At 40.2% G+C, this 1153433-nt stretch overlaps 4 protein-coding genes, 6 long non-coding RNA genes, 2 other non-coding genes and 4 pseudogenes across 25 annotated transcripts; 11 read left to right on the top strand and 5 right to left on the bottom strand.

The window, feature by feature from the left end:
* Positions 1–50, top strand: part of LOC114220926 (microtubule-associated protein RP/EB family member 1 pseudogene) — a 996-nt pseudogene extending 946 nt beyond the window's left edge.
* A 35401-nt stretch (positions 51–35451) lies between these two features.
* Positions 35452–54031, bottom strand: MCM4 (minichromosome maintenance complex component 4). Of its 4 annotated transcripts, none has more exons than XM_028119006.2 (17): positions 53969–54031; positions 53728–53811; positions 53186–53350; positions 52676–52839; positions 52480–52581; positions 52130–52225; positions 51954–52049; positions 50575–50713; positions 47741–47961; positions 44049–44169; positions 41694–41953; positions 40872–41237; positions 40294–40421; positions 38998–39205; positions 37739–37967; positions 37051–37184; positions 35452–36207 (listed from the first exon to the last, which is right to left on the bottom strand). In XM_028119006.2, exons 2-17 carry the CDS (start codon positions 53795–53797, stop codon positions 36115–36117), a joined length of 2592 nt encoding a protein of 863 aa, XP_027974807.1. In that variant the 5' UTR covers positions 53798–53811; positions 53969–54031; the 3' UTR covers positions 35452–36114. The 4 variants fall into 4 exon arrangements, with proteins under 4 accessions (XP_027974807.1, XP_027974806.1, XP_027974808.1 ...); XM_028119005.2 differs by having other exon boundaries at positions 53926–54003; XM_028119007.2 differs by having other exon boundaries at positions 52676–52836; positions 53906–53990.
* A 727-nt stretch (positions 54032–54758) lies between these two features.
* On the top strand, positions 54759–296170 carry PRKDC (protein kinase, DNA-activated, catalytic subunit). Of its 5 annotated transcripts, none has more exons than XM_028118983.2 (86): positions 54759–54912; positions 56607–56683; positions 56785–56877; positions 58414–58488; positions 59282–59390; positions 60137–60249; positions 60361–60460; positions 66774–66829; positions 66911–66941; positions 67436–67593; positions 70626–70772; positions 72502–72666; positions 73123–73291; positions 73623–73672; positions 74301–74426; positions 75725–75877; positions 77792–77907; positions 78241–78400; positions 79123–79209; positions 79653–79772; positions 80175–80334; positions 88226–88332; positions 90374–90464; positions 91554–91717; positions 92301–92453; positions 97588–97695; positions 107749–107975; positions 115558–115652; positions 117093–117192; positions 118324–118457; positions 123110–123364; positions 127507–127730; positions 128416–128627; positions 129015–129147; positions 129586–129744; positions 130585–130788; positions 152411–152596; positions 152984–153088; positions 154149–154316; positions 155989–156116; positions 167411–167618; positions 170431–170609; positions 172289–172457; positions 172720–172785; positions 173882–173954; positions 175010–175158; positions 177275–177412; positions 177610–177729; positions 197134–197277; positions 200847–200998; positions 201611–201742; positions 202933–203044; positions 205515–205639; positions 205724–205873; positions 207181–207354; positions 208117–208215; positions 210012–210219; positions 211901–212090; positions 213253–213468; positions 218152–218264; positions 220294–220425; positions 223336–223515; positions 233149–233354; positions 236200–236338; positions 237422–237610; positions 238500–238724; positions 240499–240607; positions 242196–242307; positions 264160–264349; positions 269491–269665; positions 271044–271234; positions 272038–272218; positions 273246–273406; positions 277013–277224; positions 278838–278925; positions 279017–279160; positions 283136–283340; positions 284695–284762; positions 285498–285718; positions 286036–286128; positions 288280–288369; positions 288788–288859; positions 288933–289134; positions 289947–290135; positions 290719–290858; positions 293195–296170. In XM_028118983.2, exons 1-86 carry the CDS (start codon positions 54759–54761, stop codon positions 293397–293399), a joined length of 12408 nt encoding a protein of 4135 aa, XP_027974784.1. In that variant the 3' UTR covers positions 293400–296170. The 5 variants fall into 5 exon arrangements, with proteins under 5 accessions (XP_027974784.1, XP_027974785.1, XP_087878957.1 ...); XM_028118984.2 differs by having other exon boundaries at positions 288933–289068; XM_088022831.1 differs by lacking the exons at positions 285498–285718; positions 286036–286128; positions 288280–288369; ... (3 more) ...; positions 290719–290858; positions 293195–296170 and having other exon boundaries at positions 283249–283340.
* On the bottom strand, positions 130818–130969 carry LOC114220949 (small nucleolar RNA SNORA62/SNORA6 family). Its single transcript, XR_003611659.1, has one exon. It is a non-coding gene; the product is annotated as a small nucleolar RNA SNORA62/SNORA6 family (small nucleolar RNA).
* A 48786-nt stretch (positions 296171–344956) lies between the features above and the next one.
* CEBPD (CCAAT enhancer binding protein delta) lies at positions 344957–345937 on the top strand. Its single transcript, XM_028119028.2, has one exon. The coding sequence runs from the start codon at positions 345020–345022 to the stop codon at positions 345839–345841; it is 822 nt and encodes a 273-aa protein (XP_027974829.1). The 5' UTR covers positions 344957–345019; the 3' UTR covers positions 345842–345937.
* SPIDR (scaffold protein involved in DNA repair) lies at positions 345282–908223 on the bottom strand. 7 transcript variants are annotated; one of them, XM_028119020.2, is made up of 19 exons: positions 908087–908223; positions 865230–865385; positions 864314–864380; positions 850730–850893; positions 697487–697728; positions 674591–674691; positions 645595–645808; positions 507120–507312; positions 505120–505367; positions 419310–419450; positions 387797–387884; positions 386476–386619; positions 386324–386383; positions 372519–372705; positions 371670–371822; positions 354474–354567; positions 353301–353415; positions 352949–353002; positions 345282–347843 (listed from the first exon to the last, which is right to left on the bottom strand). In XM_028119020.2, the coding sequence occupies exons 1-19, from the start codon at positions 908117–908119 to the stop codon at positions 347688–347690; spliced, it is 2610 nt and encodes an 869-aa protein (XP_027974821.1). In that variant the 5' UTR covers positions 908120–908223; the 3' UTR covers positions 345282–347687. The 7 variants fall into 7 exon arrangements, with proteins under 7 accessions (XP_027974821.1, XP_027974820.1, XP_027974825.1 ...); XM_028119019.2 differs by having other exon boundaries at positions 372519–372729; XM_028119023.2 differs by having other exon boundaries at positions 347753–348522; positions 372519–372729.
* LOC114220946 (U6 spliceosomal RNA) lies at positions 431665–431768 on the bottom strand. Its single transcript, XR_003611658.1, has one exon. It is a non-coding gene; the product is annotated as a U6 spliceosomal RNA (small nuclear RNA).
* Positions 501926–502824, bottom strand: LOC114220934 (SKA complex subunit 1 pseudogene; annotated as a pseudogene).
* Positions 684767–711723, top strand: LOC114220936 (uncharacterized). The gene is made up of 3 exons (XR_003611653.2): positions 684767–684878; positions 701505–701605; positions 711423–711723. It is a non-coding gene; the product is annotated as an uncharacterized LOC114220936 (long non-coding RNA).
* Positions 814351–815082, top strand: LOC114220899 (E3 ubiquitin ligase RNF121 pseudogene; annotated as a pseudogene).
* On the top strand, positions 815656–816686 carry LOC114220935 (small ribosomal subunit protein uS5 pseudogene; annotated as a pseudogene).
* Positions 908224–962444: 54221 nt separating the features above from the next.
* Positions 962445–975161, top strand: LOC148164640 (uncharacterized). The gene is made up of 5 exons (XR_015768128.1): positions 962445–962508; positions 963496–963633; positions 965559–965648; positions 965822–965983; positions 974857–975161. It is a non-coding gene; the product is annotated as an uncharacterized LOC148164640 (long non-coding RNA).
* Positions 975162–1000147: 24986 nt separating this feature from the next.
* On the top strand, positions 1000148–1012862 carry LOC148164641 (uncharacterized). The gene is made up of 5 exons (XR_015768129.1): positions 1000148–1000211; positions 1001199–1001336; positions 1003261–1003350; positions 1003524–1003685; positions 1012558–1012862. It is a non-coding gene; the product is annotated as an uncharacterized LOC148164641 (long non-coding RNA).
* Positions 1012863–1049426: 36564 nt separating this feature from the next.
* Positions 1049427–1062143, top strand: LOC148164642 (uncharacterized). The gene is made up of 5 exons (XR_015768130.1): positions 1049427–1049490; positions 1050477–1050614; positions 1052541–1052630; positions 1052804–1052965; positions 1061839–1062143. It is a non-coding gene; the product is annotated as an uncharacterized LOC148164642 (long non-coding RNA).
* A 40933-nt stretch (positions 1062144–1103076) lies between these two features.
* On the top strand, positions 1103077–1115794 carry LOC148164643 (uncharacterized). The gene is made up of 5 exons (XR_015768131.1): positions 1103077–1103140; positions 1104128–1104265; positions 1106192–1106281; positions 1106455–1106616; positions 1115490–1115794. It is a non-coding gene; the product is annotated as an uncharacterized LOC148164643 (long non-coding RNA).
* A 33484-nt stretch (positions 1115795–1149278) lies between these two features.
* LOC148164644 (uncharacterized) lies at positions 1149279–1151590 on the top strand. The gene is made up of 3 exons (XR_015768132.1): positions 1149279–1149295; positions 1151222–1151311; positions 1151485–1151590. It is a non-coding gene; the product is annotated as an uncharacterized LOC148164644 (long non-coding RNA).
* The last annotated feature ends 1843 nt before the right edge of the window (positions 1151591–1153433 follow it).

Genomic DNA, 1153433 nt, shown 5'->3' on the forward strand with positions numbered 1-1153433 from the left:
TGCAGAAGTTTCACCCCTTTTCCAATGAGTTTGAGTTAGGAGCTTTTACCCTGTAGCGGAGCAGTATTAACCTCTAGTTGGGTCACCTAGGGAACAAAGAGACTGACCATGGGGCTCACCGTGTGGACGCTGGTAACACTGATTGCTGGAGAAGGTGTTTTCATGTGATACACTGAGGCAGAAACCTCAGTAGAGAAATGTAAAGACTGATTTGAATTTTAAGCTAATGTGAAATCTTGGCAGAGAACGTTTTAATAAATAAATGCCTTAAGAGTAAAAAAAAAAATGTGCCATTGCTCTTGTTTATCTGTCTTTTATTAGTTGAATTCATAGTACCTTGCTCACAAACTTAAGAGGTAGAGGAAAAGTTTTTCATCCCTTACAGGGGTTTGTTTAGAGGATCTTTTCTGATCCTGTTCACACTGGGAGAGTTCTTTGCTGTTGTTGGTTACTAGGTGCTGGAGGTGGGGGAATAGAATGGGGCCTCTTAATGGGCATGAGATTTCCTTTTGAAGTGATGAAAATGGTTTGAATATGGGCAGAGGTGGTGATTGCACAACATTGTGAATGTACCAAATGCTACTAAATTGTTCCCTTTAAAATAGTTAAGTTTATGTTATGTGAATTTCACCTTAATGAATTAAAAAAAAAAAGGAGGGGCAGTGGTTGAAACTATCTAACCATCATTCACTGGTCCCCTCCAAGAACAGCTCTTTCTGACATTCTTTCTGCTTCTCTTTTCACAAACCCTTGCCCTTCCCATTGCTCTGAAAACTGCATCTCTTCCTCAGAGGCTCCAGTACTTGAGCCCTTGGTTAGTCCTGCGACTTAGGCTTCTGTCAGGTGCCAGTGGAGCCACTCTGAACTAGTCTACCCAGGAATGAGGGGGAACAGGGGTGCTTGATTCCAGCTCTGTCTTTCCTTTGGAGAAAGCTGCGTTTGAAATCCCTGACTTGGGCACCCAGGAAGAAAACACCCTTTGTCAAGCAAACTATGGGTTTTTCTGGCACAATATAATATAATCTCTTACTAGAAAAGGACATTCATTCTGCTGACATGTCATTGACGAGCCAATTTTCCAAACAGAAACTCTCAAGGCACTTTGTGAAAGAGCATTTACTTCTTTTCCTGGGTCTGGTTTAAATCACAAAAGCTACCCTAGCTATAAATGTTTCACTATAACAACGAAGTCGATTCTGTTCATGACAAATGTCTGCTAATTGGGGGTGGGAAGAGTGAAAGAATAGGACTTTTTCTTCCATTTCATTCTACCATACCTGTAATACACTACTTTACAAAATCCTTTAAATGTATATGTGCACCTTCTAACCACCTTGTAACATGGTTGAAATGAGTATCCTTATTCCAGTTTGACAAATGAGGAGGCCACTGAAGCTTGGAGAGATTAAGTGGTCCAGCTGGAACGTGAATCCAGGCCCTCTGACCTCTAATCCATTGCTTTTATGAAGCTTAAAGGCTGAGAAGGAAATAGTATACATTTTTACATGTAAATGATAATTGCTACCCCTAAATCAAGCACTTCCTCTGTGTCAGGCACTCTTACTTAGTTATGTACATGTGTTTTTTCATTTAATCTTTACAACAGCTATTTACATTGACATAATTATTATCACTTTTCTAAATAAAAAACTTAGAGAAGTTAGGTAATTTGCCCAAGATCACGTAGTAGTGGCAAACCAGAGAATAAACATAGGTTGCCTGACTCCAAGGCTTAAGTTTTAAACCTCTACATATGATGTCTATAAACAGTGGTTTGGTTTAGGTGGAGGAAGAATTTAAAAATGACATATAACCATTTTTTCCTTTACTTTCTTTACATATAATTTGTAAGAAGGCTAGAGAGATTGTAACCAACTGCTTCTTTAACTTCTGTTTTTTGGTTGACTGAAGAAATAATTAAGTCTTAACTGCCATTTTTCTGTTTTAATTTTTCTAGTTAAAATTGCCTCATTAAAGGGCACCTGGGTGGCTTAGGTGGTTAGGTGTCTGACTCTTGGTTTTGGCTCAGGTTATGATCTCATGTGCAGAGCCCATGCCAGGTTCTGCACTCAGCAGAGTCTGCTTGAAGATTCTCTCCCCTCTGCCCCTCTCCCCATACATGCACATAATGCTGTGTCTCTCTCTCAAATAAATAAATAAATCTTTAAAAAAAGATTGTCTCTTTAAAAGGAAAGAATGAATGGAAGAGGAACAGCTAGAATAAATCTGTGGTGTTATTTTGGAATTGCTTGTATCAGTATGAAATTGCAGGGAAGTAAAAACGATCCCCTCTCCTCTCAGGTTAATTTCTGGTCTTGCAATTAATTAAATGGACAAAAGACGGATTAACAAGAGAAAAAAACAGACTTAATTAAATAAGTCAATGACCAATGACTTAATCATGACTGTGCAATGAAACTGCCATAAAAATTCAAACCTCCATAAAAATTTACAACAATGTGAATGTGTGCATGTGGAGATTGGGAAGAGCGGTACCTGGGGAAGGCATGAAAGCTTGGTGCCCTCACCTTATGTATCTTTTCATCTGATTGTTGATTTATATCCTTTATCATATACTTTAATAAACTGATAAGCATAATTACTTCCCTAAATTCTGTGAGTTATTCTAGCAAATTAAAAAAACTAAGGAGGAGGTCATTAGAACCTTTGATCTGTAGCCATTGGTGAAAAGCACAGGTAACATCCTGGGGTTTCCAACTGGCATCTGAAGTTGGGGATGGGAGCAGTCTTTAGGACTGAACCATTAACCTGTGGAATCTGACACTATCTCTATGTCAATAGTGTCAGAATTGAGTTGAGTTCTTGGACATCCTACTGGTGTCTAAGAATTGCTTCATGTTGTACATGTGGGGAAACCATCATCTATATGTCGGAATTGGGTCTGGGAACCCTAAAAGAAGGGCATTATTTTAAATGAAATAAGCCCATCTCAAATGGACAAATACTTTATAACTCCACTTATATGAGGTACCTAGAGTATCAAATTCATAGACAGAAAGTAGAATGGTGATTACTAGGGGCTGACAGGCAAGGAAAGGGGGGTTATTGATTAAGGGCACAGAGTTTCAGTTACATAAGATGAAATGACTTTCAGAGATGAATAGTGGTGATGGATGCACAAAAATGTGAATGTACTAAATGCCACCAAAATGCACACTTAAAAATGGCTAATATGGTACATCCTATGTTATGTGTATTTTACCCCAACTTTTTAAAAGCAATGCCCAGAAGTGTATATAGTATGCTATTGTGACAGTTAATTTTATATGCCAGCTTGGAAGGTATTTTTGCAAGAGATTAATATTCAAATCAGTGAACTCTGGATAAAGAAAATTGTCCCTTTAATGTGGGTGGGCCTCATCTGGTCAGTTGAAGGCCCAAATAAAAAAATAACTGGCCTCACTAAGCAAAAGGAAATTCTCCAGCAGGTAGGCTTTATACTTCATCTACAGCATAGGCTTTCCTGGGTTTCCAGGCTGTCAGGCCACACAGAAGATTTTGAATTTCCCAACCTCCATCATCATATGGCAAATTCTTTATTATATATATTATATATATTCCTTATATATAATATATTATACAGTAATATATGTTAATAATATATTAGGAATATATTATATATATTCCTTATATATATATAGAGAGAGAGAAAGATGATTAACACAGCTACTCTTTATGTATTAAGAAAAGAAAAATTCAATTGCACCAAAAATAATAAAATATCTAGGAATAAACTTAACCAAGGAGGTGAATGATGTGTACTCTGAAAACTGTAGAAAACTTATGAAAGAAATTGAGGAAGACACAAAGAAATGCAAAAATGTTCCATGCCAATAGATTGGAAGAACAAATATTATCAAAATATTTATACTACCCAGAGCAATCTACACATTCAATACCATCAACATTTTTCACAGAACTAGAACAAATAATCCTAAGATTTGTATGGAACCAGAAAAGACCCCAAATAGAAGAATGTTGAAAAAGAAAACCAAACTGGGTGGCATTAGAATGCTGGACTTCAAGCTATATTACAAAGCTGTAATCATCCAGACAGTATGGTACTGGCATAAAAACAGACACATAGATCAATGGAACAGGTTAGAGAACCCAGAAATGGGCCCTTAACTCTGGGTCAACTAATCTTCAACAAAGCAAGAAAGAATATCCAATGGAAAAAAGACAATGTCTTCAACAAATTGTGTTGGGAAAATTGGATAGCCACATGCAGAAGAATGAAACTCGGCCACTTTCTTGCACCATACCACAAAAGTAGACTCAAAATGGATGAAAGACCTAAATGTGAGACAGGAGTCCATTAAAATCCTAGAGGAGAACACAGGCAGCAACCTCTGTGACGTCAGCTGCAGCAAATTCTTCCTAGACACATCTCCAAAAGCAAGGGAAACAAAGGCAAAAATGAACTCTTGGGACTTCATCAAGACAAAAACTTTTTGCACAGCAAAGGAAATAGTCGACAAAACCAAAGACACCCTATGGAATGGGAGAAGATATTTGCAAATGTCTTATCAGATAAACAGCTAGCATCCAAAATCTATAAAGAACTTACCAAACTCAACACCCAAAAACAAAAAATCCAGTGAAGAAATGGGCAGAGGACATGAACAGACATTTCTCCAAAGAAGACATAAAAATGGCCAAAAACACATGAAAAAATGCTCCACATCACTCAGCATCAGGGAAATACAAATCAAAACCACAATGAGATACCACCTCACACAGTTAGAATGGCTAAAATTAACAAGTTAGCAAACAACAAATGTTGGTGAGGATGTAGAGAAAGGGGAACCCTCTTACACTGTGGGTGGGAATGCGAGCTGGTGCAGCCACTCTGGAAAACAGTATGGAAATTCCTGAAAAAGTTGAAAATAGAGCTACCCTACAACATAGCAATTGCACCACTAGGTATTTACCCAAAGGACACTAACATAGTGATTTGAAGGAGCACTTGCACCCCAATGTTTATAGCAGCAATGTCCACAATAGCCAAACTATGGAAAGAGCTCAGATGTCCATTGACAGGTGAATGGATAAAGAAGATGTGGTATATATATATATGTATATGTGTATATATATATATATATGTATATGTGTGTATATATATATATATATATGTATATATATATATATATATATATATATATGATGGAATATTACTCAGCCATCAAAAAGGATGAAATCTTACCATTTGCAATGATGTGGATGGACCTGGAGGGTATTATGCTAAGCAAAATAAGTCAATCAGAGAAAAACAATTATATGATCTCACTCATATGTGGAATTTAGGAAACAAAATAGGGTCATGGGGTAGGGAGGGAAAATAAAATAAGATGAAATCAGAGAGGGAGACAAACCATAGGAGATTCTTACCTATAGGAAATAAACTGAGGGTTGCTGGAGGGGAGGAGGTTGGGCATGGTGTAACTGGGTGATGGGCATTAAGGAAAGCATGTGATGTAATGAGCACTGGGTGTTATATGCGATTGATGAATAACTGAACTCTACATTTGAAAGTAATGATACACTGTATGTTAATTAATTGAATTTAAATAAAATAAAATAAATTCAAAATGGATTAAAGGCCTACATGTGACACCTGAAACCACCAAAATCCTAGAAAAGAGCACAGGCAGTCACTTCTTTGACATCAACAATAGCAACATTTTTCTAGATATATCTCCTAAGAACAGAGAAACAAAAGCAAAAATAAACTATTGGGACTATATCAAGATAAAAAGCTCTGCACAGCAAAGGAAACAATCAATAAAACAAAACAACAACCTAAGAATGGAAGAAGATATTTGCAAATAATATATCCAATAAGATGTTAATATCCAGAATATATAAAGAACAGACACAACTCAACACCCAAAAACAAATAATCCAATTAATAAATGCACAGAAGACATGAACAGACATTTCTCCAAAGAAGACAAATGGATGACCAACAGTCACATGTAAAGATGTCCAACATCACTAATTATCAAGGAAAAACAAATTAAAACCACAATGAGATATCATCTTACACCTGTCAGAATGGCTATAATAAAAAACAATAAACAAGTGTTAACAAGGATGTGGAGAAAAAGGAATCTTCATGCACTGTTGGTGGGAATGCCAACTGGTGCAGTCATTATAGAAAACAGTATGGAGGTTCCTCAAAAAATTAAAAATAGAATTACCATGTGAACCAATAATTTCATTACTGGGTGTTTACCCAAAATATGCACCCCTGTGTTTATTGTAGCATTATTTACAATAGCCAAATTATGGAAGCAGTCTGTGTCATTGATAGATGAATGGGTAAAGGTGTGTGTGTGTGTGTGTGTGTGTGTGTGTGTGTGTGTGTGTGTGTGTGTGAATACACATTATATGAATATAGATGAATATTACTCAACCATAAAAAAGAACAAAATCTTGCCATTTCCAACAACATGGATGGATTTAGACAGTATAATGTTAAGTGAAATAATTCAGAGAAAGACAAATACCATATGATTTCACTCGTTGTGGAATTTAAGACACAAAATAAACGAAGGATAACTTTACAGGATATAGAATTCTTGACTGACAGGGGCTTTTTTTTCTTTCAGCCCTTCAAATATATCATCTCATATCCTCTGATCTCCAAGGTTTCTGATGAGAAATTAACCGATATTCTAATTGAGCATCCTTTTATGTGATAGGTTGCTTTCAAGATTCTTTCTCTATGGTTTTGACAGTTTGACTGTATTGTGTGTTGGTGTTGTTCTCCTTAGGTTCATCCTATTTGGAGTTCATTAACCTTTTTGGATTTGTAGATTCAAGTTTTTCATCAAATTTGGAATGTTTTTTTGCCCATAATTTTTTTCAAATTTTCTTTGTGCCCCTTTCTCACTCCCTTCTCTTTCTAGGAGTCCATAAGCTATATGTCCATTTGATGGTGTCTGTATTAGTCAACTTTGGCTGTTATAGCAAAATACCATAGACTGGATAGCTTAAACAACAGAACTGTATCTTCTTAAAGTTCTGGAGGCTAGAAGTCCAGATCAAGGTCCAGCAGAGTCAGTTTCTGGTGATCACTCTCCTTCTGGCTTGTAGAATGGCACCTTCTTTCTAAGCCCTTACACTGCCTTTCCTTGGTGCATGAGATGGACAGAGAAACAGAGCAAGCTCACTGTTGTGTCTCCTCATAAGGACACTAATCCTATCAGATCATCACCCCACCTTTATGATTTCATTTAACCTTACTTATTTCCAACACCAAATACAGCCACCCTCTGGGTTAGGACTTCAACATATGAATGGTGGTGTGCGTGTGTGTTGGGGGAACTATCCTTGAAAAATGAGGGAGAAATCGAAACATTTTCAAATACACAAGAGCTGAGAGACTTTGTTACCACTAGACCAGCCACATAAGAATTGCTAAAGGCAGAGGGTGCCTGGGTGGTACAGTCAGTTAAGCATCTGACTTTGGATTTCAGTTCAGGTCATGATCTCAGGGTCATGAGATCAAGTCCAGCATCAAGTTCCATGCTGGTGTGGAGCCTGCTTAAGATTATCTATCTTCCTCTCCCTCTGCCCCTCCCCCCACCCACATGCTCTCTCTCTCTCTCTTTCTATCTCTATCTCTCTCTCAAAAAAAAATAAAGAAATGCTAAAGGGAGTCACTTAGGTTGAAATAAACAGCTGCTAGATAGAAATTAGAAGTTGTATGAAGACACTCAGCACAGTCTGCTTGAGATTCTCTCTCTGCCACCCCTTTCCCTCTGCCCCTTCTGCTTGTGCTTTCTCTTTCAAATAAATAAGTTACCTTAAAAAAAAAAAAAGGAACTGAAGGGAGAAAAAAATTGTCAAAATAGACAAAGAAAAGAGAGAATCTTGAAAGCAGAAATACAGGCATACCTCAGAGGTATTGCAGGTTTGGTTCCAGATCACCACAATAAAGCAAGTCAAATAGTTTTTGGTTGTTTCCTGGTGCATATAAAAGTTATGTTTACATTATACTAAAGTCTATGTAGTGTGCAATACCATTGTCTAAGAAAAATTTCTCTGTAGCATGTGATGCTGTTTGATACCATTTTACCCACAGCAGAACTTCTTTCAAAATTGGAGTCAGTCCTCTCAAAACCTGCTGCTGCTTTATCAGCTAAGTTTATATAATATTCTAAATCCTTTGTTGTCATTTCAACAATCTTCACAGAATCTTCACCACAAGTAGATTCCATCTCATGAAACCACTTTCTTTGCTCATCCATAAGAAGTAACTCCTCATCTGTCAAGTTTTATCATGAGATTACACCTTCAGGCTTCACTTCTGATTCTAGTTCTCTTGCTCTTTCCACCACATCTGCAGTTACTTTCACCACTGAAGAAGTGAACCCCTCAAAGTCATCCTTAAGGTTGGAATTAACTTCTTCCAAACTCCTGTTCATGTTGATATTTTGACCTCTTCCCATGAATCATGAATGTTCTTAATGGCATTTAGAATGGTGAATCCTTTCCAGGTTTTCAATTTACTTTGCTCAGATTCATCAGAGGAATAACTCTCTATGGCATCTATACCTTTATGAAATGTATGTCTTAAATAATAAAACTTGAAAGTCACCTGGTTCGCTCAGTCAGTGATTCCTGATCTTGGGGTCATGAGTTCAAGTCCCACATTGGGTGTAAATCTTATTTTTTTTAAAAAGACTTAAGGGGCGCCTGTGTGGCTCAGTTGTTAAGTGTCGGTTCAGGTCATGATCCCAGGGTCCTGGGATCGAGCCCCACATTGGGCTCCCTGATCAGCGGGAAGCCTGCCTCTCCCTCTCCCACCCCCGCTAATTGTGTTCCCTCTCTCGCTGTGTCTCTCTCTGTCAAATAAATAAATAAAATCTTAAAAAATAATAAAAAATAAAAACAAATTTAAAAAAGACTTAAAAGTCAAAATTACTCTTTGATCTATTAGATGCAGAATGCATATTGTGTTAGCTGGCATGAAAACAAAAAATCTCATGGTTACCTCTCCATCAGAGCTCCTGGATGACCAGGTACATTGTCACTGAGCAGTAGTATTTTGAGAGGAATCTTTGTTTCTGAGCAGTGGTTCTCAACAGTGGGCTTAAAATACTCAGTAAACCAGGTTGTAAACAGATGTGCTGTTACCCAGGCTTTGTTATTCCATTTAGAGAGCACAGGTAGAGTAGATCTAGCATAATTCTGAAAATCCTAGCATTTTTTGAATGGTAAATGAGTTGACTTCAACTTAAAGTCACCAGCAGCATTATCCCCTAACAAGAGAATTAGCCTGTCCTTCGAAGCTTTGAAGCCAGGCATTGGCTTCTTCTCTCTAACTAAGAAAGTCCTAGATGGCATTTTCTTCCAATAGAAGGCTGTTTAACCTGCATTGGAAATCTGTTGTTTAGTGTAGGCACCCTCATTAATTACCTTAGCTAAGTCTTCTGGATAACTTGCTGCAGCTTCTACATCAGTACTTGCTGATCCACCTTGCACTTTAATGTTACGGAGAGAGTTTCTTTCTTAAACCTCAAGAACCCAACAAGATAAGGATGCCCATTTTGCCATTTTTATTCAATACAGTATTGGACATTTTAGACAGAACAATTAGGCAAGAAAAAGGAATAAAAGTCATCCAAAATGGAAAGGAGGAAGTAAAATTATCTATGTTCACAGATTGACATGATCTTATATGTAGAAAACCCTAAAGATTCCAAAAAATAAACTTTTGGAACTAAAAAACTAATTCAGCAAGGTAGCAGGATACAAAATCAATACAAAAAAGTCAGTTGCATTTCTATACACTAACAGTGAATAATCTGTAAAGGGAATTAAGAAAATCATTTTATTTGCCATACCATATAAAAATACTTAGGAATAAATTTAATCAAGGAGGAAAAAGTCTTGTATACTGAAAAGTGTAAAACATTGCTGAAAGAAATTAAAGAAGACGTAAATAAATGGAAAGACATCTCATGTTCTTGGATTGAAAGACTTCACATTGTTAAGATGAAAATACGACCGAAATTGCTTCAGTTCACCAGGCAGGAGAGCTCCATGTGATGTCAGCGAAAGTCAGAACAGACAGGGGTCTGTGTTGTCTTCCTAATGCTGAGGACTAAAGTGAGGTTGACACTCTTTATCATAGGGCTATGCTCACACCTGCTCCTGAAGGAGGGGTAACCTGGGAGGGAGCACAAAATGCAGACAGAATGGCTGTTTTTTGTTTTGGTTTGGCTTTTTTTTTTTTTTTTTTTTTGCACATTCCTTATCTCTTGCAAATCTCTCCTGTGGCCATCCCAACCAAGACCATGTAGGGAAAGGAATTCCACAAAACATAGTTCCAGCTTAACCAAGTTGACATAGAACAAAACCACCACAGTTATAAAATATTTATAACTTGAGAACTAAATAAAGAATCTATTTGGTTGACAAGCCAGGAGGTTGTGAATGCTTCAAGTAAGATTATGTTCTAACTTTTATCATAAATTTCATATCCTACCTGTTGTGTATTTAAGAAATTCAATGTACAGATATATGGAAACTCATTAAAATGATTTACACAGAACCTCTTTGTTCCCATCCAAACAATTTTATGCTTGAAGAGATGTCATCAGGATTTATGAAGTATATTTTAAATTATTTCCAAACTCATAAGTGATTTTGATAGTGCCAATTTATATGTATAGCAACCTAATTATTTTAGATATGTTTGTACATGCAGTGAATTCAGTTTCTGTTTTGTTTTTCACCTTGATCTAAAGCAGAATATTTGTTTATTTTTACATATTTATTTATTTGAGAGAAAGAGAGAGTGAGCACGGGGTGGGGTAGAGGGAGAGGGAGAGAATCTCAAGCAGACTTCCCACTGAGTCTGGAGCCCGGCATAGGGTTCCTTTTCACAAGCCTGAGATCATGACCTGAGCCTAAATCAAGAGTCAGATGTTTAACCAACTGAGTCGCCCAGGTGCCCCAGAATATTTGTTTTACACACTATTTATAGAACTAAATGTGTCATCTGATGGTTGAAATATATGTTTCAATTGCATCTCCCTGCTGTTACCATTTATAATAAACTTAAAAGTTTTTAATTCTTGTGGTTTCAAGCTTAAAACAGTATAGGAAAAAAATGTAAAGGACTTTGAAATGGACTAAGAATCACACTGGGCGTGTATAATGGAAAATTAGGGTGCTGTCTGGGTTACCTGATCCTGTAGGTTCTCTGCTTCTTTTGCTGTCTTTGAGCTACTTTACAACTCTGTAAGTTATAGAAAGCTGATAACAGTAGCAATGATTCTTGTCCATAGAAATATAAATTGTGTCCTGTGGATTGCAATTGATTATTCCCTGTGTGTAGTCTCATTTAACTTCAGTTTGTAAATTAATGCCAGCACTTTTCATATGAACCAGTTCTAATTTCTTACTGATTCCCTGATTATTACTTAAAATCTTTAACATATGTTCATTTTATATCTTTCTCAGTTTCTTGATTATATTCTTTTTTTATTGCTACAAGTATTTTTTTTAATTTTTATACTATTTTTTAATTAACATATAATGTATTATTTGTTTCAGGGGTACAGGTCTGTGATTCATCAGTCTCACACAATTCACAGCGCTCACCATAGCAAATACCCTCCCCAATGTCCATCACCCAGCCACCCCAACCCTCCCACCCCACCCCCCACTCCAGCAACCCTCAGTTTGTTTCCTGAGATTAAGAGTCTCTTATGGTTTGTCTCCCTCTCTGGTTTCATCTTGTTTCATTTTTCCCTCCCTTCCCCTATATTCTTTTTTTTAATCACCTTTTAACAACAGCTTTATTTATATTTCTTATGCTGAATTTCAGTAAGAGCTCATGGAAGCCACATGTGACTTCTGGTTGTATTTATATATTTATTCTAATTTTATTGAGGACTCATGCCCTGCCTTAGGCCCTGGGAAGGAAATATGAAAACCACAGCAGCAGGTAAGCACAGCATTGCAATGTAAAGCAAAGGTCATGGGCACCTGGGTGATGTAGTCAGTTAAGCATCTGCCTTCAGCTCAGGTCATGATCCCAGGGTCCTGGGATCAAGTCCCGCATCAGGCTCCCTGCTCAGCCAGGAGTCTGCTTCTCTCTCTCCTTCTACCTCTGCCTCTCCCCTCCCGCGCGTGCTCTCTCTCAAAAATAAGTTAAATCTTTTTTAAAAAATAATAAAGCAAAGGTCATGGTAGAGGGAGGTGCAAGGAGAGTGAGCTCCTAGAGAGGATCCCAAGGGCATCTTGGCTTGGATCTTATAGAAGGGCAGGAGTTGGATAGAGAAGGAGAGGCATTTTGTGCAGAAGCACAGAGTAATGGGAAGCATGGCATGTGTAGAGAACTGCCACACATCCAGAGGTGAGCACGGGGCACTGCAGGAAAGTGTGTTAGTTCATCTGGTGGCTATAAGGAAATAAAACACCAGAAATTGCGTGGCTTACACACAACAGAAATTTATTTGCCACAGTTCTGAAGGCTGAGAAGTTCAGAATATGCCTCTGACAGATTTGGTGTCTGGTGAAGTCCCTCCTCTGAGTTGCAGAGGGCCAACTGTGTCCTCACGTGGTAGAAAGAGGCAAGAAATATCTCTGAGCTCTCTTTTATATGGGCACTAATCCCATTTGTGAGGGCTCCACTATCAACTCCCAATGCCCCACCTACCTTGGGCATTACATTTTCAACATAGGAACTTGAGGAGGATATAAACATTCCAACCACAGCAGCTGAAGAGTTGGATAAGGACCTCAGCTATCCCAGGGAATTCAGATTTTCTTAACAAGGTTCTGGGAATTGTAGAAGGACTGTAAGTGAGCAAGTCACATAAACAGAAAGGTATTTCTGCAGGCCAGGGATGATGCCCTTTCCTCAGAGGTGGGGGAAAGAGTGTGCAGCTGACCAGGAAGCCCTCTAAATGCTGCCTGGATGCCTCGCCTTTCTCAGACTGCTCAAGCTGCTCTTTCTGCCTTCCAGAGCAGTCTGGCAATTCAGAGGCACATGGCTCTGCTTCTAAGTGGCACTAGAGTTGGACAAAGTGGAAAAAAAATTCTATTTTGCTCCTTCTTGACATATATTTCAAGTTTATCTGAGTTATCTAGTTATAACATTATTATGCAGAGGATACAAGATGTAAAAATGAAATATTATTATTTTATTTATGTATTTTTTTGAAGTAGGCTCCACACCTGAAGTAGGGCTTGAACTCACAACCCTGAGATCAAGAGTTGCACCCTCTAGCAACTGAGCCAGCCAGGAACGCCTGAAATATCATTTTAATCAAACATGCTTATCAACACTATGGATTAATCTTTCCTTAGTGAATAAAGTTCTATTTTTTTAATAACAGCTACTAATTAAGCAACAGAATAGTTTAACTTGACATTAACTTTTTCCTAAAAGAATCATTAATATGTAGAATCAGTTTGAAAAGTACCTGGAACTCCACATTCATATTCTATTTCATGAAACTGTCTGTTTTTTGTCCATGTAAACTACAGTATACACAAGATTATCTACAATCTTTAAATCAGATATTGAGAATAAGTAAGCAAATTGTTGAACGTACTTGAAAATTTTCTCCCCTGGCATTTTTTCTTCTGAAGCCTCACTAACTTATAAACTCATTCAAAGTAAAATTTCACATTTGTTAGTGGTTTGATGTGTAACCCTTTAGAAATATTTTGCATTTTACAGTATCCCAACTAAGAAAAGATTGTTTTCATTTTTTAAGATTGTGCATTCAACTGCCCTTAAGATGGTTTCCTAGGTTCTAAGATTTGCGAGTTTTACTATTACATGCCAGGGTGTTGGCCTGTTTTCCTTGACCTTGGGAGGGGTCCTCTCGGCCTCTAGGACACGAATGTTTGTTTCATTCCCCAGATTAGGGAAGTTCTCAGCTACGATTTGCTCAAATATACCTTCTAGTCCTCTCTCTCTCTCCACTCCCTCCGGCTTTCCAATAATTCTGACATTGGAACGCTTCATGGTGTCACTTATTTCTCTGATTCTATTTTCATGGATTCTGAGCTGTTTTTCCCTGGCCTCCTCTTTTCCTTTTTTTATCTATTAAATTATCTTCCAGGTCGCTTATTCGTTCTTCTGCCTCACTTACCCTAGCTGTTAGATTATCTAGATTGGATTGGATCTCACTGATAGCATTTTTAAGTTCTGCCAATTCAGCTTTCATTTCTGCCCTTAGAGACTCTATGTTGCCATTAATTGATTTCTCCATTCTAGCTATTGTCTTCACAATTGCTAGCCAGAATTCCATCTCCGCCATCTTGGTTTTATCTGCATCCATTTCTAAATCTGCGGCATAAGTCATAATCTCTGAGTCTTTTCTATTTTGGGGGTTCCTCCTCCTAGTCATTCTGTTGATGGGTGGTTGAGGAAATGTATAGAGTCCAAATTATTGACCAAAACCCAAGCAAGATGCACCTGTTTTCTAGGGACATTAGGGTTGCTGGCCTCTTGTTTTCCCAGCCTGTCTTCTGGGGAAGGGGCCTATCCTGCTGATACTCAGGCAATTCTGTTTGGGTGGAGTTGCCCTGCCCCCATGTGGTGGGGGATGGACTCAGTGGAAACCGGTTTTGGGGGCTTTTGTTCTCTGGCAGCTTTCCCTGGCGGCTTTCCGCATCTCTTTTGAGAGTTAGAGCTGAAGAGACCATTTCCAACCCTCTGTGTCAGAGCAGAGAGATCGCAGTCTGTTCTTCATTGAGCTCTCCAGGCCACACTACCTCCATTTCTGTCTGTGCTGCTATAAACTGCAGCGTCCTGGATTGTGCACCCCTCCACAGTGCTCCCAGTCGTGCCTCCAGGCAAGCTGGTACAGCCACTTTGGAAAACAGTGTGGAGGTTCCTCAAAAAATTAAAAATAGAGCTACCCTATGACCCAGCAATTGCACTCCTGGGTATTTACCCCAAAGACACAAATGTAGTGAAAAGAAGGGCCATATGCACTCCAATATTCACAGCAGCAATGTCCGCAATAGCCAAACTGTGGAAAGACCCGAGATGCCCTTCAACAGATGAATGGATAAAGAAGATGTGGTCCATATATACAATGGAATATTACTCAGCCATCAAAAAGGATGAATACCCAACTTTTACATCAACATGGAGGGGATTGGAGGAGATCATACTAAGTGAAATAAGTCAAGCAGAGAAAGACAATTATCATATGGTTTCACTTATTTGTGGAACATAAGGAATAGCATGGAGGACATTAGGAGAAGGAAGGGAAAAATGAAGTGGGGGGAAATCAGAGGGGGAGATGAACCATGAGAGACAATGGACTCCGAGAAACAAACTGAGGGTTTTAGAGGGGAGGGGGTAGGGGGGATGGGTGAGCCTGGTGGAAAGTACTAAGAAGGGCATGTACTGCATGGAGCACTGGGTGTTATACGAAAACAACAGATCGTGGAGCACTACATCAAAAACTAATGATGTATTGTATGGTGACTAACATAACATAATAAAATAAAATTAAAAAAAAGATTGTGCATTCAAGGTTCACAGTGCTTAAAGACATCAGATGGCACGCTTTCCTTTTGAAATCCTGTTAAAAGAGCAGGGAGGTCAGTGCTAGGAGAAGTAATAGGGCATCTGAGTAGGGAAGATGAAACTGAGATTTGAATTTTATAAGCAGCAAATTTCTTCTAATTAGAAATTTCAATCTAAAGACTGATGCTATTTTATTGGGGCAAAGCAGGGGGCCCATATAGTTTAACTGCTTTCAGGTGGTAATATAGGAAGTACTACTTAAGTCTGAGGCCTTCCTTACAAACAACCTCTTAGCCCTTTTTAGAAATCAGCTCACTTTTGTAATCATTGTGAGGAGATGGCAAAGAAGAAAAGATGGGGCGCAATCAACCATTCCACTGAAGTGAGAGGGGAGACAGCACTCAAGGCTTACAGAGATGGGAGGGAAACTGAGGAGGGCAGAAAGCAGGAAGGGACTGGGGAGGAAGGGCTCCGGGGAGCCAGAGGAAGGCCATGGGGTAGGCAGCACTGATCTGTACCCAGGGGCTTGCTGAGAATGACCTGCCACTGTGTGCACGCTCACACTTCAAGATCATGCAGAGGAAAGGCCCGGGACTTTTCCTGAGCTACAAATAGTTCTGTTTTATAAAATATCTTTGAATTACACATTATTACTGCAAAATAATTGTATCCATGTAAATGAAGGTGTATACTGATTAAATGTATGTACATGGAGTGTAAATATATGCATGTTTTTAAATTATAATCCAAATACACAATATTTTCACGTAACTGTCAGACCCCAGAATATGTGTAAGACTCCCTTTTACTTCTGTAGTTTTTGGTTTTGGGGGTTTTTTATTTTCATTTTTTTGCCCTTGTATTTTTATAATTAAGTTTTGTAAAAATAAAAATGAATCTGTTAAAGTAAAGCAGGTAGTAAGAGACAAATACCATAGTTTAACTTTTCTTCAAAGGGCAAATTTTGTGAGCCTTTAATTGATATGTGGAAATAAATGAAGGCCACACAAATGAGAAAAGCAAGGGCTATTTATTCAGAGGTTGATAGATAGCAAGAGAGTCAGCAAGTCACTTTCAAAACTTTCTTTTTTCAGAGACTTAAAGGCAGGCAAAGGAGTGGGCAAAATTTTTTTAATTTTTTATTGTTCTGTTAATTACCATACATTACATCATTAGTTTTGGATGTAGTGTTCCATGATTCATTGTTTGTGCATAACACCCAGTGCTCCATGCAGAACGTGCCCTCTTTAATACCCATCACCAGGCTAACCCATCCCCACACCACCCTCCCCTCTAGAACCCTCAGTTTGTTTTCAGAGTCCATCGTCTCTCATGGTTCGTCTCCCCCTCCGATTTTCCCCCCAGCATTCTACCCCTCCTGCTATCTTCTTCTTCTTTTTTTTTTCTTAACATATATTTCATTATTTGTTTCAGAGGTACAGATCTGTGATTCAACAGTCTTGCACAATTCACAGCGCTCACCATAGCACATACCCTCCCCAATGTCTATCACCAAGCCACCCCATCCCTCCCACACCCCCACCACTCCAGCAACCCTCACTTTGTTTCCTGAGATTAAGAATTCCTCATATCAGTGAGGTCATATGATACATGTCTTTCTCTGATTGACTTATTTCACTCAGCATAACACCCTCCAGTTCCATCCACGTCCTTGCAAATGGCAAGATCTCATTCCTTTTGATGGCTGCATAATAGTCCATTATGTATATATACCACCTCTTCCTTATCCATTCATCTGTCAATGGACATCTTGGCTCTTTCCACAGTTTGGCTATTGTGGACATTGCTGCTAAAAACATTGGGGTGCACGTACCCCTTCGGATCCCTACATTTGTATCTTTGTGGTAACTACCCAGTAGTGCAATGGCTGGATCGTATGGTAGCTCTATTTTCAACTGTTTGAGGAACCTCCATACTGTTTTCCAGAGTGGTTGCACCAGCTTGCATTCCCACCAACAGTGTACGAGGGTTCCCCTTTCCCCACATCCCCGCCAACATCGGTCGTTTCCTGACTTGTTCATTTTAGCCATTCTGACGGGTGTGAGGTGGTATCTCATTGAGGTTTTGATTTGGACTTCCCTGATGCTGAGCGATGTTGAGCACTTTTTCATGTGTCTGTTGGCCATTTGGATGTCTTCTTTGGAAAAATGTCTGTTCATGTCTTCTGCCCATTTCTTGATTGGATTATTTGTTCTTTGGGTGTTGAGTTTGATAAGTTCTTTATAGATTTTGGATACTAGCCCTGTATCTGATATGTCATTTGCAAATATTTTCTCCCATTCTGTCGGTTGTCTTTTGGTTTAGTGGACTGTTTCTTTTGCTGTGCAAAAGCTTTCATCTTGATGAAATCCCAATAGTTCGATTTTGCCCTTGCTTCCCTTGCCTTTGGCGGTGTTTCTAGGAAGAAGTTGCTGCAGCTGAGGTCGAAGAGGTTGCTGCCTGTGTTCTCCTTTAGGATTTTGATGGACTCCTGTCTCACATTTAGGTCTTTCAACCATTTGGAGTCTATTTTTGTGTGTGGTGTAAGGAAATGGTCCAGTTTCATTCTTCTGCATGTGGCTGTCCAATTTTCCCAACACCATTTGTTGAAGAGACTGTCTTTTTTCCATTGGACATTCTTTCCTGCTTTGTCAAAGACGAGTTGACCATAGAGTTGAGGGTCCATTTCTGGGCTCTCTATTCTGTTCCATTGATCTATGTGTCTGTTTTTGTGCCAGTACCATACTGTCTTGATGATGACAGCTTTGTAATAGAGCTGGAAGTCCGGAATTGTGATGCCACCAGGTTTACTTGTCTTTTTCAACATTCCTCTGGCTATTCGGGGTCTCTTCTGGTTCCATACAAATTTTAGGATTATTTGTTCCATTTCTTTGAAAACAGTGGATGGTATTTTGATGGGGATTGTGTTGAATGTGTAGATTGCTCTAGGTAGCATTGACATCTTCACAATGTTTGTTCTTCCAATCCATGAGCATGGAACGTTTTTCCATTTCTTTGTGTCTTCCTCAATTTCTTTCACGAGTATTTTGTAGTTTTCTGAGTACAGATCCTTTGCCTTTTTGGTTAGATTTATTCCTAGGTATCTTATGGTTTTGGGTGCAGTTGTAAATGGGAGCGACTCCTTAATTTCTCTTTCTTCTGTCTTGTTGGTGTATAGGAATGCCACTGATTTCTGTGCATTGATTTTATGTCGTGCCACTTTACTGAATTCCTGTATGAGTTCTAGCAGTTTTGGGGTGGAGTCTTTTGGGTTTTCCACATACAGTGTCCTATCATCTGCAAATAGTGAGAGTTTGACTTCTTCTTTGCTGATTTGGATGCCTTTGATTTCTTTTTGTTGTCTGCTTGCTGTGGCTAGGACTTCTAATACTATGTTGAATAGCAGTGCTGATAGTGGACATCCCTGTCGCATTCCTGACCTTAGGGGGGAAGCTCTCAGCTTTTCCCCGTTGAGAATGATATTCGCTGTAGGTTTTTCATAGATGGCTTTTATGATATTGAGGTGTGTACCCTCTGTCCCTATATTCTGAAGAGTTTTGATCAAGAAAGCATGCTGTACTTTGTCAAATGCTTTTTCTGCATCTATTGAGAGGATCATATGATTCTTGTTCTTTCTTTTGTTAATGTATTGTATCACGTTGATTGATTTGCCGATGTTGAACCAGCCTTGCAGCCCAGGGATAAATCCCACTTGGTCGTGGTGAATAATCCTTTTAATGTACTGTTGGATCCTATTGGCTAGTATTTTGGTGAGAATTTTTGCATCCATGTTCATCAAGGATATTGGTGTGTAATTCTCCTTTTTGACAGGGTCTTTGTCTGGTTTTGGGATCAAGGTAATGCTGGCCTCATAAAATGAGTTTGGAAGTTTTCCTTCCATTTCTATTTTTTGGAACAGTTTCAGGAGAATAAGTATTAATTCTTCTTGAAATGTCTGGTAGAATTCCCCTGGGAGGCCATCTGGCCCTGGGCTTTTGTTTGTTGGGAGATTTTTGATGACTGCTTCAATTTCCTTAGTGGTTATAGGTCTGTTCGGGTTTTCTATTTCTTCCTCGTTCAATTTTGGTAGTTGATACATCTCTAGGAATGCATCCATTTCTTCCAGGTTCTCTAATTTGCTGGCATAGAGTTGCTCAGAATATGTTCTTATAATTGTTTGTATGTCTTTGGTGTTGGTTGTGATCCCTCCTCTTTCATTCATGATTTTGTTGATTTGGGTCATTTGTCTTTTCTTTTTGATAAGTCTGGCCAGGGGTTTATCAATCTTGTTAATTCTTTCAAAGAACCAGCTCCTAGTTTCGTTGATCTGTTCTACTGTTCTTTTGGTTTCTATTTCATTGATTTCTGCTCTGCTCTTTATTATTTCTCTTGTCCTGCTGGGTTTAGGCTTTATTTGCTGTTTTTTCTCTAGCTCCTTTAGGTGTAGGGCTAGGTTGTGTATTTGAGACCTTTCTTGTTTCTTGAGAAAGGCTTGTATTGCTATATACTTTCCTCTCAGGACTGCCTTTGCTGTGTCCCAAAGATTTTGAACAGTTGTGTTTTCATTTTCACTGGTTTCCATGATTTTTTTTAATTCTTCTTTAATTTCCTGGTTGACCCATTCATTCTTTAGTAGGATGCTCTTTAGCCTCCATGTATTTGAGTTCTCTCCGACTTTCCTCTTGTGATTGAGGTCTAGTTTCAAAGCACTATGGTCTGAAAATATGCAGGGAATAATCCCAATCTTTTGGTACCGGTTGAGACCTGATTTGTGACCTAGGATGTGACCTATTCTGGAGAATGTTCCATGGGCACTAGAGAAGAATGTATATTCCGTTGCTTTGGGATGGAATGTTCTGAATATGTCTGTGAAGTCCATTTGGTCCAGTGTGTCATTTAAAGTCCTTTATTTCCTTGTTGATCTTTTGCTTAGATGATCCGTCCTTTTCAGTCAGGGGTGTGTTAAAAGTTCCCCACTATTATTGTATTGTTGTCAATGTGGTTTTTTGCTTTTGTTATTAATTGGCTTATATAATTGGCTGCTCCCATGTTAGGGGCATAGATATTTACAATTGTTAGATCTTCTTGTTGGATAGACCCTTTAAGTAGAATATAGTGTCCTTCCTCATCTCTTATTACAGTCTTTTGTCTAAAATCTAATTTGTCTGATAGAAGGATTGCCACCCCAGCTCTCTTTGGTGTCCATTAGCATGGTAAATGGTTTTCCACCCCCTCACTTTCAATCCTGAGTGTCTTTGGGTCTAAAATGAGTCTCTTGCAGACAGCATATCGATGGGTCTTGTTTTTTAATCCAGTCTGATAGCCTGTGTCTTTTGATTGGGGCATTTAGCCCATTTACATTCAGGGTAACTATTGAAAGATATGAATTTAGTGCCATTGTGTTGCCTGTAAGGTGACTGTTACTGTATATTGTCTGTGTTCCTTTCTGGTCTATGCTGCTTTTAGGCTCTCTCTTTGCTTAGAGGACCCCTTTCAATATTTCTTGGAGGGCTGGTTTTGTGTTTGTAAATTCCTTTAGTTTTTGTTTGTCCTGGGAGATTTTTATCTCTCCTTCGATTTTCAATGAAAGCCTAGCTGAATATAATATTCTTGTCTGCATATTTTTCTCGTTTAGTGCTCTGAAGATATCATGTCAGTCCTTTCTGGCCTGCCAGGTCTCTGTGGATAGGTCTGTTGCCAATCTAATGTTTCTACCTTTATAGGTTACATATGTCTTCTCCCGAGCTGCTTTCAGGATTTTCTCTTTGTCTGTGAGACTCGTAAGTTTTACTATTAGATGTCGGGTGTTGACCTATTTTTATTGATTTTGAGAGGGGTTCTCTGTGCCTCCTGGATTTTGATGCCTGTTTCCTTCCCCACGTTAGGGAAGTTCTCTGCTATAATTTGCTCCAGTATACTTTCTACCCCTCTCTCTCTTTCTTCTTCTTCTGGGATCCCAATTATTGTAATGTTGTTTCATCTTATCGTATCGCTTATCTCTCAAATTCTGCCCTCGTGATCCAGTAGTTGTTTATCTCTCTTTTTCTTAGCTTCCTTATTTTCCATCATTTGGTCTTCTATATCGCTGATTCTCTCTTCTGCCTCATGTATCCTAGCAGTTAGTGCCCCCATTTTTGATTGCACCTCATTAATAGCCTTTTTGATTTCGATTTGGTTAGATTTTAGTTCTTTTATTTCTCCAGGAAGGCTGTCTCTAATAACTTCCATGCTTTTTTCAAGCCCAGCTAGTATTTTTAAAATCATGATTCTGAACTCTAGGTCCGAAATAGTACTAATGTCCATATTGAGTAGGTCCCTGACAGACAGTACTACTTCTTGTTCTTTTTGCTGAGGTGGTTTTTTTCGTCTTGTCATTTTGTCAGAGGAGACTAGATGAATGTGAGAACAAAATGCTAACAGGTTATCAATGTCCCCAGCAAATATATTCTAAACAAATCAGAAAAGACCTGAAACCAGGGGAAAAGAAAGGGAAAGAAAAAAAAAGAGAGAGAAAAGAAAAAGATAAAGATAAAAACAAACAAAAAACAGAACAAAACAAAAAAAAAAACAGAATATAATCAAATATGATCAGGCTAGTGCATAGATCAGTGCCACACACTAGATTTTGGGTGTATTTTGGTCTGTTAGAAGAACATGCTTCCTAAAATTTTAAAGAAAGAAAGACTTATATATGTACAAAATAACGGTTAATACAATGAAGGGATGGCAGATGACTGTAAAGATGAAAAGTATAAAAGATTTTATAAAAGGTATTGATAAGAAGTTGTTTGAAAAAATAAAGAAGATTTAAAAAAAAAGAAAAAAAAGGGAGAGAATATGATCAGGCAGGAGACAAGAAGAAAGCCATACACTAGTGATTTAGGGTATATTTTGATCTGTTAGAAGAAACTGTATCTCAAAATTTTAAAGAGAGAACAACTTATATATATATGCCAAAAATAAGGGTATCTACTATGAAGGGATAGAATATGACTCTAAAAATGAAAAATAAAAATTTTTTTTCAAAAAGGATTGATAAGATGGTGGTTGAAAAAGGGAAAAAGAAAAATTAAAAAAAACAGTTAAAAAAATTAACTTTGAAAAAGTAATGAATCTTGGTAAAAAAGCCATGAATTCTATGTGCAGTATTCCCCTAGCGCTGGAGTTCTCCTGTTCTCCTTGATCGGTAAACTTTGTCTTGGCTGGCTGTTCGTGCTGATCTTCTGGGGGAGGGGCCTGTTGCCATGGTTCCCAAATGTCTTTGCCAGAGGAGGAATTGCCCCGCCCTTGTCAGTCCGGGCTAAGCAATCTGCTCGGGTTTGCTCTCAGGAGCTTTTGTTCCCTGCAATCTTTCCGTACAGCTTTGGAGGATGAGAGTAAAAATGGTGGCCTCCCAATTTCCACCCGGAGGAGCCAAGAACTCGGGGCCCCGCTCCTCAGTGCACCCCCAGAGAAAAGCAGTCAGTCACTACTGTGTCCCCGGTCTCTGGCCACACTCCATGCTCACCCGGCCTGTGACCGAGCGTTTCTATCTCTGGCACCCGACTAGGTGTGGAGTCTCCAAACCTAGGAGATCCCTGCGGTGCTCTCCCGTGCCGCTCCTCCTGGGAGAGGAAGGGGAGCCTCCCCGGATCTGCCACTTGTTGGGTTCCTGCTGGAGGAGCAGTGGCCCAACTGGGCCACGGATCAGGGTTTATGGCAACCCCAAGCTGAGAGCCCGCACCTCGGCTTTGTCTCTGCAGCCAGCTTCCCCACTCCGATAACTGGGAACTCTGCTGCACTCAGGCACCCCCCGGTCTTTCTGTGACCCCGAGGGTCCTGAGACCACACTGTCCCACGAGGGTTCCACCCCCACTTAGCCACTGGAGCGATGTCCCTCAGTGGAGCCAACTTCTAAAAGTTCCGATTTTGTGCTCTGCTGCTCTATCACTTGCCAGAAGCGGCCGACGGAGGCCGCCTCCCCCGCCGTCTATCCTCCTGAATATCACCTCAGATTCACTTCTCCACACGTCCTACCTTCCAGTAAGTGGTCGCTTTTCTGTTCAGAGAGTTGTTGCTATTCTTCTCTTCAATCTCCTGTTGAGTTCGTAGGTGTTCAGAATGGTTTGATCCCCATTCAGCTGAATTCCTGAGACCAGACGAAATCCAGGTCTCCTATTCCTCCACCATCTTGCTCCGCAGGCAGGAGTGGGCAAATTTTATAGTGGCAAAAAGAGAAGGTCCACCTGTGCCCTGATTGTTGGTGAGGGGAAAATGTAGTGGGGTTGTTATTGGTTAGGGGAGCATATTTGACTTTCTCTTGTTGATCCTCAGTTGGAATTAGGTCAAATATTAGGGAAGCTGGCAGTTCTTAAGTCCTGGCCATTTTAGTTTGTTTGTTTTTTTTTTTTAATTTTATTTATTCGTTTGAGACACATAGACAGAGAGCATGAGAAGGGGGAGAGGCAGAGGGAGAGGGAGAGCCACCCAGGCACCCCAAGTCCTGGCCATAACAGGAGTTATTGTTTAGCTGCCTGAATTGTCACTAGACAATCTGACATTCTGCATGTCTTAGAGCACTCTGGCTTCCTGAGCTGTTTATTATAGATGAAGCGTCACTTTCCAGCACAGGTTGTGGCAGGTTGTGGGTCAAAGTTCTATTTTTATATAAAGTCTTGCTGTTGCCCCTTTGTATATTCAGTATCTCAAATAATATTAAAATAATGGCATATACTGTTGCATAAAAGTACATATTAAAAAACATTTATTCTGGGGGAGGCTGGGTGGCTCAGTCTGTTAAGTGTCTGCCTTCTGCTCAGGTCATGATCCCAGGGCCCTGGGATTGAGTCCCACATCAGGCTCCTTGCTCAGTGGGGAGCCTGCTTCTCCCTCTGCCTGCCACTGGCCCTGCTTGTGCTCTCTCTCTCTCTCACTCTCTGACAAATAAATAAATAAAATCTTAAAAAACAAAACCAAAAAAAGGACCTTGGCGAGACCCCCCCCTTACTCCCCAGGGAGGAGCGGCATGGGTGTGTGCCCCAGGAATCTGCAGGGTTTGGAGACTCGAATTGGGGTTGTGTGCCTGAGATAGAAACACTCAGTCACAGGCTGGGTGAGCACGGAGTGTGGACAGAGACCAGGGAGACAGGAGTGATTGTCTGCTTTTCCCTGAGGGCACACTGAGGAGTGAGGCCCCAGGCTCTTGGCTCTGGGGCTAGAGATTGTGAAGCTGCCATTTTCATTCTCATCCTCTAAAGAAGTGCGGAAAGGCTTCAGGGAACAGAAGCCAAAGACAGCAATCCAGAGCAGATTATTTAGGCAGGCTCCCTAGCAAGGGTGGTGCTGTTCCTCCTGGGGCAAAGACACCTGATAATCAGCACAACAGACCCCTCCTCCAGAAGATCAGCAAGAACTTCTTGCTAAGACCAAGTTTACCATCAGTGAGAACTGCAAAACTCCAGAGCTAGGGGAAAATACTATATAGAATTCATGGGTTTCCCACCCCCCCATGATCCTTTAGTCTTTCAATTTTAATTATTTTCTCTTTCCTTTTTTCACCAATTTTTATTTTATCAACTCTTTTTTAAAAATCTTTTTTAATTTTCATTTTTACAGTTACATTCTATCCTTTCATTGTATTTAATTTTATTTTTGTATATATGTAAGTTTTTCTTTCCTTCCGATTTTGGGATGCAGTTTCTTCTGATAAAGAGACAAAAATGTACCCAGAATCTAGTGTATTGCTCTCTTCTCTTCACCTGTCTGATCATATTCTCTCTTTTTTTTTTCCTCTTTTTCTTGTTAAAGTCTTTTTAAATTTCCATCTTTATGGTTACATTCTATCCTTTCAATGTATTTAATTTTATTTTTGTATATATATAAGTTTCTCTTTCTTACAATTTTGGGATGTAGTTTCTTCTAAAAAACAGACCAATATACACCCAGGATATAGGGTATTGCTCTGTTCTGTTCATCTGTCCAATTATATTCGCTTTTTTTTTTAATTTTTAAATTTAATTTAATTAATTTATTTTTTGTGGTTTTGGGTCTCTTCTGATTTTGTTTAGTGTATCTTTCTCTGGGGATGTTATTGCCATTTAGTATTTTGTTCTCATGTTCATCTATTCTTCGGACAGAATGACAAGATGGAAAAAAATCTCAAAAAAGAGAACAAGAGGCAGTACTGCCTGCCAGGGACCTAATCAGTATGGATAAAAGTAAGATGTTGGAACCAGAGTTCAGAATAATGATTATAAAGATACTAGCTGGGCTTGAAAAAAGCATAGAACAATAGCATCCCTTTCTGGAGCAATAAAAGAACTAAAATCTACTCAAGTTGAAATTAAAAAGGCTATTAATGAGATGCAATAAAAAAAATGGAGGCTCTAAATGCTAAGATAAATGAGACAGAAGAGAGAATTAGTGACATAGAAGACAAAATAATAGAGAGTAAAGAAACAGAAAAAGATAAACAACTACTGACTGAATCAGGGGAGATTTTGAGAGATGAATGATACCATAAAGCAAAACAATATTAGAATAATTGGGATCCCAGAAGAAGAGGAAAGAGAGAGAGGGGAGTAGAATGTATATAGGAACAAATTATAGTGGAGAACTTCTGTAATCTGAGGAATGAAACAGGCATTCAAGTCCAGGGGACACAGAGAACCCCCCTCAAAATCAATAAAAATAGGTCAATACCTTGATGTATAATAATGAAACTTGTGAATCTCAGAGACAAAGAGAAAATCCTGAAACAGCTCGGGACAAGAGGTCCCTAACCTACAAAGGCAGAAACATTAGACTGGCAGCAGACCTAACACAGAGACCTGGCAAGCCAGAAAGGACTGGCATGATATATTCAGGGTGCTAAATGAGAAAAATATGTAGCCAAGAGTATTTTATCCAGCTAGGACGTCATTCAAAATAGGAGAGATAAAATTTTCCAGGACAAACAGAAACTAAAAGAATTTGTGATCACTAAACGAGCCCTGCAAGAAATATTAAAGGGGATCCTTTAAGCAAAGAGACAGTTCAAAAGTAAAATAGACCAGAAAGGAACAGAGACAATATACAGAAACAGGGACTTTACAGGTAATACAATGGCACTAAATTCATGTCTTTCAATAGTTACCTTGAATGTAAATGGGCTAAATGCCCCAATCAAAAGACACAGGGTATCAGATTGGATAAAAAAGCAAGACCCATTGATATGCTGTCTGCAAGAGATTCATTTTAGGCCCAGAGACACCTCCAGATTGATAGTGAGGGGGTGGAAAACCATGTATCATGCCAATGGACAGCAAAGAAAGCTGGGGTGGCAATCTTTATATCAGACAAATTAGATTTTAAACCAAAGACTATAATAAGAGATGAGGAAGGACACTATATAATTAAAGGATCTCTCCAACAAGAAGTTCTAACAACTGTAAAAATTTATGCCCCAACATGGGAGCAGCCAATTATATAAGACAATTAATAATAAAATCAAACAAACACATTGATAATAATACAATAATAGTAGGACTTTAACATGCCCCTCACTGCAATAGACAGATTGTCTAAGCAGAAGATCAACAAGGAAACAAAAGCTTTGAATGACACACTGGACCAGATGGACTTCACAGATATATACAGAACATTCTATCCCAAAGCAATAGAATACACATTCTTTAGTACACATGGAACATTCTCTAGGATAGATCACATCCTGGGCCGCAAATCAGGTCTCAACCAGTACAAAAAGATTGGAATCATTCCCTGCATATTTTCAGAACACAATGCTTTGAAACTAGAACTCAGTCACAACAGGAAATATGGGAAGAACTCAAATCCATGGAGGCTAAAGAGCATCCTAATAAAAATGAATGGGTCAACTAGAAAATTAAAGAAGAATTTTTTAAAAATCATGGAAACAAATGAAAACAAAAATACAACTGTACAAAACCTTTGCGATGCAGAAAAGGCAGTCCTAAGAGGGAAGTATATAGCAATACAAGCCTTTCTCAAGAAACAAGAAAGTCTCAAATACACAACCTAATCCTACACCTAAAGGAGCTGGAGAAAGAACAGCAAATAATGCCTAAACCCAGGAGGAGAAGAGAAATTATAAAGATTAGGGCAGAAATCAATGAAATACAAACCAAAAGAACAATAGAACAGATCAACAAAACTAGGAGCTGATTCTTTGAAAGAATTAATAAGATTGATAATCCTCTGGCCAGACTTATCAAAGAGAAAAGAGAAAGAACCCAAATGAATAAAATCATGAAAGAGAAGAGTACACAACCAACACCAAAGAACTACAAACAATTATAAGAACATATTATGAGCAACTATATGCCAAAAAATTAGGCAATCTGGAAGAAATGGATGCATCCTAGAGATGTATAAACTACCAAAACTGAACCAGGAAGAAATAAAAAACCTGAACAGACCCATGACCAGCAAGGAAATTGAAACAGTAATCAAAAATCTCCCAACAAACATGAGTCCAGGGCCAGATGGCTTCCCAGGGGAATTCTACCAAGCATTTAAAGAAGACCTAATACCTATTCTTCTGAAGCTGTTTCAAAAAATAGAAATGGAAGGGAAACTTCCAAACTCGTTCTATGAGGCCAGCATTACCTTGATCCCAAAACCAGACAAAGATCCTACTAAAAAGGAGAATTACAGACTAATATCCCTGATGAACATAGACGCCAAAATTCTCACCAAGATACTAGCCAATAGGATCCAACAGTACATTAAAAGGATTATTCACCATGACCAGGTGGGATTATTCCTGGGAAGCAAGGTTGGTTCAACATTCGCAAGTCAATCAACATGACAGAGCACATTAATAAAAGAAAAGACAAGGACCATATGATCCTCTCAATTGATGCAGAAAAAGCATTTGAGAAAGTATACCATTCTTCCTTGATTAAAACTCTCCACTCTATAGGGATAGAGGGAATATACCTCAGTATAATAAGAGCCATATATAAAAAGCCCACAGCAATTATCATTCTCAACAGGGAAAACTGAGAGCTTTTCCCATAAGGTCAGGAACACGACAGGGATGTCCACTCTCACCACTGTTGTTCAACATAGTACTAAGAGTACTAGCCTCAGCAATCAGACAACAAAAAGAAATAAAAGGCATCCAAATTGGCAAAGAAGAAGTCAAGCTCTGACTCTTTGCAGATGATATGATACTCTATGTGAGAAACCCAAAGACTCCACCCCAAAATTGCTAGAACTCATACAGGAATTCAGCAAAGTCCCAGGATATTAAATCAATGCACAAATATCAGTTGCATTTCTATACACTAACAGACAGAAGAAAGAGAAATTAAGGAATCAATCCCATTTAAAATTGCATAAAAACCATAAAATATCCAGGAATAAACCTAACCAAAGAGGAATAGGATCTGTACTCCGAAAACTATAGAACACTCATGAAAGAAACTGAGGAAGACACAAAGAAATGCAAAAATGTTCCATGCTCATGGATTGGAAGAACAAATATTGTTAAAATGCCTATGCTACCTGGAGCAATCTATACATTCAATGCAATCCCTATCAAAATAACATCAACTTTTTTCACAGAGCTGGAACATATAATCATAGAATTTATATGGAACCAGAAAAGACCCTGAATAGCCAAAGGAATTGTTGAAAAAGAAAACCAAAGCTCTTGGCATGACAGTTCCATACTTCAAGCTCTATTACAAAGCTGTAATCATCAAGACAGTATGCTACTGGCAGAAAAACAGACACACAGATCAATGGAACAGATTAGAGAACCCAGAAATGGACCCTCAACTCTATGCTCAACTAATCTTTGACAAAGCAGGAAAGAACATCCAATGGAAAAAAAGACAGTCTCTTCAACAAATGGTGTTGGGAAATTTGGACAGCCACATACAAAAGAAACTGGACCATTTACTTACACCATACACAAAAAAGACTCACAATGGATGAAAGTCCTAAATGTGAGATAGGAATCCATCAAAATCCTAGAGGAGAACACAGGCAGCACCCTTGTGACCACAGGCAAAGCAACTTCTTGCTAGACACATCTCCAAAGGCAAGAGAAACAAAAGCAAAAATGAACTATTGGGACTTCATCAAGATAAAAAGTTTTTGCACAGCAAAGGAAACAGTCAACAATACTAAAAGGCAACCTACAGAATGGGAGAAGATATTTGTAAATGTCTTATCAGATAAAGGGCTAGTATCCAAAAATCTATAAAGAACTTATCAAACTCAACACCCAAAGAACAAATAATCCAATCAAGAAATGGGCAGAAGACATGAACAGACATTTTTCCAAAGAAGACATCCAAATGGCCAACAGACACATGAAAAAGTGCTCAACATCGCTCAGCATCAGGGAAGTCCAAATCAAAACCTCAATGAGATACCACCTCACACCCGTCAGAATGGCTAAAATGAACAAGTCAGGAAACGACCGATGTTGGCGGGGATGTGGGGAAAGGGGAACCCTCGTACACTGTTGGTGGGAATGCAAGCTGGTGCAACCACTCTGGAAAACAGTATGGAGGTTCCTCAAACAGTTGAAAATAGAGCTACCATACGATCCAGCCATTGCACTACTGGGTAGTTACCACAAAGATACAAATGTAGGGATCCGAAGGGGTACGTGCACCCCAATGTTTTTAGCAGCAATGTCCACAATAGCCAAACTGTGGAAAGAGCCAAGATGTCCATTGACAGATGAATGGATAAGGAAGAGGTGGTATATATACATAATGGACTATTATGCAGCCATCAAAAGGAATGAGATCTTGCCATTTGCAAGGACGTGGATGGAACTGGAGGGTGTTATGCTGAGTGAAATAAGTCAATCAGAGAAAGACATGTATCATATGACCTCACTGATATGAGGAATTCTTAATCTCAGGAAACAAAGTGAGGGTTGCTGGAGTGGTGGGGGTGTGGGAGGGATGGGGTGGCTTGGTGATAGACATTGGGGAGGGTATGTGCTATGGTGAGCGCTGTGAATTGTGCAAGACTGTTGAATCACAGATCTGTACCTCTGAAACAAATAATGAAATATATGTTAAGGAAAAAAAAAAGAAGATAGCAAGAGGGGAAGAATGAAGGGGAATAAATCAGAGGGGGAGACGAACCATGAGAGATGATGGACTCTGAAAAACAAACTGAGGGTTCTAGAGGGGAGGGGGGGTGTGGGGATGGGTTAGCCTGGTGATGGGTATTAAAGAGGGCACGTTCTGCTTGGAGCACTGGGTGTTATGCACAAACAATGAATCATGGAACACTACATCAAAAACTAATGATGTAATGTATGGTGATTAACATAACAATAAAAATTAAAAAAATAGATGTATATGTATACACAATAGAATACTACTCAGTCATCAAAAAAAAAATCTTTCCATTTGCAATGATGCGGATGGAACTAGAGGGTATTATGCTAAGTGAAGTAATTAGGGAAAGATAATTACCATGTAATCTCACTCATATGTGGAACTTAAACAAAACAGAGGATCATAGGGGGAAGGAGGGAAAAATAAGACAAAATCAGAGAGGGAGACAAACCATAAGAGACTATCAATTATAGGAAACAAACCAAGGGTTGCTGGAGGGGGGATGGGGTAACTGGGTGATGGACATCAAATTGGGCACATGATGTAATCAGTACTGTGTATTATATAAGACTGATGATGAATCACTGAACTCTATCTCTGAAACTAATAATACATTATGTTAATTAATTTAAATTAAAAAATAAATGAATTTTAAATATTGTGAGTGATCAGGAGTTTCTATTTTATTTTAATTAGAATAGGTAATCTTCAAAAGGTTTTAGGAAATGAGATAATGCAATTTGTATGGCACTGCCAAATCACGGTAATGTGATTTGTTTTAAAAAAGATCAATTCCAGGGGCACCTCGGAGCTCAGTTAGTTAAGTGTCTGCTCTAGGCTCATTCATGATCGTAGGGTGCTGGGATCAAGTCTTGCTTTGGGCTCTCTGCTCAGCACAGTCTACTTCTCCCTCTGTGCCCTCTGAAATCTCTAAAAAATATATAAACAAAAATAAAAAGATCAATTCCAGTATTAAAGGGTAAAAGGTAAATGGGATCATGTGTGCAGCTTACTTACAAAATCTGATGAGAAACAGTATTTACATAGCCCAGATTATCTCCCCACAAGATACTTAGAATTAGTAGGGGGAAAAAAAATAGTAAATTACAATGAAGAAACCTGGCAGACACCACCTTACTCAAGTGATTGAGGTTAACCTATCAGTAAAGCGTCAGGCTTATTGACTCTCTTGATATGATGCACTGGTCACAGTGTCACTTCATTGGTTCCTGCTGAAATGGATACCCAGAATCTAATCATAAAGACATCAGAGAAACCCAAATTGAGGGATATTTTAACAAGAACTGGCCTGTACTCTTTCAAAATGTCAAAGTCATGAAGAGAAATAACCTAGGAAAATTCCAGATTGAAGGAGACTAGATATGAAAATGAAATGCAACTTGTGATGCTGTCACAGAAATGGGAGATTTTTTTTGTTTACTAAGAAAAACATGATTGAGACAATTGATGAAATTTGAACATTTGTACAAATGTAACAGCATTCATTTTAAAAATGTTATGAAATTGTTCTGTCGTTATAGAAGGCAATGTCATTGTCTTAGGATATACATGGTTTTTAGCAAGTTTTTAGAAGTAAAGGGGCATCCTGTTTCTCTCAAATGATTAAAAAAATTTAGAGAATGATAAAAGCAGATTTGAGAAAACGTTAACACTAAAGTAATTTCAGTAAATGATATATGGGAATTATTTTCACTATTCTTACAACTTTTGTGTAAGTCTGAAATTTATTTCAATAAGTTTTAAAAACTGAGGCACTTGGGGGCTTAGTCAGTTAATTGTCCAACTTTTGATTTCAGGTTGTGGGATTGAGCCCCACATTGGGCTCCCTGCTCAGTGTGGAGTCTGCTTGGGATGTCCTCTCTCCCTTTCCCTCTGGCCCCCCCCAACCCCGCTTGCACTCTCTCTCTCTAATATAAAAAAAAAAAATCTTAAAGTTTTAAAAATTGAATTGCAAATGTATTTTAAGAAATTGCCTTAGATTTAATAAGTAACAGCACTCTCTTAAATATGTCCCGACCTGTTTGCTAAGTCATTAAATTCTGGTTTCTTTATTCTTGCTAAATTTTGACTCCTTTGGATGGAATTGATTATATTTATGATGGATACTGGAAGAACAGCATGTGTATATTTGTGTAAATCAAATAAAGCCATTCTAACTAGCAAGTTTATCTCTCAGGGTCAAAATCAGAGAAAAAAATTCAAGTGGAATATATTATACCGTAGTGTTTTTGAAGAAACATATTCATAGGAAATTAAACTGAAACTGTATTGTCCTAGTAAGAAAAACCCATATTCTCCTTATTCTGTTCACACTAACAGTACCGAGCACTTACTATACCAGTGTCCTAAGCACTGTAGGTTGGCAGTAAGCCACAAGCCAGGATGTAAGCCTGGCAGCCTGTACCTGTGCCTCTTAAACCACCTGATACAAATAGGGGGATGCTCTTCAGACCAAGGTAGTGGCTCTCGACCTTTCCTACCTCATACTCTTGAGGGGTATGAGATGCTGCAGCTGAGTCATGAGGCACACCTCTCAGGAAGCATTTATCAGAATTCAGGGGGCAGAGCTCTAATTTAACACATCCTCTCACTCTTCCATTCCACATCCTGAGATTTCACTGATTTCAAGAATGTTCTCTGATAATTTTCTCTTTACAAATATGTTAACACACATCTATTGCCAGGCACTGCACTGAGGTGATCACCATCCCTGCTTTCAGAGACCTACAGACCACTGGGCAAGTCATAGATGTGAACAAGAAATTCACCAAAATAAAGTTAAATTCACTATGATGGAACCACTCAGCAACCGGATAGCCACATTATTTTCGTTCAACTAAAATTCCCTTAAAACCAAACCACATATACATTTCATTTGCATTGTATAGTATTTCCATCTTGGCATTGAATTAAAAGGTTTAGAAAAAAAATTACTAATGTATAAACTTCAGGGAGAAAAATCTTAAGTCAACAACTATTTGAGTATACATTATTTCCCAAGCAATTTCAGGTACTATCAGGACATATTCAATTGCAAATATGGCTTCCAATTTCCTAGCCATTACTGCAGGATAAGAATTTGGAGAAAGAATCTGTCTTTATTTCTTATATCAATTTTAACTCCGCAGAAGTGTATAATCAGCTCTGGAACTTCATGACACCTTGATTTCTAGCTACCTAGTACCTAGTACCTAGTGGCAGCGATGGAGTGTTTTTTAATTAGTTTATATTTGTACAAGGGACTCATCTTTTTGTGACCTTATTCAGTATGTGATTGGGGGAAAAGTCAAGAGAGCTCATTCTCAGTGGCCATAGGATGGTTTCCAATTACTTTCAGGTAACGTTGCCTCATAAAACCCTACACGTGTAGTTTTTATAATGATAACGTATGCTATTTACAGCTTATCAGTGGCAAGCTCAAGTACAGCCTAAGAACCAGTTATCTCTGAGTAACTCAAGAGATGTGAGTAAAACTTATTTCTAGTCTGAATAACATGTGGTCACAAGAACACAGTTCAACAGATTCAAACTTCTCTCCTCAGTAGAACATTTATGAAGAATGTGTCACGTGACAGGCACCAAGGAAACTTCTCCACGTCATTTGGAAATGTAAGCAATGAGTCCAAAAGCACTGAACAGTTAAAAACCTGAGTTATAGCCAGAGCACGGCATAGTTAAAGTTAAATTTTTAATCAGAAGACTTGACTTTTAATTCCAGCTTCATCTCTTGCTTTGGGTCTTCAGGCAAGAGATGAGACTTCTTGCTTCCTTCATCTATAAAAAGGAAAGACTGAACTTACAGAGTGGCTGACAATTACATATAAAAGGGTGTCCTACACAGTGAGTTCACTGAGAAAACTTCACTAGTAAAGTCACTTGCTGGGTAGTGGGCCTGGATCCTTTGGTGAAGCCCCAACCTAACTACTGCCCCCTTCAAAATATAAGGCATTTTGCAAACCTGTCAAGAACAGCACAGGTAAGAATGATGACTGACAAAAACAAAGAGTCTGATGAAAATTTGACTCTAAGGGCACCTGGGTGGTTCAGTCAGTTAAGCATCCAACTCTTGGTTTCAGCTCAGGTCATGATCTTGGGGTCATGGGATTGAGCCCTGCAATGGGCTCTGCACTTAGCACAGAGTCAGCTTGAGATTCTCTGCCTCTCCCTCTACCCCTCCCCCTTGTTCACATATGCTCTCTCTAAAATAAAGAAATAAATAAAATCTAAAAAAAAAGCCTCTAAATATCATTCCAATATTAACATTTTAATGCTATTTAACCATTCAGTTAGTCCTATCATTTCCTATGGATACTGGATTAATGAATGTTGATCCTAAATTATAAAAAAAAAGGCTAACTCATATAATAACTTCAGTGTTTTAGAGATTATTTATTATAGTCCTATTTCCATATAAAATTCCAGCCTACGGTGGTTTTATAAGAATAATGCCTGCTACGAGATGCCTCGGTGGCTCAGTTGCTTAAGCATCTGCCTTAGGCTCAGGTCACGATCCCAGGGTCCTGGGATTCAGTCAGTCCCGCGTCAGGCTTCTTGCTCAGCAGGAAGCCTGCTTCTCCCTCTGCCTGCCACTCCCCCTGCTTATGCTCTCTCTCTGATAAATAAATAACATCTTAAAAAAAAAAAGGATAATGCCTGCTAGGATTGAAATAAATTGGAATTTATAGTGAATTTTTTTTGTGCGTTCTAAAGTACTCACTACTATCATGAATTTCCATGAATAGTATTTATTCAAGGTTTTTCTCTTAATGAAAAATAATACCAGATAACCAAATATTACTTATTCAATCATTTATTTAGGAAAAAGTTTACATATTAGGACAAAGTAGAAGTTAACCTAGAATCTAATCATTTCCAACCACCTATTTTTTTTTTAAATCTTATGGAAGCCATGAGAACAAGCCTCTAGAAGGAATTACACTTGAGAGCTGTTAAGAGGGAGAAAGGCTCTGGTCCTTCATTACCTCACACTGAATGATATGCACTGGCTAAGTTTTATCTCATATTACAAAAACTTCAAGCATATGGATGATTGCCTTTAGAAAGTCCAGCACAAAAAACATGACCCATGACCCAGACTATCATCTCCAAAAAAGACTTGACATCCTCACATATACATACATACATATATATATGGCAATACAGATTAAAAGCCCTGGTGCTAAAATAATGGCACTTAAAAAAAAAAAAAAGCCTCTACTGTAAATTGTAAATTGGCACAGCATTTTCACTTAAAATGTTAAACAAGTGAAAACATACACTTCATTATGAAAACTCAACCCAGGTTAGAAAGTTTTTATGGAGCCTAATAATGACTTTAAGAATCTATTTCCACTGACAGCAACAGTGGCAGCTGATTGGCCCCTATGCAGCACACATATGTACACAAGTACAACACCCAAGTGCAGACACACACAGACAGCACTGCTCACAAGAGCTTCAGAGCAAGCGGACAGTTTTGCCAGTTACTGTTAAGAAGTCATCATCAGCCAAGGCACGCAGGGCTTCTTCAAACATATCTTTGGTAATAGCCTTGGGGGAAGAGATGAAAACAATTATTTTACACATCAAGTACTCCCTTAACTGTTAGATATACATTGATTTCAATGTAAAGAATCACCAGTCTCTTTTCTTTTTGGTGACTATATACATTCCTTAGATTCTAACTCAGGAGGGGCAACCATTTCCTGTAGAGGGCCTGATGGTAAACAGACAGGCTGGACGTCTACCCATATGGCCTGTAGAAATATAGAAATATTCAACTCTGCCCCTGTAGTGCTAATGCAGCTGCAGAAAATATGCAAGTGAAGAGGCGTTATGAAAGCGGGCAAATGGCTGGACTTGGACCCTCAAGTTCTTTTCACTGGGCAATCCAACTTTATTTACAAAAGGGAACCTGATCATATCATCATTAAGATAAGATGCATGGTTAACACTATGTATAATAGGAAGAAGCTGCAAACACCCTAAATGTCCAACAATTGGTTAGGAAATGATGGAATAGGCATGCAAAGGGATCTTACCCAATCATTATAAATAATGTTATTAAGTCTATTTACCATCACAGATGATGTTAATAACATTTTTAATTAAAAACCAAAGAAAAAGCAAGTTATATAACAGTGTTACTCTAATTGACTATGTTCATTTTTCAAAGAAAAGACCACATGTGTACATATACACATGCAAAAACTGTTAAAGGAATACAACAAAATTTTGTTATTATTTCTTGGGTTTATGGGTGATTTTACTTTTTTTAAAAATCCAGATCTACATTTAATACTGAAAGAAAAACACTTAAAAAAAACCTTAAAAGAAGTACTAAGTTAAAAAAGAAAAACTCCATTATGCAAAAACTACTTATAAAACACTTACTATGTCAGATTGTCCCCTGATGTCTTCAAAAAGTTGCTGGTATTTTAGAGCTGGTGTTTTGCCCTTAGATAAAATAAGTTTTTTCAATGCTTCAGCTAACTCTTCTTTCCGTTTACGAGAGGTGGCACTCATTCCTGATTTAAAAGAAATGAAAAAAAAAATTAATGGAAATATTTCTGCTACAAGGAATTTGAAATATTTCAAATTTCCATAAGTATTTCTTTAGCAGTGTTGCTACAAAAAAGGTTAGGGGACAGTGGCTGAATGCGAAAATATATTCAAAATTGTGAGTTCTGAACTCTCTGCTGTTTCCAATTCTCTGTAAGCCAGTAACTGCTTGTTTCCACTGAAACACAGTCCACATAATCTGTATAGCAAGTAGTCAGTGCTCATTAAGAAATGAATTACTTCTTTAAAGTGGACTAACACAGGTGCCTAGATAGCAGAAGAGCACTGTGAAATTAGATACAACACTGTGTGTGTGCATGCTGTATGCTAGGCGTTATTTTTCTCAACTTTTAACAGATTCTCAAAGAGGCCTTAATCTGAAAAAGGTTAAGAACCTCTGCCACTTCAAATGATTTAACTGTTAGCTCAAATATGAAATATAAATTACTTGTATGTTAAGTGTATATATATATGTATATATGTATTAAAAAATTCTCATGTGCTCTTATGTTCAATGCACCTGTAGTTAAAATAGATATGTCCACAATGCCAGTCCGGGGGTCAGTGGCAGACTGCTTTAGAGCTTCCCGATGGAGACGTTTTGCTTCTTCAACATCAACTGCTTCAACTTTGCTTGAGAATCGTACTTTAGCATGGGCTTCTGCTAGTCGAATTAATGACTCCAGCTGTCGAGGGTATGCAGAAACCATTCCTCGGCTGCTACCAATCTTCCTCATGTCTACATAAGCCTAGTGTAGACAGGAGAAAAAAAAAAAAACACCCAAAACTCCTTGTAACAATACTTCAATTTTGTGGCTAAACTGAACAGTTAGGATTCTATTAAATAAACTACCAGCTGCCAGGTGCAGTACTAAGGGGAATTAGAAGTCAGATCTAGCCTCAGGCCTTATAGCTCATCAAGAAGGTGGTATCTGATGTGGCTATGAAGAACGAAGAATGGGAGTGGGCAGGGAGGTGTGTGAGGCTGGCACTCAGGGGACATGGTGTGTTGGGGTAAAGGGCAGGTCACAATTACAGCAGAGGACTATCAGAGCGCCTGTCTGAAAAAGGTGTTCAGGCACCAACTCTGGTTTATGCCCCTGCTGAGGGTTCATTTGATGAGTGAGGCATGCAAAGATTACTGGAATAATGAATAATGAATAAATAATGAATAAAGCTGAGTTGTATTAAACTCACATATATATAACATAACTATTTTTTTTTTGAGCAACTCTTACGTCTTTGATACAAATGGAAAATTACGAATCATGTATAACTTTGAGTATTTTCAGGGGCTTAGTTAGGATGTAAAGCCATCAAACACCAGGAACCTTCTTAGTATCATAACGTATGAGTAACTGAAGGTGTCATTTTGCACTGCTGTCCATGTGAAAGGATACTGAAAAGTGAACACAAGTACTCACAAGTCATTTTACTTTTTAGAAACAAGCAAATGGAAGCTCAGAAAAATTAGATGACTTTTCCAGAGTTACAAAGTTACTAACTAGCATAACCTCTGTTTCAACTCATGTATTCTGATCTTAAATTCACTGTGCTTACAAATATTTAATTATAAAAAGTTCCTACGACATATATAAAAAAAATCTTTTCCCCTTTTTTATCTTTGGAAAAGTCAATTTTGCAATGCAGGAGGAAAAAGTAGTTATAGGAAATAGGTTATTAATCAAATTACTTTTTTAAGGGAGATAGTCAGCTAGTTACATTAATGCTACTGGCTATAGGCTCAACAAAAACATTTTTCAGGGTTTAAACACAGACCTCAATGAGAGCCTGGCTGGCTTCCTGGCTCAGACGAGGCATGACCATGCTATGGGCGTAAGCAATGTAGTCCTTCAGCACTGCCATGTCCATGAACTCCTCCTCCACTTGCTCCTCGCTCTGGTAGTACAAAGCGACGAGGTGGTGGGCCAGACGCCTATCATAGGCTTCATCCTGAGGGTCCAGCATGAGGAATATCAAATCAAACCTGAGAAAATATTGTAAAAACACTGTTTTCCTGCTTGGGACACCAACACAGCCACATATGTAACTTAAAAAATTGCTCCTGGGGATCCTGGATGGCCCAGTCGGTTAAGCCTCTGACTCTTGGTTTGGGTCATGATCTCATGGGTTGAGATTGAGCACTGCATCGAGGTCCAGGGTCCATGCTCAGTGGCAAGTCAGCTGGAGATTCTCTCTCCCCCTCTCTCTCTGCTATCCCCCCTCCCCTAAGTGCTCTCTAATTAAATAAATCTTAAAAAAAAAATTGCTCCTGAGCCACCTAGGCACGTACAGTGAACATGTGTGTAGTCAGGGCTGCTGAGGGAGAATTAAGAGTCTGCTGTCCAGTTGTCTGGTGAGCCTTCAGATCAAATCCCTTTCTCCCTAACCTGGCCCCAGCAGGCACCCACTCTTCTGGCCATTAGGTCTGCCCAGGAAATGGCTGGTCACCAAATAGCTCAGTCAAAGAAGTAAGAGTCTTCCAAGGGAACTGTTATTGTAATTTTGAAGATTGGAAGATTTAAAGGAAAAAGCATTTAACTGTTGTGGAAAAAAAACAAAAAACAAAAAACAAAACATAACTTTGGGAAAAAGTTGAATAATTAAAATCTAAAATCCATTTATGAATACTGTAAATACTATTATAATCTAAAATACTATTTATGAAATACAATCTATTAATGAAATATTCGTAGCAGTATGGTTGAGAAAAACTGTGGACTACACAACTCTAACAAATTTAATTTTTTAGAACCTTATCTGTCATGTGAAGCTTTTCTCTGTAATTTGATGATATTCTTTAGCGACTTTAAGACTGAGATGAGCAGTAAGTGATGGGCTTCTGAAAAAGATGTCAAGGTGAAATGTGTCCTAAAAGCTTCAAAGAATGAATAAATGTTAAGATGCTACCCACGGCTGAGTAGAGAAACACGGTCCTTGCCATGAAAACCTGACTACCCATATTAGAAAACTTTGCATTAGAGGGAAGAGCTTATTGAATTTTATTATTTCCTTTTATCTCAACCTGAAAATTCTACAAATGAGCAAAGTAAGAGCATCTTTATGTTCTCATACCTTGATAATAATGTGTGAGGTAGCTGGATATTTTCAATGGTAGTTTTTTTAGGATTCCATTGAGACTCAATAGGATTTGCTGCTGCCAGGATAGAGGTACGGGCATTGAGCTGGCAAATAATCCCAGCCTGTCAGAGAAAACAGCGCAGTTAGAAGCTTCACCCTGGTCCTAGCAGGAACAGTGTGAGCTATCTTCACCTGGTGTGGCCTTTGCCATATATTCACTGTCACCAAGAGCCACACACATCACCTTGGAAGGATGCTATCAACAGATTTATCTGGGACAAGGCCATCCTCAGATTCACGCCAACTGTATTTTAGACAAATGTATGCTGGAACCACATTCTTCTCAGAAACTAAACCCCCTGCATGACCTTTAGGACAAACTCAAGTTCTGTGAATACCACATATTAGTGGGTTAGTATAGCAAAAAAAGATCAAAGAGGAAATACTCAAAGACATTTAGCTGAAACCTAATAGGAAAAGTATTCATGAGTTTCCCAAAGTTAGAACCAAAGTGAGTACAGATGCTACATTTCTAAGTGTGCCCACGTTTACACATGGAGAATGGGCCTCACCTTCGCAATGGAAAGAGTCTGCTGTTCCATGACTTCATGTAGTACTGATCTTGTACTTTCATTCATCTTGTCAAACTCATCAATACAGCAGATACCATTGTCACTCAGGACAAGGGCACCAGTCTGCAAGACAAGCTGCCTTGTCTCAGGATCTTTCATCACATACGCGGTGAGGCCGACTGCACTGGAGCCTTTCCCGGACGTATACTGGCCCCTGGGGACCAGATTGTACACATACTGCAGCAGCTGGGACTTGCTGGTCCCAGGGTCACCACACAACAGGATGTTGATCTCGGCACGAAATTTGCCTCTTCCTGTGTGACTAAAATCCTTTCTTGTTCCACCAAAGAGCTGAAGCAAGATTCCCTAAACAAACATGTTTAAACATTCACTTACTACAGAGTAACTGAGATCTAGTTTAAATGTTAGAGGTATTTTCTTATCCTGTGAATAAAAAAATCGTAATTAAATTAAGGGAAGGTAAAAACACAACAGTGCTTTAAGTTATCACTAACCAATTTATATAGAAGCACATACAACTGTGCCAGAATGGTGGCCATGTAAATCCTTATTCTGACCCCATCTGGCTTTTGTTATGTTTAGAAACATGTAAGTTCAATGTAGATATGAGGAAATGAACAAGGATGCTGGGATTCTTGTCAACCAATAACCAAGTTAGATGGTGAGCACCTTGCTCTGTGGACCAGGCCACAGTTCTTATCCTTTGGGGGAGGGGAGAGTGATGGCAGTAGGGAGGGATGTTCATGCCTTTTGATCTCAAAGAACTATAAATCCTGATCAAAGTTAAAAGTCCACTGTTACCTTCTTTATATCTTCATGTTCATAAATGCTTGGAGCCAAGGCTGACGCAAGTCTCTCATAAATGTCTGGCTTTTTAGAAAGTTCCTTGAGCAATTCCACACGCTTCTCTGAAAAAAGTTTCTGCTCTGCTTCTTCATCAAGGCCATGCAGACGTTTTGCATCAGTTTTCCGATAGTGAATGACATCAATGTGGGTTTTGTAGACAGACTTCACGTTACTCACTCTTGAGTTGACTCGAATAGGAACAGCTCGATAGATGCCTGAGGGCACAACCAAGAGAGATGCTTTTACCTTCCCTAAATGGCTCATAAACTAGCAGGCAGCACTTAAAAGATCTGAGGGCTGGCAGTGGAAGTGAGTTTTGAGCACACTGCCTTCATGGCTCTCCTAGAGTCAAGGACTCAGGCCTATACTGCAAAGCTCCCTGCTGAAGGGGGCAAGGCAAGTTGGGAAGAACACAGGTTTTTGAAAAAAGCAGACCTAAAAACATGTTCATCTGTGACCATCCGTTAGCTCTTGGATACCTATCTGAGTATAACCACACTGCACATAATCATTCTGAGATTTAAATGAAATTACTCTGGCTTTAGCACAGTGCTGGCCTACAGCTGTGTTCAATAAATAGTATTTTTAAATGGTATTTTCATTTCTCTTAAGTTGAATGTACAGAATCTGCTAAGTAATTATTTGGCTAGAACAAAGTACTAAAATCCTGTACCAAAAATTTGGAAAGGAAATCCTAAAAGCTCTTTTAAAAATGCCTTGAATAAATAAAATCTTTAAAAAAATTACTCAAAAATTATTTCACAGACAGTCTACTGAGTCAAAGGTAAAAATATGGTAAAGAAAAAATTACATGTTAATAGTAAGAAGTTTTCTAGGTGAATGGCCATAACCTCACACGCTTCCTAAAGAATGTAATTTAAGAACATTAGAAGAAATAAATGATCAACCCTTCAACCATACCAACTCATTTGTTCTCCAAGAAGAAGTTTCCCAAACTGATATTTGTGATGTTTATCTTTTTTGACTTTCAATCTAGAAGCCTTGGACTCTGGGACAATCCAATTTCTTGTTTTCTGAGGAGCAAGCATCTGCTCTATCACAGGCTTCTTAGCAACTTACCATAGATCACCAATCCTTTTGTTTATTTAACAGGTCAATGTAATTCTTTTTCAAAACATAAAAACCAGTTTATATGTATCATTCTGGGAGTACACAACCTTCTTCATAGCAAGCTGAATTAGGGATGGATGACTAAAGTGGCCTAGTTATCTTTACTGGTGCTTGCAATGATTAATCATCACAGAGCAACATCAATACTTATTTTACATCTATATGGTGCTTTCCACAGCCCCCATCCCCAAATACGTTCACCTGTATCATCACATTAATTCCACTTGGCAGTTGAGGATATTAAAATAGCAGATTAAACACTTCATCAAAGGATTCAGACAAATAGGATGGCAGAACGAGGACTGCACATCTTTCACTAATGACACATTCTTTCACGTTGTTAGTGGACTACAAGTGCTTTTATAACTTAAGATTGCTATGGGCAGCTGTTGGGCTTCATACTGGGGAGACACATGATGAGAAGTCCTAACTCACTGAATACAACCAACGGGCTACACCAAGAGCCACAGCCACTCCTTGGACTCAGTCCCCACCTTGACCTCAATGAACTGTGCCTACTGTCCACACAAACACAGCCCCTTTGAGAAACCAGTGCTCATGCTGCTCTGAAGCATCGAGAGAAAGACTGGCGTATTCACATGGTACAGTGGAACGAGCACTTTCTTGGCCAGAAGAGAGGAGGAACCTTGTGTCACAGATTACCGTAGAACCTCAGCTACCGTGAGCTCCAAGTCTCTGAATCTCTGCTTCCTCTAAAAATACCATAATGTAACTCCTGTACAGAAGCAACGTGCTCTGACCCATTTCCTCTCTATAATAAGTAAATGTTAACCCTTGGCTGTACATTTGGGAAATAAGTAGCAAATTACTTAAAATTCCAAAATTGGTGAGTGCTGCTTCCTGGAGCTGCTGGTATAACTCGAATCTTACCAATACTAGTCTTGTCTGAGTTGTTTTTTCAAGATACCAATGCTATCAGGTCAAAATACACTCATAGCTCTGGAACGCTGAGATAGCAAAGAGCAAGCAACTGCAAGGACAATGCACTGAAAGGTTCCATACTGCTAGGTAAAAAAGTGATTGAAGCATTACAGGCAGGACCAAGCCTCCTGCCAATGAATTCATGACCAAGCCAAAGGACTGACTAAAAAGTATCAAAAAAAAAAAAAATAAAAAAGCAAGACATACTTATCTCATTAATACAGCCTTCATTCTTACCTGTAATGTTCACTCTGTCTCCAGGCTGAACCTTGTCAACAAGATCATTGTGAGCAAAAAGGATGACAGTATGAGGTGTCTGCCCTGCAGGCATATCTTCAGGAGACTCTTGAAGTTTGATCTGAAAGAGCAGTGGAAACAGAAAACTCAGGAAATGACAAGCATAATTTAGACAAAACTGCCAGTCTTTGTTCCACTCTATTTTTTATGTTTACCACATTTTTATTTTATTAAAAAGATTTCATTTATTTATTTTAGAGAGAAAGCATGCATGCATGTGTGTACACCTGAGTGGGGGAGGGATTGAGGGAGAGGGAGGGAAGCAGACTCCCAGCTGAGCACGGAGGCAGCTGCAGGGCTCGATCTCACAACCTGAGCCAAAAGCAAGAGTTCCACACTCAACTGACTGAGCCACCGAGGCACCCCTACCACATTTATTTTTAAAACACCATTCTTGGGGCGCCTGGGTGGCTCAGTTGGTTAAGCGACTGCCTTCAGCTCAGGTCATGATCCTGGAGTCCCGGGATCAAGTCCCACATCGGGCTCCCTGCTCAGCAGGAAGTCTGCTTCTCCCTCTAACCCTCTTCCCTCTTGTGCTCTCTGTCTCTCATTCTCTCTCTCACAAATAAATAGAAAAAATATTAAAAAAAAAAAAAAACACCATTCTTGGGGCACCTGGGTGGCTCAGTCAGTACAATATCTGCCTTTGCTCAGGTTATGATCCCAGAGTTCTGGAATCGAGTCCCGCATTGGGCTCCCTGCTCAGTGGGGAGCCTGCTTCTCCCTCTGCCTCCCCCAGCTTGTATTTGTGTTCTCTCTCTCTCAAATTGTATTTGTGTTCTCTCTCTCTCAAATAAATAGATCTTAAAAAAAAACACCACCACCATTCTTTGTTTTTATCTCCAGATATCTAACATTTCTTTTAAAAAAAAAACCTTTAATGTGATATGAACATACATTTTGTAAAGATATTGTGTATTTACAAATTCTATCTGGGGGGGAGTGGTCAGTGATTTACGTGACTGTTTTTTGCCATTTCAAGGTTGTAGTGGATATTGCTTTGTATAAATGTTTGTCTAAATTTCTAATTATGTTTTTAGCAGTTACTTCTAGAGATTTCCTGGGTGGAGAAGTACATACTTTTCAGGTTCATGGTTAAGCACTTTTGTGCATCTCTCCTAGTCACTGCGTGCACCTCATAAACACTTAGCCTGGTTACTCATCTAACAGGTATTTGCTGAGCACCTGGCATGTGCTGGACCCTGGTTCTAGGTGTTGGGGACTCCACAGTGAATGAAGTCTTCCCTCAGAGTGGAGTGAGGACAGACAATACACATTTGACAATGACAAATGTAATGGGCAGAAGAAAAAAAGAGCAAGGAACATGGGCAGTGGGGGTGGAGGGGACGCTTTTCATAAAGCAAGGTTAGGGAAGGCCTTTCTCAGATCAAAGAACCTCTAAAAAGAGGTCTAGGGGACGTTAGGGAGGAAGCCATGTGTTCTGAATGCTAAGAACAGCAAGTGCAAAGTCCTGAGGCAAACCTGTGCTTGGCTGAGAAGCCCTGTATAAGGAAGTGGTTGAGACACCATCAGTGAGGTCTGTGGGTACAAAGGTGTGTTGTGGTGATGATGTTGGGCCACATAGTTTGGAGACTACTCTAGGATACTAAGTTTTATTTCAAGTCAGTTTGGGAGTCTTTGAAGCATTCTAAGAAAGAATATTACACTATAAGCTCCTTGGGAGCATGGTTCCACATTTGTATCTCTAGCTCTCAGCACCATGCTGGCATGAGTTGAGGCACATTTGCTCCAATAACTGATAGCAATATTAGATGAAAATTTATATCTATAATTTTCAATTCTTTGGTTAGTAAAAACATTGAACACTTTTTCACATTTGCTAGTATTTTTCTTATTGAGTCCCCATATGGAAATTAACTTTGTAGTATTTTTTTTTTAAAGATTTTATTTATTTATTTGACAGAGAGATAGAGAGAGCACAAGTAGGCGGAGAGGGAGAAGCAGGCTCTCTGCTGAGCAGGGAGCCTGACATGAGACTTGATCCCAGGACCCTGGGATCATGACCTAAGCCGAAGGCAGCTACTTAACCGACTGAGCCACCCAGGTGCCCCCAACTCTGTAGTATTCTGAACATATTTTATTTTAATTTTAAAAAGTTGGGGCGCCTGGGTGGCTCAGTTGGTTAAGCGACTGCCTTCGGCTCAGGTCATGATCCTGGAGTCCCGGGATCGAGTCCCACATCAGGCTCCCTGCGCAGCAGGGAGTCTGCTTCTCCCTCTGACCTTTCCGCCTCTCATGTGTTCTCTCTCTCATTCTCGTTCTCGTTCTCTCAAATAATAAATAAAATCTTTTAAAAAAATAAATAAATAAATAAATTTTAAAAAGTTGTTTAAACATTGTAACAAAATTAAAAAAACTTAATAGTCCTTGTCCCTGTGCCTACTTTAACACCACCATAATCATAGCAAATAAATGATTTTGACTTTTCCCACTTATTTCTATGTTGTTTTAATAACTTCATCTTAACATTTTCATTATTAAAGGCATGCCTGGGTGGCTTAGTCAGTCAAGCATCCGACTCGTAGTTTTGGCTTAGGTCATGATCTCGCAGTTGTGAGACTGAGCCCTGTGTGGGGCTCTGCACTCAGTGTGGAGTCTGCGTCATTCTCTCTTCCTCTCCCTCCCCCTCTGCCCCTCCCTGTGCACACGCTCTCTAAAATAAATAAAATCTTTAAAAAAAATTTCATTAAAGACACAAAAGCCAAACTTCCTTTAAAATGTATGAGAAAAACTTCAGAAAAATTGTCAACTCATTCTGTACTAGTGGAACAGCTGCAAAATGACAAAATTTAACCAAGTAATTTTTACCAATATATTTTTCAAAATATTTTAAAGTAATCTCTACACCCAATGTGGGGCTCAAACTTCTAACTCAGAGATCAAGAGTCACATGCTCTACCAACTGAGCCAGCCAGGCACCCCAATTTTTACTGATCGTATGTTTTACATGCTTTTGTCTGATAGACTAAATTTTTTTTACAAGCTTAAGTATTTCCTATAGAAACATCTCATGTTAAAATTTTTTTGAAAGATTTATTTTAGGGCACCCGGGTGGCTCAGTCAGTTAAGCAATCGCCTTCAGCTCAGGTCATAAGCCCAGGGTCCTGGGATCGAGCCCCGCATCGGGCTCCCTGCTCAGCGGGGGAGCCTGCTTCTCCCTCTCCCTCTTCCCCTCCCCTATGCTCGTGCATACTCTCTCTCTCAAATTAATAAATAAAACCTTAAAATAAGATTTGAGAGAGAGAGGGGAAGGGGGACGGGAGGGGGAAGGCTAGAGGTAGAGGGAGAAAAAGTCTAAAGCAGACTCTGCACTAAGCACAGAGCTGGATGCGGGGCTTGATCTCTCAAGCTGAACAGAAACGAGACATTTAACCAACTGTGCCACCCAGGCACCGCTCACATTAAATTTAATAAGTCAAAAAGTGGAGATAATAGTGAAAGAATGCATTTTTCTTATTATAAAGTATCTTAGACCATGAGAACATGGCATATATAATAACGACCTGGTGCTCACTGGCAATAAAAAAGGAACATTCCCATCCCAAAGCTGACGCCTTAAGCACTAATATGCCAAAGGGGAGGCCTTCCAGGACACCCAAGAAGGCACATACCATCTGCTTGTCAGAGAACACAGAGCGGTTGTGGATCAGCGCCATGCTGTGGGTGGTGTGGCAGCGCTCACAAACAGAGGGCTCGGCAATGCGGCCACGGTCAATCTCCACCCGAGCTGTGTGGGCACATACTTGGCACTGGAAGAAGGCCTCTTGCATCTCTGGAATCAGCTGGGATGTCCTGATTACCATGCCACTGATGGCAATAAGCTGGTCGATGTCTACAAGGAGTTGGGGAGAGAGGTCAGTTTATCCACCAGCCACTGCCCACAGCCCAGCCAGAGGTGGTCTCTTCCCTGAGCTATATTCCTGCCGGGGCAGGTCTGGGTCTGCCATCAAGCCCAGGAGAATCTTACTGGGAGATGCAGAGGTACCTGGGGATGGCTGGGGTCACAGGTAGGTGCTGTGGCCAGGGCATGAATGTTTCATTGGGTATCCTCAGGTCTGGCCTGGGATGCCCTTCCTGTGCTGTCTTCCTTCTCAACTCCGATGGGACCTCTGGCCTTCTGCCGCATGGCCCTCTGTCCAACAGGCATCCACCACCTTCCTGCTCATCTAGCCCCTGCTCCCTTCCACCTTCTGGGTTTGCATTAGAATCTTTACACTTCTGCCTTCTTTGCCCCCATGGACTTCTGCCTCATGCACTGTATCATGTGGAAGTCCTGCTGTCTCAGTGTATGTGAAATGCATTGGCTCCAGAGCCAGATGGTCTGGGCTGAATACCTGTGTGACCCTGGGGACACTGTTAGCCTCTCTGTGCCCATCTACACATGGCAGTAATGGCACCTACCTTACACTTGTTGAAGATTAAAAGCCTGCATACATCAAGCCTAATAAGAACAGTACTTGGAAAAAAGAAAAGGGGCGCCTGGGTGGCTCAGTCATTAAGCGTCTGCCTTCGGCCCAGGTCATGGTCGCAGCGTCCTGGGATCAAGTCCCCCATCAGGCTCCCTGCTCAGCAGGAAGTCTGCTTCTCCCTCTCCCACTCCCCCTGCTTGTGTTCCCTCTCTCGCTGTGTCTCTGTCAAATAAATAAAATGTTTAAAAAAAAAACCAAAAAACAGTACTTAGCAGAAATAAGCACTGTATAACTTAGCCAATCATTACCATCTATATAAGAAAGCCCTTGTATAGAATATTTTTTACTCTTGATCCTGGTTTGGAATTTTCCTGATAAGAAAACTTTAACATAGCTAATTCCCACTGCTGGTTCCAAAGGAGTTATACTATTATTCATAATCAACAAAACGTGGCCTGTAGTTAGCCACAGCGGGCCTTGTAGTTTGTCTCAGCCTTCCAGTACTTACTGCTACTTCACAAGGTCTTTCCCACTTGGTCTTGTTCTCCCTTCTACCTACTTACAAATCTTCCTTTCTTCTTTCCCTAGCAATCCTTATTTTACTTTAAAAAGTAAACTCTGTAGTATGTTACACAAATCAACATAAAAGTTAAAAACTTTTAAAATCAGTTGAGCATCTGGCAATTCCTCTTCCTCTGAAATTATGATAATCTCCAGTCTTAACCTGAAATTCATGTACCAATGCTCTGCCTCTGAAAAATGAACTATAGCACTCTCAGTCTCCTACTTCCTCCAATGTCTCCACTGAATACCCTATCACAGAAGCGAGGTCGGGAACGAATTTCATAAGAAAATATGTATTCCTTTATTCAACAGTGAACTCCAACACTTGCTCCGTTGTTAGCTGTTTTATTTTCTTATAGTGACATTTGTGTCTTTTGTGCATTCATCTATAGGGCTGTTTATAAATTCTCAATAGTTTTTATATCTTAATCTTCACATACAGCAAATACCATGTTTGTCCTGAATTTCACTCTTATGGCTGCTGTCCAGCTTAGGACCCTGCTGCTCCATACTGGAGCTACTATTTAAAGTCCCTTAACTGAACTTCAAAACACTAGACCCACCATGAACTTCTCAAGAGTAGCAAAAGCTTTCTCATTTCCTTCTGAAAAAGTATCAATGGCTCCCTACTGACTCTGGAATAAAAATCTGAATTCAAAGCTCTTCAGGATCCACGCCTTCCAACCCTCACACAAACATTTCGTCCCTTACTTTCTGCATCAGCCAGCACTTATAACCTGCATATAGCTCTGCTTTGCTTCTGCCTACATCCCCTTTGTGCTGTCCAGTGTGAATTCATTCATGTCTGCTTTCCAAATCCTTATTATAATTCAAATTCCTCTTTTACCATGAACTCGTCCTACCTGGGTCTAGCATTCTCCTTCCCTCCCTGGGCTGAGACATTTCCTGCACTGCTCTCTTGTTCTACATTTTCTTTTATTTACTTTCCAAACTAGATTTTTTTTTTTAAAGATTTATTTAATCATCTGAGAGAGGGAGAGAATCCTCAAGCAGACTCCCTACTGATTATGGACCTGAGATCATGACCTGAGCCACAATCAAGAGTCGGATGCTCAACCCACTGAGCCACCCAGGTGCCCCCAAACTAGATTCCTTTTTTAAGTTCCAAAGAAGGGATTATATTTTGTATTTGTTTTCTGCAGTGATTTGCAAAACGTGCCTACTTAGTAACTGTAAAATTACTACATTTGGGTAAAATTACTACATTAAGATAGAGAACTGTCAAGAGTTACAACCTCTTTTATGTCATTTCAGTTAAGTTAAAAGAAGGTAGGGTGGGTTCAAAGGCATATAGGGTAAATGAATCTCACATATATTTAGTCAATTTATAATCTATTACCACTATTACCACTATTACTATTACCATTGGTAAAAAAATACCAATTCTTTTAAAATTCCTTGATGAAATAAATTTTATTTTTACATATTTTCCTGCTATTAAAAAACATTACCTTCTGGATTCAGGTTTCTCATATTCTTCGTCTTTAATGCATTGAATGGTCTTACTTGAATCTGATGTTCTAAGATTGAGTCAGGGTAACGGTCAAAGAAGATCTCATTGACAGCCATGTCAAAGGTTGGGATAACTTCCTATAAAAATAAGTGTAAAGAAGCCAAGCTGTGTTTATATTCCCATCATAGAATTAAATACAAGAAATAAGGCATTTCATATTAGCAAAGTATAAAAACAAATACATCTGGCATAATCCTTAAGTATCATCTCTATGTAATCACAAACATGCTGTTTAAAAACCTTAGGTACATTGAGACTGAGCTCTCTCACCTCTACATATTCTCATTTGGGTTAAAGGTGGTCATATATATGAAACCTTCACAATGTACTGATATATCTTAGGCTTTTAATTAGTAATGAAAAGTTTCTGAACTCAGAACTCATAACTTCTATGTTAGGGAACTTGACCAAGGTCACACAGCTATTAAACAGCAAGATCAAAATATAAAACAAATATAGCTGATACTTGAATAATAAAATCTGACATAAAGCTTAAAATAAAAAGGTTATAAGGGCGCCTGAGTGGCTCAGTTGGTTAAGCGCCAGACTCCTGATTTTGGCTCAGGGCATAATCTCAGGGTTGTGAGATCGAGCCCCGTGTCAGTCTCTGCGCTGGGTCTGGAGCCTGCTTAAGATTCTCTTTCTCCCTCTGTCCCTCCCACCCCAAATTAAAAAACAAAAAAAGAAAAAGATTACAACACAGTTAACATAATCTTATGTTATGCACACATAATAGCACGGATAGCACACAGTGTAATGCGTTTATTGATAAAATATTTTTGCTTAAGGGATGCCTGGGTGGCACAGTTAGTTGAGTGTCTGACTCTTCATTTCAGCTCAGGTCATGATCTCAGGATCATGAGATCCAGCCCCAACTGGGGCTCTGCAATGAGCCTGGAGTCTGCTTAAGACTATCCATCCCTCTCCCTCTGCCCCCCAGCCCCCGCCACCTCCTGCGTGTGCGCACTCTCTGAAATAAATAAATCTTAAAAAAAGTTTTTTTTTCCCTTAGGATAATTTACTTCATCCAACCCAAGCAGCTATGAATTTTAAGATTCACCATTATTTTAAATACTATTAAGAAACAACCTGCCAATTAGACTATGACCTGCCACTGACAATAACACACATCCCAATTTTGGAAACGTGAAAGTGTGAGGAAATGTTCATCTTAAAGGAGAAGAAATATGATTTTCTTAAGTTGTGGTGCTCTGGAGGCACATTCTTTCTGCTATCCAGGAAATTCTGCTATTCAAAAACCCTCTAGGTGTTCTGGATGTTTACTATAATTCATCAAGGTCAAAATCAAAATCTTACCTGTGGGTAGCAGATGAGCTGTCTGTATAGATTTTTGTCAAATGATTTTATGTGTTCACAGTTTACATTTAAAAATGGCTCCCCGATGACATTTATCTAGAAGAGAAAACAAAGAGGTTTTGTTCTGCTGATTGTTTTAAATGCATTAATTTGATTTTATAAGACTATTTGATTACCTCCCCAAGTCGTTGCATGTACAAAGGTTCAGTAATATCTATGCCAATATTTTCCTCTTCTTTAGCCAGAGGGTCAATAAAACGCTGAAGGAATCTCTTGATGTGGAAACAAAAAGAGTAAGTTTGATGCATTAGGAATAACAACTACTCAAAATGCAAAATATTATGAGTATGTCTCAGGAGTATGTCTCCACTATTTGGAGACAGACGTAAATAGTATTTTTTCTTTTTAAAAACATCAACAATTCTAAGCCACCTAAAACTCTAGCCCAGTGTTACAGCTGAGATACTGTTTATAAACCTTTTCTCCCAGCATTTTCAGAACCCTAAAGTACTAAGGTACAGCTCACCTGAAAATTTTCTTTGCATGTCGCCACATTTACATCTGTTCCCCAAATCACAAGTTTTTGGCCTAGAGACTGCTCACTCGCCACTATATCTTCTGTTGCTGGCTATACAGAAAAATATGATAGAACCAGTTAATAGGGAATTACCCATTTTATGTTTCCCAAATGCCCCTATCAGAAGATTGTACTGTGTACTCACCACATCAGACTGCAAATCCACCTGCAGGCCCTTCCGTGCAGACCCCAGGTCAGGCCTCTGCCTCACAGGTGTGCCTCTAACACCACTCCTTGGAGTTCCCTCTACCCGAGAGCTGGGAGTGCCATATGTCAGCGGTGAACTAACGTCAAAGTCAAGAGGAACTGCTATAAAAACAAAATTTGAAAGTCTACAATAAAATTCTGGTAGCCTATCAAATCCTAAACTACAGCATGTTGATTTAAGTCATCTAAGCACAAGAGCAAATAATATTCCTTGTAACCTGTGGTGGTTAAGATTCTGAGGACTATTAAACCTTCTAGTATAAAAAAGCACCAGAACTTTTTTTCTCTGTTCACTAAGCCCTAACGTGTACCTATCTTTGTACTCTTTGTGAACATACTAGCTCATGTCCGGTTACATAAACTACCCGTTAACAAAACAGCAAACCTGACCAGCTAAAGCATTATCCATATATTAACCACAGTAGAACTTAGATCGCCAAAAATATACTTGAGGAATGTATTTGAGCAGGGCTGGAAAATAACATATCCTGCGCGGCAGGGCTCTGCAGGTCAGCTCCAGGTGAGGTCGGCATAGGCTGTAACTCTCCTGTAGAGGTAGAATCTTCGCCTCTACGTCTCTGATATGGTGACGACCTGGCATCTTCACTTCGAGCTTGTGACATAGAACACAGAAAAGATGGCCATCAATTCTCACGTTTGGTCTTCCGGGAGTTCCATCAAGTCTCTTGGGAACAAATACAAACCAAACAGAACAAAGACAAATGGGCACAGACGTGCCTAACAATTAGAAATGGTGGAAACGAGGGCCCAGCACTGCCTGCCTCACAAAAAAAGTATCTGCACACTAGAATTGACAAAGCATGAGCAAATGCTCGCCGTCCTCACATCTTACTCCCCCTGGGACTTAAAGACTGCGCTCAGAGCCAGAAATCAGGCGCACAGACCAGGCCTCTCTGTGGTGGCGGGAAAAAGCCCGAAGAGGGGAAGGGAGGGTAACGTGGCGGGCTCGACTCAAGGGAAGGGACTTACGCGTCTGCGCAGAGGTGGCCCGCCCGCGCCGGCCGCCGCGGCGGCTCGGGGTGGACGCCGGGGATGACATGATGCTCGTGGAATCTGCGCGAGAAAAGGGCAGGTTCCACCCGCATCCGCCCCGGCTTTCTCCCTCCCCACCGCACAGATACCCTCTCCAGGCTCCGCATCGCGCCACCTCAGCCCACACGCTGCTACCGGGAAAGCTCGCCTCTGACGCCCGCAGGGCACCCGAACGCACCGGGTGGGTCGCTCTCCTACACAGCACGAGCGGAACAAGGTTTCGCGCCGGCAGCACCATCGTCAACGCCCTGGGCGGTGCCCCACCAATCACAGCAGCGCTCTCGCATGGCTCCGCCTCCGGGAGGTGCCACTGTGCACCAACAGGGGGGACTGAACGGCCTCCTTCGGCGCCCCACGGAAGGCAGACGCAAGCCTCGCTCGGTTCCCCCCTCCGTTTAGATGGTCTGGTCCCTTGCTAGACTGCGTTTTCGCGGGAAACCTGGGGAGTCCCGCCAGACTGTTCACCGAGGGGTTGATCTACGCTGTATTGTCGGCTAAGGAGAATATCCTTTATCCCTTAAGCATCTTCATTTCTAAAGACATTACACATGCATTTTTCACTCTTTATCAAGGGACTACTTCGTAGATCTTGACCCAAGCCTCTAGTTTGTCTTTTTTTTCTGCCTGCGGTGTTTAGTCAACTCTAATTCACCAACCATCCCCCTCTATTTCCGGAGGTCAAATCTCTAGATTCCTGTTTCTCTCTAAGCTCCGATGTATGCATTCTAAGTGTATTGTATGCAACACATTCATTGACCTGCCAATATCTTAATTGACATCTAACGGGCTTTTCCTATGGAGAAGACCCCTCCTTTCAGGGTCCCCCAAAGGTTTCCCACCACCGCGAGCCCCATCCCTGCCCTGGGAACTCCGCCCCCGTACCCGTGAGCCCCACCCCCGTGCCCGTGAGCCCCGCCCCCAGCCCCAAGGCATTTTGGGGCGCAAGCGCAGTGCCGGGTCTGAGCGTGATGGCTGACTCCGCGTCTGGCATGCGGGGTTCTCTACTGCAGCTGCAGGAGTCCTTGTCTCACGGCGACCGCTGCAGCGCCGCGATGGCCAGTTATCAGCTGATCCGGGGCCTGGGACAGGAGTGCGTGCTGAGCACCGGCCCCGCGGTGCTGGGTGGGTACTGTCTCGGCCGCGCCAAGGAGGGTCCCAACGCGCGTGCGCGTTTGGGGTTTTCGCGTTTTCGGGTTGTGCCGGGGCGTCGGGGCCTGATAGTCTAGTTTCTGTCCTGGTGGGTTTATCTGACAGTGTTTTGAAAAAGTCCAGTCGTTTGATTCTGGATTGTCGAAATTTCTGTGGTTGTCATGCTGCTTTTTTTTCTTAGCAGGGTAAAGATGTTTTAAAAGTAAAGTTGGTGAAAATACCCTAAATTTGGCAATCATTGCTATGCAAAGGTGGCAGAGGGAACCAAAGTAATGTTTCTTTCACCTTTTTTAAAAGCGCCTAAATCCACCAGTACATTTTTGCACCTCTTAGTTTGCTGTTCCTATTTCTGAGAAGCATTGCAGAAATGTAACTGTACAGTTCTGCAGTTCTTTTAACTTTTTTAGCAGTCCCTGAATGAGAACCTTTTGCTCCTTTGTAGTAAAAGTGCCTCTTTTCAGCACTTTTAAAATACATCATTACAAGAAAACTTTTGATGCTATCTAGTACCTATATATTGTCAAAGATATGTTATTAATGGGGAAGTAAATTTAAAAAACTAACATGTAAATGCTTTCTAGTCTCAAAGCTTTTTTTTTTTTAATTTTAGAACGGGGGTAGGGGCAGAGAGAGAGAGAGAATATCTCAAGTAGATTCCCCACTGAGCATGGAGCCCCATGCAGGATTCCATCTCAGTACCATAAGATCATGACCTAAGATGAAATCAAGAGTCCCATGCTTAACCGATTGAGCCACCCAGGCACCTCTAGTCTCAGAGTTTCTAAGTTAGAATTCCTTTTTTGTTCCTTTAGTTAACTTGTTTATAAAGCAGTTCCAAGTTTACTCTGAATGTTTAGTATGTTTTTTCAGGTGGAAGGTTATAGAGGAATGTATTAGTTTTCTGTTGCTGCAGTAACAAATACCACAAGCTTAATGGTTTAAAACAACATAAATTTAACAATCTTACAATTTGGTAGTTAGAAGCCCAACAGGGGTCTCAACCAAACTAAAACCAAGGCATCAGGCAGGTCACTTCACTTTCTAAAGGCTCTCCTGTAGAATCCATTTCCTTTTTCATTCAGTTTGGCAGAATTCTTTGCAATTATAGGACTAAAGTTCCTTTTTCCTTCCTGATGTTCCCTGCTTGTAGAAGCCACCCACATTTCTTGATTCATGGCCTCCATCTTCAAAGCCAGCATGGGTCTAGTAACTCCTGTGCTTGAAATCTCTCTTCTCTCCTGTTCTCTTTCCATTTTTCTTCCTCTCTTCTCCACTAGTAAGGGCTCATGTGATTGAGGGGCCCATGGACAATTTAAGGGCCCATGGATAATCCAGGATAATTCTCCCCCCCTTTTTTAAGTCAACTGATTAATAACCTTAATTCCATTTGCAGCCTTAATTTCCTTTTTCCATGTGAAGTTAGTGTATTCACACGTGTGATATTGGGATTAGGGCTCAGGTATCTTAGGGTCCGTTATTCTGCCTGTGTCATCCCAGTGGAAAATCACCTAGAGTCTCCTGTTTTCCTTGTTTAAATACAGCAGCCTTAAGTTAGTGTTTACTTGCTTATAAGGCTGAATTGAGAAACATGCAGCCCATTTAGGGTGGGTTTATGGAGTGCTTCTTGGCAGCTCTCTTACCTTTTTTTTTTTTTTTTTTTAATCCAGCGTTACAGACTTCTTTAGTTTTTTCCAAAGATTTTGGTTTGCTTGTATTTGTTCGGAAGTCACTTAGCATTGATGAAGTAAGTTGAAGATTTCATTTTCCTTTTCTTGTACATTCCTTTATGTTGGAGTGACTCTTTCTTGCCCGTGTTTACTACAATGTTTATTTCTTTCATTATAGTTTCGTGATTGTAGAGAAGAAGTCTTAAAATTTTTATGTATTTTCTTAGAAAAAATTGGCCAGAAGATCACACCTTATTCTCTTGAAATTAAGGTAAGGAGAAAAAACATATCTCATTATATACCAACATCTATTTTAACTTATGCTGTGAGTTAAATTTGGGTTTATATTTTATTCCTGCCTTTCTCATCAAGGAGTTTACTTATTTGTGCCTGATTGTGGGCTAGAAATGAAGTGGGCTGTTCTTTTTATAGATTTAGTAAGGTAAGGCCCTTGTCAGAAACTACTTTGATAACTTTTTGCACATAGGATAAATAATGTATTTTATAAAAAGTCATAATAAATTTGGTTTTTTGAATTGTGAGGAGATTTCAAAACTCTAAAAATTTTAAAGAATTCTTCTGCTGGGTAAGATTCTTATTTCATGTCCTTCATGTGTGCCTTTGGCAGCAGTTTGAAGTTTGCCTTTCTTGTACCTCCTGTTCTCTTTCCACCTGCCCTCCCCAGGTGTCCTCATAATTTACTGTGGAACTAGTAATCATAAAGTTGTTCTTTTTCAGGCTTGTTTATACTTTGAACAAGTGCCAAAAGTTAAGTTGTTTTTATTGGTCCCGAATTGTTTCTAGTTCTTGGATGCTAAGATTTGATGAAGAAGTATATATTCAATCTGGGGTAATTTATAAGAAGTTATTTTATTAATTATAATTAACCCTAATATATGACATAATAATCATCAATCTTTTTTTTAATAGGTTTTTTATTTTCTTTTGATTTCTAGCCTTTTGGGTTTGGAATCCTAACACAGTTGACCCTTGAACAACAGGGGATTAGAGACATTGACCCCCTGCATGCAGTTGAAAATCCATGTATTTGACTTTTGACTCCCCAAAAAGTTAACTACCAGTAGCCTACTGTTGACTGGAAGCTTTACTGATAAGCATAAATAGTTGATTAGCACATATTTTGTATGTTATGTGTATTACAGATTGTATTTTTATAGTTGAGTAAGTTAGAGAAAAAATATTCAGGAAATCATAGGAGAAAATACATTTACAGTACTGTACTGTATTTATCAAAAAAAATCTGGGTATCCAAGTGGACCTGCACAGTTCAAGCCTGTGCTGTTCAAGAGTCAACTGTATTTTAAAAAAATTGCTTCAACAGTAGGAGTAACTAACATCTGTAGAGTGCTCCATAGTTTACAAAGTTCTTTCATGGTACAGTTTGTCTTACTTATTTTTACCAAAACTCTTTGAGGTAGGTATTTTTAATCTCCTTAGCTTACAAATGAAACTTAGAAGTTAAGAAACTTCACCCAAAACATGGAGCCAAGTGACCTCCTTCCAGAGTGCCTGTTTTTTTAGACTGAGCTGTTCTGTTCCCAACCATTCTTCTCTGAATTACTTTAGTTACTTTTTTAAAATTTTTGATGCTTGTTTTCTTGATATATGGCAGCAAGTGCTATGGGAGGTATGCATGGAAGCATAGCTTTTTTTTTTTTAATCCTGCTCACGTGTCCATTTAGTTTGTGTTTTTGTGACTATTGCTCCCCTCAGAGATGTACTTTTAGCTGTTGTGAAGAACTGAGATCTTATTGATGATTTTGGTATGTCTCCTTTTAAAACCTAGAATACTTGTACCAGTGTTTACACAAAGGATAAAGCTGCTAAATGTAAAATCCCAGCCCTAGATCTTCTTATTAAGGTAATTTTATTATTCTAAGTACATGTATTTCATATTAAACATACAACTTAAAAAGCAGAAAATTAGAATTTTAAGTTATGTTTTGAGTGAGAGATGTTGGAGGCTAGGCTTTGGTCACGTTGATGTATGGACAAGATTTTCTGACCATCACCTGTTAATACTGTGACCTTTTGGTCTCAGTCCCTTCAGAGTAGCAGAGGAAGGATTTTGGGTTGTGAGGGGAATTAAGAGGAAAAATAAGTAAGGAATGTACTGCTCCTGTTTACTCTCAACACCCTGACTCTTAAAACCTAAGGCTACTAAGAGTTGCCAGAGTTCGCATCATTGTAGCTTTGAGTTCTTTCCTAAATGATACCATGAAAATGGGTCTCTATATTGTATTTAAGTGCTTCTTGGGGACTCACTGTCACCTGTTTCTCTCTCAGATGCATCTCTTTTATTGCATCTCTATTTTAGAATTCCTTTGGGTCTTGTTAGCCCTCAAGTGCCTCCGAGAGAATGGCTCTAGTCATATTATTGGTTTCTTGGGAAGGTAAACTTAAGTTTATACCCTCTTCCCCTTTGTAACCCCTGTGTTCTACCACCCACCTCAGCCTCTGCCTCCCAAATAATCAGGCTAGAGTGCTCGCTTCGGCAGCACATATACCAAATAATCAGGCTAGATAGGAGTGCCGAGAGGCCAGGGAAATCCCTTAGAGACACGTGATTCTGGAGCTTTGTGTAGAAACAGTGCAGAAGAGGAAGGCTTGTCATTATTTTCCTGTTTAGATAATGCTAGTTTGTATTATTTTAGTTACTTCGGACTTTAAGAAGTTCTAGACTCATGGATGAATTTAGAATTGGAGAGTTATTTAGCAAATTCTATGGAGAACTTGCATCGAAAACAAAAATACAGGATACAGGTGAGATGCATTCAAATGTTCTTTTTATTTTTATTATTTTATTTTATTTTAATATTTTATTTATTTGACAGAGACACACAGCAGGAGAGGGAACACAAGCAGGGGGAGTGGGAGGAGAAGCAGGCTTCCTGCTGAGTAGAGAGCCCGATGCAGGGCTCGATCCCAGTACCCTGGGACTGTGACCTGAGCCGAAGGCAGACGCTTAATGACTGAGCCACCCAGGCACCCCCAAACGTTATTTTTAAATATTTTAACAAACTGATGTTAAAAAATTAGTGTAAAACTTGGGTTTTTCTCTATTAAAGCATTTATATGTTTTATAGATGAATCCTTTTTGCTGAAAACAAACCCAAATAGAAATAAACAAAAACATGTGAAGACTTCTTCTGAAAGTTTAATCTTTATGAAATGATTTATTTTAAGTAGGCTCCACACCCAATGTGAACCCACAACCCTGAGATTAAGAGTTGCGTGCTCTACTGACTGAGCCAGCCAGGTGCCCCATGAAATGATTTCTTTAAATAGAAAGCTCACACACACACAAAAAAAACTCACAAAACATGTCAAATGTTACTTAGTTTATAATAGTAGATTGGCATAAAATTTATCAGGAAAGATTCTGGTACATAAAACTAGATATTTTCTGTGTCTTATTATGAAATTACTTTGGACTAAACATTTTGTTATTGATACATTTTTGTTTATTTAAATTTTTGGCCTTCACTTATCTTAAATTTATTTTTCAGTTTTAGAAAAAATATATGAGCTTCTAGGAGTATTAGGTGAAGTTCATCCTAGTGAGATGATAAATAATTCAGAAAAACTCTTCCGGGCTTTTCTGGGTGAACTTAAGATCCAGGTATGGCAAACTTTATGCTATTCTGCTTCCAAAGATTTGATTGTGTTTTTCTCTTTTAACGATACCTTCTTTAAAACTCTTTTTTTTTTTTTTTTTTTTTTTTTTTTTAAGATGACATCAGCTGTAAGAGAGCCCAAACTGCCTGTTCTGGCAGGGTGTCTGAAGGGATTGTCTTCACTCATGTGTAACTTCACCAAATCCATGGAAGAAGGTATTGTTTGACTTCATTTGATTTTCTTCTTGGTTCAAAAACTATAATTCTAAAATGAATTGCCTGTTTATTTTTTTGAACTTTTAAACCAATTGTGGATTCACACACAGTTGTGAGAAATAATACAGAGAGGTTTCATTTACTCACTTTCTACTACTAGTGATGACCTCTTTTATAACTAGTACAGTAGCATAACCAGGATATTGACATTGATAAATCTGCCAACCTTATCCACATTTCACTAGTTTAATGTGCATACCTTTGCATATGTGTATTTCATTCTCTGCAGTTTTATCATGTACAAATTTGTGTATGCATCACTATAGTCAAGGTACTAAACAGACCGTCACCATAAGCACTCCTGCTATCCTGTAATAGCCACAGCCACCTTTCTTCCACACCACCGGCCTCCCTCCACCCCAAACCACTACTTTTTGACTTGTGAATATGCTGCTAGAAAGTGCAAATATCTGTTGGAGTCCCTGCTTTCATTTTTTGAGGGATATACCCAGAAGTGAAATTGCTGTTTATATGGTAATTCTGTGTTTAATTTCTTGCCATATTGTTTTCCAAAGCAGCTACAACTATTTTATATTCCCACCAGCAATGCATGAGGATTTCAGTTACTTCATATCCTTGCCAATACTTGATATTTTCTGGGTTTTGATAATAACCATTATAATGTGTGTGAAGTGGCATATCATTGTGGTTTTCATTTGCATTTCCTTTATGACTAGTGATGTTGAGTGACTTTTCATGTGCTTATTGGCTATTTACATATTTTCTTTGGAGAAATGTAATTTAAGTTCTCTGCCCAACTTTTTTATGGGATCATTTGACTTTTTATTGTTGAATTGTAGGAGTTCTTTAGGTATTCAGATATCAATTCCTTACCCAATACATGATTTGCAAGTGTTTTCTCCCATTTTATGGGTTGCCTTTTTGTTCTCTGATGTGTAACAATTTTTTATTTTGATGAAGTCTAGTTATCTTTTTTCTTTTGTGGCCTGTGCTTTTGTCATGTCCATGAAATCATTGCCAAATCACTGTTGAATTGTTTATGTGCCTTTGTAAAAAGTTACTTGGGTGCATATGTGTGTGCAGTTCTAAGTTCTCTATTCTGTTCCATTGGTCTACGTATTTATCTCTCTGCCAACACCACACCGTCTTTTTGACTATAACTATACAGTAAACCTTAATGTCGAGTAAAGTCCTCCCATTTTATTTTTCTTTTTCAAAAGAACTGCTTTTTTTTTTTTTTTAAGGTTTTATTATATGTTTGGCAGAGAGAGAGAGTGCACAAGCAGGGGGAGCGGCAAGAGAGGGAGAAACAGGCTCCTTGCTGAGCAAGGAGCCCAATGTGGGACTCTGTCCCAGGACCCTGGGATCATGACCTGAGCCGAAGGCAGACACTTAACTGACTGAACCACTCAGGTGTCCCCAAAAGAACTGCTTTTGAAATCATTTATTTATTTTTTTATTTTTTTAGTAAACTTTTTTTTTAAAGATTTTATTTATTTGAGAGACAGAGAATGAGCAGTGGGGAGGGGCAGAGGGAGAGAGAGAGGGAGAAGCAGACTTCCCACTGAGCAGGAAGCCTGATGCAGGGCTCAATCCCAGGACCCTGGAATCATGACCTGAGCTGAAGGCTTGACCTGAGCAGACACTTAACCAACTGAGCCACCCAGGTGCCCCTATTTACTTATTTTTAAAAAAGATTTTATTTATTTGAGAGAGAGAGCAAGAGAAAGGGAGCACAACCGGGGGGGGGTGCGGGGGAGGAGCAGAGGGAGAAGCAGACTCCCTGCTGAGTAGGGAACCTGATGGGGGCTCGATCCCAGGACCCTGGGATCATGACCTGAGCCAAAGGGAGAGACTTTACTGACTGAGCCACCCAGGTGTCCCTGAAATCATTTAAGTGCTGTGCTTTTCTATGTATATTCTAGAATAAGTTTGTGTCTACAAAACACCTTGCTTGGATTTTGATAGTCATTGCATTAAACCTGTGTATTAATCTGGTGAGAACTGACATCTTTGCTATGCTGAATTTTCCAATCCATGAACACAATTTATCTCTCCATTTATTTAGGTCTTCTTTGATTTCTTCCATCAGTATTTTGTAATTTTTAGGATATAGATTCTTGCCTATGAATTTTAAAGTTTGCTTAATATGCTTTTATTTGTAGTTCTAATGTTTCCTTGTAATATCTCAAAATTAAAGTTTTAGAGGATAATGTAGCTAGGATGGCATTATATGCATTATGAAATTCATTTCTTTTTAAAAAGCAATGAAAACTTTTAACCCTAAAAGATTCTTTAAATGACAAAAAAATTCTCTATTTACTCTTCCTTACCATTTCTGTTCATGTAATTGCCAAATTTTTCTACCTGCTGTGTGTTTGCTTTTATTAGGTTGAAACCCAACATCCAATGATTTTTGACCTACAAAAACAGCAATTTCATGTTTCAACCTAATATTTTTACCCACTCCTCTGTTGCTTACCAAGGATGTTGTAGTAGCTCTATGTGATTTCTCTTCCTTTATTTTCTCTCTCATCTGTCACATATTCTGTTGCCAGCTTCCCATTTCATCAGGTTCTGGCTCACAGATCACCCATTTGAAACCTTTATGATTCCCCTGAGATGAGTCACTTCCTCTGACTTCTGTATTCTCCTGTTACAGCACTTCCTACGATATATTTTTAATTTATCAGGTTATGTGTTTATTTCTGTCACTTGTGCCTGCTGGTAGGTAATGTTGCTGATTTGTCTTTGTATTTCCTTGGCGTATTAATTGATATTCAGTGAACACATACAGTTTAAGAAGAATAACAGCACTTATTGCTCATTTACCGTGTGCTAAAGACTATTCTAGAATAGTTGCAGGGAAAATTCCAGTAATAACTCTGGAATTTTCTAAATTAGGAAACTAGAACTAAGACAAGTTGCTTGCCCAAAGTCACACAACTGATGTGGTAGTAGAGTTATAATGGCTCCCAATGATGTCCTCATTCTAATACCCTGAAGCCTCTAGAAAGAAATACAGCCCTTCTGACACCCTGATTTTACCTCAGTGAGACCCATTTCAGATTTCTCATCTCCAGAACTGTGTAGTAACAAATTTCTATCTTTTAAGCCACTCACTTTGTGATAGTTTGTTATAGCAGCAGTAGTAAATTACATAACCAATAAGACTAGGATTTAAACCTTGGTCTGAGGCTATAATTTATAGTTTTTCTGTCATGCCACGATCATGTGACATCAAGCACTAAATACTAATACTAGTATTTTCATTCATACAGTACGTGTTCCTTGGGTGCCTTCTATCTAAAGAATGATGAGTTAGGTGTTGGATTCAGTGATCAGAATCACCAGGTTCCTACCATCATGAACTCAGTTTAGTAGAGGAAACAGACACTAAATAGATGAACAAGCTATTACAGATTTCAGGGTTCAATTGTGCGAAGAGTTTGGGTACAGTGAATAGGAATATCAGAGCATGGAGAGGGTAGAGGATGTATATGGCCTGCTGGTTCTTTGTGAGGAGGCAACAAGAAGCTAAGGCCTGCAGGATGGCAAAGAGACAGCTGGGAAAGAGCTCAGAAGAGCATGCCAGGCAAAGGGACCAGCAAGTACCAGGCCTCAAGCCTGGCCAGTGCACAGTGGTCAGAAGGGTTCAAGAAAACTGGCATGTCTGGAGTAGAGTGGCACACTGAGAGTTGGGGAGGGAGTGCACAGGATGTGGGGTCAGTATGTGAGGGGATTTTGAGTTGGAATTTTATTCCAAATGGATTGAGAAACCATGTTTTTTTTCTGATGAATAGGTATAGGGTAGTTGATGTTTTACAGGGGTCTACTTGACTGCTATTGGATGTGAGATTTGTTTTGGTGTAGGATTGAGAGACTTTGCTCTTGAGTGTGGCCGTGAGCAGCTGAAGTAGGTGCAGTGGTGTTTAACCTGGGTGGGGCAGGTTTCAGGCAAAACCTGGCTTTTTGTTTTGGACATGTTTAACCATTGAGGCTATGGAGTGTCTCAGCTTAGATGTTAAGAGTAGGGTTGTATATGTAAGACTGGATCTTGCAGGAGAAATTAGACTTTAAGATACAAATTTGGAAGTTTTCAGCAAACAGGTAATATGTGAAACTGTGAGTGTAAGATTAGCTGGGGAGCGGGTGCAGAGAGACTGGGGCAAGGATGTAAGATGCTTTCTCTGGATGGAGTCTGAATGCAAAGCCACCAGAGCTGCAGAGTGGGTCCAGGCAGGTTCAGCTGAATGTTAGAGGACAAGCTGGACAGATCAGGTTAAGGGTTAATAGGGTAAAGACAAGGTGGAATGGAAGGGAGGAAGTGGAGGCTATCTGCAGAAAGCCTTTTAGAGAAATCTTAACAGAGGAGACCAAAGAAATGTATGGCTGAAGGGAGACAAGGTGGTAAGAGAGGGTTTTTAGAAATAGATACCGGTGGGGCGCCTGGGTGGCTCAGTTGGTTAAGCGACTGCCTTCAGCTCAGGTCATGATCCTGGAGTCCCGGGATCGAGTCCCGCATCGGGCTCCCTGCTCTGCAGGGAGTCTGCTTCTCCCTCTGACCCTCTTCCCTCTCATGCTCTCTATCTCTCATTCTCTCTCTCTCAAATAAATAAATAAAATCTTTAAAAAAAAAAAAAAAGAAATAGATACCGGGATTTGTACATTTATGTTCCTAGCAACACTATCCATAATAGCTAAAAAGGAGAAGTAACCCAAGTGTCCATCAACAGATGAGTGGATGAACAAATGTAGTGTAAACGCAACAGAATATTATTCAGTCTTAAAAAAAGGAGGGAAATACTGTCCATGCTACAAGTGTGGACTAGAGGACATTATGCTAAGTGAGGTAAGCCAGTCACAAAGGTATAAATACTGTATGAAGTAGCAGGAACAGGGAAATTTATAGGTTCAGAAAGTAGAATCAAGGGTACCAGGGGCTGGGGGGCAGGGGAGTTAGTGTTTAATGGGTACAGCCTTTCTGTAGGGGATGATGAAAATGTTTTGGGTATAGATAATGGTGGTGAGTACACAACAATGTAAATATTTAATGCCACTGAATTTTACACTTACACAGGGTTAACACTGTAAATACTCTGTTATATATATTTTACCACAACAGAAAAGTAAATACAAGAGCATGCTTGAGGGAGTGGTCCACTAGAAAGCAGAGGTGGACATAGGAGAGCGGACAGTGGAAGGCAGAGCCTGGGAAAGGTCATGGAGGTGATGACCATTCCCACTACTGAGAGCTCAGGCCCTTGCATTCCTGCACCTCCCTGTGTTCACCTGAGTCCCCCCATTCTAGACCAACTGTGTGCCTACAAGTACCTCATGTCCTTGAGTCTGTACACCTCTGTCTACATGGTCACTTTTTATTAGTATTAGAATGACCTTTTTTTGAATTAGTTCCCATTCTTTTAGGCCCAGCTCAAGTGCTGCCATATCTGTAAAGCCTGTCTTGAATACTCAATAGCCAGAAGAAATCTCTCCTTATATTAGATATGAGGAGCTTTTTAAATATTTCTTTTATGGAATTATCCTACAGACATGCTGATGTTTCTCTCCTCTTAAACCCTCTCTGACCCCTTTTCCCTCTATCTTCTTTGACAGTTGGGCTCTGTTTTTAAATGTATCAGTCCTTTCGATCAAAGCAAACAGTTTTGGAGCCTCTGCTGTTGCAAGTCACTGTTACAAGAGCAGAGGACTTAGCGATGAGTAAAGCTTGATTTCTGGACAGCTGCAGTGAATACTGGTAGGAGACAGTTAAACAATTGTGGTGTCAGGTCAGGATAAGAGTTTTGGGTTATACTTGTATAGCCATTTTATCTTTAGGTGATAAGTTTACTGAGGTCAAAGATCATATTTTTTTCATATTTGTAATTCCCATAGCAATTTGGTGTACTGTGTGCTTTAGCATAAAAGCCTGGCAGTACAAGGATGATGATCACATGCTTGGTCTTATATAATCCTCCATACAACTCTCAAAAAAGCTATATAGTGTCCCTTTTTATAGATAAGAAAACTGAGGCCCTGAGAGATTACCTAACAAAGCTTGTAAGTGATGAGGTGGAATTGAAACCCATGTCCTTTTTACACATTTTTTTCTTACTTTACTGTAGTAATAACTGCAGCAGTCATAATTTGCAGCTCTTCAGCTGAAATGAATGATAGAAGCCGTGATTCCTCAATTTGAGCTGTATGAAATAAAGCTGTTGGTTGTGAACAGTTTCTGAGGTTAGATGATACTGTTGGGATTTGTAATGGAGGCTTCTTTTTGTTTTCTCAGATCCCCAGACTTCAAGGGAGATTTTTGATTTTGCGTTAAAGGCAATTCGTCCTCAGGTAGGATTAATATTACTCTAATTCTTTTATAGCTGAGACTTGCAATTGTCAAACATTGATGGTAATTTTTTTTTTAAATAGATTGATCTGAAGAGATATGCGGTACCCTTAGGTAAGATTGTATATTTAACAAGATGGAATATTTCATATTTTTAAATTAATGTCTTGAGTAAACTTTTGCTTAAACTGTGAATGAGAGTCTGTATGATAATGTCTCTGATGTTCCACATACAGTTACTGGAGGCTCTTGGAGACTTTGTTTTTAGCACGCAAACTCTGGTTAAATGGTCACGCTTAGATTACATGATTTTAAAAACATTACTTTAGAACATCTTTTAGGGGATCCAGATTGTTTGATACTGATTTTATCTAAATAAACCCTGATCCTACTTCTGAAATTTGTTCTGGGGGTCACTGGCCCATTGATTCAAATGAAGGTTGGCAGTGTTAGAACTCTGATCAGAATCCCTAAGTTATTACAGTATAGTGATAGTGGATCTTCATGAACAGTTTTAGTTTTGACATAGACATATACTTAAAGCTTTCTTAGTTTTTTATTCTGCTTTTTGTTATTCTATTTTAAATATATGGTTTTTGCAATTGCAGCTGGCTTATGCTTATTTACCCTACATGCATCTCAGTTTAGCACCTGCCTTCTGGACAACTACATTTCTTTATTCGAAGTACTGTCAAAATGGTGTAGCCATACAAATGTAGAATTGAAAAAAGCGGCACATTCAGCTCTGGAATCTTTTCTGAAACAGGTATTCAACTTTTATTTAAAAATATTTTTTCCATGCAAAAAATTAAATTTCAGTTTTGTGCATGCACATTTGAAAAATGAATACAGGTTGATCTATTAGCTTCTGTAGTATCTAAAAAAGCTTGGTTATTGATCAGCTGCATGGGTGGCAGCAGGACTGAAAGAAGGGTGGGAAGATACCAGATCTGATCACAGCCTCAGAGGCAAGACCAGGGGAGTCTAATGGACATGAGAAATGGCAATGAGGAGGTAGAAGGAAGAAAGGCTGGGGGGTCGGGGATCCTCTGAGCCAGGGGCTCTGATGGAAAACTCTTTTAAGAGTCACCAAAAGTTTTGTTTGGAGCAATGTTATAAATGGTAGTTAAATTTACAAGCTCTTCCATGAAGACCTGTCTGAACTGTGGCACAGACAGTATCCCATTGTGAGGATATACACAGTCTGTTTATAGGCACTTGGGTTGTTTCCAGCTTGGGGCTATTTTAAATAAAACAGTTAAGAACATTGTGATGAAGTGTTTTTGTGGACATATGCTTTCACTTCTCTTGAGTAAAAACCTAGAAGTGGAATTGCTGGGTCATATGGTAGGTATATATTAAACTATAAAAAAAACTGAACTCTTTTCAAGCTGCTTCCACTAGTTTAATTCCCACCAGCAAAGCATGGGAGTTTCTGTCAGCTCACATTGTGATCAACACAGGGTATTGTTGGTCTTTTCGATTTTTCTCTTCTCATGGATGTATGATGTTACCTTACTGTGGTTATAATTTGAATTTCCATGGTGACTATTGATAATGATCTTTTCCTATAGTTACTAGCCTTCTTATATATTGTGAGGTATTCATTCAGATATTTGGCTTATTTTAAAATTAGGTTGTATGTCTTTTTATAAATGAGTTGTGACAGTTCTCTACATCATTTGGATATAAGTCCTTTTCTAAAAATATTACAAATAATTTCTGTGGCATCTTTGAAAAAGCAGATGTTTTCTTAGCAGCATCTTTGAAAGAGCAGATGTTTTAAAGTTTAAGTCCAGTTTACTAGTTTTCCAACTTGTTCTTCCTTTCTGTGTCCTAAGAAATTTTTGCCTATCTCATGGTCGTATAGATTTTCTCCTGGTTTTCTTCAAAAAGTTTTTATAGTTCATAGCTTTAACATTTACATTTAGGTCTATAGTCCATTTTGAATTAGTTTTTGTGTATGGTACAAAGTAAGGATTGAAAGTTGATCCCCCATTTTTAACTGTGAGCATCATTTGTTGAAGACTCTTCTTTCCCTAGTGACTTACCTTGGTACCTTTGTCAAAAATCAGTTGATAGGGTTTATTGGTGGACTCTCTATTTTGTTCCATTCATCTGTCTGTCCTTACATCAGTACCTCACTGTCTTAGTTATTCTAGCTTTATGTCAAGTGTTGAAATTAAGTGGTGGATGTCCTCTAGCTTCTTTCTTTTCTATTATTATTTTGACTATTGTATGTAAATTTAAACATTGCTCCTGAGGGAAAGAAATTTTTCAATAGATCTATGTAAATTTCTTATAAACATTGTAGGATAGCAGCATAGAATTCAAAAAGATATAGAAGGGTACAAAGAAAACTTAAGATCTTCTGAAATCCTACCATTAAGGAAAAAAAAAATCACCATTTTAGTGGCATTACTTCTAGAACTCCTCCTTCATTTCTCTGTCCCTTACTCTCTCCTCCTTTCTCTCTCCCTTTACCTCCTTTCATTTCCTGTTCTTCCCAAGGGAAAGGAATGGGGATGGAAGAAGAGCAGTGTCTTGACATAAAGGAATATTCATAATTTCTGTGACTTTATGATTTTCCATTGTGTTGGGTGTTTTCCTGATAGTGCATTGAGAGCTACATGATTAATTGGATAATAATGTATAAAAAGGATGTTTGCTGAAAGCACAATAAATTAGAAACAGTTTATAAATGTGTAAGCATTATAGTATATTCTATAAAGTGAAAAACTATTCTGTGATTAAGTTGATGGTGTTTCCTAACATCTTAAGGAACATATTCCTGATATGTTTGTGAAGAAGGAAATTTTGGGGCAGTATGTATGATACCCCATTCTTCTAAAATAAATGGGGTTTCATTCAGGATTAGGGTATGTGTTGGTAGGTTGACAATGAAAGGTGGATACCTTTTTTCTGCCTTTAATAATTATCTAGATTCTTTCCATACTTACCGTCTTTATGCTGAAATTAGGAATGATTTTTTGAACATTTGTATAAGTTCTTGCATTTAGGTTACTGTTGCAGTATGGTAGATGGAGATCTACTTGCTTCTCAAAGTACTTTTTTCACTTGCCTCACCTAATGCAAGCTTTACAGTTTGTAGCTTATTTTTTTTGAAAGATGAGATGCTTTGTCTTTCTTATGATTGTGAGTCCTGAGCTCTGTTTTGTGTTGCCCTAATGAGACACTGAGTCTGTTAATTCTGAACTTGCTGGCCGCTGGGCCTGCACAACTCTACACCACGCTTTGAGTTACAGACGAGCTCTAACTACGCTTTCTGCTTCATCAGGGAGCTTAAATTCAAAACCTGGTTTTTGTGCATGTCTTCCTACATTGGCCTTGTCTCTTTCAGTGCCTTTCTCTGGGAAAAAGGCATCACATGTAATAAAGAGAGTGTCTTTTCTAAACTTGATGCAGCCTAAGCAAATTGAAGCGGTAGTTCTTTATCAGTAAAAGCGATTGTGGGGGCGCCTGGGTTGCTCAGATGGTTAAGCGTCTGCCTTCGGCTCAGGTCATGATCTCGGGGTGCTGGGATTGAGCCCCGCATCAGGCTCCCTGCTTGGAGCGGAGTCTGCTTCTCCCTCTCCTTCTTCTGCTCTTCCTGCTTGTGCTCTCTTGCTCTGTCTGTCAAATAAATAAATAAAATCTTTAAGAAAAAAATAAAAGCGATTGTGTGGAATTATAACAACACATTGATAATATCTAATTAAACAATGCTAGCCTTTTTACATTATAATAGATTGTTTTGCTATTAAATATTTCTAAAAAGTAAATATTATGCAATTGCAGATTTCTTTTATGGTGGCGAAAGATGCAGAAATGCATAAGAGTAAGCTACAGTACTTTATGGAGGAATTCTATGGAATCATCAGGAACATGGATTCAAACAGCAAAGATTTATCCATTGCGATTCGTGGATACGGACTTTTTGCAGGAGTATGGCTCATTAATTTATTCTTTTTATTTCCTTTTGAGCATTTAAAGGAATATAATTTATTGCATTTTTGAATAGCATCTCACACTTGTGACAGTATTGTTACTTGCTTTGTTGTTAACTTGGTTTTTTCAATGCCAAATATGTACTAGGATTCTGAATACGTATTATCTCAAGTTTTCATAACTCTCCTGCAGGCTGTTAGGAGTATTATTCCACTTTTCAAATGAGGAAACTGAGACCTAGAGAAATTAAGTAACTTGTCAAAGGACACACAGTTAATAATTTATAGAGCCAAGACATAAAATTCAAGTCTGAAGACTTGAAACACCATGTTTTTTCTACTGTGCTATGCTGCCCATTATTTATGAAGTAAAATTATAGTTGATGTCACTCAGTGTTTTAGAAAGAGCAGTTCTTGGGGCGCCTGGGTGGCTCAGTCGTTAAGCATCTCCCTTTGGCTCAGGTCAGGATCCCAGGGTCCTGGGATTGAGCCCTGCATCGGGCTCCCTGCTCCGCGGGAAGCCTTCTCCTCCCTCTCCCACTCCCCCTGCTTGTGTTCCCTCTCTCATTGTGTATCTTTCTGTCAAATAAATAGATAAAATCTTAAAGAGAGGTTCTTACGACAGAAGTATATTTAAGAATATTGATGGGGTGCCTGGGTGGCTCAGTCAGTTGAGCATCCGACTCGATTTCTGCTTAGGTCATGATCTCAGGGTTGTGAGATGGAGCCCCATGTCAAGCTCTGTGCTGGGTGTGGAACCTGCCTAAGATTCTCTCTCTTCCTCTCCCCCACCTTCTCTTAAAAAAAAAAAAAAATTAAAAAAAAAGACTATTGATAATAACTATAGTTGTTTCCCTCTTACTGGATCTCTGTGACTTCTACTTTACAGAGAAAATCACTTCCTACCTCTCTTTCTACAGATCTCCCCATCAGTGTCTACTCCCTTTTTCAGGGAAGGAGAGCCCCTTTTCCCAGCTTTCTACTCTCACTACTCATTCCATTTCTGGTCATTTCCTCCTTTGCTTCCAAATGATCCTCCCTTCTCTTGCTCTTTTTAATCTTCATCTGTCTCTGTTGGCTCCTTTGAATATATATAGGGCAGAAGAACCAGTATGTGAGAAGACTTAGAGGTAAATGAGAACATGGAATTTTCAACTTCATACATTATGGTCTAACCAACTTAAACTTGTTCACTGTAGATAGAATATATTCACAGTGTAGCTGGAGCCAGACAGACAAAAAGGGAGAGGACTCGAAAAAAAGATTAGTCAGATCCTCAGGGAAGCTAGATTAGATCTGAGGTCCAAAGAAGCCTTTGAAAAATCTGAAGCTGAGTCGTAGCATTATCAGATTTGTGAGTTACAAAGATGGCTCTGGGTGTAGTGTGCAGAATGGTATCGTAGCTATTCCAGCTCTGAGTTTACGTCTCAGTTCCCCCTTTAGGTGACTACCTCACGGGGCACAAACTGCATCTCATTTGTCTTTGATAGCTACCATCTAAGCAATATCTAGAATAGTGTGACCATCAGTAGATGTGTAAATACATATTTAGAATATAATTACAGATTATTTTTAAAAGCATCTTTATGAGATGTATTTTATAATTTTCATCTCCATTAAAAAGCTTGCTAATATTCACCTTATCACATGGCTTAACATGACACCTTAAATAACATTATTTTGACATTGATAAGATTGATAAAGACTTTTGTTTACCTTTCCGAAAGCCTTGCAAGGTTATAAATGCAAAGGATGTTGACTTCATGTACGTAGAGCTCATTCAGCGCTGCAAGCAGCTTTTCCTCACCCAGATAGACACTGTTGATGACCACATTTACCACATGCCAAGTTTCCTCCAGTCTATTGCAAGTGTCTTGCTTTACCTTGATACAGTAAGTGAAATTAATTAAACTGAGCACGATTTTAACTATTTAATCTCAGTTCGTCAGATAACTTCATGGAGTCATATGAATTGTATGCATTTAGTACAGGCACCATTGTGAACAAGGTGACATTTTTAGTACTTTGTGTTAATAGAATTATTGTCATGAAAGTTGACTTTTTGTTATCCAAAGCAGGAAAAATTATTTACTTGTTTTATCTTTCTAAAAGATTAAGATTGCTTCTTGGGATAGAATTGCACCTTAATTATCATTCAGACAGCTTTACTCTGATTTTTTTAGGCAGTCACAATAAGTGTTCAGCTTATTAGTAGATTAGCTATAAGCCAGGTTTTTCATTTATCTAATATGTGTCCACTTGAGTTGTAATTACTTTGGATATTTGTATTATTCCTATATATATTTATTCCCTCCTCTAACTTTTAGTTTGCTCTCCATTTCTGATAGGTTCCTGAAGTGTATACTCCAGTTCTGGAACATCTCATGGTGGTACAGATAGACAGTTTCCCACAGTATAGTCCAAAAATGCAGTCAGTGTGTTGTAAAGCCATAGTGAAAGTTTTCCTAGCCTTAGGGGGGAAAGGACCAGTTCTCTGGAATTGCATCAGTACCGTGGGTAAGTTTGGAACTCACCCTTGTTTTTATGATGATGAATGACGAATACTTAACATGTTGTTTGATATAGATACCTTTCATATCTTTTGATGTCTCTTGGAAAACTCATGTTTTGGTGGATCAAAACCTCCTTTTCCATCCTTTTTTTGAATGTTTTTTTTATTTCTTTTGCTTCTGAATCTTATTTTAAATAAGAATAATAATTGAATCTGAATTTTAAACTGAAGAAATTAAACTTAAAGGAAAAAATTGAGAGGTATAGTTACATTCAGTGAAATAATGGTTTGCTTTTTGTTGTTTGCTTTATTTTTGTTTTCATTTTATTTTTTCAGTGCATCAGGCTTTAATCAGAATATGTTCTAAGCCAGTGATCATTCAAAAGGTAAATTCCAAATCTAAAGTTCTGGTATTTAGTCTTTTGTCACTGAAAGTTAGAAGTGATACTGGGGTTTTTAGTCTGTAAATATACACAAATGGCCTTTTAGTTATTAGTCATACCTCACATTTTGGAAAAGTGTAGGACATAATGCCTCTCTATTTTTTCAGGTGAATAGACTTCTCCTAAGTTATGGAATATCCTTAAATGTAACTTTACTATTATTTGCACATTTTTATAAGAAGGGAATGTTTTCTCTCTTGAAACTCTGAGACAAAATGCTTAGGTGTGTCATGGAAGGCGTATCTTAGTTACTCGAAGTTACAGGAAATAGGATGAGGTGGAAGATTGATCTGAGTGGGAAAGTGAGATAAATGACTCATAACACATTCCTTAGGTATTGTTTTGAAATATTTGTTCTTGCATCACTATTTTAGTCCCTGTTAGAAAAATCATGATTTCTTTTTCAGCTTGCTTATTATCCTTTCATGCTATACTGTCTTCCTCAATCAAATTACAGTCTCCTACTAGTGGGTATTTTAGCTTAGAAGACTCTGAAAATCAGAACGTTCTGGCAGCCTTGCTTATTTTGTGAATCCACCAGTAAATATTGTCATGTTGTCTTCCTGCCCAGGATGTTGAGTCTGAATCTGAAGATTATCGTGCATCAGGGGAAGTTAGAACTGGCAGATGGAAAGTGCCCACATATAAAGACTATTTGGATCTTTTTAGAAGTCTCCTGAGTTGTGACCAGATGATGGTAAAAATGACTATTTTAAAGTCATGAAAGTACCCTTGTTCCTCTAATTAGTCTCCATAGTTTTACCCTTAGGACTTTCAGAGTTAAATTTTACTAAGTTTTCTGTTGTTGTTTTTTTTTTTTTAAGTACTTTGATAATAAAAAATTAAGATGGTATAAGTTAAGAACAAAATCATACAACTCATGTAAACTTAATAATTGCCATAACTCAGTCCTCATTTCATCCATGAGTAGCCAGTGTAGTATTTTTGATGCTAAGTTATTCTTCCTAACAGATCCAGCCTCTTAGGTAACAAAAGTATAACAGTACTGTCACTATGGGAGAGCTATTCTCTTTTTATTTGTTAAAGATGAAGATTAAAAAGAGATAAATCTCACTGATTCACTTGGTGTGAAGAAGATTGGTACACAGTTATTTATGTTATTTATGATTAGAATAATGCCTCCTGCTTAATGTTTCTGGTAGATCTTTCTCTGATGTCAGCTTTAAGCCTGGTTCTCGCCACCATTTTATCATACTTTGACAAAGCATTATAGCCTAGGAAAAACAATTTTTGTCCATAGATGATTTCTATCCTGTGAAAAATCTGAAGAGTTTTTAGTTGTTTTCATATTGAGATAAAATAGTATAGCAGTGTTAGTAATTTACTTAATATTTCTTTCTTATATGTGACATTAGATATTCCTGTAGTTTGAGGTCAAGTTCCATAGAATATTTGAGTAAAGGCAGAGTAATTGGCCTGTTTTTGGAATAGTAGAATATTTTCACTTTTACAGAAATGACAAATTATACTTTTAAGTCCATTTTAAGGATAGGTATACATTTTTTCACATGGATGTATGCTTACATGTGTATATGTATGTGCATGCATGCATATTTAAGTGTATATGCATAAACGTATAAGCATGTGTATTTCCACAAACATAAGTATATAATGTATGTGTGTGTATAGTGTACATATGTGTTTTTGCACACATGCACGCACACACACATACACACTCTAAGTGAGATAAATGCTTTGACAAGGATTGGCCTAAATCTTCTCCTTTGCCACTGTGTACTTAATAAGTATCTGTTACATGCCTGGGTAGGTCATATCTGACTGAAATGATATTGTCCTAGTAATTTAGGAAAGTGTCTACATTTTTCAGCTTGAAAACTTCTAGGTAAATCTGCTATAGTTTACACAGAAGTTTCTATAATACCTAATTATGCATATACATATATGCATTGTAATGCTTATACTGATACTTGTTTGCATAAAATTTTGAAGTTTATTATTTTTCTTTATTTAAAGGAGTCTCTCTTAGCAGATGAAGCATTTCTCTTTATGAATTCCTCCTTTCAAAATCTGAATCGTTTGCTATATGATGAATTTGTCAAATCAGTTTTGAAGATTATTGAGAAATTGGATCTTACTCTAGAGAAACAGAATGTTGGGGGACACGAGGTTAGAGGTTTTTGTCAATAATAATTTTCCATCATTTTTATACCAGCTCTCTTTGTATGTAAGCATCCAGGGAATAGCACATTTGTAGAGTGTTGCAGGAAATTGATTTCTGCGGCATTCATGTGTGTCATTAATACTTTGCTATTTGAATAGCCCAGTGTGTAGAAAATGTTATTCCTATATTTGTTCAAAAAGTAATTTATATGTTTAATATTTTGAAACTACTTATTTTAAAAAAGTTGTTTACTGGGGCACCTGGGTGGCTCAGTTGGTTAGGCGATTGCCTTTGGCTCAGGTCATGATCCTGCAGTCCCAGGATCGAGTCCCACATCAGGCTCCCTGCTCAGCGAGGAGCCTGCTTCTCCCTCTAACCCTCCCCCCTCTCATGTACTCTCTCTCTCTCCTTCTCGCTCTCTCAAATAAATAAATCTTTAAAAAAAAAAGTTGTTTACTATGCTTTTTACTCATTTCTTAGCAATAGTAAAGAGTGAAATCTTACTTTGTGTAGAGGTGACTTTTTGTAGTAGGGTAGGGAAACCTGGGATTCCTATTGTTTATAGCTAAGGAAACTCCAAAGTCTGGGTGCAAAGTATTAAATGTATTCTTGAGATAGTAGAATATAGGGAATAGGCAGAAAATGAAGAATACACCTTCCCTTTTTTCTGTATCCAGATTTCCTGGCCTGGATAGAAGGTAAGTCATGGTTTAAGGCTGCCAGCTAGAAGCTGCTCTGCTCTTAGGACAAGTTTTAGTAAATCACTATGGTAATGACACTAGTGTTGAAGGGCTTGAGTTCCAGTAGAAAACATCTAATTTGCTTTTTGGCCCAGTGATTTTTTTTCCCCTTAGATTAGATGATGCATGTTAGTACATGTGTACTTCCACTGCAGTACCGTGAAGTTAGACAAGAGATAATGGGGTGGATATGCAGAGGATAAATAAAGGAAGCAGTAAAAGGCCATTTATCACATTGACTGTATTGCATTTGTATTCTATTTTTTATGATAGTTGGTGGGAACACCAGGGTGTGTTCTATTACTTTTTATGCTTTGTTTATGTCTAAAATAACTTGCTGAAGGGGCTTCCTGGAACTGTGTCAGCCAACAAATGTGCTTTTTAGGATACATGTCTTTGTCACTTTCGTTGTCTTCAGTGGCTTCCCTTGCACTTTCTTTCTCTTCTTGTTTTCTGCTCTCTTCTGTTTCCTGACCTTTTTACTTCACCTTCAGGAGGTCAGTGGTCACCTCTGTGAGCATTTCCCAAGTAAGCCTATACTCTGCTTTACCCTCCTTTTTGACAGCTTCCAGTCTGCATTTCTTTTCTTTTTTTTAAGATTTATTTATTTATTTGAGAGAGTGTGCTTGTGCACGCAAATTGGGGGAGGGGCAGAGGGAGAGAATCTCCAAGCAGACTTCCCTGCTGAGCACAGAGCCCAACACAGGGCTTTGTCCCAGGACCTTTAGATCATGACCTGAGCCGAAATCAAGAGTCGGCCGCTTAACCAACTGAGCCACCCAGGCGATCCCCGGTCTGTATTTCTAACTGCTTGTCTAACATTTCCACCTGAGTTTCGTAACACAAGCACAGTATATTCATAGTAAGTTACTGTTACTTAACACGGTCAATTATTCCTCTGGTTCTCAGCTTGAAACCTGCAAGTCATTACTGACACTTTTTGTGTTCTGAAATTCTACCTCTGTGAAGAGGTTTTTTGCTTCAAAAAGTTAGAGTCCCCCCTTTATATTTTGTGTTTGCACCAATCACTTCACTTTGTAACTTCCTCTGTGTCCTTTTCTTTAATGTTTTCTGCAAGCTCTGTCAGTTTTATTAAATTGTATTAGTTGTAATTTTGAGGACCCATCTGTACCTTTCTCACTTTGATACAGTGTTTGTTTGGGTACATCTACTTTTAAGGATGAAAAGGAAGTTACTGGTGTTTGGGTGATCCCGACCTCAGATCCAGCTGCTAGCTTGCATCCTGCTAAACCCAAAGATTTTTCAGCTTTCTTTAACCTGGTGGAATTTTGCAGGTATTTTTAAAAATTCTAATTATTTAAGGGTGGAAATCACCAGTTATTAGCTATAATATAGGAAAACCACTTACACAGATGTATGAAATGAAGTAGAGTTTTAAACTCTAAAATTGCTTATATGAACCATTAAAATATATCTATAAACATACCAGCTTAGAATTACCATTGTTTTTCTCTTTAAAAGATGCTCAGGTAGGGAAAAAAGGGAATATGAAAATGTTCATATAATGGAATCGTATACCTTTTTGATTATGTCCCTTATAATTTTGAAGCTGAATAAAAACATATGGTAAGAAATTCTACATTAAGCTTTTTAATTTGTTTTTACAGAGAGATTCTTCCTGAGAAACATGTAGAATTTTTTGAGCGATGGGTACATTCATTTGCATATGAATTAATTTTGCAGTCTACACGGTTGCCTCTCATCAGTGGTTTCTACAAATTGCTTTCTGTTGCTGTGAGAAATGCCAAGAAAATAAAATATTTTGAGGTAAGCTTTTTTTTTGTGGGGACATTGAATATTCTTGTGTTTTTTAGGTTGTATGAGTGTGTATAAAGGCATTATAAAAGATTATAGTATATTGCAGTTTTAAAATCTCATTTTATTTTCCATACTTTTAAAAACTGATAGTGTGGCAATTGAATGACACTGTTAAAAAATTAATAGCATTTCCTGTTCTGATTTACAAGCACTGGCTAATAAGGTTAGATTAACAGAGGTTCTCAAAGTGTGGTCCTAGGACCAGTATCAGCATTACTTGGGAAATCTATGCCCTTTCCAGACTTACCTAATCAGAAACTCTGGGGACAAGGCTGAGCAGTCCGTGCTAACAAACCACCCAGATCATCTGGTGGCTAGCGACATTTGAGAATAACTGAATTAGTATACCTAACACTCTATAGTCAATCAAGAGTGGTCCAACTGGTTAATTACAGGGTGAGCAGTTCTCTTGGTTCATAGATGTATGTGTTGGAAGACAGGGAAGGGGGGAATGGATCTAGCTAGGCCTCTGGCTTTTGACCAGCCATTCACTTTCCATCTTAGGCTTTCTCACTGTCCTCTGCCTGAAGTGTTATCAGAGCCAATTTTTTTTCCTCTCTGCACAAGACCTTGGCAAAGTGAAAATGGAGTCACCCCTTAGAAGTGCTAGATTAGGATACACAAATCCATGATTATTGTTCACTTTACTAATTTACTGCTTTATTCGACAGGGAGTTGGTCTGAAGGGTCAGACACAGTCTCCTGAGGATCCAGAAAAGTATTCTTGCTTTGCTTTGCTTGCAAAATTTGGTAAAGAGGTAACTTTTAAATGATTTTTGCAGTATTACCATGGGCTATTTAAAAAGGAAAGTATGTTGATAAAAAATCTTAGTGATCATAAATTATCTAATTACTTAAAAATTGGTTTGCTTAATCCAGATTGGGATTAAGGGATTAGGAAACACTAATAGAGGAAAATCATTGTGTTTCAAAAGTCCCTTGAGTTTTCATGATACACCTTGAATGATGTCAACTTGAAACTAATGGATTCTTTAGCTCTATTATAATGAGAATTAGGTACTTCAACAAGTGAACTTTTCCTCGAGATTCGTGCTTAATTTGTAATTAAGCCATGTCATATAAAAGCTGCATGATCACTTTTTGTATTTGAGAATAAGGTAAATATTTTTTAGTTGATTTTCAAATTATAGGCTCTAGTCAGGTGCATAGCACTGTGTTTCTCTTCTTCTTTCTTGTTAAGGTTTCAGTTAAAATGAAGCAATACAAAGATGAACTTTTGGCCTCCTCTTTGACCTTTATTCTGTCCCTGCCACATGACATCATTGAACTTGATATTAGAGCCTACGTTCCTGCATTGCAGGTAGATGCATTATTTTAAATCCATTTTCTTCACGTAATGTTATGTTTTCTAGAAAACATGGAAATATCAAGGTCTTGCCACTGCAGTCACAGTAGGTGCTTACCCATCAGACACCCCTGGTTCTGCCACTTAGCTTTGGGACTTGGGATACTTGGCTTGGCCTCTCAGAGCTTCCCTTGCAGGTGGACGTGAGGATTAAACCTATGTGTTGAAAGTCTGCAGTATAACACCAACTATATAGACTGGTGGTGTTTGTTTTCCCAATAACAACATGGGATGCACCTACTTACCTTCAGAAATATCTGTCAATAGAAGGGTTTATTCATTAGAAACCAAAACCAATTGGTGTTTTTTCTTTAAATTTCCTACATTCCAGTTTACCTTGTTTGTATTAATATATAGATGGCTTTTAAACTGGGCCTGAGCTATACCCCACTGGCGGAAGTAGGCCTGAATGCCCTAGAAGAATGGTCTGTTTACATCAGCAAACATGTAATTCAGCCCCATTATAAAGACATTTTACCCAGCCTTGATGGATATCTGAAAACTTCAGCCTTATCAGGTAAGGTTTAGAAGAATTGTGGTGTGTATCTTAAATAAAATAGCAATGTAATAACTTTAATAGGACTGTTTGTATTTTTATAATTTCTGAAATTTGAACATATTCAAAATATGTTTGATATTTTTATCTCCCCAATTTAGTCAGTATAGTTGGGACATAAGAAATAACATTGGGACACATAATTGAGGTATTAAACCTGTTTTTCATTTTACTCACTTATATCCTACCAAGATTTATAAAATCTTCAAGGGCAAGAGCTCTATCTTTAATATCTTGAACTCTTTATAAATCCTAATACACTGCCTTGAAATAAATAAATTGTTAAATTGGAATTAAAACTATAAAATTCAATAATTTTACATTTTGATTTTTATTGGTTTTCCAAATATAATTGATGAAGTACTAATATTAGCCAGTTATGAAGAATTATCATAGTAGATATAGGTTTAGGAAAAGATTCAAATGGAAAAAATCATTGGCCAGGCAAAAGTATACTAGTCAAGAAAAGTAGTAGAGTTCAGAAGACAGATTTATTTGAACCAGAATGAAGATGAACATTGTTATTAGATGGAGCAAAAAGAAAGATTCAGATTGGAGAAAGACACTGAAATATTGCCAAGAATTTAAACATTACTGTCATGAAAAATTAAGTGAATTAAGTGGAAAATTAAGTGTTAATTTGTACAACTGTATCTATGTAAATCATTTTTTTTGTTCAACTTAAGTTTTGTTGGTTTGGAAACATTTAAGTGGAAGTTGTGTGACACATTTTATTCACTGAGTCTGGTTTTTATGACACCCTTGATGCATATTCAGAGTTTAAGTAGAGTCACAATTTTGAGAGATTTTTCTGTAAATGCTAACAATAACAAGCATTATTTAGAGAAAAAAAATGTAAGCTAGTTAATGTTTATAGCTTACTTAGGCTTTTGAAATTCACATTATATAAGGATTGCTGCTATTTGAGTAAATCACTAAAATACATGGACTTAGTTTAAAAAATGAATATATCTAGTAGCAAATGGTACTTTTTGTTTTCTGGAATTTAGTTCTGTCAGTTAGCTCATTGAAAAGATTTATGTTTCTTTTGGGGTGCCTGGGTGACTCCGTCAAGTGTCTGACTTTGGCTCAGGTCATGATCTCAGGGTCCTGAAATCAAGCTCTGTATCAGGCTTCCCACTCAGCAGGGAGTCTCCTCCCTCTTCCTTTCACTCTGCCTCTCCCCGCACTCATGCTCTGTCTCTCTCTCAAATAAATAAATAAAATCTTTAAGAAAAAAAAGGAAAAGATGTGTTTCTTTTATTTTTTTTAAAGATTTTATTTTTATTAATTTGTCAGAGGGAGAGGGAACACAAGCAGGGGGAGCAGCAGGCAGAAGGAGAAGCAGGGAGCCCGATGTGGGACTCGATCACAGGACACTGGGATCATAACCTGAGCTCAAGGCAGACGCTTAACCAACTGAGCCACCCAGGCATCCCGTGTTTCTTTTAAATTAATAACAGAAGATTCTGTGATTCTTTTAAGCAAAGGATTTATCTACTCATAAATATGTGTACTGTAGATAATTAGAAGATAGGGAAAAACAGTGAGTATAATTAAGTAACAAGAAAATCCATAATCTTAAAAACAACTACTATTTTTAGTAATGTTTTATTTGAAATGATCAAACTTTCAGGATAGTTGCATTAATAGTGAAAGGAACTCCTGTATACTCTACACAGATTCCACAGGTAAGGTTTTGTTCCCTTTGCTTTCATTACATGTACTCTCCTTGTATTTCAAGATAATATGTGTGTGTATCTATACCTGACATTTTTTTCTGAACCCTTTGTGAGTAAGTTGCAGGCATCATGGATATTTATGCCTAAATGTTGCAATGTGTATTTCTTTCCTTTTTTTTTTTTTTAAGATTTTATTTATTTATTTTAGAGAGAGCTTGAGCGGGGTGGGGAGCAGAAAGAGAGGGATAGGCAGACTCCGCACTGAGCACGGAGCCTGATGTGGGGCCCAGCCCCATGACCCTGAGATCACGACCTGAGTCAAAAACCAAGAGTCAGTTGCTTAACCAACTGAGCCACCCAGGTGCCCCACAATGTGTATTTCTTAAGAGTGAAGACATTATTTTATATAACCATGGTATCATTATCAAAATCAGGAAAAATAACATGGATACATTATTCTTTTCTAATCTACAATCCATATGTAGATTTCTTAGTTGTCCATTTAAGTTCTTTTATAGCTTTATTTTTCCTGGCCCAGAATTCAACCTAGGATCATGTGTTGCACTTAATCATAATGCCTTAGCTTCCTTGAATGCGGGTAGCTCTTCAGCCTTTCTTAGTTCTTATGATGTTGACATTGTTAGATTATAGGCCATTTATTTTCGATGTGGGCTTGTCTGATGTTTTCTTATAATAGGATTCAGTTGTACTATTTTGGCAGAAATACCCAGAACTGATACTGTGGTTTCCTCACAGCATCATGATGGTAATTGGTGCCATTACCAATCACATTCATTTTGACCATTCGGTTAGTGAGTTTCTGCTCCATCTTTTTCTAACTGTAAAGTGACTGTTTTCCCTTTGTGGGAGTTAGTCATTTGAAGTTCTCTTCCTCTCCTAACGGAAGAGGTATGTCCATGGCAGGAAGTGCACTCAGGATTCTCCTACTCCAGAGTAGGAGTATTCAGTAGGAGTATTCAGTCCTAAGGCCTTTAGGTGGTACAGAGGAAGTTAGGTGTTAGGGTGGCAGTGGTGCTCCCCAGGAATATGAGGAGGACAGCCCTGAGGGGCAGCCTGGCATGGGTGTCAGCTGGAGCAGGGTGGGGGAGCACCTACATGTTGGGGCAGCCTTATTGGGCATGGGGGTCAAAGCAGGATGGGGAAGGTTAAGCAGATTAAGGTTAATGGAAACTAGGTTTCTCTTTGTTAGAGAAGGAAGTTACAAATAGAGAAAGAAAACTAAAGTGAACCCTATGGTATTGGATAGGAAGTGGATGTATCAGTGTGAAATCATGGTCCTCCCACCTTCCCTCCCCCATCTCTTTTTTTTTAAGATTTATTTATTTGAGAGAGAGAGCACATGAGAGGGGGTAGGGTCAGAGGGAGAAGCAGACTCCCCGCTGAGCAGGGAGCTGGATGTGGGACTCGATCCTGGGACTCCAGGATCATGACCTGAGCCAAAGGCAGTCGCTTAACCAACTGAGCCACCCAGGCACCCCATCCCCCTCTCTCTTTTTCTCTTCCTTTCTGTCTCTTTCTCTCACATGCACACACTTATATACATACATATATGGATAAGTAAATGTAGAAATAGAAATGAAAGTGTGTGTGTACATGTATGTATATATAATACATGCATATATTTCCGATCAGTCCACTGAAAGGACCTGCCTTGGAGTAGTGATACCTTAATAGTAATGAGCAAACCTATTGCTTAGATTATAGCTTCTAAATATCATTTTACTCTAAAAGAAACCAGTACTCCTTGAAGAGATAACTGGCTCCAGCTTGCAACAGGGAAAATACAAGATAAACCTAGAATATTATGTTTTCTGAGACATCAGGAAATTAAGGAAATGTTCAAAGAATGATGGAGAAATGTCACAGGCCAAATTGGGGATAATTAGGATCAGCAAAAGAAGATAATCACAGGGGAGGATCAAGATGGTGGAGTAGGAAAATCCTGAGTGCACTTTCTCCCATGGACACACTGAAGCAACAATCACATATAGAGCACCTCTCTCTGAGAATGACCTGAGACTAACAAAACAGCTCTTTTATAGCTAAAGATAAAGTCACATTGAGACAGGAAGGGCAGAGATGAAGACTGGCCAAGACCCTTACTCCCAGTGCAGTGACCCACAAGCAGGAGGAATATCATAGGTGTGGAGGTCCTCCCTGAGGAGCAAAGGGTTCAAGCCCTATATTGGGCACCCTCACCTGGGAACCTGTACCAGGAAGATGGGCCCCATGACATATGACTTTCAAAACCACTGAGACTTAATCCTGGAAGAGTTGGAAGGCTATGAGAAACCAAGACTGCACTCTTAAAGGGCCCGTACACACGCTCACTCACTCTGAGACCGAGCACAGAGGCAGCAGTTTGAAAAGCACCTGGGCGATATGTGAAGGAGATTTATTGACTGATTTTAGAATGTGTGCTGGAGGGGTAGGGCTATGTAGGAACTTTCTCTGGGAATGGAAGTGTTGATGGATGCCAGGTCTGACACACTGTCTTGCTGGCACCGGTTACCCTGCCCTGGTTTTCCTCTGTGAACCAGCCCTGTGCAACCTGCCCACCTTGGCAGGCACCCCTCCAAAATGGCTCCCACCCCACTGTACTGGCAGGTGACTTTGGCTTGGACCAGTGCTCCCCAACCCCAGTGGCTCCAACCCCACCACACCCTGTAGGCAACCTCAGCCAAGACTGCCTCCCCACCATCAGCTCCTGCCTTGCAGGGGCAGCCCCACCACCAGTATACCCAGAACAGTCATAGCCGGCCCTCATAGCCAGCAGATTAGATGATATAGAAGAATGGATCAGTGATCTAGAAGACCGGGTGGTGGAAATTACTCAAATGAAACAGGAAAATGATAGGAAAAGAAAAATGAATTTTTAAAAATAAGGGCTCTTTGGGACAACATCAGGCATACTAACACAGGCACTGTGGGAGTCTAGAAGAAGTAGACAAAGGGGCAGAAATTTTACTTGAATAAATAATGGCTGAAAACTTCCCTAACCTTGGGAAGGAAACAGACATCCAGGTCCAGGAAGCACAGAGAGTTCTAAACAAGATGAACCCAGAGAGGTCCATAGCAAGCCATATAATTAAAATGGCAAAAAAATAACAATAAAATCTTAAAAGCAGCAAGAGAAAAGCAACTAATTATATAGAAGGAGAACCCCATAAGTCTATGAGCTGATTTTTCAGCTGAAACTTTGCAGGCCAAAAGAGAGTGGCATGATATATTTAAAGTGATGAAAAAAAAAAAACCCTACAATCAAGAATACTCTTCCCAGGGGCACCTGGGTGGCTCAGTCAGTTAAGTGGCTGCCTTCAGCTCGGGTCATGATCCCAGGGTCCTGGGATTGAGCCCCGGATCAGGCTCCCTGCTCATCGAAGAACCTGCTTCTCCCACTCCCTCTGCCTGCCACTCTGCCTACTTGTGCTCTCTCTCTATCTGTCTGTCAAATAAATAAGTAAAATCTTTAAAAGAAAAAAAGAATACTCTTCCCAGTGAGGTTATCATTCAGAATTAAAGGAGAGAGAGGTTTCCCAGACAAAAACTAAAGGAGTTTATCACCATAAACCAGGCCTTACAAGAAATGTAAAAGGGACTTCTTTAAGTTGAAAAGCAAGGGCATTAATTAGTAACAAGAAATATATAAAAATACGTATCTCACTAGTAAAAGAAAATACATAGTGAAGATAGTGGATTAATCACTTGTAAAGCTAATATGAAGGTTAGAAAACAAAAGTAGTAAAATCAGTTATACCTATGATAATTAGTTGAGGTATGCAAAATAAAGAGATGTAAAATATTGAGTAAAAAACAACATTGGGGGAGTAAAAATGTGCTACTTTTAGAATATGTTCAATCATAAATGACCATCAATTTTTTTTTTAAAGATTTTATTTGAGAGAGCGAGACAGAGCATTGTGGAGGGGGGCGGAGGGAGGCAGAGGGAGAGGTAGAAGCAGACTGCCCACTGAGCTGGGAGCCTGACGTGGGGCTCAATCCCAGGACCCTGAGATCATGGCCTGAGCTGAAGACAGACACTTAACCAACTGAGCCTCCTAGGTACCCCTAGTGACCATCAGTTTAAAATAGACTGCTATATACATGGGGTGTTATAAACCTCATGGTAACCACAACTCAAAAACCTGTAGTAGATACACAAATAATAAAGAGAAAGAAACCCAAATACAGCAGTGAAAGTCACCATATCACAAGGGAAGAGAACAAGAGGAAAGGAATGAGAACTATAACACAATCAGAGAACAGTGAACAAAATGTTCACAGATAAGTACATACCTATCAATAATTACTTTAAATGTAATGGACTAATGCTTCAATCAAAAGACAGACGGTAAATGGATTAAAAAACTAAAACTAAACAAGACACATCAATATGCTGCCTATAATGACTCATGTCAGACCAAAAGACAAAAAGACACATACAGACTGAAAGTGAAGGGATGGAAAGATCTATGCAACTGGAAATGAAAAAAAAAGCCAGGGTAGTAGTACTTCTATCGGACAAAATAGACCTTTTTTTAATTTGAAATTTTATTTTTTTTTTAATTTGTATTTTTTGAGAGAGGCTTGGATTGCTGTGTACTGCTGTCTTAGGACTGCCTTTGTGGTATCCCATAGGTTTTTGAACCAATGTATTTTCATTCTCATTAGTTCACATGAATTGTTTAAGTTCCTCTTTAATTTCCTGGTTGACCCATTCATTCTTTAGCAGAATGCTCTTTAGCCTTCAAGTGTTTGAGTTCCTTCTAAATTTCTTCTTGTGATTAAATTGAGTTCAAGTTTGAAAGCATTGTGGTCTGAAAATTGCAGGGAATAATCTCAGTCTTGGTATCGGTCTAGACCTGATTTGTGATCCAGTATGTGATCTATTCTGGAGAAAGTTCCATGTGCACTGAGAAGAATGAGTATTTTGTTGATTTAAGATGGAATGTTATATATATATATATATATACACACACACATCTCCAGAACTAGTGAAAAATAATTTTATAGCTTTTAAAATTTTAACTCTACATTGGTATAAAGTGTACTGTCAAAGATTTTATTTAACTCAGTAATAAAGGAACTAGTAAAATGTTAAACTGGCTTCTATAACCTGAATCTAATCATGAGAAAACATTAGACAAATCAAATAGAGGGACAGTATACAAAATTCCTGGCATATAATTTTTTAAGTGTTCAAATCATGAAATTCAAAGGAAGACAGAAGAACTATTTCAGTTTAAAGGATACTAAAAAGACAGGACAACTAAATATGACATGGTTCTGAACTAAAGACGTTATTAGGATCGATGCTGGAACATGAATGGAGCTGAGGATTAATTGTGGGTCATGTCTCAAGACAAGTATCCAGATTTGGATAGTTGATGTGGCTGTCACAAAGGAGAATGTCCTTGCAGGACTGAAGTATTCAGGGGTGGTGGGGCATCAGGTTGGTAATTTACTCTTAAGTGGTTCAGGAAAGAAGTTTTGTACCATACTTTAAAATTTTCTCTAAATTTATGATCATTTCAAAAAAAATGTGTAAGGAGATATTTTACAGCTCATTACTTCTCATTGAGTTTTCACCATAATAGTTTTAGTATCCCTTGATGATTATTCCTAATATTCATTAATGCTGTGACGGTTGCAAAATAGTAATTTTCCAACTCTATCATTCCTGTATACTAGTTGGCATTTTACTATAAGCAGTAACTTTCTTTTCTCACCCATTTTTTAGTAGGGACTTGTGGATTCTTACTTTTCCAATGACTCTAATCTTTTATGATTATTAATTTTGAAGCTCAGATTGGTCCAGATTTGGCGTTCATATAAAGAATGGGGGCTGGCTGCATTTCTTCAAGCAGTTCCTTACTTCTGGAACCACAAAGTGATTCAGGCTCCTCTTACAAATACAGGTCTGCCCAGTCTCTGGAGTTAGCCACTTGTCCAAGGAACCATGTTCCTTTTAGTAGACAATGGTATTTAAACCAGGACAACCACTATAATTTCTTTTTGTTGTAGAAACAATAACCATAATTAAAAGTAGAATTTTAATGCTTCTATTTGGCAATATTGTGTGTTCCCTAGTATTCATCAAAAAACTGAGTGAATGCTATTTAAAATTGATTTTTGTTTACTATTGATAGATGAGACCAAGAACAATGGGGAAGTATCAGCACTTTCTCGAGCTGCCCAGAAAGGATTTAATAAAGTTTTATTAAAGCATCTGAAAAAGACAAAGAGCATTTCATCAGTAAGAAATACCTTATATTTTCTTTATGTTAAACAATGCAGAGATTAGATTCTAATGCTTATGAAAAGTAAAAATCTTCATTTAAAATATTAATTCTTATATATAAATTGCAGTATAGAAATAATTTCAATATGTTTTTAGCCATAAGAATGTAAGAAATATTAACTCTTTGGTTTATTGTCTTGATCTTGTTTTCCTGTTTTCTTCACCTTCAGATGTATTTAGTGGATAATAAAAAGTAATGTTTCATATTCAATAAGCAATCAATATTGATATTATGGGTATGGAAGAGTGAATCATTTACATACTATATCTTAAAATATATCATTTTATCAAATTTAATTCATGGCAGTTTTTATGTTTTTTGGTGCTGATTTCTTAAGATCAGGTTTTTGAGATGTGGCATATAATGTAATAGGAAAAAAAATAAAGAGAGAAAACAGTATAGAGAAAATATGTATTTTAGGTATGAAGTGAAAATTAAAATTTGAAAAACTTTTAATGTTTAGAACTGATAATGCAAGCTCTAAGATAAATTCTTTCTACCTCCTTATCTTTGACAGCTTTTGATTGAGAGACTGCATACAACTGGAAATGGCTGTCTAAAATATTTAAATTATTTTATCACATATAAATAAGGCAAGATAAAATTACTTGAGAATATCTCAAGTTTTGCACATAAAATTTCTTTACAGATACATAATCCCTTATTTTCTAGGAGAGTGGTTCTTGAAGTGAGGACCCTCTTGTGGGTTCCAGGTACAAGGCCAAAACTATTTTTACTCAGTGACATTTGTACTGTGGTGTAATGATGGGTAACACTGTTGGTTCCTTAGCACTTTATTAAATCTTGACCCTTGAACACATGTCTTTTTAATGTTCTGTGTGATGAAACAGGAAGTATGCATAAAACAGTCTGCCGCATAGTGCAGTGTGACAGTTGTCTTCAGGAAAAGCACTTTTGTGATGCTTTGAGCTGTGAGCTCAAGTAGCGACTTATTTCATGAACACCACTTTTACTTGAAAGAAAACTGACAAGACAAACTAGCTATTCAGTATTTGGCAGAGATTTTATCTAAAATAAATAGAGTGAGCCTGTCACTTCAAAGAAAACATTTGAGATTATTTGTTGCCAATGATAAAATTCAAGCTTTTTAAACAAAAATTAAATTTTGGAAAACTTGAAACCACCACCATGAGCTTGACAGCTTCTCAGTACTTAAAGATTTTTCTGAAGACATTGGTGATATTAACAAATGTGATTTTTTTTTGCATATGTAATGAAATGTGTCAACATTTGGAAGATCTGCATAACCGAGTAAACCAATATTTTGCGATGACCAGTACATTATGCTACCAAATCATGCATGGGTAAAAAAAATCCACTCAAAGTGCAAGATAGACCAATGGATTTTAATGTAACAGATCTTACCACTTGTTCAGTTTTAGAGTAGTATCAAAGAATAACCACAGTTATCTAAAAAGACTATTAAAATACTATCCCCTCTTCCAAGTGTGGCCCAAACAACGTATCACCATAGTTGTTTTCTAGTGAGCCAGACAAAGAGATGCACAAATGTGAAACAGTGTCACTTTCCTGAGGTTTTTAAATTTTATTTGGAAAATAGTTACTTTTCCTAAAAATATGTCATTTGTTAACATGTAACGGGTTTAATATTTTTAAATAAAATAATAATGTCAAGGTTTTAACCTCTAGTATGATAAATATTAATAAATATGACCCACTTTAAACAAAAGTTCTTTGGGGATCCTCAGTATTTTTTAAGGGTATAAAGGGTCCTGCCAAAACTTTGGAACTGCTGGCCTTGGAAATGGATATCTGACTGCAAAACTGGAAAACATGTGAATTCTTTCCATGAATTTGCAATAATATTAACAGCAGTACTATGTAGCTATAATGAGCCGTTGAGAGACATTAATAACAGAGAGGGTCGTAAAATAGTTTGCTTTTTTCCTCTCATAATTCTCTTAATTTTTAACTCTGTTATCATCACATGTATATCGTTGTTCACATTTGCAGAATGAAGCACTGTCCTTAGAAGAAATAAGGATTAGAGTAGTACAAATGCTTGGCTTTCTAGGAGGACAAATAAACAAAAATCTCCTAACAGGTAAACTTTGCTTTAAAATAAATTTACCTCTGTAGATGTATTTGTACTTTAATTTGGATGTGTAAAGATCATGGTATATTCTGGTATTTGCTCCTATATGTGATTTATATATTTTCAAATAAGATTACAAAGAACAGTATTTTGTCTAGTGAAATGCTTTGACTATACCCATGCAATCTGGATAATTCACTACTAGTTGGGAAAATGTTCTAGCCTGATTTGTTAAGTACGTTTTCCATTTTGAAACAGAATCTAGTTTGACATTTTTTTAAAAATATTAAACATTGTGTCAGGAATTCAAAGTTAATCTTTTTTAAATCCGATATTCTTACACTACATCAAAAACTAATGATGTAATGGATGGTGATTAACATTACATAGAAAAAAATCCGATATTCTTAGTATTTGGATATTTTTAGAGTGTTTTTGATTGGAATCAACATTTTAGATTAGTAAAAATTCATCTGTATTTTTAGTTTTGAAATTTCATATTAAGTATACTAGTGACTTTTGGTTATTTAGGAAGTTAGAACCTATACTGAGAAAATAAGTTTTACAAAGGGGAGATTTTTAATAAAAATATTGTTCATTTATCATTTTTCCATATAACACCTGAAATAATTCTTACTGAAAATGGAAATTAAACATTCTAGACTGTTAAATTTGTTTAAAAATAATTTTACTTTTTTTTTTTAAAGATTTTATTTATTTATTTGACAGAGAGAGAGACAGTGAGAGAGGGAACACAAGCAGGGGGAGTGGGAGAGGGAGAAGCAGGCTTCCCGCTGAGCAGGGAGCCTGATGCGGGCCTTGATCCCAGGACCCTGGGACCATGACCCAAGCCAAAGGCAGACACTTAATGACTGAGCCACCCAAGCACCCCAAAAAATAATTTTACCTTAAATCGAAGTTAGAAATAGTTTGTCAGTGATTTCTAATGTTGTAATTACATGTCTGAAGTAAAACAAAATAGAAAAGGAAAGATGAATAACATACTTAACACACTCTGCTTTCACTAATGAATTGTAGAGCAATTGCTATTGGAAAGATTTTGAATGAAAACATGCTCTTCCTGATTTTTTTTAACAGTTGCATCCTCAGATGAAATGATGAAGAAATGTGTGACATGGGACAGAGAAAAAAGACTCAGTTTTGCAGTACCATTTATAGAAATGAAACCTGTCATTTATCTGGATGTGTTCTTACCTCGGGTCACAGAATTAGCTCTTTCAGCTAGTGACAGACAAACTAAAGTACTTTTATTTTTCATTACACATGATTTAGAATCTCTGCTTTTTAAGACCTGAATTTGTTAGAAAATAGATAATATATTTCAGCAATTCCAATATCGTTAATTTTGTATTTTCCATAATGTGGTAATTAGAAAATGATTCAGTTATCAGAAGTAGTTGTCACTGATAAAAAGGAAATACCTAATAGATAATAACCTGGCAAAACGTTAATATACCAAAAGACTTCATAATAGAAAATACAGTACAAAGGGCATTTAAAAGTGATTTCCAATCTGTGCACTGTTATCTCCTTAACCTGGGAGATTAAAACAGATAATCTCAAGTTTTTATGAAATTCATGTGTATATTTCCAAAGTACTTTAAAAGTATATTTACTAAAAGTGATGGTGAAGTAATGTGCCCAGAGCGTTAATTTTACACAAGAAGTGCTACTTCCAGTTAAGTATATTTGTGTAAATTTATATATTTTATATCTGCTGTAAAAGTTTTCTTTTTAAAGGGCTAAACAGAGTTAACATTTCAAAATACTCTTCCCTTGTAAACCTGGAAACTTAAACTCTCTTGAACTCCTGGCTTATTTTAGGTTGCGGCTTGTGAGCTTTTACACAGCATGATTATGTTTATGTTGGGAAAAGCCACTCAAATGCCTGAAGGTGATCAAGGTTTCCCACCCATGTACCAGCTCTACAAGCGAACTTTTCCTGTGCTACTTCAACTTGCATGTGATGTAGATCAGGTAAGTGAATGATTTTGAATCTGACACAGTTGCAAAGTTGGGTCTAGTTCAGTGATCCTTGCAGGTTGGAGTACCCTGGGATCTTAAAATAGATGCTGCTTGGCTGCTGCCCCTTCTGACTGATGTAATTCCTCAGGGATTTGACTTTAGGGATTGGGACTTTTAAAAGCTCTCCTGGTGATTTTTAATGTGCCACAATTTGCGAATGAATCACTGAACAGTTACTGATAGGATAGGCATCTAAAGCTGAGTTGGCAGTCTCCCCTCATATAGGGACTTACAGTCTCAAGGAGTGAAGGAGAGATAAGTAACCATGTACAAGATTGCAAATGTTGACAAATGGCCTCTTCCTGATGAATTTGTTGTAAATTCTCCATTGCTGCAATGAAGCAGAAGAAACTAGAATTCTCAGTTCAGTTGATGAAGCTAGTATATTTCTGATACTAGGGTGCACACATAAAAAAGGAAAGTAAATGAAAAACTCACTTGAGGGGCGCCTGGGTGGCTCAGTTGATTAAGCATCTGCCTTCAGCTCAGGTCATGATCCCAGGGTCCTGGGATGGAGCCCCACATTGGGCTTCTTGCTCCACAGGGAGGCTGCTTCTCCCTCTGCCTGCCGCCCCTGCTTGTGCGTGCTCTCTCTTTCTTAAAAAAAAAAAAAAAAAAGAAAAACTCATTTGAAAATATAGATGGAACATTCTTCACCATATATAAATGAATACAATCCAGCAAAGTATTAAGATGTGCTGTGAATAAATAGGATTTTTGTTTAAAACTGGAAATTTACCACAGAATCAGATTTCAGAAGCAGTGATTGTCACCATAGAAGCCTAAAAGGTATTTGTCCTGCTAAACTAGGATAGTTTAATGTTATCTTTAATACGATAAAGAATGTCTTCCTGAATGCTAGAGCCAAATCATCCCCAGGCATGAAGCACTAATGCTGCCTTGTGCTTGGGCCAGGACAGAAGCCCAAGGTGAGAAGTGAGTTGGCCTGTTGAGGGGCACCTCCAGCACCTAACCAGAGCGGTTCCTGTAGTATGGAGTGGTAGTTTAGTATTACTTCACGTGCATTTAATTATTTATTTGAAGTGTTAGTATTTGCGCCTCTCACCAGGATGAGTTCCCTGAGGACAAGGACAGTAGAAAGAAAGGAGAAGAGATTATTATTTTGAATATAGTTTTTTTTATTAAACCTGGAAAGCCCAAAAATACCAACTGCTAAACTCGAGGAGTTAGTAAAGGAAGAAGCTGATGAATTACAAAACAAAATTCTCATATATGAGTATTCTCATAAATATATATATATATATTTTTTCTTTTAGAGAGAGAATTGGGGGGAGGGGCAGAGAGAGAGAGAGAATCTTAAGCAGGCTCCACCCTCAGCATGGAGCCTGACACTGGGCTTGATGTCATAACACTGAGATCAAGACCTGCGCCTGCATCAAAAGTCAGACACTCAACCGACTGAGCCACCCAGGCATCCCAGCATTCTTATATATCTTTAATATTAGTATTGACCACTTGGAAAATATGTAAATATGTCTACAGCATCTCATTCATAGCAGCATCAAATATATATATATATATATAAAATGTCTATAAATAAATTTCAATATGCCAGGCGATGTATATTTTATGAATATAAAATGAGCATGCTCTGTACTTGAGATAGAAGAATCAATATTGTGGGGCACCTGGGTGGCTGTTAGTCGAGCATCTGCCTTCGGCTCAGGTCATGATCTCAGGGTCCTGGGATCGAGCCCTGCATCCTGAGCAGGGAGCCTGCTTCTCCCTCTCCCTCTGCCCCTCCCCTTGCTTGTGCTCCCTCTCTCTCTCTCTCAAATAAATGAATGGAATCTTTTTTTAAAAAAAAAGAAGAATTAATATTGAAAAAATGCCAGCTCTTCCGTAATCAGTAAGTTTGGTATCATTCCAGCAGAAAGCCCAGAATTAATTTCATTTTAACCCAAAAAGTAATCTGAAAGAATAATTGCTTGAGCTTAACCAAGAAAAATTTTGAACAGGTAGAGTACTAAAGGAAGTCTTGCCTTAGCAGATGTTAAAATGAAGCCATGTTAATTATAATAGCATTGAACTAGGCACAGATAGATTGGTGGGAGGATCTTATAGCTGTCAAGTGGACCCATGTGTATACATAAAAATTGTATATATGGTAGAAGAGGCTTTCTAAGTTAGAAATGGATCATTTAGTAAGTCATATTAGGCCCCGTTGACATGAAAAATTAATTTCAAATTAAGAGAAGGAAAACAAACTATATTACAGAAAAATGTAATGAGTTATAACATGTCGGTATGTATCTTTGGATCAGAATGGTCTTTTTCATTGATAAAATACGTTAATATAGAAACACATGAAGCTAAAAGTGAATCTCCATCTCATCACCCCCTTCCCACTCTTATTCCCCTGGAAAAGCCACTTTCTCCTCTGCTGAAAGGTTGGTGAATATATGCCCAGATCTTTGTAAAAACGTGTTTTTACAAACGTGCATATTCAGAAACTTTTATGTATAAGATGTGATTTCTGCTACTTGGATGGACTTTGTTATCATTACATTATAGGCATCCTTCCATGTCTTTCCCTAAAGTCTGCATAGAAAGGGAGATTTTCCTACAAAATACAGAAGCAGATATATGGAAGAAAAATGTTAACATCTTGACAGTTTTGACTTTATAAATACTTAAAAATACTGAATGGCACAAAAATCACAATTTTTATACGTACATAATGTAGGGAAACTTTTTTGCAATACTCCACTGAGGATAAAAGAGCCTTAAATGGGCAAGTGGATAAAGAACACAAATAGTTTATAAATGAAGAGATATATGGCCAATGAAAGATACTTTGAAATATTTCATCTTTTTAGTAAACAAGGAAATTCAAATTAAAATGATATTGTTTACATCTATTGTCAAATATTTTATTTTATTATTTTTTTAAAGAATTTATTCATTTGACAGAGAGAGCGAGGGCAAAGGCACGGGGAGCAGCAGAGGGAGAGGGAGAAGCAGCCCCCCCCACCCCGGCCCTGAACACAGAGCCCAGGGTGGAGCTTGATCCTAAGACCGTAGGATCATGACCTGAGCCGAAGGCAGATGCTTAACCGGCTGAGACACAGGCACCCCTATTATCAAATATTTTAAAAATTGACAGTGTTTAGTGTTGCCAAGCATGTAGGGAAAGGACCTTGAGAGTTGTGGCTGGTGGGATTGTGAATAGACACAGGCTATAGGTGGGCAGAGCAAAAGGCTGGGTGACCTGCAGCCCTGGTCCAATACTTTGATTACTAGAGATGTGCTCAGAACAGTGTATGTGACTTTTCCGTGATTTCTTCCTAATAGTTAAAAATATCTGCATTTCTAATAATAGGATTTGGGCAACTGGATCATGGTATATCTATATATGAGATACGAGGCAGCTAATAAAATATTGATACAGCTTATGTATTTATATGAAACTACTCAAAATTAAGAGGAAAAGTGGTTACAAAAATGTATATTTTTACATGTGCATATATGTATATTTAAATGTGTGTAAATAAAATATTGAAAATTACAGTGATTTTGAATGTTCACAGTCATTATCTTTGGGATATAGGATTGTAGAGGATAGTTTTCTACATTTTCTGTAATTTCTATAAGGTGTGTATATGTATATATATACGTTTGTGTGTATGCATGTGTATTATATGTATATAATTTACTTACTATGGATGAGAGAGTGTAGTTCTTTTGGGAAAAAAAAAAAGTGATGCTTTAAGACCAAGTTAAACTTCCACACTGAAAGGTAAGAACTTTTACTTTGATTAATCCTAAGGTTAGAAAGATACTCTTTTGGGGAAAAATATCCAAGGGCAAGAGGACTGTGTTGTTTAGTCTGAGTCCCAAGACATTTTATATGGTTTTGACATGATATACATACCAAAGTGCTTCATTCTTGAGTTCAGTGTCAGTGGGGAGATAAAACTCCCCTGGATTTCTTGGTATTTCTATAGGAACCTTAGCCTTCTGAGACACAGAAGTGTTTAAGATACAAAGTTTGCCTTCATTTCTGCCATAAACATTTTACTTTTCATATATAATGAGGATTAGATGTGTAATCATTTGTGTAGGTAATTGCTATGATCCAAAAGGATAATAAGACCTCTTTTAACTACCCAAGAGATCACATGGTCACACCAGACTAGGTCACTTGGTTAAGCTCCCAAGGTTCCAGAAGATGAGTACTGTCTCCCTGGGTATTATCTTTCACAGGGGAGGAGTCCAGGCCTGGCAGACATCTGGGATTGTAAAAGCCAGAGACCCACAAGGCTCTCTGCTCCTGGAGAAGCTTTATTTACATTCTAGAAGGTTGGAGTGAGAACCCAAGATCTTTTCCATCCCAAGCTCCAAGTAGTAAAGATTTTACTTCTTTTTGGCAGGATGAGAGAGTTGATTCTTCGTCCTCTATCTCTTTTTCTGTGATACGGGCTTTAAAGTTTGTATACATAGGGTGTTGATCTGACTTTTATTTTGTCACCACAAGGGTGTGAATCACGCTGTAGGGAACCACATGATCATTATTTGCCTTTTTTTTTTTTTTTTTGAGAGACAGGGAGAGGGAGAACAGGGTGGGGGGGGATGGGGCCGAAGGAGAGGGAGAGAGAGAATCTTAAGCAGGCTCCATGCTAGGCATTGGGGCTCAGTCTCATGACCCTGAGATCATGACCTGAGCTGATATCAAGGGTCAGATGCTTAACTGACTGAGCCACCCAGGCACCCTGGTCACCATTTGCTTTTTAGTTGAATAATGATAATGTCTCTGATCCAGAATACCTTATATGCATGTTTAGGATCAAATTAATGAAGATAAATATTTTTAAGAAACCAACAATATCTGCCTCCATATTAGAAGAACAATAAGTTTTAGTATGCATATTTTTCTCTCCTGGACTCAGGAAATAGCAAAGAAGAGCTAGAAAGAACATGTTCATCATTGAATTTTAACTAGAAAAGGAAACTGATAAAACCATTGTATTATTACTTAATTTTTCCTGTCATTTAGATAGAACTCTTTCCAATATTAAATTACGTTACCATAAAGAAAACAAACTCTAATGGTATTGTTCTTCAGGTGACAAGGCAACTATATGAGCCCCTAGTTATGCAACTGATTCACTGGTTCACAAACAATAAGAAATTTGAAAGTCAGGATACTGTCGCCTTACTAGAAACGATATTGGTAAGTAATAGTTGATTCTTTTCCTGTTATTTGCATTGACTAGTTATATTTGATCTATGTTTAGAACTTTAAGAAAAATTACCTGTAAAGATATCAAAATGTAGCACGTAGCCAGGTCCTACTGTCTTTTTTATTTTAGAGAATTTGTGAAATGACATTTTAACCGACAGGATACCATAGTTATTTACTGAAGTGTTACTTTTAAATATCTCTGCAAGCAGTGTGCACATTTTTTTAAGATTTACTTATTTGAGAGAGAGAGAGCACACCCAAGTGGGGAAAGGGACAAAGGGAGAGAATCCTCAAGCAGACTCCGTGCCGAGTGCAGAGCCTGACATGATGTGCGATCCCACGACCCACGAGATCATGACCTGAGCCAAAACTAAGAGTTAGATGCTCAACCGACTGAGCCACCCAGGTGCCCCTGCACATTTTGTTGTTGTTATTTTGTCCTCTTTTGGGAGAGTGGTTATAAATTGACAAACTTCATTATATTAAGGCTCTGTGTCTGTGTGTGTAGAGTAGAAGGAATGAATGAGAATGTGCTGAGACTTTTCATCAGTTGCAGTACCCTCTTTAAAAAAAAAAAATCTATAGTACAATAATTAAGAGTAAAAGGAATTTTTTGAGCTTACCCAGTTTTCTCCTGCATTCAGATTCGACAACTAAAGAGCCCTAGAAAGAGTATCCATTTCTGTAGAACTATCCTGAGACTATAGAGGTAGAATCATTAAGATTTGATCACTAGTTCATTGAAGGCAGAAACAGGGAGGTCAGCTAAAGCCTTAGTGTCTTTTGACACTGATTTTATTATAATTTTCTGAGTTTTTGCAAATGAGTTTACATTGGATTCCTTTAAATGTCATCATATTTGATTTTCCCTGTTTTTTCATCCTATGATTTGGTTTTGTCATATATTGACTTTGGAATCAGAAGCTCCAGTTAAGTGGATAGCAAGTTTGTCCAAACAGACGTCTTTTAATTCCATGTTTTTGTAAACTGATTCCAATTTGAATGTGTGTGTCACTTTCTGTTAACTTTGAGAGGAGCCAGAGGAAATAGGGGATTTGACATTGGGCATCTGGACAGAGGCAACAAAGGCAGTAAGTGCTTGGTGTGTTTGTGAGGATTTCGGCTGTTTTGTTTTGCTTGCATGGGAGCATATTGCGAGGCAGGCTGGGAAGACATGCCAGGCAGAGCAGCATGTAGGGCAACCACATGCTCCAGTTTGCCCAAGACAGTTCTGATTATACTGGCTGTGTATGTGTCTCTTTTCATTCTCAGAGTTACCCTAGTTGGATGCCATGTTGTGGACAGTGGGAGTTACTGAACATTTTAAATTAGGATGGTGACATGGTATCTGTGGTTTAATTCCCTGCAGTGTCTATCAGTGAGTCTGGCCTATAATAAATATATTTAATTAAATTTAACTTATGGCATATTTGCATTCAGATGAATTTATTCTAATGTTTCTATTCTGAAGTTTCTGTCTAAGCTGTTTCTCTTGCCCTCTTGATCCTTGAAGGGGCTTAAGTAAGGGTTTCACAAAGAAATCAGATAAGATCATGATAATGTAAAGTGAGATAGCTGAGGAAAGGAAAGGTAAAGGAGGAAATGTGAAGTTGGGATAGCGCTTGAGTGAAAGCATGTCTATAGGTTTCCCAGGAAGAATTGGTAATTCCCTAATGTCAGCACATGCTTTATTTAACACTGCTCTGAGAAGCAGTAAGTATCACCTCTTCACATTTCCACAGTTAATTGCTTCTTGAATTCTAATTAGCACTGTAATCAAAGATTTTATATGTAGCAAATAACTGGGATGTTAGGTACAAGAACTCCCTTATTTCAGTGTTCAGTATAGTTTTTCAAGTTAAACCTTTCCTACACAGATCTAAGAGGGAATTAGGTCTAGCAGGAAACAAAAACATTCAAATTTCCTTATTTGCTTTTCTTTTCAGGTATTTAAAGATGGCGCCTCTAGGAGACTGCTTTTATGGAAAATTATATTTTCAGAACCACATTTCCATATGATTTTTCTTTTTTTTTGTTTCTGTATTTCTTTTTTTTTATTAACATATAATATTTGTTTCGGGGTACCGGTCTGTGATTCATGGGTCTTACACAATTCACAGCGCTCACCATAGCACATACCCTCCCCAGTGTCCATCACCCAGCCACCCCATAACTCCCACCGCCCTCCACTCCAGCAACCCTCAGTTTGTTTCCTGAGATTAAGAGTCTCTTATGGTTTGTCTCACTCTCTGGTTTCGTCTTGTTTCATTTTTCCCTCCCTTCCCCTGTGGTCCTCTATCTTGTTTCTCAAATTCCTCATATCAGTGAGATCATATGATACTTGTCTTTCTCTGATTGACTTATTTCACTTAGCATAATACCCTCTAGTTCCATCCACATTGTTGCAAATGGCAAGATTTCATTTTTTTGGATGGCTGCATAATATTCCATTGTGTGTGTGTGTGACACCACATCATCTTTATCCATTCATCTGTTGATGGACATCTTGGCTCTTTCCATACTTTGGCTATCATGGACATTACTGCTACAAACATTGGGGTACAAGTGCCCTTCAGATCACTACATTTGTATCTTTGGGAAATACCCAGTCATGCAGTTGCTGGGTCGTAGGGTAGTTCTATTTTCAACATCTGGAGGAACGTCCATACTGTTTTCAAGAGTGGCTGTACCAGCTTGCATTCCTACCAACAGTGTAGGAGGGTTCACCTTTCTCTGCATCCTCGCCAACATCTGTCGTTTCCTGACTTGTTAATTTTAGCCATTCTGACTGGTGTGAGATGGTATCTCATTGAGGTTTTCTGATTTGTATTTACCCAATGCTGAGTGATGTTGAACACTTTTTCATGTGTCTATGGCCATTTGGATATCTTCTTTGGAAAAATGTTCATGTCTTCTGCCCATTTCTTGATTGGATTATTTGTTCTCTGAGTGTTGAGTTTGGTAAGTTCTTTATAGATTTTTGGATACTAGCCCTTTATCTGATATGTCATTTAAAAATACCTTCTCCCAAGATAGCAGGAGGGGAAGAATGAAGGGGAGTAAGTTGGAGGGGGAGACAAACCATGAGAGACGATGGACTCTGAAAAACAAACCGAGGGTTCTAGAGGGGAGGAGGGTGGGGGGATGGGTTAGCCTGGTGATGGGTATTAAAGAGGGCACTTTCTGCGTGGAGCACTGGATGTTATGCACAAACAATGAATCATGGAACACTACATCAAAAACTAATGATGTAATGTATGGTGATTAACATAACAAAAAAATTAAAAAAAAAAAAAATCTTCTCCCATTCCGTAGGTTGTCTTTTGGTTTTGTTGATTGTTTCCTTTGCTGTGCAAAAGCTTTTTATCTTGATGAAGTCCCAATAGTTCCTTGCTTCCCTTGCCTTTGGTGATGTTTCTAGGAAGAAGTTGCTGCCGCTGAGGTCGAAGAGGTTGCTGCCTGTGTTCTCCTTTAGGATTTTGATGGACTCCTGTCTCACATTTAGGTCTTTCAACCATTTTGAGTCTATTTTTGTGTGTGGTGTAAGGAAGTGGTCCAGTTTCATTCTTCTGAACATGGCTGTCCAATTTTCCCAACAGCATGTGTTGAAGAGACTGTCTTTTTTTCATTGGACATTCTTTCCTACTTTGTTGAAAATTAGTTGACCATTCAGTTGAGGGTCCATTTCTGGGCTCTCTATTCTGTTCCATTGATCTATGTGTCTGTTTTTGTGCCAGTACCATACTGTCTTGATGATGACAGCTTTGTAATAGAGCTGGAAGTCCGGAATTGTGATGCCGCCAGCTTTGCTTTTCTTTTTCAACATTCCTCTGGCTACTCGGGGTCTTTTCTGGTTCCATACAAATTTTAGGATTATTTGTTCCAGCTCTGTGAAAAATATCTATGATATTTTGATAGGGATTGCATTGAATGTGTAGATTGTTCTAGGTAGCATAGACATTTTCACAATATTTGTTCTTCCAATCCATGAGCATGGAACGTTTGTCCATTAATCTTCCTCAATTTCTTTCATGAGTATTCTATAGTTTTCTGAGTACAGATTTTTGCCTCTTTGGTTAGATTTATTCCTAGGTATCTTAGGGTTTTGGGTGCAATTGTAAATGGGATCGACTCCTTAATTTCTCTTTCTTCTGTCTAGTTCTTGGTGTATACAAATGCAACTGATTTCTGTGCATTGATTTTATATCCTGCCACTTTACTGAATTCCTGTATGAGTTCTAGCAATTTTGGGTTGGAGCCTTTGGGTTTTCCACATAAAGTATCATATCATATGCAAAGAGTGAGAGTTTCACTTCTTCTTTGCCAATTCGGATGCCTTTTATTTCTTTTTGTTGTCTGATTCCTGAGGCTAGGACTTCTAATACTATGTTGAATAGCAGTGATGAGAGTGGACATCCCTGCTGTGTTCCTGACCTTAGGGGAAAAGCTCTCAGTTTTCCCCATTGAGAATGACATTTGCTGTGGGTTTTTCATAGCTGGCTTTTATGATATTGAGGTATGTACCCTCTATCTATCAAAACCCTCTGAAGAATTTTAATCAAGAAAGGATGCTATACTTTGTCAAATGCTTTTTCTGCATCTATTGAGAGGATCATATGGTTCTTGTTCTTTCTTTTATTAATGTATTGTATTGATTTGCGGATGTTGAACCAACCTTGCAGCCCAGGGATAAATCCCACTTGGACATGGTGAATAATCCTTTTAATGTACTGTTGGATTCTGTTGGCTAGTATTTTGGTGAGAATTTTTGCATCCATGTTCATCAAGGATATTGGTCTGTAATTCTCCTTTTTGATGGGGTCTTTGGTTTGGGGATCAAGGTAATACTGGTGTCATAAAATGAATTTAGAAGTTTTCCTTCTATTTCTATTTTTTGGAACAGTTTCAGGAGAATAGGTATTAATTCTTCTTTAAATGTTTGGTAGAATTCTCCTGGGAAACCATCTGGCCCTGGGCTCTTGATTGTTGGGAGAGTTTTTTTTTTTTTTTTAAGATTTTTATTTATTCATTTGAGACACAGAGATAGAGAGAGAGAGCATGAGCAGGGGGAGAGGCAGAGAGAGAGGGAGAAGCAGGCTCCCCGCTGAACCAGGAGCCAGATGCAGGGCTCAGTCCTAGGACCCTGGGATCACGACCTGAGCCGAAGGTAGATGCTTTACCATCTGAGCCATGCAGGTGCTCCATGTTGGGAGATTTTTGATTACTGCTTCAATTTCCTTACTGGTTATGGGTCTGTTCAGGTTTTCTATATCTTCCTGGTTCAGTTTTGGTAGTTGATACATCTCTAGGAATGCATCGAGTTCTTCCAGATTATCTAATTTGCTGGCATATAGTTGCTCATAATATGTTTTTATAATTATTTGCATTTCTTTGATGTTGGTTGTGATCTCTCCTCTTTCATTCATGATTTTATTTGTTTGGGTCCTTTCTCTTTTCTTTTTGATAAGCCTGGCCAGGGGTTTATCAGTCTTATTAATTCTTTCCAAGAACCAGCTCCTAGTTTTGTAGATCTGTTCTACTGTTCCTGTGGTTTCTATTTCATTGATATCTGCTCTGAAATTTATTATTTCTTGGACTCTGCTTGGTTTAGGCTTTATTTGCTGTTTTTTCTCCAGCTCCTTTAGATGTAGGATTAGGTTGTGTATTTGAGACCTTTCTTGTTTCTTGAGAAAGGCTGGTATTGCTATATATTTTCCTCTTAGAACTGCCTTTGATGCATCCCAAAGATTTGAAAGTCGTGTTTTCATTTTCATTTGTTTCCATGAATTTTTAAATTCTTCTTTAATTTCCTGGTTGACCCATTCATTCTTTAGTAGGATGCTCTTTAGCCTCCATGTATTTGAGTTCTTTCCAACTTTCCTCTTGTGATCGAGCTCTAGTTTCAAACCACTGTGGTCTGAAAATATGCAGGGAATGATCCCAGTCTTTTGGTACCGGTTGAGACCTGATTTGTGACCTAGGATGTGATCTATTCTGGAGAATGTTCCATTGGCACTAGAGAAGAATGTGTATTATGTTGCTTTGGGATGAGATGTTTTGAATATATCTGTGAAGTCCATTGGTCCATTGTGTCATTTAAAGCCTTTATTTCCTTGTTGATCTTTTGCTTAGATCTGTTCATTTCAGTGAGGGGGGGGTGTTAAAGTCCCCTACTATTATTGTATTATTGTTGATGTGTTTCTTTGATTTTGTTATTAATTGGCTCCTCCCATGTTAAGGGCATAGATATTTAAAACTGTTAGATCTTCTTGTTGGATAGACCCTTTAAGTAGGATATAGTGTTCTTTCTCATCTCTTATTATAGTCTTTGGTTAAAAATTTAATTTGTCTGATAGAAGAATTGCTACCCCAGCTTTCTTTTGGTGTCCGTTAGCATGGTAAATGGTTTTCCACCCCCTGACTTTAAATCTTGAGGTGTCTTTGAGTCTAAATTGAGTCTCTTGCAGACAGCATATCGATGGGTCTTGCTTTTTTATCCAATCTGATACCCAGTGTCTTTTGATTGGGATATTTAGTCCATTTACATTCAGGGTAACTATTGAAAGATATGAATTTAGTGCCATTGTATTGCCTATAAGATAAGTATTACTGTATATTGTCTCTGTTCCTTTCTGGTCTGTGTTATTTTTAGGCTTTCTCTTTGCTTAGAGGACCCCTTTCAGTATTTCTTGTAGGGCTGGTTTCATGTTTGCAAATTCCTTTACTCTTTGTTTGTCCTGGAACCGTTTTATATCTCCTTCATTTTCCAATGACAGCCTAGCTGGATATAGTATTCTTGGCTGCATATTTTTCTCGTTTAGTGCTCTGAATATATCATGCCAGTCCTTTCTGGCCTGCCAGGTCTCTTTGGATAGGTCTGCTGCCAATCTAATGTTTCTGCCATTGTGGGTTATAGAGCTTTTGTCCCAAGCTGCTTTTGGGATTTTCTCTTTGTCTCTGAGACTTTCAAGTTTTACTCTTAAATGTCGGGGTGTTGACCTATTTTTATTGATTTTGAGGGGGGTTCTCTATGCCTCCTAGATTTTGATGGCCCCTTTCCTTCCCCACGTTAGGGAACATTTGCTAACATTTGCTCCAGTATACCTTTTGCCCCCCTCTCTCTTTCTTCTTCTTCTGGAATCCCACTTATTCTAATACTGTTTCATATCTGGTATCACTTATTTCTCAAATTCTGCCCTCGTGATCCAGTATTTGTTTATCTCTCTTTTTCTCACCTTCTTTATTCTCCATCATTTGGTCTTCTCTATTACTAATTCTCTCTTCTTCCTCATTTATCCTAGCAGTTAGAGCCTCTATTTTTGATTGCACCTCATTAATAGCCTTTTTGATTTCGACTTGGTTAGATTTTAGTTCTTTTATTTCTCCAGAAAGGGATTCTCTAGTATCTTCTGTGCCCTTTTTCAATCCCAGCTAGTATCTTTATAATTGTCATTCTGAACTCTAGTTCCAACATCTTACTAATGTCCGTATTGATTAGGTCCCTAGTGGTCAGTACTGCCTCTTGTTCTTTTTTTTTGAGGTGAGTTTTTCCATTTTGTCATTTTATCCAGAGAAGAACAGAGAATGAGAGAACAAAATACTAAAAGGAGTAACAATGACCCCAGAAAAATATGCACTAAACAAATCAGAAGAGACCCGAAACTGAGGTTAAAGAAAGGAAAAAAAGGAAAAAAAAAAAAAAAGAATATGATCAGGCTGGTGAATAGAACAGAGCCACACACTAGATTTTGGGTGTATTTTGGTCTATTAGAATAAACTGCCTCCCCCCCCAAAAAAGAAGTAAGAAAGAATAAACTTTCCTCCCCAAACTTTAAAGAATAGAACACTTATGTATATACAAAAATAAGGGTAAATACGATGAAGTGATGGAATATGACTGTAAAGATGAAAATTAAAAAAGATTTTAAAAAAGGAATTGATAAGAAGTTGGTTGAAAAAAGAAAGAAGAAAAATTAAAAAAAAAAAAGAATGTGATCAGGTGGGAGACTAAAACAAAGCCATACACTAGAGATTTAGGGTATATTTTGGTCTGTGAGAGGAAACTGTAGCCCAAAATTTTAAAGAAAGAGAAACGTATGTGTGTGTGTGTGTGTGTGTGTGTGTGTGTGTGTGTGTGTGTGTGTGTGTGTGTGTGTGTGTGTATATACACACACACAAAAGATAAGGTTAAATACAATGAAGGGATAGAATATGGTTGTAAAAAGGAAAATTAAAAAAGATTTTTAAGAAGGAATTGATAAGTTGTTGAATGAAAATGAAAGAAGAAAAATTTTTAAAAATAGAAAATAAATAAAATTAAAAAATTAATTTGGAAGACTAAAGAATCATGGGAAAAACGCCATGAATTCTATGTGCTATATTCCCCTAGCTCTGGAGTTTTGCAGTTCTCATTGATTGGTAAACTTGGTTTTGGCTGGATGTTCTTGCTGATCTGCTGCAGGAGGGTCCTGTTGCAGTGATTCTCAAATGTCTTTGCCCGAGGCTGAATTGCCCAGCCCTTCCCGGGGTGGACTAAATAATCTGCTCGGGTTTGCTCTCGGGAGCTTTTGTTCCCTGAAAGCTTTCTGTACAGCTTTGGACGACAAGAGTGAAAATGGCAGCCTCCCAATCTCTGGTGCTAGAGGAGCCGAGAACTTGGGGCCCCACTCTTCAGTGAGCCCCCAGAGAAAAGCATCAATCACTTCTGTCTCCCTGGTCTCCGGCTGCACTCCGTGCTCACCCGGCCTGTGACCGAGCTTTTCTATCTCTGGCACAGGACCCCGTTTGGAGTCTCCAAACCCAGCAGATTCCTGCGGTGTGCTCCTGCACCACTCCTCCCCAGGGAGGAAGGGCATTCTCCCCGGATCTGCCGCTTGTTGGGTCCCTGCTGGAAGAGTAGTGGCTGGACTGTGCCGCAGATCATGGTTTATGGCAACCGTGAGCTGAGAGCCCACTCCTTGGCTCCGTCTTTGCAGCCGGCTTCCCTGCTCCGATACCTGGGAGCTCTGCCACACTCAGGCACCCCCGGTCTTCCTGTGACCCTGAGGGTCCTGAGACCACACTGTCCCAGCAAAAGTTCCACCCCCTGCTTAGCCACTGGAGTCATGTCCCTCAGCAGAGCTGACTTCTTTAAGTTCCGATTTTGTACTCTGCTGCTCTGTCACTTGTTGGTATTGGCTGACGGAGGCTCCCTCCCCCTGCTATCTGTCTTCCCGAATAACGCCTCAGATTCACTTCTCTGCACGTCCTACCTTCTAGAAAGTGGTCATTTTTCTGTTCAGAGTTGCTGCTATTCTCTTCTTCAATCTCCTGGTGAATTTGTAGGTGTTCAGAATGCTTTGATACCTATCTAGCTGAATTCCTGGGTCCAGACGAAATTTAGGTCTCCTCCTCCTCTGCCATCTTGCTTCTCCCCCCTGATTTTTCTTTATATAGCATTACAGTTCTCTTGGTACCCAGAACGATCTTGTTTTCTTTAAGTTCAATAAAGCAATTTCAAATACTGTTATGAGGTAAAATCACCACAGAAACTTTTAGGATATAGCCATTGGGTTTCTTCAGGGAAAGGAAGAAATTTTGTTACTACATAATTAAAGTAGTCTCTTTTTTTCATGGATTTTTCAGTTTCTTAGTTTTTTGTTTTTTGTTTTGTTTTTTAAAGATTTTATTTATTTGGCAGAGAGAGGGAGAGAGCAAGCACAAGCAGGGGGAGCAGCAGACAGGGGAGAAGCAGGCTCCTTGCTGAGCAGGGAGCCCGATGTGGGGCTTGATCCCAGGACCCTGGGATCATAACCCGAGCTGAAGGCAGCCGCTCAACTGACCGAGCCACCTAGGTGTCCCGTTTCTTAGTTTTTTTGAAAGAAAATGCTTTCATTATGTCAAAAGGACATTGTTATTAGAGTTTAGTTTCTAAACAATCTGATTGGTTTTACTTGTGCTTATTTTTTCTTGAATAGTGCCGTAAATTAATTTTCACAACATGCTATAGTTATACTCAGAAAAGACCAGGGTATTCAGTTGACATCTTATGTTTTGTTTTAGGATGGAGTTGTAGACCCTGTTGACAGTACTTTAAGAGATTTTTGTGGTCGGTGTATTCGCGAATTCCTCAAATGGTCCGTTAAGCAGACAACACCGCAGCAGCAGGAAAAAAGTCCAGTAAACACCAAATCGCTTTTCAAGCGACTGTACAGCTTTGCCCTTCACCCTAATGCTTTCAAGAGGCTAGGAGCATCACTTGCCTTTAATAATATCTATAGGGAATTCAGGTAAGTAAGCCATATGACAGGGAAGAATATAAAATAAGTTCTTGAAATTTTTAATAGTGATTGTGAAAAGTGCTGTTTATGTATCCATGTATTCATATATCAGGCATTTAGTTAACTATTATGTGTCAGATGCTGTGCTATTTTCTGGGGATTAAAAAATTAATTAAAATACAGTTCACATTCAGGAAGCTCAGAAACTACTGAGAGATACATACAAACATAATACCATAGCAATCTTTTAAATGCAACAGAAGACATAATCTTTGGAGCACAGAAGAGGAGTATCTAAGCCAGCTTGAGTAGGTTAAAGAAGTCTTCCTGTAGTGTTTATACTTAGATGAATCTTAAAGGATAAATAAATCAGCCAAAGCATTTCAGATCAAAGAAATGGATTAGAGAAGAAAAATAGGATGTTATATAAGGAGATGAAGACATTTTATTTTCCTTGACTGTGGAGTTGGAAGTTTGGAAGGGAGCATAGTGAGACTGGCCTGGAGCCTTTGTCTGTAGAGTTAAAAAACATAGGTTACTTCTAGTGACAACAAGTTCCTGGAGTTTTGGGAGAAGAGAGCTGCATGTTTAAATTTCCTCCTAAAATCCACCTGCCATAGCTATATGGAGAGTAGATCTGAATGATATAAGACAATAAGACAGGGCCAGGACACCAGTGAAGGGGCTGTTTCAGAAAGCCAAAAGAAAAAAAAAAATCATTAGTCCCTGACCTAAGGTTGTAGTAGTAGTGTTTGTTCATTCATTTATTGTTACTTATTAAGAATATTATGTGCCAGGCACTGTGCCAAATGCTGATGATAAACAGATACAGCCATTCATGAGGATTGCATTTAAAAAAAGAGATAGATAATAATTAATCACATAGATAATTGTAAAACTTGTTGCTGAAATCAGTTCTTTTAAGTAGTAGTAGATGATTACAAGTAATCTTATAATGAGGAACCTGACTTTGTTTGGTCCAGATGGTTCTCTCATGAAATGACAGTTATGATAAAGATGAGGCAACAGCTATAAAAGTAAGATAGATGATAGAGAAGGATGGATGGATGGATGGATAGGAAACTGTGTGTGTGTATCTGTGTACGTGTGCACATTTATATGAAAATTGACTAGAGTTTGAAGCCACTATTTTTTTTTTAGCTTTTTAAATTGTTAAACTTATATGTACAAAAGAGTGTTTAAAACGTATGTATGAATCTGTCACTATTTTCAGATGACACAGTATTATATATAGAAAACCCTAAAGACTTCACCAAAAAACTATTAGAACTAATAAATGAATTCAGTAAAGTTGTAGGACACAAAATCTATATATACAAATCTATTGCGTTTCTATACTTTAATAACCAATTATCAGGACATGAAATTAAGAAAACAATCCCATTTATAATCACATCAAAAAGAATAAAATACCTAGGAATGAATTTAACCAAGGAGGTGAAAGACCTATACATTAAAAACCATAAGACATTGGTGAAAGCAACTGAAGAAGACACAAATCAGTGGAAAGATATACCATGTTCATGGATTGGAAGGATTTATATTGTTAAAATGTCCATACTCCTCAAAGCAATCAACATAGTGCAATCCATATCAAAATTCTAATGGCATTTTTCATAGAAACCAAACAATCCTAAAATTTGTGTGGAACAACAAAATACATTGAAGAGCCAAAGCAATCTTGAGAACGAAGAACAACATTGGAGGCATCATGCTCCCCAATTTCAAACTATACTACAAAAGCTGTAGTAATCAAAACAGTGTGGTATTGGCATAAAACAGGTTAATGGAACAAAATAGCTTAGAAATAAACCCATGCAAACATGGTCAATTAATCTTCGACCCAGGAGCGAAGAATAAACAGTGGGAAAAGGACAGTCTCTTTACTACATGCTGGTGTTGGGAGAACTGGACAGCCACATGCAAAAGAATGAAACTAAACTAGTATCTTACACCATACACAAAAATTAACTCAAAATGGATTAAGGACTTGAATGTAAGACCTGAGAAGCCATAAAATTCCTGGAAGAAAACCTAGGTGGTATGCTGTTTGATATCAGTTTTGGCAATGATGTTTTGGTTCTAACTCCAAAAGCAAAGGCAACAAAAGCAAAAATAAATATGTGGGACTGTATCAACTAAAAGCTCCTGCATGGCACAGGAAACCATCAATAAAATGAGAAGGTGACAAAAGATGATCAGTATCATTAGTCATCAGGGAAATGCAAATCAAAACCACAATGAGTTATCACCTCATGCCTGTTAGAATGGCTACTATGAAAAAGACAAGAAATAACGAATGTTGGCAAGGATGTAGAAAAAGAGGAACCCTTGTGCACTGCTGATAGGAATGTAAATTGACAGAGCCACTATGGAAAATAGTATGGAGGTTCCTCAATAATTAAAAATAGAAGTACCATATGATCCAACAATTCCACTTTTGGGTATTTACCTAAAGGAAATGAAACATTAAAAAAGATATATGCACCCCCACAATTATTGCAGCATTATTTAAAATAGCCAAGATATGGAAAGTGTCCACCAGTGGATAGATGGATAAAGAAAATGTGGTATATGTATACAATGGAGTATTACGTGGATGGACCTTGAGAGCATTATGTTAAGTAAAATAAGTCAGAAAGACAAATACCTGTGGTCTTACTTATTTGTGAAATCTTAAAAAAAAAAAAAAAACAAAATTCAAAGATACAGAGAATAGATCGGTGGTTGCCACAGGCTGGGAAGAGAGGTAGGCAAAATGGGTGACCAGTCAAAAGGTACAAACTTCCAGTTATGAAATAAATAAGTCATAGGGATGTACAGACATGCCTCATTTTATTGCGCTTCATTTTTTTAAAAAAGATTTTATTTATTTATTTGAGAGAGGGTGAGCGAGAGAAGGTGGGGGGCAGAGGGAGAAGCAGACTCCCTGCTGAGAAAGGAGCCCGATGCGGGACTCGATCCCAGAACTTTGGGATCATGACCTGAGCTGAAGGCAGATGCTTAACCGTCTGAGCCACCAAGCATCCCTTATTGTGCTTCATTTTATTGCTCTTCACAGATACTGCATTTTTTACAAATTGACTTTGAGCAGGTGTATTGGCACTACTTTTCCAACATTTACTCACTTTGTATCTCTAAGTCATGTTTTGGTAATTCTTACATTATTTCAAACTTTTTCATTATTCCTGTATTTGGCGTGGTGATCTCTGATGGTGATCTTTGATATAACTATTGTGATTGTTTTGGGGTGCCATGAACTGCTCCCATATAAAACAATGACCTTAATTGATAAATGTGTGTGTTTTGACTGCTCCACCAACTGGCTGTTCCCCTATCTCTTTCCCTCTCCTCGGGCCCCCCATTCCCTGAGACACAACAATGTTGAAATTAGACCAATTAATAACCCTACAATGGCCTCTAAGTGTTAAAGTGAAAGGAAGAGTTGCACATCTCTCAATTTAAATCAGAAACTAGAAATGATTAAGCTTAGGGCAGAAGGCATATCAAAAGCCGAGATAGGCCAAAAGCTAGGCCTCTTACACTAGTTAGACAAGTAGTGAATGCCAAGGAGAAGTTCTTGAAGGAAATAAAGCTGACACTACAGTGAACACATGGATGAAAAGGACGAGAAACAGACTTATTGCTGATATGAAGAAAGTTGTAGTGGTCTGGAATGAAGATCAGACCAGCCATAAAACTCCCTTAAGCCAAAGCCTCATCCAGAGCAAGGCCCTAACTCTTTAGTTCTATGCAGTGAGAAGGTAAGGGAGCTGCAGAAGAAAAGTCTGAAGCTAGCAGAGGATCCATGAGGTTTAAGGAAAGAAGCTGTCTTCATAACATTAAAGTGCAGGATGAAGCAGCAGGTGCTGATGTAGAAGCTACAACAAGTTATCCAGAAGATCTAGCTAAGATAATTAATGAAGGTGCCTACGGTAAGCAACAGATTTTCGGTGTAGGTGAAACAGCCTTCTACTGGAAGAATAATCCATCTAGTACTTCCATAGCTAGAGAGAAGTCAGTGCCTTGCTTCAGAGCTTCAAAGGACAGGCTGACTCTCCTGATGGAGGCTAATGTAGCTGGTGACTAAGTTAGAGCCAGTGCTGATTTACCATTCTGAAAATCCTAGGCCCTTCAGAATTATGCTAAATTTACTCTGCCTGTGCTCTCTAAGTGGAACAACAAAGCCTGGATGATAGCCGTCTGTTTATAGCCTGATTTACTGAATATTTGAAGCCCACGGTTGTGAACTGCTCAGAAACAAAGATTCCTTTCAAAATATTACTGCTCAGTGACAATGTACCTGGTCACCCAAAAGCTCTTGATGGAGAGATATCATGAGATTATTTGTTTTCATGCCTGCTAACACAATATCCATTCTGCAGTTAATGGATCAAAGTTACTTTGACTTTCAAGTCTTATTATTTAAGACATACATTTCATAACGCTGTAGATGCCATAGAGAGTAATTCCTTTGATGAATCTGGCAAAGTAAATTGAAAACCTGGAAAGGATTAACCATTCTAAATGCCATTAATTACATTCATGATTCATGGGAAGAGGTCAAAACATCAACATTCACAGCGGTTTGGAAGAAGTTGATTCTAACCTCATGGATGACTTAGAGGGGTTTAAGACTTCGATGGAGGGAGTAACTGCAGATGTGATGAAAAGAGCAAGAGAGCCAGAATCAGAAGTGAAGCCTGAAGGTGTGACTGAATTGCTGCAATCTCATGACAAAACTTTAATGGACGAGGAGTTGCTTCTTATGGATGAGCAAAGAAAGTGGTTTCTTGAAATGGAATCTACTAGAGTTGAAGATTGTTGAAATGACGATAAAGGATTTAGAATACTGTATAAACTTAGTAGATAAAGCAGTGGCAGGGTTTGAGAGGATTGATTTCATTTTGAAAGAGACTCTGCTGTGGGTGAAATGCTACCAAATAGCATCAAATGCTTTAGAGAAATTGGGTCTGGAAGGAAGAGTTGATCTATGCAGCAAACTTCTCTGTTGTCTTATTTGAAGAAATTGTCACAGCCACCCAACCTTGAGCAGCCACGAACCTGATTAGTCAACACCAGCCATCAACATCGAGGCAAGACCCTCCACCAGCAAAATGATTATGACTTGTTGAAAGTTCAGAATATGGTTAGCATTTTTTAGCAATAAAATATTTTTAATAAAAGTATGTACATTTTTTAGACATAATACTTTTGTGCACCTAATATACAGTACAGTATAAACATAACTTTTATATGCCCTGGGACACCAAAAAATTCACTTCACTCACTCCCTGTTTTGAGATAATTGCTTTATTTTGGTCACCTGGAACCGAACTCGTAAGATCTCTGAGGTGTGCCTATAGAGTATGGTGACCGTAGTTAATAATACTGTATTGCATATTTAAAAGTTGCTAGGACAGTTGATTTTAAATGTTCACATCACAAGGAAAAAAATTTGTAACTGTATGGTGATCCATGTTAACTAGACTTACTGTGGTGATCATATTGTAATGTATACAAGTGCAGAGTTGTTGTACTCCTGGAATTAATATAATGTTATATGTCGGGTATGCCTCAGGTTAAAAAAGAACTGTGTAAAGTTTCTTGAATGATAATAAAACAAGTTTTTGTATACTCACCACCTAGGTTAAGAAATGGAGTATTTTCAATATTTCAGACCTTCCTCTGCTCTGAACTAATCATTCTTTCTTTATGTTACTTATTCCCTTGTTTGTCTTTTTTGTTTCATTTTGTATGTATATACCCTAAATGATATACTTTTGGATTTTGGAAAGCAGTAAGGTCAGTGTTTTCACTGTTAGGTGAAGTATCCTGGGATATTCTTTTCAGTGGAGACTGGTTTCAGCTTCCATGAAAGATTACAGAAGCGCATTCCAAGGAATTAGAGTGACAAGGTTCTTGTTAGTTTTGGGAAGCAGAATGGTGTGAAGTAGGCTACAACTGACGTCTGAGAGTGTGGACTGCCCTTTAAATTCTGCATCTCAGTTCCCATTGGTCCACCCCCATGTGTCAGGAGCATGTCAAAGCAAAATTCTCTTGTGGGATAAATGAGCACTGTCAGCTGATCCAGATTGAACATGGACAGGAGAAGAACTTTAAGTACCTGATCATGGTAGGCCAGATTAAGAGGAATTTGGGCTTTCTTCTTTATAGGTTGAAAAATCCATACTGTGGTGTTTTGGTGGAGACAGCTTTAACAAGTCTCTTTTTTGGATCCTTGCTCACCTGTCAAGTCTGGGTCTTCTTGCCTCTCCTCTTGGATGTCCTCTGTACTTCTTCCCTGTGTTTGATCTTTTGTTTCCTTTTCCTCTCTTGTCTTCCATTTTGGATACTATTGATTTGTTGGATCACATTCGAAGTGGCTTTTTGAGAAAAGGTGCATGAGTGATAATTTTTTTGAAATTTGGAAGTTGAATACTATAGATACGAGTTCTGTTGCTTCCTTTCTGCATGCTAATGAACTTATTGTACACCTTTCTTTGGAAGCACAGTTCTAGGGCATCATTTTGTCATGTCATTTCTCTAATTACCTATTTTAGTTGGTGTTGATACATAAGCTGTTATACTCAGCCTGGCCTTTCAAGGCCCCCCCACCCCAACTTTTGCAATCTCATCACAAACTGCTCTTCCAAGTGAACCTTTTCTTCTAGCTTTGTGGGTTTGCTTGCTGTCTCCTGTGTTTTTCATCTTGCCTCCATGTCTTTGCCCATACCACATATTTATGGGGAATGTCCTTTATTTTCAGTGTCAGATCGGGATGTGTGACACTAGGGGAGATGTGGAGCTTGTGGAACTCTTGACAGGCCCTGTCCATCCTAGGATTCAAACTTAAAAAAAAGAAAAAAAAAAAAGAAACTGGGACAGTATTCCTGCCAAACCAAACACCAGTTTGTAATTCTTGTTCTAAGTGCTCTCCGTCCTCCGGCACCTCACTCCAGTTCTGTTTGTTCCAGGAAATGCGCTCCTTCCCAGTGGGCCGTGCAGTGACCCAGCACTTCATCACACAAGTAGAACTTCCAACTCGTACTATTCTCTGAACTCCTCTGAGACTTAGTACCTAGCCCTGTCATTTTATGCTTAATGTATAAAGTCCTGTGTTATTTTTACTGTCCTGTGTTATTAAGGAGCAGATTTTCGTTTACTGTTGGTGTTGACTTACTTTTGGATAGGGTGAGAGCTCTTGAAATTCTTTTATTCTGAAAGAATGTGGATGTGGTATGAGACCTTCTTTTCTATTAATCTTAATGAGGTGTGTGGAAGTGTGGTCAGAAAAGTGGTTCAGACCTTATGTGCTATGAGCAGTTTTACAGATGGAAGGGTACTTGTGTGCACAGAAAAAGCCAGTGTTGCCTCTTTTGGTTTATGTACTTTTTGAGGAAGTTTTCTTTGACAAGTGTTTTAGGTTGCTTTATGTTTCAAAACATTTGAGCCATTTTTTTTTTTAAACAAGTTTAATTTATGTGTTCTTTGATAACATTACTTTTTGCCCTTGTCACTCCTGCTTTATTGTTTTCCTAGGTGAGGTTCAATATTCTTTATTTTACAGGGAAGAAGAGTCTTTGGTGGAACAGTTTGTGTTTGAAGCGTTGGTTACATATCTGGAAAGTCTGGCCTTAGCACACACAGATGAGAAATCCTTAGGTAGGTCTTATCTGAGCTTTTTGTTTGCACACCAGTTCTGTTTGCCTGACAAATCTATAAGAGCTTTTCCACTCAGGGGTTAAGCCTCAAGTAGTTCTCTCATAAGGTGGTGGTTTCTTTTCTCTCATCTCCCATGTAGGATGGTAAGTGTGAAGGGGAGATATGAGATATGCCCCTCTGGTGCCTCTTCAATGCCCGCCTCCTTTAAGGCCCACAGATTTTCCAGGGAGAGACAAGGGCAGGTGGGATAGTTTTATTGTGCAGCTCCAGTGAAGCCAGCCAGCCACTGTGATGACACGAAATGTGAGAATGTACGATTACACCATGTAAAGAAAGCTGAGTATGATAACCACTGAGATGTGGCCAGTGTCTCACTGATGACAATTTGAAACATGGAAAATAGATTGTGATTACAAGATTGTGATAAAGATGTTTTGACCATAATTAAGAAATAATACAAAATAATAAGTCAGAAATAGACTTAAATTAGCTAAGAGAGTAATAAATGGTAGTCTTACAATTAAATTCTATCTAGCAGGTATTATGAACATCCTGGAATTTCTGGGCTGGAAGTCTTCTTAGACATCTTACCCAGAGAACACAAGTGACTGATCTAGGTCGCATAGCTGTGTGTGGCAGAATGCTCTTTCACTTATCCAGATTTTATTTTGTTTTTTCAAAAGACAGGTTGAGCTCTATTACTCTTCATGTTGATAGCCTGCTATGGGTAAAAATGCTTAAAATTTAGCTCTTGTCATCAAAGAGCTTAAAATTGTTTATCTTAACAGCTCATATAGGTGAATTTTCTCAACAAGTGAAACTTAACTTTTAAAAATCACTGCCATATCTTCAAAGCATAAAAAGAAAACTTTTTCTTGGTTACAGAACTCAAGTTCTGTAAGGCTCTTTCCTAAATAACCCGAGATGTCTGTGGATGGTTTTACTAAATTACTCTGGTTCTCCTACAGTGGCTATATTATTAAGCTATTGAATGGCTTAACCTACATAAGAACAAGGGGAGGTCAAGGAATTTATACCCCTTAAATAATAGGCTTAAATTGAGGTAAATAGGATCTGGCCTGGTATGTGAGTTTTGTAATACCCGTAGAGTCTCTTTGACCTCAAATCCATTATGTGAGGCTGTGCTTTGGCTGGCTGGGGACTGGTGGAGCAGTTTCTCATTAGGTGTAGTATTGCTGTGAGTGTGTTTGTGCATGTGCACTATACTATCCTGCAATTAAATGTGGGTTTTGTTTTTGTTTTGGGACAATATAAATCATTTATTTAAAATTTGCATTCTGAGGGATGAAACAATATTAACTCTATTGTAAAATTACCTTTTTAGTTAAAAAACTAGGTCAATAAACTTATAATGCTATTTTATTAATAATAATTAGCTGTTTATCTCCTTTGGAAATATATTTTTATACTTGGGAACAGGTACAATTCAACAATGTTGTGATGCCATTGATCACCTAAGGCGTATCATTGAAAAGAAGCACGTATCTTTAAACAAAGTAAAAAAGCGACGTAGGCCACGGTAGGTGCTAATTGCTTCCCTTTTTTATTTTTTTTTTCCAACATAAAACTAATTCTCAGTAAAAGAAAATTTGAAAGGAATGTGTGGAAGCATAAAGAATCAATTTTCTAAACAAGGAATGCGTGGAAATAGGAGTCAATTTCTAGGACGCTAAAAAGCTTTGTGTTTGAAAATGCTTGGCCTAAGGTATAAATTTGTAACACATTTTATCTGCACTAATTTTGAATACAAATTTGGTGTGGAATTATTTGACTAGGAAATGCATGAGCTATTATGGAGTAAATTTGAAATATAAAAACTGAAATATTGAAATAGTAGCATTTTGACAGCCATGGAATTACAGAATTATGAAATGAAGCTACCCAAAGCCAAGGCAGGCTTATTAACCAGTGGTATCCAGTCTTCACTGTTAATTCCATCCTAGCAAGGTCTTATTCTCCAGAAGGATGGGGTGTGCCATGCATCAGCCCCTCCAGATCTGTGCAGGGTGTCTGGGGAGTCTGCTGGCTGCTACCACTCTGCAGAAGCATTGGCACATGTAAATTAGATATTAATATTTTCTCTGTTGTTTTTAAAATTGATCCCTTCAGATCCTATTGTTAACTTTTGACCTCTTTAGATCGTTGGTTCTCAAACTGAAACATGCATCAGAATTACCTGGAGGTATTGTTAAAACATAGGTTGCTGGGTCCTGCCCCCAGAATCTTTCAGTAGGTCTGGAGTGGGGCCAAGAATTTGCATTTTCTGCCAAGTTTTACAGATAATATTGATGCAGCTGGCTCAGGGACCACAATTTGAGAGAGACTGCTTTAGATTTCAAATCCCCCTTTGTTTTAAGGTACATTGAAAAGGAAACATGAAAATATTGGTACTGTTGTTTTAAGAAATACTTTTTAACTTTTCCCTCAAGTTAAAAAAAAAAATGAAGGTAAGCAGCATTTAGGACCAATATATTTAACCTGTGACATTTTATGGTATACTATTGATAATACATTAAAAATAAATTGAATGCCTTTTGATGAAGTTTCTACATGTGTGGCAAAATTGAGTTTATGGTTTCTAGACTAACATTTAGCTAAATGCTAAATGTTGGGGCATGTGTATTAAATATAGTATGTTATCTCCATTTAGAGGATTTCCACCTGCGGCATCATTGTGTTTACTGGATGTGGTCCAGTGGCTGTTAGCCCACTGTGGGAGGCCCCAAACAGAATGTCGACACAAATCCATAGAACTCTTTTATAAATTTGTTCCTTTATTGCCAGGTATTGTGACCTTTATGTCCTATAAATTACGGGTTTTTCTGTTACCAGTAGTAAGAGAGATGTATACTTATTTAAAATGTAACCTTTCGGGCACCTGGGTGACTCGGTTGGTTAAGCGACTGCCTTCAGCTCAGGTCATGATCCTGGAGTCCCAGGATCGAGTCCTGCGTCGGGCTCCCTGCTCAGCAGGGAGTCTGCTTCTCCCTCTGACCCTCCCCCCTCTCATGTGCTCTCTATCACTCTGTCTCTCAAATAAATAAATAAAAAAATGGGTCACCTGGGTGGCTCAGTCGTTAAGCGTCTGCCTTCGGCTCAGGTCATGATCCCAGGGTCCTGGGATCGAGCCCCGCATCGGGCTCCCTGCTCGGCGGGAAGCCTGCTTCTCCCTCTCCCACTCCCCTTGCTTGTGTTCCCTCTCTCACTGTCTCTCTCTCTGCCAAATAAATAAATAAAATCTTAAAAAAAAAAATCTTTAAAAAAAAATAAAAATGTAACCTTTCTGTTATACAGATGAGTATAACAAATAATACATTCCTAATAAAAAGATAAGTATATTCAATAATCATTACAGATCATTTGTATGATAAAGGATAAACTATGGGGTGTACATTTCTCAAAGATTTATAGAAGGAAAGAAAAAAATCCTATTTTGATGTCAAACGATATAGAGGAAGTAAATTTAGAATTTCCCAGTATCTTTTTTATCCTACTACATTTTTGCTTTTTTTATCTCATTTAAAGGAAATGAAGTAAGGGTTGGATGACCAGTGCAGTTAACATGATATTCAGTTAATAGTTAGCGAAATAATGCAGTTATTTTATTTCACCATGTGATTAATAAGAAATTGTTAAAACTGCTAAATCTGAATGATCTCAGATTATTGTGATATTAAAGGAAAGCAATGAACCCATGCTTTTTAATAATTATTGCATTAAGCCATTAAACAATACTTACATACTTGAAATAATTACTAAAGTTTTTAGTACAGGAATAAATGTATTCTCTTTTCTCCAGTTAAGTCCAGACTGAGGTTTGGGAGTGTAGGTATGGGGAAACTGTGCCTCAGGATGGACCGAGGCCCTGGCTTCCCCCTATGGAATGCACTGTGCAAGAGTCCAGAACCAAGAGGTGCTATGGTGTCTGGATAAGAAAGGTCATGGTACACTACAGAACATGAGGAAGACCCAGTTCTTTTTAGAAAATAGGGTGGAGTACTACTTTGGGGCTTTTTCCTCATGGAAGAAGAAGTGACAGTTACTTGATATAGTTCTAAAACTTAGAAGATTCTATTCTGTTTTGTTATACTATGGAATGTATTATGATGATATGTGCCATAGATTTATATAGCATATATTGCAGTTGTATTAGTACTACGTATACTCTCTGGTATATATATATATTTGTCTATATTTATTTGTCTACTATAATTATATATATAAAGTGGTAATGTGTATTTGGATTTTTAATGTAGAGAATTGTTTAAAAAACACTAATATTTTATATTTGCTTATTGCTTTTAGTTAACAAAATTAGTCTTATATGTTGTCATTCTTAAAATACACCTATAGTCCATGAAGATTGGATGGGTGGAAGGGTGGGGCATGTTTTCCTTATTTTTATTTTTATTTTTTTAAGATTTTATTTATTTATTTGACAGGGAACACAAACAGAGGGAGTGGGAGAGGGAGAAGCAGGCTTCCCACAGAGCAGGGAGCCTGATGCGGGGCTTGATCCCAGGACACTGGGATCATGACCTGAGCCGAAGGCACACACTTAACAACTGAGCCACCCAGGCGCCCCAATATTTTCCTTATTTTTAAATGAAACTTTGGCCCAGATATTATAAGGGTGCAACTGCTAGTTGGCAGACCTTACCTCCCTCCAGGGTGGATCTTTGACTCTCCCTCAGCCCACACAATTTCTAGTGTTGTCAGCTTGACTGATCCTAGGCATTTCTATTGTTCTTCTCAGTTGCCTACAATAGAGACCTTACGTATTTTCAGTGAAATAAGTAGAACTCTGCTTCTCAGAATTGTTTCTGTTACACAAAGGATGCCAAGTAGTAGGTGAACCTTGCCCCGCTGCCAATATATAACACTCCTCTGTGCCCTCCAGTGTTGCATCCATTGTTCTCTCTGCTGTGTTTTCCCCCCAGTAGTTTTTTTTTCTTAAGTTTTTAATTCCAGTTAGTTAACATACAGTGTCATACTAGTTTCAGGTATACAATATAGTAATTCAATGATTCTATATATTACCTGGTGCTCATCATGTCAAGTACACTCTTAATCCACACCACCAGTTAAATGATCCTTTAACCATCAGTTTGTTCTTTATAGTTAAGAGTTTGTTCCTTGGTTTGCCTCTTTTTGCCCCCATATGTTCATTTGGTTTTTTTTGTTTGTTTGTTTGTTTTCTAAGATTTTATTTATTTGAGAGGGCCCAGGGAAGGGCAGAGGGAGAAGCAGACCCTGCTGAGCAGGGAGCCCAACATGGGGCTCGATCCCAGGACCCCAGGATCATGATCTGAGCTGAAGGCAGATGTTTAACTGACTGAGCCACCCAGGTGCCCCTGTTTTGTTTTGTTTCTTAAATTCCACCTATGAGTGAAATCACACGCTGTTTGTCTTTTTCTGACTGACTTGCCTAGCATAATGTTCTCAAGCTCCATCCATGTCCTTGTAAGTGGCAAGATTTCATTCTTTTTTATGGCTGAATAATATTTATACTACATCTTCCTTATCCACTCATCCATCAGTCGATGGACAGTTGGGCTGATTATATATTTGGTTGTAAACAATGCTGCCCTCAGTGGTGTGTGTGTGTGTGTGTGTGTGTGTGTGTGTGTGTGTGTGTGTGTTTTAAGAGGGTGGGGAGTGGAGGAGGGAGAGAGAATTTCAAGCAGGCTCTACACCCACCGTGGAGCCCAACACGGGGCTCAGTTGATCCTACAACCCTGAGATCATGACCTGTGCTAAAATCAAGAGTCGGACGCTTAACCAGCTGAGCCAGCCAGGTGCCCAACCCCCAGTGGTTTTTAAGGGACAATGTTAGGTGTCTTTTTAGATCAGAAGTCCTGTGTCCTAAAAGAGTATGCTGTTGTCAGGGCTGCTGGGCAACACCTAGATCAGTGGGCCGTATGACAAGTATACAGACATGTCCCTACGACATGTGTCGGGCTTCTGACTGCTGAGACTCATGTTGGACAGAAAGCCAGGGTGACAGCAACCATAGTTCAGAGGAGGAGAGTGAGAAAGAGGCAGGGATTTGGGAAGGTTCCCGGCAATCCAGATGTGCTTTCCCAGGCCTGTCTCTTGGTCCGCATATTCCCTTCTCCTCTTCCTCTACACCTGTCTCTCTCTGTCCTTTCTCTTCTATGACTCTTAGCTAGTATTCAGTATAGAACTTAAATATTATTTTTACTCATTTTATTTTATTTTTTGATATTTAGTGAAAATAATGGAATGTTTAATAGTTCTCCCTAAAACAAACCTGAAAACATGATATTAAATCTTTTACTTATATAGCGGTGACAGGTATATTTTAACACAATAGGAAAACTATTTCTTCTTTTTACTACATCAGAAATACATTAGTGTTTTGAATTCTTCTCTAACTTCATTAGAATCAGGATGATTTGACCTTTTGAGCGTCACTGATTTCAGAGCATACAAAATACAATTTAATGTTTTTTCTTTAGTTTAGAAAATGATTAATACCTAAAGGAAAAAATGCTTTTTAAAAAGCAGTTAATTCAGGGCACCTGGTGTCTCAGTCAGTCGAGTGTCTGCCTTTGGCTCAGGTCATTGATCCCAGGGTCCTGGGATTAAGCCTCGTATTGGGATCCCTGCTCAGTGGGGAATCTGCTTCTCCCTCTCCCTCTGCTGCTCCCCCTGCTTGTGTGTGCACCCTCCCTCCCTCCCTCCCTCTCTCTCTCTGTCAAATAAATAAAATCTTTAAAAAATAAATAAAAGATAATTCAACTCTTTTATTTAATAAAAACTGCATTTAACTGAATGATGGATGCTACTCTAAGCACTATTTCAAATATTAACTACTTCAATTCATTTACTCTTTGTAGGAACCTCAGAGGTAGATACTGTTAGGATTCTCATTTAGAGATGAGGAAACCGGGACACGAGAGAGGCCAGATCCACATACCCAGAAGTAGGATAGGAACTTGAGAGTCACAGTGCTCTTTTTGTGTTCAGCCTTTAAATTAGTCCTGAAAAAAAGGGATAACAATTTTCAAGAAAAAAGGCAAGGGAAAGGATATGATGTTTATAAGTGTTCAAATGATATCCAACCATTTTTATAATGTTTAAAGCAACTGAAGAGGATGGCTTTGGTGGAAATACCTTCTTGGCAGTAATTACAGTGAAACAAGTTGTGATTGCTATAGGTAAAAAAAAAAAAAAGATTATCCCTTATCATTCTGAAATTGTATTGCTCTGGTAGGTACTTTATATGGGACTTTTATGGAAACTATATTTGAAATACTGTGATCTGGTCTGAATATGTTTGTTAACATATCAGACTTTTAATTCTTGTTTTTTATTATTGGGGGATGCTACTTTTAATTAGGCACCATGATTAGATTAATTTTAATTATGTGAAAGTTATATGTGTGTTTTAATCTTGTTTCTTTTTTAAGGCAGTACATCCCCTTCTTCATGGCTGAAGGATATTCTTAAGAACAAAGATACTTCCTTTCTCATAAACATATTTGAGGGGGGAGGAGGAGATTGTGATCGGCTGTCAGGCATCCTTGCTCAGCCCACCCTCTTCCATCTGCAAGGGCCGTTCAGCCTGAGAGCTGTCCTGCAGTGGATGGACATGCTTCTGGCGGCTTTGGAGTGCTACAACACATTCATTGAAGAGAAAACCCTTGAAGCATCTGAGATCCTGGGTAGGTAAAACCTACACCCCAAGTTACTGTGGTCCAGTTCTACCTGGAGTCATTCTGCGCAAAAGAGCAGTGGGGTGTTTGACTAGACAGGCACCACTGTCTCAGAATCCCAGAAACAAAGGCGATAGCAGGGAGCATTAATTTAGTACTTTCATTCTTGACGCTCACAGTGAGGGCAGGGTTCTGGTGTATATGACAGCAATGAGGCTACAGAAACCTGCCCAGTCTGTACTTTGTGCCCTGTTTACAGGTTCTTGATGATCCTTTTATCAAATAACCTTTTGAGGTTTTCATTTGCATATAACACATTAAAAGAGTTCTTCCTGGGTGCGTGGCTGGCCCAGTTGATAGAGCATGCAATTCTTTTTTTTTCTTTTTTTTAGAGAGAGCATTCAAGCAGGGTGGAGTGGGGTAGAGAAGCAGAGGAAGGGGGCAGAGAGGGAGGGAGAGAAAGAATCTTAAGTAGGCTCCATGTTCCGTGTGGAGCTGGATGCAGGGCTCCATCTCATGACCCTGAGAATGAAATCAAGAGTTGGAAGCTTAACCAACTGAGTCACCCGAGCACCTGGAGCATGCAACTCTTGATCTCGGGGTTGTAAGTTCCAGCCCCACGTTGGGTGTAGAGATTACTTAAAACAATAAAATCTTTAAAAAAAAATGTTTATGGGGGCACTTGGGTGGTGTGGTCGGTTAAGCGGCTGACTCTTGGTTTTGGCTCCTGATCTCAGGGTCCTGAGATCGAGCCCTGCATTGGGCTCCATGCTCAGCACTGAATCTGCTTCACATTCTCTGCCCCTCCTGCTAATATTCTCTATCTCTCTCTCCCTCTCTCATAAATAAATCCTTAAATGTTTATGAAATAAATGAATTCTTTGTGACATGAGGCTCTGTGATCTTATTCCATGGTTTTTTGAGTAGCATGTCTTTATTTTTCTTATATTTTCCTATTCCTTAGTGTTTTTATTGTAGCATGATGATGATGGTGTTGTTTACAGAGGATAGAATGCAGGGTGGAGTGTTTTGTGTGCTCCTTAGCCCATGCTGGGAAGGAGGAGATGGCAGGCTCCATCGTTCTAGTGACCTAAATGGGACCTCAGAAGGCGGGAGATGGCTCCTGGGAGGTGGGTGTCTCCCAGAGTAGAGTACCCAGGAGTGGACCATAGCTGAGAGGTAAGTTGCTCTGGGCTTCGAGGTTCTCTGAGCAGGCTATTTTAGTCTTCAGGGGTTTCACCTAAATCCTCTCTCATGGGCTGAACATCCATCCAACTTACCACTCAGACATGTTCTGTTGTTTAAATGATTTTCAGTGTAGACAGAGCATCCATTCTGGTGGTGGCTGACTAAAGGAACTACCAGTCTCTAATTCTGTCAGAGCTGAAGTCTGTATTTCAGGAATTTGGGAGAAAGAACCAGGCTGTCTTGTCTTCCTTCTAGCTTGAGGAAGTTGGAGCCAGACATGGTGGGGAGTGTGTAATGTGTGTGTGTACACACATGCTAGGGTTCAGGAAAACAGATTTTATGCTTCTGAGATCTGACTCTCCAGCGTGGGATTCTGCATGATTCTAGTGTGGGATTTTAGAAAGATAGGTAAGATAAGTTCTGAAACTTTAAAAACAACAATAGTATAGCTGTTAACTTGCAAATAGTACCTTAGATTTGTTGTTTTAAGAGATCTATATCATTTTGAAAATTTCTTTTTTTTTTAAAAGATTTTATTTATTTGACAGAGAGAGACAGTGAGAGAGGGAACACAAGCAGGGGGAGTGGGAGAGGGAGAAGCAGGCTTCCCGCTGAACAGGGAGCCCGATGCGGGGCTCGATCCCAGGACCCCAGGGTCATGACCTGAGCCTAAGGCAGACGCTTAATGACTGAGCCACCCAGGCGCCCCTCATTTTGAAAATTTCAACAAGGAAAAAAGCATAGGAAACCCTGTCCCCTAATTGCATTACCTAGTGACAACACTAAGACAGTATAGTCTTTACTCTTCTAAACTTTTTCTATACATATAATATATATTTTAATTTTTATTTTATAACTTAATGCGACTATTGCATGCTTTACTGTACTTTGCTTTTTAAAAAGAAACTTTTAAACAGAAACTTAATATATTGGATGTCTTTTTATGTCAGTAAATATACCTTGAGCTAATTTAAATGACCACATATTACTAAATTAAGTGAATGTGTCACAATTAAGCAGTCTTCAAACTGCTTTATTCATTTACCTTGTGAGGAGTGGGGAACATTAAAAACAATGTACCTTCTTTCAAACTTGACAAAAAATTCCCCGTTGCTTTCAGTTGTAATTTCTGGTGTATCAAAATGTGGGTATTTTAACATAAAATGTTAGCATTACTTAAAAAATGTATTCAGTGGAGCCTAAATACTGTAGAGGTTTTTTTATTTAACATCATCAGCCTTAACAGTTCCTTTACTGGAAATTTTGCAAAGTTCCTGAATTATTCTCACCATTCCATACTCTTCACATTTTTTTTTAACCTAAGTCTTCTGTGTTTTTATGCTTATGTTTTTACTCATAACTCTTTGTCTTTGCAACAAAATGGTCTACATGTTACAGGTTTCTTCTGTAGGTCTGAGGGTTTCTAATTCTTATTAGACTTATCTTACCTATCTTTCTAAAATCCCACACTAGAATCATGCAGAAATCCCACAGGTTTCTTCTGTGTTGCATTATCATTGCATTTGTTATTAGGGCACTTTATGTTTATTACCACTATAATGATAGAAACATAATAAGATTTTGTTGAATAATTATTACATATAAAAGGTAAAATTATATGGTTAGAATTCTATTTTTGTTTTGTATATGATTTTACTAAAAAATAACTTGGTCACATAAACAAGTGCCATATTTGAATGGTGCTAAATGAACTTGCTAAAATGCTCATTTTTTTCCACATTTAGCGTATCTGTAATTGGAATGTGTCATACAGCCCCTGCTCTGTTGGATTTAAGGATATTTGGTGTTTGAAAATGAAATTCTTAATATATTTTCTCTCATTTCTTTGAATACATGATGATCTGTCATCAAAATTATTTTTAATGTTCTGTCAGGTTTGCAATTTGATGAACTTAAATTTTATGAAAACAGAATTAGAAACCCTCAGACTTATAAAAGCGTTTTTTTTATTTTTTTATTTTTATTTTTTTAGATTTTTACTTATTTGAGAGAGGGAGCATGAGCAGGGGGAGGAGCAGAGGGAGAGGAAGGAGCAGACTGCTTGCTGAGCAGGCAGCCTGATATGGGGCTCCATCCCAGGACTCTGGGATCATGACCTGAGCTGAAGGCAGACGCTTAACTGACTGAGCCACCCAGGCACCTCTATAAAAGCATTTCTTACTCAGTCATTACCTTTACTCTTTCAACATGTACACCGCTTTTTAAGACTGTCCCTTTGTTTGGGAGGTCTTTACTCTCTGGTACAAAACTACAGTAAGACTGAGGAGAGGAGAAAGTTGTTTTGTCTTTCTTCCATAAGCAAGACTGGGGTAATCATGAAAGAAGTAGGGTTGGGGGGGGCGCCTGGGTGGCTCAGTTGGTTAAGCGACTGCCTTTGGTTCAGGTCATGATCCTGGAGTCCCAGGATCGAGTCCCTGCTTGGCGGGGAGTCTGCTTCTCCCTCTGACCCTCCCCCCCTCCTCTCTCTATCTCATTCTCTCTCTCAAATAAATAAATAAAATCTTTAAAAAAAAAAGAAAACAAGTAGGGATGGGGGGACAGAGAACCAGTACCTTTGTGTTTTTAGACATGTGAGTTTTATGAAAAAGTCTCTTTGGGAGTTGATGCAATTGTTTCCATAAAAAGACCACTGCCAGAATTTGTTTCTCTGTTGCCTCTTTGAAGGACATTTCAGTTGTTTTTGTTTCTTCATTATTAAAAACAAAGCTAAAATGAACATCCATATAAACACTTTATAATGCTGTCATTATTTCATTAGGATAAAATTTCAATGCTGGATCAAAGCATATGAGCTTTTTTAACATTTGATAGAAATTGGTGTGCGTATTTTTTAAAGCTTTTTCTGTTTGAATTTTGGCTAAAAGTATATCATGCCTATTTACATTAATCATAGTGGAGTTAGAAGGAAGCATATGTTAATAATTGAGTATAATTTTTTTTAGGTACTGAAACACAGTCTTCACTTTGGAAAGCGGTGGCTTTCTTTTTAGAAAACATTGCTATGCATGGTATTACGGCAGCAGAAAAGTGCTTTGGCGCTGGGGCAACAGGTCACAGACCCAGTCCACAAGAGGGAGAAAGATATAATTACAGCAAATGCACGATTGTGGTCCGGATTATGGAATTTACCACAACGCTGCTCAGCACCTCCCCAGAAGGCTGGAAGGTGGGTCACTCCTGGTGCTCTCTTAGTTTGAGGTCAGTACTTGGCCCTGGAAAAATATTTTCTAGTACCTATTAAAAGTGGTTTTAGTTTCCTTAGAACTTTCCATTGCTGTAGGAGTTATGTGTTCTAGAAAGTAATAAAATTTTGCATGTACATCAGATTCTTATGTGAATAAAATACAAAATAGTTTTCCTAAATGTTTTATTGGATATTGCATTTTATGCTATGATCAAACGTTTGCTTTAGGAAACATGCATTAACAAATATTTGTAAATGTCTGTGAGGCTTATTATATAAACAAAGTCCAAGTTGGTGTATCCATTTAATACATACTAAGTGTCTACTCTAAACCGGGGGCCATAAAACTATGGTCCACAGGCCAAATCCCACCTGCTGCCTGCTATTGTAAAGAAGGTTTCATTGGAACTTGTCTAAGCCCATTTGTCTATGTATTGTCTGTGGCTGCTTTCATGTTATAATGGCAATTAGTTCAGCAGCTGCAACAGAGACCATAGGGCCCACAAAGCCTAAAATATTTATTTTCTAACCCTTTACAGAGAAAGTTTGCCAACCCCTGCCCTAGCCAGGCAAAAATTCCCCGCTTCATGGACCTTACACTAGTGAAAATCTAAGTGCTGACTAATGGATGTGTTTTTTTTTTCCCCACCCAAATCATCTTTTACAGCTCCTTGAAACGGATTTATATAATAACAAAAACCTTATGAAACTCTTGGTGAAAACCCTATGTGAGCCCTCGAGCATAGGTTTCAATATTGGTGATGTCCTAGTTATGAATCATCTTCCTGATGTTTGTGTAAACCTGATGAAAGCACTAAAGAAGTCCCCATACAAAGACACCCTTGAGATGTACCTCAAGGAAAAAATAACAGCACAGAGGTGGGCATTCAGATTATGCTTGGGATCAGTGTTGTGTTGAAATTTAAGGTTGTATCATACTCTGGCAGCTGTGTGTGTTTCTGCTATAGCCCCATTTCCTAAAGTAAAGGATCTCATCAGTTGTTTGATTTAACACATGCTTTACCTGTACCTTATGGTAATCAAGCCTCTGATGTGGCTTAGCCCCATGTTGATTTCCACGGCTGGATTAGCTCATGGGCCCCGTGTTCATTGTTAACCCATGTTTGCTTTCCAGGGTCATATAATGAATTTGAGTGTCAAGTAATCAGTAAACACATTTATAACAGAACACATAGTTTTTCAGTGTATCCTGCTAGTTTAGTGAGATTAATACTCTCATTTCTTTTTGTTTTTCTTACATGGCAGCATTGAGGAGCTCTGTGCTGTTGACCTGTATGGCCCTGATGCTTATGTGGATAGGGCCAAGCTGGCGTCTGTCGTGTCAGCTTGTAGACAACTTCACAGAGCTGGTTTTTTGCATGTTGTATTACCATCTCAGGTAACCACAGCCAGTCTGTTTTTACATTTCTCTTAGCTTTATTAAGCTAATTAGTCCATTTATTTATATATATGTTTTAAACATCCTATATGTATGGAATGTGCTGAAATGGGTATTATAGAATTACTTGTGCCAGACATGTGTTAACTGAAAATATAAATATAAAAATTTATAAATATAAAATAAAATGAAGGACATTTATATTTCCAACAGCCTTTTGAAGAATTTTAGGGACGAATTGCTATCGTGCCTTTGTGGGTAGGCAATATAAATGAAAAAATATAGCGTAGAAAGCAAAGTTGAGTGAAGATTTTCCTGACGATTAGAATGCAGTCAGTGTTAAAGAACACGGATTTTTTTTTAATTCATGAAAGGTGTGAAATTGTGTCTCTATAAAATATATTATTGCTGGATGTTTCAGTGTTGACTTTATTTTAGTCTGCAGATCAGCATCATTCTGTTGGCACAAAACTTCTTTCCCTGGTTTATAAAAGCATTGCACCTGGAGATGAACGAGAGTATTTTCCTTCACTAGACCCCAGTTGTAAGCGATTAGCCAGTGGACTTCTGGAGTTGGCCTTTGCTTTTGGAGGACTGGTAGGAACAGCAGCTACATGCTCTTCTATCCTAATGATGTAAATATATAGCTCACTTGCAGTGTGTTTCTAAAAACAAGAATTTAGCTTGAATTTAGTAAGTTCTTAGCTAAGCAAGTACTTTAATAGGTTTACATGATCTGACTTCCTTTCTAAAAGGTTTTTTTTTAATAAAAGAAATAGGACAATATTCTTCTTAAACTGGGGTTTTGTCTATTGCACTTTGTTTCCAAAAGGACTTTATAAGGCAGAGAACATTTTGTGAATATAAACCTGAACTGTGTTGACACAGTGGCTTCCTCTTCCCCTGTCCTTTGTGACTTTCAGATGGTTGATTTGGGAGCACCCCTGGAGGATAATTCCAGAGGCACCACAGAAAGATATCTTCATGGATTTTCAAACCGTTCAGGGCTGGCCTCACACAGTCTCTGCTGTAGCTGAGATCTGCTAGCCAGTCCTTTGTGTTCATTCCTTCCACCTGTCTTCCCTTTCCTATGCAGAAAGCTCTTCTTTGCCCATTTGTTCACTTAATATAAACAAATCACGTGTTTAAATGGTCTAAAAATGCCCTTACTAGCCTCTCCCCTCAGAGCAACAAGATTTTCTGGAAATTTGGGAGAAACATGAGTCAGGGAAGATTTCTTTCCCACAATGAAACCTAGAAAATGCAAGCTTGTTGAAATGTATGCAATTCAAACTTGAACCCAGGCCTTCAAATACCAGGTTCTCTTTAGACCTTACTGTGTGATTTTCCACTTCCAACGGTAGCAGCTTCCCAGGAGTCTTTCTATAATGGGTAAAATACGTACTCCTGTCATTGTACCTTTCCTTGCTTTTTCAGTGTGAGCACCTTCTGAATCTTCTCCTCGACACCACAGTGTTGTCTAAGTCAGCCCCAGGAGTGTCCCAGAGAAACATGGTCAGCTTCTCTCACGGAGAGTATTTTTATAGCTTGTTCGCAGAGACAGTCAACACCGAATTATTGAAAAATCTAGATCTTGCTGTATTGGAGCTCATGAAATCATCTGTGGATAATCCCAAAATGGTAATGAAATTTTTATTTTTACTTTTTTTACTTGTAGCTAGAATTACCATCAGATTCCACTCATTGGGCCAGAGACCCTTGTGGTGTTAGCCAAAGATTTGCCCCCCATGTCGTACACTACCTACACTTGTGAGTTCATTGTGAAATTTTTACTTAAGTATATTTTCTTACATAATGCCTATAAAAAGATTGCCATATTCTTGAAAACAAAACAAAACAGTTTCTCTTTCCAGAAGGTTTAAAGCTCTTGCCAATGTTTGAAAATAAAATCAAAGGAAAGAAAACCCATCTTTAATGAACATTTAATAATGTTAAATGGACATTGAAACAGTGATTATTTTTTTTAATCTCTCACTCCCCCAGAATCTCTAGGCCGAATATTACAAGGCACAGCTATGTAGTATAAACTTTTGTGAAGAAGTGGTGTTGGAGCTCATAAGCCTGGAGCCTGCCTTTGTTTTTGCACCAGCTGCCAGCTGGTTTTGTGCACTCCGGGTGCTTTCTGTAGTCATGGTCATTTCACAGGTTGGTACACAGAGTCATTATTTCCTGTGTGCTCCTGCTCTAGCCCACTTTGCCCCCTCACATTGAACCTTGGATCTCAGTATTTAATATATAGTTGACTTTGGTTTGCTAAACTTGTAAAATTTTGAAATTTAACCCAGTCTGTAGATGGTCAGGAGCTAGGAACTATTGGGAATGACCATTTTAAGGGAGAATGCATAATTTCGTACTGAGTTAAGCTTTTATTCCAAACAGTGCTTGTTGTCTGTCGTAGGAGTATTTTGTGGCAGGTTGTACTAGGTATTTGTATTTAAAGTTAGAAATGAACTTTTAGTAGACCCGTGACACACAGGAAATAGAACATTATGATCTCTGAAGCTGTTCAGACTTCTGGTGAAGGTAATGGATAAACACCATACATATTTACCTCTACTTCCTCTTTGGTTCCCTCTAAAGTGACAGAAATGGGTCTTTTTTGTTTTGTTTTTGTTTTTAAAGCACAATGTTAAAAGACGCATTAAAGGAGGAAAGACAAGAGTGACAGCATTTTGGAAGCTAGAAAGCAAAAAGATAAGTTATAACAGACTTTAGAGCCCAAGAAAACTGCAGTGTAACATAGTGGTGGGGGATGGGCAGCTGATTTGTGCTGCAGAACCCAGACTTTCTGGGGTCTGGTGATGGAGTCCCAGGCCTCCAGAGTACCAGAAGCAGGATGTGAAGGAGAGGCTGAAAAGAGGAGGACTGTGTGAATGTTAGCTGTCCCTTGCCAGGTCACCTGGCCTTGCCATGTCCTCAAGGAACTGATCCTTCTGCACTTGAAGACACTGGGGGCAGCCAGATCTCTGGAAGGGATAAGTATCTGCACTGCGGCACTCTAGGCAGAGTTGACTGTAGGATACCTTTTTTTAAAATTTTTTTGTTTTTAATTGAAAGACCTATAGTCAAGATTAGCGTCATGTTCTGTATATAAACACCAGTATTTCTTTGAGCAAAGATGTAAAGTTTGAAATACGTCACACTGTATAAAAACATTTTATTATTCCATAAGTGAGAACTCTTGTTTTCTACTTTGATCTCTCAAGTTTAATGTCACTTCTCCCACTCTTCTGACCTTAGTCTCCCACTAGTATTTTTGAACAACCAAAATGTTTCTGGTGTGTGCTGTATTTTTGTATTTTGCCCATTTTTCTATTGGGGTGAAACTTCTTATTAATTTTTAAGAGATTTTTGTATATTAAGGATAGTAGACCTCCGTCATGTGTGCAGAAAGTACTTTTTCCTATTGGTCATTTGTCTTTCAATCTCACTTGGAGTGTTTATACAGAAGTATTTATTATAGTTAAATTTATTAATTTTCTTTTCTATCATTCCTGTCTCCCGTGTCATGCTTAGAAAGGCCTTCTCCACCCCAGTATTATCTATCTAAAATCAGCCCATCTTTTCTTGTTATTTTCATAGGTTCTTTTTTTAACAAATATAAATAATGCAAAGAGCACACCTGAATATTCTTGAAAGTGAAATTTAGAATCATTTTGTTGGGTTACCACCCTTTCCACAACATGCTAGGGATTTTAAGTGATAATACGCTGAATATTGAGTAAATTTAAACCAAACTGACCTTTTTAAAACATAAGCCTACTTTTTCTAAGGTACATCTTTCCATTTATTCAAACCTTTACTCATATTCTCAAATTTTTTTGTCCTACTATTATGTAGAAAGCTATCATTTTATTCATCTAGTTACTGCACATTTTTTTCTTTAAATTTTTTATTGTTTATTGTGTGTGTATATATATATGGTATAAAATACCATATTATTAATATGGTATTAATGTAATACCATATATTACATCATTAGTTTTTGATGCAGTGTTCCATGAGTCATTGTTGGTACATAACACCCAGTGCTCCACGCAGAATGTGCCCTCTTTAATACCCATCACCAGGCTAACCCATCCCCCCGGCCGCCTACCTTCTAGAACCCTCAGTTGTTTTTCAGAGTCCATCGTCTCTCATGGTTCGTCTCTCCCTCCGATTTACTCCCCTTCATTCTTCCGGCTCCTGCTATTTTCTTTTTTTTTTTTCCTTTACATATATTTCATTATTTGTTTCAGAGATACAGATCTGTGATTCAATAGTCTTGTACAATTCATAGTGCTCACCATAGCACATATGCTCCCCAAGGTCTATCACCCAGCCACCCCATCACTCCCACCCCCCCACCACTCTAGCAACACTCTGTTTGTTTCCTGAGATTAAGAATTCCTCATATCAGTGAGGTCATATGATATATGTCTTTCTCTGATTGACTTATTTCACTCAGCATAACATCCTCCAGTTCTATCCACGTCGTTGCAAATGGCAAGATTTTTTTGATGGCTGCATAATATTCCATTGTGTATATAGACCACCTTTTCTTTACCCATTCATCTGTCGATGGACATCTTGGCTCTTTCCACAGTTTGGCTATTGTGGACATTGCTGCTATAAACATTGGGGTGCACGTACCCCTTCGGATCCCTACATTTGTATCTTTGTGGTAAATACCCAGTAGTGCAATGGCTGGATCGTATGGTAGCTCTATTTTCAACTTTTTGAGGAACCTCCATACTGTTTTCCAGAGTGGTTGCACCAGCTTGCATCCCCACCAAGAGTGTAGGAGGGTTCCCCTTTCTCCGCCAACATCTTTCATTTTCTGACTTGTTAATTTTAGCCATTCTGACTGGTGTGAGGTGGTATCTCATTGAGGTTTTGATTTGGATTTTCCTGATGCTGAGCGATGTTAAGCACTTTTTCATGTGTCTTTTGGCCATTTGGATGTCTTCTTTGGAAAAATGTCTGTTCATGTCTTCTGCCCATTTCTTGATTGGATTATTTGTTCTTTGGGTGTTGAGTTTGATAAGTTCTTTATAGATTTTGGATACTAGCCCTTTATCTGATATGTCATTTGCAAGTATTTTCTCCCATTCTGTTGGTTGTCTTTTGGTTTTGTTGACTGTTTCTTTTGTTGCCCATAGAGTTGAGGGTCCATTTCTGGGCTCTCTGTTCTGTTCCATTGATCTATGTGTCTGTTTTTATGCCAGTACCATACTGTCTTGATGATGACAGCTTTGTAATAGAGTTGGAAGTCCGGAATTGTGATGCTGCCAGCTTTGCTTTTCTTTTTCAACATTCCTCTGGCTATTTGGGGTCTCTTCTGGTTCCATACAAATTTTAGCATTATTTGTTCCATTTATTTGAAAAAAGATGGTATTTTGAAGGGGATTGCATTGAATGTGGAATAGAATTTCTCTACGTAGCATTGACATCTCCACAATGTTTGTTCTTCTAAACAACTTCTAATCCATGAGTATGGAACATTTTTCCATTTCTTTGTGTCTCCTTCAGTTTCCTTCATGAGTATTTTATAGTTTTCGGAGTACAGATGCTTTGCCTTTTTAGTTAGATTTATTCCTAGGTATCTTATGGTTTTGTGTGCAGTTGTAAATGGGATTGACTCCTTCATTTGTCTCTCTTCTGTCTTGGTGGTTGTGTATAGAAATGCCACTGATTTCTGTGCATTGATTTTATATCCTGCCACTTTACTGAATTCCTGTATGAGTTCTAGCAGTTTTGGGGTGGAGTCTTTTGGGTTTTCCACATAAAGTATCCTGTCATCTGCAAAGAATGAGAGTTTAACTTCCTCTTTGCCGATTTGGATGCCTTTGATATCTTTTTGTTGTCTGCTTGCTGTGGCTAGGACTTCTAATACTATGTTGAATAGCAGTGGTGATAGTGGACATCCCTGCCGCGTTTCTGACCTTAGGGGGAAGCTCTCAGTTTTTCCCCATTGAGAATGATATTCACTCTAGGTTTTTCTTTTCTTTTTTTTTTTTTTAAAGATTTTATTTATTGGACAGAGAGAGACAGCAAGAGCAGGAACACAAGCAGGGGGAGTGGGAGAGGGAGAGGCAGGCTTCCTGCTGAGCAGGGAGCCTGATGTGGGACTCGATCCCAGGACCCTGGGATCATGACCTGAGCCGAAGGCAGACGCTTAACGACTGAGCCACCCAGGCGCCCCACTCTAGGTTTTTCATAGATGGCTTTTATATTGACGTATGTATCCTTTATCCCTATACTCTGAAGAGTTTTGATCAAGAGAGAATGCTGTACTTTGTCATATGCTTTTTCTGCATCTATTGAGAGGATCATATGATTCTTGTTCTTTCTTTTGTTAATATATTGTATCACATTGATTGATTTGCGGATGTTGAACCAACCTTGCAGCCCAGGGATAAATCCCACTTGGTCATGGTGAATAATCCTTTTAATGTACTGTTGGATACTGTATTGGCTAGTATTTTGGTGAGAATTTTTGCATCCATGTTCATCAAGGATATTGGTCTGTAATTCTCCTTTTGATGGGGTCTTTGGTTTTGGGATTAAGGTAATGGTGGCCTTATAAAATGAGTTTGGAAGTTTTCCTTCCATTTCTATTTTTTGGAACAGTTTCAGGACAATAGGTATTAATTCTTCTTTAAATGTTTGGTAGAATTCCCCTGGGAAGCCATCTGGCCCTGGGCTTTTGTTTGTTGGGAGATTTTTGATGACTGCTTCAATTTCCTTAGTGGTTATAGATCTGTTCAGGTTTTCTATTTCTTCCTCGTTCAATTTTGGTAGTTGATACATCTCTACGAATGCATCCATTTCTTCCAGGTTCTCTAATTTGCTGGCATAGAGTTGCTCATAATATGTTCTTATAATTGTTTGTATTTCTTTGGTGTTGGTTGTGATCTCTCCTCTTTCATTCATGATTTTATTCATTTGGGTCATTTCTCTTTTCTTTTTGATACGTCTGGCCAGGGGTTTATCAATCTTGTTAATTCTTTCAAAGAACCAGCTCCTAGTTTCATTGATCTATTCTACTGTTCTCTCGGTTTCTATTTCATTGATTTCTGCTCTCATCTTTATTATTTCTCTTCTGCTGGGTTTAGGCTTTATTTGCTGTTTTTTTCTCTAGCTCCTTTAAGTGTGGGGTTAGGTTGTGTATTTGAGACCTTTCTTGTTTCTTGAGAAAGGCTTGTATTGCTATATACGTTCCTCTTAGGACTGCCTTTGCTGCATCCCAAAGATTTTGAACAGTTGTGTTTTCCATTTTCATTGGTTTCCATGAATTTTTTAAATTCTTCTTTAATTTCCTGGTTGACCCATTCATTCTTTGGTAGGATGCTCTTTAGCCTCCATGTATTTCAGTTCTTTCCGACTTTCCTCTTGTGATTGAGTTCTAGTTTCAAAACATTGTGGTCTGAAAATATGCAGGGAATAATCCCAATCTTTTGGTACCGGTTGAGACCTGATTTGTGACCTAGGATGTGATCAATTCTGGAGAATGTTCCATGGGCACTAGAGAAGAATGTGTATTCAGTTGCTTTGGGATGGAATGTTCTGAATATGTCTGTGAAGTCCATTTGGTCCAGTATGTCATTTAAAGTCTTTATTTCCTTGTTGATCTTTTGCTTAGATGATCTGTCCATTTTAGTTGGGGGTGTCAAACTCCCCCACTATTATTGTATTGTTGTCAATGTGTTTCTTTGCTTTTGTTATTAATTGGCTTATATAATTGGCTGCTCCCATGTTCGGGGCATAGATATTTACAATTGTTAGATCTTCGTGTTGGATAGACCCTTTAAGTAGGATATAGTGTCCTTCCTCATCTCTTAATACAGTCTTTGTTTTAAAATCTAACTTGTCTGATATAAGGATTGCCACCGCAACTTTCTTTTGGTGTCCATTAGCATGGTAAATGGTTTTCCACCCCCTCACTTTCAATGTGGGTGTGTCTTTGGTCTAAAATGAGTCTCTTGCAGACAGCATATCGATGGGTCTTGTTTTTTAATCCAGTGTGATAGCTTTTGTCTTTTGATTGGGGCATTTATCCCATTTACATTCAGGGTAACTATTGAAAGATATGGATTTAGTGCCATTGTGTTGCCTGTAAGGGGACTGTTACTGTATATTGTCTGTGTTCCTTTCTGGTCTGTGCTGCTTCTAGGCTCTCTCTTTGCTTAGAGGACCCCTTTCAATATTTCTTGGAGGGCTAGTTTCATGTTTGCAAATTCCTTTAGTTTTTGTTTGTCCTGGAAGCTTTTATCTCTCCTTCTATTTTCAATGACAGCCTAACTGGATATAGTATTCTTGGCTGCATATTTTTCTCATTTAGTGCTCTGAATATATCATGCCAGTCCTTTCTGGCCTGCCACGTCTCTGTGGATAGGTCTGTTGCCAATCTAATGTTTCTACCATTATAGTTTACATATCTCTTCTCCCGAGCTGCTTTCAAGATTTTCTCTTTGTCTCTGAGACTCGTAAGTTTTACTATTAGATGTCGGAATGTTGACCTATTTTTATTGATTTTGAGGGGGGTTCTCTGTGCCTCCTGGATTTTGATGCCTGTCTCCTTCCCCACGTTAGGGAAGTTCTCTGCTATAATTTTCTCCAGTATACCTTTCGCCCCTCTCTCTCTTTCTTCTTCTTCTGGGATCCCAATTATTCTAATGTTGTTTCGTCTTATCGTATCACTTATCTCTCGAATTCTGCCCTCATGATCCAGTAGTGTTTTTCTCTCTTTTTCTCACCTTCTTTATTTTCCATCATTTGGTCTTCTATATTTCTAATTCTCTCTTCTGCCTCATGTATCCTAGCAGTTAATGCCCCCATTTTTTATTGCACCTCATTAATAGCCTTTTTGATTTTGACTTGGTTAGATTTTAGTTCTTTTATTTCTCCAGAAAGCGTTTCTCTAATAACTTCCATGCTTTATTCAATCCCAGCTAGTATCTTTAAAATGATGATTCTGAACTCTAGGTCCGACATCGTACTAATGTCCGTATTGAGTAGGTCCCTGGCAGATGGTACTACCTCTTGTTCTTTTTGTTGAGGTGATTTTTTTCATCTTGTCATTTTGTCCAGAGGAGAATAGATGAATGAGAGAACAAAATGCTAATAGGTTAACAACGTCCCCAGAAAATATACTCTAAACAAATCACAGAAGACCTGAAACCAGGGGAAAAGAAAGGGAAAGAAAGAGAAAAAAAAAAGAAAAAGATAAAAACAAACAAAAACAGAACAAAACAAAAAAAGCCAGAATATGATCAAATATAATCAGGCTGGTGCATAGATCAGTGCCACACACTAGATTTTGGGTGTATTTTGGTCTGTTAGAAGAAAGTGCCTCCTAAAATTGTAAATAAAGACTTTTATATAGGTACAAAATAAGGGTTGATACAATGAAAGGATGGAATATGACTTAAAGATAAAAAGTATAAAAAATTTTAAAAAAGGAATTGATAAGCTGTTTGAAAAAAGAAAGAAGAGGATTAAAAAAAAGGGGGAGAGAATGTGATCAGGCAGGAGACTAGAACAAAGCCATACACTAGAGATTTAGGGTATATTTTGATATGTTAGAAGAAACTGTATATCAAAATTTCAAAGAGAGAACAACTTATATATATATATGCCAAAAATAAGGGTAACTACTATGAAAGGATAGAATATGACTCTAAAAATGAAAAATAAAAAATTTTTTTTAAAAAAGCGTTTGATAAGATGTTGGTTGAAAAAGGGAAAAAGAAAAATTCAAAAAAAAAAAAAAACCAGTTAAAATTAACTTTGAAAGACTAATGAATCATGGTAAAAAAGCCATGAATTCTATGTGCAGTATTCCCCTAGCGCTGGAGTTCTGCCGTTCTCATTGATTGGTAAACTTGGTCTTGGCTGGCTGTTCGTGCTGATTTTCCGGGGGAGGGGCCTGTTGCTGTGGTTTCCAAATGTCTTTGCCCGAGGCAGTATTGTCCCGCCCCTGCTGGGCCAGGCTAAGCAATCTGCTCAGGTTTGCTCTCGGGAGCTTTTGTTCCCTGCACAGCTTTGGAGGACGAGAGTGAAAATTGCGGCCTCCCAAACTCTGCCCTGGAGGAGACGAGCACTTGGGGCCCCGCTTCTCAGTGCGCCCCCAGAGAAAAGCAGTCAGTCACTTCCGTCTCCCCGGTCTCCAGCTGAAATCCGTGCTCACCCAGCCTGTGATCGAGCGTTTCTATCTCTGGTACCCGACCCCCTGTGGAGTCTCCAAACCCAGCAGATCCCTGAGGTGTGCTCCCGCACCGCTCCTCCCATGGGATGAAAGAGAGTCTCCCCGGATCTGCCGTTTGTTGGGTCCCTGCTGGAGGAGCAGTGACCCAACTGTCACCCATCACAGTTTATGGCAACCCCGAGCTGAGAGCCCGCGCCTCGGCTCCGTCTCTGCAGCCGGCTTCCCTGCTCTGATACCTGGGAGCTTTGCCACACTCAGGCACCCCCGGTCTTTCTGTGACCCCGAGGGTCCAGAGACCACACTGTCCTGTGAGGGTTCCACCCCCTGCTCAGCCATTGGAGTGACGTCCCTCAGCGGAACCGACTTTTAAAAGTTCCGATTTTGTGCTCCGCAGCTCTATCACTTGCCAGAAGCGGCCAACGGAGGCCCCCTCCTCTGCCCTCTATCCTCCCAAATATCGCCTCGGATTCACTTCTCCGCACCTCCTGCCTTCCAGAAAGTGGTCATGTTTCTGTTCAGAGAGTTGTTGCTATTCTTTTCTTCGATCTGTTGAGTTCGTAGGTGTTCAAAATGGTTTGATCCCTATTCAGCTGAATTCCTGAGACCAGAAGAAATCCAGGTCTCCTACTCCTCCACCATCTTGCCCAGTATCCATTACTGCACATTTCTTAAGAACATTTCTAGATATTGGATGCTATTCAGTTGTAAATGTAAATGGAACATTTTCCCTTTATATTTTTTTTTGAAAGATTTATTTATTTGAAAGAGAGAGAAAATGAGTGGGTAAGGGCCAAAGGGGGTGGGAGAGAGAGAGAGAGAGAGAGATAGAAGTAAACTCCCCAGGGGTGCCTGGGTGGCTCAGTTGTTAAGCGTCTGCTTTCCTCTCAGATCATGATCCCAGGGTCCTGGGATCGAGCCCCACATCGGGCTCCCTGCTCCGCAGGAAACCTGCTTCTCCCTCTCCCACTCCCCCTGCTTATGTTCCCTCTCTCGCTGTGTCTGTCACTGTTGGATAAATAACATCTTTAAAAATAAATAAAAAGTAAAAAAGAAGTGAACTCCCCAGCTGAGCATGGAGGCTGACACAGGACTCAGTCTCATGAACCTGAGATTATGACCTGAGATGAAATCAAGAATCACTCTTGGGGGCGGAGCAAGATGGCGGAGGAGTAGGAGACCTAGGTTTCGTCTGGTCTCAGGAATTCAGCTGAATAGGGATGAAACCATTCTGAACACCTACGAACTCAACAGGAGATCGAACAGGAGAGTAGCAACAACTCTCTGAACAGAGAAGCGACCACTTACTGGAAGGTAGGGCGTGCGGAGAAGTGAATCCGAGGCGATATTCGGGAGGATAGACGGCAGGGGAGGGGCCTCCGACGGCCGCTTCTGGCAAGTGATAGAGCCGCGGAGCACAAAATCGGACCTTTTAGAAGTTGGCTCGGCGGAGGGACGTCGCTGCAGTGGCTAAGCGGGGGGTGGAATCCTCCCGGGACAGTGTGGTCTCAGGACCCTTGGGGTCACAGCGAGACCGGGGGTGCCTGAGTGCGCCAGAGCTCCCAGGTATCGGAGCGGGGAAGCCGGCTGCAGAGACGGAGCAGAGTCGCGGGCTCTCAGCTCGGGGTTTCCATAAACTGTGATGCGCGGCCCAGTCGGGCCACTGCTCCTGCAGCAGGGACCCAACAAGCAGCAGATCCGGGGAGACTCCCCTTCCTTCCCGGGGAGGAGCGGTGCGGGAACGCACTGCAAGGATCAGCTGGGTTTGGAGACTCCGTGTGGGTTCGGGTGCCAGAGATAGCAACGCTGGATCACAGGCCGGGTGAGCACGGAGTGTGGCCGGAGACCGGGGACACGGAAGTGACTGCTTTTCTCTGGGGGCGCACTGAGGAGCAGGGCCCCGAGTTCTCAGCTCCTCCGGGTGGAGATTGGGAGGCCACCATTTCTGCCCTGGTCCTCCAAAGCTGTACCGAGAGCTTACAGGGAACAAAAGCTCCTGAGAGCAAACCGGAGCAGCTTCCTTAGCCCGGACCGACAAGGGCGGGGCAATTCCGCCTCCGGCAAAGACATTTGGAAACCACAGCAACAGGCCCCTCCCCCAGAATATCAGCACAAACAGCCAGCAAGCCAAGACCAGGTTGTTCGATCAAGGAGAATGGGAGAACTCCAGCGCTAGGGGAATACTGCACATAGATTCATGGCTTTTTTTTTTTTTTCTACCATGATCCATTATTTCATCAAAGTTAATTTTTGTTGACTGTTTTTTTTTTATTTTTCTTTTTCCCTTTTTCAACCAAGATCTTATCAATCCCTTTTTAAAAAAAAAAAAAAACATTTTTTATTTTTCATTTTTAGAGTCATATTTTATCCCTTCATAGTAGTTACCCTTATTTTTGGCATATATATATAAGTTCTCTCTTTAAAATTTTGAGGTACAGTTTCTTCTAACAGATCAAAATATACCCTAAATCACTAGTGTATGGCTTTGTTCTAGTCTCCTGCCTGATCACATTCTCTCCCTTTTTCCTTTTTTTTTTTTTCTTAAATCTTCTTTCTTTTTTCAAACAACTTATCTTACCAAGTCCTTTTATAAAATCATTTATAATTTTCATCTTTACAGTCATCTTCCCTCCCTTCATTGTATCAACCCTTATTTTGTACATATATGTCTTTCTTCCTTTAAAATTTTAGGAGGCACTTTTTTCTAACAGACCAAAATACGCCCAAAATCTAGTGTGTGGCACTGATCTATGCACTAGCCTGATGATATTTGATCATATTCTGCTTTTTTTGTATTGTTTTGTTTTTGTTTTTATCTTTTTTTTTCTTTTTTTTTTTCTTTTTCTCTTTCTTTTTTCTTTCTTTCCCTTTCTTTTCCCCTGGTTTCAGGTCTTTTCTGATTTGTATACAGTATATTTTCTGGGGACGTTGTAAACCTGTTAGCATTTTGTTCTCTCATTCATCTATTCTCCTCTGGACAAAATGACAAGACGAAAGAAATCACCTCAGCAAAAAGAACAAGAGGTAGTACCGTCAGCCAGGGACCTACTCAATACGGACATTAGTACGATGTCGGACCTAGAGTTCAGAATCATGACTTTAAAGATACTAGCTGGGCTTGAAAAAAGCGTGGAAGTTATTAGAGAAACCCTTTCTGGAGAAATAAAAGAACTAAAATCTAACCAAATCGAAATCAAAAAGGCTATTGATGAGGTGCAATCAAAAATGGGGGCACTAACTGCTAGGATAAATGAGGCAGAAGAGAGAATCAGCGATATAGAAGACCAAATGATGGAAAATAAAGAGGCTGAGAAAAAGAGGGAGAAACAACTACAGGATCACGAGGGCAGAATTCGAGAGATAAGTGATATGATAAGACGAAACAACATTAGAATAATTGGGATCCCAGAAGAAGAAGAGAGAGAGAGGGGGGCAGAAGGTATATTGGAGCAAATTATAGCAGGGAACTTCCCTAATGTGAGGAAGGAAACAGGCATTAAAATCCAGGAGGCACAGAGAACCCCTCTCAAAATCAATAATAATAGGTCAACACCCCAACATCTAATAGTAAAACTTACGAGTCTCAGAGACAAAGAGAAAATCTTGAAAGCAGCTCGGGAGAAGAGATATGTAACCTACAATGGTAGAAACATTAGATTGGCAACAGACCTATCCACAGAGACCTGGCAGGCCAGAAAGGACTGGCAAGATATCTTCAGAGCACTAAACGAGAAAAATATGCAGCCAAGAATACTATATCCAGCTAGGCTGTCATTGAAAATAGGAGGAGAGATAAAAATCTTCCAGAACAAACAAAAACTAAAGGAATTTGCAAACACGAAACCAGCCCTCCAAGAAATATTGAGAGGGGTCCTCTAAGCAAAGAGAGAACCTAAAAGCAGCAAAGAGCAGAAACGAACACAGACAACAGACAGTTAACAGTCACCTTACAGGCAATACAATGGCACTAAATCCATATCTTTCAATAGTTACCCTGAATGTAAATGGGCTAAATGCCCCAATCAAAAGACACAGGCTATCCGATTGGATTAAAAAACAAGACCCATCAATATGCTGTCTGCAAGAGACTCATTTTAGACCCAAAGACACCCCCAGATTGAAAGTGAGGGGGTGGAAAACCATTTACCATGCTAATGGACACCAAAGGAAAGCTGGGGTGGCAATCCTTATATCAGACAAACTAGATTTTAAAACAAAGACTGTAATAAGAGATGAGGAAGGACACTATATCCTACTTAAAGGGTCTATCCAACACGAAGATCTAACAATTGTAAATATCTATGCCCCGAACATGGGAGCAGCCAATTATATAAGCCAATTAATAACAAAAGCAAAGAAACACATTGACAACAATACAATAACAGTGGGGGACTTTAACACCTCCCCCCTCACTGAAATGGACAGATCATCTAAGCAAAAGATCAACAAGGAAATAAAGACTTTAAATGACACACTGGACCAAATGGACTTCACAGACATATTCAGAACATTCCATCCCAAAGCAACGGAATACACATTCTTCTCTAGTGCCCATGGAACATTCTCCAGAATTGATCACATCCTAGGTCACAAATCAGGTCTCAATCGGTACCAAAAGATTGGGATCATTCCCTGTATATTTTCAGACCACAATGGTTTGAAACTAGAACTCAACCACAAGAGGAAAGTCGGAAAGAACTCAAATACATGGAGGCTAAAGAGCATCCCACTAAAGAATGAATGGGTCAACCAGGAAATTAAAGAAGAATTAAAAAAATTCATGGAAACCAATGAAAATGAAAACACAACTGTTCAAAATCTTTGGGATACAGCAAAGGCAGTCCTGAGAGGAAAGTATATAGCAATACAAGCCTTTCTCAAGAAACAAGAAAGGTCTCAAATACACAACCTAACCCTACACCTAAAGGAGCTGGAGAAAGAACAGCCAATAAAGCCTAAACCCAGCAGGAGAAGAGAAATCATAAAGATGAGAGCAGATATCAATGAACTAGAAACCAAAAGAACAGTAGAACAGATCAACGAAACTAGGAGCTGGTTCTTTGAAAGAATTAACAAGATTGATAAACCCCTGGCCAGACTGATCCAAAAGAAAAGAGAAATGACCCAAATCAACAAAATCATGAATGAAAGAGGAGAGATCACAACCAACACCAAAGAAATACAAACAATTATAAGAACATATTATGAGCAACTCTATGCCAGCAAATTAGATAACCTGGAAGAAATGGATGCATTCCTAGAGATGTATCAACCACCAAAATTGAACCAGGAAGAAATAGAAAACCTGAACAGACCTATAACCACTAAGGAAATTGAAACAGTCATCAAAAATCTCCCAAGAAACAAAAGCCCAGGGCCAGATGGCTTCCCAGGGGAATTCTATCAGACATTTCAAGAAGAATTAATACCTATTCTCCTGAAACTGTTCCAAAAAATAGAAATGGAAGGGAAACTTCCAAACTCATTTTATGAGGCCACCATTACCTTGATCCCAAAACCAGACAAAGACCCCATCAAAAAAGAGAATTACAGACCAATATCTTTGATGAACATGGACGCAAAAATTCTCACCAAAATACTAGCCAATAGGATCGAACAGTACATTAAAAGGATTATTCACCATGACCAAATGGGATTTATTCCTGGGCTGCAAGGCTGGTTCACCGTCCGCAAATCAATCAACGTGATACAATACATTAACAAAAGAAAGAACAAGAATCATATGATCCTCTCAATAGATGCAGAAAAAGCATTTGACAAAGTACAACATCCTTTCTTGATCAAAACTCTTCAGAGTATAGGGATAGAGGGTACATACCTCAATATCATAAAAGCCATCTATGAAAAACCTACAGCGAATATCATTCTCAATGGGGAAAGTCTGAGAGCTTTTCCCCTAACGTCAGGAACGTGGCAGGGATGTCCACTCTCACCACTGCTATTCAACATAGTATTAGAAGTCCTAGCCACAGCAATCAGACAACAAAAAGAAATCAAAGGCATCCAAATCGGCAAAGAGGAAGTCAAACTCTCACTCTTTGCAGATGATATGATACTCTATGTGGAAAACCCAAAAGACTCCACCCCAAAACTCCTAGAACTCATACAGGAATTCAGTAAAGTAGCAGGATATAAAATCAATGCACAGAAATCAGTGGCATTCCTATACACCAACAACAAGACAGAAGAGAGACAAATCAAGGAGTCTATCCCATTTACAATTGCACCCAAAACCATTAGATACCTAGGAATAAATCTAACCAAAGAGGCAAAGGATCTATACTCAGAAAACTATAAAATACTCATGAAAGAAATTGAAGAAGACACAAAGAAATGGAAAAACGTTCCATGCTCATGGATTGGGAGAATCAACATTGTGAAGATGTCAATGCTACCTAGAGCAATCTACACATTCAGTGCAATCCCCATCAAAATACCATCCACTTTTTTCAAAGAAATGGAACAAATAATCCTGAAATTTGTATGGAACCAGAAGAGACCCCGAATAGCCAGAGGAATACTGAAAAAGAAAAGCAAAGCTGGCGGCATCACAATTCCAGACTTCCAGCTCTATTACAAAGCTGTCATCATCAAGACAGTATGGTACTGGCACAAAAACAGACATATAGATCAATGGAACAGAATCGAGAGCCCAGAAATGGACCCTCAACTCTATGGTTAACTTATTTTTGACAAAGCAGGAAAGAATGTCCAATGGCAAAAAGACAGTCTCTTCAACAAATGGTGTTGGGAAAATTGGACAGCCACATGCAGAAGAATGAAACTGGACCATTTCCTTACACCACACACAAAAATAGACTCCAAATGGTTGAAAGACCTAAACGTGAGACAGGAGTCCATCCAAATCCTAAAGGAGAACACAGGTAGCAACCTTTTCGACCTTAGCCGCAGCAACTTCTTCCTAGAAACATCGCCAAAGGCACGGGAAGCCAGGGCAAAAATGAACTGTTGGGATTTCATCAAGATAAAAAGCTTTTGCACAGCAAAAGAAACAGTCCACAAAACCAAAAGACAATCGACAGAATGGGAGAAAATATTTGCAAATGACATATCAGATAAAGGGCTAGTATCCAAAATCTATAAAGAACTTATCAAACTCAACATCCAAAGAACAAATAATCCAATCAAGAAATGGGCAGAAGACATGAACAGACATTTCTCCAAAGAAGACATCCAAATGGCCAACAGGCACATGAAAAAGTGCTCAACATCGCTCGGCATCAGGGAAATCCAAATCAAAACCTCAATGAGATACCACCTCACACCCGTCAGAATGGCTAAAATTAACAAGTCAGGGAACAACAGATGTTGGCGGGGATGTGGAGAAAGGGGAACCCTCCTACACTGTTGGTGGGAATGCAAGCTGGTGCAACCCCTCTGGAAAACAGTATGGAGGTTCCTCAAACAGTTGAAAATAGAGCTACCATACGATCCAGCCATTGCACTACTGGGTATTTACCACAAAGATACAAATGTAGGGACCCGAAGGGGTACGTGTACCCCAATGTTTATAGCAGCAATGTCCACAATAGCCAAACTGTGGAAAGAGCCAAGATGTCCATCGACATGAATGGCTAAAGAAGAAATGGTATATATACACAATGGAATATTATGCAGCCATCAAAAGGAATGAGATCTTGCCATTTGCAATGACGTGGATGGAACTGGAGGGTGTTATGCTGAGTGAAATAAGTCAATCAGAGAAAGACATGTATCACATGACCTCACTGATATGAGGAATTCTTAATCCTAGGAAACAAACTGAGTGTTACTGGAGTGTTTGGGGGTGGGAGGGATGGGGTGGCTGGGTGATAGACATTGGGGAGGGTATGTGCTATGGTGAGCGCTGTGAATTGTGCAAGACTGTTGAATCACAGATCTGTACTTCTGAAACAAATAACGCAACATATTTTAAGAAAAAAGAAAAAGAAGAAGATAACAGGAGAGGAAGTAAAGGGGAGTATGTCAGAGGGGGAGACGAACCATGAGAGATGATGGACTCTGAAAAACAAACTGAGGTTTCTAGAGGGGAGGGGGGTAGGGGGATGGGTTAGCCTGGTGATGGGTATTGAGGAGGGCACGTTCTGCATGGAGCACTGGGTGTTATGAACAAACAATGAATCATGGAACACTGCACCAAAAACTAATGATGTAATATATGGTGATTAACATAACAATAAAAAATTAAAAAAAAAAAAGAATCACTCTTAACTGACCAAGCCACCCAGGCTCCCCACCTTTTTATTTTCTTTTCAAGGATGTGGTATATCAGAAAACTACTGATTTTCTTTATTTTATAACCATTCACATGAATGAATATTCTTTTTCTTTTTTCCAAATTTATGGACATATAATTGATATATAACATTTTGTAAGTTTTAGGTGTACAACATGCTGATTTGATTTAATCAAATTTGGTAATCATACAGAATGATTACTGTGATAAGTTTAGTTAATGTTCATCACCTTATATTGATAAAATTTTTTCCATGCAATGAGAACTTTCAAGCACATCAGCACTTTTCAAATATGTGATACAAATTGTTAACTTTAGTCACCATGCTGTAATTTACATCTCCAGAACTTAATTATCTTATAACTGGAAGTTGTACCTTTGACCACTTTCATTCATTTTGCCCAACTTGGCATCCCCTGCCTCTAGCAAGCATCAGTCTGTTCCCTATGAGTTTGATTTTTTAGATTCCATGTATAAATGATATACAGTATTTAACTTTCTCTGTAGGATCCATTTCACTTAGCATAATGTTGTCAGGATCAAATCTATGTTGTGACAATTGGCAGAATTTTCTTCTTTATAATGGCTGAAAAAATTTCATTGTATATGTATGTACCACATCCTTATTCATCTGTTGATGGACACTTTGTTTCCATGTCTTTGGCTATTGTACATAATGTTGCAATGAACAGAGGGTTGCAAATATATTTTTTAGATAGTGATCTCCTATTCTTCAGATAAATACCCAGAAGTGGAATTGCCAGACCATGTGGTACTTCTGTTTTTAATTTTTGGAAGGACTGCCACACTGTATTCCATAGTGGCTGCACCAGTTTGCACTCCCAGTAACAGTGCACAAGAGTTCCCTTTTCTTCACTTCCTTACCAACACTTTTGTCTTTTTGATGCTAGTTGTTCTTACAGGTATGAGATGATGTCTCACTATGGTTTCGATTTGCATATTCCTGATGATTAGTGATGTTGAGCACCTTTTCATGTACCTTTTGACTACCTGTCTTCTTTGGGAAAATGTCTATTCAGTTCCTCTGCCCATTTTTAAATTAGATTGTTTGATTTTTTTTGCTGTTGAGTTGTATGAGTCCTTCATATATTTTGGATATTAACCCCTTATCAGATACAAGATTTACAGATATTTTCTGCCATTTTCTAGCTTGCCTTTTCATTTTGTTGGTGATTTCTTTTGCTGTGCAGAAGCTTTTTAGTTTGATGTCGTTCCACTTGTTTATTTTTACTATTGTAGCCTTTGCTTTTGGTGTGAAATCCAAAAAACAATCATTGTAAGACCAATGTCAAGGAGCTTATCCCTCAAGGAATTTTATGGCTTCAGGTCTTAAGTTCAAGTCTTTAATACATTTTGAGTTGATTTTTGTGTATGGTGTAAAATAGATTTCAAGTTTCATTCTTTTGCATGTTGCTGTCCAGTTTTCCCACTACCATTTATTGAAGAGGCTATCCTTTCTCCATTGTATATTCTTGGCTTCTTTGTCCTTCATCATTGTATATTCTTGGCTCCTTGCATGTGTTCATTTCTGGGCTCTCCATTCTGTTCCATTGATCTATGTTTCTATTTTTATGCCAATACTCTATTGTTTTGATTACTTTGACATAATATAGCATGAAATCAGGAAGCATAATCCCTCCAGCTTTGTTGTTCTTTCTCAGGATTGCTTTGATTATTCAGGGTCTTTTGTGGTTCCATACAAATTTTAGGATTGCTTGTTCTATTTCTATGAAAAATTCCATTGGAATTTTGATAGGGATTGTATTGAATCTGTAGATTGCTTTGGATAATACCAACATTTTGGCAATATTAATTACTCTATTCCATGATTACAGGATATCCTTCCAGTTATTTGCATCTTCAGTTTTTTTCATCAGTGTCTTCTAGTTTTCATCACACAGGTTTTTAATCTCCTTGGTTTAATTTATTCCTAGCTATTTTATTCTATTTGATGCAATTGTAAATGGGATTGTTTTCTTAATTTCACTTTCTGATAGTTGGTTATTAGTGTATAGAAATGCAACAGATTTTTGTATATGGATTTTGTGTCCTGCAACTTTACTGAATTTATTGATTAGTTTTAATAGTTTTTTGGTGGAGTCTTCAGGGTTTCCTATGTATAATATCATGCCATCTGCAAACAGACAGTGTTACTTCTTCCCTTCTGTTTTTGATGCTTTTTTTTCTTTTTCTTGTCTGATTGCTATGGCTAGGACTTCCAATACTATGGTGAATAAAAGTGGTAAGAGTGGACATCCTTTTCTTGTTCCTGATATAGGGAAAAAGCTCTCAGTTTTTCAGTATCAAGTGTGATGTCAGCTGTGCATTTATCATATATGGCTTTTATTATGTTGAAGTATGTTCCGTCTGTACCCGATGTGTTGAGTTTTTATCATGAATGGTTGTTGAATTTTATCAAATGTTTTTTCTGTATCTATTAAGATGTTCCTATGATTTTTATCCTTTATTTTGTTAATGTGGTGTATCATGGTAATTGATTTGCAGATGTTGAACCATCCTGGCATCCCTGAAATAAACCCCACTTGATCATGGTATATGATCCTTTTAATGTATTGTTGAATTTGATATGCTGATGTTTTGTTGAGGAGTTTTGCATCTTTGTTCATCAGAGATATTTCCCTGTAATTTTCTTGTAGTTTCCTTGTCTGGTTTTGGTATCAGGGTAATGCTGGCCTCATGGAATGAGTGTGGAAGTGTTGACTTGTCTTCTAGTTTTTTTAGAAGAATTTGAGGATTGGTCTTAGTTCTTCCTTAAATGTTTGGTAGGATTCACAGTGAAGCCATCTGGTCCTGAACTCTTGTTTGTTGAGGTTTTTGATTACTGATTCAACCTCCTTACTATTAATTGGTCTGTTCAAATTATCTCCTCAAGATTCAAGCCTGGTATGTTGTATATTTCTAGGAACTTATCAATTTTTTTCTAGGCTGTCCAATTTGTTGGTGAATAATTGTTCATAATGGTCTTTTATGATCCTTTGTATATCTTTGGTGTAGAAATACTTTTTTGAAACAAGGAAGTTAAGTGAAAGCCTCCCTGAATTCTGAACTTTAAGGCTTTTAGCTCTCTTCCCCAAGTTTGGCTCCCAGAATATGGTTGGTTAGGTATAATACCTTCAGGCAGGATATCAGAATATTTTGACAAGCCTAAGAGAAAATGAAGATTAAGTGTCATCATTGCCCAGCCAACCTTCAGTGATCCTTATTGCCAGTGACCTCGCCACTGCACAGTACTTTTAGTCAGTTCCTCAATATGTGCCAACAGCCAGGGAGCACCAGGCACCGAGGAAATGGATTCTAAAAGGGATAAGCAGGTAAAAAGCTATTTGACACAGAGACTATTCAGTGAGATGGAAGTGTAAAGAGAAAACCACAGAAATGAGAGAAGACAGCTTATTGACGAAATAAGAATTGCTACTGAAAAGAACACTGAACAAAAAAGAACATTTGAGAATTAAGCATAGGCATCAGAAATTAAAAATGAAATGGGTTTGGAGATAAAATTTAGGTACTCTCCCAGAGAATAAAGTAAAAAGACAAAACAGAAAGTAATAGAGAAAACATGATGAAACTTGGGATCCACTGATAAGGTCCAGCACCAGGACCTCCTCCTCAGGGGGAAGACAGGCCCTCAAGAGAATGTCCCAGAAATGAAGGCCTTGCGCTTCCAGATGGGAAAGGGCCATTGAGTATCCAGCACAGTGTATGAAAGCAGCCTTACATGGAGCAAATTTCTTGACAGTTCAGAACCCCAGGGGCTTCACCATGAGAAAAGATTCTAAAAAGTTTCTGCAAGAGACAACCTGATAACATTTTAAAGAATCAAGAAAGCAGATGCCGTTTGTCTTTGCAACTGCAGAGTGGACACTAGAAGACTAAGCCTAATTCCTTTCACAGTTCAGCAAAGAAGTTTCCAACCTAGAGTTCTGAATCTGGCCAGACTGTCAGTCATGTGTGAGAGTTGAATGCAGATGTTTCAGATGTGCCAGATTTCAAAGGAATCTTATCTCCTATGCACTCTCATCAGTCAGCCAAGAAAGAGGAAAATGTTGGATCTGGGAATCAAACACAGAGAAGGGGACTATTCTCCTGGAGGGTGCTGAAGTGACACCCAGAGGGCAGTGATCACAGACATTCCAGCATGGGAACTATGTTGCCACTGAGATGGAGCTGATAAACTTCCTGATGTGTTTAGATGTCTTGAGGTGATTTCATTAATTGGGGAGAGTTTGATGGCAAATAATGATAGGCACATTGAAAACAGCAAAGAAAGCAGATAAGTTAATACTTCAGGGAGATCAGAATGTTGTGTAAAAATGATTGCATTGTCATAATGATAAGAATATTGAATATAAATCTAACAAAATTAGGATGTCAGCTACTGGAAAGGTGTTGGGACAGGAAATGTGTGTGTGTGTGCAAGCATGTGTATATGCTTCTGTGCATGTGCCTGTATAACAGAGGAGAGTTAATACTTCCTCTCATCGAGAATGCTCCCAACTAAGAAAATAAGCAATAGGATGAACATGATTTCATAAAGGAGACCACCTTATGCTTTTGTGGGAAAATTTACTTGTTAAGTTTTTCTTCTCAAATTTGAGGAGTTATGAAATAAATAGCTCTTAAGAAATAGCATCTTTATTTTCCAAGAATAGCTTTGAACTGAAAGTAGATTTTGTTATATATCCATCAGTCTTGATATTGAGGATTTTTCTTCAAGTACCATACACTTATTTCAGGTAAGCACCGTTCTGAATGGTATGTTAGATCAGAGCTTCAGGGATCGAGCCAGCCAGAAACACCAAGGACTGAAACTTGCGAGTAAAATTCTGCACAACTGGAAGAAGTGGGACTCCTGGTGGGCCAAAGATTCTACTCCTGAAAGTAAAACAGCAGTGCTGACCTTACTGGCCAAAATTTTGCAGGTACCTTGAGAAACCTTAAAAAAGAAGTTTTTTTGGACACTGTAAGTTTTATCTTTAAAAATGTGTTGGAGATTTCTTAAGCTCATTGGTTTGATAAGAAAAAATATTTTCACTGGACATTTGCTGATTACCTTACATTTTATACTTTTTCCATTATTATCATTTATACTCATTATCCTTTCCTGTACTTTACCTTTTTAGTGTCTTTACATGCATTGTCTTAGCAGATAGATTTAAAATATTTCAGAACAAGAATTGTTAAAATGTTGTTGAAGCCGAAGAACAAATTTCTAGATTATTTCTGAAATTAAAAAACTTAGAAAATGTGTTAAAGGAAATTAGAGGCATAATATAGAAATATATCATGTTTTATTTCCTCTCCTTTAGATTGATTCATCTGTATCTTTTAATACAAATCACAGTGCGTTCCCTGAAGTCTTTACAACATATGCTAGTCTACTTGCTGATTCAAAGTTGGGTTTACATTTAAAGGTAAGTGATGAAAAAGATTTTTCTTTCAGATTACATTCTCCATTATTTTCCCATTTTATAATTTTACATATTTGTGATGTGTTCTGTTTTTTATTATGGAAAATTTCACACATATTCAAAAGCAGAGATTACATGATCCTTGTGTACCTGTCACTCAGCCTCAATAGCCATCTGTCTATGGGCATGTCTGTTTCAACTATGCAGCCACCCCTACCCTTGAAAGATACCCCTGGCATCATATTATTTGATCTGCGCATACTTTTTTATGTCTCTCCAAAAGATAAATATAATCACGATGATTTTCCCATACTTAGAAGAATTAATATTTGTCTTTTCATATGTGTGGTTCAAATTGGCTTTTTTGAGAATTGCTGTCTTAGTGAATGACAGAATTTAAACTATTACTCAGTCATCTATTAATAAATGTATTGGTAATTTTTAGAGTCAAGAACTTAATATTATAATTTTAAAGTCCTATAATAATTAGATTTTATGTTCTAATAAAATATGGCCTTAATGAAAAATGTCTTTTTAGTAGACCATAAGGATATTTCTTTGGAATTTTCTGTTCTGTGGTTAATCAAATTTCTCATTCCTCAGTATGAGGGAGCCTGGGAACTTTCTTGCCATGCAAGGGAGATAAGAAATATCATCTAGTTTTACTCTCGTTATAAAGTTCTGAATTAGCTCTGTGAGAAATATTTATAAATTTTCCCATAGGTTGTTCAGTATGCTCTTTCCATACCATACACTTATCCAGTGTATCTGTATTAGAGTCTGTATTTGTAGAAGGAGAAATCACACAGCATCATCATACAGTGTCCTATTTAATTACACGTATAGCCCTGAGTTGGCCCGCTGGCCTCTAGAGTAGAAGCCGAGATACAGTATTGTGTTCAGGTTGGCTTTCAGTGTAATCTAGAAGGTATTCTGAAGTCATTCATTGAATCCACACAATGCTTTATTTGCAAAGCCTTAAGAAAGCAGTAATTTTATTTATTCTATAGGATTCATAAGACCTGACTGGTGCAATTTCATTATGTCTGCATTGCTCCCACAGGGTCAGGCTGTAATTCTTCTTCCATTCTTCACCAGTCTTACTGGAGGCAGTCTTGAGGACCTTAAGCATGTCCTTGAAAAGCTTATCGTTTCTAATTTCCCCATGAAGTCTGAAGAATTTCCCCCAGGAACTCTGCGGTACAATAATTATGTAGACTGCATGAAGAAGGTTAGTTTTTAGTAGTACCAAGTGAAGTTAAAACATTGTTTTTCTGTTACATATCTTGATGAAAAGAAGTAAGTGAAATATTCAGAGTCAGAGATGTATTGTAACTTTAAGAATTCAGTTCAATTCATTTTGAAAGCTGGGTAGCTGTGGAAGCAGATGCATATCTAAATCCTTTGGAATTCATTCCCTCCCATTTTAAATTGAAATCTTTTATGCAGAAAAACATTGTGAAATATTCTATGCATAATGTATAAATTTTGAAAATTAATGCCAAAAAGAGCTAAGAAATAGAATAAAGTAGTGGTTATTTGAGAAACATCTAGTGATTATCACCTATATTATTTAATATATAGATGAAGATCTCTAAAATACCAGTGGCTTAAACAAGGTGGTAGATTATTTGTTTTTCCATACAATACTAGATTATTGTTATTTATAGCAACTATATACAGGTTTCCCCTGCTATCTAGAAGTGGAACATTTCTGTGAAAACTTTTGTAAGCCAAAATGGCATAAAGCAAAGAAGCAATTACCATTAATTTGTATGGAAATTTTTTGAGCATTCCCAGACCCAAAAAATATCCTCTCTTAGGCCCATTTGATACCAAAGGATACATCTTGCTAACAGGTACACAGAATAAATTGAGATATAGCACAGATGCTCAAAGACAACAGTTCAAAGCTATGGTGGCTTGATGCTGAGATGCTGAGTGTAGTTTCTGGGGAAAGAGCTTGGTGGTGCCACTCTCAGTGCTCAGGGTACATGCTGCCTCTAGCTTGCCAGTCACCTTTTGTGAATGGTGCATTCCTGTAATCAGCAGGTCATTGATGGGGTGACACCATTATGTAGGTGCCATCTAAGCATCCTCTTTCCCAGGCAGTCTGTTACCTAATGGTTATAGCATCCACAAAGATTCTACATAGATCTTCGGTACTTTCTCTTAATGTAATTGTGCTAATGTAAATATAAGTACAGTCACTGAACATTTGAAGGAAGCTTCCAACCTTAAAAGATGTAAACCAATAGGAAAAAGGAACTCAGAGGGAACTGAGTCAACAAAGGGAGATAGGAGGTGAGAACATCAAAGAAACTGTAAGAGTAGTTTCAGAGATGAGAGAAGGTATTGTGTCCATGAAGTAGAACAAATAAGTGCTCTTGGAAATTAAATATATAAAAGCAAAATTTCAAAAAAATACACAAAACAGAAGATAAAATTGAGGCTATTTCCTAGAAAGTAGAACAAACAGACATCAAGGTAGAAAATGGGGGAGTAGAGGACATTATATGAACAGCCTAGAACAGCTGCTGTGCAGTGAAGATGGTGTGGAAAAGACATGTCTCCAAAATAAAAAAAAAACCCAGAGTACCTGGAATGGTGAAGACAAAGACCTCAGTAAAGTCACATCATCGTGGAATTTCAGAACCTGGAATCATATCTTTCAGAAGATCCTGACCGCTGTAAGAGAAAAAACATCTGCAAAACCTTAAGAGAATCAAAACTCAAATATTTAGCAAATGTCATTATATGCCAGGCATCCACTGTAGCTGCAGAAATGGCAAGTGTTAGCATTTGTTACTTCTCTGTGAAACCTGGTTTTAATTTTCCATTTTGTTATTACTGGTAAGAACAAAACAAAAATAAAGACCCAAGAAAATTATTTTTTTTTCTAGTTTCTAGATGCATTGGAATTATCTCAAAGTCCTGTATTGTTGCAGTTGATGACGGAAATTCTTTGTCGGGAACAGCAACATGTTATGGAAGAATTATTTCAATCTACTTTCAAAAAGATTGCCAGAAAGTAAGTCATTCTATTCTCGTCTGGGACCGGAGACACCATATACTTTTTATTTCTGTGGGGAATTATCTTCTCTGTTCCAAAAAAAGTTGAGGGCAATTGCAGTCAACTCTTACAACTCAATTTTATTTTGTTTTTCTTGATGGAGAAAAAAAGACTTATTGTGAAAGTTTCAAACTTTTTTTTATTATGAAAGTTTCAAACATATGCAAAGCTAAAAGGTAAGACTGTAACTGAACATCTAGATCAAACACACATTAAGCATTTTCCAGCCTAATCAACCCTATTTTAGCCTCTTTTCTTTTGTGCTGTAGTTACTGAAATAAAGAACCCTGATGACATGTCATTTCACCTCTAATTCTTTTTTTGTTTTTTTTTTTAATTTTAGTTAACATACAGTGCATTATTGGTTTCTGGAGTAGAATTCAGTGATTTATGACTTCCAACACCCAGTGCTCATCACAAGTGCCCTTTTTGATAAATATTACCCATCTAGCCCATCCCCCACATTCCTTCATCAACCCTCAGTTTGCTCTCTATTGTTAAGAGTCTCTTATGGTGTGTTTCTCTCTCTCCTTTTTTTCTTTTCTCTCTTCCCATATGTTCATCCGTTTTCTTGGGGTGGGGGCACAGGCAGACAGAGAGAGAATCTTAAGCAGGCTCCATGCCCAGTACAGAGCCCCATGTGGGCTTGATCTCACGACCCTGAGATCATGACCAAAACTGACTCAAGAAGAAATAGAAAATCTGAGTATACCTTTAATAAATAAATAAATAGAATTACTCATTTAAAATCTTACAAAGGAAAGCCCAGATCCAGATAGCTTCCCTGGTGAATTTTCATCAGATATTTAAAGAAGAAATAAGACCAACCTTTCATAAACTTTTCAGAAAATAGAGGAGAAAGGAATACTTCCCAGCTTATCCTGTGGAGTTACAGGATAACAAAGCAAGACAGAATCATTGCAAGAAACTTGTAGACCAATATCCTTCATGAATATAGACACAAAATTTTTCCAAAAATATATTAAAAAATCAAATCCAACAACATATATATATTCTACAATGTCAATTGGGGGATTTGTCCTAGGAATGCAAAACTACTTTAGCATCTGAGAATCAATTAATAGTATATACTATATTAAAAGACTAAAGGACAAAACCACATTATCATTTCAGTAGATATAGATAAATTTGCGACAAGATCCAACATCCATTCATGATAAAAAGGACAAAAGGTTATCTATGGAAAACCAACAGCCAACAAAATATTTAATAGTAAAAGACTGAATGTTTTCCTCCTAAGTCTGTGAACAAGGCAAGGGCATCTGCCCTTTTCAATTCAACATGCAGTTTTGGGGCACCTGGGTGGCTCAGTCAGTTGAACTTCCTGGAGTTCAGAACTGGAGGTTCTAGCCAGTGCAGTCAGGCAAAAGAAAGAAATAAAAGGCAACCAAATTGGAAAAAAAGGAGCAAATTCAATTTTTTTTTTTTTTTTTGAGAGAGGGAGAGAGAGCATGTATGCAATATGTGGGGGAGTGGGGTGGGATTGAGTGGGGCGGGTGGAATGGGGCAGGGTAGAGAGAGGGAGAGAAGCCCAAGCAGACTCCTAGCTGAGTGCAGAGCCTGACGTGGGGCTCAATCCCATGATCCTGAGACCATCACCTAGCCGAGATCAAGAATCAGAAGTTCAACTGACACTCAGATGCCCCAAAACTCTCTATTCACAGATGGCATGAGGTAGAAAATCCTAAAGATCTACAGAAAGCTATTAGAACTAATAAATAATTATAGAAAATTTGTAGGATACAGTATCAATGTTAAAAAATCAGTTCTTTTTCTATATATGAGCAGAAAACATGTAAAACTATAATTAAAAATATAATGCATTCATAATATCACCAAAAAGAACAAAGTACTTAAGAATAAATTTAATGAAAGAATGGCAAGACTTGTACACTAAAACTTATAGCCCATTGCTGAGGAAATCAAAAATTAAAGATTTAAATAAATGGAGAGACACGCCATGTTCATGAATTTGAAGATTCAGTATTGTTAACATGGCAGTTAAGTTGTGTAAATTTAACGCAGTCCCTATAACAATTCCAGCAATACTTTTTTGTGTGTGTGCAGTTTAAAATTTTCATTTTAATTATAACTTACTTAGAATATACTCTGATACACAGTGAAAGTTTATGTTCTAAAATCCCTTGGTAAATTATTTTTCAATATGTGGTTATTAAACCAATTAGGTTTATTTTAGTTAATTTTCAGAAATAGAAATTGTTTATCTTTTGCCTTTTGATCTAATTTTGTTTTTGAAAATGTAAAATATTTACAGGATTTGGAAGTCATAACTATATAATGAACTATATTTAAGAGTCTTGCTTCTGTCCATGTTCCTAACCTTAGGGGAAAAGCTCTCAGTTTTTCCCCGTTGAGAATGATATTCACTGTGGGTTTTTCATAGATGGCTTTTATGATATTGAGGTATGTACCCTCTATCCCTATACTCTGAAGAGTTTTAATCAAGAAAGGATGCAGTACTTTGTCAAATGCTTTTTCTGCATCTATTGAGGGGATCATATGGTTCTTGTTCTTTTTTTTATTAATATATCGTATCACATTGATTTGCCAATGTTGAACCAACCTTGCAGCCCAGGAATAAATCCCATTTGGTCGTAGTAAATAATCCTTTTAATGTACTGTTGGATCCTATTGGCTAGTATTTTGGTGAGCATTTTTGCATCCACGTTCATCAGGGATATTTGTCTGTAATTCTCCTTTTTGATAGGGTCTTTGGTTTTGCAATCAAGGTGTAATGCTGGTGTCATAAAATGAGTATGGAAGTTTTCCTTCCATTTCTATTTCTTGGAACAGTTTCAGAAGAATAGGTATTAATTCTTCTTTAAATGTTTGCTAGAATTCGCTTGGGAAGCCATCTGGTCCTGGACTCTTTGTTTGTTGGGAGATTTTTGATAACTGCTTCAATTTCCTTAGTGGTGATAGGTCTGTTCAGGTTTTCTGTTTATTTCTGGTTCAGTTTTGGTAGTTTATATATCTCTAAGAATGTATCCATTTCTTCCAGATTATCTAATTTGCTGGCATAGAGTTGCTCATAATATGTTCTTATAATTGTTTGTATTTCTTTGGTGTTGGTTGTGATCTCTCCTCTTTCATTCATGATTTTATTCATTTGGGTCATTTCTGTTTTCTTTTTGATAAGTCTGGCCAGGGGTTTATCAATCTTGTTAATTCTTTCAAAGAACCAGCTCCTAGTTTCCTTGATCTGTTCTACTGTTCTTTTGGTTTCTATTTCATTGATTTCTGCTCTCATCTTTATTATTTCTCTTCTCCTGCTGGGTTTAGGCTTTATTTGCTGTTTTTTCTCCAGCTCCTTTAGATGTAGGGTTAGGTTGTGTATTTGTGTATTTGAGACCTTTCTTCTTTCTTGAGAAAGGCTTGTATTGCTATATACGTTCCTCTTAGGACTGCCTTTGCTGCATCCCAAGATTTTGAGCAGTTCTGTTTTCATTTTCATTGGTTTCCATGAATTTTTTTAATCCTTCTTTAATTTCCTGGTTGACCCATTCATTTTTTAGTAGGATGCTCTTTAGCCTCCATGTATTTTGAGTTCTTGCAACTTTCCTCTTGTGATTGAGTTCCAGTTTCAAAGCATTGTGGTCTGAAAATATGCAGGGAATGATCCCAATCTTTTGGTACCGGTTGAGACCTGATTTGTGACCTAGGATGTGATCTATTCTGGAGAATGTTCCATGGGCCCTAGAGAAGAATGTGTATTCTGTTGCTTTGGAATGACATGTTCTGAATGTATCTGTGAAGTCCATTTGGTCGAGTGTGTCATTTAAAGTCTTTATTTCCTTGTTGATCTTTTGCTTAGATGATCTGTCCATTTCAGTCATGGAGGGGTGTTAAAGTCCCCTACTATTATTGTATTATTGTCGATGTGTTTCTTTGATTTTGTTATTAATTGGCTTATATAATTGGCTGCTCCCATGTTAGGGACATAGATATTTACAATTGTTAGATCTTCTTGTTGGATAGACCCTTTAAGTAGAATATAGTGTCCTTCCTCATCTCTTATTATAGTCTTTTGTTTAAAATCTAATTTCTCTGATACAAGGATTGCCACCCTAGCTTTCTTTTGGTGTCCGTTAGCATGGTAAATGGTTTTCCACCCCCTCACTTTCAATGTGGGGGTGTCTTTGGGTCTAAAATGAGTCTCTTGCAGACAGCATATCAGTGGGGCTTGTTTTTTTATCCAGTCTGATAGCCTGTGTCTTTTGATTGGGGCATTTAACCCTTTTACATTCAGGGTAAGTATTGAAAGATATGAATTTAGTGCCGTTGTATTGCCTGTAAGGTGACTGTTACTGTATATTGTCCATGTTCCTTTCTGGTCTATGTTACTTTTAGGCTCTCTCTTTGCCTAGAGGACCCATTTCAGTATTTCTTGTAGAGCTGGTTTGGTGTTTCCAAATTCTTTTAGTTATTGTTTGTCCTGGAAGCTTTTTAACTCTCCCTCTATTTTCAGTGACAGCCTGACTGGATATAGTATTCTTGGCCACATATTTTTCTCATTTACTGCTCTGAATATATCATGCCAGTCCTTTCTGGCCTGCTGGGTCTCTTTGGATATGTCTGCTGCCAATCTAATGTTTCTACCATTGTAGGTTATAGAGCTCTTGTCCCGAGCTGCTTTCAGGATTTTCTCTTTGTCTCTGAGACTTGTAAGTTTTACTATTAGTTGTTGGGGTGTTGACCTATTTTTATTGATTTTGAGGGGGGTTCTCTGTGCCTCCTGGATTTTGGTGCCTGTTTCCTTCCCCAAATTAGGGAAGTTCTCTGCTATAATTTGCTCCAATATACTGTCTGCCCCTCTCTTTCTTCTTCTTCTGGGATCCCATTATTCTAATATTGTTTCATCTTATGGTATCACTTATTTCTTGAATTCTGCCCTCGTGATCCAGTAGTTGTTTATCTCTTTTTCTCAGCTTCTTTATTCTCCATTATTTGGTCTTCTATATCACTAATTCTCTCTTCTGCCTCATTTATCCTAGCATTTAGAGCTTACATTTTTTATTGCACCTTATTAGTAGCCTTTTTGATTTTGACTGATTTCGGTTATGTTTTAGTTTTTTATTTCTCCAGGAAGTGTGTCTCTAGTAACTTCCATGCTTTTTTCAAGCCCAGCTAGTAATCTTTATAATCGTCATTCTGAACTCTAGTACCACCATCTTACTAATGTCGTATTGATTAGATCCCTAGCAGTCAGTACTGCCTCTTGTTCTTTTTTTTTGAGGTGAGTTTTTCTATCTTGTCATTTTGTCTAGAGGAGAATAGATGAATGAGTGAACAAAATGCTAACAGGGTAACAGAGACCCCAGAAAAATATGCACTAAACAAATCAGAAGAGCCCCGAAACCAGGGGGAAAGAAAGGAAAAGAAAGAAAAAAAACAGAATATGAATAAATATGATCAGGCTGGTGCATAGATCAGTATGATCTGATCACACACTAGATTTGGGGCATATTTTGGTCTGTTAGAAGAAAGTGCCTCCCAAAATTTTAAATAAAGAAAAAACTTATATATGTACAAAAATAATGGTTAGTATGATGAAGGGGTGGAATATGACTGTAAAGATGAAAATTATAAAAGATTTTATAAAAGGAATTGATAAGATAGGAAGTTGGTTGAAAAAAGAAAGGAAAGAAATTTAAAAAAAAAGAGAAAATGTGATCAGGCAGGAGACCAGAACAAAGCCCATACACTAGAGATTTAGGGTATATTTTGGTCTGTTAGAAGAAACTGTATCCCAGAATTTTAAAAAGAAAACAATTTATATATACACAAAAAATAAGGTTAACTATAATGAAGGGATAGAATATGACTAAAAATGAAAAAGATTTTTAAAAAAGGGATTGATAAGATGGTTGAAAAAGGGAAAAAGAAAAATTCAAAAAAAAATAGAAAAAAAAATTCTGAATGTTAACTTTGAAGACTAAAGAATCATCAGGAAAAAAGCCATGAATTCTATGTGCTGTATTCCCCTAGTGCTGGATTCTACTGTTCTCGTTGATTGGTAAACCTGGTCTTGGCTGGCTGTTCTTGCTGATCTGCGGGAGGGGCCTGTTGCAGTGATTCTCAAATGTCTTTGCCCGAGGCAGAATTGACCAGCCCTTGCCAGGGACCAGGCTAAGTAATCTGCTTGGGTTTGCTCTCGGTAGCTTTTATACAACTTTCTGTACAGCTTTGGAGGACGAGAATTCAGGGCCCCGCTCCTCAGTGAGTCCCCAGAGAAAAGCAGTCAATCACTCCTGTCTCTCCGGTCTCCAGCCACACACTGTGCTCACCCGGCCTGTGACCGAGCATTTCTGTCTCAGGCACAGGTCCCCGTTTGGAGTCTCCAAACCCAGCAGATTCCTGTGGTGCACTCCCACGCCACTCCTCCCCGAGGAGGAAGGGCAGTCTCCCCAACTCTGCCGCTTGTTGGGTCCCTGCTGGAAGAGTAGTGGCCCGACTGTGCCGCAGATCACAGTTTATGGAAGTACTGAGCTGAGAGCCTACTTCTTGGCTCCGTCTTTGCAGTCACCTTCCCCACTCTGCTACCTGGGAGCTCTGCCACACTCAGGCACCCCCGGTCTTTCTGTGACCCTGAGGATCCTGAGACCACACTGTCCCAGCAAGGGTTCCACCCCCGCTTAGCCACTGGAGTGACATCCCTCAGTGGAGCAGACTTCTAAAAGTTCCAATTTTGTGCTCTTCTGCTTTATCACTTGCCGGTAGCCAGCTTCCTGCCTCCGGGGTCTGTCTTCCGAAATATTGCCTCGGATTCACTTCTCCACACGTCCTACCTTCCAAAAAGTGGTTGCTCTTCTGTTCGTAGAACTGCTGCTATTCTTTTCTTCGATCTCCTGTTGAATTTGTAGATGTTCAGAATGGTTTGATCCCTATCCAGCTGAATTCCTTGGACCAGATGAAATTTTGGTCTGCTACTCCTCCGCCATCTTGCTCTCATTCAAAGGCATCCATTTCTTCCCGGTTCCTCAATATTAGCATATAGTTGTTGGTAATAATTTCTAATAATTTTTTTCTGTTTCATTGTTGTTAGTCGTGATCTCTCCCCTTTCATTCATAATTTTATTAATTTGGGTCCTTTCTCTTTTCTTCTGGATAAGTCTGTCCAGTGGTTTATTGATCTTATGGGAGATCTTCTTTCAAAGAACCAGCTTCTGGTTTCGTTGATCTGATCTACTGTGTTTCTGCTTTCTAATTCATTGATCTCTGCTCTAATCTGAATTATTTCTCTTCTCATGTGTGGCTTAGGCATCATTTGTTGCTTTTTCTCTAGTTCTTTAAGGTGTAAAGTTAGTTGGTGAATTCGGGATTTTTCTATTTTTTTTAGTGAGGCTTGGATGGCTATGTATTTCCCCTTTAAGACCGCCTTTGCACTATCCCATAGGTTTTGGACTGATGTGTTTTCTTTCTCTTTGGTTTCCATGAATTGTTTAAGTTCTTCTTTGATTTCCTGGTTGACCCAAACATTCTTTAGCAGAGTGGTCTTTGGCTTCCAAGTGTTTGAATTTCTTCCAAAGTTTTTCTTGTGATTGAGTTCCATTTTCAAAGCATTATGGTCTGGAATATGCATGAATAATCTCAATCTTTTGGTATCTGTTGAGACCTGATTTGTGGCCCAGTATGTGGTCTATTCTGCAGAAAGTTCCATGTGTGGTCGAGAAGAATGAGTACTCTGTTGTTTTAGGGTGGAATGTTCTGTATATATCTATGAGGTCCATCTGGTCCAGCGTGTCATTCAAAGTTCTTGTTTCTTTGTTGATTTTCTGCTTAGATGATTTGTCTATTGCTGAGAGTGGAGTATTGAGGTCTACAATTAACGTATTGTTATCAATATGATTCTTTATTTTGGTTAAGTTGGCTTATGTAGATGGCTGCTCCCATGTTGGGGGCATAGATATTTACAATTGTTAGATCTTCTCATTGGATAGACCCTTTAAGAATGATGTAGTGTCCTTCTGTGTCTCTAACTACAGTCTTTAGCTTAAAATCTAATTTGTCTGATACGAGAATTGCTACCCCAGCTTTCTTTTGAGGTCCATTGGCATGGAAGATGGATCTCCATCCCTTCACTTTCAGTGTGGATGTATCTTTAGGTTCAAAATGAGTCTCTTGTAGACAGCATATGGATGGGTCCTGTCTTTTTATCCAGTCTGCAACCCTGTGCCTTTTTATGGGTACATTTATGCCATTCATGTTTGGAGTGATTATTGAAAGATACGAATTTATTGTCATCATGTTGCCTGTGAAGTCCTTGTTTCTATAGATTGTCTCTGTAAATTTCTATTCTATATCACTCTTGGGGTCTCTCTCCTTTTGTAGAACCCCCCTTAATATTTCTTGCGGGGCCATCTTAATGGTCACATATTCTTTCAGTTTCTGCCAGTGTTGGAATCTCTGCATCTCTCCATCCATTCTAAATGACAGCCTTGCCGGATAAAGTATTCTTGGCTGCATGTTCTTCTCATTTAATACCCTGAATATGTCTTGCCAGCCCTTTCTGGCTTGCCAGGTGTCTGTGGATAGGTATGATGTTGCTCTGATGTTCCTCCCCATGTACATAAGGAATCTCTTCCCCCTAACTGACCTTAAGATGGTTTCCTTGGTTCTAAATTGCAAGTTTTACTATTACATGCCGGGGGGCGTTGGTCTATTTTCCTTGATATTGGGAGGGGTCCTCTCTGCCTCTAGGATGCGAATGTTTGTTTCATTCCCCAGATTAGGGAAGTTCTCAGGTACGATTTGCTCAAATATATCTTGTCCTCTCTCTCTCTCCGCCCCCTCAGGGATCCCAATAATTCTGACATTGGAATGTTTCATGGCATCACTTATTTCTCTAATTCTGTTTTCATGGATTTTAAGCTGTTTCTCCCAGGTCTCCTCTTTTTCCTTCTTTTCTATCAATTTGTCTTCCAGATCACTAATTCTTTCTTCTGCCTTATTTACTCTCGCTGTTAGAGTTTCTAGATTAGATTGGATCTCATTGATAGTATTTTTTAAGTTCTACCAGTTCAGCTCTCATTTCTGCCCTTAGGGACTCTATGTTGCCATTAATCGATTTCTCCATTCTAGCTATCATCTTTATAACTGAAGTCCATTTCCGACATCTTGCTTATATCTCTATTCATTTGTAAATCTGTGGCAGAAGTCACATTCTCTGAGTCATTCCTATTTTGGGGCATCCTCCTAGTCATTCTATTGAGGGGTGGTTGAGGGAATATAGAGAGTCCAAATTATTCACCACAACCCAAGTGAGATGCACCTGTTTTATAGGGGCCTTAGGATTGTTACCCTTTGTTCTCCCAGCCTGTCTTCCAGGGGAGGGACCTGTCGTGCAGTTACTCAGGCAACCCTGTTTAGGCACAGTTGCCCTGCCCCCTGTGGCAGGGGGGGAATGGGCTCAGTGAAAACCGTTTTTTGGGGGCTTTTGTTCTCTGGTGGCTTTCCCTGGCGGCTTTCCACGTCTCTTCCGAGAGTCAGAGCAGAAGAGACCATTTCCAACACTCTGCCTTAGAACAGAGAGATCGCAGTCTGTTCTTCAGTGAGCTCTCCAGGCCACGCTATTTCCATTTCTGTCTGTGCTGCTAAAAACTGCAGTGTCGTGAGTTGTGCGCCCCTCAGCAGTGCTCCCAGCTCTCCTTTCCAAGTCGAGGCACGTCTCTGCCCTTTGTGCTTCTAAAACCACCAGCCACCCCCAGTTCTCACATGTGGCCCCACCAGTCCAGGTTTCAGTCCAGAGGGCTGCCCTAAAGTCCTTTCCCCACCTCTACCAGTCTGTGAGTCTGTGCCCCGTTCCCAGCACCAGAGGCCTACATGCATGGATGGTGCAGGATCTGGAAGGCTCCCTCCCCCTTCCATTTATCTCCCGATATCTGCCCGCAGAATCACAGCTCCCCAGATCATACCTCGAAACCAACTGCCTGCAATATTCTGTTTGTAGAGATTCAGATATATCTTCTTACATCTCATGCTGATTTTGTGGGTGATCAGAGTGGTCTGGTAGATATCCAGCTCAATTTAGGGGATCAGTTTGAATAAGTTCCCCTACTCCTCTGCCATCTTTTCCTCTCCTTCCTTGCCAATATCTTTAGCATGGATTCCAAAACATAATTCAAAAGGTAAATGCATTTGTAATTTTGCCAGCTTTCACCGCATCCCTTATTTGGAGGCTATAATTTTTTGCATTCCCTTGACCCTGTACAAGAGTGTCTATTTCATCATAGTCTTGCCAGTAGAGTATATTGTGATTTTTTCCAATTTGATAGGTGAGAAAGAATTTCTCAGTGTTACTTTCATTTATATTTCTCGTTACGAATGAAATAGAGCATATATTCATATATTTAAAGCTCATTTGCATTTATTTTTAGTAAACTATCTTCTGGCCCGTTTTTATAATCAGATTTTGCTCTTTTTCTTTTCCTCCTCCTCCTCTTAGCTTTCTCTGTAAGAGTTTTAGGGCTGTGCATCTCTGCTGTGCTCACTATCAGGAAGCTCCTCAAAAGAATTTAAATCTAAGATAGTGCCCAAATAAATATTACAGAAGCCCATGTAGCATCTGGTAGTGATCTGAGCCTTAAAATTTTATGACTGAATTACCTTCTAAATTGAACATTTTTGCCCTGGTTAATATTTAACTACTGAGTATCAGGATTTTAGAACTAGAAAAGGATTTTAATGATCATTGAGTCTTAACCTCATATTTTTGTAGGTGAGGAAACTAACTGTATTCTTGGTTTATACACAAAATCTTATAGATGATCATTCAACTATCTTATATTCCAGATGAGAGTATAAAGGGCCAGATGAATATTTCTCTGTATAGGAGATAGGAATGTCAGTTTGTTACTAGGAAGAGACTAGAATTTTTAAATTATAACTCCTGAGTTTCAGATTCTGGTACTGTGATCATCTTCAGGCCTGAGACTATCCCAAAGCCTTCCAGATGTTTTCTAAAGAAACCAGATTTAAAAGTAAATGAAAACAGTTCTTCTTAATGCCTAAATTTGGCATGAAGATTTCTGGGGATGAGTACAATAATATGGTTCATGTACAAATGCTTCTTGTATTTCATGGTTTTTATATATAATAATCTTTAAAGTTATTTATAATCATTGGTGTTTATTTTGCTTGTTATGTGGGTAGGCACTCGTAAAATATTTGTTCAAAGCAGGGATGTTCATATAATTTTCTTTTTTTCTTAGGAGTTCATGTGTCACACAATTAGCCCTTTTGGAAAGGGTGTACAGAATGTTCAAGAGGGACGACCTACTCTCAAATGTTACTCGCCAAGCTTTTGTAGATCGCTCCCTTCTCACCCTTTTGTGGCATTGTAGCCTGAGTGCTTTGAGAGAATTCTTCAGCAAAATTGTAGTGGATGCCGTTGATGTGTTGAAGTCTAGATTTACGAAGGTATTGTACATCTATTATTAAATTTAATATTACTAAGAATTGACAAATCTCCTTGATTGGTGTCCTTAAAAATTTCAGTGTGTTCACTCAGAGGATCTTTAGTGCTCAAGGAGTGTTACCTCAACAGTTTGATAACAATCTGTATTTACATGGGTTCTGCATTAGGTTCCTGAGGGTGCTGTAACAAATTACCACCAATGTGGCTTAGAACATCAGAAATTTATTCTCTTATAGTTCTGTAGGCCAGAAATCAGCATCCTTGGGCTTCAGTCAGGGTGTTGCAAGGCTCCAGAGGCCCGAGGGGCAAATACGTTCTTTGCCTCTTCCCGCTTTTGGTGGCTGCCAGCATTCCTTGGCTTGTGGCCGGATCACTCCTCTCTTTGCTTCTATGGTCACATTGCCTCCTCCTCTTCTGTCTAATTGCTCTCTGCCTCCCTCTTATAAACATATGATTGCATTTAGGACCCATGTGAATAATCTCCCCATCTCTTTACTTGATTTTGTCTGTATAATCCTTTTTTATCATATAAGGTAACATTCATGGTTCCAGTGATTAAAACATGGGTATTTGTAAGGGGATATTATTCAGCTGAATACAGGCCGCCTGCACCAAATATTCCCATTTGCAAAATACATTTATCCCATCCCATATCCCCCAAAGTCTAAATGCATTACCTCATCAACTTTTAAGTCCAAAATTGTGTCTGAATGTCATCAGTTCAGAGTCCTAACTTTCATCATTTAAATCATAATGAATCAGATATGGGTGTGATCTGTTATGGGGCAAAGTTCTTTCCATTTGTGGACCTGTGAAACTAGAAGACAAATAATTTGTTTCCAGAAGACAGTGGTTCAACAGTTGGGATGACTATTATATTCATTCCTGTTCCAAAAAGGAGAAAATGAAGTAAGAAAGAAGTTAGTGTTCCATAGCACTTTCAAGGTCCAGGCAGGCAAATTCTGTTAGGTTTCGAGACCCGGGAATAATGCTTTGTGGCTTAATGTTCTGCCCTCTGGACCAAAGGCTCCGTTTTTGGAGTCATTCTTTTTTCTTGAAGGGTAGCATATATTTGCAGCTGAGTAGTTTTATCAATCTGTTTCTTGCCTGTAGAATTCAGGGAGTACAAGAGCCTTTTCTTTTCCCCCATTTCATTTTGTCTCTGTCCCTTTCAGTCCAAGCTGGTGGTGTTCCTTCTGGTATGACGTTCTCGAAAACTATAAAGCTCTCCTATTTGTGTCTTGGAGGTTTACTCCATTAGATAAGAGAGTCCTCCACAGATCTTTGATGGATAATGGCATCTCTGTTCCTGATTCTGCTGAAATGGTTGAGGGCATCCATGAGTACCATGCTTAATTTCTTCAGCACTAGCTCAAGTCCTTGTTCTTCTCTCCAGAGCCACTTTTCTAACAGTGAATGTTAGAGCATCTTTTACCTAATGTTAGCATCTTTTACCATCTGGGTAAGCTGAGAATTTCTCAAGTCATCACATTTTGGTTCTTTTTGCTCAGTAGTTCTTAACTCAATTTATTTCTTGCACCTCACATTGTATTATAAGCAGCAACGAAGAAAGCAGGCAGCACCTTCAACAAATTTGCTTGGAAATTTTCTCAGCTAAATATTCAAGTACATGGCTTACAAATTCTGTTTTGTGTGTAACTATAGAACACTTACTCAGCTAAGTTTTCTGCCACTGTAAAACAAGGATCCTCTTTCCTCCAGTTTCCAAAAATACATTACGTATTTCCTTTTGAGACCTCACTGGCAACTACTTTAACATCCAATTTCTACCAAAAATGTGTTTATGATGATTGAGATGTTCTGTAAGAGTTTTAGCTTTTTCTGCCATGCTTTTCATTTCCTTCTGAGTCCTCACCAGCAATGCGTTCAGTGTTGGTATTTCTACTAGCAGTCACTATAGGCAGTTGACTTTTTCTGTCTTGCATGGCAAATTTATTTTAGGCTCTACTTATCATCTATTTGTTAGAGCAGATCCAACTCTTGATACCAGAATGTGTTATTAGTTTCCTGCATCTTCAGTAACAAATTACCATAAGCTTGGTGGCTTAGAACACCAGAAATTTATTCTTTCCCAGTTTTGGAGGCCAGAAGTCCAAAATTATTTTCACTGAGCTGAATTTATGGTTTTGTCATGGCTACGCTTGCCCCAGTGGCCCTGAATATCCACTCCTTGCCTCCTCCAGCTTCTGGTGGCTACTGGCATTCCTCAGTATGTGGCTACATCATTCTGGCCTCTAATTCTGTCATCAGATTGCCTTTTCCTGTATGTCTCATCCCTCTCTCTGTCTTCTTACAAGATTACATGTGGTTTCATTTATGGCCCACAGGAACAACCCAGAATTGTCTCCTTATCTCAAGATCCTTAATCACATTCGAAAAGTCCTTTCCTGCCTTATGAGATTGCATTCACAGGTTCTAGGGATTAAGATGTGGTATCTTTAGAAACTACTGTAAATAGTTGAAAATTTTGTTTTTTAATACATTGAAGTTTCACCTGCTATTGTCATGCCTTCGATAAGATTTTGTGCAAAAGCCCTATACTCATGTCCTAAGTTTACTATTTGGACATTCTGCATTACTTCCTGCCACACTCAGTATAACACATAAATATTTATACCTGTGTTCCTGATCTTGGGTGGTCTCCTATTGAAGTGATTCAGTATCTATGTTAAAATTACTTTTATGTAAAGAGCATTGAGTGTTAAATATATTTATTTAATTGAATAATATATTCAATAAACTATTTTTCATGTTTGGTAAGACCAAAGATAATCATCTGTTACCTTTTCTTAGCTAAATGAATCTATCTTTGATACTCAAATCACCAAGAAGATGGGCTATTATAAAATGCTACATGTGATGTATTCTCGTCTTTCAAAAGAGGATGTTCACTCGAAAGAATCTAAAATTAATCAAGTTTTCAACGGCTCATGTGTTACAGAAGGAAATGAACTTACAAAGACACTTATCAAGTAAGGTTTTAGTTAACTTTGTTACTTGATTGTATATGATTTGTTGTATTTGATTCATTAATATTTTTGATGCATATATTTTTATGCTTGCATATAATGTGAATAAATGGTTAAGTTTTAAATACCAGTTTTTATAGTTTTCTTGGTTTTTTTTCTTATGTACAAACTACTTAGACTTTAATGTAGCAGGTTATTGGGTGGCATGTTTTATCCTATACTCATCTTTTACAAGGAGTAAAACTTTTTTCTGTTATTATTGTTTTTTTCCTACCATTTTCCCTCCCTTAATAGCTTGATATATTTTTAATGGTGTGATTTACAATATGAAAGTATTTTTTTTCCCGACTGCAATTTGAAATGAAAGGAATGGCAGGTATGTTCAAGCAGGTATTCTATAAAATACAAAGTAATCGAATACATTTTCTCTAAAACTGACCTTCTAATGAAGTTCCCTCTTAGTGAATATTGAATGCAGACATTGCTATATCTCATTTTGCATATCCCAAAGAAGCTTATCCTTACTTTCATCTTACCCTATTCTTATTTTATATCCTCTGGGAATGACATCACCATCCATTCATTTGCACCAGTGAGAGCCCTGTTTTATTTTTCCTTCTTCATCTCTCCAGTCTCCATGCACACCCTGTCAGTCACCAGATCTGGTGGATTTTATCTCCTCAGCCTTCCCAAGACTGGGGCACTTCTTTCATCTTCCTTCCTTCATATAGTGTTGTAACGCCTGGTGTTCTTTGGTGAACCAGTGCAATGCAATCTCCTTCGTAGTTATTCTCCCCACTCCTGGGCTTGTCTCTCTCAGTTTTTCCATACTACTGCCAGTATGATAATACCTCTACAGTATGAACCTGATTGTTTCATTCTCCTACCTAAAAGATTTCAGACCTAAGACACTTCAAAAGAACTTCATCTTCAGTATCAGGGAGCAGCAAAATTTTTCTGTAAAGGGCTTGCCTGATAGTAACTGTTTTCAGCTTTTCAGGCTGTCTGGTCTCTTGCAACTACTACACTGTACTGGAAAAGCAGCCATAAATAATATGTAAATGAATGGGCATGGCTATGTTCTGACAGAACTCTTCAAAAGTAGTTGGTCACCTGGGCACTGTTTGGAGACCCCATCCTGCAGAATGAAGTCTGAGCTCCTTAGCATGGCAGGCAAGCTCTTGTAGGAACACACCCCTCTCCACCTTGTGCTCACTGCCAGCCACTGCTGCACCCACCTCATCTTCTGAACACACTGTGTGGCTTAGCTCTTACTGTAAGTGACACTCTTCTCTCTGTTCGTAATCCTCACATACATTTTCCCTTTGACTGACTTAGAATTCAAAACACAGTTCTTATACTTTCTCTTAAAACCTTTTGTTGATTCCTTCACCTGGGTTACTATCCATCCTCCTTGCTTCCATCTCTTAACTTGTGCTGGTTGCTGTTGCTGTGCTTACCACAGTGTGCTGAAATCCCTGGATGCTGCCTTTGCCTTGAGATGGGCATGGGTTCAGTGACTTGCTTGTCTTTTATTTCTAGTACCTGGTACTATGCCAGACACAAACTTGACACTCAGAAAAGGCTGAACTGAATTGAGATCCTGTTGTCTGGCATTGCTGGGCTTGAGCAACAATTTCCCTGTTATATGAATTAATTTTTAACCTGGATCTACTCTGCAGATTGTGCTATGATGCATTTACAGAGAACATGATGGGTGAGAATCAGTTGCTGGAGAGGAGAAGACTTTACCATTGTGCTGCATACAACTGTGCCATTTCTGTTATCTGCTGTGTCTTCACCGAATTAAAATTTTACCAAGGTTTTCTCTTCACTGAAAAACCTGAAAAGGTAGACTTCTGAAATTTTCACAGTTGCTGTCACTGTAGGATTTCAAGTTAGACTATATAAATTAAAATTATATCATAATTTGCACATTCTTATAATATTAAAGATGTAGCTCTTATAGATCTGCATACACACACACACACACACACACATTAAAGCTGAAGTGCTTTCCCATGAGTTATTAAATAGCATTAATTCTATAGTAGCATCAGCAATAAGGATTTCCACTATTCAGATATTTTTATATGATTCTTTGAATTTACAGAACTTGCTTATTTTGGAAAATCTGATTGACCTGAAGCACTGCTATACATTTCCTGTAGAAGTTGAGGTGAGTGAAATTTTTCAGTGGTGTTACCGAGTTTAAAAAATTTACCAAGTACTTATAGAAAAAAAAAATGTTAAGTTGAACATGTTAAATTCTCAATATTCAAGTCTGCTTTGAACTATAAAATCTGGTAGTTTAATGTAGTTCAGCCCGAGGTACAATCTCAGGCAATTATAAAAAAAATTATCATAACTTGATTTTTCCCTTTCTTAACTAGTAAAAGATAGAAAATGGCGATAAAAAGAGCTGTTAGGACATATCCCAGAAGTTGCTTGCTGAGTAAATTCCTCTAGTTAGTGAAATTGAGATCCATCCAGATACAGAATTATAATGCTATGGCCTGCTTGGGTGATTTGGCAGGATAATGGAAGTGCTGTGAGTAGAAGTCATGGGGATAATTGGAAAACTTGCTGTGGCAAATGTGACAAGCTTGATTTTAGTCAAGCTAAGTTTGACATGCCAGCCTCAGCAATTGGTGGGAGGTTGTAGGTGCAGCCTGTCACAGCCCACTGGAAATGGGAATTGGGCAGAGTGCCAGAGCTTGTGCACCATGGTCTAGGTCAGGAGCTGTCACTCATGTTAGTGTGCATGGCTGCTGACTTCACCATGTCTGAGTGGTACATGAGTTCATGTAAATGGTTGCTTCCTGCATTGTGCCCTTTTGGAACAAGACTGGGAACATTTTTCAAGGTGTATTTTCAAGGAACAAACAAACAAAAATAGCACTCAGACACTCGCTATATGTTACTTCTGAACTTTACAATAGCGCTGTAAAGTGCCATAGCATAACTGTATAGTTAAGGAAACTGAGGCTCATAGGTCAAGTACAGACTATTGGTAATCTGAGCATGTAGCTACCAGAACTTAGTCTGCACTTGGTCCCAGAGCCAAGTGGGGAGGCAAATGCCTCAGTGGGGTTCTGTGGGAAATGCATTTCTTAAGGGTACTCACCTATCTTCGTGGATACTTTTTGGTGATTTTAAATTTGATAAAAGTCTTGTTTAAAAATTAATTTTTTTTGCCAAATTGCTACTAAAATTGAAAATGTATGATCATGATTCTAAAAAGTTTTAAATTGTGTATTTGTTTTGCCTAATAGGTTCCTATGGAAAGAAAGAAAAAGTACATTGAAATTAGGAAAGAAGCCAGGGAAGCCACAAATGGGGATTCAGGTAGGATGTTTTCAAAATGATGAGAATGATTCCAATTTGTTATGTAACAAATGGTATTTGCTATGTAAATAAAAAATATTTTACATATCCCAAAACATTGAAATTGAGTTTGAAAAGGTTTTAAGTGGCAAATAGAATTATATTTTGAAAGAAATGCAATTAGCTAAACCTCAGTATGGCCAAAGAGGGCTGAGAAATGGTATGCTTTTCTTAATAGTGCAAGATAGGTTGCTAGTTATTTGTTTGCATATGGATTATGTTTGTTTTTTGTTTAAATACATTCAGAAATGTGTTAAAATATAAGTCCCATCCTGCTATTCCTCCTGTCATCTCCCACTTCCCTGAGGACAGAGCTGCCTAAGGTCCCTGACCTGCCTGCTGCCTCCCTGCCACTCTCCTTCCTGCTTACTCTGCTCTAGCAGCACTGTTCCCCTGCCTATGCTTGTAGGCACCAGGCTCACTTTGGCCCCAGGGCATTTGCACGTGATGTTTCCTAAACCTAGAGTAATCTTAGTCCCAGATATCAGCGTTTTGTTTAATACTAACCTTTGAAGGAAGTTCTCCCTGGCTTCCCTATTTAAAATTAACTGTCTTTTGCTCCACATGCTCCTTGTTTTAGTTTTTTGCTTTATTTTTCTTCATAGCTTTTTTCTTGACTTGGGGATAAAATTTGGACCAATGTTGTAAATTCCTTACATATATGGATTAGTTGTTTTTCAGTAGTATCTTTTCCCACATCTGTGTTAGACTATGTGCAAAATGTACCCCATCAAAATTTTAAATGCAAGGAAATTATGTTACTATCATATCCAGAAATTGTATACAGTTTAACTTCTCTGTCCATGACAGTAGAGAATAATTGCTCAATAATAACAAAACCAAAGGAGGTCTTTCCCCTTTTCCTTTTGCTTTGTTTAATCTGAATAATCTGTTGAGAATCACAGAATAGAAAAAAGCCTTAGTTAACACAGTCTTTTAATTTTAATATCATTTGAGCTTAGAGAAATACATTTTTTACCAATCTGAATCCATGTATTTTCTTCTTTATATTTCAGGTGGCCCTCATTATCTATCTTCCTTGTCATATTTGGCAGACAGCAGCCTGAGTGAGGAAATGAGTCAATTTGATTTCTCAACTGGAGTTCAGAGCTATTCATACTGTTCCCAAGAACCAAAATCTACCCCTGGTCATTTTAGGAGACAGGTGATCACATTTTGTATATTAAAAAATATTGTTGGCATTTGTAAAGGAAGGGGATCTTCATTGTTAGGAGAAGCCACTTCTCTATGGGTAGTCCTCAGATAATAGTGTTTGGAGAATTTACCCGGATCTAAGTCCCAGCCTTCCATCCTATAGGCAATTGGATTTCATCAGTAGGATGAAAGGAGGAAAGACACTAATGAAATTAGTGTCTGAGGGGCGCCTGGGTGGCTCAGTCGTTAAGCGTCTGCCTTCGGCTCAGGTCATGATCTCAGGGTCCTGGGATCAAGCCCCACATCAGGCTTTCTGCTGGGCAGGAAGCCTGCTTCTCCCTCTCCCACTCCCCCTGCTTGTGTTCCCTTTCTCACTGTTTCTCTCTCTGTCAAATAAATAAATAAAATCTTGGGAAAAAAAATTAGTGTTTGAAATCAGAACTGCATTTAAGGGTCTCCAGTGAGAAAGATAACTACCATAGAGACTCAGATGCCATGCTGATGTGACTGTTGTATTATCCTCTGCAGAAAATGAAGAAGCTGCTCAAGTATTTGATGTTATCAAACAGATAACTAAATGCATCTGTGTTCACAAATGATAGCTTAACCTCATGAACAGAGCTAGGAAACGTGTAGGTAGATACACATCTGTGCACTTACAGAGGCACACCCATGTGTACAAATGTGTAAAAACCATGAGCTCCACAGAACCCATCCAGGGTTCATTCAAGTTTTTCCCTTTCTGGTTTCTTTGACATGCACTGACTCACCTCTTCCTTCCCTCAACCCCTCTGCTGTCCTCTGAACACTGATGCCTTCCTGGAGTGGGTCCTGAACCACAGGCAGGCACCCCACTCTCTCCTCCCCACTCCCAGACACTGCCAGGCAGCTCTTGTCCCACTCTGGTCTGCCAAAGTGGTTTTGTGCCTGAGGAGGACAGGAGCAGTACAGTGTTTTTGAAGTTGAGTTTGACTGTACTTTATGTTGCCTGTATGGTTGGCTTCTTCCTTTGTAATGAATGCTTCAAGGAGGAGCCCATTCATTAATTCTTTCACCCAGATTATGTCGTACGTCTGTGCTGGGCAATAAAAAAGTACAACTTTGTTCTATTATGGCTACATTGTCTGGTGAGACTCATCCTTCATGAATAGGCCATTTACATTGAGTCATCTTGGGTTCAGTCCTCATGCCTTCAATTTGATTGCATGACTTGAGTCTCCAGTTTCAGATCTATCCAGTCCTTGTGAGAAGCATCCTGACAAATAATTTTGGCTGAAAAACGTGTCAAGTAGATCTGAATGCAGTCAGATACTGTGATTAATTCCTTTGACACCTTACCAGGTATATGGAAAAAAGGGACATTAAGATTACTCTGATTGATTTTTATGGCTCATTATTTTTTTCATGTTTCTTATAACCCTGACTGTATAAAAATTACTGTTTATTATTTACAATTTATTGTTCCACTCTGTGTGTGTGTAAAATTTACTATATGTGTATGTAAAACTTCAGTTCATCATTACACTTATAAAATGATTACCTCTGCTATAATTTCTAAGAATTTTAGGATCAGCAATGGTTTAAAAGTTTTGTTCTTTTATTGATTAAAATTTTATTGATTAAAAAGGCAAATTAAGGATTTTACATTTTTTAGTTTACTGAGAAAAAAATATAGGTGAAAATTTATCTGATAGTTGTGTTTCAGTAGTTCGCTTTCTCCATAATGTGGCAACTAAGAATCATGGAGACTGTTGCTCTCAAGGTGTTGAGAGTTCTGGGGCCTCCCAGGACACAAACATTTGGAAAAAGATCTTAGTGTTTGTACAAAGCAGCATGTGTCCGCATGGATGGTGTGAACTAAGTATGACCCCGGAGGGAGTGACCATGCATATAGAGGTCAGAGGGAAAATATGTATCTAGAATGTAAGGAAGACATGAGGTCCTGGGTTGTTTTTTTTTTTTTTAAGTTGTTTAATAAGAAAACCCAACAAATGTGTTTAATATTATTACCAATTTATCAGTTACCTTAGTGTGTGTTTTATGACATTGCCCCAAAAGTCAGAATATTATATACACTAAAATTTTAACAGTGTACTCTGCATCATCGGATTCTTCCCTTTTCCTAGGAGCATAAAGACCCCATGGTCCAAGATGCTGTCCTAGAGTTAGAGATGGATGAGCTCAATCAACACGAATGTATGGCGACCATGACAGCCCTGATTAAGCACATGCACAGAAATCAGATACTACCTAAAGGAGAAGAGGTTTGTTTCTGCTAATCTTGTCTCATTTAATACTGTTTATGGTATCATAGTAAGAATGAACACTTAATATTGAATACCAAATTCTATATCTACTAAACATTTTTTGTTGCTCATGTCTTACTTTGTCAGCTCATAATATCAAAATGTGAAGTTATTTTCTTCCACTTTTTAAGGTAATCTTGAATGTATCATTTCAGGGTTCAGTGCCAAAAAATCTTCCTCCGTGGATGAAATTTCTTCATGACAAACTAGGAAATCCATCGGTATCATTAAATATCCGTCTCTTCTTAGCCAAGCTTGTTATTAATACAGAAGAAGTAAGTAATTATTTGCTTAAAAATTCTTTGCAATTAGTAAGATGGTGGAGGAATAGGAGGATGCTAAGTTTGTCTCATACCTCGAATGCAACTAGATAGTTATCAAATCATTCTGAACACCTGAGAAATCAGTAGGAGATCTGAGAAAACAAATGCTGCAAGTTTACCAGTAGAAAAATATGACCACAGGGGTGCCTGGGTGGCTCAGTCAGTGAAGTGTCTGCCTTCAGCTCAGCTCATGATCCTGGGATCCTGGGATCAAGCCCTGAATCGGGCTCCTTGCTCAGTGGGGAGCCTGCTTCTCCCTCTTCCTCTGCCCCTCCCCCCATTCCTGTTCTCTCTCTGTCTCTCTGAAATAAATAAGATCTTTAAAAACAGAATGACCACATTTTGGAAGGTAGGAGGTGTGGAGACTTGAATCCAGTGTGATAGAGCTGAGGATATGGCTGAGGGGTGGGAGCCTGCTTAAAGAGGATACCACAAAATACTAATAAGCAATGGAATGCAAAATTGGAACTTTTAGAAGTCTGCTACAGTGGGGCATGCTCCTGGCTTAAAGGTGCTCAAATGGTGAAGCAGGGCAGAATTCCATGTGTGATAGCATGCTCTCAGGATCCCCGGGGTCTCAAGAAGAACAGGTGGTGCCTGAGTGTGGCAGAGTTCCTAGGCATAAGAGCAGGGAAGCCGGCTTAGAACAGTGAGTTTAGGTGCCAGCTTTCTGCTCTGTGTTGCCATAACGTGTGTAGTAGTCATGCGACCACTTTCCTGGGAGGGGTCCAGCAAAAAGCAGAAATGTGGTGAGGACCCCCTCTCCAGGAAGATCAACATGGGTCTGCCCCACAGGAGTCCCTAAAATTTGGAGTTTTGAAACTCAGTTTTGTGCCTGAGATAAAAATGCCTGGTCACAGGCCAGGTGAACACAGAGTTCTCATGGAAACTGGGGCGACAAGACTGATTGATTGCTTTTCTGTGAGGGCTCACTGAAGAGTGGGGGGCGTCTCCATATTCATCCTGCCCATCAGTGCTGAAAGCCTTCAGGGAGCAAAACAGTGCCACCTAGTGGAGTCCGGAGCTGGTTACACCAAGCCCTACCTCTGCTCATTGGAGGTGTTTTTCCACCAAGGCAAGTCCACCTGAGAATCAGTGCAACAGCGCCCCCTCCCCCCTCCCCCTCTCCCCCCCACCCCAGCCCAGAAGACCAGCACAAACAACTCACTCTCACCAAGTTTATTAATCATAAGGGGCTACAAAGCTTCAGCTTGGGGAAAACACTATATAGCATTCTTCACATTTTTGTTCATTAGTCTTTTAGTATTCCTTTTTGTTATTTTCTTACTTTTCCAAATCTTTTCTTATTCTTTTAAATTTTTATCTACATATATGCTTTATATATTATTTTTTGCTTTCTTTCATTGTATTTTATTTAATAATTATATATGCATATATATATAGATATATATATTTCTCTTTCTTCCTTTCATTCATTCATTCAGCATTTTGGGATCTAGTTTCTTTTAACCAGACCAAACACAACCAGGATCTACTTTTATGTTTTGTTTAGTTTGTTTGTTGTTTTGTTTTCTTTTTTCTGTTGTCATTGTTGTTATTGTTTTTTCTCCTTTTTTTTTCTGGACAAAATAACAAGACAGAGAAATTCACCACAAAAGAAAGAACAGAAGGTAGTACTCACTGCCAGGGATTTAATCAATATGGATATAACTAAGATGTCTGAACTAGAATTTAAAACAATGATTATAAAGATACTAGCTGGGCTTGAAGAAAGCATTGAAGATACTATAGAATCTCTTACTGTAGAGGTAAAAGAACTAAAATCTAGTCAGGCCAAAATTAAAAATGCTATAACCAAGATGCAGTCCTGCATGGAGACCAAAAAAAGAGGATGAATGAATCAGAAGAGTGAATCAGTAATATAGAAGATAAAATGGATGGAAAATAAGGAAACTGAAAAGAAGAGGGAAAGAAACCTATTAGATCAAGAAGGTAGACTGAGGAAACAGCGATTCCATAAAGCAAAATAATATCCATATTACAGGAATCCCAGAAGATGAGTGGGAGAAAGGGGCAGAAAGTTTATTTGAATGACTTACAGCTGAGAACTTCCCTAAACTGGGGAAGGAAATAAGTCTTCAAGTCCAGGAGGCACAGAGCACCCCCCTCAAAATTAAAAATAGATCAACATCTTAACATATTATAGTGAAGCTTCATATTACAAAGATAAAATCAGGGTGTCTGGGTGGCTCAGTCAGTTAAGCATCTGCTTTCGGCTCAGGTCACGATCCCAGGGTCCTGGGATTGAGTCAGTCCCACGTCAGGCTCCTTGCTCAGCAGGAAGCCTGCTTCTCCCTCTCCCTCCAATGCTGCTCTCTAGTGCTCCTTCACTTGCTCTCCCTCTCTCAAATAAAGAAATAAAACCTTAACAAAAAAAAGATAAAGAGAAAATCCTGAAAGCAGCTTGGGACAAGAGGTTCTTAACCTACAAGGATAGAGCTATAAGGCTGGTAGCAGACCTGTCCACAGAGACCTGGCAGGCCAGAAAGGACTGACATGATATATTCAACGTGCTAAATGGGAAAAATAGGCAGCCAAGAATACTTTATCCAGCAAGGCTGTCATTCAGAATAGAAGGAGAGAGAAAGACTTTCCATGACAAACAAAAACTAAAGGAATTTGTGAAACTAAACAAGCCCTGAAAGAAATATTAAAGGGGATCCTTTGAGCGAAGAGAGAGCCCAAAAATAACAAAGATCAGAAAGGAACAGAGACAATCTACAGGAACAGCGACTTTATAGGTAGGAAATACAATGGCACTGAATTCATATATTTCAAGAATTATTCTGAATGTAAATGAACTAAATGCTCCAATCAAAAGATATAGGGTATCAGAATGGATAAAAAAAACAAGACCCATCAATATGCTTTCTACGGGAGACTCATTTTTAGACCCAAAGACCCCCAGATTGAAAGAGGGGTTGGGGTGCCTGAGTGGCTCAGTTGGTTAAGCAGCTGCCTTTGGCTCAGGTCATGATCCTGGGGTCCTGGGATTGAGCCCCATGTCAGGCTCCCTGCTTGGCAGAGAGCCTGCTTCTCCCTCTCCCTCTGCCTGCCTCTCTGCCTACTGTGCGCTCTCTCTCTCTCTCTCTCTGTCAAATAAATAAAATCTTTAAAAAAAAGAACCTGAGGGGATGGAGCACCATTTATCATGCCAATGGACATCAAAAAAAAGCTGAAGTATCAGGCAAACTAGATTTTAAACCAAAGATTAATAAGAGATGAAGAACACTATCTCATAATAAAAGGGTCTATCCAATAAGATCTAAGGATTATAAATATTTATGCCCCTAACATGGGAGCAGCCAATATATAAACCAATTAATAACAAAATTAAAGAAACTCTTTGATAATAGTACAATAATAGTAGGAGATGTTAACACCCCATTTATAGCAATGGACAAATTATCTAAGCAGAAGATCAACAAGGCAACAAAGGCTTTGAATGACACACTGGACCAGATGGATGTAACATATACTCAAAGCATTTCATTCTAAAGAAACAGAATACACATTCTTCTTGAGTGTATGTGGAACATTCTCCGGAATGTTCCCACATACTGGGTCACAAATCGGTCTCAACCACTACAAAAAGATTTGAGATAATATCATGCATATTTTCAGGACACAATGCCATAAAACTTGCAGTGAACCACAAGAAAAACACAAATACATAGAGGTTACAGAACAGCCTACTAAAGAATGAATGGGTCAACCAGGAAATCAAAGAAGAATGTAAAAAATACATGGAAGCAAATGAAAATGAAAACATTACAGTTCAGAACCTTTGGGATGCTGCAAAGGTGGTCCTAAGAGGGAAATATATAGCAACACAAGCATTGCTCAAGAAACAAGAAAAGATCTCAAATACACAACCTAACCTTACACCTAAAGAAGCTGGGAAAATTACAGCAAATAAAGTCTATATCCAGCAGGAGAAGAGAAATAATAGAGATTAGAGTAGAAATCCATGATAAAAAAAACAAAAAGTAGAACAGATCAACAAAAGTAGGAGCTGGTTCTTTGAAAGAATTAATATGATTGATAAACCCCTAGCCACACTTACCAAAAAGAAAAGAGAAAGGACCCAAATCAATAAAATCATGAATGAAAGGGGAGAGATCACGACCAACACCAATGATATGCAAACAATTATAAGAGAATATTATGAGCAGTTGTATGCCAACAAATTAGGCACCCTGGAAGAAATGGATACTTGCCTACAAACTACCGCAACTGAAACAGAAAGAAATAGAAAACCTGAACAGACCATAATCATCAAAGAAATTGAATCAGTAATCCAAAATCTCCCAAACAAGAGTCCAGGGTCAGATGGTCCCCCAGGGGAATTCTGTCAAACATTTAAAGAATTAATACCTAGTCGTCTGAAACTGTTCCAAAAAAAACAGAAATGGAAGGAAAACTTCCAAACTCATTTTATACAGCCAGCATTACCTTGATCCCCAAAAAGGCAAAGACCCCACTAAAAAGGAGAATTACAGACGAATATCCCTGATGTACATGGATGCAAAAATTCTCACCAAAATACTAGCTAATAGGATCCTACAGTACATCAAAAGGATTATTCACCACGACTTAGTGGGATTTATTCCTGGGCTACAGGGGTGGTTGAGCATCTGCAAATCAATCAAGGTCATACACCACATTAATAAAAGAAAGAACAAGAGCCACATGACATCCTCAATATATCTCTCTGACATGAATGGATAGAGGGAACGCTCCTCAATACCCTAAAAATCATATAGGAAAGACCATACCTATAAAAAGTCATATAGGAAAGACCCACATGAATATCATCGTCAGTGGGGAGAAACTAAGAGCATTTCCTCTAACGTCAGGAGCACAACAGGGATGTCGTCTCTCACACTGTTATTTAACACCATATTGGAAGTCCCAGCCTCAGCAGTCAGACAACAAAAAGAAATGAAGGGCATCAAATCGGCAAAAAAGAAGTCAAACCTTCACTCTTTGCAGACGACATGATACTCTATATAGAAAACCCGAAGGACTCCACCCAAAAATTGCTAGAACTGATACAGGAATTCAGGAAAGTCGCAGGATATAAAATCAATGCCCAGAAGTCAGTTGCATTTCTATTCACTAACAGAAGAAGAATGAGAAATCAGGGAATCGATCCCACTTACAAATGCAGCAAAAGCTGTAAGATATCTAGGAATAAGCCTAAGTAAAGAGGTAAAGAATCTATACTCCGAAAACTATAGAACACTCATCAAAGAAATTGAGGCAGACACAAAGAAATGGAACAACATTCCATGTTCATGGATAGGAAGAACAACTATTTTAAAAATGTCTATGCTACCCAAAGCAATCTACACATTCAATACAGTCTCTATCAAAATACCATCAGCATTTATCACAGAGCTGGAACAAACAATCCTAAATTTTGTATGGAACCACAGAACATCCGAAATAGCCAAAGGAATGTTGAAAAAGGAAAGCAAAGCTGGAGGCATCACAATTCCAGACTTCAAGCTGTATTACAAAGCTATAATCATCAAGACAGTATGGTACTGGCACAAAAAACAAGACACATAGATCAGTGGAACAGAACAGAGAACCCAAAATTGGACCCTCAACTCTATGGTCAACTACTCTTTGACAAAGCAGGAAAGAATATCCAAGCAAAAAAGGATAGTCTCCTTAACAGACGGTGTTGGGAAAATTGGACCGCCACATGCAGAAGAATGAAACTGGACCATTTTCTTATACCATACACAAAAATAAAGTCAAAATGGATGAAAGACTTAACTGTGAGTCAGTTATCCATCAAAATGCTGGAAGAGAACACAGGCAGCAACCTCTTCAGCCTTGGCCACAGCACCTTTTTGCTAGACATGCCTCCAAAGGCAAGGGAAACAGAAGCAAAAATGAACTATTGGGACTTCAAGATAAAAAGCTTTTGCACAGCAAAGGAAACAGTCAGCAATGAAAGGCAAGCTACCGAATGGGAGAAGATATTCGCAAACGACATATCAGATAAAGGGCTAGTATCCAAAATCTATAAAGAACTTATCAATCTCAACACCCCCCAAAAAAAATCCAGTCAAGAAATGGCAGAAGACATGAACAAACATTTCTCCAAAGAACACATACAGATGGCCAACAGATACATGAAAAAAATGCAACAACAGATGTTGGTGAGGATGCAGAGGAAGTAGAACCCTCTTACATTGTCAGTGGGAATGCAAACTGGTGCAGACGGTTTCCTCAAAAAGTTAAAAATAGAACTACCCTACGACTGAGCAATTGCACTAGTAAGTATTTATCTAAAGGATACAAACAGTGATTTGAAGGGGCACATGCAACCCAACATTTATAGCAGCAATGTCCAGAATATGCAAAATATGGAGAGTGCCCACATATCAATGGACAGATGAATGGATAAAGAAGATGTATATATATATATATATATATATATATATATATATATATATATATATATGCAACAGAGTACTACTTAGCCATCAAAGAAAACTAAATCTTGCTATTTGCAACAACATGGATGGAACTACAGGGTATTAAACTAAATGAAATAAGAGAAAGACATACCATATGATTTCACTCATATGTGGAATTTAAGAAACAAAACTGATGAACATAGGTCAAGGGCAAGAAAAATAAAATGAAAACAGAGAGGGAGGCAAACCATGGGAGACTTTTAATTGTAGGAAACAAGCAGAGGGTTGCTGGAGGGGAGGAGAGTGGGGGTATAGGGTAATTGGGTGATGGGCATTAAGGAGGGCACTTGATGTGATGAGCATTGGGTGTTATATGCCACTGATGTATCACTAAATTCTACCCCTGAAACTAATAATATAGTATATGTTACCTAAATTGAGTTTTATATAAGAAATTTAAAAACAAGTCTTTGCAGTTATATATCTACTGACAAGAAAACCCATAATAAAGAAACAAAGCATGACATTTTTGTTCTCTGAATAAGTTAGCCAACCATATTTATTTGTTCAACATCATTCTTCTGTCATTTTTTTAAACCTGAAAATTAAAATTAATTGTTAGAAATATCTCTATGAATTACATGTGTTAGCAAGTTTCTTTTTTTAATCTTTTTTTAATTTAAATTCAATTAGCCAAGGTATCATTAGTTTCTGATACAATGTTCAATGATTCATTAGTTGAATATAACACCCAATGCTCATCATATCACATGCCCTCTTTAATTCCCATCACCCAGTTACCACATCCCCCCACATAACTCCCTTTCACAACCATCAGTTTGTTTCCCAGAGTCAAGAGTCTTTCATGGTTTGTCTCCCTCTCGGATTTCTTCCCATTCAGTTTTCCCTCTCTTCCCCTATTGTCCTCTGCACTATTTCTTCTGTTCCATATGAGTGAAACCATATGATAATTGTCTTTCTCTGATTGACTTATTTCACTTAGCATAATACCCTCCAGTTCCATCCATGTTGATATAAATGGTAGATAGTCCTCCTTTCTGATGGCTGAGTAATAATCCATTGTATATGTGAATCACATCCATTCATCTGTTGAAGGACATCTTGGTTCCTTCCACGGTTTGGCAATTGTGGACATTGCTGCTATGAACACTGGGGTGCAGGTGCCCCTTTCTTTTCGCTACATCTGTATCTTTGGGGTAAATACCCAGTAGTGCAATTGCTGGGGCATAAGGTAGCTCTATTTTTAACGTCCTGAGGAACCTCCATACTGTTTTCCAGAGTGGCTGTACCAGCTTGCATTCCCAAGAACAATTTAAGAGGGCTCCCCTTTCTCCACATCCTCACCAACATTTGTTGCTCCCTGTCTTGTTAATCTTAGCTATTCTGACTGGTATAATGTGGTATCTCATTGTGGTTTTGATTTGTATTTCCCTGATGCTGAGTGATGTGGAGCATTTTTTTTCATGTGTCTGTTGGCTGTTTTTATGTCTTTGGAGAAGTGTTCATGTCTTCTGCCCATTTCTTGACTGGATTTTTTGTTCTTTGGGTGCTGAATTTGATAACTTCTTTGTAGATCTTGGATGCCAGCCCTTTAACTGTATTGTCATTTGCAAATATTTTCTCCCATTCTGTAAGTTGCCTTTTAGTTTTGTTGGTTATTTCCTTTCCTATGCAAAATTTTTTATCATGAAGTCCGAATCGTTCATTTTTGCCTTTGTTTTCCTTGCCTTTAGAGATGTTTCTTGCAAAAAGTTGCTTTGTTCAAGGTCGAAGACGTTGCTGCCTGTGTTCTCCTCTAGGATTTTGATGGATTCCTGCCTACACATTTAGATCTTTCATCCATTTTGAGTTTATCTTTGTGTATGGCATAAGAAAATGGTCCAGTTTCATTCTTCTGCATGTGGCTGTCCAGTTTTCCCAGCACCATTTATTGAAGAGACGGTCCTTTTTCCATTGGATATTCTTTTCTGCTTTGTTGAAGAATAGTTGAGGGTCCATTTCTGGGCTCTCTGTTCTGTTTCATTGAAATATGTGTCTGTTTTTATGCCAGTACCATGCCGTCTTGATGATCACAGCTTTGTAATATAGCTCAAAGTCGAGAATTTTGATGCCTCTAGCTTTGGTATTCTTTTTCAACATTCCCCTGGCAATTTGGGGTCTTTCTGGTTCCATACAAATTTTATGATTTTTTTCTTCCAGCTCTGTGAAAAATGCCAGTCGTATTTTGATAGGCATTCTATTGAATATGTAGATTGCTTTGGGCAGCATGCATTTTCACAATGTTTATTCTTCTAATCCATGAACATGGAATGTTTTTCCATCTCTTTGTGTCTTCTGCTATTTCTTTCATAAGCGTTCTGTACTTTCTAGAGTATAGATCTTTTACCTCATTAGTTAGGTTTATTCCTAGGAGTATCTAATGGTTTTTGGTGCAGTTGTGATTGGGATTGATTCCTTAATTTTTCTTTCTTTAGTCACATTGTTAGTGTATAGAAATGCAACTGATTTCTGTGCATTGATTTTGTATCCTGCCACATTGCTGAATTGCTGTATGAGTTCTAGCAATTTGGGGGTAGAGTCTTTTGGATTTTCCATAATGTATTATGTCATCTGCAAAGAGAGAGAGTTTGTCTTCTTTGCCAATTTGAATGCCTTTTATTTCTTTTTGTTGTCTGATTGTTGAGGCTAGGACTTCTAGTACTATGTTGAACAACAGTAGTGAGAGTGGGCATCCCTGTCGTGTTCCTGACCTTAAGGGAAAAGCTCTGAGTTTTTCCCTGTTCAGAATGATATTCGCTGTGGGCTTTTCATAGATGACTTTTATGATATTGAGGTATGTTCCCTCTATCCCTCTACTTTGAAGAGTTTTAATCAGGAAAGAATGCTCTATTTTGTCAAATGCTTTCTTTGTATCAATTGAGAGGATCATATGATCCTTGTCTTTTCTTTTATTAATGTGCTCTATCATGTTGATTGATTTGCAAATGTTGAACCACCCTTGCATCCCAGGAATAAATCCCACCTGGTCCTGGTGAATGATCCTTTTAATGTACTGTTGGATCCTATTGGCTAGGATCTTGGTGAGTATTTTGACATTCATGTTCATCAGGGATATTGGTCTGTAATTCTCCTTTTTGATGGGGTCTTTGTCTGGTTTTGGGATCAGGGTAATGCTGGCCTCATAGAATGAGTTTGGAAGTTTTCCTTCCATTTCTATTTTTTGAAATAGCTTCAGAAGAATAGTAGTCGATCTTCTTTAAATGTTTGGTAGAATTCCCCTGGGAAGCCATGTGGCCCTGGACTCTTGTTTTTTGGGAGGTTTTTTGATTACTACTTCAATTTCCTTAGTAGTTATTGGTCTGTTCAGATTGTCTATTTCTTCCTGTGTCAGTCTTGGTAGTTTATAAGTTTCCAGGAATGCATTCATTTCTTCCAGATTGCTTAATTTGTTTCCATGTAGTTGCTGGTAATAATTTCTAACAATTGTCTATTTCCTTGGTATTAGTCGATCTCTCCCCTTTCATTCATGATTTTACTAATTTGGGCCCTTTCTCTTTTGGGTAAGTCTGGCCAGAGGTTTATCGATCTTATTAATTCATCCAGAGAACCAGCTTCTGGTTTTGTTGATCTGTCCTACTGTTTTTTCTGGCTTCTGTTTCACTGATTTCTGCTCTGATATTTATTATTTCTCTTCCCCTGCTTGGTTTAGGCTTTATTTGCTGTTCTTTCTCCAGGACTTTTAGGTAGAGGGTTAGCTTGTGTATTTGGGATTTTTATGATTTTTTGAGAGAGGCTTGGATGGCTATGTACTTCCATCTTAGGACCATTGCTGTATCCTACAGGTTTTAAACTGATGTGTTTTCATTCTCATTAGTTTCAATGAATTGTTTACATTCTTTTTTAATTTCCTGGTTGACCCATTCATTCTTTTAGCAGATGTTCTTTAATCTCCAAGTGTTTGAGTTCCTTCTAATTTTCTTCTTGTGATTGAGTTCCAATTTCACAGCATTGTGGTCTGAAAATATGCAGGGAGTAATCTCAATATTTTGGTATTGGTTGAGACTTGATTTGTGACCCAGTATGTGGTCTATTCCGGAGAAAGTTCCATGTGCATTCGAGAAGAATGAGTAATCTGTTGTTTTAGGATATGGAATGTTCTGTATCTGTCTGTGAAGTCCATCTGGTCTAATGCCTCATTCAGAGCTCTTGTTTCTTTGTTGATCGTCTGCTTAGATGATCTGTCCATTGCTCTGAGTGGAGTATTGAAGTCCCCTACTATTAATGTATTATTAGCATTGTGTTTCTTTACTTTGGTTATTAATTGTTTTATATAATTGGCTGCTCCTATGTTGGGGACAATAGATATTTACAATTGTTAGATCTTCTTGTTGGATAGACCTTTTAAGTATGATATAGTGTCCCTCCAAATCTCATACTGCAGTCTTTGGTTTAAAATCTAATTTTTTAATATGAGGATTGCTACCCCAGCTTTCTTTTGAGGTCCATTAGTATGGTTCTCTATCCCTTCACTTTTAATCAGAGGTGTCTTTAGGTTCAAAATGAGTCTCTCCTAGACAGCATATGGATGGGTCCTGCTTTTTAATCCAGTCTGATACTCTGTGTCTTTTCATTGGAGAATTCAGCCCATGTACATTTAGAGTAACTATTGAAAGATACGAATTTGGTGCCATTGTATTGCCTGTAAAGCTCCTGTTTCTGTAGATTGTCTCTGTTACTTTCTGGTCTGTGTTACTCTTCGGGTCTCTCTTTGCATACAGAATCCCCCTTAATATTTCTTGCAGGGCTGGCTTGGTGGTCACATATTCTTTCAGTTTCTCTCTGTCCTGGATACTCTCTATCCCTCTTTCAGTTCTAAATGACAGCCTTGCTGGATAAAGTATTCTTGGCTGCATGTTCTTCTCATTGAGTACCCTGAATATATCTTGTCAGCCCTTTGTGGCTGTCCGGGTTTCTGTGGATAGGTTATTCTAATGTTCCTCCCTCCGTATGTAAGAAATCTCTTCCCCCTGCTGCTTTCAGGATAGCTTCTTTTTCTCTATGATTTGCAAGCTTCACTACTATATTTCAGGGTGTTGATCTATTTTTATTGATTTTGGGAGGGATCCTCTCTGCCTCTTGGACATGAATGCTTGTTCCTTCCCTAGTTTAGGGAAGTTCTCAGGCTTGATTTGCTCAAATACACCTTCAAGCCCCCTCTGTCTCTCCACCCACTCTTGGATCCCGATGATCTGATATTGGTTCTTTTCAATGTATCATTAAACTCTCTAAGTCTTTCTTCATGTGCTGTGAGTTGTTTTTCCCTCTTTTCTTTAATTTCCTTTAATTCCATCGCCTGTCCTCTAGATCACTTATTCTCTCTTCCACCTCATTGACCCTGACTGTAGAGTATCCAGTTTAGACTGCATCTCATTCATAGCATTTTTAAGTTCAGCCTGATTCGATCTTGTTTCCACTCTTACAGATTCTGTATTGTCACTTTATGCTTTTTTCAAGCCTAGCTATTAACTTTATGATTGCTTTCCTGAATTCTGTCTCTGACATCTTACTTAAATCCATATTGATTAGCTCTGTGGCAGAGAATACTGCTTCTTGTTCTTTTTTTGATGAGTTCTTCCTTCTAGTCATTCTGCCCAGAGAACGATGAGTGGGCAAATGAACAGAGTCCAAAATATCAACCATGACCCAAGCAAAATGCACCCTGGAGCTCAATATACAATTTTCCCCTGGTGTTGGAATTTTACAGTTTTATGGGATCTATAGGCTTGTCATCCACCTGTTCTTCCAGTCTGTCTTCTGGGGTAGGGGCCTGCCACACTGTTTCTCAGTTATTCCTTCCTGGGTGGAATTGTCCCACTCCCTGTCAAGGGGGATGGACTCATAGCAAACTAGTCCTCTGTGTGGCTTTTTTTCCCTGGGGGCCTGGATCCCTTAGAGGATCAGAACAAAAATGGGCTGTGCCCATTCCTCTCTGGCTCAGAGCAGAAAGATTGCAGTCTGCCTTCTTTAACAAACCCTCTGGGACAAAGTCTCCACTTCTGTATGCACCCCAAACTGCAGCTTCCCATGGTGCACGCCCTCTGGAACTCTCTCAGAGGTAGTCCCAGGGGCCCTGGAGCGCCATGCCCTTTGTGACTTAAAACCACAAGCATCCGGGGGCTCACGCTCACACTCAAAGCTCCTGGATCATGTCTGGGTGCTGCCCTAATATCCTTTCTGGGCTGCTACCGCCCTCTGAGCTTTTGTCCAGTCACAGGCACAGGTTCCATTCCTTTTCAGGCTGCTCAGGAAAAGAGTGATTATTGACTTGCTGGGCTCACGGTTTACAGCAACCTGAGCTGAGAGTCCCCTCCTGGGCTTGCTGACCATAACCTGCTTCCTGGCTCCATTGCTTAGGCACTATACTGGTTCAGACACCCCCTTTTGCTTTGTGACTCCTCAGATCCCAAGACCACAATGCCGCACCTAGAATTCTGCCTTTTCATTTCCAGAGCCCCTTTCAGAGAGGATGTCATTCATTCCTTAGAATGAATTCCATAGGTTCCGATTTTGTGGTCTGGTGTTATATCACTTTCCAGGAGCCAGCTTATGGAGGCTCCCTCCCCCTTCTTGTTTATCTTCCAATATCTCCCTGTAGATTCACGACTCCGCATGTCCTACCTTGCAAAAAGCAGTCACTTTTCTGCTTGTAGAGATCCAGATATATATTCTTACATCTCAGGCAGATTTCGTGGGTATTCGAAATGGTTTGATAATCTAGCTAATTTCAGGGGACCAGTTGAAACGGGGTCCCCTACTCTGCCATCTTGCCTCTGTAATATGTTTGCAAGTTTCTTATGGCTTCCATCGTAATTGGTTTTAGTAGCAAAAAAAAAATGTTGAAAATATTCCTGATAATGTTATATGAAAAATAGGTAACTCTTTTAGGTAGGTGCTAAGTTTATCAGTTGGTTTATGTGTAGCACCACATTAGGGGAGAGCCTCTTCCACCAGTGGGCTTAGGGTAGATTTTTCAGAGAGCCCTTGAATGATGTGTAATGTGCAGTGGGAATTTATATTCTGTGTAGAAGGAGCACTGTGAGCAGAGACGGCCTCCGAGAGAGCCAGTCATGTCTGTACTGAATGCACAGACCATGGTACATGGTCTAGAGAAGAGTCAGTGGCATGGCCACATATCCTCAGGCAGGTGAGCTAGGCCAGGTTATCAGGATCCATACAGAGGGTGCGGCTCATTTGTTGAGCAGTAGGGAGCCACTGATGGGTGCTAGGTGGAATGACGTGATCCAGTTTGCTCTATAGAAAGACCTTCTAGGAAGCACTGCAAATGTGGAACTGCAACAGAGCCTGTGTTCCTCAGGGTCACATTTGATTTCTACCTCCTGGGGCTGCTGTAACAAGGGTACCACAAACTGGGCAGCTTAAACAACAGAAACTTACTGTCTCATGGTTCTGCAAGCCAGAAGTTTGATATCAGGATATTGGTAAGGATGGTTCCTTTTGAGAGCTCTGAGGGAGAATATGTTCCAGGCCTCTCTCCCAGGTTATGGTGGCCACAAGCATTTTTTGGCAAATGGATGGTATTTTTCAAGTCTTCACACTGGCTTTCCTCTCAGCATCTGTTTCAGTATGTACAAATTTTCTCTTTTAATAAGGACATTGTCATTAGATTAGAGCCCACTGTAATGACCTCTCTTAACTTGATAATCTTCAAAGACCCTATTTCTAAATCAGGTCATGTTTATAGATGCTCGGAGTTAGTACTTGAGCATCCTTTTGGAGGACACAGTTCAACCCATAATGCTTGGGGTCACACGTGATTTCTGGCTCCTGAGTGCTGACTTGATGGCTACCAAAAAGGGAACTGTTGTCTTTATTTTGGGATGATTTCTTTGTAGGCTGGGAGTGGGTAAGCAGGTTGACAAGGAAGCATACTGAACTTGTTGACAAATGTGGATGTGAGGTGCCTCTGAGATGTCACTGGGAGATTCCCTGGGGCTTGTGCATTTCCAGAGCTCAGGAATGACCAGGGGAATGGGTTCCAAAAGGAAATGTTCCGGATGGCCATTGTCTTTTTTTTTTTTTAATTTTTAAATTCAATTTAGCTAACATATACTGTATTATAAGTTTCAGGGCTAGAATTTAGCGATACATCAGTTGGATGTAACACCCAGTGCTCATTACATCACGTGCCCTCCTTAATGCCTGTCACCCAATTACCCCATCCCTCCAACCACCTCCCCTCCAGCAGCCCTGTTTGTTTCCTACAGTTAAGAGGCTCTTATGGTTTGCCTCCCTCTCTGTTTCCATCTTATTTTATTTTCCTTTCCCTTACTCTATATTCATCAGTTTTGTTTCTTAAATAACACATTTAAGTGAGATCATATGGTATTTGTCTTTCTGAATGACATCTTTGCTTAGCATAATATCCTCTAGTTCCATCCTTGTCATTGCAAATGGCAAGATTTCATTCTTTTTTTTTTTTTTTAAGATTTTATTTATCTGACACAGAGAGAGAGAGAGAGAGAGAGCACAAGCAGGGGGAGTGGCAGGCAGAGGCAGAGGGAGAAGCAGGCTCCCCACAGAGCAGGGGGAGCCTGCTGTGGGACTTGATCCCAGGACGCTGGGATCATGACCTGAGCCGAAGGCAGTTGCCTAAACAACTGAGCCACCCAGGCACCCTGCAAGATTTCATTCTTTTGGATGGCTGAGTAATATTCCATTGTATGTATATATACACCACATTTTCTTTATCCATTCATCTAGAGAGTCCTTTGTCTTACGGAAAGAAAGATTAGAACTTGTGTTTACATTTATTATTAAAATTTCAACTTTATTTTCCTTATTATTTTTTTTAAGTTTTTATTTAAATTCCAGTTAGTTAAAATAAAGTGTATTATTAGTTTTAGGTGTACAATTTATTGATTCAGCACTATATACAACACCCAGTGCTAATCACAAGCACACTCCTTAATCCCCATCATCTGTTTAACCCATCCCTCTGCCCACTACCCCTCTGGTAGCCATCAGTTTATTCTCCATAGTTAAGAGTGTGTTTCTTGGTTTTCTTCCCTTTTTTTCCCTACTATGTTCATTTGTTTTGTTTCTTAAATCCACATATGAGTGAAATCATATGGTGTTTGTCTTTCCCTGACTCATTTCCCTTAGCATAATACTCTCAAGCTCTATCCACACTGTTGCAAATGGCAAGTTTTCATTCTTTTTTATGTCTAAGTAATACTGCCATATATATATATACACACACATATACATATATGTATGTGTATACACACACACCCCCCCCCACAACTTCTTTATCCATTCATCAGTCAATGGACACGTGGGATGTTTCCATAATTTGGCTGTTGTTGATCATGCTGCTATAAACATCGGGGTGCATGTATCCCTTCAAATCTGTACTTTTGTATTCTTTGAGTAAATACCTAGTAGTGTAGTTGCTGGATTGTAGGGTCGTTCTATTTTCAACTCTTTGAGGGACCTCCATACTATTCTCCAGAGTGGCCGCACCAGTTTGATTCCCACCAACACATCTTTCTTTGCATCCTCGCCAACATCTGTTGTTTCCTGAATTAATTTTATCCATTCTGACAGGTGTGAGGTGGTATGTTGTCATGGTTTTGATTTGTATTTCCCTGATGATGAGTGTTGTTAAGCATCTTTTCGTGTGTCTGTTAGCCATCTATTCATGTTTTCTGCACATTTTTTAACTGGATTATTTTTGGGGTGTTTTTATAAGTTATTTTTATATTTTGGATACTAGCCCCTTATTAGATGTGCCATTTGCAAATATATTCTCCCATTCCATAGGTTACCTTTTAGTTTGTTGATTGTTTACTGCTGTGTGGAAGCTTCTTATCTTGACAAAGTCCCAGTAGTTCATTTTTGCTTTTACTTCCCTGCCTTAGGAGACATATCTAGTAAGAAGTTGCTATGGCCAATGTCATGGATGTTACTGCCTCTGTTTTTCTGTAGGAATTTGATGGTTTCCTGTCTCACATTTAGGTCTTTCATGCATTTCAAATTTATTTTTGTGTATGATATAAGAAAGTGGCCCAGTTTCATTCTTCTGCATGTTGCTCATTTTCCCAACATCATCTGTTGAACAGACATTCTTTTTCCAAATGAATATTCTTCCCTGCTTTGTCGAAGATTAGTTGATTATAGGGTTGAGGGTCCATTTCTGGGTTCTGTGTTCTGTTCCACTGATCTACATGTCTGTTTTTATGCCAGTACCATACTGTCTTGATGACTGCAGCTTTGTCGTATAGATTGAACTCTGGACTTATGATGCCTCCAGCTTTGCTTTTATTTTTCAACATTCCTTTGGCTATTCGGGGTCTTTTCTGGTTCCATACAAATTTTAGGATTGTTTGTTGTAGTTCTGTGAAAAATGCTGGTGGTGTTTTGATAGGAATTGCGTTGAATGTATAGATTGCTTTGGTTTAAATTGACACTTTAACATATGTGTTCTTCCTATCCGTGAGCATGGAATCTTTTTCCAATTCTTTGTGTCATCTTCAATTTCTTTCATAAGTGTTTTATAGTTTTCAGAATACAGATCCATTACCTCTTTCGTTAGGTTTATTTCTAGTTATGTGGTTTTTGGTACAATTATAAATGGATCAATTCCTTGATTTCTTCCTCTGCTGCTTCATTTATTGGTGTATAGAAATGCAACAGATTTCTGTATGTTGATTTTGTATTCTGTAACTTTGCTGAATTTGTCTATCAGTTTTAGCAATTTTTTGGTAGAGTCTTTTGGGTTTTCTATATACAGTATCATGTCATCTGCAGATAATGAAAGTTTGACTCCTTCCTTGCCAGTGTGGATGCCTTTTATTTCTTTTTGTTGTCTGATTGCTGTGGCTAGGACTTCCAGTATGGTGTTAAATAACAGTGGTGAGAGTGGACACCCCTGTCTTGTTACTACCATAGATGAAAAGGTCTCAGTTTTTCCCCACTGAGGATATTAGCTGTGGGTTTTTTGTAGATGTCCTTTATGATGTTGAGGTATGTTTCTTCTAATCCTACTTTGTTAAGGGTTTTTATCATGAAGAGATGTTGTACTTTGTCAAATGCTTTTTCTGCATCTATTGAAAGGATTTTCTTTTATTATTGTGTATCGCATTGATTGACTTGCAAATATTGAACCACCTTGTGGCCCAGAAATAAATCCCACTTGATCGTGGTGAATGATTCTTTTAATGTGCTGTTGAATTCATTTTTCTCGTATTTTACTGAGAATTTTTACATCCATGTTCATCAGGTATTTGGCCTCTAGTGCTCTTTTTTAATGGAGTCTTTGGTTTTGGTTAAAATTTCAACTTTAATTTATTGGTTATACAGATCTTCCTTGACTTAGGATGAAGTTACATCCCAGTAAACCCATCATAAGTTGAAACTATCATAAGCTGAAAACGCATGTAGTACACTTAATTTGCCAAACATCATAGTTTAACTTCACCTACCTTAAACGTGCTTAGAGCCCTTATGTCAGCCTCTAGTTGGGCAAAATCATACACAAAGCCTATTTTATAATAAAGTGCTGAATATGTCATGTAATTTAATGAATGCTGTACTGAAAGTGAAAACCAGAACAGATATATGAGTGCAGTATGGTTTTAAGTGTATCATTTGTTCACCCTTGTGATTGCGTAGCTGACTGGGAGCTGCGGGTGCTGCTTGCCCCTGTGCAGCATTTCGGGAGTATCATCCCGCCCATCGCAAGCTCAGGAAAAGATACAAATTCAAAATACAGTTTCTACTGAAAGCATACTGCTTTTACAGCATCATAAAAGTCCAAAAATCTTAAGGTGAACCATTGTAAGTCAGGGACTGTCTGTAATTTAATAATAAAGTTTGTATTTGTAAATTATAAATCAACCAGTAGACATATATGGAGAGTGTTCAGACTTTTTTTTTACTTATGGGGTGCATAAACAAAAAAGATTTGAGAGCACACAGATTTAAGCTGTAAGAGAATCCCTGAGGAAGCATATTTAATAAAAAACGAAGCAGCAAAGGTTAAGAAGATAGGTAGCTTGAATTATACTTTAGTCTGTTCTTTTACATCAAAATAGCTTTTTCATGAAATTTCTAAAATAAAATAAATGGAATTTAGTGTATGGATGCATTTTATTTAGATTTCATAGATCTTGGGCAAATGAAGTCTATAACATAGTGACTTCTATAAGAATAAATGAAAAAAAATTAGCCACATGCACCTGCCTAATTTTTGTGTTCTCATTTTTCATATACCCTATGCATTTGCATAAAATAACAGAATTCTCTAGAGCCACATATTATTCATATGGGACAAGATTGATATAGAATACTTTCATTTTGATTTTTAAGAGCATAGTTATATCACATTATCAATGAAGAAAAGACCAGTAATCCATTTCCTTTGAATTGGGGTTTCAGGGACCCATGAGGAGAGAATTCAACAGAGAATCTGATCTGATTAAGCAGAGTAATTGCAGGAATTTACATCTGTTTCAGATTTAGGTCAAGTCATAATATTAAATTTAGCTGATGAAAGACTTTTTTTTTTAAGATTTTTATTTATTTTAGAGAGAGATACAGAGACGGAGAGCATAAGCGGGGGGGCAGGCAGAGGGAGAGGCGGAGAGAGAATACCAAGCAGACTCCATTGTGAGCATAGAGCCCAACATGGGGCTCGATCCCAGGACCCCGAGATCATGACCTGAGCTGAAACCAAGAGTGGGACGCTTAACTGACTGAGCCACCCAGGTGCCCCTGGAGGACAGATTCTTGAAATAATATTTTGGTTATTCAAAACAATTTTTTGATATTTGACTTTTAAATTCTCTTGTAGGTCTTTCGCCCTTATGCGAAGTACTGGCTAAGTCCCTTGCTGCAGCTGGTAGTTTCTGAAAATAATGGAGGAGAAGGAATTCACTATATGGTGGTTGAGATAGTGGTTACTGTTCTTTCATGGACAGGATTAGCTACTCCTGTGGTAAGAATGGATACATCTTTTATGCAGTACTATATATCAGTCTCTTGCTGATATAAACGGAATTTATGACAAACTTCTCTTAATGACAAGAGTCATCATTTTTAGCATTAATTGTCATATTGCTGTGGTGCTGCTATACTAAATGGCCTCATATTGCTTTAGTTCTCTTTTCTTTTGTGTCTGCTTTTGATAATTCCTCTGACTTTGTTTTTATGTTTAAGCTATCAGGTGTTTTTTGTTTGTTGCTTTTCTCAGAGCTTGGAAACTAGATAACTGATTTATTAAAATAAGTGTGAAATAAATGTCAGTAGGCCCTGAATATGAGGTCCTGAAAAATTCTGCTAAAACTAATGTCCGTAGATTTTTTGGCATTTGTTTTGCCAGCTTACCTACTTCCCTAATGTCTCTAGCCCATTAATGGTTGAGATTGCCAAAGAAAAGTGAGTACCAGGTGAATGATACTGTGTCATACGGAGGCAGTCTTGTGGCTTCCCCCAGTACAGATTCGTGTGTGCTGGAGCTTTGCCCATCACTTAAAAACTGTAGCACAAAAGGTTTCATATAATAGTATCCTAGAAACATTCCTTAATAAACATAATATAGAGTCATAGAGTTTTTACATGTGTCTATATCTGGATGTGTCTGTCTTATTTCACAGTAAACCGAATTTAGATTTCTTAGCTTTAATGTGATATAATAATTTGTATTCTGCTAATAACATGAAAAAATTGTGAGTGTGTAGTTTAACTTAGGAACCATTGGGAAAGATTGAGTTCAATGTCAGGTGCTTGGCTGAGCTTGAGAGACTGAACTGCTAGGTGTCAGAATAGCTGCATAAAGCAACAGTGAGTCAAAGTGAGAATCAAGTGAAGCCTTTAATCATTTATTGTGGGTAGTACAAGCAAGAGGCTAAAGCCAGAGGAAGCGTTGACTCCCCTTGTCTGTTTCCCCCATGGAACATTACAACATGGTCTGGTCTGATCGAGGTTCAGGTGGATTAGCACAGATCTGGGTGTCATCTTAATGTTGAGGGAGCCCTGAATTAAAGGCTCAGCAGTTTTATGGGACCCTGGAGTTGAGAGGAGGGTGAGGGGGAAGGGACGGGAATGGAAAAGCCCTGGGGACTGAATCAGCAAAGGGAAAAGTGTTTTCAGAGTTGCCCTTCCTCCCTGTAAGGAGGTCTCAGCAGAGACCCCTAAAGAAGATAAAGAGACCAAGGAATGAAGGTGCCTGGGCTAGGAATGCAAACATGTGACACAGCATGACCATTCTGGGGGGTACAGGTCATGGATGTCTAGGGGTCTAACTGCAGCTACCCTTGGAGACTGCAGAGCACTGGCTGTGTTCCAGCCTGGTGCATGAGGGCATCTTGCCCATGAGGCCTGCCAAGTAAAGCCTTTTTCACTGCCTGTGGTTGGAACTGAAAAATCACTCATAGGCTTTTCATCAGAATCCGGAAGCCTCAGTAGACTGGCGGATTTCTTTTATAAATGGACTTTTGGATTAAAAAAATGCTTTTCTAAGCATTCCATGCTCATGGATTGGAAGAACAAATAATGTTAGAATGTCTATACTACCCAAAGCAGTCTCCACATTTAATGCAATCGCTACTGCATTAAACAATGCCAACAATCCTAAAATTCGTATGGAACCACAAAAGACCCCAAATAGCCAAAGCACTTCTGAAAAAGAAAAACAAAACTGGAGGCATCACAATCCTGGACTTTAAGCTCTTTTACAAAGCTGTAATCATCAAGACAGTATGGTATTAGCACAAAAACAGACACATAGATCAATGGAATAGAATAAAGAACCCAAAAATGGACCTTCAAATCTATGGTCAACCAATCTTCGACAAGGCAGGAAAGAATATCCATGGAGAAAAGTCTCTTCAGCAAATGGTTTTGGGAAAATTGGACAGCCACATGCAGAAGAATGAAACTGGACCACTTTCTTACACTATACACAGAAATAAATACACTTCCATCAAAATGGATGGAAGACCTTAATGTGAGACCAGAAACCATCAAAATCCTAGAGGAGAACACAGGCAGGAACCTCTTTGACCTCCGCTGTAGCAGCCTCTTACTAGATACATCACCACAGGCAAGGGTGGGACCTCATCAAGATAAAAAGCTCTGCACAGTGAAGGAAACAATCAACAAAACTAAAAGACAGCCTGTGGAATGGGAGAAGATATTTGCAAACAACGTATCTGATAAAGGACTAATATCCAAAATCTACAAAGAACTTATAAAACTCAACACCCAAAAAACAAATAATCCAGTCAAGAAATGGGCAGAAGACATGAGTAGACACTTTTCCAAAGAAGACATGCAGATGGCCAACAGACACATGAAAAGATGCTCAACATCACTCATCATTAGGGATATACAAATCAAAACCACAACGAGATAGCACCTCACACCAGTCAGAAGGGCTAAAATTAACAACTCAGGAAACAGATGTTGGCAAGGATGCAGAGAAAGAAGAACTTCTTAGTGTTGGTGGGAATGCAAACTAGTGCAGCCACTCTGGAGAACAATATGAAGGTTCCTCAAAGAGCTGAAAATAGAACTACCCTACAATCCAGCAGTTGCACTACTAGGTATTTACCCAAAGGATATAAAAATACAGATTTGAAGGGATACGTGCACTCCAGTGTTTATAGCAGCATTATCAATAGTAGCCAAACTATGGAGAGAGCCCAAATGTCCATCGGCTGATGAATGGAGATACATATATACAATGGAATATTACTCAGCCATCAAAAAGAATGAAAACTTGCCATTTGCAACAGCATGGATGGAGCTAGAGTGTATTATGCTAAATGAAATAAGTCAGTCAGAGATAGACAAATACCATGTAACTCATATGTGAAGTTTAAGAAACCAAAAACAGATAAACATATGCAAAGGGGGGAAAGAAAAAAGGAGAGAGAGAAACAAGCCATAAGAGACTTTAACTATAGAGAAGAAACTGAAGGTTGATGGAGAGAGGTGGGTGGGGGATGGGCTACATGGGTGATGAGTATTAAGGAGGGCACTTTTATGATGTTATTTGTAAGTGATTGATTAATCACTGAATTCTACTCCAGAAACCAATATTGCACTGTATGTTCACTACCTAAAATTTAAATTTAAAAAAATGCTTTTGCTAAGTGAAATAAGTCAATCAAAGAAAGTCAGTTATCATATGGTTTCACTTATATGTGGAACATAAGGTATAGTGCGGAGGACCACAGGGGAAGGGAGGGAAAACTGAATGGGAAGAAATCAGAGAGGGAGACAAACCATGAAGGACTCTGGGAAACAAACGGAAGGTTACAGAAGGTAGGGGGCTGGAGGGATGGGTAACAGTGACGGGTATTAAGGAGGGTATGTGTGGTGATGAGCACTGGGTGTTATAAGCAACTAACGAATCGTTGAACACTACATCAAAAACCAATGATGTATTATATGTTGGCTAATTTGAACATAATACAAAAATATAACAAAAAATATTTTTTAAAAAGTGCTTTTCCAGAATGGAATACTGCATATTAATATAGAGTTTCTGTACCTTTTTAGGGTGTCCCTAAAGACGAAGTATTGGCAAACCGATTGCTTCATTTCCTAATGGAACATGTTTTTCATCAAAAAAGAGCTGTGTTTAGACATAACCTTGAAATTATAAAAACCCTTGTTGAATGCTGGAAGGATTGTTTATCTATCCCTTACAGGTATAAATTTACTAGATTTTGCAGTATCCTTTATACATTTTTAAAATGTAGCATGTTTAAATGGTGATTACAGTGAAATTTAATTACTTGATAGAAAAAGGAAGATAATTTGAAATCAAATCATTTGTAAGGGTATAATACTGCTACTAGTAAAATTATAACCCACAAAGTTTGATACTAGAAGCAACGGTGGACACGTTACTGCCTCCAGGTGGCCCCTGCTCCATCTCCCAGCTCACCTCTGGCTTTGCTCACACAATGGGGATGTGGGGTGCCCTCTGCCTTTCACTGTCCCAGCCCAAGGGTAGACTATAAGACTTCTCTTTGATTCCTTTTAGCACAGCCTGAGGCAAGCTAAAACTTGCCTAAGATTTCAGTATCACCTAAGGGGGACTTGGGGCAAAATTAGATCGTAAGAAATATAGACCTGTCTGTGTTGCACAGCTAGAATAACTTGAATGCGTAAAGGAGGGTATTAGCAAGAAGGGCGTTAGACGTAGGGAAAGACAAAGGATTTCTTACCCTGAAAATTAGCCATAGAAAATTTTATATCTTCTTGCTGCTTATTTTACTATATGATAACCTATATTGTTCTTTATGCTTATGTTTCAGGTTAATATTTGAGAAGTTTTCCAGTCAGGATCCTAATTCTAAAGACAATTCAGTAGGAATTCAATTATTAGGCATTATAATGGCCAATAATTTGCCTCCCTATGACCCAGAATGTGGCATAGAGAGCATAAAGTGAGTATTGAGGAGTTTTGGCTTTGCTTCTTTTTTAGGTTAAAGTATAGATGAATTGGATTGATGGACTGGAGTGTGGTCTAATTTTGATAAATGTAAGGACCTAGACCCATGTTAAAAATATTTCTACCAAAATTAAGTGGTTGGGCTTAGAGGTCATTTGGGAGAAGAAATATGTTAATGGAGTGAATGAGGAAAGTTCAGTTTTTCAAAATTAGTGTAATTTTTTTCTAGTGTGATTTAGCAAATAGGAAGTGTTAGGTATTTCCTAAAGTCATATTTTCAGCATTTGCTCTGAAAGCGACATGAACTCTGTGGACCATTCATGACCGGATCATGACCTGAAATGGATGCCTGGACATTGTGCTGCCTTGTCGCTGTACTTCTACTGTAGCTGCAGCCTCTGCTCCGTCTATCAGGACCCTTTGTGGGTGGGGGTGGATGCCGCCCAATGTCGGGGGCAGGGGGTTGCTAGTAAGATAATCCTGTACCATCATGGAATGGAACTTCATTGCCCTACTATTTCAGGATTTTTGAAAAGTCAGCATTCACGTCATGGTTACTGGAGATTTCAGCATGTCCCTTCTGAGCTTTTCCCGTTACTTTGGAAGTGTCCCACTCTGGTTGGTCCTCCTGTGTTAGCCTCCCGGCACCAGTTGCACCAATCACCTGGTATCATAGACAGACATGTGGCTCCACACAGAGTTAGTGGGAAATAGTTTACTTTTAGACAAATTACCGTTTTTGAGCTTTGATTCCCCCAATGACAGCCAAACTGGAGGCTAACGTGATGTGGCCTCGAGTCTGGGGGCACTGCACTGGTGCTCACTCTCCTCATTTTATTGTCCTCCTCTTGTCATAGCAGATGGCTTTCAAGGGTTGTCAGTAAATCATGATATTGGATAGTAGCTTTCTTTTTACTACAGTTTTTATAGCATCCAGCATTGTGTTTTGCTTTGACTACAGCAGGTCCTCTGTGATTGAACTGTGGACTTTAATGTGCCTTCCAGGTCATGATGTCAGAGCCTTAAGTACATCTTCATATATGTTTTCACACAAATAATTTCAATCATGTTTTATGTTTCATATTTTCTCAATTTGTGCTATTTATGTACGAGGAGCAAAGTTGTTATATTTTTATGTCAACAGAATGTAGTATTGTGCATGTTTATTTTCTGTATTTGTTACAGATACTTTCAAGCTTTGGTCAGTAATATGTCCTTTGTAAAATATAAAGAGGTATATGCAGCAGCAGCAGAAGTTCTAGGACTTACTCTTCGATATATTACCAAGAAAGAAAATGTGAGTGTATTATACAATTTTAAATAAATACTTCTTTTTCAGTTTTGATTTATCATAACCCTTGTTATTTATATCCTCAATAAGATAATAAACGAAAGTGGGCATTCTGCATTTATTAATACTCCACTCTTCCCTACTGTATACAGTGCTCAGGGGTTTTTTTAGATTTTATTATTTGTCAGAGATCGAGAGAGCACACACAATCAAGGGGAACGGCAGGCAGAGGGAGAAGCAGGCTCCCCACTGAGCAAGGAGCCTGATGTGTGGGACTCGATCCCAGGACCCTGGAATCATGATGTGGGTCAAAGGCAGACACTTAACCGACTGAGCCAGCCAGGCATCCTCAGTGCTCAGTATTTTTTAAAGAGGACATAGGATTTTTTTAAACACTTGGAAACTTGGTAAACATTTAAAGATTGGTAACTTTTTATTGTGAAAGTCAGGATATGAGTACTTAACCAGCTTTCATTCCTCTGAAGGTAGTGTCAGTATTTCCTTTTGGAGAAAATTATTCTGTTAGATAATTGCTGTGGTTAGTTAGGGCTAAGTTAACTAGTAAAATCCCCCACTTCCATTTTGGGATATAATATAGCTGTCAGACAGGACAGGGCACCTCAGGGAGCTTTCTCAGTGTGTGTGCCCTGCCCACTTTACAAGATTGTGAGAATAACCTAATTGAATCTTTTAGTGCAATATACATTCAGAGTACTGCAGTTCTCAATAGAATGTAATTATTACAAATGTATGTAAATTTCATGGGCCATTGTATGGTAATTACATGTTCTAACTTACTTGAGAAAAGCATAATGGAATGATGCTTACTGCTACATCCCATGATGCTTACTGTCCTCCCCTGGTTAGTAAGTGAGGTGCTGCATGTTTTGGAGCCTCCAAAACTACTGTCACTCATTGTGATAAGCCACTCTTGCCAGGTCTCACTGCAGTCTGTCCAGGATGACACAGTTGATCATTCCTCCTGATTACCTTTGTCACTGCTTCTAGGACACTCTCTCGGCTCCCTTTCTACTTCCCTGGCAGTTTCCTCTCCCTTCCTTAGCGCCGTGTTTCCTGGCCACCTCCCTAGCTCTGATTTTGGTCCTCTTCTCCTTCCCTGCTCCCCTGTCAACCATCCAGCCTGTGTTTTTGAAAACTGCCTATATGTTCATGATTCTCAACTTCATACCTCCAGTCCCCATCCTCTCCTGAAGGAAAAGATGGAGAGTGGAGAGTGAGCTACTTTCACTCTCTGCCTGGATGAGGAGAGGTTTAGGGAAGTCGGGAGGTCCTGAGGGCAACCAGAGTATCCCAACACAGTGAATTGGACCCCTGCCCATTTTGCTAGTCAGGCATTTATTTGTGCTTAAAAGAAAATTAAGGGAAATAGACCCATGTAGGGAGATCAGTCTTCACTTATAATTTATTTTAGGGATTACCAGCTATTTCTGTAAAATAAAATTTATAAATTCAGAATAACCTTGTTATTATTACATGATTCTAATGCCCCTAGATGTTGGGTTTCAGTTTATATAATACGCTAAGTTTTCAGTACAGATGGAGCAAATTATAGCAGATCCCAGGTTTAATCTCTCTTCACTTAAATTTCAAGTAGGTAAGAATGATAAACACTTTTGTTTTACATAGTTCTTTTCTGAATATAAAATGGTATTGATTTAGTATAGAAATTAGAAAAACAGAGTGAAATATAATGAAGTCAGTGAGAGTCACTCATATTCTAACCACTGAATTGCTTTTGGCCCCTGAGATGTAGTCTTCAGTCATCAGTACGTATGTGCATGCTCTTGTCTTCTGTTGTTCACCCATATTGTATTCTTTTATAATTTCGGTTATGTATGTTGGGTACTTACTGGCTGGCTCTGGGGGTGCAGCCAGGAACAGGGCAGGCCAAGCCCCTCCCTGCCTCAGGAAGCTAGCATTTGGTGAGGGGAGATAGACAATACACAAACGAATCTATCATGGTAGATAGTAGTATGTGATGAAGAAAAAACAGGATATAGGGAGATAGACAGTGAGGGGTTGGTTTTTTAGATAAAGTTGCATGAACATTCTGGTTTATGTGAATATTTGACCAGAGATGTGAACACTGGTGTCATAAAATGTGTTTACACAGCATCTAGTCGCTGATTTTAGTTCAGCTTCTCAAATACTCGTTAGCAGTAATCTTTATCAACCTGCCATCTGACAGGCGCTAGACGCCACCAGTGGTAGAAGCACAAAGCAGTCATGGCCGTGGCCTGGCTCACCCAAACGCACAGCCCCAGGGCCTCTTGTGCCCAGTGTTTATGCCAACCTGTGCATGCTCCTGGCACTATACCCTGTGAACACCTTTACCTTGTAGGTGATAGTATTCAACACCTTCCTTGGGTTCACTTAACTATTCAAGACAAACCTATTTTCAGTAACCAACATAAGTTTCCACCTTTGTGAATTTGAAAAAAACTTAATTTTTCAGGTATTGGAGGAGTTGGTGTATGAACTGATCATAAAGCAGTTGAAGCAACATCAGAATACGAGGGAGGACAAATTTATTGTGTGCTTGAACAAAGCCGTGAAGAACTTTCCTCCTCTTGCTGATAGGTAAGATGTCAGTTGTGGCGGATGTCCTGTTGCGGGAGAGGGTCTGAGCTGCCCTCTCACTCATTGGCCGTGTCCACTGTTTAGGTTTATGAACACCGTGTTCTTCCTGCTGCCAAAATTTCATGGCGTGATGAAGACCCTCTGTCTGGAGGTGGTGCTGTGTCGTGCAGAGGAAATAACAGATCTCTACTTACAGTTAAAGAGCAAGGATTTCATTCAAGTCATGAGACACAGGTAAGTGTGAAGCTAGCCCCATATTCTCAGAGGCAGCTGGCTCATAAAATTTTGATTTGTTCAGCGGTCTCCTTCAACTCAGAAAGAACTCGTAGGTTTTCATAAAATATGTATTTGTTAAATTTTAATCAGAATTAAAGGTGGTGGGGCCTGACCCTCCTGCCTCTGCTAACCTGGCACTTTGGGGAAGCCATATCTCAAGCATTGTCTAAGGCTCTTCTCAGATTTAAAATACATGGTTTTGAGTTCTGTACCCATTTTGCCAATTAGGAGGCTTCCATTATTAAAATTGTTCATTAATTTTCACATTATACTATCAAAAGAAATATTAAAAGATGCTTTGATCACTTACAGTATTTTTATTTCTCTGTATTTATTTATTTCTCTGTTCTTTTCCAGTCTTGTCTGTACACATATATTTTTTTAAAGATTTTATTTATTTATTTGACAGAGACACCGCGAGAGAAGGAACACAAGCAGGGGGAGTGAGAGAGGGAGGAGCAGGCTTCCCACTGAGCAGGGAGGGTCATGACCCGAGCCAAAGGCAGATGCTTAACAACTGAGCCACCCAGGCGCCCCAGTGTATACGTGTTTTTTACATAGGGACAAATTATTGATAAATGCCAATAACAAAGAATCTATGTTGTTATGTTGTAATATCCTTCATTAGAAATTTACTCAGTATCTACTGTGTGTAAAGCATTAAGTTGGGTGCTTCAAGGAAAAAAAGATAACATAAAACAGATGTACACCTTATTTGGGGCCCAGACTACCCTAACTTTCTTCTGACCTGCCAGGTGGCCTGACTAGCACTTGAAATCGTTTTTTCAAAATGTGAAATCCTTTATATTTAGTTTATTTTGTTTGACATTTCAGGTTTTTTAAAATATGAACTTTTATTTTAGAATAACTATATTTATAGAAAATTTGAAAGATAATACACAAAGTTCCCACATACCCTTCATCCAGTTTTTCCATGTCACATAATCGTGGTACATTTGTCAAAACTAAGAAATTAACATCAGTAAATTAATGTTAACTAAACTAGATTTTATTTGGCTTTTACCAGTTTTCCCACTAATGTTCCTTTTTCTATTCCAGGATCCAATCCAGGATATCACAATGAATTAATTTAGTCATTTTTAATATTCTAGCTCATGATAATTTTTTAAGATGTAAGTTTTATGTTTCTGTTGTAACAAATTTTGAAATACAGAACAGCACAAAGAAGAAAATGTTACCTGTCATATCTGAAAGTATAATAAAAGTTGTTAAATTTGTGTGTTTTAAAAAATCTCTCGTTACAGAGATGATGAAAGACAGAAAGTGTGTTTGGACATAATTTATATGATGATGGCAAAATTGAAACCAACAGAACTCCGAGAACTTCTGAATCCTGTTGTAGAATTCATTTCTCATCCTTCTCCAGTGTGTAGGGAACAAATGTATAATATTCTAATGTGGGTTCATGACAATTACCGGTAAGGTCTACATTAACTTTTTTTTTAAGGTGGGGGAGGTGGTAGAGGGGCAGAGGGAGAGGGAGAGTGAGAATCTTGAGCAGACGCCACACCCAGCACAGAGCCCAACATGGGGCTCAGTCTCACGATCCTGAGATCATGACCTGAGCCAAAATCAAGAGTTGGACACTTTACCGACTGAGCTACTCAGGCACCCCACTACATTAACATTTTACATTACTATTTTTAAACATATGATTAATAATTAAACAAGTTTATTTTAGTATATTGACATGTATCATTATTTTAACTCCTTTTATGTACCTGTGGGAATTCAGAATGTGCAGTTACTGGTTGAGTTAGTTAATAGTGTAATTTGTTTTTATAGTTATCCCTTTAAAATTTACAAAATTAAGGAAATGAACTCTGTGGGATGTCTTCATCCCAGGACTTCCATCACACCACCTCCCATAGGGTGTGAGCCTGTCCTAGGACCTCTTAGCATTCCCAGGGAGCCGTCTGCGGCCCTCTCCCCATTACCACTGCCCCACGCACCTGAGCCCTATCACATGGCAGGTGGAGCTGTGACAGCACTTGGATAGGCTTGCAGGGGCACCAAAGAAGGATGTCAGGGTACATACTCATGAGGGTGGGTTCTGCTGTGGTTTGGGAAGTTAAAGTACCACGGGAAAAGATTATTTTTTAATTCTGGATGGTGTTGTTCGGATTGCACAAAAGCGATAAACAATATTAATGTTTTGTCATTTTGTTATTTTTTCTCAGAGATCCAGAAAGTCAAGCAGATGATGAGTCTCGGGAAATATTTAAGTTGGCAAAAGATGTGTTGATTCAAGGGTTGATCGATGAGAACACTGGGCTTCAGTATGTGCTTCTCCTGGAACAATTGGGCCAGGACAAATAAAATTAGGGATATTTCTTCCTAGATTTGCACTGGGTATTTTTCAGCAGTTTTAGAATTATATTTATAGTATTAGCATTTTCTTTGCTTTCTGTATTCATAGTGTTTAATAAAAAGGTATTTTAAACCACATTAAGACTTAAAAATCCTGACAAGTTATTTTAATATAAAAGTCTTACAAAAGTGGTATGAATAAAGCTTTCTCTGCTCATGCAGTGAATCAGTGTCTCAAAATGAAAAAATCTGTAATGACGATTATTGTTTCTCATTTAACTCAAATAGTTGAGATCACACTATACATATTAATATTGAGTGAAATGTTTGGAACTTTAGAAATAAGAGAAAACTATAATATTGATTATATGGGGAAGTATAAATGATGATTATTTTCTTTAGGGTTTGGCCAGCAAACCTTGAGATGGTGAATGAAAGGATTTCTCCCAACACCTTAGTAGGAGAAAGGGGAGGCCTGGGGGCCAGACACTCTAGTGGCAAAAGGCCTTGAGCCAAGTTCAGTCTCCGCTTTTATTGTGAGTTTAACTAATACACCATGTGCAAGGCAAGGAGTTCGTGAAGTATGTGACCACTACAGGTGCCTGTATTTTAAACCCATTCCCTGGATGAGACCCTTGAGCTCAGTAAGAATCCGGCTACGTTCAGCCAAGAAACTTCAGAGGAGGCCCAGCGTCCGGGCACTCCTCCTTTGATTTTCAATTAGTCTCATCCAGGGAGGCATATACAAGTCAGGTTTTATCTATCCAGGCACTGTGAATCCTCAGTTTTCCTCTAAAATGCCTACCCTGTTAGTTTTAGGAGTGTTTTATCAAGTACTAATTATATAAGAAGGGGCAAAAACTTTTTGTATGGTTCTATATTTCAATTTTCCATTCTGCCACAATTTTAAACTCATTTTGCTTTTCAGAATTGCATTTGCATTTCATAAACATTCATAAACTGTAAAACCTAACCTGTATTTTTTTAGCAGGGGGAAGGACAGAGGGGGAGAGAGAGAATCACACTGTGTGGAGCCCAATGGGGGCTTTGATCTCACAAGCCTGAGATCATGACCTGAAATCAAGAGTCAGACTCTTCATCACCTGAGCCACCCAGGCGCCCCGAGCCTAGCCTGGTTTTTTTGTTTTTTTGTTTTTTAAGATTTTATTTATTTATTTGACAGAGAGAGACACAGCGAGAGAGGGAACACAAGCAGGGGGAGTTGGGGAGGGAGAAGCAGGCTTTCCGCTGAGCAGAGAGCCCGATGCAGGGCTCAATCCCAGGACCCTGGGGATCATGACCTGAGCCGAAGGCAGACACTTAACGACTGAGCCACCCAGGTGCCCCCTAACCTGGTTTTTAACTAGTTCAAGTTTTGAATATTTTATGGCACTAATTTTTGGAGTGTATTGTTTTAGCAAGGCAGTGAAGGAATACATGTAATTTCTTAAGGTGTTTTCTCGGTTTCCAAATAGTTAATATATACTCCTCATTGAAAACTTCCCAGACAGTAGAGATGAGAATAAAATCATCCAGTTTTTCACCTCTTGTTAAATATGGTAATGTTTTAGAATATTCCCCTCCTTCAGTGCATATTATTGTTCATAACTCAGATTAAACTCTTTATACAATTTTGGGTGTGGTTTTCCTCTGTGTTAAGCTTTATAGAGATGACAAACTGCCTTCTCCACATGTCCGTGTGTAGGACATTCTTTCTTATTTGCCAGTATCTGAGAAATATGCTTCTTTCCTCTCTGCTTTTCAGATTAATTATTCGAAATTTCTGGAGCCATGAGACTAGATTACCTTCCAATATCTTGGACCGATTGTTGGCACTAAATTCCTTATATTCTCCCAAGATAGAAATGCACTTTTTAAGTTTAGCAACAGATTTTCTGCTTGAAATGACCAGCATGAGCCCAGATTATCCAAACCCTGTGTTTGAGCATCCTCTGTCAGAATGTGAATTTCAGGTAAAGTACTTATCTCTGTAATAATAAATTTTACAAGCTTTTCCTGTCTTTTAGTCAATAAACATTTTCTAATAGAGTTAAACTAGCTGTCTTTTACTGAAATATAAATGACGAATGATATACTAGTTTCAGGTGCACAACATGATTTGATATTTGTTTGTATTGTGAGATGATCACCACAGTAATCCTAGTTAACATCCATCACCACATAGTTAAAAATATTTTATCCTTGTGATGAGAACTTTTAACATCCTCTTAGCAACTTTCAAATATATAATACAGTATTATTAACTATAGTCACCGTGCTACACATTCTATCTCCATGACTTACTTATTTTTTAACTGGAAGTTTGTACCTTTTGACCCCCTTCACCCATGTTCCCTTCCCCCATCCCCTGCCTCTGGCAATCACCAGTCTGTTCTCTATATCTATCAGTTCACTTTTTTTTTGTTTTGATGTTGTGTTTAGATTCCACATGTAAGTGAGAGCATGTGGTATTCGCCTTTCTCTGTTTGAAATATTTCACTTAGCATAGTGCCCTCAAGGTCCATCCATGTTGTCACAGATGGCAAATTTCCTTCTTTTTTATGATTCAGTAATAGTTCATTGTATATGTGTGTATATGTGTACACACAGACATACACATCACATCATTTTTATCCATTCATCCATCGATGGACACTAAGGATGCTTCAGTGTCTTGGTTATTATGAATAATGCTGCAGTGAACATGGAGGTACTTATATCTTTTTGAGTTAGTGTTTTGTTTTCTTTGGATAAATACCCAGAAGTAGAATAGCTGGATCATTTCTATTTTTAATTTTTTGAGGACCTCTATACTGTTTTCCTTAGTGTTTGCACCAATTTATATTCCCACCAACAGTGCATAAGGGCTTCTTTCCTCTTCTCCGCATCCTCACCAACACTTGTCATTTCTTGTCTTTTTGATCATAGCCACCTGACAGATGTGAGGTGATGTCCCATTGTGATTTTGTTTTGTGTTTCCCTGATGATTCATGATACTGGGCTTCTTATTTTACTTGGAATACTCAACACATTCCTTTCTGAAACACATTTGCTTCAGCCTCATCTGCTCACACTCTCTTCATATGCTCACACTTGTCCCCCTTTCAGCCTCCACTTAGATTTTCCTTTCTCCATAATGCCATTCTCCTTCCTCATCAGTCCCCCCCATCAATTTGGTAGATACCGAGTTTGCATTTTCTCCTGGCAGCCTTAACAACCTGTGATGATTTACATATACGGACATGCTCACTTCATCTCTGCCAACCTGGGCAGCAGAGCCTGATTGTTTTGCTTGCACTTGTCCTAGTGACTTTCCTAGTGTCGAGCACATGGTAGGACTTTGGAAGGAGTTGAGCCCTTTAGCTTGTTACTATTGTGGTGCCATTATTGAGTGTGGCATTAAGCCATTTAATGCAAAATGTGAAGGAAGAGAAATACGGTTTTTCTCCCCCAGTACTAATCACTATTTCTAGTTGGCAAATAATTATTTAGTTAAAATTTTTAAATTCAGAAAGGTGGTTCTTCAGCTGCTTCCCACAGAGATACATGAAATTATAGTACATATTTGCTGATAGTAGCAATGGATTTTAATAAAAATATTTCAGTGTTGCTAAAGAAGGACCATTATTTCATTTGGAGCTCTCTTACGTGCAGGAATATACCATTGATTCTGACTGGCGTTTCCGAAGTACTGTTCTCACTCCGATGTTTATTGAGACTCAAACCTCCCAAAGTGCTCTCCAGGCCCGGACCCAGGAGGGATCCCTCCCAGCTCAAGGGGTGATGGCTAAGCAGATACGGGCCACCCAACAGCAGTATGACTTCACACCTACACAGACTGCAGGTAACTGTCCACCTCAACACCTGCCTGCTCTGCACCAGGCAATATGATCTGTGGAAGTGGCCTCTACTGCAAGAACACTGTAAGAGAAGTGAAACAATAATAGAAAAAAGTGGTAAGAACCACAGAAAAGATACATCAGTCAAAGGAGAAAAGCACTGGGGTTCCAAGAGTCATCAAATTCTTAAGAGTTGGAAGGGGGAGGACTGAGGAGGGGTGATAGGAGCTGGTGTTTAAAGGATATGGAGTTTCTGTTTAAGAAGATGGGAGGTGCTCTGGAGATGAATTGTGGCGATGATTGCCCAACTGTGTGACACCATAGTACTGTACACTATAAATGGTTAAAATAGTTAATTTGGTGTTCTCTAAATTTTACCACAGTAAAAAAAAAAAAAAAAAAATAGGGATTATTTTTGACTAGGAAAAACAAAAGTTACAGTACATGTATGTTTTATTTTGGTTTTGTCCAGAAAAATCCATTTAGTGCATCAGATTTAAAATCCCTTATCTCAAAAGCAAAGTACTGAAGAGCTAAACCAAAATCATTTACTGTGTTTATAGTTTATTAAACTTTTCTTTTTTAAATCATTCACCTATTTCCTTTGATCAGAGAAGTACAAGTTGTAGAGTAAAATACCTAAATCATTTCATATAAGCATTTCAAATGTTTTTCCTTTATATGAATTTTTTCATGTTCCATTGGTTCTAGAAGTACGAATGATTTGAATAATTACCATGGATATTTTATGACATTATATTAGAAGTCATGAATCTTTAGTACCTTATAGTAGATACAAAGTATCATTCCTATAAGGATCACTGTGGCTTGAAGGAGCAGGTGGGGTGTTTCCTGCTTCACAAATGAGGACGATGAGGCTCAGACACCTAAGCTGCCTCGGGTCACTCACTAGTAACCTGATAGAACTTCTGCCTAGTGTCTTTCTGCCTAGTGACGTGGCTGTTTCCCTGGAGGAGCTGTCCCCAGTGACTATGGCAGGTGAGCCTGTGGAGGCACCAGGTGCCACCAGAATGATACATCCCTTGTCGCTCACAGTGTGTCTGGCGGTTGGTGCTGCTCCAGATGCAGTGCTGGGGTGGTGTGGGCTTGGCAGGGTTGTGCAGTGCTGAGCATGCTGTGACATGCTCTGGTTATGCCTGTTTGTAGATGGCAGAAGCTCCTTTAATTGGCTCACTGGGAGCAGTATTGACCCACTAGTGGATTATACAGTCTCCTCATCATCGGATTCCTCATCTTCCTCCTTGCTGTTTGTCCACAAGAGGAGTGAAAAGTTACAGAGAGCACCCTTGAAGTCAGTGGGACCTGATTTTGGGAAAAAAAGGCTGGGTCTTCCAGGAGATGAGGTGGATAACAAAGCAAAAGGTAAAGTAAGGTTGCTGAAATATACTTAAAATAAGTTAATGCAGAAGCTTAGATAAAGAAAGTACATTTCTTGGGGCGCCTGGGTGGCTCAGTTGGTTGGGCGACTGCCTTTGGCTCAGGTCATGATCCTGGAGTCCCGGGATCGAGTCCCACATCGGGCTCCCTGCTCAGCGGGGAGTCTGTTTCTCCCTCTGACTCTCTCTCATTCTCTCTCTCAAATAAATAAATAAAATCTTTAAAAAAAAAAAAAAAGTACATTTCTGACTGCATTCACATTTCCTTATAACCTGTGAATAAGCCAATTAAAATTTAATTCGGGGGCTCTGGGATGGCTCGGTCAGTAGAGCATGCAACTCTTAATCTTGGGGTCATGAGTTTGAGCCCCATGTTGGGGGTAGAGTTTACTTAAAAAAATAATAAAATTTAATTCAGTAAATGTTGTTGGGTACTTACCACATTGAAAGCCTAGTTTTAGGTGCTCCAGAAAAGCTATTGAGTAAATTGGACTCAATCCATTCATTTAGTGACTTTCTGAACATCAGGGCTTGGTAAGTCAACAGGTAGGTGAAGTGAGAATTAGTAAGTCTCAGAGAGAATGAGAGAGTGCCAGGAAGACCTGGTGAAGAGGCCGCCTTTGGGACTAGCCTTGGGAGCTAGGGGTGTGGGAAGGGGGAGGGGACCCAGATCAGCTTAAGATTGTTTAAGGACTGGCAGGCGTTGTAGAAGTCTACCCTGTGGGACACGCCCACTGGGAGCATAGAGCAGACAGCTGGGAATGTTGGCCTGCAGCTTTAGGAGGCAACCAAGGCTTTCTCTAGTGAACCAAGCAGACAAGCAGGGTTCTTTGGATGACCTCTTGGGCGGGTCTGCATGGAGCAGCATGTGGGGTGCCTGAGGAGGCCCTGGAGGCCAAGGCCACAGGCATGCCCACCCCCACCACACACCCAGGGTCCTGGTGGGGAAGACGAGGGGAGATGTGTCACAGGGGCTGCAGGGAAGTGCCAGCAGAGCTCGAAGACCCAGTACTGGCTGAAAAGCAACTCAGCTTTTTATGAGAATGGCAGCTCTGGGAGCAAGTCAAAGCCCAGAGGAAGAAAACGGAGAGAGAGAAAAGGTCCCAACACAGAGCCTTGGGGAAATGCCAACCATATGAATTTGGATATGAAGAAGTAAAATTAGGAGCAAGGATAAATTCCTTTTACTTTTATTTATTTTTTCTTTTTTATTAAGTTTTTTATTTTAATCGCAGTATAGTTAACATACAGTGTTATATTAGTTTCAGATGTACAATAACATAGTGATTCAACAATTCTGTACATTACTCAGTGCTCATCATGATAAGTGTACCCTTAATCCACTTAACCTACTTCACTCATCCCCCCACCACCCTCCCCTAGGATATGCTTTATTTTATTTTATTTATTTTTTAAGACTTTATTTTTAAGTAATCTCTATACCCAACATGGGGCTCAAACTCACAGCCCCGAGATCAAGAGTTGCACACTCTACTGACTGAGCCAGCCAGGTGCCCCTGATACACTTTATTTTAAATGAGTAAGGGTAAATTCCTTTAGGAACTAAACACATACATGAAATGCTTTCCTCATTTCCAACCACTCTTTTTCACATTTATGTCGCAGATGTGTGGCCATACATAATTCTGTGAATTTAATGTAGGTGAGGTAAATCTAGCTTTCTCCCACCACTCTGGGTTTGAAGGGGGCTAATGAGCCCCCTCCTGCTCTGTCTGTTCTGCTCCCTGCTTTGGCCTCCCGCTGGTCTTCTTTCTTTTATATCCTCTTCCTCTGCTGTTTCTCTGCCAGATTGTCATCCAGCCAGAGTGCATAGTTCTCTGTCCTTCTGACGATGAAAGCCCTGAAGTTAAAATGCAGTCCCAGAATGACTGTTACTTCCCCATGGCTCATGAAGTGTCTTGCTCACCTCAAACCCATGGCACATATATCCTCACACAGAATTGTTGAGGTGTGCATTTGGGGCAGCCTGCAGTCCAGTTAATGCATGGTGATTGCCCATGACCCACTCTTCTGAATGGGGAAGAGGCTCAGGAAACAGAGGGAAGTGGCTTAGGCTGGCAGCATCGTCCACAACTCAAACTGTTGAGCAGTTTTTCCCTGTCTTTATTGAACTTATATAGAAATTAAGGAGGATAAAAGGTAAAACCTAATTTTTAAACTATTTTCCGTAAAAGTTTTATATGTGAATTTGAAAAAACTCGTCGAACTGAGTAAGCAAAATGAATACTGTTAGCTATCCATTTTAATTGGATTAATATATTTGAATCTCCCCTTGTACCTTTGTAGATATAAAATATTTCCCATACTGTCTTCTTTGGGGTTTATGTATTTTCTTGCCTAAAGAGGAATATTTGGAAGTTCATGAAATATGGTGAATTAATCTTTACTATGATACTATTTATTATTGACATTTAAAAATGAAATTGTAACCTAATTAAGATATCACTTTTCAACCATTATATTCTTATTACAGTTTCCTTTAGTTATTTGTATCATAGTAACACATGCCTGTAGTTTAAAGAGTCATATACTTTGCCAAAGCTTTCTAGAAGAAACAGCAACCCTCCCTACCCATTTCCCAAATTCCAGATACAGCCACTTCCATATCTCCAGTACTGCTACCCTACCTTTTTTTTCTTTCAGTATTGGTCATTCTCTTTTAGCTTGCATTATGAACATTGAGGTTCTGCTCCTTCTGGTCCCTCACCCTCACTTACCACACACAAACAATGAATTCTTCTTGTGCCCTCATCCTCTGATATAATTATGTCTTAATCTTAGTTTCATCAGTAATTTCCTCTTATTTTGACTACATAAATACTACGTGTGTTCAAGGCATAGTACTATTATGATTATTTTTCCTTTCTTGTACAGTAATTTTTCCTGGGCATTAATAATTATTTTGGTTTAGATTTCTGCATATTATTACTTGATTTCCTCTGAGTTGTACCATTGTCTTTTACTGTGTCCCAACACATAAATGTTTCATCTCAAAAGAAATCTCTCCTGGAGCTTCTGAGCCACCCTGTTCCAGGCTACCTGTTCTTGGGGTGTCTGCTCAGCTATGGTCTAGAGACCACCCATCCTGAGGGTCTTTTCACCTCTCTTGGATCTGATTCTTCCTGGGCTTGTTCCTTCTTTCTGGTGAAGCACTTCCTCAAGTATTCCTGAGAAATGAGGTCAGAAACAGCTGTTTTTGATGGCACTCATACCTGCTGGGTAATTTAGCTATAGAATTTTGAGTGTGAATTCATCAGGGTTCCCTAGTCCCCAAGATTGGGTTGGGAAACCTGGTGGCATTCATTTTGTTGATTCTTTGTAAGAATTGGACTTCTTTCTCTGCAGAAGATCTTAGGATCCTTTCTTTTAAATCAATTAGGAAATTTCACGAAAGGGTCCTTTGGAGCCTGCAGGTCTGTTTTAGTCCATTTTTCTGGGTACTAGGAGGGTCCTTTCAGACTGCTAACACATTTTCCAGTTCTGGAATATTTTTTCTTGGATGATTTTGTTGATGATTTCCTCATATCAGTTTTCTTTTTGGAATCCTGTTGCTTGGATATCAGACCTTATCAGATCTTGTAATTTTCTTGGTTTTTTTTTTTTCTTTTTGCTTTGTATTCTGGGAAATCACTTTAACCTATCTTCTAATCCTTGCTTTTAAGTTATGATATCATATTTTTAGTTTCCATGAGCTTTTTATGTTCTCTGAATGCCTTTCCAGTCCTTGATCCACTGTTGCAATTTCTACTTTTGTCTTTTTGATAAATGATAATATTTTGAAAGTTTTTTCCCCTGGATGGACTGCTTTCAACAGTTGCTCTTTCCCTATTGTTTTTTTGTTTTGTTTTGTTTTGTTTTGTTTTTTTCATTTCTGTCTTCCATGTTTGAAGCTTTCCTCAAAATGTCTGGTGACTTGTCTTTTTGCTTATACTCCCAGATGGGGCACTAAAAAGGCATTTGGAATAGGTACACTTCGGGAATGTGGAGGTCAGACTAGACCAGGACACTGAAACTCCTGACGTGTTGATATCTTTGCCTGTGTTTTTGTGCTGGTGGATTACCCAGGGCAAAATCTCCAGTCTCTTGCCTGCAGGCTAGCAGGCCAGGGTGCCAGCACTCTAGAGGCCAAGCAGAAGCAGGCAGCTGCAGGTTCCAGAAGCCCTTGTGGTCGCTCGTGGTGTAGTTGCTGTGCCTGCAGCTCTGCCGTCCCTGTGCACCCATGGGCCATGTGTCCTCTCCCAGGGTCCACACCTGCAGCACGAGGGGCAGTGCTTTCTGACCACACCTCCTGCTGCAGCCTCACTTTCCTCCCCTCCCATAGACATGCCTGCTGCTGCCAGGTCCTGAGCCTTCCAGGTCTTTCCACTGTCCTTGCTTTGTCCCTGTTCTCTGCATGGTGGCACTGGGGCTGGGCTGAGTTAGTTACAACTTTCTACTCTCTAGCTTCCAAAACTGGTTAGTGGTCTCCTCTGCTATTCTCTGTTCTTCATAGACTTATGCCATTAAAACAAAACAGAACAGCTAGATGAAAGTAAAAAATGGAAGTAAGCAAATAATTCTACTTTTATTTTAGGGGATTTTAGAAAGGAGGTAAAGTAAACTACAAACGTCAAATTGGCCATCTGTAACAAACCTTTGTGTTCTTCAGGTATAGACAATCGGGCAGAAATATTAAGATTACGCAGACGATTTATAAAGGACAAAGAAAAGCTCAGTTTGATTTATACCAGAAAAAATATTGCTGAACAAAAACGAGAGAAGGTTTGTATCTGTTTCGAGAATTTGAGTGGTCAGAGATATTTATTTTATATCAAAGGATATATACTAAGGAAATAAGTTTCTTGTCAGATATTTCTTCCATAACAAAATTACAGAAGCAGCACTATATGAGTTAAAGTTAATTATGAACCAAAGATTATTCCTCTGACTAATGGAGATGTAAAGGACAGTTGTGACTCACTAATGAGGTCATGGGAATCTTGGAATGGGGCCTATGTGGGTAGTTGTGTGGGGTATGTTGTGGCTCACAGGCACTGCCAGGACCTCATCCTTGCCCCTTATCTCAGACTCTCACTGGAGCTTGGTTTTGTTCTTCTCTGTGTACAGCCTGGCTTTCTCCATGTGATAGAGACACAGCCTCCAATCATTCCTGAATGATCTTACAACTTTAGCTGCTGGGAAGGATTAGCCAGAGCCTTGACCCACCTTGGGTCTGGAGCCACTGTGGGACCACATTACAACCAGCCACTCTCCTAGGGGTACCTGGATAAAGAGGGAATGGTGAGCCCAGAGAAAGCCGTGAGCAGGCAAGGCGGATGGTCCAGGGTTATCTGCTGAAAGCAGTTGACCTAGCGTGGCATAAATTAAACATTTCTCAAAATGTGGAAATAATGAAAGAGTTTGTTTAGCCATAGCTTCAGTATTACTTACAAATCAGTAATTATGACAAAATTTTCAAGAAAGACAAGATTGTGAATTAAAAAAAAAACCTGAGTTCTAATTCAGTTTAAATCCTCAGTCACTTAATTAACTTGCAAATCTGAGTATGAAGTAGTTGAATGGTTCCACTATATCTTCTGTGGAAAGAAAATGTACATTTCATCTTTCTCTTGTCTCTGTAAGTACAGCTATTCTCTTGAAGATGAGGGTCCAAAATCAGTGCTCCACAGTCATCCCACTCTCCTTCTCACTGGCCCCACCACACGTGGAGAGTGTTCTGCTTTTCCCACTCGGAGAAGTAACCACAAGCTACTAATTAAGCCTGAAACCTAAGTAGGTGTGCCTGAAGGAAATAACAAGCAGAATATAAACAGAGGGAAAAGATAAAACCAGGATTGTTGGGTAGAAATCACAGGGAGATATTTTGGTCGGATACAAAGAAAGTCCTTTAAATAATTAATAAATGTGGAATGGCCTGCTGTGTGAGGCCATGCATGCCCTCTGACCCAGGTGTTTTTATCTGAAGTGGCTGACCTCTCAGTAAGAATGGCATGGAGGTAATCAGGCATCAAAAGTCCATGCGCTTTATTTGTTGGGAGCATTGTGCTCATTGTCAGGTACTACTCTCAATGGTAGTGGTATAGAGGCGAATATAATACAAGCATTCATGGAGCTACAACCCAGGGTGTACAACAGAACAAAAAAAAAAAAAAAGAATGAGTTAAGATTACAACGTGCAGTGTTGGAAATTAGGTGATGACTATGTGTGGGGAAGACTGTTAAAGAGGAGGTGAGAAAGCAAGCCTCTTTGAAGATGATATCTGAGATGGGAACCAAATGATGAGAGAAAAACTGTGAAAAGACATTCTAGGCAGAGATGAACAGGTCCCACAGTCTTGTGTGGTGGGGAGTCGGGGGTGACTCAAGAGCAGGTTCAAGGCTAGTCTGGCCTGAGCAAGTGAGCAGGGTAAGGAGGAGCTGGGATTTGGGGGCTGTGGTGATATCACTGGGCCTGATAGCCAAGGTTTGTTTTTTAAGAGGAATTAAGAGGAAGTACTGCCCTCTGAAATATGGCTTTAAAAAGTTTTAATTCAAGTTCTCTGAGTTTATAAATATTCACATTATTTTGTGATGAATATTTAAATAATCTTACTACTCATTTGATAGCAGTTTTTATTTTGGATTTATTGTCTGCCATAGACTGTAGTGACCAAACCATTTTGGATAAAAATTGTCATCAAGATCACCTTTATGTTAAAGATAAGTACTGACTGATTGTTTCATAATTCATGCACTACAGATTTCTTCAATAAGAATTCTAATCTTCTTTCTTTGGTTCTAATGATTATAGGAGATTAAGAGTGAATTAAAAATGAAGCACGATGCCCAAGTCATTTTGTACAGGAGTTACCGTCAAGGAGACCTTCCTGACATTCAGATTAAATACAGTAGCCTGATCACCCCCTTGCAAGCTGTGGCCCAGGTTGGTCCTTGAATGCTTCATTTTTCTATTAACAGATAAAAACTATTTAACAGTTCCAGGGGGCTACTATGTGCAAGGAGAAATGGTTGATGCTACACTGTATCATAAATGAGGTGTTGATTTGTCTTTAACAATGGACTTGGTTAAAAGACATTGGTCCAGGTTTTGGCCCTGCTGTTTCCTGTCTCCAAAACTTCTTTTCACAGGTGCCACACACTTAGAGTCATCTAGAAGATAGTCCTGCAGTTGGGATCCTTGTCAAGACATTTAATGCTCTGAGACACAGCTTCTTCATCTATAAAACCAGGGAGTGAAATCTATTTTTCTTACCAATAATGTTGGTCAGTGAAATAATGTGTAATAAATTTTAAAGTGCTAAGCCACTTAAATCATTGCTTATGCAAGATCCTTTTGGTGGGCTGGGGGGATCAGGAGACTATCAGTTTATGGGTGGGATTAGTATTTTACTTCTCTGTTAATTTTCTTAATAGCAGAGGATTGGAAATATTTTTCTAAGTTGTGAGGGTTAAGAGTGAATGAAGTTTTCTAGCTGAATTCTCTGACAAAAACAGGACATTTATTCCTCGAAAGCCTAATTAAGATTCCTTTGACTTTTATCGAAAAAACTTTAAAAATTACGCTAGGTGCTGAAATATAACGCCATATATTTTATTATATGTAAATTTTCAGAACTAATGTTATGTGTAATAATAAGTTATATCTGCATAGTCTTTTACTCTTTTTTTAAGCTTTTTATTTAATCTGAATAAATATAGATTGACAGGAATTTGCAAAAATAGTACTTAGTCCCATATACTTTTCTTTTTTTTTTTTTTTTTTAGTCCCATATACTCTTTACCTGGCTTCCCCCACTGGTGGTGTCTTATTTAACCATAGTACATTATGTTGATCTAGAAATTGACATTGGAACAACAGTGTTGACTGGTGTTAACCATTTTTCCCTTCACACGCGCACGTGTATGTGTGTGAGTGTGTGTGTGTGATTCTGTGCAATTGTAGCATGCCAACTGATTGATGTAATTACTATCACAAAAGAGCCCTTGGTTGTTAAAGAGTGCTTTCACATTTCTTTCATTAGATTCTCCCAGTAATTTTGTGACATAAAGGCAGTTGTTAGACACATTTACAAATGAAGAACTGAAGATTAGCCAAGAATGGATAATATGGTTCAAACTTTGTATCTTGCTGGGTGTGGAACTAAGACAACACCCCTTCCTTTGTTTTGACACCTGGCCTTGTGCTTTTCTTCACCCCCATTATTTCCCAGTTTTTCTAGTGCATTGCACACATGTATTCACATCACTGCCTCAGAAATGATGCTGCCACCTGCTCTCCTAGGCATGGTTTGCATCTGCCCATGTTGGATCGGTATGTGGTATATACTGATGGTAGCAGGTTACAGGCCTGATACAGCTGAGAGACCCATGCCTACTATGTGCAAGGAGAAATGGTCAGTTCATCTCATTGGTGCTTGGAAAATATTAAGATGGTGAATATTGTTTTGAAAAAAACATAACTACATTTTTTCTGTTCTTTGAAAAAGAATGTGTTTCCTTATATTTCTCAAATTCCAATACTTTATTCAAATACTATATATGGAGCAACTCCTTCTGGATGCCAGGGACTGCTCTAAGCACTGAGATGCAGCTCTGGACAATACAGACAAGGTCTCTTCTGCTGTCCAGGGACTCGCCTTCTTCATCATGAGCATTGCACGCTAGAGAACTGAAGAGGAGCCTGTAAACTAGCCATTGTCCAGCAGCAGCATTTTGTTGCTCTGAAAACATTATCTTAAGCACCATTGCATTATCGTAACAGAAGGAGCATTTGGAACTCCCTGGGCAATGAGGGAATTTGTGCATATGACTCAAGAATTGGGTTGTAGACATGGGAACCTGTCTGCCGCAAGTTAAGTTATCAAACAGATACCATATGAGAGAGTGTGCGTGTCTTGAAAGACCAACCCATGGCAGTGAGTGTCTTCATGTAGTGTAGTATGAGTGATACTTTCTTTTTTTCCTAATTTATATTTTCTGAAATTTTTTATAACCATATAACTTTCTATAATACAAATACATGAATAATAGAGAACACATCAAGTTGTACTTTTTATTCAGACACAGTTTTTATCAAGCAAAATAATTTTCAAATTTTATTAATTCATGCATTCATGCCTTCCTTTAAAAAATACAGACACTGCATGCTAGGGACTGTTCTTAGTACTGGTGTCATAGGCACAGATAAAGGGTAATGTTCCTGTGGTCATGGAGTATGAGGGTTAAAGCCATAAAAGATCAGGTAGTATTCTGTTAGAGCTGAATACACCAAACATGAAAAGCACAAAAATGGCTACTGATGGTTTTAACAGTTTAAGTGGTCATAATGATGGGACTCTGAAATTTTAAATTGGCATTTTATTTAAGCTTCTCAGTTATCTTTAGCTTTATGATGATACTAATCTGACAATGGTTCCTAAAAATCTCATTTAATCTTTCTTGAAGATCTTATCTGTTACTGAGGTGGTCACTTGATGTGCATTATCTTGGCTAATCCTTACCACAACCCTGAGGTGTGTTCTGTTATCCCCACTTTCAAGATGAGGTGTCTGAAGGTCCACACTCACCCATGAGTTAAGCCATGTGGCTACATATGTGATTGAGCCAGCTTACATTATTTCTGTGTCCAAAATCCATGATATCACAGGTATATTTGGTTAAATTTCAAATACTAGCCATGTCAATGCCTGTTAAAACTTTCTAAACAGAATTGAGATGTAAATTAGATATGTTTACAGCAGTTTGTGTTTTCAAATAAAGCTCTGATAGTATTAGTGAATTATAGCATTTTTACTTCAGATCCTAATTTGTCTTTGTTTTGGATATTTTACAGAGAGACCCAATAATTGCAAAACAGCTCTTTGGCAGTTTGTTTTCTGGAATTATAAAAGAAATGGATAAATACAAGACCAAGGCTGAGAAAAACAACATTACTCAAAAGTTGCTCCAGGACTTTAATCATTTTCTTAACACCACTTTCTCTTTCTTTCCACCTTTTGTCTCTTGTATCCAGGTAAGTTTGTACACATGCTTCATAAATATTGCATTATCTACTTTGCCATCACATGACTATGTCATAATAACTTCATTTGTTTCACAAGCTGAAGCACAAGGTGTTTGAGTAGATGTGCTCTGTATGGTTACCTCTTCCCGGATGGGTAGGTGTGATTTATTTATTTATTTTTTAAACAAGCATATGGGGGCGTCTGAATCTTAGTTTCAGCTCAGGTATTGATCTCAGGGTCTTAGGATCAAGCCCCATGACAGGCTCCATGCTCAGCGGGGAGTCTGCTTGAGGATTCTCTCCTTTAGCCCCTCCCCCCCCACTTGCACCTGCTCTCTCACTCTTTTTTTCTGTCTCTCTTTAAAATAAATGGATGAATCTTTATTTAAAAAAAACCAAAAACCCCAAACTTATATTTGACTGAATAATTAGAAATCAGCCTTGGTATAAAAGTGCTCTGATTTTTAATAAGCCATAAGCCAGTCCCTTCAGTGTTTTGGTTAAGCCCTGCATGTTGTTAGTTGTTTTTCCTTATATACTGTTTCACCAGATTATTTCCTGCCTCCCGATTGCCTTCAACAGATATTGATTGAGCATATTCCTAACTTTGTTGTAAGTGGCGGGGATGGTGAATGATGCAAAGAAGCACAAATCTCTGCCCTCCTGGAATTACAATGGGTGACAAACAATAAACAGACAAATACAAAAGATAACGTGAAGTAGTCTTAAGTGTCATAGAACTTGAGTACTACAGAAGCAGTAGTGTAATATAGGGTAGTAATGAAGCAGGAAGGGAGACAGCCTCTTGAACAGGGTGGAGGGGGTGGGTATGTACCATGATAGATATTTAGATGGAGTGGTCAGAGAAGGCCTTTCTAAGGCAGTACGGTTTGAGCAGATGTTAACGTAGGCATAGTTGCAGTTACTACATAAACATGCTTACTGGAAGGTTACTTTTTCATATAAGAAATGCTTCCTTTGCCGTTCAAAACATGGATCGTTAGAGAGTCCCTAATAGAAAACTGTTTCAATTCATTTTAGTATTTAAAAATTTTTTTTATTTAAATTCAATTTAATTAACATATAGGGTATTGTTAGTTTCAGAGGTAGTATTTAGTAATTCATCAGTCTTATATAACACCCAGTGCTCATTCCATCAAGTGCCCTCTTTAATGCCATCCCCCCACCCACCTCCTCTCCAGCAACCCTCAGTTTATTTCCTATAATTAAGAGTCTCTTATGGTTTGTCTCGCTCTCTATTTTCATCTTTTTATTTTTCCTTCCCTTCCCCATGTTAATCTGTTTTTGTTTCTTAAATTCCACATATGAGTGAAATTTTCTTATTTCGCTTAACATAATACCCTCTAGTTCCATCCACGTCATTGCAAATAGCAAGATTTCATTCTTTTTGATGCTTGAATAATATTCCATTGTATATATACACCACATCTTCTTTATCCATTCGTCGATAGATATCTGGCTCCTTCGATATTTGGGCTATTGTGGACATTGCTGCTATAAACATTGGGATGCATGTGCCCCTTCAAATCACTATGTTTGTATCCTTTGGATAAAATACCTTACTGGTGCAATTGCTGGGTCATAGGGTACCTCTATTTTTAACTTATTGAGGAACCTCCATACTAATTTCCAGAGTGGCTACACCAGTTTGCATTCCAACCAACACTGTAAGAGGGTTCCTGTTTCTTCACATCCTCGCCAACATCTGTGTTTCCTGAGTTGTTCATTTTAGCTATTCTGACGGGTGTGAGGTGGTATCTCATTGTGGTTTTGATTTGTATTTCCCTGATGCCAAGGGATGTGCATTTTTTCATGTATCTGTTGGCCATTTGTATGTCTTCTTTGGAGAAATGTCTGTTCATGTCTTCTGCCCATTTCTTCACTGGAGTTTTTGTTTTTTTGGGTGTTGAGTTTAATAAGTTCTTTATAATATAATAATAATATATTTTGGATACTAGTCCTTTATCTGATATGTCATTTGCAAATATCTTCTCCCATTCTGTAGCTTACCTTTAGTTTTGTTGATGGTATCCTTCACTGTGTAAAAGTTTTTTATCTTGATGAAGTCCCAATATTTCCTTTTTGCTTTCGTTTCCCTTGCCTTTGAAGATGTCTCTAGCAGGAAGTTGCTGCAGCCGAGGTCAAAAGGTTGCTGCCTGTGTTCTCCTCTAGGACTTTTATGGATTCCTGTCTCACATTTAGGTCTTTCATCCATTCTGAATCTATTTTTGTGTATGGTGTAAGAAAGTGGTCGAGTTTCATTCTTCTGCATGTTGCTGTCCAATTTTCCCAACACCATTTGTTGAGGGGACTTTTTTTCATTGGATATTCTTTCCCGCTTTGTTGAAGATTAGTGGACCATAGAGTTGAGGTTCCATTTCTGGGTTCTCTATGCTGTTCCATTGATCTATGTGTCTGTTTTTATACCAGTACCATACTGTCTTGATGATGACAATTTTATAACATAGCTTGAAATCTGGAATTGTGATGCCTCCTGCTTTGCTTTTCTTTTTCAACATTCCTTTGGCTATTTGGGATCTTTTCTGGTTCCATACAAATTTTAGGATTGTTTGTTCCAGCTCTGTAAAAAATATTGATGATATTTTGATAGGGATTACATTGATGTGTAGAATCTACTTTGGGTAGCATAGACATTTTAACAGTATTTGTTTTTCCTATTCATGAACATGGACCATTTTTCCATTTCTTTGTGTCTTCCTCAGTTTCTTTCATAAGTGTTCTGTAGTTTTCAGGATACAGATCCTTTACCTCATTGGTTAGGTTTATTCCTATTATGGTTTTTGGTGCAATTGTAAATGGGATCGATTCTCTGATTTCTCTTTCTTCTTCATCCTTGTTAGTGTATAGAAATGCATCTGACTTCTGGGCATTGATTTAATACCCTGGGACTTTGCTGAATTCCTGTATCAGTTCTAGCAACTTTTTGGTGGAATCTTTTGGGTTTTCTACAGAGTATTATGTTGTCTGCGAAGAGTGAAAGTTTGACTTCTTTGCTGATTTGATGCCCTTTATTTCTTTGTGTTGTCTGACTGCTGAGGCTAGGACTTCCAGTAGTATGTTGAACAATAGTAGTGAGAGAGGACATCCCTGTCGTGTTCCTGTCCTTAAGGAAAAGCTCTCAGTTTTTTCCCATTGAGAATGATATTCGCCATAGGTGTTTTGTATTTGACTTTTATGATATTAAGATATGTTCCCTCTAACCCTACATGGCAGAGAGTTTTATGAAGAAAGGATGCTGTATTTTGTCAAATGCTTTTTTTGCATCAATTGAGAGGATCATATGGTTCTTGTCCTTTCTTTTATTAATGTAGTATATCACCTGAATTGATTTGTAGATGTTGAACCACCCCTGCAGCTCAGGAATACATCCTGCTTGGTTGTGGTAAATAATTCTTTTGATGTATGATAGGATCCTATTAGCTAGTATCTTGGTGAGAATTTTTGCATCCATGCTCATCAGGGATATTGGTCTTTGTCTGGTTTTGGGATCAAGGTAATGCTGGCCTCATTAGAATGAGTTTGGAAGTTTTCCTTCCATTTCTGTTTTTTTGGAACAGCATCAGAAGAATAGGTATTAATTCCTTAAATGTTTGGTAGAATTCCACTGGGAGACCATCTGGCCCTGGACTCTTGTTGTTGGGAGATTTTGGATTTCTGATTCAATTTCTTTGCTGGTTATGGGTCTGTTCAAGTTTTCTATTTCTTCCTGTTTCAGTGGGGGTAGTTTATATGTTTCTAGGAATGCATCCATTTTTTCCAGTGTGCCTAATTTGTTGGCATATAATTGCTCATAATATTCTCTTACAATTGTTTGTATTTCTTTGGTTGGTTATTTGTTGGTTATGATCTCTTCTCTTTCATTCATGATTTTATTGATTTGGGTTCTTTCTCTTTTTGATAATTTGAGCTACGGGTTTATCAATCTTATCAATTCTTTCAAAGAACCAGCTCCTACTTTTGTTGATCTGTTCTACTGGTTGTTTTTTTTTTTCCTATATCATGGATTTCTGCTCTAATCTTTATTATTTCTCTTCTCCTGCTGGATCTAGGTTTTATTTGCTGTTCTTTTCCCAGCTTCTTTAGGTGTAAGGTTAGGTTGTATATTTGAGACCTTTCATGTTTCTTGAGATAGACCTTTATTGCTATATACTTCCCTCTTAGGACGGCCTTTGCTGCATCCTAAAGGTTCTGAACTGTTAGGTTTTCATTTTCATATGCTTCCATGTATTTTTTTAAATTCTTCTTTAATTTCCTGGTTGACCCATTCATTCTTTTTTTTTTTTTAAGATTTTATTTATTTATTCATGAGAGACAGAGAGGGAGAGGCAGAGGGAGAAGCAGGCTCCCCGCTGAGCAGGGAACCCAAAGTGGGACTCAATCCCAGGACCTCAGGATCATGACCCGAGCCAAAGGCAGATGCTCAACCATCTGAGCCACCCAGGCGCCCAACTCATACATTCTTTAGATGGATCCTCGTTAACCTCCATATATTTGTGTTCTTTCCAAATTTTCTCTTGTAATTGCATTCAAGTTTTAAAGCTTTGTGGTCTGAAAATATACATGGTATAATCTCAGTCTTTTTGTACCAGTTGAGACCTGATTTGTGACTAAGTATGTCATCTATTCTGGAGAACATTCCATGTACACTCAAGAAGAATGTGTATTCTGTTGCTTTAGGATGAAATGCTCTGAATATATCTGTGAAGTCCATCTGGTCCAGTGTATCATTCAAAGCGTTGTTTCCTGTTGATCTGCTTAATGATCTGTCCATTGGTATTAGTGGGGTGCTAAAGTCCCCTACTATTATTGTATTATTATCAATGAGTTTCTTTAATTTTGTTATTAATTGGCTTATATATTTGGCTGCTCCCAAGTTAGGGGCATGAATATTTATAATTGTTAGATCTTCTTGTTGGATAGACTCTTATTATGAGGTAGTGCCCTTATTCATCTCTTATTACAGTTTTTGGTTTAAAAACTAGTTTATGTGATATAAGGATGGCTACTCCAGCTTTCTTTTCATGTCTATTAGCATGGTAAATGGTTCTCCATCCCCTCACCCCTCACTTTCAATCTTTGGGTCTAAGATGAGTCTCAGCATTTCGATGGGTCTTATTTTGTTATCTAATCTGATACACCTGTGTCTTTTAATTGGAGCATTTAGTCCATTTACATTCAGAATAATTTTTGAAAGATACGAATTTATTGCCATGTATTACTTAAGTCACTGTTCCTATAAATTGTCTCTGTTCCTTTGTGATCTTTGTTACTTTTGGGCTCTCTTTTCCCTCAAAGGATCTCCTTTAATATTTCTTGCAGGGCTGTTTTAGTGTTCACAAATTCTTTCAGTTTTTGTTTTTCCTGGAAACTCTTTATCTCTTCTATTCTGAATGACAGCCTTGCAGGATAAAGTATTCTTGGCTGCATATTTTTTCCCATTTAGCACGTTGATTATGTCATGGCAGTCTTTTCTGGGCCTACCAGGTCTCTGTGGAAGGGTCTCCTGCCAGCCTTATGTGTCTACCCTTGTAAATTGACCTCTTGTCCTGAGCTGCTTTCAGAATTTTCTCTTTATCTCTGAAATTTTATAAGCTTTACTATATTATGTCAGGGTATTGACCTATTTTTATTGATTTTGTGGGGAATTCTCTGTGCCTCCTGGACTTGAATGTCTGTTTCCTTCCCCAGAGTAGGGCAGGTCTGATCTATAATTTGTTCAAATAAACCTTCTTCCCCATCTCTCTCTTCATCTTCTGGGACCTCTATTACTCAAGTTTCACTTTATGGTATCGCTGATTTTTTGAAGTCTCCCTTCGTGATCCAGTAGTAGTTTATCTCCCTTTTTCTCAGCTTCCTTATTTTCCATCATTTTATCTTCTATATTACTGACTCTCTCTTCTGCCTCATTTATCCTAGCTGTTAGAGCCTCCATGTTTGAGTGCATCTCAGTAATAGCATTTTTAATTTTGGCCTGATTAGATTTTAGTTCTTTTATTTCTACAGTAAGGGATTCTCTAGTGTCTTCTATGCTTTTTTCAAGCCCAGCTAGTATCTTTAAAATTGTTTTGATTTCTAGTTCTGACATCTTACTTATATCCATATTGATTAAATGCCTGGCAGAGAGTAGTACTGTCTGTTCTTTCTTTTGCGGTGAATTTCTCCTTCTAGTCATTGTATTTAGGAAAGTAGGGAGGAAAGAGAAAAACAAAACAGCAAAAACAGCAATAATAACAACAGAAACCTCAGGAAGTTGTTTCTGCTGTATGCTGTGTATACTCTGCTGTTGTGTTTTGGCTGCTCTTTCCGACTGGTCCTTCTTCTACAGAGTTCCTCCTTGCTTGCAGTGGGGAGTGTTTTGATCTTTAAGTACATGTGGTTTCATTTGTTTGTTGTTAAGCTTGTAAAGGAAAAAAGAAGAAGAGAAAAAAAAAGACAAAAGAAAACAAAGCCTGGGGCGCCTGGGTGGCTCAGTTGGTTAAGCGACTGCCTTCGGCTCAGGTCATGATCCTGGAGTCCCAGGATCGAGTCCCACATCGGGCTCCCTGCTCAGCGGGGGGTCTGCTTCTCCCTCTGACCCTCTTCCCTCTCATGCTCTCTGTCTCTCATTCTCTCTCTCTCAAATAAATAAATAAAATCTTTAAAAAAAAAAAAAAAAAAAAAAAAGAAAACAAAGCCTGATCCAAAAACAAGAGAAAGGGAAACGGAACAAAAGTGGATACAAACAGACAAACAATAAACTATAAGCCTGATTCGAGAAAATAAGAAACAAGGAAGGAAAGAAGAGTTGGGAAAGAAGAAAAGAGAGAAAAAAAGTAGCCACGTCCAAAAAATAAGAGAAGGAAACAATCAAACCAACAAGTGAACAAAAGATTATCAGCCTGATTCAAAACAAGAAGAAAAAGAAAAAGAAAAGGGAAAAAAATAATTAAAGGATGAAGAATAAAAAATAAGAAATAGAAAAATACAAAATGAAAAAAAAGCTTAGGAGTGGCTGGGTGGCTTAGTCGTTAAGCATCTGCCTTCAGCTCAGGTCATGATCCCAGGGTCCTGGGATCGAGCCCTGCATCAGGCTCCCTGCTTGGTAGGAAGCCTGCTTCTCCCTCTCCCAGTCCCCCTGCTTGTGTTCCCTCTCTGGCTGTGTCTCTTTCTGTCATAGCTGGAACCAGGTTATAGGCAATCTGTACTCACCTCTGTCCCCTACTCCCCTCTGTCTCAGAAAAGCCTTTGCAGAGGCTTGAATCTACTGTGGCAGACCGCAAAAACTATGGCCAGGTTAATTGCAATGTGCTTCAGTCTCTGCTTTCTGCTCAGTTCAGCTACAGAAAAGCAGCCAGAGTGCACACAGAGGTTTAAGCCTGTTGTGGCTCACAGCAAAAAGTTGTTTAGAGGTTTTCTGCCCTCTGTGTGTACCTGTGACCCTGCTGTTTGAGCACTGCTCAATGGTTCCAACTGAACTTTGGTCCTTTGAGATGCAAAATACCTCTTCCAAATGCCCTCTGGAATGGGTGTGATCTTTCCCTGTGCAACCCAGGGGATCTCCTCACTGTGGCTTATTGTGTGGTTCCTACCCACTGGGCTGTTTCCCACTTTCTCCCTCTTCCTGACTTAGCTCTGAGAAATGGGTTCTGTCCCCTTTGTGGCCTTGTGGCTTTCCTCTCCCCCAGTTTAGGGCTCTGAACCTTATATCTGCCCCATTCTATTGCTCCCAACTATGCAGATTGTTTTCTTAATCCTCTGATAGTCTCAAAATACTTAAATGTTGATCTTAGCTGTATTTGAAGGACATGGCAAGTTCAGGGTCCCCCTACTATTCCACCATCTTAACTCCAACCCCCAAAGCCCATTTTAGTAATTTTGTACCTAGTAACCTCCCTGGAATAATTTAAAGTATATATTCTGTAATATTATTTGTTAGTAGCTTCGGTTTGCAAACGAATTGTATAATAATTCCCTGAGATGAAATACTAGGTTTTCCTGTTTTGTTCTTTTCCTATGTAGCATGAAGCTATTAATACAGTTTCTTTTTATATATTCTATTTTTATTGGTTTAATATTTACAAGTAGAATTCCTTCATTGTTTTTTTCTAGGCTACACTAAAGATAAGATTTGAGAAATTGTATTGAATTAGCCGGTATTTCAAAATAAGTTTCTCTTTACATTGTATTCCTAAGTGATTTTTTAAATTCTGAATAGTTGCTTACTTATTTAAAACTTTCACAAAAGACTTCTATTGCAAATGGGAATAAATCTTAAGCTACATGCAGTCTGGGACAGCATTGTTTACCACAATATCTGGAACATAGAAGGCATTCAGTAAATATAGAATGAGTTGATTCCTTGAAAATTAAAAGTATATTTATTATAAAGATTTTATTTATTTGCGAGAGAGAGAGTGAGAGTGATTGCGTGTGCACGTGTGTGCCCATGCACTAGCAGGGAGAGGGACAGAGGGGGAGGGAAAAGGAGAGAGAGAATCTCTCCAGCAGACTCTGCTGGATCTCATGACCCTGAGATCATGACCTGAGCTGAAGCCAAGAGTCAGACGCTCAACCAACTGAGCCACCCAACAGCCCCCAAAATATATTTATTTTAAAATAGTCTTATGTAATTCAGGGTTTCACTCTCTAAATTAGAATGATGTTATCTCAAAATCTGACACCTCAGCTAAGACCAAGACTTTGCTGTGTTATTAATTGAAACAGAATTTTATTTGGATTTTCTTTCCTCTACCACTAGTTCCTTCTAAGAGTGACATTTTTGTTTGCTAGCTTGCTTTGGAGAATGCATTTTCTCAAGTCCTCTAATGTACAACTTAAGTTGCCTTGGTCAAACTTAGCAAGTGGTCCTTGTATGGCACAGCTGTGAGGAAAGTGTTGTGTTTGTGGCTTAGGCAGGACTGTCTTTACTGTCTTCTCCAGATATCTGCATATATGTGCATGCATAGACATACACACAAGAATTATGTGCATGCATAGACATACACACAAGAATTATGTGCACACATGCAGGTTTGTTTTAATGAAAATGCTGCCATACTATTTATAATGTTCTGTATATTGATTTGTAGCTTATTTTTATTGGTGTATATAGGACTCTCAAATTGAGAGTTACAAAGTAAGGTCATATAAAAATTCCTGAAATCCTCTAATTCAATATTATTGTGAATAAGTTAGCCCCTGGGTGGAAGGAGATGGGAAAAACGATGCTAAATAGTGTAACAGAGATAAGTATACCTACTACTTGGTGATTGGATATAAAATCTGTGTTTCAGCTGCTTTTCTCACCTATTCAGGCTAAATATTCCTGGGAACTACAATTGTTTGGATGTATAAATTATATATACAAAATTTTTTATGTTTTGCTAGTGGTTTTCTTGCTTTAAATTAACCTCTGAATTGGAAGTGTAAAAATAAAAGGTCATTTCCTCCTTTGAGCAAGCTGAATGTTGAGGAAATTTTGTTAATAGAATACAGAGAAATTTTTGGTTATATCACTACTTACATCAAAATGTTCTTTTATGTTTAGTAAAATGACTTATTTACTTGTGAAGATACAAAGTACCACAGGCAAAATAGCTGCATGTGTTTGTGGTTTCACAGGAAATCAGTTGCCAACACACAGACTTGCTGAGCCTCGACCCAGCTTCTGTCAGTGCTGGCTGCCTGGCCAGTCTACAGCAGCCTGTGGGCGTCCGCCTTCTCGAGGAGGCCCTGCTCCACCTGGTGCCTCAAGAGCCACCTGCCAAGAGGTTTCGGGGGAGGACTTGCCTCTCTCCTGATGTCGTCAGATGGATGGAACTTGCTAAGTAAGCTCTGTGATCCAGACTGTTGGGAGAACAGTGAATTTGACTGAAGTAATACAGAAAAAACTTTTCATTCTGGTGGAAAATGAATAAATAAAGTTGATAGTAACACTTCTGTGAAATTTTTTGAAAAATCTCTCTGGCAAAGTACCATTCCATAAGTCAGGAATAGTTGTCACACAAGGAATGTCTTGCTTCAGGAAAGAGAACATCAATTAAACCTATTCTCTCAGTATACAATCTTTTCGGACTCAGGGTGTTATTTACCAAGTTTAGTTTCCTGTAAAGTGTGGCCATAACTTACAGTTTTATATGTTTTTACTGAATGACTAAACTGAATAGAGGATAATCCATTATTTTTAGCAGGACTCAAACTTTTAGAAACACTTTAATCCAATTACTTTGTTTATTTGGGAAAAACAAGTTCCATTTTGTCATTATGCTGTTTTGCATTATGTCTGGTCTTTTTCCTTACTTGTGGTTTTATCATAAGAAAGCCAGTGCCTAATTCTGAGAAGGATGTTAGGTTGAAATTAAATTTGAACTTCTATTTTATAGTGCTGATTTTTAGATCTTCAGGTTCTAGGAAAAAGAGTAAAGGTAAGGGTGGGGAATCTTTGTACTATTCGCTGTTTTAGAATCATTCATATCTTAATTGAGCACTATATGTGAGCAATACATTGTATTAGGTGCTGAGAAGAATTAGACATGTCTCCTAGACTAACAAAACTAGCCATCCAATAGGAAATGTATGTACTTACATGCATAACTAACCATACATGAAATGGAAAGTGGTGAGTTCTCTTGAGAGGCAAGATAAATACCAGGGCAGTTCAGAAGGTGCATCTTGGCTAGTACTGATTCTACCTAGTAACAATTTTTATCCTGTTGTTTCAGATGTGTAAGTGAGCAGTCAATAACACTGTATATTTAATATTTTCAGGGAATGAGAAACTCATCTAATGTGTATTTCCTGGGTAAATGAAGTACACAACTTTTAAGAGCCTAAACTTTAAACATTTGTTTCTAACTTTATTTAATACTTCCTCATACTTTTGGGCACCTGGGTGGCTCAGTCAGTTGAATATCCAACTCTTGGTTTTGGTTCAGGTCATGATCTCAGGGTCATGAGATCAAGCTCCGCTTTGGGCTCCACACTCAGTGGGGAGTCTGCTTGGGATTCTTTCTCTCCCTCCACCCCTTCTCCTGCTTGAGCTCTCTCTGCTTTCTTTCTCTCTCTCTAAAATAAATAAATCTTTAAAAGGAAATGCTTTTGTGTATATAATATTTTGCATTCCTTTGAAACAGAGTACTAAGAACATAATTTTGGGAGGCGCCTGGGTGGCTCAGTCGTTAAGTGTCTGCCTTCAGCTCAGGTCATGATCCCAGTGTCCTGGGATCAAGCCCTGCATCAGGCTTCCTGTTCCGCGGGAAGCCTGCTTCTCCCTCTCCCACTCCCCCTGCTTGTGTTCCCTCTCTCGCTATGTCTCTCTGTGTCGAATAAATAAAATCTTTAAAAAAAAAACATAATTTTGCCTGTTCATGATGTCATGGTCATCATTTTGACCATGTTGTAGTGTGCATCATCCCAGGAACATGGGGCCAGTGCAAGGTGGATATGACACTGATCTCTTTTCTGAGTTACTGGAAAATGGTTGTAGTTTCATGTCCTCATGGGCTCTTGGACTGTGAGCTGTTATTCTACCTCCCATCTCCCACTTCTGCCTCTGATTTGTTACCCATAACCCTCTACAAACAGAGCAAAGAGAGGGCCATATCTACTAGATTTTTATCTAAATTTGGAATCCTGGGGCACCTGGGTGGCTCAATTGGTTAAGCATCTGCCTTCAGCTCAGGTCATGATCCCAGGGTTCTGGCATTGAGTCCCTCATCGGACTCCCTGCTCAACGTGGAGTCTGTTTCTCCCTCTCTCTCTACCCCTCCTCCCTGCTCTTGCTTTTTCTCTCACTTTCTCTCTCTCAAATAAATAAAATCTTTTAAAAAATAATAAATAAATTTGGAATCCTTAGGTTCTGAGAGAGCCCTTAGGGCTTTTTCAATGTAGTAAATACATTGGATTTCATACCTGAGAAAGGACCAAACCAGTCCAGAGGAAGCAGTCCTCGCTGGCTGGCCAGGTGATTGCAGCTTCAGGAAGAGATGACATTTGTGTTGAGACTTAAAAGATGGGGGAAAAAATTCCAGGGGAAGGGAACAAACTTATTAACACTTGAGAATATCTTAGTGGGGAAGCTTGGTTGATGAGGTGAAGTAGATTTTTGTTAATGTGAAGAGAGGAATGAGTGCCCTAGCAATAAGGCTGTAAGAAAATTACTTGTCAGTAGAATGGGGATGGCCCATAGCATGTGGATTAAAACATGGTCTTATTAGAACCAGGATTAATTTTTAATGTATGGTGATTAACATAATTAAAAAAACAGTATTAATTTTTACTCTGGATTCTTGACTACGTTCCAAATTTTAGGTATTGACAGGATTTCGAATAGGTCACCCACTGAAATGTGCAATGTTACTGTAATGGATTAACACAGAATAGTCTTATTGTAATGAGGCAATTTATTCATTGTAAACTTAAGATATTTTCAGATTTCACTCTAAATGTACTTTAGAATAATCTCTGTCTCCTCTATGACTAAAGTAGTAAAACCTAATGGTAACTTCACAATGTCTAAGATTTTATATTTTTATAAAACAAAAATAACATATATCCTTTTTGGCTAACATAATGTGGCCTCTTGATTTAATATCATTTCGTTAGAATAAATACTTTAAAAATATTTGCATATTCATTGATTCGGATTTTTTTTTTTTTGGTTTGTTTTTTTAGACTGTATAGGTCAATTGGAGAATATGATGTCCTCCGCGGTATTTTTAGCAGTGAGATAGGAACAAAGCAAGTCACTCAGAGTGCGATATTAGCAGAAGCAAGAAGTGATTATTCTGAAGCTGCTAAGCAGTATAATGAGGTAAAATTGATCTCTAGCAAATATGTCAGTTGCTTAAACACGTTAGTTTTCTGAATGGAAAAACTTTTAGCTTTAGAATTCAGAGCTTCATAAGGTTTCAACTTTATTCCTTAGTTTTTACACAAAAATTAATATCAGGGAATAGTTTCATAATAACCAAATGTGAAATAATTATTGCTTTATCTCTTATTCTCTTTAAGAAAACATCACTGAATAAAAGAGAAAGCATTTCATACCAAATACTATAAAACTGTAAGATGTTATTTCAGTATCTGCTGTTATTATATAATTCTATTTGGGTAGATTGTTTTCCTTCAGTAAATAAAAACTTTATGAAGAGGTAGATAAGAATTGGTTTTGGGAAGATGACTATAAGGTCAATTTTGTACATTTTGTGTTTTGAGTTGCCGGTGGCTATCCAGGTATAGATGCCTAGCAAGTAGTTAAAATTCAGAGTCTGTCATCTGTGAGATTCTTGAATGAGCAGTCCAGGTTGTAAAGTCATCTGCAATTTTCGGTAAATGTTCTATTTTGTAATTTTCAATCTAAGAACTTTTTAAGTGGTAAATGACCCACATTATTGATTTAAATCAAATTTTGGGGGGCGCCTGGGTGGCTCAGTCGTTAAGCGTCTGCCTTCGGCTTGGGTCATGATCCCAGGGTCCTGGGATGGAGCCCCGCATCGGGCTCCCTGCTCTGCGGGAAGCCTGCTTCTCCTGCTCCCCCTGCTTGTGTTCCTGCTCTCGCTATCTCTCTCTCTCTGTCAAATAAATAAATAAAATCTTAAAATAAATAAATCAAATTTTGGGTCATTCAGACAGAATCTTTAGTTAATTGGCTTCATTTGTAAGTTTCTCAGAGAAATAGTTTCCTCTTGGTTTTTATGTTCATTTGTTCCCACAAGATTTGTTTTGGTTTGTTTTCTTCCATTCAGTGTTACTCTCTTTTCCTTTTTCTCTTCCCTTGTCATAAATCTGAAAATGATTGTCCTTAGCATGAATGTTAACACTACCTATAATACAATGTTTTCATTTATATTCTTTCCAACTTTGTAAAATAAATTTATGAACTTTTCTTCATGAGGCTCTCAATAAACAAGAGTGGGTGGATGGTGAGCCTACAGAAGCTGAGAAGGATTTTTGGGAACTTGCATCCCTCGACTGTTATAACCAGCTTGCTGAGTGGAAATCATTGGCATACTGTTCTGTAGTCAGCATTGATAATGAAAACCCTCCAGATCTAAATAAAATGTGGAGTGAACCATTTTATCAGGTGGGTAGAATTATTTTTTTTAAAGATTTTTTTTATTCATTTTAGAGAAAGAGCACAAGCAGAAGGGGTAGAGGGAGAAGGAGAGAGAATCTGAAGCAGACTCTGCACCCAGTGTGGAGCCCAACTCAGGGCTTGATCACACGACCCTGAGACCATGACCTGAGCTAAAACCAAGAGTCAGGTGCTTAACTGACTGCACCACTCAGGCATCCCCAGTAGAATTATTTTTCAGGTCACTAAGATAAATATTTTAGGTGGTAAGCTGTTTTCTAATTAATGAAGTTTTTTAAAACTTTTAAAAAACAAAGTAGTAGTTGTGAAGTATTAGGATATTTGTATAGCCCAACTCTCCCCATGAACTCCGTAATGTTTAAATCTCTTTCCACTTTTGGTTGACCCTTTCCAAATAAATAGGATGCATTTAAAAATAAATGTTAACATCCATGCTATGACTTCGTGGAAGAAAATTTCATGGTGTCTCTGCCTTGAGTCACAGGCTACGCATGGGATAGCCCTGGCCCCTGGAGTGGGATGGTTCCCCTCCCATGGGATAACCCAGACTCTTGGAGGGAAGTGGCTCACCTGGTTCCCACAATACAGCTGTCTTGGCTGTGCTTGTAGATTCCTCACTTGTATGTAACACCCAATGATCTTGCAGGTAAAAGTGGTTCTCATCTTCTACAGAACATATTCCCATGTCTATTGTGGTTACAAAATGAATAATTTTAAGTGAACATGTTTTAAAAGTTAAAGTTTTAGGTTTGAAACATCAGACATCACATTAGCTCTAAATCTTGACCTAAAAAATCATACCAAAGGATATTATAAAATAATTAGGCATATTCATATTGGCTTTCTAAAGTTACAAGTAGAGTTTTCTGTTCCTTAGGAGACCTATCTACCTTACATGATCCGCAGCAAGCTGAAGTTACTGCTTCAAGGGGAGGCTGACCAGTCCTTGCTGACATTTATTGATGAAGCTGTGAACAAAGAGCTTCAGAAGGCTCTTATAGAGCTGCATTATAGTCAGGAATTGAGTCTTCTTTACATCTTACAAGATGATGTTGACAGAGCCAAATATTATATTGAAAATTGCATTCAGATTTTCATGCAGGTAATGCAGATGCACCAGTCTGAAATGTACCATTTCTATGATACTTTTAAAAGTCAGTAAACTCTTGAATAAAAAAAATCAACAAGCAAAAATTTTCATTTACTATTTGATACCACCCATTTCCTTCTTTTCTGTTCTTCCAGTTTATTCTAAAATCTCTTCACTCTGTCCTTTGTTTTAATGCATTTTTAATCCCTTTTTTTTCTGTTTTAAAAAGTTCCATTTTTTTTGTTTTTCCTTAGGTTTTTATCTTTTTCACACTGTTAAAGAACACTTGGGGGTAGACTTTTCATCTAGTTTGGCTGAATGAAAGTTTGGTTGCTTTGTGAAGAACATGAACTAATTTTCCCTGTTCGTTTACCATTGTGCCTTCTTTCTTTTTTGCTTTTATGAGAAACTTTGATGTTTGTTTTTAAAGTCAATGTCTTTATAGAGCCTGTTAACATTTATCATTGGCTTGTATTGATCAGAAAAGCATACCCACTCATTGTCTTTATTTTGTATTTATTTACTTATTTATTTTATTTATTTTTTATTATGTTATGTTAATCACCATACATTTCATCATTAGTTTTTGATGTAGTGTTCCATGATTCATTGTTTTTGTATAACACTCAGTGCTCCATGCAATACGTGCCCTCCTTAATACCCATCACCAGCCAAACCCAACCCCCCTCCTTCCCCTCTAAAACCCGGTTTGTTTCTCAGAGTCCACAGTCTCTCATGGTTCATCTCTCCCTCCGATTTCCCTCCCTTCATTTTTCCCTTCCTTCTCCTAATGTCCTCCATGCTATTCCTTATGTTCCACAAATAAGTGAAACCATATGATAATTGACTTTCTCTGCTTGACTTATTTCACTTAGCATAATCTCCTCCAGTCCCATCCATGTTGATGTAAAAGTTGGGTATTCATCCTTTCTGATGGCTGAGTAATATTCCATTATATATATGGACCACATCTTCTTTATCCATTCATCTGTTGAAGGCATCTCGGCTCTTCCCACAGTTTGGCTATTGCCGACATTGCTGCTATGAACATTGGGGTGCATATGGTCCTTCTTTTCACTACATCTGTGTCTTTGGGGTAAATACCCAGGAGTGCAATTGCTGGGTCATAGGGTAGCTCTATTTTTAATTTTTTGAGGCACCTCCACACTGTTTTCCAAAGTGGCTGTACCAACTTGCATTCCCACCAACAGTGTAAGAGGGTTCCCCTTTCTCCACAACCTCTCCAACATTTGTTGTTTCTTGCCTTGTCAATTTTTGTCATTCTAACTGGTGTAATTTTATTTATTTTTTAAGTAGCCTCCATGGCCAGTTTGGAGCCATTGTGGGGTTTGAACTCATGATGGTGAGATCCAGATCTGAGCCAAGATCAAGAGTTGGTCACTCAACCAACTGAGCCACTCAGGCACCCAAAATTTTGAATTTGTTTAGTACACTCAAAGGGAAGTTTATCAAAGAAGTAATTGTCTTCTGTAGTTGGCAGTTTTATATTCTAGGACATTGTGATTTTTAAAAATTGGTGGTGAATAGAGGCAATGATGCCTAATTATATTGATTTTGTTGACTTCTTTGAACCAAAATGAGATTAAAAAACCTAAATTATTTTTAAAACTTAAACCATTTGTTAATTATTTCTGTGAGCTAACTACTCTGAGACACATTTTGTAATTGATATAGGGTAGTTGTGATATTTTATGTTTTAGGGAACTGTATTAAAATTTAAAGTAGTAAATTGATTTATAAACAGTGTTAAATATCTTTTTTCTAGAATTACTCAAGTATTGATGTCCTCTTACACCGAAGTAGACTCACCAAATTGCAGTCTGTACAAACTATAATAGAAATTCAGGAGTTCATCAGTTTTATAAGCAGACAAGGTAATTTTTTTTAACCTACCTTTTTTTCTTTTATAATTATGGAAAAATTTTGGTTTTTTTTTTTTTTTTACTTAGTAAAAGTACATGTCTCTTAACATATGGGTTGGAAAATACCTTGAGTTCATTCTACAAATACATATTTTGACATCATTGAAATAAATGTTTAAAATGGTCAAGCACTATTCTAGACACTGGGGATGCAAAGCCAAATAAAACATATTGCCTAGCTTGAAAAAGCTTTCAAAAGAATGGGGTAATCCCCACACAATGTGATCACTACTGAGGCAGAGGGAAGTCCCATGTCAAATATGGATAACAGAATCTGCCCTGGACTGAAGGGTACAGGAGGCTCCTGGAGGAAGTGCCTGAGTTGAGTGTGTAAAAGACAGGGGCTCGCAGAAGTTCTGTCTTATAGAAAGCCTGCAGTGTCCCAGATGGGCTGGAAGTTCAATGACTGGGTGCCACATGCCCTGGCCTGAGGGGAGGTGAAGCTGCTGGCAGCAGTGTGCAGACCCTGAAGGTCTTTCTGCTGCCAGCAAGTAGATTTTATCCTGGCACCTATGGGAGGCCATCCAGAGTCAAAGGGAAAGAGTACATCTTTGCATCAGGTATGTATCTTAGTTATAAATTGGAATTTCTGCTTGTATGCTGAATAATTAAAAATAAAAATGAAAGATGCTCTCAGAGTACTAATAAAAATTGGTATTCATACATATCTACAGCTAATCATACTCTGCTTTAAATTTGGAGAATTCTTTTTCAAGTACATATTGTTAATGACATAATTAATGATCACTCATTAAGTGTTTTCTACTTTGCAGGACTTAATCTCTTTTTTCTATATTACATAGTTTTTATGAAAGCCTTACAAGATTTAGATTTTTTTTGTCTCATTTTATAGAAACATAGGTTAAATAACTTGCCTAATCTAATGTGGGAAAGATCCTGATCTTGAACCCAGGACTGTCCGATTTAAGCTTTTGTTCTTAACCACTGCTTTCCCACCAATAGAAAGAGAGAAAACTAAAGCTTTAAACATTAGTAATGTGAAATTTAAATTTTCTGAGAGTTATCATGAATCTCTTAAGGCCAGATTGCTTTGTTTATTAATTATTATCATGTACATACCAGAGTCTGGGACAGTATTCCGTCATTCAACACAGTGATGTGTCTCCAGCTTAAGAGGTGAATATTCACATAAATGGCATAAACCAAGACTATAAGTAGCCCTATGCTGATTCATATCAGATTTTGCCAACAAGAAAACTGGCAGCAACCCTATGAAACTTTTCAAGTTTCAGTGCTTTTTTAATTTTGGAATTGTGGATGAAGGACTGTGAACCTATGCTAAATTTAAAAATTGTATGTTTATTTCCCCAGTCTTACTCTATGTCCTTAAGAAATTGAGTCTTGATTGTCAAAATGTATTAGGTTTACTGTGGTAACTTTTTGTTCCTGTTGTAAAAGACAAAAATTTTTAATTTGGTCAAGAAATTTGAATTAAGTTTCTATTTACCAATGGCAGCCCAACTTTGTAAATTGGTCTTGTCATTGAGCTGTGGATATAGTCATCTTCTAATATTTTTAGGTAGTTTATCATCTCAAGCTCCCCTTAAGAGACTTATAAAAACCTGGACAAACAGATACCCAGATGCTAAAATGGACCCAATGAACATCTGGGATGACATCATCACAAACCGGTAAGATGTGATCTTTTTCATCTGAATATGGATTTTTTCTGAAATTGTCAGAAAGGCTTTTCTCCAAAACTATGGTTTAAGAAAATGTGGGATTTGAGTCTTTTGTAGATAGCTCTCATCTTGCTGATTTCCCATGTAAGTTCTTAGTTCTCAGAAGACTCTCCATTTCAGCAGTGTGTCTTTTGTCCCAGCTTGTCCTCTGTGAGGAGATTGCAGCCCACTAACATTGAATTTATCATGTGCTGGGAGGTTGGCAATGAACATCCTTCTGGCAGTGAGAGAAGGCAGGGGAGCAGTGGGGGCAGTGGTCCATCTGCTTCTGTCTCAGGGCTGAATGTTAGCTAGTGAAATGGCAGCAAAGAAAACACTGCTCAGTGATTTTTTTATTATTCTATTATAAATTGGATTTTTGACACTCCTGACTCTGTTACATAACTGTATGTATCACTTTACCAGGCCTGAGATCATTTTCATATGCTCAGTTTTTCCTTGCCCTGTGACAATCCTGGATAATCCATGAGGCAGATACTAGCCATATATTTCAGAGACAAGGCACCAGAATCAGAGATGTTGTGAACTATTTTATGCAAATATACACAGTAACTAGGACTCAAGGACTGTGACGCTATGTTTGGTGTTCTTGCCATTATATCCTTTTTTTTAAGATTTATTTATTTATGTATGTATTTGAGAGAGAGAGAGAAAAAGCACAAGCGGGAGGGGCAGAGGGAGAGGAAGAGAGAATCTGAAGCAGACTCACGCTGAACTCAGAGCCCGATGCAGGGCTCCATCTCATGACCTTGAGATCACGACCTGAGTTGGACACCTAACCGATTGCACCATGCAGGCACCCCTTACCATTATATCCTATTTCCTCTGCTGCTACAGTGTTTTTTGTGGGTTTTTTTGGTCTGTTTTTGTTTTTTACTTTTTATAGTTTTTATTTTTTGTATTTTTTTTACTATTTATTTTGAGATAACTTATCTATAGAAAAGTTGTAAGAAAAGTAGAACTCCCCTCTGTATCTTTTACTCAGATTCACTGTTTTTAAACACTTTTAACATGTTGCCACGTCAGCTTTTTTTCTCCCCATGCATACATAAGTATATTCAGAACCATTTGAATTTAAGTTGCATATATATGTCTCTTTATCTCTTCATCAGTGTACATTTCCTAAGAAAAAGTATTCTCTCATATAACTTCAGTACAATAATAACTTCACTGTTTTCATTTTTAATCTACAGCCCCAATTTCAGTTTTGTCAATAGTCCCATTAATGTTCTTTAAAGCATTTTATGCCCTTCTAAGACAGAATCCAGTCCAGAATCTCATACTGCATTTAATAAATATGTCTTTGTGGCCTCTTAATCTGGAACATTTCCTCAGCCATCTTTCATGACATTGACACTTTAGAAGAATGTTCGTCAATTTGAGTTTGTCTGTGTAGCCTCACATTTATATTCAGGTGATACATCCCTAGTTAAAATATTACTTAACTAAAGTATTATTCTCAGGGTATCACATCTGGAAGCACAGAGTGTCTGCGTGCTTTTTACTGGAGATAGTAATTTTTATTGCCTGGTTAAAATATTGTCTCACATGCAAATATGGTCGACATCACTCATCGTTGGGGAAATACAAATCAAAACTACAGTAAGATATCACCTCATACCTGTCAGAATGGCTAAATCAACAATACAAGAAATAACAGGTGTTGGCAAGGATAGAGAGAAAGGGGAACTCTCTTGCACTATTGGTAGAAATGCAAACTGGTGCAGCCACTGTGGAAAACAGTAAGAAGGTTCCTCAAAAAGTTAAAAATAGAAGTACTATGCAGTCTAGCAACCGCACTGCTAGGTATTTACCCAAAGGATACAAAAATAATAACTTAGAGGGATACGTGCACCTGAATATTTATAGCAGCATTATCTGTAATAGCCCAAGTATGAAACAGCCCAAGTGTCCATCCACTGACAAATGAATAAAGAAGATGTAATGTGTGTTTGTGTACACACGCACACACACACACACACACACACACAATGGAATATTAGACATAAAAAGGAACAAAATCTTGCCATTTGCAACATGGATGGAGCTAGAGAGTATTATATTAAGCAAAATAAGTCATTCAAAGAAAGATAAATATCATATTTATTTCACTTGTGTGTGAAATTTAAGAAACAAAACAAACAAGCAAAGGGAAATAGGCAAGCCAAGAAACAAACTCAACTATAGAGAACAAATTGATGGTTACCAGAGGGGAGGCAGGTGGGGGGATGGGTTAAATAGGTGATGGGGATTAAGGAGTGCACTTGTGATGAGCACTGGATGATATATGTAAGTGTTGAATCACTATATTATACATCTTTAACATTGTATGTTAACCAACTGGAATTAAAATTAAAACCTTAAATACATAAATAAGAAAATAAAAAAGCAGAACTTAGAAAAAATATTGTCTCGTCTCTCCAGTGTGTAATGCTTGGGATTTGTTGTTGTTTTAATGCCTAGTTTTTTTCTCACTTTCAGCAATGTGAGAGATGCTTTGAAACATGCATATATCCTGCTTCTCATAAGACTTAACCCTTTATATTTTGTATCTGTGCATGACTCTTAGCCAGAACCAATCTTGACAATGATAGTTACAAGGTGATGATTTTCTAGCTCCACCACTTGTTCTGTTTATCAGTCTACATCTTAGTGTAAGGAAGAGCCTTCTCTTCTCTATTTATTTACTTACTTAAATTTTAGTTACCAATATAGAATCATGGATTCCAATTTTATTTAATGGAATATAATCCATTAATGTTCTTATTTATATCATGTCCAAATTGTCTCAGATTTGGCCAACAGGAGCCCCTTCAAACTGATATTATAGGCACATCTTGCAAAATTATTCCATGTTTTTTCTAGAAATGTTATAGTTTTAGTTCTTACATTTAGGTCTATGATCCCAAGATTATATTTATAGATGGTGTGAGGTGGGTAGATGGTATGATGTTCATATGGCTTTTTCATATGGCTATATAGTTGTCTAGTCCCATTGTTCAAAAGTCTTTTCATAATTGAATTGCCTCAACAGCTTTTCTGAAAATCAATGACCATATGTGTGTGGGTCTGTTTTTGAATACTCTATTCTATTACTTGTTTATATACACATTTTTTTTCATATGTCAAACTCTCTTCATTACTGTTGCTTTATGTCTTGAATCACATAGGGTGACTACTCCAGCTTTCTTTTTCTTTATGAAAATTACTTTGTTTTAGGTTATTTATATTTATATATACATTTTAGAAAACTGCTTGTCAATTTCTACCAAAAACAAAAGCACTGACATATTGGGATTTTGTTGACTAGATGTAGTTTGGGAATTGCCATCTTAACAATATAGAGTTCTCCAATTCATGAATATATGTCTTTCTAATTAGGCTTATTTAGGTTTCTTTAAAAAAAAATTTCTTTTCATTTTAAGTGTACTCTTAATTCCCTTTATCTATTTCACCCATGCCCCACCCACCTCCACTCTGGCAACCCCCATTATGTTCTCTGTGGTTAAGAGTCTGTTTTTTGTTTGTCTGGTTTTTTTTGTTTGTTCATTTGTTTTGTTTCTTAAATTCTAGATATGAATGAAATCATATGGTATTTGTCTTTCTCTGACTTATTTCACTTAGCATTATACTCTAGGTACATCCATTTTGTTGCAAATGGCAAGATTTAATTCTTTTTTATGACTAATATTACATTGTATACATACCACATCTTCGGTATCCGTTCATCCGTCAGCAGCCACTTAGGTTGCTTCCATATCTTGGCTATTGTAAATAATGCTGCAATAAACATAGGAGTGCAGATATCTTTTCAAGTTAGTGTTTTCGTTTTCTTCAGATACCCAGTAGTGAAGTTCCAGGATCACATGGACGCTCTGTTCTTAATTTTTTGAGGAACGCCCCCCATACTATCGTTCACAGTGGCTGCACCAGTTGACATTCCTACCAACAGTGCATGAGGGTTTTTTTTTCTCCACATCCTCACCAATACTTGTTATTTCTTGTGTTTTTTATTTTGGTCACTCTGACAGGTGTAGACAGGTGTAGACAATGAGGTCTACCTCTTAGTGTAAGGAAGAGCCTTCTCTTCTCCGTCTATTTATTTATTTACTGATTGGGGTTTTGACTTGCATTTCCCTGATGATGAGCGACTTTGAGCATCTTTTCATGTGTCTGTTGGCCATCTGTATGTCTTCTTTGGAAAAACGTCTATTCAGATCCTCTGACCATTTTTAAAATCAGATTATTTGCTTTTTTGGTGTTGAGTTGTGTAAGTTCTTATATCTTTATATCTTTATCGTTTGCTATATATAGTGTTATGTCACCTGCAAATAGTAAAAATTTTACCTCTTCCTTTAATTTCAGTGACTTTTTTTTTCAATAAGGATTCTTAGATGTCTTTTGTTAGATTTGTTCCTAGGTATTTTATGTTTTTCAGCAGTGTTTCAGTTATTTGCTGTTCACATTGGATATTAACTCATCACATATGTCATTTGCAAACATATGCTTCCATTCATTAGGTTGCCTTTTTGTTTTGTCAGTGGTTTCCTTCACTGTACACAAGTTTTTTATTTTGGTATAGTCCCAATAGTTTATTTTTGCTTTTGTTGCCCTTACCAGAGGAGGCATCTGGAAAATTGTTTCTATGGCTGATGTCAAAGATATTACTGCCTGTGTTCTCTTCTAGGAGTTTTATGGTTTCAGGTCTCATAGTTAGGTCTTTAATCCATTTTTAGTTTATTTTTGTGTATGTCATAAGAAAGCGGTCCAGTTTCACACTTTTGCATGTAGCTGACCAGTTTTCCTAGCATCATTTGTTGAAGAGACTGTCTTTACCGCAGTGTATAGTCTTGCCTCCTTTCTCATAGGTTAATCGACCATATGATAAGGGTGAGTTTATTTCTGGACTTTCTGTTCTGTTCCATTGATCTGTGTGTCTGTTTTTGTGCCAGTACAATACTGCTTTGACTACTGTAGCTTTGTAGTATATCTTGAAATCTTGGATTCTGATACCTCCAGCTTTATTCTTCTTTCTCAAGATTGTTTTGGCTATTTGGGATCTTTTGTGGTGGTTCCATGCATATTTTAGTATTATTTGTTCTAGTTCTGTGAAAAATGTTTTTGGTATTTCGATAGGGATTGCATTAAATTTGCAGATTGCTTTGGGTAGTATGGACATTTTAACAAGACTGGTTCTTCTAATCCATGAGCATGGAATATCTTTCCATTAGTTTGTGTCCTATTCATTTTTTTTTAAAGATTTTATTTATTTATTTGACAGAGACACAGCGAGAGAGGGAACAGAAGCAGGGGGAGGGGAAAAGGGAGAAGCAGGCTTCCTGCCAAGCAGGGAGCCCAATGCAGGGCTTGATCCCAGGACCCTGGGATCATGACCTGAGCCGAAGGCAGATGCTTAACGACTGAGCCACCCAGGCACCCCCATTTTTTTTAATCAATGTTTCCCAGTACAGATCTTTCACCTCCTTGGTTAAGTTTATTCCTAGATATTTTATTCCTTACAGTGTATTTATTTGTAAATAGGATTGTTCTCTTAATTTCTCTTTCTACTACTTCATTATTAGTGTATAGAAATGCAATAGGTTTCTGTATATTAATTTTGTATCCTACAGCTTTACTGAGTTCATTTAATACTGCTAATAGTTTTATTGTTGGCATCTTTATCGTTTGCTATATATAGTGTTATGTCACCTGCAAATAGTAAAAATTTTACCTCTTCCTTTAATTTCAGTGACTTTTTTTTTTCAATAAGGATTCTTAGATGTCTTTTGTTAGATTTGTTCCTAGGTATTTTATGTTTTTCAGCAGTGTTCCAGTTATTTGCTGTTCACATTTTCTGAGTTTTGTTTTTGTTTTTCTTTTTTTTTTAAACATCACAAATGTGATTTTTTTATTTGTCACCATTAAATGTCTGACTTTTAAACAGATTCTTGGACTGGTGGCTCATATCCATCAGCTCGTTCAACTTTAGCACCAGTTTCATCCCCAGAAGCTTTTCCAGAACTACTACCTTCACCATGAAGTTCCATGAGCTTTCGCAATTCAAACTTGGGCTTCTTCAGCACTTTTACTTTTCTAACGAATGCATGGGTGTTGAATTTTATCAAATACTTTTTTTCTGCATCTGTTTAATTGATCATATGCTTTTTCTCCATGGTTTATGTTTGTTAGGTCTGTAGTCTATAGTTTTGTCTATAATGTTGTGCACAAACACTGTTTCCTTATTGATTCTCTGAATGATCTATCCATTTTGAAAGTGAGATATTAAAGTCTCCAACTATTACTGTATTTTTCTCTAATTTTCCTTTTAGTATTTGCTTTATATATTTACGTGCTCCAGTGTTAGGTGCATAAATATTTACAGTTGTTATATCTTCTTGATGGATTGACCACTTTATCATTATATAATGACCTTCTTTGCATCTTTTTACTGTGGTGAGCTTAAAGTCTGTTTTGTCTGATTTAATATAGCTACCTCTGATTTTTTTTTTTTTTTTTTTTTGGTTACCATTTGCTTGAAATATCTCTTTCCATGTCTTCACTCTCAATCAGTGTTGTCTTTAAAGCTAAAGTGAGTCCCTTGTGTGCAGCATATTGTTGGATTTTGTTTTTTTATTCATTCAGCCATTCTGTGTCTTTTGATTGGAGAATTTAATCCATTTACATTTAAAGTAGTTATTGACAGGTAAGGGCTTACTTTTGCCATTTTGTTCTCTGACAGTTTTGTAGATCTATTGTTCCTTGCTTCTTATCTTGCTGTCTTTTGTGATTTGATGACTGTTTGTATGGATATACTTTGACTTCTTTATCATGATCTTTTGTAATTACTAAGACCTTTCCTCTGTGTTTACCATGAGACTTACATAAAATATCTTATAATATCCTATTATAAGCTGACAACTGCGATAGCATTTTTAAATTTTTACATTTTTACTTCCTCATGCTCCTCATGTATTAAGTTGTTAATGTTATAATTTATATATTTTATATTGTGCATCTAATAACAGATTACTGTAGTTACTGTTTTTAATACATTTGTTTATTTTTTTAAAGATTTATTTGAGAGAGAGAATGAGATAGAGCATGAGAGGGGGGAGGGTCAGAGGGAGACACAGACTCCCTGCTGAGCAGGGAGCCTGATGCAGGACTCGATCCCAGGACTCCAGGATCATGACCTGAGCCAAAGGCAGTTGCTTAACCAACTGAGCCACCCAGGTGCCCCTACATTTGTTTTTTTAATTTAAACTTAGCATTATAAGTGAATTACCACCATTACCATATTAGAGAATCTGACTTTGGCTCTATATTTACCATTACCTGTGAGTTTTGTATAACTTCACATGTTCTTATGATGTTAATTAGCAGTGGTTTATTTCTACTTGAAGAACTCCCTTTAGCATTTATTATAAGCCAGGTCTAGTGGTGAATAAACTCCCTTAACTTTTGATTGTTCAGGAAGGTCTTTATTTCTCCTTCATTTTTGAAGGATAAGTTTGCCAGGTATAGTATTCTTGGTTGACAGGCTTTTTCTTTCAATATTTTGAATATATCATTCCATTGTCTTCTGGCCTGAAAAGTTTCTTTTGAGAACTCCACCTATAGTCTTATATGGAGGTTCCCTTGTATATGATGTGTCACTTTTGCTGCTTTCGGAAAGTCTGTCTTTGACTTTTGATAATTTAATTATGTGTCTTGGTGTAGCCCTGTTCAGATTCAATCTATTTGGGGTCCCTTGGGCCTCATGGATTGGAAATCCATTTCTCTGCTCAGGTTTGTGAGAAGTTTTCAGCCATTAATTGTTTTAAATATACTTTATGTCCCTTTCTCTTCTCCTAGCATTCCCATAATGGGTTTATTATTTCATTTTGCTGCCCCATAAGTCCATAGACTTTCTTTACTCTTTATCTTTTTTTGTGGCGGGAGGGGGGCTTCTCTGGTTGATTTCACTGATTCTTCTGCATGGTCAGGTCTGCTTTCTAGTGAATTCATCAATTCAGTCTTAGTAACCTTTGGCTCTAGGATTACTGGTTTTTTGGTTTTTGTTTTATTTTGTTTTATGGTTTCTATTTTGTTGTTTTTGTTATAGAACTTCTCATTTGTTCACGCATTGTTTTCCTAATTTCGTTTGTCTATTTCTGTATTGTAGTTCACTAAATTTCTATAAAAGTATTATTCTGAATTCTTTTTCTGACATTTCATAGATCTCCATATCTTTAGGGTCATTTATTATAGCTTTGTTATTTTCCTTTGGTGGTGTCATGTTTATCTGATGTTTCACGATCCTGATTTCTTACATTGGTGTCTACACAATTGAGTAAGTCTCCTCCTCCAGACTTTACAGGTTTGCTTTGACAGAAACAGTCCTTCACCAGTCAGCTCAGCTTGGGGTTCTGGATGTGTCAGCTGGTAGCATCCTTGAGCAGGTGGGGATTATCTTAGGATATGTTTTAGGGTGAGGCCACTGCCCAAGTTCTGCAGTTGGGGTGGGGTAGTTGCCACTGGCTGCAAACAACTGAAAAGAATTGCTGACTTGTTTCCCTACTGAAGTGCAGCTGTAGGATGGTCTCTGCAGTTTCCTCTATTCTCTGGTCAGTCTTCTAGATAGTCAGGACTAAGTACTATACTCAGCAGTGGGCAGGGCTCTGAATTAGCTTCCCCTCACCCCAAGGTGGGACAGCAAATTGGCCCCAAGGCCAGCAGAGCTTTGTTTGGGGGCCCAAATCAGGCAGGGATGAACACTGCATTTTCCTGCCAGAGGAAGCCACGTTTTGCCCTGCAGAGAGGGAGAAGTACTGGCTATTCTCTTTGCTCAAGTACTACTGTAAATGGAGCTATGGGATGGGCTACACAGCTTCCTGTGTACTCTGGTTAGATTCCATGGGCAGGCAAGCTGAAGGTTCTATTCAGTAGTGGGTTTAAACAAATGAGTTTCCCTGCCCATGCAGGGCCATTATACAAGCCCCAAGGTGGGCAGGTTTCTTGTTTGGGAACCATATTAAGCAGAACTGTGTACCAAGTGCTGTGGCCTGGTGGGCCACTGTCCTGGCTCTGTAGATGGATAGGGCCACCCATCAGGTGCTCTGCTCAAGTGCTGCTCTAATCACAGTTGCAGGATGGACTGTGCAGATTCCTGGTCAGCTCTGGTTAGGTTGGAGGCTGTATTCAGCAGTGGTGGGGCTATAAATTCACTTTCTTGTCTGGTTGGGACTTCAGAACAGGCCCTTAGGGCTTGCAAGGGCCTTTGTTTAGGAGACCAAATCAGGCAGAACTGTGCATCAAGCTCTCTGGTCAGATGGGGTCACCATATTGCCCCTATAGACACAGGGCTGCTGGTCTGGCTCTCCATTCAAGTGCCAATTTAATAGGAGTTGCAGGGTTAGCTTCACAGATTCCCAGGAACTGGGATTGGATAGGATTGGCAGGGTTGGAGGCTGTATTCAGCAGTGGGTGGGGCTACTAATTAGCTTCCCTGCATGGATGGGGGACACGGAACAGATACCAAAGCAGGCAAGGCTCTTATTTGGGAAGCAAATTAGGCAGAACTGTGCAGCAGTTGGGGCCACTGGCTTGGCTCTGTAAACAGGCAGGACTTTCTGCTTGTGTGGACTTTCTGCCCAAGTGCTGCTGGGTTAAGCAGCTTCCTAGGTGCTCTAATCAAGTTTCATGGTCAGGTAGGATAGGACCAAGAGTGACACTCAGAAATAGGTGGAGCTGTGAATTAGCTTCCCTCCCCTGGCAGATTAGCTTGTTGTTTGGGGTCTAACATCAGGCAGACCTGTGCCCTGCCTACTTCCCTGGTCAGACTGGGCCACTGTGTTGGCTCCACAGATAAGCCAAGCCACTGGTTAGAATTTCTACTTGGGCACTGCTATGAGTAGGAACTCCATCTGCCAAGATCTGAGTGCTGGTTGCTGTAAGCCCAAACCCCCTTTCTGTCACAGTCTGATTCCCAGTCATCAAGTTCTGCTGCAGGTTCCTTCATGATCCCTAAGAGATGAGACCCAAGCGCGCTTCCTGATTTGCAAACCACAACGCTGGGGTAACTAGATGTCCCTCTCGGGCTCTTTTTTTCCTACTAGAAAAACTTCAGACTTGGGGGCGGAGCCCTCTTGGTGTGGTACTGTCCCATCCTGAGGTAGGGACCATACAGTCATACAGTAGCTGCTCCTTTTTCTCTTCTTATGTGATCCATCTGAGTCTCTGTGGTGTTTCAGGCTTACCCCTGTGTTCTAAGATTTTCTCAGTGGTGTCTTGTCTATGAATAGTAGTTAGTTGGTTTTGTTTGTTTTTGTTTTTGTTTTTGTTTTTTGAGGGAGACTGAAGTCAAGAATGACCTATGTCACCATCATGATGATGCCAGTCCTCCTTGTAGTTTATTACATTGACTGATTTTTTAATATGAAACAAATGTGGCATTTTGAGGGTAAACCTTGTGTGGTTACAATGATCCTTTTTATATATTCTTAGATTTGCTAACATTTTGTTAAGAATTTTATTGTGTATATTCAAGTGGGATATTGGTTTGTAATTTTCTTTTTTATAATGTCTTTGTCAGGTTTTGGTATTAGGTTTATAAAATAAGTTGGACATGTTCCCTTCTTTCTTCCTTGGAAAAAGTTTATGTAAGAAGATCCTTCTTATTTCTTACGTGAATATTTGATAGAATTCACCAGTGAGACACTAGTAGTTTTCCTTTGGGGAAGATTTTTGATAATGCACAGTTTCTTCGGTAGATGGGGCTATTTAAATTTTCTGTTTCTTTTTGTGTCAATTTTATTAAATTGTATTTTTCACTATATTTTTCCATTTCATTTACGTTGTCAAATTGTTCACAAAAAGTTGCTCATATTATTCTCTTATTTTTTTTATTACTTGCAGTATCTGTGGTGGGAACCCCTTTTTCACTCCTGATATTGGTGATTTGTGTTCTTTGTTTTTTCTTGATCAGTCTAGCTAAAGGTTTGTCAATTCTGTTGATCTTCGCAAAGGACCAGCTTTCAACTTTGCTAATTTTCTTTAATATCTGTGTTCTATTTCATTGATTTCTGGTCTCATCTTTAGCATTTTCTTCTTTCAACTTATTTTTGACTTACTTTGCTCTTCGTTTTTTAGTTTCTTAAGGTGGAAACTTTGATGGTTGATTTTATACTTTTTTCCCCTAATATAAACATTTAAAGTTACATGCATCCCTCTAAGCTCTGCTTTAGCTGCATACTGCAAATTTTGATATATAGTATTTACATTATCATTTAATTTAAAATATTTTCTAATTCTCTGGGGCTCCTGGGTGGCTCAGTTGATTGGGTGTCTGACTCCTGATTTTGGCTCAGGTCATGATCTCACGGTCATGGGATCAAGCCCCACGTCAAGCATTGCACTCAGCAGAGAGTCTGCTTGAGATTCTGCTTGAGATTCTTTCCCTCTCCCTCTCCACCCCCCGCCCCCGGCAGCTTGCACATGTGCAAGCTAAATAAATAAAATAAATAAATAAAATCTTAAAAAATATTTTCTAATTCTCATGTGATTTCATTTTTGATCCTTGAAATACTTATAAGTGCTTTAATTTCCAAATAGGTGAAGGGGTTTTTTTGTCTCTCATTTATTTCTAAATTAATTCCACAGTGGTCACAAAACACATTCTGCATGGTTTTAGCTTTTTAAAATTTATTGAGACTTGTTTTACAGTTTAGCATATGGTCTATTTTAGTAAATATACTATGTGTACTTGAAAACACTGTATATTATGCTGTTCTTAGACGTAATGTTTATAAATTTCAATTTGATCAAGGTGGTTGATGGTATTTTTCAGAACTCTATGTCTTTATTGATTTTTTTGTCTATCCCATCAGCTGCTGAGATACGTAGGGATTTCAAAATCTCTTACTTTGTGAAATTGTCTATTTTTCTCTTTAATTCTTTTTTTACTTACTGTATTTTGAACTTTGTTATTAAGAATATACACATCAATAATTGCTAGGTCTTCCTGATGAAATGTCCTTTTTATCATTATATGTCGATATAATGTATGATGTAGCATATAGTGAAAACATTAATAGATAATATTATATTTTTGCTTTAATATATAAAGCAAAACAGTCATACATATTTGAAAGAACTTAGAGGAGACAGAAAGTCATTTTATACTTACTATTTCTTATGCTCATTATTTGTTTGTAAAGACCCTAGTTTTCCTCCAATATCATTTACCTTTAGCTGAAAATTTTCCTTTAAGCAATTCTTGTAGTTTAGGTCTGCCTTTGGTGAATTCTCTTAGTTTTCCTCTATCTGAAGATATCTTTATTTCACTGTGTTTCCTGAAGAATGTTTTCTGTGGATATAGAATTCTGGGTGGATCCCCCTTCCTCCTCAGCAGTATCATTTGCCCTCCATGTTTCTAAAGAGAAAGTAAGGGAAAGTAAGATTATTCAAATTGTTGTTCCCCTGTATGTAATCTATCATATTCTTTGACTGGTTTCAGGATTTTTTTTTATCATTGGCTATCAGCAGTTTGATTATGATATGTTCAGGTATAGTTTCCTTTGAATTTACCTGCTTAAGGTTTCCTGAGCTTCTCAAATCTATACATTTATGTCACTAAATTTGGGGAATTTTCTGTTATTTTTCATCAAATATTTTTTGCTACAATTTTTCTGTCTTTGTGGGGTGCCCATTATATATATATTAAGACTTTTTGACATTGTCTTACACAGGTCCCTGAAGCTCTGTTCATTTTTATTCAATCTTTTTTTCTCTTTATTCTTCAGATTAGATCATTTCTATTGAACTATCTTCAAGGTCACTGTCATTTTCCTCTGTTGTCTTAATTCATCTTTTAAGTTTATGTAGCAAATTTTTTATTAGTTTATTTTTTCGGTTGTAAAATTTCCATTTGGCTTTTTAATACTTACTTTTTCCTACTGAGATAGCTGCCTTTCCATTATTTCATGTTATTTTTTTGACCTCTGGGAGCATCGTTAAAATAGCTGCTTGGGGTGCCTGGGTGGCTCAGTCAGTTAAGCATCTGACTCTTGGTTTCAGCTCATGTCATGATCTCAAGGTTGTGAGATCAAGCCCTACATCAGGCTCCACACTCATTGTGGAGACTGCTTGTCCTTTTCCCTCCCCCTCTACCACTCCCACCCCTCCCCGCTCACTCACTCTCCTTCTAAAATAATAAATAAAAAATTTTTTTAAAGCTGCTTTAAGGTTGTTTATGATCATTCCAGCATATGGATCATCTCAGAGTTGAATCTGTTGACTGTCTTTTCTACCAAGAATGGATATATTTCCCTGGTTCTTTGTATATCAAATAATTTTGGATCTTAGAAATTGTTAATATTACCTTCTGTAGACTCTGAGCTCTATTATAATTCTCAGGAATTATTGCTTTAGCAAGCAGTCAGCCCAGTTAGATTTGGATAGTGGACTGTGTCTTGCCTTCTTGATTTACATCTCAGTTCAGGACTCAAGCCTTTCCATCACTGTTTCCAGTCAATCCTACACATGCATATTTTAGGAGGGAGGTTGAAACTTGTGTGGCTTCATATATAGAATTAGAGGGCCTCTTCTCTGGCTCTCTCCCTTCCAAGATTTCCACTACAACCTTTGGTCTGCCTAGGTTCCCTTGCAGGTTTCTCCGGGCACAATACAGCAGGATTCCTGTCGGAATCTTAGTCACTCTGGCTACCATACCCCTTATCAGCCATGGTTACCCTCATGGAAAAACTGGAAAAAGAAAGAGAAAACAAAAACTCATCCTAATGACAGTACCTTTGGCCTCCCTGCACATAACAATCTGCCATCTTTTTTTATTATTATTATGTTATCTTAGTCACCATACAATACATCATTAGTTTTTGATGTGGTGATCCACGATCCATTGTTTTCGTATAACACCCAGTGCTCCATGCAGTATGTGCCCTCCTTAATACCCATCACCAGGCTAACCAATCCCCCCTCCCCCTCCCCTCTAAAACCCTGTTTGTTTCTCAGAGTCCATAGTCTCTCATGGTTCATCTCTCCCTCCAATTCCGCCCCCTTCATTTTTCCCTTCCTTCTCCTAATGTCCTCTATGCTATTCCTTATGTTCCACAAATAAGTGAAACCATATGATAATTGTCTTTCTCTGCTTGACTGATTTCACTTAGCATAATCTCCTCCAGGCCCATCCATGTTGATGTAAAAGTTAGGTATTCATCCTTTCTGATGGCTGAGTAATATTCCATTGTATATATGGACCACAAATTTATCCATTCATCTGTTGAAGGGCATCTCAGCTCTTTCCACAGTTTGGCTATTGCGGACATTGCTGCTATGAACATTGGGGTGCATATGGTCCTTCTTTTCACTACATCTGTGTCTTTGGGGTAAATACCCAGGAGTGCAATTGCTGGGTCATAGGGTAGCTCTATTTTTAACTTTTTGAGGCACCTCCACACTGTTTTCCAAAGTGGCTGTACCAACCTGCATTCCCACCAACAGTGTAAGAGGGTTCCCCTTTCTCCACAACCTCACCAACATTTGTTGTTTCCCTGTCCATTTTTGCCATTCTAACTGGTGTAAGGTGGTATCTCAATGTGGTTTTGATTTGAATTTCCCTGATGGCTAATGATGATGAACATTTTTTCATGTGTCTGTTAGCCATTTGTATGTCTTCTTCAGAGAAGTGTCTTTTCATATCTTCTGCCCACTTTTTGACTTGATTATTTGTGTTTTGGGTGTTGAGTTTGAGAAGTTCTTTATAGATCTTGGATACCAGCCCTTTATCTGTAGTGTCATTTGCAAATATCTTCTCCCGTTCTGTGGGTTGCCTCTTTGTTTTGTTGACTGTTTCCTTTGCTGTGCAGAAGCTTTTTATCTTGATGAAGTCCCAAAAGTTCATTTTTGCTTTTGTTTCACTAGCTTTTGGAGATGTATCTTGAAAGAAGTTGCTGTGGCCGATGTCAAAGAGGTTACTGCCTATGTTCTCCTCTAGGATTTTGATGGATTCCTGTCTCACATTGAGGTCTTTCATCCATTTTGAGTTTATCTTTGTGTGTGCTGTTAGAGAATGGTTGAGTTTCATTCTTCTGCATGTGGTGGTCCAATTTTCCCAGCACCATTTATTGAAGAGACTGTCTTTTTTCCATTGCATGTTTTTTCCTGCTTTGTCAAAGATTATTTGACCATAGAGTTGAGGGTCCATAACTGGGTTCTCTATTCTGTTCCATTGGTCTATATGTCTGTTTTTGTGCCACTACCATGCTGTCTTGGTGATCACAACTTTGTAATATAGCTTGAGATCAGGCAACGTGATGCCCCCAGCTTTGTTTTTCTTTTTCAACATTTTCTTAGCGATTCAGGGTCTTTTCTGATTCTGTACAAATTTTAGGATTGTTTGTTCCAGCACTTTGAAAAATGTCATTGGAATTTTGATCGGGATGGCATTGAAGGTATAGATTGCTTTGGGTAGCATAGACATTTTAACAATGTTTATTCTTCTGGTCCATGAGCATGGAATATTTTTCCATCTTTTTGTGTCTTCTTCAATTTCTTTCATGAGTTTTCTGGAGTTCCTAGAGTATAGATCCCTTACCTCTTTGGTTAGGTTTATTCCGAGGTATCTTATGGTTTTTGGTGCTATTGTAAATGGAATCGTTTCTCTAATTTCTCTTTCTACAGTTGTGTTGTTAGTGTATAAGAAAGCAACTGATTTCTGTGCATTGATTTTGTATCCTGCCATATTACTGAATTGCTGTATGAGTTCTAGTAATTTGGGGGTGGAGTCTTTTGGGTTTTCCACTTAAAGTATTATGTCATCTATGAAAAGAGAGAGTTTGACTTCTTTGCCAATTTGAATACCTTTTATTTCTTTTTGTTTTCTGATTGCTGTTGCTAGGACTTCTAGTACTGTGTTGAACAATAGTGGCGAGAGTGGGCATCCTTGATGTGTTCCTGATCTTAAGGGAATGCTCTCAGCTTTTCCCCATTGAGGATGATATTCGCTATGGGTTTTTCATAGATTGATTTTATGAACTTGAGGAATGTTCCCTCTATCCCTATACTCTGAAGAGTTTTTTCAGGAAAGGATGTTGTATTTTGTCAAATGCTTTTTCTGCATCAATTGAGAGGACCGTATGGTTCTTCTCCCTCCTCTTATTAACGTGCTCTATCACATTGATTGATTTGCGAATGTTGAACCACGCTTGCATCCCGGGGATAAATCCAACTTGGTCGTGGTGGATGATCCTTTTAATGTATTGTTGGGTCCTATTAGCTAGGATTTTGTTGAGGATTTTGGAATCCATATTCATCAGGGATATCGGTCTGAAATTCTCCTTTTTGATGGGGTCTTTGCCTGGTTTGGGGTTTAAGGTATTGCTGGCCTCATAGAATGAGTTTGGAAGTTTTCCTTCCGTTTCTATTTTTTGAAACAGCCTCAGTCAAATAGATATTATTTCTTCTTTGAATGTTTGGTAGAATTCCCCAGGGAATCCACCAGGCCCTGGACTCTCTTTTTTGGGAGGTTTTTGGTCACTGCTTCAATCTCGTTACTGGTTATTGGCCTATTCAGGTTGTCAATTTCTTCCTGTTTCAGTCTTGGCAGCTTACAGGTTTCCAGGAAGGCCTCCATTTCATCCATTTTGCTCAGTTTATTGGCATATAGTTGTTGATAATAATTTCTGATAATTGTTTCTATTTCCTTGGTGTCAGTTGTGATCTCTCCCCTTTCATTCATAATTTTATTAATTTGGGTCCTTTTCTTTTGGATAAGTCTGGCCAGTGGTTTATCAATCTTATTAATTCTTTCGAAGAACCAACTTCTAGTTTCGTTGATCTGATCTTCTGTGTTTCTGCTTTCCAACTCACTGATCTCTGCTCTAATCTTAATTATCTCTCTTCTAATGCATGGCTTAGGCACCGTTTGTTGCTTTTTCTCTAGTTCTTTAAGGTGTAGAGTTAGTTGGTGAATTCGGGATTTTTCTATTTTTTTGAGTGAGGCTTGGATGGCTATGTATTTCCCCCTTAGGACCGCCTTTGCAGTATCCCATAGGTTTTGGACCAGTGTGTTTCCGTTCTCATTGATTTCCATGAATTGTTTAAGTTCTTCTTTGATTTCCTGGTTGACCCAAACATTCTTGAGCAGTGTGGTCTTTAGCTTCCAAATGTTTGAATTTCTGCCGAATTTTTTCTTGTGATTGAGTTCCAGTTTTAAAGCGTTGTGGTCTGAGAATATGCAGGGAATAATCTCAGTGTTTTGGTATCAGTTGAGACCTGATTTGTGGCCCAGTATGTGCTCTATTCTGCAGAAAGTTCCATGTGTGCTCGAGAAGAATGAGTATTCTGTTGTTTTAGAGTGGAATGTTCTGTAAATATCTATGAGGTCCATCTGGTCCAGTGTATCATTCAAAGCTCTTGTTCCCTTGTTGATTTTCTGCTTATATGATCTGTCCATTGCTGAGAGTGGAGTATTGAGGTCTCCTACAATTAACGTATTGTTATCAATATGACTTTATTTTGATTAACAGTTGGCTTATGTAGATGGCTGCTCTCATGTTGGGGACATAGATATTTACAATTGTTAGATCATCTTATAGGATAAACCCTTTAAGAACGATATAGTGTCCTTCTGTGTCTCTAACTACAGACTTTAGTTTAAAATCTAATTTGTCTGATACAAGAATTGCTACCCCAGCTTTCTTTTGAGGTCCGCTGGCATGGAAGATGGATCTCCATCCCTTCACTTTCAGTCTGGATATATCTTTAGGTTCAAAATGAGTCTCTTGTAAAGGGCGCCTGGGTGGCTCAGTCGTTAAGCATCTGCCTTTGGCTCAGGTCATGATCCCAGGGCCCTGGGATCGAGCCCCATGTCGGGCTCCCTGCTCAGCAGGAAAGCCTGCTTCTCCCTCTCCCACTCCCCCTGCTTGTGTTCCCTCTCTCGCTGTGTCTCTCTCTGTCAAATAAATAAAATCTTTAAAAAAAAGAACAAAAAGAGTCTCTTGTAGACAGCATACGGGTGGGTCCTGTCTTTTTATCCAATCTGCAACTCCTTGCCGTTTTATGGGAGCATTTAGGCCATTCACGTTGAGAGTGATTATTGAAAGATATGAATTAATTGTCATCATGTTGCCTGTGAAGACGTTGTTTTTATAGTTTGTCCCTGTAAATTTCTGTTGTATATCACTCTTGGGGTCTTTCTCCTTTTATAGCACCCCCCTTAATATTTCTTTCAGGGCCGGCTTAGTGGTCACATATTCTTTCAGTTTCTGCCAGTCTTGGAAGCTCTGCTCCTTTTCATCCGTTCTAAATGACAGCTTTGCCGGATAAAGTATTCTTGGCTGCATGTTCTTCTCGTTTAGTACCCTGAATATGTCTTGCCAGGCCTTTCTGGCTTGCCAGGTCTCTGTGGATAGATCTGACATTATTCTGATGTTCCTCCCTCTGTATGTAAGGAATCTCTTCCCCCTAACTGCCCTTAGGATGGTTTTCTTGGTTCTAAGATTTGCGAGTTTTACTATTACATGCCGGGGTGTTGGCCTGTTTTCCTTGATCTTGGGAGGGGTCCTCTCTGCCTCTAGGACACGAATGTTTGTTTCATTCCCCAGATTGGGGAATTTCTCAGCTACGATTTGCTTAAATACATCTCCTGGTCCTCTCTCTCTCATCACTCCCTCCGGGATTCCAGTTATTCTGACATTGGAACGCTTCATGGTGCCACTTATTTCTCTGATTCTATTTTCATGGATTCTGAGTTTTTCCCTGGCCTCCTCTTTTCCCTTTTTATCATTTAAATTCTCTTCCAGGTCACTTATTTGTTCTTCTGCCTCACTTACCCTAGCTGTTAGATTATCTAGATTAGATTGGATCTCACTGATAGCATTTTTAAGTTCTGCCAATTCAGCTTTCATTTCTGCCCTTAGAGACTCTTTGTTGCCATTAATTGATTTCTCCATTCTAGCAATTGTCTTCACAATTGCTAGCCTGAATTCCATTTCTGACATCTTGGTTATATCTGCATCCATTTGTAAATCTGTGGCATAAGTCATAATCTCTGAATCTTTCCTAATTTGGGGGTTCCTCATAGTCATTCTCTTGATGGGTGGTTGAGGGAATGTATAGATTCCAAATTATTGACCAGAACCCAAGCAAGATGCATCTGTTTTCTAGGGACCTTAAGATTGCTGCTTCTTGTCTTCCCATCCTGTCCTCTGGGGGAGGGGCCTGCCGTGCTGTTACTCAGGCAACCCTGTTTGGGCGGAGTTGCCCTACCCCCCTGTGGTGGGGGATGGGCTCAGTGGGAATCAGTTTATTGGGGCTTTTGTTCTCTGGCGGCTTTCTCTGGTGGCTTTCCACGTCTCTTCCGAGAGTCAGAGCAAAAGAGACCATTTCCAACCCTCTGCCTCAGAGCAGAGAGATCGCAGTCTGTTCTTCAGTGAGCTCTCCAGGCCACACTGTCTCCATTTCTGTCTGTGCCTCCATAAACTGCAGCATCCAGGGTTGTGCGCCCTTCCGCAGCTCCCCCAGTCCTGCCTCCAGGTCGAGGCACATCTCTGCCCTTTGTGGTTATAAAACCGCCAGCCGCTCCCAGTTTACACGCATGACCCCACTCCTCCCGGTTTCTGTCCCCAGGGGGTTGCCCTAAAGTCCTTTCCTTGCCGCTACCAGTCTGTGAGTCTGTGCCCCGTCCCTAGCACGTGAGGCTGTCACTCACCGGTGGTGTAGGATCCCCACAACCAGGCTCCCTCCCGCTGCCGTTTATCCTCCGATACCTGCCTGCAGAATCACGGCTCCCCGCTTCGTACCTCAAAAGCAACCGCCTGCGATATTCTGTTTGTAGAGATTCAGATCTATTTTCTTACATCTCAGACTCATTTCTTGGGTGCTCAGAGTGGTCTGTTAGATATCCAGCTCAGTTCCAGAGACCAGTTGAAATAGAGTCCCCTACTCCTCCGCCATCTTTTCTTCTCACAGTCTGCCATCTTGTATTCATTCTCAGTGATCTCGGGTGGTTGTATTTGGTATTTTATCCATAGCGTTATCAGCAGAAGGATGGGCTGTAGGATGTGAACGCTGTCATGTAAGAGCGAGAACTTTGTTATTTTTGGGAAGATGGTTCTCTTCCTGGCTCCATCCTCACCAGTCTGATACAAGAACATGTCACACACATAACACTTCTCTGCCTTCTTTAATTTGTTTCTTCTATCTAGAACTTCCTTAGCTCCTCTACTACATGAAATTAAATGCATTTTTCAAAGTCCAGGAAAAAGTCTTTCATTTTGTGAAAACTAATCCACCTCACCTTGTTGCCCCCCCTTCCTATTTCTGTGAGCCCAGGGCACTTTACTCATACTGATAGTGTAACATTTATGTTTCAAAGCATGTTTCATAATTATTCCTCAAATATTTATCAAATACCTATCTTACACCACTTTTTCTTGTTTATTCTTTTAACTAAAAACAGTGAAAGCTTAAAAAACAGGAGCTCCTTCAGGAAACAAACTGAGTGTTACTGGAATGGTTGGGGGTGGGAGGGATGGGGTGGTTGGGTGATAGACATTGGGGAGGGTATGTGCTACGGTGAGCGCTGTGAATTGTGCAAGACTGTATGTCAGAGGGGGAGACGAACCATGAGAGATGATGGACTCTGAAAAACAAACTGAGGGTTCTAGAGGGGACGGGGGTAGGGGGATGGGTTAGCCTGGTGATGGGTATTGAGGAGGGCACGTTCTGCATGGAGCACTGGGTGTTATGAACAAACAATGAATCATGGAACACTGCATCAAAAACTAATGATGTAATATATGGTGATTAACATAACAATAAAAAATTTAAAAAAAAACAGGAGCTCTTGGGAGGGAGGGGGCGCTTGTGTGTTGGGTAGGGGGCTAGGAACACAGAAGCAGATAGATGACTAGAGAGGCTTGTATCTTGGGAATAACAACAAAACAAAAGAAAGAGATGTATGGGACATGCTAGTCTATCTGGCCACAGTATTTCTAAGAAAATGGAAATTAGTCACTGGATGAATAAAAAACTTAGTTGATATTGATCAGGGATGGATTTTATATGTTAAGGTCCTTGTCAGTGGTACTGACATGAAAATAATGAAAATGAAATCACTGGAACAGTCAGATATGTAAATTACAATACAAATACAAAGAATTTTATAGCAATACAGCCTTATCTTTTCATATCCCCAGTGATTTTAACCTGTTTGCTGCTTTACATGTTTCACCTTTGGGGTAGGGACCTTAGATTAGGAGATATGAAAAGAGAAACGGCTTCTGACCCAACATAGGGCATGTCACCCATTCATTAAGAGAGAACATTGTGCATTTAAATGCTTTATTTTGTGGAGGTATAGGCAATAAATGGTATCTGGAAAAATATCTTTTAAAGAGTTGGTTAATTAAAGGTGGATATTGAGTCTGGTACCTAGAGTGTACATTTACAGTCTAAAAAATGAGCAAAAAAAAAGTTTTTTAATTTATTTACTTTTAGAGAGTGTGTGAGCAGGTGGGAGAGGGTCAAAGGGAAAGGGAAAGAGAGACTCTCAAGCAGACTCCCCACTCAGTGCAGAGCCTGACACAGGGCTCGATCCTACAACCCTGAGATCATGACCTGAGCTAAAATCAAGAGTCGGATTCTCCACTGACTGAGCCACCATGGTACCCCCGGAAATGAGCCAAAATTTAATAACTGTAGAATTTCTGTCTGTAAATGCCATCTAGTAGCTTCCTATATGTCAAAGATTTCTTTCATGAGTCTCTGGCATTCACTTTCATTTTTCTTTCTTTTGTGTAGATGTTTCTTTCTCAGCAAAATAGAAGAGAAACTTACTCTTCCTCCAGGTGATCATAGTTTGTCCATGGATGGCGATAGAGATTCTAGTGATACAGTGGAAGTTCAGGAGCAGGGAGAAGAGGTCTGTTCTCTGATTAAGAACTGTATATTCTCCATGAAAATGAAGATGATAGAAAGTGCAAGAAAGCAGGTGGGTACTTATATTTGTGGTCCTCTATTGTAGCATAGAATTTTCTTAAATTAGCTGGTTTTTTTAACTTAGCTTTTCCTTAAAATCTGAAGCTTAAAGGTAATTGAGTAGTTAGTATTTTTTTCTCTTTAAAAGAAAGTAAACTTGAAGAAACAGTTAAAATTATCCTGAAGGCTCTAAAGTTTACTATGTACTTGTTAATCATTAGAAAATATTTTCTGTTATTAAAAGACAAAATAGACCCAATATCAGGTTTGATCTTGTTTAACAAAATCAGTGCTTTCCAGTTAGTTACAAATTGTATTTAGGTTTATTTTGTGGAAATATGTCATTTGATAATAATATCCTTTCTTGAAAATAAGTATACTTTGCTTATAAGTTGCATATAAACTAAATATATTAAATCACACTTTTCATGTAATTAAATCACATTTTAATATACTGGGGGAGCTTGCTCTTTTAATGATCCTGTATTAATAGATTGCTGTTATAAAGCAAAGAATGTTATTCCAGTAGAAATAATTAATATTTCTGTTTGTAAGTTTAAATGCTCATTTATAGGTTTTTCTTTGAGACGGGTGTTGTATCAGTTAGGAATTTTTATACTTCAAATAACAGAAAACCCAACACAGAGCAGCCTAAGTGAATAAAAGAAATCTATTAGTTCCCATGAATAAGGAAGTCTAGAAGACCTGGCTTTTAAATACTCTGAAATATTATCACCAAGGGCCTGCTTTCTCTCCCTCAGTTCTCTCTTCTACCATATTGGTTTTGACCTCAGATTCTTACATAGTGAGTCTCTCTGGCAGCGCCAGGCTCACCCTTTTTAGTTGGAAATGGCTGTAGATGTTCCATGTCTTCCTTCCTCTACACTACGTTTTCTTGGAATTAAAGACAGTTTCTATTTCTTGCAGAAAAAAAGAAGATCCTTTTTATTAGCTCTGATTGCAGCTGGGCCATCTTCCAAGGCACACAGCTAAGGAGGGATATATGTGGCTTCTTAGCAGGAAATTAGGGTACTTGGGCCACAGAGAGAGACAACGCATGCTACCTAGTGCTGCTCAAACTTTTCCAAAGTGGGGAGGGTCCTGATGAGAGAGAGGAAGGAAATGAGCTACAAGTACATTATTAAGAAATATGTAAGAATCACCAGGATCGCTAAAAACCTTTTATATGACACGGTGGCTTTTCTTAGAAATTTTTTGATTATAAATAAGAGCTATCAATACCAGTTAGCTATCAATACCAGTAATACTGGAGGTGAAGAGAAAAAATAGTTCCAGTCTGAAGATTACATAAAACCTTCAGTGCGTTTCAGTTTACTTGCCCATACTCTTCAAAACTCTTGAAAAGTAGAAGTGAAATTTGAGTTTTGCCTCTTCATTACCAAGCACAGCATTAGGTGCTGGAGATACCACACTGAATAAAATACGGACATGTAGACAAACAATTATAGTATGACAATGCTAAAGGACAGTCACATGGGAAGGACACCTGACTCAGCCTTGTGGGAACAGAAAGCTTCCTGGAGTTGGAGGTCATATCTAAGTTGGGAACTGAAAGGTGAAATAGGATGGAGGGAATAACGTTGAAGACCCAGGAATGACCCTGGGCATTTGGTTTCCTAAGTGGAGCGATAGTTGAACTTGAACACCTACTTAATGGCTGTGCTGCTTTGTGCAGGAAGCCCTGGGATGGAGGTGAAAGGATAAACAGTTTTTTTTTTTTTTTTAAGATTTTATTTATTTATTTGAGAGAGAGTACGAGTAGAGAGGGAGAGGGAGAGGCAGAGGGAGAAGCAGACTCTCCACTGAGCAGAGAGCCCGATGTGGGACTCAATCCCAGGACCCTGGGATCATGACTTGAGCCAAAGGCAGACACCTAACCGGCTGAGCCACCCAGGAACCCCAGATAAACAGTTTTAAAACAGTGTTCTGACTGTAGTGAGAGGAACGATTTGAGGAAGGGCAAAGGGTTGCCCAGCTTCTGTATTAGTCCATGTAATTGATAAGGGCAGCCAATCTAGGTTAGAGTCTGGGAAGTAGAGATAAGTGTACAAGTTCAAGAAAAAGGAGGCATGAATGAGACACTGTGACTGGTTCTGTTCAGTAGGGGAAAGTAGGATCCCCAGGCTTCTGCCTGTGTAGCTGGGTGGATGGGAACACAGGAAGAAGAGCAGTTTGTAGGGCAGATGGTGCATTCAGTTCAAGACATATTGAATGTGTGAGGCCTTTAAGATAAACAAGCAAGTTGTGATTTCTATTAGATAATTTGTACATAAGAAATCTAAAGTTCTGGCGAAAAAGAGCTGTGCTTGCTATAGAGGTCTGAATGTGATCGGCATGTGGACTGTCACTGAAGCCACAGGAGTGGATAAGGTGACAAGGACCAGTTGCCAAAACAGACCTACAGCTTTGGGAGGAGCAAAGGGAGAGGTATCCACAAAGGAGCTGAAACCAGATTGTGACATTAGAGGATGACCAAGAGGCTGAGCCCACAGGGAGGGGCAGAAATCATCAGTGCCTGTTACCCAGGAGAGCAAAGGCGTGCAGAGACTAAAGTGCCCTTGCATTGAGGGGAGGCTTGTGCTGACTTCAATGAGAACCATTTCACTGAAGCAGAAGTCAGATCATAGTGGGTAGAAGAACAGATAAGGGTAGAGATATGGGGACAGTGAGCACCCGCTGCTCCTGAGGAAGCAATGATGAGGAAGAGCAAGTGGGCTCAGGGAGGAGTTTGGATTTTTAGGTTGGAGGAGACTGGGGATGTTTAAAGCTTAATGGTAGGAAAAGAATGGACATACAGAGAGGAATAACTAGTAAAATAGGATTTCTTGTGGAGTTGGTGGGGACAGGATTCAGGCAGAGGTGAATGGAAGAACTCTGTTCTCTCTGGGAAGCGGGCAGTGAGGCCCTCTGCAGAGTCTGAGCTGAAGAGATCTGAGAATAGTGGGGGGAGTGGTGGGTTATTCTGGGCTGTGGTGGAGGGGCTGGGGAGCCATGGAAGAACTGTCAGTGCTGTCTCTGGGGAGTCTGAGTATAGGAGCAGACAAGGCATGCACTTAAATGTACCCAAGAGTGTAGTTTTGCCAGGTGGGCATAACAGGGACAAAGGCTGGTGATCTGAGCGTGTTGCAAAGAGAGTGGTGGGAGTAGCTGGCTGGCTTAATTGCACATGGAAGTAGAAGCAGGAAGAAGGCAGGTAAAGTTACCAGAGGTCTTAAGGTTATAAAGCAAACATAGCAAGAATTTTTGTGGGTAGAGTGGGTTTGTAGTCAGAATGGTAGGATTTGAAGTTAGGAATTTGGTGGTGAGGAAGTTCTGAGTAGTGATGAGGATCACAGTGTGGCTAAGAAACTGCACCCAGCAATGTCAGGGGCAGGGTTGGGAAACTACTATTCCTGCTCTTGTGATCACTGTCTAGCGAGACAACAAGAGCTGCACTTCCACCCAACAACAGCCCAAGATGGTTGAAGAGAAGAGAGATCACCATGCTAGGAAAGCCCAGGGAAGAAGAGAGATTCTGCCTGGTAGGAGGGCTTGCTGGAGAAGGCGGCATTTGGATGGGGTTTTTTCGAAACAGTAGGGTTTGCACTTTGAGAAGAGAAAAAGGTGTATAGATACAAGATACATTCAAACAAAATCATGGAGGTGAGAAGCTGGGAATTGCAGTCTGCTTTGGACATGCTGGCTCAGTTGGAAACTATATGGATGATTGCCTGCTGAGGAAAAAGCAGAGAGACTGTGAAGTCTCAAACTAAACTAGGAAAGCAGTGGTAGGAATGCAAACAATGTGAAAGATGCTCTAGAAGTGATGTAAGAAGCCCCGAGATAGTAAGAATGATGGAGAGGATGCAGCTGAGGATGGCTCAGATTTTTAGCCTACGTAGTTGAAAGGATAGCAATGAATAAAACATGGGTCTGATGAAAATGTCTTTGAAACTTGGTAGAGAAGATTTAAAAGACGTCCACATAACAACCAAATAAAAAAATAGAGAAATTATACATCAAAATTTAGAAATTCCTGTGCCTCAAATAACACACTCAAAAAGTGATGAGACAACCCATACAATGTGAGAAAATATTGGGAAATCACATATCTGATAAGGGTCTACTACCCAGAACACATAAGGAACTCTTTATAACTGAACAACAAAAACTCAAACAATCCAACTTAAAAAATGGACAAAGAATTCTAAATAGACATTTCTCCAAAGCAGATATACAGATGGTTAACAAGCACATGAAAAGATGTTCAACATTATAAGTTATTAGGAAAATGCAAATCAAAACCACGCAAGATACCACTTCACACCCACTGTAATCAAAGAGACAATAACAAGTATTGGTGAAGATGTGGGGAAATTAGAACTCTCATACATTGATGATAGGAATGTAAAATGGTGCAGATGCTGTGGAGAACAGTCTGACAGTTCCTCAAAAAGTTAAACATCGAGTTACCATTTAACCCACCATTTCCACTCCTAGGTGTGCAGGAAAAATGAAAGTCTATGTCCACACAGAAATTTGAACGTAGATGTTTACAGTAGTAGTATTCAAAATAGCCAAAAGGTGGAAACAACCCCAAAATCTATCAATAGATAAATGGATAAATGTGTTCTATCCATGGAACAGAATATTATTCAGCCATGTGAAGGAATAAAGTACGAATACACACTGTAATTTGGGCAAACCTGGAAAAGACTATGCCAAGTGGAAGAAGATAGATAAAAATCCCCACGCTTCTGATTTCATTGATGGGAAATGTCCAGAATAGGCAAATCCATAGATGCAGTAAGTAGTTCAGTGGTTTGCCCACAGCTAGGGGGAACGGGGAGCAAATGCTCATAGATAAAGGGTTTGTTTTTGAGTTGATCAAATGTTCTGGAACTAGATAGTAGTGATGGTTGCCCAACTTTGTAAATGTGCTAAAAGACAGAACTGTACACTTGAAATGTGAATTCTATCCCCATGATAAATAAAAAGACATCTACATAATGTAAGCTGAGGAGATGGGTTCGCTGCTCTAAGGTGAGTTACATCATGCAAAAAGGGAAGCAGGCCAATTAAAAATTCTGTCAGATAATTTTATTTCTAAGTAATCAACCTGTGTGTTATCATACCACTTTCTCTCTTCTATAGCACAGTTTCTCACTTGCCATGAAACTACTGAAGGAGCTTCATAGAGAGTCAAAAACAAGAGAGGACTGGCAGGTGAAATGGGTGCAGAGCTACTGCCGGCTCAGCCACAGCCGGAGCCAGGGCCAGAACTGCCGTGAGCAGATTCTCACGGCGCTGAAAACAATCTCCTTGCTGGGTAGGAGACTGTTCTTATCTATGTAAATAAGTTCAACGGTACTATTTTATATTATGTCTCTGTGTCTTTTAAAACTTCTTTTGCTGCTTTATCTAACATTTGGGAATTAAATCTTGTAATAATTTTATTAAATATTTGGAGCCAAGGTACTTTGTATCCTAATAATGCTATTGAATATGGTAGTTGGAGATTTTATTTCTTTACTGATCAAATAAAATTGAAATTAAGTTTTTTCTTTAATACTTATGCAAATTATGGGTCTAATAGTTTAATTATTTTGAAAACCTTGTTCACTTACAAAAATTGCCTTTTAAAAAATTGAACATGAAACACCTTTTTCCTCCTCAGCTTTTCTTTTTTTATAACATAGCCTTCAAAACTGAGGGGAGAAAAAAATTTCACTATGTGAGTTTTCGATCCACTCCACCTGTTTTGCTGCCCTATGTCCCAGGGTACATAGCAGCTCTATTACTGACCGTGCTCAAAACCATATGACAGGGAATTATATCAGAGTATCAGTCTCAGTAAAAATGCAAATAGGAGAAGCAGGCCTTCCATATTTATCAGGATCAGAAAATCATCCTTATGATTGCTTAAATATTTTTAGGGTTTTTGGATGGGGGGAATGGAGGAGAGGAGGAGAAGTTGGCTGATACTAAGATAACATTAGTACTCCTAATAATAATTCTACAGTTTTAGTAGTCACAGTATGGCTGTAGTTTGTAACTGTCTTGTGAAATAGTAGGGCCAGTAGTTTTGAACATGTATCTGAGGGTAATCTGGCAGAGTATTTTCATGGATGGATGAGCAGGGCAGAATGGTTGTTGGGACTTGCTGGGTGACAGCCCCTTCTCTTTTGTGCCCCTTCTCATACCTTCTCTGTAAGCTGCAGGCTTGATCAGGGCTGGTAAGCTCCTTCCCCAGAGTAAGACATAGAACTAGACCTTTACATGCAGCGGTATCTGTAGCTTTATCAGCTATAAATCACAGTAGCAACTTAAAAATCTACTCTGTTTATTAATGTACATGCACAAATGCATTAAAAAGAGACATTTTCTTTCCTTTATAATGGATTTAGGTGCTTTGACAAAATGCAGAATGATGGTGCTTGAATAAAAGTTTATTCCGTGTTTTAATTACCTTAACCTCTGTAGACTTTGATACAGTCACTGCTAACAAAGAACACTTTTCATTAATGTGAGTTCAAGAAATTCCCTAACCAATGTTTGAAGCCAATTTCTTATACTTACGAGATTTATTTTAATTTCTTAATAGAAAACAACTTTTGTACATTATGAGTATCTTTTTTTTAATTTATGGCATTCATTTATTTCTGAGAAAATCATGTGTGTGTATGTGTGTGTTTTTAATCCAACAGGTGAGAGCACATCAAGTTACTTAAGGAAAAATGTTCTGGCTTTCCATGACCAGAATATTCTCTTGGGTACAACTTACAGAATCATGGCTAATGCTCTCATCAGGGAGCCAACCTGCCTTGCTGAAATCGAGGAAAGCAAGGCCAGAAGAATCTTGGACCTTTCTGGATCCAGTTCAGAGAATGCAGGAGAGGTAACGAGTGAACTTTTTATGTTTGTGTGTTGTACGTCTGTAATGTGCAGCCTTCTAGCTACACAAAAGAAATAATGAGAAATGATGATTGCTTTGTGTTTTGAAAATGTATTTGACAGTTATGCACAGCCAAGTTTCTTATGTGGAAAACTGACATACTCCATGTGTTTCCTGCTTATTTGAATGATACAGATCGTTTTAGTATTAGAAGTGAGAAATTTGTGTTGGATTGACGTGGACAGTTCTACCAAGAATTTTGTTAGTGGATTTCACCACCAGTCGCCATTCAGATGTCCCATTAGCTGGTGGAGCAAACCAGCCTTTTCCACTTTTTTATGTAGTGTCTGCTTTGCCTAGCTTTTCTCAGATGATTTTGTATTTTCCATAGTTAGCAGCCTCTCCTTATCTCCCCATGCCCACCTCACTTTAGTTGTTAGCCTTGCCTTCTTCCTCCTCAGTGTTACTGCCAACATCTGTGCAGGGTGGTAAGGGTAAAGCACCAACTTCCATCTCTTCTTCAGTTCCTGACAGGCTGCATGACCCCCATTGATCTTTGGTGCCAGGTCTGCATGACTAGTGGACCGTCTGGGTTTTAAAAGTACTGAGGATCAAACTGGAATCGCTCACTGTTTCACAATCAGGGCAGACAGACTCCCTTTTCCATTTAACCAGCTTTCTGTGTTATATCATGGCTCACAAATCACAAGTATTCTTTCTGTATCATCACAAGTAGAAAGTAGAGTTCTTCCAGAAAACTTAAGCTGTACTTACAGATTTATAGCTGAGACCTCTGTGAATTCTAGGTGATTGCAGGTCTGTACCAGAGAGCATTCCATCACCTTTCTGAGGCCGTGCGGACAGCTGAGGAGGAGGCCCAGCCTTCCCTCAGGGGCCAGGGTCCTGTAGCCAGCCTCACAGATGCTTACATGACACTGGTGGATTTCTGTGACCAGCAGCTCCGCAAGGAGGAGGAGAGTGCATCAGGTGAATCACAAAAGGAAAAACCATTTAGTTTGTAACCGTGTGTTAGCCAAAGTCTTAAGACTTCTGTAGATACTTTAGGTTTCCTGTTTGCTTGTTTTTATTTATTTCTTTGTTTATTTAAAGACTTTATTTGAGAGAGAGAGAGAGAGAGTACATGTGCACATGGTGGGTGGAGGTGCAGAAGGAGAGGGAGAGGGGGAATCTCAAGCAGACTCCGAGCTGAGCTCAGAGCCAGACGCGGGCCCGATCCCACGACCCTGAGATCATGACCTGAGCTGAAATCAAGAGTCAGATGCTGATCCGACTGAACCACTCAGGAGCCTCTACTTGTTTTTTTTTTTTTTTTTTTTAATATTTTTATTTATTTATTTGAGAGAGAGAGAATGAGAGAGAGAGAGAGCACATGAGATGGGGGGAGGGTCAGAGGGAGAAGCAGACTCCCTGCCGAGCAGGGAGCCCGATGCGGGACTCGATCCAGGGACTCCAGGATCATGACCTGAGCCGAAGGCAGTCGCTTAACCAACTGAGCCACCCAGGCGCCCGCCTCTACTTGTTTTTAAATGACAGTTATTCTGAGATAATTTTGTCTTTTTAAGACAATGACATCTTCAAGCAATACGACCTGCATATAAACAGAGTCAAGCTATCTTGTCTTTCCATTTGCTTATAGTTTCTACATTTTACTTGTAGCTTTGGTAATATTGGCTATGTGGCCTGCCTCTTGGTCCTGAAATAAATTCAATAACCAGGAGCTGCTCTGCGTTCCCACCCAGCCCAGGAAGGAAACTCTGCTCTATGCAGAATGCATGATCCAACGAAGAGTTCAGCTTCAAGATGGAAGCTTTTACATATGGACCAAAACTGCATCTGGTGTTTGTTGATCTAAAGTACTTGTTAAAAAAGAGAACAGTGACATATTACAAAATATAAGCCCAAAAGGGAAATGTAGTCATTTCTTAAATTTATAGTTTATGTATGTATAAGTGGATATACTGACCATTGTTTTCTTCTCTCCTGTCCTTGGTAGTTACTGAGTCTGTAGAACTTCAGACATATCCAGCCCTTGTGGTGGACAAAATGTTGAAAGCTTTAAAACTGCATTCCAGTGAAGCCAGGCTGAAGTTTCCCAGACTGCTACAGATTATAGAGCTATATCCAGAGGAGACCCTGAGCCTAATGACAAAAGAGGTTAGTGTCTATATTCTAATGACGAGAACTTTACAGAACTTAGACATGTTTCTCTTTATATCTAAACACATCAGTATGTACACAATGCATATGTTAACAGGTTTTCCTAACCAGCATTGCATTTTATTATATTCTGAGAACATATATAACTTAAAGCTATAGAAAAGAGTGCTCACATTTACCCATTTTCCTCTGGGGGTGTTGATAAGAACATTGTGTCTGAACAAGGACCTTGGGAAGAGGAGGAGGTATGTCTGGGACAGAGGTGGGAATTTTCTATAGCACAGTTTGCTGGCCAGAATTACTAAGCTGTAGTCTGGAACATCTGTTGGTGCCTTATGCTCAGTTTATTATTTATCTCAGAGAGAGGGAGTACATTTCAGCTGCATCCCACCCCCGGTGACTGTAGTGCCTGTTGGCAGCACCACCTTCATGAGGATCCTGAGGCCTCCAAGCATGCAGTGAGCAACTAGGGTATGCGGGCACTCCCCCACAGTGTTCTGTTCACCACTTGTATGTCCCGTGCAGGCCCCTCCTGACACGGGGCTGCATCAGCCTACTGTCTTTCTGTTATTTGAGCCATCTGAAAAACTCCTTAATGACTTTTATAGATGTTTAACTGCAAAATAGGACCAGGCTTTGAGTCGATAATATAATAGTTCAAAAGGGTACCATAGCACTCTGTTGGCTTTACATAGTAAATTTTTAAACAGTGCTGGTCTCTGAGCTGTGGAGACTCAGTACCTGGCAGGGCTTTACTACATACTCTGACCCTCTTGTGGATTTGGAAGGATGGGATTTTTTTCAATAGGTCCTAAAAAGGGGATTAAAGTAACTTCAGAAATGTAATAGATAACATGTGTGTATGTTTTTCTTAAAAGATTAGTGAAGAAATGATTAAATAAATTATTATTTTAGTTTTCCCAAAATAATATTTATGTATGGTGAAGATAGCATTTCAAATTTGTGAGGAAATAAATGGAATGTTCAGTCAGTGTTGTTATGGCACCAGGGAATTGCTTGAGATGGGGAACTAACATTTATTGAGCACTCCCTGTGAGCTATGTGGACTGATGCCTTTTATCCCCACATACTTTGCTCTTTCCTCATTTAGTAGATGAAGGTAGGAAACTTGCCATGTTCACTCCTTATACCGACATTCCAAGTGCATCAGATTTTATCTTAAAATTAACACATTAAAAAAGCATTAGAGGAGGGGCGCCTGGGTGGCTCAGTTGGTTAAGCGACTGCCTTCGGCTCGGGTCATGATCTCAGGGTCCTGGAATTGAGCCCTTCATCAGGCTCCCTGCTTGGCAGGAAGCCTGCTTCTCCCTTTCCCACTCCCCCTGCTTGTGTTCCCTCTCTCTCTGTCTCTGTCTCTCTCTCTGTCAAATAAATAAATAAATAAAACTTAAAAAAAAGCATTAGAGGAAAAAAAAGATACATGAGCAAATTTTGAAAATGGCCTTGGAATAAAAAGACAAAATCCAGAAGCTATAAAGGAAAAGAATCAACACTTCCCTGCAGGGGAAAAAAACAAAAATATATACAAAGTTAAAAAAAAAAAACTGCCAGAAAAATATTTGCACCACATATTAGAGACAAAGAGCTGATGTCTCCCTCTAAAAAAAAAATAGACCAGTAGAAAATGGTCAGAGGAAATGCATGCATGATTTAATATGTAAGGAGAATAAAGATAGACCATTTACCCTTACTGATAAAGAAACATGAAAATTAAAATTATATCTTTTCACCTCTCAGATTGACAATAAATTAAAAAAATTCATTGTCTCCTGTGTTGGATTTGTAGTCAACTGAATACACTGTTTTTTAATTGAATATGTAATTGACATAACAGTATCATAAGTTTCAGGCATACAGTATAGTGATTCAACAATTCTGTGCATTACTCAGGGCTCATCACAACAAGTATAGTTACCATCTGTCATCATACCATGTTATTACAGTATTGTTGACTGTATTCCCTATGCTGTACTTTACATCCCCGTGACTTACTTATTTTATACTTGGAAGTTTGTACTTCTTAATCCCCATCAACTATTTTGCTCATTCTGCCACATCCCCCCCTCTGGCAACCCCTAGTTTGTTCTCTGTATTTATGCATCTGTTTCTCTTTTTGTTTGTTCATTCGTTCTTTAGATTCCACATATAAGTAAAATCATATAATATTTGTCTTTCTTTGTCTGACTTATTTCACTTAGCATAATACCTACTAGGTCCATCCGTGTAGTCACATGGCAAGATGTCATTCTTACATAAACCACATCTTCATCATCCATTCATCTATTGATGGACACTTGGGTTGCTTTTATATCTTAGCTATTGTAAATAATGCTGCAGTAAACATTGGGGTGCAGATATCTTTTTGAATTAGTGTTTTTGTTTTGAGTAAATACCTAGAAGTAGAATTACTGGATTGTATGGTATTTCTATTTTTAACTTTTTGAAGAACCTCCTTAGTGTTTTTTCCACAGTGGCTGCACCAATTTACATTCCCACCAACAGTGCACAAGGGTTCCCTTTTCTCCACATCCTCACCAAAACTTGTTTCTTGTTTTTTGATACTAGCTATTCTGACAGGTGTGAGGTGATATTTCATTGTGCTTTTGATTTGCATTTCCCTGTTGATGAGTGATGTTGAGTATCTTCATGTGTCTGTTGGCCATCTGTATGTCTTCTTTGGAAAAATGTTTACTCAGGTCTTCTGCCTATTTTTAATCAGACTGTTTTTTTTGGTATTGAGTTATTTGAGTTTCCATTATGCTTTTAAAAATAAAAATTTGAAAATCATTTTGGAGGGAAATCTAGCAGTGTTTTTTTTTACGGTTGTTAGTGTTCACACAGTAATGTTACTTCTAGAAATTTATCCTATGGGCACACATAGCACAAGTACAAAGAGAGAAACATGTAGAAATGTCTACTGTAGCATTATCTATAATAGCAAAACTTAGAAAATAAACTAAAAATTCATTATACATCAGTAATTAACTAAAACAGAATACTATACAGCTGTTAAAAAGAATGAGGTAAAGGGGCGCCTGGGTGGCTCAGTTGGTTAAGCGACTACCTTCGGCTCAGGTCATGATCCTGGAGTCCCAGGATCGAGCCCCACATCGGGCTCCCTGCTCAGCAGGGAGTCTGCTTCTCCCTCTGACCCTCCCCCCTCTCGTGTTCTCTCTCTCATTCTCTCTCTCTCTCTCAAATAAATAAAATCTTTAAAAAAATAAAAATAAAAAAATAAAAAAAATCTTTAAACTTAATACTAAAAAAAAAAGAAAAAAGAATGAGGTAAATCTATTCACCTAAGAAAAACCAGCAACAGTATATCTAGCCTGATTCCATTCTTGTAAAGAATGGATATTTGTGTACATACATACAAAACATCTAAAAGAATGAAATGGTGCTTCATCGGAATAAGAACTGAGAGAGGGCTGAGGGAGAAAAGATGTTTTATTTTAGACTTATGTCTGTTCTTATGCTTCTGATTATAGATATATATTTTTTATATTGGGCACATAATACTTATTATAATAAAACAGTGTTAAAAGTTTTATTCATTATTAAATTTAGCTCTCTTTGTTTTAGATTTCTTCCATTCCTTGCTGGCAGTTCATTGGCTGGATCAGCCATATGGTGGCCTTACTGGACAAAGAGGAAGCTGTTGCTGTCCAGCACACTGTGGAAGAGATTGCTAATAACTATCCACAGGCAATTGTCTACCCATTTATAATAAGTAGTGAAAGCTATTCTTTCAAAGATACTTCTACTGGTCATAAGAATAAAGAGTTTGTGGCAAGGTGAGTTGATCAAGTACTATAGGTTATAGGGTGTATTGGTAGAAGCAAACGTATGGGGGCTCAGTCAGTGGAGCACAGGACTCCTGGTTTTGGGGTCCAGAGGTCAAGCCCCATGTTGGGCATAGAGCTTACTTAAAAAAACAAACAAACAAACAAACACATGGAAGCTTGTGTTTGTCTTCAAATTAATTAGAGCCATCATTTAAAAAATAGAAAATCTTAGACATCTATTTGTTGAACGTATCTACCCCAGGTATGTTACTTGTCACAGAATTTCTTCCCTTTTTTTAAAAGATTTTATTCATTTATTTGAGAGAGAGAGAGAGAAAGCATGAAAGGGGAGAGGGTCACAGGGAGAAGCAGACTCCCCACTGAGCAAGGAGCCCAATGCGGACTCGATCCCAGGATCCTGGGATCATGACCTGAGCTCAAGGCAGATGCTTAACCCACTGAGCCACCCGGGCAGCCTCCTTTTTTTTTTTTTTTAAAGTAAACTACACCCAACGTGGGACTCCAGCTTACAACCCAGAGATCAAAAGTTGCATGCTCTACTGACTGAGCCAGCCATGTGCCCCTGAATTTCTTTCCTTTTTTAAAATACATTTCATCTTAGAATGATATTCATGAAACATTCTGTCTTATAATGGTAACAGTTGACAGTAGTAGCTGACTGAGGCAGACTAGATGAGATGCTTTTTGAAATCAGTTCCTGAAATTGTTCTTTAATTCAAAATATCTGGGAAGTCCCTCTTAATAAGGATTCAGTAGGCTGCCTGAAGTGCCATCCTTTTCATTTTTCCATTTGATGTATAAGTGGAGACTGTTGACATAACTAGCAATGATGTATTAGTTTTGCAAGAATACTTGGTAAATAATGGTGTTTTAGGCATTCTCTATTAAGAGCTTTTTTTTGTCATGAGCTCATTTGTCTTATTAGAGTGTTTGTTTCTGGGAAGACAAGAGTAAGACACCTCCTTTGTCATGGTTTGTGGTGGGTTGGCTGTGCCAATCCCATCTGCCACTGATGGTACACTGCCCACCCCCGGTGGTGTCTCAACACAGTCAACTGCAACATGATTAATTTTTTTAAAAAGAAAAAAGAGGGGCGTCTGGGTGGCTCAGTCGGTTGAGCGTCCAACTCTTGATTTTAGCTCAAGTCATGGTCTCAGGGTCATGGGATGGCAAGCCCGTTGTCAGGCTCCTTGCTCAGTCTGCTAGAGATTCTCTCTCTCCCTCTGCCCCTCCCCCACCTTGCGCACGTGCACGATCTCAAATAAATCTTTTTAAAAGAAAAGGGAAAGGTTTGAAATTGTGTTGAGAAAGTGACCTTTTCTTTTATAACATAACTTCAGAAACTGTATATATCAAATTGTGTACATCAAAATGTCAACATTTGCAGAGATTTGCTTTCCCCTTGTCTAAAAAGCTCACCTCTTGATAGAATACATACTTTGTACTTCATCTAATATTGAACAAAATTTTAAAATTGCTCCTTCCCTAGACTATTGGTAATATAGTTTTATATATGAATATAAATAATTGTATATAAATAAACTGTGGGCCTTGATCTTTGGAGGATGTTTGATTACCTAAACTTGGTAATTGTTTTATAGGATTAAAATTAAGTTGGATCAAGGAGGAGTGATTCAAGATTTTATTAGTGCCCTAGAACAGCTCTCTAATCCTGAAATGCTCTTTAAGGTAATGTAATAGCTTCTAGCTCATCAAACACAGAATTTGGATAAAACCTACTTGCAGTCAACTTGGTTTTTCTTTTTTTTTTTCTGCACAGGATTGGATTGATGATATCAAAGTCGAACTGGCAAAAACCCCTGTTAGTAAAAAAAACATTGAAAAGATGTATGAAAGAATGTATGCAGCTTTGGGAGACCCAAGGGTTCCAGGCCTTGGGGCTTTCAGAAGGAGGTTTATTCAGGTATGGATAGGTGGCAGCCTGCCTTTATAATAATGTAATCATTGTGAAGATCACTATTTATATTTGCTGGTTTGTTAATAATCCTGGTTTTAAAATGTCTATTAAATTTGTAAACTTTTCTTCAGACCTAATGCTTTCTGGGAGATAGTGATGCACATATTAGGTGAGATAGTGGCAGGTGGGGCAATAGATAAAACCATGGGGTTTTTATTGCATTCTGTTCTTCATGCTCATATTTTTAGATTTGAAGGTTATATGTAGTTTAATATATTAATTTTTTTTAATTTAAATTTTATTAGTTAACATATAGTGCACTATTGGCTTCTGGGGTAGAATTCAGTGGTTCATCACTTACATACAACACCCAGTGCTCATCACAAGTGCTCTCCTTAATGCTGTAGTTTAATATTTTTAATTCTCGTAACAATTTGAATGTTGGATCAAGAAAATATTTGTATTGTGTACAAGTTGATGACCATTTTGAGCCCTTCCCTCTGTCCAAGGCATACTCCTGGGTGCTACAGGACATACAAAGAGAAGACAGACCCAGTTCCTGAATTCAAAGAGATTGTCTGACAAATACAGTATATAAAAAACTGTGGCTTGAGAACAAATATGATACATGAAATCTGTTTCTGAAGTTGCCCTAGAGTTGAAAGGAAGAGAATACCCCCTCAGTTGGGAGGGAATCAGGAGAGCCCCTTGGAGCCAGTAGAGAACAAAATGAACATTGAAATGTCCAGATCTCACAGCACCATGCCTTGTGCTTGTTGCTCCCTTTACATGGGTTTACCTTCTCTCCGTCCATCTGGAGAACTCATGCTTAGAGACTTGGTTTATGCATCATTTCTCCTGTAGAGCTTTCCCTGAACCTCCTTACCCAACAGGATTTAGATACTCCTTCTCTGTTGTATAACACACCATATGTACACCTCTGTTAGCATTAATCACTGATTTTTGTTCTAATTTTTGTCAAATTACCTTTGTTTCATAAACTTCAAGAAATATAATAGCGTAAAGAGAAGTCCTGGTAGCTCATATTGCCAGAATTCTCAGTTTCACAGTCTCTAGTGCAAAGGAAGATCTTTGTCTCTTCTGGTTTTTTTAAATAACTGGTTTATTAAGATATAATTCACACACCCTATAATCCATCTATTTAAAGTATACAATGCGGGGCACCTGGGTGGCTCAGTCATTAAGCGTCGGCCTTTGGCTCAGGCCATGATCCCAGGGTCCTGGGATCAAGTCCCACAACGGGCTCCCTGCTCAGCAGGAAGCCTGCTTCTCCCTCTCCCACTCCCCCTGCTTGTGTTCGCTCTCTCACTGTCTCTCTCTCTCTCTCTCTCTCTCTCTGTTAAATAAATAAATAAAATCTTTTAAAAAAATAAAAAAAGTGTAGAATGCTATAGTTCTTTTTTGTGTTAGTTTTTATTATATTTACAGAGTTGTATAAATATTGCACATCAGTTTTAGAACATTTTCTCTTTTTTTAAAGATTTTATTTATTTGAGAGAGAGCGGGCATGAGTGGTGGGGAAGGGAGGATTGGGCAGAAGGAGAAGGAGAAGCAGGCTCCTCACTGAGCAGGGAGCCCAGTGTGGGGCTCAATCTTAGGACCCTGGGATCACAACCTGAGCCAAAGGCAGTTGCTTAACCGAGTCACCCAAGCACCTCTTTTTAAAGATTTCATTTATTTATTTGAGAGAGAAAACAAGAGTGAGAGCAAGCATGAGCTGGAGGGGAGGTGGGAGGAGAGGGAGAAGCAGACTACCCGCTGAACAGGGATCCTGATGCGGGGCTTGATCCCAGGACCCTGAGATCATGGCCTGAGGTGAAGTCAGCTGCTTAACCAACTGAGCCACCCAGGCGCCCCCAGAACATTTTTATCACCCCTGAAAGCCCATACCTGTTAGCAGCTACTCCCAATCCCCACCCTCCTGTCACCCCAGACAACCACTGAAGTACTTTCTGTTTCTGTAGATTTGCCTCTTCTGGACATTCTGTATAAATGGAATCTTACAACATGTGACTGGCTTCTTTCACCCAGTGTGATGTTTTCAGAGTTCATCCATGCTGTAGCATGTATCAGTGGTCATTCCTTTTTATTGCTGTATATTATTCCACTGTAAGGACATGCCACATTGTGTTTATCCTTTTGTCAGTGGATGGACATCTGGAGTGTTTCCGTGTCTTAGCTGTTATGAATGCTGCTGCTGTGAATATCTGTGTATAGGTTCTTCTGGGGAGATCCTTGGGAGTGGAAAACCCTTTTTCTCTTTAGCTCTTCCTTTATTTTTTTTTAATTTGTTTATTGTTATGTTAATCACCATACATTACATCATTAGTTTTTGATGTAGTGTTCCATGATTCATTGTTTGTGCATAACACCCGGTGCTCCATGCAGAATGTGCCCTCTTTAATACCCATCACCAGGCTAACCCATCCCCCCACCCTCCTCCCCTCTAGAACCCTCAGTTTGTTTTTCAGAGTCCATCGTCTCTCATGGTTCATCTCCCCCTCTCACTCCCCTTTATTCTTCCCCCCCTGCTATCTTCTTCTTTTTCTTTTTTCTTAACATATGTTGCATTATTTGTTTCAGAAGTACAGATCTATGATTCAACAGTCTTGCACAATTCACAGCGCTCACCATAGCACATACCCTACCCACTGTCTGTCACCCAGCCACCCCATCCCTCCCACCCCCCACCACTCCAGCAACCCTCAGTTTGTTTCCTGAGATTAAGAATTCCTCATATCAGTGAGGTCATATAATACATGTTTTTCTCTGATAGCTCTTCCTTTAATTTATGAATTAATTAGACTCGTGGACAGGGATTTTGTCTTGTTCACCTTTTCTCTCCACCTCCTAGAATGCTGCCTAACATGAAACTGGCATCTTGAATTAGATGAATAATTGGTATAGTTTTGATAAGTAGAGATAGATTTTGGTGGGTACTTTAGGTACATTTCTACTTAGGGTAGTTTTAGTTAATGATAATAAATTATCTATAAAAATACAGATTTGAAGGGGTACATGCTCCCCAATGTTTATAGCAGCATTATCAACAATAGCCAATCTATGGAGAGAGCCCACATGTCCATTGACTGGTCAATGGATAAAGAAGATGTGGTGTATATATACAATGGAATATTACTCAACCATCAAAAAATGAAATCTTGCTATTTTCAGTGACATGGATGGAGCTAGAGTGTAATATGCTAAATGAAATAAGTCAGAGAAAGACAAATACCATTTGATCTCACTCATATGTGGAATTTAAGAAAGAAAACAGATGAACATATGGGAAGGGGGAAAAGAAAAAAAAGGAGAGAAAGCCGTAAGAGACTCTTAAAGATAGAGAACAAACTGGGGGTTCATGGAGGGTGCTGGGTGGGGATGGGCTAAATGGGTGATGGGTATTAAGGAAAGCCTTTGTTGTGATGAGCACTGGGTGTTGTATGTATGTGAGGAATCACTGACTTCTACTCCTGAAGCTGATATTGCACTGTATGCTTACTAACCAAAATTTAAATTAAAAAATAATAAAAGAAATATAAATTATCTAAATAATGTTTATACTGGCTTGTGATCCAAAATAATGGCTTAAAGACCTTTATTGCTCTTTAGCTCTGATGAAGAATCACAGGCTTTTCATTTTTGTTCAATTACTCCCTTTATTTAGTACCTCATTCCTAATTACTCCTGCTGTCATAATGATGTAGATTAGTAACTAGACAATGGACACAAAGAGGTTAAAAGGTTTTTAAGCCCTTATTAGAACCTATGAGTAGAATTTATGATTATAAGTCATTACTAACTGTATCCTTTCTGTCTTTTCAGAGGAACACAAAAAAAGACAGGCTTCATGTGTTTAGAGTATTAAAACATTCAAGGAAAGGAAAAGTATAAATCTAGAACCTTTCCCAAATTTCAAATTAAACATTAATATTTAATGTAAATTATTATTAATTTCAGGCTTTTGGAAAAGAATTTGATAAACACTTTGGGAAAGGAGGTTCTAAGCTACCTGGAATGAAACTCCGTGACTTTACCAACATTACCGACTCACTATTTTCTAAAATGTGCAGAGACTCAAAGCCACCTGGGAATCTGAAAGAATGCTCACCCTGGATGAGTGACTTCAAAGTAGAATTTTTGAGAAATGAGCTGGAGATTCCTGGTGAGATTACCCTTGGGGTGACAAAACTGGACTTTAAGGAGAATAGTGGTATAGCAGGGACTCTTTATTTCTAAAAATAGGAATTTTAGATTCTTGACAGTTACTTTTTTTTTTTTTAAAGAATTTAAGATTTTGCCATACCTTTTTGTCATTAGGAGAATCTATAATTACTATTCATGAGTACACTGAACTAAATGTCTAATTAGCTTATAGTTTTCTTACTTTCCTGATTATACAAGTATTCACACTTCCATTTAATAATGTAACTTGTAATTTCCTCTGAACATACCCATGCTTTGCTCTTAAATAACTTTTCTTCAGAAATGTAGTACAGGTATAAATGCAAATCCTTTCCGTGGATGTGTATGTTGATCCCATTTAAAATGACGAGATAATTGTAAATGACTTACCTTCAGGACAAAGAACTGTGACATTGAGGATAGAGACACAGCAAGTTGTTCTGATGTGAACACAGCATGATTTTTCAAAGACAATCTTTATACATTCCATGTTCTTCACCCTGGAATTTGCCAAAGAAATGTTTTATTATGGTTATTCATATTCTTATCTAGTGGATATAAAAACAAATTGGAGACTTTTCTTTGTTCTTAACAGCTCTGCATTGCATGAAGAAAAACTGAAAATGTAAGCCTCCTCATATGTAGCTAGATTCTCCTTGAAATAAAGTGTTCTAGCTTAATGCATTATTTTTCCTGTTTGGAATTTGTCTACTCCATTAGAATAGGAAGCTAACTTCCATGAGTCAAATTGAGAAATAATAGCATTACTTAAAACAACTCAAATTTTGGGGGGCGCTTGGTTAAGCATCCAACTCTTGCTTTCATCTCAGGTCATGATCTCAAGGTTGTGAGATCAAGCCACCATCAGGTGCTTGAGATCTCTCTCTGCCCCTCTCCCCCACCGCACCCCCTAAACATGTGCTCTTTCTCTGTTTCTCTCTTTAACATAAATAAATAAATCTTTTTACGGGCACCTGGGTGGCTCAGTTGGTTAAGCGACTGCCTTCGGCTCAGGTCATGATCCCAGGGTCCTGGGATCGAGCCCCGCATCTGGCTCCCTGCTCGGCGGGAGGCCTGCTTCTCCCTCTCCCACTCCCCCTGCTTGTGTTCCCTCTCTTGCTGTCTCTCTCTCTCTCTCTGTCAATTAAATAAATAAAATCTTTAAAAAAAAAATAAATAAATCTTTTTAGGTCATTTTTTTAAATGAAAACTTTTAGTAAAAAATTTTATCATATAGCTTTTTAAAAATTATTATTAGATCAATAGGTATGTGTTAAAAATACAGGGTTCTGTAACAAACTATATCTAAGTAAGGCTTCTGTGGTTTGTCTTAGGTCAATATGATGGCAAAGGAAAGCCAGTGCCAGAATACCATGCACGAATCGCTGGATTTGATGAGCGGGTAGGTGCCAGTGTTTGTGACTGTTGCCAGTGTTTGACAAGTTTTGGTGAGTAACTATTGGATGAAGGAAGAGGAAATAATCATAAATAGCTTCAAGGCCTGTTTTTCTTCATTGTACTCTATTCTGTCCTGAAAGTATTTATATAGGAGTAAATTTCTCATCAGTCACAAATGATTTCTGTAAAGATTGTGAGTGGGGTTCTTCAGGTATAAGAATGACATATTTGTCTTTACTAAAGAAAAGACAGTTTCCCATCTTGATTTCAAATGCACGGAGTATTCTGATCCTATTACATATTGAATCTCTTAATAGAATGCTCAGTGTTACAAACTCAAAATGTACAAACTCAAAGAATAAATTCTGTGTGTGTGTGTGTGTGTGTGTGTGTGTATCTATTTTAAAACATATGTAGAGTTAAATTAAGTAATTTTAGTAAGTTTGTATGTTGCTCATTTCTAAGGATATCCACATTTATAAGCAATTATTTGTAACAAGGGATATGAAGTTTCTAGAGTTACAGCAGTAGGGCATAAAAGGGCATAAACAGGTAACAAATATTTTGCTGGCACTAGGTTCCCTATTATTTTTCTGTCACTTCACTCTGTCCTCAAGAGAGGTCTCTCTTTGAGGAATGTATGCCAACCAGCCTTACTTTTCCTCTTGTGATAATGATATGATCAGCTGTTCTGTCAATTTCTTAGACTGCATCTAAAATATTTTCATAATTTTTAAAGGTAAAAGTAATGGCTTCTATCAGAAAGCCGAAGCGTATCATCATCCGAGGCCATGATGAGAAAGAGTACCCTTTCCTTGTCAAGGGGGGTGAAGACCTGCGGCAGGACCAGCGGATTGAACAACTCTTTGAGGTCATGAATGTCCTCCTTTCTCAGGATGCTGCTTGTAGCCAGAGAAACATGCAGTTGAAGACCTACCATGTCATACCCATGACCTCCAGGTGGGACCAAAGCACATGGTCATTCTAGAACAGATCTATGTGAATGGAAATTCTAGCACTGAGCCAAATCCTTGTTTAAGGTTGCAGAGATGGGATTGGAGGTCACTTGACAATTTGGTATTTCAGCTTTCACAAAGCCTGGGCTAAACAGAACTAATAAACACTTATAAACCTATGATTTTCAAATTTAATGTGGAGAAGGTAAATGAAGAACTGACATGAAGAACTCTGTTCTGCTTTGATTCTACAGAACTTTTTTCTAGTGAAGAAAGAACAGTTTAGATTTGTGTTCATAAACTATTTATTCTCCTTTTCAGATTAGGACTAATTGAATGGATTGAAAATACTTTTACCTTGAAGGACTTTCTTTTGAGTAACATGTCACGAGAGGAGAAAACTGCTTATACAAGGTGATGTGGAACCTAAATACTCCTCCTTCAGCTCTGTCCAGACACATCCTGCAAGCCTGTTACTCCCCAGTCATAATCTCCCTGAGTAATGTTGTTTTATATTAAGTTTCCTCTACCTCGTGTTTCCAGTGACATTTCTGGGTTCCTTCTAATTTGGGGCTCTGAGCCACACCCTGGTTAGTTCTTTTGTCCACCTCTGGCTGGGTGAATAAACTAAATGGAGTAGAGGGTTCCACACAGTAACTACATAGATTTTTACCACATTGAAAAAAAAAAGTATTAGCTTTGCAACAACAACAAAAATCTTGAAGGAAAAAAAATAAATAATAAGATTAGCAGCTAACATTTGATAAACATTTTCTGTGGCTAGACAGTATTCTCCGTTCTTAATGTGTATAAAGTAATTTCTTTCTTACAAAAACGACAACTTACTAACATCTTTGTACAGATGAGGAAGTTAAGGCCCAGAAAGGTTATGTAAATTGTCCTAGGCTGCTCAGCATGTAAGTGGGCTAGCTAGGATTATTAGTGATTAATTCTAAGTCATGGTATTGGTGCTCTTTATTTTTCTTTATCCTTTTATATTTTCCAAGTTTTCAACAATGAACATATATTTTTAATCAGAAAGGGTTTTGTTTTTTGTTTTTTGTTTCTGTAAAGAAAGATAAGGACAACATTGAAAGACATTTTGAAGGAGTTGACAAGTTTTGATGACTAACTATTGGATGAGGGAAGAGGAAATGGCGATAAATAGCTTCAAGACCTGTTTCTCTTCGTTGTACTCTGTTCTGTCTTGAAAGTATTTACATAGGAGCAAAATTTCTCATCAGTCAAAAATGATTTCTGTAAAATTAAGCATATTCTTATCAAACTCTTGCTCCTGCTAAATAAGGCTGTGTTTATGAACTTTTAATTTCAGTCATTTGAGTCCTTTGCCTACAGTTGTTTCTGAGTTCCCTGGAAGACAGGGAAACTGATGGACAGTACTTTGTGGAGTCAGGAAGTCCAGATCTCACTCACTTCAGTGCTAACTTAAAGTGGTTCTGACTTACAGTAGGAATCTTGAAAAGGTGACTTGCCTTTCCTTTGTTCCCATGCCTCCATTTCTAAGATGGGGTAATAATGTAAAATACATAAAGTAAACATAGGTATCGATGGAGTTTAAAGTGCTTTTCAAATACAGAAGTGTATAAATTACTTCCCACTACCTTTTTAAAACAAGGCACTTCCAGCCCCTATTAGTAAAATCATTGCTACTTTTTACTTAATTTACATGTTGCAGTTTTCCAACTTAGATTTTCATCCCAAATGAAACTTGGAGAGAATTTAGACTGAAGTGGAAAGCTGTATTGTGAAATTAACTTAGTAGCAACTCAGAAAAGATTCACTTTAAGTGATTGAACTACTAACTTTGTGAAATAGTTTTATCTTTAGATTTCTTTTTAGGAAGACTTATTAAAGCTTTTGACAAACCCCAAAGTGGCCGAACATACAAACACATGTTTCCAACAGCCCAATATGCCTTTTGTCTGTGAAGTATTACTAAAAACAGCTTTCTAAATTCAATTCAAAGCCATTGTCATTTAAGAAAATATCTTATTGTATTTAGTATGGATTTTGTATGTATCTGCATATTGGAAATGGTGAAGAAAAAGTGTGGCAATCCAAAAACAGACTTCATCCCTCTTCAACACATAATTTATGGCCTTTTAGTTTGTAGTAGTATGGCTTATCACTTCTTGCCTACTCTAAGTAAGTTGCATGCTGTGCTGTCATCTTTTTGCTATGTTTTTTTTCCACTACCAGAGTTTTAGAACCATATGCCTGGATCATAAACACTCACATTTAGTTCATCTTGTTCCTGTCTGTATGAAGTGGAAATTTATTGTATCTGATCATTTTGTGCCTGAATTTTTGCATAGGAAATAGCTTTGGTTTCTTTAGGAGTAACTAAGAATGAATAATGATATATTAAGATTCTAGATCCAGAGTAGCCATGGGGTCAGTGTTAATATTAAATATGATTAAAAGTCATATTTCTTTCCCTGACTCTTCACTATTTTTCAAAGAATTCTTGGTGATCTTTGCCACTGAAATCATTATAATGCTAAATATCTTCCTAGTGCTGATTCCCTTTTTCCTACTTGTTAGTGATCCCAAAGCACCACCATGTGAATATAGAGACTGGCTGACAAAGATGTCTGGGAAATACGATGTTGGCGCTTACATGTCAATGTTTAAGTAAGTTTTGTTTTGATTTTCCTTTTTACTAACTAGTTAATTCTTCTCAAAGTAGCGTGTTACTTTTGTTTCTTAGAAAGTTTTGCCTCAGGCACCTGGGTGGCTCAGTCAGTTAAGAGTCTTCCTTCAGCTCAGGTTGTGATACCAGGGTCCTGGGATCAAGCCCCACATCAGGCTCCCTGCTCAGCGGGAGTCTGCTGCTTCTTCTCCCTTTACCCCTCCCGCTCTGCTTGTGTTCTCTCTCTCTCATGCTCTCTCTCTCTCTCAAATAAATAAATAAAATCTTAAAAAAAAAAAAGTTTTGCCTCAGATCATCAAAACCTAATTATTTGATACTTCAATATAAATAATTTTAAATTTTAAATCTCAAGTCATAAAAATTTGTTCTAATTAGGCATTTCCTATTATTAAATTATAGGGCAGCTAGTCGTTCTGAAACAGTCACATCTTTTAGAAGGAGAGAAAGTAAAGTGCCAGCTGATCTCTTAAAGTAAGTATCCTTCTGACTACAAACCAGTTGGTGGCGTAGCAGAGACTACAGAGATCATGTCTCCCTCCCTCAGGCGGGCCTTTCTGAAGATAAGCACAGGCCCTGAGGCCTTCCTGGCACTTCGCTCCCACTTTGCCAGCTCTCATGCTCTTATGTGCATCAGCCACTGGATTCTGGGCATTGGAGACAGACATCTGAACAATTTCATGGTAAGCATGGATACAGGTGGAATGATTGGAATCGACTTTGGACATGCATTTGGATCAGCTACTCAGGTATGCTCACCTTGCTCTCGTTCTTGGCTGATTTAGAACCATAGTCATAGGACTTTCTGGAAATTGGATGGTCTTTAAGGAAGAAATGACACATCAAATAGCTTGGTTTGTCATGGTCATTAAATTTGATATTCTTGCAGAATAAGGGATAATCTCAACTTTGTTTTGGCCTTGTTCAAACAGGTTAGAGAAGGTGTAATGATGAATTATATAATCAAAGCCAAGAATAAAATGTGTTCCTATAAAAAGGGAAGACTAGGGGCACCTGGGTGGCTCAGATGGTTGAGCCATCTGCCTTCTGCTCAGGTCATGATCTCAGGGTCCTGGGATCGAGCCCCGCATTAGGCTCCCTGCTCAGCGGGAGGCCTGCTTCTCCCTCTTCCTCTACTGCTCCCCCTGCTTGTACTCTCTCACTCTCTCTGTCGAATAAATAAAATCTTAAAAGGGAAGACTATAAGGAGGTTTTATGAAGCCCCTTAATCTAAATGTCTTCCACAAGATGTGATACAATATAAATCTTTCCTGTGACATTAAACACTGAATGTTCTCAGTTGTACTTGTAAATCCGTGCAGGCTGTGTGGTCCTACACACATAGGTTTGTGCATTGCAAAGATGATTGTGTTGATTTGGGCACAGTGGATTCACATCTGTGTAGCTAATTCCAAGAAAAGAAGAGTTCATATTTTTACCAGCTGTGAATTATTCACTAACTGTGAATAATAACTATCTGTGGAATGATGCTTTGTGCCTTTTCTTTTGAGATTTCTAGTTTATATATTCTCCTTCTCGTACATTATTTTTTTCTCTTTAGTTTCTGCCCGTCCCTGAGTTGATGCCTTTTCGTCTGACTCGCCAGTTTATCAATCTGATGTTACCAATGAAAGAAGCAGGCGTTATGTCCAGTGTCATGGTGCATGCACTGAGAGCCTTCCGCTCACACTCTGACCTGCTTACTAACACCATGGATGTGTTTGTAAAGGAACCTTCCTTCGACTGGAAAGTAGGCTTGTTTATATGCACTTTTTATTTTTATTACAGTATACCAAGGACTGATCTGGCATCTCTTATTGTATGATGGAAATACATTAGATTGTATTTATTAAAATATTTACATTGTTTTATATAGTATTTCTTAAAATTAACATTTGGGGGCAGTTGGCCTGAAAACCAGGTAAGAGACATAATCTTCATTTGGAGAAAACTGTTGTTTCAAATGAGTATATTTCTAAGAAGGAGTTAATTGGTGGTGAGTCTGATTTCTGAGACAACTTTTAGCTTAAAATCAGTTCCACGTGAGGTTCCTTGATTTGACACATAGTGCTTTCTTAAATGTTGAGGTTCTTTATAATATAGCCCCAAAAGAATGAAGTTTAGTGATGGCATCCTTGATAGGGTGTGATACATAACTGCAGTCCCTCACTGTCATTGTCACAGTTATATGTAGTACTATTAGAATGTGTATAAAAAGCTATAAAGCTCTCTCCAGTTAAAGATACTTATTTTAAAATCATTACTTGTTCAATCTGTTTGGATGTGATCATATAAACTGTTATAATAAGCAGAGAACATCATGTTCTTTTCAGAATTTTGAACAGAAAATGCTAAAAAAAGGAGGATCATGGATTCAAGAAATAAATGTAACTGAAAAAAATTGGTATCCCCGGCAAAAAATACATTATGCTAAGAGAAAGTTAGCAGGTGCCAACCCAGCAGTTATTACTTGGTAAGATGGTTATTTGTGAAGAAAAAAAACACCAACATGCTGCTATTTACTGAAGAATTACTAATATATAAAGTCCTGAATACTTTCCATTTAGCATGATGTTAGCATTATTATCCTCATTTTACAAATGAAAAAAGCATGGCTTAAGGAGGTTGACTTCTCCAAGGCTGGGCAGGGTCTGTATCTCTGAATGCTCTGTACTTGGCTTCTGCCCTCTTGGCGCAGTCTTCAGGTCAGTATCTGGAATAACCTGTACCAGTGTGAGGAACAGTGGGAGCATTTTTTTTTTAAGATTTTATTTATTTATTAGAGAGCCAGCACAAACTGGGGCAGGGGTGGGAGGTGGGAGACAGAGGGAGAAGCAGACTCCCCCACTGAGTAGGGAGCCTGACATGGGGCTAAGTCCCAGGACCCTGAAATCATGACCTGAGCCGAAGGCAGATGCCTAACCAACTGAGCCACCCAGGCACCCCCAGCAGGAGCATTTTTAGGCAATTACAATAACATTTTTGTATATAAGAGGAGATTTAGATTCTAAATTTGCTTTTGTCCTTTTTAGGACAAAATGCTATCTTGATGTGCATAGCACACAGATGTAGAGAATGTAGTATGGACTTATTGGACAAGAATCCACACTGGGTTAGCCTTTAGGTTAGCTTCAAAATTTTTTCTTGTTGAGGTCTAAAGCAAACAAATTTATAGAAATGTTTCACAAGAGGGAAAAAAGTTGGACTTTACAATTAAGTAATAGTAAATGGCAATCTGTGTTCAGTTGTTCAGCGTATGAATGGTCTTTCCAATAAATGGCTCTGGCAAAGGAACAAAAGTGGATCCCTATCTCACACCATACACAAAAATTAATGCAGAATGGATCAAAGACCTAAACATAAGAGCTAAAACTATAAAATATTCAAAAGAAGTACAGGGATTGATCTTCATGGCCTGGATTTGGCAATGACATCTGTCATTTTTAGGTACAACACCAAAAAGCACAAACAAGAAAAGAAAAAAAAAAGGTAAATTCATCAAAACTTAAAAGTTTTGTGCTTCACAGGATACCATCCAGAAAGTAAAAAGACAACCCCACAAAATGGGAGAAAATATTTGAAAGTCAAGGGACTTGTATAATACATTAAAAAAAACTTTTAGAACTCAATAAAAAGACAAACAACCCCGGGCGCCTGGGTGGCTCTTTGGTTGGGTGGCTGCCTTCGGCTCAGGTCGTGGTCCTGGAGTCCCTGGCTCGGGTCCCGCATCGGGCTCCCTGCTCGGCGGACGGTCTGCTTCTTCCTCTGACCCTCCCCCCTTTCATGTGCTCTCTCTCTCTCTCTCTCTCTCTCTCTCATTCTCTCTGTCTCAAATAAATAAATAAAATCTTAAAAAAAAAAAACACAACCCAATTTAAAAATTACCAAAGGATTTGAGCAGACATTTCTCTAAAGAAGGTATATAAATGGCCAAGTAGCATATAGCATATAGCATATAGAAAGATACTTAAAATTATTAGTCATCAGAGAAATACAAAGAGAGGTACCACTTCACACCCACTAGAATGGCTATAATTAAAAAAATGGAATTTGGGCCACCTGGGTGGCAGCTGGTTGAGCATCTGACTCTTGGTTTCAGCTCAGGTCATGATCTCAGGTTTGTGAGATCAAGCCCCAAGTCAGGCTCTGCACTAAGCACGGAGTCTACTTAGGTTTCTCTCTCTCCCTCTTCCTCTACCCCTCCCCCTGTACTCTCTCTGTCTCTGAAATAAATCTTTTTAGAAAATGAAATACAGCACATGTTGCGAAGAATGTGGAGATATTAGAGCCCTTGTATGTTGCTAATATGAATGTAAAATGATGCAGCTGCTATGAAAAACAGTCTGGCAGTTTCTTAAAAAGTTAAATATAGAATTACCACTTGGCCCTGTAATTCCACTCCTAGGTACACACCAAAGAGAAATGAAAGTGTACATTTACACAAAAACTTGTAGACAAATTTTTTAACATATATATTTTTTAATTCTGTTAGAATTTTTATTAGCTGAGCTTTGTTTATTTTTAAAAAATAATCTCTACCCCCAACGTGGCGCTCTAACTCATAACCCTGAGATTAACAGTCACATGCCCTACCAACTGAGCCAGCCAGGCACCTGTAGACAAATGTTAATAGCAACATTATTCATGTTCCTACAAATCCAGTCTCTTGATTTCAAGGTTTTAAGCCACAGAAAATATTCTATAAGTGATGAGAGAGGGAATGTTTGTGTAGGATAGCTAGGAATGCAGGGAACAAAGGAAAAATAATGAATGGTTCATGTTTTTGTATTTGCTTAATCTTTTTTCCAGTGATGAGCTGTTCCTGGGCCATGAGAAGGCACTTGCCTTTGGAGATTATGTGGCTGTAGCACGAGGAAGCAAAGATCACAACATCCGTGCCCAACAACCAGAGAGTGGACTGTCAGAAGAGGCTCAAGTAAAGTGCTTGATTGACCAGGCAACAGACCCCAACATTCTTGGCAGAACTTGGATAGGATGGGAGCCCTGGATGTGAAGAACTGTGCAAGTCAGCAGATAAAAAGCATGAAAGTGTTCAAAGAATCTCCTAAACTTGGGCCACCTGGGTGGCTCAGATGGTTAAGAATCTGCCTTCAGCTCAGGTCATGATCCCAGGGTCCTGGGATTGAACCCCAGGTTGGGCTCTCTGCTTAGCGGGGAGCCTGCTTCTCCCTCTGCCTCTGCCTCTCTCCCCTGCTCATGCTCTCCCTCTCTTCTGTCTCTCAAATGAATAAATAAAATCTTTAAAAAAAAAAACAAAACTCCTAAACTTCCATCTACAGCCATCAATGTGCTGATTTTCCAGAAGCACTGAAGAGAAGAAATCTATTTAGTGGTAAAGTCTTGTAGCAAGAGTTTAATCAAGATCATGATGAATAAGTGAATATTGGTATGAATGAATGATTAGTTTATAAACAAAGATTAGGTTAGGATTATAATGGACAAAGTGGGAAAATATATATCTAGGCTCATACAAGCATTAAATCAAGAATATAGCATATTATAAATGCTATGACTTATATAAACCAGCTATCTTAATAAATGGTGTAAGTATGAACATCCCATGCAGTATTCTCATTAGTAATTATGACACATTGGAAATAACACCCAGAAGACTTCATCATTAAGATTTTATAAGAGTAAAGCCAAAAACATAAATGATAAGATGTTACATTATATTAGTACGGGAATAATCATGAATGATATGGCTTATAACATCTAGAAATGATTGCTTTTGATATTTTAGGATATTTTTCTAGGCTATTTTCTTTCATTTTATTCTCTTATATTTTAGACATTTTATGATAGATTTGTTCTCTAGAAGAGAAGGTGTTTAGGAGAGATAAGAAACCTTGGTCTTAGCACTCACTTTTGCTACTCATATCCACAATAAGAAGATAGATAAAAGTGCCTGGCATCCCAGACTCAGAATTTCTAACTTCAAGACTTACAAGTATGATGATAGGGATAGCTCAGAGCTTTTCAATTCTAGGAAAAAACAAACACACAAAACCCTATGGAAATGAATTCCTTATTTGGAGAGAAAACATGCATTCTAAAACAGCAAGATCAAATTATGAAACACAGAAATGGCTTCCTTTTCTTCACAGAATCCCCACCCCTCATCTAATCCTGCATGCACCTGAACTGATTTCAGGTTGGCTCTGAGCTTTTTGTTATTGTTTCTTTAGACATTTATATTTGGAGATTCTTGTATGCTTTTGAAAAATAATCATCTTAGGAATATGAAACATTTAAATTTTTTCCCAAAGTAGTATAGTTTCAGAAACAAAATGTTCACCTCATGAAATAATTCATTATACTACTCGACAAAGTCATTCTGATAAATACAGGTTGAATGCATTATGATATTAAAAATAAACGATTATATTCTCAACAAATGGTATTATATTAAACCAAAGAAATTTCATCTCAAAAGAAAAATAAGTGAGGGCGCCTGGGTGGCTCAGTCGGTTAAGCGACTGCCTTCGGCTCAGGTCATGATCCTGGAGTCCCAGGATCGAGTCCCGCATCGGGATTCCTGCTCAGCAGGGAGTCTGCTTCTCCCTCTGACCCTCTTCCCTCTCGTGCTTTCTATCTCTCATTCTCTCTCTCTCTCAAATAAATAAATAAAATCTTTAAAAAAAAAAAAAATAAGTGATCATGTATGTGAAAATCCAGTATACACATGATCTAGTAAATATTTTTTGCTAAACACAAAAACAACCAAAACAAACTACCTTGGTGTTGATTATAATATATTGTTTAACAACAAATTAACCATTTTTGCTTGTGTCTTGATAATGTGGGATGTACTGACTACATCCCCATGTTATGGGAAACCCTGTTTTTTAATGACTATTTTTCATGTCAGTAAAAGTTCATTGTTACAAGATGACTGTGTATCAGAATCCAGTTTCAAAGCTGTCTGCTTGAAATTGTATCCAAACCCATGAGAACGTGGTAAAAGGTCACTGTATACAGCTTTCAGAGACATTTGCACTACTGCTCAGGATGATAAATGATCTCATTACACATGGGGGACTACATGTCTAAGCCATATCTTGTCTCCAAACAGCAACCCTGTGATTCTTAGCTGAGTAAAGATCTTTGTTTGGAAACCAGGAAATAAGACATCTGTACTGATTATAAGGAAATATGAATAATATCAAGAAGATTTTTGGGGTTTTCTATATGTAGGATCACATCATCTGATAATAGTTTAACTTCCTCTTTTCTAATTTGCTTTTATTTCTTTTTTCTTGCCTAATTGCTCTGCCTGGAACATCTAATACAATGTTGAGTAACAATGGTAAAAGCGGGCATCCTTGTTTGTTCCTCGTCTTTAGGGGGACATTTTCATCTCTCACCGTTGAGTATCTTCTCAGCTGTGGGACATTTACATAAATGTCCTTTTATCATGTTGATAAAGTTCCCTTCTGTTCTTAGTTTGCTGAGATTTTTATCATCGTAGAGTGTTGTCAAATGCTTTTTTTGCATTAATTGAGATGAACTTGTGGTTTACCTTCATTTATGAATGTGAATTATAATGATTGATATTTAGGTGTTGAACCATCCCAGCATTGCGGGGATAAATCCTGCTTGGCCATGGTGAGTAATCCTTTTACTCTGCTGTTGGATTCTGTTTGCTAGTATTTTGTTGAGAATTTTTGAATCAGAGTTCATAAGGGATATTGGTTTCTAGTTTTCTTGTGGAACCTCTGTCTGGCTTTGGTATCAGGGTAATAATGGTCTTTTCAAATGAGTTAGCACATTTTAACTTCTCAGATATGTTTTAGAGAAGTTTGAGAAGGATTGGTGTTAACTTTTTTTTAAGACTTTAAAATTTATTTTAGAGTGTGTGTGTGTGTGTGTGTGTGTGTGTGTGTGTGTGTGTGTGTGTGTGTGTACGGGGTGGGGGGCAGGTTGGAGAGAGAGAGACTCCCAAGCAGACTCCATGCTGAGTGTGGAGTCCAACATGGACCTCAATCTCACAACCCCGAGTTCATGACCAGAACCGAAATCAAGAGTCAGATGCTTAACCGACTGAGCCACCCAGTGTCCCAGGATTGGTGTTAACTCTTAAGTGTTTTATAAAGTTCACCAATGAAGTCATCTAGGTGTTGGGCAGCTCTTTGTTAGGAGATTTTTTTGCATTTATTTTTGTCTTGTTTTTCTTTTTTTTTTTTAATTGAAGTATAATTAACATACAGTGTTATTGTAGTTTCAGGTGTACAATATAGTGATTCCACAATTCTTTTTTTTTTAAGGATTTTATTTATTTATTTGAGAGAGAGCGAGCACAAGCCAGGGGAGAGGCAGAAGGAGAAGGAGAGGAAGAAGCAGACTCCCTGATGAGCAGGGAGCCCAATGCGGGGCTCAATCCTGGGGTCCTGAGATCATTACCTGAGCCAAAGGCAGATGGTTAACTGACTGAACCACTCAGGCACCCAATTCCACAATTTATACATTTCTCCATGCTCATCAAGGTAAGTATACTCTTGATCCCCTTTTTCTATTTCACCCTCCCCCCCACACTCACCTCCCCTCTGGTAGCCACCAGTTTTCTGTATTTAAGAGTCTGGGGTTTTTTGGGGGTGCCTGGGTGGCTCAGTTGGTTAGGCATCTGCCTTCGGGTCAGGTCATGATCTCAGGGTCCTGGGATCAAGCCCCACATCGGGCTCCCTGAGCAGCGAGCCTGCTTCTTCCTCTGCCTCTCCCCCTGCTTGTGCTTTCTCTCTCTCTCTCTCATAAAATAAATAAAACTTAAAAAAAAGTCTGGGTTGTTTTTTTTTTTTTGTCTTTTCTCTTTGTTTTGTTTCTCAAATTCCACATGTGAGTGAAATCATATGGTATTTGTCTTTCTCTGACTGATTTATTTCACTTAGTATAATACCTTCTAGGTCCATCCATGTTGTTGCACATGGCAAAATTTCTTTTTTATGGCTGAGTAATATTCAGTGTGTGTGTGTGTGTGTGTGTGTGTGTGTGTGTGTGTGTGAGAGAGAGAGAGAGAGAGACATCTTTATCCATTCATCAGTCAATGAACACTTGAACTGCTTCCTTACCTTGGCTATTGTAAGTAATGCTGGGTGGCTCAGTCGTTAAGCGTCTGCCTTCGGCTCAGGTCATGATCCCAGGGTCCTAGGATCAAGCCCCGCATCGGGCTCCCTGCTCAATGGGAAGCCTGCTTCTCCCTCTCCCACTCCCCCTGCTTGTGTTCTCCCTCTCGCTTTGTCTGTGTCAAACAAATAAAATATAAAATCTTAAAAAAAAAAAAAAACGGGTGCATATATATTTTCAAATTAGTGTTTTCATCTTCTTTAGGTACATACCCAATAGTGGAATTACTGGATCATGAGGTAATTCTATTTTTAATTTTTTGAGGAACCTCCATACTGTTTTCCACAGTGGCTGCACCAGTTTGCATTCCCACCAACAGTGCACAAGGGTTCCTTTTTCTCCACATTCCTAGCCAACACTTGTTTCTTGTGTTTTTGATATTAGCCATTCTGAGAGGTATGAGGTGATATCTCGTGGTTTTGATTTACATTTCCCTAGTGATCACTGATGTTGAGTATCTTATGTGTCTATTGTCCATTTGTAAGTTGTCTTTGGAAAAATGTCTATTTAGGTCCTCTGCCCATTTTTAATTGGATTATTTGGGCTTTTTGGTGTTGACTTATGTACATTTTGGTTATTAACCCCTTATTGGATATATCACTTGCAAATATCTACTCCCATTCAGGAGGTTGCCTTTGCATTTTGTTGTTTCCATTGCTGTGCAAAGCTTTTTATTTTGATGTAGTCCCAATACTTTATCTTTGCTTCTGTTTCCTTGCCTCAGGAGACATATTTAGAAAAAAATGTTTCTTTGGCCAGTGCAAAGAGATTACTGCCTGTGTTCTTCTGGGAGTTTTATGGTTTCAGGTCTCTGTTGGGAGGTTTTGATGCTAATTCAATCTTACTATATATGGATCTATTTAGACTTTTTTTTTTTCTTACGTTATGTTAGTCACCATACAGTACATCATTAGTTTTTGATGTAGTGTTCCATGATTCATTGTTTGCGTGTAACACCCAGTGCTCCTTACAACACATGCCCTCCTTAATATTCATCACCAGGCTACAGAGGTAGTGAAAAGAAGAGGCATATGCACCCCAGTGTTCATAGCAGTAATATCCAAAATAGCCAAACAGTTTAGACTTTCTATTTCTTCTTGACTCAATTTTGGTAATTTAATATTTCTAAGAATTTATCCTTTTTAATTAGGTTATTTAACATGTTAGTATTTTTATTTCTGTAAGGTTGATATTATCCTCACTTTCTGATTTTAGTTATTTGTGTTGTCTTTTTTTTTTTTAAGATCTTATTTATTTATTTGACAGAGACACAGCAAGAGAGGGAACACAAGCAGGAGGAGTGGGAGAGGGAGAAGCAGGCTTCCTGCTGAGCAGGGAGCCCGATGTGGGGCTCGAACCCAGGACCCTGGGGTCATGACCTGAGCCCAAGGCAGACGCTTAACGACTGAGCCACCCAGGCGCCCCTGTTGTCTTTTTTTTTTCGTCTAAAAGAAAGCATGAGAATTTTGTTGACATATTCAAAGAACCAACTTTTGCTTTGTCGATTCTCTGTTATTTTTCTATACTCTATTTCATTTATCTGTGCTTTAACTTTTATTATTTCATTAATTTTCTAGCTTTGGGTTTAGTTTGCTGTTTTTTCTTTAGTTCCTTGTGGTGTGGACTTAGGTTATTCATTTGCCATCTTTATTTTTTTTTAAGATTTTATTATTCCTGAGAGAGAGAGAGCGAGAGAGAAAGAGCTCACAAGCAGGGGTAGTGGCAAGCAGAGGGAGAAGCAGGGTCCCCACCGAGCAAGGAGCCTGATGCAGGACTCGATCGCAGGACCCTGGGATCATGACCTGAGCCTAAGGCAGATGCTTAGATGACTAAGCCACCCAGGTGTCCCGCCATCTTTTTTTTATTTTATTTTATTTTTTTTTAATTTTATTATGTTAGTCACCATACATACATCATTAGTTTTTGATATGGTGATCCATGATCCATTGTTTTCGTATAACACCCAGTGCTCCATGTAGTACGTGCCCTCCTTAATACCCATCACCGGGCTAACCCATCCCCCCACCCTCTCCCCTCTAAAACCCTGTTTGTCTCTCAGAGTCCATAGTCTTTCATGGTTCATCTCTCCCTCTGATTTCCCCCCTTCATTTTTCCCTCCCTTCTCCTGATGTCCTCCATGCTATTCCTTATGTTCCACAAATAAGTGAAACCATATGATAATTGACTTTCTGTGCTTGACTTATTTCACTTAGCATAATCTCCAGTCCCATCCATGTTGATGTAAAAGGCATCAGAAAGGATGAATACCCGCCATCTTTATTTTTTTAATTTAGGTGTTACGTGTAACTGTTGTTTTTGCTGCATTGTTTTGTCATATTGTGTTTTTGTTTTCATTTGTATCAAAGTATTTTCTGATTTCCTTTTGTGATTTCATGTTTGACTCCATTGTTTTAAGAGTGTGTTAATTTCCAAGTATTTGTAATTTTCCACTTTTCCTTCTAAAGAAGGAATTGATTTCTAGCTTCATTGCATTTTAGTCAGAGAAAATATTTTGCAAGATTTCAATCTTTTCAATATCCTGAGATTTGTTTGGTACCTAACATGTGGTCTATCCTGGAGAATGCTCTGGGTACATTTAGAGGAATATGTGTTCTGCTTTTGTTGGGTGGAGTGTTCTATATGTCTGTAGGTCTAGTTGGTTTATAGTGCTGTTCAAGCCCTCTATTTCCTTATTGTTCTTTTGTCTAGATGTTCTGTCTCTCCATTATTGAAATTGTGGTCTGTGGTTTTTTTGGGGGGGGTATCTCACACAAAGTCTATTTTCTGATATTAGTAGCCATGCCAGCTTCTGTTGGTTACTAGTGCATGAATATATTTTTCTGTTTTTTTTTTTTTTAACTTTAATCTGTCACTTTGGCTCTAAAATGATCCACCTGTATATGGTATATAATTGGATTGTGCTTTTATAATCCATTCTGCCAATATCTTTCTTTGAATTAATGAGTCTAATTCATTCACATTTCAAGTGATTAGGAAGCACTTCTGTCATTCTTCTATTTGATTTCTATAAGTATCATCTTTTTCCCCTGAATTATTCCAGAACTGTTTTCTTTTGTATTTAATCAATTTTGATAATACGCCATTTGAAATCCCTCCTTGTTTCCTTTTCTGTATGTTTTTAAGTTTTTACTTACAGATTATTCTGGTGATTATAATTAACATTATAAATTTATAACAACATGGATTGAATTGATACTTAGTTTTAATAGTATACAAAAACGTTCCTATAAAGCTCCAGCCTCTCTCCCACTTTGTGGTGTTGTTACAAATTACATTTTTGTGTATTATGTCCCCATTAATATAGAATTATTGTATTATTTTGTGCAGTTGTCTTTTAAATTACATAAACAAAAATAGTAGTTATAAACCAATATTATTTATGTAGTTATATTTATCACAGTTTCTTGGTAAGCCTTGTAATCTTTTTTTCAAACTGACAGTTATGAAAATCCTAATTCTGGAAAATTCTTTTTTCTCCCTTCCCTAGGTTTACCATTGTTTCTTGATGGCTCCAGTTGTCTATTTTTTTTTCTTGCTTTTTTTTTAATTAGTTTCAAAGGTAGGATTTAGTCATTCATCAGTTGCATATAACACTCAGTGCTCATTATATCAAGTGCCCTCCTTAATGCCCATCACCCAATTAATCCTATTCCACCACCCACCTACCCTGCAGCAACCCTCAGTTTGTTTCCTACAGTACAGCATTTCTTATGGTTGGCTTAACTCTGTTTTCATCCTACTTTATTTTTCCTTCCCTTCCCCTATGTTCATCTGTTTTGTTTTTTAAATTCCACACATGAGTGAAAGTATATGGTATTTGTCTTTCTCTAACTGACTTATTTCCCATAGCATAATACCTTCTACTTCCATCCATGTCGTTGCAAATGGAAAAATTTCATTCTTTTAATGGCTGATAATATTCTATTATACATACACACACATATATATAATGATATATAATGGAATATTATTCTATATATTAATATTCCATTAGATATATGTCTATAGATAACTGGGCTCTTTACATAGTTTGGCTATTGTGGACATTGCTGCTATAAATATTTGGGTGCATGAGCCCCTTCAAATCACTGTTTGTATCCTTTGGATAAATACTAGGTGGTGCAGTTGCTGGGTCATAGGGTAGCTCTATTTTTAACTTCTCAAGGAACCTCCATACTGTTCTCCAGAGTGGCTGTACCACTTTGCATTCCCACCAACAGTGTAAGAGGGTTCCCCTTTCTCTGCATCCTTGCCCACATTTGTTCTTTCCTGTCTTGTTAATTTTAGCCATTCTGACTGGTGTGAGGTGGTATCTCATTGTGGTTTTGATTTGTATTTCCCTGATGCCAAGTAATGTGGAGCATGTTTTCATGTGTCTCTTGGCCATTTGTATGTCTTCTTTGGAGAAATGTCTGTTCATGTCTTCCACCCATTTCTTCACTGGAGTTTTTGTTTTTTGGGGTGTTGAGTTTGATAAGTTCTTTATAGATTTTAGATACTATCCCTTTATCTGATAAGACATTTGCAAATACCTTCTCCCATTCTGTAGGTTGCCTTTTAGTTTTGTCGACTGTTTCCTTTGCTATGCAAAAGCTTTTTATCCTGATGAAGTCCCAGTAGTTCATTTTTGCCTTTGTTTCCCTTGCCTTTGGAGATGTGTCTAGCAAGAAGTTGCTGCAGCCAAGGTTGAAGAGGTTACTGCCTGTGTTCTCTAGGATTTTGATGGATTCCTGTCTCACATTTAAGTCTTTCATCCATTTCAATTTATTTTGTGTAAGAAAGTGGTTGAGTTTCATTCTTCTGCACGTGGCTGTCCATTTTCTCAACACCATTTTTTAAAGAGACTGCCTTTTTTCCATTGGATATTCTTTACTGCTTTACTGTCAAAGAGTAGTTGACCATAGAGTTGAAGGTCCATTTCTAGGTTCTCTATTCTGTTCCATTGATCTATGTGTCTGTTTTTGTGCCACTACCATACTGTCTGGATGATTACAGCTTTGTAATATAGCTTTAAGTCCAGAATTGTGATGCCTCCAGCTTTTGTTTTCTTTTCAACATTGCTTTGGCTGTTTGCAGTCTTTATTTTCCATTCAAATTTTAGGATTGTTTGTTCCAGCTCTGTGATAAATGCTGATAGTATGTTGATAGGGACTGCATTGAATGTGTAGATTGCTTTGAGTTGCACAGACATTTTACAGTATTCTTCCATGAGCATGGACTATTTTTCATTTCTTTGTGTCTTCCTCCATTTCTTTCATAAGTTATTCATAGTTTTCAGAGTACAGATCCTTTATGTCTTTAGTTAGGTTTATTTCTAGATATCTTCTGGGTTTTGGTACAATTGTAAATAAGATCGATTCATTGATTTCTCTTTCTTTTGCCTCATTCTTAGTGTATAGAAATATGACTGACCTCTGTGCCTTGATTTTATATCCTGCAACGTTGCTGAATTCCTGTATCAGTTCTAGGAATTTTTTGGTGGAGTCTTGTTTTTTCTACAGTGAGTATCATATTATCTGCAAAGAATGAGAGTTTGACTTCTTTGCTGATTTGGATACCTTTTATTTCTTTTTGTTGTCTGGTCACTCAGGCTAGGACTCCCAGTTACAATGTAGAACAACCTTGGTGAGTGGGCATCCCCGTCGTGTTCCTGACCTTAGGGGACTAGCTTTCAGTTTTTCCCCACTGAGGATGATATTCGATGTGGGTCTTTTGTATATAGCTTATGATACTGAGATATGTTCCCTCTATCCCTATCCTGTGGGGAGTTTTAATCAAGAAAGGATGACGTATTTTATCAAATGCTTTTTCTGCATCAATTGAGAGGAGCATATGATTCTCGTCCTTTTATTGTCCTTTAATGTGGTATATCACATTGATTTGTGGATGTTGAACCACCCCTGCAGGCCAGGAATAAATCCCACTTGGTCGTAGTGAACAATCCTTTTAATATACTGTGGATCCTATTGGATAGTATCTTGGTGAGAATTTTTGCATCCATGTTCATCAGGGATATTGGTCTGTAATTCTTTTTGGTGGGGTCTTTGGTTTGGGGATCACATTAATGTCAGCCTCATCGAATGAGTTTGGAAGTTTTCCTTCCATTTCTATTTTTTGTAACAGTTTCAGAAGAATAGGTGTTAATTCTTCTTAAATGTTTGGTAGATGGGGAACCTAAGTGGCTCAGTTGGTTAAGCATCTGCCTTCAGCTTGGGTCCTGGGATCAAGCCCCATTGTTGGGCTTCCTGCTCAGTGGGGAGTCTGCTTCCCCTTCTACCTCTGTTCCTCCCCCACCCTGCTCATGTTCTCTCTCTCTCTCTCTCAAATAAATAAATAAAATCTTAAAAAAAAAATAAATGTTTGGTAGTATTCTGCTGGAAGCCATCTGGCCCTGGGCTCTTGTTTGTTGGGAGATTTTTCATTACTGCTTCAATTTCCTTAGTGGTTATGGGTCTGTTCAGGTTTTCTCTTTCTGTTTTAGTGTTGTTAGTTTATACATCTCTAGGAATGCATCCATTTCTTCCAGGGTGCCTAATTTGTTGGCATATAATTGCTCATAATATTCTTATAATTATTTATATTCTTTGGTGTTGGTTGTGATCTCTCCTCTTTCATTCATGATTTTGTTGATTTGGGTCCTTTATTTTTTCTTTTTGATAAGTGTGGCTAAGGGTTTTTCAATCTTATTAATCTTTTCAAAGAACCAGCTCCTAGTTTCGTTGATTCATTCTACTGTTATTTGATTTTATATATAATTGATTTCTGCTCTAATCTTTATTATAGATTTAGGTTTAATTTATTGTTCTTTTCCTAGCTCCTTTAGGTTAAGATTAGGTTGTGTATTTGAGGCTTTTCTTGGTTCTTGAGGTAGGCCTGTATTGCTATATACTTCCCTCTTAGGACCACCTTTGCTGCATCCCAAAGGTTCTGAACTGTTGAGTCTTCATTTGTTTCCATGTATTTTTTTAATCTTTAATTTCCTGGTCAACCCATCCATTCCTTTTTTTTCCCCAAGTGTTTTTTTTTTTTTAATTATTTTTTAATTAACATATATTGTGTTATTTTTTTAGGGGTACAGGTCTGTGATTCATCAGTCTTACACAATTCACAGCGTTCACCATAGCACATACTCTCCCCAATGTCCATCACCCAGTCATCTCATCCCTCCCACCCCCCTCCACTCCAGCAACCCTCAGTTTGTTTCCTGAGATTAAGAGTCTCTTATGGTTTGTCTCCCTCTCTGGTTTCGTCTTGTTTCATTATTCCCGCCCTACCCCTATGATCCTCTGCCTTCTTTCTCAAGTTCCACATATCAGTGAGATCATATGATAATTGTCTTTCTCTGATTGACTTATTTCCTTTAGCATAATACCTTCTAGTTCCATCCATGTCATTGCAAATGGCAAGATTTCAATTTTTGATGGCTGCATAATATTCCATTGTATATATATACACCACATCTTCTTTACCCATTCATCTGTTGATGGACATCTAGGCTCTTTCCATAATTTGGCTATTGTGGACATTACTGCTACAAACATTGGGGGCACGTGCCCCTTTGGATCACTACACTTGTGTCTTTGGGGTAAATACCTAGTAGTGCAATTGCTTGGTTGTAGGGTAGCTCTATTTTCAACTTTTTGAGGAACCTCCATACTGTTTTCCAGAGTGGCTGCACCAGCTTGCATTCCCACCAATGGTGTAGGAGGGTTTCCCTTTTTCTGCATCCTCACTAACATCTGTCATTTCCTGACTTGTTAATTTTAGTCATTCTGACTAATGTGAGGTGGTAACTCATTGAGGTTTTGATTTGTATTTCCCTGATGCTGAGTGATGTTGAGCACTTTTTCATGTGTCTCTTGGCCATTTGGATGTCTTCTTTGCAGAAATGTCTGTTCATGTCTCCTGCCCATTTCTTGATTGGATTATTTGTACTTTGGGTGTTGTTTGATAAGTTCTTTATAGATTTTGGATACTAGCCCTTTATCTGATATGTCATTTGCAAATATCTTTTCCCGTTCTGTCGGTTGACTTTTGGTTTTGTTGACTGTTTCCTTTGCTGTGCAAAAGCTTTTTATCTTGATGAAGTCCCAATAGTTCATTTTTGCCCTTGCTTCCCTTGCCTTGGCGATGTCTAGAAAGAATTTGCTGCAGCTGAGGTTGAAGAGGTTGCTGCCTGTGTTCTCTTCTAGGATTTTGATGGATTCCTGTCTCACATTTAGGTCTTTTATCCATTTTCATTCTATTTTTGTGTGTGGTGTAAGGAAATGGTCCACTTTCATTCTTCTGCATGTGGCTGTCCAATTTTCCCAACACCATTTGTTGAAGAGACTTTTTTTCATTGGACATCCTTTCCTGCTTTGTCAAAGATTAGTTGATCATAGAGTTGATGTTCCATTTCTGGGCTCTCTATTCTGTTCCATTGATCTATGTGTCTGATTTTGTGCCAGTACCATACTGTCTTGATGATGACAGCTTTGTAATGGAGCCTGAAGTCCGGAATTGTGATGCCACCAAACCCATCCAGTCTTAATAGGATGCTCTTTGACTTCCATGAATTTGTGTTCCTTCCAAATTTTCTCTTGTGACTGAGTTTTATTTTTAAAGCACTGTGGTCTGAAAATATGCATGGAATAATCTCAGTCTTTTGGTAGTTGATAAGACCTGATTTGTGACCCAGTATGTGATCTCTTCTGGAGAATGTTCCATGTGCATTTGAGAAGAATGTGTATTCTGTTCCTTTAGTATGAGATGCTAAATATATCTAAGTCCATCTGGTCCAGTGTGTCATTCAAAGCCTTTGTTTCCTTGTTGATCTTCTGCTTAGATGATCTGTCCATTGCTGTGAGTGGGGTGTTGAAGTCCCCTACTATTATTATATTATTATCAATGAATATGTTTAATTTTATTATTAAGTGGTTTATATATTTAGCTGCTCCCAAGTTAGGGGCATAAATATTTATGATTGTTAGATATTCTTGTTGAATAGAGCCTTTTATTATTGTACAGTTTCCATCTTCATCTGTTATTACAGTCTTTGGCTTAAAATCTAGTTTGTCTGATATAAGGATGGCTACTCCAAATTTCCTTTGATGTCCATTGGCATGGTAAATGGTTCTCTACCCCCTCACTTTCAATCTGGAGGTGTCTTTGTGTCTAAAATGAGTCTCTTCTAGACTGCATATTGATAGGTTTAATTTTTTTTCCAGTCTGATACCCCATCTTTTGATTGGAGCATTTAGATCATTTACATTCAGAGTAATTATTGAAAGATTTTAATTTAGTGCCATTATATTTCCTGGAAAGTCTCTGTTTCTGTAGATTGTCTCTGTACCTTTCTGGTCTTTGTTACTTTTGGACTCTCCCTCCACTCAAAGGACCCTCTGTAGTATTTCTTTCAGGGCTTGTATAGCGGTCACAAACTCCTCTATTTTTTGTTTGTCCTGAACCTCTTTATCTCTCCTATTCTTTTCTCTTTTTTTTTTTTTAAGATTTTTTATTTATTTGACAGAGAGAGATAGCGAGAGAGGGAACACAAGCAGGGGCAGAGGGAGAAGCAGGCTTCCGCTGAGCAGGGAGCCCGACGCAGGGCTCGATCCCAGCACCCTGGGATCATGACCAGAGCCAAAGGCAGATGCCCAACGACTGAGCCACCCAGGTGCCCTCTCTCCTATTCTGAATGACATCCTGGTGGAATAAAGTAATCTTGGCTGCCTATTTTTCCCTTTCTGGCCTGCCAGCTCTCTGTGGACAGGTCTGCTGCCAGGCTTATGCATCTCCCCTTGTAGGTTAAGGACCTCCTATCCCGCGCTGCTTTCGGGATTTTCTCCTTGTATCTGAAATTTGTAAGCTTCACTCTTATGTCGACTTATTTTTGTTGATTTTGAGGGGGGTTCTCTGTGCCTCCTGGACTTGAATACCTGTGTCCTTCCCCAGATTAGGGAAGTTCTCAACTATTTGTTCAAAGAAACCTTCTTCCCCTCTCTCTCTTCATCTTTTGGGACTCCTACTATTTGGGTTTTATTTTGCTTTATGGAATCACTGATTTCTAGAAGTCTCCCTTAGTCATCCTAAGGTTGTTTTTCTCTCTTCTTTTCAGGTTCTTTTCTATTTTTCTTCGATATCACTGACTCTTCTGCCTCATTTGTCCTCATTGCTAAAGCCTCCATGTTTGACTGCATCTCAATAACAGCATTTTTAATTTCAGCCTGATTAGATATTTGTTCTTTTATTTCTATAGTAAGGGATTCTCTAGTGTCTTCTATGCTTTTTCAAGTCCAACTAGTATCTTTATAATCATTGCTTTAAGTTCTAGTTCTACATTTTACTTACATCCGTATTGATTAAATCTCTGGTAGTCTGTATTAATTCCTGTTCTTTCTTTTGTGGTGAATTTCTCCTTTTACTCATTGTGTCCAGAAAATAAAGGAGGAAAGAAGAAAAAGAAGAAGAAAGATGGAAAAAACAGCAAAAATACCACAACAGAAACCTCAGGAAGTTGTTTCTGCTGTATGCTGTGTACACTCTGCTGTTGTGTTTTAGCTGCTCTTTCCCACTGGTTTGTCCTCTACAGAGTTCCTCTTTGCTTGTAGTTGGGAGTGTTTTGACCTTTAAATAGGTGTGCTTTGATTTGTTTGTCATGTTAAGTCTGCAAAGGAAAAAGGAAAACATGTCCTGATCCAAGACAAGAGAAAAGGAAATGGAACAAAAATGCATACAAACAGACAAACAATAAACTGATGATTCTAAAAAATAAGAAACAAGGGTGGAGGGAAGAAGAAAAGAGAAAAAAAATAAGCCTGATCCAAAAAATAAGGAAACGAACCAAAAATAAACAAAAGATGGTAAGCCTGAAACAAGAAAAAAAAAGATATATATGTTTATAAAGAATAAAAAATAAATAGAAAAAAAATTTAAACATTTAAAAGTATTAAGAGAAGAGGGGGGAAGCCTGGTCCTATTTGCACCAGAAGGTGATGTTTTGGAGCTTTCTTTAATCAGTAGATTTGGCACACACAAAGGGCCTGTGTTGGTCTTCTGAGGGGCAGGCCTGTTGGGCTGGCTCACAAGCTGACTTGTCCTTTTAAGGATGCCCCTGCCAGGTGCTGGGGTGCAGAGTGTAGTGTAGGGGACTCCAGACTCCACTGGAGGTGCTGTGTTTTTCTCTGAAGTCCCACTGTGCTGGTGGAAGGAAAGTGGGGAGGTGTGGAGGAGGTAGAAAATGGCGTCATCCAGCCCTCTTATCCCTGGGGATTGGAACTCCCAGCCACACTGTTCAGGAGCCCTCTTAGAAGAGCAAACAATCTCCTGTACCCCGGACTTTCGTCAGTTCACTACCTTTAACCTGTATGTGCCCAGGCCATCAGCATGTCTGAAGCCACAGATTTCCTGTATTTTATCTCTGGTTAGTGGCTGGGATTCAAAACTCCAAGTTTTAAAGGTCCTGGTAAGGTGCAAGCCCACTCCCGTCCCCTGGAGGAAAGGCTTGAGGCATGTCCAACACCGTCACATCCCCAAAAATTTGTCTCACAGTGCATATGAAGAGGCTAGAGTTTATTGTAATGCTCAGCAAAAAGCTGGAACCAGGTTTTCGGCTGTCTGTCCCCTATTCCCTTCTGTCCCAGAAAAGCCATCTCAGAGGCTTGAATCTATCGCTGCAAACAGCAAAAAGCAGCGGCCAGGTTATCTGCAATCTGCTCCAGTCTCTGCTTTCTGCTCAGTTCAGCTGCAGAAAAGCAGCCACTCAGAGTGCACACAGAGCCGGTGAGCCTGTTGTGGCTCACAGCAAGAAGTTAAGAGGCTTTCTGCCCTCTGTGTGTACCTGTGACACTGCTGATGAGCACGGCTCAATGGTTCCAGCTGGCCTTTGGTTCTCTGAGAGACAAAATACGCTCTTTCAAATGCCCTCTGGGAAGGGGAGCTATCTCTCCCTATGCGACCCAGGGGAATCTACTCACCGCAGCTTATTGTGCAACCCTAACCCACTGGGCTGTTTCCCACGTTCTCTGTCTTCCTGACTTTGCTTCACGAAACAGGTTTCACCCCCTCCAAGGCCTTAAGGGGTTCCCCTCCCCCAATTCAGTGCTCTGAATGTTGCATCTTCCATGTTCTCTCACTCCCAGCTGTGCAAATTGTTTCCTTAATCCTCAGATCGTCCTACATGAAAAAATGCTCAACATCACTTGGCATCAGGGAAATACAAATCAAAACCACAATGAGATACCATCTCACACCAGTCAGAATGACTAAAATTAACAAGTCAGGAAATGACAGATGTTGGCAAGGATGCAAAGAAAGGGGAAATCTCCTACACTGTTGGTGGGAATGCAAAGTGGTGCAGCCACTCTGGAAAACAGTATGGAGGTTCCTTGAAAAGTTAAAAATAGAGCTACCCTACGACCCAGCAATTGCACTACTAGGTATTTACCCCAAAGATACAAATGGAATTTTAAGGGGCACCTGCACCCCAATGTTTGTAGCAGTAATGTCCACAATAGCCAAACTATGGAAAGAGCCCAGATGTCCATCAACAGATGAATGGATAAAGAAGATGTGATATACAAAAGATTGAGATTATTCCCTGCATATTCTCAGACCATAATGCTTTAAAACGAACTCAATCACAAGAAGAAATTTGGAAGAAATTCAAACACTTGGAAGCTAAAGACCACTCTGTTCAAGAATGTTTGGGTCAACCAGGATATCAAAGAAGAACTTAAACAATTCATGGAAACCAGTGAGAATGAAAACACATTGGTCCAAAACCTATGGGATAGTGGAAAAGCGGTGTTAAGGGGGAAATACATAGCGATCCAAGCCACACTCAAAAAAATAGAAAAAATCCCAAATTCACCAACTAACTTTACACCTTAAAGAACTGTAGAAAAAGCAACAAACGATGCCTAAGGCATGCATTACAAGAAAAATAAGATTAGAGCAGAGATCAATGAAGTAGAAACCAGAAACACAGTAGATCAGATCAACAAAACTAGAAGCTGGTTCTTTGAAATAATAAGATTGATAAACCACTGGCCACATTTATCCAAAAGGAAAGAGAAAGGACCCAAATCCCAAATGAATAAAATTATGAATGAAAGAGGAGAGATCACGACTAACACCAAGGAAATAGAAACAATTATCAGAAATTATTATCAACAACTATATGCCAATAAACTGAGCAAAATGGATGAAATGGAGGCCTTCCTGGAAACCTATAAGCTGCCAAGACTGAAACAGGAAGAAATTGACAACCCGAATAGGCCAATAACCAGTAACGAGATTGAAGCAGTGATCAAAAACCTCCCAAAAAACAAGAGTCCAGGGCCTGGTGGATTCCCTGGGGAATGCTACCAAACATTCAAAGAAGAAATAACACCTATTCTCCTGAAGCTGTTTCAAAAAATAGAAACAGAAGGAAAGCTTCCAGACTCATTCTATGAGGCCAGCATTACCTTAAACTCCAAACCAGGCAAAGAACCCAGCAAAAAGGAGAATTTCAGACCGATATCCCTGATGAATATGAATTCCAAAATTCTCAACAAAATCCTAGCTAATAGGATCCAACAATACATTAAAAGGATCGTCCACCACGACCAAGTGGGATTTATCCCCGGGATGCAAGGGTGGTTCAACATTCACAAATCAATCAATGTGATAGAACACATTAATAAGAGGAGGGAGAAGAACCATATGGTCCTCTCGATGCAGATAAAGCATTTGACAAAATACCACATCCTTTCCTGAAAAAAACTCTTCAGAGTATAGGGATAGAGGGAACATTCCACAATTCCATAAAATCCATCTATGAAAAACTCACAGTTGAATATCATCCTCAATGGGGAAAAGCTGAGTCTTTCCCTTAAGATCAGGAACACAACAAGGATGCATACTCTCACTGTTGTTCAACATAGTACTAGAAGTCGTAGCAACAGCCATCAGACAACAAAAAGAAATAAAAGGTATTCAAATTGGCAAAGAAGTCAAACTCTCTTTTCGCAGATGACATGATACTTTATGTGGAAAATCCAAAAGACTCCACCCCCAAATTACTAGAACTCATACAGCAAATTCAGTAATGTGGCGGAATATAAAATCAATGCACAGAAATCAGTTGTTTTCTTATACATTAACAATGCAACTGTAGAAAGCGAAATTAGAGAAATGATTCCATTTACAACAGCACCAAAAACCATAAGATACCTCGGAATAACCCTAACCAAAGAGGTAAAGGATCTATACTCTAGGAACTACAGAACACTCATGAAAGAAATTAAAGACACAAAAGGATGGAAAACATTCCATGCTCATGGATGGGAAGAATAAACATTGTTAAAATGTCTATGCTGCCCATAGCACCCATACCTTCAACGCCATCCCGATCAAAATTCCAATGACATTTTTCAAAGTGCTGGAACAAACAATCCTAAAATTTGTATGGAGTCAGAAAAGACCCCGAATCGCCAAGGAAATGTTGAAAAAGAAACACAAAGTTGGGGGCATCACGTTGCCCGCTTTCAAGCTATATTACAAAGCTGTGATCACCAAGACAGCATGGTACTGGCACAAAAACAGACATACAGATCAATGGAACAGAATAGAAAACCCAGATATGGACCCTCAACTCTATGGTCAAATAATCTTCGACAAAGCAGGAAAAAAATATGCAATGGAAAAAAGACAGTCTCTTCAATAAATGGTGCTGGGAAAACTGGACGCTATATACAGAAGAATGAAACTCAACCATTCTCTAACACCATACACAAAGATAAACTCAAAATGGATGAAAGACCTCCATATGAGACAGGAAGCCATCAAAATCCTAGAGGAAAACATAGGCAGTGACCTCTTTGACATCCTCCACAGCAACTTCTTTCAAGGTACATCGCCAAAGGCAAGTGAAACAAAAGCGAAAATGAGCTTTAGGGACTTCATCAAGATAAAAAACTTCTGCATGAACAAAGGAAACAGTGAACAAAACAAAGAAGCAGCCCACAGAATGGGAGAAGATATTTGCAAATGACATTACAGACAAAAGGCCGATATCCAAGATCTATAAAGAACTTCTCAAACTCAACACACAAAAAACAAATACTCAAGTCAAAAAATGGGCAGAAGACATGAACAGACACTTCTCAAAAGAAGACATACAAATGGCTAACAGACATGAAAAAATGTTCATCATCATTAGCCATCAGGGAAATTTAAATCAAAACCACACTGAGATACCACCTTACACCAGTTAGAATGGCAAAAATGGACAGGGGAAGAAACAACAAATGTTGGTGAGATTGTGGAGAAAGGGGAACCCTCTTACACTGTTGGTAGGAATGCAAGTTGGTACAGCCACTTTGGAAAACAGTGTGGAGGTTCCTCAAAAATTTAAAAATAGAGCTACCTTATGACCCAGCAATTGCACTCCTGGGTATTTACCCAAAAGACACAGATGTAGTGAAAAGAAGAGCCATATGCACCCCAATGTTCATAGCAGCAATGTCCACAGTAGCCAAACTATGGAAAGAGCCAAGATGTCCTTCAGCAGATGGAATGGATAAAGAAGATGTGATCCAGGGCGCCTGGGTGGCTCAGTTGGTTTGGCAACTGCCTTCAGCTCAGGTCATGATCCTGGAGTCCTGGGATCAAGTCCCACATCAGGCTCCCTGCTCAGCAGGGAGTCTGCTTCTGCCTCTGACCCTCCCCCCTCTCATGTGCTCTCTCTCTCTCTCATTCTCGCTTTCTCAAATAAATAATAAAATCTAAAAAAAAAAAAAGTCCATATATACAATGGAATATTACTCAGCCATCAGAAAGGATGAATACCCAACTTTTACATCAACATGGATGGGACTGGAAGAAATTATGCTAAGTAAAATAAGTCAAGCAGAGAAAGACAATTATCATATGGTTTCACTTATTTGTGGAACATAAGGAATAGCATGGGGGACATTAGGAGAAGGAAGGGAAAAATGAAGAGAGGGGAATCGGAGGGGGAGACAAACCATGAGAGACTATGGACTCTGAGAAACAAACTGAGGGTTTTAGAGGGGAGAGGAGTGGGGGGATCCAGTGATGGATATTAAGGAGGGCACGTATTGCATGGAGCCCTGGGTGTTATACAAAAACAATGAATCATGGAACACTACATCAAAAATTAATGTACTGTATGGTGACTAGCATAACAATAAGATAAAATTAAAAAAATAAAATGGATATGGAAAAAAAGATGTGGTGTATATATATACAATGGAATATTAGCCATAAAATAATGAAATCTTGCCATTTGCAACAATGTGGATGGAACTAGAGGGTATTATGCTAAACAAAATAAGTCAATCAGAGAAAGATAGTTATCATATGATCTCACTGATATGTGGAATTTAAGAAACAAAACACAGGATCATAGTGGAGGAGAGAAAAAACAAAACAAAACGAAACCAGAGAGGAAGACAAACCATAAGAAACTCTTGATCATAGGAAAGAAACTGAAGGTTGCTGGAGGGGAGCAGGGTGAAGGGATGGGGTAACTGGGTGATGGACAATAAGGAGGGCATGTGATGTAATGAGCACTGGGTATTATATAACACTGATGAATCACCTGTACCACTGAAACTAATAATACATATGTTAATTAATTGAATTTTAATTTTTAAAAAATTGAAAAAAATCTGATCGTCTTTCTATTTCAAAATAGTTGAATGTTGATTTAGCTGTATTTGAAGAATGAGGCAAGTTCAGGGTCCCTCTACTAGTCCACCATTTAATTCCTGAAAGTATTTCTGCACATTTTTAAGGTTTTTTTCTTAGTGGTTACCCTGGGGATTACTATTAGTATTTTAATTTTATAACAACCAAGTATTAATTAATACCAACTAAGTAGTATACAAAAACAGTAGTAAGCAAAAACTACTTTATTTTTTTTTTTTTTTAAGATTTTGAGAGAAAGCACATTAGCACAAGTTGGGGGAGAGGCAGAGGGCGAAGCATTTGTGGGATTGAGCCCTGTGTCGGGCTCTATGCTCAGTGTGGAGTCTGCTTCAGATTCTTTCCCTCTCCCTCTCATTCACTCTCTCTCTCTCTCAAATAAGTAAATAAAATCTTTAATTGTGATCATATGGTATGTATAAAGTTGGATATATTAACTTTCTCATTGTCATTATTTCTTTAAAAATCTATACAGAATTAAAAATTTTTAATTGTATTCTTAATTGAAGTATATTTAACATACAATAAATACTACATGAGTTTCGGGGTGCCTGGGTGGCTCAGTTGTTAAGCGTCTGCCTTCGGCCCAGGTCATGATCCCAGGGTCCTGGGACTGAGCCCCACATCGGGCTCCCTGCTCCGCAGGAAGCCTACTTCTCCCACTCCCACTCCCCCTGCTTGTGTTCCTTCTCTCCCTGTGTCTCTCTCTGTCAAATAAATAAAATCTTTAAAATAAATAAATAAATAGATAAATAAATAAATAAATAAATACTACATGAATTTCAGGTGTACAACATACTGATTTGAGCACTCTGTACATGTGCTTATGCTCACCACAGCTGCAGCAACACTGTCATCATTGACTATATTCCCTATGCTGTGCCTTTTTCCCCATGACTTATTCTTTCCATAACTGGAAGCCTGTATTTCCCATTCCCCTTCATCCATTTTGCCCATCCATCTAACCCCTTCCCCTCTGGCAATCTCTAGTTTGTTCTCTTTATTTATGGACCTGTTTCTGCTTTCCATTTTTTGCTTATTTGTTCATTTGTTTTGTTTTTTTAGTTTCCACATATAAGTGAATTTATATGGTATTTGTCTTTCTCTAACTTATTTCACTCATAGATAAACCATATCCTTACAAATGTGTTAAGGTCTCATTCTTTTTCATGGCAGAGTAATATCTAAGTGTGCGTGCGTGTGTGTGTGTGCCATACTTTTTTATCCATTTATGAGTCAGTGGACACTCGGGTAACTTCCATATCTTGGCTATTGAAAATAATGCTGCAACAAACCTAAAGGTGTATATATCTTTTTGAATTAGTGTTTTTGTTGTTGTTTGTCTTTTCTTTTTTTTTTTTAATTTTCTTATGTTAGTCACCATACAATGCATCATTAGTTTTTGATGTGGTGACCCACGATCCATTGTTTTCGTATAACACCCGGTGCTCCATGCAGTACGTGCCCTCCTTAATACCCATCACTGGGCTAAGCAATCCCACCTCCTCCCTCCCCTCTAAAACTCTTTGTCTCTCAGAGTCCATAGTCTCTCATGGCTCATCTCTCCCTCCAATCCCCCCCGATCAATTTTCCCTTCCTTCTCCTAATGTCCTCCATGCTATTCCTTATGTTCCACAAATAAGTGCAACCATATGACAATTGACTTTCTCTGTTTGACTTATTTCACTTAGCATAATCTCCTCCAGTCCCATCCATGTTGATGTAAAAGTTGGGTATTCATCCTTTCTGATGGCTGAGTAATATTCCATTGTATATATGGACCACATCTTCTTTATCCATTCATCTGTTGAAGGGCATCTCGGCTCTTCCCACAGTTTGGCTATTGCGGACATTGCTGCTATGAACATTGGGGTGCATATGGCCCTTCTTTTCACTACATCTGTGTCTTTTGGCTAAATACCCAGGAGTGCAATTGCTGGGTCATAGGGTAGCTCTATTTTTAATTTTTGAGGAACCTCCACACTGTTTTCCAAAGTGGCTGTACCAACTTGCATTCCCACCAACAGTGTAAGAGGGTTCCCCTTTCTCCACAACCTCACCAACATTTGTTGTTTCTTTCCCTGTCCATTTTTGCCATTCTAACTTGTGTAAGGTGGTATCTCAGTGCGGTTTTGATTTGAATTTCCCTGATGGCTAATGATGATGAACATTTTTTCATGTGTCAGCCATTTGTGTGTTTCTTCAGAGAAGTGTCTTTTCATATCTTCTGCCCACTTTTTGACTTGATTATTTGTGTTTTGGGTGTTGAGTTTGAGAAGTTCTTTATAGATCTTGGATACCAGCCCTTTATCTGTAGTGTCATTTGCAAGTATCTTCTCCCATTCTGTGGGTTGCCTCTTTGTTTTGTTGACTGTTTCCTTTGCTGTGCAGAAGTTTTTATCTTGATGAAGTCCCAAAAGTTCATTTTTGCTTTTGTTTCACTAGCTTTTGGAGATGTATCTTGAAAGAAGTTGCTGTGGCCAATGTCAAAGAGGTTACTGCCTATGTTTTCCTCCAGGATTTTGATGGATTCCTGTCTCACATTGAGGTCTTTCATCCATTTTGAGTTTATCTTTGTGAATGGTGTTAGAGAATGGTTGAGTTTCATTCTTCTGCATGTGCTGTGCAATTTTCCCAGCACCATTTATTGAAGAGACTGTCTTTCTTCCATTGCATGTTTTTTCCTGCTTTGTCAAAGATTATTTGACCATAGAGTTGAGGGTCCATAACTGGGTTCTCTATTCTGTTCCATTGGCCTATATGTCTGCTTTTGTGCTGTCTTGGTGATCACAGCTTTGTAATATAGCTTGAAATCGGGCAACGTGATGCGCCCAACTTTGTGTTTCTTTTTCAACATTTCCTTGGCAATTCGGGGTCTTTTCTGATTCCATACAAATTTTAGGATTGTTTGTTCCAGCACTTTGAAAACTGTCATTGGAATTTTGATCAGGATGGCATTGAAGGTATAGATTGTTCTGGGTAGCACAGACATTTTAACAATGTTTATTCTTCTGGTCCATGAGCATGGAATATTTTTCCATCTTTTTGTGTCTTCTTCAATTTTTTCATGAGTGTTCTGGAGTTCCTAGAGTATAGATCCTTTACCTCTTTGGTTAGGTTTATTCCGAGATATCTTATGGTTTTTGGTGCTATTGTAAATGGAATCATTTCTCTAATTTCTCTTTCTACAGTTGCGTTGTCAGTGTATAAGAAAGCAACTGATTTTTATGTTGATTTTGTATCCTGCCACATTACTGAATTGCTGTATGAATTCTAGTAATTTGGGGGTGGAATCTTTTGGGTTTTCTACATAAAGTATCATGTCGTCTGCGAAAAGAGACAGTTTGACTTTTTGCCAATTTGAGTACCTTTTATTTCTTTTTGTTGTCTGATGGCTGTTGCTAGGACTATGCTGAACAATAGTGGCGAGAGTGGGCATCCTTGACGTGTTCCTGATCTTAAGGGAAAGACTCAGCTTTTCCCCATTGAGGATGATAGTTGCTGTGGGTTTTTCATAGGTGTGTTTTATGAACTTGAGGAATGTTCCCTCTATCCCTATACTCTGAAGAGTTTTTTCAGAAAAGGATGTTGTATTTTGTCAAATGCTTTTTCTGCATCAATTGAGAGGACCATATGGTTCTTCTCCCTCCTCTTATTAATGTGTTCTTTCACATTGATTGATTTGTGAATGTTGAACCACTCTTGCATCCTGGGGATAAATCCCACTTGGTCGTGGTGGACGATCCTTTTAATGTATTGTTGGATCCTATTAGCTAGGATTTTGTTGAGAATTTTGGAATTCATATTCATCAGGGATATCGGTCTGAAATTCTCCTTTTTGCTGGGTTCTTTGCCTGGTTTGGGGATTAAGGTAATGCTGGCCTCATAGAATGAGTCTGGAAGCTTTCCTTCTGTTTCTATTTTTTGAAACAGCTTCAGGAGAATAGGTGTTATTTCTTCTTTGAATGTTTGGTAGCATTCCCCAGGGAATCCACCAGGCCCTGGACTCTTGTTTTTTGGGAGGTTTTTGATCACTGCTTCAATCTCGCTACTAGTTATTGGCCTATTAGGGTTGTCAATTTCTTCCTGTTTCAGTCTTGGCAGCTTATGGGTTTCCAGAAAGGCCTCCATTTCATCCAGATTGCTCAGTTTATTGGCATATAGTTGTTGATAATAATTTCTGATAATTGTTTCTATTTCCTTGGTGTTAGTCGTGATCTCTCCTCTTTCATTCATAATTGTATTCATTTGGGTCCTTTCTCTTTTCTTTTGGATAAGTTTGGCCAGTAGTTTATTGATCTTATTAATTCTTTCAAAGAACCAACTTCTAGTTTCATTGATCTAATCTACTGTGTTTCTGGTTCTAATTCATTGATCTCTGCTCTAATTTTAATTATTTCTCTTCTAATGCGTGGCTTAGGCATCGTTTGTTGCTTTTTCTCCACTTCTTTAAGGTGTAGAGTTAGTTGGTGAATTCTGGAATTTTCTATTTTGAGTGAGGCTTGGATGGCTATGTATTTCCCCCTTAGGACCGCCTTTGCAGTATCCCATAGGTTTTGGACCGATGTGTTTTCATTCTCATTGATTTTCATGAATTAAGTTTAAGTTCTTCTTTGATTTCCTGGTTGACCCAAACATTCTTGAGCAGTGTGGTCTTTAGCTTCCAAATGTTTGAATTTCTGCCAAATTTTTTCTTGTGATTGAGTTCCAGTTTTAAAGCATTGTGGTCTGAGAATGTGCAGGGAATAATCTCAATCTTTTGGTATCGGTTGAGACCTGATTTGTGGCCCAGCATGTGGCCTATTCTGGAGAAAGTTCCATGTGCGCTCAGGAAGAATGAGTATTCTGTTGTTTTAGGGTGCAATTGTTCTGTAAATATCTATGAGGTCCATCTGGTCCAATGTATCATTCAAAGCTCTTGTTTTCTTGTTGATTTTCTGCTTAGATGATCTGCCCATTGCTGAGAGTGGAGTATTGAGGTCTCCTACAATTTACGTATTGTTATCCATATGACTCTTGATTTTGGTTAACAGCAGGCTTATGTAGATGGCTGCTCCCATGTTGGGGGTATAGATATTTAAAATTGTTAGATCTTCTTGTTGGATAGACCCTTTAAGAATGATATAGTGTCCTTCTGTGTCTCTAATACAGACTTTAGTTTAAAATCTAATTTGTCTGATATAAGAATTGCTATCCCATCTTTCTTTGAGGTCCGCTGGCATGGAAGATGGATCTCCATCCCTTCACTTTCAGTCTGGATGTATCTTTAGGTTCAAAATGAGTCTCTTGTAGGCAGCATATGGATGGGTCCTGTCTTTTTATCCAATCTGCAACCCTGTGCCATTTTATGGGAGCATTTAGGCCATTCACGTTGAGAGTGATTATTGAAAGATATGAATTAATTGTCATCATGTTGCCTGTGAAGATGTTGTTTTTATAGATTGTCCCTGTAAATTTCTGTTGTATTTCACTCTTGGGGTCTTTCTCCTTTTATAGAACCCTCCTTAATATTTCTTTCAGGGCCGGCTTAGTGATCACATGTTCTTTCAGTTTCTGCTGGTTGTGGAAGCTCTGCATCTCTCCATCCATTCTAAATGACAGCTTTGCCAGATAAAGTATTCTTGGCTGCATGTTCTTCACATTTAGTACCCTGAATATGTCTTGCCAGGCCTTTCTGGCTTGCCAGGTCTCTGTGGATAGGTCTGATGTTATTCTGATGTTCCTCCCTCTGTATGTAAGGAATCTCTTCCCCCTAACTGCCTTAAGATGGTTTCCTTGGTTCTAAGATTTGCAAGTTTTACTATTACATGCCGGAGTGTTGGCCTGTTTTCCTTGATCTTGGGAGGGGTCCTCTCTGCCTCTAGGACATGAATGTTTGTTTCATTCCCCAGATTGGGGAAGTTCTCAGCTACGATTTGCTCAAATACATCTTCTAGTCCTCTCTCTCTCTCCACTCCCTCCAGGATTCCAATTATTCTGACATCAGAATGCTTCATGGTGTCACTTATTTCTCTGATTCTATTTTCATGGATTCTGAGCTGTTTTTCCCCAGCCGCCTCTTTTCCCTTTTCACCTAGTATATAGTCTTCCAGGTCGCTTATTCGCTCTTCTGCCTCACTTACCCTAATTGTTAGATTATCTAGATTAGATTGGATCTCATTGATAGCATTTTTAAGTTCTGCCAATTCAGCTTTCATTTCTGCCCTTAGAGACTCTATGTTGCCATTCATTGATTTCTCCATTCTAGCCATTGTCTTCACAATTGCTAGCCTGAATTCCATCTTTGACATCTTGGTTATATCTGCATCCATTTGTAAATCTGCAGCATAAGTCATAATCTCTGAGTCTTTTCTATTTTGGGGGTTCCTCCTTCTAGTCATTCTGTTGATGGGTGTTTGATGGGAATGTATAGAGTCTAAAATAATTGACCAGAACCCAAGCAAGATGCACCTGTTTTCTAGGGACCTTAGGGTTGCTGGCCTCTTGTTTTCTCATCCTGTCTTCTGGGGAAGGGTCTGCCGCACTGTTACTCAGGCAACCCTCTTTGGGCGGAGTTGCCCTGCCCCCCTGTGGTGGGGGATGGGCTCAGCGGGAATCAGTTTTGGGGGCTTTCGTTCTCTGGCAGCTTTCCCTGGTGGCTTTCTGTGTCTTTTCCACGAGTCAAAGCAGAAGAGACCGTTTCCAACCCTCTGCCTCAGAGCAGAGAGACCGCAGTCTGTTCTTCATTGAGCTCTCCAGGCCACACTGTCTCCATTTCTGACTGTGCTGCTATAAACTGCAGCGTTCTGGTTTGTTGTACGCCCCTCCGCAGCACTCCCAGTCCTGTCTCCAGGTCAGGGCACGTCTCTGCCCTTCGTGCTTCTAAAACCACCAGCCACTCCCAGTTCGCATTTGTGACTCCACTGCTCCAGGTTTCTGACCAGGGGGCCTGCTCTAAAGTCCTTTCCCTGCCACTACCAGTCTGTGAGTCTGTGCCCCGTCCCCAGCACGCGAGACTGTCACTCACCGCCGGTGTAGGATCCCCACGGCCAGGCACCCTCCCACTGCCATTTATCCTTCAATATCTGCCCGCGGAATCACGGCTCCCCGCTTCATACCTCAAAACCAACCACCTGCCATATTCTGTTTGTAGAGATCCAGATCTTCTTACATCTCAGGCTGATTTCGTGGGTGCTCAGAGTGGTCTGGTAGATACCCAGCTCAATTCCAGGGACCAGTTGAAATAGGGTTCCCTACTCCTCCTCCATCTTTCCTCTACAGTGTTCTGTTGTTGTTTTTGAATAAATACCCACTAGTGGAATTACTGGATCATATGATAGCTCTATTTTTAATTTTTAAGGAAACCCCTTACTGTTTTTCACAGTGGCTACACCAGTTTACATTCCCATCAATAGTGCATAGGGTTCCTTTTTCTTCATATCTTCACCAACACTTGTTATTTCTTGTCTTTTTTATTCTAGCTGTTCTGACAGGTGTAAGGTTATATCTCATTTACATATCCCTGATGATTAGTGATGTTGCGCATCTTTTCATGTGTGTGTTGACTATATATCTTCTGTGGAAAAGTGTCTACTCAGGTCTTCTGCCAATTTTTAATCAGATTATATGGGGTTTTGGTGTTGAGTTGTATACTTCTTTATATATTTTGGATATTAATCCCTTATTGGATATATCATTTGCAAATATCTTCTCCCATTCAGTATGTTGTTTTTTTTTTGTTTTGTTAATGATTTCCTTTGCTGTGCTAAAGCCATTATTTTATTTATTTTATCAAAAATAAAAAATAGTTTAGGGGTGCCTGGGTGGCTCAGTCATTAAGCATCTGCCTTCAGCTCAGGTCACGATCCCAGGGTCCTGGGTTCAAGCCCCACATCAGGCTCCCTGCTCAGCGGGAAGCCTGCTTCTCCCTCTCCCACTCACCCTGCTTGTGTTCCCTCTCTCGCTGTGTCTCTCTCTGTCAAATAAATAAATAAAATCTTTTAAAAAAAATAAAATAAAAAAATAAAAAATAGTTTATTTTTGCTTTTGTTCCCTTGGGATACACATCTAGAAAAATGTTTCTATGGTGAGTGTCACAGAAATTACTGCCTATGTTTTCTTCTAGGAATTTTATGGCTTCAGCTCTCACATTTAGATCTTTAATCCATTTTGAGTTTATTTTGTATATGGTGTAAGAAAGTGTCCAGTATCATTCTTCTGCATATAGCTATCCAATTTTCCCAACACCATTTGTTGAAGAGACTTTTTCACCACTATATATTCATTCCTCCTTTGACCATGGCTTTATTTCTGGGCTGTCTATTCTGTTCCATTAATCAATGTGTCTGTTTGTGTGCCAGTACCATATGCTACTGGGATTTTGATAGGCATTCCATTGAAAGTATAGATGGCTTTGTGTAGCACAGAAATTTTAACGTTAACTTTTCCAATCCATGAACATGGAATGTCCCTCCGTTTGTGTCTTCTTTTTTTAAAATATTTTATTTAAATTCAATTTAGATAGCATACTGTATTATTAGTTTCAGGGGTAGATTTTAGTGATTCATCAGTAGAATATAACACACAGTGCTCACTACATCAACAACCTTCCTTAATACTCCATTCCCCCACCGACCTCCCCTCCAAAACCCAGTTTGTTTCCCATAGTTAAGAGTCTCAAGATGCCTGGGTGTTTCAGTCGGTTAAGTGTTTGCCTATGCCTTGAGTCATGATCCTGAGGTCGTGGGATCGAGTACCACATCAGGCTCCTTGCTCAACAGGGAGCCTGCTTCTCCCTCTGCCTGCCACTCCCCCTGCTTGTGCTCTCTCTGACAAATAAATGAAATCTTAAAAAAAAAAAAAGTCTCTTACAGTTTGTCTCCCTCTTTGATTTTGTCTTATTTTATTTTTCTTTCCCTTCCCCTATGTTCATCTGTTTTGTTTCTTAAATTCCATATATGAGTGAAATCATAGTATTTATCTTTCTCTGACTGGCTCATTTCACTTAGCATAATACCCTAGGTTCCTTCTATGTCACTGCAAATGCCAAGAGTCCATTCTTTTTGATGACTGAGTAATATTCTATTGTATATATAAACCACATCTTCATCCATTGGTCTTTTGATGGACATCTAAAGGCTCTTTCCATAGTTTGGCTATTGTGGACCTTCCTGCTATAAACATTGGGGTGCATATGCCACTTCAAATCACTATGTTTGTATCTTTTGGATAAATACCTACTAGTGCAATTGCTGGGTCATAGGATAGTTCCATTTTTAACTTTTTGAGGAACCTCCATGCTGTTTCCAGAATGACTTAACCAGTTTGGATTCCGACCAAGAGTGTAAGAGGGTTCCCCTTTAACACATCCTAACCACCATCTGTTGTTTCCTGAGTTGTTCATTTTTTTAATTTAGATTCAATTACCCAACATATAGTACATCATTAGTTTCAGATGTAATGTTCAATAATTCATCAGTTGCATATAACACCCATGCTCCTCACATCACGTGCCCTCCTTAATGCCCTTCACCCAGATACCCCATCTCCCCACTTACCTCCCTTCTAGCAACTATCAGTTTGTTTCCTATAGTTAAGAGTCTCATGTTTTTTTCCCTCTCTGATGACTTCCCAGTTTTCCCTGCTTTCCACTATGATCCTCTGCGCTGTTTCTTATATTCCACATATGAGTGAAACCATATGATAATTTTCTTTCTCTGATTGACTTATTTCACTCAGTACAAAACACTCCAGTTCCACCCACATTGATGTAAATGGTAAGTATTCATCCTTTCTGATGGCTGAGTAATATTCCATTAAATATATATACATCTTCTTTATCCATTCATCTGTTGATGGACATCATGATCTTTCCAAAGTTTGGCTCTTGCTGCTATAAACATTGGGGTGCAGTTGCCCCTAGGGATCAATAATTTGTATCTTTGGGGTAAATACCTAGTAGTGCAATTGCTGTGTTGTAGGGTAGCTCTATTTTTAACTTCTCAAGGAACCTCCTTACTGTTTTCCAGAGTGGCTGTACTACTTTGCTTTCCCACCAGCAGTGTAAGAGGGTTCCCCTTTCTCTGCAATCTTGTCAACATTTGTTCTTTCCTGTCTTCTTAATTTTAGCCATTCTGACTGGTGTGAGGTGGTATCTCATTGTGGTTTTGATTTGTATTTCCCTTATGCCAAGTGATGTGGAGCATGTTTTCATGTGTCTCTTGGCCATTGTGTGTCTTCCTTGGAGAAATGTTTGTTCATATCTTCTGCTCATTTCTTCACTGGATTTTTTGTTTTTTGGGTGTTGAGTTTGATAAGTTCTTTATAGATTTTGGATACTAGCCCTTTATATGATAAGACATTTGTAAATACCTTCTCCCATTCTGTAGGTTGCCTTTTAGTTTTGTCGACTATTTCCTTTGCTGTGCAAAAGCTTTTTATCCTGATGAAGTCCCAATAGTTCATTTTTGCCTTGGTTTCCCTTGCCTTTGGAGGTGTGTCTAGCAAGAAGTTCCGCAGCTGAGGACAAAGAGGTTGCTGCCTGTGTTCTCTTCTAGAATTTTGATGGATTCCTGTTCTACATTTAAATCTTTCATCATTTTGAGTTTATTTTTCTGTATGGTGTAAGAAAGTGGTTGAGTTTCATTCTTCTGCATCCTGGCTGGTCCAATTTTCCCAAAAGAGACTGCCTTTTTTTTTAAAGAGACTGCCTTTTTTCCATTGGATATTCTTTACTGCTTTGTCAAAGAGTAGTTGACCATAGAGTTGAGGGTCCATTTCTGTTCCACTGATCTATGTGTCTGTTCCATTGATTTATGTATCTGTTTTTGTGCCAGTACCACATTGTCTTGATGATTACAGCTTTGTAATACAGCTTTAAGTCCAGAATTGTGATGCCTCCAGCTTTGGTTTTCTTTTTCAACATTTCTTTGGCTGTTTGGGGTCTTTACTGGTTCCATACAAATTTTAGGATTGTTTGTTCCAGCTCTATGAAAAATGCTGATGGTATTTTGGTAGGGATTGCTTTGAGTATGTAGATTGCTTTGGGTAGTATAGATATTTTAACAATATTTGTTCTTCCAGTCCATTAGCATTGATGTTTTTCCATTTCTTTCTATCTTCCTCAATTTCATTTATAAGTGTTCTATAGTTTTCAGAGTACAGATCCTTTACCTCTTTAGTTAGGTTTATTCCTAAGTATCATCTGGTTTTTGGTGCAATTGTAAATGGAATTGATGCCTTGATTTCTCTTTCTTCGGCTTCATTGTTAGTGTATAGAAATGCAAGTGACTTCTGTGTGTTGATTTTATATCCTGCAACTTTGCTGAATTCCTGTTATCAGTTCTAGGAATTTTTTTGTGTGGTCTTTTGTTTTTTCTACAGTGAGTATCATATTATCTGCAAAGAATGAGAGTTTGACTTCTTTGCTGGTTTATTTCTTTTTGTTTTCTGGTCACTGAGGCTAAGAGTGGGCATCCCTGTCATGTTCCTGACCTTGGGGGAATAGCTTTCAGTTTTTCCCCAATGAGGATGATATTCGATGTGGTCTTTTGTATTTGGCTTTTACGATATTGAGGTATGCTCTCTCTATCCCTATGCTGTGGGGAGTTTTAATCAAGAAAGGATGTTGTATTTTGTCAAATGCTTTTTTTGCATCTATTGAGAGGATCATATGGTTCTTGTCCTTTCTTTTATTAATGTGGTGTATTGCATTGATTGATTTATGGATGTTGAACCACCCCTGCAGCCCAGGAATAAATCCCACTTGGTTGTGGTGAATAATTCCTTTAATCTACTATTGGATCCTATTAGCTAGTATCTTGATGAGAATTTTTGCATCCATGTTCATCAGGGATATTGGTCTGTAATTCTCCTTTTTAGTGGGGTCTTTGGTTTTGGGTCAAGGTAATGCTCACTTCATAGAATGAGTTTGGAAGTTTTCCTTCTATTTCTGTGTTTTTTAAAAATAGTTTCAGAATAATAGGTATTAATTCTTCTTGAAATATTTGGTAGAATTCCCCTGGCAAGCCATCCTGCCTTGAACTCCTGTTTGTTGGGAGATTTTTGATTACTGATTCAATTTCTTTGCTTGTTATGGGTCTGTTCAGGTTTTCTATTTCTTCTGTTTCAGTGTTGGTAGTTTATACATCTCTAGGAATGCATCCATTTCTTCCAGATTGCCTAATTTTTTGGCATATAATTGCTCATAATCTCTTATATTATTTATATTTCTTTGGTGTTGGTTGTGATCTCTCCTCTTTCATTCATGATTTTGTTGATTTGGGTCCTTTCTCTTTTCTTTTTGATAAGTCTGGCTAGGGGTTTATCAATGTTATTAATTCTTTCAAGGAACTAGTTCCTAGTTTTGTTGATTTGTTCTGTTTTTTTTTTTTAATTTTATATATCTTTGATTTCTCCTTTAATCTTTATTATGGATTTAGGCTTTATTTGCTGTTCCTTTCCAGCTCCTTCAGGTGTAAGATTAGGTTGTGTATTTGAGACTTTTCTTGTTTCTTGAGGAAGGACTGTATTGCTATATATTTCCCTCTTAGGACCACCTTTGCTGCAACAGAAAAGGTTTGAATTATTGTGTTTTCATTTTCATTTGTTCCCATGTATTTTTTAAATTCTTCTTTAATTTCCTGGTTGTCCCATTCATTCTTTAATAGGATGCTCTTTAACCTGCATTTGTGTTCCTTCCAAATTTTTTCTTGCTGTTCACTTCAAGTTTTATAGTATTGTGGTTTGAAAATATGCATGGTGAGATCTCACTCTTTGTACCAGTTGAGACCTGATTTGTGACCCATTATGTGACCTATTCTGGAGACTGTTCCTTGTGCACTCAAGAAGAATGTGTATTCTGCTGTTTTAGGATGAAATATTCTGAATATATCTCTTAAGTCCATCTGGTCCAGTGTGTCATTCAAAGCCCTTGTTGCCTTATTGATCTTCTGCTTAGATGATCTGTCCATTTCTGTGAGTGGGATGTTAAAGTTTCCTACTATTTTTGTGTTATTATCATTGTGTTTCCTTAACTTGCTTTTAATTGGCTTATATATTTAGCTGCTCCCAAGTTAGGGGCATAAATATTTACAATTGTTAGATATTCTTGTTTTATAGGCTCTTTTATTATCATATAGTGTCCATCTTCATCTCTTACATAGTGTTTGGTTTAAAATCTAGTTTGTCTGATATAAGGATGGCTACCCCAGCTTTCTTTTGATGTCCATTAACATGATAAATCGTTCTCCACCCCCTCTCTTTCAATCTGGAGTTGTCTTTGGGCCTAAAATGAGTCTCTTGTAAGCAGTATATTGATGGGTCTTTTTTTTTTTTTAATCCATTCTGATACCCTATGTGTTTTGATTGGAACATTTAGTCCATTTACATTCAGAGTAATTCTTGAAAGATATGAAGTTAGTGCCATTGTATTATCTGTTGTCACTGTTCCTGTAGATTGTCTCTGTTCCTTTCTGGGTTTTGTTACTTTTGAGCTCTCTCTCTTCGCTCAAGGATCCCCTTCAACATTTCTTGCAGGGTGGTTTAGTGGTCAAAAATTCCTTTAGTTTTTGCCCTAGAAACTCTTTATCTTTCCTTCTATTCTGAATGACAACCTTGCTGGCTTCCTGGCTGTATATTTTTCCCATTTAGCATGTTGATTATATCATGCGAAGTCTCTTTGGAAATATCCGCTGCCAGGCTTATGTGTCTACTCTTGTAGGTTAAAGACCTCTGTCCTGAGCTGTTGCAGGATTTTCTGTTTATCTCTGAAATTTGCAAGCGTCAGTATAATATGAGGAGATATTGACCTTTTTTGCTGATTTTGAGGGGTGTTCTCTGCGGCTCCTGGACGTGACTGCCTCTCATGACCTTCCTCCTCCAGATTAGGGAAGTTCTGAGCTACAATTTTTTCAAATAAATCTTCTTCTCCTTTCTCCTGCTCCTCATCTTCTGGGACTCCTATAATACAGATATTATTTCACTTTATGGAATTGCTGAGTACCCTTAGTCTACTTTGTGATCTAGGTCTCTTTCCCTCTTCTTCTTTTCTTTTCTTTTCTTTTTTTTTTTAAGATTTTATTTATTTATCTGTCAGAGAGAGAGCAAAGCAGGGGGAGTGGCAGGCAGAGGGAGAAGCAGGCTCCCCGCTGAGCTAGGAGTCCAATGCGGGACTTGATCCCAGGACCCTGGGATCATGCCCTGAGTCGAAGGCAGATTCTTAACTGACTGAGCCACCCAGGCATCCCTCTTTCTCTCTTATTTTCAGGTTCCTTATTTTCCATCACTTTAGCTTCTATATCACTTATTCTCTCTTCTGCTTTGTTCATCCTCGTTTATATGGCCTCCACTTGGGACTACATCTCTGTAATATCATCTTTTAATTTCAGCCTAACTAGATTTTAGTTCTTTCATATCTGTAGTAAGGGATTCTCTAGTGTCTTATACACTTTTTTTCAAGCCAGGGTGTATCTTTATGATTGTTGTTTTAAATTCTAGTTCAGACATCTTAGTTATATCTGTATTGATTAAATCTCTGGCAGTGTGTACTGTTTTCTGTTCTTTGTTTTGTGGTGAATTTCTCATCATTTTGTCTAGAAAATAAAAGAAGAAGAAAAAAGAGAGAAAACAACAACAACAGCAATAACAGAAAATAACAACAAGAACAAACAGTAGATCCTGGGTGTGTTTGGTCTGCTTTTGAAAATAAACTAGATTCCAAAATAGGAAAGAAAAACATATGAATAAAATACAATGAAAGGAAACAAAAAATAAAAAATATATATAGAAAAAATATATATAAATTAAAATTAAATGAATACAAGAAACAATTGAAAAAATAAGATAATAACTGAAAAAATAATGTAAAGGACTAAAGAATAAAAATAGAAAGAATGGTATATATTGTTTTCCCTAAGAGCTGAAGCTTTACAGCCCTCTATCATCAGTAAACCTGGTGAGTGCAAGTTATTTGTGCTGGTCTTCTGGGGGAGGAGCCTGTTGCCCTGATTCTTAGGTGCACTTGCCCTCCTGGAAATGCACCTCCAGTGTGCAGAGGCAAGGCTCGGTGTAAGTAGTTCCAGACTGCACATGGTGGCACTGTTTTGCTCCCTGAAGGCTTTCAGCACCGATTGGTGGGATGATATACCCCGCCCCACTCTCTAGCCCCAGAGCTGATAATTCATGTCCCCTACTCTTCAGTGAGCCCTCACAGAAAAGCAGTCAATCACTCATTTCCCTGGTTTCCATCAGAACTCTGTGTTTACCCAGTCTGTGACAGCATTTTTATCTCAGGCACACAACTGAATTTCAAAACTCCAAATTTTATGGGCTTCCATAGTGCCGATCCGCCCTGTTCCTCTCAGAGAATGGGGGGCATTTTGCCATGCTTTTGCCTTTTGCTGGACCCCTCCCAGGAAAGCTACAGGACCCTAGAGTGGTTTGCAGTTTATGGCAACACAGAACAGAAAGCTGGCATCTAGACTCGCTGTTTGCATCTTCCCCACTCTTGTGCCTGGGAATTCTGCTGCACTCAGGCAGCCCCATTCTTGTGACACTGGGGATCCTGAGACACTGTCACACCTGGGACTCCACCCCACTTTGCCGCCTGAGCACCTTTGAGCCAAGGACATACCCCACTCCAGCCAACTTCTAAACGTTTTGATTTTGTGCTCTACAGCTTTGCAGTTGCTTCTTTAAGCAGGCTCCCTCCCCTCTCCTGTGTCCTCAGATATATCTTCCCAGATTCAAGTCTCCACACCTATCTTCCAAAAAGTGGTTGCTTTTCTACTCGTAGATTTGCAGCATTTCTTTTCTCAGATCTCCAATTGATTTCACAGGCATTCAGAATGATTTGATAACTATCTAACTGTATTTCTGGGATGAGATGAACTTAGGGTCCCCCTAATCCTCTGCTATCTTAACTCCCGTTTATGTCATCTTTGAGTTCTTTCAGCAAGTCTTATAGGTTTCATTGTACACATCTTTCACTTCTTTGGTTAAATTTATTCCTAGGTGTTTTGTTGCTTTTGATGCTATTGTGAATGAGATAGTTCTTATTTTATTTTTATTTTTAGATATTTCATAGTGTGTAGAAATGCAACTGATTTCTGTGTATTGATTTTATATTTTTTAACCTTATGAAACTCTTTGATTATATGCAACAATTTATTAATTGAGTCCCTGGGATTTTCAAGATACCATACTATCTGCAAATAGTGACCCTTTTATTTCTTCCCTTCCAATTTGGATGCCTTTTCTTTGCCTTGCCTGATTGCTCTAGCTAGGACTTCCGGTACTATGTTGAATACACGGAGAGATACCCTTGTCTTGTTCCTGGTCTTAGAGGAAAAGTGTTATATTTTTTCCCATTGAATATGTTAGCTGTTGGTTTGTTTCATATGGCCTTTATTGTGTTGAGGCATTTTCCTTCTATACCCAATCTGTTTAGTGTTTTTATTATAAAATGATGTTGTGTTTTGTCAAATTCTTTATCCCCATCTATTGAGATAATAGTATGATCTTTATCTTTCATTCTATTAAAGTGGAGTGTCACATTTATTGATTTGCGTATGTTGAGCCATTCCTGCATCCCAGAGATAAATCCTGCATGGTCATGCTATATAATCATTTTAATGAGTTCTTGTGTCTGGTTTGCCAATATTTTGCTGAAGTTTTTGCATCTCTGTTCTTTAGGGATATTGGCCTGTAGTTTTATTGTAGTGTCCTTATCTGGCTTTTGGTATCAAGTTATTACTGGCTTTACAGAATGAGTTTGGAACTGTTCCCTCCTCTTCAATTTGTGGAAGAGTTTGAAAATGACTGGTGTTAATTCTTTAAATGTTTGGTTGAATTCACTAGTGAAAGCCATCTGGTCCTGAAGTTTTCCATTTTGGGCCATTTTTTATTATTGATTCAATCTCCTTACTCATTATTGGTCTGTTCAGACCTTCTATTTTTTTTCCTGTTTCAGTATTGGGAGGTTGTATGATTCTAGGAACTTAATTCATTTCTTCTAGGTTATCAAGTTTGTTGGCATATGATCCTATGTATTTCTGTAGTGTCTATTGGAATTTCTCCTGTTATATTTCCGATTTCATTTATTTTAGTCTTCTCTTTTTTCTTAGTTCCACTAAAGGTTTGTCGAGTTTATCTTTTTGAAAAAACATCTCTTATTTTTGTTGATCTCTTCTATTGTTTTCCTGGGCTTCTATTTCATTTATTTCCACTGTAATCTTCATTATTTCTGCTAATATTACTTTAGTTTTAGGCTGAATTTGTTCTTTTTCTGATCCTTTGAGGTGGAAAGTTAGATTGTTTATTTTCAGTCTTTAATACTATTATATATATAATATATGTTATAGTATTATATATATATAAAATCTTAAAACTGCTTTTGCAGGATCCCATAAGTTATAGTATGTATGTATGTATCCCATAAGTTATAGTATGTATAGTAAGTTATAGTATGTTGTGTTTCCATTTTCATTTGTTTTGAGATATTCTTTGATTTCCCTTTTGATTTCTTCTTTGTTCCATTGGTTGTTCAGGAGCATGTTGTTTAGTTTTCATATATTCGTGGATTTTCCAGCTTTCCTCATGTTGTTGATTTCTTGTTTCACGTCATTGTGGTTAGGAAAGTTACTTGGTATGATTTTAATCTTAAATTTTCATAGACTTGTTTTATATCCTAACACATGATCTGTCTTTGAGTGTTCTGTGTGTACATGAGAAGAACTTGTTTTCTACTGTTGTTGGGTGGAATGTTCTATAGATGTCTATTAGGTCCTTTTTGTCTAATATCTGGTTCAAGTGCATGTTTCCTTGTTGATTTTCTTTCTGGATGACCTATCCATTGTTGAAAGTGAGGTACTAAAGTCCCCTATGATTACTTGTTTATTTTCCCCTTTATTTCTGTTAGTATTTGCTTAATATATTCAGGTGTGCCCATGTTGGATGTATATATATTTATGATTTTACCTTTAATAGTGTGTTGTGTACTTCGATATGTTTTCACATCACTGACTAGTGTCTTTTTATTTTGGCTTGAAGAACTCCTTTCAACATTTCTTGCAAAGCAGGTACAGTGGTGGTGACTCCCTTAGCTTTTTGGGTTTTTGTGGGAAAGCCATTATTTCCCCTTCATATCTGAAGGGTAACTTTGCAAATACAGTATTCTCAGCTGGCACTTTTTATGTTTCCACACTTTGAGTATGTTATTTCACTCTTGCCTGGTCCATAGGATTCTGCTGATAGCTTAATGGGGATGCCCTTGGAGAGTACATTTCCCGCCCTCTGGCTGCCTTTAAGATTACTTCTGTACCATTGATTTTTGACAGTTTCACTATAATGTATTTTGGAGAGGGTCTTTTTGCATTGGGATAACAAGATGATATATTCACTTCATGGAGTTGTACGTTCAACTCTACCCAGATTTTGGGAGTTCTCAGCTATTATTTCTTTAAATATACCCTCTACCCCTTTTCCTTCACTTCTCCTTCTGGAATCCGATTATTCTGATATTTATCTTTTTGATGGAATCATATAGTTCATGTAGGTTTTCTTCACTCTTTTAAACCTGTTCTTTCATTTCTTCTGTGTTATTTCAAAATTCCTATTCTCCAAGTCATTTACTCTTTCTTCCATCTGGTCTGCTCTGTAACAGAGGCTCTCTATTGCATTTTTCATCTCATTCATTAAATTCTTTAGCATAAAAATTTCTGTCTGGTTCTTTTTTATAATTTCAATCTCCTTGGAAAATAATTCATTTTGCTCATATATTTTATTCCTGATTTTATTGAATCGCTTTCTTTAATTTTGTTGTAATTTGTTGAGTTTCTTCATAATCACTATTTTGAATTCTATATAAATTAGATTGCAATATTCTATGCCTTTGAGCTTAGTTGCTCATTTTCTTTTTTGGATGCCATATTTCCTTGATTTTTTAATTATTTCTTGTGGCTATGCATTGATGCTTTCACATGTGAAGTAGCAGACACCTCCTTAACTGTTAATTGCCTTCAGCAGTTGGGGTGTTATGTTCTATAGTATTGTTATGTGATGTCACTCCTATGCATTTCCTCTGTGTTTGTGAAAGTAAACCTGCTCCACTCTTCTTGCTCTCTCATGGCCAAATTTTTGAAAAAATTTTTTTATTTAAATTCAATTTAATTAACATGTAGTGTATTATTAGTTTCAGAGGTAGAATTTAGTGATTCATCAGTTGCATATAACACCCAGTGCTCATTCCATCAAGTGCCCATCACCTGGTTACCCTATTCCCCCACCCATCTCCCCTCCAGCAACCCTCAGTTTGTTTTCTACAGTTAAGGGTCTCTTATGGTTTGTCCCCTCTCTGTTTCCATTTTATTTTATTTTTTCCTTCCCTTCCCATATGTTCATCTGTTTCGTTTCTTAAATTCCACATATGAGTGAAATCATACGATATTTTTCTTTCTCTGACTGACTTATCTCACTTTGCATAATACCCTCTAGTTCCATCAATGTTGCTGCAAATGGCAAGATTTCATTCTTTTTGATGACTAATATTCCATTGTATGTATATATATATCACATCTTCTTTATCCATTCCTCTGTTGATGGACATCTGGGCTCTTTCCACAGTTTGGCTATTGTGGACATTGCTGCTGTAAACATTGGGGTGCATGTGCCCCTTTGAATCTTGATGTTTGTATCCTTTGGATAAATACCTAGAAGTGCAATTCCTGGGTCATAGGGTAGCTCTATTTTTAACTTTTTGAGGAACCTCCATGCTATTTTCCAAAGTGGCTGCACCAGTTTGTGTTCCCACCAACAATTTAAGAGGGTTCCCCTTTCTCCGCATCCTTGTCTTTGTCTGGCCATTGGAAACCTCTCCTTTTTTCCAGAAGGTGGCGTTATAGCTCTGTATAGTTTCTTCCTTGCCCATATACAGTGGCCTGCTTTCTGAGTGTGCTCACTTGTCTACCAGAGCTTGCTCTCAAGTCATACTGGTGACTGTGTGCAAGGAGCCAGCAGGACCGTGGGGTAGAGGTGTGGGTTTAGCATTTGGCATGTTGGGGGTGCCCTTGTATCCTGCAGGGACATCTCCAGGGGTGGTACTCCCAGAGGTTCGTGGGTGGACTTACTTCCAAGTAGAGTCCCTTTAATGGCTTTGAAATTAATCTTCCTTTTTCCCATTATCCTCCCTCCCCTCAGTGGTGAGCTTCCACCTTAGTACTCTGCTTGCTGTTGAAGACAGATGGGTTTCTGTCCTGTGTCCTGCCTGCCTGAGGTAACCAGGCATTTACTTACTAACTTCTGTTTCTCCCATGGGAAAGGTTGCCTCCACCAGACAAATCGGCTATATTCAGTGTTTCTTTAGGGGAGGGACAGTGTTGGGAAAGTTTCTCCTAGTGTTTCCACTGCAACCAAATTCACTTTTCCCCCCAGTAATGTGATGGACTTTCCCTTTGGGAAGGCTGGTGTTGTACAGTTTCTGTCTCATGTGTGAGTGCCTGCCTTTAGGTCAGCACTCATGCAACTTTGCCTGACAGAGATGGGAAGGGTCCAGGCTGTTTTGCTGGATTAGCTGGTTCTGCAGCCTGTTTGGAGAGTTGTCTGGTTCTTAATGGCTGCACTGATGAGTGAGATGCTTCCTTTTGCTATGTCCCAAAAGACCCCCTAAGGTACTTTTGTTTATATATGAATATTTTTTGATTGATTAAAAAGGGAGATAAACAAAAAAGGTATGTCACATTGCCATGTTGCTGATGTCACTCCTATGCATTTTGTCTTTTAAACCAAATAGTAAAACAAAAGAAGAGTTTACAAACCAAAAATAAAATAACACTGGCTTTTACATTTACCTGTATAAAAGGTAGCTATCTTTACCATCCTTCATTTCTTTATATGCCTTTGAATTACTGTCTAGTGTCTTTTCATTTCAGCCTGAAGGACTCCCTTTAAGATTTTTTGGAAGGGTAGGTCTGCTAGTGAAATACTCCCTTAGTTTTTGTTTATTTGGGAATGTCTTAATTTCTCCTTCATCTGTGCTAGATATATTCTTTATTGGCATATATTTCTTTAACATGATGCTCCTGGCTCCCACAGTTTCTGAGGTGAAATTGACTATGAATTTTATTGAGAATTTCTTGCTTGTCATGAGTCACTTTACTCTTGCTGCTTTCAAGATTCTCTTTGTGTTTGGCTTTCCACAATTTGATTATGATCTTTCTAGATATGAATCTTTTTTGAGTTTATTCTACTTGGCATTTGTTTGGATTCTTTGTTGTGTAGGTTCATGTCTTTCATAAAATATGAGTTGTTGGACTTTATTTCTTCATATAATCGTTCTGCCCCTTTCTCTCACTCTTCTTCTGGGACTCCCATTGTGCATGTGCTGGTGTTCTTGACCCAACATCCCTTAGGTTCTATTTACTTTTCTTCATTCTTTTATTTTTATGCTTCCCTGAATGGATAATTTCAATTGTCTTATATTCAAGTTTGCTGAGTCTTTTCTTCTGTTTGTTCACTTCTATTGTTGTAACCCTCTAGTGAAATTTTCACTTAATTGCAGCTTCAGAGTTTGGTTCGTTTTGATAATTTCCTGAATCTCTTGATAGTCTATTTGGTGGTACATCATTCCTGGTTTACTTTAGTTCTTTGCCCATGTTTTCCCTGAGCTCTTTGAGCATTTCTAATACAGTTGATTTATTGTGATTATGATTGAAATATAGTTGACATACAATATTATATTAGTTTCAGGTGTACAACAGTGATTTGATATTTATATACCTTATGAAATGATCACCATAGATCTATTTAACATCACCTATTCCCCCCATCTCCCCATTTGCCAACCATCATTTTGTTCTCTGCATTTATGAGTCTGTTTCTGTTTTGTTTTGTTTGTACATTTGTTTTTAAGATTCCACATATAAGTGAAATCATATGGTATTTGTCTTTCTCTGTCTCACTTATTTCACTTAGCATAATGAACTCAAGGTCCATCCATATATTCACAAATGGCAAGATTTCATTCTCCTTATGACTGAGTAATATTCCATTGTGTGTGTGTGTGTGTGTATATATATATATGTATATATATATATCATACATTTTCTTTATCCATTCATCTGTCGATGGACACTTAAATTGCTTCCATATCTTGGCTATTGTATATAATGCTGCAGTGAACATAGGGGTTCATGAATCTTTCCAAATTAGTGTTTTTCTTTTCTTTGGATAAGTATCCAGAAGTGGGATTTCTGGATCATACTGCAGTTCTATTTTTAATTTTTTGAAGAACCTCCATACTGTTTATCATAGTAGCTGCACAAATTTTACATTCCCACCATCAGTACAAGTGGTCCCTTTTCTTCACATCCTTGCCAATACTTTTATTTCTTGTCTTTTTGATTCTAGCCATTCTGCCAGATGTGAGGTGATATCTCACTGTAGTTTTGATTTGCATTTCTCTGATGATGAGTCATGTTGAGCATCTTTTATGTGTATGTTGGCCATCTGTATGTTTTCTTTGGAAAAGTGTCTGTTCAGGTCTTCTGCCAATCTTTTAACCAGACTGTTTCTTTGGTGTTGATTTGTGTGAGTTTATATATTTTGGATATTAACCACTTATTGGATATATTATGTGCATATTCTTCCATTCAGTAGCCCCCTTTTTTTAAATTTAAGTAGGATCTACACCAAATGTGGGGCTGAACTCATGACCCCCTAGATCAAGAGTTGCATGTTCCACCAACTGAGCCACCAAGGTGTCCCTCAGTAGCCCTTTTTAATTTTAATATTTATTTATTTATTTTAAAGATTTATTTACTTTAGAGAGGGAACACGCATAGTGGGGGAGGGGCAGAGGGAGAGAATCCCAAGCCTACTTCTAAGCATGGAGCCCAACGCAGGGCTCAATCTCACTACCCTGAGATCATAATCTGAGCTGAAATAGGAGTTGGATGCTTAATCAACTGAGCCACCCAGGTCCCTCAGTAGCTCTTTTTTAAATTAAGTTTTTTACTTTAATTCCAGTATAGTTAACATACGATGTTATATTAGTTTCAGGTATACAATATAATGGTTCAACAATTCCATACATCACTCAGCACTCAGCACAACGAGTGCACTCTTTAATCTCTATCACCTTTTGCACCCCTCCCCCCACCCACCTCCCCTCTGGTGACCATCAGTTTGTTTTCTATAGTTAAGAGTCTGTTTCTTGGTTTGTCTCTCTCTCTCTTTTTTTTTACTTTGCTTGTTTGTTTTCATCTTAAATTCCCCATATGAGTGAGATCATATGGTATTTGTCTTTCTCTGACTGAGTTCACTTAGCATTATACTCTCTAGCTCTATCCATGTCCTTGCAAATGGTAAGATTTCATTCCTTTTAATGGCTGAATAATATTCCAGTGTGTGTGTGTGTCCACATCTTTTTTTTTTAAAGATTTATTTATTTTGAGAGAGTGAGAATGAGAGAGAGAGAGAGTACATGAGAGCGGGGAGGGTTAGAGGGAGAAGCAGGACCCTTGCCGAGCAGGGAGCCCGATGTGGGACTCGATTCCGGGACTCCAGGATCATGACCTGAGCCGAAGGCAGTTGCTTAACCAACTGAGCCACCCAGGCGCCCCTGTCCACATCTTTTTTATCCATTCATCTATTAATGGACATTTGGGCTACTTCCATAATTTGGATATTGTAAATAATGCTGCTACAAACATAAGGGTGTTATGTATCCATTCAAATTAGTGTTTTTGTGTTTTTTGGGGTAAATACCCAGTAGTGCAATTACTGGATCATAGGGTATTCTGTTTTCAACTTTTTGAGGGACCTCCGTACTGTTCTCCATGGTGGCTGCACCAGTTTGCATTTCTACAAATAGAGCATGAGTGCTCTTCTCCACATCCTCACCAATACTTGTTGTTTCTTGGGTTTTGGATTTTAGCCATTCTGACAGGTATGAGGTGATATCTCACTGTAATTTTGATTGGCATTTCCCTGATGATTTGTGACGTTGAGCATCTTTTCATGTGTCTGTTGGCCATTTGTATGTTGTCTTTGCAGACATGTCTGTTCATGTCTTCTGCCCATTTTTTTTAAGTGGACTGTTTGTTTTTTGGGTGTTGAGTTGTATAAGTTCTTTATATATTTTAGATACTAACCCTTTATCAGATATGTCATTTGCAAATATCTTCTCCCATTCTGTAGGTTGTTTTTTAGTTTTTTTGATTGTTTCCTTTGCTCTGCAAAAGCTTTTTATTTGGTGTAGTCCAACAGTTTATTTTTTCTTTTATTTCCCTTACCTCAGGAGACATATCTAGAAAAATGTTGCTACACCAATGTTAGAGAAATTATTGCCTGTGTTCTCTTCTAGGATTTTTATGGTTTCAGGTCTCACATTAAAGTCTGTGATCTATTTTGAATTTATTTTGGGTTGTTAGAAAGTGGTCCAGTTTCATTCTTAAGCATGTAGCTGCCCAGTTTTCCCAACATCATTTTTTGAAGACATTTTTTTCCCATTAGATATTCTTTTCTGCTTTGTCAAAGACTAATTGACCATATAATTGTTCGTTTATTTCTGGGTATTCTATTCTGTTCCATTGATCTATGTGTCTATTTTTCTGCCAGTACCATACTGTTTTGATTACTATAAGTTTGTAGTATAACTTGAAGTCTGGAATTGTGATATCTCCAGTTTTGTTTTTCTCTTTAAAGATTGCATTGGTTATTTGGGATCTTTTGTGGTTCCATACAGATTTTAGAATTGTTTGTTACAGTTCTGTGAAAAATGCTGGTGGTATTTTGGTAGGGATTGCATTAAATCTGTAGGTTTCTTTGGGTAGTATAGCCATTTTAACAATATTTGTTCTTCTAATACATGAGCATGGAATGTCTTTTCCTTTCTTGGTGTCATCTTCAATTTCTTTCATCAGTGTTTTATAGTTTTCAGACTACAGGTCTTTCATTTCTTTGGTTAGGTTTATTCCTAGGTAACTTATTCTTTTCAGTGCAATTGCAAATGCACTTAATTTCTTTTTCTGCTGTTTCATTATTAGTGTATAGAAATGCAAGATTTCTGTACATTGATTTTGTATCTTGCAACTTTACTGAATTAGTTTCTCAGTTCTAGCACTTTTTTGGTGGACTCTTTCAGGTTTTCTATACAGTATCATGTCATCTGTAAACAGTGCAAGTTTGGAGGTCTTTTATTTCTTTTGGTTGTCTGATTGCTGAGGCTAGGGCTTCCAATATTATGTTGAATAAAAGTGGTGAGAGTGAAAACAGTATGGAGGTTCCTCAAAAAGTTAAAAATAGAGCTACCCTGTGACCCACCAATTGCACTACTAGGTATTCATCCAAAGAATACAAACATAGTGATTCGAAGGGCTCATGCACTCCACTGTTTATAGCAGCAATGTCCACAGTAGCCAAACTATGGAAAGAGCCCAGATGTCCATCGACAGATGAGTGGGTAAAGAAGATGTGGTATATATATGGTATATATAATGGAATAGTACTCAGCCATCAGAAAAAATGAAATCTTGCCACTTGCAATGATGTGGTTGGAACTAGAGTGTAATATGCTAAGTGAAATAAGTCAGTCAAAGAAAGACAAATACCATAAGACTTCATTCATATATGGAATTTAAGAAATAAAACTGATGAACATAGGAGAAGGAAAGGAAAAATAAAATAAGATGAAAACAGGGAAGTAAACCGTAAGAGACTCTTAACTATAGGGAACAAATGGAGTGGCTGGAGGGGACGTGGGTGGGGGAATAGGGTAACTGGATGATGGGCATTAAGGAGGGCACTTGATGGAATGAGCACTGGGTGTTATATGCAACTGATGAATCACTAAATTCTACCCCTAAAACTAATAATACACTATATTTTAACTAACTTGAATTTAAATAAAATAAAAAAAAAGAAAGAAAAAAATGGCGAGAGTGGACATCTTTGTCTTATTCCTGACCTTAGGGGAAAAATTTTCAGTTTCTCCCCATTGAGTATGATGTTCACTGCAGGTTTTATTATACCTTTATTATGTTGAGGTATGTTCTCTCTAAACCTATTTTGTTGAGAGTTTTTATCATGAATGGATGTTGTACTTTGTTGGATGTTTTTTCTGTATCTATTGAAATGATCATATGGTGTTTATCCTTCTCTTATTGATGTGATGTATCATGTTGATTGATTCACAAATATAGCCTTTGTTTTAATAGTTACCTTAAATGCCTGAAGCCAAAAGTAAAATATATATACCCCTGCCAAAAAAAGTACACTTTTACTTTTTGCAGATTGGTTGTTTGCAGATTGGATGCTTAGCTAGGCTTTTATTAATTCCGCTTTAGCTTTCAATCCGTGAATGAGTGGAGCATGAAGTACAGCCAGAAGTGAAAGACTGGGGTATTGTATGGCCCTTTCTGAATATGCAACCCATCCTGAGCATGCACGTGGAATTCTTGATTTCCTGGCATATGCAGGAGCTTTTAAAAGCCCTTTCCCCCAGTTTCTCTCCTTTTCCAAAGTCTTCCTTCCCCACGTTTTTGGTCTTTCTATTGCTTGCCCTCAGTTTTGCTCTTATGTGCTTTTGGCAAATGCCCAAATGCCCCTCCTTGCTCCACTCCCTCGGGGAGTCACTGGACAGATCCAAACACACATCCTCAGTTCCTTGTGAATAGAGTCTGCATTGCTCCCTCTGGCGCTAGCAACCTGCACCAGGAATTCATAGTGCTGTCTTCATGACCGCCAGCAATCTAGAGAATGGGAGACAGTAAGCAGGAAATTTAAAATGCCACAACACTCTCTTATTGCAGCAGAGGAGCTTCTTTCTTTATTATGCTTTTCTCAGGTTGTTGTAAGTTTTTGGCCAGATTTTACACTTCTGTGAAGGTTGATTCTGTGAAGGTTGATTCTGGCAGTTTTGCCAGTTGTTCTTGTGCCACTATTTTTAGAGACTTTGCTCCTCTCATTTTCTTAAAATTACTAATTTGTATTCATATAAAGAACTCAGTCTCCTTTAGATACTGATTTTAATAATATATCACTCCAATGCATATGTAAACAGGAAAATGTAAGCCAGGTATATTGCTTAAGATATTTCTACACTTCACATTCACTGCCTGCCTGCTCTGAACCACTTTTCAATTCAGTCTTTGATGTTTGGGCTTTCTACACAACACTGCTGTCTGCTCCCCCTGGAGAGTTTATGATCTAGAACTTCTTAAAAGAGCACTCTCTACTGTCATCCCCAGGACTTCACGCCCAGCCTGTGACACCCATATACAATCAATGACAAACATCATAACTGACACATTGGCCAATGGTGACGGTCACATGAATCCCAATTTCAACAAAATATAAAGAAATATACATCTAATAATTGGCAGTATGTGGGTTGTATTTTTCTTAGAGACCAGATGAGGAAATGATTAATTTGGCTAACGTGGGACACAGAAAGCAACAGAAAAACACCATTTTGGGAGGGCTAGAGAGTTGATGGAAGGATCCGGCCAGCCAAGCAGTAGTGGAAGAACCCTGTCAGCAGAACCATCAGCATCACACGCAGGAGACCAGGCAGGTCTCTCAGATATTCAGAGTTGAGTCACGTGTCAGTTGCTTGTGGTAGGAAATGGATTTAAAGAAGTGGGCAGTGGAGGGCTCATGCTTGGAAAGTGAAACACTATTGTCTTGGCCAAGGACTTTACAGAAGATTCTGAGGAACAGAGTAATGTGATGACATCTTCCTCTTCAAAGATCTCTTGGAGGCCATGTGAGGAAAGGCTTGCATGTGGAGGACAGATTGTGAGATCTGTGGCTCTGTGGGTGAGCAAGTGTGACAGAAGTACCATCGAGGGGGTGGCTGAGGAGCTGGGCTGTGGTAGGGAGGAGGGAGACAAGACTGACAAGTGTAGGCTGACTGGGGGATAAGTCCACTTGACAAGTTGGGAAGGCAAACCACTTCTCCTTTGTGTTTTCATTATTGGGAATGTGAGCAAATATATGGCAGGTTGGACAACTGACCCACATAATCAAATACCTGTTCTCAGCTCTGGCTACTGTTTAATCTGGGGGCTCAGTCTCACAAATTACAGAGGCTGAAGTGAATGCAGAAATGTTTACCTATCACAGTAGGCTTTTAATAAAATATATAGGATTTAACAGCACCAGGGATGTGACCCCAACGCACATGGACCTTGTGTTGTTACTATGTTGGCCCTTGCCTTGCCTTTTCAAAATTAATATATTTGGAATAAGGTTTATCCAAGAAAGTATATATTTGTAACCTCACTATTGTCTAACATAAAACAAAAAAATATACCATGTAGTTAAAATTAGCCCTAAGGTAGGTTAACAAAATATATAATGTGATAGTTGAGAATAATAATCTGAATAGGGTGCTAAAGTCAGCCAAGTCTCTTTCCTCTTCAAACTTCATTTTTACATTTTAGATAGCACTGTTCACAAAACATTTGTACTAGACTTTAATTGGGAGGAGACCTGTTCTTGTTTCACATCTTGTGCCATATATAGAAGTGTGGCAAAATGATCCCTCATTAGAACTGAGTTATGGTCACTGTGTTATGAACACGGAGGAGGAAACCCGTGTACTAGAGCATACTGAAAATTTTAAGCATTTTCAGCCTCCTGGATTTCTAAAAGACTGATGTGTTCAGAAAGTCCATAGGGAGTGGACTTCATCTAACATCTCAACTGTGCTCAACATAGATGTGTCCTCATAAACATGGGGAATCCAAAGGCTCCAATGTTTTACAGGAATGCTTTCTTACTTGATGCCTTCCTTTCAGCAGTTCTGCTCAGAATACCAAAGACTCAAGAAGGCTCAAGTAATTACTTGAAACAAATCCCTAACAATGAGAAATGATGAACAACTCAGTATTTATCTTGAACAAATTTATAGTAGAGCTAAGAAAGGGCAGAAAGTGGAGATTTCAAGAACAGACTATGAACTACCATCAAAAAAACTAAACTGTTTATTATTTTTAAAAAAGTAATTTGCCCTAAAATGTCACAACAGATTTATACTTTGCTGGTCTATGACCTCTCCTTTAAATCCTTCTGGAAAAAGGAAGAAAATATTGAAATCTAAAAGTGATTATTAGTGCATAATACATTTTAAAAATGTTGGCCTAGCATCTCTTTCAAGCTCAATCCTAATCTGATATCTGAATCTACTAATCTCACTGAAGTTTTATGAGAATATAGTTCCTATTATTTATTTTACATCCTCTAATTGATTGGAGGGGGCTTCAGTAGTGTTTCTATGGGCTCCTAAATAAATAAGAACTAAGAAATTAGTCTGGGTATGCATGAGCCCACACTACATGTGTCACTTGGCTTTGCCCTTCATAGTAAATTAGTAGTGTAACATCAACACCCTGTGCCCTCTCCAAGCAATTCTAAAGCAACGGGTTTGTCCTTGTAGGAAACCTATTAAATATCCATAGTACATCATTAGAAATTACCTCTGGAATTGACTGCAGAAACTCCGGTGCAATTTGTGGAGCATTAGGTGTTTGCACATAAAGTCTGGTGAGTGAGAAGCCTAAGCCAAGCATAGATGTGAGATGGAGGCCATGTTTGAATAGGGACAGTGATTTAATAAATGGAGTTGACCAGAAATGCTTGCTCCAAATTTCAGGAAACGTAATGAACAAAATCAATCCATACTGTGTTTTCATGCATTTTACAGTATGAAGAGCTAGCAATTTAATACTCTACCGGAGCTGCAAGTACAAATCTTCTCTTTCTCCTAAAGACCCAACTGCTTTAGATTCAAAAGAACTTCTCCGGAATACTGAGCGGAGAAAAAGAGCTCGAAACTTAAAAATAGAACTGGAGCAGGACACCGCCGCGAGATGGCACTGCTTTAGAAGGGCTAGAAGGGACGTCAGCGCGCGGGGAGCGCGGGGGGCCTCGGGTCAGCGTTGCTCTGCCGGGTTCCAGCCGGCCGTCGGGCCTGGTCAGGCCTGCGCGCGCTGGAGCCTGGTGCTTTTAGGGCGGCCGGCGGCTCAGACCTGTGTCGTGACTCCTCTCCCATTTGCTGCGCTTCCCAGTCCCTGCGGCCTGGAACTTCCAGCCGCGACGCTGAGCTCTGACCCCCAGGGCCTTCGACCCAGATGAGACGGGCCAAATCGCGCCCCGAATTCCTGGAAACGTGCGAAGCAGCCCCATCCCCCCGCGCCCTCCCCGCCGCCCCAGCCACGGACCAGGGTCCCCGGGACGGGAGCCGTGGCTGGAGAACGTCACCAAGCTCTCCTCCGCGCCAGAGCCGCCCTCCCCGTTTGGGCTCCTCTTGACGATGGGAACCGGCCCGGGACACGCGCGCCGCGGCCAAGTCCAGGTTTTGATTTCACTGCCGGCTGCGAGAGCGAAGAGCCTCCAAACCCAAACAACAGGAAGGAGAGAAGGAGCCGGAGTGCGGGCAGAGGGAGGGTCATTCCCAGCAGAGGCGCAAGGGCCGGGCCGGGCCAGGGGCGGGGAGGAAGCAGCGCCCCTTCCCCTCCCGCGCGGCCGGGGGTTGGGGCGCGGAAACAGCGGAGAGTACGGCAGCGGCGGCGGGGGGAGGTTTGAGGGCGGCTCCGGGGCCGGGCGAAGTGCTTGGGGCGGGGCGGGGGCTCCCTGGACGCTGCCGCCCGCGGCCCCCCTCCCCGCGGCCCCAGGGCGCCCCCGCGGTTCTGGAGCCGGGGCGGAGCGTGCGCGTCAGCTCGGGCTAGAAAAGGCGGCGGGGCCCAGCCCAGCGAGGTGACAGCCGCGCTCGGACAAGGAGCCCGGCCCGACGCTGCCATGAGCGCCGCGCTCTTTAGCCTGGACGGCCCGGCGCGCGGCGCGCCCTGGCCCCCGGAGTCCGCACCCTTTTACGAGCCAGGTCGGGCGGGCAAGCCGGGCCGCGGGAGCGAGCCGGGAAGCCTGTCCGAGCCAGGCGCCGCTGCCCCTGCCATGTACGACGACGAGAGCGCCATCGACTTTAGCGCCTACATCGACTCCATGGCCGCCGTGCCCACCCTGGAGCTGTGCCACGACGAGCTCTTCGCCGACCTCTTCAACAGCAACCACAAGGCGGGCGCGGCAGGCGCCTCTGCCAGCGCCCTGGAGCTGCTGCCCGGCGCCCTCGCGCGTGCCCACGGCCCGGGCACAGCTGCCCCGCGTCCGCTCAAGCGCGAGCCCGACTGGGGAGACGGCGACGCGCCCGGCTCGCTGCTGCCGGCGCAGGTGGCCGCGTGCGCGCAGACCGTGGTGAGCCTGGCGGCGGCCGCACAACCCACACCACCCACGTCGCCCGAGCCGCCGCGCTCCAGCCCCGGGCCGAGCCCTGCTCCTGGCCCGGCCCGGGAGAAGAGTGCGGGGAAGAGGGGCCCGGACCGCGGCAGTCCGGAGTACCGGCAGCGGCGCGAGCGCAACAACATCGCGGTGCGCAAGAGCCGCGACAAGGCCAAGCGGCGCAACCAGGAGATGCAGCAGAAACTGGTGGAGCTGTCGGCCGAAAACGAGAAGCTGCACCAGCGCGTGGAGCAGCTAACGCGGGACCTGGCCGGCCTCCGGCAGTTCTTCAAGCAGCTGCCCAGCTCGCCCTTCCTGCCGGCCGCTGGGGCCGCCGACTGCCGGTAACGCGCGCCCCGGGGGCGGGAGAGACTCAACCAACGACCGATACCTCAGACCCGACCGGCCAGGGAGCGGAGTGCGCCCCGCCCGGACGCCGCGAGAGCCGCTCGGCGCCGGCTGCAGTTTCTTTGGGACGCGCGAACGAAGGAACCTACAGCCTGGACTTAACCACCACTGAACTTCGAGAGAAGCTATACGTGTTTATTTTTCCTTAAATTATTTTTATAATGGTAGCTTTTCTACATCTTATTCCTATTGATGCAGCTAAGGTACATTTGTAAGAAAAAAGACTTCAGACAAATCCTTTGTATTGTAGATAAGAGGAAAAGACTGAGCATGCTCACTTTTTTATATTAATTTTTACAGTATTTGTAAGAATAAAGAAGCATTTAAAACCACCCGATTCCGGTATTCACAGTGACTCCTGAACGCTGGTAGCCCCCAGGACCTCGCTGGGGAAGGGCATGCAGCAAGGCACCGGGGAGGCCGCGGGACCCAGGTGTGTGTACATGAGGGGGAACCAAGGTCCCTAGAAGAGGGGGTCTGCTTTGCTTTTGAAACCAGCCACAGTCTACCTACAAATGTTACATATCTGCCTAAGATCGGCGAAGCACGACTAAGCTCATGTTAAGCTAGCAGCTTTCTGGTGGAAGGTGCTCCCAAAGTAGCCCGAGTTGGGGAGGGGGCTGGCTGGCCGACTGTCCCTGAGCTGATTTAGGGGCTCTATGAAGACCTGAAGGGCGCCCTAATTTTAGTTGGCTGCTCGAGGGGTGAGGGGGTAGTGGAGGGCTCTGGTTATCCGAAAAGCATGTCTGACTAATCTTTGACTTTCATGGGACTTTGCTTTCACTTTCCTCAGTCTTATGTACTGCTTTGAATACATTTCTCAAAGTGGGTATTAAGTACAAAATAGTCCTGTTGTAGTAGATGCAAAGGACAGTCAAAAAGCTACTCAAAACCGGCTATCTTGCCAGGCATTGTAGTGTTTCAAAACTTAATCAGGACAAATAAAGCGGTTTGCCTTTCTCCCAGTTAAAGTGGGTACTAGGCACCTTTTCTTGCTCTGGGCTGCTAGGTCTGTATTAGGTAATCAATAACCATGGCCTGTCATGATTATATTATTACAAGGGAGGAAACAATCTTTGTCTAAAGATAATTTATTCATCATTTAATGTTAATTTAAATCTCTGCCAACAAAGCAAACAATAACCAATCACTCTTCTTGAATCTGTTACCTTGGCTCTCTGTGCACAGTACCCACAAGATTAAACAGGCCTATCTAGAGTGAGCTATCTATACCTCTGTGCAGTATGGTGATAATCACACCAGGTAACTTATCTATACTTTATGGGTAACAGTTTTACCTCTGACACAGTTTACCAGAACATTTTCCAAAAAATATTAAACTGCAAAATGCCTAAGTTGGACATGTACTGTGTAGAACAGTAATACTACAATTTAGGACAAATGTTTCAGCTTTGCAGGGTATTCTTTGGGACAGTGTTAAATAACTACAAGAAAAACGTTGGATCATGGTAAAATTTAAACACTTAAAAAATTACAAGTGAACGAAATTTTTTTCTTGCTGTTTTAATATTATTGACTAAGATGAAATACAAAATGAATACCTCAGGCTTATTAAGTTTTAATAACATATTCCTAAATTTGCAAAAACAAGGAAAAAGTATTTTGATGTTTAGTTCACAAAATCATCTTACTAACATTTGACCCAGAAAAATCTTAAGTTCCATTTCAAGATCATACATTTGCTCTGCCCATAGTTAACAAATAACTACCCCAAGCCGCCACCACCTCCACCACCATTGCGACTGCATCACAAAGTTCACAAATCCTAAGGCAACCGGCAGTGTTCGGAAGAGGCTCTTCCTGCACTCAGGAGCTCAATTTCCTCCAATCCAACGCAGCTAGCTGGGTGGGTGGTTATGGACTGGACAAAACAATTCAACAACCCCACCTCCTTTCCGAGGACACTCTTCACTTCATAACTCTGCAGTGATAGAAGGCATTCTGGTTAAAGCAAATAGAGCTAGCCCTGGACGTTCTGTTCCCAAAAACACAGAACACCAAAGAGCAGAGCATAAGGTCCTTTCCTCAGTCTGTGACCTTCCACTTTTCAAATGGTAAGAACAACATGGGTAAGGAGGAAAAAAATTAAAGGCTTGATAAAAGCTCTATTTACTATGGCAAATGAAGGAACTCCTTTTTTCTGCTGTTAGTGGATGCAACGACAAGCGTGTCCCAGCTGGCTGGCCTATGAGAGGAACTGGGGACGGACATACTAAGGGATATGCCCTGTTCTCTAGCAGGAAGGCTGGGGGCTGGGCGTGCATCATGCTTGCAGCTGTCTCCCACTTCCTTTGGGACACTTCCCCAATCTAGCAACACTTCTGGTCAAAGGATTTCCTGGTACTTTGCCCCAAACCTCCCTCCTCAGTTAGGATCCCATTTCTTCTAGAGTAACACTGAGCCAAAAATGTCTACGTTGTAAAAAGCTTTTTCTTCACATTGTTTGATGAGTGTCTTATGGTGATTAATCTTGGGCAGGTTTCATCTCTAGATGAGAACTCAGGGCGCTGGGCAGCAGGGGTACCAGATGACTAGGCTAGGAAGGTATGGCAGGGCCTCGGTGGTCTCAAACCTCAGAACATTTTCTTCCTGGGGTGGGGCTGAAAATAAAGAGCAGCTCAAAAGCATGGGGATAAGTCAGATCTGTGGCTTTACCAGACACCGAAGCCCTAGAGGGTAATGCGTTTTTCAGAGACTCCTTTGCTGCCACTTGCAGAGTACTGTCTGGGGTACCTCACTCTTCTGGGCAAGAGGCTTAACACATCTCTACAGTAGCTCAGTTCAGTATGTTTTAGCTCACCCATTCCATCATTGATGTGTCTTGGCAAAGGAGATTGAGGCCGGAGGGCTCCGACAACGCAGCCAAAGTCGGCACATGTCTGTGGCTCCTTGGTGCCCTCCCATCAAAGGTGGGCACCTCACTGCTGTCACCCTGGCTCCTGGGCTGGGCTCAGTTGACTGCTTCTTATGAAGAGTGTGGTGGAAGGGACATTGAGTGGCGTCCCGAGCTTGGTCAGGAAGGTGCCCAGCCTCTGCCTGCCTCTCTTGGGATCCAGACACATGCCATGAGGGAATCCAGACTGTGTGGCATCTGGTCTGAGCCCGGGAAGGTCCCAAGCAACAGGAGTACAAGAGCCAGCCAGGGACTGAAGGGCGTTTTGTGACTCTAGCCCAGCCTTTGGGGTACCAGCTGATGTCCTGCGGGGCAGAGATGAGTTGTCCCGGCAGAGCCCTATCCAAATTGCAGATCTGTGTGCAGAGTAAGTGTGGAGGCCACTAAGCTTTGAGATGGTTTGTTCTGAAGCAATACATATCAGGATCAATCTGGGATGTGAGCACTGCTCTAATGCCAAACCACTGTGATCATTCTACTTTCCTGTCTTTTAAGTCAGGCATGGTGTGAAACACCAAGCATATTCAATATGATTTGTAGAGTTCAGGCTTCTTCAGTAAAAAAAATTAGAGTAAGGTCAACAGAGTGGTTTAATGGAGGGATAGGGGAGTAGAAGTCATAATCAAGACAGGTGAAGAGATGGAACTGGATAAGTCTCTGACTGGACAACCATGGCTGAGACCTTCCTCCGCTTAGCTCATCTGTGACAGATGTCAGGTTCATGGCTCACTGCCTTGATCATTAATCAAGGGCTTGCTATGAACCCATGAGGGGCCTGACCCTGAAAAGATGGCAGAGGACCAGACAGCCACGGGGATGCTGGTGCGGAAGGCACGCACAGGGCCGTGCAGAGTGAGGCGTTGTCGTCCAGGTCTGGGAGGACTGAGGTAGGCCAGCTGGATACTCCTTTGCTGTCTCTTCCCACTTTAGCTAGCCTTGCACATTTGTGTGTGGGGAAGTAGAAGGACCAGGCACTCCTACACTCACTTGGGGTAAAAGTACAGAATTCTAACTTGGAAAAAAGTCAGTAACAGATCATTTCTTTTTACAATGTCAGGTTTCACAGCTAAAGTTTATAATAACTATACCATAGTCAATAATAACTATATCATTTATAAACAGAGATCAAATGATAAATATATTTGGGGGGAATTAACATGGAGAGGTAAAAAAAAAAATCACACCAGCAAATGCAAACACACTGTTCATATAAATGTGTAAAACGTGTCTCTATTTTTAAAAGGCATACTATATTTTCCTTTAACTTTTCTTTTTCTGAAAGTAAGGAAACAAACTCCAAATTTCATATTACTGTAATGTGACCTTTGAGAACTGACATGTACAACAGTGGCGAACTCCATTGTTTTCACATCTGTAGCTTGAACACATTAAAGTTATGGCATAAAACTTAACACTCATGTGTCCTAACCAGAAACATTACATCTGTTCCAGGGAATAGAGTTCTCGTGGAAAGCCTAATTTGATTCTTTGGATTTTGGCCAATGTGCATTCTCACCCAGAAAACTGACAAAATCCAGACTGGAAAACTCATCCTCGTGTCTACACCGAGGTCCTTCTTGTACCCATCCGCTATCAGCTTCTTGCAGGTCAGATGTAAAGCCCTGATTATTCACTGTGAGTAAAGCTGGAGGAGGGGGAATGAGCTTCTGTCCCTCCAGGTTGCAATTTACCCTAATTTGACTGGCGTCAGCTCTGATAACAGAGCACCCAGAAAGGTGATACCTGAGGCTGTTGCCACCCTGTGCCTCACCCAGTGCACATGTGCACACAGGCACATACTCAGGCACACTCATGTACACATGAGCACACACAGGTGTATACACACATTCAAGCACACCCATGGGCAAACCCACCTACACACACACACACACACACACACACGTACAGTTGTACACACGCCCTAGCTCTTTATAATTAGGGCTTTGCCTACGGGCGTACTGTAGTTAAGTGTAATGTGTGAGAGGTACAAGTCAGCCTCAGTCAGAAGGAAATCAAATGAAGAGGCAGGATTTCTGCCAGGGCCTCCTCCTGGTCTCTGGGTCCCTACAGGGAGTTAGGGTAGTCAAGGGCAGTCCATGGTTGGAGGCTTTCTAGAAGAAGCACCAGGCTGCTCTCCTGGAGAGCCTGCGAGAAACCAGCGCGAGATCAGGCTTGAGCCTGGTAGGGCCCAGCCAAGGCCACCTGAGGAACTGCAGGGCAGGCACTGCACCTCTGTGCTGTGTGGGACTACAGGGAGCTAGGAGCCATCCCAAGTGCTGTTGGTTTTTGTTTGTTTAGGTTGTGCGTTTTGGTTCATTCGCTCTGTGTTCTCCTTAAGCAGGAGTTTTCCCCAACACTTTCCCTCAACCTTTTCCATGGAAATATCTTCCCTGATAACTTAGATCTGCCATTTTTAGCACCTGTTTAAAGATCCCTCCAATTCATCAGCCTTACCCAGCATCACGCCCTTCTTTCTTCCTCCTCCCCCACCCCCACCTCAAAGACAGAGGTGAGGTGACAAGGGATCAGCCAACAGGTACCACTGTCTCGTCACACATTAAACATATAAACTTCAGGAAGAATAGAAACATACACATAAGGACCCTGTCACCCTCCTCCCACTCTGTTAGGTGGTCACTTGTGGGGATAACAATGTACCCAACAGAGACCGTGACTGTGAGCCCTGCACTCTTGTTTCTTCAGTGGTAAAATGTGGATCTTGCACCACTGAGATGTTGGAGAGATTAAATAAGGCAATGTGTGAGAAAAGTTGTGAGCATAGTTATTTACTTGCATTTTACTTGTAAACAATCAGGGAATAACTAGCTCATAAACCCTCCTACGGCCTGGTCTACACATCAATCCCTACATGTGAAAGAGCCCTGTAGATAAAGGTTTGGTGCTGGGTTGGGGGTGTCATGGAGTTGCTTTAGGGAACTATGCACAGGCTGGTGGTCTTTATCCCAGGGGCGGAGCCAGAAACTCTTTTTAGAGCCCCGCAGGCAGTTCCACCCTGAAATCAGGGTTGGAAACCACAGTCAGACCAGTGATCCTCAAGGATCCTATCCATGGATTTATCCACGTACCCAATGAATCCAAACTTTGAGAGCCATGGTTTTGAGGAATGAGTGCAAATGGCTGCCCCACCTCCTCATGCTGCCAGCCCTTCCTAAGGGGCAGAAGCCCCTCACAGCTCCAGAGGATGGATAAATTCAGCCTTGTATTCAGACTGCAATCAGAGGTGGAATTTGACCATGGGACCCCATCAGAAAGTTCTGTAGATGATCAGCCCCCTTTTCACCACAATCTCCCCAGCTGGCCCAAGTCTGCTACTTGGATGTGGACCCTAACACTGGCCATGGATAACTTTTGTGACCTAGGTGCTGTGCCCTGGCATCACCCCAGTGGGGTCAGTCCTCAGTGCTCTTCTCTGGGGTTCAGTGGTTCCTGAAGCCACTTGTGGTGCTTTTAATTGGTTTTGACAAGACAGAGGTGACATCTCAAGGACAGAGCTCTTTTGTTTATGAGGGCTAAATTTCACAAGGAAGAAACTGTCTCTTGACTGTAAGTTATGTATATTTAGGTGGTGGTTTTCTTGGAGGAGCGCACCACTTTAATAAGCCTCACACCATAGTAACTCTCAGGGAAGGCAAAACAGTTCTGAGAAATAATGGTTAAGTTTCCAGTTACTCAGACTCTGGAATACCCAGCAATTAAAAAACACAAAATGTGTGTGTCTCAGATATTTCTGTTCTATTAACCTGAATCATGACAGTAGTACTTGAAATGTCCCTGGTCTAACTATAATCAAAGCCAGGGCGGCATATTCATGTATCTACTGCAAGATTGGTCAGGAAATCACCTCAATTCCAAAACGGAAAGAATCTCATGAACAGACACAGCTATTTGTCAGGGAGTAAGACTTATTATTGACTATTGTATAGTTATTAACCGCAGTAAGACATATCCATGTCTTGGTATAGTCTAAACACTTAGCATGCACCCAATGATACTGTGGCACTTTGTTGTAATTGAAAATACATGGGACAAGGATCTTCACCTGGAGATGATCCACTAACTCGGGGCTTAAGAACACAGGGGTGCACACCTGGGCTGCATGTTCCTGGACTTACCCCATCCTCGCAGGCGGCAAACCTCAGGAGTGAAGAAATACTGGCCTGGGACAGCTGCAATAACAGTGGGGCGGGCTGATTAAAATCCCAGGACTGGGGCAAGTGCTCACGCCCACGCATGGAGGGTAATGTTCAATCTAAACCACCTTCATTTCTTTAGCAGCTTCCACCTCAGAGCCTTATGTCAAATGTGACTGTAAGTCCTGGATGTGGAAAGACTGTTCTCCTGAGGGGGTGTCCTTCCCATCTCCTCCCCAGGGCAGGAACAACAGATGCTGCCCTCTTGGCTACTGTGGCAGAGCAGTTCCATGAGGTGGGGTAGGATGCACATGAATTCCTGCACCGCTCCTACCTTGACCCTCACTGTGCACTGCGGTCGAGACGGACAGTCCAGGAACACCTGCAGGTGCCTTCTGAGGCGAGGAGAGGTGACCACACGGGAGCAGTCCCCACAGGAAAAGGTGCCTCTGTTGATTGGAAACACATAAGGAAGATAACACTTGAAAAGGCACAAATCAAAAGAGTCTAGCAGTAGACAGACACTTTTTTCTGAATCTGAGTGTTTGCTGATATAGAAAAGGGGGATTTACTCTCAGAAACCAAGTTCCTGAAATAGGCCAGAAGAAGCTCAGCCTGTTCTGAGGGATCAGCGTCAGCTTCTGGCTAACTGCTGCATGGGCAACTGACGCCCCAGGGGACGGAAAGGACACTCAGGCAGGGAAGCCTCATTCAAGCTGGGCATAGAGGATGACAGCAAACATCCCATGAAGCGAAGTGGAGGCCCTCTGCTCAGCAAGGGGAAGTCAGGGCTTCCCATCTGCCTGAACAGGAAAACCTACTTCTAATCACCAGTAGCTACGCTCCTTATTGCTACCAAGTAAACCTGTGATACACACTCTTCTTGTCTCTAGAATGATCCAGTGATGCCTTGTTTATACATAAGACCACCAACCCAGGAGGCATCAAGAAAACACTTGTGCTTTGGTTATTAAGAAGCAGAAAAGTAATGAGCATGCCCCTTTCTGTCAGGTGACAAAGTCACCTTGGGAGCCTGGGGAACTGGCTCAGAATGACATTGATACCCAGCCCCAGCTCCCTGAGCCCCAGGGAGGATATGCAGTAACTCTGGTCGGGGAAGGAATGAATGTCTGATTATACAGCTGTTCACTGGTCCCCGGAAAAGTCTGCACCCCTGCAAAAGACAAGCTGTACAGTTACCAAGTTTGTCTCATTTATTCAGGTTTGCCCTTTTTCTCTTCTCTGCTGATAATAAAGGACCTGAGTACAAAACCTGGCTCTTTTCTCTTTTAAGATGGGAGGAACTGAAAGGACCAGCAAAAATCCCTGTTACAAAGAAGTAAACACACCTAGTGCCATGGCCTCCAAGCAGCAGCATGGGAACTTGGTTTCCCAGTGGCGGCCCTGCCTTAGCAGGGGAAGCTGGCCCGAGGCAGTGCGGCCGTGGAGCCCCTCGGACTGGCTGCGGCTGCCCCGGGGTCTTTCAGGCCAGCTCCTGCACCCTCACCTGTTTCCTGGGCTCTGTTCCAATCTCTCGTTGCCACACAGGTCGCAAGTGGGCCAGGAGAAAGCAGTGCTCTCGTCCACACCAACCACAGTGCCTAGGCCCAAGAGAAAGCAAAAGCTGGAGTCCAGAGGCAGTGTCTTCCCTCCCAACTTCTCTTTGCCCCTCAAGACATAGATGTTAACGTGAGATTCCTCAGACTTTTTTTTTTCCTCACTTATGAGATTATGTAAGTGTTCCCAAGCTTTTTATAATTTCCATGTACTGCAAAAACAAAATTACAACAATAAAAAGTAAGTTTTAAAAGTTGCCCACAGGGGTGCCTGGGTGGCTCAGTCGTTAAGCGTCTGCCTTCGGCTCAGGTCATGATCCCAGGGTCCTGGGATCGAGCCCCACATCGGGCTACCTGCTCAGCGGGAAGCCTGCTTCTCCCTCTCCCACTCCTCCTGCTTGTGTTTCCTCTCTCACTATGTCTTTCTCTGTCAAATAAATAAATAAATAAAATCTTTAAAAAAAAAAAAATAAATAAAAGTTGCCCACATTACTACCCAACCAAGTATTTCCATTCTGCCTCATCTTTTTAGTCTTTTTTTCCAGAAGCATACGTACTGAAATCATTATAAGCAAACCGTCAGGCAATGTCTCATTCTACTTTGTAGGTTGCTGTAGAGCTGTTGTAAGGACTGTCTTATCGATACTCAATTTAGGTGATGTGTCACGGTTCCCTCCAAACTGGACATACAGGTCTGAGGCAGTGGACAGCTTTCCACATAAGGCCTTTCCTGTAGTGAGATACCTTCCTTAGGATAGATTCCTGGAAGCAGAATCACTCTGCCAAGAATATGAGTATTGGAGATGCAGAAACACCCTTTCAGAGGTGTTTCCCACAAGGACTTTCTAATTCACACTTTCACCATCCATTTACAGAGTGCTAGCTTCACTGAGCTGCATGCTAGTATTTGCCTCCTTAATAGGTGTAATGGAATTCCTTATCTTAGTTTCCACTTCCTTGATAAGGAAAGAGAAATATTCTTATTGCTTTGTTCATATCTCCTCTTACGTGATTTCTCTGGTTTCCTTATTTCTTTTTTAATTCAACTTTTGTGACTTATTTATTCAACAAATATGTATACAATGCTACTTAGTGTGGGATATATGTGTAGCATAAAAAATGTAACGATGAAAGCTACAGTCCCTACTCTTGTGAACTCCATAGTCTGGCCGAGATGAACACATAATGAGAAAAACATCATGAATATGGGAGAAAATATTCACAAAAAAACACATCTGGTAATGGACTGTTACCCAAAATATACAAAGAACTCTTAAAACTCAACAATACAAACAACCCAATTAAAAGATGGGCCTAAGACCTTCATAGATGCCTCACCAAAGATGATATACAGAGGGCAAATAAGCATATGAAAGATGTCAAACATCATGTGACTAGGGAAATGCAAATTAAAACAAGGAGAACACCAAAAAAAATCCAAACAATGGAATTAAAACTGGGCAGAGGACCTGAATAGACATTTTTCCAAAGAAGACATTTGGATGGCCAACAGACCCATGAAAAGATGCTCAACATCATTCATCATCAAGGAAATACAAATCACAATCACAGTGAGATATCACCTCACCTGTTAAGATGGCTAAAATAAAAAAGATAAGAAAAAAAAGTATTGGTGAGGATGCAGAAAAAAGGAACCCTAGTGCACTGTTTGTGGGCATGCAAACCGAGGTACCCACTCTGGAAAAGCATATGGAGGTTCCTCAGAAAATTAAAAATAAATGCCATATAATCCAGTAATTCCCTTACTAGGTATTTACCCAAAGAAAACAAAAACTCTAATTTGAAGATATATCCATCCCGATGTTTATAGCAATATTATTTACAATAGCTAAATTATGAAAGCAGCCCAAGTGTCCATTCATGGATGAATGGATAAAAAAGATATGGTATACACACACACACACACACACACACACACACACACACATATGCAATGGAATATTATTCAGCCATAAAAAAGGAATGAGATCTTGCCATTTGCAACAAAATGGATGGACCTAGAGGGTATTATGCTAAGTGAAATAAGTCAGAGAAAGACAAATACTATATGATTTCACTCATATGTGGAATCTAAAAAAACAAAATAAAAAAGCAGAAACAAACCCATAAATACAGAGAACAAAGTGGTAGTTGCCAGAGGAGGGAGGAGTGGGGGGGATATAAGCTTCCAGTTATGGAATGAATGTAATGAGGATGAAAGCTACAACACAGGGAATATAATCAATGAGACTGTAGAGCTGTATGGTGACAGATGGTAGCTACATTTGCAGTGAGCATAGCATAATGAATAAAGTTGTCAAGTCATTATGTTGTACACCTGAAACTCATGTAACACTGTGAATCAACTATACTTCAATAAGTAAAAAAAAAACCTCACAAAACAAACAAAAAAAACATTCAATAATAAGACAACACTCCATACCTATTTTAATGGCCAAAATCCAGAACACTGACAACACCAAATTCTGGTAAGAATGTGGAGCAATAGGAACTCTCATTCCTGATTGGTTGGAATGCAAAATGGTATAGCTACTTTGGAAGACATTTTGGCAGTTTCTTTCTTTTTCTTTCTTTTTTTTTAAAGATTTTATTTGTTTATTTGAGAGAGAGAGAAACAGCATGAGAGGGGAGAGGGTCAGAGGGAGAAGCAGGCTCCCCGCTGAGCCGGGAGCCCGATACGGGACTCGATCCCAGGACTCCGGGATCATGACCTGAGGTGAAGGCAGTCGCTTAACCAACTGAGCCACCCAGGCGCCCTGGCAGTTTCTTATAAAACTAAACATAGTCATACCATATGATCTAGCAATTGTACTTGGTGGTATTTATCCAAAGGAGCTGAAAACTTACGTCCATACAAACACCTATATAAAGATGTTTATAGCAGTTTTATTCTTTTTTTTTTTTTAAGATTTTATTTATTTATCTGACAGACAGAGACACAGCAAGAGAGGGAACACAAGCAGGGGGAGTAGGAGAGGGACAAGCAGGCTTCCCGTGGAGCAGGGAGCCCGATGTGGGGCTCGATCCCAGGACCTCAGACGCTTAACGACTGAGCCACCCAGGCGCCCCTACAGCAGCTTTATTCTTAATTGCCAGAACTTAGAAGCCACCAAGCTGTCCTTTAGTAGGTGAATGGATAAAACTGTGGTACCTCCAGACAATGGAATATTATTCAGCACTACGAAGAAATGAGCTATCAAACCATGAAAAGACATGGAAAGAACTTAATGCACATTGCTTAGTGAAAGAAGCCAGTTTGAAAAGGCTATATACTACATGATTCCAACTATACAACATTCTGGAAAAAGCAAAACTATACAGTCAGAAAAAAAAAAAACTACACAGACGTAAAAAGATCAGTGGTTGCCAGGTGTTAAGGGGGAGAGAGGGATGAATAGGTGGAGCAGAGGAATTTTAGGTCAGTGACACCATTCTGTTGATACCATAATGATGGATACATGTCATACATTTGTCTAAACCCATAGAATGTACAACACCAAGAGTGAACTCTAATGTAAACTCTGGACTTTGGGTGATTATGATGTCACAATGTAGTCTCATCAACTATAACAAATGTACCACCCTGGTGGGGGATGTTGATAGTGGGGGACGCAGCACATGTGTAGGGTATGGGGAATCTCTTTGCTGTAAACTTAAAACTGCTCTAAAAATAGTCTATTAAAAAATACCATGAAATAAATGCTAAACTGAGAAATGGAAGAGGCCCCTGGAGGTAGAGAAGAGAGGCCCTCCATGCTAGCTTGAGGTCAGAGAATGTTTCCCAAAAGAAGAGACTTGAGGTGGGGCTGCAGGTGGGGTGGAGGGCATAGGCTGACCCTGCACATTGAAGCAGGGCTGGAGGCCAAAGGGGCATGAAGGAAAGGCAAGTGACATGGCTGTGAGGTTGGGAGACCCAAGTCATCCAGGGTCTTGCTGGGGATTTTAGACCTGGAAGGCATGAGAAGCCAGTGAGGAATTTTAAACAGGAGGCTGAGATGTTCTACTTTCTTGAAATGTGAAGCATTATAGATATCATCTAGACATGCTGGCAAATCACAGACCATTCCTGTTGAAAAGTGGTGAAATTAGACATTTGAAAACAAGCAAGATGTGACCTAAGTTTCCAGAAAAATAGAAGAGTCATCCCTCCTACTCCTGGAGCAAAGAATTTCATTCCCCAATAGAATAAGCATAAGGAAAAAATTTATCTGTAGAGGATAAAACAATTGTTACAACTAAGTAGGCTTGATTTACTAAAATGCATTCATGCAATGCCCACTTGAATGACTTTTTAAAAATGAAAATAATAGATCTTGATTTTGGAAAGGCTGTCCCAGCTAATTTCATTGTCCTTGCAAATCTAATCAAGATTGAGTCAAAGGGATTAAAAGTAAAGTCAATAATAGCTTATAATACGGCCGGAAAGCAGTGTCGACCAATTCACAACAGGCAGAGGCATAAGTAGGGCCAAGCAGGATGAGCGGCTCCCATTCCATGGGTGTGTGTGCCCAGCAGTACTTAGTGTCTGCCACATGAACTAATAAAAAGAAGACTGCTACCAACTGAAGTTCCTTTTTATCCTAGGATATCTTTGGGTGTTAACTTCATTTACATTTAGATGGGATTAAGCAATTTCTTTCCAGTAGGGAACAAGACACAGTTGAAGAAATCTATTTTATCTAGGGTCTACACACCACTGGAAATGCCTTCTGGTAACTCTAAATAAATTCTAAGGGATTACTGGGAAGTGTACTATTAAACTGTTAGTATCTAGAACATTCATTTATATGAACATCAGAAGGAAAAAAAAATTTTGTTAGAGTTTGATGGTTTTGACATCACACTCATCATTAGGCTGCAGTCTGCTATTGAAAGCTTTTACTTTCCTTATTTACAGAAATCTCTTGTAATTAGGCTTGGGAAAGGTATATCACGTATTTATTAAAGCATCTTTTTAAAAAGGTTTTTTCAAAGGCTCCTTCCTGGGAACTGCAGTGGCTCCTTTCTAGTAGGGCACATAGCACCTACATGCTCTGGTATTTTCTTCAGTGACATTTAACTCTCCGCCACACCCTCCTCTCCAAACTTTTTCTCTGACGGAAAGAAGTCGGGGCTCAGAAGTGTTTCCCTTCTAGTTAGAGGCCAAAGCCTGGTTTGAAGACAGGACTTGGCCACGCCTTCCCAGGGAGACAGTACAAATGTGCACTTGCTGAGTTCATGCCCACGGTGGTGAGCAAGACCACCACCCACTAGCAAGGGGTGTATAAATAAGTGACAAGCAATGCAAAGATATAAAAGTCAATGCTGCAAAACTCTGTCATCCTAAAAAAATAAACTGGGAGGAAGTCTTTGCATGGTCTGGATGCTGATGTTCGGGAAATGAGATGAGAAGGCCTGAACACCCAGGGAAGCAGTGAGCACTATCCCCTCGCGGAGGCTCCATTTCCTAGAAGCACTTATGCAGATGGACAGATGTTATTTCTCAGTGGCCAACTGACTCACAGGGCTGTACTCTGAGTTTGTGCAAGCCCTGCCTGAGGAAAATGCTCAGTGTTCTACAATGTCCACACCATTGCTGGAGACCCCGATGCCCAGCTGATTTAGCTGCTGCAGAGAGCTATCCAACTCCCAGCACTGACTTCCTACAGATGATTAAAGAGCCTGCTTAGGGCTATCCTTGGACAAGCCATCACTGGACTTTCTGGGACAGGGATGGACAGAGTAGGGCAAGGCTGAGTTTCTGAGAAGGGGGTGTCTACTATTGTTACTTCACAAAGTAGAGAGGAGTGGGATCTGGATGAGCCTACAGCTGGCTGGAGAACAGGGCAGGGAGCCTCTGTGCCTTTCTGTCTGTCCGTGGGATCTGGTCAGTGCCCCAGCCTCTGTGTTGGCTGGGGTGTTCCTGCATGGAAGGCTGGGCCAATATTTGCTATTTTGCAGCTGGGGTTTTGTTTTCTCTTAATCCTTAGTTGACTGGTTCTTATCAGAGGATCTGGCAGCACCATGATAGCAGTGTTTACATATCCACCTGACCCACCCAGAGGCCTGCAGGACAGCTTGAGAGAGAGACCCACAGGGAACTCTACATTGAAATGGTAACATGTGAAGGAAAATAATATAGGTCAGAAACTGGATCTACATAAACTAAAGGAAGAGCATTAGAGAAGGAATAAATGAAGGTAAAAGAAAATCTTTTACATTTGTTATTCTAAATTTATCTAAAATATAATAGTTTATTTAAGTAATAATAACAACAATGCATTCAGTGACTATACCTTATGGATAAGTGAAGTGAATGTCAGAAATGTTCTAAGGATGGGAGGGAAGAACTGAGAATATCCTTGTAAGATACCTGTACTACCCTGGAAGGAGGATAGTGTTATTTGAAAGTGGACTTGATTGGTTGTAAGTGTATCTAGGGCAACCACTAAAGAATGTTAAAAAAAAGTGTTAATATGCTGAGAGAGAGGAGAAAATAGAATCATAAAATGATCAATTAAAATGAGAAAAGGCAGAAAAGGGGTGGGAGATGAGAAAAGAAACAAGAGCAATGAACAGAAAACAATTATAAATATGACTGATATTAATCCAATTATATATGAGTATTGACTTTATTTATTTTTTAAAGATTTTATTTATTTATTTGACAGAGAGAGACACAGCGAGAGAGGGAACACATGCAGGGGGAGTGGGGGAGGGAGAAGCAGGCTTCCCGCCCAGCAGGGAGCCCAATGCGGGGCTCGATCCCAGGACTCTGGGATCATGACCTGAGCCAAAGGCAGACACTTAAGGACTGAGCCACCCAGGTGCCCCATGAGTATTGACTTTAAATGTGAGGGGTCTAAAAACACAAATTAAAAGAGACTATCAGAGTGGACAAAAAACAAGAGCTAACTCTATCTTGTCTACAAGAAACCCATTTCAACTATAAAGACACATAAAGATTAAAAGTAAAGTTATAGAAAAAGATACATCCTGCTAACACTAATAAGAGTTAAAATAGTTAAAATTAATTTCAAGCAGAGCAGACTTCAGATCAAGGAAAATTATCAGAGATAGGGAAGAACATTAAATAATGATAAAGGGGTCAATTTGCCAAGAAGATATAACAATCCTTAATGTGTATGTGCCTAACAACAGACTGTGAAAATAGGTGAAGCAAAATGATAGAACTTCAAGGAGACATAAACAAACCCATCATTATATTTTATTTATTATTCTTTGAGACATCAATACCCTTCTATAAATGACTGACAGATCCAAAGGCAAAAAATCATAAAGACATAGTTGAACTGAAGAGCACCATCAATCAATTGGATCTAATTGACATTTATAGAATATATCATCCAATGACAGCAGAATAAACATTTTTCTCAAGCTCACATGGAACATCCATCAAGACAGACCACAAAGTGGGGCATAAAACACATTTAAAATTATAGAAATCATACAGAAATCATATTAAGTATGCTCTTAGACAATAATGAAATTAAACACAATAACAGAAAGATAGCTGAAAAACTCCCAAATAATTGGAGATTAAATAATATACTTCTAAGTAATACATGGGTCAAAGAATAAATCTCAAGAGAAATTTTAAAATATTTTGAACTAAATGAAAATAAAAACACATCAAAACTACAAAAGCAGTGCTTAGAAATTTATAGCACTGTATGCATATACTAGAAGATATCTAAGATCAATAATCTAAGTCTTCATCTTAGGAAAAAAAGAAAAAGAGAAGCAAATTAAAACCAAAGCAAGAAGAATATAAGCAATAATGAAAATTAGAGCAGAAATCAATAAAATTAAAAACAAGAATTCAGTAGAGGAATTCAAGAAACCCAAAAGTTGATTCCTTCAAAAGATCAATAAAAATTGATAAACTTCAAGCTAGGCTAATCAAGAATAAAAAATTATTTCTATCAGAAATGAAAGAGGGGCCATCATTACTGATCCCATGGAAATTAAAAGGATAATAAAATAGTGTTATGAACAACTCTATGCCCCCAAATTTGCTAAATTATGTGAAATGGACCAATTCCTTGAAATACACAATCTACCAAAACTCACACAAGAAGAACTAGATGATCTGAATAGGCTTACATCTATTAAAGAAATGGGATCAATAATTCATAATCTTCTAAAACAGAAAGCACCAGGCCCAGAAGGGTTCACTGGCGAATTCTACCAAACATTTAAGGAAGAAATGATATCAATCCTCTAAAATCTCTTCAGAAAAATATAAGCATAAGGAATACTTCTTAAACTCATTCTGTGAGGACAGCATTAACCTAATACAAAGCCAGATAAAGACATGAAAAGAAAACTACAGAATAACATCTCTCATGAACATAGATGCAAAGTCCTTAACAAAATATTAGCAAATCTAATCCAGTATATATATAAAAAAAAATGTACCATGACCAAATGTGGGATTTATTCCAGGTATACAAGGCTGGTTCAGTATTTTTTTTTAAAAATCACTTAATGTAATCTATCATATTAATGGACTAAAGAAAAAAATCATATGATCCTATCAATAGATGTAGAAAAATAATTTGATAAAATCCAACATCCAATTATGATAAAAACTCTCCGCAATCTAGGAACAGAGAAGAGCTTCCTCAATTTGGTAAAGAATATGTACAAAAACCCACAGGTGGAATAAACCAATAAAGAAGCCTTGTGTAGGAAACAGTGAATTAAACCTAAATGATTAATATGAGGGTCCCAGGAAGATAGCTGAGAGTAGAGCAACTAGTCCAGATTGGTTTGGAGGGACAGAAAGCTCTAGGAGGAAATTACAAAGGAAAACTCCAATGATTTGTCACCATTTTTGGAGATTTGGAAAAAAAAAAGATGTACTGCAGGCAATGCAAGGAAAATAAAAGTCAATATAAATTTGTGAGAAATCACACAAGAAAGGAAATAGAAGTGCATTATATTAGTTTCCTGTTCAGTGAAAATATTTATATAATCACAATAATAAAAAATACCACTTATTTATTTTCATCTTTGAAAATAAATCTGTTAAAAAAAAGAAAAAATCTGTAGACAAAGTGTTCAGGTTTAATTATGGTTATAGAAAAGAATATCAATCTTGACAATAAAAAGTACAGAAACAACTGTAGAAAGGTGGAAAGAAAGAGTAGAGTAAAAGAAGGGCTGAAGAACTAACACTTTTTCTTTCAAAATATGGAATGAAGAGATACTATCTTTAGCAGAAAGAATGACAAACAAATAAACAAAACCCCTACAGCCAACATCATACTTAATGGTGAGAAAGTAGATGCTTTCCCCTTAAGATCAGGAATAGAGCAAGGAAATCCCCTCGCACTGTTTCTATTCACTTTATAATGGAAGTACTGGCTAATACAATAAGACACAAAAAGGAAATAAAAGGTATACAAATTAGGAAGAAAGAAAAAACCATCCTTGTTCACAGATGACATCGTTTTCTATGTAGAATATCCAAGGAGTCAACCAAAAAACAAATATGATTGTATCAAGGTTGTAGGATACAAGATTAAAATACAAAAATCAACTGCCTTCCTATACACTCGCAATAAACAAATGGAATTTGAAATTAAAAACACACCAGGGAAGCTGATCCATTCCAACCACCGCCTCATGGCCGCTTATGTGCCGCTCATGCCTGCTCTGGTACAGCGCTGCATCGCAGACTACGAGGCTGCCTCAGCTGGGTCAGGGGTTGCTGCTGAAGAGTCCAGAACCTCACCATCAGGCAGCTAGCCCTCCCCAACCCCGGGAAGGGAGGCACTGGATGGACTCTCAGATTGAAGGAGCCAGTGGACCTTGGGCTGGATACGGCCTGTATATAGAGCGAGGGGTTACCTGAGAGCTAGGTACTATTGCTCCTTTTCCTGGAGCCAATAAACCTGCTTTTACTCTCAAAAACAACAACAACAACAAAAACCCCAAAAAAACAAAAACACAACACCATTGGGGCATCTGAGTGGCACAGTCGGTTAATTGTCCAAATCTTGGTTTTGGCTCAGGTCATGATCTCAGAGTCCTGAGATTGAGCCCCACATAGGGCTCTGTGCTCAGCGTGAAGTCTGCTTGAGATTCTCTCCCCTCTCCTTCTGCCCCTCCTGCTCATGCTCTCTCTCTCTCTAAAATAAATAAATAATTAAAAAAACCCCCAACACACCATCATTTACATCAACACTAAAATAAGTAAAATACTTAGGTGCAAATGTAACAAAGTATGTACAAGATCTATATGAAGAAAACTTCTTAAAAACTTGCTGAAAGAAGTCAAATCTAAATAGAGAGATATCCATGTTCAGGGATAGAAAGACTCAATGGGTTAAGATATAAATTTTTCCTAAATTCATCTACAGATTCAACACAATCCCAATCAAAATCCCAGCAAGTTATTTTATGGATATAAACAAACTAATTTTAAAGTTTATATGGAAAGAGAAAAGAACGCTTAGAATAGTCAAGACAATTTTGAAGAACAAAGTTGGAGGACTAACACTACCCAGATTATGCATAATATTAAAAACAGTTGATGCTGATGAATGGATAAACAAAACTTGGTATATCCATGTGATGGACTATTAAGTTATAAAAAGGAACAAAGTGCTGATAAATATTACAACCCGGTTGAATTCTGAAAACGTTCTGCTATATGAAAGCAACCAGAAACAAAAATAACACATATGATTCTATCAAATGAATTGTCCAGAAGAAGCAAATCCACTGAGACAGAAAGTAGATTAGTGGTTGCCACAGGCTGGACAGAGTGGGCGGTGACTGCTAATGGACATGAGGTTTCTTTTTGGGGTGATAAAAATATTCTGGAAATAGTGGGGATACTTGCACAACTGCATGAATACACTAAAAAACACTGAGTTGTTTTATAAGGGTGATTTTCATGGTATGCGAATTACATCTCAATTAAGCTGTTATTAAAAAATAGAATGCGGGACACCTGGGTGGCTCAGTCGTTAAGCGTCTGCCTTCGGCTCAGGTCATGATCCCAGGGTCCTGGGATAGAGCCCCGCATCGGGCTCCCTGCTCAGCGGGGAGCCTGCTTCTCCCTCTCCCACTCCCCCTGTTTGTGTTCCCTCTCTCGCTGTGTCTCTCTCTGTCAAATAAATAAATAAAACCTTAAAAAAAAAATAGAATGCAACTTCATTTTCAAAGCCACTGAGTTGGCAAAAGACAAAATATAAAATAGGAGATAGTGGCACAACATTGTCAATATACTAAATGCCACTGAACTGCTCACTTAAAATTATTTTTTAATTAAGTATAATTAACTTATGTGTTATATTACTTTCAGGTGTACAATATAATGATTCAACAATTTTTTTAAAAAGATTTTATTTATGCATTTGACAGAGGGACAGCGAGAGAGAGAAAGAGAGCACAAGGAGGCACACAGGCAGGCAGAGGGAGAGGGATAAGCAGGCTCCCTGCTAAGCAGGAAACCTGATGCGGGGCTCGATCCCGGGATGCTAGGAACCTGACCAGAACCAAAGGCAGACGCTTAACCAACTGAGCCACCCAGGCACCCCTGATTCAACAATTCTATGTGTTGGGGCACCAGTGCCTTTAGTTTTGTACACATATGAGTCTCAAGCAGACTCAGTCCGTTAAGTGTCTGCCTTTGGCTCAGGTCATGATTTCAGGGTCCTGGGATTGAGCCCAGCATCGGGCTCCCTGCTCAGTGAGGAGTCTGCTTCTCCCTCTCCCTCTGCCCCTCCCCGTGCTTGTGCTCTCTCACTCTCTTCCAAATAAATAAAAATCTTAAAAACAAAAACAATTCTATATGTTACCAAATGCTCATCAAGATCAGTGTACTCTTGATGCTCTTTATCTATTTCACTTATACCCCACCCACCTCTCCTCTGGCAACCACCAGTTTATTCTCTGCATTTAAGAGTCTGTTTTTTGGTCTCTTTTTTTCTTTGTTTATTTGTTTTGTTTTTTAAATTCTATGTATGAGTGAAATCATATGCTATCTCATATACTTTCTCTGACTTATTTTGCTTAACATTATACCCTCTAGGTCCTTTCATGTTGCTGCAAATGGCAAGATTTCATTATTTTTTACGTCTGAGTAATATTCTACTCCATATATATACACCACATCTTCTTTATTCATTCATCTATCAATGGACACTTGGGTTACTTCCATATCTTGGCTATTATAAATAATACTGCAATAAACATAGGGGTGCATATATCTTTTTAAATTAGTGTTTTTGTTTTCTTTGGATAAATACCCAATAGTGTAATTACTGGATCATATGGTAATTCTATTGTTAATTTTTAAAAAGATTTATTATTTTTAGAGAGAGCGAGTGAGAGCATGCGCACAAGTAGGGGAGGGGGAGAGGGAGAGACTCTCAAGCAGACTCCCCACTGAGCACAGAGCCCGATGTGGGGTTCAATCTCATGGCCCTGAGATCATGAACCAAACAAAATCAGGAGTTGGACACTTAACTGACTGAGCCATCTGGTCACCCCTTATTTTTAATTTTTGAGGAATCTCCGTACTGTTCTCCACAGTGGCTGCACTAATTTGCATTCCCACCAACAGTGCACAAGGGTTCCTTTTTCTCCACATCCTCACTGACACTTGTTATTTCTTGTACTTTTGATTTTAGCCATTCTGACAAGTATAAGGTGATACCTCATTGTGGTTTTGATTTGCACTTCCCTGATGATTTGTGATGTTGAGCATCTTTTATGTGTCTTTTGGCTATCTGGATGTCTTCTTTGGCAAAATGTCTATTCAGGTCCTCTGACCATTTTTTAATTGGATTATTTGTTTTCTTGGTATTGAGTTATATAAGTTTTTTAATATATTTTGGATATTAACCCTCTATTGGCTATATCATTTGCAAATATCTTCTCCCATTCAGTAAGTTGCCTTTTTATTTTGGTAATGGTTTCCTTTGCTGTGCAAAAGCTTTTTATTTTGGTGTAGTCCCAATAGTTTATTTTTCCTTTTGTTTCCCTTGCCTGAAAAGACATACCTAGAAAAACGTTACTATGGCCAATGTCAAAGAAATTATTGCCTATGTTTTCTTCTAGGAGTTTTATGGTTCCAGGTCTCACATTTAGGTCTTTAACCCACTTGAATTTATTTTTGTGTATAAGAAAGTTTTCCCAGCACCATTTGTTAAAGAGAGAGTCTTTCTCCACTGTGTATGCTTGCCTCCTTTGTCATAGGTTTATTCACCACATAAGCATGAGTTTGTTTCTGGGCTCTCTATTCTGTTCCCTTGATCCATGTGTCTATTTTTGTGCTAGTAGTATGTTTTAATTACTACAGCTTTGTAGATACCTACAGCTGGGATTGTGATACCTCCAGCTTTGTTCTTCTTTATCAAGACTGATTTGGCTATTTGGGGTCTTTTGTGGTTCCACACAAAATTTTGGAGAGTTTGTTCTAGTTCTGTGAAAAATGTTGTGGTATTTAGACAGAGATAACATTAAATCTGTAGATTGCTTTGGGTAGTATGGACAATTTTTAAAATGGTTATAATTTTATAAATCCCACCTATAAATTATTATTTTAAAAAAATATATTCTTCAGAAACTAGAAAAATTAGGTCTTCTCTCTCCCCACAAGAATCTACACGTTTTCCTCTTTTTGCATCTCTGTGGCATTCGCTGGCTATGGATAATGGGTTAGGTTTCAAACCCTCCTTTAGAAGCCAAACTCTTCAGGTACATATTTTCTCATAATACGGTGCTATGGGTGGTGGTGATTCTTATGGTCTTATAATAACAGGGTCCCATATAGCTTCTTTTTTTTAAGATTTATTTATTTGAGAGAGGGAGAGAGAGGCAGGGCAGAAGGAGAGAATCTTAAGCAGACTCCACACTGAGCACTGAACCTGAAGCAGGGCTCGATCCCACGACCCATGAGATCACAACCTAAGCCGAAATCAAAAGTCAGATGCTCAACCAACTGAGCCATCCAAGTGCTCCAGGGTCCCATGCAGCTTAAGCAGTGTGGATGGGTGGTGGTCCCTCTCAAATGTGGGGCAGAGAACACTGCTGGGAGACTGTTCCCACACCCTTCTCTCTCTTCTGAGCCCCTGACCAATCCTGGGCTCTGAGAGAGGTGAGGGGTGGGACGAGAACAGATGGCAGCCAGTGAAGAGAATGAAGGTGGAAGGGAGGCCCCTGGAGTTGGTGGAGATGTGTAAGCGGTAGCAGGCTGTGGGCAAAGTGACAAGGACAGGTGCACAGAGCATCTGCTGCAGGGCGTGTGTCTGCACTGTGCGCTGTCCTCACAGCCTGTGCCCTGTCCTCACAGCCTGTGCCCAGGGGCCCAGCAGAGCCAATTCTTGGAAACCCCCACAGTCCACTTAGCCTCTGCAGACTCTCAGTCCTTCCTTCCCTGCACAGTTCCAAACAGCCTGTCAGGAATGAATCCAGCTTTGTACCATAGTCTATCTATGGTGACAAAATTGCTTCATTTAAGAAAACAAATTGATCATACAACCTCCTTAGCATTCTGGGAATAACAGAACAAGACAGAGCCAACTCCATCCCAAGAAGGCCCTGCCTCCTCCAGCACATAAAGCTTTTACAACTGCCCCTGGCACCTCTGTGGGTTTTCCATATGGCCTTCATCTGTCTGGAAGACCTTCACCACTCTGTCTGACAAATCCTAACAGTCCCAAGGCCACCTACCTACTGCCTCACTGGCTCTTGCCCTCAGCCAGCCCTCCTGGTCTGTAGAAGTGGAAGCACTGAGATGTCATCCTTCTCCACTACTCTGTGAGTGCTCCAAGCCCCCAAAGCCTCATGTGCATTATCTTATTTAATCCTCAACAGTGCTTTAAGGTGTATTCTATTAGCCCTGTGTTACAGATGAGAAAATAGAAGACCCAGATGACAGGTGGCTTGTTAAGAGTCTGCTTTCTTCAGGACCACTAGGCTATACTGCTCTCATTTTTTATTTCAAATCACAATCTTAGTTATGTTTTGGTACTAACACTAAAAGAAGATGCACAGAAAAGAAAATCCAAATGGCCCCAACACAATGAATGAGTGCTCAATCTCACAAGCAGGCAGGGGAATGTAAATTAAAGCAACAACAATAGGATCAGAGTTTTGCTATTCATAAAAATTATAAAGATTCAGAAATCTAGCAGTGGGCAAGGCTGGAGGAAATAGGCCTTCTTAGAAATTACTTTTGGAAATGTGAATTTTTGTATGCTTTCTGGAAATTAATATCTTTTAATATTAAGGATACACCAATAGTGTGGCCACTTTGGAAAACACTTACACATTTCTTCAAAAAGGCTAAGCACAGGGTTTCCCATATGACCCAGCAATTCCACTCCTAGATACATACCCCAAATTTGAAAACACGTTGTTCAAACAAAAACTTGTCCATAAATATCCATAGCTGCACCATTTACAATAGCCAAAAAGTGGAAACAACCCAATGTCCATCAACTGATGAATGGATAAAACAAGATGTGGTGCAACCATACAATGAAATATTCAGCCATAAAAAGAAATGAAGTGCTGGGGCACCTGGGTGGCTCAGTTGTTAAGCGTCTGCCTTTGGCTCAGGTCATGATCCCAGGGTCCTGGGATCAAGCCCCGCATTGGGCTCCCTGCTCGGCGGGAGTCTGCTTCTCCCTCTCCCACTCCCCCTGCTTGTGTTCCTGCTCTCGCTATCTCTCTGTCAAATAAATAAATAAAATCTCTAAAAAAAAAAAAGAAAAGAAAAGAAATGAAGTGCCGATACCTGGTACATCATGGATAACTTTGAAAACATTATGCCAAGTGAAAGAAGCCAATTTTCAAAGATTATATAATGTGTGATTCCATGTATGTAAAATATCCAGAAAAAGCAATTCTATAAAGACAGAAAGTAGATCAGTGCTTTCCTAAGACCAGGGTAAGGGCTGGGGTGGGAGAGCATAATGGGGAGTGATTGACAATGGGCATGAGGTATATTTTTTGGATGATGACAATGTTTCTTTTTAAAGATTTCTTTTCTTTTTCTTAAATAATCTCTACACCCAATGTGGTGCTCAAACTCACAACCTGAGATCAAGAGTTGCATGCTCTACTGACTGAGCCAGCCAGGTGTCCCGACAATGTGGTGATAGTTGCATAACTCTGAATATACTAAAACATTTTAAATGAGTGAATTATAGCGATGTAAGTTATATCTCAAAAAAGTTGGTTAAAAAATATATGAACCCTAAGATCCTGAAATCAGCTACTGAAACATCTCAGATGTATCAAAAACACTTAAGCTCTCCAAGACAGAGCTAAGATTGTTCTCTCAAAGCTGGCCTCTTCCACCATGTCCTACTCCATTGAACAGCTCTACCATTGCCTTGTTGCCTAAGCTAGAATCTCAGAGGTCATCACATACATTCTCACCCTCCATCTACACCTTGCTCCCTCTGTACTGAATTCACTACCCAACCTGTCTGTTTCCCCCAACTAAACCCACTTCCAGATTTACTTTGCTTCCTCCCTTGTCTCACATCTTTGGACTGGTGCTTGCCCTCCCACTTGCTACCACCCAAGGCCCTGGCCCTTCCACTCTGCTCTGCAGAGACAAAACCTGGAGAACCCGTCTCTCTGCCGATGACAGAGCGCACTCCTGCTAGGGCCACTGACTTGGGCAGTGGCTGGGCCCTTCAGCCTAATCTCCGGTCACTCCATCCATCCAGATGGTGCTCCCCAACTCTACCCTGTCAGCAGCCTTTATATGTCCTATTCTTTTTCTGTCAGATATCCTTCCTGCCCCTACTCATTCACCTAATTGGCTACTTCCTATCCTTCAGATCTCAGCACAAGGCTCCTGTCCTTGAGGAGACTACAGTGAGCTCCCTGACAAGGTGAGGCCCCAGCAATCAGCACATGGAGCACTTGGAACATTGCAGTTCTATACGTGATTGTGTGCACAGCTCATTGAGGTCTTCTATACCCACTAGAAGTCTAAGAGGCAAGAACCTCTTCTGATTTTGTTTCTTAGGTATCCAAAGTTTGGAACATGTCAAACATAAAAACTTGTTGAATAAATGAAATGAATATGAAGTATGGTATTTAAAAAAATATAAATACCATTTCCACCAGGATTGACTACCCACCTTGAACGCTGCAAACGGAGTTGACCTGAGTGACAGAATCCAGTTCATTGAGCTTCACAGGGCCAGTCAGTTCACAGGAGCAAGCACCGGAGCCCGCACCCAAAAGGGGCTTTTGAAGCAAGAGGACACTTCGTTCAACACAAACAATCCGACCTGCCAACAGAGACACTTCAGATTATTGAAGCACTGAAGAAAAAAGTGAGTTCTCCTGCCAGTAAAGACAGTGTCCTTTGCCAACCCCACTGTGGGCAGAGGGCACAGTTTTGATGCCCATCCATTGTATCCAATGACACATGCACTGTACAGAAAGAAGTGCTAAAGTCACAGGTGTGCTAAGTGGGGAAAGCACACAAAACTAGATTCAAATTCATTTTAGAAAGGTGAATTTTGTGGTATGCAAATTATATCTCAACAAAATAAAATAAAAATATAGTTTGGGCAGGATTCTAGTTTGATTCCTGGCAAAAAAGAGCTAACTGATCTAAGTGTATTATTTATAATGTTCTAGCTTTTTGTTTGTTTTAAAAAGTGATGTTCCAGGCAATGACTTCAAGTGGCTTCTGTACCTGTAATGTGTGCCACCAAGAGACAATCCTTGAGTAACCAATGGCATCTTTCACAGGGAGTGTCAGTACTGCAGGGGTTCTGGTTCTGTGAAGGTTCTAGCCCCATGACAGGGGCTAGTGAAAGCTGAGGGCTGGTATCATGGGTCTCTTCCACTCCATGTGCCATGTCCACAGTTGGCTTCATGAAGGGGCCAGCAGTTCCAGAGTAAGGCAAAGCCCACAATGCCATTTTATGGCATCTATCAGTCACCACTGGGTCAAAGCTAGGAAGAAGAAAGCATACCCTGGGCTCGGAGAGTATCCCTGAAGAGAAAGCTGTGAGAGACAGCCTCGGTGAGCGCTTTCAGGACTTCCTGGCTCAACACACATGAGGGGGCCACACAGACTGGCATGGTTTTGGGGAGGCCAGAGTTATTCTCATCCTGCGTCTGCAGGGTGACATCAGTCACCATCAGCCAAATCTCCCTTTGCTGCAGAGGAAGCAAACTGTTTACCTACAATTCAAAGACACAGTCAAGTCTATTAACTTTAAGAGCTATTCTTACTATCCAAATTTTTTTTTAATTTTTTAAAATTAATTTTAATGTATTTAATCTAAATATCCAAAATATACTTTTGTCATATAATAAATAGAAACAATAGATATATGTATTTTTTAAAACAATTTTTCTTAAAGATTTTATTTATTTAGTTGAGAGAGAGAGAGCACATGAAAGGGGGAAGGGTCAGAGGGAGAAGCAGACTCCCCGCCGAGCAGGGAGCCCGATGCGGCACTCAATCCAGGGACTCTAGGATCATGACCTGAGCCGAAGGCAGTCGCTTAACCAAGTCAGCCACCCAGGCACCCGAAACAATAGAGATATTTTATCTTCTTGTTTTTTTGTACTAAATCTTCAAAATCCAGTGTGTACTTTATTATGTTAGTCACCATACAGTACATCATTAGTTTTTGATGTAGTGTTCCATTATCCAGAATTTTAAAAAAGCATTATGTTAGATGATTATTACTAACAATTTTAGTTACCATTCCAACAACTATTTTCAAATATACAATAGACTCTGCAGGTCTTCGTCACTAGTGCCCACTGACATGGCTGTGTCCTGAGAGTGCAAACCCTGTACCTGTTAGGGATACAGTCTGCCCTTCCCTGGCACTACTGTACTTGTCCTTGAACTACTCAGGGAGATTTCATTGTTCTTTTCCTCCAGATCTCAGAATGTTAATTACCACATTGTTTTATATTTAGTCCATACACATTCTTCTTTCTTGTTAGATTTAAGTTTCCTAAGGATCAGTGATTGTTATGAACTGAATGTTTATATCCACCCCTAAGTCCCCAATTCATATGCTGAAGTCCTAACCTCCAGTGTGATAATGGTAGGTGGGGCCTTTGGGTGGTAATTAGGTCCTCCGTAGAGCCCTCAAGATGGGATTCCTGTCCTTTTAAGACAAGAGTTTGTTTCCTCACTCTGCCCTTCACATTGTGAGGATACAAGGAGATTTCCTATTGTAAACCAAGAGAGCGCTCACTAAGAACCTGACCTGGTGGCACTTTGATCTCAGACTTTAATATTCCAGACCTGTGAGAAATAAACTGTTGCAGTTTAAGCCACACAGTGTATGGAATTTTGCCATAGCAACCTAAACTGACTGAGACCGGAATACTTGTTACTTGCCCTCAAATTTTATATAGGGCTCTGATATAAAGCAGGTATAAAATATTTGTTGTATCTATAGCAAATTTACTTTTTTTTTCTTTTTTTATTTAAATACAATTTTGTTAACATACTGTACTACTATGTTCAGGGGTAGAATTTAGTGTTTTTTTTTTTTTTAAAGATTTTATTTATTTATTTGAGAAAGAGAGAATGAGAGACAGAGAGTACGAGAGGGAAGAGGGTCAGGGGGAGAAACAGACTTCCCGCTGAGCAGGGAGTCCGATGTGGGACTTGATCCCGGGACTCCAGGATCATGACCTGAGCTGAAGGCAGTCGCTTAACCAACTGAACCACCCAGGCACCCTAGAATTTAGTTTTTCATCAGTTGCATATAAGACCCAGTGCTCATTAAATTAAGTGCCCTCCTGGGGCGCCTGGGTGGCTCAGTCGTTAAGCGTCTGCCTTCGGCTCAGTCATGATCTCAGGGTCCTGGGATCGAGCCCCACATTGGGCTCCCTGATCGGCGGGAAACCTGCTTCTCCCTCTCCCAAATCCCTGCTTGTGTTCCCTATCTCGCTGTGTCTCTGTCAAATAAATAAAATCTTTAAAAAAAAAAATCAAGTGCCCTCCTTAATGTCCATCACCCAGTTACCCTATCCACCCATCCACCTCCCCTCAACAACACTCAGTTTGTTTCCTACAGTTAAGAGTCTCTTATGGTTTGACTCCCTCTCTGTTTTCATCTTATTTTATTTTTCCTTCCCTTTCCTTCCCCCTCCTTTTCCTTTCCTTTCCTTTCCCTCCTCGATGTTCATCTGTTTTGTTTTTTAAATTCCACATATGAGTGAAATCATATATTTGTTTTTCTCTGACTTATTTCCCTTAGCATAATACCCTATAGTTCCAGCCACATCATTGCAAATGGCAAGATTTCATTCTTTTTGATGGCTGTGTAATATTGCATAGTATATTATACCTCACATCTTCTTTATCCATCTCTCTGTCAATGGACACTGCTCTTTCTACAGTTTGGCTATTGTGAACATTGCTGCTATAAACACTGGTATGCCAGTGCTCCTTCTGATCACTATGTTTTTATCCTTTGGATAACTGCAATTGCTGGGTCATAGGGTAGTTCTATTTTTAACTTTTGGAGGAACCTCCAGAGTGCCTGGACCATTTTGCATTCCCAACAGTGTATCTTTCTCCACATCCTCGGCATTATCTGTTGTTTCCTGAGTTGTTAATTTTATCCATTCTGACTGGTGTGAGGTGGTATCTCATTGAGGTTTTGATTTGTCTTTCCCTGATGCCAAGTGATGTTGAGCATTTTTTTCATGTGTCTGTTGGCCATTTGGATGAAGAAATATCTGTTCATGTCTTTTGCCCATTTCTTGGCTGGATTATTTGTTTTATGGGTGTTGAGTTTGATAAGTTCTTTATAGATTTTGGATACTTGGGCGCCTGGGTGGCTCAGTTGGTTAAGCGACTGCCTTCGGCTCAGGTCATGATCCTGGAGTCCCGGGATCGAGTCCCACATCGGGCTTCCTGCTCGGCAGGGAGTCTGTTTCTCCCTCTGACCCTCTTCCCTCTCGTGCTTTCTATCTCTCATTCTCTCTCTCTCTCAAATAAATAAATAAAATCTTTAAAAAAAAAAAAAGATTTTGGATACTAGCCCTTTAAATGATAAGGCATTTGCAAATATCTTCTCCCATCCCATAGGTTGCCTTTTAGTGTTGTCAACTATTTCCTTTGCTGTGCAAAAGCTTTTTATCCTGATTAAGTCCCAACAGTTCATTTTTGCTTTTGTTTTCCTTGCCTTTGGAGACATGTCTAGCAAGAGTTGCTGTGGCTGAGGTGAAGAGGTTGCTGCCTGCGTTCTCCTCTAGGATTTGATGGATTCCTATCTCACATTTAGGTCTTTCATCCATTTTGACTTTATTATTGTGTATGGTGTAAGAAAGTGGCCGAGTTTCATTCTTCTGCATGTGGCTGTCCAGTTTTCCTAACACTATTTGTTGAAGAGACTTTTTTTTTTTCCATTGGATGTTCTTTCCTGCTTTGTTGAAGAGTAGTTTACCATAGAGTTGAGGTCCGTTTCTGGGCTCTCTATTCTGTTCCACTGATCTATGTGTCTGTTTTTTTGCCAGTACCATACTGTCTTGATGATGACAGCTTTGTAATACAGCTTGAAGTCCAGAATTGTGTTGCCTCCAGCTCTGTTTTTTTCTTTCAGCATTCCTTTGGCTACTTGGGGTCTTTTCTGTTTCCACACAAATTATAGCATTGTTTGTTCCAGCTCTGTGAAAAATGCTGATGGAATTTTGATAGATTGTTATTGAATGTGTAGATTGCTTTGAGTAGCACAGACATTTTAACAATATTTGTTCTTCCAATCCATTAGCATGGAACGTTTTTCTATTTCTATCTTCCTCAATTTCATTTATAAGTGTTCTATAGTTTTCAGAGTACAGATTCTTTACCTCTTTAAGGTTTATTCCTAGATATCTTCTGGTTTTTGGTGCAACTATAAATGTGACCAATTCCTTGATTTCTCTTTCTTCTGCTTCATTGTTAGTGTATAAAAATGCAATTGACCTCTGTGCATTGATTTTATATCCTGGGACTTTGCTGAATTCCTGTATCAGTTCTCACAATTTTTTTGGTGGAGTCTTTTGGGTTTTCTATAGAGAGTATCATGTCATCTGTGAAGAGTGAAAGTTTGATTTCTTTGCTGATTTGCATGCTTTTTACATCTTTTTGCTGTCTGATCGCTGAGGCTAGGACTTCCAGTACTATGCAGAACAAACGTGCTGAGAGTGAACATCCCTGTCGTGTTCCTGACCTTAAGGGAAGGGCTCTGTTTCTCCCCATTGAGGATGATATTCATTGTGGGTTTTTTGTATATGGCTTCTATGATATTGAGGTATGTTCCCTCTATCTCTACATTGTGGGGAGTTTTAATAAAGAAGGGATGCTGTATTTTGTCAAATGCTTTTTGCATCAATTGAGAAGATCACATGGTTCTTGGCTTTTCTTTTATTAATGTGGTGTACCACGTTGATTAATTTGCAGCTGTTGATCCACCCCTACAGCCCAGCAATAAATCCCACTTGGTCATGGTGAATAATCCTTTTAATGTACTGTTGGATCCTATTAGCTAGTATCTTGGTGAGAATTTTTACATCCATGTTCATCAGGGATATTGGTCTGTAATTCTTTTAGTGGGCTCTTTGGTTTTGGGATCAAGATAATGCTGGCCTCACAGAATGAGTTTGGAAGTTTTCCTTCCATTTCTATTTTTTGAAACAGTTTCAGAAGGTGTTAATTCTTCTTTAAATGTTTGGAAGAATTTCCCTGGGAAGCCATCTGGCCCTGGACTCTTCTTTGTTGGGTGATTTTTGATTACTGATTCAATTTCTTTGCTTGTTATGGGTCTGTTCAGGTTTTCAATTTCTTCCTGTTTCAGTTGGGGTAGTTTGTATGTTTCTAGGAATGCTTCCATTTCTTCCAGATTGCCTAATTTGTTGGCATATAATTGCTCATAATATTCTCTTATAATTATTTGTATTTCTTTGGTATTGGTTGTGATCTCTCCTCTTTCATTCGTGATTTTGTTGATTTGGGTCCTTTCTCTTTTCTTTTTGATAAGTCTGGCTGGGGTTTATCAATATTATTAATTCTTTGAGGGACTAGCTCCTAGTTTCATTGATTTGTTCTACTGTTCATTTGATTTCTAAATCATTGATTTCTGCTTTAATCTTTATTATGGATTGCTGTTCTTTTTCCAGCTCCTTTAGGTGTAGGGTTAGGTTGTGTATTTGAGACTTTTCTTGTTTCTCAAGAAAGGTTTGTATTGGTATATACTTCCCTCTTAGGACCATCTTTGTTGCATCCCAAAGTTTCTGAACTGTTGTGTTTTTATTTTCATTTGTTTCCATGTATTTTTTAAATTCTTCTTTAATTTCCTGGTTGACCCATTCATTCTTTAGTAGAATGTTCTTTAGCCTCCATATATCTGTGGTCCTTCCAAAGTTTTTCTTGTGGTTGACTTCAAGTTTTATAACCTTGTGGTCTGAAAATATGCATGATATGATCTCAATCTTTTTGTACCAGTTGAAACCTGATTTGTGACCCAGTATGTGATCAATTCTGGAGAATGTTCCATGAGCACTCGAGAAGATTCTGCTGCTTTAGGATGAAATTCTCTGAGTATATCTGTGAACTCCATCTGGTCCAGTGTGTCATTCAAATCCCTTGTTTTGTTTTTGATCTTCTGCTTAGATGATGTGTCCATTGGTCTGAGTAGGGTGTTAAGTCCCCTACTATTATTGTAGTATTATCAATGAGTTTTTTTTTTCTTTAAAGATTTTATTTATTTATTTGACAGACAGAGACACAGCGAAGAGAGGGAACACAAGCAGGGGGAGTGAGAGAGGGAGAAGCAGGCTTCCCATTGAGCAGGATGCCTGATGCGGGGCTTAATCCCAGAACCCTGGGATCATGACCTGAGCTGAAGGCAGATGCTTAACCCACTTAACCACCCAGGTGCCCCATCAATGAGTTTCTTTAATTTAATTTAATTGTTATTAATTGGTTTATATATTTGGCTGCTCCCAAGGTAGGGGCATAAATATTTACAATTGTTAGATCTTGTTGGATCAACCCTTTTATTACGATATAGTGTTCTTCCTCATCTCTTATTACAGGCTTTGGTTTAAAATCTAGTTTGTCTGATGTAAGGATGGCTACCCCAGCTTTCTTTTGATGTCCATTAAGCATGATAAATGGTTCTCCATCCCCTCCCTTTCAATCTGGAGGTGTCTTTGGGTCTAAAATGAATTTCTTTTAAGCAGAAAACCGATGGGTCTTTTTTTTTTTTTATCCATTCTGATACCCTATGTGTTTTGATTGGAGCATTTAGTCCATTCACATTCAGAGTAATTCTTGAAAGATATGAAGTCAGTGCCATTGTATTATCTGTTGTCACTGTTTCTGTAGATGTCTCTGTTCCTTTCTGGTGTTTGTTACTTTTGGGGTCTCTCTTTGCTGAAAGGATCCCCTTTAATATTTCTTGCAGGGCTAGTTTAGTGTTCACAAATTCCTTTAGTATTTTTTTGTCCTGGAAACTCTTTACTTCTCCTATTCTGAATGACAGCCTTGCTGGATAAAGTATTCTTGGCTGCATATTTTTCTCATTTAGCATGTTGAATATGTCATGTCAGTCCTTTCTTGTCTACCTCGTTTCTGTGGATAGGTCTGCTGTTAGCCTTATGTGTCTACCCTTGTAGGTTAAGGACCTCTTGTCCTGAGCTGGTTTCAGGATTTTCTCCTTATCTCTGAAATTTGGAAGCTTCACTGTAATATGTCAAGATGTTCCTATTTTTGTTGATTTGGAGGGGGGTTCCGTGTGCCTCCTGCACTCGAATGCCTGTTTCCTTCCCCAGATTAGGGAAGTTTTGAGCTATAATTTGTTCAATAAAACTTCTGCCCCTTTCTGCCGTTCCTCATCTTCTGGGACCCATATAATACAGATATTATTTTGCTTTATGGAATCACTGATTTGTCTAAGTCTCCCTTCGTGATCTAATAGTTTTTTTTCCTTTTGCTTTTTAATGTCCTTATTTTCCATCATTTTATTATCTATATCATTGATTCTCTCTTCTGATTCATTAATCCTCGTTTTTATGGCCACCACTTGGGACTGAATCTCTGTAATAGCATTTTTAATTTCAGCCTGACTAGATTTTAGTTGTTTTATGTCAACAGTAAGGGATTCTCTAGTGTCTTCTATGCTTTTTTCAAGCCCAACTAGTATCTTTATAATGTTGTTTTAAATTCTAGTTCAGACATCTTACTTATATCCATATTGATTAGATCTGTGGCAGTGAGTACTAACTCCTCTTCTTTCTTTTGGGGGTGAATTTCTCCGCCATGTCACTTTGTCCATAAACGAAAGGGAGAAAGAAAAAAAAAAAAAGAAAAAAACCAGCAAAAACAACATAACAATAACAACAACTTTAGAAAGTGTTTCTGGTGTATGCTGTGTACTCTGCTGCTGTGTTTTGGCTGCTCTTTCCCACCAGCCCGTCCACTACAGTGTTCTTCCCTGCTTGCAGTGGAGAGTGTTTGTACCTTTAACTAGGTGTGCTTTGATTTGTTTGTCAAGATAAGCCTAGGAAAGAAAAAAGAAAAGAAAAGAAGAAAAAAAACAGATGATCCTAGAAAAGGAAAAGCAACAAAAATGCAAACAGACAAAAAACTATAAGCTTCACATCTGCCATGTTCTTTCCCTCTGACTTTTGTTAATCCTCAAATCATATTCCTGGTTGTTCAAAATAGTTGGATGCTGTGTTCCAAGGACGAGGAAGCTCAGTGTCCCCCTACTACTCTGCCATCTTAACTCCAGTAATCTTTCTCTTTTCTTTATTTTTTATCATAATTTTCTTGTATCTACAAAAGTTGTAATGCCATTTTAAGTTCATTATAATGGTTTTTGCCCTTTCCCCTTGGTCAGGGTTTAGGATTCAGTATATCCAAATGGGGCCAATGATTTGCCTGGGAAGACCCTTGTAGTCAGCAGGGCTGGACCATGAGAACCTGGCTGGTCTGAGGTTCAGCTGGTGCTACTGGTGTGGATGGCATAATCAGGCTGAGGATTCCATTTGGCTGGCTGACAGGACTGGGCAGAGAAAGTGACTTGCATGGTGAGGAACTGTGGGTTGGGGTGAAAGGGGTAGCTCACATGGTTGGGAGGTTGATTACAGATAGGAAATTGAGTGAATTATATTGAGGAAAATGAAAGCCACGTTTTCTCACTGTTGGATAAGGGAGTTATAAATATGGAAATACAGAAACGTAGAGTCAATTCTGTTGATCTACAATCCAGATGATCTACAACTGGAGATACTGGTATAAAATCATGATTTCAGATATAGGTGAATAGATGGAAAGAAATAGGTATGGATTTATGTGCATATGTGCATGAGTTTACACACATATACTTCTTTGCTCTATCTGTTGGGAGGGCCTAGAGACAATAACCTCCCAATAGCAGTGAGCCCATCTAGTACCCAGACCTTTGCTTCTAAATATCATTCTCCATTAAAATCAACCATGGCTCCTTCAAGAGATGGCTGTTTCCAGGATAAAGCACAGATGAGTCTGAAACATCTTACTGTGTCAGAAAGTAAGGAAATACTTAAAGAATGATAGGGACACATCCAAAGGGCTCATGAAGCAGCTTGAATCCGGTAAATTTGAACATCCATATAAACAAAAGTGAGATTATAATCCATTGAACAAAACTGAATCCACTGGTCCATACTGATATAAACAGTGAATACATAAATAGGGAAATAAGCACATAAGTAGAGCTGAATGCCAACTACTAAACGTAAAAGGTATGCTGGACTTAGAAAACTACCATTTGACCACTATCAGAGTAATAATTCAGGCAAGATAGTCTCAATGCATCTTCCTATAAAATATTTATTACATAGTTATTAATTTGTAAGTAGGAGATACTTATTACTTAACTTTAGAGTGGTGAAGCCTAGAAAACACCACCTTTTTTCCCCCTTCAAGTTCTTATTTAAATTCCATAGTGTAATATTAGTTTCAGGTGTACAATTTAGTGATTCATCATTTACATACAATACCCAGTGTTCACTGTAAGTGCTCTCCTTAATACCCATCACCCATTTAGCCCATCCCCCCACCCACCTCCTCTCCAGCAACTCTCAGTTCTTTCTTATAGTTAAGAGTCTGTTTTCTAGGCAGCTCTTTCTGCCATGGGTCCTGTCCCCATGCTTTAATAAAAAAAAAAAAAAAGTCTCTTCTAGTTTGCCTCTCTCTTTTTTTCCCCCTTTGCTTGTTTGGTTTCTTAAATTTCACATATCAGTTAAATCATATGGTATTTGTCTGTCTCTGACAAACTTATTTCACTAAGCATAAAACCTTCTAGCTCCCTCCATCCACATTGTTGCAATGGCAAGATACCATAGTTTTTGATGGCTGAGTAATATTCATTTGTATATATAGACCACATCTTTAGCCATTCATCAGTCGATGGACACATGGGCTCTTTCCATAATTTGGCTATTGTTGATAGCTGTATAAACATCGGGGGGCATGTACCCCTTCAAATCTGTATTTTTGTATCCTTTGGATAAATACCTAGTAGTGCAATTGCTGAATCATAGCGTAGTTCTATTTTTAACTTTTTGAGGAACCTCCATACTTTTTTCCATTGTGGCTGGACCAGTTTGCATTCCCATCAACAGTGTAAGAGGGTTCCCCTTTTTCTGCATCCTTGCCAACACCTGTTGTTTCCTGTGTTGTTAATTTTAGCCATTCTGACAGGTGTGAGGTGGTACCTCATTATAGTTTTGATTTGTATTTCCCTAACAATGAGTGATGTTGAGCATCTTAGAAAACACCATCTTAATCAATTGATAAACTACCACAGCACTGGGACAAATCAACTGTGCCTCCTGATATGAAGACAGTATTTTTATGTGGTATTCCTGACAAAGATGCGTAACTTGAATCTATTCATGAGATAACATCAGGCCAATCTAAATGGAGAGATATTCTATTAATTACTGATCTCTATTCTTAAAAACTGCCAAGGTCATAAAAGATAAGCAAAGATGCAGAAATATTCAATTTGAAGAAGAAAGAGACATGACAACTAAGTGCAGTGCATGATACTGTATTGGACTGTGACGTTATAAATGATTTGGGGGGAACAACTAGCAAAATCACATTTTAAAAAATGGTAGCTATCTCAGGAAGGGCAAAGATTTCTACAAGATTATCTGCAGTTGGGAGTTTTTCTGACAATCTTCAAAGATTTTAGATACTGTGTGTAAATACCCTGGATTTTTACTATCTTTTTCTTTTTTTTAAAGATTTTATTTATTTGACAGAGAGAGAGAGAGAGAGAGACAGTGAGAGAGGGAACACAAGGGGGAGTGGGGGAGGGAGAAACAGGCCTCCCACTGAGCAGGGAGCCCGATGTGGGGCTCGATCCCAGGACCCTGGGATCATGACCTGAGCCGAAGGCAGACGCTTAACGACTGAGCCACCCAGGCACCCCTTACTATCTCTTTTTCAATCTCTTGATGAGCCAAAATGGTCTAACTTCCTTTTAAATTAACTATCAAATTATCTTTACCATTGGGGTATCCTCTGTAAAAAGACACAAATAACCAATTAATTCAAAGCAGTGCTACCAATCTAATTGTTAAAATTTTATTAAAAATAGATCTGTTCCACACAAAAATGCCCAATAATTTTGACAAAGTTGCAAAAGCAATTCAACAGAGGAAGGACAGCCTATCAACAAATAATGCTGGAACAACTGGACATCCACAGGCAAAAAAAGGGAACCTTGACCTAAACTACATACTTTATTAAAAAAATCAACTCAAAATGCAGCATGGACTCAAATGTAAAATTATACATCTTCCAGAAAAGAACATAAAAGATAAACTTTGGGACCTAAAATTAGGCAAAAAGGCTTGACTTGCCTTTATGACAAAAGCATGATCTATAAGAGGGAAAGTTAATAAATTTGAGTGCATAAAAATGAAAAACTCTGCTCTGCAAAACCCCTGTTGAAAGGATGAAAAGACAAATTACAGACCCTGAAAAATATTTGCAAATCATATATCTGACAGAGGCTTTGTATATAGAATATATAAAGAACTTCCAAATTCAGCAGTAAACAAAAAAATAATTCAAACAGAAAATGGGCAAAAGACATGTATAGACCTTTCACCAAAGAAGTTATACAGATGGCAAATAAACATATGAAGGATTTTCAACATCATTAGCTCTCTGGATGAATCTCTAAAGACAACAACAACAACAACAACAACAACCAAACAGCTCCCAAAGGAGCTGTTACAGGTTAAACTGTGTCCCTCCAAAAAGATCAGTTGAAGTCCTAACTCTAGTACCTCAGAATGTGACCTAATCTGGAAATAAGGTCTTTACAAATTTAACCAAGTCAAGATGAAACCATGACAGCAGGCCCTCATCCAATCTGACTGGTGTCCTTATAAAAAAGGAAATTTGGACACTGATCTACAGAGGTAAGACCACATGAAGACACAGAGGGTGAAGATGGCCATGTGCCTGGGGTGATGTATATATAAAACCAAGGAAGGCCAAGGATTGCTGTCAAACACTAGAAGCTGGAAGAGGCAAGGGAGGATTTTCCCCAGAGCTGTCATAGAGAGCATGGCCCTGCTGACACCTTGATTTCAGATTTCTAGCCCCCACAAGTGTGAAATGATAAATTTCTGTTGTTTTAAGCAATCTTGTTTTTGGTACTTTGTGCAGCTGGCCTAGGAAACAACACGGATATATACTGCATGGTTTCATTTGTGTAACAATCACGAAATAACATAATTATAATGATGACACCAGATCAGTGCTGATGTCAGTTTCTTGGTTTGGGTGTTGTATGGTGGCTATTGTGGGCATGGTGTGTTAGTGTGGGAGACGGTGTACACTATATATTTCTTTGAAGTCTATTGTGAATCTATAATTACTATGAATCTAAAAAGTTAGAATAATTGTATTCAAAATAAAAGTTAAGGGGGTGCCTGGCTGGCCCAGTTAGTAGAGAGCATGTAACTCTTCATCTCGGGGTTGTAAGTTTGAGCCCCAGGCTGGGTGTAGAGATTACTTAAAAATCTTTAAAACTACATCAAAAACTAATGATGTACTGTATGGTGACTAACATAACATAATAAAATAAAATATAACTTAAAAAATAAAAAAGTTAAATACAAAAAATATGTCTTTCACTTGCATGATTAGCCATTTGTATAATGGAAATACAACAGAATCTTCTTTGATGACTCAGGTTCTTGCAGTGACTCACTGTGCCATTCTTAAAGTCAACTGTTACTGTAGAGTGTATAGGTGATTGACTTGACCACACAGTGGCCCTGGGACTTAGCTTATTTCAATTTCTCCCTGAGGAAGTTGGTTTCTGGTGATTCTCTGTCCCACAAAAACAGAATACAGGAGGTAGAAAATTTTAGTACACTGAGGAATCTGTTCCATTGGCTTCCAAGCCCCTACACTTCCTAAGTACCACCAATTCTTTGGTACATACACCCACCGAAACCCATACTTGCTGGCAGGCTGCACCTATGTTAGTGGAAGCATATTTCTTGGCAGAAAACTTGGGACAGGAGGGTATCAGTGTTTTCAACCAGCCACAATGCAGGCTTCCTTCATCCAGTGAGGCAGATGATCTGCAGTTTTTCTTTGTCCTGGGGCTCCCCTCCACTGGGGCTATTGTCAAGACGGGCAGTGGTGTATCTGACACCTGTTTTTTACTTTACTCTGCTGTCAGCTGGGGCTTTGAGCAGGCGAGGCTCTGTGGGCAGGAACACGGGGTATATTGCCCCTGAGGACAGTACTCTATCTGCAGAGTAAATGGCGGCTGCACAGTGAACCACTGCCTGATGTCACAGCCCAACAACCTGGAATGTGTGTTAGAATAATGGGAGTGTGCCAGATGCCAAGCATGTCTTAACATACTGAGCATTCTGCAGACGGTGAGGGTGGGAGGGAGTTTGCAGTCAGCCTTCAGTTTGCTTCAGGGTTGGAAGATAAGAGACACCTCGGGTGCCTGGAACCTCCTCTTCACTATGGGCCTGTCCCTGCGCCTGTTGAGCCACATTCTGGGATGGCTCACAGGAAGCACTGTGACTGACTAATGTCAATCACTCTCTTATTCCTCAGGAGATGTACCAATTCACTAAAAGGTGAACAGAGAAAAGGAAAACAAGGATTGAACAATGGGTTGTTTTGTATACCTCAGGTGACAGATTTGCATGGACGTTCCTCTCTGAGTTAAGGTCAACCAGAGGTTTCTTTCTTGCAGAACTTATACCAAATGTTCAGCTTGCCAAAAACATCCCTTTCTCTCGTCTGCTTCTTGCTGATCTGTTGAGTGGGAAGGCAGCAAACTAGCAGCTCCTCTAGGCTGCAGCTCCCCAGCACTGCTGAGGCCTCCCAGAGGCCACAGGGCTTCCTTCCCCTATTGATGGCTCAGAGTTGTTGGACAGTTCTGACAGGGGCTAAGCTCAATCCTGAGATTCCTTCTTCCCTCTCCTTTCTTACCTTTCTACAATCTCTGTGCCAGAAAGGAACTCACAGGCTGGGCTGAGAAACTTTCAGGTGAGATATGCCTAGGTTGTTTCATACACAGTACTTACCACAGTGGCTGGCAGGCTGCACCTGCACAAGGAATGGATTAATTGCCTCAGCATGGATCATGCATAAATGGATTTTTAAAATGCTTTTCTATTTAGCACCCCATTAATTTCGGTGAGAGGTTATCCTTTAATAAACTTTATAGCACCTTATCAGAAAGAGAAAGGAAGAGGGATTAATTACCTGTGGTCTTTGATAAATCACTCTGGCATAGAAACTGCAACGGGTACTAAGATCATTAGTCTGGAAAGGCATTGAAAATGATTAGAACACCCCACAGAGCACACATATACAGTAAAAATAATTAAAGACCCTATTAGAAACACAGATATTACCTGGAAAATTTCTCTTAAGAAGCGGGGAACTGGAGGCTGGTAAAGCTTAGAAATGGGGTCTTCTTCAATTATTTCAATTTGTCCCACATTTGGATGAGCAGTGAGGATGTAACAGAAGCTAGGAGGAGGCACATGAATTTTTACCTGTTTAAAACGAAGGCAAAGGTAGAACGTAAATATGCTAGTAAAAGATTCAAATACACTATTAAAATCTACTCTTTAATATATAGGTATTTATTCACAGATGCATTCTATTTCTCTGGAAAGTTGTATAAGAAATAGATTATGTTGTTTATCTCTAGGACCAAGCATAAGAACTTTGATACTTTTTGAATTTACCATGGATTCAAGACTTCATTTAAAAAATTAATTCTTCAGAGTATTCTTGAAAAAACCATTTAGAAACTTTTCCCTCTTAAATAATCTAGAATTGGGCATTTTTATTTTATTTTATTTTTTTAATTTAATTTTATTATGTTATGTTAGTCACCATACATTACATCATTAGTTTTTGATGTAGTGATCCACAATTCATTGTTTTCGTATAACACCCAGTGCTCCATGCAGTACATGCCCTCTTTAATACCCATCACTGGGCTCACCCATCCCCCAGCACCCCCTGAAACCCTCAGTTTGTTTCTCAGAGTTGGAATTGGGCATTTTTGACAACTATTTTCCTGGTCTAGTACTGTACAGAGTCATAGTTTTAGCAGTCTGCTAGGAAGTCAGCTACCACACAAGCAAGACAGCTCCCCGTTTTTAGCTTTGGGAGCTATGGCCCAAAGCAGCTGCTAGTCAGTCTGCTGGATAAAACTCAGGATGAAGAAGAAGGGACACATTTTGATCGGTTTTGCTACATGTGAGCAACTACCATAAACAATTTGATGCAGCAGGAAAATGGAAATCCCTGGCTCACCTGGTGGTTGAAAGAATATCCACAGAGTTTATTTATTAGGTTATGTGAGTTTGTGCTCTAATTGGTAACTGAGTGTTGGTTCTAATAGTGATTGGGAGGTGGTGGGGAAAACATCCTGTGTCTTAATTAGGACGAGGCTAAGACCCTAATTATTGCAATGGCATGCAATGGCTGTGGCTTAAAAACATCGCTGTAAATTAACCACAAGAAGAATGGAATGGCATAGGCAGAGAAAGCAGCCAGAGTTTGGACTTTGGAGTGAGGTGAGCAAGACTGAATCTCTGTCCTCCTGGCTCTCAGTCCCTGGACCTCCCCTTTTCAGGGATGTGGACTATGAGTGGGGCCTGGCTCAGCAGCGGGCAGAGCAGGTAGTGACCAGGGGAAGCTCTTCCGATGGTGTCTTACCTCTTCACAGGCTCGGCCATGGCCAGGTGCTTTCAGAGGCATCACTGGAGGCCACATGGTATCGATCAAACTGAAAAGCCCTGCTGTCCTGGAAAAAGAAAGGATGTTGTCCATAGTATTCATCACTTAAGTGCCTCTTTATGATCTGGTCATATGCAGTTTTGCCTAACAGACACCATTCCTAATGCCAAGGAGATACCATTCAGGATGCGTGGTGATTCAGATGGGGAAGACAGTGTCACACAGACCAACAGGCCTTTGAAACTGCACAAAAACAGGAAGGATACTGTTCATTAAATTATGATCCATCTCCCAATGAAGTATTATACAGCCACTGAAATGGTTACATAGAAAATATTTAAAGACATGGAAAAATGTTTGATACCTTGCTAAGTGAAAAGCAGGCAACAAATTATAATGTCTTTATGTGTATATCTACGCATGCACCCACATGTAATAAGCCAAAGGAAAAGGAGACTGAAAGATATAAAAATGATTTTAGTCGGTATTTGAGTAGAGCTTAGAAGTGATATTCACTTTCTTCACTGGGCTTTTATGTGTTTCCTTTTTCCAAAACAGGTATGTGTTACCCACATAAGAAGAAAATTATCTATTTATCAAATTATCTAAAATAAAGAATATAGCCAGACACAAAAGGACAAATATTTTGATTCACCTCATGAAGTTCCTAGGGCAGTCAAATTCACAGGGACAGAAACTAGAAGGGTGGTTGCTAGGGGCTGAGGGAATGGGAAATGCACAGTTAATGTTTAATGGTTTGGAGTTTTAGTTTAGGAAGATGGAAACATTCTAGAGATGGATGAGAGTGATGGATATACAATAGTGTGAATGCACTCAATGCCACTAAAAATGGTTAAGGTGGAAAATTTTGTGTTATGTACATTTTACCACAATGAGAAAATCCTGTTTTAGTTGCTATAGGTATGAGTGTGTGTACGCACACATACACGAATAGCTCACAAAGGCTTCTTAGATTTTGCTCTAAGTTTCAACAATATTAATATATAATATGTTGTTTACTTTTTAAAAAGCTTGTGTCCTTAATAATTAATGTGACATATTATTATTTCTTTCAGTGTTTAATAGCAAGTACTGTTTTAGGTGCTTAGGATTTGGCAGTTAACAAAAGTGAACAACTCAGAACCTGAAAATCATGTACTAGAACAAGACTCAAGCACTTCTCCACCTCCTTTTGGTTTCTTATACCACTTACAATAGAAGAAGCCCACGGAGAGTGTGGCCTGTGACAAAGACCCAGCTCAGTATCATTCCTGTGAATTTTCAGGTTCTGGCTCAAAATCAAGCACAAAAAATAAGCAAAGGCAGGGAATTAAAAAAGGAGTGCCTAGTGAAAATTCACTCTCTTCCTCTCGTTTTTTTTGTTTGTTTGTTTTTGTGTTTAAAGATTTTATTTATTTGAGAGAGACACACAGAGAGAGCACAAGCTGGGGAAGTGGCAGGCAGAGGGAGAAGCAGACTCCCCTGCTGAACAGGGAGCCCAACGTGGGGCTCGATCCCAGGACCCTGGGATCATGACCCGAGCTGAAGGCAGACACTTAACTGACTGAGCCACCCAGGTGTTCCCCTCTTGATTATTTCTGAGAAGTACACTGCTGCAGCTATTTGTGTGAGTGATGGACAGGGCTGGGTGACCCAGGGCCAACTAATGTCAGGAAAGGCTGTCAGGGAAGGTTTGGAGGTGAGCTCATTTGACCTCTCACTGCCCTTCCCCAAGACTAAGGAACTGGGTGGGTCCACTGTGCCTCTGGGTGAGGGGGAGGGAGAACAGGACACGGACTGTCCACTTGCTCCCTGTCTGCCATGTGCCCGGGACTTCCTGTTCCCGGCTTGGTTCCTTTCTTTTCACTGAGCATGCCTCCTGACTCGTGTTCCTCCTCCATCCTCCCACTGTTTGATGTGAGCTCCCCAGGGGATGGGCATGGATTTGTCCCAGTTACATTTCCACTGCTGCAGAGTAGTGCCCAGTTCATACAAAGTGATCAAAAAGACTTGGTTTGGTGAATGAATAACTGACACCCACTATCACAAGTGCCTACATACTTCATTGCAGAAATCAGAACTAGCATCTTTTTTTAAAAAAGATTTTATTTATTTATCTGACAGAAAGACACAGCGAGAGAGGGAACACAAGCAGGGGGAGTGGGAGAGGGAGAAGCAGGCTTCCCGCTGAGCAGGGAGCCCAATGCGGGGCTCTATCCCAGGACCCGGGGATCATGACCTGAGCCGAAGGCAGACACTTAACGACTGAGCCACCCAGGCGCCCCAGACCTAGCACCTTTGATATGCTCATTTCCTATTTGTAAGTCTGAGAAATGCAATGTTCTAGTGTAAACAGCAATTTTCTACACCAATAAATAAACTGTTTCTCACCTTAGACCTGACTACATTTCTAAGATAAAGCTAAGATGTTACTCAAGCCCCTTGTTTAACAGGGAGTGGGTGCAGCATGGGCCTTGGAGTCAGACCTGTGTCTCGCTCTAGCTCTGCTGGTTATGTACTATGACACCTTAAGAAAGTTGCTTAATTCCTGGCCCTTCTGTCTCCTCTTCTCTAAAACTGGGAGAGATCAGTATGTAACTGCTGTTACCGCTAGGAGTGAAATAAATAATGCATGCACAGCATCTACGAGGGTTTCTATGCTTAGAATAAGTACTCAATACATGTTTCTGTTGTGTGGAGTCCCATAAACACCATGGTGACAGGGTTCTGTGGTCAGTTAGGGTTGCGGTGTGCAGCGTATCTGTGGCTTAGCAGAACACCCTGGAGTGGTAGACTCTGAAAAACCTTGTGTAAAAGACACATGTAAAATCTGGACAAATGGAAGTTTCTTCAGTTTATAACCATGAAATCCTTTTTGGTGTAATCACTATTAATATCCCAAGAAATCAGTGTTCCCTTGGAATTATCTTTGAGAAGTGCTGTACTACGAACATATTCTTAGAAAAGTTCTATTTGAATTTAATGATGCTAATTTAGAGGATGCTACTAATGGCTAATTTTTTAAAGTTTGTACTGGTTACAAATTTATATTTCAATGTAGACTCTTATGTATAGGATCCCTATGCATTAAATAAAAAGCTTAGTCTTATAAAAAATCAGCTTCTCTCCTGTCGTGGAAAATAGATATGATTCAGATGGCTGTTATTGCTCTATGAACTAGAACCTTTGTCTTGGGCAAGACACACGTTCCTCCAAATGACTCCAGCCTCTGAGTGGGACAGACTTTGTGCTGAAGCTAACTTTTGGCACAGTTAGAGTGTATTGTTCTTCCCACTTCAGTTCATTCCCTACCATTCATTTTTGCATAAGGTTTCACTTTGTTGCATAGGAAACTCATTCTTAAAAGCCATCCCTTTGGGCGCCTGGGTGGCTCAGTCATTAAGCGTCTGCCTTCGGCTCAGGTCATGATCCCAGGGTCCTGGGATCGAGTCCCGCATTGGGCTCCCTGCTAGGTGGGAAGCCTGCCTTTCCCTCTCCCACTGCCTCTGCTTGTGTTCCTGCCTTCTCTCTCTCTGTGTTAAATAAATAAAATCTTTAAAAAAAAAAAAGCCATCCTTTTAAAATATGTTTAAAACAACAAACAAGCTGCCTGACAGGGTAGAGGCTACCAAAAGTTTATATTTTAATTTTTAAAAAAGTTTACAAAATAAATATTTAATTAAAATAGAGAAAAAGGACATATAAAGTCATTAGGTTTATAAATATGATTTAAAAAATCTGAAAACGTCATTTTGCCAGAATAAATTTCTTAGGATATATCTTAATTTATAGATTACATGAAGTGAATCTGCAGAAAAATTTGGGTCACATCTCAGAAAATTAGGCAGCTTCTATAGCTACATTTTTATTTATAGTAACAGATGTACTTTTTAAATGGGAAGACATTAAGATACATGCACATATTAAAATTATATTTACCAAACTGCACACTTAAAATACATTTTGTACATTTTGTTATGTACATATCATTATATATATATTTTTTACCACAGTAAAAAATTATATTTACCACAAAAAATAAGTAGTATTTTGATTGGGGTCTCCAGGGACTGTTGATAGTTCATAAAAAGGGGTATCCTTTCTGTGAGATGTGATGCAATATGAACACCCCAAATTCTTTACTGTACCATAGGAACATAGAAGGTGGTATAAACCCCATTTTTAAAAGAGATATGTCACAAATGAAAAAATTCATACTTTTCGAGTGTACAGTGCACTGATTTTTAGTGTATTCATAGAGTTGTGTAACTTTCACCACTACTTTCAGAATGTTTTATCATGCCAATATTATCCCAGATACACTCCCTGCTGTGCCCATTAGCAGTCACTCTTGCTACTGATCTACTCGCTGTTTTTATGGACATTGTAAATAAATGGAATAATATAATTTGTGGTCTTTTGTGTCTGGCCTCTTTCACTTAGCATAATTTTTTTAAGGTTCATCCATGTTATGACATGTGTCAGTACTGCATTCCTTTTTGGCTGAATAATATTCCATTGTATGGATATTATCCATTCATCAGTTTGTGGACATTTGGGTTGTTTCTACTTCTCAGCTGTTATGAAAACTGCCTCTATGAACATCCATGTACAAGTTTTTGTGTGGACATCTATTTTCAGTTCTCTTGGGTAGATAACCTAGGAGTGATTTGCTGGGTCGAATGGTAATTCTGTGTTTAACTTTTTGAGGAACTGCCAAACTACTGTACACAGTTGCTGTACCATTTTACATTCCCAACAATGTGGGGGGTTATAAATCCAATTCTGCTTTCAAGTTAAATAAATGTATTTTCTAAAATTTGGAAACATGAAACTTTGCATCTGGAAGGTAACTTCCAGATACAAACTTTGTATCGGGCTCTCTGCTCCGCCATGGGCCTGCTTCTCCCCCTGCTTGTGCTCTCTCTCTCTGTATCTCTGTGTCTCAAATGAATTAAAAAAAAAAAAAAAAAATTCTTAGTATTTTTTTCCTACATTCACTTTTATGCCTTTTGGACACTGAAATTTTAACAAGAACATGTATTATTGTTTTTTAAAAGATTTTATTTTTTTATTTGACAGAGGGAGACACAGTGAGAGAGGGAACACAAGCAGGGGGAGTGGGAGAGGGAGAAGCAGGCTTCCTGCAGAGCACGGAGCCCAATGCGGGACTCAATCCCAGGACCCTACTGGGATCAGGACCCGAGCTGAAGGCAGACGCTTAACAACTGAGCCACCCAGGCGCCCCAAGAACATGTATTACTTTTATTATCCATCTTGAAAACCAAAAAGTTAGGGCTCTGTTAAAACAGTGGTAATCACTGGAGAGAAGTGTCTTAGAGTGAAAAGAGGATCCTCTTTAGTCACACACAGGTCTGGTCTAAGCCTAGTTGTGACCCCCCCCAGCCATGGGCTGTGGACATGTTTCCAGGGTGGTTGTGGGGACTAGAGAGAATGTATCTTTTGTGCCTGAGTGTGGCATAAATGGCAACTGCTATTGCTATTATTGGTATTTTTAGGTACTTTCAAATAAACTTCCAAAAAAGTAGTATCATTTAATTCACAGTTATTTAACTATTACTGCTTTTTTAAAACTATTTAATCAGCAATTCATTTGATTTAAAAAAAAACTTGGTTTGAACTAACTACAGATTCACAGAAAGTTGTAAAGATAGTAGAGAGATGATCCTGTGTAGCCGTCACTTTCTTATAAATAGTCTAGGTGTGTAAAGTACTAGCATATAATAAGCTAGTGATACAACTACTCATAAATGCAAAGTGTACTCTTTTCAAAGACACTTATTCCTGTGACCAAAAGCATAAGCAGGACGTAGGATCAGAGATTTCCTTTAAAATGGTTTTCAACTCGGGGCGCCTGGGTGGCTCAGTCAGTTAAGTGTCTGCATTCAGCTCAGGTCATGGGATCGAGCCCCACGTCAGGCTGCCTATTCAGCAGGGGAGTCTGCTTCTTCCTCTCCCTCTGCCCCTGCTCATGTTCACTCTCTTGCTCTCTCTCAAATAAATAAAATCTTAAAAAAAAATGGTTTCCAACTCTTCCTCTCTTTCTAACAAGAGTTACAGCAAGAGGGGACCAACTTGAGGGCATCTCCAGAAAAAGTCTCATAAATTTGGCATAAGAATCTGAAACGGTGTCAACACTCAGATGCCTCTCTTGGGGTTAATAAGAGTGAAGGTGCCCCAACCTAGGACAAGAATGGTGCACTGAACTGAATAAGCTATGCATGCTCAGAAAACACCAAATGGGTATATCCACTTAGAGAACTTTTGGCTGAGAATGGCAGATCTCTGGCCCCTGACTCACAATGCTCTCAGTCATATGACGAGTTAAAGATGACTGGGGTCAGTCCTGGGGCAGCAACAGCAGGCCCTCTGGTTGGCACTGGAAAGGAGGCTGTGAGAGTAAGGACTGTGACTGGGGACAATATTAAAGAGGACTTTCAGAAATATATACAAATAGATGAGGAAGGAAATGGGGTTCCAGGCTCACTGCCATTTGAAACAATGCTAAGTTTATATATTTTTACACGAATTTTATAAATTCTTTGGTGCAATGAATGATTGACTTCCTCTGGTCTTATTATATCCAATCTTATTTATCTTTTTTTTTAAAGATTTTATTTATTTATTTGAGAGAAAGAGTGAGAGAGAGAGCACCAGAGGGAAGAGGGTCAGAGGGCGAAGCAGACTCCCTGCCGAGCAGGGAGCCCGATACGGGGCTCGATCCCGGGACTCCAGGATCATGACCTGAGCTGAAGGCAGTCGCTCAACCAACTGAGCCACCCAGGCACCCTCCAATCTTATTTATCTTGACTGGTAGATAATTAATGCCATTTGGAAAACCAACTACTCAGGTAAGGGAAACTAAGATGTTCATGGCCTCCAGAACACTGGAAGAAGGTAAAGGTGGCAAGTTTTTCCCTCTGCATACTAGATTAACTGATACTACATGCTTGCTAGGCCTGTTTTCTGAGTTATTTTAGTGGCTATTTTCCTCATCTGATACTGTATTATCTAACTACTACTCCCAAGTCTTCACTGGGTAATCTAACACTGCCTGAACCACTTTCTTTTGGGTGTGGATAGAGTGGAATTTGCTCCAGGAGATTTAAACCCCAGTGGTGCTGTCAACTATAATAGGAAGGCAACATGTAAAGAAGCAACATGGTCCACTGAGTTAGTTCATACTGAGAGAGATTTTTTTTTTTAATCAAGCATATATTTTGGGTATAAAATGTTCCTAAAATTTGTCATGTAGTTGGTAATTTCCCCATACCTACTATGATAGTAGTACTCAGAACTCTGCAACACAGATTATCTGAAAAATGGAATACTTCAGACCTAGGTTTCTCAAAGTGGGGCTTGGTGACCCCTGGAGGTCTCTGACACCTTTTCAGGTGGCCCTCAAGGCCAGAACTATTTTCTAAGACCTTATTTTCCTTTCTAATGAGTGCACAGGGGAGATTTCCAGAGGCCACAGGATGCATAATACTACAACAGTTTGAACGCAGGGCAAAAATGATACTCCCTTGTATTCTAATCAGCCAGACATTAAAGAGATCAGCAAAACATAAAACAATACTACTCTTCTCACTAAAGTGGTTTTGTTTTAGAAAATATTTTTCATAAAAATGCTATTTATGTTATTATTTAATGGGTTTATTATTGGGATTTTTAGGTGAACTAATAAATATTTATTTTTTTCAGTTTTAATTTCAAATATGCTAAGTATTTCTATAGACTCTTTTTAAATTTTTTTAAAGATTATTTATTTGAGAAAGAGAGAGAGAGCATAAGCAGGGGGAGTGGCAGGCAGAGGGAGAAGCAGGCTCCCCGTGGAGCAGGGAGCCCAATGTAGGGCTTGATCCCAGGACCCTGGCATCATGACCTGAGCTGAAGGCAGACGCTTAACCGATTGAGCCACCCAGGAGCCCCTATAGGCTCTTTTTTTAAAAAAGATTTTATTTATTTGAGAGAGAGCAGGAGCACAAGGAGGGGGAGGGGCAGAGGGAGAGCAGACTCCCCACTGAGCAGGGAGCCCCATGTGGGGCTCTATCCCAAGACCCTGAGATTATGATCTGAGCCAAAGGCAGATGCTTAACTGACTGAGGCACCCAGGCACCCTTCAAATATGGTACATATTAATATAAGCCACATTTAAAAAAATCTCCTTGGGTTCTCATTAATTTTGAAGAGTATAAAGGGCTTCTGCGACCAAGAAGTTGGAACTGTTCTTTAAGCCTTAATGTTGCTTAAGACTGACTCCACCATTTTCCCTTCATGTCTGTCTGTCTGTCTTTCTCTATGCACTGGATGATGGCCACCTGCCATTAGAAGACATAGGCTACACATCTTCCTTCACACAGCACTGGCTCTATGTGCCTGAACTCCTACCCATCAGAAGACAACAAGCTAAAGGAGAAAGAAAAAGAAGATAACAGGCTTCAGGCATTTCTCTTAAGTTGTATGTTTAGATATAATCACAGTGCAGTCTAAGAAATAGTATCTTCCTTATTCCTGAATCATTACTAATAGTGTTCAACTTAGACAGGAATATTATTTTTAGTTGTAAAGACAACTTTCTATTCTTTGTAAAATTAGATCAATGCGTCTGGTTACTTATAAGTAATATAATAATTCTCATCACTTTATACTTTCTTGTGGCCCAACACTCAAGAAGAATATAGTAGTTCTAGAAGCAGGCCAACTGGCAGTGTTGAGAAAGACCTATGGGGATCCTGAGGAAGATGTCTTCCTGGGGATGGGAGCAGCTGGGGGGTGCACACTTGCTCCAAGAGAGGAGGCCCACCTCTAGGAACTGCCCGTACTACCACTGTGAATGCCTTGTCAGTACCAAAGAGAACAGCAAAGGTGAAGCAGTCTTAAGGAGACTATTGCTGCAAGAACCATTGTTAACATTTTTTAAAAAAGATTTATTTATTTATTTGACAGAGAGAGGGAGCTAGGGAGAGCAGGAACACAAGCAGGGAGCCGGATGCAGGGCTCCATCCCAGGACCCTGGGGATCATGATCTGAGCCGAAGGCAGATGCTTAACGACTGAGCCACCCAGGTGCCCCCATTGTTAACATTTGTGCAAGAATACAGGTGTGAGAATAAGCAGAGGAGTCTCACTTGTAGATGATCAAAACTACTCTATGAATCCCAGAAGGCAACAAATCCTCTTTTCTAGTAAGGTATTCCCTCTTGAAAATCCAGATATAAGCATAATAACAGCTACCAATAATTACTTGGTAATTTTATCATAGGCCAAGGACTGTTTTTAGCATTTTACATATATTAAGTTTCATCACAACCCTGTTTGTACAGATAAAAATCACAGCAAATAAATTGACTTGTTTAAGGTTACCCTTTCTAGTAACACATGGTAGTTTAGACTTAGGTAAAAAGAAAGTATTTCTTCAGAGGCCTTACAGCCAACATGTGCCCTCCACTGCTTACGGCCAGGTGCCTGTGGTCTTGCAGGGCTGGCTCCCTTTCTTGCAGTGTTGCTACCTCCTACAGAGGGTCCATGCCACACCCACACCACACCATGGGAGAGCACAGAGGTTTCCGGGGCCACCACCAGTAAGCGGCAAGAGGCTGAAGCCAACTCCATATCAAACCACCCCAACAGGATCTGGTGACATTTTAAAACGTTCTCATGACTGGGTATCATCTGGGTCAAAGTTATCTCTTATTCACTACAGCACAGGCATCACAACACCCGAGTAGATCCTGGCAGTCAGAATGGTAGTAGGAGAGCCCTAGGAGAGCTGTGCTGGAGAGAAGCTGGGCATTCCCTCATGGGCAGAGCCCCTTGGCCTGTCCTGCCTGGGAAGGTGTGGTGGAGAGGTTGGGAGAAGGGATGTGTGCACACACACTTGGGGACACTGGTCTCATCCCCAAGGCATTCCTCAACCAGGCAAGGGGAGGCTACACTTGAATGAGGGTCTGGAGAGAAAAAAAGTGAAACTAAAGAGTCAAAGAAGTCACAGAAAGAAATTTTTGAAAGTAGCTAAATGAGGGGCACCTGGGCAGCTCAGTCAGTTAAGTGTCTGCCTGTGGCTCAGCTCCTGGGATGGAGCCCCACGTCGGGCTCCCTGCTGAGCCTGCTGAGCCTCCCAGCTTCCTCTCCCACTCCTCCCGCTTGTGCTCTCTCCCTCTCTCTTCCATTTGAGAATTTTTCATAAGCCTTGACTTTCCTTTTAAGAAACCTATGGTTTCTAAATTTCTTTTGTCTAATCACACTTGTTTAATTAATCTAGTATCAGACTCTGCTAGTCATAAATACAGTTTTAACATAATTTAAGAAGAAAAAAGACTGTCTTCCAGAAGGTAGCTTAAATCCCTTTATGTCCTTTTATGTCATCTTCATTACACTCAAAAGAGAACTTTGAATTAAATAAGCTTTTGTTATGATACTGAAATGTATTTCCTTCAAAAAGGGTTTGGTCTACTAGAGAAGACATTACTAGATGGCCCAGGAGATCCTTAACAAATTGATAGGAGCCATGGAAACCTTGAGATCCTAATAAGATTAGATAACCAGTGATTTAAAATGTATCATTATGCTGGTGAGATGGTAACCTGGGGCAGTCACTTTGGAAAATAGTTTGGCAGTGACCCAGCAATCCTGATCTTGGGAATCTACCCTAGAGAACTGAGCACTTAGGTCCAAGCAAAAATTGTGTATGAGTATTCACAGCAGTTATTATTACTCATGATAGTCAGCAAGTGGCAACAAGCCAAATGTCCATCAACTGATGAATACATAAATAAATCTGGTATATCCATATAATGGAGTATCAGGCAGCCATAAAAAGGAATGAAGTACTGCTACATGACACAACATGGATGAACCACAAAAACATTATGCAAAGTACAAAAAACCGGCATAAAAGACCACAGAATATATGGTTCCATTTATATGAGGTGTTCACTATATGCAAATCCAGAGACAGAAAGCGATTAGTGTTTGTCTGGGGCTGGAGAGAATAGGAAGCAACTGCTAATGGGTATGGAGTTTCTTTTTGGGGTGATAAAAATGTTCTGAAATGAGACAGTAATGATGGTCACACACTTTGTGAATATAAAAACTACTAAACTGTATACTTTTAGAAGGGTAAGTTTTATGGTGTGAAAACAGAATCTCAATAAAGTTGATATTTGAAAAGTATAACTAACTTAAGACAAGGATCTCCAGCAAGGAGACCTCCAACCCTGACCTGAAATAAGTCCAGTGTTACATCCTCTTCAGTTCTGCTTAATGATTTTGCTACAAACATCATCTTTCTTCCCTTTCCTAGAAGCTCTCACCCAAACGAATATAAAAACTTCCAGAAAACCAAAGGTTGGGGACTTTTGCAATCAAACAGTGATGCTGTCATCTCTACTTAGAAAGCTTACACGGGACCCAGTAAGCAGTACGAGGGCTGGGAGAAAAGAGGAGAGAGACGCTAGGCAAAGCTAGACAATCCTTAACACCCTTCTTTTACAATGCCTGCTCTTCCTTTTCCTAAGTCAAGACAGGCAGGATGTGTGGCACTAGCTCTGTGTTCCCCTTGTTGGCGCCCCCACACCCCAGGTGAGCCAGGCATGCTGCTGACCCATGGGAGTGAGTCCATGACCCTGCACAGGTCTGCCATGAACTCTGAGATAGAGGCTGTATGTGTGCTGATGCCCAGTGCTTATGGAAGCTAAGGAGAACATGAATACTAAGAAAAAGACATCATTTTCACCTGAGTTTACCTAAACATCTATATAAAGACATGGACAGCTTTTGAAATAGGCTGTTCTGACTGATGGCTGAATTTCAAGGAATGACTTCAGATTTAAACCTTTTCTGGTGATGAGAAAGATACTGAAAACAACAGAATGCATACTATAAAACAGCTTTTCAGTAATACTGCTGGGATGGTTGTATTCACTGCAAATGTACCGCTAGCTGGGCCTGGACCTCAGCACCTGTACACACGTACTCACACAGCCCTCTAGCCATTCCCCTGCTGGGACGTACCAACCCCTAGGTTGAGTAGCTAGCAAAGGCATCAAATCAGGCATTTTGACCACAGAGACATTTCTCTACTAAGAATATCCCACAAATACTTTATAAATCCAGGGAAGAACATTTTCCAAGGCTAGTCCACGGAATTTCAGGAAGGTACTTTTCAAACTATAGATAGCTGGAGAAACTGAAAAAAGTAAATTAAATATACACCTGAAATTAAGCCTTTTGCACTGTTCCTTTCAATCACTGATTAAACTGCTATAATTATGTAAGATAAATTTGTAACTCTGGAATGCTTCACATTTAACAAGATATCTACTACTTATATTTAAAAATGTTCTTCCTAATATCAACTCTTTCTTCAAGATTTGAGATATAAAAATATTAACTAGCACAATTTTGTATAGAACACGTTCTTTGCAAGTTTCTGTTCTACCTTAGCAGGAAATCTCTCTCTCTCTCTCTCACACACACACACACACACACACACTAGAACACGTTCTTTGCAGGTTTCTGTTCTACCTTAGCCCGAAATCTCTCTCTCTCTCTCTCTCTCTCTCTCTCTCTCACACACACACACACACACACACACACACACTCCACTACTTGGGAAATAAGGAATTCCTGCAACATGTTGCTATCTGGAAGTCTGCAAAGTTCTAGGTCTTTCCCATGTCCCAGGTGGTATTTATTATTTCACATGTTGTATTCACTCACCAGTGTGGAGGCAGGAACACCCACATTTCCACAGAAAATCTGTGAGCCCATATTTTTTGATACATGTTTTTTTACAAACATTATTACAAGTATGCTGATACTTGAAAAAAAAAAAAGAAACCTGCCTCCTTACAATCTACTATCATGACTTCACATATCAAGTAGCCTCCCTTCTTATACTCTAAGACTGAAATAATTAACAATGGGGTGTCAAATAATGAAGAAGAAAACAAAAAAACACTCTATCAAGTGAGTGGGCTCCAACCCAATTAATAAATCAATCTGCGCTATTGCATGGACAGCTTCAGGGAAAAAACCATGGTGCTGGAAACACAGAGGTACAGGACCTTTCCCTTCAACTACTGGAACAGGAAGCAATGTTAGCTGCCACGCTCCCCACCCCATCCCGCATGTTCTGAAACTGGCATTTCTAAGCATATGTCATAGGAGAGGCAGCCTGCAGTGGGAAGGTTCTCATGCCTTACCTCCACCCCCACCCTACCCAATCACAGACAGTAACTAAGGGAAGGGATGGTGGTTTATTTTGTAATCAAGCATTTGGCATGGGCCACCTCACCCTATACCCCTAAGCCCAACCCCAGTACAATCAAACTAGACTATGCTTCAGGATACCATAACACAAGCAGAATTTGCTTTGGAGCCATTTAAAAGTGTGTTTAAGGTAAAATATTTACTCTTGATGAGCTTTAAGTCCCTCATCTATGAAATGGATAAAATAATACTTGCTTTAAGGGGTTATTTTGAGGATTATATACACGAATGCACACCCAGCATAGTATCTGGCATATGATAAATAGTAGCCCTTGTTATTATAAACACCCTTTTGACTTCTTTTATATTTTACTGTTTCCCTTGATGCCTCAGTTAATCTCATTACCTGTAAGAAGATTTCTTGGACCCGGGGAAGGAGACCCAGCCTCCCACCGTGCTGGGTGTGGTCCCAGGAGAGCTAAGGGTCATTTCAAAGAGGCTTATGATACTTAATGAGGCCCTGCCTGTAGGGTCACAAAAACAAGTCTAGTTACATACTCTTGGCCCAAGCAGTTCCACTTTGGGAATGCTATCCCCAAATCAAAGTACCATTCATGACCTCAGGGTATGAAAAGATTTCTTAAACAAGTGAAATGAAAGCACTAACCATAAAGGAAAAGATTGACAACTTTGATAAATTAAGTATTTCAGCTAATAAAAAAAAGAACAAAAAGACATGCCACCTATATAACACATAAACCGTGTAGAACCACTGAAGAACTCATTTTCAGAATATATAAAGCTCAATACTGCAAAAAAAAAAAAACAAGCAACAGACTTGAATAGATCCAAGAGGGAATACAAATGGCCAATAAACATAGCAAAAGTTTCTCAGCCTCAGTAAGTCATCAAGGAACTGCGATTTAAACCAAAATGAGATTCTACTATAGATCCATCAAGGTGAAAAAGAATATGAAGGGGGTGCAAATCAGAGGCGGAGACGAACCATGAGAGACTATGGACTCTGAGAAACAAACAGGGTTCTAGAGGGGAGGGGGGTGGGGGGATAGGTTAGCCTGGTGATGGGTATTAAGGAGGGCACGTACTGCATGGAGCACTGGGTGTTATATGAAAAAGGCTGAATCGTGGATCACTGCATCAGGGACTGATGATGTGTTGTATGGTGACTAACATAGCATGGTAAATTGAAATTAAATTAAAGAAAATAAAGACAGGATCAGTAAAAGGGATAGTTTGACAATAAACATCTTGTAAATAATTTTGTTTCTCCTTTTTACCTTAGCTGCAAAAACCTCAGAACCAGATCTTAAGTTCAATTATTTCAATTATAATATTCCATGAAGTATGCATGTTTGTGGTATTGCCATGCCCTTGGCACTGAGGATGGAGGGGTGGTTAATTTTCTTTTTTTTTAATTTAATTTTATTTTATTGTGTTGTGTTAGTCACCATACAGTACATCATCAGTTTTTGACGTGGTGTTCCATGATTCGTTGTTTTCGAGGGGTGGTTAATTTTCAATTTCTATTTTATATTTTTGCTATTATTTGTTCTCCAAGTGAGTGACACTGTAACAAAATTATCTGAGATAAAAATAAATAATAATATAGACTGAAAAAAATTTAAAAAAAAAGAAAAAAAAACCACTAATTCAAAAAAAGAAAAAAAAAAAGAACAAAGTCTGGAAAAAATAAGGAAAAGACATCTAAAGATACCAAATAATGGAAAGAAAGCAGAGCAGCAAGAATAGTTTACAGTGCTAACAGGCAAGGAGACTGGAACTCCTACTTTTGGAAAACAGTTTGGCATTACCTACTGAGGGTGAAGAAGCACCCTCCTCCCCACCATGACAGGCACACACTTGTACACTAGGGGCCACACATCACTGGGCTTATGCCACTGTCTGTAATGTCCAGAAATGCCTAGAATGATTATATGGATAAACAGCCTGTGGTAAGTGCATAAATCTAGAATGAAAATGAACAAACCAGAGTCACCTACAATAAATGGATACATCTTACGAAGTTTATCGGCATAATAAAATTATCAACAACACAGAGGGGCTAAACGGGAGGGCCCCCACCCTTAAGTTTCTTGGCTGCTGTGTATGGCTAGGGCCTGTGGTATCTCTTTGGTGAGTGAAAGAAGCAAAACTTAGGAATACACACATATGGTACCCTCTCTATAAAGGTCAAAAATAGGCAAAGCTAACCATATTTTTAAGAATGTACACAAAATGGGGCTTCTGGGTGGCTCAGTTGGTTAAGTGTCTGCCTTCGGCTCAGGTCATGATCTCAGGGTCCTGGGATCGAGTCTGCATCAGGCTCCCTGCTCTGTGGAGAGCCTGTTTCTCCCTCTCCCCCTGCTCTTCACTCTCTCTCTCTCTGTCAAATAAATAAATAAAATCTTAAAAAAAAAAAAAGAATGTACACAAAATGCTAAAACTATAAAGAAAAACACAGAAGAAATCTGAGGACTCAGATGATCTTCAGTGGAGGGACAGGCGATGTCACCAGGAAGGACACTTACACTGGGGGTGGCTTCTGGACACTGATCATGTTTTGTTTCTTGAACTCGGTAGTGGCTTCATGGGTGTGCTTTATAATCATTCTACACTCTACAATTATGCATTCATTCATAGTTTGCTATATTTCACAGTAAAAAAGGTTAACTTAAAAGATCAATAAATAAAGGAGACATGTATATATACACACAGAAGGATATTTGTTGCAGCATAGCTTTGAAGCAGCAAAAACTGGAAACAACCTGAACGTCTGTCAGGAAAGGGACATCTTCATGAGATTATTAAGTGAAAAAAACCAAACCCTATCTCTTTGTTTAAAGATGTGTTAACATTCATGAAGAGAGATATGAAGATCGCACTCACTGGAATGAATACCAAGTGGAAAGAGAGATCATTAAATTTCCTTTACTCGTTATTTTATATTTTAATTATTTGAACAGCGACAACCAACAGTGACTATATTATTATCTCATTTGCAGATAATATTGAAAGTCCTAATGTGAGGCTTTTTACAGATGAGCAGTCCAGATTCAGTGGCCTTCCTGACAATCCATTCCATTGTTGGCTATTCTAGGAAGTAAGCAAACTGCCTTTTTTAAAAAAATGGTAATGAAGGGCGCCTGGGTGGCTCAGATGGTTAAGTGTCTGCCTTTGGCTTAGGTCATGATCCCAGAGTCCTGGGATCGAGTCCTACATCAGGCTCCCTGCTCCTTGGGAGCCTGCTTCTCCCCCTCTGCCTCTGCCTCTCTCTCTCTCTCTCTCTGTCTCTCATGAATAAATAAATAAAATCTTAAAAAATAAAATAAAATGGTAATGAAAATTACCTTTCTTGGAATTTATATTTTCATTAATAACTGTCTAAGTAATTGAAAAAGAAAATCTCTAACTAAACCTGAAGCATTCGGTGTAATTATTTACTATGGATCTGATACTATTCCCGGTTACTCAAGATAATTCTAGTATAGATAGCTTATTGCTGTTGTTTAACAAAAACAATGGAAAACACCAAGAATCTAAATTAATACCAACACCACTGACAAAAAGTAATCAGATTTCTTATTTAAGGGCCAGGGACTATAACCATAAAGTGAATAGGAAATTTACAGAAATGAATTCCCCTAAAACTGGAAGTAATTAAATGTCAGCTGTAATACCGAAGATGCTGGCTTTGGAATTTGATGGACCTGGCTTGAGGCCCAGCTCATATACTTGGAGCCAAATTATTTAATTTCAGTGAGCTTCAGAATCTTCATTCAAAATAGAGTAACATCACCTAATTTGCCAGCTAGTTGGAGGGTTAAATGAAAGCGGAACCTTACTGACATTGAAACTTTTTCTGTGCCCCATATTAACAGATATTTCGTTGGCAAATTCATAAAGATTCATGAGTACTCTATCTAAAATTAAAAGTATAAGATTCTCCAAATCTGAAAAGCCAGCTAATGATGGAATATTTAATTTAAGTATTTGATTTCATATTTGAGATTAACAAAAGAACACACTCCCGTTCAGCTTCTGAATTATACTGTTACCTGTGCCCTCATGATAATAACTATTGCCACAGAAATCTGAGAGAGGGAGGAAAAAAACTATATTCATATGTAAAATGTTTATAGGAGCAATTACCTCAATAATTACTTTCAAACTATGCTGCTGGAGCCCTAAGGAGCCAGGTGGAGAGGCTGTGGGGGTTTCTACCCATCCACCTCCCAGGTTTAAACAGAACAGCTCCACATGGATTTGTTGTCACATTTCAATTGTACTTTAGATTTCTATTTTTTAAAAAAGTTCAAAAGTTTTAAAACTACTGGCCTACTGGTAGATAATTATGACTTTTGTTAGGAAAAGAACAGCAGGGGGAAGAAAGAGGAATTGTTGAGATTTCCAAGAGAAGGAATGAATGAAAAAGAAAAAAAAATCCTGCCCATTTACTGAATTCTAGAGTTGCTGTGCTGCAAGGCAAATCAACTAGATAAACTGCTAACCTGGAGGGACAGGTACTAGTTGTTTTTATGTTCTTGTATCAGCTGATCTTCCTTCTGGTTTCTTTGATCCTTGTTTTAACTAAATCTCTCTGTACTTTTAATTCCACTGGTTTCATTATCCATTCTTTCCCATTATGATTGGGCAATTAACAAGGCCTGGCAATTTCCGACTGGATTTCTTTTCCTTCCTGGAAAAAAGTGGAACACTTCCAATTTCTAATTATCATTCTTCTAAATTACTCTATTGTCTTTCTCTTACCATTTTGTTTGTAAAAACAAGACAACAAAGTCTTAGATCAGTTTAGGCAAGATTTCTACTTTTCAGCTAATCAAAAAAGAAAAAATAAAGTAGGAGGAAGAAGGAAAGAGCCACTGTTTATATGGTGTTTTAGATTGTACAAAACACTTTTATTTATTATCTCATTAAATTATCCTAACAGCCTTGGGAAGTAAATGCTATTTATTCTGACTGATAACTAAGAATGGGATTAGTTTCAGTCAACCAGCGGACATAAGAGCTAATATATAACTCTGATATGTTGATTCTGAGACCAGTGCCCTTTATCAACACGGAATCCCAATTGCCTCTGATCAGTGTCCAGCAAAGTTCTTGGAAGTATGAGTTTTGTTTTTTAACCAGCAAGTCCCCTTGCATAGGCCTGGCAGATATGGTTATATAATTCCAAGTTAACTTGGTTCTATTTTGTCTCTTGGTTATGGGGGAGTATGTAGTGAAGTGAGGGAGGAAGATCAAAGACAGTTTTGAGATTACTACTAAAAAATTTGTTTCATCATGCAGCCACTCTGGAAAACAGTATGGAGGTTCCTCAAAAAGTTGAAAATAGAGCTACCATACGATCCAGCAATTGCACTACTGGGTATTTACCACAAAGATACAAACGTAGGGATCTGAAGGGGTACGTGCATCCCAATGTTTATAGCAGCAATATCCACAATAGCCAAACTATGGAAAGAGCCAAGATGTCCATCGACAGATGACTGGATAAAGAAGATGTGGTATATATACACAATGGAATATTATGCAGCCATCAAAAGGAATGAGAGCTTGCCATTTGCAACGATGTGGATGGAACTGGAGGGTGTTATGCTTAGTGAAATAAGTCAATCAGAGAAAGACAGGTATCATATGACCTCACTGATATGAGGAATTCTTAATCTCAGGAAACAAACTGAGGGTTGCTGGAGTGGTGGGGGGATGGGTGATAGACATTGGGGAGGGTATGTGCTATGGTGAGTGCTGTGAATTGTGCAAGACTGTTGAATCACAGATCTGTACCTCTGAAACAAATAATGCAATATATGTTAAAAAAAGAAAAGAAGAAGAAGATAGTAGGAGGGGAAGAATGAAGGGGAGTAAATTGGAGGGGGAGACGAACCATGAGAGATGATGGACCCTGAAAAACAAACTGAGGGTTCTAGAGGGGAGGGGGGTGGGGGGATGGGTTAGCCTGGTGATGGATATTAAAGAGGGCACATTCTACATGGAGCACTGGGTGTTATGCACAAACAATGAATCATGGAACACTACATCAAAAACTAATGATGTAATGTATGGTGATTAACATAACAATAACAAATTTAAAGTAAAAAAAAATTTTGTTTCATATGGCCAAGAAATGTTTGTGACTGTTTTGGTTCTGACTTTATCATATGATCATCAAGTTTTCATTGAAAACTATTTAACTGCTATGGAGGACACAGAAAAGTAACACTTGGTTCTGAATGGTAGTCTGTTTTTGGTCAAAAGATAATGGGAAAATAAATTTATGGCTGGGAGAATGCTCTCCTATGGGTGTCTGCCTGGAAACCTGATGAACCTATAAGGCACACCATGAAGGCCTTCTTGTTGAAACCTTCCTACTGACTCAAGCAAATGAGGGGGATATCCACCCACTCCAGCAAAAACCTTATGATACTGTTATTGTTTCCAAACTGCTTCCCTGCTAGAATGTAAACTCTTTGAAAACTGGAACTAGGACATCATCCATGTGTCCACAGTAAGGTGATGTGGTAATGAATGAAAAAGGGAAGAAAAAGAGACACGTAAAAGTCTATAGTCAAAACAGAATTTCTTTATCTAATGGACTACAATGCAAATTTATTTTTATTGAATAGTTTTTCTAAATACTATTAAGGGCAATAATCTTGACAATGGTTACTGCTTGACCTGTGAAGTTCAAAGAGAATCTCTTACGTGGTTTGTGGCTGTCATTCAACCTTCCTGTGATCAACCTGGTGGGTGTGCCAAGCCTTGCTGTAATCTGTTGATTTTTTTCTTTGTATCCTTTAATCAATGTCTTGATTTTCACTATCATTGACAATAAAAACAAATTAGAGGAGATATAAAATAGCTTTCTTACCTTAAGGATCTTTCATTGAAAGATAAAGGTGATGAATGATTTAGAGGGGTGCCCATTTTAATAAATCTTTGTCTTAATTTCTCCAAAATAATGGTTAAGCTTAAATAACTGGCATTTCCTTTCTGAGCCCCTATTCCCTAGTTATCCCTTTTTGAGATATGTGAAATTATGCCCAGAGGTTCCATTTAGAAACTATTCTGCTCCAACTAGACTTATGGAAACATTTGTAGCTGTTTTCATAACTCAGTATAAGCATTTTTTAGACAATCAGTTCATTTTTCTTTTTTCCTTTTCAAAAATTGAGGTAAAATTCATACAGCATAAAATTAACCATTTTAAAGTACATGATTCAGGGGGCATTTAGTATATTCACAATGTGGTGTAACAATCACCTCTATCTAGTTCCAAAACATTTTCATCACCCCCAAGGCAGACCCTGTACCCGTGAGCAGTTGCTCCCATTCTCTCCTACACCCAAGCCCTGGCAGCCACCAGTCTGCTTTCTGTCTTCAGGGAAATGTCTATTCCAGGCATTTCATATAAATGTAATCATATATTATGTGACCTTTAGTGTCTGGCTTCTTTCTCCTAACATAATGTTTTCAAAGTTCATTCATACTGTAGCATGTGTCAGCATTTCATTCTTTCAACTCAGTTTATTTTTGCTTACTAAAAAACCCTTTTTGTTTGCCACTTCATTTATTCTCCGGAATACATGCCCTCCTTTACTTCTGATTATATTTCTTTTCTTTTTCAGGCTGGGATTATTCATAAATTCTTTTTCTTGAGTACAGTTGACACAATGTTATATTAGTTTCAGGTGTACAACACAGTGATTCAATTTCTCTATATATTATGGGCTATGCTCAGCCATATGTAGCTACCATCTGTCACCAAATAAGGCTATTACAATATCATTGACTATATTCCCTATGCGGTACCTTTCATCCCCGTGACATATTCACTCCATAACTGGAAGCCTGTACCTCCCCTCCCCTTCACTGATTTGACCCATCTCCCCCCTCCCCTTTCCCTCTGGAAACCATCAGTTCTTTGTATTTTATAGGGCTGATTCTACTTTCTGTTTGTTTATTCATTTGTTTTGTTTTTTAGATTCTACATATGAGTGAAATCATATGGTATTTGTCTTTCTCTGACTTATTTCACTTAGCATGATAGGTTCATCCATGTTGTTGCAAATGGAAAGATTCCATCCTTTAAACAATCTTGACAAAGAAGAACAAAGCTGGAGGCATCACAGTCCCAGATTTTAAGATACACTACAAAGCTGTAGTAGTCAAAACAGTATGGTACGGGCACAAAAATAAATACATGGATTAATGCAACAGAACAGAGAGCCTAGAAATAAGCCCACGCCTATATGGTCAATTAATCTATGACGAAGGAGGCAAGAATATACAATGGGGAAAAGATAGTCTCTTTGATAAATGGTGCTGGGAAAACTGGACAGCCACATGCAAAAGAATAAAACTGGACCACTTTCTTATACCATACACAAAAATAAACTCAAAATGGGTTGAAGACCTAAATGTGAGGCCTGAAACTATAAAAATTCTACATGAAAAACAGGCAGTAATTTCTTTGACAATGGCCATAGCAACATTTTCCTAGATATGTCTCCTGAGGCAAGGGAAACAAAAACAAAAAAACTATTGGAACTACTTCAAAATAGAAAGCATCTGCACAGTGAAGGAAACTACCCACAAAGTGAAAAGACAACATACTGAAATGCGAGAAGATATTTGCAAATGACATATCCAATAAGGGCTAATATCCAAAATATATAAAGAACTTATACAATGCAATACCAAAAAAACAAATAGCCCAATTAAAAAAATGGACAGAAGACCTGAATAGGCATTTTTCCAAAAAAACACATCCAGATGGCCAACAGACATGTGAAAAGATGCTCAACATCATAAATCATCAGGAAAATGCAAATCAAAACTACAATGAGATATCACAGCTTATATCTGTCAGGATGGCTAAAATCAAAAAGAAATAACATGTGTTGGTGAGGATGTGGAAAAAAAGGAACCCTCGTGAACTGCCGGTGGGAATGTAAGTTGGTGTAGCCACTGTGGAGAACAGTACAGAGATTCCTCACAAAATTAAAAATGAACCAATAATTCTACTACTGGTTATTTACCTAAAGAAAACATGAATGGTAATTAAAAGAACATATATGCATCCCTATGTTTATTGCAGCATTATTTACAATAGCCAAGATATCTAAGCAACCCAAGTGTCCAATGACAGATGAATAGATAAGGAAGATGTGGTTTAAATATACACATACAATGGAATATTACACAGGCTTGTGATTATACTTCTGTGTTTGCACAGAGGTAGTGTTTTGGGGTTGATATCCAGTTTGTTTGTTTTTTTCTGGCTAAGTTCTAGCCTCAGTAGGATTTTACAAGAGAGCTTTGGAGAACAAATTATAGATTAGATTTTGTCCAAACATGGGCTTTCATAAGTCACTCATTGGCTAAGGGCCACCTAAACTAAGGGGAACCCAAATTCTCAGATACTTCCAGCTGTTTTCACAGGCAGACAAAACAGTATCTGTGGCTGAGTGCAGTCTTTTGAAGACAGGGACAGATGTGGGCCCACAGATGCAAAAATACAAAGGAGCTGGGGTTGGGGATGGGTACAAAAGAAATGATGGAAGGGCTTTAAGGGGATCTGGTCCAGTATCAATAGTTGTTTGCTACAGGGATTATTTATTAATTCTGATTAAATGATTCTCAATCATTAAACAAATGATTCATTTAGTGATTCTGAAACATGTTCATTTTAAAAGAAATGTTCAATAGGCAAACAATTCTGTTCAGATATTAGCTTAGCCAAGGGCTACACTATAGGATATCCTTCTCCTTACTATTTCTCAAACACACCATACACAAATCTGTCTCACACACTTTGTACTTGTTTCTTCTGCCAAGGTCTCACCCCATAGAATGAGAAAAATACGACTTTGTGATAGAGGGATTTGCCTGTTTCACCCTGATCCCAGGCTTGCTATCACTGATTAGATGTTGTGTACCTCTTAATGTGAGGCAATACGAAGTATACAACATCATCATAGAGTATTCTTGCCCAAAACTATTTAAATAGACTTTGATCAAACTTTTCCTAACTTCGGGTGTACAATATAAATATTGTTTTATATAGTCAGTGTTACTTGGGAGTACTGGGTTTGCCCACATATTTACCACTTGGTTTGCTCATCCTCCCTTCTTGCACCTCACACATTTCAGTTTGGTTTAATTGTATCCTTTTGAATTTTCTTATTGGTATTATGTCCCGTATTCTTCTGACTTGGGCTTATGAATTTCTTCCTGTTTTTATTCTTATTTTTCTTAATTAAACCCCTGAATACTAGTGACTATTTAGTTGATAATAAAAATAAAGAAACCAAACTTTGATGCATGATACTGCTTGGGTTACCTTGTTTCTTCTATACATCTCCTTCTTATCATGTAAAGATCTCCCTGTATCAGAACTAATTAATTAATGTGATTACAGCAAAGCAATCAAATATATTAAGGAAGCAATTCAACAGTTGAAGTCTAGAGTTGTAAATCTAATCAGGATTTGTGTGACTTGAGACTATAACCTCAGATTTTGAAAAGTACCTTCCCTCTAAATAAAAATAAAAGGTATGATTTCTATTAACCTTGGATTAGAATCTAATAAAAATAACTGTCAGTTCACAGTAGCAAAGACATTCAGAAATAAAGTGATTAAAGCAAACAATAGTGGATGCCTGGGTGGCTCAGTTGGTTAAGCAACTGCCTTCGGCTCAGGTCATGATCCTGGAGTCCTGGGATGGAGTCCCACATTGGGCTCCCGGCTCAGCGGGGAACCTGCTTCTCCCTCCGACCCTATCCCCTCCCATGCTGTTTCTTTCTCTCTCTCTCTCTCAAATAAATAATAAATAAATAAAATCTTAAAAAAAAATAAAGCAAACAATAGTTAGGAAAATAGACATCATCTTCCTAAAATGTTTCTAAGAAAAGTTTTGTAGAACTTGTTTTACCTTCCAAAATGCTCTACATTGAAAGTCACAATCTAGCTCACTGTAATCCTTACTTTATAGACCTTACAAGGTTTACTATGTTTATTATGCTCAGCCAAAGATGTATGCTCCATACCTACGAAAGAGATGGCAACTTTGCAATTTTATGTGTAAGAAGATTGTTTAAACAACAGGTTCAATATTTTCTTTAAGGAAAAGATGTTCAAGTGGAAGAAGTATCTTTGTGTACAAAGCTAAAAATAAAAGCCTCCCTGAAAGGGAAAGTAATAACCTTAAACCTAAAGAGGCCTGAAGGTTATTTGGTCTAGTCATTTCATTTCCAGATGCATAAGGCACCAGAGTTACTGGTACTGGTAGCACAGCCAGGAGTACAATCCAGGTCTCCTGATTTCAAGTTAAGACTCTTTCCACTCTATGCAGAATGTCCATTTGGGTGCCCTCAAATTAGAGAACACCACAGCAGCAAAATAAGGGGGTGTGGGCAGCACAGATATATAAGAAATTCTGTATAATGTCAGGCAAGAAATACATCAGAACACAAAAACAACACATACACAATATTAACCAAGAAAGGTTGAAGAAGGGGGGGATACAATCTTGAAAAGATTTGCCTACTTAAACTTCTATTTACTGTTTTATTGTTGTTTATGCTTTCCTGTACAATTGTTAAATAGAGACCAAAAATAATCCCACGTCAAAGGACAATAGAAAGATTTAATTTTGAATTAAAGTACTCATGTTAAGAAACAATGGCAGAGAGAAAACAATAAAATCTATAGGGAAAACACAAAACATACTTCTAAACTGATTAAGGGCTTAAATTAATAGCATGATGCTTGTTTAGTGGGAGCTTCCTTTTGCTTCTTTGAGCATCACTGGTTTTAAGATTTAGTACATTCTCTTTCACTGACATTTTATTCACCTTCCAGAAACTTAAGTGAACCCCAGGAACAATTTTATTTTTCAAAATCATGAAATTATTATTAAGAACATCCCTGAAAAGGAGGGTTTCCAACCACAGCAATTAACAAGAGTTTCTGGACCTCAAACCCCAAGGGAAGTGTGTGGCTCTTTAAAAGGGTGGCATTTTTGAAGAGGGAAAATCAAAGGAAGGAAATTACTACGTACGTTTCTTACCCAAGGAGAGCTCTCAGCACCACATATTTCCTGTTAAAGAAGCATCTGAAATGTTCCTCAATAATAACCCTAACCCAACCCAGTCAACTTGCATTGAATAATTCCTAATGATTCCCTTCTACTGCACTTCTCCGCACTCTGGGTCACACCCAACTGGAGTGAAGGCAGAGGTCTACATAGGAGACTGAACACCCTAGTGTCACATCACACTGGAGCTTGACCCTGGCCAATCATCCTCACCTCTAAAATGGGAGTGAGAACAGAGTCTTCTCCTATACTGACTCTTGTGAAGGCTAAAAAAGGACAAGAAAATCAAAGTGCAATGCATGGAAAACTTTTTTCTGTTAAATATTAAGTAATGAACATTCACACTCTCCCCCTCCTTGATAAAGTGTTTTCACAGCACAACCCCATGCATGTCCGCTTAGACTTTGTGAGGAAACCAAAGGTCTATGTGCAGAGGTTCATAGAGAGCATGGCCCTCACCTGCACTGGATGCAAGTCTTGGGGCCAAATGGTTTCCATTCTTCCTGCTAAAATTGAGCTCCAATAATTACCACTAATTATGTACAAAAATATACATCCAAATCCTGTGGAGGAAAACTGTAAGATAAACCCAAGCAAACAACTAATGTCCATTTCACAAATATTTATTATGAGTGTGTCATGTGCTAGGAAATATAATGGTGAACAAGAAACAGCACCTGCCCTCACAGAGCCTAACAATGGGCAGACTAGCTTGAAATACTGGCCACCAGGCATTCTAATCAATGTCAACTTTTACTGATTGTCTACATCATGCAAAGGTATGTGACAATGACCAAGACAAGGTCTGATGTCTTGGTGTGACTCAGAGCCAGGCACATGGTGCAGGACAGCTTGGGAGAGCCATTCCAAGATTCCTCATAAAAGTCTTGATGTTTGTACATTATTGCTAAAAAAATGGACACATTCAAACTTATGCCTATGATGTCACTCTTATTTACATTAAAGTATACCTCTCTGGTGGGACACAGGTCAGCAGGAATTCCAAAGAGTCCTGGGCATGGGCATTGAAGTGAGTAGCATTATGACCACTGGAAGCCCAGGTGGAGGAGGGGAGGAGGTGACCCAGCAGTAACCGCTGCAGGAGATAAAGGAAGTGCTGGGTACAGATAAAGTAGTGCTGGGTACAGGTGCCAGGAGTCTTAATGAAGGAGCATCTTAAGACTGGCCTATGAGGGAAAGGTGGGGCTTAAATAAGGCCCAGGAGAAAAGCAAAGTGTTCTAGGTCTAGGGCATGGCACATGCCTGAGTGGTGGGACTAAAGGTCACAAGTGCAGCAGGCTGGGGACTAGCATGGGGGCTTGTAAAGGACTTTTGAATCCTGACTATGGGGTTAGTATTTGAGCATATTGACTAAACTTGGCTTCTAGTATAAAAGTTATCAGTACTTAATCGGTTACCTTGAAAATAAAAGTTGACATTTAAACAGTAACTATTAATTGGATCACTCTCTGAAATGCACCACCCCACACACAAAGTGCCCACCCCTCACTCTATAATGAAAGCTGACCAGACAGCAGTGCTCTCCTTATCTTCAGTCTGGCTCCCAAAGGAGATAATGGAGACAGTCTTCCCTCTCTTCCTCATTCTGGTCTTTAGCCTCAGGCCTTTCCTGTTCTCTTCAGGGTTCCTAAATCTTGACCTGCCCTCAGATCCCCCCTCGAAGGTGGCTGCTATCAACCCACAGCTCTCTGTATTAGGCACTTGCCGGTCAGTGTCTGCTTGGGTCACCCCTGGCTCTCCTGCTGGTCCATGAGCTCCTGGAGGGAACGGTCTATTTTTACACTCCTGGTGGAGCTGACTGCAGGTATCAGAAATTAAGATTAGTTTCTAACTGGTTCTTTGTTCTCCTTCTCTCAATTGCTACAGAAGTTTCCAAATCTGTAGCCCTGCCCCAATCTCTCCCTGTATCTTAAATCCATTATAGGTACAACATCAGGATAATCTTAACTCCATTTTTATTTTTATTACCTCTTCTTTTCTTCTCTCAAGGTCTCATAGAGGCCCTAATTTTCTCTCTGATTGATGCGGAATCCCTAAAAATAGGATCTAAGGCTTTATCTAGTTGACTTTATACCCTAGTATATTCTGGTTTAGGATAAATCCCAAAAATCTAGCACACAGCTCAGTGCCTCAGCCTTTAGCCAGGGGCATAGCACAAAGAGGCACTAAATCCTTATAGAATAAATGAGTGAATTATCTTTTCATTTCCTCTTTTGCATACATCTCTCCTGATCCTACGTGTATGTTTTCACAGATAACATCTTACCAATCTGAAGAGAACTTTTCTTTCTGACAGGTCAGGACGTTTAAAGCACTTGTTCTCACTGACTTCTTTTATGAAATCTGAGATTATAGCCAGTTAGGATCTAGTCACTTAAACCATTCTCCAATATTTGTGCCTGTCTAGTTTTCTGTTCAAAGGGATGCAATTCAAGGTCAAAGAACATGTGAACTGCTTCCTTGTCATTCTGGGTACTCAGGTAGAGCTTTCTGTACATGGTGAGTACTGACTAAATACTCTTCAATAAATCTTCTCTTAAAGGGCCAGTCAACAGATCTAAGTCAAATAGCACCTACAAATTAGTGATTTTAGACACAGAAATCAGTGGGTTTTAACAAGTTAGGGCATAAATACGAGTAGGATTTTGAACTGAAAGAATTTCCCCTCCCCCACAAAAAATTTGGCTAGCTATATTTTCCATTTCCATTTCCAGTTAACACATATTTTTGGAATTCTTTTCCCACTCAGTATAGCCCTATCATATAAAAATAAAAATGTATAATAATCAACAATAAAAAGATAAAGTTCATACACAGAATTATGACATCAAGGTCATGTGACTTTTCCACTCATTTGACCCACTAAACTGCTGCACAGGCCACGTGGGAAGACAAAGGTCAGGGGATGTGCCTTAGGAGGAGAGTCACTGGACAAATAGCAGGGAGTGCTCTAGAGAGGAAGAAAGCACAGACACCAGAGCTCCACATTCTGTTTAATGAGCATGTGTCGGCAGTGTTTTTCTGAAAATTGTAGTTTTTTTCCTTTAAATCCAGGCTATTTTCTGAGTTTTTTTGCTTTAAGCAGTCAGTATGGACATGCAACTCCAAAAATATATCAGAGAAATACAAAAGATATGATTGTTGTTTTTATGCAAGCCTTCCCAAATGAGACAGGTGGACAGAGCAGCAATCCCCACACACTGGTCCAACAGCATGTCTGTTCTGACTCGACAGCTTTGAGGTCATCAGTCCACTTCGTAGCCCTTGTAGGGAGTAGTGATTTTCCATCACTAGAAGCATGGATCAGATGAAATCTGGTAGCCAAGATCTAAAAGACTTCATGACTTAGCCTAAACACACAACTATTTTCCAACTTTTTTTTTGGAAATACTTCCAATTTCTGTATTAGATATTGGAAGTATATAATTATAATTAATCATTTTAGCTTGAATTTTGGGAAATAACGGTTTATGAGAAGTATATTTTGTTAGAGTTTATGGGAGTTGCCATGAAACACAATAATTTGGGGGAAAATAAAAGAGACAATTTGTGTTTACTGGGCCATGGATGGATGACTGACAATGGATGATATCACTAATAGGCAATTATAACATCCAGCATTCCTAAATGATTTAATAATTTGTTTTGAAGAAATATAGTTTCCAAAAGAACAAAAAGACAATCTAAACATTTACTGGGATAGCTGTGTGCCAAAATAAGATAAAATAAAATAAAATAAAATAAAATAATAAAATAAAATTAAATTAAATTAAAATAAAATAAAATAAAATAGATAAGTAAAGAAATTAATGCCAACCTAAAAAAAAAACCAAATATTTAGTCACAAACCTAAAAATGGTACGGGTTCCAAAGTTTGTAAATGAATTATTTGCAATACTCAGTGTATTTCCTGTGGAAAAAACATTTCCTATGGGAATGTTGTAGATAGTAGTAGGGCTCCCCTTGTAACCCACAAAAAAGTAGGTTAAGGGTTAGGAACACATATGATCGTAAAGTATAATGGTAAAAGAACATGAACTTTACAGAGCCAAAGACTCAGGATTGCAGTGGCTCTGTCATTTACCGGTAGAACTGCCACAAGAAGTTATGTACTACAGTCTCCAGCAAGAAGTAAGCCTCCCAGAGCAGCCTCTGTCTGGCCTACACTAGGGAAGCTGGCAGCTGGAGCAACTCTGCTGCCCCATAGGGAGGATTTCCCGTCATGGGGAGCCCACCTGTATCCTGGTATGCTCAGGTGGGAGGCTTATGTGTAGAGTTCATGTCGAGGAAGATTACCTCCCACATGGCCCTGATAAAGTTAATGCTGTCAGGTCAATATGCTGGGGCAGCGATACCATTTAAAACTGTACTATAGTCTTTTCAGATTCTTGTAATTATTTTTTTTTAATTTATTTATTTTTTAAAAGATTTTATTTATTTATTTGACAGAGAGAGACACAGCGAGAGAGGGAACAGGGGGAGTGGGAGAAGCAGACTCCCGGCTGAGCAGGGAGCCCGATACGGGGCTCCATCCCACGACCCTGGGATCATGACCTGAGCCAAAGGCAGATGCTTAATGACTGAGCCACCCAGGCGCCCCCAGATGCTTGTTATTCTAAAACTTAGGACTAAAATGAGGTTCAGCCTTAATAAAGATAAGTTTCATGTGAAACTTAAGCTTTTCACACATGTAGATACGCTTTCTAAATATCTGGGTAAACCTCCCCCTACCCCCAATCTATAAGGCAATTGCATTATAATACAGCTACCTTTTTATAAACAAAAGGAAGCATTTGTTATAAGACAAATCTGCATGGATCAATGTTCTTTTGTCTATCTACCCAGGGTTTATAGGACTCTTTCCATGAAATACATGTTTTTCAGGAAAACAAGCTCTTGGGCAGAGCCATCACTCACCTGTACAGTACCATATGAAAGCCAGATGAGACATGGAGTTATGGTCTCTGGGAGTGCTGACTGCCTACATAGGTCAGTCAGGACAACACTCAATAAATGCTCACAATTTAGAATGACCATGGCTAGAATGTTCATTATGCAAACCACTGGAAGATGCTATCAATAACTGCTTCAAAATCAGAACATCATATATTCATGATGGGTTTTTTTCTCTCTCATATACTGGTATAAGCTCAGATGTTACGATAATTAGGTAAAAAATTAACATCAAGAGAGTTAAAATAACACACTATTCAAGTGAAGAGAGATTACAATAAGAGAGAAAATTGCAAATACACTGTTTACACTAATTCTCTAAATGACTGAATAGTTTGATTAAAAATGTTTCTTCTTTTCCCTAATTTATAGATTTAGGATGATTATTGGAGATGTAATAGCCACAGTTTGGACCAGATCTACATACCATTCTACCTTGCCTATCCAAAACCACATTTTAAGGTAAGGTACCATGAAACTTGATAGAGAACAAAACTTTCTTACTATGGAAAGCAAAAAGATGTGACAACTTAAGAATTTTGTTTAAAGCTTATAAAATGCCTTTATAGTAAGTTATATTTTCATTTACATAAACTGACTCATGCAAAGCTATCTTATTTTTTAACTAGGAAAACATATAAAAAAATCTTAGAATTAAAACACACATACATAACATTTTTTATCTTCTTAATTTTTAATAAAATTAGGAATCACTAAACCTGCATTATTGTTTTTGTTGCCAATTATAATTTTTCCCCTAGAAGTACTTTATGGGCTTGACTTAGCTCTGCCCTAGTTTTACAGGCAAACTCTAGGATCCTAGTTTATTGTCTTTAAAAATAAGAGATAAGGGGCGCTTGGGTGGCTTCAGTTGGTTAAGCATCTGACTCTTGATTTTGGCTCAGGTCATGATCTTAGGTCATGATTTCAGGGTTGTGAGATCGAGCCCCAGCTCTGGCTCCATGCTCAGCAGGGAATCTGCTAAAGATTCTCTCTCTCTCTCTCTCTCTCTCCGCCCCACCCCCCGCTTGTGCTCTCTTTCTCTCAAATAAATAAGTAAATCTTTAAAAAAAAAAAAGATAAAACACTAATAAAAGAACCAGCCATTGTAGCAAACTAGTTGCTATTACAGAGTGTCCTTACCTTCCTCTGGTAGCCTTCTGTAGAACCTTCATTCCCATCAGGCTGCAGGACTTTCCTTCCAACTGTTGGTCCTTCAAGATGGTGCCCTCAGAGTGCACTTCACTGAATATCCCATAGGCATCTTGCACGAGAAGGCAGACTCTACAAAAAAGTATTCACATTTTTTTAAGAGACAGTTTTTGATTCACTACAGAGGTCAGGATTTCCTTCTCCTTTGTTAGAAATCCATTGTAATCATCTTTCTGAATGGGTAAATCAAGGTAAAAGAAGTTGAATTCAAATATGCACTTTAGATTTGTACTTACAGGTGTTTGGATCACTATCCACAAAATACAGAAGGAAACAGAATTCTCTTTTGGCATAGAACTAAACCCTAAGCCAAATGTGGTTTAAAAGCACATAAAGAAGATCATCCTTTCAAATAAAATATATTACCCCTGCCCAAAAAGAGATTATCCTCTCTCCCCATTTTTATCCTGTTATAACAGGAAACATTTCTATTTCATATGGATGCTCAATACTGAGAAAAGCTTCAGTGTAACATTATGATAAGAACAATAGTAAGGGGCTTTCTCTGAGAAGGTACATATTTACAGACATGCATATCCCACAGGATAAAAAACCAGCATCCCTGCTGGCAGCAACACAGACATAATGGATATCCAGTGACATGATGGGATTCCCCCAACTTTTAAATTCAAAGGGTAGTACTTATAAAAACCTATTTATGATTGAATTTCCAATCCTCTCACTTCATAATTCAGGTAAATCAAGTGTTATTTATTATGAAATGACACATTCTCAGAAAATATTTACTGAAGCCTAAAAAAAAATTAGGCAGTAAATAACACCACCAAATAGACTGTGAGGAACAAAACTATTTTATTTTATTTATTTTTTTAAAAAAGATTTTATTTATTTATTTGACAGAGAGAGACATAGCAAGGGAGGGAACACAAGCAGGGGAGTGGGAGAGGGAGAAGCAGGTTTCCTGCTGAGCAGGGAGCCCGATGCAGGGCTCAATCCCAGGACCTTGAGATCATGACCTGAGCCGAAGGTAGATGCTTAATGACTGAGACACCCAGGTGCCCCAAAACAAAACTATTTTAAAGATGAGGGTGTACAGTAAAGTGCAGCATGTTAGGAAAGAACAGATGACAAACAATGAACAAAGGAATGCTAAATCTGAAGCAATGAACTTTGTTTTTAAAAAAAATTTATTTATTTGTTAGAGAGAGAGAGAGAGAGAGAGCACAGCAGGGGGAGTGGTAGGCAGAGGGAGAAGCAGGCGCCCTGCTGAGCAAGGAGCCTGATACAGGGCTCCATCCCAAGACCCTGGAATCATGACCTGAGCCGAAGGCAGACGCTTTACCAACTGAGCAACCTAGGTGTCCATGAAACACTGAACTTTAAATAATGCTTAGAAGCTAGACTTCCCAATTAATTCTTCCAGATCCACAGGGTCCCCCTGATTCATAACAGAGGCAAAGGTAAATCTTGTCTGAAAGAAATCACCTTTAATTTTATCATTAGTTGTCATGGAGTAAAATCAAATAAACATGTGCTTGAATAAAAATCTCTAGTACAGGGATGCCTGGGTGGCTCAGTTGGCTCAGGTCATGATCCTAGAGTCCCTGGATCGAGTCCTGCATCAGGCTCCCTGCAGGGAGTCTGCTTCTCCCTCTGACCCTCTTCCCTCTCATGCTCTCTGTCTCTCATTCTCTCTCTCTCAAATAAATAAATAAAATCTTTAAAAAGAATCACTAGTATAAGGAAACAAATCACTATGTGTGGGAAGAGTAAAAAATAAAACAATAGACCTCACGAGGACTTGACATATTAGAATTAAAAGATATAAAATACTGAATAACTATTTTAAAAAGGTAAAATCACAAAGATATAAATACAAAACAAAAAGCTGTACAGCATGACCTGGCAGATTTGAAGAATGAAACAGACTTTCAAAAAGGAAACACTACATTTATTGAAATAAAGAAGTTATTAAATAGGTGTAAACAGTTACATGTACCTGAAGAGTGTGTATGTGAGAACTGGGTTATAAATTTGAGTAGATTACCTAGAATGCATGTTGAGAGCTGAGATAAAAAAAACATGAGAGAAAAGAGAAGTACAGAGGATAGAATGAGAAAATCTTAATATTTGTCTAATAGGAATTTCAGAAGAACAAAATAGAGGAAGGAGAAGCAATAATTTGTACATTTAAAAACTGCCAATTTTCTCCCCAACTGATGAAAGAAATAAATCCAAAGGGGCGCCTGGGTGGCTTAGTTGGTTAAGCAACTGCCTTCGGCTCAGGTCATGATCCTGGAGTCCCGGGATTGAGTCCCACATTGGGCTCCCTGCTCAGCAGGGAGTCTGCTTCTCCCTCTGACCCTCTTCCCTCTCATGCTCTCTATCTCTCATTCTCTCTCTCTCTAATAAATAAATTTAAAAAATTAAAAAAAAAGAAATGAATCCAAAGATACAGGAAGAGAAACAAATACTAAGCAGGACAACTAATAGGAAATCCATCCTAGGACACATACTGTAATAAAACTAGAGAACATCAAACACAATGAGAAGATTCTAAAAGCAAAAAGGGTGAAAAGACCATCTGCAAAGGAATAAAAATTTGATTTACATCAGCCTCCTCAAAAGCAATGAATGAAGCCAGACAACAGTGAAATATTTTCAGAATTCTGGAAGCCATTTCAAAACTGTGTACCAGTAAAACTGTCTTTCATGAATGATGGTAAAATAAAGGCATTTTTAGATAAAGAAACACTGCACATGTTTTCCACCTACAGAGTCTAAAATATTTACTAGATATGAAGATAATTACTAAAATAATTTCTAAATTATGCATTTTAGGAAGGAGAATATTCTGGGACAAAGGTCTAAGATACAAGGACTACTCAGCATCACTATAAACAAATCAAAACAAACACAGTAGGATAAAATAACACCACCACCAATAATATCAATTAATGAAAGGGGAGCTGAAAAACTGGAAATGGAAAAAAGAATTCAAAGTTCCAAAATTACTGGATACATTACTTGATAATAAGTATTAAAACTATAGGGGCGCCTGGGTGGCTCAGTTGGTTAAGCATCTGCCTTTGACTCAGGTCATGATCCCAGGGTTCTGGGATCGAGTCCCATACTGGGCTCCCTGCTCAGCACAAAGTCTACTTCTCCCTCTGCCTCTGCCTGCCGCTACCCCTCCTTGTGCTTTCCCTCTGTCAAATAAATAAATAAAGTCTAAAAAAAAAAAATAGCCCCAAACTGGAAACAAGACAAATGTTTAGTAATAGCTGAATGGATAAATAAATTGTGATATATCTTTACAGTGGAATACTACTCAGCAGTGAAAAGGAAACAAACTACTGATACACGATGAATCTTGAAAACATTGTGCTGAGTGGAAAAAAAAAAACTATGAAAAGTATATAAAAGGCAAAGGAAATCCATAGTAATAGCAAGCAGATCTGTCGTTGCCTGCAATTGGGGCCAGGAAGGACTGACAGCAGAGGGCATAGGAAACTTTTTGGGGTTATGGAAATAATCTATGTCTTCACCCACTGCTTAAATGGGTGCATGTTATTGTATGTATGTAAACTGTACTGCATGTAAATTATACCTTCAAAAAGTTATTTAAGGAAAAAAAGGGTGGAGCGCCTGGGTGACTCAGTCAGTTGGGCTCTAACTCTTGATTTTGGCTCAGGTCCTGGTCTCAGGGTCCTGGAATTGAGCCCCACATCTGGCTTTGTGCTTAGTGTGGAGTCTGCTTGAGACTCTCTCTTGCTCTCCTTCTGCTCCTCCCCTGCTGTCTCTCTCCAAAATAAACAAACAAATCTTTAAAAAAACAATAAAGAGAAAGGGTATAGGAGACAACTTGAAGAAGATTCCACTGGATAAACATAGGATAATTATGGAGAAAAGACAGGAAAAGTTATTGGTACATCTGGTTCTGATTCATTTTGCTAAAAACTGGCAAACAATGGGAAAGAATCAAATGCTTAAAAATCCATTAGAAAAATATTATGGTTTGCAAAGAGGCATTTCCCCTTGTCATTATACACGAACTTTCAAAGGCAAACGGTGATATCATCTAAGCACATGTTTTCTTGCACATCTTCGACAAATACTGAAAACCACTTACTTTTAGAGATAGCTCTCAGAGTATGAAATTATGAATATATTTGGATATTTAAAAAAAGGAAAAATACATTACTGACGTTTCATGAAACAAAACTTAAAATCTTATTCTTTTCATGAAATCTTCTCCATTATAAGGAACCAGATACAAACTACTAATTTCACCCTAAAAACATGAGGGTTGAAACTGCTCACATGTTCTCTTTCTGAGCTATAGCAGGTTCTCAAATACTCCTTCCATGTTTGAGAGAACGAATGAGGCTCTGTTGTGAACACACACAGCAAACTCACATAATACCTAATTGCACAGTGTTCACAGAAATATTCCTCCTTGTATTCAGTCACTAATGCATTCATTTGAAGCTTACTGGGCTTATACTTTGTAGGATATGTAAGGAGGGAAGGAGTCAAATAAAAATATAATTGACAATCAAATAAAATATTGAGCAACATTAACACCTAACACTAATATAATGTATTATGGCTAATTACAGCATTCTCATATTATCTATTTTATCCCTCAACTGAGGAAACTAGGCATTATTGATAGATGAGGAAAGTGAGACTCAGAATGTTTAAAAATCCTACCCAAGATAGTAAGGAGGGAGCAGAATCAGGTCTTAAATGCAAAGCACTTAATTTGGTATTTTTGTGCCATAATATCACATTACAGTAACAAGTTATATGAATGTAGAAGACTGATTAATTTTGCAGAGTGGAACTGGAGAAAGCATCCCAGAGCAACTAGCATTCTAGTCTGCAAGGCAAACACCAAGAAGGCAACAAGGAATAAACTCATGGCAAACTGCATGTCATAAAATCCAGAATATCTAAATCTAACCTTTATAGAGAGGCAATGATATTTCCCACTGCTAAGTCAAATTATTTAAGATATACATAAATTGTAACTAGTCCATAATGAGGCTACTAATCTAGAAGAGCTTTATTCACTCTGTAACTTTCAAAAGATACTTTATTTATTTATTTATTTATAGAGAGACAGGAGGGGAGGGGCACAGGAAGAGGGAGAGAGAGAATCTTAAGCAGACTCCAGCCCAGCACCGAGTCGAACGCAGGGCTTGATCTCACAACCCTGAGATCATGACCTGAGCTGAAATCAAGAGTTGGACACTTAACTGCCTAAGCAGAGTACCCCAAAAAGATACTTTTAATGTTTGACAAGAATCATATTAGAATATTAAGGTCAGAATTTATGCATCATTTTAAAGGCTGCTAGTGTAATATAATGAAAAGGAAATATTCTTCAATTAAATCACTTGAAAACAATTTTATTAACTGTTCGATACTGTATGACTTTAACCTAAACCCCAAGAGGGAAAGAATGAAAGATTATTCTTGTCTTATTTAAAACAGTATGCCATGTGAAAGCAAGGATGAAAGCATACATTTTTGTGTTGAATTTATAATGTCTTTTTTGGTCCACAGACCATTTCATATCATAACCTCTAGGAGAGAAGTACTTTAATGTTTTTCCCTCAAAGGCCTATTCACCCCCTAATTATCCCATCACCTGACTTGTCTCTCTGCTCCATGTCTAATTAGGGAGGCTGAGGCAGAACCTTGGGGAATCAGGCTTCATTTCCTAAGGAGGAAGCCTCAGGCTTCCTTTAAGAGTGTTCTTATATCAGCTCAATTAATGCCTGCTTGACTACACTGATGCATCCAGCACTGTTTTTTGTAAGCATTATTGTTTGTTAATATATGCAAAAGTCAAGATGAATATAAAGATCTCCATGGATCTGCTTTATAAAACTTAGAGAGAATTTTTGATTGCTTGTGTTTAAAAGGGAGAGATGAGGAATTAGCTAGTACCTTTTCCTTAAATCTGTTATATTTGCCTTTATCTCAAATAACCAAGGAATGGTGCTCTTGTTTGTTCTTCTGCCCTAGAGAAGAGATATTAATACTTTCTCCTTTGTTCATGCCTGGCCACACACACTCTCCCACCTTGTCCTGCTCACACAGCTGAAGCTCAGGGGGAGCTCACTGGCTCAGGCCTGAGGTAGAATAACCGTCCTCATGGGTTCAAATGAACTGGAACTGTGTTATTCAATAGACAGTCCAAACCAGAGTTAGCTCATCAGCAGCACACAAAGAATTCCACCTTCTTGTTACTGCTTCCTGCTCAGCAAATACTATCTCCTACAATCAGTGCTTGTGTGACAGGTCTGAACAGAAAAGGGACCCCTGATCCAATTGTTTTTCCTGAATCACCAGAGATGTTCCCCATAAATAACATCATATTCAAAGGAACACAAATGGCTTCCCAGGGAGGAAAGAAATGTCATGTTAGTAACTCTGGGACCCTAAAAATGTTACTTACTGTATGAACTTGAATTTACTCAACATGGGAATAAAGGAACCTAACTGAGAGGGCTGTTAGAGCATTCGAGCAATGATACAGGGCTCAGCACAGTGACTGGCACAAATACAGCAATCTTTTTCCTTGGCAGGGTACTTAGGCCAATTTTATAATACAGTTTTCTCCATATAGTTCTTGAACATCTTTTTTTAGATCTATGCCTAGATCACTTATGATTGTGTTTGATATTTTAAATAGTTTTTTTTTTCTAAGATTTTATTTATTTATTTGACAGAGAGAGAGATAGCAAGAACAGGAACACAAGCAGGGGGAGTGGGAGAGGGAAAAGCAAGCTTCCCGCCCAGCAGGGAGCCCAATGCAGGGCTCTATCCCAGGACCCTGGGATCATGACCTGAGCCGAAGGCAGACGCTTAATGGCTGAGCCACCCAGGCGCCCCAACAGTTTTTTGTTTGTTTGTTCCTTTGTTGCTGGTGAATAGAAATACAGTCGACTTTTATATATTGAACTTTTTGTAATTCATCAATCTTACTAAAATTATTTGTAATACTTTTTATGAAGTTTTATGTAATCATTTCATCTATGCATAATGACAACTTTGCTTCAGCCTTCCCAATCCTTGTTTAATTATTTATCTTTTCTGGCTATACTATAGGACCTTCAGCACAATGCTGAAGAGAAGCCAATGGCACTGAGTATCCTTATCTTGATTTTGAATAAAATATCTTCAGTGTTTTACAATTAAGAATGATGCTTGCTATAGGGTTTTTTGGTTGATATCCTTCATCAAGTTAAACATTCTTAGTTTGCTGAAAAATTTTTTTAATCATGCATGGTGTTGAACCTTATCAAATGCATTTTCCATATTAACTGAAATGACTATGTTTTTATCTCCTCTGCTGATGTTGTAAATGACAATTACAGCTTTTTAAGTTATTTTTTATTAGATTTTATTTATTTATTTGAGAGAGAGAGAGAGCATAAGCAGGGAGGAGGGGCAGAGGGAGAGGGAGAAGCAGACTCCCTGCTGAGCAAGGAGCCTGATGCAGGGCTTGATCCCAAGACCCTGGGATCATGACCTGAGCCAAAGGCAGATGCTTAACCAACTGAGCCACCCAGGTACCCCTACAGCTTTTTAAGTTAAAACAATTTTTTACTCCTGAGATAAAGCCAAGATCCTATTTGCTACATTTTGTTTAGGAGTTTTCTATGTCCATGAGTGATAATGACCTTTAATTTTGTTTTTCAAATTAGATTTAATTTTATTTCTCATATCAAGACGATTTATAGTAGTTTCATATAATCAGTTGACATGGATTTTTTTCTTTGAAAAATCTGTGTAAGATTTGAATGACCTGCTTTTTGAAAGTTTGAAATAATTTAATAAAAAAATGAATTGGATCTAGTGCTTTTCCTGGGAAGATTTTTAACTATCAACTCAATTTCTCTAATGATAATTGGGCTATTTGGGCTATTTTTTAATCGAGACATTTTGTTAAGATAAAAAAAAAGATATATTTTCCTAGGGATTTGTCCATTTGGTCTACATTTTTAAATTAATTAATTAATTAAGATTTGTAGTATATATGTATATTTTATTAAGTTTTTATTTTAATTCCAGTATAGTTAACATACAGTGTTATATTAGTTTTAAGTGTATAATTAGTGATTCAACAATTCTTACAACATCGGTGCTCATCACAAGTACACTACTTAATCCCCACCATCTATTTAACCCATCTCCCCATCCACCTCCCCTCTGGTAACCATCAATTTTCTATAGTTAAGAGTCTGTTACTTGGTTTCTCTCTCTCTTTTTTTCCTTTGCTCATTTGTTTTGTTTCTTAAATTCCACATATGAGTGAAATAATATGGTATTTATCTTTCTCTGCCTTATTTTGTTTAGCATAATACTCTAGCTCCATCTATGTTGTTGCAAATACAAGAGTTTGTTCTTTTTTATGGCTGAATAATATTCGTTTGTGTGTGTGTGTGTTTGCATATCTTTATCCATTCATCTACTGATGGACATTTGAGCTGCTTCCATAATTTTGGTATTATACATAATGCTGCAAAAAACATAGGGGTGCATGTATCCCTTTGAATTAGTGTTTTTCTATTTTTTGGGTAAATACCCAGTAGTTTGATTACTGGATCATAGGGTAGTTCTATTTTTAACTTTTTAATGAAACTCCATACTGTTTCCACAGTGGCTGTACCAGTTTGCATTCCCACCAACAGTGCATGACAGTTCCTTTTCCCCCACATCCTTGACAACACTTGTTTCTTTTTTATTTTAGCCATTTTGACAGGTGTGAGGGGTATCTCACTATAGTTCTGATTTGCATTTTCCTGATGATCAGTGATGTTGAGCATCTTTTCATACGTCTATTGGCCTTCTGTTTGTCTTTGGAGAAATTTCTGTTCATGTCTTCTGCCCATTTTTTAATTGTATTATTTGGGTTTTGGGTATTGAATTATATTGATTCTTTATATATTTTGGATATTAACCCTTTATTGGATATATCATTTACAAATATCTTCTCCCATTCAGTAGGTTGCCTTTTAGTTTTGTTGATGTTTCCTTCACTGTGCAGAAGCTTTTTATTTTGGTGTAGTCCTAATAGTTTATTTTTGCTTTTCTTTCCATTGCCTCAGGAGACATATCTAGAAAAATGTTGCTACAACTGATGTCAGAAAAATTATTGCCTGTGCTCTCTTCTAGGATTTTTTTGGTTTCAGGTTTCACATTTAGGTCTTTTACCTATTGTGAATTTATTTTTGTGTATAGTATAAGAAAGTGGTCCAGTTTAATTCTTTTGCATGTAGCTGTCCAGATTCCCCAATACCATTTGTTGAAGACTATCTTTTTCTCATTGTATATTCTTTCCTACTTCACTGAAGACTAACTGACCATATAATTGTGGGTTTATTTCTGGGTTTTCTATTCTGTTCCATTGATCTATGTGTCTATTTTTCTGCTAGTACTACTATTTATTTATATCTTTGCTTTTTCTTTATGAATTTTACCATAGAATTACTTAACATTTCAAAGAGCCAACTCTGGGTTTTGTTTATTCACTGTTCCTTTATGCCATTAATTTCTACTCTTATGTTTATAATCTCCTATTTTCTTTGTATTTATTCTATTTTAACTATTTCTTGTATTAGAAGCTTAGCTCATTAATTTTGAGCCTTCCTTCTTTCTAAAGTGAGTTGTTTAGACTACAAAATTTCTTATACATATCAAATTTTGGCATTTAGTATTTTTATTATTTATCAGTTCTAGGAATTTCAATTTTCCATTATTGTTTCTTTTTTAATCCGTAAGTTATTTGGCAGTTTTTAAGTTTTTTTTCTATAAGGATTTAAAATACATATTTTTTAAATTAACTCATTTAATTGCACTAAGGTGAGAGAATATGTTTTCTAATAATGATTCTTTTAAACCTATAAAGACTTGTTTTATGGTCTAGAAGATAATCAATTTTTATGAAAGGGCCAAATGAGAAGAATGCATATGGTCCAGTTGTTAAGTAGGGGGTTGTGTACATGAGGTATAAGTCACGTAATTTAAGAGTGTTTTTCAAATATTCCCTATCTTTACTTTTTTGTCTGCTTCCCTGATCAGTTATTGCAGTGTTTATCCCACAAATCAGAAGATTAAAATAAGAATTTTTTCACAATGTATGTGGGTTAGAAATTCATCATCTTGATGGCAGTTAGTGCCAGACCCTTTACTATTTGCATTATCTTACCCTCAAATGGCCACAAAGAGCTAGGCTGGCTATTACTATCCTTACTTAGCACAAAAAAGACAGAAGATTAGAAAGATTTGGTATCTTGCCCAAGACTGTACAGCATTAAATAAGAAAATTCAAAAAATAAAATGAATATGTAGGGGAGCCTCGGTGGCTCAGTTGGTCAAAGGTTTGCCTCTTGATTTTGGCTCAGGTCATGATCTCAGAGTCCTGGGATCAAGCCCTGCATCAGGCTCCCCGCTCAGTGGAGAGTCGGCTTGTTTCTCTCTCCCTTTGCCCCTCCCCCTCCTCTCACGCACACAACTCTGTCTCTCTCAAATAAATACGTCTTTTTTAAAAAATCGAACCTTAAAAAAATCAATAAAATAAAATGAATACATAAACATATTTCATATAAATATCTCTTTAAATGTACAAAAATGGGAAATTATCAACATAATTTCCAGAGCTAAGTCTTTATCTATTTCAAGTACAGGTGAAACTGATCTACATATTGCTGTAGTAAACAGTAAGTCTAAAAAAGCCTGTGGTCTAAAAGAACTCTCTGTGCTGATGGAATGTTCTACATCAAGTGTCGTCTAATGTGGTAGCCACTAGCCACATGGGTCTATGCTTCAAATGTGGCTAATGTAAGGAACTGAATTTTAGATTTTAATTTTAATTAATTTAAATGTAAATAACCATCTGTGGCTAGTGGCCACCCTATAGGACAGCACAGTCTAAAGGCATAAGAATAAAGAGAAACCAAAACTCTAAATACTTAATAATTGGTTGAAACCTTTGAAAGAACAGTAAATACAAAGTGACAGTGTAAATGAATAAGAAGTAACAGTCTATTTAAAAATATTTCCAAATTATGTTTTATCAAACACTAAAATTCAAAGATGTTAATAGGTATTCCTTGAAAATCATCACTATCATCAAAATGTTGCTAGCAATATTTTTTCTAAAATATACTCTACCAGATCTATGGAGAAAAATATATCAAAATCACATATAATTATTACTGTCCTCAATTCTCCTTGCAAATATATTTATACCCTAGAATACCAGGAAATCCCTGACTAGTCACCTGATGAATATATGGTTTTAGGTCTACTTATTGTGCATAAACAATATTTAGCACATGGTACCCAGAAGAATTTACCATCTATCTTAAGACAACTAAACATTTCCAGATATATGTATGACATTATTTAATATGTTGTGGCTATAAGACATTTATATAGTACAAACTTATTTCTCATGACTCTGTGAATGAAAAAAAATTTATGTAAGAAATAGGCTTATAATTAGGTCTGGATCAAACAAGTAAAAAGCTAGACTACTTCAAAATGAACAACTGGAACCTACCAAAAATGGGGGGATGAGTTACTTAAGATAAAACCATGTTCAATCCTACTGACTTAACCTCAGGATTTAAAGACCAAAAAGTGTGAGGCAAGTTATTTGTTTCTTTTGAAATTTTGAAGATTGTCCCATTGCCCCTGGCCTCCATTATGTCTAATGAGAGGTCTGTTCTTATCTCACTGGGTTCTCTTATTATATAATGAGTCATTTTCCACTTGTTTCTTTTAAGGTTCTCTTTATCTTTGGTTTTCAACATTTTGACTATGATATGTCTGGGTATGAATCCCTTAGGTTTATCCTACTTGAAGCTCTTGAACTTCTCAGATGAGTAAAGTTCACCAGTCAAATTTGAAACGTTTCAGCCACTATTTCTTCTGCATTTTTTTCTTCTGATATTTTTTTCTGCACCCTCTTCCCAACTCCCCTGACTTTCTGGCATACTCATTACATGTATGTTGGTGCACTTAATGATGTCCCACATTTCTATGAGGTTCTGTTTTATTTTCTTCATTCTTTTATTTTCCTCCTTAGGATATTTGTCATTTGGGAGATTTCTATAATAATACAGAAATGATTTATTTTGGTGTGCACTAATTCTTCAGAAAGATTGAGTTATTTAAAAGTCTTCACAAACCTTTTAATCTCTAAAATACTCTGTGGTAGTAAATTTGAGATTAAGTTTTAACATCCTATTGAAATTACCATTTGCTTTTTGGGAAGAATTTTAAATTTGATGAAAGTCTTCAAAATATGTAATGCTTCACAAATTTGTGTGTCATCCTTCTGAAGGGGCTATACTAATTTCTGTACCATTCTGATTTTAGTATAAGTGATACCAAAGTGAGCACTCATCATTTTTTTTTGTTTGTTTTATTCTCTCTCCTTCAGATTGTGCAAGCTCAATTACTCTGGATTCATGTTCTCTAACTTTCTTCTGTCAACTGAAGTCTACCGTTGAGCCTAGCTAGTGAATTTTTCATTTTAGTTATACTTTCTAACTCCAGAATTCCCATTTGGCTCTCTTTTATAGTTTGCATCTTTTCAGTGATATTATCCATTTGATTAGACACTGCCATCATACCACCCTTTAATTCCTAAGACATGGTTTCCTTGAATTTCTGAACATATTTATAATGGCTGCTTTGAAATTTTTGTCTGCTAAGTCCAACATCTGGGCCCCTTCAATTGCCTGCACTTTTTCGCCCCCTGTACATGGGTCACACTTCCCTGTTTCTTCACCAATCTTGTAATTTTTGTTGACAACTGAGGATTTTTGATAATATATTGTGGCAACTCTAGATACGGATTCCTTCCTCTACCCCAGGGGTTGATGTTGTTATTTGCATGGTAGTTTATTCAGTTGTTTCCTGGCTTGTCCGAACTACTTTTTCCTACAGGTTTCAGTATCTGATGCTCCTGCCCCAATTTTTTTTTTTTTTTTGGTTTGTTTTTAATCTTTTCACATGCCCCGATGTCAGCATAAGCCACTTTTTGGTGAAAGGTTATGATTTAAACCCCTTGGAAGTTAGATTTTTACTCTTTGCCATTGGATGTATATACCTTGGAGATTGTTATTATAGTTCAAGGAGGTAGGTTTTTGCCCTCATCCCTCTCCATGAGACAGGGCTTATATTACCCCTCTTTAGTCACTCCTGTGAGGGTATGGCCTTGGGCCTGCCAGACTGCCAGGGATGTGTGTCTTTTATTTTAAAGTCTGGCTTCTTAAGAGTGGCTCCTGGGTCAAAGCAGCTTATTGTTCATCTAGTGTGGCTGGAGGTGGTGCTGAGGCTTGCAGTGTCAGTGAGGCTTGCACCCTGTGGGTTGCTCTGACTGGTCCTGACTGGGTGCAGCCAAGCACACCTTTTTTGACTCCGAAAGTTTTACTGTGATACTAGGAGGGTTTTCCTTGGCTGTGTCTTTTCCCTGATGCTCTCTGTTAAACTTCTGATTGCTTGGCCATTTCCTTGTTGATGTAGTATCACCGAGCTACAGGCACTCTTGGAATTGCTCTTCACCAAGATCCTCATTATTTTCAACAATGCCCTTGGGCATAGAATTGTACTCTGTTCCAAATAAAGTCAGCCCTCTCATACAGTGCCTTAGAGCCCTTCTTCCTTAAAACCTGTTTTCCTCTGGGCAGAACCTCTGAGTCACTCACAGAAGGATAAAGACAGTGTCCCCTTCTCCTGGAGTTACACCTCTGCTGTAAAGTGGGTTCTGGGGGTGGTGGTGGTGGGACTGGTCTGGGGCTGTCTCTCTGGTGTGGTGCTTCTAGCCTATGGGTGAACTGGGGTAGGACAATTGGGCAAGTATTCTTGGCCTACCACACTTGGGGTAGAGATACAACATGGGCTAGGAGATCTCCTACAGTGAAATTGTACCCTAGACTGTGAGCTGAGGGGAGAGGGGACATCATGACTGCAGTCCTAGAGTAAGTGCCCCACAATAGTCTTCATAGGACATATCAGGTTGGTGGGGGGTTAGGTCATGGCTCAAGGGCCACAGACTCCTCATTCTTCCTAAAATTTAGTAGATTCTCTTGATTCTATTGATAGTGTTTCTCCGTTTACTGTATGCCTTTAGGAAAATTTCCTGAGGCTTTAAATTATTAGTGTTTTTAACCTTTCTCCAGTTAAAATGTTTATTAGGGAGAGAATCCACTGTGTCTTCACTCTGCTATTCCAGAAGTCAGTCTTCCGTTTTTATCTTCAATGTACTTCCATTAGAAATAATGATCCTTTGGATATATAGCATGTGCTGTGTAAGAAAACATAATGGCTCTTTAGCCATTATTTATAAATTTTGGGAGTATCTGGAAACTATCCATTCTGAATTTGTAGACTTAAGTGTGAGTCGTCCCTTTTTTCCTAAACGACATCTTGATTTGCTTGAACACAATAAAGGAGTCTAGTACAAAATTACCAAGTCAGACAAAAGAAGTACAGTAGATGCAGTGAGGCACAGAGGTCCACAGAGCCATGATATAAACATCATAAGATTCTTAATAACAATGGCACTTATGGGTTTTTCACTGTACACTAAAACAGTGCCCTGGCTTTTTGCTGAGCAGAGATCCTGTTGCGGGGCTCGATCCCGATCATGACCTGACCTGAAGGCAGATGCCGAATCAACTGAGCCACCCAGGCGCCCCTAAGCGAGTCTTGAAGAAGGATAAGCCAATCATGCAAAAGGTTGAGAGAAAACAACTTAAAACAGAGAATGGAGCATATACAAAATCCTGTGATGGGAAAGAGCTTTTCCATGTTTAAGGAATTGATAGAAGGCTAAAAAATATAGAGAGGGAGGTGGAGAAAGAAAGAAAGATTACGAAAGTGATAATAAGGTAAAGACTAATATTTGGTGATTTCAATGTATTATTCTTTTTTCGCATTATTCTTAATTTAAAATCAAAGTTACATTTATAATAAAATTAAAACGTTGATAAGCATTTGTAAAGAAAGGAGAAAATGGGATGGGGAGAAAAGCACTGGGTTGGGGGAAGGAAAGAGAGGCATCATTCTGGTGGAGTCACGTGGCTGGACATGGCTGGCACAGTGACGCCTGACAGTGGCTGGGGGTAAAAGCCAAATGATGATGGCCTTGTGGAGCCTGATCTGATAGGGGAGCAGAGATGGTAAATAACTGGCATGTGGGCCAGCCAGCACACCTACCTCCTGCCATCAATGAGTCAACAATGGGGTGACACTAAAAGGTGTTAGATAAAAATTTTTGTTTTAGAAATACAATGCTTGGGACAGGGTGGAGGATGGCTTGAACAGAGAACTTTTAGAGAAGGTCTCCTTAGACCAGTATGAGTTCATTGTTCTAATCAATGAAAAATGTGTGATAGGAAATAGTGAAGTTACAAAGTGGTGTTCACAGGCCATGTTCAGCTGGTTGATATGTTTTCTTTGGCTTATACAGTGTTAAAACATTTATAAACTAGTTAACAAATACCAAACACTGGGAGATTTTATACAAAACTCCAATTTACTATTGTCTGGCAGCACTGGGTCAACACTTGTGGATGAGGCACGAGCTTGTCAGTTCATCTTGTGGCCCCCACCCCCACCTTTGATCCCCAACCCTCACACAACTGCTGTTCTCTCTTGGCCTCTTTGGCCTCTATCAGCATGTGAGCATGCATTAGGAAAACATTTCAAGGAGGAGACAGAACTCGGTAGTGATTACGGGTAAGGGTCAGGGAAGAGTCTACACTGATCTAAGCTCTCTAAGGAGGTAAACGGTAGTGGAGAGTAAAGGCAGCCTCAGGGACAGGCAGACCAGATGTACGTTAGAGAAGTTGTACAATCCAAAGGCTGGTCAAATGACCTGAGCCATTTAGCAGGCAGGACAGAGCTAATTAACACAGAACATGGAAATCCAAACTGCTCAGTGGAGGATGCAACTCAAAGCAATGTGGCAGTGGCGTGGAGGTGTTGCAGTTCCAGCCTTTCCACTATCACTAACAGCCCGTAGTGACTCTCTGGCTGACAGTCCTCTTTTGTAAGACATATTTCCTGCTAATTCTCTAGAGGCCTTTTCAATTATTTTAGTCTAAAATAGATTAGAACAGCATCTGAGGTCTCTGAGCAGACACTGTAACAACATATGGCCATGCGCAGCAGGATAACCAGTTGACACCAGCACTGTCCTTAGTAAGCTCTGAAATACTGTGAACTTAGCTGCTAGCCAAGTCACATGAAGATTAGGAGATTTGCATTTTATTTTATTAATTTTTAAAAGATTTTATTTTTTTAAAAGATTTTATTTATTTATTCATGAGAGACAGAAAGAAAGAGAGAGAAGCAGGCCCCCAAGGAGCAGGGAGCCTGATGCAGGACTCGATCCCAGGACCCTGGGATCATGACCTGAGCCGAAGGCAGACGCTTAACCTTCTGAGCCACCCAGGCACCCAAAGATTTTATTTATTTATTTGAGAGACAGAGAGAGAAGAGGGAGGAACAGAGGGGAAGGGAGACTGACAAGCAGATCTGTGCTGAGCAGATCTCACGACTCTGAGATCATGACCTAAGCTGAAACCAAAAGTCCACCGATTGAGCCACCCAGGTGCCCCAGGAGATTTGACATTTTAAAGTTATATGATGGGTCGGTGTTAATAAAATTGAGTTTCTACTTTGGGAAGCAGTTGAGTATACCCTTTTGCTTTCCTGCTCTAGAATACTCACTGGACAAGGCAGATGTGCACATTCAGTAATACCAAATCTGTGCTGCCAGTGATGGGCAAGCCAGGCCTCAGGCCACAGGTGACACTTCGCACTCCACCTGGCACTGAGCACTGTTGGTAGGTACCCTATGCCTATCATGAGAGGGACACTGCTATTTTTAGAAGTGATTAACTTAGAACAGCAGAGAGAAAATGTCTCACAGGGAGGAAGTAGGATGTTAGTGGTTTGAGTAAGAGCCTCAGAACTATATTCGTTCCATGAGACAGTTTGACATTCAAAATTCTTGGAATAAAGATCTGGCAAGTGAATGCCACTTATTTAAAATCAATGTTTCACCCATGTCTAACATGTAGACCCTCATCCACGTAAGATTCCTCCTCCCATTTTCATGATTTTAAGCATGTGGTGCAGGGGAGCAGCAGGTCTACAGAAGAGGGGTGCTGTTTTGAGCTCTGCTGTTTTAAATAGTATTTATTTATTTATTTAAGAGCAAGCATGAGTGAGAGAGAGCACAAACTGGGGGAAGGGCGGAGGGGCAGAGGGAGAGGGAGACGCAAACTCCCCGCTGAGCAGGGAGTCTGATGTGGGACTCAATCCCAGGACCCTGGGATCACGACCTGAGCTGAAGGTAGACGCTTAACCGACTGAGCCATCCAGGTGCCCTTGAGCTCTGCTGTTGATGGATGTGAGCCCCTGGCTACACACCTGTACAATCCAGATTTACTTAAGTCTATTTCACACCTACTAAAAGCCTGTACTTAATCTGTGCTCAAAATCTTGGTTTCCTTCGCCCAGTAGGCAAATTTACTACGACAAATGCAATTAAGGAATAAGATTATTCTCTAGTGGCCGCTCTCCTAAGTCTGTTAGCACGTATGTGCACCTTGGTGAAGAGGCTTGGAGAAAGGTGCTTGATAACAGCACAAAGGCACACTATCCCACACAGGAATGGCATTGCCATACATGAAACCAACCTGTGAATGGCCTTGTGATGCTGCCCTTGTCACCCAGCTATTGCAGTTCTGTTTGAAAGGTAAAGCTCTACTCTGGGTGAAGCAAGAAACAATCATGAAAATACCCAGGGTCTTCAGTTTGCCCCTGCCCCCAGTCAGCCACACCCCACTCCTCCCCCTCCCAGCGGGGTGGGGGGTGCGGAGAGGGGGAGAGGGGACTAAGATAGCAGTCAAAAAGTAGTTCAAGAATCTCCTGTTTCAGCCATCAGGAGTCATTTGGCAGGGTTTTGATTCTATGCGTTTCTGAGCCATGAGGGTGAGGCCGGGACCATGTTGGAAGAACTGACTAAAACTGTTGCCAAATGAAACTACATTCCACAGTACATTCCCAGCAGCATAAAATAATACAGATAAGAGGTTCACTGTTCAATCACATTCATAGCATGTTGGAAGTATAAAAGTCCATTATGGAGTTAATATTTGTCTTTAAGAATGTTTTTTTCCTTCTCTTACCAGCTTCATGGCAGATCATGCTAATTAGAGAATACTTTAAGAATTCTAAAAATTCATGTATTGTTAATCTGCAAAAGCAAGAACAAAGCACAAGGAATAAGGAAAACAAAACTGTTGATCTGTAGAGGGAGTTTCAGTGAGACTCTAATTTAATTCCTCTTTGAAGTTTCAAATGCTCCTCCCCAACTTTTGAAAAATATTCATTTTTCCCCTTCCTTTCACTCACTGGCTCAGTTTCATAGAAACACAAGAGAAACAGTAGACTTGTGTGCGTGTGTGCGTGTGTGTGTGTGTGTGTGTGTGTGTGTATAGCATGTACACCGAGAGGGGAGATTACGTGAACATGTGGGATGTTTACCCCGGTTATGGGAGCAGTTCTTAGCAGTCCACCAAGAATTCCCGGAATCAGAGTCAGTCCGGCCGCTTTCTTCTAGGTCAGTGTCAACTTAAGCAGCCTCTAAAGATCAACAAGGTTCTTTCTCTCCACACATAATTTCTTACTAAGCCTCCATTTTAAGGAAGAAATTGGAGGACACAGTGAGGGGGAAAAAGCAAAAGAAAGGAAAAGGGGGAGGGAGAAGAGGGAGAAGAGAGTTTGGATATGAAGGGGGGAGGAAGAGTCACAGAAAAGAGGGAGGGAAGAGGAAGAAGAGCAGGAGAGAGGGACGGCAGAGGCTGAGTGGGTGGAGGGCCTTTCCCCAGCTCCACCAACCCGCTCAGCAGACGGGAAACCAGATACAGCAGGACATTGTGTTCTTCTCCTGAAAAACAACCACACTGCGCTCCTAAAGTAAACAGTTAATCCTGTTGTTTATCTTTGTAACATGAGGAGATGTTAACAGAACGATTTCTACTGCACAGAAATGTGGTTTTTATTCATTAAAAAAAATCATATTTTCTCTTTGATAAAATAAAAGTGTGACCTATAAACTTTCTAATATCAGTGAACAGGAAGGAATAACAATCTTTCTTCACTAAAAGTGACTTAACTAAAGGATGCCAAAAAAGGCTGAGAAAAGCCTTTTCTTCACTCAGACATCCTTTTTATTTTTGGAAAATACTGCATTACTGAATCAAACCAAGTCAAACCAAAACAAAACCTGCTGTAAGTTTGGTCCATCCCAAACTTCGATTTTGGGTATTGCTTGTAGAAATAAGACTATAACTGGGCCAAGACAAGAGTAAGAAGAGTACTTTTTATATGTTAACAGAATTTTGCCCATAGAACAAATTTTCAAAGATATATAGTTATTCTTATACATTTTTATTAATTGAAATTTTTATGGACGTAATTGTGGATTCACATACAATTGTAAGATATGCTATAGAGCTCATATGTGCTCAGTTTCCACCACTAGTGTACTATTATACTAGCAAGTAATGGTACAACATGACACCTAGGATATTGACATTGATACAATCCACCAATCTTATTCAGATTTCACAAATTTTACTTGTGCTAGTGTGCATGTGTTTGTGCATGTATTCAGTGCTATAAAGTTTTACCACCTGTGTAGGATCTCATATCCAGCACCACAGTCAAGAAAGTGAACAGTTCCATCACTACAAGGATCCCTTAGGCTGCCTTATATAACCCACTTCCCACCATCTCCCCACCCCATCCCAACATCTAGACACTATTAATCTGTCCTTCATTTCCAAAATTCTGCCATTTCAAAATGGCAGAATGATCTAGTATATAATCTTTGGGATTGGATTTTTTGCCCCTCAGCACAGTTCCCTGGTGATTAATCCAAGCTATAATGCCTTTTATTTTTATAGCAGCTTTGAGACATAATTTACACGCCATAAAATTCACCACGTTAATAAAAGCAGTAAGTGGCAAAATACACATAATATTTACCATTTTAACCATTTTAAGGTGCAATTCAGTGGCATTAAGTACCTTCACAATGTTCTGCAACCATCAACACTATCTTATTCCAGAATATTTTCATCATCCCAGAAGGAAATCTCAGTCTACTAAAGCAACCTCCTCATCTTCCCCTCCCCCAAGTACCTGGAGACAACTAATCTACTTTCTGTCTCTATGGATTTGCCTATTTTGGATACCTCACATGAATGGAATCATGCAATATGTGGCCTTTTGTGTCTGGCTTCTTTCACTTAGCATATTGATTTCAAGGTCATTCACATTGTACGTCATTCATTTTTGTTGGTGAATATTCCATTTTGGGGTTATTTCCACTGTTTTGCATTTATAAAATAATGGTGCTAGGAACATCTGTGTAGGAGTTACGTGGATATATGTTTTCAATTCTCATGGCTATATACCTAGGAGTGGAATTGTTAGGTAACATAGTAACTCTATGTTTAACATTTTTTTTTAAAGGCTTAAAATGTATTTTACTAAGTTGATGCTACATTACTGATCCATTTCTCAGAAAAACTCCAAAGATATCAGGGACAAATAAAACATGGTATACCAATAAAAAATGCACAGTGTAAGTACCTAAGATAGGCACACAGCAACCCTGTTCCTAAGATTGTACTATCCCTTTCAAGAAAAGCTGTGAATAAGAACATCATAGACAAAAAAGGGCCAATCCTGGGTTGTCCTTACCCAGGAAAAAGATGGAGGCAACTTTACACAAGATTTTAAAAAAATATACTAAAATGAAAATCTCTAAGAGAAAATGTCTTCCTTAGGACATGATGGGGTAATATATAGGATATAACAGAACTGTATGTATATAGTCTGTGACCTCTGTGGACATTTGCCTGAATCCTTGTTACTTCCACTTGTCTAAGTATGTTTATTTTCAAAGTCAAACTCAAATTCCATATCTTTCATGAAGATGTCTCTCATTTCAGTAGTGAAAACAATTCTTCCTTTTTCTTTGTAACCAAAGTGGGTTTTTTGCCTTTATTTTAGTTCTTATCACATTCTGCTCTGTGTTATAAACATTTGAATAGATCTTTTTTCTCTACTTTTTGCCTGGAAGTTTCTTTATTTTCCCTTTTTTCATTAAGCTTTTAATTTTAATTCCAGTATAGTTGAAATACAATGTATTAGTTTCAGGTATACAATATAGTGATTCAGCAATTCTATACATTACTCAGTGCTCTGTACTCTTAATCCCCATCACCTATTTCACCACCCCCCTCCCCCAAATTCCCTCCTGGTAACCATCAGTTTGTGTTCTATAGTTAAGAGTCTCTTTCTTTCTTTCTTTCCTTTTTTTAATAAAGATTTTCTTTCTTTATTTGACAGAGAGAGAGAGACAGCGAGAGGGAACACAAGCAGGGGGAGCAGGAGAGGGAGAAGCAGGCTCCCCGCTGAGCAGGGAGCCCAACGCAGGGCTTGATCCCAGGACCCTGGGATCATGACCTGAGCAGAAGGCAGACATTTAACGACTGAGCTACTCAGGTGCCCCAAGAGTCTGTTTCTTGATTTCTCTCTTTTTTTCTTTCCTTTGCTCATTTGTTTTGTTTCTTAAATTCCATGAGAGAAATGATATGGTATTTGTCTTTCTCTGTCTTATTTTGCTTAGCATAATACTCTTGAGCTCCATCCATGTTGTTGCAAATGGCAAGATTTCATTCTTTTTTTAAAAAAACATTTTATTTATTTATTTGACAGAGAGAGAGAGAGAAAGAGCAAGCAAGCACAAGCAGGAGGAGCAGCAGGCAGAGGGAGAGGGAGAAGCAGGCTCTCTACTAAGCAAGGAGCCTGATGCAGGGCTTGATCCCAGGACCCTGAGATTATGACCTGAGCCAAAGACAGATGCCTAACTGACTAAGCCACCCAGGTGCCCTGAGATTTCATTCTTTTTTATGGTTGAATAATATTCTATGGTATAGATATACCCCCCTCTTCTTTAACCGTTCATCTATTGATGGACACTTGGGCTGTTTTCATGATTTCAATATTGAAATAATGCTGCTAAAAACACAGGGGTGCATATATCCCTCTGAATTAGTGTTTTTGTATTTTTGGGTAAATACCCAGTAGTGTGACTGCTGGATCACAAGGTAGTTCTATTTTTAACTTTTTGAGGAAACTTTATATTGTTTTCTACAGTGGTCACACCAGTTTGCATTCCTACCAAAAGTGCACAGTGTTCCTTTTCCCCACATTCTCACCAATGCTCATTATTTCTTGGGTTTTTTATTTTAGTCATTCTGACAGGTATAAGGCAATATTTCATTGTAGTTTTAATTTGTATTTCCCTGATGATACAGAAATAAATCCACAATTATATATATGGTCAATTAATCTTTGACAAAGGAGTAAAGAATATAAAGTGGGAAAAAGAGAGTCTCTTCAACAAATGGTGTTGGGAAAACTGGACAGTTACATGCAAAAGAATTAAACTGGACCACTTTCTTATACCATTCATACAAATAAATTCCAAATGGATTAAAGACCTAAATGTGAGACTTGAAACAAACAAAAAAATCCTAGAAAAGAGCACAGGCAGTAATTGCTCTGACATCACCCATGTGACATTTTTCTAGATATGTCTGCTGAAGCAAGGGAAATAAAAGCAAAAATAAACTATTGGGACTACATCAAAATAAAAAGCTTCTGCACAGTGAAGGAAACAATCATTAAAACTAAATAAAAGTCAACCTACTGAATGGGAGAAATATTTGCAAATGAAATATCCAGTAAAGGGTTAGTATCCAAAATACATAAAGAACTAATACAACTCAAAACCCCAAACCCAAATAATCCAATTAAAAAATGGGAAGAAGACATGAACAGACATTTCTCCAAAGAAGACAAACAGATGGCCAATAGACATATGAAAAGATGCCTAGGAGTTTCTCAAGGGCAGTGATTGTATTTCTTATTCCTTATGTGCCCAACACAACTCTTAGCTCAGAGCTTTATACATTACAGATGATCCACATATGCTTGGTATACCAAGTTGAATTAATTTTTCAGGCTTTTTGGGGATAGACGATATAAGCTGTAGTTCCTACCCTCAGAAACAGTAACAGGTACTTAAAATGCTTTCTACAGGTAATTCATAAGGTGAGACTTCTACATTGTTCTAAAGTATAGGTATGGGAAGGGAAGTATTAGTATTCCAGTGAAATAGTAAGTTAGAACAAAATAAATGCAGGAAAGGAGGGAGGGAGGAATATTAACTAAGAAAGTTTATTACTCAAATGTACCAAATTAACTCAGCAGCCCTGGGCTGATTGTGGTTTTGTTTTCTCTCAATTTATTCCCCAACTCCTCTCGAATGAGGGGTCATTTGTTATTCTCACTTTTCTGTGTCTACTCAGCACTGAAACCTGAAGAGACAAAGGCCTGTGACTGAGAACAGAGTGAGGAACAAGGCACACAAGGGGCATAGTTTTGATAGTGCCATAGGTAATCCACTGATTCCTCTGGATCACCAAATAGTATGTCAGCAAAAGCAAGAGTCATCACAGCCTTTCTCAACCGGGATTCTGCAAGGGAATTGAACCCTAAAACTCTGAGGTTGCACTGCATGTAATGAGTAAGAACCCTCCATTGCATCTAAAATGGCACCAGTTACATGCACTCTTAGGAGAAATGAGAATAAGCTTCAGGGTTCTGTACTCCCAATGTGGGAGCCAGTTTAGAGTAAATGAACCTGAGAGTAAACAGCACTACTGTATTGGGCCTATTGAAACAACAGGGAACAGTGTTTAATCATTCTTGGATGATTTCCTTCTGAATCAGGGTTTCATACTTTAGGCTGAGTAACTGGCCTAGAAACTCGTCCTACCTAATGCAATGGCTTATAGATCATCTGTTTGTGAAGTACAGGTACATATTCTACCTACTCTGACTCTACCAAATAAAACACAAATTACCTAGGCAAAAGGCAAACATATATGGCTTACTGTTTTTTTTCTGAAATATCAATGGTGATTTTCTAAATTCTGCAATCCTAAGAATATCTGTTCTAGAAACAGTATCACTGAGAAAAATATTAAATTGCTTTACAATATTTTATAATAAAGTAATTTCAATTTCAAAGACTAACCCATACTCAGTTTACTGTATTGAGAAGAGACAAGGGGTCATCTTTAGAAGACAACTCTATTTCTCAGAGAGAAGGAAGTTTCTCACGTATGAGTTTGTTCCATTTCCAGCCCGCCTACCTCAGTACATAGGACTGCATGCCACACCAGCTGACATTCCATTGAGCTTCTTACCCACCCTCAACTTTCCACCTAACCTGGGCACCCAGGACACCCACTGCCTACAGGTCTTTCTTTTGCAATGACTACTGCTTATCCTACATCTATCTGTTCACTCTCCAAACACCAGCTTTCGCATGTAGACTAGCAAACTAGCATACTTTGAAAGTTCAGAGCAGTCTCCTTTCAGCTGGTAGCCTGCTTTGCACTCTTTCCTGCCAACCTTCTAGAAGTATGGGCTTCGCTTATTTCCATTTATCACCTCTTATTTGCTTTTGTGATAATTTAGAAGTTTTTGGAAACAATCTCAAATTTACTAAAAGTTCTAAATACAGTACAAAGCATGTTTTTTTCCTGAATCATTTGGGAATAAGTTTATACAAACAAGGACTTTCTCTTACATAACTGCTATACAACCATCAAGGGGAGGAAACAAACACCTAATTCTCAGACCCCACTCATGCTTCACCCATTGTTTCACTCATGTCCTTTGTAGCAAAAGGAGATAATTCAGAATCATGTATTGCATTGAGTTGTCATGTCTCTTTAATCCTCTACAATCTGGAAGGGTTTCTCAGCCTTTCTTTGACTTTCATGACCTTAACATTTTCAAAGAATATAGGCCAGTAATTTTGTAGTGCAAAAACCTTCAATTTGGGTTTGTCTGATATTTTGTCATGATGAGATCCAGCCTATGTATCACGGGTAAGAATAACACAAAATTGATGCTATGTTCTTTTAAATAGTTGGTACAATATTTCAATTTGTCCCATTACTAATGATGTTCACTTACTATTTGATTAAGGTGATGTCTGCCAGGCTCCTCAGCTATTTCCTTCTGAAATTTAAAAAAATATTGTGGGGTAGATACTTTCAAATTATGTAAATATCCTATTCCTTATCAAAATTTTTAAAAAGATTTGATTTATTTGTCAGAGAGAGAGATAGTGAGAGCAGGAACACAAGCAGGGGGAGTGGGAGGGGAAGAAACAGGCTTCTTGATGAACAGGGAGCTCAATGCGGGGCTCGATCCCAGGACCCTGTGATCATGACCTGAGCCGAAGGCAGATGCTTAATGACTGAACCACCCAGGTGCCCCCCTTGTCAAATTTTTAATTCATTCATTTTTATATATGTGTGGACTCATGGATTCTTATACTATGGGCTATAATCCATAACTATTATTTATTTTGATGTTCAATTTGTCCCAGATTTATTTTGATGTTCAAATTGTCCCATCCTTTGCAAGCTAACTCCTGTATCCTTTTGATGTCTCCATTGTTCTCTGAGAATGTTCTTACTTTCTGACATAATGAAATGTTCAAAGCTCATCTTATATTTTCTCTCATCCAAAACTGTATAATCAGCGATTTCACCAAGGAGCCCTGGTTTCTTTCAGATATTTAAAAGCTAATATCTGGGTGCTAAATGTTCTCATTGCTACCAGAGTATCGCTGCCTCAGGACCTCTTAGTAGACAGAGCTAGGGAATACACACACACACACACACACACACACACACACACACACACACACTCTCTCTCTCTCTCTCTCTCTCTCACACACACACACACACACACACACACACACACACACAGTAATACACATTTACTTCTGTTTATTCATCCATTCATCTATTTTGAAAACTATGAGTTGACCCCACCTTGGGATTCATTTCAGTTTTCTCCTTTTCTACATTTTGTTAACTCACAGGTACCTCAAACTCACCACGTCTAAAACCAAACATAATTTTTCTAGTTTTCTCCAAATCTGTTCACCCTCCTAAATTTCTCATCTCATTTAATGATACCATTTATTTTGTTGCCCAAACCTTAGAATCCTTCTAGATTCTTCCTTCCCCTCCACCTTCCACATCCATTCATGGAGTCCCACCTTTTCCACTTCTCAACTATTTCCAGATGTGCACCATCTTTTTATCCATTAACAGACAAGTTAGACATCTTGCTTTTCACGCAGGCATTTACAGTTACTTCCTCTTCTCTTCAGAAACTTCCAGTGTATGACATGTAGCACATGTAGAGAAAAATCCGAAGACTTTGCTATAGAAAACTAGAACAAAGTTCCAGATCTTCTCATGACCAGAACACTGACCCTATTCCTTCTATCTTCATTTACAATGTATGAAAAGCCACACTGGTCTCCCTGCTGTTTTGTAAACAAGCCAAGCATGTCCATGCCTTGCAGCCTTTTGCACTCACCCTGTCTGCCTGAGATACTCTTCCCCCAAACACCTGCATGGTTTGTTCTCTTACCTCCTTTGGAATTTTTCTCGAATATTATCTTCTCAGTGAGGCTTTCCTTGATCCTTAGGTAAAAAGAGTAACCACTCAACATTCACTATCCCCTTATCCAACTTTATTTAAAGCCATAACCACTATTACTTTCTTATACTGTATCTCTTTGTCTGCTGTCAGTCTTCCCCAATGTTCCATTAATTCCATTAGCACATAGATTTTTGGGTTTGTTTGTTTTAAAGATTTTATTTATTTGACAGAGACAGAGTGCATGCGTGTGCACAATAGGCAGAGGGGCAGGCAGAGGGAGAGGAAGAAGCAGGCTCCCCACCCAGCAGAAAGCATGAGGTGGGGCTGGATCCCAGGACCCCAGGATCATGACCTCAGCCAAAGGCAGATGCTTAACTGACTGAGCCATCCAGGTGCCCCAGCACATAGATTTTGTGGGTTTTTTTTTTTTTGTCAGTCTTATTTATTGTTGTATCCCTAACTCCCAGAACAATGTGTGACATATGATAAATATTTGGCGAATGAATGTTTCCTCATGGTCTTTAGTTACATTATATAGTAGATTAATATTCTATCATGTAGTATGTCATAATTAAATAATTCTCCTTATACTGGATATTTAGGTTGCTTCTTCCCCTCCCGCCCCCATTATAAGGCACTGATATCATGAAGAACTGTGTGTGTGTGTGTGTGTGTGTGTGTGTGTGTGTGTGTGAATTTTTTTGTTTGCTTTTCATCAATTAAATTTCTAGGGATTACTGGGTCAAAGAGTGTATCTTTATTGCTGTATGTTATGTACTGCTCTCCAAAATAGTTGTAATGCTTAAAAATTCCAATAGCAGTAACTGTGCATAAAGAGTCCTATAATTTTTCTAAATAATATATATAATTCAAAATTTTCAAGTATTACAGAAATATGTGACACAAAAGTTTCCCTCCCCTTCTTGTCCTCCATTCTCCTTGTTCCCATATGCTTACACAGATATTCTCTGTAATTTGTATTTTACATATCCTTCCGCAGTTTCTCTCTCTTTCCCTATCACCCTCTCTCCCTCTATCTCCCTCTTCCTCCCTCCCCACCCCATATATATATATATATTCTCCAAGGAATATAGCACATTTCAAATCTGCTCCTTGTTTTTTGCATATAACCAATGTCATAAATTTTTCTTTCTTTTTTTTTTAGGGAGGGGGAAGGGCCTGAGGGAAAGAGAGAATCCCAAGCAGGTTCCACGTCTAGCACAGAGCCCAATGCGGGGCTCAATCCCACAGCTCTGAGATTATGACATGAGCTAAAATCAAGAGTCAGATACTTAACCAACTGAGCCACACAGCGCCCCAATGTCATAATTTTTTTCTGTATCAGTTCATAGAATGCTTCCTCATTCTTCTTTTTGTAACTGCATAGATAGCTGTATGGCATTCTATTATATGGATGTACTATAATTTAATTTTAATCCTCTAATGCTGACCATTTAGGCTGTTTCCATGCTTGCTATCCCAAACAATGAGGCAAAGAATAACCCTGTACTTCATATGTATGTAAGTGTGCCTGTAGGATAAATTCCAAGAGGTGGAAGTGCTGGCTCAAAGAGTTAATGCACTTAAAATTTACACTCCTGCACACATGCACAGCTCCCCCCCCCATATTTATATATGCATACTAACAAAGCCATCTCTATGAGGGTAGTAACAATTTATTCTCCCTCCACCAATGTGAGAGGGTGCTTGTTTCCCCTTAGCCTCGCCAAACAAATGTTACTAAAGTTTTGGATTTCTGCAAATTTGATAATAGTGTTTTTAAAATTTGCCTTTCTGCATTATGACACATTGAATATCTTTCTATATGCTTCTTTTTAGCTATGAACTGTGTGTTCATATCCTTTGCTCATTTTTATTTTGGGTTATTGACTTTTCTCTATTTTTTCTGTGGGCCTTTTCCATATTAGATAGATGGGCTTTGTAATATGGATTACAAATATATATTTCCAGTTTGCTCTACTTTTGACTTTACTGTGCAGATTTAATAGAATTTATTAATATTTTCTTTTGGAGCTTTTGGATGTTAACTCACAGTTAGAAGAAACTTTCACTTCAAGATAATTCTCCCATGATTTCCTCTAGAATTGTTTTAGCTTTTATGTTTAAATCTTTGATCCATTTGGAATTTATCCTGGTGTGGGATAAGGAATACAGATCCAATTTTTTTTTTTCCAGATGGCTCATCTGTTGTCCTTGCACAATTTACTGAAATGGTTAATTTTTTCCCACTTTTCTGAAATATGTGTATTATTTACAAAATTTCTATGCATCTGGGACTGTCTTTTCTGTTCCACTGGTTTATCTATTATGGGAGAAAAATCCTTTAATTTTAAAAAAGTGGCTTTGATTAAATGAACAAAAGAAAAAAAATACAAACTAAAAAACAGACTCTTAACTATAGAGAACAAACTGATGGTTACCAGAGAGGAGGTGGGAGTGCGGAAAATAGATGAAGGGGATTAAGAGTACACTTATCTTGATGAGCACTGTGTAAGATATGAAATTGTGAAATCATGATACTGTACACCTGGAACAAACATGTTAAGTACAGTGGAATTAAAAAATTTAAAAGAAGTGGCTTTCATTAATTACTGCTTCTAGTAGCTAGATGTTATTTGTCTTACAGCGTTTTTGTGAAAAATAAAGGAAATAACTCCTGCCTGGGCCCAGTGTCTGACTCTCATGTCCTATTCTCTCTTCCACTGCAAGTTCATATCAAATTTAATTTTTCCAGCTCAGTGTTTAATGGGACTTCCATCTTAACAAAGCCATATTGGAACTCTAGGCTCCCATTGCTAAATCTCCCAAGTCCCCTCCACCTTAGTTACTGAAAACCACCAAACCAATAACCTCATAGTCGTCCTCCCTTCCCCCTCCACTACCCCACACCCAATCATCAGCAAGTAACATGCACTCCATCTTTAAGACAGACCCCAACCTTTCAGATTTTTAACACTTCCTCACTAGCACTCTGGTCCAGCCATCAGTCTCATCTGTCTGGATTGCTGACACAGCCTCCTCATTTGTTTCCTGTAGTCTTTTTTTTTTTTTTACTGTAGTCTTGTGCCTCCATATTCCATTTCATCTAGAGCAGCCAAAGCAATCTTTTCAAAGTATGGATCAGATCACATCTATCCCATGTTTAAAACCTTAAAGGCTCCCCATCACACTTGGCATGAAGCTGCCTGCCTCCCCTCTGTGCTCATCTTCTGTGATGGCCCCTGGGTTCACTAAGCCCCAGCCCCACTAGCTTCCCTCCTGCTCCTTGAACGCACCAACTTCATCCTTTTCTTTGTAATAGTTGATCTCTTTGACTGGAAAGTGTGTCTCTCAGAGCTTTTTGCCACAGGCTCCACCTCTTCATTCAGGTCCTTACCTCAAAGGGCTCCTTCCTAGGCTTTCTCTTACTAGTTATTCCAAATGACCTTGATACCCCCACCCAGGTTATCCCGTATCACAACATTATTTCCCATAATGAAAACAATGCCTTTTGAGCACCTAATTAAAGAGAGAGAGAGTTAACTTCAGCCTCCATTCAGATTTATGCTGTGCTTGGTTGGGTCCTACCCTCCTTGCCAGGTGTGCAGGTTTAAGGGGGTGGCTGGTGAGGCCAACAGTGGAGGGTGCAATCCTCAGGGAACTTCCTCATTGGTAACGCCCCCCCCCCCAGTACTGGCTTGGTCATGTGGCTAGGTTTGGTGTGAGTGGGAGTCATTGATAAGGACAAGCCAGCAGCACTCTGCCCTCAGTGCAGCCAAGACAGACCAAGGGTGGAGCCCACAGGTTTCAGAAATGAGAACACCACACCCTAAGCCTCTGTTGACATTGTGCTTAGAGTTTAAATAGTGTAATTAAAAAGCGCCTACATGGCACTATGATGAATGACCTAAAAAAGTTTATATACTTGAATAAAACATATGGAAAAAACCCGACCTTTAATAAATTGATAGGATGTGTTGGGTATTGCTCTCCAAGGTCACAGTAGTATATAGCTGAATTAATATTTCATTTGGGGCAGGAAGAAAAGTCTTTCCATTTTAAATAACACTTCAAAATTTTTTCATGGCAAATGCTTTTTTTTGGTAAATAATACATAAGAAATATTTCATTAACTATTGAATTGCAGCTTTTTGTAAATTAGAAGATCGCAGTTATAAAAGTATAGAGAAGAACACTACAGGATGCAGAACTGAAAATAAAAAGTATTTTATCTATTAATCATCTGAATATTAGTATTTTCCATCAGAAATAAGTAGATGTGGGCTAAATTTGGCTTAAAATAACTTCCACTTAAAAAAAAAATTCCACAGGGTGCCTGGGTGGCTCAGTTGGTTAAGCGACTGCCTTCGGCTCAGGTCATGATCCTGGAGTCCCAGGATCGAGTCCCGCATCGGGCTCCCTGCTCGGCAGGGAGTCTGCTTCTCCCTCTGACCCTCTTCCCTCTCGTGCTATCTCTCATATAAATAAATAAAATCTTTTAAAAAAATTCCATCGTTTGTATATATAAAATCCACATTTTAAGGCTTTTGTAAACCTCAGCAGCTATCTATCCATCAGATATTGGCTGGAAAACCAATAATGCTAGCAAGGGCTGTCAATGCAGTAAAACAAAGTAGAATAAATAAAGAGTATTCTAGATTCAGTCAGTACACAAGATTCAATATGCCAGAACCCTCACATATGAATGAGATACATTCCAAGAACTTGATAATTTCCCACATTTACAAAGATTGAGAATATCTGTACACATTTTTGCCTTCTACCAAATCACATTTTTGTTGAATTTTCCGTGAACAGACACATAATTCAAAACTGCTTTTTTCAACCTTCACTGAAGTTTCCTCTCTTACTGATGACCTTCCTTAAGATAAGAAAAACATGAACACTTTATAAGAGTTACTGTTTATTAGAGGTCTCAGAGAAAATGACGCAGTGCTAGTGCGGGTCACTCGCTTGGCTGCATATAGCAAGCCTAAGGCAATTTCTTAGTCTGACAAAGTCACCACCATTTACTACGTGCCTTGCATGGACTACAGGGCCATTCTCAGCCAAGGCTATGAATGCTAATCATTGCATGCAAGGGGCCACTCTAGTATGTGCAGATACCACTTAGCCCAGAACACCACACCAACGCCTGTCACTGCCACACAAATCTGCCATTGTTTCTAGGCCCCAGCAGTCTGTGGCTAGGTCGGATCAGATCTCCCAAAAGCGCTGGTTTCCTTTCCTCTGCCCAATATGTCCTCTGACAAATATTCCAGTTTACTTCACCACTGAACAAGAAGACATTTTGGGAATTTGTTAACTTCTAACCTAGCTCTTCCCTGTGTTGGGTTGGGTAAAGTTGAGACAGTCAGCAAGGCTTCTGTGTTGGGCGGTAGCCTAGTTCCTGGACTTCATTTGGTCCATCCTCTCTTGAAGGTTTGTCCTTATCACCTTAGAGGCCAAATAAGGAAAAGCAGCTTTTAATGACATGCATCCATTTGTAATTGCTTTATTACGACTTTTTACTTAAAAGTTTCAAGAACTCTTAAGCCCTTAGTACTATTATGCTTAAGCACTTACTTTTAATAACCTCATCATCATTGAACACTTATTTGTAATGGTCATATTCTTTAAAAATGTCTCATCTTGGGGCACCCGGGTGGTTCAGTCAGTTAAGCGTCTGACTGTTGATTTCAGCTCAGGTCATAATCTCAGGGACATGGGATTGAGCCCCACATCTAGCTCTGTGCTCAGCGGGGAGTCTGCTTCTCTCTCTCTCTCTCCCCCCACCCAATCCTGCCCACCCCCCCTCACAACCCTCTCTGTCTCTAAAATAAATAAATAAATCTTTAAAAAAAGTCTCATCTAAAGAAGGCACTCAAGTGAATCTTTTGAATTGAATCTTGCTTCGGAGAGAAAGCAGAAAATGAACCTAAGACAAACATTATAGAAATAAAAAATATTCAGAAATAACATAAGTGTTGCAGAGAGAAAAAGTCAGGATTGATTAGTTTTATTTATCTCATTTCTTAATTTATAGAGTATTTGCACTAAGATTTGCTTACTTTAAAAAATTTTTAAATTGTACCTCAACTGTGCATAACTATTTTCAGCATCTACTAATTAAATTTCCCTTTTAAATCACAGCTCAATAGTTGTAGTCTATACTATAAGATTTTATAGTTTTAACACTTTTTTTTTTTAGATTTTATTTATTTGACAGAGAGAGAGAGCACAAGCAGGGGAAGTGGCAGGCAGGGGAGAAGCAGGCTTGCCGCTGAGCAGGGAGCCTGATGTGGGGCTCAGTCCCAGAACCCTGGGATCATGACCTGAGCTAAAGGCAGACGCTTAACCGACTGAGCCACCCAGGTGCCCCTATAGTTTTTTTTTTTTTTAAGATTTTATTTATTTATTTGAGAGAGAAAGAATGAGACAGAGAGAAAGCATGAAAGCGGGGAGGGTCAGAGGGAGAAAAAGACTCCCTGCTGAGCAGGAAGCCTGATGCGGGACTAGATCCTGGCACTCCAGGATCACAACCTGAGCCAAAGGCAGTCGCTTAACCAACTGAGCCACCCAGGCGCCTGCCCCTATAGTTTTAATACTTATTATCAAGTAATGTATCCAGTAATTTTAGAACTTTGAATTCTTTTTTTTTTTTAAGATTTATTTATTTCAGAGAGAGAGCACGCACATATTGGAAGGGCAGAGGGAGGGAGAGAGAGAATCTTAAGCAGACTGCTCTAAGTGCAGAGCCCAATACGGTGCTCAGTTTCATGCCCTTGAGATCACAACCTGAGCAGAAACCAAGAGTTGGACGTTCAACCAACTGCGCCACCCAGGCTCCCAAGGACTTTGAATTCTTTTCAAAAGACAGAACATTAAGGTAAATGATAGAAATATATTCTGCATTCCATAGCATTCTAAAATGAAATTTTAGTACTGTGGGTCTTTGCTATTTTCCTCTACTTCCTTCCTACATTTTTATTTCTCTCTTCCTAGTGAGTTCTTTCTAACTTTTTTGGTGGATATGAATGATTCCAATTGCCCTCTATGGGCCTCCCTAAATTCCAGAGACTGGGAAGCAAATGCTACATGTCTGGGGGTCTCTTTGGCTAAAATCCCTGATGTAACTTAGGGCCTGTCAATTCATAGTCAGAAGTGATACCAAGGCAGAGCGCTTGATTTTTGCTACTGCTGCTAGCAAGCATAACAGTGACAAAGATCTCAGGATCTGGCGAATTGCTATGAAGGGTTAAAAGGCAAGAATGAGGCTTCTAGTTTGTTGATTCAGCTTGTAGCCCACACTGTGGCTCTAGAGTGGGAAGTAGTAATGACAACTTTCTGATCATGCGGCCCCCTACTGTTAGCTATGGCTCAGGAGTTGGTGGAGAACTGAAGCACCAGACCTCTGGTTGTAGAAGAGAGAGCAGCTCCCACGGTGGCCTGCCTCTTCAGTGCTGCTTTGATAGTCTTTCTTAAAATTTCAGCACAGAATCAGTTTCTTTAGTTTTCCCAATGATTCTATAAGCATTCTGAATCCTTTAATAAATCTCTTTCTGCTTAAGTTGGGTAGACTTTTTTCTCAATGAGCCTGATTTCCTTTGATATGCAGATTCTAATTAGAAGTGGAATTGTGGGGTAAGGGAACTGTATATACTCTTCTCTGGGTAAATTAACAACAACTAAAAAGGCAAAAAGAAAATCAGAAACAAAATAAACTTGGTGTTCACTTTTGTAGAAATACTGTATCTTCCTGAGGCAGGTTTGAAATCAGAAGCAGAGACCTAATCACATTTTTGGACCTGGGGGGGCGGTGCCTGCGTGGCTCAGTTGGTTAAGCCTCTGCCCTCCGCTCAGGTGATGATCCCAGGGTCCTGGGATGGAGGCCGGCACTGGCACCACCGGGCTCCCTGCTCAGCAGGAAGCCTGCTTCTCCCTCTCCCACTCCCCCTGCTTGTGCTCCCTCTCTCGCTGTGTGTCTCTCTGTTAAATAAATAAATAAAATCTTTAAAAATTTTTTTCTTTTTGGACCTGAGTCTCTTACTAAATATAATTGTTGTGATGACTTCTGCAAGAAAACATTATATGTGTCAACAACGACAGAATTTCTACATGGGAATCCATCCTGAGAAAATGCCGAAATGAGTGACACAGCAAAGGAAGAGTACACTCAGATTATTTTATATTTCTTTCTATTTATTGCTTAGCACAATTATCATTAAACAATCACAATTAAAATACTCCTCAGCTAAGGATCCCAAGTTTCTTACGCTAAAAATTCTCTTACTATTTGACAGCCAGTAGTTAAAATATCTAGTTCCTACCTGGCCAAACATTATATATGTTTTTTATTAAAGATTTATTTATTTATTTGAGAGAGAGAGAGAGAGCGCGCATGAGTGGGAGGTGCAGAGGGAGAGAGAGAGAGAATTCCAAGCAGACTCTGTGCTAAGCGCAGAGCCTGATGAGGAGGCTCAGTCTCATGACCCTGAGATCAGAACCTGAGCCGAAATCAAGAGTTGGATGCTCAACTGACTGCACCACCCAGGTGCCCCTGCCCAAACAATATTTTAAGAAGTATTTGAGAATGCACATTCTTTCAATACCATAGCCACAGATCATAGAAACTACAGCATCTAGGCACCAGAGGCTCATAAAATGAACGGTAAACCATTCAAGGGAGGCTTATGTCAAATAGGGACTTTTCATGCAGATGATATCCTGAAATGATTTAGAGTATGTGATAATGCTGTCATGTAAAGAAGCCCAGCAGGGGAGATAAAAGAGGAGAGAGGCCCACTCAGGGATCTGGAATGGCACAGTCACTGAGGCTCATAGACAGAAGTTCTTATATAAGCTCCTTCAGAAATGCTTCATGATGATAGTAAATCATAAAAGTGTCATTATATCTGAGAAACAAGAAAGAAATAGTAAATGAGTACAATAATTTTAAAAAGCTCTATCTATAGAACAATTTTGAAGAAGGATCTTTTCCCTGGGCTACAGACAATCCCTCCAGGTGGTGAAAGTTACATATCAAACATTCCAAAACAGAGCATTCTTACTTCTAAAACTTCTATCTGGCCATGATTACTGAAGTTAGTATCACTTCTATAACGTTTTAAAGTGAAAGTGTATTTTAAGTCATTCTTCAACAAAAGGAACCTGAGCTCCTTGGAGAAATGGTTGATTCTTGGACTGCGGCAGGAAATGTACAAAATGAGCTTGGAGTATCCTGTAGTGCTAGAAAAGAAAAGAAGGGCTCAAAACAAAACAAAACAAAACAAAACAAAACTGAAAACCCACAAGGATGGGAGTATGGCTAAGAGACAAGGGAGTTGATTGAAAGAGCTTCAGTGGCAAAAGCTGGAAGTTTGAGCAACAAAATAAATACAGTAGTATTCAATTATCACCCAAAGTATAAAATAAATATTCACAAGTCCATACTGATATAAATAATTGAGTAAATGAGTGGGGGAGAAGAATTCCAAATAATTATCCCACCATCATGAAGGGGGATCAGAATTCACCCCTCCTTAGGTGTGGGTTATACCTAGTGACTTCCTTCCAAAGACTTCAGGATGGAAAGGGGGCAAAAGTATAACTTTACAGGGGAGAAACCTGACAAGAACTACCTCAGCAAAATGATCAAGGCCAGTATCAACAATGATAAGTCATGTCAACATGTATATATCTTTGATATAATGTGATGAAACATCATTTTACCTCTGTGATCTTCTTCCCAAGAACCTATAGCCTCAGTCTAATCATGAGTAATAAATCAGATAAATTTCCATTAAAGGAATTCTACAAAATACTTGACCAGTGCCCCTCAAAACTGTCAAAGTCATCAAAACACAAGGGAAGTCTAAGAAACCAAAAGGAGCCTAAAGAGAATGACTACTAAATGTAATGTACTATTCTGGATGGGATCCTGGAACAGAATAAAAACAATAGGTAAAAATCTAAAAAACATGTGAAAAAATTAAGTACTTCAGTTAATTAAAAAAAAAAATCACATTGACATACTTTCAAAAAGCAGTAGAGATCTGTGTCAGACATTATAATAGCCTATGTAGACAATGATAAATGTCTACATAGATTCTAGGACCCCCTGCCCTAAAGCTAAGGCCCCTGGTAGAAATTTGGTGATCAGTACACTGGGAAGGGGTAATTCTATCCTATTCCAGTTTTATTGAGATATAATTGATGTATTACACTATATTAAAGGGTACAGCATACTTTTCTTGACTAGCATGACTATTTTATTATTTTGTCACTAGTACGTTTCCAAATTGCTACAATTTCTGATTTAATCTTATTTCTTAGTATAGCATTCACCAATTCCTTAGAAAGTGTTTCTGAGTAAATTTCTCTACACATAGGGAAATAGTTCCCTTTGTGGTGGGTTCTCTTGCCCAAGGCTACACAGAAAGCCAGCAAGTATGTCTGTCGGATTTTTACCCACTGGGAAGTAGGTAAACATGCCAACTTCCTATTACCTCCCAGAGGTCAGAGGCAACTTAGCCCAAACAGCTGCTTTTTAGGGTAATCTGTTTTTATATTTGATGCTTGGTTATAGTTCTTTCACAGTTCTTTTAACTGATAACAGAGCAAACCTCAGGGTCCCATTCTCAACTAAAATGTTACCTGATGATATATATGCTTTCTGGGTCAAGGTGTTTAAGAGTTATAGTCAGAAATAGAAGAGATTCACTGGAAACTTTAGTTATCCCCATGGATGATAAAAATTTTCTTCCAGCTGTTTAATACTCCATTTTTCCATTTCTGTGGGGCTGACAAACTGGAAAGCAAAAAACAGAAGCAGTGATCTTGTTGACAAATGTTTTGTGAAAGGTAAGTCAGTGAGTGCTGCATAGGCTAGGTGGTACCTGGACAGGTCCTGGGCCAGGTGAGAGCAGTTCCCTTGTGCCTGTCATGCCTGGGCCGGGCAGTCAGGTTATCCTCTGGCTCAGGCTGGAGCATGATGCTCAAGGAGAAATAGTGACTTTAATGAACATCTTTGCTGATTTCAGGGTATATAAAGAGTGCAGGTTTTCCTTTGGAGGGACACAGTGAGTCAGAATATGAAGTCTTCTCTCACTTTTATATTTGAAAAAATTCTTTTTTCTTTGCTTTTAAAAGCTGCATCTGGGATCTAGATGAGAATCTAGACTAGACTTGAGATTATTTTTTTTATTAACATATAATGTATTATTTGTTTCAGGGGTACAGGTCTGTGATTCAACAGTCTTAAACAATTCACAGTGCTTACCACAGCACATACTCTCCCCAATGTCCATCACCCAGCCACCTCATCCCTCCCACCTCCCTCCACTCCAGCAACCCTCAGTTTGTTTCCTGAGATTAAGAGTTTCTTATGGTTTGTCTCCCTTTCTGGTTTCGTCTTGTTTCATTTTTCCCTCCCTTCCCCTATGATCCTCTGTCTTATTTCTCAAATTCCTCATATCAGTGAGATCATATACTTGTCTTTCTCTGATTGAGTTATTTCGCTTAGCATAACACCCTCTAGTTCCATCCATGTCGTTGCAAATGGCAAGATTTCATTTTTTGATGGCTGCATAATATTCCATCGCATACCACATCTTCTTTATCCATTCATCTGTTGATGGACATGTAGGCTCTTTCCATAGTTTGGCTATTGTGGACATTGCTGCTATAAACATTGGAGTGCATGTGCCCCTTCAGATCACTACATTTGTATCTTTGTGGTAAATACCCAGTAGTGCAATTGCTGGGTCGTAGGGTAGCTTTATTTTCAACTTTTTTTTTTTTTAAGATTTTATTTATTTATTTGACACAGGGACAGAGACAGCTAGAGAGGGAACACAAGCAGGGGGAGCAGGAGAGGGAGCAGAAGAGGGAGAAGCAGGCTCCTGGCTGAGCAGGGAGCCCAATGCGGGGCTCGATCCCAGGACCCTGGGATCATGACCTGAGTTGAAGGCAGACGCCTAATGACTGAGCCACCCAGGCGCCCCTATTTTCAACTTTTTGAGGAACCTCCATACTGTTTTCCAGAGTGGCTGCACCAGCTTGCATTCGCACCAACAGTGTAGGAGGCTTCCCCTTTTTCCACATCCTCACCAACATCTGTCGTTTCCTGACTTGTTAATTTTAGCCATTCTGACTGGTGTGAGGTGGTATCTCATTGAGGTTTTGATTTGGAATTCCCTGATGCCGAGCGATGTTGAGCACTTTTTCATGTGTCTGTTGGCCACTGGATGTCTTCTTTGGAAAAATGTCTGTTCATGTCTTCTGTCCATTACTTGATTGGATTATTTGTTCTTTGGGTGTTGAGTTTGATAAATTCTTTATAGATACTGAATACTAGCCCTTTATCTGATATGTCATTTGCAAATATCTTTTCCCATTCTGTTGGTTGTCTTTTGGTTTTGTTGACTGTTTCTTTTGCTGTGCAAAAGCTTTTTATCTTGATGAAGTCCCAATAGTTCATTTTTGCCCTTGCTTCCCTTGCCTTTGGTGATGTTTCTAGGAAGAAGATGCTGTGGCTGAGGTCGAAGAGGTTGCTGCCTGTGTTCTCCTCTAGGATTTTGATGGATTCCTGTCTCACATTTAGGTCTTTCATCCATTTTGATAGACTTGAGATTATTTTTAACTTAAGTTCACTATGCTTTTTTCAAGTCATACTATTGCCATGTACCCTGAATGAATAGGCCTCATACAGTACTAAATGATAGCAATGATGAATGCAATTAGTAAAAAGCACTCTCTCTGTCTCCTTCCCCTCTCTCTTCAACCACACTTAGTGAATGTCTGCCCTGCACTAGGCCCTGGTTCCTATGCTAGGGATGCAAACCTCAATGAAACAAATTTCCTATACTGATGAAGTCTGCAGTCCTGTGGGATCTACAGAAAGATGAACTCAGATTTTATTTTGAAGTAGCTCATGAGATATGCCCAAAGTGGGGAAAAGTAAGAAATACTCCAAATCCAAAATTTTAGTTTAAAATTCAATGCATAGACACCAATCAGATAAAAACATACTGAAAAAAAAAACCAACAAAAAACTGAAAACACCAAATACTGTTGAGAATGCAGAGAAACTGAGTCACTCATAGATTGCTGGTGGGATTGTAAACTGGTACTGCCACTCTGGAAACAATCTGGCAGTTTCTTATTAAATTAAATGTGTAACTATCCCATGACTCAAAAATTGCACTTTTGGGCTTTTATACCAGAGAAATGAAAACTCAGGTTCACACAGAAACCTGTACATGAATGTTCATAGTAGCTTTATTCATACTAGTCAAAAACTAGAACCAGTCTAGCTGTCTTCCAACACTGAAATGTTAAGTCAAACTGTGGTAGATCTATACCATGGAGCATTACTTGGCAAAAAACAACAAAAAACAAATCATTGATGCTTGCAGCAACTTAGAATTATGCTGAGTGAAAAAAAGCCAATCCCAAAAAATTATGTACTGTATGTTTATACAGTATTTATATAATATTCTTGAAAAGAGAAAATTAGAGAAATGGAGAACAGTTTAGTGGTTGCTAGGGCCTAGAGAGGGGAGGCAAGGGATGAGCGAAGTACACTGGGAGAAAGGTGCGGCAGAAGGGAAGTAGATGTGGTTATGAAAGGACAACAGGAGGGAGCACTGTACGTGATGAAGATGTTTAGTGTCTTGATTGTGGTGGCCCATACACGAACCTATATGTGTAATAAAATTGCATAAAACTAAATACACAAATACATACAAGTTAAATTGGAAATCCAAACAAGATAGGTAGATTACACCAATGTAATATACTGGTTGTGATATTGTACAATAGTTTCACAGAATGTTAACTATGGCTGAAACTGGGTAAAGGATACATGGGGTCTCTCCTGTATTACTTTTTACAACTACATGTAACTCTATAATTATCTCAATAAAATTTCCAATTTAAAAATGACAAAACAACAAAATAACATAACATTAAAACTTTAGTGCATTTATAGCATTCACTACCAAAATATGCCTGTGGCCTCTGTGTCAGACAACAATTAAAGTCAATTAAAATTACTATTGCTTCCATCATAAAAACATCTACCACCTAGACACAAAAAAATAGTGAGATTCAAAGTGAGCATCTGTCCAATTAAAATCTTTTTATCACAACTTTGATTTGGTAATAAAGCAAGTTTAAGCATCTATAATACTAATGGAGATTAGAACCTGAAGATGGACATGATGGAATCTTCCCAGTCATGTTCCTCCATGGTACTATGTGAGCTACTTTCATTCACTGCTCAGGAAGATCAAGGAGATGTGCCCACATGTCTGAGGTAGAATGTAGACACATGGACTCATACCAAGGGCTACACTTTCTCTCTTCTGGATCTGATCCAAGTGGTAACGTTTTAATCTTAAAATATATGAGTAATAGTTCTACACAGTGGTATCTGACTAGAAGTGATTTTTAGTCCTTTTTCTTCTTCACTTCATGTTTGACATCTACTTTTCCACATCTTTATACCTGATTTGTTTTTTCAAATTATCATTTCCATGTCTAATCTTAAAAAGGAAAAACAATTTTTCTACATCTCATGCACCACAGGCAGCATGGCACGAAGGTCTTACAACAGCAGACTGGTAATACTTCTCATTTTCATGGCCCTAACTGGTTCTGTAATCATTCCTTTCCTAAGGAAAAAGCATCAGTCCTCTCATTGCTACCCACACAGCTAGAAAAAGCAAGAGGTAACACTGAAATGCTCAGTAACGTTTTTTTTTCTTCATCTAAAAGTCTAAACAACTTTCTGATTGAAAAGATGATTTTTTGTTTAAAAATATGTTTAAAGGATGCCTGGCAGACTCAGTTGGTAAAGCATGTGACTCTTGATCTTAGGGTTGTGAGTTCAAGCCCCATGTTGGGCGTGGAGTATACGTTAAATAAATAAATAAATAAATAATAAATAAATATGTTTTAGACATCAAAAAATAGTGTCATTAATACTAACTTTCTAAACACCTGATTATAGACACTTGTTTCAACAGCTGGGTTCTTTACAAGTGGAGCTGACAGTAATTGTTCATACGTCAAATAAAAATATGACTAGTATTTCTTCTATTATCTGTACCAGTGCAGGTTTCCATTCCAGTGAATAAGAATAACCATTTTAATTTTTTTATTTTATTTTTTTTAAAGTAACCAATCAAGTTACCATCTTTTTTTTTTTAAGATTTTTTTATTTATTTGAGAGAGAGAATGAGATAGAGAGAGAGCATGAGAGGGGAGAGGGTCAGAGGGAGAAGCAGACTCCCCTCTGAGCAGGGAGCCCGATGTGGGACTCGATCCCAGGACTCCAGGATCATGACCTGAGCCGAAGGCAGTCGCTTAACCAACTGAGCCACCCAGGTGCCCAAGAATAACCATTTTTATATGACTAGCAGTTTTAAATGATTACTGTTCTAGTGAGCTACAGGATGTAAAACAAGTTAGCTGCTACATTTATAAAATCAAGTTACTTTGTGCCCTTATTTGCTTTAAAGGCTCAGAGTCACATGGACCTGGTTTTGAGTTCTAGCTTAGCCTGAGATGAGTCTTCAGTCTCCTGCCCTTTCAGCAGACTTCTCTAAGCCAGGGGAACACTCACACCCACCTCTCTGAGGTGCTGGCCTTTTCCATTACTGTTGTGCAGAGTGCCACCAGCAGGTACTACGTGGATATTTTACATGCTTTTTTTCATTAGTATCTCAAAAAACAAACAAACAAACAAAGAAAAACACAAGTGCTTGGGATATCATTAGTTCCCAACGAAATTCTCTTCTTCTCCCCACTGATCCATTGTCAAATTGAAATGTTGCATAAAGACTATTACGGTTTGCTGACATTCTTTGGGCTAAGAACAAAATGTTTCATGATCTCAACTTAAAAGAAGTATTATAAAAAAGACTAGAAGAAGGGCACCTGACTGGCTCATTTGGTATGTGACTTTTGATGTGACTTTTGATCTTGGGGTCATAAGTTTGAGCCCCACATTAGGTGTAGAGATTTAATAAAAATAAATAAATAAGAGTAGAAGATAACATACAAAATGATTATACAGGGGACAGAATTAGAACAATTTTTCTATTTATGCAAATTTTGAAACTTTCCATAGATGTCACTATATTGCTTTTATTATTTAAAGTTACACTAAAAATATTAATGGACCAGGCTGTCACTGCACAGTCATATTACTTCATGCATAAGATGGGCTGTGAGCACAAACAGTGAAAGAGTGCAATGTTGAGCAACGCTTCTTGTATTTTGAGTTTTGCCAAGCCTAGCCCATGCCTGGGTACCATGTGTTAACTCTCAAATTTCAGACCAGGCAAAACTTTGCCGTTTGTTTGAAAAAGATGGGATGGTAGTTCAACTTGGTATTTCAATATCAGTGTTGTCAACTACAGAGCAGAACATGTCAAAATTGAATTAAAATGTAAATATCTGTTATGGTATGTAATGAAAAAAGTTGTGAAAAAACATTTCCTAACCCCCTGCCATTTTTCTAAAAATAGTCCATTCCAAAGGGTTTAATTCAAAATATGTTCCATTTGGGTGTTGGGGAGGGGGATGTGTGTGTGCAGAATTCTCTTTTACATCTGTGACTCCTGCAAAAATATCTGGCAGTACATTCAGTTCTGTGTCTTAAAACCTCACAGGGCCAATTTAAAAATAATATTATAAATGCTCATGGTTATCATCACTTAACTAATCTAAAGCAATAAAACTATTGGACCTTTAGTCTTCCCAGATCCTCCTGAGGTAACGGCTGAATTCTGGCCTCTGGTCTCATTAGAAAGACTTAGTTTGTCACAGAGTAAATTTCATATAAAACAAGGAGCTGTATTTCACTGCCTTTCAGAAAATAAACTACAACTATCATTGATAACTATTTTGATTCTCTGAATTTTTGGTGAATTGTGAACTCTGAAAAGTCAAAAAAGAATTATTTGTCAACTCCCCATTTCTTTTATATATGTTCTGAGCAAATAAAATCTAAATCCATTTTCCAAATACAAATTTCCTCTTTCACCATTTGCACAATATATTTATTATGATGATTCATGAATCCAGTACTCTTCTGTGCTACTTTTTAATTTAAAAAAATGCAGTCGTATTTGTGTGGTTTTAAAATTTGTGTGGGTTTTAAAATTCATTAACTAATACACTAAATATGCAATATCAGGAGGTAAGACCCAAGTGATTATAAACAAATACCTACATTTTAATTTAAGAACTGTTCATAAATTGATCCTAATATAGGTTTCCCTTGAAATCTATTGTTACAACAAAGTTCAAAGACTTAAACCAAAGACTGTGATCTTTATTCTCCCAGTGTTATAAGACCATGGGGCAGACACAGTTCAGGTCTGGAGGCTGCCCCAGGGAAGAGCAGAGACTTGGGGCTCACATTCCCCCCTCTATCAGCCAGTGCCTACAGGAGCTTCAGCAGTTCGCGAGTGGTCAGAAATTTGGGCGCCCTCACTGAGGTGTACCTCAGTCTCTTTATGGTTCCCTCTCTTTGTATGGAGTCCCTCACTCCTCTCCTGCCTCTCCCTTCCCTGAGGATGCCTGGGGTTGGTCCCATTTTTGGTCTAATAGTCTACAGTTCTCCCTTTAAGGCCTCTAATTAATTATTTAATTATTTTTTATTTATGCTCAATTAACATACAGTGTATTATTAATTTCAGAGGCAGAATTTAGTTATTCATCAGTTGCATATAATACCCAGTGCTTATTCCATCAAGTGCCCTCCTTAATGCCTATCACCCAACTCTATCCCCCCATCCCCCTCCCCTCCAGCAACCCTCAGTTTGCTTCCTAGAGTTAAGAGTCTCTTATGGTATGTCTCCCACTCTGTTTTTGTCTTATTTTTCCTTCCCTTCCCCTATGTTCATCTGTTTTGTTTCTTAAATTCCACATGTAAGTGAAATCATATGATATTTGTCTTTCTCTGACTGACTTACTTTGCTTAGCATAATACCCTCTAGTTCCACCCAGGTCGTCGTAAACGGCAAGATTTCATTTTTTTTGATGGCTGAGTAATAGTCCATTGTATATGTATGTGTGTGTGTATATATATATTTATATCTTCTTTACCCACTCATGTGTCAATGGACATCTGGGCTCTTTCCACAGTTTGGCAAATGTGGACATTGCTGCTATGCACCTAGGAATGAATGTGCCCTATGTTTGTATCCTTTGGATAAATACCTAATAGTGAAATTGCTGGGTTGTAGGGTAGCTCTATTTTTAACTTTTTGAGGAACCTCCCTACTGTTTTCCAGAGTGGCTGCACCAGATTGCATTCCCACCAACAGTGTAAGAGGGTTTCCCTTTCCCCACATCCTTGCCAACATGTATTGTTTCCTGAGTGGTTAATTTTAGCCATTCTGACTGGTGTGAGGTGGTATCTCATTGTGGTTTTGATTTGTAGTTCCTGATTAAGGCCTCCAATTTAGTATGACTGGCACTGTATCTTCCTTCCAGTGGTTATAGCCATTTTACATTTTTTTGAGTCAACAGTGCTAATAAATGGACTTGATCTACACCCCAGATGATTAAGAACCACTCATGTTGCATTAGCTACACAGGTTCACCTAAAGAGCAGGGGGTTACAGGTCAAGTGACATTTGCTGAATAAAAGTTAGTAATGTATTCTCTAGAACATTTAGCCCATATGCACCTCTCAAAGTTAGATATGTGAGCCAAGATGAATGTGTGGGTAACTAAGAGAAGCTACATGTCCTCAAGTTCTACTGCTCTGGAAAAGGTCAGCTACACAAAGTATCAGAAGGCAGCTCCAAATTGCCCTTGGACCAAGGTAAGTATATCTATCATACGTACAATCAATAATGCTATTTTACAGCAATCTAAAGCCCCCAAAGCACTTTACACATCTCTTCAACACTATAAAACAATGTGTAAAATATATTATTCTCTCTGCTTAATAGTGAGAAAACTAAAGCTCAGAAGCAGTAATTAAGTTGCCCAGTATACTAAGACCATGTGGAGTACCAGAGCTGACACTGTAGTTTAGAAACTTTCATTACAAATGCTAGATTCTTTCTCACCCCCTTTACTGCTTTTCTCAGGATGTACATTAAACATTGCTTTCATTCATATTTTTATACTCTTCACACTTACTCATCGTGTGTATTCTATTTCCCCTGGTGTTCATTCTTTCACTTGTAAACCATAAATCCTAGTATAAAGGTTGTGATTTTTACCTTACCGTGGGGTTCATAAATTTGGTATAATATCTGTATCATTTTGTAATTCAACATATTTGAGAGACAAATTATACAGAGAAATCCCAACATTTCTAAATGTCACATCATTTTACCCCATGGGACAGTAGCTATTTTATCTGAAAATTAATACATTAAGCCCTCTAATTTTACACATTCTTTTCTGTATGTAGTTCAAAAATGCATAAGCATAGGGGCACCTGGGTGGCTCAGTCAGTAAAGTGTCTGCCTTCGGCTCAGGTCATGATCCCCGCGTCAGGTTCTCAGCTCAGCAAGGAGTCTGCTTCTCCTCTCCCCCCTGCTCATGTTCTCTCTTGCTGTCTCTCTCTCTCAAAAAAAAACAAAAAACAAAAAAAAACAAACATAAGCATATACTTGTACCTTCAAGTGTTACTTTGATGTGTAGGGTGTGAAGTTGAAACTGTAGTAAACAGTGACTGAAAATTCTCTTATCCTTCAAAGGAAATACAAGATAAAAAAAAAATTTACCTATTTGTATGGGTCATGGGTTGGCAAACTATGGCCTATCGGCCAAATAATGCCTGTCACCTGTCTTTGTAAATAAAATTTTATTGGAACTCAGCCACACCCATCTATTTACATATTAGTGTCTACAGCCGCTTTCACACTACAATAGCTGAGTTGAGTTAACTGTAACAGAAACTGTGGTGTGGCCTACCAAGTCTAAACTATTGTTTTTGCCAACTCCTGGTCTATATAAATGAAAAAAAAAATTAAGACTTACTGTGTGGCAGACAATGCATCTATGTTACCTCATTTAATTCCCTAAACCATCCTGTGAGGTGGGTGACAGTTGAGTACCTATTACTGTACTAACACATGTAATTACTAAATCTCTAATACTGTCATACTCTATTCTGGGGAAAAAGAAAGTGGAAGGGGGAAAGGGGAAGAATCAAGGACAATTTTTTCTTAGGATACCTACCCAGGCTGGGATCCTATGAGAGATGGCTGTATCTCTTCAAACAGCTGCTCTATTAAAGAAATAATCTTAGCCCTCATATTTTCATGACTTAATCATTTAGCACTTTTCAAAGGCATAAGCTTACTTTTGCAAATAAATTAAGTTGAAAAGGGGATATATTTTCTAATTTCTGATGAGACTGATTCAGGAAGTAGCTGAGGCTTACAGATTCTTGGCTAGATAAGAACACTGGCTAAATTGGTTTATCCTTTAATCTACAAACAAGCTACACAAGAATCCAATAAACTGTTCAAAATGTTTTCCATTTCCTATTTCCATTTCTCTAGATAGAAATGAATACATAATTAATAAATATAATATAAATAATATATATATTCATTTCTATATTTTATTTCTTCATTTCTATATTTAACTTGTTAGGAATCATTTAAATAGAAATATGTATAGATAGAAGTATATATATTTTCATTTCTATCTGGCTATTAATGATTTCCTAAAAAGTTAAATTTTGCCTTCAGTCAGAGTTCAACTCATGAAAAGCTACAGCAATATGAACAGTTCTGTTTAACTTACCCAGAAATGGTTGGGTAAATTATTCTCTACCCCCTTTAGGATGATGATTCCTTGCTGTGGCTAGAGGAAAAACAACTTTCTCCACCCAATTTTTAAGATACTGATGGGAGAACATCCTAGCTTTCTTTAAAAGCATAATCTAAGGAAGCATAATCTGTGAAGGATGGCTAGTTTAATACAGAAAGCTACCTATATTTTTCAGTTCCTTGTTTGTTTTCAAGGATGGACCTCAGGGAGTTCCTGTATTTTAACGGAGCCATTCTAAATCACATCCCATGACAGACTGAGTGAGTTCATGTAAACACAGTCAGTGGTATCATGAGTAACAAAATCTGTTTCCATCAGAAGCCCTTTATCCTGCGTAAGAGACCTGTACACTAATGGGCGGCCGGCCGAGGCTAACATTAACCAGCTACAGCTGGTTCAATGCTATAAAAAGAACTAATGAAAACACAAATGCTAACCCTCTATTCCACTTCAGCCAGTAGTCAAGCCTGCACAAAGACAACAGTTTCCAAATACTCTCTGTGAATGAACTGGCCAGGCCTGGTTTTCTGAAGTTGTTTACTGAACAGTGTGTGCAAGGACTCAACTGAGCACTGAGGTGGGGGAGGGCAGGAATCGCATGATCTATTAGTGCACAAAGCCAACTTTCCGAATGATCTTGGATTTAGTTCTATAACAAATAGGAGGCAGAGAAAATTTTCAAAAGCAGAACTAACGTACTTTGAGCAATTTTTTAAATACACATGCACACACACACACAAATACACACTTCGATTACTTAGGGTTTTGTTATGAAAATGTATCATTAAATCTGAGATAAACTGATGCCTTATCAGATATTCTAAATTCTTAAGTAAATGTAAATATTTTCTTGTAAGGTTACTTTCCAAGAGGAAGCAATCTGATGAGGAAATTGTCACTATTTTAATTTTTTATATATAACCTAAAAGTTCTAGATTTTAGTTAGTGCTAGAAGGGACCATGGTAATTTTCTCCCATCTTGTCGTCTCACAAATGGATCATATGGGGCTCACAGGATCCTTAGCCTGCCTGCCTCAGACCACACTGCTTGGTGGCATGAAGAACCTGGATATCCTGGCACCCAAAACTGTTTCTCTACTCCATCTTGTGCTAGACGTGGCTAAATGAACATAGCCAAGAAAAATGAACAGAGTGCCTGGCTTACTTCATAATATCATGGGTTTTGACCTAACCCAGCCTTTTAATGTATGAGGTTATTTGCAATGTCAACTGAAAATTTAGGGAGTTTCCTTGGCCTTTTTTCATGTTCTTGAATAGGCTGAAAGTGTTATTCAGTAAACTATTCTGCTGGATAAAAGGGTTTTTGCCTTGGACATGCAGGGCTGATGTTTGCTGCCAGAGACATTAATCTGCAGTGCAGATGCTAATTCATATGTCATCACCACCTCTCCTCAGGACTCCAGTCCTGCATTTCCATCTGCCTGTGTGACATCCCACCAGGGTGTTCTGTCATCACCTCCATTTCTACATTCTGCTGAGGCACTCACATGCAAATTAATGTCAGATACCAAACCACAAATCCAGGAAACTCAGAGAATACCAAGCAGGATAACTGCCAAAAATAACCCCAAAACCCTATACCTTACCATATTATTTTCAAATTACAGCAAATGAAAGATAAAGAAAAAAATCCTTGGAAGAGCCAGAGGAGAAACAACACCTTACCAAAAGATGAACAAAGCTAAGAATTACATCTAACTCCTCCCCCAGACACTGCTCAAGCAAGAAGAGAGTTAAGTGAAATATTTAAAGTGCTGAGAAAAAAAAAACTCCACCAACCTAGAATTCTGCACTCTGTGAAATTATCCTTCACAAGTGAAGAAGAAATTAAAAACTTTCTCAAACAAAAATTGGAGTAACTTGTAACCTTGCAAGAAATGATAAAACAAGTTCTTTAGAAGGAAGGAAAATAACATAGGTCAGAAACTGAGAAAGAAAGGAAGAGTAATGAGGAAAGAACAAGTGAGGTTAAAATAAAACTTTTATCTTAATTCTTAGTTAATCTAATAAATAACAGTTTATTCAAAATAATTATACCAATAATGTATTCAATTATATGTTTATGTATAAACCTTACGTATATATGTGCATATATATATGCTTATGTATGCGTATATATAAGTGAAATGAATGACAGCAAAGGATGGGAAGAAGGAATTAGAATTATTTTGTTTGTGTTGTTTTATTTTATTTATTTATTTGACAGAGAGAGACACAGCGAGAGAGGGAACACAAGCAGGGGGAGTGGGAGAGGGAGAAGCAGGCTTCCCACAGAGCAGGGAGTCAGATGTAGGGCTCGATCCCAGGACCCTGGGATCCTGACCTGAGCCGAAGGCAGACGCTTAACGACTGAGCCACCCAGGCGCCCCTAGAATTATTTTGTTATTATAAGGTACTGATACTACCTGTGGTCAGTCTTATTTGATAGTATACTTGTATTGGTTGTAAATGTATATTGCAAATTCTAGGGCAATCACTAAAAAAAATTTAAAAAAGAAGTATAACTGACATGCTAAGAAATAAGAAAAAAGGAATCATATAAAATGCTCAGTTAAAACTACAAAGGGGACAAAGGAGTGGAGGACAAAAAAGAAAAAAACAATGGCAACAAATAGAAAAAAGCAATGAATATAGTAGATATCACTTTGAATGTCAATGGTCTAAATGCACCAATTTAAAGGGATTGTCAGAGTGGATCAAAAAAAAAAAAATGACCCAACTATATCTTGTCTACAAAAAACTCACTTGAAGTACAAAGACATATAAATTAAATGGATGGAGAAAAATATACCACGCTAACATAATAACATGGTTATGATATTATGATATCATAATTTTTTAAATACTATGCTAATACTAATGAAACCAAAGCAGGAGGGGCTCTTTTAAATTAATTTAAAAATCTTTAATTCCAGTATAATTAACATACAGTATTATATTAGGGAGCTAATTTAATTTTAGACAGAGCTGACTTCAAAGGTAAGTAAGGTTATCAGGGATAAAGAAGGACATTACATAATGATAAAGGGATCATTTCTACAAGAAGACTTTAACAATTCTTCATTTATATGTCTGACAAAAGAGCATCAAACTACATGAGACAAAAACAGAACTGCAAGAAAAAAACAGATGAATCCACTCTCATAGCTGGAGACTTCAACATCCCCTTTCTCACAAATGGATATATCCAACAAGCAGAAAAGCAGCAAGGACATAGTTGAACTCAACTATACTATCAATTAACTGGATACAATTAGAATCTATAGACTACTTCATCCAACAGTGGCAAACTACACATTCTTCTCAAGCTCACATGGAACATTCACTAAGACAGACCACAGTCTGGGCCATTAACCACAATGGAACAAATTTAAAGAATAGGAACTATACAATGTCTGCTCTCAGTGGAATTAAACTAGAATTCAATAACAGAGAGATAACTTGAAAATCCAAAATATATGGAGATTAAAGAACAAACTGCTAAATAACACATGGGTCATAGAAGAAATCCTAAGAGAAATCAAAAAATATTTTTAAGTAAATGAAAATGGAAACACAACTTACCAAAACATGTGGGACGATGCCAAAACAGTACCTAGAGGGCAATTTATACTATTGAATGCATTTTTTAGAAAAAAGAATAATTTAAAATCAATAATGTAAGTTTCCATCTTAACAGATTATAAAAAGAGCACACTAAATCTAAAGTAAGCAGGAGGAAAAAAATATAAAGATGAGAGCAGAAATCAGTGAAATTAAAAATAAGAAATCAATAGAAAATCAATGAAAACAAAAGTTGATCCTTTGAAAAGATCAATAAAATCTATAAGCCTCTAGCCAGGCTAACTAAGAAAAAAAGAGAGAGGACATAAATTACTAATATCAGAAATGAGAGGGGCGCCTGGGTGGCTCAGTTGGTTAAGCGACTGCCTTCGGCTCAGGTCATGATCCTGGAGTCCCTGGATCGAGTCCCGCATCGGGCTCCCCGCTCAGCGGGGAGTCTGCTTCTCCCTCTGACCCTCCCCCCTCTCATGTGCTCTCTCTCTCATTCTCTCTGTCTCAAATAAATAAATAAAATCTTAAAAAAAAAAAAAAAAGAAATGAGAGAAGGCACATCACTACAGATCCCAAGAAAATTAAAAGTATACTAAAGGAATACTATTAACAACTGTATGCCCACAAATTTAATAACCTAGATGAAAATTTCTTGAAGTCTTTCAAGACAACCTGCCAAAATTCATATAAGAAGAAACAGATGATCTGAATAGGCCTGTTATCTATTAAAGAAAATGAATCAGTAATTCAGTCTTTCAAAATAGAAAGCATCAGGCTCAGCTGGGTTCACTGGTGAATTTGATCAAACATTTAAGGCAGCAATTATTCCAATTCTCTATAATGTCTTTCAGAGGACAGAAGCAGAGAGAACATTTCCTATCTTATTCTACAAGGTCAGCATTACCCTAATACCAAAACCAGACAAGGATATTACAAGAAAGGAAAACCATAAACCAATATATCTCTTCAATATAGATGCAAAAATCCCCAACAAAATATTAACCAATCATATCCAATAATGTGTAACAGGAATTATATACCATAATCCCACCAAGTAGGATTTTATGCCAGTTAGGCAAGGCTAGTTCAACATTTGAAAATCAGTTAAAGCAATTCATCAAGGGACTAAAAAAGAAAAATCACATGATCATATCAATAGATTCAGAAAAGCATCTGACAAAATCCAGCACCCACTCATGATAAAAACTCTCAGTCTTTCTGCCCGTGGACGCCGCAGAGTAAGCATCGTTAAAGTCTCCCCTCCCACCGCCGTCATGTCTAAGTCAGAGTCTCCCAAAGAGCCTGAACAGCTGCAGAAGCTCTTCATCGGAGGTTTGAGCTTTGAAACAACCGATGAGAGTCTGAGGAGCCATTCTGAGCAATGGAGAACGCTTACGGACTGTGTGGTAATGAGAGATCCAAACACCAAGCGCTCCAGAGGCTTTGGGTTTGTCACGTATGCCACTGTGGAGGACGTGGATGCAGCCATGAACGCAAGGCCACACAAGGTGGATGGAAGAGTTGTGGAACCAAAGAGGGCTGTCTCAAGAGAAGATTCTCAAAGACCTGGTGCCCACTTAACTGTGAAAAAGATTTTTGTTGGTGGCATTAAAGAAGACACTGAAGAACATCACCTAAGAGATTATTTTGAACAGTATGGGAAAATTGAAGTGATCGAGATCATGACTGACCGAGGCAGTGGCAAAAAGAGAGATTTTGCTTTTGTAACATTTGATGACCATGACTCTGTAGACAAGATTGTCATTCAAAAATACCATACTGTGAATGGCCACAACTGTGAAGTAAGGAAAGTCCTATCTAAGCAAGAGATGGCTAGTGCTTCATCCAGCCAAAGAGGTCGAAGTGGTTCTGGAAACTTTGGTGGTGGTCGTGGAGGTGGTTTTGGTGGGAATGACAACTTTGGTCGTGGAGGGAACTTCAGTGGTCGAGGTGGCTTTGGTGGCAGTCGAGGTGGTGGTGGATATGGTGGCAGTGGGGATGGCTATAACGGATTTGGTAATGATGGAAGCAACTTTGGAGGTGGCGGAAGCTATAATGATTTTGGCAATTACAACAATCAATCCTCAAATTTTGGACCCATGAAAGGAGGAAATTTTGGAGGCAGAAGCTCTGGCCCCTATGGTGGTGGAGGCCAATACTTTGCCAAACCACGGAACCAAGGTGGCTATGGTGGTTCCAGCAGCAGCAGTAGCTATGGCAGTGGCAGAAGGTTTTAATTACTGCCAGGAAACAAAGCTTAGCAGGAGAGGAGAGCCAGAGAAGTGACGGGGAAGCTACAGGTTACAAGAGATTTGTGAACTCAGCCAAGCACAGTGGTGGCAGGGCCTAGCTGCTACAAAGAAGACATGTTTTAGACAATACTCATGTGTATGGGCAAAAAACTCGAGGACTGTATTTGTGACTAATTGTATAACAGGTTATTTTAGTTTCTGTTCTGTGGAAAGTGTAAAGCATTCCAACAAAGGGTTTTAATGTAGATTTTTTTTTTGCACCCATGCTGTTGATTGCTAAATGTAATAGTCTGATCATGACGCTGAATAAATGTGTCTTTTTTTAAATGTGCTGTGTAAAGTTAGTCTACTCTGAAGCCATCTTGGTATACTACCCCAACAGTGTGAAGTTAGAATTCCTTCAGGGTGATGCCAGGTTCCATTCAAAACTGATTTGCAACCTGCTTGGGCACAGAAGCCATTGTCTCCACAAACCTTGGTGTAGTTGAACTGACAGTTAATGTGTTGTGACCTGGAGTTCACCATTAAAAAGGTCACCCAAGCAAAGTCCTGGAGTTTATTTGGTTATTAATATGATTGTTGGCATATCCTATGCAATATATCTAAATTGAGTTATGGTATCAGATAAAATTCTAGATGGGATTAAAGCTTGTGTATTATCCATTATCATGTGTAATCAATAAACGATTTAATATTCTCTTGAAAAAAAAACTCTCAGTAAACTAGGACTAGAGAACTTTCTCAACTTGACTATCTACCAAAACCTACAGCTAACATACACAATGGTGAGAAACTAGAAGCTTTCCTACTAAGATCAGGTACAAGGCAAGGATGTTGCCTTGGTGTGTGCCAAGGATCTCACTGCTAATTTTCAACATTTTACTGTAAGTCCTTGCTAATGCAAAAAAAAAGAAAAAAAAAAGAAATAAAACATATACAAATTGAGAAGGAAGGCATAAAACTGTCTTTGTTTACAGATGATATGATCATCTATGTAGATAATCTAAAAGAATTAAAAAAATAAAAACCTCCTGGAACTAATAAGTGATTATAGCAAGGTTGCAGGATACAAGGTTAATATATAAATGTCAATTGCTTTCCTATATACCAACAACAAACAAGTGCAATTTAAAATTAAAAACGCTACACCATTGGGGCACATGGGTGGTACAGTCTGACTCTTGGTTTCACTCAGGTTGTGATCTCTGGGTTGTGAGAGTCAGGCTCTGCATTCAGCATGTAGTCTGCTTAAAAGACTCTGTCTCTCTCCTCCTCACCCCTGCAACTCTCACTCTTCATATATATATATGTATATATATGATAAATCTTTGACAAAAATAAAAACACTACCATTTAAATTAGCACCCCCCCAAATGAAATACTTAAATGTAACAAATTATGCACACATGCACGTAAGAAAAACTACAAATCTCTGATGAATGAAATCAAAGAACTAAATAAATGGAAATTTATTCTATGTTCATGGGTAGGAAAACTCAATATTGTCTAGATGTCAATTCTTCCCAACTTGATCTATAGAGTCAATGCAATCCCAGGAAAATCCCAGCAAGCTATTTTACCGATATTGACAGAGTGATTCTAAAATTTATGGATAAAGACAAAAGATCTAGAATAGCTAACACAATATTGAAGAACAACAAAGTTGGAGGACTGACACTAGCCAACTTCAAGACTTACTATAAAGATACAGTAATCAACACAGTGTGGTACTAGTGAAAGAAAGAGAAATAGATCAATAGAACAGGATAGAGAGCTGAGAAACAGACCCCTCTAAATATAGTTAACTTATGTTTGACAAAGGAACAAAGGCAATACAATGGAGCAGATAGTCTTTACAATAAATGCTGCTTGAACAACTGAATATCCACATGCAAAAAAAATAATCTAAAAACAGACCTTTATATCCTTCACAAAACTTAACTCAAGATGGATCATACAGCTAAATACAAAATGTGAAACTACAAAACTCTTAGAAGATAACATAGAAGAAAACTTAGATGATCTTGGGTATAGTGATGTCTTTTTAGATACAGCACCAACCAAATAAATGATTCATGAAAGATATAATCGATAAGGTGGACTTCATTCAAATAAAACTTCTGACCTTTGAAAAACAATGTGTGAAGAAAATGTGACACAAGCCATGGACTGGGAGAAAATATTTCTAAGACATATCTGATAAAGTACTCCTTTACAAAATTTACAAAGAATTCTTAAAACTCAACAGTAAGAACACAAACAACCTGATTAAAATATGGGCCAAAGACCTTAACAGATACCTCACAGGGTACACATGCTCACACAGATGGCAAATAAGCATATGAAAAGATGCTTCACATCATATGCCCTGAGGGAAATACAAATTAAAACAGAAATGAAATACCACTACACATCTATTAAAATGGCCACAATCAGGAACACTGACAAACCTAATGCTAGTAAGGATGTGGAGCAACAGGAGCTCTCATTCATTGCTATTGGGAATGTAAAACAGTACAGCTACTTTGGAAGACAGTTTGGCAGTTTCTTACAAACCTAATTCTACTCTAACCATAAGATCCAGCAATCACACTCCTTGATATTTATCCAAAGGAGCTGAAAATTTATGTCTACACAAAAACCTGCACACAAATATTTATAGCAGTTTTATTCATATTTACCAAGACTTGGAAGCAATCGAGATGTCCTTCAGTAAGTGAATGAATCAATAAACTGTGGCACATCCAGACAATGGAATATAATTAAGCACTAAAAAGAAATGAGCTATCAAGCCATGAAAAGACAGAGAAACCTTAAATGCATATCATTAAGTGAAAGAAGCCAATCTGAAAAGACTACAGACTGTATGATTCTGACTACATGACATTCTGGAAAAGGCAAAACTATGGAGATAGTACAAAGATTGGTGGGTAACAAGGGTGGGGCAGGGGAGATGAACAGGCACAGCATAGAGGCCTTTGAGAGCAGTGAAAATACTCTGTATGATATTATAATGATGCATATTTGTCATTATACTTTCCTCTAAACACATAGAATGTACAATACTAATTGTGAACCCTAATGTAACATATGAACTTTGGGTGATTATGATGTGTCACTGGAGGTTCATTCCTGGTTAAAAAAAAAAAAAAAGTGCCACTCTGGCTAGTGATGTTGAGAAGAAGGTATATGGAATATCTTTGTACCTTCTTCTCAGTTTTGCTATAAACCTAAAACTGCTCCAAAAAAATAAAGTCTTAAAAAAGAAAGTGGGGAGGAATAGCATAGTTGTTTGATGACAGAATCAGGATTAAAACATTGAATTGGTTCATGGGCTGAATCTGCCAAAACAAAATTTAAGAGAGATAAATATAAGGTGCTGCACTTGGCTCCAAAAAGAAATCAACTCCAAAAGCAAGGACAGAAGCTCATCAGCAACTTCAGAGCCTTTAATATAGAACAACTAGGATTATAATGAGAACCACGTATGTGTGTAATATGCTATCATGCATAAAAGTAAACAGATTCTACCTGACCCCAAGAGGAAGTGTCAGTTCCAATGGTCAGAAGACCCAGGAAAAGAGATTTAGGCTCAAGATAGCAGAGAAATTTCTTGAGTGAGAACTGTACATGAATGGGCTGTGGCAGAGTACTTACTGTGTCTGCCAAAAGAGGAGTCCAATCCTGCTGCAGCTGAGACTCAACTATCAAATCAATAACTTACAACCGGTATCTAAGGGCCAATCTAACTCTAAGATTCCGTAATTCTATAATATTTTTTATTAAAAGACATTTAAACCAAAAACACAAATTAATCAAACCAAAGCTGAATAATCCTACTACCTGGAAAGAAATATTCAGAGGTTCACTGTGTAGAATTGTATCTTGGAGCACATGAAGGTGATTCCATGATTAAGAATAACTCGAAGTGAGGTCAACTATTAACAAACTTAAAGCTAACAATCAGTTCTGTTTTAGATAATTTATTACAAAAGGTTTTTTTAAAAAATAAGTAACACATTCAAACTCTTTCTCTTCTTCTCAACCACCTGGTTCTCCTGCCATGGGACAAATAAGGTTACCAACTTTTATGTATTCTTCCAGACATATTTTATGCATATAAAAAGCATTTAAGTCCATATTGCCCCTCAACCTTTGTTTTAACCAAATGGTAGTATATTTTGTATATTGTTTTGGACTTTGTTCATTTGTTTTAATAGTATATCCTTGAAGATCATTTCATATTAATACACGAAGAGCTTTCACATTCCTTATTTTTAAGTGACATCATAATATTCCATTTTTGACATGGATATGGCTCCTAAAATATGCTGTAATTCCTCATGAATAAAGCTGAAGACCAGTGGAATTAACTAGTAACCATTACTTTTATTTTTTTATTTTTTGTCAGAAAAGTACTTTATTTTTTTTTAGAAAAGTACTTTAAATGAGTTACAACTGTATACGTAGTATCTTATAATTTAATAGGGATACATAGAAGTATGTTATTTTTATAAATTCTGTCTGAAATACTTTATACTAAGCATTGTTTCTTTTTTTTTTTTTAAGATTTTATTTATTTATTTATTTATTTGAGAGAGAGAGAGAGAGAGAAACAGCATGAGAGGGGAGAGGGTCAGAGGTAGAAGCAGACTTCCCGCCAAGCCGGAAGCCTGATGTGGGACTCGATCCCAGGACTCCAGGATCATGACCTGAGCTAAAGGCAGTTGCTTAACCAACTGAGCCACCCAGGCACCCTATACTAAGCATTGTTTCTGTGAGCCTGTATTTCATTTTTACATGATTCATGTTAATTTAGAAATTGTGGGGGAAAAGTTCAGCCCAGAATGAATTATATCATTAATCAGCAATCCTACCATTCATTGTACATATATATATAAAAAGAGTATCATCTTTGTGTATTTCCTCCCATTACACTCTCTTTGCATGCATCCATAGTAGGGGCAAAAATATATGTAATGAACATATTTTGTAGAACTGCATTCCTGCCTCTAAGGATGTGTGTAACCATTACTTTTAAAGTCAGTTACTTAGTTGTTCTTACCTCAAAGCACACAGTTATCTTTAAAAAAAAATCTTATACAAAACAGTATCTACAGATTTTTAAAAATAAGACCTTATAGAGAGGAATAAATTGCTTCCCAGGTAATTATGGGAAAATAACACATTTGTTCATCTTCTTTTTTACATGTGTGGAGAGTTTACAATTAAAAAATTAAATCATGAGAAAATATAGCTATATGAAGAAAAATTAACTCCTGTTAAAATTTAGATAGTGCTCACTGTGCAGCCAATCATCCTTGGAAATATTTTATTTTATTCAGTTTGAGTTGATGTATGCACCTAAAGAGGAAAAAACACTTATAATTCAAGTGATTCAAAGTTTGAATACATTCAGTTTGGCTTTCTTTCAAGACTGAATAAAAAATGGCTAAACTGTTTTGAACTAATTGGAAGACAGGAAAAGTCTTACAGTGATAGATACACCTTTCTTATAAAAGCTAAAGAAATGGAAGTTATTTAATTAATTAAAAAAAAAAACCCAGCTGGGCAGATCAACAAGAAATGATACACTGGAGGGATTCTGATTAAAATACAAACCACAAGTATAAGAAGCCTATTAACTCTGTAGTGATCTCTTGACTTCAGAGATCATTCAACACTAAAATTTTACAGCTTAGTTGGTAACTAAAGGTACACTGTGGCCTAGGTGGCTCAGTCAGTTGAATGCCCAACTCTTGGTTTTTGCTTGGGTCATGACCTTATGGGTTGTGGGATCGAGCCCCTAGTCAGACTCCGTGCTCAGCGCACACACTCTCTCTCTCAAATAAATAAATAAAATCTTTATTTGAGAGAGAGAGAAAGAGACAGAGCAAAAGCAGGGGGAGGGGCAGAGGGAGATGGAGAAGCAGACACCCCACTGAGCAGGGAGCCCCACACAGGGCTCATTCCCAGGACTCTGGGATCATGACCTTAGCTGAAGGCAGATGCTAAACTGACTGAGCCACCCAGGCGCCCCTAATATAAATCTTAAAAAAAAAAAAATTACTTCAAAGACTGCTCAGAAATTTGGCTTGTATGTTATCTCTCCTCTGCTCCTATAAAAGTCAGAAATGCTCTTCCTTCATACTCCCTTAGGTGCCAATGAAGGTAACAGTGTATGCTCCAGCTTTGCTCCCAGGACTTTATGAAATGGGTGTTAAAACATAAATTAATTTTTTAAAAGAGTAACTTCACAGTATAGAAACCTAACAAACCCTAACTCAGTTAACAATCAAGGTCAACCACAACAGAGATATGTTGTTGATACCATGTTGATAGTAGTATGTACCTCTGATATGATGTAATGAAAATGACACTTTATCTCCATCATCTTCTACCCTGAAACCCATACCAGTATAAATATCAGAAAAACACAAGTTAAGGGATACTCTACAAAATACCTGGATAGTAATCCTCAAAACTGTCAAGGTCATTAAAAAAAAAAGAGTATCTATAAAATTGACAGTCTAAAGTAGGCTAAGGAGACACGACAATAACATGTAATGTGGTATCCTGAATGGGATCCTGGAACAGAAAAAGGACATTAGGGAAATTCTGAAGAAATCTAAATATAGTACGGATTTCAGTTAATATATTATCAATATAGTATAGTAATATTACAGTATATAATATAGCATAATAAAGCAATATTAATATAGATGGTAATAATATCAATATAGGTTTAATAAGTGTGAGACTGTATCATACTAACATAAGATGTTAACAATAGGGAAGCTGGCTATGGGGTATGTGGGAACTCTCTATTATCTTTGTGAATCCAAAACCACTCTAAAATAAGAAGTTTATCAAGCTTCATTAAATAAAAAAGCAAAGATATGTTTATAAATTCCCATTACAGAAAATACTACTGCAAAAAAGGATCAAGGAGAATGGAAGTAGTTCCATAACCTGATGACTCAAAGCATTATTTTAATAATTTGGTTATAATACACTCTCTACCAAGAATCATCAAAAGTAAGTATATTCTGTGATTCTTAACCATATAATGCATAATACAAAAAAAAAAGTGGATTAGGCTATGCAGGAAAAGCATTTGACAAAATCCAACACCCTTTCATGATGAAAACATACAACAAAGCAGAACAAGGGAACATCCTCAATCTGATAAAGGGCACTTAAAAAAACGAAAACCAAAAACCAAAAACCAAAAAAACCCAACCAAACTATAGTTAACATTATACTCAATGGTGAAAGACTGATTCTCTCCAGATAATTCTACTCAGAGCAATTAGTTAAAAAAAAGAAATGAATGGCAAATAAGTTGGAAAGAAATAAGTAAAAATATCTCTTTTACACCTGATAGGACAGTTGTTACAAAAAAAAAAAAAAAGAAAGAAAGAAAAAGAAAGAAAGAAAGAAAGAAAGAAAGAAAGAAAGAAAGAAAGAAAGAAAGAAAGAAAGAAAGAAAGAAAGAAAGAAAGAAAGAAAGAAAATAACAAGTGTTGCCAAGGATGTGGAGAAACTGGAACCCTCATACATAGCAGTGGGAATATAAAATGGCACATCTGCTATAGAAAATATTCTTGTGGTTTCTCAAAAAGTTAAACACAGAATTACCATATGACCCAGCAATTCTACTCTTAGGGCTATACCCAAGAGAAATGAAAACATGTCCACAGAAAAACTTCAAGACAGATGTTCATAGCATCATCATTCATAATAGCTACAAAGGACAAACAACCCAAATATCCATCAGCTGATAAATGGGTAAACAAAATTTGATATATCTCTATGATGCAATTTTATTCAGCCATAAAAAGGCATGAAGTACTGATACATGCTACCACATGAAATGGACCCTGAAATCAGTATGCTAATTGAAAGACTCAGACACAAAAAATCAGATATTGTACGATTCCATTTAAATGAAATATCCAGAAAGGTAAATTCATAGAGACAGAAAGCAGATTAGTGGTTGTCAGGGGCTGGGAGACGGGGTTTATAAGGGAAGGACTGCTTAAAGGGTACAGGGTTTCCTTTAGCATGATGAAAATGTGTTGGAACTATACAAAAATGGTAGTTACACAGCATTGTGAACACACTAAATACTACTCAGCTGTATACTTTAAGATGGTTTATGTTACGTGAATTTCATCTCAATTTAAAAAACTTAAAAAGAAAAGATAATGTGTGCACAAACACAAAATTCTTATGTTCTAACAAGCATTGAAGGAGCCTGTCCCATAGCACCTAGTTTCTTCTCCCCAGAGGCAGGGACTACAAACAGTCCTTTTTTAATTTTTTAATTTTAATTTTTAATTTTAATTTTTTAAGTAGGCTCCATGCCCAATGGTGGACTTTAACTCATGACCATGATATCACGAGTCACATGCTCTACCGACTGAGTCAGCCAGGTGCCCCAACAAGTTTCTTCTTATGTAAACTTCTAAGCAGTCTATTCATAGAGTCATATATGAATATCTATGTGAAAATAAGTGTATTCATTGTTTTTATTAAATGTTAACCAAGTAGGCTCTCTCCAAACAAGGGAGATGGTAGAGTCACAGCTACGGCAGGGCCAGAAAGCCCTCAGAAATAGGGTTTCACTAATGTGCCTCAACACCTCAGGCTGTACTCTCCCCCATTTTCCACCCACCCAAAAAGCAGATACCAGATACTCTTCTTTAAGAAGTACCTGGAAGAAATTAAAAATTTAAACATAAAGGTCAAATGCTAGAGAGCCTGCTGTGATGAATGACATGTGCTACCAAACACAGGTTTCCCCTGCTTTCTGGAAGTAGAGCATTCCTATTAAAACTTTCGTCAGCTGAAATGGCATAATTTATTTTACCATAATGTATGTGGAAAATTTTTTTAACATTCCTCGACCTCAAAAAATAACCTCTATTAGGTTTTTCTGACACATCACTGGGACACATCAGACATCACTAACAGGTGCACAAAATAAATCGAGATAAAGCACAGATACTCACAGTAAGTTCAAAGCCACGGTGGCTTGATACTGAGTGTAGTTCCAGGAAGGAGTTTCACAATGCCAGCCCTGGTGGGCATGTTCTGCCTCTAGAATAGCTCACTGCAAAACAAATGCTGAAGGCTATTTTTGCTTTTCATTTTCACTTTTTTTCATAAAAGCAAAACTCCTCTTTAGATTTCTTTTGGTTAGCAAAAACAGGCACTAATGTAGGTCTTTTGTAAAAGCAAAGTGATGTAATGTGAACTTTGGAAAAATGAGGGAAACCTGTACACAGTAACCTTTGTGCAAAGTATATCATTTCAGGAAATCTCATTCTAGTATTTTCTGAAGAGAAGATGCTGCATTAAGGAGCACAATAAAAACTGGGATTACTTACATTCAAAAATTGTAAAGATAAGATTTACTGGTATCCTTGCTATCATTGCAGTTTTCCACTTTTTTTTTGTTTCAAGTTTTTATTTAAATTCCAATTGGTTAACATATAATTGTCCACTTTTCTATAGCTCATGTAAAGAAAGGCCCTCAAGATCTTCAGATTTTCCCCATTCAATGTCTGTGGTTTTCTTGGATAGCCAGTGTTCTTATATTGTAACTTATCTGGGTGCAAAGACTCAAGGTACAGAGTTGAATAAGCTAACTCTAAGTTTTCCAAAAGTCTATTTAAGTGGTAAAACACCCAGGAGATTTTTTTAAAAGATTTTATTTATTTATTTGACAATGAGAGAGAGAGAGAGAGAGCACAAGCAGGGGGAGTGGCAGGCAGAGGGAGTGGGAGAAGCAGGTTCCCCTCTGAACAGAGAGCCCGATGTGGGACTCAACCCCAGGACCCTGGGATCATGACCTGAGCCGATGCTTAACCAACTGAGCCACCCAGGCGCCCCGATTTTGATATTTATTTCATTCTTCTTCCCACTCCCAAACATATAATACAGTCTGGTCCTTTTTATGCCTCCCCCACAACCTCCCGAGCTTTCAACACCTGCACTCAGATTCCTACCAGGGAAAGGAAGGATAGTCATCACTTAAGGGAAACAAAATAGCAGGGCACGATACATAGCTCACACAGCAGCTGTGAGATTCTGAGCTACTGAAGACCTATAAAACCTCTCCCCACCATCTTCCCCTGGATGACTCAGTCTTCCTTTTTGTTTAATTCAAATCATGAGTTCCTTCCTTTTCAAGTAATTCAGTTTGGTTTAAGGTTAAAAGCTAGGTTTTTTGTTTTTTGTTTTTATTATTTTAAAGATTTTATTTATTTATTTGACAAAGAGAGCACAAGTTGGCAGAGCCACAGGCAGAGGAAGAGGGAGAAGCAGGTTCTCCACTGAGCATGGAGCCCGATGTGGGGCTCCATCCCAGGACCCTGGGATCATGACCTGAGCCGAAGGCAGACGCTTAACAGACTGAGCCACCCAGGTGCCCCTAAAAGTTAGGTTTTCATCCTTTCATCTTTTACCTGTGGCTGCTCAATTTTTTCTTGACATCTCTTAGTTCTGCATTAATTGTAACAAATGCTTTCAAACTCTTAAATCATTACCAACTGGATTCTTTTCCTTTCTTAATAAATTCTCAGTCAAGAGCTGCTCTTGTTCCTCCTTTGCCACCTCCCTAAGTGCCTCTCCTTTTTCCTCCTCCTCTTCCCTCCTTCTTTACACTGAATGAACACTTTGTAGAGGTCTCTAGTCCAAGTATCTCATTTTCTGTAAGATTGGTGCGGACTAGACTTTACCTTTTTCCAAAAGCAGAGTATTCCTGGCAATTCTTACTGTACTAAGTGCCTACAGAGAAACAACAGCATTGTAGAACATCTCCATGGACCAGTTCGTCCTGAGAAAGAATACATAGCCTCCACAGCTACTACTTTTCCCCATCTACACATACTTGTTAAGTGTCTACTACATTCATGGTCTGGTACCAAAATATGATGAATCACAGACTCATCTTGACCCCAGAGGGTTAAACAGAAGAAGTGAAATTTAAAAAAAAAAAAAAATGTATGGCCTTATTTTGAAAGCACTGACAAGTACCAGTGCAATGTATAATACCTGGCCATTGTGATCACTATATAACCAAGCACCTGTGTAGATACCTGTATCTGTCACTCTCTTTTTGTCTCTGTGCAAATAAATGTGAAGGTTCAGAACATATATGATATCACTGCCAGGCAAACTGATCCAGAAAAAACAAGAGTACCTGTTCATATATTACAATGTCTCTTTCTTGTGAAGAAGGACACTCTTCCAAAGAATTGTTTTGGAGGTTCTGTTTGCTCCACTGTTCTGTGGAGCATGGGGTTGATTTGGCTCTAGCTAATTAGAACTGTAGAGACAAGAAATGTGCACAAGGATGAGCTTACCAAGACTACCAGCTGGCTGCCCCAAATGCTCTGGGTCTAGCAGCAGCTGGGAGACAAGGCAGGAACAGGTCACTTGACAGAGCCAAACAGGGAGGAAAGAGACAACAAGGTGTAGCAGCCTAGCTAGAGCTGAAGTCAAGATGGATATTACACTTGATCTCACCCTGTCTGTGCTTTTGGCTATAGAGGTATGTGGCGCTGTGTGCTTGCATGTGGCTGCCCCTGCAGACTCTGCCAGTCTGTGTGTTCTGTCTCTCATAGCTCTTCTCTGTGCTGTCATTTCAGAAAAGTACATACCAGAGCTGCAATCTAGCTCATAGAAAAGTTCTAGTGTGACCACAGTACTGCTCCAGATTGCAGCTGCAGGCACAGAGGGTACAGACCATTAAAGGTCTCTAGGGGCGCCTGGGTGGCTCAGACAGTTAAGCGTCTGCCTTCGGCTCAGGTCATGATCTCAGGGTCCTGGGATCGAGCCCCACATCGGGCTCCCTGTTCAGCAGGGAGCCTGCTTCTCCCTCTGCCTCTGCCTGCTGCTTCCTCTGCTTGTGCTCTCTCTCTGTCAAAAATAAATTAAAAAAAAAAAATTTAAAGGTCTCTAGCCTCTTTTAGCAACAAAAGTTTCCAGGGAAAAGAGGTCAGGCAGAAAATTCCACGCCATTTATATTGGGCCACTTTGAAATCATTCTCCATCTTGATGGATAACAGGTGCTGGAAAATCACCAAGGCCAGGTTAAGATGCAAACTTAGAACTATGGATGCACATACCATGTCTGGCTATGAATCTGGGAAATTACTCTTGTTATCTTCATTCTGTATGAAAATTTTATTTTCATGATTGTCTATACTCACAGCACAAGGCTGTTGTCATTCCTTTTGATCTTTTCCTTCAAGTCTATCAACAACTTAATATATAAAAAAAGAATATGGGAACTTTCAATTTCTTATTATCAACAGGCTCATTAAGGATATTTAAGATATGTCAGTTATAAATGTAAAGGATGGATCAAATGACATGGGTTGGTATCATAAAATATTTATTTAGTGTTTTTTAGTGGGGGAGGGGCAGAGGAAGAGGGAGAGAGAATCTTAAGCAGGCTCCATGACCAGCAAGGAGTCCAATGTGGGGCATGATCTCATGACCCTGAGATCATGACCTGAGCTGAAATCAAGAGTTGGATGCTTAACAGACTAAGCCACCCAGGCGCCCGTGAATATTTAAGAACATAAACATGCTGCTTTCAAATAATCTACAATTCTAATTCTATTCTGAAACATTTGAAATTTTAATCTGCTAACTGCACCTGACACTAGATCAATAAAATAATAAAAGCTTAAAGAAAAGATAAAGGGTAGAAAAATGGGTCCATTTCCTGCCATCTAGAATGGGAGAAATGATACAAAGAGACATAATACATTGCCAACAGTCATAAATGTGAAAAAAAGAGGTGTAAGAGAAATATATTTAGGAACATATATAGTAGGAACAGTATATGCAGAAAAAGCATTAATGAATACTACCACTACTTCTTCACATAATCCTTACCAGCAAGGACTTTACAATCTTATAGTAAAGACTGATACATCTATAACTAACTATAATACAAAAACTATAATACCTATAAAACAAATAGTGTTAAGAGCATTTACGAGGTGTCAGGCATTTTAGAAACGTTACATCATTTAATCTTCAAGTTTGAAAGTAATGGTACTAACTTTATGGGGCTGTTGTGAAAATGAAAAGAGTTAAGGGACGCCTGGGTGGCTCAGTCAGTTAAGTGTCTGCCTTCAGCTCAGGTCATGTTCCCAGGGTCCTGGGATCAAGTCCTGCAACAGGCACCTTGCTCAGCAGGGAGTCTGCTTTTCCCTCTGCCTGCTGCTCCCCCTGCTTGTGCTCTCTCTGTGTCTAATAAATAAATAAAATCTTAAAAAAAAAAAGTTAAGATCTACCTACCTACCTACCTTTAACCAAAAAAAAATATAGCTAAGTAGTTTTTCATTCTACCATCTAAAGAAGAGGCCAACTCCATAGGGGAAATTAGGAGAGATTCCATGGGGCAAGTGGTATAAGACTGGGTAGTGAAGGATGCATATGACTTACAGAGAGAAAAATAGAAGAAGATGAGCTACCATTACTGCACCAAATCATCAAACAACCATTTTTCCCCCCTGCCTTAAGATACTTGAAAGAATTGCCAGAGCAATTAAGAAAGAAAAAGAAATAAAACCAACCCAGATTGGAAAGGAAGAAGTAAAATTATCTTTATTTAAAGATTACAAAATTTCACATATGGAAAATCCTAATGAATCCACTAAAAAACTATTAGAGTTGATAAACAAGTTCAACAACACTTCAGCAAATAGATCCATATATAAAAGTCACTTGCATACCTATACATTAGCAATAAATAATCTAAAATTAAATTAAGAAAATTTCACTTGCAATAGCATAAAAGAATACTTAGGTATAAATTTAACTAAAAAAGTGTTAAGACTTGTACTGGAAACTATAAAACACTGTTGAAAGAAATTAAAGAACTAATGAAATGAAAAGGCATCCCATGTTTATGGATCCAAAGACTAAATATTGCTAAAATGACAATTCTTTTAAAAATAAATAAATAAATAGGGGGCGGAGCAAGATGGCAGAGGAGTAGGAGACCTGGATTTCATCTGGTCTCAGGAATTCAGCTGGATAGGGATCAAACCATTCTGAACACCTACGAACTCAACAGGAGATCGAAGAAAAGAATAGCAGCAACTCTCTGAACAGAAAAGCGACCACTTTCTGATAGGTAGGATGTGCGGAGAAGTGAATCTGAGACCATATTTGGGAGGATAGACGGTGAGGGAGGGTGCCTCCGTAGACCACTTCTGGCAAGTGCTAGAGCAGCGGAGCACAAAATCGGAACTTTTAGAAGTCGGCTCCACTGAGGGACGTCGCTCCAGTGGCTAAGCTGGGGATAGAACCCTCGCGGGACAGTGTGGTCTCAGGACCCTCGGGGTCACAGAAAGACCGGGGGTGCCTGAGTGCGGCAGAGCTCCCAGTTATCGGAGTGGGGAAGCTGGCTGTAGAGGCGGAGCCGAGGTGCGGCTCTCAGCTCGGGGTTGCCATAAACTGTGATCCGCGGCACAGTCGGGCCACTGCTCCTCCAGCAGGGACCCAATAAGCAGCAGATCCGGGGAGACTCCCCTTCCTTCCTGGGGAGGAGCGGCGTGGGAGTGCACTGCAGGGATCTGCTGGGTTTGGAGACTCCACACCGAGTCGGGTGCCAGAGGTAGAAACACTCGGTTACAGGCCGGGTGAGCACGGAGTGCGGCCAGAGACTGGGGAGACGGGAGTGACTGACTGCTTTTCTATGGGGGGCGCCCTGAGGGGCGGGGCCCCGAGTTCTCAGCTCCTCCGGGGCGGAGATTAGGAGGCCGCCATTTTCACTCTTGTCCCCCAAAGCTATATGGAAAGCAGGCAGGGAACAAAAGCTCCTGAGAGCAAACCCAAGCAGATTACTTAGCCCAGACCAGGAAAGGGCAGGGCAATTCCGCCTCCCGCAAAAACATTTGGGAACCACGGCAACAGGCCCCTCCCCCAGAAGATCAGCAAGAACAGCCAGCCAAGACCAAGTTTACCAATCAATGAGAACGGCATAACTCCAGTGCTAGGGGAACACTGCACATAGAATTCATGGCTTTTTTACCATGATTCTTCAGTCTTTCAATGGTAATTTTTTTTAACTGCGTTTTTTTAGTTGTTCTTTTTCCCTTTTTCAACCAACATCTTATCAATCCCTTTTTTAAAAAAACTTATTTTTCATTTTTAGAGTCATATTCTATCCCTTCATAGTAATTACCCTTATTTTTGGCATATATATATAAGTTGTTCTCTTTAAAATTTTGAGATACAGTTTCTTCTAACAGAATAAAATATACCCTAAATCTCTAGTGTATATCTTTGTTCCAGTCTCCTGCTTGATCACATTCTCTTCCCCCTTTTTTCTTTCTTTCTTTCTTTCTTTTTTAAATCCTCTTCTTTCTTTTTTCAAACAACTTCTTATCAATTCCTTTTATAAAATTTTTTATACTTTTCATCTATACAGTCATATTCCATCCCTTCATCATATCAACCCTTATTTTGTACATATATGTCTTTCTTTATTTAAAATTTTAGGAGGCACTTTCTTCTAACAGACCAAAATACACCCAAAATCTAGCATGTAGCACTGATCTATGCCCCAGCCTGATCATATTTGATCATATTGGGTTTTTTTTGTTCTGTTTTTGTTTGTTTTTATCTTTTTCTTTTTTTTTTTATCTCTCTTTTTCTTTATTTTCCCCTGGTTTCAGGTCTTTTCTGATTTGTTTAGAGTATATTTTCTGGGGACGTTGTTACCCTGTTAGCATTTTGTTCTCTCATTCATCTATTGTCCTCTGAACAAAATGACAAGACGAAAAAAAGCACCTCAACAAAAAGAACAAGAGGCAGTACCATCTGCCAGGGACCTACTCAATACGGACATTAGTATGATGTCGGACCAAGAGTTCATTATCATGATTTTAAAGATACTAGCTGGGCTTGAAAAAAGCATCGAAGTTACTAGAGAAACCCTTTCTAGAGAAATAGAAGAACTAAAATCTAACCAAGTTGAAATCAAAAAGTCTGTTAATGAGGTGCAATCAAATATGGGGGCACTAACTGCTAGGATAAATGAGGCAGAAAAGAGAATCAGCAATATAGAAGACCAAATGATGGAAAATAAAGACACTGAGAAAAAGAGAGATAAACAACTACTGGATCACGAGGGCAGATCGAGAGATAAGCGATACCATAAGACGAAACAACATTAGAATAATTGGGATCCCAGAAGAAGAAGAAAGAGAGGGGGGGCAGAAGGTATATTGGAGCAAATTATAACAGAGAACTTCCCTAATGTGGGGAAGGAAACAGGCATCAAAATCCAGGAGGCACAGAGAACCCCTCTCAAAATCAGTAAAAAGAGGTCAACATTCCAACATCTAATAGTAAAACTTACGAGTCTCAGAGACAAAGAGAAAATCCTGAAAGCAGCTCGGGAGAAGAGACTGCAACCTATAATGGTAGAAACATTAGATAGGCAACAGACCTATCCACAGAGACCTGGCAGGCCAGACAGGACTGGCATGATATCTTCAGAGCACTAAACGAGAAAAATATGCAGCCCAGAATACTATATCCAGCTAGGCTGTCACTGAAAATAGAAGGAGAGATAAAAAGCTTCCAGGACAAACAAAAATTAAAGGAATTTGCAAACACGAAACCAGCCCTACAAGAAATATTGAAAGGAGTCCTCTAAGCAGAGAGCCTAAACACAGCATAGACCAGAAAGGAACACAGACAATATACAGTAACATGCACCTTACAGGCAATACAATGGCACTAAATTCATATCTTTCAATAGTTACCCTGACTGTAAATGGGCTAAATTCCCCAATCAAAAGACACAGGCTATTAGATTGTTTTAAAAAACAAGACCCATCAATATGCTGTCTGCAAGAGACTCATTTTAGACCCAAAGAAACCCCTAGATTGAAAGTGAGGGGGTGGAAAACCATTTACCATGCTCATGGACACCAAAAGAAAGCTGGGGTGGCAATCCTTATATTAGACAAATTAGATTTTAAACCAAAGACTGTAATAAGAGATAAGGAAGGACATTATATCCTACTTAAAGGGTCTATCCAACACAAAGATCTAACAATTGTAAATATCTATGCCCCTAACGTGGGAGCAGCCAATTATATAAGGCAATTAATAACAAAAGCAAAGAAACACATTGACAACAATACAATAATAGTGGGGGACTTTAACACCCCCCTGACTGAAATGGACAGATCATCTAAGCAAAAGATCAACAAGGAAATAAAGACTTTAAATGAAACACTGGACCAAATGGACTTTACAGACATATTCATAACATTCCATCCCAAAGCAACAGAATACACATTCTTCTCTAGTGCCCATGGAACATTCTCCAGAATAGATCACATCCTAGGTCACAAATCAGGTCTCCACCGGTATCAAAAGATTGGGATCATTCCCTGCATTATTTGTAGACCACAATACGTTGAAACTAGAACTCAGTCACAAGAGGAAAGTTGGAAAGAACTCAAATCCATGGAGGCTAAAGGGCATCCTACTAAAGAATGAATGGGTCAACCAGGAAATTAAAGAAGAATTAAAAAAATTCATGGAAACCAGTGAAAATGAAAACAAAACTGTTCAAAATCTTTGGGATGCAGCAAAGGCAGTCCTGAGAGGAAAGTATATAGCAATACAAGCCTTTCTCAAAAAACAAGAAAGGTCTCAAATACACAACCGAAACCTACACCTAAAGGAGCTGGAGAAAGAACAGCAAATAAAGCCTAAACCCAGCAGGAGAAGAGAAATAATAAAGATCAGAGCAGAAATCAATGAAATAGAAACCAAAAGAACAGGAGAACAGATCAATGAAACTAGGAGCTGGTTCTTTGAAAGAATTAACAAGATTGATAAACCCCTGGCCATACTTATCAAAAAGAAAAATGACCCAAATCAACAAAATCATGAATGAAAGAGGAGAGATCACAACCAACACCAAAGAAATACAAACAATTATAAGAACATATTATGAGCAACTATATGCCAGCACATTAGATAATCTGGAAGAAATGGATGCATTCCTAGAGATGTATCAACTACCAAAACTGAACCAGGGAGAAATAAAAAACCTGAACAGACCTATAACCACTAAGGAAATTGAAGCGGTCATCAAAAATCTCCCAACAAACAAAAGCCCAGGGCCAGATGGCTTCCCAGGGGAATTCTATCAGACATTTAAAGAAGACTTAATACCTATTCTTCTGAAACTTTCCAAAAATAGAAATGGAAGGAAAACTTCCAAACTCATTTTGTGAGGCCACCATTACCTTGATCCCCAAACCAGACAAAGACCCCATCAAAAAGGAGAATTACAGATCAATATCCTTGATGAACATGGATGCAAAAATTCTTACCAAAATACTAGCCAATAGGATCCAACAGTACATTAAAGGATTATGCACCACAACCAAGTGGGATTTATCCCTGGGCTGCAGGTTGGTTCAACATCCGTAAATCAATCAGTGTGATACAAGACATGAATAAAAGAAAGAACAAGAATCATATGATCCTCTCAATAGATGCAGAAAAACCATTTGACAAAGTACAGCATCCTTTCTTGATCAAAACTCTTTAGAATATAGGGATAGAGGATACATACCTCAATATCATAAAAACCATCTATGAAAAACCCACAGCGAATATCATTCTCAATGGGGAAAAACTGACAGCTTTCCCCCTAAGGTCAGGAACACGGTAGGGATGTCCACTATCACCACTGCTATTCAACATTGTACTAGAAGTCCTAGCCACCACAATCAGACAACAAAAAGAAAGAAAAGGCATCCAAATAGGCAAAGAAGAAGTCAAACTCTCACTCTTTGCAGATGATAGGATACTTTATGTGGAAAATCCATAAGACTCCACCCCAAAACTGCTAGAACTCATACAGGAATTCAGTAAGTGGTAGGATATAAAATCAATGCACAGAAATCAGTGGTATTCCTATACACCACCAACAAGACAGAAGAAAGAAATTAAGGAGTCGATCCCATTTACAATTGCGCCCAAAACCATAAGATACCTAGGAATAAATCTATCCAAAGAGGCAAAGAATCTGTACTCAGAAAACTATAAAATACTCATGAAAGCAACTGAGGAAGACACAAAGAAATGGAAAAACGTTCCATGCTCATGGACTGGAAGAACAAATATTGTGAAGATGTCGATGCTACCTAGAGCAATCTACACATTCAATGCAATCCCCATTAAAATACCATCCACTTTTTTCAAAGAAAAGGAACAAATAATCCTAAAATTTGTATGGAACCAGAAAAGACCCCAAATAGCCAGCAGAATGTTGAAAAAGAAAAACAAAGCTGGGGGCATCACAATTCTGGACTTCCATCTCTATTACAAAGCTGTCATCATTAAGACAGTATGGTACTGGCACAAAAACAGACACATAGATCAATGGAACAGAATAGAGAGCCCAGAAATGGACCCTCAACTCTATGGTCAACTAATCTTTGACAAAGCAGGAAAGAACGTCCAATGGAAAAAAGACAGTCTCTTCAACAGATGGTGTTGGGAAAATTGGACAGCCACATGCAGAAGAATGAAACTGGACCATTTCCTTACACCACACACAAAAATAGACTCCAAATGGTTGAAAGACCTAAACATGAGACAGGAGTCCATCAAAATCCTAAAGGAGAATACAGTCAGCAACCTCTTTGACCTCAGCCGCAGCAACTTCTTCCTAGAAACATCGCCAAAGGCAAGGGAAGCAAGAGCAAAAATGAACTATTGGGATTTCATCAAGATAAAAAGCTTTTGCACAGCAAAAGAAACAGTCCACAAAAGCAAAAGACAACCGACAGAATGGGAGAAGATATTTGCAAATGACATATCAGATAAAGGGCTAGTATCCAAAATCTATGAAGAACTTATCAAATTCAACACCCAAAGAACAAATAATCCAATCAAGAAATGGGCAGAAGACATGAACAGACTTTTTTCCAAAGAAGACATCCAAATGGCCAAGTGACACATGAAAAAGTGCTCAACATCACTCGGCATCAGGGAAATCCAAATCCAAATCTCAATGAGATACCACCTCACATCAGTCAGAATGGCTAAAATTAACAAGTTAGGGAAGGACAGATGTTGGCAGGAATGCGGAGAAAGGGGAACCCTCCTACACTGTTGGTGGGAATGCAATCTGGTGCAACCACTCTGGAAAACAGTATGGAGGTTCCTCAAAAAGTTGAAACTAGGGCTACCATACGATCCAGCCATTGTACTACTGGGTATTTACCCCAAAGATAGAAATGTAGGTATCCGAAGGGGTACGTGCACCCCGATGTTAATAGCAGCAATGTCCACAATAGCCAAACTGTGGAAAGTGCCAAGATGTCCATCGACAGATGAATGGATAAAGAAGATGTGGCATATATATACAATGGAATATCATGCAGCCATCAAAAGGAATGAGACCTTGCCATTTACAATGACGTGGATGGAACTGGAGGGTGTTATGCTCAGTGAAACAAGTCAATCAGAGAAAGCCATGTATCATATGACCTCACTGATATGAGGAATTCTTAATCTCAGGAAACAAACTGAGGGTTGCTGGAGTGGGGGTGGGGTGGGAAGGATGGGGTGACTGGGTGATAGACATTGGGGAGGGTATGTGCTATGGTGAGTGCTGTGAATTGTGCAAGACTGTTGAATCACAGACCTGTACCTCTGAAACAAATAATGCAATATATGTTATGGAAAAAAAAAAAGAAGAAGAAGATAGCAGGAGGGGAAGAATGAAGGGGGGGAAATTGGAGGGGGAGACGAACCATGAGAGACGATGGACTCTGAATAACAAACTGAGGGTTCTGGAGGGGAGGGGGATGGGGGATGGGTTAGCCTGGTGATGGGTATTAAAGAGGGTACGTTCTGCGTGGAGCACTGGGTGTTATGCACAAACAATGAATCATGGAACACTACATCAAAAACTAATGATACAATGTATGGTGATTAACATAACAATAAAAAATTGAAAGAAAAAAATAAATAAAATGACAATTCTTTTCAATGTGATCTACAGATTCAACATAATGTCTATCAAAACCCCGTTTTATTCCAAAATTGACAAGCTCATTCTGAAATTAAAATGTAAATCTAAGAGACTAAGAATTCTGAACACAATCTTAAAAAAACAGTTAAAGGGCTTACACTCTGATTTCCAAATGTATGATTAACGTTTTAGTAATTAAGATCATTATGGTACTGGCATAAAGACAGATATATAGGTCAATGGAAGAAAAATGACAGTCCAGAAATAAACACTTATACCTGTGGTTGACTGATTTTCAAAAAGGGTACCAAGAAAGTTTCAAAGAGAAAGAAGAGTCTTTTTAGTCAATGGTATTGGACAACTGGATATACACACATGTAAAACGATGAACCCCTGCCTCACACGACACACAAAAATTAACTCAGATGGATCATGGGCCTAAATACAAGACTATAAATTGTAAAACTCTTAGAATAAAATATAGGAGTAAATTTTCATAATCTTGGATTAGGCAACTGTTTCTTAGATGTGACACCAAAACACTAAAGCACAAGAGGGAAAAAAAAGATAAATTAGACATTATTAAAGTTCTAAACTTTTGTGTTTCAAGGGACACTATCAAAAAAGTGGAAAAAATACTCCACAGAATGGGAGAATATATTTTCAAATCATATATATGATAAGAGTCTTGTAACCAGAATAAATAAAGAATTCTTAGAATTCAACAAAAAAGGGACAAATAACCCAAAACAAGCAAAGGATCTGAAGATGCATTCTCCAAAGTAGTTTGACAAATAGTCAAAAAGCATATGAAAACACACTCAACATCATCAATCCTTAGGGAACAGCAAGTCAAAGCAACAAGGATATACCACTTCACATCCATTTGGATGGCTATAAGAAAGATAATCACAAGTCTTGGTGAGGATGTGGAGAGACTGGAGTCCTCATACACTGCTGGTGGGAATGGAAAATGGTAGTTTCTTTGGAAAACAGTTTAACTCTTCATAGAATTAAACAGAGTTACCATATGACCCAGCAACTCTACTCCTAAATATATACTCAAGAGAACTGAAAACATACATTCACAGAAAGAACCTGTACACAGATGTTCATAGAAGCACTATTCATATTGCTCAAAAGCAGAAACAACCGATGTCCATCACCTGATAAATAAACTGAATATGGCATACCCATACAATGGAATGAAATACCGATACATGTCACAACATGGATCAACATGTTACAACATGGGTGAGCCTTGAAAATATTTACGTGAAAGAAGCCAGTCATAAGACCATACATTGTATAGTTCCATTTATATATGTCCAAAACAGGCAAATCCATAGAGATAGAAAATTAGTGGTTGCCACAGGCTGGGGGAAGGAGAAGTAAACAGTCAATGGGTCTGGGGTTTAATTTGAGGTCACAAAGATGTTCTAATATTAGATTATTGTTATAACTGCAAAACTCTGTAAATATAGGACTGCAAAGAAAATATGGCAAAATGACCTTGGTATATCATACAGACCACCAAGAATTGTCTTAGAGGGGAAGCAAGCAAAAGTTAAGAGCTGGGTAGCTGAGACTGAAATGTTTATCTAAGACTTATGAATACAGAGCTAATGATTAAAAGAGGATTTAAATTCACTGAGAGCACAAGTGAGGAAAATCTAAAGAATGGGATATGGTTCATATCATTTATAAGAATACATTAAAAAAAATGAATCCCTGCTCTCATATCTTTTGCACTGCAATAAAAATACTCAAGTCATTGAAAAAGAGTTAATTCCAACTTTTCTACAACATGAAGAAGAAAAGAAACTTCAGAAATAAAGTATGGATAATAATAACAACCTTATGAGAGTATGATGCTAAGTAGGTTAATCATCAAAACCTCTCCACAGATTCTGGTATGTGGTAGTACGGAGGAGAGCAGGTGAAATGGTCCTGTGTACTGTTGAGGAGATGGAGTCTTTCCTTTGGGCTCTTTCATCACTGACACATATGTATCTCTGTTCTGGAGAAAGAATGCCATGCCACTCCATCTCTATGCACAGAAAAGGAGACATTAAGTCCACTTTATCATCCAGTCATTTAATAGGAAGAAAAGCAAATGTTTACAAGCAGGGAGAAGAGTTGCATGCACCTAGGGAGACCTGACTGGTGAGCACACAACTGTGGAATCAATGTGCCACAGCTTACAGCCTTCTCATCAAAAGGAATCTTGCAAACTTGATACAAGTCTTTCTCTATTGTCCAAACACACACAAAAGCTAATCATCATAAAGCTCACTAATCATCATATCCACAATCTACTAATTCATGTTCCTCATTCTGCTTTAATATTGTATCATTTTCACCATCAGGAGTCTGGGATGTCTTTAAATCTCTAGACAAAGACAAAAATATACCAGCCATAATTACCAGCACCATCCAATACTGGACCCAGCACTAGGGCAGTTTTCTGCCAAATGTTTATTACAGAGGAACTTTTATGTCTCCATCATTTAGAAGGCAGTAGTCACATTTCATATGTATGAGTTTATATAAATGTTTGTTTTCTAAAGTAAATGAGCAGCGGGCGCCTGGGTGGCTCAGATGGTTAAGCGTCTGCCTTCGGCTCAGGTCATGATCCCAGGGTCCTGGGATGGAGTCCCGCATCGGGCTCCCTGCTCCTTGGAAGCCTGCTTCTCCCTCTGCTTCTCTCTCTCTCTCCCTCTGTCTCTCATGAATAAATAAATAAAATCTTAAAAAAAAATAAAGTAAATGAGCAGCAACTCCTTGTTGATGGGGGGGCTGCACAGCAAGGGGGTGGTGCAAAAGGACAGGAGTAAAAACCACCTTCAATCAAGCTTCTCCTGCAGCCAGGCAACAGACTCAACTCTAACATGAATGCTGGTTTGTAATATGATCTTCTTCTTTGTTTATTTTAGGTTTCTATTATTGTAACAATGTTATTTATCAGTATTTTACAATTTTTAAATCTTTGCACTTGCTTTTAAAGAGCCAGTGAGCCACCTTCTATTGAGTCCTTATATGAGAAGCATAATGCTAAACACATTATGTATATAATCTCAGTTAATTTTCATCATGAACCTGGATAATGGAAAGAAATAATTCCAATTTCATAAATAAGGAAACATTTTGCCCTGTCTTCCTACTAAGTGGCAGAATCAGCATTTGAACCTAGATCAGTCTGATTCCAGACCTTCTGCCTTTCCCATTAATGGTCTGCCTCTACCTCAATGCATTTTTAAAAATTTTAATTCCAATATATTTAACAAAGAGTGTTATATCAGTTTCAGGTGTACAATATAGTGATTAACAATTCTATATACTACTCAGTGCCTATCACAGTAAGTGTACCTCAATGCATTTTTAAAAGAAAAATGGTACCTATACTGGAAACCATGGACAGAATGCCCTCATGAGTTTTGTAGTTCTGCTGAACATTTGACATTCTCATTCTCCTATGCATCAACAAAGCACTTGCTATCAAAACCTGTCCTTCCTCACCACCTCCCACTCACTCTTCAACTCCCCACCAACTAGCTTCCAGTCTCACCTCTCCCCTGCACCTCCTGTTCATAAAGTTATATAGAACTCAGCAATCCATTGTACATGTTTTCAGTCCTTATTTTATTAGGATTCTCTGCACCACCAACTTAGCTGTCATTTGCACAAATGGAAAATCCTGTATCTTTTGTGCCTGCCACAGTACACTGGGTTTTCCTCTTCTACCATTAGCCCTTCCTCTTTAATCCCCTTTGCTGGTCCCCTCTTCTACCTGTTTGCCAATGCTACAGGACTTTAGATCTCTATGCTAGCATTTCTTCTTTTCTTCTTGTCTACTTTTTCCCTAACATGATCTCATCCGCTGCCCTGGTTTTAGAGACTTACTAGCTGTGACAAACACTCCTAGAAGGGGTGTGGAGAGGAAGAGCAGGAGAAACCACCTGGGACGAGGGCTGGAGGTATCTGCCTTTTCACTGCATGCCCTCTAGTGCCTTGGGAGCTCGTCAACCAGCTATAGGCTGAAAACTGCCAAATGTTTATCTCCAACCTAAAGTCCTTCTCTGAATGTGAGATCTTTATATTCAACTTTCTCATCTGACACCTCTCCTTAGATGTCTCAGGAATCTCGAACTAAATAGGCCCCAAACTGAATTCTTCAGCTTCCCTCCAAACCTGTTCTTATCCCAGTTTTTCTCACCTCAGTAATTAGCTCATCATTCCACCAAGCAATCAAACCAAGCATCATTCTTATTATTTCCTTGTACTTCCCTCTCCCCATATCCAATCCATTCTCAAGTCTTCACACACATTTAGAAGGTGATCCTTTTCTCCACATCCCAGTGGTGCCACACGAGACTCAGGAGCCGAGGCTGACTTGGGACTCCTACAGTCTGCCTCTTCCTGGTCTCTCCACTTCCACTGGGACCTGGTCCATGTGCCTCCTCCTCTTCCCAAACCATTTTCCATCTGACAACTAAAGTAATTTCCAAACAGGTAAAGTTTATTTTGGGTCAGTGGACAGCCATGGCAAACACTATAGACCATGTGTGCAGCCTATGGCTGGCCTGCCTCTCTGGGCTCTCCCACTGGCCCACACATCTTGGCCACATCAGCTTCTCCCTCCTGTCTAGGAGCTTTCAATGAGAGAGAGATAGAGAGAGACAGAGCACAAGTGGGGGGAAGGGCAGAAAGAGAGGGAGAAGCAGACTCCCCGCTGAGCAGGGAGTCCTACCTGGGGCTTGATCCCGGGACTCCGGGATCATGACCTGAGCCAAAGGCAGATGACCAACCGAATGAGCCACCCAGCACCCCTACGAGCTTTCAAAGGTATTCTCTCTTCCACTGCAATTCTCTTTCATTTGCTTTTTACCTAACATCCACTTATCTTTCAGGTGCCAGCTTAAATAGCACTACCTTACAATACCCATCCTTGAATCCTCTAAACTAAATCTGCCCCTTCTCCATTGGTCTCTTTCCTAGTGTCCTACTTTTCTTACCAGAGCACATATCACAACTTATAATCATAAATGTATTTGTTTTTAATTGTTTTGTGTGGGACTTCCCCACTGGACTGTGCTCCAGGAGCATAAGGACAATGTCTGATTTTGCTAATCACTGAGGACCCAGAACCTAGCCTAAGACAATGGTGGATTTTTTTTAAATTTTTCCATGGTGAAAAGGAAGAAGAAATACAAGAGAAGAGACTAAAGGAAGAGTCAAAAGATGAAAAGAGAAAATAAAATATCAAGGTTTGAAGAAAGAAAAATGTGCTCTTTTCCTGAGTTCAGCTCAACGAATTTCCATACAACTATAATGCATGATAACTATTAAACTGGGAGGTTCTGAAATTCCAGCTTTTTGTCCAAACATAAGACCACTGAGCAAACTGTTTGAATTAAATGCCCTCACAAAAGACTAACTCTCCCATTATCAATACTTCTGCAATGACAGGCAAGAAAGAATGTACATCTCTAAAGGATAAAATTAAATTATTTGTCTACAAGTTAAATATCTGAAGGAGAAAGGAGCAGATGTTTCAGAAAGGGAGAAAGTCAATATTTAATGGCAACCAGCATGGATGGGGAGTGAGGAAACATGATCCAGGGACTGCTCTGCCATGAGGTAGGGAGTTACCAGGGAATTCACTTTTCTTTGCCTCAGTTTCCTCTATTACAAATTATCTCCAAGACCAGGGCTCCCTTTCTGGTAAAAAAAAAAAAAAAAGCCTGTTGCTTTATAGTCATGCATTTATTTAACATTCATTCAATATTCAGTGAATCTAGATAAAGGTGGGTTTGGGCTCTGAACAGTCTGCCTAGATTAGTGCTTAGGGAGTGCTTTCGAAGTTGCTTTTTTGTTACTTTTGATTTTAGTGATTTATAAAACTTAAGTTTGTATTGGTTATTCTGACCTATAACACCTTGATAAACTTTGTAGAAGTGTTTTCTTTAGGGCTACCTGGGCGGCTCAGTCGCTTAAGCATCTGCCTTTGGCTCGGGTCATGATCCTGGAGTCCCGGGATCGAGCCCCACATCGGGCTCCCTGCTCAGAGGGGAGTCTGCTTCTCCCTCTGCCATTCCCTCTGCTCATGCTCTCTCTCTCTCAAATAAATAAATAAAATCTTAAAAAAAAAAAAAAGAAGTGTTTTCTTTAATAGCTTGAGTTAAAAGAAGTCATCCAGAAGAACAAGGGACAGGAGATTTACATGTTATATTTCTGAAATCTAAAGTGTGTGTGTGTGTATAATCTAAAGTGTATATATATATGTGTGTGTGTGTGTGTGTGTGTGTGTGTATGTGTGTATATATATGTATTTTAAAGGTTTATTTGTTTTAGAGAGAACATGAGCACGTGCAAGTGGGGGGGAGGGGCAGAGGGAGAGAATCTTCAAGCAGACTCCCCAATGAGTGTGGAGCTGGACGCAGGGCTCTATCTCACAACCCATGAGATCACAACCTGAGCGGAAACCAAGAGTTGGATGCTCAACCAACTGAGCTACCCAGACACCCCTGAAATCTAAAGTGTATTTAGATAATGTTTCACAGCTCAGAAGAAATGAGCCTTTTGACTGAACCCATGTGACCCTGTTCAGGACTGGCTGGCTCCAAATGAATTTCCTTTTATTTCAAAGTTGGCAACAATCTGGCTGTCTGCCATCAGAAGATGAGGTCTTACTGATCTTAGAAAAGTGAGACTGCTAAAGCACTGGGAACAGATTGAGATAGACACCTATGGTTGAGGCACTAAGTACACTTAGATGTAAGACTCACCACAGTGCTCCATGAGGAGTCATCGGGCCTTGTTTGAGCAGAAAAGAGAGAATTATTGTGGCAAAATATTTACCATATGACAGAGTCATTTCTTTTTTTGCAAGCCTTAATTTCTTAGGATATGGTAATTTCTGGCACTTTATGGAAAACACATAGTGATCAACACTGTCTTTCAGTTCACTGATAGAAGGATCTCTGAGGCATAGCCAGTTATGGCAAGAGAGCAGACCTGGAGCTGCCCTCAGTGTAAGGGGTCCCTATGCCATCTCCCCTGTCTGCTGCAGTCATGCCTCTGGATGAGAATGACTCCCATGTGCTGCACAGGAGTTCACCCAAAGTTACAGGTAGAAACTGTAAGTAGAAAAGAAAGGAATCTTCCAAACTATAAACTTAAGTCTTTTAATAATGTTTTCTTTTATATACATGCTACATGTATATAAATAAAAGTCTACATTAGCAAACATGTTTCTAAATGATCCTCCAAAGCAAATATTTTAACGCTTTTGATTATATATATATATATGTATATATATATATATATATAGGCAAAGAATTAGTACAGGATTAAGTATAATTCTACTTCTATATTAATTTTGCTTGTAAACTGGAACTTGATCATTATTATAGCATTATGAGTCTAGAAAATATTAATAATCAGTTTTACAATAATACCTTTGTGTACCCAAAAGACATCTCAGAAGCCTTGTCCTCAAACCCAAGCTCAAATGCTATGATTTTCTGTTCAAAGGTTCATTTTCTTTTTTTTTTTAATCTTTTTCATCTCAGTATATTTTTATTACAATTTCATTACAGGTTGATGTTTATAGATTGGTTTATACCAAATGCATTTCAGGTAAGCTGTTCCCTAACAATATATGGGAAAGCAGAATCATTACATGGAAGGGCTGCCTACAAATCCAACTTTTGCCTGTAGACTGAAATGCCATTGATAGAATTTTGACATTAACGACCTTTAATTCTAAAGAGCCTGAGTCTCATTGGGGCACCTGGGTGGCTTATTTGGTTAAGTGTCTGACTCTTCATCTCAGCTCAGGTCTTGCTCTCAGGGGTGAGTTCAAGCCTCATGCTGAGCTCCATGCTGGGTGTGGAGACTACTTAAAAAAAAAAGCCTGGGTACCCTTGACCTTATCTTCTTGACCTTTTCCTTCCATTATCACATGTGTATCTGTCTTACTGAGGTCTACAGCACTGTCACTAAACACAAAAACTAACCATGAATATTTTTTAGTTCCATTATATGCCTAGCACAGAGGCTCATGTGGTAGGGGGTTAAATATGTGCTGAAAGAAAGTGAATTTTAAAATATATATGCTTTACTTACTAAAATGTTTCATTTTTATAGGAAGCTAGAAAAGAAAATGAAAAAGCCAAAGAAATTTTATATATAAAGAAATTACATATAAGGAAACTATGTGAGCGGCCTCTACACCCTATTGTTAGCCAGTTCAAAAAAACCCACAGGCTTCAGGTTATAAGGTATCGGGTAAGGCCCCCCTCTCGGACCGCTGAGAGCCTCCGGCAGTGTCGTAAGATATTCAGGATCACGTGAAACCGCTTGTCAGCTTTCAAAGTTGTGAACTCCTTTATGTCAGCTTCCACTATGGAATAACGACCTTTGGTATCCTTTGTTTCTTCGTCAATAAATCTGTGATAGAGATTTCTGGCCACAGAACTCATTGACTTTTTTGGTTGATGTAGGATCTTATATTTACTAACCACCGCCTTGTTGATTTCTTTAATAACATCATTAATTTGACAATAGGTTAAGCGAGATTTCATGTACACTGGAATGCCATTAAATTCATCAGAAGTTATAAACGGCATTTCTTTAATACTTCTTTGTTCTTTTGGGGGCTTCTTTGTGGGTACAGTTTCCTCAACTTTGGTTCTTCAGGGTCAAGATCTGACACATTAGCAAAGTTCTGGCTTACTGTTACTTGAGGCAAATGGGGAGGAATGTTTTCTTTGAGATGCTCCACATCTTTATAAACTTCTTCAAGAGATTCAGAGTTCCTTGAGTGAATGGTTGGTTTGTTCTTGATATTGAATCTCCAATTCCAATTTTTTAGAAGTTCATTTACTACAATGATTTCATCTCCTATTTTATCTAATATAGTCTTCAAGGTAGGTTCCTGACCACAATTTCTTAGTAACAGAGTTCTTTTAATGTTGGCAATCTTTTCATTAATATGAGAGCATGATTGTTCCAGATCTGAGGAGGCCATCCTTTAAGTCTCTGGCGCGGATCCGGGAGCAAAGCGCCACTCGCTGCAGTATCGCGAGCCGTCAAGACCCAGTCTTGGAAGCCCAGCATCGCGAGACGCGACTCCGGGAGCGAAATTCAAAGTGCCCGCTGGGACCCGGTGCCGCGCAGGCGCACCTCGGCGCTCCCGGAAGGCTCAAAGGTTCACTTTCTTAACACAATCCAATCAATTCTCCCCAATGACTGGGTACTTTCACTACTCCTGCTGCCCAGGATGACCTGACCCCCCAAGTCAGGCTTAATCTTAATCAATCACAGCTTGGTCCTAACTCATTTTATCCCCTTTCTTTCAGCTCCATACTCCGTACAACCCTGACATGTTTGGGATTCTATATCTTATGATGTTATTCTTTTTGTCCACCTGTATAACTGTCAGCAAGTAAGAACCTCTCTGAGGCTCAGTTTCCTCATCTGTGAAATGGGACTAATATCCTCTACCCTCAGCATTGTATAATCTCATGTGTGCTACAGGAAATACAGCACACACAATGCATATTTAATTACAGCTGAATAACTGAATAACTGAAAATAACAAGTTATTTTCTTGTTTTTGAGGTTTATGCCTGGCCTTTTTTCAATCCACAACCTAGCACAGTCTCATGTGATATGTTCCAGTGTATGTTGAAGGTACAAATCCAAAACATTCATAATGCCAGCCATTGGCAGCAATTCACCAGAAGTTAGCTTCCAATTCTTTTTGCTTAACAAGTAAAACAAGTACCACCAAAGGAGCTAGAGGGACAGGATTCAAGGTGTCCATTGCTTGTGATTACTCATAAGGAAGCAACCTCATTGTCAGTTTTGCCTTGCTTTCTCATCATTGTGACTCAGTCCCTGCTGTCCCCAATCTCCTCTGAGTGTGTGGTCTATGTGCTGAGCTGGAGAAGCTTTACCAAGATCATCACTGCTTAGGTTGTCCAGTATTTCCTTCTCCAAAGCCTAAGGCTGGATACATTCCACAAAATACATAAAATAAAACCTATGTCTGATCTATAACTGGCTCAGATCTATTTAGGTTTACCACAGATTTAAGTTAAAGACTACAAGACTGGTCTACACCTGTAAGTTAAAAACCCTAAAACTGATAGAATCATTTCAGACATACACATATTCCAAACAAAATAAAATTAAAATTTTTCCTATAAATCCAAAAGAAATATTCTCTAACTCTACACCTAAAGAGACTTTTTGAAATTCATAGGACTTTCAAATAAAGTGCCACCCACCTGAAGAGGATTCATAATTAACACAAATGTTTCTTGTCGCTCCTTTTTTTTTTTTTTTTTAAAGACCTTATTCATCCATTTGACAGAGAGAGACACAGTGAGAGAGGGAACACAAGCAGGGGGAGTGGGAGAGGGAGAAGCAGGCTTCCCACAGAGCAGGGAGCCTGATGCAGGGCTCGATCCCAGGACCCTGGGATCATGACCTGAGCTGAAGGCAGACACATAACGACTGAGACACCCAGGCGCCCCTATACTTTTAATTTCTATTATAAGTCCATCTCACTGCTTTGAGGGCAGTTTCAAATAGAAAGTAATATAACCTCAAAAGGTTATACCAAGGCTCTGACATAAATAAACTCTTCAGTCAATGACATGACTATAGCTATTTGAAAAAACACAGAAAGGGCATAAATACAAGTAAAAGAAGATATCATTCCCATAGTTAGTATGAGCAAAGTACTTTGAATTATGGGTTTGGCTCATGTAGCTGCGCTGTCCACCAACGTAGCCACTAGCCACATGGGGCTACTTAAAGTTAATTGATATTAAATAAAACTTGAAATTTAGTTCCTCAGTCCCATTAGCCATATTCTGAATGCTCAGTAACCATACGTGGTCAGTGACTACCTCACTGGATAGTACAAACATACAACATTTACATCACTGCAGAAAGTTCTATTAGGTAGTGCTGAAATAGGTTAGAATAGCACTCTTTGAAAGCCATAGATTTGCTAACTGCCATTTATTTACTTAGGTTTTTAAGATACATAAAACTTGACAGATACTGCAGTGGTCATTTTAGGTATGGTAACCCTATGTCCTGGCTTTTCTAGAAGACCAGTATTTCCTGTCTATATTACTTCCAATAACATGAACCATTAAAGGTAAAAGTAAATGTAACAAATTAAATTTTTAGTAGGACTTTTTATATTAAATAAACAGACTCCTCTGTCACACAACGTGTCCCAAATTTTGATGCAAGAAAAAAACATAAAAAATAAAAACTCACATATATGGTGAATGCAGCCAAGAGTCTCTACTTTCTCTAGGAAGAGTCTCTACTTTCTCTAAATGACCCTAGCACCCATGCCTGTGTCTTAATTACTCACCGAACTCTAGGTAAGTCTGATCCAGGTGGAGCAGCTGAACCACCTCCCTGCTGATATCTGCAGGGAAGATAGTAAACTCTCTGTACCACTACTCGGACCCCAACTCCTGACCATGTGGCAGCTCCCTGGCTTTCCACTGCATCCAGGAGAGAATCCCTCAGGAGAGCTTGGGCTGGGAAGTGCTGTTTGGCTTCCTCATGTCCATGGGTGCAGTCTGTCCACATTGTAGTGAGACCACTACACATAACCTGGCCAAGACATGCAAAGGGAACAATTTCAGTTTAACTCATAACAGCATGGTATGTACCAAATCATGACATTATGAGGCAATCTTCTGACGTAACTGCAGAACAAGAAAGGAATGATAAAGATAAGACATTGCATGTGCCTCTGTGTCTGCCAGGTAACTAATGCTGTTGAGGAGGGCAAGGTGAGCAAGATAACATGGGAACAGCAGAGTGTTTCCAATCAGGAGAAGCACAGATCATTTTGGGTCTTTGAAAACATGTAAAGTCCTGCTATTACAATACTTCATGGTAATCTAGAAAATTTTTCTTTTATGAGATAAACAATCCCAACAGGACACTAAAAAACAAAAGAATGACTAGGGTTTCAAAATTAAGTCATTATTAAGTGCTTGTTGTGTGCAGTCTACTAGGCTAGACACTTTACAGGCTCATGTAGACTCCCAACAACCCTTTACAATAATATTAAATATCATAGTAAGGTAACACTTCTAGAGGACATTCCAGGTACTTTTCTTTATGTACTGTACTTATATAACCAACGTATTTAACCTCATAACTACCCAAGTGGGTAGATTATATCATTATTACCATTTTAAAGATAAAAATATCAAAACACAGAAAAATTATGTATCTTGCCCAGTGTTACTCAGCAATAAGTGGTTGAGGCAGAATTTGAACCAGGATACCTGGTTCTAAAGCCTATATTCATAACCATGATGTTATACTGCAGCTTCATTGTCACTGTTGTTAAGACAAAAATGTTATCTCAAGAATTTAGTATCAATAGCTATTTACAACTAAATGTTAAAGCAGTAATGCCCTTTGACTCATAAATTAAATTAATTAGAGAGCCCTCTTTTCCCCATTATTCCCTTCAGATACTTCTTTTGATAATCAAAGGGAGAGTATGCTTGTTGAAACATTTACAAACAAGATGCAAGTTTGTATACTTTTTTCTTTTTTTAATTTAAGATTTTATTTATTTATTTGTCAGAGAGAAAGAGAGCACAAGCAGGGGGAGCAGCAGGCAGAGGGAGAAGCAGGATCCCTGCTGAGCAAGGAGCCTAATGGACCTGAGCTGAAGGCAGACACTTAACCGACTGAGCCACCCAGGCACCCCCACTTTTCTTTTTCTTATATCCCCTCATACGATCTGTCAGCCTTAGCATTCTGTTCAGTGCTGATTCAGCTAATTGGGTGAACCTGAGATGGTGCACATGGAGTCATAGACACTTAGAGCCTGGAATGATCCTTGGAGTGCCCTTCCTGCCTTCTATGAGTGAAATTTAATGGTTCCCTAAATATATCTTGGCAAATGATCATGACTCAGGGCCAATAAAATTTCAAAAGACAATCTACAGCATATAATTTCAAGTTTATGCAGTTCTTTTTATCCCAAGGGATATAGATACTGTGAAAAAGAAAAAAATGACTTTTCTGATAAGTAAAAGGCTTAAGCAAAATTCTTAGACAATTACAAAATGAGAATAAAAAATAAAAAATCATATATTTTGATGGATTAGAATAAAGATTAAAAAAACACAATTATATAGATGAAATACTATGAAAAGACTACTACCAAATACTGAGCCACTTCATACTTTCTTCAGACATAACAATAATAACAAGATGTTCTAGCATATATATTTACTGAATATTTGAAGGGGAACCAAAGGTAAACATCTTTGCTTATACCTTTCAAGTCCAATATTATTACAAAGCATAAAACATCTAAAACAAATGAAAATTTACCTGGCTTTCAGGTGATTTATATGTTAGATTCCTAAATCTAAACATCTGAGCCAAAGTGATACTTCTTGGAAGGAGTGTGTCCCAACAGTGTGCTTCATGTATTATTTTTGAATCTTCTTTGGCAACAACTTTCTCACAAAAATAAGTATTCAGAATAACAGGGCAACTTCCATTTGGTACAATAAGTTTTTGCCTGAAAAAGAGAAAGAAATATAATAGTTTACAGTTAGAGTTTATTTACAATGTTGGATTTCCCTCATGTTCTTGCTAAATCAAGAATACAAAGGGCAATGACTTACCTCTATGGACAGATAAAACTAAGTTAGGCCACTAAGTGACAGCTACAGATGAATGAATGGAGAAAATGTGGTACATATATACACTGGAATATTACTCAGCCATAAAAAGAATGAGATCTTGTCATTTGTAATATGAATAGATTTAGACAGTGTTATATTAAGTGAAATAAGTCTGACAAAGATAGGCAAATACCATATGATCTCACTTAAATATGGAATCTAAAAACAACAGAAACAAACAAACAAAAACAAAACAGTCTCATAAATACAGAAAACAAACTGGTAGTTGCCAGAGGGGCTGGGCTTGGGGTGGGGAGATGGGCAAAATGGGTGAAGGGGATTCAGAGGTACAAACCTGCAGTTATAAAATGAGTAAGTCATGGGGATAAGAAGCACCACATGGGGGACATGGTCAATAATATTGTAAAACTTTGTATGATGACAGATGGTAACCTATCATGGTAAGCACTGTGTAATGCACAGAACTACCAAAGCACTATGTTACATACCTGAAACTAATGGGATATTGTATGTCAACTATACTTCAATAAAACAAACAGACAAACAAACAGAAGTGACACCCACCCTCACATGCTCAAGAGGGAATGTCAATGGAATTAATTTTACTTTTCCAGTGCAAGTCTGTGTCAGGAGACGGGGAATGGAAGAACGCCATGTCACTGCCTGGGCTTGAGCTCCCTCAGGTCTCCTACTCTGGTAGATGATGGCCTTGGAGAAATGCAGGGAGTGAGCAAAGACTATCAACAGGATCAAGAATTGCCCAGACATTAAAATGTTATTTACAAATGAAATCTTCAGACACTTTGACAGCTCTAATCTTTCAAAGAACATGACATCAAGACCCAAAGGAGCTTCTACCTTCACTATCAAACAGAACACAGTCACAGAAATGCTTCACGTTTAAGTTGAAAAGTAATGTGGGGACATAACAGACAAAATTCTCCTGGTCCCTTTCAGACATCTGATTTGACATCTTCAACACTCATTCCTTAAAGAAGGTAGTGCTGCTTAACATTAAGGAAAATTTAGGACTTCTACTTCTGGGAAGGTGGGAGTAGACATACTTTTCCCTAATTTATCCTCTGAAGCACAACTAAAATGCCTAACATTCCATATCAACTAAACATTAGACACTGAGGTGGAAAAAAGAAGGCATACCAGCGAAGCCCTGGAAACCTTGAGACCTAAGGAACAACACAGTGGTGAGTTCCCGGGTTTTCTGTTTTCTTATATGCCAGACTTCAAACTGAAGAAGATGGCAACCTGATACAGCAATGGGTACAGATAAAAAAGTCTCCTACAAAAGCTTACTCTCTCCAACTAAAGGCTAATAAAGGAATAGCCTAGTATAATACAAAACTTTCAGAAAATGACTGCTCTAATCTAGGCAAACATCACAGAAAAACCTGTGACTCACTATCATATACACCAGAAAAGGGTGAGTAGGGAGCTCAGACTTGCACTCTTATCAGGCTGTAATAAAAAATCTCGATAGCCCAGGTGGAGTGGTGTGAGAGAAGGCAGGATAGAATGTTGGGACTTCCATCCCTGCAGGCTTATAATGAGCCTTCCCTGATCAACCCCCCAACCCCCAACACACACACACCATGACAATGGAGATCACCTGGGGGCCTGGACTTCAATCCTCCCCCAACCCCTCCCCCCCGCCCGACATCAGTAACCAGTACTCCTGGCTACCCTCTATCCTCACACCTTCTTCCAGTCCTCTCAGTAGAAGCCATGTGGGAAGCAGCACCCCTGGCCCTCCCAGCAAGGGTGATATCAGTGGAGGCTTAACAGGAAGCTGGAACTCACATCTACCTAGCAGTTACAAGGAGTCCTTTCCCCCTAAGCATTAATGGAGGCCAAGTGGGGAATTTGGACTTCTTCCTCCACCTGGCAGTAACAACCTCCACCCCCCTGCCCTACTCCCTCCACTTCTCTTCTCAGAACAGTATCAGACAAAGCACCCTAAAACAGATTTAAATAAGATCCAGAGTCTCATAATACCTCAAATGTACAGGTTACCATCTAAAGTCACTTCTTATACTAAGAACCAGGAAAAATCTCAAATGAAAAAAGATAATTAATAGATGAGAATGCCGAAATGACACAGGTATTAGAATTATTTGACAAAGATTCTAAAGTAGCCATTATAAGCATGCTTCAATAGGCAATTATGAACACACAGAGACAAATGAAAAGAAATAAAGTCTCAGCAAAGAAATAGATTTTTTTAGAATGGAAATTTTGAACCAAGAAATAAAATGACAATAAAAACTCAATGGATGGGTTCAACAGCAGAATGGAGGAAACAGAAAAAAAATCAGTGAACCTGAAGACAAAAACAGAAATTAAACAATATGAATGACAAAGAAGAAATAGACTTAAAACAATCTGAACAGAACCTCAAGATCTGTGGGAAAGACGAAATAAAAATAGATATATACAGGTAAATACAATAAGCTTTCCTACTCTTCTTGGGTTTTCAAAATTGTATTTAGAGTTGCAGCAACAATTATAACACTCTCTGATATAGTTCTAAATGAATATAAAAACAATATTTAAGAAAATCATAGTTGAGAACAGTAAAGGGATATAAGAGGTAAGGTTTATACACTTCATAAAAACTGGCAAAACGTTGATCCAGTAGACTGTGATAAAATGTAATCCTTAGAGCAATCAATAAAATAGCTATAAAAAGAGATATATACAGAAATATTATAAATAAATTTATAATTTATTATAATTTAATTTATTATAAATAAATTAAAATAAAATTCTAAAAAATGTTCAAGTAACCCACATGAAGCTGGGGAAAAGAAAACAGAAATGAAAAACAGAAAGAGAATGTAGAGAAGACAAAAAATAAAAAGGTAGCCCCAAGTCCTAACACATCAATAATTATATTAAGTGTAAATGGTCTAAATAAACCAAGTAAAAAACAAAGATTAGCAGAGTGGATTAAAAAAACATGATCCATCTATATGTTGTCTATAAGAAATTCACTTCATATATAAAGATATAGGTGAAACAAAAGTAAAAAGATGGGGAAAATACATCACATAAACATTAATAAAAGTATAGCTTTTATTAATTTATTAAGGGAAGGGTATCATATGAAGTAGGCTTTAGAGCAAAGAAAATTATCAGAGACCAGAGGGACATTACATAATGACTTTTACCAAATGTGCAAAGAAAATTAACACCAATTTCATACAATCTTTTTCAGAAAACAGAAGAGGAGGAAATACTGCCAATTCACTTTATAAAGCTAGTATTACCCTAATATGAAAACCAGATAAAGACAGTGCCAAAAAAAAAAAAAAGGGAGAAGAAGAAAGAAAAGAGAAACCACAGACCAACATACCTCAGGAATACAGATGAAAAATTCTTAATAAAATACTAGAAAATAGAATTCAGAAGTGAGTATAAGGAAGTATGCAACATGACAAAGGGGTTAATTCCAGAGATGCAAGTCTCATTTGATATTTGAAAATCACCTCCACCACATTCAAGATGAAAGAAGTCATATAGCTCTGCATCAGTAGATGCAGAAAAACCATTTTATAACATTCAACACTCATATAATAATAATAAAAAAAAACAGAAAACCAGAAATACAGAACGCCCTCAAGTTGATAAAGAGCATTCACAAAAATCCTACGGGTAGCACTATAATTAATAGTGAAGGAATGAATGCTTTCCATCTAAGAAGGGAAACAAGGCAAGGATGTCCATTCTCACCACTCTTTCTTTTCTTTTTTTGTTGTTAAAAAGAGGCCTATGTTCTTTCTTCACATACAGGACATTGAATACTTTTAACAGCATTTCCCACAAAGAATGAGAGGAAATGGAAAGAAAAGAGTGAGAATTATTTACATTTTCCAAATGGAAACAAGGAGATTCCCAAGGGCATAAGTGGTCATCAGAATTCTGGGTTGCAAGCCCCATTTGGTCTTAGTTCTACCACCAACACCATCAGGGGACACAGGAGGAGCCACAAGTGACAAGCCTGCTAACCTCAGTTCCAGCTGTGGGCCCTAAAGCAGCCCATTACCCAGATCTAGTGGGTTTACAAACCATTTATCTGATATCTGATATCACATATCTGATAAGGGATTAATATCCAAAATATAAAAGAAACTCATACAACTCAATAGCAAAAAAACAACCTGACTAGAAAATGGGCACAAGATCTGAGTCAACGTTCCTCCAAAGAAGACATACAAATGACCAACAGGTATATGAAAATGTGCTCAACATCATTAATCATCAGGGAAATGCCAAACTAAATCACAACAAGATTTCACCTCACACATGTTAAGATGGCAAGTCTCAAAAAGACAAGATATCAAGTATTGTTGAAGGTATGGAGAAAAGGAAACCCCTGTACACTTTTGGTAGGAATGCAAATTCATACAGTCATTACAGAAAACAGTATGGAGGTTCATAAAAAAATTTACAATAGAACTACCATATGATCCAGCAATTCCACTTCTGGGTATATGTCCAAAATAAATGAAATCAGGATCTCAAAGAGATATGTGAACTTCCATGTTCATTTCAACATTATTCACAACAGCCAAAATATGAAAACAACCTTTGTCTGTTGACAGATGAATGGATAAAGAAAAAGTAGTGTATATATGCACATGTGCATGTGCACACACATGAATAATATTTAGCCATAAAAGAGGAAATCCTGTCATTTGTGAAAACATGAATAAGGAGAAACCTGGAGGACATTATGCTAAGTGAAATAAACCAGACACAGAAAATTAAATATTTCATAATCTTGCTTATATGTGGAATCTAAAAAAATTGAACTGCTTGAAGCAGAGAGTGGAATTGTGGTTAACAGGGGCTATGGGATGGGGAAAAAGAGAGCTATTGGTCAAAAGATACAAATTTTCAGTTATTAGATGAATGCGTTCTGGAGATCTAATGAACAGCATGGTGACTATAGTTAATAATATATTATATAGTTGAATTCTGCCATGAAGTAGATCTTAAGTGTTCTCACCACACACACAAGAAAAGGTAACTAAGTGTGATGAAAGATACATTAATTAGATTGTGGTAGTTATTTCACAACGTATATCAATATATATCAAACCATCACCTTATACACTTTATACAATTTTTATGGCCCATACACCTTATCAAAGTTGGAAAAAAATAAAATTTATATGGAAAGGTAAAGGAAATAGAATATCTAAAACAATTTTGAAAAAGAATAGAATGGGACAAATCACTCTATCTGATATCAAGACTTAACCATATAGTTACAGTAATCAATACTGTATGGATTTGGTAGAGGAATAGACAGATCAATAAAGCAGAATAGAGAACCTATAAGTAGACTCCACAGATATGCCCAACTGATTTTTCACAAAAGTGCCAAAGTAATACAATAAAGGAAGTAGACTCTGGATTATTCATAGTCAGTAAAGTATGAGCTTCAAATGAAGTCTCAAACTTCCTATGAAATTTAACTCAAAATTAATCATGAACACAAATGTAAACCATAAAGCCATAAAACTTTTAGAAAAAAAAAGACACAGGAAAAAATCTTTAATACTTAGGCTAGACAAAGTATACTTAGACTTGAGATAAAAAAAAAAATTACCCATAAAAAGAAAAAGAAATTGACAACTGGACTTCATCAAAACTAAAAACTTTTGCTTTGAGAAAGACCTTGTTAAGAGGACAAAAAGAGGTGGGGGGATGGAGCTACTGGGTGATGGACATTAAGGAGGGCATGTGATGTAATGAGCACTGGGTATTATATAAGACTAACAAATCACTGACCTCTACCTCTGAAACCAATAATACATTATATGTTAATTAATTGAATTTGAATTAAAAAATAAATAAATTTTTAAAAAGAAGATAAAAAGAGAACCTACAGAGGGAAGATATTTGCAAATCACATATCCAAGAAAGGACAATGACCTAGAATATATAAAGAAATCTGAAAACTGAGTGTGAAAAAATGAACAATTAGAACATGGACAACTGTCACAAAAAGACAATTCACCAAAGAGATATACAAATGGCAAATTAGTACATCAAAATATGTTCATTGTCATTAGCCATTAATAAAACACACATTAAAGCCACAGAGGTATATAGTACCTCTATACTATCCAAATGGTTAAAATAAAACATAGTGATACCATCAAAAGCAGATGAGGATATAGAGAGCTGGATTGCTCAAACATTGCTGGTGGGAATGTAAAGGTATACAGCCACTCGGAAAAATTTTGGCAATTTTGGAAAAACACTAAATATGCAATTACCATACAACCCACTGCACTCCTGGGCATTTATTGCAGAGATGCAAACTTATGTTTATACAAAAACCTATGTAGGAATGTTCACAGCAGCTGTATTCATAATAGTCTACAACTGGAAACTTAAATGTCATCATTGGGTGAGAATCGTTAAGCAAACTGTTAAATCCACATCACAGAACAACTATTCAGCAATAAAAAGGAAGGAACTATTGATAGACACAACGACATGGATAAATCTCCAGGGAATTACGCTGAGTGAAAAACAAATAATCCCTAAAGAGATAGAGAACATATTAGCAGTTGCCAGGGTTTAAGGGTCTAGTACATTTCCACAAAATCCAAATACAAATTTGCAAGTGAGGTTTTAAGCCTATCGGCTATAGGTATGGTAACTAGAAGTAAGAAAAAAATTATGAGAGATGGAGACAGAGTTAGACACACACACACACACACACACACACACACACACACACACAAAGAGAGAGAAGAGAGGAAGGGAGGGACAGAGAGACAGATACAGAGTCAGCAAGAAGAGGCTATAATAAGAGAGGAAGGGTGGGGCACAGTGTCTAGCACTGTCTGGGTAAATATGTTCCACACAACAAGATGGATGAAAGCTGTCATAAACTTCCAGCCTTTTCTTTCAAATTAATTTAAAAAACTAAGATAAATATTATTTTAACAACTAAGTTAAGAAGAAAGTACTAGTAAAATTTTTATATTTAGAATCTTTCAGTTTACAGATAAACATTACCAATATTAGAACTATGTTCTGTCCAATTCAGTCTTGTTTAAGGCTGTTAAGGTTAAACTGAATTAAAAATAGCAAACCAGGGGTGCCTGGGTAGCTCAGTTGGTTGAGCCTCCGACTCTTGGTTTCAGCTCAGGTCATGATTTCAGGGTCATGAGATGAGCCCTTCATCGGGTTCCATGCTCAGCACGAAGTATGCTTGAGATTTTCTCTCTCCCTTTCTGCTCCTCCCCCACTCACACTCTCTCTCTCTCAAATAATAAGTAAAATCTTAAAAAAAAGAAAATAGCAAACCACTCCAACGAAGTGAAAGCTTAATTAGCCTTCTTTCTATGCTACCAATAATCCCTAAAATTTTCAAAATTATTTTAATGAGTTTAACCTTCTATTTATTCTACTTAGCTCAGGTCCAAAAAAGGATATCTTCCTTACTTAAATAATCACTTTTTCAAAAAGAAGATTAATTTACTGATTTCAATAGCATTAGATGTTCTTTGTCTCCTGGGGAGGACCACATGGCTAATTATGAGCAATTTATCTGCAAAAGCGGCATAATTTACAAACACATACGCAAATCCAAAAGGGGCTCATTTTTTTGATCTCTTGTTGACAAAGTGAATAAACTCATGATAGATGCAGGATTATTGCATCAAAATGAATAAAAAGCATTAATATATTTGGCCTGTCCTCAATGCAACTATACTAGATAACTGTACAAATATACCCATGATATCAAGCATTATATTCTTGGTGTTTTTGCTCATTTCCCTCCATTTCCTTCTTATTTATGAGCAGACTTGAAGGGCCTCTTAAAGTGTTTCAAATGCCTTGCTAATCTCTATTATAAAGCTCACATTTTTATTAGCTAATAAAAATAATGTTTAACACTCCATATTTTAATATTTGCCTATTAGAAACATAGGTCTCCTTAGCCTGGTGATGGGTACTAAAGAGGGCACGTATTGCGTGGAGTACTGGGTGTTATACACAAACAACGAATCATGGAACACTACATCAAAAACTAATGATGTAATGTATGGTGATTAACATAACAATAAAAATTTAAAAAAAAGAAACATAGGTCTCTAATGCTTATAGCTCCCATATTCTAATTCTCCTTCGTATTTAATGTTCAGTTCCATATGAAAATATTCAAAACATATTTTTATTTATTATTTTTTTATTTTATTTTGTTATGTTAGTCACCATACAATACATCATTAGTTTTTGATGTGGTGTTCCACGATTCATTATTTTCGTATAACACCCTGTGCTCCATGCAGTACGTGCCCTCCTTAATACCCACCACCGGGCTAACACATCCCCCCAACGCCCCTCCCCTCTAAAACCCTGTTTGTTTCTCAGAGTCCACAGTCTCTCATGGTTCATCTCTCCCTCCGATTCCCCCCCTTCATTTTTCCCTTCCTTCTCCTAATGTCCTCCATGCTATTCCTTATGTTCCACAAATAAGTGAAACCATATGATAATTGGCTTTCTCTGCTTGACTTATTTCACTTAGCATAATCTCCTCCAGTCCCATCCATGTTGATATCAAAACATATTCTTGATAAAAAAATTAACTTTGAAATTTTACAATTCATAGTAATCTGATAAGGAAGGTTGACCTGGCAGGAATCCCTTTTAGCAATAAAAAAATAGAACTCTTTTAATTTCAAATGGGGAAAAAATGAAGTTAGCTAATAGGCAATTAACAAAAATAAACATTAAAGTGATGCAGTTGGAAAGAACGATGTCCTTAATTAAATGTGTATCATTTTGCAATATCACAGCATTTTTTTTAAAGATTTTATTTATTTATTTGAGAGAGAGAGAATGAGAGATAGAGAGCACGAGAGGGAAGAGGGTCAGAGGGAGAAGCAGACTCCCTGCTGAGCAGGGAGCCCGATGTGGGACTCGATCCCGGGACTCCAGGATCATGACCTGAGCTGAAGGCAGTCGCTCAACCAACTGAGCCACCCAGGCGCCCAATATCACAGCATTTCTGTTTACTTACTCAGCCCTCCACCTTGGTAGCAATGTTAGGGTTAACCCAAATTCAGAATCTTCCAGATTCCCAGAAATTATAGAGATGATAATAAACAGTGTCATCCCAAACAGGCAGATTTTTTAAAGTTTTAAAAACTTTTTTAAATCATTAAAAAAGATTTACCTTGTAACTATTAATCGGGACCTCTTTTATAATTAACAAGTCACTACAAATTTAGCAAAAAGAAAAGTTTTAACTATTTTGAAATGTGGCTGAGTAATTACATATTTTCAAAAATAGCATATATATATCAGTGTTGTTAGCTTTGCTTAAAAGAAATGAAACCCAAGGTAAAAATAATGGTTATTTGGCCCAGCTGTAGGGCTCTGGGAGAGATAAGAACCCAGGCCATGCTTTTGAAGCATGTGGCCAGCTCATCAACCCCTGCATCTTCTGCAGAAAACAAGGGGGAACGCTTATTTTAATGATGACACAAATGTTTACTTAATTATACATAAAACAAAAATATTGAATATACACATTTAGTAAAATTGTTCCTGATTCAAGCTAATCAAAATGAATTAGTTTAGAATAGAAACGATTTGTAAGGATGCTTAGTTCATTACTTTAAATCACAAATTAAAATTATAGTTGTTAGAAAAGAGAAAGTTTTGGCAAGCCTTCTGAAATAGAAATAACTAATTTTTTTTAATTAAGGTATAATTGACATATCATGTTATATTGTTTCAGGTATACAAAATGAATCATTATTTGTATATATTGTGAAATGATCACTGCAATAAGTCTAGTTAACATCCATCACCATATATAGTTACAAATATTTTCTTGTGATGAGAACTTTTAAGATCAACTCTCTTAGCAACTTTTTTTTTCTCTTAGCAACTTTCAAAAATACAATATAGTATTATTAACTACAGTCACCATGATGTACATTACATCCCCAGGACTTGTTTTATAACTGGAAGTTTGTGCCTTTTGAACCCCTTCACTCATGTTTCCTGACCCCACCCCCTGCCTCTGGAAACCACCAATCTGTCCTCTGTATCTTTGGGCAGGTATGACTAATTTTTGACTAGCACATCACTTGTTTCTGTACAAATAGTACTGAGATTTGAAAACAATTGATTCTCTAATAAACACACTTGAAATCTTGTTCAAATTTCTCATGCACTCGCAAGTACCTTTTATGTTCAAAGTTAACTACACAGGTAAACAATCTAACTAGATCCATAGGATCATATTTCTGAATTAGGGAATCTAATGAGGTTTAAAATGATTTAGCATAATAAAGGAAGTATAAAATTTCAGTCACAGATACAACTTTTTACACTCAAGAGGATCTGGGAAATTAATTCAAATAATAACACAACTAATAATAAGATTTGGAAGGGTAGTAGATACTGAAAGACCTTAAAACCCGTATCTAGGTCCATCTGATTCATTTCACTCTTTTTACTGAACACCTATGATATGCCAGGCACTAGGAATCCAGTCAGAGACAAGAAGGTTGAGTGGACGGTTTTACTGCAAAGGAAAAGGGTGTTACTGAGATAGGATACCCCAATGGAGGACCCTCTGTGAATAAACCCACTGCGGTTAGGGAAGTCTTCCCAGGAGAGGGAGCCAGATGAGGGGTGTCATGGATCAGGGAGGGTGAAAGCACAAAGAAGAGATGCATGGAGGCCTCCAGAAGCTGCCCAGTGGCAATGACCACAATTTAATTTCAATGTGATGAACAAATATGTCACACTACCACATCACTGAGTCTCTTCAAAAAAAAAAAAATTCACACGTTCAATTTCTTTTACTAGCAGGAAAAGGAAGTTAGAGCTTTTCAGCATCCATATCCACCATTATTTCTCTAGATAGTATGACCTCTCAATTTCATTTTATACTGCAATCCAATACTAACTGCTATGGACCTTACAATCATCTCTTGATGTATTTTATCGCTACAAATGTTATATGATGGCCAAAAAAGTTTACAGAGCATTTATGATTAAGATTAATATTATAGCATATTTAACTAGTATTTCTAAAGAGCAAACTGAAAATAAAAACAAACCTAAGGTGTTAAACCTCACTTGACAAATCATACATACAACCAACACCACCAGTGAACATTATCATGACACTGAAGAATATGCATTTACTTTCTAGTAAACTCTCAGAGAATCCTTAAGATGGCAGCAGGGTGGGCTAAAATATGGGAGAATTATACACACAAATGAAATACACAAAAAAATGGAAAGTAAGTCTTCAAAGGAGTCCAAGTACTAAGGTTTCTGGTAGAAATCTTTTTTGTTTGTTTGTTTTTGTTTTGTTTTTAATAGAGAATACTGTATGTTTAGGGCGCCTGGGTGGCTCATTTGGTTAAGAGTCTGCCTTGGCTCAGGTCATGATCCGAGGGTCCTGGGATCGAGTTCCGCACTGGGCTCCTTGCTCAGCAGGGAGTCTGCTTTTCCCTCTCCCTCTGCTGTTCCCCTTGCTTGTGCCCACACTGATGTGTTTGTGTTTGTTTCTACAAAGAAATCCTCAACTACTAGAATATATCAGCTGTTTCATTTTTATCTTTGTTTTTTGAATGGCAAACAGTACTTGACATCAGCAAGGAACCCAACAGATTTTCCTAAACTAATGAACAAAAATGTATTCTTATTTACCAGATATATGTATAAAGAAATGAGTGTGACTTTTAAATAGCTAAATCAGACCTACTATAACTGAGTCCCGTAAGTTCTAAGTAGGAATCTGGGAATGGTACCAATTTAAAATAAGGGCTTAGAAAAATGAAAGCTCTAAAGGGAGAGCATCCAGGCCCATGAATGTCTACTGCATAGCACACAATAATTTGAGAGGCCAGAGAGAGAATATGGGTTTTGGATCTAAGATGTCTTAGATTTAAATCCTGGTTTTGCCACTTATTAGCTGTGTGGTTGTGGACAAATTCCATCTACAACTCCGTTTCTATAAAATGGGAGTATCAACAGTAGCTAGAGGTACTCCACAGATGTCTTATGAGAATGAAATGAATGAACTGATGTGTTCTTCATTCAGCTTCACACCTGCAAGAGTTCAGGGGGTGAGGCTGTCAGTGCCGCTGCTGCTGCTGCTGCGACCGTGAGTTTTACCTTCAGTCATTTCACATTAGTCACTGTCTGCTGGGCGGCAAGACCAGGGTTATTTAGTGTTATTTCCAAGGCCCATTTTCTTTGTCCTCCTAAAGATTAACTAGAATTAGAGGTCGTCAGAAGGAAATATTACTTCTCTGTTACCCACTCATATGCTAAGTTGCCTAACACCTTTTCTGCTACTGATACTCACTGCTTAAGATTCTGCTAGGTCTTACTGCACTGGCCTACACTCTTAGTACTCAGTCCTTTCAGTCTTCACTCCATAGGACAAATATGACTATCCCAATCTTCAGAGGAGGCTAAATAACAATCATTTCTATACCACTGGTCCATTCCCGGGCTGAAATGCAAACAAACTGGCTTTAAAGCTAGTCTGTTCTTTTTCCAAGATACCAGGCTACCTCCCTGGAACAAGAATGGGACTCACCACTTGGACACTGGCAACAAAGGTCCTGCCCTTATTCCTGGAGGAACCAAAGCACAAGAAGGGGAAGTGATACATATTTACAGGAGCTGGTTAGCTAGCCCACAGGATCAGATCAGGCTAACAAGAATGCATGAAATTTAGGTGGGACTACAGGAGATTATGCTTCTTGTTCATAGCTATCAAGTGCTAGGCAGTTTGACAAGCTGCAATGGAGGGACTTGAAATTTAATTGCACAAAGGTCCCTGGTGATAACAGAACTTTTAGAGCCACTTTCTACACCTGTGCCTATAAGGTAGCCACTAGTCCTTGTAGCTAATCAAATTTAAATTAAATAAAATAAATTTTAAAATGCAATTCCATAAATTGCATGAGCCACATTTCTAGTATTCAACGTGGCTAGTGCTTATCATAGTGGACAGCACATTTCCATCAATGCAGAAAGTTCCATGGAGCTACCTGAGAATTCTGATTTTCAGGATAAACAATACCACATTCTACTCATCAGTAAATGCTTTTTGATCAATTGACTGATCGAGTGATTGGATTTGAAAGGGGCTACTATACCCAGTGACTTCTAAGGCTAACTTCACAAACTTTAGGACCACCCATGTCCCCTACTCTGGACACCTACACCAGCACATGGGCACTAAATCTAAGTTAGTGACAAGACAATGTTAATGATTTTTGTTACGAATTTTTTAAAATAGCAAAATATCCTGCCCATCTTCTCAGGCATTTAAAGAGTGAATGGACACACTTTCTCCCCCCAAAAATCAGATTTACTTAAGAAAAATTTAAAGGGGTGCCTGGGTGGCTCAGGTCATGATCCCAGGGTCCTGGGACTGAGCCCAGCATAGGGCTCCCTGCTCAGCGGAGAGCCTATTTCTCCCTCTCCCTCTGCTGCTCCCCCTGCTTGCGCTCGCGCACTCTCTCTGTCAAATAAATAAATAAAATCTTAAAAAAAAAGAAAAATTTAAAAACAGAAGTTCTAGGAAATCTCTCAAAACTGAAGAATTAAGCCAATTTCAGAAATAAGAACTTTCAGGCTTATACTTTATCTTCAACTTTTTTTTTTTAAAGATTTTATTTATTTGAGAGAGAGAGAAAGTGAGAGAGAGCATGAGAGGGGAGAGGGTCAGAGGGAGAAGCAGACTCCCCACTGAGCAGGGAGCCCGATGTGGGACTCGATCCCAGGACTCCAGGATCATGACCTGAGCCGAAGGCAGTCGCTTAACCAACTGAGCCACCCAGGCGCCCTATCTTCAACTTTTTTACTGTGTTCAAATGTCTTTCTTTTACCTTCCTATCCAAATTAGACTAAGAAACTGCTAAAAACCACTGCAGAACACTGACATTTATAATTGCGTGTGCTATTTTTAAATTCCCAGAATACACTTTGTCTAATTGCCCTTTTATCCAAATAAACGTAACATTGAGGAGTTTATTTCTGTTTGAAAGTGAATAGTATAGTAAATAACATTTAAGATGAATTCATAAAAGGGTATAAAATATGAGAATAACTACTTTGTAAAACAGAAGTCTAGTTCTCTTGACAAACATAAGTCTCTGATCTGATCATTTCCTTTTCAAGGCACAGGGCCACTGGGAATGGCAATTTAAAGACAGGACCACCATGTTTCTGGCAGTGGTTATACATTTTATTTTCAAGGTACAGATTCCCCACTTATATTTGGTAATGAAAATTCTGCCAGACTTGACAGGAAATACAAGGAGAACGAAGCAGGAAGAAAGGCCTGGTCTGAAGTCACACTAACTTGGGTTTAAATTCTAGCTCTGCCACTTATTGCCTATTTTGTTTTAATCAAATTACTTCAATTTCCAGAACTTTTTCATATCTAAAATGGGGATCATACATACCTAATGGTGTTACTGTGAGATTAGTTACACATATACAAGCCACACATGCAGATGACTTACATATAATGCCTGGCACATAGACCAGCTATTCTTTTAAACAGGAGCTAGTATTACTAGATACTGGCTATTTCTAAAATCTCTAGAGGTTAACATAATTTTTACAATGCAAGATAGGTCATCTTAGAAAAATTAAGTTTTCTCTGGGTTATTGTAGCATATCCACTTCTACACACAAGTGGGTAATTAAAGGTCTTAGAAATGTTCATATAGTTTTACTCAACAAAGTCACTGTAAAGAATCTATACTAATGAAATAATCAGAGATGTGAAGAAAGACATCTATGTATAAAAATATTAATTATACTCATTTAAATAGATATAGCAAAGAATTTAAATTTCTAACAAAAAGTAGAAAAATAAATCATGAAACAGCAATACAAATGATAGCATTAAAAATCCTAATTCAAAAAATATATTTAATGAAATTGTGGGTTATACCGTTGTTGTTATACCGCTGAATTAGAAAAACAGACTTAGGTCTGTAACATAGAACTATGTGATCCCAAGATGGTAGGACTATATCTTACTAATATAATGTTCTTATAAAGACAAAGTGCTAGAACAATCTGCACCAAAAAATTAAGCAATTTATCCCTAGATGAAAGGATTATATATGGGTAACTTTTTACGTTCTTCTTTGTATTATTGTATCTTTTTTCTTCCCACAATAAAAGTGTATTTTTTAAATATGTATAAATAAACATTTAAATAAATCTTTTCTTGGGGCACCTGGGTGGCTCAGTCATTAAGTGTCTGCCTTTGGCTCAGGTCATAATCCCAGGGTCCTGGGATTGAGCCCCGCATCGGGCTGCCTGCTCTGCGGGAAGCCTGCTTCTGCCTCTCCCACTCCCCCTGCTTGTGTTCCCTCTCTCGCTGTGTCTCTCTCTGTCAAATAAATAAATAAAATCTTTAAAATAAATAAATAAATAAATCTTTTCTTTAATAATAAATTGCCTCAAATAATTGGATAAATTATGTAACAATCACTTCCTATTTGAGTAACTCTCAAATATGACCAAACTGACCCAAGCTAGGACTCAACATTTTCTTCATATTTTCTTTTCCCTAGCATCACCATTTTATCTCTCTCTCTCTCTCTAATTTTAGATTTGTGCTATGACAGTACCATCTCTACAGAGTTGGGTTTGTGACTCTAACACACAAAAGGCTGATTATCACCTTTCAGCTACTTTGCTGCATTAAAACATGTTCCACTAGGTCAACGAAGCACAAGGCTATGGTTGGGTTTCCTATAGGTATGTTTCCTATTTCCTGGGTAAAGGATTACACCTGTTCTGTTCAATGTTTTTTGAAAACCAGAAGTAGGAATCTTTATAACAAGATCCAAAATACATGCATTAAGAAGTGAAGTGCATATTGCAGTTCTGAAAGAAATCTGGATACCTTAGTATCAGTTATGACTGGCCCCTATCTTTAAGGATCAATCTGACCCTGAGTTGTAAGGCATCTCCTGAATATAAACCTAAATGTATTTGCATGCTTGTCAGCATTACTTCTCCCAGACCAATCTTAAATATTTATCTTTAGAGTCTTTATCTCTCAGTGTGACTCCAGAACAGAAATTTTCAAACATTAGGCATGAATCAGAACCACAGGTTTGTTAAAACACAAATTGTTGCACCCCACCCCCAAAGTTTCTGATTCAGTGGGTCCAGGGTGGGGCCCCCTTGGTGGCATTTTTAACAAGTTTCAAGGAAATGCTGATGCTGCTGGTCCTACAGCCATACTTTGAGGATTAGTATTCTAGAAGAACACACATAGCCATTTGCACAAGTACCTATAATGCACCTCAAGCTTACCCTGACAAAACACCTGCCCAGGATCAGGACTTACCACAAGTGATAAGAAGCATTTCTATGGAGGCCTTCTGGTTTGGCCAGTACTTGTAGGAAAGCAAGACTTCCTCCTTTGAGTTCCATCACATCTGGTCAAGCTTTGAAATCATTACAACTATAGTGTTTTAATGCTTTAACTTGTTAACATGAACAGATTGGCTTTCTCATCCCCTAATTAACAATAAAGATCTTGTTCCATGCAGCAGAAGAGATAAAAATTATCCAGTAAATCTCTGGGCCCACAGCTCAACTGCTGCAGAGAAAATTACAATTTGATGCTTTTCTTCACTTGATTGAGGTAACAAAGCCTTCTATGAATCTCATCTGTACTATCAAGAAGTCAACAGTATACACATTTTTAGAAACATCCAATATGCCATTCCACATTTTTTTCTAGGTGTAAAGCATCTATTCAGAGCAGCAGGGTGGCACAGCAGAGATAACACAGAATATAAGTCTCTCAGTTTTGTCTTGTACAAGCCAAATGATCTTGATTATATCACCTAAACTAACAGAGTCCATTTTGTCTTGTATATGGGTACAGCAACATTTGTTAGAGCATTTTAAGGAATAATGGATACGAAACTATTTGATATATTAAAATGCTTTATGTAAAATATTATTCTTCAAAGAGCTTGGGTCTATAAAAATTATTCCAGAAAATTTTCAAAATAGTATTTTTCCCATAACAAACCATTTACAACTATCATTTCAATACAATTTAATGTAATTTAAACAAAATAATGATACTTTTTAAACTACTGAAATTGAGAAATCTTGGGGTGCCTGGTGGCTCAGCTGGTTAGGCGTCTGCTTTTGGCTCAGGTCATGATCTCAGGATCCTGGGATTGAGCCCCACGTTGGGCTCCCTGCTCAGTGGGGGGTCTGCTACTACCTCTCCCTCTGTGTGTGCCCCGCTCTCTCTCTAATAAATAAATAAAATCTTTTAAAAAAAAAAGAAATTGAGAAATCTTTCATGTATCGTTTTTAATCAGAAATATATACATTTCTAAACACACAGGTAACAAAGCCTACTTCAACTCTAGGATGTTAATAACCACAAACCTCAACTGTGGGAATCATCTTCATAGAACACGGAAATAAAAAGATGAAGTGCCAATACCCAAGACAAGCAAATGGTCAGAGTTGGTGACTCAGTTTTTACTTAAGCTAATTTTTACTAGAGCTCTCAGAAGAAGAAACTGGCCCAGGGACAGGTTGAGGATTTACTGATTTTAAATCAGTAAAAGCTGCTAGGCAGTGGTTTGGTTTGTTGTCTAGTTTTTAAATTCTAGTTAGGATGAAATGTTGATTAAAAAACCACTTTAGAGGGGGAGGAGCAAGATGGTGGAGGAGTAGGAGACCTGGATTTTGTCTGGTCCCAGGAATTCAGCTGGATAGGGATCACACCTACGAACTCAACAGGAGATCGAAGAAAAGAATAGCAGCAACTCTCTAAACAGAAAAGCGACCACTTTCTGGAAGGTAGGACATGCGGAGAAGTGAATCCGAGGCAATACTCGTGAAGATAGCGGGGGGGGGGGGGGGGGGCTCTGTCAGCCGCTATTGGTAAGTGATAGAGCAGTGGAACACAAAATCAGAATTTTAGAAGTCGGCTCCGCTGAGGGACATCGCTCTAGTGGCTAAGTGGGGGATGGAACGCTCAGAGGACAGTGTGGTTTCGGGACCCTCGGGGTCAAAGAAAGACCGGGAGTGCCTGAGTGCGGCAGAGCTCCCAGGTTTCAGAGTGGGGAAGCCGGCTGCAGAGACGGAGCTGAGGCGTGAGCTCTCAGCTCAGGGTTGCCATAAACCGTGATCTGTGGCACAGTCGGGCCACTGCTCTTCCAGCAGGGACCCAACAAGTGGCAGATCCGGGGAGACTCCCCTTCCTCCCCTGGAAGGAGCGGCGCGGGAGCGCACCGCAGGGATCTGCTGGGTTTGGAGACTCCACACAGGGTCCTGCACCGGAGATAGAAACGCTCGGTCACAGGCCTGGTGAGCATGGAGTGCGGCCAGAGACCGGGGAGAAAGGAGTGATTGACTGCTTTTCTCTGGGGGCATACTGAGGAGGGGGGCCCCGAGTTCTCGGCTCCTCCTGGGCAGAGATTTGGAGGCTGCCATTTCACTCTCGAGCTCCAAAGCTGTACGAAAAGCTTACAGGGAACAAAAGCTCCCGAGAGGAAACCCAAGCAAATGACTTAGCCTGGACCGGCAAGGGCTGGGCAATTCCGCCTTCGGCAAAGACATTTCGGAACCATGGCAACAGGCCCCTCCCCCAGAAGATCAGCAAGAACAGCCAGCCAAGATCAAGTTCACCAATCAATGACAACGGCAGAACTCCAGCGTTAGGGGAATACTGCACATAGAATTCATGGCTTTTTTACCATGATTCTTTAGTTTTTCAAAGCTAATACTTTTTGAACTTTCTTTTTTTTTATTTTTCTTTTTCCCTTTTTCAACCAACATCTTATCAATCCCTTTTTTAAAAAATCTTTTTTATTTTTCATTGTTAGAGTCCTTTTCTATCTCTTCATAGTAGTTAACCATTTTGGTATATATATAAAAGTTGTTCTCACCTTAAAATTTTAGGATACAGTTTATTCTAACAGACCAAAATATACCCTAAATCTCTAGTGTATGGCTTTGTTCTACTCTCCTACCTGATCACATTCTCTCCCTTTTTTTTTTAATCCTCTTCTTTCTTTTTTCAAACAATTTATCAATTCCTTTATAAAATCTTTTATAATTTTCATCTTTACAGTCGTATTCCACCCCTTCATCATATTAGCCCTTATTTTTGTACATATATGTTTTTCTTTCTTTAAAAATTTGGGAAGCACTGTCTTCTAACAGACCAAATTATGCCCAAAATCTAGTGTGTGGCACTGATCTATGCACCAGTCTGGTCATATGTGATCATATTCTGTTTTTTTTGTTGTTGTTGTTGTTTTTATCTTTTTCTTTTTTCTTTCTTTCCCTTTCTTTCTCCCCAGTTTCAGGTCTCTTCTGATTTGTTTGGTGTATATTTTTCTAGTGACGTTGTTACCCTGTTGGCATTTTGTTCTCTCATTCATCTATTGCCCTTTTGACAAAATGACAAGACAAAAAAAAAATCACCTCAAAAAAAAGAACAAGAGGCGGTACCGACAGCCAGGGCCCTAATCAATACGGACATTAGTAATATGTTGGAACTAGAGTTCAGAATGATGATTTTAAAGATACTAGCTGGGCTTGAAAAAAGCATGGAAGATATTAGAGAAACCCTTTCTGGAGAAATAAAAGAACTAAAATCTAATGAAGTCAAAATCAAAAAGGCTGTTAATGAGGTGCAATAAAAAATGGAGGCTCTAACTGCTAGGCTAAATGAGGCATAAGAGAGAATTAGTGATATAGAAGACCAAATAATGGAAAACAAAGAAGCTGAGAAAAAGAGAGATAAACAACTACTGGATCACGAGGGCAGAATTTGAGAGATAAGTGATACCATAAGATGAAAACAGTATTAGAATAATTGGGATCCCAGAAGAAGAAGAAAGAGAGAGAGGGGCAGAAGGTATATTGGAGCAAATTATAGCACAGAACTTCCCTAATGTGGGGAAGGAAACAGGCATCAAAATCCAGGAGGCACAGAGAACCCCTCTCAAAATCAATAAAAATAGGTCAACATCCCAACACCTAATAGTTAAACTTACGAGTCTCAGAGACAAAGAGAAAATCCTGAAAGCAGCTCGGGAGAAGAGATATGTAATCTACAATGGTAGAAATATTAGATTGGCAAGAGACCTATCCACAGAGCCCTGGCAGGCCAGAAAGGACTGGCATGATATATTCAGAGCACTAAATGAGAAAAATATGCAGTCAAGAATACTATATCCAGCTAGGCTGTCATTGAAAGTAGGAGAGGGAAAAAGCTTCCTGGACAAACAAAAACTAAAGGAATTTGCAAACACGAAACCAGCCCTACAAGAAATATTGAAAGGGGTCCTCTAAGCAAAGAGAGAGCCTAAAAGTAACATAGACCAGAAAGGAACATAGACAACATACAGTAACAGTCCCCTTACAGGCAATACAATGGCACTAAATTCATATCTTTCAATAGTTACCCTGAGTGTAAATGGGCTAAATGCCCCAATCAAAAGACACAGGCTATCAGATTGGATAGAAAAACAAGAAGCATCGATATGCTGTCTACAAGAGACTCTAATTTTAGACCCAAAGATACCCCCACATTGAAAGTGAGGGGGTGGAAAACTATGCTAATGGACATCAAAAGAAAGCTGGGGTGGCAATCCTTATATCATACAAATCAGATTTTAAGCCAAAGACTATAATAAGAGATGAGGAAGGATACTATATCCTACTTAAAGGGTCTATCCAACAAGATCTAACAATTGTAAATCTGTATGCCCCTAACATGGAAGCAGCCAATTATATAAGCCAATTAATAACAAAAGCAAAGAAATACATCAACAACAATACAATAATAGTGGGGGACTATAACCCGCCCCCCCTACTGAAATGGACAGATCATCTAAGCAAAAGATTAAAAAGGAAATAAAGACTTTAAAATGACACACTGGACCAAATGGACTTCACAGATATATTAAGAACATTTCATCCCAAAGCAACGGAATACACATTCTTCTTTAGTGCCCATGGAACATTCTCCAGAATAGATCACATCCTAGGTCACAAATCAGGTCTCGACCAGTACCAAAAGATTGGGATCATTCCCTGCATATTTGCAGACCACAATGCTTTGAAACTAGAACTCAATCACAAGAGGAAAGTCGGAAAAAACTCAAATACATGGAGGCTAAAGAGGATCCTACTAAAGAATGAATGGGTCAACCAGGAAATTAAAGAATTAAAAAAATTCATGGAAACCAATGAAAATGAAAACACAACTGTTCAAAATCTTTGGGATGCAGCAAAGGCAGTCCTAAGAGGAACTTATATAGCAATACAAGCCTTTCTCAAGAAACAAGAAAGGTCTCAAATACACAACCTAACCCTACACCTAAGGGAGCTGGAGAAAGAACAGCAAATAAAACCTAAACCCAGCAGGAGAAGAGAAATAATAAAGATCAGAGCAGAAATCAATGAAACAGAAACCAAAAGAACAGTAGAACAGATCAACGAAACTAGGAGCTGGTTCTTTGAAAGGATTAACAAGATTGATAAACCCCTGGCCAGACTTATCAAAAAGAAAAGAGAAAGGACCCAAATAAATAAAATCATGAACGAAAGAGGAGAGATCACAACCAACACCAAAGACATACAAACAATTTTAAGAACATATTAGGAGCACGTATATGCCAGAAAATTAGACAATCTGGAAGAAATGGATGCATTCCTAGAGGTTATAAATACCAAAACTGAACCAGGAAGAAATAGAAAACCTGAACAGACCTATAACCACTAAGGAAATTGAAGCAGTCTTCAAAAATCTCCCAACAAACAAAAGCCCAGGCCCAGATGGCTTCCCAGGGGAATTCTACCAAACATTTAAAGAACTAATACTTATTCTTCTGAAACTGTTCCAAAAAATAGAAATGGAAGGAAAACTTCCAAACTCGTTTTAGGAGGCCACCATTACCTTGATCCCAAAACCAGACAAAGACACCATCAAAAAGGAGAATTACAGACCAATATCCTTGCTGAACATGGATGCAAAAATTCTCACCAAAATACTAGCCAATAGGATCCAAAAGTACGTTAAAAGGATTATTCACCATGACCAAGTGGGATTCATCCCTGGGCTGCAAGGTTGGTTCAACATCTGCAAATCAATCAATGTGATACAATACATTAATAAAAGACAAGAACCATATGATCCTCTCAAAAGATGCAGAAAAAGCATTTGATAAAATACAGCATCCTTTCTTGATCAAAACTCTTCAGAGTATAGGGATAGAGGGTACTTACCTCAATATCATAAAAGCCATCTATGAAAATCCCACAGCGAATATCATTCTCAATGGGGAAAAACTGAGAGCTTTCCCCTAAGGTCAGAAAAACACGGTAGGGATGTCCATTATCACCACTGCTATTCAACATGGTATTAGAAGTCCTAGCCACAGCTAAGAGGAAACAAAAAGAAATAAAAGGCATCCGAATCAGCAAAGAAGAAGTCAAACTCTCACTCTTTGCAGATGATATGATACTTTATGTGGAAAACCCAAAAGACTCCACCCCAAAACTGCTAAAACTCATACAGGAATTCAGTAAAGTGGCAGGATATAAAATCAATGCACAGAAATCAGTGGCATTCCTATACACCAACAACAAGACAGAAGAAAGAGAAATTAAGGAGTCAGTCCCATTTACAATGGCACCCAAAACCATAAGATACCTAGGAATAAATCTAACCAAAGAGGCCAAGAATCTGTACTCAGAAAACTATAAAATACTCATGAAAGCAATTGAGGAAGACACAAAGAAATGGAAAAACGTTCCATGCTCATGGATTGGAAGAACAAATATTGTGAAGATGTCAATGCTACCTAAAGCAATCTACACATTCAATGCAATCCCTATCAAAATACCATCAACTTTTTTCAACGAAATGGAGCAAATAATCCTAAAAGTTGTATGGAACCAGATAATACCCTGAATAGCCAGAAGAATGTTGAAGAAGAAAAGCAAAGCTGGTGGCATCACAATTCTGGACTTTCAGCTCTATTACAAAGCTGTCATCATCAAGACAGTATGGTACTGGCAAAAAAACAGACACATAGATCAGTGGAACAGAATAGAGAGCCCAGAAATGGACCTTTAACTCTATGGTCAACTAATCTTCGACAAAGCAGGAAAGAACGTCCAATGGAAAAAAGACAGTCTCTTCAACGAATGATGTTGGGAAAATTGGACAACCACATGCAGAAGAATGAAACTGGACCGTTTCCTTACACCATACACAAAAATAAACTCCAAATGGTTGAAAGACCTAAATGTGAGACAGGAGTCCATCAACATCCTAGAGGAGAACACAGGCAGCAACCTCTTCGACCTCGTCCGCAGCAACTTCTTCCTAGAAGCATCGCCAAAGGCAAGGGAAGCAAGGGCAGAAATGAACTATTGGGACTTTATCAAGATAAAAAGCTTCTGCACAGCAAAAGAAACAGTCAACAAAAGCAAAAGACAACCGAAAGAATGGGAGAAGATATTTGCAAATGACATATCAGATAAAGGGCTAGTATCCAAAATCTAAAAAGAACTTCTTAAACTCAACACCCAAAGAACAAACGATCCAATCAAGAAATGGGCAGAAGACATGAACAGACATTTTCCAAAGATGACATCCAATGGCCAACAGACACATGAAAAAGTGCTCAATGTCGCTCAGCATCCGGGAAATCCAAATCAAAACCTCAATGAGATACCACCTCACACCAGTCAGAATGGCTAAAATTAACAAGTCAGGAAACGACAGATGTTGGCAGGGAAGTGTAGAAAGGGGAACCCTCCTACACTGTTGACGGGAATGCAAGGTGGTGCATGCACTCTGGAAAACAGTATGGAGGTTCCTCAAAAAGTTGAAAATAGAGCTACCCTACGAACCAGCAATTGCACTACTGGGAATTTACCCCAAAGATTCAAATGTAGGGATCCGAAGGGGTACATGCACCCCGATGTTTATAGCAACAATGTCCACAATAGCCAAACTGTGGAAAGAGCCAAGATGTGCACTGACAGATGAATGGATAAAGAAGATGTGGTATATATACACAATGGAATATTATGCAGCCATCAAAAGGAATGAAATCTTGCCATTTGCAATGATATGGATGGAACTGGAGGGTATCATGCTGAACGAAATAAGTCAATCCGAGAAAGACATGTATCATGTGACCTCACTGATATGAGGAATTCTTAATCTCAGGAAACAAACTGAGGGTTGCCGGAGTGGTGGGCGGTGGGACGGCTGGGGTGGCTGGGTGATAAGACATTGGGGAGGGTATGTGCTATGGTGAGCGCTGTGAATTGTGTAAGACTGTTGAATCACCGACCTGTACCTCTGAAAGAAATAATACATTATATGTTAAAAAAAAAAGAAGAAGATAGCAGGAAGGGAAAAATGAAGAGGGGGAAATCGGAGGGGGAGATGAACCATGAGATACTATGGACTCCAAGAAACAATGTGAGGGTTCCAGAGAGGAGGGGGTGATGGGTATTAAAGAGGGCATGTACTGCGTGGAGCACTGGGTGTTACACGCAAACAATGAATCATGGAACATTACATCAAAAACCAATGATGTAATATATGGTGATTAACATAACATAATAAAAAAATGCTTGAAAAAAAACCACTTTATCAATAAACATCATAGTAACTATTGATATGAATAATAATTTGCAAATAGATTTAGATCATTAAAGATTAGCAAAGGCAACAAGGTAACAACATACTTTAAAAGGTATAAAAAAGAATTGTAGTAATGGTCACCATACATAATGTAGGTCAGCTCAACAGAAGCAGATAATGTTCACATGTAAAAAATGTTTTAATGGTTAAATCTTTTGATTTCAATAATAAAAACTGAGATGGCACAAAATATGAGGAACAGACTATAGTATTTGAATAGTGTACTGAGAATAGAAAGGGGTAAAAGTAAATGAAATGGACTGAAAATTGTTTTTCTAAAATCCATGAAATGTCCCAAACTGAAATTTCTGTTGAAAATTTATGAAATTCAGAACAAAAGGATTCACGCTAAATGGCAATTAAAAAGAATTTGGGAAGACAATGATCACAGAAGAGCTGAAACTGGCACTACTAAAATAAAAGAATCAGTAAAATAAGACCAAGACATATTGTCCTCAAAAATTACAAAGCCTAAGTTTAATTATTACCACAAATAGGCAAATACTAAGCTTAGTCTAGCTTCAAACAGAACAAACCTCAGTTAAACTAGATAAATGTGAAACTCTAGTTAAAGGACACTGCTTTAAATTACACAAGAAATAAGAACATTTGGGATCAAAATTCTATTTTACAGAGAAAGCATAATTTCTCTTGAATGGCACCATTTATTTTCACAAACAAACAAATTAGGGCAAATAAGGACAGCAGAAACCTCACAGTGTCACATAGCAAGCAGAGCACAGCAAAACCATAGCAGGGTGTGTCATATGCTAGCATCAAAATAATACCCCAAGGTGAGCTTCAACCACCCATGAGAGAGGCAGTACACTAACCAGAGTCAGAAACACATATACAGTTTTTGATCCTTAGAAAGTAAGACTGTTCCCCCTGAAAAGGAAAACTTTCTCTGAGATGCTAGAACTATCTGAATGCTGTTAAGTCCCAGTAAGGATTAATCAGGGGAAGGGATGAAACCTCCCCAAGCTTAGTTTCTCCTCTGACTTGTTCCCATTACCTTCTACCAGACTTGGCCTCTCTGACATGTCCTTCTGAGAGCTGCTTGGCTCTGGCCTCAGATTATAATGTGGCCTCCACAAATGTGGATGTAGAACAGGGGCATGTTTGGGCAGCCACCACCCTCATTACAGACTCAACACACTCTGACACTCCCAGGTTATCACAGAGGATTTCTAAGCATGCCCTTTCTGAAGGAGAGGTATGGAGCCACAGAGAAGTCAGTGTACCATTATACTGTCAACTCTCCATCCTTGAAGGTTAGTCATACAAGCTTGAAACATAAACTTAGCTAACAACCACCCGCCTCTGCATCCACCTACACTTCCATGTCTCCTCCCCAGGTGGGAGATTGCCCAGCACTATGCTGAACTCTCTAGGGGACAATCAGGACAAGCAGCTACTGGACTGACTCTGCTCTGAAAAGTTCATTGTGTAGAAGTTTCACTTCATAATTTAGACACTTTATTTTAAATAGAACTTCAAGTCATTTTATACTATAGGCTAATCTGTGTTAAACTTACTATTTAAATCTTAATGTGAATTACTTTTTTTTTTTAAGATTTTATTTACTTATATGTCAGAGACAGAGAGAGAGCACAAGCAGGGGGACTGGCAGGCAGAGGGAGAGGCAGGCTCCCTGCTGAGAAAGGAGCCCAGTGCAGGACTCTATCCTAGGACCCTGGGATCATGACCTGAGCCAAAGGAGATGCTTAACTGACTGAGCCTCGCAGGCATCCCTGTGAATGACTTTCTGCTTAACAGATACAAAATGTTCTTGTTTGCTAATATAAAGACAAAGCACATAAAGATTTGTTTTCATCAATGATGGAATAATTTTCTTCTATTCATAGGATATTGGTCATTTAATGCTCTTCTCTTTCTGGACTCTATTTAGTGGGCTTCCTTGGGGGCAGGCGATGGCAAGGCTCTAGCTCCAAAAGAGACAATGGTCAATGTGTGTGAGGGTATGAGAGAGAAACAGACCCATCTGAATGGAAGCCTTTTCCATGTTCCATTTTTGTCTTTAAAACATTTCTCATTTGCAAAGCAGATCTCCAAAGAAAATATAAGAATCAACTGTATAAGTGTTTATATCTTCTTTTACAAGATTATTGATAATATCTACTAACTGAGTTCTTGGCTCCCTAAAATTTATATATACATAAAGATATATGTATGTTAAGGTTGTAAACTATCACTCTGAGGAGCTATAGTAATTATACCTTGGTAAAGATTTACAACACTAAAGATTATCTAGGTTCTATGACAAAATAAACCAAATAGATTATTGATATCATATTCTAAATAGTCTGTAGCATCCTCTCAGGAAAACCAAATAATATCCATGTATTTTATATTATTTCGAAGTTTAAACTATTTCAATTAAATTATTCTCCAGGACATTTACTGAGCAGTTATTATATACAACTAATTACTCAGTATACCAACAGATACAAATAAGAATATGATTAGCTTGATAAAGAGTTTCGTCTGTTAGGAGAGGGAAAGCATAATAATGTATATTGTTATTATGTTTATCATAATATTTAATAATTATGTTTATTATTACAATGATTTGCATTTTATACATTAATTAAATGAGCACTTTATAAATTACTTGTCCTTAAATGACCTCATATGATTCTTACAACTATCCTGGAAGAAAGTTAGCTATACAGAATTATCTTCATTTTAGAGGTGAAGACTGCATGATTTGCATAGCAGATCAGTGAAAAGGCCAAGACTGACATCAGGGCTCCAGACTCCTAAGCTGGTAGTGATGGTATTATGGTATGACTGAGCTTATGAGACAAGTAAAGGGAGCCAACCACAGCTAACAATTCATGCTTCCTATGTGCCTGACACCTTCCAACTCATTAATTCCTGTACACCTCATAGAAGAACCTCTGAGGCAAAGAGAAGCGCACTAATTCCCTAAAAGTACACAGCTAATAAGTGGTGGACCAAGATTTGAATAGAGGCAGTCTGACTTGACAGCCCATGACCTTAATTATTACTCTTTTTTTTAATGATTTAAATAAAAAAACTATAAAAAAAGAAAAATAATAATTACATGTCAAGACTGAACCATGAGGAAATAAGGTAATCAGAACAAACCAATTACTAGTATGTAGATTGAATCAGTAATCAAAACCCTCCCAACAAAAGTCCAGGACCAGACACCTTTACTGGTGAATTCTACCAAACATTCAAAGACAAATTAATACCAATTGTTCTCAAACTCTTCCAAAAATTAGAAGACGAGGAGACACTTCCAAATTTTCTTATGAGGCTAACATTACCCTGATACCAAAACCAGACAAAGATGCCATAAGAAAAGAAAATTACAGCCCATTACCCTGATGAACATAAATGCAAGACTCCTCAACAAAATATTAGCAAACTGTATGTAACAATACATTAAAAGGATCATATCATACACCATGATCAAGTGAGATTTTTTCTAGGGATGCAAAGATGGTTCATTGCCTACAAATCAATTAATGTGACAAACAACATTAACAGAATGAAGGATAAAAATCATATAATAACCTCAATAGACGCAGAAAAGGCATATGACAAAGTTCAACATCCATTTATGATAAAAACTCTCAACAAAGTATGTATAAAGGGAATGTACCTCAAGATAATAAAGGCCATCTATGATAAGCCCACAGCTAACATCATACTTAACAGTAAAAAGGTGAATGCTTTTCCCTCTATGATCAGGAACAAGACAAGGATGCCCACTCTTGCCTTCTCATTCAACGTAGCACTGGAAGTCCTAGCCAGAGTAATTAGACAAGATAAAGAAATAAAAGTCATCCAAATTGCAAAGGAAGAAGTAAAAGCATCACTGTTTGTAGGTAACATGGTATTATATATAGAAAACACTAATGACACCACTAAAAAGCTGTTAGAACTAAGAAATGAATTCAGTAAAGTTGCCAGATACAAAATCAATATACAAAAATCAATTACTTTCTATACATTAACAACAATCAGAGAAATTAAGAAAACAATCCCATTTACAATTGCATCAAAAAGAATAAAATACCTAGGAAGAAATTTAACCAAGGAGGGGAAAGACTTCTACACTCTAATCTAGAAGACACTAATGGAAGAAATTGAAGAAGACACAAATAAATGAAAAGATATCCCATACTCATACTCATGGACTGGTAGAATTAATACTGTAAAAATGACCATACTACTTTGAGTAGTTTTGAGCAATTCAGTTTAATCCCTACCACAATTTCAATGACATTTTTCACAGAAACAGAACAATCCTAAAATATGAATGGAACTACAAAAGACACCAAATAGCTAAAGCAATCTTGAGAAAGAAGAACAAAGCTAAAGGCAGCATGCTCCCTGATTTTGAACTGTATTACAATGCCAGAGTTATCAAAACAGTATGGTATTGGCATAAAAACAGATAGATCAATGGAACAGATAGCCCTCCTCCCAAAACCCCCTTCACAAATATGGTCATTTAACTTGTGGCAAAGAAGCCAAGAATATATAATGAGGAAAGAAAAGTCTGTTTAATAAATGGTGCTAGGAAAACTAGACAGCCACATGAAAAAGAATGAAACAGGACCACTATCTTATACTATATACAAAATCAATTAAAATGAATTAAAGACTTAAACATAAGGCTTAAAACCATAAACTTCCTACAAGAAACCATAAGTGGTAAGTATGTTGACATTGGTCTTGGTGATGATTTTTTGGATTTGATACCAAAAGCAAAGGCAATAAAAGCAAAAATAAACAAATGGGACTATATCAAACTAAAAAGCTTCTGCACAGCAAAGGAAACCATCAAGAAAGTCAAAAGGCAACCTACAGAATGGGAGAAAGTATTTGTAAAATCATATATCCAATAAAGGGTTAACATACAAATATACAAAGAACTCATGTAACTTAATAGCAAAATAATAATCCAATTAAAAATGGGCAGAGGATCTGAACTGACATTTTTCCAAAGAAGACACATAGATGGCCAACAAGTACATGAAAAGATGCGCAATATCACCAGTCATCAGGGAAATGCAAATCAAAATCACAATGAGATATAACCTCACACCTGTTAGAATAGCTAGTATCAAATAACGAGCATTGGCAAGGATGTGGAGAAAAGGGAGCTCTCATGCACTGTTAGTGGGAATGTAAATTGGTGTAGCCACTAGGGAAAACAGTATGGAGGTTCCTCAAAAAATTTTAAAAAGAAATACCATACTACCCAGCATTTGTACTTGTGGGTATTTATCTGAAGAAAACAAAACACTAACTTGAAGATATATGTAGCATTATTTACATTAGCCAAGATATGGAAACAATCTGTGACCACTGACCACTGATGGAAGAATAAATAAATGAAATGTAGTGTGTATATTATTTTATTTATTCAATATTAAACATATTATATTATACACACACAATGAAATATTATTTGGTAATAAAGAATAAATATTGCCATTTGTGACCAAATGGATGGAACTTGATGGCATTATGCTACGTGAAATAAGCCAGAGAAAGACAAATACCATAAGATCTCACTTATATGTGGAATCTTAAAAAAAAGAAAAATTGAGCTCATAGATACAGAGAACAGACTGGCGATTGCCAAAGGTGGCAGTGAAGGGAGGGCGAAATGCGTGACTGTGGCCTAAGGTACAAACTTCCAATTATGAAATAAAAAAAATCATAGGGGTATACCATGTACAACATGGTGACAACAGTTAAGAATACTGTATTACATATTTGAAAGTTCTCATTATTAGAAAAATAAATTTTAACTATGTGATAGATGTTAACTAGACTTATGGTGGTGATCATTTCACCACATATACAAATATCAAATCATTATGTTACACATCTAAAACTAATATAATGTTATACATCAATTATATCACAATACAAAACTTCAACAGAAATACAATTTTTATTTTATTTAATATTTATTTAAATAGTAATATTTAAAAATGTTTCTAAAAGACTAGAATGACACAACAAAGATCTTTATTTTCACTTTTTTTAATTATGTTCAGTTAGCCACTGTATAGTACATCATTAGTTTTTGATGTAGTGTTCAATGATTCATTAGTTAGTATAACACCCAGTGCACATCACAACACGTGCCCTCCTTAATACCCATCACCCTGTTACCCCCTCCCCCCATTCCCATCCCCTCTGAGACCCTCAGTTCGTTTCCCGGGGTCCATAATCTCTCATGGTTCATCTCCCTCTCTGATTTCTCCCCCTTCAGATTTCCCTCCCTTCCCCTATGGTCCTCACGCTATTGCTTATGTTCCACATATGAATGAAACCATATGATAATTGGTTTCACTTACTTCACTTAGCATAATCCCCTCCAGTTCCATCCATGTCGATGCAAATGCTGGGTATTCATCCTTTCTGATGGCTGAATAATATTCCATTGTATATATGGATCACATCTTCTTTATCCATTCATCTGTTGAAGGGCATCTCGGCTCCTTCCACAGTTTGGCTATTGTGAACATTGCTGCTATGAACTTTGGGGTGCATGTGCCCCTTGTTTTCACTACATCTGTATCTTTGGGGTAAACACCTAGTAGTACAATTGCTGGGAATGCAAGCTGGTACAGCCACTCTGGAAAATAGTATGGATTCCTCAAGATGTTAAAAATAGAGCTACCCTATGACCCAGGAATTGCACTATTTTCACTTTTAAAAAGTAAATAAATAATATTTCCTTAGACATACTTGAGGAACTTGGTGTAAACATTACTCCAATATTGTAACTTGAAGTTGTTTCATTTTACTGCCCAAAGTATGCAAGTCACCCAAAGAGCAAATTAGACTTGGTCATTCAATTTCTTTTACACAAAGGAAATAAACCTAAAATAAATTTGTACCCCATTTTATTTAATATTCCAACTATTAAGAAAAACTGCTAAATAAATAGCTTAAATTGAGCAAGGAAATACTTTTAGAAATTCATTTGAGAAATGATGAAATAATATATTTATTATATGTGTGAAACTATTTGATTTTAAGAAGTCTTTGTATTTAAGAAAAGCACATGTACACAATGAATTATGAAAATGTACTTAACTACCAAATTCTATAACAAGTAAATATTTGAATGTGATTTTTTTTTTAAGATTTTATTTATTTGAAAGAAAGAGAGTGTGTGTGCAAGAAAGAGAGAGCACAAGCAGGGGAGGAACAGAGGAAGAAGCAGACTTCCTGCTGAGCAGGGAGCCCAATGCAGGCTCAACCCCAGGGATCATGATCTGAGCCAAAGGCAGACACTTAACCTACTAAGCCACACAGGTGCCCCTTGAATGTAATTTCTTTAAAGGATTAAATGGTCCTTAAGTCTTAGAAGAATTAGGTTTAAGTTTCTTTTCACACTTTGAAGATTTTTTTTTTTTAAGATTTTATTTATTTGACAGAGAGAGACACAGCGAAAGGGAACACAAGCGGGGGGAGTTGGAGAGGGAGAAGCAGGCTTCCCAACGAGCAGGGAGCCTGACGTGGGCCCGATCCCAGGACCCTGGGATCATGACCTGAGCCAAAGGCAGACGCTTAACGACTGAGCCACCCAGGCGCCCCTTGAAGATTTTTCTATACCAAAAGATATCAACCTTAGACTTAACAGGAAAGTAATCAGGTAGCTGAAAGAATAGTCAGAGATCATGTTAAATAGGTATTTCCTCCCTCTTATTTCCAACAAGATCAACTAAAAAAATTTTCAAAGACAGTGATCACCCAAAAGTGTCGTTCCTATTGAAATACCTACTAGATTAATTTAGAGACAGTGAGCTTTTTTAGGAATGTTATTACAAAACTGAAAGCATTCAAGATAAAGATTTGGGTCTTCTCAGATCCCAATCTTATTTTCTCATACCACTACCACCCAGACTACCCCCAGCATGTGACTGTCCTGATTTATTGTGCACAGAGGGGAGCCCAAAGGTCACATGGAGCCCCAAGGCAGAAAAATAAGTGGTGTGTTCTAGTAGAGAAAATATGGGCAATGGAATCAGAAAGACTTGAGCTTAAGAAGGCCTATATGACCTGGACCCATCTCTTTCTGGGATTTTGTGAGAATTTAATGTGAGAATTTATAATAATGCATATAAAAGAACAAAACACATAGTGGTCCTGGGTGAGGATGACTTATTTCTTTCCTTCACTGATGGAGATGACATATAGTAAAGTACTGTTTCTAATTAGCTCAATAATACCAGGAAGCATCTTTGTTATAAACAAAAACAAAAAACAAAATAAAAAACCTGTTATAAATCCAAAGGGTGTTGAGAAATTCTCTCTAGACTGCAGTCAGAAACTTTCTTGATAAAATGTACAAAGACTAGATTTGAAGTGCATTCAGACTGGATGGTCAGAGCATAGCTGGAGGGGTAGTTTAAAAGGGGTGGAAGATTGCTCTGGGTAGCACAGACATTTTAACAATATTTATTCTTCCAATCCATGAGCATGGAATGTTTTTCCATTTTTCTGTGTCTTTCACCATTTCCTTCCTAAGTGTTCTGTAGTTTTCAGAGTACAGATCCTTTACCTCTTTGTTTAGGTTTATTCCTAGGTATCTTACGGTTTTTGGTTCAGGGCAATCCCTATCAAAATATCATTGAAATTTTTCACAGAGCTGGAACAAATAATTCTAAAATTTGTATGGAACCAGAAGAGACCCCAAATCACCAGGGGGAATATTGAAAAAGAAAACCAAAGCTGGTGGCATAACAATGCCAGACTTCATGCTATATTACAAAGCTGAAATCATCAAGACAGTATGGTACTAGCACAAAAAGAGACATATAGATCAATGCAACAGAACAGAGAACCCAGAAATGGACCCTCAACTCTATGGTCAACTAATCTTGGACAAAGCAGTAAAGAATATCCAATGGAAAAAGGACAGTCTCTTCAATAAATGGTGCTGGGAAAATTGGACAGCCACATGCAGAAGAATGAAACTGGACCATTTTCTTACACTGTACACAAAGATAAACTCAAAATGGATGAAAGACCCCAAAATGAAATTGGAATCCGTCAAAATCCTAGAGGAGAACACAGACAGCAAACTCTTCGACCTCAGCCATAGCAACTTCTTGCTTCCTGTTTCCCTCCAAAGGCAAGGGAAACAAAAGCAAAAAGGAACTTTGGGACTTCATCAAGATAAAAAGCTTCTGAACAGCAAAGGAAAAAAACAGTCAAAACTAAAAGGCAACCACCGGACTGGGAGAAGATATTTGCAAATGACATATCAGATAAAGGGCTAGTATCCAAGATCTATAAAGAACTTTTCAAATTCAACACCCAAAAAACAAAAAATCCAATTAAGAAATGGACAGAAGACATGAACAGACACTTCTCCAAAGAAGACATACAAATGGCCAACAGACACATGAAAAAATGCTCCACATCACTTGGCATTAGGGAAATACAAGTCAAAACCACAATGAAATATCATCTCACACCAGTCAGAATGGCTAAAATTAACAAGACAGGAAACAACAAATGTTGGGATGCAGAGAAAGGGGAACCCTCTTATACTCCTGGTAGGAATGCAAGCTGGTACAGCCACTCTGGAAAACGGTATGGAGGTTCATCAAGAAGTTAGAAATAGAGCTACCCTATGACCCAGCCATTTCACTACTATATGTTTGCCCCAAAGATACAGATGCAGTGATCCGAAGGGGCACCTGCACCCCAATATTCATAGCAGCAATGTCCATAATAGCCAAACTGTAGAAAGAGCTGAGATATCCATCGACAGATGAATGGATAAAGAAGATGTGGTGTATATATATATATATATATATACAATGGAATATTACAGCCATCAGAAAGGATGAATACTTACCATTTACATCAACATGGCTGGAACTGGAGGGTATTATGCTCAGCAAAATAAGTCAGTCAGAGACAGACAATTATCATATGGTTTCACTCATATGTGGACTATAAGAAACAAGGCAGAGGACCATTGGGGGAGGGAGGAAAAACTGAATGTGAAGTCATCAGAGAGGGAGACAAACCATGAGACTCTTAACTATTAGGAAACAAACTGAGGGTTGCTAGAGAGGAGCTGATTCGGGGAATGGGGCAACTGGGTGGTGGGCATTAAGGAGGGCACGTGATATGATGAGTACTTGGTGTTATATGCAAGTAATAAATTACTGAACACTACATCTGAAACTAATGATGTACTATAAGTTGGCTAACTGAATTTAAAGAAATTAAAAATAAATAAATAAACAAACAAACAAATAAATAAATAAAAGGGTGGAAGATGGGACTATGATAAAGGAGTGTGAGTAAGTACTTCCTACAGCTTAATCCTAAAAACAGGCACTCCAAGATATATAAAAAAGGAAGAATAGAAGCGAAGAAAGAAGTATCTTTTTCTGGTTATAAAAATAATAAATGACCATTAAATGAAACCTGGAAAAATAAAAAAAATGGAAAGGAGAAAGAAAATCATTAGGCAGACAGCAATGAACACTATGGTGTAATTGCTTCTCTCTTTGAACATATTTCAGAGTTGTAATCATGCTGCACAAGGAAAATTCAGTATTTCACTTCTCAGTGTTATTACACAAATATATATTATATCAATATAATTAATATAATAAAATACAGTGTGTCAATCATTATTTATAAGGCTTCATGCTGACTTACAGGATCCCTTGTATATGGGATGGGCAGGATGTGGGCAGATACTGGGAGAGATGAGATGCCGGACCTGTCAGAGACACAGGGTGAGTAACTCACCAGAGACAGATGGAGTTGAGGGACCTACAGGAGAGGCAGGGATAAGGCAGGGGAGGAACGGGGTTGAGGCAGGAATGATCACTGCAACGAGGATGTAAGCTGGAGAAAGCCAATGGGTCTAAAAATTAGTTGGTCAGGAATTTACTATGGAGTAACTGATCTCAGAAGCAAAGTGCAACTGAAGATCACTTGCAATGGGCTGAGAACAGAATGTAAAATCTGCCCATGGAAAGAGAGGCTGCTGCTTGATTTTTCAAGTTGCAAAGGTAAGGAGAGTTATGAGGCACAACTTGAGGCAATATGGCTCATAGTTAGGTGGACAGAGGGAAGGGCTCAAGATAAGTGATGGAGCAAGGCACTGAGGAGGTTTGAGGATTAAATGTCAGGATGTTAGAGTAATTCTGCCTGGCTGCATGTGGAAACTCCAAAATAAATATAATACTTGAAAATACTTGAAACACTGATATGCTGCCATGCAGATATGTCCAACACCTCATAGGCCCTGATACTATAACCACGGTGCATGCCAGGAGTTTGATTTGAATGTATGTAGTGTTCAAGCCATTATTAAATTCATAGCAAAGATCTTATGAAGCACGTGTTCTACACCAGGCATTGTGCATTCTTTACCTCAGTGAACCATTATGCCCATCCTACCAAGGTGCTGTTAGTATCACAAATTTAAAGTTGAGGAAACTGAGGTGGAGATAGATTAATTTCCCAAGATTACAAAAACAGGAACAGAGAAGCTGGGTTTGAACTAACTCTGCTTTAAGCAATCTAACACTATACCTAGAAAGGATACCTTCCAGGCACAAAAGAATTGACTCAGTTTCATTTTACAGTGGAGTCCAAAGGGACTGTTTGAAGTGAAATGCTCATTTCTTTGGAGAAAAACACACACAGGTACTAACTCTTAAAGTGGTAAAATGTGGACTTAAAAATGGGGAGGGTATGTGCTATGGTGAGCACTGTGAATTGTGTAAGACTGTTGAATCACAGACCAGTACCTCTGAAACAAATAATACATTATATGTTAAAAAAAAAGAAGATAGTAGGAAGGGAAAATGAAGAGGGGGAAATCGGAGGGGGAGACAAACCATGAGAGACTATGGACTATAAGAAACAAACTGAGGGTTCTGGAGGGGAGGGGGGGTGGGGGGATGGGTTAGCCTGGTGATGAGTATTAAAAAGGGCACGTACTGAATGGAGCACTGGGTGTTATACGCAAACAATTAATCATGGAACACTGCATCAAAAACTAATGATGTATGGTGATTAACATAACATAATAAAAAAAAGTAAAAAAAAAGAATGGATTGATGACCCCAATATAAATATAAAGGGAGAGAAGTAAGAAAAATATTACTCTTTTCTGATTATAAAAGTCATATAATAGCCATTATAGATAACTTGGGAAAATCAGAAAAGTAGAAAGAAGAAAAAAAAATCATTAATAGGCTTCCAGCCATAATGAACATATTGGTGTAATGCTGTAACTCTGGTGTAATATGTAAAAGCAATTACAATGGGCTGCTTGGACTTTTGTCCCTGAGCAAACCCAAGAGATGTCTGGCAAACTGCCTAAATAGTCTGAACTTGTTGGCGGAAACTGGAAGGCTTTTCAGGGAACTGAGAATCCCAAAGGAACTGCTAGATGCAAGAGGACAGCTGCAAGCTGGATGAGAGCGAAAGAACATGCTCAGTTGTCTGGCACCTAAAGCGGAAGAACAGAACCTAAGTGGCTAACTTGAGGACCTCTAGAAAAGATGCTGCACCCCAAGAATCTGTACAACCAGCAGGAAGAAGTCTTCTCCTGGACCCACCAGTACTATGTGTGAAAAGATATATTTGGAAAGAACAGTCAAAACTGTAAAAATATCCCACCAGGTAAAAGGACAGCAATTCCTATCAGGAGAGTTGGGTAAATGTCAAGTTTCACATTGACATTAGCATTTTATAGTTTAAGAAAGAGTTAATACCAGGGAATACTATGAAATATTGTTTAGTTCAGCCAACAAAAATGACCACTTTTGATAAGATCACCTGAAATTTTAATCAGGTATGGCCTATCAACATAACATAAGCAAGGAAATTTTACCACTTTAATCTGTGTCAATTTTCCCCAAAGGGAATACACATTTTGCTTTAAATAGATATAACATTGCGTTAAATGTTATTCTTATCAGAAGGTGGTCATTCACAGGTTACATAAAAGTAAAATCAACAATCAAAGTTTTGTTTGTATTTGGTAAAGTCAACCTGATCTGAAAGAGAAAACTTGAATTTGGGTCATAGAAGAAAAAAAATGCTACCACATAGAGTCTTTCCGACCAAGACTTCTTTCACTGTTTATTTCAGTTCATTTCTTCACAAGGAGAGTAAGAGCCTGTGGCACCACATGTTTCTGCCCCTCGTCCTTATCTATATACCCACTCCAGTAAGCAAAGGGGATGCTTCTGTGTCAACCTGTACTGTGTTGTGTCTCTGCCCAACTACCACAGCATAAAAACTGAAAGACCTCCCCAGTTGTCAGTACCATCCCTCTTCAGGAGAGTGTACAATTGTTTCTTTATGCTCTCATGGACATTTTATAGATGGGAAAACAGAGACATGAATGACCAGGTGACTGGCCCACAAGGAGTCCCAGACTGAGGAAGGGGGACCGACTCAGGTTGACTGGGCTATGCAAGCATCTGTTTCCAGGGGAATGCATGTTGTAAGTGAAGTGAGACAACCACATCTAGGCAGCGTGCAATTCCATTTTAAAACTACAACCTGCAGTTTTAGTCACATGGCACACTAGAATATAGGTACAGATAATTAAATGAATCAAATTTGTTCAGTACTGAATTGCTATTAAGCCAAAAGCTATGTAACTTAAAAATGTCCACTATTTATATAAGTGACTTTTTTACCTCTTTACACCCAAACTTTATTTTCCATTTAACAATGGCTAATTATTTAAAGGAACACTCCATGATAAAGTAGTGACAAACCAGAGAAATAAGTAAGAACAAACATTCTTCAAAGACTAAAACAAACCACGTCACCAGCAACCACAAAGGATATTAAAGTCTACAGATAAGGATAACCATCAGATACTGCTCAAGATATACTCAATGCATATTTCGCTGGCCTGTTACAAGGTTAATGTGGAATTCAAACTCTTCCTCATGTTTTAAAAACAGCAAAATTTGTTATTTATCCAGAACTGGGTTTGTAAAGACAATAATCATCTACAAGTTCTGAGTGTATAACTTGCCCACTATTTACTGGTATCTTATTAGAATAAAGACATTGCAGGACTTTTCCTCTTTGGGAGGAAAATAATTTGTGTTCAGTTGGAGCTACGTAAAAGCTCAAGACATACTATTTACATTTGCATGCTATAAATATTTGTATCAAAGTTAAAAAAAAAGCTGTGTCTGTTTTAAGATATTAGAACTGCACATAGCACAGAACTTTTCTGCAACAGAAGCATCAAATTATAAAACCGGTTCCTTAATCAATTATAGAACTCACAAGTTTGGTACATATAGAAGGAGATCATAGATGTCTTTAGTAATACACCACAGATTCATCAGCTTCAAACTGAGATGAACCTATGCAAAATGTTGACCAACAGCATAAGTTAAGAATTTAAAAGGCAGCCATGAAATGGAGCATTCAGGCTATCTAGGAAGAGTTAAGCCGATACTGGTTTCTGCTCTCCCATTATCTGCAATTTGATATAGTACCAATGATGCAGCTTAAGATGTTTTAGACAATGAGAAATAGATACATTGAAGACTGTTTCTGACTTGCGCCTGGGTGGCTCAGTCCTTAAGCGTCTGCCTTCGGCTCAGGTCATGATCCCAGGGTCCTGGGATCGAGCCCCGCATCGGGCTCCCTGCTCAGCGGGAAGTCTGCTTCTCCCTCTCCCACTCCCCCTCCTATGTTCCCTCTCTGGCTGTGTCTCTGTCAAATAAATAAATAAAATCTTAAAAAAAAAAAGACTATTTCTGACTTGCATCCAGTTTAGGAAATAACCAAACATGGTGTACAGATGAGCACAAAAGACACTATCCTTCACTCTCTACCATTCATAATCTCTCTGCAACTGCCCTTTTTGTTACCAGTTCAGAACAGAGGATCAGTGGCTGGCCTGTTCTAAGAAAGCATAAAGGCTTATTTTTTGGTGTTCAGGGATGGATGTTTTGCCAATTTATAAAGACATTCCTGCCCCCAAACACCTACAGTTCTCTTCTTTTCCCCATCCCTCTCATTCTCCCCCTCAGGGGACATATGTCCACAGTATCTCAACTGGATTCAAAATTCTTTTTCTCAGAGAAATGATGTTATAAATGTGGTTAAGGAGAGATGAAGTTTTGCTATCGGTAAAATGTTAGAATACATTAGTGTGAAACAGACTTTTGGGGGCTAACCTGGGAATGGAACCATAATTTCTATTACCGTTCTTTGGGCAAATGCAGTCTAAGTTCCAAGACAAGAAGTTTTGGGAAGCAACCCATTCATACTTTATGGGGGTGTAATTTGGGGTCAGAAAGTAAAAAGTATACAAGGTGGGGACATGCAAACATTCTAATTTAAATTTACTAATCCTATTCCTACCACCATAATTACCTGTGACAACTTTTAGTCTTAAATATTCACCTACAGGTTTAAATTACAACATGTAGTTGGGCATTATTTGTTTATGTATATGCATAGGATTTCATTCTAAAGGCCAGATATGTTACTATAATACACATGTGCTCCAGAAAACAAATAGCAGGAATTTTTCAGCCCAAATATCTAGGCCCCAGATGACAGTTCTGGCTTGGGAGGCACAGCTCACCCTGCATTTAGAGGAGATCATACCCAGCATCTCCCCTGGAGAATGAGGCCGGGGAGTGGGCGGAGTGCGTGGAGAAAGTCAAAGCAAAGCAGAGATAAAAGATACAATAAAAAGGGAAATGATTATACCACTTGTTTACTTATAAGTACTGTCGATTAGATCATGACCATCTAATATTTAGGAAAAATCTATGAGGCAATGAGAAAATCTCAAAGGAAATTGAAAAATATACTCTACTAAAGGAAAATGACAATAACTACACATCAAAATTGGTGGGATGCAGATAAAGCAGTGCTGAGAGGAAATCTTATAGCATTAGATGCATGTGTGAGGAAAGTTTCAAATCAAAAATCTAAACTCCCTCATCAATGACACAAAAAGAAGAGCAACCTAAACCCAAGCAGAGAAAAGGAAATAATATACATAAGAACAGAAATTAATAAAGTTAAAAAAATAGAGAAAATCAATGAAACAAAGAACTGGTTCATGGACATGGTCAATTATATTGACAAACCTCTGGCAAGACTGACCAAGAAGCAGAAGACACAAATCACAGGGCTCCTGGGTGGCTCAGTCTGTTGAGCATCCGACTCTTGATTTTGGCTCAGGCCATGATCTCTGGTTTGTGAGATTGAGCCCCCCATTTGTACTCAGCAGGGAGTCTGCTTCGCTCCCTCTGCCCCCCACCTCAAAAAATAAATAAATCTAAAAAAAAAAAGACACAAATTACCAATATCAGAAATGAAATAGGGAATATCACTGCAGACTCTGCAGAAGACGTCAAAAGGATAATAAGGGAATACTACAAACAACTCTACACACATAAATTTGACACATTAGGTGAAATGAACCAATTCCTTGAAAAAATACAAACTACCACAACTCATACATTATGAAACAACTCCTATCATTCATGATATCTGATGATTTTCAGATTTATCTCCTTGCTTGCATTTGTTAGCACTCTTATCCAGGTACCTATAAGATGACAAATGGTTGAGTACTCATCCACCCACCCCCGTATTTCCTCTTTAGCAGTCTTGATAATTAAAAAATAGCAGGTAAGACAGTACTGCTTACAGAAATTTTATTTCTAAAGGATTTAAGAAAACTTGCTTCAATTTCTTGTTGAGATTTTCTAGACCTTCATTTGATAAAGGTCTCCGGAATTGGGTGCTTGGTTTCTTTCAGTAAAGATCAGATGTAGGTATGTGATGTGTGTGCATTTGTATACATACATACATAAACATGTTTTCTAATAATTTTAATTACTGTGAAAATGAGATAAAACTGCTGTTTCAGAACCTTTACTTGAAATGTGCAATACTGCCATATTCCTAATTCTGAATGTTGCTAATACCAACATAAAGAAAAATTAAGTATAGTATTTAAAAAAATTCTTACTCACTACTATACTTTAAATTATTTCAAAAACATGTCCTTTCACCATGAGAAGATATGGACAGTCTTGTGGTGATGAGCAAAAGCACCTGAGTGGGCTGATGCCAACTGGGCCACTTACTAGCAGTGTCCACTTGAGCAAGTTTCCTAACCTGTGAAATAGGGTGGCAGGAGTTTCTAACCATAGGATTACTGTGAAGATCAGATGAAATCATTCATGCAAAGAATTCAGTACAAAGACAAGTTTATAGTATGTTCTTTTGAGAGTGTTAATTTAAACTGTTGTTTTTCACTCCAAGTAAAATCTGAAAAATGTCAATTATCCATTAATTCACCTCATAACTACTTCATGAATACCTACTATTTCCCAGACACACAGTTTCATTAGGCGTCTCTGACTTAAAGGTGCCTACTCCCTAGGGAAAGACAAGAAAAGAAGATTTCTATAGAGTATGGCAAGTGGTACAGGTAATACTGTAAATCATGCAGGTGAGAGGTATGTCTTGGAAAATGGGAGTTCCAAAATGCTGGTCTTAATGCAGAGTGGAGTTAGAGAAAGTTCTCAAAAGGAGGTGATGCCAGATCTCAGTCTGGAAATAAAAAGTAGAATGGTAGGCTGGCTACTAGAGGCAGATGAGTGCTGGGGACTGTTGAATAGAAGGTCAAAATACCTTTTTTTTTTAAAGATTTTATTTATTCACTTGTGAGAGAAAGACAGAGAACAAGCAGGGGGAGAGGCAGAGGGAGAGGGAGAAGCAGACTCCCTGCTGAGCAAGGAGCCCAATGCGGGACTCGATCCCAGGACCCTGGGATCATGACCTGAGCTGAACGCAGATGCCCAACCATCTGAGCCACCCAGGCGTCCCCCCCTTTTTTTAAGATTTTTATTTATTTATTTTAGAGACACAGTGAGCAAGCAGGGGGAGGAGCAGAGGGAGAGAGACAAGCAGACTCCATGCTGAGTGTGGAGCCTGGCTCGACCTTAAGATCATGACCTGAGCTGAAATCAAGTTGGATGCTTAACCAACTAAGCCGCCCAGGTGCCCCAAGAAGGTCAAAATACTTTATTATATTTTTGTAATTATAGTTTTTGAATGCATTTCCTGGTAAGATAATACAAGCTTTCAAAAAATCATCCTATAGCTATAGAAATACTATTAAATTTATTTTTTTAAAGATTTTATTTATTTATTTGAGAGAGAGAATGAGAGATAGAGAGCACGAGAGGGAAGAGGGTCAGAGGGAGAAGCAGACTCCCCGCTGAGCAGGGAGCCCGATGTGGGACTCGATCCCGGGACTCCAGGATCATGACCTGAGCCGAAGGCAGTCGCTTAACCAACTGAGCCACCCAGGCGCCCCTATTAAATTTATTTTTAAAATACTATTAATTTTTAAAAAGTAAATTAAAATAACTTCTGTTTTCTTTTCTCTTTCTATTTATTTGACTATAAAAGTCAGCACATTGTTTTTTGGATACTTTCCTCTGTGCTGCAGGCCAGCTTACCCATTCCCAAACAAATGAGAAATCTAGAGAACTACTGACTCTGTTTCATTAGAAAATTATGGTCATAAGTGATCCTTATGACCTTTTCCTGATAGTATCCATAAAAGTGTTTAAAACTCACCTATTTCACCCATCCCCCTCTGGGAATCTTGTCCTCTGTATTTTTTGTTTGTCTTCTTTTTCTTTCTTCATTTGTTTTGTTTCTTAAATTCCACATATGAGTGAAATCATATAGTATTTGGTTTTCCCTGAGTTATTTTGCTTATTTAGCATTATACTCTCAGGTACATTCACGTTGTTACAAATGGCAAGATTTAATTCTTTTTTATGTTGAGTAATATTCCATCATATATATACCACTCTCCTCTTAGTTCCTGCCCTCTCTCTCTCTTTCTCTCTCATCTATAGAATCTACTTTTTTTTTAAGATTTATTTATTTGACAGAGCGAGCAAGTGAGTGAGCAGGCAGAAGGAGAGGGAGAGGGAGAAGCAAGCTTTCCGCCCAGCGGGGAGCCTGATATGGGACTCGATCCTTAGGACCCTGGGATCATGACCTGAGCCAAAGGCAGACACTCACCGACTGAGCCACCCAGGCGCCCCTAATTCTTCCTTTAAAAGCTGGATTAAGATACGGAGAAATTTGGTCCAATGCAGTAGTAGGCATGGGCTGGGTCCCCACTTCAAAGGAGAATGCAGCTACTAACAGGCAGTCCTAACTGGGTTTCAAGTCTGAGAATAAGCAATCAAGACACCAACAGACAGCCTCCCTTAGGAAAAAGGGATTCTTAAGGAAGAAAGCAAAGGACCTTAGATTGTCTGTTACATAGCAAGCTCCGTTTCTCAGGACTGCTGGATAGGAATCTCCAAAAAGATTCCATGCACCCTCACTACACCTGACTCTTAAGACTTCCAGGAATCATTTTTTTTTTTTTTTTTAAAGCAGGGAGTTCAGCTAGAACATGGCTCTTGTGTTTCATAATTAGCTTGTCATTTCATAATTATTAGATATAAAAGGTGAATATACAGTTGAGGTAATGCTTTATTGTACATAAGTTTCTTCAAATGATTCACAAGTTTAACAGTCTAACGATCAGACCCTTCCTCTTGTGGAGAGGGAGAGGAGGTCTGTGGTATGGGAGAAATGTCCATGGTTCCCTAAGTTAAAGAAAAGTGATTTCCACTAGCCATCACTCCATTTTTTAGGTTTCTTCTTAGCCAAGCTTCTTGAAAGAATAATTGTTTGGCTCAACCTTCAGTTGTACAGTTTCCCCCAAGGCAGTCCATTAAAACACCTCCAGTCCAGTCACTGATGACTCCATGGTGGCTAACTATTAAAGATTTATTTATTTATTTATTTGAGAGAGAGAGAGAGAATGAGAAATAGAGAGCATGAGAGGGAAGAGGGTCAGAGGGAGAAGCAGACTCCCTGCCGAGCAGGGAGCCCGATGTGGGACCCGATCCCTGGACTCCAGGATCATGACCTGAGCCGAAGGCAGTCGCTTAACCAACTGAGCCACCCAGGTGCCCCATGGTGGCTAACTAAAGGGGCACTTTCTTATTTCATCTGTCTGTTGACCACCTTTTTTCCCCTGGATACTGGATAACTATCATCCCCTCTAGTCCCTGCTGCCCCTTACCAGTGGCTCATTGCTGAGGGTCCTTCTTTCCTCTTCCCTCTCTGCACATTTTTCTTGCTTGGACCCTACAAGCCTCACTTCACATGATGGTCAACCCCATGTGCTCCCCCCAGCTCCATACCTACCTGCTGATCTGCAACTTGGGCCTGAACATTTTGTTTGCCCTCTATTCTAACAACTGATTGGATCATATGAATTTTATTTTTTATTTGTTTTTTTTGGGGGGGGATCATATGAATTTTAAATGAACGTGTCAAGCATGGAACTAGAAGTTTTCTCTGGCTTCAGTATTACCTATCTTGGTTAACACCCCCATCAGCATGCAATTATCTAAGTCAGAATCTGGAATTTGTCTTAGACTCTTCCCTCTTCCTCAACCAAACAATCCTTCAGGGGTACTTTCAACTTTAATCACCCTCCTAAGGTTTCTCTCACAACAGCCTTCTAAGTGGCCACTCTGCCTACCTCGAGCTCATTTCTCACGCTGCTGCCAGACTGCCCACTGGACGCACAAACCTGTGCTCCTCTCACTACATCCCTGCTCCGTGCTCCCTCCCATCAAAGGGTAATAGAGCATACTGTTGAAATATTACTCAGATATTTAAGTTGTAGCAAGTCTGTAAGAATGGATTCATCTACTTCTCCTTGCAATTCTACCAGTTTTTGCCTCACATGTTTTGAAAGGTCTGTCATTAGGCACATATACATTGAGGGCTGTTATGTCTTCTTGGAGAAGTGGCCTACTGATCATTACGTAATGCTCCTCTTTACCCCTGATAATTTTACTTGCTGTGAAGTCCGCTTTGTCTGAAATTAACATAGCTACTCCAGCTTTCTTTTGATGGATATTAACATGCTAATACTTTTTACATCTCTTTACTTGTTTAAAACTAAGATATAATTGACATATAACGTATTTACTTCAGGTGTACAACATGACTTGATATTTGCATATACTGCAAAATAATCACAGTAAGTCTAGTTAACATCTGTCATCATACCTAGTTGCAAAAATTTTTTTTCTTTTGATGAGGACTTTTAAGATCTACCTTAGCAACTTTCAAATATGCAATATCGTAAGTATTGCATATTAAGTATACTCACCATGCTACACATTACGTCTTCCTGACTTATTTATTTACAACCAGAAGTTTGTACCTTTGGACCCCCTTCACCTATTTTGTTCACCCCTCTAACTACCTTCCCCCGCTGGCAACTACCAATCTGTTCTCTGTATCTATGAGCTTGGCCTTTTTTTGTTTTTAAAGATTCCACATTTAAGTGAGATCATATGGTATTCATCCTTTTCTAACTTATTTCACTTAGCATAATGCCTTCAAGTCCCATCCATATTACAAATGGTAGGATTTCATTTTTTGTGGTTGAATAGTATTCTACTTCTTTTTATCTGTCCATCTATCCATCGATGGACACTTAGGTTGTTTCCTCATCTTGGCTATCATAAACAATGTTGCAGTGAACAGAGGGGTGCACACATCTTTTCGAATTAGTGTTTTTGTTTCCTTCAGATAAATACCTGGAAGTGCAATTGCTGGATCGTATGGTATTCCTATTTTTAATTTTTTGAGGAACTTCCAAACTGTTTCCTACAGCAGCTGCAACAATTTACATTCCCTTACAGTGTCATTCCCTTACTTTTGATCTGTGTTTTTATATTTAAGGTGAGTTTCTTATAGATAACTTGGTTGTTTTTTCCACTCTGTCAGTCTGTCTTTTAATTGGTGAATCAGACCACTGATGTTTAAAGTGATTACTGATATAGTAGGATTAATATCTACCATATTTGTTACTGTTCTGTATTTATTGCTCTTGCTCTTTGTTCCTATTATTGTCTTACCCACTTTCTGCCTTCTGTGGCTTTGAATGAGTATTTTAGTTTTCTCTTAACATATCAATTATACTCCCTTCTAAAACTTTTTTAGTGGTTACCCTTGAGTTTCCAATATATATTCCCAACGAATTCAATTCATTTTCAAAGAACACTATATCACTTTATGGGTAGTGTATACACTTTATAACAAAGTATTCCCAATTCCTTCCATCCCTTATAATATTGCTGTCATTCATTTCACTTATATATAAAATCACTGAATACATTGTTGGTATTGTTTGGAATAAATGATTATTTAGATCAATTAGGAATAAGAAATATATTTTATTTTACCTTTACTTATTCCTTCTCTAATGCTCTTCCTTTCTTTATGTAGACCCTAATTTCTGACCTTTCCTGATTTCTAAAGAATTTCTTTTAATGTTTCTTAGAAGGCAGTCTATGTCAACAAATTCCCTAAGATTTTGTTTGTCTGAGCTAGTGCTTCTCTTTTACTTCTGAAGAATACTTTTGTTATATTAGGATTCTAGACTGACAGGGGTTTTTTTTCTTGCTAATACTTTAAATATTTCATTACAACCTCTTCTTGCTTGCATGGTTTCTGAATAGAGTGTGATGAAGTTGTTATCCTTGCTTCTCTATAGGTAAAGTGTTTTTTTCCCCTCTGGCTTCTTTCAAGATTTTTTTTTTTTTTTTGGTCTTTGATTTTCTGTTTGAAGAGGGTATGTGTAGGTACAGATTTTGTTTTGTTTTTCCTGCTTGATGTTCTCTGAACTTCCTGGATCTGTAGTGTGTTCGCTCTCATTAATTTTGGAAAATTCTCAGTCATTATACATTGCTTCAAATATTTCTTTCAATCCTTTCTTTCTTCTCTAGTATTCCCATTACATGTGTGTCACACCTTTTGTAATTGGTCCATGGTTCTTAGGTATTACATTCCCCCTTTTTCATCCTTTTTTTTTCTTTTTGCATTTCAGTTTTAGAAATTTCTACTGAGATTTCTTCAAGCTCACTGATTCTTTCCTTGGCCATATCCAGTCTATTGATGAGCCCATTAAAGGCATTCCTCATTTCTGTTCTGGTGTCTTTTATTTCTAGCATTTCCTTTTCATTCTAGAAAAGAAAAGGGTTTTGGGATGCCTGGGTGATTCAGTCAGTTAAGCGTCTGCCTCCGGCTCAGGTCATGATCCCAGGGTCCTGGGATGGAGTCCCGCATCGGGCTCCTTGATCAGCAAGGAGCCTGCTTCTCCCTCTGCCTGTTGCTCACCCTCTTTGTGCTGACAAATAAATAAATAAAAAATCTTAAAGAAAAGAAAGAAAGAAAAGGGTTTCTATCTCTCTGCTTACATTACTGTTCTGTTCTTGCATATTGTCTACTTTTCCCGTTAGAGCCCCTAGCATATTAATCATAGTTGTTTTGAATTCCAATCTGATGAATTCTTTTCTTTCTTTTTTTAAAGAGAGAGAATGTATGCGCATAAGAGAGAGAGGGGAGGAGAGGCATAAAAAGAGGGAGAGAGAGAGAGAGAATCTTAAGCAGGCTCCACCCTCAGCACACAGCCAGAGGAGGGGCTCAATCTTAGGGCCCTGAAATCATGACCTGAGTGGAAATCAAGAATCCGACGCTTAACTGACTAAGCTGCCCAGGTGCCCCGCTAGTCTGATGAATTCCAACATCTCTTCAATATCTAAGTCTGGTTCTAATGCTTGCTGTTTCTTTCAAACTATGATATTTGCTTTTTGGAGTGCTTTATAATCTTTTATGGAAAACCAAACATCAAAGGATCTAAGCAATATATGCCGGTGGCGTGAGGTTTTGTGTTTATGCTATCTTTACTGTTTGCTGTAGCTATGGTTGTCAAAAGTGAAATTTTTCTCTGTTGTTTGTTGCTCCTATTGTATTTTCAGTTCCATAGAGACTTCTTAAAATAAGGTCTGATTTACATGATTCTTTCAGATTTATTTCTCTGTTATTAGGGCTCAGTCTGGATTGTGAACCTTCCAGGTACTTCTCAGCTTTCCCCGCTTAGGTGGGGTAAGAAGACTAGAGGGCCCAGGAGTTGAGTATTACCCTCCCCCCACATCAGATGGGTTTTGATAAAACCCCAATAGGTTAGGCTCTGGTTAAATAGTTTCTCTTGAGGGCAGGCCTGTTAAGAAGAACAGAATGCTCTGGCACATTTCAAGATGGCTATAGTTCCCTTCCCTGCACTGGAAGCATGAGATATTTCTCAGATCTTCACTGTGAGAGCCTGGTAGGGTTTCTGGAAGTAGAGCTCACAAAAGTATGCTTCTCCTCCCACCCCTCCAAGACTGGGGCCCCTGAAGTTTTTAACTCTTAACCTAATCCATAGAGTCTCTAGCAATTTGTCAGTTATACTTAAAAGTTTTTCTACCCTGATACTAGTTCCATGGGTGTGTTTCCTCCTGGGCTTCTGCTCTGGGAAGATGTATCTCTGCATCCTCTTCTCTGTCTCTCCAATTTTGGGGGTAGTGGTGTGCCCTATGACTCTGATGGACCTAAAAGGGTTGTTGATTTTGCTTTTTTAGCTTTTTTCTTGTGAAAATAGGTATGATGATTTCCAAGTTCCTTATATGTCAGACCAGAAACTGGAAGTCAGAACTCCTGTTTTTGATTGCTTCATTTTGGCCTCTTTAAACACTGTCTTGTTAGCATTCCTGGATGTCCACTGCTGCCACCCTTGCAGCACTCTGTGCTTGGCTTTGGGAATCCTGTCAACCATTTCTTCACTTCTGTACTTGTGGTTCTTCTGAACACCAGACAGCTGAATGTTCCACTTCCATAAAACATCGAGGCAGGAACCTGTTTTTTTTCTTTTTGTTCACATTCTGCTGCTATATGACAGTTAGCTGGCTTTTATCCAAAAGGAGACAGTAGGTTCCCTGTGCCCAAAATCTGTGTCTTAAATGTTCTGATTTTTCTCTTAGTACCTAGCAAAGCAGTAGCAAGATAGCAGGACTCTTTGTTAATAATAAATTTAAAATTTATTGATATTTATCCAATTAAATATTCAAATTTCTTCCAATTATTTAAAAAACTAAGTCTAAAGAAAGGTAACCTGGCTCTAGTTCAATGCGCGAGACCAGAATTAAATGATAAAATCAGGATAGCAAGAAATACATATGCTGCAATGTCACCAGGGCAGGATGGTGTCACTGACCCTCAGGCATTATTTCTATACTCCTTATTTCAGTACCACATGGCACTGCCTCAACGTGAGGAAGCAGACCCTGGGAACAGCCACCAAACAGGCCAGTCTTCCTTTCTCCAAATTAAGAGGTTGGCTCTCAGTTTAACTCAGGAGAATGACTCTAAATATATTACTCTTAAGGGCACTCAGACTGGTGCCATTGTACCCTTCTGGACATTCTCACATTTAGTGAAGAAATAATCCTTTCTATACACATTCTGCCAAGTTTTGTCAGGTGTTATCATGGAGATACCTGGAGTGACAATGAGCACACTGAATCATATTCTTTATTACTCCAGGGAGAAGGAATAAGCCCCACAGATCTTACCCACAAATCCAGAGGGCAGCCTGCATGACCTGGGGTTCCCTCCAGGACAACTCTGTGGGCACACTCAGGTTGGACTAGCCAGCAGTGCCACCACCTTGCCTTGTGATTTCTACTTATAGAAGTTTTCCTTATACACAAAACTTTGAAAAGAGAGAAAACATAAAATCTCCTACTTTTTCACCTGTACTTATTAGCAGAATAGAAGGAGACAGACCAGTTTTTGTGTTGTTTTGTTTTAGGCTTTCTCTTATTCTGGTAAATGGAATATCAGGATTCTCCACAGAATCATGTGACACAAGGCAGCAAACAGCTGCCCTCTGGCACAGTATGTAAATGAACTCAGTCACCCTTTGGGTTTTCCCCTCTTCTTTCCCTGCTCTTTATGGAGGACACAGAATCATAGGGAGTAACTAGCTTAAGTTTGCTCTGTACTTTAATAGCAGGCAGGAAGCCAAACTGCAAATACAATGACTGGATTCAGTTTTACAAGCAAACACTGGAACTGAATTCACCCTAGTCCGGGAAGAATGCCTCGGATCAGAACTAGCAGGAAATCCAATTCAAAACAGGGTGTGTCATCTTTAATTCACAGTATGGCCTTTACACCTTTAATGAAGTCCTTTGGAAATAAAAGCTTCCTCTGTTAAAGGTCCACACAAAAGACTAAATTTTACTCAAATGATATCAGAAATGCTGCGCAGGAACGTCTGCATTCCCACAACTTGCACACCAGGAAGAGAGTGTTAGCTGTGCTCTTTCTCCTTTGAATGCTGATTGTTAAAGTCTTAGAAGATACTAATACTTACTTAACTCTCCCAACTCCCTTCCAACTTCTGACCCCTCTCTTACATCATGAACTATCAACTCCCTTCTTATTCTCTGGGTCATTTGAATAACTGAATATGAGAACTCTTTGAGATCCTGAGAGAATGAGGACAGTCACATACTTTGGCCCAAATGCCCCCTTCAATGTGCCAGGAGGTTTACATGCCTGTCTCTTGTGCCTCTAGCTGGAGAGGACAGCATTCTGAGAAGGGACAAATGCAAATGCCTAGAGTCTGCAGTTCCAGCAGGGGAGTTCAGGAGAGGTCAGGACCTCATGCCCAGCTGCCCATGGTGGGGCCTTACCAACACTGTGATTATAGGAGCCCACAGGGATTGCTGTCAGGCATGTGTAACAGGGAGCTAAATGCCAGTTACAAACATTCTCATCTGGGTGCATGGGAGGAGAGAACAGAAGAAATAAGTATGAAATAAAGACTTCACAAACTTAAAGCTTTTGGTGAGGAGTAAGAAGTTGAGGGGTAGCAGGGGGAAGATATTTCTCATCCCCACAATGGCATTATTTTATGCAAACTCAACATTTTATGTAATTTATAGCATCAGGTATAGAGTTGCCAGATTTACCAAATAAAATATAGGATGGTCAGCTAAATGTGAATTTCAGATAAATGATGAGTAACTTTTTAGTGTAACTATGCCTGCTATCTTAACTGAAATTCACATTTACTTGGGTACCTTCTATTTTATTTGGTAACCCTACCCAGGTGTCAATTCTAATGAACTGATGATCCCTAAAATAACCTGTATTTCAAAATACAAATAAAAACTCAGTGCTGAGATTCCAGGATTGTGAATCAAACCAATGCCAGCAAGTTGTGCCTGACACTTCATGACACTCAGTTCAGCCATCACTATTTTCTCATGGGGATGTGGACAAAGATGCCACCTCTTCACCCAACGACAGGAAAACAGACAGGCCCACAGTTCTGTAAAAAGACTTTGCAATAACTCTTAAATACTAAAATTTTAACACCAGAGAAACTAGGTTATGTAATGGTGTATACCACACTTCTGTTTTCCTGAGGAAGTTAGCACTTCTTATTGAGAAGACTGTGGCTTGCTTGTGCTGTTATTAATATTAAAAGAAAACATGTTCTTTTGCATAGTCAAACAGAACAGTATGTAATAAAGAGAAAAGAGTGGCAAACCTGGATGTAAAGTGTTTTACATAAGGGATCAAGTGTAATCTGTATCACCAACCAACATGAAGGCAGTTTTGCAGTGAAGTCAAAAGGACAACAGCCCCCTGGAACTGCAGCCTGTATTGCTTTGGACTCCAGATAACTTGTTTAAGTTGGTGGCTATACTGAGGAATTTCTAAACAGCTCAAGTGTTAAAGTCACGCCTTTTAAACCTCTGTATTCAGTTGGTCTTTTCCCCTAAAGCACACACAGTCTTCAAACTTCCATGAACAATGGGAATGTGCCTTGCTCTACTGTATCAGAGGTTCTCTCAGTCTACACTGGTTCTGTATTTGGCCACAGAACAGACATTCTGGGCCATAGTCCTGCTAAAGACCACCTCTGGGTGATGCCTCAATCTTACTGATTTGGTTAGGGTCAAATAGAACAAAACAGGTTTTCAATAAAATACCAAGAAGCTTCACAAAAAGGAATTTAGGTGAAAATATACCAAAGTAGTACCAAGGTTCAAATTCTAAAAGAAAAACTTCCTTTAAAAAAACCCTAATTCTTAATGTTAAATGTTGCTTTTAAAACAATGTGGCAAAAATATCATTAAATTACTGTAGATTTCACAGATAATATATATTAAAGAGTTCTGTCAGAAATAGTAATACTAGGGGCACCTGGCTGGCTCAGTTGGTAGAGCATGTATGCGATTTGTGATATTGGGGTCTTGAGTTAAAGCCCACTGGGAGTAGAGCTTACTTTAAAAAAAAAAAAAGAAATAGTAATACTACCAGGAGGAAAAAAAAATCCATCCAAAACCAAGGACATCCAGTAAATAAAACACTTTTTAGGATTAAAAAATAAGGACAAACTATGTTTTAAATATTCAACAAATACTTTCCACTTTTGTCTTTTTGAAAGAGCAAAGCAATAGAATATTATGCAGACAACACAGTGATATTTTGTGATTTTTGATATTAACACATTTGTACCCAACCCACCCTCTGCAGAGGGGGAGAGGTTGGGCAGGGGAGGGGGGACTGGTCAGCCTAAGGTCCCTCTGGCAGCCAAGCACAGCAGAACTTCCTCTTTCCCTTTGAGCTCACAGGCCCTAGCATTTCCAAGCTGGCTCTGACCAAATCTTTAGCAGCTTTTCCTGCTGCTGACAACCAAATGAAAATAAATGAATTTTAAAACGGTTATTTTCTTCACAAATTTGGGGAAAGAGACCATGTAAGAAGAAACACATGTGGGTAAATACAGTCACATATTATTAAGGATGCTGCAGAAACCAGAGAGCCAAAGTACACGCTTAATCTAAAACAACGAAGCAGGGCGGGAACAGGATGATCCTTTTAGTGCTAAAATTCTTTTTCTCCTGCTCATACATTTCTAAGAACTAGGAACATCCTTCATTAACACAAAATACTGCCCTATCTTGCTGATTAGATTTCCATCTATAAAAACTAACTGGAATGTTTCCAAATATGAAATGGTTTTCTCCTCTATTAGAACAACAAAAATGTCTGGGTATTTTTTTCCAGTATCCTCCTTGTAGGTTCTGTATTTTCTTCATTTACAGCCATGCACCTTCCATAATACCCAGGACAGAAATTTCTGGTTTTAATTATTTGTTCTTAAAGAGAAAGTAGTAAAGAAAGGAAGATATATGAAACATAGTTATCACTAGTTTATTAGCCAAAGCAACTTCAATCAAATTTCTACCGTAAAACTGAGTGAAGTTATCCTCAAGTTTTACTTGGTGCCATCCCCCCTAAAAACAAGTCAGACTTCTGATGCCTATGTGGATTCTATCTAATTTGCCTCTAATTTGACACTCCACTTTTAGGAGCCTCTCTGCTGGCAGATGATTTGGTTCCAACAATCACTCTCAAAATGCTACACATGCATTGTCCTCTGAAGAAGGGAAGCCTTTTTACTCTTCTTCAGAGCAAGGCCATATCCATATTTATATGGAAGCTGCAAGACAAGATAATGCTGTTCTCTCAAAAGGAAGGTTCTGCAGTCATGTCCCTGGAAAATTTTTGAATCTCATCCAGTTTGTTTACATTTTCTCAAGGTCATTGTCATTTTCTCCTGTCATTAACAGACCATAGGAGACTCAAGAAAACTTGACTAGGTTACCTGTGTGCTAAACACTAATGAAAATCTAAGACAAAACTGGCTTTCTGAAGCCAGTTAACCAGAATACCACCCTGGAGTCTGACATGCCCAATGTCACACAGCTTTGTGACCCCTACTAGTGGTAGGACATTTAGCAAATTATTTAATCTCTGACTTTAGTTTCCCCATCTGCAAATTTAGAAGATAATGCCTCCCTTACACTGTGTTAGGGATTAAAAGATAGAATAACCTACACAAAGTATTAAATATGACTAGCTTCTTTTTTAAGGAACACATGAAGAATTTTCATGCCAACTGCAGCACACCATCTTGGGCTGCCAAGGGTTAGACGGGGAGAGGTAGGAATCGGCTCAGAGACCAAGAAGGAAAAAGTCAGGGTACAAAGATTCTTAAGGTTAAATTTCAAAATGAACAAACAAAATACTCTAGAGCCAGACTTCTTGGAACTTGCCTGATACAAGCATAAAATTCAACTATTCAAGTTTTGTTCAGTTCATATCAAACAAAAACTCAAAATGTGTAGCAGCTTCAATAGGAAGTAAAAGATCAACTGAACAGGTCCCTGCCACCCCTGGGCTCACTCACACATGTTAAACTGACTATTAGCAAACTAGGAAGTCATCAAAGAGCTAGGTGATCACTACAGTGCTTATAAAACACGTCTCCCCATGTTATTAGAGGCATAACACTCTAAAATTCCTTTTCAGAATTTCACAGGAAAACTGAGAAAGAAAACTAACAGAAAGTCAAGTAAAAGACACTCCATATTCAAAATCTATGCAATGAATCTGTATTATCTGCAGTAAAGTTGAGGTTATACTTTGGTAGCTAACTCTCCTCCTTCTCCCAGGATTCAAACTGAATCTGTGCTATACTAAGGATGCAAGAGTTTAATACAATGGCAAGGAGTAAAATTAAAAAATCTGTCGGACTTTGTGCTTATGGACTAGCTTAGTTGTCTTTGAAACTGATCGTGTACTTTGGTTTTGAACTTTTTAAGATCTTGTCTCCCAATCAAGCTTATTTATTTATCAAAAAGATTTATTTATTTATTTTATAGAGAAAGAGAGCACAAGAGAGAGCACATGAGTGGGGGTAGAGGGAGAGAATCCCCAAGCAGACTCTCCGCTGAACACAGAGCACAACATAGGGCTCCATCCACAAGATCACGACTCCAGCCGAGATCGAGTCAGACTCTCAACCCACTGAGCCACCCAGGTGCCCCTAAAGCATATTTGTTTTTGAATTATTCATAAACAGACGAAGCAAGGCACTAATTTTGGGCAAGGTTTATAGACTATCAACACAATGAAACAGAATATAGAGCAAAGAAATAAATCCTATGATGTAAAGGAATATAGTATGTGATAAGAGAACATATAAAAACATCCAGGGAAGGATTATTCAGAAAGTGATGCTGATAAAACTATTTGGAAAAAAATATGAAAATTGATCCCTACCTCATTTTTAAAAAGATTTTATTTTTTTATTTTTGCGAGAGAGAGAGAGAGAGCAGGAGTGAGGGTGGAGGGGCAGAAGGAGAAGCAGACTCCCCGATAAGCAGGGAGCCCGACGAGTGACTTGATCCCAGAACCCTGGGATCATGACCTGAGTGAAGGCAGACGCTTAACCGACTGAGCCACCCAGATGCCCCCTACCTCATTTTATACACCAAAATATAATTGTAGATGTAGTCAAGTTAATTACAAATAATAAGACCATAAAGTTACTAGTAGAGAAATAAGCATTTTGCTGATTTCATGATTTCAAGATGTCCTCACTGTACAATAATAATTTCACAACCTTTTCTTTTCCAGTTATTTAATGTCTACATATTGTAGCTTTAGATTAAAAGCTCAGTTTTCCCAAGAAAACTAAAAATCAGTGAAAGTGAAGATAATTTTAGATAATGAATCTAATACAAATATAGCAAAAGACTATGGTGTAGCAAAATTAGCTAATTAGAGGAGAACACACTCTCTTTCTCTGAACCCTCACAGAGCAGTGGCAATCTAGGGTGACCTGTGGTCACAGATATGCACATCACATCAAGTAACCAGTGTTTGTAGGCAAGGGGAGGACTAGAATTGGAGAAAGTTTGATGAGGAACTCTTTGCATCTTTGCTCCACACTTCTATTTTGCAGGTAACAGAAAGTAATTGTTTACTGGGGGTATTTCAGAATTTTAAAATGTATTATGTGCTCAACATCACTATTCATTAGGGAAATGCAAATCAAAACCATGATGACATACCACTTCATACCCATTAGGATGGCTATTAAAAAAACAAAAAAGAAAAATAACAAGTGTTGGTGAAGATGTTGAGAAATTGGAACCCTCGTGCATTGCCAAAGCTAGACTTCAGAAATGAAGAGCATCATGGCTTCTTGAAAAGCAGTCATATGCCAGAAACTTGGTGTGCTGTTTGTAAGCTGTATGCATGCATATAAAGACATAATTTGCAATATATATTTGTATTTATTAAATTTTCCTTTAAAACAGTCTTGAATATCTCTGTCCTACATGTATTTCTATTTCCCTCATCTCCTTCATTAGATTGTTTTCTTAGCATTGCCTATTCAAATTGACTTTCAACCATCAACTCTGACAGCTTTGGAATGATATCAAAAAGATCTCACAGAATTTAGCAGAGATTTGAGTATCCTCTTCCTTTATGCCTCATTGTACTTTTAAATTTTACCACAGCAACTGTAAAGGAATACTACACGTTTATGGTCATATAATACCCCTCTGGTCTGCCAGCACCCACCACGTCGCCCCACTCCACCTCCACCAAAGAGAGAACAAGGAGCACATCTTCTTCATATCCTCAGTATGTAGTCTGTCCTGACACAGAGCAAGTACTCAGTATTTATAGAATTGATGGGTGAACACATCTGGGATATATTAACTCTATGAGACCAGAGATCACTATAGAAGGTGAATTTTTGTTATGGAAAGTCCCTCTTCCCCAAATCTAGCAGTCATTTCCATATCAAACGAATGAAACAGAAATTTCAATCAGTAATTTCAGATTTGGAGAATGTAACAAATGTAAAATATCCAGGACAAAGACAGGCACATTAAAGGCAACAAATCCTAGTTCTCTTAAATCCTGCCAAATAATATTTTTAGTTTTCAGTAAATTTTTGCTATTAGATTCAGGGTTTTCTAATCAAAGACTTTTATAGAAGTATATGGTAATATGCAAAGTATATGCAACACTATAAGCCTTTTTCTGGACCAATCTCCTAGCTGCAAGCACCTCTGTGACTGACCTATTATAGACCCTGCAGTTAGTCACCATCCCAGCCTGTGGTGCCACAGGGTTCACCAGTGGGGCAAGAGGCGGAAGAGAACAGTAGGTGACTATAGCAAAAACAACCTGTTTTCCAAATTCTAATAACAGACTTAGAAAAACACACATTTAGACACATACCTAACCCTAGAACTTTTAGTCATTTTAAAGCTATTAGTGAGGCTCTTATCCCAAGCAACAGTCTCTTCCATCCCCACCCCTATGTCTAAAAATAAAATAGTACATTACAGAGGCATATTTTGCTTGCTTCAGCCAAGAGATCAGAAAACCCCCCAAGCCCTACTGTAGCTGGATCAGTCCATTGTATACTATGAGTCAGCACTTCTCCACAACTCTGGAAATTCCTCACCAGCAACATGACCTACAACAGGAAGCCAACTTTCCATTTCAATGTATAACAGGAAGTATTCAAACACATTTCACCTAAACTGAAGAACTGCTGTTAATATAACTGCTGTTACACATCAAAATAATTAAAAATCTACAGAAAGGCATCCATTTAATACTTTTTTTTACCTGAAAGTACAAAGACACAAATTTTGATTTGCTAAACCAGTAAAATGGATTTGAACAAAGGTACTTTGGTGGCCAGAAGACAGGAAAATACAAATAAGGTTTAAAATTTAACTCAATTACTGTCCAATTTTCTGTTGCACACATTATTGCAGAGTTGCATGACTGGAAAAACCTATGTTTATTATATTAAGAGTCTGCCAAGTTTTGTTTTGAATATCTGGCTTGGCCAGTAATGTGATATACAGAAATAATAATAGAAATGTAAATATTTTGAGAAAAAAACCTCTACAGCAAATACTTTAACAGATATACCTCTTCCCTCAATTAATGGCTTGATGTTATTCGATTAGCACAAAATATGTTACCAGGTTCCAGAGATTTTATGTCTCAGAAGTAACTTTTTAGGAAATTAACAGACCCTGAAACAGCTTGTACATGAAACTCATGCACAAGGGTGATTTTTCCTTGCTTTGCCCTAAGAAAACTGCCTTCGTAGTTAAAATGTCAGCTACAAGAAGTTGTTTTTCTATAATTCTTAAAGAAAGTTTCAAAATTTAAGTTCAGTAAAAAGCCAAATAGCTCAGCTATTACAGTCATTAATAAATGTATTTAACATTCGTGCAGCATCAGAATGCAAGACATCTGGTTCTAATTTCAATTTTGGCTCAGAATAAAAGTGCCTCCCCCACAATAGTTTGATTATAAACTGTTCTTTTCCTCCTCTCTTTTTTTCCTCTTTGGAAGCTGTTGTCCTTCATTCTTGCTGGAAGCCACCTGACCATTGCCAGGAAGAGGAATGCAAAACATTCCCAGGAGCGGCTGTGACGTAAGCACCACATTCCACCTCTCCGTGGTCAGGGCTGTCGGGAAACTCCAGCCTCCAGCAAAATCCCTCAAATGAGATAACAGCTGAGGCCTGCACTAAATCATACTAAAAACTCCCATGTTCTGCTTTAAAGATGGATAGTTTTAAAGAGAAAGAGAATGAAAGAGAGGCAGACAGATGGAGGAAGGGAGGGAAAGAGAATAGAGTTGGGTTTATAAGGCACATTTACTGTTAATCTTCAAAACCGTCCGTTAATTTGTTCCTAGAGGGGAAAACAAGGAAAAAATGATTTAACAACAATGGTAGCAGATCGATCACCTTAAGATTAGTGTGTAGACAGGGTAAGATAAACAGCAGAATAGGCTGGGCTTCAACTTGCAGACCTTGCTCAATTAACCCCAACAATTGGTTTCCAAAGCCCCTTACAGAAGAGACAAGTTCTACTGAAGGATGCTTTAGACATGTTAAGAAAGTACTAGATGCATTTTCTCTAAAGAGAAATATTCTAAGATAGAAACTGAAAGGTTTAAATATTGAAGAAAATGCTAGCATAAACATAATCCTCTCACATACAATATTCACTTGTAACTTTCTAAATTCTGTCAAGAGGTATATTTTAACATATTAACAAATATATTACACATGATATTTTGTACTGTTTTTTGCACATATTATATGATATATTATCCCATGCTATATTATGATCTTTTTTAAATTTTTTAAATTTTATTTTATTATGTTGTTAATCACCATACATCATTAGTTTTTGATGTAGTGTTCCATGATTCATTGTTTGCATATAACACCCAGTGCTCCATTCAATACGTGCCCTCTTTATTACCCATCACCAGGCTAACCCATCCCCCCACCCCCTGCCCCTCTAGAACCCTCAGTTTGTTTCTTAGAATCCATAGTCTCTCATGGTTCATCTCCCCCTCCGATCTCCCTCCCTTCATTTTTCCCTTCCTATTATCTTCTTTTTTTTAAAACATATAATGTATTATTTGTTTCAGAGGTACAGGTCTGTGATTCATCAGCCTTACACAATTCACAGCGCTCATCATAGCACCTACCCTCCCTAGTGCCCATCACCCAGCTACCCCATCCCTCCCACCCCCCTCCACTCCAGCAACCCTCAGTTTGTTTCCTGAGATTAAGAGTCTCTTATGGCTTGTCTCCCTCTCTGGTTTCATCTTGTTTCATTTTTCCCTCCCTTCCCCTATGATCCTCTGTCTTATTTCTCAAATTCCTCTTATCAGTGACATCATATAATACTTGTCTTTGATTGACTTATTTCGCTCAGCATAATACCCTCTAGTTCCATCCATGTCATTGCAAATGGCAGGAATTCATTTTTTGATGGCTGCATAATATTCCATCATATATATATATATATACACACACCACATCTTCTTTATCCATTCATCTGTTGATGGACATCTAGGCTCTTTCCATAGTTTGGCTATTGTGGACATTGCTGCTATAAACATTGGGGTGCACATGCCTATATTATGATCTTCTATACTTTATGAAACTCTAAGACTATAAAATGCTTCTTGGGGAGGAGAGGGGACCCATTATAAAAAAATCCTTTATACACATAATTTTCTTTGTTGTTGTTGCTGTTAAATGATGTCCTTGGAATAAATTTGAAGACATGGATAACTAAATTATGAAATTTCTTATGGCATTAGCTACATGCTGCCATATTGATTTCCAAAAAAACTATACTCAATATAAGACTATTATAAGCTTCCTGTATCCATTGTCCTGTAACTTGGTCAGCATTTGTGTGTATATTCACAAATAACTGCACAGATAGTTGGCATATAATAACTTATCAAAGATACTTTAATCTATATTTTTCTGATTAATAATTAGACTGAAGTCCTTCATGAGTTGAGTTTTGGGCAATTTTTGTGGTTGGAATTTTAGAAAAAAAATAGTACAATCGTAGGTATTATCAAAAAACAGATTTTACCAATCCATCGAAATGCTAAAAAAGAAACACTGAATTTGGGACCTGAATGAACCAGCTAGGTATAGGTACAAAAATTATTCAAGTACAGGTAAAAAGATAGTCTTATTATGTCTCTTTTATGGAAAAGATAATGTAGTAGGATGACATGCTATAAGACTGGTTGAACATAATGCTACATGTTAGGTTTAAGTTGGTGTGGCAAACATATGAGTCTTGACCTGGTAGACATAATACTTTCTCCCCTAGATGACAAAGGAAAAGCCCAGAAAACAGCAAAGAATTCCAGGATGGGCCTGTAGTGATATTCGAAGAATTTGGTATTATTTTTATAGTCACAAAATGGGAAATCTTCCTAGAGACTGAATGGAAAGGTTTATAAACACTTAAGTATTTATTGCAACCTACAACCTAAATGTAGTTTTCAATAATGTTCTGGTTTGCCTTTAAATTATAATTTGAATATTACAATGTGTTAATCACAGAGGAGAATATTTAATCCAGGTTGCTTTGATAAAGAAACTGCTGACCCCAATTATTGAAGATGGAATGCATACCAATGACTGTGTTTGTTGCTCATGGAACAAACTGTGGAATGATGCAAAAGAACTGTTAGACCAGTTGGCCAAGAATGTGTTTCCCTTTGGCATGTCACTGTAACAGGGAGGGAGGGAGGTAGGATGGGATCCTCCCTCCAGCCTTGATGAAAAAACATAACATCTGTCCTGATGGTTTCAACACTGAAAGTCACAGTTAATTCTTGTATTTTGATAGTATACCACACACTGACATTATAGTCAATTTGAAAAAGAAAACAGTACCCACTTTTTTATTCATTCACTCTCCTTTGGGTACCTCTCAATCATTCTACTATACTCTTTCAGCAAGGAAGCACTGTATGTAATTAAGACAATTCACTTTGTTAACATAATGAATAGGATCTCCAAATGACGACTGTGCCTTACGTAGTTTCTTTACTAGTCTGTCTTTTAGAATAATGCCTGAAAGCCAGCTGTCCAATGACCAGATTGTAAGAAAAGATACCCAAGGTCCCAAAGGACACTCTACATACAATGTCTATTTCCACTAAACCCTTTACACTTGCAGAACTAATGATCTTAGCACCCTTTATCAAAAGATGAAGTGTTTAAAAGCTGTAATTATGCTAAACAAAAAATTGTAAACAGTTTTCATGAAAGAATATATATTCTTCATAAATGCACACAGATGTTCTGCAGAACATACCATATGGTCAGTAAAATTAAAAAGACCGAAATTATACAAAATATCTTCTTTGACTACAATGGAATAAAATTAGAAATAAATAGTACAGGGAAATCTGGGAAATTCACAAATACATGGAAATTAAACAATGCACTCCTAAATAACTAAAAGGTCAATGGAAAAATAAAAATATTACAAATTATTTTGAAAGGAATAAAGTGGAAAATACAACATAGCAAAACTTATGAGATACTGGTAAAGCAGTGTTCAGAGGAATATTTATAGCTGTGGATGCCTATATTAAAAAAGAAGAAAGACATAAATCAACCTCAGCTTCCATATTAAAAATACAAAAGAGCAAACTAAACCTAAAGCAAACAGAAAAAGAAAATCACAACGATTAAGCAGAAATAAGTGAAATAGAGAACAGAAAAACAAAAAAAAAATCAATAAACCAAAAGACGGTTTCTTGAAAAGATCAACAAAATTCACAAACCATTAGCTAGACTAACCAAGAAAAAATAATAGAAGACTTAAATGGCAAAAATCAATAATGAAAGAAGAGAAGGAAGCACTACCAACCTTACAGAAATCAAAGGAATTATATGGAATACTTCAATGTAATAATATGAGACACCAACAAATTGGATAAATGAAATAAAATGCATAAGTTCTTAGAAAGACAAAAATTACCAATACTGACAGGTAGAAATAGAAAATTTTAATAGACCTATAAGAGATCGAGTCAGTAGTTTTAAAACTTCCCAAAATCAAAAGCCCAGGCTCAGATGCCTTCATTGGTAAATTCTACATTTTTATTTTAAAAATTTTTAAAGATTTTATTTATTTATTTGACAGAGAACGAAAAAGAGAGAGAGAGAGCACAAGCAGGGGGAGCAGCAAAGGGAGAGGAGAAAGCAGGGGCTCTGCTGGGCAGGGAGCCTGATGCAGGCCTTGATTTCAGGACCCTGGGTTCATGACCTGAGCTGAAGGCAGAAGCTTAATGGACTGAGCCACCGAGGCGCCCTCTACCACATTTTTAAAGAAGAATTAATATCAACCCTTCACAAACTCTGCCAAGAAGTATCACAGAAGGGACTACTTCCCAACTCATTGTACAAAGCCTGGAAACACATACCATCTCAATGTGACCTTACAGAAATTCAGACTCAGCCATTTTATCAGAGTACAAAGCATTTCTCTAAACATAAAATTTAATCCTCTATTTCACTTAAAAATTTCATTTTTCCTTGCATGAACTAGATTAGAAATTTAAAATCTAGGGGCACCTGGTGTCTCAGTTGGTTAAGTGTCCCATTGTGATTTCAGCTCAGGACATGATCTCAGTGTCCTGAGATCAAGCCTGGCGTTGGGTGCTGGGCTCATGCTCAATGAGGAGTGTAGCTTGAGATACTCTCCCTCTTCTTCTACCCCTCCCCCCACCTCTAATGAATATATAAACCTTTAAAAAAATAAATTTTAAAATCTATTTGCCACAATTACTCTACTGTAAAAGTGTTTTTTTTTCTTAAAGATTTTATTTATTTATTTGAGAGATAGAGAGCAAGCACAGAGGGAGAAGGAGCAGCAGACTGCCTGCTGAGCAGGGAGCCCGACATGGGGCTCAATCCCAGGACCCTGGGACCATGACCCAAGCCAAAGGCAGATGCTTAACCAACTAGGACACCCAGGTACCCCTCTACTGTAAAATAGTTTAATTTATACACGTGCTTCATAGAATTCTTAAATAAATGAAATACCTTAAAGGAGCTTAGAACATTGTCCAGCATTTAGTAAGTTTTGAAAAATTACCTTCTTTTTTTTTTTTAAAGATTTTATTTATTTATTTGACAGAGAGAGACACAGCGAGAGAGGGAATACAAGCAGTGGGAGTGGGAGAAGGAGAAGCAGGCTTCCCTCTGAGTAGGGAGCCCGATGTGGGGCTCAATCCCAGGACCTGGAATCATGACCTGAGCCGAAGGCAGACGCTTAACGACTGAGCACCCAGGTGCCCCAGAAAAATTACCTTATTTCTTAATAACTATCATTTTAATATTCTGTATTGTTTAGTATGAGGCTTGGCATTCTGTGACCTGTGTATTTTCACTTTCTGATTTGTTCAATGTCAAATTTCTCTGTGATTTTGAATTCAAAAGTTCTGAGACTGCATGTTTATAATTACAACACATTATGTCAGAAGTGAATTTGATAATTAGTAGGCACTCCATATTTATTAAAATGTTTGGGGGTTTTTGAGTTCACATTTATTACAGACAAAAAGAAATCATTAGGTATTTCCATCCACTTACCTCAACCTGTATCTGAATAATGACATAATTTAATCCCAAATGTTTATTTTAAATATCTCAGTATTAAATATCTGAACATATTTTTCAACTATCACGTTGTTCCTTTATTTAGAAATGTAAGGTTATTCTTTGCTTCCAAAGGCTGGATTATAATCTTTACATTTCATGTAAGAATAGCAGCAATATAGTAACAAATAATTTTCTCTAGTGTCATTTAAGTGCTTATTCATTAAACATTTTCTCATTATAGCATTTAAACAACAACAAAATACTTTTCTAGAACAAGGAATTTCGTTTTATTTTCTCTGTACATTTGCAAAACACTTAGGACCAAGAAAGAAAAATAAATAAAAACTTCTGTGAAAATAATTACAATTAAGGGGGGAAAAAAAAGGCCTTAAGAGGGATTAGTGCCTTAGTCCACTGTGCTACAGAAACTCTGATTGGTCCAAAGAATTGAAAAGATATTTGGAGGACATAATAAGAGGCCAAAGAATGAAAAATTATTGAGGCAAGGGCCTTAAAGTGGGCCAAAGAGGGGAACTGGAGGCCAAAGGTGAGTCTTGGTAGAGGGAGAGGACCCTGCTGGTGGCTCTCAGGTGTCAGTTGGAGAGGGTGAGTGTACCCATGAGGAGGCATCAGTGGAGGAGATCCACACATAGCATGTGGAGGTGTAGGACCTGGGTGACTCATGGAAATCCAAAAGGAGGCCCCCATGAGGGCATACGCATTAGAGGAGGTCCAAGATGAGGGATTCCCAGTGGTAGTTGGGAAGATGGCTACCCCACAGAGCCTGGGGGTATCCTAAGCCATGAGGGCCATGGTAACCTCATACCAGAATTAAAGATATTTCAAGAAAAAAAAACTACCAACCACTATCTCCTATGAATAAGAGATGTGAAACTGCTCAACAAAATATGAGCAAACCAAATCCAGCAACATATTATTAAAACAATTAATCATCATGAGTAAATATGCTTTATCTCAGGAATGCTATGTTGGTTTAACACTTGAAAATCAATTAACCATATTAAGGGAATAAAGGACAAAAAACACATGATCTGAATAGACAGAAAAGCATCTGATAAAATCCAACACATTTTCATGACAAAAATACAACTAGGAATACAAGAGAACTTTCTCAATCTGACAAACAGCATCTATAAAAATCTTACAGTTAATATCATATGGTGAATACTTTCTCCCCATGATCCAAAAAAGGACAAAGATACTTACTCTTGTCATTTTTATTCAAAATTGTAGTAGAGGTTCTAGTCAGAGAAATTAGGCAGGGGGAAAAAATGCATCAAGATTGGAAAAAAAGAAATAAAACTCTTTATCTGAAGACAATTAATCTTGTATATCTTAAGGAATCATCAAAGAAAAACTATTAAGAGTAATAAATGAGTTCAGCAAGTTTACAAGATAAAAGAACAATAAAAAATCAATTGTATTTCTACACCATACCAATAAATAATACGAATATGAAATTAAAAACAAAACTTTCATTTACGTTTGCATTGAAAAGTAAAATACGTAGGAAAAAATTTAATTAAAAAAGTGCAAAATGTGTACTCTGAAAAATACAAAGCACTGATGAGAGAAATTAAAGAATTCTTAAATAAAAGATGCTTCATATTAATATATAGAAGACTCAATATTGTTAAGATAGCAGTGTTCTGTGAATTAATCTAAAGATTTAACATAATCCCTATGAAAACCTACCTAGCTTTTTTGCAGAAACTGACAAGTTAATTTTAAAATGTAAGGGACTTAACAATAGTCGAAACAATATTAAAAAAGAGGAAAAAGTTGGAAGAGTCACACTTTCTGATTTCAAAACTAATAATCAAGACAGGGTGGCACTGGAATAAAGGCAGACATATATATATCAACAGTGGCATAAGAATGGACACATAATTCAAATGGCTAACAAACACATGAAAAGATGCTCAACATCGCTCATCGTCACGGAAATACAAATTAAAACCACAATGAGATACCACCTCACACCTCTCAAATGGTTAAAATTAACAATTCAGGAAACAATGGATGTTGGCGGGGAGGTAGAGAAATGGGAACCCTTTTGCACTGTTGGTGGGAATGCAAACTGGTGCAGCCACTCTGAAAAACAGTATGGAGTTTCCTCAAGTTAAAAATAGAGCTACACTACAACCCAGCGATTGCACTACTAGGTATTTATCCAAAGGATACAAAAATGCTGATTTGAAGGGGCACATGCAACCCCAATGTTTATAGCAGCACTACTGACAATAGCTAAATTATAGAAAGAGCTCAAATGTCTATTGACTGATGAACAGATAAAGATGTGGTGTATATATACAATGGAATATTACCTGGCAATCAAAAAGAATGAAATCTTGCCATTCACAATGACGTGGATAGAACTAGAGTATATTATGCTAAGGGAAATAATTCAGAGAAAGACAAATACCATATGATTTCATTCATATGTGGAATTTAAGAAACAAAACAGATGAACATAGGGGAAGGGAAGGAAAAATAAAATAAGACGAAAACTGAGAGGGAAGCAAACCAGAAGAGACTCTTAAATACAGAGAACAAACTGAGGGATGCTGGAGGGGAGTTGGGTGGAGGGCTGGGCTAAATGGATGATGGGCATTAAGGAGGGCACTTGTTGGGATGAGCACTGGGTGTTATATGTGATGAATCACTAAATTCTACTCCTGAAACCAATACTACACTATATGTCAACGAACTTGAATTTAAATTAAAAAAAAGGGGGGGGGTGGCTCAGCCGTTAAGTGTCTGCCTTCAGCTCAGGTCATGATCCCAGGGTCCTGGGATTGAGCCCCGCATCGGACTCTCTGCTCAGCAGGAAACCTGCTTCTCTCTCTCCCACTCCCCCTGCTTGTGTTCCTTCTCTTGCTTTGTCTCTCTGTGACAAATAAATAAATAAAATCTTAAAAAAAATGGATACATAAATTAACAGAAAAGAAATGACCCTCATTTGTGGTCAACTGATTTTCATCAAGGGTGCCAAGAATAATCTTTTCAACAAACAGTGGGGGACAACTGGATATCCACAGGCAAAAGAATAAATGCAGACCTCTTTCTTACACCATCTATTAAAGTTAACTAAAAATGGATCACAGATCCAAATGTATGAGCTAAAACTATAAAACTTTTAAAAGAAAACATAGGGGTAAATCTTCATAACCTTGGATTAGGCAATGACTTCTTAGATATAACACCAAAAGTACAAGTGACAAAAGAAAAAATAGATAAATTGGGTGTCAGTGAAATTAAAATTGTTTATGCTAAAGGACTCCATCAATAAAGCAAAAAGACAACCCATAGAAGGGACAAAATATTTGCAGAACATAAATGTAATGAGACTAGAATCCAGAATATATAGAGAACTCTTACAACGCAATAATTAAAAGATAAATAACACAACTAAAATATAGGCAAGGGACATAAATAGGCATTTCTCCAAAGAAGATATACAAATGGCAAAGAAGCACATGGAAAAAATACTCAAAATCACTAATCATTAGAAAAATGAAAATCAAAACTACAATGAAATACCATTTCTTGGGATCGAGCCCCACATCGGGCTCCCTGCTCAGCAGGAAGCCTCCTTCTCCCTCTCCCACTCCCCCTGCTTGTGTTCACTCTTTCGCTGTGTCTCTCTCTGTCAAATAAATAAATAAAATCTTTAAAAAAAAGAAATACCATTTCATAACTACCAGGATGCCTATTATCAAAAAGACAATTACAGGTGTTGGTGAGGTTGTAGAGAAATTGGTACACTCATTCATTGCTGGTAAAGTAAAATGCAAAATGTGCAGTCGCTTTAGAAAATGGTCTGGCAGATCCTCAACATGTTAAACATAGAATCAGCTCATGACCCAGAAATGCTACGTCTAGGTATACACCAAAGAGAAATGAAAATGAAAATTTATGTCCACATAAAAACCTGCACATGAATATTCAAAACTTGCACATGAATATTCATTAGCAGCATTATTCATAATACTCAAAAATGGAAAACAACCCAAATATCCATCAACAGATGAATGGATAAACAAAATGTGGTATATCCAAATAATGAAATATTATTTGGCCATAGAAAGGGATGGAGTATTGATAGGTACAAGGATGAACCTTGCTACTATGCTACATGAAAGAAGCCATTTACAAAGGACCATATATTGAATGATTCCATTTATATGAAATTTTCAGAACAGGCAAATCCAAAGGGACAGGACATAGATGACTGCTTGTCTAGTGCTAGAGACTTGGGGTCAATGAAAAGTGAATGCCAATGGTCACTTCTAGGATGATGAAAATGTTCTAAAATGACTGTGGTGACAGGTGTATAACTCTGAATATATTAAAAAAAACACTGACATTTTAAAATGAATTGTATGGTATGTTAATTATATCTTAATTTTTAAAAGCAGCTCTCTTACAACTCTGTATGGATTATGCCTTGTTTTACTGAAATGATTTTAGATGGTGCCTATACCATCTAAGAGGAGAGGGAAAGAAAGTGAGGTGAGAATCTCAATATACCAAGTTCCAACTGATCTAGATATGATAAAATTCTCATTTGGTGAAAGTCAGGTCAATTCCTTGACATATGTAAATATGCATTTATAAGAATGCTTGAAGGTACCAGCAGCTCTAAAATGCATGGTGCTTGGTAGCAGTATTGCTACCATGCTTTTTAATTTGATCAGATCCTTGCTCTATGCAATACACATACAAGATAGCAAGATAAAATTCCAAGCAGTAACAAAAAAAAATTGTCGACTGAAATACAATTGGCTACAACAATCCTAAAGATTCATTCCGATAGCTCTATCTTAACATGGAGAAAGTTACAAGAACTCACCAGTAGCCCCATGCAACCTCCCCCTCACTAGAGTGAAAACATAAATCATGGCCAGATCACAGGAGTAAACATTAAAAGATGCAAAATATACAAAATTTTTCCTTAAAAGATGCAACATGTTTTCAAAGGTAGACTAAAAAAACAAAAAGTATTTCACTTCAATCCTAGAACTAGCAGGGTAAGCAAATTCCTCAAAAAGTGAAAGTGAAAGAAATCCATGGATTTGGCAAATCCTGTATGCCTGTGTAAAAGGAGGGTCTTAATCTCACATCCTAACAGTCACTGTAAGATCCATACACAGTGGCATGCCATTAACATTTATTTATATATTCACTGATATACTGCATTTAAAAAATGCTACATCTCATAAAATATGGATTTCCTTCACAAGTTAATAAAATTAATTGGGGGGGGGCACCTGCGTGGCTCAGTCAGTTAAGTGCCTAACTTGATTTTGGCTCAGGTCATGATCTCAGTGTTGTGAGATTGAGCCCTGTATCGTGCTCCATGCTCAGTGCTCTCCCTCTGCTTGCACTCACACGTGCTTTCTCTCTCTGAGTAAATAAAGAACATCTTTAAAAATAAAATAAAGTAAAATAAAATAAATTAGGAAATTGTTCTTCAGGTCCATAGGTCTCATTTATTCTCCTGGATAGATCCTGTTTATAACTTCCTGTATTTGGAAGAAGATTTTTCACTACATTTAAAAATGTAATTTTTACATGGAATATAAATCTAACAAGAAATTTTGACTAGGCCAAAAACTCTTCACCAATAGTCCAAATGTCAAATAAAATATTTTATAACTCTAATAATAGGTTAGATTCTATTAAGCCTCTGGAAAATACCACCTTAAAAATGTGTGTGTGTGTGTGTGTGTGTGTGTGTGTGTGTGTGTGTATGTATATATATTTGTAGGTTTTTGTAAATTTATAAATTTGTCCAAACCTATAGCATGCACACCATGGTCTCTGAGTGATAATATATCAATGTAGATTTATCAATTGTAATAAAGGCAGCACTCTGATTAGTGATGCTGATAATGACAGAAGCTATATATATGTGTGGGAACAGAGGGTATATAGGAAAACTGCATCCTTGGCTCAATTTTGCTGTGAACCTACTAGAGCTGCTCTAAAAAATAAAGTCTATTTTTAAAAAATGGAGTTCTCACTAAAAGGGCAGAATTTAAAAGATACCTTTAAAAAGTAAATTCAAATTCTTACTTAAAAAAAAATCTTTAAAAAAAGGAAAACAGTAAAGAAGTATACAATAATTTATCACTCCTTTCCTTTTCTCCTGAGAGCGCTTTGGAGAGTTTTTCACCAAAAAACGTAACTGCAGAGGTGTATCAAAAGTATCATGTCTGGGGCGCCTGGGTGGCTCACTCACTTAAGCGTCTGCCTTTGGCTCAGGTCATGATCCCAGGGTCCTGGGATCCAGCCCTGGGTCAGGCTCCCTTCTCAGCACGGAGTCTGCTTCTCCCTCTCCCTCTGCCTCTCCCTATTGCCCTCACACCCCAGGCTTGTGCTCTCTCTCCCTCTCATTCACTCTCTCAAATAAATAAATAAAATCTTTAAAAAAGAAGTGTCACGTCCAAAGTCAGAGCCATTTGAGTTTGTTAAAATAATAATAATAAAATAATACATACATATGTGTAAATAAATAAATAACTGATGAAAACAGCAAACACTATCTAAAAATGAACCATGACACCCAAGCAGTTGGTATAAGAGATAGCTCTAACACATGTGCCCAGAATCTCATTCTCCTGATTCACCTGGTGCTACAGGTGGCAAAATGACAAAGAACCCAACCACTGAGGCATTCATGGAGGGCCTTATGAGGGCCACGTCTACACTACAGGGATAAGGCATGCCCTGCGTGGCCCTCCCCAAATGGGGAACTGTACAGCAGGAGGGAAAGAGCCAGGCAGTAAGAGAAACTATAGTTGGAGTAAAGAATTTGGAAAAAAATCATTCTCAAAGTTGAAAATGCTAATATATAAGAATTACCTAAAAGGTGACTGCAAGACTTGTATGTATATCACACACGACAATTTTTCATTCTTTATTTGGTTCCAAAATGAAGTTTTAAAGAATGGTTCTATTATTTACTCCTCCCTTTCTGCTTTTTGAAGGAAATATTAAATTCTTTTAAACGGATGTTCTATTTATAACAAATGAAGCTTTGTATTAACTTGAAAAAAGACTTATTTTTTTAGTTCTAGATAGTAAACATCTACCTACCTAATGACTAAAATCTTACCATAATAATATAAAGAAGACCAAAATCTTAAAAATTTACCAACTCCTGGATGAAAAAGTGTCTTTAAGGAGTTGTCACTACATGGACCAGTTTTAAATCCAATGACACAATAGAAAAAAAAAAAAAAAGAACCTCCTCACCATCTGAGCATACTGAGTGGACCACCCTGCCATGTTTTGACTGGGCAGGCTGCTGGGCCTGCTGATTTCTACCAGGCTCCAGGTCTGCCTCCAGGACTAGTACAAGTTTTCAGCTTTTATTTCACAGTACTGCTGAAAAATAAATAGGCTTGAAAAATGTTGGGAAGATAAAGGCAAGTCTTAAAAATTACTACTAAGAATTGGCCTGTTAACATTTTCCTATTTGATTCTGAAGTGTTAAAAATAAAGTAAAATACTTAAAAGAACAATCTATTTTTTTTCTTTTAAGATTTTAGTTATTTATTTGATAGAGACACAGTGAGAGAGGGAACACAAGCAGGGGGAGTGGGAGAGGGAGAAACAGGGTTCCTGCTGAGCAGGGAGCCTGATGTGGGGCTCGATCCCAGGACTCTGGGATCATGAGCTGAGCTGAAGGCAGACGCTTAACAAATGAGCCACCCAGGCACCCCAAGAACAATCTATTTTTGGAGTCCCATAGCACTAATTTTCTTCCTTAAATGTTTTCCAGGAAATACATTTTAAAAATCTCTTTGAATAAGAATGAGTCTGGAAGCTTTCCTTCTGTTTCTATTTTTTGAAACAGCTTCAGTAGAATAGGTATTATTTCTTCTTTGAATGTTTGGTAGAATTCCGCAGGGAATCCCATCAGGCCCACTCTTGATTTTTGGAAGGTTTCTGATCACTGCTTCCATCTCGTTACTGGTTATTGGCCTAGTCAGGTTGTCAATTTCTTCCCGTTTCAGTCTTGGCAGCTTATAGGTTTCCAGAAAGGCATCCATATCATCCAGGTTGCTCAATTTATTGGCATATAGTTGTTGATGATAATTTCTAATAACTGTTTCTATTTCCTTGGTGTTAGTAGGGTTCTCTCACTTTTAATTCATAATTTTATTCATTTGGGTCCTTTCTCTTTTCTTTTGGATTAGTGTGGCCAGTGGTTTATCAATCTTAATTAATTTTCAAAGAACCAGCTTCTAGTTTCGTTGATCTGATCTACTTTGTTTCTGCTTTCTAATTCACTGATCTCTGCTCTAATCTTAATTATTTCTCTTCTAACGCATGGTTTAGGCATTGTTTGTTGTTTTATTCTCCAGTTCTTTAAGGTGTAAAGTTAGTTGGTGAATTTGGGATTTTTCTATTTTTTTGAGTGAGGCTTGGATGGCTATGTATTTCCCCCTTAGGACCATCTTTGCAGTACCCCATAGGTTTTGGACCGATGTGTTTTTGTTCTCATTGGTTTCCATGAATTGTTCAAGTTCTTTGATTTCCTGGTTGACTCAAACATTCTTGAGCAGCATGGTCTTTAGCGTCCAAGTGTTTGAATTTATTCCAAATTTTTTCTTATGATTGAGTTCCAGTTTCAAAGCAGTATGGTCTGAGAATATGCAGGGAATAATCTCAATCTTTTGGTATCAGTTGAGACCTGATTTGTGATCCAGTATGTGGTCTATTCTGGAGAAAGTTCCATGTGCGCTCAAGAAGAATGAGTATTCTGTTGGTTTAGGGTGGAATGTTCTGTATATATCCATGAGGTCCATCTGGTCCAGTGTGTCATTCAAAGCTCTTGTTTCTTTGTTAATTTTCTGCTTAGATGATCTGTCTATTGCTGACAGTGGAGTATTGAGGTCTTCTACAATTAACGTATTGTTATCAATATGACTCTTTATTTTGGTTAACAGTTGGCTTATGTAGATGGCTGCTCCCATTTTGGGGGCATAGATATTTACAATTGTTAGATCTTCTTGTGGGATAGATCCTTTAAGAATGATATAGTGTCCTTTTGTGTCTCTACAGTCTTTAGTTTTAAAATCTAATTTATCTGATATAAGCATTGCTACCCCAGCTTTCTTTTGAGGTCCGTTGGCATGAAAGATGGATCTCCATCCCTTCACTTTCAGTCTGGATGTATTTTTAAGTTCAAAACGAGTCTCTTATAGACAGCATATGGATGGGTCCTGTCTTTTTATCCAATCTGCAACCCTGTGCTGTTTTATAGGAGCATTTAGGCCATTCACGTTGAGAGTGATTACTGAAACATATGAATTAATGGTCATCATGTTGCCTGTGAAGACCTTGTTTTTATAGATTGTCCCTGTAAATTTCTGTTCTATATCACTCTTGGGGTCTTTCTCCTTTTATAGAACACCCCTTAATATTTCTTGCAGGGCCGGCTTAGTGGTCACATATTCTTTCACTTTCTGCCGGTCTTGGAAGTTCTGCATCCCTCCATCCATTCTAAATGACAGCCTTGGCGGATAAAGTATTTTTGGCTGCATGTTCTTCTCGTTTAGTACCCTGAATATGTCTTGCCAGCCGTTTCTGGCTTGCCAGGTCTCTATGGACAGGTCTTATGTTATTCTGATGTTCCTTTCCGTAGGTAAGAAATCTCTTCCCCCTAACTGCCCTTAAGATGGTTTCCTTGGTTCTAAGATTTGCGAGTTTTACTATTACATGCCGGGGTGTTGGCCTGTTTTCCTTGATCTTGGGAGGGGTCCTCTCTGCCTCTAGGACACGAATGTTTGTTTCATTCCCCAGATTAGGGAATGTTCTCAGCTACGATTTGCTCAAATATATCTTCTAGTCCTCTTTCTCTCTCCACCCCCTCAGGGATCCCAAGAATTCTGACATTGGAATGTTTCATGGTGTCACTTAGTTCTCTGATTCTATTTTCATGGATTCTGAGTTGTTTTTCCCTGGCCTCTTTTCCCTTCTTGTCTATTAATTGGTCTTCTAAGTCACTAATTTGTTCTTCTGCTTTGCTTACCCTAGCTGTTAGATTATCTAGATTAGATTGGATCTCATTGATAGCATTTTTAAATTCTGCCAATTCAGCTTTCATTTCAACCCTTAGAGACTCTATGTTGCCACTAATCGATTTCTCCATTCTAGCTATCATCTTCACAATTGCTACCCTGAATTCCATCTCTGACTTCTTGGATTACCTTAATCCCCAAACCAGGCAAAGACCCCATCAAAAAGAATTTCAGACCAATATTCCTGATGAATACGGATTCCAAAATCCTCAACAAAATTCTAGCTAATATTGGATCCAACAATACATTAAAAGGATCATTCACCTGACCAAGTGGGATTTATCCCCGGGATGCAAGGGTGGTTCAACATTCACAAATCAGTCAATGTGATAGAACACATTAATAAGAGGAGAGAGAAGAACCATATGGTCCTCTCAATTGATGCAGAAAAAGCATTTGACGAAATACAGCATCCTTTCCTGATTAAAACTCTTCACAGTATAGGGATAGAGGGAACATTCCTCAAGTTCATAAAATCCATCTATGAAAAACACCCAGCAAATTATAATCCTCAACGTGGAAAAGCTAAGAGCCTTTCCCTTAAGATCAGGACATGACAAGGAGGCCCACTCTCGCCACTATTGTTCAACATAGTACTAGAAGTCCTAGCCTCAGCAATCAGACAACAAAAATAAATAAATAAATTCAAACTGGCAAAGAAGTCAAACTCTCTCTCTTTGTGGATGACATGATACTTTATGGGGAAAACCCAAAAGACTCCACCCCCAAATTACTAGAACTCATACAGTAATTCAGTAATGTGGCAGGATACAAAATCAATGCACAGAAATCAGTTGCTTTCTTATACACTAACAGTGCAACTGTAGAATGAGAAATTAGAGAAACAATTCCATTTACAATAGCACCAAAAACCATAAGGTACCTTGGAATAAACCTAACCAAAGAGGTAAAGGATTTATACTCTAGGAACTACAAAACACTCATGAAAGAAATTAAAGAAGACACAAAAAGATGGAAAAATATGCCATGCTCATGGATCGGAAGAATAAACATTATTAAAATGTCTATGCTACCCAGAGCAATCTATACCTTCAATGCCATCCCGATCAAAATTCCAATGACATTTTTCAAAGTGCTGGAACAAACAATCCTAAAATTTGTATGGAATCAAAAAGACCCCGAATCGCCAAGGAAATGTTGAAAAAGAAAAACAAAGCGGGGGGCATCATGTTGCCTGATCTCAAGCTATATTAGAAAGCAATGATCACCAAGAGAGCATGGGACTGGCACAAAAACAGACATATAGACCAATGGAACAGAACAGAGAATCCGGATATGGACCCTCAACTCTATGGTCAAATAATCTTTGACAAAGCAGGAAAAAATATGGAATAGAAAAGACAGTCTCTTCAATAAACGGTGCTGGGAAAACTGGACAGCTATATACAGAAGAATGAAACTCGACCATTCTCTAACACCACTCACAAAGATAAACTCAAAATGAATGAAAGACCTCCATGAGAGACAGGAATCCACCAAAATCCTAGAGAAGAACATAGGCAGTAACCTCTCTGACATTGGCCACAGCAACTTCTTTCAAGATTCATCTCCAAAAGCTAGTGAAACAAAAGCAAAAATGAACTTTCAGGACTAGGACTTCATCAAGATAAAAAGCTTCTGCACAGCAAAGGAAACAGTCAATAAAACAAAAAGGCAACCCACAGAATGGGAGAAGATATTTGCAAATGACACTACAGATAAAGGGCTGGTATCCAAGATCTATCAAGAACTTCTCATACTCAACACCCAAAAAACAAATAATCAGGTCAAAAAATGGGCAGAAGACACGAACAGACACTCTCCAAAGAAGACATACAAATGGCTAACAGACACATGAAAAAATGTTCATCATCATTAGCCATCAGGGAAATTCAAATCAAAACCACACTTAGATACCACCTTACACCAGTTAGAATGGCAAAAATTCACAAGGCAAGAAACAACAAGTGTTGAAGAGGTTGTGGAGAAAGGGGAACCCTCTTACGCTGTTGGTGGGAATGCAAGTTTCCAAAGCCACTTTGGAAAACAGTGTGGAGGTGCCTCAAAAAATTAAAAATAGAGCTACCCTATGACCCAGCAATTGCACTCCTGGGTATTTACTCCAAAGATACAGATGTAGTGAAAAGAAGGGCCATATGCACCCCAATGTTCATAGCAGCAATGTCTGCAATAGCCAAACTGTGAAAAGAGTTGAGCTGCCCTTCAACAGATGAATGGATAAAGAAGATGTGGTCCATATATATAATGGAATATTACTCAGCCATAAGAAATGATGAATACCCAACTTTAAATCAACATGGATGGGACTGGAAGAGATTATGCTAAGTGAAATAAGTCAAGCAGAGAAAGTCAATTATCTTATGGTTTCACTTATTTGTGGAACATAAGGAATAGCAGGGAGGACATTAGGAGAAGGAAGGGAAAAGTGAAGCGGGGGGAATTGGAGGGAGAGATGAACCATGAGAGACTATGGACTCTGAGAAACAAACTGAGGGTTTTAGAGGGGAGGGGGACGGGGGCATGTGTTAGCCTGGTGATGGGTATTAAGGAGGGCACATATTGCATGGAGCACAGGGTGTTATATGAAAACAATGAATCGTGGATCATTACATCAAAATATAATGATGTACTGTATGGTGACTAACATAACATAATAAAAGAAAATTAGAAAAAAATAAAATATCTTTAAATTATATCTTAAAATAGCTAATTGTGCTATTCGTGGCAATAACTGATTTTTTTTTTTATCGGTTATAGGTTTAAAGGTAATGAACAACTTTCAACCTATATGGAACAAGTGAGTTTTTCTACAGTAGCATCCCAAATTATAGCAAATTCTGTAACTGAAGATCTGTTCTCTGTATGTTACTGTCCCATATCCATATTTCCTGTTCTTAAGGAGCTAGCAATCTGCAAAGTAGGAAGATAGGAGAAACCTAAGTAACAGCTCTTACATTAGGAGAATATGACAGATGCTATATGAGACACTAATTTTAAAAAGGAAACAAATAAGCAAGCAAACAAACAAAAAAATGGTAAAGTTTCAAACACTGGAGAGAGCCCAACCAGCTGGAAAGAATCAGGACAGACTTCATGAGGAAATGGAATTTGAGAGGTCTTAAGTGAAGAGTTAAGACATTCCAGGCAGAGTAAGGGGGGAAATACCAGGAATATTGAGTTGGTTCATTAACTAGGCCACAGAATAAATAACAGAGCAACAGAAATACACTTGGAAAAGTTCTATGAGGGAATCATAACTTGCGCACTAAGAAGCATTGACTACAGTTGTATGCTACAAGGAACTACCTAAGGATTGTGAGCAGATAAGCAGCATGGCCAAAGCTATGTTTCCAAAATTTGTATCAGGGTTGTGGCAACACCAGTGGTAAGATACAAAATGGTTTGGAAAAAAAAAAGAAAAGAAACAGGACCCAGAAGTGGGCAGGTAACCAGCTGGAAGTCATCACAATGGCTTAGACAAGGAGTAAAAACGTAGCAGTCAAGATGGAAAAGAAAGGGAACTAAAGAGCTATTCTGGAGGGACAGTTTATGAAGGCTTAGGCACTTATTTGTCACTTACAATTTGGTATGCGAAGTTAACCAGATTCCTCCAATCACCAGTAATGAGGAGTAAATTCGTTAGGGCTAAAATGTACCATGGCTGACCTGTTTCTAAGAGATGAGAGAGCTGACAGATTTTTCAAAACTAACCCCTATATAAAGGTTTTCCTTGGTCTATTTTGCAAGATATTTGTTTTTATAGCTTGGGAAGAATACAATGAGGTGTGTGGGCAGTATGGGACACTCTCACCACATCATGTGGTGTCCTTACAGGTGGCATGGGGAAGGAGCAACTCTGATGCATGAAGGTTTAGTTATCCAGACTTCATGTATCAGGTTAGGGCGGAGGGGCTCCTGGAGAACTATACTTGGAACCACCCAGGGGTTGAGTCACACTGGATAAAGGTGGAGACCTTGCTACCTCCTACACTTCCTGACCTTCTGTGGCCTGGTTTCCTTCCAACACTTTGCAGGTGGTTGTGTGCTAAGAGATGTTGATATGGAATTATTTTAAAAACAAAAGGCTTGGGGTGCCTGGGTGGCTCAGTCGTTAGGTGTCTGCCTTCAGCTCAGGTCATGGTCCTGGCATCCTGGGATTGAGCTCCGCATCGGGCTCCCTGCTCAGTGGGGCGCCTGCTTCTCCCTCTCCCACTCTCCCACTTGTGTTCCCTCTCTAGCTCTCTCTCTCTGTCAAACAAATAAATAAAATCTTAAAACAAAACAAAACAAAAAGGCTCAATAATGGTCTACCTGAAATCTCAGCATGCCTATATCCCATCCCTTTTGGGAAGACTAAGATAAACAGCAGAGAACAACTACTCTGAGTAGTTGCCACTGGGCCTCCATGTTTATATTTAAGTCACATTCTTTGCTCTCTGAAACTAGGTTTTGTGGCTTCCTAAGATAACCTTTCTGCTTCATTGTTTTATTTTGGAATATTTTCAGAGTTACAGAAAATATGCAAGAACACTCTCATGCTTATTGACCTAGATTGGTGAATGGTGAACCCTTCATCATATTTGCTTTGTCACCTTCTCCAAACACACATGCATGTACATATTACTGTTGTTGTGATTGTTGGTTACTGTTATCATTTTGTTGAATCACAGAGAGTGATTTCATGGCCATCATGGTCATTTAGTTAGAAAAAAATTTTTTAAAAGCAGTTTTAAGTCATAGCAAAATTGAGGGGAAAGTACAGAGATTTTCCATATATGCCTCATCCCTACACATGCATAGCTTCCCCCATTATCAGCATTGCCCCAACAAAGTGGTATATTTATTACAATTGATGAACCCATATCAACACATCATAATTGCCCAAAGTCCATAGCTTACAATATAGTTCACTCGTGGTGTTGTATATTCTCTGAGTTTAGAAAAATGTATAATGAGTGATATGTATCCATCACTGTGGTATTATACAGACTATTTTCACTGCCTACAAATTCTCCATGCTTCTCTTAGTTATCCTTCCCCCTCCCTTCCATAACTCTTGGCAACCACTGATCTTTTTACTGTCTCCCTAGTTTTGTCTTCTCCAGAATGCCATATAGCTTGAATCATACAGTGTGTGTGGCCTTTTCAGATTGGCTACTTTCATTTAGTTGTATGCATTTAAGTTTCATCCATGTCTTTTTATGGCCTGATAGCTCATTTTCTTTTCGTGTTGAATAATATTCCATTTTCTCGATGTACTGTGTAGTTCATTCACCTACAAAGGACATCTTGGTTGTTTTCAATTTTTGGCAATTATGAATAAAGCTGCTGTGAACATCTATAAGCAGGTGTTTATGTGGATATAAGTTTTCAATTACTTTGGGTAAATACTAAGGAGCACAACTGCTGGACTGTATGGTAAGAGTGTTTTTATTTTTTGAATTAATTAATTATTTAGATTTTATTTATTTGTTTGGGAGAGAAAGAGCACAGAGTTTGGAAAGGGAGAGGGAGAGGCAGACTCCCCACTGAGCAGAGAGCAGCCCAGGACCCTGAGATCATGACCTGAGCCAAATGCAGATGCTGAGCTGACTGAGCCTCCTAGGCACCCCTAATTTTTATTTATTTTTAAAAAGATTTTATCTATTTATTTATTTGAGAGAGAGAAAGAGAAGAGGTTCAAGCAGGTAGAGGGGCAGAAGGGGAGGAAGAGGGGACAAGCAGACTCCACACTGAGTGCGGAGCCTGACACAAAGCTCAGTCTCATGGCCCTGAGATCATGACCTGAGCTGAAATCAAGAGCCAGATGCTCAACCAACTGAGCCACCTAGGTGCCCCGAGTATTTTTCTAAGAAATTACCAAAGCGTCCACAGCAGCTGTACCATTCTGCATTCCCACAAGCAATGAATGAGAGTTGTGGTTGCTCCATAGACTTTCCTATTGTCAGTGATCTATATTTTGGCCATTCCAATAGGTGTGCAGTGTTGTCCCATGGTGGTTTTAATTTGCATTTTCTTGATGACATATGTGGATTGCCATCTGTGTATTTTCTCTGATGAGGTTTCTCTGTTAAAGTCTTTGGCCCATCTCTTAATTGTGTTTTCTTATTGTTGAATTTAAAGAGTTTTTTGAATATTTTGTTTTGGGGGGTTTTTAAATGTAAATTTTGTTAGTTACCATACAGTGCAATATTGGTGAGTAGAATTCAGTGATCCATCACTTATATACAACACCCAGTGTTCATCACAAGTATCCTCTTTAATACCCATCACTCATCTAGCCCACCTCAACCCACCTCCCCCCATCAACCCTCAGTTTGTTCTTTATCATTAAGAGTCACTTACGACTTGTTTCCCTCTCTCCTTTTTTGCTTTCCCCCTTCCCATATGTTCATCTGTTTCCTTTCTTAAATTCCACATATGAGTGAGATCATATGGTATTTGTCTTTCTGATTGACTTATTTCACTTAGCATAATACATTCTAGCTCCATCCACATTCCTGCAAATGGCAAGATTTCATTCTTTTTGATGAGTGAATAATATTCCATTGTAGGTAAATATCACATCGTCTTTATCCATTCATCAGTTGATGGACATTTGGGCTCTCTCCATAGTTTGGCTATTGTTGATAATGCTGCCATAAACACTGGGGTGCATGTACCACTTTGAAACTGTTTTTTTTTATCCTTGGGGTAAATACCATAGTGGTTCAATTGCTGGATCACAGGGTAGTTCTATTTTTAACTTTTTGAGGAAATTCCAAACTGTTCTCCAGATATATGCCCTATACTTTTCACAAAAATAAACTCAAAATGGTCATAAACTTAAATATGTTAAATGTAAAATTGTAAAACTCCATGAAGATTATACAGGAGAAAACCTAAATGGTCTTGAATATGGCAATTACTTTTTAGATAAAACATCAAAGGCATGATCCATGAAAGAAATAATTGATCAATTGGACTTCATTAAAAATAAAAACTTCTGTGTAAAACAGTATCAAGAGAATGAGAAGACAAACCAACAGGCTGGGAGAAAATATTTGTAAAATACACATCTGATAAAGGACTGTTACCCAAAATATACAAAGAACTCCTTAATATCTATTCTATTATATCCACCATGTTCTGCCCTGGGAGAAGGGCAATGCTGGTGATGAATTTGGCTTGTGGGAGCACTGCACACAGGACTATGAGTTTCATCCACCACAGCCAGGAACAGCTGGACCCACCCTAGGTTAGCAGGTCCACCTCATTGAGCCTTACCAACAAATTCACAGTAGCTCCAAAGAGCAATAAAAGAAATGATCTGCCCAGATTATTCTGGGAGACTGACTCATAAAGAACCTACAAGATAAGTAAGCTCTCACTAAAAGTTCCTATAGTAGGTACCCCTTATCCATGGGGGATACAATACATTCCAGGACCCTAGAGGATACCTGAAACCAGGTATTTCCAAACTCTATATATGCTATGTTTTTCCACATACATACATACATACCTATGATAAAGTTTAATTTATAAATTAGGCACAGTAAGAGATTAACAATAATAACTAATAATAAAGCAGAACAATTACAGTAATACTGTAATAAAAGTTATGTGAATGTGGTCTCTTTCTCTCAAAATATATTATTATACTGTATTCATCCTTCTTGTGATGTTGTGAGATGATACAATGCCTCCATGATGAGGTGAAGCAAGGAAGGTATTGTGAAATAGTGTTAGGCTGCTATTCCCTGCTGACAATAAGCCAGTAAGTGGATCATCTGCTTCCTGTTGGGGGCTTTCTGTGAATAACTGAAACCACAGAAGTAAAACCAGGGTAAAGCTGGACGGACTACTATTACTATCATCGCTACTTTTATTTCTATTTGGTTTCTAACTTTGGTGAAAATAGCAGGACTTCAACGTCCATTCGACACCTTTATTTAGTGACTTCTTTGTGTCAGTCTATCTTCCCTTTAGGTGAACTCACACATCCCCATCTACAGAAATTCACTCTTGAAAACCAGTTCAAATTATTTTAGAAGTGGCAATCACTGAAATAGTTTGCTAACTTCAGAAAGAAGTACCAACATTTTTAGTAGGAAGCTCTACCTAGTGACTTACCAGAGTCAACTTCGGGTATAAAAATTTGAGCGCTTTCTCTAGATAAAACTCCAACTCTACCCCATCTCTATCCCAACATTCTCCTAACCATGCTTCCAGGAATGCAAATGAGCTACTTCATTGATCAGAAGGAGACCAAGAGTTTTAGATCATAATTATAATATCCCTCAATGGCCTTACAGTAACAATTATTGATTTTTTTTTTTTAAGCAGGCTGCATCCCAGTGTGGAGCCCAATGTGGAGCTTGAACTCACAACCCTGAGATCAAGACCTGAGCTGAGATAACGAGTCAGATGCTTAAATGACTGAGGCACCCAGGTTCCCCAGCAATTACTGATTTTATTTTGGATCATACACCATTGTGAAAATGGGATATAAAGAGGTCTTCTCCTTAGAAAAAAGTAACATACACACACATTTCACATATTGTCTGTTTTAGAGACAAAACAGTGGTACTGTTCATCAATTTCCTTGTCTTGTCTTTGGGGTTCAGATTCTCACTCATGTCCTTGGGGCATAATCTGTGTGACCACCTATTCTAAATGGTCTATATATTCCTCTAGGCTGAATGCTTTTGGGATGGCAGTTACCCCCATGGATCATCACTTGGTACTGGTAGTACTCAGTACCACACAGAATATTATCCAGGGCTTATTAGAATCAAGAAAAGCAATAAGCCTGACTGTCTGGAGGTATGGATTAGCTCCCAGCTTATCTATTATGCTGCCATTTTCTATTAACTCTATTGAATGGCAGTAAGTAAAAAGGATATAAAGTTAATATAAGCTAGATGATATAAACTAAGGATTTTTAAAAAATTTTTTAAAGATTATTTATTTATTTATTATTTATTTGTTTGTCAGACAGAGAGAGAGAGAGAACACAAGCGGGGGGGGGCAGCAGGCAGAGGGAGAAGTGGGCTCCCCGCTGAGCAAGGAGTCCGATATGGGACTCAATCCCAGGTACCTGGGATCACAACCTGAGCCGAAGGCAGATGCTTAACTGACTGAGCCACCGAGGCATCCCAAAACTATAAGGATTTTTTAAAGAGATTTTATTTTTAAATAATCTCTCCACCCAATGTGAGGCTCGAATTTATAACCCAGAGAGAGATCAACAGTCACATGCTCTACTGACTGAGGCAGCCAGTCACCCCAAACTATAAGGATTTTTAACAGGTAAAAATAAAGCCAAAAAAAAAAAAGGGAGCTTAATTTAAAAGAAATAACTGAACAAAGATCTAAGGATATAATAAAATCTGTTCAAAAATAAGACAAGCCTAAGAATATAAGAGTCACACACAAAAGCAACAGTGATAAAAAAGAAATTAAGTTGTATGGCCTTTTGAATAGGAACTGGTAAAATCTTTAAGGCTGAGGCAGCTAAAGAACAGGAAAGCTGGACTTGCTACCATGACTCTGGGCAATGCCCCACTGCAGAGGGGCTCTGAGGTCCATATTCTTGGCAAAACAGCCCTAGAATAAGCAGCTTTCACCTTCACATACACGTTATCATAAGCCAGGTAGTTGACACTTGTTTTTAAATATTTAGTTGCTCACTCCCTTTTCATGTTTTCAAAATTCATTACAATATACAATCTACTTTCTTTTTTTTTTAAGATTTTATTTATTTATTTGAGAGAGAGAGAATGAGAGATAGAGAGCACAAGAGGGAAGAGGGTCAGAGGGAGAAGCAGACTCCCCGCTGAGCAGGGAGCCCGATATGGGACTCGATCCCGGGACTCCAGGATCATGACCCAAGCTGAAGGCAGTCGCTTAACCAACTGAGCCACCCAGGCGCCCCTACAATCTACTCTCTAAAAAAAAAAGAGAGAAAAAACAGAGACAATATCCAAACTGATATTCTTGGTATTATTTATTATCCAACAAACTACCAACCAAATCAAAGATTTATGGGGTTAGAGATGACATGGTAAGATTTACAGGATTGAGGAAGAAAAGGAGCAGAAAAACATGAAAAAATGGATTCCCATGAAGACTGAGCTGGGGAAAGAGGCAAACAAATCCAGAATGGGAAGGTCAAAGGAATCAAGGGGCTGAGCCTTTCTTGATATCCTTCTAACCTCTCATCACTGTTTGGAAGCATCTCTGAAGCCTATATCTGGGATCAGTGTTCCAGTGGAGCCCAACATAAAATTCTCTTATGACACCTCTCACTTGTAGTTGCCTATTCCATTATTCTCTCCCTTACCAGACAGTTAGGTAGGCACCTATGTACCCTATACAGAACAGTTGTCCCATGAATATTTGCTGGCCCTGTACATGAGAATGAAAAGCAATGGCACCATTAGGAGATGGTATCCTCTAGAAGCAATAAGATATTTAAACTTGAGGAGATTAAGATTCTCAAAGAGCAAAATGAAAGAGGGCAACAATGTCAATCAAAGGGTGATCTGGGTCTTAGAAGCAAATAAATGTAAAAATGAAAATTTCAAAGGGTGTAAGTACACACTGTATGGAGCTGCAAATTTCAGGTGCTATAGTAACATGCAGCAGCATAAGCAACAGGAGAAGAAAAATAAATACTTTAGATACAAATATTTTTGTGCAAATTCACCTTGTATGTTACATAACTATAAACTGAATACTCACATTAAAGGTAATAGATGTTATAACATAAAGAATCACCCCAAAATATATCCCTACTCTGAGGAGAGTAACATATGACCAAAGTTGGTTTTAGATTACATTAAAAGTGACATTGTCATCCATTTGCAATTACTGCTCAAAGGAAGGCAGATCACTGTAATACCTAAAATGTAATTAATACATTAAGAATGAAGAGTTGTTTGATATAGTCCCACTTGTTGATTTTTGCTCTTGCTGTTTGTGCTTCTGGCGTCATATGCAAAAACAAATCATTCCTAAGACCAAAGTTGTGAAGTATTTTCCCTATGTTTCCTTCTAGGAGTTTCATAATATCAGGTCTTTGATACATTTTGAGTTCATTTTTGTGAGTAGTGATGATAGGGGTCTAATTTCACTTTTCTGCATGTGTTAATCCAGTTTTCCTAACATTTGTTGAAGAGACATTCCAAACTTAAAAGCTTCTGCACAAGAAAAGAAACAATCAACAACAACAAAAAAGGCAACCTACAGAATGGGAGAAAATTGAGGAGAGGCAAGATGGCGGAGGAGTAGGGGACCCTATTTCAACCAATCCCCTGAATTTAGCTGGATATCTACTAAACCATTCTGAACACCCATGAAATCAGCCTGAGATGTAAGAATATATATCTGGATCTCTATAAGCAGAAAATCTCTGGTAGTTGGGAGGTATGAACGGCAGAGTCGTGATTCTGTGGCAGATATCAGAAGATAAACAGAAGCGGGAGGGAGCCACCATAAGCTGGCACCGGGAAGGTGATATAACACCCAAAGCGCAAAAGCGTTCCACACTGGGGATCGGGCACAGACTCGCAGACTGGTAGCAGTGCGGAAAGGACTTTAGTGCAGCCCCCAGATAGGATCCAGGAGTTATGGGTGTGCCTGTGAAACGGGGGTGGCTCACAGTTTTAGAAGCACAAAGGGCAGGGGCAGGCCCCGTCCCTGGGATCACAACTGGGAGAGCTGCCGTGGGGCGCACCCCCAAGGGAGGCTGCGTTTTTTAGCAGCACAGACAGAAACAGAGACTATGTGTCCTGGAGAGCTCAGTGAAGAGCAGGCTACAATTTGCTCTGGGTCAGAGGTTTGGGTGCAGTCATTTCTGCTCTGACTCTCAGAAGAGACAAGGAAAGCAGCCAGAGAACAAAAGCTCAAAAACCCAGTTTCCAATGAGCCCGCTTACCCCCTTTCCCCCCACCAACAGGGGGCAGGGCAACTCTGCCCAACAACAATGAGGCAGGCCCATTCCCCCAGAAGCCAGGCTGGAAGAACATGACAACCCTAGAGTCCCTATAAAACGGGTGCATCTTGCTTGGGTCAAAGTTAATACTTTGGACTCTATACATTCCCTCAACAATCCCTCAACAGAATGATGAAGAGGAGGAACCCCCAACAAAGAAAAGAATCAGAGACTATGGCCTCTGCCATAGACCTAATGGATATGGATATAAGCAAGATGTCAGAGACAGCCTTCAGAGTAGCAATTATGAAGTTGATATCTAGGCTTGAGAAAAATATTAACAACAATATAGAATCTCTAAGGGCAGAAATGAGGTCTAATCAGACCCAACTCAAAAATGCTATGAATGAGATGCAGTCTAAACTGGATATCCTGACAGCCAGGGTAAATGAGGCAGAAGAATGAATTAGTGAGGGGGAGGAGCAAGATGGCGGAGGAGTAGGAGATGTAAATTTCGTCTGGTCCCAGGAATTTGGCTAGGTAGAGATCAAACCATTCTGAACACCGATAAACACAACAGGAGATAGAAGAAAAGAATACAGCAACTCTCTGAACAGAAAAGCTATCACTTTCTGCAAGGTAGAACGTGGAGAAGTGAATCTGAGGCAATATTCGATAAGACAGATGGCGGGGTAGGGGGCCTCTGTCGGCCGCTACCAGCAGGAGATAGAGCAGCAGAGCAAAAAATCGAAAATTTTAGAAGTCGGCTCCACTGAGGGATGTCGCTCTATCCAGTGGCTAAGCTGAGGATGGAACCCTCGCTGAGACAGTGTGGTCTCGGGACCCGCAGGGTCACAGGAAGACGGGGCTGCGTGAGTGTGGCAGAGCTCCCAGGTATGGGAGCAGGGAAGCCAGCTACAGAGGGGGAGCAGTGGAGTGGGCTCTCAGCTTGGGGTTGCCATAAACCGTAATCTGCGGCACATTCAGGCCACTGCTCTTCCAGAAGGGACCCAACAAGCGGCAGATCTGGGGAGACTCCCCTTCCGCCCCCAGGAGGAGCGGCACGGGAGCGCACTGCAGGGATCTGCTGTGTTTGGAGACTCCACACAGGGTCGTGCGCCAGAGATAGAAATGCTCAGTCACAGGCCAGGTGAGCACAGAGTGTGGCCAGAGACAGGGGAGATGGGAGTGATTGACTGCTTTTCTCTGGGGGTGCACTGAGGATGGGGGGGGCCCGAGTTCTAGGCTGCTCCAGGGCGGAGATTGGGAAGCCGCAATTTCACTCTCCTCCACCAAAGCTGTACAGAAAGCTTACAGGGAACAAAAGCTCCCAAGAGGAAACCCAAGCTAATGACTTAGCCGGGACTGGTAAGGGCTGGGCAATTCCGCCTTTGGCAAAGACATTTCGGAACCATGGCAACAGACCCCTCCCCCAGATCAGCAAGAACAGCCAGCCAAGACCAAGTTTACCAATCAGAGACAATGGCAGAACTCCAGCGCTAGGGGAATACTGCACAAATAATTCATGGCTTCTTTACCATGATTCTTTAGTCTTTCAAATCTAATATTTTTTGAACTTTCTTTTTTCGTTTTTTTAATTTTTTTCCCTTTTTCAACCAACATCTTATCAATCCCTTTTTAAAAAAATCTTTTTTATTTTTCATTTTTAGAGTCCTTTTCTATCTCTTCATAGTAATTAACCTTCTTTTTGGTATATATATAAAAGTTCTTCTCTCCTTAAAATTTTAGGATACAGTTTCTTCTAACAGACCAAAACATACCCTAAATTTCTAGTGTATGTTTTTCTTCTAGTCTCCTGCCTGATCAAATTCTCTCCTTTTTTTAATCCTCTTCTTTCTTTTTTCAACCAACTTCTTATTAATTCCTTTTATAAAATCTTTTATAATTTTCATCTTTGCAATCATACTCCACCCGTTCATCATATTAACCCTTATTTATGTACATATGTAAGTTTTTCTTTCTTTAAAATTTTGGGAGGCACTTTCTTCTAACAGATTACGCCCAAAATCTAGTGTGTGGCACTGATCTATGCACCAACCTGATCATATTTGATCATATTCTGGGTTTTCTTGTTGTTGTTGTTGTTTTTATCTTTTTCTTTTTTCTTTATTTACGTTTCTTTTACCCTGGTATCAGGTCTCTTTTGAATTGTTTAGTGTATATTTTTCTAGTGACGTTGTTACCCTGTTAGCATTTTGTTCTCTCATTCACCTATTGTCCTTTCGACAAAATGACAAGATGAAAAAATCACCTCAAAAAAAAAGAAAAGACACAGTACCGACTGCCAGGGACCTAATAAATACAGACATTAGTAAGATGTTGGAACTACAGTTCAGAAAGATGATTTTAAAGATGCTAGCTGGCCTTCAAAAAAGCATGGAAGTTATTAGAAACCCTCTCTAGAGAAATAAAAGAACTAAAAATCTAATCAAGTCAAAATCAAAAAGGCTGTTACTGAGGTGCAATAAAAATGGAGGCTCTAACTGCTAGGATAAATGAGGCAGAAGAGAGAATTAGTGAAATACAAGACCAAATAATGGAAAACAAAGAAGCTGAGAAAAAGAGAGATAAACAACTACTGGATCACGAGGGCAGAATTTGAGACATAAGTGATACCATAAGATGAAAACAGTATTAGAATAATTGGGATCCCAGAAGAAGAAGAAAGAGAGAGAGGGGCAGAAGCAAATTATAACACAGAACTTCCCTAATGTGGGGAAGGAAACAGGTATCAAAATCCAGGAGGCACAGAGAACCCCCCTCAAAATCAATAAAAATAGGTCAACACCCCAACATCTAGTAGTTAAACTTACGAGTCTCAGAGACAAAGAGAAAATCCTGAAAGCAACTCGGGAGAAGAGATCTGTAACCTACAATGGTAAAAACATTAGATTGGCAACAGACCTATCCACAGAGCCCTGGCAGGCCAGAAAGGACTGACATGATATATTCAGAGCACTAAATGAGAAAAACATGCAGCCTTGAATACTATATCCACCTAGGCTGTCATTGAAAATAGAAGGAGAGATAAAAAGCTTCCAGGACAAACAAAAAATAAAGGAATTTGCAAACACAAAACGAGTCATCCAAGAAATATTGAAAGGGGTCCTCTAAGCAAAGAGAAAGCCTAAAAGCAACATAGACCAGAAAGGAACATAGACAATATACAGTAACAGTCCCCTTACAGGCAATACAATGGCACTAAATTCATATCTTTCAATAGTCACCCTGAGTGTAAATGGGCTAAATGAACCACTCAAAAGACACAGGCTATCAGACTGGACTAAAAAACAAGACTCATCAATATGCTGTCTGCAAGCGACTCATTTTAGACCCAAAGACAACCACAAGATTGAAAGTGAGGGGGTGGAAAACCATTTACCATGCTAACATACACCAAAAGAAAGGTGGGGTGGCAATCCTTCTATCAGACAAATTAGATTTTAAACCAAAGACTATAATAAGAGATGAGGAAGGACACTATATTAAAGGGTCTAGCCAACAAGAAGATCTAACAATTGTAAATATCTATGCCCCTAACATGGGAGCAGCCAATTATATAAGCCAATTAATAACAAAAGCAAAGAAACACATAGACAACAATACAATAATAGTGGGGGACTTTAAAACCCCCCTCACTGAAATGGAAAGATCATCTAAGCAAAAGATCAACAAGGAAATAAAGACTTTAAATGACACACTGGACCAAATGGACTTCACAGACATATTCAGAACATTCCATTCCAAAGCAACGGAATACACATTCTTCCCTAGTGCCCATGGAACATTCTCCAGAACAGATCACATCCTAGGTCACAAATCAGGTCTCCACTGGTACCAAAAGACTGGGATCATTCCCTGAATATTTTAAGACCACAATGCTTTGAAACTAGAACTCAATCACAAGAGGAAAGTCGGAAAGAACTCAAATCCATGGAGGCTAAAGAGCATCCTACTAAAGAATGAATGGGTCAACCAGGAAATTAAAGAAGAATTTAAAAAAATTCATGGAAACCAATGAAAATGAAAACACAACTGTTCAAAATCTTTGGGATGCAGCAAAGGCAGTACTAAGAGGAAAGTATATAGCAATACAAGCCTCTCTCAAGAAACAAGAAAAGTCTCAAATAAACAACCTAACCCTACACCTAAAGGAGCTGGAGAAAGAACAGCAAATAGAGCCTAAACTCAGCAGGAGAAGAGAAATAATAAAGATCAGAGCAGAAATCAATGAAACAGAAACCAAAAGAACAGTAGAACAGATCAACGAAACTAGGAGCTGGTTCTTTGAAAGAATTAACAAGATTGATAAACCCCTGGCCAGACTTATCAAAAAGAAAAGAGAAAGGACCCAAATAAATACAATTATGAAGGAAAGAGGAGAGATCACAACCAACACCAAAGAAATACAAACAATTTTAAGAACATATCAGGAGCAACTATGTGCCAGAAAATCAGAGAACCTGGAAGAAATGGATGCATTCCTAGAGATGTATAAATACCAAAACTGAACCAGGAAGAAATAGAAAACCTGAACAGACCTATAACCACTAAGGAAATTGAAGCAGTCTTCAAAAATCTCCCAACAAACAAAAGCCCAGGCCCAGATGGCTTCCCAGGGGAATTCTACCAAACATTTAAAGAAGAACTAATACTTATTCTTCTGAAACTGTTCCAAAAAATAGAAATGGAAGGAAAACTTCCAAACTCGTTTTATGAGGCCAGCATTACCTTGATCCCAAAACCAGACAAAGACCCCATCAAAAAGGAGAATTACAGACCAATATCCTTGCTGAACATGGATGCAAAAATTCTCACCAAAATAGTAGCCAATAGGATTCAACAGTACGTTAAAAGGACTATTCACCACGACCAAGTGGGATTCATCCCTGGGCTGCAAGGTGGTTCAACATCCACAAATCAATCAGTGTGACACATTAATAAAAGAATAAGAACCATATGATCCTCTCAATAGATGCAGAAAAACCATTTGACAAAGTACAGCATCATTTCTTGATCAAAACTGTTCAGAGTATAGGGTAGAGGGTACATAGCTCAATATCATAAAAGCCATTTATGAAAATCCCACAGCGAATACCATTCTCAATGGGGAAAAACTAAGAGCTTTCCACCTAAGGTCAGGAAAACATGGCAGGGATGTCCACTATCACCACTGCTATTCAAGACAGTATTACTAGAAGTCCTAGCCACAGCTAAGAGGAAACAAAAAGAAATAAAAGGCATCTGAATCAGCAAAGAAGAAGTCAAACTCTCACTCTTTGCAGATGATATGATACTTTATGTGGAAAACCCAAAAGACTCCATCCCAAAACTGCTAGAACTCATACAGGAATTCAGTAAAGTGGTAGGATATAAAATCAATGCACAGAAATCAGTGGCATTCCAATACACCAACAAGACAGAAGAAAAAGAAATTAAGGAGTCGATCCCATTTACAATGGCACCCAAAGCCCTAAGATACCTACGAATACATCTAACCAAAGAGGGTAAAAATCTGTCCTCAGAAAACTATAAAATACTCATGACAGCAATTGAGGAAAATACAAAGAAATGGAAAAACGTTCCATGGTCATGGATAGGAAAAACAAATATTGTGAAGATGTCAATGTTACCTAGAGCAATCTACACATTCAATGGAATCCCTATCAAAATACCATCAACTTTTTTCAAAGAAATGGAGCAAATAATCCTAAAATTTGTATGGAACCAGAAAAGACCCCGAAGAGCCAGAGGAATGTTGAAAAAGAAAAGCAAAGCCGGTGGCATAACAATTGCAGGCTTCAAGCTCTATTACAAAGCTGTCATCATCAAGACAGTATGGTACTGGCACAAAAACAGACACATAGATCAATGGAACAGAATCGAGAGCCCAGAAATGGACCCTCAACTGTATGGTCAAGTAATCTTCGACAAAGCAGGAAAGAATATACAATGGAAAACAGACATTCTCTTCAACAAATGGTGTTGGGAAAATTGGACAGCCACATGCAGAAGAATGAAACTGGACCATTTTCTTCCACCGCACACAAAAGTAGACTCCAAATCGTTCAAAGAGCTAAATGTGAGACAGGGGTCCAACAAAATGCTAAAGGAGAACACAGGCAGCAACGTCTTTGACCTCAGCCGTAGCAACTCCTTCCTAGAAATATCATCAAAGGCAAGGGAAGCAAGGGCAAAAATGAACTATTGGGACTTCATCAAGATAAAAGGCTTTTGCACAGCAAAAGAAACAGTCAACAAAGCCAAAAGACAACTGACAGAATGGGGGAAGATATTTGCAAATGACATATCAGATAAAGGGCTAGTATCCAAAATCTATAAAGAACTGATCAAACTCAACACCGAAAGAACAAATGATCTAATCAAGAAATGGGCAGAAGACGTGAACAGACATTTTTCCAAGGAAGACATCCAAATGGCCAACAGACACATGAAAAAATGCTCAAGATCGCTCGGCATCAGGGAAATCCAAATCAAAACCTCAATGAGATACCACCTCACACCAGTCAGAATGGCTAAAATTAACAAGTCAGGAAATGACATACATTCGCGGAGATGTGTAGAAAGGGGAACCCTCCTACACTGCTGGTAAGAATGCAAACTGGTGCAGCCACTCTGGAAAACAGTATGGAGGTTCCTCAGAAAGTTGAAAATAGAACTACCCTATGATTCAGCAATTGCACTACTGGGTATTTACCCCAAAGATACAAATGTAGCAATCCGAAGGGGTACATGCACCCCAATGTTTATAGCAGCAATGTCCACAATAGCCAAACTGTGGAAAGAGTGAAGATGTCCATCGGGAGATGAAAGGATAAAGAAGATGTGGTATATATACACAGTGGAATATTATGCAGCCATCAAAAGGTATGAAATCTTGCCATTTGCAAGGACGTGGATGGAACTGGAGGGTATTTTGCTAAGCGAAATAAGTCAGTCAGAGAAAGACATGTATCATATGATCTCACTGATATGTGGAATGCTTAATCTCAGGAAACAAACTGAGGGTTGCTGGAGTGGTGGGGGGGTGGGAGGGATGGGGTGGCTGGGTGATAGACATTGGGGAGGGTATGTGCTATGGTGAGCGCTGTGAATTGTGCAGGACTGTTGAATCACAGATCTGTACCTCTGAAACAAATAATACATTATATGTTAAAAAAAAAAGAAGATAGTAGGAAGGGAAAATGAAGAGGGGGAAATCGGAGGGGGAGACAAACCATGAGAGACTATGGACTCTGAGAAAGAAACTGAGGATTTTATAGGGTAGAGGGATGGGGGGATGGGTTAACTTGGTGATGGGTATTAAAGAGGGCACGTACTACATGGAGCACTAGGTGTTATACGCAAACAAAGAATCATGGAACACTACGTCAAGAACTAATGATGTAATGTATCGTGATTAAGATAACATAATAAAATTTAAAAAATTAAAAGAACGAATTAGTGAGGCAGATGATAAGATCCTAGAACAGAAGGAAGCTGAGGATTCCTGTGATAAACACCTAAAAGCCCAAGAGATCAGACTGAGGGAGATTAATGACACCATGAAACATTCCAATGTTAGAATTATTGGGATCCCTGAGGGGGTGGAGAGAGAGAGGACTAGAAGATATATTTGAGCAAATTGTAGCTGGGAACTTCCCTAATCTGAGGAAGGAAAGTAGCATTTGTGTCCATAAGGCAGAGAGAACCCCTCCAAGTTCGATGAGAATAGACCATCGACCTGAGATATAATAGTAAAACATGAAAATCTTAGAACCAAGGAAGCAATCCTGAAAGCAATTAGGGGGAAGAGATTTCTTATGTACAGAAAAGAACATCAGAGTAACATCAGACCTGTCCACAGAGACCTGGCAAGTGAGAAAGGGCTGGCAAGAGATATTCAGGGCACTATATGAGACGAACATACAGCCAAGAATACTTTATCCAGCAAGGCTGTCATTTAGAATGCATGGACAGATATGGAGCTTCCAGGATTGGCAGAACCTGAAAGAATGTGTGACCACTAAGCCGGCCCTTCAAGAAATATTAAGGGTGGTTCTATAAAAGGAGAAAGACCCCAAGAGTGATATACAACAGAAATTTACAGAGACAATCTATAGAAACAAGGACTTCACAGGCAACATGATGATAATAAATTCATATCTTTCAATAATCACTCTCAACATGAATGGCCTAAATGCTCCCATAAAACGGCACAGGTTGCAGATTGGATAAAAAGACATCCATGGGTCTTTAGCATATGGGCCCCATCCATATGCTGTCTACAAGAGACTCATTTTGAACCTAAAGATACATCCAGACTGAAAGTGAGGGGATGGAGATCCATCTTTCATGCCAACGGACCTCAAAAGAAAGCTGGGGTAGCAATTCTCATATCAGACAAATAAGATTTTTTAAGCTAAAGACTGTAGTAAGAGATGCAGAGGGATACTATGTCATACTTAAAGGGTCTATCCAACAAGAGGATCTAATAATTGTAAATATCTATGCCCCCAACATGGGAGCAGCCATCTACATAAGCTGACTGTTAACCAAAACTAAGAATCATATTGATAATAATACTTTAATAATAGGAAACCTCAAGAGTCCACTCTCGGCAAAAGACAGATCATCTAAGCAGAAGATCAACAAAGAAAATAGAGCTTTGAATGATATATTGAACGAGATGGACTTCATAGACATATACAGAACATTCCACCCTAACCCAAAAGAATACTCATTCTTCTTGAACGCACATAGAACTTTCTCCAGAATAGACCACATACTGTGTCACAGATCAGGTCTCAATTGATACCAAAAGACTGAGATTATTCCATATTTTCAGACCACAATGCTTTGAAACTGGAACTCAATCACAAGAAGAAATTTGGAAGGAATTCAAACACTTGGATGCTAAAGATCATCCTGCTCATGAATGTTTGGGTCAACTAGTAAAGAACTTAAACAATTCATAGAAACCAATGAGAACAAAAACACATTGATGTAAACCTATGAGATAGTGCAAAGGCGGTCCTAAGGGGGAAATACATAGCCATCCAAGCCTCACTCAAAACAATAGAAAAATCCCCAATGCACAAGGTAACCTTAACACCTAAATGAACTGGAGAAAGAAAAGCAAATAAAACCTAATCCAAGTAGGAGAAGAGAAATAATAAAGATTAGAGCAGAGATCAAGGAAATAGAAACCAGAATAACAGTAGAGTAGATCAACAAAACTAGAAGCTGGTTCTTTGAAAGAATTAGTAAGATCAATAAACCTCTGGCCAGACTTATCCAAAAGAAAGAGAAAGGACCCAAATTAATAAAATTATTAACAAAAGGGGAGAAATCACGACTAACACCAAGGAAATAGAAACAATTATTAGAAATTATTATCAGCAACTATATGCCAATAAATTAAGCAACCTGAAAGAAATGGATGCCTTCCTAGAAACTTATAAACTACCAAGACTGAAACAGGAAGAAATTAACAATCTGAATAGGGCAATAACCAGTAATGAAATTGAAGCAGTAACCAAGAACCTCCCAAAAAACAAGAGTCAAGGCCCTGATGGATTCCCAGGGGAATTCTACCAAATATTTAAAGAAGAAATAATACCTATTCTTTTGAGGCTCTTCCAAAAAATAGGAACAAGGAAAATTCCCAAACTCATAGTATGAGGCATTACCTTGATCCCAAAACCAGACAAAGACCCCACCAAGAAGGAGAATTACAGGGGTGTCTGGGTGGCTCAGTCATTAAGTATCTGCCTATGGCTCAGGTAATGATCCCAGGGTTCTGGGATCAAGCCCCGATCGGGCTCCCTGCTCCACGGGAAGCCTGCTTCTCCCTCTCCCACTCCCCCTGCTTGTGTTCCCTCTCTTGCTGTGTCTCTCTCTGCCAAATAAATAAATAAAATCTTTTAAAAAAAAGAAAAAGGACAATTACAGTCCGATATCCCTGATGAACATGGATGCCAAAATACTCAACAAGATCTTAGCTAATAGGATCTAACAGTACATTAAAAGGATTATCCATCACGACTAGGTGGGATTTTTTTCCTGGGATACAAGGGTGGTCAACATTTGCAAGTCAATCAGTGTGATAGAGCACATTAACAAAAGAAAAGACAAGTAAAATATGATCCTCTCAATTGATGCAGAAAAAGCATTTGACGAAATACAGCATCCTTTCCTGATTAAAACTCTTCAGAGTGTAGGGATAGAGGGAACATTCCTCAATTTCATAAAAACCATCTATGAAAAGCCCACAGCAAATATCATTTCAATGGGGGAAAAGCTGAGCTTTTCCCTTAAGGTCAGGAACAGGACAAGGGTGCCCATTCTCACCACTATTGTTTAACATAGTCTTAGAAGTCCTAGCCTCAGCAATCAGACAACAAAAAGAAATAAAAGGTATTCAAATTGGCAAAGAAGAAGTCAAACTCTCTCTCTTTGCAGATGACATGATACGTTATGTGGAAAATCCAAAAGACTCTACCCCAAAATTGCTAGAACTCATACAGCAATTCAGTAATATGGCAGGATACGAAATCAATGCATAGAAATCAGTTGCCTTTCTATACACTAACAATGCAACTGTAGAAGGAGAAATTAGGGAATCGATTCCATTTATAATAGCACCAAAAACCATAAGATACCTCGGAATAAACCTAACCAAAGAAGTAAAGGATCTATACTCTAGGAACTATAGAACACTTATGAAAGAAATTGAAATTGAGGAAGACACAAAAAGACGGAAAAACATTAATGCTCATGGATTAGAAGAATAAACATTATTAAAATGTCTATGCTTGCCCAGAGCAATGTACACTTTCAAAGCAATCCCTATTAAAATACCATTGACATTTTTCAAAGAGCTGGAACAAACAATCCTAAAAAGTGTATGGAGCCAGAAAAGACCCAGAATCGCCAAGGAAATGTTGAAAAAGAAAAAACAAAGCTGGGGGCATCACGTTGCCTGCTTTCATGCTATATTACAAAGCTGTGATCACCAAGACAGTATGGTACTGGCACAAAAACAGACACATAGAACAATGGAACAGAATAGAGAACCCAGAAATGGACCTTCAACTCTGTGGTCTTCGACAAATCAGGAAAAAGTATCCAGTTGAAAAAAGACAATCTCTTCAATAAATGGTGCTGGGAAAATTGGACAGCCACATGCAGAAGAATGAAACTGGACCATTCTCTTACACCACACACAAAGATAAACTCAAAATGGATGAAAGACCTCAATGTGAGATAGGAATATATCAAAATCCTAAAACAGAACAAGGCAATAACCTCTTCGACATCAGCCACAGCAATTTCTTTCAAGATACATCTCTAAAGGCAAGGAAAACAAAAGCAAAAATGAACTTTTGGGACTTCATTAAGATAAAAAGCTTCTGCACAGCAAAGGAAAGAGTCAATAAACCTAAGAGGCAACCCACGGAATGGGAGAAGATATTTGCAAATGATATTACAGATAGAGGCTGGTATCCAACGTCTATAAAGAACTTCTCAAACTCAACACCAAAAAATAATCAAGTCAAAAAATGGGCAGAAGACATGAACAGACACATTTCCAAAGAAGACATACAAATGGCTAACAGACATATGAAAAAATGTTCATCATCATTAGCCATCAGGGAAATTCAAATCAAAACCACATTGAGATACCACCTTACACTAGTTAGAATGGCAAAAATTCACAAGGTAGGAACCAACAAATATTGGCGTGGATGCGGAGAAAGGGGAAAGGGGAACCCTCTTACACTGTTGGTGGGAATGCAAGTTGGTACAGCCACTTTGGAGAACAGTATGAAAGCTCTTCAAAAAGTTAAAAACAGAGCTACCCTACCATCCAGCAATTGCACTACTGGGTATTTACCCCAAAGACACAAATGTAGTGAAAAGAAGGGCCATATGCATCCCTATGTTCATAGCAGCAATGTCTACAATAGCAAACTGTGGAAGGAGCCGAGATGCCCTTTAATAGATGAATGGATAAAGATGTGGTTCATATACACAATGGAATATTTCTCAGCCATCAAAAAGGATGAATACCCACCATTTGCATCGACATGGATGGAACTGGAGGGGATTATGCTAAGTGAAGTAAGTCAAGCAGAGAAAGATAATTATCATATGGTTTCACTTATTTGTGGAACATAAGGAATAGCACAGAGGACATTAGGGGAAGGAAGGGAAAACAAGCGGGGTAAGTCAGAGGGGAAGACGAACCATGAGAGACTATGAACTCCAGGAAAGAGAGGGTTTCAGAGGGGAGGTGGATGGTGGGATGGGGTAGCCCGGTGATGGGTACTAAGGAGGGCAAAGGTTGTAATGAGCACCATGTGTTATACGCAAATAATGAATCATGGAACACCACATCAAAAACTAATGATGTACTGAATGGTGACTAATGTAACATTAAAAAAAGAAAAAAAAAGAATGGGAGAAAATTTTAGCAAGCCAAATACTAAATGAGGAATTAATACCCTAAATACATAAATAACTCATATAACTCAACAACAACAAACACCCGATTAAAAAATGGGCAGAGAAACTAAATAGGAATTTTTCCAAAGAAGACATCCAAATACCCAACAAGTACTCAACATCTCAAGATTCTCAATATCACTAATCATTGGGGAAATGCAACTCAAACGTGAAAATGAAATACCACTTCATACATGTTAGGATGGTTACCATTAAGTAGATAAAGATAACAAGTGTTGGTGAGGATTTGGATAAAAGGGAACCCTTGTACACTGCTGGGTAAAAATGCAAATTGGTTCAGACACTATGGAAAACAATGTGGAGGTTCCTCAAAAAAATTAAAAAATAATGCTACCTTATGAAACAGCAGTTCTATTTCTGGGTATATACCAAAATGAAATAAAAACAGGATATTGAAGAAAGAAATGAAATTTCATGTTTATTGCAACATAATCACAAAAGCCATGGTATGGAAACAATCTAAGTGCCTTTCGATGGATGAATGGCATAGACATGATATGTGTATATATATATATGTGTGTATATTATATATATATAAAAAATCTCATGTATAATGATACATATCAATATATATCATGATAAATCTATCTATCTATCTATCTATAGCACGCAGATGAATATTATTCAGTCATGAGAAAGGAAATCCTGCCATTTGTGACAATCATGGATGAATCATGAGGGCGATATGCTAAGCAAGATAAGTCAGAAAAAGACAAATACTCTAAGATAATACCTATATATAGAATGTTAAAAAAAACCCAACAAACTCTAAAAACAGAGTAAAACATGGTTACCAGGGGCTTGAGGGTAGAGAAAGAGGAGAGATATTGTTTGAGGGTACAAACTTGAAATGAACAGTAAATAAGTCCTAGAGATCTAATGCATAGTATAGTGAATACAGATAACAATATTGTATTATGATCATCAAACTTGCTAAGAGACTAGTTCTTAATTATTCCAACCACCAAAAAGAAAAGATTATCATGTGAGGTGATTCTATCACAATCACAATCATAATACAAATATATAAATGTATCAACATGTTGTACATCTTAAATTGACAAATATATGTCAATAAGAAAAGAATGAAAAACAGGTACTAAGAACTCTACTATTTCCAGAAACTTCCTCTTAACCAACTTCAAATGGTCCTTTTACAGGTTTTTTTTAACTTTTTTATGCATGCTTAACCTTGTGGATCATATATCAGCCCAGTCATTCACACCTGCTGGTCTCCCAAAATTGCTTTCCTAGCTCCACCAGTTCTTTTTTCCTTTAGTATTTATTCTAATAGTCATTCAATACAGGTTGGGTGCAAACTATGAAGCAGGTACTATGCTAAAGGTCAGAAATTCATAAACAAAATAATACCACTGACAGAACAAACTGCACAACTGGAGGGAAAGAAGAGGCCATATAGTGGAAGGTAGGAGGTGCAGATATGTGATTTGGGGGAGAAAAGGATCATGTGTGCTATAGAGGGGAGGGAGCCCTGATCACCAAGAGAGGAGAGAGGGAGCAGGAGAGAGAGGGAGAAAGAGAGAGAGAGAGAGTGGTGCACACAGGGGATCGTACAAGGGACACACTTCCCCAAAGCAACTGACTGGGAAAACAAGAGGGGCTGAATTTTTACAACCAGCGGAGCTCAAGGACTAGAATTTTAGAGGTCCACACTTTGGGTGGTGTGGAGCGGGGGGTTGGGGGTGGGCAGCATGGCAGTGCTCCTGTGGAGGAGGACAGATGGACTGGTAGTGCGGACCCATTATCTGAGGATGTTCTTGGATGCACTGGGAGAGATGTTTCTCCCTTCTTGGAGCACATCTGGGAGAGTTGGCATTGCCTCTCTGGGGACAAAAGAGCCAGTGGGTGCCATTACATTCCACCCCCCGCACCCGCCCACCCCCTGCCCCAGCATAAGATTGGAGACACCTGCTGAGGACGGCTAACCTGGACACCAGCTTTCTGCTGTGCTTTACTCCAAACTCCAAGCTCCTGTGCCTTGGTGCAACTGCACTTCTGGGATAAACCTGCACCAGCCACAGTGTGGGAAGACCCTCCCCAAGAGGACCAACGTGGGACTGCACTAGGACAGTTCCCTAAAGTTTGGAGTTTTAAAACTCAGCTGGTCTGCCTGGAATAAAACACAAGTGCATTGCACTGCCCAGACACAGAGATGGTGAAGACAGGGATCTGAGGGATGCCTGAGATATACGAGGAAAGATTGTATACTCTTCTGTTAGGTCTTACTGGACAGAGAACTCCCCTCCCTGGGTGGAGGAAGGAAGCTGGAGCCATTTCTCTCCCCAACACCCAGCATAAACTAACTTCAGTAAGCAGCAAAGTGCCAACAGGGGTTGCCTAAACCTCTTACACCAAACCCCGCCTCCCTGCACTCTACAGGTACTGCTTTACTAGGGAAAACGTGTCTGAGAACCAGAGCAGTGGACCCCTCACCCAGAAGACCAGCACAACCCCACCCCTACCCCCTCACACACCACATCTACTGATCATAGAATGCTGCAAAGCTATAGCTCTAATGGAAATAATAGCATCAGGTCTCACTTAACAAGAAGACCAGAGCACACCTAGTTAAAACTCACCACACCCTGACCAGAGTCCAAACACTACCCAATGTAGGGAAGGAGAAACTTTGAAGAGGACTGACCTGAGGGAAAGAGCAGACAAAACACAGCAGAGTGCACACAGGATACACCAGAGACACTTCCTGAAGTGCAAGGCCCTGGACAGTATAGGACCTCTTCTTTATAAAGCCATTACTCTCAGGAGAAGGAAACATAAAAGCTTTCCTAACACAGAGAAGACAGACCTAGATAAAAATGCCAAAATGGAAGAATTCATCCCAAAAGAAAGAACAAGAAAAGATCATGGCCAGGGATCTAACCAAAACAGATATAAGTAATATGCCGGCTATAGAATTTAAAGCAACCATCATAAGGATGCTTGAGAAAAGCATACAAGACACGAGGGAGTCCCTTACCACAGAAATAGAAGACAAAAAACTAGTCAGGACAAAATAAAAAATGCTGTAACAGAGATGCAAAACCAACTGGATGTAATGACCACAAGGATGGAAGAAGAAGAACGAATAAGTGATATAGAAGATAAAATTATGGAAAATAGTGAAGCTGAAAAGAAGAGAATAAGAAAAATATTGGATCACACATGTAGACTAACGGAACTCAGTGTCTCCCTAAATCATAATAACATGTGCATTATAAAAGTCTCAAAAGAATAAGAGAGGGAAAAGGGGACAGAAAACTTATTTGAGTACATTATATCTGAAACCTCCCTAATCTGGGGAAGGAAACAGATATTGAAATCCAGGAGGCACAGAGAACTCCCACCAAAATTAACAAAAGCCAGTCAACACCAAGACATTATCTTAGTTAAATTTGCAAAATACAGAGATAAGGAAAAAAATCCTAAAAACAGCAAGATAAAAGAAGTCCCTAACTTACAAGGGAAGACAAATAAGGTTAGCAGCAGACCTCTCCACAGAAACATGACAGGCCAGAAGAGAGTGGCATGAGATATTCAACATGCTGAATGGGAAAAATATACAGTCAAGAATACTCTATCCAGCAAGGCTGACATTCAGAATAGAAGGAAAGATAAAGAGTTTCCCAGACAAAAAAAACTAAAGGAGTTCATGACCACTAAGCCAGCCCTGTAAGAAATATTGAACTATGAGTGGGAAAGAAAGACCAAAAGTGACTAGAAAGGACAGAAATAACAACTTAACAAGTAATACAGTGACAGAATATTTATATCTATCAATAATCACTCTGAAGGTAAATGCAACTTCTTCCTAGACACAGTGCCAAAAGCAAGGGAAGCAAGGGCAAAAATGAACTATAGGGACTTCATCAATATAAAAGCTTTTGCACAGCAAAGGAAACAGTCCATAAAAATGTCTTATCAGATAAAGGGCTAGTATCCAAAATCTATAAAGAACTTATCAAACTCAACACCCAAAAAACAAAATGTCCAGTCAAGAAATGGACAAAAGACATGAACAGATATTTCTCCAAAGAAGACATACAAGTGGCCAATAGATATGTGAAAAAATGCTCCACATCACTTGGCATCAGGAAAATACAAATCAAAACTACAATGATATACCACCTCACATTCGTCAGAATGGCTAACATGACCAACTCAGAAAGAACAGAAATCAGCGAGAATGTGGAGAAAGGGGAACCCACTTACACTGTTGGTGGGAATGCAAAGTGGTGCAGCCACTCTGGAAAACAGTATGGACCTTCCTCAAAAAGTTAAGAATAGACTCTGGAAAACAGTATGGACCTTCCTCAAAAAGTTAAGAATAGAGTTACCTATGGCCCAGCAATTGCACTACTAGGTATATCCAAAGGATATAAAAATAGTGATTCTAAGGGGTACATACACCCCAATGTTTATAGCAGAAATGCCCACAAGAACCAAACTATGGAAAGAGCCCAGATGTCCATTGACAGATGAATGGGTAAAGAGGTGTTTATATATATATATATATATATTTGTATTTATATATAATATTATATATATTATAAATAATATATATAAAATATATATACAAATATATAATATATAAATATTTATATACAACATACATGTATATAACACATATATTATATATAATTATATATAATATACATAAATATTATATATATATATATATATATATATATGGCCATAGAATATTACTCAGCCATCAAAAAGGATGTAATTTTGCCTTTCACAATGACGTGGATGGAAGTAGAGGGTATCATGCTAAGTGAAATAAGTCAGTCAGAGAAAGACAAATACCATATGATTTCACTCATAACTGGATTTAAGAAACAAAACAGATGAATGTAGTGGAAGGGAAGGAAAAATGAAGATGAAAATTGAGAGGGATGCAAAGCATAAGAGATGCTAAACTCTAGAAAACAAACTGAGGGTTGCTGGAGGGGAGGTGGGTGGGGGGAACAGATAATTGGATGATGGACCTTAAGGAGGGTACTTGATGTAATGAATGCTGGGTGTAATGTGCAACTGATGAATCACTAAATTCTACCTCTAACACACACACACACACACACACACACACACACACACACACACGAAACTTGTGCCACATTTGTTTTTTTTTTTTTTTAAAGATTTTATTTATTTATTTGAGAGAGAGAGAATGAGAGATAGAAAGCACGAGAGGGAAGAGGGTCAGAGGGAGAAGCAGACTCCCCGCTGAGCAGGGAGCCTGATGCGGGACTTGATCCCGGGACTCCAGGATCATGACCCGAGCCGAAGGCAGTCGCTTAACCAACTGAGCCACCCAGGCGCCCTTGTGCCACATTTGAAGGTACTCATGGAGTCATATTATTCACATAGCCTGGAGTTCAGAAACAGACTAGAAACAACTAGGACAAAAAAGAAAGAAAATAAGGAAGGGAGGGAGGGACGGTGTTATCTTCAGCAAAACTGAATGTTAAAGGAAATCCTGAGATGTTCTGAGGAGAAAATATTTTATTTATTTATTTTTTAAAAGATTTTATTTATTTATTTGACAGAGAGAGAGAGAGAGAGACATCACAAGTAGGCAGACAGGCAGGCAGAGGGACAGGGAGAAGCAGGCTCCCTGCTGAGCACAGAGCCCGATGTGGGGCTCAATCCTAGGACACTGGGATCATGACCTGAGCCGAAGGCAGACACAACCGACTGAGCCACCCAGGCACCCGTGAGGAGAAAATATTTTAAACCAAGAATTGTGTACCCAGCAAGAGAGAATTCAAATGGGAGGGCAATGATATTAAAGTGTTTGTAGTCACACAAGGACTCAGAAATGGACCTTCTCTAGAGTTAAGATTTGTTCATGGATGATTTAGAGAAAATGAATATTCAGTCCAAGGAATAAAAAATATAGGATAAATAATGGTAAGCAAAGAACCCAGTAAAACTTATAGATAAGTAGAAATACATATTGAATAAACTTTTAAAAATCTAAAACTAAATTCTTAAATGATACAGCACAAAAGTAATGAGAGAGAAGGTGGAAATAATAGTGTGCTAAATTTTTCCTTTTGGTAAGAAAAGATATACAAATAAATTTTATAAGTTCATAGGGGTGCCTGGGTGGCTCAGTCAGTTAAGCATCCAGCTCTTGGTTTCAACTAAGGTCATGATCTCAGGGTCATGAGATGGAGCCCCACATGAGACTCTGCTCAGTGTGGAGTCTGCTTGAGATTCAGAGACTCTCCCTCTGCCCCTCCTCCCACTCATGTGTACACATGCTCTTTCTCTCGCTAAAATAAATAAATATTTTTAAAAAGGAAGTTTATAGATTAATTCATGTTTATTTTTTTAAAGATTATTTATTTGAGAGAGTGAGAATGAGAGAGAGAGAGAGTACATGAGAGGGGGAAGTGTTAGAGGGAGAAGCAGGCTCCTCGCTGAGCAGGGAGCCCGATGCGGGACTTGACCCAGGGACTCCAGGATCATGACCTGAGCCGAAGGCAGTCGCTTACCAACTGAGCCACCCAGGCACCCGATTCATGTTTATTTTCATTAGGTAATCTCTACATCCAATGTGGGGCTCAAACTCACGACCCTGAGATCAAGAGTCGCAGGCTCCACCAACTGAGGCAGCCAGATACCCCAGATTAACACGTTTAAATGCGCATGCTAAAATTGTAAGAATAACCACTTAAGCAATAGAAAATAGATGAAATAACTTCTAAAGCTAGGAGAGGAAAAGAATATGGGATGAAAAAAATCAATCTATCTAATAAAAGGAAGAAATAACATCTTAAACTTGCAACAACCTAGTTTGAATAATGCCATTTTAGTTTCAATATTACATAAAATCCTCTGCTCTTATACACCTGTCTACTGCCCTTTATGTTGTTATCATCACAGCTTACATCATTATACAACATAAGCCCATTAACAAAGATTTATAAATAGTTGTGCAAGCATTTGCCTGTTACATGAGAAAAGAGAGAAATTACAAATAATACCAAAATTAAAAGAAAAAAACCATAAGTAAAGACCACTGGTAGCAATCTCCTGGAATTTAGAAAAAATTCCTGTGAAGGCCATCTACCTGTGAAGCAACACTTTAACTTTTTAATCCCTAAACTCCCAGTTGCAGCAGCTTTAACACAACTATCTTATACTGACATGATACCTATAATTAGACCCAAACATATGGAGTGAAAGCAGTAGCTTTACTGAGTTCTTTCTAAGGGCCACTACTAAAACTATACATCCTCTTGCAATTTTTCAAGTTAAAATGTTTGTGTTACAATGGCAAGCCTTAAGCTGATCCTGTCTGATATCAATAGGTTATTGAGTGCTAGGAACAATTTCTGGAAGAAAAACTTCAAAGTTTTTCTTAACAGCTTATATTTCCACTTAAGTAATATTTAATTTTTAAAAGCTAAAAATAGAATAAAATGAAGCCAATAACTAAGGAAATAGACCTTTTTGTTTTCTAGTTAGAATACTGTATTAGTTTAGATAGAACAGTCATAATCACCTATCTCTTATCTTTTGGGGGTCATTTCATATGTGTCTTCTTGGCTCTAGTATCAATATGCTTATTATTCCTTTCTTCTCCATGTTTAACACTGGTCATAAAGCCAGCATTATATTCTCCAAGAGATACAAATGATAAGAAACATGTAGCCTTTTAAATAACATTTACTTCACAGAAAAGAGTTATACTCAAATGCTCAGATACATAAGAGGTTAACAATTATCTAAAAATAATCAAAGAATGATATCCTTCTTGAAATTTTATTACAATAGTATTTACTTTTTAAATTAGTACATAATTTTAAAGATCACTGTGGGGTAATGTTTATTTTATTTTTCATTTTTTAAATTTAAATTCAATTAGTCAGCATATGATTCATCACTTGTATATAACACCCAGTGCTCATCACATCTCATGCCCCATAAATTATTTTAATTATGAATCACCAGTCTAACAAACACAAGTCTATTCCTCAATAATTGGTATGATTCTTACACAAAAGGAAGGAAAGAAGTTAAAAGCAAAACTGTGTGAGACAACAGGACAGAATGCACTATCCATCATGAGTACATTCTATTCAGGGTATGTTTCTGGAAAACATGGCAGGCAATCAGGAGGATGGTGAACCGAGTTTGGATGCTTCTGCTGGGCCACTAGCCTACCTTCCTTAATCGCTTTCCCTAAACTAGGGGAAAGGGTAAAGGTAACAACAGCTGAGGTACATTTGTCCCCAGGGCAGCATTTCAAGACAATATTGCTGCTTTCAAATAATCCAGTTAAAATCTTCCTTTCCCAACACATTCTTCTATTTCCCACTGTCACTTCCTTAGCATTTAAAGAGAATCTATGCAACATTTACTTTCAGAACATAAAGTTTCTTCCTCAGAGATCTAAAGTAACTGAGCAAAACAAATTAAAGAATTTGTTTTCTATGAAAAAGTGTCCATTATACTACTAGTAAAAACAATAACAGATACAACTCAAGCAGATCTGAGAGCCAGGAATTTTGAATTTTAATTATGAGCCAGCCACTGACTCAGTTGGTTTCACCAAACTATACTTAAACTGTATAAACTCTGCATTCTCATCTGTAAAGTGAAAGTGTAATGGTGAACACTCTGGACTCTGAAAGTGACAAATTCCACTGACATCCCATAAAAGGGAACAAGTAACAAATTAATTCTCTGTTGGACTGGATTCTCATTTCCTAAATTAAAACAATTATTTCTAAGATCCTTGGGATTCTAGAGAGAGGAAGGGGCAGAGGGAGACAGAATGGGAGAGAGAATTTTAACCAGGCTCCACGCCCAGCTTGAAGCCTGATTTAGGGCTCAAGATCATGACAGGTAGATCATGACCTGAGCCAAAATCAAGAGTTGGATACTTAATGGACTGAGCCACCCAGGCACCCCCAAATAGACATTTATATTTACTGTTGCCAGGGGACTAAGGTAAACTTTGGAAAGGGAATATAGATTCAGAACTCTGATTTTACATTACTGACTTGTCTGAAAGAGATAATATGCAAAATGGTGACAAAGGCAGAGTTGACCTTCAATCCCATCAGAAAGAGCCCCAATGTTGAGAACTAACACCGAGAATGTGACATTGTGATGGGGACTGGAATAATCTTTTAGGGATTGGCACTCCTACTATTCTACTCTTTGGATTATTTTTATAAGATTGTATCCCTAAAAGAGCAAGGGATGGCATTTTTACTGAGCAAACTTATTGAATAAGCTCATAATTTATAGACATTCATATTCAAAATATTACTTTTAATCTTTTCAAAACATCCATGGATGCTTTGAAATTTTTTTTTATCCTTCTGATCAATTTTCATTCTTTTTTTTTTAATGAATCTATTCTTTTATTCATATACACACACATCTGAGTAGGGGAAGAGGCTTAATCTTTTCAAGTTTGGGGGCTGCTGAAGGTCTTTGTAGCTGTCCCCAAAAGGGTAGCTTCTGTGCCTGGATGCTGTTCTCCAGAGATGGCTGGATTCAGAGGATGGGAATGACCTCCCACTTGCTCCATAGGAGTGGGCATCTTTGCAAATGTGCCTGAGTCACTTTTGCAAATTGCAAGCACTTGTACTAAAAAAGAAAATCCTGTGCTGATGAATCCAGCCCTTCTTACAGGTGCCTGGAGGGTGGAGTGGGTGCAACCTGGCACTAATCCTGGTTCTTCTTCTAGAACAACAACCTGTGACCATAAGCAGGACACAACCTCAGCTTCCTCATCTGCACATGAGGTTATCTTGCATCACAGAAGGTTAGTGGGCACTAAACAGAGTTGTGTGACACCAGCACAAAGCCAGGCCTGCTGCAAATGCTTAATAAATGAGAACTACTGCTCTGCACAGGTGGAAACTTTGTATTTGCCACAAATGAAACCAGGTCAAGAGGCCAGCTTATGGGGGTCTCCAGGAAAGTAGGAAGACCCACTTGGCTAGTGAAGCCTATATTGGGCTTAACACACAATTGTTTCTTGGACAAATGAGTGGAAGGTAAACTTCTTTTTGAGCACTTTCTAAGAGCTAGCTGTGGTTCTGGCTCATATAAATTCCACATAAATTATCTCCATTAATTCTGTCCACAAACTTGTGGGGTCTTCTGATCAATTTTTTTTCACCTAATAAGGAATGCTGAAGTGACTTTTTACAGTGTCACCATTCCAGGCTGTGAGAGAGAATATGTCTCACGTAAAATCAATTGAAGTTCAGTGATCATGCCTGCTTATACATATTTTTCCTTGTCTGCTTGGCAATAATTTAGCAGGAGAGTTCTAGTGTTAAGTGAAGACTACCTGCCTTTGCTACTATTCTATATACTATTGCTATATACTATATACTGTCCTATAAGGCTGCGGAAAGAGGATGAAAACTTTCTAAGCATTTTTATATTTTATTTTATTCTGGGTATAAAGATCTAGTAAACTATGTGCTTTTATAGCTGCAAATACTAGCATACATATCCCCACCCCCATTTCTGCTTCCTCAAAAATGAGCTGGTTTTCCAAATTCAAGATTTTCTGGGAAAACATAGGGATCATATGATCATACAGGTCTTGCAAAGCCAATTTCCACTTACGCCACAGATACTAGCCTTACACTCAAGCTCACAGTGAAGGAGGAAAGACAGAGGTGTAAACTGTAGGTGATTTTCTATTGAATGTGCTAAAATGGAGGCATGTGGAAGGAACCATGATGGCACACAAGAGCGAGAACCAAGTTTGCCTTGAGTTGGGAGGAAGATGGCAAGGAAGGTACAAAGAAAAGGAGCAGGACAAGTATATGTTTTGACATGTACTGGGGGCAGTATGTGAAAAAACACTACAGGCAGAAAGAACAGTGCCCACAAAGAAGGGGAAACACTCAGTGACCACAATAAGCCATTACTGTTTTGACAAGACCAAAGACCACCTCTATTCTAACCTTTGTCTTATCTTCTAGATTATTATGTTGAAATTAATAAAAAAGGAAAAATTAAGAAAAGCTTTTTTATTCTAGCTGAGACTTATATGGGTATAGCATATTATGCTTCTATAATGTGAACACACAGAAGGTGAAAAACATGATTGTTTCCAAGATGTTTTAAGCAAGAAGAAATCTATATTAAATTGTGAAATATATTTTTGTTCATATATATTATTTAACCTGATGGCTCCCAATGTGTTTGTGTATCTGAAAGAATTAGTGTGCTAAGTGGAGTGTTCTTAAAGAGGGACACACACTGGGAGAGCAATGCAGTGACACTTCTCTGCATAGGAGCTCACAGGTCAGTATACCTTGGTGGCAGGGAACTCGGGGACCATGCCCACTAACACCCCACCCCTGGAAGACCATGGCCAGAAAGCAGAAATTTTTTAAACAGTGAAACTTTTTGTTTGCTTTTCCAATCTTTCTGTTGCGATAAAGAGTATTCATGGGCCAAATGGGAGGCTGCATTAGATATGAAACATTCCATTCATTCAATAATGTTTAATATTTAACCATAAGTTTATTGCTTTAACTGTAATGTTCTTAACAGGGCTTCAAGGCTGGATCAAAATTGGCTGTGTCTCTGGCCAGTACCGGCTCATGTTGTTGCATTAAAGTTTCTTATGTTGAGATCATGATGTCGAGCCTCTCTAAAGTAAATAAACCTTGCTTTACACAGAATAAAGTATCCTCTGACCTTAATGCGTGACATATTTTCAGAAACAAGTCAATAGTAAATCTCAGATCTAGGACTTCAATTTGCCCCATGAGTATGATCTCAGTAGGCAGTGCCATACTTGATCCTTTAATACTTACAGTACCCTGCAAAATTACTTCACCATTACCTCTGGAATTTTCACCTAAAGTTTTACATGATTTTCACAGTCAGTCACTGCATGAAAGTTGAAGTCTCCAAACTGTAGTTATGCAGTTGACCCTTGAATAACACAGGTTTGAACTGCACGGGTCCACCTATACATGGATTTTTAAAATAAATATGTTGAAAAACTTTTTGGAGATTTGTGACAATTTGAAATGACTTCCAGACAAACTGTTTAGCCTGGAAATATCTAAAAACTTAAGAAAACATTAGGTATATCATAAATGCATAAAATATATGTAAATATTAGCCTATTTTACCATTTACTACTATAAAATATACACAAATCCATTATAAAAAGTTAAAATTTATCAAAACTTACTCATACAGATTTCAATTAGCAGTAGAAAGAAATGTAAACAAACATAAAGATGCACTACTAAATTATATTATTAAATTACATTATATGACAACTTAAAGCAAAAGGAAGTTGAAGGATCTAAAGCTGGAATTTAATGCCAGCAAATAATGGTTTGATAATCTTAGAAAGAGGTTTGGCTTAAAAAATGTGAAGATAACAGGAGAAGGAGTTTCTGCTGACCAAGAAAAAGCAAATGAGTTCCCAGGCACCATTTAGAAAATCATCAAGGAGAAAGGATATCTGCCTGAACAGGTTTTTAATGCAGACAAAAGTGCCCTAACCTGGGTGGAGGAAAAAAAAAAAAAAAAAGCTGCAAGGGATATTTATTAGTAAGGAAGAGAACCAGGATTTAAGACAGGAAGGGAATGGCTAACTCTACTGTTCTGTGCAAATGCAGTCAGGGTTAAAATCAGGACTACCCTTATCTATAAAGCTGCTAACTCCTGATCCTTGAATGGGAAAGATAAACACCAGCTGCCAGTGTTCTGGCTGTATAAGAAGGCCTGGACAATGAGAACCCTTCTCCTGGATTGATTCTATTGATGCGGTAGTCATGAAGTATCTTGCCAGTAACTGACTGCCTTTTCAGTTCTTTTGATATTAGAAAATGGCCGCGGCCACATGAGTTCAACAATGAAAGGGCTGAAATAGTCTACTTGTCCACAAACACATCTCTAATTCAGCCTCTAGACCATGATGTCATAGGCCTGTTAAGTCTCATTACATGTGGTACTTACTCTATGGAAATGATTGTCAACACCATGGAAGAGAACCCCAAGCGAGAACATCATGAAAGCCTGGAAGGATTACACCACTGAAGATACCATCAGTGTCAGAGAAAAAGCCATGAAAGCCATCAAGACACAAACAAAACATTCCTGCTGGAGAAAAGTGTATTCAAATGTTGTGTATGACTTCACAGGATTTAGGTCAGAGCCAATCAAGGAAATCATGAAAGAGATTGTGGATATGGCAAAAAAGGTGGGTGTGTGTGAAGGTTTCAAGATATGGATCTTAGAGAAATTAAAGAGCTAATTGACACTACACCAGAGGAATTAACAGAAGACTTGATGCAGAGATGAGTGCTTCCAAACCAGCTCCAGACAATGAGGAAGAAGACATAGAAGCAGTGCCTGAAAACAAACTGACATTACACAGTCTGGCAGAAGGATTCTGATTATTCAAGACTGCTTTTAGGGGTGCCTGGGTGGCTCAGATGGTTAAGTGTCTGCCTTTGGTTCAGGTCATGATCTTGGGGTCCTGGGATGAAGCCCCCATCAGGCTCCCTGCTCAGAGGGGAGTCTGCTTCTCCCTCTCCCTCTCCCCCAGCTCATGCTCTTTCTCACTCAAATAAATAGTCTTAAAAAAAAAACTGCTTTTGCAACATGGACCCTTGTATGATAACAGGCATTGAAACTAAAGCAAGAGGTGGACTGGTATCATATAGAAACATTTTGAGAGAAATGAAAAAGCAAAAAAGTTAGATGGATATTAAGATTTATTTCCATGAAGTTACACTGAGCATGCCTGCCTCTCCTTCCCCTCCTTCTACCTCTTCCACATCCTTTGCCTCTGCAACATCTGAGAGAGCAAGACTAAATCCTCCTCAATCTCTTCCTCCTCAGCCTACTCAATGTGAAGAGAATAAAGATGAAGACTTTATGATGATCCACTTCTACTTAATGAATAACAAATAATTATCATGCCATATGGTTAATAAACTTAGCTGTGGTGTATGTGTGCAAGTATCTTTGCATTAAAATCTAATAACCGTATGAGACAATTTTGTGTCATCATCATTGTTTAAGTATTCATTGTGTAGAACATCATGTACAAGACTCACATGGAAGGAGAAAGGCTATCCTTACATAGGCATACAGTGAGTGATATTTAATATAAAATTAATAACATGTTAGTTTTATACTGCTTTATAACTTTTCTTCCAAAGAATTATATTGCTGTACAGTATGCCTTTTTCTCTTAGAATTGGAGACTGCATATCAGCCTATCATCAGATATGTGTTTTTTTAAAAGAATGTTAACAATGTTTCCAATACTATATTATGAATATGGCTGTGATATGGTACACCATAAAATTTTGTAAGGATTCATTCATTCATTATTGTATAGGCTAAGCTACATGAAGTAATTGTATTCATTACAATAGGCCACCATACTGCAATCATATTGTTGCTTTTTTGTTAAAATATTTGAACTGTTAAACCTGTAAAATAGTGAATTTTTTCCACATTATCTTTTCATTTTTGATGTTCAGTGTTAGTAAAACATATAACATCTACAATGTTTTGTATTATATAAGACAATATTGATGTAGGTTCTAACAGACAGATGATCCATCTTGTAAACAGATGACTTAAACTTATGGTATCGATAAATATAGTACAGTACTATAAATGTATTTTTTCTTCCTTATGATTTTTTCTTTTTTTTTAAAGATTTTATTTATTTGAGAGAGAGACACGCAGATAGAGCAAGAGCAGTGGGGGAGGAGTCAGAGGGAGAGGGAGAAGCAGGCTTCCCACTGAGCAAGGAGCCCAATATGGGACTCAATCCGAGGACTCTGGGATCATGACTGGAGCTGAAGGCAGACGCTTAACCAACTGAGAAACCCAGTTGCCTCCCTCACGATTTTCTTAATAAGATTTTCTTTTCCCTAGCTTACTTTATTATAAGAATATACAGTCTATAAAACATACAACATACAAAATATGTGTTAGTTGACTAAGTTATTGGTAAGGCTTTTGGTTAAAAGCAGGATATTACTAGTTAAGTTTTTGGGGAGTCAAAAATTACACAAAATTCCAACTGTGTGGGGGTTGGCACCCCTAACCCCTTCATTGTTCAAGGGTCAATTATAATTATGTTTCTATAGTGTCACAGAGAAACATAAGTGGAAACAGTTGGGTTCATAATGGACTATTCTATTTATCATTTATCCTCGGTCACCTTGTGAAAAAGGCACAAATAATATCATCTGCCATGTTACAAATAAACATAATGAGACTCAAAGAAATGATGAGAAATGTAGTGTTGGGTCTTAAACTCTGGCAAGTGTATCTCAGTACTCTTCCCACCAACATTCCTTGAATCTAAGGAACCGACATATCTCTTTGTTCCCATAGGCTGTTCAACCCAGTAACAATCTCCTGGATTCTGGTCACCACTCCTCTCTCTGCTGCCACCTTATCACTGGTCACAACACAGCATCTACGGTTAGGTAATATTAATTTGCCAACTCTTCTTGAGCCTCATGACGGGACTCTGCAGGATGACAATCCATTATTCCAGCCTCTTCTTCTCTTCTCAGAGAGAGAGACAGTGGAGAGGGAGGGGTAAGCCTTGTTCAATACTCCTACCTAATACTTTTACTAGTATTTTTGCAGAGTTCTGCTTTGTGAGACAGAAAAAGGTCTTACCATGGGCTTTCCTTAGTGAGTCTTTTTGCTTAGGTTTCTTGGTATAGAATATAGGGGAGAAAAAAAGTAACAATCCTGAAGGGCTACTGTGAAGTTAAATAAGATTCAGAAACTGAGCACTATACCTGGAACATAATGAACACTCACGCAAATGTTAGCAATGGTCATATTTGCAGTATTTATAAGTTTAATGATGAATTCATTGGGACATCACTGGAATTTTGGAATCCTGTGAACTCATATATTTAGACTTTACAACAAAGGGATTAAATGACCTTAATTCAATATACCCATTCTTAATATTAGTATCAAACTAAATTTTATTAAACATTCTATTTAAATTGGATTTATATATTTTTAATACAGTGTGCCTCTACATCCACATGTGTACTGGAGAGGTATGAATTTTGGTAAAATAGCCAATTTATGAACTAAAACAAACACCAGAGAATAATTAGCTCTTTTAGCTGCTCCCTTTTTTCTGTACTTGTTTTTATTGTAGTAAAACATACATGAATGTTACCATTTTAACCATTTTTAGGTGGGCAATTCAGTGGCATTAAATGTATGTATAATGGTGTATAACCATCACAACTATCTATTTCAAGAACTTTATCATTAGCCCAAACAGAAACTCTGTACCTATTAAACAGTAACTCTCCGTTCCCCTCACTCCTTAGTAATTTCTATTCTACTTTCTATCTCTATGAATTTGCCTCTTCTAGATAACTCATATAAGGGGAATCAAATAATATTTGATTTTTTGTATATGGCTTCTTTCATTAAGCATATTTTTAAGATTCACCCAAGGTGTAGCATATGTTAGAATTTCACTCTTTTTTAAAGGATGAATAATATTTAATTATATATATATATATACAATATTTTATCTATTCATCTGATGCTATGTTGTTAGCATCAGGGGGTTGTTTCCTTCTTTTGGCTGTTGTCAATAATGCTGCTATGAATACTGGTTAACAAGTATCCTTTTGAGTCCCGGTTCTCAATTCTCTTGGATATATATACTCAGGAGTGAGAAATTGCTGATATATGGTAATTCTGTTTAACTTTTTGAGGAAGAGCCAATTTTCCACAGCAGCTGTGCCTTTTAAAATTCCCACCAGCAGTGCAGAAGAGTTCCAATTTCTTCACATCCTCATCAATATTTGTTATTTCCCATGGTCTCTGATCATAGCAATCCTGATGGGTATGAAGTGATATCTTACTGTGGTTTTGATTTGCATTTCCCTAGTGACTAATGATGTTGAGCACCTTTTCATGTGTTTATTGGTTGTTTGTATATCTTCTTGGGAGAAATATCTATTTAAGTCCCTTGCCCATTTTCAAATTGCATTGCTGTAGCAGTTCCTTATAAATTGTGGTTATTAATCCCTTAACAGATATATGATTTGCAAATATTTTCTCACATTCTGTCAGTTGTCTTTTCATTTTCTTGTTACTGTCCTTTGATGCACAAATGATCTTAGTTTATGACAAAGTTCGATTTATCTATTTTTTAAAAATTTCCTATGCTTTTGGTGACATATGCAAGAAATCACTTCCAAATCCAATGTTATAAAGATTTTCTCCTGTATTTTCATCTAACAGTTTTATAGTTTTAGCTCTTAAGTTTAGGTCTTTGATTAATTGTTAGTTAATTTTTGTGTATGGCCCAACTTCCTTCTTTTGCATATGGCTATCCAGTTTCCTATCACCATTTGTTGAAAGTCTGTTCTTCCACATGGATTTAGTGCCCTTGTCAGAAATAATTTCAGCATATATAAGGTTTATTTTGGGTGTCTCTATTCTATTCCATTGTTCCATATCTCTGTCCTAATGTCAATACCATATGGTTTTAATTACTGTAGCTTTCTATTAAGTTCTAAAATGAGGAAGTATGAATCCTCCTGTTTTCCTTTTTCAAGATTATTTTGGCTATTTAGGATTCTTTGATACTCCATATGAATCTCAGGAAGGGTTTTCTCCAACCAGAAAAAAATGCTATTGGAATTTTGATAGAGATTGCCCTGATTCTATAGAGTTCTTTGGGGACTATTGTCATTTAACAATATTAAGGCTTCCCTCCAATTCATGAACATGAAATATTTTCCATTTATTCATGTCTTTCTTAATTTCTTTCAGCAAAGTTTTATAACAGACTTGTAGTAGTATTACTTCTATGTGTAGAAGTCTTAGTATTCTTAAGTATTTTATTCTTCTTGATGCTACTGTAAATGGAATTGTTTTCTTAATTTCCTTTTTCAGATTGTTCATTGCTAGTGTACAGAAATACAACTGCCTTTTGCATGTTGATTTGTACCCTGCAACTTTATTTATTACCTCAAACTGTGTGTGTAATCTTTGGGGTTTTCTCTATATAAGATCATGTCACCTGTAAGCGGAGAAAATTTTACTTTTTCCTTTTCAATCTGAATGTCTTTACTTTCTTTCTCTTGCCCTAACTGGCCTATCTAGAATTTTCACTACTATGTTGAAAAGAAGTGTTGAAAGGTGGTCAAACTTGTCGTGTTTCTCATCTTACAGTTCTGATCTAAAGCTTTTAGTCTGTCACTATTAAGTATGATGTTAGGCTGTGGGAATTTTATGAATGCCCCTATATCAGGTGGAGGAAGTTCTTTTCTGTTCCTAGTTTCTGGACTGTTTATAGTAATAAAAGGGTGTTGGATTTTTCTTTTTTCAAATGCTTTTTCTGCATCAATTCAGATGATCATATGGTTTTCTCCTACATTCCATTAATATGGTGTATTAAATTACACTGATTTATTTTCATATGGTAAACAATCCTTGCATTCTGGTTATAAATCCCACTTGGACATGGTATACAATCATTCTTTTCATATGCTGAATTCAGTTTGCTAACATTTTCTTGAAGATTTTTTCATCAATACTCACAAGGGATATTGGTCCCTAGTTTTTTATTATTTTTCTCTAGCTTTCGTATCAGAATAATGCTGTCCTCATAGAATGAGCTAGTAACTATACCTGACTCTTCAATTTTTAGGAAGAGTTTGAGAATGGTATTAAATCTTTAAGTGTTATGGAGAATTCACTGGTCATGGGTTTTCTTTGTTGGAAGATTTTTGATTACTGATTAATCTCTTTAATAGTTATAGGTTTGTTCAGATTTTCTATTTCTTCATGAGTCAGTTTTGATAGATTTGTGTGTTTCTGGGAAACTGACCATTTCATCTAGGTTATCCAATTTATTGGTGTCCAACTATTCATACTATTTTCATAGTCCTTTTTATTTCTGTAAAATCAATAGTTATGTGTCCTCTTCATCTCTGATTCTAATCATTTCAGCCTTCTGTTTCTGTTTCTTATTTTTTTAATAATTTTTAAAAGATTTTATTTATTTATTTGAAACAGAGAGAGAGAGATAGCAGGAGCAGGGGGAGCGGCAGAGGGAGAGGGAGAAGCAGTCTCCCTGTTGAGGAAGGAGCCCCATGCGGGGCTCGATCCAGGACCCTGGGATCATGACCTGAGCCAAAGGCAGAGGCTTAACCGAGTGAGCCACCCAGGTGCCCCTTGTTTTTCTTTCTGAGGCAGTCTAGCTAAATGTCAATTATTTTGATGTTTTCAAAGTGCCAACACTTAGAGTAACAGATTTTTTTCTACTTTCTTTCTGTCCTCTATTTTTTAAAATCTCTACTCTAATTTTATTATGTCTACCCTTCTGCTGGCATTGGATTTAGTGTGCTCTTTCTTTTAGTACCTTTAGCTGTATAGATAGTTTTCTTCTTAATTTTAAGGTATATGTTTATATTTACAAATTTCTATTGACACTGTTTTTGCATTGTAAATTTAGGTGTGTTTTGTTTTCATTTGCATTTGTCTCAAGGTATTTTCTAATTTCTCTTGTGATTTCTTCTTCAACCTATTGGCTGTTTAAGACTGTACTGTTAATTTCCACATATTTATTAATTTTCAGTTTTCCTTCTGTTTGTAATTTCTAGTTTTATTCCACCGTGAACATAAAAGATACTTTTTAATTTGAATTTTTTAAATCTAAGATTTGTATATTTGTTTCCTAGGGCTACCATAACAAAATACCACAGACTGGGTAGCTTGAAAAACAGAAAATTATTTTCTCACAGTTCTGGATGCTGTGACCTGTAAGTCCAAGATCAGAGTGTCTGCAGGTCTGGTTTCTCCTAAGGCCTCTCTCGTTGGCTTGCAGATGGCCACCTTTTCACTGAGTCCTCACATGACACTTTCTCTGTGCACATGCATGTCCTTCTTATAACAGCATATCTATCATATTGGATCAGGGCCCTACCACATAACTTCATTTAACCTTATTACTAACTCTTAACGTCCCTATCTCTACTGTCAAATTGTGAGTTGTACAGGAGTGTTTAGAAATTTAACATGAAGGGCACCTGGGTGGCTCAGATGGTTAAGCATCTGCCTTCGTCTCTGGTCATAATCTCGGAGTCCTGGGATTGAGCCCTGCATTGGGCTCCCAGCTCAGTGGGGAGCCAGCTCCTCCCTCTCTCTGGTGTTCTCTCTGTTTCAAATAAATAAATAAAATCTTAAAAAAAAATTTAACATGAATTTTGGGGGCGCACAGTTCAGCCCATAATAACTTGTTTTGTGCCTTAACATATGGTCTAGGTTGAAGAATGTTCTATGTGCACTTAAGAATGTACACTCTGTGGTTTTGGTGTAGTGTTCCATATATGTTTATTAGGTCTAACTGGTTTATTGTGTTGTTCCAGTCTTCTGTTTCTTATTGATCTTCTGTCCATTATTGAAAGTGGGATATTGAAGTACTATAGGTCTATTTCTCCCTTCAATTTTTCAATTTTTGCTTCATATATTTTTGGGGCTATTTTGTTAGGTATATATATGTTTATTTATTTGAGAGGGGGTGGGGAGGAGCAGAGGGAGAGGGAGAGAGAATCTTAAACAGGCTCTCCACTGGGCATGGAGCCCAATTCAGGGCTCAATCTCAGAACCCTGAGATCATGACCTGAGCCGAAATCAAGAGTTGGATACTTAACCAAATGAGCCACCCAGGAGCCCCAGGTATGTATATGTTTATGATTGTTACATCTTATTGTATTGAACCTTTTATAATATATAATATCTGTTTTTGTCTCAGCCTTTTTAAATTTAAAGTCTATTTTGTCTGACAATAATATACCCACTCTGGTTCTCTTCAGTTACTATTTGTATGGAATTATATTTTCTTTTCTTTTTATTAAAGATTTTATTTATTTATTTGACAGAGAGGGCGAGAGAGCCCAAGCAGGGGGCACAGTAGAGGGAGAGGGAGAAGCAGGCTCCCCGTCAAGCAGGGAGCCTGATATGGGGATCAATCCCAGGACCCTGGGATCATGACCTGAGCCAAAGGCAGACGCTTAACCATCTGAGCCACCCAGGCACCCCTGGAATTATATTTTCTTATTCTTTTACTTTCAACCACTTTGTGACCTTATATTTAAATTGAGTCTCTTGTAGACAGCATATAGATAGACACTGTTTTTATTTTTTGAAATCCAACCTGCCAATCTCTCCTTTTTAATAGTTTTGTTCCATCCATTTACATTTAATGTGATTACTGATAAGGATTTATTTCTGCCATTTATCTATTGTTTTCTGTATACCTTATATGTTATTTTTGTTTTTCAGTTCCTTCAATACTTTATAGTAAAATATTAATAATTATATATTAATGTTAATAATTATGTATTTAATATTTAGTTGACTTTTTTGTAGTGTACATTTTAATTTCTTCCTTCCTTTTGTCTATATTTTTTAAGTTATTTTCTTAACATTTGCCTAGCAAATTACAACTAATATCTTAAACTTATAATAACCTACATTGGAAAAGACCAACTAAGTTTCAATAGTATACAAATACTTTGCACCTGCAGTACATCTCCTTCCCTCTCCCTTTTTATTGTATTATCATAGGTTACATCTTTATACACTGTATTCCCATTAACATATATTTATGATTATTGGTGCATGCATTTTCATGTTAAATAATATAGCAAATATTACAAAGAATACCCAAAGTACACTAATACTGGCTTTTATATTTACTTCTGTAGTTACCTTTACCAGTGTTCATTTTCTATTTAGGTTCAAGTAGCCAAACATTTCACCTGAAGGACTGCCTTTAGTATTTCTTGTAGGGCAGGTCTACCGGGAATGAACACTGTTGGCTTTTGTTTATCTGTAAATGTCTTAATTTCTCTTCCATTCTTGAAATATCATTTTGAAAGACAAAGAATTCTTGGTTGAGTTTTTTTTTCCAGGATATTTTTAAAGATTTTATTTATTTATTTATTAGAGAGACAGAGGGAGTGCACAAGTTGGGGAGGGCAAAGGGAGAGGGAGAAGCAGATTCCCCACTGAGCAGGGAGCTTGACGCGGGGCTCAATCCCACAACCCTGTGATCATGACCTGAGCCGAAGGCAGACACTTAACCGACTTAGCCACGCAGGTGCCCCCTTCCAGGAATTTAAATATGTCATCCAACTGCTTTCTGACACCATTTTTTTTTTAATCAGAAATTATCTCAATATTTTTGAGGATCCCTTGTGCATGACATGTTCCTTTTCTCTTGTCTCTCTTCCTTTGATTTTAAGAATTTTACTGTAATATGTTTTGGTGTGGTTTATCATTCTCGGAGATCGTTTGGTTTCTTGGATATGTATATTTATGTCTTTCCACTTATTTGGCAGGTTTTGGGCCATTATTTCTTCCAATATTTTTTCTCATGTTTCCTTTTTCTCTTTTCCTTCTGGTACTCCTATACAACATATGTTCTATATTTGATGGTGTCCTTCAGGTCCCTTGGGTGCTGTTCATTTCTCTTATTTTTTTCTGTTCCTCAGACTATTTAAAAGTTCAACTGTCCTATCTTCAAGTTCACTGATCTTAGGTTTCACTTGTTCAAATATGCTGTTCAAACTAGAGTTCAAAACTCTCTAGTGAGTTTTAAAATTTAAATTATTGTATTTTTCAGCTCCAGAATTTCTTTTTTAAAAAATTCTTTCTGTATTTCTATTGAAATTTTCATTTTGTTCACATATTACTTTCCTTATTTTCTTTAGTTGTCTATCTATGGTTTCCTTTAATTCTTGTACATATTTAAGACAGTTGATTTCACATCTTTGACTAATAATTCCAATGTCTGGGCTTCCTCAGTGATGGTTTCTACCAAATTATTACTTTTTTTCCCGTTAATGGGCCATTCTTTCCTGTTTCTTTGTGTATTTTGTAATTTTTGTTGAGAAGTGGACATCTGAGTATTATTTTGTGGTAACTCTGGAAATTTAATTGTCCCATTCCTCAGGGATTGCTGAATCTTACTTGTTGAGGGCTGGATTCATCTGTTTGGCTTTTCAGTACTATTTTTTCAAGGTGTGTGTTCCTTGTCGTATTTGGTATCTGTTATTTCTATTCCATTATCTCTGTAGTCAGTAGTGATCTAATAAAGATTTCCTTAAATGTTTGGCTCCCAAAAGGGAAAGTAGACAAATACTATCTCTTTAAATCTCTTGGAAGAGTCATCTCTGACTCTAATCATTTCAGCCTTCTGTTTTTGTTTCTTATTTTTTTAATAATTTTTAAAAGATTTTATTTACTTATTTGAAACAGAGAGAGAGAGAGATAGCAGGAGCAGGGGGAGCGGCAGAGGGAGAGGGAGAAGCAGTCTCCCTGTTGAGGAAGGAGCCCCATGCGGGGCTCGATCCAGGACCCTGGGATCATGACCTGAGCCAAAGGCAGAGGCTTAACCGAGTGAGCCACCCAGGTGCCCCTTGTTTTTCTTTCTGAGGCAGTCTAGCTAAATGTCAATTATTTTGATGTTTTCAAAGTGCCAACACTTAGAGTAACAGATTTTTTTCTACTTTCTTTCTGTCCTCTATTTTTTAAAATCTCTACTCTAATTTTATTATGTCTACCCTTCTGCTGGCATTGGATTTAGTGTGCTCTTCTTTCTTTTAGTACCTTTAGCTGTATAGATAGTTTTCTTCTTAATTTTAAGGTATATGTTTACATTTACAAATTTCTATTGACACAGTGTTTTTGCATTGTAAATTTAGGTGTGTTTTGTTTTCATTTGCATTTGTCTCAAGGTATTTTCTAATTTCTCTTGTGATTTCTTCTTCAACCTATTGGCTGTTTAAGACTGTACTGTTAATTTCCACATATTTATTAATTTTCAGTTTTCCTTCTGTTTGTAATTTCTAGTTTTATTCCACCGTGAACATAAAAGATACTTTTTAATTTGAATTTTTTAAATCTAAGATTTGTATATTTGTTTCCTAGGGCTACCATAACAAAATACCACAGACTGGGTAGCTTGAAAAACAGAAAATTATTTTCTCACAGTTCTGGATGCTGTGACCTGTAAGTCACTTGGAAACCACTTCAGCCTGTGGGGGTTGAAAAAATGTCCACTGGCCTCTGTGCCAGTTCCTCAGTGATCAAAAGCAGCTTTCAGCAATCAGTACACAACCCTGATATATTGCCCACCCTGGCTCCAGCATTCTGCACCAGGACTGTAAGACTGAGGATGTGGGATGGTAGCTACTACCACTTGAGAGGCTGAAATTCCTCCAAATTTACTCTTTATCAAAGTGTTCCCTGGAGCTACAAATGTTCAACTACATTCAGCTCCTCCCAGTGTACTAGTTGTTTAGGTGGAAGTGTTTACTACTCCACCATTTTTTGAGACATCACTACTCTTCTTCTCTTGACACATTTTCTTAGATTAGGAAATATGTGATCATTTGTTGCTCATGTTTTGCTTGTATGTTCCTCTCTGTTTTGGCTTTCCTCTACTGTAAAATGTAATGGACATTTGCATATTAGACTCTGAGCAGTCTGACAGTGTATTAAATAGTCCATATTTAAGTAGCCTTTCCCAAAGTTATTTGAGTGCAGAACCTTTTGGTTGTATTCCTATGAAGATCCCATGGAAGAGTGTTCTGTAGCTGATAGCTGCTTTTCTTCTTTTCTCATGAAAGCATAAATGATTGATTTTGTTCTCTCTTCCCTTCTAGTTTTTTAGATTTTCTAGATTACTATCATGGTCTTCATTTTCTTCCTTTTCTCACTGCATTAATTTTCTTTCCTATTTATTTCCTCTCAAGACATCCTGTAATTTTGGTGGGAAAAAAATTGCCCTTCTGGCTGTCACAAGAGAAAGTCAGTACCACCCAGGAAACAAGCCTTCCATCTTTAATATTGCTTTACTCCAAGCAATAAGTGTCAGTAACATCTTCATTTCAAAGAATCCCAGGTGGCAAATATAAAGGAGGAACAAAAGCAGCTGTGAATAAGCCTATGGGTTCTACCTTGGTCCTCTGGCATTTACCAAACATGGGTTACACTGAAAATCCAGACCAGACCAGCTGACAAGAGTGTTTCTCTTGGCATCACAATCTCTTTTATGTTTACTCAGGGCTTTAGCTATTGCTGGTCTCAAGAAGGTACTGTTGACTGTGTCCCCCAAATCAACCCAAGTCTCCCCATTTTACAACATGGCATCATAAATCACTTGTTTCCTCAAACAAAAAACTTAGGAGTTTTCTAACTTAACCTTGTTTCTTGACTTTCATTCACAAAGCACATCAAAACTATAAGAAAATCTTGTTGCTTCTGACTCCAAAATATATCCCAAATCTGCTGTTTACCATCCTAGTCCAAGTCATCATCTTCCTTACACTTGAGCTACTTCCAAAGCCTGCAAGATGCCTTTACTCTAGCCTTCTACAGTCAGTCTCCACAAACTTCAAAGTGTGAACCAGATCACATCTCTCTTCTCCTGGACAGCAGGGAGGATTCAATACCAGCTCTTTATAACATTGTACACAGGTTCTCCGGCCTCACTTGCTGCCACCCCTGCTGCAGAATTTCTACTTGATCCATCTAACACTATATATATCCCTGCACACACCCTACACCACCATACCATTGTGGCCTCTTGGGACTTTGCTCATTCAGTCTTTTCTACTTCAAGCCCTTATAATCCCTTCCATTGTTCTTTCCAATGTAGCATTCGTAGCTTGGATAGGGGATCACCAACTCCAGGAAGATACCCTTGACACTCAAACTGTACTCTCCCCAGCGTGCGTGTATGTGTGTGTGCACACACAAACCTCTACTGACCTACCTATCAATTGTACTGCCCTCCTCACTGTCCTCACATCCCTCATACAGAGCTCTATTTTTATACATTCTAGAGGCCTTTATAACTTGTTTATATTACCTTTCTCTTCCACCACACTGTGAGTTCCTTAAGGGCAGAGATGACTTGTCATTTTTGTTTGTTTTTGCTTTTTATGTATTTTTGAGAGAGAGAGAGAGAGAGCCCATGAGTGGGAGGAGGGGCAGAGGGAGAAGCAGACTCCCCGCTGAGCAGGGACTCTATCCCAGGACCCTGGGATCTTGACCTGAGCCAAAGGCAGACGCTTAACTGACTGAGCCACCCAGGCACCCTGATTTATCATTTTGAATACTGTATCCCCATTATCTAGCACAAGGCCTTTTATAGCATATGTAAACATTCAATAAATGCTTCTTAATGAATGTACAAATCAATGAAATACACTGATATATCCTCTCATTCAAATAGGGAGCATAAGAAGACTGACAACGTCTTGATGATTATTTAATACTCAGCACTGATCATATAGTTATTGAATGTTTACTATGTCTGGCATTATTCTAGTCACTGGAAATACAGTAGGAAAAAAGACTGACTTAAAAGTTTTAGCTAATGTAATAAGACAGAGACAGGTAAGGAAGCTTAAGTATTAGGAAGGAAACAACAAAATTATTATCATAAGTGATTTAACTATAAATAGAAATGTTTCGCTACATAAAACAGGCATACAAATAGATAAGAAAGTCTGTAGGACCCCAACAAATATGAGCAAAAGTTGAGACAACCAATTCTCAAAAGAGAATCTGCCATTAGTAAATAAATATAAGAAAAAGTATTCACTTTGACCAGGAGCAGGTACTCTACTGTGAGGTTTATAGATAACTATATCAAGATATTACAGCAGTGACAATAACAACAAAATGTATACCTTTAACTGACTAAAACAGTTCCTAAAATCTACTCTGAAAAGCAATCTGAAATATGTACTAAATTATATACATGTGTATGTCTATTAAAGAGTTATTTATGTTAGAAAAAATGGATATATACTACATGCTGATAATATAGAAAAGAATAAAGAAATAATATCATAATGTGTAGTCATTAAAAATGTTGAGTGTTGGTTGGTTAAGTATCTACCTTCCACTCAGGTCACGATCCCAGGATCCTTGGATCGAGCCCCACATCAGGCTCCCTGCTTAGCAGGGAGCCTGCTTCTCCCTCTTCCTCTGTCCCTCTCCTCCCCTCGTACTCTTTCTCACCATCTCTCTCTCTCTCAAATAGATAAAAATCTTTAAAAAATAGTTGAGTGTGTATTGATGTGACTGCTGAAAAACTGGCAGCAGTGGGAACATTTATAACCTTGACAGGTTACTATGGTAATAATATATTGAAAAGCTCAAAACCCACCATATTCTCTAAGCAAGAATTTTTTTCTTTTTTTAAGTAAGCCCAACATGGGGCTTGAACTCGTGAGCCCAACATCAAGTCACGTGCTCTACCAACTGAGCCAGCCAGAGCCCCTCTAAGCAAGAATTTCTACTTTTAGAAATATCCTAGGGGTGCCTGGGTGGTTCAGTCAGTTAAGCCACTGCCTTCGGCCTAGGTCATGATCCCAGGGTCCTGGGATCAAGCCCCGCATTGGGCTCCTTGCTCAGCAGGGAGCCTGCTTCTCCCTCTCCTCCCCACTCGTGCTCTCTCTCGCTCTCTCGCTCTCTCTCGAGTCTCTCTCTCAAATAAATAAATAAATAAAATCTTTAAAAAAAAAGAGAAATATCCTAATACCATTAGATGAGAGGATACACACTTTCATTCAGTACTGTTTCAAACAGCTCAAAATGGGAAGCAACCTTAAAAACTCAATATGGAACTAGAGGGTATTATGCTAAGTGAAATAAGTCAATCAGAGAAAGACATGTATCATATGATCTCACGGATATGATGAATTCTTAATCTCAGGAAACAAACTGAGGGTTGCTGGAGTGGTGGGGGTGGGAGGGATGGGGTGGCTGGGTGACAGACATTGGGGAGGGTATGGGCTATGGTGAGCACTGTGAATTGTGTAAGACTGTTGAATCACAGACCTGTACCTCTGAAACAAATAATACATTATATGTTAAAAAAAAAAAAAGATAGTAGGAAGGGAAAAATGAAGGGGGGAAGGATCAGAGGGGGAGATGAACCATGAGAGACTATGGACTCTGAGAAACAAACTAAGGGTTCTAGAGGGGAGGGGGATGGGGGGATGGGTTAGCCTGGTGATGGGTATTAAAGAGGGCACATATTGAATGGAGCACTGGGTGTATTACGCAAACAATGAATCATGGAACACTACATCAAAAACTAATGATGTAATGTATGGTGATAAACATAACATAATAAAATTAAATTAAAAAAAAACTCAATATAAGAGACTGCTTAATGATATATCCATGTAGTGAAATGCTAAGTAGCCATTAAAAAGATGATGATATAGACAGATATTCATGATAATGGGAAGTCAGATTTCATGCCTTCCCCAGATTAGGATGCTTATTGTAACGGGGGAAAATCATCTGCCACACAGTGTACTAACAAATATTTTTGAATGAAGGAGTGAATGAGTGGGTAAGGTAGGAAGTGTCCTGGCTGTCCCCTGATAGACTACACATACTCATCTTTCTCTGGTGCTCATCCTGGCTTTAGATCTGGTAGTGGGTCATATTCAATTAGCCAGATGAATTCTACCTCCCTCTTTCTACAACTAGCATCACAGAAAACTTCTTTCTTCACATAAAAAAAAAAAAGTGTTCAACTTGCTAAAATGTTTCTTTGGAATCATATTTAAAGCTTTTAGTTTCCTTTAGTGGTAAATTTTGTTTATTCATTAATTGATAAATGTTAAAACTGTGATGGGGACATGAGATTGATCACACTGTTATATTTTTGTATGTCTGAAATTTTATGCATTCATGACTTTTTTATAAGTTGCTTACTGTTACATAATTCTATACTTCATAATACAATTAATCCTACCCAAGGCATCTTACTTCTAAATTCATTCCCAGATTTATTCAGACAAAATAATATTACATCTTAAAGGAATTCAATAAGAATGTATTAGGTAATATATAAAGCGGGCTCTAAACTCCTTTGGGTAAGCAACCATTTTACAACTAAACCCACATTTATTACTAAAGGACAAATGGAATTGTCTGAAGTCTACTGATTGTTTTTAAAACTGTTTCCATGCTGAAAGCCAGTTTGAATGTACACAAAAGGCTTTTCGTGGGAAAAGAGCAGACAGCCTACAAGGAAAAAAAATATTTAAGGTGGAAACTTATCAAGTTTCCACTAAAAAAAAAAGACTAGTCATTATTATTTTGGCTTTTTTTTTCAACTATCAGGGTTTTTTGTTTTGTTTTGTTTTGTTTGTTTGTTTTTTATTTTTTTGAGAGAGTGTGCAAGCAGAGAGGGGCAGAGGGAGAGGGAGAGAGAGTATCCTAAGCAGGCTCCATGCCCAGTGCAGAGCCCAATACAGGGCTCAATCCCATGACCCTGCGATCATGATCTGGGGTGAAATCAAGAGTTGGATGTTTAACTGAGCCACACAGGCACCCCTAACTATGAGCTGTTTTTAAGAGACATCTAGACTAGCTTCAGTTAACATTTGGATAACAAAAAATAAATTCTTAATTAAAATACAGAAACTTCCAAATTATTAAGACAGATGGCCCAAATCACCTATACAAGTATACTGATAAAATCATCTTTCAAAACACTTCCCATCCATTTCTCTTCCTAAAGTACCTAAAAAAAATACTATTATGCTTTCTTTAAATTAAAAAAGGATCTTTTTGAGAAAAATCTATATGTATATATAACAAGACATAATACAAGACAATACAATTCAGGAAGCTATTTAGACGACTGTCACGTTCTCTGAGACACGGGAACAGAAAAATCAGGTGATTGACCAAATTCACAACACTGAAATATCCAGTAGAAAGTGCTAATTTTTATGACAGTGTTATGAACCGAACTGTGTCCCTCACAAATTCAAATGTTGAAGCCCTAACCTCTGGCACCTCAGAATGTGACTATATGGAGATAATTACCGTTAAAAAGGTAATTAAGTTAAAATGAGACCACTTAGGAAGGGCTCTGTTACAACTGGTGTCCTTATAATGAGAGGACATTTGGGTACACAAACAGACATCAGGAGCATGGGCCGACACAGAGGAAAAACTACTTGAGGACAGAGCAAGAGTGTAGCTATCTTCAAGCCAGAGAGAGAAGCCTCAGTGGAAACCAACCACTGGTACCTTGATATTGGATTTCCAACCCCCAAAACTGTGAGAAAATGAACTTCTGTTGTTTAAACCATCCAGTGTGTGGTATTTTTTTTTTTTTTATGGGAGCCCTAGAAACTAACAACAATAGTGTGTCAAGTTTGTCTGCTGGGTAATGAGAAGGTAGCCAAGGAAAAGTGGTAATGCTCCTCCTACCCAAATGACCCTGACTGCTCCTCCTGTCTCAGTGACCCTGAGAGCCGTTTTATGACCCACTCTCTGCGAAACTGCACTGTGATATAGATATTTTTCTAGGAGAGGAAATAAAAATTTCTTTTACTATGTGAAAGATGTGCAGGGATGTGCAGAAACTTATTTATTCCACTCCATATTAATGACTATTTAGGCTGGTTTTAGATTTTAAGGTTTTAAGCACAACATTTACGACAATATCTTTTGTACCTAATTGAAAATTTTTACAGGATAAAGTCCCAGTAGCAAAAGTTCTGTATCAAAGTATATTCACATTAACATCTGTAACATATTGCAAAGATACACAAATTGCACCTCCCACCAACATTTGAGAATGATTGGTATTTTAAAATTTTGCCCAAGTATCTTGCTTTATATATTTAATACTTCTATAAAAGAATTTTCATGTGTTTGTATTAAATGTATTTATATATTCATTTCCTTCTTTTGAGATGGTGATTTTGAGAAAGGTCCTAATGACTCCAGAGAAATTTATCAAATTACATGTATTTCAGATATTTTCACTTTTGTGGATTTACTAAAATTCTTAGATACCATTAATATTAATATCTGGTACCATTTGCCTTGGATAACACAAACATTCTAAGCTATCTTCCTAGAGAGCAAAATTCATTTTCTGTTCATGGCATAATATGTAAAAACAGTAAGATCTCACATATTAAAATGGGCAAATACAGGATTTCATTTCACTCTTATTTTATTACCTATATTCCATTTATAGAGCAAAAAATCTCAAATTGAAAACTGTAAGAGACACATGAGAGGAAAAAAATAACCAAATAAAGTTTAGAATTAACAATCTCTGCATATAGAACCACAGAAGAAATTCCATATAATTCCAGACAGAAAATTTCCCCTAAAAGAATGACAGAAGCAAGTTGCCTCGGTAGCTCAGTCAGTTAAGTGTCTGCCTTTGGCTCAGGTCATGATCTCAAGGTCCTGGGACGGAGACCCTTGGTGGCGGCAGGCTCCCCATATATGGGGAGTCTGCTTCTCCCTCTGTATCTGATTCTACCTCTGCTCATGCTTTCTCACTCTCTCAAATAAATAAAATCTTAATATCTGATTCTGATATATAACAAGACATAATACAAGACAATACAATTGTATTGTATATGCATGCTCTCTCACTCTCTCAATTAAATAAAATCTTAAAAAAAAAAAAAAAGAATGAGACACAAACACTAAGGCAGTTGCCTCAGTAAGACCCAGACCTAAAAACACTGCAAAGCCAAATGATAATAACTCATCCACTTATAAGGTCTAAGGAGCCAGTGGGATTTGGAATTTTTTTGTAAATATAAATCTTTGCAGATAATCTTGATCTAATTTTACTTCTTATGAGCTCAAGAAAGTGTCCAACACATTCAATACCTCTAAAGCATCTTTCCTAAAGAACACTACACTTAGATACTAATTCTTTTTACTTAAAAAATGCATCACTTAATAAATGGGGTTTTTTTAAGGCAGGGGAAGGGGCAGAGGGAAAGGGAGAGAGAGAATCTTAAGCAGGCTCTTGAGATCATGACTTGAGCTGAAATCAAGGGTCAGATGCTTAACCAATGAGCCATTCATGAGCCCCAGAATGTGTTTTAAAATATACAGGCTTGCACAAAAATATTAGAAGTTGAGGGAGGAGATTAAAAACAAAGAATAGCAAATCACCCTTGCCACCATAGATGAACTTAGACTCTACTGAAAGCAAGAGCTAAATTACACAAAGGACCAAAACTAGGGTAAGAAAGGAGAAGATGCTTTAATGAGGACAGATTTCTGAAGAAGACAGATTTCCAGAACACTGGTGTTCTGATATATGCTGTGATTAACTCCATCAGCATGGGGAAGGGAGGAGTATCCTAGCAGAGCCTGACCCAGAGACAGCTTTTTAGTCCTAATTCATGAATTTATAAATTTAACGTGATGCCAATAAATGGTGCTGGGACTCCTAAGTAGTCATTTGGGGGAAAAAAATGCATTTCCTACTTTATCTATTACATAAATATAAATTCCAGGACTCAAAGATTTAAATGTAAAAATTTTTTCCCAACACCATTTGTTGAAAAGACTGTCTTTCCAGTGGATTTTCTTTCCTGTTTTGTTTAGGTATTTATCCAAAGGATACAATAATAGTGATTCAAAGGGGCACATGCACCCCACTGTTTATAGCAGCAATGCCACAACAGCCAAAATATGGAAAGAGCCCAGATGTCCATCAACAGATGAATGGATAAAGAAGATGTGAAATATATATATATATCTCACATCTTCTATATATAATATATAATATATATCTATATCTATATCTATATCTATATATATATAACTCAGGCATCAAAAAAATGAACTCTTGCCATTTGCCAACGACCTGGATGGAACTAGAGGGTATTATGCTAAGTGAAATAAGTCAGCAAGAAAGACAAATATGATTTCACTCATATGTGGAATTTAAGAAACAAAACTGATGAACATAGGGGAAGGGAAAGAAAAATAGATAAAAACAGAGAGGGAGACAAACTGTAAGAGACTTTTTTTTTCATTAAGATTTTATTTATTCATTTGAGACAGAGATACAGAGAGAAAGAGCATTACCAAGGGGAGAGGGAGAAGCAGTCTCCCTGCTGAGGCAGAAGCCCGATGTGGGGCTTGATCCCAGGACCCTGGGATCATGATGTGAGCTGAAGGCAGATGCTTAACCATCTGAGCTACCGAGGCACCCCTGTAAGAGACTCTTAACTATAAAGAACTGAGAGCTGCTGGAGGAAAGGTGGGTGGGGGGAACAGATAATTGGGTGATGGGCATTAAGGATGGTACTTGATGTAATGAGCACTGGGTGTTATATGCAACTGATGAATCATTAAATTTTACCCTGAAATTAATAATATACTATATGTTAACTAACATAAATTTAAATAAAACCAAAAAATAAATAAGTAAATAAATAAATGTAAAAAATTTTAAGTAATTAATCCATAAAAATATTAGAATAAAACAAAGAATAAATTTTTAATCTCACAGCAAGAAAGATCTTCTTTACTACCTATGATATAAAATGTAGAAACTACAAAAGATAGATAAAGTCATGGAAAAACAGACTACCCTGCTTTTCAAAACCAAACAAACAAAAAAATCCCTACCCCCTAAAAGAGTTGAAAGACTAATAACAAACTGGGATAAAACTCATTTAATGTGTATGATTGGCAAGGAGCTATTTTTATCATTGCTAAAGAGTTGATACAAATCACTAAGATAAAGATCAACAATCCAAGACAATACAGGTCAAAAGTCATCAACAGGCATTTCATAGAAAATAAAATATAAATGGTTCTTAAATTCAGGGAATGAAGCCTAAGCCCATATTATAGTAAAAGAAATGCAAATTAAAATTATAAAATTCATTTTCTAGTTTTTAAATTGGTGAAGATTAATACAGTAGGTTAGTAAAAGGAAAACAGGCACTTTATGTACTGCCAGTAGTAATGTAAAATGATGCCATCTGATAATGTCTGCTAACATTAAAGAGGTATATATCCTCTGATCCAGCAATAACAAAGAAATTAACCTTACAGCCCTTCCTCACATATGAAGAAAATGATATAGTCCTGTTTGCAGTAACCAAAGAGGAGGAGCAACCTACATGTTTATTCAAAGGGTCTGACTGAATAATAATGGTATCTTTAAATCAGAAGTCAGTGCCAAAAGAATGTAGCAACTATTCTCAACATAATAAAGGCCATCTATGAAAAACCCAGAGCTAACATCCTACTCAATGGTGAAAAACGGAAAGCTTTGCCCCTAAGATAAAGAACAAGAGAAAGATGTCCTCTCACCACTTTTATTCAACATAGTCCTAGCCACGATAATCAGGCAATTAAAAGAAATAAAAGGCATCCAAATTGGTAAGGAAGAAATAAAACGTTCACTATTTGCAGATAGCATGTTACTACATTTGGAAAACCCTACATATTCCATCAAAAACTACTAGAACTGATACATAAATTCAGTAAGTTTGCAGGATACAAAATCAATATACAGAAATCTGTTGCATTTCTATACATTAATAATAAAGTAGCAGAAAGAGTAGTTAAGGAAACAATCCCATGTACAATTACACCAAAAAGAATAAAATAGCTCGGAATAAACTTCACCAAAGAGGTGAAAGACCTGTACTCTGAAAACTATAAAACACTGATGAAAGAAACTGAACATGACACAAAGAAGTGGAAAAACATTCCATGCCCATGGATTGGAAGAACAAATATTGTTAAAATGTCATTACTATCCAAAGCAATCTATAGATTTAAGGTAATATCTATCAAAATACCAACAGCATTTTTCACAGAAATAAATAATCCTAAAATTTATATGGAACCACATAAGACCTCAAATAGCCAAAGCAATCTTGAAAAAGAATAAAACTGGAGGTATCACAATCCCAGATTTCAAGACATACCACAAAACTATAGTAAATCAAAACAGTATGGTACTGGCACAAAAGTAGATACGTAGATCAATGAAACAGAATAGAGAGCCTGGAAATAAACCCATGACTATATGGTCAATTAATCTATGACAAAGGAAACAAGAATATGCAGTCTCTTCAATAAATGGTGTTGGGAAAACTGAACAGCAACATGCAAAAGAATGAAACTGGACCACTTTCTTACACCATACATAAAAATAAACTCAAAATGTATTAAAGAACTAAATGTGAGACTGTGGTGTGTGTGTGTGTGTGTGCAGTACGTGCCCTCTTTAATACCCATCACTGGGCTAACCCATCCCCCCACCCCCTCCCCTCTAGAACCTTCAGTTTGTTTTTCAGAGTCCATAGTCTCTCATGGTTTGTCTCCCCCTCTGATGTACCCCCCTTCATTCTTCCCCTCCTGCTGTCTTCTTCTTTTTCTTCTTCTTTTTTTTTCTTTTAACATATAATGTATTATTTGTTTCAGAGGTACAGGTCTGTGATTCAACAGTCTTACAGAGTACACTAAAGTTTCTAAATGTAGTTCCAAACACAACTATGCTGGAGTTTTCATTGTCTCACTATAAAAAACTCAGCATAGCTTGAATATACATTTTTTTGTTGAAATACAATAAATGAAAACATAAACTGTTTTTGTATATAAGAAGATAAAATAGGACACTCTGCAAAAATCAAATACTCTCAATATTACTGAGTTTTACTATAAGCTTCCAGAAAGGACTTCCAATAAAACAGTTGAAAGAACACAAGAAATTACAGGAACAAGACCCTACACAGGAGGAGCACTGTCAGGACAGGGAGGAAATTGCTCACTCATTCCATAGCAAAATTCTAAACTAAAATACTTTAATTTTCCTGATTATGAAAAACAAAGTAGGAAAGGACAATGAAGGGTGTGGAAGGAGGTAGTTTCCAATTTTAGGTATGGGACCAAAGGTAGGATTCTTGAGAAGGTGACATCTGAGTAAATGCCCAGAGAAGATAAGAAAACTGCAAGCCATGCAGACATGGGGAGGTGTGGAACAGAGCACCCCAGCACAGGCAAGAACCCAGCACAGGCAAGAACCCAGGCACCAGGGGGAAAGTGGCATGGAACCTGAGGACCAGAGTGGAGTCCCGGGTGGCCACGATGGAACTGGGGAAGGAGAAAGGGGTGGGAGATAAGGCCCCAGAGCTCAGGAGGGGTTTGTGTATGAGGTGAGCAGACACTGGGGTGTGTGGAGCCAAAAAGCGGTATGACAACTTATATATTCATAGCTTTGCTCCTTTAGTCATCTTGAAAGAGACAGAAGGAGAGCACGGAAAGAAGCAAGAAGATGATTTAAGAAACTACTGCAACAATCCAGAGGACAGACAATGATTACCTGGAAATGTTCTAACAGTAGAGGTGACAAGAAGTGCTGGACTCTGTGCATTTGGAAGTGGAGTTACCAAGAGGTTCCCACGGGCAGAAGGGAGATTATGAGAAAAAGACGAGTTGATGATATGTGGAGGAACTACAAGAAGGTGGTTTCCATTTCCTGAGTTGGGGAAGAGTGGGGAAGTGGAGGGAGGGTCAGGAGCTTGATTCTGCCATGCCTTCAGCACCTAAGTGGAACCATGGCTGAGGCAATAAGGAATGCTGCTCTGGTGATGGAGCAGACAGTGGGTTTTGGGAGGGATCAGTGTGCAGCTGGCATCTGAAGTTACAAGATGAAATGAAAGCACCAAGAGGGTGAGGTGGACAGGACAGAGAAGAGGTCAGTACTGAGCCGAGCAGAGCACTTTAGTACTGAGAAGCCAGAGAAAGGCATAAGGAGGAGCACAGGGGAGGCAGGGAAACAAAGCAGGAGTGAGCACTAACTGCAGGGAGACATGATGGCCACACAAGTGACCACAGGAGAAGCAGCATGGAGGTCACTGCCAATGCTAGGGGTGTGGTATGGGGAGTGCTGGGCTGGAAGCCTGAAAAAACAGGCTCAGTAGAGAATGGGAGGCAATATGGCCATGGTGGGGAGAGGAAGTACAGTCAAGATGAATTAAAAAAATATTTTTAACATAGTAGAAAAATAATGGCATGATTTTAGTATGATGAGAAATTTCAGAGAGGAGAATTAATGGCATTGTATTATTTTTTATTTTATTTATTTGAGAGAGAGCACAAGCACAAGCAGTAGGGGAGGGGCAGAAGGAGAAGCAGACTCCCCATTGAGCAGGGAGCCTGATGTAGGGCTCGATCCCAGGACCCTGGGATCATGACCTGAGCTGAACGTAGACATTTAACGGACTGAGCCACCCAGGCGGCCCATTTGTATTGTATTCTTGAGTGAGCTACACAGAAAGACGGTTGGTCATTATAGTATTATTCGTAATATCCTCAAATTGAAGACACCTAACTATCAACAGAAGAACAGATACATTAATTGCATAAATTAATACAATGGAATACTTTATAGCAATAAAAATGAACAAACTGCTAAATATAACAATATTGTTGAATCTCACAAGCATAATATTAAGTGAAAGTAGTCAGGCAAAAGAGAATGCATATTGTATGATTACTGCATGCTTTTTTTTTTTTAATTCATTTATTTGACCCAGAGAGAGACACAGCGAGAGAAGGAAAACAAGCAGGGGGAGTGGGAGAGGGAGAAGCAGGCTTCCCACTGAGCAGGGAGCCCGATGCGGGGCTCGAATCCAAGATCCTGGGACCATGACCTGAGCCGAAGGCAGAAGCTTAACGACTGAACGACCCAGGCGCCCCTACATGGTTCTATTTATATGAAGTTCTCAAACATTCCAAGGACTCTATTATATCATAAGTCAGGATCATAGTTACCTGGTGCAGGAGGGAGAGGGAGGAAATGAGAGGGGGATGGGGTGGCTCCAGGTATGCACTTCATTCTATTTCTTGGACTGGATAGAAATTACATAGTCAGGGCACCTGTGTGGTTCACTTAGTTAAGCAGCTGCCTTCGGCTCAGATCATGATCCCGGGGTCCTAAGATCTAGTGCCACATCAGGCTCCCTGCTCAGTGGGGAGTCTGCTTCTCCCTCTCCCTCTGCCCCTCCCCCCTGCTCAGGCGCACATGCTGTATCTCTCTCCCAATCACTCTCTCAAATAAATAAATAAAATCTTTAAAAAAAAATTACATAGTCACTTTGTGATTATTTGTAGAAATGTATCCTTATAATTTGTGTATGATCCTGTACATATCTTATACTATTCAATAAAAGATACATTAAAAAACAAAACAAAACAAAACAAAATAAAATGCAAGTTACCCTACATTATCCGCAGCCTGTTAGTGGAAGAATTTAAGTAAAGACTGAGAATCATTCACTATGGACACTGAAAAAAAGATCCCTGTGGGAGGGATGTTTAACTTTTAAGACCTGTAAGTCAACTTCAAAACTAAGAATTTAGCAGATGAATGAAACTTCTAAAAATTTGCCAATAAAATTAATAGTTAGCTCTTAAAACAAGGCTGCTCAAACGTTCCCTCAATAATAGTAAGATTTTCTTCTTTTTGTAGTAAAATTAACCTATAGAGAAGCAAACATGTGTCCTTAAAAATAATTTGATTCATTAATGACCATTTATGCTTCTAAAGATCAAACCGTCCTATGTCTTAATATATGCTTTTCATCCCTCCCAAAGTGATTAGCAAAGAAATATTAATGTGCATTATCATATTGTCACATAATGCCTCTTAACTAAAATTGTATTTCTAAGAAAGACAAAAACAATACCAGCCAGATTTTATAAGACACCACTTAGACAGGAATCTTGATATGGTTGTTTCTCCCTTGCCCCTCTATCCTCAAATTATCAAAAATTTCCTGCCAAAAGTACAGACAAGCATTCAAATACAGGTCAGTGCTTCTGTTACATAAAATCTATGTCAAATTCTGGCTTCCTTCTCCTGGCATTTCTTCATAATAAGGTGACAAAAATGTTCATCATAAAAATATCTTTTGAGACAAACTCACAGTTAGTCAATCAGTTCTTTGCACTCACCAGGGAGGGTAGATATGGACAATGTCTTGGGGATGTCCCCTGAGGTGGTGAGCAGTCTCCTTAGTGAACAGAACCTTCAGGCCAGTCCTAGGGGCCTCACCTTGAGAAGGGCTGTTGGCCTGCAGCCCTGCTAAATGCTCACACATGGCAACTTGGATGGTGCATTCCTCATGCAGCTCTAGAATTTTCACAATTAATACACCCGATTTTCTACCTAGAAGGTGAAGAAGAAAAAAAAGCAAAATGAAGTATAATAGACGTATGGTCCAACTGTGAATAAAATGTCATGAAAAAAAAAGAAAGAATTAAGATTGCTTTACTCACCTCAAGAAAATGGTTTGTATATTTTTCAACGTATAGACTCTAACACACTCACTGTGACATCTTTTTAATCAAAATAACTTACATGTTGCATTTTAAGCAACATGAAAAATAGTCTTCCATCATAAAGAAACAGTCTTGCATACACAGAAGACTCAGAACCATCATTTCACAGAGCATGTTTTTACACCAAAACTTTAACTCTTTTGATAACCACAACAAAGGGAGTAAGACTACTTATTGATCCTTCTTCTTTCTTATATGCTCCCTCTACCTCATTAACTGCTTTGATTTTCTACTTTGGAAATGATACAGGAGACTGCTGGTTACAAATGTTGTAATGAACATAAAGATTAAAGGTAAGGATTTCTGAGGAATGCTGAATGTTAGGACTCGAGATTTATAAAGATGGAATTTAATCTAAATTTAAGTACTGGCTCTCTGATTAATTAAGTTCAGTCAGGATAGATAGCATTTCAACACCTGTTTCCTCATGTGTAAAATGGGGATCATGCCACCTGCCTCAAAGAACATTTTTAAGAATTAAATGACAGAACTGAAGTTGACAGTATGTGTAACCTAAAACCCGTATGTGTCCCAGAAACTGTTACAACACCAGGAGACCTAAATAAGGATGCATACCTCAGTACTGTTTATAAGAGCAGAAAACTGGACCCACCACAAATCAATAGGAGGAAGGATAAACCATGCTGTGTACATACAACAGAACACCATGAAGTTAGCTAGTGGACCTGGTCTATATGTATCAGCATAGAGAGATCTCAAAAACAAGAGGGTATAAACAAGATAATGTAGAGTATGATACCCATGATGTTATTTTTTTTAAGCACAGAAAACAATAAAGTATTGTTGAGGATACATATGTAACACAAGTATATAAATATGACCAGCAGGATACATAGAAACACATACCTAAGGAGAGAGAAAGGAGCATGACTCAGGATTTCACACTTACCTGCCATACTGTTTCTATTACAAAAATATGTGAATCAAAAAGACAAAAGATTAAAATGTGTTATTAATTCCAGGTGGTAAGTATACTTATGTTTTTCTATTACTTTGTTTTTTAATTTAAAAAAATAAATGAAATAAGAAAAACTAAGTGTCTAGCATAGTACCCTGCTAATAATAATAGACACTGATATGAGTTTTCTTTATCACTTTAGCTAACTGGTTAATAGTGATTAATAAAAATTAATATTTAAATAGCACCAACATTCTAGTTATATAATTTAATTTCATTTCTCTTTCTTTCTCGCCTTCTTCTTCATTTTCCACTCACCCCTAATTTTCCATTCCTTCCTTTCTCTAAGTGCCAACAGCATGTGTTCACATATTAAGCAAGGCCACACCACTGAGCACTGTCTTGAACTACTGTTTCCTAAGGTATGTACCTATTTTGCTACTATTTCTTAAGGTAAGGAAGGAAACAGAATGGGGGAAGGATATGAATAAGCACAATGTCAGGCTGGCGGTACTAGTCACTACAGGGGGGAGGGAAATAGAGGATTGAAAACAAGTATTACAGAAAGGCACTAACTAGGAAGTATTTTCTTTCTGCCATAATAGTTGTTACTTTAATAAAAAGTGGCTCACCCTCAGCTGATGAATAGGAAAAGAAGTCAGGATAATGTAAAGGTCACTCTGATACATACACTTTTCCCTTGCAGGGCAGCCGGAGCAATGGGTGGAGAATTAGGGTCTTTAGCAGCAAAGGGAAATGCCCTAGGTTTAAATGCAGTAGCTACAGGAGCATTTGTGGACAACATAAGAATTTTTATTTTATTTATTTATTTTTTTTTTAAAGATTTTTTCTTTATTTAACAGAGAGAGGGAACACAAGCAGGGGGAATGGGGGAGGGAGAAGCAGTCTTCCCACTGGGAGCCCGATACGGGGCTCAATCCCAGGACCCTGAGGTCATGACCTGAGCCGAAGGCAGAAGCTTAATGACTGAGCCACCCAGGCACCCCTATTTTAAGAATTTTTAAAACTTGTACCTGTAGTCAGGCCCCATCCCTAAAACTGTGCAGCAGGCATGGAACATCTCTCATCAACCAATGACAGCAGCTGCTATTCAGAGCTCCAGGGCCCATGAAATCAGATGGTCTGGCAGAGCACATCCTCTTGGCTCTGTGTGGCTAAGCCACACTCAGTGGTCTGCCTGCGCTGCACAAGTTCTCTCCTTGGGTACTAATTATCGTCTTATGCAGCTCTGACTAAAAGTGAAATAGGTTTTCAGTGGTCTGCCCAATCCTACAGTTCCCATAGACCTTTGACAGATTGTATGAAGGCAAGACATTGTAGAAACTATAGTTATTATGGCAGAAATACCTATATATCTAAGATGAATCATACTGCTACTAACTACACTCTTTGAAGATTTTTATGATAAATCCTGGCAATACTCCTAAAACTATGGTTTCGGCTGAAGATAAATAGCACTAAATAATTTGTAAAATAAACATGCTTCATGGTATTAGCTATCACCACAGCCCAGGCACTGCAGCACAGAGTAAACATTCTTTTTTTTTTAATGGGGAATAAAAAAATTTATTTTTTAATTTATTTAATTTATTTATTTGATGGTGGAGGGCATGAGCATGAGCATGGGGAGAAGGCAGAGGGAGAGGGAGAAGCAGACTCCCCGCCGAGCAGGGAGCCTGACACAGGGCTCAATCCCACGACACTGAAACCATGATCTGAGCCGAAGGCAGACACTTAGCCAACTGAGCCACCCAGGCATCCCCAGAATAAACATACTTAATGGTACTATCACCACAGCCCTGGTGTACTGGGGCAAAGAATCAGCACACTGTACAGTATTTCAATAAGCACACTATGATATTACTATCACCACAGACACAATGCACTGCTGTGTAGAAAAAAAAACATGCTTTATGGTAGTATCACTAGAACTCTGGTGTACTGCAGTGTAGAATAAATACCCCATATGGCATTGACTATCATCCTTGTGTACTACAGCATGGAATAAACACACCATACGGTACTGACTATCACCAAAGTCCTGGTACACTGCAGCATGCCTGGTGATTTAAATGGACTTGGTGAAGAATGCTGAGCAGTGCCATTTAGGCTGTACCACAGGGCTAGAACAGCACAATGTTCTCCACAAAGCACTCTAAAGTCTCTCATAGAAAATGTCCTCCAACACAACCTTAGGGAGAAACCAGTGGCCTGCCTTCCCTAAAGAAATTAAGGCAGTGTAATTTGCACTTTGTGTGAGGGATAAAAAAGTAAAAAGCAACCTAAGATAAACTGTGTATTTGAGGCAAGCTTTCAATCTGGGGATAAGAGATACTGGTTTTACAAACGAAGATTAATTAAATAGGTGGTACGTAAAAGGCATTTCTGTGCCAGCAAGGCAACATTTTGCATAAATGATGTAAGACTCAGTCAAAATATCACTTTGACCAGCAAGGGATTACTGAATCCCAGCCAGAAGAAACGAAGATTAATTAAATGGGTGGTACGTAAAAGGCATTTCTGTGCCAGCAAGGCAACATTTTGCATAAATGATGTAAGACTCAGTCAAAATATCACTTTGACCAGCAAGGGATTACTGAATCCCAGCCAGAAGCAACTATTCCTTCCCTTTTGAAATCCTCAAATACTTTTATCTATACTTATCTTCTTTTTAACAGTGTCCTCATCTTTAAATGGAGACAGTATTAGCCATTCTCAAGAACACTGCAAACATCAAGAGATGTAACACAAAAAGCCCATAGTGCAGGGCCTGGTCCATCACACATGTAATAGCAGCAGCCATTGTCACCCTGGTCACTAACAATGTTATTAACTTTCCAAGGCATTTTCAAATCTATTATCATATTTGACCTACAATAACCCTATGAAATAGGTAAGGAAGATATTAATCTCCCTTTTCCGCAGATAAGAAAACTAAAAAAGTTACTTGCTCACATGACTTTCTTAAGATCAGAGAGAATTACTGGCAGGTCTAATCCTAGAAATTGAGTATCCTTTACAAGTCGTGGACCAAAATGTCTCTCAGGTAAATGCTGGTTAAAGATAGGAAATTGTGAGTGATGCTTTTTTCCTACTCTATTATGTTAAAATATGACTTCTTTAAAATGTAAAGAAAGCATATCCATTTGAGAAATGGAGGCTCTCACTATGGCTGGACATGGTCAGAATGTCAACACTGATCATCGCACGATAAAAGAAGAGGGTAACTTTTTCACAGTACTAAATACTGAAGAGTAAGTGCCACAAAGATCAAATGGAGAGCATAAATAGTAATATATAACACCAAAGACTTTAAATGATTAAGAAAGAGGAATAAAAGGATTCATATAGAAAGTATACTACAGGATATAGTAATTTCTATCTCTATATATGAATAACAGATAAAACAGTTCTTAGTTAAAAATGAAAAATATTTAACTTAAAGGCTAACATTTGCCAAATGAATGTGTGAATGATTTATTTTATCAGCTAACTGCTCTTAAAAAAATCTGGTTTTAAATGACTAAGAGGTCACAAAAGAATCAAGTAAATGATAGAAGAAGAAAATGTATCTGAGACTCCTGGGTTAAATGATTTCTTTGAAATATACAGGTATTTCCTTGAAATATACAGGTAGCCAGGATCCATTTACATGCAAAGTCAACTCCTAAATAGGTTATGTTGATGAATTAATATATATTATAATGATAACTTCATGAATATTTATATTAGAAATACTATAAAAGAAATTAATGAAAATTGTACAAGAAAGTACCAAGTGAAACTAGTTAGTATGTGGGGATATTGAGATGTTGAGATATTGAAGTGATCCTCCTCTAGAGGACAGAAACATCTCTAAGTTTTTCTAAGAGAAATACTTTTCATAATATATTTGTTGCACTCTAAGTTACTCCACTTAATTAACCAAACATTGGCTACATAGTAATATGGAATTTCGCCCTATATTATTACTCTCTCCTTATCTTCATAGATATCCCATTAGACTAATCTACACAGCATCTTGCTTTAAAGTATATGGTCTACTATTCTCTGAAACTGGTGCTTCCTCTTCTTCAGGTCAAAACATCAAAAGTGCCCACCATTCCTTTTTCCCTCAGTCCTCACCCATCATGTACTTGCACACACAGATGGACCGACAGACCGACAGACACACACACACACACACACACACACACACACACAGGTTGGGGTGACAGCACAGCAAGCCTCAAGGATGGACATCAGGGGATTTTAAAGTCCACCTGCTTCCAATACAGGCAGGACCTCTGTCCTTAACAGATACTTGACACAGTTACCACCAGCTGTGATTATTACAATTCTTGCTGTACTCACTCTGGGTTACCATGATATAATCAGTTCACATTTTATTCTTTTTAAAGATATTTTATAGCTTCCCCCTAACCCCCAAAATGATACATGCTTCTAGGACCAAAATGGTCTTATGTGGGTGCTTCTGTTAGTTACTTGCAAAATTTTAAATAATACCTTTAAATAACTCTATGTCCTATTCTATTAATTTCTAGTATATATATAGATACCAAAGACTTTAAATGATTAAGAAAGATGAATAAAAGGATTCATATAGAAAGTATACCACAGGGGTCTAGTAATTTCTATCCATATATATGAATAGTAGATAAACAGTTCTTAGTAAAAATGGAAATCCCAGCCTTGTAAAATGAAGAAGGGCTAGAGTCCTAGGAATACATTCGAATGAGAATATCCTTATCCTCAAGTTCAAATGATTGGCTACAGTACTTCTTATGTTCAGTTAAGCCCTCCAAATGCCAAAAGAAACAGGATGGTATTCTGGTGGCTTCAATATCCCCACTAGAAGTCTCAGCTTTCCCCAAAAGTTCATTCCACCCCTTCAGAGAAGAGTCCATTCCTATTCTGGCTAGGACTAAATGTAGTCTGCCTAAACCTGGGTGGCAGGGGATAGGAGATCAGATGACAACGGTCAAGCAGAGAAAAGCCAAGGTCTTATATCATTGTGTAGACTTGGGTTATTTCCTATGAGTGTGATGGGAAGCCAATGAGGAAGGCACATAATTTGCTTTGCTGAGAACACACCAAGGATAGAAAGGAAGAAATAGGGAGACCAGTTAGGAGGCTACTGTGGCAAAAAAAAAAAAAAAAAAAAAAAAAAAAAAGGAGCTACTGTGGCAACCCAGGAGAGATGACAGTAGCTTGTACCTGGGAAATGGGGAGAGAGTTGGTGAGAAGTTGGTTGACCTGAGCTGAAGGCAGACGCTTAGCTATATTTTGAACATAGAGCCAAAAGAACCTGTTGATGGACCATCAATGGGAAATGAGAGAAAAGAGTCAAGAATGACTCCAATGTTTTGGCCTGAGAAAGTAGAAGTACAGAGTTAATGTTTACCAAGACAGAGAAGATTTCTAGATGACCAGCTTTCTTTGTGTGTTTGTGTGTTGGGGGACGGGGTGGCCTTGACAGGGGAGAATACTGGTAATGAAGACATCAGTTTGGGATATATTAAGATTGAGGCCTCTTAGTTAATACAATAGCTTGGCCTTAACTGACCTTTCCAGTCTAGCACCTGGCCATTCTAATCCATGGTACATAAGGCCCATTACAGGACTCTTTTTAAGTATAAATTAAATAATAGCTACCCCTGTGCTTGAACCCTTCAATGGCTATCTACTGGATGAAATCCAAACTACTTTCCATTGTATAGAAAGGCCTTTGTTACTCGTTATTTCTTGCTGCTCTAATCTCAAATTCCCCAGCCCTACTCAAGTATTTTTAAATTATTTCTTTAAGAAGGTGAAAACTAGACCATACTTTTAAGAGTTTCATCACCATCTCCCTGGTGAACTCCCTGAACACAACTTTCTTTTTCCATCCAGCTGAGTTTATTACTCTCCTTTATGTCATCACTGCAACTCTTACTTACCAACATTTTCACACATAAAATGAATACTTTTGTCTACTAAACCATGAACTCAGTGCTGTATCTGGATCAGTACCAATAAATATGTATGAACTAAATGAACCCTAATACAAATAGATGTAAAGAACTTTGGCGACTATTTTACTAGCCTTAATTTCACTGCTAACCAAGATGATTTTAACTTACTTCCCCTTCTCTAAATTGAACGTGATATGCATCCAGAGAATGTAAATTAACTGTGATTCAAGTGATGCTCCAAGAAGAAAAATAAACACATTCCAAATCAAATCCAAATGATGTTTTATCTATTTACTGTTTGTATCTTACCACTGTTTTTTTTCATTAACATGCACTGAAATCTAAATTGTATTTGTTTGTACATAATCATACTATCTTTTCTTTTGAGAAGTTACAACTATGCCCAATTTTACCAACGATTCCCAAACACCTAGCAATATTATGCTCCTGTGACTATTCAATGTGTGAGACTTTTATTAATTGCAATATTGCATTATTATTGTTTGTTAAATCAAAACTAGTTTCTGAGTAAATTTTGTAAGCTGCCATCAGATTCATTTCGTAATTTCATGATAAAATTCAGAAAGCTCCAAGCAGTAGGTCTAGATTACAATACCTAAAAACTATATTCTGAAGAAATTAATATCTTTATCCTGTAACCAGCAGAGTTTTGTTTAAAATTTATGTTCTCCCATAAAATTTTAAGTCATCTGGCAATGATGAACAGACACATTTGTTAACCACAAGTGCTTACTGAACTATAAACAATTGTGCTTTCACTTCTTAATTCCACATTTTTTTTGCCTTTTCACCCAGTTTAAAATATTCTTCTCCAAAAGCCACAATAATCCTAAGCATGAAACAGAAATCTGAAACCCAACTCTTAAAAAAAAAAAAAAAAAAGACTAGACAATACTGACCAGGCGATTGGAATGTTCCTTACAGTCTGTAGCAATGAGAACAATCAGAATTTAGCAAAGCACACCAGACACCTGGGATCACAGTGTCACAGTGCTACCACCAGGAATGTCACTGTGACTTGTTCTGCAGAGGTAGCTTGTACTGTTTTGGGAGAGGGTGAAGACGTAATAGAAGGTCCAATTTTTTAAGAAATCCAAGTAAGAAAAAACTATACAAAGGTTCCAGGAAGACAGTAGATTCCTAAGCAAAGTTTGTACAAAACTGGACAAGAAGGGGTACCCTGGATTGAATTTGTGTCCCCCACAAATTCATATGTTGAAGTCCTAATTCTCAGTGTGGCTGTATTTGGAGATAGAACGTCCAAGAAAGTAATTAAAGTTGAATGAGGCCATAAGGTGGGGCTCAGATCTGATAGGATTAGTGTCCTTCTATAGTTTCTTCCTCTCTTCTTATAAAGAGACACCAGAAATTTCCCTCTCTCTCTACCAAGCATAGAGAAAAGACTACAATAGCACACCGCCAGATAGCTGCTGCTTACAAACAAGGAAGAGCAGAGCTCTCACTAGAAATCTATGACCATGGCGGAACCCTGATCTGCTGTTTAAGCCACAGAGTCTATGGTATTTTGTTATGGCAGCTAGGTACTGCTGTAACAAATACCTAAAAATGTGGAAGTAGCTTTAGAGCTGCGTAACGGGTAGGGGCTGGAGGAGTTCTAAGGTACATTCTAGAAATATGTATGTTGAGGATAATTCTGGTGAGGTATCAAACAGAAATGAGGAGGAGATTATTAGAAACTGGAGGAAAGGAGATTGCTATGACTGAATGTTTTGTAACCCATCAAAATTCATATGTTGAGGTCCTAATCCCTCATGGATTAGGTGGTATTTAGAGGTGGGGGTGGTATTTATTGGTGGGGCTTATGGTGGTATTTAGAGGTGGTGGTATTTAGAGGTGGTATTTAGAGGTGGGGCTTTCAGAAATAATGAAGTATTTAGAGGTGGTATTTAGAGGTGGGGCTTTCAGAAATAATGAAGTCCTGAGGATGGAACTTTTATGAATGGGATTGGTCCCTTACAATGAGACAGAAGAGAAATGATCTCTCTCTTTGCCATGATATAGCAAGAAGGTGCCATCTACAAACCAGAAAGTTGGCTTTCACCAGGAACCAAATCTACTGGCAGCACCTTGAACTTGGACTTCCCAGAATCCAGAACTGTGAGAATTAAATGCCTGTTGTTTAAGTTACCCAGTCTATGATATTTTGTTATAGCAGCCCAAACTGATTAAGACAACAATTTTTGTTATAAAGTATCAAAGAAGTCAGCTGAATTGTGTTCCAGTGTTGTTTTTTAAAGATTTTATTTATTTATTTGTCAGAGAGAGGGAGAGAGCATAAGCAGGGGGAGCAGCAGACAGAGGGAGAGGGAGAAGCAGACTCCCCGCTGAGCAAGGAGCCCAATGTGGGGCTCCATCGCAGGGCCAGAGAATCATGACCTGAGCCGAAGGCAGACGCTTAACCGACTGAGCCACCCAGGCGCCCCTGTTCTAGTGTTCTGTAGAAGATAGAACTTGTGAGCCACAAGATTGGATATTCAGCAGAGATTTCTAACTAAAATATAAAATGTATAGCCTGCATCCTCCTGATTTCTTAAAAGTGAAATTCGAGAGGTGAGAGATGAATTGAAGAGGGAATTGTTAAGCAAAAAAGGAAGCAGCATTTCAAGACTTGGAAAATTCTCAGCCTGTCCATATTGAAAAAAATGAGAAAGAATGTTGGAAGAGAACACCAAGGGTGTGACTAGACAATCACTTGATAAAGAGATTGTGGGATGTATGAGCAAAAACACTGCCATTAGAACTGAAGGAGACATACACCAGAAGGAATGAAGGAAGGCTGTCAGACTTCTTACATTCTGTAGGACAGGACAATAGGGCTATTCTTTTGTGAATGTGCATCATCCTTCAAAAAAGGGAAGAATGACTCCAAAAGCGCTGAGGAGATCATCAGGGCTGCCACTCACCGCAGGGCTGATTATTTCCCCTGGTTTCCAAAGTATGGGTCTACCTTTTTGGTTTAGGTGGGCCAAAATGTCCCCTCCTTGTCTCAGTGGTGAGGTCTTTGCAGAAAGCCCTCAGGGTGCAAGGCCCAACAGAGCCATGGGGATAATCCTGGCATCCCAGCAGACCTGGAGGGCAGAGCATTGAACCAAAGGGAATTTTCCCTGAGCCTTAAAATCTAATGGAATTTTCCATGGTAGTTTTTGAACTTACTTGAGACTTATCACCCGTTTCTTCCTTTCCGTTTCTTCCTTTTGGAATGGAAATGTCTATCCCATACCTGTCCCAGCATTGTATTTGGAAGCACATAAACTTGTCTGGTTTCACAGGCTCATAGCTGTTGAGGAATTATACCACTGGATGAATGGTACTTCGACTCCCACCCACCTCTGATTTAGATGATACTTAGATGAGACTTTGGACATTAGACTTTAGAGTTGATACTGGAATGAATTAAGACTTTCAGGGCTGTTGGGATGAAATGAATGTATTTTGCATGTGAGTAGGGCATGAATTTTGGGAGGCCTTGGGCAAAATGCTTTGGACTGAATGTTTGTATCCCCCCAAATTCATACGTGAAGCCCCAATCCTAACCTCCCATGTAGCTATATTTAGAGATGGTGCCTCTAAGGAAGGAATTAAGGTTAAATGAGGTCCTAAGGATGGGGGCACAGATTCATTAGGATTAGTGTCCTTATAAGAAGATGCACCAGCAGTCTGTCTTTCCTCTTGTGCACAAAGAGGTTATGTGAGCATACAGCTAGATGCAGCTGTCTATAAGCCAGGAAGAAAGCTCTCACTGGGACTGGATCATGGTGGTTGACACCTTGATCTCAGAATTCCAGCCTCTAAAACTGTGAAAAATAAATGTCTGTTGTTTAAGACCCCTGATCTGTGGCACTTTGTTATGGCAACCCGGGCTGACTGAGACAGGGGCCATTACAGGTTAACCTTTCCAAGGAGTGAAGTATATAGGACCACTGAATGTGCGTACTGCCCCTTCCACTCTGAGTACTCACAAAGCAAGGTCCTCTTTATTAAAAAACTTCCTCATTTAAAACACCTTATTTCCTAACACTGTAGGTAATATTTTTGGCTCATAAAATAGGTTTTAAGTGGTGTCCAAAAATCACACTGAAAACGACTTTTAAAAGGTCTTAAGGCTAAAGAGAAAGTACAGAAATAGATATCTAAATATCTCTTCTTTAAATGTAACATCAACTGAAGAATAAATCTGTTAAGAAAAATTTCAGGAATCATTAAATAGCTACTAATTGTGGATGATTAGAAAAATGCTCTAGAGTTTAGAGGCTCACACCCACCGTCCTCTAAACAATACTGAAGAAGGCCAGAACTGCATGTACATCTGTACAGAACAGCACACCCTCTACATGTGGAAACACTATAAATCTGTGTAGCAAAAAGAGCTGAAAATACACTTACTGATGCACTAACAGAATCCAGGGTGCCACTACTTCCATGTTATTCTTGATACTTAGTCCACATCAACCCTCAACCCTCTACCCCTCTGTAATAACCATTAACACAGAAAATAATGAAATGAATGGTTAACCCTTTTATCTCTGAACACTGAATGAGATAAATTTCCAACTGCTGTTCTTTATTTTTTAATAAAGCATATTCTAATGAACAACTTCTAATTCATTAGTTAAGTCACTTTATATTAGGTCAAAATGGGCAAAATCTACAATTAACCAGAGCAGTGCATGTCCTAATGAGTACAGCAAATTCACAACTGCTAAACAAAAGTATTTTAGTCTTGGGTGCTCTTTTCAACAACATTATAACAAACACTAACAAGGGAGAGGGGAGGAAAGGAAAAGGGAAATTAGCTTAAGGATTAAAATGAGATGATGTCATGAAAGTGCCTCTCTCAAAAGGCATGCAGGGAGAGACCAGAGAGTTCCAATCATGGAAAAAGTGTGAGGGATGTAAAACACGTACAGGGACTCCTTAGTGAAAAATGCTCAGAGTGTTTTTACATGGAAACACCACACAAGGCAAGGTAAAACAGCAAGACAGAATTTTAAAAGTAGAAAGAACCCAAGGCTTAACAATTTCAACTCTTATCAGTAAAGAAAGTGAGGCACAGATCACATGACCCACATAGGTTTTTGGCTCTGGCAGAGTTGGGACCAAAACCAGTATCTCCCTACTAGGACCATGTTTGCACTCAGATGTCATGTAGTGTTTTTAAATTCACCACTGACATCTATTTATGTATTTCATAAACACTTCTTGAGTTACCAGACACTGGAATTGCTAGGTAAGCCCTATATTTTTGCAGCACTCTGCTCTCAGTTATTATTTACTTATACTTTGTATAATTACAGTATAACAAGATACTGGCAGTAAAATTACAGATAAAGAGAGAAAAGTATATTAGGCCCAGTAGCCAAACGTATCATGACAGACATAGCTGACCCACGAAGGAAGTATTTAGTGTTGTGCACATGTGTGGGGTAGCAGAAAGGGGGCAGTGGGAAATGAGACTACAACAGGTAGGCTGGGCATGTGACCAAGAATGCCACACAAGACAACTTAAAGGTGGTGAACATTTATTCCAACAACAAACGGTCAAAAGAAATTTTAAAGCAGAAGTGTGAAATTATCAGATTTGCCTTTTAGGATGATGACCCTGATAGGCTGAAAATGAGGAAAGGTCAGTGGCAAGGAGACCAGATGGAAACTGACACAATCATCCAGGCATGAGGGAATCTGAGCCTTAACTAGTAGCAGATGGGATAAATGAAGAGATCTGACTTAAGAGACAGTTCTGAGGCTGAATCACCAGAATCTAGGGGTGAGATGGATTGAAAAAAATGTACAAGAAAGTCCAACTGAAAACTGCTCAATCAACAGACCAGGGAAGGCAAGTGCTGGGGCATACTGGGTCTGTGGAACCTGCAGAATTCTTAGGTGTTGGTGGGGCTGGGGCTGGCCCAAGAAAGGCAGCAGGACACACAATTACCAAGCCTCCTGGCAGTCCTTGGGGAGGCAGCATAGAGATCCTCGATTACCCATCAAGGGCATATAGGACAGGAAGAGGGCTAGGACGGAAGTCTGAGGAACACCTGCTGAAGCTGCACACAAAAGAGGAGCCAGCAAAGAACCAAGAAGGAAAATGAACATGAGAAGAGGCAAACCAGGAAGGAGCACTGCCCTTAAAGCAAGGGTGACCAGCTGTGTGAATGCTGCAGAAAGATAGCAATTAATGGAAATGAAGCATCACATTGGGATGAAAAGGGGTGTGAAAGCAGGCCTCCTGGACATGCATTTAAATCACTATCACAATATAAGAACACAGCTTCTAATTTTTTTACAACTTTACAAGGCATTTTACTAATCCAAGAACTTGTTTTTTCTGTGTGCAGGCTGAAAAGGTTCCCATTTATTAAGAGGAAAATTTACAACTGCATCTGTTCAGAAAGATAGGTGGGACTGTGCGATGAGTTGGAGCCCATTCTTAGATCACCTTCTTTTAGTGCGATTCACACTGGCGACCGAACAGTGCTACCTGGCACTCTTCCTCGGCAATCTCTGCTGAAAGATAGGCACAGACAAGTCTGGACTTGTCCTCTCAAGCCATCTACTCCAGGCAACAGGTCCCAAGTGCAAACCCTAGAACCCTTTGAAAATAAAAATGAGCTGAAGAAATCTGGAAAACTAGATTGGTGGAAAGGTTAAGACAACAAACATAAGATTTCACAGCATGGACAAATGCCAGTGTGATACTGAACTAGGCTAGAGGGTAAAAAAGACAATTGGTTCAAGAATACTTTCAATACTTTTCAATACTTTCCTAATGGTTGAAATCAGGGTTTTGAAGATGTAGATAATGTTCATCGTTGACAAGGTCCCAACCGAACACTGCAAATGAATTTTTATTTATTGAACCACATATGGAATGCAACAGGAAACATGTTTTACCTACTACATAATTCATTCAGAATGGGCTAACTGTGCAGTCTTATTTTTGGATCATTTACAACAGAAATAAAGATTCTTTTAAACCTCAGGCCTATGAGAAAACAATCTTAAAACTGTAAACTACTATTTTTCTTTTCATATAAAAAGAAATGGAGACAGCATAAATTAAGTAAATCTACAGGGAAACCGAAAGCATCATTGAATTCTGCTGTGTCACCAAACCACATTTTATAGATTTTTTTTACATAGAAAAATTCATAAGAAATAACTTATTTTTAAGAAATGAAGGTAAAGGGGCACCTGGGTGGCTCAGTCATTAAGCGTCTGCCTTCGGCTCAGGTCATGATCCCAGGGTCCTGGGATTGTGCCCCATGTCGGGCTCCCTCTCCCTCTCCCCCTGTTTATGTTCCCTCTCTCAAAAAAATAAATGAAATCTTAAAAAAAAAAAAAGAAGGTAAAAATGGATGTGGCAGAAGCAGCTAAACTGTGACAGGTATACTAGCCAGAGAGCTGTTTGGTATTAAGCATTCCTTCCTCTATTTCTCAGATCCCATCATATATTTTTAATAAAGTTATGAAAGTCAAATATAAACTCTTTACTCCTCTGTTAACTTACACTTAAAATGATCATTGGAAACTGTAGTTATTTAGGACATAAAATCACAGCTCTAACAGTGGACAAACTAATATCACAGTTTGTTTCCTGACTTGACTACCTCAGCCTAGAGTATTCACATGAATTCTTCTTGCAGATGATAGCAAAGAACCATATTAAATACCATGGCTACAGTAAAATGTGGGTAGAAAAGAGAAAAAATAAAGCTTAGACATGTAATTGGCTTTCTGGTTTTATTGGCTAGAGGAAGCTGGAGATAATCCAGAGACAGCTCCCTTGACCCCAAAGGAAAGGGGAAGTTAAGAAAAGGAACTACAGCAAACCCTCTCCAGCCAAACTGTAGTTGACCCACACTGAGTAGGTCATAGCAGTGTCCCTTCAATTGAAACTAGGGTGGTAAATTAAGGTAGATCAGGGAGTTGAAGAAAAAAATTTAAATGACTTTTTAAAGACTCTGGACTATAAAACCAACAACCCTTCTTCAATCCATGTTATTCTCATTCTGTAAATCTAAATAAGCATACATTGTTTTACAAATTTGTCCTATTATGCCCAAAATCCCCTATGTCCCTACAGAAACAAAATATTTAAAAGGCATAAAGTATTGCTCCAAATTGGACAAATTAAATGAACAGGTCACCACAGCTCTCTTTCCTAATTTTAAAAACACTGCTACAGGAGGCTTAGATGAAATCATATGTATTTACTAACAATTATTTTTCTTCTAAATAAAGGGCTCTTAATTTGCCAATCAACTTGCTTTGGCAGAAATAATCAGCCTAACATTTTCTACCCCAAATTATTCTTTAATTATGAGAAAATATTACAGCAAAGATAAGTCTTTTAGACACACACATATCTACACAGGATTCTTGACTCTTCTTCCTGCTCACACCACTGTTTCTGTATAGAAAATGCTGGCCCTAACATTCCTTCTTCCTCTCTTGACCACTCAAGCGGTGAGTCTAAAAAATGACCCCATTTTCAGGGGCTCCCCAGCCTCAGAGGGGTCCCTTGAAAGCAATGAGAAAGAGGCAGGGGTCATATTTCTGGCTGCCTGTTCCCAACAGGGCCACAGGGACCCTACTTCTCAGGTCCTGCAGCCACTACTCCTGGCCTTGGCCAGAGGGACTCTGGGGGCAGTGGGTGCCCTCAGGGCCAATGTTCAATTCTCAGCCTTCCTTTGCATCAGGAGCACGGAAATGCCTGTGTTAAGGTTTGTGCAGGTAACAAGGAGAGCCCCAGGAGGAGTGCCTAATGGGAACTTGTAGTGTCAGAGATTACAAAACCAAGCCTCTGAGGTTGTTCACAGCTGATCATGCTCAAGGACAAACACCTTATACTCTGAGTTTCGAAAACCTGCCTCACTGGAAAAACCAGGCTCATTATTGAGCTATTCACCTCCTGATACAATGGTACACATTTTAGTAGTTCATAAGTAAAATCCAGGGTGTTATTTGCTACCTCACATTTTCTCCCTTCTTCTTTAATTATAAAAGCAATATATTTGATTTTGATAAATTTCTTCTTTTATAAAAGAAATTCTGTCCCAACACCTTTTGCTTTATTTTTATTTTTTTAGATTATATTTACTTATTTATTTGAGTGAGAGAGAGAGAGAGCACAAGCAGGGGCAGCAGCAGAGGGAGAGGGAGAAGTAGGCAGGGAGCTTGACACGGGGCTTGACCCCAGGGCCCTGAGATCATAACCTGAGCCGAATGCAGACACTTAACTGACTGAGCCACACTGGCACTCCTCAACAACTTTTCCAATGATAACCTTTGTTTAATGGTTTTCTACAATTTATTTTATAATATTTACTAATACTTCCAGACTGTTATACAATGTGAAGAAAGCCTAAAAGCATTAGTTAGAGTTGCTCCAGAGCACTATCCTGAGTATTTATTATAGTTGATCATCAGCACAAGGAATAGTATATAGATTCCTTCTATTTCTCTTAAAATTGTATAAATAAAATATTCTTCAAGGAGTAATTCACTGTAGTCACTCTCTCTACAATTCGTAAGGAGTAATACACTTTATTTCTTCTGGTCTTGTTTCTTTTGTCTGATTTTCCAAAAAGCACTTCAATAAGTAAAATTTTACAGACATTACTAAAACATCTTCAAGTGCAAAATACCGTTTTGTTTCCTTCTAAAGAATAAAGCTTTACTATTTTAAATAAGAAAGCAAGAAAAATAATTATAATGTTATAACAGGGTCAGATAGCTATGTCAGTGGTGGCAGCATATATGTTGCTTAATAAAAGCTTGAATAAATGAATAAAAGAAATAAGAGTAGTAAGAGTAATGGTGGTTATACAGTGGTACTTCCTTTATATGTACATGTTAAACTGCATGTCTATATTTTCTGGTCTTTTTTGTGTTATGTTTCAACACAAAATATAATTGAAGAAAAGGAAATATTCACATGGTAAAAAGGCATTTAAATAAAAATTCTGTTGCATCCTGAATTTTCCAAAGGTTTAAATTGTACTTTTATATTTCATTGCCTGAATATAATATATACTAAGTAAATTGCCTCTTATTGGGCTTCAATAATAACCTTAAGAAATCTTCCAATTATAATGATTTTGCACAAAAGGAAAAACACTTAAAATATGGGCTATTCAGGGGGCCTTCTCACGGAACCTGCTTCTCCCTCTCCCACTCCCCCTGCTTGAGTTCCCTCTCTCGCTGTGTCTCTGTCAAATAAATAAACAAAATCTTTAAAAAAAAAATATGGGCTATTCAGGCCAATAGGTACATGAAAAGATGTACAACATCACTAATTACTAGGGAAATGAAAATCAAAACCACAGTGAGATATCACCTCACACCTGTTTGAATGGCTAGCATTAAAAAGAAAAACAGTAACAAATGCTGGCAAGGATGTGGAGAAAAGGAAACCTTTGTACACTGTTGGCGGGGATGTAAATTGATATAACCACTGTGGAAAACAGTATGGAAGGGCCTCAAAAAAAATTAAAAATACAGGGGCACCTGGGTGGCTCAGTTGGTTAAGCGTCTGTCTTTGGCTCAGGTCGTGATCTCAGGGTCCTGGGATCGAGCCCCGCTTCAGGCTCCCTGCTCAACAGGGAGTCTGCTTCTCCCTTTCCCTCTGCCTCTGCCCCTACTCATTCTCTCTCTCTCCAATAAATAAATAAAATCTTTTTAAAAAATTAAAAATAGAAATACCATATGATCCAGCAATTCTACTTCTGGGTTATTTATTTAAAGAAAGTGAAAACACTAACTTGAAAAGATATCTGCACTCCCATGTTCACAGCAGAACTTTTTACAATAGCGGAGATATGGAAACTACCTAAGAGTCCATCAATAGATGAATGGATGAAAAAAATGTGGTATGTGTATGTGTATATGTGTGTGTGTATATATATATATACATATATACACATATACACACACACAAACATGCATACATACACACACAATAGAATATATATATATAAAATAATGGAATATTAATGGAATACTATTCAGCTATAAAAAGGAAATATCCTGCCATTTGTGACAACATGGATGGCCCCTGAGGGCATTATGCTAAGTGAAATAAGCCAAAGAAAGAAAAATATTGTATGATCTCACTAATATGTGGAATCTAAAAAAAATAAAAACAAAACAAAAAACAAAAAATACCCAAATTCACAGCGAGATTAGATTTGTGGTTACAAGAGGTGGGAGTGAGCACACACGTGTGCACACATGCATATGCATGCGTGTGTTTGTGTGTGTGTGAGGGGAATTGGATGAAGATTATCAAAAGGTATAAACTTCCAGTTGTAAGATATATAAGTACTAGGGATGTAACCTACAAAAGTGACTACACCTAATGCTAAAACAGTAAATCCTAATAGTTCTCATCATAAGAAAAAAATATTTTTTTTAATTTATTTTTTTAAAGATTTTATTTCTTTATTTGACAGAGAGAGACACAGTGAGAGAGGGAACACAGGCAGGGGGAGTGGGAGAAGGAGAAGCAGGCTTCCCAGCCGAGCAGGGAGCCTGATGTGGGTCTCCATCCCAGGACCCTGGGATCACGACCTGAGCCTAAGGCAGACGCTTAATGACTCAGCCACCCAGGAGCCCCTCCTTTATTTTTTTTTTTATCTATGTAAGATGACAGATGTTAACTGAACTTACTGTAATTTTACGATACTTGCATGGCAAATATTTATGCTGTATACCTTAAACTTATACATTGCTTTTCTTAATGAAACTGGGGAAAAAATAGAAACAGGAAAAAACTGGGCTCTTCAAAATTTCAGTTAAATAAAATATAATTTTTCTGGCAAAAATTACTAAAGAACAAAACCTCTAATGTTTCATAAGTAGTTAGCCATCTTCCTTTGATAATCTGTCCTAGAACATAGACAGAGGCTGTAGGTACCCATTATAAATCTGAAGCTGTCTTCCACGGCCTGTCTAGTGTGTAGTGCACACTCTCACTCCCTCACAAATCCTTTACTATGCCAACCTGCACCTATATTCTTTTTGCTTATCATCTACCCACTGAAATAGAAGTTCTATTTGTGCAATGACCAGATCTTGCTTATTCATGGTGCAGTGTCTGGTACACAGTAGTTCCTCAATAAGCACTTGTTGAATTAATAAATAATTACCTGTCTAGCTCCTTATCTGTGACCCTTTCCTGCAAACATCAATTTCCACCACGAGACTCTAAGCACCAGTAAAGCAGGAGTATGGGAAAAGAACATGGATTTCATATAACTAAAACCAAAACAGAAATATAGGCACAGGGGCACCTGGGTGGCTCAGTTGTCGGTTAAGCATCTGCCTTCAGCTCAGGTCATGATCCCAGGGTCCTGACAGCGAACCCTGCATGGGGCTCCCTATTCCACGGAAAGCCTGCTTCTCCTTCTCCCTCGGCCTTCCACTCCCCCTGTTTATGCTTTCTCTGTCAAATAAATAAATAAAATCTTAAAAAAAAAAAGAAACAAAGAAATACAGGCACAAAAAAATTTTCCTCTGCATAAATGATGTACATGACAATTTTATAGAAAAAGACACTAAATATTACTTAGTTGTTTACCTTCTAAAATACAACTTAAAGGAGAATCAATGTTTTCAATTAGCTAATTGAAGCAACCTTAAACATCCAACAAAGCTCACCAAAACAAAAAACCCCACCCCACGTTGTTTAACAATAGGCAGTGAAAAACAAATAAATAAAAGAGTAGTGGCCCTGTCTCCCATCCCCCAATCAGCTTTCTTCCTTTAACAAACAATTTCTGATTCTATGGACTAACAATAGAACATTCTGGGTACTTTTATAATCTGGAAGGCATAGTGCAGCTCTGAAGGGTTCTGGAGATGATTGGTGACATGAAGTACATAGGCACTGCTCTACTCAGTGTTTGGCAGGAAGGAGCATTCAGTGGGAGCCATCACTTATATTATCTGCATCAATCTGAACTCCAGTCTCACCTATTTGCATCATCTCTGAAAAACTTTCAAGTCTGGTATCCAGAAATCCAAGAAGAAATAACAAATGGCAATTTTTCCCCTAAATTCAGAGACTGTTCTCTGGAGGAGAAAAGAACAACAAATAAAAACAAAAACCCCATAAAAAAATAACAAAACCTTTGAAGGGGACATGTGTAATAAAAGGTGACATTGGAAAAACAATAAGGAAGTGAATATAATTTTGTAAAAATCATGGTGGGAAAATTAAGGAAATAATTATTCTCAATGCAAAGAGACTAGGAAATTAAAATAATAAAAGAAAAAATAAGAACTCCTGAAATCTGAACAGATTTCACTAATAGTGATACACTATTAGTGTATTAGATACACTAATAGTGCACAGTTATCTAATAGAGTATGGCAGTTGAATAACTCTGTGAATTTTAAGGAGACTCAGTACCTTGTCCAGATGAACCAGCATGGGCATTCTACCAACTAACTGAGGAGAGGTTCCTGAGGGGCTGGCTAGTGGTGTAAGTGGAAAGCAAGGTTTCCCTGGTAGCAGTATCAAGATGCTGTTGAGCAGTGTGGGAGAAAGGCACTACAGAAGTTATAATGTTTTGTGGCCTACACTTCACAAAATTTCAGCTGACCGTAACCCAGTGGCAAAAATAATAATAATAATAAAAATGCTAATATAAAAGCTATTAAATACTAATACCAATATGAATAACTAAATTCATTCTTTGCTCTTATAATACTAATCTAAGCTCAAGACAACATATTTATTATGTTTGAAACACATACACAGAAAACCTACATCATTTTTACCTTCTCAAGCATATCAAAGGGTGTTCCAAAGTGAGAACTCACACACACATGCTTAGTGACCACTCTCAACATATTTGATAACCACAAGTTGAGGAAAAAGAAAATTCAGAGAGAATTCTGCTTTGGACACCAGTAAATGCTACTGCACTTCACTGATTTTACTTGTTTTCTCCAACCCTACCCCACAATCTTTCTCAAATTTAGAGTGAAGTTTTCAGAACAAAAATCTCATAGTGAAAAATAATTTATCTGAAGAACACCCTTTTTTTTTTCCACTTACCTTTTTTTCACCCTACTCTCTTCCTAAGCAATACAAGGAGTTCACAGGTTTTGTCCATCCAAGAATATCCTTAACTATTTCTGGTTTAAAAAACTTAGATATCAAACATTGTGAATGTATTTGTCACAGTCTTACTAAACACAGGTTGAACAAGGGATCGGGGCATAGACTTTGCTATACTCACATCTCCAGAACTCAGTCATGCCACAGGCATATATTCTCAGTGCCTGCCTGGATCTGCCTCCCAACAACCTAGCTAGAACAAGATGGGCTATGATCATAAGCCACTGACAGTCTGATGCAAATCTGGCTCTTCTACCTGCTGGCCAGACACACGGGGCTGCGCCTGTCCACATTCTCTTCATCTTTAAATAGTATCTGAAGACCTAACTGGAAGGGTTATTGTTAGGATTAAATGGGTTAACAAACACTTGAAATGCTTTGGATATCACATAATAAAAACTGGCCATCACAAAGCAGTGTTGGAAAACTGCTTCCTCTCAAAAAGGAAGAAGAAAAATAGAATGGTTCCTGAAGAGAAACCTAGGAAATATTTTTCTTCTGCTCTATAATCATCCATTCCCTATTCCACAGCCACATTTCAAAATGCATTTCTAAGGCATCACTTTGGAAGGTGGGTGAGGGGTGGGGATGGGCAAAATAGACAAAGGGGAGTATGAAGTCCATTTATAAAATAAGTAAGTCATGGAAATGAAAAGTACAGCACAGGGAATATAGTTAGTATAGTTAACAAAATAATGTAATAATTTTGTATGGTGACAGATGGCAACTACACTTATGGTGAGCACTAAGTAATGTATAGAATTACCAAATCATTAGGTTGTACACGTGAAACTAATATAACATATCTTAATTACACTTAATAAATTTTAAGAAAATTCAATCATGGCCTCCAGGCCCTGGGTAGTCAGGCCTCTGGCCCCCTCTTCTCTGCCTGTCAACTCACACACCCATCTACATTAGCATTTATGTGCAGCACACACACTTCTGTCTTCAAACGGCCAACCTCAGTCCCTCCTTAATGACCACAAAAAAAAAAAAAAGAAAAAGAAAAACAGCCAAGGAAATAGGCACACATTTAAAATTTATTCAAGTCTGAAGAACCCTGAGATATGTCTTTTATATTGAAATGTACTCAAAGGTAGAAACAGGGAAAACAAAACTGATTATTAAATGGTATAAGTGGGAGTTATAAAATAGCCCAGAAAAGTAAGCTATACATGAGGGAAGTAAAGAAAAATTAAAATCCACAAAGCAAAGGTGTTAAAGAAATTTTTATGTTATGTTAGAAATATTCAGTGAAGTATTTGATATTAACATGCAACATCTTATAAAACTAGACATGCAGGGGCACCTGGGTGGCTCAGTCATTAAGCACCTGCCTTCAGCTCAGGTCATGATCCCAGGGTCCTGGGATCGAGCCCCACATTGGGCTCTCTGCTCACCGGGAAGCCTGCTTCTCCCTCTCCCACCCCCCGGCTTGTGTTCCTTCTCTCGCTGTGTCTCTCTCTGTCAAATAAATAAATAAAATCTTTAAAAAACAAAAAACTAGACATGCACTTACTATAACACCTGGTAATTTCTCCCCTGATCATTTATATCAGAAAAAGAAAAACCTATGTTCACTGAAAAAGTTGTACACTAATGTTCATAGCGCCTTTATTTGTAATAGCCCAAATATGGAAATGATCAAAATGTCCCTCAGCATGTGCACAGTTAAACAAAATGGTACATTCATATCATGGACTACTACTCACCAATAAGAGGAAGTTGACTATTGATATACATACAAACTTGGATAAATCTTTTCTTTTTTAAAGATTTTTATTTATTTGAGAGAGAGAGAATGAGCGATAGAGAGCACGAGAGGGAAGAGGGTCAGAGGGAGAAGCAGACTCCCTGCTGAGCAGGGAGCCCGATGCGGGACTCGATCCCGGGACTCCAGGATCATGACCTGAGCCGAAGGCAGTCGCTTAACCAACTGAGCCACCCAGGTGCCCCAAACTTGGATAAATCTTGAGGGAATTATGCTGAGTGAAAAAAAGCCAATCCCGAAAGGTTACACACCATATTATTCCATTTATATAACATTTTTGAGATGTAACCACGGAGAGAAACTATGGAAATGGTGAGCAGATTAGCAGTTGGGAGGTGTTAGAGAGGAGGGTAGGAAAGAGGTGGCTGTGGCTGTAAAAAGGTAGCATGAGGAATTCTTGTGGTGATGGACTGTTCTGTATCCAGACTGTGGTGATGGGCACCTTAGTCTATACATGATAAAATTATATAAAACACACACACAAACTTACAAGTACATGTGAAACTGGTAAAATCTGAATAAGGTCAGTGAATTGTATCCTGGATTCATATCCTGGTTGTGCTATCATAATATGGTTAGGAAAGATGTCATTGTTGGAGGAAAGCAGGCGAAGGGCACAGAAAATCATTCTGTATTGTTTCTTACAACTGCATGAGTTACATGTCAATCTATAGCTATCTCAAAATAAAATGATTTCAAAAAAGGCAGAAAGATGTGTTGGAGACATTCACTCAAACATTTCAAATCAATAAGGAAGTGCACACCCCTCCGCATTACGGATTAATTAGATAATACTCTTCAAATGGGAACAAATGTAAGAAGAAAGGCCTCAAGTAAATAATTACAATTGACACATTAATTTTGTAAACCATTACTTCTCATGTCTGAAAGAGATAAAGATAGACTGAGTGAGATATGCTATACTTAATATCTAACCAAAAGCCAAGATGTGGTTCATAAAAGTACTACTAATTCCTAGATTTCTCAGTAAACCCATTAGAAGAAGGAAAGCCAAGCCCGATGTATTCACCTGTTCAGTCAAAATTAACCTAGGATGAACAATCCACTTCCATGTGTGAGAAATAAAATGGAACTCTGACTGCAGTATCTTGTAAACCGAAAGGTACATCCAAACCCTAAGGAAGAGGAGGAGAAGCTGATTTTGCAGAATAATGCAGTGTCTCTTTCTTTTCCCCATCTACTGAGTGCTGACTCTGTCCTGCAGCTGTATGTGTTCCCATGAAGTATCAGATTTATTGTTAGCACAAGCTCAACAGTTGAGGTACTATTATTACACTCACTTATGATAGGAAAATTAAGAGGCTCAGAGAGTTTAGATTAATAATATAGATATTTTAATAAATCCATCATTAAATCTCAGCTATTTACTAAATTTTCATTCTTGGGATTAAGGTTGGAAGGAACTATTAATGTTAATACATTTTTCTTTTATTTACTCAGTTACTATAAATATGTAGAAATAAGAAATGTAAACTGAAAGAAAAAACTTCTGCCAGGCCATAAAGTAAACAAAATAGTGAAATTTTCTTCCTAATACATGTTTATAGTAAGTTATATCAAAAGGAATGAGAAAAATGGCACAACGTATTACAAGACACCAAGAAGAGGATCTAATAGACCCGAAAAATAAGAAATTCATCTAAAAGAAAGGAAAAATAAAATCCAAATCTCAGTCGGTAGAGCACATGACTCTTGATCTCAGGGTTATCAGTTTGAGCCTCAGGTTGTGCATGGAACCTACTTAAAAAACAAAAGAAAGTAAAACCATTGGAGATGGGCACATTCATATACCAAAGTAATGGATTCATTTTTGACTCTGTGTTTTTGTTTCATTTTGCCTTTGTCTTTTATTCATGGTATAACTGATATACCCTCTATCCCCCAAATTATAAGGGACATTCCAAATAAACTATTTGGTGCTTCTGAGCCAAATAAAAGGTCATATTTCTCCCCTTCATTTCAGGCACATAGTCACACTTGTTTGACTTGATATTTTTCTATTCCAGCTTCCAGAAGGTAACTCTCTCCTCTGTGCTTGACAATTTGGTCAATTTACTGTAATGAGAAACCTGGACAACAATGTAGAATGACTTCTAGTATATATTAACATGAATAATTAAGAAGACAATCTGCCACCTCCCTATCAAAATCGTAAGATTTTAGGGTATCCTACACAAGATTCATGATTTATAACCTTCAAATTTATGTCCTAGACTCCTTAAAACAGTGCTGTCTCAAGAACGTGATATGGACCTTCACACTGAAAGACTCCTTTTTCCCCAAACAAAATCACATTTATCAGTATTTCTAATTTTGCTGGTTCCTTAATCACTTGCCTTCTTAAATCCTTTCCCCAGCCCAAACAGGTCATCTAATGAAGGCCCACATAGATTGGTGAATAAGAACATAGACTAGAGATAACCTCAAACCTGGGCTTACTCATGTATACCATATATTCATTCCATCTACAGCTTTTTTCTTTTTTTAATTTATTTATTTATTTGAGAGAGAGGGAGAGAGAGAGAGAAAGAGAGGGAGGACGAGCAGGGGGAGCAGCAGAGGGAGAAGGAGAAGCAGCCTCCCCTCTGAGTAGGAAGTCCAATGTGGGGCTCCATCCCAGGACCCTGGGATCATGACCTGAGCGGAAGGCAGGTGCTTAACCAACTGAGCCACCCAGGTGCCCTGACCTACAGCTTTTTCATCTGGAAAATAAGGAAAGCAAATTGAATCTTAGAGCATTATTTTGCATATTAAATGATTTAATATGTAGTAAGCCCTCAGCATTATACCTGCCATACAGTAAACCTTCAAATGTGATACAACAATGACAAGGACGGTGTTGAAGGAGAAAAGAAGAAGCTATTTTTCTCCAATTATTTCTTAGGAATTTATGGTCCAAATTAAAGTCTGTCCAAGTCTTCCTCTCACCTTGAGGATATTTACAATATTGCAAGGCTATAAAGTCGACAAAATTCAGGACAGATACCATACTGGACACATTAAGTCCAATCTGGGGTGTTTGTTTATTCCTTAATGTAATATCAAGAGCAAATTGGTAGAGGAGTGAAAAAATTATTTTTATGAGGCAGAATGTGGTTCCACTGAAAGAGCATGACACTGGCAGTCAGGTGGCTGGGGTTCTAGCCCTGTTCCTTCCGTTAATCTGAATAATCAGAGCAAGTCATTTCCCTCTTCTAGGTCACATACTCTCTCCATCCCCCCAAAAGAAGCTGACACTATAAGATCTCTAAGAACCCTCAAGAATTAACATTCTACCTTTTTGTTAGGGAAAGGAAAAAAGGGTGTGGCATGAACACTAATGTAGCATATAGATGGCACTTCTAATGTTCGGCCTTTTAAGTGTACAGTGGCCAGAGTCCAAGGAAAAGCTAAGTATCCCAGTTACTCTGTTTGCCATCCTCTTCTTGTCCTCCATTCTTCCCATCTTGTTTTTACCATTTTGTGGCTTATGACCCCATCCCAACCTCTCAATATAAAGCTAGTCTATATCACTAAGAAATAAAAGTTGCCGCACTGAAATTTAATAACGTAAATATTTATATCCACTCAAAAAGAAATCCAAGCTTACTATTCTCTTATATGATTACTTCAAAGGAAGGGAGGCAAAAGCAGAACAGGAACAAAGAGAAATAGATGGCAAAGCCTTGTTTTTCTGGTTCAAGGGGAACAAAAGAAATTTTAAATGCATAGAATCCCAAACCAAATTGAAAATGACACAAAGTTAAACATAACTAGTTAGCGGTGGAGGTGAATAGATTATAGGAGAAAGTGATCTCTCCAAGTCAAGGACATTCATATTTGAGAGGTTAAGTATGTATATATAAGTATTTACAAATAGGAGAACATGAAAGATCACTAAAATGAGATAATATATTATTAAACCATAAATGGTACTTGCTAATTTTTATTAAGTAAGTCTTAATAAAAAAAGATCACAAGTTAATCAGAGGGCTAGTATAGTGCTATTTATTATATTCTACTTCAACACTGATTAGTTCAAGGACGGATACACGTCTCAGCAGATCAATGAAAATCACTTCAGAATTTCTGGTAAAATACTGAAAAAGAAAGCCTTCTTTTTATTGGACTTGGAGCTGTGAATTACCACATGGAAAAGACCTGACAACCTTTTCAGACCAATATGCCTGAAGCATGAAATCTTCTCCCTGTGGCTTTCAATAACAAGCACTATTAAATTCTTTTTTGTGCTTAAGCCAGAGTATTACTGACTTCCCTGAGTTATAAAAGTTGTCAACCTTTATATATGCTTGGCTTTCTGACTGATCAAATGAGTTGTAAAGATGATTATTTAATATAATCCTTGTTTTAAAAAAATGACAAGATACAAAGTAATAAATGTAACAACAGGCTGATCCATAGCACTGTGTAACAAAAAAAGTATTCTTGGTCATCCTGATATGTATTATAATACTCTAATACAAGAATGTGAAAGAGAAAAGACAGTTGCTAAAAGATAGCTGGAAAGGATTTTATTTTATTTTATTTTATTTTATTAAGATTTATATATTTGAGAGACAAATGAGTGGAGAAGAGGGAGAGAATATCCAAGCAGACTCCTGCTGAGCATGGAGTCCTATGTGGGACTTGATCTCATGACCCATAAGATCAGGACCTGAGACAAAATCAAGAGTTGGGCACTTAACCAACTGAGCCACCCAGGCACCCCTATTTTATTTTTAAGATTTAAAAATTTTAAGTAATCTCTACACCTAACCTGGGGCTCAAACTCACAACACTGAGATCAAGAGTCAGATGCTCCATCAACGGAGACACCCAGGTGCCAGCTGAGAAGTATTTTAAAGATAATAAATGAGATCAGACTTAAAAAGTCTTCCAGAGAAATGTGCAAGAGTTGACAACATACTAGTTCAGTATTCTACCTAGACTCTTGTTCTATTTTGCATGCTAACATTTGCCAAAGTAAACTGTGAGCCATTCCAAGGATCCCCCTGGAGGGAAAACTATTAATAGATTTGGAATAGACACCATGTTCACCCACTTCTTCCCCACCTCCTGATGGAGAGACCACTCAGGAAGAAACCGTGAAAAAGAACACAGTCTCACAGGAAAGGAAACTTTTCTAGGTATATGAAATATTTTTAAGATCTAACAATTTGTTAAGAAACAAGAGTTTCCAGTCACTTGCTTGTAGTAGCAACTTTCAAACTCCATCTTGCAACTCATTAGGGGAAACCTACATCAATTTAGTGAGACTAGGATTATGGTAAAAATAAAAGAGAATGAAGAATATATCAAACCTAGTAAGGTTAGTGTTGTTTATAAAATGTTTGTTTCAGGGGTGTGCGTGTGTGTGTGTGTGTGTGTGTGTGTGTGCATGTAAGTCATGTGTGCACTGGGAGAAGATATAAGATGTATTTCTTACTAGGGGTCGCAGTCACAAAAGTCTGAAAGCTACTGGCTTTCAGATACAGCAAAAGATACAACAAAAGAAAGGCCTAATACAGAACCCTCCAAGTAAGATTAATAATAAGTCTTCTATTGAACTGTGAGAAGTTCTATGGGGAGGGATCAGTAGACCTTGTAAGAACGGACTCATCTTTCAGAACAATTTCTGAGACCTAAAGGACACCTGGAGAAAAAGAAAACGTCATGAAAATACTAATGATCAAATTTATATATCTTAATGTAAAATACTTTCAATTGGCACATTCTTTACCCACAGCCTCAGATGTCAGTGCAGGCCTTACCTGAAAGTGTCTTTTGGTAAGAAACACATTGATGTCTCCACAAAGAAATGGCAGATCTCTCTCGATTCTGCAGGCCATTTAGTCTTTCTGCTAGCCCGCCTCTGTTTAATGAATTATAATGTATTAAGTTAGTTAAAAGAAACGTTTCAAAATAGTTGGAACATTTATATTTTATACTCTCCAACCAGAGACAAATACATAAAACATACAAATTCTAACTTATTTGGCATTACATTGTCTTCCTAGAGGCCCAATCCTCCTAGATCAGTAATCTTTTTAAAGATTTCTTGGAAGCTCAGTTTCTTGATTCTTAGAAATACAAGCTACTCTCAGATCAATTTGATTTCCTTTCTATTCTTTCCTAGTTTATTTATCCCATAAACATATACAGATCACTTCTTTCCTGTTCTATCTAGCAAAGTGCTAGATGCCAGTAATGCAAAGAAGGCAATGAGCCATGCCATGGGGGAGCCTCACAATCTGACAAAACATATAAATTAAAGTGTGGTCAGAATTATAGTCAAGAATAAAACCTGCAAATTGCTGATAGGCAGAACATTAAATAAGAAAATTTGGGTATGGGCTTATTATTTGGACCACAGAGACAAATGAGTTTTAATCACAAGCACACAGCAAGGATACCAACATTATAAAAATAAAAAAAACTTCCATGTATGGCAAGAAGATGATTGATAACAATGGACATACTTCATAAAAACCCTTCCCCATCAATGAATAATATATATAATACTATTATATATTACTACACTAACCTATCAATTATATTATTATAATATTTATATATTATATATAATATACATTATATATTATAATTACATATTGTTACATAATTACATTGTTATGTATTATATGATATAAGTATATTTTATATTAACAATACAATGCTTATATTAACATATATTAAATCATATATAATATGTATATTCATTTATATGTATATTATAAATGCATATGAACATATATATACAAATATTTTTGATTCAGGAAGCTACCTAGGGTCAGAGAAGTCAGCAGCTCCTAACACATCTGAGCTCTCAAGAAAAGTCAGGATCAGTTGTTAACCACCATTATGACCACATGCTACATAATTTATCAATATATTATCTCACACAATTATGTACCAGCTCACTGATCGTTTCAGTACACAGATAATGTACTGAAGACAGATAAAAGAGATCATTTTGTAGATAGAATAAGATCATTTTATTCTAATAATATACCTTTATTAAGAAAGAACAAATATCAATAATTACCAAATAGATGATAAAACCCAGAGCTTAGAGGGAGGTTAAGGAAATTCTCCAATATTACATAACTAGCCAGATGATGAAATAAGTTGTTGAAACCAGAAAAGACTTACCATAGTGCCCAGCATTTAAACCTTCAAGAAATAGTCATTGGTGTTACTGATTTTGTTATGATTTTTACTTGCACCTTATGTTCTTTCCACTGAAATGACTGAAAGTTCTTATTTTTATACATATTATGTATATTATCATACTACCTACTTTGTTTTTCTATAGACACTTGTTTTTCAATAGACACTTGTTTTTCAATGGCACTATTATTTCTGAATGTATAGCATATAAATATATATATAATTCTCATAATCACAAATATGCCAAAGAACCTCTACTTTTATGTCTATCTCTACTTAATATATGTGTAAGCTCCGCTTCATAGCCTTCTGTTTACAGAAAGTAACTTTTATACTCCTTCTCTAAACAACACTATAAAAGTAGGTACTATTGTCATCCTCATTTTACACATGATAAACTGAGGCACTGAGAAATTAAACACCTATGCAAGGTGAGACATGTGATAAGTGGCACACCTGGATGCACACCCAGGCAGTCTGGCTCCAGAGTTCATAAGCTTAGCTTCAATGATATATCAACTGCCTCTTAGAGAGTACTACTTAAAAAGAAACTCATAATAAATATAGAAAAAAAGCAAAACACTGTATTCTTTGTACAATGATCTAGACAGTTATTTGTCAAATGTTGGTTTTTCAATCCTATGACTGTGAAGAAAAGAAAAAATGCAATCTGAAAGCAGTATACGGTTAAGGCCACATCCTCAAGTAAACTGTAGACTCTCACAAGTAAACTGTAGGAATTATAAGATGAAAAGTAAAAAGATAGAGTAAACATAAATGCAGAACAGTTCTCTGCATGTGGGAATATCTAGAGCCATAAGATAGAATCAGCATTTGAGCTTGCTTTTAGTTATTAGGAGCTGTACTGGTGCTTCACAGGATATCTCTGTTCCAATCTGCCCAAAGAAATTCTCATCATATGCAACAAAACTTTAGGAATGGAAACATCATGACTTCTATTCCACAATCATAATTCTAGTAAAAACCTGTACCACATTATTTTTTTAAAAGATTTTATTTATTAATTTGAGAGAGAGAGAGTGCAAGCGAGAGAGCACAAGCAGGGGGAGCAGCAGAGAGAGAGGGAGAAGCCAACTCCCCAATGAACAGGGAGCCTGACCTGGGGCTCGGTCTCAGGAAAGGCAACTGCTTAACTGGCTGAGCCACTCAGGCACCCCCATACCACATTATTTAAAAAAAAAAAAAGTCACCCAGGCAGTTCAATAAGGCTCTGTTTGTATACATACAAATTAACTTTTTTTTTTTAAGTTCCACTGAAGTATAATTGACAGATTTACTAAGATATTTAAAGTGTATATTGTGGTGATTTGATATACATTGTGAAAGGATTCCTCCCATCTAGTTAATTAACAAATCCATTACCACACATATTTAACTTTTGTGTGTGTATGAGAATATTAAAGCTCTACTCTCTTAGCAAATTTCAATGTTAACAACATTAGTCACTGTGTTTTACTTTTCCTTTTTACACTGTCAGATTTTTTTTTTTGTTCTTCAATCTGAAAACTATTATAGTTTATCAAAGCTCAAAGGTAGTAGCTATTACTGTATTTTACTTTAAATCCGCAGAACTTATTCATCTTTTACTTTAAATCCTCAGAACTTATTCGTTTTATACCTGGTACCCTTTTATCACATTCTCCATATATACACAACTGGCACTGGCAACCACTTTTTTACTCTCTGTTTCTATGAGTTTGACTTCTTTTTTGTTTTTAGATTCCACTTAATAAGTGATACCATGCAAGTACTTATCTTTCTCTGTCTGGCTTATTTCACTTTGCATAATGCCCTGAAGGTCCACCTATGTTGTCACAAACGGCAGGACTCCCAGCTTTCTCATGACTGTATAATATTCGTGTGTGTGTGTGTGTGCGCACGCGTGCACATCACATCTTCTTACCCATTTATCCACTGGCTGAGATTAGGTTGTTTCCACATATTTTAACTATTCTGAATAATGCTATGATAAACATGGAAGTGCAAATATCTCTTTGATATCCTGTTTTCATTTCTTATGGATTTACTACTGAACAGTGAACTGGTGGATTGTAAGATAGTTCTATATTTAATTTTTTTCTTAAGAAATTGTCATACCATTTTCCATAGTGGCTGTACCAATTTACATTCCCACCAACAGTGCACATGGTTTCTCTTATCTTCACATCCCCACCAGTACTTGTTATTTTCTTTTTTTTCCCCTAAAGATTTATTTATTTATTTTATAGAGAGAGAGAGTGTGTGTGTGCACATGCACACAAGCAGTGGGAGGGACAGAGGGAGAAGAGCAGACTCCCAATGAGCACAGAGCCCAAGACAGGGCTTGATCTCATGACCCTGAGATCATGACCTGAACTGAAATCAAGAGTCAGTTGCTCAACAGACTGAGACACCCAGGCTCCCACATCTCTTGTCTTTTGATGATAACCATTCTAACAGGTATGACTGAGATCTCTGAGTTTTGTCTTACATTACCCTGATGATTAGTCATGTAGAGCACCTTTCTCATGTACCTATTGGCCATTTGTATGTCTTCTTTGGATAAGTATCTATTCAGTTACTCTGCCCTTTTAAAATTGGATTGTTTGTTTTCTTTGCCGAGTTGTAGGTGTTCATTATGGATTTTGGATATCAATCTTTTAATAGATGTATAATTTGCAAATATTTCCTCCCTTTCAGAAGAATGCCTTTTTCATTGTGTTAATGGTTTTCTTTTTTGGTGTAGAAGCTTTTCAGTTTGGTGTAGTCCCACTTGTTTATTTTTGCTTTGATTTCTTTTGCTTTTGGCATCAAATCCAAAAAATCATTGCCAAGATCTATGTCAAGGAACTTACCCCCAAGTCGTGATCTAAGAGTTTTATGGTTTTGGGTCTTAAATTCAAATCTTTAATACATTTTGAGTCCATTTTTGTGTATTGTATAAGATCATAGTCTAGTTTCATTCTTTTCATGTGGCTGTCCAGTTTTCCCAACACCATTTATTGAAGAGACTGTCCTTTCCCCATTGTATATTCTTGGCTCCTTTGTCACAAAGAAATTGACTATATATGCATGGGTTTATTTCTAGGCTTTCCATTACGTTCCATTGAAATATATGTCTATTTTTATACCGGTACCATACTGTTTTGATTGCTACTGCTTTGTGATATAGATTGAAATAAGGAAATGTGATGCCTCCAGCTTTGTTCTTCTTTTTCCAGATGGTTTTGGCTCTTTAAAGTCTTTTGTGGACCTATGCAAATTTTAAGATTGTTCTATTCCTGTGAAAAATGCAATTGGAATGTTGATAGGGGTGGCACCGAACCTGTAGATTGCTTTCGGCAGTATTAACATACTAACAATATTAATTCTCCCAATCTATGAACACATTTATTTTTTACTTCCTTCATTTCTTTCATCAGTGTCTTATACTTTTGAGTGTACAGTACTTTTACCTCTTGAGTGAAATTTCTTCCTATATATATGAGCAAGGGGAGGGGCAGAGGGAGAAGGGGAAGGAGAAGCCAACTCCCTGCTGAGCAGTGAGCCTGACCCAAGGTTCAATCCCAGGACCTTGAGATCATGACCTGAGCTTGTCAGATGCTTCACCAACTGAGCCACGTGGGTGCCCCTCTTCCTAGGTATTTTAATATTTTGATGCAATTATAAATGGGATTATTTTCTTGATTTCTCTCTTGGATAGTGTATAGAAATACAACTGATTTCTGTGTATTGATTTTGTATCCTGAAACCACTGAATTCATTTACTAGTTCTAACAGTTTATTGCTGGAGTCTTTAGGGTTTTCTACATATAATATCATGTCATCTGTAAATAGAGACAGTTTTATTTTTTCCTCCGCAACTTAAATGCCTTTTATTTCTTTTTCTTGCCTAACTGCTTTGGCTAGGACTTCTAGTAATCTGTTGAATAAAAGTGACAAGAGTGGGCATCATTGTCTTGTTCCTCATCTTAGGAGTATCACGTTAGTTGTAGGCTTATTATATGCGCCTTTTTATGTTGAGGTACTTTCTATACTCAAATCATTGGCATTTTTTCTTATGAATTGATGTTGACATTTGTCAAAAGCATTTTCTGCATCTATTGAGATACTCATATGATTTTTCTCCTTCATTTTGTTAATGTGGTATATATATCATGTTGATTGATTTGTGTATGTTGAACCATCCTTGCATCCTTGGAATCAATCCCAATTGATCATGGTGTATGAACCTTTTTTCAATTTGGTTTACTAAAACTTTGTTGGGGATTTTTGTGTCGATGTTGAACAGAGATATCAGTCTGTAATTTTCTTATGGTGTCTTTCTCTGATGTTAGTATCAGCATAATGCTGGCTTCGTAAAATGACTTTGGAAACATTCCCTCCTCTTTTATTTTTTAAAAGACTTTGAGAAGGATTAGGTAGAATTTGCCAGTGAAGGCATTTGTTTCTGAACTTTTCTTTGTTGGGAGGTTTTTGATTACTGATTCAATATCCTTACAAGTAATTGATCTGTTCAGATTTTCTATTTCTTCCTGCTTCAGTCTTGGTAGGCTGTATGTTTCTGGGATTTATCTATTTCTCTTAGGTTGTCCAATTTGTCAGTGTATAATTGTTCACAGTAGTTTCTCATGACCCTTTGTACTTCTGTGGTATCAGTTGTAATGCTTCCTCCTGCGTATCTAATTTTATTCATTTGAGTCTTTTTTCATTTCTTGGTATGTCTAGATAAAGATTTCTCTATTTTTCAATCTTTTCCAAAAATCATCTCTTAGTTGCACTGATAGTTTCTAGTGTGATTTTAGTCTCTATATCATACACTTCCACCATGATTTTGATTATTTCCTTCCTTCTACTAACTTTGGGCTTAATTTGTTTTTCTTTTTATGATTCTTTGAGGTATAAAGTTACATTGTTTACTTCAGGTCTTTTTTTTCTCTTACTAAAGGCATTTAAAATTTTTTTTAATTTAAATTCAGTTAGCCAACTTAAAGTACATCATTAGTTTCAGATGTAGTGTTCAATAATTCATCAGTTGTGTATAACACTTAGTGCTCATCACATCACGTGCCCTCCTTAATACCCACCACCCAATTACCCCATCCCCTCCAGCAACCCTCCCTTCCAGCAACCCTCAGTTTGTTTCCTATAGTTAAGAGTCTCTCATGGTTTGTCTCCCTCTCTGATGACTTCCCATTCCCCCCCTTCCTCTATTACCTCTGTGCTGTTTCTTATATTCTACATATGAGTAAAACCATATGATAATTATCTTTCTCTGATTGACTTATTTTGCTCAGCATTATACCCTCCACTTCCATCCATGTCGATGTAAATGATAAGCATTCATTCTGATGGCTGAGTAATATTCCATTGTACATGTATACCACATCTTCTCTTTATCCATTCATCTGTCAATGGACATCTTGGCTCTTTCCACAGTTTGGCTATTGTGGACATTGTTGCTATGAACACTGGGGTGCAGGTGCCCCTTTGGATCACTACATTTCTATCTTTGGGGTAAATACCCAGTAGGGAAATTGCTGGGTGATAGGGTAGCTCTATTTTTAATTTCGTGAGAAACCTCCATACTGTTTTCCCGAGTGACTGCAACAGTTTGCATTCCCACCAATAGTGTAAGAGGGTTCCTCTTTCTCTACCTCCTCGCCAACATTTGTTGTTTCCTGTCTTGTTAATTTTAGCCATTCTGACTGGTGTAAGGTGGTATTTCATTGTGGTTTTGATTTGTATTTCCCTGCTGCTGAGTGATGTGGAGCATTTTCTCATGTGTCTGTTGGTCATTTGTATGTCTTCTTTGGAAAAATGTCTGTTCATGTCTTCTGACCATTTCCTGACTGGATAATTTGTTTTGGGGGTTTTGAGTTTGAGAAGTTCTTTATGGATCTTGGATACTAGCCCTTTATCTGATATGTCATTTGCAAATATCTTCTCCCATTACTATAGGCATTTATCTCTATGAACTTCCCTCTTAAAACTGCTTTTGTTGCATCCAGTTAGTTCTGGTATATTGTATTTCCATTTCTTTGGAATTGAGATTTTTTAAATTTCTCTTGTGATTTCTTTGACCCACTGGTTGTTCAGGAGCATGTTTTTTAATCTCCATGTATTTGTGAATTTCCAGTTTTCTTCCTATAATTGATTTCTAGTTTCAAACCATTGTGGTCAGAAAAGATGGCTGATACGATTTCAATCTTCTTATGCTGTTAAGACTTTGATCTAGCCTGAAAAATGTTCCAGGAGCTCTTGAGAAGAATGTGTACTTTGCTGTTCTTAGATGTAATGTCCTATAAATGTCTGTTAAGTCCATATGATGTAATGTCTCTAAGTCAAAGATTTTATCTGGATGATCTACCTATTGTTGAAAGTCGGGTGCTGTAGTTCCCTAATATTATTGTATTTCTGCCTTCTTTCATACCTGTTAAATCTGCTTCATATATTTAGGTGCTCCAATGTTAGGTACATAAGCGTTTACAATTGTTCTATCCTCTTGATGAATTGATACCCTTGTGATTACATAATGATCATGTTTTTATTAGAGTTTGTGGCTCAAAGTCTGTTCTGTCTGATGTAACTATAGCAAACCCTTTGGGTTCCAATTTTCACACAATATGGTTTTCTGTTTTCATTTTCAGTCTATGTGCTTCTTTAAGGAATGAATGAGTTTCTTAAGGCAGGATATAGTTGGGTCTTATTCTTTTAATCATTCAGCCACTCTATGTCCTTTGATTGGAGAATTTAATCCCTTTATATTTATAAGTAATTGCTGAAAGATAAGGACTTACTATTGCCATTTTCTTGTTTTTTGCCTTTTTGTAATACATTTGTCCCTTTCTTCCTTTGTCTCTTCCATATTAATTTGATGACTTCCTATAATAGTCTGTATTGATTCCTTTCCCTTTATCTATTACAGTTTTTTTAATAAGATTTTATTTATTAGAGAGAGAGAGAGCACAGAGGGAGGGTGAGAAGGAGAAGTAGACTCCATGCTGAGCAGAGACCCCAATGTGGGGCTTGATCCTAGGACCCTGAAGTCATGACCCGAGCTGAAGGCAGACATTTAACCAACTGAGCCACCCAGGCACTGCCTATTTCAAGTTTTTACTTCACACTTACTATGAGATTTAAGACATCTTATATTTATAACAGTCTATTTTAACCTATAACAACTTAAATTCAAATGCAGACTAGAGCTCTATATATTTATTGTCCCGTTACAATGTTTTTGATGTCACAAGTTACATCTTTTTATCTTGTTTATCAACTAACAAATTTTTTGTATAGATTTTTTTAATACTTTCGCTTTTTAATCTTCATACTATAAGTGATTTACCCACCACCATTACATCGTTAGAATATTCTGAAATTAACTACATATTTACATTTACCGATGAGATTATACTTTCACGTTTTCCTGTTACTCATTAGTGTCCTTTTGTTTCAGCTTGAACAAGTTCCCTTTAACATTTCTTGCAACACTAGACTAGTGTTGATGAACTCCTTTAGCTTTTGCAGTTGTGTAAAACTCTTAACTTCTCTTTCAGTTCAGAAGGACAACTTTGCTGGGTAGTGTATTTTTGGTTGGCAGCTTTTTTTCTTTTAGCACATTGAATATATCACGCCACTCCCTACCTGCCTGCCAAGTTTCTGCTAAAAAATCCACTGACTAAAAATCCATGGGGGTTACCTTATACATAACAAGGTAAATTTTCTCTTCCTGCTTTAAAAATTCTCTTCTTGGGATCCCTGGATAGCTCAGCTGGTTAAGCGTCTGCCTTTGGCTCAGGTCATGATCCCAAGGTCCTGGAATCAAGTCCCACATTTGGCTCCTTGCTCAGCAGGGGGCCTGCTTCTCCCTCTGCCTGCTGTTCCCTCTGCCTGTGCTCTAATAAATAAAATCTTTAAAAAAAATAAAATAAAAATTCTCTTCTTTAACTTTTCATAATTTAATTATGTTTCTTGGTGTGGGTCTCTATTCATCTTATTTATAACTCTGTGGACTTCTTGGAACTAGATGCCCATTTCTTTCCCCAGATTAGGGAAATTTCTAGCCATTATTTCTTCAATAAGCTTTCTGCTCCTTTCTGTCTCTCTTTTTCTGGGACAACTATATTGCAAATATTCATCCACTTGATGGTATCCTTTAAGTCCCTTAAGGTATCTCCAGTCTTTTCCATTTTTTTTTTCTCTTTTTGTTCCTGTGTTTGGATGAATTCCACTGCCCAATCTTTGAGTTCACTGATCTTTTCTTCCAGCTGATCTAGTCTTTTGAATTTTTCTGTAGTTACTGTATTCTTTTCAGGTCTGTGGTTTCTGTTTGGTACATTCTTTTATTTCTATCTCCTAAAATTCTCACTTTGTTCATGCATTATTCTCCTGACCATGTTAAACATCTTTATGACTATTATTTTGCACTCTTTGTCAGACAAATCACTTATCTCCATTTCATTAAGGTCTGTTTCTGGAGTTTTTCCTTGTTCTTTTTTTGGAACATGTTCCTGTTTCTTCATTATCCTTGATTCTCTGTTTTGGTTTCTATGTATTAGGTAAAACAGCCACTCTTCCAGTCTTTATAAAGTGGTCTTGTGTAGGAGATGGACCTTATTGTTCAGCCTGCCTTGAGCTCTTAGTTATCTCTTTGTGGAAGTCAAAACTGCCTTTTTTTTCTTAGTAGCTCCCAGTAGTTGTGGGTGCCAATACCTGTCAGTGTGCCAAAGGGTAGGATCTCAGTCAGCACTAGATATAAGCTGACTGAAAGCTGAACCCTTAGTCAGCAGCTTTTAAAGTATGCAAGCAGACTTCTTTCAGGGTAAGACTAGGAGCTCAGCATTTTCCTCTGATCATCTCTGCTCTGAGTCCTCAAGGGATAGCCAGGTAAGAACTGCTTCCTTGTTTGCTACAGACCCATGGGACCCACAAACTACAAGTCCCCCTAGTCATCAGAGCCAGGAGATCAAGAGATGTACCCTCTGGGAGACACTGAAGATCTACAGGGGGCACGGAGATGTCATCTGCTGACCTCCCTGATCTCTAGGGAGGATGACAGTCAGTACCTACGTGTGTGCTAAATTAGAAGCCTGATCCTCAGGCAGCAGCAGCTTTTAAAGTACACAAATAGGCAGCTTTCAGGAAAAGACTAGAAGATGGGTGTTATATACTCCCTCTGTGCTGAGCCCTGGAGGGAAAACCACAACAGGTCCAAGCCAGGTGAAAAATAGTTTGCTATAGTCTTATGGGTCTTGTGGACACAAGCCCTGTTTCAGAACTAGGTATTTTGGGGGTTCATCTCTCCAGTGAAAGTCTTAAAAGTTGGGGTGCTAGACGCTGGGTTCAAACTCTTTGTTTCTCATGGAAAACTAGGGAGTTATGAGTTCCCTACCTAGTGTATGTCACTATGCTAGGGGTGGGATTTATGGCTAGAGTGTGTCTTACCCTTTCCTACCCCTTTCAATGTGGGTACTTTCTAACTCATCCAATGTATAAGAGTCCCTCAGTTTCTGGATTTTTTACAAGAGGAACTGCTTCATGTGTAGCTATAGATTTGGTGTCTTCATGAGGAAGGTGAATTCAAGAGGTTCTTATATTGCCATCTTGGATCAGAGCCTCCAAATTGACTATTTTCAATACAGTCACCAAAGTTATTTAGAGATAAAATTCAACACACCAACGGAGAAAAAAAATTCACTAAGCAAGTTAAGATATTCTAATTAACTTTTATATAAAAAAGTTGATTGGTAACCTACCTGAAAAGGTTCCTGGCATCAATTCAACAGTGCTAAACATTTTTTCAAAAACAATATGAAGTGAAAAAGAATAAAGATTCAAAACTCTTCCAACATTTCCAGAAAAAAAGCTCACTGAAATATTTTTAATATGCTATATAAGTAAAGAAAAAAATAATTTAAATACATGTAGTATAGTATTTTCAAGTTTTGCTTTCTGTTAGATATAATAGACATTGTGAAAAATAACCTGATGATAAGAATGGAGAAATATGGCTTTATTATTGAAAACATACTTAAATATAAGACCAATTTTGCATTGACTTTTATTAGTTATGACTTAAACACAATGAATCCATGAACCAAAAAGATAAAAATTAAAAAACAACAACAAAAAGAAAGCCCAAAGAGATTGAATAATATTTCTCTATGGGGCAAAGCCAAGGGAAAAGGCCAATGTCTTCCAACATTGAAATGCCAATAACTACTTAACTTGATCCTTACTAGTGAGCAATTATCAAGTTAAAAACAAAACAAGAGGAGGACCAAGATGGCAGAGTCTTTAGCTCCCAAGACCTAAATTCCGCCTGGTCACAGGAATTCAGCTAGATAGTTATCAAACCATTCAGAACACCTACAAACTCAACAGAATATTGAAGAAAAGAATAGCAGCAATTTGGGGCACCTGGGTGGCTCAGTTGGTTAAGCATCTGCCCTCGGCTGGGGTCATAATCCCAGCATCCTAGGATGGAGCCCCGCATCAGGCTCCCTGCTCAGTGGGGAGCCTGCTTCTCCCTCTCCAGCTCCCTACCCCCGACACCGCTTGTGTTCCCTCTCTCGCTCTCTCTCGCTCTCTCTCTCTCTCTCTCTGTCAAATAAATAAATAAATAAAATCTTAAAAAAAAAAAAAGAATAGCAGCAATTCTGTGAACAGAAAAGCGACCACTTTCTGGAAGGTAGGATGTGCAGAGAAGTGAATCCGAGGCGATATACGGGAAGATAGATGGAGGGGGAGAGCCTCCATCAGCAGGCTACCAGCAAATGATGGAGCAGTGGAGCACAAAACTGCAAATTTAAGAAGTCTGCTCTGTTGAGGGATGTTGCTCCAGTGGCTAAGCGGGCAGTGGAACCCTTGCTGGGACAGTGTGGTCTCAGGATCCTCAGGGTCACAGAAAGATTGGGGTGCCTGAGTGTGGCAGAGCTCCCAAGTATGGGAGTGGGAAAGCCAGCTGCAAAGATGGAGCCAAGGAGTGGGCTCTCAGCTCCGGGTTGCCATAAACCGTGATCCACGGCACAGTTGAGTCACTACTCTTTGAGCAGGGACCCAACAAGCAGCAGATCTGGGGACATGTCCCCCTGCTTCCCCACAAGAGGCACGGGAGCACACTGCAGGAGTCTGCTGGAATTGGAGACTCCAAACGGGGTCATATGCCAGAGAGAGAAATGCTCGGTCATAGACCGGGTGAGCATGGAGTACGGCCAGAGAGCAGGGAGACAGGAGTGATGGACAGCTGTTCTCTGAGGGCTCACTGAGGAGTGGCGCCCTGAGCTCTTGGCTCCTCCGGGACCAGAGATTGGGAGGCCACCATTTTTACTCTCCTCCTCCAAAGCTGTAAGGAAAGCTCTCAGGGAACAAAAGCTACTGAGAGCAAACCCGAGCAGATTACTCAGCCTGGCCCCTGGCAAGGGTGGTGTAATTCCGCCTCAGGCAAAGACATTTGAGAATCACTGCAACAGGCCCCTCCCCCAGAAGATCAGCAAAGAACATCCAGCCAAGACCAAGATTACCGATTAATGAGAACAGCAAAACCCCAGCGCTGGCGGAATACAGCACATAGAATTCATGACTTTTTCCCCCCTAATTCTTTAGTCTTTCAAAGTTAATTTTTAAAATTTTCTTTATTTTTGGGCGCCTGGGTGGCTCAGTTGGTTAAGCGACTGCCTTCGGCTCAGGTCATGATCCTGGAGTCCTGGGATCGAGTCCCACATCGGGCTCCCTGCTCAGGAGGGGGTCTGCTTCTCCCTCTGACCCTCTTCCCTCTCATGCTCTCTATCTCTCATTCTCTCTCTCTCAAATAAATAAATAAAATCTTTAAAAAAAAATTTTTTTTCTTTATTTTTTTCTTTTTCTATTTTTTTAGTTGAATTTTTCTTCTTTCCTTTTTCAGCCAACATCGTATCAATTTCCTTTTTTAAAATCTTTTTTAATTTTCATTTTTACAGTCATTCTATCCCTTCATTGTATTTAACCTTATTTTTTGTATACATATAAGTTCTTTCTTTAAAACATTGGGATATGGTTTCTTTTAACAGACCAAAATATATCCTAAATCTAGTGTATGACTTTGTCCTAGTCTCCCGCCTGATCACATTTTTTTTTTCATTTTTTTCAACCAACTTATCCTATCAATTCCTTTTTTAAAATCTTTTTTGGGCTCCTGGGTGGCTCAGTTGGTTAAGCAACTGCCTTTGACTCAGGTCATGATCCCAGAGTCCTGGGATCAAGTCCCACATCGGGCTCCCTGCTAAGCAGGGAGTCTGCTACTCCCTCTGACACTCTCCCCTCTCATGCTCTCTCTCTCTCTCTCAAATAAATAAATAAAATCTTAAAAAAATAGACAAAATAAAATCTTTTTTAATTTTCATCTTTATCATCATATTCCATCCCTTCATCATATTTACCCTTTGTGTGTGTGTATATATATGTTTTTCTTTCTTTAAAATTTTGGGAGGCAATTTCTTCTAAGAGACCAAAATACACCCAAAATCTAGTGTGTGGCTCTGTTCTATTCACCAGCCTGATCACATTCTTTTCTTTTTTTTCTTTTCTTTTTCCCCCCAGTTTCAGGTCTCTTCTGATTTGTTTAGTGTATATTTTTCTGAGGTCATTGTTACCCTTTTAGCATTTTGTTCTCTCATTCACCTATTCTTCTCTGGACAAAATGATAGGACGGAAAAACTAACCTCAAAAAAAAGAACAAGAGGCAGTACTGACTGCCAAGGACCTAATCAATATGGACATTAGTAAGATGTCGGAACTAGAGTTCAGAATGACAATTATAAAGATACTAGCTGGGCTTGAAAAAGCACAGAAGATACTAGAGAATCCTTTTCTGGAGAAATAAAAGAACTAAAAGTCTAACCATGTTGAAATAAAAAATGGAGGCTCTAACTGCTAGGATAAATGAGGCAGAAGAGAGAATTCGTGACATAGAAGACCAAATGATAGAGAATAAAGAAGCTGAGAAAAAAAGATAAACAACTACTGGATCACAAGGGGAGAATCTGAGAGATAAGTGATACCATAAGAAAAACAATTATTAGAAATGTTCTGTACTCAGAAAACTACAGAATACTCATGACCAAAATGTGAGACAGGAATCCATCAAAATCCTTGAGGAGAACACAAGCAGCAACCTCTTCCACCTCAGCCACAGCAACTTCTTCCTAGAAACATCACCAAAGGTGAGGGAAGCAAGGGCAAAAATGAACTATTGGGACTTCATCAAGATAAAAAGCTTTTGCACAGCAAAGGAAACAGTCAACAAAACCAAAAGACAACCGAGAGAATGGGAGAAGATATTTGCAAATGACATATCAGATAAAGGGCTAGTATCCAAAATCTGTAAAGAACTTATCAAACTCAACACCCAGAGAATAAATAATCCACTCAAGAAATGGGCAGAAAACATGAACAGACATTTCTGCAAAGAAGACATCCAAATGGCCAACAGACACATGAAAATACAAATCAAAACCACAATGAGATACCACCTCACACCAGTCAGAATGGCTAAAATTAGCAAGTCAGGAAATGACAGATATGGGCAAGGATGCAGGGAAAGGAGAACCCTCTTACATTGTTGGTGCAGCCACTCTGGAAAACAGTATGGAGGTTCCTCAAAAAGTTGAAAATAGAGCTACCCTATGACCCAGCAATTGCACTACTGGGTATTTACCCCAAATATACAAATGTAGTGATCCAAAGGGGTATGTGAACCCCAATGTTTATAGCAGCAATGTCCACAATAGCCAAATTATGGAAAGAGCCTAGATGTCCATCAACAGATGAATGGATAAAGAAGATATGGTATACTTACACACACACACACACACACACACACACACACACTCTGGAATATTATGCAGCCATCAAAAAAAATGAAATCTTGCCATTTGCAATGACATGGATGGAACTAGAGGGTATTATGCTAAGCGAAATAATCAGAGAAAGACAAGTACCATATGATCTCACTGATATGAGGAATTTGAGAAACTGGACAGAGGATCATAGGGGAAGGGAGGGATAAATGAAACAAGAAGAAACCAGAGAGGGAGACAAACCATAGAGCCTCTTAATCTCAGGAAACAAACTGAGGATTGTTGGAGTGGAGGGGAGTGGGAGGAATGGGGTGGTTGGGTGATGGACACTGGGGAGGGTATGTGCTATGGTGAGCGCTGTGAATTGTGTAAGACTGATGAATCACAGACCTGTACCCCTGAAACAAATAATACATTATATGTTAATTAAAAAATAAATAAATAAAAGCAGGGGTGCCTGGGTGGCTCAGTCATTAAGTGTCTGCCTTCAGCTCAGGTCATGATCCCAGGGTCCTGGGATCGAGCCCTGCATCGGGCTCCCCACTCTGCAGGAAGCCTGCTTCTCCCACTCCCCCTACTTGTGTTCCCTCTCTCGTTTTGTCTCTCTCTTTCAAATAAATAATCATAAATAAATAAATAAATAAATAAATGCCAAGCTGCTCAAAAAAACAAACCAAACCAAACAAAAAAGGCAACAATTCTTTTAATCACTGTTCTATTCATTCTAGTTAAGGAAAATCTATTACTTACACCTCTTTTTGTGTGTGTGTGTGTTTTGTTTTTTGTTTTCCTTAGCAGCAGTTTATTTCTCAGGTACTCTGTTGTCCTTCTATGACAAAAGTTGGTTATCTTTTATTGTGAGGATTATCAGGGCATCAGTATTCTCAGCATTTTCATAAGAGTTCACTTCAACAAAGCCAATATTTAATGCAAAACTTTCTTTGATCATTATTAGACAACTAGCTAAGAGATTTTCCTCTCTAAATGCATGATGCTCTAGTGCTTTCATTACAAAGCAGCCTATGAATCAAAATGATACCATTTTCCCTGCTTCAGAAGGAGGTCAACAAACTGCCATCATGGGCAATCATAAGCTTTTCTAGTCAGTTTAGCAAAGCTGGCTCCTATTGTCAAGAGTTTTCCAGTTTGAAAGCCTGAGACTGACAACCCTAATCACATCAAACTCATTTTTAATATTTAAACACATTAACATTAAAGGAATGACCACAAAACAGACATCCGTTATTTAGTTATCATTTAGAAATCACAAGAAAACAATCATTTGCATATTGCTGGAGTTGCTTCAATCATCAGCAAAAACTCTTATGTCCTCAACTTCTTTTAAAGTTCCTTTCATCTTACTCCTCCCCTGAGGACAACCTGGCAATGACCTTAAACTGCAGCTGCCCTCCCTTCCCTCCTTTCTACCCAATGAACATGGAGGGCCAGGAAGAGACAGTCTTGCTCATCACAAAGGCTTCCAGTTCCCTTATACTTCAATTGTGAAGCACAGAAAGAGAGGAAGAGTCCACCCCTACACAGAGGCAGGCACCTTCAGGGCTGTCCCACCCATCCTTTGGAGCCTTGGGCTTTAGGCTACTGTTCTTTTTGATTTCAGTGCCTTCTAATACCTTAACTTCCCCATTCCATGAAGTCCTCCCCCACCTCACCTCAGCCATTCATCTGCCCCATTCATTCCCTACATCTTGAAGTTACAAACTGCTTCCCTCCACTAATTCAATTCTGAGCACCCATCATTCTTACCTGTCTAGTTTATTACCTCTAGTTTCAGCACTTTAAACGTGTTTGACCAACCTCTTCCCAATCTAAAATAGGCTGGTCCTATCCCCCATCTCTTTGTACTCCACACCCTGCCTGTTACTATTTCTGACCTTACCTGGTCTAGATTTCATGGTCCAATATTACAATCACTACATGGAACTTTTATTGACTACTTTCATTGTAATCAATTACTGGACAATCTCAAGCTCTGCCTGTTCCACATTTGCAGCCCCACAATTCAATCCATATTGACTGATCTCCCTTATCTTGCCAGACAATCCTAATATACATTCCTTGTCCATTGACTCCCCCACTACAGGACTATGTCATCTACTCTCTAGCTTCATTCCTCCAATGCCATCTCCTTGTCATTACTCTAAGCTAATGAAGATACTTTCCATTTCACTGTCAAAATGGAAGTGATCAGAAAGAACTTGAGTTCCCACTGCCATATATAGCTACCAGCAACCTGCACCTGAGGACGCTCTGCCCTCCCAACTGTTCACGGATGTCTATGCTCCTGACCCAGCATACCCCCCCATTTGCACACTCCTGTCACCAAATCAGACACCATACCAATAGTTATCCTTTCTTTCCCCTACTGAGGACCTTCCCCATGAATATACAACATGTGCTGTAATTCCCACCCATAAAAAAAAAAAATCTCAATCTCCACATTCCTTCTAGTTAACAACCAGTTCTCTACACCTCTTAAAGCAAACTCTACCAAAGAATTTTCTATTCATGCTGTCTTCAGTTTCTCTTTTTCCATTCTCACTTAAACCCACAGCAGTCTGGTTTAGCCCAGCCATACCAATGAGAAAGCCCCACATTCCTTGGCTTCCACAGTGCAACCCAGCAGCATCCATCACAGTTAATTGCCCTTTTTCCTTCTCAAAGACACATCTTTACCTGACTTCCAGGACACCACATTCTCTAAGATTCAATTCCCCCCACAGCAGCTTCTTCCTCTGGGCCCCAACCACTGCAGAATGCCTCCGGCTCAGACCTCATAGACAGATATTCCTTTCAATCTGCATTTGATCTCCTGCAAACTGACCTTGCTTGTGCTTTAAAACCATCTGGACATAGGAGCCTACATCTAGCACCAGCACTGTCAATGAGGTTCAGACCCATATCCTATTCAGATATATAATGTACAAATGAACATGGTCAAAAGCCTCATGATTTCTTTCATTTTTGTCTTATAGTTTTCAGGGTAGAGCTCTTTCATCTCCTTGGTTAAATTTATTCCTATTTTATTGTTTTTGATGCTATTGCAAATAAGACCATCTTTTTAATTTATTTTTCTGTTAATCTGTTGCTAGTGTATATATAGATCTGCTACCGATTTTTGTATGTTAACTTCATATTCTGCAACTTCCCTGAATTCATTGATTAGATCTAACAGTTTTTCAATGGAGTCTTTAGGATCTTCTCTATATATAGAATCATGATGAAAAAAACTGCAGACAACACAAATACATGGAAAGATATCCAATGTCCATGGATTGAAAGAATTAATATTGTTAAAATGTCCCCAACTACCCAAAGCTATCTATAGATTCAATGCAATCCCTATCAAGATTCCAATGGCATTTTCACAGAAATAGAAAAAGCACTTCTAAAATGTGTATGGAACCACAGGAACCCCAAATAGCCAAAGCAATCCTGAGAAAGTACAACGAAGTGGGAGACATCACACATGCTGATTTCAAGCTATATGATAAAGCTACAGCAATCAAAACAGTATAGTATTGGCATAGAAACAGACAAATAGACCAAAGGAACAGAATTAAAGCCCAGAAATAAACTCATGTATAAAGAGTCAACTAAAATTTGATAAGGGGACCAAGAATACCCAATAGAGAAAAGACAGTCTCTTCAATAACTGGTGCTGGGAAAACTGGATATTTACATATAAAAGAATGAAACTAGACTCCTATTCTTACACTACTCATAAAAATTAACTCAAAGTGGATTAAAAACTTAATCCATAAAACCACAAAACTCCTAGAAGAAAATATAGGAAAAAAGCTCCTTGACATGGGTCTTAGCAATAATTTTTTGGATGACACTTAAACCACAAGGAATAAAATGAACAAGTGGGACTACATCAAACTAAAAAGCTTCTGCACAGCAAAAGAAATAATAAACAAAATCAAAAGGCAGACTACAGAATAAGAGAAAATATTTGCAAATCACATACCTGATAAGGAGTTAATATACAAAATATATAAAGAATTTATACAACTCAATAGCAAAAAAACCCAATTTTAAAAAATTGGCAAAGAATCTGAATAGACATTTTTCTAAAGAAGATATTTAAATGACCAACAGGTACAGGAAAAGGTGTTCAACGTCACTAATCGTTAGGAAAATGCAAATCACCACAATGAGACATTACCTCACACTTGTTGGAATGATTATCATCAAAAAGGCAGGAGATAACAAATTCTTGTTAAGATACGAAGGAAAAAAAACTCTTGGGCACCGTTGGTGGAAATGTAAGTTGGTGCAGCTACTATGGAAAACAGTACAGAGGTTCCTCAAAAAATTAAAAATAGAACTACTATATGATCCAGCAATTCCACTGCTGGGTATATATCTGAAGGAAAAGAATCACTATTTTGAAGAGGTTATCTGCACCCCCATGTTCACTGCAGCATTATTTACAATAGCCAAAAATGGAAGTAATCTGAGAGTCCATTGACAGATGAATGAATATAGAAAATGTGGTACGTGTACACACACACACACACACACACACACACACACACACTGCCTGGATTATTATTCAGTCACAAAAAAGAAGGAACTCCTGTCATCTGTGACAACATGCGTGGACCTTGAGGGCATTATGCTAAGTAAAATAAGTAAGACAGAGAAAGATACATACTTTATGATCTCACTTATCTGTGGAATCTAAAAACAAAACAAAAATAAAAACAAAAAAACCTCATCACAAATTCATAGAAAAAAAGATCAGATTTGTGGTGACCACAGGTGGCAGTGGGGGGCAGAACTGGAGGAAGGTGCTCAAAGAGTACAAGTTTCCAGTTATAAGATAAATAAGCATTGGACATGTAATGTACAACATGAGGACTATGGTTAACAATGCTGTATGGTATATTTGAAAGCTGCTGAGAGAATAGATACTAAAAGAGCTTATCACAAGGAAAAAAACATTTTTTTCTTGGTATCTATATGAGGTGATGTTAACTAAACTTATAGTGGTCATCATTTCAGAATATATGTAAATCAAGTCATTACACTATACACCTTAAACAATACTGTATATCATTTATATTTTCATAAGACTGAAAGAAAAAAGAACACAGTAAATGTAAAAAGAGATTATTACTACTAAAAATGCAGATGGACTCTGAAAAACAAACTGAGGGTTCTAGAGGGGAGGAGGGTAGGGGGATGGGTTAGCCTGGTGATGGGTATTAAAGAGGGCACATTCTGCATGGAGCACTGGGTGTTATGAATAAACAATGAATCATGGAACACTACATCAAAAACTAATGATGTAATATATGGTGATTAACATAACAATAAGAAAATTAAAAAATAAATAAATAAAAATGCAGACCAACTTTCCACTTTTAAAAACTAATGGGGTAGGTGGGTGACACAATATGACCAACTGATAGAACTGAACACACTAAATAGAAACCTTCATACATTCTTTTTTTTTTTTTAAGATTTTACTTATTTATTTGACATAGAGAAAGAGAACAAGTAGGAAGAGAGGCAGGCAGAGGGAGAGGGAGAAGCAGGCTCCCCGCTGAGCAGGGAGCCTGATGCGGGACTTGATCCCAGGACCCTGGGATCATGACCTGAGCCGAAGGCAGCCGCTTAACCGGCTGAGCCACCCAGGTGCCCCCCTTCATACATTCTTGCCAAATACACCTGTTCACATATAAAAGAATTCAATGCCAAACAGCAAAGGTAGTGGGAAAAAAAAAATCCAATTTTTGTTTGAAAATATAGAAGCAAAACAGTAATAAAAACTCAGACCCCAATATATAAACTGTAAAAAGAATGTATATGGTCAATTTACAATAAAGTAAAAGGCTAACAATTCCCTCCCTCAAAAAAAAAAAAATAATAATAAGGCCTCATGATTTTCTCACCAAGAAAAACCAAACCAACCAACCAACCAAACAAACAAAAAGAAAAACCAAATAAAACAAAACCATCTGATCCCCTGCACCACCCTCTTGCCTCACCTTAGGCAATGTCAGCTTATTTATGAAATACCCTTTGCCACACCTCTTAGCCAGTCTTGATCCCTATTTTTATCTGATTTCTTTCCATAAAGTTTATCTTCTTTTGACATTACTTCTACTTTACTTCTTGGGTCCTCATCACACTCCCCTACAGTCAGGGCTGTAGTTGCTATGTCTCCAGGATATGCAACGGTGCCCAGCACATAGTAGGCCCTCACTAGGGTGGGGGACATGGCTTTCTGTAATTGCATGGCATCAACTTCAACAAGGACATTCAAATCCCTCTAATTGTCTTCCCTTCCTGTTCTTTCCAGAAACTATATAAACCACCACCATTCTCTTTTGATGCTTTAAATTTCTCTGCTTTGGGCATACGGCCTTCTGAGTTATTTTATGTTAACATATACATATGGTGAATAGGCATGAACTGACCCACCATGCTACATCCATCCCACCAGACTCTGTGACATCTTTATGCTTGTGCCTCCACCCCTACACTTAAGATGGGCCTCTCCTCTCCTGATCCCCCTCCCCTACTTCCTTCCCTGGACACTGATAGAGCAATTATCCCTAACCACTCTGTCTCTGCTGGGTCCTCCTCATTATTCTCTAAATAGGCCTCATCTTTCCTCTGGTGACTCTCTGGACCCGAGATCCCTTTCAATCCACTAGCAGCTAATCTCCACATCTGACTTCTTGCCTGAAATCCTAGTCCTAGCAGAAGAATCACAGCACTGTCTCTACTCTTTGTCTTGGACACTCCATGAGTCATGGGTTCCTGGCTTCCTCCCCTGCTAGTTCACTAACATTGCCATTGAGTTCTCAGTATACACTGTACCTGCCTGCCTCTTGATGTAAACATTTCCTAAACAGATCTAAACCTGTGTTTTTCATTGCCACATTTACTCTTTCTACTGAAACTCCTTTTTCCTTGAGACTCTATTAAGTTTGCTTTTATGGCACTGCTTCCCACAAGTTCTCATTTTCATTGAAATTTTTTCATTGTTTTGTTCTAATTTAAAACACAAAGAGACCATGTATTACACAGGGTTGGGACACGGCTCTTGGAATGCATACCCCTATCCCCTTCACATGTCCTGCTTGACCCCCCATGGCCTGGCCCTTATGGTTATTCATATACATACCAACCAGTTTCCTATCTGGGTGTCTTTGCTCTCTCATACATCTTTGCATTTGCAAGTGTTCCCTTGGACAATCTCCGTAACCATATTTGTAAAAATAAGCCAAATATATTTATTTCTATTTCCCTTTTTATAATATAACTTATTCAAAAACAGGAATAGTCTTATCTAGTCTTGTCTTAATTGTCTAAGTATCTGGAATACTGATGCTCAATAAAATTTGATAAACCCAAATAACCAATCCCACTAAGGATTAATCATGTAAGCTGTTATGACTGAAACAGTGAATGCTTGACTTGGATAAACAGTTCCCTAAATCATCTCCAGAAAGTAGAACTTCTATAATTGCTTATCAAAGTTACAATTCTATTCTGTCAATTTTCTTCCCCACGTAAACAAGTTTAAGTATTTTTAAATTAACATTTCAGGTATTTGGATTTTAAAGAAAGATAACAACTTAAGAAAAAAAGGATTTAAAAAAAAAGGTGTAATTTAACCTTAGAAGCTTCTTCTTGTTTGCTGATCTGTCTGGAATCCTGGGAAACGTCTGTTTTTGGGGTGTGTACAAAATGGTCTCTGCAGATTTCACCCTCGGCTTTATCAGTCTCTCCATCTGTCTATCATCAGATCCAAAATCCATGTGGTATTTGGGAGAGGATTCAGAATCAATGAACAAGACATTCTCTGAGTCATCTTCCTTTTCACTATCTGATGAATATTCCAAAATTTCTGTAGAACTCTGAAAAATATTAAAAGAAATGCAGTTAAATTTGGAGAACTCTTTATTCAAGTCCATATTTACATATGCCTTTATTCCATTTTCTTCTGGTTATATTCATTGAAATAACTTTGTAAATAGTTATAGGTTAAACTTTTATTTTGAAATTACTATCAACAGTCCCTATTTAAGAATACGAGTCATTGCCTCTTTTCCTAACATTTCCTAAAATGTTTCTTACTTTCTCCTACTCAAATTTCTAATTCAAAAATGTTTTTGAAAAGTGGATTATAAAACAGAGATCATATCATATAGTGAATCCTGGACAGAAGAATCAAAACTTTTTCTGTGATGTCTTCTGTTTTTACTTAGACACACACTAAAATATTTAAATGTGGTAGGTATCTTATTTTCCCATTACTTGGTTTTGCAGGTCAGTCCCATTTTGTTCTAACATCAGCAACAATTTATCCTTCAACATTCTAATTTTCCAGTGTATTAGGAAGCTCTTCTAATTTAATATGTTTTTAAAGATTTATTTATTTATTTGAGAGAGCGAGAATGAGAGTACATGAGAAGGGGGAGGGTTAGAGGGAGAAGCAGGCTCCTCGCTGAGCAGGGAACCCGATGTGGGACTCGATCCTGGGACTCCAGGATCATGACCTGAGCCGAAGGCAGTCGCTTAACCAACTGAGCCACCCAGGCACCCCTAATTTAATACATTTACAAAAATTTAAATTTATTAAATGAAAACAGTACATTTAGTTGAAATGGATCTTCTGTACCCACTCAATTTGTAGGGTAGGCATGGGGTCCTTCATGAGGAGCCCTGCTTATTTTGATGAATCAACATGGACTATGTCCCTGGCACTGTAGCAGACATGTGGTTAAAGAGAGGATACAAGTGTATGAGTGTTACTGTTGGTTAAACCAGTGTGTGTGTGAACTAGTATGTGAGTGTGCAGGGTAGCACTAGAGTTTTCATCATTTGCTAATCTAATCGTAAGACAAAAAGTTTACTTTTTGTGCCCTTTTCTGAGATTTTACAGTTAAATCCTTTTTAAGAGCTTAAAAAGGACATCACTCATTCCCACATCTCCAAAAAACTGCCTGGGTAGTCACCTGTTACTAGGCACATTTAAAGTAAGAAAAAGTAAATGAAGAAACTTCTCAAATAGCTTAGTTCCACTATACTTTTCACAATCTCAGGTGTATGCTTAAATTACTGCAGGTAGCTGATAACCCATTATTAAGCACTAGACTCACATGTTTTCCCCACAGCACAAATTCTGAATAAATATTAATAGGCCACAAAAAGAACCAAAGCAGTTTAGACTAGAAATTAACTTGCTTGATACTAAAAATTTGCATACATTGAGAACTCCAAATTCAATTCATCTTTTTCTTATGAAAAGTCTTTTCTTTCAGTGCCCTGAAGTTTTACACTTCATCCTAAAGCAGGATTTCTCAACCTCAGCACAATTGTCATTTGGGCTGGATCATGTGGTGGGAAGTCTCTTGTGCACTGTAGGGTTGTTTAGCAGCATACCTAGCTCCTACCCACTAGATAACAGCAGCATGATCGCACCAGTCATAACTATCAAAAATGTCTCGAGACATTGCTAATGTCCCCTGGGAGACAAAAATCACCCCTAAGTATGAACCATTGTCCTAGAAAAATGTCAGCAAATAACCAACCACATTTGGCCTATGCTGGAGACTCACATCCAGAAGTGAAGGGGACACAGCACTTCATGGGGATGGAGAGGTCAGAATGAAATGCATTAGTACTCCCTTCTCTGCGGGGATACATTCCAAGACCCTCAGTAGATGCCTGAAACTACAGATAGTACTGCATCCTATACAGACTGTTTTTTCATATACATACATACCAGTAATAAAACTTAATATATAAATTAGGCACAGTAAGAGATTAACAACAATAACTAGTAATAAAATAGAATTATAGTGTAATAAAATTTATGTGAATGTGGTTTTCTCTCAAACTCTTATTATACTATATACTCATCCTTCTTCTTGTGATGATAAAATGCCTACTTGATGAGGTGAAGTGAGGTAAATGATGTAGGCACATGACGTAGTGTTAGGCTAATGACCTTCTGATGATAAGTGAGAAGGAGGATCTGCTTCCAGACTGTGGTTGACCCCAGGTAACAAACCATGGAAAGTAAAACCACAGATAAGGGGGATTACTATAGTTACAAAACAATGTGTTAGAAGTATTGTAACCGAAGTATTGCTCAGGCTCCATGGGGAACATGTAAGAGGAACAAAAAAATCCAGGTGGGGCACAGGGAGAAGGGAAGAAGAACTGCCACCTAAAGCTGAATGCTAAGTGTAAGTTAATTAGACAGAAAGAAGAGCAAGTACATTCAAGGGAAAAGGAATAGGAAGAACATGAATATGAGGCCAGAGAGAACAGAGCACATGCAGGAAAATCTACAAACAGCAGCCAAGAGAGGTTGTATGAGGACCTTGAAAACCATAGCAGGGCATTTGGCTTTATTCCAAGGCAGTGGGGGAATCACTGGCAGTTTCCACAAGGGCTAACAAAATCAGATGGAATGATCATCCAAACCACATTCTGAACAACAGACTCTAATATGGAAGAGAGAAGGTATCAAAGACTGCCAGTAGGAAAGCAGCTGGCTAGAGGTTCTTCATAATCGAAGCAGAACACAAAGAGGATGTGAGTGGGAGTAAGAATAGGAGAGGTACACTTGAAAGAAAATGAGGGAAGAGATGTAACCACACTTGAAGATTCTCACATGTGAAAAAGGAGAGTGAAGACATATTCAAAGAAGACCCTAAGCATCTGTTTGGCCAACCAGAAAAGTGTGATCACCTAGAAAGGGAATTCAGAAAATAATCTGTAGAGGAGTAGTTGCTAATATACATTTGGTTTTGATATGTTAATGTTCTGATGCTTATGGAATAGCTGAGATAAAAGTGGCCAATAGGTAGTGGCTTTATGGGTCTGGAGTTTTAATAAAGTAATACGGGATAGAGATATAATTTCAGGAATCATCAAAACAAAAACTGTGCATTAAAGTATGTGAGTTAGAAAAGACTGTTCCTCTAAATTCTGTAAAAGTGAGAAAAGAAGGTCCAGGCTGGAACCATGGGAATACGATCACCATTTAAGCTGTATTCAGGTGAAAGGAGACAGAAGTTTCGGATTTGAGAAAAAAAGAGATTGCACAGTTTTAAGAAAACTGTGAGACCTTGGAAATAGTGTGCTATAAAGAATAAATGATGCAAAATGGTCCAGCCACTTTGGAAGACAGTTGGCAGTTTCTTACTAAATATACTCTTAAAATACAATCCAGCAATCATACTCCTTGGTATATACTTGGTATATATATAAGGAGGTAAAAAGATGTTCACATAAACACCTGCACACAGATGTTTAGATCAATTACTCATAACTGCCAAAACGTGGAAGCAACCAAGTGAATTAATAAACTGTGGTACATTCACACAATGGAATAGTATTTGGCACTATAGAGAAGTGAGCTATCAATCCATGAAAAGACATGGAAGAACCATAAGTGCATAGGACTAAGTGAAAGAAGCCAAACAAAAAAGGCTACATACTGTATGATTCCAACTATATTACATTCTGGAAAAAACAAAACTATGAAGACAACAAAAAGATCAGTGATTGACAGCAGTTACGGGGGTGAAGATGAATAAACAGAGTACTCTTGGACAGTGAAAATACTGTGTATGATATAATGATGAATATGTTATTATGCACTTGTACAAACCCACAGAATGGACAACACCAAGAGTAAACTTTAACATACACTACGGACTTTGGATGATTATAACACGCCAATGCAGATTCATCAATTTTAACAAATGTACCATTCTGGTAAGTGATGCTGATAATGGGGGAGGCTATAGATGTGTCACGGCAAGGGGTATATGGCAAGTCTCTAAGATCTTCCTCTCAACTTTACTGTAAACATAAACTGCTCTAAAAACATATAAAAAATAAAACCAAAAATAGGAATAAATGGAAGGGCAGGTGAAAATAGGAGACCTGATAATTCTTTCAGGAAGCTTGGAAATGCATATTTTAATTGCTTCCAAAAATAGAAAAGACAACATAAAAAGACACATTTGCCCAGCTATGAACAACTCATATGACAAAGTTGAAGATAAAATCACGAAAATAAAAGTGTACTCGAGACTCAAGTCTATTTTCCAACCACAACCATGAGCTTTAAATGAATTTCCTCAAGGAAGAATTTTTTTTAATGATTTTATTTATTTATTTGACAAAGACAGAGACAGTAAGAGAGAGAACACAAGTAGGGTGAGTGGGAGAGGGAGAAGCAGGATCCCCGCCCAGCAGGGAGCCCGATGTGGGGCTCAATCCCAGTACCTTGGGATCATGACCTGAGCCAAAGGTGGACTCTTAATGACTGAGCCACCCAGGCGCCCATCAAGGAAGAATTTAATAGCATTAAGATGGGTAAGATTTAATAGAAATTTAGGTAGTAATTCAACAATTCCATATATTACCTGGTGCTCATCACAGTAAGTACACTCCTTAATCCCTATCACCTATTTCATCCACCCCCGCCATCCACCCTTCTGGTAACCATCAGTTTGTTCTCTAATAAAGAGTCTGTTTCTTGGTCTGTCTCTTTCTTTTTGATTTTCCCTTTATCTCTGTTATGTTTCTTACATTCCATATATGAGTGAAATCATATGGTATCTCTCTTCTTCTCCCTGACTTATTTTGCCTAGCATTATACTCTGTACTTCCACTAATGTCATTTTTTTATAGCTGAATTAACTTCCATTGTACATATTTACATCCATTGTATACATTTACATTGTACATATTTACATGGATACATCTTTTTTTAATTTTATTTTATTATGTTATGTTAATCACCATACATTACATCATTTGTTTTTGATGTAGTGTTCCATGATTCATTGTTTGCGTATAACACCCAGTGCTCCATTCAGTACATGCCCTCTTTAATACCCATCACCAGGCTAACCCATCTCCCCACCCCCCTCCCCTCTAGAACCCTAAGTTTGTTTCTCAAAGTCCATAGTCTCTCATGGTTCGTCTCCCCCTCCAATTTCCCCCCCTTCATTTTCCCCTTCCTATTATCTTTTTTTTTTTAACATATAATGTATTGTTTCAGAGGTACAGGTCTGTGATTCATCAGTCTTACACAATTCACAGCGCTCACCATAGCACATACCCTTCCCAATGTCTATCACCCAGGCACCCCATCCCTCCCACCCCCCACCACTCCAGCAACCCTCAGTTTGTTTCCTGAGATTAAAAATTCCTCATATCAGTGAGATCATATATGTCTTTCTTTGATTGAGTTATTTCGCTCAGCATAATACCCTCCAGTTCCATCCATGTCTTTGCAAATGGCAAGCTTTTTTTTGATGGCTGCATAATATTCCAGTGTGTGTGTGTGTGTGTGTGTGTGTGTGTGTGTGTGTGTGTGTGTGTGTGTATACCACCTCTTCTTTATCCATTCATCTGTTGATGGACATCTTGGCTCTTTCCACAGTTTGGCTATTGTGGACACTGCTGCTATAAACATCGGGGTGCACATACCCCTTCATATCACATTTGTATCTTTGGGGTAAATACCCAGTAGTGCAATTGCTGGGTCATAGGGTAGCTCTATTTTCAACTTTTTGAGGAACCTCCATACTGTTTTCCAGAGTGGCTGCACCAGCTCGCATTCCCACCAACAGTGGAAGAGGGTTCTCCTTTCTCCTCATCCTCGCCAACATCTGTCATTTCCTGACTTGTTAATTTTAGCCATTCTGACTGGTGTGAGGTGGGATCTCATTGAGGTTTTGATTTGGATTTCCCTGATGCTGAGTGACGTTGAGCACTTTTTCATGTGTCTGTTGGCCATTGGATGTCATCTTTGGAAAAATGTCTGTTCATGTCTTCTGCCCATTTCTTGATTGGATTATTTGTTCTTTGGGTGTTGAGTTTGATAAGTTCTTTATCGATTTTGGATACTAGCCCTTTATCTGATATGTCATTTGCAAATATCTTCTCCCATTCTGTCGGTTGTCTTTTGGTTTTGTTGACTGTTTCCTTTGTTGTGCAAAAGCTTTTTATCTTGATGAAGTCCCAATAGTTCATCTTTGCCCTTGCTTCCTTTGCCTTTGGCAATGTTTCTAGGAAGAAGTTGCTGCGGCTGAGGTCGAAGAGGCTGTGTTCTCCTCTAGGATTTTGATGGATTCCTGTCTCACATTTAGGTCTTTCATACATGGATACATCTTTATCCATTTATCAGTCATTTTAGCCATTCTGACACGTGTGAAGTGGTCATTGTAGTTTTGCTTGTATTGCCCTGATGATGAGTGATGTTGAGCATCTTTTCATGTGTCTGTTGGCCATCTTGATGTCTTCTTTGGAGAAATGTCTGTTCATGTCTTCTGCCCATTTTATAACTGGATTATTTGTTTTGGGGTACTGAGTTTTATAAGTTCTTTATTTATTTTGGATACTAACCCTTTATCAGTTATTGTCATTTGCAAATATCTTCTCCCATTCCACAGGTTGTCTTTTAGTTTAACTGATCGTTTTCTTTGCTATGCAAAAGCTTTTATTTTAATTAAGTCCAAAATTTATTTTTTTCTTTGTTTACCTAGCCTCAGGAGACATATCTAGAAAAAAGTTGCTACAGCAAATGTCAAAGAGGTATTAACTGTGTTTTCTAGGATTTATATGATTTCAGGTCTCATATCAGGGTCTTTAATCCATTTTGAATTTATTTTTGTGTATGGTGTAAGAAGTGGTCTAGTTTCATTTTTTTACATGTAGCTATTCAATTTTCCCAACACTGTTTGTTAAAGAGACTGTCCTTTTCCCATTGGATATTCTTTCCTGCTTTGTTGAAGATTAATTCACCAAATAGTTAAGAGTTCATTTCTGGGTTCTCTATTCTGTTCCATTAATCTGCTGTGTTCATTTTTGTGCCAGTACCATACTGTTTTGAACACTACAGCTTTGTAATATAACTTGAAATCCAAAATTGTGATGCCTCCAGGTTTGCTTTTCTTTTTTCAAGATTCCTTTAGCTACTGGATCTTTTGTGGTTCCATAAAACTTTCAGAATTATTTGTCCTAGTTCTATAAAAAATGCTGTTGGTATTTTGATAGGGATTGCATTAAATGTATAGACTGCTTTAGGTAGTATAGAAATTTTAACAATATTTGTTCTTCCAATCCAGGAACACAGAAAGTTTTTCCATTTCTTTTGTGTCATCTTCAATTTCTTTCATCAGTGTTTCATAGTTTTCAGACTACAGGACCGGTCTTTCATCTCTTTGGTTAGGTTTATTCTTAGGTATCATATTATGTTTGGTGAAATTGTAAATGGGATAGTTTTCTTAATTTCTCTTTCAATATTGCTGTATAGAAATGCAACAGATTTCTGTGCATTGATTTTTATCCTGCAACTTTACTGAATTCGTGTATCAGTTCTAGTCATTTTTTGGTGGAGTCTTTTGGGCTTTCGACATAGAATATCATGTCATTTGCAAACAGTGCAAGTTTGACTTCTTCCTTGCCAATTTGGATGGCTTTTATTTCTTTTTGTTGTCTGATTGCTGTGGCTAGGACTTCTGGTACTATGCTGAATAAGAGTGGATATCCTTGTCTTGTTCCTGACCTTAGGGGAAAAGCTCTCAGTTTTTCCCCATTAATGATGATGTTAGCTGTGGGTTTTTCATATATAGCTATTATTATGTTGAGGTATGATTCCCTCTAAATGTACATTGCTGAGGGTTTTTATCATGAATGGATGTTGTACTTTGTCAAATGTTTTTATTGCCTCTATTGGAATCATATGTTTCTTATCTTTTCTCTTATTCATGTGATGTATCCCATTGATTGATTTACGAATACTGAATAAATCCCTCTTGAGGTGAATGATTTTTTTTTTAATGTATTGGATTCTGTTTGCTAGTATTTTGTTGAGAATTTTTGCATCTGTGTTCATCAGCGACAATGGCCTGTAGTTCTCTTTTGTAGTGGTGTCTTCATCTATAGTGGTATCTTTGGTACGAGGGTAACGCTGGTCATAGAATGAATTTGGAAGTTTTCCTTTCACTTCTATTTTTTTGGAATAGTTTGAGAAGAAGAGGCATTAACTCTTTTTTAAATATCTGGTAGAACTGGCCTGTGAAGTCTTCTGATCATGGACTTATGTTTGTTCAGAGATTTTGATTACTGATTCAGTTTCTTCACTGGTTATCAGTCTGTTTTCTATTTCTTCTTGATTTAGTTTTGGGAGTTTATATGTTTCTAGGAATTTATCCATTTTTTCTAGATTGTCCAATTAGTTGGCATATTTTTCATAATATTCTCATAATTATTTGTATTTTTGTGGTGTTGGTTGTTATTTCTCCTCTCTCATTTGTGACTTTATTAATTTGGGTCCTTTCTCTTCTTTTGATAGGTCTGACTAGAGGTTTATCAATTTTACTGATTTTTTTCAAAGAACCAGTTCCTGGTCTCATTGGTCTGTTCTATTGTTTCTTTAGTTTCTATATCATTTATTTTTGCTCTAAACTTTATTATTTCTTTCCTTCTGCTGTTTTTAGGTTTTGTTTGTTGTTCTTTTTCTAGCTCCTTTAGGTGTAAGGTTAGGTTACTTATTTGAGATTTTTCTTGCTTCATGAGATAAGCCTGTATTGCCACAAACTTCCCTCTTAGAACCATTTTTGCTGCTGCAGGTCCAAAGGTTTTGGACCATTGTGTTTTGTTTTGTTTTTTAAAGATTTTATTTATTTATTTGAGAGAAGGGGTAAGGGGCAGAGGGAGGAGGAGAGAATATCAAGCAGACTTTGCACTGAGTGTAGAGACAGAAGCAGGGCTTGTTCCCATGATCCTGAGATCATGACCTGAGCTGAAACCAAGAGTCAGTTGGTACAACCTACTGTGCCAACCAGGTGTGCCAGGACTGTTGTCATTTCATTTTCATTTGTTTCCACGTACTTTTCTATTTCTTTTTATTTCCTGGTTGACTGGTTCATTATTATTTATGGTCTTTATACACTTTTTCTTGTGGTTGATTTCTAGTTTCATAGCATTGTGGTCAGAAAAAATGCATGGTTGACTTTTGATTTTTTTGAATTTGCTGAGGCTTGTTTTGTGGCCTAACACATGATCTATTCTGGAGAATGTTCTATATGCACTTAAAAAATTCTACTGTTATAGGATGGAATGTTTTGAATATATCTTTTTAATCCATCTGGCCCAGTGTGTCATTCAAAGCCTCTGTTTCCTTGTTGACTTTCTGTTCAGATGATCTATTGATTTGAGTGGAGTGTTAAAGTCCCCCCACCATTATTCTATTATTATCGATTAATTCCTTTATTTTGTTATTAACTATCTTATATATTTGGGTGCTGCTATGTTGGGGTGCATAAATATTTACAATTATTAGATCTTCTTGTTGGATTGTCCCCTTATTATATAGTGTCCTCCTCTGTCTCTTGTTACAGTCTGTTTTAAAGTCTATTTTGTTGGATGTCTGGGTGGCTCAGTTGATTAAGCAACTGCCTTCAGCTCAGGTCATGATCCCAGGGTCCTGGGATCAAGCCCCACATTGGGCTCCTTGATCAGTGGGGAGCCTGCTTCTCCTTCTGCCTGCCACTCCCCCTGCTTGTTCTGACAAATAAATAAAATCTTTTTTTAAAAAAGTCCATTTTCGTCCAATATAAGTATTGCTACCCCTGCTTTCTTCTCACATCCATTTGCATGATAGATTTCCCCACCCCTCACTTTCAACCTGCAGGTGTCTTTATGTCTAAAAAGAGTCTTTTGTAGGTAGCATCCAAATGGGTCTTGTTATTTTAACCATTTTGTCACCCTCTCTCTTTTGAATGGGAGTTTAGTCTATTAACATTCAAAGTAACTATTGACAATATGTACTCATTGTGATTTTATTTGTTTTGTGGTTGTTTCTGAAGATTTTCTCTGATCCTTTCTTGTCTTTCTCTCATGTTTTGCTGATTTTGTTTACTGATATATTTGGATTTCTTTCTCTTTATTCTTTGCATATTTATTAGTAGTTATTGATATATGGTTGCCATTAGGTTTGTATATAACCTCTCCTGCATATAGCAGTCTATATTAAGTTGATGGTCATTTAATTTTGAACCCATTCTTTCTGTGCCTCTCTTCCCCATGTTTTAGGTATTTGTTGTCATATTTTACATCCTCTTATTTTGTGAGTTCCTTGACTGATTTTTTTAGAGAAATATTCAGTTTTACTGATTTTGTATTTCCTACCTTCACACTGTCACTTTTGATCTTTCCTTTCCCCTCAACAAGTTCCCTTTAATATTTCTTTCAGAGCTGCTTTAGTGGTTATATATTCCTTTAGTTTTTGTTTGTCTGGGAAACTCTATCTCTCCTTCCATTGTGAATAATACCCTTGTGGGACTGAGTATTTTTGGCTGCATATTTTTCCCATTCAGCACTTTGAACATATCATGCCACTCCCTGTTAAAAAAAAAATCCCCTGCTAGCTTTATGGAGTTTCCCTTGTATGTTACTGTCTTTATTTTTTTCTTGATGCTTTTAATTTTTTTTTTCTTTATCACTATATTTTGCCCTTTTAATTACAATATGTCTTGGTGTGGATCTGCTTTTGTTGATTTTTTGGGGAGTTCTCTGTGCCTCCTGTATTTGGTTATCTGTTTCCTTCCCCAGATTAGGGAAGTTTTCAGGTATTATTTCTTTAAATAAATTTTCTGCTCTCTTTTCTTTGTCTTCTTATCCTGTAACTCCTATGATACAAATGTTATTACATTTGAAGGAATCACTGAGTTAAGTCTATTCTCATTTTGCCTAATTCTTTTTTCTCTTTTGTTCAGCTTGATTACTTTCCATTACTCTGTCTTCTAGATAATTAATTCATTCCTCTGCTTCTTCCAGCCTGCTCTTCATTCCATCCAGCATGTTTCTCATTTCATTTATTGAGCCCTTTATCTCTGCTATGTTATTCCTTATCTCTGTGTTAAGAATCTTGTCTTTCCTTTTTGTTTTCATGACTATCCTTATGATCAATGCTTTAAATACCCACCAGGCATGTTACTCATATATGTTTCACTTAGATCTCTGGCCATGGACCTGTCCCATTCTTCCATTTGGGATACATTTCTCTGTCTTCTCATTTTGTCTAAGTCTCTGTACCTGTTTATGTGTGTTAGGAAAGTCAGCTATGTCTCCTGTTCTTGAGGGTAATAGCCTTATAAAGAAGAGGTCCTCTAGTGCCTTACCATGTATCGCCCCCCATTCCCCAGGGCCTGGTGCTTCCAGGCATGTCTCCAATGTGTACTGTGTGTGCTCTGTTGTTTTGTCCTGGCCACTTTATCTTTCAGGCCAGTCATCTACACAGACTCTCTTTGCCTACCATGGGCAGTGTTTGGCCCCTGGCCTGAATGTACTGCATTTTAACTAGGTGTGCTCTGGTCTGCTTGTAAAATGAGACCTGTTGCCACTGCTGCCAGAACCAAGGCCTTACAAAACTCCCATGTCATGAGAACCAGTGTGAGGAGGGGTTTGGGCTCGTCTTCTGGGGGAGGGACTTGTGGCACTGGGACTGAGGCAAACAAGACTGGGAAGGGTGGTTCTGCTGGAGCATTGTTGGGGGGGGCGGAGGGGGCCTTGACGTAAGCATGTTATGTAGAAGCGTTAGCGCTCTGCTGGTTCCCGCAGGTGGTCCTGTGCTTATGCAGAAGGGTGGCAGAGGGAAATGGTGCTGGCCAGTTCCTTTGTTCCTGGAGGGTTCTCTCCATGAACACTGCATTTCTGGGACATGCACCAAAATGAATAAATAACCTCCCCACTGTGCGTCCCAGGCACTCTTCATATCAGTTTACATGCTTTATGTCTCTGGGTTCCTTGCCAGCCTTCGCTCTAAGAGCAGCACAGTGCCCTCCAGGCTCTATCATAGCCAAGCCCATTGACCTCTGAAACTCTAAGGCCTTAGGGGCACTTGGCTGGCTAAGTTGGTAGAACATGTGACTCTTGATCTCTGGGCTGTAAGTTAGAGCCCCACACTAGACATAGAGATTACCTTAAAAATAAAATAAAATCTTTAAAAAAAACAAAACCAAAAACTCCAGGCTTTAAGCTCTGCTGGTTGTCAGAAGTCAGGAAATTCTGCCTCTCTGACTTTCCAAGCCAATTGCTATGGAGATTCATTTTCTCCCTCTGTGCTTCCCTGTGTGTTAGTCTGTCTCTTGCCCTTCTCTGTGACAGTGGCTTCCTCCTGAGTACAGCAGCCACAGATTGTTTCTCCCCTAGACTGTGTCTCCACACTTCCTACCTTCTTTGATATGGCCTCTTCTCTACCTTTAGTTGTGGAGTTTGTTTTGCCAGTCTTCAGGACAATTTTTGGGGTATTTAGGATGATTTGATAGTTATCTAGTTGTATTCATGGGATGAAGCAAGCCTAAAGTCCTCCTATTCCACTGCCATCTTCCTCTCTTCTTGTACTTTTTTAAATTTTTATTCTGACAGGTATGAAATATTTCACTCTTAAGTTTGTATTTTCTTGATTATCCACAGGGTTGATCTTTGCACTTTTTTATTGGCTCTTCATATTTCTTTTTCAGTGAATTGCTTATTCATATACTTTACCTGTATTTCTAGTAGGAGAGACATTTACTTTTTACTCATATGGGTCTAAATGATGCATAGACTGAGAGGTCATCAGAAAACCATTATTACAATTTAAAAACGACAGAGGAAGACCCAGTACATAAAACTGAAATCCCTTCTAGTACCTTAAGAAAATTTTCTCAACCACGATTTTTTAATCACTATCTCTGGTAGACTGCCTAGTGCTACACAGTGACCCAGTTTACTTGGGCAATATTTTCCTTCCTTGAAAATTTTTATTCTTTATCAAATCATCTTTATACAAAATGTATTACTTTACTTCAATACTGGATCTCAAGTACCAAGATAAAGCTTTACTTTTTTTCTTTTGAAACACATATTTTCCAATATTTTCTCCTGTTTCCTTTAAAAAGCTAACCAACTGGTGCCCTCTTAAAACTTTCATATAAAATTACTTCTTTCAGGTATACAACCTTCCAGTATTACAGAAATAATACCGACAAGTAAATCTGGATCTTTAATAGCAGAAAATTTACTGCAGTGGTCAAATTCACAGAGCCAAAGAGTGACTATATAGCTACAATCATTATTTGCTAATGTTTGAAACATAATACAATTAGTATTGTAGTAATACTCAAACATTATACACTTATTAGTACTAGTGTCAATGCTAGTAAGTGTAAAACTCCCTGTGTTGGAAATAATATCTTCCAACACCCACACAGATTGGGTGTGCATATAGAGAGAACACACATGTTCTCTTAACATAAAGACAAATGAAGACCTAATAACCTCAGAACTGTGAAGACACCTGAATTAGTGATTAAATATCACAAATGACAAGATTAAGATATGAGCAAGGAGTAGTTCCTGTGAAATCAGTCACCAAAAAACAATGACAACATTGGAAACTGTCTGTAAACTGAAACCATCTGCAACTTAACAAAATCATAAAGTGTTCAAAACATTCTCAGTTTCCAAAAGTGATAAATACTGCTATAATAGACAACTGTCACAATTTATTTCTGATTTCTCTTTTCAGAGAACTATCGATGGAGAAAATAGCCTTCAACATCCAAGCAGTCACAGGTGTGGCCTCATCCATGTCTAAGCAGCCATGTGTCTACTATAATTTGCCTCAGAAAGACAAGTCACCAAAGTTGGGCCAATAAGATTTTTAATTGAGAGATACAGAGTCTGGGAAGGAGAAGCTAAGACACACTAATGGCTAATCTCTAAATCAAAGATCCATGATTTCCTGCTGGTGAGGTTCCCAGAGCTGCCCTGAGACCCGGTTCATCTTTCACCTTTATCTTAGATTCCTTGGGATACACAAACATGATTCCAATAAATTTCTTCTTCTTCTTTTAAAGTAGCTAGTTTTGTTTTCTGTTGCTTGTAACCAAGAGGCTTAATATCTGCTAAATATCTCCAAAAAGAAAAAATTTTCTATTAAACAAATACTTATTCAGTACACACTATGTGCAAAATGTTATGCAAGAGAGAAAATCTGAAACATAGTTCCATAAATAGCTTGACATCAAATAAAGGAGATATTACAAACATGGTCACATTAAATGTTACAAGTGGGCGAAGAATGGAGCCCTTATTTCTGTCCCATCTGAAACCAGCATACATACCAGGAGAGATAAAACCTACACCAGGTCTCAAAGCACTGGAAGATTACTTTTTTCTTTTTTTTTTTAAGATTTCAATCAGAGAAAGACATGTATCATATGACCTCAGTGATATGAGGAATTCTTAATCTCAGGAAACAAACTGAGGGTTGCTGGAGTGGTGGGGGGTGGGAGGGATGGGGTGGCTGGGTGATAGACATTGGGGAGGGTATGTGCTATGGTGAGCACTGTGAATTGTGTAAGACTGATAAATCACAGACCTGTACCTCTGAAACAAATAATACATTATATGTTAAAAAAAAAAAAAAAAGAAGAAGATAGTAGGAAGGGAAATATGAAGAGGGGGAAATCGGAGGGGGAGACGAACCATGAGAGACAATGGACTCTGAGAAACAAACTGAGGGTTCTGGAGGGGAGGGGGGTGGGGGATGGGTTAACCTGGTGATGGGTATTAAAGAGGGCACGTACTCCATGTAGCACTGGGTGTTATACGCAAACAATGAATCATGGAACACTACATCAAACACTAATGATGTAATATATGGCGATTAACATAACATAATAATTTTTTAAAAGACTTATTTATTTATTTTAGAGAGAAAGAGAACAAGTGCGGGCAAGGGGAGAGACAGAGAGAGAGAGAGGCAGACTTCCCACTGAGTGTGGTGCGGAGCCCAATGCAGTGCCCGATTACATGACCCTGAGGAGCATGACCTGAGCTGAAATCAAGACCAACTGAGCCACTCAAGCGCCCCTGGAAAATTCTTAATAGATGAAAATGAGAAGAGAGAAGAAATCACATAAGTCAGGAAACTAGAATGGATATTCAAGATATATAAACAAGTCCAGATAAAGTTTAGGGTTCACACTAGGAAGCAAGAGACAATAAGAATAAGATAATAAGAACAATATAATCCTACAGATTGGGTGTGCGTGTAGAGAGAACACACATGTTCTCTTACATAAAGACAAATGAACAAACCTATCATCCATGGGGAATATGCTCAAATTTATTTCTTAGAATAATGATGGGCAAATTCTTTCACATGCTTTCAAGGTAGCTTCTAAGTACCAGTGACTGGTCTGAGTCAGTGGTAAAGTCCATGCATTCAGACTTGTTTCTGTTCCCAACCCCACTGCTGAAATGCACTAACAAATTAAGTTTTGATAACATTTTAATGTACTAAAAGTAATTCAATACAATTCATTTTTGGCCTACTACTTTAATAACCACTATTCTAAAATTGTTTGGTAATCAATAGTGCTAATGAAATAGTTCAGAGGAAGAATCAACTGGTTCAAGTGATGAACAAAGGAGGCGAAATTTAGAGACAGGATAGTGGTGCTACTAAAGGAAATAGAGAATACCTTCAGGAGCAAAGAAAGGGAAAAGAAGATATTATTCCCAACACAGGGAGTTTTAAATGATCACAGGACTAGCACAGAGACATAGAGCCACCTGGCAAGAGGCTGGAATGCATCTGCTTGGCGAAGAGGTCATTGGAGAAGAAATGATCCAAGACACCAACCTTTAAGATGCCCGAGTTGTGGACACATGTGAGAACAAACCAGCCACAGCATTCTACCTCCTGAGCTCCCTGAACATTAAGGAGTATTTATGTGACTGTAGCCTCATCATAGACAACCTCCTTCAGGTTGCAGGATAGGGATCACAAAGACTCCATGATTTCCATTACTTTCAGGGATTCTTTATTTTGATATTCTATAATACTATACAGCCAAAATGGTAAGAAAAAAGACCCCATTTCTCTCCTTTAAAATCTGCCAGTTATTTGGTAATGCACACAACATCTGGGCAACATGAAGAGCTGGGATAAAATAAGAAGCACATACATATACTTACATGAGCTGATTAAAAAGAAAAATAAAAAAAATAGATAATTTTCTAAATAGGTGTTTATTCAATAAGCACTGTTTTTCCTTTAAAAAATAAATGTTAAATAACTATCACAAATTTTAAATTTAAAAATTAATTAGCATAATGCTTTATGCAAATCATCTGATACCTTTGAAGCTAATGTAACCCTATCTACAAATTTCTTCATGGAATGTTTAGGAAAGATTCCTGTTAGTGATCTCCCTGAATAAAGAGCTACTCCTGAACTGAAGTGTCCCAATTCCTGTGTATCAAATCTAAATCTAAATCCATGTATGAAAGTCTACATGAGTCGGGTCCTCTTAGATAAAAACTGTGTCTACTACTAACAAAGTCAAAAAATAGAGTCTAATTACAAGAATAAGTAGTACCTCCATGGTAAAGTTACCTCTATGACAAATGAAACAAATTAGCCAGATCAAACACTGCTCTCTAACATTTAGAAATTTAAAGGTTTTAACTCTGAAATGTATTGAAAGGTCACACTAAGAGCAATAGTAGAATACTAGTAATAAATCACCACTTCTTAGTTTTAAATAACACCTTTGTAGCTACTAACTCAGCTGGTAAAACAAAGAAAAGGGAAATAGTAACTAAACTAAACCATTCTTTTAGATAACCAATTATAAGACAGAAAACAGCTCACTTGACTCATATTTCATGCAAAACAAAAGTCTCAAGCCTTTGTTTTCAGCCCAGGTGAGAAGGTGTCCATGAGGGGAGGGGAGGCAGGTTGGGGGTGGGGGTCAGTGAAGACACCTTGTATGCCTGGTGGTAAGGGGGCAGGTGCTGGCTGCACCCTGACTTGCAGGGCCAGGCATGTTCCCCATGCCACATCCTGCAGTACACTGGTTTCTGCTCTCTGAGACGTCCCACTCAATTACTGACCAGGCCCAGACCTGCCCTTGTAAGATCTTATAAGATCACCAAGAATCAGGCTATGCTAAGTTCACCATGTTTATTTTAGGTTCAGCCTCCCTTTCTTAAAGTCACACTACAAATAAGAACAGTAGTGGCATTTTAAGGAAAGAACAAAAGGATTTTAAGGCTCTGCCTGCTCAGAAGCTTTTAAATCTAATAACCACTAAATGTTTTTAGGGAAGGCAGAAGGTAAGGGCAACAGCAAAAATGCCGTAGGAGATAAGCCACGGCAACTGTGGCAAACAAAATGACCAAAACCAAGACAGCTCCTACAAATTAAAGGGAATGAAAGAGTACTGGTGACTGATAAACCAACAAATTTACTTAGCAAATGCCTTTATTTCCACTTCCAAAATTAAAATGGAATTTATTCAAATTAATTGCGTGCCTATTATGTATCAGGAATCATTCTGGGTACAATGATTATAGTGGGGGAGGCACCAAAATTCATATCCCAGTGGTCTTTAAATTCCAATGGAATCACATACACACCCCTTAATTAACATGGTCTGTTTTCTGGCTAGTTATCAAGAACTGCACAGTTGTGTGGAATAGCAAAAACACCAAAAATGGAAAGATTATATATATCAGACTTCCAGCTGCTCACAGAATTTTATTTTCTATTGGGATTAAAAATCAATAAACACAACACAATTCTAGACAATAGAGACTTAAACTATTGATAGGCGATATACTTTCACTATTTACTTGATATGTTTGTGACTGAAACTTTATCCGTGAAAATTGGGAGCCAGCTAGTGAGGAAAAACAAAAGCAATAGATTTTCTCACACGCTGAAGAAAAAAAAAATCTTTTCTGAGGTAAACAGGTTTAACAAGCTACTACCATGGTCACACCTTTGTAAACCACTTGGCTTGCCCTCCTCAAATATGTTTCCAACCTCAAATTCCAGCCTGATGAGAATGACGGAACTCAAGTCCTATCAACCTGATCTTAAGTTCCAAAGAGCCTGCTCTGAGGAACCCAAAGAGAAAATGAGAAACAGCAGGACAAGGCGCATCTTAAGAGAAAGGGAGAGAGAGAGAAATTACTATGCTCTAGAAGGAACCTACCGGGTCAGTCATAGTTCACCAAGCACAGCTGAGTATGGAGAAGGTCAGGGCATATGCCCAAGGACAAAAATCCACAGCAAACAAGTGGTGATCTGCCCAGAACCAGGTCCACATAGCCTGGCTACAGTGACTGTAGAGGACAAGAAAGAAAAGCACCCCCTTGTCCAAGGAAGACACTATATAATTGTAGAATATGGATACAGTCTGTGATACAACCTATCCAGCCATTTTCTCTGTTTCAAAATATGTTCAGAGAAAGACACAGCCCTGCACACTCAGGTAGGGGCAGCACACCTTGTCCCCGGTCTGCTGAAGGGTCCTCCAACTCAAACCTACACTCAAAACTGGGGCCTCAAAACTAATAGAGAAGCCAAATGAGAGTGTATTCTAAAAATTAATCTGTTCACTTATGCAAATGGAACAAGAGGCAGGACACAGTCTGTTTCTGGTTATGAGCTAGGCTTTTTTTTCCCCCCAAAACAAAGAACTGAAATCTTACACAATGGTGGACTGGGGAGGGAAGAAAATGAAAGAAAATCAGAGAAGCCTAGAGAAGGTAGAAAGAGCTTCCACAGAAATATGCCAGGTAAATGCCCTAAGAAAACAAAGGCAATAAAGAAAAGCAAAAACAGTACAAAACAAGTATACAGCCCTCTAGACCTGGGATTTGCCTCTCCAAACACAAGATCCATGTTAATAAGTATTAAGAGAAAATGATCTCTACAATCAAATCAGTCTGTATAAAGTAGGTTGAATAAAATTAAATTGTAAGATTTCTCAGGAGCTTTTATTTTTTAATTTAAATTCAAATAGTCAACCTATAATACATCATTAGTTTCAGGTGTAGAGTTCAATAATTCATCAGTTGTGTATATCACCCAGTTCTCATCACTCAGGAGCTTTTAATATGCCCATGTGCATTGTGACCTCTAAGAGGCGGCTGTAATATGTAGTGTTTCCTAAACATATTTGACTACAATTTGCCCAGTTTTTCACCGAGCATCTCATGGAACTGAAAATTATAAAAACTTTTTATACTTTAATCATTTTAATGGAAATCCCTCAGAAGTGAAGTTTTCCATAACTTATGCTACTTCTATCTTCTTAAATATCACATGCTCAATAGTTTAATATTTTCTCCACAACTCACAATTATTATTGTGGATAACCATTATTTTGGACTGTGAGGTAATGCACTTCTGCATATGCCAGATGGGTTTCCTTCCCTCCATCTACAGACTGTTGGCTGGCCTCAATTCCTATCCAGGCCCAAGTCTACACAGACCACTTGTTCGCCTAGGGTTTAGACACCAGGAAAGAGCAAAGCTCCATGTTGGACATCTGGACTACAATGATTAATAAAATACAGATTCCGCTCTTTAGAGGTTTATATCTGGCTACTTTTTCAAATCTGAGTTGAGCCACTAACAGCCCAAAACACTTACTGCAGGAGTACCTAGGTAGCTCAGTTGGTTAAGCATCCAACTCTTGATTTTGGCTCAGGTCATGATCTCAGGGTTGTGCGATCCAGCCCTCTATTGGGCTCTGTTCAGTAGGGAGTCTGCTTGAAATTCTCTCTCCCTCCCCATGGGTCCCTCCCCCCACTTGTGCAAACACATGCGCACTCTCCCTCTCTCAAACAAATAAATAAATCTTAAAAAAAAAAAAAAAAAAAACCTCACTGCAAAGCAAATCTACTATCCGTTACTTCTGAGGCCCAGGGCCTCCTTCTACATCCATGGTTAGGTGAAAACGCCCTAATCAGATTTCAGGTAGAGGGCTCTAACCACATCTTAGACATACAGGAAGATACTTCCTCAAAATAGCCAAACCTGATCAAATAATCCTCACAAGATTCCTTTGAGGTGAAAGGAGGCAAACTAGGTAAACTGAAAGAGGAAGATTAAATGATTTATATGCAGTTGTCCAGAGTCACACAAGTTAAGGCAATAATCTCAGGAATCCCCACTATCCACACAGTATCCAATACACACTATACCAGGTTCTGTCTAGAAAATGCCAGCCAAAATAGGGGAAATATTTTATAGATACACACACACACACACACACACACACACACGTATATATATTTAACTTCAGCAGCTACAAATATGCAGAGAGGCATAATGAATTATCTCTAAAGAAGAAATTTGTTGATTATTTTTCCATAACTATGAGGTTCAATAAAGGTGATACATCAAGTACTTTAATATTAAGTAATTTAAAAAGGTATAATGTTTCATAATGCTTATTTCATCATTATTTCAAAAACTAAGAGGTAATATTTAATACACTGTTGGGAATGTTACGGGCCACAACGAGCTAAAACGATATTATGGAGATAAGTCATCTCTGCAAATGATTACTCTTTGACATTCATGCAAGAACATGAACTATGAAAAAAGTGCCAGACTGTTTCAGTCTCTATAAAAACTAGAAAGAGCAAAGGTAGTCCTGGAAACCTCACTCCTGAGAACATATTTTGTTTAAACTGTGAATCCAAACAAAACAATGTTTACTTTGGTGAGATTTTAAAGACTCATGATACTATAAGGTTACTCTGGGCTTGATTTATGAAGTCACGTAGGTAATTTCTTACTTGAAAATAAGATAATGCTGACTAAAATAAGTTACTAAAAGAACCTATTTGAAATATAATTATAACTAGCATTATATCATATATATAAAACTATATATATATAACTAGCAGAACATTTACAGCTAGCAAACATTTTGTGTTTGTTTCTGAACATAAATCTTGTGTTTCTGACCACTTATTATGGGACATGCATGAAAATGTTAACTCAGGTTGAGTTGGTACAATCATGTGTATTCTCAGAAGGGCCTGTTTTCCTGACTGGCCACTGACTGGCACTTGGGAATTGATCTCCTGGAGTATTGTGACAGAAATGTTTTGCACACTCAGTACCTGGGCCACACTGTACTATTTTGTCTTAGTCTGTGCAAACAATGTAATTTGTGGTGAACATCTGCTTTCTTTCTGAGAGACTGAAGTTCCACTGCAGTCATGCAAGCACAGTTATCTACATGATGGAACCCCAATAAAAACTAAGTGAGCTTTCCTGGTAGACAACACTTAGCACATGTTGCTGCAATTCATTGCCAGAGGAATCAAGTGTATACTGTGCAACTACCCTGGAAGAGGACTCTTAGAAACTCATGCCTGGTTTCATCTTTGTTACTTCTGGTGTACCTTTTCCCTTTGTTGACTTGACGTTGTGTCCGTTGCTGTAATAAATCATAGCTTAAGTATAATGACTTCAAGTCCTATGATTCCTTCCAGTAAACCACTAACCCTGAGGATTGTCTGAGGGATCCCAGACACATAGTTTATAAGATTTTATTATTTTTAACACATTTTCCATCATTTGAGTAGAATCAGAGGTACAAGCTAATCTAATCCTGGTAATCAGGGATGGCTGGATATATTTCTTTTAATAATGTATATTCAAGACACAAAAATATCATTCCCCATCCATGGAAGCCATTTAAGGTTAGATGAATATTGTTTTAAAGCAAATCACCATCTACACAGAGGTTGGCAAAATTTTCTGTAAAGGACCATATGGTAATTATTTTAGGCTTTTGAGTCTTTTACAAATACTCAACTCTGAAATTGTAGTATGAGAGCAACCACAGATAACACATAAATGAGTGAGGGTGGCTAAATTCCAATAAACATTTGCAAAGACAGGTAAGGGGCCTGATTTGGCCTGCAAGCTATAGTTTGCCAACCCCACTGGAGAATAAGTGAGTTTCAATAAAAATGACTTTTCTCAGTTTCTCTTCTAGGTAAGGAAAACTACAGATTAAAAAAATAATAAAACAAATGAAACTAAGGAAAATACCAAGATTTCTTCTCTCATCACTCAATGAATAAACATAAATTGTCTAAATTAAAAGTATAAATTAATTTTAAATTTTAAAGTTCAACTTAGCATTTACTGATACCCACTGTGACCTCAGTACATTAGTTATGAAGAGAAAACCCACATATAAGATTCTGCTCAGGAGTCCCATTCAGTTGAGTGACCAACTCTTGATTTCAGCTCAGGTCATGATCTCAGGGTCATGGGATCAAGCCCTGTGTGTTGGGCTCCACGCTCATCAGGGAGTCTGCTTGGGATTCTCTTCTCCCTCTCCCTGCAGCCCTCTCCCTGCTTGTGTGCACCACTCTCTTTCTCTAAAATAAATAAAGAAATCTTAAAGAAAAAAAAAAAAGACTGCTCACTGGCACTGGGATATCCCTAGGCTGGTTGACATTCCGCTACACTGGTTTTCTATTACTTCATAACAAATTACTACAAACTGAGTGGCTTAAAACAACACCCATTTATTAGCTCTGTCAAACAAAAGTGCAGGCATGGCATGCTGGGTTCTCTATTCAGGGTCTCCCAAGGCTAAAATCAAGGTACTGGGTGGCCGCCTTCTCATCTGGAGCTCAGGATCCTCTTCCAAGCTCACGTGATTGTGGCAGGACTCAGTTCCTTGCAGTTGTCAGAATGAGGTCCCTGTTTTCTTACGGGCAATCAGCTGGGGGCTACTCTCAGCCCAGATTACTTTCCATATGCTCCTTTTTGACTGACTTTCTCCACATCTGTCCCTAATCCTATTTTTGAAATTTCCCAGAGGGACAAGAAGAAAAAGATGGCTCAGTAGAAACCACCACAACACCTAGAATGAGCAAAACAAATTAACCTAAAAGAGCACATGACAAGTCAAGGACAACTCAACTTTTATTAAAAGAAAAAAAAATAACGTGATTATCATGGTTGACAACAGCACTTCAAAAGTAAGCCTCAGGGGTAAGCACTTTCCACAACTTATTTCTCCTAGGCCTGTGCCCCTGGACATTTATTAATATCTGAAAGTCATTATCTTTCAAACTTTCTCTTAATTTGGAATTTCAAAAAATGGAACTTATGCCAGAAAACATTTCTACATAATCAAATATTAATGTAGGTTTTGTAGAAATTTTAAACAATGGTAACTTGGGCCTACTACTAAAATCCTCCTTGATTTGCAAATTCTATAAAATGACTGACTGATTTTGAATCTAATGAAAACCAATGAACTGATGTGTCTAGCACAAATACCTGAAAAGCCTACATAATGAAAAGCATCAACTTTTTTCTAAACAAACAACCATACAACTAGACTACTGCCAAATTTTAAACCTGAAAATCTCAAATGCTTTGAATGCATTTCTCCTTCAAACTGCCAAAATCGGACTAAATACTAAAGTATACCAACTCATATATCTACTTTTCTCTGCACTATAGTATGAAACTTGTATTGGATTAGAAATGTGTAAATAAGTGTTACCATGTCTTTTGAAATGAAAACTGTCTCAATTTAAGGGATTTGCCTATGGAATTTTTTTACAAACTTTTTTTTTAATTAAGATTTTCAATTAAGAGAAGGTTGTAATCCCTATCATTTATCTTTAATTAAAACTAGCAGCACTATTTGAAATACTACTTTTCTGATGACTGGAGATTTTCAATCAAGTTTTTAATATCATTTCAGGAATATGTTCCACAGCAGTGACCTAAATAGTTTACTGTTTACTCCCATTTTCTACAATTACATCACTAGCTTAATAATTAAGGAATACATTCTTTTTTTTCTTTTTAAATTTTTTTATTTTTATGTTAATCACCATGTATTACATCATTAGTTTTTGATGTACTGTTCCATGATTCATTGTTTGTTCATAACACCCAGTGCTCCATGCAGAATGTGCCCTCTTTAATACCCATCACCAGGCTAACCCATCCGCCTACCCTCCTCCCCTCTAGAACCCTCAGTTTCTTTTTCAGAGTCCATTCTCTCTCATGCTTCGTCTCCCCCTCTGACTTACTCCCCTTCATTCTTCCTCTCCTGTTATTTTCTTCTTTTTCTTTTTTCTTAAAATATGTTGCGTTATTTGTTTCAGAAGCACAGATCTGTGATTCAACAGTCTTGCACAATTCACAGCGCTCACCGTAGCACATACCCTCCCCAATGTCTATCACCCACCCACCCCATCCCTCCCACCCTCAACCACTCCAGTAACACTCAGTTTGTTTCCTGAGATTAAGAATTCCTCATATCAGTGAGGTCATATGATACATGTCTTTCTCTGATTGACTTATTTCACTAAGCATAACACCCTCCAGTGGCAACCACGTCGTTGCAAATGGCAAGATCTCCTTCCTTTTGATGGCTGCATAATATTCCATTGTGTATATATATCATTTCTTCTTTATCCATTCATCTGCTGAGGGACATCTTGGCTCTTTCCACAGTTTGGCTATAGTGGACATTGCTGCTATAAACATTGGGGTGCACGTACCCCTTCGGGTCCCTACATTTGTATCTTTGTGGTAAATACCCAGTGGTGCAATTGCTGGATCGAATGGCAGCTCTAATTTCAACTGTTTGAGGAACCTCCATACTGTTTTCCAGAGTGGTTGCACCAGATTGCATTCCCACCAACAGTGTAGGAGGGTTCCCCTTTCTCCACATCCCCGCCAACATCTGTCATTCCCTGACTTCTTAATTTTAGCCATTCTGACGGGTATGAGGTGGTATCTCATTGAGGTTTTGATTTGGATTTCCCTGTTGCCGAGCGATGTTGAGCACTTTTTCATGTGCCTGTTGGCCATTTGGATGTCTTCTTTGGAAAAAAGTCTGTTCATGTCTTCTGCCCATTTCGTGATTGGATTATTTGTTCTTTGGGTGTTGAGTTTGATAATTTCTTTATAGATTTTGGATACTACCCCTTTATCTGATATGTCATTTGCAAATATTTTCTCCCATTCTGTCGGTTGTCTTTTGGTTTTGTGGACTGTTTCTTTTGCTGTGCAAAAGCTTTTTACCTTGATGAAATCCCAATAGTTCATTTTTGCCCTAACTTCCCATGCCTTTGGCGATGTTTCTAGGAAGAAGTTGCGGCGGCTGAGGTCAAAGAGGTTGCTACCTGTGTTCTCCTTTAGGATTTGGATGGACTCCTGTCTCACGTTTAGGTCTTTCAACCATTTGGAGTCTATTTTTGTGTGTGGTGTAAGGAAATGGTCCAGTTTCATTCTTCTGCATGTGGCTGTCCAATTTTCCCAACACCATCTGTTGAAGACTGTCTTTTTTCCATTGGACGTTCTTTCCTGCTTTGTCAAAGATTAGTTGACCATAGAGTTGAGGGTCCATTTCTGGGCTCTCGATTCTGTTCCATTGATCCATGTGTCTGTTTTTGTGCCAGTACCATACTGTCTTGATGACAGCTTTGTAATAGAGCTGGAAGTCCGGAATTGTGATGCCGCCAGCTTTGCTTTTCTTTTTCAACATTCCTCTGGCTATTCGGGGTCTCTTCTGGTTCCATACAAATTTTAGGATTATTTGTTCCATTTCTTTGAAAAAAGTGGATGGTATTTTGATGGGGATTGCATTGAATGTGTAGATTGCTCTAGGTAGCATTGACATCTTCACAATGTTGGTTCTCCCAATCCATGAGCATGGAACGTTTTTCCATTTCTTTGTGTCTTCTTCAATTTCTTTCATGAGTATTTTATAGTTTTCTGAGTACAGATACTTTGCCTCTTTGGTTAAATTTATTCCTAGGTATCTAATGGTTTTGGGTGCAATTGTAAATGGGATCGACTCCTTGATTTGTCTCTCTTCTGTCTTGTTGTTGGTGTATAGGAATGCCACTGATTTCTGTGCATTGATTTTATATCCTGCTACTTTACTGAATTCCTGTATGAATTCTAGCAGTTTTGGGGTGGAGTCTTTTGGGTTTTCCACATACAGTACCATATCATCTGCAAAGAGTGAGAGTTTGACTTCCTCTTTGCCGATTTGGATGCCTTTGATTTCTTTTTGTTGTCTGATTGCTGTGGCTAGGACTTCTAATACTATGTTGAATAGCAGTGGTGAGAGTGGACATCCCTGCTGCTTTCCTGACCTTAGGGGAAAAGCTCTCAGCCTTTCCCCATTGAGAATGATATTCGCTGTAGGTTTTTCATACATGGCTTTTATGATATTGAGGTATGTACCCTCTAACCCTATACTCTGAAGAGTGTTGATCAAGAAAGGATGCTGTACTTTGTCAAATGCTTTTTCTGCATCTATTAAGAGGATCATAGGATTCTTGTTCTTTCTTTTGTTAATGTATTGTATCACGTTGATTGATTTGCAGATGTTGAACCAGCCTTGCAGCCCAGGGATAAATCCCACTTGGTCGTGGTGAATAATCCTTTTAATGTACTGTTGGATCCTATTGGCTAGTATTTTGGTGAGAATTTTTGCATCCATGTTCATCAAGGATATTGGTCTGTAATTCTCCTTTTTGATGGGGTCCTTGTCTGGTTTTGGGATCAAGGTAATGGTGGCCTCATAAAATGAGTTCGGAAGTTTTCCTTCCATTTCTATTTTTTGGAACAGTTTCAGGAGAATAGGTATTAATTCTTCTTTAAATGTCTGATAGAATTCCCCTGGGAAGCCATCTGGCCCTGGGCTTTTGTTTCTTGGGAGATTTTTGATGACTGCTTCAATTTCCTTAGTGGTTATAGGTCTGTTCAGGTTTTCTATTTCTTCCTGGTTCAGTTTTGGTAGTTGATACATCTCTAGGAATGCACCCATTTCTTCCAGGTTATCTAATTTGCTGGCATAGAGTTGCTCATAATATGTTCTTATAATTGTTTGTATTTCATTGGTGTGGGTTGTGATCTCTCCTCTTTCATTCATGATTTTGTTGATTTGGGTCATTTCTCTTTTCTTTTTGATCAGTCTGGCCAGGGGTTTATCAATCTTGTTGATTCTTTCAAAGAACCAGGTGCTAGTTTCGTTGATCTGTTCTACTGTTCTTTTTCTTTCTAGTTCATTGATTTCTGCTCTGATCTTTATTATTTTTCTTCTCCTGCTGGGTTTAGGCTTTATTTGCTGTTTTTTCTGTAGCTCCTTTAGGTGTAGGGTTAGGTTGTGTATTTGAGACCTTTCTTGTTTCTTGAGAAAGGCTTGTATTGCTATATACTTTCCTCTCAGGACTGCCTTTGCTGTATCCCAAAGATTTTGAACAGTTGTGTTTTCATTTTCATTGGTTTCCATGAATTTTTAAATTCTTCTTTAATTTCCTGGTTGACCCATTCATTCTTTAGTAGGATGCTCTTTAGCCTCCATGGATTTGAGTTCTTTCCGACTTTCCTCTTGTGATTGAGTTCTAGTTTCAAAGCACTGTGGTCTGAAAATATGCAGCGAATGATCCCAATCTTTCGGTACCGGTTGAGACCTGATTTGTGACCTAGGATGTGATCAATTCTGGAGAATGATCCATGGGCACTAGAGAAGAATGTGTATTCCGTTGCTTTGGGATGGAATGTTCTGAATATGACTGTGAAGTCCATTTGGTCGAGTGTGTCATTTAAAGTCTTTATTTCCTTGTTGATCTTTTGCTTAGAGGATCTGTCCATTTCAGTCGGGGGGGGGGGTTAGAGTCCCCCACTATTATTGTATTGTTGTCAATGTGTTTCTTTGCTTTTGTTATTAATTGCCTTATATAATTGGCTGCTCCCATGTTGGGGGCATAGATATTTACAATTGTTAGACCTTCTTGTTGGATAGACCCTTTAAGTAGGCTATAGTGTCCTTCCTCATCTCTTATTACAGTCTTTGTTTTAAAATCTAGTTTGTCTGATATAAGGATTGCCACCCCAGCTTTCTTTTGGTGTCCATTAGCATGGTAAATGGCTTTCTACCCCCTCACTTTCAATCTGGGGGTGTCTTTGGGTCTAAAATGAGTCTCTTGCAGACAGCATATTGATGGGGTCTTGTTTTTTAATCCAATCTGACAGCCTGTGTCTTTTGATTGGGTCATTTAGCCCATTTACATTCAGGGTAACTATTGAAAGGTATGAATTTAGTGCCATTGTATTGCCTGTAAGGTGACTGTTAACTGTATATTGTCTGTGTTCCTTTCTGATCTTTGCTGCTTTTAGGCTCTCTCTTTGCTTAGAGGACCCCTTTCAATATTTCTTGGAGGGCTGGTTTCCTGTTTGCAAATTCCTTTAGTTTTTGTTTGTTCTGGAAGCTTTTTATCTCTCCTTCTATTTTCAATGACAGCCTAGCTGGATATAGTATTCTTGGCTGCATATTTTTCTCGTTTAGTGCTCTGAAGATATCTTGCCAGTCCTTTCTGGCCTGCCAGATCTCTGTGGATAGGTCTGTTGCCAATCTAATGTTTCTACCATTGTAGGTTACAGATCTCTTCTCCCGAGCTGCTTTCAGGATTTTCTCTTTGTCTGTGAGACTCGTAAGTTTTACTATTAGATGTCGGGGTGTTGACCTATTATTATTGATTTTGAGAGGGGCTCTCTGTGCCTCCTGGATTTTGATGCCTGTTTCCTCCCTCACATTAGGGAAGTTCTCTGCTATTATTTGCTCCAATATACCTTCTGCCCCTCTCTCTCTCTTCTTCTTCTTCTGGGATCCCAATTATTCTAATGTTGTTTCGTCTTATCGTATCACTTATCTCTCGAATTCTTCCCTCGTTATCCTGTAGTTGTTTCTACCTCTTTTCCTCAGCCTCTTTATTTTCCATCATTTGGTCTTCTATATCGCTGATTCTCTCTTCTGCCTCATTTATCCTAGCATTTAGTGCCCCCATTTTTGATTGCACCTCATCAATAGCCTTTTTGATTTCGACTTGGTTAGATTTTAGTTCTTTTATTTCTCCAGAAAGGGTTTCTCTAATAACGTCCATGCTTTTTTCAAGTCCAGCTAGTATCTTTAAATTCATGATTCTGAACTCTAGGTCCAACATCGTACTAATGTCCGTATTGAGTAGGTCCCTGGCTGACCGTACTACCTCTTGTTCTTTTTGCTGAGGTGATTTTTTTCGTCTTGTCATTTTGTCCAGAGGAGAATAGATGAATGAGAGAACAAATGCTAACAGGTTTACAATGTCCCCAGCAAATATACTGTATACAAATCAGAAAAGACCTGAAACCAGGGGAAAAGAAAGGGAAAGAAAGAAAAAAGAAAGAGAAAAAAAAAGAAAAGATAAAAACAGAACAGTACAAAAAAAGCAGAATATGATCAAATATGATCAGGCTAGTGCATAGATCAGTGCCACACACTAGATTTTCGGCGTATTTTGGTCTGTTAGAAAAAAGTGCCTCCTAAAATTTTAAAGGAAGAAAGACATATATGTACAAAATAAGGGTTGATATAATGAAGGGATGGAAGATGACTGTAAAGATGAAAATTATAAAAGATTTTATAAAAGGACTTGATAAGATAAGGAGTTGTTTGAAAAAAGAAAGAAGATTTAAGAGAAAAAAAAAGGAAAAAGGGAGAGAATGTGATCAGGCAGGAGACTAGAACAAAGCCATACACTAGTGATTTAGGGTATATTTTGATCTGTTAGAAGATACTGTATCTCAAAATTTTAAAGAGAGAACAACTTATATATATATATGCCAAAAATAAGGGTAACTACTATGAAGGGATAAAATATGACTCTAAAAATGAAAAATAAAAAAATTTTTTTTTTTAAAAAAGGGATTGATAAGATGTTGGTTGAAAAAGGGAAAAAGAAAAATAAAAAAAACAGTCAACAAAAATTAACTTTGATGAACTAATGAATCATGGTAAAAAAAAAGCCATGAATTCTATGTGCAATATTCCCCTAGCGCTGGAGTTCTCCCGTTCTCCTTGATCGGTAAACTTGGTCTTGGCTTGCTGGCTGTTCGTGCTGATCTTCTGGGGGAGGGGCCTGTTGCCGTGGTTCCCAAATGTCTTTGCTGGAGGGTGAATTGCCCCGCCCTTGTCGGTCGGGCTAAGGATGCTGCTCCGGTTTGCTCTCAGGAGCTTTTGTTCCCTGCAAGCTCTCGGTACAGCTTTGGAGGACCAGGGCAAAAATGGTGGCCTCCCAATCTCCACCCGGAGGAGCTGAGAACTTGGGGCCCCGCTCCTCAGTGTGCCCGGAGAAAAGCAGTCACTCCCGTCTCCCTGGTCTCCGGCCGCACTCCGTGCTCACCCGGCCTGTGACCGAGCGTTGCTATCTCTGGCACCCGACCCCGTGTGGAGTCTCCAAACCCAGCAGATCCCTGCAGTGCGTTCCCGCGCCACTCCTCCCCGGGAAGGAAGGGGAGTCTCCCCAGCTCTGCCGCTTGTTGGGCCCCTGCTGGAGGAGCAGTGGCCCGACTGGGCCGTGGATCACAGTTTATGGCAACCCCGAGCTGAGAGCCCGCGCCTCGGCTCCGTCTCTGCAGCCGGCTTCCCCGCTCCGATACCTGGGAGCTCTGGCGCACTCAGACACCCCCAGTCTTTCTGTGACCCCAAGGGTCCTGAGACCACAGTGTCCCGGGAGGATTCCACCCCCTGCTTAGACACTGCAGCGACGTCCCTCAGCCGAGCCAACTTCTAAAAGGTCCGATTTTGTGCTCCGCGGCTCTATCACTTGCCAGAAGCGGCCGGCGGAGGCCCCTCCCCCGCCGTCTATCCTCCCGAATATCACCTTGGATTCACTTCTCCACACGTCCTACCTTCCAGTAAGTGGTCGCTTCTCTGTTCAGAGAGTTGTTGCTACTCTCCTCTTCGATCTCCTGTTGAGTTCGTAGGTGTTCAGAATGGTTTGATCCCTATTCAGCTGAATTCCTGAGACCAGATGAAATCTAGGTCTCCTACTCCTCCGCCATTTTGCCGCAAACGCCAGGAATACATTCTTGAAGACCTTATTCTAATTCTAACCCTTGTACCTCTTCCTTTTCATTTCCCTTTTGCCTAGCATAGTACCTAACTCAAGCTAGGAATTTTAGACATTGTTTTAATTTTTTCAAGTTACAAAGCATTTGGAAAAGTGTTATTCCTGGCACAAAATGGCTCACTTTTTATACTAATTTAATTAAAAGAAAATTTTAATTCACTGTCATGTCTGTGAAAAGAAATGCTCTAGGCAATATGGGAAATTCAAAAATGAGTAAGACATCTTCATATTGATGCAGTAGAAAATGAACTGGCACTTGAGTCAGAGACCTGGTTGTAAATCCCAGCTTTAAGATCTACTAGTGGTATAACCTGGACAAGTTTTTAACCATTCTGAGGTTCAATGTCTCAAATTATAAAAGAGGAACAACAGTATCTACTTCACAAGGTCATTGTAAGGATTAAAAGAATATAAAAAGCACTACAAGGTATTTAAGAACAGGGATAATATCTGGTCTTACTTATCCCTAATTTCCAGCACTGGCTATGCAAATTATAAGACTTTCTATCCTTACTCACCAAGCAAACTTTAAATTACATATATACTATATACCAGACATTCTTCTAGGCTGGGGACAAAAAATAAATGAGACAGTTACCTTAACCTCAGAAACTGACAATGTTGAAGGAACAGAAAAGCAAACACGTCAGTGAAATAAAGAGTGACAGGTATTATGGTAAATGTGCGGGCATGGGAGGATTCACAGGGAGCAAGGGCTCAAGTTTATGGGCAAGAAAGGCTGATGGGAAAGTCTTCCCAGAAGAGGTGACTTGAAAATGAGTACATCTTTCACACAGGAGACAGAGGTTGGGAAGTGAGGGCACTCTACACAAAGACAACAACAAGAACAGAAATATGGAGGAATAAAGAGCCTGCCACATTTGGAGAGTTGTGATATAATTAATATGGCAGAGCCAGAGGGAAATGATTTAAGGAGTTAGAATAAAGGTGATTGCCATATCCCAGAAAGTTCCAGGCAGAGGATTTCTAACCACCTGGTAGAATTTAGCCATCTATATATGAGTGATCCCTATCCTTTTTTTTTTTTGTAAGCAACCTACTTTATTTTCATGAGCTCTTTTGATCCTTACTATAGCCCCAAGATAGGTGGTATTATACTCACTTTATAGAGAAGGCCCAAAAAGGTAAATTTGCTTCCAACGTTGTAATAACAACGTGGACTCCAACCTGGCCCGTCTGAACCCATGCTGTCCATGCTCTTAAGCCTTATGCTCTGTCACAGTTTTCAAATTGCTTTTGACCACAAGATACATTTCAGCAGGCAAGACATACATACCTACAATTGAAACAACAGTTTCATGAAGCAGCATATATACTTCAATGGTTTTCATTCTCTTCCCTTTAAAAAAAAAATCTGATTGTAGTTGTAAGGAAGAACAAGTGATGGGTAGTGTCAATGCTCCTGATAAGCCATGTAGGATGAGGATGGAGAGCTTGCCTTTGGAATAAACCTAGTGTAGTTCCTTGGTGGCCTTGGGGAGTAGTACCACTGGGGAAGGAATAAAGATAGGAGATGGAGGAATGGTATTAGAGAGAAATTCGATACAGCAAACTTAGAGATGAATCTCAAGGAATTTTACTTCTCATGGGGGCTGGGGGGAATGAGATGGAACCTGCAGGAAAAGCACAGTCAAGAAAGGTGTGAGTTTTGTTTTGTTAAATATGGGAAAAGAACACTCCCTGTCTTTTGCAAGCATAAATAAAAAGCAAATAGCTTAACATTCAAGGCCCTCATCATCTTAATTCTCTAATCTCATCTCCTACTGCTCTTCCATTAAAAAAAAAAACCTAACTCAGCTGTACCAAATTACTGAAGTTCCCCAGAATGCTCTGCTCTGCCCTGCCCTTCCTTGTCCTTCCCTCCCCTCCCCTCCCCTCCCCACTCCCCTCTCCTCCCTTCTCTACTCTTTGCTTCATACTATTTCTTTTTCCTGGAATATTCTTCCTCCTTCTTGACTACCTGGCAACTCCCACTCAATGTTGAAGACTTGGGAGCATCCTTCATCTATGAAGCCTTTCTGTCCACCCCTGACATTCTATGTGAATTTTACTGAAAGCATCCATAAATCTACCATCTAGATTCTACCTTTAATATTTTTCTATACTTCCATGTATCTACTATGGAGTCATTCCTAACCCACAGAGGGCTTTTTTTTTTTTAATCACCACACATTGTACCCATTTCTATACACTAAAACTATTTGTATACATGTCTGTCCTTTCCTTGAGATTATAAACTTCATGAAACCCTAACTAGGTTTCTGTATGCATGGCTCCAAGAATATAAATTGACATAGAGAAATTTACTGTAGGAGAGAATGTGAAATTTTGGCCACATTACTTACTGAAAACTTCTCTTTATCTAATCCCTGAATAATAAGAGCAGAAAATTATTTTTTTTTCATAATATACCTTTCCTTTATGTGTTGAGAGCCCTAGGGGCAACTGTTCCATTTGAATATCAACAAAGGGGAAATAAACTTTGTGCCACTTCTGCAGTTGACAGAGAAGGAAACTAAAGAGGTTCCTTCTGCTTTGGGAGGAGAGCAGACAGATTTCTTTATACACTGGGTATCATACACACAAAAAAACCCTCCAAGAGACCACAGCCAAAATTTTAAAAGAATGTTCATTTGAGGGGTTAACCACTCTGTTCTGACCCATTGTTTTATCTAGGAAACCATCTTCTCAAAAGATAATCACAAAATCAGCACCTGCGCAGAAAAGGTAAGATTAACAGTACACAACAGACTGTGCAGAAAACAGGAGAGAATGGAAGATAAAATACATGGAGATTTCTTTCCATTCTGTCAAAGAAAAAGACTCATACAATTGGGACAGTGGGGAAATACACAAAACATCTTAAAAATAAAAACAAATAGACAAATCAAAAAAGTCACTGTTGGAAATCAATGAATTTAACATGCCCATAAGGGAAAACAGCAGTGGACAATAGGATCTTTTTTAGACTATTGTAAAAAGATTTTCTTTCCACATGTACTTTGTTTCCCAGATGATTAGCCTCTTAAATGTATCCTTAGAAAAGAAGTTCTTTCTACAAGTGTCCTCTTCATAACTGCCATTCAGAATATCAACTGCCTACCATGACACAGCAACCAAGAAACATGAGGCTTTTGTTGGAGACAGTCAACTTGTGATTTCCTGCTAGACTTTCTCAATTCATAGGATGATGAAATGGCCTAGTGTTGCAATGCATTTATGGGTTTAGATAAAAACACAGGACATCCAAGACAGAAGTGGCAAAAGAGAACAGCACCCAGCAGGAAGTTGTTCCTACAAAGGAAATTGCAGTTTCTAAGATGAAGAGGAAGTCAAGAGGGAAAATTAAGTGTCTTAAGAACTTGAGAAAATATTGAAGAAACTAGTTGTGGTCTCAAATATAGCTTTAGCTATATATTTAAGTAGTATATTCATGTTATCATTAATTGTAAATCTGAAGCTTTGCCAATGCAGTTTGGGGCAAAGCTCGCCCACAAAAGTCAAATCAAGCCTACGTTAACTGTCTTTCTGTTAGGACCTGTAGCCCTCCTCTCTTCCTTACAGAAAGCTCTTCTGGAAAAATGTCTGATGTTATTGACAGAAAGGGATAGAGGAAAAACACACACTCATCTGCTCCTACACACTCTAAGAATCTTGGTCATGTTTCTCTTAGTTTTATGATGTCCTACAATGTCCTCTTCATGTACAAGCCCATCCCACAATAAGCTTCTAGTCTCTAGATACCAAACGGCTAACTTCTCCTAACATTTATTTCCACTTGCTCACAAAATGTACCCTAGTCACAGAGAATACATTACCAGTCAGTTCTTTGGTGTTACATAGAATAGCCCAAGCTATCATTTTTACTCTAATACAACTTTCACATAATAAGGCCTAAGGAAACCCTGGTAGGAGTTGTTTCTACCCCTACCATCTGTACACATTAGAAATTCAATAGCAACTTCATACCCTGCCTACTTATCTCTTTAAAAATTGTTTTTATCATGACCAGAATTCTTTTACTGATGCTTCTAAATTATGCACAGATCTTTTCTACCATTAAACATTAGGAAACAGTATTAGACATGTTTTTAGTTAATAGTAAGCTATATAAATACCTACCAGTGGTATTAAAAAGAAACTATTAATTTTTCATAAAAGACCACATGACTTTGTTTCCTGTGTATGGAAAGTGAGCGTCAAGTGTGTCCACCATGCCACTTTCCCTCTTTACATCAAGACCACACCATGATCACCTCTGCAAGACACTGTGAGGCACTAAGGATCCACTGTTTATTCTAATCACTCAAATCTTATTTTAGTATTCACTATTCTACTCTGAACAATCTGAATTCAGGACTGGAAATCTCCCTAGCAAAATCATCTTTTTTACTTTTCAACTCCTTCTGACTATGTAATAACCACTGATATCCACCATCCTGCAGTTTCTAGTTTGGCTTTTGAATCACTGTGTTCTTATCATGTCCATCTTCCCTTCTTCCCTGTTTTTCTTCAGCTGCCCTTTTTTCTCCAACTAGTATTTCATAATTCCTTCCTTACCTTTGTTCATTTAATAAATGCTTACTGAATACCAAGTATTCTGTTAGATGATGCTGCTACAACACCTGAGCGAGACTCATGTTGGTTATGGACAGGGAATAACAATGTAGTACACTAAGTGCTGTGAAAGGAGTGAGGACTAGGTGCCAAAGGGCACAAAGCCAGACCCAGGGGTGGTGGTCAAAGAAGAGGTTTAGGAGGTGCAGATGAACCTGTGAATATGCTAGGACATACCAGGGTGGCAGAAGTTTTTGCCAGCTATTTGACTTCCTTATATTCCCATATTCCCTCTGTCTTAAATATGTGGGTTTATATAACGATGTGTAACAGCTGTCCCCATCAACCACTCTTCACAAACTTTGTATTAGGTTTCTACTTCCATGTAAACAAGTTACCACAAACTCAGTGGCTTATAGCCACACTCATTTATTAGTTCATCGTTCTGTAGGCCAGAAGTCTTGCACATTCTAACTGAGTCCTCTGCTCAGGGTATCACCAAGTTGAAATCAAGGTGTTGGCTAGGCTTAGTTCTCCTTTGGAGGCTCTGGAGAAAAACCCAATTCCAAGTTCATTCTTCTTGGCAGAATTCAGCTCCTTGTGGGTTTATGATTATTTCCCTGCTGGCTGTCAGCCAGGGTCATAATGAGCTCCTAGATGCTGCCACATTCCTTGCCTTGTGGCCCCTTCCAACTTTCAAACAGCAGTAGTACATTAATCCCTCCCTGCTTCCAACCTCTGACTTTCCCTGTCTCTGACCTCTAGATCCAGATTTAAATGGCTCATGGGATCAGGTCAGACCCACTGAGGATCAATTCTCTTAAAGTCCACAGTGCCACACAACAAAACCTCATCATGGGAGTAAATTCCATCCTACAGTCTCAGGGATTATGCAAGGTATAACAGGGAATAGGGATGTTGGGGTTCATTTTAGAATTGTACCTACCACAGTTTATAAAGAAAACATAAAAACTTGGCATCCAAATACTTGACATCAAGCAAGAATTTTATGACGCTGATTAAAAATAGGGTACTTGGATTCTCTCTATACAAGGATTTTTTTTAAGTTTTTTTATTTATTTGACAGAGAGAGACACAGCGAGAGAGGGAACACAAGCAGGGAGAGTAGGAGAGGGAGTAGCAGGGAGCCCGATGTGGGACTCAATCCCAGGACCCTAGGACCATGACCTGAACTGAAGGCAGACGCTTAATGACTGAGCCACCCAGGTGTCCTATATAAGGATTTTATTTTTCAATCCTGACAGTGCAATAATAAAAAAATTATAGACAACTCTCAAAATCTTTTCTCCAGCCCTTTTACACTTAATCCACTCATCTTTACAAATGTCTGAGACATTTATATTTAAATATCTCAGTCAATGTCACATGTAAAACTGAACTAATAACCTTCTTCAGAGTTACCTCTTCAGCCCTCCAGGATCTCAGCCTTAGCACAATTATTTTATCTTTTATTCTATGTTCTCTTTGACATCAAACTGAACTGAAACTAATTCATCAATAAACAACAATTCACTCTCCATTCTCAAGAACACTCTGTCTAGAACGGGATCATTAGAAACACTGGTCTCCTAACCTGACCTCCCTGCCACTTTCTTCTCTTTTTGTCCATGTACACATAGGCCCATCTTAACTAACATGTCTACCAATAAAGTCCCCAACCCAGGAACCACAGTGGCCCCTTATTCCAGCACTCAAGGCCAACACCCAGCCATTCCCTGGGTCCCATATTCCGACTGCACAGCACGTGTCTACCTCTTGGCCACCTCCCTTTCTCATCCCAGCCACAGGCGTCTGCTCAGGGCTCTTTCAGCAAGACACACCTCAGCCTTGAGGGGTCAGCTCCACAAAGGCTTTTCTCACTCTCACCTACAATCTGCCTCAAGCTCTCTGCACCCATGAAATCCTGGTGTTCTCTGTCTCGCTCTTCTCCTACCACTGTTTAATAGGGTCATTAACCATCCCCACTATATTAAGAACTCTGTGTGTGTGTGTATGTGTGTAAAGTATATACACATATACAGCTGACTCATGTTTGAACTGTGTGAGTCCACTTATTAAGTGGATTTTTTTCAATACAGTACAGTACTGTAAATATATTCTCTTCCTCATGATTTTAATAATATTTTTTCTCTAGCTTATTTAATTTATAAAAATACAATATGCAATACATATAACACAGAACGTGTTAATTGACTTCTTATCAGTGAGGCTTCTAGTCAACAGTAGGTTATTAGTAGTTAAGCTCTAGCAAGTCAAAAGTTATACTCAGATTTTCAACTGCATGGGAGGGGCGGGGGGATTAGTGTCCTTAACCCCTGCATTGTTCAAGGGTCAATTGTATATTCTGTTTCATATCCTTCAGCTTCTTATGCAGCACACACAAGAAGCTAAACAGTTTTCTCCCACAATCCAATCTATATCTCCATTCCTAACTTTTCATCTGTTTTATAATCCCTCTCTCTCCTTGCTTAGAAGAACAGTCTTTAAAATAGAGGTTGATAAAGTAGGCATCCACTCTGGTCTCTATAGGAATGAGGTAGTAGTATAAATAACACTCCAGAGTTGCATACAAGTCAATTTATTTAATGTTTAAATTAAATAATATTTAAGACTCTTAAAATTGGAGTAAACAGATTCTAGGAAAACAGATTCTAGGAAAATAAACTACTTCTAGAAAATAAATAAAAATAGAAATAAAAAAATAAAAATAGAAAATAAAACTACTTCTAGGAAAATAAATTACTATTAAGGACACAGAGCATATAACCTTCAAAGTAAGAAGAGGACTAGAACTTGGAAAACATGTATTTCACATGCAGAATAGCAATGTGCATAAGAGCAATTCTGTTTCATAAGAAAAGATGGGAAACAATCTGAAAGTCTACCCACAGAGGAATGGCTAAATGGATGAGGGTATCACTATATGCTGGAATGCTGCCCCATGGTGGTAAAAAGAAGGAGACTTCCTGAGTCTTGGGCACACTAAACATGTACTTCAATTGCAGAGCTATGTGATAAGCATGCTGCCATTTGTCTAAAAGTGCTGGGTAATAGATCTTCATATACATCCACTTTGCCTGTTGGAGGAAGGAAACTGGGTGAATGGGGACAGGAGTTAGGAGTGTCATCCTTTCCTATGACATACAGACCTTATAAACCTGGTACCTAAGCTGGGGCAGAGTTACCTCTGCAAATGTGGGAATGGGGCAAACTGATCCACAGTTTGTTCTAAAGCTCAATGGCCCAGAAGAAGCTTGATACTTCCAGAAATATGCATATATGTCTTTACCTGACCCAGATTCGCTGGCAGAAGAAGACAAGCTAATAAATAATATGCCCCAAACATTTGTGGACTCCTTCTTTAGCTACAGGTGCCACGCCGTACACAGCACAGATACAAGCCACAGGCCTGCTGTGAGGGCAGAGGAAGAGGCATGCAGGGGGTTCTGCCTAGGTGGCATCCACACACAGGAGGGTAGCTACCTCATGGTAAAGACCATCCAGTCCTGCCATTTGCAACCACACAGACAGACCTTGAGCACACTGTGCTAAGGAAGAGGAAGTCAGACAGAGAAAGAAACTATTGTATGATATCACTTATATGTGCAATCTAAAAAAGCCAAACTCATAAAAATGGAGAAACAAAATGGTAGTTTCCAGGAGATGGGAGGTGAGGGGGACAGGACAGATGTTATCTAAAGGTACAAACTTAAAACGACTAGCAAATAAGTCCTAGAGACTGAAATGTACAGTATAGTGAATACAGATAACAATATTGTATTATAATCACCAAACTTGTTTAAAAATTAGAAGTCATCCCAACCACTAAGAAGAAATGAGAATTATATAACGTAATAGAGGTATTAACTATCGCTACAATGGCAATCATATTACATACGTAAATGTATCAAAGTAACATGGACGCCTTAAATTTATACACTGTTGTATGTTGAATATATTTCAATTTAAAAAATTAAAAACAAATTAGAAATAAAAAGTATCTATGTGCTACCTGCCTATGGGTATGCAGGGAAAGTTTGGAAACTCACTTAAGGCTCTGAAGTATTTATGGATCCAAGACAAGCTCTGACCACAAACTCAGAGGGAAGAAACTGACTTACTAAAGATGAAGCTGCACTTTAACATTTTTGGATTATGAGGCCTGTTTTACCAGAAATGCCACTGAAAATACTTCCAGAAAAACACACAGTATTTTAGAAATTCAAATCATAGCCTGTAAGATTTGTTATAACTGAAAGAAATCAAAGGAAGACTGGATATTTTCCAAAAGAGAATTCTGTTTGTGAACTGAAGAGAAAGTGGGGCCTGCCAACTGGTAATTAAACAACTGAGCAGACTTAACCAACTAGTGGATTGGTCCCTCATCCAGGAGTAGGTTCTACACCTATGTGTAAGAAAAACAAAACTTGCTTTGAAATTGTAAGATCAAAAACATTGCTTGGCAGATGTTAACTAGACTTAATGTTGTGATCATTCTGCAATATATACAAATATCAAATCATTATGTTATATACCTGAAAGTGATATAATATTATATGTCAATTAGACTTCAATTTAAAAAAGAGAAAAATCAAAACACTGCTTAGAACAACAGTTAGGGTTGTTCTGATAGCTTTCAGGCCAGATTAGGCCAGTGATGGCAATGGCTCTTCAAGTGAACTTCAACTGAGAGCCGCCAGGAGTTTCAAGCTCCAGAGTCTGGGCCAAGGAAGCAAGAGGCACCTACAGGAACACTCAGCTCATAGTACTGTTGGCTTGATGGCAAAGAGGGTAGAAGCCATCCAAGAGTTTGGAGGAGGCTAGGGTCAGTTTTAAGTCTACAGGATTAAAGTAATCACTTACTGTTCTAGACAAAATATGTAATATACTCTCATCATAAGCCAAATGTTTTATTTCATAATTAACTTTAGAACAATGCTTTTATGGGAGCAATAACTGAGCACCGAAAACTTATTCCCCCTTCTCCATGTGTGCCTTTGAAACAGTAAGCCAAGTGTATTTAGGACACAGATTCCTACCTTTGAATGAAGCAACAGACTCTATAGACATATCAGGCACCTTCCTTTATGTCCCCAAAATAGCTTGCAGAACTTTGCTGGAATAAAGTGATTTTACTTTAACCACTGAGAGACAGAGGGAGAGAGAAAGGCAGCGAGGGAGGATTGAGAGAGAGTATCACCTAGATTTGACAGCAGGTTGCCATATTCTCCTGACTAAATGTGAGCTCTGTGGCCCCCACGCTGAATTGCTGCACAGAGCATATTTCTACTCTTCTGAATAGCAAAATCAGAAAATGAGTGTTTTTTTAAAGTACTACCTTGTTAACATGAGTTACTATCTATTATGCTTCCAAACATAAGCAAGGAAACTAGCCATCTAATGCATGTCCTTCTTGAGATCACTACCAGAGGCTAGGGCAGCAGACAAGGGAAAAAGAGAAACCAAAAAAAGCAGAGTTTGAAATATTTTTCTACCTAAATAAACAAAACCTGTAATTTTTATGCCTTTTAATTTCTTCAGACATACTTTTTTGCATGAATTAGCGTATGGAACTCCCCTGGACCTCACTGCAACATGACCCCCAATAAACTCACTGCTTTGTCGCTCACTAGATAAGAGGAGACGTGTGGGCTGACCACTTGAAGGTGGGACAGGATTTGTTTAGTACAGATTTGATCTATAATGAGGTGATCCTGTGCTTGCTTCAGCAGCACATATACTGAAATAGAATTGGGTGATTCCAGTCGGAAAAAAAGAACATGGATAAGGATGGGTGGAAAGGGCCTGAATTCTCCCTGTAATGTTTTACTTCTCAAGCTGAATAGATTTGTGGGTGTTTGTTCTTTTTCCTCTTTACATTTTTTGTGTATCTACTTCATTTCATTAAAAAAAAAAAAGGAAATACAACGTATATTCTACAAACAGAGAAAACCTAATATGGCTAACATGTAAACATGTGGACAAAAAGCAATGGAAGAAAATGTTTATAGGCCCACACACTAGTACTGGGTGAGACAAGCTCCAAGCAGCCTTGTAGACCACAAGGGCACAGAGGAAGAAAGACCTATTGGTCCAAATCTCACTAGTAACACTGCAATAGCATTTTAAAATGGGAGCTTTTGATCCTGCTGCACACCACAATCACTGTTGGTCTTTAAAATTAATACAAGTGGTTTTGTCAGTACCATGAAAGAGAGGGAGGCCAAGTAACTTTGCAGCCTCTCAGGCATAACACATCTGTTTTCCAAGACAGCAAGGCAGGCCTCTACTATGCCAACATCAGAGGAATATGCACGTACATGCACACTTGTCCAGGCACACATAAACACACATACACATCCCACACACACTGTACCCCTAGCACTCCATTTCCACTTCTGTTAGGTTTCAGCCCCCATGCTCACACTTCTACACTGGCCTTCAATATGCTTTCCTGGGGTCACTCTGGTTACTCCAAGAACTAAACTTCAGATTGTCAAAAAGATGTGAAACACATAGAGCCTATGGGCTAGACAACTGCACCAAAGGGCAGTCCAGGAGCAAATGCTGTGTCCCTGATGACTGAGGGTTCCTGACATTCATCACTCTGGGCCTGTTCTCTCAGATCATATTAAGCCAATTAAGTGAAATCTGGCCTCAGGCTATTCTTTCTGCCCTTGACTCCTAGCCTGCACTCATGGGCCCTGAGTTCCTGATCTCCCCCTACACCATACTAGCTCCAAGACCACTCTCCTACAGACATGCCTCAGCACAGCTCTTCACCTCACAGCAACTCTCAAATCACAGAATCAACTGCAGAGCTTATTAAAATAAAGAGTGGCTGGGCCTCTCCAGGTCTTGACTGGGAGGTCTGTGGTAAGCCCAAGAAATTGTATTTCTATTAAGTTCCTAGGTTTTGCTGCTGTTGCTGCTTGGAGAACCACTGCTCTATGTAGTACTAGCATCGGAATATTTGGTTTTGATTTTCATTCCTGTCCACCTAACAGCCTTACCCAGTCCAAGCTTATAACGTCTCCTGGGACAGTGGACTCCCAAACTAAGCTCCCACTCAGGCCCTTCCTGGGAGCCACAGTATGTCACAGATCCACAAACCAGGATCAATGTACATTTATCTCGTCTTCTTACTAGTGGTCAGATGGATGGAAGGCATGGAAAACATGATTTATTTTTTTTTCCAGATGTACAACTTGTGATTTGACAAATTCATACATTATGCTATGTTCACCACAGGTATAGCTACCATCTATCCCATTACATTGTTATTACAGTACCACTGACTGTTTCCTTATGCTCAGCTTTTTGTTCCTGTGACTTACTCACTGCATTATAAGAGGCCTGCATCTCTCCCCTTCATCTGCTTTTGCCCAATTCCCACCCTCTCCCCTCTGGCAACCATCAGTTTGTTCTCTGTATTTGTAGTTCTGGTTCTGCTAGTTTATTTCTTCTTTTTAGATTCCATTTATGAATGCAATTATATGGTATCTGTCTTTCTCAGTCTGAGTTATTTCACTTAGCATAACACCCTCTAAGGCTCATCCATGTTGTCTCAAGTGGCACAATCTCATCCCTTTTTTATAGCTGTGCAATATTCCATAGTACATACACACCATATTTCCTTATCCATTTTCCACAGTGGCTGTACCATGAACTAAATTATTAATAAAATGACTTGCTGCCATGACAAACTCATATAGCGCTTTAACATTTACAAAGCACTTTCATCCTCAGTTGTCCCACCTGAACTTGACAACAAGTTCTCATAGTAGATATTACTATTCCCTTTCAGGGATGATCAAACTGAAGTCAGAGAGAGATTACGAACTTACACAAGGTCACAGCACTAGTACTTTAGATACCTCCTTTTATATAACTGTGGTCATTTAATCCATTTATCAGTTGTATTTTTTAGTGTCATCAGTATCACTCATCACTTATTTTCAATATTAAAAAGCACAATAGCATTTAAGCAAGGTGTGAAACAATATGTGAACACTTACCATAAACACTAAATAAATGCTGGCTGAATCAGTCTTATCTATCCTACCATGAATGCAAACAGCACCAAAGCAATGTTTATGATCCGACAGTTCCAAGAGCAAGGCTGACAGGCATAAAACAACCAGTGGACAGGGTTTTGTTTTTAGTTTTCTCCCTAAAAAGAGTTTTTCACTTGTGGTTTCCATTTTTCATTTGAACTAGTTACTTACATGTAGAAATTGGGAGATTTCACATACAGATCTGGATTGATAGCTTCTCTCTAAATTGAGAATTCTGGCAAAGCTGGAAGCACATTCTTGCAAAGCAATAGCTGGCTGGAGCTTGTCCATTATCCTTGTGCTCAATAAGGGAGCCCTTTCCAGTCCAGGAGGTTTGCACCACCCACCTGGGTCCATAGGCATTCAACAGGCCTCCTGCCCTGGAACTTGTTCTTACATAGTTAAAATGAATCAATAACAAACAAGGTGAGCAGAATAAATTTCTCCAGGCTCACAGAATTATAGTTTTAGAGTGATAGAGTTTGGTTGCCTAGGGACTACTGAGAAATAACTAGCCACACAGCAATGAAATGGGAGAGCCTGATTCTTATTGCCTGTCTTCTGAGAAAGCCAGTCTCTCCATTTCTGTAAAACAGCGATAAACCATCCCACCCTCTTTCACACAGTTTTACATATATGCATATGTATAGACATACAATACAGTATGGAAGCCAATCCTGATCACACTGTTATGGCTTGTTGTTACTGAGGATCCATTTTTCTGTAGCAGGAAGGGTACCCCTGGAGGATAAGACTAAGGGAACATTCCAAAATGAGAACTACCATTCAAGACATATTTTTGAGGCACACAAAAAAACACACAACACACAAACAATGACTATATTTTCTTCAGAGATGGGATGATCTCCACCCTAAATTATAGGACACTTATAAATGCTATAGGGTATAATGTTGAGTGATCAAAATCTTAATTTTATCTGCAGTGGTAAGTTAATTTTGTAGGAAAAGGGGGAAAAGAATTAAAACAAATTCATACCCCACCTTCATCCCTGCAAAAAAGGTAAGACATAAAATCACTATCCTGTATTCATCAACTCTCTTTTAATTTTTGCCCCTATAGGTATAGCCCAAAAGAAAGGCTGTTTCAGGCTCCTTTACGAAGTGCTCTGGTGCACAAAACTGGGACCTGGTACTCCCAAACAGCCTTCACCTGTGGTACTTTTCAAAGAAGAGAAGCTGTTGAAGTTTGGAACTAACAGAGTGTCCCAACATAGCGATAACAGAGGTGATATAAATTCTTTATCTAATGTGCTATCATGAATAATATGAAACAGATCAATACTAGAATTTATAAAAGTAAAAGGGTCTGACACCTCTGTGGCTGATTCTCATCACCATTTGTCTATGAAATTCCAGTCACACTACAGTTAGTATCTTAAAATGAAAATAAATTACACAAAAATGTTAACTCTAATTACCTCCAGCTATAGAGACTATAGAAAGTTTATTATGGGGGCGCTTAACCTGGGAAATTCTTATCAAACCATCTAAGCCAATGCCATTCCATGTTTAGAGACAACCACCCAGAGGAAAAAGAGTGATTTTATTTAATCATTTTCTTTTCACAAGACAGTTGGGCGGTTGGAGAGCAGGCATAGCGAGTCCTTAGCCTCAAATCTTAATGTTAAATTAAGAAAATCTGTGTTAGGTCCTGTCTCCTGCCACCACAGGAAAATGGACCAAACTCTGGAGTAAGTGTATATTGTAAAGCTATCATTTTGTTTTGTTTGTTTTTGTTTTTCAACTTAACATTTATTGCAAACTCACTAGAGGCAGTTGCCAAGTCCTCAAAAATACAAAGCTTTGAACACACAACTTCACTGTCAAGGACTGCAGAGATACACTACCTAAAAAAACAATTTTGTGGAAACAAGTGGGAGAGAACAGTAATTTGGGTGAGAAAAAGATGACACTGGAGGGTTTGGGATGGATACTTTAGCATAAGCAAAGGTTCCAAGGTGTGAAAATATGGTCCACTTGAGAATCTCCTATCCCCAAGCCCCTATGCCTTGAGCTTTCTTTTTACCACTGCCTCCTCTATTTCTGTTTTTCCTACTTCATACTTTCAGCTTATTCAACTGCCTTGCCTCTAGTTCACCCATCTTTCTACCCACTACAACTTTTCTGGGGAGCATTTTAGCAAAGATACTTTGTATTTTAATGCTTTCAATCTAAAGCTGTCATTTTTGATATATAGTTATTTGGGAAAAAGTGAGATAATCTCTCAATATTCTTTTTTTTTTTTTAATTAAAAAAAGGGGGGTCTCCTGAAAGCCTAATTTACTTGTTAACAAATTTGATAAATAAGGGTGGCAACTCTTCAGGTTAGAGAACAAAGATTATCAGAATAAAATGCACGTAAGCCACAGGTATTTTAGTGACTAAACACTCACAAATATGCTAAAACCACAGATAAGTGTATTTATATTTAATGTTCTCTAATATCATTTACTGACCTTTATGCAGCTGTAAAACTACATCCTCAACACATAAGAGAGCTTTCTTTTCTTTCTCCTTATTTCCTCCCCATTTCCTTACCCAACTTTTTTTTTCAGAACTTCAAATTCCAGACTATGAATTTCCTTCTTATAAGTGAAAAACAAAATAGAAGCACATATATATGGAAATGAGTTTGAGGCTCACAGTGCATTCCTTCTTAGAAGTTCAACTCAATAAATCAAAAGAACCAGAAACTGTATGGTGAGTAAAATAAATGCTATCTTGATACTACAGAAAGAATGTAATCCATGACCACAGTGAAATGATGGAGTAAAAATAAAAGAAATTTGACTTATGCAAATATTCTCCTTCTCTTGGCCTTCCTAAATCCCTCCACTTTGGTCATTTGTTCAGATAGATATCCTGAAACCTAGTGAGATATCTTGAAAAACTACCAGATATACACTGAGCAGAGCAGAGCACGGTCTCCCACACAGGCAAGAAATGCACAGCAAGTTCTGACAGGTAGCGAGGGAGTGGGTGTTAGGACATGGAACCAAGGCGGAATGATTTTCCCTCCCTCGGATCCAAATACCAAAGTGTGCCAAGGCCCAGAAATTTGGATGGAGGACTCTAAGTAAACGATGAACAAGAAGCAAGCTACTATAGACAATTTAATGTGTTCTCTTATAAGCTTGGTTGATAAATTCATACTCTTTCCCCTATTTTTTAATCGCCCACTTATTTAAGAATCAAAACCCTTTACATGAGCACTCAACTTAAACTGACTAGTGGAACACAGGAGATTCTCCTTCTTTTATGATCTAATTCAAAGACTCTGTTGGTTGTCCTCATCTGCCCCTTACCAGCACAGTAATGCCAGGCAAGTTTTTAACTTGAGATACAGCCATGTTATCCAAGATGCAAAATAAAAACAGTACTATTCATCTCAACAGGGTCACTGTGGAAACTAAATGAGAAAATATATGTAAAACAGATTCTGTGGCACCCCTACATATTAGGTAGTCACCCACAAAATAGCAGCTGTCATTACTATACAAGTTTTAAAAACTGAAGTTCTGCATCCAAGATTTCCTAGGGCTTTATACATATATTGATCTTACTTTGGGTTTAAGACGGAACCCCTCCCTACCACTGCCCATGACAAATGTGTGGTTTGTTCAGTAATGCTTTTCATTAAAATTTCTTCTGGAAATATAAGTTATACAGATCATAACTACATATTCAACCCATGGGATGCATTAGCTTTGTTAATGAGCCAGTCTACTTAAAATTTAATTATCACACAAAACCCTGGGAATAGGTTTTCAAATGACTGAGCCACATGATCACACGTGCTTGTTACATACTCATTTCTTTAACTATTTTTCCTAATTAAGTACAGAATCTTTCTCCAGTTAATTTTTCTCAGTTGAACATTCTGATTATATCAGGATGCATACTTTAAGTATTCTCAACTATGTACTGATGGACACTCAGAAGCAGCTGTTACTAAATGCGAAATTATGCTCCCATGACAGCAACTCCAATCTCTTAACTTTGTCTTGTTACCCTTATTACAGGCATACAACTGTGATAACAGAGAAATTTAAGGGAATAAATATAGAATAAAAAAATATAGTATCACCAATTCTGTTTTCATGAGACTTGAATATTTAGTTATATTTAGTTACGCTTTTACCATAGGTATAGGTATTTAATTCAAGAGTATATAAGTCTTTTGTCACCAGTTTTTAAAGAAATCGCTGCCACTATCATCCATATGCATGCCTTGCCTCTACTTTATTCATTCATTCATTCATTCACTCATTCATGATGATCCCAGACCTCAAGAAACTCGCAGTCTAGCTGGGAAGAAAGGTAAAGCAATGATCACTGGAAGCTATGACAAAGGGCACTGTGGAAGTAGGAAGAGCACTACCATGGTGTAATACCCAAATCCTAACTTTTAGCTAACAACTACAATGTGCCTCATGAGGAAGGAGAGGAAGGAAGTAATACATTCCTTCCAATATTTAACATTCTAACGTTTTCTGAGAAATTCATGCATATTCAATCCACATCAAAAATATTTAATGCTGGGGGCACCTGGGTGGCAGTCAGTTAAGCGTCTGACTCTTGGGTTTTAACTCAGGTTATGATCTCAGGGTCCTGGGATCAAGCCCCACATCGGGCTCCACACTCAGCGTGGAGTCTGCTTGAGAGTCTCTTTCTCCCTCTGCCCCTCCTGTTCATGTTGTCTCTCTCTCTAAAATAAATAAATAAACAAAATCTTTAAAACGCAATCAGAGGTACTTGAAATTACAATAAATGATTATTTTTGTCAAATGAAGATTTGATGGGGAAAAGAAGTTTCTTCCATTCAAGCTTCATTGAAAGCCCAGCCAATGTAACCCATGCAAAAAAATGTGCCAAAGAAAGTTTACATTATAGCTTTCTGATAACATGTTTGGTTTTACATACTTAATATGTGTCTGTAAAAGCATGTATTTATGACTTATTTGTTTTATATATTTTTATAATATAAAAGCATTAAAGAATAAGAAAGACAATGATCAATCACAAAACAGAAACATTATCAGACATTAGCCAAAAAATCACATATTTGAACAGACACTAAGGCAAGTCTTTAAAACTTTCAACAGGGGCACCTGGGTGCCTCAGTCAGTTAAGCGTCTGCCTTCAGCTTAGGTCATGATCTTGGGGTTCTGGAATCAAGCCCCGCATCAGGCTCCCTGCTCTGCCGGGGGCCTGCTTCTCCCTCTCCCTGCTCTCCCCCGTCAACCCTGCCACCTGCTTGTGCTCTCTCTCTCTCTGTCAAATAAATAAATAAAATTTAAAAAAAAAACTTTCAACGGTATCAACACAAACTAATCACCTTGGTTAAATGCTGCAATGAATAGGAAAGTTATCTTCTGATGGTCTAGTGAGCTAGTTATAAGGCAAGATATGTTTGTTCCCTCATTTTCACATATGTAAATTAAATATTTTTAGAAGAAATGTGATTAAATATGTATAATTTTCAGACAAAACTCCTCTAATCCTTAGCTTTCTATATACTTATTGCATTCTGAATACAACAGAATCAAAGCATTTCTGTGACTGGAAAATGATAGTAAATGAGAAAAATAATGAGAAAGAGCCATTCCTTCCAAAAATAAAGGAATACTTAAATATATCTTGGTGATATACATGCTTTATCAAACACTGTACTTTTCCTGCTTCTAATTCACCTTTCCTAATTTTTAGTTCATATATGTGACTGAGAAAAGCACTTTCTGAGTATGTGTTTTCTTCAATGGTTTAACCGAATACCTTAAATGATACAGCAGAGTCCATATAGTACATACTGTATACTTGTCTGGTATGGTTAGGTGAGTTGTGATATTTCACCAGTTCAGGCACGGCCAATCAATTAGGTGATAGCAGTATCAAGCACTGTTTACATATGAAGTCTTAAAACAAAAAAACCATATCCCTGAAAAATAATCTTGTTTTAAAACAATTTTCTAGACCCACCTAACATGCAAAGACAAGAGAAGCATTCCTCACTCAGTTCAGGACCTACACTGAAACTTATCTGAATGAACTTGACCCTGGTTGGCAGTAAGCCAACAATCTTCGTCACGTCACTGAATGACTTAACAGGAACACTGTGTTCCTGACACAGACACCAAAAAGGGTGTTGAAATCCATGCTAAAAAGAATCTCAGCTTATATTTTAAATCAATTTTTAAATATAATGATAAACGATACTTAAATATGATAAGGCATTTTCAGTGTTTGGTACATGTTTACTTCAGGTAATTTTTTATCCTTACTCCATTTGGGTCACTTTCAAAGCTTCCCTGAAACCCTCCCCTAAGCACAATGAACCTATGCTCTAGCCCTCCTCCTGTGCCTCCTCCTCTAATAATGTACCTGGAAAATTCCAAAGCATCCTGAGCTGGCGTATTAGGGAGGGACAGCAAGTAAAGCCAGAAACAATGTATTGACTCACTTCCGCAAAAAGCCCTGGAGAAAGATGTGGGCCACAGTTCAGTTCTCTCACGCAACGCAGTTAGAACAGGTAAGAGGTAGTAAAGTTATGTCATTCCCAAACAGGTTATGTTAACTCATCCACAAAGGTAAGATGCAAATGAGAAGGCAAGTAAAACACAATTTGGCAGGGAGTCTGTATACTTTCCTTCGTAAAAAACTCTAGTCTTTTCCTTTAGTTTTTGCTACCTTCCTTTTCTCCTGCTCCAAAATCCAGGTCTCCAAAAATGCCATCCAGTATAACATTAGGATAGTTTGTTCTCACCATTAGCTGAAAGCAGTCCACAGTCACCTCATATTTTGGGGGAACCCTACATAAGTCCTAGTGTGTTCAGAGTGAGTAAGACTCAAACTACAAAAATTTAGCAGTCTACATTGGCAGAAATAACAAAATGACAATGTTTTTTTTCACCCTTAAACCATTTAGTTTTTAGTCTTACTTCTTTACTAATTTTACAGGCCTCAGGCCTGTGTGCTTAAACAAATATTTGGAGGGAAAATATTTTAAAGTCATACAAATATATCCTGTTTCTCGTTATTTTTATTATTCACTGATGGACCTTGCCTTCAGCAATTACTACTGTCGTAAACTAAAAGATGATTTTCTATTTCCCTCATTCCTTCAACATTTATTAGAATTCCTCTCTAAGGAAAAGTTGTTCTTTCTCTACTATTTATTCAATCATGTATCTATATCAGTATGGACTTATATATATTTATTTGGGGGGTTATAATCCAGTATTATCATTCTTTACTTCATTGCTCCAATTGTTCCAGCTTTGGCCACACAGAACACTTTCAGATTAAATATGTCGTTTGGATCTTCCCCTCCCAACCTTTTCTGAACACCTCCTTATTTTCTGACAATACAGGATGTTCCAGGCATATCTTGTATTTTCTCCATCCTGGCCACAGATTCAGCCATTTCACCAAGGAGTCCTGGTTCCATTCATTAGAGTGTGGTATTAGAAACCAAGATCTAGGAACTAGGTGTGCTTATTGCTCACTGCTTCTAGGCCCCCTCAATGGACAGAGATAGGAAAGTAAACACATACATTTATTTCTACATTACCTTCTTAAATCTATCTACGTGTGTGTGTTTTAAAGCACATACGTTCACAATGATATACTGAACTCCAATATAGCACCATAGAGTTCATTTTAGTATTTCCCATTGCTTATTTGTAACTTCTTTCTCCCCTAGGTCTCAATTTCTACAATGTGAAATATATTTACTTCAACAGTAGTACACATGCAAAGTATTTTCAAAACTGCTAAGCCATACAGCTGTGAGAAACAAACTTACCAACTACAATAAAGTGTTTGTATACAGTTTTTGTCTTTAGCCTTACAGAATTTAATCCAAAATTGCTTTCCCAATTACTTAGGTCAGCTCCCCTCTCCTCAAACCTTTCAGTGAAGTTATATCATCTACCACAGCCTGTATCCATCTTGAGATCCCCCTGACAAACCCGATTTATTTAGTTGATTTATTTAAATGTGCATGAGTAAAATTCACTCTTTGGGGTGTACAGTTCTGTAGATTTTGACAAATGCATAGAGTTGTGTGTCCACTGCCACAACACATGAAGGACAGTTCCCATGCCCTAAAAACTCATGTTGCCCCAATGCAGTCAATCCCTTAGCCCAACCACTGATCTGTTTTCTATCATGACAGAATTGTTACATACTTGGTTCTGGCTTCTTTCCCTTAGCTAAATGCATTTAAGATTCATCCACGTTGTTGCTCAATACTCAGAGTATTCCATTGTGTGATGCATCCATTCACCTGCTGAAGGACTTCTGGGTAGGTACCTAGAATTAAGACTACTGTGTCATATGGTAAATATATCCTTAACATGTATGTGTGTGTGTATTTATTTGAAATGTTTGACATATAACATCATTAAATTTAAGATATACAACATGTTAATTTGATACATTTATATACTGTAATATAACTGTCTTGTAGCAATACTACCTCTATTAAATCACATAATTATTTCTTTTTTGTGGTGGGAATAAGATCTAGTTCACTTATCAAGCTGATGATTATAATACAATATGGTTTTCTATATTCACTAACCTAGGACTTATTTGTTAACTAGTTACAAGTTTGTACCTTTACACAACATCTCTCCTATTCCTCCACACTCTAGATCCTCGTAACTACCATTTCACTCTGTTTTTATGAGTTTGGTTTGTTTTAGATTCCACATAAAAGTACTATCATGAAGTATTTGTATTTTTCTGTTTGACTAATCGCATTTAGCACAATGTCCTCAAGATCAATCCATGTTGTCACAATGGCAGCATGTCCTTACTTCATGTGGCTGAATAATATTCCATTGCATACATACCACATCTTCTTAATCCATTCATCTGTTCATGGGTCACTTAGGTTTTTTCCCATCTTAGCTATTGTGAATAATACTGCTGTAAACACTGGAATGCAAATCTCTGATACTGTTTTCATATCCTTGGATATATACCTAGAGGTGGAATTGCTGGCTCACAGGGTAGATTATTTTTGAGTTTTTGAGAAACCTCCACAACTGCTTTCCACAGTGGATGAAATAATTTACATTCCCATCAACAGCGTACAAAGGTTCTCTTTTGTCCACATCCTTACTGACACTTGTTATCCCTCATCTTTTTGATAATAGCCATACTAACAGGTGTGACGCAATATCTCATTGTGCTATTTGATTTGCATTTTCCTGCTGATTAGTATTCTTAGGCATCTTTTCATACATTTGTTGGCCATTTGAATGACTTCTTTGTTTGGAAAAATGTTTAGTTCCTCTGCCCATTTTCTAAATCTTATCAGTTTTTGTTGTTATTATTGAGTTATATGAGTTCTTGTTATGTTTTGGATATTGACCCTTATCTGATATCTGATTTGCTCACATTCTATAGGTTCTCTTTTCATTTTGTTTATTATTTCCTTTACTGTGCTAAAGCTTTTAAATATGATGTGGTTCCACTTACTGATTTTTGTTCTTGTTACTTGTGATATAACTTTTTGCTCTTGTTATTTGTGATATAGCTTTTGGTGATACATCCAAAAAGTCAATGTTAGCCAATGCTGAGGAGCTTCCTCCCTGTATTTTCTTCAAGAAGTTTTATGGTATCAGGTCTTATATGTGAGTTTTTGATCCATTTCAGGCTAATTTTTGTGAGAAGATAGAGATTCAATTTCATTTTTCTGCATGTGGTTATCCAGTTTTCCCAAATTTGTAAAAGAAATTATCTTTTCTCCATTAGGTGTTCTTGGCTCCCTTATGGAATACTAGTTGATTATATATGCCAGAGTTTAACTATGGTCTCTCCATTCTGTTCCATTGGTATGTGTCTATTTTTGTGCTAATACTATAGTGTTTCAATTACTATAGGTTTGTAGTATAGTTAGGAATCAGGAAGTGTGATACTTTTGGTTTGTTTTTTCTCAGGATTGCTTTGACTATTCAGGGTTTTTTGTTCCATACAAATTTTACTTTTTTTTTTTCCTGTGAAGAATCCCATTCAAATTTTGATAGAAATTTTGTTGCATCTATAGATGGTCTTGGGTAGTATGGACATTTTCACAATATTAATTCTTCCAATCTATGAACATGAGACATCTTTCCATTTTTGTTTTTTTTTAATTTCTTTCAAGTTTTCATTGTACATATCTTTCATTTCCTTGGTACAATTATTTACAGATATTTTATGGGTTTTGGTGCTATTATGAATGGGACAGTTTTCTTTATTCCTTTTGCAGATGTTTCATTATTAGTGTATAGAAATGAAAAAGATTTCTGTATATTGATTTTATATTCTGCAAGATCACTAAATTCATTGATTTGTTTCAACATGTTTTTGGTTGAGTCTTTGGGATTTTTCTATATACAAAACTTATATCAACTGCAAATAATGACAAATTTACTTCTTCCTTTACAAATCTGGATACGTTTTATTTCTTTGCATTGCCTAAGCTCTAGCTTAGGGCTTCCAGTACTGCATTGAATAACAGTGGTTAAGAGCTGTCTTCTTCCCGGGCACCTGGGTGGCTCAGTCAGTTGGGCATCCAACTCTTGGTTTCAGCTTAGGTCATGATCTCAGGGTCATGAGATCAAGCCCCATGTCAGGCTCTGCACTCAGTGGGGAGTCTGCTTGAGATCCTCTCCCTCTCCCTTTCCCCTCCCTGTTTTCTCTCTAACATAAATAAATAAAATCTTTAAAAAAAAAAAAAGAGTTCTCTTCTTCCTAATGTTAGAGCTTTTCACTGTTCAGTGTGATGTTAGCTGTGATCTTATGGCCTTTATTATGTTGAGGTATATTCCCTTTATACATACTTTGTTGACAGTTTTTATCATAAATGGATGTTGTATTTTGTGAAATGCTTTTTCTGCATCCACTGATTTCATATGATTTCTATCTCATTTCATTAATGATAAATTTGAATACGTTGATCCATCCTTCCATCCTAAGGATAAATCTTTTCAGTATGTTTTTGAATTTGGCTCACTTTATTTTGTTGAGCATTTTTGCATCTATGTTCATCAGGGACATTGGTCTATAATTTTTTTTTTTATATTGTCCATATCAGGATAATGCTGGCCTCTGAGAATAAGTTTGGAAGTATCCCCTCCTCTTCAATTTTTTGGAAGAATTTTAAGAGGTTTGCCATTAATTCTTTTAAATGTTTGACAGAATTTGCCAGTGAAGCTATCTGCCCCTGAGGTTTTCTGTGTTGTGAGGTTTTTGATAATGGATGTAATTTCTTTATTTGTTATTGGTCTGTTCAGATCTTCTATTTCTTCCTGATTCAGTCTTGGTAAGTTTGTTGGAATTTATCAATTTATGTTATCTAATTTCTGTCATACAATCATTTATAGTAGTCTCTTAGGATCTTATGTTGCTCTCATTGCAACACTTGGGAGTACATATAAGGAGTTAGCCACATAGTTGGGAGAAGTGTGGGTTTAGCACTCGGGGCCCTGGGGGTACCTGTTTGACTGGTAGAGAGACCCTCAAGTGGAATACTTCATAGAAGTTTGTTTCCTCTTATTCTTGTAACTCATTAGGCTGGCTGCTATGTGTTTCTGTAGTATCAATTGTAATGTTCCCCTTTTCACTTCTAATTTTATTTACAGGCATACCTTATTTTATTGCACTCCACTTTATTGCTCTTCATAAATACTGCATTGTTTTTACAAATTGGAGGTCTCTGGCAACCCTGTGTCAAGACTGGCACCATTTTTTTCCAACAGCATTTGTTCACATTATGTCTTTGTGTCACATTTTAGTAATTCTCAAAAACTCAAACTTTCATTATTATATTTGTTATGGTGATCTGTGATCACTGATTATGACCCACTGAAAGCTCAGATAATAGCGAGCATTTTTTTAACAATAAAGCATTTTTAAATTAAGGTATGTACAATTACTTTAGACATAATGTTATTGCACACTTAATACACTACAGTATACTATAAACATTACGTTTATACACCTTGGGAAAACAAAAAATTCATTTGACTCACTTTATGGCAATATTTGTTTTACTGCAGTGGTCTGGAATCAAAGTTGCAAAACCTCTGTATTTTAGTCATCTCCTTTTCTTAGTTACTCTAGCTTAACCTTTGTCAAATTTGTATCTTTTCAACAGAACCAGCTCTTAGTTTCATTTGATCCTTTCTATTATTTTTCTGGCCTCTATTTCATTTATTTCTGCTATGCTGTTTATTATTTCCTTCCTTCTGCTAACTTTGGCTTAATTTGTTCATCTTTTTCTAGTTCTTTAAGGTATAAAGCTAGGTTGTTTGAGATCCTTCTGATTTTTAATAGATGCATGCTGCTATAAACTTTCCTCTCAGAACTGCTTCTGTGGCATCCTACAGGTATTGGTGGTTGTTTTTCCATTTTCATTTATTTTGAGATAATTTTTTTGATTTCTTTGACTCACTGGTTGTTCAGAAGTGTGTTTAGTTTCCACACATTTGTAGATTTTAAAAGTTTTCTCTTGTTGCCAATTTCTAGTTTCTTTACATTGCTGTCAGAAAATAGTTTGTATGATTTCAGTCTTCTTAAATTTGCTAAGACTTGTTTTATGTCCTATCATTATGACCTTAGAGAATGTTCCATGTGCACTTGTGAGGAATGAGCATTTTATTGCTGTTGGATGAAATGTTCTATATATATCTGTTAAGTCCATTTGGTCTAAAGTATGTTTCAATTCCTATGTTTTCTTGTTGATTTTCTGTATGGATGGTGTATTCATTGTTAAAAGTGGGGTATTGAAGCCCCATACTATTATTGTATTGCTATGTATTTCTACCTTCCAATCTGTTAGTATTTGCTTAATAATATTTAGATGCTCTGATATTGGGAGGGTATATAATTGTTATACCTATGTACTGAATCCTTTATCATGATAAAATGTCCTTTTTCTCATTTTCATTTTTGGCTAAGTATATTTTGTCTGATAGAAATCTGCCTACTCCACTTTCTTTTCATTTCCACTTGCATGGAATATCTTCTTCAATCCCTTCACTTTGAAGTAATGTGTGTCTTCAGAGCTGAAAAGAGTCTCTTACAGGCAGCAAATAGCTGGGACTTGGTTTTTGTTGTTGTTGTTTTTTTTTTTAATTTTATTTATTTATTTGACATAGTAAGAGAGAGAGCACACACACAAGCAGGGGGAGTGGCAGACAGAGGCAGAGGGAGAAGCAGGCTCCCCACTGAGCAGGGGAGTCCGATGTGGGACTCAATCACAGGACCCTGGGATCATGACCTGAGCCGAAAGCAGTAGCTTAACTGACTGGGCCACCCAGGCACCCTTTTTTGTTTTTTTTAACCCATCCAGCCACTCTGTTCCATTTGGTGAATTCAGTCCATTTACTTGTCGAATGATTACCTATATGCAAAGACTTACTACTGCCATCTCAGTGTTTCTTTTCTGGTTGCCTTAAATCTCCATTTGTTCTTTTTCCTCTGCTTCTGCATAACTTCACAAATTGGCAGTATTCCATGGTGGTATGTTCTGCCCCCCACCTTTTTTTTACATTTTGTGAATCCACTTTAGATTTTTGCTTTGTGGTTACCATGAGGTTTACATAGAACATCTCAAAAATAACAGTCCAATTTATGCTGAAAGCAACTTATCTTCACTTGGTCATAAAATCTTCACCCTTTTACGCCTCCCCTTTCGTATTTTTGATGTCACAATTTACCTCTTTTTCTACTGTGCATTTGTTAACAAGTTACAGTTATAATTATTTTTAAGACTCTTTGCCTTTAATCTTATACTATAGTTGTTAATACATTAATTTATTACAGTATTGGAATTTTCTAATCTGACTATATTTTTCACCTTTACCGGTATGTTGTATACCTTCCCACGTCACTGAACTGCCTGAGTTTTCTTGTAGCTTGTTGAATTTCTTCAATACAGCTATTTTTAATCCTAAGCTAGATCACAGTATTTTGTGTGTTTGGCCTCAGTTGTCGAAAAATGATTTATAACTTCTGGTGATGGCATATTTCCTTTTTTTTAGTTCTTTATATTTTTGTGTTGCTGCTTTCACACTCAAATTATTTTTCTTGGTTATCTTTAGACTGTGGTACTGCTCCTTGGTGTTGCTTCCCTGGGGTTTCCTAGGTTTATCATGGATAGACCTGCTCCACTCTTCTTGCTCCCTCTTGTGGCAGAATTCTTAACCATTGTGTTTCCTCTTATTCTTATAACTCATCAGGCTGGCTGCAGGAAATCTCTTAGTTTTTAGAAGGTGGTGCTATAGCTCTAGTCTGTGGTTTTCTGCCCCGCCCACTGACCCTGGATGATTTTTCTGATACCTGCTCTCATTGCAACACTTGGGAGTACATATAAGGAATTAGCCACATAGTTGGGGGAGGTATGGGTTTTGCACTCGGGGCCCTGAGGGTGCCTGGTGGGGAGACCCTCAAGTGGAATACTTCATAAAAGCTTGTAGGCAAAATTCCCACTGAAGAACTAAAGCAGAAAATAAGAACCACATTCCTTTAATGCTCTTTGATACTGTTATCTGCTTCCTTCCCTTTCTCCTCTCTTCCCCCATGTCATGGAGGTCCTGCCTCAAACTCAGGGTGCCTGTAGAGAGAAATGGACTTATCTGGTTCCACACACACAACTACGATAGCTGGGTATTCACTTACCATTTTGTATAGCTGGGTATTCACTTACCATTTTGTACCTCCTCTACAGAAGTCTCCACTGACAGCTTACCTTAACAACTTGAGGAAAGAGAAAGCTCTGGAAGAGTACATCCCTCTCTACATGCAAATCTGTCCCTATACTGCTCTCAAGCTGTGCTGGAATGTCCTCTTAAGCAAAAAAACTTCTACAAATTCTTTCCTGCCTATGGGTATCTGCTCAGGTAAATGATATCCAGGGTTTTTTCACTGACCAGGGAAGTCAGAGTGGAGCAAGTTCACTGACTCCCTGAATCCATAGCCCTTACCATCTTGTTTATTTTCAGATGCATAGGTAGGCTAGAAACCTCCCAGGTCCCTAGGCATGAGTGCTAAAGGTACTTTTGTTTGTGAATGGATGTCTAATTATTTGTTAAAGACGAGAGAAAGGAGGAAGAACTCATATGGCCATGGTGCTGACATCACTCATCAGTATATCCTTAACTTTATAAGAAACTGCCACAGTTTTCCAAAGTAGATGTATGATTTTGTATTCCCCCCCAAAAAAACATGTGAGCACTCCAGTTACTCCTCATTCTCATTAGCATTAGTTATTGTCAAGTTGTTTGGTTTTTGGTGGTTTTTCAGTCGTTCTAACAGGTGTTGTAACAAGTGTGTTTTACACATGGGAAACCACACATATGAATCTTAATTTCTATCTTCTAGAGAATCAGAAGTTTAGATATTAGTTTATTTGTTCCTGTAAGGCAACAACTGGTTAGAACTACTGCTACTTTTACACAAACATTTTCTCCATTATATCACAGCCCCTACCGCTCCCAATTATCTATGTCAGTCTGCTTCACACATTCACAGTATCTGCCTGATCTGCATAGTCATCTGAGTTTGAGACCCACATATAATTCTTGGTGGGAGCCTAGTGTGCCATACCCAGCCAAACCCCAAAAACTTAAATCCATATCTTCAGGTCCTTTTACAATCTTGCCCCAAACAACCTTTATAATTTTATCTTGAAACATCTTCTCCACCCTAAATTCTTATATCCAGTTTGCAAAGATACTTAAGTATGCCTCTAACTCATTACCACATTTCCTACTTTATGAAATCTTATAGTCTTCAAAACCCAACTCTGTCTCCTCTCTGAACTCATCTAGTTTCTTCACATTGCTTTTTAATACCTGTGACCTTAAAATAAGAACAAATTTATAGAAAAGTTGTTTCTCAAATATTACACTACTGGTTTCAAATTTAAATGTTCACTTAAACCAGCAATCCTCAACCATAATATGATGTAGGATGTGGTCAACAGCAGTGAAGAAATGTAAGATATGGCCATTAATAATACAGTTCAAGGTTTACATTTGCCCCCTTATTTCAGAAATTAGAGTAGAATCACATCACACATTCTCCCTTACATTCCAATAGGCTTTCTTTCTTTCATTTTTTTAAAAGATTTTTTTTGACAGAGAAAGAGAGAGAGCATAAGCAGGGGGAGTGGTAGTCAGAGGGAGAGGGAGAAGCAGGCTCCCCGCTGAGCAAGGAGACTGATGCAGGGCTCAATCCCAGAACCCTGGGATCATGACCCAAGCTGAAGGAAGACACTTAATTGACTGAGCAAGCCAGACACCCCTCCAATAGGCTTTCTTGTGTAACAGAATCAGGCATGAAATAATAGCTAGTACCAGGAATGTACATAGCTTTGAAAGTATGATACATAAATTATATTAAATGTTATCCTTCATATGTATCAAATTTAAAAAGCAGTTTAGAACCACCAGTCTTAGCCATCATACTGTGAAACATTCCCACAAGTAATCTATTTCCACTCAGAGATTCTTCTTGGGAATCTGTAAATTCTCTTTGTTATAATTTACTTAATCTCTCTTCTACACATTTCATTCTTTAAGATGGGAATGATAATAATAGCAAAGTTCCTGGATTGTTAAGAAAAAACAAACCATACATGAAATGACCTAGTAGAGTGTCTGCTACAGACAGGTTAAGTATATAATAAATGTACTAGAAGCGTTTTCTTTTTCCCTCCGCTTCATCAATTCATTGATTCAGTCAACATTTGGTGAGAATCTACCGCATGCCACCCTCTGTGCTAGTACTGAATGACAAATAAATCAAAGGTCAGAATAATGTACAGTCAAAGATCAGATTAATGAAGAGAGGGGATTTATAGTCTCTTCCTGAATACAAGAAAAATCTAACTCTGAGATACCTGGAGCCAAAAATAGTGGAGAAAATACCACTTTTATTTTCCTATTTACTTCTTAGTTTTAAAACCCTAACCAAATTTTTATATTGGAAAAAAATTTTTTTAGGGAAACCTACACAGTAAAAGTACTATATCCTCAAATTTATATGAAGTAATTTTAAAAAGTGAAGAAAACAAAGATCAAACCTAACAAAAAACAAAACAAGGCTACAATCTTTAAAACATTTCCTAGGAGAAGTATTAACACGGAAAACATAGCATCTACTTAACTAGACATAATATCAAAATACTGGCATAATAATGTTAGGATAGCTAGATAATGATCCTGGAGTGCCTATGTCTTAACAATTTCCAATCCAATGGAACCCTAGATGAAACCGATAAATATATTCTTTACAACTTACCTATACATTCTGAAAAGTCTGTTCATAAGTATGACCACTGGTTTTATGAACATGCAGGGATCAAACCCACAAGTATTATGTTAGTACAGTATTGCTTAATGATAGAAAGGAAAGGCAGGCAAGAGAGACATCTGCTCTAAAGATAAGTAAATACTGCAAAACCAGTAGGCATAAGAAAGGCAATAATAAGAAGGGGAGTTTACAATGTATACCCCCCAAAAACTCTAAAAAATATAAAATCAGGACTTATTTCAAAGGACAACAGAGGATAAATTAGAAACATGAGTAACTGTGCTCCCATTATGACTAGATAACAAATGGCAAGAACTCTAAAGAGGAAAGCAGTGAGGCCAAAGAAAAAGCCATGAGTTGGCAGTCATTCTATCTGTTTCTATCCCTGGACCTCCTCTTTGTCCAGATAATTTCTCCATTTATCAATCATGGGTCATTGAGAGTTTACTTCCCTAATATTCAAATGATTCTATATGAAAATAATCATACAGATAAGTTCAGGTAAGATGGCAAACAGGGAGGCTGAGCTTACCCCATCCCATGAATACACTGCGATAACAGCTACATATATGCAACTAACTCTGAAAACGATCTAAAAAATGGCAGAACAGACCTCCTACAGTGGATCATACAGAAGAAGCCATAATGAAAAGGGTAGAAGGGGCAGAGACAAGGTTGGGAACCAAACCCTCTGGAGAGACTAATCACAAATGGGAGGGCCATGACAAGCACAAAGAAGCAAGATGATCAGACCCCACACCAGGTACTCCAGGCACTAGGGACCTGCACTAGGAAGACAAATCCTCATAGCATCTGGCTTTGAAAACTACTGGGGCTTAACTTTGGGAGCTTTTAAAATCAATGGGGCTTAACTCCAAGTACTTTAAAAATCATTAGGCTTAACTACAGGAAAGCCAAAAGTTGATAGGAAACTTAGCCCCCAAGCTTAATAAGCTAGCATAATTAATAACTTGGCCCAAGACACAGCACAGAAGCAGCAGTTTGAAAACTACCAGGGGTATATGTGAAAGAGACTTGTTATTAATCTCAGAACATGAGCTGGAGAGGCAGGGGTCTTCAGTGATAGAAAGGCAAGGCAGGTAAGAGAGTGATGGTAGGTGCCATTTCTCTTACCCTCACCCAGTCTACATGGCTGGACACTTGCAGAAGCCAACATGCACACTCTCCGTCTACCTTGCAGACTCACCCCATCCAACATGCTGAATACAGCAGGCTTTCTCCAAAGTGGCTTCTACCCACCATACACCCTGTAAGCACCTAGGGCCAGTACAACTCCAAAGTGACTCTTACCCTGGGGAGAAGGGAAGATAACCCCACACACATACCAACATGCCTTCAATTCCACCAGCCAAGCATCTCAGCTAGCTGCACAGAGTCAGCCCTGCTGTTTGGTACACCCATAACTGTGGCAGAGAGGCTGAATGCAGACACCTAATCTGACTGATGGCCCTACCCAGCAACAAGGCAGTAGTAGCCTCAGCAGATAGGCTTCTCAATAGCACAGGAATCAAACCCTGCCCAGTATGCCTACAGCAGCAAAGTGGGTCATTGCAGCTGCCTAGCTGAAGGCAAGTGCAACTCATCAGAACAGTAGGGTATAAAAAGCCCAGGCAGGAAACACTTAAGTGCATGGTTCTGATGACCAGAAGGGACTGCACTACAGAGTACCAGAGGACTTCTACACATGGCTACTACTTTCCAGACCAGGATATGTAGCTGACCTCACTAACACACTGAAATCAACACAGAGAGTTAGACAAAATGAAAACACAGAGGACTATGTCCCAAATGAAAGAATAAGACAAAATCACAACAAAAGAGGTAAATGAAATGGAGATAAGCAATATGCCTGATTAATAATTTAAAGTAATGGTCATAAAGATACTCATGGGAATTGAGAAAAAGAGTAGATGAAGTCAGTGAGAATGTCAACAAAGAGATCAAAAATATAAAAAAGAACCAGTCAGAGATGAAGAATTTAAAAACTATAAAAAATACACTAGAGGGAATCAATAGCAGATTAGAAGAGGTAGAAGACCAGATCAGCAATCTGGAAAAAAAGGATAATGGAAAGCAACCAAGCTGAGGAGCAAAAATAAAAAAATAACAGAAGCAAAAAAAGGTTAAGGGAACTCAGAGACATCATCAAACATCCCATTTGCACTACAGGGATCCAAGGAGAAGACAGAAAAGAAGGCAGAATGCTTCTTTGAAGAAATAATAGCTGAAAACTGTCCTGACCAGAGCGGGGAGGGGGGGGGGGGATATCCAGAGTGAAGAAGCATAGAAAGCCACTAACAAGGGAGCCACTAACCCAAGGAGGTCCACACCAAGACACATACTAATTAAAATGACAAAAAGTAATGATAAAGAAAGAATTTTAAAAGCAGGAAGAAGAAAGAAAACAGTTACATACAAGGGAAACCCCATAAGGCTATGAACTGATTTTCAACAGAAACTTTGCAGGCCACAAAAGAGTGACATGATATATTCAAAGTGTTGAAAGGAAAAACCCTGCATCCAAGAATACTCTTCTTAACAACAACTTTAACATTTAGAATAAGAGAGATAGAACCTCCTAAACAAACAAGTTACAGGAGCACATCACAACTAAACCAGTCTTACAGGAAATGCTAAAGGAAATTCTAAGTGGAATGAAAAGGCCTTCATTAGGGATGCCTGGGTGGATCAGTCGGTTAAGTGTCTGCCCTCAACTCAGGTCATGATCCCAGGGTCCTGAGATCGAGTCCCGCATTGGGCTCCTTGCTCATCGGGAGACTGCATCTCCCTCTATCTGCCGCTTCCCCTGCTTGTGCTCTCTCTCTCTCCAACAAATAAATAAATAAAATCTTTAAAAAAAAAAAAAGGCCCTCATTAGAAGAAAGTTATAAAAGGCAGATATTTCACAGGTAAAAGCAAACATATAGTAAAGGTAGTAGATTAGTCACTTATAAAGCCAGTAAGGAGGGTAAAACAGAAAAGTAGTCAAATCAATTATATCTATAAAAGTTAAATATGTAGAACAAAAAGATGTAAAATATAATAATATATACATAAAACGTTAAGGGGGAAGTAAAACTAGTGCTTTCAGAATGTGTTCAAACTTAAGTGGTCAACAACTTAATAGACATATGTTATATATGAATCCAATGGTAAGCATAAATAAAAACCTATAAAAAATATAACCTATAATAGATAAGCAAAAAAGAGAAAGGAAGCCAAGCATAACACTAAAGGAAGCCATCAAACCACAAAAAAAAAAAAGGAAAGCAAAAGAAAGGAACAAAGAACTACAAAAGCAACTCAAAACAATCAGTACGTACCTATCAATAATTACTTTGAATATAAATGGACTAGATGTTCCAATCAAAAGACACAGGGTGACTGAATGGAAAAAACAAGATCCATGTATGTACTGCCTCCAAGAGACTCACCTCACACCTAAAGACACATACAGACTAAAAGCAAAGGAATGGAAAAACATACACCGTGCAAATGGAAACAGAAAAAATAAATAAATTAAAAGCTGGACAGCGATACTTATATCAGACAAAACAGACTTTAAGACAAAGACCATAACAAGAGACGAAGAAGGACACAACATAATGACAAAGGGATCAATTCAACAGGAGGCTATAACATTTATAAATACCTACGCACCCAATGTAGGAACATCTAAATACATAAAGCAAAAATTAACAAAGTAAGACATTTATAGTAATATAATAATAGTAGAGAATTTTAACAGATCAGCCAGACAGAAAATTTACCGATTTGGCTCTGAATGACACAGTAGACCAGGTCTAGCAGACCTAATAGTTATGCACAGAACATTCCACCCAGCAGAAAACACATTCTTTTCAAGTATACATGGAACATTCTCTAGAATAGATCGCATGTTAGGCCACAAAACAAGTCAATAAATTCAAGAAGATTGAAATTACATCAAATATCTTTTCTGATTGCAATGGTATAAAACTAGAAATCAATTACAAGAAAAATCTAGAAACAACACACATATATATAGAGGCTAAACAATTTGCTATTAAACAACTAACAGATCAGCCAAGAAATTAGAAGAAATTTTAAAAAAATGAATAAATAGAGACAAATGAAAATGAAAATGCAATGGTCCAAATCTTTGGAACATAAAAGCATTTCTAAGAAGGAAGTTTATAGTGATATAAGTCTACCTCAAGAAATAAGAAAAATCACAATAACCTAACCTTCCACCTAAAGGAGACAGAAAAAGAAAAAACAAGATCAAAAATCTAGAAGAAAAGAAATAATAAAAATTAGAACAGAAATAAATGAAATAGAGACTAAAAAGAACAACAGAAAAGCAATAAAATCAAGAGCTGCTTCTATGGAAAGAAAAACAAAATTAATAAACCTTTAGTCAGATTCATCAAATAAATAAAATCAGAAATAAACAAGGCGATATAACAACCAATACCACAGAAATACAAAGGATTATAAGAGAATGTTATGAAAATTTATATGCCAAAAAATAGGCCAAACTAGGAAAAAGATGGATAAATTCATAAAAGCATACACTCTTCCCAAACTGAATCAGGAATCGAAAATTTAAATGAACTAATTATAGTAATAAAATTGAGTTAGTAATAAAAAAAAAAAAACTGCCAAGAAACAAAGTCCAGGAGCAGATGGCTTCACAGGTAAATTCTACCAAACAAAAAGAGGGGGAAAAAATTTCTAGACTCATTCTAAAGGGCAGCATTAGCAAGATACCAAAACTAAACAAAGACACTACAAAACTAGAAAACCACAAGCTGTTATCTCTGATAAACACAGATGCAAAAATCTTCAACAAAATATAAGCAAACCAAATTCAACAATACATTAAAAAAAACCATTCACGATGATCAAATGAGATTTATTCCAGGGATGTAAAGGGGGTTCAATACTGGCAAGTCAATGTAATACATCATATTAATAAGAGAAGGGACAAAAAACATATGATCATCAATATAGATGCAGATAAAGCATTTGACAAAATACAATGTCTATTCATGATAAAAACTCTCAAAAAAGTGGGTTAAGAGGGACCATACTACAACACCATAAAGGCTGTATATGATAACAGCTAACACCATACTCATGGTAAAAAACTAAAAGCTTTTCCCCTAAGATCAGGAACAACATAAGGATGCTGACTCACCACTTTTATTCAACACAGTACTGTAAGTAGCTGTGGCAATCAGAAGAGAAAAAAATGCAACCAAATTGATTAAAAAAAAAAAGTATACCTGTTGCTACTTGCAAAAGACATAATACTACATATAGAAAATCTTAGACTCTACTAAAAACTAAGAACTGATAAATGAATTCAGTAATGTTGCAGAATAAAAAATTGACATACAGAAATCTGTTATAGTTCTATACGCTAATAGCAAAGTTGCAAAAAGAGAAATTAAGAAAAAAAACCCATTTACAATTGCACCAAAAGAATAAAATGCCTAGGAACAAATTTAACCAAGGAGGTGGAAGACCTATCTTAAAACTATATGACACTGATGAAAGAAATTGAAGATTACACAAATAAATGCAGAGGTATACCATGTTACAGAACTGCAAGAAATATTGTTAAAATGTCCATACTATGCAAAGCAATCAAAGGATTCAATGCAATCCCTATCAAATTAGCAATAGTATTTTTCACAAACTATGACAAGTAATTCTAAAATTTGTATGGAAACACAAAAGAACAACAGCCAAATAGCCAAAGCAATCATGAGAAAGAAGAGCAAAGCTAGAGGTATCATAATCCCAGATTCCAAGATATACTACAGAGCTGCAGTCATTAAAAAAGTATGAGACCCATACAAAAACAGACATAAGTTTATGGAACAGAACAGACTGCCCAGAAATAAACCCAAACCTATATGGTCAATTAATCTATGACAATGGGGGCAAGAATATATAATGGAGAAAAGACTCTTCAATAAATGGTACTGGGAAAACTGTGAACAGCTACATGTAAATGAATTAAACTGGACCGCTTTTCTACACCATACAGAAAAATAAACTCAAAATGGATTCAAGACCTAAATATGAGATGTGAAACCATAAAAATCCTAGAAGAAAACACAGGCAGTAAATTTTTCTGACATTGGCCTTAGCAACATTTTTCCGGATAAGTCTCCTGAGGCAAGGGAAACAAAAGCAAAAATTTAGATTACACCAAAATGAAAGCTTTTGCACAGTAAAGGCAACAATCAACACAACAAAAAGGTACCCTAGGAAATGGGAGAAAATATTTGCAAATGATATATCCAATAAAGGGTTAATATCCAAAATACATAAAGAACATATACAACTCAACACCAAAAAACCAAACCACCCAATTAAAAAATGGGCAGAGGACATTAATGGACATTTTTCCAAGGAAGACACACAGATGGCCAATAGACACATGAAAAGATGCTCAACATCACTCAACATCAGGAAAATGCATATCAAAACCACAGTGAGCTATCATCTCACACCAGTGAGAATGGCTAGTATCAAAAAGCCAAGAAAACAAGTTTGGGGGAGGATGCAGAAAAAAAGGAACTCTCGTGCACTGCTGGTGGGAATGTAAACTGGCACAACCACTGTGGAAAACACTATCAAGGGTCCTCAAAAAATTAAAACCAGAAATACCATACGATCCCACAAATCCATTACTGGGTATTTACACAAAGAAAACAAAAACACTAATTCAAAGAGATATATGCAACCCTATGTTTCTTGCAACATTATTAATAAGAGCCAAGATATGTAAGCAACTTAGAGTATCCACTGACAGATGAATGGATAAAGAAGATGTGATATGTATATATATATATATATATATATATATATATATATACATACATATATATATATATACACACACACACACACAACAGAATATTACTTCACCATATAAAGGAATGAGATCTTGCCATTTACAACAACATGGATGGACCTAGAAGGTACTAAGGTAAGTGAAACAAGTCAGAAAAAAATACCATATGATTTCACTTGTATATGGAATCTAAAAAACAAACAAACAAAAAACTGGTCTCTTAAATACAGCAAACTGGTGGTTGCCAAAGGAAAGGTACATGGGGGGGGCTAGGTAAAATAGATAAAGGGGAGTAAAAGGTAAAAACATCCAGTTATAAAATAAATAAGTGACAGAGATTAAAGTACAACACAGGGAATATAGTCAATTATATTGTAATAACATTGTATGGTAACTATACTTACTGTGGTGAGCACTAACAGTATAGAACTATTGAATCAATAATGTACACCTGAAACTAATTTGACATTGTATGTTAATTATATCTCAACTTAAAAAAAGAAAAGAAGCATACAGAAATATCTGCAAAATAGGCAAAAGCCCCTACATTTATGCTAAATTTTGGTAAAAACAGCCTTCTATAACAGTTTTCCTAAATATAAGATTTTATATGAAATATCTTTTTCAAGACCATTTGTAACAGGAATAGAGGGTGAGAAATGGGGGGAAGTATAAAATAGAAGGCAGAGTTGCAATGAACATATTCTTAAAACTATTTGGAAAATGACAGAAAAAGCTAAAGCAAAATATACCTACCTCTGAGAAACATGTTCTTGTGTCATTTTGGCAAGGTAGCAGGCAGGATAGGAAATGGGGGTAAGAGGTAGGATTAGAGAGTAAAAGACTCATGTAGGAACTGCTGATACAACCAGGTATCTCGAGATAATATCAATATTTTCTATATACTATGGCAGGAAATTATAATGGGTGTAATAAAGCTTTAGAAAAGGAATTTGGAAAATATTCCTGGAGGTACACAGGAATATTCTCTTAAGTTGAATCCATGAGGGACAAAAGTTACTGGAGGCTCTGGAAACTAAGGGACCCAGGGAGCTGGTGCAAATAATTTAAAATTTAGACAACTTAAATCAGGGATAAAGATGTAGGTATAGAAAAATAAAATTCTCCTTTGCATTAAAATTACCTGCAAAAAGGTAATACATTTCTTTAAAGTGAGAAATGAAATTTTGGAAATGGAACAGTAAATTGAACTTAGCATTGCATATTATTACAATATAAATGCATACAATATATTTTTTACTTACTTTCAAGGTCTTTTAAGCAAACAAAAAACATACACATCTATATATCTCAAAAGCCCTAAATTACAGCCAAAATCAGTATTATTTTTCCCATAGATTTTAAGTTGCTTAAGCAAGAATTCTTCTATTACAAGAGATCTTTAATAACATAAAGCTCACAACTGGAAAGAAAACACTGTGCTACCTCATAGGCTTGCTGTGAGAAGTGAATGAAATGAAATATGCAAAAATTAGAAAAGTCTCAAATACACAATACTGTTTCAAATACACAATACTGTTTCAACCCCAACTATTCTACTACCAACTGGGTATATTACAATTCAATTTTCATCCTAACTTCTCCAAAACAGCACAGAATCCACACATTAAGGTCAAAGTATGGCACAAAATTGTCCTTACTTTACACCAGCCACAGGTTCCATGCATCCCCATGTTGACTAGCTACAACCCCCTGATGTTTAATAATTCACTACAACAACTCACAGAACTCAGGAAACAAATGAAAAGAAATTATAGTTTTCTTATAAAGAATACACACAGGATGTAGTCTGGGAGGGTCCCAGATGCACCACTTCCATGCCCTCTCCCTGTGGAATCAGGCCCTGTCAACCTCCCTGTAGTCTGATGTGCTCACTAGTCAAGAAGGGCCAGAGTCCACAGTTTCTACTGGAGATTCATTACTTAGGAACAATTGATTAAATGACTGGCCTGACTAAATATCAGCCAAATTGAAGTCTCAATCCTCTCTTTCCTTGGTGTTTCTGGTGAACAACCTCCAACCTGAAGCTATTTAGAGGCCTATTTATCAGCATAAAGAAGACATCTTATCCCTCAGGAAATTCCACGGGTGTGTAAAGCTCTGTAGTACGAACTGGGGACAAAGACTAGATGTATTCTTTCTTATACCGCAGACAGACCTAAAGTTAAATCTCACCTCTTCCACCTATCAGCTAGAATCCTTAGATAATTTAACTGCCTTCCAGGTCTTCCACTTGTATCTCTGTAAAAGAAGAATACTAAATGCCCTGTGCAACTGTAGAGAAAATTAACTAGACTAAGCAAGAAGATGGCAGGCACAGAAGAATGAGCACAAGCTTTACATCAGTCCTGCACTCAATTCAGGTCCTACCACTAATTAGCTATGTAACCTTGAGCTATTCTTTTATTCCCTAGGTCAAAGTTGTTTGCTTGCTTTTTTTTTTTTTTTCTTTCTTTCCCAAAGTTGCTTTAGTCAGAAATATTCTAACATATCTACCTCACATTCCGGGAAAAAATAGGACTACTCCAAGCTGTTATAAGAAAACATCATCCATTACCACGCTCACAGCAATGGACAGATCATCTAAACAGATCAACAAGAAAACAAGGGCTCTGAATGACACACTGGACCAGATGGACTTCACAGATATATACAGAGCATTTCATCCTAAAGCAACAGAATACCCATTCTTCTCGAGTACACATGGATCATTCTCCAGAAGAGATCACATACTGGGTCACAAATCAGGTCTCAACTGATACCAAAAAATTGGGGTTATTCCCTGCATATTTTCAGACCACAATGCTTTGAAACTTGAATTCAATCACTAAAGGAAATTTGGAAGGAACTCAAACACTTGGAGGTTCAAGAGCATCCTACTCAAGAATAAATGAGTCAACCAGGAACTTAAGGAAGAATTTTAAAAATTCAAGGAATCTAATGAAAATGAAAATACAACTGGTCAAAACCATTGGAATACAGCAAAGCTGGCCCTAAGAAGGAAGTACATAGCCATACAAGTCTCTCTCAAAAAATTAGAAAAGTCTCAAATACACAAGCTAACCTTAACCTAAAGGAGCTGGAAAAAGAACAGCAAATAAAACCTAAACCAAGCAGAAGAGAAATAATAAAGATTAGACCAGAAATCAATGAAATAGAAACCAGAAGAACAGTAAAAGAAATCATTGAAAATAGAAACTGGTTCACTGAAGGAATTAATAAGATCAATAAACCCCTAGCCAAACTTATCAAAAAGAAAAGAGAAAGGACTCAAATTAATAAAATCATTAATGAAAGAGGAGAAATCATGACCAACACCAAGGAAATACAAACAATTTTAAGAACATATTATACCAGCAATTTAGGCAATCTGGAAGAGATGGATGCATTCCTGGAAACTTATAAACTACCAAAACTGAAACAGGAAGAAATACAAAACCTGAACAGACCCATAAGCAGCAAGAAATTCAAACAGTAATCAAACATCTCCCAAAAAACAAGAATCCAGGGCCAGATTGTTTCCCAAGGGAATTGTACCAAACATTTAAAAAAGAACTAATACCTATTCTTCTGAAGCTGTTTCAAAAAAATAGAAATGGAAGGAAAAATTTCAAACTCGTTCTATAAGGCCAGCATTACCTTGATCCCAAAACCAGACAAAGACTGCACTAAAAAGGAGAATTACAGACCAATATCCTTGATGAACAAGGATGCAAAAATTCTTACCAAGATACTGGCCAGTAGGGTCCAACAGTACATTAAAGGGATTATTAACCACGACCAAGTGGGACTTATCCTGGGCTGCAAGGGTGGTTCAACATTTGCAAATCAATCAGTGTGATACATGACATTAACAAAAGAAAGAACGAGAACCATTTGATCCTCTCAATTGATGCAGAAAAAGCATCTGACAAAATACAGCATCCTTTCTTAATTAAAATTCTCCCCAGTGTAGGGATAGAGGAAACATACCTCAATATCAAAAAAGCCATCTATGAAAAACCCACAGCAAATATCATCCTCAATGGGGAGAAACTGAGAGTGAAAAGCTCCCCTAGGGCAGGAACACAACAGGGATGCCCACTCTCACCACTGTTGTTCAACATAGTACTAGAAGTCCTGGTCTCATCAATAGACAACAAAAAGAAATAAAACGCATTCAAACTGGCAAAGAAGAAGTCAAACTCTCACTCTTTGCAGATGACATGATAATTCATGTGGAAAACCCAAAAGACTCCACCCCAAAATTGCTACAGTTCATACAGGAATTCAGCAACATGACAGGATATAAAATCAATGCACAGAAACCAGTTTTATTTCTATACACTAACAATGAGACTGAAGAAAGAGAAATTAAGGAAACAGTCCCATTTACAATTGCACCAAAAACCATAAGATGCTTGGAAATAAACCTAACCCAAGAGGTAAAGGATCTATACGCTAGAAACTATAGAACACTTATGAAAGAAACTGAGGAAGACACAAAGAAATGAAACAACATTACATGCTCATGGGCTGGAAGAATAAATACTGTTAAAATGTCTATGCTACCCAAAGTAATCTACACATTCAATGCAATCCCTATCAAGATACCATCAGTTATTTTTCAGAGAGCTGGAACAAATAACTCTAAAATTTGTATGGAACCGAAAAGGATCCCGAATAGCCAAAGCTGGTGAAATCACAATTCCAGACTTAAAGCTATATTACAAAGCAATGATCATTTACAGGATTTATACTGGCACAAAGAGAGACACATAGATCAATGGAACAGAAAAGAGATCCCAACACTATGGTCAACCTATCTTTGACAAATCAGGAAAGAATATGGAATGGAAAAAAGGACAGTCTCTTCAATAAATGGTGCTGGGAAAATTGGAGAGCCACATGCAGAAGAACGAAACGATCTTTTTCTTACACCATACACAAAGAGAAACTCAAAATGGATGAAAGACCCCAAAGTGAGACAGGAATCCATCAAAATCCTGGAGGAGAACACAGGCAGTAACCTCTTTGACCTCGGCCACAGGAACTTCTTGCTAGACATGTCTCCAAAGGCACAGGAAACAAAAGCAAAAATGAAATATTGGGACTTCACCAAGATAAAAAGCTTCTGTACAGCAATGTAAACCAGTCAACAAAACTAAAAGGCAACCTACAGAACAGGAGAGGATATCTGCAGGTGACATTACAGATACAGGGCTAGTATCCAAGATCTATAAAGAACTTCTCAAACTCAACACCCAAAAAGCAAAAAATCCAGTCAAGAATCGGACAGAAGACATGAACAGACATTTCTCCAAAGAAGACATACAGATGGCCAAGACACATGAAAAAATGCTCCACACCACTTGTCATCAGGGAAAGACAAATCAAAACCACAATGAGATACCACCTTATACCAGTCAGAATGGCTAAAATTAACAAGACAGGAAACAACAAATGTTGGCAAGGATGTACACTGCTGGTGGGAATGCAAGCTGGTACAGCCACTCTGGAAAATGGTATGGAGATACCTCAAAAAGTTAAAAATAGAGCTATCCTATGAACCTGCAATTACAATACTGGGTATTTTACCCCAAAGATACATATGCAGTGATCCGAAGGGGCACTTGCACCACATATGTTCATAGCAGCAAGGTCCACAATAGCCAAACTGTGGAAAGAGCCAAGATGCCCATCAACAGAAGAATGGATAAAGAAGATGTGGTATATATATATACACTGGAATATTACTCAGCCATCAGAAAGGATGAATACTTACCATTTACATCGACGTGGATAGAACTGGAGGGTATTATGCTAAGTGAAATAAGTCAGTCAGAGAAAGACAATTATCATATGGTTTCACTCATATGTGGAATATAAGAAACAGGGCAGAGAACCATTGGGGAAGGAGGGAAAACTGAATGCGAAGTCATCAGAGAGGGAGACAAATCATGAGAGATTCTCAACTATAGGAAACAAACTGAGGGTTGCTGGAGGGGAGATGGGTGGGGGTATGGGGTTAATTGGGTGATGCGCATTAAGAAGGGCACATGATGTGATGAGCACTGGGTGTTATATGCAACTGGTAAATTGCTGAACACTACAAAAAAGAAAAAAGAAAAAAGAAAAAAAATCATCCATTGACAATAACTAAAATGTAAAACTACAACAAAAACAGAAATGGAGAAAAATGGAACACAAAAAGAACTTTTTCTTTTTTTGGATACTCAGGAATAGATACTCACATGTAAAAGCTAATATATTACAAATTCAATGTGCCAAAATATGGGGAAAAAGAATCAATAGATAATAAATGCTACTAGGGAAAGTACATAGACTCAAACTTATACTTCATACCACAGTAAAATTCCAAATACATTAAAGTATTTTAAATGTTTTCAAATCCAAATATTCTAAAAAAGATTAACAAAATAGAATGTTTATCTCAATAATAATTACCTTAACTATGAAGAAAATTATGAAAGACTCTCCTATAGTAAAATTGAAAATTTGTGTACCCACTGTGCATACTTTTATAAAGCACTTATATTTTTAAAGTATTTATATAAATGTCTTTTATAATTCTCCATATTATATACCCCAAAGGAATATATAAAATATAATGAGAAATCAAAAAGCAAACAAAAATTTCAAGTTCACTAAAATTTTTTAAATACTTATCAAAACAACTATTGCTCCATTCTATGTCTGTTAAATGAAAAAAGAAAGAAAATTATTTTCACTGCCATTTCCAACCTACAAGCATAGTTCTGATCTTTGGTGCCTTCTGTTCTTACCCACATAATTTCAGGGATTTCCTTTGTTGAGGACACATAAAGGGTTAAGATTTAATGAAATTGGGAGTGGCATACATTAGTGGGTCTCTTTATTTTAAAAATCATGTTATTTTATATTAAAAAAGTATACAGAAATCTCTTGCTAACTATACAAAATCCTCCTCCTCCTCATGCAAAATATTGGTATGAATAATAGACTTTTATAATACTCAGTTGACCAAAGTAGCCCAAAATGAAAGGACCATTGCCTTCAAGCAAACATACAGCACATTCTTTCCAAAAATGTTCAACTGGTTAGTATTTACTTTCACTTGATTCCAAAGCTCCCTTCTCTGGAATGCCTTTCTAGCCATTTTCAATCCTAGAAAGTGCTTTCTTTGCTCAACTTTTTTACAATTCTCATTTGATTATAAATTCTCAAAAATATTCTGTAAATAATTCATTTCTAAATAACAATATTTATTAGTATAATCAAAATGCCAAATAAGGTATGTAACAGACATAGATGGATAACAGGATAAAAAACAAACAAGGAGAGGTTACAGAAAAATATTTCTGATGTGTTCGAACATTTTAAGGCCTAAGTTCATTCACAGTCCTGTCTCTATTCTCACTGGTTCGACTCTAAGGAAATAATTAACCAGAAAAGAGATAAGTGCAAGTCTGTATATGTCTATCTGTATGTAGACACCTTTAGTAACAGTGAAAAAATGGATAATTCAGTCCAACAAATATTAATTATAATAAATATTTATTAAGTACCTATATTTAGGGCTGGGAATAAAGTAGTGAATGAAAAAAGACAAATTCCCCACTTTTATACTGTAAGTGAAAAACAGATAATATATAAGTTATATAGGGGCACCTGGGTGGCTCAGATGGTTAAGCGTCTGCCTTCGGCTCAGGTCATGATCTCAGGGTCCTGGGATGGAGCCCCGCATCGGGCTCCCTATTTGGCAGGGAGCCTGCTTCTCCCTCTCCCTCTACGGTTCCCCCTGCTTGTGCTCTCTCGCTCTCTCTGTCAAATAAATAAAATCTTTATATATATATATATGTTATATGTGAAAATAATTTCTTAGGGGTGCCTGGGTGGCTTCAGTCAGTTAAGCATCTGCCTTCGGCTCAGGTCATGATCTCAGGGTCTTGGGATAGAGTCCCACATTGGTCTCCCTGCTCAGTGGGGAGTGTGTTTCTCCCTCTCCCTCTCTGCCCCCTCCTTGTGCGCATGCACTCGCTCTCTCTCACCCTCAAAAATATAAAATATTTTTTAAAAATTAAAAATTAAAAAATAAAAGATGGGTTTATTAATGTACAACTATGTTTAGAAGAAGCCAAAAACTGAACAACTTTGAGAGACTTGGTCATATCTTCCCTCCAGAACATGCAAGACAATGCCCCAAATGTATGCATTCACTGATCAAGCCCCACAATCCTCTTTTGTGTTAGAAACTGTTTATCCAGTTGGAAGGTAAAGAATGAAGGCACAACACAAAATTATAACAGCCACTAAAAACGATAAACATGAAGAACTGGAAAAAACCCACAAAATTATACCACGACTAGATTTTAATTATGCAAAGACTACATTTACTCATGGATAAAAATTAAAGCAAGAGTAAAAGAATATAGTTATGTTACACTCAAGAGCTATTGCACTTAAAATTTTTTTGTTTTGTTTTAAATAAAAACGGTGAGCTGTTTATTTCATCTCTCTAAACAGATCCTAAAAATGGTAAAAAATATCTTTATTTTCTGGGTTGTTTAAGTAAATACCCATTTTCACAGGCCTTAGTACTCAATCTACTAATCTTCAGATAAATGAGAAAAATGTGGAAATTATTAAGAAAAATAAAGGTTAACTTCTTAAAAAGTATTATGGATAATTGCTATCTTCAAATATTTTCTTTGGCTTACAATCATAGAAACGTGGTAGGTAAATTAGTTCTCAATAGAAACATGGTTGATCATTTCTCAATAAGACCATGACAAGTTAGTTCTTGATAAAAACATAAGTTAATGCTAAATAGAATCATGGTAAATTAGTTCTCAATAGGAACATGGTAAATTAGACATAAGGAGTAATCTTACCAAAACAATCTCAAATATATTTCTAAAGTTCCAAAAATGTAACTGCATGATATTGTGTCAAGTATTAATTATGAGTGGTGAATCATCTCCTACAGAATATTTAAAAGAGAAATCAGCAAATACTACATTTGAAATTATTTTAGCATTTGTTAAATAGTCCTTACCTATTGAAGGTTGTAATTATTAATATCCTATCATAGTTCCTTTTTTCTACAATCCAGGACCCCTTGTAGGCACTCATACTGAGACAAGGTTCACAGATCTAGTTAAAGAAATTTTTACTTCCTCATAGTGAACAAATCACCCATTAAGTTTCACTCTTCAAAGTAAATAATATCTTTATGTAAAGTAGAATAATTCAAGCTCAACTGATTTTACTAGTCTGTCCTTCATAAACATTCCCTATTCTCAGTTGGCCACAATTTAGGCTAAAAGAATGCCAATGCTGACATCCCACCAACAACTTGGACCATATCTACTAATGTAATTGAGCAGGGCCACCCCTAGGGAATGCGGAGGCCATAAGAAAATAATTTTTGTGAGGTATCTGTCTGAAAAAATAACCTGATTTTATAAAATTCATGAGTCCATGGGAGCTACAGTGATCTATCAATGAAGCTTTAAAATACTGGGTAGAAATACTTACTATTTATTATCTAATCATACCCATGAATATTCTTTATGGTATCTAAACACCATATCTGTGTTCTTCATTATCATGTGTACTATTCTTGGCTAATTTTTTAACTCCCACCCAAGAAAAAGGTAAAAATACTGTTGTTACTCAGGATGCTATGGTTCTTAGGACATGCTGGTATTAAAACAACATATGGGGGGGCAAGATAGCAGGAGTAGGGGACCCCATTTAAACTGGTCCCCTGAATTTACCTGGATATTATCAAACCATTTTGAACACCCACGAAATCAACCTGAGATGTAAGAATATATATCTGGATCTCTACAAGTAAAAAAGCACTGCCTGTTGAAAGGTAGGAAGGGCAGAGTTGTGAATCTGTGGGGAGATATCAGAAGATAAACAGAAGGGGCAGGGAGCCGCCATAAGCTGGGGCCTGAAAAGTGATATAACACCAGCGCAAGATCAGAGTCCTTGTAAATCGGCTCTGGTGAGAGACATCCCTCTCTCAAAGGGGCTCTGGAAATGAAGAGGCAGAATTCTAGGGAGGGCATGGTTGTCTCAGGATACAGGGGACCACAGAGCAAAAGGAGATTCCTGAAACGGTGGAGGGCCCGAGCGTTGGAGCCAGGAAGCAGGTTTTGGTCAGCAAGAGCCGGAAGGGATTTGTAACTAGGATCACCAGAAACCACGAACCCAATGGGTCGATAGCCGTTCTTTCCTTAAATAGCTTGAAAAAAATCTGGAAACAAACACGCATGAAAGGGCAAAAACTCGCAGAGCAGCAGTGGCTGGGAAGGGACTTTAGGGCAGAACTGAACCAGATTCCGAAGCCGTGGGTGCATGTGCAAACCCACAGCCACTTGCGGTTTTAAAAGCACAAAGAACAGAGATAATCCCGGGCCCCTGAAAACACTCTTGAGAGTAGCTGTGAGAATGCACCAGGGGAAGCAGCAGTTTTCAGCAGCACAAGCAGAAGTGGAGACTCTCCATCTTGCAGAGTTTATTAAAGAGGGGAAACTGCGAATTCTCTGCTCGGGATCAGAAGTTTGGCTGTGGCCATTTTTGCTCTGATCCCCAGAAGGGCGCACAAACACTCCAGACAACAAAAGCCAAAAAGAAGTCTGGTTTCCACTAAGCCCATCCCCCTGCACCGTGAGAGGCTGCGGTATTCAGCAGTACAAGCGGAAGTGGAGGCTCTCTGTCCTGCAGAGTTTACTAAAGAGGGCAAATTGAATTTTCTGCTCTGGGCCAGAGGTTTGGCTGCAGCCATTTTTGCTCTGATCCCCTGAAGAGGCGCGGAAAGACCCAAGGTACAAAAGCCACACAGAAGTCCAGTTTCCACTGAGCCCACCCCCCAGACAGGGGGTGGGGCAACTCCACACAGGTGAGAAACAGAGTGACAGGCCAATCTCCCAGAAGACAGGCTGGACGAACAGGTGGATGACAATCCTTTGGATCCTATATGACTGTAAAATCCCAACAAAAGGGGAAAATTGTATCTTGAGCTCCAGGTGTGGCCTCATGACTTGTTAACTTTTCAGAAATAATTTTCCATTCCTTTTGTTTCTTTCCTTTTGTTTTTTTCCTTTTCTCATGCCATTTTCCCCTACCGTATTCTTCCTTATGCCTTCAACTCATTGCAACTAGATATCTATTATATCAACTCATTTTTGCATATACACTTTTTAACTTGTGTTTTTACACATCTATATTTTATATATATATATATATGCTTTTAGCCTGTTTTTCACTCTAATCAGTTTTACCTTTATATATATATATATATATATGTTTTACTTTCCTAGTGACTTTGGTATGTAGTGTCCTCTAACACACAGACCAAAATACACTCAGGAACAACCGAAACTCCCTGTTTTGACCACACTGAGAGATTATAGCCACCCTTTCCCTCTCCCCATTTTTTCTTTATTTCCTATTATGTATGTATATATATTTTTCCCCTTTTTTCAATTTTTAAATATTATTCTTGTATTTTATTTTGGCTTTGTTTTTTCAGTGGTGACATCCAACCATCCCAGATTTTGCTAGGGTGCATCTGGCTTGAGTTGTGGTTGGTATTTTGGACTCTGTACAGTTGTTCGACCATCTATCAACAGAATGACTAGGAGGAGGAACTCCCAACAAAGAACCAGAGAAATGTCTTCTGCCACAGAACTAATGTATATGGATATAAGCAAGATGTCAGAGACAGACTTCAGGAGAGCAATCATGAAGTCAATAGCTAGGCATGAAAAAAGTTTTAGCAACAATATGGGATCTCTAAGGGCAGAAATGAGACCTAATTAAGCCGAACTTAAAAATGATATGAATGAAATGCAGTCTAAACTGGATACTCTAAAAACCAAGGTAAATGAGGCAGAAGAACGGATTAGTGACCTACAAGATAAGTTGACAGGAAGGAAGGAAAATGAAGAAGAAAGGAATAAAGAGCTAGTGGCACGTGAGATTAGAATTAGATCAATGACGCCATGAAATGCCCCAATGTCAGAATTATTGGGATCCCTGAGGGGGTGGAGAGAGAGAGAGGATTAGAAGGTATATTTGAGCAAATCATAGCTGAGAACTTCTCTAATTTGGAGAAGGAAACAAGCATTCGAGTCCAAGAGGCAGAGAGGACCCTTCCCAAAAATCAATAAAAATAGAGCAACACCTTGACATGTAATAGTGAAGCTTGCAAATCATAGAGCCAAGGAAGCTATCCTTAGAGCAGCTAGGGGGAAGAGATATCTTATGTAAAGAGGAAGGAACATCAGAATAACATCAGACCTATCCACAGAGACCTGGCAAGTCAGAAAGAGCTGGCAGAACATATGAAAACAACATGCAGCGAAGAATACTTTACCCAGCAACACTGTCATACAGAATGGATGGAGAGATAAAGAGCTATCAGGACAGATAGAAACTGAAAGAATATGTGACAGCAAATCCAGCCCTACAAGAAATTAATTAAAGGGGATTCAACAAGAGAAACCCCAAGAGTCACACAGACCAGAGAGAAGCAGAAAACCTACAGAAACAGGGATGTTACAGGCAATACAATAGCACTAAATTGATATCTTTCAATAGGTACTCTCAAGGTGAACGGGCTGAATGCTCCCACCAAGAGACATGGGGTGTCAGATTGGATAAAAAAGCAGGACCCATCCATATTGTCTACAAGAGACACCCCCCAATTGAAGGTAAAGGGATGGAAAAACATTTACCATGCCAATGAAGCTCAAAGAAAGCTTTTCAAAAGAAACCTGGGACAGCAATTCTCATACCAGACAAATTAGATTTTAAAGCAAAAATTGTAGAAAGAGATGTAGAGGGACACTATATCATACTTAAAGGGTCCATCCAAAATGAAGAGCTAAGAATTGTAAATATCTAGTGCCCCCAACATGGGAGCAGGCAATTATATAAACCTATTAATAAAGAAAACATAGAAACATGTAGATAGTAATACATAAATAGCAGCAGACCTCAACACTCCAGTCACAGCAATGGACAGATGATCTAAGCAGAAGATCAACAAAGAAACAAGAGCTTTGAATGACACACTGGACCAGACGGACTTCGTAGATATATAGAGAACATTCCATCCTAAATGGAATAAACTAAACAACAGAATATTCATTCTTCTCGAGTGCACATGGAACTTTCACCAGAATAGACTGCATACTGGGTCACAAACCAGGTCTCAACAGATACCAAAACATTAAGATTATCTCCTGCATATTTTCAGACCACAATGCTGTGAAACTGGAACTCAACCACAAGAAGAAATTTAGAAGGAACTCAAACACCTGGATGCTAAAGAATGAATGTGTCAACCAGGAAATTAAAGAACTTAAACAATTCATAGAAACTAATGAGAATGAAAACACATCGGTCCACAACCTATGCGATACTGCAAAGGCAGTCCTAAGGAGAAAATACATAGCCATCCAAGCCTCTCTTAGTAAAGTAGAAAAATCCCAAATGCACAAGTTTACCTTACACTTAAAGGAACCTGGAGAAAGAACAGCATAAAGCCTAAACCAAGCAGGAGAAGAGAAAATAAAGATTAGAGCAGAAATCAATGAAATAGAAACCAGAAGAAGAGTAGAATGGATTAATGAAACTAGAAGCTGGTTCATTGAAAGAATTAATAAGATGGATAAACTGCTGGCCAGACTTATTCAAAAGAAAAGGGAAAGGACCCAAATTAATAAAATTATGAATGAAAGGGGAGAGATCACGACTAACACCAAGGAAACAGAAACAATTATTAGAAAATATTACCAGCAACTATATGCCAACAAGTTAAGCAATCTAGAAGAAATGGACACATTCCTGGAAACTTATAAACTATTTATAAATTTATAAACTACCAAGACTGAAACAGGAAGAAATACACAATCTGAACACACCAATAAACAGCAAGGAAATTGAAGCAGTAATCAAAAACCTCCCAAAAAATAAGAGTCCAGGGCCAGATGGCTTCCCAGGGGAATTCTTCCAAACATTTAAGGAAGAAATAATACCTATTATACTGAAGCTGTTTCAAAAAATAGAAATAGAAAGAAAACTTCCAAACTCATTCTATAAGGCCAGCTTTACCTTGATCCAAACACCAAAGACTCTTCTCAAAAAGGAAAATTATAGACCAATATCCCTGATGAACATGGATGCTAAAATACTCATCTAGCCAATAGGATCCAACAGCACACAGAAACTATTATTCACCATGACCAGGTGGGATTTATTCCTGGGATGCAACAGTGGTTCAACATTCGCAAATCAATCAACATGATAGAGCACATCATTAAAAGAAAAGAACCATATGATCCTTTCAAATGATGCACAGAAAGCATTTGGCAAAATACAGCATCCTTTCCTGATTAAAAAGAGTACAGGGATACAGGGAACATACCTCAATATCATAAAAGCTATCTACGAAAAGCCCACAGCGAATATCATTCTCAATAGGGAAAATTTGAGAGCTTTTCCCTTATGGTCAAGAACATGACAAGGATGCCCACTCTCACTAGAAGTCCTAGCCTCAGCAATCAGACAACAAAAAGAAGGGGAACCTGGGTGGCTCAGTTGTTAAGTGTCTGCCTTTGGCTCAGCTCATGATCCCAGGGTCCTGGGATCAAGCCCCACATCAGGCTCCCTACTCAGCAGGAAGCCTGCTTCTCCCTTTCCCACTCCCCCTGCTTGTGTTCCTTCTCTCTCTCTCTGTCAAATAAATAAATAAAATCTTAAAAAAAAAAAGAAATTAAAGGCATTCAAATTGGCAAAGAAGAAGTCAAATTCTCTCTTCACAGATGACATGATACTTTATGTGGAAAACCCAGAAGACTCCACCCCCAAGCTATTAGAACTCATTCAGCAGGTTCAGCAAGGTGGCAAGATACAAAATCAATGCACAGAAATCAGCTGCATTTCTATACACTAACAACGTAACTGAAAAAAGAGAAATTAAGGAATCAATTCCATTTACAACAGCTCCAAAAACCGTAAGATACCTAGGAATAAACCTAACCAAAGAGGTAAAGGATCTATACTCTAGAAACTATAGAACACTTAACGAAAGAAATTGAATAAGACAAAAAGAGATGGAAAAACATTCGATGCTCATGGATTGGAAGAATAAACATCATTAAAATGTCTATGCTGCCCAGAGCAATTTATACTTTCAATGCAATCCCTATCAAAATAACATTGACATTTTTCATAGAGCTGGAACAAACAATCCTAGAATTTGTATGGAACCAGAAAAGATGCTGAATTGCCAGGGGAATGTTGAAAAAGAAAACCAAAGCTGGAGGAACCACGTTGCCTGACTTGAAGCTGTATTACAAAGCTGTAGTCATGGGGCGCCTGGGTGGCTCAGTTGGTTAAGCGACTGCCTTCGGCTCAGGTCATGATCCTGGAGTCCCAGGATCGAGTCCAGCATCAGGCTCCCTGCTCAGCAGGGAGTCTGCTTCTCCCTCTGACCCTCCCCTGTCTCATGCTCTATCTCATTCTCTCTCTCAAATAAATAAAATCTTAAAAAAAAAAAAAGCTGTAGTCATCAAGACAGTATGGTATTGGCACAAAAACAAACACACAGATCAATGGAACAGAATTGAGTCTCCAGAAATGGACCCTCAACTCTATGGTCAACTAATCTTCAACAAATCAGGAAAAAGTATCCAGTGGAAAAGAGACAGTCTCTTCAATAATTGGTGCTGGGAAAACTGGACATCCACATGCAGAATGAAACTAGACCATTCTCTTGCACCATACACAAAGATAAACTCAAAATGGATGAACGATCTCAATGTGAGACAGGAGTCCATCAAAATCCTGGAGGAGAACATAGGCAGTAATCTCTTTTGACATTGCACACAGCAACTTCTTTCAAGATATATCTCTATAGGCAAGGGAAACAAAAGCAAAAATGAACTTTTGGGACCTCTCCAAGATAAAAAGCTTTTGCACAGCAAAGAAACAGTTAATAAAACTAAGAGGCAACCCATGGAATGGGAGAAGATATTTTCAAATGACATTACTGATAAAGGGATGGTATCCAAGATCTACAAAGAACTTCTCAAACTCAACACCCAAGAAACAAATAATCCAGTCAAGAAATGGGCAGAAGACGTGAACACACAGTTCTCCAAAGACATACAAATGGCTAACAGACACATGAAAAAATGTTCAACATCACTAGCCATCAGGGAAATACAAATCAAAACCACACTGAGATACCACCTTACACCAGTCAGAATAGCCAAAAATAACAAGACAGGAAACAACAAATGTTAGTGAGGTTGTGGAGAAGGGGGAACCCTCTTGCACTGTTGGTGGGAATGCAAGCTGATACAGCCACTCTGGAAAACAGTATGGAGGTTCCTTAAAACGTTAAAAACAGAGCTACCCTACGACTCAGCGATTGCACTACTAGGTATTTACCGCAAAGATATAGATGTAGTAAAAAGAAGGAGCACCTGCACCCGAATGTTCATAGCAAAAATGTCCACAATAGCCAAGCTGTGGAAGGAACCAAGATGCCCTTCAACAGATGAATGGATAAAGATGTGGTACATATATACAATGGAATATTACTCAGCCATCAAAAGGATGAATATCCACCATTTGCATCGACATGGATGAAACTGGAGGGGATTATGCTAAGTGAAATAAGTCAATCAGAGAAATACAAATTACCATATGGTTTCATTCATATGTGGAACATAAGGAATAGAGCACAGGACCACAGGGGAAGGGAAAGAAAACTGAATGGGAAGAAACCAGAGAGGGAGACAAATCATGAGAGATTCTGGACTCCAGGAAATAAACTGAGAGTTACAGAAAGGGGGGGAGGATGGGGTTACTGCGTGATGCGTATTAAGGAGAGCACGTGCTGGGATGAGCACTAGGTGTTATATGCAACTAATGAATCGTTGAACACTACTACAACAAAAACTTATGCTGTACTATATGCTGGCTAATTGAACATAATGAAAAATATAAAAAGTAATAATAAATTCCAGTTAAGATTCACCAGTGAAAATAAATAAAATAAAAACAACATACATCTGTTGAGTTCCTTAATACCATTTAACGTTGGTTACATAATTACTAATGTCACAATATCTTTCATTACAATGCCTATGAATGCTAACTTCCATTGTCTCTCTGAAGTCTGTTAGATTTTTGTTCATTCAAAAATCTCAAGTCTTAACCAAAATATGCAGGAATGTGTGAATGATAACTTGCTTTCCGGACATGTTGAATTTACTGTTGGGATTTCCTAGCATAAAAGTAGAACACATCTTCTAACCATGTCTACTCTTGAACTCTTCATACCATGATCACTACTAAATCATTACTAGAATGTGACCTCTCTCAATGGGGAATGCAAGTCTGCCTCCAACAGACGATCACGAGGAAGAGGACATGGGTCTACTCACCCAGGGGAGAGATGTGGGACAAGAGGACAGAAATGGAAAGGCTCATTCTAAAATACATATGGAAATGTAAAAAACCCAGAATAGCCAAAACAATCTTGAAAAAAAGAAAAGGATTAGAGAACACTTAACTTCCCAATTTCAAAACCTACTACAAAACTATGAATTAGCATAAAGATGCACATACATATAGATCAATAAATTAGAATATAGACCTAGAAATAAAATCTATACGTCTATTGTCACCTAATCTCTGACAGGTGTGCCATGATCTTTAAATGGGTAAAGAAAGGCCTTTTAAACATATGGTGCTGGGGCAACTGTAAATCCACATGTGAAAGAATTTGGACCTACCTAACACCACCTAAAAATCAACTCAAAATGCACAATACATCTACATTTAAGAGCTAAACTACAAAAACTCTTAGAAGAAAATATAAATAAATTAACCATGATCATGTATTACACAGTGGTTTCTTATATATGACAAGAAAAAACACAATCAACCAAAGAAAAATTGATAAACTGTTTAAAAATAAAAATGTTCGTGCAACAAAATAGTTATCAGAAAGTGAAAAGACAACTCGCATATGGGAGAAAATATTTCCAAATCATATATCTGATAAAACTTATCTATATACACTATATATTCAGAACTTGTACAACTCAACAATAAAACCAAATAAGCCAAGTGAAAAGTGGGTAAAATATCTGAACAGACATTTCTCCAAAGAAGACATACAAGTGCTCAATAAGTACATGTAAACCAATAAGCTAAATATCATTAGCCATGAGAGAAGTGCAAATCAAAACCAAAATGAGATACCACTTCATACCCACTAAGAAGGCTGTTTATCTTTTTTAAAAGATTTTATTTATTTGAGAGAGAGTGAGAGAGAGAGCATTAGCAGGGGGGAGGGGCAGAGGGAGAGGGAGAAGCAGGCTCCCTGCTGAGCACCCAGGCGCCCCTAAGAAGGCTGTTAAAAAACGAAAAACAAAAAACAAAACCTTGGAAAATAGGCAATGGCTGCTTTATCAAAGATGAGGAAAAACCAGAACACTCATAAATTGTGAATAGGAAAGTAACATTGTCCAGCCACTCTAGAAACAGTCTGAATGTTCTCAGAAAGGTGAAACATACAGTAACCATTTGAACCAGAAATTCCACTTCTAGGTATATACATAATACAACGTAAAACAGACGTTTATAGAAAATCTGGTACCTGGCGGCGCCTGGGTGGCTCAGTTGGTTAAGCAACTGCCTTCGGCTCAGGTCATGATCTCAGGGTCCTGGGATCGAGCCCTGCATCGGGCTCCCTGCTAGGCGGGAAGCCTGCTTCTCCCTCTCCCCCTCCCCCTGCTTGTGTTCCCTCTCTCACTGTCTCTCTCTCTGTCAAATAAATAAATAAAATCTTTAAGAAAAAAGAAAGAAAGAAAGAAAGAAAATCTGGTACCTGAATTACAAGAAGCAGTATTCTTAACAGTCAAAAAGGGGAAAAAATCCAAATGTGGATCAACTGATAAACAAATTTTTTTTTAAAGTGGTATATCTATATAATGGAGTATTACTTAGCCACAAGAAGAGTGAAGTACTAATACCTGCTACAACATGGATAACCCTTGAAATTACGCTTAGTGGAAAAATACAGACACAAAAGACCACATATTTTATAACTCCATGTACTTGAAAGTTCAGAGTAGACAAATCCACAGAGACTGAATATAGATTAGAGAGTTCCAGCATAAAGCAAAGGGTAGAATGGGAATTGACTACTAATGAGTACGGGGTTTCTTTCTGAGCTGATAAAAATGTTCTAGAATTAGAAAGTGGTGAGAGTTGCACAACCTTATAAATATAACTAAACATTTCTGAATTGTATATTTTAAAAGGGAAAACTTTTTGTTGTTTGAATTATATTTCAACATTTTCAATGTAAAGGTTGGTATGATGACAATGTTTCATTAAATGAAGACTATCACTAAAGATAAATTATAAAGTACAACCAAATAGAAATCCTACAGATGAAAACCACAATAACTGACCAGAAGGGCTTAACAGTAGAATAAAGCTGGAAGAATGATTTGATGAACCTGAATAATAAAGATTATGAAGAACAGATTAAAAAATTGAAAATAAACTCTATGAAAAATATGGGACACTTTTAAGCATACCTGTAATGGGAGTACAAGGAGATAAAGGAGCAGGAAAAAAAACATTCCAAGAAAAAATGGTTATAAATTTACCAGATTTAATAACAAATATAAACCTACATATGTAGGAAGGTCCAGAAACTCCAATAGGATAAATACAAAGGGATCCACATCCAGATACATCATACTAAAAATGTTGAAAGACAAAGAAAAAAATCTTAAATGAAATAAGAGAACAATCACTATCATATGCAAGTGAACCCTCATAAAATTAACATCTGATTTTTCATCAGAAACAAAGGAGACCAGAAGAATGGTGACACACTAAAAGTGCTAAATTAAAAAAAAAAAACTGTCAACCAAAATTTTTATATACAGTGTATCTATCAAAAATGAAGGTAAAATAAAATATTCTCAGATAAACAAAAAATTGATCAATGGTAGCAGACCCATCTTACAAAATATATTAATAGAAGACATTCAGCCTAAAAGCAAATGACTTCATAATCCACACAAATCCACATGAAAAATTATTGTCAATGAAATTACCTAATTTTTAAAAAATAGAATGTGTGTTCTTTCTCTTAACTGATTTGAAAACCAATTGCACAGAACAGTAGGTATAATTATAGTGCTGGACCTATAACACATAGAAATGTAATGTATCTGTCAATAATATAAAGGAGCTAGGTGCAAACAAAACTGTACTGAACCAAGGAAATGTTCGCCAGATGATAATGTGATTCCATGGAAACCAATGAAGAGAACAAGAAATGATAAATGAGCAAGATTATATACCACTTTATAAATATATACTTGCCCTCCTCTCCACTTCTGTAAAAGACATAAAACTATACTAATTTATAATTGTAACAATGCATTAATGGGTTTGTAAGGTATACAGATATAATACGTATAACAATAGTAGCACAAAGAAGGGTGAAAGGGAATAGAGCTATATATGAGACATTTCTAACTCACTGGAATAAAATTATTATATATCTGAGGAACATATACAGCTATATTAAAGTGTATATGGTAAACATGAGAGCAATCTCTGAGAATCTAAAAATATTTCGAGAAAAAATCATTAAAGGAATTATATGTTACAAAGGGAAAACATCACTTTCATGCAAAAGAAATCAGAAAAACCAGAGTGGGGGGGAAATGGCATACGGGATTCCAGGGAAGATGGCAGAGTAGGAGGGCCCTAGGCTAACCTTGGCCCACAGATACAACTAGGGACTACTTACACCACTGTAAAGAGCCCAGAAAATGACCCAAAGACTGAGAGAATAAAACTCCACAACTAAATGTAGAGAAGAGGGTAAGAAGGGCAGAGACACTGTGGGAAACTAAAGGGACTTGCAGGATGTGGAAAGGGAAAAGAAATAGACCCTCATGTCAGAGTTCCCACAAGGGGAGGACAAATCCCCATACCATTTGGATTTGAAAATCAGAGGTGCCAAATTATATGAGTTCTTACAACCAGTGGGACTTAAAACCTGGAAGTTTAAATGATCAGCTGGCTTGGCTCTGGGAGAACTGGGAGGGCAAGAAGAAACTGATTCACTGCCCTTAAAAAGACAGCACAACAAACAGCCCATAGAGATGCAGCATAGAAGCAGCAGTTGGAAAGGTGACTCATGCATATATGAGTAAGAGTTATTAACTATGGTAATCTGAAAGCCTGACCTGGAAGGAACAGAAATTGCTGGGTAATTCCTCCAGCAACAAAGGAACTGGCAGGTGCCATTTCCCTCCCCAGCTCAGCAGTGTAAATATATGGCCACCTACAGGACTTACTACATAACTTAGCACTGCTGCCCTATGTGCTGTCCACCCCACCACCACAATGTGCTTCTATCCATCCACCCCTCTGGACAGCCCTGCCACATTCTGGGCATGGCAGGGCTGCTCACACAAAGGAACAGCAGCACACAAAGCTTCCTAGCACTGTCACCCAACCCAACCCAAACCAACCCCAACTACATTCACCAACAACCCCCCCTCCAGGCGCTGTGCTTCCACTGATCAACCCTCCCCAATATGCACTTGGGTAGAGCCCATACAGAGTGCTGCCGTAGGTCTGACAGTGTGCAAACACCCCCTACAGTGCCCAGCACCATCCCGAAGTGACTCCTGTCCCAGAGAGAAGGAAAGATAACCACAAACCAGTCAGTCAAAGGCTCCAGCAATGGGCTGGAGGCCCAAAAGTGTTCTGACTGCAGGTTCTGCACACCAATGAAACCTTCTCAGGGGACAACACAGGGAAAGCACTCGGCAGTTTTGTGCTACTGCAACTCTGGCAAATGTCTACTCTGACTCAACTCAAGCCCAAGGCATCCCCAGACTGGCTCACTAACACCACAGGGAACAAACACTACCCACAACAGGCAAAGAGAACTACTGTAGACAATTGGACTGAAAGATAAAACAGATCAGCCACAACAGCAAGGCACATGCGTCACATGTGAGATGTACCTGAAGTGACAAGTTATGGTAAACAAAGGACACAACATGGCAGGGCACTATAGGACTTCTTCATAAGGCCATCACTTTCCAGTGTAGGAGATGTAGCTATCTTTCCTAACACACAGCAACACACACAGAGATGGAGACAAAATGAAGAGGCAGAGGAGTATGTCTCTAATGAAAGAACAGGACAAAATCACAGCAAGAGACCTAAGCGAAATTGAGGTAAGTAATATGCCTGAAGAGAATTTAAAGTAATGATTATAAAGATACTCCCTGGACTTGAGAAAAGAGTGGAGGAGATCAGTGAGACCTTTAACAATGAGATAAAGAAGAATCAGAGATGAAGGACATAATAAGAACTATAAATGAAATTAAAAATACACTAGATGCAATAAACAGTAGACTACACAAAGCAGAAGAATTTATCAGCGACCTGGAGGAGAGAATAATGGAAAGTAATCAAGCTGAGCATGTGAGAGAAGAAAAAAAAATTATGCAAAATGAGAACAGACTTAGGAAGCTCAGCAACACTATCAAGCCTAATAACATTTGTGTTATAGTGATTCCAGAAGGAGAAGAGAAAGAAAAGGGGACAGAAATTTGAAGAAATAATAGCTGAAAACATCCCAAATCTGAGGAAGGAAACAGAAATCCAAATCCAAAAGGCACAGAGATACCCCAACAAGATAAACCCCTGGCACATAATTAAGATGGCAAAAAGTAATGATAAAGGGAGAACTTGAAAAGCATCAAGAAAAAAGAAAGCAGTTACATACAAGGAAAATCACATAAGGCTATAAAAGAGTTCTCAGAAAAAACTTAGCAGACCAAAAGCAAGTAGAATTATAATTTCAAAGTGCTGAACGGAAAAAAATCTGCAGCCAAGAATACTCTATCCATCAAGGCTATAATTCAGAATAGACAGAGAGATAAAGAGTTTCCCAAACAAAAGTTAAAGGAATTCATGGCCACTAAACCAGCCCTACAAAAAATATTAAAGAGGACTCTGAGTGGAAAAGAAAGACCACAAGCAGGAGTAAGAAAAGTAGGAAGCACAAAAGCAGTAAAAATATCTGTAAAAAATCTGTTAAAGGACTCACAAAATAAAAGGATATAAAGTATGACACCATATACCTAAAACATTGGGGAGAAGAGTAAAAAATGGGTTCAAAGTTAACCAACAATCCACTTAATATAGATTGCTATATGCACAAGATGTTATACACAAACCAAATGGTAACCATAAATCAAAAACAATACATACGCAAAAAATAAAGAGAAATGAATCCAAATATTTCACTAAAGAAAGCCAACTAATTATGACGGAAGAAAACAAGAAAGGAGAAACACTTTAAAAGCCACCATAAAACAAATAACAAAATGGCAATAAACATATATCTATCAATTATTTACTCTGACTATAAATGGACTAAACCCTCCAATCAAAAGACATGGGGATGGGGTGATGATATAAAGAAACAAGACCCATGTATGCTGCCTACAAGAAATTCATTTCAGACCTAAACACATATGCAGACTGAAAGCAAAGGGGAGAAGTTAAGATAGTGTAGTAGGGGGACCCTGAATTTGCCTTGTCCTTCAAATACAGCTAGATCAACATTCAACTATTCTGAACAACTAGGAAGGCAATCAGTGGATTAAGGAAACAATCTGCACAGTTGGAGAGAAGAAGTGGCAGATGCGAGGTGCAGAGCCCTAAATTGGGGGAGAGGAAAGCGAGGAGGCTGCAAAGGGAAGTGAACCAATTTTGCTGAGCAAAGTCAGGAAGAGGGAGAAAGTGGGAGACAGCACAGCAGGCTGCAACTGCATAGTAAAAGTCAGGGTTAGGAGATCCTCTGGGTCGCACACTGAGAGATTGTTTCCCTTCCTGGAGGGCATTTGGAAGAACTTATGTTGCCTCTCCAAGGACAAAAGGCTAGCCAGGGAGCCACTGAGCAGTGCTCACTAGCAGGGTCAGAGATGGCACAAAGGGCAGAAAACCACTTAACAACTTTTCCTGTGAGCTACAATAGGCTTAAACTTCTGTGTGCTCTCCGAGTAGCTGCTTTTTTGCAGCTGAACTGAGAAGAGAGCAGAGACTACAGCAGATTGCAGATAACCTGGCTTTTCACTATCTGCCACAATAGATTCGAGCCTCTGTGACAGCTTTCATGGGACATAAGGGAGTAGGGGACTTAGTCGAGTGCAAACAGCCGATAACCTGGTTCCAGCTTTTCACAGAGCATTACAATAAACTCTAACCTCTGCATATTTCCCAATGGACCAACGCGACGGTGCTGGGCACACCCTGAGCCTCTTCTCCGGGGGACAGGAGTGAGGCCTTATTTTACCAGGCCCTTTAAAACTTGGAATATTGAATCACAGCCACCAGCCTGAGATAAAATACAGTGGCTCTGTGGCTCTGGGCAAGCCAATGATCCAGGCACACACAGTTTAGTGCAGGGAACTGACTGAAGTCCAGGACACAGGAGATTGTTCGCTTTCCTAAGAGGGCCGCCTGAACAGTGGGAGCCAGGAGTTCTGCTGCCCAAGGATAGGAGGACAGGGTGACACCATATTCTACCTCTTCCACCACCCCTCATTCCTCCTGTCCACTAGCACAGGGGGACTTCAGAGAGAAACACAGTGCCTCCAGTGGAGTCTGGAGTCCCCTACACTAAACACTGCCTCCCTGGGACTAGCAGAAGCTTCTTTAAAAGGGCAAGTAGGCTTGTGAGCCAGCGCAGAACTCTCCCACAGAAGACCAAAAACCCCCCACATCCACAAAGTCTACTGATAGACTCCAAGCTGATAGACTGATAGACTACTGATAGACTACCAAAGCTCCAAAATATCAGCTATCAGTGGAAATAGAATCAGGCTTCTTTTTTAACTCTTCTCTTAATTTTCTTGAATTTTAAAAAAATTTTTATTTTCCTATTTCTTTTTATTCTTTACCCTTTATTATATACATACATATATTTCTACTGTTTTCCTTTTTTTTCCTTTTTTTTAAATAGGCTTATAATCTTTTGTGCATCTGTTGGTTCATTTCTTTCCTTTTCTTATTTTTCGGATCAGATTTCTTTTTTTCTCTCTCTTCGTTTTTTTCCTTTCTTCCATTTTTTAGAATCAGGCATATGCTTTATTATTTGTCTGTATGCATTTTTTAAATGTTTTATTTATTTATTTATTCATGAGAGTCAGAGAGAGAGAGAGAGAGAGGCAGAGGCAGAGGGAGAAGCAGGCTCCCCGCCTACCAGGGAGCCCGATGCGGGACTCGATCCCAGGACCCTGGGATCATGACCTGAGCCAAAGGTAGACGCTTAACCATCTGAGCCATCCAGGCGCCCCTGTCTGTATGCCTTTTTGTTCTGTTTCCTATTCTCTCGTCTTAGGTGAGGGTTTTGTTTTTGTTTTCTGTTTTTTCCTTTTTCTTTTTTTCTTTTCTTTTTTCCTTTACAGGTTTAACTTGTACAAACAAATCAAAGCACACCTACTTAAAGGCCCAAACACTCCCAACTACAAGCAAGAAGAAACACTGTTAAGGACCAATGGGAAAGAGCAGCCAAAACACAACAGCAGAGTGTACACAGCATACAACAGAAACATTTCTTGAAGTTTTTATTGTTGTTGTTATTATTGTTATTGTTGGTTTTGTTCCTTTCCTCCCTTCTTTTCAGGACTCAAAGACTAAAAGGACAAATTTACCACAAAAGAACAGGAGGTAGTACTCTCTGACAGGGATTTAATCAATATGAATCTAAGGAAGCTGTCTGAACTAGAATTAAGCAATCGTTACGAAGATACGAGCTGGATGAAAAAAGCATAGAAGACACGAGAGAATCCATTACTGTAGAAATAAAAGAACTAAAATCTAATCAGGCCAAAATTAAAAATGCTATTACTGGGATGAAGTCAAACATGGAGGCTTTAACAGTGAGGATAAATGAGGCAGAAAGGGAGCCAGAGATACAGAAGACAAATGATGGAAAATAAAGAAGATGAAAAAGAGAGAAAAACAACCACTGGATCACCAGGGAGACTTTGAGAAATCAATGATTACATAAAGCGAAATAATACCGGAATGATAGGCGTCCAAAAAGATGAAGAGAGAGAGAGAAGGGAGGAGTTTATCTGAACAAATTACAGCTGAGAACACATTCAGGTTCAGGAGGTACACATGACCCCCTCAAAATCAATAAAAATAGGTTATTACCTCAACAAATAATAGTGAAGCTTGTAAATTTCAGAGATAAAGAGAAAACTGTGAAGCAGCTTGGGACAAGGTCTTTAACCTACAGGGTAGAAATATAAGGCTGGCAGCAGACCTCTCCACAGAGACCTGGCAGGCACACAAGACTTACATGATATATCCAATGTACTAAATGGGAAAAATATGCAGCTAAGAATACATTAGCCAGCAAGGCTGTCATTCAGAATATAAGAGATAAAGAGTTTCCAGGACAATGAAAAACTAAAGGAATTAGTGAACAATAAACTAGCCCTGCAAGAAATATTAAAGAGGATCCTCTGACTGAAGAAAGAGGTGAAAAGTAAAAAAGACCACAAAGGAACAGAAATAATCTATAGACAATAACTTTAAAGGAATTACAATGGCACTATATTCATATCATTCAAAAATTAATCTGAATGTAAATGGACTCAAATCCCCAATCAAGACACAGGCTATCAAACTGGATTTAAAAAAAAAAAGACCCATCAATATGCTGTCTACAGGGACTGATTTTAGACCCAAAGACAGCTCCAGATTGAAAGGGAGAGGCTGGAAAACCATTTATCATACTAATGGACATCAAAAGAAAGTTGGAGTAGCAATTCTTATATCAGACAAACCAGATTTTAAGCCAAGGAATGTAAAAAGAAATGAAGGACACTATATCATAAAAAAGGGTCTATCCAACAAGAAAATCTAACAATTGTAAATATTTATGCCCCTAACTTGGAAGGAGCCAAATATATAAACCAATTAATAATAAAATTAAAGAAAATCTTTTGTAATAACATGATAATAGTAGGGGACTTTAGCACCCCATTCACAGCAATGAACAGATCACCTAAGCAGAAGATCAACAAGGAAACAAGGGCTTTGAATGACACACTAGACCAGATGGACTTACCATATATTTAGAGCATGTCATCTGAAAGCAACAAAATATACATTCTTCTCGAATGCACATGAAACATTCTCCAGATTAGATCACATACTGGGTCACAAATCAGGTCCCAACAGAGACTGAGATTGTTCCATGCATATTTTCAGACCACAATGCTTTAAAACTTGAACTCAATCACAACAGAAAATTTGGAAGGAACACAAATACATGGAGGTTAAAGAGCATCCTACTAAAGAATGAATGGGTAAACCAGAAAATTAAAGATTTTTAAAAATACATGGAAACAAATAAAAAGGAAACACGACAGTTCAGAACTATCGGAATGCAGCAAAGGTGGTCCTAAGAAGGAAGTCTATAGCAATACAGGCCTTTCTCAAGAAATGAGAAAAGTCTCAAATATACAACCTAACCCTACACCTAAAGGAGCTAGAAAAAAGAACAGCAAATAAAGCCTAAACCAAGCAGGAAAAGAGAAATAATAAAGACTAGAGCAAAAATCAATGATATACATATCAAAATAAAAACAGTAAAGCAGATCAACGAAACTAGGAGATGCTACTTTGAAAGAATTAATAAAATTGATAAACCCATACCCAGACTTATCAGAAAGAAAAGATAAAGTACACAAATAAATAAAATTATAAATGAAAGAAGAGAGATCACAACCAACATCAAATACAAACTGGGTGGCCCAGCCATTAAGCATCTGCCTTCGGCTCAGGTCATGGTCCCAGGGTCCTGGGATCGAGCCCCTCATCGGGCTCCCTGCTTGGCAGGAAGCCTGCTTCTCCCTCCCTCACTCCCCCTGCTTGTGTTCCTGCTCTCGCTATCTCTCTGTCAAATAAATAAATAAAATCTTCACAAAAAACAAAAAATTTAAAAAAAAGACATATTATGAGCAACTATATGCCAACAAATTAGGCAATCTGGAAGAAATGGATGCATTCTTAGAAATATAAACTACCCCAACTGAAATTTTAATGGAAAACCTGAATAGACCCACAACCAGCAAAGAAATTGAAACAGTAATCTAAAATCTCCCAACAAACAAGAGTCCAGAACCAGATGGACTCCCAGTGGAATTCTACCAAACATTTAAATAATTACTACCTATTCTTCTGAAACTGTTTCAAAAAATAGAAATGGAAAATTCCAAAAACGGTTCTATGAGGCCAGCATTTCCTCAATCCCAAAACCAAAGACCCCACCAAAAAGGAGAATTATGACCAATATCCCTGATGAACAATGATGCAAAACTTCTCACCAAGATACTAGTCAACAGGATCCGACGGTACAAAGGATTATATGAGATGCCTGGAAATAAACCTACCCAAGGGGTAAAGAACCTGTACTCTGAAAACTAGAGAATACTTATGAAAGAAATTGAGGAAGACACAAAGAAATGGAACAACATTCCATGTTCATGGATAGGAAGAACAGATTATTTTTTTAAATGTCTATGCTAGGGCGCCTGGGTGGCTCAGTTGGTTAAGCGACTGCCTTTGGCTCAGGTCATGATCCTGGAGTCCCAGGATCGAGCCCCACATTGGGCTCCCTGCTCAGCGGGGAGTCTGCTCCTCCCTCTGACCTCCCCCTCGTGTTCTCTCTCTTGTTCTCTCTCTCTCTCAAATAAATAAATAAAATATTTAATAAAATAAAATAAAATAAAATGTCTATGCTACCCAAAGCAATCTACACATTTAATGCAATCCCTATCAAAATACCATCAACATTTTTCACAGAGCTGGAACAAATAATCCTAAAGTTTGTATGGAACCACAAAAGATCCCGAATAGCCAAAGGAATGTTGAGAAAGAAAACCAAAGCTGGAGGCATCACAATTCAAGACTTCAAGCTGTATTACAGAGCTGTAATCATCAAGACACTATAGTACTGGCACAAAAAAAACAGACACACACATCAATGGAACAGAACAGAGAACCCAGAAATGGACCCTCTACTCTATGGTCAACTACTCTTCAACAAAGCAGAAAAGAATATCTACTGGAAAAAGGATAGTCTCATCAACAAATGGTGTTGGGAAAATTGGACAGCCACATGCAGAAGAATGAAACTGGACCACTTTCTTACACCATACACAAAAATAAAATCAAAATGGATGAAAAACCTATATGTGAGTCAGTTATCCATCAAAATGTTGAAGGAGAACACAGGCAGCAACCTCTCTGGCTTTGGCCACAGCACCTTTTTGCTACACACGTCACCAAAGACAAGGGAAACAAAAGCAAAAATGAAATATTGGAACTTCCAGATAAAAAGCTTTTGCACAGCAATGGAAACAATCAACAAAACTAAAAGGCAAGCTACCAAATGGGAGAATTTATTTGCAAATGACATTACAGATAAAGGGCTAGTATCCAAGATCTATAAACAACTTCTCAAACTCAACACCCAAAAAACAAAAACAAAAAAACCCAGTGAAGAAATGTGTAGAAAACATGAACAGATATTTCTCCAAAGAAGACATAAAGAGGGTCAAAAAACACATGAAAAAATGTTCCACACTGAGATACTACCTTATACCAGTCAGAATGGCTAAAATTAACAAATCAGGAAACAACAGATCCTGGCAAGTATGCGGAGAAAAGGGAACGCTCTTACACCGCTGGTGGGAATGCAAACTGGTACAGCCACTCTGGAAAAGGTATGGAGGTTCCTCAGGAAGTTGAAAACAGAGCTACCCTACGACCCAGCAACTGCAGTACTGGGTATTTACCCCAAAGATACAAATGTAGTGATCCAAAGGGGCACCTGCACCCCCATGTTTATAGCAAAAATGTCCACAATAGCCAAACTATGGAAAGAGCCCAGATGCCCATCAACAGATGAATGGATAAAGATGTGGTATATATATCACACACAATGGAATACTACTCAGCCATCAAAAAAAAAAAAAGAAATCTTGCCATTTGCAACAACGTGAACGTGGATGGAACTACAGGGTATTATGTTAAGTGAAATAAATAAGTCAGAGAAAAACAATTATCATCATATGATTTCACTCAGATGTAGAACTTAAGAAATAAAACAGAGGATCATAGGGGAAGGAAGGGAAAAACAAAATAAGATGAAATCAGAGAGAGAAACAAACGATAAGAGACTCTTAACTATAGGAAACAAACTGAGGGTTGCTGGAGGGGAGTGGGGTGAAGGGATGGGGTAACTGGGTAATGGGCATTAAGGAGGGCACTGGATGTTATATGCAACTCATGAATCACGAAACCCTACCTCTGAAACTAATAATATAGTATATGTTAATTAACTGAATTTAAATAATAATAAACAGAAAATATAACAACCATATATATATATGTTCCCAACATCTGAGCACCAAAACATATTAAGGAAATACTAATAGGTCTTAAGAGAGAAACAGACAACAATACAATAAGTAGGGGACTTCAATACCCCACTATTCACAGTGGATATATTGTCCAGACAGAAAATCAAGGAAACATTGGCATTGAACCATATTTTAGAATAAATGGGCTTAACAGACACATATAAAACATTCCACACAACACACATTCTTCTCAAGTGCATGTGGAACATTTACATCACATAATAAGTCACAAAACTATTATTACCAAATTTAAGAACACTGAAATCATACCAACTATCTTCTCTGACCACATGGCATAAATTTGAAATCAATAAGAAGAAAGGGAGTATATCTTCAAATATACGGAAACTAAACAGCACATTTCTAAACAACACATGATTCAAAGAAGGAATCAAAAAGGATATAAAAAGTAACCTCAAAAGAGATGAATGTAAAAGTATAATGTATCAAAATTTGGGGGATAAGCAAAAGCAGTTCTGAGAGGAAAGTTTATAGCAATAAACCCATTTCTTAAAAAATTAGATCTCAAATAAACAATCTAACTTTACACCTTAAGGAACTAAAAAAAGAGCAACTAATTAAGCCCAAAGTTAGGGGAAGGAAATAATAAAAATCAGAGCAGAAATAAAAATAGGAACCAGAAAAACTACAGAAAGGATGAATCCATGAAACTTAAAGCTGGTTTGTTGAAAAGATTAAAAAACTGACAAACCTTTAACTAGACTAAGAAAAAAAGACAGAAGACTCAAATAAAAATTAGAAATGGAAGAGGAGACATTACAATTCGTATTACAGAAATACATAATTATAAGAGACTACTATAAATAATTATATGCCAACAAATTACATAACCTAGAAATGGGTACATTTCTAGAAACACACAAGATTCTACCAAGACTGAATTAGGAAGAAATATAAAAATCTGAACAGAGCAGTAACAAGTCATGAGATTGAGTCAGTTATCAAAAAATTCCAACAGAGAAAACTCCAGGGCCAGACAGCTTTATTAGTGAATTCTACTGAACATTTAAAGAATTAACACCAATTCTCCTCAAAGTGTTCCAAAATATGGAGGAAGAGGAAGCACTTCTAAACTCATTCTACAAAGCCAGTATTACCTTGATACCAATACCAGATAGACATCACAACTACAGACCAATATCCCTGATGAATATAGATAAAAAAAATTCTCAACATGTATTAGCAAACCAAATTCAAGAACAAATTAAAAGGATCATATACTATGACCAAATCGGATTCATCCCTGGGATGCAAGGATAGTTCAATGTATGCAAGTGAATAAATGTAATCCACCACATCAGATCAAAATCACATGATTATCTCAATGGATGCAGAAAAAACATCCTTTCGTGATAAAAAAAACATTCAATAGACTTGGTATAGAAAGAACATACCTCAACATAATAAAAGCCATATACAAGAAACCCACAGCTAAGATTATACTCAATGGAGAAAATTGAAAGAATTTCCTCTGAGATCAGGAACAAAACAAGATTGGCTATGCTCACCTATTCAATATAGTACTGGAAGTCCTAGCTAGAGCAATTGGGCAAGACAAAGACATAAAAGGCATCCAAATCAGAAAAGAAGAAGTAGAGGCACTGGGGTGGCTCAGTTGGTTAAGTGACTGCCTTCAGCTCGGGTCATGATCCTGGAGTCCCAGGACGGAGTCCTGAACTGGGCTCCCTGTTCAACAGGGAGTCTGCTTCTCCCTCTGACCCTCCCCCCTCTAGTGCTCTCTCTCTCTCTCTCTCTCTCTCTCATTCTCTCTCAAATAAGTAAATCTTAAAAAAAAAAGTAAAACTGTCACTATTTGCTGATTCTGATCTTAAACACAGAAAAATCGCAGAGTCCATCAAAAAAAAAACATAGGAATTAATCAACGATTTCACATAAGTTGGTTACAAATCAACTTACAGAAATCAGTGGCTTCCTTTACACTAATGATGAAGCACTGGGAAAAGAAATAAGAAAACTATCCCAATCACAATAGCATCAAAAGCAATAAAATACTTAGTAATAAATTTAACCAAAGAAGTGAAAGATCTGCACAATGAAAACTATAAGACTTTGATAAAAGATACTGAGCAAGACACAAACAAGTGGAAAGATATCCCATGTCATGAATCAGAAGAATAAATATTATATAAATGGCCATACTGCCCAAAGCCATCTGCACATTCAACACAAACCCCATCAAAATACCAAAAGCATTCTTCACAAAAATAGAATAACAATCCTAAAATTTGTGTGGAACCACAAAAGACCCCAAATAGTCAAAGCAATCCTGAGAAGAAAGAACAAAGCTGAAGGCATCACACTTCCTGATTTCAAACTATACTGCAAACTCATAGTAATAAAAATAGTACAGAACCATAAAAACAGACACATCGACCAAAAGAACTGAATAGAGAGTCCAGAATTAAATCCTGGCATATACAATCAACCAATAATCAACAAGACAGACAAGAACACCCAGTGAGGAACAACAACAAACATGCCTGGAAAACTGGATAACCACATGCAGAGCAATGAAATTGGACCTCTATCTCATACCACACACAAAAATTCAAAACTTAAGACTTAAACATAAAACTTGATTCCACAAAACTCCTAGAAGAAAACATAGGGGAGAAATTCATCAATACTCATCTTGGCAATGATTTTTGGATGATGCCAAAAGCACACATAGCAAAAGCAAAAATCAACAAATGAGACTACATCAAACTCAAAGCTTCTGCACAGTAAAAGAAACAAGTAAGAAAAAGGAGATGGCACACTAAAGAATGAGAGAAAATATTTGCAAACTACATATTAGAAAAGAGATTAATATACAAAATGCATAAAGAACATAATTTAATAAGAAAACAACAAACAATCCAATTAAAACATGGGCAGAAAAATTAAATAGACATTTTTCCAAAGAGGGCATCAAAATGACCACTGGGCACGTGAATAAATGCTTAACATCACTAATCATTAGGGAAATGCAAACAAAAACTACAATGAGATATCACCTCACACCTGTTAGGAAGAGACAAGTACTAGGGAGGATGTTATTGAAAAGGAACACTTATACACTGTTAGTGGGAATGTAAGTAAGTCCAAAGACTACATTAGACAATATGGAGGTTTTTCAAAAAATTAAAAATATATCTACCATACAATCAGCAATTCCACTTCTAGTTATATACTCAAGGAAAATACAAATAGGATTTTGTTGAGATATATGCACACCCATGTTTATCAGACATTATTCAAAATAGCCAAGATGGGGAAACAACCCAAATACCCATTGATGGGTGAAAGAACTTTTTTAAAAAAAGATGTGGCATATAGAGACACAATGGAATATTACTTGGTCATGAGAAAGGAGGATCTGCCATTTGTGACAAAATGGATAGACACTGAGTACAGTATGCTAAGTGGATAAGTCAGACAGAGACAAGTACTATATGATATCACCAATGTGGAATCTATAAAAATCAACCTTGGAAAACAACAGAGGGTAAAATAGTGGTTACCACATGATGGGGAGTGAGGGAAAAGATTTATAGTGTTTAAGGGTAGAAACTTTAACATTAGTAAAATAAGCCATAAAGATGTGATGCACAATATAATGACTATAAACAATAATATTGTACTATAATATGATAAATACTGCTTCAAATGGCAATCAAATTATATAAATGTGTCAAAGTAACATGCTGTATACCTTAAATTAACAAAGTGTAACATGTCAAATTTATCAAATAAAAAATAGATGGGAGTCACAATCTTTTTTAAATAAACAAACAAATAAAAAACCCCACAAGGCTTCTGGTAATACTAGGTATTTTAAAAAAGAAAGTGATAAGTCAGGTTACTTAATGGAAGAAAATATTTGCCAATTATATATTTGACAAGGGTTTACTAACTAGAATATATTTTTAAAAAATCCAAAGAGAAAAAAAACCCAATTAAAAAATCAATAAAGGACTTAAGTAGCCATTTCTTCAAAGAAGATATATAAATGACAAGGAAAACATGGTTATCATCATTAGTCATTAGGGAAATAAATACCCAAACCACGTTAATATACTACTTTATACCCATTAGGATTGTTACAATAAAGTTTCTTTTAAAAAGGAAAATAGGGGTGCCTGGGTGACTCAGTCGTTAAGCATCTGCCTTCGGCTCAGGTCATGATCCCAAGGTCCTGGGATCGAGCCCCCCATGCTCCGTGGGAAGCCTGCTTCTCCCTCTCCCACTCCCCCTGCTTGTGTTCCCTCTCTTGCTATCTCTCTCTCTGTCAAATAAATCAATAAAATCTTTAAAAAAAATAAAAATAAAAAGGAAAATAAATGATGGTGAGGAAGTAGAGAAAGTGGAACACTGTGCATTGCTGGTGAGAATGTAGAATAATGCAATCACTATGGAAAACAGGTTAGTGGTTTCTCAGTGAGTTAAATATAGAATTGCCATATGACCCAGTAATCCCAGTCCTTGGTATATACCCTAGAGAATTTAAAACAGGTACTCAAACTAATATTTGTACACCAATGTTCTTAGCAGCAATATTCACGATAGCCAAAGGGTGGAAAAACTCAAATATCCATCAACAGATGAACTGATAAATAATTTTGGTATATTCATACAACAGAATATTATTCGGCCATAAAAAAGAATGAAGTAGTGATATATGCTTCAGTGTGGATGAACCTCAAAAACATTATTCTAAGCAAGAACCAAACACAAAAGGTCACAAACTGTATGATTCCATTTATATGAAATATTCAGAACAGGTAAACTTACTGAAACAGAGAGAAGACTGGTATTCCTGAGGTGTGGGGTAGGGGGGATTTTGGAGTGGATGCTTAATGATATGGTGTTTCCTTTTTGATGATGATTATGTTTTGAAATGAAGCAGAAGTGGTGGCTATACAACATGCTACTATGTACTGTCACTGAAATTACTTTAGAAAGTTAATTTTATATTATGTGAATTTCACCTCAATAAAATTTTTTTAAATAAATCAAGAGATCTGGGGCACCTGAGTGGCTCAGTTAAGCATCTGCCTTCAGCTCAGGTCATGATCCCAGGGTCCTGAAATCGAGCCCTGCATCAGGCTCTCTGCTCAGTGGGGAGTCTGCTTCTCCCTCTCACTCTGCCTGCCACTCTGCCTACTTGTGCGCATTCGCTCAAATAAAAAAACATAAATCTTAAAAATAAATAAATAAATTGAGAGATGTGATGACCAACTGCATGTAGCTAAGAAGTATATGTGGCAAGGATAACAGATACTGAAGTTTCTTTGAACAATTAAGTGGGTAGACACCCCAATAAGAGAAAAGAATCACAACAATCAAACTGTATCAATTTAACAACATGTTAAAATGTATGGTCCAATAAAATAAGAAAAGAATAAGAAAAAATAAATGGGTAATGTCTCACACTTTTTCTTCCATAACTGACTGCTACTTATGGCCAGTGCCCTGTGCCATATCCTTGGTGAGATAAGCAACTTTAATCATTAAAGTACTATTCTAATACATTTTGTATATTTATTTATCATTTTGGTATATTAAACAATTAACATACTTTTACTTGAGACAAAAAAAAATATAATCATCCCTTTGACCCCAGTGTATTATTTTAGTTATTTTTTAAAGAAAATCAGTAGCAACTGGACTGCTAACAACTAAAAGTGGAAGATTACAAAATAATGGGTTTCACCATTTATACAGATTAAGTGGCTTGTATGAGACTAAATGACCTGACATCAGAGGACTTTCCAAATAAAGGGGCACACATAGGTTTTCTTGAAAAGGACTTCAAAAAGTAGAATAATAATTTCAAATTCAGAAGGTGACACTAGTGTTAATGGGCCTCCCCTATCTCACCAGTAATTGCCTCTCTACTCATTCTACCCTGACTACTTTGACTCTAACTTCTTGTCAGTTCCTGCTTACTCTCCTCAAGTGATCAGTTTCTCCAGCTCCCTATTGAAGGGCTAGTTTTAAACTCCAGTCATATCATCAGAGCCCTGGAATCTCCTCTTTTAAACTGTCATAACAGACAGCCCTTTCCAGCCCTGTCAGAAGGCAATACCTGCAAAAGTTAGAATGTTTAGGAAAATAAAATCCACAGTGTGACATTTCTTAGGATAAAACAAGTCACCTAAGTTAGTCTTTCTTAGGCTATAACTTGGTGAACCTGGGACCAATTCTAAAATTTGTATTTAAATGCTGTACCAATGGAAAAGGGTACATTCAATCAAATGGAAAGCAAACACTCACACTTTATTTTATAAAAGAAATTGAGTGGATGTAGGCTTGATTCTTTTGTGTCAAGATACAGAAATGGTCAGAAGAAGAGAGAGTAAAGTTGTATGACCATCATCTTATTATCAACTTTAGTTCTATAAGAAGCCTTCTTTCATCTCCTTGGATAACCTCTGAAATAGAGCTGACAGCCATGGAATGTTCAACAACCTAGACGTCTCACAGGCGTTTAAGGTAAAACAGAGGAGACTGTTCCCACATGAGCGTATCAGGGGAACCAAGACTGGCAGAGTCTTCCATTCTTTCAGAAAGAGCACAAATCCCAGATGCCTCTGTCATAGCTGCTGTAACTACAGCAGCCAGAGAAGAAAAAAGGGGTAAGATTTTTCTGGAGCACCAAAGATGTCTTTTTGGCTTTGGAACTCAAAAATTAAATCCCTCCCAAAATATTTATAATCTGAAAAACATTTTCATTATAATGTTTTAAAAATTGCTGGTATTTGAAAATGAAAAATAAACTGTGACAAAACTACTGAAATAAATCCATGAGATATAAATCTTATCGTTCCATTCCAATTTCTCATTCTAATTTCTCTTGTGGGTTCATTTCTTCATACTTTCTAATAATTTTTACAACTACCCATACTATTTTTTTCTTCTTGCCCCAGAAATGTAGATTCAGAGTGAAGAGAAAATGAAATTTCCTTGTGTTGCTTTAATTTTAATATAGTACCTCTAACTGCTCTCCAAATCAGCATCCAATGCTGGTTCTGTACCAAACATTCCAAGGTGACATCAACAACTCACTGTACATCAACAACCCACTATACTTTTTCAATCTAATACTCTAACAGAAAACTCACTCTTAAGAAAAATCAGTTCTCTGTTTATCAAAACTACAATGAGATATCACTTTACACCTGTCAGAATGGCTAAAATGAACAATACAAGAAACAACAGGTGTTGGCAAGGATGCAGAGAAGAACACTTTTGCACTGTTGGTGGGAATGCAAACTGGTGTAGCCACTCTGGAAAACAGTATGGAAGTTCCTCAAAAAGTTAAAAATAGAGCTACTCTACAACCCAGCAATTGCACTAATGGGTATCTACCCCAAAGATACAACAAATGTAGTGATCCAAAGGGGCACCTGCACCCCCATGTTTATAAGCAAAAATGTCCACAATAGCCAAACTATGGAAAGAGCCCAGATGTTCATTGACGGATGAATGGATAAAGATGTGGTGTGTGTGTGTGTCTATATATATATATATATATTTGCAACAACATGGATGGAACTACAGGGTATTATACTAAGTGAAATAAGTCAGTCAGAGAAAGACAATTATCATATGATTTCACTCATAGGTAGAACTTAAGAAACAAAACAAACAAGCAAAGGAAAAAAAAAGAGAGAGACAATCCAAGAAACAGACTCTTAACTATAGAGAACAAATTAATGGTTTCCAGAAGGGAGATGGGTGGGGGGGGTTAAATAGGTGATGGGAGTATGAAGTGCACTTGATGTGATGAGCACCGGGTGTTATATGTAAGTGTTGAATCACTATATCATACACTTAAAATTAATATTACACTGTATGTTAACTAAAATTTAAAAACTTAAAAATAATTTTTAAATTTTTCTTTATAATACTGTTATAGGCTGAAATGTGCCCCCCCCCAAATTCACACATTGAAGTCCAATATGCTCACAGACTAGGCATGTAGCATCATGTATGAAGTATCTCTTATAATATTTCTCCAACTAATTGAATTGTCCTTTTATTGTAGTAGGGGTTCGCTATACAATCTGGATACAAGTCCTTTACACATAAATGCTCTCTCTTAATGGTGGTCATTTTTTTTATTGTGATTAATTTTAATTTACAGTAGTTTTAATACTTGTTGCTTTTGTAGCCTACCAAAGAAAGCTTAGCCTATTCTCTACTTTTTCTTCTAGAAGCTTTCCGGCTTAACTTTCACATTTAGATCCATGATCCATCTTAAGTTTTGTGTATGTGAGATAAGGGGTCAAGGTGAATTTTTTATCTATGTGAATATCTAATCATTCCAGCACTATTTGTTTAAAAACCATTGTTTCCCCCATTCGAATGCTTTGTCAAAAATAATTTCTCAACTCTTATTCTGTTCCATTGATCTATCTGTATATCTTTATCCACTATCACAATCTTGATTACTGTAGCATTAGAGTAAGTCAGGTAGTATAAGTTAATGAAGTAATTCTTCTTCAACACTGCTCTACAAAACCTAGATCCTTCATATTTCCATATGAATTTCATACTCAGCCTGTCCATTTCCACCTAAAGAGAAGAGGCCTGCTAAGATAATGACTTAGCCACATCAAGGTGGGTGGGAGAGGCGGTGACGCAGTCCTGCCATAAACCTCACCTCAGTGCAGTAAACCACAAACGGGGGGGAACTAACAAACCAAGAGCTTCCCCCTGCGGAGCCAAAGGTTTGTACCCCACATCAGGTACCCCAACTTTTCCAATCTGCACCTGAGAGATTATATTCAAAACATGTGGCTTTCAAAGCCAACTGGCCTTGGATCCACAAAACCCACAGAGCTGTACCAAACTGAGAAACATCTCTTAAAGTGATCATGTTCAGACTCACTCACATCCTGCAGCCCAGCCCAGAAAGAGCTCTTTGAAAAGCACCCAGACTCTATGTCAAAGAAATACATTTGCTAATCTTAGGGTACCATCTGAGAGGCCACAGCCTGTTGGGATACTCTCAGGGGAAGGAGGTGCTGCTGAGTGCCATTGTTAAGTTCTCCCTCTAACTTACTAAAGCTAGTAGGTCCCTTTTTTCTTTTAAGGTTAGACTTCTTTTTTTAATTTTATTATGTTAGTCACCATACAATACATCATTAGTTTTTGATATGGTGATCCATGGTCCATTGTTTTCGTGTAACACCCAGTGCTCCATGTAATACATGCCCTCCTTAATACCCATCACCAGGCTAACCCATCCCCCCACCCCCTTCCCCTCGAAAACCCTCTTTGTTTCTCAGAGTCCATACTCTCTCATAGTTCATCTCTCCCTCCGATTTCCCTCTCTTCATTTTTTGCTTCCTTCTCCTAATGTCCTCCATGCTATTCCTTATGTTCCACAAATAAGTGAAACCATATGATAATAGACTTTCTCTGCTTGACTCATTTCACTTAGCATAATCTCCTCCAGTCCCATCCATGTTGATGTAAAAGCTGGGTACTCATCCTTTCTGATGGCTGAGTAATATTCCATTGTATATATGGACCACATCTTCTTTATCCATGCATCTGTTGAAGGGCATCTAGACTCTTTCCACAGTTTGGCTATTATGGACATTGCTGCTATGAACATTGGGGTGCATATGGCCCTTCTTTTCACTACATCTGTGTCTTTGGGGTAAATAACCAGGAGTGCAATTCCTGGGTCATAAGGTAGGTCTATTTTTAAATTTTTGAGGAACCTCCACACTGTTTCCCAAAGGGGCTGTACCAACTTGCATTCCCACCAACAGTGTAAGACGGTTCCCCTTTCTCCACCACCTCTCCAACATTTGTTGTTTCCTGTCTTCTCAATTTTTGCCATTCTAACTGGTGTAAGGTGGTTATCTCAATGTGGTTTTGATTTGAATTTCCCTGATGGCTAATGATGATAAACATTTTTTCATGCGTTTGTTACCATTTTTGTATGTCTTCTTTGGAGAAGTGTCTTTTAATATCTTTTGCCCATTTTTTGACTTATTTGTTTTTGGGTGTTGAGTTTGAGTTCTTTATAAATCTTGGATACCAGCCCTTTATCTATAGTGTCATTTGCAAATATCTTCTCCCATTCTGTGGGTTGCCTCTTTGTTTTGTTGACTGTCTCCTTTGCTGTGAGACAGCTTTTTATCTTGATGAGGTCCCAAAAGTTCATTTTTGCTTTTGTTTCACTAGCTTTTGCAGATGTATCTTGAAAGAAGTTGCTGTGGGCAATGTCAAAAAGGTTATGGCCTATGTTCTCCTCTAGGATGTTGATGGATTCCTGTCTCACACTGAGGACTTTCATCCACTTTCAGTTTATCTTTGTGAATGGTGTTAGAGAATGGTCGAGCTTCATTCTTCTGCATGTGGCTGTCCAGTTTTCCCAGTACCATTTATTGAAGAGACTGTCTTTTTTCCATTGCATGTTTTTTCCTGCTTTGTCAAAGATTATTTGACCATAGAGTTAAGGGTCCACATCTGGGTTCTCTATTCTGTTCCATTGGTCTATATGTCTGTTTTTGTGCCAGTACCATGCTGTCTTGGTGATCACAGCTTTGTAATATAGCTTGAAATCGGGCAACGTGATACCCCCAGCTTTGTTTCTCCTTTTCAACATTTCCTTAGCAATTTGGGGTCTCTTCTGATTCCATACAAATATTAGGATTGTTTGTTCCAGCACTTTGAAAAACGTCATTGGAATTTTGATCGGGATGGCAATGACGGTATAGATTGCTCTGGGTAGCACAGACATTTTAACAATGTTTATTCTTCTGATCCATGAGCATGTAATATTTTTGCATCTTTTTGTGTCTTCTTCAATTTCTTTCATGAGTGTTCTGTAGTTCCTAGAGTATAGATCCTTTACCTCTTTGGTTAGGTTTATTCTGAGGTATCTTATGGATTTTGGTGCTATTGTAAATGGAATCGTTTCTCTAATTTCTATTTCTACATTTGTGTTGTTAGTGTATAAGAAAGCAACTGATTTCTGTGCCTTGATTTTGTATCCTGCCACATTACCGAATTGCTGTATGAGTTCTAGTAATTTGGGGATGGAGTCTTTTGGGTTTTCCACATAAAGAATCATGTCATCTGCAAAAAGACAGAGTTTGACTTCTTCTTTGCCAATTTGGATACCTTTTATTTTTTTTGTTGTCTGATTGCTGTTCCTAGGACGTCTGGTACTATGTTGAACAACAGTGGCAAGAGTGAGCATCCTTGACATGTTCCTGACCTTAAGGGAAAGGCTCTCAGCTTGTCCCCATTGAGGATGATATACACTGTGGGTTTTTCATAGATGAATTTTATGAACTTGAGGAATGTTCCCTCTATCTCTATACTGTGAAGAGTTTTAATCAGAAAAGGATGATGTATTTTGTCAAATGTTTTTTCTGCATCAATTGAGAGGACCATATGGTTCTTCTCCCTCCTCCTATTAATGTGTTCTATCACACTGATTGATTTGTGAATGTTGAACCACACTTGCATCCCGGGGATAAATCCCACTTGGTTGTGGTGGATCATCCTTTTAATGTACTGTTGGATCCTATTAGCTAGGATTTTGTTGAGGATTTTGGAATCCATATTCATCAGGGATATCGGTCTGAAATTCTCCTTTGGATAGGGTCTTTGCCTGGTTTGGGGATTAAGGTAATACTGGTCTCATAGAATGAGTTTGGAAGTTTTCCTTCTGTTTCTATTTTTTGAAACAGCTTCAGTAGAATAGGTATTATTTCTTCTTTGAATGTTTGGTAGAATTCCCCAGGGAATCCATCAGGCCCTGGACTCTTGTTTTTTGGGAGGTTTTTGATCACTGCTTCAATCTCATTACTAGTTATTGGCCTATTTGGGTTGTCAATTTCTTCCTGTTTCAGTCTTGGCAGCTTATAGGTTTCCAGGAAGGCCTCCATTTCATCCAGATTGCTCAGTTTATTGGCATATAGTTGTTGATAATTTCTGATAATTGTTTCTATTTCCTTGGTATTAGTTGTGATCTCTCCCCTTTCATTCATAATTTTATTAATTTGGGTCCTTTCTCTTTTCTTTTGGATAAGTCTGGCCAGTGGTTTATCGATCTGATTCTTTCAAAGAACCAACTTCTAGTTTCATTGATCTGATCTACTGTGTTTCTGATTTCTAATTCATTGGTCTCTGCTCTAATTTTAATTATTTCTCTTCTAATGCATGGCTTCAGCATCGTTTGTTGCTTTTTCTCTAGTTCTTTAAGGTGTACAGTTAGTTGATGAATTCAGGATTTTTCTATTTTTTTGAGTGAGGCTTGGATGGCTATGTATTTCCCCCTTAGGACCACCTTTGCAGTATCCCATAGGTTTTGGACCGATGTTTTTTTGTTCTCATTGATTTCCATGAATTGTTTAAGTTCTTCTTTGATTTCCTGGTTGACCCAAACATTCTTGAGCAGAGTGGTCTTTAGCTTCCAAGTGTTTGAATTTCTGCTAAATTTTTTCTTGTGATTGAGTTCCAGTTTTAAAGCATTGTGGTCTGAGAATATGCAGGAAATAATACCAATCTGTTGGTATCGGTTGAGACCTGATTTGTGACCCAGTATGTGGTCTATTCTGAAGAAAATCCCATGTGTGCTTGAGAAGAATGAGTATTCTGTTGTCTTAGGGGGGAATGTTCTGTATATATCTAGGAGGTCCATCTGGTCCAGTGTATCATTCAAAGCTCTTGTTTCCTTGTTGATTTTCTGCTTATATGATCTGTCCATTGCTGAGAGTGGAGTATTGAGGTCTCCTACAATTAACGTATTGTTATCCATATGACTCTTTATTTTGGTTAACAGCTGGCTTATGTACATGGCTGCTCCCATGTTGGGAGCATAGATATTTACAATTGGTACATCTTCTTGTTGGACAGACCCTTTAAGAATGATATAGTGTCCTTCTGTGTCTCTAACTACAGACTTCAGTTTAAAATCTAACTTGTCTGATAGAAGAATTGCTACCCCATCTTTCTTCTGAGGTCTGCTGGCATGGAAGATGGATCTCCATCCCTTCACTTTCAGTCTGGATGTACCTTTAGGTTCAAAATGAGTCTCTTGTAGGCAGCATATGGATGGGTCCTGTCTTTTTATCCAATCTGCAACCCTGTGCCGTTTTATGGGAGCATTTAGGCCATTCACGTTGAGAGTGATTATTGAAAGATATGAATTAATGGTCATCGTGTTGCCCGTGAAGATGTTGTTTTTATAGACTGTCCCTGTAAATTTCTGTTGTATATCACTCCTGGGGTCTTTCTCCTTTTATAGAACCCCCCTTAATATTTCTTGCAGGGCCAGCTTAGTGGTCACATATTCTTTCAGTTTCTGCCGGTCGTGGAAGCTCTGCATCTCTCCATCCATTCTAAATGACAGCCTTGCCAGATAAAGTATTCTTGGCTGCATATTCTTCTCATTTAGTACCCTGAATATGTCTTGCCAGGTCTCTGTGGATAGGTCTGACGTTATTCTGATGTTCCTCCCTCTGTACGTAAGGAATCTCTTCCCCCTAACTGCCCTTAAGACGGTTTCCTTGGTTCTAAGATCTGCGAGTTTTACTATTACATGCCGGGGTGTTGGCCTGTTTTCCTTGATCTTGGGAGGGGTCCTCTCTGCCTCTAGGACAGGAATGTTTGTTTCATTCCCCAGATTAGGGAAGTTCTCAGCTACGATTTGCTCAAATACATCTTCTACTCCTCTCTCTCTCTCCACTCCCTCCAGGATTCCAATTATTCTGACATTGGAACACTTCATGGTGTCAGTTATTTCTCTGATTCTATTTTCATGGATTCTGAGCTGTTTTTCCCCGGCCTCCTCTTTTCCCTTTTCATCTAGTATATTGTCTTCCAGGTCGCTTATTCGTTCTTCTGCCTCACTTACCCTAGCTGTTAGATTATCTAGATTGGATTGGATCTCACTGATAGCATTTTTAAGTTCTGCCAATTCAGCTTTCATTTCTGCCCTTAGAGACTCTATGTTGCCATTAATTGATTTCTGCATTCTAGCCATTGTCTTCACAATTGATAGCCTGAATTCCATCTCCAACATCTTGGTTATAACCGCATCCATTGGTAAATCTGCAGCATAAGTTGTGATCTCTGAGTCTTTTCTATTTCGGGGGTTCTTCCTCCTAGTCATTCTGTTGACAGGTGGTTGAGGGAATGTATAGAGTCCAAATTATTGACCAGAACGCAAGCAAGATGCACCTGTTTTCTAGGGACCTTAGGGTTGCTGGCCTCTTGTTTTCCCAGCCTGTCTTCTGGGGGAGGGGCCTGCCACACTATTACTCAGGCAACCCTGTTTGGGCGGAATTTCCCTGCCCCCCGTGGCAGGGGAATGGGATCAGTTTTGGGGGCTTTTCTTCTCTGGTGGCTTTCCGCATCTTTTCTGCGAGTCAGAGCAGAAGAGACCCATTTCCAACCCTCTGCCTCAGAGCAGAGAGATCGCAATCTGTTCTTCAGTGAGCTCTCCAGGCTACACTGTCTCCGTTTCTGTCAGTGCTGCTATAAACTGCAGCGTCCTGGGTTGTGCGCCTCTCCGCAGCGCCACCAGTCCTGCCTCCAGGTTGGGGCACGTCTCTGCCCTTTGTGCTTCTAAAACCGCCAGCCGCTCCCAGTTCGCATGCGCGACTCGCCACTCCGGGTTTCTGCTCCAGGGGCTGCCCTAAAGTCTTTTCCCCGAAGCTACCGGTCTGCGAGTCTATGCCCTGTCCCCAGCGCACGAGACTGTCACTCATTGGTGGTGTAGGATCCCCGTGGCCAGGCACCCTCCCGCTGCCGTTTATCCTCCAATATCTGCCCGTGGAATCAGGGCTCCCTGCTTGATACATCAAAACCAACCGCCTGCGATATTCTGTTGGTAGAGATCCAGATCTTCTTACATCTCAGGCTGACTTCGTGGGTGCTGAGAGTGGTCTGGTAGATATCCAGCTTAATTCCGGGGACCAGTTGAAATAGGGTCCCCTACTCCTCCACCATCTTCTATACTAACCTAACCTTAGACTTTTTTGTTCACCGTGGATGCCATCTTTATCCTCCAACCAGTGCACACCACTTTTGTGCTCTCCCTCTGTGTTGCTAAAGTCAGCAGGAACCATTTTTCTTTTTCCTTAGAGGGTAGGTACCATCTTTGCATGCTCACTCGTCCACACTCTGCAGCACCACTGTCTCCTGAAGGGGAGCTTTTACACACATCTGGTGCCCCAGTTTTTGCAGTTGCAGCCCAGGAATGCTCCTTGATAGCCGGGCTCTGGTGGCCAAGGAGGCTTGTTTTCTTGGATCCCATGGTACTCTACAATTGGACACAATTCTTGGCAGAATACCACCCCCAGGGCTCTGCACACATAGCAGAGTGAAACACACCCCTAGTCTTTCTGAGAAAGTGGCCTATCTGCTTGTCCAAGAAATTTGGCTTGATGGGTAGGTTTCTGGTCTAACACACATTTAGGTGCCCAAAGACATGCTTTCAGGAAAACAGAGGCCACTGGGTACAATCTTTGCACTTTGCCTTGCTCTAACTTACTAGTATCTCTCAGAAAGAAGCTTATACCCTTGTCTGGCACCTTGATTTTTAGAGCTGCTGCCAGGGAACATGTCCACATCACCTGGCTCTAATGGCCATTGGGGTTTACGCTCACAAGTCTCATAAGACTGTCACCAATGGTGAAAGAGTTCTTAAACAGTTACCACACTCAGGGCACAGCAAGAGGCAAGAGACCCAGGAGCTTTGTGAAAGATGCCTACAAGCAGGCATCATAGCTCCAGCCTGAGGGACAGGCTGCTAATTAAACATACATCTAAGGGCTGATTGTAAACCTGACCAGAGATCTCAGAAGATGGGCACTATGTTCATGTTCACCCTCAGTTGCAATCCAGAGCACCAGTCTCTTAGAAGGGAGCTCTTACATGAGTTTGGTATTCCACTTTTTACATCTGGTGTCCTGGTGTTTGTGGCTGCCACACAGGCGAGGCCCCTTGAATGCTTGGCTCTGGTCAGGCTCTGGCTCTGGCCAGGGGGGCCTGTATTCCTGGCTCCCATAGGACTTTTAACAACTGGAGAGACAGTTCTTTGTAGGGTGCCACTCCCAGGGCACTGAACAAACAGCAAAATGAACCCCCACCCCGGCCCCGTCTCTCTGTTGAAAGAGACCCATTTGCTTGTCCCAATGCTTCAGATTGATTAACAGGCTTCAGGTTTGGCATACACCTTAGAGGCTAGGGAGGCACTCACATGGAACATAGGCAGAGGAACATCATCAATGTGCCCTCCCTCTCCCTCACTATAGTTTGCCAGTATCTCCCAGAAAGAAGTTAATACACTAGTCCACAGTGTTGATTTTTGAAACTGTTGTTCACAGCACAACTCCAGATCTTATGTTATGGTGGCCACCAAGGCTTATGCTTGTGGTCCCACAGAACTGTATGTGTAAACATACATAATATATGTTTTGCATACATACACACACACACACACACACACACATATATGCATACTTTAAAAGCTGTTGCCTAAAGATCTGGCTTCCAATCAGCCTGGATTTAGGCCTTAACTGAGATATTCCCCTCTGGGACATGGATATGTGCCCCTTGGCACATCCTCCGTAACTGGGAGCTACTAACAAAAAATTAGGCTGCTTGGAAAATCATAAAGGACCAAGAGACAACCAAGAACTAGGGAAAGGTTGAACATCAAAGGTTCATCTCCTACAAGAGACATTCTTCCGAGACTGGGAGAGTTGACTGTTTCATTTAATACAGAGAAACAAACACAAAGAGTCAAGCAAAATGAAGAAACAGGAATGTGTTCCAACTGAAAAAATAAAACTCCCCCCCACCAAAAAACCCTTAATGAAACAGAAGTAAGTAATTAACCTGATGAAAAATTCAAAGTAATGATTATTAAGATGCTTTCTGAATTTGGAAGAAGAATAGATAAACACAGTGAGAACTTCAAAAAAGAGTTAGAAAATACAAGAAAGTACCAAATGGAAGTCATAGAGCTGAAGAATGCAATAACTAAACCAAAAAATACACTAAAGGGGTTCAACAGCAGATTGGATGAAGCAGAAGAATCAGTGAACTCAAAATAGGGCACTGGAGATCACCCAATCAGAGCAGCAAAAAAAAAAATAAGAAAAAAAATGAAGGTAGCCTAAGGGACTAACTGGAAAACATCAAACAGACTTAAAATTCACACTGTATCTGTCACGGAAGGAGATGGAGAAAACTTACTTGAAGAAATGAATAAAATGGCAGAAAATTTCCCTAACCCAGAGAAGGAAACAGACATCTTATTCTAGAAAGTTCCCATTAAGATGAACCCACAGACCCACACAAAGACACTTTCTAATTAAAATGTCAAAAGTTAGGGGAGCCTGGATGGCTCAGTCGTTAAGTGTCTGCCTTCGGCTCAGATCATGATCCCAGGATCCTGGGATCGAGCCCCACTTCGGGCTCTCTGCTCAGCGGGAAGCTTGCTTCTTCCTCTCCCACTCCCACTGCTTATGTTCCCTCTCTCGCTGTGTCTCTCTCTGTCAAATAAATAAATAAAATGTTTAAAAAAATAAAACTAAAAAGTTAAAGACAAGGAGAAAATCTTAAAAGCAATAAAAAACTGTAACATTAAAAAAAAAAAAAAAAAGACTATAGCAGATTTTCAGCAGAAGCTTTTCAGGCCAGAAGGGAGTAGCACAATATAGTCAAAGTGCTGAATGGAAATAAACTTCAACCAAAATACTTCACACCCAGCAAAATCATTCAGAATTGAAAGAAAGATAAAGAGTTTTCTGGACAAAAAAAACCTAAAAGAGTTCATCTAAACCAGCATTACAAGAAATGTTAAAGGGATTTCTTTAAGCTGAAAATAAAAAGGACAAATTCACAAGAAGAAAACATAGGACACCAAACTTGGGACTGTCTGAACTAGTGGTTTTCAGATGGCTCAGAAGGTGACAAAAGCTGTGTCAGCAGAGAACAAGATCCAGATCACTAGGAACCTCCACCAGTGTAGCATCACTGTGAAGTAGAGGGGAACAACCCATACCTGAAAGAGGGTCACCATATTGTAGCTCTGTTTCCCCTGCACCAGGAGCAGCTGAGCCACCACCAAAGTAGCCATGAGGATGAGGACCATTTCAACGTGCATGGCTTCATGGCTAGGGGTGCCTGGTATGCATGCACATGTGCTCAACCCTCCACTGCTCCTTTTGGGAGAGGTCTAACATATCAACCTCATCCAGCTCCTGTTCTCCAACAATACCTCCTCCAACCTCCACCTCCACCACTGCCACCATCTTCACCACTTGTACAGACACCGCAAGGTTGGTTTATAAGTAGTTCTTGTTGATCTATAAAATCAGCTATGCCACTGGCATTGTTAGCTACATGGCTGTCATGTTTACCCTCTTTGGTCTATATTATTCAAAATCAAACCAGAAGATGCCATGGACCTTGGTATTTCTCTCTTCTTCTATGGCCTCTACTATGGAGTTCTTGAACGAGACTTTACACAAATGTGTGCAGACTACATGGCGCCTACCATAGGGTTCTACAATGAGTCAGGCATGCCTACCAAACACCTCTCTCTCAGACAGTGTGTGTGCCCTGTGTGGGCAGCAGATCTTTGTGGATGTCAGTGAAGAGGACGTCATCAAGAATATACATAAGCTGTCTTGTAATCATGTATTCCATGAGTTCTGCATCCTCAGCTGGTGCATTGTAGGAAGCAAACAGATGTGTCCCTATTGCAAACAGAAAATGAATCTCAGAAGAATGTTCAGCAAGCCCTGGGAGAGGCCTCACATCATGTATGGGCAACTGCTAGATTGGCTTCGATATTTGGCAGCCTGGCAGTCTATCATCATTGGCCTGATGCAAGGCATCAACTACATCCTAGGCCTGGAATAGTCAGGAAGAAGAGCATCCACCCACTATGGACCTCAGGGCACTCTCCTCCCTGCTCTCTAAGATGTCCTGGGTAGGAAAAACTTAAAGGGGGCACTTGGGCCACTCAGGACCCCTCTAACTGTGTCTAGGCTGGGGAGGGAGATGATGGAGAGCCAGCCAGTGGGGCTGCAGCAGTGGGGCCTTTTTAAAAGAAAACTATTTTGACAAATATTAAAAACAAATATGAAAGTATAAATCTCATTGGTAAAGGTAAACATATAGTAAAAATGGTAGATTAATCACTTATAAAGCTAGCATAAATGTTAAAAGACAAAAGTAGTAAAAATTATAACTACAATAATTAGGAAATACATAACATAAAGGTACGTAAAATATGACATCAAAACCACAAAACATGGATGGGGTCGGGGGGAGTAAAAATGAGTTTAGAATGTGTTCAAACTTAGGTTATCAACTTAAAATACAGTTATAAATAAAGGTTGTTACACTAAGCCTCATAGGAACCACCAAGCAAAAACCTATGATAGATTCCCAAAAGACTGTGAGAGAGGAGATTCTTCTCCAAGAAAACAAATGGCAGATGATGTTGGTGATATGGTAGGGTCCAGGGCCTCTGGAATGGGAGGCCGTGGTGGCTTCCACAGAGGCTTCAGTAGCAGCATCTAGGCCAGGGCCAAGGCCACAGAGCTCAAAGAGGCAACGCCAAGGACAAGAAGTGGACCCCCATCACCATGCAGGGCCTGGTCACAGACATGAAGATCAAGTCCCTGGAGGAGATCTATCTCTTCTCCCTGTCTATCAAGGAATCTGAGATCACTGACTACTTCCTGGGGACATCCCTCCTCAAGGATGAGGTTTTGAAGATTCTGTCTATGCAAAAGCAGACCCATGCTCATCAGGTCAGGTTCCAAGGCATTTGCTGACATGAGTCTGGGTATTAAATGCTCCAAGGAGGTAGCCACTGCCATCATCCTGGCCAAGATTTCTTTCTTTCTTTCTTTTTAAGATTTTTTATTTATTTATTTGACACAGAGAGGGAGAGCGCGAGCACAAGCAGGTGGAATAGCAGGGACAGGGAGAGGGACAAGCCGGCTCCCTGCTGAGCAAGGAGCCAGATGTTGGGCTCAATCCCCAGACCCTGCGAACATGACCCAAGCCAAAGGCAGTCACTTAACCCACTAAGCCACCTAGGTGCCCCATGGCCAAGCTTTCCATCATCCCATTCAGCAAGGCTACTGGGGGAACAAGTAAGCCCCACACTATCCCATGCAAGGTGACTGGCCACTGTGGCTCTGTGCTGGCATGCCTCATCCCTGCCCCCAAAAGCACTGGTACTGTCTCAGCCCATGCCCAAGAAGCTACTGATGATGGCCACTATTGATGACGTCTACATCTCAGCTAGGGGCTGCACTGCCACCCTGGGCAACTTCACCATGGCCACTTTTGATGCCATTTCCAAGATCTACAGCTATCTTACCCCTGATCTCTGGAAAGAGACTGTGATCACCAAGTGTGCCTAGCAGGAATTCAATGACCATTTTGTAAAGACCCACACCAGAATCTCCATGCAGAGGACCCAGGCTCCAGCTGTAGCCACCACATAGATTTTATACCAGAAAAATAAAGTGAATGAAAACCTGTTTAAAAAAAAAAAAAAAAGATTGTAAGAAAGGAATCTAAGCACACCACTAACAAAATTTATCAAACCACAAAGGAAGCGACCAAGAGAAGGAAAGGAAAGGAACTACAAAACACCCAGAAAACAATTAACAAAATGGCAATAAGTTCATAACCATCATTATTATTTTAATACAAATGGGCTAAAGTCTACAATCAAAAAGCAAGTGGCTAAGTGGATTTGAAAAAAAAAAGACACCTCTATATATGCTTACAAACAGACTCATTTTAAAAACTATCCTTAGACAGGGGGCAGAGCAAGAATGCGGAGGAGTAGGAGACCTGGGTTTCGTCTGGTCTCAGGAATTCAGCTGAATAGGGATCAAACCATTCTAAACACCTACGAACTCAAAAGAAGATCGAAGAAAAGAATAACAACTCTCTGAACAAAAAAGCGACCACTTACTGGAAGGTAGGACGTGCAGAGAAGTGAATCCAAGGCGATATTCGGGAGGATAGACGGTGGGGGAGGGGGCCTCCGTCGGCCACTTCTGGCAAGTGATAGAGCCACAGAGCACAAAATCGGAACTTTTGGAAGTCGGTTCCGCTGAGGGACGTCACTCCAGTGGCTAAGCTGGGGGTGGAACCCTCGCAGGACAGTGTGGTCTCAGGACCCTTGGGGTCACAGAAAGACCGGGGGTGCCTGAGTGCAGCAAAGCTCCCAGGTATCGGAGCGGGGAACCCGGCTGCAGAGATGGAGCCAAGGCGCGGGCTCTCAGCTCAGGGTTGCCATAAACTGTGATCCGCAGCACAGTCGGGCCACTGCTCCTCCAGCAGGGACCCAACAAGCGGCAGAGCCGGGGAGAAGCCCCTCCCTCCCCCGGGAGGAGCGGGGCGGGAGCACACTGCAGGGATCTGCTGGGTTTGGAGACTCCACACGGGATCGGGTGCCAGAAACAGAAATGCTCAGTCACAGGCCGGGGGAGCACGGAGTGCGGCCGGAAACCGGGGAGACGGGAGTGACTGCCTGCTTTTCTCTGGGGGCGCACTAAGGAGCGGGGCCCCAAGTTCTCAGCACCGACCGGCGGAGATAGGGAGGCCGCCATTTTCACTCTCGTCTTCCAAAGCTGTACCGAGAGCTTTCACGGAACAAACGCTCCCAAGAGCAAACCCAAGCAGATTGCTTGGCGCAGATCGACAGGGGCGGAGCAATTCCTCCTCCAGCAAAGACATTTGGGAATCACGGCAACTGGCCGCTCCCCCAGAAGATCAGCACAAACAGCCAGCCAAGACAAAGTTTACCGATCAAGGAGAACAGGGGAACAACAGCGCTAGGGGAACACTGCACATAGAATTCATGGCTTTTTTACCATGATTCATTAGTTTTTCAAATTTAATTTTTTTAACAGTATTTTTTTTTGAATTTTTCTTTTTCCCTTCTTCAACCATCTTATCAATCCTTTTTTAAAAAAAAAATTTTTTTATTTTTCATTTTTAGAATCATATTCTATCCCTTCATAGTAGTTACCCTTATTTTTGGCATATATATATATATAAATAAGTTGTCCTCTCTTTAAAATTTTGAGATTGAGTTTCTTCTAACAGATCAAAATATACCCTAAATCACTAGTGTATGGCTTTGTTCTAGTCTCGTGCCTGATTACATTCTTTTTTTTTTTAAATCTTATTCTTTCTTTTTTCAAACAACTTCTTACCAATTCCTTTTATAAAATGTTTTATAATTTTCATCTTTACAGTCATCTTCCATCCCTTCATTGTATCAACCCTTATTTTGTACATATATAAGTCTTTCCTTAAATTTTAGGAGACACTTTCTTCTAACACACCAAAATACACCCAGAATCTAGGGTGTGGCACTGATCTATACACTAGCCTGATCATATTTGATCATATTCTGGATTTTTTCTTTTGTTATGTTTTTGTTTTTATCTTTTTGTTTTTTTTTTTTCTCTTTCTTTTTTCTTTCTTTCCCTTTCTTTTCCCCTGGTTTCAGGTCTTTTCTGATTTCTTTAGAGTACATTTACTGGGGACGTTAACCTGTTACGATTTTGTTCTCTCATTCATCTATTCTCCTCTGGACAAAATGACAAGATGAAAAAAATGACCTCAGCAAAAAGAACAAGAGGCAGTACCATCTGCCAGGGACCTACTCAATTCGGACATTAGTACAATGTCGGACCTAGAGTTCAGAATCATGATTTTAAAGATACTAGGTGGGCTTGAAAAAAGCATGGAAGTTACTAGAGAAACCCTTACTGGAGAAATAAAAGAACTAAAATCTAACCAAATCAAAATCAAAAAGGCTATTATGAGGTGCAATCAAAAATGGGGCCCCAACTGCTAGGATGCATGAAGCAGAAGAGAGAATTAGCAATATAGAAGACCAAATGATGGAAAATAAAGAAGCTGAGAAAAAGAGAGATAAAAAACTACTGGATCACGAGGGCAGAATTCTAGAGATAAGCGATATGATAAGACGAAACAACATTAGAATAATAGGTATCCCAGAAAAAGAAAGAGAGGGGCGCAGAAGGTATATTGGAGCAAATTATAGCAGAGAACTTCCCTAATGTGGGGAAGCAAACAGGCATCAAAATCCAGGAGGCACAGAGAACCCCTCTCAAAATCAATAAAAATAAGTCAACACTCCAACATCTAATAGTAAAACTTCTGAGTCATAGAGAGAAAGAGAAAATCTTGAAAGCAGTTCGGGAGAAGAGATATGTAACCTATAATGGTAGAAACATTAGACTGGCAACAGACCTATCCACAGAGACCTGGCAGGCCAGAAAGCACTGGCATGATATCTTCAGAGCACTAAACGAGAAAAATATGCAGCCAAGAATACTATATCTAGCGAGGCTGTCATTGAAAATGGAGAGATAAAAAGTTTCAAGGACAAACAAAAACTAAAGGAATTTGCAAACACAAAACCAGCCCTACAAGAAATATTGAAAGGGGTCCTCTAAGCAAAGAGAGAGCCTAAAAGCAGCACAGACCAGAAAGGAACACAGACAATATACAGTAACAGTACCTTACAGGCAATACAATGGCCCTAAATTCATATCCTTCAATAGTTACCCTGAATATAAATGGGCTAAATGCCGCAATCAAAAGACACAAGCTATCAGATTGGATTAAAAAACAAGACCCATCAATATGCTGTCTGCAAGAGACTCATTTTAGACCCAAAGAGAACCCCACATTGAAAGTGAGGGGGTGGAAAACCATTTGCCATGCTCATGGACACCAAAAGAAAGCTGGGGTGGCAATCCTTCTATCAGACAAATTAGATTTTAAAACAAAGACTGTAATAAGAGATGAAGAAGGACACTATATCCTACTTAAAGGGTCTATTCAACAAGAAGGTCTAACAATTGTAAATATCTATGCCCCTACCATGGGAGCAGCCACTTATAAAAGGCAATTAATAACAAAAGCAAAGAAACACATTGACAACAATACAATAATAGTGGGGGACTTTAACACCCCCCTGACTGAAATGGACAGATCATCTAAGCAAAAGATCAACAAGGAAATAAAGACTTTAAATGACACACTGGACCAAATGGACTTCACAGACATATTCAGAACATTCCATCCCAAAGCAACAGAATACACATTCTTCTCTAGTGCCCATAGAACATTCTCCAGAATTGATCACATCCTAGGTCACAAATCAGGTCTGCACCGGTACCAAAAGATTGGGATTATTCCCTGCATATTTTCAGACCACAATGCTTTGAAACTATAACTCAATCACAAGAGGAAAGCCGGAAAGAACTCAAATTCATGGAGGCTAAAGAGCATCCTACTAAAGAATGAATGGGTCAACCAGGAAATTAAAGAAGAATTAAAAAAATTCATGGAAACCAATGAAAATGAAAACACAACTGTTCAAAATCTCTGGGATGCGGCAAAGGCAGTCCTAAGAGGAAAGTATATAGCAATACAAGCCTTTCTCAAGAAACAAGAAAGGTCTCAAATACACAACCTAACCCTACACCTAAAAGAGCTAGAGAAAAAACAACAAATAAAGCCTGAACCCAGCAGAAGAAGAGAAATAATAAAGATGAGAGCAGAAATCAGTAAGTAGAAACCAAAAGAACAGTAGAACAGATCAACGAAACTAGGAGCTGGTTCTTTGAAAGAATTAACAAGATTGATAAACCCCTGGCCAGACTTATCAAAAAGAAAAGAGAAATGACCCAAATCAACAAAATCATGAATGAAAGAGGAGAAATCATAACCAACACCAAAGAAATACAATTATAAGAACATATTATGAGCAAATCAGATAACTTGGAAGAAATGGATGCATTCCTAGAGATGTATCAACTACCAAAATTGGACCAGGAAGAAATAGAAAACCTGAACAGACCTATAACCCCTAAGGAAATTGAAGGGGTCATCAAAAATCTCCCAACAAACAAAAGCCCAGGGCCAGATGGCTTCCCAGGGGAATTCTACCATTTAAAGAAGAATTAATATCTATTCTTCTGAAACTGTTCCAAAAAATAGGAATGGAAGGAAAACTTCCAAACTCATTTTAGGAGGCCACCATTACCTTGATCCCTAAACCAGACAAAAGACCCCATCAAAAAGGAGAATTACAGACCAATATTCTTGATGAACATGGATGCAAAAATCTCACCAAAATACTAGCCAATAGGATCCAACAGTACGTTAAAAGGATTATTCACCATGACCACGTGGGATATATCCCTGGGCTGCAATGTTGGTTCAACATCTGCAAATCAATCAACATGATACAATACATTAACAAAAGAAAGAATGAGAATCATATGATCCTCTCAATAGATGCAGAAAAAGCATGTGACAAACTACAGCATCCTTTCTTGATCAAAACTCTTCAGAGTATAAGGATAGAGGGTACATACCTCAGTATCATAAAAGCCATCTATGAAAAACCTACAGCGAATATCATTCTCAATGGGGAAAAGCTGAGAGCTTTCCCCCTAAGGTCAGGAACGCGGCAGGGATGTCCACTCTCACCACTGCTATTCAACATAGTATTAGAAGTCCTAGCCACAGCAATCAGACAACAAAAAGAAATCAAAGGTTTCCAAATCGGCAAAGAGGAAGTCAAACTCTCACTCTTTGCAGATGATAGGATACTTTATGTGGAAAAGCCAAAAGACTCCATCCCAAAACTGCTAGAACTCATACAGGAATTCAGTAAAGTGGCAGGATATAAAATCAATGCATAGAAATCAGTGGCATTCCTATACACCAACAACAAGACAGAAGACAGACAAATGAAGGAGTCAATCCCATTTACAATTGCACCCAAAACCCTAAGATACCTAGGAATAAATTTAACCAAAGAGGCAAAGGATCTGTACTCAGAAAACTATAAAATACTAATGAAAGAAATTGAGGACGACACAACGAAATGGAAAAACATTCCATGCTCATGGATTGGAAGAACAAACATTGTGAAGATGTCAATGCTACCTAGAGCAATCTACACATTCAATGCAATCCCCATCAAAATACCATCTACTTTTTTCAAAGAAATGGAACAAATAATCCTAAAATTTGTATGGAACCAGAAGAGACCCCGAATAGCCAGAGGAATCTTGAAAAAGAAAAGCAAAACTGGCGGCATCACAATTCCGGACTTCCGGACAGCTCTATTACAAAGCTGTCATCATCAAGACAGTATGGTACTGGCACAAAAACAGACACATAGATCAATGGAACAGAATCGAGAGCCCAGAAATGGACCCTCAACTCTATGGTCAGCTAATCTTTGACAAAGCAGGGAAGAATGTCCAATGGAAAAAAGACAGTCTCTTCAACAAATGGTGTTGGGAAAACTGGACAGCCACATGCAGAAGAATGAAACTGGACCATTTTCTTCCACCGCACACAAAAATAGACTCCAAATCGTTCAAAGAGCTAAATGTGAGACAGGAGTCCATCAAAATGCTAAAGGAGAACACAGGCAGCAACCTCTTCGACCTCAGCCTCAGCAACTTCTTCCTAGGAACATCGCCAAAGGCAAGGGAAGCAAGGACAAAAATGAACTGTTGGGATTGCATCAAAATAAAAAGCTTTTGCACAGCAAAAGAAACAGTCAACAAAGCCAAAAGACAACCGACAGAATGGGAGAAAATATTTGCAAATGACAGATCAGATAAAGGGCTAGTGTCCAAAATCTAAGAACTTATCAAACTCAACACCCAAAGAACAAGTAATCCAATTAAGAAATGGGCAGAAGACATGAACAGACATTTTTCCAAAGAAGACATCCAAATGGCCAACAGACACATGAAAAACTGCTCAACATCGCTCGGCAACAGGGAAATCCAAATCAAAACCTCAATGAGATACCACCTCTCACCAGTCAGAATGGCTAAAATTAACAAGTCAGGAAATGACAGATGTTGGCGGGGATGCGGAGAAAGGGGAACCCTCCTACACTGTTCATGGGAATGCAAGCTGGTGCAACCACTCAAACAGTATGGAGGTTCCTCAAACAGTTGAAAATAGAGCTACCCTACGATCCAGCAACTGCACTACTGGGTATTTACCCCAAAGATACAAATGTAGGGATCCGAAGGGGTACGTGCACCCCAATGTTTATAGCAGCAATGTCCACAATAGCCAAACTGTGGAAAGAGCCAAGATGTCCATCAACAGATGAATAGATAAAGAAGAGGTGGTATATATACACAATGGAATATTATGCAGCCATCAAAAGGAACGAGATTTTGCCATTTGCATTGACGTGTATAGAACTGGAGGGTGTTATGCTGAGTGAAATAAGTCAATCAGAGAAAGACATGTATCATATGACCTCACTGAGGAATTCTTAATCTCAGGAAACAAAGTGAGAGTTGCTGGAGTGGTGGGGGGGTGGGAGGGATGGGGTGGCTGGGTGATAGACACTGGGGAGGGTATGTGCTATGGTGAGCGCTGTGAATTGTGCAAGACTGTGGAATCACAGATCTGTACCTATGAAACAAATAATGCAATATATGTTAAGAAAAAAAAAGAAGATAGCAGAAGGGGAAGAATGAAGGGGAGTAAATCGGAGGGGGAGATGAACCATGAGAGATGATGGACTCTGAAAAACAAACTGAGAGTTCTAAAGGGGAGGGGGGTGAGGGGATGGGTTATGCTGGTGATGGGTATTAAAGAGGGCACATTCTGCGTGGAGCACTGCACAAACAAGAATCATGGAACACTATATCAAAAAGTAATGATGTAATATATGATGATTAACATAATAATAAAAAATTTAAAAAAATAACTATCCTTAGACAAAATAGACTAAAGCAAAGACTATTTTAAAAAAACAAGCAAACAAGGCATTACATAATGAAGAAGGTATCAATCCACAAAAAGATGTAATATTTGTAAATATTTATGCACCCAAACTAGGAACACCTAAATATATAAAGCAAATATTAACAGATCTAAAGGAAGAAACAGACAGCAATACAATAATAGTATGGAACTTTCATAATGGATAGATCATCCGGACAGAAGATCAATAAGGAAACATTGGACTTACACAACATGTTTAGTAGATGAATTGAACAGATATATACAGAACATTCCACCCAAAAGCAGAATACATATTCTTTCCAAGTGCACATGGAACATTCTCGAGAATAGATATGTTAGTCCACAAAATAAGTTCTACTAAATTTAAGAAGATTGAAATCATATCAACCATATTTTCCAACTATAATAGGATGAAACTAAAAATCAATTACAAGAAAACTGGAAAATTCACAAATATATGGAGCTTAAATAACATGCTACTGAACAACCAGTGAGTCAATGAAGAAATCAATGAGAAATAAAAAGATACCTTCAGACAAATGAAAATGGAAATACAATGTACCAAAATTTAGGGGATATAGCAAAAGCAGTTCAAAGAGAGTTCAGGAGATAAATACTTACCTCAAGAACTAAGAAAAATTTCAAATAAACAACCTAACATTACACTAGAAAAAGAAGAACCAGTGAAGTCCAAAGTTAGTAGAAGAAAGGAAATACAGAGTGGAAATAAATTAAATAGACTAAAAAGATAAAAATAAGATCAATGAAACTAAGAGTTGGTTCTGTGAAAAGATACACAAAATCGGCAAACCTTTAGCAAGACTCAGCAACGAAAAAAGAGGACTCAAAATCAGAAATTAGGGGCACTGGGTGGCTCAGTTGGTTAAGTGTCTGCCTTCAGCTCGGGTCATGATCTTGGGTTCCTGGAATCGAGCCCCATGTCCAGCTCTCTGCTCAGCAGGGAGCCTGCTTCTCTGCTGCCTGCCATTCTCCCTGCTTGTGCTTGCTCCCTCTCTCTGTCAAGTAAATAAAATCTTTTTAAAAAATCAGAAATTACAACTACATACAAAGAATCACAAAATACTATTATATGCCACAGATTTTACAATCTAGAAGAAATGAATAAATTCCTAGAAATATTCAGAAAGGAACTACAATCATAAAGAAATAAGAAATTTTAAAAGACTGATTACTAGTAAAGAGATTGAATCAGTAATCAAAAATCTCCCAATAAACAAAAAAGTCCAGGACCACATGCCTTTACTGGTAAATTCTACCAAACATTTAAAGAATTAATGGCAATCTTTCTCAAACTCTTTCAAAAAATAGAAGTGATGGGTACACTTTTGAACTCATTTTATGCAATCAGCATTACCCTGATATCAACACCATATAAGGACACCATAAGAAAAGATAGTTATAGGGCAACATCCCTGATGAACATAGATGCAAAAATTTTCAATAAAATACTAGCAAACCAAATTCAACAATACATTTAAAGGCTCATATACCATGATCAAGTGGGTATTATTTCAGGGATGCAAGGTAGTTCAACATCTGCAAATCAATCAACATGACACAGCACATAAACAAAATAAAACATAAAAATCATATGATCTTCTCAATAGATGTAGAAATAGCATGACAGAATTCAACATCCATTTATGATAAAAACACTCAACAAAGTAGATATAGATGGAATGTACCTCAACATATAAAGGCCATATATGACAAACCCCTGCTAATATCATACTCAATAGTGAAAAACTGAAAGCTTTTTGTCTAAGATCAGCAACGACACAAGGATGCCCACTCTCACCATTTTATTCAACATAGGATGGATGTCATAGCCAGAACAATTAGGCAAGGAAAAGAAGTATTAGGTATCCAAATTGGAAAGGAAAAGTAAAACTGTATTTGCAGATGACATGATATTATATATAGAAAACCCTAAAGACTCCACCAAAAAAACTGCAGAATAGTGGCTCAGCTGGTTAAGTGACTACCTTCAACTCAGGTCATGATCCTGGAGTCCCAGAAGCAGGGAGTCTGCTTCTCCCTCTGACCCTCCCCCCCTCATGTTCTCTCTCATTCTCTCTCTCAAATAAATGAATAAAATCTTTTTTTAAAAAGTTGCAGAATACAAAATTAATATATAGAAATTTGTATTTCTATACACTAATAACAAAGTAGTAAAATGATAAATTAAGAAAACAATCCCATTTACAATTACATAACAAGAATAAAATACCAAGGAATAAATTTAACCAAGGAGGTGAAAGACCTCTGCAATGAAAACTATAAGAAACTGATTAAAGTAATTAACAAAGATAAATAAATAGAAAGATATTCCATTCTTATGGATTGAAAAATTAATATTGTTAAAATATTAACAGTACCCAAAGCAATCTATAGATTCAATGCAATCCCTAAAATTTACAATGTCACTCTTCACAGAAACAGAACAAACATTCCTAAAAATTTGTATGGAACAACAAAAAACCTCCAAAACCAAAACAATCTTGACAAACAACAAAGCTAGAGGTATCACAATCCCAGATTTCATACTGTATTACAAAGCTATAGTAATCAAAACAGTATGGTCCTGGTTTGAAAACAGACAGATGGATCAACAGACCAGAAGAGAGAACCCAGAATCAAACCCACCTATATGTGGTCATTAATTTATGACAAAAAATTAAAGACTATAAAATGGGGAAAGAACAGACATTCCCTCCAATAAATGATGTTGGGAAAACTGGACAGCCACATGCAAAAGAATGAAACTAGGATATGATCTTACATTATACATAAAAACCAACTCAAAATGGATTAAAACCTTGAATATGAGGCCTGAAACCATAAAACTAGAAGAAAACATAGATGGTACACTCCTCAATATTGGTCTTGGCCACTGAGTTTTTGGATCTGACTTCAAAAGCAAAGGCAACAAAAGTAAAACTAAACAAGTATAAGCTATATCATGCTAAAAATCTTCTGCACAGCAAAGGAAATCATCCATAAAATGAAAAGACAACCTACCGAATGGGAGAATATATTTGCAAATCCTGAATCTGATATATCTGATATAATATCCAAAACATATAAAGAACGCATACAACTCACTAGCAGACAAACAAACTAAAAAACAGAGAACCTGAACAGGCATTTTTCTAAAGAAAACATACAGATAGCTAAGAGACACATGTAAAGATGTTCAACATCATCAGGGAAATGCAAACCAAAACCACAATGAGATACCAACTCACACCTATGAGGATGGCTTTCATCAAAAAGACAAAAAGTAACAAGTATAAGTGAGAATGTGTGAAAAAGGGAACCCTTATGTACTCTTGGTGAGAATGTAAATTGTATAGACACTATGGCAAACAGTATGGAAGTTATTCACAAAATTAAAAACAGAACCACCATATGGTCCAGCAATTCCACTTCTGGGTATTTATGTGAAGAAAACAAAAATACTAATTGGAAAAAATATATGCCACCTTTTCATTCACTGCAGCATTATTTTCAATAGATAAGATATGGAAGCAATCTGTGCAAGATGTGGTGTATATATATATATATATATACAATGGAATAGTGTTCAACCATAAAAAAAGGAAATCCTGTTACTTATGACAACATGGGTGGACCCTGAGGCCACTAGGTTAAGTGAAATAAAGACAGAGAAAGTAAAACACTGTGGGCTCTCACTTACATGTGGAATTTTAAAAACAACATAACCAAGCTCATGGATACAAGGAATAGACTGGTGGTTGCCAGAGGTGGGGGCCGGGGGTGGGACAAAGGACTGAGGCATAAATTTCCAGGTGTAAAATAATTAAGTTATGGGGATATAATGTACAACATGTTGACTACAGTTAATAATACTGTACTGCATATTTGAAAGTTGCTAAGAAAGTAGATCTTAAAAATCCTTATCAAAAGAAAAAATATTTTTTTAACTATGTATAGTGACAGATGTTAACTAGACATTGTTGTGATCACTTCACAATATATGCAAATATGTTCGTAGACCTGAAACTTATATAATGGAATATGTCAATTATACCTTAATAAAAGCTATATCAAGTGGTGTTCTTATAACTTGAAATAAGAAAAATCATTATTACAAATATGGACCTGGTCTTTTACAATTAATGCAAGCTTAGAGTGACTTAAAGTAATACAATGAAGACTGTCATAGGTACTTTAAAAAATGTCCATGGAGGGGCTCCTGGGTGGCTCAATCGGTTAAGCAGCAGACTCTTGGTTTCAGCTCAGGTCGTGATCTCAGGGTCATGAGATTGAGCCCCACATCTGGCTCCGCACTCAGCGTGGAATCTGCTTAAGTTTCTCTCTCCCTTTCCCTCTGTTCCTCCTCTGCTCTCTCTCAAATAAATAAATCTAAAAAATAATAATAATACCTGTGGAGAAAAAATGATTTTGATCACATTAAATCTGTAGATTGGCTAGGAAAATTACAGTTTTAATTCCAAATACTTGGACTTTTCTGCATATCTTATTAATGATTTCTACTTTAAATTCAACCATGGTTAGAAATTAGAGTCCTTAGAATTTCAAACTTTTGAAACCTATTGAGAAGTTTTATAGCCCTATATATGATTTATCTTGGTATGCGTATCATGTGCACTTGAATGGAATGTGCATTCTGTTGTATTCTAGTTACATGTGATGTTCTACAAATGTCACTTAGGTCAAGGTAGTTGATAGTGGTTTTCAGATCCTTTATGTTCAAATTGATTTTTTTTTTTTTGGTCTAGATTTTCTGTAATTATAGAGAGTATGGTGTTAAAATTTCTAGCTATGATTACAGATCTTAAGCACTTACAAATGAAGGGGGGGAAGGAGGGGGAGACGAACTATGAGAGACTATGGACTCTGGGAAACAAACTGAGGGTTTTAGAGGGGAGGGGGTGGGTGGATGGGTTAGCCCGGTGATGGGTATTAAGGAGGGCATGTATTGCATGGAGCACTGGGTGCTACACACAATGAATCATGGAACACTACATCAAAAACTATTGATACTGTATGGTGACTAACATAACATAATTTAAAAAAAAAAGCACTTACAAATTTGTGGCTGGTATGTCTTCCTGGTGTTACCACTATGAAATGTCCTTCTTTATCTCCAATAACACTGTTTGAAATCTATTTTACCTAATATTAATATAATCACTCCAGCTATCTTATAATTACTATTTGTATGCTACATCATTTTCCATGCATTTATTTTCAATCTATGTCATTACATTTTTTTTAAGATTTTATGTATTTATTTAAAAGAGAGAGAAGGGGCAAGGGGCAGAGGAAGAGGAACAAGCAGACTGTGGGCTGACCTTGAAGCCCAATGCAGAGCTTGATCCCACGACCCAGAGGTCACAACCTAAGCAGAAATCAAGAGTCAGATGCTCAACAGGTTAAGCCACCCAGGCATCCCTGTGTTATTACATCTAAAACACATCTCTGGTAGACAACAGATAAGGAGGTCTTGCATTTTACCAATGTATCAAGCTCTACCTTTTCAGTAAATACTTTATCTATTTTCATTTAATGTAATTGTTGATAGGGTTAATCTAAGTCTATAATTTTGCTATTCATTTTTTTTTTTAAGATTTTACTTATTTGAGAGAGAGAGGGAAAGACAGAGCACACACAAGTCAGGGGTGAGGGGCAGAGCGACAAGGAGAAGCAGACTGCCTGCTGAGCAGGGAGCCCGATGCAGGGCTCCTCCATCCCAGGACCCTAAGATCATGACCTGAGCCCAAGGCAGATGCTAACCGACTGAGCCACCCAGATGCCCCTATTTGTCTTCTCTTCATCTCATCTGTTTATATTCATCTGTTATTACCTTTATACCTCCTTTTATAATCTCTGAATACACTTTAAATTCTACTTTGATTTCTCTATTGTTTTTTAGCTATACTTATTTGTATTTTATTTTTCATTTTTAGTGTTTGTTGTAGGAATCATAACATACACCTTTAAGTTTAAGGCATATAATTCCATCTACCTAGCCAAATCCCTCATTCTACATCTGTCATATTACATCAACATATGCCATAAATGCCATGTTATAGTGTTAATGTTATAATTTTTGCTTTAAATTATCAGGTTTAACTTTTCTTAATAGGTGGGGAGATTATTCCACCCTGAAGATGTGAATTTTCATCTGGTATTACTTCCCGTCAACCTAAAGAACTTCCTTTAGCATTCTTATAATGTTTATCTGCTGCAATGAAATCTTTTAATTCTTGTTTTTCTGAAAAGGTTTTTATTTTGCCTTCATTCTTAAATGATATTTTCACTGACAGAATTCTGGGTTGATTTGTTTTTCCAGCAATGTAAAGGTGTCCTATAGCCTGCTAGCCAGCACTGTTTCTGATAAGCTATCACTTATTGTTATTGTATCAGTTCTCAGGGTTCTTTCAAGATTCTTTATCATTTCAACTGCTTGACTATGACGTGCCTAAGTGTGATTTTCTTGTACTTATTTTGTTTGGAGATCACTGAGTTTCTTGAATATGTAAATTTATGCCTTTCACCAATTTGGGGTAATTTTCAACCATTATTTTTCCAAAAATTTTTGCTCTGATTTCTCCTCTCCTATACATATAGGACTCCATTAAAATGTGTTGCTAGATCTTTTGATATGTCCTCCAAAGTCACTGAGGCTAACTTCATTTTCTAAAATCTTTTTTTCAATTTTCAAATTAAATAATTTCTACTGATCTATCAAGTTCATTGACTTCTTTCCCAATCTTCTATAATCCTGTGTAATGAATTTTTTATTTCAGGTATTGTACATTTAATTATAAAATTTTCATTTGGTTCCATTTTTGTGTCTGCATTCATTATGTGCATATTTTCCTTTATGTCCCTAAACAACAGCTGCTGATTCTAATATATGAGTCATATCAGGGCCCATCTCAATTAACTGTTTTTTCACTTTAAGTATAAGTCATACTTTTCTGGCTGGGATAACAGGGTGACAGTGAGAGGAGGAACATTTATACTAAGAGAAATTGACAAAGCTCCTGCCCTGGTATCTCATAGCTGAAGTTTAGACAATTAAGAAGGGAGATGTTGGAAAAATAAGGATGTAAATTCTGAAAGAGATGCTACAAATTATATGGGCACACACTTTCATAGAGAATAAAAACCAAAATACGCTTGTTATGAGATCATGAACACATATATCATATCTCTATCATATATAGATCAGATATATAGGCATTACCTTGTTTATTGTACTTCACCTTATTGGGTCTCACAGATACTGCATTTTTGCAAGTTAAAGGTCTGTGGAAAGCCTGCATCAAACAAGCTTATCAGTGCCATTTTTCCAACGGCATTTGCTCATTTTGTGTCTCTGGGTCACATTTTGGTAATTTTTCAAATTCACAATATTGCAAACTTTTTCATTATTACTGTATTTGTTACAGTGATCTGTGATCAGTAATTATCAGTTGCTAAAAGCTCAGATGGTGGTTAGCACTTTTTAGCAATAAAGTATTTTTTAATTAGTAGTAGACTGTTTTGTTAGACATAATGCTATTGTACACTTAAGAGACTATAGTATAATGTAACACAACTTTCACATGCCCTGGGAAACCAAAAAATTCACTTGACTCACTTTATTATGGTATTTGCTTTACTGTGGTGATCTGTAATGGAACCTGCAGTATCTCCAAGGCAGGCCTTGTATAAACATAAATTATAACATAAAATAACCAAAAAATACACATTCCTCAATATAACCTCTAACATCCCTCCGTTTTTACTATGAGAACACACTAGAATATGGATTTCTTCTGAAGTGCAATGTTTCTATAATGAAATCTTTAAAATATAATCAAAAAGCCATTACTAAAAACTCCAGACTTCCTTTACAATCATTAAATTTTGTTGGTTTTTATATAAACATAATTATATTTGAAAGCCAGTTTCTAAAATGTTTTTGATCATAATTATTTCAAGTCCATATACAATGTATGCAATGAACAGTTCTTAGACATTAACAATTAGTACATATTTAGTCACATCATTTTAATCTAATTCATTAAAACTCATTAAAAGTGAAATTAAATGTATTACTTTCAAATTTCTATATAAACAAATGAATAAAAATAAACAAAGATAAAATTACAAATATGCTCATAAATTTAGAAATAGTTTCAAGATCACTTTGTAAGGGGTTACAATATACTCCCATGTAAGAATACAAAATGCTGTTTATCCTTACTTTGTTGAAACTTTTCCATATTTCATCTTCTATGAGATATTGAATCATTTGTTCTACCACTACTGTTAACTATACAAAGAAAACATCTATTTCATAACAATGACTATGTATTTCAAATTTGAAAACCTCATTTGTTTTCTCTTTAAAATTTCATGAATTACTTTGAGATCTTTCATTGTGTCAGCCAGCTTCTGCTGCACACCTTCAACAAAAACCTGAACCTTATTCAGGTTATTGCCTGTTAACTTGCATAGGAGTCACTACATAAAGTACATGAGAATTACATAACAAAGCTCACCTAAATCCAACTTCCTTCACACTTCCTGGAAACCTGTAGGTTATGAAGAGAAATCACTGCTGTGTCTCTGCTGCCCTCTACAGGAATGGTTCTTGGAAGACACATAAATTGTGAAAACTCAGACAGCCATACCAACCAATAACAGAAAGCAACATCAATAATCAACTATATTTGTTAAATGTGCTAAAAAATGACATTACAAAGAGAAGTTATTGCCATTCTCTTTGATTTCTATCATGCTTTTCCTCCAAGTAGTTTAACATGTAGTTAAACTGTTATACTCCAAGGAATACAACCTAAGTAATTAAGAGAATGTGGGATCAGATTCCATGAGTTAGAATCTCATTCTGACATTTATTAGCTGTATCTCCATTCCCTCATCTATAAAATGGAGTTGGTAATAACATCTAGCTTACATGACTGGCACTTTAATAAAGTGCCTAACGTATAGTAAAAACACAGGGTTATCGTGCTATTAATGTTATTATTGCTATTACTATTATTGACCCACTATAACAAAATGGCCAGGACCACAGCTCAGAAACCAGAGTACCTGAGTTAGAATCCTGGCTCAGTCATATACTACTTTATAAACAAAGAAAAATTACTTAATCTGTCTGTGCCTTAGAATCCTCTGAAAATTAGGGATGATAACAACAGTTCCCATATCGCAAGAGCAATTATGAGGTTTAATTAAGCTAATGTACATAGCACAGCACTTAGAAGAATGCCCCACAACAAGGAAGAATTCATAATGTTAGCATGTGCTATTATTACGAGTTCAGTTGCCTTTACATAAGGACTACCAGAACTCTGCTCCAGAGAACTGGCAAAATTATGCTCACAGGCAAGACTGTTTCCTAAATCAACAACATCGCTCATGTCAGCCTGGGCAAGGGATTCAAAACAGACCTAAATTATAATCAATGTTTCCCACTGAGTGAAAGTATGGTTCTCCCACAGAGTTAAGTATCCACACACCACATATGTTCTGTTTCTACAAACATTCATGAATGAGAGGCAAATAGCCTATTCTTCATAAAACAGTAACAATTATTCAATAGTAAAAGAATAAGGGAGAGTTTGCTTCCGGAGAGCTAAGTAATAAATCTTCCCCCTTCCATTTTATTCAATGTACATTTAAACACTACAACAGACACTGCTGACACCCTACTCATATCTCCTCCCCTATCTTCAGTGATGCTGGCTCTATCTCCAATTTCCAGCAATTCCATTTCTTTGCCTCAGAGATTTCTCTGGCTGCCAGAAGCCATTCTTCCCCACCTGTGCAGTAGTCTCTAAGAACTAGGAAATACTCTATTGCCCAAATTCCACCAAGGGCCAGCCCATAACCAATGAATAAAGGGATCTTCATATAAATAACCCAGCTTTCTTGCCCCTTCCCTGTCCCTCTGATGGGATAATTCTGAGGCTCGCAGAGTTCTACAGCAGTGCTAAGCTACAGGTGCCCACAATAATTAATGATCCCTTGATTGGCTGCTATCCCATCCCAGGCTCATTTGCTCACCACTACTAGGTGTTCTCAGGGCATGCTTCCCTGCAAATTCAAAGACAAATAATAAACTGAATACAGACAAAGTCCACAAAAAACACACATCATATATTTTACTTTTTTCAACCTACCTGAAATGTTGAATAAACAAAAGAGGAAGGTTAAGGTATCAGCGTAAGTATTAGGAAGGAAGTGCTAGTGTGACTGCAAGATGCTGGGCAGAGCATGCAGGTATGAGTTAGTCTCCTGAGGGCAGATGCCAAGACACCATCAGCTATAGAAGAGATTCACTGAAGGAAGCACCTGCAAAGGCTTATAAAGGGGAGAAAGTAGGAGTCGAGGAGAGATTTAAGACCACAGTGCAGGTCTGAAAACTATGAAAGGAGGACAAGGAAAGAGAACTGGGTAGGAAGAGTCTCAGACTGCAGTGCAGCCCATCGGTAACATGGCCCTAGTACAAACAAAATGAAGGATCCTAAAGGATGGCAGTTGGGGCTGTCAATCAACTATGTTCCTTACAACTGAAGATCTGAGTGCACATTTCCACAGCTGCACTGCAGGGAATGATGATGCAAAGTGACATCGCAACAATTTGAAAAATGTGTCTAGAGAAAAACTTCCTCTCCTCCAAGATTGTTGGTTATCAATATGTACTACTGTTTTGCATGATTATATACTTCATATAATGCAGTATCAAACAGTACATATCCTTTGGCAAACTGGCTTACTGCCTCAATATTATTCAAGATGATAATATAGTTTTCTACTATATACAAAACAATCTGCCTGTGTTCATATAAAATTAGCTTACTTTCAGAAGTTTTTTCTCTTCTAAACAATGCTACAATGAATAGTCACGTATATATATTCCTCTAGGCATGTGTGAAAATTCCTCTGAACAGCGGCTTTCAAATATTTTTGCTTAAGAACAGTAAAAAAAAATACATTACATATTGTAATTCAACACACATATACTAATAAATATAACTGAATATAAAATTGCATGAAAATACTGTTACTAATTCATACATTCTAATGTAGTCTGTTTTATTCCACTGTATTTTTAATACTCACTGAATCAATTACCCACTATGAGTCATAAGCCAATTTGAAAAACTCAGGGATATTTATCTAAGAGCACAACTGCAGGGTCATAAATTATGAATAACTTCAGCTTTATCAGAACTTACCAAATTACAAAAATGACTAAAGCAATTTACATTCAACAGCAACTACTCCTATTGATACACATTCCTGACATTGGGCACCATCACCTTCCTTTTAGTGTTTTGGTAATCTCATTAATATGTAGTATTTCATTTTTAATTTACACTCCCCATACTACTAGTGAGACTGAGCATTTTTTCACATGCTTAGTAGCCATTCAGGTTTCCCTTTCCTACTCATGACCTGATTTTCATTTGGGCTATGTCTTTTCCTTACTGGTTTGTTAAAGTTCTCAATATATGCTGGATACTACTACAGAATGTCCTTTTAGAAAACATTTTTTAATGCAAGCAATAATGTACTTGGTTCGAAATTCAAAATAGCATACAAGGTTATTCAGTAAAAATAAGTTACCACTCTGGAGATAGTCCATAGAAACACATATTCTTTCCATTTCTTTCTTTTTTGTTGTTGTTTTTTTTTATTTAAATTCTGTTAGTTAACATACAGTGCAATATTGGTTTCTGGAGAAGAATTCAGTAATTCATCACTTACATACAACACCCAGTGCTCCTCACACAACTGCCCACTTTAATACCCATCACCCATCTAGCTGATTCCCCACCCACCTCCCTCTAGCAACCCTCAGTTTGTTCTCTACTTAAGAGTCACTTATGACTTGTTTCCCTCTCTTTTTTGCTTTCCCCCCTTCCCATACGTTCATGTTTTCTTTCTTAAATTCCACATATCAGTGAGATCATATGGTATTTGTCTTTCTCTGACTTATTTTACTTAGCATAATGTACATCCACATCATTGCAAAAGGCAAGATTTCATTCTTTTTGAGGGCTGAATAATATTCCATTGTATATATATACCACCTCTTCATCCATTCATCAGTTGATGGACATTTGGGCTATCTCCATGGTCTGACCACTGCCAATAATACTGCTATAAACAGTGTATGTACACCTTTGAATCTGTATTTTTGTATCCTTTGGGTACAGAGTCTAGAAATGGAACCACCATGGGGTAGTTCTATTTTTAACTTTTTGAGGAACCTCCATACTGTTTTCCAGAGTGGTTGCACCAGTTTGCATTCCCACCAACAATGCAACAGGGTTCCCTTTTCTCTGCATCCTCACCAACACTTGTTTCTTGTGTTAATTTTAGCCATTCTGACAGGAGTGACGTGGCGTCTCATCATGGTTTTGATTTGTATTTTCCTGATGATGAGTGATGTTGAAATCTTTTCATTTGTCTGTTAGCCATCCAGATGTCATCTTTGGAAAAGTGTCTATTCATGTCTTCTGCCCATTTCTTAACTAGATTATTTGTTTTTTGGGTGTTAAGTTGGGTAAGTTTGCTATAGATTTTGGACACTAACCCTTTATCAGATATGTTGTTTGCAAATATCTTCTCCCGTTCTGTGGGCTGCCTTTTAGTTTTGTTGATTATTTCCTTTGCTATGCAGAAGCATTTTATCGTGAAAAATCCCAATAGTTCATTTTTGCTTTTGTTACCCTTGCCTCCGGCTAGATGTCTAATGAGAAATGACTGTGCCTGGAGTCAAAGAGATTGCTGCCTCTGTTCTCCTCTAGGATTTTGATGGTTTACTGTCTCACATTTAGGTCTTGCATCCATTTTGAATTTATTTTTGTGTATGGTGTAAGAAAGTGGTCCAGTTCTTCTGCATGTGGCTGTCCAATTTCCCCAATACCATTTGTTGAAGAGACTGTCTTTTTTCCATGGGATATTCTTTCCTACTTTGTCAAAGAGTAATTGACCATATAGTTGTGGATCCGTTTCTGGGTTCTCTATTTTGTTCCATTGATCTATGTGTTTTTATGCCAGTACCATACTGTCTTGATGACTACATCTTCTTTTTTTTTTTTAGTGCAATTTTATTTATTAAGATTTTATTTATTTGTGAGAGAGAACGAGAGACAGAGAGCATGAGAGGGAGGAGGGTCAGAGGGAGAAGCAGACTCCCTGCTGAGCAGGGAGCCCAATGTGGGACTCGATCCCGGGACTCCAGGATCATGACCTGAGCCGAAGGCAGTTGCTTAACCAACTGAGCCACCCAGGCGCCCGATGACTACATCTTTCTAATATAGCTGGAAATCTGGAATCATGACGCCTCCAGTTTTGTTTTTTTTCACAATTGCTTTGGCTATTCATGGTCTTCTGTGGTTCCAAACAAATTTTAGGATTGTTTGTTGTAGCTCGGTGAAAAAGTTGATGGTATTTTGATAGTGGTTCAATTAAACATGTAGATTGCTTTGGGTAGTACAGACATTTTAACAATGTTTGTTCTTCCAATCCATGAGCATGGAATATTTATCCATTTCTTTGTGTCCTCTTCAATTTCTTTCATAAGTGTTCTGTAGTTTTCAGACTACAGATCTTTTATCTCCCTAGTTAGGTTTATTCCTAAGTATTTTATTGTTTTTGGTGCAATAGCAAATGTGATCGATTCCTTGATTTCTTTTTCTGCTGCTTCATTATTTGTGTATAGAAATACAACAAATTTCTGCACATTCATTTTATATCCTGCGACTTTGCTGAGTTCCTCTATCAGTTCTAGCAATTTTTTGGTTGAGTCTTTTCAGGTTTTCTACAGAGTGTCATGTCATCTACAAACAGTGAAAGTTTGACCTCTTCCTTGCCAACTTGGATGCCTTTTCTTTTTGTTGTCTGATTCTTGAGGCTAAGACTTCCAGTACTATGTTAAATAGTAATGTTGAGAGTAGACATCCTTGTTTTGTTCCTGACCAAAGGGTAAAGGCTTTCAGTTTTTTCCCCACTGAGGATGATATTAGCTGTGGGTCTTTCGTATATGGCCTTTATGATGTTAAGGTATGTTCCATCAATCCCTATTTTGTTGAGGGTTTTTATCAAGAAGGGATGCTGTACTTTGTCAAATGCTTTTTCTGAATCTATTGATAGGACCACATGGTTTTAACCCTTTCTTTTATTAGTGTGGTATATCAGTTTTTTTATTTTTTTAAAGATTTTTTATTTATTTATTTGACAGAGAAAGACACAGCAAGAGAGGGAACACAAGCAGGGGGAGTGAGAGAGGGAGAAGCAGGCTTCCCACAGAGCAGGGAGCCTGATGCGGGGCTCAATCCCAGGACCCTGGGATCATGACCTGAGCCAAAGGCAGACACTTAACAACTGAGCCATCCAGGCGCCCCCATGTGGTATATCATGTTCATAGATTTGCAGATGTTTTTCAGTTTTTAGGGTTTTTTGCTTTTTAAAAAAGTTTTTATTTAAATTCCAGTGAATGCTGTGTTTTTTTTATGTTATGTTAATCACCATACATTACATTATTAGTGTTTGATGTACTGTTCCATGATTCATTGTTTGCGTATAACACCCAGGGCTCCATGCAAAATGTGCCCTCTTTAATACCCATCACCAGGCTAACCCATCCCTCTACCCTCCTCCCCTCTAGAACTCTCAGTTTGTTTTTCAGAGTCCATAGTCTCTCATGGTTCGTCTCCCCCTCCGATTTCCCCCTCTTCACTCTTCCCCTCCTGCTTTTTTTTTTAACATATAATGTATTATTTCAGAGGTACAGATCTGTGATTAAACAGTCTTACACAATTCACAGCGCTCACCATAGCACATACCTTCCCCAGTGTCTAGACATTGGGGAGATTTACAGATGTTGAACCACCCCTGCAGCCCAGGAATAAATCCCACTTCTTTTAATGTACTGTTGCATTCGATTTGCTAGTATTTTATTGAGAATGTTTACATTTATGTTCATCAGGGATATTGGCCTGTAATCCTCCTTTTTAGTGGGGTATTTGTCTGGTTTTGGGGTCAAGGCATGCTGACTTCGCAGAATGAGTTTCAAGTTTTCTTTCCATTTCTTTTTTTTTTTTTCTTTTTTGGAACAGTTTGAGGAGAATAGGTATTAACTCTTCTTTAAATGTGGGGTAGAATTCCCCTGGGAATCCAAACACTGGACTTTTGCTTGTTGAGAGATTTTTGATTACTGATTCAATTTCTTTGCTGGTTATGCAGCTGTTTAAATTTTCTATTTCTTCCTGTTTCAGTTTGGTAGTTTGTAGGTTTCTAGGAAATTGTTCATTTCTTCCAGGTTGCCCAGTTTGTTGGCACATAATTTTTCACAGTATTCTCTTTATAACTGTATTTCTGTGGTGATGGTTATGTCTCCTCTTTCATTCATGATTTTATCTATTTAGGTCCTCTCTCTCTCCTTTTTTTTTTGATAAGTCTAGCTAAGGGTTTATCAATTTTATAAATTCTTTCAAAGACTGGTTCTTAGTTTCATTAATCTGTACTACTGTTTTTTTGTTTCTATATAGTTTATTTCTGCTCTAATCTTCATTATTTCCCTTCTTCTGCTGACTTTAGGCTTCATTTGCTGCTACTTTTCTAACTCCTTTAGGTGTAAGGTTAGGTTGTGTACTTGAGACTTTCCTTGCTTCTTGAGGTGGGACTGTATTGCAACTTAAAACTGCCTTTGCTTCATCCCAAAGGTGTTTTCATTTTCATTTGCTTCCATGTACATTTTTATTTCTTTTTTAACTTACTGGTTAACCCAATCATTCTTTAGTGGGACGCTCAATAACCTCCACGTATTCGTGGTCTTTCCAAATATTTCCTTATAGCTGACTTCAAGTTTCAGAGCACTGTGGTCTGAAAATATGCATGGTATGACCTCAATCTTTTTATACTTGTTGAGGGCTGATTTGTGACCCAGTATGTGATCTGTTCTGGAGAATGTTCTGTATGCACTCAAAAAGAATGTGCATTCTGATGCTTCAGGATGAAATGCTCTGAAAGTATCTGTTGAGTCCATCTGGTCCAGTGTGTCATTCAAAGCCCTTGTTTCCTTGTTGATCTTCTGCTTAATGTCCATTGCTGTAAGTGGGGTGTAAAAGTTCCCTACTATTACTGTATTATTATCCATGAGTTTGTTTATTAATTGATTTATATATTTGGGTGCTCCCAAGTTGGGGGCATGAATATATACATGATAATATACAATTATCTTTTTGATGGAGAGATCCCTTAATTATGATATAATGCCCTTCATCTCGTTACAGTCTTTGTTTTAAAATCTAGTTTGTCTAGGGCGCCTGGGTGGCTCAGTTGGTTAAGCGACCGCCTTCGGCTCAGGTCATGATCCTGGAGACCCGGGATCGAGTCCCACATTGGGCTCCCTGCTCAGCAGGGAGTCTGCTTCTCCCTCTGACCCTCTTCCCTCTCGTGCTATCTCTCATTCTCTCTCTCTCTCTCTCTCTCTCTCAAATAAATAAATAAATAATCTTTAAAAAAAATAAAATCTAGTTTGTCTCATCTCAGTATGGGTACTCTGGCTTTCTTTTGACATCCATTAGCATGATAGATGGGTTATCCCTCCCTCCCCTCACTTTCAATCTTTAGGTCTAAAATGAGTCTATCGTAGGCAGCATATAGATTATCTTGTTTTTTAATCCATTCTGATATCCTGTGTCTTTTGATTGGAGCATTTAGTCCATATACATTAAAAGTGATTACTGAAAGATATGAATTCAGCACCACTGTGTTACCTGTACAGTTGGTGATTCTGATGATGTTCTCTGGTCCTTTCTGGTCTTTGTTCCTTTTGGTATTTTTTTTCTCCACTCCTATGGTCCCCTTAGTATTTCTTGCAGGGCTGGTTTAGTGGTCACAATCTCCTTTATTTTTTGTCTAGGAAACTCTTTATCTCTCTATTCTGAATGAAACCTTGCTGGATTGAATATTGGAACATTGGAATAATTCCAACTCATCACATTGAATATTTCCTGCAACTCCTTTCTGGCCTGCAAGGTTTCAGTGGCCAGATCTGCTGGGAACCTGATCTGTCTTCCCTTGTAGGTTAAGGACTTTTTTTATCTTGCTGCTTTCAGGAATCTTTCCCTGTCTACTTTGTGAATTTGACTATGATATGCCTTGGTGATGTTTGGCTCTTTTTGAATTTAATGGGATTTCTCTGTGCTTTGTGGATTTTGATGTCTGTGTTTTTCCCAGGTCAGGGATGTTTTCAGCTGTAATTTGTTTGAATAAACTGTCCCTTTTTTTCTCCCTACATCTTCTAGGACTCCTATGATACGGATGTTATAATAGTTTAATACGTCACTGATTTCCCTAAGTCTACCTTTGTGATCCATTACCTCTTTCCTTCTTTTTTTCTGCTTCCTCATTTTCTCTTCTATATCACTGATTCACTCCAATGATTCATCTGTCCTCATTTTTATGGCCTCCACTTGTAGCTGCATCTTGGTTAGAACATTTTTAATTGGCCTGATTAGATTTTAGGTCTTTTATCTCTGCAGTAAAGGATTCTCTAGTGTCTTCTATGTTTTTTTTTTTTTCAAGCCCAGCTGGTATCCTTGTAATCATGTTTTAAATTCTAGTTAGCTATACTGATTAAATCTCTGGCTGTGAATACTACCTGCTATTCTTTCTTCTGGGATGAATTTTCCCATCTCATCATTTTGTCCAGAAAAGAAAGGAAGATGGGGCACTGGCTGGCTCAGTCAGTTAAGCCTCTGCCTTCAGCTCAGGTCATTGAGATCATCTCAGGGTCCTGGGATCGAGCCCCATGTCAGGCTTCCTGCTCAGCAGGGACTCTGCTTCTCCCTCTCCCTCTGTCCCTCCCCCCACTTGTGCTTGCTCTCTCAAATAAATAAATAAATCTTAAAAAAATAAAAGAATCTAGATCCCAAAGAAATATAAAAATAAAGTGCAATGAAAGTAAACAAAAATAAAAATATAAACAACTTTTAAAAAAGAATTGCAAAAAATAAGAAAATAAATGAAAAAAAAAAGTAAAGAATAAAAGTCCAAAGGAGGCTAGATACTATTTTCCCTTAGAGCTGAAGCTTTGTAGCCCTCTATAATCAGTAAACTTAGTGTAAGCAAGTTGTTTGTCCTGGTCTTCTTGGGGAGGGGCCTGTTGCACTGATTCTCAGGTGGATTTGCCCTGGGGGGGTGGGAGGGAGGCAAGGAGGCAGGGCTTGGTGTAAGCAGCTCCAGACTCCACCAGGTGGCCCTGTTTTGCTCCCTGAAGGCTTTCAGTACTGATGGGCGTGTGGGATGAATATGGTAGCACCCCACTTTAGCCCTGGAGCTGAAAATTCGCATTCCCCCACTCTTCAGGGAACCCTCACAGAAGAGCAATCAATCACTCTTGTCTACCCAGTTGCCATCAGAAGTCTGTGTTCACCCTGCCTGTGTCCAAGCTTTTTTATCTCAAGAATGCACCTGAGTTTCAAAACTCCAAATTTTAGGGACTCCTATGGCAGACCTGCAGTGATTCCCTGGCGAGAGTCTTGACAGGCCTCTGCAGACCCATCCCAGGAAAAGCAGTTGAATGACCACGCAGCAGTTCATGGTTTATGGCAATAGAGAGCAGAAAGGTGGCACCTAGACTCACTGTTCTCAGCCGGCTTCCATGCTCCTATCCCTGAGAACAGTGCAGCACTTAGGTGCCACCCATTCTTCTTACAACCCGAGGATCTTCAGACCACGGTATCACACCTGGGATTCCACCCCACTTTGCCACCTGAGCACCTTTAAGCGAGGCACATTCCCCCACTGTACCTGACTTCTAAAAGTTCCAATTTTGCACTCCACTGCTTATAATACTTTTGTGGTAGCTTCCATAAGCAGGCTCTCTCCCTGCCGCCATCATATCCACAGCTATATCACACAGGATTCAAGTCTCTGCACTTCCTACCTTCCAAAAGGTGGTCACTTCTCTACTTGGAGAACTGCAGTTTTTGTTCTCTCAGATTTCTGATTGATTTCCCAGGTGTTCGGAATGGTTTGATAACTACCAAGTTGTATTCAAGAGACAAGACAAACTTAGGGTCCTCCTAATCCTCTGCCATCTTAACTCCTCTAAACTCTTTCCATTTTTCTATACAATTATTCTATATCCTGTTTTGTCATTTAAAAAGGTATTTTGAAAATTATATCATAAGCACATGGAACTACATCTTTCTTGCACTTAAACTTACCGGTTTTACTGAAGTATATTAACTTAAGCATACTAAAATACACATACCGAACATATTCAATTTGACAAGTTTTGACATGTGTGCATTCCTTTGAAACTATTACCACAATCAAGATAATCAATATTTCCATCAGCCCCACTTTCCTCATGTCCCACTTTCCTTCCCCCATCTACCTTCAGCCCAGTCAACCACTGACCTGCTTCCTGTCACTATAGAATCATTTGTATTTTTAAGGACTATATATAAATAAAAACAGACAGTGTATACTCTGCCTCATTCACTTGAGGGAACTGTGGCTAAACTGTGAAGGTTAAGTTATATGGACCTTGACTTTTGAGCAATGAGGAACCATCAAAAGTATTTCAGTAAGTGAGTGATAAAGTCATAATTTTTATTAAGATAAATCTACTAAAAAGACATAAGCTAAGAAATTAATTATGACGCTACTGAAACAATACAGAGACTAGGTGAAAGGGCACCATTTAGGGCAGAAGTTGTGAGGATGTTAGTTTAGAGGTCAAATCTGCATGACCCGGTAACAAAACAGATTCAGGCAGTGAAAAAGGAAAGTTATTAACTAAGACCAAAAACACACAAACAGGATGAGCTTGCATTAAAAAGAAAAGAAAGGATATGGCCTGGGACCCCTCTGACTTACAGTAACTTTAGAACATTGACGCAAAGATGTCATTAGGCAGCTGTAAACCCACATGGAATTCAGGACAGCAACTGGGTTATAGAAAGATTTAACAGTTATTAGCACTTGGAAGAAAATGTTGCTTGAGAAGAAAATAAAATCACAATCTTTGTTCCCATATGAGGAAGAGAATGGAAGAAAAGGAGACAGGAATTAAGGCCATAGAGAATACCACTGTGATTAGATCACAAATCCAAAAGGATTTTTGTTATATTGTAGGAATGCTTCTCAATGTCTACTTAGAGAAATTCATTTCTGAGTCAATGGATTCAATTTATTTATTTCAAATGACAATGTAGTATGTTATGCTTTAATGAACAAGTTTATTAAGTATATACCTTTTATTAAAAAGGTATACTTCATGACAATTTACATGGAAGAAGTCTTGAATTTTTTAAATACAAAGCAAGCCAAGTTCTTCTCTTTTCTATGACCATATCTTTCAAAGTTCTGCCCATTTGCATGCTTCTTCCAACATAAGAAAAAAATCAATGTAGATTGGGAGGCATTCAACTAACACCTGAATATTTCTATGGCAAGATTTCAATCACTGATGCCTTACTATTTAATAAGTAACTTGTTTGCAGTTACAATTATCTTTTCTAATAGTTTCCTTATCTGAAAATTGGGTATAACCACATCTACTTCACAAGATTGTTTTAAGGCTTAAATGGAAAATGTAGTGCTGTAAACTAAATGTTGAAACCTAATCCCTTATGTGATGGTATTTAGAGGCAGGGACTTTGAGTGGGGCCCTCATGAATGAGATTAGGACCCTTACAAAAAGGCCCCAGAGATACCTTACCCCTTCCAACATGTGAGGACACAGTGAGAAGACAACCTTCAATGAATCAGGAAATGGGCCCTCAATAGACACCATATCTGCCAGCACCTAGATCATAGAACTTTCCAGCCTCCAAAACTGTGAGAAATAATTTCTGTTGTTTTAGCTACCAGCCTATATATTTTTGTTACAGCAGCTCAAACAGACTAATACATGTACATAAAGCAACTAGTATAATATAAGACCCAGTATATATGTTCAATATATGTGATCTGTTTCTCTGTTTTGTCTTTTTTTTTTTTTTAAAGATTTTATTTATTTATTTGAGAGAGAGAGAGAATGAGAGATAGAAAGCACGAGAGGGAAGAGGGTCAGAGGGAGAAGCAGACTCCCTGCTGAGCAGGAAGCCTGATGTGGGACTCGATCCCGGGACTCCAGGATCATGACCTGAGCTGAAGGCAGTCGCTTAACCAACTGAGCCACCCAGGTGCCCCTCTCTGTTTTGTCTTTAAGGAAAAAGCCACTCACTGCTATATTTTTCTTATTTTTTATTTAAATTGTGAAATAAATGCAACAGAGAAGAAAATAAACTTCTCCAATAATTCTACTACCCAGAGATATGCTGTTTACATTTTAGAGAGCTATGGATGCTTACCATTTACTTTTTATAAGTATATATTATTCAAGAGCTTCCCTGAAAAGTCTGTGTCATATTGTAATTTGTAATTTTAACAAGGTATGAATTGAATTGAAAGCACTATAAAACATGAATGCAAGAGTTTCTCAGTTAGGTAGTGAACGCAGCCAATCACCCAGCACCCTTGATCTATGCAGCATTAGTCTTTCTCATAGTCATGGTAATTTACAGCAGCTTTCAAAGGATGAACATATCCTCAGTTCACAGAATATTTCTCTCAAAAAAAGCCAAGAAAAAAATTAGAAGTTCTAATAAACTTATTTTCTAATAAAAAAATTAAAGTTTGTGACAAGAGTAAAATACTAAATTTTTTATTTAGTGATGGCAATAACCTATGATGAGAACAAATCCATCATTTGTTCTATTCAAAATAAGAAAAAGAAATTCATAAATTTTATTAAATGCCTTCTTATAAGTACAGAACCTGCTCATGAAATATCAGATAAAACTCTAAAATTATAAAAACAAGTAGCCTATGATATGAAGCTCTGCACAAAAGTCCCATCTTTCTCAACAGAAATGAGGCGCTTTAAAAAGCCACACGCATGAAGTAACAGGTATTTCAGCCACTGAAACCACCACCACAATTAACATTAAGAAAAAATTTGGGGGCGCCTGGGTGGCTCAGTCGATTAAGCACCTGTCTTCAGCTCAGGTCATAATCCTAGGGTCCTGGGATCAAGCCCCGTGTCAGGCTCCTCCTTGCCCAGTGAGGAGACTGCTTCTCCCTCTCCCTCTGCCTGCCACACCCGCTGCTTGTGCTCTGTTAAATAAATGAATAAAATCTTTAAAAACAAAAACTTTAAGGGATGCCTGGGTGCCTCAGTTGGTTAAGCATCTGCCTTCAGCTCAGGTCATGATCCCAGCGTCCTGGGATCAAGCCCCACGTCAGGTTCTCTGCTCAGTGGGGAGTCTGCTTCTCCCTCTCCCTCTGCCTGCCCCTCTGCCTGCTGGTGTGCTCTCTTTCTCTCTGACAAATAAATAATCTTAAAATGTGTTATGTACTAAAGTAAGACCATGCTATTACAGAAGGTTTTCTTTCACACTGAAGAAGTTCATAGAAATAAGGGTTACTAGTCTAGTCCCTATACTGAAAGGTCAAGAAAAACTTTTAGGTCATGGCACAATACTTCCTGGTCTAATTAGATATGATTTATTCCAAGGGGTTTTGGTAGTAGTCTTGGGATTCTCAATGGTCCTTTGGGATCCTCGAGTTAAGATTTTACTGCATGTACAGTAAGTCTTTTGCTTTATCATCTAGCATTCTCTCTAGAAACATTTTTACCATATCAACAATAAAAAGTCCTCAGAAACATAAAATTTAATGGTAGAAAAATATTTTAAAAGATATATTTTTTCATTTTTTTATTGTGGTGAAATATACATAGCAAAAAATTTACCATATTAACCACTTTTAGGTGTACACCTCAGTGGCATTAAGTACATTCATGTTTATAACCACTACCACTGACCATTTCTAGAACCTTTTCATTATCCCAATCAGAAACTCTGTACACATTTAAAAATAACTCCCCTTACTCTTCAGCCCCTGGTAACCTCTATTCTATTTTCTGTTTCTATGAATTTGCCTATTCTAGGTACTGCATATAAATTGAATCATACAGCACTTGTCCTTTTGTGTCTGGTTTATTTTATCTATAATAAGGTTTTCAATATTCATCCATATTGTAGCATGTATTAGAATTTCATTCTTGTTTTTCCTTTGAGAGAGAGAGAGAGGAGAAGGGGGAGGGGCAGAGGGAGAGAGAATCTTAAGTAGGTTCCATGCCCACCATGCAGAGACCAATGTGGGGCTTGATCTCACAACCCTGAGATCATGACCTGAGCCAAAATCAAAATCGGACACTTAACTGAGCCACCCAGGCATCCCACAATTTCATTCCTTTTTAAGGCTGAATCATAATCCACTGTACATATATACAACATTTTGTTTATTTTTTCATCTGTTGATGGACATTTGGGTTGTTTCCACCATCCAGCCAGCATGAATAATGATGCTCTGAACATCGATGTACAAGAATGTTTGAGTCCCTGCTTTCAATTCTTTTGGGTATATATCCAGAAGTAGAATTGCTGAATTATGTGGTAATTCCATGTTTAACTTTTTGAGAAACCATCAAACTTTCCCACAGTGGCTGTACAATTTTACATTCCCACCAGCAATGTACAAAGGTTCCAATTTCTCATTTTTTTTCCATTTATGGATAATAGCCATCCTAATGAGTATAAAGTGGTATCTCATCATGGTTTGGATTTGCAACTCCCTGATGACTAATGATGATGAGCATCTTATCATGTGCTGGATTGCATGAAAGATCAGGAAGGTAGCCAAGATGGAATGATAGCAAATGGAACCCACTTAAAACACCAAAACAAACAAAAAACAAAAGAGAGAGAAAGAGAAAGGAGAGAAGGAAGGAAGAAAAGGAGGGAGGGAGGGAAGGAAGGGAATAACCCAGACAAAATACATGAAACAATGGTTTTTAAGACACTGAACATCAGGCAAAAACATAATCCCTGAAAGTCAGGAAATAAAAATTGAGTTCCACAATTGCCCTAGCTTACTTTCTTAAAAAAATTTCCAAACCACACAGTAGAAAAGGGGAACTGAGGTGGAACCCCTGGGAAGAGACAGAACTGAGAGTCCACAAAAGTAGCTAGAGTTCACAGGATGGAGTAACAGAAAAACCAGAGCTACTTAGAAAACTATAGCAATCCCCCCTCAATTATTCAGCAGACTTCTGATCAGCATGTGCGATCAGTATACAAGGGGAAGAATCATCTGGAGAACAGCACCCAGTGCTCACACAGGGTCAGGACATGGCAGCTATTCTTGCCAGGCAGACTGGAAAAGTAAGAGCATTAGCAGAATACTCAAAAAGATAATGGGACATAATACTGAACACTTCTCCAGACCCATCTAATAAATCATAAAGCAACATCCAAAGGATGAAATTGTCTCCAAAATAACTGTACCTGAGAATAAAGTCCCAAAATATTTAAAGACATTTTTAAAAATCCAGCACCCAATATAAAATTCACAATGTCTGGTATCTACTCAAAAATTTTCAGGCATGCAGAGAAGCAGAAAAATATAACCTACAATGAAGAGAAATATTAATCAACAGAAACACAGAAATAACACAAATGGTAGATTTACAGAAAAGCCACTAAAACAACTATTATAATTATACTCCATATTTTCAAAACATAGAAAAAAATATGAGGTTAAGAATGATAATATAAAAAGATTCATATCAAACTTTAAGAGATGACAAATACACTGGATAGTTTAACAGATTAGACACTGAGAGAAAAAAGATATTAAACTTGAAAAATATAGCAATAGAAACCATTAAAAATGAAAGGGGGGTGAACACAGCATCAATGATCCCATGATACAACATGAAGCAGCCTCATTAATGTACCTATAATTGTATTCCAAAAGGAAAGGAAAAGGGATGTCAGAAAAAAAATGTTGAAGGCAAAAACCTTTCCAAATGTGATTAAAACTTTAAATCCATTATGTGAAGAAGAGAGTTAACAAAGCTGACCTAAGATGGGTATCCTTAGAAAGGCCTGCTTATAATGTTGGTCCTTGCCTACCTCTGGTTATTTAGACATCAGGAGAGTTACCATCATTCCCTAATGGTAAGAGCGGCTCCCTCTGCCTAAACTGTGCAAACAATATGGCTTAGGCTGAATACCTGTTTGCCTTCTTAAAATCTGAAATTCTAAAACATGCAAGGCAGAAGGAGTGCCTACTTTACCAGCCCCCAATAAAAACTCTGGGCACTGAGTCACCAATGAGCTCCCCTGGCAGGCAACACTTTACAGAGGTTGTCAAAACTCATTGCTAGAGCAATTAAGCATATCCTGTGTGACTCCACTACAATAGGACTCTTAAATATTGCTGATTTTGCTTTGTATTGTTTCACTATAATAAATCATAGCCCTGAGTATGACTGTACACTAAATTCTGAGAGTCCTCCTAGCGAATTACCAAACCTCAGCAAGGGCTTGGACCCAATTCATCAAATATTCAAAAAACTTGATAAACTCCAAGCAGAATACCACATGTAGGTATAATCACAATCACACTGCTTAAAAGAAGTGATAAAGAGAAAATATTAAAAAATCAAGAATGAGAGGGAAGTCTGGGTGGTTCAGACGGTTGAGGAGCTGACTCTTGATTTCAGCTCAGGTCATGATGTCAGGTTCCTGGGATTGAGCTCTGTGCTCAGCAGAGTCTGCTTGGAATTCTCTCTCTCCCTCTCCTGCCCCTCCCTACACCTCTCTCAAATAAATAAATCTTTTTTAAAAATCAAGAATGAGAAGAGCTTCAGGCTTCTTGACAGCAACTCTGGAACTAGAAGACAACGAAATAATGCCTTCAAAATTGTGAAGAAAAATAATTTCCAACCTAAAATTCTATATAAATTGCCATCCACTTATCAAAGTGTGATAACTGCATCTTCTGACATGCCATTTATTTTCCATAAATCCTCTCTTGAAAGCTATTAGAAGATGTGCTCAATCATACTGAGTGTGAAAACCAAGAAAGAGGAAGACATGGAATCCAGGATAAAGTTGCTCCACATTGGAGAGAAGTGAAGGGAATTACCAGGAAGATGATGAAGAGAGACCTAAGGATGGCTACATCCACAAAGCAGAGAGGTTAAGTTCAAATTAGAGCAGCTAGGAGGTTGTGGGAACAAGTTCTCCAAAAAGACAAAACTGCTAGAATGCCTACTTTGCCTGAAAAACCTTAACAGGAGAGCTAAACAATGGCAAAAACTTAGTTTTATTAACAATAAATAAAGTTAGGCAAACAAAAACCCAAAGTAATTAACTCCAAGGAAAATGAAAAGTTGTGAAGGAAAATAATCATAATTAATATTTGCCTTTTATGAATATTATGCAATGCTGAATACTAATCTAACCAAACCATGATACATGTGTCCTGAGAGAATGGAGGAATGGGAAAAGTTCAATGTGTAGCAGGTGGAGGGAGTGGGTGAGGAGATGGTTACCCATGTTCAGAGGTGTATTATAAACCTGTTATTTAGAGACAAGGAGGTAAAGAATGAAAGCATCACTAAGAGTCAAAAGTGACTGTCCTGGAAAAAGGAATTAAAAATGAAACACCAAAGGCTATGATTAACAAATGTATAACCAGAAAGAAAAATTTTGAGACAATTAGTTCTTACCTTCACAAGCTCAGAGAGCCTCTCTTCACTAGTCACAGAATGAGTGCTTGAACAAGAAGCACAGTCTGATATTTCCACAACACTCTCACCATCTTCAAATTCATTATACTCACTAGTATCTTCCCTGTCACTGTCAATCTCCCAGTCAATAAACTGTAGTTCATCTAAAAAAATACAATTGTAAACAATTTTATATTTCCTTTATATATCCAATTTTAAACAATTTTATATATCCATATATATATATATAACAATTTTATATATCCTATATATATAACAGACACAGGATATATATATACACTTTCTTTATTCTCAGTAGTTGAAAACATCCATAATGCTGAGTAATTTTTAAAATAGGTATTAAGACTGTGAAAACTCTATTCCTACTCTTATCTCTAGCCATCCTGTTTCCCCTACCCCAAATCTCAGGTTACGTAACTACTTTTATTAGTTATTTTTGTATCTTTCCTGAGTTTTTCCAGCATGTTCAAGCAAATAAAATATACTATAATTTTTTCCTCCTTTTTGATACACTTTGATTTTTTTTTTCCTTAACAGAGTTTTTCTATATCAATAACAGGGAGTATCCTCATTCTTTCCTACAACATAGTAGGAATATGCATTCCACTGCATAGTTGACCCACAGTTTATTTATCAGTGTCCTTTTTTTTTTTTAAGATTTTATTTATTTATTTGACAGAGAGAGAGGCAGCAGGAGAGGGAACACAAGCAGGCAGAGTGGGAGAGGAGAAACAGGCTTCCCACCCAGCAGGGAGCCCAACACAGGGCTTGATCCCAGGACCCCAGGATCATGACCTAAGCCGAAGGCAAATGCTCAATGACTGAGCCACCCAGGTGCCCTTTAAATCAGTCTCCTATTAGCAGACTTCTTAAAGGATTTTCACCTAAAACTTTTTTAATAGATTTTGCATCAGTAAAACAAGTAAATTTAGTTTTTAGTTTACTTTATAAACATTGTTATCTAGGTGTTACTTTTGCAAAATTTAATTTGGAAGTTAAATTATTTTCATATATCAAATAACCAAATTTAATCTATTTTAATGAAATAAATGTAGTTATTAAGGATAAATTAATCTCTGAGGTATCTATGAGGCATATAACATAAACTGCTCCTAGCGTACAAAGCCCAAGTATTCCCTCACAGCTACTTCACAACTCAAGAGGGCTAGTAAGATATCTTGGCCCGTCTAATAGCAACAATCTTATTTCCAGATAGAAGTAATATATTTTTTTAAAGATTTTATTTATTCATTTGAGACACAGAGATACAGAAAGAGAGCATGAGCAGGGAGAGGCAGAGGGAGAAGGAGAGAAGCAGGGTCCCTGCTGAGCCAGGAGCCCGATGTGGGGCTCGATACCAGGACCCTGGGATCATGACCTGAGCCGAAGGCAGATGCTTAACCATCTGAGCCACCCAGGCGCCCTGAGATAGAAGTAATATTAAAAATAAAATAACTTACTAGCTTTAATACCTGAAAGGGAATTCAAAATAAAAATCAAAAAAGACAAGAAATATTTAAGCTAAGGGTAAAAGTATGGAATAAAGCAAACAAAAATATAAGTCTTCTTTTATCTGATACTGTTGTTCCAGAAGATAAAAGTCCACTATAGTGATTATATAGAGATCAGACCAGTCTGAGAGAAGCAGATACATAATGGCAGTAAAATAACTGCAGGAGCCACTCTTACCATTAGGGGAATGGCAGGGAAAAACTACATGTAACAACACATTTACTCATGGAAGCCAGGCAATGGAATACCTAAAGAAATTCTCCAGGCTGCTGAAGCATCACAGCAGAAAACCATGGGAAAGGTAGAGTTCTGAGGAATGAAAGTGCCCCCAGAGCTACTATATTTTTGTAGCATTTGTTTATTCATTCCTCATTCATTCAATAAAATCAGTGCCTACTGAGGGCCTACTACACCACCCTAGACACTTACAATACCAAAATAAACAAACACAGGAGATAATACAGAACACTGTTCCTACCCTGGAGAAGCCCACTGATGAATAACATTTATACTGCAGTTGCTGAGTGCTATAAAATGATATATTGGGGCACCTGGGTGGCTCAGTCGTTGAGCGTCTGCCTTCGGCTCAGGTCATGATCCCAGGGTTCTGGGATCGAGCCCCGCATCAGGCTCTCTGCTCGGCAGGAAGCCTGCTTCTCCCTCTCCCACTCCCCCTGCTTGTGTTCCCTCTCTCGCTTTCTCTGTCAAATAAATAAATAAAATCTATAAAAAAAAATAAATAAATAAAATAAAATAAAATGATATACCAACGCAAACTAGTAAGACCTTTCATTCTTCACAATAATTTTATGAAGTAGGCGAGATAATTACTGTTAGACTAAAATTTGCATTTTACAGATGAAGAAGCTGAGTCTCCAAAAAGTTAAGTTTTTTCAAAGTTATGTAAAGGACAAATGGAGGGGGGAAATTTTTTTTAAAGAAAAAAAGATTTTGACAATTTTAATTCAGGGCTCTTCCCTCTCAATCTCAATTCTGGGCCTGAAGACACAGAGACTCTATCCAATACAGCTGGAAGGAGGTCTGGGTATATTGTGTTTAAAACTCACCTGGCAATTCTGTTAAGAGGCCAAATCTGTTAAGCACCAGAACAGTGCTGAAGCACACATGCACTGAAGTTAGACATCCCTGACTATAAATATTAATTGGCACACTTGTTAACTATGTGACTCTGGGCAAGTGATTTGACTTCTCTGAGTCCCAATTTCCTTCTGTAAAACGAGGGTACTCAGCTCACAGGATGTAGTAGATATAAAAGGAAATAATATACATAATGTCCAGCCAAGTGTCTGGGGTAAAACAAGAAACTGATAAACAGTAATTAATGGTAAAAAGGAGTGAGGGGAGGAGGAGAGGGAAATGGAAGAGAGAAGAGAAGAGAAGCCAGCAATTAACACACATGATTAGATACACTCCAAGGGATCATTTACTTGTTACCTAAAAGTCAACAATTCGTTAACTCATTTCAAAGTAATTAGCTCAAAGCACCTTTCCATTCTTAGAATTTTGAAAACTACTATGTCTTTTAATAGAGAAAGACATAGACAGTTTTTTGTTAATAGCAGCTTGAATAATTAACAAAGCATACTATTCACCCATAAAAAAACATAATTTTTAAAACATCTTAGATGTGTAAAGACCAAGAGTTACATAACAATGAATTTCATTTAATATGGTTGAATTAATAAAATAAGCCCTGTGAACTTATGTATAACCTTAAAATACCACCTCACCTGTTTATTACTAGAATGTCAATGGGTAGTTACCAAGATGGCATACAAAGTGGCCAAAGGTATATAATCACCTTCCACAGGGTTGTCTGTATAAACTTACCCTTAACCAAGTAACCAACTCACATGAAGCTTATTTTGAAAGCATTAAGACTTTTGAATACTCCAGATGAGCTATATCTTCTAAAATCTGTAAAAGAACATGATTTTCTTAATTCTAAGTCTGGTTCTCAACTCAGAATGATTCTGTCCTTGTGCGGATATCTGACAACATCTGGAGATATCCTTAGTTGTCACAACTGAGGCTGGGGGAGGGATGCCTGTTTGGCTCAGTCGGTTAAGCGTCTGCCTTTGGCTCAGGTCATGATCCCAGGGTCCTACAAAGGGCTCCTTGCTCAGTAGGGAACCTGCTTCTCCCTCTCCCTGCCGCTCCCCATGCTTTTGTGTGCACGCACATTCTCTCTCTCTCTGACAAATACATGAATGAAATCTTTAAAAAAAAAAAAAAAACCCAACTGGGGCTAGCGGAGCTACTGTCACTAGTGAACAGAGGCCAGAGATGCTGCTAAAAACCTGATACTGCACAGGAAAGCTCCCGCTCCACACAACAAAGAATTTTCTGGCCCCAAATGGCATTAGTGACAAGGTTAGGAAACGTCGCTTTAAACTGTCAAAAACACAATATAAAATGCCATCAGAACAGCAACTTGTGTTATTTTACTATCACACATTTACTGTAAGAATATTTTAGGAAAACAGGTCAGCAAGGGGCAATATAGGTATAGCATTATACAAGAGAAACCCTAAGTGGAATCTGAACCAATTCCACTGTTCAAGCTTAAGTTCTTAGCTGTAAAAATAATACATATTATATTTATCTCTTGGAGTTGTTGTGAGAAATTCTAAATGACAAAATGTTTCTGGGGGGAGGAGCAAGATGGCAGAGGAGTAGGAAACCTGGATTTCCTATGATTCCAGGAATTCAGTTGGATAGGGATCAAACCATTCTGAACACCTACGAACTCAACAGGAGATCGAAGAAAAGAATAGCAACAACTCTCTGAACAGAAAAGCAACCACTTTCTGGAACGTAGGACATGGGGAGAAGTGAATCTGAGGCGATATTCAGGAAGACAGATGGTGGAGGAGGGGGCCTCCGTTGGCCGCTACTGGCAAGTGACAGAGCAGTGAAGCACAAAATGGGAACTTTTAGAAGTCGGCTCTGCTGAGGGACGTCGCTCCAGTGGCTAAGCAGTGGGTGGAACCCTCGCGGGAGAGTGTGGACTCTGGACCCTTGGGGTCAAAGAAAGACCGAGGGTGCCTGAGTGTGGCAGAGCTCCCAGGTTTCAGAACAGGGAAGCCTGCTGCAGACACAGAGCAGAGGAGTGGGCTCTCAGCTCAGGATTGCCATAAACCATGATCCACGGCACAGTTGGGCCACTGCTCCTCCAGCAGGGACCCAACAAGTGGCAGATACAGGGTGACTCCCCTTCCCCAGGAGGAGCGGCACGGGAGCACACCGCAGGGATGGGAGACTCCACACGGGGTCATGTGCCAGAGATACAAACGCTCAGTCACAGGCCGGGTGAGCAGGGAATGCAGGAGGAGCCTGGAGAGACAGGAGTGACTGACTGCTTTTCTCTGGGGGCTCAATGAGGAGTGGGGCCCCGAGTTCTCAGCTCCACCGGGGTGGAGATTGGGAGGCCACCATTTTCACTCTCGACCCCCAAAAGCTGTATGGAAAGCCTGCAGGGAACAAAAGCTCCTGAGAGCAAACCCGAGCAGATTACTTAGCCCGAACCAGCAAGGGCGGGGCAATTCCACCTCTGGCAAAGACATTTGGGAAACATGGCAAAAGGCCCCTCCCCCAGAAGATCAGCAAGAACAGCCAGCCAAGACCAAGTTTACCGATCAATGAGAACGGAAGAACTCCAGCACTAGGGGAACATTGCACATAGATATCTGGCTTTTCTCCCATGATTCTTCAGTCTTTCAAAGTTAATTTTTTTTAACTTTTTTTGTTTTGAATTTCTCCCTTTCCCTTTTGCAACCAACATCTTATCAATCCCTTTTTGAAAAAACATTTTTATTTTTTATTTTGAGTCATAATCTATCCCTTCATAATAATTACCCCTATTTTTGACATATGTATAAGAGTTACTCACTCTTTAAAATTTTGAGATACTTTTTTCTAATAAATCAAAATATACCCTAAATCTCTAGTGTAAGGCTTAATTCTAGTCTCCTGCCTGATCACATTCTCTCCCTTTTCTTTTCTTTTTAAATACTCTTCTTCCTTTTTTCAAACAACTTATCAATTCCTTTTATAAAATCTTTTACAATTGTCATCTTTACAGTCATTTTCCATCCTTTCATCGTATTAAACCTTATTTTTGTACATATATAAGTTTTTCTTTCTTTAAAATTTTGGGAGGCACTTTCTTCTACCAGACCAAAATACACCCAAAATCTACTTTGTGGCCCTGATCTATGAACCAGCCTGATCATATCTGATCGTATTCTGTTTTTTCGTTTTGTTCTGTTTTTGTTTGTTTTTATCCTTTTCTTTTTCTTTCCTTTTTCTTTTTTCTTTCTTTCCCTTTCTTTTCCCCCGGTTTCAGATTTTCTTCTGATTTGTTTAGAGTATATTTTCTGGGGACGTTGTTACCCTGTTAGCATTTTGTTCTCTCATTCATCTATTCTCCTCTGGACAAAACGACAAGATGGAAAAAAATCACCTCAACAAAAAGAACAAGAGGCAGTACCGACTGCCAGGGACCTACTCAATACAGACATTAGCACGATGTCAGAACTAGAGTTCAGAATGATGATTTTAAAGATACTAGGGGGGGCTTGAAAAAAGCATGGAAGTTATTAGAGAAACCCTTTCTGGAGAAATAAAAGAACTAAAATCTAACCAAGTCGAAATCAAAAAGGCTATTGATGAAGTGCAATCAAAATGGGGGCCCTAACTGCTAGGATAAATGAGGCAGAAAAGACAATTAGTGATATAGAAGACCAAATGATGGAAAATAAAGGAGCTGAGAAAAAGAGAGATAAACAACTACTGGATCAGGAGGGCAGAATTCGAGAGATAAGTGATACCATAAGACGAAACAACATTAGAATAATTGGGATCCCAGAAGAAGAAAGAGAGAGGGGGGCAGAAGGTATATTGGAGCAAATTACCAGAGAACTTCCCTAATCTGCGGAAGGAAACAGGCATCAAAATGCAGGAGGCACAGAGAACCCCTCTCAAAATCAATAAAAATAGGTCAACACCCCGACATCTAACAGTAAAACTTACAACTCTCAGAGACAAAGAGAAAATCCTGAAAGCAGCTCGGGAGAAGAGATATGTAACCTACAATGGTAGAAACATTAGACTGGCAACAGACCTATCTACAGAGACCTGGCAGGCCAGAAAGCACTGGCATGATATATTCGGAGCACTAAATGAGAAAAATATGCAGCCCAGAATACTATATCCACCTAGGCTGTCATTGAAAATAGAAGGAGAGATAAAAAGCTTCCAGGACAAACAAAAACTAAAGAAATTTGCAAACACGAAACCAGTCCTACAAGAAATCTTGAAAGGGGTCCTCTAAGCAAAGAGAGAGGCTAAGGGATGCCTGGGTGGCTCAGTCAGTTAAACGGCTGCCTTCAGCTCAGGTCATGATCCCAGGATCCTGGGATCGAGTCCCACATTGGGCTCCCTCCTCAATGGGGACTCTGCGTCTCCCTCTGCCTGCCACTCTCCTGCTTGTGCCCTGTCTCTCTCTCTCTGACAAATAAATAAATAAAATCTTTTAAAAAAAGAGAGAGAGAGGCTAAAAGCAACATAGACCAGAGGGAACACAGACAAGATACAGTAATAGTCATCTTACAGGCAATACAATGGCACTAAATTCATATCTTTCAAGTTACCCTGAATATAAATGGGCTAAATGTCCCAATCAAAAGACAGAGGCTATCAGATTGGGAAAAAAAATAAGACTCGTTGATATACTGTCTCCAAGAGACTCATTTTAAAACCAAAAACACCCCCAGATTGAAAGTGAAGGGGTGGAAAACCATTTACCATGCTCATGGACACCAAAAGAAACCTGGGGTGGCAATCCTTATATCAGACAAATTAGATTTTAAACCAAAGACTGTAATAAGAGATAAGGAAGGACACTATATCCTACTTAAAGGGTCTATCCAAGAAGAAGATCTAACAATTGTAGGGGCGCCAGAGTGGCTCAGTCGTTAAGTGTCTGCTTCAGCTCAGGTCGTGATCCCAGGGTCCTGGGATCGAGCCCCACATTGGGCTCCCTTCTCTGTGGGAAGCCTGCTTCTCCCTCTCCCATTCGCCCTGTTTGTGTTCCCTCTCTCTCTGTGTCTCTGTCAAATAAATAAAATCTTTAAAAAAAAAAAAAAAAGAAGACCTAACAATTTTATCTATGCCCCTAACAGGGGAGCAGCCAATTATCGAACCCAATTAATAACAAAAGCAAAGAAACACATCGACAACAATACAACAATAGTGGGGAACTTTAACACCACCCTCACTGAAATGGACAGATCATCTAAGCAAAACATCAACAAGGAAATAAAGACTTTAAAATGACACACTAGACCAAATGGACTTCACAGATATATTCAGAACATTCCATCCCAAAGCAACAGAATACATTTTCTTCTCTAGTGTCCATGGAACATTCTCCAGAATAGATCGCAACCTAGGTCACAAATCAGGTCTCAACCGGTACCAAAAGACAGGGATCATTCCCTGCATATTTTCAGACCACAATGCTTTTAAACTAGAACTCAATCACAAGACGAAAGTCAGAAAAAACTCAAACACGTGGAGGCTAAAGAGCACCCTACTAAAGAATGAATGGGTCAACCAGGAAATTAAAGAAGAATTAAAAAAATTCACAGAAACCAATGAAAATGAAAAGACAACTGTTCAAAATCTTTGGGATGCAACAAAGGCAGTCCTAAGATATAGCAATACAAGCCTTTCTCAAGAAACAAGAAAGGTCTCAAATACACAACCTAACCCTACACCTAAAAGACCTGGAGAAAGAACAGCAAATGAAGCCTAAACCCAGCAGGAGAAGAGAAATAATACAGATGAGAGCAGAAATCAATGAAATAGAAACCAAAAGAACAGAACAGATCAACAAAACTAGGAGCTGGTTCTTTGAAAGAATTAACAAGATTGATAAACCCCTGGCCAGACTTATCAAAGGAAAAGAGGAATGACCAAATCAACAAAATCATGAATGAAAGAGGAGATATCACAACCAACACCAAAGAAATACAAACAATTATAAGAACATATTAAGAGTAACTATATGCCAGCATATTAGACAATCTGAAGAAATGTATACATTCCTAGAGATGTGTCAACTACCAAAATTCAACCAGGAAGTAATAGAAAACCTGAACAGACCTATAACCACTAAGGAAATTGAAGAAGTCATCAAATATCTCCCAACAAACAAAAGCCCAGGGCCAGATGGCTTCCCAGGGGAATTCTACCAAACATTTCAGGAAGAATTAATACCTCTTCTGAAACTGTTCCAAAAAATAGAAATGGAAGGAAAACTTCCAAACTCGTTTTAGAAGGCCACCATTACCTTGATCTCCAAACCAGACAAAAGACCCCATCAAAAAGGAAAATTACAGACCAATATCCTTGATGAACATGGATGCAAAAATTCTCACCAAAATACTAGCCAATAGGATCCAACAGTACGTTAAAAGGATTATTCACCATGACCAAGTGGGATTTATCCCTGGGCTGCAAGGTTGGTTCAACATCCTCAAATCAATCAACGTGATACAATATATTAACACAAGAAAGAAGAGGAATCATATGATCCTCTCAATAGAGGCAGAAAAAGCATTTGACAAAGTACAGCATCCTTTCTTGATTGAAACTCTTCAGACTATAGGGATAGAGGGTACATACCTCAATATCATAAAAGCCATCTATGAAAAACCTACAGCAAATATCATTCTCAATGGGGAAAAGCTGAGAGCTTTTCCCCTAGGGTCAGGAACACGGCAGGGATGTCCACTATCACCACTGCTATTCATCATATTATTAGAAGTCCTAGCCTCAGCAATCAGACAACAAAAAGAAAGAAAGCATCCAAATTGGCAAAGAAGTCAAACTCTCACTCTTTGCAGATGACAGGATACTGTATGTGGAAAACCCAAAAGACTCCACCCCAAAACTGCTAGAACTCATACAGGAATTCAGTCAAGTGGCAGGCTATAAAATCAATGCACAGAAATCAGTGGCATTCCTATACTCCAACAACAAGACATAAGAAAGAGAAATTAAGGAGTCGATCCCATTTACAATTGCACCCAAAACCATAAAATACCTAGGAATAAATCTAACCAAAGAGGCAAAGGATCTGTACTCAGAAAACTATAAAATACTCATGAAAGAAATTGAGGAAGACACAAAGAAATGGAAAAACGTTCCATGCTCATAGATTGGAAGAACAAACATTGTGAAGATGTCAAAGCTACCTAGAGCAATCTACACATTCAATGCAATCCCATCAAAATACCATCCACTTTTTTCAAAGAAATGGAACAAATAATCCTAAAATTTGTATGGAACCAGAAAAGACCTTGAATAGTCAGAGGAATGTTGAAAAAGAAAAGCAAAGCTGGCGGCATCACAATTCCGGACTTCAAGCTCTATTACAAAGCTGTCATCATCAAGACCGTATGATACTGGCAAAAAAACAGACACAGAGATCAATGGAACAGAATAGAGAGCCCAGAAATGGACCCTCAACTCTATGGTCAACTAAATCTTCGACAAAGCAGGAAAGAATGTCCAATGGAAAAAAGACAGTCTCTTCCACAAATGGTGTTGGGAAAATTGGACAGCCACATGCAGAAGAATGAAACTGGACCATTTCCTTACACCACACACAAAAATAGACTCCAAATGGTTGAAAGACCTACATGTGAGACAGGAGTCCATCCAAATCCTAAAGGAGAACACAGGCAGCAACCTCTTCGACCTCAGCCGCAGCAACTTCTTCCTAGAAACATCGCCAAAGGCAAGGGAAGCAAGGGCAAAAATGAACTATTGGGACCTCATCAAGATAAAAAGCTTTTGCACAGCAAAACAGTCAACAAAACCAAAAGCCAACTGACAGAATGGGAGAAGATATCTGCAAATAACATATCAGATAAAGGGCTAGTATCCAAAATCTATAAAGAACTTACCCAACTCAACACCCAAAGAACAAATGATCCAATCAAGAAATGGGCAGAAGACATGAACAGACATTTTTCCAAAGAAGACATCCAAATGGGCCAACAGACACATGAAAAAGGTTCAACATCGCTCGGCATCAGGGAAATCCAAATCAAAACCTCAATGAGATATCACCTCACACCAGTCAGAATGGCTAAAATTAACAAGTCAGGAAATGACAGATGTTGGTGGGGATGCAGAGAAAGGGGAACCCTCCTACACTGTTGGTAGGAATGCAAGGTGGTGCAGCCACTCTGGAAAACAATATGGAGGTTCCTCAGAAAGTTGAAAATAGAGCTACCCTACGATCCAGCAATTGCACTACTGGGTATTTTCCGCAAAGATACAAATGTAGGCATCCAAAGGGGTATGTGTACCCCAATGTTTATAACAGCAATATCCACAATAGCCAAACTGTGGAAAGAGCCAATATATCCATCGACAGATGAATGGATAAAGAAGAGGTGGTATATTTATACAATGGAATATTATGCAACCATCAAAAGGAATGAAATCTTGCTATTTGCAATGACGTGACCGGAACTGGAGGGTGTTATGCTGAGCGAAATAAGTCAATCAAAGAAAGACATTTATCATATAACCTCACTGATATGAGGAATTCTTAATCTCAGGAAACAAACTGAGGGTTGCTGGAGTGGTGAGGGGTGAGAGGGATGGGGTGGCTGGGTGATAGACACTGGGGAGGGTATGTGCTATGGTGAGTGCTGTGAATTGTTTAAGACTGTTGGTTCACAGATCTGTACCTCTGAAACAAATAATACATTATATGTTAAAAAAAAAAAGATGCAATGTATGGTGATTAACATAATACAAAAAGAAAAAAGTGGGAACAGGGATTGTCAAAGAAAATATACGCTTTTCCTCTTGTGTAAAGAAACATGTACAGAATATCTCTTAAGCTCATAGAAGTCTATAATTATTACTAATTACAGAAGCTGAAGAAAAAGACACATTGTTTTACTTACAATATGAATGCAGTTTCTGGGTCCTACCCTAATGCAGAGGCATTCAATAGATATGCTGAGCCAAAAATGAAAAAAAATAAATAAATAAACAGTAATTTAAGCTACTTAATCTTGGTTCAGAATTTCAGAGTATACTTTGGTAAAAACACAATAATTTTATTAAGAATCTGGTGCTTCATCTTTCACTAGCTATTTTATAATAGGCATAACCGTTAGCCTTAAATTTATTGTACATTTTTAATTCAGGTTAGAATTTGTGTGTGTTTAAAAAAAGGTTTTGAATTCAAATTTAAATATTTTTATTGCCAGAAAGGTCATTAAATTTACCTAATAAAAAAATACTTCTATCAAAAAAAAAGGAATGAAATCTTGCCATTTGCAATGACGTGGATGGAACTGGAGGGTATTATGCTGAGCGAAATAAGTCAATCAGAGAAAGACATGTATCATATGACCTCACTGATATGAGGAATTCTTAATCTCAGGAAACAAACTGAGGGTTCCTGGAGTGGTGGGGGATGCGAGGGATGGGGTGGCTGGGTAATAGACACTGGGGAGGGTATGTGCTATGGTGAGCGCTGTGAATTGTGCAAGACTGTTGAATAACAGACCTGTACCTCTGAAGCAAATAATACATTATATGTTAAAAAATAAATAAAAAGAAGAAAATAGCAGGAGGGGAAAAATGAAGGGGGGGAATCAGAGGGGGAGACAAACCATGAGAAACTATGGACTCTAAAAAACAAACTGAGGGTTCTAGAGGGGAGGAGGGTGGGGGGATGGGTTAGCCTGGTGATGGGTATTAAAGAGGGCACGTTCTGCCTGGAGCACTGGGTCTGATATGCAAACAATGAATCATGGAACACTACATCAAAAACTAATGATGTAATGTATGGTGATTAACATAACATAATAAAAAATTAAAAAAAAAAGAAATACTTATATAGCTCTTATTCACAGAAAGTTTTCCCACTCCGCAGAATTTTTGGCAAGCTTTCACATAGCTCTTTTTGCCATCGGACATAACAGCATTTGCTGCCATCTATTAAGCAACTACTAAGTGCAAGCCTTTGAAATAGACATTTTATTACTTTCTTTTTGTTAACAATAACCCAATGAGGCACACATTCTTATACACATTTCCCAGATGGAGAAACTAAGGCTTAGTGTGTTTAGCTTCTTTCCCAAGATCACACAGTCAGGACCCCTAGGGGCAAAGGAGATCCCTAAGGTCTCAAGCACTGACTTTCCCTGCCTACCCCACTGAGTGTAGCAGCAGAGCCAGCCAGCAGCCTCCCTGATACCCCGTTTTCTTCCTTACTAACAAAAACATCGATATTTAAAAATCTTTAACTTCACTGAAGTCCCTTTAGTAGAGGCGACCCTATATAACAGGTTCTGGCCAAAGGTAGAGGTCCTTCGATGGAATTCCTTCCCAGAAGAAAAGTATACCTGGAGAAAATCCTCAGAACCTACAGTCTTCCTGAGAAGTAGGCCCAGACAATTTAGCTTCCACCTCATGACTGCAAGAACAAACTCCACACTAAGGTCGCAGAACTCAGAACACATCTGACTCCCTGAACTTCTTATTGCAGGAGATAAATTCAACCCCATTTCTTCAAACACTCTAAAAGTTTCCTACTATCTGTATCAGAAAGCCTTCCCTAACTAATTCACCAAGTAAGAATTTCATTGCCTGAAATACTATAGTCTTTTATCATAGCTCATAACCGTTATTTTCCAAATCAGAATTTTTTAAAATCCTGGAGCTGTGAGCCTAAGTTAACCTACTGGGCTCTGATGATAACAGTAAACCCAGGAAGGACACACAAAAAATTTTAATAATTATCTACAGGAGGCAAGAAAAAAAAATGGGGTAAATAGTGACAAAGATGAGAGATTTCTCAAAAATTACCTTTTTACATTTTGATGTTTTTAAACCATAAATATATAGTCTACCCAAACTATGCAAATAAATCAAAGAAGGATATATTAGCCTTATACCATTTCTGTCAAGAAATCAACAAAATATTACCTTTCTTGGGTTGAGGGGATAATTCGAGGTGCTCTTCTGTAACAATCTCCTTTTCAGCTGTTAATGACTGCAGGAAGATGACAATAATAATAATGATAATGTAGTAATTTATGTGAACAAGGGCTAAAACCAAAAATATTTTGTAAAATACTCAAAACCTTAAACTATACCATCCTTAAAATATGCCTCTCTTTTATTTATATTTACCAATAAGTATTCCCAAAGCACATACTCCTCATACATACATAAATGTATTTTTATATTCTACCAGGAATCTAAACAGAGAACTAACCATTAAGAGTTTATAACAGTATTCCATTTTGTACATATCTATAAGTATTTCAAAATTAGCATATATACAAATATTAACCAGAATATCTTGTTGCCAAAAGATCCTGAGTATACAAGCATTTCATAAATATACTTCATGTGAAGAGTAGGATGCTCAAAAATTTCATCTTCTAAGAAACTTCTCAGTGTGTATCCTACATTTACAAAGAAGTACAAAGGTTGGGCCTGGCATAAAGAGGTGATTACTAACTTGCCACAATTACTAAGGGAATGCAAGGTTGAAAAAAGAAGACTACCGGGATGCCTGGGTGGCTCACCCAGTTAAGCAGCTGCCTTCGGCTTGTATCATGATCCTAAGGTCCTGGGATCCAGTCCCACATCCCCACATCGGGCTCCTTGCTCAGCGGGGAGCCTGCTTCTCCCTCTGCCTGCTACTCCCGCTGCTTGTGCTCACTCTCTCTCACTCTCTGATTTAAAAAAAAAAGACGACTGTACGAATTACTGTGTCCTGAAATAAGGAAGGGAATGCCAAAGAAATATAATTACAGTGGCCTAAACACTCAGGAATCTAAGTATCCTTTGGCATTCAAGGAAAACAATTTTATAATTTTTATAATTACCCTACCAGAGTCTCAGAAGTGTCCTGAAATCCTTCTCCACATCTGAGCCATGCTTCAGAGAGGGAAGCAACTGCCCCCACTGTCCTGAGACCTGCTCTTCTGAACTTCAGTGGACTCCCTCCTGGAAAGGATGGGTTTTCTATATCCCAATTTCTTTTTCTCTGTAGAGATGGTTTTTAAAGAAAAAAAACAAAACACAAAATTCAAATAAACTTCATTAAATATACAGTAAGTTGACAATTAACACTGTGGACACCCAGGCATAGGTTTTGAATGTCTCTGAATCCCCATGTAAAAAAAAAAAGTAACAAGAAAGCACATAAACATGTACAATTAGAGAACAAATTCCAAAATACAAATAGGTGAGGACAAATATTCAACCCTCCAAAAGTCCTGCATATGATTCTATCTGAGAGCAAACCTGAGAGAAGTGAAGGAGCAAAGGAGGATCTGAGTACATAGACATGTGGTGTTCACTAGGAAGTGGAGCAGGCAAGCTGAGAATGAAATGGTACCTGAAACAGGATGAGGACAAGGGTTCCACCCAAGAAGATCCAAAGGAGTAGGAGCAGTCTAGGACACTCAGCACTGGTCAGCCAGGACTACCTTCCTGGACCGGGCCTCACACTGCAGAGAAATTGCTGGCAGTGCAATCTGCTCAGCAGCACAGGGATGGTAGAGACAAAGAAAAGAAAAGGTCCAGATGGAGTGGAGGAATGGAACCAAGCCAGAAAATATCTAAATAACAAATAAACATGTGGCCATATTTTTGCAAACTACAAGAAAACAACAGAAATTATCAAAGCTATTTTGAATCCTGCCGTCTTCTAAAAATGCACAGAAACCATAACATAAAAATAGGCAATAGAAAGGGATCAAGGTTAAATCCAATACAAAGTTATAAATAGAAAAAACGGAATGGAGCAGAATAACATTCCAACACACAAAGAAAGCATACTAAAGACATGTTGATAGAACAGAAAAAGTGTAACCTACTATTTCAATATAAGACAACATATTTAGATTACAAAAAGTCAGAAATGAAGTAACAAAACTTAAGCAGTAGAATAAAGTTAAAAAATCAGCTGAAGGAAAGAGCCCAGATGTCCATCCACAGATGAATGGATAAAGATGTGGTTTATATACATGATATACAATGTACATGCAATGAAATGAATATATATATACACACACACACATATATATACACATACACACACACACACACACACACACACACATATCCATACAACGGAATGTTACTCTGCCATCAAAAAGGATGAAATCTTGCCATTTACAACAACATGGATGGAGCCAGAGTATGTTATGCTAAGTTAAATAAGCCAGTCAGAGAAAGACAAATACCATATGATTTCAGTCATATGTGGAATTTAAGAAACAAAACAGATGAACATGGGGGGAAGAGAAAAAGAAAGATGCAAACCATAAAACAGACTCTTTTAACTACAGAGAAAAAACTGAGGGTTACTAAAGGGGACATAGGTAGAGGAAAGGGTTAAATGGGTGATGGGGATTAAGAAGAATACTTATGATGAACACTGGGGGTATTGTATGTAAGTGATGAATCACTAAATTCTACTCTTGAAACTAATATTGCACTGTATGCTAACTAAGTGGAATTTAAATAAAAACTTGAAACAAAAATAAAATATTCTCTCAACAGGGAAAAAAAATCAGCTCAGGAAAAAAAGACTAAACTGGAAGGAATCCAAGAGCAAGTAGCTATCACAGATAATATCTTAAAAAAGTTGTAAGAAAGAAATTTTAAAGTTCACCCACCTCCAATGAAGAAAGTAAAAGTATTCAAGAGAAACAGAGTGATCAGTCAAGTCTCTCTTGTGATCCAACACACAGATAATAGCAATCCCTGAAGAAGATGAAAACCAAGATAATAGACAGAACAAATATTAAAAACTGCGATTCCAGAAAAACGTTCCTGAAATCTTAAAAAAAAAAAGGAAACTGCATATTGAAGCACACCACATACCTGGTAATATCAACCCAGAAGCAATCAAAACCAAGATATATCCTAGAAAACAGACCTTTAAACAAACGCTTTGAACATCTAGGGAAAGGAATAAATGACTTACAAATGAATAAAAATTACCTTATCATAGGATGTTGACAGCAACTTTATGCCAGAAAAAAACCCAGAAAAGTGTATTTAAGATACTCAAGGGAGGGGCACCTGGGTGGCTCAGTTGGTTGGGCGACTGCCTTCGGCTCGGGTCATGATCCTGGAGTCCTGGGATCGAGTCCCGCATCGGGCTCCCTGCTCAGTGGGGAGTCTGCTTCTCCCTCTGATCTTCCTCTCTCTCATGCTCTCTACCATTCTCTCTCTCTCTCTCAATAAATAAATAAAAATCTTAAAAAAAAAAAGATACTCAAGGGAAGAAAATGTGAGTGAAGGAATTTTATCTAGCAACAGTGATAACACTGATTTATTTTCTCCAAATGTTTTTGTATAAGTTTTGCGTTTTTTTTTAACAAATGTCTACAACATGCATTCACTTCATAAGATTTTAAATTTGCATTTTATTTAAGGAAAATCTTTTAGATTTGTATCACAAATCAAATTAAGGTCAACTACTGTAAGTTGATCACCTGAATAATACAAAAAAAAAAAAACCCTCAACATCATTGTGGTTAAAAAAGAAATGAATTAAGATTAAAATGCACCAGTAAAACTTCCATAACTAGAACAGAGGGAAGAAATCCAAAAAACAAATTCAGCCATAACATAGATGGTATTTTAATATGTAAGAACCCTAAGCATATTCCTCTTTATGTAGAAATTCCTATGGCAGGGCAGGACTACAAAAGGAAGCGTCTATCCTCAAGAGGGTATTCACCCTCCACTAGTGGCAGTTTCCCCTGACAGCTCTGAGGAAGCTCTCTTTGTTAACTAGAACAGTAAATAAAGAGGAAGATAACATTTGGTCTCTTTTGAGCCAATTTTTTTTTAACTCCAGAATACTCTTTAATGCATTAAATCAGCCCAGGTCAGCTCTGTAAACGAATGGGTGATATGGGGGAATAGGACAGGAAAGTACAAGATGAGCCTGAAGTATCTTAAACCAGACAGTAAGAAAGCACTCAAGGAATGAGAACATGTCATAAGGACACATGAGCCTGCGTGAATGGCCTCTCACTGGCCAAATGTGGAACATTCCTGCACCAAATAAATAATGACAGTAAAGGATTATAACCTATTGAATAGGCATATGAGTCTATATTGATATAAACAGTGGATTTAGAAAATCATCAATGAAAGCTGAAACTAGTAGGTGACGGTTTAATGATGCAAAGGATATTTACATGCTCATGAAGCATCTCCCCACAAATTACTTATTAATTCCAAAGGGAAAAACAGTAACTTTAAAGTGGGGAAACCTGTCAGACACCACTTTAATCAAGTAACCAGCATCAAGTGCCTCTTGATTGGAGGCACTGAAAAGAACACAAGATTTCTGTGGTATTCCTACCAGAGAGGAATAACCTAAATCTAAACTGGGGAAAATATCAGACAAGACCACAATAACTGGACTGTATACCTCAGCAATGACAAGGTCAAGAAATACAAAGAAAGTCTGAAGAACTGTTTCAGATTAACAGAAGATTAAAGAGGCATGGAAAGGAAATGAAATGTATGATCCTAGATTGGATCTTGGACCAGAGGAAAAAAGGTCATTATTAGGCAATTGATAAAATCTGAATATGAACTATTGACTAGATAATATTGTATCAGTTTTTAATTTCCTATTTTTGTAATTATACTATGCTTATGTAAGAGAAGATCCTTATTCCAGAAATAAATATTTAGGGGTAGAGGTACAGAAAAAAAAATTGATACAAGCATGGGGAAAGAAAGAGGAAGAGGAGGGGGAGGAAGAGGAAAAGAAAGAGGCAAAAAATAATAAACCAGTGAAATGGAGTAAAGGGTTATATTAGTTTCCTAGGGTTGCTTAACAAATGACCACAAACTCAAGTGGCTTAAAACAACATCCTTATTCTCACAATTCTGGAGCCAAGAAGTCCAAAATGAAGGTGTTAGCCCCTCTGGAGGCTCCAGGGAAGAATCTTTCCTGGCCTCTTTCTCCCAGCAATCCTTGCCTTCCTTGGATTGTGGCTGCATCATTCCCGTCTCTGCCTCTGTCGTCTCGTGGCCTTCTCTCCTACGTGTCTTTCTGTGTATCTCCTCTTCTCACAAGTCATTGGGATTCAGGGCTCACCCTAATGCAGTATAACTTCATCTTAACTAGTTACATCTGCAAAGGTCCTATCTCCAAAAAAGTCTACCTTCTGGAGTTCCAGGTGGACAGGAGTTTGTAGAGGACACTATTTAACCTATTTACAGTTCCACCATAAGGAATTTCATTACACTATTCTTCCAACTTTTCTGTAAGTTTGAAATTCTGTCAAAATAAAAGTTACCAAAAAAAAAAAAAAACCCCACTAAATAACTACATAAGCCCAGGATGATCCCAGCAAGAAGAGAAATATAGTCAATTTTCATTATTCGTAGTAGTTACCATTCAATAAAGTCACCACAAACAATGAATAGCAAATACTGACCCACTATTTCTAGGGGAAATACAGGATTGATCCCTGTCAGTATACAACCTTATTTTATGTGTGTTTCTACTTAAAAACACCTTATTTAATATATATAGTTGATTCTTTAACATTGAACTCATGGCCAAAAGCACTCATACCTGAACAAGGCTGATCTAACATGAATTTTCTCTGTAAGGCACGTCACAGTTGTTCTGCACTTAGGGACACTAGACAGCACCTCAGAACTACGCTTGGGGGCCATTTTACACAGTGAAATCACACAAAGCATAAAACTGTGAAAAACATGGCATTAGGTAGACCAAGAAAGGACACACTTATTTACAGTGTAAGAGCTGGAACAAGCAGGCAGAATGGGCCCTTGTTCGACCTCAGCTGAGAACTTACACGTCAAGCGACTCAAATTTTTCTCTGCTCTACACATGTCCACAAATTACTGTAAAAGCATCGCAAGGATTGGTTTGGGGATTACAAATAACTTTGGGCAAAGAGGGGAATTTGTTAATACAGAATCTGAATAATGAGGATCGACTATACTTTGAATAGAACTTTAAAAGGAAGCAATTGAAGTGGTTGAAACACAAAAGTGTTCATTGCTTCATTGTTTTACTATCCAGCCCCTCAGAGATCACTTTTCCTTCTTGTTGCTGCTCTGCTCAATTTTTCATCTCTTTAGGTACACCATGCTTATGAATTTTATTTATTCATTTTGAAACTTTACTCCCTAAAAAAGTAAATGCATGCCACCATACATCTTTGGGCTACTCCCCCTGGAAAAGTTTCTAAATAGTATTTGTTTGGGGTATCATTTAATAAATTTGGGGAACAAATAAGATCTCTAACTGAATGCAAAGGGGAGTTTTCTTGAGTATCTGAATAAATCTCAACGGCTCAAGCCATATACTTGAAGAATGTAAATGCCTTTGCACCCAGGAATTTACATACATTCAGAAGAGATAGTGACTCAGGGACGCTCAAGTCAGTGGAACAGATAGAAAGTTTTAACCAAGTTGGCCAGTTAGCAAGCACTGTGAGACTCAGAGCTCATTCTATCAAATATTTGCCCATTTGTTTCTTCAGAGGTCTTTCCTTCCCTCAGGTGACAGAACATTTCTCAGGCCTGTCACTCACTGCTCTAATTACCTTTGGTCCTTTGCTTCTCTAGATTTCATCCATACTCAGATTCTTTAGGGACTAGAACCCTCTAATTAATATAAATGACAGAAATATGATGTTCTTATCTTCAGTCAACATTTATTGAGCGCCCAGTGCATGCAGACACTCTGCTAGGCCTCAGGGATACAAGATGAGCAAGAAAGACCCTGCTCTCCAGTAGCTCAGGCTGTGGTGAGAGAAACTCTCCCACAAATCTGAGGACATGAAAGCCTGAGCCCAAGTTCAGATACTGGCTAGCCTGGCCTTCAACGTTACTTTTCAGCCTTCCCCTCCACTCCCCCAATCAATCTGTTCTCCCCCTTGACACACTCAACAGAGCCCGCACATCTCCACCACCATAACTGCATTCATGGCACTGTTTGCTGGAAATCACCTCTCCACTCCCTTCAGTCTCTCCAACTCTGCCACAGATCAATGCTCTTGTCTTCCATGAAATATTCCCCAATACCTCCACATACATACCTCCTTCTGTGAAGCCATCAGGGCTCCAGTATATTCTACTCCTTCCATTAGAATAGCAGGAAACATGTGCCTAATCATCTCAGCACCTCAGTGCATAGTGCTCTCCCCACAGAGGTACTCATTAAAATGACTGCTAAATGAATATGTAAATTATTTATCATACTAATCATCACTGCTTCACAGATGCTAATGATATCTAAAGTAAATCAGACAGTAGGCATAAGCTTAAAGGGAAATTCAGTATACTACATTTCCATTTTATCCATCGAATGTAACAATACCTCTACCACAGATCCCTTTACATGGTTAGTAATCATTGTATATGTCTCTCTCCAGTGTTTACTCAGCCATAGAGGAGGCACTTACAATGCAGCTTCACTGGCCTTCTCACCCAGCCATCTTTTTTTTTTTTTTTTTTTTGAGGCTACTGGAAAAGATTCTCTTCTTCCCAACTTGGTCAAGGATGTGACCCCAAAGCAGCCAGCAGCCTTGTCCTATACCATATGAAGAAACCTGAGAAAGTGAGAAGAGGTACAAGTTGTGCTCCAGGTTATAGGCCAAGTATTTGAGCAATCCAGGTGCCCAGCTGCTGTGAGCTGCAAGTCTACCCATCAATCTTTTGTACTTTTGTCCAGTTTAAATTAGGCTTCAATCACTAGCTACTGAGTTGAACTATAGCACTCAGTTTATGTTTCCCCCAAACTGAAGTGATTCACTGACCATTCTGAAGGTATACAGCTACAAAGTTTGCCCCCTTCAATGACCTTGGGTTCTAAGAATATGCATTAGAGTGGAGGAAAAAGGAGGCCAAGATTGGATTGATGGACTCAAAAATAGATTAGTAAGAGAATGTTTCCTGGTGAAAGCTGGTTTTGACTCACATGAGGGAAAAAATGTACTTTGGTGATGGCTATACACAGGTCCTGGATTTTCCAGGATAGTCCTAGTTCCAAATATCCTGATTATTACCCTCCCAGAGCAGAGAAACATCAAGGCAATTTCACAAGCAGCACACAAGTCCTTATAGAGCACATGTTCAGGTTTTGCTGTCAGAATGCTGTCAATGACCTGTGCTACTTGTTGGCCGCATTAACACTGAGCCAGGTTATCTTCTCAAGACATGTTTCTGCATCTGTAAAATGGAGATAACATACTGACCTCAAGACCATTATGAAGATTAAGTTGGTACTAACAACAATCCTATGTAATAATAGTACTATAGACCACAATTACAAAAGGTAGAAGAATAGTTAATTAATATTCACAAGTTAAAATGGGAATGTGCTTTAGACATTTTTAATAGATGCTTTATTTTCCTATGCTGTGATTCACAAAAATATTGCTTTAATCTAATGACTTACTTCAATATCTCAAACCCTAAAAGAAAAAAAGAAGCTTCCTGATTAGAACTCCATGGCCTCTCAAAGTTTAAGGAACAGAAACGAATTAAATGAAAAACTCAGTGGAATAGGCCAGTCTATTTCTAGAGTCAAAGTCACTATTCCATAAGCTATAGCCCTGTGACTAATACACTTGCCTTATTTTTCTCCTAGGCTGGTCAGGCATGTGAATTAAGAAAATAAAAGTAGGCCCTCTTCCCTCTCGTGCTCTCTATCTCTCATTCTCTCTCTCTCAAAATATAAATAAATAAAATCTTTAAAAAAAAAAAAAAAGGGCACCTGGTGGCTCAGTTGGTTAAGCAACTGCCTTCGGCTCAGGTTATGATCCTGGAGTCCTGGGATCAAGCCCCGCATCGGGCTCCTTGCTCAGCAGGGAGTCTGCTTCTCCCCCTAACCCTCTTCCCTCTTGTGCTATCTCTCATTCTCTCTCTCTCAAAATGTAAATAAATAAAATCTTAAAAAAAAAAAAGAAAGAAAAGAAAAGTAGGGGTGCCTGGGTGGCTCAGTCGTTAAGCGTCTGCCTTCGGCTCAGGTCATGACCCCAGGGTCCTGGGATCGAGCCCCGCATCAGGCTCCCTGCTATGTGGGAAGCCTGCTTCTCCCTCTCCCACTCCCCCTACTTGTGTTTCCTCTCTCGTTGTGTCTCTGTCAAATAAATAAAATCTTTAAAAAAAGAAAAAGAAAATAAAGGTATTAGAACAAACCTGAGGAGAAAAAAAATCTATAAGTAAAATAAATTTTCATAAGGCACAATGAAGTTTTTGAAAACTGCCTGTAAGGTTCATGATAACTCTGTCCATATATTGTTTTCTGCCAGGCTGCCTTTTCAGTATCTTCAGCCTGACAAGATGGGCCCCTCAAAACTTGGCTCAAGAATTACCTTCTTCATGAACCTTCAGGAACCTTATAGCCCTCAGTGATCCTCCTTGAAATTATTCCTTTGGGAATTAGTTACATACTACTTCCTATAGCACTTCCATTGTTACTACACAGAATGTTATTTTCATGTGTTTGTCTTCATCTAAATCCAGGACTTCATTTATAATTTATGTTCTATATGTGACAAGTTCTAAAAGAACTAGCTTCTAGAACTTGCTGGTTTATCCATTATTTGCTGAATATATACTTGCAATACATGCTAAATAAGTCTAGAGGCTACCTAAATCATTGCTTCATTTAAGGACGTCCATGTCTATACTAAAGTTTTGATTATTTTTTCCATTCATAGAAGACTTTCAGGAAAGAACCCATAACCATTCCAAATGGCTTTTAAATGTTCAGTCAAAAAAGCCTTGAATCATGTACCAGTTTCAATTCATTTCTTCTTCTGTCATCAGAGAAAATAAAGCAAACAGCTGGTTGCCATATTTTGTATAGCCGTCATATACTTTCAAACTAAAAATTACTATGGCCTAAATTGTAAATGCCTGAAATATGCCAATTATGCTTAGAGTCACACTAAAATAACTGCCTGCTTTTGGTATCTTAAAACACCAAAACTAATCAAACAACCCAGATTTATTTACCATAGGTATTCCAGAAGACTTTGAAGCTAGAACCCTAACATCTGGCAATCTGGTTCTCTTGTTTTCATTCGTCTGAACAATCTGGAACTCCCTAATATAACAATGTTGGGAATATGGTGATACGTTTTATTTTCGACATTTAAAAAGAAATGCAGAATTATTTTCCACTCACTCTGTATACCAGATCAGAATACCATTTGTCTGAAACTTTTTTTTCTGAAATGGAAAATTCCTATGCTAGAAACAAATTTCCCATGCCAAGCTGCCTACAACACCATCCCCTCCCTATGCCAAGCTGCCTACAACACCATCCCCTCCCTCCCCTACCCCCTACACACTTGATATGACTCTTTATCCAAGCATTTTTTAAGATTTTATTTATTAGAGAGACAGAAAGAGAGAGAGAGAGCGGGGGTAGGGGCATAGGGAGAGGGAGAAGCAGACTCTCCTGCTGAGCAGGGAACCTGATGTGGGGCTCGATCCCAGGACCCTGGGATTATGAACTGAGCCGAAGGCAGATGCGTAATGGACTAAGCCACCAAGGCACCCCTAATCCAAGGATTTAAAAGACAAAAATAACTGCTACTGTATCACAGTGTGGGTCCAGTTTTATTTTATTAATCACTCCCCACTCAAAAGCAATTGATGGATTTCCTGCTTCCCCACTGTTAGCAAGTTGAGGCACAATAACCTATACACTCAGACTGTGATAGAGTTAGTCTTATACAAAGGTAGGATATCATCAAGATCCCTGAAAATGCTCTAAATTCAAGTCTCTGTCCTTCATTCCCTCAAAGTCCTCTAATGGAATCTTTGGTTCAATACTGACCCTCCTACTTTTCAAAACAGGAAGTCTGAATAAAATACAACACACTTTAACTCAAGAGCAATCACTTAAAAAGGTGCTAAGCCAATCCTTCAATTAAGTCTCTTACCTAATTTAAAGCACCTCACACATAATTCTGTAATCACATACTGCTAAAGCACAACAAGCTCCAACGAAAACAGGCAGAATTATTTAGCTAGACTGAATGTTTGTATCCCCCCAAATAATTTATACGTTAAAACCTAACCCCTACTGTGATAGTGTTTGAAGGTAAGGACTTTGGGAGGTGATTAGGTGATGAGAATGGAGCCCTCATGAATGGAATTAATACCCTTAATAAAGAGGACCCAGAGAGATCCCTTCTTTTGTTTCTTCCACTATGTGTGGCTGCCTAAGAACTCAGAAGCAGACCTCCACCAGACACTGAATGTGCCATTGCCTTCATCCTGAACTTCCCAGCCTCCAGAACTGTAACAAATGTGTTGTTTATAAACCACTCAGCCTATGGTATTTTGTTACAAGCAGCCCAAATAGACTAAGACAATTTAGTAGGTGCCAGCCACTATAGTAAATGTGTCATGTATATTACCTCATAAAGATTCTAGATGACAAAGTATACTGAAATGAATAGTACCAATCCTATGTTATAGATAAAACTAAGTGTTGAAGAGATTATCTAAGATCATACATCTATAAATGGCAGAGCCAGGATAAAAATCTAGGCTAGTCTAAGCCCAAGGACCATAGTCTCAATAGGGCCACATTTTTCTGCAAATGAGAAAAGATCCTCCTACTCAAGTCACTATACTTCAATCTACTGAAAAATTGTCATAATATATTGATTAGGAAATACACTTTATTACCATCTACTGGAAGAGTATCATAATAAATACACATTTTTCAGGACATAATTAGGAATGGGGCCTGTGAGGGCACTGCAGGTCTCAACCTGCATAACTAAATACAGCCGTTCTGGTGGTTAAAAGCAAATGGAATTTCAATATATTTTTATTATTATTGAAAACTAAATTCAACAAACTGGGCTTTATAATAGTTCAAGCACAGAAGACACAGATATAAATCATGACCCTATCCTCAAGAAATAAATATGATCAATGGGTATGTTACAAAACACAATAACATGGAATGAGAGTAATATCAAAGTTAGTAAAAGGCAGTATGAAGAATGGAAAGATTAATTCTAAAAATCTTTTTTTTAACTTCTCTCATTCAAGCCTTATGGTAACTCTGTGAGTTAAATAGGACAGGAATCACATACTTCAAAATGGGGACATTGAATGTGCATTAGTAAGACATATTTGCGAATTAAAAAAGAGAATTTGTGTTTGTTAAAATGTGAGCTCTCAAAGTGTGAAAAGAAAGACAACCCTGAGTAATGCATTTCTTAGGAAAAAACTGAGAAAACAAATGTATAATAAAGAATTTAACCTTACTAAAAATGAGGTCTGGCCTTTGTTGTTGGCTTCTGGGAAATAATCCCTAAACCCTTGAAATATCATGGCTGAGAGGGTATCTTTCTTTGCCTGATGACCTCAGTTACACTGGATGGTCTAACAGTGTGATTTAGGGTGGGGGGTAGCCATACCCTATAGTATTAGCATAGGGACTGGTGACACCAGAAAGACAATGTGATTTAGAATGGGGGCTCTGGGTCACACACGGAGGAAGTAAAAATGGAAGACGGAGATCAGCTATGTGGGCAATCAATCATGCCCACAGAATGTTGTCTTAGTCTGTTCAGGCTGCTCTAACAAAATACCATAAACTAGATGCCTTATAAACAACAAACACTTATTTCTCGTAATTCTGGAGGACAGAAAGTCCAATATCAAGGCATCAGCAGATTCAGTGTCAGGTGTTGGTGATACCTAATGAAGACTCACTTCATAAATGATGCTGTCTTCTGACTACAACCTTAGAAGGCAGAAGGGATTAGGGATGTCTCTGGAATCTCTTTGATAAGGGCACTAATCCCATTCATGAGCTCCACCATCATAACCTAATCACTTCCGAAAGGGCTCATGTCCAAACACTAGAATATTGGGGATGAGGTTTCAACAATAAATGGGGTGGGACACAAATATGCACTCTACATCAAAGCCCCCAATAAAAACTCTGAACACCAAGGCTCAGGTGAACTTCCTTGATATTATCACACTATACATACCAGAAAATTAACCATTCTGATTCCAGAGAAAACAAGAGAAGCTCTGTGTCTGAGACCTTTATTGGATTCTGTCCTATGTGCTTCTTTCCTTGGCCAATTTTAATCTCTATCCTTTCTTTATAATAAACTGTAACCACAGGTATAATAGCTCCCAGCAAATTCTGTGAGTCTTTTTAGTGAATTATTAAGCTTGAGGTTGGCTTTGGGGACTCTGGGAGCCTGAAGTTGGTGTCAGAGGTGACAGTGATCTTACGTGGAGTAATCCTTCTAGCTGGGCAACTGGCTAAAACTCTAACTCCTCACAAGAAAGACAGTAAGCTAGGTAAGAGGTGGTGTACTTCACAGATCAAAAGAGAAGCCACAAATGAGATTAATGAAGAAGAGGAGTGAGAAGAATGACTAATTCGGTAAAATAAAGTTTAGATTTAAGAATGATTTTTGGGGGATGCTGGGGTGGTTCAGTAGGTTAAATGTCTGCCTTCAGCTCAGGTCATGACTTCAGGGTTCTGGGATCGAGTCCCCAGTCTGGTTCCTTGCTCAGTGGGGAGCCTGCTTCTCCCTCTGCCTGTAGCTCCCCGCTTGTGTGCCCTCGCTTGCTCTCTCTCTCTGACAAATAAATAAATAAAATCTTAAAAAAAAGAAAGAATTTTCTTCTTTTAAATATTAGGAAGTAATCTAGAATATACATCTAAACCTGAGGAGCTATGTTTGAAAAAACAGTCAGAGGGTAAAAAAGGGAATGTTAAGAAGTCTAACAAAACTGCAAAAGAAATCAGAGTTGAACTGGAAAAACAAATAGCACTCTCCAGGTACCAACAAAAGAGAGAAGAAAACAAAAATATATTGGAATTTGTAATATGCACATGTGAGCATACACATACAAACACAACACATAACCCTGAAGCAGGTTCTGGCACTCTGACCACTTAGTGGACTGTAACAGTATTAATACCACTAATGAAACAAAACAAGTAAAATGCTAAGATGACTTGAGGCCACTGTCTTCAAGGAGTTCCTAAATCCTTGAGAGATAACGGAAAAAGTGATCGGCCATAAAGCAAATTAAGTCCCTGCTATCCTATCACAAAAAGGAATAGTATTCCATATTTTTACTATGCTAGGGTAGAATTGAAAGAGCCCAGTATAAACAAAGAGAAGTCTGAGACAAAGGTCTTACCTATTGCATACTGGAACAAACCACTTTATTGCATACTGGAACAAACTACTTAACACCTGAACAAGTGACTGGCTATTATACTTGACATCTTTTTAGGGATATCTTCCATCACAGATTTTATAATTCTAAGAATGAATGCCTGGTAAATAGCCATTAAACAAAGATGTTCAATGAATAAAATATCTGAATCTCCATATCCTCATATGTAAAATGCAGGCATTTAACAGCATGAGCTCAAACATTCCATCAAGCACTATAATTCCATAATTCAAGTGACCATGACCTCAAAGTCAAAGGGCCCCAACTTACCCAACCTTGCTAACACCAATATAAATGTCTGCTTCATCATCTGGCCCTGAAATTTACAAATTATACTCTTAAAACAAAAAAGATGAACTCTGGAACCTAGTTGAAAACTTACAACAGGGAGAGCCTTGGTGAAGAAAGCAGCTACTACTTTGCAGTAAAAGAACACCATGGCATTTTAAATTGCACACCTACCACACCTTGCACACTAGGTCAGCAGGGGTCATGAAGACAGCAGTTCACACTCCTGGTACACGTTACTATTACCAGGGAAACAATATGGACTTTACTGTAAAATAATTGTGCTCGTGTGTTTCGACCTGTCTTGTGGCTCGCTATGGACTGAAGCAAGGGTTTTGGTTTCCCTTTATTCCATAAAGCTTGGAGCATCTTCCAGGCAGGGGCAGCTTCCTGTGTAGTGTTTGCCAAAAGGACTTAAAGAAACAATTATCGGCCACAGTAATCTAGAGCAAGAGATAACAGTTGGGATAAGAGTCAGACAGAATGAAATGTCTGAAAAAATACAGGTTGTGAAAGGAGATACAAGGGTGGAAAATGCTATTAAAAGCTCTTGGGGTGTACACAATAGCCAAAATATGGAAAAAACCCAGATGGAAAAATGGATAAAGACAATCTGGTGTGTGTGTTTGTGTGCGTGTGCGTGTGCGCACGCACGCAGAATATTACTCAGCCATCAAAAAGAATGAAATTTTTGCAATTTGCAACAATGTATATGGAACTAGAGGGTATTATGCTAAGTAAAATAAGTCAGTCAGAGAAAGACAAATACCATATGATTTCACACATATGTGGAACTTAAGAAACAAAACAGATGAACATAGGAGAAAGGAAGGGAAAATAAAATAAGATGAAAACAGAGAGGGAGGCAAACCATAGGAAACTCTTAACTATAAGAAACAAAAGGAGGGTTGCTGGAGGGGAAGGAGGTGGGGAGATTGGGCAACTGGGTGATGGACATTAAGGAGAGCACTTGAAGTAATGAGTAATAGCTGTTGTATGCAAGTGATGAATCACTAAATTCTGTGCCTGAAACTAATACTACAGTGTATATTAGTTAAATTGAATTTAAATTTTTTAAAAAGCTCTCTGGTGTACAGAGTAATTAAAAAAGCTACAGGCATCCCCAGCATGCTTAGAAAAGGCTTGAAAACACCCTAAACCTTTATTTCTAGTTGACAATCAGGTTCCACACAAGCAGAAAGTGAATGTTAACGCACAATCATAAATAGCCTGGCTACATGCTGAAGGAATGCCCCAACACAGAGCCAATCTGCAAACTTAGAGAATTTTTTTTCCTGTTTCTTTTCATTTGAGGAAATTGTCAAAACACTAGTTTACAAAGGACCACAGAATTCAGTGGTAACATAAACTTCAAGATACAGTTTGGAACAATCAATAAACAAGCCACAACCCATAAGCAGCAACAAATTTGTAGAAGGGGAGAATCTGATTTGCAGAAAAGTCACGTTATAATCATGACCAGTTTTAAACAAAATTTTAACAAGCATGTGACAAAGCAGGAAAGTATAATATACACTAGGAAGTACAGACACTGACTGAAAGAGACAAAGACATTTAACTGCCTTAACTATACTTACTCAAAGAGGTATAGGAAATACAAGCCAAAAAAAAAAACTAAATAAAACTAAGAAGAGGAAATATCAATGTAAAAAATAAAATATGTCAATAGAGATATAAATGATAAAAATGAACCAAATAGAAATTCTAAGACTAAAAAATATAACTGAAACAAAAATTCACTAGGGGGCTTCAACAGCAGATTTCAACAAGAAAGAATCAGTGAATGTGGAGATAGATTAACTGAGCTTATCCAGTCTGACAAGGAAAAAAAAAAAATGAAAAGAAACGAACAGAATGTAACAGACCTGTAAGTCACCACCAAGGATAACAATATAACACATAATGGGCATCCCAAAAAGAGAGAGAGAGAGAAAGGGACAGAAGAATACCCGAAGAATAAAAATGGTTAAAAATTTCTCAAACATGATGGAAGACATAAATGGACACATCCATGAAGCCCAATAAATTCTAAGAAGGACAAACTCAAAAAGATTCACATTAAGATACAGTATAAACTACGGAGAGTTTAAGACAAAGAGTGAGTTTTGAAAGCAGCAAGAGAAAATCAATTTGTCACATAAAAGAGGTCTTTAATATGATTAATGGCAGATTTATCATCAGAAACCAGGGAGGTCATAAGAGAGAGGGATGACATCTTTAAAGTACCGAAAGGAAAATATGTCAAGGAATAATTCTATATCCAGCAAAACTAGCATTAAAAAATGAAGCAGAAATTGAGACATACACAGATGAACAAACGTTGTGGGAATACATAACTAGCAAACTGTCCTACAAAAGATACTGAAGGGAGTTTATCAGGATGAAATAAAAGAACATTAGACAGGAACATGAAGGCATACACACAAAATGAACACTGATAAATACAGAAACATAGGTAAACATAAAAGCTAGTAATATTGCATATTTATGGTTTTTAACTTTCTGCCCATATGATTTTTAGAAATAAAGGCACAAAAAAATAACTACAAGTTAATATCAATGGGCACACAATGGAGAAAGATATCATTTGTGAAACTAATGTAAAGGGAGGCTTTAGAGCTATACTGGGGAAGAATTTTTGCTATTCCACCTAAGTTGGCATTAATTCAAACTGCTATGAATTGCAGAAGTCAATTATAAGCTGAAGAACTAAAAAAAAAATAAAATTATAAAGAAAAAGAAACAAAAAAGGAATTAAAATAGTACACTACCAAAAAACAATCATCACAAAAAAAAAAAAATCTTCACAGCAGCAGTAATGGAGCAACTGAAAAATAAAAAAGGTATGACAGATACAGAAAAAATATGAAAATGGCAGAAATCTTTCATTCTCAATAATAATTTTAAATGTAAGGGAATTAACCACTCCAATTAGGAGGCAGAGATTGGCAGAACGCAATAAAAGAGCTCAATACAACTTTATGCTATCTATAAGAGATTTTTTTTAGGTGCGAAAACACACATAAGTTGAATATAAAAGGATGGAAAAATACAATCCATGCCAGTAATAAACAAATGAGTGCCAGTGTGGCTCTATTTATATCAGACAAAACAGACTATAAGATAAAATTGTTAGAAAAGACAAGGTACATTTTATATATTGAAAAAAGGGCCAATCGATCAAGAAGATATAACCATTACAAAAGTATGCACACCTAACAACACAGAATACATGAAACAAAAACTGACAGAGTTTAAGGAAGAAATAGGCAGCTTTCGATAAAGTTGGAGATTTTAACATCCTACTTTCAACAGAACAACTAGACAAAAAAATCTAATGGATTTGAATGAAAGAGTTTGAATATATAATAAACTAAAACGTTTTTCTTTTAAGATTTTATTTTTAAGTAATCTCTACACCCAATCTGGGGCTCAAACTCATAACCCTGAGATCAAGAGTCACATGCTCTACGAACTGAGCCATCCAGGCACCCCCTCCAACTAGACTTTATACACACATATAGAATATTCTATGCTACAAGAGCAGGATACAAACTTTTCTCAATTGCACATGGAACATTCTCTAAGATAAATTTATGGAGGTCACAAAAATAAGCCTCAATTAATTTAAAAACAGTGAAATCATAAAAAATATCTTCAGCCAAAATGAAATAAAACTAAAAATTAACAAAAGGGAAAATGGAAAACTAACAAATATGTGGAAAATTTAAAGAAAAAAACTTAAGCAATCAGTGGATCAAAGAACTAGAGGAGGATGGGAGTAAGATGGTGGAGGTGTAGGAGACCTGGATTTCATCTGGTCCCAGGAATTCAGCTGGATAGGGATCCAAACCATTCTGAACACCTACGAGCTCAACAGGGAGATCGAGAAAAGGAATAGCAACAACTCTCTGAACAGAAAAGTGACCACTTTCTGGAAGGTAGGACATATGGAGAAGTAAATCCAAGGCGATATTCGGGAGGACAGATGGCGGGAGAGGGAGCCTCCATAGGCTGCTACTGGCAAGTGATAAGAGTCGCAGAGGACAAAATCAGAACTTCTAGAAGTCAGCTCCACTGAGGGACGTCGCTCCAGTGGCTAAGTGAGAGGTGGAACCCTCGCTGGGACAGTGTGGTCTCAGGACCCTCGGGGTCACAGAAAGACCGGGGGTGCCTGAGTGTAGCAGAGCTCCCGGGTATCGGAGAGGGAAAGTCGGGTGCAGAGACGGAGCCAAGGAGGGGGTTCTCAGCTCGGGGTTGCCATAAACCGTGATCCGCGGCACAGTCGGGCCACTGCTCCTCCAGCAGGGACTCAACAAGCGGCAGATATGGGGAGACTCTCCGTCCACCCCCGGGAGAAGCGGCAGGGGAGTGCACCGCAGGGATATGCCAGGTTTCGAAACTCCACACGGGGTGTGTGCCAGAGATAGAAATGCTCGGTCACAGGCTGGGTGAGCATGGAGTACAGCCGGAGACTGGTGAGACGGGAGTGACTGACTGCTTTTCTCTGGGAGCTCACTGAGGAGTGGGGCCCCTGAGTTCTCGGCTCCTCTGGACGGAGATTGCGAGGCCACCATTTCCACTCTCATCCTCCAAAACTGTATAGAAAGCTCACAGGGAACAAAAGCATCTGAGAGCAAACACAAGCAGATTACTTAGCCCAGACCCGGCAAGGGCAGGACAATTCCACCTCCAGCAAAGACATTAGGGAACCATGGCAACAGGCCCCTCCCCGAGAAGATCAGCAAGAACAGCCAACCAAACCAACTACACTGATCAATGAGAATGGCAGAACTTCAGCGCTAGGGGAATACTGCACATAGAATTCATGGCTTTTTTACCATGATTCTTTAGTCTTCCAAAGTTCATTTTTTTTAACTGTCTATTCTTTTTTTTCCTGAATTTTTCTTTTTCCCTTTTTCAACCAACATCTAATCAATCACTTTTTTTTTTAAATATTTTTTATTTTTCATTTTTAGAGTCATGTTCTATCCCTTTATAGTAGTTAACCTTATTTTTGGTATATATATTTAAGTTGTTCTCTCTTTAAAATTTTCGGATACAATTTCTTCTAACAGATCAAAAAATACCCTAAATCTGTAGTGTAGGGCTTTGTTCTAGTCTCCTGCTTGATCACATTCTCTCCCTCTCTTTTTTTTTTTAAATACTCTTCTTTCTTTTTTCAACCAATTTATCTTATAAATTCATTTCATAAAATCTTTCATTTTTCATCTTTACACTCATATTGCACCCTTCATCATATTAACCCTTATTTTTATGCATATATAATTTTTTCTATCTTTAATATTTTGGGAGGCACTGGCTTCTAACAGACCAAAATACACCCAAAGTCTAGTGTGTGGCACAGATCCATGCACCAGCCTGATCATATGTGATCATATTCTTTTTTTTTTCTTTCTTTCTTTCCCTTTCTTTTCCCCCGGTTTCAGGTTTTTTCTGATTTCTTTAGAGTATATTTTCTGGGGACGTTGTTACCCTGTTAGCATTTTGCTCTCTCATTCATCTATTCTCCTCTGGACAAAACGACAAGATGGAAAAAATCACCTCAACAAAAAGAACAAGAGGCAGTACCGACTGCCAGGGACCTACTCAATATGGACATTAGTACGATATCGGAACTAGAGTTCAGAATGATGATTTTAAAGATACTAGCTGGGCTTGAAAAAAGCATGGAAGTTATTAGAGAAACGCTTTCTGGAGAAATAAAAGAACTAAAATCTAACCAATTCAAAATCAAAAAGGCTATTAAAGAGGTGCAATCAAAAATGGGGGTTCTCACTGCTAGGCTAAATGAGGCAGAAGAGAGAATTAGTGATATAGAAGACCAAATGATGGAAAATAAAGAAGCTGAGAAAAAGAGAGATAAACAACTACTGGATCAGGAGGGCAGAATTCGAGAGATAAGCGATACCATAAGACAAAACAACGTTAGAATAATTGGGATCCCAGAAGAAGAAAGAGAGAGAGGGGCAGAAGGCATACTGGAGCAAATTATAGCAGAGAACTTCCCTAATCTGCGGAAGGAAACAGGCATCAAAATGCAGGAGGCACAGAGAACCCCTCTCAAAATCAATAAAAATAGGTCAACACCCCGACATCTAACAGTAAAACTTACAACTCTCAGAGACAAAGAAAAAATCCTGAAAGCAGCTCGGGAGAAGAGATATGTAACCTACAATGGTAGAAACACTAGATTGGCAACAGACCTATCCAAAGAGACCTGGCAGGCCAGAAAGCACTGGCATGATATATTCAGAGCACTAAATGAGAAAAACATGTAGCCAAGAATACTATATCCAGCTAGGTTGTCACTGAAAATAGAAGAGATATAAAACTTCCAGGAAAAAACAAAAACTAAAGGATTTTGCAAACACGAAACCAGCCCTCCAAGAAATATTGAAAGGGGTCCTCTAAGCAAAGAGAGAGCCTAAAAGCAACATAGACCAGAAAGGAACACAGACAATATACAGTAACAGTCACCTTACAGGCAATAGTACCCTGAGTGTAAATGGGCTAAATGCCCCAAAAGACACAGGCCATCAGATTGGATAAATAAACAAGACACATCGATATACTATCTGCAAGAGACTCATTTTAGACCCAAAGACACCCCCAGATTGAAAGTGAAGGGGTGGAAAACCATTTACCATGCTCATGGACACCAAAAGAAAGCTGGGGTGGCAATCCTTCTATCAGACAAATTAGATTTTAAACCAAAGACTGTAATAAGAGATAAGGAAGGACACCATATCCTACTTAAAGGGTCTATCCAACAAGAAGATCTAACAATTGTAAATATCTATGCCCCTAACATGGGAGATCAGCCAATTAATGACAAAAGCAAAGAAACACATCGACAACAATACAATAATAGTGGGGGACTTTAACACCCCCTCACTGAAATGGACAGATCATCTAAGCAAAACATCAACAAGGAAATAGACTTTAAATGACACACTGGACCAAATGGACTTCACAGATATATTCAGAACATTCGATCCCAAAGCAACAGAATACATTTTCTTCTCTAGTGCCCATGGAACATTCACCAGAATAGATCACATCCTAGGTCACAAATCAGGTCTCAACCGGTACCAAAAGATTGGGATCATTCCCTGCATATTTTCAGACCACAATGCTTTGAAACTAGAACTTAATCACAAGAGGAAAGTCAGAAAGAACTCAAATACGTGGAGGCTAAAGAGCACCCTACTAAAGAATGAATGGGTTAACCAGGAAATTAAAGAAGAATTTAAAAAGTCCATGGAAACCAATGAAAATGAAAACACAACTGTTCAAAATCTCTGGGATGCAGCAAAGGCAGTCCTAAGAGGAAAGTATATAGCAATACAGGTCTTTCTCAAGAAACAAGAAAGGTCTCAAATACCCAACCTAACCCTACACCTAAAGGACCTGGAGAAAGAACAGCAAATAAAGCCTAAACCCAGCAGGAGAAGAGAAATAATAAAGATGAGAGCAGAAATCAATGAAATAGAAACCAAAAGAACAGTAGAACAGATGAACAAAAAAAGGAGCTGGTTCATTGAAAGAATTAATAAGATTGATAAACCCCTGGCCAGACTTATCAAAAAGAAAAGAGAAATGACCCAAATCAACAAAATCATGAATGAAAGAGGAGAGATCACAACCAACACCAAAGCAATACAAACAATTATAAGAATATATTATGAGCAACAGGAGTCTATCAAAATCCTAAAGGAGAACACAGGCAGCAACCTCTTTGACCTCAGCTGCAGGAACTTCTTCCTAGAAACATCACCAAAGGCAAGGGAAGCAAGGGCAAAAATGAACTATTGGGACCTCATCAAGATAAAAAGCTTTTGCACAGCAAAAGAAACAGTCAACAAAACCAAAAGCCAACTGACAGAATGGGAGAAGATAATCTACAAATGACATATCAGATAAAGGGCTGGTATCCAAAATCTATAAAGAACTTATCAAACTCAACACCCAAAGAACAAATGATCCAATCAAGAAATAGGCAGAAGACATGAACAGACATTTTTCCAAAGAAGACATTCAAATGGCCAACAGATACATCAAAAAGGTTCAACATCGCTCAGCATCAGGGAAATCCAAATCAAAACCTCAATGAGATATCACCTCACACCAGTCACAATGGCTAAAATTAACAAGTCAGGAAATGACAGATATTGGCGGGGATGCAGAGAAAGGGGAACACTCCTACACTGTTGGTGGGAATGCAAGCTCGTGCAGCCCTCAGGAAAACAGTATGGAGGTTCCTCAAAAAGTTGAAAATAGCGCTACATACGATCCAGCAATTGCACTACTGGGTATTTACCCCTAAGATACAAAATAGGGATCCGAAAGGGTATGTGCACCCTGATGTTTATAGTAGCAATGTCCACAATAGCCAAACTGTGGAAAGAGGCAAGATGTCCATCGACAGATGAATGGATAAATAAGATGTGGTATATATATATACAATGGAATACTATGCAGCCATCAAAAGGAATGACATCTTGCCATTTGCAACGATGTGGATGGAACTGGAGGGTCTAATGCTGAGTGAAATAAGTCAATCAGAAAAAGACATGTATCATATGACCTCACTGATATGAGTAATTCTTAATCTCAGGAAACAAACTGAGGGTGCTGGAGTGGTGGGGGATGGGAGGGATGGGATGGCTGGCTGATACACTGGGGAGGGTATGTGCTATGGTGAGTGCTGTGAAGTGTGCAAGACTGTTGAATCACAGATCTGTACCTCTGAAGCAAATAATACATTATATGTTTAAAAAAAAGAAGAAGAAGAAGATAGTAGGAGGGGAAGAATGAAGGGGGAGAAATCGGAGGGGGAGACAAACCATGAGAGACGATGGACCCTGAAAAACAGAGGGTTCTAGAGGGGAGGGGGGTGGGAGGATGGGTTAGCCTGGTGATGGGTATTAAAGAGGGCACGTTCTGTAAGGAACACTGGGTGTTATATGCAAACAACGAATCATGGAACACCAAATCAAAAACTAATGATGTAATGGATGGTGATTAACATAACATAAAAACAAAAAATTTAGAGGGACAATACTGTAATCACACTACTGGTTATTTCCCCCAAAAATACAAAAACACCTATTCAAAGGAATGCTTGCACCTCTGTGTTTATTGAAACATTATTTATAAAAGTCAAGATATGGAAGCAGTCCAATGTCCATCGACTGATAACTAGATCAAAAAGACACGGAGTATTTGTGTGTATAATTTTATGTAGAAAAAGAGATATACACAAACACACATATATAATGGAATATTATCCGTAATAAAGAATAAAATCTTTTCAATTGCAATGACATGGATGGACCTACAGAATATAATGCCAAACAAAATAAGTCAGAGAAAGACAAATACCATTATGATTTCACTCATATGTGGAATTCAAGAAACAAATGAACAAAGGAAAAAGATAGATAAAACAAGAATCAGACTCTCAACTATAGAGAATAAACTGATGGTTACTAGAGGGGAGGCGGGTGAAGGGGATGGGGAAGTTAGGCGATGGGACTTAAAGAGTACACTTATCAGGATGAGCACTGAGTAATGTACAGAATTGTTGAATCACTATATTGTATACCAGAAACTAATATAACAGTATATGTTCACTAGAATTAGAAAACAAAAAATACCTACCTTGACAAAAGAATAAAGTGGAAAGTTACTCTATCCAATGTTAAAACTATTATATGGCTACATTAATCAGCACAGTGATTTTGGCAAAGAAGAAACAGAAACACAGATGAGTGGGGAATTTTAAAAACCAGAAACAGACACTGACATATGTGTTCAATTGGTTTTTGACAAAAAATTAAAAATAATTCAATGAAGGAAGAACTAGACTTTCAGTATATAGTACTGCACAACTAAATATCCATAAGCAAAAAAAAAAAAAAAAAAAAAAAAGATTTCAACCTAACATCTTATACAAAAATTAACTGAAAATATGTGACAAACTTGAATGGTAAAACTCATCTCCTAAACAAGGCCACTTTATCAAGAATGATAGAAGTACCTTTCTGCCTATTACATAAACACACAGAGTCAAGCAAAATGAGGAAAGCAGGACTATGTTCCAATGAAAGAACAAGATAAAACTTCAGGAAAAAAACTTAATAAAGCATAAAAAACTAATTTACCTAATAAAGAGTTCTAAGTAATGGTCATAACGAAGCTCATCAAATTGGGAAGAAGAATGGATTAAGCACAGTGAGAACTTCAAAAAAAGAGATTAAACAAGGGTAAGAAAAATACCCACTTAAAGTCAAAGAGCTGAAGAATAACTGAAAAGTACACTAGCAGGGTTCAAAAGACTAGATGAAGCAGAAGGATTAGTGAACTGGAAAACAGGGCATTGGAACTCACCCAATCACAGAAGGAAAAAAAAATGAAAAAAGTGAAGATAGCTTACTTACACGACAACATCAAGTGGTATAACATTTGCATTTATAAGGGTCCCAGAAGGAGGAGAGAGAGAGAAAGAGTCAAAAAACTTATCTGAAGAAATAATGGCTGAACACATCCCTAGTTTCGGTAAAGACATCCAGATCCTGGAAGCCCAGAGAATTCAAAAAAAGATGAACCAAAACAACTGCAACAATACACATTACAAACAAAATGCCAAAAGCTAAAGACAATGAGAGAATCTTAAAAGCAGCAAGAAAAAAACAACTTTTTATGTACAAAGGAGACCCCCATAAGACTATCAGCATATTTTTCAGCCAAGAAAGAAGGGAGTGGCATAGTATATTCAAAGAACTAGGAACTTCATTCAAAGAACTAAGAAAAAGCAACTTACAACCAATACTATACCTGGCAAGGTCATCATTCAGAACTGTAGGAGAGAAAGTTTTCCAAGGAGAAAAAAAAAAAGAGTTGATCACCACAAAACCAGCAACAGAAGAAATATTAAGAGACTTCTTCAAACTGAAAAAAGGCACTAATTAGTAACAAGAAAACATAAAAATATAAATCCCACTGGGAAAGGTAAATATGTAATAAAGGCAGTGGACTGATCACTTATAAAATTAGTGTGAAGGTCAAAAGATGAAAGTAGACAAGACCACTAAAACGGGTAAGGCAGAAACAAAATAAAAATATGTAAAATGTGCCATCAAAAAAATTAAACTGGGGGGTTGGAGAGTGTAAGAAATAAAAATGTAGTTTGAAAACGCATTCAAACTCAGGCTATCATATGTGAGCCTCATGGCAACCACAAACCAAAAACCTACAGTAGATAATGAGAAAAAAAACTAAGCATAACACTAAACAAAGTCATCAAACCACAAGGGAAGACAGCAAGAGAAGAAAAAGGAACAGAGAGGAACACCAAAACAGCCAGAAAACAATTCAACAAAACGGCTGTAAATACATAACTATCAATTACTTTAAATGCATGTGGACTAAATTCTCCAATCGACACAGAATGGCTGAATTGATTTAAGAGAAAAAAAAAAAAACTATACTACCTACAAAAGATTCACCTGAGATGTGAGGAGGTACACAAACTGAAAGTGAATCGATAGAAAAAGATGTTCGATGTACCGGAAACCAAAAGAAAGCTGGGATGGCTGTAGTTATAAGAAACAGACTCTAAAAGAATGTAATAAAAGACAAAAAAGGGGTATTACAGAATGATAAAGGTGTCAATCCAAGAAGAGGATATAACATTTGTAAATACTTATTACATACCCAACAAAAGACCATCCAATTATAAAAGCAAATATTAACAAATCTAAAGAGAAAATGCCAGCAATAGAATAGTAGGGGACTTTCATACTCCACTTAAATCAATGGATAGGTGACCCAGATAGAAAATCAAAGGGAAACATGAGCCTAAATGATACAATCAACCAGGCAGACTTAGTGGATAAATAGAGAACATTCCAGCCAAAAGCAAAATACACATTCTTCTCCAGTGTATTTGGAACTTTCTCCAGAATAGAGCATATCTCAGAACACAAAATAAGGTGCAGTAAATTTAGAAAGATTAAAATGTCAAGCATCTTTTTCAACCAAAATGGTATGAGCCCTCTTACAGAAAACAGAAATCAAATACAAGAAAACTGGAAAACTCACAAATATATAGTGCTTAAACAGGACACTGAACAACCAATAGGTAAATGAAATCAAATGTGAAATCAGAAATAACTTGAGACAAATGAAAATGGAAATACTACATACCAAAGGCAGGATGCAGCAAAAGCAGTTCTAAAAGGGAAGTTGACAGGATACATGCCTACCTGAAGAAACAAGGATGGAGGATATGTATCATACACATACACACACACCATGGAATAATGGTCATAAAAAGATAGAAATCTCACCAAGCATGATAATATGAATGGATCCTGATGATTTTATGCTAAATGAAATAAGTGAGACAAAGACAAAAACAAACACTGTATGATCTCACTTATATGTAGAATCTTTAAAAACAAATGAGCAAAACAAAACAAAAAAACTCATAGAGAGTAGAATGGTGGTTACGAGGGGAGGAGGGTTGAGGGTGGGTGAAATTGGTGAAGGGGGTCAAGAACTATCTATAGACTTCCAGTTATAAAGTAAATAAGTCATGGAAATGTAATGTACAGCATAGTGACCACAGTCAATTTGAAAGTTGCCAAGAGAATAAATCTTAATCACAAGAAAAAAACGTTTTGGTAACTTTTTGTGGTGATGGGTGATAATTGACTTACTGTGGTGATCATTTTGCAGTGTACACAAACAATAAACCATAATGTTATAAACCTAAAACCAGAATGTTATATTGCCAATTAAACATCGATTAAAAAAAAAAAAAAACGTAAAAGGGGCGCCTGGGTGGCTCAGTTGGTTAAGCGACTGCCTTCGGCTCAGGTCAGGATCCTGGAGTCCCAGGATCGAGTCCCCCATCGGGCTCCCTGCTCAGCAGGGAGTCTGCTTCTCCCTCTGACCCTCCTCCACTCTCATGTGCTCTCTCTCTCTCTCTCTCTCTCATTCCCTCTCTCTCAAATAAATAAAATCTTTAAGAAAAAAAAAGCGTAAAAGACATGAGTAGTTCACCAAAAAGGATGGATGGCAAATAAGTACACAAAGGCATGTTCAACATCATTATGGAAATATAAATTAAAATCAGAATTAGTTATCCGCACACATTTACCAGAATGGCTAAATTAAAAAATGTGATAGTCAAACTTGCAGAATAAGGAGTAAGGACCTCTAATAACCCACTCCTCCATAAAAGGAACAAGAAGAGTGGCAAAAATAGTCAAAATCTAATTTTTCAGAACTTAACTATAAGCTCTTAACAATCTGAATAGCATTTACCCAAGAAAACAGCTGAATCTCAACAAGAACAATAAACTTTGTGGTGTTTTAACTTGCCCTAGACTCATGCCCCCTCTCTAGCTCCATGGCAGCTTCAATAAAACAGTAATTTCATAACCAGAGTAGCTGTGCAAACCAGCAGCCTAACAGTCATAGGAGAAAGGAAACTAGGCTTAGAGCTCCTCACAAGGCCCTATCTCCAGAGTACTATCACTATCTAACCTGCCTGGTAGCTTCTGGGGAAAAACTTATTCATGGGACTTACATTTTGATTCAGCAGTTCTTTGGTGGGAAAGCCCTATCCCCAGGCCATTTCTTTAAAACAATCAGCAGCAATGAATTATTAATTATAAATTATTACTAAGCAAATTATTATTGCAGATATCTGAAGCAGCAATAGTGGTTTCCCAAACCAAGACTGGCCAAAAATACCTAAGAAGGAAGATCTGGAAAATGTTGTCCATAGGTAGTCAATGCTACTGTTAGTGTAGGGCTTTGTTCTCCACTTCGCACTCTTTAGCTCACTGATGTGGATCAAGTTGGTGGGTGACAGGAGAAAATGACTTCGCCCTGTTCGGGCGCCTGGGTGGCTCAGTTGGTTAAGCGACCGCCTTCCGCTCAGGTCACGATCCTGGAGTCCCGGGATCGAGTCCCGCATCGTGCTCCCTGCTCAGCAGGGAGTCTGCTTCTCCCTCTGACCCTCTTCCCTCTCGTGCTCTCTCTCTCTCATTCTCTCTCTCTCAAATAAATAAATAAAATCTTAAAAAAAAAAAAAACAGATACATAGACCAATGGAACAGAATAGAGAACCCAGAAATGGACCCTCTACTCTATGGTCAACTAATCTTTGACAAAGCAAAAAAGAATATTAAATGGAAAAAAGTCTCTTCAACAAATGGTGTTGGGAAAACTGGACAGCCACATGCAGAAGAATTAAACTGGACCATTTTCTTACACCATACACAAATAAATACGAAATGGATGAAAGACCTAAATATGAGATAGAAATCCACCAAAATCTTAGAGGAAAACACAGTCAGCAACCTCTTTGTCTTCAGCCACAGCAACTTCTTGCAAGACACATCTCCAAAGGCAAGAGAAACAAAAGCAAAAATGAACTATTGGGACTTCATCAGGATAAAAAGCTTTTCCAAAGCAAAGGAAACAGTCAACAAAACAAAGGCAACCTATGGAATGGGAGAAGTTATTTGCAAAGAACATATTGGATAAAGGCCTAGTGCCCGAGACCTATAAAGAACTTATCAGGGCACCTGGGTGGCTCAGTTGATTAAACATCTGCCTTCTGCTTATGTCATGACCCCAGAGTCCTGGGATGGAATCCCGCACCAGGCTCAGCAGGGAGTCTGCTTCTCCCTCTCCCTCTGCCTCTCCCTTCTGCCTCTCCCTTCTGCTCGTGGTCTCTCTTTCGCTTGCTCTCTCAAATAAATAAAATGTAAAAAAAAAAAAAAAAAAACAACTTATAAAACTCAACATCCAAAAAAACAAAGTCCAGTCAAAATACCATCAAAAGATATGAACAGACATTTCTCCAAAGAAGAAATACAAATGGCAACAGACATATGAGAAATAGCTCAACATCACTCAGCATCAGGGAAATACAAATCAAAACCACAATAAGATTCCACCTCATACCAGTCAGAATGGCTAAAATTAAGGAAACAAATGTTGGTGAGGATGCAGAGAAAAGGAAACCCTCTTACACTGTTGGTCGGAATGCAAACTGGTACAGCCACTCTGGAAAACTGTAGGAGGTTCCTCAAAAAGTGAAAAATAGAGTTACCCTATGACTCAGCAATTGCACTACTAGGTATTTATCCAAAGGACACAAACATAGTGATTTGAAGGAGCTCATGCACCCCAATATTTATAGCTGCAATGTCCACAACAGCCAAACTATGGAAAGAGCTCAGATGTCCATCAACAGATGAATGGATAAAGAAGATGTGGAGTATATACATATATACAATAGAATATTACCCAGCCACCAAAAATATACAAATATATGTATATATATACATATATGTGTGTCTGTAATGGAATATTACTCAGCCATCAAAAAGAATGAAATCTTGCCAGTTACAATGATGTCGATGGACCCAGTGAGTTATGCTTAGCAAAATAAGTCAGTCAGAGAAAGACTTTGGCTTTGATTTCACTCATGGTGGAATTCAAGAAACAAAACTGATGAACATAGGGGAAGGGAAAAAAAATAAAATAAGATAAAAACAGAGTAGAACACAAATCACCAAAGACTGTTAACCATAGGAAACAAACTGAGGGTTACCGGAAGAGAGATTGGTAGGGAGAAGGGATAATTGGGTGATGGGCATTAAAGAGGGCACTTGATGTAATGAGCACCGGGTGTTATGCAACTAATGAATCACTAAATTCTATCCCTGAAACTAATAATACACTATATGTTAACTAAATTGAATTTAAATATAAAATTTTTTAAAAAGTTGAAAAATGAAATTTAAGGAATCCCTTAAAAAGGATTACAAAACTTTATTTTAAATAGTTCTGATGAAGTGCCTCCCCTTCCAACTTAATTTATGTGGAAGATATGACCAGTTTAGTATTCAATCACTTCACTGATATTTACTAACGTATCTATAACACACTAATAACTAAAGGAGCAGGCCTAACTTTGTTCCCATTATGTAATAGTGTAACTTATGTCATTTAATTTTTTTTTTTTTTGCTTTTGTTTCTAAGTCTGTGTTATGAGTGAGGCTTGATTCATCTTTTTGCATGAGATCTTAGAGGATTAAAGAGGAAATGATAACTTAAAATGTTTTTATACTTGAAAGATAAATGAGTATAAAGATTCAATTTATATGCAGCTTAAAATAGTTTCCTACTTTCTCCCTTCTCAGACCAATCTTTTAGAATGGAGTATTACTCATAGTTAAAGGATTAACTTAAAATATACTTGTCTTTAACTCACTTGATCTGAAAGTAGTTTTCCCTAAATTTCTTCCCATTTTTATAGGTAAAACATTAGTGGAACATAGCAAGGGGTAAGCTTTGCCATTTTATTTTTTATTGAACCTGTGCTGGGAATGAGTAGTTTTTCTATGCCTTTATACTTGACGAGAAGTCAAAAGAGAAACTGAAGACAAGGTAGATTATCTTCTTAGTTTAGTCTCTTTCATCCCAGCTCTTACTCCCTGACCCATCCTGCTTTCCTTACTGTCCGGATTAATTAGGTAGCCGATTTTATTCTTTTTTTTTAGTAATCTCTACACCCAATGTGGGGCTTGAACTCACAACCCCAAGATCAAGAGAGGCATGCTCTTCCAACTCAGCCAGCCAGTAGCCCCAACAGCCTGCCACTGTAACATTTAAATAAAAGTCACACATTCCTACTTTGAAAACATCATAATCACTCTTCACTTCAGAGTTTGCTTTGCTTCTCTGTACAGTTATACCTTAGGGATCTTTTTTTCTCCTTTAAATTACTGATAAAAATGATCTTGCTTTATATGTTGCATATTTTGAAAGCATATTATTTTGTTAAAATATATATTAGAAAAAATAAAAAAGGCAAGGAGGTAGAATGATTTTTATAAATCTGCATGGATTCATTTTAGATCTGTAGATAACTTTTTTTGTCAACTTTGTTTAGTTAAGGTGTACAGTATTTATTTAACCTTTTTAGTCAACATTCTAGAAAAATTCCATGCTTTTGAAATGAGGGAAAAAGTCACTGACTTTGAAACTACCATTTTCCTTTTTAAAAAAATGTCATTTTTTCCTTTGGTTTTTTGATCATCAAAGATAATTTTGTAGGTTAAACAGTCTAGATGTACTGATCTTGAAAAGGGAGACTTTGTTTAAGTCCTATGTTTACCATGAATATTGAAACTGTCTCATGACATCATATGGGTTTTTTGGTTTGTGTCTGATACAAATGAGTTTATTGACTAAATATTAGCTTAATAAAGAATTATAAACCTCAGAAGAATAAGAGTTCAACAAAGTTGCAAAATACAATCTCAATATAAAAAGTCAATTGTATTTATACATACTAACAATGACCAATACATAAATGAATTTTAAAAACTGCGCTAATAAAACCATAAGATACTCAACTAGAGAGAACAAACTGAGGGTTCCTGGAAGGGAGGTGGGTGGGGGGAGCTAAATGGGGTGATGGGTATTAACGAGTGCTCTTGTGTTGAGCACTATGTGTTGTCTGCAAGTGATGAATCATTAAATTCTACCCCTGAAACTAATAATACACTGTATGTTAACTGACTCAAATTTAAATAAAATCTAAAAAAAAAAAAAATGCACTAATAGTACCAAAAAGAATAAAATACTTAAGGAATAAATGTAACCAAAAAAGTGCAAGACTTTCAAAGTGAAAACTATAAAATACAGTTGAAAGAAATTAAAGATCTAAAAATGGAAAGACAGCCCATGTTCAAGGATTGGAAAAGGAAAACAATTTTTTCTGAGAGAGCGAGAGTGTGGGGGGAGGGGAAGAGGGAGAGAGAGAATCTTAACCAGGCTTCATTCCTAGCATGGAGCCTGACTATGGTCTCAATCTCATGACCCTGAGATCATGACCTGAGCCAAAATCAAGAGTCGGACCCCTGGGCGCCTGGGTGGCTCAGTTGTTAAGCATCTGCCTTCGGCTCAGGTCATGACCCCAGGGTCCTGGGATCAAGGCCCACATCGGGCTCCCTGCTCAGCTGGGAGCCTGCTTCTCCCTCTCCCACTCCCCCTGCTTGTGTTCCCTCTCTCGCTGTGTCTCTCTCTGTCAAATAAATAAATAAAATCTTTAAAAAAAAAAAAAAAGAGTCAGACCCTTAACCAACTGATGCACCCAAGTGCCCTGGAAAACTTAATATTAAGATGACAATACTCTCCAATTAATCTACAGACTTAATCCAATAAAAATCCCAGATGGCTCTTTGCAGAAGTTGACAAGCTGATGTTATTATTCACATGGAAAGCCAAGGAACCCAGAACAATTTAAATAATCTTAAAACCTAAAAAAAATTATAGAGACTTCACAAGCTACAATAATTAAGAAAGTATGGCACTGGCATAAGGACAGCACACATCACTGGAAGAGAATTCATAATCAAGAAATAAACTTGGGGTGCCTGGGTGGCTCAGTTGGTTGAGCGACTGCCTTCGGCTCAGGTCATGATCCTGGAGTCCCGGGATCGAGTCCCGTATCGGGCTCCCTGCTCAGCAGGGAGTCTGCTTCTCCCTCTGACCTTCCTCCCTCTCATGCTCTCTCTCTACCATTCTCTCTCTCTCTCTCAATAAATAAATAAAAATCTTAAAAAAAAAAACTTTAAAAAAAAAAAAGAAATAAACTCGGCTCAGGTCATGATCCTGGAGTCCCGGGATCGAGTCCTGCATCGGGCTCCCTGCTCAGCAGGGAGCCTGCTTCTCCCTCTAACCCTCCCCCCACTCATGTACTCTCTCTCTCTCTCTCTCTCTCATTCTCGCTCTCTCAAATAAATAAATCTTTTTAAAAAAAAGAAATAAACTCTTACATTTATGGTCAATTGAATTTCAAAAAAAAACAATAAAATATTGTGGAAGAAGAATAATCTTTTCAACAAATAGTGCTGGGACAACTGGATATCCACATGCATAAAAATGAAGCTGGACACCTTATACCACACACAAAAATTAACTCTAAGTGAACCAGTTTTAAGTGAAAAAGCTAAAACTATAAAACTCTAAGAAAAAAACTCTTAGAAATAAATCTTCATGGAGCACCTGGGTGTTTCAGTCCAGTTTAAGCTCCTGCCTTCAGCTCAGGTCATGATCCTGGAGTCCCAGGATGGAGCCCCACATCAGGCTCCTTGCTCAGCTGGGAGTCTGCTTCTCCCTCTCCCTCTGCTCCTCCCCCACTCATGCTTGCTCGATCTCTCTCAATCGCTCACTCTCAAATAAATAAAATATTTTTAAAAAGGCGGGGGGGCCACATCTGGGTGGTTCAGTCAGTTAAGCGTCTGCCTTTGGCTCAGGCCATGATCCCAGGGTCCTGGGATCGAGCCCCACACTGGGCTCCGTGCTCAGGGGGCGGGAGGGGAGTTCTCCTTCTCCCTCTGCCCCTCCACCTCTCACTGCTTGTGCTCTCTCTCTCCCTAATAAATAAATAAAATCTTTAAGAAAATAAAAGAAAAAAAAGAAATCATGATTTTGGGTTAGGCAATAATTTCTTAGGATACCAAAAGTATAAGCAATGAAAGTAAAAACAGATTGGACTTCAAAATTTTAAAATACTTGTGCTGCAAATGACACCATCAAGAAAATGGAAAGATAGCCCACAGAATGGGAGAAAATATTTGCAAATCATGTATCTGATATACGAGTGGTATAAGAACTTATAAAGAACACTTTATAAAAGAAGATAAATAACCCAACTAAAGCATGGGCAAATAATTAAATAGGTATTTCTTCAAAGAAAACATAAAAATGGCGAATAAGTACTTGAAAAGACATTTAACATCATTAGTCATTAGGAAAATGTAAACCAAAACCAAAACAATGAGATAACACTTTCTACCCATTAAGATGGCTAAAATCAAACGATAGGCAATGACAAGTGTTGACAAGGACGTGGAGAAATTAGAATCCTCATTCCTTTCTGATGAGACTATAAAATGATGCAACCTCTTTGGAACAAAATTTGGCAGTTCCTTAAAATTTAATCACAGAATTACCATACGACCCAGCAATTCTATCGGTACGTTTATAGCCAAGAGAAATGAAAACTTAGGTCAACCCAAAAACTGGTACAGAGAGGCTCATAGTATTACTCCTAACAACCAAACGTAGAAATAATCCAAATGTTTATCCATTGATGAATGGATTTTTTAAATGTACTATATCCATGCAATGGAAAATTATTCAACCATAAAGAGGAATAAAGCAACAATAATGGGTGCACTTGAAAACATTAGGCTAAGTGAAAGAAGCCAGTATAAAAGACCAGATATTATTCCATTTATACGAAATGTCCAGAATAGGTAAATCCATACAGAGAGAAAGTAGCTTTGTGGATGCCATGGAGTTTTTTTTTAGGGTGATGAAAATGTTCTGTAATTAGAAATATTTGCCCAACTCTGTGAATACACTAAAAACCAATGAACTGTATACTTTAAAAGGACAAATTTATTATCTCTGAATCACTCACACATTGCCACTGTCACTGTAATATTGTACAGCCACTGTGAGAAACAGTTTGTTAGTTTATTATAAAACTAAACATCCAGGGGTACCCGGCTGGTTCAGTCCATAGGGCATGCAATTCTTGATCTCGGGTTGCAAGCTTGAGCCCCACACTGGGTGTAAAGATTACTTAAAAATGCAATCTTAAGGGACGCCTGGGTGGCTCAGTTGGTTAAGCATCTGCCTTCGGCTCAGGTCATGATCTCAAGGTCCTGGGATGGAGTCCCACATTGGGCTCCTTAATCAGCAGGGAGCCTGCTTCTCCATCTGCCTGCTGCTCCCCCTGCTTGCGCTCACTTGCGCGCTCTCTCTCTCTCTCTGACAAATAAAATCTTTAAAAAATACATAACCTTAATAAAATAAAACTAAACATCCAATTACCATATGACCCAGCAATTAACTTGGGCATTTATCTTAGAAAAAAGAAAACCTATGTTCAAACAAAAATCTGTACACAAGTGTTCACAGCAATTTAGTCAAAAGAGCCAACAGTGGCAACAGCCCAGATGTCCTTCAACGAGTAAAATGTTGAGCCAAACTGTAGTACATTCATTCCATGGAATACTACTCAGCAATAAAAATGAACAAACCAACTTGGATTAATCTCCAGAGTATTATGCTGAGTGAAAAAAAAATGACCCCAAAAGATTATAAACCATACAATTCCATCTCTATAACATTTTTGAAATGACGCAATGTTTAAAATGCTAGGGGTCAGTGGTGGGAGTTACTGAAAGGGAGTGGGTATGTTTGATTATTAAAGGGATTCCTGTGCTAATGGAACTGTTCAGTATCTCTAGTGGTGGTGGATACATGACCCTATACATGTGTAAAAATGCACAGAACTAAACACACAAAGTCTAGAGAAATCTGTACAAGATAATTGGATTGTATTAATGTCAATATATCTGTGGTGATGCTGTACTACAGTTTTGCAAAATGTTACTATTGGAGCAAACTGGGTGAAGGATACAGGAGATCTCTATTATTCTTTACAACCGTATGTAATTCTATAGTTATCTCAATTTTAAAAAAGTAATTGCCTCTCAGGGACAGAATTAGGTACAGGAAAGAAAAGGACAGGGATTGCTGGTTTTCATGAGAAACTTTTTTGTACAATTTTATCTTATTTGCAAGCATATATTATTCATTAAAAAGAAAGAACACCTTCTCCCTTAAATGAGGCATATATGTGAAGTACTTGACAAAAAAACATTACCTCTCTTTCCCTTCCATTTTAAGGATAATGTCAATACTAAGTAGTCTAATTCTGAATAGAGCCACCAGTAAGTCATCCGATGAGATTATCACGGGCTAAAATTGGAACCTTAAGGTATTCCTACCAAGATAACTATGAGAGAATCCCTCACCATCACTGAACAATTTTAAAACTAAGCCCTCTTCCTAGTCCTTCCTCAGCAAGCAGAAAGAAATAATTCCAGGGAAATCTAGAGGCAAAGTAATAGAGGATGTATGATAGGTTTGTCCTCATATAAAAATCCTTTCATTATCATGGTGTTTTATTATTATTAACTGCTTTCATTACCGCTAACACTGAGTGCTTATGTGTTCAGCATATCATTTCATGCATTCTCACCATTTAATCCTCATACTAATGGTAAAAGATATAGGTATTATTTCCACTTTGTAGACAAAAAAACTACAACTTAGAAATGTTAGGTATATTGCCCTAGTCAGAGCTAGTAAGCAACATCAATATTTTCCCCCATGTACATCTAATTACAGAAATAGGGATTCTAGCCACTGACTCTGCATTATCTCATCTTAACAAAAGTGCCTAACAATAACTATAATGTGCACCTTCCATACAAAGAAGGTACCACTGGCTGAGTTTCTGACTGAGTATTTGGGAATTCTCTGAGTTATCTGGGAATTCACTGGGACATTTTTAAGTCTCAAGCCCATTCATTTTATCAGTCACTAGCTTGCTCCCAATCATGATGTCTCCCTTACCACTCTGCACTCTACGGCCAACAACTCCAGTATTGCCTTTCAAGCATGAAGACTCCTTCCCTTCTACCAATTCACTTTACCAATCACCAATCCACAGGGCTACTGTAAAAAGACCCCAAATGAGAACTTCCTTCCTATTTTCTTATTACATGTCCTTGGGCAATGCTGGTAAACACTCTTAATCATTCCCTAGCTCTCTACTCACACACACATACACACAATCACATACATACACCAATTCCATACCCACACTTACCTTTACCTCTCCATGTCACTGTCAGAGCTCAAGTCATCACATCTTCCCCCCCAAGGTTAAAATCTGAGTTCTTCTTCCCTATGGTCTCAGAGTAAAAATGTTCCTAGTCTTCAAAACTAAGCCCTTTCTGTAACAGAATCCAATCTTTGTAGTAAAGGGTCCTTATTTTCTCCACTAGCTCCATCTTTCCTGCTTCAAAGAAGGAAAATATGTCCCTTTCTTGAGAAACACTTTTCACTTGAAATGTAGCCCTGTGTACTCTTCAATTCAAACAGACATATACATTGTATTTAATTAATACCTACCATCATACCCTTGTCATTATGCAAGAAGCACCAGAAATAAAGTAAGTTTTTTAATGAGAACCCAAAAGATTAAGGAAGGAGGGTGTCACCAGGAAGATATAATTTCCCTTTTCTCCCTTTTAGGATCTTGCCAAGATAGTTTTACCTTCGGTGGGAAAAGAGTGGAGAGAACAGGGAGAGCTATAATTCAGTCTGAGGAGGTAAAAGGAACTGTGAGTAAAGGGGAAGACCAGGAAATCTCAAAAGGTAAGCAACTGGGAGAGAAAGGGAGTATTTATGGTCATTCCTGGCTTTTAGCAAGGAAAGGGAACACAAAGCATAAAGGAAAAAGAACTTGAAGGGGCAGTGAGGGGCCTAAGGCAGGAGGGAAGAAAGAACTAAAATACTCCTAGCCTTTGAGCAATTGCCTGCCCCAATCTATCCCCTGGGCTGAAGTTTCACGTATCTATACATCCTAACTCAGGTAAGAAGCAACTAATTCTCCTCAACCTTTCTGTTTTTCAGAGGTTCAACTTCTGGATCACCACTGATTCTCCCCTCTTCATCTTTCAATTTCAGTGCCTATCTCCTCTTCCATTTATAATTTATCAACTCAGTCCTCTCCCAACACCATTCCCAATTCTACTACTTTAGTCCATGACCATATCAACTGTCATCGTTTAAGAGTCCAGAAAGATTTCTGTGGCTTGTCCAAAATCACAAAATTAGTTATTTGCAGAGCTGAGGCTGGTACCCAAGTCTTCTAAGTTATTTCCCTATGTTTCTTCAGAGCTAGAATACTTGCAAATCTTCTGAACTAGTACCCCTTCCATTCATTCATCAGATATTTATTAGGTACTTAATATGTACAAGGGGTTATGGCAGGTGCTCTGGGGGACATGGGGTGAAGACATAATCTTAAGATGTCTACATTATTAAGATGGGTACAAGTAAACCTAATACAAGACATGAAGCTATAAGAATGATATGTACAAAGTTTCACAGGAATACAGAATAAAGTCCATTTACAACTGGGATGATCAGAAAGAAGGCGGGATTTGAGGTGGACCTTGACAGATGATCAAGGTTCCAATAAGCAGAAATGGAAGATATGGCATTACTCCAAACCAAGAACATGAGTAAATACCAAGAAGAAAGTACAGTGAAAACAGTCATTTACTTTACCTAAAGGATAAATAATGAACGAAGTTATGGAATAAGGTATGGCCACTTTGTAGAAGCTGTGAATAACAGGATGAGAGCCTGAACAAAAGCAAGGTCTGGAAGTGACTACCTGCATACAAATCCTGGCTTCTTCACTTAATCGTTTTGTGACCTTGGGCAAAGTACTTAAACTCTCTGCTATACCTCAGTTTCCTTGTCCGAAAAATGAGACTAATAGAACCTGTTTAATAGGACTGTTGAAGTAAATAAGTTAATACATATCATGTATTAAGTCCAAAATAAATGATTATGTTGTCAATAAGAAGTAAAATGATGCTTAAGCAGAGGAATAACAATATAATTAAAGTGGTGTCTCTAAGGGAAAGTCATCTCAGAAGATGGAACAGGAACATGCTACATGGCTGGTACTACAAAACCACTCCAAGCAGGAAGTACTTTGGACCTGACCTAGGGTGATAGAAAATGGGGGAAAAAAAAAAACCTGAGGATCTGTACTGTGGGAATCTGGCCAAGCTCCTGGAGTATATGTGGAGCAAACTAGTTTTGGTCCAACAAACACTAAAATTACTTGGCCCCTAGACTCCTACTATAAAATAAGAATAATAGTCAGAATTTGCTAAGAAAAAAATTTTCATAAGGACTAAATACTTTGACAAAAGGATACTGAACCTGACAGCAATGAGAAAAATGTATAGTGCTAACTACTGGTGAACCAGACAGGGATAAAACAGGTATGTGTTTCTCCTCGTGGAATTTGGAGCATGTTCCCGGTGGAGTTCAGATGGTATTCTTTGACAAGACAGTGAACTCTTCATGATTCTAGCAGAGTCTTTACCCCTTTGCTTCAAACCTCTTATATTTCAGAGATACATGTTATTATAACATCTTTATAATAACTAGAATAATTTTAAATAGGAAGTATGTGACTGAAAATTGTGCCTTGTTATCTGTTACCATATTATAATTTAACCAAGAAAGGTGAGAAGAGTGAAAGCATATGTATTAAAGTAAGGGAAATGTACAATTCACCTTGTAACCATTGATAACACCTTATATAATTTTCCCAGACTGGTTTATCATGTGACAATAAAGAAAACTTTTCTAGGGAAAAAAAAAAAAAAAACCTGGGGAAAAACTATTGGGGTAGGTAGCCTCCAAGATGGTTCCCTATCATTCCTACCTTTTAGCATTCACATCCTCTCTAGTCCCCTCTCACACTGTACCAGGTTGATCTGTGATGAAGAGAACAGGAAGGAAGAGGTGATATGTCACTTCTGACACTGTTATAAAAGACACCAGGGCCTCTTTCTTAGTCCATCCCTCTCTTTCTCTTCAGAAAGCCAGTTGCCATGTTGTGAGAGCTGCCCTATGGAAGTGGCAAGTAACTGACCCTTGCCAACAAACACATGGGTAAATTTAGAAGTGGATCCTACAGCCTCAGTGACCCTTTTTTTTTAAAGATTTTATTTATTTATTTGAGAGAGAGAATGAGAGATAGAGAAAACGAGAGGGAAGAGGGTCAGAGGGAGAAGCAGACTCCCTGCTGAGCAGGGAGCCCAACGTGGGACTCGATCCCGGGACTCCAAGATCATGACCTGAGCCGAAGGCAGTGGCTTAACCAACTGAGCCACCTCAGTGACCCTTTATTTGAATGCCACTTGTAGGAGACCCTGAGCTGGAACCAGCCAGTTGACCCATTCCCAGATTTCTGACCTTCAGAAACTATATGAAAAAATAAGCATTTGTTTTAAGCTGCTTCAGTTTCGAGATAATTCATTAAACAGCAATAGATCACTAGTACAATTATTGAAAAGAAAAACTGATAAGTTCCTGAGAGTCTCAAGTCAAAAACTAAGATTTCTTTTTTTTTTTTTAAAGATTTTATTTATTTATTTGACAGAGAGAGAGACAGCGAGAGCAGGAACACAAGCAGGGGAGAGGGTCAGAGGGAGAAGAAGGCCTCCCGCCGAGCAGGGAGTCTGATGTGGGACTCAATTCCAGGACCCTGGGATCATGACCTGAGCCAAAGGCAGACGCTTAACAACTGAGCCACCCAGGCGCCCAAAAACTAAGATTTCTAAGACGTAATGTGAATGCCTGACACTAAATTTTTCGTTGCCAAGGCATCCATTTCAGAAGACATCATCTTGAATAAACATAGCACCAGTTACATGACAATTACTAGCAAATCAGCATGATAAGGAATTAAGCCGTCCCTCCCTCCTCATAAAGGTCCCGCTTTCAAAACACCCTCGATAACCTACAGTTAAACCTACATAACTGACCATTTGAGTGACGCTGCTTCTTCCTTCTGGTGCCCTAATTCCCACTCTTAGGCTTTAAATTAGCCAATAAAGGGGCGCCTGGGTGGCTCAGTTGGTAAAGCGACTGCCTTCAGCTCAGGTCATGATCCTGGAGTCCCGGGATAGAGTCCCGCATTGGGCTCCCTGCTCAGCGGGGAGTTTGCTTCTCCCTCTCCTGCTCCCCCCCCCCCTTGTGTGCTCTCTCTCTCTCTCTATTCTCTCTCTCAAATAAAATCTTTAAAAAAATAATAAATAAATAAATTAGCCAATAAAGAATTAATCTCCAAAACCCTAGATATCCCACCCTCAGACCCTAATAAAAGCAGACCCCAAGATCTCTTGCTCTCCTTCTCCCCCAGCCTCCCTCAACCTCACAGTGTGGCCCTTGGGTGTGCAATATACCCTCTAGGATCTGTGAGTAGTAAATCTCATTCCTCAAAGTTCCCTGGTGGATTTTGCTGCAGTGCATCCTGCAATCACGATAACCACAAGGTCTGCTCAGCCACAAGAATGGCTCTGGTTGGGAGAAATGGCTTGCTACAAGTAATCTGGGGGCCCAGGCAAGTGCCTCAGGCATTCCTAGCCAAGCATCACCATGAATAGGATGAGACCAACACAACACAAAAGAAACTATTAGGGCTTAGTGGACTAAGGATGTGAAATTGATGACTTCATGATACACTGAGTTTAAACTGAGCTCAAGGAAAAGTCAGCTATATAGAGTGACAGCTAACATCAACCTATGAGATTGCAGAGAAAAAATTTGTAAAAAAAAAAAAAAAAAAGCACCAGATCAAAAACTAGAACATGGCAGGAAAAGAGTAAAGAGAAGTAAATAAGGGGTGCCTGGGTGGTGACTCAGTCAGTTAAGCATCCAACTCTTGATTTTGGCTCAGGTCATGATCTCAGGGTTGTGAGATTGAGCCCAGAGTCCAGCTCTGCACTCAGCGGGGAGTCTACTTGAGATTCTCTCCCTCTCCTCCCGTCCCTTCCCCCACCTCATGCGCTCACACTCTCCTCTCTATATAAAAATAAATCTTTAAAGAGAAGCAAATGAGCAGATGCAAGACAGGAAGAGAATCAGGATAGCAAGAGTCAGGAATACTTGCCCCCCCCAAAAAGAATTAAATAAAAGTAAGTGATGTGTCAAATGCTACAGTGACCATGAGTTAACAATTTCATGTAATTCCTTGATTTTTTTTTCACATTTGAATATTTCTGGAATCAGAATGTGTCTTACAATCAATAGGTATGTTTGACATAGGTTTCTTTTACTCCCTGTAATCAGTTACAAAATTCAGTGTCTGACAAGTGAGGATATTCCAGAAGCAAAGAAACATAATAAGCAAGTGGAACCTGTATATGTGGACTATTTTTTCAAGAAGGTGTTTTTGTTTTTGTTTTGTTTTTTGTTTTTGGGGGGGTTGTAAAAGGAAGAGGAGTCAAAAAGGAGGCACTCAGAGACATCTGGGCGGCTTAGTCCAGTTAAGCCCAACTCTTGATTTCACTCAGGTCATGAGATCAAGGCGCCCCACCCCCCCGCCGTGGGCTCTGCGCTGAGCATGAAGCCCCCTTAAGATTCTCTCTCTCCCTTTCCCTCTGCTCCTCCCCCTCTGCTGGAGCGCTCTCTCTTGGGGGAAAAAAAGAAAGTACTGTGTTTGCTTTTTAAAATTTTGTTTTAATATGATGAGACAAGCATATTTGTAAGCAAGGAACTCAGAAACAGCTTAAAAAGGTAATGGACACGTGAGTACCAAGAAAACACAATTCACGGAAGAAAAGGATGTACTCACAAATACAGGTACAATCATCTAAATATAATTAATGCAATATTTCCTTTACACGTACTCCGTGTTCAGACACTGTGGTATAAGTTGGTATACACAGTTTGGCAGCGGTTAGCTTTAGACTCCTCTCCCACTGACGCAGGAATAGAAGATTCAGAAACAGTTTAGAATAGAAAGGAAAAGTGTGGCAACGGAGATATCTGGGGAAAAAATGGCACATCCATTCCAATATCCACCGCTGTCTTCGTGTGTACCGTACAGTCAAAAAGAGACAATGCCAAACACTAGAGAGGATAAATATATCTCACACGCTAGTTCCAGATTCAACTCCTGTTGCTCACTTCTATCACCTCTCCGGCTGCGCCCTCTCGCCTTTCCCAGAGTAGTGGCTCTCCCCTCCGCGCCTCCAGTGGTTTTTCTCCCGGCCCTCCCATCCCACGGGAAAGGCTCGACACCGACGGCCCGCGGAGGGCTCAATACGCACACCTGTACAAAAGGCCGACCTCAGAAGAGGCAAACCGCGACGCGGGTTCTAGCCATGCTCACCCACGGAACCTGCCGCAGCCTAGCCTAAGATCACCGTCTACACAGCGCCCACCTCTCACCCCTACCAGCCTGAGGCCAGCCACGCGGTCCTTGAGCCCCGTTTGCCCGGCCCATGGGGAATAAAGGGGAGTGGGGACACAATGGCGCGCGGGGGTGGGGGGGCGCTCCAGGGCGACCAGCAGAGACAGCGCAGAGACCGCGCGCTTGGCCGGACGCGGGTACCCAGCCCAGAACTTACTTACCTTCCGGCCACTAGAGCTACCTCTGCGGGGCATCTCCAGGCACACCGCCTCCGCCCACGCGCTCAGGTCCCCCAAACGCACGCCTCCAGTTCAAGGCGCCTGAAGGCTGCGCGCCTCCGAACGCTCAGGGCGCGCCATATTGCGCGCTGCAATTGGCGGGTGCTCGGGCAGCGGGCGGGGCTTCTCCGGGCGCCCTGCCCTCTCGGCCCTTTGCGCCACGCGTGCGTTGCGATTGGAGGACGCTCGGGTGTAGGGCGGGGCTTCTCAACCACTCGGCTGCACAGACTTAATATGGCTGGGTTGTGCCCGGAGTCGTCCGTATTCACTACCTCTGTGAGTACGCTGCTCAGGGCACTTACCGCTGAGGCTTGGGATTCTGTGGAGTGACCTCTGGGAGGGCTGCATTGCTGCCCATGGAGTTCCTAGTTGGGCAGCTGCTGGGCGGGTTCTTGGGGGGGAGATTAGACTCCAAGTGTTTTTCAAATAAAGTTCTTAGGTGGTCTGTTTTGTCAAGCAACAACTGACCTTAAATAAAAACTCGAGGGGCCCCTGGGTGGGTCTAGAGTTATCACTTGGACCAGTGGTGAGCTGACACCCAGAACTGATTATGAGCAGAACCAAAGGAAGCCTCTGGGGGCCCAAGACCTATTAAACCCTTTAAAAAGGGGAGGATTTTGGCAGCAAACTGTCAGATTTTTCAGACCTGTCCCCTCTTTGTCTGACCACTTCATTTTTTTAAGATTTTATTTATTTATTTGACACACAGAGAGATAGAGAACACAGGGAGAGCGGCAGGCAGAGGGAGAGGGAGAAGCAGTCTCCCTGCTGAGCAGGGAGCCTGATGTGGGACTCATCCCAGGACCCCGGAATCATGACCTGATAGGAAGGCAGACGCTTAACCAACTGAGCCACCCAGAAGTCCCTATGTCTGACCACTTCAAAAAGGCAACTGCCGCCCAAGGCTCAGCGGGATTGATCTCCACACAGAACCAAGATCCTTCACTGCTTGAACATAATAAGCAGTAAGTGCTGAGAGCTGACCACACCAGACAGAGGCCCTATCTCAACTACAGTGCCCACAGACTAACTTAGCGTTTGGTTCATTAACTTCCTACACCTTTCCATTACCTTGTTTGTTGTGTGGTTTGTCTTATGCCCTGCTCTGTGTGCTGTGTAAGAAGCCAAGTATAATCAATCACATGGTGAAATATCATTGAGTTTGGAATCCTGAACGTGCTTTATAATTGTGATTTAACTTTGCTTTATCATTGAATAAAGCTGTGAAAAGACAGCTCGTGTGTGTGCCTTCATAACATGCTCATGACAGTGGCTGTCAGTTAAGCCTCCAACTCTTGATCTCAGCTCAGGTCTTGATCTCAGGGTGGTGAGTTCAAACCCCAAGGCTCCCAGTGTGGAGCCTACTTAAAACAAAAAACAAACAAAAAAACTTTGAAGTAGGCTACAGATTCGACAAGCAATACTTAAGGAATGGTCCTAACTGCTGAAACCAAAAGAAAGGAGTGTTCTTTCCCCATCTATTAAAGTGGGGGTAGGTTAGGTATCCAGAGCAGAAATTCTCAAATTTAGGAAACATTAAAATCCCCAAGAGGATTTGCAATAACAGGGATGACTAATTTCGGATTCTGTAGGTCTAAGGTGGTGCCAGAGAACTTGTATTTCTGACAAGTTCCCAAAAGTTATTTGATGGGGAGAACAAATGTAAAAGACATAGAAAAAAAAATTAAACTGCCTTCCAACGTACAGCCATTGACAAGTACTTGAGACAGACAGGAGTATAGCTGCCTCGATGTTAATACTTTGCTAGATAGAGGCAAAAGGCAATCTTAGCTTAACATTAGCCTGACCTTCAGGATCCTAAGGCCATACCACCCTGAACACACCCGATCTCGTCTGATCTCGGAAGCTAAGCAGGGTCGGGCCTAGTTAGTACTTGGATGGGAGTCTCCTTTAACCTAAAAATTCCTTTGGAAACTTCCTTTATCTCGATCCACCCCCCAAGGTATATGTTAGCAATCATCCTCCAAGCATATCGCCCACGACACACATCTAAAGGGTCTCATGACTAAGGTTTTACTGGATAGTATAGTAAATGACCTTTTCCTAACAACAGCTAGCCTCTCTAGGTCCTGGAAACCTTGCTTCCAAATTCCTGAGAGACTTACACTATCCCTAACTCTCTCCCAACTTGAAAGTATATAATCAGCCATACCTCACAACCCCAGCGCAGCTCTTTCTGCCCACATGTCCTGTTCCTATGCTTTAATAAAACTATCTTTTTGCACCAAAGACATATCAAGAATTCTTTCTTGACCGTTTGCTCCCAAACCCCAACATTTTCACATCAATATTGTTGATGCTGGTCCTGTAACTCACTTTGGGAAGTAGAGGCAACCACCATTTCTTAGATCCCACAAGTGTCTCAGCACTTTGAGAAGTAAATATAAAGCAAAACACAAGAGGAAGAGGAGCTGAGACTGAGTAGAAACTGAATTAGATCACGAAGTCTAACTAGGTAGGAATATTCTGTAATAAAAGCATCTGTTGTAGAAAAAACTAAAATGATGATTTAAGCAAGTTGAGAAAGTGTCAGCCTGGGGAAGAGAAAAGAATTCTCCATTGTACCCTCAAAAGTATAGTGGAAGTGGAGTTTGGTCTTCTTCAATTTATCCATTTTCCCTATACATTTGCCATTGTTGCCTCAATTAGGCCTTATAACACAGTTTGACCATCTTATTGCATCTCTGCTTTGACTCTCAATTTTATATCGACAATCAGACCTCTCCATGCTGCTTGGCTATAGCCCCTTAACACTACCTGCCTGTCATTGCCACCTGAATGTCTGAGAAACGTTTCAACCTAAATTTTTCTTCTCCCCAAAAATGATAATTCTCCATCTCAGTAGTGGCACTGACATCCACCCAGTAGCTCATGCTTAAACCTGGGATTTTCATGAACATTTTTGTCTCTCTTATCAAAATCCAGCCTGTCCCACCTCCCATTTGTAAATTTCTCACCTATCCACTCGTTCTCCACTGCCACTACCATATTCCAGGCCATTAATTTCTTTTGCCCAAACTACTCAGTAGCTTCTAACCAGTATCCACTAATACAGTCTTGCCCCCATCTACCATATACATAGAATCCATTCTCCATATACACATTCCAGTGATGTCTATGCTGTCCATATTAGTCTTCCTTTCAGTTGCCAAATGTACCCTGGGGCCTCTGGGTCTATGGATTTGCTACTCCATTTGCCTGAAAGGCTCTGGCCTTCTTCTGCCATGTCACTTCATACACAGCTATTGAAAATTATTGACCCTGGGAGATAGGTACATAGAGGTTTAATATATTATTACCTCTACTTTTCAAACATTTGAAATAATTTTTAAAATTTTAAGTTGAGGGGTGCCTGGGTGGCTCAGTAGTTGAGCATCTGCCTTAAGCTCAGGTCATGATCCCAGGGTCCTAGGATCGAGCCCCGCGTCAGACTCCCTGCTCAGCAGGAAGCCTGTTTCTCCCTTTCCCACTCCCCCCGCTTGTGTTCCTGCCCTCGCTATCTCTCTCTCTGTCAAATAAATAAGTGAAATCTTTAAAAAAAATTTTTAAGTTGAGATTTTTAAAAACTAAAAACAAACAAAAACAAAAAGAAACAAACAAAAAAACCAGAACTCGATCTTAGTTTCTTTGAACTCTCGAAGCTGAGCTTCCCTGTTCATTTTTATGGACCCTACGCTTCTTTGAAGGTGTTATAATAATCATAATCTAAACAATTATAATTATCATCTGGTTCCACCTCCACACTGTAAAGTAGTACCATTTCTGTCTTCTTGACCTTTATATCCCCAGCACTTAGCACAATGTCTTCCATATACAAAGCACTCAAATATTTGCTTGAATGAATGAATAAACTAATAATTATTAAATAATTATTTCTAATAATTTGTTTGAGGTCTCACAGCTACAAAGTGTTTAGGATTAGAACTCATGTATGACACCAAGGTCCATGTTTTCTCCATTCTACCATTCATAAAATAGTATAATTATGAGGAATTTTCAGTTGAACAGAGAGGCTCAGCAAAAGTGAATTATCCATAAGAAAGATAAGCCTGTACTGGAATGCATTTTTGAATATCTGTCTTGTCAACAAATATTTGATGCCAAAACATAAAAACAAGTGCAAAAACTTTTCTTTTAACTCTTTTATCATCAAACTTTTTGGCCTAGTTCTTGTTTTGCAGATATCTGGGGTTTTTTGTGTGTGGTTTTCACTCTGCTTACAAGGATCCTAAGGATTCCATAAAAGGGCCATTGGAGTCTGTGATGGGGGCAACAATCACAACAGATCTCTATTATACCACCAGGGCAGCTCTTCTTCCCTCTGTCTTAAAAATAGGGTGAGACTTCATATAAAGAAAAATATACATAAAGGAGAAATGTTTGAAATCTACTAGTCTATATCATTTTCTAGCCTAGTAGTTAAGAATGCAGTGGACTGCAACTGAAGCCAAGATTTGCATGTGAAAAATGAAACTATAAAGGTATCAGAATAAATAATAATCAAAATTCATTTATAATCTTTGGGGGGTGTTTCTAACTATGACTCAAAATTCACTATTCATGATAGAGAAGATTGATATACTCCTCATGATACAAAAGATTGATAAATTCAACTGTGTAAAAGCCTTAATTTATGCATGGCAAAAACTACAACAAATAAAGTAAAAGACAAATGACCCAATAGGAAAAATACTTGACACTCCTCTCATGTAAAAAACTACTCCCCTAAAGTATAAATTGCTCTTGAAATCAGGAAAAGAATGACCAACAACCCAATAGAACATGGGCAAAGACATGAAGCGTTCACAGAAAAAGGGACACAAATACCCTTTATATATATGAAAAATATGGCACCTCGTGAGAAATACAAATTAAAACTGCACACTGAAGCTATTGGTTAAAATCTAAATATTTGATAAAACACATTAGGGTAAAGGCATAATACTCATAACTGCTAATGGAAGTACAAAATCATAACACCCCTATCAAGGGGAATTTGGTCATATTTTTCAAAATTACAAGTGCATTTATGCTTTAAACTAGTAATCTCTTTCTAGGAATTATTTCTACAGATATACATGCACACATACGAAATGATATGTATATAAGGATATTTATTGCAGTATTATTTGCAATAGTAAAAGACTAGAAATAACCAAAGTACTCATTTACATAAAGGAGACTATCAAATAACCCATGGTACACCTTCACAATGATCCCTAGGATATATTTTAAAAAGCAAAGGGCAGAATAGAGTTCATAGCATGTTGCCTTTCTAAGGGTATGAAATCAGGGAAAGACTTATTATTTGTATTTGCTTGTGTCTGCATGAAGATACACTAGACATACAGAAGAAAAAAACCTTATTTTATTTTTTCATTTCCTTATTATATTTTTTTCATCTAACATCTTTCCTTTTTAAAAAAATATTTTTACTGGGACGCCTGGGTGGCTCAGTCATTGAGCGTCTGCCTTCGGCTCAGGTCAGGATCCCAGGGTCCTGGGATCAAGCCCCGCATGGGGATCTCTGCTCAGCAGGAAGCCTGCTTCTCCCTCTCCCACTCCCCCTGCTTGTGTTCCCTCTCTCACTGTCTCTCTCTCTGTGTCAAAATAACTAAATAAAATCTTTTAAAAATATTTTTATTTAAATTCAATTAACCAACATATAGTACATCATTAGTTTTTGATGTAGTGTTCGGTGATTCATTAGTTGCATATAACACCCCATGCTCATCAGATCACGTGCCCTCCTTAATGCCCATCATGCAGTTACCCCATTCACCCATCTCCCTCCCTTCCTCAGCCCTCAGTTTGTTTCCCAGAGTCAAGAGTCTCTCATGGTTTGTCTCCCTCTCTTGATTTCTTCCCATTCAGTTTTCCCTCCCTTCCCCTATGGCCCTCTGTGCTATTTCTTATATTTCACATATGAGTGAAATAGTATGACAATTATTTTTCTTGATTGATTGATTGATTGATTTCACTTAGCATAATACCCTCCAGTTCCATCCATGGGGATGCACATGGTAGGTATTATCCTTTCTGATGGCTGAGTAATATTCCATTGTGTATATGAACCACATCTTCTTTATCCATTCATCTGTTGAAGGACACCTCGTATGGCTATTGTGGACATTGCTGCTATGAACATTGGGGTGCATTCTTTTCATTACATCTGTATTTTTGGGGTAAATACCCAGTAGTGCAATTGCTGGGTCGTAGGGCTATTTTTAACTTCTTGAGGAACCTCCATACTGGAAAAAACCTTATTGTATATGGAGTTTTATTCTGTATGGAAGAGAGGAACCAGGTGATTGGCATGAAAGAAATAAGACTTCTACATCTCTACCTTTTAATACTGTTTTGATTTTTTAACTGAACATATACTTATTCAAAAAATAGATTGAAAAATTAAAAATGTATACTATGTTCTGGAGTGATGATGGTTGCATAACTGTAAATATAGTGAAAACCACTGAATGGTATACTTTAAAGGTTGAATTTTAGGGTATTTGCATTATATCTCAATAAAACAGTTATTTAAAAAATTGGTCAGGGACTAAGCATCAGCATCATCTGGGGAATTGTTAGAAATGCAAATTCTTGGGCCCCATCCTAGACTGACTAAATCAGAAATTTTACGGGTGGCGGCTGGCTATCTGTTCTGTCATGCCCTCCAAGTGATTCTGAAACATGCTCCACTTTAAGAACCACTTGACTAGATGCAGTTGCTAGGGGTTAACAGGTTCTTGCACAGTAGTAATCTGAAAGCAACTCACTAGGTTATGCATGTACTCAGGGTAGGAAAAGAAGTCCTCCTCAATCTTCTTTTTTAATCATAAAAAACAATAATGTCAATAATCATAATAATATCTAATGTATGTGTGCAGGCACTGTATTAATCCCTTTACATGAAAATTAGTGTCTAACCTCCTACATTAGGACATAACCAGGTACATAGTAAGTTCTCAAAAGCTGTTAGCTATTACTATTATCTACCTAAGATTTCTTTATTATTATTTTGTAGTTTATTATTTACTTCAGATCATCTATTTTAGCATCTCTTTTTGCAGTTTTATTGAGACATAAGTGACATACAGAACTGTATAAGCTTAAGGTGTACAGCATACTAATTTGACTTATATTCTAAAATGATTACCACAGTAAGTTTAGTTAATATCAATCATCTCATAAAGATATGAAAGAAAAAAAGAAAAAGAAAAAATTGTTTTTTTATTCCTTGTGGTGAGAACTCTTAGGATCTACCATCTTAAAAACTTTCAAGGGAGGGGGCCTAGGTGGTTTAGTCAGTTGAGCATTGGACTCTTGATTTTGGCTGGGGTTGTGATCTTTAGGTACTGTGATCCAGCCCCCCATTAGGCTATGTGCTTGGCTCCAAGTCTGCTTCTCCCTTTCCCCCTGAACCTCCACCACTCATGTGGATGCACACAATCTCTCTTTCAACTAAATAAATAAAATTTTAAAAAAAAAACAAAAAAACTTTCAAGGGGTGTGTGGGTGGCTCAGTCAGTTAAGCGTCTGACTCTTGCTTTTGCCTCAGGTCATGATCTCGTGGGTTGTGGGATCAAGCCCCACATCAGGTTTAGGGCTCAGTGGGGAGTCTGCTTGATGACTCTCTCCCTCTGTCCCTCCCCCTCCCTCCCTCTCTCTCTCTCATAAATAGATAAATCTTTAAAAAAGAAACCTCTCAAATTACACATCTTTAGTATTTGCTTATCTCATAACTGGAATTTATATCTTTTTTTTTCAGTCCTCAAGAGTATTTTTTTCATTTAAATTCAATTAATTAACATATAATATATTATTGGTTTCAGAGGTAGAGGTCAGTGATTAATCAGTCTTATATAATACCCAGTGCTCCTTACATCACATGCCCTCCTTAATGGCTATCACCAAGTTACCCAATCCCCACACCCCTCTCCCCTGCAGCAACCCTCAGTTTATTTCCTGTGATTAAGAGTCTTTTACGGTTTGTCTCCCTCTCTGGTTTCATCCTGTATTATTTTTTCCTCTCTTCCCCTTTGACCCTGTGTTTTGTTTCCTAAATTCCACATATGAGTGAGATCATATGAGAATTGTCTTTCTTTGATTGACTTATTTGACTCAGCATAATACCCTCTAGTTCCGTCCATGTCATTGCAAATGACAAGATTTCTTTTTTTTTTTTGATGGTGGAATAATATTCCATTATATATTTATATATATGCCGCATCTTCTGTATCCATTAATCTGTTGATGTACATCTGGGCTCTTTCCATAGTTTAACTATTGTGGCCATTGCTGCTATAAACATTGGGGTGCAGGTGCCCCTTCAGATCCCTACCTTTGTGTCTTTGGGGTAAATACCTAGTAGTGCAATTGCTGGGTCATAGGGTAACTTTTTTCAACTTTTTGAGGAACCTCTATACTGTTTTCTTTTTTCTTTCTTTCTTTTTTTTAAGTGGCTGTACCAGATTGCATTCCTACCAACAGTGTAAAAGGGTTCCCCTTTCTCCCCATCCCTTCCAACATCTGCCATTTGTGACTTGTTAATTTTAGCCATTCTGACTGGTGTAAGGTGGTATCTCATTGTGGTTTTGATTGTATTTCCCTGACGCCGAGTGGTGTTGAGCATTTTTTCATATGTCTGTTGGCCATCTGTATGTCTTCTTTGGAGAAATGTATGTTCATGTCTTCTGCCCATTTCTTGATTGGATTAATTGTTCTTTGAGCATTGAGGTTGATAAGTTATTTATAGATTTTGGAAAATAGCCCTTTATCTGAAATGTCATTCGCAAATATCTTCTCCCATTCTGTCAGTTGTCTTTTGGTTTTGTCGACTGTTTCTTTGCTGTGCAAAAGCTTTTTATCTTGATGAAGTCCCAATAGTTCCTTTCTGCCTTTGTTTCCCTAGGCTTCAATGACATGTCTAGCAAGTGTGGCCGAAGAGATAGCTGCCTGTGTGCTCCTCTAGGATTCTGATGGATTCCTGTCTCACATTTAGGTCTTTCATCCATTTCAAATTCATTTGTGTACGATGTAAGAAAGTGGTCCAGTTTCATTCTTCTGCATGTGGCTGTTCAATTTTCCCAGCACCATTTATTGAAGAGACTGTCTTTTTTCCGTTGGATATTCTTTCCTGCTTTGTCAAAGATTAGTTGACTATAGAGTTGAGGGTCCATTTCTGGGCTCTCTATTCTGTTCCACTGATCTATGTGTCTGTTTTTGTGCCAGTACTTTGCTGTCTTGATGATTATAGTTTTGTAATAGAGCTTGAAGTCCAGAATCGTGATGCCACCAGCTTTGGTTTTCTTTTTCAACATTGCTTTGGCTATTTGGGGTCTTTTGTGGCTTCATACAAATTTTGGGATTATTTGTTCTAGCTCTGTGAAAAAAGCTGATGGTATTATGAAAGGGATTGCATTGAATGTATAGATTGCTCTAGGTAGCATAGACATTTTAACATTATTTCTTCTTCCAATCCATGAACATGGAATGTTTTTCCATTTCTTTGTGTCGTCCCCAATTACTTTCATGAGTGTTCTACACTTTTCTGAGTACACATCCTTTGCTTCTTTCCTTAGATTTATTCCTAGGTATCTTATGGTTTGGGGGATGATTCTAAATGGGATCAATTCCTTAATTTCTCTTTCTTCTGTCTCATTGTTAGTGTATAGAAAAGCAACTGATTGCTGTGCACTGATTTTATATCCTGCCATGTTGCTGAATTCCTATATGAACTGTAGCAATTTTGGGGTGGAGTTTTTTGGGTTTTCCACATAAAGTATCATGTCATCTGCAAAGAGTGAGGGTTTAACTTCTTTGCTGATTCAGATGCCTTTTATTTCTTTTGCTGTCTGATTGCTGAGGCTAGGACTTCTAGTACTATGTTGGACAACACTGGTGAGAGTGGACATCCCTGCCGTGTTTCTGACCTTAAAGGAAATGCTCTCAGTTTTTCCCCATTGAGAATGGTATTCACTGTGGGCTTTTCCTAGATGGTTTTTATGATATTGAGGTATGTTCCCTCTATCCCTATATTCTGAAGAGTTTTAATCAAGAAAGGATGCTATATTTGTCAAATGCTTTTTTCTGCATCTATTGAGAGGATCGTTATGGTTCTTGTCCTTTCTTTTATTGATGTAGTGAGGATGTTGAAACACCCTTGCAACCCAGAAATAAATCCCACTTGGTCATGATGAAAAATCCTTTTAATGTCCTGTTGGATCCTATTAGCTAGTATCTTGGTGAGAATTTTTGCATCCATGTTCATCAGGGATATTGGTCTGTAATTCTCCTTTTTGGTGGTAATTCTCATCTTTGTCTGGTTTTCGGATCAAGGTAATGCTGGCCTCATAGAAAGAGTTTGGAAATTTTCCTTCCATTTCTATTTTTTTGAAACAGCTTCAGAAGAATAGGTATTAATTCTATTTTAAGTGTTTGGAAGAATTCCCCTGGGAAGCCATCCGGCCCTGGGCTCTTGTTTGTTGGGAGATTTTTCATTACTGCTTCAATTTCCTTCCTGGGTATGGGTCTGTTCAGGTTTTCTAATTCTTCCTGTTTCACTTTTGTAGTTTATACATATCTAGGAGTGCATCCATTTCTTCCAGATTGCCTAATTCGTTGGCATATAGTTGCTCATAATATGTTCTTATAATTGTATTTCTTTGGTGTTAGTTGAGATCTCTCCTCTTTCATTCATGATTTTATGTATGTGGGTTCTTTCTCTTTTCTTTTTGATAAGTCTGGCCAGGGGTTTATCAATCTTATTAATTCTTTCAAAGAACTAGCTCCTAGTTTCATTGATCTGTTCTACTGTTCTTTTGGTTTCTATTTCATTGACTTCTGCTCTAATCTTAATTATTTCTCTTTTCCTGCTGGGTTTAGGCTTTATTTGCTGTTCTTTCTCCAGCTCCTTTAGGTGTAAGGTTTGGTTGTGTATTTGAGACCTCTCTTGTTTCTTGAGAAAGGCTTGTATAGCTATATACTTCACTCTAGGACCACCTTTGCTGCATCCCAAAGGTTTTGAACGGTTGTGTTTTCATTTTCATGAATTTTTTAATTTCTTTAATTTCCTGGTTGACCTATTCATTCTTTAGTAGGATGCTCTTTAGCCTCTGTATATTTGAGTTCTTTCTAAATTTCCTCTTGTGATTGAGTTCCAGTTTGAAAACATTGTGGTCTGAAAATATGTAGGGAATAATCTTAATCTTTTGGTACTGGTTGAGATCTGATTTGTGACCCAGTATGTGATCTATTCTGGAGAATGTTCCATGTGCCCTTGAGAAGAATATGTATTCTGTTGCCTTAGGATAGAATGTCCTGAATATATCTGTGAAGTCCATCTGGTCCAGTGTGTCATTCAAAGCCCTTGTTTCCTTGTTGATCTTCTGCTTAAAAGATCTGTCCATTGTAGCGAGTAGGGTGTTAAAATCCCCTAGTATTATTGTATTATTATTGAGGTGTTTCTTTTTGATTTTGTTATTAATAGGCTTATATAATTGGCTGCTCCCTTGTTAGGGGCATAAATATTTACAATTTTTAGATCTTCTTGGTTAGACCCTTTATTATGATATAGTGTCCTTCCTCATTTCTTATTACAGTCTTTGTTTGAAAATCTAATGTGTCTGATAAAGGATTGCAATCCAGCTTTCTTTTGATGTCCATTAGCATGATAAATGGCTTTCCATCCCCTCTCTTTAAGTCTGGAGGTGTCTTTGGGTCTAAAATGAGTCTCTTGCTGACAGCATATCGATGTATCTTGTTTTTTTTTTTGAAATCTGATACCTTGTATGTTTTGATTGGGGCATTTAGCCCATTTACATTCAGAGTAACTATTAAAAGGTATGAATTTAGTGCCCCCTATTACCTGTAAAGTGACAGTTACTTTATATTGTCTCCATTCCTTTCTGGTTTATGTTACTTTAGGATTGCTTAGAGGATCCCTTTTAATATTTCTTGTAGGGTTGGTTTGGTGATCACAAATTCTTTAAGTTTGTTTGTCCTGGAAGGTTTTTGTCTTTCTTTCTATTTTGAATGACATCCTAGCTGGATAAAGTATTCTTGACTGCATATTTTCCTCATTTAGCACCCTGAATATATCATTCCTGTCCTTTCTGCTTGCCCGGTATCTGTGGATAGGTCTGATGCCAATCTAATGTTTCTACCCTTGTAGGTTACCGACCTCTTGTCCTGAGCTGCTTTCAGGGTTTTCTCTTTGTCTCTGAAATTTTTAAGTTTACTGTTACATGTTGGGTTGTTGACCTATTTTTACTGATATTGAGGGGGGTTCTCTGTGCCTCCTGGATTTTGATGCCTGTTTCCTTCCCAAAATTAGGGAAGTTCTCTGCTATAATTTGCTCCAATACACCTTCTGCCCCTCTCTTTTTCCCCTTCTTCTGGGATCCCAATTATTCTAATATTGTTTCACTTTATGGTATGACTTATCTCTCGAATTCTCCCCTCATGGTCCAGTAGTTGTTTATCTCTCTTTTTCTCAGCTTCCTTATTCTCCATCATTTGGTCTTCTATATCACTAATTCCCTTTTCTGCCTAATTTATCCTATCAGTTAGAGCCTCCAATTTTTTTATTGCATCTCACTAATAGCCTTTTTGATTTCAACTTGTTGGATTTTAGTTCTTTTATTTCTCCAGAGAGGGATTCTCTAGTGTCTTCTATGCTTTTTTCAAGCCCGGCTAGTATCTTTATAATTGTTATTCTGAACTCTAGTTCCGACATCTTACTTATGTCCATACTGACTAGGTCCCTGGCAATCAGTACTGCCTATTGTTCTCTATTTTTTTAAAGATTTTATTTATTTATTTGAGAGAGAGAGAATGAGAGATAGAGAGCACGAGAGGGAAGAGCGTCAGAGGGTTAGAGGGAGAAGCAGACTCCCTGCTGAGCAGGGAGCCTGATGCAGGACTTGATCCCAGGACTCCAGGATCATGACCTGAGCTGAAGGCAGTCACTTAACCAACTGAGCCACCCAGGCGCCCTATTGTTCTCTTTTTTGAGGTGAGTTTTTCTGACTTGTCATTCTGTCCAGAGAAGAATAGATGAAGGAAAGAACAAAATACTAAAATGGCAACTATGACCACAGGGAAATGTACACTAAACAAATCAGACAAGACCTGAAACTGCAGAAAAGAAAAAGAGAGAGAGAGAGAGAATATAATCAGACAAGTGAGCAGAATAGAGCAATACACTGGATTCTGTGTGTATTTTGGTCTGTTGTTTTAGAAAACTAGATCGAAAATTGTAAAGAAAGAAAAACATATATATATAAAAATAAAGTTAAATACAATGAAAGGATAGAATATAAGTGTAAAAATGGAAATTAAAAGACAAGAAATAACAAAAGGGGGGAAAAAATGAACAACAAAAAAGGAAGGGATATAAACAGACAGGTGAACAGAATAGAGCAATACACTATCTCCTGAGTGTATTTTGGTCTTTTTGTTAGAGGAAACTGCATCTCAAAATTGTAAAGAAAGAAAAACTTATATATACAAAAATAAAATTAAATACCTTGAAAGCATAGAATGTAACTGTAATGATATTTACATTTGGGGTATTTACCACAAAGACACAGATGTAGTAAAAAGAAGGGGCACATGCACCTCAATGTTCACAGCAGCAATGTCCACCATAGCCAAACTGTGGAATAAGCTGAAGTGTCCTTCAACAGATGAATGGGTAAAGAAGATGTGGTTTATATATACAATGGAATATTAACCATCAGAAAGGATGAATACCTCCCATTTGCATCAACATGGATGGAACTGGAGGGTATTATGCTAAGTGAAATAAGTCAATCAAAGAAAGACAATTATATGGTTTCACTCATATGTGGAATATAAGGAATAGTGCAGAGGACCATGGGGGAGGGGAGGGAAAACTGAATGGGAAGAAATCAGAGAAGGAGACAAACCATGAGAGACTTTGGACTCCAAGAAACAAACATGGTACAGAAGGGAGGGAGGTGGGGAATGGGCTAACCAGGTAATGGGTATTAAGGAGGGCACATGACGTGATGAGCATTGGATGTTATATGCAACTAATGAATCATTGAACATTATATCATAAACTAATGATGTACTATACCTTGGCTAATTGAATTTAAATTAGAGAAAAAAACAACCAAAAAAAGGGAAGAAGACAAAGAAAAAAAAGAAAAGAACAACAAAAAAATTGAATATAATCAGACAGGTGAATAAAACAGAGCCATACACTAGATTTTGGGTGTATTTTGGTCTGTTACAAGAAACTGCATTCCAAAATTGTGAAGAAAGAAAAACTTACATATATACAAAAATGAGATTAAATACAATAAAGGGATAGAGTGTAAACATAAAAATGAAAATTAAAAAAGATTTTTAAAAAGGAGTTGATAAAGTAAGAAATTGGTTGAAAAGTAAAGAAAAAGTTAAAAAAAATAAAGTTGAAAAACTAAAGAATAATGGGGAAAAAGCCATGAATTCTATGTGCTGTATTCCCCTAGCACTGGAGTCTTGTAGTTCTCACTGATGGGTAAACTTGCTCTTGGCTGGATGTTCTTGCTGATATTCTGGGGGAGGGGCCTGTTGTGTTGATTTTCAAGTGTTTTTGCCCCAGGCATAATTGTGCTGCCCTTGCCAGGGGGCCATGCTAAGTAATCTGCTCCAGTTTGCTCTACGTGATTTTTGTTCCCTGAAGGCTTTCCACAGAACTGTAGAGGATGAGAATGAAAATGGTGGCCTCCTAATCTCCCACCCTGGAGTGGAAAGCTTAGAGGCCCCACTCCTCAGTGAACCCTCAGAGAAAAGCAGTCAATCACTCCTGTTTCCTTGGTCCCTGGCCACACTCTGTGCTCACCTGGCCTGTGACCGAGCATTTCTATCTCAGGCAGGGAGGAAGGGGGGGTCTTGCCTGTTCTGCTGCTTTTTGGGCCCTTGCTCAGAGAGCAGTCACCTGACTGTGCCGCATTTCACGGTTTATGGTAATCCAGAGCTGAGAGCCCACTCCTGGGCTCACTCTTTGCAGCAGCTTCCCTGCTTCAATGCCTGGGAGCTCTGGCGCACTCAGGCACCCCAGTCTTCCTGTGACCCAAGAATCCTGAGACCACACTGTCCCAGCTAGAGTTCCACCCCCACTTAGCAGACTGAGTGATGTCCCTCACCAGAGCAGACTTCTAAAAGTTCCTACTTTGTGCTCCACTGTTATATCACTTGCCGGTAGGTGGATGATGGAGGTTCCCTCCCCCTAAGGTCTATCTTTCCATATATTGCCTTGGATTCATTTTAAACTCCTACCTTGCAGAAAGTAGTCACTTCTATTTGTAGAGTTGCAGCTATTCTTTTCTTAGACCTCTGGTTGAGTTTGCAGAAATTCAGAATGATTTGATAGCTATCTAGCTGAATTCCTGGAACCAGATGAAATTAAAGTCTCCTACTCCTCCGCCATCTTGGACTTTTTTCTGCCTATTTCTTGACTGGAGTTTTTAGTTTTTGGATGTTGAGTCTGATAAGTTCTTTATAGGTTTTGGATACTAGCCCTTGGGTAAGTCATTTGAAAATACCTTCACCCATTGCATATATTGCCCTTTAGTTTTATTGACTGTTTCCTTGGCTGTGCAAAAGCTTTTTATCTTGATAAAGTCCCAATAGTTCATTTTTGCTTTGTTTCCCTTGCCTCGAGGATTTGTCTAACAAGAAATAGCTCTGGCCTAGGTCAAAGAAGTTGCTTGCCTGTGTTCTCCTCTAGGATTTTGATGCATTCCTGCCTCACATTTAGGGCTCCCATCCATTTGGAGTTTATTTTTGTGTATGGTATAAGAAAGTGTCCAGGTTCATTCTTTTGTGTGTTATTTAACACAGTCCTGGAAGTCCTAGCCTTAGAATCTAGTTGAAACTGCACTGTGCATAAAAGCATGTGTCAAGTCCCTTCATTATTCCCTTCATTAAAATAGTGTTGTAATGTGATATAAGTGATATAACGTGTAGAACAACTAGGAAAAATCCATGTGTTTACCTCCTTGAAATTACACTCTGCTCAAAGTGTCCTTCAAGTAATGTATTTTTTTCTTTTGAACGTTTTGTGAAGACACATTAGTGAAAAAATGTGCTTAACTCCTTGAAACTACTCTGTGCTTAAAGCATCATTTAAGTAACAACTTTCTTTTTCACATATATGTTCATAAACTTATGTGTATAAGCCCTAGAAATTGGCCTTGTATTTAATTCCTTGAAACTATAATGTACTTAAAACATCTTCAAGTAACATTAGAGTCTCATAAAGTTAAGCAGTAATTTTACACCTGTAGTTTTAACACAAGGAAATGGTTTTGTGCTTATTCTCTTGAAACTACACTGTTTTTAACCATACTCCAAGGAACATCTTCCTTTCCTTAGAATATGTGTTTTTAACTTATGTGAATAAGACTACTAAAAGCCATTTGTTGAACTCCTTGTGCCATCAGTGTGCTTAAACCACTTGTCAAGGAGCATCTTCCTTTCATGAAGATTATATATATAGTCTTTCACTAAGATGTAAACTGACTGAGCCACCCAGGTGCCCTGTAAGTGTTTTTAAACTTATGTGTATAAATACAAGGGAAAAGGCATTTGTTTAACTCTCTGAAACTATGTTGTGTTTAAAGTGTCCCTAAAGTAACATCTTTCTTTCATTAAGACATAAGAACTTTTTGTGCTGGGTTTCCAAGATGGTGGAGTAGTAGTAGGGGGATCTGGAACTTGCCTTGTCCTTTGAATACAACTAGATCAATATTCAACTATTTTGAACAACTAGGAAGGGGATAGAAGGAGTAAGAAAACAATCTGCATAGTTAGAGGGAGAGAATTTGGCAGAGGCGAGGTTCAGAGTCCTGAATTGGGGGATTGGGAAGCCCCGTGGCCAGGAAGGGGAGGAAGCTTGGTTCACAGAACAAAGTCAAGAAGAGGGAGCAAGTTGGAAAGAGTGCAGCGGCTTGTGACCACACAATAAGCTGAGGTGAGGAGATCCTTTGGGTTACTCAGGGAGAGATTGCTGCCCTTCCTGGAGGGCATTTGGAAGTGTGTATTTGGCCTCACCCAAGACAAAAGGCCCGCCTGGGAGTCATGGAACAGAGCTCAGCAGCAGGGTCAGAGAGGGTGCTCAGAAGGCAGGAAACCTCTTAACTTTTCAGTGTGAGTCACAGTAGGTTCACAATTCTGTGTGTTCACCCATTGGCCACTTCTCTGGGGTGAACTGAGCAGAGCACAGAGACTGGGGAAGATTGCAGTTTAACCTAGCCACCCATTTTGCTGTGAGCCACAATAGACTTAAACCTTTGTGCATAAAGATGTTATTTGAAAGATGCTCTCTACACAGTGTTGTTTCAATGAGTTAGGTATAAGGCACATTCCCTACACTACCACACATACATTTGATAAGGCTACTATCTTCATGATACATGTTAGTTTTAGTAAGATGCTTTTCTACACAGTGATGTTTGGATGAGGGAAGTAGTGACACATTCTCTGTGTTTCCAGACATATTGAAAAATGCTACCATCTTCATGAACGAGGATGTTAGTTGAAAGATGCTTTCTATAGGGTGCTCTTTCTTTTTCCTTTCTTTTTTTTTTAATTAAATTCAATTAGCCAAGCTATGGTACATAGGGTGCTGTTTCATTGGCTTAAGTACATGGCACTTTCCTTATGTTTCCACACATACATTTGAAAGCACTTCTATCTTCGTGAAAGAAGATGTTAGTTGAAAGATGCTTTCTACATAATGTTGTTTCAATGAGTCAAGTATGGCACTTTCCTTATGCCTCAACCTGTATATTTGAAAATGCTATTATCTTCATGAGAGAAGATGTCATTTGCAAGATGCTTTCTACACTGTGTCATTTCATTGAGTTTAGTATTTTGCACTTTCCTTAGGCTTCCACAGATACATGTGAAAATACTTCTATCTGCACGAACCCTGATGTCCATTGAAAGATGCTTCCCACACAGTGTTGTTTGAAGGAGTCAAGTCTATAGCAGTTTCCTTATACTTCCACTCATACATTTGAAAACACTTCTAACTTCATGAAAGAGGATGTTAGTTGAAGGACTCCTTCCCCACAGTGTTGTTTCATGGAGATAATTATTTGAGACTTTATGCATCCACACAGACACTGGGAAACATTTATATCTTAATGAAAGAAGATGTGAATGAAGGGTGCTTTACACCCCCTTTGGTTTCAGTGAGTTAACTATATGGAAGTTTCTTTATGCTCCACACAGACATTTGAAAATATTTCTATAATCAGATAGAACCTGTTAGCTGAAAGATGCTTTCTACACAGTGTTGTTTCATTAAGTATATTGAGACTTCCTTATGCTTCCACAGATACATTTGAAAGCACTTGGATCATAATGAAAGAAGACATTAGTTGAAAGATGCTTTCTACACAGTGCTGTTTATTCCAGTATATGGCACTTTCCTTATACATCCCCATACACACATCAATAAACACACCAAACTGCATGAAATCATAAGATTTAGCCCAAGATTACATGAGATCCGGTGAAGGCAAGAGGTGGCTTATCCTACTGACACACAGATAGCCTTAACATGTCAAATGCCTCGAAAAGCCCCCCTGGAAGCCTGCCTGTGTTTTCACATGTCCAGCTCTTGGGCCAGTTTTCCTGAAACTTTGTGATATTTGTTCATAGATTGCGTGAGATTAGCCCTGAGAACTCATGAGATTTGGGTCAAGGTGTCATGAGCTGTGGACTGAGATCCAGTGCAAATTTCCCCATGATTTCCTGAGCTCAACCAAAAGAAAGAGGTGTTTTCTGTCTGCAGGTGGCAACTCTCACACAAACTGTCCTGAAAAGTTGAAAGCCTGGGACAGCACCCAGGGAGACTTCCTGGGTGTACAGATGAGCCAGCTCCCAGGCTCCCGGCCTCTTCCTGTAACTAATGCCTTCCCATGTCTCTCCCTTCTCACGTAATGTCAGTAAGGGACCTCGAGGCCATTCATCCCTAATTCAGTGCTGGGTTTGGACCCCAACATCTGAATGGCATCTGTGGGTTCTGTGGAATGCCAGGTGTTCCCATGGTCCCCCAGACAGGAATGTCCAATTGCTAGCTATTATGCTGCACAAGCATCAAGGTTAGGCATTTCCCACCCCTGTTGAGTTCTGGAGAGACTTCTCCCCAGGTCTCATGGGATTTAGTTACAGATCTCGAGAGACATGCCCTGATGTCTCAGGGGATTTTGGCCCATTTCCATGGAGTGGACATTGATCTCACCAGATTTGTCAGAGTACTCCTGAGATTTAGGATGAGGATTCCTGAGAGACAGCCAAAGAATTCTGAGATTGGCCCCAGATTACTTGAGATCCCGCTAAAGAAAGAGTTATCTTTTCTTTTTATTCTGAGGTGTTGTGAGGTAAACACAGAGAGCTTAATGTGTTCAAAGACTGGGACTGCCCCCAGGGAGCCTGGGACTGCCCCCAGGGAGCCTGCCTCTGTGTTCACATGTCCTTTCCCAGGGCACATTTCTTCTGCCTTCTCCTCTTATCCTCCTGTTTCTATCTCCTTTCTGGTTTAATGTGAATAAGGGTCCACAAGGATGATTCATGCTGAATTTGATGCTGCCTTCTTAACTGCTCTTCACCCAGGATGCTGGAACACCAGGGTTTTAGGTGTGAGATACCTCAGTCTTCTTGCAGGTCATGTCTGGGACCCATTAGGAAACCAGTCAAATTGGAAGTTCTGCCCAGTCCTGGCATGTGCATCGCCTACTAACATAAAGAGCTCCAATCAGGCTCTGCTACAGAGCGCCAGATCCTCTCAAGTGTGGTGAAGTTTGGCCACAGACCCATCGGGGTTTAGCTCTAGATTTAAATGGCCGGGCGTGAGATCTCATGAGATTTGGACCTAGATCTTGGGGGATTTGGATAAGATCTCCCGAGATTTGGACCCAGACCTCATGATATTTTCCCCAAGATGGCGTGAGGTCTGGCTCTAGAAAGAGGTATATTTTCTTTCATTTCTGGGGTGTTGTGATGCTAATACAGACACCCTTAATAATTTGAAAGCCTGGGAAAGCCCCAGAGAGCATGCCTTTGTGCTCATTTGTCCTGCTTGGGGTCCCCTTGCTTCTTCCTTCCACTCCAGCTCCCCTGTTTCTGTCACCTCTGGTTGAGCGTGAATAAGAATCCACCAAACCCATTCATCTGACTTCTGCTCCCTTCGTACATACTCTTCACCCAGGATGCTGAAACACCAATGGATTTGGAGTGAGGCACTTCGTGTTTTCCCTGCAGGTCGTGTCTGGGACCAAGTAGGTACTATTCATGTTCTGCCACATCATGGCATGAGCCATACCTACTGACATAAGGGTCCCAATTTAGGCTCTGCTAGAGAGTTCCAGATACTCCCAAGGGCCCGGTAGATTGGCCTCAATGGCTGGGCCTGTGATCTCGTGAGATTTGGAGGAGATCTCACAAGATTTGAACTGAGGTCTCCCGAGATTTCCCCCAAGATCACCTGAGGGCCAGGAAAGAAAGAGGTAACTTTTCTTTTTTGCTGAGGGGTTGTGAGGCGAAGACATACAGCTTTAATATTTCCAAAGCCTGGGAATGCCTCAGGGAGCCTGCTTGTGTGCTCACTTGTCATGCTCGGTGTCGGGGAGTGGGGGAAGGGGGACATTGCTTCTTCACTCCAGTGGTGCTCTCCTGTTTCTATCACCTCTGGTTGAGGCTGATTAAGAGTACACAAGGCACATTCCTCCTGAATTCAATTCTTCCATCATAGCTGCTCTTGACCAGAATGCTGAAACCCCAGGGATATAGTGGGAGACAACTTGTGGCTCCCAGCAAGTCATGTCTGGGACCAATTATTCACCCTGACATTGGAAGTTCTGCACAATCCTGGCATGTGCATTCAGTACTGACATAAGGAGTGCCAAGAAGCTCTCCTAGGGAGTGCCAGTTCCCCCCAATGGCCTGGGTGTTTGGCCGTAGATCCATCAGGTTTTGGCTCTAGATGTCAATGGCTGGACCCAAGATATCATGAGATTTGGATGAGATCTCACAAGGTTTGGCTAGAAATCTCACAAGATGTGCATGAGAGTCGCAAGATTTGGACTGATAGCTGGTGGTATGTGAATGATATCTCCTGAGATTTGGACTGAGATCTTATGAGAATTAGGTGGGATCTCAGAGACTGGACTGAGATCTCAAGAGATTTGGAAGACATTGCATGAGATTTTAACTGAGTTCTCATGAGATTTGGACTAAGATATCACAAGATTTGGGTAGAAATGTCGCTAGATATGTGTGAGATCTCATGAGATTTGGACTGAGATCTGGCGAGATTTAGAAGAGTTCTCGTGAGATTTGGATTGAGTACTCACGAGATTTGGACTGAGATCTGGAGAGATTTAGATGAGAACTCATGAGTTTTCGACAGACCTCACCAGATTTACCCCCAAATCACCTGAGGTCTGGCGAAGGGAAAAGGTATATTTTCTTTTTTTTTTTTCTTTTTTCTTTTTTTTCTGGGGCATTGTGAAGCTAATAAAAACAACCTTAAAGTTTTGAAAGTCTGGGAAAGCCCCCAGGGACCCTACCTCTCTTCTCACCAGTCCTGCTTTGGGGCCTTTTGCTCTTTCCTTCCCCTAATGCCTCCTGTTTCTCTCACCTCTGGATGAGAATGAGTAAGAATCCACTGTGCCCATTCATCCTGAATCAATGCTCCCTTCTCACCTGCTCGAAGGCAAGATGCTTAAACACCAGATATTTAGGTGTGAGACACTTTGTGTCTTCCTGAAAGTCGTGTCTGAGACCAACGATGAAAGTAGAATTTCGCCCCATCCTAACATGTGCATTCCCTACTGACATAAAGAGTGCCAAGAAGGCTGTGCTAGGGAGTGCCAGTTCCCCCCAAGGGGCAGGGTGTTTGGCCACAGATCCATCAGGTTTTGGCCCTAGGTGTCAAAGGCTGGGCCCGAGATATCACGAGATTTGGATGAGATCTCTCAAGATGTGGACTGAGATCTCACAAGATTTTCCCCAAGATCATGCGATGTCCGGCTACAGAAAGAGGTATCTTTTCATTTTTCTTTTTTTTCTGGGTGGTTGTACAGTTAATACAGACAGCCTTAATGTTTTCAATGCCTGGGAAAGCCTTTGTGCTCACTTGTCTTGCGTGGGGGGAACACTGTTTCTTCCTTCTCCTCCTGCCCTCCTCATTCTTCATTTGGGTTTAGTGTGGATAAGTGTTCACCAGGCCCATTCATTCTGAATTCAGTGCTCCCTTATTACCCCCTCTTCCCCCAGAATGTTGCGATACCAGGGATTTAGGCCCCCAGGGAGAACCCAGTTCGAAAAAAAGAACAAAGGAATGGAAATAGATACACAGAGGGCCAACGTCCTTCATTAGGGATGAAAATGGGATCATGTTGAGCATGAAGTGACAAGCACAATCTCCTAACAAGTTGGCAATTTTGGGAATAAGAATCACTCATGGATTTGGGTTAAGGGAAACTTCCATTTGCTACCCCAGAAAAGCTTTAACCAGAGGCCTGCATTCTTCCTGCATGAAGGGAAGGGATGTTTCTGGTCATGGCTGTTTAAATGCTTTTTAAAGGTAGCAGGGATTCAGGGGTAGCAGGTTGGTTCTCCCACCTGATGACCAAGTATTTGGGAACTGTTTCTTGGTGCAGTATTCCTTGGAAAAGCTCTTTCTGCACTGACCAGCTCCAGGGACATACTGCCCATGTGGGAATGGTCTGTTCTTCAAAATGAAGGCATCTCAATCAAACAGGGGATGGAGACAAGCTGGTTACCCATCACTGCACTTACCTAACTGGCAAAGAACCAAGTGCTCAGCAACAAGAGTGCCATAGTTCCTTTGGGGATATCAGTTACTGACTCTCCTTGCTTAGCACAGGACCAAACTGGGAACTTGTCATCCTTCCCTGGGTACTGGCTGTGTGAGTGACAGCACCATGGCCCCTGATAGTGACCCAAGACCTTGTTAGAAAAATAATACGAAATTGGGAATATCTGCCATGAGAGTCAAAGTTCTACATTTCAAATGGGAGTGAAATAAATCTGGGAATGAGATGTCTATCTTTGTTTTCCCTTACTCTACAAATGAAGGCACCCCCCACCCCGGGCAAATCCTCTGGTCATGCCTACACACGAATATTCACTGATGGGTACCTTCAAATGCCTAATCCTGCCACAGTCAAAATAGTTCAGAAGCCATGATAAGAGGGGCCCTGTGTCCCAAGCTGTCCCACAGTCTCAAGGATTGGCCAGACTCTCAGTTGAATGCAGAGGGTATTGCCCTGAGACATTGGATCTGGACAACACTCAGGGAGAACCTAGACTGAGAAAACATCAAAGGGATAGAAATGAAATGCTTGGGAAGCCAAAGTCCTTCGTTAGAGATGAGAATGGGATAATGTTGAAGTGACTAGCACAATTTCTTAGCAAGCTGGCTGTCTCAAGACTAAGAGTGGCAGGCTTGTGCAAAGAGAAACTTCCATTGACCAAATCTGGGAACCCTGTTAGAAAAATCCTGCATTCTTGAAAGCTCTTGAGCCGGTATTTTTGCAGGATGCCGCAGGAAGACCCGCGCCGGAACCATGTTTCCCAACCAGTATGACAATGATGTCACTGTTTGGAGCCCTCAGGATTCATCAAATTGAGTATGCAACAGAACTGTCAAGCAAGGTTCAGCCACAGTTGGTCTGAAATCAAAAACCTATGCAGCGTTGGTTGCGAGGGAGGGCCGGTGGCGGAAGGCATCTCCAGGCTCAGCTCCTGCTTGCTGGACGCTACTAACACTAAACCGCCCCACGTGGCTTGGGAACGCTCGGTGCTCAACACTGACTTGGAAGAAACAAGCCCGGGGAGAAGCCCAGCTTCAACTCCCATCCCCTCGCCCCAGGGTGGCCACATTTTGAACTATGCTTGTGTGCCCAAGGGGGAGTGGGTCCCAGCAGAATTCCAAGGGAGAAAGAAGCCTGGGCCCGAGGCACCTCTCGACTCCACTCCTCTTCCGTGAGGCTAGGTCGTCTGCCCCCCCGTGTGCATTTAGGCCCAAGTGCCACCCGCCAAGCGCTAAGGAACAAAACGGTGGAGGCCCCGTGCCTCAGCCAGGAACGCCCTTCCTGAGCGCAAACTTCATCTGTTGTGTGTTTGTGTGAAAGCATGGGAAATGGGACCTAAACGTTACCCGGAGCGAGAAACCGGCCTGTGGGGAAGGCTGCTCTCGATGCACCTCTGGTTTCAGGAGGTGAGCGCTGCTGTACCCTGTGTGCCTGCCTGGATGCCTAGGTACCTGGCCACTCTCACAAAGCATCCAACCTGTGGAGTTCCCCGACTTCACCTAACAGCAGTGCAGAGGGACCGTGTTGTAGACAGCATCACTGTTCCGGAGGGTGGAAACACTTTCAGTGTGTGTGCGTGAGAGCCTGGGAAACGATTCCCCTAAAGCCCCGGGCGAGAAAACCGGCCTCGTGCAGAGGCACCTAGCGCATGAGCTCTAGTTTCACGAAGCTAGCACTCCTCCGGCACGTGTGCGTGCGGGTCTGAGACCCAGGCACCTCCCTCGAAGGCACAACACTGTGGAGAAACCGCGCTTTAGCTCCTGCCGGTCACTGGGTGGGAGGACGCTGTATACTGTGTACTGTGGCTGAGAGCCCGGGGAACGGCCTCCCTACGTCAACCCGGGGAAGCAAAAAGGCCAGTGTCGTAGACACCTCTCGACTCAGCTCTTGTTTCTGTGGCTAGTTCCGTTACCCCGTGTGTGCGTGCAGGCCAAAAGCCAACCGCCTTACTCGAAGGAACCACACTATAGAGAATCCGTGCTTCAGCCGGAGGAGCCGTTCCTGAGAGTGGAAGCATTTGGCTGTGTGCATGCGGGCAAGCACTGCCAGAGAGCCCCACACGGTTTTCTGAGTGAGACTCGGGCCGCGGCAGAAAGCAGAAAATGACTCCCCACGTGTGTCATGAAGCCAGCACTGCGGGCCCACTCTTGCATGCAAGTCTAATTGCTGGCATCCTGAGTCGAAGCGACAACAGTGTAGAGAAACTGTGCTCTAGCTACCGGCGACCTCTCTGAGGGAAGGAGCCGCGTACGGTGGACCGTGGGTTAGAGCTCGGGGAACGGGTTCCGTAGGTCAAAGCGAGGGAGAAAGAGGCCTGTGCGGAAGGCACCTCTTGGCTCGGCCCTTGCTACCTGAAGCCACTAACACTAAACCGTTCCCGTGTGTTTGGGGCGCTCGGGCCTCAACACTGACTTAGAAGGATCAAGCCTTTAAAGAAGCCCACCTTGAACTCACGTTGCCTCTCACAGGGTGGCCACATTTTCAACTGTGCTTGTGTGCTCACCGGGGGGACGGGTTCCCAGCAGAATTCCAAAGGGGAAAGAAGCCTGGGCCCGAGGCGCCTCTCGACTCACTCCCTCTTTCGTGAAGCTAGGTCGTATGCCCCCCACCCCCGTGGGTTTAGTCCCAAGTGCCATCCGCCTAGCGCAAAGGAGCCAAACGGTAGAGGGCCCGTGCCACCGCCACGAACAACCTTCCTGAGCGCACACTTCATCTGTGGGGTGTTTCTGTGAAAGCATGAGCATTGGAAACTAAACGTGACTCTGACAGAGAAACAGGCCTGTAACGAAGGCTGCTCTCTCGACCCCTCTCTTGTGTGAGGAGGTTAGCACTGCTCTCCCCTGTGGGCCTGCCTGGAGACATAGGTACCTAAGCACTAGGACGGAGAAGCAAGGCTGTAGAGTGAACGAACACTAGCTAACAGCAGTGGAGAGGGACCGTGCTGTAGACAGCATCACGGTTCCGGAGGGTGGCAAGACTTTCAGTGTGTCTGCGTGAGGGGCTAGGAAACGATTCCCCTGAATCAGGGGCGAGAGAAAGGGCTTTGCGCAGAGGCTCCTCTCGCACCAGCTGTAGTGTCACGAAGGTAGCCCTCCCCGGCACGATTGCGTGGAGCCCTGAGTTCCAGGCAACTCCTTCGAAGGCAGAAATCTGGGCAGATACCGTGCCTCAAGCTCCAGCCGGTCACAGGGTTAGAGAGCGCACTCTACTCTGTATTGTGGCTGAGAGCTCTAGGAACGGCCTCCCTAAAGCCCAACCGAGCGGGCAAGGGGCCGGGGCCGAAGACACGCCTCTTGGCTCGGCTCTTGTTGCTGGGCCCAGGACCCTTGCCCCGTGTGCGAGTGCAGGCCGCGAAACCTCCACCTGACTCGCAGGAACAACACTGGAGAGCATCCTGGGTCCAGCCGGGACAGACGTTGCTGAGGGTGGAAGCATTCTGCCATGTGCCTGCGGCCGTGGGCTGCCAGCGATTCCCAGACCATTTTCGGAGTGAGACTCAGGAGGCGGCAGAAGGCAGAACACGGCCCCCGCTTGGTTCGTGAAGCCGGGCATGCGGCCCCGCTTGGGTATGCAAGTCTCATTGCTAGCGGACAAACGCGAAGCAAACACAGTGTAGAGAATCCGTGCTATAGCTGCCGCCGACCTCTCTGAGGGAGGAGGCAGTGTACGGTGTCCGGACGCGAGAGCCTGGGGAACGGGTTCCATGCGCCAAACACAGGTAAGAAACAGGCCGTTGCAGAAGGCACGTCTCAGCTCAGCTCTTGCTACCCGGCGCTGCTACCTCTACACTGCTCCCCGTGGCTCGGGAACTCTCGCCGCTCCAACCTGACTGGCAAGAAAGCAGACTGGAAAACAGCACAGCTGTAGCTCCCGTCCCCTCTCCACAGGGCTCGGCCACCTATTCAACTGTGCTTGTGTGCCCAGCTGGGGAGTGGGTCCCAGCGGAATTCCAAGGGAGAAAGAAACAGGGGCCCAAGGCGCCTCTGGACGCAACACCTCTTTCCTGAGGCCAGGCCGCCTCGCCCTGTGTGTGTTTAGTCCGAACTGCCATCCGCCTAAAGGCAAGGAACCAAACGGTAGAGGCCCCGAACCTCCGGCACGAAAGCCCTTCTGAGCGCACACTTCACCTGTGGGGTGTTTGTGTGAATGCATGAGCGATGGAACCTAAACGTGACTCTGACCGAGAAACAGGCCTATAAGGAAGGCTGCTCTCTCGACCCCTCTCTTGTGTGAGGAGGTTAGCACTGCCCTCCCCTGTGGGGCTGCCTGGAGCCCTAGGTACCTAAGCCCTAGCACGGAGAAGCTAGGCTGTAGAGTGACCGAACACTTGCTAACAGCAGTGGAGAGGGACGTGCTATAGACAGCATCACGGGTCCGGAGGGTGGCAACACTTTCAGTGGGTCTGCGTGAGGGCCTAGGAAACGATTCCCCTGAATCACAGGGAGAGAGAAACGGCTTCGCGCACAGGCACCTCTCGCACCAGCTCTAGTGTCACGAAGCTAGCCCTCCTCCGGCACGGGTGCGTGGAGCCCTGAGTTCCAGGCACCTCCTTCGAAGGCAGAAATCTGGGCCGATACCGTGCCTAAAGCTCCCGCCGGTCACAGGTTTAGAGGGCGCGCTCTACTCTCTACTGTGGCTAAGAGCTCTGCGAACGGCAGCCTCCCTAAAGCGCACCAGAGCGAGCAAGAGGCCCGGGCCGAAGACTCGCCTCCTGGCTCGGCTCTTGTTGCTGGGCCCAGGACCGTTGCCCCGAGCGCGAGTGCAGGCCGCAAAACCACCACCTGACTCGCAGGAACCACACTGGAGAGCATCCTGGGTCCAGCCGGGACAGCCGTTGGGGAGGGGGGAAGGATTCTAACATGTGCCTGCGGCCGTGCGCTGCCAGCGAGTCCCAGACCATTTTCGGAGTGAGACTTAGGGGGCGACAGAAGGCAGAACACGGCCCCCCGCTTGACTCGTGGAGTCGGGCCTGCGGCCCAGCTTTGGCATGCAAGTCCGACTGCTAGCGGAAGACCGCGATGCAAACACAGTGTAGAGAATCCGTGCTGTAGCTGCCGCCGACGTCTCTGCGGGAGGAGGCAGTGTACGGTGTCCGGGCGCGAGAGCCTGGGGAACGGGTTGCATGCGCCAAAGCCAGGTGAGAAACAGGCCGTTACGGAAGGCACCTCTCGGCTCAGCTCTTGCAACCCGGAGCTGCTACCTCTACACTGCTCCTCGTGGCTCGGAAACTCTCGCCGCTGCACCCTGACTGGGAAGAAAGCAGCCTGGAAAGCAGCACAGCTGTAGCTCCTGTCCCCTCTCCACGGGGCGCGGCCACCTGTTCAACCGTGCTTGTGTGCCCAGCTGGGGAGTGGGTCCCAGCGGAATTCCAAGGCAGAAAGAAGCAGGGGCCCAAGGCGCCTCTGGACGCAACACCTCTTTCCTGAGGCCAGGCCGTATGGCCCTGTGTGCGTTTTGTTCGAACTGCCATCCGCCGAACGCCAAGGATCCAAAGGCTAGAGGCCCCGAGCCTCCGCCACGAAGGCCCTTCCTGAGCGCACACTTCACCTGTGGGGTGTTTGTGTGAAAGCATGAGCGATGGAACCTAAAGGTGACTCTGACCGAGAAACCGCCCTGTAAGGAAGGCTGCTCTCTCGACCCCTCTCTTGTGTGAGGAGGTTAGCACTGCTCTCCCCTGTGGGGCTGCCTGGAGACCTAGGTACCTAAGCACCGGCACGGAGGAGCCAGGTTGTAGAGTGACCGAACCCTAGCTAACAGCAGTGGAGAGGGACCGTGCTGTAGACAGCATCACGGTTCCGGAGGCTGGCAACACTTTCAGGGTGTCCGCGAGTGGGCCTAGGAAACGATTTCCCTGAATCACAGGGCGAGAGAAACGGCTTCGCGCAGAGGCACCTCTCGCACCAGCTCTCGTGTCACGAATCTAGCCCTCCCCCGGCACGGGTGCGTGGAACCCTGAGTTCCAGGCACCTCCTTTGAAGGTAGAAATCTGCGCAGGGAACGTGCCTCAAGCTCCCGCCGGTCACTGGGTTAGAGGGCGCGCTCTACTGTGTCCTGTGGCCGAGAGCTCTGGGAACCGCCTCCCTAAAGCCCACCCGAGCGAGCAAGAGGCCCGGGCCGAAGACTCGCCTCCTGCTCGGCTCTTGTTGCTGGGCCCAGGACCGTTGCCCCGTGTGCGAGTGCAGGCCGCAAAACAACCACCTGACTCGCAGGAACCACACTGGAGAGCATCCTGTGTCCTGCCGGGGCAGCCGTTGCGGAGGGTGGAAGCATTCTGCCGTGTGCCTGCGGCCGTGCGCTGCCAGGGAGACCCAGACCATTTTCGGAGTGAGACTCAGGCGGCGACAGAAGGCAGAACACGGCCCCCCGCTCGGCTCGTGAAGCCGGGTCTGCGGCCCCGATTTGGCATTCAAGTATCATTGCTGGGGAAGAACGCAAAGCACACACAGTGTAGAGAATCCGTGCTGTAGCTGCCGCCGACGTCTCTGCGGGAGGAGGCAGTGTACGGTGTCCGGGCGCGAGAGCCTGGGGAACGGGTTCCATGCGCCAATGCCAGGTGAGAAACAGGCCGTTGCGGAAGGCACCTCTCGGCTCAGCTCTTGCTACCCGGAGCTGCTACCTCTACACTGCTCCCCGTGGCTCGGGAACTCTCGCCGCTCCACCCTGATTTGGAAGAAAGCAGCCTGGAAAGCAGCACAGCTGTAGCCCCCGTCCCCTTTCCACAGGGCGCGGCCACCTGTTCAACCGTGCTTGTGTACACAGCTGGGGAGTGGGTCCCAGGGGAATTCAAAGGGTGAAAGAAACAGGGGCCCAAGGCGCCTATGGACGCAACACCTCTTTCCTGAGGCCAGGCCGTATGGCCCTGTGTGCGTTTAGTCCCAACTGCCATCCGCCGAACGCCAAGGGTCCAAAGGCTAGAGGCTCCGAGCCTCCGCCACGAACGCCCTTCCTGAGCGCACACTTCCCCTGTGGGGTGTTTGTGTGAAAGCATGAGCAATGGAACCTAAAGTTGACGCTGACCGAGAATCAGACCTGTAAGGAAGGCTGCTCTCTCGACCCCTCTCTTGTGTGAGGAGATTAGCACTGCTCTCCCCTGTGGGCCTGCCTGCAGAACTAGGTACCTAAGCCCTAGCACGGAGAAGCCAGGCAGTAGAGTGACCGTACACTAGTTAACAGTAGTGGAGAGGGACCGTGCTGTTACAGCATCACGGTTCCTGAGGCTGGCAACACTTTCAGGGTGTCTGCGTGAGGGCCTAGGAAAGGATTCCCCTGAATCACAGGGCGAGAGAAACGGCATCGCGCAGAGGCACCTCTCGCACCAGCTCTATGTCACGAAGCTAGCCCTCCCCCGGCATGGTTACGTGGAGCCCTGAGTTCCAGGCACCTCCTTCGAAGGCAGAAATCTGGGCAGATACCGTGCCTCAAGCTCCCGCCAGTCACAGGGTTAGAGGGCGCGCTCTACTGTGTCCTGTGGCTGAGAGCTCTGGGAACGGCATCCCTAAAGCCCACTCGAGCGAGCAAGAGGCCCGGTCTGAAGACTCGCCTCCTAGCTCGGCTCTTGTTGCTGGGCCCAGGACCGTTGCCCCGTGTGCGAGTGCAGGCCGCAAAACCACCACCTGCCTCGCAGGCACCACACTGGAGATCATCCTGGGTCCAGCCGGGACAGCCGTTGCTGAGGGTGGAAGCATTCTGCCATGTGCCTGCGGTTGTGCGCTGCCAGCGAGTCCCAGACCATTTTCGGAGTGAGACTCAGGCGGCGGCAGAAGGCAGAACACCGCCCCCCGCTCGGCTTGTGAAGCCGTGGCTGCGGCCCCGCTTTGGCATGCAAGTCTCATTGCTAGCGGAAGAACGCGAAGCACGCACAGTGTAGAGAATCCGTGGTGTAGCTGCCGCCGACGACTCTGCGGGAGGAGGCAGTGTATGGTGTCCGGGCGCGAGAGCCTGGGGAACGGGTTCCATGAGCCAAAGCCAGGTGGGAAACAGGCCGTTGCGGAAGGCACATCTAGGCTCTGCTCTTGCTACCCGGAGCTGCTACCTCTACACTGCTCCCCGTGGCTCGGGAACTCTCGCCGCTCCACCCTGATTTGGAAGAAAGCAGCCTGGAAAGCAGCACAGCTGTAGCCCCCGTCCCCTTTCCACAGGGCGCGGCCACCTGTTCAACCGTGCTTGTGTACACAGCTGGGGAGTGGGTCCCAGGGGAATTCAAAGGGTGAAAGAAACAGGGGCCCAAGGCGCCTATGGACGCAACACCTCTTTCCTGAGGCCAGGCCGTATGGCCCTGTGTGCGTTTAGTCCCAACTGCCATCCGCCGAACGCCAAGGGTCCAAAGGCTAGAGGCTCCGAGCCTCCGTCACGAACGCCCTTCCTGAGCGCACACTTCCCCTGTGGGGTGTTTGTGTGAAAGCATGAGCAATGGAACCTAAAGTTGACGCTGACCGAGAATCAGACCTGTAAGGAAGGCTGCTCTCTCGACCCCTCTCTTGTGTGAGGAGATTAGCACTGCTCTCCCCTGTGGGCCTGCCTGCAGAACTAGGTACCTAAGCCCTAGCACGGAGAAGCCAGGCAGTAGAGTGACCGTACACTAGTTAACAGTAGTGGAGAGGGACCGTGCTGTTACAGCATCACGGTTCCTGAGGCTGGCAACACTTTCAGGGTGTCTGCGTGAGGGCCTAGGAAAGGATTCCCCTGAATCACAGGGCGAGAGAAACGGCATCGCGCAGAGGCACCTCTCACACCAGCTCTATGTCACGAAGCTAGCCCTCCCCCGGCATGGTTACGTGGAGCCCTGAGTTCCAGGCACCTCCTTCGAAGGCAGAAATCTGGGCAGATACCGTGCCTCAAGCTCCCGCCAGTCACAGGGTTAGAGGGCGCGCTCTACTGTGTCCTGTGGCTGAGAGCTCTGGGAACGGCATCCCTAAAGCCCACTCGAGCGAGCAAGAGGCCCGGTCTGAAGACTCGCCTCCTAGCTCGGCTCTTGTTGCTGGGCCCAGGACCGTTGCCCCGTGTGCGAGTGCAGGCCGCAAAACCACCACCTGCCTCGCAGGCACCACACTGGAGATCATCCTGGGTCCAGCCGGGACAGCCGTTGCTGAGGGTGGAAGCATTCTGCCATGTGCCTGCGGTTGTGCGCTGCCAGCGAGTCCCAGACCATTTTCGGAGTGAGACTCAGGCGGCGGCAGAAGGCAGAACACCGCCCCCCGCTCGGCTTGTGAAGCCGTGGCTGCGGCCCCGCTTTGGCATGCAAGTCTCATTGCTAGCGGAAGAACGCGAAGCACGCACAGTGTAGAGAATCCGTGGTGTAGCTGCCGCCGACGACTCTGCGGGAGGAGGCAGTGTATGGTGTCCGGGCGCGAGAGCCTGGGGAACGGGTTCCATGAGCCAAAGCCAGGTGGGAAACAGGCCGTTGCGGAAGGCACATCTAGGCTCTGCTCTTGCTACCCGGAGCTGCTACCTCTACACTGCTCCCCGTGGCTCGGGAACTCTCGCCGCTCCACCCTGATTTGGAAGAAAGCAGCCTGGAAAGCAGCACAGCTGTAGCCCCCGTCCCCTTTCCACAGGGCGCGGCCACCTGTTCAACCGTGCTTGTGTACACAGCTGGGGAGTGGGTCCCAGGGGAATTCAAAGGGTGAAAGAAACAGGGGCCCAAGGCGCCTATGGACGCAACACCTCTTTCCTGAGGCCAGGCCGTATGGCCCTGTGTGCGTTTAGTCCCAACTGCCATCCGCCGAACGCCAAGGGTCCAAAGGCTAGAGGCTCCGAGCCTCCGTCACGAACGCCCTTCCTGAGCGCACACTTCCCCTGTGGGGTGTTTGTGTGAAAGCATGAGCAATGGAACCTAAAGTTGACGCTGACCGAGAATCAGACCTGTAAGGAAGGCTGCTCTCTCGACCCCTCTCTTGTGTGAGGAGATTAGCACTGCTCTCCCCTGTGGGCCTGCCTGCAGAACTAGGTACCTAAGCCCTAGCACGGAGAAGCCAGGCAGTAGAGTGACCGTACACTAGTTAACAGTAGTGGAGAGGGACCGTGCTGTTACAGCATCACGGTTCCTGAGGCTGGCAACACTTTCAGGGTGTCTGCGTGAGGGCCTAGGAAAGGATTCCCCTGAATCACAGGGCGAGAGAAACGGCATCGCGCAGAGGCACCTCTCGCACCAGCTCTATGTCACGAAGCTAGCCCTCCCCCGGCATGGTTACGTGGAGCCCTGAGTTCCAGGCACCTCCTTCGAAGGCAGAAATCTGGGCAGATACCGTGCCTCAAGCTCCCGCCAGTCACAGGGTTAGAGGGCGCGCTCTACTGTGTCCTGTGGCTGAGAGCTCTGGGAACGGCATCCCTAAAGCCCACTCGAGCGAGCAAGAGGCCCGGTCTGAAGACTCGCCTCCTAGCTCGGCTCTTGTTGCTGGGCCCAGGACCGTTGCCCCGTGTGCGAGTGCAGGCCGCAAAACCACCACCTGCCTCGCAGGCACCACACTGGAGATCATCCTGGGTCCAGCCGGGACAGCCGTTGCTGAGGGTGGAAGCATTCTGCCGTGTGCCTGCGGTTGTGCGCTGCCAGCGAGTCCCAGACCATTTTCGGAGTGAGACTCAGGCGGCGGCAGAAGGCAGAACACCGCCCCCCGCTCGGCTTGTGAAGCCGTGGCTGCGGCCCCGCTTTGGCATGCAAGTCTCATTGCTAGCGGAAGAACGCGAAGCACGCACAGTGTAGAGAATCCGTGGTGTAGCTGCCGCCGACGACTCTGCGGGAGGAGGCAGTGTACGGTGTCCGGGCGCGAGAGCCTGGGGAACGGGTTCCATGAGCCAAAGCCAGGTGGGAAACAGGCCGTTGCGGAAGGCACATCTCGGCTCTGCTCTTGCTACCCGGAGCTGCTACCTCTACACTGCTCCCCGTGGCTCGGGAACTCTCGCCGCTCCACCCTGACTTGGAATAATGCAGCCTGGAAAGCAGCACAGCTGTAGCTCCCGTCCCCTCTCCACGGGGCGCGGCCACCTGTTCAACCGTGCTTGTGTGCCCAGCTGTGGAGAGGGTCCCAGCGGAATTCCAAGGGAGAAAGAAGCAGGGGCCCAAGGCGCCTCTGGAGGCAACACCTCTTTCCTGAGGCCAGGCCGTCTGGCCCTGTGTGCGTTTAGTCCGAACTGCTATCCGCCTAACGCCAAGGAACCAAAGGCTAGAGGCCCCGAGCCTCCGGCACGAACGCCCTTCCTGAGCGCACACTTCCCCTGTGGGGTGTTTGTGTGAAAGCATGAGCGATGGAACCAAAAGTTGACTCTGACCGAGAAACAGGCCTGTAAGGAAGGCTGCTTTCTCGACCCTCTCTTGTGTGAGGATGTTAGCACTGCTCTCCCCTGTGGGCCTGCCTGGAGACCTAGGTACCTAAGCCCTTGCACGGAGAAGCCAGGCTATAGAGTGACCGAAACCTAGCTAACAGCAGTGGAGAGGGACCGTGCTGTAGACAGCATCACGGTTGTGGAGGGTGGCAACACTTTAAGTGTGTCCGCCTGTGGGCCTAGGAAATGATTCCCCTGAATCACAGGGCGAGAGAAACGGCTTCGCGCAGAGGCACCTCTCGCACCAGCTCTAGTGTCACGAAGCTAGCCCTCCCACGGCACGGGTGCGTGGAGCCCTGAGTTCCAGGCACCTCCTTCGAAGGCAGAAATCTGGGCAGTATACCGTGCCTCAAACTCGCGCCGGTCACAGGGTTAGAGGGCGCGCTCTACTCTGTACTGTGGCTGAGAGCGCTGGGAATGGCCCCCGAAAGCGCACCAGAGCGAGCAAGAGGCCCGGGCCGAAGACTCGCCTCCTGGCTCGGCTCTTGTTGCTGGGCCCAGGACCGTTGCCCCGAGCGCGAGTGCAGGCCGCACTGACTCACAGGATCCACACTGGAGAGCATCCTGGGTCCAGCCGGGACAGCCGTTGGGGAGGGGGGGAGGATTCTAACATGTGCCTGCGGCCGTGCGCTGCCAGCGAGTCCCAGACCATTTTCGGAGTGACTCAGGCGGCGGCAGAAGGCAGAACACGGCCCCCCCGCTCGGCTCGTGAAGCCAGGCTTGCGGCCCCGCTTTGGCATGCAATTCTCATTGCTAGCGGAAGAACGCGAAGCACAAACAGTGTAGAGAATCCGTGCTGTAGCTGCCGCCGACGTCTCTGCGGGAGGAGCCAGTGTACGGTGTCCGGGCGCGAGAGCCTGGGGAACGGGTTCCATGCGCCAAAGCCAGGTCAGAAACAGACCGTTGCAGAAGGCACCTCTCGGCTCAGCTCTTGCTACCGGGGCTGCTACCTCTACACTGCTCCCCGTGGCTCGGGAACACTCGCCGCTCCACCCTGACTAGGAAGAAAGCAGCCTGGAAAGCAGCACAGCTGTAGCTCCCGTCCCCTCTGCACGGGGCGCGGCCAGCAGTTCAACCGTGCTTGTGTGCCCAGCTGGGGTGTGGGTCTCGGCGGAATTCCAAGGGAGAAAGAAGCAGGGGCCCAAGGGGCCTCTGGACGCAAAACCTCTTTCCTGAGGCCAGGCCGTCTGGCCCTGTGTGCGTTTAGTCCGACCTGCCATCCGCCTAACGCCAAGGAACCAAAAGCTAGAGGCCCTGAACCTCCGGCACGAAAGCCCTTCCTGAGCGCACACTTCACCTGTGGGGTGTTTGTGTGAAAACATGAGCGATGGAACCTAAACGTGACTCTGACCGAGACACAGGCCTGTAAGGAAGGGTGCTCTCTCGACCCCACTCTTGTGTGAGGAGGTTAGCACAGCTCTCCCCTGTGGGGCTGCCTGGAGACCTAGGTACCTAAGCCCTTGCACGGAGAAGCCAGGCTGTAGAGTGACCGAACCCTAGCTAACAGCAGTGGAGAGGGACCGTGCTGTAGACAGCATCACGGGTCCGGAGGCTGGCAACACTTTCAGTGTGTCTGCGTGAGAGCCTAGGAAAAGATTGCCCTGAATCACAGGGCGAGAGAAACGGCTTCGCGCAGAGGCACCTCTTGCACCAGCTCTAGTGTCACGAAGCTAGCCCTCCCCCGGCACGGGTGCGTGGAGCCCTGAGTTCCAGGCACCTCCTTCGAAGGCAGAAATCTGGGCAGATACCGTGCCTTAAGCTCCCGCCGGTCACTGGGTTAAAGGGCGCGCTCTATGTTACTGTGGTTGAGAGCTCTGGGAACGGCCTCCCTAAAGCCCATCCAGGCGAGCAAGACCCCGGGTCCGAAGACACGCCTCTTGGCTCGGCTCTTGTTGCTGGGCCCAGGACCGTTGCCCCGTGTGCGAATGCAGGCCGCAAAACCAGCCCCTGAATTGCAGGAACCACACTGGAGAGCATCCTGGCTCCAGCCGGGACAGCCGTTGCTGAGATTGGAAGCATTCTGCCGTGTGCATGAGGCCGTGCGCTGCCAGCGAGTCCCAGACCATTTTCGGAGTGAGACTCAGGCGGCGGAAAAAGGCAGAACACGGCCCCCCGCTTCGTTCGTGAAGCCCGGCCTGCGGCCCCGCTTTGGCATGCAAGTCTCGTTGGTAGCGGACGAACGCGAAGCAAACACAGTGTAGAGAATCCATGCTGTAGCTGCCGCCGAACTCTCTGCGGGATGAGGCAGTGTACGGTGTCCGGGCGCGAGAGCCTGGAGAACGGGATCCATGCGCGAAAGCCAGGTGAGTAAAAGCCCGTTGCGGAAGGCACGTATCGGCTCAGTTCTTGCTACCCGGAGCTGCTACCACCACACTGCTCCCCATGGCTCGGGAAGTCTCGCCGCTCAAAACTGACTTGGAAGAAAGCAGCCTGGAAAGCAGCACAGCTCTAGCTCCCGTCCCCTCTCCACGGGGCGCGGCCACCTGTTCAACCGTGCTTGTGTACACAGCTGGGGAGTGGGTCCCAGCGGAATTCCAAGGGAGAAAGAAGGAGGGGCCCAAGGCGCCTCTGGACGCAACACCTCTTTCCTGAGGCCAGGCCGTCTGGCCCTGTGTGCGTTTAGTCCGAAGTGCCATCCGCCTAACGCCAAGGAACCAAACGCTAGAGGCCCCGAGCCTCCGCCACGAACGCCCTTCCTGAGCGCACACTTCACCTGTGGGGTGTTTGTGTGCAAGCATGAGCGATGGAACCTAAATGTTACTCTGACCGAAAAACAGGCCTGTAAAGAAGGCTGCTGTCTCCACCCTTCTGTTGTGTGAGGAGGTTAGCACTGCTATCCCCTGTGGGCCTGCCTGGAGACCTAGGTACCTAGGTACCTAACTAAGCACTAGCACGGTGAAGCCAGGCTGTAAGGTGACCGAAAACTAGCTAACAGCAGTGGAGAGGGACCGTGCTGTAGACAGCATCACAGTTGCGGAGGGTGGCAACACTTTCAGTGTGTGCGTGAGGGCCTAGGGAACGATTCCCTTGAATCACAGGGCGAGAGAAACGGCTTCGCACAGAGGCACCGCTCACATCAGCTCTAGGGTCACGAAGCTGGCCTTCCCCCGGCACGGGTGTGTGGAACCCTGAATTCCAGGCACCACCGTCGAAGGCAGAAATCTGGGCAGATACCGTGCCTTAAGCTCCCGCCGGTCACTGGGGTAGAGGGCGCGCTCTACTGTGTCCTGTGGCTGAGAGCTCTGGGAACGGCCTCCCTAAAGCCCAAACAAGCGAGCTAGAGCCCGGGGCCGAAGACACGCCTCTTGGCTCGGCTCTTGTTGCTGGGGCCAGGACCGTTGCCCCCTGTGCGAGTGCAGGCCCCAAAACCAGCCCCTGACTGGCAGGAACCACACTGGAGAGCATCCTGGCTCCAGCCGGGACAGCCGTTGCTGAGGGTGGAAGCATTCTGCCGTGTGCCTGCGGCCGTGCGCTGCCAGCGAGTCCCAGACCATTTTCGGAGTGAGACTCAGGCGGCGGCAGAAAGCAGAACACAGCTCCCCGCTTGGTTCGTGAGGCCGGGCCTGCGGCCCCGCTTGGGTATGCAAATCTCATTGCTAGCGGACGAATGCGAAGCAAACACAGTGTAGAGAATCAGTGCTGTAGCTGCCGCCGACCTCTCTGCGGGAGGAGGCAGTGTACGGTGTCCGGGCGCGAGAGCCTGGTGAACGGGTTCCATGTGCCAAAGCCCGGTGAGAAACAGGCCGTTGCGGAAGGCACCTCTCGGCTAAGCTCTTGCTGCCCGGAGCTGCTACCTGTACACTGCTCCCCGTGGCTCAGGAACTCTCGCCGCTCAACCCTGACTTGGAACAAAGCAGCCTGGAAAGCAGCACAGCTGTAGCTCCCGTCCCCTCTCCACGGGCCGCAGCCACCTGTTCAACCGCGCTTGTGTGCCCAGCTGGAGAGTGGGTCCCAGCGGAATTCCAAGGGAGAAAGAAGCAGGGGCCCAAGGCGCCTCTGGATGCAACACCTGTTTCCTGAGTCAAGGCCGTCTGGCCCTGTGTGCGTTTAGTCCGAACTGCCATCCGCCTAACGCCAAGGAACCAAACGCTAGAGGCCCCGAGCCTCCGGCACGAACGCCCTTCCTGAGCGCACACTTCACCAGTGGGGTGTTTGTGTGAAAGCATGAGCGATGGAACCTAAACGTGACTCTGACCGAAACACAGGCCTGTAAGGAAGGCTGCTCTCTCGACCCCTCTCTTGTGTGAGGAGGTTAGCAGTGCTCTCCCCTGTGGGCCTGTCTGGAGACCTAGGTACCTAAGCACTAGCACGGAGAAGCCAGGCTGTAGAGTGACCGAAGCCTAGCTAACAGCAGTGGAGAGGGACCGTGCTCTAGACAGCATCACGGTTGCGGAGGGTAGCAACACTTTCAGTGTGTCTGCGTGAGGGCCTAGGATACGATTCCCCTGAATCACAGGGCGAGAGAAACGGCTTCGCGCAGAAGCACCTCTCGCACCAGCTCTAGTGTCACGAAGCTAGCCCTCCTCCGGCACGGGTGCGTGGAGCCCTGAGTTCCAGGCACCTCCTTCCAAGGCAGAAATCTGGGCAGATACCGTGCCTCAAGCTCCCGCCGTTCACAGGGTTAGAGGGAACGCTCTACTCTGTACTGTGGCTGAGAGTTCTCGGAACGGGCTCCCTAAAGCGCACGCGAGCGAGCAAGAGGCCCGGGCCAAAGACTCGCCTCCTGGCTCGGCTCTTGTTGCTGGTCCGAGGACCGTTGCCCCGTGTGCAAGTGTAGGCCGCAAAACAACCACCTGACACGCAGGAACCACACTGGAGAGCATCCTGGGTCCTGCCGGGACAGCCGTTGCGGAGTGTGGAAGCATTCTGCCATGTGCCTGCGACCGTGTGCTGCCAGCGAGTCCCAGACCATTTTCGGAGTGAGACTCAGGCGGCGGCAGAAGGCAGAACACGGCCCCCCGCTCGGCTCGTGAAGCCGGGTCTGCGGCCCCGCTTTGGCATGCAAGTCTCATTGCTAGCGGAAGAACGCGAAGCAAACACAGTGTAGAGAATCCGTGCTGTAGCTGCCGCCGACGTCTGTGCGGGAGGTGGTAGTGTACGGTGTCCGGGCGCGAGAGCCTGGGGAACGGGTTTCATGCGCCGAAGCCAGGTGAGAGGCCGTTGCGGAAGGCACCTCTCGGCTCTGCTCTTGCTACCCGGAGCTGCTACCTCTACACTGCTCCCCGTGGCTCGGGAACTATCGCGGCTCAACCCTGACTTGGAAGAAAGGAGCCTGGAAAGCAGCACAGCTGCAGCTCCCGTCCCCTCTCCACGGGGCGCGGCCACCTGTTCAACCGTGCCTGTGTGCCCAGTTGGGGAGTGGGTCCCAGCGGAATTCCAAGGGAGAAAGAAGCAGGGGCCCAAGGCGCCTCTGGACGCAACACCTCTTTCCTGAGGCCAGGCCGTCTGGCCCTGTGTGCGTTTAGTCCGAACTGCCATCCGCCGAACGCCAAAGAACCAAACGCTAGAGGCTCCGAGCCTCCTCCACGAACGCCCTTCCTGAGCGCACACTTCACCTGTGGGGTGTTTGTGTGAAAGCATGAGCGATGGACCTAAACCTGACTCTGACCGAGAAACAGGCCTGTAAGGAAGGCTGCTCTCTCGACCCCACTCTTGTGTGAGCAGGTTAGCACTGCTCTCCCTTGTGGGCCTGCCTGGAGACCTAGGTACCTAAGCCCTATCACGGAGAATCCAGGCTGTAGAGTGACCGAACCCTAGCTAACAGCAGTGGAGAGGGACCGTGCTGGTGACAGCATGACGGTTCCCGAGTGTGGCAACACTTTCAGGGTGTCTGCGTGAGGGCCTAGGAAACGATTCCCCTGAATCACAGGCCGAGCGAAACGGCTTCGCGCAGAGGCACCTCTCACACCAGCTCTAGTGTCACGAAGCTAGCCCTCCCCCGGCACGGGTGCGTGGAGCCCTGAGTTCCAGGCACCTCCTTCGAAGGCAGATATCTGTGCAGATACCGTGCCTTTCAACAGTTGTGTTTTCATTTTCATTGGTTTCCGTGAGTTTTTTTAATTCTTCCTTAATTTCCTCTTTGACCCATTCATTCTTTAGTAGGATGCTCCCTAGCCTCCATATATTTCAGTTCTTTCCAACTTTCCTCTTGTGATTGAGTTCTAGTTTCAAAGCACTGTGGTCTGAAAATATGCAGGGAATAATCCCAATCCTTTGGTAGCCGTTGAGCCTTGATTTGTGATCTAGGATGTGATCAATTCTGGAGAATGTTCCATGGGCACTAGAGAAGAATGTGTATTCCGTTGCTTTGGGATGGAATGTTCTGAATATGTCTGTGAACTCTTTTGGTCCATTGTGTCATTGAAAGTCTTTATTTCCTTGTTGATCTTTTGCTTAGATGATCTGTCCACTTCAGTGAGGACTTTACCACAAAGTCCCTCACTATTATTTTATTGTTGTCAATGTGTTTCTTTGCTTTTGTTATTAATTGGCTTATATAATTGGCTGCTCCCACGTTAGGGGCATAGATATTTACGATTGTTAGATCTTCTTGTTGGATAGACCCTTTAAGTAAGATATAGTGTCCTTCCTCATCTCTTATTATAGTCTTTGTTTTAAAATCTAATTGGTCTGATATAAGGTTTGCCACCCCAGCTTTCTTTTGGTGTCCATTAGCATGGTAAATGGTTTTCCACCCCCTCACTTTCATTCTGGGGGTGTGTTTGGTTCTAAACTGTGTCTCTTACAGACAGCATATCGATGAGTGTTGTTTTTTAATACAATCTGATAGACTGTATCTTTTGATTGGGGCATTTAGCCCATTTACATTCAGGGTAACTATTGAAAGATATGAATTTAGTGACATTGTATTGCCTGTAAGGTGACTGTGACTGTATATTGTCTGTGTTCCTTTCTGGTCTATGCTGCTTTTAGGCTCTCTCTGCTTAGGAGGACCCCTTTCAATATTTCTTGGAGGGCTGGTTTCGTGTTTGCAAATTCCTTTCGTTTTTGTTTGTCCTGGAAGCTTTTTATCTCTCCTTCAATTTTCAATAACAGCCTAGCTGGATATAGTATTCTTAGCTGCATATTTTTCTCGTTTAGTGCTCTGAAGATATCATGCCAGTCCTTTCTGGCCTGCCACGTCTCTGTGGATAGGTCTGTTGCCAGTCTAATGTTTCTACCATTGTAGGTTACATATCTCTTCTCCTGAGCTGCTTTCAGGATTTTCTCTTTGTCTCTGAGACTCGTAAGTTTTACTATTAGATGTGGGGGTTTCGACCTATTTTTATTGATTTTGAGAGGGGTTCTCTGCGCTTCCTGAATTTTGATGCCTGTTTCCTTCCCCACATTAGGGAAGTTCTCTGCTATAATTTGCTCCAATATACCTTCTGCCCCTCTCTCTCTTTCTTCCTCCTCTGGGATCCCAATTATTCTAATGTTTCATCTTATCATATCGCTTATCTCTCGAATTCTGCCCTCGTGATCCAGTAGTTGTTTATCTCTTTTTCTCAGCTTCTTTATTTTTCATCATTTGGTCTTGTATCTCGCTAATTCTCTCTTCGGCCTCATTTGTCCTAGCAGTTAGTGCCCCCATTTTTTATTGCACCTCATTAATAGCCTTTTTGATTTCGACTTGGTTAGATTTTAGTTCTTTTATTTCTCCAGGAAGGGTTTCTCTAATAACCTCCATGCTTTTTTCAATCCCAGCTAGTATCTTTAAAATCATGATTCTGAACTCTAGGTCCGACATCGCACTAATGTCCATATTGAGTAGGTCCCTGGTAGATGGTACTACCTCTTGTTCTTTTTGTTGAGGTGATTTTTTTCGTCTTGTCATTTTGTCCAGAGGAGAATAGATGAATGAGAAAACAAAATGCTAACAGGATAACAACATCCCCAGAAAATATATTCTAAACAAATCAGAAAAGACCTGAGACCAGGGGAGAAGAAAGGGAAAGAAAGAAAAAAGAGAAAAAAAAACCCCAAAAAGATAGAAACAAATGAAAACAGAACAAAAATAAAACAGAACATGATCATATATAATCAGGCTAGTGCAGAGATCAGTGCCACACACTAGATTTTGGGTGTATTTTGGTCTATTAGAAGAAAGTGCCTCCTAAAATTTTAAAGAAAGACTTATATATGTACAAAATAAGGGTTGATACAATGAAGGGATGGAATATGAATGTAAAGATGAAAATTATAAAAGATTATGTAAAAGGAATTGATAAGATAGGAAGTTGTTTGAAAAAAGAAAGAAGATTTAAAAAGAAAAGAAAAAACGGAGAGAATGTGATCAGGCAGGAGACTAGAACAAAGCCATACACTAGTGATTTAGGATATATTTTGATCTGTTATAAGAAACTGTACCTCAAAACTTTAGAGAGAACAACTTATATATATATGCGCCATAAATAAGGATAACTACCATGAAGGGACAGAATATGACTCTAAAAATGAAAAATAAAAATTCTTTAAAAGTGATTGATAAGATGCTGGTTGTAAAAGGGAAAAAGAAAAATTCAACAAAAAAGTTAAAAAAAATTAACTTTGAAAGACTAATGAATCACGGTAAAAAAGCCATGAATTCTATGTGCAGTATTCCCTTAGCGCTGGAGTTCTCCCGTTCTCATTGATCGGTGAACTTGGTCTTGGCTGGCTGTTCGTGTTGATCTTCTGGGGGAGGGACGTGTTGCCATGGTTCCCAAATATCTCTTCCGGAGGCGGAATTGCCCTGCCCTTGTCGGTCGGGACTAAGTAAGCTGCTTGGGTTTGCTCTCAGATGCTTTTGTTCCCTGCAAGCTTTCCCTATGGCTTTGGAGGACGAGAGTGAAAATGGGGGCCTCCAGTCTCCGCCCCAGAGGAGCGGAGAACTCAGGGCCCCACTCCTCAGAGCGCCCCCAGAGAAAAGCAGTCAATCACTGCCGTCTCCCCAGTCTCCGGCCGTACTCCGTGCTCACCTGGCCTGTGACCGAGCGTTTCTATCTCTGGCACCTGCTCGGTGTGGAGTCTCCAAACCTAGCCGATCCCTGCGGTGCGCTCTCCTGCCGCTCCTCCTGGAGGAGGAAGGGGAGTCTCCCCGGATCTGCCACTTGTTGGGTCCCTGCTGGAAGAGCAGTGGCCTGATTGTGTCGCCGATCACAGTTTATGGCAACCCCAAGCTGAGATCCCGCGCCTCGGCTCCGTCTCTGCAGCCGGCTTCCCCGCTCCGATACCTGGGAGCTCTGGTGCACTCAGGCACCCCCGGTCGTTCTGTGACCCCCGAGGGTCCTGAGACCACATTGTCCTGCAAGGGTTCCACCCCCCACTTAGCCACTGGAGCGACGTCCCTCAGCAGAGCTAACTTCTAAAAGTTCTGATTTTGTGCTCCGCGGCTCTATCACTTGCCAGAGCGGCCGATGGAGGGCCCCTCCCCCGCCGTCTATCCTCCCGAATATCGCCTCGGATTCACTTCTCCGCACGTCCTACCTTCCAGAAAGTGGTCGCTTTTCCGTTCAGAGAGTTGTTGCTATTCTTTTCTTCGATCTCCTGTTGAGTTCGTAGGTGTTCAGAATGGTTTGATCCCTATTCATCCCAATTCCTGAGACCAGATGAAATCCAGGTCTCCTACTCTTCCGCCATCTTGCTCCGCCCGCCCCCCACATTTGTTCTTTGGATTTGTATGTGTTCCTTTCTGAATTCTCCTGGTTTTTTTCTCCTTGGGCTTTACCTTGAAGACAGAATGATTCCTGTCCTTCATCTTTGGTCATCTTTTTTCCCCCATTTTCTCATATCACATGATTATGTCTCTGCACTAGGTAGATTTTCTCCAAGTGTAACATTGCTTTCATTTTACAAATTTAGGTTACATTTTACTGATGAAAGCTTGGTATTTAAAGAAAAGTTTGGGAGAAGCCCACAGGTAACACCATTTGCCCTTTTAAAAAGCTAATTAATTGCATTTATTTATAAGCTCTAGAAATAGGCTGTCTCTTCTGCATGTACTTTTTACATTGCAGAATTTGTGTTTAATTTCATCTTGGTTAAGACAGATGAGAATATTTGCCTGAATTTGTTCTTAGTCATATTTGGATAACATCACACTGCAGCATTTTATTGCCCTCAGCTGTCTGTGATCCCGAAAACATGCGTGTGACTGAAGCCCCAAAACACCCGATCTCTGAAGAACTGGAAACACCGGTAAAAGACAGCCACCTGATCCCTACACCTCAAGCCCCCAGTATTGCCTTCCCCCTAGCCAACCCACCAGTGGCCCCACACCCTCGAGAAAAGGTTACTTTATCCTTAGTGTGATGATACACCTTTTTGATATTACTGTTACGCTGCATTAAGAATTTCCTGATACCACCAGCAAGAGTTCACAAATGTTGAAACTGCATTTCTTTGCATGCTGTTATTTCTGTATTTGATAAGTCAAAGGACTAAAAATGTCACTTAAAACCATCTACCTGATTGATAGCCTCTTTACTGTTAATTTTTTCTAAAATAAAACTCTTCCATTTCAGATTATAACAATAGAGGAAACACATGAAGACTTAAAAAAACAGTATATATTCCAGTTGTCATCTCTGAATCCTCAAGAACGTATTGATTATTGTCATCTGATTGGAAAACTAGGTACAAGTATTTTAAGTTAAAAATGTAACCTTCCTATTCTCAGGGGGCGGAGCAAGATGGCGGAGGAGTAGGAGACCTGGATTTCGTCTGGTCTCAGGAATTCAGCTGAATAGGGATCAAACCATTCTGAACACCTACGAACTCAACAGGAGATCGAAGAGGAGAGTAGCAACAACTCTCTGAACAGAGAAGCGACAACTTACTGGAAGAGTCATATTTTATCCCTTCGTAGTAGTTACCCTTATTTTTGGCAAATATATATAAGTTGTTCTCTCTTTAAAATTTTGAGATACAGTTTCTTCTAACAGATAAAAATATACCCTAAATCCCTAGTGTATGGTTCTGTTCTAGTCTCCTGTCTGATCACATTCTCTACCTTTATTCTTTTTTTTTTAATCTTCTTTCTTTTTTCAAACAACTTCTTATCTTATCAAGTCCTTTTATAAAATATTTTATAATTTTTATCTTTACAGTCATCTTCTGTCCCTTCATTGTATCGACCCTTATTTTGTACATATATGTCTTTCTTCCTTTAAAATTTTAGGAGGCACTTTTTTCTAACAGATCAAAATACGCCCAAAATCTAGTGTGTGGCACTGATCTATGCACTAGCCTGATCATATTTGATCACATTCTGCTTTTTTTGTATTGTTCTGTTTTTGTTTTTATCTTTTTTTTTCTCTCTCTCTCTTTCTTTTTTCTTTCTTTCCCTTTCTTTTCCCCTGGTTTCAGGTCTTTTCTGATTTGTATACAGTATATTTGCTGGGGACGTTGTAAACCTGTTAGCATTTTGTTCTCTCATTCATCGATTCTCCTCTGGACAAAATGACAAGTCGAAAAAAATCACCTCAGCAAAAAGAACAAGAGGTAGTACGGTCAGCCAGGGACCTACTCAATACGGACGTTAGTACGATGTCGGACCTAGAGTTCAGAATCATGACTTTAAAGATACTAGCTGGGCTTGAAGAAAGCGTGGAAGTTATTAGAGAAACCCTTTCTGGAGAAAGAAAAGAACTAAAATCTAACCAAGTCGAAATCAAAAAGGCTATTGATGAGGTGCAATCAAAAATGGGGGCACTAACTGCTAGGATAAATGAGGCAGAAGAGAGAATCAGTGATATAGAAGACCAAATGATGGAACGTAAAGAGGCTGAGAAAAAGAGGGAGAAACAACTACAGGATCACGAGGGCAGAATTCGAGAGATAAGTGATTCGATAAGACGAAACAACATTAGAATAATTGGGATCCCAGAAGAAGAAGAAAGAGAGAGAGGGGCAGAAGGTATATTGGAGCAAATAATAGCAGAGAACTTCCCTAATGTGAGGAAGGAAACAGGCATCAAAATCCAGGAGGCACAGAGAACCCCTCTCAAAATCAATAAAAATAGGTCAACACCCCGACATCTAATAGTAAAACTTACGAGTCTCACAGACAAAGAGAAAATCCTGAAAGCAGCTCGGGAGAAGAGATATGTAACCTACAAGGGTAAAAATATTAGATTGGCAACAGACCTATCCACAGAGACGTGGCAGGCCAGAAAGGACTGGCAAGATATCTTCAGAGCACTAAACGAGAAAAATATGCAGCCAAGAATACTATATCCAGCTAGGCTGTCATTGAAAACAGAAGGAGAGATAAAAAGCTTCCAGAACAAACAAAAACTAAAGGAATTTGCAAACACGAAACCAGCCCTCCAAGAAATATTGAAAGGGGTCCTCTAAGCAAAGAGAGAGCCTAAAAGCAGCAAAGATCAGAGAGGAACACAGACAACATACAGTAACAGTCACCCTACAGGCAATACAATGGCACTGAATTCATACCTTTCAATAGTTACCCTGAATGTAAATGGGCTCAATGCCCCAATCAAAAGACACAGGCTCTCAGATTGGATTAAAAAACAAGACCCATCCATATGCTGTCTGCAAGAGACTCATTTTAGACCCAAAGACACCCCCAGATTGAAAGTGAGGGGGTGGAAAACCATTTACCATGCTAATGGACACCAAAAGAAAGCTGGGGTGGCAATCCTTATATCAGACAAACTAGATTTTAAAACAAAGACTGTAATAAGAGATGAGGAAGGACACTATATCCTACTTAAAGGGTCTATCCAACAAGAAGACCTAACAATCGTAAATATCTATGCCCCGAACGTGGGAGCAGCCAATTATATAAGGCAATTAATAACAAAAGCAAAGAAACACATTGACAACAATACAATAATAGTGGGGGACTTTAACACCCCCCTGACTGAAATGGACAGATCCTCTAAGCAAAAGATCAACAAGGAAATAAAGACTTTCAATGACACACTGGACCAAATGGACTTCACAGACATATTCAGAACATTCCATCCCAAAGCAACGGAATACACATTCTTCCCTAGTGCCCATGGAACATTCTCCAGAATTGATCACATCCTAGGTCACAAATCAGGTCTCAACTGGTACCAAAAGATTGGGATCATTCCCTGCATGTTTTCAGACCACAGGGCTTTGAAACTAGAACTCAATCACAAGAGGAAAGTCGGAAAGAACTCAAATACATGGAGGCTAAAGAGCATCCTACTAAAGAATGAATGGGTCAACCAGGAAATTAAAGAAGAATTTAAAAAATTCATGGAAACCAATGAAAATGAAAACACAACTGTCCAAAATCTTTGGGATACAGCAAAGGCAGTCCTGAGAGGAAAGTATATAGCAATACAAGCCTTTCTCAAGAAACAAGAAAGGTCTCAAATACACAATCTAACCCTACACCTAAAGGAGCTGGGGAAAGAACAGCAAATAAAGCCTAAACCCAGCAGGAGAAGAGAAATAATAAAGATCACAGCAGAAATCAATGAAATAGAAACCAAAAGAACAGTAGAACAGATCAACGAAACTAGGAGCTGGTTCTTTGAAAGAATTAACAAGATTGATAAACCCCTGGCCAGACTGATCAAAAAGAAAAGAGAAATGTCCCAAATCAACAAAATCATGAATGAAAGAGGAGAGATCACAACCAACACCAAAGAAATAAAAACAATTATAAGAACACATTATGAGCAACTCTATGCCAGCAAATTAGATAACCTGGAAGAAATGGGTGCATTCCTAGAGATGTATCAACTACCAAAACTGAACCAGGAAGAAATAGAAAACCTGAATAGACCTATAACCACTAAGGAAATTGAAGCAGTCATCAAAAATCTCCCAAGAAACAAAAGCCCAGGGCCAGATGGCTTCCCAGGGGAATTCTATCAGACATTTAAAGAAGACTTAATACCTATTCTCCTGAAACTGTTCCAAAAAATAGAAATGGAAGGAAAACTGCCAAACTCATTTTATGAGGCCACCATTACCTTGATCCCAAAACCAGACAAAGATCCCATCAAAAAGGAGAATTACAGACCAATATCCTTGATGAACATGGATGCAAAAATTCTCACCAAAATACTAGCCAATAGGATCCAACAGTACATTAAAAGGATTATTCACCACGACCAAGTGGGATTTATCCCTGGGCTGCAAGGCTGGTTCAACATCCGCAAATCAATCAACGTGATACAATACATTAACAAAAGAAAGAACAAGAATCATATGATTCTCTCAATAGATGCAGAAAAAGCATTTGACAAAGTACAGCATCCTTTCTTGATCAAAACTCTTCAAAGTATAGGGATAGAGGGTACATACCTCAATATCATAAAAGCCATCTACGAAAAACCTACAGCGAATATCATTCTCAATGGGGAAAAGCTGAGAGCTTTTCCCCTAAGGTCAGGAACGCGGCAGGGATGTCCACTCTCACCACTGCTATTCAACATAGTATTAGAAGTCCTAGCCACAGCAATCAGACAACAAAAAGAAATCAAAGGCATCCAAATCGGCAAAGAGGAAGTCAAACTCTCACTCTTTGCAGATGATATGATACTGTATGTGGAAAACCCAAAAGACTCCACCCCAAAACTGCTAGAACTCACACAGGAATTCAGTCACGTAGCAGGCTATAAAATCAATGCACAGAAATCAGTGGCATTCCTATACACCAACAACAAGACAGAAGAGAGACAAATCAAGGAGTCGATCCCATTCACAATTGCACCCAAAAGCATAAGATACCTAGGAATAAGTTTAACCAAAGAGGCAAAGGATCTGTACTCAGAAAACTATAAAATACTCATGAAAGAAATTGAAGAAGACACAAAGAAATGGAAAAACGTTCCATGCTCATGGATTGGAAGAACCAACATTGTGAAGATGTCAATGCTACCTAGAGCAATCTACACATTCAATGCAATCCCCATCAAAATACCATCCATTTTTTTCAAAGAAATGGAACAAATAATCCTAAAATTTGTATGGAACCAGAAGAGACCCCGAATAGCCAGAGGAATCTTGAAAAAGAAAAGCAAAGCTGGCGGCATCACAATTCCGGACTTCCAGCTCTATTACAAAGCTGTCATCATCAAGACAGTATGGTACTGGCACAAAAACAGACACATAGATCAATGGAACAGAATCGAGAGCCCAGAAATGGACCCTCAACTCTATGGTCAACTTATCTTTGACAAAGCAGGAAAGAATGTCCAGTGGAAAAAAGACAGTCTCTTCAACAAATGGTGTTGGGAAAATTGGACAGCCACATGCAGAAGAATGAAACTGGATCATTTCCTTACACCACACACAAAAATAGACTCCAAATGGTTGAAAGACCTAATCGTGAGACAGGAGTCCATCCAAATCCTAAAGGAGAACACAGGTAACAACCTCTTCGACCTCAGCCGCAGCAACTTCTTCCTAGAAACATCACCAAAGGCACAGGAAGCCAGGGCAAAAATGAACTATTGGGATTTCATCAAGATAAAAAGCTTTTGCACAGCAAAAGAAACAGTCCACAAAACCAAAAGACAACCGACAGAATGGGAGAAAATATTTGCAAATGACATATCAGATAAAGGGCTAGTGTCCAAAATCTATAAAGAACTTATCAAACTCAACAACCAAAGAACAAATAATCCAATCAAGAAATGGGCAGAAGACATGAACAGACATTTTTCCAAAGAAGACTTCCAAATGGCCAACAGGCACATGAAAAAGTGCTCCACATCGCTCGGCATCAGGGAAATCCAAATCAAAACCTCAATGAGATACCACCTCACACCCGTCAGAATGGCTAAAATTAACAAGTCAGGGAACGACAGATGTTGGCGGGGATGTGGAGAAAGGGGAACCCTCCTACACTGTTGGTGGGAATGCAAGCTGGTGCAACCCCTCTGGAAAACAGTATGGAGGTTCCTCAAACAGTTGAAATTAGAGCTACCGTTCGATCCAACAATTGCACTACTGGGTATTTACCCCAAAGATACAAATGTAGGGACCCGAAGGGGTACATGCACCCCAATGTTTATAGCAGCAATGTCCACAATAGCCAAACTGTGGAAAGAGCCAAGATGTCCATCGACAGATGAATGGCTAAAGAAGAAGTGGTATATATACACAATGGAATATTATGCAGCCATCAAAAGGAATGAGATCTTGCCATTTGCAACGACGTGGATGGAACTGGAGGGTGTTATGCTGAGTGAAATAAGCCAATCAGAGAAAGACATGTATCATATGACCTCACTGATATGAGGAATTCTTAATCTCAGGAACAAACTGAGGGTTGCTGGAGTGGTCGGGGGTGGGAGGGATGGGGTGGCTGGGTGATGGACATTGGGGAAGATATGTGCTACGGTGAGCGCTGTGAGTTGTGTAAGACTGTTGAATCACAGATCTGTACCTCTGAAACAAATAACGCAACATACGTTAAGAAAAAAGAAAAAGAAGAAGATGGCAGGAGAGGAAGAATGAAGGGGAGTAAGTCAGAGGGGGAGACGAACCAGGAGAGATGACGGCCTCTGAAAAACAAACTGAGGTTTCTGGAGGGGAGGAGGGTGGGGGGATGGGTTAGCCTGGTGATGGGTATTGAGGAGGGCACGTTCTGCATGGAGCACTGGGTGTTATGAACAAACAATGAATCATGGAACAGTACACCAAAACAAATTATGTAATATATGGTGATTAACATAACAATAAAAAATGAAAAAAAAAATGTAACCTTCCTTGGAAGTCAGTGTAGTTGATATCATTTGTAAGATGTACAAATTGAGAGAAAAAAGATGGGTGGGGCACCTGGCTGGCTCAGGTGGTAGAACATGCGATTCTTGATCTTGGGTTCATGAGTTTGGGTGTGAAGCCTACTTAAAAGATGGGTAACTTGTCTTAGGCAGTATGTATTGACTCAGCATTAGAACTTTGACTTTATATAGGTCTAAATCTAAAGTCACTGGGTCATAGGATTTAAACATTTAAAGATTTAAATTGAAACCAACCATTAAAATGATTTAAGAATCCCTTGTGCTGCCTTGGGCTTTTGTTCACTGATGAAATCATTGAAATTATAGACTTAAAATAAAACTACATTTTTGTAAAGTTGAAGGCACAGTAATACCCAGAGAGGAGCTCCTCCTTATGTAACATTCTTATTCCATTATTATCAGACTCTCCACCTGACATCATTCTGGAAGCAGCATACTAGACAGGTAACCTGGTGCTCTAAGCAGTACCGTCCAGTAGAAAGATAGCAAAAGCCACATGTTAAATTTTAAACTTAGTAGTAGCCACATTTTAAAAAGGAAAAAAAATCGAGTGAAATTAATAAAGCATATATTTTATTTAACCTATACACAAAGTGTTATATTCAACATGTAATTAATATAAAATATCAATGAGATTTTACCCTTTTTTTTTTTCCTTACTAAGTTTTTGAAATCTCGGGTATATTTTGCACTTCTAGCACATCTCAATTTGGTCTGGCTGTGTTTCAGGTGTCTGATAGTCACATGTGGCTAGTGGCTACTGTATTGGACAAAGTAGCTCTATAGAGTTAGGGAAAGTATAGGAAGAGAACTCAGTCTGAGAGCTTCATATAGAGGAAAACTTAAATAACGGTTATTTTTAATGACGGCCCTGAGTCAAGAAAAGATTAAATGTAACTTAGTGCTGTCCTTTTAAGAATGTGGAAAGCCATGATTTTTTTTTTAAAGATTTCTGTCAAATACAGTCATACAGTTGAGAAGCTGTGTTTCTTGGAAACTGGACTCAATGTGGAACACTGTTTCCTGGTCACCCAATAAGTTAGAGTTAGAAATCAAAATTGTTCAACTTTACCTAGAGCTTTCAGAACAGAAGAAGCTGCTTCATGTGTCTGTCTCCTATATTTTGTTCCATCTCTGTAAACTCTGGACAAGAGTAATATCAACTAGCAGAAGACAGAAGAGAGGCAGATGAGGACAGACTGTGCTGGAACTGAGTCTGAATAGAAAGTTTTTGATAGTAAAATGCAGAGACCCTTCATTTTATAAATGAAGCAACTGTGGCCAACTGATTCACATAAATAGTCTATTATGTTGTCTGGATTACAGAATAAATCTGTTAAATAGAATTAGATCCCAATAGAATAGGGAATTTTCACCTTCTTGTTCTTTTGTCACTCCGATCCTGGGTGAGTTACTCTGTACTTGTGTCATCATGGGTAGATTACAGATAATACTAGTAATCTACCTTCATAGAGTTGTGAGGATTAAATGAGTTAATCCGGAGCACTTCCAACAGTCTCTGGTGTATACTATGTGCTCAAACAGTTGCCTCTCTTAGTCATCTGTAGAGCATGAATAGAGTTCAAATGTTTCATTGAATTCTTACAAAGTCTTTAATACAACTCTTTCTAACCCATAATCAGGTTAACTTCTAAAGTATAAATCAAAAATCAATCAATAAAAGCCATGCTTTACATAAGTTTATGCCTTCTTTCCTCAAAGTCAGGCATCGTACAGCTGTATCTGAGAAGAGGGTTCAGCTTCCACCCGCTGCTTCATCTCTATTTCCCTAGCGTGTGTGTTTTCCTTCTAAGCTTCTGCGTTGGGCTGCTGACCTTATTTCCACTCAAAAAATTTTCCTCTGCTTTTAGTCTGTAGGAGCCCCTTTTTGGCTTCCATCTCCTTGATTACCCATTTTCAATGCTTGGAAATTGCAAAAGTAGTTGAGACTTAAGAAATATACTAACAGTAGTAAATGGCATCTATTTATATTCTGTTTTTATATCTTAATTGTAACAAACCAAGTGCAGACAAACAGGAAAGTTTGCATAAGGATTTAGTATTGAAATAGGAAAGAATTTTTGTTAATTAATTTAGATCTGATAATAGCATTAGGGCTGTATAAGAAAATTACCATGTATTTTAGAGATGCATACTGAATGGATAGGGGTAGAGTCACAGGATGTCTAGAACTCTTTTTTTTTAAGATTTTATTTATTTATTTGCCAGAGAGACAGTGAGAGAAGGAACACAAGCAGGGGGAGTGGGAGAGGGAGAGGGAGAAACAGGCTTCCTGCAGAGCAGAGAGCCTGATTATGGGGCTCGATCCCAGGACCTTGAGATCATGACCTGAACCGAAGGCAGATGCCCAACAACCGAGCCACCCAGGCGCCCTGGAACTTACTTTAAAATAGTTAAGCCCAAAGGGGGTATACTGAAATAAGGATGGCAAAATTTTGATAATTTAAGAATCAGTATGTTGGATTTCATTTTACTATTTTTCTATTTTAAATTTTCATTAAAAATATGGGGGGGGGGCACCTGGGTGGCTCAGCTGGTTAAGCGTCTGCCTTCGGCTCAGGTCATGATCCCGGGGTCCTGGGATCAAGTCCCACATCAGGCTCCCAGCTCAGCAGGGAGCCTGCTTCTCCCCCTGACCTTCTCCCCTCTCATGCTGTTTCTCTCTCTCTCTCAAATAAATAATTAAAATCTTTAAAAAAAAATTATGGGGGGCATGCCTGGGTGGCTCAGTTGGTTGGGCATCTGCCTTTGGCTCACATAATGATCCCAGGGGCCTGGGATCGAGTCCTGCATCGGGCTCCCTGCTCAGCGGGGAGTCTGCTTCTCCCTCTGCTGCCGCCCCCCCCCCGCGCTTGTGCTCTCTGTCTCTACCTACCTCTGACAAATAAAATATTTAATAAAAATAAAGTAAAAATATTATAGGGGTTAAGTGGCTGACTTTGGCCCAGGTCATGATCCCAGGGTCCTGCTTCTCCCTCTCCCTCTGCCTGCCGCTCCCCCTGCTTGTGCTCGCTGTCAAATCATCTTTAAAAAATACATATTTCTTATTTTATTTCATTATGTTAGTAAAAAAATATTTTAAAAAATGTATGTGAAGTAAAATAATTGTCAGTCAAGGTTTTTCAGTTTATTTGGTGCATTTTATTTATAAATAATTTCTATGCAGAGTTGACATGTCTTTCCTAGGAAGAAGTTAAGAATTCCAATCACGTATCAATTTTTCTCTACTTTAGGTGGATTAGTAATAGAGAAACAGTGCTTTGATCCCAATTGTACACACATTGTTGTGGGACATCCACTTCGAAACGAGAAGTATTTAGCCTCAGTGGCAGCTGGGAAATGGGTGCTTCATCGCTCCTACGTGGAAGCATGCCGGACTGCTGGACACTTCGTGCTGGTATGTATTCAAACTAACATGAAGAATCATTTTTCGTTAAAAGTAATTGTCCTAATTGATTCTGGTATCTACACTAACCATTCATATAATTGAAATAACCAAATATGACCAATTAGATTATACCAATTTTACAAGGTCCAGATTAACAGAGCAAAAAAATTTAGAGATCACAGACCCAGATTCTCAGTTATATGAGTTTTATTTAATTTTAATCTGGGCTTTTTTTTCCCCCTCTTTGGAATAACATTAGAAAACTTCAGGATTACTTCATTGTAAACTTTTTATCCTTACTGCCAGCCCATTAAATATTAAATTGTTTGGGGACGTGTGGGTGGCTCAGTCAGTTAAGCATCTGCCTTTGGTTCAGGTCATGATCGCAGGGTACCGGGATCAAGTCCCGCATTGGCTCCTTGTTCGGTGGGGAGCGTGCTTCTCCCTCAGCCCCTCCCCCCTGCTCATGCTCACACTCAGCTCGCTCTCCCTCTGACAAAATCTTTTTAAAAAAGAACATTTTTTTTTTAAATATTGTCTGAAATATTTTGGTCCCTAACTAACCATCACAGTAATATCTATCATGTAGTTTTTGAAGTTTTCAATCAAGATCCCTTAGGGATATGATTTCTTTGGACAGGTAATCAAGGTGTTAACACATACCTCCACTGAGAACATGTCCTTCTGTGAAGTTCATCTTAAAATGGATGAAGCCCAATAATCTATATATTACCAATTACTAAGGTGTAGTTACCTGTATTTCTTAGAAACGTATGCAGTATTTTTCTGATTTCTAATTAAAAGCCAGATATACTTGACCCTCCTATGAAGCCAAATTAATGTACATTTCTTTCCTCTATGTTCATAAACTGATGCTTATTTAGTGCTCTGTATTTATAACAACTGAATGTATAGCTTTTAACTCTTAAATGATCGTGGACTCCTTGAGGACATATTGTAGGACCAGATCCAAAGTTTATTCTACTAATTGTCTAGGAAGAAGACTATGAATGGGGAAGTAGTTCCATACTCGATGTTTTGACTGGAATCAATGTTCAGCAACGAAGACTAGCACTTGCAGCAATGAGATGGAGGAAAAAACTCCAGCAAAGACAAGAATCAGGCATCGTTGAGGTATTAACATATATATGGTGATATGAACGGCATTCAGTGTCATGACTATTACAGATTTTAATTTTAAGAGAATATGCTTATTAACAAAATAATAATTCTACTTGTCTTTTATGCTTTGTTGATATACTTAGTTTGGGCATTCTAAATTGGGCTTAATGTTAATTCCTAATTTTAATTATGATTACAAGGAAGATATATATAATGTTGATGGCTCTATTAAAAATATATGTGTAAATGGGGTGCCTGGGTGGCTCAGGCAGTTAGGCATCCAATTCTTGATTTTAACTCAGGTCATGATCTTAGGGTGATGAGATCAAGCCCTGCCATCGGACTCCTCGCTCAGCCTGGAGTTTGCTGGAGATTCTCTCCCTCTTCCTCTGCCTCTCTCCCCACTGTGCATGTGCACACTAGTGCACATACTGTCTCTTAAATACATAAATCTTTTATTATTATTATTTTTTTAAGATTTTGTTTATTTGACAGAGAGAGACACAGCCAGAGAGGGAACACAAGCAGGGGGAGTGGGAGGGAGAAGCAGACTCCCCGCTGAGCAGGGAGCCCAATGCGGGGCTCGATCCCAGGACACTGAGATCATGAGCTGAGCCGAAGGCAGATGCCTAACGACTGAGCCACCCAGGCACTCCCATAAGTCTTTTTTTTTTAAAAGTAAAAAGACATAAAAATAATTTAAATATATGTGTAAAATGTGACCCATACTGTATTTCTTCCAAAGACTCTTCAGCATCTACCTTCAAGGGTTCTTAACATGGGATCCACAGACTCTCCCAAAGGAGTTGTAGATCACATTCAGGAAGGCTGTTTATACACTTTGGATGGGGCAGGGAATACATCCTTATTTTTACTAACCTCCAATTGAAAACATTTCCTTTTATTATAGAAGTCTAGGTAAAAATCACAGCACTATTAATAGTACTTGTGATTTTACCCCAACAGAAATAAGATATCTTTGCTTTGCATTATAATTCCAAGTATCTTGAGATACTGCTTATGTTCAATTTTTTTTCATTGAAATATAGTTGATGCACAGTGTTACATTAGTTTCAGGTATGTAACAGATTTGACAACAATTCATTATGCTCACCACAAGTGTAGCTACCATCTGTCTTTATACTTCAAAATTATAATAATCTATCCAGCCACCACTATTTATTTAATTCATTAATATAGAAGCACATCTGTCACAAATTTGTAAATATTTTATTTTTAATAAAATGGGTTTTTTTGTAATCCTTTACACTTTATGTTAAAACCAGTATTTTAAAACATTATTAATATAGCACAGAAATTACATTTCAATAAAGCTGTTTCTTTAAAAGAATTATTTAGAGAACAGATCCATAGGTTTCACTGGACTGTCAAAGGGGTCCATGGCTCACATAAAGGTTAGAAACCCAAGTTTTAAATAATCTTGTGCGATGTATTCTGAGTTCTCTCCTGTGTCCAAGCCCTTGTTAGCCTTAATTCCCTTCTTTTAGAGTAATTCCACTGGCTTTTGTTGTTATTCCCTAGTGAAATGTTTTATATTTCTAATTCACAAACATTTTCAAGAGAAATATAAGGAGGGCTTCATCTAATTTGAGAAGTTGTGCATTAAGTTCTACCCTGGATTAATTATAAGAAAAAATACAAGAAAAGGCTAAACAAAAGTCAAGTTGCTTTGTTTTCATGTTATTCATTAAAACATTTTCCTTCATTCTTCAAGTATTTATTGATGACCTACTGTGTGCCAAACACCATGGTTGTGTGTTTTCAGAATATTCTGACCAGAGACAATTACCACTGTGGCACTTGGTAAAGGTTATAAGATTATTTGTTGACATAAAACTAAATTTACAGATAAAATAATGTATTATTTGCATTTATTTCCCAAATAATTTCAACACTGATTATATTTTCATTTGTAGGGGGCATTTAGTGGGTGGAAAGTTATCTTATATGTTGACCAATCCCGAGAAGCAGGATTCAAACGCCTTCTTCAGTCAGGAGGAGCAAAGGTTTGTATTCAGTCAATTTACAGAATTTTTTACACAAATTATTTTTCAAACAAGGTTGCTATGATCAGTTCTTAATTTTCGGTACTTGGTGAGATGACAATCCTTAAGTACAGATGATACAGTTGAACTACTCTGGGAAACTGATAGCTTCTTATTTCTTATTTTTTCTTTAGGTACTACCTGGTCATTCTGTACCTTTATTTAAAGAAGCCACACATCTCTTTTCTGACTTCAATAAACTGAAACCAGATGACTCAGGGGTTAATATAGCAGAAGCTGCCACCCAAAATGTGTACTGCTTGAAAACAGAGTACATTGCTGATTATCTGATGCAGGTTTGTAAGATTTTGTCCTTGATCTCCTCATCACCAGAGATAGGCTTATATATATAGGGATGTGACCACACAGCAAAACCCTTGGCTTGTTTATTAATAGCATGTTTGGCTCCAGTTCGCTTTCATTTCATTCAGTTTCATTCTACTTTCTATAATAATGAGTACATATGTAAACATTTAGCTTGGAGTTAAATGAAGCAGGTATAAAAATCTAAGTACCTCTGGGCGCCTGGGTGGCTCAGATGGTTAAGTGACTGCCTTCGGCTCAGGTCATGATCCTGGAGTCCCGGGATCGAGTCCCACATCGGGCTCCCTGCTCAGCAGGGAGTCTGCTTCTCCCTCTGACCCTCCCCCGTCTCATGCTCTCTCTCTCTTTATCTCCTTCTCTCTCTCAAATAAATAAAATCTTAAAAAAAAATTAAAAAAAATCTAAGTACCTCTAAAAGTTTTAAAAGTGCCCTCTATAATGTTGGAATATTGCTGTTCACAAATAGCCTAAGTTTTGATTTGAATGAGCAAAGAAAAATCTTTCTGATGCCAGAACACCTAAAATGCCATCAGGAATCAGCAAGGTAGGATACATGATAATAAATGTCTCACTCCAAAGGATTTCAAACATAATGGTATAGAAATAAGGGGAAGCCAAAACTTAGCCTGCTGTGTAATTTTTACTGTTTGTGTTTGGGAGTTGCTCAGGATATATAGAAAGAATGGCTAAAACATAAACAATAAAACCTTTGTCATAAAGCGGTGGGATGTACTGATTGGAATTGGTAAGCCAATACTAACTCCTAGAAACACCTAAATCACTTTTTTTAAAAACTCAAGTTTTTTTGTTCCCTGCTTTTCTCAGGGTTGTATTGTGTGTCAGACACTAGATTTCTGGAGGAATGCAGTGGGGGGAGTGGGCTGCTCTGTATTTCTACATCTGAGCTCATTATTTCCTACCTAGCTCTCAGAAGTAGAGAAAACAGAATACTTCTGTGGGGGCAAAGCAGTAGACTAGGGAAGGGAGAGTAGTGACTTCATGTTCAAGTTCATGGTCAAGATAAGCCAAGCACAAGTAAGGCTCTTGAGATAGGCCCACCCCAGTGTTCTGACCTCAGGTTAAATGCTGAGGGGGGGGCGGGGGGGAGCATTAATTAAAAAGCTGGGTGCAGTGGCTGCAGGGATCTTGGTGATGAAAGCCTTCAACATGTCCTTAGCCATACTGTTCCAATCTGGATGGTCACCGTCTACTTCTACAAACTGGTGTCATCCCAGGATCTCCATTCATCATCCTTTCTCTTCTCTGTTGGATCTCCTGTTTCTATATCCCATGTCATCCTGATCTGCTCTCATCTGGTTGAAGGTGTTCTTATAGTAACTTCTTGAGAAAGCACATGGGAGATAAACTGAGATTTTCTTTGTGTGAAAATTCTTTTTTTCTGTGATTGCATTTCTTTTATCGTTTAGATGGGCATCAAATTCTAGGTTGGAACCTATTTTCTCCTTAGACTTTTGATTGCTTATCTCCTTGCTTCTAGTGTTGCTGTTGAGTAGTTAAAGCCATTTTGATTCATAATCTGTTATATGTAACTAATCTAGTAGGAAGCTCTTTTTGTCCCTAGTTTTCTGAAATTTCAAAATGATAGGCTATCATGAGGGTCTCTTTTTATTATACTGCACATGGTAGGCCTCTTCTGGTTTGGTAACTTGTGTCTTTCAGTTCTGGGAAATCTTGAATTATTTCAATGATGATTTTTTTTCCCTCCACTTTCTGTTCTCTCTAGTACTTCTGCTACTTGTATATTGGATCTTCTTATTTCACCACTATTTTTATAATCTTCACTTTTTGAGAGGTTCCCTCAGTTCAGTCTTCTCCTTTTATCAGCTCTTCATTTTGCGATCATGTTTTTAATAATCAGGACCTTTTTAAAAGTTTTTTGAATTTACATTTTAATTTTTTAATATCTTTTTTGCTTCATAGATGTAATACCTTCTACTGGATCTCAGAGGATTTATTGATTTTTTTTTAACTTATTTCGGTATATTCTCTATCCACTAAACTGCATTTTCCTCTTTGTTTGGGTCTTTGTCTAAGCTGATTGGAAGTACTGAGCACACAGTTGGGTCTTGGCAGTTTTGATCCGGATGCAATAGTCTTTGTGGTCTAATTGTTGGGGACTGTCGTCTGGGTTCATACTTGCATATACTTCTTGAATTGTTTCAATTGCTCCAAAGAGGAATCTTCCAGTCTGCCTGAAGGAAGAATCTGGCCACCTTTTTTTTTTTTTTGAGATACAATGACATATGACATTAATTTCAGATGTTCAGCATAAGAGTTGTATGTATTCATGACTATATATGCAAAATTATCACCATACATAATGAGATTTTCTTTCTTATGATAAGAACTCCCAAGATTGAGTCTCTTCCAACTTTCAAATATACCATACAATATTAACAACTACAGTCACCATGTTGTATATTACATCCTCAGGGCTTATTTTATAACTGTAAGTTTGTACCTCTTGTTCACCCTTACCCATTTCCCCCAGCCCTCACACCCTGCATCTAGCAACCCCCAGTCAGTTCTTTGTATCTATCTCATTTGGGTTTTTTTTTATTTTTTTATTTTTTTAAGATTTTATTTATTTATTTGACAGAGAGCACACGAGCAGGGGGAGTGCAAGAGGGAGAAGCAGGCTCCTTACTGAGCAGGGAGCCCGATGCGGCAGTCAATCCCAGGATCCTGGGATCATGACCTGAGCCGAAGGCAGATGCTTAACTGACTGAGCCACCCAGGCACCCGTTTTTTATATTAGGTTCCACTTGTAAGTGAAATCATCTAGTATTTGTCTTTTTCTGACTTATTTCACTTTGCATCATGCCATCAAGGTCCATCCATGTTGCTGCAGTTGGCAGGGTTTCCTTGGCTGAAATATTTTTTTATGGCTGATTAATCCATTGTGTGTGTGTGTGTGAATTTTCTTTATCCATCTGTCAGTGGACACTCAGGTTTTCATATCTTAGCTATGGTAAATAATGCTGCAGTGAACATAGGAGAGCAGATATCTTTTTGAATTAATGTTTTTATTTCTTTTGGATAAATACATAGAGGTTGGAACTGTTGAATCATAAGGTAGTTCCTTTTTTTTAAGATTGTATTTAACACAGTGTTATTAGTTTCAGGTGTGCAATATAATGATTCAACAATTGCTCAGTGCTCATCGAACTAAGTGTACTCTTAAGGTAGTTATATTTTTAATTTTTTGAGGAAAAAAAAATAATGGCTGCATCAGTTTACATTCCCACCAGAAGTACACAAGAGTTCTCGTTTCTCCATATCCTCATCAACACTTGTCTTTTTGATAACAGCTATTCCAACATGTGTTAGGTAATATCTTGTTATGATTTTGATTTGCGTTTCTTTGATGATTAGTGACGTTGAGCACCTTTTCGTATACCTGTTGACCATCTGTGTCTTTGGGGAAATGTCTATTCAGATCTCTGCCCATTTTTTAATCACATGGTTTGGGATATTAACCCCTATCCGATAGATGATTTGCAAATATTTTCTCCCTTTCTTAGGTTGCCTTTCCTTTTGCTGATGGTGTCCTTTACTATGCATGAGCTTTTTAATTTGATGTCTCCCCACATGTTAATTTTTGCTTGTGTTTCTTTTCATTTTGGTGTGAAATCCAAAAAATTTTTACCAAGACCAATGTCAGAGAGCTCATGACGTATATTTTCTTTTAGTTTTATAGTTTCATGTCTTTCATCCGAATCTTTAATCCATTTTGAGTTTATTTTTGTGTATGGTATAAGATAGTGGTCCTGTTTCAGTCTTTTGCATGTAGCTGTCTAGTTTTTCCAACACCATTTATTGAAGAAACTGTCCTTTTCCTTTTGTATGTTCTTGGCTCCTTTGTAATTGATCGAGTATGCCTGGGTTTATTTCAGGGTTTTCTGTTCTGTTCTCTTGATCTGTGTGTCTGTGTATGTGGTAGTACCATACTGTTTGGTTACCATAGTTTTGTAATACAGTTTAAAATCAGGGAGCATGATGCCTCCAGCTTTGTTCTCCTTTCTCAAGATTGCTTTGGCTAGGGGCGCCTGAGTGGCTCAGTCATTAAGCGTCTGCCTTCGGCTCAGGTCATGATCCCAGGGTCCTGGGATCGAGCCCCGCATCAGGCTCCCTGCTCCACGGGAAGCCTGCTTCTCCCTTTCCCGCTCCCTCTGCTTGTGTTCCCTCTCTCGCTGTGTCTCTCTGTCAAAAAATAAATAACTCTTAAAAAAAAAAAAAGATTGCTTTGGCTATTTGGAGTCTTTGTGATTCCATACAAACTTTAGGATTGTTAGTTCTATTTCTAGAAAAAATGCCATTGAAATTTTGATAGGGATTGCATTGAATCTGTGGGTTGCTTTGGGTAGTGTGGACATTTTAATAGTGTTAATTTTTCCAGTCCATGAGCATGGAATATCTTTCCATTTATTTGTGTCATCTTCTATTTCATCAGTGTTGCCTAGTTTTCTTTTTTTTAAGATTTTATTTATTTGACAGAGAGAGAAATAGCAAGAACAGGAACACAAGCAGGGGGAGTGGGAGAGGGAGAAGCAGGCTTCCCGCCGAGCAGGCAGCCCAATGCAAGGCTCAATCCCAGGACCTGAGCCGAAGGTAGACGCTTAAGACTGAGCCACCGAGGCGCCCCAATGTTGTCTAGTTTTCAATGTACAAGTCTTTTATCTCCTTGATTAAATTTGTCCCTATTTTATTCTTGATGCAATTGTAAATGGAATTTTCCTTTATATTTGAAATGGCTTTCTTTTAAAAAGGGTATCGTTGGGTTTTTTTTATTCTTTAGACTGTTTAGTCCATCGTGTAATTATTGATATGATTGGATTTAGGGTTTTTTTTTTTTTTTTTGCAGTTTTCAATTTGTCTTTGTTCCTGTGTTCTTTCTTTCTTGCCTTTTTTGTTGGAGGCAGGGTGTGTTTTGCTCTATGGATTATAATATACTTAACTTTTTATAGTCTAGCTAAAATGATATTGTGCCACTTCACATGGAATGTAGAAATCTTACACTCATATAGGTTCCTTTACTTCCCCTATCCTTTAAACCAGGGGCCAATAAACTGTAGCCCACAGGCCAAACCCTCTCCACTGCCTGTGTTACAAAGTTTTACTGGAACACAGCTCCATTCACTCATTTACATGTTCTCTCTTCTGCTTTTGCAGTGCAACACTGGGCTGAGTAATTGCAACAGAGACCATCTCTCCCACACAGCCTGAAATATTTAGTGTCCGGTCCTTCAACGTAAAGCAGGGGCCAGCAAACTTTCTGTAGACTTGTATATTTTCCCTTGTCTCTTACAGCTCCACAGAACAGTGTTCTGCCATAAAACAAAACTTGCTTAAACGGTCCTATGTATTTTGAGGAAATTAAAAGGAAAAATACAGTCTTATATTTATCCTATCTGGTATCAGTTTTCCTTCAGCCCAAAACTTTGATTTGTAGTATAAGTCTGATGGGACCAATTCTAGTTTTCTTTTATTTGAGAGTGTCTATTTTACCATTATGCCTGAAGGATCTTTTTGTAGGGCATAGGATTTAGGGTTGATAGTGTTTTTTACTAACGACTCCACTTTCTGCTGGCCTCCGTTATTTCTGAGAAGTCAGTGGTAATTTGATTTCTTCTCCTGTATGCAGTGCAGTGTCTCATTTTTTCTTCTGGCTGTTTCATCTTTGATTTTCACCATTTATGATACTTCCAGGTGTAGTTTCTTTATATTAATCCTGCTTTTTCTGCAGAGCTTCTTCAATCTGTAAATTTCTCTCTTTCACCAAACTTGAGAAATTTTGACAATTACTTCTCCATTCTTTCCTGTCTATATGGGAATTTAATCACTCGTACCTTTTGATATTGTCCCACAGGTCCCTCCCTCAGGTCCTTCAGGCCATATTTACTTTCTGTGTTTTCTGATTGACTAATTCCTATTTATTACTTCACTGATTTTTTTCCTGTTATTTTCATTCTAAAGGCTCTTACAGGAGATTTTCTTATTTAGATATTAAATTTTTTTATATCTAGAATCAGCTCTTTTTTATGGTTTCTATTTTTCTACTTTTTCATTTCACTCATTTCAAGGATAAGAGCTGCTTTGGTATCATTGTCTACTATTTCCAACATCGGGGTCATGAGCAAGACTGCTTTTATTTTGAGGTAATCGGTAGCTTTACATGCAATTGTAAGAAATAATAGTTTCCCCCAGGGGATGATATCTTGCAACAATATAAGACAGTATTACAGCCAGGATATTGACCTGATGCAATCCAAACTTATTCCGATTTCCCCACTTTTTTTTAAGATTTTATTTATTTGAGAGAGAGAGAATGAGAGAGAGCACGAGGGGGAAGAGGGTCAGAGGGAGAAGCAGACTCCCTGCTGAGCAGGAAGCCCGATGTGGGACTCGATCCCAGGACTCTGGGATCATGACCTGAGCCGAAGGCAGTCGCCTAACCAACTGAGCCACCCAGGCGCCCCCAATTTCCCCACTTCTGCTTCATGTGTCTGCCACCACAGTCAAGATACAGAACAATCTATCGCTACAGCAATCATTCATTTTGCCTTTTTTTTTTTTAACTACACCCACCTCCTTCCCTTCATTCTCTTCTCCCAGCGGTCTCTTACACCTGTCAACCACTAATCTGTTGTCAGTGTCTTTAAATCTTAAATGGAATCAATATAGTGTGTAATCTTTTCGGATTGGCTTTTTTTTTTTTTAAGATTTCATCTATTTATTTGACAGAGAGAGAGCAGGAACACAAGCAGGGGGAGTGGGAGAGAGAGAAGCAGGCCTCCCGTTGAGCAGGGAGCCTGATGTGGGATTCGATCCCGGGACTCCAGGATCATGACCTGAGCCGGAGGCAGACACTTAACGACTGAGCCACCCAGGCGCCCCGGCTTTTTTTTTTAGCAAGATTCCCTTCGGAATCATTCAGGTGTTGCTTGTATCAGTGATTTTATTACTTTTTATTGAACATTTGAGATCTACAGCTTAACCATTAGCCTATTGAAGGACATCTGGGTTGTTTCTACTTTGGGGCTATTATGACTAAAGCTGCTATGAACATTTTTTTGCACATATTTTATGTGGAAATAAGATTTCATTGCATTGGGATAAATTCCTAAGTGTGTTTCCAGAGTGGTCATATTTTACATTCCTACCACTGTTATAAGTGATCGTTTTTCTGTATCCTTATTGGCATTTGTCACTTTTTTTTAGCCATTTCAGTTGGTATGTAGTAATCTCTCATTGTGGTTTTAATTTGCAGTTCCATAATGGCTAGTCAAGAGTGAATGCCTTTGGTGTGCTTCATAAATGTCATGAGGTGTGAGGTTTTCACAGAAGGTGTGAAGTTTAGGTCACTCAGAATGTCCAATTGCTCCACCATAAAAGAACTGTCCTCCACTTAGTTGCTTTTACACCTTGGTCAAAATTCAGTTTGGCATATGTTGGGGGTCTATTGATCTAGGTCTTTCCCTCTGCAATAGCATCTTTCTTCTTATATCTGATATTAGGTAGCGATTCCTCTTTACTCTTCTTTTTCAAGATCCTTTTAGCTTTTCTAGGGCCTATACCTTTTAAGTTTTTAAATAAGCTTATCTATATGCCTATGAAAACATCTTGCTACGATTTTGATAGGAATCACATTAAACCTACAGATCAATTTAAGTGAATTGACATCTTCACTATGTTCAGTCTTTCAGTCCATGAATACAGCATATTTAAGTCGTCTTTGATTTCCTTCATGAACATTTTGTAATTTTCAATACATATAAGTTTTAGATCTTTATTGGGTTTTTGGATTCTGATTGTTTTTTCTTGAGAATGGGTCATGTTCTTCAGATGTGGAGTAATTTGCATGCGTCTAAGTTGTAAAAACTAGATTCTGTTACGTTCCTTAGGGAATGCCATTCTGTTTGCTTACCAGGCACCTCTTGCAGTGAGTGCGGGATCAAAGCTTTAGCCTTACTTGAGCCGCCTCTGCGCATCCATGGTGAGAGGGCAAAGATTTGGGCAGATTTCATACCCGAGTGTGAGGCTTCCCCTGCTCCCTCCTGGGATTTCCCACCTCATTTTCCAGTGGCTGTGGTTTCAGGCCATTACTACATGTTTTCTGTTGTGACTTGGCCCTCATAATACCGACTTCTCCTTACAACAAAAACAAAAATGAAGAGAAATTCACTCCCTACCCAGTGTCAACCCCTTTGGTATTTGCCTGATCTCATTTCCTCTCCAGTGTCTTGGGGTAGTTGCTTTTAACATATTTGGGTCGGAAGTTGTCATCCAGGGAAGAGTTGAATCAAAAGGCACTTACTCAGTATTTTATGGTGATGCATTTTCATGTTTTCCAGTCTGCCATCTTGCTAGAAAATTTTTATCACACTTTTAATGAGGGAAAGGTCGTTTTGGGTTGGAATATGGTTGTGAGGAAGAGAATTTTAAGGGTTTTAGAGGCAATGTATGAATTTTGGCTTTAACTCCTGCTAGTTATATGTTATTTAACCTTTTTTTATCTTATCTGTAAAATAAAAAAACACCTACCTCACATGTTTAAATATTTTTAAAAATCGACACTAAGTATAAGGTGTCACTTCTTAACCATACCTTTTTACAAATGAAACCATTATCAAGATCTGAGCTGGCCCCATTCCACCTGAGCTATAAATCTATTTTTCTGATAAAAGGTGAGATTTTGTCACACAGGTTCTGTTCCCTAAATGTGATAAGTGCTAAGTAGCATACCTTAAAAGACAAATCTCAAGTTTTTTCTGGTTCAAAAGCACAGTCAAGGAAAAATGAACAGTGTTTTTCCCTTTTATAGGAATCCCCTCCTCAAGTAGAAAATTACTGTCTGCCAGAAGCGATTTCATTTCTTCCGAATAATAAGGAACCTGGGCCTGGATTATCACAGAAGAGGAAAGCTCCTACAGAGAAAAATAAAATCAAACGACCTAGAGTAAACTAATCATGTTTACTCTTTAGTCACCAAACATTAGTATTTTAATTATAAAGCCTGAATGTTACTGTCTTGGATTTGCATAGTAATTTAAAGACAAGCGGCTGTAGAAGAATTCAGCTTCAGAGTATAATGATGACCTTGCTTGTAGTTAGTTTTTAACACCTGAAATTTTAACCACTGAAATATTAACTTTTACCTGAAATAACAAAACAGATCCTCAGCCATCTTGTCATTAAACCACATTGAAGTGTGTATGGGGCTGTTTATTTAATATCCGAGGCTGTAGCTTAGTGGAAGTTTTAGTAAGGTGATGGATTTTACTTTAAAATGCCAGCTTTAATTCGTAACAATAAGGAAGTTATCAACTGGGATTTTTTTCATGTTTTCCCTGATTCTTCTCACCCCTTTCCCTCTTTTTAACAGGAGCCTGAGTACAAGGTTTGAGGAACTGAGGCTTTAAACTTAAATATGTGAGTGTATATATGTATATGCATGTTTGTACAGATCTCCATGATGTTTGCCAAGTTTGGGTGCCAAAACTTGGAAAATAATAAATAAAAGTGACTCAAATTAGTTAAGTTTTTAAATGCAAAGCATTTTGGTGTCCATTCTCTTTTTGAAGCAATAAATGATTTGTAAAATATAGCTTAAAAAAGAAATTGCTGGGGCACCGGAGTTGTGCAGGTGGTTGAACATCCGATTCTTGGTTTCAGCTCGGGTGGCTCAGGTCATGGGATCAAGTCCCAGGTCGGGCTCCGGGCTGAGCTCGGAGTCTGCCTGGATTCCCTGTCCCTCTCCCTCAGCCCCCTCCCTCCCTAAAATAACTTTTTAAACTCAAAAATCGCTAGTTATATTTCTGATGTTTGTTACTTATGTAGGCTATTATATTAGTGGGTTAAAACCCTTTTATTGGAACTACAAGATTGCATTAGCCTGTATTAATCTAAACCTAAACACCAAATGCTACATGTGTTACCACAGTCCTCTAAATGTAAAGCTACCTCATTTTGCTGAAAGGAAGAACCAGAATCAGAACTATGATTTTGATGTAAATGGCCCCATTTCATAATGACTCTTGAAAGGCAAACTCAAATGGTGAAGGGTGGAAGTTCTTATCCTAGACACAAAACCCCTCAAGTTTTTTATCGGGTCTTCCTCTGAATGGAGGGAAATAGAGGGGGTTATCCCGGCCCTTCAGTTTTTGGCTTTGAACTAAATTCACAGCTCAGGTCAAAAATTCCTACACAGCCAAAGAGATAGCATTGTCGTGTAACCATGCCCCTCCCCAAACAGAAACCCCCGACCTGGTTTTATGGGGGCCATTTTGTGTGAGTAGAGTCTTTTCACTCTTTTCCCTGGCAGCTTGTGGCAAGTTTCCCCAAATTTCATCCCTTAGATTCTTTGCAATAGTCACTACTGTTCAAAACAACTTCACGAGTGCTCTGTGAAAGTAAATGTTAGATCCTCTTTGTCCCTAGCCCAGATAAAATTACATAATGTACCATTTTCTTTTCTGCCAAGATTATGAACTGTTTTTCCAGTCAGTTCTTAAACATAGTTTATAAATTTAAGAGTCCAGATTTCACCTGCTCCTCCTGATTCTCCAGACTCTGTCAGCCATTTCCGCTTTGGCTTCCACTCTCAGACTCTAGATGCCCTAATGCCAGCAAGGCCTTACACGCAAGTAGTTCTAAGCACAGGAAGTTCTCTCATTTAGGAAGGCACAAAAGCTTTCCTTGATTACTCTTAGTTTCTCCTCAGAATTGCTCTAGTATTTTAATGTGGCACTTAAATTAGAAGCAGGGGTCCAAGGCGCGTCTGGACGCAACACCTCTTTCCTGAGGCCAGGCCGTCTGGCCCTGTGTGCGTTTAGTCCGAACTGCCATCGGCCTAACGCCAAGGAACCAAACGTTAGAGGCCCCGAGCCTTCGCCACGAACGCCCTTCCTGAGCGCACACTTCACCTGTGGGGTGTTTGTGTGAAAGCATGAGCGATAGAACTTAAACGTGACTCTGACCGACAAACAGGCCTGTAAGGAAGGCTGCTGTCTCGACCCCTCTCTTGTGTGAGGAGGTTAGCACTGCTATCCCCTGTGGGCCTGCCTGGAGACCCAGGTACCTAAGCCCTAGCACGGAGAAGCCAGGCTGTAGAGTGACCGAACCCTAGCTAACAGCAGTGGAGAAGGAACGTGCTGTAGACAGCATCACGGTTGCGGAGGGTGGCAACACTTTCAGTGTGTCTGCGTGAGGGCCTAGGAAAAGATTCCCTTGAATCACAGGGCGAGAGAAACGGCTTCGCGGAGAGGCACCGCTCGCATCAGCTCTAGGGTCACGAAGCTAGCCTTCCACCGGCACGGGTGCGTGAAGCCCTGAATTCCAGGCACCTCCATCGACGGCAGAAATCTGGGCAGATACCGTGCCTTAAGCTCCCGCCGGTCACTGCCTTAGAGGGCGCGCTCTATTGTTACTGGGGCTGAGAGCTCTGGGAACGGCCTCCCTAAAGCCCAACCGAGCGAGCAAGAGCCCGGGGCCGAAGACACGCCTCTTGGCTCGGCTCTTGTTGCTGGGCCCAGGACCGTTGCCCCGTGTGCGAGTGCAGGCCTCAAAACCAGCCCCTGACTGTCAGGAACCACACTGGAGAGCGTCCTGGCTCCAGCCGGGACAGCCGTTGCTCAGGGTGGAAACATTCTGCCTTGTGCCTGCGGCCGTGCGCTGCCAGCTAGTCCCAGACCATTTTCGGAGTGAGACTCAGGGGGCGGCAGAAGGCAGAACACGGCCCCCCGCTTGGTTCGTGAAACCGGGCCTCCGGCCCCACTTGGGCATGCAAGTCTCATTGCTAGCGGACGAACGCGAAGCAAACACAGTGTAGAGAATCCGTGCTGTAGCTGTCGCCGACCTCTCTGCGGGAGGAGGCAGCGTACGGTGTCCGGGCATGAGAGCCTTGGGAACGGGTTCCATGCGCCAAAGCCAGGTGAGAAACAGGCCGTTGCGGAAGGCACCTATCGGCTCTGCTCCTGCTACCCGGTCCAGGTACCTGTACACTGCTCCCCGTGGCTCGGGAACTCTCGCCGCTCAACCCTGACTTGGAAGAAAGCAGCCTGGAAACCAGCACAGCTGTAGCTCCCGTCCCCTCTCCACGGGGCGCGGCCACCGGTTCAACCGTGCTTGTGTGCCCAGCTGCGGAGTGGGTCCCAGCGGAATTCCAGGGAGAAAGAAGCAGGGGTCCAAGGCGCCTCTGGACGCAACAGCTCTTTCCTGAGGCCAGGCCGTCTGTCCCTGTGTGCTTTTAGTCCAAAGTGCCATCCGCCTAACGCCAAGGAACCAAAGGCTAGAGGCCCCGAGCCTCCGCCACGAACGCCCTTCCTGAGCGCACACTTCACCTGTGGGGTGTTTGTGTGAAAGCATGAGCGATGGAACCTAAACGTGACTCTGACCGAGACACAGGCCTGTAAGGAAGGCTGCTGTCTCGACCCCTCTATTGTGTGAGGAGGTTAGCACTGCTATCCCCTGTGGGCCTGCCTGTCGACCTAGGTACCTAGGTACCTAACTAAGCACTAGCAAGGAGAAGCCAGGGTGTAATGTGACCGAAACTAGCTAACAGCAGTGGAGAGGGACCGTGCTGTAGACAGCATCTCGGTTGCGGAAGGTGGCAACACTTTCAGTGTGTCTGCGTGAGGGCCTAGGGAACGATTCCCTTGAATCACAGGGCGAGAGAAACGGCTTCGCGCAGAGGCACCGCTCGCATCAGCTCTAGGGTCACGAAGCTAGCCTTCCCCCGGCACGGGTGTGTGGAGCCCTGAGTTCCAGGCACCACCGTCGAAGGCAGAAATCTGGGCAGATACCGTGCCTTAAGCTCCCGCCGGCCACTGGGTTAGAGGGCGCGCTCTACTGTGTCCTGTGGCTGAGAGCTCTGGGAACGGCCTCCCTAAAGCCCAACCGAGCGAGCTAGAGCCCGGGGCCGAAGACACGCCTCTTGGCTCGGCTCTTGTTGCTGGGCCCAGGACCTTTGCCCCGTGTGCGTGTGCAGGCCCCCAAACCAGCCCCTGACTGGCAGGAACCACACTGGAGAGCATCCTGGCTCCAGCCGGGACAGCCGTTGCTCAGGGTGAAAGCATTCTGCCGTGTGCCTGCGGCCGTGCGTTGCCAGCGGTTCCCAGACCATTTTCGGAGTGAGACTCAGGCGGCGGCAGAAGGCAGAACACGGCCCCCCGCTCCGTTCGTGAAGCCGGGCTTGCGGCCCCGCTTTGGCATGAGAGTCTCATTGCTAGCGGACGAACGCGAAGCAAACAGAGTGTAGAGAATTTGTGCTGTAGCTGCCGCGGACAACTCTGCGGGAGGAGGCAGTGTACGGTGTCCGGGTGCGAGAGCCTGGGGAACGGGTTCCATGCGCCAAAGCCAGGGGAGAAACAGGCCGTTGCGGAAGGCACCTATCGGCTCAGCTCCTGCTACCCGGTGCAGGTACCTCTACACTGCTCCCCGTGGCTCGGGAACTCTCGCTGCTCAACCCTGACTTGGAAGAAAGCAACCTGGAAACCAGCACAGCTGTAGCTCCCGTCCCCTCTCCATGGGGCGCGGTCCCCTGTTCAACCGTGCTTGTGTGCCCAGCCGGGGAGTGGATCCCAGCGGAATTTCAAGGGAGAAAATAGCAGGGGTCCAAGGCGCCTCTGGACGCAACACCTCTTTCCTGAGGCTAGGCCGTCTGGCCCTGTGTGCGTTTAGTCCGAACTGTCATCCGCCTACCGCCAAGGAACCAAACGTTAGAGGCCCCGAGCCTCCGCCACGAACGCCCTTCTTGAGCGCACACTTCACCTGTGGGGTGTTTGAGTGAAAGCATGAGCGATGGAACGTAAACGTGACGCTGACCGAGAAACAGGCCTGTAAGGAAGGCTGTCTCTCGACCCCTCTCTTGTGTGAGGAGGTTAGAAGTGCTTCCTCTGTGGGCCTGCCTGGAGAGCTAGGTACCTAAGCACTAACACGGAGAAGCCAGGCTGTAGAGTGACCGAACAGTAGCTAACAGCAGTGGAGAGGGACCGTGCTCTAGACACCATCACGGTTCCGGACGGTGGCAACACTTGCAGTGTGTCCGCGTGAGTGCCTAGGAAACTATTGCCCTGAAACACAGGGCGAGAGAAACGGATTCGCGCAGAGGCACCTCTTGCACCAGCTCTGGTGTCACGAAGCTAGCCTTCCCCCGGCACGGGTGCGTGGAGCCCTGAGGTCCAGGCTCTTCCTTCGAACGCAGAAATCTGGGCAGATACCGTGGCTTAAGCTTCCACCGGTCACTGGGTTAGAGGGCGCGCTCTACTGTGTCCTGTGGCTGAGAGCTCTGGGAACGGCCTCCCTAAAGGCCACCCGAGCGAGCAAGTGGCCGGGGCCGAAGACAAGCCTCTTGGCTCGGCTCTTGTTGCTGGGCCCAGGACCGTTGCCCCGTGTGCGAGTGCAGGCCGCAAAACCAGCCCCTGACTGGCAGGAACCACACTGGAGAGCATCCTGGCTCCAGCCGGGACAGCCGTTGCTGAGGGTGGAAGCATACTGCCGTGTGCCAGCGGCCGTGCGCTGCCAGCAAGTCCCAGACCTTTTTCGGAGTGAGACTCAGGGGGCGGCAGAAGGCAGAACACGGCCCCCCGCTTGGTTCGTGAAGCCAGGCCTGCGGCCCTGCCTTGGCATGCCAGTCTCATGCTAGCGGACGAACGTGAAGCAAACACAGTGTAGAGAATCCGTGCTGTAGCGGCCGCCGACCTCTCTGCTAGAGGAGGCAATGTACAATGTCCGTGCGCGAGAACCTGGGGAACAGTTTCCATACGCCAAAGCCAGGTGAGAAACAGGCCGTTGTGGAAGGCACCTCACGGCTCTGCTCTTGCTACCAGGAGCTGCTACCTCTACACTGTTCCCCGTGGCTCGGGAACTCTCGCCGCTCAAGCCTGACTTGGAAGAAAGCAGACTGGAAACCAGCACAGCTGTAGCTCCCGTCCCCTGTCCACAGGGTGCGGCCACCTCTTCAACTGTGCTTGTGTGCCCAGCTGGGTAGTGGGTCCCTGCGGAATTCCAAGGGAGAAAGAAGCAGGGGCCCAACGCGCCTCTGGACGGAACACCTCTTTCCTGAGGCCAGGCCGTCTGGCCCTGTGTGCGTTCAGTCCGAACTGCCATCCGCCTAATGCCAAGGAACCAAACGCTGGAGGCCCCGAGCCTACCCCACGAACGCCCTTCCTGAGCGCACACTTCACCTGTGGGGTGTTTGTGTGCAAGCATGAGCGATGGAACCTAAATGTGACTCTGACCGAAAAACAGGCCTGTAAGGAAGGCTGCTGTCTCGACCCCTCTATTGTGTGAGGAGGTTAGAACTGCTCTCCCCTGTGGGCCTGCCTGGAGAGCTAGGTACCTAAGTACCTAACTAAGCACTAGCTCGGAGAAGCTAGGCTGTAAGGTGACCGAAAACTAGCTAACAGCAATGGAGAGGGACCGTGCTGTAGACAGCATCACAGTTGCGGAGGGTGGCAACACTTTCAGTGTGTCTACGTGAGGGCCTAGGAAACGATTTCCTTGAATCAGAGGGCGAGAGAAACGGCTTCGCGCAGAGGCACCGCTCGCATCAGCTCTAGCGTCACGAAGCTGGCCTTCCCCCGGCACGGGTGTGTGGAGCCCTGAATTCCAGGCACCACCGTCGAAGGCAGAAATCTGGGCAGATACCATGCCTTAATCTCCCGCCGGTCACTGGGGTAGAGGGCGCGCTCTACTGTGTCCTGTGGCTGAGAGCTCTGGGAACGGCCTCCCTAAAGCCCAAACAAGCGAGCTAGAGCCCGGGGCCGAAGACACGCCTCTTGGCTCGGCTCTTGTTCCTGGGCCTAGGACCCTTGACCCCTGTGCGAGTGCAGGTCGCAAAACCACCACCTGACTGGCAGGAACCACACTGGAAAGCATCCTGGCTCCATCCGGGACAGCCGTTGCTGAGGGTGGAAGGATTCTGCCGTGTGCCGTCGGCCGTGCGCTTCCAGCGAGTCCCACACCATTTTTGGACTGAGACTCAGGCAGCGGCAGAAGGCAGAACACGGCCCCCCGCTCCGTTCGTGAAGCCGGGCCTGCGGCCACGCTTTGGCATGCAAGTCTCATTGCTAGCGGACGAACGCGAAGCAAACACAGTGTAGAGAATCCGTGCTGTAGCTGCCGCCGACCTCTCTGCGGGAGGAGGCAGAGTACGGTGTCCTGGCGCGAGAGCCAGGGGACGCGTTCCATGCGCCAAAGCCAGGTGAGAAACAGGCCTTTGCGGAAGGCACCTCTCGGCTCAGCTCTTGCTACCCGGAGCTGCTACCTCCACACTGCTCCCCGTGGCTCGGGAACTCTCGCCGCTCAACCCTGACTTGGAAGAAAGCAGCCTGGAAAGCAGCACAGCTGTAGCTCCCGTCCCCTCTCCACGGGGCGCGGCCACCGGTTCAACCGTGCTTGGGTGCCCAGCTGGGGAGTGGGTCCCAGCGGAATTGCAGGGAGAAAGAATCAGGGGTCCAAGGCGCCTCTGGACGCAACAGCTCTTTCCTGAGGCCAGGCCGTCTGGCCTTGTTTGCTTTTAGTCCGAAGTGCCATCCGCCTAACGCCAAGGAACCAAAAGCTAGAGGCCCCGAGCCTCCGCCACGAACGCCCTTCCTGAGCGCCCACTTCACCTGTGGGGTGTTTGTGTGAAAACATGAGTGATGGAACCTAAACGTGACTCTGACCGAGACACAGGCTTGTAAGGAAGGCTGTCTCTCGACCCCTCTCTTGTGTGAGGAGGGTAACGCTGCTATCCCCTGTGGGCCTGCCTGGAGACCTAGGTACCTAAGCCCTAACACGGAGAAGCCAGGCTGTAGAGTGACTGAACACTACCTACCAGCATTGGAGAGGGACCGTGCTGTAGACAGCATCACGGTTGCGGAGGGTGGCAACCCTTTCAGGGTGTCTGCGTGAGGGCCTAGGAAACGATTCCCTTGAATCTCAGGGCGAGAGAAAAGGCCTCGCGCAGAGGCACCGCTCGCATCAGATCTAGGGTCACGAAGCTAGCCTTCCCCAGGCACGGGTGTGTGGAGCCCTGAGTTCCAGGCACCACTGTGGAAGGCAGAAATCTGGGCAGATACCGTGCCTTAAGCTCCCGCCGGTCACAGGGTTAGAGGGCGCGCTCTACTGTGTCCTGTGGCTGAGAGCTCTGGGAACGGCCTCCCTAAAGCCCAACCGAGCGAGCTAGAGCCCGGGGCCGAAGACACGCCTCTTGGCTCGGCTCTTGTTGCTGGGCCCAGGACCGTTGCCCCGTGTGCGTGTGCAGGCCCCAAAACCAGCCCCTGACTGGCAGGAACCACACTGGAGAGCATCCTGGCTCCAGCCGGGACAGCCGTTGCTGAGGGTGAAAGCATTCTGCCGTGTGCCTGCGGCCGTGCGCTGCCAGCGGTTCCCAGACCATTTTCGGAGTGAGACTCAGGCGGCGGCAGAAGGCAGAACACGGCCCCCCGCTCCGTTCGTGAAGCCGGGCTGGCGGCCCCGCTTTGGCATGCAGGTCTCATTGCTAGCGGACGAACGCGAAGCAAACACAGTGTAGAGAATTTGTGCTGTAGCTGCCGCCGACATCTCTGCGGGAGGAGGCAGTGTACGGTGTCCGGGTGCGAGAGCCTGGTGAACGGGTTCCATGTGCCAAAGCCAGGGGAGAAACAGGCCGTTGCATAAGGCACCTATCGGCTCAGCTCCTGCTACCCGGACCTGGTACCTCTACACTGCTCCCCGTGGCTCGGGAACTCTCGCCGCTCAACCCTGACTTGGAAGAAAGGAAACTGGAAACCAGCACAGCTGTAGATCCCGTCCCCTCTCCATGGGGCGCGGTCCCCTGTTCAACCGTGCTTGTGTGCCCAGCCGGGGAGTGGATCCCAGCGGAATTTCAAGGGAGAAAAAAGCAGGGGTCCAAGGCGCCTCTGGACGCAACACCTCTTTCCTGAGGCCAGGCCATCTGGCCCTGTGTGCGTTTAGTCCGAACTGCCATCCGCCTAACGCCAAGGAACCAAACGTTAGAGGCCCCGAGCCTCCGCCACGAACGCCCATTCTGAGCGCACACTTCACCTGTGGGGTGTTTGTGTGAAAGCATGAGCGATGGAAACTAAACGTGACGCTGACCGAGAAACAGGCCTGTAAGGAAGGCTGTCTCTCGACCCCTCTCTTGTGTGAGTAGGTTAGCAGTGCTCTCCTCTGTGGGCCTGCCTGGAGAGCTAGGTACCTAAGCACTAGCACCGAGAAGCCAGGCTGTAGAGTGACCGAACAGTAGCTAACAGCAGTGGAGAGGGACCGTGCTCTAGACACCATCACGGTTCCGCACGGTGGCAACACTTTCAGTGTGTCCGCGTGAGTGCCTAGGAAACTATTCCCCTGAAACACAGGGCAAGAGAAACAGATTCGCGCAGAGGCACCTCTTGCACCAGCTCTAGTGTCACGAAGCTAGCCTTCCCCCGGCACGGGTGCGTGGAGCCCTGAGGTCCAGACTCTTCCTTCGAAAGCAGAAATCTGGGCAGATACCGTGGCTTAAGCTTCCACCGGTCACTGGGTTAGAGGGCGCGCTCTACTGTGTCCTGTGGCTGAGAGCTCTGGGAACGGCCTCCCTAAAGGCCACCCGAGCGAGCAAGTGGCCGGGGCCGAAGACACGCCTCTTGGCTCGGCTCTTGTTGCTGGGCCCAGGACCGTTGCCCCGTGTGCGAGTGCAGGCCGCAAAACCAGCCCCTGACTGGCAGGAACCACACTGGAGAGCATCCTGGCTCCAGCCGGGACAGCCGTTGCTGAGGGTGAAAGCATTCTGCCGTGTGCCTTCGGCCGTGCGCTGCCAGCGGTTCCCAGACCATTTTCGGAGTGAGACTCAGGCGGCGGCAGAAGGCAGAACACGGCCCCCCAGTCCGTTCGTGAAGCCGGGCCTGCGGCCCCGCTTTGGCATGCAAGTCTCATTGGTAGTGGATGAACGCGAAGCAAACAGTGTAGAGAATCCGTGCTGTAGCTGCCGCCGACATCTCTGCGGGAGGAGGCAGTGTACGGTGTCCGTGCGCGAGAACCTGGGGAACAGGTTCCACCCGCCAAAGCCAGGTGAGAAACAGGCCGTTGCGGAAGGCATCTCTCGGCTCAGCTCTTGCTACCAGGAGCTGCTGCATGCACACTGCTCCCCTTTGCTCGGGAACTCTCGCCGCTCAACCCTGACTTGGAAGAAAGCAGCCTGGAAAGCAGCACAGCTGTAGCTCCCGTCCCCTCTCCATGGGGCGCGGTCCCCTGTTCCACTGTGCTTTTGTGCCCAGCCGGGGAATGGATCCAGCGGAATTTCAAGGGAGAAAGAAGCAGGGGTCCAAGGCGCGTCTGGACGCAACACTTCTTTCCTGAGGCCAGGCCGTCTGGCCCTGTGTGCGTTTAGTCCGAACTGCCATCGGCCTAACGCCAAGGAACCAAACGTTAGAGGCCCCGAGCCTCCGCCACGAACGCCCTTCCTGAGCGCACACTTCACTTGTGGGGTGTTTGTGTGAAAGCATGAGCGATAGAACTTAAACGTGACTCTGACCGACAAACAGGCCTGTAAGGAAGGCTGCTGTCTCGACCCCTCTCTTGTGTGAGGAGGTTAGCACTGCTATCCCCTGTGGGCCTGCCTGGAGACCCAGGTACCTAAGCCCTAGCACGGAGGAGCCAGGCTGTAGAGTGACCGAACACTAGCTAACAGCAGTGGAGAGGGACCGTGCTGTAGACAGCATCACGGTTGCGGAGGGTGGCAACACTTTCAGTGTGTCTGCGTGAGGGCCTAGGAAAAGATTCCCTTGAATCACAGGGCGAGAGAAACGGCTTCGCGCAGAGGCACCGCTCGCACCAGCTCTAGTGTCACGAAGCTAGCCCTCCTCCGGCACGGGTGCGTGGAGCCCTGAATTCCAGGCACCTCCTTCTAAGGCAGAAATCTGGGCAGATACCGTGCCTCAAGCTCCCGCCGTTCACAGGGTTAGAGGGAACGCTCTACTCTGTACTGTGGCTGAGAGCTCTCGGAACGGGCTCCCTAAAGCGCACGCGAGCGAGCAAGAGCATATCTTGCAGATACCGTGCCTTTCAACAGTTGTGTTTTCATTTTCATTGGTTTCCGTGAGTTTTTTTAATTCTTCCTTAATTTCCTCTTTGACCCATTCATTCTTTAGTAGGATGCTCCCTAGCCTCCATATATTTCAGTTCTTTCCAACTTTCCTCTTGTGATTGAGTTCTAGTTTCAAAGCACTGTGGTCTGAAAATATGCAGGGAATAATCCCAATCTTTTGGTAGCCGTTGAGACTTGATTTGTGATCTAGGATGTGATCAATTCTGGAGAATGTTCCATGGGCACTAGAGAAGAATGTGTATTCCGTTGCTTTGGGATGGAATGTTCTGAATATGTCTGTGAACTCTTTTGGTCCATTGTGTCATTGAAAGTCTTTATTTCCTTGTTGATCTTTTGCTTAGATGATCTGTCCACTTCAGTGAGGGCTTTACCAGAAAGTCCCTCACTATTATTTTATTGTTGTCAATGTGTTTCTTTGCTTTTGTTATTAACTGGCTTATATAATTGGCTGCTCCCACGTTAGGGGCATAGATATTTACGATTGTTAGATCTTCTTGTTGGATAGACCCTTTAAGTAGGATATAGTGTCCTTCCTCATCTCTTATTATAGTCTTTGTTTTAAAATCTAATTGGTCTGTTATAAGGTTTGCCACCCCAGCTTTCTTTTGGTGTCCATTAGCATGGTAAATGGTTTTCCACCCCCTCACTTTCATTCTGGGGGTGTGTTTGGTTCTAAACTGTGTCTCTTACAGACAGCATATCGATGAGTCTTGTTTTTTAATACAATCTGATAGCCTGTATCTTTTGATTGGGGCATTTAGCCCATTTACATTCAGGGTAACTATTGAAAGGTATGAATTTAGTGACATTGTATTGCCTGTAAGGTGACTGTGACTGTATATTGTCTGTGTTCCTTTCTGGTCTATGCTGCTTTTAGGCTCTCTCTGCTTAGGAGGACCCCTTTCAATATTTCTTGGAGGGCTGGTTTCGTGTTTGCAAATTCCTTTCGTTTTTGTTTGTCCTGGAAGCTTTTTATCTCTCCTTCAATTTTCAATAACAGCCTAGCTGGATATAGTATTCTTAGCTGCATATTCTTCTCGTTTAGTGCTCTGAAGATATCATGCCAGTCCTTTCTGGCCTGCCACGTCTCTGTGGATAGGTCTGTTGCCAGTCTAATGTTTCTACCATTGTAGGTTACATATCTCTTCTCCTGAGCTGCTTTCAGGATTTTCTCTTTGTCTCTGAGACTCGTAAGTTTTACTATTAGATGTGGGGGTGTCGACCTATTTTTATTGATTTTGAGAGGGGTTCTCTGCGCTTCCTGAATTTTGATGCCTGTTTCCTTCCCCACATTAGGGAAGTTCTCTGCTATAATTTGCTCCAATATACCTTCTGCCCCTCTCTCTCTTTCTTCCTCCTCTGGGATCCCAATTATTCTAATGTTTCATCTTATCATATCGCTTATCTCTCGAATTCTGCCCTCGTGACCCAGTAGTTGTTTATCTCTTTTTCTCAGCTTCTTTATTTTTCATCATTTGGTCTTGTATCTCGCTAATTCTCTCTTCGGCCTCATTTGTCCTAGCAGTTAGTGCCCCCATTTTTTATTGCACCTCATTAATAGCCTTTTTGATTTCGACTTGGTTAGATTTTAGTTCTTTTATTTCTCCAGGAAGGGTTTCTCTAATAACCTCCATGCTTTTTTCAATCCCAGCTAGTATCTTTAAAATCATGATTCTGAACTCTAGGTCCGACATCGCACTAATGTCCATATTGAGTAGGTCCCTGGTAGATGGTACTACCTCTTGTTCTTTTTGTTGAGGTGATTTTTTTCGTCTTGTCATTTTGTCCAGAGGAGAATAGATGAATGAGAAAACAAAATGCTAACAGGATAACAACATCCCCAGAAAATATATTCTAAACAAATCAGAAAAGACCTGAGACCAGGGGAGAAGAAAGGGAAAGAAAGAAAAAAGAGAAAAAAAACCCCAAAAAGATAGAAACAGATGAAAACAGAACAAAAATAAAACAGAACATGATCATATATAATCAGGCTAGTGCAGAGATCAGTGCCACACACTAGATTTTGGGTGTATTTTGGTCTATTAGAAGAAAGTGCCTCCTAAAATTTTAAAGAAAGACTTATATATGTACAAAATAAGGGTTGATACAATGAAGGGATGGAATATGAATGTAAAGATGAAAATTATAAAAGATTATGTAAAAGGAATTGATAAGATAGGAAGTTGTTTGAAAAAAGAAAGAAGATTTAAAAAGAAAAGAAAAAACGGAGAGAATGCGATCAGGCAGGAGACTAGAACAAAGCCATACACTAGTGATTTAGGATATATTTTGATCTGTTATAAGAAACTGTACCTCAAAACTTTAGAGAGAACAACTTATATATATATGCGCCATAAATAAGGATAACTACCATGAAGGGACAGAATATGACTCTAAAAATGAAAAATAAAAATTCTTTAAAAGTGATTGATAAGATGCTGGTTGTAAAAGGGAAAAAGAAAAATTTAACAAAAAAGTTAAAAAAAATTAACTTTGAAAGACTAATGAATCACGGTAAAAAAGCCGTGAATTCTATGTGCAGTATTCCCTTAGCGCTGGAGTTCTCCCGTTCTCATTGATCGGTGAACTTGGTCTTGGCTGGCTGTTCGTGTTGATCTTCTGGGGGAGGGACGTGTTGCCATGGTTCCCAAATGTCTCTTCCGGAGGCGGAATTGCCCTGCCCTTGTCGGTCGGGACTAAGTAAGCTGCTTGGGTTTGCTCTCAGATGCTTTTGTTCCCTGCAAGCTTTCCCTATGGCTTTGGAGGACGAGAGTGAAAATGGGGGCCTCCAGTCTCCGCCCCAGAGGAGCGGAGAACTCAGGGCCCCACTCCTCAGAGCGCCCCCAGAGAAAAGCAGTCAATCACTGCCGTCTCCCCAGTCTCCGGCCGTACTCCGTGCTCACCTGGCCTGTGACCGAGCGTTTCTATCTCTGGCACCTGCTCGGTGTGGAGTCTCCAAACCCAGCCGATCCCTGCGGTGCGCTCTCCTGCCGCTCCTCCTGGAGGAGGAAGGGGAGTCTCCCCGGATCTGCCACTTGTTGGGTCCCTGCTGGAGGAGCAGTGGCCTGATTGTGTCGCCGATCACAGTTTATGGCAACCCCAAGCTGAGATCCCGCGCCTCGGCTCCGTCTCTGCAGCCGGCTTCCCCGCTCCGATACCTGGGAGCTCTGGTGCACTCAGGCACCCCCGGTCGTTCTGTGACCCCCGAGGGTCCTGAGACCACATTGTCCTGCAAGGGTTCCACCCCCCACTTAGCCACTGGAGCGACGTCCCTCAGCAGAGCTAACTTCTAAAAGTTCTGATTTTGTGCTCCGCGGCTCTATCACTTGCCAGAGCGGCCGATGGAGGGCCCCTCCCCCGCCGTCTATCCTCCCGAATATCGCCTCGGATTCACTTCTCCGCACGTCCTACCTTCCAGAAAGTGGTCGCTTTTCCGTTCAGAGAGTTGTTGCTATTCTTTTCTTCGATCTCCTGTTGAGTTCGTAGGTGTTCAGAATGGTTTGATCCCTATTCATCCCAATTCCTGAGACCAGATGAAATCCAGGTCTCCTACTCTTCCGCCATCTTGCTCCGCCCGCCCCCCACATTTGTTCTTTGGATTTGTATGTGTTCCTTTCTGAATTCTCCTGGTTTTTTTCTCCTTGGGCTTTACCTTGAAGACAGAATGATTCCTGTCCCTCATCTTTGGTCATCTTTTTTCCCCCATTTTCTCATATCACATGATTATGTCTCTGCACTAGGTAGATTTTCTCCAAGTGTAACATTGCTTTCATTTTACAAATTTAGGTTACATTTTACTGATGAAAGCTTGGTATTTAAAGAAAAGTTTGGGAGAAGCCCACAGGTAACACCATTTGCCCTTTTAAAAAGCTAATTAATTGCATTTATTTATAAGCTCTAGAAATAGGCTGTCTCTTCTGCATGTACTTTTTACATTGCAGAATTTGTGTTTAATTTCATCTTGGTTAAGACAGATGAGAATATTTGCCTGAATTTGTTCTTAGTCATATTTGGATAACATCACACTGCAGCATTTTATTGCCCTCAGCTGTCTGTGATCCCGAAAACATGCGTGTGACTGAAGCCCCAAAACACCCGATCTCTGAAGAACTGGAAACACCGGTAAAAGACAGCCACCTGATCCCTACACCTCAAGCCCCCAGTATTGCCTTCCCCCTAGCCAACCCACCAGTGGCCCCACACCCTCGAGAAAAGGTTACTTTATCCTTAGTGTGATGATACACCTTTTTGATATTACTGTTACGCTGCATTAAGAATTTCCTGATACCACCAGCAAGAGTTCACAAATGTTGAAACTGCATTTCTTTGCATGCTGTTATTTCTGTATTTGATAAGTCAAAGGACTAAAAATGTCACTTAAAACCATCTACCTGATTGATAGCCTCTTTACTGTTAATTTTTTCTAAAATAAAACTCTTCCATTTCAGATTATAACAATAGAGGAAACACATGAAGACTTAAAAAAACAGTATATATTCCAGTTGTCATCTCTGAATCCTCAAGAACGTATTGATTATTGTCATCTGATTGGAAAACTAGGTACAAGTATTTTAAGTTAAAAATGTAACCTTCCTATTCTCGGGGGGCGGAGCAAGATGGCGGAGGAGTAGGAGACCTGGATTTCGTCTGGTCTCAGGAATTCAGCTGAATAGGGATCAAACCATTCTGAACACCTACGAACTCAACAGGAGATCGAAGAGGAGAGTAGCAACAACTCTCTGAACAGAGAAGCGACAACTTACTGGAAGAGTCATATTTTATCCCTTCGTAGTAGTTACCCTTATTTTTGGCAAATATATATAAGTTGTTCTCTCTTTAAAATTTTGAGATACAGTTTCTTCTAACAGATAAAAATATACCCTAAATCCCTAGTGTATGGTTCTGTTCTAGTCTCCTGTCTGATCACATTCTCTACCTTTATTCTTTTTTTTTTAATCTTCTTTCTTTTTTCAAACAACTTCTTATCTTATCAAGTCCTTTTATAAAATATTTTATAATTTTTATCTTTACAGTCATCTTCTGTCCCTTCATTGTATCGACCCTTATTTTGTACATATATGTCTTTCTTCCTTTAAAATTTTAGGAGGCACTTTTTTCTAACAGATCAAAATACGCCCAAAATCTAGTGTGTGGCACTGATCTATGCACTAGCCTGATCATATTTGATCACATTCTGCTTTTTTTGTATTGTTCTGTTTTTGTTTTTATCTTTTTTTTTCTCTCTCTCTCTTTCTTTTTTCTTTCTTTCCCTTTCTTTTCCCCTGGTTTCAGGTCTTTTCTGATTTGTATACAGTATATTTGCTGGGGACGTTGTAAACCTGTTAGCATTTTGTTCTCTCATTCATCGATTCTCCTCTGGACAAAATGACAAGTCGAAAAAAATCACCTCAGCAAAAAGAACAAGAGGTAGTACGGTCAGCCAGGGACCTACTCAATACGGACGTTAGTACGATGTCGGACCTAGAGTTCAGAATCATGACTTTAAAGATACTAGCTGGGCTTGAAGAAAGCGTGGAAGTTATTAGAGAAACCCTTTCTGGAGAAAGAAAAGAACTAAAATCTAACCAAGTCGAAATCAAAAAGGCTATTGATGAGGTGCAATCAAAAATGGGGGCACTAACTGCTAGGATAAATGAGGCAGAAGAGAGAATCAGTGATATAGAAGACCAAATGATGGAACGTAAAGAGGCTGAGAAAAAGAGGGAGAAACAACTACAGGATCACGAGGGCAGAATTCGAGAGATAAGTGATTCGATAAGACGAAACAACATTAGAATAATTGGGATCCCAGAAGAAGAAGAAAGAGAGAGAGGGGCAGAAGGTATATTGGAGCAAATAATAGCAGAGAACTTCCCTAATGTGAGGAAGGAAACAGGCATCAAAATCCAGGAGGCACAGAGAACCCCTCTCAAAATCAATAAAAATAGGTCAACACCCCGACATCTAATAGTAAAACTTACGAGTCTCACAGACAAAGAGAAAATCCTGAAAGCAGCTCGGGAGAAGAGATATGTAACCTACAAGGGTAAAAATATTAGATTGGCAACAGACCTATCCACAGAGACGTGGCAGGCCAGAAAGGACTGGCAAGATATCTTCAGAGCACTAAACGAGAAAAATATGCAGCCAAGAATACTATATCCAGCTAGGCTGTCATTGAAAACAGAAGGAGAGATAAAAAGCTTCCAGAACAAACAAAAACTAAAGGAATTTGCAAACACGAAACCAGCCCTCCAAGAAATATTGAAAGGGGTCCTCTAAGCAAAGAGAGAGCCTAAAAGCAGCAAAGATCAGAGAGGAACACAGACAACATACAGTAACAGTCACCCTACAGGCAATACAATGGCACTGAATTCATACCTTTCAATAGTTACCCTGAATGTAAATGGGCTCAATGCCCCAATCAAAAGACACAGGCTCTCAGATTGGATTAAAAAACAAGACCCATCCATATGCTGTCTGCAAGAGACTCATTTTAGACCCAAAGACACCCCCAGATTGAAAGTGAGGGGGTGGAAAACCATTTACCATGCTAATGGACACCAAAAGAAAGCTGGGGTGGCAATCCTTATATCAGACAAACTAGATTTTAAAACAAAGACTGTAATAAGAGATGAGGAAGGACACTATATCTTACTTAAAGGGTCTATCCAACAAGAAGACCTAACAATCGTAAATATCTATGCCCCGAACGTGGGAGCAGCCAATTATATAAGGCAATTAATAACAAAAGCAAAGAAACACATTGACAACAATACAATAATAGTGGGGGACTTTAACACCCCCCTGACTGAAATGGACAGATCCTCTAAGCAAAAGATCAACAAGGAAATAAAGACTTTCAATGACACACTGGACCAAATGGACTTCACAGACATATTCAGAACATTCCATCCCAAAGCAACGGAATACACATTCTTCCCTAGTGCCCATGGAACATTCTCCAGAATTGATCACATCCTAGGTCACAAATCAGGTCTCAACTGGTACCAAAAGATTGGGATCATTCCCTGCATGTTTTCAGACCACAGGGCTTTGAAACTAGAACTCAATCACAAGAGGAAAGTCGGAAAGAACTCAAATACATGGAGGCTAAAGAGCATCCTACTAAAGAATGAATGGGTCAACCAGGAAATTAAAGAAGAATTTAAAAAATTCATGGAAACCAATGAAAATGAAAACACAACTGTCCAAAATCTTTGGGATACAGCAAAGGCAGTCCTGAGAGGAAAGTATATAGCAATACAAGCCTTTCTCAAGAAACAAGAAAGGTCTCAAATACACAATCTAACCCTACACCTAAAGGAGCTGGGGAAAGAACAGCAAATAAAGCCTAAACCCAGCAGGAGAAGAGAAATAATAAAGATCACAGCAGAAATCAATGAAATAGAAACCAAAAGAACAGTAGAACAGATCAACGAAACTAGGAGCTGGTTCTTTGAAAGAATTAACAAGATTGATAAACCCCTGGCCAGACTGATCAAAAAGAAAAGAGAAATGTCCCAAATCAACAAAATCATGAATGAAAGAGGAGAGATCACAACCAACACCAAAGAAATAAAAACAATTATAAGAACACATTATGAGCAACTCTATGCCAGCAAATTAGATAACCTGGAAGAAATGGGTGCATTCCTAGAGATGTATCAACTACCAAAACTGAACCAGGAAGAAATAGAAAACCTGAATAGACCTATAACCACTAAGGAAATTGAAGCAGTCATCAAAAATCTCCCAAGAAACAAAAGCCCAGGGCCAGATGGCTTCCCAGGGGAATTCTATCAGACATTTAAAGAAGACTTAATACCTATTCTCCTGAAACTGTTCCAAAAAATAGAAACAGAAGGAAAACTGCCAAACTCATTTTATGAGGCCACCATTACCTTGATCCCAAAACCAGACAAAGATCCCATCAAAAAGGAGAATTACAGACCAATATCCTTGATGAACATGGATGCAAAAATTCTCACCAAAATACTAGCCAATAGGATCCAACAGTACATTAAAAGGATTATTCACCACGACCAAGTGGGATTTATCCCTGGGCTGCAAGGCTGGTTCAACATCCGCAAATCAATCAACGTGATACAATACATTAACAAAAGAAAGAACAAGAATCATATGATTCTCTCAATAGATGCAGAAAAAGCATTTGACAAAGTACAGCATCCTTTCTTGATCAAAACTCTTCAAAGTATAGGGATAGAGGGTACATACCTCAATATCATAAAAGCCATCTACGAAAAACCTACAGCGAATATCATTCTCAATGGGGAAAAGCTGAGAGCTTTTCCCCTAAGGTCAGGAACGCGGCAGGGATGTCCACTCTCACCACTGCTATTCAACATAGTATTAGAAGTCCTAGCCACAGCAATCAGACAACAAAAAGAAATCAAAGGCATCCAAATCGGCAAAGAGGAAGTCAAACTCTCACTCTTTGCAGATGATATGATACTGTATGTGGAAAACCCAAAAGACTCCACCCCAAAACTGCTAGAACTCACACAGGAATTCAGTCACGTAGCAGGCTATAAAATCAATGCACAGAAATCAGTGGCATTCCTATACACCAACAACAAGACAGAAGAGAGACAAATCAAGGAGTCGATCCCATTCACAATTGCACCCAAAAGCATAAGATACCTAGGAATAAGTTTAACCAAAGAGGCAAAGGATCTGTACTCAGAAAACTATAAAATACTCATGAAAGAAATTGAAGAAGACACAAAGAAATGGAAAAACGTTCCATGCTCATGGATTGGAAGAACCAACATTGTGAAGATGTCAATGCTACCTAGAGCAATCTACACATTCAATGCAATCCCCATCAAAATACCATCCATTTTTTTCAAAGAAATGGAACAAATAATCCTAAAATTTGTATGGAACCAGAAGAGACCCCGAATAGCCAGAGGAATCTTGAAAAAGAAAAGCAAAGCTGGCGGCATCACAATTCCGGACTTCCAGCTCTATTACAAAGCTGTCATCATCAAGACAGTATGGTACTGGCACAAAAACAGACACATAGATCAATGGAACAGAATCGAGAGCCCAGAAATGGACCCTCAACTCTATGGTCAACTTATCTTTGACAAAGCAGGAAAGAATGTCCAGTGGAAAAAAGACAGTCTCTTCAACAAATGGTGTTGGGAAAATTGGACAGCCACATGCAGAAGAATGAAACTGGATCATTTCCTTACACCACACACAAAAATAGACTCCAAATGGTTGAAAGACCTAATCGTGAGACAGGAGTCCATCCAAATCCTAAAGGAGAACACAGGTAACAACCTCTTCGACCTCAGCCGCAGCAACTTCTTCCTAGAAACATCACCAAAGGCACAGGAAGCCAGGGCAAAAATGAACTATTGGGATTTCATCAAGATAAAAAGCTTTTGCACAGCAAAAGAAACAGTCCACAAAACCAAAAGACAACCGACAGAATGGGAGAAAATATTTGCAAATGACATATCAGATAAAGGGCTAGTGTCCAAAATCTATAAAGAACTTATCAAACTCAACAACCAAAGAACAAATAATCCAATCAAGAAATGGGCAGAAGACATGAACAGACATTTTTCCAAAGAAGACATCCAAATGGCCAACAGGCACATGAAAAAGTGCTCCACATCGCTCGGCATCAGGGAAATCCAAATCAAAACCTCAATGAGATACCACCTCACACCCGTCAGAATGGCTAAAATTAACAAGTCAGGGAACGACAGATGTTGGCGGGGATGTGGAGAAAGGGGAACCCTCCTACACTGTTGGTGGGAATGCAAGCTGGTGCAACCCCTCTGGAAAACAGTATGGAGGTTCCTCAAACAGTTGAAATTAGAGCTACCGTTCGATCCAACAATTGCACTACTGGGTATTTACCCCAAAGATACAAATGTAGGGACCCGAAGGGGTACGTGCACCCCAATGTTTATAGCAGCAATGTCCACAATAGCCAAACTGTGGAAAGAGCCAAGATGTCCATCGACAGATGAATGGCTAAAGAAGAAGTGGTATATATACACAATGGAATATTATGCAGCCATCAAAAGGAATGAGATCTTGCCATTTGCAACGACGTGGATGGAACTGGAGGGTGTTATGCTGAGTGAAATAAGCCAATCAGAGAAAGACATGTATCATATGACCTCACTGATATGAGGAATTCTTAATCTCAGGAACAAACTGAGGGTTGCTGGAGTGGTCGGGGGTGGGAGGGATGGGGTGGCTGGGTGATGGACATTGGGGAAGATATGTGCTACGGTGAGCGCTGTGAGTTGTGTAAGACTGTTGAATCACAGATCTGTACTTCTGAAACAAATAACGCAACATACGTTAAGAAAAAAGAAAAAGAAGAAGATGGCAGGAGAGGAAGAATGAAGGGGAGTAAGTCAGAGGGGGAGACGAACCAGGAGAGATGACGGACTCTGAAAAACAAACTGAGGTTTCTGGAGGGGAGGAGGGTGGGGGGATGGGTTAGCCTGGTGATGGGTATTGAGGAGGGCACGTTCTGCATGGAGCACTGGGTGTTATGAACAAACAATGAATCATGGAACAGTACACCAAAACAAATTATGTAATATATGGTGATTAACATAACAATAAAAAATGAAAAAAAAAAATGTAACCTTCCTTGGAAGTCAGTGTAGTTGATATCATTTGTAAGATGTACAAATTGAGAGAAAAAAGATGGGTGGGGCACCTGGCTGGCTCAGGTGGTAGAACACGCGATTCTTGATCTTGGGTTCATGAGTTTGGGTGTGAAGCCTACTTAAAAGATGGGTAACTTGTCTTAGGCAGTATGTATTGACTCAGCATTAGAACTTTGACTTTATATAGGTCTAAATCTAAAGTCACTGGGTCATAGGATTTAAACATTTAAAGATTTAAATTGAAACCAACCATTAAAATGATTTAAGAATCTCTTGTGCTGCCTTGGGCTTTTGTTCACTGATGAAATCATTGAAATTATAGACTTAAAATAAAACTACATTTTTGTAAAGTTGAAGGCACAGTAATACCCAGAGAGGAGCTCCTCCTTATGTAACATTCTTATTCCATTATTATCAGACTCTCCACCTGACATCATTCTGGAAGCAGCATACTAGACAGGTAACCTGGTGCTCTAAGCAGTACCGTCCAGTAGAAAGATAGCAAAAGCCACATGTTAAATTTTAAACTTAGTAGTAGCCACATTTTAAAAAGGAAAAAAATCGAGTGAAATTAATAAAGCATATATTTTATTTAACCTATACACAAAGTGTTATATTCAACATGTAATTAATATAAAATATCAATGAGATTTTACCCTTTTTTTTTTTCCTTACTAAGTTTTTGAAATCTCGGGTATATTTTGCACTTCTAGCACATCTCAATTTGGTCTGGCTGTGTTTCAGGTGTCTGATAGTCACATGTGGCTAGTGGCTACTGTATTGGACAAAGTAGCTCTATAGAGTTAGGGAAAGTATAGGAAGAGAACTCAGTCTGACAGCTTCATATAGAGGAAAACTTAAATAACGGTTATTTTTAATGACGGCCCTGAGTCAAGAAAAGATTAAATGTAACTTAGTGCTGTCCTTTTAAGAATGTGGAAAGCCATGATTTTTTTTTTTAAAGATTTCTGTCAAATACAGTCATACAGTTGAGAAGCTGTGTTTCTTGGAAACTGGACTCAATGTGGAACACTGTTTCCTGGTCACCCAATAAGTTAGAGTTAGAAATCAAAATTGTTCAACTTTACCTAGAGCTTTCAGAACAGAAGAAGCTGCTTCATGTGTCTGTCTCCTATATTTTGTTCCATCTCTGTAAACTCTGGACAAGAGTAATATCAACTAGCAGAAGACAGAAGAGAGGCAGATGAGGACAGACTGTGCTGGAACTGAGTCTGAATAGAAAGTTTTTGATAGTAAAATGCAAAGAGACCCTTCATTTTATAAATGAAGCAACTGTGGCCAACTGATTCACATAAATAGTCTATTATGTTGTCTGGATTACAGAATAAATCTGTTAAATAGAATTAGATCCCAATAGAATAGGGAATTTTCACCTTCTTGTTCTTTTGTCACTCCGATCCTGGGTGAGTTACTCTGTACTTGTGTCATCATGGGTAGATTACAGATAATACTAGTAATCTACCTTCATAGAGTTGTGAGGATTAAATGAGTTAATCCGGAGCACTTCCAACAGTCTCTGGTGTATACTATGTGCTCAAACAGTTGCCTCTCTTAGTCATCTGTAGAGCATGAATAGAGTTCAAATGTTTCATTGAATTCTTACAAAGTCTTTAATACAACTCTTTCTAACCCATAATCAGGTTAACTTCTAAAGTATAAATCAAAAATCAATCAATAAAAGCCATGCTTTACATAAGTTTATGCCTTCTTTCCTCAAAGTCAGGCATCGTACAGCTGTATCTGAGAAGAGGGTTCAGCTTCCACCCGCTGCTTCATCTCTATTTCCCTAGCGTGTGTGTTTTCCTTCTAAGCTTCTGCGTTGGGCTGCTGACCTTATTTCCACTCAAAAAATTTTCCTCTGCTTTTAGTCTGTAGGAGCCCCTTTTTGACTTCCATCTCCTTGATTACCCATTTTCAATGCTTGGAAATTGCAAAAGTAGTTGAGACTTAAGAAATATACTAACAGTAGTAAATGGCATCTATTTATATTCTGTTTTTATATCTTAATTGTAACAAACCAAGTGCAGACAAACAGGAAAGTTTGCATAAGGATTTAGTATTGAAATAGGAAAGAATTTTTGTTAATTAATTTAGATCTGATAATAGCATTAGGGCTGTATAAGAAAATTACCATGTATTTTAGAGATGCATACTGAATGGATAGGGGTAGAGTCACAGGATGTCTAGAACTCTTTTTTTTTAAGATTTTATTTATTTATTTGCCAGAGAGACAGTGAGAGAAGGAACACAAGCAGGGGGAGTGGGAGAGGGAGAGGGAGAAACAGGCTTCCTGCAGAGCAGAGAGCCTGATTATGGGGCTCGATCCCAGGACCTTGAGATCATGACCTGAACCGAAGGCAGATGCCCAACAACCGAGCCACCCAGGCGCCCTGGAACTTACTTTAAAATAGTTAAGCCCAAAGGGGGTATACTGAAATAAGGATGGCAAAATTTTGATAATTTAAGAATCAGTATGTTGGATTTCATTTTACTATTTTTCTATTTTAAATTTTCATTAAAAATATGGGGGGGGGGGCACCTGGGTGGCTCAGCTGGTTAAGCGTCTGCCTTCGGCTCAGGTCATGATCCCGGGGTCCTGGGATCAAGTCCCACATCAGGCTCCCAGCTCAGCAGGGAGCCTGCTTCTCCCCCTGACCTTCTCCCCTCTCATGCTGTTTCTCTCTCTCTCTCAAATAAATAATTAAAATCTTTAAAAAAAAATTATGGGGGGCATGCCTGGGTGGCTCAGTTGGTTGGGCATCTGCCTTTGGCTCACATAATGATCCCAGGGGCCTGGGATCGAGTCCTGCATCGGGCTCCCTGCTCAGCGGGGAGTCTGCTTCTCCCTCTGCTGCCGCCCCCCCCCCCGCGCTTGTGCTCTCTGTCTCTACCTACCTCTGACAAATAAAATATTTAATAAAAATAAAGTAAAAATATTATAGGGGTTAAGTGGCTGACTTTGGCCCAGGTCATGATCCCAGGGTCCTGCTTCTCCCTCTCCCTCTGCCTGCCGCTCCCCCTGCTTGTGCTCGCTGTCAAATCATCTTTAAAAAATACATATTTCTTATTTTATTTCATTATGTTAGTAAAAAAATATTTTAAAAAATGTATGTGAAGTAAAATAATTGTCAGTCAAGGTTTTTCAGTTTATTTGGTGCATTTTATTTATAAATAATTTCTATGCAGAGTTGACATGTCTTTCCTAGGAAGAAGTTAAGAATTCCAATCACGTATCAATTTTTCTCTACTTTAGGTGGATTAGTAATAGAGAAACAGTGCTTTGATCCCAATTGTACACACATTGTTGTGGGACATCCACTTCGAAACGAGAAGTATTTAGCCTCAGTGGCAGCTGGGAAATGGGTGCTTCATCGCTCCTACGTGGAAGCATGCCGGACTGCTGGACACTTCGTGCTGGTATGTATTCAAACTAACATGAAGAATCATTTTTCGTTAAAAGTAATTGTCCTAATTGATTCTAGTATCTACACTAACCATTCATATAATTGAAATAACCAAATATGACCAATTAGATTATACCAATTTTACAAGGTCCAGATTAACAGAGCAAAAAAATTTAGAGATCACAGACCCAGATTCTCAGTTATATGAGTTTTATTTAATTTTAATCTGGGCTTTTTTTTCCCCCTCTTTGGAATAACATTAGAAAACTTCAGGATTACTTCATTGTAAACTTTTTATCCTTACTGCCAGCCCATTAAATATTAAATTGTTTGGGGACGTGTGGGTGGCTCAGTCAGTTAAGCATCTGCCTTTGGTTCAGGTCATGATCGCAGGGTACCGGGATCAAGTCCCGCATTGGCTCCTTGTTCGGTGGGGAGCGTGCTTCTCCCTCAGCCCCTCCCCCCTGCTCATGCTCACACTCAGCTCGCTCTCCCTCTGTCAAAATCTTTTTAAAAAAGAACATTTTTTTTTTAAATATTGTCTGAAATATTTTGGTCCCTAACTAACCATCACAGTAATATCTATCATGTAGTTTTTGAAGTTTTCAATCAAGATCCCTTAGGGATATGATTTCTTTGGACAGGTAATCAAGGTGTTAACACATACCTCCACTGAGAACATGTCCTTCTGTGAAGTTCATCTTAAAATGGATGAAGCCCAATAATCTATATATTACCAATTACTAAGGTGTAGTTACCTGTATTTCTTAGAAACGTATGCAGTATTTTTCTGATTTCTAATTAAAAGCCAGATATACTTGACCCTCCTATGAAGCCAAATTAATGTACATTTCTTTCCTCTATGTTCATAAACTGATGCTTATTTAGTGCTCTGTATTTATAACAACTGAATGTATAGCTTTTAACTCTTAAATGATCGTGGACTCCTTGAGGACATATTGTAGGACCAGATCCAAAGTTTATTCTACTAATTGTCTAGGAAGAAGACTATGAATGGGGAAGTAGTTCCATACTCGATGTTTTGACTGGAATCAATGTTCAGCAACGAAGACTAGCACTTGCAGCAATGAGATGGAGGAAAAAACTCCAGCAAAGACAAGAATCAGGCATCGTTGAGGTATTAACATATATATGGTGATATGAACGGCATTCAGTGTCATGACTATTACAGATTTTAATTTTAAGAGAATATGCTTATTAACAAAATAATAATTCTACTTGTCTTTTATGCTTTGTTGATATACTTAGTTTGGGCATTCTAAATTGGGCTTAATGTTAATTCCTAATTTTAATTATGATTACAAGGAAGATATATATAACGTTGATGGCTCTATTAAAAATATATGTGTAAATGGGGTGCCTGGGTGGCTCAGGCAGTTAGGCATCCAATTCTTGATTTTAACTCAGGTCATGATCTTAGGGTGATGAGATCAAGCCCTGCCATCGGACTCCTCGCTCAGCCTGGAGTTTGCTGGAGATTCTCTCCCTCTTCCTCTGCCTCTCTCCCCACTGTGCATGTGCACACTAGTGCACATACTGTCTCTTAAATACATAAATCTTTTATTATTATTATTTTTTTAAGATTTTGTTTATTTGACAGAGAGAGACACAGCCAGAGAGGGAACACAAGCAGGGGGAGTGGGAGGGAGAAGCAGACTCCCCGCTGAGCAGGGAGCCCAATGCGGGGCTCGATCCCAGGACACTGAGATCATGAGCTGAGCCGAAGGCAGATGCCTAACGACTGAGCCACCCAGGCACTCCCATAAGTCTTTTTTTTTTAAAGTAAAAAGACATAAAAATAATTTAAATATATGTGTAAAATGTGACCCATACTGTATTTCTTCCAAAGACTCTTCAGCATCTACCTTCAAGGGTTCTTAACATGGGATCCACAGACTCTCCCAAAGGAGTTGTAGATCACATTCAGGAAGGCTGTTTATACACTTTGGATGGGGCAGGGAATACATCCTTATTTTTACTAACCTCCAATTGAAAACATTTCCTTTTATTATAGAAGTCTAGGTAAAAATCACAGCACTATTAATAGTACTTGTGATTTTACCCCAACAGAAATAAGATATCTTTGCTTTGCATTATAATTCCAAGTATCTTGAGATACTGCTTATGTTCAATTTTTTTTCATTGAAATATAGTTGATGCACAGTGTTACATTAGTTTCAGGTATGTAACAGATTTGACAACAATTCATTATGCTCACCACAAGTGTAGCTACCATCTGTCTTTATACTTCAAAATTATAATAATCTATCCAGCCACCACTATTTATTTAATTCATTAATATAGAAGCACATCTGTCACAAATTTGTAAATATTTTATTTTTAATAAAATGGGTTTTTTTGTAATCCTTTACACTTTATGTTAAAACCAGTATTTTAAAACATTATTAATATAGCACAGAAATTACATTTCAATAAAGCTGTTTCTTTAAAAGAATTATTTAGAGAACGGATCCATAGGTTTCACTGGACTGTCAAAGGGGTCCATGGTTCACATAAAGGTTAGAAACCCAGGTTTTAAATAATCTTGTGCGATGTATTCTGAGTTCTCTCCTGTGTCCAAGCCCTTGTTAGCCTTAATTCCCTTCTTTTAGAGTAATTCCACTGGCTTTTGTTGTTATTCCCTAGTGAAATGTTTTATATTTCTAATTCACAAACATTTTCAAGAGAAATATAAGGAGGGCTTCATCTAATTTGAGAAGTTGTGCATTAAGTTCTACCCTGGATTAATTATAAGAAAAAATACAAGAAAAGGCTAAACAAAAGTCAAGTTGCTTTGTTTTCATGTTATTCATTAAAACATTTTCCTTCATTCTTCAAGTATTTATTGATGACCTACTGTGTGCCAAACACCATGGTTGTGTGTTTTCAGAATATTCTGACCAGAGACAATTACCACTGTGGCACTTGGTAAAGGTTATAAGATTATTTGTTGACATAAAACTAAATTTACAGATAAAATAATGTATTATTTGCATTTATTTCCCAAATAATTTCAACACTGATTATATTTTCATTTGTAGGGGGCATTTAGTGGGTGGAAAGTTATCTTATATGTTGACCAATCCCGAGAAGCAGGATTCAAACGCCTTCTTCAGTCAGGAGGAGCAAAGGTTTGTATTCAGTCAATTTACAGAATTTTTTACACAAATTATTTTTCAAACAAGGTTGCTATGATCAGTTCTTAATTTTCGGTACTTGGTGAGATGACAATCCTTAAGTACAGATGATACAGTTGAACTACTCTGGGAAACTGATAGCTTCTTATTTCTTATTTTTTCTTTAGGTACTACCTGGTCATTCTGTACCTTTATTTAAAGAAGCCACACATCTCTTTTCTGACTTCAATAAACTGAAACCAGATGACTCAGGGGTTAATATAGCAGAAGCTGCCACCCAAAATGTGTACTGCTTGAAAACAGAGTACATTGCTGATTATCTGATGCAGGTTTGTAAGATTTTGTCCTTGATCTCCTCATCACCAGAGATAGGCTTATATATATAGGGATGTGACCACACAGCAAAACCCTTGGCTTGTTTATTAATAGCATGTTTGGCTCCAGTTCGCTTTCATTTCATTCAGTTTCATTCTACTTTCTATAATAATGAGTACATATGTAAACATTTAGCTTGGAGTTAAATGAAGCAGGTATAAAAATCTAAGTACCTCTGGGCGCCTGGGTGGCTCAGATGGTTAAGTGACTGCCTTCGGCTCAGGTCATGATCCTGGAGTCCCGGGATCGAGTCCCACATCGGGCTCCCTGCTCAGCAGGGAGTCTGCTTCTCCCTCTGACCCTCCCCCGTCTCATGCTCTCTCTCTCTTTATCTCCTTCTCTCTCTCAAATAAATAAAATCTTAAAAAAAAATTAAAAAAAATCTAAGTACCTCTAAAAGTTTTAAAAGTGCCCTCTATAATGTTGGAATATTGCTGTTCACAAATAGCCTAAGTTTTGATTTGAATGAGCAAAGAAAAATCTTTCTGATGCCAGAACACCTAAAATGCCATCAGGAATCAGCAAGGTAGGATACATGATAATAAATGTCTCACTCCAAAGGATTTCAAACATAATGGTATAGAAATAAGGGGAAGCCAAAACTTAGCCTGCTGTGTAATTTTTACTGTTTGTGTTTGGGAGTTGCTCAGGATATATAGAAAGAATGGCTAAAACATAAACAATAAAACCTTTGTCATAAAGCGGTGGGATGTACTGATTGGAATTGGTAAGCCAATACTAACTCCTAGAAACACCTAAATCACTTTTTTTAAAAACTCAAGTTTTTTTGTTCCCTGCTTTTCTCAGGGTTGTATTGTGTGTCAGACACTAGATTTCTGGAGGAATGCAGTGGGGGGAGTGGGCTGCTCTGTATTTCTACATCTGAGCTCATTATTTCCTACCTAGCTCTCAGAAGTAGAGAAAACAGAATACTTCTGTGGGGGCAAAGCAGTAGACTAGGGAAGGGAGAGTAGTGACTTCATGTTCAAGTTCATGGTCAAGATAAGCCAAGCACAAGTAAGGCTCTTGAGATAGGCCCACCCCAGTGTTCTGACCTCAGGTTAAATGCTGAGGGGGGGGCGGGGGGGAGCATTAATTAAAAAGCTGGGTGCAGTGGCTGCAGGGATCTTGGTGATGAAAGCCTTCAACATGTCCTTAGCCATACTGTTCCAATCTGGATGGTCACCGTCTACTTCTACAAACTGGTGTCATCCCAGGATCTCCATTCATCATCCTTTCTCTTCTCTGTTGGATCTCCTGTTTCTATATCCCATGTCATCCTGATCTGCTCTCATCTGGTTGAAGGTGTTCTTATAGTAACTTCTTGAGAAAGCACATGGGAGATAAACTGAGATTTTCTTTGTGTGAAAATTCTTTTTTTCTGTGATTGCATTTCTTTTATCGTTTAGATGGGCATCAAATTCTAGGTTGGAACCTATTTTCTCCTTAGACTTTTGATTGCTTATCTCCTTGCTTCTAGTGTTGCTGTTGAGTAGTTAAAGCCATTTTGATTCATAATCTGTTATATGTAACTAATCTAGTAGGAAGCTCTTTTTGTCCCTAGTTTTCTGAAATTTCAAAATGATAGGCTATCATGAGGGTCTCTTTTTATTATACTGCACATGGTAGGCCTCTTCTGGTTTGGTAACTTGTGTCTTTCAGTTCTGGGAAATCTTGAATTATTTCAATGATGATTTTTTTTCCCTCCACTTTCTGTTCTCTCTAGTACTTCTGCTACTTGTATATTGGATCTTCTTATTTCACCACTATTTTTATAATCTTCACTTTTTGAGAGGTTCCCTCAGTTCAGTCTTCTCCTTTTATCAGCTCTTCATTTTGCGATCATGTTTTTAATAATCAGGACCTTTTTAAAAGTTTTTTGAATTTACATTTTAATTTTTTAATATCTTTTTTGCTTCATAGATGTAATACCTTCTACTGGATCTCAGAGGATTTATTGATTTTTTTTTAACTTATTTCGGTATATTCTCTATCCACTAAACTGCATTTTCCTCTTTGTTTGGGTCTTTGTCTAAGCTGATTGGAAGTACTGAGCACACAGTTGGGTCTTGGCAGTTTTGATCCGGATGCAATAGTCTTTGTGGTCTAATTGTTGGGGACTGTCGTCTGGGTTCATACTTGCATATACTTCTTGAATTGTTTCAATTGCTCCAAAGAGGAATCTTCCAGTCTGCCTGAAGGAAGAATCTGGCCACCTTTTTTTTTTTTTGAGATACAATGACATATGACATTAATTTCAGATGTTCAGCATAAGAGTTGTATGTATTCATGACTATATATGCAAAATTATCACCATACATAATGAGATTTTCTTTCTTATGATAAGAACTCCCAAGATTGAGTCTCTTCCAACTTTCAAATATACCATACAATATTAACAACTACAGTCACCATGTTGTATATTACATCCTCAGGGCTTATTTTATAACTGTAAGTTTGTACCTCTTGTTCACCCTTACCCATTTCCCCCAGCCCTCACACCCTGCATCTAGCAACCCCCAGTCAGTTCTTTGTATCTATCTCATTTGGGTTTTTTTTTATTTTTTTATTTTTTTAAGATTTTATTTATTTATTTGACAGAGAGCACACGAGCAGGGGGAGTGCAAGAGGGAGAAGCAGGCTCCTTACTGAGCAGGGAGCCCGATGCGGCAGTCAATCCCAGGATCCTGGGATCATGACCTGAGCCGAAGGCAGATGCTTAACTGACTGAGCCACCCAGGCACCCGTTTTTTATATTAGGTTCCACTTGTAAGTGAAATCATCTAGTATTTGTCTTTTTCTGACTTATTTCACTTTGCATCATGCCATCAAGGTCCATCCATGTTGCTGCAGTTGGCAGGGTTTCCTTGGCTGAAATATTTTTTTATGGCTGATTAATCCATTGTGTGTGTGTGTGTGAATTTTCTTTATCCATCTGTCAGTGGACACTCAGGTTTTCATATCTTAGCTATGGTAAATAATGCTGCAGTGAACATAGGAGAGCAGATATCTTTTTGAATTAATGTTTTTATTTCTTTTGGATAAATACATAGAGGTTGGAACTGTTGAATCATAAGGTAGTTCCTTTTTTTTAAGATTGTATTTAACACAGTGTTATTAGTTTCAGGTGTGCAATATAATGATTCAACAATTGCTCAGTGCTCATCGAACTAAGTGTACTCTTAAGGTAGTTATATTTTTAATTTTTTGAGGAAAAAAAAATAATGGCTGCATCAGTTTACATTCCCACCAGAAGTACACAAGAGTTCTCGTTTCTCCATATCCTCATCAACACTTGTCTTTTTGATAACAGCTATTCCAACATGTGTTAGGTAATATCTTGTTATGATTTTGATTTGCGTTTCTTTGATGATTAGTGACGTTGAGCACCTTTTCGTATACCTGTTGACCATCTGTGTCTTTGGGGAAATGTCTATTCAGATCTCTGCCCATTTTTTAATCACATGGTTTGGGATATTAACCCCTATCCGATAGATGATTTGCAAATATTTTCTCCCTTTCTTAGGTTGCCTTTCCTTTTGCTGATGGTGTCCTTTACTATGCATGAGCTTTTTAATTTGATGTCTCCCCACATGTTAATTTTTGCTTGTGTTTCTTTTCATTTTGGTGTGAAATCCAAAAAATTTTTACCAAGACCAATGTCAGAGAGCTCATGACGTATATTTTCTTTTAGTTTTATAGTTTCATGTCTTTCATCCGAATCTTTAATCCATTTTGAGTTTATTTTTGTGTATGGTATAAGATAGTGGTCCTGTTTCAGTCTTTTGCATGTAGCTGTCTAGTTTTTCCAACACCATTTATTGAAGAAACTGTCCTTTTCCTTTTGTATGTTCTTGGCTCCTTTGTAATTGATCGAGTATGCCTGGGTTTATTTCAGGGTTTTCTGTTCTGTTCTCTTGATCTGTGTGTCTGTGTATGTGGTAGTACCATACTGTTTGGTTACCATAGTTTTGTAATACAGTTTAAAATCAGGGAGCATGATGCCTCCAGCTTTGTTCTCCTTTCTCAAGATTGCTTTGGCTAGGGGCGCCTGAGTGGCTCAGTCATTAAGCGTCTGCCTTCGGCTCAGGTCATGATCCCAGGGTCCTGGGATCGAGCCCCGCATCAGGCTCCCTGCTCCACGGGAAGCCTGCTTCTCCCTTTCCCGCTCCCTCTGCTTGTGTTCCCTCTCTCGCTGTGTCTCTCTGTCAAAAAATAAATAACTCTTAAAAAAAAAAAAAGATTGCTTTGGCTATTTGGAGTCTTTGTGATTCCATACAAACTTTAGGATTGTTAGTTCTATTTCTAGAAAAAATGCCATTGAAATTTTGATAGGGATTGCATTGAATCTGTGGGTTGCTTTGGGTAGTGTGGACATTTTAATAGTGTTAATTTTTCCAGTCCATGAGCATGGAATATCTTTCCATTTATTTGTGTCATCTTCTATTTCATCAGTGTTGCCTAGTTTTCTTTTTTTTAAGATTTTATTTATTTGACAGAGAGAGAAATAGCAAGAACAGGAACACAAGCAGGGGGAGTGGGAGAGGGAGAAGCAGGCTTCCCGCCGAGCAGGCAGCCCAATGCAAGGCTCAATCCCAGGACCTGAGCCGAAGGTAGACGCTTAAGACTGAGCCACCGAGGCGCCCCAATGTTGTCTAGTTTTCAATGTACAAGTCTTTTATCTCCTTGATTAAATTTGTCCCTATTTTATTCTTGATGCAATTGTAAATGGAATTTTCCTTTATATTTGAAATGGCTTTCTTTTAAAAAGGGTATCGTTGGGTTTTTTTTATTCTTTAGACTGTTTAGTCCATCGTGTAATTATTGATATGATTGGATTTAGGGTTTTTTTTTTTTTTTTGCAGTTTTCAATTTGTCTTTGTTCCTGTGTTCTTTCTTTCTTGCCTTTTTTGTTGGAGGCAGGGTGTGTTTTGCTCTATGGATTATAATATACTTAACTTTTTATAGTCTAGCTAAAATGATATTGTGCCACTTCACATGGAATGTAGAAATCTTACACTCATATAGGTTCCTTTACTTCCCCTATCCTTTAAACCAGGGGCCAATAAACTGTAGCCCACAGGCCAAACCCTCTCCACTGCCTGTGTTACAAAGTTTTACTGGAACACAGCTCCATTCACTCATTTACATGTTCTCTCTTCTGCTTTTGCAGTGCAACACTGGGCTGAGTAATTGCAACAGAGACCATCTCTCCCACACAGCCTGAAATATTTAGTGTCCGGTCCTTCAACGTAAAGCAGGGGCCAGCAAACTTTCTGTAGACTTGTATATTTTCCCTTGTCTCTTACAGCTCCACAGAACAGTGTTCTGCCATAAAACAAAACTTGCTTAAACGGTCCTATGTATTTTGAGGAAATTAAAAGGAAAAATACAGTCTTATATTTATCCTATCTGGTATCAGTTTTCCTTCAGCCCAAAACTTTGATTTGTAGTATAAGTCTGATGGGACCAATTCTAGTTTTCTTTTATTTGAGAGTGTCTATTTTACCATTATGCCTGAAGGATCTTTTTGTAGGGCATAGGATTTAGGGTTGATAGTGTTTTTTACTAACGACTCCACTTTCTGCTGGCCTCCGTTATTTCTGAGAAGTCAGTGGTAATTTGATTTCTTCTCCTGTATGCAGTGCAGTGTCTCATTTTTTCTTCTGGCTGTTTCATCTTTGATTTTCACCATTTATGATACTTCCAGGTGTAGTTTCTTTATATTAATCCTGCTTTTTCTGCAGAGCTTCTTCAATCTGTAAATTTCTCTCTTTCACCAAACTTGAGAAATTTTGACAATTACTTCTCCATTCTTTCCTGTCTATATGGGAATTTAATCACTCGTACCTTTTGATATTGTCCCACAGGTCCCTCCCTCAGGTCCTTCAGGCCATATTTACTTTCTGTGTTTTCTGATTGACTAATTCCTATTTATTACTTCACTGATTTTTTTCCTGTTATTTTCATTCTAAAGGCTCTTACAGGAGATTTTCTTATTTAGATATTAAATTTTTTTATATCTAGAATCAGCTCTTTTTTATGGTTTCTATTTTTCTACTTTTTCATTTCACTCATTTCAAGGATAAGAGCTGCTTTGGTATCATTGTCTACTATTTCCAACATCGGGGTCATGAGCAAGACTGCTTTTATTTTGAGGTAATCGGTAGCTTTACATGCAATTGTAAGAAATAATAGTTTCCCCCAGGGGATGATATCTTGCAACAATATAAGACAGTATTACAGCCAGGATATTGACCTGATGCAATCCAAACTTATTCCGATTTCCCCACTTTTTTTTAAGATTTTATTTATTTGAGAGAGAGAGAATGAGAGAGAGCACGAGGGGGAAGAGGGTCAGAGGGAGAAGCAGACTCCCTGCTGAGCAGGAAGCCCGATGTGGGACTCGATCCCAGGACTCTGGGATCATGACCTGAGCCGAAGGCAGTCGCCTAACCAACTGAGCCACCCAGGCGCCCCCAATTTCCCCACTTCTGCTTCATGTGTCTGCCACCACAGTCAAGATACAGAACAATCTATCGCTACAGCAATCATTCATTTTGCCTTTTTTTTTTTTAACTACACCCACCTCCTTCCCTTCATTCTCTTCTCCCAGCGGTCTCTTACACCTGTCAACCACTAATCTGTTGTCAGTGTCTTTAAATCTTAAATGGAATCAATATAGTGTGTAATCTTTTCGGATTGGCTTTTTTTTTTTTTTAAGATTTCATCTATTTATTTGACAGAGAGAGAGCAGGAACACAAGCAGGGGGAGTGGGAGAGAGAGAAGCAGGCCTCCCGTTGAGCAGGGAGCCTGATGTGGGATTCGATCCCGGGACTCCAGGATCATGACCTGAGCCGGAGGCAGACACTTAACGACTGAGCCACCCAGGCGCCCCGGCTTTTTTTTTTAGCAAGATTCCCTTCGGAATCATTCAGGTGTTGCTTGTATCAGTGATTTTATTACTTTTTATTGAACATTTGAGATCTACAGCTTAACCATTAGCCTATTGAAGGACATCTGGGTTGTTTCTACTTTGGGGCTATTATGACTAAAGCTGCTATGAACATTTTTTTGCACATATTTTATGTGGAAATAAGATTTCATTGCATTGGGATAAATTCCTAAGTGTGTTTCCAGAGTGGTCATATTTTACATTCCTACCACTGTTATAAGTGATCGTTTTTCTGTATCCTTATTGGCATTTGTCACTTTTTTTTAGCCATTTCAGTTGGTATGTAGTAATCTCTCATTGTGGTTTTAATTTGCAGTTCCATAATGGCTAGTCAAGAGTGAATGCCTTTGGTGTGCTTCATAAATGTCATGAGGTGTGAGGTTTTCACAGAAGGTGTGAAGTTTAGGTCACTCAGAATGTCCAATTGCTCCACCGTAAAAGAACTGTCCTCCACTTAGTTGCTTTTACACCTTGGTCAAAATTCAGTTTGGCATATGTTGGGGGTCTATTGATCTAGGTCTTTCCCTCTGCAATAGCATCTTTCTTCTTATATCTGATATTAGGTAGCGATTCCTCTTTACTCTTCTTTTTCAAGATCCTTTTAGCTTTTCTAGGGCCTATACCTTTTAAGTTTTTAAATAAGCTTATCTATATGCCTATGAAAACATCTTGCTACGATTTTGATAGGAATCACATTAAACCTACAGATCAATTTAAGTGAATTGACATCTTCACTATGTTCAGTCTTTCAGTCCATGAATACAGCATATTTAAGTCGTCTTTGATTTCCTTCATGAACATTTTGTAATTTTCAATACATATAAGTTTTAGATCTTTATTGGGTTTTTGGATTCTGATTGTTTTTTCTTGAGAATGGGTCATGTTCTTCAGATGTGGAGTAATTTGCATGCGTCTAAGTTGTAAAAACTAGATTCTGTTACGTTCCTTAGGGAATGCCATTCTGTTTGCTTACCAGGCACCTCTTGCAGTGAGTGCGGGATCAAAGCTTTAGCCTTACTTGAGCCGCCTCTGCGCATCCATGGTGAGAGGGCAAAGATTTGGGCAGATTTCATACCCGAGTGTGAGGCTTCCCCTGCTCCCTCCTGGGATTTCCCACCTCATTTTCCAGTGGCTGTGGTTTCAGGCCATTACTACATGTTTTCTGTTGTGACTTGGCCCTCATAATACCGACTTCTCCTTACAACAAAAACAAAAATGAAGAGAAATTCACTCCCTACCCAGTGTCAACCCCTTTGGTATTTGCCTGATCTCATTTCCTCTCCAGTGTCTTGGGGTAGTTGCTTTTAACATATTTGGGTCGGAAGTTGTCATCCAGGGAAGAGTTGAATCAAAAGGCACTTACTCAGTATTTTATGGTGATGCATTTTCATGTTTTCCAGTCTGCCATCTTGCTAGAAAATTTTTATCACACTTTTAATGAGGGAAAGGTCGTTTTGGGTTGGAATATGGTTGTGAGGAAGAGAATTTTAAGGGTTTTAGAGGCAATGTATGAATTTTGGCTTTAACTCCTGCTAGTTATATGTTATTTAACCTTTTTTTATCTTATCTGTAAAATAAAAAAACACCTACCTCACATGTTTAAATATTTTTAAAAATCGACACTAAGTATAAGGTGTCACTTCTTAACCATACCTTTTTACAAATGAAACCATTATCAAGATCTGAGCTGGCCCCATTCCACCTGAGCTATAAATCTATTTTTCTGATAAAAGGTGAGATTTTGTCACACAGGTTCTGTTCCCTAAATGTGATAAGTGCTAAGTAGCATACCTTAAAAGACAAATCTCAAGTTTTTTCTGGTTCAAAAGCACAGTCAAGGAAAAATGAACAGTGTTTTTCCCTTTTATAGGAATCCCCTCCTCAAGTAGAAAATTACTGTCTGCCAGAAGCGATTTCATTTCTTCCGAATAATAAGGAACCTGGGCCTGGATTATCACAGAAGAGGAAAGCTCCTACAGAGAAAAATAAAATCAAACGACCTAGAGTAAACTAATCATGTTTACTCTTTAGTCACCAAACATTAGTATTTTAATTATAAAGCCTGAATGTTACTGTCTTGGATTTGCATAGTAATTTAAAGACAAGCGGCTGTAGAAGAATTCAGCTTCAGAGTATAATGATGACCTTGCTTGTAGTTAGTTTTTAACACCTGAAATTTTAACCACTGAAATATTAACTTTTACCTGAAATAACAAAACAGATCCTCAGCCATCTTGTCATTAAACCACATTGAAGTGTGTATGGGGCTGTTTATTTAATATCCGAGGCTGTAGCTTAGTGGAAGTTTTAGTAAGGTGATGGATTTTACTTTAAAATGCCAGCTTTAATTCGTAACAATAAGGAAGTTATCAACTGGGATTTTTTTCATGTTTTCCCTGATTCTTCTCACCCCTTTCCCTCTTTTTAACAGGAGCCTGAGTACAAGGTTTGAGGAACTGAGGCTTTAAACTTAAATATGTGAGTGTATATATGTATATGCATGTTTGTACAGATCTCCATGATGTTTGCCAAGTTTGGGTGCCAAAACTTGGAAAATAATAAATAAAAGTGACTCAAATTAGTTAAGTTTTTAAATGCAAAGCATTTTGGTGTCCATTCTCTTTTTGAAGCAATAAATGATTTGTAAAATATAGCTTAAAAAAGAAATTGCTGGGGCACCGGAGTTGTGCAGGTGGTTGAACATCCGACTCTTGGTTTCAGCTCGGGTGGCTCAGGTCATGGGATCAAGTCCCAGGTCGGGCTCCGGGCTGAGCTCGGAGTCTGCCTGGATTCCCTGTCCCTCTCCCTCAGCCCCCTCCCTCCCTAAAATAACTTTTTAAACTCAAAAATCGCTAGTTATATTTCTGATGTTTGTTACTTATGTAGGCTATTATATTAGTGGGTTAAAACCCTTTTATTGGAACTACAAGATTGCATTAGCCTGTATTAATCTAAACCTAAACACCAAATGCTACATGTGTTACCACAGTCCTCTAAATGTAAAGCTACCTCATTTTGCTGAAAGGAAGAACCAGAATCAGAACTATGATTTTGATGTAAATGGCCCCATTTCATAATGACTCTTGAAAGGCAAACTCAAATGGTGAAGGGTGGAAGTTCTTATCCTAGACACAAAACCCCTCAAGTTTTTTATCGGGTCTTCCTCTGAATGGAGGGAAATAGAGGGGGTTATCCCGGCCCTTCAGTTTTTGGCTTTGAACTAAATTCACAGCTCAGGTCAAAAATTCCTACACAGCCAAAGAGATAGCATTGTCGTGTAACCATGCCCCTCCCCAAACAGAAACCCCCGACCTGGTTTTATGGGGGCCATTTTGTGTGAGTAGAGTCTTTTCACTCTTTTCCCTGGCAGCTTGTGGCAAGTTTCCCCAAATTTCATCCCTTAGATTCTTTGCAATAGTCACTACTGTTCAAAACAACTTCACGAGTGCTCTGTGAAAGTAAATGTTAGATCCTCTTTGTCCCTAGCCCAGATAAAATTACATAATGTACCATTTTCTTTTCTGCCAAGATTATGAACTGTTTTTCCAGTCAGTTCTTAAACATAGTTTATAAATTTAAGAGTCCAGATTTCACCTGCTCCTCCTGATTCTCCAGACTCTGTCAGCCATTTCCGCTTTGGCTTCCACTCTCAGACTCTAGATGCCCTAATGCCAGCAAGGCCTTACACGCAAGTAGTTCTAAGCACAGGAAGTTCTCTCATTTAGGAAGGCACAAAAGCTTTCCTTGATTACTCTTAGTTTCTCCTCAGAATTGCTCTAGTATTTTAATGTGGCACTTAAATTAGAAGCAGGGGTCCAAGGCGCGTCTGGACGCAACACCTCTTTCCTGAGGCCAGGCCGTCTGGCCCTGTGTGCGTTTAGTCCGAACTGCCATCGGCCTAACGCCAAGGAACCAAACGTTAGAGGCCCCGAGCCTTCGCCACGAACGCCCTTCCTGAGCGCACACTTCACCTGTGGGGTGTTTGTGTGAAAGCATGAGCGATAGAACTTAAACGTGACTCTGACCGACAAACAGGCCTGTAAGGAAGGCTGCTGTCTCGACCCCTCTCTTGTGTGAGGAGGTTAGCACTGCTATCCCCTGTGGGCCTGCCTGGAGACCCAGGTACCTAAGCCCTAGCACGGAGAAGCCAGGCTGTAGAGTGACCGAACCCTAGTTAACAGCAGTGGAGAAGGAACGTGCTGTAGACAGCATCACGGTTGCGGAGGGTGGCAACACTTTCAGTGTGTCTGCGTGAGGGCCTAGGAAAAGATTCCCTTGAATCACAGGGCGAGAGAAACGGCTTCGCGGAGAGGCACCGCTCGCATCAGCTCTAGGGTCACGAAGCTAGCCTTCCACCGGCACGGGTGCGTGAAGCCCTGAATTCCAGGCACCTCCATCGACGGCAGAAATCTGGGCAGATACCGTGCCTTAAGCTCCCGCCGGTCACTGCCTTAGAGGGCGCGCTCTATTGTTACTGGGGCTGAGAGCTCTGGGAACGGCCTCCCTAAAGCCCAACCGAGCGAGCAAGAGCCCGGGGCCGAAGACACGCCTCTTGGCTCGGCTCTTGTTGCTGGGCCCAGGACCGTTGCCCCGTGTGCGAGTGCAGGCCTCAAAACCAGCCCCTGACTGTCAGGAACCACACTGGAGAGCGTCCTGGCTCCAGCCGGGACAGCCGTTGCTCAGGGTGGAAACATTCTGCCTTGTGCCTGCGGCCGTGCGCTGCCAGCTAGTCCCAGACCATTTTCGGAGTGAGACTCAGGGGGCGGCAGAAGGCAGAACACGGCCCCCCGCTTGGTTCGTGAAACCGGGCCTCCGGCCCCACTTGGGCATGCAAGTCTCATTGCTAGCGGACGAACGCGAAGCAAACACAGTGTAGAGAATCCGTGCTGTAGCTGTCGCCGACCTCTGTGCGGGAGGAGGCAGCGTACGGTGTCCGGGCACGAGAGCCTTGGGAACGGGTTCCATGCGCCAAAGCCAGGTGAGAAACAGGCCGTTGCGGAAGGCACCTATCGGCTCTGCTCCTGCTACCCGGTCCAGGTACCTGTACACTGCTCCCCGTGGCTCGGGAACTCTCGCCGCTCAACCCTGACATGGAAGAAAGCAGCCTGGAAACCAGCACAGCTGTAGCTCCCGTCCCCTCTCCACGGGGCGCGGCCACCGGTTCAACCGTGCTTGTGTGCCCAGCTGCGGAGTGGGTCCCAGCGGAATTCCAGGGAGAAAGAAGCAGGGGTCCAAGGCGCCTCTGGACGCAACAGCTCTTTCCTGAGGCCAGGCCGTCTGTCCCTGTGTGCTTTTAGTCCAAAGTGCCATCCGCCTAACGCCAAGGAACCAAAGGCTAGAGGCCCCGAGCCTCCGCCACGAACGCCCTTCCTGAGCGCACACTTCACCTGTGGGGTGTTTGTGTGAAAGCATGAGCGATGGAACCTAAACGTGACTCTGACCGAGACACAGGCCTGTAAGGAAGGCTGCTGTCTCGACCCCTCTATTGTGTGAGGAGGTTAGCACTGCTATCCCCTGTGGGCCTGCCTGTCGACCTAGGTACCTAGGTACCTAACTAAGCACTAGCAAAGAGAAGCCAGGGTGTAATGTGACCGAAACTAGCTAACAGCAGTGGAGAGGGACCGTGCTGTAGACAGCATCTCGGTTGCGGAAGGTGGCAACACTTTCAGTGTGTCTGCGTGAGGGCCTAGGGAACGATGCCCTTGAATCACAGGGCGAGAGAAACGGCTTCGCGCAGAGGCACCGCTCGCATCAGCTCTAGGGTCACGAAGCTAGCCTTCCCCCGGCACGGGTGTGTGGAGCCCTGAGTTCCAGGCACCACCGTCGAAGGCAGAAATCTGGGCAGATACCGTGCCTTAAGCTCCCGCCGGCCACTGGGTTAGAGGGCGCGCTCTACTGTGTCCTGTGGCTGAGAGCTCTGGGAACGGCCTCCCTAAAGCCCAACCGAGCGAGCTAGAGCCCGGGGCCGAAGACACGCCTCTTGGCTCGGCTCTTGTTGCTGGGCCCAGGACCTTTGCCCCGTGTGCGTGTGCAGGCCCCCAAACCAGCCCCTGACTGGCAGGAACCACACTGGAGAGCATCCTGGCTCCAGCCGGGACAGCCGTTGCTCAGGGTGAAAGCATTCTGCCGTGTGCCTGCGGCCGTGCGTTGCCAGCGGTTCCCAGACCATTTTCGGAGTGAGACTCAGGCGGCGGCAGAAGGCAGAACACGGCCCCCCGCTCCGTTCGTGAAGCCGGGCTTGCGGCCCCTCTTTGGCATGAGAGTCTCATTGCTAGCGGACGAACGCGAAGCAAACAGAGTGTAGAGAATTTGTGCTGTAGCTGCCGCGGACAACTCTGCGGGAGGAGGCAGTGTACGGTGTCCGGGTGCGAGAGCCTGGGGAACGGGTTCCATGCGCCAAAGCCAGGGGAGAAACAGGCCGTTGCGGAAGGCACCTATCGGCTCAGCTCCTGCTACCCGGTGCAGGTACCTCTACACTGCTCCCCGTGGCTCGGGAACTCTCGCTGCTCAACCCTGACTTGGAAGAAAGCAACCTGGAAACCAGCACAGCTGTAGCTCCCGTCCCCTCTCCATGGGGCGCGGTCCCCTGTTCAACCGTGCTTGTGTGCCCAGCCGGGGAGTGGATCCCAGCGGAATTTCAAGGGAGAAAATAGCAGGGGTCCAAGGCGCCTCTGGACGCAACACCTCTTTCCTGAGGCTAGGCCGTCTGGCCCTGTGTGCGTTTAGTCCGAACTGTCATCCGCCTACCGCCAAGGAACCAAACGTTAGAGGCCCCGAGCCTCCGCCACGAACGCCCTTCTTGAGCGCACACTTCACCTGTGGGGTGTTTGAGTGAAAGCATGAGCGATGGAACGTAAACGTGACGCTGACCGAGAAACAGGCCTGTAAGGAAGGCTGTCTCTCGACCCCTCTCTTGTGTGAGGAGGTTAGAAGTGCTTCCTCTGTGGGCCTGCCTGGAGAGCTAGGTACCTAAGCACTAACACGGAGAAGCCAGGCTGTAGAGTGACCGAACAGTAGCTAACAGCAGTGGAGAGGGACCGTGCTCTAGACACCATCACGGTTCCGGACGGTGGCAGCACTTTCAGTGTGTCCGCGTGAGTGCCTAGGAAACTATTCCCCTGAAACACAGGGCGAGAGAAACGGATTCGCGCAGAGGCACCTCTTGCACCAGCTCTAGTGTCACGAAGCTAGCCTTCCCCCAGCACGGGTGCGTGGAGCCCTGAGGTCCAGGCTCTTCCTTCGGACGCAGAAATCTGGGCAGATACCGTGGCTTAAGCTTCCACCGGTCACTGGGTTAGAGGGCGCGCTCTACTGTGTCCTGTGGCTGAGAGCTGTGGGAACGGCCTCCCTAAAGGCCACCCGAGCGAGCAAGTGGCCGGGGCCGAAGACACGCCTCTTGGCTCGGCTCTTGGTGCTGGGGCCAGGACCGTTGCCCCGGGTGCGAGTGCAGGCCGCAAAACCAGCCCCTGACTGGCAGAAACCACACTGGAGAGCATCCTGGCACCAGCCGGAACAGCCGTTGCTGAGGGTGGAAGCATTCTGCCGTGTGCCAGCGGCCGTGCGCTGCCAGCAAGTCCCGGACCTTTTTCGGAGTGAGACTCAGGCGGCGGCAGATGGCAGAACACGGCCCCCCGCTTGGTTCGTGAAGCCAGGCCTGCGGCCCTGCCTTGGCATGCCAGTCTCATTGCTAGCGGACGAACGTGAAGCAAACACAGTGTAGAGAATCCGTGCTGTAGCGGCCGCCGACCTCTCTGCTAGAGGAGGCAATGTACAATGTCCGTGCGCGAGAACCTGGGGAACGGTTTCCATACGCCAAAGCCAGGTGAGAAACAGGCCGTTGTGGATGGCACCTCACGGCTCAGCTCTTGCTACCAGGAGCTGCTACCTCTACACTGTTCCCCGTGGCTCGGGAACTCTCGCCGCTCAAGCCTGACTTGGAAGAAAGCAGACTGGAAACCAGCACAGCTGTAGCTCCCGTCCGCTGTCCACAGGGTGCGGCCACCTCTTCAACTGTGCTTGTGTGCCCAGCTGGGTAGTGGGTCCCTGCGGAATTCCAAGGGAGAAAGAAGCAGGGGCCCAACGCGCCTCTGGACGGAACACCTCTTTCCTGAGGCCAGGCCGTCTGGCCCTGTGTGCGTTTAGTCCGAACTGCCATCCGCCTAATGCCAAGGAACCAAACGCTAGAGGCTCCGAGCCTACCCCACGAACGCTCTTCCTGAGCGCACACTTCACCTGTGGGGTGTTTGTGTGCAAGCATGAGCGATGGAACCTAAATGTGACTCTGACCGAAAAACAGGCCTGTAAGGAAGACTGCTGTCTCGACCCCTCTATTGTGTGAGGAGGTTAGCACTGCTCTCCGCTGTGGGCCTGCCTGGAGACCTAGGTACCTAGGTACCTAACTAAGCACTAGCTCGGAGAAGCTAGGCTGTAAGGTGACCGAAAACTAGCTAACAGCAGTGGAGAGGGACCGTGCTTTAGACACCATCTCAGTTGCGGAGGGTGGGAACACTTTCAGTGTGTCTCCGTGAGGGCCTAGGAAACGATTTCCTTGAATCAGAGGGCGAGAGAAACAGCTTCGCGCAGAGGCACCGCTCGCATCAGATCTAGCATCACGAAGCTGGCCTTCCCCCGGCTCGGGTGTGTGGAGCCCTGAATTCCATGCACCACGGTCGAAGGCAGAAATCTGGGCAGATACCGTGCCTTAAGCTCCCGGCGGTCACTGGGGTAGAGGGCGCGCTCTACTGTGTCCTCAGGCTGAGAGCAGTGGGAACGGCCTCCCTTAAGCCCAAGCGAGTGAGCTAGAGCCCGGGGCCGAAGACACGCCTCTTGTCTCGGCTCTTGTTGCTGGGCCCAGGACCGTTGCCCCGTGTGCGTGTGCAGGCCCCAAAACCAGCCCCTGACTGGCAGGAACCACACTGGAGAGCATCCTGGCTCCAGCCGGGACAGCCGTTGCTGAGGGTGAAAGCATTCTGCCTTGTGCCAGCGGCCGTGCGCTGCCAGTGGTTCCCAGACCATTTTCGGAGTGAGACTCAGGCGGCGGCAGAAGGCAGAACACGGCCCCCCGCTCCGTTCGTAAAGCCGGGCTTGCGGCCCCGCTTTGGCATGCAAGTCTCATTGCTAGCGGACGAACGCGAAACAAACACAGTGTAGAGAATTTGTGCTGTAGCTGCCGCCGACATCTCTGCGGGAGGAGGCAGTGTACGGTGTCCGGGCGCGAGAGCCTGGGGAACGGGTTCCATCGCCAAAGCCAGGGGAGAAACAGGCCGTTGCAGAAGGCACCTATCGGCTCAGCTCCTGCTACCCGGTGCAGGTACCTCTACACTGCTCCCCGTGGCTCGGGAACTTTCGCCGCTCAACCCTGACTTGGAAGAAAGCAACCTGGAAACCAGCACAGCTGTAGCTCCCGTCCCCTCTCCATGGGGCGCGGGCCCCTGTTCAACCGTGCTTGTGTGCCCAGCCGGGGAGTGGATCCCAGCGGAATTTCAAGGGAAAAAATAGCAGGGGTCCAAGGCGCCTCTGGTCGCCACACCTCTTTCCTGAGGCTAGGCCGTCTGGCCCTGTGTGCGTTTAGTCCGAACTGTCATCCGCCTAACGCCAAGGAACCAAACGCTAGAGGCCCCGAGCCTCCGCCACGAACGCCCTTCCTGAGCGCACACTTCACCTGTGGGGTGTTTGTGTGAAAGCATGAGCGATGGAACCTAAACTTGACGCTGACCGAGAAACAGGCCTGTAAGGAAGGCTGTCTCTCGACCCCTCTCTTGTGTGAGGAGGTTAGCAGTGCTCTCCTCTGTGGGCCTGCCTGGAGAGCTAGGTACCTAAGCACTAGCACGGAGAAGCCAGGCTGTAGAGTGACCGAACAGTAGCTAACAGCAGTGGAGAGGGACCGTGCTCTAGACACCATCACGGTTCCGGACGGTGGCAGCACTTTCAGTGTGTCCGCGTGAGTGCCTAGGAAACTATTCCCCTGAAACACAGGGCGAGAGAAACGGATTCGCGCAGAGGCACCTCTTGCACCAGCTCTAGTGTCACGAAGCTAGCCTTCCCCCGGCACGGGTGCGTGGAGCCCTGAGGTCCAGGCTCTTCCTTCGGACGCAGAAATCTGGGCAGAAACCGTGGCTTAAGCTTCCACCGGTCACTGGGTTAGAGGGCACGCTCTACTGTGTCCTGTGGCTGAGAGCTCTGGGAACGGCCTCCCTTAAGCCCAAGCGAGTGAGCTAGAGCCCGGGGCCGAAGACACGCCTCTTGGCTCGGCTCTTGTTGCTGGGCCCAGGACCGTTGCCCCGTGTGCGTGTGCAGGCCCCCGAGCGAGCAAGTGGCCGGGGCCGAAGACACGCCTCTTGGCTCGGCTCTTGGTGCTGGGGCCAGGACCGTTGCCCCGTGTGCGAGTGCAGGCCGCAAAACCAGCACCTGACTGGCAGAAACCACACTGGAGAGCATCCTGGCTCCAGCCGGAACAGCCGTTGCTGAGGGTGGAAGCATTCTGCCGTGTGCCAGCGGCCGTGCGCTGCCAGCAAGTCCCAGACCTTTTTCGGAGTGAGACTCAGGCGGCGGCAGAAGGCAGAACACGGCCCCCCGCTTGGTTCGTGAAGCCAGGCCTGCGGCCTTGCCTTGGCATGCCAGTCTCATTGCTAGCGGACGAACGTGAAGCAAACACAGTGTAGAGAATCCGTGCTGTAGCGGCCGCCGACCTCTCTGCTAGAGGAGGCAATGTACAATGTCCGTGCGCGAGAGCCTGGGGAACGGTTTCCATACGCCAAAGCCAGGTGAGAAACAGGCCGTTGTGGATGGCACCTCACGGCTCAGCTCTTGCTACCAGGAGCTGCTACCTCTACACTGTTCCCCGTGGCTCGGGAACTCTCGCCGCTCAAGCCTGACTTGGAAGAAAGCAGACTGGAAACCAGCACAGCTGTAGCTCCCGTCCCCTGTCCACAGGGTGCGGCCACCTCTTCAACTGTGCTTGTGTGCCCAGCTGGGTAGTGGGTCCCTGCGGAATTCCAAGGGAGAAAGAAGCAGGGGCCCAACGCGCCTCTGGACGGAACACCTCTTTCCTGAGGCCAGGCCGTCTGGCCCTGTGTGCGTTTAGTCCGAACTGCCATCCGCCTAATGCCAAGGAACCAAACGCTAGAGGCCCCGAGCCTACCCCACGAACGCCCTTCCTGAGCGCACACTTCACCTGTGGGGTGTTTGTGTGCAAGCATGAGCGATGGAACCTAAATGTGACTCTGACCGAAAAACAGGCCTGTAAGGAAGGCTGCTGTCTCGACCCCTCTATTGTGTGAGGAGGTTAGAACTGCTCTCCCCTGTGGGCCTGCCTGGAGACCTAGGTACCTAGGTACCTAACTAAGCACTAGCTCGGAGAAGCTAGGCTGTAAGGTGACCGAAAACTAGCTAACAGCAGTGGAGAGGGACCGTGCTGTAGACAGCATCACAGTTGCGGAGGGTGGCAACACTTTCAGTGTGTCTGCGTGAGGGCCTAGGAAAAGATTCCCTTGAATCACAGGGCGAGAGAAACGGCTTCGCGGAGAGGCACCGCTCGCATCAGCTCTAGGGTCACGAAGCTAGCCTTCCACCGGCACGGGTGCGTGAAGCCCTGAATTCCAGGCACCTCCATCGACGGCAGAAATCTGGGCAGATACCGTGCCTTAAGCTCCCGCCGGTCACTGCCTTAGAGGGCGCGCTCTATTGTTACTGGGGCTGAGAGCTCTGGGAACGGCCTCCCTAAAGCCCAACCGAGCGAGCAAGAGCCCGGGGCCGAAGACACGACTCTTGGCTCGGCTCTTGTTGCTGGGCCCAGGACCGTTGCCCCGTGTGCGAGTGCAGGCCTCAAAACCAGCCCCTGACTGTCAGGAACCACACTGGAGAGCGTCCTGGCTCCAGCCAGGACAGCCGTTGCTCAGGGTGGAAACATTCTGCCTTGTGCCTGCGGCCGTGCGCTGCCAGCTAGTCCCAGACCATTTTCGGAGTGAGACTCAGGGGGCGGCAGAAGGCAGAACACGGCGCCCCGCTTGGTTCGTGAAACCGGCCCTCCGGCCCCACTTGGGCATGCAGGTCTCATTGCTAGCGGACGAACGCGAAGCAAACACAGTGTAGAGAATCCGTGCTGTAGCTGTCGCCGACCTCTCTGCGGGAGGAGGCAGCGTACGGTGTACGGGCGCGAGAGCCTTGGGAACGGGTTCCATGCGCCAAAGCCAGGTGAGAAACAGGCCGTTGCGGAAGGCACCTCTTGGCTCAGCTCTTGCTACCCGGAGCTGCTAGCTCTACACTGCTCCCCGTGGCTCGGGAACTCTCGCCGCTCAACCCTGACTTGGAAGAAAGCAGCCTGGAAAGCAGCACAGCTGTAGCTCCCGTCCCCTCTCCACGGGGCGAGGCCACCTGTTCAACCGTGCTTGTGTGCCCAGCTGCGGAGTGGGTCCCAGCGGAATTCCAGGGAGAAAGAAGCAGGGGTCCAAGGCGCCTCTGGACGCAACAGCACTTTCCTGAGGCCAGGCCGTCTGGCCCTGTGTGCTTTTAGTCCAAAGTGCCATCCGCCTAACGCCAAGGAACCAAAGGCTAGAGGCCCCGAGCCTCCGCCACGAACGCCCTTCCTGAGCGCACACTTCACCTGTGGGGTGTTTGTGTGAAAGCATGAGCGATGGAACCTAAACGTGACTCTGACCGAGACACAGGCCTGTAAGGAAGGCTGCTGTCTCGACCCCTCTATTGTGTGAGGAGGTTAGCACTGCTATCCCCTGTGGGCCTGCCTGTCGACCTAGGTACCTAGGTACCTAACTAAGCACTAGCAAGGAGAAGCCAGGGTGTAATGTGACCGAAACTAGCTAACAGCAGTGGAGAGGGACCGTGCTGTAGACAGCATCTCGGTTGCGGAAGGTGGCAACACTTTCAGTGTGTCTGCGTGAGGGCCTAGGGAACGATTCCCTTGAATCACAGGGCGAGAGAAACGGCTTCGCGCAGAGGCACCGCTCGCATCAGCTCTAGGGTCACGAAGCTAGCCTTCCCCCGGCACGGGTGTGTGGAGCCCTGAGTTCCAGGCACCACCGTCGAAGGCAGAAATCTGGGCAGATACCGTGCCTTAAGCTCCCGCCGGCCACTGGGTTAGAGGGCGCGCTCTACTGTATCCTGTGGCTGAGAGCTCTGGGAACGGCCTCCCTAAAGACCAACCGAGCGAGCTAGAGCCCGGGGCCGAAGACACGCCTCTTGGCTCGGCTCTTGATGCTGGGCCCAGGACCTTTGCCCCGTGTGCGTGTGCAGGCCCCCAAACCAGCCCCTGACTGGCAGGAACCACACTGGAGAGCATCCTGGCTCCAGCCGGGACAGCCGTTGCTCAGGGTGAAAGCATTCTGCCGTGTGCCTGCGGCCGTGCGTTGCCAGCGGTTCCCAGACCATTTTCGGAGTGAGACTCAGGCGGCGGCAGAAGGCAGAACACGGCCCCCCGCTCCGTTCGTGAAGCCGGGCTTGCGGCCCCGCTTTGGCATGAGAGTCTCATTGCTAGCGGACGAACGCGAAGCAAACAGAGTGTAGAGAATTTGTGCTGTAGCTGCCGCGGACAACTCTGCGGGAGGAGGCAGTGTACGGTGTCCGGGTGCGAGAGCCTGGGGAACGGGTTCCATGCGCCAAAGCCAGGGGAGAAACAGGCCGTTGCGGAAGGCACCTATCGGCTCAGCTCCTGCTACCCGGTGCAGGTACCTCTACACTGCTCCCCGTGGCTCGGGAACTCTCGCTGCTCAACCCTGACTTGGAAGAAAGCAACCTGGAAACCAGCACAGCTGTAGCTCCCGTCCCCTCTCCATGGGGCGCGGTCCCCTGTTCAACCGTGCTTGTGTGCCCAGCCGGGGAGTGGATCCCAGCGGAATTTCAAGGGAGAAAATAGCAGGGGTCCAAGGCGCCTCTGGACGCAACACCTCTTTCCTGAGGCTAGGCCGTCTGGCCCTGTGTGCGTTTAGTCCGAACTGTCATCCGCCTACCGCCAAGGAACCAAACGTTAGAGGCCCCGAGCCTCCGCCACGAACGCCCTTCTTGAGCGCACACTTCACCTGTGGGGTGTTTGAGTGAAAGCATGAGCGATGGAACGTAAACGTGACGCTGACCGAGAAACAGGCCTGTAAGGAAGGCTGTCTCTCGACCCCTCTCTTGTGTGACGAGGTTAGAAGTGCTTCCTCTGTGGGCCTGCCTGGAGAGCTAGGTACCTAAGCACTAACACGGAGAAGCCAGGCTGTAGAGTGACCGAACAGTAGCTAACAGCAGTGGAGAGGGACCGTGCTCTAGACACCATCACGGTTCCGGACGGTGGCAGCACTTTCAGTGTGTCCGCGTGAGTGCCTAGGAAACTATTCCCCTGAAACACAGGGCGAGAGAAACGGATTCGCGCAGAGGCACCTCTTGCACCAGCTCTAGTGTCACGAAGCTAGCCTTCCCCCGGCACGGGTGCGTGGAGCCCTGAGGTCCAGGCTCTTCCTTCGGACGCAGAAATCTGGGCAGATACCGTGGCTTAAGCTTCCACCGGTCACTGGGTTAGAGGGCGCGCTCTACTGTGTCCTGTGGCTGAGAGCTGTGGGAACGGCCTCCCTAAAGGCCACCCGAGCGAGCAAGTGGCCGGGGCCGAAGACACGCCTCTTGGCTCGGCTCTTGGTGCTGGGGCCAGGACCGTTGCCCCGGGTGCAAGTGCAGGCCGCAAAACCAGCCCCTGAGTGGCAGAAACCACACTGGAGAGCATCCTGGCACCAGCCGGAACAGCCGTTGCTGAGGGTGGAAGCATTCTGCCGTGTGCCAGCGGCCGTGCGCTGCCAGCAAGTCCCAGACCTTTTTCGGAGTGAGACTCAGGCGGCGGCAGATGGCAGAACACGGCCCCCCGCTTGGTTCGTGAAGCCAGGCCTGCGGCCCTGCCTTGGCATGCCAGTCTCATTGCTAGCGGACGAACGTGAAGCAAACACAGTGTAGAGAATCCGTTGTGTAGCGGCCGCCGACCTCTCTGCTAGAGGAGGCAATGTACAATGTCCGTGCGGGAGAGCCTGGGGAACGGTTTCCATACGCCAAAGCCAGGTGAGAAACAGGCCGTTGTGGATGGCACCTCACGGCTCAGCTCTTGCTACCAGGAGCTGCTACCTCTACACTGTTCCCCGTGGCTCGGGAACTCTCGCCGCTCAAGCCTGACTTGGAAGAAAGCAGACTGGAAACCAGCACAGCTGTAGCTCCCGTCCGCTGTCCACAGGGTGCGGCCACCTCTTCAACTGTGCTTGTGTGCCCAGCTGGGTAGTGGGTCCCTGCGGAATTCCAAGGGAGAAAGAAGCAGGGGCCCAACGCGCCTCTGGACGGAACACCTCTTTCCTGAGGCCAGGCCGTCTGGCCCTGTGTGCGTTTAGTCCGAACTGCCATCCGCCTAATGCCAAGGAACCAAACGCTAGAGGCTCCGAGCCTACCCCACGAACGCCCTTCCTGAGCGCACACTTCACCTGTGGGGTGTTTGTGTGCAAGCATGAGCGATGGAACCTAAATGTGACTCTGACCGAAAAACAGGCCTGTAAGGAAGACTGCTGTCTCGACCCCTCTATTGTGTGAGGAGGTTAGCACTGCTCTCCGCTGTGGGCCTGCCTGGAGACCTAGGTACCTAGGTACCTAACTAAGCACTAGCTCGGAGAAGCTAGGCTGTAAGGTGACCGAAAACTAGCTAACAGCAGTGGAGAGGGACCGTGCTTTAGACACCATCTCAGTTGCGGAGGGTGGGAACACTTTCAGTGTGTCTCCGTGAGGGCCTAGGAAACGATTTCCTTGAATCAGAGGGCGAGAGAAACGGCTTCGCGCAGAGGCACCGCTCGCATCAGATCTAGCATCACGAAGCTGGCCTTCCCCCGGCTCGGGTGTGTGGAGCCCTGAATTCCATGCACCACGGTCGAAGGCAGAAATCTGGGCAGATACCGTGCCTTAAGCTCCCGGCGGTCACTGGGGTAGAGGGCGCGCTCTACTGTGTCCTCAGGCTGAGAGCAGTGGGAACGGCCTCCCTTAAGCCCAAGCGAGTGAGCTAGAGCCCGGGGCCGAAGACACGCCTCTTGTCTCGGCTCTTGTTGCTGGGCCCAGGACCGTTGCCCCGTGTGCGTGTGCAGGCCCCAAAACCAGCCCCTGACTGGCAGGAACCACACTGGAGAGCATCCTGGCTCCAGCCGGGACAGCCGTTGCTGAGGGTGAAAGCATTCTGCCTTGTGCCAGCGGCCGTGCGCTGCCAGTGGTTCCCAGACCATTTTCGGAGTGAGACTCAGGCGGCGGCAGAAGGCAGAACACGGCCCCCCGCTCCGTTCGTAAAGCCGGGCTTGCGGCCCCGCTTTGGCATGCAAGTCTCATTGCTAGCGGACAAACGCGAAGCAAACACAGTGTAGAGAATTTGTGCTGTAGCTGCCGCCGACATCTCTGCGGGAGGAGGCAGTGTACGGTGTCCGGGCGCGAGAGCCTGGGGAACGGGTTCCATCGCCAAAGCCAGGGGAGAAACAGGCCGTTGCAGAAGGCACCTATCGGCTCAGCTCCTGCTACCCGGTGCAGGTACCTCTACACTGCTCCCCGTGGCTCGGGAACTTTCGCCGCTCAACCCTGACTTGGAAGAAAGCAACCTGGAAACCAGCACAGCTGTAGCTCCCGTCCCCTCTCCATGGGGCGCGGTCCCCTGTTCAACCGTGCTTGTGTGCCCAGCCGGGGAGTGGATCCCAGCGGAATTTCAAGGGAAAAAATAGCAGGGGTCCAAGGCGCCTCTGGTCGCCACACCTCTTTCCTGAGGCTAGGCCGTCTGGCCCTGTGTGCGTTTAGTCCGAACTGTCATCCGCCTAACGCCAAGGAACCAAACGCTAGAGGCCCCGAGCCTCCGCCACGAACGCCCTTCCTGAGCGCACACTTCACCTGTGGGGTGTTTGTGTGAAAGCATGAGCGATGGAACCTAAACGTGACGCTGACCGAGAAACAGGCCTGTAAGGAAGGCTGTCTCTCGACCCCTCTCTTGTGTGAGGAGGTTAGCAGTGCTCTCCTCTGTGGGCCTGCCTGGAGAGCTAGGTACCTAAGCACTAGCACGGAGAAGCCAGGCTGTAGAGTGACCGAACAGTAGCTAACAGCAGTGGAGAGGGACCGTGCTCTAGACACCATCACGGTTCCGGACGGTGGCAGCACTTTCAGTGTGTCCGCGTGAGTGCCTAGGAAACTATTCCCCTGAAACACAGGGCGAGAGAAACGGATTCGCGCAGAGGCACCTCTTGCACCAGCTCTAGTGTCACGAAGCTAGCCTTCCCCCGGCACGGGTGCGTGGAGCCCTGAGGTCCAGGCTCTTCCTTCGGACGCAGAAATCTGGGCAGATACCGTGGCTTAAGCTTCCACCGGTCACTGGGTTAGAGGGCGCGCTCTACTGTGTCCTGTGGCTGAGAGCTCTGGGAACGGCCTCCCTTAAGCCCAAGCGAGTGAGCTAGAGCCCGGGGCCGAAGACACGCCTCTTGGCTCGGCTCTTGTTGCTGGGCCCAGGACCGTTGCCCCGTGTGCGTGTGCAGGCCCCCGAGCGAGCAAGTGGCCGGGGCCGAAGACACGCCTCTTGGCTCGGCTCTTGGTGCTGGGGCCAGGACCGTTGCCCCGTGTGCGAGTGCAGGCCGCAAAACCAGCCCCTGACTGGCAGAAACCACACTGGAGAGCATCCTGGCTCCAGCCGGAACAGCCGTTGCTGAGGGTGGAAGCATTCTGCCGTGTGCCAGCGGCCGTGCGCTGCCAGCAAGTCCCAGACCTTTTTCGGAGTGAGACTCAGGCGGCGGCAGAAGGCAGAACACGGCCCCCCGCTTGGTTCGTGAAGCCAGGCCTGCGGCCCTGCCTTGGCATGCCAGTCTCATTGCTAGCGGACGAACGTGAAGCAAACACAGTGTAGAGAATCCGTGCTGTAGCGGCCGCCGACCTCTCTGCTAGAGGAGGCAATGTACAATGTCCGTGCGCGAGAGCCTGGGGAACGGTTTCCATACGCCAAAGCCAGGTGAGAAACAGGCCTTTGCGGAAGGCACCTCTCGGCTCAGCTCTTGCTACCCGGAGCTGCTACCTCCACACTGCTCCCCGTGGCTCGGGAACTCTCGCCGCTCAACCCTGACTTGGAAGAAAGCAGCCTGGAAAGCAGCACAGCTGTAGCTCCCGTCCCCTCTCCACGGGGCGCGGCCACCGGTTCAACCGTGCTTGTGTGCCCAGCTGGGGAGTGGGTCCCAGCGGAGTTGCAGGGAGAAAGAATCAGGGGTCCAAGGCGCCTCTGGACGCAACAGCTCTTTCCTGAGGCCAGGCCGTCTGGCCTTGTTTGCTTTTAGTCCGAAGTGCCATCCGCCTAACGCCAAGGAACCAAAAGCTAGAGGCCCCGAGCCTCCGCCACGAACGCCCTTCCTGAGCGCCCACTTCACCTGTGGGGTGTTTGTGTGAAAACATGAGTGATGGAACGTAAACGTGACTCTGACCGAGACACAGGCTTGTAAGGAAGGCTGTCTCTCGACCCCTCTCTTGTGTGAGGAAGGTAACGCTGCTATCCCCTGTGGGCCTGCCTGGAGACCTAGGTACCTAAGCCCTAGCACGGAGAAGCCAGGCTGTAGAGTGACTGAACACTAGCTACCAGCAGTGGAGAGGGACCGTGCTGTAGACAGCATCACGGTTGCGGAGGGTGGCAACCCTTTCAGGGTGTCTGCGTGAGGGCCTAGGAAACGATTCCCTTGAATCTCAGGGCGAGAGAAACGGCCTCGCGCAGAGGCACCGCTCGCATCAGATCTAGGGTCACGAAGCTAGCCTTCCCCAGGCACGGGTGTGTGGAGCCCTGAGTTCCAGGCACCACTGTGGAAGGCAGAAATCTGGGCAGATACCGTGCCTTAAGCTCCCGCCGGTCACAGGGTTAGAGGGCGCGCTCTACTGTGTCCTGTGGCTGAGAGCTCTGGGAACGGCCTCCCTAAAGCCCAACCGAGCGAGCTAGAGCCCGGGGCCGAAGACACGCCTCTTGGCTCGGCTCTTGTTGCTGGGCCCAGGACCGTTGCCCCGTGTGCGTGTGCAGGCCCCAAAACCAGCCCCTGACTGGCAGGAACCACACTGGAGAGCATCCTGGCTCCAGCCGGGACAGCCGTTGCTGAGGGTGAAAGCATTCTGCCGTGTGCCTGCGGTCGTGCGCTGCCAGCGGTTCCCAGACCATTTTCGGAGTGAGACTCAGGCGGCGGCAGAAGGCAGAACACGGCCCCCCGCTCCGTTCGTGAAGCCGGGCTTGCGGCCCCGCTTTGGCATGCAGGTCTCATTGCTAGCGGACGAACGCGAAGCAAACACAGTGTAGAGAATTTGTGCTGTAGCTGCCGCCGACATCTCTGCGGGAGGAGGCAGTGTACGGTGTCCGGGTGCGAGAGCCTGGTGAACGGGTTCCATGTGCCAAAGCCAGGGGAGAAACAGGCCATTGCATAAGGCACCTATCGGCTCAGCTCCTGCTACCCGGACCTGGTACCTCTACACTGCTCCCCGTGGCTCGGGAACTCTCGCCGCTCAACCCTGACTTGGAAGAAAGGAAACTGGAAACCAGCACAGCTGTAGCTCCCATCCCCTCTCCATGGGGCGCGGTCCCCTGTTCAACCGTGCTTGTGTGCCCAGCCGGGGAGTGGATCCCAGCGGAATTTCAAGGGAGAAAAAAGCAGGGGTCCAAGGCGCCTCTGGACGCAACACCTCTTTCCTGAGGCCAGGCCATCTGGCCCTGTGTGCGTTTAGTCCGAACTGCCATCCGCCTAACGCCAAGGAACCAAACGTTAGAGGCCCCGAGCCTCCGCCACGAACGCCCTTCCTGAGCGCACACTTCACCTGTGGGGTGTTTGTGTGAAAGCATGAGCGATGGAAACTAAACGTGACGCTGACCGAGAAACAGGCCTGTAAGGAAGGCTGTCTCTCGACCCCTCTCTTGTGTGAGGAGGTTAGCAGTGCTCTCCTCTGTGGGCCTGCCTGGAGAGCTAGGTACCTAAGCACTAGCACCGAGAAGCCAGGCTGTAGAGTGACCGAACAGTAGCTAACAGCAGTGGAGAGGGACCGTGCTCTAGACACCATCACGGTTCCGCATGGTGGCAACACTTTCGGTGTGTCCGCGTGAGTGCCTAGGAAACTATTCCCCTGAAACACAGGGCAAGAGAAACAGATTCGCGCAGAGGCACCTCTTGCACCAGCTCTAGTGTCACGAAGCTAGCCTTCCCCCGGCACGGGTGCGTGGAGCCCTGAGGTCCAGACTCTTCCTTCGAAAGCAGAAATCTGGGCAGATACCGTGGCTTAAGCTTCCACCGGTCACTGGGTTAGAGGGCGCGCTCTACTGTGTCCTGTGGCTGAGAGCTCTGGGAACGGCCTCCCTAAAGGCCACCCGAGCGAGCAAGTGGCCGGGGCCGAAGACACGCCTCTTGGCTCGGCTCTTGTTGCTGGGCCCAGGACCGTTGCCCCGTGTGCGAGTGCAGGCCGCAAAACCAGCCCCTGACTGGCAGGAACCACACTGGAGAGCATCCTGGCTCCAGCCGGGACAGCCGTTGCTGAGGGTGGAAGCATTCTGCCGTGTGCCTGCGGCCGTGCGCTGCCAGCAAGGCCCAGACCTTTTTTGGAGTGAGACTGAGGCGGCGGCAGAAGGCAGAACACGGCCCCCCGCTTGGTTCGTGAAGCCAGGCCTGCGGCCCTGCCTTGGCATACCAGTCTCATTGCTAGCGGACGAACGTGAAGCAAACACAGTGTAGAGAATCCGTGCTGTAGCGGCCGCCGACCTCTCTGCTGGAGGAGGCAATGTACGATGTCCGTGCGCGAGAGCCTGGGGAACGGTTTCCATACGCCAAAGCCAGGTGAGAGACAGGCCGTTGTGGAAGGCACCTCTCGGCTCAGCTCTTGCTACCAGGAGCTGCTACCTCTACACTGTTCCCCGTGGCTCGGGAACTCTCGCCGCTCAAGCCTGACTTGGAAGAAAGCAGACTGGAAACCAGCACAGCTGTAGCTCCCGTCCCCTGTCCACAGGGTGCGGCCACCTCTTCAACTGTTCTTGTGTGCCCAGCTGGGTAGTGGGTCCCTGCGGAATTCCAAGGGAGAAAGAAGCAGGGGCCCAACGCGCCCCTGGACGGAACACCTCTTTCCTGAGGCCAGGCCGTCTGGCCCTGTGTGCGTTTAGTCCGAACTGCCATCCGCCTAATGCCAAGGAACCAAACGCTAGAGGCCCCGAGCCTACCCCACGAACGCCCTTCCTGAGCGCACACTTCACCTGTGGGGTGTTTGTGTGCAAGCATGAGCGATGGAACCTAAATGTGACTCTGACCGAAAAACAGGCCTGTAAGGAAGGCTGCTGTCTCGACCCCTCTATTGTGTGAGGAGGTTAGAACTGCTCTCCCCTGTGGGCCTGCCTGGAGACCTAGGTACCTAGGTACCTAACTAAGCACTAGCTCGGAGAAGCTAGGCTGTAAGGTGACCGAAAACTAGCTAACAGCAGTGGAGAGGGACCGTGCTGTAGACAGCATCACAGTTGCGGAGGGTGGCAACACTTTCAGTGTGTCTGCGTGAGGGCCTAGGAAACGATTTCCTTGAATCAGAGGGCGAGAGAAACGGCTTCGCGCAGAGGCACCGCTCGCATCAGCTCTAGCGTCACGAAGCTGGCCTTCCCCCACACGGGTGTGTGGAGCCCTGAATTCCAGGCACCACCGTCGAAGGCAGAAATCTGGGCAGATACCGTGCCTTAAGCTCCCGCCGGTCACTGGGGTAGAGGGCGCGCTCTACTGTGTCTTGTGCCTGAGAGCTCTGGGAACGGCCTCCCTAAAGCCCAAACAAGCGAGCTAGAGCCCGGGGCCGAAGACACGCCTCTTGGCTCGGCTCTTGTTGCGGGGCACAGGACCGTTGCCCCGTGTGCGAGTGCAGGCCGCAAAACCAGCCCCTGACTGGCAGGAACCACACTGGAGAGCATCCTGGCTACAGCCGGGACAGCCGTTGCTGAGGGTGAAAGCATTCTGCCGTGTGCCTGCGGCTGTGCGCTGCCACTACTCTCAGCCCATTTTCGGAGTGAGACTCAGGCAGCGGCAGAAGGCAGAACACGGCTCCCGGTTTGGTTCGTGAAGCCGGGCCTGCGGCCCCGCTTTGGCATGCAAGTCTCATTGCTAGCGGACGAACGGGAACCAAACACAGTGTAGAGAATCCGTGCTGTACCGGCCGCGGACCTCTCTGCAGGAGGAGGCAGTGTACGGTGTCCGGGCGCGAGAGCCTGGGGAACGGGTTCCATGCGCCAAAGCCAGGTGAGAAACAGGCCTTTGCGGAAGGCACCTCTCGGCTCAGCTCTTGCTACCCGGAGCTCCTACCTCCACACTGCTCCCCGTGGCTCGGGAACTCTCGCCGCTCAACCCTGACTTGGAAGAAAGTAGCCTGGAAAGCAGCACAGCTGTAGCTCCCGTCCCCTCTCCACTGGGCGCGGCCACCGGTTCAACCGTGCTTGTGTGCCCAGCTGGGGAGTGGGTCCCAGCGAAATTGCAGGGAGAAAGAATCAGGGGTCCAAGGCGCCTCTGGACGCAACAGCTCTTTCCTGAGGCCAGGCCGACTGGCCCTGTGTGCGTTTAGTCCGAACTGCCATCGGCCTAACGCCAAGGAACCAAACGCTAGAGGCCCCGAGCCTCCGCCACGAACGCCCTTCCTGAGCGCCCACTTCACCTGTGGGGTGTTTGTGTGCAAGCATGAGGGATGGAACCTAAACGTGACTCTGACCGAGAAATAGGCCTGTAAGGAAGGCTGCTGTCTCGACCCCTCTATTTTGTGAGGATGTTAGCACTGCTATCCCCTGTGGGCCTGCCTGTCGACCTAGGTACCTAGGTACCTAACTAAGCACTAGCAAGGAGAAGCCAGGGTGTAATGTGACCGAAACTAGCTAACAGCAGTGGAGAGGGACCGTGCTGTAGACAGCATCTCGGTTGCGGAAGGTGGCAACACTTTCAGTGTGTCTGCGTGAGGGCCTAGGGAACGATTCCCTTGAATCACAGGGCGAGAGAAACGGCTTCGCGCAGAGGCACCGCTCGCATCAGCTCTAGGATCACGAAGCTAGCCTTCCCCCGGCACGGGTGCCTGGAGCCCTGAGTTCCAGGCACCACCGTCGAAGGCAGAAATCTGGGCAGATACCGTGCCTTAAGCTCCCGCCGGTCACTGGGTTAGAGGGCGCGCTCTACTGTGTCCTGTGGCTGAGAGCTCTGGGAACGGCCTCCCTAAAGCCCAACCGTGCGAGCTAGAGCCCGGGGCCGAAGACACGCCTCTTGGCTCGGCTCTTGTTGCTGGGCCCAGGACCTTTGCCCCGTGTGCGTGTGCAGGCCCCAAAACCAGCCCCTGACTGGCAGGAACCACACTGGAGAGCATCCTGGCTCCAGCCGGGACAGCCGTTGCTGAGGGTGAAAGCATTCTGCCGTGTGCCTTCGGCCGTGCGCTGCCAGCGGTTCCCAGACCATTTTCGGAGTGAGACTCAGGCGGCGGCAGAAGGCAGAACACGGCCCCCCAGTCCGTTTGTGAAGCCGGGCCTGCGGCCCCGCTTTGGCACGCAAGTCTCATTGGTAGTGGATGAACGCGAAGCAAACAGTGTAGAGAATCCGTGCTGTAGCTGCCGCCGACATCTCTGCGGGAGGAGGCAGTGTACGGTGTCCGTGCGCGAGAACCTGGAGAACAGGTTCCACCCGCCAAAGCCAGGTGAGAAACAGGCCGTTGCGGAAGGCATCTCTCGGCTCAGCTCTTGCTACCAGGAGCTGCTGCATGCACACTGCTCCCCTTTGCTCGGGAACTCTCGCCGCTCAACCCTGACTTGGAAGAAAGCAGCCTGGAAAGCAGCACAGCTGTAGCTCCCGTCCCCTCTCCATGGGGCGCGGTCCCCTGTTCCACTGTGCTTTTGTGCCCAGCCGGGGAATGGATCCAGCGGAATTTCAAGGGAGAAAGAAGCAGGGGTCCAAGGCGCGTCTGGACGCAACACTTCTTTCCTGAGGCCAGGCCGTCTGGCCCTGTGTGCGTTTAGTCCGAACTGCCATCGGCCTAACGCCAAGGAACCAAACGTTAGAGGCCCCGAGCCTCCGCCACGAACGCCCTTCCTGAGCGCACACTTCACTTGTGGGGTGTTTGTGTGAAAGCATGAGCGATAGAACTTAAACGTGACTCTGACCGACAAACAGGCCTGTAAGGAAGGCTGCTGTCTCGACCCCTCTCTTGTGTGAGGAGGTTAGCACTGCTATCCCCTGTGGGCCTGCCTGGAGACCCAGGTACCTAAGCCCTAGCACGGAGGAGCCAGGCTGTAGAGTGACCGAACACTAGCTAACAGCAGTGGAGAGGGACCGTGCTGTAGACAGCATCACGGTTGCGGAGGGTGGCAACACTTTCAGTGTGTCTGCGTGAGGGCCTAGGAAAAGATTCCCTTGAATCACAGGGCGAGAGAAACGGCTTCGCGCAGAGGCACCGCTCGCACCAGCTCTAGTGTCACGAAGCTAGCCCTCCTCCGGCACGGGTGCGTGGAGCCCTGAATTCCAGGCACCTCCTTCTAAGGCAGAAATCTGGGCAGATACCGTGCCTCAAGCTCCCGCCGTTCACAGGGTTAGAGGGAACGCTCTACTCTGTACTGTGGCTGAGAGCTCTCGGAACGGGCTCCCTAAAGCGCACGCGAGCGAGCAAGAGCATATCTTGCAGATACCGTGCCTTTCAACAGTTGTGTTTTCATTTTCATTGGTTTCCGTGAGTTTTTTTAATTCTTCCTTAATTTCCTCTTTGACCCATTCATTCTTTAGTAGGATGCTCCCTAGCCTCCATATATTTCAGTTCTTTCCAACTTTCCTCTTGTGATTGAGTTCTAGTTTCAAAGCACTGTGGTCTGAAAATATGCAGGGAATAATCCCAATCTTTTGGTAGCCGTTGAGACTTGATTTGTGATCTAGGATGTGATCAATTCTGGAGAATGTTCCATGGGCACTAGAGAAGAATGTGTATTCCGTTGCTTTGGGATGGAATGTTCTGAATATGTCTGTGAACTCTTTTGGTCCATTGTGTCATTGAATGTCTTTATTTCCTTGTTGATCTTTTGCTTAGATGATCTGTCCACTTCAGTGAGGGCTTTACCAGAAAGTCCCTCACTATTATTTTATTGTTGTCAATGTGTTTCTTTGCTTTTGTTATTAACTGGCTTATATAATTGGCTGCTCCCACGTTAGGGGCATAGATATTTACGATTGTTAGATCTTCTTGTTGGATAGACCCTTTAAGTAGGATATAGTGTCCTTCCTCATCTCTTATTATAGTCTTTGTTTTAAAATCTAATTGGTCTGTTATAAGGTTTGCCACCCCAGCTTTCTTTTGGTGTCCATTAGCATGGTAAATGGTTTTCCACCCCCTCACTTTCATTCTGGGGGTGTGTTTGGTTCTAAACTGTGTCTCTTACAGACAGCATATCGATGAGTCTTGTTTTTTAATACAATCTGATAGCCTGTATCTTTTGATTGGGGCATTTAGCCCATTTACATTCAGGGTAACTATTGAAAGGTATGAATTTAGTGACATTGTATTGCCTGTAAGGTGACTGTGACTGTATATTGTCTGTGTTCCTTTCTGGTCTATGCTGCTTTTAGGCTCTCTCTGCTTAGGAGGACCCCTTTCAATATTTCTTGGAGGGCTGGTTTCGTGTTTGCAAATTCCTTTCGTTTTTGTTTGTCCTGGAAGCTTTTTATCTCTCCTTCAATTTTCAATAACAGCCTAGCTGGATATAGTATTCTTAGCTGCATATTCTTCTCGTTTAGTGCTCTGAAGATATCATGCCAGTCCTTTCTGGCCTGCCATGTCTCAGTGGATAGGTCTGTTGCCAGTCTAATGTTTCTACCATTGTAGGTTACATATCTCTTCTCCTGAGCTGCTTTCAGGATTTTCTCTTTGTCTCTGAGACTCGTAAGTTTTACTATTAGATGTGGGGGTGTCGACCTATTTTTATTGATTTTGAGAGGGGTTCTCTGCGCTTCCTGAATTTTGATGCCTGTTTCCTTCCCCACATTAGGGAAGTTCTCTGCTATAATTTGCTCCAATATACCTTCTGCCCCTCTCTCTCTTTCTTCCTCCTCTGGGATCCCAATTATTCTAATGTTTCATCTTATCATATCGCTTATCTCTCGAATTCTGCCCTCGTGACCCAGTAGTTGTTTATCTCTTTTTCTCAGCTTCTTTATTTTTCATCATTTGGTCTTGTATCTCGCTAATTCTCTCTTCGGCCTCATTTGTCCTAGCAGTTAGTGCCCCCATTTTTTATTGCACCTCATTAATAGCCTTTTTGATTTCGACTTGGTTAGATTTTAGTTCTTTTATTTCTCCAGGAAGGGTTTCTCTAATAACCTCCATGCTTTTTTCAATCCCAGCTAGTATCTTTAAAATCATGATTCTGAACTCTAGGTCCGACATCGCACTAATGTCCATATTGAGTAGGTCCCTGGTAGATGGTACTACCTCTTGTTCTTTTTGTTGAGGTGATTTTTTTCGTCTTGTCATTTTGTCCAGAGGAGAATAGATGAATGAGAAAACAAAATGCTAACAGGATAACAACATCCCCAGAAAATATATTCTAAACAAATCAGAAAAGACCTGAGACCAGGGGAGAAGAAAGGGAAAGAAAGAAAAAAGAGAAAAAAAACCCCAAAAAGATAGAAACAGATGAAAACAGAACAAAAATAAAACAGAACATGATCATATATAATCAGGCTAGTGCAGAGATCAGTGCCACACACTAGATTTTGGGTGTATTTTGGTCTATTAGAAGAAAGTGCCTCCTAAAATTTTAAAGAAAGACTTATATATGTACAAAATAAGGGTTGATACAATGAAGGGATGGAATATGAATGTAAAGATGAAAATTATAAAAGATTATGTAAAAGGAATTGATAAGATAGGAAGTTGTTTGAAAAAAGAAAGAAGATTTAAAAAGAAAAGAAAAAACGGAGAGAATGCGATCAGGCAGGAGACTAGAACAAAGCCATACACTAGTGATTTAGGATATATTTTGATCTGTTATAAGAAACTGTACCTCAAAACTTTAGAGAGAACAACTTATATATATATGCGCCATAAATAAGGATAACTACCATGAAGGGACAGAATATGACTCTAAAAATGAAAAATAAAAATTCTTTAAAAGTGATTGATAAGATGCTGGTTGTAAAAGGGAAAAAGAAAAATTCAACAAAAAAGTTAAAAAAAATTAACTTTGAAAGACTAATGAATCACGGTAAAAAAGCCATGAATTCTATGTGCAGTATTCCCTTAGCGCTGGGGTTCTCCCGTTCTCATTGATCGGTGAACTTGGTCTTGGCTGGCTGTTCGTGTTGATCTTCTGGGGGAGGGACGTGTTGCCATGGTTCCCAAATATCTCTTCCGGAGGCGGAATTGCCCTGCCCTTGTCGGTCGGGACTAAGTAAGCTGCTTGGGTTTGCTCTCAGATGCTTTTGTTCCCTGCAAGCTTTCCCTATGGCTTTGGAGGACGAGAGTGAAAATGGGGGCCTCCAGTCTCCGCCCCAGAGGAGCGGAGAACTCAGGGCCCCACTCCTCAGAGCGCCCCCAGAGAAAAGCAGTCAATCACTGCCGTCTCCCCAGTCTCCGGCCGTACTCCGTGCTCACCTGGCCTGTGACCGAGCGTTTCTATCTCTGGCACCTGCTCGGTGTGGAGTCTCCAAACCCAGCCGATCCCTGCGGTGCGCTCTCCTGCCGCTCCTCCTGGAGGAGGAAGGGGAGTCTCCCCGGATCTGCCACTTGTTGGGTCCCTGCTGGAGGAGCAGTGGCCTGATTGTGTCGCCGATCACAGTTTATGGCAACCCCAAGCTGAGATCCCGCGCCTCGGCTCCGTCTCTGCAGCCGGCTTCCCCGCTCCGATACCTGGGAGCTCTGGTGCACTCAGGCACCCCCGGTCGTTCTGTGACCCCCGAGGGTCCTGAGACCACATTGTCCTGCAAGGGTTCCACCCCCCACTTAGCCACTGGAGCGACGTCCCTCAGCAGAGCTAACTTCTAAAAGTTCTGATTTTGTGCTCCGCGGCTCTATCACTTGCCAGAGCGGCCGATGGAGGGCCCCTCCCCCGCCGTCTATCCTCCCGAATATCGCCTCGGATTCACTTCTCCGCACGTCCTACCTTCCAGAAAGTGGTCGCTTTTCCGTTCAGAGAGTTGTTGCTATTCTTTTCTTCGATCTCCTGTTGAGTTCGTAGGTGTTCAGAATGGTTTGATCCCTATTCATCCCAATTCCTGAGACCAGATGAAATCCAGGTCTCCTACTCTTCCGCCATCTTGCTCCGCCCGCCCCCCACATTTGTTCTTTGGATTTGTATGTGTTCCTTTCTGAATTCTCCTGGTTTTTTTCTCCTTGGGCTTTACCTTGAAGACAGAATGATTCCTGTCCTTCATCTTTGGTCATCTTTTATCCCCCATTTTCTCATATCACATGATTATGTCTCTGCACTAGGTAGATTTTCTCCAAGTGTAACATTGCTTTCATTTTACAAATTTAGGTTACATTTTACTGATGAAAGCTTGGTATTTAAAGAAAAGTTTGGGAGAAGCCCACAGGTAACACCATTTGCCCTTTTAAAAAGCTAATTAATTGCATTTATTTATAAGCTCTAGAAATAGGCTGTCTCTTCTGCATGTACTTTTTACATTGCAGAATTTGTGTTTAATTTCATCTTGGTTAAGACAGATGAGAATATTTGCCTGAATTTGTTCTTAGTCATATTTGGATAACATCACACTGCAGCATTTTATTGCCCTCAGCTGTCTGTGATCCCGAAAACATGCGTGTGACTGAAGCCCCAAAACACCCGATCTCTGAAGAACTGGAAACACCGGTAAAAGACAGCCACCTGATCCCTACACCTCAAGCCCCCAGTATTGCCTTCCCCCTAGCCAACCCACCAGTGGCCCCACACCCTCGAGAAAAGGTTACTTTATCCTTAGTGTGATGATACACCTTTTTGATATTACTGTTACGCTGCATTAAGAATTTCCTGATACCACCAGCAAGAGTTCACAAATGTTGAAACTGCATTTCTTTGCATGCTGTTATTTCTGTATTTGATAAGTCAAAGGACTAAAAATGTCACTTAAAACCATCTACCTGATTGATAGCCTCTTTACTGTTAATTTTTTCTAAAATAAAACTCTTCCATTTCAGATTATAACAATAGAGGAAACACATGAAGACTTAAAAAAACAGTATATATTCCAGTTGTCATCTCTGAATCCTCAAGAACGTATTGATTATTGTCATCTGATTGGAAAACTAGGTACAAGTATTTTAAGTTAAAAATGTAACCTTCCTATTCTCGGGGGGCGGAGCAAGATGGCGGAGGAGTAGGAGACCTGGATTTCGTCTGGTCTCAGGAATTCAGCTGAATAGGGATCAAACCATTCTGAACACCTACGAACTCAACAGGAGATCGAAGAGGAGAGTAGCAACAACTCTCTGAACAGAGAAGCGACAACTTACTGGAAGAGTCATATTTTATCCCTTCGTAGTAGTTACCCTTATTTTTGGCAAATATATATAAGTTGTTCTCTCTTTAAAATTTTGAGATACAGTTTCTTCTAACAGATAAAAATATACCCTAAATCCCTAGTGTATGGTTCTGTTCTAGTCTCCTGTCTGATCACATTCTCTACCTTTATTCTTTTTTTTTTAATCTTCTTTCTTTTTTCAAACAACTTCTTATCTTATCAAGTCCTTTTATAAAATATTTTATAATTTTTATCTTTACAGTCATCTTCTGTCCCTTCATTGTATCGACCCTTATTTTGTACATCTATGTCTTTCTTCCTTTAAAATTTTAGGAGGCACTTTTTTCTAACAGATCAAAATACGCCCAAAATCTAGTGTGTGGCACTGATCTATGCACTAGCCTGATCATATTTGATCACATTCTGCTTTTTTTGTATTGTTCTGTTTTTGTTTTTATCTTTTTTTTTTCTCTCTCTCTTTCTTTTTTCTTTCTTTCCCTTTCTTTTCCCCTGGTTTCAGGTCTTTTCTGATTTGTATACAGTATATTTGCTGGGGACGTTGTAAACCTGTTAGCATTTTGTTCTCTCATTCATCTATTCTCCTCTGGACAAAATGACAAGTCGAAAAAAATCACCTCAGCAAAAAGAACAAGAGGTAGTACGGTCAGCCAGGGACCTACTCAATACGGACGTTAGTACGATGTCGGACCTAGAGTTCAGAATCATGACTTTAAAGATACTAGCTGGGCTTGAAGAAAGCGTGGAAGTTATTAGAGAAACCCTTTCTGGAGAAAGAAAAGAACTAAAATCTAACCAAGTCGAAATCAAAAAGGCTATTGATGAGGTGCAATCAAAAATGGGGGCACTAACTGCTAGGATAAATGAGGCAGAAGAGAGAATCAGTGATATAGAAGACCAAATGATGGAACGTAAAGAGGCTGAGAAAAAGAGGGAGAAACAACTACAGGATCACGAGGGCAGAATTCGAGAGATAAGTGATTCGATAAGACGAAACAACATTAGAATAATTGGGATCCCAGAAGAAGAAGAAAGAGAGAGAGGGGCAGAAGGTATATTGGAGCAAATAATAGCAGAGAACTTCCCTAATGTGAGGAAGGAAACAGGCATCAAAATCCAGGAGGCACAGAGAACCCCTCTCAAAATCAATAAAAATAGGTCAACACCCCGACATCTAATAGTAAAACTTACGAGTCTCACAGACAAAGAGAAAATCCTGAAAGCAGCTCGGGAGAAGAGATATGTAACCTACAAGGGTAAAAATATTAGATTGGCAACAGACCTATCCACAGAGACGTGGCAGGCCAGAAAGGACTGGCAAGATATCTTCAGAGCACTAAACGAGAAAAATATGCAGCCAAGAATACTATATCCAGCTAGGCTGTCATTGAAAACAGAAGGAGAGATAAAAAGCTTCCAGAACAAACAAAAACTAAAGGAATTTGCAAACACGAAACCAGCCCTCCAAGAAATATTGAAAGGGGTCCTCTAAGCAAAGAGAGAGCCTAAAAGCAGCAAAGATCAGAGAGGAACACAGACAACATACAGTAACAGTCACCCTACAGGCAATACAATGGCACTGAATTCATACCTTTCAATAGTTACCCTGAATGTAAATGGGCTCAATGCCCCAATCAAAAGACACAGGCTCTCAGATTGGATTAAAAAACAAGACCCATCCATATGCTGTCTGCAAGAGACTCATTTTAGACCCAAAGACACCCCCAGATTGAAAGTGAGGGGGTGGAAAACCATTTACCATGCTAATGGACACCAAAAGAAAGCTGGGGTGGCAATCCTTATATCAGACAAACTAGATTTTAAAACAAAGACTGTAATAAGAGATGAGGAAGGACACTATATCCTACTTAAAGGGTCTATCCAACAAGAAGACCTAACAATCGTAAATATCTATGCCCCGAACGTGGGAGCAGCCAATTATATAAGGCAATTAATAACAAAAGCAAAGAAACACATTGACAACAATACAATAATAGTGGGGGACTTTAACACCCCCCTGACTGAAATGGACAGATCCTCTAAGCAAAAGATCAACAAGGAAATAAAGACTTTCAATGACACACTGGACCAAATGGACTTCACAGACATATTCAGAACATTCCATCCCAAAGCAACGGAATACACATTCTTCCCTAGTGCCCATGGAACATTCTCCAGAATTGATCACATCCTAGGTCACAAATCAGGTCTCAACTGGTACCAAAAGATTGGGATCATTCCCTGCATGTTTTCAGACCACAGGGCTTTGAAACTAGAACTCAATCACAAGAGGAAAGTCGGAAAGAACTCAAATACATGGAGGCTAAAGAGCATCCTACTAAAGAATGAATGGGTCAACCAGGAAATTAAAGAAGAATTTAAAAAATTCATGGAAACCAATGAAAATGAAAACACAACTGTCCAAAATCTTTGGGATACAGCAAAGGCAGTCCTGAGAGGAAAGTATATAGCAATACAAGCCTTTCTCAAGAAACAAGAAAGGTCTCAAATACACAATCTAACCCTACACCTAAAGGAGCTGGGGAAAGAACAGCAAATAAAGCCTAAACCCAGCAGGAGAAGAGAAATAATAAAGATCACAGCAGAAATCAATGAAATAGAAACCAAAAGAACAGTAGAACAGATCAACGAAACTAGGAGCTGGTTCTTTGAAAGAATTAACAAGATTGATAAACCCCTGGCCAGACTGATCAAAAAGAAAAGAGAAATGTCCCAAATCAACAAAATCATGAATGAAAGAGGAGAGATCACAACCAACACCAAAGAAATAAAAACAATTATAAGAACACATTATGAGCAACTCTATGCCAGCAAATTAGATAACCTGGAAGAAATGGGTGCATTCCTAGAGATGTATCAACTACCAAAACTGAACCAGGAAGAAATAGAAAACCTGAATAGACCTATAACCACTAAGGAAATTGAAGCAGTCATCAAAAATCTCCCAAGAAACAAAAGCCCAGGGCCAGATGGCTTCCCAGGGGAATTCTATCAGACATTTAAAGAAGACTTAATACCTATTCTCCTGAAACTGTTCCAAAAAATAGAAATGGAAGGAAAACTGCCAAACTCATTTTATGAGGCCACCATTACCTTGATCCCAAAACCAGACAAAGATCCCATCAAAAAGGAGAATTACAGACCAATATCCTTGATGAACATGGATGCAAAAATTCTCACCAAAATACTAGCCAATAGGATCCAACAGTACATTAAAAGGATTATTCACCACGACCAAGTGGGATTTATCCCTGGGCTGCAAGGCTGGTTCAACATCCGCAAATCAATCAACGTGATACAATACATTAACAAAAGAAAGAACAAGAATCATATGATTCTCTCAATAGATGCAGAAAAAGCATTTGACAAAGTACAGCATCCTTTCTTGATCAAAACTCTTCAAAGTATAGGGATAGAGGGTACATACCTCAATATCATAAAAGCCATCTACGAAAAACCTACAGCGAATATCATTCTCAATGGGGAAAAGCTGAGAGCTTTTCCCCTAAGGTCAGGAACGCGGCAGGGATGTCCACTCTCACCACTGCTATTCAACATAGTATTAGAAGTCCTAGCCACAGCAATCAGACAACAAAAAGAAATCAAAGGCATCCAAATCGGCAAAGAGGAAGTCAAACTCTCACTCTTTGCAGATGATATGATACTGTATGTGGAAAACCCAAAAGACTCCACCCCAAAACTGCTAGAACTCACACAGGAATTCAGTCACGTAGCAGGCTATAAAATCAATGCACAGAAATCAGTGGCATTCCTATACACCAACAACAAGACAGAAGAGAGACAAATCAAGGAGTCGATCCCATTCACAATTGCACCCAAAAGCATAAGATACCTAGGAATAAGTTTAACCAAAGAGGCAAAGGATCTGTACTCAGAAAACTATAAAATACTCATGAAAGAAATTGAAGAAGACACAAAGAAATGGAAAAACGTTCCATGCTCATGGATTGGAAGAACCAACATTGTGAAGATGTCAATGCTACCTAGAGCAATCTACACATTCAATGCAATCCCCATCAAAATACCATCCATTTTTTTCAAAGAAATGGAACAAATAATCCTAAAATTTGTATGGAACCAGAAGAGACCCCGAATAGCCAGAGGAATCTTGAAAAAGAAAAGCAAAGCTGGCGGCATCACAATTCCGGACTTCCAGCTCTATTACAAAGCTGTCATCATCAAGACAGTATGGTACTGGCACAAAAACAGACACATAGATCAATGGAACAGAATCGAGAGCCCAGAAATGGACCCTCAACTCTATGGTCAACTTATCTTTGACAAAGCAGGAAAGAATGTCCAGTGGAAAAAAGACAGTCTCTTCAACAAATGGTGTTGGGAAAATTGGACAGCCACATGCAGAAGAATGAAACTGGATCATTTCCTTACACCACACACAAAAATAGACTCCAAATGGTTGAAAGACCTAATCGTGAGACAGGAGTCCATCCAAATCCTAAAGGAGAACACAGGTAACAACCTCTTCGACCTCAGCCGCAGCAACTTCTTCCTAGAAACATCACCAAAGGCACAGGAAGCCAGGGCAAAAATGAACTATTGGGATTTCATCAAGATAAAAAGCTTTTGCACAGCAAAAGAAACAGTCCACAAAACCAAAAGACAACCGACAGAATGGGAGAAAATATTTGCAAATGACATATCAGATAAAGGGCTAGTGTCCAAAATCTATAAAGAACTTATCAAACTCAACAACCAAAGAACAAATAATCCAATCAAGAAATGGGCAGAAGACATGAACAGACATTTTTCCAAAGAAGACATCCAAATGGCCAACAGGCACATGAAAAAGTGCTCCACATCGCTCGGCATCAGGGAAATCCAAATCAAAACCTCAATGAGATACCACCTCACACCCGTCAGAATGGCTAAAATTAACAAGTCAGGGAACGACAGATGTTGGCGGGGATGTGGAGAAAGGGGAACCCTCCTACACTGTTGGTGGGAATGCAAGCTGGTGCAACCCCTCTGGAAAACAGTATGGAGGTTCCTCAAACAGTTGAAATTAGAGCTACCGTTCGATCCAACAATTGCACTACTGGGTATTTACCCCAAAGATACAAATGTAGGGACCCGAAGGGGTACGTGCACCCCAATGTTTATAGCAGCAATGTCCACAATAGCCAAACTGTGGAAAGAGCCAAGATGTCCATCGACAGATGAATGGCTAAAGAAGAAGTGGTATATATACACAATGGAATATTATGCAGCCATCAAAAGGAATGAGATCTTGCCATTTGCAACGACGTGGATGGAACTGGAGGGTGTTATGCTGAGTGAAATAAGCCAATCAGAGAAAGACATGTATCATATGACCTCACTGATATGAGGAATTCTTAATCTCAGGAACAAACTGAGGGTTGCTGGAGTGGTCGGGGGTGGGAGGGATGGGGTGGCTGGGTGATGGACATTGGGGAAGATATGTGCTACGGTGAGCGCTGTGAGTTGTGTAAGACTGTTGAATCACAGATCTGTACTTCTGAAACAAATAACGCAACATATGTTAAGAAAAAAGAAAAAGAAGAAGATGGCAGGAGAGGAAGAATGAAGGGGAGTAAGTCAGAGGGGGAGACGAACCAGGAGAGATGACGGACTCTGAAAAACAAACTGAGGTTTCTGGAGGGGAGGAGGGTGGGGGGATGGGTTAGCCTGGTGATGGGTATTGAGGAGGGCACGTTCTGCATGGAGCACTGGGTGTTATGAACAAACAATGAATCATGGAACAGTACACCAAAACAAATTATGTAATATATGGTGATTAACATAACAATAAAAAATGAAAAAAAAAATGTAACCTTCCTTGGAAGTCAGTGTAGTTGATATCATTTGTAAGATGTACAAATTGAGAGAAAAAAGATGGGTGGGGCACCTGGCTGGCTCAGGTGGTAGAACACGCGATTCTTGATCTTGGGTTCATGAGTTTGGGTGTGAAGCCTACTTAAAAGATGGGTAACTTGTCTTAGGCAGTATGTATTGACTCAGCATTAGAACTTTGACTTTATATAGGTCTAAATCTAAAGTCACTGGGTCATAGGATTTAAACATTTAAAGATTTAAATTGAAACCAACCATTAAAATGATTTAAGAATCTCTTGTGCTGCCTTGGGCTTTTGTTCACTGATGAAATCATTGAAATTATAGACTTAAAATAAAACTACATTTTTGTAAAGTTGAAGGCACAGTAATACCCAGAGAGGAGCTCCTCCTTATGTAACATTCTTATTCCATTATTATCAGACTCTCCACCTGACATCATTCTGGAAGCAGCATACTAGACAGGTAACCTGGTGCTCTAAGCAGTACCGTCCAGTAGAAAGATAGCAAAAGCCACATGTTAAATTTTAAACTTAGTAGTAGCCACATTTTAAAAAGGAAAAAAATCGAGTGAAATTAATAAAGCATATATTTTATTTAACCTATACACAAAGTGTTATATTCAACATGTAATTAATATAAAATATCAATGAGATTTTACCCTTTTTTTTTTTCCTTACTAAGTTTTTGAAATCTCGGGTATATTTTGCACTTCTAGCACATCTCAATTTGGTCTGGCTGTGTTTCAGGTGTCTGATAGTCACATGTGGCTAGTGGCTACTGTATTGGACAAAGTAGCTCTATAGAGTTAGGGAAAGTATAGGAAGAGAACTCAGTCTGACAGCTTCATATAGAGGAAAACTTAAATAACGGTTATTTTTAATGACGGCCCTGAGTCAAGAAAAGATTAAATGTAACTTAGTGCTGTCCTTTTAAGAATGTGGAAAGCCATGATTTTTTTTTTTAAAGATTTCTGTCAAATACAGTCATACAGTTGAGAAGCTGTGTTTCTTGGAAACTGGACTCAATGTGGAACACTGTTTCCTGGTCACCCAATAAGTTAGAGTTAGAAATCAAAATTGTTCAACTTTACCTAGAGCTTTCAGAACAGAAGAAGCTGCTTCATGTGTCTGTCTCCTATATTTTGTTCCATCTCTGTAAACTCTGGACAAGAGTAATATCAACTAGCAGAAGACAGAAGAGAGGCAGATGAGGACAGACTGTGCTGGAACTGAGTCTGAATAGAAAGTTTTTGATAGTAAAATGCAAAGAGACCCTTCATTTTATAAATGAAGCAACTGTGGCCAACTGATTCACATAAATAGTCTATTATGTTGTCTGGATTACAGAATAAATCTGTTAAATAGAATTAGATCCCAATAGAATAGGGAATTTTCACCTTCTTGTTCTTTTGTCACTCCGATCCTGGGTGAGTTACTCTGTACTTGTGTCATCATGGGTAGATTACAGATAATACTAGTAATCTACCTTCATAGAGTTGTGAGGATTAAATGAGTTAATCCGGAGCACTTCCAACAGTCTCTGGTGTATACTATGTGCTCAAACAGTTGCCTCTCTTAGTCATCTGTAGAGCATGAATAGAGTTCAAATGTTTCATTGAATTCTTACAAAGTCTTTAATACAACTCTTTCTAACCCATAATCAGGTTAACTTCTAAAGTATAAATCAAAAATCAATCAATAAAAGCCATGCTTTACATAAGTTTATGCCTTCTTTCCTCAAAGTCAGGCATCGTACAGCTGTATCTGAGAAGAGGGTTCAGCTTCCACCCGCTGCTTCATCTCTATTTCCCTAGCGTGTGTGTTTTCCTTCTAAGCTTCTGCGTTGGGCTGCTGACCTTATTTCCACTCAAAAAATTTTCCTCTGCTTTTAGTCTGTAGGAGCCCCTTTTTGACTTCCATCTCCTTGATTACCCATTTTCAATGCTTGGAAATTGCAAAAGTAGTTGAGACTTAAGAAATATACTAACAGTAGTAAATGGCATCTATTTATATTCTGTTTTTATATCTTAATTGTAACAAACCAAGTGCAGACAAACAGGAAAGTTTGCATAAGGATTTAGTATTGAAATAGGAAAGAATTTTTGTTAATTAATTTAGATCTGATAATAGCATTAGGGCTGTATAAGAAAATTACCATGTATTTTAGAGATGCATACTGAATGGATAGGGGTAGAGTCACAGGATGTCTAGAACTCTTTTTTTTTAAGATTTTATTTATTTATTTGCCAGAGAGACAGTGAGAGAAGGAACACAAGCAGGGGGAGTGGGAGAGGGAGAGGGAGAAACAGGCTTCCTGCAGAGCAGAGAGCCTGATTATGGGGCTCGATCCCAGGACCTTGAGATCATGACCTGAACCGAAGGCAGATGCCCAACAACCGAGCCACCCAGGCGCCCTGGAACTTACTTTAAAATAGTTAAGCCCAAAGGGGGTATACTGAAATAAGGATGGCAAAATTTTGATAATTTAAGAATCAGTATGTTGGATTTCATTTTACTATTTTTCTATTTTAAATTTTCATTAAAAATATGGGGGGGGGGGCACCTGGGTGGCTCAGCTGGTTAAGCGTCTGCCTTCGGCTCAGGTCATGATCCCGGGGTCCTGGGATCAAGTCCCACATCAGGCTCCCAGCTCAGCAGGGAGCCTGCTTCTCCCCCTGACCTTCTCCCCTCTCATGCTGTTTCTCTCTCTCTCTCAAATAAATAATTAAAATCTTTAAAAAAAAATTATGGGGGGCATGCCTGGGTGGCTCAGTTGGTTGGGCATCTGCCTTTGGCTCACATAATGATCCCAGGGGCCTGGGATCGAGTCCTGCATCGGGCTCCCTGCTCAGCGGGGAGTCTGCTTCTCCCTCTGCTGCCGCCCCCCCCGCGCTTGTGCTCTCTGTCTCTACCTACCTCTGACAAATAAAATATTTAATAAAAATAAAGTAAAAATATTATAGGGGTTAAGTGGCTGACTTTGGCCCAGGTCATGATCCCAGGGTCCTGCTTCTCCCTCTCCCTCTGCCTGCCGCTCCCCCTGCTTGTGCTCGCTGTCAAATCATCTTTAAAAAATACATATTTCTTATTTTATTTTATTATGTTAGTAAAAAAATATTTTAAAAAATGTATGTGAAGTAAAATAATTGTCAGTCAAGGTTTTTCAGTTTATTTGGTGCATTTTATTTATAAATAATTTCTATGCAGAGTTGACATGTCTTTCCTAGGAAGAAGTTAAGAATTCCAATCACGTATCAATTTTTCTCTACTTTAGGTGGATTAGTAATAGAGAAACAGTGCTTTGATCCCAATTGTACACACATTGTTGTGGGACATCCACTTCGAAACGAGAAGTATTTAGCCTCAGTGGCAGCTGGGAAATGGGTGCTTCATCGCTCCTACGTGGAAGCATGCCGGACTGCTGGACACTTCGTGCTGGTATGTATTCAAACTAACATGAAGAATCATTTTTCGTTAAAAGTAATTGTCCTAATTGATTCTAGTATCTACACTAACCATTCATATAATTGAAATAACCAAATATGACCAATTAGATTATACCAATTTTACAAGGTCCAGATTAACAGAGCAAAAAAATTTAGAGATCACAGACCCAGATTCTCAGTTATATGAGTTTTATTTAATTTTAATCTGGGCTTTTTTTTCCCCCTCTTTGGAATAACATTAGAAAACTTCAGGATTACTTCATTGTAAACTTTTTATCCTTACTGCCAGCCCATTAAATATTAAATTGTTTGGGGACGTGTGGGTGGCTCAGTCAGTTAAGCATCTGCCTTTGGTTCAGGTCATGATCGCAGGGTACCGGGATCAAGTCCCGCATTGGCTCCTTGTTCGGTGGGGAGCGTGCTTCTCCCTCAGCCCCTCCCCCCTGCTCATGCTCACACTCAGCTCGCTCTCCCTCTGACAAAATCTTTTTAAAAAAGAACATTTTTTTTTAAATATTGTCTGAAATATTTTGGTCCCTAACTAACCATCACAGTAATATCTATCATGTAGTTTTTGAAGTTTTCAATCAAGATCCCTTAGGGATATGATTTCTTTGGACAGGTAATCAAGGTGTTAACACATACCTCCACTGAGAACATGTCCTTCTGTGAAGTTCATCTTAAAATGGATGAAGCCCAATAATCTATATATTACCAATTACTAAGGTGTAGTTACCTGTATTTCTTAGAAACGTATGCAGTATTTTTCTGATTTCTAATTAAAAGCCAGATATACTTGACCCTCCTATGAAGCCAAATTAATGTACATTTCTTTCCTCTATGTTCATAAACTGATGCTTATTTAGTGCTCTGTATTTATAACAACTGAATGTATAGCTTTTAACTCTTAAATGATCGTGGACTCCTTGAGGACATATTGTAGGACCAGATCCAAAGTTTATTCTACTAATTGTCTAGGAAGAAGACTATGAATGGGGAAGTAGTTCCATACTCGATGTTTTGACTGGAATCAATGTTCAGCAACGAAGACTAGCACTTGCAGCAATGAGATGGAGGAAAAAACTCCAGCAAAGACAAGAATCAGGCATCGTTGAGGTATTAACATATATATGGTGATATGAACGGCATTCAGTGTCATGACTATTACAGATTTTAATTTTAAGAGAATATGCTTATTAACAAAATAATAATTCTACTTGTCTTTTATGCTTTGTTGATATACTTAGTTTGGGCATTCTAAATTGGGCTTAATGTTAATTCCTAATTTTAATTATGATTACAAGGAAGATATATATAATGTTGATGGCTCTATTAAAAATATATGTGTAAATGGGGTGCCTGGGTGGCTCAGGCAGTTAGGCATCCAATTCTTGATTTTAACTCAGGTCATGATCTTAGGGTGATGAGATCAAGCCCTGCCATCGGACTCCTCGCTCAGCCTGGAGTTTGCTGGAGATTCTCTCCCTCTTCCTCTGCCTCTCTCCCCACTGTGCATGTGCACACTAGTGCACATACTGTCTCTTAAATACATAAATCTTTTATTATTATTATTTTTTTAAGATTTTGTTTATTTGACAGAGAGAGACACAGCCAGAGAGGGAACACAAGCAGGGGGAGTGGGAGGGAGAAGCAGACTCCCCGCTGAGCAGGGAGCCCAATGCGGGGCTCGATCCCAGGACACTGAGATCATGAGCTGAGCCGAAGGCAGATGCCTAACGACTGAGCCACCCAGGCACTCCCATAAGTCTTTTTTTTTTTAAAAGTAAAAAGACATAAAAATAATTTAAATATATGTGTAAAATGTGACCCATACTGTATTTCTTCCAAAGACTCTTCAGCATCTACCTTCAAGGGTTCTTAACATGGGATCCACAGACTCTCCCAAAGGAGTTGTAGATCACATTCAGGAAGGCTGTTTATACACTTTGGATGGGGCAGGGAATACATCCTTATTTTTACTAACCTCCAATTGAAAACATTTCCTTTTATTATAGAAGTCTAGGTAAAAATCACAGCACTATTAATAGTACTTGTGATTTTACCCCAACAGAAATAAGATATCTTTGCTTTGCATTATAATTCCAAGTATCTTGAGATACTGCTTATGTTCAATTTTTTTTCATTGAAATATAGTTGATGCACAGTGTTACATTAGTTTCAGGTATGTAACAGATTTGACAACAATTCATTATGCTCACCACAAGTGTAGCTACCATCTGTCTTTATACTTCAAAATTATAATAATCTATCCAGCCACCACTATTTATTTAATTCATTAATATAGAAGCACATCTGTCACAAATTTGTAAATATTTTATTTTTAATAAAATGGGTTTTTTTGTAATCCTTTACACTTTATGTTAAAACCAGTATTTTAAAACATTATTAATATAGCACAGAAATTACATTTCAATAAAGCTGTTTCTTTAAAAGAATTATTTAGAGAACAGATCCATAGGTTTCACTGGACTGTCAAAGGGGTCCATGGCTCACATAAAGGTTAGAAACCCAAGTTTTAAATAATCTTGTGCGATGTATTCTGAGTTCTCTCCTGTGTCCAAGCCCTTGTTAGCCTTAATTCCCTTCTTTTAGAGTAATTCCACTGGCTTTTGTTGTTATTCCCTAGTGAAATGTTTTATATTTCTAATTCACAAACATTTTCAAGAGAAATATAAGGAGGGCTTCATCTAATTTGAGAAGTTGTGCATTAAGTTCTACCCTGGATTAATTATAAGAAAAAATACAAGAAAAGGCTAAACAAAAGTCAAGTTGCTTTGTTTTCATGTTATTCATTAAAACATTTTCCTTCATTCTTCAAGTATTTATTGATGACCTACTGTGTGCCAAACACCATGGTTGTGTGTTTTCAGAATATTCTGACCAGAGACAATTACCACTGTGGCACTTGGTAAAGGTTATAAGATTATTTGTTGACATAAAACTAAATTTACAGATAAAATAATGTATTATTTGCATTTATTTCCCAAATAATTTCAACACTGATTATATTTTCATTTGTAGGGGGCATTTAGTGGGTGGAAAGTTATCTTATATGTTGACCAATCCCGAGAAGCAGGATTCAAACGCCTTCTTCAGTCAGGAGGAGCAAAGGTTTGTATTCAGTCAATTTACAGAATTTTTTACACAAATTATTTTTCAAACAAGGTTGCTATGATCAGTTCTTAATTTTCGGTACTTGGTGAGATGACAATCCTTAAGTACAGATGATACAGTTGAACTACTCTGGGAAACTGATAGCTTCTTATTTCTTATTTTTTCTTTAGGTACTACCTGGTCATTCTGTACCTTTATTTAAAGAAGCCACACATCTCTTTTCTGACTTCAATAAACTGAAACCAGATGACTCAGGGGTTAATATAGCAGAAGCTGCCACCCAAAATGTGTACTGCTTGAAAACAGAGTACATTGCTGATTATCTGATGCAGGTTTGTAAGATTTTGTCCTTGATCTCCTCATCACCAGAGATAGGCTTATATATATAGGGATGTGACCACACAGCAAAACCCTTGGCTTGTTTATTAATAGCATGTTTGGCTCCAGTTCGCTTTCATTTCATTCAGTTTCATTCTACTTTCTATAATAATGAGTACATATGTAAACATTTAGCTTGGAGTTAAATGAAGCAGGTATAAAAATCTAAGTACCTCTGGGCGCCTGGGTGGCTCAGATGGTTAAGTGACTGCCTTCGGCTCAGGTCATGATCCTGGAGTCCCGGGATCGAGTCCCACATCGGGCTCCCTGCTCAGCAGGGAGTCTGCTTCTCCCTCTGACCCTCCCCCGTCTCATGCTCTCTCTCTCTTTATCTCCTTCTCTCTCTCAAATAAATAAAATCTTAAAAAAAAATTAAAAAAAATCTAAGTACCTCTAAAAGTTTTAAAAGTGCCCTCTATAATGTTGGAATATTGCTGTTCACAAATAGCCTAAGTTTTGATTTGAATGAGCAAAGAAAAATCTTTCTGATGCCAGAACACCTAAAATGCCATCAGGAATCAGCAAGGTAGGATACATGATAATAAATGTCTCACTCCAAAGGATTTCAAACATAATGGTATAGAAATAAGGGGAAGCCAAAACTTAGCCTGCTGTGTAATTTTTACTGTTTGTGTTTGGGAGTTGCTCAGGATATATAGAAAGAATGGCTAAAACATAAACAATAAAACCTTTGTCATAAAGCGGTGGGATGTACTGATTGGAATTGGTAAGCCAATACTAACTCCTAGAAACACCTAAATCACTTTTTTTAAAAACTCAAGTTTTTTTGTTCCCTGCTTTTCTCAGGGTTGTATTGTGTGTCAGACACTAGATTTCTGGAGGAATGCAGTGGGGGGAGTGGGCTGCTCTGTATTTCTACATCTGAGCTCATTATTTCCTACCTAGCTCTCAGAAGTAGATAAAACAGAATACTTCTGTGGGGGCAAAGCAGTAGACTAGGGAAGGGAGAGTAGTGACTTCATGTTCAAGTTCATGGTCAAGATAAGCCAAGCACAAGTAAGGCTCTTGAGATAGGCCCACCCCAGTGTTCTGACCTCAGGTTAAATGCTGAGGGGGGGGCGGGGGGGAGCATTAATTAAAAAGCTGGGTGCAGTGGCTGCAGGGATCTTGGTGATGAAAGCCTTCAACATGTCCTTAGCCATACTGTTCCAATCTGGATGGTCACCGTCTACTTCTACAAACTGGTGTCATCCCAGGATCTCCATTCATCATCCTTTCTCTTCTCTGTTGGATCTCCTGTTTCTATATCCCATGTCATCCTGATCTGCTCTCATCTGGTTGAAGGTGTTCTTATAGTAACTTCTTGAGAAAGCACATGGGAGATAAACTGAGATTTTCTTTGTGTGAAAATTCTTTTTTTCCGTGATTGCATTTCTTTTATCGTTTAGATGGGCATCAAATTCTAGGTTGGAACCTATTTTCTCCTTAGACTTTTGATTGCTTATCTCCTTGCTTCTAGTGTTGCTGTTGAGTAGTTAAAGCCATTTTGATTCATAATCTGTTATATGTAACTAATCTAGTAGGAAGCTCTTTTTGTCCCTAGTTTTCTGAAATTTCAAAATGATAGGCTATCATGAGGGTCTCTTTTTATTATACTGCACGTGGTAGGCCTCTTCTGGTTTGGTAACTTGTGTCTTTCAGTTCTGGGAAATCTTGAATTATTTCAATGATGATTTTTTTTCCCTCCACTTTCTGTTCTCTCTAGTACTTCTGCTACTTGTATATTGGATCTTCTTATTTCACCACTATTTTTATAATCTTCACTTTTTGAGAGGTTCCCTCAGTTCAGTCTTCTCCTTTTATCAGCTCTTCATTTTGCGATCATGTTTTTAATAATCAGGACCTTTTTAAAAGTTTTTTGAATTTACATTTTAATTTTTTAATATCTTTTTTGCTTCATAGATGTAATACCTTCTACTGGATCTCAGAGGATTTATTGATTTTTTTTTAACTTATTTCGGTATATTCTCTATCCACTAAACTGCATTTTCCTCTTTGTTTGGGTCTTTGTCTAAGCTGATTGGAAGTACTGAGCACACAGTTGGGTCTTGGCAGTTTTGATCCGGATGCAATAGTCTTTGTGGTCTAATTGTTGGGGACTGTCGTCTGGGTTCATACTTGCATATACTTCTTGAATTGTTTCAATTGCTCCAAAGAGGAATCTTCCAGTCTGCCTGAAGGAAGAATCTGGCCACCTTTTTTTTTTTTTTTGAGATACAATGACATATGACATTAATTTCAGATGTTCAGCATAAGAGTTGTATGTATTCATGACTATATATGCAAAATTATCACCATACATAATGAGATTTTCTTTCTTATGATAAGAACTCCCAAGATTGAGTCTCTTCCAACTTTCAAATATACCATACAATATTAACAACTACAGTCACCATGTTGTATATTACATCCTCAGGGCTTATTTTATAACTGTAAGTTTGTACCTCTTGTTCACCCTTACCCATTTCCCCCAGCCCTCACACCCTGCATCTAGCAACCCCCAGTCAGTTCTTTGTATCTATCTCATTTGGGTTTTTTTTTATTTTTTTATTTTTTTAAGATTTTATTTATTTATTTGACAGAGAGCACACGAGCAGGGGGAGTGCAAGAGGGAGAAGCAGGCTCCTTACTGAGCAGGGAGCCCGATGCGGCAGTCAATCCCAGGATCCTGGGATCATGACCTGAGCCGAAGGCAGATGCTTAACTGACTGAGCCACCCAGGCACCCGTTTTTTATATTAGGTTCCACTTGTAAGTGAAATCATCTAGTATTTGTCTTTTTCTGACTTATTTCACTTTGCATCATGCCATCAAGGTCCATCCATGTTGCTGCAGTTGGCAGGGTTTCCTTGGCTGAAATATTTTTTTATGGCTGATTAATCCATTGTGTGTGTGTGTGTGAATTTTCTTTATCCATCTGTCAGTGGACACTCAGGTTTTCATATCTTAGCTATGGTAAATAATGCTGCAGTGAACATAGGAGAGCAGATATCTTTTTGAATTAATGTTTTTATTTCTTTTGGATAAATACATAGAGGTTGGAACTGTTGAATCATAAGGTAGTTCCTTTTTTTTAAGATTGTATTTAACACAGTGTTATTAGTTTCAGGTGTGCAATATAATGATTCAACAATTGCTCAGTGCTCATCGAACTAAGTGTACTCTTAAGGTAGTTATATTTTTAATTTTTTGAGGAAAAAAAAATAATGGCTGCATCAGTTTACATTCCCACCAGAAGTACACAAGAGTTCTCGTTTCTCCATATCCTCATCAACACTTGTCTTTTTGATAACAGCTATTCCAACATGTGTTAGGTAATATCTTGTTATGATTTTGATTTGCGTTTCTTTGATGATTAGTGACGTTGAGCACCTTTTCGTATACCTGTTGACCATCTGTGTCTTTGGGGAAATGTCTATTCAGATCTCTGCCCATTTTTTAATCACATGGTTTGGGATATTAACCCCTATCCGATAGATGATTTGCAAATATTTTCTCCCTTTCTTAGGTTGCCTTTCCTTTTGCTGATGGTGTCCTTTACTATGCATGAGCTTTTTAATTTGATGTCTCCCCACATGTTAATTTTTGCTTGTGTTTCTTTTCATTTTGGTGTGAAATCCAAAAAATTTTTACCAAGACCAATGTCAGAGAGCTCATGACGTATATTTTCTTTTAGTTTTATAGTTTCATGTCTTTCATCCGAATCTTTAATCCATTTTGAGTTTATTTTTGTGTATGGTATAAGATAGTGGTCCTGTTTCAGTCTTTTGCATGTAGCTGTCTAGTTTTTCCAACACCATTTATTGAAGAAACTGTCCTTTTCCTTTTGTATGTTCTTGGCTCCTTTGTAATTGATCGAGTATGCCTGGGTTTATTTCAGGGTTTTCTGTTCTGTTCTCTTGATCTGTGTGTCTGTGTATGTGGTAGTACCATACTGTTTGGTTACCATAGTTTTGTAATACAGTTTAAAATCAGGGAGCATGATGCCTCCAGCTTTGTTCTCCTTTCTCAAGATTGCTTTGGCTAGGGGCGCCTGAGTGGCTCAGTCATTAAGCGTCTGCCTTCGGCTCAGGTCATGATCCCAGGGTCCTGGGATCGAGCCCCGCATCAGGCTCCCTGCTCCACGGGAAGCCTGCTTCTCCCTTTCCCGCTCCCTCTGCTTGTGTTCCCTCTCTCGCTGTGTCTCTCTGTCAAAAAATAAATAACTCTTAAAAAAAAAAAAAGATTGCTTTGGCTATTTGGAGTCTTTGTGATTCCATACAAACTTTAGGATTGTTAGTTCTATTTCTAGAAAAAATGCCATTGAAATTTTGATAGGGATTGCATTGAATCTGTGGGTTGCTTTGGGTAGTGTGGACATTTTAATAGTGTTAATTTTTCCAGTCCATGAGCATGGAATATCTTTCCATTTATTTGTGTCATCTTCTATTTCATCAGTGTTGCCTAGTTTTCTTTTTTTTAAGATTTTATTTATTTGACAGAGAGAGAAATAGCAAGAACAGGAACACAAGCAGGGGGAGTGGGAGAGGGAGAAGCAGGCTTCCCGCCGAGCAGGCAGCCCAATGCAAGGCTCAATCCCAGGACCTGAGCCGAAGGTAGACGCTTAAGACTGAGCCACCGAGGCGCCCCAATGTTGTCTAGTTTTCAATGTACAAGTCTTTTATCTCCTTGATTAAATTTGTCCCTATTTTATTCTTGATGCAATTGTAAATGGAATTTTCCTTTATATTTGAAATGGCTTTCTTTTAAAAAGGGTATCGTTGGGTTTTTTTTATTCTTTAGACTGTTTAGTCCATCGTGTAATTATTGATATGATTGGATTTAGGGTTTTTTTTTTTTTTTTGCAGTTTTCAATTTGTCTTTGTTCCTGTGTTCTTTCTTTCTTGCCTTTTTTGTTGGAGGCAGGGTGTGTTTTGCTCTATGGATTATAATATACTTAACTTTTTATAGTCTAGCTAAAATGATATTGTGCCACTTCACATGGAATGTAGAAATCTTACACTCATATAGGTTCCTTTACTTCCCCTATCCTTTAAACCAGGGGCCAATAAACTGTAGCCCACAGGCCAAACCCTCTCCACTGCCTGTGTTACAAAGTTTTACTGGAACACAGCTCCATTCACTCATTTACATGTTCTCTCTTCTGCTTTTGCAGTGCAACACTGGGCTGAGTAATTGCAACAGAGACCATCTCTCCCACACAGCCTGAAATATTTAGTGTCCGGTCCTTCAACGTAAAGCAGGGGCCAGCAAACTTTCTGTAGACTTGTATATTTTCCCTTGTCTCTTACAGCTCCACAGAACAGTGTTCTGCCATAAAACAAAACTTGCTTAAACGGTCCTATGTATTTTGAGGAAATTAAAAGGAAAAATACAGTCTTATATTTATCCTATCTGGTATCAGTTTTCCTTCAGCCCAAAACTTTGATTTGTAGTATAAGTCTGATGGGACCAATTCTAGTTTTCTTTTATTTGAGAGTGTCTATTTTACCATTATGCCTGAAGGATCTTTTTGTAGGGCATAGGATTTAGGGTTGATAGTGTTTTTTACTAACGACTCCACTTTCTGCTGGCCTCCGTTATTTCTGAGAAGTCAGTGGTAATTTGATTTCTTCTCCTGTATGCAGTGCAGTGTCTCATTTTTTCTTCTGGCTGTTTCATCTTTGATTTTCACCATTTATGATACTTCCAGGTGTAGTTTCTTTATATTAATCCTGCTTTTTCTGCAGAGCTTCTTCAATCTGTAAATTTCTCTCTTTCACCAAACTTGAGAAATTTTGACAATTACTTCTCCATTCTTTCCTGTCTATATGGGAATTTAATCACTCGTACCTTTTGATATTGTCCCACAGGTCCCTCCCTCAGGTCCTTCAGGCCATATTTACTTTCTGTGTTTTCTGATTGACTAATTCCTATTTATTACTTCACTGATTTTTTTCCTGTTATTTTCATTCTAAAGGCTCTTACAGGAGATTTTCTTATTTAGATATTAAATTTTTTTATATCTAGAATCAGCTCTTTTTTATGGTTTCTATTTTTCTACTTTTTCATTTCACTCATTTCAAGGATAAGAGCTGCTTTGGTATCATTGTCTACTATTTCCAACATCGGGGTCATGAGCAAGACTGCTTTTATTTTGAGGTAATCGGTAGCTTTACATGCAATTGTAAGAAATAATAGTTTCCCCCAGGGGATGATATCTTGCAACAATATAAGACAGTATTACAGCCAGGATATTGACCTGATGCAATCCAAACTTATTCCGATTTCCCCACTTTTTTTTAAGATTTTATTTATTTGAGAGAGAGAGAATGAGAGAGAGCACGAGGGGGAAGAGGGTCAGAGGGAGAAGCAGACTCCCTGCTGAGCAGGAAGCCCGATGTGGGACTCGATCCCAGGACTCTGGGATCATGACCTGAGCCGAAGGCAGTCGCCTAACCAACTGAGCCACCCAGGCGCCCCCAATTTCCCCACTTCTGCTTCATGTGTCTGCCACCACAGTCAAGATACAGAACAATCTATCGCTACAGCAATCATTCATTTTGCCTTTTTTTTTTTTAACTACACCCACCTCCTTCCCTTCATTCTCTTCTCCCAGCGGTCTCTTACACCTGTCAACCACTAATCTGTTGTCAGTGTCTTTAAATCTTAAATGGAATCAATATAGTGTGTAATCTTTTCGGATTGGCTTTTTTTTTTTTTAAGATTTCATCTATTTATTTGACAGAGAGAGAGCAGGAACACAAGCAGGGGGAGTGGGAGAGAGAGAAGCAGGCCTCCCGTTGAGCAGGGAGCCTGATGTGGGATTCGATCCCGGGACTCCAGGATCATGACCTGAGCCGGAGGCAGACACTTAACGACTGAGCCACCCAGGCGCCCCGGCTTTTTTTTTTAGCAAGATTCCCTTCGGAATCATTCAGGTGTTGCTTGTATCAGTGATTTTATTACTTTTTATTGAACATTTGAGATCTACAGCTTAACCATTAGCCTATTGAAGGACATCTGGGTTGTTTCTACTTTGGGGCTATTATGACTAAAGCTGCTATGAACATTTTTTTGCACATATTTTATGTGGAAATAAGATTTCATTGCATTGGGATAAATTCCTAAGTGTGTTTCCAGAGTGGTCATATTTTACATTCCTACCACTGTTATAAGTGATCGTTTTTCTGTATCCTTATTGGCATTTGTCACTTTTTTTTAGCCATTTCAGTTGGTATGTAGTAATCTCTCATTGTGGTTTTAATTTGCAGTTCCATAATGGCTAGTCAAGAGTGAATGCCTTTGGTGTGCTTCATAAATGTCATGAGGTGTGAGGTTTTCACAGAAGGTGTGAAGTTTAGGTCACTCAGAATGTCCAATTGCTCCACCGTAAAAGAACTGTCCTCCACTTAGTTGCTTTTACACCTTGGTCAAAATTCAGTTTGGCATATGTTGGGGGTCTATTGATCTAGGTCTTTCCCTCTGCAATAGCATCTTTCTTCTTATATCTGATATTAGGTAGCGATTCCTCTTTACTCTTCTTTTTCAAGATCCTTTTAGCTTTTCTAGGGCCTATACCTTTTAAGTTTTTAAATAAGCTTATCTATATGCCTATGAAAACATCTTGCTACGATTTTGATAGGAATCACATTAAACCTACAGATCAATTTAAGTGAATTGACATCTTCACTATGTTCAGTCTTTCAGTCCATGAATACAGCATATTTAAGTCGTCTTTGATTTCCTTCATGAACATTTTGTAATTTTCAATACATATAAGTTTTAGATCTTTATTGGGTTTTTGGATTCTGATTGTTTTTTCTTGAGAATGGGTCATGTTCTTCAGATGTGGAGTAATTTGCATGCGTCTAAGTTGTAAAAACTAGATTCTGTTACGTTCCTTAGGGAATGCCATTCTGTTTGCTTACCAGGCACCTCTTGCAGTGAGTGCGGGATCAAAGCTTTAGCCTTACTTGAGCCGCCTCTGCGCATCCATGGTGAGAGGGCAAAGATTTGGGCAGATTTCATACCCGAGTGTGAGGCTTCCCCTGCTCCCTCCTGGGATTTCCCACCTCATTTTCCAGTGGCTGTGGTTTCAGGCCATTACTACATGTTTTCTGTTGTGACTTGGCCCTCATAATACCGACTTCTCCTTACAACAAAAACAAAAATGAAGAGAAATTCACTCCCTACCCAGTGTCAACCCCTTTGGTATTTGCCTGATCTCATTTCCTCTCCAGTGTCTTGGGGTAGTTGCTTTTAACATATTTGGGTCGGAAGTTGTCATCCAGGGAAGAGTTGAATCAAAAGGCACTTACTCAGTATTTTATGGTGATGCATTTTCATGTTTTCCAGTCTGCCATCTTGCTAGAAAATTTTTATCACACTTTTAATGAGGGAAAGGTCGTTTTGGGTTGGAATATGGTTGTGAGGAAGAGAATTTTAAGGGTTTTAGAGGCAATGTATGAATTTTGGCTTTAACTCCTGCTAGTTATATGTTATTTAACCTTTTTTTATCTTATCTGTAAAATAAAAAAACACCTACCTCACATGTTTAAATATTTTTAAAAATCGACACTAAGTATAAGGTGTCACTTCTTAACCATACCTTTTTACAAATGAAACCATTATCAAGATCTGAGCTGGCCCCATTCCACCTGAGCTATAAATCTATTTTTCTGATAAAAGGTGAGATTTTGTCACACAGGTTCTGTTCCCTAAATGTGATAAGTGCTAAGTAGCATACCTTAAAAGACAAATCTCAAGTTTTTTCTGGTTCAAAAGCACAGTCAAGGAAAAATGAACAGTGTTTTTCCCTTTTATAGGAATCCCCTCCTCAAGTAGAAAATTACTGTCTGCCAGAAGCGATTTCATTTCTTCCGAATAATAAGGAACCTGGGCCTGGATTATCACAGAAGAGGAAAGCTCCTACAGAGAAAAATAAAATCAAACGACCTAGAGTAAACTAATCATGTTTACTCTTTAGTCACCAAACATTAGTATTTTAATTATAAAGCCTGAATGTTACTGTCTTGGATTTGCATAGTAATTTAAAGACAAGCGGCTGTAGAAGAATTCAGCTTCAGAGTATAATGATGACCTTGCTTGTAGTTAGTTTTTAACACCTGAAATTTTAACCACTGAAATATTAACTTTTACCTGAAATAACAAAACAGATCCTCAGCCATCTTGTCATTAAACCACATTGAAGTGTGTATGGGGCTGTTTATTTAATATCCGAGGCTGTAGCTTAGTGGAAGTTTTAGTAAGGTGATGGATTTTACTTTAAAATGCCAGCTTTAATTCGTAACAATAAGGAAGTTATCAACTGGGATTTTTTTCATGTTTTCCCTGATTCTTCTCACCCCTTTCCCTCTTTTTAACAGGAGCCTGAGTACAAGGTTTGAGGAACTGAGGCTTTAAACTTAAATATGTGAGTGTATATATGTATATGCATGTTTGTACAGATCTCCATGATGTTTGCCAAGTTTGGGTGCCAAAACTTGGAAAATAATAAATAAAAGTGACTCAAATTAGTTAAGTTTTTAAATGCAAAGCATTTTGGTGTCCATTCTCTTTTTGAAGCAATAAATGATTTGTAAAATATAGCTTAAAAAAGAAATTGCTGGGGCACCGGAGTTGTGCAGGTGGTTGAACATCCGACTCTTGGTTTCAGCTCGGGTGGCTCAGGTCATGGGATCAAGTCCCAGGTCGGGCTCCGGGCTGAGCTCGGAGTCTGCCTGGATTCCCTGTCCCTCTCCCTCAGCCCCCTCCCTCCCTAAAATAACTTTTTAAACTCAAAAATCGCTAGTTATATTTCTGATGTTTGTTACTTATGTAGGCTATTATATTAGTGGGTTAAAACCCTTTTATTGGAACTACAAGATTGCATTAGCCTGTATTAATCTAAACCTAAACACCAAATGCTACATGTGTTACCACAGTCCTCTAAATGTAAAGCTACCTCATTTTGCTGAAAGGAAGAACCAGAATCAGAACTATGATTTTGATGTAAATGGCCCCATTTCATAATGACTCTTGAAAGGCAAACTCAAATGGTGAAGGGTGGAAGTTCTTATCCTAGACACAAAACCCCTCAAGTTTTTTATCGGGTCTTCCTCTGAATGGAGGGAAATAGAGGGGGTTATCCCGGCCCTTCAGTTTTTGGCTTTGAACTAAATTCACAGCTCAGGTCAAAAATTCCTACACAGCCAAAGAGATAGCATTGTCGTGTAACCATGCCCCTCCCCAAACAGAAACCCCCGACCTGGTTTTATGGGGGCCATTTTGTGTGAGTAGAGTCTTTTCACTCTTTTCCCTGGCAGCTTGTGGCAAGTTTCCCCAAATTTCATCCCTTAGATTCTTTGCAATAGTCACTACTGTTCAAAACAACTTCACGAGTGCTCTGTGAAAGTAAATGTTAGATCCTCTTTGTCCCTAGCCCAGATAAAATTACATAATGTACCATTTTCTTTTCTGCCAAGATTATGAACTGTTTTTCCAGTCAGTTCTTAAACATAGTTTATAAATTTAAGAGTCCAGATTTCACCTGCTCCTCCTGATTCTCCAGACTCTGTCAGCCATTTCCGCTTTGGCTTCCACTCTCAGACTCTAGATGCCCTAATGCCAGCAAGGCCTTACACGCAAGTAGTTCTAAGCACAGGAAGTTCTCTCATTTAGGAAGGCACAAAAGCTTTCCTTGATTACTCTTAGTTTCTCCTCAGAATTGCTCTAGTATTTTAATGTGGCACTTAAATTAGAAGCAGGGGTCCAAGGCGCGTCTGGACGCAACACCTCTTTCCTGAGGCCAGGCCGTCTGGCCCTGTGTGCGTTTAGTCCGAACTGCCATCGGCCTAACGCCAAGGAACCAAACGTTAGAGGCCCCGAGCCTTCGCCACGAACGCCCTTCCTGAGCGCACACTTCACCTGTGGGGTGTTTGTGTGAAAGCATGAGCGATAGAACTTAAACGTGACTCTGACCGACAAACAGGCCTGTAAGGAAGGCTGCTGTCTCGACCCCTCTCTTGTGTGAGGAGGTTAGCACTGCTATCCCCTGTGGGCCTGCCTGGAGACCCAGGTACCTAAGCCCTAGCACGGAGAAGCCAGGCTGTAGAGTGACCGAACCCTAGTTAACAGCAGTGGAGAAGGAACGTGCTGTAGACAGCATCACGGTTGCGGAGGGTGGCAACACTTTCAGTGTGTCTGCGTGAGGGCCTAGGAAAAGATTCCCTTGAATCACAGGGCGAGAGAAACGGCTTCGCGGAGAGGCACCGCTCGCATCAGCTCTAGGGTCACGAAGCTAGCCTTCCACCGGCACGGGTGCGTGAAGCCCTGAATTCCAGGCACCTCCATCGACGGCAGAAATCTGGGCAGATACCGTGCCTTAAGCTCCCGCCGGTCACTGCCTTAGAGGGCGCGCTCTATTGTTACTGGGGCTGAGAGCTCTGGGAACGGCCTCCCTAAAGCCCAACCGAGCGAGCAAGAGCCCGGGGCCGAAGACACGCCTCTTGGCTCGGCTCTTGTTGCTGGGCCCAGGACCGTTGCCCCGTGTGCGAGTGCAGGCCTCAAAACCAGCCCCTGACTGTCAGGAACCACACTGGAGAGCGTCCTGGCTCCAGCCGGGACAGCCGTTGCTCAGGGTGGAAACATTCTGCCTTGTGCCTGCGGCCGTGCGCTGCCAGCTAGTCCCAGACCATTTTCGGAGTGAGACTCAGGGGGCGGCAGAAGGCAGAACACGGCCCCCCGCTTGGTTCGTGAAACCGGGCCTCCGGCCCCACTTGGGCATGCAAGTCTCATTGCTAGCGGACGAACGCGAAGCAAACACAGTGTAGAGAATCCGTGCTGTAGCTGTCGCCGACCTCTGTGCGGGAGGAGGCAGCGTACGGTGTCCGGGCACGAGAGCCTTGGGAACGGGTTCCATGCGCCAAAGCCAGGTGAGAAACAGGCCGTTGCGGAAGGCACCTATCGGCTCTGCTCCTGCTACCCGGTCCAGGTACCTGTACACTGCTCCCCGTGGCTCGGGAACTCTCGCCGCTCAACCCTGACATGGAAGAAAGCAGCCTGGAAACCAGCACAGCTGTAGCTCCCGTCCCCTCTCCACGGGGCGCGGCCACCGGTTCAACCGTGCTTGTGTGCCCAGCTGCGGAGTGGGTCCCAGCGGAATTCCAGGGAGAAAGAAGCAGGGGTCCAAGGCGCCTCTGGACGCAACAGCTCTTTCCTGAGGCCAGGCCGTCTGTCCCTGTGTGCTTTTAGTCCAAAGTGCCATCCGCCTAACGCCAAGGAACCAAAGGCTAGAGGCCCCGAGCCTCCGCCACGAACGCCCTTCCTGAGCGCACACTTCACCTGTGGGGTGTTTGTGTGAAAGCATGAGCGATGGAACCTAAACGTGACTCTGACCGAGACACAGGCCTGTAAGGAAGGCTGCTGTCTCGACCCCTCTATTGTGTGAGGAGGTTAGCACTGCTATCCCCTGTGGGCCTGCCTGTCGACCTAGGTACCTAGGTACCTAACTAAGCACTAGCAAAGAGAAGCCAGGGTGTAATGTGACCGAAACTAGCTAACAGCAGTGGAGAGGGACCGTGCTGTAGACAGCATCTCGGTTGCGGAAGGTGGCAACACTTTCAGTGTGTCTGCGTGAGGGCCTAGGGAACGATGCCCTTGAATCACAGGGCGAGAGAAACGGCTTCGCGCAGAGGCACCGCTCGCATCAGCTCTAGGGTCACGAAGCTAGCCTTCCCCCGGCACGGGTGTGTGGAGCCCTGAGTTCCAGGCACCACCGTCGAAGGCAGAAATCTGGGCAGATACCGTGCCTTAAGCTCCCGCCGGCCACTGGGTTAGAGGGCGCGCTCTACTGTGTCCTGTGGCTGAGAGCTCTGGGAACGGCCTCCCTAAAGCCCAACCGAGCGAGCTAGAGCCCGGGGCCGAAGACACGCCTCTTGGCTCGGCTCTTGTTGCTGGGCCCAGGACCTTTGCCCCGTGTGCGTGTGCAGGCCCCCAAACCAGCCCCTGACTGGCAGGAACCACACTGGAGAGCATCCTGGCTCCAGCCGGGACAGCCGTTGCTCAGGGTGAAAGCATTCTGCCGTGTGCCTGCGGCCGTGCGTTGCCAGCGGTTCCCAGACCATTTTCGGAGTGAGACTCAGGCGGCGGCAGAAGGCAGAACACGGCCCCCCGCTCCGTTCGTGAAGCCGGGCTTGCGGCCCCTCTTTGGCATGAGAGTCTCATTGCTAGCGGACGAACGCGAAGCAAACAGAGTGTAGAGAATTTGTGCTGTAGCTGCCGCGGACAACTCTGCGGGAGGAGGCAGTGTACGGTGTCCGGGTGCGAGAGCCTGGGGAACGGGTTCCATGCGCCAAAGCCAGGGGAGAAACAGGCCGTTGCGGAAGGCACCTATCGGCTCAGCTCCTGCTACCCGGTGCAGGTACCTCTACACTGCTCCCCGTGGCTCGGGAACTCTCGCTGCTCAACCCTGACTTGGAAGAAAGCAACCTGGAAACCAGCACAGCTGTAGCTCCCGTCCCCTCTCCATGGGGCGCGGTCCCCTGTTCAACCGTGCTTGTGTGCCCAGCCGGGGAGTGGATCCCAGCGGAATTTCAAGGGAGAAAATAGCAGGGGTCCAAGGCGCCTCTGGACGCAACACCTCTTTCCTGAGGCTAGGCCGTCTGGCCCTGTGTGCGTTTAGTCCGAACTGTCATCCGCCTACCGCCAAGGAACCAAACGTTAGAGGCCCCGAGCCTCCGCCACGAACGCCCTTCTTGAGCGCACACTTCACCTGTGGGGTGTTTGAGTGAAAGCATGAGCGATGGAACGTAAACGTGACGCTGACCGAGAAACAGGCCTGTAAGGAAGGCTGTCTCTCGACCCCTCTCTTGTGTGAGGAGGTTAGAAGTGCTTCCTCTGTGGGCCTGCCTGGAGAGCTAGGTACCTAAGCACTAACACGGAGAAGCCAGGCTGTAGAGTGACCGAACAGTAGCTAACAGCAGTGGAGAGGGACCGTGCTCTAGACACCATCACGGTTCCGGACGGTGGCAGCACTTTCAGTGTGTCCGCGTGAGTGCCTAGGAAACTATTCCCCTGAAACACAGGGCGAGAGAAACGGATTCGCGCAGAGGCACCTCTTGCACCAGCTCTAGTGTCACGAAGCTAGCCTTCCCCCAGCACGGGTGCGTGGAGCCCTGAGGTCCAGGCTCTTCCTTCGGACGCAGAAATCTGGGCAGATACCGTGGCTTAAGCTTCCACCGGTCACTGGGTTAGAGGGCGCGCTCTACTGTGTCCTGTGGCTGAGAGCTGTGGGAACGGCCTCCCTAAAGGCCACCCGAGCGAGCAAGTGGCCGGGGCCGAAGACACGCCTCTTGGCTCGGCTCTTGGTGCTGGGGCCAGGACCGTTGCCCCGGGTGCGAGTGCAGGCCGCAAAACCAGCCCCTGACTGGCAGAAACCACACTGGAGAGCATCCTGGCACCAGCCGGAACAGCCGTTGCTGAGGGTGGAAGCATTCTGCCGTGTGCCAGCGGCCGTGCGCTGCCAGCAAGTCCCGGACCTTTTTCGGAGTGAGACTCAGGCGGCGGCAGATGGCAGAACACGGCCCCCCGCTTGGTTCGTGAAGCCAGGCCTGCGGCCCTGCCTTGGCATGCCAGTCTCATTGCTAGCGGACGAACGTGAAGCAAACACAGTGTAGAGAATCCGTGCTGTAGCGGCCGCCGACCTCTCTGCTAGAGGAGGCAATGTACAATGTCCGTGCGCGAGAACCTGGGGAACGGTTTCCATACGCCAAAGCCAGGTGAGAAACAGGCCGTTGTGGATGGCACCTCACGGCTCAGCTCTTGCTACCAGGAGCTGCTACCTCTACACTGTTCCCCGTGGCTCGGGAACTCTCGCCGCTCAAGCCTGACTTGGAAGAAAGCAGACTGGAAACCAGCACAGCTGTAGCTCCCGTCCGCTGTCCACAGGGTGCGGCCACCTCTTCAACTGTGCTTGTGTGCCCAGCTGGGTAGTGGGTCCCTGCGGAATTCCAAGGGAGAAAGAAGCAGGGGCCCAACGCGCCTCTGGACGGAACACCTCTTTCCTGAGGCCAGGCCGTCTGGCCCTGTGTGCGTTTAGTCCGAACTGCCATCCGCCTAATGCCAAGGAACCAAACGCTAGAGGCTCCGAGCCTACCCCACGAACGCTCTTCCTGAGCGCACACTTCACCTGTGGGGTGTTTGTGTGCAAGCATGAGCGATGGAACCTAAATGTGACTCTGACCGAAAAACAGGCCTGTAAGGAAGACTGCTGTCTCGACCCCTCTATTGTGTGAGGAGGTTAGCACTGCTCTCCGCTGTGGGCCTGCCTGGAGACCTAGGTACCTAGGTACCTAACTAAGCACTAGCTCGGAGAAGCTAGGCTGTAAGGTGACCGAAAACTAGCTAACAGCAGTGGAGAGGGACCGTGCTTTAGACACCATCTCAGTTGCGGAGGGTGGGAACACTTTCAGTGTGTCTCCGTGAGGGCCTAGGAAACGATTTCCTTGAATCAGAGGGCGAGAGAAACAGCTTCGCGCAGAGGCACCGCTCGCATCAGATCTAGCATCACGAAGCTGGCCTTCCCCCGGCTCGGGTGTGTGGAGCCCTGAATTCCATGCACCACGGTCGAAGGCAGAAATCTGGGCAGATACCGTGCCTTAAGCTCCCGGCGGTCACTGGGGTAGAGGGCGCGCTCTACTGTGTCCTCAGGCTGAGAGCAGTGGGAACGGCCTCCCTTAAGCCCAAGCGAGTGAGCTAGAGCCCGGGGCCGAAGACACGCCTCTTGTCTCGGCTCTTGTTGCTGGGCCCAGGACCGTTGCCCCGTGTGCGTGTGCAGGCCCCAAAACCAGCCCCTGACTGGCAGGAACCACACTGGAGAGCATCCTGGCTCCAGCCGGGACAGCCGTTGCTGAGGGTGAAAGCATTCTGCCTTGTGCCAGCGGCCGTGCGCTGCCAGTGGTTCCCAGACCATTTTCGGAGTGAGACTCAGGCGGCGGCAGAAGGCAGAACACGGCCCCCCGCTCCGTTCGTAAAGCCGGGCTTGCGGCCCCGCTTTGGCATGCAAGTCTCATTGCTAGCGGACGAACGCGAAACAAACACAGTGTAGAGAATTTGTGCTGTAGCTGCCGCCGACATCTCTGCGGGAGGAGGCAGTGTACGGTGTCCGGGCGCGAGAGCCTGGGGAACGGGTTCCATCGCCAAAGCCAGGGGAGAAACAGGCCGTTGCAGAAGGCACCTATCGGCTCAGCTCCTGCTACCCGGTGCAGGTACCTCTACACTGCTCCCCGTGGCTCGGGAACTTTCGCCGCTCAACCCTGACTTGGAAGAAAGCAACCTGGAAACCAGCACAGCTGTAGCTCCCGTCCCCTCTCCATGGGGCGCGGGCCCCTGTTCAACCGTGCTTGTGTGCCCAGCCGGGGAGTGGATCCCAGCGGAATTTCAAGGGAAAAAATAGCAGGGGTCCAAGGCGCCTCTGGTCGCCACACCTCTTTCCTGAGGCTAGGCCGTCTGGCCCTGTGTGCGTTTAGTCCGAACTGTCATCCGCCTAACGCCAAGGAACCAAACGCTAGAGGCCCCGAGCCTCCGCCACGAACGCCCTTCCTGAGCGCACACTTCACCTGTGGGGTGTTTGTGTGAAAGCATGAGCGATGGAACCTAAACTTGACGCTGACCGAGAAACAGGCCTGTAAGGAAGGCTGTCTCTCGACCCCTCTCTTGTGTGAGGAGGTTAGCAGTGCTCTCCTCTGTGGGCCTGCCTGGAGAGCTAGGTACCTAAGCACTAGCACGGAGAAGCCAGGCTGTAGAGTGACCGAACAGTAGCTAACAGCAGTGGAGAGGGACCGTGCTCTAGACACCATCACGGTTCCGGACGGTGGCAGCACTTTCAGTGTGTCCGCGTGAGTGCCTAGGAAACTATTCCCCTGAAACACAGGGCGAGAGAAACGGATTCGCGCAGAGGCACCTCTTGCACCAGCTCTAGTGTCACGAAGCTAGCCTTCCCCCGGCACGGGTGCGTGGAGCCCTGAGGTCCAGGCTCTTCCTTCGGACGCAGAAATCTGGGCAGAAACCGTGGCTTAAGCTTCCACCGGTCACTGGGTTAGAGGGCACGCTCTACTGTGTCCTGTGGCTGAGAGCTCTGGGAACGGCCTCCCTTAAGCCCAAGCGAGTGAGCTAGAGCCCGGGGCCGAAGACACGCCTCTTGGCTCGGCTCTTGTTGCTGGGCCCAGGACCGTTGCCCCGTGTGCGTGTGCAGGCCCCCGAGCGAGCAAGTGGCCGGGGCCGAAGACACGCCTCTTGGCTCGGCTCTTGGTGCTGGGGCCAGGACCGTTGCCCCGTGTGCGAGTGCAGGCCGCAAAACCAGCACCTGACTGGCAGAAACCACACTGGAGAGCATCCTGGCTCCAGCCGGAACAGCCGTTGCTGAGGGTGGAAGCATTCTGCCGTGTGCCAGCGGCCGTGCGCTGCCAGCAAGTCCCAGACCTTTTTCGGAGTGAGACTCAGGCGGCGGCAGAAGGCAGAACACGGCCCCCCGCTTGGATCGTGAAGCCAGGCCTGCGGCCTTGCCTTGGCATGCCAGTCTCATTGCTAGCGGACGAACGTGAAGCAAACACAGTGTAGAGAATCCGTGCTGTAGCGGCCGCCGACCTCTCTGCTAGAGGAGGCAATGTACAATGTCCGTGCGCGAGAGCCTGGGGAACGGTTTCCATACGCCAAAGCCAGGTGAGAAACAGGCCGTTGTGGATGGCACCTCACGGCTCAGCTCTTGCTACCAGGAGCTGCTACCTCTACACTGTTCCCCGTGGCTCGGGAACTCTCGCCGCTCAAGCCTGACTTGGAAGAAAGCAGACTGGAAACCAGCACAGCTGTAGCTCCCGTCCCCTGTCCACAGGGTGCGGCCACCTCTTCAACTGTGCTTGTGTGCCCAGCTGGGTAGTGGGTCCCTGCGGAATTCCAAGGGAGAAAGAAGCAGGGGCCCAACGCGCCTCTGGACGGAACACCTCTTTCCTGAGGCCAGGCCGTCTGGCCCTGTGTGCGTTTAGTCCGAACTGCCATCCGCCTAATGCCAAGGAACCAAACGCTAGAGGCCCCGAGCCTACCCCACGAACGCCCTTCCTGAGCGCACACTTCACCTGTGGGGTGTTTGTGTGCAAGCATGAGCGATGGAACCTAAATGTGACTCTGACCGAAAAACAGGCCTGTAAGGAAGGCTGCTGTCTCGACCCCTCTATTGTGTGAGGAGGTTAGAACTGCTCTCCCCTGTGGGCCTGCCTGGAGACCTAGGTACCTAGGTACCTAACTAAGCACTAGCTCGGAGAAGCTAGGCTGTAAGGTGACCGAAAACTAGCTAACAGCAGTGGAGAGGGACCGTGCTGTAGACAGCATCACAGTTGCGGAGGGTGGCAACACTTTCAGTGTGTCTGCGTGAGGGCCTAGGAAAAGATTCCCTTGAATCACAGGGCGAGAGAAACGGCTTCGCGGAGAGGCACCGCTCGCATCAGCTCTAGGGTCACGAAGCTAGCCTTCCACCGGCACGGGTGCGTGAAGCCCTGAATTCCAGGCACCTCCATCGACGGCAGAAATCTGGGCAGATACCGTGCCTTAAGCTCCCGCCGGTCACTGCCTTAGAGGGCGCGCTCTATTGTTACTGGGGCTGAGAGCTCTGGGAACGGCCTCCCTAAAGCCCAACCGAGCGAGCAAGAGCCCGGGGCCGAAGACACGACTCTTGGCTCGGCTCTTGTTGCTGGGCCCAGGACCGTTGCCCCGTGTGCGAGTGCAGGCCTCAAAACCAGCCCCTGACTGTCAGGAACCACACTGGAGAGCGTCCTGGCTCCAGCCAGGACAGCCGTTGCTCAGGGTGGAAACATTCTGCCTTGTGCCTGCGGCCGTGCGCTGCCAGCTAGTCCCAGACCATTTTCGGAGTGAGACTCAGGGGGCGGCAGAAGGCAGAACACGGCGCCCCGCTTGGTTCGTGAAACCGGCCCTCCGGCCCCACTTGGGCATGCAGGTCTCATTGCTAGCGGACGAACGCGAAGCAAACACAGTGTAGAGAATCCGTGCTGTAGCTGTCGCCGACCTCTCTGCGGGAGGAGGCAGCGTACGGTGTACGGGCGCGAGAGCCTTGGGAACGGGTTCCATGCGCCAAAGCCAGGTGAGAAACAGGCCGTTGCGGAAGGCACCTCTTGGCTCAGCTCTTGCTACCCGGAGCTGCTAGCTCTACACTGCTCCCCGTGGCTCGGGAACTCTCGCCGCTCAACCCTGACTTGGAAGAAAGCAGCCTGGAAAGCAGCACAGCTGTAGCTCCCGTCCCCTCTCCACGGGGCGAGGCCACCTGTTCAACCGTGCTTGTGTGCCCAGCTGCGGAGTGGGTCCCAGCGGAATTCCAGGGAGAAAGAAGCAGGGGTCCAAGGCGCCTCTGGACGCAACAGCACTTTCCTGAGGCCAGGCCGTCTGGCCCTGTGTGCTTTTAGTCCAAAGTGCCATCCGCCTAACGCCAAGGAACCAAAGGCTAGAGGCCCCGAGCCTCCGCCACGAACGCCCTTCCTGAGCGCACACTTCACCTGTGGGGTGTTTGTGTGAAAGCATGAGCGATGGAACCTAAACGTGACTCTGACCGAGACACAGGCCTGTAAGGAAGGCTGCTGTCTCGACCCCTCTATTGTGTGAGGAGGTTAGCACTGCTATCCCCTGTGGGCCTGCCTGTCGACCTAGGTACCTAGGTACCTAACTAAGCACTAGCAAGGAGAAGCCAGGGTGTAATGTGACCGAAACTAGCTAACAGCAGTGGAGAGGGACCGTGCTGTAGACAGCATCTCGGTTGCGGAAGGTGGCAACACTTTCAGTGTGTCTGCGTGAGGGCCTAGGGAACGATTCCCTTGAATCACAGGGCGAGAGAAACGGCTTCGCGCAGAGGCACCGCTCGCATCAGCTCTAGGGTCACGAAGCTAGCCTTCCCCCGGCACGGGTGTGTGGAGCCCTGAGTTCCAGGCACCACCGTCGAAGGCAGAAATCTGGGCAGATACCGTGCCTTAAGCTCCCGCCGGCCACTGGGTTAGAGGGCGCGCTCTACTGTATCCTGTGGCTGAGAGCTCTGGGAACGGCCTCCCTAAAGACCAACCGAGCGAGCTAGAGCCCGGGGCCGAAGACACGCCTCTTGGCTCGGCTCTTGATGCTGGGCCCAGGACCTTTGCCCCGTGTGCGTGTGCAGGCCCCCAAACCAGCCCCTGACTGGCAGGAACCACACTGGAGAGCATCCTGGCTCCAGCCGGGACAGCCGTTGCTCAGGGTGAAAGCATTCTGCCGTGTGCCTGCGGCCGTGCGTTGCCAGCGGTTCCCAGACCATTTTCGGAGTGAGACTCAGGCGGCGGCAGAAGGCAGAACACGGCCCCCCGCTCCGTTCGTGAAGCCGGGCTTGCGGCCCCGCTTTGGCATGAGAGTCTCATTGCTAGCGGACGAACGCGAAGCAAACAGAGTGTAGAGAATTTGTGCTGTAGCTGCCGCGGACAACTCTGCGGGAGGAGGCAGTGTACGGTGTCCGGGTGCGAGAGCCTGGGGAACGGGTTCCATGCGCCAAAGCCAGGGGAGAAACAGGCCGTTGCGGAAGGCACCTATCGGCTCAGCTCCTGCTACCCGGTGCAGGTACCTCTACACTGCTCCCCGTGGCTCGGGAACTCTCGCTGCTCAACCCTGACTTGGAAGAAAGCAACCTGGAAACCAGCACAGCTGTAGCTCCCGTCCCCTCTCCATGGGGCGCGGTCCCCTGTTCAACCGTGCTTGTGTGCCCAGCCGGGGAGTGGATCCCAGCGGAATTTCAAGGGAGAAAATAGCAGGGGTCCAAGGCGCCTCTGGACGCAACACCTCTTTCCTGAGGCTAGGCCGTCTGGCCCTGTGTGCGTTTAGTCCGAACTGTCATCCGCCTACCGCCAAGGAACCAAACGTTAGAGGCCCCGAGCCTCCGCCACGAACGCCCTTCTTGAGCGCACACTTCACCTGTGGGGTGTTTGAGTGAAAGCATGAGCGATGGAACGTAAACGTGACGCTGACCGAGAAACAGGCCTGTAAGGAAGGCTGTCTCTCGACCCCTCTCTTGTGTGACGAGGTTAGAAGTGCTTCCTCTGTGGGCCTGCCTGGAGAGCTAGGTACCTAAGCACTAGCACGGAGAAGCCAGGCTGTAGAGTGACCGAACAGTAGCTAACAGCAGTGGAGAGGGACCGTGCTCTAGACACCATCACGGTTCCGGACGGTGGCAGCACTTTCAGTGTGTCCGCGTGAGTGCCTAGGAAACTATTCCCCTGAAACACAGGGCGAGAGAAACGGATTCGCGCAGAGGCACCTCTTGCACCAGCTCTAGTGTCACGAAGCTAGCCTTCCCCCGGCACGGGTGCGTGGAGCCCTGAGGTCCAGGCTCTTCCTTCGGACGCAGAAATCTGGGCAGAAACCGTGGCTTAAGCTTCCACCGGTCACTGGGTTAGAGGGCACGCTCTACTGTGTCCTGTGGCTGAGAGCTCTGGGAACGGCCTCCCTTAAGCCCAAGCGAGTGAGCTAGAGCCCGGGGCCGAAGACACGCCTCTTGGCTCGGCTCTTGTTGCTGGGCCCAGGACCGTTGCCCCGTGTGCGTGTGCAGGCCCCCGAGCGAGCAAGTGGCCGGGGCCGAAGACACGCCTCTTGGCTCGGCTCTTGGTGCTGGGGCCAGGACCGTTGCCCCGTGTGCGAGTGCAGGCCGCAAAACCAGCACCTGACTGGCAGAAACCACACTGGAGAGCATCCTGGCTCCAGCCGGAACAGCCGTTGCTGAGGGTGGAAGCATTCTGCCGTGTGCCAGCGGCCGTGTGCTGCCAGCAAGTCCCAGACCTTTTTCGGAGTGAGACTCAGGCGGCGGCAGAAGGCAGAACACGGCCCCCCGCTTGGATCGTGAAGCCAGGCCTGCGGCCTTGCCTTGGCATGCCAGTCTCATTGCTAGCGGACGAACGTGAAGCAAACACAGTGTAGAGAATCCGTGCTGTAGCGGCCGCCGACCTCTCTGCTAGAGGAGGCAATGTACAATGTCCGTGCGCGAGAGCCTGGGGAACGGTTTCCATACGCCAAAGCCAGGTGAGAAACAGGCCGTTGTGGATGGCACCTCACGGCTCAGCTCTTGCTACCAGGAGCTGCTACCTCTACACTGTTCCCCGTGGCTCGGGAACTCTCGCCGCTCAAGCCTGACTTGGAAGAAAGCAGACTGGAAACCAGCACAGCTGTAGCTCCCGTCCCCTGTCCACAGGGTGCGGCCACCTCTTCAACTGTGCTTGTGTGCCCAGCTGGGTAGTGGGTCCCTGCGGAATTCCAAGGGAGAAAGAAGCAGGGGCCCAACGCGCCTCTGGACGGAACACCTCTTTCCTGAGGCCAGGCCGTCTGGCCCTGTGTGCGTTTAGTCCGAACTGCCATCCGCCTAATGCCAAGGAACCAAACGCTAGAGGCCCCGAGCCTACCCCACGAACGCCCTTCCTGAGCGCACACTTCACCTGTGGGGTGTTTGTGTGCAAGCATGAGCGATGGAACCTAAATGTGACTCTGACCGAAAAACAGGCCTGTAAGGAAGGCTGCTGTCTCGACCCCTCTATTGTGTGAGGAGGTTAGAACTGCTCTCCCCTGTGGGCCTGCCTGGAGACCTAGGTACCTAGGTACCTAACTAAGCACTAGCTCGGAGAAGCTAGGCTGTAAGGTGACCGAAAACTAGCTAACAGCAGTGGAGAGGGACCGTGCTGTAGACAGCATCACAGTTGCGGAGGGTGGCAACACTTTCAGTGTGTCTGCGTGAGGGCCTAGGAAAAGATTCCCTTGAATCACAGGGCGAGAGAAACGGCTTCGCGGAGAGGCACCGCTCGCATCAGCTCTAGGGTCACGAAGCTAGCCTTCCACCGGCACGGGTGCGTGAAGCCCTGAATTCCAGGCACCTCCATCGACGGCAGAAATCTGGGCAGATACCGTGCCTTAAGCTCCCGCCGGTCACTGCCTTAGAGGGCGCGCTCTATTGTTACTGGGGCTGAGAGCTCTGGGAACGGCCTCCCTAAAGCCCAACCGAGCGAGCAAGAGCCCGGGGCCGAAGACACGACTCTTGGCTCGGCTCTTGTTGCTGGGCCCAGGACCGTTGCCCCGTGTGCGAGTGCAGGCCTCAAAACCAGCCCCTGACTGTCAGGAACCACACTGGAGAGCGTCCTGGCTCCAGCCAGGACAGCCGTTGCTCAGGGTGGAAACATTCTGCCTTGTGCCTGCGGCCGTGCGCTGCCAGCTAGTCCCAGACCATTTTCGGAGTGAGACTCAGGGGGCGGCAGAAGGCAGAACACGGCGCCCCGCTTGGTTCGTGAAACCGGCCCTCCGGCCCCACTTGGGCATGCAGGTCTCATTGCTAGCGGACGAACGCGAAGCAAACACAGTGTAGAGAATCCGTGCTGTAGCTGTCGCCGACCTCTCTGCGGGAGGAGGCAGCGTACGGTGTACGGGCGCGAGAGCCTTGGGAACGGGTTCCATGCGCCAAAGCCAGGTGAGAAACAGGCCGTTGCGGAAGGCACCTCTTGGCTCAGCTCTTGCTACCCGGAGCTGCTAGCTCTACACTGCTCCCCGTGGCTCGGGAACTCTCGCCGCTCAACCCTGACTTGGAAGAAAGCAGCCTGGAAAGCAGCACAGCTGTAGCTCCCGTCCCCTCTCCACGGGGCGAGGCCACCTGTTCAACCGTGCTTGTGTGCCCAGCTGCGGAGTGGGTCCCAGCGGAATTCCAGGGAGAAAGAAGCAGGGGTCCAAGGCGCCTCTGGACGCAACAGCACTTTCCTGAGGCCAGGCCGTCTGGCCCTGTGTGCTTTTAGTCCAAAGTGCCATCCGCCTAACGCCAAGGAACCAAAGGCTAGAGGCCCCGAGCCTCCGCCACGAACGCCCTTCCTGAGCGCACACTTCACCTGTGGGGTGTTTGTGTGAAAGCATGAGCGATGGAACCTAAACGTGACTCTGACCGAGACACAGGCCTGTAAGGAAGGCTGCTGTCTCGACCCCTCTATTGTGTGAGGAGGTTAGCACTGCTATCCCCTGTGGGCCTGCCTGTCGACCTAGGTACCTAGGTACCTAACTAAGCACTAGCAAGGAGAAGCCAGGGTGTAATGTGACCGAAACTAGCTAACAGCAGTGGAGAGGGACCGTGCTGTAGACAGCATCTCGGTTGCGGAAGGTGGCAACACTTTCAGTGTGTCTGCGTGAGGGCCTAGGGAACGATTCCCTTGAATCACAGGGCGAGAGAAACGGCTTCGCGCAGAGGCACCGCTCGCATCAGCTCTAGGGTCACGAAGCTAGCCTTCCCCCGGCACGGGTGTGTGGAGCCCTGAGTTCCAGGCACCACCGTCGAAGGCAGAAATCTGGGCAGATACCGTGCCTTAAGCTCCCGCCGGCCACTGGGTTAGAGGGCGCGCTCTACTGTATCCTGTGGCTGAGAGCTCTGGGAACGGCCTCCCTAAAGACCAACCGAGCGAGCTAGAGCCCGGGGCCGAAGACACGCCTCTTGGCTCGGCTCTTGATGCTGGGCCCAGGACCTTTGCCCCGTGTGCGTGTGCAGGCCCCCAAACCAGCCCCTGACTGGCAGGAACCACACTGGAGAGCATCCTGGCTCCAGCCGGGACAGCCGTTGCTCAGGGTGAAAGCATTCTGCCGTGTGCCTGCGGCCGTGCGTTGCCAGCGGTTCCCAGACCATTTTCGGAGTGAGACTCAGGCGGCGGCAGAAGGCAGAACACGGCCCCCCGCTCCGTTCGTGAAGCCGGGCTTGCGGCCCCGCTTTGGCATGAGAGTCTCATTGCTAGCGGACGAACGCGAAGCAAACAGAGTGTAGAGAATTTGTGCTGTAGCTGCCGCGGACAACTCTGCGGGAGGAGGCAGTGTACGGTGTCCGGGTGCGAGAGCCTGGGGAACGGGTTCCATGCGCCAAAGCCAGGGGAGAAACAGGCCGTTGCGGAAGGCACCTATCGGCTCAGCTCCTGCTACCCGGTGCAGGTACCTCTACACTGCTCCCCGTGGCTCGGGAACTCTCGCTGCTCAACCCTGACTTGGAAGAAAGCAACCTGGAAACCAGCACAGCTGTAGCTCCCGTCCCCTCTCCATGGGGCGCGGTCCCCTGTTCAACCGTGCTTGTGTGCCCAGCCGGGGAGTGGATCCCAGCGGAATTTCAAGGGAGAAAATAGCAGGGGTCCAAGGCGCCTCTGGACGCAACACCTCTTTCCTGAGGCTAGGCCGTCTGGCCCTGTGTGCGTTTAGTCCGAACTGTCATCCGCCTACCGCCAAGGAACCAAACGTTAGAGGCCCCGAGCCTCCGCCACGAACGCCCTTCTTGAGCGCACACTTCACCTGTGGGGTGTTTGAGTGAAAGCATGAGCGATGGAACGTAAACGTGACGCTGACCGAGAAACAGGCCTGTAAGGAAGGCTGTCTCTCGACCCCTCTCTTGTGTGACGAGGTTAGAAGTGCTTCCTCTGTGGGCCTGCCTGGAGAGCTAGGTACCTAAGCACTAACACGGAGAAGCCAGGCTGTAGAGTGACCGAACAGTAGCTAACAGCAGTGGAGAGGGACCGTGCTCTAGACACCATCACGGTTCCGGACGGTGGCAGCACTTTCAGTGTGTCCGCGTGAGTGCCTAGGAAACTATTCCCCTGAAACACAGGGCGAGAGAAACGGATTCGCGCAGAGGCACCTCTTGCACCAGCTCTAGTGTCACGAAGCTAGCCTTCCCCCGGCACGGGTGCGTGGAGCCCTGAGGTCCAGGCTCTTCCTTCGGACGCAGAAATCTGGGCAGATACCGTGGCTTAAGCTTCCACCGGTCACTGGGTTAGAGGGCGCGCTCTACTGTGTCCTGTGGCTGAGAGCTGTGGGAACGGCCTCCCTAAAGGCCACCCGAGCGAGCAAGTGGCCGGGGCCGAAGACACGCCTCTTGGCTCGGCTCTTGGTGCTGGGGCCAGGACCGTTGCCCCGGGTGCAAGTGCAGGCCGCAAAACCAGCCCCTGAGTGGCAGAAACCACACTGGAGAGCATCCTGGCACCAGCCGGAACAGCCGTTGCTGAGGGTGGAAGCATTCTGCCGTGTGCCAGCGGCCGTGCGCTGCCAGCAAGTCCCAGACCTTTTTCGGAGTGAGACTCAGGCGGCGGCAGATGGCAGAACACGGCCCCCCGCTTGGTTCGTGAAGCCAGGCCTGCGGCCCTGCCTTGGCATGCCAGTCTCATTGCTAGCGGACGAACGTGAAGCAAACACAGTGTAGAGAATCCGTTGTGTAGCGGCCGCCGACCTCTCTGCTAGAGGAGGCAATGTACAATGTCCGTGCGGGAGAGCCTGGGGAACGGTTTCCATACGCCAAAGCCAGGTGAGAAACAGGCCGTTGTGGATGGCACCTCACGGCTCAGCTCTTGCTACCAGGAGCTGCTACCTCTACACTGTTCCCCGTGGCTCGGGAACTCTCGCCGCTCAAGCCTGACTTGGAAGAAAGCAGACTGGAAACCAGCACAGCTGTAGCTCCCGTCCGCTGTCCACAGGGTGCGGCCACCTCTTCAACTGTGCTTGTGTGCCCAGCTGGGTAGTGGGTCCCTGCGGAATTCCAAGGGAGAAAGAAGCAGGGGCCCAACGCGCCTCTGGACGGAACACCTCTTTCCTGAGGCCAGGCCGTCTGGCCCTGTGTGCGTTTAGTCCGAACTGCCATCCGCCTAATGCCAAGGAACCAAACGCTAGAGGCTCCGAGCCTACCCCACGAACGCCCTTCCTGAGCGCACACTTCACCTGTGGGGTGTTTGTGTGCAAGCATGAGCGATGGAACCTAAATGTGACTCTGACCGAAAAACAGGCCTGTAAGGAAGACTGCTGTCTCGACCCCTCTATTGTGTGAGGAGGTTAGCACTGCTCTCCGCTGTGGGCCTGCCTGGAGACCTAGGTACCTAGGTACCTAACTAAGCACTAGCTCGGAGAAGCTAGGCTGTAAGGTGACCGAAAACTAGCTAACAGCAGTGGAGAGGGACCGTGCTTTAGACACCATCTCAGTTGCGGAGGGTGGGAACACTTTCAGTGTGTCTCCGTGAGGGCCTAGGAAACGATTTCCTTGAATCAGAGGGCGAGAGAAACGGCTTCGCGCAGAGGCACCGCTCGCATCAGATCTAGCATCACGAAGCTGGCCTTCCCCCGGCTCGGGTGTGTGGAGCCCTGAATTCCATGCACCACGGTCGAAGGCAGAAATCTGGGCAGATACCGTGCCTTAAGCTCCCGGCGGTCACTGGGGTAGAGGGCGCGCTCTACTGTGTCCTCAGGCTGAGAGCAGTGGGAACGGCCTCCCTTAAGCCCAAGCGAGTGAGCTAGAGCCCGGGGCCGAAGACACGCCTCTTGTCTCGGCTCTTGTTGCTGGGCCCAGGACCGTTGCCCCGTGTGCGTGTGCAGGCCCCAAAACCAGCCCCTGACTGGCAGGAACCACACTGGAGAGCATCCTGGCTCCAGCCGGGACAGCCGTTGCTGAGGGTGAAAGCATTCTGCCTTGTGCCAGCGGCCGTGCGCTGCCAGTGGTTCCCAGACCATTTTCGGAGTGAGACTCAGGCGGCGGCAGAAGGCAGAACACGGCCCCCCGCTCCGTTCGTAAAGCCGGGCTTGCGGCCCCGCTTTGGCATGCAAGTCTCATTGCTAGCGGACGAACGCGAAGCAAACACAGTGTAGAGAATTTGTGCTGTAGCTGCCGCCGACATCTCTGCGGGAGGAGGCAGTGTACGGTGTCCGGGCGCGAGAGCCTGGGGAACGGGTTCCATCGCCAAAGCCAGGGGAGAAACAGGCCGTTGCAGAAGGCACCTATCGGCTCAGCTCCTGCTACCCGGTGCAGGTACCTCTACACTGCTCCCCGTGGCTCGGGAACTTTCGCCGCTCAACCCTGACTTGGAAGAAAGCAACCTGGAAACCAGCACAGCTGTAGCTCCCGTCCCCTCTCCATGGGGCGCGGTCCCCTGTTCAACCGTGCTTGTGTGCCCAGCCGGGGAGTGGATCCCAGCGGAATTTCAAGGGAAAAAATAGCAGGGGTCCAAGGCGCCTCTGGTCGCCACACCTCTTTCCTGAGGCTAGGCCGTCTGGCCCTGTGTGCGTTTAGTCCGAACTGTCATCCGCCTAACGCCAAGGAACCAAACGCTAGAGGCCCCGAGCCTCCGCCACGAACGCCCTTCCTGAGCGCACACTTCACCTGTGGGGTGTTTGTGTGAAAGCATGAGCGATGGAACCTAAACGTGACGCTGACCGAGAAACAGGCCTGTAAGGAAGGCTGTCTCTCGACCCCTCTCTTGTGTGAGGAGGTTAGCAGTGCTCTCCTCTGTGGGCCTGCCTGGAGAGCTAGGTACCTAAGCACTAGCACGGAGAAGCCAGGCTGTAGAGTGACCGAACAGTAGCTAACAGCAGTGGAGAGGGACCGTGCTCTAGACACCATCACGGTTCCGGACGGTGGCAGCACTTTCAGTGTGTCCGCGTGAGTGCCTAGGAAACTATTCCCCTGAAACACAGGGCGAGAGAAACGGATTCGCGCAGAGGCACCTCTTGCACCAGCTCTAGTGTCACGAAGCTAGCCTTCCCCCGGCACGGGTGCGTGGAGCCCTGAGGTCCAGGCTCTTCCTTCGGACGCAGAAATCTGGGCAGATACCGTGGCTTAAGCTTCCACCGGTCACTGGGTTAGAGGGCGCGCTCTACTGTGTCCTGTGGCTGAGAGCTCTGGGAACGGCCTCCCTTAAGCCCAAGCGAGTGAGCTAGAGCCCGGGGCCGAAGACACGCCTCTTGGCTCGGCTCTTGTTGCTGGGCCCAGGACCGTTGCCCCGTGTGCGTGTGCAGGCCCCCGAGCGAGCAAGTGGCCGGGGCCGAAGACACGCCTCTTGGCTCGGCTCTTGGTGCTGGGGCCAGGACCGTTGCCCCGTGTGCGAGTGCAGGCCGCAAAACCAGCCCCTGACTGGCAGAAACCACACTGGAGAGCATCCTGGCTCCAGCCGGAACAGCCGTTGCTGAGGGTGGAAGCATTCTGCCGTGTGCCAGCGGCCGTGCGCTGCCAGCAAGTCCCAGACCTTTTTCGGAGTGAGACTCAGGCGGCGGCAGAAGGCAGAACACGGCCCCCCGCTTGGTTCGTGAAGCCAGGCCTGCGGCCCTGCCTTGGCATGCCAGTCTCATTGCTAGCGGACGAACGTGAAGCAAACACAGTGTAGAGAATCCGTGCTGTAGCGGCCGCCGACCTCTCTGCTAGAGGAGGCAATGTACAATGTCCGTGCGCGAGAGCCTGGGGAACGGTTTCCATACGCCAAAGCCAGGTGAGAAACAGGCCTTTGCGGAAGGCACCTCTCGGCTCAGCTCTTGCTACCCGGAGCTGCTACCTCCACACTGCTCCCCGTGGCTCGGGAACTCTCGCCGCTCAACCCTGACTTGGAAGAAAGCAGCCTGGAAAGCAGCACAGCTGTAGCTCCCGTCCCCTCTCCACGGGGCGCGGCCACCGGTTCAACCGTGCTTGTGTGCCCAGCTGGGGAGTGGGTCCCAGCGGAGTTGCAGGGAGAAAGAATCAGGGGTCCAAGGCGCCTCTGGACGCAACAGCTCTTTCCTGAGGCCAGGCCGTCTGGCCTTGTTTGCTTTTAGTCCGAAGTGCCATCCGCCTAACGCCAAGGAACCAAAAGCTAGAGGCCCCGAGCCTCCGCCACGAACGCCCTTCCTGAGCGCCCACTTCACCTGTGGGGTGTTTGTGTGAAAACATGAGTGATGGAACGTAAACGTGACTCTGACCGAGACACAGGCTTGTAAGGAAGGCTGTCTCTCGACCCCTCTCTTGTGTGAGGAAGGTAACGCTGCTATCCCCTGTGGGCCTGCCTGGAGACCTAGGTACCTAAGCCCTAGCACGGAGAAGCCAGGCTGTAGAGTGACTGAACACTAGCTACCAGCAGTGGAGAGGGACCGTGCTGTAGACAGCATCACGGTTGCGGAGGGTGGCAACCCTTTCAGGGTGTCTGCGTGAGGGCCTAGGAAACGATTCCCTTGAATCTCAGGGCGAGAGAAACGGCCTCGCGCAGAGGCACCGCTCGCATCAGATCTAGGGTCACGAAGCTAGCCTTCCCCAGGCACGGGTGTGTGGAGCCCTGAGTTCCAGGCACCACTGTGGAAGGCAGAAATCTGGGCAGATACCGTGCCTTAAGCTCCCGCCGGTCACAGGGTTAGAGGGCGCGCTCTACTGTGTCCTGTGGCTGAGAGCTCTGGGAACGGCCTCCCTAAAGCCCAACCGAGCGAGCTAGAGCCCGGGGCCGAAGACACGCCTCTTGGCTCGGCTCTTGTTGCTGGGCCCAGGACCGTTGCCCCGTGTGCGTGTGCAGGCCCCAAAACCAGCCCCTGACTGGCAGGAACCACACTGGAGAGCATCCTGGCTCCAGCCGGGACAGCCGTTGCTGAGGGTGAAAGCATTCTGCCGTGTGCCTGCGGCCGTGCGCTGCCAGCGGTTCCCAGACCATTTTCGGAGTGAGACTCAGGCGGCGGCAGAAGGCAGAACACGGCCCCCCGCTCCGTTCGTGAAGCCGGGCTTGCGGCCCCGCTTTGGCATGCAGGTCTCATTGCTAGCGGACGAACGCGAAGCAAACACAGTGTAGAGAATTTGTGCTGTAGCTGCCGCCGACATCTCTGCGGGAGGAGGCAGTGTACGGTGTCCGGGTGCGAGAGCCTGGTGAACGGGTTCCATGTGCCAAAGCCAGGGGAGAAACAGGCCATTGCATAAGGCACCTATCGGCTCAGCTCCTGCTACCCGGACCTGGTACCTCTACACTGCTCCCCGTGGCTCGGGAACTCTCGCCGCTCAACCCTGACTTGGAAGAAAGGAAACTGGAAACCAGCACAGCTGTAGCTCCCATCCCCTCTCCATGGGGCGCGGTCCCCTGTTCAACCGTGCTTGTGTGCCCAGCCGGGGAGTGGATCCCAGCGGAATTTCAAGGGAGAAAAAAGCAGGGGTCCAAGGCGCCTCTGGACGCAACACCTCTTTCCTGAGGCCAGGCCATCTGGCCCTGTGTGCGTTTAGTCCGAACTGCCATCCGCCTAACGCCAAGGAACCAAACGTTAGAGGCCCCGAGCCTCCGCCACGAACGCCCTTCCTGAGCGCACACTTCACCTGTGGGGTGTTTGTGTGAAAGCATGAGCGATGGAAACTAAACGTGACGCTGACCGAGAAACAGGCCTGTAAGGAAGGCTGTCTCTCGACCCCTCTCTTGTGTGAGGAGGTTAGCAGTGCTCTCCTCTGTGGGCCTGCCTGGAGAGCTAGGTACCTAAGCACTAGCACCGAGAAGCCAGGCTGTAGAGTGACCGAACAGTAGCTAACAGCAGTGGAGAGGGACCGTGCTCTAGACACCATCACGGTTCCGCATGGTGGCAACACTTTCGGTGTGTCCGCGTGAGTGCCTAGGAAACTATTCCCCTGAAACACAGGGCAAGAGAAACAGATTCGCGCAGAGGCACCTCTTGCACCAGCTCTAGTGTCACGAAGCTAGCCTTCCCCCGGCACGGGTGCGTGGAGCCCTGAGGTCCAGACTCTTCCTTCGAAAGCAGAAATCTGGGCAGATACCGTGGCTTAAGCTTCCACCGGTCACTGGGTTAGAGGGCGCGCTCTACTGTGTCCTGTGGCTGAGAGCTCTGGGAACGGCCTCCCTAAAGGCCACCCGAGCGAGCAAGTGGCCGGGGCCGAAGACACGCCTCTTGGCTCGGCTCTTGTTGCTGGGCCCAGGACCGTTGCCCCGTGTGCGAGTGCAGGCCGCAAAACCAGCCCCTGACTGGCAGGAACCACACTGGAGAGCATCCTGGCTCCAGCCGGGACAGCCGTTGCTGAGGGTGGAAGCATTCTGCCGTGTGCCTGCGGCCGTGCGCTGCCAGCAAGGCCCAGACCTTTTTTGGAGTGAGACTGAGGCGGCGGCAGAAGGCAGAACACGGCCCCCCGCTTGGTTCGTGAAGCCAGGCCTGCGGCCCTGCCTTGGCATACCAGTCTCATTGCTAGCGGACGAACGTGAAGCAAACACAGTGTAGAGAATCCGTGCTGTAGCGGCCGCCGACCTCTCTGCTGGAGGAGGCAATGTACGATGTCCGTGCGCGAGAGCCTGGGGAACGGTTTCCATACGCCAAAGCCAGGTGAGAGACAGGCCGTTGTGGAAGGCACCTCTCGGCTCAGCTCTTGCTACCAGGAGCTGCTACCTCTACACTGTTCCCCGTGGCTCGGGAACTCTCGCCGCTCAAGCCTGACTTGGAAGAAAGCAGACTGGAAACCAGCACAGCTGTAGCTCCCGTCCCCTGTCCACAGGGTGCGGCCACCTCTTCAACTGTTCTTGTGTGCCCAGCTGGGTAGTGGGTCCCTGCGGAATTCCAAGGGAGAAAGAAGCAGGGGCCCAACGCGCCCCTGGACGGAACACCTCTTTCCTGAGGCCAGGCCGTCTGGCCCTGTGTGCGTTTAGTCCGAACTGCCATCCGCCTAATGCCAAGGAACCAAACGCTAGAGGCCCCGAGCCTACCCCACGAACGCCCTTCCTGAGCGCACACTTCACCTGTGGGGTGTTTGTGTGCAAGCATGAGCGATGGAACCTAAATGTGACTCTGACCGAAAAACAGGCCTGTAAGGAAGGCTGCTGTCTCGACCCCTCTATTGTGTGAGGAGGTTAGAACTGCTCTCCCCTGTGGGCCTGCCTGGAGACCTAGGTACCTAGGTACCTAACTAAGCACTAGCTCGGAGAAGCTAGGCTGTAAGGTGACCGAAAACTAGCTAACAGCAGTGGAGAGGGACCGTGCTGTAGACAGCATCACAGTTGCGGAGGGTGGCAACACTTTCAGTGTGTCTGCGTGAGGGCCTAGGAAACGATTTCCTTGAATCAGAGGGCGAGAGAAACGGCTTCGCGCAGAGGCACCGCTCGCATCAGCTCTAGCGTCACGAAGCTGGCCTTCCCCCACACGGGTGTGTGGAGCCCTGAATTCCAGGCACCACCGTCGAAGGCAGAAATCTGGGCAGATACCGTGCCTTAAGCTCCCGCCGGTCACTGGGGTAGAGGGCGCGCTCTACTGTGTCTTGTGCCTGAGAGCTCTGGGAACGGCCTCCCTAAAGCCCAAACAAGCGAGCTAGAGCCCGGGGCCGAAGACACGCCTCTTGGCTCGGCTCTTGTTGCGGGGCACAGGACCGTTGCCCCGTGTGCGAGTGCAGGCCGCAAAACCAGCCCCTGACTGGCAGGAACCACACTGGAGAGCATCCTGGCTACAGCCGGGACAGCCGTTGCTGAGGGTGAAAGCATTCTGCCGTGTGCCTGCGGCTGTGCGCTGCCACTACTCTCAGCCCATTTTCGGAGTGAGACTCAGGCAGCGGCAGAAGGCAGAACACGGCTCCCGGTTTGGTTCGTGAAGCCGGGCCTGCGGCCCCGCTTTGGCATGCAAGTCTCATTGCTAGCGGACGAACGGGAACCAAACACAGTGTAGAGAATCCGTGCTGTACCGGCCGCGGACCTCTCTGCAGGAGGAGGCAGTGTACGGTGTCCGGGCGCGAGAGCCTGGGGAACGGGTTCCATGCGCCAAAGCCAGGTGAGAAACAGGCCTTTGCGGAAGGCACCTCTCGGCTCAGCTCTTGCTACCCGGAGCTGCTACCTCCACACTGCTCCCCGTGGCTCGGGAACTCTCGCCGCTCAACCCTGACTTGGAAGAAAGTAGCCTGGAAAGCAGCACAGCTGTAGCTCCCGTCCCCTCTCCACTGGGCGCGGCCACCGGTTCAACCGTGCTTGTGTGCCCAGCTGGGGAGTGGGTCCCAGCGAAATTGCAGGGAGAAAGAATCAGGGGTCCAAGGCGCCTCTGGACGCAACAGCTCTTTCCTGAGGCCAGGCCGACTGGCCCTGTGTGCGTTTAGTCCGAACTGCCATCGGCCTAACGCCAAGGAACCAAACGCTAGAGGCCCCGAGCCTCCGCCACGAACGCCCTTCCTGAGCGCCCACTTCACCTGTGGGGTGTTTGTGTGCAAGCATGAGGGATGGAACCTAAACGTGACTCTGACCGAGAAATAGGCCTGTAAGGAAGGCTGCTGTCTCGACCCCTCTATTTTGTGAGGATGTTAGCACTGCTATCCCCTGTGGGCCTGCCTGTCGACCTAGGTACCTAGGTACCTAACTAAGCACTAGCAAGGAGAAGCCAGGGTGTAATGTGACCGAAACTAGCTAACAGCAGTGGAGAGGGACCGTGCTGTAGACAGCATCTCGGTTGCGGAAGGTGGCAACACTTTCAGTGTGTCTGCGTGAGGGCCTAGGGAACGATTCCCTTGAATCACAGGGCGAGAGAAACGGCTTCGCGCAGAGGCACCGCTCGCATCAGCTCTAGGATCACGAAGCTAGCCTTCCCCCGGCACGGGTGCCTGGAGCCCTGAGTTCCAGGCACCACCGTCGAAGGCAGAAATCTGGGCAGATACCGTGCCTTAAGCTCCCGCCGGTCACTGGGTTAGAGGGCGCGCTCTACTGTGTCCTGTGGCTGAGAGCTCTGGGAACGGCCTCCCTAAAGCCCAACCGTGCGAGCTAGAGCCCGGGGCCGAAGACACGCCTCTTGGCTCGGCTCTTGTTGCTGGGCCCAGGACCTTTGCCCCGTGTGCGTGTGCAGGCCCCAAAACCAGCCCCTGACTGGCAGGAACCACACTGGAGAGCATCCTGGCTCCAGCCGGGACAGCCGTTGCTGAGGGTGAAAGCATTCTGCCGTGTGCCTTCGGCCGTGCGCTGCCAGCGGTTCCCAGACCATTTTCGGAGTGAGACTCAGGCGGCGGCAGAAGGCAGAACACGGCCCCCCAGTCCGTTTGTGAAGCCGGGCCTGCGGCCCCGCTTTGGCACGCAAGTCTCATTGGTAGTGGATGAACGCGAAGCAAACAGTGTAGAGAATCCGTGCTGTAGCTGCCGCCGACATCTCTGCGGGAGGAGGCAGTGTACGGTGTCCGTGCGCGAGAACCTGGAGAACAGGTTCCACCCGCCAAAGCCAGGTGAGAAACAGGCCGTTGCGGAAGGCATCTCTCGGCTCAGCTCTTGCTACCAGGAGCTGCTGCATGCACACTGCTCCCCTTTGCTCGGGAACTCTCGCCGCTCAACCCTGACTTGGAAGAAAGCAGCCTGGAAAGCAGCACAGCTGTAGCTCCCGTCCCCTCTCCATGGGGCGCGGTCCCCTGTTCCACTGTGCTTTTGTGCCCAGCCGGGGAATGGATCCAGCGGAATTTCAAGGGAGAAAGAAGCAGGGGTCCAAGGCGCGTCTGGACGCAACACTTCTTTCCTGAGGCCAGGCCGTCTGGCCCTGTGTGCGTTTAGTCCGAACTGCCATCGGCCTAACGCCAAGGAACCAAACGTTAGAGGCCCCGAGCCTCCGCCACGAACGCCCTTCCTGAGCGCACACTTCACTTGTGGGGTGTTTGTGTGAAAGCATGAGCGATAGAACTTAAACGTGACTCTGACCGACAAACAGGCCTGTAAGGAAGGCTGCTGTCTCGACCCCTCTCTTGTGTGAGGAGGTTAGCACTGCTATCCCCTGTGGGCCTGCCTGGAGACCCAGGTACCTAAGCCCTAGCACGGAGGAGCCAGGCTGTAGAGTGACCGAACACTAGCTAACAGCAGTGGAGAGGGACCGTGCTGTAGACAGCATCACGGTTGCGGAGGGTGGCAACACTTTCAGTGTGTCTGCGTGAGGGCCTAGGAAAAGATTCCCTTGAATCACAGGGCGAGAGAAACGGCTTCGCGCAGAGGCACCGCTCGCACCAGCTCTAGTGTCACGAAGCTAGCCCTCCTCCGGCACGGGTGCGTGGAGCCCTGAATTCCAGGCACCTCCTTCTAAGGCAGAAATCTGGGCAGATACCGTGCCTCAAGCTCCCGCCGTTCACAGGGTTAGAGGGAACGCTCTACTCTGTACTGTGGCTGAGAGCTCTCGGAACGGGCTCCCTAAAGCGCACGCGAGCGAGCAAGAGCATATCTTGCAGATACCGTGCCTTTCAACAGTTGTGTTTTCATTTTCATTGGTTTCCGTGAGTTTTTTTAATTCTTCCTTAATTTCCTCTTTGACCCATTCATTCTTTAGTAGGATGCTCCCTAGCCTCCATATATTTCAGTTCTTTCCAACTTTCCTCTTGTGATTGAGTTCTAGTTTCAAAGCACTGTGGTCTGAAAATATGCAGGGAATAATCCCAATCTTTTGGTAGCCGTTGAGACTTGATTTGTGATCTAGGATGTGATCAATTCTGGAGAATGTTCCATGGGCACTAGAGAAGAATGTGTATTCCGTTGCTTTGGGATGGAATGTTCTGAATATGTCTGTGAACTCTTTTGGTCCATTGTGTCATTGAATGTCTTTATTTCCTTGTTGATCTTTTGCTTAGATGATCTGTCCACTTCAGTGAGGGCTTTACCAGAAAGTCCCTCACTATTATTTTATTGTTGTCAATGTGTTTCTTTGCTTTTGTTATTAACTGGCTTATATAATTGGCTGCTCCCACGTTAGGGGCATAGATATTTACGATTGTTAGATCTTCTTGTTGGATAGACCCTTTAAGTAGGATATAGTGTCCTTCCTCATCTCTTATTATAGTCTTTGTTTTAAAATCTAATTGGTCTGTTATAAGGTTTGCCACCCCAGCTTTCTTTTGGTGTCCATTAGCATGGTAAATGGTTTTCCACCCCCTCACTTTCATTCTGGGGGTGTGTTTGGTTCTAAACTGTGTCTCTTACAGACAGCATATCGATGAGTCTTGTTTTTTAATACAATCTGATAGCCTGTATCTTTTGATTGGGGCATTTAGCCCATTTACATTCAGGGTAACTATTGAAAGGTATGAATTTAGTGACATTGTATTGCCTGTAAGGTGACTGTGACTGTATATTGTCTGTGTTCCTTTCTGGTCTATGCTGCTTTTAGGCTCTCTCTGCTTAGGAGGACCCCTTTCAATATTTCTTGGAGGGCTGGTTTCGTGTTTGCAAATTCCTTTCGTTTTTGTTTGTCCTGGAAGCTTTTTATCTCTCCTTCAATTTTCAATAACAGCCTAGCTGGATATAGTATTCTTAGCTGCATATTCTTCTCGTTTAGTGCTCTGAAGATATCATGCCAGTCCTTTCTGGCCTGCCACGTCTCTGTGGATAGGTCTGTTGCCAGTCTAATGTTTCTACCATTGTAGGTTACATATCTCTTCTCCTGAGCTGCTTTCAGGATTTTCTCTTTGTCTCTGAGACTCGTAAGTTTTACTATTAGATGTGGGGGTGTCGACCTATTTTTATTGATTTTGAGAGGGGTTCTCTGCGCTTCCTGAATTTTGATGCCTGTTTCCTTCCCCACATTAGGGAAGTTCTCTGCTATAATTTGCTCCAATATACCTTCTGCCCCTCTCTCTCTTTCTTCCTCCTCTGGGATCCCAATTATTCTAATGTTTCATCTTATCATATCGCTTATCTCTCGAATTCTGCCCTCGTGACCCAGTAGTTGTTTATCTCTTTTTCTCAGCTTCTTTATTTTTCATCATTTGGTCTTGTATCTCGCTAATTCTCTCTTCGGCCTCATTTGTCCTAGCAGTTAGTGCCCCCATTTTTTATTGCACCTCATTAATAGCCTTTTTGATTTCGACTTGGTTAGATTTTAGTTCTTTTATTTCTCCAGGAAGGGTTTCTCTAATAACCTCCATGCTTTTTTCAATCCCAGCTAGTATCTTTAAAATCATGATTCTGAACTCTAGGTCCGACATCGCACTAATGTCCATATTGAGTAGGTCCCTGGTAGATGGTACTACCTCTTGTTCTTTTTGTTGAGGTGATTTTTTTCGTCTTGTCATTTTGTCCAGAGGAGAATAGATGAATGAGAAAACAAAATGCTAACAGGATAACAACATCCCCAGAAAATATATTCTAAACAAATCAGAAAAGACCTGAGACCAGGGGAGAAGAAAGGGAAAGAAAGAAAAAAGAGAAAAAAAACCCCAAAAAGATAGAAACAGATGAAAACAGAACAAAAATAAAACAGAACATGATCATATATAATCAGGCTAGTGCAGAGATCAGTGCCACACACTAGATTTTGGGTGTATTTTGGTCTATTAGAAGAAAGTGCCTCCTAAAATTTTAAAGAAAGACTTATATATGTACAAAATAAGGGTTGATACAATGAAGGGATGGAATATGAATGTAAAGATGAAAATTATAAAAGATTATGTAAAAGGAATTGATAAGATAGGAAGTTGTTTGAAAAAAGAAAGAAGATTTAAAAAGAAAAGAAAAAACGGAGAGAATGCGATCAGGCAGGAGACTAGAACAAAGCCATACACTAGTGATTTAGGATATATTTTGATCTGTTATAAGAAACTGTACCTCAAAACTTTAGAGAGAACAACTTATATATATATGCGCCATAAATAAGGATAACTACCATGAAGGGACAGAATATGACTCTAAAAATGAAAAATAAAAATTCTTTAAAAGTGATTGATAAGATGCTGGTTGTAAAAGGGAAAAAGAAAAATTCAACAAAAAAGTTAAAAAAAATTAACTTTGAAAGACTAATGAATCACGGTAAAAAAGCCATGAATTCTATGTGCAGTATTCCCTTAGCGCTGGGGTTCTCCCGTTCTCATTGATCGGTGAACTTGGTCTTGGCTGGCTGTTCGTGTTGATCTTCTGGGGGAGGGACGTGTTGCCATGGTTCCCAAATATCTCTTCCGGAGGCGGAATTGCCCTGCCCTTGTCGGTCGGGACTAAGTAAGCTGCTTGGGTTTGCTCTCAGATGCTTTTGTTCCCTGCAAGCTTTCCCTATGGCTTTGGAGGACGAGAGTGAAAATGGGGGCCTCCAGTCTCCGCCCCAGAGGAGCGGAGAACTCAGGGCCCCACTCCTCAGAGCGCCCCCAGAGAAAAGCAGTCAATCACTGCCGTCTCCCCAGTCTCCGGCCGTACTCCGTGCTCACCTGGCCTGTGACCGAGCGTTTCTATCTCTGGCACCTGCTCGGTGTGGAGTCTCCAAACCCAGCCGATCCCTGCGGTGCGCTCTCCTGCCGCTCCTCCTGGAGGAGGAAGGGGAGTCTCCCCGGATCTGCCACTTGTTGGGTCCCTGCTGGAGGAGCAGTGGCCTGATTGTGTCGCCGATCACAGTTTATGGCAACCCCAAGCTGAGATCCCGCGCCTCGGCTCCGTCTCTGCAGCCGGCTTCCCCGCTCCGATACCTGGGAGCTCTGGTGCACTCAGGCACCCCCGGTCGTTCTGTGACCCCCGAGGGTCCTGAGACCACATTGTCCTGCAAGGGTTCCACCCCCCACTTAGCCACTGGAGCGACGTCCCTCAGCAGAGCTAACTTCTAAAAGTTCTGATTTTGTGCTCCGCGGCTCTATCACTTGCCAGAGCGGCCGATGGAGGGCCCCTCCCCCGCCGTCTATCCTCCCGAATATCGCCTCGGATTCACTTCTCCGCACGTCCTACCTTCCAGAAAGTGGTCGCTTTTCCGTTCAGAGAGTTGTTGCTATTCTTTTCTTCGATCTCCTGTTGAGTTCGTAGGTGTTCAGAATGGTTTGATCCCTATTCATCCCAATTCCTGAGACCAGATGAAATCCAGGTCTCCTACTCTTCCGCCATCTTGCTCCGCCCGCCCCCCACATTTGTTCTTTGGATTTGTATGTGTTCCTTTCTGAATTCTCCTGGTTTTTTTCTCCTTGGGCTTTACCTTGAAGACAGAATGATTCCTGTCCTTCATCTTTGGTCATCTTTTATCCCCCATTTTCTCATATCACATGATTATGTCTCTGCACTAGGTAGATTTTCTCCAAGTGTAACATTGCTTTCATTTTACAAATTTAGGTTACATTTTACTGATGAAAGCTTGGTATTTAAAGAAAAGTTTGGGAGAAGCCCACAGGTAACACCATTTGCCCTTTTAAAAAGCTAATTAATTGCATTTATTTATAAGCTCTAGAAATAGGCTGTCTCTTCTGCATGTACTTTTTACATTGCAGAATTTGTGTTTAATTTCATCTTGGTTAAGACAGATGAGAATATTTGCCTGAATTTGTTCTTAGTCATATTTGGATAACATCACACTGCAGCATTTTATTGCCCTCAGCTGTCTGTGATCCCGAAAACATGCGTGTGACTGAAGCCCCAAAACACCCGATCTCTGAAGAACTGGAAACACCGGTAAAAGACAGCCACCTGATCCCTACACCTCAAGCCCCCAGTATTGCCTTCCCCCTAGCCAACCCACCAGTGGCCCCACACCCTCGAGAAAAGGTTACTTTATCCTTAGTGTGATGATACACCTTTTTGATATTACTGTTACGCTGCATTAAGAATTTCCTGATACCACCAGCAAGAGTTCACAAATGTTGAAACTGCATTTCTTTGCATGCTGTTATTTCTGTATTTGATAAGTCAAAGGACTAAAAATGTCACTTAAAACCATCTACCTGATTGATAGCCTCTTTACTGTTAATTTTTTCTAAAATAAAACTCTTCCATTTCAGATTATAACAATAGAGGAAACACATGAAGACTTAAAAAAACAGTATATATTCCAGTTGTCATCTCTGAATCCTCAAGAACGTATTGATTATTGTCATCTGATTGGAAAACTAGGTACAAGTATTTTAAGTTAAAAATGTAACCTTCCTATTCTCGGGGGGCGGAGCAAGATGGCGGAGGAGTAGGAGACCTGGATTTCGTCTGGTCTCAGGAATTCAGCTGAATAGGGATCAAACCATTCTGAACACCTACGAACTCAACAGGAGATCGAAGAGGAGAGTAGCAACAACTCTCTGAACAGAGAAGCGACAACTTACTGGAAGAGTCATATTTTATCCCTTCGTAGTAGTTACCCTTATTTTTGGCAAATATATATAAGTTGTTCTCTCTTTAAAATTTTGAGATACAGTTTCTTCTAACAGATAAAAATATACCCTAAATCCCTAGTGTATGGTTCTGTTCTAGTCTCCTGTCTGATCACATTCTCTACCTTTATTCTTTTTTTTTTAATCTTCTTTCTTTTTTCAAACAACTTCTTATCTTATCAAGTCCTTTTATAAAATATTTTATAATTTTTATCTTTACAGTCATCTTCTGTCCCTTCATTGTATCGACCCTTATTTTGTACATCTATGTCTTTCTTCCTTTAAAATTTTAGGAGGCACTTTTTTCTAACAGATCAAAATACGCCCAAAATCTAGTGTGTGGCACTGATCTATGCACTAGCCTGATCATATTTGATCACATTCTGCTTTTTTTGTATTGTTCTGTTTTTGTTTTTATCTTTTTTTTTTCTCTCTCTCTTTCTTTTTTCTTTCTTTCCCTTTCTTTTCCCCTGGTTTCAGGTCTTTTCTGATTTGTATACAGTATATTTGCTGGGGACGTTGTAAACCTGTTAGCATTTTGTTCTCTCATTCATCTATTCTCCTCTGGACAAAATGACAAGTCGAAAAAAATCACCTCAGCAAAAAGAACAAGAGGTAGTACGGTCAGCCAGGGACCTACTCAATACGGACGTTAGTACGATGTCGGACCTAGAGTTCAGAATCATGACTTTAAAGATACTAGCTGGGCTTGAAGAAAGCGTGGAAGTTATTAGAGAAACCCTTTCTGGAGAAAGAAAAGAACTAAAATCTAACCAAGTCGAAATCAAAAAGGCTATTGATGAGGTGCAATCAAAAATGGGGGCACTAACTGCTAGGATAAATGAGGCAGAAGAGAGAATCAGTGATATAGAAGACCAAATGATGGAACGTAAAGAGGCTGAGAAAAAGAGGGAGAAACAACTACAGGATCACGAGGGCAGAATTCGAGAGATAAGTGATTCGATAAGACGAAACAACATTAGAATAATTGGGATCCCAGAAGAAGAAGAAAGAGAGAGAGGGGCAGAAGGTATATTGGAGCAAATAATAGCAGAGAACTTCCCTAATGTGAGGAAGGAAACAGGCATCAAAATCCAGGAGGCACAGAGAACCCCTCTCAAAATCAATAAAAATAGGTCAACACCCCGACATCTAATAGTAAAACTTACGAGTCTCACAGACAAAGAGAAAATCCTGAAAGCAGCTCGGGAGAAGAGATATGTAACCTACAAGGGTAAAAATATTAGATTGGCAACAGACCTATCCACAGAGACGTGGCAGGCCAGAAAGGACTGGCAAGATATCTTCAGAGCACTAAACGAGAAAAATATGCAGCCAAGAATACTATATCCAGCTAGGCTGTCATTGAAAACAGAAGGAGAGATAAAAAGCTTCCAGAACAAACAAAAACTAAAGGAATTTGCAAACACGAAACCAGCCCTCCAAGAAATATTGAAAGGGGTCCTCTAAGCAAAGAGAGAGCCTAAAAGCAGCAAAGATCAGAGAGGAACACAGACAACATACAGTAACAGTCACCCTACAGGCAATACAATGGCACTGAATTCATACCTTTCAATAGTTACCCTGAATGTAAATGGGCTCAATGCCCCAATCAAAAGACACAGGCTCTCAGATTGGATTAAAAAACAAGACCCATCCATATGCTGTCTGCAAGAGACTCATTTTAGACCCAAAGTCACCCCCAGATTGAAAGTGAGGGGGTGGAAAACCATTTACCATGTTAATGGACACCAAAAGAAAGCTGGGGTGGCAATCCTTATATCAGACAAACTAGATTTTAAAACAAAGACTGTAATAAGAGATGAGGAAGGACACTATATCCTACTTAAAGGGTCTATCCAACAAGAAGACCTAACAATCGTAAATATCTATGCCCCGAACGTGGGAGCAGCCAATTATATAAGGCAATTAATAACAAAAGCAAAGAAACACATTGACAACAATACAATAATAGTGGGGGACTTTAACACCCCCCTGACTGAAATGGACAGATCCTCTAAGCAAAAGATCAACAAGGAAATAAAGACTTTCAATGACACACTGGACCAAATGGACTTCACAGACATATTCAGAACATTCCATCCCAAAGCAACGGAATACACATTCTTCCCTAGTGCCCATGGAACATTCTCCAGAATTGATCACATCCTAGGTCACAAATCAGGTCTCAACTGGTACCAAAAGATTGGGATCATTCCCTGCATGTTTTCAGACCACAGGGCTTTGAAACTAGAACTCAATCACAAGAGGAAAGTCGGAAAGAACTCAAATACATGGAGGCTAAAGAGCATCCTACTAAAGAATGAATGGGTCAACCAGGAAATTAAAGAAGAATTTAAAAAATTCATGGAAACCAATGAAAATGAAAACACAACTGTCCAAAATCTTTGGGATACAGCAAAGGCAGTCCTGAGAGGAAAGTATATAGCAATACAAGCCTTTCTCAAGAAACAAGAAAGGTCTCAAATACACAATCTAACCCTACACCTAAAGGAGCTGGGGAAAGAACAGCAAATAAAGCCTAAACCCAGCAGGAGAAGAGAAATAATAAAGATCACAGCAGAAATCAATGAAATAGAAACCAAAAGAACAGTAGAACAGATCAACGAAACTAGGAGCTGGTTCTTTGAAAGAATTAACAAGATTGATAAACCCCTGGCCAGACTGATCAAAAAGAAAAGAGAAATGTCCCAAATCAACAAAATCATGAATGAAAGAGGAGAGATCACAACCAACACCAAAGAAATAAAAACAATTATAAGAACACATTATGAGCAACTCTATGCCAGCAAATTAGATAACCTGGAAGAAATGGGTGCATTCCTAGAGATGTATCAACTACCAAAACTGAACCAGGAAGAAATAGAAAACCTGAATAGACCTATAACCACTAAGGAAATTGAAGCAGTCATCAAAAATCTCCCAAGAAACAAAAGCCCAGGGCCAGATGGCTTCCCAGGGGAATTCTATCAGACATTTAAAGAAGACTTAATACCTATTCTCCTGAAACTGTTCCAAAAAATAGAAATGGAAGGAAAACTGCCAAACTCATTTTATGAGGCCACCATTACCTTGATCCCAAAACCAGACAAAGATCCCATCAAAAAGGAGAATTACAGACCAATATCCTTGATGAACATGGATGCAAAAATTCTCACCAAAATACTAGCCAATAGGATCCAACAGTACATTAAAAGGATTATTCACCACGACCAAGTGGGATTTATCCCTGGGCTGCAAGGCTGGTTCAACATCCGCAAATCAATCAACGTGATACAATACATTAACAAAAGAAAGAACAAGAATCATATGATTCTCTCAATAGATGCAGAAAAAGCATTTGACAAAGTACAGCATCCTTTCTTGATCAAAACTCTTCAAAGTATAGGGATAGAGGGTACATACCTCAATATCATAAAAGCCATCTACGAAAAACCTACAGCGAATATCATTCTCAATGGGGAAAAGCTGAGAGCTTTTCCCCTAAGGTCAGGAACGCGGCAGGGATGTCCACTCTCACCACTGCTATTCAACATAGTATTAGAAGTCCTAGCCACAGCAATCAGACAACAAAAAGAAATCAAAGGCATCCAAATCGGCAAAGAGGAAGTCAAACTCTCACTCTTTGCAGATGATATGATACTGTATGTGGAAAACCCAAAAGACTCCACCCCAAAACTGCTAGAACTCACACAGGAATTCAGTCACGTAGCAGGCTATAAAATCAATGCACAGAAATCAGTGGCATTCCTATACACCAACAACAAGACAGAAGAGAGACAAATCAAGGAGTCGATCCCATTCACAATTGCACCCAAAAGCATAAGATACCTAGGAATAAGTTTAACCAAAGAGGCAAAGGATCTGTACTCAGAAAACTATAAAATACTCATGAAAGAAATTGAAGAAGACACAAAGAAATGGAAAAACGTTCCATGCTCATGGATTGGAAGAACCAACATTGTGAAGATGTCAATGCTACCTAGAGCAATCTACACATTCAATGCAATCCCCATCAAAATACCATCCATTTTTTTCAAAGAAATGGAACAAATAATCCTAAAATTTGTATGGAACCAGAAGAGACCCCGAATAGCCAGAGGAATCTTGAAAAAGAAAAGCAAAGCTGGCGGCATCACAATTCCGGACTTCCAGCTCTATTACAAAGCTGTCATCATCAAGACAGTATGGTACTGGCACAAAAACAGACACATAGATCAATGGAACAGAATCGAGAGCCCAGAAATGGACCCTCAACTCTATGGTCAACTTATCTTTGACAAAGCAGGAAAGAATGTCCAGTGGAAAAAAGACAGTCTCTTCAACAAATGGTGTTGGGAAAATTGGACAGCCACATGCAGAAGAATGAAACTGGATCATTTCCTTACACCACACACAAAAATAGACTCCAAATGGTTGAAAGACCTAATCGTGAGACAGGAGTCCATCCAAATCCTAAAGGAGAACACAGGTAACAACCTCTTCGACCTCAGCCGCAGCAACTTCTTCCTAGAAACATCACCAAAGGCACAGGAAGCCAGGGCAAAAATGAACTATTGGGATTTCATCAAGATAAAAAGCTTTTGCACAGCAAAAGAAACAGTCCACAAAACCAAAAGACAACCGACAGAATGGGAGAAAATATTTGCAAATGACATATCAGATAAAGGGCTAGTGTCCAAAATCTATAAAGAACTTATCAAACTCAACAACCAAAGAACAAATAATCCAATCAAGAAATGGGCAGAAGACATGAACAGACATTTTTCCAAAGAAGACATCCAAATGGCCAACAGGCACATGAAAAAGTGCTCCACATCGCTCGGCATCAGGGAAATCCAAATCAAAACCTCAATGAGATACCACCTCACACCCGTCAGAATGGCTAAAATTAACAAGTCAGGGAACGACAGATGTTGGCGGGGATGTGGAGAAAGGGGAACCCTCCTACACTGTTGGTGGGAATGCAAGCTGGTGCAACCCCTCTGGAAAACAGTATGGAGGTTCCTCAAACAGTTGAAATTAGAGCTACCGTTCGATCCAACAATCGCACTACTGGGTATTTACCCCAAAGATACAAATGTAGGGACCCGAAGGGGTACGTGCACCCCAATGTTTATAGCAGCAATGTCCACAATAGCCAAACTGTGGAAAGAGCCAAGATGTCCATCGACAGATGAATGGCTAAAGAAGAAGTGGTATATATACACAATGGAATATTATGCAGCCATCAAAAGGAATGAGATCTTGCCATTTGCAACGACGTGGATGGAACTGGAGGGTGTTATGCTGAGTGAAATAAGCCAATCAGAGAAAGACATGTATCATATGACCTCACTGATATGAGGAATTCTTAATCTCAGGAACAAACTGAGGGTTGCTGGAGTGGTCGGGGGTGGGAGGGATGGGGTGGCTGGGTGATGGACATTGGGGAAGATATGTGCTACGGTGAGCGCTGTGAGTTGTGTAAGACTGTTGAATCACAGATCTGTACTTCTGAAACAAATAACGCAACATATGTTAAGAAAAAAGAAAAAGAAGAAGATGGCAGGAGAGGAAGAATGAAGGGGAGTAAGTCAGAGGGGGAGACGAACCAGGAGAGATGACGGACTCTGAAAAACAAACTGAGGTTTCTGGAGGGGAGGAGGGTGGGGGGATGGGTTAGCCTGGTGATGGGTATTGAGGAGGGCACGTTCTGCATGGAGCACTGGGTGTTATGAACAAACAATGAATCATGGAACAGTACACCAAAACAAATTATGTAATATATGGTGATTAACATAACAATAAAAAATGAAAAAAAAAATGTAACCTTCCTTGGAAGTCAGTGTAGTTGATATCATTTGTAAGATGTACAAATTGAGAGAAAAAAGATGGGTGGGGCACCTGGCTGGCTCAGGTGGTAGAACACGCGATTCTTGATCTTGGGTTCATGAGTTTGGGTGTGAAGCCTACTTAAAAGATGGGTAACTTGTCTTAGGCAGTATGTATTGACTCAGCATTAGAACTTTGACTTTATATAGGTCTAAATCTAAAGTCACTGGGTCATAGGATTTAAACATTTAAAGATTTAAATTGAAACCAACCATTAAAATGATTTAAGAATCTCTTGTGCTGCCTTGGGCTTTTGTTCACTGATGAAATCATTGAAATTATAGACTTAAAATAAAACTACATTTTTGTAAAGTTGAAGGCACAGTAATACCCAGAGAGGAGCTCCTCCTTATGTAACATTCTTATTCCATTATTATCAGACTCTCCACCTGACATCATTCTGGAAGCAGCATACTAGACAGGTAACCTGGTGCTCTAAGCAGTACCGTCCAGTAGAAAGATAGCAAAAGCCACATGTTAAATTTTAAACTTAGTAGTAGCCACATTTTAAAAAGGAAAAAAATCGAGTGAAATTAATAAAGCATATATTTTATTTAACCTATACACAAAGTGTTATATTCAACATGTAATTAATATAAAATATCAATGAGATTTTACCCTTTTTTTTTTTCCTTACTAAGTTTTTGAAATCTCGGGTATATTTTGCACTTCTAGCACATCTCAATTTGGTCTGGCTGTGTTTCAGGTGTCTGATAGTCACATGTGGCTAGTGGCTACTGTATTGGACAAAGTAGCTCTATAGAGTTAGGGAAAGTATAGGAAGAGAACTCAGTCTGACAGCTTCATATAGAGGAAAACTTAAATAACGGTTATTTTTAATGACGGCCCTGAGTCAAGAAAAGATTAAATGTAACTTAGTGCTGTCCTTTTAAGAATGTGGAAAGCCATGATTTTTTTTTTTAAAGATTTCTGTCAAATACAGTCATACAGTTGAGAAGCTGTGTTTCTTGGAAACTGGACTCAATGTGGAACACTGTTTCCTGGTCACCCAATAAGTTAGAGTTAGAAATCAAAATTGTTCAACTTTACCTAGAGCTTTCAGAACAGAAGAAGCTGCTTCATGTGTCTGTCTCCTATATTTTGTTCCATCTCTGTAAACTCTGGACAAGAGTAATATCAACTAGCAGAAGACAGAAGAGAGGCAGATGAGGACAGACTGTGCTGGAACTGAGTCTGAATAGAAAGTTTTTGATAGTAAAATGCAAAGAGACCCTTCATTTTATAAATGAAGCAACTGTGGCCAACTGATTCACATAAATAGTCTATTATGTTGTCTGGATTACAGAATAAATCTGTTAAATAGAATTAGATCCCAATAGAATAGGGAATTTTCACCTTCTTGTTCTTTTGTCACTCCGATCCTGGGTGAGTTACTCTGTACTTGTGTCATCATGGGTAGATTACAGATAATACTAGTAATCTACCTTCATAGAGTTGTGAGGATTAAATGAGTTAATCCGGAGCACTTCCAACAGTCTCTGGTGTATACTATGTGCTCAAACAGTTGCCTCTCTTAGTCATCTGTAGAGCATGAATAGAGTTCAAATGTTTCATTGAATTCTTACAAAGTCTTTAATACAACTCTTTCTAACCCATAATCAGGTTAACTTCTAAAGTATAAATCAAAAATCAATCAATAAAAGCCATGCTTTACATAAGTTTATGCCTTCTTTCCTCAAAGTCAGGCATCGTACAGCTGTATCTGAGAAGAGGGTTCAGCTTCCACCCGCTGCTTCATCTCTATTTCCCTAGCGTGTGTGTTTTCCTTCTAAGCTTCTGCGTTGGGCTGCTGACCTTATTTCCACTCAAAAAATTTTCCTCTGCTTTTAGTCTGTAGGAGCCCCTTTTTGACTTCCATCTCCTTGATTACCCATTTTCAATGCTTGGAAATTGCAAAAGTAGTTGAGACTTAAGAAATATACTAACAGTAGTAAATGGCATCTATTTATATTCTGTTTTTATATCTTAATTGTAACAAACCAAGTGCAGACAAACAGGAAAGTTTGCATAAGGATTTAGTATTGAAATAGGAAAGAATTTTTGTTAATTAATTTAGATCTGATAATAGCATTAGGGCTGTATAAGAAAATTACCATGTATTTTAGAGATGCATACTGAATGGATAGGGGTAGAGTCACAGGATGTCTAGAACTCTTTTTTTTTAAGATTTTATTTATTTATTTGCCAGAGAGACAGTGAGAGAAGGAACACAAGCAGGGGGAGTGGGAGAGGGAGAGGGAGAAACAGGCTTCCTGCAGAGCAGAGAGCCTGATTATGGGGCTCGATCCCAGGACCTTGAGATCATGACCTGAACCGAAGGCAGATGCCCAACAACCGAGCCACCCAGGCGCCCTGGAACTTACTTTAAAATAGTTAAGCCCAAAGGGGGTATACTGAAATAAGGATGGCAAAATTTTGATAATTTAAGAATCAGTATGTTGGATTTCATTTTACTATTTTTCTATTTTAAATTTTCATTAAAAATATGGGGGGGGGGGGCACCTGGGTGGCTCAGCTGGTTAAGCGTCTGCCTTCGGCTCAGGTCATGATCCCGGGGTCCTGGGATCAAGTCCCACATCAGGCTCCCAGCTCAGCAGGGAGCCTGCTTCTCCCCCTGACCTTCTCCCCTCTCATGCTGTTTCTCTCTCTCTCTCAAATAAATAATTAAAATCTTTAAAAAAAAATTATGGGGGGCATGCCTGGGTGGCTCAGTTGGTTGGGCATCTGCCTTTGGCTCACATAATGATCCCAGGGGCCTGGGATCGAGTCCTGCATCGGGCTCCCTGCTCAGCGGGGAGTCTGCTTCTCCCTCTGCTGCCGCCCCCCCCGCGCTTGTGCTCTCTGTCTCTACCTACCTCTGACAAATAAAATATTTAATAAAAATAAAGTAAAAATATTATAGGGGTTAAGTGGCTGACTTTGGCCCAGGTCATGATCCCAGGGTCCTGCTTCTCCCTCTCCCTCTGCCTGCCGCTCCCCCTGCTTGTGCTCGCTGTCAAATCATCTTTAAAAAATACATATTTCTTATTTTATTTTATTATGTTAGTAAAAAAATATTTTAAAAAATGTATGTGAAGTAAAATAATTGTCAGTCAAGGTTTTTCAGTTTATTTGGTGCATTTTATTTATAAATAATTTCTATGCAGAGTTGACATGTCTTTCCTAGGAAGAAGTTAAGAATTCCAATCACGTATCAATTTTTCTCTACTTTAGGTGGATTAGTAATAGAGAAACAGTGCTTTGATCCCAATTGTACACACATTGTTGTGGGACATCCACTTCGAAACGAGAAGTATTTAGCCTCAGTGGCAGCTGGGAAATGGGTGCTTCATCGCTCCTACGTGGAAGCATGCCGGACTGCTGGACACTTCGTGCTGGTATGTATTCAAACTAACATGAAGAATCATTTTTCGTTAAAAGTAATTGTCCTAATTGATTCTAGTATCTACACTAACCATTCATATAATTGAAATAACCAAATATGACCAATTAGATTATACCAATTTTACAAGGTCCAGATTAACAGAGCAAAAAAATTTAGAGATCACAGACCCAGATTCTCAGTTATATGAGTTTTATTTAATTTTAATCTGGGCTTTTTTTTCCCCCTCTTTGGAATAACATTAGAAAACTTCAGGATTACTTCATTGTAAACTTTTTATCCTTACTGCCAGCCCATTAAATATTAAATTGTTTGGAGACGTGTGGGTGGCTCAGTCAGTTAAGCATCTGCCTTTGGTTCAGGTCATGATCGCAGGGTACCGGGATCAAGTCCCGCATTGGCTCCTTGTTCGGTGGGGAGCGTGCTTCTCCCTCAGCCCCTCCCCCCTGCTCATGCTCACACTCAGCTCGCTCTCCCTCTGACAAAATCTTTTTAAAAAAGAACATTTTTTTTTTAAATATTGTCTGAAATATTTTGGTCCCTAACTAACCATCACAGTAATATCTATCATGTAGTTTTTGAAGTTTTCAATCAAGATCCCTTAGGGATATGATTTCTTTGGACAGGTAATCAAGGTGTTAACACATACCTCCACTGAGAACATGTCCTTCTGTGAAGTTCATCTTAAAATGGATGAAGCCCAATAATCTATATATTACCAATTACTAAGGTGTAGTTACCTGTATTTCTTAGAAACGTATGCAGTATTTTTCTGATTTCTAATTAAAAGCCAGATATACTTGACCCTCCTATGAAGCCAAATTAATGTACATTTCTTTCCTCTATGTTCATAAACTGATGCTTATTTAGTGCTCTGTATTTATAACAACTGAATGTATAGCTTTTAACTCTTAAATGATCGTGGACTCCTTGAGGACATATTGTAGGACCAGATCCAAAGTTTATTCTACTAATTGTCTAGGAAGAAGACTATGAATGGGGAAGTAGTTCCATACTCGATGTTTTGACTGGAATCAATGTTCAGCAACGAAGACTAGCACTTGCAGCAATGAGATGGAGGAAAAAACTCCAGCAAAGACAAGAATCAGGCATCGTTGAGGTATTAACATATATATGGTGATATGAACGGCATTCAGTGTCATGACTATTACAGATTTTAATTTTAAGAGAATATGCTTATTAACAAAATAATAATTCTACTTGTCTTTTATGCTTTGTTGATATACTTAGTTTGGGCATTCTAAATTGGGCTTAATGTTAATTCCTAATTTTAATTATGATTACAAGGAAGATATATATAATGTTGATGGCTCTATTAAAAATATATGTGTAAATGGGGTGCCTGGGTGGCTCAGGCAGTTAGGCATCCAATTCTTGATTTTAACTCAGGTCATGATCTTAGGGTGATGAGATCAAGCCCTGCCATCGGACTCCTCGCTCAGCCTGGAGTTTGCTGGAGATTCTCTCCCTCTTCCTCTGCCTCTCTCCCCACTGTGCATGTGCACACTAGTGCACATACTGTCTCTTAAATACATAAATCTTTTATTATTATTATTTTTTTAAGATTTTGTTTATTTGACAGAGAGAGACACAGCCAGAGAGGGAACACAAGCAGGGGGAGTGGGAGGGAGAAGCAGACTCCCCGCTGAGCAGGGAGCCCAATGCGGGGCTCGATCCCAGGACACTGAGATCATGAGCTGAGCCGAAGGCAGATGCCTAACGACTGAGCCACCCAGGCACTCCCATAAGTCTTTTTTTTTTTAAAAGTAAAAAGACATAAAAATAATTTAAATATATGTGTAAAATGTGACCCATACTGTATTTCTTCCAAAGACTCTTCAGCATCTACCTTCAAGGGTTCTTAACATGGGATCCACAGACTCTCCCAAAGGAGTTGTAGATCACATTCAGGAAGGCTGTTTATACACTTTGGATGGGGCAGGGAATACATCCTTATTTTTACTAACCTCCAATTGAAAACATTTCCTTTTATTATAGAAGTCTAGGTAAAAATCACAGCACTATTAATAGTACTTGTGATTTTACCCCAACAGAAATAAGATATCTTTGCTTTGCATTATAATTCCAAGTATCTTGAGATACTGCTTATGTTCAATTTTTTTTCATTGAAATATAGTTGATGCACAGTGTTACATTAGTTTCAGGTATGTAACAGATTTGACAACAATTCATTATGCTCACCACAAGTGTAGCTACCATCTGTCTTTATACTTCAAAATTATAATAATCTATCCAGCCACCACTATTTATTTAATTCATTAATATAGAAGCACATCTGTCACAAATTTGTAAATATTTTATTTTTAATAAAATGGGTTTTTTTGTAATCCTTTACACTTTATGTTAAAACCAGTATTTTAAAACATTATTAATATAGCACAGAAATTACATTTCAATAAAGCTGTTTCTTTAAAAGAATTATTTAGAGAACAGATCCATAGGTTTCACTGGACTGTCAAAGGGGTCCATGGCTCACATAAAGGTTAGAAACCCAAGTTTTAAATAATCTTGTGCGATGTATTCTGAGTTCTCTCCTGTGTCCAAGCCCTTGTTAGCCTTAATTCCCTTCTTTTAGAGTAATTCCACTGGCTTTTGTTGTTATTCCCTAGTGAAATGTTTTATATTTCTAATTCACAAACATTTTCAAGAGAAATATAAGGAGGGCTTCATCTAATTTGAGAAGTTGTGCATTAAGTTCTACCCTGGATTAATTATAAGAAAAAATACAAGAAAAGGCTAAACAAAAGTCAAGTTGCTTTGTTTTCATGTTATTCATTAAAACATTTTCCTTCATTCTTCAAGTATTTATTGATGACCTACTGTGTGCCAAACACCATGGTTGTGTGTTTTCAGAATATTCTGACCAGAGACAATTACCACTGTGGCACTTGGTAAAGGTTATAAGATTATTTGTTGACATAAAACTAAATTTACAGATAAAATAATGTATTATTTGCATTTATTTCCCAAATAATTTCAACACTGATTATATTTTCATTTGTAGGGGGCATTTAGTGGGTGGAAAGTTATCTTATATGTTGACCAATCCCGAGAAGCAGGATTCAAACGCCTTCTTCAGTCAGGAGGAGCAAAGGTTTGTATTCAGTCAATTTACAGAATTTTTTACACAAATTATTTTTCAAACAAGGTTGCTATGATCAGTTCTTAATTTTCGGTACTTGGTGAGATGACAATCCTTAAGTACAGATGATACAGTTGAACTACTCTGGGAAACTGATAGCTTCTTATTTCTTATTTTTTCTTTAGGTACTACCTGGTCATTCTGTACCTTTATTTAAAGAAGCCACACATCTCTTTTCTGACTTCAATAAACTGAAACCAGATGACTCAGGGGTTAATATAGCAGAAGCTGCCACCCAAAATGTGTACTGCTTGAAAACAGAGTACATTGCTGATTATCTGATGCAGGTTTGTAAGATTTTGTCCTTGATCTCCTCATCACCAGAGATAGGCTTATATATATAGGGATGTGACCACACAGCAAAACCCTTGGCTTGTTTATTAATAGCATGTTTGGCTCCAGTTCGCTTTCATTTCATTCAGTTTCATTCTACTTTCTATAATAATGAGTACATATGTAAACATTTAGCTTGGAGTTAAATGAAGCAGGTATAAAAATCTAAGTACCTCTGGGCGCCTGGGTGGCTCAGATGGTTAAGTGACTGCCTTCGGCTCAGGTCATGATCCTGGAGTCCCGGGATCGAGTCCCACATCGGGCTCCCTGCTCAGCAGGGAGTCTGCTTCTCCCTCTGACCCTCCCCCGTCTCATGCTCTCTCTCTCTTTATCTCCTTCTCTCTCTCAAATAAATAAAATCTTAAAAAAAAATTAAAAAAAATCTAAGTACCTCTAAAAGTTTTAAAAGTGCCCTCTATAATGTTGGAATATTGCTGTTCACAAATAGCCTAAGTTTTGATTTGAATGAGCAAAGAAAAATCTTTCTGATGCCAGAACACCTAAAATGCCATCAGGAATCAGCAAGGTAGGATACATGATAATAAATGTCTCACTCCAAAGGATTTCAAACATAATGGTATAGAAATAAGGGGAAGCCAAAACTTAGCCTGCTGTGTAATTTTTACTGTTTGTGTTTGGGAGTTGCTCAGGATATATAGAAAGAATGGCTAAAACATAAACAATAAAACCTTTGTCATAAAGCGGTGGGATGTACTGATTGGAATTGGTAAGCCAATACTAACTCCTAGAAACACCTAAATCACTTTTTTTAAAAACTCAAGTTTTTTTGTTCCCTGCTTTTCTCAGGGTTGTATTGTGTGTCAGACACTAGATTTCTGGAGGAATGCAGTGGGGGGAGTGGGCTGCTCTGTATTTCTACATCTGAGCTCATTATTTCCTACCTAGCTCTCAGAAGTAGAGAAAACAGAATACTTCTGTGGGGGCAAAGCAGTAGACTAGGGAAGGGAGAGTAGTGACTTCATGTTCAAGTTCATGGTCAAGATAAGCCAAGCACAAGTAAGGCTCTTGAGATAGGCCCACCCCAGTGTTCTGACCTCAGGTTAAATGCTGAGGGGGGGGCGGGGGGGAGCATTAATTAAAAAGCTGGGTGCAGTGGCTGCAGGGATCTTGGTGATGAAAGCCTTCAACATGTCCTTAGCCATACTGTTCCAATCTGGATGGTCACCGTCTACTTCTACAAACTGGTGTCATCCCAGGATCTCCATTCATCATCCTTTCTCTTCTCTGTTGGATCTCCTGTTTCTATATCCCATGTCATCCTGATCTGCTCTCATCTGGTTGAAGGTGTTCTTATAGTAACTTCTTGAGAAAGCACATGGGAGATAAACTGAGATTTTCTTTGTGTGAAAATTCTTTTTTTCCGTGATTGCATTTCTTTTATCGTTTAGATGGGCATCAAATTCTAGGTTGGAACCTATTTTCTCCTTAGACTTTTGATTGCTTATCTCCTTGCTTCTAGTGTTGCTGTTGAGTAGTTAAAGCCATTTTGATTCATAATCTGTTATATGTAACTAATCTAGTAGGAAGCTCTTTTTGTCCCTAGTTTTCTGAAATTTCAAAATGATAGGCTATCATGAGGGTCTCTTTTTATTATACTGCACGTGGTAGGCCTCTTCTGGTTTGGTAACTTGTGTCTTTCAGTTCTGGGAAATCTTGAATTATTTCAATGATGATTTTTTTTCCCTCCACTTTCTGTTCTCTCTAGTACTTCTGCTACTTGTATATTGGATCTTCTTATTTCACCACTATTTTTATAATCTTCACTTTTTGAGAGGTTCCCTCAGTTCAGTCTTCTCCTTTTATCAGCTCTTCATTTTGCGATCATGTTTTTAATAATCAGGACCTTTTTAAAAGTTTTTTGAATTTACATTTTAATTTTTTAATATCTTTTTTGCTTCATAGATGTAATACCTTCTACTGGATCTCAGAGGATTTATTGATTTTTTTTTAACTTATTTCGGTATATTCTCTATCCACTAAACTGCATTTTCCTCTTTGTTTGGGTCTTTGTCTAAGCTGATTGGAAGTACTGAGCACACAGTTGGGTCTTGGCAGTTTTGATCCGGATGCAATAGTCTTTGTGGTCTAATTGTTGGGGACTGTCGTCTGGGTTCATACTTGCATATACTTCTTGAATTGTTTCAATTGCTCCAAAGAGGAATCTTCCAGTCTGCCTGAAGGAAGAATCTGGCCACCTTTTTTTTTTTTTTTGAGATACAATGACATATGACATTAATTTCAGATGTTCAGCATAAGAGTTGTATGTATTCATGACTATATATGCAAAATTATCACCATACATAATGAGATTTTCTTTCTTATGATAAGAACTCCCAAGATTGAGTCTCTTCCAACTTTCAAATATACCATACAATATTAACAACTACAGTCACCATGTTGTATATTACATCCTCAGGGCTTATTTTATAACTGTAAGTTTGTACCTCTTGTTCACCCTTACCCATTTCCCCCAGCCCTCACACCCTGCATCTAGCAACCCCCAGTCAGTTCTTTGTATCTATCTCATTTGGGTTTTTTTTTATTTTTTTATTTTTTTAAGATTTTATTTATTTATTTGACAGAGAGCACACGAGCAGGGGGAGTGCAAGAGGGAGAAGCAGGCTCCTTACTGAGCAGGGAGCCCGATGCGGCAGTCAATCCCAGGATCCTGGGATCATGACCTGAGCCGAAGGCAGATGCTTAACTGACTGAGCCACCCAGGCACCCGTTTTTTATATTAGGTTCCACTTGTAAGTGAAATCATCTAGTATTTGTCTTTTTCTGACTTATTTCACTTTGCATCATGCCATCAAGGTCCATCCATGTTGCTGCAGTTGGCAGGGTTTCCTTGGCTGAAATATTTTTTTATGGCTGATTAATCCATTGTGTGTGTGTGTGTGAATTTTCTTTATCCATCTGTCAGTGGACACTCAGGTTTTCATATCTTAGCTATGGTAAATAATGCTGCAGTGAACATAGGAGAGCAGATATCTTTTTGAATTAATGTTTTTATTTCTTTTGGATAAATACATAGAGGTTGGAACTGTTGAATCATAAGGTAGTTCCTTTTTTTTAAGATTGTATTTAACACAGTGTTATTAGTTTCAGGTGTGCAATATAATGATTCAACAATTGCTCAGTGCTCATCGAACTAAGTGTACTCTTAAGGTAGTTATATTTTTAATTTTTTGAGGAAAAAAAAATAATGGCTGCATCAGTTTACATTCCCACCAGAAGTACACAAGAGTTCTCGTTTCTCCATATCCTCATCAACACTTGTCTTTTTGATAACAGCTATTCCAACATGTGTTAGGTAATATCTTGTTATGATTTTGATTTGCGTTTCTTTGATGATTAGTGACGTTGAGCACCTTTTCGTATACCTGTTGACCATCTGTGTCTTTGGGGAAATGTCTATTCAGATCTCTGCCCATTTTTTAATCACATGGTTTGGGATATTAACCCCTATCCGATAGATGATTTGCAAATATTTTCTCCCTTTCTTAGGTTGCCTTTCCTTTTGCTGATGGTGTCCTTTACTATGCATGAGCTTTTTAATTTGATGTCTCCCCACATGTTAATTTTTGCTTGTGTTTCTTTTCATTTTGGTGTGAAATCCAAAAAATTTTTACCAAGACCAATGTCAGAGAGCTCATGACGTATATTTTCTTTTAGTTTTATAGTTTCATGTCTTTCATCCGAATCTTTAATCCATTTTGAGTTTATTTTTGTGTATGGTATAAGATAGTGGTCCTGTTTCAGTCTTTTGCATGTAGCTGTCTAGTTTTTCCAACACCATTTATTGAAGAAACTGTCCTTTTCCTTTTGTATGTTCTTGGCTCCTTTGTAATTGATCGAGTATGCCTGGGTTTATTTCAGGGTTTTCTGTTCTGTTCTCTTGATCTGTGTGTCTGTGTATGTGGTAGTACCATACTGTTTGGTTACCATAGTTTTGTAATACAGTTTAAAATCAGGGAGCATGATGCCTCCAGCTTTGTTCTCCTTTCTCAAGATTGCTTTGGCTAGGGGCGCCTGAGTGGCTCAGTCATTAAGCGTCTGCCTTCGGCTCAGGTCATGATCCCAGGGTCCTGGGATCGAGCCCCGCATCAGGCTCCCTGCTCCACGGGAAGCCTGCTTCTCCCTTTCCCGCTCCCTCTGCTTGTGTTCCCTCTCTCGCTGTGTCTCTCTGTCAAAAAATAAATAACTCTTAAAAAAAAAAAAAGATTGCTTTGGCTATTTGGAGTCTTTGTGATTCCATACAAACTTTAGGATTGTTAGTTCTATTTCTAGAAAAAATGCCATTGAAATTTTGATAGGGATTGCATTGAATCTGTGGGTTGCTTTGGGTAGTGTGGACATTTTAATAGTGTTAATTTTTCCAGTCCATGAGCATGGAATATCTTTCCATTTATTTGTGTCATCTTCTATTTCATCAGTGTTGCCTAGTTTTCTTTTTTTTAAGATTTTATTTATTTGACAGAGAGAGAAATAGCAAGAACAGGAACACAAGCAGGGGGAGTGGGAGAGGGAGAAGCAGGCTTCCCGCCGAGCAGGCAGCCCAATGCAAGGCTCAATCCCAGGACCTGAGCCGAAGGTAGACGCTTAAGACTGAGCCACCGAGGCGCCCCAATGTTGTCTAGTTTTCAATGTACAAGTCTTTTATCTCCTTGATTAAATTTGTCCCTATTTTATTCTTGATGCAATTGTAAATGGAATTTTCCTTTATATTTGAAATGGCTTTCTTTTAAAAAGGGTATCGTTGGGTTTTTTTTATTCTTTAGACTGTTTAGTCCATCGTGTAATTATTGATATGATTGGATTTAGGGTTTTTTTTTTTTTTTTGCAGTTTTCAATTTGTCTTTGTTCCTGTGTTCTTTCTTTCTTGCCTTTTTTGTTGGAGGCAGGGTGTGTTTTGCTCTATGGATTATAATATACTTAACTTTTTATAGTCTAGCTAAAATGATATTGTGCCACTTCACATGGAATGTAGAAATCTTACACTCATATAGGTTCCTTTACTTCCCCTATCCTTTAAACCAGGGGCCAATAAACTGTAGCCCACAGGCCAAACCCTCTCCACTGCCTGTGTTACAAAGTTTTACTGGAACACAGCTCCATTCACTCATTTACATGTTCTCTCTTCTGCTTTTGCAGTGCAACACTGGGCTGAGTAATTGCAACAGAGACCATCTCTCCCACACAGCCTGAAATATTTAGTGTCCGGTCCTTCAACGTAAAGCAGGGGCCAGCAAACTTTCTGTAGACTTGTATATTTTCCCTTGTCTCTTACAGCTCCACAGAACAGTGTTCTGCCATAAAACAAAACTTGCTTAAACGGTCCTATGTATTTTGAGGAAATTAAAAGGAAAAATACAGTCTTATATTTATCCTATCTGGTATCAGTTTTCCTTCAGCCCAAAACTTTGATTTGTAGTATAAGTCTGATGGGACCAATTCTAGTTTTCTTTTATTTGAGAGTGTCTATTTTACCATTATGCCTGAAGGATCTTTTTGTAGGGCATAGGATTTAGGGTTGATAGTGTTTTTTACTAACGACTCCACTTTCTGCTGGCCTCCGTTATTTCTGAGAAGTCAGTGGTAATTTGATTTCTTCTCCTGTATGCAGTGCAGTGTCTCATTTTTTCTTCTGGCTGTTTCATCTTTGATTTTCACCATTTATGATACTTCCAGGTGTAGTTTCTTTATATTAATCCTGCTTTTTCTGCAGAGCTTCTTCAATCTGTAAATTTCTCTCTTTCACCAAACTTGAGAAATTTTGACAATTACTTCTCCATTCTTTCCTGTCTATATGGGAATTTAATCACTCGTACCTTTTGATATTGTCCCACAGGTCCCTCCCTCAGGTCCTTCAGGCCATATTTACTTTCTGTGTTTTCTGATTGACTAATTCCTATTTATTACTTCACTGATTTTTTTCCTGTTATTTTCATTCTAAAGGCTCTTACAGGAGATTTTCTTATTTAGATATTAAATTTTTTTATATCTAGAATCAGCTCTTTTTTATGGTTTCTATTTTTCTACTTTTTCATTTCACTCATTTCAAGGATAAGAGCTGCTTTGGTATCATTGTCTACTATTTCCAACATCGGGGTCATGAGCAAGACTGCTTTTATTTTGAGGTAATCGGTAGCTTTACATGCAATTGTAAGAAATAATAGTTTCCCCCAGGGGATGATATCTTGCAACAATATAAGACAGTATTACAGCCAGGATATTGACCTGATGCAATCCAAACTTATTCCGATTTCCCCACTTTTTTTTAAGATTTTATTTATTTGAGAGAGAGAGAATGAGAGAGAGCACGAGGGGGAAGAGGGTCAGAGGGAGAAGCAGACTCCCTGCTGAGCAGGAAGCCCGATGTGGGACTCGATCCCAGGACTCTGGGATCATGACCTGAGCCGAAGGCAGTCGCCTAACCAACTGAGCCACCCAGGCGCCCCCAATTTCCCCACTTCTGCTTCATGTGTCTGCCACCACAGTCAAGATACAGAACAATCTATTGCTACAGCAATCATTCATTTTGCCTTTTTTTTTTTTAACTACACCCACCTCCTTCCCTTCATTCTCTTCTCCCAGCGGTCTCTTACACCTGTCAACCACTAATCTGTTGTCAGTGTCTTTAAATCTTAAATGGAATCAATATAGTGTGTAATCTTTTCGGATTGGCTTTTTTTTTTTTTAAGATTTCATCTATTTATTTGACAGAGAGAGAGCAGGAACACAAGCAGGGGGAGTGGGAGAGAGAGAAGCAGGCCTCCCGTTGAGCAGGGAGCCTGATGTGGGATTCGATCCCGGGACTCCAGGATCATGACCTGAGCCGGAGGCAGACACTTAACGACTGAGCCACCCAGGCGCCCCGGCTTTTTTTTTTAGCAAGATTCCCTTCGGAATCATTCAGGTGTTGCTTGTATCAGTGATTTTATTACTTTTTATTGAACATTTGAGATCTACAGCTTAACCATTAGCCTATTGAAGGACATCTGGGTTGTTTCTACTTTGGGGCTATTATGACTAAAGCTGCTATGAACATTTTTTTGCACATATTTTATGTGGAAATAAGATTTCATTGCATTGGGATAAATTCCTAAGTGTGTTTCCAGAGTGGTCATATTTTACATTCCTACCACTGTTATAAGTGATCGTTTTTCTGTATCCTTATTGGCATTTGTCACTTTTTTTTAGCCATTTCAGTTGGTATGTAGTAATCTCTCATTGTGGTTTTAATTTGCAGTTCCATAATGGCTAGTCAAGAGTGAATGCCTTTGGTGTGCTTCATAAATGTCATGAGGTGTGAGGTTTTCACAGAAGGTGTGAAGTTTAGGTCACTCAGAATGTCCAATTGCTCCACCGTAAAAGAACTGTCCTCCACTTAGTTGCTTTTACACCTTGGTCAAAATTCAGTTTGGCATATGTTGGGGGTCTATTGATCTAGGTCTTTCCCTCTGCAATAGCATCTTTCTTCTTATATCTGATATTAGGTAGCGATTCCTCTTTACTCTTCTTTTTCAAGATCCTTTTAGCTTTTCTAGGGCCTATACCTTTTAAGTTTTTAAATAAGCTTATCTATATGCCTATGAAAACATCTTGCTACGATTTTGATAGGAATCACATTAAACCTACAGATCAATTTAAGTGAATTGACATCTTCACTATGTTCAGTCTTTCAGTCCATGAATACAGCATATTTAAGTCGTCTTTGATTTCCTTCATGAACATTTTGTAATTTTCAATACATATAAGTTTTAGATCTTTATTGGGTTTTTGGATTCTGATTGTTTTTTCTTGAGAATGGGTCATGTTCTTCAGATGTGGAGTAATTTGCATGCGTCTAAGTTGTAAAAACTAGATTCTGTTACGTTCCTTAGGGAATGCCATTCTGTTTGCTTACCAGGCACCTCTTGCAGTGAGTGCGGGATCAAAGCTTTAGCCTTACTTGAGCCGCCTCTGCGCATCCATGGTGAGAGGGCAAAGATTTGGGCAGATTTCATACCCGAGTGTGAGGCTTCCCCTGCTCCCTCCTGGGATTTCCCACCTCATTTTCCAGTGGCTGTGGTTTCAGGCCATTACTACATGTTTTCTGTTGTGACTTGGCCCTCATAATACCGACTTCTCCTTACAACAAAAACAAAAATGAAGAGAAATTCACTCCCTACCCAGTGTCAACCCCTTTGGTATTTGCCTGATCTCATTTCCTCTCCAGTGTCTTGGGGTAGTTGCTTTTAACATATTTGGGTCGGAAGTTGTCATCCAGGGAAGAGTTGAATCAAAAGGCACTTACTCAGTATTTTATGGTGATGCATTTTCATGTTTTCCAGTCTGCCATCTTGCTAGAAAATTTTTATCACACTTTTAATGAGGGAAAGGTCGTTTTGGGTTGGAATATGGTTGTGAGGAAGAGAATTTTAAGGGTTTTAGAGGCAATGTATGAATTTTGGCTTTAACTCCTGCTAGTTATATGTTATTTAACCTTTTTTTATCTTATCTGTAAAATAAAAAAACACCTACCTCACATGTTTAAATATTTTTAAAAATCGACACTAAGTATAAGGTGTCACTTCTTAACCATACCTTTTTACAAATGAAACCATTATCAAGATCTGAGCTGGCCCCATTCCACCTGAGCTATAAATCTATTTTTCTGATAAAAGGTGAGATTTTGTCACACAGGTTCTGTTCCCTAAATGTGATAAGTGCTAAGTAGCATACCTTAAAAGACAAATCTCAAGTTTTTTCTGGTTCAAAAGCACAGTCAAGGAAAAATGAACAGTGTTTTTCCCTTTTATAGGAATCCCCTCCTCAAGTAGAAAATTACTGTCTGCCAGAAGCGATTTCATTTCTTCCGAATAATAAGGAACCTGGGCCTGGATTATCACAGAAGAGGAAAGCTCCTACAGAGAAAAATAAAATCAAACGACCTAGAGTAAACTAATCATGTTTACTCTTTAGTCACCAAACATTAGTATTTTAATTATAAAGCCTGAATGTTACTGTCTTGGATTTGCATAGTAATTTAAAGACAAGCGGCTGTAGAAGAATTCAGCTTCAGAGTATAATGATGACCTTGCTTGTAGTTAGTTTTTAACACCTGAAATTTTAACCACTGAAATATTAACTTTTACCTGAAATAACAAAACAGATCCTCAGCCATCTTGTCATTAAACCACATTGAAGTGTGTATGGGGCTGTTTATTTAATATCCGAGGCTGTAGCTTAGTGGAAGTTTTAGTAAGGTGATGGATTTTACTTTAAAATGCCAGCTTTAATTCGTAACAATAAGGAAGTTATCAACTGGGATTTTTTTCATGTTTTCCCTGATTCTTCTCACCCCTTTCCCTCTTTTTAACAGGAGCCTGAGTACAAGGTTTGAGGAACTGAGGCTTTAAACTTAAATATGTGAGTGTATATATGTATATGCATGTTTGTACAGATCTCCATGATGTTTGCCAAGTTTGGGTGCCAAAACTTGGAAAATAATAAATAAAAGTGACTCAAATTAGTTAAGTTTTTAAATGCAAAGCATTTTGGTGTCCATTCTCTTTTTGAAGCAATAAATGATTTGTAAAATATAGCTTAAAAAAGAAATTGCTGGGGCACCGGAGTTGTGCAGGTGGTTGAACATCCGACTCTTGGTTTCAGCTCGGGTGGCTCAGGTCATGGGATCAAGTCCCAGGTCGGGCTCCGGGCTGAGCTCGGAGTCTGCCTGGATTCCCTGTCCCTCTCCCTCAGCCCCCTCCCTCCCTAAAATAACTTTTTAAACTCAAAAATCGCTAGTTATATTTCTGATGTTTGTTACTTATGTAGGCTATTATATTAGTGGGTTAAAACCCTTTTATTGGAACTACAAGATTGCATTAGCCTGTATTAATCTAAACCTAAACACCAAATGCTACATGTGTTACCACAGTCCTCTAAATGTAAAGCTACCTCATTTTGCTGAAAGGAAGAACCAGAATCAGAACTATGATTTTGATGTAAATGGCCCCATTTCATAATGACTCTTGAAAGGCAAACTCAAATGGTGAAGGGTGGAAGTTCTTATCCTAGACACAAAACCCCTCAAGTTTTTTATCGGGTCTTCCTCTGAATGGAGGGAAATAGAGGGGGTTATCCCGGCCCTTCAGTTTTTGGCTTTGAACTAAATTCACAGCTCAGGTCAAAAATTCCTACACAGCCAAAGAGATAGCATTGTCGTGTAACCATGCCCCTCCCCAAACAGAAACCCCCGACCTGGTTTTATGGGGGCCATTTTGTGTGAGTAGAGTCTTTTCACTCTTTTCCCTGGCAGCTTGTGGCAAGTTTCCCCAAATTTCATCCCTTAGATTCTTTGCAATAGTCACTACTGTTCAAAACAACTTCACGAGTGCTCTGTGAAAGTAAATGTTAGATCCTCTTTGTCCCTAGCCCAGATAAAATTACATAATGTACCATTTTCTTTTCTGCCAAGATTATGAACTGTTTTTCCAGTCAGTTCTTAAACATAGTTTATAAATTTAAGAGTCCAGATTTCACCTGCTCCTCCTGATTCTCCAGACTCTGTCAGCCATTTCCGCTTTGGCTTCCACTCTCAGACTCTAGATGCCCTAATGCCAGCAAGGTCTTACACGCAAGTAGTTCTAAGCACAGGAAGTTCTCTCATTTAGGAAGGCACAAAAGCTTTCCTTGATTACTCTTAGTTTCTCCTCAGAATTGCTCTAGTATTTTAATGTGGCACTTAAATTAGAAGCAGGGGTCCAAGGCGCGTCTGGACGCAACACCTCTTTCCTGAGGCCAGGCCGTCTGGCCCTGTGTGCGTTTAGTCCGAACTGCCATCGGCCTAACGCCAAGGAACCAAACGTTAGAGGCCCCGAGCCTTCGCCACGAACGCCCTTCCTGAGCGCACACTTCACCTGTGGGGTGTTTGTGTGAAAGCATGAGCGATAGAACTTAAACGTGACTCTGACCGACAAACAGGCCTGTAAGGAAGGCTGCTGTCTCGACCCCTCTCTTGTGTGAGGAGGTTAGCACTGCTATCCCCTGTGGGCCTGCCTGGAGACCCAGGTACCTAAGCCCTAGCACGGAGAAGCCAGGCTGTAGAGTGACCGAACCCTAGCTAACAGCAGTGGAGAAGGAACGTGCTGTAGACAGCATCACGGTTGCGGAGGGTGGCAACACTTTCAGTGTGTCTGCGTGAGGGCCTAGGAAAAGATTCCCTTGAATCACAGGGCGAGAGAAACGGCTTCGCGGAGAGGCACCGCTCGCATCAGCTCTAGGGTCACGAAGCTAGCCTTCCACCGGCACGGGTGCGTGAAGCCCTGAATTCCAGGCACCTCCATCGACGGCAGAAATCTGGGCAGATACCGTGCCTTAAGCTCCCGCCGGTCACTGCCTTAGAGGGCGCGCTCTATTGTTACTGGGGCTGAGAGCTCTGGGAACGGCCTCCCTAAAGCCCAACCGAGCGAGCAAGAGCCCGGGGCCGAAGACACGACTCTTGGCTCGGCTCTTGTTGCTGGGCCCAGGACCGTTGCCCCGTGTGCGAGTGCAGGCCTCAAAACCAGCCCCTGACTGTCAGGAACCACACTGGAGAGCGTCCTGGCTCCAGCCGGGACAGCCGTTGCTCAGGGTGGAAACATTCTGCCTTGTGCCTGCGGCCGTGCGCTGCCAGCTAGTCCCAGACCATTTTCGGAGTGAGACTCAGGGGGCGGCAGAAGGCAGAACACGGCCCCCCGCTTGGTTCGTGAAACCGGGCCTCCGGCCCCACTTGGGCATGCAAGTCTCATTGCTAGCGGACGAACGCGAAGCAAACACAGTGTAGAGAATCCGTGCTGTAGCTGTCGCCGACCTCTCTGCGGGAGGAGGCAGCGTACGGTGTCCGGGCGCGAGAGCCTTGGGAACGGGTTCCATGCGCCAAAGCCAGGTGAGAAACAGGCCGTTGCGGAAGGCACCTATCGGCTCTGCTCCTGCTACCCGGTCCAGGTACCTGTACACTGCTCCCCGTGGCTCGGGAACTCTCGCCGCTCAACCCTGACTTGGAAGAAAGCAGCCTGGAAACCAGCACAGCTGTAGCTCCCGTCCCCTCTCCACGGGGCGCGGCCACCGGTTCAACCGTGCTTGTGTGCCCAGCTGCGGAGTGGGTCCCAGCGGAATTCCAGGGAGAAAGAAGCAGGGGTCCAAGGCGCCTCTGGACGCAACAGCTCTTTCCTGAGGCCAGGCCGTCTGTCCCTGTGTGCTTTTAGTCCAAAGTGCCATCCGCCTAACGCCAAGGAACCAAAGGCTAGAGGCCCCGAGCCTCCGCCACGAACGCCCTTCCTGAGCGCACACTTCACCTGTGGGGTGTTTGTGTGAAAGCATGAGCGATGGAACCTAAACGTGACTCTGACCGAGACACAGGCCTGTAAGGAAGGCTGCTGTCTCGACCCCTCTATTGTGTGAGGAGGTTAGCACTGCTATCCCCTGTGGGCCTGCCTGTCGACCTAGGTACCTAGGTACCTAACTAAGCACTAGCAAAGAGAAGCCAGGGTGTAATGTGACCGAAACTAGCTAACAGCAGTGGAGAGGGACCGTGCTGTAGACAGCATCTCGGTTGCGGAAGGTGGCAACACTTTCAGTGTGTCTGCGTGAGGGCCTAGGGAACGATGCCCTTGAATCACAGGGCGAGAGAAACGGCTTCGCGCAGAGGCACCGCTCGCATCAGCTCTAGGGTCACGAAGCTAGCCTTCCCCCGGCACGGGTGTGTGGAGTCCTGAGTTCCAGGCACCACCGTCGAAGGCAGAAATCTGGGCAGATACCGTGCCTTAAGCTCCCGCCGGCCACTGGGTTAGAGGGCGCGCTCTACTGTGTCCTGGGGCTGAGAGCTCTGGGAACGGCCTCCCTAAAGCCCAACCGAGCGAGCTAGAGCCCGGGGCCGAAGACACGCCTCTTGGCTCGGCTCTTGTTGCTGGGCCCAGGACCTTTGCCCCCTGTGCGTGTGCAGGCCCCCAAACCAGCCCCTGACTGGCAGGAACCACACTGGAGAGCATCCTGGCTCCAGCCGGAACAGCCGTTGTTCAGGGTGAAAGCATTCTGCCGTGTGCCTGCGGCCGTGCGTTGCCAGCGGTTCCCAGACCATTTTCGGAGTGAGACTCAGGCGGCGGCAGAAGGCAGAACACGGCCCCCCGCTCCGTCCGTGAAGCCGGGCTTGCGGCCCCGCTTTGGCATGAGAGTCTCATTGCTAGCGGACGAACGCGAAGCAAACACAGTGTAGAGAATTTGTGCTGTAGCTGCCGCCGACATCTCTGCGGGAGGAGGCAGTGTACGGTGTGCGGGCGCGAGAGCCTGGGGAACGGGTTCCATGCGCCAAAGCCAGGGGAGAAACAGGCCGTTGCGGAAGGCACCTATCGGCTCAGCTCCTGCTACCCGGTGCAGGTACCTCTACACTGCTCCCCGTGGCTCGGGAACTTTCGCCGCTCAACCCTGACTTGGAAGAAAGCAACCTGGAAACCAGCACAGCTGTAGCTCCCGTCCCCTCTCCATGGGGCGCGGTCCCCTGTTCAACCGTGCTTGTGTGCCCAGCCGGGGAGTGGATCCCAGCGGAATTTCAAGGGAAAAAATAGCAGGGGTCCAAGGCGCCTCTGGTCGCCACACCTCTTTCCTGAGGCTAGGCCGTCTGGCCCTGTGTGCGTTTAGTCCGAACTGTCATCCGCCTAACGCCAAGGAACCAAACGCTAGAGGCCCCGAGCCTCCGCCACGAACGCCCTTCCTGAGAGCACACTTCACCTGTGGGGTGTTTGTGTGAAAGCATGAGCGATGGAACCTAAACGTGACGCTGACCGAGAAACAGGCCTGTAAGGAAGGCTGTCTCTCGACCCCTCTCTTGTGTGAGGAGGTTAGCAGTGCTCTCCTCTGTGGGCCTGCCTGGAGAGCTAGGTACCTAAGCACTAGCACGGAGAAGCCAGGCTGTAGAGTGACCGAACAGTAGCTAACAGCAGTGGAGAGGGACCGTGCTCTAGACACCATCACGGTTCCGGACGGTGGCAGCACTTTCAGTGTGTCCGCGTGAGTGCCTAGGAAACTATTCCCCTGAAACACAGGGCGAGAGAAACGGATTCGCGCAGAGGCACCTCTTGCACCAGCTCTAGTGTCACGAAGCTAGCCTTCCCCCGGCACGGGTGCGTGGAGCCCTGAGGTCCAGGCTCTTCCTTCGGACGCAGAAATCTGGGCAGATACCGTGGCTTAAGCTTCCACCGGTCACTGGGTTAGAGGGCGCGCTCTACTGTGTCCTGTGGCTGAGAGCTCTGGGAACGGCCTCCCTTAAGCCCAAGCGAGTGAGCTAGAGCCCGGGGCCGAAGACACGCCTCTTGGCTCGGCTCTTGTTGCTGGGCCCAGGACCGTTGCCCCGTGTGCGTGTGCAGGCCCCCGAGCGAGCAAGTGGCCGGGGCCGAAGACACGCCTCTTGGCTCGGCTCTTGGTGCTGGGGCCAGGACCGTTGCCCCGTGTGCGAGTGCAGGCCGCAAAACCAGCCCCTGACTGGCAGAAACCACACTGGAGAGCATCCTGGCTCCAGCCGGAAGAGCCGTTGCTGAGGGTGGAAGCATTCTGCCGTGTGCCAGCGGCCGTGCGCTGCCAGCAAGTCCCAGACCTTTTTCGGAGTGAGACTCAGGCGGCGGCAGAAGGCAGAACACGGCCCCCCGCTTGGTTCGTGAAGCCAGGCCTGCGGCCCTGCCTTGGCATGCCAGTCTCATTGCTAGCGGACGAACGTGAAGCAAACACAGTGTAGAGAATCCGTGCTGTAGCGGCCGCCGACCTCTCTGCTAGAGGAGGCAATGTACAATGTCCGTGCGCGAGAGCCTGGGGAACGGTTTCCATACGCCAAAGCCAGGTGAGAAACAGGCCGTTGTGGATGGCACCTCACGGCTCAGCTCTTGCTACCAGGAGCTGCTACCTCTACACTGTTCCCCGTGGCTCGGGAACTCTCGCCGCTCAAGCCTGACTTGGAAGAAAGCAGACTGGAAACCAGCACAGCTGTAGCTCCCGTCCGCTGTCCACAGGGTGCGGCCACCTCTTCAACTGTGCTTGTGTGCCCAGCTGGGTAGTGGGTCCCTGCGGAATTCCAAGGGAGAAAGAAGCAGGGGCCCAACGCGCCTCTGGACGGAACACCTCTTTCCTGAGGCCAGGCCGTCTGGCCCTGTGTGCGTTTAGTCCGAACTGCCATCCGCCTAATGCCAAGGAACCAAACGCTAGAGGCCCCGAGCCTACCCCACGAACGCCCTTCCTGAGCGCACACTTCACCTGTGGGGTGTTTGTGTGCAAGCATGAGCGATGGAACCTAAATGTGACTCTGACCGAAAAACAGGCCTGTAAGGAAGGCTGCTGTCTCGACCCCTCTATTGTGTGAGGAGGTTAGAACTGCTCTCCCCTGTGGGCCTGCCTGGAGACCTAGGTACCTAGGTACCTAACTAAGCACTAGCTCGGAGAAGCTAGGCTGTAAGGTGACCGAAAACTAGCTAACAGCAGTGGAGAGGGACCGTGCTGTAGACAGCATCACAGTTGCGGAGGGTGGCAACACTTTCAGTGTGTCTGCGTGAGGGCCTAGGAAAAGATTCCCTTGAATCACAGGGCGAGAGAAACGGCTTCGCGGAGAGGCACCGCTCGCATCAGCTCTAGGGTCACGAAGCTAGCCTTCCACCGGCACGGGTGCGTGAAGCCCTGAATTCCAGGCACCTCCATCGACGGCAGAAATCTGGGCAGATACCGTGCCTTAAGCTCCCGCCGGTCACTGCCTTAGAGGGCGCGCTCTATTGTTACTGGGGCTGAGAGCTCTGGGAACGGCCTCCCTAAAGCCCAACCGAGCGAGCAAGAGCCCGGGGCCGAAGACACGAGTCTTGGCTCGGCTCTTGTTGCTGGGCCCAGGACCGTTGCCCCGTGTGCGAGTGCAGGCCTCAAAACCAGCCCCTGACTGTCAGGAACCACACTGGAGAGCGTCCTGGCTCCAGCCGGGACAGCCGTTGCTCAGGGTGGAAACATTCTGCCTTGTGCCTGCGGCCGTGCGCTGCCAGCTAGTCCCAGACCATTTTCGGAGTGAGACTCAGGGGGCGGCAGAAGGCAGAACACGGCCCCCCGCTTGGTTCGTGAAACCGGGCCTCCGGCCCCACTTGGGCATGCAAGTCTCATTGCTAGCGGACGAACGCGAAGCAAACACAGTGTAGAGAATCCGTGCTGTAGCTGTCGCCGACCTCTGTGCGGGAGGAGGCAGCGTAGGGTGTCCGGGCGCGAGAGCCTTGGGAACGGGTTCCATGCGCCAAAGCCAGGTGAGAAACAGGCCGTTGCGGAAGGCACCTCTTGGCTCAGCTCTTGCTACCCGGAGCTGCTAGCTCTACACTGCTCCCCGTGGCTCGGGAACTCTCGCCGCTCAACCCTGACTTGGAAGAAAGCAGCCTGGAAAGCAGCACAGCTGTAGCTCCCGTCCCCTCTCCACGGGGCGTGGCCACCTGTTCAACCGTGCTTGTGTGCCCAGCTGCGGAGTGGGTCCCAGCGGAATTCCAGGGAGAAAGAAGCAGGGGTCCAAGGCGCCTCTGGACGCAACAGCTCTTTCCTGAGGCCAGGCCGTCTGGCCCTGTGTGCTTTTAGTCCAAAGTGCCATCCGCCTAACGCCAAGGAACCAAAGGCTAGAGGCCCCGAGCCTCCGCCACGAACGCCCTTCCTGAGCGCACACTTCACCTGTGGGGTGTTTGTGTGAAAGCATGAGCGATGGAACCTAAACGTGACTCTGACCGAGACACAGGCCTGTAAGGAAGGCTGCTGTCTCGACCCCTCTATTGTGTGAGGAGGTTAGCACTGCTATCCCCTGTGGGCCTGCCTGTCGACCTAGGTACCTAGGTACCTAACTAAGCACTAGCAAGGAGAAGCCAGGGTGTAATGTGACCGAAACTAGCTAACAGCAGTGGAGAGGGACCGTGCTGTAGACAGCATCTCGGTTGCGGAAGGTGGCAACACTTTCAGTGTGTCTGCGTGAGGGCCTAGGGAACGATTCCCTTGAATCACAGGGCGAGAGAAACGGCTTCGCGCAGAGGCACCGCTCGCATCAGCTCTAGGGTCACGAAGCTAGCCTTCCCCCGGCACGGGTGTGTGGAGCCCTGAGTTCCAGGCACCACCGTCGAAGGCAGAAATCTGGGCAGATACCGTGCCTTAAGCTCCCGCCGGCCACTGGGTTAGAGGGCGCGCTCTACTGTGTCCTGTGGCTGAGAGCTCTGGGAACGGCCTCCCTAAAGCCCAACCGAGCGAGCTAGAGCTCGGGGCCGAAGACACGCCTCTTGGCTCGGCTCTTGTTGCTGGGCCCAGGACCTTTGCCCCGTGTGCGTGTGCAGGCCCCCAAACCAGCCCCTGACTGGCAGGAACCACACTGGAGAGCATCCTGGCTCCAGCCGGAACAGCCGTTGTTCAGGGTGAAAGCATTCTGCCGTGTGCCTGCGGCCGTGCGTTGCCAGCGGTTCCCAGACCATTTTCGGAGTGAGACTCAGGCGGCGGCAGAAGGCAGAACACGGCCCCCCGCTCCGTCCGTGAAGCCGGGCTTGCGGCCCCGCTTTGGCATGAGAGTCTCATTGCTAGCGGACGAACGCGAAGCAAACACAGTGTAGAGAATTTGTGCTGTAGCTGCCGCCGACATCTCTGCGGGAGGAGGCAGTGTACGGTGTGCGGGCGCGAGAGCCTGGGGAACGGGTTCCATGCGCCAAAGCCAGGGGAGAAACAGGCCGTTGCGGAAGGCACCTATCGGCTCAGCTCCTGCTACCCGGTGCAGGTACCTCTACACTGCTCCCCGTGGCTCGGGAACTTTCGCCGCTCAACCCTGACTTGGAAGAAAGCAACCTGGAAACCAGCACAGCTGTAGCTCCCGTCCCCTCTCCATGGGGCGCGGTCCCCTGTTCAACCGTGCTTGTGTGCCCAGCCGGGGAGTGGATCCCAGCGGAATTTCAAGGGAAAAAATAGCAGGGGTCCAAGGCGCCTCTGGTCGCCACACCTCTTTCCTGAGGCTAGGCCGTCTGGCCCTGTGTGCGTTTAGTCCGAACTGTCATCCGCCTAACGCCAAGGAACCAAACGCTAGAGGCCCCGAGCCTCCGCCACGAACGCCCTTCCTGAGAGCACACTTCACCTGTGGGGTGTTTGTGTGAAAGCATGAGCGATGGAACCTAAACGTGACGCTGACCGAGAAACAGGCCTGTAAGGAAGGCTGTCTCTCGACCCCTCTCTTGTGTGAGGAGGTTAGCAGTGCTCTCCTCTGTGGGCCTGCCTGGAGAGCTAGGTACCTAAGCACTAGCACGGAGAAGCCAGGCTGTAGAGTGACCGAACAGTAGCTAACAGCAGTGGAGAGGGACCGTGCTCTAGACACCATCACGGTTCCGGACGGTGGCAGCACTTTCAGTGTGTCCGCGTGAGTGCCTAGGAAACTATTCCCCTGAAACACAGGGCGAGAGAAACGGATTCGCGCAGAGGCACCTCTTGCACCAGCTCTAGTGTCACGAAGCTAGCCTTCCCCCGGCACGGGTGCGTGGAGCCCTGAGGTCCAGGCTCTTCCTTCGGACGCAGAAATCTGGGCAGATACCGTGGCTTAAGCTTCCACCGGTCACTGGGTTAGAGGGCGCGCTCTACTGTGTCCTGTGGCTGAGAGCTCTGGGAACGGCCTCCCTTAAGCCCAAGCGAGTGAGCTAGAGCCCGGGGCCGAAGACACGCCTCTTGGCTCGGCTCTTGTTGCTGGGCCCAGGACCGTTGCCCCGTGTGCGTGTGCAGGCCCCCGAGCGAGCAAGTGGCCGGGGCCGAAGACACGCCTCTTGGCTCGGCTCTTGGTGCTGGGGCCAGGACCGTTGCCCCGTGTGCGAGTGCAGGCCGCAAAACCAGCCCCTGACTGGCAGAAACCACACTGGAGAGCATCCTGGCTCCAGCCGGAAGAGCCGTTGCTGAGGGTGGAAGCATTCTGCCGTGTGCCAGCGGCCGTGCGCTGCCAGCAAGTCCCAGACCTTTTTCGGAGTGAGACTCAGGCGGCGGCAGAAGGCAGAACACGGCCCCCCGCTTGGTTCGTGAAGCCAGGCCTGCGGCCCTGCCTTGGCATGCCAGTCTCATTGCTAGCGGACGAACGTGAAGCAAACACAGTGTAGAGAATCCGTGCTGTAGCGGCCGCCGACCTCTCTGCTAGAGGAGGCAATGTACAATGTCCGTGCGCGAGAGCCTGGGGAACGGTTTCCATACGCCAAAGCCAGGTGAGAAACAGGCCGTTGTGGATGGCACCTCACGGCTCAGCTCTTGCTACCAGGAGCTGCTACCTCTACACTGTTCCCCGTGGCTCGGGAACTCTCGCCGCTCAAGCCTGACTTGGAAGAAAGCAGACTGGAAACCAGCACAGCTGTAGCTCCCGTCCGCTGTCCACAGGGTGCGGCCACCTCTTCAACTGTGCTTGTGTGCCCAGCTGGGTAGTGGGTCCCTGCGGAATTCCAAGGGAGAAAGAAGCAGGGGCCCAACGCGCCTCTGGACGGAACACCTCTTTCCTGAGGCCAGGCCGTCTGGCCCTGTGTGCGTTTAGTCCGAACTGCCATCCGCCTAATGCCAAGGAACCAAACGCTAGAGGCCCCGAGCCTACCCCACGAACGCCCTTCCTGAGCGCACACTTCACCTGTGGGGTGTTTGTGTGCAAGCATGAGCGATGGAACCTAAATGTGACTCTGACCGAAAAACAGGCCTGTAAGGAAGGCTGCTGTCTCGACCCCTCTATTGTGTGAGGAGGTTAGAACTGCTCTCCCCTGTGGGCCTGCCTGGAGACCTAGGTACCTAGGTACCTAACTAAGCACTAGCTCGGAGAAGCTAGGCTGTAAGGTGACCGAAAACTAGCTAACAGCAGTGGAGAGGGACCGTGCTGTAGACAGCATCACAGTTGCGGAGGGTGGCAACACTTTCAGTGTGTCTGCGTGAGGGCCTAGGAAAAGATTCCCTTGAATCACAGGGCGAGAGAAACGGCTTCGCGGAGAGGCACCGCTCGCATCAGCTCTAGGGTCACGAAGCTAGCCTTCCACCGGCACGGGTGCGTGAAGCCCTGAATTCCAGGCACCTCCATCGACGGCAGAAATCTGGGCAGATACCGTGCCTTAAGCTCCCGCCGGTCACTGCCTTAGAGGGCGCGCTCTATTGTTACTGGGGCTGAGAGCTCTGGGAACGGCCTCCCTAAAGCCCAACCGAGCGAGCAAGAGCCCGGGGCCGAAGACACGAGTCTTGGCTCGGCTCTTGTTGCTGGGCCCAGGACCGTTGCCCCGTGTGCGAGTGCAGGCCTCAAAACCAGCCCCTGACTGTCAGGAACCACACTGGAGAGCGTCCTGGCTCCAGCCGGGACAGCCGTTGCTCAGGGTGGAAACATTCTGCCTTGTGCCTGCGGCCGTGCGCTGCCAGCTAGTCCCAGACCATTTTCGGAGTGAGACTCAGGGGGCGGCAGAAGGCAGAACACGGCCCCCCGCTTGGTTCGTGAAACCGGGCCTCCGGCCCCACTTGGGCATGCAAGTCTCATTGCTAGCGGACGAACGCGAAGCAAACACAGTGTAGAGAATCCGTGCTGTAGCTGTCGCCGACCTCTGTGCGGGAGGAGGCAGCGTAGGGTGTCCGGGCGCGAGAGCCTTGGGAACGGGTTCCATGCGCCAAAGCCAGGTGAGAAACAGGCCGTTGCGGAAGGCACCTCTTGGCTCAGCTCTTGCTACCCGGAGCTGCTAGCTCTACACTGCTCCCCGTGGCTCGGGAACTCTCGCCGCTCAACCCTGACTTGGAAGAAAGCAGCCTGGAAAGCAGCACAGCTGTAGCTCCCGTCCCCTCTCCACGGGGCGTGGCCACCTGTTCAACCGTGCTTGTGTGCCCAGCTGCGGAGTGGGTCCCAGCGGAATTCCAGGGAGAAAGAAGCAGGGGTCCAAGGCGCCTCTGGACGCAACAGCTCTTTCCTGAGGCCAGGCCGTCTGGCCCTGTGTGCTTTTAGTCCAAAGTGCCATCCGCCTAACGCCAAGGAACCAAAGGCTAGAGGCCCCGAGCCTCCGCCACGAACGCCCTTCCTGAGCGCACACTTCACCTGTGGGGTGTTTGTGTGAAAGCATGAGCGATGGAACCTAAACGTGACTCTGACCGAGACACAGGCCTGTAAGGAAGGCTGCTGTCTCGACCCCTCTATTGTGTGAGGAGGTTAGCACTGCTATCCCCTGTGGGCCTGCCTGTCGACCTAGGTACCTAGGTACCTAACTAAGCACTAGCAAGGAGAAGCCAGGGTGTAATGTGACCGAAACTAGCTAACAGCAGTGGAGAGGGACCGTGCTGTAGACAGCATCTCGGTTGCGGAAGGTGGCAACACTTTCAGTGTGTCTGCGTGAGGGCCTAGGGAACGATTCCCTTGAATCACAGGGCGAGAGAAACGGCTTCGCGCAGAGGCACCGCTCGCATCAGCTCTAGGGTCACGAAGCTAGCCTTCCCCCGGCACGGGTGTGTGGAGCCCTGAGTTCCAGGCACCACCGTCGAAGGCAGAAATCTGGGCAGATACCGTGCCTTAAGCTCCCGCCGGCCACTGGGTTAGAGGGCGCGCTCTACTGTGTCCTGTGGCTGAGAGCTCTGGGAACGGCCTCCCTAAAGCCCAACCGAGCGAGCTAGAGCTCGGGGCCGAAGACACGCCTCTTGGCTCGGCTCTTGTTGCTGGGCCCAGGACCTTTGCCCCGTGTGCGTGTGCAGGCCCCCAAACCAGCCCCTGACTGGCAGGAACCACACTGGAGAGCATCCTGGCTCCAGCCGGGACAGCCGTTGCTCAGGGTGAAAGCATTCTGCCGTGTGCCTGCGGCCGTGCGTTGCCAGCGGTTCCCAGACCATTTTCGGAGTGAGACTCAGGCGGCGGCAGAAGGCAGAACACGGCCCCCCGCTCCGTTCGTGAAGCCGGGCTTGCGGCCCCGCTTTGGCATGAGAGTCTCATTGCTAGCGGACGAACGCGAAGCAAACAGAGTGTAGAGAATTTGTGCTGTAGCTGCCGCGGACAACTCTGCGGGAGGAGGCAGTGTACGGTGTCCGGGTGCGAGAGCCTGGGGAACGGGTTCCATGCGCCAAAGCCAGGGGAGAAACAGGCCGTTGCGGAAGGCACCTATCGGCTCAGCTCCTGCTACCCGGTGCAGGTACCTCTACACTGCTCCCCGTGGCTCGGGAACTCTCGCTGCTCAACCCTGACTTGGAAGAAAGCAACCTGGAAACCAGCACAGCTGTAGCTCCCGTCCCCTCTCCATGGGGCGCGGTCCCCTGTTCAACCGTGCTTGTGTGCCCAGCCGGGGAGTGGATCCCAGCGGAATTTCAAGGGAGAAAATAGCAGGGGTCCAAGGCGCCTCTGGACGCAACACCTCTTTCCTGAGGCTAGGCCGTCTGGCCCTGTGTGCGTTTAGTCCGAACTGTCATCCGCCTACCGCCAAGGAACCAAACGTTAGAGGCCCCGAGCCTCCGCCACGAACGCCCTTCTTGAGCGCACACTTCACCTGTGGGGTGTTTGAGTGAAAGCATGAGCGATGGAACGTAAACGTGACGCTGACCGAGAAACAGGCCTGTAAGGAAGGCTGTCTCTCGACCCCTCTCTTGTGTGAGGAGGTTAGAAGTGCTTCCTCTGTGGGCCTGCCTGGAGAGCTAGGTACCTAAGCACTAACACGGAGAAGCCAGGCTGTAGAGTGACCGAACAGTAGCTAACAGCAGTGGAGAGGGACCGTGCTCTAGACACCATCACGGTTCCGGACGGTGGCAACACTTGCAGTGTGTCCGCGTGAGTGCCTAGGAAACTATTGCCCTGAAACACAGGGTGAGAGAAACGGATTCGCGCAGAGGCACCTCTTGCACCAGCTCTGGTGTCACGAAGCTAGCCTTCCCCCGGCACGGGTGCGTGGAGCCCTGAGGTCCAGGCTCTTCCTTCGAACGCAGAAATCTGGGCAGATACCGTGGCTTAAGCTTCCACCGGTCACTGGGTTAGAGGGCGCGCTCTACTGTGTCCTGTGGCTGAGAGCTCTGGGAACGGCCTCCCTAAAGCCCACCCGAGCGAGCAAGTGACCGGGGCCGAAGACAAGCCTCTTGGCTCGGCTCTTGTTGCTGGGCCCAGGACCGTTGCCCCGTGTGCGAGTGCAGGCCGCAAAACCAGCCCCTGACTGGCAGGAACCACACTGGAGAGCATCCTGGCTCCAGCCGGGACAGCCGTTGCTGAGGGTGGAAGCATACTGCCGTGTGCCAGCGGCCGTGCACTGCCAGCAAGTCCCAGACCTTTTTCGGAGTGAGACTGAGGCGGCGGCAGAAGGCAGAACACGGCCCCCCGCTTGGTTCGTGAAGCCAGGCCTGCGGCCCTGCCTTGGCATACCAGTCTCATTGCTAGCGGACGAACGTGAAGCAAACACAGTGTAGAGAATCCGTGCTGTAGCGGCCGCCGACCTCTCTGCTGGAGGAGGCAATGTACGATGTCCGTGCGCGAGAGCCTGGGGAACGGTTTCCATACGCCAAAGCCAGGTGAGAGACAGGCCGTTGTGGAAGGCACCTCTCGGCTCAGCTCTTGCTACCAGGAGCTGCTACCTCTACACTGTTCCCCGTGGCTCGGGAACTCTCGCCGCTCAAGCCTGACTTGGAAGAAAGCAGACTGGAAACCAGCACAGCTGTAGCTCCCGTCCCCTGTCCACAGGGTGCGGCCACCTCTTCAACTGTGCTTGTGTGCCCAGCTGGGTAGTGGGTCCCTGCGGAATTCCAAGGGAGAAAGAAGCAGGGGCCCAACGCGCCCCTGGACGGAACACCTCTTTCCTGAGGCCAGGCCGTCTGGCCCTGTGTGCGTTTAGTCCGAACTGCCATCCGCCTAATGCCAAGGAACCAAACGCTAGAGGCCCCGAGCCTACCCCACGAACGCCCTTCCTGAGCGCACACTTCACCTGTGGGGTGTTTGTGTGCAAGCATGAGCGATGGAACCTAAATGTGACTCTGACCGAAAAACAGGCCTGTAAGGAAGGCTGCTGTCTCGACCCCTCTATTGTGTGAGGAGGTTAGAACTGCTCTCCCCTGTGGGCCTGCCTGGAGACCTAGGTACCTAGGTACCTAACTAAGCACTAGCTCGGAGAAGCTAGGCTGTAAGGTGACCGAAAACTAGCTAACAGCAGTGGAGAGGGACCGTGCTGTAGACAGCATCACAGTTGCGGAGGGTGGCAACACTTTCAGTGTGTCTGCGTGAGGGCCTAGGAAACGATTTCCTTGAATCAGAGGGCGAGAGAAACGGCTTCGCGCAGAGGCACCGCTCGCATCAGCTCTAGCGTCACGAAGCTGGCCTTCCCCCACACGGGTGTGTGGAGCCCTGAATTCCAGGCACCACCGTCGAAGGCAGAAATCTGGGCAGATACCGTGCCTTAAGCTCCCGCCGGTCACTGGGGTAGAGGGCGCGCTCTACTGTGTCCTGTGGCTGAGAGCTCTGGGAACGGCCTCCCTAAAGCCCAAACAAGCGAGCTAGAGCCCGGGGCCGAAGACACGCCTCTTGGCTCGGCTCTTGTTGCGGGGCACAGGACCGTTGCCCCGTGTGCGAGTGCAGGCCGCAAAACCAGCCCCTGACTGGCAGGAACCACACTGGAGAGCATCCTGGCTACAGCCGGGACAGCCGTTGCTGAGGGTGAAAGCATTCTGCCGTGTGCCTGCGGCTGTGCGCTGCCACTACTCCCAGCCCATTTTCGGAGTGAGACTCAGGCAGCGGCAGAAGGCAGAACACGGCTCCCGGTTTGGTTCGTGAAGCCGGGCCTGCGGCCCCGCTTTGGCATGCAAGTCTCATTGCTAGCGGACGAACGGGAACCAAACACAGTGTAGAGAATCCGTGCTGTAGCGGCCGCGGACCTCTCTGCAGGAGGAGGCAGTGTACGGTGTCCGGGCGCGAGAGCCTGGGGAACGGGTTCCATGCGCCAAAGCCAGGTGAGAAACAGGCCTTTGCGGAAGGCACCTCTCGGCTCAGCTCTTGCTACCCGGAGCTGCTACCTCCACACTGCTCCCCGTGGCTCGGGAACTCTCGCCGCTCAACCCTGACTTGGAAGAAAGTAGCCTGGAAAGCAGCACAGCTGTAGCTCCCGTCCCCTCTCCACTGGGCGCGGCCACCGGTTCAACCGTGCTTGTGTGCCCAGCTGGGGAGTGGGTCCCAGCGAAATTGCAGGGAGAAAGAATCAGGGGTCCAAGGCGCCTCTGGACGCAACAGCTCTTTCCTGAGGCCAGGCCGACTGGCCCTGTGTGCGTTTAGTCCGAACTGCCATCGGCCTAACGCCAAGGAACCAAACGCTAGAGGCCCCGAGCCTCCGCCACGAACGCCCTTCCTGAGCGCCCACTTCACCTGTGGGGTGTTTGTGTGCAAGCATGAGGGATGGAACCTAAACGTGACTCTGACCGAGAAATAGGCCCGTAAGGAAGGCTGCTGTCTCGACCCCTCTATTTTGTGAGGATGTTAGCACTGCTATCCCCTGTGGGCCTGCCTGTCGACCTAGGTACCTAGGTACCTAACTAAGCACTAGCAAGGAGAAGCCAGGGTGTAATGTGACCGAAACTAGCTAACAGCAGTGGAGAGGGACCGTGCTGTAGACAGCATCTCGGTTGCGGAAGGTGGCAACACTTTCAGTGTGTCTGCGTGAGGGCCTAGGGAACGATTCCCTTGAATCACAGGGCGAGAGAAACGGCTTCGCGCAGAGGCACCGCTCGCATCAGCTCTAGGATCACGAAGCTAGCCTTCCCCCGGCACGGGTGCCTGGAGCCCTGAGTTCCAGGCACCACCGTCGAAGGCAGAAATCTGGGCAGATACCGTGCCTTAAGCTCCCGCCGGTCACTGGGTTAGAGGGCGTGCTCTACTGTGTCCTGTGGCTGAGAGCTCTGGGAATGGCCTCCCTAAAGCCCAACCGTGCGAGCTAGAGCCCGGGGCCGAAGACACGCCTCTTGGCTCGGCTCTTGTTGCTGGGCCCAGGACCTTTGCCCCGTGTGCGTGTGCAGGCCCCAAAACCAGCCCCTGACTGGCAGGAACCACACTGGAGAGCATCCTGGCTCCAGCCGGGACAGCCGTTGCTGAGGGTGAAAGCATTCTGCCGTGTGCCTTCGGCCGTGCGCTGCCAGCGGTTCCCAGACCATTTTCGGAGTGAGACTCAGGCGGCGGCAGAAGGCAGAACACGGCCCCCCAGTCCGTTCGTGAAGCCGGGCCTGCGGCCCCGCTTTGGCATGCAAGTCTCATTGGTAGTGGATGAACGCGAAGCAAACAGTGTAGAGAATCCGTGCTGTAGCTGCCGCCGACATCTCTGCGGGAGGAGGCAGTGTACGGTGTCCGTGCGCGAGAACCTGGGGAACAGGTTCCACCCGCCAAAGCCAGGTGAGAAACAGGCCGTTGCGGAAGGCATCTCTCGGCTCAGCTCTTGCTACCAGGAGCTGCTGCATGCACACTGCTCCCCTTTGCTCGGGAACTCTCGCCGCTCAACCCTGACTTGGAAGAAAGCAGCCTGGAAAGCAGCACAGCTGTAGCTCCCGTCCCCTCTCCATGGGGCGCGGTCCCCTGTTCCACTGTGCTTTTGTGCCCAGCCGGGGAATGGATCCAGCGGAATTTCAAGGGAGAAAGAAGCAGGGGTCCAAGGCGCGTCTGGACGCAACACTTCTTTCCTGAGGCCAGGTCGTCTGGCCCTGTGTGCGTTTAGTCCGAACTGCCATCGGCCTAACGCCAAGGAACCAAACGTTAGAGGCCCCGAGCCTCCGCCACGAACGCCCTTCCTGAGCGCACACTTCACTTGTGGGGTGTTTGTGTGAAAGCATGAGCGATAGAACTTAAACGTGACTCTGACCGACAAACAGGCCTGTAAGGAAGGCTGCTGTCTCGACCCCTCTCTTGTGTGAGGAGGTTAGCACTGCTATCCCCTGTGGGCCTGCCTGGAGACCCAGGTACCTAAGCCCTAGCACGGAGGAGCCAGGCTGTAGAGTGACCGAACACTAGCTAACAGCAGTGGAGAGGGACCGTGCTGTAGACAGCATCACGGTTGCGGAGGGTGGCAACACTTTCAGTGTGTCTGCGTGAGGGCCTAGGAAAAGATTCCCTTGAATCACAGGGCGAGAGAAACGGCTTCGCGCAGAGGCACCGCTCGCACCAGCTCTAGTGTCACGAAGCTAGCCCTCCTCCGGCACGGGTGCGTGGAGCCCTGAATTCCAGGCACCTCCTTCTAAGGCAGAAATCTGGGCAGATACCGTGCCTCAAGCTCCCGCCGTTCACAGGGTTAGAGGGAACGCTCTACTCTGTACTGTGGCTGAGAGCTCTCGGAACGGGCTCCCTAAAGCGCACGCGAGCGAGCAAGAGCATATCTTGCAGATACCGTGCCTTTCAACAGTTGTGTTTTCATTTTCATTGGTTTCCGTGAGTTTTTTTAATTCTTCCTTAATTTCCTCTTTGACCCATTCATTCTTTAGTAGGATGCTCCCTAGCCTCCATATATTTCAGTTCTTTCCAACTTTCCTCTTGTGATTGAGTTCTAGTTTCAAAGCACTGTGGTCTGAAAATATGCAGGGAATAATCCCAATCTTTTGGTAGCCGTTGAGACTTGATTTGTGATCTAGGATGTGATCAATTCTGGAGAATGTTCCATGGGCACTAGAGAAGAATGTGTATTCCGTTGCTTTGGGATGGAATGTTCTGAATATGTCTGTGAACTCTTTTGGTCCATTGTGTCATTGAATGTCTTTATTTCCTTGTTGATCTTTTGCTTAGATGATCTGTCCACTTCAGTGAGGGCTTTACCAGAAAGTCCCTCACTATTATTTTATTGTTGTCAATGTGTTTCTTTGCTTTTGTTATTAACTGGCTTATATAATTGGCTGCTCCCACGTTAGGGGCATAGATATTTACGATTGTTAGATCTTCTTGTTGGATAGACCCTTTAAGTAGGATATAGTGTCCTTCCTCATCTCTTATTATAGTCTTTGTTTTAAAATCTAATTGGTCTGTTATAAGGTTTGCCACCCCAGCTTTCTTTTGGTGTCCATTAGCATGGTAAATGGTTTTCCACCCCCTCACTTTCATTCTGGGGGTGTGTTTGGTTCTAAACTGTGTCTCTTACAGACAGCATATCGATGAGTCTTGTTTTTTAATACAATCTGATAGCCTGTATCTTTTGATTGGGGCATTTAGCCCATTTACATTCAGGGTAACTATTGAAAGGTATGAATTTAGTGACATTGTATTGCCTGTAAGGTGACTGTGACTGTATATTGTCTGTGTTCCTTTCTGGTCTATGCTGCTTTTAGGCTCTCTCTGCTTAGGAGGACCCCTTTCAATATTTCTTGGAGGGCTGGTTTCGTGTTTGCAAATTCCTTTCGTTTTTGTTTGTCCTGGAAGCTTTTTATCTCTCCTTCAATTTTCAATAACAGCCTAGCTGGATATAGTATTCTTAGCTGCATATTCTTCTCGTTTAGTGCTCTGAAGATATCATGCCAGTCCTTTCTGGCCTGCCACGTCTCTGTGGATAGGTCTGTTGCCAGTCTAATGTTTCTACCATTGTAGGTTACATATCTCTTCTCCTGAGCTGCTTTCAGGATTTTCTCTTTGTCTCTGAGACTCGTAAGTTTTACTATTAGATGTGGGGGTGTCGACCTATTTTTATTGATTTTGAGAGGGGTTCTCTGCGCTTCCTGAATTTTGATGCCTGTTTCCTTCCCCACATTAGGGAAGTTCTCTGCTATAATTTGCTCCAATATACCTTCTGCCCCTCTCTCTCTTTCTTCCTCCTCTGGGATCCCAATTATTCTAATGTTTCATCTTATCATATCGCTTATCTCTCGAATTCTGCCCTCGTGACCCAGTAGTTGTTTATCTCTTTTTCTCAGCTTCTTTATTTTTCATCATTTGGTCTTGTATCTCGCTAATTCTCTCTTCGGCCTCATTTGTCCTAGCAGTTAGTGCCCCCATTTTTTATTGCACCTCATTAATAGCCTTTTTGATTTCGACTTGGTTAGATTTTAGTTCTTTTATTTCTCCAGGAAGGGTTTCTCTAATAACCTCCATGCTTTTTTCAATCCCAGCTAGTATCTTTAAAATCATGATTCTGAACTCTAGGTCCGACATCGCACTAATGTCCATATTGAGTAGGTCCCTGGTAGATGGTACTACCTCTTGTTCTTTTTGTTGAGGTGATTTTTTTCGTCTTGTCATTTTGTCCAGAGGAGAATAGATGAATGAGAAAACAAAATGCTAACAGGATAACAACATCCCCAGAAAATATATTCTAAACAAATCAGAAAAGACCTGAGACCAGGGGAGAAGAAAGGGAAAGAAAGAAAAAAGAGAAAAAAAACCCCAAAAAGATAGAAACAGATGAAAACAGAACAAAAATAAAACAGAACATGATCATATATAATCAGGCTAGTGCAGAGATCAGTGCCACACACTAGATTTTGGGTGTATTTTGGTCTATTAGAAGAAAGTGCCTCCTAAAATTTTAAAGAAAGACTTATATATGTACAAAATAAGGGTTGATACAATGAAGGGATGGAATATGAATGTAAAGATGAAAATTATAAAAGATTATGTAAAAGGAATTGATAAGATAGGAAGTTGTTTGAAAAAAGAAAGAAGATTTAAAAAGAAAAGAAAAAACGGAGAGAATGCGATCAGGCAGGAGACTAGAACAAAGCCATACACTAGTGATTTAGGATATATTTTGATCTGTTATAAGAAACTGTACCTCAAAACTTTAGAGAGAACAACTTATATATATATGCGCCATAAATAAGGATAACTACCATGAAGGGACAGAATATGACTCTAAAAATGAAAAATAAAAATTCTTTAAAAGTGATTGATAAGATGCTGGTTGTAAAAGGGAAAAAGAAAAATTCAACAAAAAAGTTAAAAAAAATTAACTTTGAAAGACTAATGAATCACGGTAAAAAAGCCATGAATTCTATGTGCAGTATTCCCTTAGCGCTGGGGTTCTCCCGTTCTCATTGATCGGTGAACTTGGTCTTGGCTGGCTGTTCGTGTTGATCTTCTGGGGGAGGGACGTGTTGCCATGGTTCCCAAATATCTCTTCCGGAGGCGGAATTGCCCTGCCCTTGTCGGTCGGGACTAAGTAAGCTGCTTGGGTTTGCTCTCAGATGCTTTTGTTCCCTGCAAGCTTTCCCTATGGCTTTGGAGGACGAGAGTGAAAATGGGGGGCTCCAGTCTCCGCCCCAGAGGAGCGGAGAACTCAGGGCCCCACTCCTCAGAGCGCCCCCAGAGAAAAGCAGTCAATCACTGCCGTCTCCCCAGTCTCCGGCCGTACTCCGTGCTCACCTGGCCTGTGACCGAGCGTTTCTATCTCTGGCACCTGCTCGGTGTGGAGTCTCCAAACCCAGCCGATCCCTGCGGTGCGCTCTCCTGCCGCTCCTCCTGGAGGAGGAAGGGGAGTCTCCCCGGATCTGCCACTTGTTGGGTCCCTGCTGGAGGAGCAGTGGCCTGATTGTGTCGCCGATCACAGTTTATGGCAACCCCAAGCTGAGATCCCGCGCCTCGGCTCCGTCTCTGCAGCCGGCTTCCCCGCTCCGATACCTGGGAGCTCTGGTGCACTCAGGCACCCCCGGTCGTTCTGTGACCCCCGAGGGTCCTGAGACCACATTGTCCTGCAAGGGTTCCACCCCCCACTTAGCCACTGGAGCGACGTCCCTCAGCAGAGCTAACTTCTAAAAGTTCTGATTTTGTGCTCCGCGGCTCTATCACTTGCCAGAGCGGCCGATGGAGGGCCCCTCCCCCGCCGTCTATCCTCCCGAATATCGCCTCGGATTCACTTCTCCGCACGTCCTACCTTCCAGAAAGTGGTCGCTTTTCCGTTCAGAGAGTTGTTGCTATTCTTTTCTTCGATCTCCTGTTGAGTTCGTAGGTGTTCAGAATGGTTTGATCCCTATTCATCCCAATTCCTGAGACCAGATGAAATCCAGGTCTCCTACTCTTCCGCCATCTTGCTCCGCCCGCCCCCCACATTTGTTCTTTGGATTTGTATGTGTTCCTTTCTGAATTCTCCTGGTTTTTTTCTCCTTGGGCTTTACCTTGAAGACAGAATGATTCCTGTCCCTCATCTTTGGTCATCTTTTTTCCCCCATTTTCTCATATCACATGATTATGTCTCTGCACTAGGTAGATTTTCTCCAAGTGTAACATTGCTTTCATTTTACAAATTTAGGTTACATTTTACTGATGAAAGCTTGGTATTTAAAGAAAAGTTTGGGAGAAGCCCACAGGTAACACCATTTGCCCTTTTAAAAAGCTAATTAATTGCATTTATTTATAAGCTCTAGAAATAGGCTGTCTCTTCTGCATGTACTTTTTACATTGCAGAATTTGTGTTTAATTTCATCTTGGTTAAGACAGATGAGAATATTTGCCTGAATTTGTTCTTAGTCATATTTGGATAACATCACACTGCAGCATTTTATTGCCCTCAGCTGTCTGTGATCCCGAAAACATGCGTGTGACTGAAGCCCCAAAACACCCGATCTCTGAAGAACTGGAAACACCGGTAAAAGACAGCCACCTGATCCCTACACCTCAAGCCCCCAGTATTGCCTTCCCCCTAGCCAACCCACCAGTGGCCCCACACCCTCGAGAAAAGGTTACTTTATCCTTAGTGTGATGATACACCTTTTTGATATTACTGTTACGCTGCATTAAGAATTTCCTGATACCACCAGCAAGAGTTCACAAATGTTGAAACTGCATTTCTTTGCATGCTGTTATTTCTGTATTTGATAAGTCAAAGGACTAAAAATGTCACTTAAAACCATCTACCTGATTGATAGCCTCTTTACTGTTAATTTTTTCTAAAATAAAACTCTTCCATTTCAGATTATAACAATAGAGGAAACACATGAAGACTTAAAAAAACAGTATATATTCCAGTTGTCATCTCTGAATCCTCAAGAACGTATTGATTATTGTCATCTGATTGGAAAACTAGGTACAAGTATTTTAAGTTAAAAATGTAACCTTCCTATTCTCGGGGGGCGGAGCAAGATGGCGGAGGAGTAGGAGACCTGGATTTCGTCTGGTCTCAGGAATTCAGCTGAATAGGGATCAAACCATTCTGAACACCTACGAACTCAACAGGAGATCGAAGAGGAGAGTAGCAACAACTCTCTGAACAGAGAAGCGACAACTTACTGGAAGAGTCATATTTTATCCCTTCGTAGTAGTTACCCTTATTTTTGGCAAATATATATAAGTTGTTCTCTCTTTAAAATTTTGAGATACAGTTTCTTCTAACAGATAAAAATATACCCTAAATCCCTAGTGTATGGTTCTGTTCTAGTCTCCTGTCTGATCACATTCTCTACCTTTATTCTTTTTTTTTTAATCTTCTTTCTTTTTTCAAACAACTTCTTATCTTATCAAGTCCTTTTATAAAATATTTTATAATTTTTATCTTTACAGTCATCTTCTGTCCCTTCATTGTATCGACCCTTATTTTGTACATCTATGTCTTTCTTCCTTTAAAATTTTAGGAGGCACTTTTTTCTAACAGATCAAAATACGCCCAAAATCTAGTGTGTGGCACTGATCTATGCACTAGCCTGATCATATTTGATCACATTCTGCTTTTTTTGTATTGTTCTGTTTTTGTTTTTATCTTTTTTTTTTCTCTCTCTCTTTCTTTTTTCTTTCTTTCCCTTTCTTTTCCCCTGGTTTCAGGTCTTTTCTGATTTGTATACAGTATATTTGCTGGGGACGTTGTAAACCTGTTAGCATTTTGTTCTCTCATTCATCTATTCTCCTCTGGACAAAATGACAAGTCGAAAAAAATCACCTCAGCAAAAAGAACAAGAGGTAGTACGGTCAGCCAGGGACCTACTCAATACGGACGTTAGTACGATGTCGGACCTAGAGTTCAGAATCATGACTTTAAAGATACTAGCTGGGCTTGAAGAAAGCGTGGAAGTTATTAGAGAAACCCTTTCTGGAGAAAGAAAAGAACTAAAATCTAACCAAGTCGAAATCAAAAAGGCTATTGATGAGGTGCAATCAAAAATGGGGGCACTAACTGCTAGGATAAATGAGGCAGAAGAGAGAATCAGTGATATAGAAGACCAAATGATGGAACGTAAAGAGGCTGAGAAAAAGAGGGAGAAACAACTACAGGATCACGAGGGCAGAATTCGAGAGATAAGTGATTCGATAAGACGAAACAACATTAGAATAATTGGGATCCCAGAAGAAGAAGAAAGAGAGAGAGGGGCAGAAGGTATATTGGAGCAAATAATAGCAGAGAACTTCCCTAATGTGAGGAAGGAAACAGGCATCAAAATCCAGGAGGCACAGAGAACCCCTCTCAAAATCAATAAAAATAGGTCAACACCCCGACATCTAATAGTAAAACTTACGAGTCTCACAGACAAAGAGAAAATCCTGAAAGCAGCTCGGGAGAAGAGATATGTAACCTACAAGGGTAAAAATATTAGATTGGCAACAGACCTATCCACAGAGACGTGGCAGGCCAGAAAGGACTGGCAAGATATCTTCAGAGCACTAAACGAGAAAAATATGCAGCCAAGAATACTATATCCAGCTAGGCTGTCATTGAAAACAGAAGGAGAGATAAAAAGCTTCCAGAACAAACAAAAACTAAAGGAATTTGCAAACACGAAACCAGCCCTCCAAGAAATATTGAAAGGGGTCCTCTAAGCAAAGAGAGAGCCTAAAAGCAGCAAAGATCAGAGAGGAACACAGACAACATACAGTAACAGTCACCCTACAGGCAATACAATGGCACTGAATTCATACCTTTCAATAGTTACCCTGAATGTAAATGGGCTCAATGCCCCAATCAAAAGACACAGGCTCTCAGATTGGATTAAAAAACAAGACCCATCCATATGCTGTCTGCAAGAGACTCATTTTAGACCCAAAGACACCCCCAGATTGAAAGTGAGGGGGTGGAAAACCATTTACCATGCTAATGGACACCAAAAGAAAGCTGGGGTGGCAATCCTTATATCAGACAAACTAGATTTTAAAACAAAGACTGTAATAAGAGATGAGGAAGGACACTATATCCTACTTAAAGGGTCTATCCAACAAGAAGACCTAACAATCGTAAATATCTATGCCCCGAACGTGGGAGCAGCCAATTATATAAGGCAATTAATAACAAAAGCAAAGAAACACATTGACAACAATACAATAATAGTGGGGGACTTTAACACCCCCCTGACTGAAATGGACAGATCCTCTAAGCAAAAGATCAACAAGGAAATAAAGACTTTCAATGACACACTGGACCAAATGGACTTCACAGACATATTCAGAACATTCCATCCCAAAGCAACGGAATACACATTCTTCCCTAGTGCCCATGGAACATTCTCCAGAATTGATCACATCCTAGGTCACAAATCAGGTCTCAACTGGTACCAAAAGATTGGGATCATTCCCTGCATGTTTTCAGACCACAGGGCTTTGAAACTAGAACTCAATCACAAGAGGAAAGTCGGAAAGAACTCAAATACATGGAGGCTAAAGAGCATCCTACTAAAGAATGAATGGGTCAACCAGGAAATTAAAGAAGAATTTAAAAAATTCATGGAAACCAATGAAAATGAAAACACAACTGTCCAAAATCTTTGGGATACAGCAAAGGCAGTCCTGAGAGGAAAGTATATAGCAATACAAGCCTTTCTCAAGAAACAAGAAAGGTCTCAAATACACAATCTAACCCTACACCTAAAGGAGCTGGGGAAAGAACAGCAAATAAAGCCTAAACCCAGCAGGAGAAGAGAAATAATAAAGATCACAGCAGAAATCAATGAAATAGAAACCAAAAGAACAGTAGAACAGATCAACGAAACTAGGAGCTGGTTCTTTGAAAGAATTAACAAGATTGATAAACCCCTGGCCAGACTGATCAAAAAGAAAAGAGAAATGTCCCAAATCAACAAAATCATGAATGAAAGAGGAGAGATCACAACCAACACCAAAGAAATAAAAACAATTATAAGAACACATTATGAGCAACTCTATGCCAGCAAATTAGATAACCTGGAAGAAATGGGTGCATTCCTAGAGATGTATCAACTACCAAAACTGAACCAGGAAGAAATAGAAAACCTGAATAGACCTATAACCACTAAGGAAATTGAAGCAGTCATCAAAAATCTCCCAAGAAACAAAAGCCCAGGGCCAGATGGCTTCCCAGGGGAATTCTATCAGACATTTAAAGAAGACTTAATACCTATTCTCCTGAAACTGTTCCAAAAAATAGAAATGGAAGGAAAACTGCCAAACTCATTTTATGAGGCCACCATTACCTTGATCCCAAAACCAGACAAAGATCCCATCAAAAAGGAGAATTACAGACCAATATCCTTGATGAACATGGATGCAAAAATTCTCACCAAAATACTAGCCAATAGGATCCAACAGTACATTAAAAGGATTATTCACCACGACCAAGTGGGATTTATCCCTGGGCTGCAAGGCTGGTTCAACATCCGCAAATCAATCAACGTGATACAATACATTAACAAAAGAAAGAACAAGAATCATATGATTCTCTCAATAGATGCAGAAAAAGCATTTGACAAAGTACAGCATCCTTTCTTGATCAAAACTCTTCAAAGTATAGGGATAGAGGGTACATACCTCAATATCATAAAAGCCATCTACGAAAAACCTACAGCGAATATCATTCTCAATGGGGAAAAGCTGAGAGCTTTTCCCCTAAGGTCAGGAACGCGGCAGGGATGTCCACTCTCACCACTGCTATTCAACATAGTATTAGAAGTCCTAGCCACAGCAATCAGACAACAAAAAGAAATCAAAGGCATCCAAATCGGCAAAGAGGAAGTCAAACTCTCACTCTTTGCAGATGATATGATACTGTATGTGGAAAACCCAAAAGACTCCACCCCAAAACTGCTAGAACTCACACAGGAATTCAGTCACGTAGCAGGCTATAAAATCAATGCACAGAAATCAGTGGCATTCCTATACACCAACAACAAGACAGAAGAGAGACAAATCAAGGAGTCGATCCCATTCACAATTGCACCCAAAAGCATAAGATACCTAGGAATAAGTTTAACCAAAGAGGCAAAGGATCTGTACTCAGAAAACTATAAAATACTCATGAAAGAAATTGAAGAAGACACAAAGAAATGGAAAAACGTTCCATGCTCATGGATTGGAAGAACCAACATTGTGAAGATGTCAATGCTACCTAGAGCAATCTACACATTCAATGCAATCCCCATCAAAATACCATCCATTTTTTTCAAAGAAATGGAACAAATAATCCTAAAATTTGTATGGAACCAGAAGAGACCCCGAATAGCCAGAGGAATCTTGAAAAAGAAAAGCAAAGCTGGCGGCATCACAATTCCGGACTTCCAGCTCTATTACAAAGCTGTCATCATCAAGACAGTATGGTACTGGCACAAAAACAGACACATAGATCAATGGAACAGAATCGAGAGCCCAGAAATGGACCCTCAACTCTATGGTCAACTTATCTTTGACAAAGCAGGAAAGAATGTCCAGTGGAAAAAAGACAGTCTCTTCAACAAATGGTGTTGGGAAAATTGGACAGCCACATGCAGAAGAATGAAACTGGATCATTTCCTTACACCACACACAAAAATAGACTCCAAATGGTTGAAAGACCTAATCGTGAGACAGGAGTCCATCCAAATCCTAAAGGAGAACACAGGTAACAACCTCTTCGACCTCAGCCGCAGCAACTTCTTCCTAGAAACATCACCAAAGGCACAGGAAGCCAGGGCAAAAATGAACTATTGGGATTTCATCAAGATAAAAAGCTTTTGCACAGCAAAAGAAACAGTCCACAAAACCAAAAGACAACCGACAGAATGGGAGAAAATATTTGCAAATGACATATCAGATAAAGGGCTAGTGTCCAAAATCTATAAAGAACTTATCAAACTCAACAACCAAAGAACAAATAATCCAATCAAGAAATGGGCAGAAGACATGAACAGACATTTTTCCAAAGAAGACATCCAAATGGCCAACAGGCACATGAAAAAGTGCTCCACATCGCTCGGCATCAGGGAAATCCAAATCAAAACCTCAATGAGATACCACCTCACACCCGTCAGAATGGCTAAAATTAACAAGTCAGGGAACGACAGATGTTGGCGGGGATGTGGAGAAAGGGGAACCCTCCTACACTGTTGGTGGGAATGCAAGCTGGTGCAACCCCTCTGGAAAACAGTATGGAGGTTCCTCAAACAGTTGAAATTAGAGCTACCGTTCGATCCAACAATCGCACTACTGGGTATTTACCCCAAAGATACAAATGTAGGGACCCGAAGGGGTACGTGCACCCCAATGTTTATAGCAGCAATGTCCACAATAGCCAAACTGTGGAAAGAGCCAAGATGTCCATCGACAGATGAATGGCTAAAGAAGAAGTGGTATATATACACAATGGAATATTATGCAGCCATCAAAAGGAATGAGATCTTGCCATTTGCAACGACGTGGATGGAACTGGAGGGTGTTATGCTGAGTGAAATAAGCCAATCAGAGAAAGACATGTATCATATGACCTCACTGATATGAGGAATTCTTAATCTCAGGAACAAACTGAGGGTTGCTGGAGTGGTCGGGGGTGGGAGGGATGGGGTGGCTGGGTGATGGACATTGGGGAAGATATGTGCTACGGTGAGCGCTGTGAGTTGTGTAAGACTGTTGAATCACAGATCTGTACTTCTGAAACAAATAACGCAACATATGTTAAGAAAAAAGAAAAAGAAGAAGATGGCAGGAGAGGAAGAATGAAGGGGAGTAAGTCAGAGGGGGAGACGAACCAGGAGAGATGACGGACTCTGAAAAACAAACTGAGGTTTCTGGAGGGGAGGAGGGTGGGGGGATGGGTTAGCCTGGTGATGGGTATTGAGGAGGGCACGTTCTGCATGGAGCACTGGGTGTTATGAACAAACAATGAATCATGGAACAGTACACCAAAACAAATTATGTAATATATGGTGATTAACATAACAATAAAAAATGAAAAAAAAATGTAACCTTCCTTGGAAGTCAGTGTAGTTGATATCATTTGTAAGATGTACAAATTGAGAGAAAAAAGATGGGTGGGGCACCTGGCTGGCTCAGGTGGTAGAACACGCGATTCTTGATCTTGGGTTCATGAGTTTGGGTGTGAAGCCTACTTAAAAGATGGGTAACTTGTCTTAGGCAGTATGTATTGACTCAGCATTAGAACTTTGACTTTATATAGGTCTAAATCTAAAGTCACTGGGTCATAGGATTTAAACATTTAAAGATTTAAATTGAAACCAACCATTAAAATGATTTAAGAATCTCTTGTGCTGCCTTGGGCTTTTGTTCACTGATGAAATCATTGAAATTATAGACTTAAAATAAAACTACATTTTTGTAAAGTTGAAGGCACAGTAATACCCAGAGAGGAGCTCCTCCTTATGTAACATTCTTATTCCATTATTATCAGACTCTCCACCTGACATCATTCTGGAAGCAGCATACTAGACAGGTAACCTGGTGCTCTAAGCAGTACCGTCCAGTAGAAAGATAGCAAAAGCCACATGTTAAATTTTAAACTTAGTAGTAGCCACATTTTAAAAAGGAAAAAAATCGAGTGAAATTAATAAAGCATATATTTTATTTAACCTATACACAAAGTGTTATATTCAACATGTAATTAATATAAAATATCAATGAGATTTTACCCTTTTTTTTTTTCCTTACTAAGTTTTTGAAATCTCGGGTATATTTTGCACTTCTAGCACATCTCAATTTGGTCTGGCTGTGTTTCAGGTGTCTGATAGTCACATGTGGCTAGTGGCTACTGTATTGGACAAAGTAGCTCTATAGAGTTAGGGAAAGTATAGGAAGAGAACTCAGTCTGACAGCTTCATATAGAGGAAAACTTAAATAACGGTTATTTTTAATGACGGCCCTGAGTCAAGAAAAGATTAAATGTAACTTAGTGCTGTCCTTTTAAGAATGTGGAAAGCCATGATTTTTTTTTTTAAAGATTTCTGTCAAATACAGTCATACAGTTGAGAAGCTGTGTTTCTTGGAAACTGGACTCAATGTGGAACACTGTTTCCTGGTCACCCAATAAGTTAGAGTTAGAAATCAAAATTGTTCAACTTTACCTAGAGCTTTCAGAACAGAAGAAGCTGCTTCATGTGTCTGTCTCCTATATTTTGTTCCATCTCTGTAAACTCTGGACAAGAGTAATATCAACTAGCAGAAGACAGAAGAGAGGCAGATGAGGACAGACTGTGCTGGAACTGAGTCTGAATAGAAAGTTTTTGATAGTAAAATGCAAAGAGACCCTTCATTTTATAAATGAAGCAACTGTGGCCAACTGATTCACATAAATAGTCTATTATGTTGTCTGGATTACAGAATAAATCTGTTAAATAGAATTAGATCCCAATAGAATAGGGAATTTTCACCTTCTTGTTCTTTTGTCACTCCGATCCTGGGTGAGTTACTCTGTACTTGTGTCATCATGGGTAGATTACAGATAATACTAGTAATCTACCTTCATAGAGTTGTGAGGATTAAATGAGTTAATCCGGAGCACTTCCAACAGTCTCTGGTGTATACTATGTGCTCAAACAGTTGCCTCTCTTAGTCATCTGTAGAGCATGAATAGAGTTCAAATGTTTCATTGAATTCTTACAAAGTCTTTAATACAACTCTTTCTAACCCATAATCAGGTTAACTTCTAAAGTATAAATCAAAAATCAATCAATAAAAGCCATGCTTTACATAAGTTTATGCCTTCTTTCCTCAAAGTCAGGCATCGTACAGCTGTATCTGAGAAGAGGGTTCAGCTTCCACCCGCTGCTTCATCTCTATTTCCCTAGCGTGTGTGTTTTCCTTCTAAGCTTCTGCGTTGGGCTGCTGACCTTATTTCCACTCAAAAAATTTTCCTCTGCTTTTAGTCTGTAGGAGCCCCTTTTTGACTTCCATCTCCTTGATTACCCATTTTCAATGCTTGGAAATTGCAAAAGTAGTTGAGACTTAAGAAATATACTAACAGTAGTAAATGGCATCTATTTATATTCTGTTTTTATATCTTAATTGTAACAAACCAAGTGCAGACAAACAGGAAAGTTTGCATAAGGATTTAGTATTGAAATAGGAAAGAATTTTTGTTAATTAATTTAGATCTGATAATAGCATTAGGGCTGTATAAGAAAATTACCATGTATTTTAGAGATGCATACTGAATGGATAGGGGTAGAGTCACAGGATGTCTAGAACTCTTTTTTTTTAAGATTTTATTTATTTATTTGCCAGAGAGACAGTGAGAGAAGGAACACAAGCAGGGGGAGTGGGAGAGGGAGAGGGAGAAACAGGCTTCCTGCAGAGCAGAGAGCCTGATTATGGGGCTCGATCCCAGGACCTTGAGATCATGACCTGAACCGAAGGCAGATGCCCAACAACCGAGCCACCCAGGCGCCCTGGAACTTACTTTAAAATAGTTAAGCCCAAAGGGGGTATACTGAAATAAGGATGGCAAAATTTTGATAATTTAAGAATCAGTATGTTGGATTTCATTTTACTATTTTTCTATTTTAAATTTTCATTAAAAATATGGGGGGGGGGCACCTGGGTGGCTCAGCTGGTTAAGCGTCTGCCTTCGGCTCAGGTCATGATCCCGGGGTCCTGGGATCAAGTCCCACATCAGGCTCCCAGCTCAGCAGGGAGCCTGCTTCTCCCCCTGACCTTCTCCCCTCTCATGCTGTTTCTCTCTCTCTCTCAAATAAATAATTAAAATCTTTAAAAAAAAATTATGGGGGGCATGCCTGGGTGGCTCAGTTGGTTGGGCATCTGCCTTTGGCTCACATAATGATCCCAGGGGCCTGGGATCGAGTCCTGCATCGGGCTCCCTGCTCAGCGGGGAGTCTGCTTCTCCCTCTGCTGCCGCCCCCCCCGCGCTTGTGCTCTCTGTCTCTACCTACCTCTGACAAATAAAATATTTAATAAAAATAAAGTAAAAATATTATAGGGGTTAAGTGGCTGACTTTGGCCCAGGTCATGATCCCAGGGTCCTGCTTCTCCCTCTCCCTCTGCCTGCCGCTCCCCCTGCTTGTGCTCGCTGTCAAATCATCTTTAAAAAATACATATTTCTTATTTTATTTTATTATGTTAGTAAAAAAATATTTTAAAAAATGTATGTGAAGTAAAATAATTGTCAGTCAAGGTTTTTCAGTTTATTTGGTGCATTTTATTTATAAATAATTTCTATGCAGAGTTGACATGTCTTTCCTAGGAAGAAGTTAAGAATTCCAATCACGTATCAATTTTTCTCTACTTTAGGTGGATTAGTAATAGAGAAACAGTGCTTTGATCCCAATTGTACACACATTGTTGTGGGACATCCACTTCGAAACGAGAAGTATTTAGCCTCAGTGGCAGCTGGGAAATGGGTGCTTCATCGCTCCTACGTGGAAGCATGCCGGACTGCTGGACACTTCGTGCTGGTATGTATTCAAACTAACATGAAGAATCATTTTTCGTTAAAAGTAATTGTCCTAATTGATTCTAGTATCTACACTAACCATTCATATAATTGAAATAACCAAATATGACCAATTAGATTATACCAATTTTACAAGGTCCAGATTAACAGAGCAAAAAAATTTAGAGATCACAGACCCAGATTCTCAGTTATATGAGTTTTATTTAATTTTAATCTGGGCTTTTTTTTCCCCCTCTTTGGAATAACATTAGAAAACTTCAGGATTACTTCATTGTAAACTTTTTATCCTTACTGCCAGCCCATTAAATATTAAATTGTTTGGGGACGTGTGGGTGGCTCAGTCAGTTAAGCATCTGCCTTTGGTTCAGGTCATGATCGCAGGGTACCGGGATCAAGTCCCGCATTGGCTCCTTGTTCGGTGGGGAGCGTGCTTCTCCCTCAGCCCCTCCCCCCTGCTCATGCTCACACTCAGCTCGCTCTCCCTCTGACAAAATCTTTTTAAAAAAGAACATTTTTTTTTTAAATATTGTCTGAAATATTTTGGTCCCTAACTAACCATCACAGTAATATCTATCATGTAGTTTTTGAAGTTTTCAATCAAGATCCCTTAGGGATATGATTTCTTTGGACAGGTAATCAAGGTGTTAACACATACCTCCACTGAGAACATGTCCTTCTGTGAAGTTCATCTTAAAATGGATGAAGCCCAATAATCTATATATTACCAATTACTAAGGTGTAGTTACCTGTATTTCTTAGAAACGTATGCAGTATTTTTCTGATTTCTAATTAAAAGCCAGATATACTTGACCCTCCTATGAAGCCAAATTAATGTACATTTCTTTCCTCTATGTTCATAAACTGATGCTTATTTAGTGCTCTGTATTTATAACAACTGAATGTATAGCTTTTAACTCTTAAATGATCGTGGACTCCTTGAGGACATATTGTAGGACCAGATCCAAAGTTTATTCTACTAATTGTCTAGGAAGAAGACTATGAATGGGGAAGTAGTTCCATACTCGATGTTTTGACTGGAATCAATGTTCAGCAACGAAGACTAGCACTTGCAGCAATGAGATGGAGGAAAAAACTCCAGCAAAGACAAGAATCAGGCATCGTTGAGGTATTAACATATATATGGTGATATGAACGGCATTCAGTGTCATGACTATTACAGATTTTAATTTTAAGAGAATATGCTTATTAACAAAATAATAATTCTACTTGTCTTTTATGCTTTGTTGATATACTTAGTTTGGGCATTCTAAATTGGGCTTAATGTTAATTCCTAATTTTAATTATGATTACAAGGAAGATATATATAATGTTGATGGCTCTATTAAAAATATATGTGTAAATGGGGTGCCTGGGTGGCTCAGGCAGTTAGGCATCCAATTCTTGATTTTAACTCAGGTCATGATCTTAGGGTGATGAGATCAAGCCCTGCCATCGGACTCCTCGCTCAGCCTGGAGTTTGCTGGAGATTCTCTCCCTCTTCCTCTGCCTCTCTCCCCACTGTGCATGTGCACACTAGTGCACATACTGTCTCTTAAATACATAAATCTTTTATTATTATTATTTTTTTAAGATTTTGTTTATTTGACAGAGAGAGACACAGCCAGAGAGGGAACACAAGCAGGGGGAGTGGGAGGGAGAAGCAGACTCCCCGCTGAGCAGGGAGCCCAATGCGGGGCTCGATCCCAGGACACTGAGATCATGAGCTGAGCCGAAGGCAGATGCCTAACGACTGAGCCACCCAGGCACTCCCATAAGTCTTTTTTTTTTTAAAAGTAAAAAGACATAAAAATAATTTAAATATATGTGTAAAATGTGACCCATACTGTATTTCTTCCAAAGACTCTTCAGCATCTACCTTCAAGGGTTCTTAACATGGGATCCACAGACTCTCCCAAAGGAGTTGTAGATCACATTCAGGAAGGCTGTTTATACACTTTGGATGGGGCAGGGAATACATCCTTATTTTTACTAACCTCCAATTGAAAACATTTCCTTTTATTATAGAAGTCTAGGTAAAAATCACAGCACTATTAATAGTACTTGTGATTTTACCCCAACAGAAATAAGATATCTTTGCTTTGCATTATAATTCCAAGTATCTTGAGATACTGCTTATGTTCAATTTTTTTTCATTGAAATATAGTTGATGCACAGTGTTACATTAGTTTCAGGTATGTAACAGATTTGACAACAATTCATTATGCTCACCACAAGTGTAGCTACCATCTGTCTTTATACTTCAAAATTATAATAATCTATCCAGCCACCACTATTTATTTAATTCATTAATATAGAAGCACATCTGTCACAAATTTGTAAATATTTTATTTTTAATAAAATGGGTTTTTTTGTAATCCTTTACACTTTATGTTAAAACCAGTATTTTAAAACATTATTAATATAGCACAGAAATTACATTTCAATAAAGCTGTTTCTTTAAAAGAATTATTTAGAGAACAGATCCATAGGTTTCACTGGACTGTCAAAGGGGTCCATGGCTCACATAAAGGTTAGAAACCCAAGTTTTAAATAATCTTGTGCGATGTATTCTGAGTTCTCTCCTGTGTCCAAGCCCTTGTTAGCCTTAATTCCCTTCTTTTAGAGTAATTCCACTGGCTTTTGTTGTTATTCCCTAGTGAAATGTTTTATATTTCTAATTCACAAACATTTTCAAGAGAAATATAAGGAGGGCTTCATCTAATTTGAGAAGTTGTGCATTAAGTTCTACCCTGGATTAATTATAAGAAAAAATACAAGAAAAGGCTAAACAAAAGTCAAGTTGCTTTGTTTTCATGTTATTCATTAAAACATTTTCCTTCATTCTTCAAGTATTTATTGATGACCTACTGTGTGCCAAACACCATGGTTGTGTGTTTTCAGAATATTCTGACCAGAGACAATTACCACTGTGGCACTTGGTAAAGGTTATAAGATTATTTGTTGACATAAAACTAAATTTACAGATAAAATAATGTATTATTTGCATTTATTTCCCAAATAATTTCAACACTGATTATATTTTCATTTGTAGGGGGCATTTAGTGGGTGGAAAGTTATCTTATATGTTGACCAATCCCGAGAAGCAGGATTCAAACGCCTTCTTCAGTCAGGAGGAGCAAAGGTTTGTATTCAGTCAATTTACAGAATTTTTTACACAAATTATTTTTCAAACAAGGTTGCTATGATCAGTTCTTAATTTTCGGTACTTGGTGAGATGACAATCCTTAAGTACAGATGATACAGTTGAACTACTCTGGGAAACTGATAGCTTCTTATTTCTTATTTTTTCTTTAGGTACTACCTGGTCATTCTGTACCTTTATTTAAAGAAGCCACACATCTCTTTTCTGACTTCAATAAACTGAAACCAGATGACTCAGGGGTTAATATAGCAGAAGCTGCCACCCAAAATGTGTACTGCTTGAAAACAGAGTACATTGCTGATTATCTGATGCAGGTTTGTAAGATTTTGTCCTTGATCTCCTCATCACCAGAGATAGGCTTATATATATAGGGATGTGACCACACAGCAAAACCCTTGGCTTGTTTATTAATAGCATGTTTGGCTCCAGTTCGCTTTCATTTCATTCAGTTTCATTCTACTTTCTATAATAATGAGTACATATGTAAACATTTAGCTTGGAGTTAAATGAAGCAGGTATAAAAATCTAAGTACCTCTGGGCGCCTGGGTGGCTCAGATGGTTAAGTGACTGCCTTCGGCTCAGGTCATGATCCTGGAGTCCCGGGATCGAGTCCCACATCGGGCTCCCTGCTCAGCAGGGAGTCTGCTTCTCCCTCTGACCCTCCCCCGTCTCATGCTCTCTCTCTCTTTATCTCCTTCTCTCTCTCAAATAAATAAAATCTTAAAAAAAAATTAAAAAAAATCTAAGTACCTCTAAAAGTTTTAAAAGTGCCCTCTATAATGTTGGAATATTGCTGTTCACAAATAGCCTAAGTTTTGATTTGAATGAGCAAAGAAAAATCTTTCTGATGCCAGAACACCTAAAATGCCATCAGGAATCAGCAAGGTAGGATACATGATAATAAATGTCTCACTCCAAAGGATTTCAAACATAATGGTATAGAAATAAGGGGAAGCCAAAACTTAGCCTGCTGTGTAATTTTTACTGTTTGTGTTTGGGAGTTGCTCAGGATATATAGAAAGAATGGCTAAAACATAAACAATAAAACCTTTGTCATAAAGCGGTGGGATGTACTGATTGGAATTGGTAAGCCAATACTAACTCCTAGAAACACCTAAATCACTTTTTTTAAAAACTCAAGTTTTTTTGTTCCCTGCTTTTCTCAGGGTTGTATTGTGTGTCAGACACTAGATTTCTGGAGGAATGCAGTGGGGGGAGTGGGCTGCTCTGTATTTCTACATCTGAGCTCATTATTTCCTACCTAGCTCTCAGAAGTAGAGAAAACAGAATACTTCTGTGGGGGCAAAGCAGTAGACTAGGGAAGGGAGAGTAGTGACTTCATGTTCAAGTTCATGGTCAAGATAAGCCAAGCACAAGTAAGGCTCTTGAGATAGGCCCACCCCAGTGTTCTGACCTCAGGTTAAATGCTGAGGGGGGGGCGGGGGGGAGCATTAATTAAAAAGCTGGGTGCAGTGGCTGCAGGGATCTTGGTGATGAAAGCCTTCAACATGTCCTTAGCCATACTGTTCCAATCTGGATGGTCACCGTCTACTTCTACAAACTGGTGTCATCCCAGGATCTCCATTCATCATCCTTTCTCTTCTCTGTTGGATCTCCTGTTTCTATATCCCATGTCATCCTGATCTGCTCTCATCTGGTTGAAGGTGTTCTTATAGTAACTTCTTGAGAAAGCACATGGGAGATAAACTGAGATTTTCTTTGTGTGAAAATTCTTTTTTTCTGTGATTGCATTTCTTTTATCGTTTAGATGGGCATCAAATTCTAGGTTGGAACCTATTTTCTCCTTAGACTTTTGATTGCTTATCTCCTTGCTTCTAGTGTTGCTGTTGAGTAGTTAAAGCCATTTTGATTCATAATCTGTTATATGTAACTAATCTAGTAGGAAGCTCTTTTTGTCCCTAGTTTTCTGAAATTTCAAAATGATAGGCTATCATGAGGGTCTCTTTTTATTATACTGCACGTGGTAGGCCTCTTCTGGTTTGGTAACTTGTGTCTTTCAGTTCTGGGAAATCTTGAATTATTTCAATGATGATTTTTTTTCCCTCCACTTTCTGTTCTCTCTAGTACTTCTGCTACTTG

Source organism: Eumetopias jubatus, unplaced genomic scaffold, assembly GCF_037043125.1.
Source record: "Eumetopias jubatus isolate StellerSeaLion01/CBP00866 unplaced genomic scaffold, mEumJub1_p1.0 scaffold_4, whole genome shotgun sequence".
In the NCBI taxonomy this organism is placed as follows: domain Eukaryota; kingdom Metazoa; phylum Chordata; class Mammalia; order Carnivora; family Otariidae; genus Eumetopias; species Eumetopias jubatus.

Coding starts and splice junctions, on each gene's coding strand:
- PRKDC (XM_028118983.2), top strand. CDS start 54,759: ATGGCTGACTCCGCGTCTGGCATGCGGGGTTCTCTACTGCAGCTGCAG. Junction 66,942..67,435: donor GAGATATGCGGTACCCTTAG/GTAAGATTGTAT, acceptor TTGCAATTGCAG/CTGGCTTATGCTTATTTACC. Junction 201,743..202,932: donor TGTGGCATAGAGAGCATAAA/GTGAGTATTGAG, acceptor TATTTGTTACAG/ATACTTTCAAGCTTTGGTCA.
- MCM4 (XM_028119006.2), bottom strand. CDS start 53,797: ATGTCATCCCCGGCGTCCACCCCGAGCCGCCGCGGCGGCCGGCGCGGG. Junction 52,582..52,675: donor TGGATTTGCAGTCTGATGTG/GTGAGTACACAG, acceptor TTTTCTGTATAG/CCAGCAACAGAAGATATAGT. Junction 47,962..50,574: donor GAGAAACCTGAATCCAGAAG/GTAATGTTTTTT, acceptor AACTCCTTGTAG/ACATCGACCAGCTTATTGCC.
- SPIDR (XM_028119019.2), bottom strand. CDS start 908,119: ATGCCCCGCAGAGGTAGCTCTAGTGGCCGGAAG. Junction 507,313..645,594: donor GTCCATATCTACCCTCCCTG/GTGAGTGCAAAG, acceptor TCTCTTTTTCAG/GCAAAAACTTATTGTACCAA. Junction 419,451..505,119: donor TCAGACTTACCTAGAGTTCG/GTGAGTAATTAA, acceptor ACTTTTTTGTAG/AGTCTGCCTTCTCGTGCAAG.
- CEBPD (XM_028119028.2), top strand. CDS start 345,020: ATGAGCGCCGCGCTCTTTAGCCTGGACGGCCCGGCGCGCGGCGCGCCC.